Below are 1153433 nucleotides of genomic sequence, written 5' to 3'. Positions count from 1 at the left end.
AACATGATACTTCAAGGTAATATCATCACATGGAGAGAATAGCAATTCTACAGAAGCCAAATTAAAGATATGGGAGATTATGACTTAACGGAAAGAGACTTCAACATAGAAATCATAAAAAAACAAGAATACTCAGAAATGTAGTCCAATAAACTCAGGAATAAAATTAACAAACAGAAGGAAAATATTTAAACTGTAATGAAGAAACTAACAAGATTCAGGTTCTGAAGAATTCAATAAATGAAATCATTTTTATTGATTTGCTTATGTGAAGTATCCTTGCATCCCTAGGATAAAGCCCCATTTAATCGTGTGGTAAAAAACTGAAATATTTATAAAGGGGCTGCATATTTATTAAGTAACTACATAAATCTATTGAAGTAGAATGGAGGAATTGAGAAACGAATCAGTGAGTTTGAAGATAGAACATAGAAATGAGTCAGGTGAAAAAAAGTAAAATAAGACATAAAAGATGATGCAATTCTACAAAATTATCCAATTCTTTATTAAAGGCAACATAAAGATAATGCGTAAGAGTTAACAAATGGGATAAGGGAGGAGAGAGTTTATTGAAAGAAAACGTAGATGAGAATTTTAAGAGTGGGGAAGTAACTAATGATATGAAATCCATGATGCTACCAGAACAACTAGTTACTTAATGCAAAGATACATAATATTGAAACTACCAAAAAATTACAACACATAAAAAGAATGTTGCATGTAGATAGGGGGAAAATGCGATATATAACATGTAAATTGATTTAAGTTATATGGACATTTTTACATTGTTATATGGACATTTTAATATTGTTTATTTTTCTAATCCATGAACATGGGACGCCTTTCCATTCCTTTACATCTTCAATCAGGCTATCATTGGATTTTTCAGCAGAACCTCCACAGACCAGGAGAGAGTACAAAGATATTCAAATTATTCAAAGCTGAGGATGTTCAGTTAGGAATATTATACCCTTAAAAACTATCATTCAGATATGAGGAAGAAAAAAATGGATTTCCTAGACAAAGAAAAACTGAAGGTCACCACCACTAGACTTTCCTTATCAGAAATGTTGAAATGAGCTTTTTATAAATCTTTTAGTTTTTTTTTTAAACCACATGATTAAGTGGGACTTTATTCTAAGTATGCAAATATATTTCACATATGCAAATCAATAAACATGATATACCAACAAAAATAATGTAAAAATTATATGTCTTCTTGATGTATTGATCCTATTTTAATTATTTATGTCAAAAATCCTTAACAGAATGGGTATAGAAGGGAAATGCCTCATCACAATAAAGGCCATTTATGACAGACCCACAGCCAAAATCATATTCAATGGTAAAGAGCTGAAAGATTACCTCTAAGAAGAATAAAATAATGTCCACTGTCACCACTATATTCATCATAGTGTTGGAAGTCCTAGGCAGAGTAATTAAACAAGATATACAATTAAAAAACACTCAAATTAGAATAAAAGAAGCAAAACTTATAAAACTACCATATGCCACTATTCATGGATGACACAATAATAATATACAGGGAAAATCCCGGAAACTTTAGCTGAAATTAGAAATAATACATGCGGTAAAGTGGGAGGCTACAAAATTAATATATAAAATTTTGTGATGTTTCTACATAGAAATAATGAACTACAATAAAAAGAAAACAGAAAAATAATCATTTAAAATTGCATTAAAATAATTAAATACCTTGGAATGCATTTAAACAAATACCTTGGAATACATACATTCTATGAATCTATGCTGTCACCCACCAAAACTTCTCTATCCATGGTTCAGTAACCAAAATCACAGTAGTGATACTGTACTACAGATGCTAAAAGTTTCCAACTGTCAATATGAAGGGCAGCAAATGACTGAACAAAATTTGAAAAGTCATAAAAAGAAAACTTTTTTATTTTTATTTTTTGTGGATGCAAAAGTAAGTTTGTTCTTCATCATTTTTAACATAATTTTTTAATTTATATATATTTTACATCATTATTCATTTTTAAACAATGTTTGCTTCCCCCCTACCTTGCCTTCTCAGGTGTAGTCCCCATAGAAATTCCTTCCCAATTCATCCATGCACCATCACCTCAGTCTCCTGTGCTCTCCCTCTCATCCCTTTCTCTCCTCTTCCCTTGCAAGATGTCTCTGATTTATAATTGTTTATTTGTTTTTGTTTTGTTTTGTTATGTTTGTATTGTTATTATTTCCCCCAATATTTTATTTGGTTCCCTCATATTCCTCCTGTAAATGAAACCATCTGATATTTTTCTTTTTCTGACTTATTTCACTAAGAATAATTCCTTCTAGCTCCATTCATGTTGCTGTGAATGGCATGAGTTTATCTTTTTGATTGCTGAATAATATTTCCTTGTGTATATATATCACATCATCTTGATCCAGTCATCTATTTTTGGGTATTTAGGTTGTTTCCAGGTTTTACCAATTATAAATAGTAGTGCTGCAATAAACATAGGGGTACAGGTATTCTTTTGAATCATTATTTTTGTGTCTTTTGGGTAGAACATTAGGAATGAAATTTCTGGGTCATGTGGTAGCTCTATTTTTAGTAAACTGAAGAACAACCATACAGCTTTCCATAGTGGTTGGACCAGTTTGCACTCCCACCAGCAATGTAGGAGAGGCCCTAAAAGGAAATGTTTAGAACCACACAAAATATGGCTCTAAAGCCTATTCTTTAGTTACTTTTGTATTGTTTAAATAATTAAAGAAACTATCATCTAAAATATTTTCTAGACATTTGCCCATTTTTTGACATAAAATTGTGCATCATATTCTTTACTTTTTCTTTTTAACTACTGTTGGATTTACATTTTCATTCCTGATACTGGAAAATCATGCCTTCTTTCTCTCTGCCCTCCACCATAGCCCCCTCCCCTTATTTGTTTATCAGTATTTCTTTATTGCTGTTAGTTTTTTTTACATGATATTTGCCTTTGTTGATTTTATTACATAATGTTTTATTGAAATATTTCATTAATTGTTGTGGTCACATCATGATTTCTTTTCTTTGGAATTCATTTTTTGCTTAATTTTTTTGAGATGATATTTAGATAATGTCTTCAACCTCTATTCTTTTCTAATATGTGTATTTCAGAATATATATAATCCCTCTAAGCATTAGCTGATGCATTCTGAGATTTGATAGTTATATTTTTACTCAATTATTTATTTTTTTTAATTTCCACTGTGATTTTTTGACTCATAGAATATGTAGAATCATATGTTGTTAATTTTCAAATATTTGGAGACATAAATATATTTTATTGATTTATAGATTTATTATATTGCAGTCAGAGCACATACTTGTATAGTTTCCAATCTTTCACTTTGTTTAAGATTTGTTTTATTGTTCAGCATAGACTAGATTTTGGTCAATGCTTCAGGAATATTTGTAATAAATATTCATTTTATGGTATTGAGTGTGGTGATTCATAGTTATAACTTAAGTTAAATTTATTAATGTTAATTCTTTTATATCCTAACTTTTGTCTGCTTGATTTCAATCAATTTCTGAGTGGCATTGTATTGAAGCAATTGTAATTTTTTCAATATTTCCTTCCAGTTCTATCAGTAGAAAAAATAGAATTTTAAACATTAAGAAATTTTTATTTTAGATTGAATAATAATTCCTGCATTAAAGTCTGTTTTGTCTGTTATTAATACATAGCAATACCAGATTTCTTTGGTTGATAGCTTACAAGATACTTTTCTATTCTTCATCTTTTAAACTTTTTAATATTTTAAATTTTCCTCCTATAAAGAACATGTTTTTTTATTTTTCTTAAAAGTAGAGTTTAATAATATTTGTATTTTATCATAGCATATATGCCATTTAAACTTAATATTATATCTTATATATTTGGTTTTAATTCTATCTTCCACCTATTACTTTCTACTATCCCCATCATTTCTACGTTCCTTTTCCTTTATTCTTGTGTTTATTGTTATCTTATTAGTTTGTTAATGAGGTATTATTCTATTGTTTTATTTCCTTAAATATTAAAAATGCATACTTGATTTTTATAATCTCATATTAATTGGTATTTTTTCACATTTCTCAAATAATACAAGGACCATAGAGTACTTTTAATCCATTTATTACTATCATGCCTTTCAGGTTAATGCTGCCAAATATTTTATTTATATATCTAGTTGAAATTCATTAAGACATCTTTGTTGTTTTAATCAGTAAATATTTATTTAAATTTACCCTAATAATTACCAGTTCCATAGTGCATTACCATTCCATAGTGCATCCCACATTTCCTTTGGGATCATTGTCCCTCTGCCTGAGGAACTTATTATAGAATTTCCATTAGTATGGGTCTATTATTTGTGATAAAATGTCATTATCTTACATTTATTTTTGAAGAATAATTTTACATGGGGTAGAATTCTTCATTGGCAATTATTTTTCTTTCATCACTTTGGAAATGTCATTGCTTTATTGCAGACCTTAATCATTGACTGTCAATCTTGTTACTAATTTGCATGCAAAATACACATTTTCCTTGGAATAGTTTAAGATAGTCTCCATTTTGTTTGGAATTTCAACGTGACATCTGTAAGAGTTGTTTTCTCTATATTGATTTTATTCAAAGTTCACTGCACTTATGACTCTGGTTAACAATGTTTCTCTTAGAATTTAGAAAATTCTCTTTTCTTTCTATCTAAGGGTCTGATTATGACAAATGGTACTTTTGTTCCCTCTGTCCCTGGCTACCATGTCTTGAATGTCTGTTCTGCTACTTTATGCTGTTTTGTCTTTTTTTTTTTTGTTTGTTTTTTAAATAGTTTCTGTCTATCCATGACTTACTCTACATATTATTATTTCTTATCTGTCTTCAAGTCTGATAATCCACTTCTCACCTGTATCTAAATTGTTACTACCATATCTATTGTTTATTTCCACTTTCCACCTTTACATTTCGGAATTTACATTTTGTTATTTTTTAGCCTTAAATTCTAGGCTAAATGCTCTTGCTTTTTAATTTTTTGAATATTTTCACTACGGTTATTTTGAAGTTTGTTTCTTATAATTACTATTTCTGACTCTCTTTAGAGTTGTTCCTCTTGTGTGTTTTTTCTTTTGTATTGAGATCATATGATATTGCTAAGTTAGGAATAGGTCATTTTAATCCAGTCAAATAAGTTTTAGTCTTCGTCTGGGGCAATCTAATTCGAATTTATACCCAAGTTTAAAGTGTGACCCTTTAATGTAGCCCAATTAAAAGTATGAATTCTTTTCTAGGGTACTTACTTGGTGAGCCCTACAATCCAACTTTTGGTGTTCAGATTATACAAACACTCTTTTTTTAAAGATTTATTCATTTATTATTTTTTAAAGATTTTTATTATTATTATTATTATTTATTTTTGTACAAGAGATGGGGTACAGGACAGAGGCATGGGAGGGTGAGAGGATTTACCAGAGAGAGAGCGGGGAGCAGAACAGGCAGACAGACCAAAAACACTGCTGAGGGGAGAAGCGGGTGAGACAGGAGAGGTCTGCTGTGCCATGTGGGTATCTCTCTGGCCGGCCGGGAATTGAATCTGTGCTGCAAAGGCTGCACGCAGTTTCACAGCACTGCACTCAACCCGCTGCGCCACTGGGGAGGCCCCAACTTTTGTTATTCAGACATTGCAGAAAATCTCAAGATTCAGTCTATTAGCTTCTGCTTATGAATCAGCAGGGAAGGTACAGAACATTTGGGCTCCACTTTTGCTCTGTATTTCATTTTTCTTGGAAATTTTTATCTTAAGTATCTTCAGTGCCCTAATACACCCAGATTTTTAAACATAGAATTTATCTACCATCTATCTAGCATTATCATCTATGGAAAGTGATATAGGAAGAAAGATAATGTAAGAAAGAGGGGGAACTAATTGTGTATATATGTTTATCTGTGTATTGTCCAGTTTTTCTTATTTTGGTGGGAGGTTTCATCTTTATGAAACTAACACAGTATTACCAGAAAGTGAAAATGCTTGATATAAGCTTGTAAATATTCAGCTTGTATAATTTAAAAAAAAAGTCTAAAAATAAGCTGCAAGAAATCCTAAAATATAATTCTGACCTAAAATATAATCTTAAAATATAATTGTTTGCTTAAAACAGAAAATAGAAAATGAGAGATTAAGAATATAGAGTTTTTACAGATAAATTAGAGCTTAAGAAAGAATTAAGAAAAAGAGGTTTTTACTGATTTCCTGATAAGTTTCACACTAGGTTACGTTTCTTCTTTTCTGATTCTTGATATTTTGTACTGTTAGGGGAAAGGATGTCCTGAGCAAACTCCATACAGGCTTTGTGAATGCCACCTCCACTCCATCAAGAGACTGGGAACTACAATTCCCATTATCCCCAAAGGGAAGTTGTGAGGGCCTAAGGGCAGAGTTTAAGCAGCCATTTTCTCTGTTTGTAAATAAAACCAATCATGTTAGTGGGGTCTTGGGCACTTGGCTTGTGCTCTTGGCCAAGCAGGTTTGGTCATGGCAGGTCATTTGGGATTCCAGGTTGATGGAATGGTGTAGGATGCATTTAAGAATTTATGTCCCTCTTTTCTCCCCAAGTTGTACATTTCCTCATTTCCCTTTTTCTTGTAAATAAACCTTGGTTAGCGTTTAGTGTGTGTCTGCAGTTTAAGTACCCTTTAAGCATGTAGGTGAGGACCCACAGACAGGCATCCTGTTTTATATTGGGGTTGCCCTGTAACAGTACCATTCTTATATCTGTCACTTATTGTTGTTTCAATAACCTGTCCAGGAAGTTCATGGCCAACCTAGTCACTGGATGCAACCATTGTCCTTTATTTAAACTCTTTATTGGACTGTAGATCTAAAGCATATACTGCCAGCACTTCTTGTATACAATCCAGCTGGGAATAGACTGAATTTTTTTTTTTTCCTCTCCTACCTCTGACCCTCTTTCAGCCCTTTCCTAGTGTTCCTGGCCATCTGCCTGACATCCAGAGTTGCCTGTGTTCTGACAAGACAGAGTGGCTTACCTAGCTTCGGAACAACAACCAAGGTGCCAACACAAAGTATACTAGATACACCATCCAAAATACCCCTCCATGGTTATTCCAAACCCAGTACTGAGGCAGGAGTTGTTCCAAAAATACATCACTGTGTTTTGGCTTCAGTGTCACTTCCCCACTTGGCAAGCAAGGGCTAGAGAAATTGGAACAGATATTTCCTGTTAGCCTCTCTTATATACTATCCTTTCAGATATACAGATTTGACTTGTTCCATCTCTAATATGATATAGTTGCCCCACTTTTATAATTATTTATAGCACATCAGATTTGAATGAAAGCTCTCTATATTTTACCTCATATATTCTCCAAAAGACTTTCAAACTGTTATCTTTACATTAAGTAAATGCTTTTGAGTGAATAAATGATCTACTAAATGAATACTTATGGTATATTTGTACTTTCCTATTGTGGTTTACAGAACTCCTAAACTCTATGTGTTTTCTTTTTTCTTGACTTTGTGCATTCATACCCGTACTTTGGAATCCTCTCAAATTTTAAAGCCTTTGCTCACTATCCCATACGACTTGATGTCTTTTGTCAATTAACTATTAAAGCAGTTAATTTTTTATTACTCATTGAGATTAATAAAAAACTTCTTATGTACCCAAATCACTTAATGTAAGAATACATTGCTTCCAGAAATGAATGAGAAGTTCATTTGGAGCAGGAGAAAATTTCCTTTCCATGCTGATTACATGCTCATAGTTTAAAATTGATCATCATCTATTTAGTATTGTTTCCTTTAATCAAAAACCAGAGAGGAGGTAACAGTGATCTTCTTCCAGTTTTAAACATGATAAAACTGAGATATAGGGAGAAGTGATTTATTCAAGATTATACACTAGCTAAGAAGCCAGGATTAAGCTAAATATTCCTTCTCCACAGTCTGTGGTCCTTCCACAGTTGCAAACTGTTTTCCATTTTTAAAAGTCTCCTTCAGCCTCTAACAGCTTTTCACAAGTTATAAGGGTTCCACAAAGAACAAATGGCTATGCCTTTTTTTAAACTCACCATTTATATACCTATTTGGAAATAGACCCACTTCTTTTCACACTTTTCTTTAGTGTTAAAAGAAGAATTCCCCTAAGAGAGGGAGCACATAGATATAAAGATATGACTATTAACCAATGAACATGTATATAAAATATAAACATTAACTGATGTACAAAATGACTAACAGCAACTAAAAATCTCAGTGTAAAATATGGAGCCCATGAACTTACATCAATAATTTTAAGTAGTGAGTTCAGCTGTTCTTAGATTTGGGCAAATGGGATTATTTACAAACAGCCACCTTTTGCTCCTGTGCCTTAACTTACTCATTTTATTTAGATAGATGAAAAGGACCTACCTTCTGCCGTTCTCCAAAACACATAGGGATAACAAATATCAAAATGACAACATGATTATTTTCCCTGACCTAGCTCACTTGTAGATGCTGTGAGGCATTTTAAATAAGTTCATATTGTAGGGAAAAAAATATTTGCAGGCTCAGAGACTGAGATGAGATCTTCCAGGAACTGGAGAAGCCAGTACCTGGAAGTTCTTTAAAATATTACACTATAGATAGACTATCTTAGATTATTGCTTTTTGACAAATCAATAGAAATTCAAAGTCTTACTGCATAACTAATTTACTTTTCTGAACAAGAAAAACATCTTTAAAAAGGTGTAATTAAAATAAAATGAGAAAAAGGAGAAAGCTTAATGATAGGTTCTTGAATGTTATCAGCATTACTATAAATTAGCTTTTGTGCTAGAAGTGTAGTTAGTGCCAGGAACAATTCAAAAGCTTTGCAATGCAAAGTGGTGAGGTTTTATCACAATGTTGTCTAGACAGAAATTGTGTGACACTACAGTCAAAACATTATTGTGAAGCGAAAAAACAAAATAAAGGATTCACAATTACTTTTGATTATTTCTTGTTGCCAGATCTTGGCCCCCTGAACTAAGCTATTTTTTACTGTTACTTCTTCTGTCCCAGAAGATTTTTTCAAGTAACTACCTTGGCTACAGGCAGTGATTTAAAATACAAGGGTTGAGATTGCACTTTTACTTGTGCCCAAAATCATATGGGCCATCAACTTTTCAGCTCAGCTCTGCCATCACCAGTTCTTCAATATACCTGTGTTGGGGAATTTATGCCTCCAACTCTGCCAAGACCAGGGCCAATTGTTTCTTAAGTTGGCAGGCCAGAGCACTGCTGCAAGTCAGAGCAGTGTCCTAGCAACGGAATGACTCACCTCTTAAATTATCTCATTATTCTCTTACCCTAAATTGGGAGAAAGCTCATAATTTCCTTCCAATATATTTTCCTGCCACAATTTAGTTTCTCTTTTAATTATATGTAGGAAAGAGGTTTTCATTGTGGTGGTGACTTTCTTTTCCTTGCTATTTAAGGTCTTTTAAATTAGAACACATTCTTTATGAAAAAATTATATGTATATATACATATACATATACACACATAAATTAAAACTTCATCGGTTGCTTCCTTTAATCTCTATAATTTAAAAATATACATTTTTTTCTGTTAGTTTAGGACCAGTTCCAACTTCCAATCCCCAATTTAGATTACATGCTCTGAAACTAACTCCAAACATTTACTGAGTTTGAAGGTCACAGTGCTATTGATTGATTTCTAGTTATAATGTATGTTGTCCTAACATGAGTTGTGCTTTTTTTCTATAACTTTGGGCTGAGTCCAAAAATGCAAGGATCAAAGCATCTGGACTTGTTGCTTTCATGTTTGGCATATAAAGGGGCTGGCAGTCACCAATGTGGTCTTGGCTGGGCCCTACTTGTTTTCATTCTCTGATGTGAAACAGTTGGGAATCACAGACCCTCCAACGGCTAGAGTGGACTCAATAAAAATTGGCTTAATAATCTGCCAAGCATTTGGAAGTGCCAGTCTCCACAGTTTTTCAGCAGTTATTGGCCATGACATGTTTCTTTCTTTTTTTTTTAAAGAAAGAATTTGCTGTGAAATTAGTTCTGAGATCAACATTTGAAATAGGTAAACTGTTATCACTGTATACTGACTTTATCATCTCTAATGCCATTTAATAATTATTTCCCCTGTTCCATTTTTCTTATGTGATGGCTCCTTTTATCCATTTTTTTTTGTCTGTTTTACCTGAAAATAAATCATGAAACATAACAAATAGAGGAGCTGGTTAAACATTTGACAATTCTGTTTCACAACTTACTAAAGTTATCTAAATCATCTTAAAGTTTCCAGTTAATTTACATAAAACATTCCATATTAAAATTTAAAATTTTATTACAGTAAAAATGATTGAACATAATTATAAGGCAATATCATGGATGAGTTTTCTCTAGAGTAAGGAATTTTTTTTCAGATAGATTTTTTTTTGCACTAAACTCCTAGTTAATGTTATTATTTACATTGGTTTTATTGTTATGAATACTGCTTAGAAAGATGAAATTGTCAATTAAAACTTGAAATTATCTCATTGAAGAATTTTATTGACTTTCAACATATTTTGTATTTATCACCATGCTAATCTTTCTCTATTTCCTTGTTTCCCACCATATATATGTATATATATTTGTATTATATATTATATATATTGTATATATAAAATACATATTTAAGACATTTAGGTATTTATTTTTCCATAGAAGAATTGGAATGTAGGCCAGAGTTGTGGGGGGTGACAGGATTCACCAGAGTGGGGAGCAGAGTAGGGGTATTTACTGAAGTACACTGCTAATGAGAGCAGCTGGTGAGACAGATGAGGTCTGCTGCACCACTATGTCAGCTAGTTCCCTTGCCAGGGATCTAACTCAGGCCGAAGTGGTAATAGCATTGAGACTTAACCCCTAGACCACCAGGGAGGCCCTCTTTATATATTTTGTAGTTAAGAGTCCTAAGTTTAATTTGAACTTCTACCCTAGCCATTCCAATTAGAAAAAGTGAAACAATAACACATATAAATTTTGGAAAGGAAGAAAGCCATCATTTTTTCCTAATGATATATTTATTTTTTCTAGAAAATTCAAGAAAATGAATTAAAATGATTCATAAGCAATAAATGCATTTGATAAGTTTTTTGGGGGAATGTTAATATCAAAAGTGATGTATAAAAATATTGGCAAGTTAGGTATAAAACTTACATCCTTTTAAAATAAGTATAGTGGCAACTACAAGTAAAATATAAAAAAAGTAAGTTAACAGGATATGCATAAGATCAATCAAATTATAAGATGCTATTAAGAAGTAAAATAAGTTTAAATGCAAATATGCAGTGTTTTTAAACAAAAAGACAAAACATAACACAGTTTTTTCCATAATTAATTTATATATTTAATGATAACTTTTTAAGAAAAGAACATTTTGAATAGACAAGCTGTTTCTGAAATTCATGGGGAAAAAAGAACAAGAACAATTCTGAAAAATGTAAATAATGGGGGAAAAACCTTGATATTAAATTGCATTGTTATGCTACTATAATAATTAAAGCAGTATGATGCTGGCACCTGGGTAGACAGGCTGACAAATAGTCTAAAAGGACCATAAGTAGATTCAGAAATAGACAGGCACTTAGCATATGATAAAATTAGCAGTGTAGATTAGAATGGGGAAAAGGTTTGGACAACCAGTGAACATCTGGAAGGATATGAAGTTGAAACTTTACCTCATATGCATGCTACACCAACTGAATTCCCAACTGGCTCAAATATTAAATACACAGGAGGATGCTTTTATAATCTGAAAGGGGAAGACTTTTCCTGCTACATGTAAATGTCAAAGCCATAAAAATAATTTGATTTCATAAATGTAAAATAATTCTTCATGCATTAAAAAAAAACATAAAAATAAATTCAAAACCAGGAAATCTATAACTTATATAAAAATTATTTTCCTAATATTTGAATATTTCCTTTAAACATTTCCTTTAAAATTAACATAATGGAACTTTAGTAAAGAATGTCAAAGTCTGGGTAAATGAGCATTATATGACTACAACAAATGCAAAGCTTTTATTCATTTATTATTTATTCATTTATTTATTTATTTTTGTGGAAGAACTGGGGTATCAGCCAGAGGTGCAGGAGGTGAGAGTATTCACCTGAGACAGAGTGGGGAGCAGAAGAGGCTGATTTACTGAAATACACTGCTAACGGGAGCAATGGGCAAGATAGAAAAGGTCCGTTGCACCATATGTGGGTTAGTTCCTTGGCTGAGTATTGAACTCAGGCTGCAGTGGTGATAGCACTGAGATTTAAACCCCAAGAAGGCACATGAATGCAAGGATTTTGAACTTTACTTACAATGGCAAAATTTTGCATTGAACAATACAGGAACATGATTCTTTTTTCACCTTTCCGTATGTAAAACTCAAGCTAAAAGTTGATATATTAACAAGAATATGGAGAAATTTTTTTCATGAAATGATGTCAATAAGCTGAAATAACTTCAGTGGCAAGCCAGTTGGCATCATTTACTGTGTTAAATGTGTGCATCCTTCGACCAAGCAATTCTACTTCTAGGAATGTATTGCACAGATATGCTTGCTACTTCACAGAATGACATGTATCTGGATATTAACCACAACATTATTTTTAGCAACATTTAAATAACAAAACTGGAATTTGATGGTAGTCTAGAAATATATTATACTATATCCACAAAATGGAATATTATGCTGCTGTTAAAAAGTGAAGCATAAATAAGGAATTTTCTTTTGCTAACCTAAAAGTAGTCTTGGCACTACTACAATAACACAATGCATCATCCATTTTGTTAACATTTGCCCTACCACATTCTTTATTGCAAAGCAGTTACTCCATTTCTAGCATTTTACTGATATTTCAGTCAGAAAGAAGTGAAACTATATAATCTACACCCTTCCAAATAACAACTGGAAAACCCCAACTATCAGCTTCTGCTTTTCCTTTATTGTATTGATCTATATTGAATAGCTGCTCAAATGACAAGATCTTTTGTGTATGTTGTATTTTAACTGGACACATTTTAATCCAGAAGAGAATGGGCATCCATTATAAGGAATAGGAGATTGTCAGGAACTTAATAGGAAATTAAGTGTTGTGTGTGGGAGGGGAATTGGGGGAGTGGAGGTGTGCATGTATGAGAGATGAAAAGACAAAGAGATAGAGATATCTCTGAATATCTCTGAGGAGGAATAAGAAATGGGTGGTTTTAGTTTCTCCTTGGGAGGAAAACCAGCAATTATAGGTAGAGTAAAATGTCCTTTTCACTGCAAAATCTTTTATAAATTTATAATTTTGTACCTCATATATTATTACTTATTACAAATTTTTTTATTTAAAAAGAAATCTTTTAAAATACTTTTCAGAGAAATTCTTCAACATTTCTGATTAACATATTTCCTTAATCAACTGCTCTAATATTAAGAATGTAATTTCTAATACATAATCCATACCATTATAAAAATCTATTAATTATTTCATAGACAGTTTAGGCTAAGCTTCAATTTTATTTTATGGGCAAGATGGTTTAGAGTGAAATACTTGCAAGTTCTCTTAGCTTCCCTTTCTCATGTGCAACATGGAGATAATATTATTATTGGAGCATTAAAGTAGATAATGCATATAATGCACTTAACTTAGTACCAGGCACAGAGTGGATGCACCATAATGATATACACTACTTTTGTTAGTATTATTAAAATAGTTACTCTGAGAACATTCAGATTAGGCTATGTAGTATATTTCTAAATAGCATTGAAATGAATAATAATATAAAATTTTACCTGCTCATAAATAGTACAGTAACAGGAGTTCTGTAGTAAGGAACAGTAACATACAATGTGGAAACCACAGTCTGAGGGTATCATTGTATCTGTAAGCTTTATATAATGTGATATTAGCAGTTCAGTCACTAGACTCAATCTTATAAAGTGGATATGTCCTCCAGGTTGAATACTATTAAATTAAGTTTCTAGGCACTGGAAGTAAACCATCAATCTTGGACATGATTTTACCAGATTAAATGAAAATGGAAATATCTAACTCAACTCTAAATTTGTATCACTCTAACATTCATTGATAATATTTTGTAAAAATTGACTTTCCAAACACTCAAAATGTATTAAAATATATAAAGGTAGCAGTTAACAGATGTGAGAGATGTATTTGAAAAGTGAGCTTGTCAAAAGCCTAAGGTAGTATAACATGTTTGTAATTTGACATTCATGGTAACCCCAACTTTAAATAGCACTTTGGTATATGTCCTACAAATCAAGTATAACATATTATCACAGAAAAAAGTAGGACTTTTCTATTATATTTTGGAAAGCCAGGTGTCTATTCTATTTATATAGCATGACTAATTCAACATTTAACACAGTACACTATTTTAGGACCATATTGTTTTTCTTTTTTAATTAAGTATCTATTGAACTTCAAGAGATTTAACACTGCATCTTTATGAAGTCTCAGACTTCTTTTGTAAATCAACAATATATTCAAAACTTCTACTCTGTTTAGCAATACTATGTAACATTGTCATTATACAGTCAGTGATGGAGATTTGACTTACTCTAAGGCTTTTGAAATATGGGAGGAATAGCCTTAAAAAGAACCAACTTTTAGTTGGTTGTTCAAAAAGGGTATCTCCAATCTGTGGCCAAAATATGCAAGACTTGCAGTTTTCCAAACCATTAACTGTATCAGTAACACAGATCCACAGGCCAAATGTTGAAATGGGACAGAACTGAATATGTTTCTTTGTGCTCCATTATCCTGTGTGCTTCCTCAGCATGGCTATGTCTTGTACATTTCATTCTTTAAGGTGTTCACTTAACTTCCCTATTCCTTCATTCCAAAGCTTCTAAGGAGGTTTCTGAGAAGGGAAGGGACTGTTAAGTCTAATGTTACACCAGGCCAGCAGAAAGAAGCTGCTAAATCATAATCATTGTAAGTCTTATATATTTGTATATTAATACTACTGTTTCTATAATAAATATGTTGGCATCCATATCAGATTCCTGTTAGGTAAAAAAAAAATGAGTATTTCTTTCATCATTTCTTCAAAGCACTAGGAAACATTCAGGTTTTTCACAATTTTCACATATAATCTTTAAAACCAAAAGGTCCCTCTATGAGGAACCATATGTGAAAAATAGGAAGGCGGCTGGGAGAAAGCAGGAAAGAAAACAATGTTAGGTTATACAACTCTTGTATCCTTAAAGACAGCTTAGAGACATGGAAACCATATGTGAACTTTTAGCTAATAAAATAAAATGCCAAAATGTGGTGGCTAAAGCTATTGCACCCAAAATGTAATTGGACATATGCTCATTTACTTGCTTATAATCAAAACATGAAAAAAAATGTTTTGTACTCGGGCTAGGTGTAAGTATTTGACTAACTTAATTTATGCAATTATCTTACATGGAAAGAATGTATTTGTGCCACAGTGTTATTATAAATTGGAAAAAGTAAATAATGTATAAGCTGGAGAGATAATGTTTAAGCAAACCCAAAAAGTTCCTATTGCCCATGTTGAAAAAAGGAAAAGAACTTATTAATTTCACACTAAAGTTATTTTCCAATGAATGTGTTATTTGGTTAGTGTACTTGCTGTAGATTTATCATATTCAAGCAAATGAATGTCAGTCTGTTTTGGTTATCAATGCAAATTTCATTTCTTCAGTCAAAAGTAACAACTTTTACAAGTCTGGTGAAATTGCCAGAATGTCAGTTCTGTTAGTTGCTAAACTCGGTTTATGCATGAACTAAGATTTCTCATGTGAATTTATTTAAGAATAGGAAAATAATATTGTGCTGCACCTTCCCAAAGGTTCTTTTCAGTTGGTTGGTCTATTTACATTTATTCACTTATTTATTTGTCATTTGGTTGGTGACTCATTGAACATTCATAAAAGACAGTTACTCGACGTCAGATCCCGCAATAGGTCATTTTACATAGACATTAGTTAAGGATTAATTATAGAAGAAAGGTAAAAATACATTGGAATTTCTTTAAGGAATTATAAAGGATGATACAACTGACTTAATTAGAAATAAAGAACTATTGATCTATTTGTATAATCTCAAAGAACATCTGAATAAAAATCTTAAAGGAAACCAGATGACAGATTTAAATGGAAAAAAAAAATTATTTCCAGAAAACAAAATAGTATAAGAAACTAAATAAACACAAATGAAATGTGCACAGAACATTTGTAAAGCAACTTTTAAGCCATGTGAAATAATACAATTCAAACTAACAATGGCAGGAGGATAACAACCGATGTCTAATACTTCTGTTTCCTCGTAGGTATCTAAATGTGTGTCTCACAAAGAATTTTTAAACTATCAATCTGTATACAATTGATAATTTGTTGAAAATGTATCCTATCACAAGTAATTGTCATAGGAAGAAGTTTGTCATTGAAAATAATTTTGATAAGATAAATTTAAAGATATGTTGGTGAGTGAGGAGGACAAATCCAAGATAAGGAACTGTAGAAACAGATTCATGAGGGTTTGGGAAAACAATAAAGAATTGGAAAGTGGTATATCAGTGGGACTGGAGAAATATACTTATTTTATGAAATAATGTTGAAAATTGAAGAAGAAAAATTTAATGTGCTCAAAGAAGAAATATGAAATTTATTTAAATTGCAATTTGAAAACAGGTTAGTTGATTCAGGACTTTTAATACTGTTAAAGCTTTTATTTTCTAAAGAGTACCTTTTTATTTTTGCATAGAAGAACTGGGGAGTAGGCCAGAGGTGGGGGGTGAGAAGATTCACCAGCGACAGAGTGGGTAGCAGAACAGGCAGATATACTGAAATACACTGCTAAGTGGAGCAGCAGGTAAGACAGGAGAGGTCTGCTGCTCCATATGTAGGTTACCTCCCTGGCAAGTGATGGAACTCAAGCCATAGTGCTGATAGCACTGAGATTTAAACACTTGGCCACCAGGGAGGTGCTGTTAAAGCTTTTGAATTAAATAATATTTTACATACACAGGGGTAAGGAGTAAGTGAAATCTGTATTTGTATGAAAGATAATCAAAGAGGGCTTGCCTCCCAGTACATAATCACTGAGTTAGAATTCTGTCCTCATAGTGTCTAGAGCACAGAAACTCAACCACTAAAAATTACTTGAAAGATTTATTGAAAACATATATTTCAAAAACCATTATGGAAAAAGAAGTATATAAATTTTATAGCAAAGGAAAATATGACCAAATAAGATGAAAATTTTTAAAGTTTCATTTAGATTAGAGATGAGGAAAGGCAATATAACATTAATGGGTCAATCAAAAGGGAAAGAGGAAAGGGAAAAGAGAAATTATTTAAAGAAATAATAGAGGAAAACTTTCCAATCCTGGAGAAAAAATTAAATGTACAAGTCCATAAAGCTAAAGGAAAACCTGGTTACCTAAATATGGTGAGACCTTCACTAAGACACATTGTAGTGAAATGTCTATTAGTTCAAGGCAAAGAAAGGCTACTGAAGTTAGGTAGGTGGAAAAAATGGTCTCAAAGATGGTCTTTGAGAGAACCCTGGTCAGATTTCTTAGACTTCTCTGAATAAACATAAGGGGCAAGGAGAGAATGGAATGTTGTAACCAAAATACTTACAATAAAAACTGTGAGCCAAGAACTAGCTGGCTTTTCTTCAGATATGAGTTGGAAATAAAAGCCTTTTCTGACAAACAGAAGCTGAAGGAGTTTGCAGACACTAGGCCCTTCTTCCAAGAAACATTGAAATGAACTCTTGTGTCTAAATCAAATAGAAGAATATTTACAAATAACTGGACAAGGTAATAGAACAAAAAATTAAGAACAGTGGCAGTATTTCATATATCAATAATCACCATAAATGTAAACATACTGAGCTTACCAATTAAAAGACGCAAAATATCTGAGTGATTCAGAAAATATAATCCAATTTTCTGTTCCCTCAATGAAATGCACTCTTGAGTTGAGAAGTTTAGCATAAACTCAGAGTAAAGAGTTGGAAAGCAATTCCACAAGCAAGTAGGACACAGAATAAAGCAAGTACAGTCATACTTATATCAGATTAAATAGATGTCCAACTATAAAAGGTATCAAGAGATGGACATTATATAATGATTAAGGGAAAATACATGAAAAAGACACAGCATTCATCAAAATAAACTCACCAAATGAAGAACATCAAAATACATAACGTAATTACTATCATATCTGAGAGTAGACCTTGGAAAAATATATGAGTGACAGGGGATTTTACATACTACTTTCACCAATGGACAGATCAATTAGAAAATAAACAAGGACACAAATGCCTTTAAACCAAGGATTAGACTGCATGGTAGTAATAGACATTAATATTTATTTTAGGGCACTGCAGCTTGAAAACAATGAATATATATTCTTGCCAAGGGCACATAGGACATTCTCCAGGGTCAATCACATATATTGGGTCACAGATCAAATGTCAATTAATTCATAAAGAGTGAAATCATACCAATATCTTCTCTGACCACAATGATATAATACTAGAAATCAAGCACAAAAAGAATTCAATATTAACCTTACTACAAATAGTATTGGGTTAATTAGGAAATCAAAGAACAGACTGAAAAAAAAAAAACCTTGAGACAAATAAAAATGAGGACATTATCTCCAAGGACATATTGGGCACAGGAAAAGGAGTAGTAAGAAGTAAGTTTATAGCAATACAGGCCCACTGAAAGATACAAGAAAGAAGTCTGATAAATAATCTTATTTCTAACGTTAAGGAACTAGACAAAGATGAACTAAAAATGAGTGAAAGAAAAACAAACATAGAGAAGGAAATAATAAAAATTGCAACATAAGTAAGTGAAATAGAAATCAAAAAGACAGTCCAAAAGATTAGTGAAACCAAAAGCTTGTCTTTTTGGAAAAAAAATAAACAAAATTGACAAACCTCTAGCTAGATTCAGAAAGAAAAAAAAGGAAAAATTAAATAGAATCAGAAATAAAAGAACAGACATTTCAGAAAATCAGACATTTATAAGTGATTATTATGAACATTTGTATGATAGTAAATTGAATAATCTAGAAAAGATGGATAACTTCTTAGAAACATACAAATATATCAGGATTAAATCTGGAAGAAATAAAAAAAAAATACTTGACAAGGGAGGAAATTGAAAAGTAATTAAAAGTATCCCAAAGTCGACGACCAGATAGTTTCAGTAGTGAGTTCTACCAAACCTTGAAAGATGAGCTAAGTCCAATCCATCCTAAACTGTCCCAAAGAGTTACAATAAAAAGAATATTTCCAAATACAATTTTTTGAGCCCAATATCTCCCTAACACACACAAAAAAATTGATTAGACCAATAATCCTGATGAACATAGATGAATATCCTCAACAAAATCTCAGCAAACTGAATTTACCATACATTAAAAGGATCATACATCATGATTAACTATTATTAATTTCAAGGATGCAAGGATGGTTCAACATAAGCAATCAATCAGTATAATTCAAAATTATAGTGGAGTATTTAGGGTTTGTATGTAAAAACAAGGAATGATAAAAATCACAACATCTTATCAATACAGAGAAAACATTTGGTAACATTCAACATGGAAAATTTCCTAAAAAATGGAAATGGATGGGACATACATATGTCAGCATAATAACCCATATTTGGTAAACTCACAGCTAATATCATACTAAATGGCAGAAATATGAACTTTTTCCTAAGACCTGGTGCAAGATTAAGGATGTCCAATTTCACAACTATTATTCAGCATAGTAATAGAAATTCTAGTTGGAACAATTAGGTAAAAGAAAGATATTAGAGGAATCCAAATTGGTAAAGAAGAGGAAAAACTGTCACTTTTTGAGGACGACAAACAAACAAAATCCTAAATGCTCCACTACAAAACAAAATGAAACAATAAATGAGCACAACAAAGTGGCAGGTTACACAATTTAGAAAAATTAATTGAATCATTATAAACCAACAATAAGCAATAATAGAAAGAAATCAACAAAACTACTGTTTATACTATTGTAAAAAGTATTAAATATCTAGGAGTAAACTTAAGAAGGACCTGCTCAATGGCAACTAAAAGACATTGTGAAAATAAATAGAAGAATCAAATGAAGGGAAAGCTATACCTTGCTTGGATTAGAAGAGAGCATCATAAAAATGGTCATTCTGCCCAAAACAGTATACAGATTCCATGAAATCCCTATCACCCTATCAATAATTTAATGACATTCTTCAAACAAATAGAACAAACATTACTAAAGTTCACATGGAACCACAAAAGACCCTGCACAGCCAAAGCAATACTAACAACAAACAGGAAGAATCATAGTATCATAAACCCTGACTTCAAACTGTACTACAAATCAATATTAATCAAAAAGGCATGATATTGGAGTGAAAATAATCACAACGATCATTGGCATAGAATTGAGAACCCAGAAATAAACCCACACTTGTATGTAATATTAATCTATGACAAAGGATAAAGAACATTCACTGGAGAAAGGAAGTTTCATCAACAAATTGTCTGGGAAACTGGAAAGTCACATACAAAAGAATGAAACTACAATATCATCTCAAACCATATACAAAACCAAACTCAAATTGGATAAAATATTTGTGTGTAGAATGAAAACACAATAATTTTTAAAAATATTGGAAAGACATTGACTTCAGCGATGTCTTTGTGTATTGCTCTCCAATGGCATGTGAAACAAAAAGAAAATGTAAGCAAAAGGGACTATACCAAAAAAAAAAAACAAAAACAAAAACAAAAAAACTTCTGTGCAGTAAAAGAAACTATCATTTAGACAAAAAAAAGTACCCTAATAAATGGGAGAAAATATTTTCACCTCCTGTATCTGCCAAAGAGCTGATATCCATGATCTACAAGTAACTCATCTGACACAACAAAAATGAAATGATAACCCAATACAAACACTGGGCAGAAGAGTGAAATAGACACTTCTCCAAAGAGGACATACAGATGGCCAACAGGCACATGAAAACATTCTCATCATAAATTATCAAGGAAATGCAAATGAAAGCCATAATAAGATATCTTCTCCCACCTGTGATAAGGACTCCTATCATAAAGACCAGAAATAGCAAGTTTTGGCAAGGATGTAGAAAAAAATAAACTCTCTCATGGGTCCATTATAGACTGGTTTGGGCCTTATGGAAGTAATATGTAGGTTTCTTAAAATAACAACAATAGATCTACCATGTGTTCCAATAATTCCACTCCTATTTATCTACCCAAGAATGCAAAATACACTAATTTGAAAGAATATGCACTCCCATGTTTCTTGCAGCTCCATTACACTAGCCAATTCAAAGAAACAATCTGTGTTCAAAGTCAGATATGTACATTAGGAAGATTTGATACACAAAATGGATAACTACTCAGCTGTAAAAAATGATGCAATCTTGCCATTTGAGGCAACATGGATGGGACTGAAAAGGATTATGCTAAATGAAATGCCAGAAGGAGAAAGTCAAACACTGGATGGCTTCACTTCTATGTCTAATATAGAAAAGCCAAACAACAGATCAGAAAAATCCAAATAAATAGTAAATATTATAACTCTGACTATAGAATTGGGGCTACCAGTGAAGTAGGGGAGGCTGGAGAGCAAAGCGTGCAGGTTCCAATGGAAATATGTTGGAAGACAATGGGTGCCTGGGTTGTGGGTGTGGTGTGAAAACACACATCTGAAAAGGTATGATCCTACAACTCTGAACCATATACAGTGGTTAACCAATGTTGCTTCAGTAACAAAAGAAGTTAAATGATGATTTTTTTTAAACTTAAAAAAGGTATTTAATTTTATTTTCCCCTTCAAAGAAAGGAAATCATGCTGAGGAACAGAGTGGAAAAGACTCCTATCCAATGTGGATGCCAACTCTAGAGCTTCCCTGTCATCTCAGTGTTTACAGTCAGTGCTCAGGAGGAAAATAGCTCTTCCTAAATCAGTGATTGTCTGGCTGCCAACGCTGTAGTTCCAACTGCAAATTCCCAAAGCTGATTTTTTTAGCAGACAAAAGGTTGAGGAATTTTGCTCAATGTTCTAAAAACAAACCTTGAATATAGCTACAAAGGCTTATGTTTGAATATAGAAATAATTATAAGTATATATTGAAACTTCACATTTATTAATTGCTAACTATATGTCATGTGATTTAATTATATTATAGTAATTAAAATATGGGCTTTGAAGTCAAGCTGCCTAGATTCAAATTTTAATTTTGTCATTACTGACTTTGTTACCTTCAGCCAGGTGTCTTTTCTCTTACTTTTCTCATCTTTACAAATTCAAACAACATTTTCTTCATACTTCATAGGATTGTTGTGAAAATTAAGTGTTTTATTAGAAGCACAGTACTTAGAAAAGTAGCCAGTGTATAATAAGTGCTCAAACCATGTTGATCCCACCAATGTTGTTACAACATGAATACTGAAATTCACAGATGTTAAGAATTTTGTACAAGGTCATTCACCTAGTAAGGCATATTGTTAGGATTTCAACCCTAGTAATTCTGATTATTCTGTCTTCATAGTATTTCAGTACTTAATTTTCATAACTTGGACCTCTGCCTTCCCCTTCCAGGTGTTGGTAAAGGAAATGGGTCAGCCTCACAGTGCTCAGTTTCTCTCCTGCACCAAGATTGTCAAGCATTCCTTACTTTCTCCTGACCTCTACAGAATTCAGTGAACCTAGTCTACGGATCTGAAAACTTAACTGATTAAAAACAAAAAATGTATTCATATTTCTTCAGAAAACCCAAAATGACTCTTCAGTTTGTTTGTTTACTTAGGATCATATAACTCTCCAAGGAAAACATAAGATTTGGGAAAGGAATTGATTTGCAGTATTGAAAAAAAAAATGACATGATAACTGGACAGAGTTGGCTCCAGAATGGGCAACAGCATATAAAATCATGAGACACTTCAACCATCCTGTTAAAGTTAGAAAAACCCATTACCAAGTTGTAGAAGGAAAACAACTTGCGGAAATATCATCGAGGGCCGACCGTTTCCAATCACCGTTACTCCATTTATTATATGCTTGAGTGGTTCCAGGAACAACAGAAGACTGTGCACTGTTACAATGCCAAGGACAAGAAAGGCAACTCAGCCTGTCGGACTGACTTCCCCTCACAGCAAACCGAACATTTCAGGCTTCGCTTCCCCTGCCCGGATGAGTTAGTCACTGGAGAAGTCAAGCTGTGGCCAAGGATTCCTTTCTCAGAGAAGACTCACTGCTCTCTGGTGAACTATCAAGCTGCTTCCAGTTTCAGATCTAACTCACATACTCTTTTCGGAATGGGGAGAGATACATTCTAGTCGTCTCCAGAATGCTATATGGATCCCTCTTCATTCTACTCTCCCAGAGGTCCTTACTTTTTTGAGAACTTCCATCAGTTTAATACTTTCCTTGCACAGTATCTCTAATACTACCCTTATAAAACTGTTTCCCTGTCTAGATGAGGAAATGCTGGGTCATAACATTAAGTTAAAAACACTTGATGGGAGCCTCCCCGGTGGCGCAGCGGTTGAGCGCTGGGTTGCGAAGCTGCCCGCAGCCTCTGCTGCGCCGGTTCGATCCCCGGCTGCTCACCCGGCCACCAGAGGAGGGTCCCACATGGCGCGCAGACCTCTCCTGCCGCCCGCTGCTCCCCTCAGCAGTGTACCTCGGTCCTTCTGCCTGCTCTGCTCCCCGCTCTGGCTCTGGTGAATTCTCTCACCCTCCCTCGCTTCTGACTGTACCCAGTGCTTGTATAAATAAATAAATAAACTTTAAAAAAAAAAGAAAAGAAAAGAAAATACTTGTAAAAAAAAAAAACACTTGATGGTAATTTAAAACGAACAAACAGACACACACATACAAAACCACATACTAGCAAGTGATAGAAATGGAGCTGGTACCAATACTGTTGAGTTCCAAAATTTACGACTTTTCATGTGGCAGATTTTAGGTTGTTTGGAAGGTGAAAATGCATGCAAAAATATGGAGCCTATACTAAAGTGTAGGAAAAGAAATAAAATGAACATGAACATTTCCAAAATATTGGCACCATTGAAAGACATGGGAAATTTCAGTGAAGAATATGTCACCGACAAGAAATAAGAAAATGTCTAGCAAATATTTTGTCATAAGATAATGGTTGAAGCAAGAAATTATAGAATTTTAGGTTGCCTGGATTTTCCATACATTAGTTTTAAGTAGACATCTGCCAATGGCCAAAATGAATAAAATATGCAGCCATATTAAAGCAATATTTTAAATTCCCATTTGACATGCTTATTCATTTAAATCTCATTCAAACTTTTATAGTGAAATAGTTAAATTCTTGCCGAGCTTAAGCACACACATCCCAAACTTGCTTGGTAAATTCACTTAGCAATAGGTTTATGAGGTAAATATTCCAAACTTCGTGAAGAATCCCTAAATATTAAATACAAATATAAGATTTGATATGAAAACTTTGACATTAAGACTATATTATGTCTTGATACTTATTCAAAAGAAGGACAGTGAGTTGCATAGTCTTGAGATGGCATTATTTAATGTGCATATCTGGTATATTTTTAAAAAATGTTGGAGACCCTAATGGAAAGAATTAGCAACTGGGATTTATCACACTGAGGTGGCTTTAAAACTCTCCCACCACTACAGTAAAGTCCAGAGATTCTATTTGATACCTAAACTCTTATCTATGTTCCTATCACTAGTCCTTCAGTTTTTTTTTTTTTTTTTTTTTTTTATAGAGGCATGCTTTATTTATTTGTTTGCTGGTTTGTTTGTTTGTTTTTTGTTTATACATGCACTGGGTACAGTCAGAAGCGCGGGAGGGTGAGAGAATTCACCAGAGCCAGAGCGGGGAGCAGAGCAGGCAGAAGGACCGAAGTACACTGCTGAGGGGAGCAGCGGGCGGCAGGAGAGGTCTGCACGCCATGTGGGACCCTCCTCTGGTGGCCGGGGAGCAGCCGGGGATCGAACCGGCGCCGCAGAGGCCGCGCGCAGTTTCGCAACCCAGCGCTCAACTGCTGCGCCACCGGGGAGGCCCTATGTTCCTATCACTAGACTGAATAAGGGTTAATGTATTCCTGCCTTCTTCTTCTCCTGTAACAAAATTTGAGATATATGAAGTGAATTAGTGGTGCAATTTACTATTCTATTTTTGTCTCTCTTAGGATTTTGTCCTAGTATCTCCAGTCAGGAGAGAATAAATTTATGTGGGACTTGAGTTAGGGAACAGCTGGTATTGAAAATGTTTCTCTTCTTTAAGCCCTCTCCCTTCCTTATCCAAACAGAGAAAAGACAGATCTGTTTTCTCCTACTCGAATAGTGGAGTGAAATCCAAGTCCTCTAAAAAAGAGACGGAATGCTGTTGTACCTCAGTATTCACTCCTACTTCAAACTCTAACTTTTGGACTCACATCATTTTTAGAATGTTATATCATTTTTCAAAGACATTATCCTCCCAAGAGGTAGGTGAGAATTAGTTCCAGTTTAAGCAGCATTTTAAAACGCATTTAAAAAAAATAAGCAAAACAAATAGACTGAATACTGTTTTCTCTTCCTTTTTAGAAGATGAAGTTATTAAAAACAACCCAGAGTGTTTGTGGCATCTCAAACTACACTTTGTCGGACCTCCAATCCTCCAAAAAGAAGTTTGGGAAGACATGAGCCGTTGAGAATTTGCCAGTTAAGAAGTCAGTTTGGAAGCTACTTTAAACCAAAGTTCTGTAATCAGAACTGTTGGTCTTAAGTATGTGTTTGAGTAATGTTTAAATGGCATTAACATGGACAGTAAAAATCTTGCATTATTTTTTTCCCTGGGGGCATATAATGCAAAACTTCATTGACTGGAACCAGTTTGGTAAATGGGGTAGAAAATGCCTATAGACCTGATGAATGTAATAGAACTGTAATGTTATGAAAAAAATGGAGCATAAGATGACATATAAAATCTTAATGGCATTGTTTTCTAGATTCTCCATGTGCACCAAACTGGTTATTGTTGCAGCGTTTAAGACACCAGCCCGATTACAATTAAAGCATTAGTGTGTATGTTTTCTGGCACGCATAAGACTATGGGGCGCAGATTAGAATTCATTTCATCAAGCTTTAATTTCATGTTCAGCCCTTTAAAAGTCCCATATCTCTTAAATATGCTGCCAGCAACCTGCTATCTGGTATAATGAAAAGCAGTGTAACCACTCACCAAATAAAACCCCACATAAAACCTAACCCTCAGTTTCACTTTTCAGGCACTGGTTTCATTGCTTCTTCCACCCACCCTTATTCTCTGCCAGGGGCTCTAATGAGCAGCAACTCAAGCCAAACCCTGCCAAGTGTGAGCAGGTGGGTTTGATGGGATGTGAAATGTAGTTTGCCTGTAAGCAGACTACAATTTGCAGGCAAGCCTCATGGATATTAGGGAGAGAGAGAGAAAAAAATAATTAAGAAATATGTTCACAAATAAGAATGAAATTAAATTGGATTGCTTAATAATACTATATTATTAATTTGAATACTTTTCATTAGATGTCATTGAACATTTAAAAGAAATCTTCTAGAAAGATTTCCTTTGTCCTTTGCTAAATGTAAAATAAATAGGTTTCTAGAGGGAGGAACACATTGCCTTTTTTTCCTCACAAAGCCCAGAGAAGCAGATCTTATTTGGATGATATATAAACATTCATTCATTCCTCCTCTGAAAAAAAAAAAATACCAAGAACTTCCAAAAAAATTATTTCACTTATTTCTTAGGCAAATAGATGAATATAACTATAGGGTTTGTGAAACAAAATAAGATTATTTTATTGTTACTTTGATATGATTATCTAGAAAATTTTTTAACAAAAAGGTCTTATATTTTCATAACTAATACTATGTTTGGTTTAAATTATGCCCTATATATATTATGAGAAGGAAGGAATATGCTAAAGAAACTCAAGGGTGAATGTGAGAATCAAAACAGATGACGTGACATGGAAGGCATTTTGAAAGTGGTGAAACATTTCACAGACTTATAAGCTTATTATTATCTTTAGAGGTAAAACCGTGTCTGGGAAAGAGTGAAGACTGAAATGTCAAGTATAAACTATGCAACTAGTTAGTATATGGAAGTCACCCTCTTAAAGACTTAGCTTCTGTTTACTTCAGTGGTTCCTTTAGTTACTGCTTTATCCACCCACCATCCAAGCTTATTTTAAGAGAGAAATATATTTTAAAATATTTTTGAACTGTAAAATAAATAATTTTTGAAATTTACAAAGTATAATCTACTTGATTATAGTCACCACTTAGGAAAACTTCAACTACATTTCAGAAAGAGGAAAATTAAATCTGTTTTATACAAATGTGGAAATTCAAGTTTTTCAGAAACTTTCATTTGTAAATGTGATTATTATCACAAAGACTCTATCTAATTAAATGCCTTTGAACCTAGGAATATAAAAAACAAATTTAATTCAAGGATTCTTTGAGTTGTGATATCAATAATAGCCTATATATTATTTTTAAATGGATGTTTTTCTTCTAATATATATAATTTATATAATATATATAGAAATACACATTTCTTTCTAATATATATAAAGCACAAGAATATAGCATACAACCATGAAGCTAAGAGCTAGGACATAAGCAAGAGCATGTGTGTCAGACAGTATCCTGGTAGGAAACAAATGAGATATTTACAAAAGTTTAACTGAAAATAATCCATACTGCACCAGCAATGACTAAGAGTTTCCATATCTTTCTTTTTTTTTTTTTTATTTTTATTTTTTTTTATAAATTTTATTGTTATATTCCCCATACAATTGCAGCCCCCCATTCTGACCCCAATCCCTCCCCTCCCGCCCCCGCCCCCCTAAAAGTGTCTCTGGTTCATAGTTTTTTGTTGATTTTGATTTTCACTTTCTTATAGTTATTCATTTTCCTGGTCCCTTATTTAAGTTTTCTAGATTCCTGCTATGAGTGAGACCATCCGGTATTTTTCTTTTTCTTTTTGGCTTATTTCGCTGAGCATGATCCCTTCCAGCGCCATCCATGTTGCAGCAAATTGCATGTGTTTATCTTTTTTGAATGCTGAGTAATATTCCATGGTATATATGTACCACATCTTCTTGATCCAGTCATCTATTTTTGGGCATTTGGGTTGTTTCCAAAGCTTAGCTATTGTAAACAGTGCTGCTATAAACATAGGGGTGCAGGTGTTCTTTGGAATTGATGTTTCTGTGTCCTTTGGGTAAATACCTAGGAGTGGAATTGCTGGGTCATATGGAAGCTCTATGTTTAGTAGGTCCAGAAATCTCCACACAGCTTTCCACAGTGGTTGGACCAGTTTGCACTCCCACCAACAGTGCAGAAGAGTTCCTTTTTCTCCACACCCTCGCCAACATTTGTTGTTGCTAGTTTTTTTAATATGTGCCATTCTCACTGGTGTAAGATGGTATCTCATGGTAGTTTTGATTTGCATTTCCCTGATGACAAGTGATGTTGAACATTTTTTCATATGCCTGTTGGCCATTTGCATTTCCTCTTCAGAGAAGTTTCTTTTAAGCTCTTCTGCCCATTTTTTGACTGGATTATTTTCTTTGTTGTTGTTGAGACTCATCAGCTCTTTGCAGATTTTTGTGATCAGTCCTTTATCATTAGTGTTGGGTGCAAAAATGTTCTCCCAGTTGGTGGGGTTTCTCTTTGTTTTTGTTATTGTCTCTTTTGCTGTGCAAAAGCTCTTTAATTTGATATAGTCCCAGCTGTTTATCTTTGCCTTCACTATCACTGCTTTGGGTGATGTGTCTGTAAAGATGTCTTTGATGTGCAAATCACGTAGTGTTTCGCCTATATTTCCTTCTATATATTTTATGGTTTCAGGTCTTATGTCTAGTTCTTTAATCCATTTTGAGTTGATTTTTGTGTATGGTGTGAGGTGGTGGTCAAGCTTCATTCTTTTGCATGTAGCGACCCAGTTTTCCCAGCACCATTTATTGAACAAACTTTCTTTGCTCCAATGCATAGTCTTTGCTCCTTTGTCAAAGATTAGTTGACCATAAACCTGTGGGTTTATTTCTGGATTTTCTATTCGATTCCATTGGTCTGTATGTCTGTTCTTGTTCCAATACCATGCGGTTTTGATGATTATGGCTTTGTAGTATAGTTTGAAGTCTGGGAGTCTGATGCCTCCATTCCCTTCTTTTTTTTTCAGGAGAGCTTTGGCTATTCGGGGTTTTTTGTGATTCCATATGAATTTCATCAATAATTGTTCTATTTCTTTGAAGAATGACATTGAAATTTTGATTGGAATAGCATTGAATCTGTATATTGCTTTTGGAAGGATGGCCATTTTAATAATGTTTATTCTTCCAATCCATGAGCAGGGGATGTCTCTCCATTTCTTTGTGTCTTCTTCTATTTCTTTTAACAGTGTTTATAAAACCTCCCCAAAAACAAAAGCCCAGGACCTGATGGATTTACAAATGAATTCTACCAAACATTCAGAGACGAATTAGTGCCTATCCTTCACAAACTCTTCCAAAAAATTGAGAAGGAAGGGACAATACCAAACACGTTCTATGAAGCCAACATTACACTAATACCAAAACCGAACAAGGACAACACAAAAAAGGAAAACTACAGGCCAATCTCCCTAATGAACACTGATGCAAAAATCCTCAATAAAATTTTAGCTATCAGAATCCAACAATGTATCCATAAGATAATTCACCACGACCAAGTTGGATTCATTCCAGGGGCACAAGGATGGTTTAACATCCGAAAATCAATCAACGTTATCCAACACATCAACAAAAAGAAATATAAAAACCATATGATAATATCAATAGATGCTGAGAAAGCTTTCGACAAAGTGCAACACCCATTCATGATAAAAGCCCTTGAAATTCTTGGGATACAAGGAACATACCTCAACATCATAAAGGCCATCTATGACAAGCCAACAGCCAGTATCATTCTCAATGGTGAAAAGCTGAAAGCAATTCCATTAAGATCTGGAACAAGACAAGGATGTCCACTCTCACCATTGCTTTTCAATATAATACTGGAAGTCCTAGCCAGGGCAATAAGACAAGAGAAAGACATCCAAGGAATCCAAATAGGAAAAGAAGAAGTCAAACTATCACTATTTGCAGACGATATGATATTATACATAGAGAACCCCAAAAACTCCACAGAAAAGCTAATTCAACTCATCAATCAGTTCAGTAAAGTGGCAGGATACAAAATCAACACGCAAAAGTCAGTAGCCTTCCTATACACAAACAATAAATCTGAAGAAGAAGAAATCAAAAAGACCATCCCTTTTGTTATTGAAACAAAAAAAATCAAATATTTGGGAATAAATCTAACAAAAGAGGTAAAGGACCTATCCATATCTTTCTAATTAGTGTGTCATCAAAGTCTTAGTGTCTGCCTACTGAGTAGCTAAAATCTTTCATTGTATTTTTTAAATATTTTATTTTATATAATTCTTACATCACTTTTCATATTTGCACAAGGTATGCATTTTCATTTTGGTTATATTTCCCATACGATTGCACCCCCCCTTATTTTGACCCTAATCCTTCCTCTCCCCTCGCCCCACCCCACCTGTAGTGTGTCTCCGTTTTATAGTTGCTTGTTGTTGAGAGCTCCTTTTCTCCACAACCTTGCCAACATTTGTTGTTGCTAGTTTTTTTTAATATGTGTCATTCTCACTGGTGTAAGATGGTATCTCATTGTAGTTTTGATTTGCATTTCCCTGATTACAGGTGATGTTGAACATTTTTTCATATGCCTGATGACCATTTGCATTTCCTCTTTGGAGAAGTTTCTTTTTAGCTTTTCTGCCCATTTTTTGACTGGATTATTTTCATTGTATTTTAATTTTCATTTCCCTATTATTGAGGTTAAACTTCCTTTTGTAATATTGATTAACAAAATGTTTCCAATTTTGTAAAACTCCTGCTCATATCTTTTTGCCCAATTTTTTATAGAATAACTGTACTATGGACATGAGTTTTTTTTAATTTTGAGATAATATTCCTTTCATAAATTTTACATATTGCAAATGTCTTCCAGAGCTAATGACTTATAGTTTCATAGCCTTTTGCAGTATAGAAGTTGTTAGCTTAATGAAGGTATACTCATTAGTATACTCTTTTGTGGTAAATATTTTTAAAGCATTTTTAACAAAAGACTTCTTTTGCACACTATGTTCATTTCAGCACTTATTTAAAATAGCCAAGTTATGGAAATAACCTAAGTGCACAAAGACAGATAATTAAGAAGATGTGGTATATATACACATGGAATAATACTCATGTATTAAAAAAAGATTAATTCTTGTCATTTTTGACAACATGGTTAGAACTGCACAGGATTATGTTATGGAAAATAATTAAGAAGGAAAAAAGCAAGGGGCCTCCCTGGTGGCAAAAGGGATTAAGACACTACCTATGAAGCTATCCGCAGCCACTACAGTAAAAGTTCGATCCCTGGCCAGGGAGTTACCCTCATGGCGCAAGAGACCTCTCCTGACTCACCCTCTACTCCCCTCAGCAGTGTATTTCAGTCGATCTGCCTGTTCTGTTCCCCACTCCGTCTCTGGTAAATCCTCTCATCCCCCACACCACTGGCCTGTACCCCAGTTCTTGTATGCATAAATAAATAAATCTTTAAAAAATATAGGAGAAAGGCAAATACTGGATTTTTTTTATATGTGGGATATAGAGAAATAAAACAGAGGGTGAGACAGAAACCAAACTATAACAAACCTAGAAGTCTGACTCTAGAATTGAGGCTACTTTAGAATGGAGGATTATGGGTGCCTTGGTGGTGAATGTGTTGTGGTAACATATATCTGAAGAGTTGTGATCCTATACCTTTGAATCACATACAACATTGTAAACCAGTAATACTTCAATAAAAAATAAATCTGCTTCAGCCACTACGGGAGATATAATGGAGGGTCCTCGCAAAACTGAAAATATAATATCATCCAGCAACTCCAATACTGGTTATAATCCAGATTTACAGTATTCAAAATATGGAAACAACTGTCCATCAATGAATGAATGAAAAAAGAAGTTGTTTTATACATAGATACAACTGAGTATTATTTAACCATAAGGAAGAAGGGAATACAACAATAGAGATGATTCTGAGGTCATTATGCTGAGTCAAACAAAAACAAATGCTGTATATCACTTAGATGTGGACTCTTAAGAAAGCAGAAATTGTAAAAACAGAGTATAGTGGTGTTTACCAGCAGCTGGGGATATGGGGAGTTGGAGATATGTTTTTTTAAGGCCACAAACTTGAAGCTGGAGATAAATAAGTCCTGGAAAGCTAATGCACACTATAGTGACCATAGTCAACGATATTGTACTGTAAACTTAAAAATCGCTGAGACTAGATCTAATTATTACTAAGAACACACACACACACACAAAGAAATAGTAATTACGTAACTGGATAGAGATGCTAACTAAGCTACATTAGTAATCATATTGCAATATATGTACATACTTACATTCAACAACTCCAGTTGGATTCTTTTGATGCTGTTTCTTCCTTCTAGAGGTCTTATTTCTATTTATTTTCTTAGAGGACCAGCTAGGAATGTTTCCCTTATGGCCTGATATACACATAATCAATGTCTTAAGTATTATAAATGATTTGGTAAGGAAGGTGTATGGCATAATTTGGAGTATAGTGTAGGATATATATAAATCCAGGATATCAAGCTTATTTAATATATTCTATATTCATATTATTTTCTTTTTGTTTCTCTTCTTTATATATTTTTTAAATTTTTTTACATCACTGTTCATTTTTAAACAATATTTGCTTCCCCCCACCCCCTCAGGTGTAGTCCCCACAGAGTTTCCTTCCCCAATGCACCCGTGCACCATCATCTCAGTCCCCTGTGCTCCTCCCTCCCTCCCTCTAATCCCTCTCCCTCCTCCTCCCTTGCAGGATGTCTCTGATTTATGATTGTCTGTTTTTGCTTTGTTGTGTTTTGTACTGTTATTATTTTTTTACACTGATGTCTTATTTGGTTCCCCTATATTCCTGCTATAAGTGAAACCCTCAGATATTTTTCTTTTTCCCTCTGTCTTATTTCACTGAGCATAATTCCTTCTAGCTACACCCATGTTGCTGCAAATGGCATGAGTTTATATATTTTTTGATTTTCTATTGACTATACCACAATTTCTTTATTTCTATCTGCCAATGGGTATCTAGGTTGATAACATATTGTGGATATTGTGAAAAGTGCTACCATGAACAAAAGGGAGCATTTATCTTTTCATAAGTGTTTTCCTATTCTTTAGATAAATCCTAGCATGGCATTGCTTGATCATATAGCATGTCCATGTTTTTTTTTTTGTTTGTTTGTTTGTTTTGAGGAATATCCTTAACATTTTCCAGAGAGGTTGCCCCAATTTACATTCTCAGTGACAGTGGGAGTTTCCTTTTCTCTATAGCCTTACAAACACTTGTTTCCAGTCTTTCTGATACAGATCATTCTCACAGCAATGAGGTAGTATTTCATTGTGATTCTGATTTGTGTTTCCCTTCTAATAGGTGATATTATATCCCTTTGCATGGCCTGTAAGTTCCTGGTATATTTTTGTGGAGACATATCTATGTTTATAGAGACATAGTTCTATGGTATTTTTTAGTTTATGGTTTTTCATAAGCTCTTAGATTTGTGGAAGAATTTGAGAAGGATAGATATTAGATGTTTGTTGAAAGTTTGGTACCAGATGTGCGATCCTTTTCTAGTTTTGAAATCATAAGCTCTTAGATTTATGGAAGAGTTTGAGAAGGATAGGTATTTGATGTTTGTTGAAAGTTTTGTACCATTGGTGGTGAAGTTACCTTGTCCTGGGTTTTTATTCTTCAGGGGATTTTTGATCACTGTTTTGATTTCTGTGCTTGAGATTGGTCTGTTCAAGCTGTTTCATCCTGGTTCTGTCTTAGAAGGTTGTATGATTCTGAAAGTGTCCATTTCTTCTAGGTTGTCTCCAATTTGTTTGCATTTAGATATTTATAATTGTCATTTGCGATCCTTTGTATTCCTGTGTTATCTGTAATGGTTTCATATTTTTTTATTTCTAATTATTAATTACTTTTTTCTTAATGAGCCTAGCAAAGGTTTTATCACTTTTTTTTTTTAATTTTCAACAAAGAACCGGATTTTGTTTTCATTGCACTTTCACATACTTTTGGTTTATCTTTCAGGTTTACCTGTAGCAAGCAGTTCTACCATATTGTTACTCTCCCTCCCTCCATGCATTTTTTTTTTTTATAGAGGCATGTTTTTTATTTATTTATTTGTTTGTTTGTTTGTTTTGTTTATATATGCACTGGGTACAGTCAGAAGCACGGGAGGGTGAGAGAATTCACCAGAGCCAGAGCAGGGAGCAGAGCAGGCAGAGGGACCGAGGTACACTGCTGAGGGGAGCAGCGGGCGGCAGGAGAGGTCTGCGCGCCATGTGGGACCCTCCTCCTGTGGCCGGGGAGCAGCCGGGGATCGAACTGGCGCCGCAGAGGCCACGGGCAGCTTCGCAACCGAGCGCTCAACCGCTGCGCCACCGGGGAGGCCCATCCTCCATGCAATTTTTAACAGAACTCGGCTATACATATAAGAGTGATTATTGATATGGAGCTTAGGTAAGCCATATATTTTAGCTTAGTTCTCTTTATTATGGACATCACTTCAAAAATTTTACTCTTTTTTAATGAAGTAACTTTATCTTACATACTTGTTCATTTTTGACAATAAAGGATTTTTTTCCCTCTCAGATGTGGTCACCATAGTTCTAACACCAGCAAGGAACACATAGTCCGCCACCCATCGTCCAACACAGTCCCTGTGCTCCTTGTCCCGCCCACATTTTTACCATCCCACTCACTCTTTCCCTCCCTATCACCTCCAGGATGCTTCAGACCTATGGCCAGCTTTTAAGGTATGTCTTTGGCCCTGTATTTGATTTCTCTATGTTCCACATGTAATTGAATCCATCAGTGTTTATCTTTCTCCTTCTCATAATCCCTTCCAGCTCCATCCATGTGCTGCAAATGACACGAGTTTATCTTTTTTAATCACTGAGTAGAATTTCATTATGTATATAAAGCAATTTGGGCAATTAGGTTGTTTCCATATCTTGGCAATGGTAAATAGTGCAGCAATAAGCATAGGAGGAATTAGTGTTTTTGTGTTTCAAACTAGCGTTTTTGTGTTCTTTGGGGAGATTACTAGGACTGAAATAGCTGGTTCATATGGCAGATTCATTTTTAGTGTTTTCAGGAAACTCAGCATGGCTTCCATAGGCACTGAACCAGCCTACCTTTCCTCCATTAGTGTAAGAGGTTACCATGAGAATTGTATTAAATTTTCTACATCTAAATTAATCTTCTTTTGGTACTAATATTGACTTGTTACCACTTGATAATAAAGATTCTGTCTTTTTCTTTCTCTCATTTAATGTTTTGTTGTTGTCTCATATTATTCTTTTTTATGTTTCTGATTTTCTGTTCCTTTTTATCATAGTGCTCAAGATTTTGTGTTTTTTCTTTTTATATAAAAGAACTTCTTTAGACATTTTCTTGTAAGGAAAGTCTGGTGGAAAAGAATATCATTAAATTTGGTTGTTGTTGCTCTGGAAATTTATTTCTCCATCATGTTTCAAAGATTTTTATTAATGGCTTGCATTTTTTTTTGTTTTTTAGAATTGTGAATATATCATTCCACTCTCTTCTAGTCCGTATAGTTTCTGTTTCTTTTGAGAAGTCTAATGAAAGCTTGATTGGTGTAACTATCTATATTTAATTATTTTTTTACCCCTAGCAGTCTTCAACATTTTTTACTTGCTGAGTTTTGATCATTTAACTGATAATTCTTGGTGTAGATAATTTTGCAATTATAAAATTGGCTGTACTGTCAACTTACTGGATATCTACTATTATTTCTTTCCTTGGTTTTGGGACATGTTTTTAGACATTTTGTTTAGAGACTACATGTTTGGGTTTTCCTAGTTTTACCTTTGTGATTGATTGCCACTTTCATACCATTGTGATCAGAAGAGGCTTGATAGAATTTTAATATTTTTATTATTATTTTTGTGTCCCAATGTATAATCTGTTCTTGAGAATGTTCAATATGTACTTGAGAAGAATGTTCATTCATTTTTTTTTTTGTGATCAAAACTGTATAAAGAGCTACTTTTTCAAAAGGCTTTAAAAAAATTGTGAGGTTACATTTTTGGTTTACAATATGTACACATGTCCAATTACCCTCTATCAAACCACCCATGACAGTACCCCTTCTGCCTCCCTCCTCCATGTCTTCCTTCCTCCCTCCTATTTCTTCTGGTAACCATTCTAACAGTTTACTGAGTCCAAAATTCACTCTGACTATACTTACTTGTATATGTTACTTTTTGTTATTTATAATCCCAAAATGAGTGAAACCAATATTTGTCTTTCACTTTTACTTATTTCACTAAACATAATAACCCAAGCCCATCCATTTTATGCCAAAGATCGCTATGTCATCCTTTTCTTATAGCTGTATGGTATTCCATCAAGTATATATTCCACAATTTCTTTATCCTCTCATCTTTATCCACTCATTGCCCTGTTGTAGGGCAATTATGCTGGCTCCTTGGCTTGACAACTGTGGACAGTGCTGCTATATACATAGGCATAGATAAATCTTTTCATATTATAGTTTTTGTATTATTTGAATAAATACTTAGTAAAGGTATTGCTGGAGTTATGAATTTCCATTTTTATTTTCTTAAGATGGTAATATAGCCACTATCTGAATGAAAGTTCTTTTATCACTGCAAACTCTCCAAAATTTGTTGATCTCATTCTTTTTATATGAGCCATTCTCACAGAGATGAGGTAGTATTTGCAAAGTGACATTGAATAATTTTTTCATTTGTGTGTAAGCCATCTGAATGTCTTCTTTAAAAAAGTGCCTTTTAAGGTCCTTTGTTCACTTCTTGATTTTTTTTTTTTTTTTTTGCTTTTGGATTGTGTAGAACTTAATGAATTTTGAAGAAAAGCCCCTTGTCTGTGTGATGCACAAATATTTTTTCCCAATCTATTGATTGCCTTTTTTTGTTTTTGTGAGAGTTTCTTTTGAGGTATAAAAGCTTTTTAGTTTGATGTAGTTCTACTTGTTTAATTTTGCTTTTGTTTCCCTTGACATCAGGGTTGAGTCTCCAAATACAAATTTTTGGTACATGTATGTCCCCATATTTTCTTTCAACTACTTTATGGCTTCATTCTTATATCCAGATTTTTAATCCATTTTGAATTTTTGTGTGTGGAGTTAAGTATGGATCTTGTTTCATTTTTTTTGAAAGTAACTATACATATTTCCCAGAACCATTTTGTAAAGGTTATCTTTTCTCCATTATGTCACTCCTTTCTCAAAGATTGACTGTCCACATTTTCATGGGTTTATCTCTGGGTTTTCTATCCTATTCCACTGGCCTAAATTTCTGGGCTCTAGTACCATACTATTTTGATTGCTGTTGCTGTGCAATATAGTCTGGATGTAGTATGATACATCCATTTTTGTTCTTTTCTCTCAGACTTGCTTTAGCTATTTGGGGCCATTTATGGTTTCATATAAATTGTGCAATTATTTCTACCATTTGTTTGAAAAAGGTCATTGGTGTTTTGATAGGTATTGCATTGAATCTGTAAATTACTTTAGTAATATGGCCATTTTAATGGTGTTAATTTTTCCAATTCAAAGATATCTTGCCATTTTTTCTGTGTCTTCTTTTATAGTTTTAAATATAAAGGAACTTCATCTCCTTTGTTAGGTTTACTGACATATATTTCATTCTTTTTGGTGCATTGTTAATGGTATTATAATCTCTGTTTGATTTTCTTCTGATACAATTGATTGTCTATAGAATGCAAATGGTTTTTGTTTTTTGATTTTGTGTCCTGTCACTTTACTGTATTCATTATGTTTTATAATTTTTGGCATAATCTATTGGATTGTCTTGTTATATTTACATGTCATCTACAAGTAGTGACAGTTTCCATTGTCTTTTTCTTGCCTAGTTCCTTAGGCTAGCACTTCCAATATTATGTGGAATACAGTGGTAATAGTGAGCATCCTTGTTATGTTCCTGATCTAAGTGAACATGCTTTTAACTTTTACCATTATGATGTTGATTGTGGGTCTTTTACAAAATGGCTCTTATAATATGTAGTTAAATTCAATTTACTCCCATTTTATAGAGGCTTTTTTTTAAAGATTCATTCATTCATTCATTTATTCATCTATTTATTTATTTATTTATTTATTTATTTATTTATTTATTTATTTATACGAGCACTGTGTACAGTCAGAAGCGCAGGATGGTGAGAGAATTCACCAGAGCCAGAACTGGGAGCAGAGCAGGCAGAAGGACCAAGGTACACTGCTGAGGGGAGCAGTGGGCGGCAGGAGAGGTCTGCGTTCCACGTGGGACCCTCCTCTGGTGGCCGGGGAGCAACTGGGGATCGAACCAGCACTGCAAAGGCTGCGGCCAACTTTGCAACCCTGCGCTCAACTGCTGTGCCACTGGGGAGGCCCCACCCTCTTTATTTTTGAAGAACTTCAGTAGAATAGGTATGGTTTGGTAAAATTCCCAGGAAAAGCCATTAACTTGTAGGCATTATTATTATTATTATTATTATTATTATTATTATTATTATCTTTTATATCATTGTGTATTCCCTATAAAATCCCCACCACCATTTTTCACCCATGAACCATCATCATAGTCCCTTGTGCTCTTCTCTCTCCTGTTTTTTTTCTTTTTTAAAAATATTTATTTATTTATTTATACAAGCACTGGGTATAATCAGAGGCGCGGGAGGGTGAGAGAATTCACCAGAGCCAGAACAGGGAAGAGAACAGGCAGACTGACGAAGTACACTGAGGGGAGCAGCGGGCAGCAGGAGAGGTCTATGCACCATGTGAGAGCCTCCCCCGGTGGCTGGGGATCCAACCAGAGCTGCAGAGGCTGCAGGCAGCTTTGCAACCCAGCACTCAACCACTGTGCCACTGGGGAGGCCCCTCTCTCCTGTTTTGATCCCTTTCTTCCTCCTCCCTCTCAGAATGTCTCTTATTTATGGTTTCCTGCTAGTTTTGTTGTTTTATTATTATTATTGTTATTTTTTTTTCCTGATACTTTATTTGGTTCACCTATAGTCCTCCTATAAATGAAACTATTCTATAATTTTTCCTTTTCTCTCTGGCTTAGTTCACTGAGCATGATCTCTTCAAGCTCAGCCCATGTTGCAGTGAATTGTATGAGTTATCTATTTTGATTGCTGAATAATATTCCATTGTGTATGTATAACATATCTTCCTGATCCAGTCATCTATTTTTGGGCATTTGGGTTGTTTCCATATCTTACCTATTGTAAATTTTTGTAATAAATTTTTGTAATAAACATGGGGGTGCAGGTATCCTTCGAATTAATGTTTTTGTGTCCTTTGGGTAGATTCCTAGGAATGGAATTGCTGGGTCATATGGTAGATCCATTTTAAGTAGTTTGAGGAACCTCCACACAGCTTTCCATAGTGGTTGGACCAATTTTATTCCCATAAGCAAAGTAGGAGAGTTGATTTTCCTCCACATCCTTGCCAACATTTTTTGTTGCCTGCTTTTTAATTGTGTGACATTTTCACTGGTGTAAGGTGGGTATCTCATTGTGGTTTTGATTTGCACTTCCCTGCTTATAAGGGATGTTGAACATTTTTTCATGTATCTGTTGGCCATTTTTATGTCCTCATTGGAGAATTGTCTTTTTAGCTCTTCTGCCCATTTTTTTTTTGACTTTGTTGAGTCAAAGTTTGTGTTTGTTGAGTCCTGTGAATTCTTTGTAGATCTTTGTTATAAGTCCCTCATCAGTTGTATGGATTGTAAAATTTTTCTCCCAATCAATAGGGTGTCTCTCTGTTTTCGTTAGTGTCTCATTTGCTGTACAGCAGATTTTTAGTTTGACATAATCCTAGTTGTTCATTTTTCCTTCACTTTCTTTGCCTTGGGGGAATAAGTCTTTAAAGATGTTACTGAGATGTATGTCATGTAGTCTTTTGCCTATATTTTCTTCTATATATTTTATGGTTTCAGGTCTTCCAAAGAAAACTATAAGACACTGTGAAAAGAAATAGAAGACACATAGAAATGGAAAGACATCCCTTGCTCATGGATTGGAAGAATTAACTATCAAAATTTTCATCCTACCAAAAGCAATTTACAGATTCAATGCTATTCTGATAAAAAATTTAATGACATTCTTCAAAGAAATAGACCAAATATTGATGAAATTCATATGGAACCACAAAAAGCCTCAACTAGTCAAAGTCTCCTGAGTAAAAAGATGGAGATTAGAGGTATCACATGCCCTGATTTCAAGCACTACTACAAAGACTTACTAATTAAAACAGGATGGTACTGGAACAAAAACAGACACACAGACTAATGGAATCGAACAGAAAACCCAGAAATGAACCCACATATTTATTGGCAACTATTCTTTGACAAAGGAGCAAAGAATATGTAAATGAAGAAGGACAGTTTGTTTAGTAAATGATGCTGGGAAAACTGGACTGCTACTTGCAAAAGAATGAAGCTAGACTACTACCTCACACCATGCAAATAAATCAACTCAAAAATGGATGTTGGCTTTGTTTCTTACAGAGACTTTTTATTATATTTTCGATTTTAGCACTTGGAATTGCACAGCTTAAGCTATCTATTTCATCCCTATTCACTTTTGGGAGATAATATACATCTAAAAATTTGTTCATTTTTTTTTCCTCAAGATTGTCCAGTTTGTTTGCATAGAAACTTTATAATAGGTTCTCATGATCTCATGTATTTATACAGTGTCTCTTATAATTTTGCCTCTTTATTTCTGATTCAATATTATTTGGATTTCCTCTTTTCCTTTCTTTATTAGTCTAGTTAATGTTTTGAGGCCTCCAACAATGATTGTATTTTTACTGCTATTTGGCTTTAGATGTGTTAATAGTTACTTTATATAACTAGGTGTTTCTGTATTGGATATATAAATAAGTCATATCGTCTAGGTGAATTGTCCACTTTATCATTATATACCTTTCTCAGTTGAAAGTCTGATTACCTTTCTTAGTTGAAAGTCTAGTTCATTTGATATGAGTATAGCAGTTCCTCCTTTTCTCTTTGAATTATTAGCATGCATGAGTATACTCTAACCTATTATTTTAGTTTGTATTTGTTTTTCAGCTTTAACGGTTCCCTTATAAGTGAAGTTTTGATGACTGAAACTTCTGCCCACCCCACATCATTAGTCTATGACTTTTTATTAGTGATTTCAGAACATATACATGTAGGATGATTATTGATATGAACTGTTTATTATCAGTCATTTTGTTTTTGATTATTTTATGTTTCTGTTGTTTCTTTTTCTATTTATTTCTCTATCCTCGTTCTAGATAGGTTTCCTTAATATTTTAATCAGTCCCTCTGTTTCTTCATCCTTTGGTCTCTATTCTGGATTTTTGACTAGTGACTACCATGGGGTTTTACTTATATTCAAACAGAGTATTCTTTTTTTTTTTTGTGGGACCCTCACCTGCGGCCAGGGAATGAACCAGTGCTGCAGAGGTTGAGTGCAGCCTCACAGCCCACTGCTCAACCGCTGCACCACGAGGGGAGGCCCAACACACATAGAGTATTCTTGACTGACAGTTCTTATCTTTTCGAATTGTGAGCACTGCCTTCCACTTCTTGCCTGGAGTGTTGCCTTCCTTCTTGCCTTCTTCCCTGGCTGAATCCAGGGAAATCCTTATTTGGGGAGTTTTGTAAGTTTTTTTTTTTTTCCCTTGCTTCCTTCAAATTGTTTCTTCATTTTTATTTTTGATAATTTGACAATTGTAGGTCTAGATGTAAGTCTTCTTGCTTTAAAAAACTTGTGTGTTTTCTCTGCTTCCTGGACATTCATGTTTATTTCATTCTTTAGGTTTGGAAAATACTCAGTTCTTTCTTTCAAAGGGTTTCTGGTGCCATTTCTCTCTCTTCACCTTCTGGGATTCCAATCATTCTTAAATTTACTCTTCTTACTGAGTGTGATATTTCTTGTAAAATTTCCTTATTTTTCCTTTGCCTTGCTTCTTTCTTTCCTAAATAGGTGATTTGTTCATTTGAGGGTTTTTTTTTTTTAACATCTGAAATTCTTTCTTCCAATTTAACTCTATTTAAAGCAATTTCTAAATTTGTCTGCATTTCATTCAAAGTTTCTCTTTGTGACCTTTTTATATATTGTTTTGAAGTCTTTGTGTGATAGATCCTTTATTTTTATATCCTGTATATTATTCCCAGGACTTCTGTTTGTGTGTGGGGTTTTAGTGCTTTTGTTTTTCTTCTTATTTATAGTTTACCTCAGCAAGAGATGGGAACAGGTGTCTAGAGCTAAAATGCTCAATCTCAGTTTGAAGACTGAAGTTTGCCACCTCTACCTCCTCTTTTCTTTCACAGTAAGCTACATTTTGTGCTTAGATTATCTTATTTTCCTGCCTTGCCTCCCTGCTGCTTCTTTCTGCTGTGGTTCATGATCTTCGAAGCTTGAATCTCCCAGTGGGAAGAGCAAGATCTGGGCCACTAGGCTCATGAGCTGCAATGAATCTGTGTTTGGTTGAGAGGCAGCACTGTGACAGAGTATGGCAGGTGGACATGTGCAGACTTATCCCTATGGCCACCAAAAATGGCCATCACTGCCCTCTCCCTTCCTCTGTTGTTGCTTCTGCCAGGCTACAATATCTGTTTGCTCTTAGTTTACTTTCCCAAGGGATTTGTAAATTATCTAAGAACTCCTTTTCTCTGCTGTTGGGCTTTTAACAAAGTTCATCCTGGCTCAGTCTTCTGTCTCCTCTTCCATAAGGAAAGTGGGGAAACCATACTAACTATGGAATTTTCAGTTACCTGGGTTTGCATCCACAGAGTTCCCAGTGCTTGTGTTGAGTGCCAGGATCTTCCTATGAACAAATATTGTCTTTTATAGTTGTTTTTAAGGCGAGAGTGATCCCAACCTCTTTATTCTGCCTTGTTATGTGTGAATCTGAATAGGCTCTTCATTCACTGCAAACTGTCTTCATCTTAAAATGATGATTAAACAAGGATAAGTGTTTCTTATCACATTCTTCACTGCTTTATTCTATTTTTGCCTACTTTAAAAACTGTGACTTTAATAGTCCCTTAAAATATATCAGCACGAAGCTTTTGGAAATGAGTCAGAGAAACCTGCTTTTGCAAGATTTGTGAAATATTCATTATCCCTATCATTTGAAAAAAAAAAAAAAGAGGGTATAGAAATTTGATTCTTCCAAGTAAATTCAGCATTTTTTATCCAGATTGACCAGTGTGATCCTCAAATTATCTATGGTTTCATTTTACCCTTTTCTAATAAATAGATACATGAATATTTTTGCCAGTGAGATGACAAATTTCTGTGGATATAAAATTGGAGTTTTAATGTATTAGGCGTTAAATCTAGTTCAGCCATGACTTTGTTCTTCAGGAATTAAAATTCACTACAATACTTGACACATAGAATTTATCAAATTCACCCTTTAAAATTAAAATTATTGGATGATCAAATAAATGGATGGGCCTACAAATATTTTCTGGGAAGAATGAGTAGACCAATCTGAAAGCATACACACTAATAAATTCATAACTATTTCTTCATTTTTGGGTCTGAGTATATGGTGAAAACATTTGCTAGATTTGATTTGCTTTGGATTTATTCAAATATAAACTGTGGGATTTTGGAGGGGTGTCAGAAAGGATTGATACAATGGTCACAAAAATATTTCTAATTTAGGTAGTAGTAGGATTGGTTATACAATAACTATAAGATATTTTAACTTTTTAGTACATCTTAACTATCACTTCACTGCCTGCAATTTTGCCTATGTGTTTTATTTTTCATTAAAAATATTTTTAACAAAGTTATGGAAAATTGAATGTTTTTAGCAGTGTTATTTTTTGTCACCATAGCCAGAATTGGTATCTATGCACGTTTTACAAATGTAAGGAGCATGAAGAAAAGAACTGTGAATACAATGTCATTTGTCTACTTTTCTTCCAGCTCTACTTGAAAATTCTAGTACAGTGCAGAGTCCAGATAAATGAGGGTAATAAAATATATTTCAAACGGTACCAAAAATATATATATTTTTTGGAATGCCAGGTATGGTTCCCTATACCAAAGCAACAGTGAAAACAATAAAATAACTTAATTAAAGTGTTAGTAGCTGTACAGGAATATTTATATATACTGTTTACAGATTCCTTAGGTTGGGGTAAGGTAAGTATATGAATACAGACCTGTACAATGGGAGTATCTGAATGATATATTAAAAATTTGGGGGCAATCTTTTATATGTTAGGAACTTGCCATTTGTTTACCAGCTTTTTTCCATTCCTTCCTGGTCATGCAGTTAGAACTTTTTCCTAGTCTCCATTGCATTATAATACAGATAAAACTGAAGTGAACTGTTTTATAGTTGACCTATAGTTTTCTGGCAAATGAATCTATTATCAATCTGTATTGTCTCTCCCCATAGGTCAACTGAATGCAGGTAACTTTCAGCACCCAAAGGACAACAAAGTCATAGAGATTTGCTCTTTGAAATAAAGTGAGAGCAGCAGCTTCACCCAGAACACTGCTTTAAACTATTGCATGACGTCATAAGTCAACAGCATTTGGAGTTTTCAGTCAGTCTATTGAGACTAATTATAAAAGAATCCAAGAGTAAGAAATAGAAAGTCTTGCATCAACATTCCAGAATTCTTATCATTTATGGTCACAATAAGAGAGTACAAGGGATTATGTTAATGGATGGTGGGGTGCTATGGTAGTAGGAGAACCCCAGGAACTTCAGCTGTGGGGAAACATCAAATATTATTCAAAATTTTACAAAGATGTAAGAAAATTAATTAAAAAGATTGGCTTTGCCAACATTTTCAGAATTCTATCACTAAAGTAACAATTATTCTAGGGGCTTCATTTTATATTAAACACTTAAGGGGAAATTTGCTGTCATGAGACCATTTTCTTTCATAACAGGACAAACAAATGAGATTTAACTTTAGAGTAAATGATTATGTTTGAGAAATGAATGCTAATTAAACAGGAAAAAAAAGGCAGGTTAGGGAATAGTAAATAGAAACTTCACTTTTCTGATAAAGGCATAGTGTCACGTATAATAGAAAATGTATAATATCTTTTGTAATCTTGACTAATGGGGATGGGTTTAAGATTATGTCATCTTTTTCAACAAAGTTGATTATGCCACTGATTACCCAAAATATGTCATAACTCTCTTCTGATATTTTTCACATTGTGATTCAGTTTACATTCCTCCTATAGTCTGGCAGGGTGTGGTGAGCTCAAAATATAAAAGTTAAGAAACAAATACATTTTTCAACTTCATGGATCTTGGAATCTGGTCATGGAGAGAGACATAATACTTCTATAGGTCTAAAACACCTAAGTGGGACCTCCCTGGTGATGCAAAGGGTTAAGCACCACACTATGAAGCAATCTGCAGCCTCTGCTGCACAAGTTTGATCCCTGGCCAGGGAGCTACCCACATGGCAAGGCGGACCTCTCCTGTCTCACCCGCTGCTCCCCTCAGCAGTGTGCTTCAGTCAATCTGCCTGTTCTGTTCCCCACTCTGTCTCTAGTGAATCCTCTCACCCCCTGCATCTCTGGTCTGTACCCCAGTTCTTGTGTGCATAAATAAATAAATATTTTTAAAAAACTAAGTTAATTAGGCAATTATAAGGTAACAAGAAAGATATAAAATGATATGAGTGTTATCATGGAGATAGAGGAGTCATAGGAGTAGAAAGTCAGGTTTCAGTGGTAAAGCAAAATTTCAGTGAATGGAGGGGAGAGAGATAGAAAAATTCATGTCAGAGACAGACCATATTCAAAGAGAGACCAGTATGTATCCAAGAATAGTGCATTCTGAGTTGGGAAGAAATATATCAAGGAACAAAGAAGGGCAAAGGGAGCATAAAGTAAATCAGTAAGGAGAGGGGAGGGCAAGAAGCTGTTAAAAGAATGTAGCTGGATTACCCAGAGCATTATCTACCATTTCAAGTATTTTTTAATTTTATTTTAAGAGCAATAAGAGACAATTTAAGACTTTCAAGGAGGGATGTGGAATTGACTACTATGATTTTAAAAAGATCACTTTATCTCTACCATAGAGAATGCATTCTAGGGGAAAGATGGATTTAGGAAAAAAATGTGTGGGAGTCATATATTCTCTATGCAAGAGATGATGGCTTGCTCCAAGATGGTGGCAGAGGATACAGAGAATTTTGAAAGTCAAGATATGTTTACAGATTAAAATCATTAAGAACTATTGAAGATAGACTTTAAAGAGCAGTGATCTAAGCTGACTGACAAGATTCAGAGTTGAACCACTCACTATTGGCTATTTTTTCACTAATGTTATATTTTGCTTTTTCCTAGGTAAGCCATAAGATCAGAACATTTTTTATCTCCTTTTTTCAATTTTTAGCATCAGTCTGTGATATAAATATAAAAGAATATTGGGGTGTTGAGAGAATAAATGAATGGATGTGTATATGCATAAACAAATGAAAGCATATCATCTTTATTACTTCCTTAATCATAAACTCTTAACTAAAGTTTCCAAATTTGCTTATAATTGTTGGCATTTTAATTTATATCTCCATGGATTCTCCCCTTTCTTCTTCCCATTTAAGTAGATATCAAGACTCTATATTGCATTGCTCAATAAGACATTTGTAAAGATGTATTTAGAAAATTCTAAATAAAATCTAAAGATCCCGTATAGATGGATGCTCCAGACTTCTTAGCATTAACCCATGATTTTCTATATTTATGGCTAAATTTATCAATGAATATCTTTGGAAGACTGACATAACTCTAGGGATAGAGGAATTTATCAAAATACTGAGGATAAATTATCACACTGGAAATATATTTCTCTGGAAAATCTACTAGGAATTTCTTGAATTCTTATACACTTGTATTTGTGGTCTGACAATCCTGATAAATAATTGAGACTGTAATGGCTAATTTTACATGTCAACTTAAATATGTTGCCTAGAAATTCAGTCAAGCATAATTCTGAATGTTTCTGTGAGGGTGTTTTGGATGATATTGTTAAAATTGGTGAATTTTGAGTAAAACAGATTGTCCTCCAAATATGAGTGGGGTTGGTTATCCAATTAAGTTTAAGCTCTGAAGCACACAAAAACACAACCTCTTTTTCACAAGAAGGAACTCTGAAGCAGATGGTATTAAGATATGAACTGAAACATTGGCTCTTTTCTGGATTTCAGCCTAAAAGATTTGGATGAGAGAACTGTAACATCAGTTCTCTGAATCTCCAGCCTGCTGATCTACCCTGCAGATTTTTGATTTCCCATTCTATTTCTGTGACCTTACTCTTTAAACTAATTCTTTCTACCTGTGCATATTTTAGTGATATTGCTTCACTGGTGAAACATGATTTATCCAAGATAGGTGCAGAAATATCATTTAAGTTCAATTTGGTAAACATTCTTCACTAAGTGCATTTTGCACATAATAAAAATTTTAAAGTTGTACATTAAAATCTTAGTGGAAATTCCCCCCACATCATGGTGGAATAGCGAAGGTGAGATGCTCTATCCCCTAAACACAACTATAAAAATATTTGCTCAAAGGAAGATTCAAAAACTCCCTGACAGAGGCCTAGCATCTACCCAAGGAGCACGTGCACTAAGGTTTGTGGCTTGCTGAAGGGAAGCAGAAGGAAGAGACAAAGAGAAGTATTGCCAGGAAGGTCACCCAGTCAGCAGAATAAATTGGGGGCCCACAATTCATGAATCTATGGGGCACTCTGGAGCATGTTGGATTTTTCTGGAGGGACTCTTCAGAAAGGGAAAGTAACCACTCACTGGCATGTGGCCATTCTATGACACTAGGAATCCTGGCATCTTTACAAGTAAGGCAAGCTTACCCCAGTTCCTTCCCAGAGGTAAAATAACAGAGTCTTCATGGGAGCAAAGCTGGGATTGATTATGGATGCAAAGGGGAAGAATGGTAACAAAGAACTTGCCAATCCATTGAAAAATATCAAGCAGGAGTGCTACATTTGTAGCCCATTTCTCTCATCAGTGCTACTGTGGTGGTGGTTGCTGAGATGGCTGTCTCCTGCTACCATAGCTAGGCAATGGGAAATACACCCCAATTGGGTGTCCCATTTTTCAGGCCCAAATGAATCATGTAGCATGAGTCCTGTGGAAGAGATCTAGCACCCCTTACCAGCAAAGTTAATCCTTTTAACAATGGTCCCCAACAGAATGAAACATCAGACAGATGGGGTGGGAACTGAGGACAACCAAAACACTGAAAGATTTTTTTCTATGGAGAAGAGGCAGATATGACTAATCTCACTCCTTATCAAAACTGAGGCAAAGATTTAAGTCCCAGACTATCACCCTGCCTATACCTCATACCAAAGTAAACTAAAAAGACACTAAAGTAAACTGAAAAAAAACAGGGATGGGAAAACAAAAACATAAATGTTCTGGGACATTTATAAATGATACAGAGATGGAGAACCTATAAGACAAAGAGTTTAAAACAGCAATATTGAAAATAAGAGAACTACTGGAATGTCAGTCAAATACAGATAGGAAGGTGCAAGGTTTTATAAAAGATATCTAGTACAAATAGAATTTTTCACCAAAGAGAATGAAAATAATAGAACACAAATAGAGACTCTAAATTAAATGAAGAAAAAATAGAATGTGATTTAATTAGAATTAAACTGGTAGAAGAATTTCAGAAATAGAAACCTCAAATGTACAAATTACTCAAACTGAAAAAAGAGAAAGAACAAGACAAAGGAAAAATGATGAAATATCAGACTTAATTAGAAGAGGAAATATATATAATAACTATTCCAGAAGGAGAAGACAGAGGCAGCAGGAGAGACCTGATTCAAGGAAATAATAGCTGATAATTTCCTAAACATGAGAAGGAGTGAAATACACTTGGATATGTAGGAAGATAAATTTCTAAATGAAAAATTACCAAAACAAGACACCTTACTGATAATTAAAAATCAAAGGTAAATAAAATTTATAGGGAGTCAAGAAAATAAACAATTTATAAAAATATCCCAAATTATGACATCTTTGGATTTTACTCTAGTCACGCTTCAGGAGAGAAGAGAGTAGAAGGGATTGTTCACAGTTCTAAAAGACAATAACTCATAACCAGGAATACTCTATTCTGCAAAATTATGTTTCAAATATGAATGTGAATAATGGCTTTTCCAGACATAGAGGATCTAACAGAGTTTATCACACCAGGACTGACATAAAAGAAATGTTGAAAAAAAAATTCTATGCGACAAGAAGAAACTGAAACACAAAACCCTTATTATGAAGGACCACTGGGTTAATGAGGAAATCAAAGAAGAAAAAAAATCCCTTTAGATGAATGATAATCAGTATATATATATACCACAGTATTTAGCAAGAGGTACGTAGAAATACAGGCCCACATTAAGAACCAAGACAGATCCCCAAATAAAAAACCTTGTCTCTTATTTCAAGGAACTAAAAAAAAAAGAATAAAATGTCTAAAAGCCAGTAAAAGGAAGGAAAAGAAAATTAGAGCAGAAATAAATGGAATGGATATAAAAAAAGACAGTCCAAAATCTCAACGAAACCAAAATCTATTTGAGGAAATCAACAATATATAGAAACCTAGACTCACTTAGAAAAATATGGAGAAAACATATTTTAAAAAAAGATCAGAAATGAAAGAGTTGTGTTACAACAGACACTGCAGAAATTTGGAACATATTAAGAGGTTAACATGAACATTTATATGCAAGCATGTTCAACAACCTAGCTGAGAGGAACAGATTCTTAGAATTATACAATCAACCAAGACTGAACTGGGGATATATAGAAAACCTAAACAAACCAATCACAAGCAAGAAATTGAAAGAATAATCAAAATTATCCCAAAAAACAGAAGTTTAGGACCAGATGGTTTCACAAGTGGGTTCTACCAAGATTTTAATGATGAAAAGCTTATACTATCCTGCTCAGACCCTTTCAAAATATTGAGATTGAAGGAATATTCCCAAACAACTTTTATGAGGCCTACATCACACTAATACCAAAGCCAAACAAACACAATACAAGGAAAGAAAACTACAGACCAATCTCCTTGATAAACACAGATGCAAAACTCAACAAAATATTTGTAGGCTGCATCCAACAATCTATTATTAAAAGGACTATAGATCTTGACAAAATGGGATTTATAACAGAACACAAGGATGGTTCAACATCTGAAAAACTAAAGCTATCATTATTTACAAGTCATATAATTATTTACTTAGAGAATCCCAAGGGTTCCATGAAAAACTAGTTAAAACAATAAACTAGTTCAATAAAGTTGCAGTATACAAAATCAACATGCACAAATCCGTTGCCTTCTAATATGCAAGCAATGAGTTAAAAGGAAAGGAAATTAAGAAATTCATCCCACTTATAATATTACCATAAAAATTTAATACCTTGGAATACATCTAACAAAGTAGGTGAAAAACCTTACCAAGGAAAACTATAGAATATTGTTAGATGAAATTAAAGATACAAAGATATAGAAAGATATTCTCTGCTTGTAAATAGGAATAATCATTCTTGTTTTACAATCTACTATTAAAATGGACATCCCACACAAAGCAATTTACAGATTCTGTATAATACTAATAAGTATCAATGGCATTCTTCAAAGTAATAGAACAATATTAGTGAAATTTATATGGAATTGCAAAAAACCCCAAATAACCAAACCTCTCATTAATTAAAAAGGGAAAAATGGTGGTATTATACTTCCAGACTTCAAACTATATGAGAGATCCATAATAATTAGAACAGCATGGTTCTGGAATAAAAACAGACAATAGAACAGAATTGGGAGTGCAGAAATAAAGCCACCCATTTATAAACAACTAATCCATATCAAAGAGCATAATATATACACAGGAAAAGGGAAAGCCTCTTAGCTTCAGTAAATGGTGTTGGAAAACTGGATTGCCAAATGCCTGATTTATAATTACCTGCTAACAAATAAAAAATATATATTTTTTCCTTCTTCCTTATTTGGTTCACGTATATTCCTCATATAAGTGAAACCATCTGATATTTTTCTTTGCCGTCTGACTTCTTTCACTGAGTATAATCTATTCCAGCTCCATCCAGGTTGCTGTGAATGGCATGAGTTTATCTTTTTTGATTGCTGAATACTATTCCATTGTGTATATATACCACATCTTCTTGATCCAGTCATCTATTTTGGGGCATTTGGGTTGTTTCCATATCTTGCCTATTATAAATAGTGCTACAATAAACATAGTGTTGCAGTTATCCTTTTGAATTAATGTTTTTGTGTTCTTTGGGTAGTATTACTAGGAGTAAAATTTCTGGGCCATATGGAAGCTCTATTTTTTGTAGCTTGAGGATCCTCCACACAGCTTTTCATAATGGTTGGACTAGTTTGCATTCCTACCAGCAATGTAGGAGAGTTCATTTTTCTCCACATCTTTGCCAACAGACACATAGATTAAGAAATTATGAAATATATACTCGATTAAGTATTAAGCACAGGTTAAGCACAGGTATTTTAAAAGTTTAGGTAATACGCTCAAATTCCAAGTAATGCCAAAGGACATTATATTAAGTGAAATAAGTCACAAAGTGACAGACAGGTAACATATGGTTTCACCCATCTATAAAATGCAAATTACAAAAATAAAAAATAATGGCAAAGTACAGCAAAAACAAATCTTGGGGTTAGTGAAAAATATTACTGGTTATTATAAAGAACATGAGAGAAGGAGGACGGGATGGGAGAAGGAAGGAATAGAGCATTGGCATTCATGGTTTTGTGAAGGTTTAGTTGAACTCCTATAAATATGAACTAGTAAAAATGTAGCCCCTATACTATAATAAAGAAATTATCAGTGGGGCCTCCCCTAGAGGCACAGTGGTTGAGCGCTGGGCTGCAAAACTGCCCACAGCCTCTGCATCTACGGTTCAATCCCCGGCCACCAGTGAGGGTCCCACATGGCGCACAGACCTCTCCTGCCACCCGCTACTCCCCTCAGCAGTGTGTTTCGTCAGTCTGCCTGCTCTGTTCCCCGCTCTGGCTCTGGTGAATTCTCTCAACCTCCCATGCTTCTGACTATACCTAGTGCTTATATAAATAAATAAATAAATCTTTAAAAAAAGAAATTATTAGTGAAAAATTGAACTATTTTGATTTCCTTAACATCATAATCTAGTAATGTGTAAGATAATAATGCTAATAACTTAATCAAAGAGCAGAATAATGAATTTCATATATAACATTTTACATGATATTTGAATTCAAGGAAGATAAGCTAAATCAGATTCATAATGAGCAAGGCTTTGTGTCTGTGGTGAAGAGGGAGGGCAAGTAAGGGTGCAAAATAACAATTAAGCAAAGGTTTGTGACTCTTCAACAAGACAGAATACACAGATTAGATTTTGTATAGATTATGCTCAGAACAGATGGTGAATAGTAGAGAGGTATGAAGATAACAGCAGAGAGGTATGAAGATAACAGCAACTGCCAAATTTCTTTCATTTGTCTGAGTTAGGGGTGATGGTTGTAAATGGCAATTTGCTGTTATACTGTATTAGCACAGAAAAAAAAACTAAAATATTTAAATATTCTCTTTATTTTTCTGTACCAACATACACAATTTTTTTTTCATCTTTTTGTATTTCAAGAAAATATCTATGTATTGTTTTATGTATTCTAACCAAACTACTTGGTACTATACAACAAAGGTAAATAAGATATGGTTCATATTTCAAAAACTCAAAGCTTAGATTTTCATGTCCAGAATTAATGAACTGGAAGTTATAGCTTATTATAATTGTAATAGAATTTGCTTTATAGAAGTAAGAATTTGTATCCCCTCTTTAAAGAAAGTGAACAAGATACATGAAATAACTTTCCCAGAAATTGACAACTAGCTTGACTGAGATCCTTGAGAAAAGGGAAATAAACCAACTACATCAATACAAGATCCCACTTTTTCTGCTTTCATATGAGCAATTGTAAAACATTGTTCTGAGGGGAGAGAGCTACTCATAAAAATAGCTCCAAAAGTTTGCACAATGTTCCCCTGGAGTCTCAGTAAATCTGAAATGCACATGTATAGGGCGAAACACCATGAGATCAAGAAAAGAGTGACAAATAAAAATACTAAATATTTTCTCATGTTAATAAGGGCTATGAGATCTTGCCCAAAACTTGGTTGATTTAGTAGAGTACAGAGGGATAAAAGTTTAATAGATGGAAAAAAATTATTCATAGACTAAAGGTTAATTATATATGTCCTAATAAAACTTAAAACAAGTATTAAAACTTAAAAATACTAACCATAAGTAATATAAGTAACTATAAGAGGTAATAAAATATTTAAAACAGCATAGAGCTTCAAAATAGAAAATTTATAATCCGGAGCTCTAATACATTTAATAGATATCTGCAGAAATAGAAAAAGTTTGACTCAGAGACAAGGGAAAAAGCAGCCACTAGAAACAGACACATAAAGATGATGCAATTAGAATATTTAAAATTATATCTTGATATCCATGTCCAAGAGTTATAAGAAAATACAAGCATTATGAAAGATACTAGAAATGTACAAAGATCCAAATTAAATAGCCAAATGTGAAGAATGTCTGCATGAAAATTTTATTAATGAAATGAAAAACAAAAGACAATGTAGATGAAAAATTAGTGATCTTGAGGATACAGAAGTAGTAACTTGACAAAATAATGTACCATTAAAATTTTTTGAATAAAATGAAGAGAATCAGTATTGCTAAAATCTAGAAAACATATCTGGGAACAAAAAATGTGAGGAGAGAGAATATGGTAGGCTATTTGAAACAATATACCCAAATTATCTAAATGTGAAGAAAATATAACTGCACAGATTAAAAAAAATAGGAGAAATATACATATACACACAAACACATGGAGGTACATAATAATAAGATTACTGAAAGGCAGTGAAAAAAGATGTAATCTTTATCAGAGAAAAAGTCTTAATACATGAGTGGAATAATAAAGATTAGTATATACAGGAACAATACACTTAAAGTGCTATCAAAATCATACCAACTTACAATTCTATATCCAGGAAAACTCTGCATACTGTTAACCTCAAAGTGGTGATTAAAACAGTAAAACAAAGGGGTCTTAAAAATATGTCAAACAGAGTTAAAATTCTGAAAAACACATTTAATTCCTAAAAAGACAGGAATAATGGGAGGAATAGATGAGTTTAATAGAAGACAAATAGTTGGACTACAGATATTGGGGAATAAATAAACTAGGATTATACCCAGCTTCTCAAAGAGGTGGATAAAGTCACTTATTAAGGTATAATAGGAACAGTTCTATTAGAAACTATGAAAGCAAAAAATGTAGAGAGAGAAGAACATGTCACAAATTCATCTTACCAGAAAAGATACAACAAAGACTTAGAATTAAAATTTGCAAGTCAATCTTTCAAGAAATTGGTAATCAAAAAAAAAAAATCAGAAACATCTATAGTTAAATCAGATGAAATAGGTTTTGAATTTAAAGAAAAATAATAGGACATAGAAATGGAAATTATGATTTCCTAATGAAAGAAGGGACAAAGTTATATGCACTGACTGATGATGCACCAAGATGCATAGAGAATTACTAATAGGATTAAAGCATTAAAGCAGCATAATAATAATAATAATAGTGGATTTTAGTACTCTATTTAAACTATGGACATAGAGGTAAATAAAAAATAAGTCAAGAAAGAATAGACTTAACAAAATTTAGACTAAATAGGCTTAATAGATATGTATAGAATAATACACTATCTTAAAACATTGCATATACATCTTTATCAAGTGCACAAGGAACACTTAAGAATAGGTCATATGTTGGTACATAACTTGATTACCAATAAAACTATGAAGACTGAAATTTTACCGAATAGAATACTCTCTTACCATATTGCCATGAAGTTTGAAAATAACTATTAAAGACATTGGAGAAAAAAACAATATTTGGAGAATAAAAACAATATTGCTCAATAACTTTGGATTAAATAAGAAAATGAGCAGAATCTCCAAGACTGAGGGCCTTCCTGGTGGTGTATGGTTTAAGTTTCAGCACTATCATGCTATCTATCCCCAGCCACTGCAACATGAGTTCAACCCCCAGCCAGTGAGCCAACCCACAGGGTGAAACAGATCTCTCCTGTCTTGCCTGCTGCTCCCTTCAGCAGTGTATTTCAGTCAATCCACTCCATCTGTTCTGCTGCCCACTCTTTCTCTGATGAATCCTCTCACCTCTCCGCACTTCTGGCCTACACTCCAGTTCTTGTATGTATAATAAACAAAAAATAAATCTTTAAAAAATTCCCCAAAACTAATGAAAAAGAGGATATAAATGATCAGAATTTGAGATACATGAAATGTGGTCTTAAGAGCAATAATATATAATAGATATCCCCACATTAAAATGCAAGAAAATCCTAAATGAGCAACTAATTTAACATCTAAATAAAACTGAAGAAGAGGGGGGAAAAAAGACCACCTAAAGTTATTATAAAGCAGAAAATAAAAATAGGAATGAAAATAAAATAGAAATAAAAAAATAATGTACCAAAGATCAATGAAAGTAAGTTGGTTCTTTGAGAAGATAAACAAAATCCACAAATGTTTAGCTAGATTAAGAAAAGAAAAGACAACACATTAATAAGTAGTGTTACAAATTAAAAAGGATGGAATTTATCATTGTTCCACCCATAAAATTGAGGGACCCAAACTTGCCTGGCAATTAAGGTTGAGCTATAGCTATCAATGGGGATTCTTAGTACTTTAAATATGGTACATGTGCACAGGGAAAGGAAATAACATTGTATTTTATAAATACTAAATTGTAAGTGGAAAATGCAATGCCCTAAATAAAGCTTTCAAAATGGCATAAAAAAGGAAATTAACTAAAGAGGGGAAATTTCCACAGATAGTATAGAAATACAAGGGATTATAAGAGATTAATATGAGTAACTATTTGCCAATTTATTAAAAAAAAAAACTTTGAAGAAATGGACACAAATCCTAGAACAGTACATTTCAATGTACTTTGCTAATTCTAAACCAGGAAGAAATAGAAAAGCTGAATAAACTTATATTGAAACAGTGATAAAAAATCTCTCCAAAACAAAAGCCCATAACTAGATGGATATTTGAGCAAATTTTCTCAAACATTTAAAGTATAACTAAGCCATCTGACTTATTATTTTTAAAATCTAAGAAAAAGAATACTCCCCATTATTTTATTATGCCAGCATTACCCTAATACTAAAACCAGACAGAGAGTACAACCTAACAAATAGACCAATATTCCTGATGAAAATTGATGTTTAAATCTTCAAGGAAAATTTTAATAAATCAAATTCAACAAACATTACAAAAATTTTGCATCATGGCCAAGTGATATATTTTTTTCTGGGAGGCATGGATGGATTTATTAAATAAGTCAATGTAATAGATTCTATTAACACAATAAAATCTCAAAATCGTGTAATATCAATAAATAAGGAGAAAAAATCAGTTTTAGCAAACATTTATAAAAATTCCAAACAATATGAGAATAAAAGAAACCTACCTCAACATAATAAAGCAGATACATCATAAATCTATACTCAACTTGATAATGCTGATGTAATGTAAACTTTCCCTTTGATATCAGAACAAATGAGGGATATCCATTGTCACCATTTCTGTTAAATTCAGTATTACAGTTTTATCTAGAGCAATCAGACAACAGGAAATAAAAGGTATGAAAAGAATATTTGAACCTATCATTATTTGCAGAAGATATGATATTATCTTCAGAAAACAAAAAAACACACTTAAAAACTATTACAAACAATATACGCAGACTATCATATATCAATAACCACTTTAAACATAAATGGATAGAGCACACCTATTAAAGGACATAGTTGGACCAGGAAACAGAATCTAGCCTTCTGCTGTCTTCAGGAGACATATCTAAATTCCAAGGACAAACATAGGCTAAAAATAAAGGGTTGGAAAACAATCCTGCAAGCAAATGGGGCACTAAAGAAGGCAGGGACAGCCATATTTACATCAGATAAAATATAATTCCATTTAAAAAGAATAATGAAAAACAGGAGGGATAATATATAATGATAAATGGAAAGACAGATCAAGAAGACATAGCTTTCATCAATGATTATGCACCAAATGAAAGAGCACCAAAATACACCAGGCAAATACTATCATCTGGGGGAAGAAAAAAAAAATTGGATAAAACACAATTGTGATAAGAGACTTCAACACTTCACTTTCACCAATGGACAGATCAACTACATAAATCGATTGCCTTATATACACCAACAATTAAAAGAGGAACAAATTAAGAAAGTGATACTATTTACAATTAGCACCAAAAAATGAAATACCTAGGAGTAAACCTAACAAAAAAGGTAAAAGATCTATCCAAAAACACTATAAGGCATTGTTGAAAGAAATAGAATAAGACACAAAGAAATAGAAAAATATTCCTTGCTCATGGATTGGAAGAATCAACATTGTCAAAATGGTCATTCTACCCAAAGCAATATACAAGTCCAACAGAATTCTAATGAAAGATATCAATGACATATTACAAAGAACAGTAGCAAATACTACTGAAATTCATATGAAATCACAAAAGACCCTGAATAGCAAAGGCAATCATGAAAAAGAAGGAGAATGGAGTATCACACTACCATACCTCAAACTATATTATAAAGCCACAATAATTAAAACAGCCTCAGGGCTCCCTGGAGGGGTAAGGGATTAAGCACAGCACTGCATAGCTATCTGCAACCTCTGCAGCACCAGTTCGATCCCTGGCCAGCCAGGGTGCTACCCACATGGCGCAGCAGACCTCTTGGACTGTCTCGCCCAATGCTCCCATCAGCAGTGTATTTCAGTCAGTCTACCTGTTTGTTTCCCCACTCTGTCTTTGGTAAATCCTCTCATCCCCTGCACCTCTGCCCTGTACCCCAGTCCTTGTATGCATAAATAAATCTTGAAAAAATAACAATTAAAGGGCGGAGCAACATGGCGGCGAGGAGACGCTGCGAGTAAGATCTCCCATTAAAAAAAGTTAATAGGGAGGAAAAGCGGCAGGTCCCAGTGAGAACTGGGACACGGAAGATAAACGGACGACTCCAGCAAACTGCCCGAAACAAAACCCAACCTTTTGCTGTCTCCAGGAAACACATTTAGCTACAAAAGATAAAAATAGGCTCAAAGTTAAAGGATGGAAAACAATCCTACAAGCAAATGGACCAAAAAAGAAAGCAGGAACAGCTATACTTATATCAGATAAAACAGATTTCAAACTCAAAAAGATAAAAAGAGACCCCAATGGTCACTACATTATGATCAAGGGGACAATACTTCAAGAAGAAATAACACTCATTAACATATACTCACCAAACGAAGGAGCACCAAAATATATCAGACAACTGTTGTCCTCTCTGAAAACAGACATCAGAGAAAACACATACGTAGTGGGAGACTTCAACACACCACTATCAACAATGGATAGATCAACAAGACAAAAAATAAGTAAAGAAACCAAAGCTCTAAATAAAGACCTAGAGCAATTGGGCTTAACAGACATCTATAGAACACTAAACCCCAAAAAAATGGAGTACACATTTTTCTCAAGCGCACACGGATCATTCTCCAGGATCGATCACATACTGGGGCACAAGATAAACATCAACAGATACACCAAGATTGAAATCATATCAACCATCTTTTCTGACCATGAAGGCATCAAACTAGAAATAAACCATAAAAAGAAGGCAAGGAACTTTCCTACCTCATGGAGATTAAAAACCACACTACTGGAAGACCATTGGACTAATGAGGAGATCAAAGAAGAAATTAAAAAATTTTTTGAATTGAACGACAAGGAGGACACCAATATCCTAAATGTATGGGATGCAGCAAAAGCAGTAATAAGAGGAAAATATATAGCAATAGAAGCTCACATCAAGAAACAAGAAAGAACGCAAAGAAACAACCTAATCTCGAAGCTCAAAGATCTAGAAAAAGAACAACAAAAAAACCCCAAAACCAGTAGAAGAAAAGAAATAATAAAAACCAAAGCAGAAATAAATGAAATTGAAACTAAAAAAACAATCCAAAAGATCAATGAAACCAAGAGCTGGTTCTTTGAAAAAATCAATAAAATAGACAAACCCCTAGCCAGGCTCACAAAGGAAAAAAGGGAGAAAGCACAAATAAACAGGATCATCAATGAAAGAGGAGAAATCACAACGGACACAGCAGAAATCAAAAGAATAATCAGTAACTACTATGAACAGTTATATGGAAACAAGTTTAACAATCTAGAGGAGATGGACAAATTCCTACAACTCTACAATCACCCAAAGCTAGATAAAGAAGAAATAGAACACCTAAACAGACCAATTACAATTAGCGAAATTGAAATGGTAATCAAAAACCTCCCCAAAAACAAAAGCCCAGGACCTGATGGATTTACAAATGAATTCTACCAAACATTCAGAGACGAATTAGTGCCTATCCTTCACAAACTCTTCCAAAAAATTGAGAAGGAAGGGACAATACCAAACACGTTCTATGAAGCCAACATTACACTAATACCAAAACCGAACAAGGACAACACAAAAAAGGAAAACTACAGGCCAATCTCCCTAATGAACACTGATGCAAAAATCCTCAATAAAATTTTAGCTATCAGAATCCAACAATGTATCCATAAGATAATTCACCACGACCAAGTTGGATTCATTCCAGGGGCACAAGGATGGTTTAACATCCGAAAATCAATCAACGTTATCCAACACATCAACAAAAAGAAATATAAAAACCATATGATAATATCAATAGATGCTGAGAAAGCTTTCGACAAAGTGCAACACCCATTCATGATAAAAGCCCTTGAAATTCTTGGGATACAAGGAACATACCTCAACATCATAAAGGCCATCTATGACAAGCCAACAGCCAGTATCATTCTCAATGGTGAAAAGCTGAAAGCAATTCCATTAAGATCTGGAACAAGACAAGGATGTCCACTCTCACCATTGCTTTTCAATATAATACTGGAAGTCCTAGCCAGGGCAATAAGACAAGAGAAAGACATCCAAGGAATCCAAATAGGAAAAGAAGAAGTCAAACTATCACTATTTGCAGACGATATGATATTATACATAGAGAACCCCAAAAACTCCACAGAAAAGCTAATTCAACTCATCAATCAGTTCAGTAAAGTGGCAGGATACAAAATCAACACGCAAAAGTCAGTAGCCTTCCTATACACAAACAATAAATCTGAAGAAGAAGAAATCAAAAAGACCATCCCTTTTGTTATTGAAACAAAAAAAATCAAATATTTGGGAATAAATCTAACAAAAGAGGTAAAGGACCTATACAAAGAAAACTATAAAACACTGTTAAAAGAAATAGAAGAAGACACAAAGAAATGGAGAGACATCCCCTGCTCATGGATTGGAAGAATAAACATTATTAAAATGGCCATCCTTCCAAAAGCAATATACAGATTCAATGCTATTCCAATCAAAATTTCAATGTCATTCTTCAAAGAAATAGAACAATTATTGATGAAATTCATATGGAATCACAAAAAACCCCGAATAGCCAAAGCTCTCCTGAAAAAAAAAGAAGGGAATGGAGGCATCAGACTCCCAGACTTCAAACTATACTACAAAGCCATAATCATCAAAACCGCATGGTATTGGAACAAGAACAGACATACAGACCAATGGAATCGAATAGAAAATCCAGAAATAAACCCACAGGTTTATGGTCAACTAATCTTTGACAAAGGAGCAAAGACTATGCATTGGAGCAAAGAAAGTTTGTTCAATAAATGGTGCTGGGAAAACTGGGTCGCTACATGGAAAAGAATGAAGCTTGACCACCACCTCACACCATACACAAAAATCAACTCAAAATGGATTAAAGAACTAGACATAAGACCTGAAACCATAAAATATATAGAAGGAAATATAGGCGAAACACTACGTGATTTGCACATCAAAGACATCTTTACAGACACATCACCCAAAGCTGTGATAGTGAAGGCAAAGATAAACAGCTGGGACTATATCAAATTAAAGAGCTTTTGCACAGCAAAAGAGACAATAACAAAAACAAAGAGAAACCCCACCAACTGGGAGAACATTTTTGCACCCAACACTAATGATAAAGGACTGATCACAAAAATCTGCAAAGAGCTGATGAGTCTCAACAACAACAAAGAAAATAATCCAGTCAAAAAATGGGCAGAAGAGCTTAAAAGAAACTTCTCTGAAGAGGAAATGCAAATGGCCAACAGGCATATGAAAAAATGTTCAACATCACTTGTCATCAGGGAAATGCAAATCAAAACTACCATGAGATACCATCTTACACCAGTGAGAATGGCACATATTAAAAAAACTAGCAACAACAAATGTTGGCGAGGGTGTGGAGAAAAAGGAACTCTTCTGCACTGTTGGTGGGAGTGCAAACTGGTCCAACCACTGTGGAAAGCTGTGTGGAGATTTCTGGACCTACTAAACATAGAGCTTCCATATGACCCAGCAATTCCACTCCTAGGTATTTACCCAAAGGACACAGAAACATCAATTCCAAAGAACACCTGCACCCCTATGTTTATAGCAGCACTGTTTACAATAGCTAAGCTTTGGAAACAACCCAAATGCCCAAAAATAGATGACTGGATCAAGAAGATGTGGTACATATATACCATGGAATATTACTCAGCATTCAAAAAAGATAAACACATGCAATTTGCTGCAACATGGATGGCGCTGGAAGGGATCATGCTCAGCGAAATAAGCCAAAAAGAAAAAGAAAAATACCGGATGGTCTCACTCATAGCAGGAATCTAGAAAACTTAAATAAGAGACCAGGAAAATGAATAACTATAAGAAAGTGAAAATCAAAATCAACAAAAAACTATGAACCAGAGACACTTTTAGGGGGGCGGGGGCGGGAGGGGAGGGATTGGGGTCAGAATGGGGGGCTGCAATTGTATGGGGAATATAACAATAAAATTTATTAAAAAAAAAAAAAAAAAAAAAGAATTAACCAAAAGAAAAAAAAAAAATAAAAAAAATAACAATTAAAACAGACACACAGACTAATGGAATATACATTGAATATTTGTCTTAGTCTGTTTGGACTGCTTTAACAGAATGTCACAGACTGTATAGCTTATAAACAACAGAAATTCATTTCTCTCAGTCCTGGAGGTTGGGAAATTCAAGATCATGTCCCCAGCATGGTTACATTCTAGTTTTTAACAGGAGCTTTGTCATTATCTTCATGTGGTGGAAGGGGATAGTAATCAATGGGGTCTCTTTTGTGAGAGCACTAATCCCAATCATGAGGGCTCCTCCCATGAACTAATCACCTCCTAATAAGCTCACCTCTTACTACCATCACACAAAGCATTAGGATTTCACTGTTCAATCTACACATAAGTTTCCCTTGGTGAATATAAACACTGCATCCATGATCCACAAAAGTAAACAAAATGCAACTGAATTTAGCAATGCAACAAAATACAACTGAGCCCAGGCACCGACCTAGGGGTAAATAGGCCAGATCGTTATTGGCACTAGCAGATGATCCATTAATTCTGCTGCCTAAGGCTCTGTTCATTCGAGGGGGAAATCACTCTATTCACTCACAGCATCTGCTGTCACATGTCAGCAGTCCTCAGGCTTCCTGGTCTTCTCTGGCTGTGGTCCCAAACACAAGCCACACACCACACCCACCCCAGGATGAAAGCAATCTGAGATTGGCGACGCAGTCTATAATCTTTTTGGGGTATCACCCAATCCCCAGGGGTACTCACTGCTTTCATAGCCACCAGTGTGACAAGGAGCCCCTGGAATTTTTCTAGATTCCCATACAGCAGAGTACACTCTCCTACTAAAGCCAAAACTCTGAACATTACTTGGGGCCCGTGGATGGCAAGTTCCTCATGTGGCCTCTCTTTGGTCTTGCCTGTCCCCTGTGGATGAGTTCCTCAGCCCTCACCCTATTCAAAAGTGAATAGGGAATTTCCCTGGGCTGGGCTCAGCAGCAAGAATTCCTCCAGGCAGAGGGCAAGTGCCTGAGGCCTTGAGTTCTCAGCAGTCTGTCTTCTTATGGGCATGATCTCTGGTCTTCTGGAAGTTGCTTCCATAGTTCTAACAGGTATGCATTGGACTTTGTGTGTATTTTAGAATGATCTACACCTGCTTTCACTAAATCTGTCCACATTTGGGTACAGGTAACAAACATATTCTGTGACTTTAAGAGGCTTCCTTGACCTCTTTGGCATTCTTTTTGTTGTTTAACAATTATCCGTGTTCACTTCTGAGTCTGAGAGCGCCAGGCAACTTCACCCAAGATGGTTGTCATTGTGGTGACTTTGTGTACTTGACATCCCACAGAGGGTGCTAGAATCACCATAAGGGATACAAATTATTAGGGGGAAGTTTTTAGTACCAAATCCCTCATTCCTGCTGTGCAACGCTCCTAGTCAGGACCATGAGCATTCACATTATACACGGCCTGCCACATCCCCAATTCTCACCGGGTGCCATCTGCTCCTGACCATCCACCCCACGATCCCTCCTCATGTTTCAAAGGGCTCCATACCCATCTGCATTGAACCATCCTGTTGTCTATGCCATTTGTTCTGCAACCATCCAGGCCAGGTAGGTTCATCATGGGTTCAGGCAGCTTGAAAGACAAACTTGGAGCCCTTGGCATCATCCCTGCCAGTTAGGGGAAACAAGCCATCAGGGAGACAGCAACTTGGGCCCCACTGTGAATCCCTCTATGCTTTTTTCTCTCTTAGCTGGTCGCCGATTCTCTCCACTATTCCTTGCTGCACTCCTCTGCTGCCCCGCTTATATGCTCCCTCTCCCCGCTCAGGTGCGCCCACTCACTCAGGCACAGACCACACTCCAGACACCAACATTAGGTGTGCATGTGAGACTACAAGTGTGATCATTGATGCTAATCAGGAGGGTGGAAAAAACCTGATTACCCTACACTTGGTAATGACAAAGTCATCTTTACTTGCAAAATACCTTTTTTCTAACATAAGGATTCAAATCCAAATGGATCAAAATTTAAAATCACTTTACATTAAAGTGATAAAGCAAATGGTAAAATTACCTTATGGAGTATGTCTAGGCTTCTTTGAAGCTGTGTTATTCTCTTTTTTAAAAAAAAAGATTTATTTATTTGTGCATACAAGAGCTAGGGTGCAGGCCAGAGATGAGGGGGTGGGGGTGAGAGGATTCACCAGTGACAGAGTGGGAAGAAAACAGGCAGACTGACTGTAGGGTAAGGAAAAATGTCAGGCTTTTCTGCTCTCCCACCATCAGGATAGATGATGGATCTTTGTGGTCCTGAATGCATGCCTGATGGCGGGCACCTGAATAGGGTGTGGGCATAGGTAGATGGGATTCGCCTGGGCTAAGACTTGGCTTTTAAGGGCGGTGTCACAGGGACACCAGGAGAAGCCCAAAGAGAAGCTGTGAAGCAGCAGAATGAATGGATGAGCAGAGAAGCAGAGAACACCAGAGAGCCCAGACAGAGTGAAGACTTCCTGGGGGCTGGGAGGCCCGCCAGCATCCCCGCTTGTTGTGTACCAGGTAAACCCCAATAAAAGACCTGCAAAAAACCACTGAGAACTCTGACTCCTCCTTTGCCTGGTCTGCTGGATAATAGAAAACCTGCACTGTGTCCTGTCCTGCCCCTACACTGACTGCAATACGCTGCTGAGGGGAGCAGCAGACAAGACGCAGATGTGGGTTGCTCCCTGGCTGCCCGGGGATCGTACTCATGCTGTTGAGGCTGCAGATTGCTTCATAGTGAGGTGCCTTAACCCCTGGTGTCCCCTGGGAGGGCCTGAAGCTGTGTTATTTTCATTGGTTGTGGGGAGACTAGATGATAGTCTACATCCACCAGAATGGAGGAAGAAATGTGTTAAAAGTAAACTGGTAATCAAGAAAAATAGACTCAATTGAATTAAAATAAAAGCAAAAAATTGTTTGAGATGTCTATGAGACAGTTATTTTGACAAGATTCACAACCATAGAAAATGTAAATATTTAGCCAGCTTGGGTTCTGTCTTCCCTCCTACATAGTATTTTGCCATGTGAAAGGAAGTTGATAGAAAATATCAGCATGTGAAGTAGCATTAGAACATAACAGTCTTCTAAACTCACATTATCCTAGTAAGTACTTGCATGCAGTTTTTCCAATGTGGAACATAATACAGAACAAAAATTCCCACTTAGCCAAGAACCAATGTTACTTGACATTATTTTCCATATTGCTTTTGTGACTTTGTTTTTCTCTTATTATTTGGGTGTCATTAGATCCTTTATCTTGATTAGTGAATTATTAGTGATTTATAAGAATATGGGAAAGTAAAAACACATATTTATAAAGAGAAAATCAGCCCTGTTACTTCTGATGACTAGTTCAGTACATGCATTAGTCTGCAAACTAGAATCATGGAGAAAAAAGCACAGTGCTGAAGCCAGCAGTTTGTGAATTAGATAGACTGAGATTTGGACCCTATCTTCCCTGCTTACAAGCTATAAGAAATATGGGGTAAATAAGGCTCTTCTTCACTTCCCACCACAAGCTTTTGTGGCTGCCACCCTCAGCTATGTTTTCCTCCTAGATTTCATAACTCACACATGATATCTCATGTTATCATAAAAAAGCACTTAGGAACATGTGCATGGGGCATGTGCACCTACAAGTATGAACAAGAGATCTCGGACATGATGGGGGAATCACTGAGGTTGAGGGCATCTAGGGGCACAATGGATACCTGCCTGCCTCCCTGCCCTCTGATCTGCTTATGTGTCTGATCCCCTGCTTCAGCATTAAAGGCTTGTCAAATCTATTGAGGGCTCCAAGTTACATTTCCGTTTTCCAGAATGAGCCATGATCCTGCACGGCCTATGGTGTGATGTAGTGGTCTAGCTTCATTCTTGTGCATGTGATGGACCCAGTATCATTTATTGAACAAACTGTCCTTGTTCCATTGAATATTCTTTGTTCTTTGTCAAAGACTGGTTGTCCATATATGTGTGGCTTTGTTTCTGGGCTTTCTATTTGACTCCATTGGTCTTGTGTCTGTTTTTGTTCCAGTACCATACTATTTTAGTTATTAGGGCTTTTTAGTATACTTTGAAGTCTAGAAGTGTAATAGCTCCATTCTCCTTTTTAGTCAGGAGAGCACTGGCTAGTCAAAGTTATTTTGTGGGTCCCTATGAATTTAATCAATATTTGTTCTATTTCTTTGAAGAACATCATTGAGATTTTTATCAGGATTGTGTTGAATCTGTAAATTGCTTTCAGTTGTATGGCCATTTATTATTTATTTATTTAAGATTTATTTATTTATACAAGAACTGGGGCATAGGTCAGAGGTGCAGGAGGGTAAGAGAATTCACCAGAGGCAGAGAGGGGAGCAGAACAGGCAGACTGACGAAAGACACTGCTGAGGGGAGCAGTGGGCAAGGCAAGAGATGTGTTCTGCGCCATGTGGGTTTCTCCCTGGCTGGCCAGGAATCGAACCTGCGTCAGAGTCTGCAGACAGCTTCACAGCGTGGTGCTCAACCTGCTGTGCCACCGGGGAGGCCCTGTGTGGCCATTTTAATAATGTCAATTCTTCTAATCCATGAGCAGGGGATGTCTATTCATTTCTTTGTGTCTTCTATTTCTTTTAACAATGTTTTATAATTTTCTTTATATGGATCACTCACCTCCTTGGTTAACTTTATTCCTAGCTTTTTTTGTTTGTTTGTTTCAATTGTAAATGGGATGGTTTTCTTAATTTCTTCATCTTCAGATTGATTGTTTGCATTAGGAAGATTTGATTTTTGTATGTTGTTTTTGTATCCTGCTACTTTACTAAACTGATATTATTTTATTTTTTGTAAGATTAATTTTTATGCATACAAGAACTGGGGGACAGGCCAGAGGTGTGGGTGGTGAAAGGATTCACCAGAGACAGAGTGGGGAATAGAACAGGCAGATTGACTGAAATACACTGCTGAGGGGAGTAGTGGGTAAGCCAGGAGAGATCTGCTGCACTACGTGGGTCACCTTCCTGGCCAGGGATCGAACCAGTGCTGCAGTGGCTGTGGATAGCTTCACAGTGCTGCATCTTAACCCCTTGTGCCACCAAAGACAAACTTTTAATTAGTTTGTCTGTGGAGTTTTTAGGGTTCTCTATGTATATTATCATGTCATCTGCAAATAGTGATAGTTTTACTTTTTCTTTCACTATTTGAATTCCTTGTTTGTCTTTCTCTTGTCTTATTGCTCTGGCTAGGATTTCCAATATTATATTGAAAGCTGTAGCAAGATTGGACATCCTTATCTTCTTCCTGATTTTATTTTTTAAAGTTTTTTTTTAAAGATTTATTTATTTATCTTATACAAGAACCAGGGTACAGGCCAGATGTGCAGGAGGATAAGCGGATTCACCAGAGACAGAGCGAGGAACAGAACAGGCAGACTGACGAAATACACTGCTGAGAGGAGCAGCAGGCGAGATATGAGAGGTCTGCCTCACCATGTGGGACCCTCGCCAGCCAGCCAGGATCGAACTGGCGCTGCAGGCTGCAGATAGCTTCACTGTGTTGCACTCAACCACCTGTGCCATGTTGGACCCTCACCTGGTGTCCGGGGATTGAACCAGTGCTGCAGAGGCTGCAGGCAGCTTCACAGTCCAGTGCTCAACCGCTGCGCCACCGGGGAGGCCCCTGGCATGGGGTTTTAATAGCAATGTATTTCTGGAGATTCTGTTTGTCTGAGAAAGTCCTCATTTTTCCTTCATAGAGGTTGGAGAGCTTTGTGGGGTAAATTATTTTTTTTTTGGCATTTGTTGCCTTGGAGTTTTTTGAATATGTCACTCCATTCCTTATTACCCATAATGTTTATTCAGAGAAGTGTGATGTCATCCTGATTGGTTTTCCTTTATAGGTTATTTGTTTCTTCCCCCTTGTCAGCTTTATTATTTTTTCATTGCCTTGGACAATTAGAAGCTTTATTATTATGTTTCTTGCTGTAGTTTTCCTTTCATTGTGGTAGTTTGGTGTTCTTCTAGCTTCCTGTATGTCTATTTTCATCTCCTTCTTCATGCTTTGGAAGTTCTCTGTCTCTCTTCTCACCTTCTGGAATTCCTATAATTCTTATATTTCCTTTCCATGTGGTGTCAGATAGTTCTTGAAATATTTCTTCATTCTTTTTCCTTTGCACTGCCTTTTCATTTTTGGCTCTTTCTATATCTGTATCTTTGAGAGTACTGATTTGTTCCTCCATTACATCAATTCTGCTTTTGTTGTTTTTCTCAGAGTTCTTTAGTTCCTCAATTACTCTTCTAATATCCTGCTTTCTTTCATTTTCTCAAAGACTCATTTTCATTCTTTAGCTCATTAATTATATTTCTCATGTCATTCTTTACTTTTAGACTTCTTTATCTTTTTTAATAATGGCGATTCTAAATTCTCTATCTGGCAGGCAGAGACGTTCGTCCATGTCTTTGTTGTTGAGTTCTGGTGGCTGATTTTCTTTTTGTGGTGTGCCTTCCCCACAGGGCTTGCTTGGTTATTTTTATTTCTCCTTCTCCCTGTAGTTTGTTAGTTTGTGTTCTAATTTGTTCCATGCATTGGGCCACTGTATCACTGGTACTGGCAGGCATCTCTTTTAGGTGTTCCTTCTGGGAAGTGAGAAACTGGTGGCCAGACCAAGTCCAGGGCTGTTATGTCATAATACACAAGGATAGTGATGCTGTGGATATTCTGATGGGCGCGTCCCTGAAGATCACCATGTCTCTGTATGCTGTTGGTCTCTTCCCCTACATTGCTGTCTTAACCTTTGTTTGCTGAGCCCTTCCTCTGTCTTTACTCAGTCCCATAGGGGATCCAGGGTTGCTAGCTTCCAACTGCCCAGCTGGCAGGGCCACACTTTCCCAGAACCCACAGTTCACCTTGTTGGCATAGCCCTCCCTCTCTTCTACTCAGTTCCAAATGGGGAATCATTTTCAAAGTTTTGGATGGTAAGCAGGGGAAACAAGCCAGCAGGGGATAGCAACTTGAGCCTCCTTAGAATTTCTAAAGCTCTTTCCTCTGGCATCTTCTCGAGGTCTCTTCTTGTAATCACCACTCATCCTCTTGAAGCCATCCCACTGCAGCCATCTCTGAGTAACACTGATCTTATATTCCTGACCTCTATGCTCACACACACCCATGCTCAGGTGTCCATATTCAGTCATGTGTCCCACATCCATGTACCCTCTACGTTACCAAGATCAAGGCCACAGATGATAGCCACAGAGGACAATGATGTAAAAGCCTGATAGGTTTCATTTACCCCACAGATATTTTGTGAGGATTCATACAGATAAGGACTATGAGACACTGACTACAATTCCTGTATAATTGTTCAGTGTGCAGTTATTTGATTATCATTATGGGTTTATTAGGTATTAGCACTCCTGATCTCTAATGCCCATGAACAGAACTTTTCAATCTTTATGGACATTTTTTTCATCTCTAATTGAGTAACAAAGCTTTCTTAGCTATCTGATGGGATTATTAAAAAGACAAAATGTAAAGGGACTCTGGCAATTACAAGATCAGTTGAGTGATTACTTGCTTTGTGTATTTGATTGGAAGAATAGTTAGAGTCAGGGAAACACAACATTTTAAAATAGACCTTTTTTTTTTTAATTGGGCGAGAACAGTTTTTAGAAGAGAAATTTATAATTGGTTGGAGAACTGGGTAATACAAACAAGTTGAGATACGTGATTCTAATAAACTCAACTAAAAACCATGAAAGTCATAAGCAAATGGGGAGAATATTACTCTTCAGGATATTATTGCTTAAGATTGCTAGGAAGTAAAACTCAGCTTGGTTCATTTCTGATTTATTCCAATATACACACACAGTCTCAATCCCATGTGATTAAACAGCTTTGTTCCTGTCATTTTTAGCATGCCCCTACTTCCCAGAACTTGGTTGGCTTTACGGAACAGGAGTCGCTGGTTCTCAAGTGTCCCTCCTTGCATAACATTGGTTTTTGAAGAGGTGTTCCAGAGGCAAAGTGTGTACTGTGTCATTTCCCAGATTTATAGGCAACCAAGTGTTTTGAGTCAGAACTTGCCAAGTTCACATGTATTTTTATTTAAAAGACAGTTAATGTTTAAAATTGAAATGAACACAAGTGATTATTAACAATCAGGTAACAGGGTAACAGGAGCAAACAATTGAAAAGCAGCTCTCTTTTTTGTGTAGCAAATGATGCTGGTTTGCAGTTATGCAGTTTCTTCACATAATGAGAATTGGTTTTCTGAATGATGGTACTGTGTAGCTGAGTGTTGGATCTTCTTTGATGATGAAAAGGCAAATGAGGCATTTTGATACGTTCCTGGAAAGTTAATTTTCTCTAGCTGTACCATAAAGTTCCTTTCAAACCTTTGACTTCAATGCCACGATAACTTGGCAAGAAGCTACAATGGCTCACAAATGGATGCTTACAGAGGCATTTAAATTATCCAGACTTAGTTGCAGCCTGGAGAAAATGAAGGGGCACATGGTTACTGTAAATGTGGACCTTTCCATTGAATGGTGATATATAAGACTGATGACTAATAAACATACCCTACATGGGAAACATTTGAGTGATGACATCTATTTTCTTTCACCCTCTTAACTAGCCACAATCACTGGGATTTTACTTAAGGAAGAATATATGGGAAACAGACTAAGCCCCAGGCAGATCATTCTGGCAGCTGTAGAAAGAGAAGGCTATACTTTCCCATGTATGTTATCTGCATTTTTCTATCGTTTAACATCTGTCAGGGAAATCAGCATGGCCCCTGCATTCTGAACATTGATTGCCCAAGTCTGGTGGACAACTGTGACTTTCTCCCTTAAGTAGAAAAGAGATAGGTTATTAAGCTGTGACCTTGAGGCCCCTGCCACCAGCTTTATCCAGATTGCTTAGCTTTTTGGACATATTCACAAAGGTTCCATGTAATCTTGGGCAGTGTTCATTTTTAAGCCATGTTTTTCCCTTGTGTCTCCAATAAGGAAGACACATTTCCTTGATCATCTTAGGAGATTAATGAGGATCAAATGGCAAGATGATTGCAATTTTGCAAATCATGAAGCACAATATAAAATACATTATACCTCAAACTAAGGAGGTATTTTTTCCCAATTCCTTTTCTCTATGATTTATCTAGTTGTCTAATTTTTGCCTGCAGATACATACTTCTAGGTGTATAATTAATCTTTTTTGCCATAGACTATCATATCATTGAGCATATTTTCTTCTAAGTTGCTGAGATTTTTCTTTTATTGATGTTCTTTTAAAAAATCCTCCCTGAGGGCATCCCTGGTGGCGCAGCGGTTGAGCGCTGGGTTGCAAAGCTGCCCGCAGCCTCTGCAGCACCAGTTCGATCCCCGGCTGCTCCCCAGCCACTGAAGGAGGGTCCCACATGGGGCGCAGACCTCTCCTGCCGCTCGCTGCTCCCCTCAGCAGTGTACTTCAGTCCTTCTGCCTGCTCTGCTCCTCGCTCTGGATCTGGTGAATTCTCTCATACTCCCAAGCTTCTGACTGTACCCAGTGCATGTATGTATAAATAAATAAATAAATCTAAAAAAAAAAATTAAAAAATAAAAAATTCTCCCTGAAGGGGGGGGACTTCCTGGTGGCCAAGGGATTAAGTCTCAGTGCTACCACTGTCATAGCCTGAGTTCGATCCCAGTCAGGGAGCTAATCCACATATAGCTCAGCAGATGTCTCCTGTCTCACCCAATGCTCCCCTTAGCAATGTATTTCCGTAGATCTGTCTGTTCTGATCCCCACTTTGTCTCTGGTGAAACCTCTCACCCCATTCCTCTGGCCTATACCCCAGTTCTTCTATGCACAAATAAATAAAAATCTTCCATGTTTTATTAAGACATAAAAGAAAATTAAAATTAGTTTAATGTATACAACATAATGATTTGATGTATGTATATGTTGTAAAATAATTATCACAGTAAGTTTAGTTAGCTTCCGCTACTTCACAAAGTTAAAAATTTATTTTTCTAGTAATAAGAAATTTGAAAATCTACTTTCTTTCAACTTTCAAATAAATAGGTGGGTATGGTTTACCATAGTTTCCAGGTTGTGCACATCATCTTTTTAAATTTTTTTTTAAGATTTATTCATCCATACAAGAATCAGGATACAGGCTAGATGCACGGGAAGGCGAAAGGATTCACCGGAGACAGAGTGGGGATCAGAACAGGCAGACTGAAGAAATACACTGCTGATGATTATGGCTTTGTAGTATAGTATGAAGTCAGGGAGTGTGATGCCTCCATTCCCTTCTGTTTTTCCAGAGAGCTTTGGCTATTCGGGGTTTTTGGTGATTCCATATAAATTTCATCAATAATTGTTCTATTTCTTTGAAGAATGTCATTGAAATTTTTATTGGAATAACATTGAATCTGTAAATTGCTTATGGTAGGATGGCCATTTTAATAATGTTTATTCTTCCAATCCATGAGCAGGGGATATCTTTCCATTTCTTTGTGTCTTCTTCTATTTCTTTTAACAGTGTTTTATAGTTTTCTTTGTGGAGGTCTTTTACCTCTTTTGTTAGGTTTATTCCCAAGTATTTGATTTTTTTTTATTTCAATAATAAAAGGGATTTTTTTTATTTCTTCTTCTTCAGATTTATTGTTTGTGTATAGGAAGGCTACTGACTTTTGCGTGTCGATTTTGTACCTGCCACTTTACTAAACTGATTGATGAGTTGAATTAGTTTTTCTGTGGAGTTTTTGGGGTTCTCTATGTATATTATCATGTCATCTGCGAATAGTGACAGTTTAACTTCCTCCTTCTCTATCTGGATTCCTTATATGTCTTTCTCTTTTCTTATTGCTCTGGCTAAGACTTCCAGTATTATGTTGAAAAGCAGTGGCGAGAGTGAACATCCTTACCTTGTTCCAGATCTTAATGGAAATGCTTTCAGCTTTTCAGCATTGAGAATGATACAGGCTATGGGCTTGTCATATATGGCCTTTATGGTGTTGAGGTATATTCCTTGTATCCCAAGAATTTCAAGGGCCTTTATCATAAATGGGTGTTGTACTTTATCGAAAGCTTTCTCAGCATCTATTAATATCATCATATGTTTTTTTATATTTCTTTTTGTTGATGTGTTGGATTACATTAATTGATTTTCAGATGTTGAACCAGACTTGTGTCCCTGGTATAAATCCTACTTGGTCATGGTGAATTATCTTAAGGATACATTGTTGGATTCTGATAGCTAAAATTTTATTGAGGATTTTTGAATCTGTGTTCATTAGAGAGATAAGCCTGTATGGAAACAACCCAAATGCCCAAAAATAGATGACTGGATCAAGAAGATGTGGTACATATACACAATGGAATATTACTCAGCAGTCAAAAAAGATTAACGCATGCAGTTTGCAGCAACATGGATGGAGCTAGAAGGGATCATGCTCAGCAAAATAAATCAGAAAGAAAAAGAAAAATACCAAATGGTCTCACTCATAGGAGAAATTTAGAAAACCTAAATAAGGGACCAGGAAAAAGACTAATTAATACAAAGTAAAAATCAAAATCAACAAGCAACTATAAACTAGAGACACACACTATGGGAGGGGAGGGCAGAGAGAAAAAGGATTAGGGTCAAAATAAGGGGGGTGTAAATGTATGGGGAATATAACCAAAATGAAAATGTATACATTGTGCAAAAATGAAAAATGATGTATGAATTATGTAAAATAAAATATTAAAAAGAAAAAGAAATACACTGCTGAGGGAAGCAGAGTGTAAGACAGGAGAGGTCTGCTTGGCCATGTGTGATTCTCGCGGGCAGACCGGGATGAAGCCACACTGCAGAGGCTGCAGACAGCTCCACAGTGGGGTACTTAACCACCTGTGCCACCAGGGAGGCCCCTGTGCATATCATCTAATAACTGAAAGTTTTCACCTTCTGACCATCATCATTTGTTTTGCCTATATTTCCCTCCTCTGGTAACCACTAATCTGTATCTATGAATTCATTTTTAATTTCAGAGTCAACCTATAAAAAGATCATATACTATTTACTTTTCTCTATATAATGTACTACACTTAGCATAATGTCCTCGTAATCCATCCATGTTCTCACAAATGGCAGGATCCCTTTCTTTTATGACTGAATAATATTCTCCTATGTATATCCATTTATAATTTATATGATTATACCACATTCATATATAATATTATAAATTATATATATGTATGCATGTGTGTATCACAATTTCTTTATCCATTCATTTATTGATGGGCACTTAGGTTGTTTCCTAACTATGGGAAATAATACAGCTATGATAATGGAGGTGCAGGTATCACTTGGACATAGTGTTTCATTTCCTTTAGATTTATTCTGAGAAATAGAATTGCTGTATCATACAGCAGTTCTTATTTGACCGCCCAACACTTTTTATTGAATACAGTTCAAGAAACACTACTATTTATTGAAGAGGCTATCCTTTACCAATTTTAGGTTCATGATTCCTTTGTGAGGAATTAATTGAGCACTTAGGCATGGAATCATTATTGGGCTCTATATTCTGTTCCATTGATCTATGTCTCTTTTTTAAAGATTTATTTTATTTATTTATGCAAACAAGAACTGGGGTCTAGGGCATAGGTGCAGGGGGGTGAGAGTATTTACCAGAAACAGAACAGGCTGATCTACTGAAATAGACTGTTGAGGGGAGCAGTAGGCAAGACAAGGGAGGTCTGCTGCATCATGTGGGTTAGCTCCATGCCTGGGAATCAAACTCATGCTACAGTGACTGGTGATAACTTGATACTGAGACTTTAACTTTGGGCCACCAGGGAAGCCCCTATGTCTCTTTTTATGATAATATCACGATGTTTAAATTAGAGTATCTTTGTAGTATGGCTTGAAATCAGAAAGTATGAGGACTCCAGCTATGCTCTTCTTTCTCAGTATTGGTGTCTTTGGTGGTTCCATAAGAATTTTAGGATTGTTCTATTTCTATGAAGAGTGATATTGAAATTTAAGTAAATATCACATTAAATCTGTAGATAACTCTGTGTAGTATGAACATTTTAACAATATTAATTCTTCTAATTACTGAGAAGAAATTATCTTTTTATTTATTTGTGTCCTTTTAATTTCCTTCATCATAGGGTATAGATTTGTATATAGATATTTCAGTTCCTATGTTAACTTTATTCCTAGATATTTTATTATTTTTGAGACAATTGTTTTCTTAATTTATCTTTCTAATAGTTCATTGTTAGTATGTAAAAATGCAACCAATTTTTGCATGTTGATTTTATATACCCTAAATTGTTACTTAATATATTTGCTCTAATAGGATTTTTTTTGGTGGAATGTCTCTAAAATATTAAACAACTTGTTTATTTCTATTTCCTTTCATTCTTGTACCTAAGTTTGATTAATTTGTGCATAAATAAAATCATTCCATTTTTCGGGACTTTTTCAACATCTAACTTTTCTGCCACTAGAATCTGTTTTATTAAAATGCCACTAGGGGCCTCCCCTGGAGGCGCAGATGGTTGAGTGCAGCACTGTGAGGATGTCTGCAACCTCTGCAGCACTGGTTTAATCCTGGCCAGCAGGCGAGGGTCCCACATGGCAAGCAGTACTCTCCTGTAGTGCCCACTGCTCCCCTTAGCAGTGTATTTCATCAGTCTGCCTGTTCTGCTCCCTGCTCTGTCTCTGGTGAATCCTCTCATGCTCCTGCGAATCTGGCCTGTACCCTGGTTCTTGTATAAATAAATAAATAAATCTTTAAAAAATAAAAATAAAATGCCACTAAATTAGTTACTTTAGAAAATATTTCTGTAGAAGGATCTGGTCATTCTAGCATGTTACTATAATGTTATTAATAGCAAAGGGGAGAAAAACATTTCTTTTCTCAGATATATAGTTGTTTTATATCCAGATGAACATAAACTATGCCTAGATGTCTAGAGCATCTCAAATTCTATGGATTTCCTTATTTTATTTTCATTACATGATACTCAAACTGTCCCAAAGATTCAGCCTTGAGAGAATTGAATGGAAGTAGATGTTGAGGTCAACATGACCAAGTATGACTAGCAAGTCAGCTTGACCATTAATCAATTCAGGACTAAATACTAATCAATTCAAAGAATAATGCAGCCCTCTTGATCCTTCTTTTTTCACATTTGTTGCTAAGATGAATGCGTATATAGAGTCAAAATCACAAGAGTAAGATGATGTATAAATGGTAAAGTTATTTAAAAGTTTTTCTGCTCTCTACACCTATCCTGCCCAATTACATAAACATTAAAATACTATCTAGACATACTTCTTTGTGAGCCTTAGGAAGGTATGCTCTATTGGCAACCAAACTCCTAAACATCATTACATGGGAACTAGGAAAGAATCAAGATTGATGAAAACACAAAGGTAAGATTTGTTCTAGATGATTTATTTTCCTGAAATTTCTTCCAAAACCCCACCATCCTGAACAGACACACACACGCACACACACACACACACACACTCACACCTTAAATAAATAATGAGATTTGGGAGTCTTTTAACTTTTTTTTTCTTATAGACATCATTTTAAAGGAAAATAGAGACCAGTGTATTCTGGAAGTTTACATAAGTTCCAAAAAAGGAGTCACTTTGGTACAGTTTCAACCTTCACTACAGCAGGTTTCTTTATGGTGAGTATGACAAAGGGCAGGCTGTGCTCTGAAAATGCTAGCCATCTCTGAGTTAGAAAACCTTCTATCACTCTTCTTGATTTGACATGAAATATTAAACACCAGTTACCAGCAAAAAGTTATTGAACACAGATGTCCACTATCACTTTCAAATTGCTAAAGTCAATTTAGGTTTATATATTTTCTTTACTTAAGCATTCTCATGCAACACAAATGCTCTGTGACAGTAATGATTTCACAATATACCTTTTCAATTAGGAAAACACATCGTATATGCACTTTCATTTTTAAAACATCTATTTTTTTCATTCAAAAGCTGTGTTCCTCACTAAAAATGGGACCTTGGATTGAAAAATAAATAAAAAGAAAGAGCTCCACCTACTGATTCATTTCAAAAATTTTTTCCACTCTCATTTTGAATTGAAAGTACTCTTTGGCACAACAGGGAACTTGTGAACATGTAGCTCAAAATATTTGCTTTAAAAAAAGCATACAGGAATTGCTGCCATGTAAAGGAATAGATTAGAATGGAGCTCTGTCTCTGTAACTAAAAAAAACCCCACCCTTTCTTGTGCCCCTCAGAAGCCATAATTAATAAGTCTGCTTCAGGGTTAGTGTTCCCCAGGGATATGGGTTAACTGTGGACATTACCTTTTGCTAGGTTTAACAGGATCCTGACGGGTCACACAGTTTGCTCCTTCACAATAATCTTATTCATGTCACTGGCTGCCTCTTCCTTATGAAAGAGTTGGTGGGCCCACTTTGAAAGGATTTACAGGGCCATTTCTCCCACCATGAAACTGGAATTGTTCAGTGCCTACCATACTACTTTCCTGCCCCCACCACTAATCAGACCCAAGTAATTTCACAGGGGAAGAGAAGAAAAACATCCACTGGGAACTTGGGGGTAATTTCAGGAGGCCAAGTGTAATTACTTGAAGAGGGCCTGCCAGTGCCAGCAACTGGGAGGGAGGGAGGAAGGTCGAGAGTGGCAGCTGGAATGGTGGTGCTCTGTGAGTCGGCCAGCTCTCATCCTGCTCCCTCTGATGTGGAGAAACTTCCAGCATCATTTGTAATTCCTACCGAGGAGCTTCTTATGAGAAGGATGTGCTTCCATGAGTCACCCATTGTGTACCAATCCAGGAAGCTTCCTGAGGCTACAGATAGATGTAACTCACTGGAGGAATAGCCTGGATGATTCGAAGGGTCACAGTATATTGGATCTTTGGTCCCCACTGCTTCCAGCTCGGGTCCTGCTTCCTGTGTTTTGGAATTTTTCTTAATATGAACAAATATTTAGCTACATCTCATATATTTGAGCAGTGACTATAGAAATTATTACCAGTGGGTAACAAGATGATTTCTGGAAACACACAATGGAGTAATTTAGATTAAATTCTCCTACCTTTGAATCTGTATGCTCAGTCATGCATTCCTACAGACATGATTAACTAACCATAAGACCTAAGAATTTCAAGTCTGAATAGAAAATGTCTATTCTTCCCCCAAATGAATCACACATCACCTATCACTGCAGAGTTGCCAAACTCTATGGTTTTCTTGTAAAACATAAATTCAATAGCTGACCACAGTCAGGGACAGAAATTTCTTATAAATCAAATAAATACATACATTACAGGGAGATGGAGAGGACCCACTGCCACATTTCAGTCAATCAAAAATATATGTAATGAATGTCTACAGTGTTCAAGGTGTTGTGTGTGGTGCTGTGGGGGTATTTAATGAATATGACCTGGCCCTAACCCTCAAATACAAGACCACCTACCTGACGTCACAGCTGTAAGGATACAGATGTGCAATTATCTAGCCGTGTCTGGCATATAGTTGGTGGTAGATAAATGGTGATGGTTATCATTACTAGCAAAATAATATATATATTTTAGGTAAAATGTGAGTGAGACAAAAATGAAAGAGATGTTACATGATATATAGGTTCCCAAATAGTTGTTCTTAGATCAGAAGAAAGGGGAATTTCTGGAGTCTGAGTAGTTGAGTTTCATAGTGTTGTTGATTTCAGCCCTAACGACAATTTCAGGGGCCATGCTGAACTTTTAAAAATTTCATCTCTTTTTAACTTTCACAATCAAATGATGTATATAAACTTTATCACCCCTAATTTGTAGATGATGAAATGAAATTCAGAGGAGCTAAGTAATATACTTTGTGTCACAAAGTTCTGACCATGATGCTCAGGATGCTTATGCTTAAGCAAACTGTCTCTGTCATAAAATTACAAAATATTATTGCTGGGAAAAAATGCAGAACCACTTTTTCCTAATTGTTTTTTGACAGGTCCTGAGGAAAAAATTTGCACAAGTTCACACACCTAATGTGGCAAAACTAAAATTAAAAACCAAGATTATGGATCCAAGATGCAGCCATTTTCAATATTTTTTCCAAGTACATTCTGAAATGTGTTTCAAATCAGTAGTACTTTTTTTTTTAACTGCAAATGTAAAAAGATTAATCAAAGAGAAATTTTTGTACTTCAAGCTAATTCTACATCACCTTGCGTTTCTGCTAAGTAGATACTTAATGATTACATTACTGAGAAATCATTCTCCACCTCACATTCCACCCCAGTTCTCTCTCCTCTCTCTCTCTCTCTCTCTCTCTCTCTCTCTCTCTCTCTCTCTCTCTCTCTCTCATACACACACACACACGCACACACACAACACATAGTCTTCCTTATTTAAAAGGTAAAATACAGGTTTTATTTACATCATAGCATATGGGGCTTTCTATTTAAGCCAGATTAAGTTTAACCATCTTTCTCCAAACTGACATTTCATCTGGATTTGGAAGTAATTTGCTTCCTCTGAATTGCATATTTTTGGATGATACAGCAAATATCTACTAATAGATCTTATGATCTGAATGTCAATGTGTCCACAAAATTTATATATTGGAGCCCTTAATGCTCAGTGTGATAGCATTAGAAGGTGGGGACTTTAGGAGCTGATTAGGAGGAGTTTTTCATGAATAGGATAAGAGTTTTATAAAAAAGAGCCCACAATTTTCAATTCACTCTAGAGAGCCCTCCCATCATGTGAGGACACAGCAATAATTTACTGGCTATGAACCAGAAGGAGAGCCTGTCCAGAAAATGACCTAGAAGGTGTTTTGATTTTGGACTCCCTGGCTCTAGGATTGAGAAAATAAATTAGTGTTATAAGCTATCTAGTCTGTGGTATTTTGTTATAGCTAACTGGATGGATGTTAAAAGTAGATAAAAATTGATCATGGGATACTTTCTTCTTTGCCTCACTGATCCTAACATCAGAGTACCCGTCAATGAAGTTGGCAAGTGAGATGAAAGCATTTGCTGTGCCTCTTAACAGGTTCTTCTTGGTCTGATATGATCAGGCTACATCATACCCCTCTTCCGTTGTCTTTTATAGTTCCCTAGCAATTATAAAGTTGGTCCAAGCATGAAATCAAAAGAAACATATAATATAGCCCTGTAATGCTCAAGCTCTCTTAACAAGGAAACCATAATATAAAAGCTATTGATAATAGTCGATTTGCTTTGTCTTATCTTTCAGCTTACTAATTCTATCATATTTCCCCTTTTTTCAGAGTGCAATTATTTATCAAAAAGCAAGCACTATGCAATTATTATCACAAACATGAGATAATTTTTTTAGATATTTTTTAAATTTATTTATGCATACAAGAGCTAGGGTGTAGGCCAGAGGTGCGGGGGTAGGGATGGGGAGTTGAGAGGGCTCACCAGAGATACAGTGGGGAGCAGAATAGGTAGATCTACTAAATTACACTGTTTAGGGGAGCAGCAGGCAAGACAGGGGAGGTCTGCTGTGCCATGTGGATCACCTCCCTGGACATCTGGGAATCGAACTTGTGCTGTAGTGGCTGGTGATAGCTTGATAGCCCTGTCTTTAACCCCTCCACCACCAGGGAGGCCCATGATATAAAATGTTGTCAGTATCTAGGATATCCTTTTGTGTCCCCTCTCAATCACTTTCTCTCTCACAAAACTGCCAATATTTTGAATTTTAGGATAATTATTTCCTTACTTTTTAAAAATACCATCTAAACCTGCATTGTCAAACACTCTACCTTTTCCTATTCTGACATTTTACATAAATTAAAATTATTTATGTATTATATATATATGTTGTTTTACTCAGTTTTGTTTTTAAAGATTTATTTATGTATACAAAACCTCTGGTCTTAGGCCAGAGGTGCCAGGGAGGAGAGGATTTACCAGAGATAGAGTGGGGACCAGAACAGGCAGATCTACTGAAATACACTGCTGAGGGGAGCAGTGGCAAAACAGGAGAGGTCTGCTGTACCATGTAGTCTAGCTCCTTGGGTGGGGATTGAACTCATGCAGCAGTGGCTGGCACTGAGACTTTAACTGCTGCACCATCAGGGAAGTCCCGTATTACTCAATTTATATAGAAATATATACAGATACATCTATATCTATATCTACATCTATATATCTGTATCTATCCTGTCTACATAATTTCCCTCCTCTTTAATTCAATATTAAATTCATTCTTTCACATAAATGCCACAACTTATTTAGACATTTTGCTGTTGAAGGACATAGGTTTTCTATAAGCTTTTAATCTTTTATTTATTGCAGCAACATTGCATTATAACATTACCTGAGTTTCAAATGTGCATTGTTGAAAATTTGCAGGTCTGTATACTACATTATGTTCACCACTAAAATTCTGATTCTAACCATTTTCATGCAAGTGTTCATTTTGTCCCAATTTAACCATGTCCCTTGCCCCTTCCCTTTGCTTTTTTTAAATGATTTTTTTATTTATGCATACAAGAAATGGGGTACAGAGGTGTAGGGGGTGGTGAAAGGATTCACCAGACACAGAGTGGGGAGTAGAACTCGCAGATCTACTGAAATACACTGCTGAGGGGAGCAGTAGGGCGAGGCAGGAGAGGTCTGCTGCACCATGTGGGCCACCTCCCTGGCTGAGCCAGGGAGTGGAACTCATTCTGCAGTGGTTGAACTTGTGCTGTAGGGGCTGGTGATAGCTTGATATGCTGTCATTAACTCCTGAGCCACCAGGGAGGCACCGCCTCTTCCCTTCTTATTTGACTATGGTAAATAATACTGCCATGAACATTTTTGTGCCTATCTGTTGGTATACATATTCTTCATTTTCATGAGTATATATTAAAAAACAGAACTAGAGTCATAAAATTACAGTCATAAAACATATTTACATGCATAAATACATTCAGCTTCAGTAGATATGTTGCTCCAAAGTAGTTGCAGCTATATGTCATGCAGTGATAGTGTGACAATTCCCATCATCCCCTAATATTTATCATCCGTATTTTAAAATTCAGCCTTTATTTAGGTGATGTTAATTTGCATTGTATTGTTTACTAGTGAAGTTAATATATGTTCCCATATTTCATATGTTTACTGGTTATTTGCTACTTAATGTGTGTGTGTGTGTGTGTGTTGCCTTTTCATTTCTTTTTCCTATTATATTGTCTGATTCTTTCTCATGCTTATGTGGACATTTTGAAAATGAAATGAAAAAAATAATCACTTTACCAGTAGTACGTGTTGAAAACATGTTTCCTTTCTGGGGTTTGTTTTGAACTGTCTTAATGTTATATTTTGATTTTAATATAAATAGTTTAACTTTAATATACATCATAATTTATCAATATTTTGCATATACTTATTGTTTTTGTTTCCCATTTAAAAATTTTTACCTATCATTGGACAATGAATATATTCCCTGATATTATCTTCTAGGTGTTTAATATTTTTATTTTTTTCATTAGCTCTAAAGTATATAAGGAATTGAAGTTTGTGCATCATGAGAAGAATCAAGTTTCTTATATTGTTTTCTATGTATTTCCAATATTATTTTTTTAAGAAATCATCTTTTCACAATGTTATAGTACCACTGTTGTTATAAATCACATGCCAGTCTATGCATTATCTCATTGATAGAATACTGGTTTTATTCATTTGTTTTATTTATATTTTTATAAACCAATAGCATGCTCTTTTAAATCCTATAGCTTCATATTTCCTGACATTCAGTATAGCAAAGTTAAGCATTAATGGTTATTTGGAGAGGGAATGAGTCTACAGAAAATATATAGAAAGCTCATCAGAGGAAGAAAGAAAATTAGGAGTTGTGATAATATCCAAGGCTCAATCATTGGACCACTTTTCTGTATACATTTATTGACTTGGTCATCTCATTTAGTCTAATGGTTTGCAATACCATCTATACGCTAATATGTCAAATGTATGTATACATTTACGCTAATATGTATACATTCTGGAATTTTCCTATTAATTCTGAACTCAACATTTTTTTAAAGGTTTATTTATGTATACAAGAACTGGGGTACAGGCCAGAGGTGTGGGGTGGAGGGGTCACAGGATTCACCAGAGACAGAGTGGAGAACAGAACAGGCAGACTGACTGAAATACACTGCTGAGGGGAGCAGTGGGCAAGGCAGGAGAGGTTGGCTTCACCATGTGTGTCACCTCCCTGACCCGCTGGGGATGGAACTCATGCTGCATAGTGCTGTGCTTAACCCCTTCCACCACCAGGGAGGCCCCTGAACTCATTTTTTTTTTTTAATGCTCTGATATTTTCTTTTTTTAATTTAATTTAATTTTATATATTTTTACATCATTTTTCATTTTTGCACAATGTATGCATCTCAACTTTTAAAGAAAGTATATGACATCTTTACTTAAAAATCTAACAGGCATGTAAAACTGTGTCTGTCCAACACTGGCCTCCTGCTGCTGCCCTTTCCCAATAAACTTCTTGTAGCTGTTCATGTAGTCATTCCCATCTCAGTTAAATGTTATTCAATTATCCCATAAATTTTGGCTTTACTTTTAACGTTCTCTTTCTCACTCTCAACATCCATTATATCAGCAATTCTCTTTGTTCTGCATGAAATTTTATTCAAAATTAACAACTTCCTCCACTCTGTTGTCAATATTCTTGACTTACATCTCTCTTGCTTGGATTATTGCTATAGTACCTAACTCATCTCTCTTCTTCTGCCCTACTTCTCAATTTATGTTGTGCCCTTAAAGCATAATTATTTTCCTATTATCCCTCTTTTCAAAAGCAGTTTAATGAATTTCCATTGCACTCAGAGTAAAAATGAACATACTTTGTTGAACAAGTAATGATCTTGTTTTCTGATATCTGACTGACTTAATCTCTTATTTCTCCTCTCATTCATTTTGTTCCAGCTACCTTGACCTCAAACATAATGGGTATGCTCTCTGTTTTATGTTTTAACTTTGGTTGTATCCTTGTATACAACCACATATTTCAATTTATTGTTTTTTACTTCTTTACTCTAAAGTTATCTCCGCATTGAGATTGTTTTTGGACCTATAATCTAATAAATTATAGTTTGGCATCATTTTATATTGTTCTTTCCATGCTTTATTCTTCTCCTTGGCACTAATTATTGTCTAAAATACACATTTTCATTATTTATGTTGCTTATTTTGAAGTAATGTTATTAAAAGCCCAAATGGAGGAAATAGTTTTACAAAGATGGAATAACTGTATCTCACTTATAAAGAAGTTAGGATAAATTACTACTTAAGTGAGTTTACAAGTTGGTAGCTTGAGGAGTCCAGAGACTGTGATCCTGACTGTCTTACATAATATCTTCAAAATCTTTGGCTAGATTGATCATATTTTTGAATTATTTGAAAGAATTCCAAATTGAAAGATTAGCTATGATTAATATACTTCTGTACTTCATAATGCTGTTTGAACACTTTGACTATTGAACATGATTAAAAGTCAGAATATGGAGAAGTAAAGTAAGGCCAAGATAGAAATATTCAAGTCCAATCAAATATACTTATATTAATTTCAGTTTAAGATTTTTTTCAACTTAAATGTAGCCGAGATTTTCATATATGAGTTTTGTTATGATTGTGTCAACTAAAATGAAGAAAAACCTGATATTTCATTGGCCCTTTAAAATGGTTAGTAGTTAAATTTCAAAGTCACTTGAAGTAACTAGCATTACAGGTTAATAAGAAAATATTAATACTGTCCAAGCACTACTGCTCTTATATAGGCCACACAATGAGTGAGGTGACTTCATAGATGAAAAGTCTTTTAGAATTCAAAGATGTGTGTGTTTGTGGATATGAGTGTCTCCTTCCAAAATATGTTGAAATCATAATCCTCAATACTTATGATTGCCATCTTATTTGATAATAAGTTCTTTGCAAATTATTATTTTAAATGGAGATCCTTAAGTAGATCATAGTCCAATATTATTAGTGTCTTTGTACAATGGAAGTTTAGACAGAGGTCTACTCCACACACACAAAGTTTCCACCATTTACACAGGGAGAATGTTATGTGAAGATGATGACAGAGATCAAATTATGTATTTATAATCCAAGGATGCTAAAGTTTGCCAGCAAACCATAAAAAATCTAAGCAAGAGACATGAAACATTTTTTTCTTCACAGGCTAAGAAAGAACCAAGACTCCTGACATTTTGATCTCAGAATTCTATTCTGGAACTATATGACATAATAGGATACAGTCCCCATTTAAAAAAAATAATAATAAACAACTAGAGTAAACACCAGGAGTCAAAATTTTAGACCCTGTTCAAAGGGTCAAATAAATTATCTAATTTAGAATAATTTTAGATCTAAGGAAAAGTTACAAATGCCTTAGAGAGAATGCTATGTACTCCACATACAACTTTTCCACCATCAGTGTCTTACATTAGTATGATTCTCTTATTACAACTAATAAAATGGAATTGATAGATTATAATTTACAAAGTCTACATTTCACTCAGATTTCCTTAGTTTTCACCTAATATGTTATTACATACAGTATGTCATGTTACTAATTTTCAAGCTTCCTTAGATTCCTCTTGACTGCGACAATTTCTGCTCTCCTATTTTTTTTTTAAATTTATTTATTTATTTATATATACAAGCACTGGGTACAGTCAGAAGAGCGGGAGGGTGAGAGAATTCACCAGAGCCAGAGCAGGGAGCAGAACAGGCAGATGGACAGAAGTACACTGCTGAGGGGAGCAGTGGGCGGTAGGAGGGGTCTGCGCGCCATGTAGGACCCTCGCCTGGCGTCGGGGAATCGAGCCGGTGCTGCAGAGGCTGTGCTCAACCGCTGCGCCACCAGGGAGGACATGCTCTCCTATTTTTTATGACTATGACTATTTTGTGGTAGACAAGTATTTTGTGAAACATTCCTCTATTGGGATCAGATTTATGCTTTTCTCCTGATTGGAATATGATGATAATTTTTAGGGAGAGATCATAGAAATAAGGTGTTATTTGATGTCATATCATGTGTAGATGCTACCAACATGATTCATCAATACTGAGGTTAACCTTTTTTACCTGACTGAAAGACTGTTAAAATACATGACACTATTAACAAATGTGAAAAATATCATCAGTATCACCACAATAGTATTAGGGAATGTCAACACCCCACTTTGATCAATGTTTCAATCAACTAGATATCAAATCAACAAGGAAACATTACCTATAATGCAGAGTTAGACAACATTGGATTAAAAGACATTTACAGAGAACTACAGTCCATAAAATTTGGATACATTTCTCTAGTGCACATAGAACATTCTTGAAACTATATCATATATTGGGTCATAAAATGAGTGCTCATAGATTTAAAAATATTAAAATCATATCAAGTACTTTTTCTGAGCCCAAATGATACAAACTAGAAATCAAGTACAAAACGTATGTGGTCATGTGGTAAAAACCTCTGATATGTGGAGACTGATACTGGATGAATCTTTGGTTAGCAATAAAAGCAAAGCAAAATTACCTGAAGACAAAAGAAACACAGATACCAACTATCTGAACCTATGGAATTCAACAAAAGTAACACTAAGAGGGATGTGCAAAACAATACAGGCAAACATCGAATCAAGAAAGAGTTCAAATGAATAATGAAACTTGCACTCAAGGAAATAGGAAAAGAGAAAAATAAGACTACGCCAGTAGAAGGAAGGGGATCATAAATGAACTAGAAAACAAAAAGGTAATATAAAATATCAATGAAAACAAAAGCTGGTCCGCTGACAAAATATGCAAAGTATACAAATCTCTAGGATCTCTAAGATCTCACTGAGATAGAAGGGAAAAAAACAACTCTAATGAATAGACTCATAAATGAAAGTGAAAAAGTTTAAAGGGATATCTCACAATACAGAGGGTTATGATACTACTATGAACATCTAATGTACCAATAAATTGGATGACCTAGAAAAATGGACAATTTCTTATAATCATAACCCTTCTTTGACTGAATCAAAACAAGGAAATAAAAACACATGAAGACTGATTACAATCAAGAAAACTGATACAAAAATCAAAAGTCAGGCCTACCCTGGTGGCGCAGGTGATTGAGCGCCGCACTGTGAGGCTGTCTGCATCTTCTGCAGCGCCGGTTCGATAGCGGCCAGCTGGCGAGGGTCCCACATCACGTGGCACACCTCTCCTGTCATGCCCACTGCTCCCCTCAGCAGTGTATTTCGTCAGTCTGCTTGTTCTGTTCCCCTCTTTGGCTCTGGTGAATTCTCTCACCCTCCCGCAGATCTGGTCTGTACCCCAGTTCTTGTATAAATGGATGAATCTTTTAAAATAAAAGAATCAAAAGTCCCACAAAAAATCAAAACCCAAGGCCAGATATTTCCCCTAGTGAGTTCTACAAGGGAAATGGATATCTGAATTGGATATCTAAACTTCTCAAACTCTTCTAAAAAGTTGATGAAACAGGGAATGCTTCCAAATACATTTTATGAGGTCAAAATTACTTTGATGCCAAAAGTAGATAAGGATAGCACACAAGAAAGAAAGAAAACTACAAGCTACTATCCTTGATGAACATAGGAGCAAAAATACTTAACAAAATCTTAGCCAACTGAATTCAAGAATGCATTAAATATAAGTTAAAAATCATATGAACATATCAATAGATGCCAAAAATTGCTAAGATTCAACATTCATTTATGGTAAAAAAAAAACTTTCAATAATGTACATAAAAGGAACATGCTTCAGCATAATAAAGATCACATATGACAAACCCCACATCTAATATCATTCTCAATGGTGAAAAACTGAAAATTTTCCCTTTATAGTAGCACAACTTTCATCACTACTATTTATATTGCATTGGAAGTCCTAGCTAGAGCAATTAGTCAAGAGAAAGTTATAATGGAATCAAAATTAGAAAAGAAGATGTAATCTATCACTATTTGCATCTGACATAAAATACACATTGAAACTCCACTTAAAATACAAAAACCAATAAATCGTTAATAGTAAAGTCACAGGCTACAAAATATATATACAAAGCAAAACAAGTTGTATTCCTGTATTTAAAAATGAACTGGTAGAGAAAATAATTTAAAAAATTAATTTACTATGGTATCAAAAAGAATTAAATGTGATGGAAACAGCATGGGAGGTGAAGGTCTTATAGGATAAAAACTGTAAGACATTGTGAAAAGAAATAGAAGAAATAAATAATTGAAGAGATATTCCCTTCACATGGTTTGGATGAAAAATCATTGTTAAAATGGTCATCTTATCCAAGCAAACTATAGATTCAAAATAGCCCCTATCAAAGTTTTAATGACATTTATCAAGGAAAAAAGAACAAATATTACTGAGCCACAGAAGACACAAAATAGCCACATGATTCTGATAAAATAGAGGAATAGTGTTATCACACTCCCAGGATTAAATTTTTGCTAAAAAAAAATCAAAAACAAAATAGTATGGTATTGGACATACAGAACCATGGATATAATTGAGATCTCTTATATAGACCATTATATGGACAGTTAAGCTATGATAAATGTGCTAAGTATACAGTGGGGAAAGAAAACTTTCTTTAACAAATGGTGGTAGAAAAAACTGGACAGTCATATGCAAAAGAAAGAAACCAGACTACTCTGTCACACCATATACAATTTTTTAAAAAATATTTATTTATTTATTTATACAAGCACTGGGTACAGTCAGAAGTGCGGAAGGGTGAGAGAATTCACCAGAGCCAGAGCAGGGAGCAGAGCAGGCAGAATGATGAAGTACACTGCTGAAGGGAGCAGCGGGTGGCAGGAGAGGTCTGTGAGCCATGTGGAACCCGCGCTTGGCAGCCAGGAATCGAACCGGCGCTGCAGAGGCTGCGGGCAGCTTCGCAACCCAGCGCTCAACCACTGCGCCACCGGGGAGGCCCCATATACAAAATTTTTGAACTCAGAATCAACAACAAATACCTGTAGGTAAAATCTGGAACCATAAAATACATAGGAGAATTCAGGTAAAGCACTCCATAACATTAGCCTACATGACCTTTGGGGACATAATTCCAAGAGCAAACAAAACAAAAGCAAAAATAAACAAATGGGACTATATCAAATTAAAACCTCCTGGACAGTGAAAACAATATCATCAAAATATATACCCACCCAAATGAGAGGTATGTTCACATCATACTTCTGATAAGGGGCTGATATCCAAGACTTATAAATAGGTTGAGGAACCTCCAGGCATCTTTCCATAGTGGTTGGACCAGTCTGTACCCCTGTGTTTATTACAGTACTATTTATAATAGGTAAAACCTGGAAACAACACAAATGCCCAAAAATAGGTGACTGGATCAAGAAGATGTGGTATATATACATAATGGAATGCTATTCAGCCATCAAAAAAGACAAACTCATGCCATTTGCAGCAACATGTATGGAGCTAGAAGGAATTATGCTCAGAAAAAATAAGTCAGAAGAAAAAGAAAAATATCGGATGGTTTCACTTATAGTAGGAATATAGGGGAACCAAATAAGACATAAGTGTAAAAAAAAAAAAAAAAATGCAAAACACACACACACACACACACACACAAAACAGACAATCATAAATCAGAGACATCCTGCAGGGGAGAAGGAAGGAGAGGGATCATAGGGAAGGAGGAGCACAGGGGACTGAGGTGATGGTGCACGGGTGCATTGGTGAAGAAAATTCTATGGGGACTATACCTGGAGGGGCAGGGAGCAAACATTGTTTAAAAATGAACAATGATGTAAAAAAGAAATTAAAAAGAAAAAATCAAGACCTACAAATAAAACACATATAACAACAAAATAAACACATATAACAACAAATAAAACACATATATCAACAAAAATAAATAACCCAATAAAAAATGGGCAGAAGCTCTAAATAAGCTCTATTCCAATGAAGATATACAGATGGCCAATAAGAATATGAAAAAGTGGGGCCTCCCCCGGTGGCGCAGCGGTTGAGCGCTGGGTTGCGAGGCTGCCCGCAGCCTCTGTAGCACCGGTTCGATCCCCGGCTGCTCCCCGGCCACCAGAGGAGGGTCACACATGGAGCGCAGACCTCTCCTGCCGCCCGCTGCTCCCCTCAGCAGTGTACTTCGGTCCTTCTGCCTGCTCTGCTCCCCGCTCTGGCTCTGGTGAATTCTCTCACTCTCCCACGCTTCTGACTGTACCCAGTGCTTGTATAAATAAATAAATAAATATTAGAAAAAAAAGAATATGAAAAAGTGATCATCCTCACTTATAATCAGGAAATGCAAATTGAAGCCACAAGATACCATCTTTCACTTGAGATAATTGCCCACATGAAAAAAAAATCCATAAACAACAAGTATTGGAAAAAGGAAACTCTTGTACACAGTTGGTGGCAATATGGATTGGTCCATCCCCTATAGAAACCAGTAAAGTCTCTAAATATAATAAAAATGGATCTACCATATGGTCCAGCAATCTACTCTTTGGTATCTATCCAAAAAAAGCAAAAACTCTAATTTGTAAGCATGCATGCACTCCTATGTTCACTACAGCATTATTTAGAGCAGCCAAGTTACAAAAGCAACCTGAGTGTTCAGTGAGAGACAGATGAGTGAATAAAGAATATGTGGTATATATACACAATGAAATTATCACTCAGCAATAAAAAAAGATGGATTCTTTCTATTTGTGACAACATGACTGTAGAGGATTATGCTAAACTGAATAAGTCAGAAGGAGAAAGACAAGTGTTGAATGATTTCACTCATATATGAAAAACAGAGAAACAAAACCAAGGAACAGAGAAAATGAAACAAAAACAAAAACTAGAAATCTGACTGCAGTGGAGACTACCAGAAAAAAAAGGTGATAAGTGGGGGAAAAATGTGATGCAGCTCCATGGACTATGGTGGAGAAGTATGGCTGCCTTGGTGGTCCATATGGTAAGCTAGTATATATTTATATGAATTTATATCTCTGTCTCATCTATGCTTTTGCATACCAAAATTACCTTAGTAAAAAATTATGCAATAGAAACTAAAGAAATAAAAGATTAGGCTGATGAAAAACCCCATTCTTCTGCCTATTCAATCCATTCTTCCCGTCCACAAAACTTATGATAACCATTGATCTTTACATTGCCTTTATAGGTTTTATTTTTTTTAAATAGCCATCTAATTGGGACCCTAGGATAATGTGGCCTTTTTATATCATCTTTTTTCATATAGCAAAATGTATTTAAGATCCTTCCTCATCTTTTAATGGGTTAATAACTCATTTCTTACCCTTCTCCCAATAATATTCCATTTTCTAGATCCCACAGTTTGTTGTTGTTTTTAATACACTAACCTGCTGAAATATATCTTCATATTATCTATGTGTTGGTAATTATGAATAAATCTGCTATAATTTTCAAACCACCAGGCTGAATCCTAAGGGATATGACCTATTGATCATAGAGCAATAAGAAACTGTATTTCAAACATTATTGTATTTCAAAGTCACTGTCCATTTCCCATGTCCACTAACAATGAATAGAGTTCCTGCTGTTTCACATCATTGCTAACATTTGATCTTTGTCAGTGTTTTACAATTTAGTTATTTTAATAGGTGTGTAGGAAGATCTCATTAATGTTTTAATTTTGCATTTCCCTAATGGCATGTGATGTTGTACATCCTTTTATATGTTTATTTGTTATCTGTATATTTTCTTTGATGAGGTATTACTCAGATCTTATCAATTTTTAATTAGGATATCTATTTTCTTGTTGAAATCGAGTTCATTGTTTTAGATAAGTCATTTATCAGATATGTCTTGTGCAAATAATTTCCCTCAGTCTGTATATTGTTTTTCATTCCCTTACCAGTGTCTTTTATAGAGCAGAATTTTTAAATTACCCTAAAGTCCAGTTTGTTAATTATTTTTTACATGGATTGTGATTTTTGTGTTTTTCCTAAAAAGTCATTGCCAAACCCAAGGTTGTCTAAATATTCTTTTAAATTTTCTGTTAGAGGGCCTCCCTGGTGGCGCAGGTGGTTGAGCGCAGCCCTGTGAAGCTGTCTGCAGCCTCTGCAGTGTGGGTTTGATCTCAGCTGGCTGCAGAGATACCTACATGGAGTGGCAGACCTCTCCTGTCTTGCCTGCTGCTCCCCTCAGCAGTGTATTTCAGTCTGCCTGTTCTGTTCCCCACTCTGTCTCTGGTGAATCCTCTCACCCTCCTGCATATCTGACCTGTACCCCGGTTCTTGTAAAAATAAAATATAAATCTTTAAAAATACATAAATTTTCTGTTAGAAGTTTTCTCATTTTGCATTTCACATTGAGAATGAAGATCCATTTTGAGTTTCATTTTTTGAAAGAAGTATGATCTATCTGGGCCTCTCCTGTGGCACAGCAGGTTGAGCGCAATGCTATGAGGTTGTCTGCAGCCTCTGCAGCACAGGTTAGATTCCCAGCAGGCCAGGGAGATACCCACATGGCGCAGCAGATCGCTCATGTCTCGCCCACTGCTCCCCACAGCAGTGTATTTCAGTCCATCTGCCTGTTCTGCTCCCCACTCTGCCTCTGGTGAATCCTCTCACCCTCCCGTGCCTCTGGGCTATACTCCAGTTCTTGTATAAAAATAAATATATCTTTTTAAAAAAAGTATGATCTATCTCTAGATGTTCTCTCTCTCTTTTCCAGGTATATATTTAGCTGCTGTAACACTGTTTGTTGAAAACATTGCCTTTTCTCCCTCGATTGCCTTTGGTACTTTGTCAGGGATCAGTTGATTACATTTGTTATTTGTCTCTTTCTAGATTCTCTATTCTGCTCCATTGATCTATTTACCTATTGTTTTCACCAGGGCTGTACTATCTCAATTACTGTAGCCTTACAGCAAGTTGTGAAGTTGAGTACTGTCAGTCTTCCAACATTGTTCTTCTCTTTCAATATCCTGTTGCCTTTTTTGGGTTTTTGTCTCACCATATAAACTTTGCAACCACTTTGTTGATATCCACAGGATGACGTCTTGATATTATATTGAATCTATACATCAAATTAGGAATAACTAACAAGACTGAGTCTTCTATCCATAAACATGGGGTATTTCTTCATTCATTTAGTCCTTTGAGTTTTTTCATTAATTTTTTGCAGTTTTCCTTGTATACAACTTGTGCATATAGTGTTAGATATTTACATAAGTATAATCTCCGAGTATAATTTCTGAGCAGGGATTACAAGGAATTTTGATCATATTTTCTTGAATTCATCCATTTACCTTATAGTTAATCTCAAAAAGAATCCAAATAAAACTATAGCTAAGGACATTTCTGTTAAAAATTAAAATTGGGCCTCCCAGGTGGCTCAATGGTTGAGCACTGGGTTGCGAAGCTGCCCGCAGCCTCTGCAATGCCAGTTCAATCCCTGGCCACCTGCGAGGGTCCCACATGGCACGCAGATCTCTCCTGCCGCCCGCTTCTCCCCTCAGCAGTGTACTTCGGTCCTTCTGCCTATTCTGCTCCCTGCTCTGGCTCTGGTGAATTCTGTCACCCTCCTGCACTTCTGACTGTACCCACCGCTTGTATAAATCAATCAATCAATCAATCAATCAATCTAAAAAAAAAAAGAAATTTCCAAGACAAAAGAAGCCTCCTCTCACCATACACCTTTTCATTGGCCCCTTTTTTCCATGACTCATCTTCCCTTCCTATGCCGAGGCCACTTTAATGGCAGCAATCAGGAACTTACTGAACACCTTGAGTATTTTGAATCACAAAGTAGCAAAGTTGACAAACTTAATTTAAAATGAATTGAACAGGGGGCCTCCCCTGGTGGCTCAGAGGTTGAGCGCAGGACTGAGATGCTACCCGGCTGGTTTGTTCCCTGGCAGCAGGTGAGGGTCCCACAAAAAAAAAAAAAAAAAAAAAAAAAAGAATTGAACAAAGTGTTACTTTTTTTTTTTTTTTAATTTGGTGAAAATGAATCTTAAGTAGATTAAGGAAGGGGAATTTAAGATGAAAAGTTATTAAAAATTTTTGGGTCTTAATTTTTTTTTCTCAATATGTTTCTTTTGTAGGCAACCTGGATTTAATTTAACTTCATCCATTAAAAATGCAATTTATTATTCTCCTTAAAATATTTATTTATTTGATTTTAATAATACATTTCCAAATTTGAAGATAAATCCTTTATCAAATTTTTCACTCAGCTTTTTTTTTTATTTTTTTTAAAGATTTATTTATTTATTTATACAAGCACTGGGTACAGTCAGAAGCGTGGGAGGGTAAGAGGATTCACCAGAGCCAGAGCGGGGAACAGAACAGGCAGACTGACGAAGTACACTGCTGAGGGGAGCAGCGGGTGGCAGGAGAGGTCTGTGTACCATATGGGACTCTTGCCCAGCAGCCAGAACCAAACTGACACTGCAGAGACTGTGGGTAGCTTCGCAACCCAGCGCTCAACTGCTGCACCACCGGGTAGGCCCTCACAAAGATCTTAAAGGCAAATGTAGTTATCATGTGCTTCTTTCTGGTTGTGTTAGTATGTCTTCAGTGCTACATTCAATGTCAAATCACATGACAGTGCTAAGAATGAAAGGGGAGCATTTTTCCTGAAGACCTTATTTCTGAAATGCCTTTACCTTGGATCTTCATTAACTCATTTCTGGTTTTATAGTGAATTTTGCTTGCTTGCATCCAGAGATAATAGTGAAATTGACAAACTTTCTGTCAGTCTCTCAAGGATGCAAAATAATTCCTCCAAAGTACCAAGAATTATTTCCAAGTACTTTGGAAAACAAGATATTTAAGCCTTATCTGAAGTCAGGTGAAGGCTTTCATATAATTTTCTATGATCCAAGGTTGTCCTAGTTTCATGTTTATCCTCCTCTTGAGATAAAATAAGGGATAAAATCTGAGAGAGAAAGTCTTTGAATTCCCTCCAAGATAGTAAACTGTATTTCAAACTGTGGGTATACCTCAATTCAAATATATCATATTTTGATCTGCTCAAGTATAACTTTGCATTCTTCATTATCTTCTTTCTCAAATCAAACTAGTAAAGTGATATTATGGAAAAAAGTCATGATGCAGGGATTCTAACATCAAAATGTATTTAATGTACAACTTTATTCATTCAGCAAGCATTTATGAATGGCCATATACAAGGCACTATGTTTAGTTCTGAGGAAACAACACTTGGAAGATAAGGTCTCCACCTTGACATAGTTTTAAAATATGTGGAGAGTACAGGCATTGAGTAAGAATTAAGTCAGCACTAGTCCCTATGAGGGAATGCAGGGGGCCATGAAGATATAAAGTGTGATCAGGTAGTGGGGTCATGGGCTGACTGATGTAATACAGAGAAAAAGAAGATTTTATCTGAGAAAATTGTATTTAAACTAAATTTTTCAGCACGCATAAGAGTCAGACAAGCACAGGGCCTCAAATTTGAGAGGATTCTATTGATACAATCTTCTCTAAGATTTAAGTTTCTCTTTGCTTTAGAAGGCAGAAAGACATTTTAGAAAAGATTTCACATAAGGCTAGCACTAGAGTTTAGAATATTTTTTGAAAAGTAATTTTGAAACTCCTTACCTTTGGAAATTTATTATAAATAGCTAAGGACAATCCATACTGCTAGCCTCCCTTCACAAAAATAGAGATAGCAACAAAGAAATGCTTCTAAATGCAATATCTAAAACAGATATAGTGGTTTGCCTCTCAACATGAACTACAAAAATATGTGGTTTTCAGTAAGTTTGCTACCAAGGGGGAAACATATCTGAGGCAGCAATTTTCCCCAAATGTGGTGACAGCCTTGTCATAAAAGAATATTCTGCTCCATTGTTATGAATACACAAATCATTCCAGTGGTTTATTGTGAATTTTTTTAACCATTTACAAGAAAAACGCTGCTACAACTGGATGAATGATTAGCTGCAAAGTATATAGCAATTTTATTTTTAAGGATTGTTTTCCAAAGTACCCCCATTTTACCCTTTAAGTCATTCAAGTGCATATATAATAGCATAGGAGTTAATTTCAGAATTTAGGGGGGTCTGTAGGAACAAAGTCTTGAAGAGGCTTATAAGATGAATTTTTGTTTCTCTTTCAATTTGAGCATTTCATTAAGATGACTCTATCAGTATTGCAGAGTTCTGTCCCCTCCCTGACCACTTCCCGGGACATATCTTCAATGTTAATGTTTAAGTGTTGATTAAACCTAGCCATTCTCTTAAAAGATAAGCAAGTAAACAGGCTAGCCATGATAACAAGGTTTCCAAGTCTGGACATAAAAGAATTTTAGTGTGTCTTTCCTAATGGAAACAAGTTTATAATCTTAGACTAAGTAACTATGGTTACAAAGTCTTGTGTGGCTTCACCTGCACTTGATTCCTTTCACTGGGAATCCACCTATGTCATCAGGGGAGAGTCTCCTTAGCTAATGACACTTAGTTTGTCTTTATGAGAGTACAAACATCAAATACCTTATGAATAGAGAGTCAATTTCTTTATCTGCTTAGCTGTGTCTTTTCAAAAAAAAAAAGGATACTTGGTCAACAAAGAGGAGAGAAGTGTTCTCAGTTAAAACCAACTTTCTAAGTAAAAAGAGCTGCTTTCTATTGTACTTGAAGTTTCATGCTATTAGTTAGTACCTGGCAAGTGTTTCAAGTCTTTGTAGTCATAGTCCTGATGTTGTCTAAGTGCTTCAAAAAGAAATTCTGTGGATACATAGAGTAAAAGTGTCAAGAAGAAGATATTATCAAGATAGGATTGTATTTAGAATACTGGATTTAGGATGAATTACCACAGATATCTTCTCAAAGTGCGTTTAGTAGATGAAAAATTGTTCAAATCAGAAATTAGAAACAAAGCAGGACTCAAAATTTTGTGCATGATATATTTTAGAGATATTATGTAAAATATATAAAGATGACAAAAACTGTCAAAGCAACTATAAACCAAAACACACTATGGGAGGGGGGGAGGAGAGGAGGGGGAGGAGGGAGTAGGGTCAAAATAAGGGGGGGGGGGAATTGTATGGGGAATATAATTAAGATGAAAATGCATACATTGTGCAAAAATGAAAAATTATGTTAAAAATATATTAAATTAAATTTAAAAATATATATAAAGATGACAAGTCACATCTTTGACAGTTATTAAAAGGACAGGGCCTCCCTTGTGGTCTAGGGGTTAATTCTCAGAGCTGTCATTGCTATGGCCTGAGTTTGATCCCCTGCCATGGAGCTGACCCACATGGTGCAGCAGACCTCTCTTGTCTACCCTGCTGCTCCCCTCAGCAGTGTATTTCAGTAGATCTGCCTGTTCTGCTCCCCACTCTGTCTCTGGTAAATCCTTTCATGCCTCTCCCGCACTTCTAGCCTACACCCTTGTTCTTCTACAAAAAATAAAAGTAAATAAATAAATAAAATGACTTATTCTTAATTTGGGAGACTTTCAGAGAATGTAGGCAAACAATTTCAGTAGCTATGAAAGCACTGAGGATTTTTTTTTTAACCTGGAGGAAAATAAAAGAGTAATGAAACATGAAAGCTTGTTTCAACCTCTTGAAAGACTGACAAGTAAAGGAGTATCAAGTCTTACTTCCTAGAAACTAGAGTTCCCATGGAATCAGCACTTGTCTTAATTTAAGAGAGACATTTCTAAGATTAATATTCATTAATTACTGAAGGGGTCGAAGAAGAAGTTGGAGGTATATCAGATAAACAGTTATAAAAAATGATCTCTTTACTGAAAACAAATTAAGACTGGGTTTTTAAGCTCATTTCAACCCTTGGATTTTTTTAAGCATTGTTAAACATATGTGTCCAATACTGTAGAGGTTGGAAACCTTGATTTTTCTTTTTTTCTCTTTTCTTTTTCCCACCACACTCCCATTTCTCTCCTGCGTTGATGGAAAGTGCAAGGAGTTGCGGGGATAGAATGCCCTTGAGAACATGCAGAAAGATATTAAATTCCTCATGATAAAGTCTCTTGATTTCTAGTCCATTTAAGTGAAGTAGAAATGTCTAATTTACCATAAATGTGTTAATTATGTGCCATAACTAGTAGGGGAGTTTTCTCTTAACATGGTGTTTGCAGGTATTTAAGACTAATCACAAAGGATAAGATAGACTCAGATTTCTACAATTCATCACCTCACACATTTAGACAAGAAACACACTATCCATTTTGTCATCTATTCCATCAATTTACCTACCACATTACTTGAAAGTTATCAAAGGGATTCTCTGATTAAACTTTCCAAATGGCCCCTAGTTCAGGATCCCTCTCATGTGATCCTTCATGTTAGTGACACTCTCTCCTCTCACTGTCCTAGGTAAGAAGCAAATCCTTGTACCACCACCCTTTCAGCAATCAGCCATCAGCCAAATACCATTAGAAGCTTTTGTTCTCAATTCCAATGGATATTTATCTTCTGGTAAAAGTGATGGAAAATATATGTAGAATGCTGGACTATTTAGATATTTATAAAACTTATTCTACTCAGAGGCATAACTATTGGAGGGAAAATGCAGTCTTTTGGATATGCTTCTTTGATAAATATTAAAACTATGCATTTCTCTTATTTTCCTTCTAGAATAAAAAACATGTATGTCATAGAAGGGAGTATTGTAACTCTAAATTCTGAATTTTATGGAAGTGTTTTTAATTTCAAATATGTTCAACTTAGCATCATAACTACCCTTGTGCTGATTTTTAATTATTTTATCCTGCACAAGACAGTGCTTATAAAAATTGAAGAGTTGGGACTGCCAACTAAAGAGGTTAAGACACGACCTAGGAAGCTATTTGCAGCCACTGCAGCACAAGTTCAATCCCTGGCCAGGGAACTACCCACATGGTACAGCAGACCTCTCCTGACTCACCCATTGCCCCCCTCAACAGTGTATTTTGTTCGATCTGCCTGTTCTGTTCCCCACTCTGTCTCTGGTGAATCCTCTCACCCCTGTACCCCACACCTCTGGAATGTACCCCAGTTCTTATATGTATAAATAAATAAATCTTTTTTAAAAAAATAAAGGAAAACAAAGAAATTGAGAGTTGCTATATACAGCAACAACCTAGGACTTCATAGAAGTAAAGGAGTTAATACAAATGCAGTGTTTAGATCAGTTTTCTGCACTCAGCAAGAATGTAAATTATGTTTAATATTGTTATTATAACTGATAATGGTGTTAACAATATCTTTAGGTGAAATTTATAACATAAGTAAACTTACATTACAAATCCTAGGTTCCACATGTATTTATTGAATGTTCCTGTGTTCCAGGCATTGTACAATGTTTTCATTTGAATTGCTTGATAATTTTGAGTGAAGAATTTTTCCCTTTTTCTAGATGAGCAAAATGAAGTAAGAAGATTAATTATTTTTCTTTAATCAAATAGCAGACCAAAGATAGTTAGATTTCAAACTCCTGATCCCAAGATTGAACAAAGAAATTTCAAAATACCTTCACATGTAGTTGCTCAAGTAAGCTCATTCTGTCATAATGTTAATGTGAAAATGTCCATGTTAACCAGTAAGGTACATAAGAACTGATTTATTTCTTTCCCAAGACAGACATATATAGACTCTCATTTGATACAGGACCAATGTATATTTCGAAATGGTGTTTCTGCAGAGTTATTTTTCATTGACCTGTGGAGGAAGATGCTGTGTAATATTCAGGAGAGGAATTTAGCTCAATAGTGACAAAAAATCAAATACCTCTGATTGCTTGCCATATCTAGGTAATGATGCAAACTGATATAAATTTTTATCAATATAGAAGATCTTCCCTGTTAATCATTAAAATACTTTGAGTGAGTTATATATTTCAAATGATCCTATTAGTAGGTATAGGAAGAAAATTTTCCATCAAATTGGAAGTTCTAAAATGGCTATAAGAGTTTGGCCAAGAAAGAGGGAACAGGTGTTTGCCCTTATTCCACACTCCTTCAGGCTGGAATATAGAAGAACAAAACTCTTGTTATCATGGACATTGCTAAAGAAAACAGAAAAATCCAGCCAAGTTATGCTGTAAGCCTCATGAATATGTGGAGAAATGTTTACTTGTCTTGAATTAAGAATGGAATTCTAGTCTCCCTAGACTGTGAGCCAGATTTTAGAAACCCAGCATAATCCACTTGCATTGTCTAATCATCCTGTCTTTTGGGAACATACTAATTTAGCTAAAACCAAAATTTGGATTTGGCCTAGCTATAAATTAAAAGAATACTACATGGTTATGACACTCTGCTCAATAGTTTATTTGCTTTTACATTAAAAAATAACTCAAGTTATTCTCAATGGATTCATTAAAAACCTGATTTCTCCACTTTATAGCTATTTTGCCTGGCAGATGGAATCTGTTTTTTTTTCCCTTATGTTGCATTTTTTGAGCTAAAGTATATATGGTGGGACAGCAATATACTCTCCAGCCAACAAAAAAGCCACATGCATATTTCAACAAAATTGCATTATTTGGCATCTACTGTCCACATATGTTCATTTGGCTATCGCTAGTCCAAGTCAATTACAGCCATAATGGGAAGGGGTGTTTGAAATTTAAACAAGGAACTCCAAATTTTGTATGACAGAAAAGGCCTCCTGACAGATAGATCAGTCTCTAATTCATTTTTATGTAGTTGACAATCCCATAAATCATTTTTTTCTTTCCATTGCATGCCAACTTCTGTTCTGGAGAAGTCTGAATAGAAAGTTTCTTTATACTCCTGGCAGTAGGATTAGTGGTAGGTAAAACTCTTTGCAAGAGTTGTTGAGTATGAATAACCTTTCCATGCAGATAATTAAGAATATTTTAAGCAAGGGGTATGCCGTGGAGTTATGATGAGGTCATGGATAAAGCAAGTCCTCTGATTGGTGGGCATATGGTGGGAAGATATAGAAATGTAGGTTGAAAGGAGATAGTAGAGATGAGATATTCCTTGCTTTAGTCAAAATACCATTTTTTTTTGAATTTATAAATGCTTAATTCTAAAATATTTTAAGTGTAAAATATCCAAACATTATGATGTCAACATTTTTTTCTTATTTAATACATTAATACCTGTAGTAATTGAGTACTAATCCACATTATAAAATATTTGCTCATTGTAGCCAAATCCATGTCATCTTTGAATTTGTCTCTTTTTTCTTTTTAATCTTCATTTTTTATTTTATATATTTTATATCCTTTTTCATTTTTGGACAATGTATGCATTTTCATCTTGGTTATATTCCCCGTACAATTCCCATCCTCCTTATTTTGACACTACCCCTCCTCCTTATACCCCTCCCCCCCTCACCACCTATAGTGTGTCTCTGGTTTATAGCTGCTTGTTGATTTTGATTTTTACATTATTATAATTAGTCTTTTTCCTGGTCCCTTATTTAGGTTTTCTAAATTCCTGCTATGAGTGAGACCATCCAATATTTTTCTTTTTCTTTCTGGCTCATTTCACTGAGCATGATCCCTTCCAGCACCACCCATGATGCTGCAAATTGCATGTTTATCTTTTTTGATTGATGAGTAATATTCCATTGTGTATATGTACCACATCTTCTTGATCCAGTCATCGATTTTTGGGCATTTGTGTTGTTCCAATAGCTTACCTATTGTCAATAGTGCTGTTATAAACATAGGGGTGCATGTGCCCTTTGGAATTAATGATTCTGTGTCCTTTGGGTAAATACCTAGGAGTGGAATTACTGGATCATATGGAAGCTCCATCTTTAGCAGGCTGATGAATTTCCACACAGTTTCCATAGTGGTTGGACCAGTTTGCGCTCCCACCAGCAGTGTGGGAGAGTTCTTTTTTCTCCACATCCTCCCCAAAATTTGTCACAGCTAGCTTTTTTATTTATTTTTATTACTTTTTTTTAATAGAGGCATGTTTTATTTATTTATTTATTTGTTTGTTGTTTGTTTATACATGCACTGGGTACAGTCAGAAGCATGGGAGGGTGAGAGAATTCACCAGAGCCAGAGCAGGGAGCAAAGCAGGCAGAAGGACAGAAGTACACTGCTGAGGGGAGCAGCAGGCGGCAGGAGAGGTCTGCGCACCATGTGGGACCCTCCTCTGGTGGCCGGGGAGCAGCTGGTGATCGACCAGCGCCACAGAGGCTGCGGGCAGCTTCACAACCCAGCGCTCAACCGCTGTGCCACCGGGGAGGCCCAGCAGCTAGCTTTTTTAATAGGTGCCATTCTCACTGGTGAAGATGGTATCTCATTGTGGTTTTGATTTGCATTTCCCTGATTACAAGTGATGCTGAACATTTTTTTCATATACCTGTTGGCCATTTGCCTTTCCTCTTTGGAGAAGTTTCTTTTTAGTTCTTCTGCCCATTTTTTGACTGTATTATTTACTTTGTTTTGTTGAGTCTTGTCAGCTCTTTGTAGATTTTTGTGATAAGTCCTTTGTCATTAGTGTTGTGTGCAAAAATTTTCTCCCAGTTGGTGGGGTATCTCTTTGTTTTGGTTACTGTCTCTTTTGCTGTACAGAAGCTCTTTAATTTGATGTAGTCCCAGCTGTTTATCTTTGCCTTCAGTATCACTGCTTTGGGTGATGAGTCTTTAAAGATGTTGCTGAGGTTTATGTCATGTAGAGTTTTGCCTGTATTTCTTTCTTTATATTTTATGGTTTCAGGTCTTATGTCTAGTTCTTTAATCCATTTTGAGTTGGTTTTTGTGCATGGTGTGATGTAGTAGTCAAGCTCCTTTCTTTTGCATGTAGCAACCCAGTTTTCCTAGCACCATTTATTGAACAAACATTCTTTGCTCCATTGCATATTCTCTGCTCTTTTGTCAAGGATTACTTGATCATAGATCTGTGGGTTTATTTCTGGATTTTGTATTCAGTCCCATTGGTCCATATGTCTGTTCTTGTTCCAATACCATGCAGTTTTGATGATTATGGCTTTGTAGTTTAGTCTGAAATCTGGGAGTGTGGTGAGAGAGTTTTGGCTATTCAGGGTTTTGGGTGGCACCATATGAATTTCATCAATATTTGTTTTATTTCTTTGAAGAATGCCATTGAAATTTTTAGTGGAATAGCATTGAATCTGTATATTGCTTTTGGTAGGATGGCCATTTTAATAATGTTAATTCTTCCAATCTATGAGCAGGGGATGTTGTTCCATTTCTTTATGTCTTCTTCTATTTCTTTTAACAGTGTTTTATAGTTTTCTTCGTAGAGGTCCTTTACCTCTTTTGTTAGATTTATTCCAAAGTATTTGATTATTTTTTGTTGTTTCAATAACAAAAGGGATGGTTTTCTTGATTTCTTCTTTTTCAGATTGATTGTTTGTGTATAGAAGGCTACTGATTTTTGTGTGTTGATTTTGTATCCTTCTACTTTACTAAACAAATTGATTAGTTTAATTAGTTTTTCCATGGAGTCTTTGGGGTTCTCTATTTATATTATCATATCATCTGCAAATAGTGATAATTTGACCTCTTCCTTCCCTATTTGGATTCCTTGTATGTCTTTCTCTTGTCTTATTGCTCTGGCTAGAACTTCCAGAATTTTTTTTTAAAAGGTTTATTTATTTTTATACTAGAACCAGGGTACAGGCTGGATGCACAGGAGAGTAAGAGGATTCACTGAAGACAGAGTGGGGAACAGAGCAGGCAGACTGATGAAATACACTGCTGAGGGGAGCAGCAGGCAAGACAGGAGGGGTCTGCTTCGCCATGTGGAATTCTCACCAGCCAGCCAGGATCGAACCCACATTGTAGAGGCTGCGGACAGCTTTACAGTGAGGCGCTCAACTGCCTGCGCCACCAGGGAGGCCCTAGGACTTCCAGTATTATATTGAAAAACAGTGGTGAGAGTGGACATCCTTGTCTTGTTCTAGATCTTAATGGAGATACTTTCAACTTTTCACCATTGAGAATGATACTGGCTATGGGCTTGTCATATATGGCCTTTATGATGTTAAGGTATGTTCCTTGTATCCCGAGAGTTTCATGGACGTTTTTCATAAATGGATGTTGTACTTTGTCAAAAGCTTTCTCAGCATCTATTGATATCATCATATGGTTTTTATACTTCTTTTTGTTGATGTGTTGGATTACATTGATTTTTGGATGTTGAACCATCCTTGTGTCCCAGGAATAAATCCTACTTGGTCCTGGTAAATTATCTTATGGATACATTGTTGGATTCTGGTAGCTAAAATTTTATTGAGGATTTTTGTATCAGTGTTCATTAGAGACATTGGCCTATAGTTTTCTTTTTTGTGTTATCCGTGTTTGGTTTTAGTATTAGTGCAATGTTGGCTTCATAGAACACGTTTAGTATTATCCCTTCCTTTTCAATTTTTTGAAAGAGTTTATGAAGGATAGGAACTAGTTCTTTTCTAAATTTTTGGTATAATTCATTTGTAAATCCATCTGGTCCTGGGCTTTTGTTTTGGGGGAGGGTTTTGATTACCATTTCAATTTCACTATTTGTAATTGGTCTGTTCACTATTTGTAATTGGTCTGTAATTGGTCTGTATCCATCTCTTCTAGATTGTTGAGCTTGTTTGCATATAACTGTTCATAGTAGGTTCTGATTATTCTTTTGATTTCTTCTGTGTCTGTTGTGATTTCTCCTCTTTCATTTGTGATTCTATTTATTTTTGCTTTCTCCTGTTTTTCCTTTGTGAGCCTGGGAGAGGTTTGTCTATTTCATTTATTTTTTTGAAGAACTAACTTTTGGTGTCATTGATCTTTTGGATATTTTTTTAGTTTCTATTTCATTTATTTCTGCTTTGATTTTTATTATTTCTTTTCTTCTACTGGTTTTAGGGTTTTCTATTGTTCTTTTTCTAGTTCTTTGAGATGTGAGATTAGGTTGCTTCTTTGTGTTCATTCTTGCTTCTTGATGTGAGTCTGTATTGCTATATATTTTCCTCTTACTACTGCTTTTGCTGTGTCCCATACATTTAGAAAATCGGTGTCCTCTTTGTCATTCAACTCAAAGTATCTTTTAATTTCTTCTTTGATCTCCTCATTAGTACAGCGGTCTTCCAGTAATGTGGGTTTAAATCTCCATGAGGTAGGAGGGTTACTTGCCTTCTTTTTATGGTTTATTTCTAGTGTGATGCCTTCATTGTCAGAGAAGATGGTTGGTATGATTTCAATCTTGGCGTATCTGTTGATGTTTGTCTTGTGTCCCAGTATGTGATTGATCCTGGAGAATGATCCTTGTATGCTTGAGAAAAAATATATACTCAGATTTTTTGGGGTTTAGTGTTATATATATGTCTGTCAGCCCATGAGCTCCAGACCCTTATTTAAAGCTTTAGTGTCCTTATTTATTTTTTTGTCTCATTGATCTATCCATTGTTGAAAGTGGTATGCTAAAGTCTTGTACTACATATGTGTTTTCTCTGATGTCTGTTTTCAGAGGTGATAATAGTTGTCTAATATATCTTGGTGCTCCTTCATTTGGTGAGTATAAGTTAATGAGTGTTATTTCATCTTGAAGTATTGACCCCTTGATCATAGCGTAGTGACCGTATGGGTCTCTTTTTACCTCTTTGATTTTGAAATCTATTTTATCTGCTATAAGTATAGCTGTTTCTGCCTTCTTTTTGGTTCATTTGCTTGTAGGATTGTTTTCCATCCTTTCACTTTCAGTCTATTTTTATCTTTTGTAGTTAAATGTGCTTCCTGGAGACAGCAAAAGGTTGGGTTTTGTTTCTTAATCTAGCTTGCGACTCTGTGTCTTTTATAGAAGAGTTTAGTCCATTTAGAGTTAATATTGATTGATATGTTAGAATCTGTATTTGCCATTTTGTCTGTCTTTTCTATGGTTTTATTTATTTATTTATTTATTTATTTATTTATTTATTTTTGTCTTGTTTTGTTTTTATTCATCCCTCTGTTAGTTCTGGCTTTAGGACTCCTTGTAGTATTTTTTGGAGTGGGGCTTTAGTCGTAATGAAATCCCAGAGTTTCTGTTTTCCGAGAAGGTCCTTATTCTTTCTTCATAGAGGAAGGAAATATTTGTGGGATAGAGTGTTCTTGGTTGTCATGTTGTCTTGGAGTTTGTTGACTATGTCCCTCCACTCTCTCCTTGCCCATAGTGTTTCTTCAGAGAAGTCTGATGTCAGCCTGATTGGTTTTCCTTTGTATATTATCTGTTTCTTCCCTCTTGTCAGCTTCACTATTTTTTCCTTGTCTTGGATTCTTGGGAGCTTTAATATTATGTGTCTTAATATTATGTGTCTTCCTTTCATCATGGAAGTTTGGTGTTCTTCGTGCTTCTTGTATGTCTATTTTCAGCTCCTTCTTCATGTTTGGGAAGTTCTCTTCAATTATTTACTTGAATATTTTCTCTGTTCCTATGTCTCTCTCCTCTCCTTCTCGGATTCCTATAACTCTTATATTTCCTTTTCTCATGGAATCAGGTAATTCCCCAAGTCTTTCTTTCTTTTTTTAAAGATTTATTTATTTATACAAAAATTGGGGTACAGGCCAGATGCATGGGAGGGTGAGAGGAGTCACAAGAGACAGAGCGGGAAACAGAACAAGCAGACTAACGAAAAGCACTGCTGAGGGGAGCAGCGGGCAAGACAGGAGATGTCTGCCGCATCATGTGGGATTCTCACCAGCCAGCAGGGATGGAACCCACTCTGCAGAGGCTGCAGACATTTTCACAGTACGGCACACTTCTCCACCAGGGAGGACCCCAGAGTCTATCTTCATTTTTTTTTTTCATTCATACTTCTCTTTCTTTTTCTGTTTTGGTTCTTTTTATTTCTGTGTCTTTGAGAGTACTTATTCATTCTTCCATTTCATCTACTCTGCGATCACTGCTTTTTCCAGAGTTCATTAGCTCCTCCATTAATCCTTTGATCTCCTGCATTTCTTTCACTTCCCTCTTTAGAGACTCAATTCCATTCTTATGATCATTGATTATTTTTCCCTTAGCATTGTTTTCCTTTATGATTCTTTCAGTTTTTTAATCATGGCAATTTTAAATTCTCTATCTGGAAGGCTCAGAATTTCTTCCAAGTCATTGATGTTGCAATCTGGTGGGTGATTTTCTTTTTGTGGTGTGTCTTTTCCTTGAGGATTTGCTTGGTGACTTGCAGTTTTTCTTCTCCCTGCTCCTTTTTTTTCCAATGTGTCCTATGCATTGGGGCACTGTGTCACTGGTTCTGGCCAGCATCATTTTGGTGTGCTCTTTCTGGGATGTTGGAAACTGGCGGTCCAATCGAGTCAAAAACTTTTATGCCAGAAGTCCAGTAGGACAGTGTTACTATGAATATGTTAGTGATCGCTGTCACAGAAAATCTACTCCTTCTGTATGTGTTTAATTCCAAGGTGGGTCTTGCAATCCCACAGACTGGCCTGACCATGGCTGGATCACCCACTGGGCTCCAAATTGCTGGATCCCCCTCTGGGCTCCTACTGGCGGCCAAATGGTGCCTGGCTTATGGAGGCTTTTTAGCTCACCTCTGGCTGTGGATACAGCCCTTTCCCAGTTCCACACAGTCTAAGTGGTTCCAGACGCAAAGATACCTGTCCTAAAATGGTGAGTCAGAAGGGCACTTCCAAAGTACCATTAATAAAGTTTTAAAATAAGGAATATAAACTCTAGCCTTGTGAACCCTCATAAATGGAGTATTATATTGCCATGAGTATGAAAACAAAACCTGATGCTCACTTCCCAGCAAAGAATGTCTATAACATATGTCTAAGTTAAGTGCACAGGTAATTACATAAGCTATTAACCATACCTTTGATTAACCAGTGACTTTTTTTATTCTGATCTTTAGGAACCTCTTTGGGAATTTGTTTTTAAGAAGCACAGGCTAAGATGGAATCAACATAAATATTTGTTATTTAAACTCAGAAATACTATTTGTGAATTATCACTTATACATACGTTAAAATTATAGGGGCATGCAAACACACAGACATTTTTTGCTGCATAAAAAATAATGATATTTGAAATTTAAATAAACCCATATGCTTTTACAAGTATCTAGAGTATGAACTAAATCTTGTTTGACTTTACCACAATGCTATTGCATTCCAAAATTTTCTTGCTTTAATTTTTTATCCTATATGGTAAATGTTTTAGAATTACATGACAGTGTAGCAAAAAAAAAAAAAAAAAAAAAAAAAAAAAACAGTTGGCTACCAGAATCAGACAAACCTGAATCTGCCCCACGTAAGAGTCCTATGATCTCAAGTTATATTCCTTTTGGTCCCAATTTTTTCAACTGTTAAAAAGAAAATAATTATTCCAAAGATAGAGTAAAATGTTTCAATGTTCTTATGGTGTCTGACATATATTAAGACGCATTGATAAATGTCATTATCTAATTACATAATTAATATTATAGCCCAAACACATAATAAGTTTGAGAAAAAAAATCTATAAAGGCCATTTTATCTAAGCACTGAGCCAATGATTCACTGCATTTTTCTTGATTAAATATTGATTATGGGCTTCCCCTGTGGCATAGCAGGTTGAGCGCCACGCTGTGAAGCTGTCCACAGCTTCTGCAGTGAGGGTTCGATCTTGACCTGCCAGGGAGATTCCCACATGGTGCAGCAGACCTCTCTTGTCGCACCCGCTGCTCCCCTCAGCAGTGTATTTCTGTTGTCTTCCTGTTCTTCTCCCTGCTCTGTCTCTGGTAAATTCTCTCACACTCCCGTACCTCTGGTCTGTACCCCAGCTCTTGTATAAAAATAAATAAACCTTTAAAAAAATTTTTAAATAAATATTGATGAAAATGGTAACAATAATACATATGTACTACTCTAGTGTTTAAGAAGTATTCCTTCAAGAAAAAAATAAGCTGGCAACAACCTGAGTTAGAAGAGATAAAATATTCTTACTACTGTCCAAGAAGAATAAAAAAAGAAATCTGGATAAAATAGCCAAGGGAAAAGTACCTTTAAATTACAGTATAGGCCAAGAAATTACAAGGAAAGGAAAAGATCTCAAAAGGATTAATCTGCCTCATGAATGGGAGAAGATATTTGCACATCATATGTACCACAAGGGGATAAATCCAAACTTACAAACTCAACAAAAAAACAAGATGCAATTAAAATATGGGCAAAGGATTTAAATATACTCTTCTCCAAAGAAGATAAAAAGACATTAGACACATAAAAAGATGTTTGTCACCACTTATAATTAAAGAAATACAAATCGAAGCAACAATGAGATTCCACCCCATACCTATGAGAATGGTTATTATCCAAAAGTCAAGAAAACAATTGTTGGAAAAGATGTGGAGAGAAGGGAAAACTCACATACTGTTGGTGGGAATGTAAATTTGTGTGGTCATTGTAGAAAACATTATTGAGATTTTATAAGAAATTAAAAATAGAAATTCCATGCAATTAATTACTCCATTCCTGGGTATTTACACAGAATACATAAATACTAATTCAAAGATTACATGCACTCCTGTGTTTACTGTAGTTTCATTTATAGCAGTGAAGACTGGAAAACAATCCTAGTGCCCACAGATAAATAATAAGATTCAGAAGGTGAAGAGTTTTTATGCACACATATCTACACATATATATGAAGTTTATATTACTATAATGGAATACTAGTTGATTATAAAAAGATAAAAATCCTGCTACTTACATTAATATGGATGGACCTCATAAAATAGTTCAAATGGAGAAATACAAACACTGCACAAATTTTCTCAAATGTACTATATAAAGCAAACAAACAAATGGATGTCACAAAAAATAGCTTCAAATAATCAGAGTGGTTTAAACACCATAATAACTAGATAGCTGACATTGTCAAATTACGTGATGGATATATATTAAATACCAGGCTTATCAAACTTTTTAAAAATAGGTAACTGAATAAAACATTTATATTTGGTAAACTGAAATGCCAGTCTTGCTTCTGACTCTTAACATAAACATCATTGTAAAGAAAATGTATCTCAAAAACACTTATTTAACAACTATAGGGAAGATGACAGATGGACAGGATCCTTGAGTCACCTCTTCCTTCAGGGATACCAGGAACAAGGGTTTAGAGAGAGTAGACACCTCTGGAACAGAATTGGGGATTCAAGGACCACTCTCTTAGCAAGGAGAAGAGCCAAAATCTATCACACGGGGTAGGAAGACTAAAAACCAGTAAGTCAGCAATGGTGCCTCACCGGGAGGGTCACCCACCCTTTCCCTATTAGTCTCCATTGTTCTCATGTAGCCTTGGCCCAAGAATGATAGTTCTTCTCAGTGACAGCATAGTCTGGTAGACTGTTCAATGAAGGAACATAGGTGAGCAGGGACTGTTTTTGGTAATATGGAAAGCCACTCAGATGTTCCCCTGCACAGACTTTGGACTCCTAGGATTTCCTGTGCTTGCCCTGGGAAACTGTGGACACAGCACACCTCTCCTCTCTGTATGACCTTTTTATACATGAGTATATAAAAAGAAATTTCATGTGACCATAGCCAATTCAGTCTTCCCCATTTTTTTTTTTTTTTTGGTCATGCCCACGTTAAGGAATCAACCAAAGCACAGATCTGAGATTGGCATTATTTCTTTTGCCTGCTTTGTTGTACAGTAGAGGAGAATGCAAGACTTCTGGCATATCACACATAGCCTTTAGTCAGGGGTACTTAGTCAAAGATTTCAGATTGTGTGGGCACACATCCACCCCTCCTACTTGCATGACCTCTGGACCTACCTCCAGAGTGTGTAGTCAGAAACTGAGTTATCAGAGTGAACAGAGTCTGTGAATAAAGAGCATCATGGTTGTTGGTGGTTGGGGAGCCAGTAGTGGTACCACTTCCAGTCAGTGTGATCTCTTGGGTTTTCTATCAAGCCTCCAATATGATAATGCTGGAGTATAAATAACTCTTGGAAGAAAAGCTAATACAGCAAAATCTGCAGACAGAAACCACAACACACTACAAACTGAGAATTTAAGAGAATATATGTCCAGAGGAGGGAATGATAATCTATGACCTGATGATAAGGATATGGAAAATTTCATCTTCCCATAAGATAGAGAATCAAAAATTGTCATGATAAATTCAGTGAAATGGAAGAAGATAAAACAAATGCAGAAAAAAATAATGACTTAAGAAATAAAATGAATGGAAAATACAAATTGAAGATTTAAGTAAGAAAATAAAGGATTTGCAGGATACCAAAAGATCAATAGAGGAGATAAAAATTATTCAGAAACATGAAGCTGACTAGAGCATGGAGTGTCAAATTAATGACTTTGAAAATCAAAATTCACAAAGAATCCTGTGATAAAAGAAAAAAATTAAGAACTACTCAGAAACATCTAACTTCATTTAGAAAGGCAACATAAGAATAATGGGTATAACCAAAGGGGAAGAGAAAGAGAATGGAGCAGAGAACTTATTCAAAGAAATGATAAAGGAATACTTCCCAAACCTGTGGAAAGAACTAAATATAAAAGTCAATGAATCTAAAAGAACAGTAGTGTCACAACTGTTGTAAAACTACCAAGATTTCAAGATGAAGAAAGAGGGCCTCCCTGGTGGTGCAACGGGTTAAGCACCACACTATGAAGCAATCTACAGCCTTTTGCAGCATGAGTTCGATCCCAGGCAGGCCCAGCAAGCAACCCACATGCCACAGCAGACCTCTCCTGCCTCACCCGCTGCTCCCCTCAGCAGTGTGTTTCAGTCAATTTGCCTGTTCTATTCCCCACTCTCTCTCTGGTGAATCCTCACACCCCCCGCATCTCTGGCCTGTACCCCAGCTCTTGTATGCATAAATAAATAAATCTTAAAAAAAAAGATGAAGAAAGAATAGTGAAAGTGGCTGGGGAAAAGAAGCAGTAACCTATAAGGGAAATGCTATCGGCTGACATTAGGCTTCTTAGAGGAAATCCTATGGGCAAGGAGAGAAAAGAATGACTAATTCAAAATATTTTGTGATTAAAAATTGCCAGCCAAGAATATTATATCTGACAAGACTCTCTTTCACATATGAAGAAGAAATAAAGGGCTTCCCAGACCAAAAAAAAAAAAAAAAGGTGAGAGTTAGACAACACCAGACCTATCATGTAAGAAATGTTGACTGAGTATCTCTATCTGACTCAAAAAGAAGAAAAATACACAAAAATGAACAAGGAATTAAAACAGGATGCTAAAGACAAAATAACAATAACAAATCCTTATATATCAATAATTACCTGAAATGTAAATGAAGTGAATTCATCTATCAAAAGGCATACCGTGCTCAATAGAAGACAAAACCCAACTTTCTTCTGTTTTGATATAAATGACTTCAGTTCCAAATATAGACAAAGATTCAAATATAAAGTTTGGGAAACAATCCTACAGGCAAACAGGGCCCAGAAAGAGACAGGGACAGCCATACTTATATAAGATAAAATAGACTTTTAGCCAAAAATGTTAACAAGAGATATAGACAAATATAATGATTAAAGAATTAATACATCAGGAAGATGTAACACTCACCAACATATACATGGCAAACAAAGGACCATCAAAACATATAAGGCAAATATCAGATCTGAAGCCAGGCATTGGCAGCAATACAATAATAGCAGGAGAGCTCAACACCTTATTATCAGCAATGGAAAGAGTGGCCAGTTAGAAAAGCAATAAGGACACAATATCCTAAAACAAAGATTTGAGCAAATGGACCTAATAGACATTTAGGACAATGCACTCCAAAAGAGCTGACTATACATTCTTCTCTAGTGCACACAAAACATTTTACAAGATAGACTACATGCTATAATCTTTGATAATAATGGTATCAAAGCAGAAGGCAAACAATAAAAAAGGAAAGTAAGAAAAATATTTAATATACTGAATGACCATTGACTAAATGAGGACATCGAAGAAGATATTTAAAAAAATACCCGGCTACAAATGAAAATGAAAACACAACCTTTCAGAACCTACAAGACACAGCAAAAACAGCACTAAGAGGAAAGTATGTGAGAATATGGGCCCACAGCAAGAAGCAAGAAGGACCTCAAATGAATAACGTAACCTCCCACCTCGAGGAGATAGAAAAAGAGGAACAACAACAAAAAGCCAGTAAACAGGAAATAATAAAAATTAAAGTAGAAACAAGTGAAATGAAAATAAAAGATACAGTGTAAAAGATTAATGAAACCAAAAGCTGATTCTTTGAAAAAATAAAATAGATAAGTCCCTGGGAAAAATATGTAGATAAAAAACCCACAATCACAAACAAATAGAAGAAAACAGACAAAATACTCTGTGACATTGACTTAAGTGATGTATTTGGGGATTTGACTACAACACCAATGGAAACAAAAGCAAATATATTAAACAAAAAACCTTCTGCACAGAGAATGAAACTATCATTTAAATAAAAAGACATCTTACTGAATGAGAGGATATATTTGCACATTATATCTGACAATAGATTAATAGTCATGATCTGCAAAGAACACATAAACAAAAAGAAAAATAATTCAATAAAAAATAGAAAGGGGAGACAAATAGACATGTCTACAAAGAAGACATACAGGTGTGCAACAGGCATGCAAAAAAAAAATGCTCATCATCACTTATCATCATACCAAAACCACAATGAAAGACCATCTCACACTTGACTTATATCAAAAAGACCAGAAAAGGAATGTTTGTACAATGTTGGTGGGATATAGATTGATGGAGGTCCTATGTAAAATAGGATTGATGTTTCTCAAAATATTGAAAAATGGATATACCGTATACACCCAGAAATTCCACTCTTAAGCATTTATCTGAAGAAGAGTGCAAAATTATTATTTCAAAAAGCTATATGTACCCCTATCTTCATCACTTCCTTATTCACAAGAGCCAAATTATGGGGAAAAATCTAAGTGATATATATATATATATGCATATATATAACAAAATACTACTCATCTATTAAAATAAAAAATAATGAACTCTTGCTAGTTCCACCAATGATGAAACTGAAGGGGATAATACTTTTAAAAAGTCAGAAAAAAGAAGACAAATATCAGATGCCTTCACTTACATGAGGAATGAAGAGAAACAAAGTAGAGTCAGATAAAACCAACCAGTAACAATCCCCAGAAATCTTATTGTGGAATTGAGGCTAAAAGGCAGGGAGGGGGAACGGGGAATCAAAGAGGAAATGGACATAATGGACTACCTTGGGACATAATGGACTAACTTGCGGGCCTTCTGTGCCTTGATGGTGGGTGGGGTGCAGTGATACTCATCTTAGGAGGTTTGACAATATGCCTTTGAATCATGCACAGTGTTATAAAACAATGTTATCTCAATAAAATTTTTAGAGACATTTATTTAAGATAAGCACCATTATCATCATACATAAGATTTTACAAGAAGAACAGTAATTTTTGATTAAAATTTTAGGTTTTCTATTTTAAAAAATACATTTCTAGATTGAAATACAATTGTCATATTTATTGGTCAGCAAACCATAATAAAGATTTTAGTGGCAGTTCTTACCCTATGCAATGGTGTGCTGAAAAGTTCAGAAAGGGTTCCATAGATTAGTTGACCATTGCCCATCTTTACCCAAGCATACAATTGATTACATTTTCTTTTACATGTTGACCAGTAAAAGTTGTCCCTTAAAGAACTGATGCCGAATATTGCCCACCTCTAACAGAGTGAATTGTTAATTATCAAAAATTATACTGACAGAAAGGTGATTGTGACTAATTAAACATTTAATAATGTTTAGTGGTCATTACATTCAGTTTAAGTTTGTGTATTATATACCTACAATAGAGTGATAGCTTTTCTAAGTAGTACTGATTCCAGCTCATGTAATATGATTAAATATTCCAAAATTTATATTTCTCTTTGAGCACAGGGATATTCAGATACTCTGTTGCACAACCAAATTTGATAACCACTCCTTTAGAGGTATATACATGCTCAGATAATTCATTTGTATTATATTATTCTCAGTTTCTTTACAGGTTTTTTATTGAGTAAAATACAAGGCAGTACAGTTAATTAGTTGAGTATATATGGAATAGAATTTATAGATGTCTCTGGGGTTTCTATTGCAGGTATTCTCAAACCAATGAGAGCAGACATTAATGCAACTTTTCCTTAGGTCCACAATTGGGGTATTAAACAATAAAGTTGTGCAGAGTTGTCTTTGGAACTTTATTTTTTATATATTCAAAAGGGCAGGTTTATTATAAAAAGGGAGAAAAGAATAAAGGACACTAGCACAGACACAAGTGGGCAGAAAAAGCTCTCCCTGAAAGGGACAGGTTTTCAAAGGGAAACACCTGCATAGGCACAGGAAGGCAGAAAGTCAGCTGCCTCTTTGGCACATTACATAATAAATGCAGAATTCATATGTGTGTGCCCTAAAGCTAGGAATTGTGCTAATGATTCTGTACAGAAATCAAAAGTGGAAATTTAGATTTGTTTTTAAAATACGTAAAGATAAGCAGTCTTTAAAATTGAAACTATAAGGTTTAAATAATAAATGTCAAAGAAGAATACATGTTTAAAATTCAGACTATTTTTCTGGAAGGTATTAAAATCATTACAAGATTATGGCCTCTCATTGGATTCTATTCCTTATATATGTATTTGACTACTGCTCTGATATAGTGTGGATATCTCACAATGATGACACAAGAAGCTTGGAACATCTATAATAGTAAAGCAAAAATTAAAAAGGGTTTTTTTTTTTAAAACGAAGTTCACTACTCTCCCAGTCAAAAGATTTTATCACATGTTTCACAACTGGCATCAATCAAAGGTGAAATCTTAGAAAGCAAAGATAGGAAAAAATAAAATCTTGGTTCTCAGAGGGGAGTGTGGGATGAGGGGAGCAAGAGGAAAAGGTGCCCAATGGAATCATAGTGGAGGATTATGGGTGCTTCGGTGGGTGTGGCATGATAATAAATACCTGAAGAAGTGTGACATATCCGTAAGTCCTATACAGTGATATAAACCAATATCATTTCAAAAGAAAAGAAAAAAAATCGGTACTGTGATTTATTCATTGCGTGACCTAATTCTCTAAGCCTGGTTTCCTGTTTATAAAACAGAAGGACTATAGACACTTTAAGGTCTTGCAATTCCATACTTCTGTTATTCCAAATATCATAGTCTACACTTACTTCTTAAGTGTCGGTCCCTTATTTTATTTGGTTATCTAAAAGAAATTAGAGCTAGTATTATCTCAAATTATCAATGGAGAATGCATTAAACTAGACCCTATGTGAATTGTAATTCATAAAATAATGTATTATTATAATTTAAAAATTCTGAAGTGTTTAGAAGTGAAAAAGATGATTTTTCTTAATATTCCAGTGTATACAGTTATTTGTATTAATTTGAAAATTTTAATGAAAATTAAAAGAAAATGCATTAGTTATAAAATCTGAAAGGACTCTTCCCACAAATTTTCAACACTAACAACTATTCTTGATTAAAGATGGGCAATGGTCAACTAATCAACTTTCAATACTATGTCTGTGTGTGTGTATAGAGTTGGGGATATTTTATGTCAAAAGATTAATAAATGATGTGAAAATAATTAGCCAGTAATACATAGGTCATAATAACTGTAGTATTATTAAAATACACACAATTCAAATATGATATGATAAAACTATGCAACCACATTGAGTCTTAAAAAGGAATTATATTTTTTCTAGTAATCTATTAAGCATTCTCTCACTGGAATTTTTAATGCATTTAAATAATCCCTATGTGTTATTCAAAATACAATACATAAAATTATTATAAGTTGTCCAGATGCTAGCAGAACATTGGTCTTTTATGTTTTAACATATTTATATATCCAAAAAGGCAGGTTTATTATAAAAAGGGAGAAAAGAATAAAGGACACATGCACAGACACAAGTGGGCATAAAAAGCTCTCCCTGAAAGGGACAGGTTTTCAAAATATTCTATTAAAAATAATGCAATTTAACATCTCCCTAATTATTCTTGATGTTTTAAAAAATGTTTAACTTTCCATATTTATCTGACAAGTAAGAAAGCCCTCTTTAAAGAACTTCAACATTTTTCTTTGTACTTCCAAAGCTCTGTTTTGAGAAATATTTATCTGACAAGTAAGAAAGCCCTCTTTAAAGAACTTCAACATTTTTCTTTGTACTTCCAAAACTCTGTTTTGCTCATGGGATATCCATGGGAAACGATACAGTGATGTAGGTCTTATTGAGAATGTTCTCAGGCAAGTACTTAAAACACTATCCAGGGGTGTGATTATGACATCCAGACCAAAGATGTTTCCGTGGCTTTACTAAGTATATATTTATCCCCATTTTTCACACAGATATTCCTTGAGATATGAGTTTTTCAAAATATTTCTCAAAAGAGATCCTAGTTAAACAATTTAGAATTCTTTGTAAATTTCATCTTTCCATACAAAACTCACAATCACAATAGCTCATGAAAAGTCCTAACAAATAGGGCCTCCCCAGCGGCGCAGCAGCTGAGCACTGGGTTGCCTCCCGGGCGACCGGATGAGGGTCCCACATGGCACGCAGACCTCTCCTGCCATGCCCACTGCTCCCCTCAGCAGTGTATTTCATCAGTCTGCCTGTTCTGCTCCCTGCTCTGGCTCTGGTGAATTCTCTCACCCTCCCACACTTCTGACTGTGCCCAGCGCTTATATAAATAAATAAATAAATCTTAAAAAAAAAAAAAAGTCCTAACAAATATTGAAGTAAGGTGAACTATTTTTTTTGTTTTTTAACACCAGACTTTCCCGGTGTTATTGACTATAAGATTCAAGCAATTCTATCTCCCTTAGTTTCTATACTTAATTACTGCATACTGTCTAATTATGAAATGGTTAACATGGTAAATTTTGTTATATGTATTCAACCACTATTAAAAAAAGAAATGATCCAATCTTGGTTTGAGACCCCACTGAAATAGCAAAGTATTTTTTTCATGCTTGAGAACATGACTTGCCTGGAAATAAAACAAGGTCCTTAAAAATGTCTAAAGTTCTTCCTCTATCATTGGAAAACATTTGTCTTGACCAAAAGAGAAGGCAACAATGGATTCTAGAAAGGAAATTAAAGTTGTCAGAATAGGAGAAAAGATTTAATATTTTTCTTTATTTTCACTACCTAAATTGCCATCCATTATGGCTACAACAACAGATTTGAAAGTGAATTTTCTCTCTGCTGCAGAACAAAAAACAATATAGTTTTCTATAAATGTAAAATAGTATTTCATGAGTGTTTAAAAATTTCATTTTCTGCAGTAGTATAAGGAGTAAAAAACATGTTCTGTGAATTTTTTAAGGTTATATAGAAAGCATTTGATTTATCAAAGTATCCATTAATATAAAAGAATTAATACATTCTAAGAAATAGGTTAGGAAAGGATTAGTGAAGTATAATAAGATTAATGAACTATAAAACTCATAGCAGGGCCTCCCCTGGTGGCTCAGTGGTTGAGCGCTGGGCTGCGAAGCTGCCCGCAGCCTCTGCAGTGCCGGTTCGATCCCCGGCCACAGGCAAGGGTCCCACGTGGCGTGGCAGACCTCTCCTGCCGCACCCACTGCTCCCCTCAGCAGTGTATTTCGTCAGTCTGCCTGTTGTTTCCTGCTCTGGCTCTGGTGAATTCTCTCATCCTCCCGCGCTTCTGACTATACCCGGTGCTTGCATAAATAAATTAATTAATCAAAAAAAAAACTTATAGCAAAACTGAGAATGTTTAAAAATATTGTTCTTGTTGCCTAAGAGTCTACTAAACTAATTTTATGAGAGCATGGAATATATTCATCTTGTTCACTGCTAATTTTTTTCATTCCTGGAATAGTATCTAGCTTTACAGACACTTAGTAAATATTTGTGGTGAATGAGTTAGTAAATTTAGAATAGATTTAAAAAGCAGAAAATTGCTTTTTAGGGAATGGTTAAAGTAACACCAATAAAGGCACATTTCGGTCAATGATTCAAAATATTATCAATTGATCATTTAGATATCTAACTAATCACAAGTTCCATAATTCATCAAATATACATTAAACACATTAAACACTCATTAACAAATTCATCTAAATCTTACATATGGAATTTTACTCATAAATCTAAAACCTACATTTAAGGAGACCAACATCTTCAACACTTAAATATTTAATAACCTATTCTTCACATGAATCACTTAGTCTGATGGACTATTACTGAACTTTTCTAATGAAAACTAAGCAATAAAATTATATCCCTTGGATTTTCTTATAGTCTTCTACAAAAAACACGCTTAATGAAATTTTCTATATATTTAATATATCCAGTGGAAAGATATTAATGAAATGCTAATGCTAGCCCTTTGAATTAATATTTTTCAAAATATGTACTATTTGTGCAAAAACATTAAACTGAGGAATGACTAAATGGTGTTTTGTTTAATCCTGACACAAGATTTAAAGATGAAAGAATATGTTATTATCTGGGAAGAATATTAAAATAGAGGTAACTAACACTTTTTAATATATTTCCTAGCCCCTAATTACTGTTTTTTGTGCTTTTTGATTTAGAAAGCCTAAAATATAAGCAAGGAAAGTAGAACATAGTTTCCACATGATTAGCTAAAGGGTCAAAACTTTGGAATCACTTTGAAATCTACTTTAAAAGCTCAGCTACTTCGACTTATTTTTTCTGTTATAGAACCATGAAAAGTTATTTCAACTGAATTGCATACATAACTCCTAGACTGTAGACAGTTGCTATTATTTGTTCACTTCATCAAAATGCTTTTTAAAATTCTTGCTACATCTGTATTACCAGGTCCTAAAGAAACTAAGGTGAAAGAGGCCTGGGAGAAGCCAAATCCTCTTTGCTATTTCTAACAAAGGAAATGCCATTCTTGCCACTAACTCTTGGAATGATTTCCAAGTTCTCTAAAATTAATTTAACCCGTGTCAAATAGCTGTCTCATCTGGAAAACTCAATAAATGAATGTAGAAGTTAGAAAAGTAGGGAGAAAGTTAGGTGTTAAACTGAAATGGTATATCCCAGACATGTTAGATTGAAACTCTAAATTAGCCAGCACACTTCCACACATCTGCCCACTTTTCTTTAAACTTGAGCTATATTATTGCAGAAAAGCATAATAATCCCCACTCTGATCTTGTATTTTAAATGAACGACCTGAACCATCACAGTATAAGCATCTTGTCCATTATGGGTGGCTGGATTTTCCTTGTGGTCAGCATTTCTACCTTCAAAGAGAAGATTATACACGGAGAAAAAGTAGGCATGAAATATTTCTGTGTAATGACAATGATTCTAATTTGACATTGGACTTTGAAGAGGATATGCATATTATATTATGCTTCATTTTGAATGGTAGTTGATTTCTTTGAATTCTTGTGCAATTCACACTTCATTGTACCTGAATAGTTTTTTTACATGTAGAAACCTCGACTAAATTGTATAAAATTAAAATGTATGCTTTATTCATTCAAAAATGTGGACCATTGTGAACTATTTTGTTAATTCAAAGCACTTTTCACATGCAATTATTCAAAAAATATTTTTTAACTCACTTACATGATTTTGCAAGGAAATTTTATTTTATAATTTTCCACCTGTTAAATTATTTAAGGTTAACATTTATTATATGTTAGTCCATAAATGAAATGTCATTGCCTATAATCACTTTCAGACATCTGTTAGTGTCTTCAGGCAGAAGAACTGGAATATTTTTAGGAGGGATGACTTACCACATGACTATTAACTTTTGCAGGGTAACAGCTAAGATTTTTCAAGGTAATCAAAGACACAGTGGAAACATTCTGAATTTTAAACATTTTTCTATTGTCTTTTTTGATATTAATGCCAATTTATAAATTTTTCTTCAAGAAAAAGTTTCGGTTCACTGGTGTAAGAATAAAAAATGAAACTCAGCTTGTCTGATAGGGCTTGTGCTAGTGCAAATAGATTCATGCTATGAAACTTTCCCCACTCTCATAATTTGTTATAGAAGTTATATGGAAAAATGAGAAGCAATGAGATTATATGAAATAATCTCCCATTTGCCAAAAATCATGTTTAACAACTTATATACAATTTCTCAAAAGAGTTATGTGCTGTGGAAGAAAAAAGAATTAATCAAAAGAAATCCTTTACTCTTTTACTTCTCTACCAAATCTAGAGGTCCATGCCTGTTTTAGTAGGACATAATATATCCACTAAGAAAGAAAAATTGGCTATTTTGCTCCCTCCCCCATCCCTGGATGCAGTCACTGCTTTTTAGTCTGAAAAAAAAAGGGAGTCCAGCACAATACGGCAGTCAAAGAGATACTACTGCTTTTATTAAGTTATACTCTTTGAAAGTCAGCTGGGGACTTTCAGGAAAATGGGCAAATACTCTGAATAAAGCATAGTTTTCAATTGATTTCATAAAAATAGTTAAAATGAATTTGAACATAAACATAAATTTTAATTCTGAATATTATAGATGAATAAAAGGATACATTGATTGCAGCTTTTTAAAGATTAAACCAAATGTATAAGTAATCTAGGAAGTTATACAATCAAATTTTTATATCATTTAATACTATTAAATTTGGCATGGCTGACTATTTTAGGTATGCTGTATTTTTGTTAAATTGTGCTCAGAGGGCCTCCCCGGTGGCGCAGCGGTTGAGCGCTGGGTTGCGAAGCTGCCCGCGGCCTCTGCGACGCAGGTTCGATCCCCGGCTGCTCCCCGGCCACCGGAGGAGGGTCCCACATGGCGCGCAGAACTCTCCTGCTGCCCGCTGCTCCCCTCAGCAGTGTACTTCGGTCCTTCTGCCTGCTCTGCTCCCCGCTCTGCCTCTGGTGAATTCTCTCACCCTCCCGCGCTTCTGACTGTACCCAGTGCATGTATAAACAAAACAAAACAAATAAATAAATAAATAAAACATGCCTCTATTTAAAAAAAAAAAAATAAATAAATAAATTGTGCTCAGATATGAGAAGAAAAATGTGAAGAAAGGGTCAAAGATGATATTGAACTGATAAAGACAAGTATTTTTAATGTCATAAATCCTTCAGTAAACAAATCCTTCAGTAAATTCTATCCCGAAGTTTTGATTTGAAAGGTACTCAGGCATATACGTGTCATATAATGTCAAAACTGTCCATTTTTATCCCCATAAAGCTTGTGGAACATGAGTGCCAGCATTGTCTATCAAGAAAGTTATTGTTCTCTAATATGAATTAACCAGTATTTTGAAAGCTAATAAACTACTTGAGAGCAAAAATAAAATTATATTTATTACTGTAAATTTCTTAGGCTTATCACAAGACTCATGCTTACAAGTGGCTGCAGAACTGACCAAGCAGATGTGCAATTTGAGTCAAGATTACCAATGTGGACTAAAAGCCTGATTCCAATCAGGTCCTACTCTATGGGAAGTTTATGTTCTCCAGAGCAGATTGCTCACCTTGACTGTTTGTGCTCACTTTTTTCCTGGCTGCTAATCATTTGATGGGGAGATCCCCACTAAACATATTAATGATTTATTGTTAGTGTACATGTTACACTTTTACTCTGATCTTTATATGGCTAAAGTCTTTATAATAGTCTCCCACACGAGAAGTCCTGTTTGAAATCCAATGCATTAGCAAACTGAAGCAGACTTAGCAGTGAAGCAGGATACTGAGAATAAATAGATGAAATTCTAGACATTTCCGAAGAGCATCCAGCTACTTAATGGGCACTGAGGTCTTCAGTGAATAGGTGTGAATATTTTAGTGCAGTCCAACCTGAACCGAAAAGCAGTTCTTACTTCCAAATTTAAATACCACCTGTGCATATTTAAAAAAGGTTCATTTATTAGTCCAAAATGTTACTACAACTGGGAACTTGAAAAAACACTCTCTTTTTCTTAGCTATGTTCTTCAGCAAAAGGAAGTGGAGAAGGATAGACGAGAGAATAGAACTTATGCTTGGAGGCCATAAAGTTGAGAAGTCCTGTTTTTTACTGTCCCACAGGAGAGGTTGGGTTGAAGATGGTTGAATAAGTACATGTTGCTGCCAAAGTTAAGATTATAAACCATAGGTGAATTTAGGCACGATTCAATTCACCTATTGAAAAACTGCTAATAGTTGGTTATTGAAGATCATCCAAACCACTTTCCTCACAGGCTGGGCCCATTCTTTTCGAGGGGCAAGTGCAACTCCCATTGAGAGGGTTGCAGTGAGCTTTGTGGCTACACTGGCACTTCAGAGCACAGTTAGGTCCATACTGACCTGGCTTGCATTCTGTGAGGGGAAAAAAAAAAAAAAACACAATTGAAGTGTGTTTTCCTATTACACATTATATTTTTACTATTATTTCTTGGCATTCAATAGATAATGCTGCATTTGTAAGAAATTCTTTCTGGCTAACAAAGTGGTATCTTTTTTTCCCTTGCTAGGATGTTATATAATAAAAGTAAGGATCTTAATGGACAATGGGAGGAGGCTGGGGAGTGGCAAGGAAGTTAGTGAAAAAATTGCAGAGGAGAAGCCAGGACAGCAACTTATATTTGTAAAGTGCCCTCGCAGATTAGATTACTCGCTTGAACGTATAGCAGTGGCATCATGAGGGACACAGGGAAAATGGATTAGTTTTCTTGAAAAAGGCAACCCTCACCCAGAATACACAAAATATAAAATTTACTGTTAGGTTAAAAATATAATTATTTTGGCTCATGTTGTCGACCATGAAATGGTTTTAAATTTAACTTTTTCACCTCTTAAAATATGTCAAATGGGTCAAAGATTCCCTGTGCACCTACTTCTATAAAATCCTTCTACATGTGCTAAGACATATAACTGTCTTTAAATTGAAATCGTGATTTCAGAGAAAAGAAGGGAGTAGATAAAAATTCTTAGCTTTATCAAAATAACTTAATTTGGAAAAATGGAGTCTCCCCAAAATCACAGCCAGGCCAGGTGTTCAGTCTTAGTCTGATAACCAGCAGAAAATTAACAAATTCTTTTTCTAAAGGGTTCTGGGATTAAGGACAAAACCAAGCCCAGCCCGTGGAGACAGAAAACGAGTTCATATTTCCTAGCCAGTCAGGCAAGAATGGGAAGTAACAGAACTTTCCAACTTGTAAGTGCAAGAGAGACTTAACTTCCCCAAAGTAACTTGCAATTAGCTTTATATGGCTTACAAAGTGAGCTCCTAGTACATTATCTCAGTTGGTTCTAATTGAGGTAGAGAAGGGAGTGAGGTAATCTCTTTTGTTTTAGAGAGAAGTTAACTGCAATTTGGTATGTCTTGAGGGACCTCAAATTTGATATCACTTGTAAATAAATGGCAGATAGATTTTTCTTAGGCACTACTATGTGGCAAGACACAAGGTATAAGAAAGCCCAGATAAGGAAGTGGAAAGGTAAAAAGTGAACATTTTAGTAATATCAATATGAATACAAAGAAAGAGGTACTAGAGTTAATTCTGAGTTCATGGGCAGAATTTTGTTAAACATTTCTTCACTGCCTCACAATACTCTTTGCTGGGTTGGAGATTAGTTCAAATACTCCACAATCATTTGAATGTTTATATATTTGTTTTTTATTCTCTTAAATAATGAAGGTACGTTAAGATGTGGTCTAGCTTTCTTGTCTTTATTAACACATTACGTTTTAAATATGAATTAGATGGAAACTTATAAATCAATTTTAAAGTTAATTCTTTTTACAGAGATTCAACATAAGTGAACATTAATCCAATCTCTTTCTAAACAAAGGAACAAGTAGGTGAAAGGAGCTTTGGAGGTGATCTAAATGCTACTGTGTAACAAAATCTTTGCTTTAAAACATTAAACTTTGTGAACATTAAAAAATAAAATCCTGTATTATTTCAAATTTAGTTTAGCACAACTTATGTCTGCCCATATGTGGGAGGATTACTTAGCTTAGTGGTAAGACTTAGTTTTCTTGTTTGAAAAGAGTTATGAATCAGAATCTCTCCTGAGTAGTTTGGAATCTGATTTTAATTTATAAAAATACCACATTTTCATGTTAATAACGATGTGTATTTAAGACATCTGTTTGAATGTCTGTAAATGTTAATTTACCAAGCGGTGGGGAAATAATCCAATAAAAAACTGCTGCATTCTTTTATGAATTAACATTATGGCTGTTTAATAGGTCCTTTACCAGAGTTCAAATTAAAATGAGGTCTTTTATCTTTATAGAGCCTACATAGACACAGCTGCTCACAGTTAATATCACAGATGAACTGTGCCTAATTGAAAATAAAAATGCAAATAAAAGACCCTGCGGTACATCTGTGTAGGCTGTTGTTACCCAGAAAAGCTCATGACAAGGTGGGCTTTGAGGTGCTCACCAATAATGAACATGTTAATACATATAATCCACTGTCACATGGCAATTTACTTGTGGATAAAAGAGACTATACAATATAGGAATTTATTCTACAGAGGTAGAATGAGCCTTTGATTTCATTCCTGTTCATAAGCCTTCTTGGTTTAGTGTCTAATTTTAAAGTCATTGCTGAGTGTTGTCCAATAGAACTTTCTGGAGTGATGGGAATATTCTATACTAAATATAATACTGTAGCCTCAGCCACAGAACACTTGAAAGAAGTCATGTGTGACTGAGGAGATGAATTTTAACTTAGACTAAAATTAAGTTAACAACCAACATGATTAATGGGCAATGCATACTAGAGAATGCGTATAGGATAATAAAAGCAATTCTTGTTCCTTTTCTCCCCTTGAGACACAGTTTAGTGAGGATGTTAAAAATCTGTCTCTGCACCCAGATTGTTTCAAAATCCCAATCTGCCACTTACTTACTGTGTAACCTAGGGTAACTTACTTAATCTTTTTGTGCTTCGGTTCCCTCATCTATAACATGGGGGTACTACGACAATCAAGTGACCTAATAACCAAAATGCTTGGCTCATAATATGCTTTAAATAAACATTAGGGGTTTTATTTAATATTTGGATGAAACTATAAGCACTGTAAGCATCTGTGTCTTTGTTGACTCTTTCACTGGTGACATATGTACCGTGATGATACGTCAATGCTTATTCAGACAGATTTATATACATACAACAAAGTTCAAGTATTTCAGTCTACCATGACTCTGTGAAGAATGGTAGGAAAGAAAGGAAGCATTACAACTCACATTTGCTGAAAATTATCCTGTGCTGGACCTTGCTCTAAGCTTTGTTTTTTGATAAAAAACATGGATCCAACTTTGAACAAGTTTGTAGTGCAGTGAAACACAAGGATTAAAGATTTAAATGAAGAAGCCTTGTGAGAAAGAATTGCTAGTCAGAATCAATAGGCTCCTGAATTGAAAATTACCAAAGGGCCCCAAATCATATGATAACCACTCTGGCCTTAATATAAAAGCCTGTAAAGAAGGGAAGAAAATGGGAGAGGAGAGGACACTCCAGTCTTGATGAGCTACTGGTGAGTCCTTATTTCAAAACTACTAAAAGACATTCACACACACACAGTGTTTTCACTAATAATATCATCCAAGCTCTCAAACTGGAATGCCGGAGTTCAAATCTTGGGTCCGATACCTACTACTTTTTGATATCTTTGCTTTCTCATCTGTCAAATGAGGATAAGAATAGCAACAATCTCAAAGATATTCATTAAATATGAGTAAAGAGTTTAGACCCAGTGTCTGGCATTCAAAAACAGTAGTTTTATTGCTATTTTTTCTGAAGCCAACTGAGGAGGAGGTGACGATATTGTGTGAATAGTACTCTCTTGCAGCCTAGAAGTTTACCATGATATTCTAAGCAGTATTGAAAGCCCAGGTTGCAGACGCTTAGATTACTGCTAGAAATGATCTTAGAAATTCATAGCCTCAACCTGTCTTTTTGGCAGAGGAGGGATGTAAATTATGAGATTAAATGTTATACTTTGGGTAATAATCTCTGTCAGGGTCAGTCCTCAGGTGTATCCGTGAACTGCATAACACATTTTCATCCTGTAAGATCCATTAAGTTTAATAAACAGTGATGAGTCAGCAATTCCTCAATTTGTTTCTCTTCTTAAGACAAACAACTTTATGTTCTAAACCATTCTTGCCATGAGTGGTAAGGAATAAAGTATAGATTTCAATTCCCAAAACAGGGAACTTTGTTCTTATGAATACTGAATAACAGATGTTAATTGCCTTACTTCTACTGGTTTCTCTGAATCACTTTTGTGATCAGGTGTTTAAATGGGTTACTTTGAGGATATTTACAAAGTATCCTCTGTCATTTGTACTGGCTTTGGGTGCCTGTGATGTTACAATGGTGGACAAAGTTCTTTGAGGAAGTAAGTGCTTAGTGTGAAAATGTCTATCTCTCTATAGTTCATGAGTCTGGGGGCATCATGAATGTCTGGCTCATACCAACATCACATCTGGCTCCTGTTCTCCCAGGTGGGCAGAGGCATTTTCCAGTTACAGGGTGGCAGGAGCTTTCTCTTTCACAATTGCAAAGTTGGTGGCAATTCTCTCCAAACATTCCAGGTGAACACTCTGCCAGGAAAAGAGAAATGCTGAAAAATTAACCTCTGGAGCTTTTATTGATGTGAAATGAAATTAAGATTAAAGATATAATTTCCTTTAATTCTGAGGCCCAACTAGCAAAATGTGATAAAATGAGATTTGGTGGCAAGGACAGAAAAGTTTGGTATTTTCTTTTTTAAAGATTTATTTATTTATGCATACAAGAGCTGGGGTACAGGCCAGAGGTGTGGGGTGTGAGAGGATTCATCAGAGACAGAGTCAGGAGCAGAACAGGCAGATTGACCAAAGTACGCTGCTGAGGGGAGCAGCAAGCGAGGCAGGAGAGGTCTGTTGCGCCATGTGGGTTGCTCCCTGGCCGGCAGAGATTGAACTCATGCTGTAGTGACTGCGGATTGCTTCATAATGCAGTGCTCAACCCCTTGCACCACAAGGGAGGCCCAAGTTTGGTATTTTCACAAAGAAACTATATTTACATATGGTTTCACATTTAGGCCTTAAAATTAATTTACTTAGCACAATGAAAATGGGTTTACTTGACAGTTTTGAACCTGTTAAAATGTATGCAAGTTTTTAAAGATAGAAACGTAACAAAGGAGACTGAGTCTACGATCCAAGTGTATTTCTTTTAACGTTTTTTAAAAAATATATATAAACCAGAGACATTCTGCAGAGGGGGAAAGGGGAGTAGGATCAAAACAGGGTTGGGACTATGGTAATGGTACATGGGTAAATTGGTGGTGGGAATTTCATGGGGACTATAACCAAGATGAGAAAGCATACATTGTACAAAAATGAAGAATGATGTAAAAAATATACACACAAATAAATAAATAAATACTATTGTATATTTATTTACCATGTACCATTCCAGAAGACAGTAAATACCACACTATTTCCAGTTTCACGCAGTAATGGGCACATAATGGGGGCATGTTAAAATGAATCACTAAATATTAAATGACTATGTGAATAAGGATGAACAAGACACTATATGTAAAACTCCAGTGACTTGAAGATATGGTGTAGGACTAATATGCAGATAACTTTTAAAGGCAAAGACGGTAACTCTGATTCATACAATGTCAGATTCATTATCATCATTATTTTGGCTATGATGATATATAGAAGAATGTACAGAATAAAAAAAACACACAACAGATTATAATGGGAGGTGCTCACTCATTTTGGCATTGTTTAGAATGGACTTGATCAGTTTTTTAGGTCTTTATATCATCTTATTTCAAACAGAGAAGTATAAATTCTCTTCCATCTTCATCCATATGCATGACTGTCACTATTTTAGAAATAAATGTCCATTCATATCTTTAAAGATATTTCATAAAGCTCTTGTATATTTTTAGTCTCATTAGACCCAATATATGTCATTCTTTTTAAAACAATTAATACAGTTTTTACTCTCGTTTAGATGTAGAATCTTTGTCCACAGAACTCACAGCTTAAGTGGTATTTTGAAATACTAACCAGCTTTACTTAGGGGAGAAAACAAATTTTGGCCAATCAAACAAATCAGAAGGATCTATTTTATTGGCTGTAGAGTGAATTTCTATCATTTTAATGTGTAAATAGGAAACTTAGGTGATTATTCCATGTTTTCAATGGGGTTTATATTTATGTTCTCAGATGGAAACCCATCACAGCCACCGAAACCTGTCTTTCATATTCTTGAAAACACTCTCGTTATACCTTTTTCACACTGGCTGCCATGGAAACCGGGTGGGCAAAGGCACTGTCCACTTTCTGCATCACAACTGGCCCCATTTTTGCAGTCACAGATGTGAGCACAATTCAAACCATAAAATCCAGGAAGGCATGCTAGAAATGAAATTGTCAAAATGTTATTTTGGCTCTAAGAATAAATAAAGGGAAAATTAAAGGATTCACTTTAGGTCATTTGTTTTCCAAGACCAAAGAAGAACAAGATCCAATAATTGGAAAGCAAGAAAATAAAAGTTACAATTCAATGTTACTTCAATAAACAATGAAAAGAAAAAAAAATACATGGAAAAACATAATGACAATAGTATAATTGACACAGATAAGTGAATATAAAAGTGCCATTTTCTACAACTAGTCTAGAAAAAAATGAGAAACTTTGAAATATTTCTAAGTAAAATTTATTTGCTATGGTATATTATTGTCAGTTAAATATTTCATCAAAACTGTCCAATACCCTCAATACCTAAAAGCAAAATGTCTTCAAACTTCAGCCCAAATTTTGGGCTGATCTAACCCAAATTTTGTGAGACTGGTTTTGGAATTAAATAATTATTAATAAATTATCTGTGGAAGGTGATTCATATAACACTCAATATTTGAAATCCTGGGAATGAAAGATAGACAGGGTTATGCAGAAATTGGGGGGATGAGAAGGAATAAGAAAGGGAATAAATGACAGAGAATATGATGCTTATACATTAATTCCACGTCTTATGAGGATTAAGTTTTGAAGTCAGTGATACCTACTCTTTGGAAAAAAATCTTACTTAGCCAACCAAGGACAACATAGAATTGAGTCTTGGTAAATCATATCTGTCCTGTGTGGTTGGAGAAGATTAATACTTTCATTGCTAAACATTCAGAGAAGTGATTGGTTTTCCTCTTAGAGACCATGTGTAAATGCATCTATTTGGATGCTAAAATTGTCTCCTGCCCAGAGAGATGCTCACCCTGAGATGTGTTTGAGAGCTAAGATTGATTGACTGCTGACAAAGGATTCCCTTTTCTTTTCTTATCTATTTTTTGGTGGGTGTAGAGAAACTGGGGTGCAGCCAGAGGTACAGGGAGTGAGAGGATATACCAGAGACAGAGTGCGGAAGCAGAGCAGGCAGATTGAGTGAAATACACTGCTGAGGGGAGCAGGGGCAAGGAGAGGCCTGCTCTGCCACTTGGGTTATGTCCCTGGCTGGGATGGAACTCAGGCCATAGTATTGACAGCACTGAGACTTAACCTCTAGGTCTGGATTCCCCTTTCTTATCTTGAATTTTCTCAAGGGAAATTTGCTCACCATTCACCAATGGAAAAAAGAGGAGATGGAATATCCTCACCGTTCAATTATCTGTGCCCTCCTCTCCCTTCATCTTCCCTTCCCATCACCTCCTCTTCTTTTCTCTCTCTCTCTGTATCTCCCTACTCCCCACTCCAGGCACCTATAGTTGGATGTGTCAAGGCTTTCTGTATATGGACTTACACATGAAATTACTCAGGAAATACTTTTCAGTGGGAAAATAACAGCCAAGGAGCAGAAAAAGGAGATAAAGCCAAAGGAGAGGTAAGGAATAATTATTTTAATAATATACTGTTCCATTTTTTATCTCATTATGACTTTTTGCCCTTTTTTATGGGGTATCACTGCTTTATAATACTGTATATGATTCAGTGATAACAAAAGAAGATTCAGATTCAGTAGAGTTTTTTTTTTCTTTGTTCTTGTATTATCATCATTGAAAATGCATTTAAAAAGCAAATCACCTTTAACTCCCTTATCTTAATTATATGCAAATTGAGTATATAAATGTTTTCTTGCTTGACTTTTCTATTTCTCTAAATAATAATCATTTTGCCAGATTCCCTGAATTGAAGTTTTAGAGTCATCTTTGATTCCTCTCTCTTCCTCATTCCCATGTCCAAATTAATCACAAAATATAATCAATAGTTTTTCCAAAATATTCCTCTATTCATTCATTTTCATTTCCCATCTCAGTCCAGAATTTTAAAGACTTAGACTAACACTACAGTTTCTCACGTAGACACTAGTGATAGCTCCTTTTCTGAACAATCATCAATGTACCCATTTTTACAGAATTACTTTACCAGAGTGTTGTCTCTTATGTACTCAAAATCTTCCTGACACCCCACTTCATATAAGATTAAATTTAGGGGCTTTATATAGATTTTTTTCTCTGTCTTATAAGTCTTATTCCAAATTTGAAAACAAAATAAACAAAAGTCACAAGATGTTTGGGTCCATACTCACTGTCCCAAGAAAACAGAGAGTTCTAAACCTAGAAAGGCTTAGTAGGTTTGTTCCTGGTAGTGCCAGGAGGGCACAGAGCTGGTTTTCTATGATTTGAGCAGACGTGTAAAGGAGAGTCCTGGAGCCCTCAATGGCTTTTGCAGGCTTTTATTGAGCTTTTACATGCAGTGCAGCAACCAGGTACACAGCAGACAGGGGTGCCAGTGGGCCAGGAGTCTGGTAGGCCTCTCAGTCCCCAGCAAATCTTTACTCTTTTTTGATCTCGATCTCTCTCTCTCTCTCTCTCTCTGTCTCTCTCTTTCTCTCCTCTTGGAGAATATATCAGTACTGGAGCCATGGCCCAGAAGACTCAACAACACAACTGAAAATAACAATGCGACAAAATGCAGGGGCCACCATCAGGTATGCAATCCTATTGGCTGAGGGCAGAAAAGCCTGAACATCATTTACCCTACATTTCTGTGAAATGTTTTTACCAGAGCCTTAAAAGAGGTTGAAACAAATGTGAACAATTTTAAACATTGTTAGTATCACTTTAAATACTTTAACACATTTTTCACCTCAAAATAATTATTCATCTAAATTTTGCTACATGCCTCAGTGCTAAATGCTTACATTATTCTTATTTTATCCTCATTATCACCTTTATCTCTGTTATTGTCCGTCAAGTTTCTCTAATGTCAATGGTAATTATTCTGTATTTCATTTTTCTAAATTTTGCTGAAAAATTGAAGTGATCTAAATAAATATAATCAAATGGGACTTGAATGGAGCTCTTTAAGAATCAAGGGTAGGGCCTCCCCTGGTGGCGCAGCAGTTGAGCGCTGGCCTGTGAAGCTGCCTGCAGCCTCTGCAGCGCTGGTTCGATCCCTGGTCAACCAGCGACGGTCCCACATGGCCCGCAGACCTCTCCTGCCACCCACTGCTCCCCTTAGCAGTGTACTTTGGTCCTTCTGCCTGCTCTGCTCCCCGCTCTGGCTCTGGTGAATTCTCTCACCCTCCCGTGTGTCTGACTGTACCCAGTGCTTTATAAATAAATAAATAAATCTTAAAAAAAAAAAAGAATCAAGGGTAGATTAACATGAAACAGGCAAACAGCTTTCCTATCCATGTTGTGCTTAAAGACAGCCAGAGGAAGAAGAATGGTTTTGTTCAAGAAGATCAGCTGCTGACTTTCCTGGGTCTGTCTGCGTATGTCTACTGAGAAGATCGTAGAACTATGGAATCATTTCTTAGACAACAGTGCCAAACAGAATAAACAAATCTAATGATATTATCATTAGTGGCTGTTGTCAATATCTAGAACTTAAATTAGAACTATGAAATGGAATGCAAGAATGACTAAACTATTAAGTTTCTCTAATTTGATATACTATGAATGTTTTTAGAATTAAAATAATTTTAAGAAGTCAAACATTTATCAGCACCATACATGCCCACTTGTTTTCCCTGTTTACCATGTTCACAGTCTCTTCCATAGTAGCCTTGGAGGCACTCACAGCTTCCAGAAAACCTGTCGCAAACTCCATTGTTCTGACACGTGCAATTAAAATAGCAGCCTGGGCCATAATGACCAGGAGAGCATTCTGAAAAGCAAACACCTGTGCATTAGTTCTAGCAGAGGCAAGTTTGTAATGAGTTGGGGAAAAACAGTAGAGTTAATGAGAATTGGAACACGTCATTAACTGACCTAAAAGAGAAAGCACAAATACACACATTTTAAAAACACAAATGTGGAATGATTATCAAAACAAATATATATATATAATATATATTATAAACAAATTTAAAAACCTAAATAATGTGGAAAAGTCATATAAGACAACTTACCAAAATTGCAATAATTTCAGGCAGAAAGGCAACACAAGCTAATTATAAAAGAAAAATAATAGAGAAGATAGTAATAAAGGTCTTGTATTAAAAAAAACAAACAAGGGGCCTCCCTGGTGGTCCAAGGGATTAAGCATCAGCACTATGAAGCTATTCTCAGCCACTGCAGCACAAGTTCCATCCACAGCCAAAGAGGTGACCCACATGTTGCAGCAGACCTCTCCTATTTTGCCCACTGCTCCCCTCAGCAGTGTATTTCTGTAGAGCTGCCTGTTCTATTCCCCACTCTGTCTCTGGTGAATGCTCTCATCCCCTGCACCTCTGGCCTGTACCCCAGTTCTTGTATGCATAAATAAATAATTTTTTTTAAATCAGTCCTAAACTTTACCAGGAAATTCTACAAATCTATACAGATTAGGTCATCACCTTTCTATTTACATTATTCCATAGCTTTGAAAAGGAATGAATAACTCAAATATAATTTATGTGAATGTAAAACATCAATTTGACTTGATATATAACATCAGATACAATTTAGATTTGACGCAATTTTATTTCAGTATACCATCAATTTTAAAATGTGCTAAAATGCATAAAAACTACAGTTCAATTTCACTAATTAATATTTATGTCAAATTCATAGAAAAATATAGACAGAAATGAATAGTATATTATAAAGTAATACCCTAACTAACCAATATTTATTCAAAAAATATAAGGTCACTCAGTGTTAGAATGTTCATTAATATATCTAGCCTATTTATTGGCTTAAAAGTAAAAGTCACATAGTTATTCCATAAAAGCAGAGATAGAGAAAGGGGCGGAGCAACATGGCGGCGAGGAGACGCTGCGAGTAAGATCTCCCATTAAAAAAAGTTAATAGGGAGGAAAAGCGGCAGGTCCCAGTGAGAACTGGGACACGGAAGATAAACGGACGACTCCAGCAAACTGCCCAAAGAAGAAAGTGGCCATAAAAGAGGACGAGAAGGGAGGGAAGCGCAGAACCCTGCTCCCCTCCCCCGCCCACAGAGGCGGCACTCTCCGACCAACAGAGAGGAGGGAAACAACAAACCAAAACGGCCAACAAGAAAAACGGACGCAGCAAGTGGGACTGTGAGTGGAAAGGAACTATTTCAGCCACCATACCCCGTGAACGGGAGCTGTGGAGAACCCTGCAGGATCCCCCGCAGAGGTGAGCTCCAGGCGCCATTAAAGAGAGCCCCGCCCCCCAGGAGGAGACCAGCACCAGCAAACAGCCCCGGCCACCCGGTAAGCTTGCTCGGAAAGCGGCGCGCTGGAAAAGCAGACGCGGATCCTGATCGGATAACAGCTGCCCAGGTGCAGGCGCCTGCGACCTAGGCTTGCGGGGAGACCTTGGAGGCCCTCCCTGAGTGAGCAGGAACAAGGCGCCCAGGCAGGGAAGCGGGATTCAAAAGGCGCCATTCCTGCGCCACTGATCTGGGCTACAGCCTGCGTCCTGGAACTGAGGGCTTTGGAACTGAGACCCGGGGCACGAAATTAGGGGCGTGGGTTCCCCACGACGGTGGGGCACAAGGCAGACACAGCACCCCAAAGCCGTTGAGGTTTACCCTACCATTCCTGCTCTGCTCCCTGTCCCACGGGGTGGAAAATCAGCTCCCCAAGGGCTCTAGGTGAGATCTCTGGAGCCACCTAGCGACTTGAAGCCAGCAGAGGCTCCTGAAGGAGCTAGTGGCCAGCTGGGGAGTTAGCCCACACCGGGTCCCTTCCGAACAAGTAGTCTGAGCCCACAGGGAGAGCGAGTACCCACAGCCGGGGCAGACCAGGCGCGCAGAAGAGTGTGCCTGAGACCAGACGCGCAGGGAGTGTGTCCCACATCACCATTTTAGAATAGGGACATTTCTTCAGTAAAGACTACCTGCAGAAGGCTTCCTCAGGAGCCAGAGGTGAGCGGGGGAAGTTCGCCCACGCCAGACCCCCTCTGGCCTGCAGTCCAAGCCCAGAGGGGGAGCAGGAACCCACCGCCGGGGTAGACCAGGCGCACAGGGGAGTGTGTCCCCACATTGGCATTTTAGAACAGGGACCTTTCTCCAGTAAAGACTGCTTGAAACTGACAGATGACTCCTGGAGGAACCAGAGGGGAGCAGAGAAGCCCACCCAAGATGCCGGCCAGTCCCAACAACACAGTGTCCCAACGCATACGGCAAATTAGAAAACAGACAGTAGGGAGGAGAAGAACCACACGCAACCTAGCAACTCTCCAGAGAAAAAGCACACCACAAAAAGAAAACCAGCCCCCAGACTGCAACGACAATAACTTGGAAGAATTTCTGAGCCTTCCAGAAAGAGAATTTAAAATTGCCGTGATTAAAAAACTGACAGAAGTCATAAAGGAAAACAATGATAAGGGAAAAATAATCAACGATCAGAAGAATGCAATTGAGTCCCTAGAGAGGGAAAACAATGGTCAGAAGAAAGAAATTGAGTCCCTAAAGAGGGAAGTAAAAGAAATGCAGGAGATCAAAGAATTAATGGAAGAACTAAAGAATTCTGGGAAAAGCAATGAAAGCAGAATAGATGAAATGGAAGAACGAATAAGTAATCTTGAAGACACAGAAATAAAAAGAACCAAAACAGAAAAGGAAAGAGCAGTACGAAGGAAAAAGAATGAAGAAAGACTTCGGGAACTATCTGACTCCATGAGGAAAGGAAATATAAGAGTTATAGGAATACCAGAACGAGAGGAGAGAGATGTAGGAACAGAGAAAATATTCAAAGAGATAATTGAAGAGAACTTCCCAAATGTGAAGAAGGAGCTGAAAATTGATATACAAGAAGCAAGAAGAACACCAAACTTCCACGACGAAAGGAAAAATACAGCAAGACACATAATAGTAAAGCTCCCAAGAATCCAGGAAGGAAAAAATAATGAAGCTGGCAAGAGGGAAGAAACAGATAACATTCAAAGGAAAACCAACCAGGCTGACATGAGACTTCTCCAAAGAAACACTACGGGCAGGAGAGAGTGGAGGGACATAGTCAACAGACTCCAAGAAAACAGATGCCAACCAAGAATACTCTATCCCCCAAAGCTCTCCTTCCTTTTTGAAGAAAGAATATGGACCTTCCCAGACAAACAGAAACTCCGGAATTTCATTGCAACTAAACCCCCACTCCAAAAAATACTACAAGGAGTCCTAAAGCCAGAACCTCAGAGGGATGAATAACAATGAAAGAAGGCCAAAAAAAAAAAAAGTTATTACAAGAATAAATAAAATAAAAGGAAAGACAAACACAATGGCAAATACAGATGCTAACATATCAATATTAACTCTAAATGTAAATGGACTAAACTCTTCAATAAAAAGACACAGAGTTGCAGCCTGGATTAAGAAACAAAACCCAACCTTTTGCTGTCTCCAGGAAACACATTTAGCTACAAAAGATAAAAATAGGCTCAAAGTTAAAGGATGGAAAACAATCCTACAAGCAAATGGACCAAAAAAGAAAGCAGGAACAGCTATACTTATATCAGATAAAACAGATTTCAAACTCAAAAAGATAAAAAGAGACCCCAATGGTCACTACATTATGATCAAGGGGACAATACTTCAAGAAGAAATAACACTCATTAACATATACTCACCAAACGAAGGAGCACCAAAATATATCAGACAAATGTTGTCCTCTCTGAAAACAGACATCAGAGAAAACACACACATAGTGGGAGACTTCAACACACCACTATCAACAATGGATAGATCAACAAGACAAAAAATAAGTAAAGAAACCAAAGCTCTAAATAAGGACCTAGAGCAATTGGGCTTAACAGACATCTATAGAACACTAAACCCCAAAAAAACGGAGTACACATTTTTCTCAAGCGCACACGGATCATTCTCCAGGATCGATCACATATTGGGGCACAAGACAAACATCAACAGATACACCAAGATTGAAATCATATCAACCATCTTTTCTGACCATGAAGGCATCAAATTAGAAATAAACCATAAAAAGAAGGCAAGGAACTTTCCTACCTCATGGAGATTAAAAACCACACTACTGGAAGACCATTGGACTAATGAGGAGATCAAAGAAGAAATTAAAAAATTTTTTGAATTGAACGACAAGGAGGACACCAATATCCTAAATGTATGGGATGCAGCAAAAGCAGTAATAAGAGCAAAATATATAGCAATAGAAGCTCACATCAAGAAACAAGAAAGAACGCAAAGAAACAACCTAATCTCGAAGCTCAAAGATCTAGAAAAAGAACAACAAAAAAAACCCAAAGCCAGTAGAAGAAAAGAAATAATAAAAACCAAAGCAGAAATAAATGAAATTGAAACTAAAAAAACAATCCAAAGATCAATGAAACCAAGAGCTGGTTCTTTGAAAAAAATCAATAAAATAGACAAACCCCTAGCCAGGCTCACAAAGGAAAAAAGGGAGAAAGCACAAATAAACAGGATCATCAATGAAAGAGGAGAAATCACAACGGACACAGCAGAAATCAAAAGAATAATCAGTAACTACTATGAACAGTTATATGGAAACAAGTTTAACAATCTAGAGGAGATGGACAAATTCCTACAACTCTACAATCACCCAAAGCTAGATAAAGAAGAAATAGAACACCTAAACAGACCAATTACAATTAGCGAAATTGAAATGGTAATCAAAAACCTCCCCCAAAACAAAAGCCCAGGACCTGATGGATTTACAAATGAATTCTACCAAACATTCAGAGATGAATTAGTGCCTATCCTTCACAAACTCTTCCAAAAAATTGAGAAGGAAGGGACAATACCAAACACGTTTTATGAAGCCAACATTACACTAATACCAAAACCGAACAAGGACAACACAAAAAAGGAAAACTACAGGCCAATCTCCTTAATGAACACTGATGCAAAAATCCTCAATAAAATTTTAGCTATCAGAATCCAACAATGTATCCATAAGATAATTCACTACGACCAAGTAGGATTCATTCCAGGGGCACAAGGATGGTTTAACATCCGAAAATCAATCAACGTTATCCAACACATCAACAAAAAGAAATATAAAAACCATATGATAATATCAATAGATGCTGAGAAAGCTTTCGACAAAGTGCAACACCCATTCATGATAAAAGCCCTTGAAATTCTTGGGATACAAGGAACATACCTCAACATCATAAAGGCCATCTATGACAAGCCAACAGCCAGTATCATTCTCAATGGTGAAAAGCTGAAAGCAATTCCATTAAGATCTGGAACAAGACAAGGATGTCCACTCTCACCACTGCTTTTCAATATAATACTGGAAGTCCTAGCCAGGGCAATTAGACAAGAGAAAGACATCCAAGGAATCCAAATAGGAAAAGAAGAAGTCAAACTATCACTATTTGCAGACGATATGATATTATACATAGAGAACCCCAAAAACTCCACAGAAAAGCTATTTCAACTCATCAATCAGTTCAGTAAAGTGGCAGGATACAAAATCAACACGCAAAAGTCAGTAGCCTTCCTATACACAAACAATAAATCTGAAGAAGAAGAAATCAAAAAAAAACATCCCTTTTGTTATTGAAACAAAAAAAATCAAATATTTGGGAATAAATCTAACAAAAGAGGTAAAGGACCTATACAAAGAAAACTATAAAACACTGTTAAAAGAAATAGAAGAAGACACAAAGAAATGGAGAGACATCCCCTGCTCATGGATTGGAAGAATAAACATTATTAAAATGGCCATCCTTCCAAAAGCAATATACAGATTCAATGCTATTCCAATCAAAATTTCAATGTCATTCTTCAAAGAAATAGAACAATTATTGATGAAATTCATATGGAATCACAAAAAACCCCGAATAGCCAAAGCTCTCCTGAAAAAAAAAAGAAGGGAATGGAGGCATCACACTCCCAGACTTCAAACTATACTACAAAGCCATAATCATCAAAACTGCATGGTATTGGAACAAGAACAGACATACAGACCAATGGAATCGAATAGAAAATCCAGAAATAAACCCACAGATTTATGGTCAACTAATCTTTGACAAAGGAGCAAAGACTATGCATTGGAGCAAAGAAAGTTTGTTCAATAAATGGTGCTGGGAAAACTGGGTCGCTACATGCAAAAGAATGAAGCTTGACCACTACCTCACACCATACACAAAAATCAACTCAAAATGGATTAAGGAACTAGACATAAGACCTGAAACCATAAAATATATAGAAGGAAATATAGGCAAAACACTACGTGATTTGCACATAAAAGACATCTTTACAGACACATCACCCAAAGCAGTGATAGTGAAGGCAAAGATAAACAGCTGGGACTGCATCAAATTAAAGAGCTTTTGCACAGCAAAAGAGACAATAACAAAAACAAAGAGAAACCCCACCAACTGGGAGAACATTTTTGCACCCAACACTAATGATAAAGGACTGATCACAAAAATCTGCAAAGAGCTGATGAGACTCAACAACAACAAAGAAAATAATCCAGTCAAAAAATGGGCAGAAGAGCTAAAAAGAAACTTCTCTGAAGAGGAAATGCAAATGGCCAACAGGCATATGAAAATATGTTCAACATCACTTGTCATCAGGGAAATGCAAATCAAAACTACCATGAGATACCATCTTACACCAGTGAGAATGGCACATATTAAAAAAACTAGCAACAACAAATGTTGGCGAGGGTGTGGAGAAAAAGGAACTCTTCTTCACTGTTGGTGGGAGTGCAAACTGGTCCAACCACTGTGGAAAGCTGTGTGGAGATTTCTGGACCTACTAAACATAGAGCTTCCATATGATCCAGCAATTCCACTCCTAGGTATTTACCCAAAGGACACAGAAACATCAATTCCAAAGAACACCTGCACCCCTATGTTTATAGCAGCACTGTTTACAATAGCTAAGCTTTGGAAACAACCCAAATGCCCAAAAATAGATGACTGGATCAAGAAGATGTGGTACATATATACCATGGAATATTACTCAGCATTCAAAAAAGATAAACACATGCAATTTGCAGCAACATGGATGACGCTGGAAGGGATCATGCTCAGCGAAATAAGCCAAAAATTAAAAGAAAAATACCGGATGGTCTCACTCATAGCAGGAATCTAGAAAACTTAAATAAGGGACCAGGAAAATGAATATAAGAAAGTGAAAATCAAAATCAACAAAAAACTATGAACCAGAGACCCTTTTAGGGGGGCGGGGGCGGGAGGGGAGGGATTGGGGTCAGAATGGGGGGGCTGCAATTGTATGGGGAATATAACAATAAAATTTATAAAAAAAAAAGCAGAGATAAATCTGAAATAAATCACAAAAAAATTAAGTAAAAAACATTGAATAAATTAGAAGGAATCAGCTGAAATCTGTTAACCCTCACACTCATTAGCTATAATACTAAATTGCTGTTTTAAGTCTCTAAATTTTGGCATTGGTTTGCTATATATGAATAGGTAACCAATCAGGAAGCAAACATACTATGGACACACACACACACACACAAATGCTCCCAAACTGGGGTGAATAATTCACAACAAAGAATTAATGTTTTAGTATATATAACTCTTCGTCTTCCAATTGTAAAGAGTAAAGCAGCAACCTTATAGAAAAATGGGCTGTTTTAATTTATAGAAAAAAGAAATGCAAAAGATCCTTGCTCATTAGAGACCATATTAAATATTTTCATCATAATAAAAATGTCATTTAAAACTCCAGTAATATACTGTAGGGTAAGTAAAATATCAGGCTTTACTGCCCTCCCACCATTAGGATTGTTGATGGAATCTTGTGGTCCTGAATACATGCTTGATGGCAGACTCCTGGAGTAGGGTGTGGGCATACTTAGGTGGGACACACCTAGGCGGCTAAGACTGTGCTTATAAGGACAGCGTCATGGGGCAGCCAGGAGAGAAAAAGAAGTGAGAGAGTGAAAGGAGCAGAGAAGCAAAGGCCATGAGAGTACATCAGAGAGCTCAGAGAAAGTGAAGACTTGCTGGGAGCCTGACAGGCATCCCAACCCCCCAGCACCCCTGCCTGGCATTTACCTGGTAAATTCCAATAAAAGCCTGCAAAAGCCACTGAGGGCTCCAGGACTCCTCCTTTACCTTTCTGCATAAGGTCATAGAGAAAACCTGCTCTGTGTCTTCCCTGTGTCTTCCTGCCACTACATATACTATTTCTTTATTTTTTTTTAAAGATTTATTTTATTTATACAAGAACCGGGGTAAGGCCAGATGTGCAGGAGGGTGAGAGGATTCACCAGACATAGAACAGGGAACAGAACAGGCAGACTAATGAAACACACTGCTGAGGAGAGCAGCGGGCAATACAGGAGAGGTTTGCCCCGCCGTGTGGGTTTCTCCGAGGCCAGCAGGGATCGAACCAGCACTGCCGAGGCTGCGGAGAGCTTCACAGTGCAGTGCTCAACCACCTGCACCACCAGAGAGGCCCACATATACTATTTTTCACCATAAGTTTGACAACATATTCTTTTGATAAGATTTTAAGAAAATAGACATTCCATGCATTGTTTATGGGGATTCCATATATTCCAAAATAGTTCAAACTCACATGAAGAATTTTTTAAGATGTTGGTAAATTACATTTTTATGTACCTAATGACTCAATAATTCTTGTTATATTTGAAGGGCTTCATGACATTTAAAAGATAGAATCAAAAGTAACTAGATCCAGCCACTCAAAGTACTAGAGATATACCCATTCACATTTTTTTTTAATTCAGAATTTTTTTTTAATAGGTAATTGGTGATATTGGTACTACTTTTAAAAGCCTGCTATTAGGGGCCTCCCTGGTGGCACAAGGGGTACAGCACCACACTATGAAGTGATCCACAGCCTCTGCAGCACGAGTTTGAGCCCAGGCCAGCCAGGGAGCAGCCCACATGGCGCAGCAGAACTCTCTGGTCTTGCCCGCTGCTCCCCTCAGCAGTGTATTTCAGTTGGTCTGCTTGTTCTGTTCCCCGCTCTGTCTCTGTGAATCCTCTCACCCCCCCCGCATCTCTGGCCTGTACCCCAGTTCCTGTATGCATAATTAAATCTTTAAAAAAATAAAAATAAAAAAGTCTGCTACTATTCTAATTTAATAGTCCCAAATATTATAAAATCAACTACTGCTTTTCCATGAGACATGTCTTAAATGTTAAATTTATAATGGCTGTTTGTTTAATATCCTCACATTCCTATGGGTAACCCAAATCACATAGGGGCCATGAACTTCCCAAAGGCACAGATCATAGTGTCTATAGAGCAGGGGTTAAACTATATGTCTATCCACTCCCCAGGCAAGGTACTTTTGCATAACTATGATCATGAATGGTGAGCAGTCATCCATAGGTATAAAGAACTATATAGTCTTTATAATTGAAACCATCTAGATAAAAGTTTATTGTGATGTTATGTTTTTTTCTCTCACAGTTTCCCATATTTAGGCCACCCACCCCCAGGCCAGTGTTCTCACCCACATTCCCCCTCATTTCCACAGCAGTTTCTTTCTATTCTGGCAAAATACAACTTTATTTCCTATAATAGCAGACTCTGAATTGGGTATATGTGCTCCAGCATTGCACAAAATTATCACTTGTAGTTCAGGAAAAAAAAAAAACATTAAAATAGCTGTCAACATTCATATTTGTCTTTTTTTATCTATTTAAAATCTTATATGTTCTATATTATATATATAATAAATATTATATTATAATATATCTCTGGGCACTTATATATAATATATGTAATATATTATATTATAACATAGCTAATATATAATATATATTGTATAATATATATAAAAAGCTATGTTATATTATAATATAGCTTTGGACACATATATGTTAAGAATCACATGACAATTACATATAAATAAAAATATATTTATGGTGGTACATGATTAAATTTTTCCTGATGAAGTGAATATTAGAGACCTCTGCTCCAGAGTTCTCCTCTTTACCCCTTATGGCAGGGAGCACTCTAAATGTCAATCAGCTCTGCCCAGGGTTTTGGATCCTCCTCCCTGGCTGCCTCAAGGTCTCCTTGGTGGTTATGCTCCTAGAAAATCAGTGCTCAGCAGATATGGTGCTCACAGAGGCTTTAGGGTAAAAAGTGCATGGAGAGTGACTGGAGTTAAGGTCTCAAAGGACTTCTTTGACATTAGTAGAATTTCAATTTTTTTATTTTTTTATTTTATATATTTTTTACATCATTTTCTCTGGCCTACAATAGCTAAGCTATGGAAACAACCCAAATGCCCAAAAATTGATGATTAGATCAAGAAGATGTGATACATATACACAATGGAATATTACACATCAATCAAAAAAGATAAACTCATGCAATTTGCAGCAACATGGATAAAGCTGGAAGGGATCATGCTCAGCAAAATAAGCTAGAAAGAAAAAGAAAGGGCCTCCCTGGTGGTGCAGGCTGTTGAGCACAGTGCTGTGAAGCTGGAACCTCTGCAGCGCGGGTTCCATCCCGGCCAGTCAGCAAGAATCCCACATGGCAAAACAGACCTCTCCTGTCTCCCCCGCTGCTCAGCAGTGTATTTCTTCAGCTTGCCTGTTCTGTTTCCTGCTCTCTCTGGTTAATCTACTCACCCTCCCGCACATCTGGCCTGTACCCCGGTTCTTGTATAAAAATAAATAAATCTTTAAAACAATAAAGAAATGATAATAAGAAAAAGAAAAATACCAGATGGTCTCACTCACAGCAGGAATTTAGAATACCTAAATAAGGGACCAGGAGAAAGACTAATTATAAAAAAGGATTTGAATTTCCTAAGAGTTTTCATGTGGCTTCCAGTAACAAGGTAAAAAAAAAAAAAAAGTGAAACAATATTAGCATAACACAATTTTATTGAAAATTTTAATAATTATAAAAAAAAACCTTGCATGACCTTTTTAGAAAATGGTTTCTTCACAGGAGTGTCTATTGCATTTTGTCAACCAGTGGCAATGGCTTCAGTTTTTATTGAGTGAAATAAGGTAGTAATCAACTTACGCTTTCCACAGTCATTTCCTGTCCATCCATGACCACAGGTACAACTTCCATCCACAGGATTGCAAAGGCCACCATTTTTACACATACATTTTAGCTCACAATTTGAGCCATATCTTCTATGGGGACATCCTATAGTGAAAATATATGATATGATATACATATATATTAAATGGAATAACATTGGCATAAAATGGAATAAAATGGGGCCTCTCCTGGTGGTACAGGGGTTGAGTGCTGGGCTGCGAAGCTACCCGCAGCCTCTGCAGCACTGGTTCGATCCCCGGTCGCCAGGCAAGGGTCCCACATGGCGCGCAGACCTCTCCTGCCACCCGCTGCTCCCCTCAGCAGTGTACTTTGGTCCTTCTGCCTGTTCTGCTCCCCGCTCTGGCTCTGGTGAATTCTCTCACCCTCCCGTGCTTCTGACTGTACCCAGTGCATATATAAACAAAACAAACAAACAAACAAACAAACAAACAAATAAATAAAACATGCCTCTATTTAAAAATAAATAAATAAATAAAATTTAAAAAATGGAATAAAATGTCTGTGCTTTAGATAGAATAATACTATCTCTATAATAAAATCATACAAAAATGCTCAAATTAAAACAATTACTCAGATGTAACTGCCAATTCAGTAAGCATTTCACTGTCACTCATTCACATTTTTATTCTCTCTAGAAATATCTATTGTAACTATGTGCCTGGTGTACTCTGGGAACTGGGATGTCCTAGTGCATGAGAAGAGGTCAATTCCAGATTAGCAATGGGAATATTTTGTATATTTTTGTATATTTTTTGAATATTTTGTATATTTACTCTTGTAATATATAAAGACAGATGAGCAATTTGCTATTTAATGTGTTTAAATCTGAAAATCACTTCAGCATATGTAACACTAACAGAAATGCACTGTCAAAAGGAATTAAGACTTGAGTGAGTGAAGTTGACCAGATATAAGAAAACTGAGCTGCCTATTCATTATCAAAGGGAGAACAATTTAATGATGGGAAGTGTCACTAGTGAAAAAGCAAAGCCTCTTTAAGTCTAGACTAATCACTACTCACATTTAGTTGGTTTCACTATGAAGAATATGGGTCCCCTATTGCCAGCTAAAATGATTTTTTAGGAAAACTTAAAATCCATATTTTAAATAAAATCATCCAATCTTTGAAAGTCGGTAAGTAATTAAAATGTTTTACAGCACTGTGGAAGCCAAAACTTTGTCAGCCAATTCAAACACATTTGTGGCTACGTTTGGCCAAGTTCCTGTCATTTATACCCTCCAGTTTATAGTATTTTTACATAATTATATTTTCCACATGAATTATCTCATTTAATGTACACAGTCTCTCTATGATGTGGGTAACCAAATTCTAATTTTGCTCTTGAGAAAACTGAAGCTCAGAGACTCATCTTATACAGAATTAAGTGCCCAGTAAAGATAAGAACTAAGTTCAAACCTAAAATTTCATTTTTTTCTTATTATTTATTTTATTTTACTTTATTTTTAATTACATTTATTGAGGTGATATTGATTTACACACTGTATATGTTTTAGGGATATGGGGTCACATCTCTACTCTACAAGTGTATGTTCTCATGCCACATCTTTTGGCAAAGCCCTTAGTAACTCTCCACCACGGGTCACTGGGTTTCCCCCTTGCTCGCTCCCCTTCAAAGACCCTCCCCCTCTGGTAGTCAGTACTGGTGTCATATTTCAGGGGATTGTTTTTGTCTGTTCTTTGGCTTTGTATTTTTATACTCTATCTATGAGTGAAATGATTCTATATTTGTCTTTTTCCTTATGCTTTGTTTTGCTTTTGCATCATCCCCTCCAGTTCCATCCTTGTTGCAAAAAACAAGATCTCAGCTTTTTTTTTTCTTTTTATAACTGAGTTGTATATATACACCAAATCTTCTTTATGTACTCTTCTGTCAATTGAACATTTAGGATGTTTCTACAAGATGGCTATTATCAAAAGTACTGCAGGGAGCCTCCCTGGTGGCACAAGGGGTTAAGCACAGCACTATGAAGCTATCCACAGCCACTGCAGCACAAGTTCAATCCCCATGCAGCCTGAGAACAACACACATCGTGCAGCAGACCTCTCCAGACTTGCCTTCTGCTCCATTCAGCAGTGTATTTCAGTCAGTCTACCTGTTCTGTTCCTCGCTCTGTCTCTAGTGAATTCTCTCACCCCTCATGCCCGACACACACACCTCTGGCCTGTACATCAGTTCTTGTATGCATAAATAAATAAATCATTAAAAAAAAAGTACTGCAGAGAACTATGAGTGCATATATCCCTTTGAATTAGTGTTGTATTTTTCAGGTTAGACACCTAGATGTGAAATAGCTGAATTCATATGGTGAATCTAATTTTAATATTTTGAGAAATCTCCATACTATTTTTCATAGAAGCTAGACTAGGTAGACACCCACCAACAGAACAGAAGGATTCCTTTCCCCCCATACCCTCATCAACACTTGTTGTTTCTGGTTTCTTGATATAGGACATTCTCACAGGTGTGAAGTGGTATCTCATTGTAGCTTGAGGTTGAATTTTCCTGTTAGTGATTTTTTTTTAAACTTGCTTTATGAATGAGATAAAATCTTGCCAGTTTGAGAGGCCTGGAGAGAATCTGCATATTTAACAGTCCTGGTCTAAATCAGTATTATGGCTGACATAGTTTCCCTTTGCACTTTGCATGCAGATTCACCTTGACTGAAGAGAAAGAGAAGGGAAGCTCATGTTCCCGGAATAAGGTAGAGTGATGGGAGAAAAGTACACAGAATTAAGAGGGACCCTTCCCACCCAGAAAAAAAAGACCAGAAAGATTCAGCTAAACCAGAGCCTTCAGGCAGATCTAAAGCCTTCTGGGAGTGCTGCTATCTTGCAGTGTCCTATACTTTTCACTCTTCAATTAACTCTGTTGCTTGGGTTATTATTGATGCTTAGTGATTTTTTTTTTCTCCTAAGACACCAAGGACCTTTGCCTCTTGCTGTCCCCCAACACTATAGCTACATTTTTCAAAGATTTCTAAATTGCTACAAGTGGACCTCCCTCATTTCTTTTTAGTTGCTACATAGGATTTTTGCATTTAATAACATTTATTTTACAACTTCACTATTGTTAACTGAAAAACATAATCTCAAGAATTTTAGACAGAGATTATTAGAAAATCCAAGTGAGGCTTCAAAACCAAGTAGCAGCCCAAACAGATCTTTATTCTGTGAGAGTAGTTATGTCAAACACAACCCAAGATCTAGTTTATATGGCCAGAAACAGTGAATCACCGGCATCTAGAATATAACTATTTTTGGTAGTAGGGGCTTGTAGCTGTAATTGCCCTGATTCAGAGAAATGACAATACTGGAGGGAGGCGATGACCCAATCTCCTTCCTTTGGATGCATTGCAAAGACTAAAAGACTTTGCAGCCATTCTTAATTGCCTTTTTTTTTTTTTTGGTCTAAAAAAAAAAAGACTAACATCATCAGAAAAATAGATTTCTATTCAAAAGATGGAGCCTGTGAAAATAGCTTGTTAGTTTGACAGCAAAGGGCAGGGATCAGGTCCCCAGACATATTATATTATACTATTTGTGGACTAGTAGATTGTTTAAAATATTTTGCTACTATGTGCATATGAATATCCTTATGGTAGTCTTTATTCATGTTTAATATCATACCTGTCAGGTAAGTTCTAAAAAGATGATTTTCTCAATAAAACAACAGGTACTACTAATGATGGAGCACAAGAATAGAAAAGAAACTGAAAAAGAGGTGCACCGCAAGACCATCAACCTGGCTCCCACAGAGCCGGGGATAGAAGAGATTAGCACAGCTAATGGAAACAGCTAATTGACACAGCTATGGAAACCAAGATCCTTAGGTGCAGAGGACACAGATGCAGAAACTAGTATCCTTAGGCTCAGACTATGATCCTTAGGCGCAAGTGCCTAGATTACAAAGCATAACATCCAAACAGGTATCAGAGGGTGCATCCAAAGATAAAGATATGGAGATTGAGCCCATTGTAGAATCTCCTGTCCCTTTCGAATTCTAAATAGTTATCCAAAATTAGCAACCAACTGACAGCTCACACGGGGTGACCCCTCCCTAAAAGAAGAAGACTATATCAGATCAGTATCTTCACAGGCTTGGGGCAGCACTCCATCTGCCCACCTGTAACTTTCACCCACTGTCTCCTGCAGGGCAGCAGATTCCTGCCTGCCCATGACCAGCACCATGCCAGGACTTCTTTTCACTGACCACTATCAGTGGAGGCCACTCTCCTCAAGGCCACCTGCCTGCAACCATGCAGACCTCTCTCAGCAAACCTGTCCCTTTGGGGCAGCTCTTCCTGGCAGCTTGTATCTATACAAGTGCTCTTTATTTTTCTGTCCTTTTCCCTAATAATCCTGTTATTTAAATATAACTACCATCTCCGTCTCGTGGAGAAACACGCCTGGGAACTCACTGCATGTTGCTGAGATGGGAACTCTAGTGAAACCTTTCCCAGAGTGAGCCCAAGGACCCGACACTCCAAACCCACTAACTCCAAAAACAGCAACACTACTAAATGATAATAATCATTATTAAAGTTTCCTACAAAGAGATTTGCTAATTTATTAAGGATTGTCACTGTGACTATTTTTCAATTTTCAGTCAAACCATTGTAATATGAAAAATTAATAGGTGAAGATGCTATTTGAATTTCTCACATTATGAATGATGCTTATCAACAACTCATAAAACATATTGTCATGGGATTCTTATTGATAAATAAAGACCTTCACTTGTTATGAAAATTAGTATTTTGTTGGTCTTCCTTCTTCTAGCTTATCTTTTGTTTTATGCCTCAAGAATATTTTTGTTTTGGGCCTCCCTGCTGGCGCAGGCAGTTGAGCACTGGGTTGCGAAGCTGCCCGCAGCCTCTGCAGTGCCGGTTCGATCCCCGGCCACAGGCAAGGGTCCCACATGGCGCGCAGACCTCTCCTGCTGCGCCCACTGCTCCCCTCAGCAGTGTACTTTGGTCCTTCTGCCTGTTCTGCAACCTGCTCTGGCTCTGGTGAATTCTCTCACCCTCCCGCGCTTCTGACTGTACCCAGTACTTGTATAAATAAATAAATAAATCTAAAAAAAAAAGAAATTAAAAAAAAGAATATTTTTGTTTTAGCAAAAAATGGTGATTTTGCTTTCATGGATTATCGTGACAAAATCTGAATCCATGAAAGCAAAATCACCATTTTTTGATATATCTCCTCACAAAATAACTTTTAAAAATCTTAATGGTAATTCTTGTACTGTCAGGATTTGTATCATTGTCTTTAAGTGTAACAGGGTGGTCCCCAGGAAAGGGAGAAGTTCCAGGTTCCCTGCCCCACCCAAAATAGGGTGGAGCTAAAGAGAAGAAGAAGAGGGAGAAGGGACTAGAGGGAGGAAGGAAGCAGGATGGAGAGCCAGAAGGAGACCTGGATGAAATACCTGAAGACATGTGAAGAAACTGCATTTGCCTTTTGGTCATGGGCTAGGTGAAACAGATGCGGGTGAGAGACACCTGGGGAGGATAATAATGGTGATTTTCATCTTGAGTTTGATTTTGCTCTTTTCCTCCTAGACTTGTCTGGTTGTTTCTGACCCTTTTCTGTGGGTCCCCACTGGAAGATACTTTAGACTTGTGGCAGGCTTTGGGGACTTACTTTGGGCCAGTCCCGTTTGGGTGGACTTTTACCCACAAGGGGACGGGAAAATTTGGGTGCTTGATTTGAAAACTATATTCTTTGCCTTTCCTGTATTGTTTACTAATTGTATTAAGTACCTTTTCATTAAAGTCTCATATGTTTTGTGTTAATGCAGGGGATGGCAGAACCCATTTGGAGCAGGCAGTTTGGGAAGTTCTAGGGTGCCCCTCTCCCTATTCTGTAACATAAGTACATCATACACTTGGAAACAGTTATGGCATACAAAATAATACAGGAATCTGACCTTACTTTTGTCTAGATTGCTGACTTGTCTTAATATAACATTAAATAATTCAATCTTTTAAAATAAATATTTATTTATACATACAAGAATTGGGATACAGGCCAGAGGTGTGGGGGGAGGGTGGGAGGATATACCAGAGACAAAGTGGGGAACAGAGCAGGCAGACTGACTGAAATGCACTGCTGAGGGGAGCAGCAGGAAAGTCAGGAGAGGTCTGCTACGCCATGTGGGTAGCTCCCTGGCTGGCAGGGATCAAACTCATCCCGCAGTGGCTGCGGACAGCTCCATAGGTTGTGTCTTAACCCCTTGCACCACCAGGGAGGCCCTAAATAATTCAATCTTACTGTGCTTTATTCCATTAATTCCTCTTTTCCGCTAATTTTATTGTTCATTTTTTTTCTTTTTTCTATCATTTATGAAACAAGCATAAAGGAATACAAATTTTACTCTATGTAATGAGTTTACTCCATATCTTTTAGATATCATTATTACTCTTTTAAAATTTCTGAAATACTGGTATTTGCTCTTTTGAGCCATTGCTTATTCAAGAGATTTTTTAAGTGCAGGGTAACATACTATAATATATATGTTGTTTTTTTGTTTGTTTGTTTTTGTGGGACCCTTGCCAGTGGCCGGGGATTGAATTGGTGCTGCAGAGGCTGTGGGCAGGCTCGCAACCCAGCGCTCAACCACTGCACCACCAGGGGAGGCCCAATATATATGTTTTTTTATTCTGCTAAGAAGTTACTTTTGCTTTTCCTGTTTCATTGCTTTCTGATCATAGGCTGTCATAAATTATACTTCCTGCATTTGATAAAAATTTTTCAAATTTCGTTCAAGACCCATGGATACTTGAAAATATATATAGTATTTTTTTTAATTTCAGGGTGAAAAGATTGATTTGTAGCAATTAGACATCCCGATTAATCATGCTCAAACTTCCAAGGCTTATTTTTTCCATATATGTCTCTGCACTTATGCGAGGTGTGGATTAAGATAAATGAATTAAAATATACCAACAACTCTTGCTTAGTTCTCCTTGTATAGCATGACTTTTGTTTTATTAATTTTGATACTGTGTATTTGCTCTCTCTATCTTCACTACCCTTATATCTTCATTGTGAATATTATCATCTATGCATAAATTGCCCTTACCATTAGATGCCTGTTGCCATAAAATTAACAATGTTTGATATTGATGTCATGGTCTTTTTATTTGATATTGATGTCATGATGACTGCTGTCTTTTTTTTCCTTAATTGTGCTTTGTATGTTTGTATCCACTTTGTAAACCTGCCTTTACTTTGTAGTCTTTTTCCTAGAGTCATTCATTATGTATTTGGAAATCTCTTAGATGTCTTTGGCATGCAATGTACAGTAAGGTTTACCTCATAATTCAATATGATAAACATTTTTTATTACAGGTGAACTTTTATTTTTACATTTGTCACTATAACAGGTAAGTTTGATCTTAGTGCTGTCATTTCATAATTTCTCTTTTTAATGTTGTTTGCCTGTTTGTTTATACTCTATGGCCAATGCTCTCATTCTTTTTGTGTATGATTATATTTTCTGGTAACTTGAAGAATAGAGTCTGTCATTTATTTAATTGTGGGTTGCTCCAACACAATTTGTGGAGAAGATAATCTTCCCCTCGATAGATAAATTGCTTTTGCACTTTTATAAAAAAAAAAACAATTATATGCATACGGGTCTTTTCTGGGTTCTCTATTGTTCCATTGATCTATGTGTCTCTACCTCCACCATTAGCACACAATTTTGGCTGCTCTAATTATGAGCTATAACTTGAAATCAGGTTAGATATTTTCCAATCTTTATGTCAGTTGTTTTCTTTTTCTGCTTCCATTATAACCATGAACAGGAGAGGAGAAGGGAGTTATCCTTGTGTTCCTAATAGCACAAGAAAAACAAACAGCTTTTCATCAATTATTATGATGCTAACTATACGTTTTTGTAGATCCTCTTTATCACATTAAAGAAATTCCCCTCTCTTCTTACTTTTCTGAGAGTTTTTGTTGGTCATACGTGTGTGTATTAAGTTTTATTGAATAGTTTTCCTGTATCAGATGTGGTAAGTTACTTCTTAGTCTACTAATATGGCTTATAGTTTAATGATTTTTAGATATTTAATCAGCCTGTATCTCTGGAATAAACATTAGGCCATGGTATATGATTTTTTTATTTACACTGCTAAATTCTATTTAAGAATTTTTTTTTAGGGCCTCTCCAGTGGCACAAAGGGTTAAGCACAGCACTATGAAGCTATTTGAAGCCTCTGCAGCATAAGTTTAATCCCTTCCCTGGCCAGCCAGGGAGCTACCCACATGGCACAGCAGACCCCTCCTGAGTCACCTGCTACTCTCCTCAGCAGTGTATTTCAATCAGTCTGCCTGTTCTGCTCCCTGCTCTGTCTCTGGTGAATCGTCTCACTCCCCTGTGCCTCTGGCCTGTACCCCAGTTCTTGAAAGCATAAATAAATCATTGAAAAAAAAAAAGAATTTTTTTGAGGTGAGGGATGTATACAAAGAAAATTATGACTCATTGTTTAAAGAAATAGAAGAAAACAAAAAGAAAGAAAAAGATATCCCTCGCTCATGAATTAGGAGAATTAACATCTTTAAAATGACCATTTACCCATAGGATTATACTGACTCAGTGCAATCCCTGTTAACGTTCCAATGGCATTCTTTAAAGAACCTGAAAAATAACAAAACTAAAATTCATATGGAACCAAAAAAAAAAAAACCTCTGGACCATCATTATATTTTCTGTTTCATTTATATTTGCTCTAATTTTTTATTATTTCCTTCCCTTACTCATTTTAAAATTTGTTTGTTCTTTTTCTATTTCCTTCAGCACATAACTAGGTTGTTTATTTGAGATTTTTTCTTGCTTTTTTATGTGGCCTTGCATTGCTAAGAACATTCATAATTGCACTTTTAGATCATCCCATAGGATTTTGTGCCTTGTTTCATCATTTTTGTTAGTCTCCAGATACTGTTTATATATTATTTTAATTTTCTTATAGGTCTTCTATATCTTTTTCTTTGGTGTATATCTCAGCATTTCTACTCTTTTATTTTTGTTTCTCCATCTTGTGTTCAAATGTTCCTTGCTTCCTTAGAATAAATATTGACTTCTCTCTTTTTTATGATTGGGGTGCTGGAGTTTAGTTTTGTTTGTGTTTCTTTGCTTAGCTCAGAGTCAGGTGAGTGCATGAGAGGAGGCTGGAGATTAAATACTTGGTTTCACTTTATTGAGGAGTAATTTGGTAACCTGTTTCCTGTCCTCACTCCACAGCAAACTTGGTTCACTGTATCTGTTGTCACAACTTCTACTCTGCTTCTTAGCTATTCTGTTATGCCAACGGCTGTGATTCACCAAGCTTAAGTGTCCTGGGAAGGGGACCTAGGCTTAGTCCACAGAACTTAACCTCAGGAACACCATTGGCCCAGTAGTCATGGGGCACCAGAAATGTTGTAGAGCAAACCTGATACAAAATGGGGTGCCTGACTGTGGGTCCTCACCCGCGCGCTTAAAAGGACTTATCAATGCTCTACTGCAGGCACACGCAAAAGGTTAATAAAAGGTGTATTTACAAGGGAAGGGGAAATGAGGAAATGTACAGCTCAGGGAGAAAAGTGGGAGACAAAGTTTTAAATGAGTCCTACTCGATCCACCAATCAGGAATCCCAAAATGGCACCCTGAGAGCTGGCCGCAAGCCAGGAGCCGTGAAGCAGGGAGGCGAGCGATAGCGAGCCCCCCAAGGCCCACGTGTTTGGTTTTTATACCCAACCTGGCTGCTTGACTCCACCCTCAGGTCCCAGCCACCCTCCCTTTAGTGGTGATGGGATTTGTCTTTCCCAATGTTTTGATGGCTTTAGTCTGGAGTGGGGGTGGGGTCCACAAAGCCTGTATGGAATTAGCTCAGGACATCCTTTCCCCCTAACAGAAACATCATGTTCCCTGTCACACAGCATTTGCTGTAAGTAATGATCCCCTCTGCAGCAACCTCTGCAGCCACCACCACTGCCGACTCATGTACAAGGACCAGGGCTGCAAACTCAATATGTCCACTAGCTTCTTTCCAATGGAACAGTTCTCCTGCTACTGGCCTTACAGCCTAGCCTAGTGAGTCCTAGGGCAAGTTAGGGTTAATTAGGCAGCTTCCGGGACAGTGCAGGCATGTACTTCAAGAGAATTAAAAAAGCTTCTGAGATAAGGGCAACAAAAGGAATAAGGGAAGCTCCAGAGATAAGGGCAACAGATTGCAAAGGGGGTTAATCAAACACCCTAGGACCAGTGACAGCCAAAGTTCCTGGACAAGGGCAATAAAAAGGGGAGGGGGGTTCTCTGATAAGGACTGTAAAGCAGGAAGATTGCAAGCACAGTAGCCAGAGTGAGTGAGACCACTGAGAACTACACAATAATTAGGGAAAGAAGGTATATATTCCCTGAGGCACCACTCCACTTCCGCTTCCTTTCCCCTCCCTGACCTGGGTGACCAGCACAGCAGCCTTGGCCAGATCTATGCCTGTGTAGCCTGACCTCCCTTTCTAAACAGCCCTTCTGGTGCAAGTCCCCATGCCCCCTCCACTCCAAGCAGCCTGTGTGGTCTCTGATATTCAAGCTGTGTTCTAGTTCTGCCCAAGCCAAGGACTCTCTGAGTGCAATTTCCTAATAGCTAATATTAGTGTTCCTCTCCAGAATTAAACAGGGAACCTCCTCTGTTGCCATCTTGATCAAATCCCCATCTCTCTCTTTTTTTTTTTTTTTTTTTATCCTCAGCAGTTTATATTTGCCTATGACTAATCCTGACTAGTATTTCCAGTGATAGAATATATTCATCTCATGGGTAGTATCAAGTTTCCCTCATTTCTGTGACAAAGTATCTTGAATGTTTATATTTGAATGATTTAGTTTTCCATTTATATAAGTTCCTCTCTATTTTAGTTTCCATTTTGTCATTTCACTTTCTTGAAGCATATTCTCTATTTACCTGGTTAACGCATCAGCTGATTTGTCTTCCTATTTCTTTTTCCAATACGGTCTTCCTATATATAATATGATGCTTAATTTCCATATTCACTTTTTTTTTGAGTTCTGCCTGCCAGCTTACTTTTTCATTTCTTATTGTTGTCTTTTCTTTTATTCCATGAACACTTGTATCTCAGTACTACATTCACAACTCATAGAAAATGATTTGTCATTATGTCTTTTGAATCCTTGGAAAAATTTCAATTTTTTTCAAGTGTTCCATAACAAAACTTTTCTGCTCTATGTTCATCTGCTCTTTGTTTCTCTGTTCCTTTCCTTCATTGTATTTCTTACAGAATTTACACTAAAAATAGTAGCTGAAGGCTTGAACGATTTTACATTTTGTTTCCAAAATGAGGAAAAAATTTTGTGTGTGCCTTAGTTGTTTCTTTCTTTTTTTTTTTTCCTTCTTCTTGTGTTAACTTAGATGTTAGTTTTTGCATACCAGCTATTTGGAAGGTGAGGTTAGCACGGATTCAGGGATAGAAAAATGATTTCAGCTAGTAGAAACCCTCCTGGTCAAAGTAAAACCTCATATAACAGAAAGTCATGAAGTATGTGGAATGTGTCTAGACCTAGTTTTCCTTTAATTAGAATATGGCTTAATCCCCACAGATTCCCCTCTATCTTGAGTTGCAGAATGGAGGATAATACAGATTAGAAATATGATGTCCCATAGAAATTTGATGTGCACGTCTTGGTTTTATTACACTTTCCTCCACTTGAGACCAGTGGGTTTCCCACAGCCTGTCCACATAGGCAACTGTTGTTTTTCTAAAGAATTTTTTCCCTTTGGGTGTTCCATACAAGTGAGTACTTTGCTGGCCCCATTCAAAATCTATAGGGGCCCAGCAACCACTTTACTTGCATAGGATTCACTGACAGTACTGCTCTTATGATTATTATGAGAATAATAAATACCATGACTTATGAGAAAGTGTTAGTTTTAATCAAAGAGCATATTTTCCATTCTGCCTCTCATATGTCTAATAATATTCAGTTGGACTTCTGAAAGTTGAAGAGGGTATAAAACTCTTTAATTCCTATAGTGGACATTTCTAACACATGTTTTTAAATATTAATAGAAGTTACCCAGTTATTTTCAAATTTGCTCCTCATCAAAGTATGCATAAACTGTTCTTTGTTTCGGTTTCCAATTTTTGTGTACCTTCCAATAGGGTATTTCCTGTATAACTCTAAAAGAAAATGTACTTTCATGTTATTAGAGCCACATTTAAGAAGAAAATGTTGTAAACAATGTCCATTTAATAATACTCCTTGGCACCAAATGTACCTTCATAGTTTAGCTCAGTGCTTGAGAGGGCAAGATGACCTGCAGTCATAGTTACCTAGCTGACACCTGGCTCCTGTTTGGCCAGGTGGACATTGGCACTCTCCAGTCACTGGGTCACATTGTCCTGAACCACAGGAACACAGCTTGACACAGTCCTGTCCATAATGATCTTCGGGACACACTACAGGGAGGAACAAAACAAAGCAAAGCAAAACCAAAGCACATTTTCTTATTTAAACATTTTCCATGGGCCTCCCTGGCGGCTCAAGGGGTTAAGACACAACCTATGAAGCTATCTGCAGCCACTGCAGCACGAGTTAGATCCCCGGCCAGGGAGCAACCCACATGGAGCAGCAGACAACTTCTGACTCACCTGCTGCTCTCCTCAGCAGCATATTTCAGTCAGTCTGTCTGTTCTGTTCCCTGCTCACCCCACACACATCTGGCCTGTACCCCAGCTCTTGTATGTATAAATAAATAAATTTTTTAAAAAATAAATATTCTTTTTCCAGTCAAGATCTTTTCCACTCCAATTATGTTTATGTAGGTAAATTTGGTTTACATTATGGCATTTGTTTCAGGAGTTATATGTTCAAACCTCTACAAACCGGTAAATGCACAATCATTTCTTTTCAATTAGGTTCCTGTTTGGCCTTCCATTTGGTTTTCCATATTAAAGGTTACTTTGTAAAAACAAAACAAAAAAAGAAAGCTACTGAAGTTGTTACTTACTTCAATCTTAGTTGTCATCTAGAATTTCCAAACAAATATTTAAGGTCAACCTCTTACATAGATGATATAAAGACTCTTAAAAACAGTATTGCTTTCCCATACGATTATGTTAGCAAGTACATGTGTGTGCATGTAATAATCTTGCTTATATGTCCTTCTAAACTACATCTGGAATTTTAGCTTTATATTTTTATATATTGAAATAGGGCCCATTCTGCTCACATCACATCTCCAAATATTTATATATATATTAATTTATGTACAAATGTATTGTTAATATATGTCCAAATGTATTGTTTTACTTATATTGTCTGTAAATTATCTCATATTCTGTGTTCACTATCTCCAAGGAATTACATTTATTAGATCAGTCATATTTTTATTATAAATTAAAAATTGATTGTTAATAAATCAATGCATTCATTAATCTGTTTGGTGCAAGCTCATTCCACAAATTCATTGAGATGTTTACCAAAATACAGAAAACACACAAAGATAAAATAACTATCTGTGAGCACCATGCGAAAGAAAAGTACAGTGATATATACACAAATGTATATTCTAATCCTTTTGACTTGTGTGATGTGGACTCCAAAATTGGCTCAGACCTTTGTAGCCATCAAACCAAAGAAGGAAAACTGCTCAGGCACAAGATAGCAGCTGACTGAAGACAAAATTAGTCCTGATGTTCAGGGAAAGCATAGGTTTTGAAGATGCTTTGGCCAGAGAAAGTTAGGAAATTTCTCTCAATTCTCTCTGAAGAACAAACACAAAGGAACCAGTCAGAACCTTCCTTATGAGATGTTTATGGGTTGGCTTTAACTCAAAGATAACTTGGCAGTTCAACCCTCAGAGGCAGTATCCACTAGGTTTCAATTTTCCACTACCTGGAGCCAGGACTTTGTCTGATTCTTCTTTTATCTTCAGTACAACAGGGTACAGAAACAGGACAATTTAGCATAAAAATTACCCAATACGAAGAAGACAGACAATCAACCAGGGAAAGATAAGGATTGTGGATGTCTTTAGTAATTAATAAATAAGTATCCTGCCTAATCATAATCTTCTCTATCATTTTTCTAAATAAGGGAACCTCAAGTTCACAATCACTGTATTTCTGTTTAAGATATATTGCTGGTACTTTTATCATTTTAATTGTGGATTATAGACTACAAAATAATGCACAAAAACCTAAGTGTGCATTGAAGGGTGGCGATCCCAATGAAGGGTCACAAAGTGAACATCTTCCTCAAGAGCTCACTGGGCAAGGAGCATAGTATTGCCAGCAGCACCTCCTCATCACATGATTTCCTAATCACTGCCTCCTCTGCCTTCCTTAAAAATTATTACAAGATTGTAAATGGTCCAAATATTTAGAAAATGGCAGATCTGATAAAAGCAAAATGTATTTGCAAGCATATTCCTATAGTGCACAAGCCAAAACATTTTTAACAGACCTTTAATCTATATCAAGTCCCAATAACTTTATGCCAATAGTTTTTATTGGTAATATATGATTAAAATCTTTGTATTTAGGAAACTAGTTATTATTATGTAAGTAGTGGGATAGTATATTTTTGAACTAAGTGCAGAGGATAAATAAAATTGTGGAACTGTAGACAATAAGTTTGACATTGTCTACACCAGAATTTCCAATCTGCTCAGATATTGACAAACAGACTTTCTTTTTTTTTTAATATTTTTTAAAGATTTATTTCTTTATTTCTTTATTTACACAAGCACTGGGTACAGTCAGAAGCACGGGAGGGTGAGAGAATTCACCAGAGCCAGAGCGGGGAACAGAACAGGCAGACCAACAAAATACACTGCTGAGGGGAGCAGCCGGTGCGGCAGGAGAGGTCTGCGTGCCATGTGGGACCCTCGCCGGTGGCTGGGGATCGAACCGGCGCTGCAGAGGTTACAGGCAGCTTCGCAGCCCAGTGCTCAACTGCTGCGCCACCAGGGGAGGCCCAACAGACTTTCTAATACTGAATTGAGTCAGCATTGCTGTGGCAAAAGAGATTCTAATAAAAGGACTCTATTTGACTTCCTTCACTACCTTCATCTCTCTTTCAAATTCCTGATGTAAGTCCTACAATTTGGATCAGCTTGTGTTTGCTGTTACTGCAATAAATTTTTCAGGTATAGCAACTGCAATAATACATCGTTTTTAAGTGCATTTCTTAAAATCTCCAATTGAGCATACACTTCAAAATAGGTACAGTGACTTACTTTGACTGCAGTCAGCCCCGATGAAGCCAGGAGGGCAGTCACAGGTGCCAACTGCCATGTTACAGCTGCCACCATTCAAACACCTACAGGTCTTTTGACAATATGGACCATAAGTGCCTTTTGGGCATCCTGCCAAAGGAGAAAATAGTTATATGTTGTACTGTAACTTTAATCACTGTTTAAATCCATGCCTATGAATAGGTGGTCATGTGAACATTCCATTTATTCTTTGGTGTTTTCGATCACCTTCAGGTTATGGATTCCAGTCATGAACTTACCTGAGGCTACAGATGATATAGATAAATGCTTGAGATAGAGATGTGTATAGAAGGTTCCTGCTGCTTTTCTCTAATAAGATACAAGCAAGTGAACTTTGGGCTTCCTTGGAAATCTACCCATTTTTATAGAATACTCAGAATTTGAGCACTTCACCAAATAAGACTTTCAGTTCAGCCTAATACTGTTTTTAGCCATTTTTACACAAAATTATTTATTTTGAATAATGTTAAAATGTTATAACTTGATTGTTCACGAATAATCTAATAATGAATTCAAAATGGCCTCAAGAGAGAGGAAGAGTTTTCATTTCAGTTAGTTTTTCAATTTCCTAGTTTTAAACTATGGATGTGTTGCTCACCATATGATACCTGTGTAAGAGATAAAGGAAGACCAACGAGGACAAAAAGTGAGCTGAAGACTGTATTATATTATCTGTGCAACAATTAAAAGATTGGGGATGTTTAGCCAGGAGAAAGTAGAACTAAGACAGAACTATTTAATGAGTATGCCATCTGTTGAAAGACGTTATATAAGCTAACCTCTTAATTCCACAACTCATTAAATTTATATCGAGAGTTTGTATGTGTTTACAGAAGCGTCCATTACTTTTTCCCTTCAAGAATCAGTTATTTTGCTGACAATTCTGCTTCCTCATATAATTCTGTGGCTCCATAAAATGTTGATGTCTGGAAGTATGTACACATGCCTTGCAGAAATGTTCACTAAATTTGACAGAGAAACATATACTCAGGACATAATGTCTTAATTTCACTTGTTAGCATGATATTTGGTCTCCCCACCTTCATTTCCTAAAGTTCCCTTTGAATAATTACTTGGGTTTTGCCAGATCCTTTACAATCATTTCCCCTGGGATATTTTGTTGCTTTGCAAATGGGTTTCCAGTTATTTTCTGTTAGAAGGTGACTTTTTCATACTCTCTTCACATCACCCCCCCTCCTTGAGGGAGCTCGACTAGGAACAAACTTGGATATGAAGTTAGAGGTTTGGTTTGTTTCAGTAGTAAATCCTTGTGGGCACTGAGTTTGTGGGAAAACTATGGTGACTGCACCTGAGGGGAGAAATCCTTTGTTGTAAAAATAACAAGGGTGTTTAAAAAAGTTAAATAAAAACATAAATATTAAAGACTACGTATACAGTGAAGAAGTGAATGACAGTTAGTAGTTTCACTAGAAATGTAGAACAAGAAAGGTGGTGACTTTATCTCAAACACTTAAGGTTTGAAACAAATGACAAGAATGAATGAATTTTTCACAGGGTCTGTTTTCCTAGTACTTGAGCAAATTACTCATACATATACTAGTCATTGTTAGATAGTTTTCTTTTATTCCTTAAAAAGAAATATTAAGGTTTAGTCCATCTGAATTTTTGTTGCTATGCCCACGAGCATGAAAGCCAAGGTTCTAACCAGTGTCTCAATGTAGTGCATCCAGCAGGAGTGAGCTATTTCCTGGGCCATGTTTCGCAGAGAATTCCATACCAAGAATGGGTGTGTTCTTATAAATTCTGTCAACAAACTTGCCCATGGTTTTATGACTCCAATGCCTTAAATTCTCTCAGAGAGTTATTATAAATAGCATTTGGGGAAATAAAATAGTCCCAGTTACCTTACAATAACTCATTGGTCATAAAATACATAACGTGATGAGTTTACATCTACTGGGCAGTTTATTTTTTCCCACATGCTGTCCACATGCTGAGACTGACCTTCCCAGTATAAATTATAAACAAGTTGTGAGATCCTACTGCAAGTTTCCTTCCTCTCACCTCTGAGGGGAAAATTTTGAGTCTCAACCCTGAACTTGAGAACATGAAAGCCCAGTTGTTTTTGGCTGCTGAAACTATTGCTTTTGAGCCAGCTACACCTTTTATGAATATTTTCTTGAATCCTTTTACGTAGTCCTGTAATTACAGTGTATGTTGCCAAAGGACCTTTGCAGCAACATCCAACCACGTGTTGCCTGGAATTAGGTCAATCTGGATCATCAGGGAGCAGCTCCCTGACTCAGACTAGCTCTTTACAAGGGGAAGTTGTTCTCCTTCAACTCAAGATAGTTTGCCTTCTGGAAAAGAAGCACTACCAGCTACATGGAACTTGATACTATTTTATTAAGATAAAAATACCCTTGATATTGGGAAAGAATCCATCCTGAAAGGTGTGAAAAAATCAAATATGAGGACATAATTTCCTTCTTCTGGTACAAGGATGCTTGAAACATGTCATAACCAAATTATAACTGAAGTTTTACTAATTTTGTATTTTAGTACTTCATTTTATGAAGATTAAATAACTGCAAAGGTATGGGTTTCACACTAAACGCTAACTGAAACCATTTTTATACATGATTAATTGTGTTTTTAGCTGGCAATTTTTGTAATTAGCCAATTATGAAAATCAATATTCAAAATGCACATTCCATGGCTTATAGAAAATAAAAACCAATAGGTTACCGATGAGTTTGTTTATAGGTGGTGTTTTAGGGGAAAGTAAAAAAAATCATACACGTATGGGCAGAATGAGGAAAGTAGAAGGAATCTGCTATAGGAGCAGCGAGGGAGAAGAAAGTGCAGCAATGGCCAAGTTGAAGGGAAAGATGAAACTCAAGCCAAATCATTTTTATTCTTAAATCTATGAAAAGTACGTTAGAAATAATTACAGGCTTAAAAAATAAGTAGCTGACTGAACATTTTAACATGTTCCTTGGGACATTTTATCATGTGTTCTCCTAAAACCAGTTTCAATGTTGACCAATGTTAAAACAAACCAGTTTAAGGCATTTGGTGTAGGAACTACTCTGTTTTATTACACATCATGGGGTCACTGGCAGTTTGTCCTTTCAGAAAGTCATTGTTTCATGATAATTTGTTTAAATTGACTGTTTCTGAGCCATCCTGGAACTTTATGAATCACTTTAAACATGTGGCCATTTGCTGTATATGGATTGAATGTAATTTATATTTTCCTCTTTATTATTGTGTGTGCATTGGCCACATTGTGAATAGGAAAAGCAAACATAGGAGAATGAGTTGCACAAGAAAGTATATATTTTCAACCATTTCAATAAAAATTCCCAGAGGATTTTCTACGAATTAGAAGCTTGAATTAACATTTGCCCTTTAGCATTCTAAGCGATGACCCAACCTATTGGTGTCTCCTCAGTAAATTACAACGAAAGCACAGAACACACTTACGGAGATGGCAGCGGTTTCCATGGTAGCCGGGCAGGCAGGTACATCTCCCAGTGACTGGGTGACAATCCGCATTCTCTGCTGAACACTGACATACCTGTTTACAATCCTTCCCGTATGTGCCTGGTGGACAAACTAAGGGGAAGAGGAAATGTAAACCCAATGAATTAAATTTGTCTGTGTAAATATAGCTCTAAAAGTGAGAGCGGAGAAAAATTTATTAAATAAGACCATTGCCTACAGAAGTGTGCTGCCCTTTGGGATTTAGGTTTCATTAAATTTACTTGGGGATTACTTCACTGTTTGATTTTGTTTTGTTCAGTCAATTTGTGACCGACTGTCAAGGGCTGGCTGCAATTTTCTTGTCACTGAAGAAAATCATAGGGTGATGTCAGGTAAAATCAACTAAAATAATAGTATAATTCATGAGGGACCACATATCTGGATAAAGATATTTTTTCTGGTGCAGCCGGTTTAAATTCTCAAGGTTGTTCTTCCCTGCACATTAGCATGTACTGTATTTGTGTCACTTGTCAGCTTCTCTGCTGGGTTGTGCTGTTTTCTTTTTACAGACCAAGCAGTGAAAGCTTTTTCTCCAACTTCTAAGTAATACTGTGTCATTTTGTTAAGAAAATAAAGTCGTTTGGAGCATTTTTCAGCTTACAAAACAGATTCAAGTAGACATTATGAGTTTCATGTTTTTTTCTAATAACTCAAGTTCAGTTATAAAAAAGTCTATTTGGTTGTTCTATATCCCAGAACCCTAAAATTGAATAATAATTTCTGAATCAACCTTTTCTTTATCACCTAGGGGCTTGGCATCATGAATGAATATACCTGATTGAAAAAAAAAATACACACACATTGGGAAAGTTATGCCTTATTCACCCTTTCCATGTTTTTCTGTTAGCTGTCGCTGTGTGGCCGGGTGTCACTTGTTTTTTTTTTTTTTTTTCCACATTCACTATTCTTAAGATGATTTCCTCTCTGTTTTCATCAGGTAAAATAATAGCGTTAGTAGGAACTCTAACCTTCTGGGCCACTGGCTGCTTGCTAAGTGTTAAAAACTAAGATGAATGAAACACAAAGTGACTAAACAAAATAAATATTTTTTACCTCAATTTGCTGGTATATTTACAAATAAGTGAGTAGAATTTAACTTAACATCTGATCAGCTATTTATGTAATTGACTGTTTTGTAATTAATTAATTTAAGATATCATTGGTTTGTATCACTGTATTCTATTCAGGGGAACTGGTTCACACCTCCGCCGATGTGAATCCCCACACCCACATCCCTTTATCATATAGCATTGGGCCTTACCTTACTTTGTTCCCACCCTTCTTTCTAAACTTATATTAGCCTCAATTCTGCAGTCATTTCTTTTTCTTTTTTTTTAAGATTTATTTTTTCATGCATACAAGATCTGGGGTACAGGCCCGAGGTGAGGGGGGTGAGAGGATGCACCAGAGACAGAGTGGGGAGCAGAACAGGCAGACTGACTGAAATACACTGCTGAGGGGAGCAGTGGGCAAGCCAGGAGAGGTCTGCTGCACCATGTGGGTGGCTCCCTGGCCAGCTAAGGGATCGAACTCATGCTGCAGAGTCTGCAGATTGCTTCATAGGTTTGTCCCAACCCCTTGCACTATCAGGGAGGCCCCCAATTCTGCAGTCATTTTTAAACTTTCCTTTGATTTAGTTCTGTCAGTTCCTTTGTTTGTTTCTCTATAGTCCACATATGAGTGAAGTCATTGGGTATTTGTCTTTCTCCTTTTGACTTATTTTACTTAACATAATCCTCTCTAATTCCAACCAAATTGTCACAAATGGTCATCCTATTTAATAGCTGAATAGTGTCACAACATGTATATGTGTCATATCTTCTTAATCCACTCATCTGCTCATCTGTCATTGGGCACATAGGTTGATTTCAAAACTTGCCTATTATATATAGAGCTGCAATGAATACAGGAGTGCATACATCCTTCTGAATTAGTGTTTTTGCATCTTTAGGATAAATGCAAAGGAGAGGAATTACTGGATCGTGATATATATATATATATATATATATGTTTTTTTAAAGAGCCATGTATTTTTATTTATTTATGATTTATTTATTTGTTTGTTTGTTTTGTTTATACATGCACTGGGTACAGTCAGAAGCACGGGAGGGTGAGAGAATTCACCAGAGCCAGAGCGGGGAGCAGAGCAGGCAGAAGGACCGAAGTACACTGCTGAGGGGAGCAGCGGGTGGCAGGAGAGGTCTGCACGCCTGTGGGACCCTCCTCCGGTGGCCGAGGAGCAGCTGGGGATCGAACCGGCGCCACAGAGGCCGCAGGCAGCTTCGCAACCCAGTGCTCAACCACTGCGCCACCGGGGAGGCCCCTTTTTTGAGAAAACTCCATACTCTTTTCCATAGTCTGGATCAGGCTGCATTCCCAACAGTGTATGAAGGTTCTTATTTCTCTACATCCTAACCAACATTTGATATTTCTGTTACACACACATACACACACACACACACACACCATTCTCACTGGAATGAGGTTGTACTCATTGTGGTTTTGATCTGCAGTTCCCTGATGATAAATGATGTTGAACAAATTTTTTCTTTTCATATGCCTGTGGATCATTTGTATTTCTTTTTTTGGGGGATGTCTATTCCTCTGCCCTCTTTTGATTGGATTCTTGGCCTTCTATTTAGTGCACAGTATGAATTCTTGGAGAATTTTGGATTTTAGTCCCTTGTTGGATATATTATGCACATTTTTCTTTCCCATTAAATACAGTATCTTTTTATTTTAATGGTAATTTCTTTTGCTGTAAAGCTTTTTAATTTGATGCAGGTCCAGTTGTTTATTTTTGCTTTTTTCCCCTTGCCATTAGAGTTAAGTCTTCAAAGATATCCCAGAAACCAAAGTTGTGGAGTGTTTGGCCTATGTTTCTTTTATGTAATTAATGGATTTTGGTCTTATAGTCAACTTATCCACCCATTTTCAGTTGATTTTGTGTATTGTGTAAAAATGTGGTCTAGTCTCATTTTTCTGCATATGATTGCCCAGTTTTCCCAACACATTTTGTTTAAGAGATTTTCTTTTCTCCACTGGGTATTCTTGGAATAGGTTAATGTTCATATAAACATGAGTTTATTTCTGGGCTCTCAGTTCTATTCCGTCAGTCTACATGTCTCCTTGCATTTCAATATCATACTGTTTTAATTATTACTATGGCTTTTTAATACAGAGGACTGGAAGTGTGATACCTTCATTCCCATATATTTTGTCAAAATCACTTCAGTTATTTAGAGTCTTTTGTGGTTCCATATAAAATTAATTAATGTTTGTTCAATTTTTTGAAGACGTCCATTGGAATTTAGTTAGGGATCGCTGTTAATTATTTTGAATAAGATGGACATTTCAACCATATTGATTTGTCCAATTCATGAGCAGGGGTTATCTTTCCATTTCCTTGTGTCTTCTCTTTCTTTTAGCAATGGCTTATAGTTTTTGTTGAATTGGTCCTTCACCTCCTTTGCTAATTTTTTTTGCTAGGTATTTAATACTTTTGATGCTAATGTAAATGTGATTTTTTTTTAAATTTTGCATAGAAGAATTGGGGTGTAGGCTAGAGGTGGGAGGTGGGGGTGAGAGGATTCACCAGAGATAGAGGGGGAGAAAAACAGGCAGCTTTACTGAAACACAATGCTGAGGGGAGTAGAGAGAGAGACTGGAGAGATCTGCTGCACCATACGTGGGTTAGTTCCTTTACTGAAGATCAAATTCAGGCCACAGTGGTGATAGCACTGAGACTTAAGCCCTAGGCCTCCAGAGAGGCCTGTGATTGCATTCTAGACTTTCTCCTCTAGTTTATTATTTGCATATAGAATGCAACACACTTTTGTATGTTGATTTTGTAAGCATCTATTTAACTGTATTGATTTTGTTGTTTCTAATAGTATTTTAGTGGGGTCTTTAGGGCTTCCATATGTGTGTGTATATATGTATATGTGTATATATATAATATATATAATACATATAGAGAAAGATATATAATCATGTCATATATAAACACTAATAGTTTCACTTTTTTCCAATTTAGATTACTTTTACATCTTTCTTTTGCCAAATTGTTCTTGTTAGGACTTCCACTACTATGTTGAGTTGTAGTGGTGAGAGTAGACATCCTTATGTACATGATCTTAGAGAAAAAGCTTTCTGTTTCTCTCCATTGAGTAATGCTGGTTGTGGTGTTGGCATCATGGCCTTTTTTGTGTGTCATTCTCATGCAGGGGCATGCTAATCTTCTCTGTATCATTCCAATGTTAGTATATGTGCTGCCAAAGTAAGCTTTCGTTGAATTTTTTTATGTTGAGATTTGTTCTTTCCAACCTTATTTTACTACGATTTTTTTTAATCATAAGTGGGTACTGAGTCTTACCAAATGTCTTCTCTGTATCTATTTATATGATCACATGTAGTTTACTGTTGGTCCTACTTCTTTTATCTATGCATCACTGGCTCTTTAAATATGTATTAATGAAGCATTTATCCTGAACGGGACATGTATGTCAAAAAGCACATCTAACTTTTCTGCTTAAACATTTTATTCCTAAGAAGTGGTTAAGCAATAGGAATTGAACATGGCAATTCAAAAGGGGTTGGGAGTGTATGTGTGGGATAGTCTCCCTCGTCTTAACTGCACTGTCAGTAAACACAGGAGGATATCTTCTACATTGCACTGTAATGTGATGAAAAAGCCACCTAATGGCAGATTTCTAACATGAAAGACATAAAAATATCAGAACATATCAAAATATGTTTCATTGGAGGCTGCTAATAATTTCAGAAACCAAGAACTGAAGTTATCAGAAATTTTTCTTATCACTAGGAAGGCCTGTTTTTGCCATGCAGTTGTATAAACATAAATCCTGGTTTTCTCACAGCAAATATGACCACAAATCCTTGGGCTCTGTACAGATTAATACTACTCAAAGGTAAAAGTGCCTGTGCTAAATGTAATAAACTTTGTGTCATAAGTTCCAGTATCCCAATCCATTTAACTAGTTTTTGATCATGAAGTATAGTGCCCACTGCATGGAACTTGGAGGAAAGATATATTCAGACTGGTTTGCTTTGAGAGGGCACCTTCATGAACATTGTGCAAGCATCCAGGGAGGGCTGTCTATTACAGAGTATATATTTTTTTCAGTGTTTTCTTCTTTTATTTTTTTTATAAATTTTATTTTTATATTCCCCATATAATTGCAACCCCCTTATTTTGACCCCAATCCCTCCCCTCCCCAACCCTCACCCCCCACCCCCCATAGAGTGTCTCTGGTTCATAGTTGTTTGTTGATTTGGATTTTCACTTTCTTATAGTTATTCATTTTCCTGGTCCCTTATTTAAGTTTTCTAGATTCCTGCTATGAGTGAGACCATCCGGTATTTTTCTTTTTCTTTCTGGCTTATTTCGCTGAGCATGATCCCTTTCAGTGCCATCCATGTTGCTGCAAATTGCATGCATTTATCTTTTTTGAATGCTGAGTAATATTCCATGGTGTATATGCACCACATCCTCTTGATCCAGTCATCTATTTTTGGGCATTTGGGTTGTTTCCAAAGCTTAGCTATTGTAAACAGTGCTGCTATAAACATAGGGGTGCAGGTGCTCTTTGGAATTGATGTCATCTGGGTAAATACCTAGGAGTGGAATTGCTGGATCATATGGAAGCTCTATGTTTAGTAGGTCCAGAAATCTCCACACAGCTCTCCATAGTGGTTGGACCAGTTTGCACTCCCACCAGCAGTGCAAGAAGGTTCCTTTTTCTCCACAACCTCGCCAACATTTGTTGTTGCTAGTTTTTTTTAATATGTGCCATTCTCACTGGTGTAAGATGTACTATTTCATGGTAGTTTTGATTTGCATTTCCCTGATTACAAGTGATGTTGAACATTTTTTCATATGCTTGTTGGCCATTTGCATGTCCTCTTCAGAGAAATTTCTTTTTAGCTCTTCTGCTCATTTTTTGACAGGATTATTTTATTTGTTGTTGAGTCTCATCAGCTCTTTGCAAATTTTTGTGATCAGTCCTTTATCATTAGTTTGTGTGCAAAAATGTTCTCCCAGTCGGTGGGGTTTCTCTTTGTTTTTGTTATTGTCTCTTTTGCTGTGCAGAAGCTCTTTAATTTGATGTAGTCCCAGCTGTTGATCTTTGCCTTCACTATCACTGCTTTGGGTGATGTGTCTGTATAAATGTCTTTGATGTGCATATCACGTAGTGTTTCGCCTATATTTCCTTCTATGAATTTTATGGTTTCAGGTCTTATGTCTAGTTCTTTAATCCATTTTGAGTTGGTTTTTGTATATGGTGTGAGGTAGTGGTCAAGCTTCATTCTTTTGTATGTAGCGACCCAGTTTTCCCAGCACCATTTATTGAACAAACTTTCTTTGCTCCAATGCATAGTCTTTGCTCCTTTGTCAAAGATTAGTTGACCATAAATCTGTGGGTTTATTTCTGGATTTTCTATTCTATTCCATTGGTCTGTGTATCTGTTCTTCTTCCAATACCATGCAGTTTTTATAATTATTATGTGAACTTTGGGTAAGGTAGGCCCATTGACCTTATCTCTGACCTCAAACAAGTTATTTAAACTCTAAGGCCCTCAATTTCCCTTTCCATATAATGTGACTGATAAAATATATCTCATACATAGCTATGAGGGGTGATCTAGCAGACAAAGAAACAGAGAGAATTTCTATTTTTGTTTCTTTTGAAACCTTTATATTGGGCCTCCCTGGTGACCTAAGGATTAATCTCAGTCCTATCACTTCTCTAGTTTGCCTAAGTTTGACACCAGCCAGGGAGCTAACCCACATATGGCACATCAGGCCTCTCCTCACTTGCCTGCTGTTTCCCTCAGCAGTGTATTTCAGTACATCTACCTGTCCTGCTCCCCATTTTGTCTCTGGTGAATCCTCTCACCCCCATCACACCCTGTACCTCTGGTCTACACTCCAGTTCTTCTATGAAAAATAAATAAAAACTTTTTTAATAATTGAAACCTTTATATTTAAAACCAGAATTAACTATTTAACAAAGGAACTGTATCTGGGAAATGCCACAGAAGCATTCAAAAAGATTCTGGGGAAGATCATCTAATACTTAAGGACTGTCTTTTCATGTACCTGGTATCATGAAAAAAGCATATTAAGCAAAGAACACTGAAATCACATGATATGAAATTTCTGATACACATATAAATACAATTTATCTATATTCTTATTAATAAATCAATGTTTTATGGCTTTGTAAAGTCAATCACAAGCGCTAATAATCTCTGCACCCAAGAAGAAGGTACATCTTTTGTTTTGGTGCTTGAATTTCAGAGTGATCAAATTGCAAAAGATACAAGTAGTAGACCCCCAATATGTTGACTCCTTGCAGCTCTTAAAGTGGTTCTCACATGGACTTTTAAATATAGTTGAATGAATCTGCAATTTATATTGCAAAGTAAGAAAATGAAAATTGAAGGAAAAGCATTCTGAATTCTATTGAAAAGTAAATCTTGGGAAACATTACAGTAATATAAATATTACAGTATTAGTATAATGACAGATGACTGTATTGCGGGCATGATGTCAACCTATGTTACAAAACTTTCAAATTCCATAATGTTCTCATTTAGAAAAATAATTCCTTGATATGTATGATGTGTCAGATTCACAACAGTGAACAAATATGAACATGATTCTTGTACCCATCAAGCAGTAGTAGGGAGAAAAACAAAACAAAATAATCATTCATATAAATATCTAATTTTAAAATGGTGCAATCATTCTGGGTGCTATAAAGGAGAGTTAACAGCATTGGTCCTGATTTGGCCTGATAGATTTGGAACAGGTTAGGTTTACTGCTGATAATCCCTTTGAAGTCATCACTATTTACTGCTAATGGGAACACTAGAGAGGGTATATACAGTGGAGAGGGAAAGGAGAGGAAACAAGAGTATGGAGGAGAAAAACTTTCAGAGAAAAAGACCCAGGTACAAATGAAGTACTGATATGATTCTTAATGGAATATTGGCAATGGTATGTATGTCAGTATGTAAGACCATGGTCAAACTTATATTACAAATGTTTCTGTATTATGGTTGCTATTAAAAATTAACACAAATTTAAACAATACAAAGTTATTATCTCACACTTCTGGAAATAACATGTCTAAAATCAAGGTGCTGGCAAGACTGTCCCTTCTGAGGATTTGAGGGGAGGATCTCTTTCATCTCTTCTTCCAATGTCAGTGAGCCACTTGCATTCCTGGACTTGTGGCCTTTCCTGTATTTTCAAAGCTAGCAGCTAATTTTCTCTCTTTTCTGATCTAGCTCCTTTGTATAAGAACACTTGTGATTATATTAAGCACAAACAAGTAATCCAGGAAAATGTCCCCATACCAAAATCCTTAACTACTTTTGCAATGTTCCTTTTTCCATGTAAGGTATATATTCATAGATTCTAGGAATTAGGACATGGACATCTTTGAGGGTCCATTATCCAGACTCTAATTTCTACATTCCCAAATGTTGCATGCAGCTTCTGATTTATCCCTCGCAGACCAAGTTATCAATAGCATTATATTCTTTTTTTTTAATTTTTTTTTTTTAAGATTTATTTATTATTTATACGAGCACTGGGTACAGTCAGAAGTGCGAGAGGGTGAGAGAATTCACCAGAGCCAGAGGGGGGAGCAGAGCAGGCAGAAGAACTGAAGTACACTGCTGAGGGGAGCAGTGGGCTGCTGGAGAGGTCTGCGCGCCATGTGGACCCTCCTCCGGTGGCCTGGGAGCAGCCGGGGATCAAAACGGCGCTGCAGAGGCTGCGGGCAGCTTCGCAACCCAGCGCTCAACCGCTGCGCCACCGGGGAGGCCCTAGCATTATATTCTTAATTATACCTTGGTGAAAAACTATTTATTGAAATCAATATAAACATTATATTTTTAAAACTATATGATATAAAAAATCATATGGAAAACCTGTCACCCATTTACATATAGATGTTTATTTAGCTAATGGATCTGAAGAACAGATTTTAATACAACATCTCACTGGGAAGCAGCTTAGGGATACCTGAAGATTCAGGAAGAGCACTAAAATGTAAAGAAATTCTTCATTTTTCAGAGAAATTACAGTAGAGGTTTCAAGACATGTGTTACTTCTGCATATTCAATGAACAATTTGCTCTCCTTAGTGGTCTTTATAGTAATATTATTTTCATGTTTGAGAAACAAAACAACTTTTGGAGCTCCCTCCATTGTCTGTAGAATAGTGCACAATTTTATGTTACAGTCTCATTTAAGTAAGCATCATTAAGCACATAATAAGACAAGCAGAAATGAAACAAGAGCCTCTTGTTCAAATGACGTCGTTAAGTGGCAAAACCATGGATATACAAGATGAGTTCTGAGCTATTCCTTAATCTCTCAGGGTTTCTTAGGAAATCAGGGAGACAGTGATATAATGTAACATACAGGACATTTTAAAACTGCCTACAGACAAAACTTTGGTTTAATTTATTAGGAAGGAAAATCAGCATAGAAAGCTTTATATTGATAATTTCTTGTTCATTTTGTTTACTTATTAGCTATTCAGACCACGAGAACTGGTGGGCAAGTTTAAAGTAATGAAGCTAATGTGATTCCTAGTTGAAATCATTCTGGACAATCAAATAACCCAAAAAGCCTCTTTGGGTGACTTTTGTGTAGATTTAAGCATGTCTCCATTTTAAAACACATTTTACTCTTGTAATTAATCAGTAAATGAACTTAAATATAAGAATGAAGAAACAGCAGGGTCTCCCTGGTGGTGCAAGGGGTTAAGGCACAATCTATGAAGCTATCCGCAGCCACTGCAGCACGAGTTCGATCCCCAGCCAGGGAGATATCCACATGGCACAGCAGACCTCTCCTGACACCCCCATTGCTCCCCTCAGCAGTGCATTTCACTCAGCCTGCCTGTTCTGTTCCTCATTCTGTCTCTGGTGAATCCTCTCACCCCCCACACCTCTGGCCTATACCCCAGTTCTTGTATGCATAAATAAATAAATCTTAAAAAAAAGAATGAAGAGACAATGACTATTTTTGATTAAGGAAGGTTTTACATAACTTTGACTATGTAGACATAACCTGTATATATATATATACATATATATAAATACCCTAAACATTTTCGAAGGGGGTGTATTTTATTTTTGATCTTTTCTCCCAGGAATCGGATTGAAATTTTCAGTTGTTAAGTCAGATTTACTAAGAGTCAAGTTGAGACAAAGGTAGAGAGAAGAGTTGGTTATTTCTGACAATCTTATAACCACTGCCCCTTATCCAGTCATACTATAAATTATTCAATAGTACTTAATTCTTCTAAGAAATAAGAATGAGCATCTTCAAGCTGACTTCTAAAAAGTGATTCATATCATTATTTTTCTCACCAAAACTGATATACCAACTAGAGAATTTAATAAATTTACTTTTATTTAATTATCTTTTTCTGCTTTATATAATTATTTTCCATGAAACAATATCTTGGTTGGTAAACATTTCATGAGATGGCATATAGATTTCAACCCGTGCATATAAGAAAATAGGACAAACAGACTTTTTGTTCAGAAATCCATGACTATCTTAGCATTTAACATGACAGAGAGTTATTTCTCTCTGTCCAGTCTAATAGGGAAATACATTGTGCAGTCCCAAGATCACAGTATCCTCACTGTGACAGGCCATCTATGCCAGCACAGTGTCCCTGACTTGCTAAATAAACATAAGCCTATGACATTCATGATGGGCAGAGAGGTGTATTCAAATTTCATCTACTACTTTGTTTCTCACAAATTGGGATTGACCTTCAGTGTTTTATGACAGCATATTTTGCTTAGGTCTTTATCAAAGGCCTGGTGATAGATCAGCTGTCATCCACCCATTCCTCAAAATGTCTTTGTATTAAAGTAATGGTCCAGCAGAGCAGCTAGCCTGACAGGCAGGTTATTTATTTGCAATCTGGTAAAAGAACCGACAACTTCATTGTTTTAATTGTTCATTTTTCATGGGTTGATGCATTAGCTCACCCAGATCTTTGTGCCTCAGTCAGAGAGTAAATATATGGAAGTCAGGGCATCAGAATGAATGACTGGGTCCACCTTAAGGTTCAAGAAGTGCGGAGAGCCTTGGTGCCAGCTCTGATTACCAGTGTCCCACAAGCATCTAGGGATTTTTTGGTCTTATCTCTGTTCTGCATCTCTTTCCTCTCTTTCAGGAAGACCTATGATGTCAGCTACTGATCTGATTGTTTCTTGAAACAATGTTCCTTGTTCTCACAGCCTTTTAAAGGAGAAAGACTGGAGTTGGTCTAGAGTCTCCATGTCTCGATCAGGGTGAGGTCCTGCCAGACAGAGGCCCAAGGACCTCAGATATCAAGATAAAATCAGGAACAGATATAACTCAGGTCAAAACCTCGCAGAGTCACTTTTCTGTTTGTTTTGCTTTGTTTTTGCTAAATACACATGGCCTGGCCTTATCCTTGGAGGTCTGTTTCAAAGGAGTGAAATAAACCTTTGATGAGAAATATATATATATATATATATATATATATATATATTCCTATGTTGAATTTCTGGTTGAGAACTATAGATCTAGAGTCTAGACCAAAACCCTTGATTTTCAGATAAAGATCTACAACAACTGAATTATTTGCCCAAGGCCATAGCTAATTACTAGCAGAGCTAAAACTATAACCTAAGAATTCTAACCCTCAGGTCAATGTCATTTTTGTTCTCTAAATTGGATACCATTCTCCAGGAGCCATTGAGTCTCTTTGAGGATTTTGGCCAATGGCTTTTGCATGTTAATGTGTCAGGGCACAATATCAAAGTGATCATTTGTACGCAAGACACATTACAAGGCCCTCCCTGGGACTCAGAGGTTAAAGACAGCACTATCAATCTATCACCAGCCACTGCAGCATGAGTTCCATCCCCACCCAGCCAGGGAGCTAACACACATGACACAGCAGACCAGTTCTGTCATATCCGTTTCAGTCAATCTGCCAGTTCTGCACCCCACTCTCTCTGGTGAATCCTCTCGCCCCTTGCACCTCTGGCTTATACCCCAGTTCTTGTATGCATAAATAGATAAATCTTATTTTTTTAAGATTTATTTATGTATTTATTTATATATGCACTGAGTACAGCCAGAAGCGTGGGAGGGTGAGAGAATTCACCAGAGCCAGAGCGGAGAACAGAACAGGCAGACCGATGAAGAAATACACTGCTGAGGAGAGCAGCGGGCAGCAGGAGAGGTCGTGCGCCATGTGGGACCCTCGCCTGGCGGCTGGGAATCGAACTGGCACTGCAGAGGCTGCATGCAGCTTCGTAACCCAGCGCTCAACCGCTGCGCCGCTGGGGAGGCCCAATAGATAAATCTTAAAAAAAAAAAAAAAAGACACATCACAAATGTTGGACTTTAGAGAACAGAGAATATTCCATAGTCCAATCATAAACAAAAAGGAACTTTCTGTTATGTCATTGATACCCAAATTGCATTTTTTTTTATTTTTCTCTCACACTAAAGATGAGAGAGGCTGTAGGGCAAAGGCTACATTTCATTACTTTCAATGTGCCTGATATCTCATATAGAATCTAGAACATGAAAATAACAAGAAATATTTGATGAAAAAAAGAAAGAAGGAAGGAAAGAGCACTCTCCAGCCCAATATACATAACTATGTGAAAAGATGATCCTATACAAAACCAGAATATTGCCTTACCTTATGCCATGTTTAGATATTAATTTAAAAAATTTAATTACAGGGTACAATGCTTGGTACTGATGATACAACATTTTCAAGAATCCTATAGTCTGATTTAGAAAAATATGTGAAAACTTAATATAGAATAATCTGGCAAGTTCTACTAATAGAGACATGTAAAAACACTAAGGCATCTTAAAGAAAAGAGTGGTTGAAACTCTCAGATGTCCTCATAGAGGAGACATTAGAGTTGGACCTAGCAGAATAAGTAGAAATTCATCACTCAGAAAGAAGAGAATAAAAGAGTAAATTATTTTATGAAAATGGTAGACATATTTGTTTCATGATTACAAGTATGGTGTCAAAGAGTCTTGTTGAAGCAGTTTTAATATCACACTGAATGCTTTGTCTGGTGCTCATACAGTGTCACAGAAACATCTTAATCTGACTGTTGAGATTGCATGTTGGACTGGAGCATGGAAACCTCTTCAGGGGCCATAGCAGACATCCTAGCAAGAGACAATAAAATTCTGAGTTGGAGTGCATAGAAGGAGAGAGTGCACTGGAAGAGTTTCTGAAGTGGAATAGACATTACTGAATCATAGATTAGGTAAGAAACAAGAAGGATGGCTCTGTGTTCCTAAACATTTCTTTCATTGTTTATTTGTTGCATTTTGCCATTGAGCAACATGATCGCTTACAAAATAACCTAATATACTTACACTCCAGTTATAATTGGGTTAAACAATATTAAGACACTGATTTCAGAAGCCACTGTAGCTAAACTAATCTATTCTTATGTTTTTGATAACAGGACTTTTCAGCCTCCCTTGACAATCAAAGAACGGGCTGGACAAGGAAAGGACTGACAAGTGTGTGGTGGCCCTGAGAGAGCCACAGTATGTGAGTACGTGAACGCTCACAATGGGGAAGCAGTATGAACATGTGCATCAAAATAGAGAAATGGTCTGAGACAATGAAACTGGGAGAGGTCCTGAAATCAAGCTCCACCTAGTAAATGCCTTTAGGTTTCATAGCTGAGTATAGGCTCATGCCAAGCACAATCCCTTAGGAAAATGCTCGGTGTTTCAGTGTTGAATTCAAGGCGGTGGTATTCCTGTTTGCCCTGCACACTTTACATTCATTGCCAGCACTGTATCACAGCAGGACAGTGATTGTCACTGCTGCCTCAGGTGGAAATTAGTGGCACATATCCTCTAGATGTGTGGATTTTACCAATACCCAGCGAAACCATTTCTTTTTCATCTGTGCTCCAGGTAAAAGCCAAAAAATGAACCAAAATTATATAACTTTAGCATTTCAATTTATGCTGGTGGATTACATTACTACCCACAGGAGAAATACATGCATTGTGAAACAAGGTTTAATTTGGTCATATCTATTTTTCAATCTTCTCTTGTAATTTATTAAACTACTAAAAAGTAAAAATAATTAGCACAAAAAATAAAATTAAACAAATAAAATTTAAACAAATAAAATTAAAACTGTGTTGAGACTCTAATCTTCAGTATATATTTATAATGCACGACCCCAAGTGGGGGAAGTAGAGGTTTGGGGAAAAAAAAAAGTGTATATATAAATAAATAAAAGAAAGTAAGAATAAATTAAAAAATAATATATATATAAAAGAAATAAATATCCTAGAGATCCGAGGAAAGGATCATGATTAAAGATCTGACATTAACAGAATGTCTGCTATGTGCCAGACATGTTCTAAATCGTCTTCTTGTATTATCTCAGGAAAATAACCCCATGAGAGAACAGCTATTATTATTTTTATTTAACAGAGGAAACTAAAGGAACTAATATGAAACTGCTCAAAGTTGTGCAGCTAGAGTTGACATTGATGACTCAATATCAATTTTTAAAACATGATATTATACTTCTTCCCAGGGGTTACCATACTAACAGAGGTATGTGAATGGTCCCTGTTTGCTTATGAGCTTTTACAGAAGGACCCTTGATTTGTGTCCTCACCTCATTTCACAGAATCAGCAAAGTAGAGACAAGAGCTAGACTGAGTCTTAGGAATTATCAATTCTTACTTGCATTACTCTGGGAAATCACCTCTCCTCTGAATGCCATATTGTATTTTGTTATTTCCATAACTCCATCTAGTTTAATTTTCATTATGAATGAATCAGTAAAACACCTTAAGTGATGGAAACCTGATACATTCTAATTCAGTTTCAGTAAATACTAAGACAATTGTGTTATATTCAAAATCATACTAACTGAAAATTAGATCCTATACTTTTCTGTTACTCTATGAAACATTTAAGCATTAAGTCTGAAATGCTTTGTCACTAATAACTGCTTTCCTCAAGATCCATAGAACTTAAAGGCAAGGAGTGGTGCACAGAAAAGATACTTGAGCCCAATCTGTTGCATTAGTGGGTGTCACAACTCCCATTTGATGTGAGAGTTCTCCTGTAGGAGGATGAACGACATGATGATCAAAGAGGACAGACCAGGTAAGGGGGTGCTTACATAGCATACAAGAGACCCTGGGAGGGGCCTCCCTGGTGGCGCAGGTGGTTGAGCGCTGCACTGTGAAGCTGTCTGCAGCCTCTGCAGCACCGGTTTGATACTGGCCGGCCAGCGAGAATCCCACATGGAGAAGCAGACCTTTCCTGTCTCACCCGCTGCTCCCCTCAGCAGTGTATATCTTCAGTCTGCCTGTTCTGTTCCCACTGTCTCTGGTGAATCCTCTCACCCTCCCGCACATCAGGCCTCTACCCCGGTTCTTGTATAAAAATAAATAAATCTTAAAAAAACAAAAAACAAACAAACAAAAAAAAGAGACACTGTGAACCAAAACATTTTGTGTTTGTTCTTCTGTTCAAGTGTGTTAATACTTCCTTAGATGAATATTAAGCTAGAGTTGTTTTTTGTTTTTTTTTTGAGATTTATTTTATTTACACAAGAACCGGGGTACAGGCCAGATGCACGGGAAGACGAGAGGATTCACCAGAGACAGAGTGGGGAACAGAACAGTCAGACTGACAAAATACACTGCTGAGGGGAGCAGCAGGTGAGACAGGAGAGGTCTGCTTGCCATGTGGGTTGCTCCAAGGAGGGCGGGGATGGAACCTGCACTGCAGAGGCTGTGGACAGCTTCACAGCGCTGCGCTCAACTGCCTGCGCCACCAGGGAGGTCCCTTAAGCTAGGGTTTAAAGAATAAAGGAGCAACATAGTTTATAGTTATTATTTTCTTTGTTTTCAGATTTGCTACTAGAAGTGAGGTAATTGCCTTTTGATTATTATCGTACAGTGGTATTTTGGGTGTCCATGTAAAGTTAATCCTTAATGAAAATTTTTTTTCATCTCAACTTTAAAGACAGTGGAATTCAGCAAATGCTATTTTTTTCCAAATATACTTAGAAAAGTTCTACATCAGCAATCAGCTCAAACCCTGACCTGACAAACAGATGTCCTTTTGTCATCATGAGTGTTATTCCCTATTTATTATTATAAGGAATACAGCATCAAAAAATGGAAACACAGGGGCCTCTCTGGTGGTGCAAAGCGTTAAGATGCAGCACTATGAAGCTATCTGCAGCCACTACAACACGAGTTTGATCCCTAGCCAGGCCAGGGAATAGGTTAAATAAGACTGATTTTGTTAAGATTTATTTATTTATGCATACAAGAGCTGGGGTGCAGGCCAGAAGTGGAGGGGGTGAGGGGATTCACCAGAGACAGAGTGGGGAGCAGAACAGGCAGATTGACTGAAATTCACTGCTAAGGGGAGCATCAGGCGAGACAGGAGAGATCTGCTGTGCCATGTGTGTTAGCTCCCTGGCCAGGGATCAAACTCATACTGCGGTGGCTGACTGATAGCTTCATAGTGCTGTGACTTAACCCCTTACACCATGAGGAAGGCCCAAGACTGGCATTTTAATGAAAAACAAATATTCACTCATAAACATCCACTAAGGTTTCATTCACTCATTTTACAAATATTAAATCAGTGCTTACTATACAGCATGCACTGAGTTTACTAGAAAAATCTCAGAGTTGACTAGAACTAAGAATTTTCTTCATTTTAAAGTCACCACTTTACCAGATTTTTCTTAATAAGAAGAACAACAAGATGGTTGAAGGAAGTTGGCCCCAAATTTTTATGAATTGTTCATCTCGACTTCAGTTACTTTAACTGCCAACTCTCCAAAACAAACTCCAATTCAATTAGTAATAAAATATTGCAACGAAGCTCTTTCCCTACCTAACTGCAGTTTACTTGATCCAAAGTAACTACTTCATTTTATCACTCTCCTTACATATTGTCCGGAATAAGTCATATTCTTTCTTAATAATTTGAAAGCACTTTCATTTGTGCCCTGGGAATGACTAGAAGAGCTTTTAATATTATTAACTCTAGATCAAATCAATCCAATCTAAATAGGGCATGGGACTAATGCTTCTTTAACCACTCCTCTTTCTTACCAATTATTCATGACTATATTGGTGGTCTTGTTAGAAAATCCTTGACATCTATGATCAGAGGTTCCAGACACAGGCTACTTTCATACATTTTGCTGACAACCTTTGAACCAAGCTGCCAAGTGAAAGCTTACAATAGTTTTAAAATCTAAATGGTGATTCATTGTTTGCAAACAGAGAGACAGATTACCATTGTTAACTTGACCTTAGCCTCTAACTCTGAGTCAAAAATGCTTGAAGACCTGGGCATCTTAACTAGAGCAAGACATAAATCAAATTACCTTCAACACCACAAAGAAATGAAGGGCTGGCATCTTATGAACTGTAAAGTGTAGGAGGTTTTCCTTGGAAGATGAAGTTGAAACTGATGACAAAAAATCCCATTACTTAATTGAGTTTAATAAAATATGGAGGGACAAACTTTACTGTGGTTTTCATAGTTTGGTGAATAAATAGGGTCATTCTAGAGCCTGCTAAGTGCATAGTCTGGGGGAATGAAGTTTTTCTAAGATTATTAGTGTGGCAAAAAAAGGGTAAACTATTCAAGATAATATCTTAATTTTCATTTTGCAACCAAATCAAATGACTGGATTATATTGTTTCAGTGGCTTTACTTGTAGGTTCTAGAACAAGGTAAGAGTAGAGGGAAGAAAATAAAAAGACTGCTGGGAGCGAGAGAAAAGCCTGCTAACTGGGAGACAAGGGGAAAGAATTTGTTCCAGAAAAGACTAATAACTTGGTCCATGAAGGAGGTGTAGTGAGGTTAGGGGAAGCTAAGGCCAGGCCAAACATGATCATCAAGTATGAATTTGTTATGAGCATGTTAAATCTCATCATGTCATAAGTTAGACTGCAGTTTTATTAAATATTTTTGAGTTGAACTGAGACAGAGTGGATCTGCAATTGAGGAAAATAAGATTTGGGAGTTTAAATAATAATAGATGATGGCTGTTTTTTGATATATGACACCATCTCAATTTTTTCCAGTGTTTTAACTAGAGACTACAGGTAAAAATTAAAAATGTATGTGACTTAAAAAAAAGCCTTTTAAGGGTCTCCCCAGCGGCGCAGCGGTTGAGCGCTGGGCTGCGAAGCTGCCCTCAGCTTCTGCAGCGCGGGTTCCATCCTCAGCTGCTCCCCGGCCACCAGAGGAGGGTCCCACATGGCGCGCAGACCTCTCCTGCCGCCCGCTGCTCCCCTCAGCAGTGTACTTCGGTCCTTCTGCCTGCTCTGCTCCCCGCTTTGGCTCTGGTGAATTCTCTCAACCTCCCGCGCTTCTGACTATACCCAGTGCTTGTATAAAGAAATAAATAAATCTTTAAAAAAAAAAGAAAAGAATCCATGTTGTAGGTTAAAATAAAAGCCTTATAAAATGCACCTTTAAAAACGAAACTGAATTAAAAAGAAATGTTGAAAATGTCTAATACTGATGAGATAACATTGGCATGAGATAACTGCATTTAGTTTTTTTAATTGAGTTAACATTGGTTTGCAATACCATACATTATCAGAAGTTCAGTTTCACACCTTTTCAGATACATGTTACCACATTACACCCATCACCAAAACACCCATAATCCTCCATTACAGTCCATACTTTGCCCCCACCCCTTTATTCCCCCTCTGGTAATATCAATTCTAAAGTCATATTTCAAGGGTTTGTTTGGATTAGTTTTATCTGTTCCTTTGCTTTGTGTCTGTACATTCTACATATGAGTGAAATCATCTGACATTCATTTTTCTTTTTCTGACTTGTTCTGTTAGTATAATTTTCTCCAGTTCCATCCATGCTGTTGTAGATGGCAAGATTTATCTATTTTTTATAGCTACGTAGTTTTCCACTTTTAATATAGATCTATCTTCTTAGTCCACATATTTTAGAAGATTTTACATATTATCTACTTTATCCTCCAGATCTGGGAAGGGAAAGGATTCTTTGCATCATTCTAAAAATGTGTGACCATTCAATAATATTGCTTTTGATATCTCCATAAAAGTACTGATTTTGCAAAAATAAGACCATTCTGAAAATTATTCTACAAAACACTTCTACACAAATAGCAAACTAAGCTCTTCAGAGGGTTGTTCCCAGAATGCTCCACAATTCAGTGTTTTTGACAAAGGATGATATAACCCAGAAACACTAGAGCCATTTCTCCTTTTAATAGTTTGCCAAAGTGTAAGCTCTTATGAAATCTGAATGTTTTAAACATTGGCAGAAGTCAGCTATTTAGAGGGCCTCCCCGGTGGTGCAAGTGGTTGAGCGCAGTGCTGTGAAGCTGTCCACAGGCTCTGCAGCTCCGGTTTGATCCCCAACAGCTGTGGCGCAGCAGACCTCTCCTGTCTCACCTGCTGCTCCCCTCAGCTGTGTATTTCAGTCAGTCTGCCTGTTCTGTTCCCCGCTCTGTCTCTGGTGAATCCTCTCACCTTCCTGCACATCTGGCCTGTACCCCAGTTCTTGTATAAAATAAATAAATCTTTAAAAATAAAAAAAATTAAAAAATAAGTTAGCTATTTAGAAACATGCAAACATTTCGTGGGTCTCTGGAGAATTCAATTCAATAGAAAGTGGCATGCACACAAACCTGAGGATTCGAAGAGTATGAGCTTACACCTCAGGACACTGGCATGATATACACACACCTACGGACACTAATGCATTCACGCACTTCTTACTGTGACCTTATCAACCTGCTGTCAAAAGTTCTGGGTAAAACATGAAAAAATAAATTACTCACCTGGTTATCATGCCTATACTAACTGGTCTGATTTTTTTCCCTTGTAAATTAATTGAGTTGATCAACAGTGCTCATGTTATAGAAATGAATTTATACTCCTCAAGTATTAGAAATGCATAGCTTCTTTCCCAAAGCATAATTTAAAGATAATATTTCTAAAGTAAATCCTTTTACAAGTCAATGCTAGAATAATGTATGCAAAGCACCCATATTTGGGTTTAAGTTCACTAATCAGAATTTCATTCATTTTAAAGTATTCTTTTAAACTTTTTATTCATTTGAATCTATTGGTGGAAAAAGGAAGAAGACTTAAAGAGTTCCAACGTGATGCCACCAGGTAGCAGGCAAAAGTCCTCTGGGCCTCTTCACTGTTGTCTGTTGCTGCAACCCAGCCGGTGGTGACACTTGTATCTCCCTGGCATGACTGACGATGTCACTTACTAGGTGACAGTTCAACCCCAGGAAGCCCATTTGGACAAGCTGAATAAGGAAAAATAACAACTTAATGTTTTCTTCTCCCCTTCCTTTTATTTAATTATTTATTTATTTAAAGCATTTATTTATTGATACAAGCACTGGGTACAGTCAGAAGCGCAGGAAGTGAGAGAATTCACCAGAGATAGAGCGGGGAACAGAACAGACAGACTGACAAAATACACTGCTGAGGGGAACAGCGGGCAAGACAGGAGAGGTCTGCAGCACCATGTGGGACCCTCGCCAGCGGCCAGTGATTAAACTGGTGCTGCAGAGGCTGCGGGCACCTTTGCAGCCCAGCGCTCAACTGCTGTGCCACTAGGGGAGGCCCTTCCCCTTCCTTTAAATATAGTTCCTGTTTCTGTATACTGCTCCACTGTCTGGACATTATTGCAACTTCTAAAAGATTTTTGACGTTTTTAAAAATAATTTCCCCAATGAAACCCATTTAATCCTCTGTCAAATTATTCATTACCTCTACAGCAAAGTTCATGAGAAATTTATGCAAAATATCTGTTATGGATAACATACAACATTTTAAAAATATTCAGTTCCAAATATTATTTGACAGCATTTATAAAAAATTACTACAGAGTAATTTTGGTGTTTGTACCAGAAGTCCAAAATTCTTTTATAATCTGAAATAACAGTTTCAGTACAGAAAGTTGCAGCACAAGGTAGACATAAATTCAAGTGTATCTATAAAAATCTTTCCCAAATAGTATGTGTATATATACCTTTTTATTAAATTATTATTTTAACAATAACATTCATGTTCAGGAATTTATCTTATATACAAAACTCATTTCTCACAAACAAAAAAAATGTATATCCATGTTTGCAATGAAGTTATTTTTCCTGGCTTATATGTATTTTTTATTTCTAGCAATGCCCTATATTTCAAGTTCCTAAGTTAACAGCTACTGATAACTGCTCATTTCACCTCCTTCACTTCAAAATATTAGTTAATAAATAAACAAGTGGCTTACATAGAACATAAAAATTTAGAGAGGTCAAAATAAGAAACTGCCACACTGATTCTTATCTCAACAGCAATAGTGTTAGGGGGAAAGGATGTTCTGAGCTAATCCCATACAGGCTTTGTGGACCCCACCCCCACTCCAGACTAAAGCCATCAAGACATTGGGAAAGACAAATCCCGTCACCACCAAAGGGAAGGTGGCTGGGACCTGAGGGTGGAGTTAAGCAGCCAGGTTGGGTATAAAAACCAAATACATGGGCCTAGGGGTCGCTCTGTTACTCGCCTCCTGGCTTCACGGCTCCTGGCTCGCGGCCAGCTCTCAGAGTACCATTTGGGATGCCAGATCAGCAGATCGGGTAGGACGCATTTAAAACTTAGTCTCCCACTTTTCTCCCTGAGCTGTACATTTCCTCATTTGCCCTTCCCTTGTGAATAAACCTTTTATTAACCTTTCGTGTATGCCTGCAGTGGAGTATTGATAAGTCTTTTTAAGCGCGCGGGTGAGGACCCACAGTCAGGCACACCCCGTTTTGTATAAGTCTGCCCTATAACAATAGTTCCTCAATTAGCATTAATCAGAGTCCAACAAAATCCCCAAACTCCAAGAAGGATGCAATGTAGATTACAAACATTCTATTCTAAAGCTTAAACAAAGTGTGGACGAAAAAAAGTAAACCATACCAATACAAACCACACACACACACACACACACACACACACACACATAGACAGACAAACAAACGACAAACTGCTCATTTAAGGGAATAAGATGATTTAGTATTTAATGATCCTTACCACCCATCTGTTGTTTCATATTTAAACACAGCCAGAGACTCGCTCTAGAAGCAGGCATGTAGACTACCTAGGAGATACTCATGCTTGAAAATAGATCTCCTGCTCACTACTCCTCTTTGTGAGAAGGGGAGATTATCTCCTTTGAGATAGAAGGGGAGAAGCTCTCCTTTGACTTCCTGAGTGTTCTCTTTTTACTTGCACTCCCACTTCCTGGAAGACATACTCAAATAACTTGGAAGGTCAGAATATCTCCCTTCCTCTGTAGATGGCTGGGACAAAGCTATACACATTTAAGCAGAGTGGGAAGAGGGGGAGATACTCAGATGGGTGCAAAAAGATTAGGGCAAGGGCGTGTGGGGGGAATGGCAAGCCTTGCCTGCTTTGTGCTTGCCCAGAGTGGGCAGTGGGTGGCTCCTCGCTTGGGGGACTGTTTGAATCATGGAGTATTTACCGCTTTCACCAAATGGATCAGTTTCATGTCAGAGGAAAATGAACAATACTGGTGCAACCAACTAGCCAACTTAATTACTTTCCAAGCTGTTAAATCTGTACATTTTACATAGTAATAAAAAATTTTGTTAGAGAAAAAGTTCTTGATATTTTAATTCTGGGCATTCTGTTCTTCCCTAAAAACATAGCAGAGAGGGAGGCTATTGTGGTTTAGAATGGAGAGAAAAGACTGGGAAAATTGTGTAGGAGGACTCTATGGAAAAGGGAGAAACAAGTTTAAAGATGAAGCAAAATTCAAATGAGATACTTCAAGATACCTCACTGAAGTTCTTCAAATGAAGATTATAGTAGTGATAATGCAAATGGAATACACTGGTCAAAGATTTATTCTCATCTTTGTGTTTTTTTTTAAAGATTTATTTGTTTATGCATATAGGAACTGGGGTACAGGCCAGAGGTGTGGGGGGTGAGAGGATTCACCAGAGACAGAGTAGGGAACAGAACAGGCAGATTGACTGAAATACACTGCTGAGGGAAGCAGCGGGCGAGTCAGAAGAGGTCTGCTGCACCATGTGGGTATCTCCCTGGTTGGGGATCAAACTCATGCTGCTGCCACTGTGGACAGCTTCATAGGTTGCATGTTAAGCCCTTACGCCACCAGGCTCTATTCTCATCTTTGGAGAGAAGTGGTGTCTGACCACCTTCTTTTACAGAATTTTGATAATATAAAATTTTTAAATGCTATAAAATTATCATGGAAAATATTTAGATATACCACTGGTTTTATTTTTTATTTTTTTTAAAGATTTATTTATCTCTGCATACAAGAATTGGGATACAGGCCAGAAGTGTGGGGGGTGGGAGGATTCACCAGAGACAGAGTGAGGAACAGAACAGGCAGGTTGACTGAAATACGCTGCTGAGGGGAGCAGCCAGCGAGTCAGGAGAGGTCTGCTGTGCCATGTGGGCTGCTCCCTGGGTGGGGATTGGACTCATGCTGCAGTGGCTGGGGTTTGCTTCATAAGTTGCATCTTAACCCTTTGTGCCACCAGGGAGGCCCTACCACTGGTTTTACTATCACTGTTTATGTCAGATTACCCAGTGTTATTTTTTCCAGGATTATTAACAACTGGCCACCCTGCTTCCATCTTCTGTTAAAATCTACAAAACAAGGTTTCACACATTTTTATTAATTTTAAATTTGATTAATTAGTTGAAGTAAGTTATTATAGACACAGACATTTTTAAAACTATTGCAAGATTCACTTTTCCTTTAACAGACTGACAAGAATTAGGTTTGACAGATACAGTGTTTGGCTGGGTCAGAGAGAAAAGGCACTTTTACACATAGTTGTGTGAAGAGAATAATAGCAAGCAAGCAAGGTTTTTTTTGTTTGTTTGTTTGTTTTTAAGCGATAGATGCAATTTACAAGGCCCATTAAAGATTTAAATAAGTAAGCCCTGCAATTATGATGTGAGAGGAAACCTGGCAAGACAGCTGTTCACTCTACACACCTCTGCACCATCATTCTTAAAAAATGTTTACGTATCTATTTATTGTATGTTAGATATATAAAACAATGAATGTGAGGGAAAAATAATAACATGGTAATTTAAATTGTATCTTTTTGTTTTTTGAGTCCTGTCCTAGACACACAAGGAGAGAGGAGCCATAGCCCTCTAGTGGAAGATTGTAGCATTGCACTTCTCTGAACACGACTTAAGCCCCACATTCTAAACAAATTTCAACATCTTAATTTATTTATGGACAATTAACTAGAATTTTCTAATATCATAAAATACATAAAATTCCGTGCCCTTGAACTGCATTCTTAGTTAAAAATTTTTGGAAAATCCTCATAAAATATGGATGTCTGATGAATTTTCTGCAAAAATTAGATGCATTTTATGCAACAGGACAGTATCCACTTATTCAGTTGCATTTCATGAGAAAGATTTGAGCACATCTGTTTGCTGTGAGAGCACATTTTCTAGCCTAGCTGTTTCATTTATAAGAAAGGCTGACTCTTCTAATAATTTAAAAGTTTGTTGCTAATTAAAAACCACTCAGGACTTATGCCAATCTTGAAACTAGGATCTATGTAGGCAGCTGTCACCTCAAAACTGAATCTCTGTATATGAATAATGAAACTGCTTATTTTCATGGGCTAATCTAAAACATTTCTAACAAAAGAAACTATTTCAAAACGATATATGGCTATGTCAACCGCCAAATTCCCTGGGTCCGGTTGAAGGCGTGCAGAGTTTCCTGTCAACTTGGGCTCTGAAGCAGAACAGTCTCCAACCCCACCACTGGGTTTGCTCCATATTAAGGATTGGCTACTTTGGAAATGTACCGTCTCTTAGTGTAAAACTCCCCAAAGGGCAATTCAAATCACATTTAGAATTTCCTATTTACATTGCAACGGCCATGGCAGAAGTTTGAATGTCACAGTACAAATCTGGTACCAAATGCCGGTGTGTTCAGCAGATTCAGTTTCAGAATTCACTTCACATGAGCATGTTTTCATCAAGTGAAAGGGGGAGGGAGTGCCATGGGAGAAGTTCATGTTATGAACTCTGGTCTTAACTCTTTATCATCTAGAACAAGTAAACTAGTGTTTTGCCCTTGCTAAGAAAGAATTCTCATAATAACCTTGCCTTTTAACTTTTATGTAGAAATATTATTGAATGAGAACAGGCCACTAATATTTCCAGTTAAATTTCCTGTGTGAGGAAGGGAAATTTGGCTAGAACAGCCTAGAAAAGAGACGCAATTTTCTTGAAAAGGACTTTTTTATTTCCTAGACAAGTAGCAAGCGTTGCTAATTTTCTTTTTCAAGCTGTACCTAGTTTGAGAGGAAATGTATTGGGACATCATTTTAATCTTCTGATTTCTTTCTTTCTTTCCTTTTTTTTTTTTTAATGCAGGTATATATAGGAACATTTCCCCAAAGGAAATACTCTGACATAATTCCTAACAAATTTGGTTTGTTGTTGTTATCAAAAAATGATCTGCAAAGAGAAAATGTTATTCCAATTGGATGGTCACACAATTATATACAGGTCCCAATCACTCAAGTGAGGTGATCATGAAAACACTCTCCAGACAGAGCCAAAAGGTGAATCTGAGCAGCGCTGTTTCATGTCACTATTTAATGACTGGGTAGCTGAGTTCACACCCATCCAAAATTCCCTATTTCAGATATGAACATTTATTTGCAGAAAAATGATGATATGCATAGAAATTCATTATAATCTAACATTGAAATCATTTATTCTTACTTATTTTAAAATTTGTTTTCAAAATAAAATATGCTTAAATTCAATCTATATTGCATAGATGTCTAGGCTCAGAAAAAAAAAATGTTTGTGCCTCACATGGTTATGGGAAACATAACATAATCATTCTTTTGCAAAAGTTGCCTTTGAACAGTCCTGATTTGGAGACAAATATCACTGCCTAACTTGCTCCCAAGAGAACACATCTGGGACAGGGGCGATGTGTTTTACCATCAGATGTAATGCAAGATTTCATAATTGTATTCTTTTAAAAGATTTATATATTTATGCATACAAGAGCTGGGGTATGGGCCAGAGATGCAGGGGTGAGAGGATTCACTAGAGACAGAGTGGGGAACAGAACAGGCAAATTGACTGAAGTACACTGCTGAGGGAGGAGCTGGTGAGTCAGGAGAGGTCTGCTGAGCCATGTGGGTTGCTCCCTGGCTGGCCAGGGATGGAACTCGTGCTGCAGAGGCTGCGAATTGTTTCACAGTGCGGTGCTTAACCCCTTGCGCCACCAGGGAGGCACTTTCAAAATTGTATTTGAAAAGAAGACATATTACTGGGCCTCCTTGGCGGCACAGGCAGTTGGGTGCAGCACTGTGAAGCTGTTCGCAGCCTCTGCAATGCCGGTTTGATCCCCACCGGGGATCGAACCAGCGCCGAGGAGGCCTCGGGCAGGTTCGCAACCCAGCGCTCAACTGCTGCGCCACCGGGGAGGCCCTTTATTCTATTATTTTTATTGATATAATGTTGGCTTAAAACATGTATGATTTAGGGATGTAGGTTTACACTGCTTCAGATGTATGTTACCGCACCACATATGGTGTAATCTTCCACCATAGATCATTGGGCCCTCTCTACCGTTAGTTCCTCACCCTTACCCAACCTCCAGTAGCCTCAATTCTACAGTCAGATTTCTATGCTTTGTTTCCACTTTTCCTTTGTTTTGTTTCTCTATATTCTATATATGAGTGAAATCACTACTTACTTGTTTTTCTCCTTCTGATTTATTTCACTTAGCATAATCCCTTCAGTTCTATTTGTGTTATTACACATGGCAAGATTTTATCTATTTTTAGAGCTGAGTAGTATACCATTGTGAGTATATACCACATCTTCTTAAAAGTTAAATTCATTTATAGTTCTATTAAAATATTAAAGTAACATAATTCATTATTCAGTGTCATCTTGCTTAAATCCTCATTGCCATCAAGTAAAGAGAAATCCTGCAAGGCCTCCCTGGTGGTACAAGGGGTTAATCACTGTACTATGAAGCAATCCGAAGCCTCTGCAGCACGAGTTTGATCCCTGGGCAGCCATGGAGCAACCCACATGGCGCAGCAGACCTCTCTGACTTGCCTGCTGCTCCCCTTGCCTGTTCTGTTCCCCATTCTGTGTCTGGTGAATCCTCTCTCTCTCTCACACACACACACACACACCATATCTCTGGCTTGTGCCCCAGCTCTTGTATGCATAAATAAATAAAAATCTTAAAAAAAATAGAGAAATCGTGTAATTTCCCTGCTATCCAGAGAGGACACTGCAGTATAATGAAAAAAAAAAAAAATAAGGGACTGGATAGATTCAATTTCTATCATAGCTCTGCAAAATGAAGATAACAATACTTACCATACATTGTGCTGCTAGGTATTAGATATGGTGTTTAAACAACAGCTGACCCAGGGCATGTCACAGAATTGGTAACAATAACTGTGAGTAGCTTTACTCCTACGTGACAAGTGGGTAAGCTAAGGCACAGTGGTCAGAGGCAAAGTTCCAGAGCTGTCAGAAGGAACAGTGTAAATGTCTCAATTATAACTCACTCTGTTTATCAATGCCCTAAACCTTAGTTGTTCCTTTAAGCACAAGGAATACTCCATTTTAACATCTGCCTATCTTAGTTGATCTATAATCAGGTTTTTCCCACAGAAAGACTAAGTCAACTTAAAATGACTTTCAGTGGATCCCCATTTCACTCAGCTAAAACCAAAGTCTTAGAATGGCCTATGTAACACCCCTCTCCTGTATTTTTTAATTTTTTTTATCTTAACTCTAAAGAGCTTCCTGCCTGGCTCTCCACTCTGATCCACCCACTGATCTCTTACTATTCCTTAGCTCTCACCTTGCCTTCTCCAGGAGGGCATCTTGATCTCTCTATTACAAGTTATTATATCTATCTTGAATTCATGATCCCTTCTACTTTTCCTCTGCTATTTTATCTTTTTCAGATACCATTTATCATTTCCTGTTACGCTATAAAACATACTGTTTTTATGTTTATCATCCATATTCTCTTACTAGAATTAAGCGCTAGAACAATATCCCACCCTGTGGGTCTATCCCAAGAGTGTAGATTAGTATTTGATACATGGAGAAATGGTCATGAAATGAGTACAATTTATCAACGTGTATACTTAAGGAGACAATGTATAGAAATAAGCAATCCTTTGAAAGTAATCAGAGATATTCAAACAAAATATAATGTGTCCTTAAAATTTGGACACAAGTGAGACAACAGAACAATGCAAATTTAACTTTCTCACAACTGGTACATCCACACTGGAGAGGGCAATTTGCCATTATTAAACAAAGTTGAAGATGGTGTATCTTAAGACCCAGCAAATCAACACCTAGCACAAATCTTTGAGTAACACTGCTACATGTGCGCAGGAGAGGTACAGATATTTCCTGAAATGCTGTTGATAGTGTGAAGCAATCTAAAATAAATTCTCTCTTTTTTAGGAGTATGGGGAACAAACTTGAGGTACAGTGATACATAGACGTTTAAGGAGTTAAAAAGAGGGACTAGGTCAGCATATATCAATATAAACTAACTTCCAAAGTAATGTGAGTGTAAAAACAAGCTACGGTTGTAAAACACAATATGATGACACTTAATAATCAAAGAGAAAAGGCTTACAAATGATGCTATTTGTTTTTAACTGTATGCTATCAATTCTGTAACTCTGTATAATGTTCTGTACTTTATAAAGCATGTCCACATATTCTACACTACTCCCTCCCTGAGTTTCAAGGACTCTCTCTCACCCAATTTCTGAATCTGCTCCAAATTTGGTTGAAGTTCATTGATTCTGCCCCAGATACAAAGAATAGCAAGTTGTGCCTCTGAACTGTTTCCACGTTAGTTTCACATACACAGGCTTGTTTTCATTGACTATACGGAGGGCCGTCTTAAATCTCAAAAGTTGCACACAATGTTTGCATTAAATAATCTAGGTCATTAGAGTTCAGCCATGACTTTTCTAAAGGGCTGTTTTCATAGACTTTATCTTGTTCCATGTGACATATCTCTAGTAATAGGCTGTTTTAGTTGTTATTTGCAGATATAGCTCACAATTTTGGAGGAAATAGAACCATACTGTGGTTCCCAAATGTTAGATTATCAGGAGGAGACCAGGATTTTTAGATACTATCTAAATATGTGAAGCTTTAAATATATAAACAGTTAAGTCATACATTTTCTAGAATGCCAATAATTTTGTTTGTTATTTGAAATGGGGCAAAACAACATATCAGTTTCTAAATGGTCAATAAATGCCTTTTTTCCCTTTTGAAACATTCCAATTTTTCATTAAATGCTTTAGTTAGAATGGAAATGACCAAGAAGCTTCCTGGCCCCCAGCATAAATTCTCCTCCTTTAAAATGTGAATATGTCTCTTTTATAGTAAACATTGACAGAGTAAGATTAGGTTGGCACCAGACAAAATTGTTAAGATGAAACAATTGGTTCATTTTCTTCACCTGCTTCTAAAATCCTTTCCTCACTATAATTCCTAGTAATAATGATTCTCATCTAACTTTTTCTAAGTTAGTTGTTAGGCAGTTTGGTTCCAGGGATTATTAACTTGAGGCCACAGTTAACCTCAGGGATTTTGTGATCTCTTTGGAATTGTTAGTAAAAATGAATGTTTATATGAATTTCCTCAGAAGAATTTTTGTAGGTTTTGACAGATCATTTAGGATGTTGAGCATTCAAACAGTTTTAAACTATGTAAGAATTGGATGTTGCTTCCATAGTGTTTTTCATGAATTTTAAAGGTACTGATTTTTTGACTTAAGTACCAGGAGATTCTAACTCAGCTGATTTGTTAAAAATTTCGTGATTCTGCCTTTTTAAAATGTACTTCAGTAGATTTATGCAAGTGGATCCTGATGCAACAAATGACATTAATCCACAGAATAAAATTTAATTTGTATTTTGCCTTCATGGTCACTGCCCCTTACCAAAATTTGTAGTTGTATTTCTTCTACTACTCACATAACCCTACAAACATCTAAATCATTCTTCTACTCATTTATTCTTGTGTTGAAGAAATAGATATTGGATTTGTTGTGGGGCCTGTGCTAGTCTTCAAAGATGCAATAACTGACAAATAGTTTAGCCATAAATATCAACCAACTTTTCTTCACATCTGATCTTATTATAAAGCATTTAAGTGCCTGGGAGACTTAGTTGAAATATTAACTATCATTCTAGACTTTTTAGTCTAGCCTTACTGTTTTTTATTTCTCCAGTGGATTCCAGGTATTGTTTATATATCTTAATTACACTGTTGTGCAATTATTCTTTCATTCTGGGTATTTTCGTCTCCTACATATGAACCCTGTAAAAATCATTGATGTATTAATCTGGTTCCAAAGCGGGATTCCCAATGATATTCGTGGAATGGATGAAGCAAACAGTGTTTTCATTCCTACCAGGAGTACATGCATTTTAGTGAAAAATTCTTTTTTTTTAAAGAGTTATTTATTTATCCATACAAGAACTGGGGTATAGGCCAGAGATGCAGGGGGTGAGAAGATTCACCAGAGACAGAGTGGGGAACAGAACAGGCAGATTGATTGAAATACACTGCTGAGAGGAGCAGCGGGTGAGTCAGGAGACATCGACTGTGCCATGTGAGAAGCTCCCTGGCTGGCCAGGGATGGAACTGCAGAGGTTGCAGATAGCTTCATAGTGCTGTTCTTAACCCTTGAGCCACCAGGGAGGACCGTGAAATATTCTTAAAATACAAATATTCACAAAGAAAAAAGTAAAAAATTCCCAAGGTCCAATTCATAAGTAAAATAATATAACTTGGACCAAGATACTTTGGTTAGGGAATCTTCATTAAATCTGGCAACGCATCTGAAAACCAAGTTCCCCAAGATTTTGTTGTTGCACAAAGGGTGGAACTATATTTACACATTTCCCCCAGTGACTAAAATGATCTTCAGCTCAGAGTAAACATTGACACCCATTTCAGAACTAGTTCTTCTATCAGACTATTTTAAAGATGCTGCCATCAGTGCAGCGACAAAATTACTACATTTTATAGAAACAGCTGGGAAAAACAAAGAATCTATCTCAAATGTGTTTTGGGCCTTGCTGTGGCATAGGGGTTAAGCCTTAGGGCTATCAAGTGATAGCTAGCCACTGCGGCCTGAGTTCGACCTGGTCAGGGAAGTGACTCACATGTTGTAGCAGACCTCTCCCTCTCTCCCGCTGATCCCCTCAGTAGTGTATTTCAGTAGATCTGCCTGTTCTCTGTCTCTGGTGAATCCTCTTTCCCCTGAACCTCTGGCCTACACCCCAGTTCTAGTATGCATAAATAAATAAAAATAAATCTTTTTTAAAATGTGTTTTCTCATTAAAGTCTTAATTTTACAGTTGCAATAAGAAAAGTAGTATTTTCTGACTCCTGGGTGCAGTGAGGTCAAGTCACAGAGAACAAATGGAGTAAAGAAAATTCACTTGGTAACACCTGAACCAATATTTATTCTTGTATTAATCCAGCAGCTATCTATTAAACACTCCTTTTAGTCCCAGGGATTAAGATCAATAGAATAAAAACACAATTTTTGCACCAAATGAATGCATACTTTACTGGTAAGCTTGATATTTTTGATGTATTTTATATTCCTAAATATAAGCTATGCCACAAATAATTTGTATACGCTCAGGCTTTTATTCTACGTATGCTGTGAACTTTGTGAGAATTTAAAATGTTTGAAAGTGTAATTAACATAAGTTGCAAAATCACGTATTTTCTTTTTAGGGCTTCAGAGATATGCTCTTTGAATTGTGAATCTTTCAGTTTCTTGACCTTTATTTAGTTTAAAATTTTTTTCTTGCTGAATAAAATCTCTCTCCAGTGTGTGAAGACACAGGATTCCCATGCTTTGTATATATGTATTTACACATATAGAGATGAAAACACATGGACACAAATCACTTAAATATAAGCCATACATAATCATAATTCTATTGAAGTTGACATCCACTGTTTTTATTAACTTTACATCCCAGAGCTCATAATCTGAAGGTCACTATACTGACTTAAACAGGTTGATATCTTTTCAGTTTTTTTAGAGATTTTTTTATTTATGCATACAAAAACTGGGGTACAGGCCAGTGGTGTGGGGGATGAGAGAATTCACCAGAGACAGAGTGGGGAACAGCACAGGCAGATTAAATGAAATACACTGCTGAGGGGAGGAGTGGTTGAGTTAGGAGAGGTCTGCTGCACCATGTGGGTAGCTCCTTGACCAGGGATTGAACTCACGCTTCAGTAGAGGTGGATTGCTTCATAGGTTGTGTCTTAACCCCTTGCACCACAAGGAGGCCCCTGCTTTCAATATTTTATTTTTATTTTTTTAAAGATTTATTTATTTATGCATACAAGAACTGGGGTACAGTCCAGAGGTGTGGGGGGTGAGAGGATTCACCAGAGAGACTGGGGAACAAAACAGGCAGGCTGAGTGAAATACACTGCTGAGGGGAGCAGCAGGCAAGTCAGGAGAGGTCTGCTGCACCATGTGGGTAGCTCCCTGGCCAGGGATCGAACTCATGCTACAGTGGCTACAGATTGCTTCATAGGTTGCATCCTAACCCCTTGTGCCACCAGGGAGGCCCATGTTTTCATTTTTTTTTTTTAAGTAAACAACCACTTATAATTGAGCCCACATTAAAACATTAGAATATTTCACAAGCAAATTCTGATTTCTTGTTTTCTTGAAAGTATAAGCAGTCCTGACAGGCCAGGGCCTTCCTGCAGGGCCACCATAAGTGGAATTGGGAAAATCTGGTGGGCAGCCCCATGGCATGGCAGGGGATCTTCATGCCATATCTCAGTAGTCTTTAACATTTTCTTAGAGGCTGTTGGCCTTAAAATATTTAGCTTCCCTTTCAAAAACTGTATTTTAAAATGTCTAAAAAAAGGGCCTCCCCTGGTGACGCAGCAGTTGAGCGCTGGGCTGCGAAGCTGCCCGCAGCCTCTGCAGCGCTGGTTCGATCCCCGGCCACCAGTGAGCGTCCCACATGGAGCGCGGACCTCTCCTGTTATGCCCGCTGCTCCCCTCAGCAGTGTATTTCATCAGCCTGCCTGTTCTGTTCCCTGCTCTGGCTCTGGTGAATCCTCTCACCCTCCCACACTTCTGACTATACCCAGTGCTTGTAAAAATAAATAAATAAATCTTAAAAAACAATAATAAAATGTCTGAAATAGCATACTTTTGCCTAGTATTCGCCAATAAACCCAAATGCTGTGCACCTGACTGACTGCAGCACCTCCTTCAGATTGGATTGAAGAGAAAAGAATGAGAACAGAAACCCTCACAGATGTTCTGAATTTTCCCTTCCTAGGGCGGGCTCTCGGTGCTGGGTGACCATAATCGTGGGAAGTCATAGAACCCTTCTCTTCCATCTTCCTTGGAATTATTTTTTAGGGAAGGGGCAGGAGCTGTTAAAATTAGCTCTACCTAGACAAATGTATGTTAATTGGGCCCAGGAAAGGTCTAATTGTTTATGGCAGTGGTTTTCAAACTTTGGCAAGAATCAGAATCACCTGCTTGACAAATTGCAGGGGATTTAACTTGTATACGAGATATAAAGAAATAAAGCAAGCAAGCAAACAAGACAAAACAGAAACAAACTTTTTTTAAATATTTTCAGCTGCTTAATTTTTTTAAATTAATTTATTTATTTATACAAGCACTGGGTACAGTCAGAAGCGCGGGAGGGTGAAAGAATTCACCAGGGTGAGAGCTGAGAGCAGAGCAGGCAGACTGACTACTGCTAGGGGGAGCAGCGGGCGGCAGGAGAGGTCTGCGTGCCGGGGAGCAGCTGGGGATCGAACCGGCGCTGCAGGGGCTGCGGGCAGCTTCGCAACCCAGCGCTCAACTGCTGCACCACCAGGGAGGTCCCCAGAAACAAACTCTTAGACACTGACCCCAAAATGGTGGTTATCAGAGGGCAGGGGAAGGAGGGAGGGAGGACTAGCAGAAGGACTCAATTGGGTGATGGTGAGTGGTCACTAGATTCTAGGTGATGGGTGTGGTGTGGTATGGGGACTTGTACTCTCCTAAAACTTGTAAAGAATTCTAAATCAATAATATAAACAAATAAAAGAATACTCATAAAAGTGACATTAAAACAATTCTGTTTGCACTGTTCAGTTTGTGATTCAATGCACTGGATGGAGCCTCAGAATTCACATTTCTAACACGTTTCTCTAGGATGCTGACACTGAACTGGGAACCTCAATTTGAGGGCCATTTGCCTCTAGATATCTGAGAGAATTTTCCAGATTCTCCTGGACACTTTAATGTCACATTTTTGCAGAAAAAGTTCAGTGAAGGTGGCTTCACCTAGAATGTCTAGGACATTACTAGATGGAAGCTGAATCCCTGACAAATTATGCAGAAGTGTTAGGAATGTGTGGGTACTGCTTCCTCTGAGCTGCTGTCCCCTAGTCCTACCACCCACCATTGTCATAGACGCTGTTGTGCACAGAGGATGGAACAACAAGAAAAACAATTTGAGGTGATTATCATATTTTTCCATAAGAGACCATTTCTTTTGATATCTTTTTCAAAAGGGTGAAAGGGATCTTTAAAACCACACGGTGGCAGCGTAATCACATGCGTGCCAATTTCATGGTGCCATAGTTGGGTTTCTGAACCCATTACACATTAACAGATAATTTTGAAAGCTAAGCATCTACAAATTTGGCTTAACAATCACTGGTCCGTGAAGTGTAAATGACAAGTAGTAGTCAGCTAACTCTCCCCCCCCCAAAAAAAAAAAACCAACTCAGCCAGAGCTTTCAATATTTTTTCAATGCCTAAGACAGAATACATTTTCCTCCTCTGCCGTTTCGTAGTGTGAAAAGAACTTCACGAGAACAAGCAACAGATCATTTCATGCATGAGATATGTAACAAATTAAATCCAAAATAACTCCCGCTTCCGTTTAACAAATTACTGTGTGATAGCAAATTCATTTCTAGACTTTAATCATTTTTGAACAGCAAATTTATTTTTTCTGTATCATTGTTTAATTTTAGGTATTTGCATCGCTATATATAGACTTCTCACAACTAAGTAAAACTGAACTTTCCTAGATTTGTTTATAAAAGTATCCACTGGGATTTCTTTTCGTGGTGAGATTCTAAAAGTTGGCATTAAGTCTTTGTTGTAATTTTTGGCTAGTTGTCTATGAATATGGAGTTTACAATCTAAATACTCCCAATGTAATTAACGAGTACAGAATCCTTAGGAGAACAGGTTTCTGTCAAAGTGAACAACATAGTCAGCTAATCCACTGCCTTTCTATAGGGAAATATTGTCAGCAGATGTGGCATTTTCCTGGGAGTAGTATGACTACATTAAATATCAAAAATTCCACCTTATTTATATCTTGCTATAGTACTTTTGGTAACTCAAAGGGAACAATCAAATAGGAACATCACAAATACTAATAGACATAGGTTTCAAGTGTTGAACAGAAAGCTGAAAAATTTCCTATTCAAGTTGGCAGGGGGAGGGACTTAGTGTCATTGGATGATAAAATCTGCCTTTGCCAAAGATGATGGACTTAAAAACATCAGCAACCAAACTAAAGCAATAAGGAAGGAAATGCAACATTTCCCACATGTGGGCCCAATACGTTTCCTGAACATGTATGGACTTTTCACAAAAGCACAGACATTCAAATTCTGGTTTTGACTGCTAACCTTACATTTTGCATGAAAAGTTCTTTATGGATGTTCTGAATCAGAAAAAATCATACTCTCTGGGAAGTACACTGTGACAGAGATATCCCCAAATGCAGGAATATTTTTTGTCTTTTTTTTTGGGGGGGGTATGGTGTGTGTATTAACCTAGAAAAAAGAGAAGGCTCAAGCCCTAAAATGATCTCCTTAAATGCAAACTAGAGGTATTACTAAGATGTTATTTTGAGGATATAACTATTGGCCTGATGTGTATAACACGCTGTGCACTTTATTGCCACGTGTGTTAGGTGGAATGGGAGCTCAGAGAGCCCACCAGTGCTATAGAGCCTCGTGGTACAGCAACAGCATCTACTGTTTCAGAGGTTACAACTCCCCAAGTCCTCATTGCGATTGATGGGCTGCACACAGTCTTCAGAATTTCTTATTTGCCGCCTTGTCACCCAGGTTTTTAATCTGATCTCCTAGTTAATATTCCATATTCAATTTGCTTTTTGCATATAGGTGTCCACATTTTTCACTTTGTCCCAGACTCTTATTAAGATTGAGTCTCAAAATGATTGGTATTGAGATTTAGAATAGTTATACTCTGGAAAAAAAATTAGCCTCAGGCATACATTTAAACACATACAGAGTATCAAGCCTGCGGGAGGTAAGCATTATTATCCCTAATTTGGATTATGTAGAAATTGAGATACAAGAAAAGCCAAAAGACTCATCCATGGATTACACAGTCACTGAGAGGCAATGCCAAGATTCCCATGCATACGTTTGCTGACACTGGAGACTGTGCTCTCGTCACTGGGTTACAAATACTTGTCAGTCATTACATTTCCTACCTTTAACACAATTACTCCTTTACTTCTACATATTCTTTCCTTATGAGGACTAAGGAACAACAGATGATGTGTTTTTTGTCCAAGTGTATAAGCAGTTTATAAAAAATCAGTTATTTTCCCATGTAAATGCACTTATTTTTAATAATGACACACATATTAACATTTAAAGAACATTCTATATTAGACTTATATGCATATTATGTATTAGCAATATGATTTAGATAATTATAATTTTATCTAAAAGCAATTACTAGGATTATTATATGAGCTATAATTCTTCTTGACAATTCAATCAGCCTTCAAAATTTCAAAAAAAAATTAACTTACCTACTTGATTGATTTATTCATTATTTATACCCTATTTTTTAAAAAGGATTTAAAATAACTTTTACAAAAAGAAAATACCTATAAAATAGAATGATTAAAAAGGGATGAAAGAACAGAAGCCACACACCAAAAGGGACATTAGAGCTGTGCCCAAAACCTTAAAGTAAATTACTGTAATCAGATATTTTATCTGTAAGTTTTCATATAGACAAAGAAAAACGGATAAATAAAACTACAGTTATTTCACTGATTAAAAAAATACTAGTGTTTTGTAAAGAAAAGATACATATCCTTATACCATTAAACTTAAAATACTTTGACTTGTATGTGTGATGTGAGGGAGGAGCCATGGGTTTTTTGTTTGTTTGTTTGTTTTTGTATATGTGAACATTCCAGAAACACAGTGCCTTTTATTGAAAAGACCATCATGGTGCTCTTTGTCATAAAGCATTTGATTTTGTGTGAAAGCATTATCTCTCTGAACTTTTTATTATGTTCTACTTGTTTATTAATCTATATCTGAAATAATACTACATTATCTAAGCTTTATTTAGTAATGAAACATTCCCAACTCTGTTCTTATTCCTGAAGATTAACTTGACTCTTCTTAGAATCTTTAGTTTTCCAAGCACATTTTAGAGACAACCCAATGATTAAAAAACCAAAGAAGAAGAAACAAAACCTGCAGGGGTATCTTTCGATCCATAACCTGGTATATGTCTCCATTATTTAGTTTTTTTTTATCATTTGCAACTTTTATTTTTTATATATATATATTTTTTACATCATTGACATTTTTAAACAATATTTGCTTCCCCCCACTCCCTCAAGTGTAGTCCCCATAGAGTTTCCTTCCCCAAGGCATCCTTGCACCATCACCTCAGTCCCCTGTGCTCCTCCCTCCCTCCCTCTGATCTCTCTCCCTCCTCCTCCCCTGCAGGATGTCTCTGATTTATAATTGTCCGTTTTTGCTTTGTTGTGTTTTGTACTGTTATTATTTTTTAACAGTGATGTTTTATTTGGTTCCCCTATATGCCTGCTATAAGTGAAACCATCCGATATTTTTCTTTTTCCTTCTGGCTTATTTCACTGAACATAATTCCTTCTAGTTCCATCACATTGCTGTGAATGGCATGAGTTTATCTTTTTTGATTGTTGAATAATATTTCATTGTATATATATGCCACATCTTCTTGATCCAGTCATATATTTTGGGCATTTGGGTTGTTTCCAGGTTTTACCTATTGTAAATAGTGCTGCAATAAACATAGGTGTACAGGTGTTCTTTTGAATCAATGTTTTTGTGTCCTTTGGGTAGATCCCTAGGAGTGAAATTGCCAGGTCGTATGGTAGCTCCATTTTTAGTAGACTGAGGAACCTCCAGACAGCTTTCCATATATTTAGGTATTCTTTAATTTCTCTCAATAAGAATTAAACTTTTAAGTTAAGACATTACCTATCTTACATCTAAATTATTTTGATATATAATATTCTCTAATGCAATATAATTGTATTATAAATGTATATTGAAAATTATTTTCTATTTGTTGTTAGTGTAAAGAAATATAATTAGTTTATTGATAGAGTATCTAGTGCCCATTAAAATAACCTACTATGGGCCTTCCCGGTGGCACAGCGGTTGAGCGCTGGTCTGCGAAGCTACCCACAGCCTCTGCAGCGCCGATTTGATCCCTGGCCACCAGCGAGGGTCCCACATGATATGCAGACCTCTCCTGCCACACCTGCTGCTCCCCTCAGCAGTGTACTTCATCAGTCTGCCTGTTCTGCTCCATGCTCTGGCTCTGATGGATTCTCTCACCCTTCCGTGCTTCTGACTGTACCCAGTGCTTATATAAATAAATAAATAAATAAATCTTTAAAAAAAATAACCTACTATGTAATAGTTAACTATGATGTATTAGTATGTAATTCCTTTTAGGTTTCTTAGACACATAAGAAATCTAGGAATAATAGCAACTTTACTTTTTCCTTTCCCAGTGTTTTCCTTGACTATGTAGGACTTCCACTGAAACGTTGTTAAGATGTAAGAGCAGCATCATTGTTTTGTTTTTCTTATCTCAAGGGGCATAGTTTTAGCAGTTTACCACAAAGTATGTCATTAGACATATTTATTTTTGTATATTTAAAAAAACAAAATTTAGGGAATTTTCTTCTTTTCCTCATTTGCTAAGCAAATATGTGTATACATGTACATATGCATGTTTTATTATGTGTTGAGTTTCATTACATACTTTTTGCCTCTATTAATATAACTGTAAAATTTTGTCAAAATTCTTCCCTATTACTATAGTACAATACATCTAGTTTCAATTGTAAAGCCATATTTGAATTTTTGTTGTAAATTCCTTTGGGCAAGGCATATTATCCTCTATAAAACTGCTAAGTGGATTGTGATTTTAATGTGAAAGATAAGACAAACCTCCTGGGAGAAAACAAACACTAATGGATTCATGAGTTTCTTAAAGATGACTTAAAAATTTTAAGCACAAAGGAAAAAGAAAAATGGCATGTCTGATGTTATTAAAATTAAGAATCTCTGATCATTGAAAGGTATTATTATCACAATATAAATATATGCCAGAATATGCGAGAAGATATTTGCAATATATATATTGCCTATAAAGGATCATATCCAAAATAAAGAAAGAACTTCCATAGCCTATTAATAATAAGCAAGCAATCCTCTTAAAAATAATAGTACTAGCCAGCAAAAGAGACAGTAACCAAACATGAATGGAGCTAGAAGGGATCATGCTCAGTGAAATAAGCCAGAAAAAAAAAAAAATACCGGATGGTCTCACTCATAGCAGGAATTTAGAAAACCTAAATAAGGGACCAGGAAAAAGACTAATTATAATAAAGTAAAGATCAAAATCAACAAGCAACTATAAACCCGAGACACACTACCAGGGAGGAGGGGAGTGGAGGGGGAATTAGGGTCAAAAGAAGGGGGGTGGGAATTGTATGGTGAATATAATCACGATGAAAATGCATACATTGTGCAAAAATGAAAAATTATTTTAAAAAACATATAAAATAAAATAACAAAAAGTAATAGTACTAGCATAGGAATTCACAAAAAAGAAAATGAGCACATGAAAAAGGAATATCACTGATTATCAGAGGAGTGCAAATTTAATTTACAATGAGATAACATTATATATACACCCAGGATAACTGAAAAATAAATGATAAATACAAGGATGGAACAACTATCGCATTGCTTATAAAAGTATATTATTTTATACTTATAAAAGTATACTCTTTTATTAGCACTTTAGAAAACTCTTTGGTAATATCAACGATAAGTTTCTGTTTAACATGTGATGCAGGGATTTCACTATAAGTTATACACATACCAGAAACACATAATATCCTTGCAAAATATAAGTGAAGGAACAATCAAAGCAGCCCTATTCAAGTTGACCCCCAAATTGAAAACAATCCTGGGCCTCCCCTGGTTGCGCAGCGGTTGAGCACTGGGCTGCAAAGCTGCCCGCAGCCTCTGTAGTGTCAGTTTGATCCCCAGCCACCAACAAGGGTCCCATACGGTGCGTCAGACCTCTCTTGCCTTATCCGCTGCCCCCCTCAGCAATGTATTTCTTCGTCAGTCTGCCTGTTCTGTTCCCTGCTCTGGCTCTGGTGAATTCTCTCACCCTCCCTCGCTTCTGACTATACGCAGTGCTTCCATAAATAAATAAATAAATAAATAAATAAATCTTTAAAATAATAAATAAATAAAATAAAATCATTAAAAAAGAAAAAAAGAAAACAATCCCAATAACCATTGTGGTAGCCAGTCTCTGAGATGACTTTTAGCAATTCCACTGCCTAACAATCACATTCTTTTATTGTCCCCTTTCACATGGTTACACTTAGCCTGTGAGACCAATAGAATATGGCAAAGGCGATGGGGTGTGACTTCTGAGATTCTGTGATCAAAGATGGCCGCTTCTCTCTTGCGTTTCACTCTCCATTCCTCCAACTCCCAAACTCTCTTCTTTCCTTCCTCCCTCCTCTCTCCCTTTTTGTCTCTGATTCTGTCTGTCTGTCTCTCTCTTTCTTTCTCTGACTGATCACTCTCTTGAGGAAAGCAGTTCCCATGTTTTGAGAAATACTATGAAGAAATCTATGTGGTGAGGAACTGAGTCCTGTTGCCAACAGACACATAAGTGAATCTGGAAGTTTTCAGAAAGTGAACTTGATTGGCAACTTACACAATCTTAATAAGAGACACAGATCCAGAATGTCCCTGCAAAGTTGTTCCTAGGTTCTTAACACTCAGGAACTGTGAGAAATATTTGTTCTCTTAAGGTGCAAATTTGTTGCAAATTTGTAGTAATTTGTTATGCAGTATAGACAACTATCTATCAACAGTAGAATGCGGAAAATTGTGGAATCATCATAATATGAAATATTAAACAGTAATGCAAATGGACATCCACAACTAAGTACATTATAGATGAATCTCACAAACATTTAGTTAAAAAGATGATACTAAAGAATATATATATAATGGTTTTTTTTGCATAAAGATAAAAATACAAAACCAACGCAACTAATCGATAGTATAAAACTTCCATCCAAAGGCACAGAGGGCTTCTGAGAATATCAATATTTTATTCCTAGATCTTATTGCTAGTGACATGGACATGTTCATTTTGAAGTTTATTATTCTGAACGCTGATGATTCATCCACCTTTCTGCATGATGTTATAATTAAACAGTTTGATTAGGTAAAGAAGGAATGCATCATGTGGGTTTCTAAATGAGTGTTTCTGAACAACATAATAACCTATTATTTGATGATGGGTCTTTGAAAGTAAAGAATAACTACATTTTTTTCTTTTCTAATGCTGATTCTTGATGAAAATCAAGCACAACACAGTGAATCATTGTGACATGGAGATAATTCTCTAGGGAATGAAATTAATGAGGCCCCAGTATAGTTTTCTAATACTCAAATTTAATTCTGAGATAAGCTTAGCAGTGTTTTTCAAACTTTGCTTTGCATAAGAAATACCTAATTGAATGGCTTTAAATGGACACACACTGCCTCTGCTCCCAGAGAATCTGATTCAGCAGAAGTGAGAAACAAGCATGAATTTATATTTTTAACAGGTATTTCAGGAAAACATTTGTAAAATACTGAAATAAAAGTGTATAGGTGCTTTTTTCAAACCTTGGCACCTGCTTGTGCTTTTCAATTAGAAATAGAAACCATAGTTAACCTGCATAAACACATAGTATTTGATACTTTTTAAAAATGAGATTAACCAAAAAATAAAGAATTAATATAGAAGCCCATAGACTGTCTCTGGAGAATAAAAATGATATCAACTAAAAGACCATTCACAGATTCTAGTATGTAACTTTTGTTGTCTGCACTGCTGGCAACAAATCTCACTCATGCTAATGTGACTACTCCCTCCACCCCAGCCCCCACCCCCAATACACACACAAACTTAAATTGCATTCCAAATAGCTTAACTCAAGTTTGAAATTAACAAAAACAACAAAAGAAGCAAATTTCAGTAGATCTTATATGTTTATCTGTTCTGATGTTGTATCTCTCACTACAGTTCAGAAATCTACACCTGGCTGTGGCAGACTCTGGCATGGAAAGCATGTGATTCTGACTAGGAGGGAAGAATAAGGGATAGCCCTCAAAGGACAAATATCCAAATAAACTGTTTCCATGCAAATATACTCATAAACAAAGCAAGTCAAAAGGAATCCTGAAGACATAAGATATGTAGCCAGAATTATTTATAAACTGTATTATTCTGAAACTGCCCAAGAGGCATCAGCAAATCTTTAAAGGTCCCTGAAGATCACTGTTATAAGTACTGCTGGAAATAACATACAGCAGTAATAAACCATGGGTAGCTACAGAAGCAGGCATACCATTTACTTTACCAAATGGGGTTTATTTTTCCTCTGTAGTCTCCTCTTAATAATATGAGCCCCAAAGTGAGCTCTGTGTCTAGATTTATGAAGTTAGTGAAAATGAGGAGGTCTCGGGTCCCCATGCACACCAGAAATGCTGTAATCATGCAACAACTTGCTGGGCAGGGGATGTGGTTACCTCTGTGTCTGCATTAGCTAGGCCAGTTGGTATTCATTAAATTCTTAATGGGGATGACAACAATACAACTGATGAAGGATTATAAATGCAGCTACCTCATGAGGGTGCAAAATTATGGGTTGGATTTTGAGCCCCCTGTTGCTTAACCTATGGATTTTCTATTAGGACTGCCACATGGAGGGATATGTAAACATGCTTATTAACATCCTCACCCTCTATAGAAAACAATATTTGACCCTAGCGAGGCAGGCAACATCTCTTTCTCCTGTTGGCATAACCTTTAAAATAATTGGTAATTAGGTGGCATCTCAGAGTGTCAAAGGATAGCAAGTGTTCTGCTATACTGGCAGAAATGAAGTAGATACATATAAACACACACAGGCATCTAAAGGTACACTTCTTTACCTATACACACATGTACATATAATGTATATAAATATACACAGCACACGTAGCATACATATAGAAATACATGAAACAAAAATAAAAGAGATACTTTCAGGATGGGTTATTTTTAAATTTAACATTTGATTAAATAGAAAATTTATATCAGTGTTAAACTAAATGCTGTGGAAATGTTTTGACCAGTGCAACACATCAACATGAAATTATTTAGTTGTTTTTATCAAATACCAACTTCACTGAGGGCAAAAGATAATTCAAGGCCACACAGGTCACTTTTTTTTTTTTAAGATTTATTTATTTATTTATACAAGCACTGGGAACAGTCAGAAGCATGGGAGGGTGAGAGAATTCACCAGAGCCAGAGGGGGGGGCGGGCAGAACAGGCAGAAGGACCGAGGTACACTGCTGAGGGGAGCAGCGAGCCGCAGGAGAGGTCTGCGTGCCATATGGGACCCTCACCCGGTGGCCGGGGATCGAACCAGTACTGCAGAGGCTGCGGGCAGCTTAGCAGCCCAGCGCTCAACCGCTGCACCACCAGGGAGACCCCACACATGTCACTTTTGACTTAAGGAGCTATCAAGTGTAAAAGAGTTGGTATGATTTAGTATATGAGGGGCTATCAATATTGCCACTAATAATCAAACCTATTGAGATTGATTGGGTATAAAAATGCCCCCAATTTTCCCTCTGGTCCTGTATCCCTACCCTTTGATATATGATTTATGACTCCTCCTTCCATCTGGTGTGGTTCATTTCTACACCCCTTGAATTCTGACCCACTTTATGACTTGCCTTGGCCAGTAGACTATAGCAGAAGTGATGGGTGCCGGTTCTCAACTTAGACTTAAGAGACCATCTTGGACATGCCAGGCCTAGCTGACCTGTCAACTGGCCACAGATACCCAAGAATCCAGCTGAGTGTGACCCAGACCAGCTAATATGCACAGTTGATCCTTCAACTCTTGACAGATAACAAAAGATATTGCTTGACAGCTTTACATTTTAAGGCAATTTGTTACACAGCAACAGTTAGTTACACAATCTTGTTCAGCATCATGGGGAATAAATTTACTCTCTAAACAAATGACTTTTTCAACACTTTTTTTTAGGTCTTAGATTATATATATTATTGTCATTTTTTGCCATTTCATGCAAAGTGCAGTTCTTAGTACTTTATACATTTGCTATAATTAATGGTTTAAAAGTCCAGATTTCTAGTATTATACTTACTCTAGATGGGAAGTCTCATCTTAACCACTAAACATAGTGTCTTGTCATTGACATTCTTCATTAAAAAAAAAAAAAAAAGGTAGGGCCTCCCCCGGTGGCGCGTGGTTGAGCGTTGGGTTGCGAAGCTGCCTGCAGCCTCTGCAGTGTCAGTTCAATCCCCAGCCGCCAGCGAGGGTCCCACATGGCACGCAGACCTCTCCTGCCGCCCGCTGCTCCCCTCAGCAGTGTATTTCGGTCCTTCTGCCTGTTCTGTTCCCTGCTCTGGCTCTGGTGAATTCTCTCACCTTCCCGTGCTTCTGACTGTACCCAGTGCTTGTATAAATAAATAAATAAATCTTAAAAAAAAAAAAAAAAGTCGTTCCATGGAACAGGGGCCATTACAGTGGGAAGAGTGGGAAGATTAAAAGTGATCCAAGCATGGGATCACTGAGGACACCAAGAAAAGTAAACTGATCAAGAATAGGCTCTGTCTCTAGTAATGTTTTCATCTTTGATACTTTGAATTAAAATTAAAGTCAAAATATCAAGATGAGATATATTTATAAAAATATTTAAAGTATCTTTAAATCTTCCTAGACAGCTACCAACTGGAACATGGGTCTTAGGATGTTACTTTATAAGTAAGCACTTACAAACATCCTAATAATATTTTTTCCCCTAAAAAAGCAAGCTCTAATTGTTCAGAAGACTGTTGCCAAGCAGAGAAATCTGAAAATAACTTGGCATCCAATCTATTACATATTTTAATTCAAGTGATAAAAGAAACCTCCTAACTTTTACCATTGACTCACTAAAAGCACTGATGCTGACACTACATTGAAAAATCTACAATTTGTTATGAAGACAAAGAAAAATAAATATTTCTATTCCCTTGACCCTGCAGATTTACTGTGTAGCCTAGGGGCAGCTTCAACATAAAATCCCCTTCACAGACACCGAAGTAATAATGGAAGAGGTCAAAGTGATTACTACTTTTATCCATCGTAACATGTTTCTCTGGCCCATTTCACAAGTACCAACATCACTAGTTGCAAAGAAACAAAATTTAAGTGAGTGAATTTCACACATGAGGCAACAGGCAGCTTTACATTTGGATATGACATTCAGAACTATGTAAAAACACTACTTTGCATACAGATTATTGAATGCTTTGCCTTGGAAACCAATTCATGTTCTGTGTGCCAGGACCAAGGGAGAACTGGCGATGCTGACTGGCAGTCTTTCACTTAAATTAAATAATTTTAAGAAGGAATTTAATTTCCCCCAAAACTTTTATTATGAAGAAAGGAAACCAATAAACCTTTGGGGATGGATTTACAAGCACCTACATGAGAGAAATATGCCCTGTGAAAGTCAGAGAAACATAATTTCTCCCAAATTGGTAGTGAAAATTATTACGCAAATGCACACAAGCATGCTAAGTAACAAAGCACAGGTCACAAGACTAAAGTCCCCAGAAAGTTAAACTGAATATGTAAAAAATTATTGTCATAATAAGAGATAGTACTTACTGAGACTCTACCTTGGAAGGTTTGTAAGGTTGTTTTATATGGTAACTCTGCTCCTCACAGCAATTCATCAACATAGGTATTATTGTATTTCCATTTTGAAAGATGAGGACAATGATACATAATTTCCCAGAAGTCATTTTCAAAAGACATTAATGATTTAAATAGATAGTTTAAAAAATTTAATTTTGTGCTTTGCTTCCTTTCATATTTACCATTCTTCCTCCTTTTTTTTTTTTCCTTCTGGTTCTATATAGTCCCACTCTGAGCCGTCTATCCGAAAGTTGCAAGAAGACTAGAATGAAGACTAGTGTAATACTGTATGTACACTCTTAAGCTCACTGCAGCACTGCTTGCAATAGCGAAGGCATGGAAACAAGCTAAGAACCCAGTGACACTTCAGTGGATCAGGATATGGTATACACACACAGTGGAATACTATTCAGCTACATATATAAAAAAAGAAATAGATGAAATCTCACCAATTTCAAAAACATGGATGGAACAGGAGGGAAATATGCTAAGTAAAACAAATCAGAAGGGGAAGAACAAATACCAGATGATTTCACTCATGTAGAATATAAAGATAGAAAAAATGAACAGAGAAAATGAAAAAAAAATAAACCCTAGAAACCTGACTGTAGACTTAAAGCTACCAAAGGGCAAGGGTAGTCACAGAGAACAAAGTGGGTCAGGCATCCAGTGGACTACGGTGGAGCTTTGTGGGTGCTTGGATGGTGGATGTTCTGTTATAATATACATCTGAAGAGGTGTAAACCTATTCCTCCTGATTATATACATCACTGTAATCATGGTTACCTCAATTCAAAATTATACAATAATAAAAAAAAAGAATTAAACCAGGTTAGACTTTTTATTTAACTTTATTTTTTAGAGACTCCCTTTTTTTAAAGATCTATTTAAGAACCAGGGTACAGGCCAGATGTGCAGGAGGGTGAGAGGATTCACCAGAGACAGCAGGGAACAGAACAGGCAGACTGACTGAAATACACTGCTGAGGGGAGCAGCGGGTGCAACAGGAGAGGTCTGCCACGCCATGTGGGTATCTCCCCAGCCAGCCGGGATTGAACCCACACTGCAGAGGCTGTGGACAGCTTCACAGCGCTGTGCTCAACTGCCCGTGCCACCAGTGAGGCCCAGGTTAGACTTTTTAATTCCCTATCTTTTTAACTCACAATTCTTTATTGCACAACTCACAAACACATCTATTTTGCATTTAGATACTTATTTTTATTTGTCTTCTTATTAACAAACAGTTGCTGAACTAAATTTCATTTACATTCCATGAAAATATACAGATTTTAGACAGTGAAGATTGTCATAACTGGCACACCTCTTGGTGCCCCTTCAGTTAGGAACTTAGTCATAGATGTTTCAGGAGGCAAACCATCTTCCCTTGTACACATTTCTTGGTACGAAATTTCTTTACTTACATTGCCATCATTTTCTCACTTCATTTAATTATTGTCAGACACACTTAAGTCGTGTACTTGAGTTTTAATAAATGAACAGTTAAAGTTGGGAGGCGGACAAAGTCTGACACTGTTCTTTCTCCGAGCACATGCTTTTTATTTCAGATAACTGAAAAACCACTCAAACTTTTTGACCTCAAATTTGACGTGTAACTAAACTTCAATGAATTATTCATATTCTTTGCAAAAATTTGTAAGACCTTGCTAGATACTAATAAAATTATTAATATTTGAAAATTTAGTCATGAACAGATGAGTAGAATATTTTACTCTCTTGTCAGGTGGATAATGTACCTGAATAATAAGTATGTGAGAATGTGCCATTTTGAAAAGAGTGGCTTTTGCAAATATTTGCATAGAACTTCTAAAACTATTACTCATCTAATACATAGTCTTTTAATGTGTTTCTAACCATAATAATCTTAAATTGTATGTTTTAAAATATAAAATAGAAACAACGTGTATAAAATTCAAGACAGTGCAATATTAGAAACAACAAAGAACACATAATTCAAAATTGATAATAATAATTTAAGAGACTAAATACAACTGGCACTAGTTTCTTTACCATTTGAATCATACTGTAATATTGAAGTAAACAACATTGTTTTCCTTTGGATAATTTTCCAAGTTTGAGCAAAATAGTAGTGAATACACTGTAAGGTATTAAGATACTTTACAAAAATACTTTGTAAAGCTGAACATTAAATAATTTTTATAATGATATGATTAGAGATGGATGTAAATCAGCCTGCTTTATCATATAGTTCAAGTTACAGACATTCTGTATGAAATGCCAACTTTGAAGTAAACTACATATGGGTAAGTTAGCACTATAATTTTGCATTCTCTTAAAGTTAATTTAAAATTTAGCAACATGCTGTGAAAATATAAAATGGAGAAAGTTTAGTTTCTATAATATAATGAAATATAATTCCCTGTTAATAGCTAGCACATATTATTCTTGTGGGGATGCACTGGCAATTTCAATGATATTAAAGAGCTTCGTCTTCAGGACTTGAAAAGATTCAAGATGAGCTTCCAAAACACATTAATTATGTGGAGACTCCCACAAGGGTAGACATCCGGAAGTCTGTGCTCTATGCTTCTATGCTAAAGTGAGGCGCATTAAGTGGTCTGCAGACTTCCTTTCTTTCCTCTCTACAATTCAGACAATTGATTAATGGTGGCACAAAAACACAGTAAGATCAACAGTATCTTAAAATAGCAGGAGGATGTTTTTTCCAGTTTCTTGGACCTGTCATTTTTATTATAGAAGTAAGCAAATAGTGACATCTGAGACTGAGGATCACTACTGTCTCTGAAAGCAACAGACACTTATTTATTCCAACTGGGAAATGACTATAATATTCAATCAAACATTTAAAATTGAGACAATTCAAATTGTTTGAAAACTGATTAATACACACATTTCATTGAATTTTCCCTCCATATTTATTTTGGGCACAAGAGACATAAATTATGTGTAATGTGTCACAGACCTTTTCCTTTAATGTGTTCTAGAAAATAGACTATTAGGAAGTTACAAAGTCCAGGCAGATAGTGGAAGAATGAAGTAATTGGGCTTGCCCCAACATATATTTACGGTCACATTACTCCTAGACAGAGACAGTGGCACTTGAATGACTATTGTATGGATCACAAAGGAATACATGGTGAAAGGGCTAGGAAACATTTCAATTTAACTGCAGAAAACCCTAAGAGAGGCAGGCACATGATTCCTCAAAGCTATGTGGACTCGAACGTTCATACCCATATTGGGGACTTTAGACCCAGGGACATATTGGACAATGGAGTGCACAGAATTGTTGCACAACTTCCATAGGATAGAGAATACACCATGGAATTATACAGGATGTACAGAGCTGAGGCAAAATGACAGAATAGTAGATAGATGCTGAAAATGTAAATGTTACACAACAGGATAACAACAAGGCACACTGAGCTTGAGAGAAAAACACCCTGTCCCATAAAGTGAGGGACCTGAAGAAGTGGCCAGTCCTGGTGATTGTTGGCAAGAGACACATGTATGGTGGGCTAGATCTGATCAACTGAGTCCTCCTACAAAAGAGGCTATTATTTGGGCCTCCCTAGTGGTGCATGGGGTTGAGCACAGCACTCTAAGACAGTCTGTTGCCTTTGCGGCATGAGTTCCATCCCAGATTGGCTGGTGAGCAACACATGGCTCAGCAGACCTCTCCCGTTTCACCCACTGCAAAATAGCAATTTATTTCAGTACATCTGCCTGTTCTGCTGCCTGCTGTCTCTGGTGAATCTTCTCACCCCCTTGCACCTCTGGCCTGTACCCCACTGCTTAAAAAAGTTTATTGCAGCACTATTTACAATAGGTAAGCTATGGAAGTAACCCAAATGCCCAAAAATAGATGACTGGATCAAGAAGATGTGGTACATATACACAATGGAATATTACTCAGCAATCAAAAAGATAAATTCATGCCATTTGCAGCAACATGGATGGAGCTGGAAGGGATCATGCTCAGTGAAATAAGCCAGAAAGAAAAAGAAAAATACTGGATGCTCTCACTCATAGCAGGAATTTAGAAAACCCAAATAAGACTAATCATAATAAAGCAAAAATCAAAATCAAGAGGCCACTATAAACCAGAAACACACTGGGTGGGGGGCAGTGGGGAGAAGGGAGTAGGATCAAAATAAGGGTGGTGGGAATTTTATGGGCACTCTAACCAAGATGAAAATGCATACATTGTACAAAAATGAAAAAATGATGCAAAAATATATAAAATTAAAAAAGAGGCTATCATTTGCAGTCTATGACTTTATTATGTGAAACAGCTGCCTAACCACACCAGGGTCAAGAATAAGATAACAAGTGAATGGTATACACCCATTAACCAGAGTTCAAAAACACCTGGGTCCTGGGTTCAACAACATGAGCAAGTACCTAAGGCAATATTATGTATTCAGAAGGCAAAGGGAATAAATCCTGTCTTGTGACCCTATCTCAATCATAATCCCTCTGGGCAATAAATGTACTGCTCAACCACACATTAGTGGTTGAAACTGATGCAGATTTTTTTTTTTTTTTTTTTACATTTTGGCCAAGGGAATGAGGCACTGTGGATCTCTACCATCAGCTCAAGAACCCACAATAATTTAGGAAGATTGAATTCTTGGTGCCCACAGGAGTTGAACTTTGATGCCATGTTGCCACAGTTCCTGTATACTACCCTTCACTGGAATTAGTACCCACAACTTCTGAACCGATTCAAAGGCTTGGGAGCATATCGTGGGTGATGTATGATATAGGCTAGCCTATCAAAACAAGAAAAGGAAGCTCTTTATCTCAACTCATAAAACCTAAAAACGAAGAGACAGAAGAACAAAACACAAAGATCAGAGCAAAATAACCCCAAGAGGACTCTCAATACAGGAGGGAAACAGGATTTGCCTAATGAGGAGTTTGAGGTAACAGTTACAACTATATCTGAAGAAATAAGAAAAACAATGGAATCCAAAAAATACAGAGAAAGTATGAGATTTCTAGGAATAGAATTAATGGATTAGGGGCCTTCCTGGTGACACAGGCAGTTGAGCTCAGCTCTGTGTAGCTGTCGGCAGCCGCAGCAGTGCAGGTTCGATCCCCACTGGCCCTGGAGCAACCCACCTGTCTTGCAGACCTCTCCTGTCTTGCCCGCTGCTCCCCTCAGCAGTGTATTTCATCAGTCTGTCTGTTCTGTTCCCCACTCTGTCTCTGGTGAATCCTCTCACCCTCCCGCATATCCGGCCTGTACCCCAGTTCTTGTATAAATAAAATAAATCTTAAAAAAAAGAATTAATGGATTTAAAAATTCATTAACTAAATTTAAAATATGATAAAAGATCTCAAATGTACACAAACATAAGTAATGAACAGAATCAGCAAACTTGAATGCACAGTGGCAGAAAAAAACAGAATAGCAAAGAAAACAAAGAATAAAAACAATGAAAACAGTAATAACTCTGTGGGATAACATAAAAAGAAATAATATCCATATTATAGTAGTCCCAGAAGGAAATTACAAAGATAAATAAATAGGGCCTCTCTGGTGGCGCAGGTGGTTGAGCACTGCACTGTGAAGCTGTCCGCAGCCTCTGCAGCGTGGGTTCGATCCCGGCTGGGCGGCGAGAATCCCACATGGCAAAGCAGACCTTTCCTGTCTCGCCTGCTGCTCCCCTCAGCAGTGTATTTCAGTCAGTCTGCCTGTTCTGTTCCCTGCTCTGTCTCTGGTGAATCCTCTCACCCTCCCACACATCTGGCCTGTACCCTAATTCTTGTATAAAAATAAATAAAATCTTAAAAAAAAGAAAGATAAATAAATAGAAAATACATTTAGGATTTGAAAATCTCCATAATTTGGGAAAGGAACCTAATATCCTGATCCAGATACCAAAGGAGTTCAAAATAAAATAATACCAACAGACACTTCCTAAGACACACTATAATAAAATAGATAGACTCTAATTACAAGGAAAGAATTCAAAAAACATTGAGAGGAAGAAAAGTAACTTGCAAGGAGACACATAAGACTCTGAAGAATTCTCAATGGAAACTTAGCAGGCAAGAAGAGAATGGCAGCAAATATTTAAAATTTTGAAAGAAATATATTTCCACAATATACAAGACATTAAAAAAAGGGGTAACAAAGATTCACATAAAATAAAAACTTAAAATTATAGTATTGGGGACCTCCTTGGTCGCTCAAGGGTTAGGCTCAGCATTATTACTGCCAAGGCCTGAGTTTGATCCCAGGCCAGGTTGCTAACACACGTGGTGCAGCAGCCCTCTCCTGTCTTACCCACTGCTCTCCTCAGCAGTGTGTTTTAGTAGATCTGCCTATTCTGCTCCCCACTCTGTCTCTGGTGAATCCTCAGTCACCCCCCACACCTCTGGCCTACACCTTAGTTCTTGTATGCATAAATAAATAAAAATAAATCTTTAAAAAATAAAATGAAGTCATATATATTTATAAAAAGTCATATATATATATATATATATATATGTATATGTATAAAAAGACACCAAGTCAGACATAAAGTGATAATGGGACTATTATGGAACAATAACAAGACTCATTTCAGAAGTAATAGACATCTAAATTGTACAATTTGGAGAAGGAGGAGAGTAAAAATGTAGTTCATTAAAATGAGTTTGAGATCAAACTGATCCATTGGTCAAAATCATACACCATCACACACATGAACCTTAGTGTAACCCTTAAACAAGAGTCAGTAGTAATAACATAAAAAACAATGAAAATGAAGTCTAAAAAAAAAAAGACATAAATGCAAGATTCCAAGAAACAAAAAGACCTAGACCAAGACAAACTGTATATATGAAGAAAAAAATAACCGAATCACAATAAACACTTACATCTCAATAATCATTTTAAAGATTTGAATTCACCAATTGAAAGTTTTAAAATGGTTGAATGGATCAAATAACAAGGTCCAACCTTCTGTTGTTTACCAGAAACTCATCTTACTACTAAAAATAAGCAAAGTCTTAAAATGTTAAGGGCTGGATGACAATCTTACATGCAAACTGTAATCCAAAAATTCAGGGACAGTTTGACTATATTAGATAAAATATGTTCCCAGTAAAAAACATAATTAGAGACAGAGCTGGATATAATATTATTATTAAAGGCCTACTACAACAATAATGAAATAATACTAAAGTGTGTATATATGTTATAAAAATATATGTCTATATATTATATATATATATAACAATCATTAATGGAACTAAAGACAGACACTGATGACAATGCAGTGATATTAGAAGATTGACTACTCCATTCACAACCATGGACATAATGAGACAGAAAATAAATAAGGAATAATAGCCTTAATTGAAGAGCGAGACTAAACAGGCTTAATAGTCATCTACAGACAACTCCATCTAGGAAAAATAACACAAACATCTTTTTCAAAAGCACATGCAACTTTCTAAACAATAAACCATATGTTGGGACACAAGTCAAGCCTAAATAAACTTATGGATATAGAAATCATACCAAGCAGAAAGTTAGAAATCAGCTAACACAAAAACCTGGACAGCTCTTTAAAAACTGGTGACTAAACATGTTACGTAACAGCTAGTGGCTTAAAGAAGAAACAAAAACAGAATCAAAAAATCTCTGGAGACTATTGAAACTGTTAATGAAGAATTTAAGGGATGCAACAAAACCAGGTTTAAGAGGGAAGGCAATTGTGGGCCTCCCCGGTGGCGCAGCGGTTGAGCGCTGGGTTGCGAAGCTGCCCGCGGCCTCTGTGGCGCCAGTTCAATCCCCGGCTGCTCCCCGGCCACCAGAGGAGGGTCCCACATGGCGCGCAGACCTCTCCTGCCGCCCGCTGCTCCCCTCAGCAGTGTACTTCGGTCCTTCTGCCTGCTCTGCTCCCCGCTCTGGCTCTGGTGAATCTCTCACCCTCCCACGCTTCTGACTGTACCCAGTGCATGTATAAACAAACAAACAAATAAATAAATAAAACATGCCTCTATTAAAAAAAATAAAAGAGGGAAGGCAATTGTAATAAATGTCCACATTCAGAAGGAAGAAAAATCCCAAATTAATAATCTTATCCCAAATTGTACACCTAAAACATCATGAAAAAGTAGGACAAATAAAATTAAAAGTAAGTAGAGGATGGAAGTAATAAAAAATAGAGCAGAAGTAAATGAAATTGAAATTAAAAAGAAAATAGAGGGGCCTCCCTGGTGGTGCAAGGAGTTAAGATGCAATCTACAAAGCTATCTGCAGCTACTGCAGCATGAGTTCAATTCCCAGCCAGGGAGATACCCACATGGCATAGCAGACCTCTCCTGCCTCACCCACTGCTCCCCTCAGCAGTGTATTTCATTCGATCTGCCTGTTCTGTTCCCCACTCTGTCTCTGGTGAATCCTCTCACTCCAACACCTCTGGCCTGTACCCCAGTTCTTGTATGCATAAATAAATACATCTTAAAAAAAAGAAAATAGGAAACAAAAGTTTGTTCTTCAGTAAGATAAACAAAATCAATATGCTTCTATCTAGGTTAACAAAGAAGAAAGAAAATATTAAAGAACATATTTAAAAGAAATACAAAGGTCCTCAAGAGATTTTAATGAACAGCTATATGGTAACTGCAACCTTATTGTAAAGGAGAAAAACAAAAGTTAAAGGAAAAAATCAGTGAGCAAAAAGCTACTTCTGTAAATGTAACAGCATGGTGCCCAGGAAAGGGGGGGTTCCAGGTTCCCTGCCCCACCCAAAGGAGGGTAGAGTTAAGCAAGGAGATGAGGAACCTGAAGAGGAGACTGAGGAAGAAAGGAAGCAGGATGGAGAGCCAGAAGGAGACCTGGAGGAGGCATATGGATCAGAGAGATACAGTGAAGAAGCTGCTTCTTGGTAATGGACTGGGTGAAACAGCCCAGGGTGAAAGACCTATGGTGTGGTGACAATGACAGCTTTTGTCTGTATTTTGATTTTGCTCTTTTCCTCCTAGACTTGTTTGGCTATTCCTGACCCTTTTCTATGGGTCCCCACTGGAAGATGCTTTAGACTTGTGGCAGGCTTTTAGGCCTTGCTTTTGGTCAATCCTGCTTGGGTGAAATTTTACCCATGAGGGGACGGGTAACTTTGGGTGCTAGATTTAGAAACTATATTCTTTGTCTTTTATGTATTGCACACTAATTGTATTAAAGTTCCTTTCCTTAAAGATATTATATATTTTGTCTTGAAGCGGCAGATGGGAGAACCTATTTAGATAAGGCAGGTTTGGGGGCTCTGGGGTGCCCCTCTCCCTGCCCTGTAACAAAAATATCATAACAATTATGTAAATACAATCTTTGCAATTTTTTAAATGCAAACTTCCAGATATTTAATTTTCATTTCAACATTTAAAATTCTCAAGGATTGGACCTCCCTGGTGGCGCAGGCAGGTGAGCGCAGCACTGTGAAGCTGTTCACAGCCTCTGCAGCACTGTTTTAATCCCGGACAGCCTGCGAGGGTCCCACATGATGTGGCAGACCTCCCCTGTCGCACCGGCTGCTCCCCTCACCAGTGTATTTCTTCAGTCTGCCTGTTCTGTTCCCCACTCTGGCTCTGCTGAATCCTCTCACCCTCCCACAAATCTGACCTGTAACCCAGTTCTTGTATAATTAAATAAATCTTTAAAAAGTAAATAAATAAAATAAAATTCTCAAGGATTCTGAATACTTTCTGTCATGATTTTGTTGGACTTGACCCACTACAATGAAAGTGATTTTGCATTTCATTAATTAGCAAATGATGTAAGTTGGTGACCAGAAATGATTATGTAGCATGGAGAGAAAGAGAAGATTATAAGCTTTCTGTTGTCAGAGAAAAAAATGTGGGTTAGCCATTTTGTTTCCCTCATGGTCAAACCTTCTGAAAGGTTAGTATATAGGTGGTGTTTGTTTGAATTGAAGTAGCATTGTATTACAGCTTTGTGTGTTCTAGGTTTGCATCATTAAAAATCAATAGATGTATTTATACTACATTCAGTTACCACTACAAGTCCAATTCTATCCTTCAGCATACAATTGACCCCATTGTCCCAATTTACCAAATTTACTTCCTCACTTTCCATTAATTTATTAAAATCCTAATCTGAATATTAGGATTAAATCTGAATATTAGGATTATTTTTCCTTTTTAAGTAGCATACGACACAGCTAGTAAGCTTTTCTTGAAAGTCACCCTTGCCTGGAATTATATCTCTGAGTTTTCCTATTTCTTTTCTACATTTTCAGCCTTTTAAAGCAGGAGTTGCAAACACAGTTCCCCCAAGTGCCATGCAAAGCAGAGGTGTAAGCAGGTAGAGATTTGGCAGGTGAATCACCAGGGACAGGCAAGGACTCTTCTCAACTGAATTTTGGGCACTTAAAGATGTATGTATGTGCTAATTATGAGTTAATTGAATATAGTTATTTTTGCCCATACAGGAACAAGGGTCCAGTGTTTCTACATATTCTGATTTTTAGAATAATGCATCTCATATTTTAAAAGGAATTTGCCTACTATTCAAAGCACATCTGCAAGTCAAATTCAGTTGTAATGCTGCCAGCCCGCAACATCTGCTCTAAGTAAACCTTAATCTTATTCACTGTTTTCTCTCTAAATATAACCTACTAAATGTAAGGGATTTATTGATTTTTCTACTCATAATCCTCTCTTAGTGTCTTTAATGTCTACACCTTAGTCTTCTCTTCCAATCCATCTCTTACATTGAGGGCTCTCATATCTATATCCCTAGTTCTGACCACTTCTTAAATCTCTTAGGATGTGATTTTGCCAAAAAATTGTTAATTCATGTCTGTTGTGCAACCATCACAGGTCGGGTAGGTTCATTGTCAATTCTCACAGACAAAAAGAGAATTGGGAGCCTCTGGTGGATTTTTCAGGCCTTTAATGCTGAAGCCAGGGACCCACATACACAGGGAGGCACTCCAACACTGACACAGGCAGAAGAGCAACTCCACTGCCTGGCCCCCTGTACACTGCTGAGTGCCCACAGCCATACAACTGATACATTGTTGCAAATGCAAGATCCAGCTGTTGCTTGTTTGAAGTCTGAATGGTGGAAAACAGCCTTTCAAGGTATGGACTGTCGTGTGGAAAGGAAAAAATAGACTGATTTTAGCTTATTTTCCTTACAATGCCCTTCTCAACAAGCCTCAAGCTGTACATAAATAATTTTCAAATTCCACTCATCTTTAAGCTTTCTATATTTATTTGCTAAAATATATATACATCATAGTTAATATTACATAGTAGTTAATATCAGTCATTGGAATGAAACCACTTGGGCTCTAATTCTAACTTCCTCGCTTACTACACATGTGGCCTTGGGCAAATTACATCTCTGTGCCTCATTTTTTCTGCTTAGAAATGGACGTAATAATGGCCTCTACCAATAAGGTTATTGTTAGGTTTATAAAATTATTGCCTAGGTAGAAGAATACACAATGGCTTTTTTTGTTGTCCCAAATTTGCAGAAGAGATCTCAAATCAATGTCTGCTAAGCAGTCTACTCTGCTATTGCTAAAGGAGTGTGTAAGGTAAAAAGGTTTTCAGGCTTTTCTGCCCTACCACGATTAGGATTGCCCTGCCTGATGGGGCACCTGTAGTTGTTACATTGTTGCAAACTGTCTTGTTTACTTCTGTGGGCCACGGCAGGAGTATTGAGATAGTCACCACTATAAGCAGAAGCAGGAAAAGAGGCAGGAGAGAGAAGGAGAGAAAGAAGGCCAGAGAAACCCAGAGTGAAGACTTGCAGTAGGGCTTGGGGCCTGCTGGTCTCCTGGCCCACTGGCACCCCTGCCTGCCATGTACCTAGTTGCTGCTCTATATGTAACACTTCAATAAAAGCCTGAGAAACCCACTGAAGGCTCCAGGACTCTCCTTTATCCTGTCTGCATGGATCAAAGAAACCTGCTCTGTGCCTTCCTGGCACTACAGAGTGTTATACTAATTTTTAGATTTTCAACTCTCCAATTGCTTTGAGATTATAGAACAGATTATATTGTTTAATTCTTAAAAATTAGTAGAGATTTTCTTGAAGGAGAGAACTTTGTGTTGGCCTATAATTTACTGAGTATAATTGTGTGCCAAATACTTTTCCAAAGATATAATATGTATACCCGTGTTCCTTTTTAGTCCCATTGTATGGACAAAAATACTGAGGCAGATTAAGCAAAATATATACAATACATCTTGGAGATATTGCAGATTGGGTTACAGATGACTGCATTAACGTAAATACCACAATAAAGAGAATCACAAACAAATTTTACTTTTGCAGCACATACAAAAGTTACAAGATACATTTATAAACTTATTGCCTACGTAGAAGAATACAAAATGAGGTTTTTTGTTTTATATATTTGCACTATAACATAATCTATTAAGTGTGCAAGTATTATACCTAAAATATATCTGAAACTGAGACTCCTGGAAAGGGAGAGTCACAGGTGGAAGCAAATTGGGCTCAATGGTATTGATAGATTACTGGTGTTTTGGTGATGAGGGTGATGTAGTAACATTTGTTATGGGGAGACCATACGCCACTAAGATACAGGCAGTGTTGGCATTGATGTTACCTGAATAAACATAGTAGAATAACAACAAACAAAGAAAACACTGGGAAGCCTTTTTAAAATAAAGCAAAAATAAATGGGGTTCTCTCAGCATCTGCAGAAGGCAAAGAAAACTTCCTGGGGGGACTCCCCTGTGGCGCAAGGGGATAAGATGCAGCACTATGAAGCTATCTGCAGCCAGTACAGAACAAGTTCAATCCCTGGCAAGGGAGGTGACCCATATGGCTCAGCAGAACTCTCCTGTCTCACCCGCTGCTCCCCTCAGTAGTGAATTTCAGTAAATCTGCCTGTTCTGCTCCCCGCTCTGTCTCTGGTGTATCCTCCCATCCCCTGCATCTCTGGCATGCACCCCAGCTCTTGTATGCATAAATAAATAAATCTTCAAAAAAAAAGAAAACTTCTTGGATGATTTGTTGTTGTTGTTGTTGTATGATGAATAGGATTTTATAATCAGCTTCGGATTTACAATGTCCATTCTTCCCGTTTGATCCAGTCAGGTAGACCCACTGGCTACTATCAAGGTCTCGCTGAGCACTATCATGACTGATGCGATGCAGCAGGGAATTGAGACTGTTGAAGTAGTTTGGACAAGCTGCATATAGACAATCAAAAGTCATCCTCCTTCCATCATTAAAATTACTGGAGGCTTTCATTGCACTTAACATGCCAACAATGTTCTTGGTTATGTCAGTTACTTCTTTTACCACTTACAAATTTGGAGCCAAAAAAGAGAACAACCTTAATCAATCTGTTTCATTGCTGAGGCTTTTCTATGGGATATTAATTTTCTCTCAAGTTTACAGGCAGGTAATATTTTTGATTAATATGTATTATTAATATCAAATGTTGGTATGAACTTTACTGATTAACCCTTAATTACAGTTATATGACCTTGAACATGTTATTTAATTTTCCCTATGTTCAACTTATTCATAATACAAGGATAGTAATAGTACCAAACCCTGTTGGTTGTTTTGAAGATTAGGTGAGTAATACCACTCCATTAACATTAGTTTATATATTGTAATTCCACTATGTAGCCTATGCCTAACTTTACCACATGATTTTATTTATTACACAGTAAGTTATATATAAAATTACATCTATTTGCATGTATGTATGTTTTTTCTATCCTATGTTGTTATCTAGTTGAACTCATTCTTTTTTAGGTAGAAACTAAGAGCTAGAGATGTTCAAGCACTTTCTAAGATGTCTCTGTTATATTAAGAGCTATGCTTGCTTACAGTGAAGGTGAGAATAGGAAAGAAAGAAATCTAGAATCTTGAGAGTGTGGGTTCCTATGTGTGTGGATTCCTATAAGCTGGCTACTAGGTGGCCACTCGTGAGCCACTGTGACCTAGCTGCTATCTACAAATCACAGCAGAGCATTCCTTGACTACCTATGGAGAATAGCCCATATCACAAGCCAGGCCTGGAATACTCAGGCCACTGTTGACCTGATTATGTGACTGTCTCCATGGTAGTTTCGGATAACTCTGCCTGTGATAACATCAAATACTTTGCTGACACAAATGTCTCTTGACATATGGTCACAATGTTTCCTTCTCTGTGCCTCATAAAACTTTGTCCCCCATTCCTATCCCACCTTCTGGACTTTATTCCTCAGCTTTTACTAGCCTGGATGCTTTCAATAAATGGCACGAGAACTTCTGCTGCAAACCTGCTCCGCACCGCTATGTCCCTCATTGTGTTCCTGCCGCAGAGCGGCAACAAAGTTCCTGCTGCAACGTGAGAGGAAGCAGAAAGAATCATAACTTCATTGTTGCCCGACATTGTTAATCTTCTAATCCTTTGAAAAAATGTCTGAAAAGTACTTTCAGAAATGCAGCAAGGACCAGCTGCAGTGCTGGGCACAGGGCTGCACCTTCCTCTCTCCTTTTGCCATAGCTATTTAATGGGCCTAGCAACTCAATTCAGTTCATCTGGTGTTGGCTGCTAAATATTGTTCCAATATTCATACACCAAAAAGGCGGCTTTCTCATGTGGTTTTTTTTTTTAAAGATTTTATTTATGCATATAAGAACTGGGGTACAGGCCAGAGGTGTGGGGGTGAGAGGATTCACCAGAGACAGAGGCAGATTCACTGCTGAGGGGAGCAGTGGGTGAGACAGGAGAGGTCTGCTGCACCATGTGGGTAGCTCCCTGGCTGATGACCAAACTCATGCTGCAGTGGCGGCTGATAGCTTCATAGATTGTGTCTTAATCCCTTGTGCGACCAGGGAAAACTTTCATGTATTTTTTTTTTTAACTTTGTGGATTTTCTTTTTTTTTTTTTTTTTCAAAGATTTATTTATTTATTTATACAGGCACTGGGTACAGTGAGAAGTGCGGGAGGGTGAGAGGATTCACCAGAGCCAGAGAGGGGAGCAGAACAGGCAGAAGGACTGAAGTTCACTGCTGAGGGGAGCAGCGGGTGGCAGGAGAGGTCTGCGCACCATGTGGGACCCTCGATGGCGGCCGGGGATCGAACTGGTGCTGCAGAGGCTGTGGCAGCTTCGCAGCCCAGTGCTCAACTGCTGTGCCACCAGGGGAGGCCCAACTTTGTAGATTTTCTATCAAAATTTAACTCCAAAATTCTTTACTAAGTTGTTAGGAATTTTCTTTATTGAATCTAGCAAATCATTATTGGGTATCCTTTATATATTGAGAGTTAGAGAAGACAAAAATGAATGATAGTTTTAATCATGTGTTAGCTGATAATTATAGTGCAAGATGATGGTTGAGGCTATCAAAGGAAGGGACTTAGTGTTTTTGTTTATTAATTTGTATGTTTACATATATGGGAAAAAATTCCCGGAACAATTTAAACAGGCTATAAAAATTGAGGAAGAAAAAAATGTATTAGGAGTTAGAGCAATGAACAATGGCACCCCATTTTACAGCTACACGGTGGTTGGGGGAACAATTAAAGTATACAGGGGAGTCAAAATAATGCCAGGAACAGACTGATGATTGGCGTTTAGTATTCTAAATCTTTATGGAGATTTGACTTCATCATTTAAGGGGCATCGCTACATCATTGAGGGTTATAGCAAGTCAGGATTGACTTTGTTTTAAAAGGTCTAACTCAGACATTATGGAAGATGATGAGAATAGGGGAAAAGGGTAGCTCTTAGACCACCCTCAATGAGCATAGCTTTAACAATGTCAGCTAATTTCAATGTTAACTTTTTGAAAGCACTGGAAGTCAAATTTCCCGAAGATCAGATCTACCACTCCTCAACTTAATATCAGTGCACCAGAGCGCCCATCCATTCCTGCAGATAATGAGGAGATGAACACATTGTTAATGGCATACCCATCAGTCCTCAACCACATCGCTATTTTAAAACTGAATTTGCACAATAGCTTTTTGAAAGGCCTGTCACTGCTTCAGTGTCAACTCTCTGTCGCACGTCTCTGTAGGAGCTGACATTTTGCTGATACTTCATCAGGCTGGACTGCCCGCTGAGAACCGGATTGGTAAGAGATAAGCATCTCACTGCTGGAAAGGATGGGAGATGTATTATTTAAATACAATTTATTTTACAACAATTTAAAACTAAGATTTAAGATTGATTTAGAGATGTTAGAAGCATTGTTGCAGCTTACCACCTCGTGTTTGGTGATGCTTAAGAGATTTAATTTCTCTTCTAATCGATTTTTATCTGTTCATTTGTTTTGCGTTATTTTGCTTTATATGTTCTCTTTTTTTTCCTGCTTGGGTAACTGTCTTCTTTTTTACAATGGTGTCATAGAGGAAATATTAGCCTTTGATTATGGTAGGATTGTTACAGGAAATTAGACAACTTAGAAATTGTTTAAAGGAGCAAATGTTTCACCAAATCCTAGTCAGTATTCCGGCTACATGAATTCTAGAGAAAAAGAGTGAGGAGGTTCTGTCTGCACATAGTCTTGATTCATTTCAGCTAAATCATTGATTTTTGTTTTAAAAATAAAATAACTAAATAGTAAAGTTTTAGTTGGTTGGCATTATAGTTAGTTCATTTAATTTACCCCAAAAGGTCAAGCTAGTTATCAACATCGAGACCTGAAAAGACATAGTATCAGGAGAGAAAGTAAAGATTAAGAAACCATTCGGTGTGTTCAGAATACAATATTTGCCAGTCAGTGCTATAATGCAGTTGTTGCTACCAACAGACGAAACTTAAATTTTCAGGAATTCTCCAAGTCAGTTGCTATCACATTGGTTGCTTCACCATGCAAATCAGTAAAAGCTATAAACCAGGGTTTTCATGATGTTTGATACTATGATATTTAAAGCATAAGGTGTATCTGAATCATTACCTTTCTTCTAACATCTTTTACCCATTCTCTTTAATTTCTCTCCTTTCCTAGTGAAAAGTACAGTTTCAGAAATCTTCATGGAAAATATGGAAAAATTCAGAGGAATGATAACAAAAGGAGTATGGGATAGAAAGTAGGATTTCTGAAGAAAGAGGAATGAATATTTCTCTTTAACATGTTCTTTTAGTCCTTTTTTTTTAATGATTTATTTATTTATTTATACAAGAACCAAGATATAGGCCAGATGCATGGAAGGGTGAGAGGATTCACCAGAGACAGCGGGGAACAGAACAGGCAGACTGATGAAATACACTACTGAGGGGAGCAGCGGGCGAGACAGGTTAGGTCTGCCACGCCATATGGGACCCTCGCGGACCGGCTGTGATCGAACTGGCGCTGCAGAGGCTGCGGACAGCTTCATAGGGCTGCGCTCAACTGCCTGCGCCACTAAGGGAGGCCCTTCTTTTAGTCCTTTTTAAAAGAATATTTCACATATAAGCAAATGTATCTTTAGGAATAACCCTCAAATGAATTACTGATTCATAGGATATGTGCAAGTATCATTTTTATAGATACTGAAAATTTATACTTCTCCCAGCAATTAAAAAGCACTTCTCCCCACATACACTCACAAACATATTTCATAATATATTCCTAACAAACATACCTTGGTTTTATAAGAAGTTTATAGAATTAACTGAATCGTAAGTAAGCCTTCAATATCTCTAGCACTGTGTGAGACGAAGGCACCTACAGCACATAATTCCAGGATTTGGTCCTAAGATGTGTCTTCAGGATCCCAACAATTAGTTGCAATGTAAAAAGAAATCAATAAAATGATCTTCAAAAATAAAAAAAGAAGAGTATTTTAGTGATATTACAAAATAACTACCTCATGTGCAGCAGAAGAAAACAGTCTTAAATCAAAAGAACAAGTTCAATTTGAATGAAAGAAATCCATCTTGATTATTATGGGAACAGTTAAAGTTATCAGATAATACTTAAGAGCAGACAGCTATCATACTTAGCTATTTAGTCAATAATTGATCTGAAGATGATGTATTTTTCTCCCTGATTGTCGAGGGGGCAAATAGTAAATATGGAAACAAGAAATCTATAAAAGAAAAAAAGTTCACCCATACTTCCACCATCTAAAAATGATCATTGTTAACAAGTTTGTCCTTTCTACTATATTTTTCCATTTTGCATGTACATACATGAATATATATTCCTACAACTTTGGATCATTCCTTATTAACATAATTTAGCATCAATTTAATGTTAATTGTCCTTACATTGCACATTTTTTAAAAGATTTATTTATTTATGCACACAAGAACTGGGGTACAGGCCAGATGCACAGGAGGGTGAGAGGATTCACCAAAGATAGAGCAGGGAACAGAGCAGGCAGACTGACGAAATACACTGCTGAGGGGAGCAGTGGGCGAGACAGGAGAGGTCCGCTGCGCCATGTGGGACCCTTGCCCCCCCCACCCCCCCACCCCCAGCTGGGATCAAACCTGAGCTGCAGCGGCTGCGGACAGCTTCATAGCACTGCGCTCAACTGCCTGCGCCACCAGGGTGGGGCCCACATAGCACATTTTTTCAAATCATGAATTAATGACTCAGAATAGCCCATGATGCATTATAATTTTTTAAACTATGCTCTTTTTGGTGGATATTTAAGTTGTTTCCCTTCTGTATTTATATAATTATAAATAGTTTAGGGATAAACAAAAAATGGATTACTTCTTAGATTATTTGGTAGTAAGGCTAAAACTTTCACAGAGGTGGCACATTCTTATTAAAGTTATGAGCATGCCCACGAAGCCACAGAACTTCCCTCCACAGTCTTTAGATGTGGGTTAGGGTAGATTCTGGGATTCTGACACACAGTGAAATAAAACCAATAAAAATATTTCCCCTAAATATTTGTAACTTCCCCAAATTGGAAATTCTATAAAGCCAAAATCTATAGAAAAAGCTTTTTGTTTTCTCCTGCCTCTAAAACATATTACCTTGTAGACCCTATAACTGTTTTTACAGTTCATTATACAGAGTAGATTTTAAAATTCATAATAGGACCTTTAGAGAAATGTGTGCATTCTTTTAAATGCCACATGCATTCTTTTGTAGAGTAGGCATAAAGCATTTTTTTAAAAGATTTATTTATTTATGCACACAAGAACTGGGGGGTAGGCCAGAGGTGCAGGGTTGGTGGTGGTGGTGAGAGGCTTCACCAGAGACAGAGTAGGGAGCAGAACAGGCAGATCTACTGAAATTCACTGCTGTGGAAGCAGAGGGCAAGACAGGAGAGGTTTGCTGTGCCATGTGGGTTAACGTCCTGGCCAAGGATCGAACTCGTGCTGCAGTGGCTGCTGGTAGCTTCATAATGCTGAGACTTAACCCCTTGCACCAAGGAGGCCCCTGCAGTAAGCATTTTTAATGAGCCATATCCTTTGGTTCCATTCATTTTCCTAAACATTTCATTATGGTGATTATATAATTAATTTGTGTTTGTGTCTCCTTGTATAAAATCAGATAATATCAATAGCACATAATGTTAAAATTAAATGGAACTAGGAGTCACTGAATAATTTTGCCTATTCAATTCAACAAATTATCTCACATATCAGGTTGCCAATAAAATTCCAATACTACTACTTGCCACAAAAAATATCTCAAGAATATATGGTGATAAATCTCCTGGAGTTTAAGATCTAGGGTGAAAGAGAGTTGTAACAGAACTATGGAGATACTATTTTAAACAATGAAAAGTTTATCTTTCTCTCTCTCTCTCTCTTTTTTTTTTTTAAAGATTTATTTATTTATTTATATAAGCACTGGGTACAGTCAAAAGCGCAGGAGGGTGAGAGACTACACCAGAGCCAGAGCAGGGAGCAGAACAGGCAGACTGATGAAGTACACTGCTGAGGGGAGCAGCAGGCAGCAGGAGAGGTCTGCGGGCCTTGTGGGGCCCTCGCCTGCGGCCCAACCAGCGCTGCAGAGGCTGAGGGCAGCTTAGCAGCCCAGCGCTCAACAGCTGTGCCACCGGGGAGGCCCTCCTTCTCTTGTTTTTAGAAAGTGTGTATCACTGGACAATTGGAACAGTACAAACTTTACCACTATCTTCTTAATGATTATTCCATTAAAGTTGAATTAGACAAGAGAAAATGTCATTTCATTATGGAAATAGCAAGTGACTACCTTTTGAATATGTAAATTCTTACCTTTAGTTTTTTTTTTTTTTTTAAGCAAACAATGTTAAGGATAGTCAATTGCTGTTGGAGCCAACTTTCATACTTTGAAATGCTTGTTGACAGTGCCAGGATGACAGCCTTAAAGTAAAAATTATCTAGTTATATGCAGAAAAGTCACCAGGTAAAGATCTTGTCTTATCTGTCTTGCTTGAGGGTTATCCTGAGGGTAAGTAGTTAAATTTCCTCTACATGATCAGCTGATTCCTTAAGTGATAATACCATCCTGGCTGTATATTTTATATTTATAGTTAAGATACTGGTTTTCTTTCTTTGTCAATTTATAGAAAGTCCAACATGCTGAAAGTTAATCCAGTTGACATGTGACACCTCATAGAGTCACTAACACAGACTTTTCGCTAAACTTTGTTAGACACATTTGAAATGTTTATGTAAAAACTCCTTTACCTTTCAGCCCAATTTTCCTCAAGTTCTCATATTACTCAGTTCCAAGGTGGGTGGAGAAGGGAAGGTATTCTAGGCAGGTTAACGGAAGTTGTGAGAGGATCACCCAACAGAAAGCAGATAGCAGAGTAGTAGCTCTCCTGATTTTTTTTTTTTTTTTTTTATCCTGAGGCTAGTTTCAGGTTCTAAAGATGGTTCTAAAGATAAGTTCTAAAGATGGCTGCAGACATATCTCCCAGTTTGCAGGTCTTCTGCACTGAATTTTGCTACTGTTCTTATCAGGAAGTACAATCTTTCTCCTACCCTTAAATCTGATGGCCTTCTGACTTCCTTCACTTAGGAGATTTGCAAAGGTGGCACTGTGTGGTTTCTAAAGCTACATTTTTTGACATGTTACAACTTCTGCATTCATACTTCTCATGCTCCTTCCTGGATTGTTGTCTTGAGACTGCCATGCTATGAGGAAGCTCAAACTAATGCAGAAATTCTGTGGACAGGAAAAGTAAAATTTTCTGGTTGAAACATCCAGTCCAGCACAATTCCCAACTAACCTTGCCAGCTAGAAGTAGCCGTACAAGTAAGTCCAGGTGAGACTAGCAGAAGAAGAATCTCATCAATCCACAGGATCAAAAAAATCATGTCATTATGTTAAGCAGCAAAACATTGGGGGTTATTTGTTATACTACATGTAATTGACATAATAGCATATAAAAGCTTTTTTTTGTGGGGAGAAGGGGCATATGAAACTATGTTGACTTTGTTGTTCTCCTGTATCTGTTAACAACTTACCCTTGGTGCAAGCTGGTCCTGTGTAACCAGGAGGACAGTCACAGTTTCCAGATTTTTTGTTACATTGACCTCCATTCTCACAGGATACACAGGGCAACTGGCATTCTGATCCCCAGAGACCATCAGGGCAGGCTATGTAAAACAAAAAGAGAAAAAAGAAAGGAGCTAAGGCTTGCAGTAAATCTCAAGATGATCCCATATTTCTGCTGTTTCTAAATGAGCCGGAAAAGTGTGTGTGCATGCATGTGTGTGTGTATGTATGTACATATGTGTGTGACTGAGCTGCAAAGAAAGAAACATTCAAGTAGCCTCTGAAGATTTATAGCACTTCCAAATATATTCCCTGAAGAAATCAACATGATGCTGTATCTTGTCACTTTGAAACACAGATACAGAAGTGGATTTTTGCTGAAAATGTGTTTTTTTCAAACAGTAACAATGGAAGCAATTTTGATGTATATCTTTGGAGGCAGTTGCACAGAACAAAACCTGAAAATGAGATGTAATTTGAAAGGAAGTTTCTGAGGTGCAGTGTTAAGGAAGTTGTCCCCAAATGTTTGCCTGAATCTTGTACTCCTGGCATTTGCTTCTTTTTTGAGACATAGTAATCACCGAGAGTTTTATGGTTTGTATATTTTGTTAGTGTGTATACTGCGTAAGATATGGAAAGAGGAAAATTTGTCATCTTGCAGAAAGTCATCGGAACTACAGAAGGAGGAACCACTCTGCCAGGCCGTGGAGGGTCGGGTAGAGTTTTATTGCATGTCTTCCCACTAAAAGCTCTAGAATTAGAAACCTGATGGAAAGCATTCTTTTAACACAGGCAAAGCAGTGAAAGCTTCCCACACATAACAACTGTGGAAATTTACATCCAACCAGTTGGGCTGTGAAGTAACCTCTTGTTTTAGGTGGAATCTCTGAAATACAGATGATGACATTTTCTGGGATGTTCATACCTTTCCTGGCAGTTATCTGTTGATGGCTTGCTCTGTGCCATGCATTTTATATAAATTATCTCACATCTACATGAGTATCACTGCATGCCATAAGCAACTCTATGTCCATTTACATGTGATACTGAGACTCTGAGGGGTTGTCACTTATGCTGGTTCCAACAGCTAGTAAGTAGTAGTCTGGGTTTCAGCCAGACCTTCTGATCTCTGAAACTGGTGCTTTCAGCCACTATGTCCACCGTGCGCTCCAATACTAAATACTGAGCATCTTTCAAGCCAATTAACCTGATTTTGGGGACCTAGCAGATTTCAAAATTTTAAATTCTCCAACGTGAAACTATTATAGCAAAAATCTGTCCCTCTTATTTTAACACAATGGCTGAATAGGCCTCGTTATATGGACTTAAGGGGCCCATGGGCCAGAGTCCTCGCAGGCAAAGGTCTGCCTACAACTGTAATCTAAAATGCTCCAGACTGTAAACTGATCAATACAAGGAAACTCACAGACTGCCCTCCCCCTCTTTTTTGCTATTTCACAGATTAGTTGTAGAAGCCAGCTCTTCTACTCTTAGAAGTCATTGCTGATGGGCTAAATAAGGCCTGGTGCTGATTGTGGAGAGCAGTGTTCATTAGAGCCATTGAAACAATTTGCACTCTTTAATTAACTATTCATCTGCAATCTAGACACAGGTATAGAGTAAAGATTTCTAAAGATAAGTCTGACTCTAGGAGCACTTGGGATACTTCACTTTTTAAAAAAGAAAGACAAACAACAGGCCTGATTTTCATCATGCACAACTCTTGGAGAGCTCTTCTGCCTTGATTTCAGCTGCCAATCATAGCATTCCCATTCACCCACTCCAGTCTGATTCATAATTTCATTTTGTGGATAGAAAAAAGTATCAGAATTGGACAAAGTTATCTGATTGAAAAATAATATGTTTTCCAGAGATTACGGTGACCTCTCTATTTTGCTGATTTACATATACTTTCAACTCATTTTCCTTCACAGTGGGGATCTCAGAGCATTTTCCAATATAGTATATTCAGTGACTGCTGTAAAAAAAAAGTCATCAGAATAAATTAAATATATCCAGGTGTGTGTGTATAGTTTTGTCTCCTCATGCGTTGACTCCCAGGATATGACCTCTCTGGTGGGGATGAAAAGGGGCAGCCTCTAAGCTTACAAGTTAGTCGAAACAGAGAGGAGGCTTATCACTGGGCATGGATGGGCCCACTCTTATATCCTATCACATGCATTTGTAAAACTCTAGGCTTTTCCTTCTTTGCCTAAAAAGTCACAGTTCAGCTACCTAAATAGCTCTCTGTCCAAGAAATCTAGATGGGCATTTCTGCTCACACACTGTGGGTGTCCCACAGCCTCACGGCGACCTGAAAGAGTAGCTTTGCAGACCCTCCGAGGACAATGTGTGAAGAGTGATGTGTAACACGAGGGTCAGAGACAACCTTTGATCCCAGTGCCTAGCACTATCAGAGGACTAAACAGTCAGCATGTGACAGTTTCCTCTCAAATCTGTTCTCTCCTGACCGTTTTAGATCACTCGCAACACAATAAATGCACTTGTCATTGATTATGATAATTTTGCTTATTGCATGCTCAGTTTTACATATTAAGGAGGAAATGATAATGTGATACTTTCCCTTGAATAAAATAGCAACATGTTCTTTATTCAGAATATCTGATAAATGAGAAAAATAAGTAGGATAAAAATTGAACCATGCACACTTAAATAGCACAATAAAATGTTATTGAGCAGCTCCTATGTGTCAGCACTGTTAAAGGAATTTGGGAATACTTCTGTGAACAAAATGAATATGTTTTTCCTCCATGGACTTTAGATTCTAGCAGGGAACACAGACAATAAATATTAGACATGATAATAATTAGAATACATAGTATGTATTAGAAGATCATAAGAACTTTTGGAGGAAATATGTTCAAGGTCACTTGCAAGTTGCAATTTTATGTAGCACAGTACTGACAAGATTCAGTGAAAGGTGATGTGAAAATTTTCAAAAAACCTACAGACGGTCATAACTAAGCTTTGGTATATCTCTTGCCAAATTCTATATGCACCTACACACATATTTATATGCTATATATTAATTTTTATATTTATAGATACATGCAAATCAATTATGAAAGGCTTAGAAATGTGAAAAAGGGTCTTACTGATACCCATTTTTAATTTTTCCCAAAATTCCTATGGTTAGAATCTTTGAATAATCTTTGTTTGAGTGATCTATTTTTAGATATAAAGAAAATTATTCTTTAACACCGGGAGCTAGCAGTGCCCTTGGTTGATTAGTTCAGCTCAAAGAAGTGACTGGCCAGCTTTAATCTTCTCTGGATAAGATTCTCTGCAATGTGATCTTTCTCCCCTTGCTCAAACTAGCAAGGGGACAGCTAATAGCAGAGGCTGAGAAGACAAGGTTAAATAACTTTATTACCCTGTATCTCAGTTTTCTCACCTGCAAATAAGGGATTAATAAAGCTTACCCATCTCCTGAGGACACTGGTGGATTAACTAATTAATGATCATGTGGTGCTGAACAAAGCCTGAGTGTTGCTATTAGAGAAGAAAGCAAATTTATCATCAGATTGTACCTTTCTGGCATCTGTTGCCTTGGTAACCAGATTTGCAGGTGCAACTGCCATTTTTGGTGCTGCATTCCAGGGTGTTCTCCTCCACACACTGACATTCTGCAGAGCAGCCAGCACCATAGGACCCCTTGGGACAGTCTGCAAGCAGATTGAGGCAAAATAGTCACCTGAAAGCTATGCTTTGTTTTCTTTTACATTGTAGGTGCACAGGCATGTAGTTCTGCAGGGCCTGATTATAGAGAAAACAAGGGGATCAACTTGATGCCAAAAAAGAAAAAAATTAGGAAAACAAATGTTTTTCAAATCAGGCAATCCATTTGCTTTTTGGCAACTGGATGTGAACAGTGAAGCCTGAACTATGTAAAAGGCTTTGGTGTTTCTGGGAGAGAAATTGCTTCCCAATGTGCTCCATTGGTGCCTATAGTTAATATTCTCCAAGGACTGCTGAGGTCTGCCAGAGCCCATATTCATCCTGCCGCAGCACAGAGATGATGGACAAGCATTAATGTGGAGACTTGCCTTTGTTTTCACTCCCTTTCATTATATGGTAATCAGAAATAATTTTATATTGTGTAGATAACACGAGGCTCTCAATCATGTCAACAGCATTATCTTGGCCACATCTTTGGCAAATGGTGTTGTGTTTCCTTCATTATTTTCCCCATGTTGTTGAGTTTTGGGGATGGTAGTCAGTTCAGGAATTTTAACTTGAAAAAGTTCCAGATTTGCATTCAGGAAAACATACCCATCACTTTTTCTTTGAAGATTTACTTACAGTAATTCAATTACCTTTCCCAAATATAGCTGACAATTTTTTTCCTTCATCAATAGATGTTCTAGGGACTTATCAAATAAGATTCCTCAAGTGCCTTCCAGGTTGAAGTTAACTGTTTTATATGTCTGTATGGGATTTACTGAGGATAGCTCCTTGGTGAGAATATAATAAGCCACTTGACTTGATGGTGGCTGCAAATTACTATCAGCTGCTAATATCTGCTATTATTAGCAGAGATAATAAAGTGGTGGTATAATGCCACCATGCAGTGTGATCCTAGTCTCAGTTCCCAGAGACAGCTGAGTTACCACCAAAGCAGGAAAGAAATTATTAGTAGAGCTTCTTTTCACTGTTAATATCACCCCATTTGAAAGATAAATTGTATGTTCCCTTTCTCATCCTTCCTGCGACTTCCAATATTGTGTTTTTTCCCAGACCCAACAAACCTGAGAGTATCCAGAGGTATATTATGTTACTTATTATAGGCCTCTTCTCGCTCATTCCATAATATTCACTTCCCTCAATTGACTTCCATGACCTACTCTTCCTGGTTCAACACATAAAATAGTGGTTCAGGGTATAAATTAGAAACAATGGAATTCTTAAATGTGACTGTTCAGTATATTAAGAACACATAACTATGGATATAAACTTTGGGGAAAAAAGGCAAAATGGAAGCAACAGTCTCAATTCCACTAACTCAGAATGTGATGTTATTTGGAAACTGTGTCTTTATCAATGTAATTAGTTAAGATGATGTCATAATGGAATAAGGACCACTAATATGATATGACAGATGTCCTTATAATTAGGAGAATTTGGGACACGAGACACACAGAAAGTGTGAAGACTGGAGTTCTTCTGTCACAAGCCAAGGAACCACCAGAAAGCTTGCAACTGATTCTTCCCTTTTTCTTTCCAAAGGAGCATGCTCTTATCAACATCTTGATTCCAGATTTCTAGCTTCCAGAACTGTGAAACAATAAATTTCTGTTATTTAAGGCCTTTTGTCACAACAGCTCCAGAAAATTAATATAGGGTTGCAAATCCAAACTTCTCAGTGTCAACCATGTGGTGTGAAAAAAGGAAATCTCATGTCTAAGCAATAAGAGTCCTAAAGAACTGAAATGAGCAAGTTTTTCCTAAAGATAGTCACATTCTCAATACTAACTACCATCACATCCACCAGCAGCTGTACTTTTAAGTTTTCCCAGATGAATTATGATTTAAATTATTTTTATCAAAACACCTGATATTACATTATACAATATTAAAAAGTTATTACTGAAAAAAGTACATGCCTTGTCCTAGAGGAACAATACTAGAAAACATGTCACCCTTATTTCTAGGTCTGTCTTTTCTTGGCATATTCTAGGAGGAACATACCATTTGCACCTCCGATTTCACTTTTACCTATACCCTCCTCCTTATCTTCTCATCCAAGCCTACCCTTTCTTAACCACACCAGTTCAGTTTTCTATGATGCCCTCATACTTTGTTCTCTGTTTTTCAAGGGCATGCCTCTCAAAAGAAATGTAAGACCACTGATATTTAAATAAATATTGAAGATTCTAAAAGTTCTCTGTTACGGGCAAGTAGGCTGGGGTAATAAGGTTCATGTATGAGGGGTTTGCAGAAAAGGGCAGGAGGAATAGGCAGAGGAATAGAGCAGCAACAATTGGGCTCACACGCAGCTTCAAAATGGGAGGGTGAACATGCAGAGCTGAACCACTGGAAGGACTCTTAAGTTACTGTGGCTCTTTAAAAAAAAGCCACAAATATGATTTTATATTCTCTATCCAAATTTCTACGATGATTTGCCATTGCTCTCAGTTTGAAAACTTCAAACTGAACAAGGACCATATGCCCCTGCACTGGCCGGCCTCATATTGCACTGATAACTCCCTGACTGACTTTGTTTCACTGACTACCCTTTAGCTTCTGGCAATGTGTGGTTCCTCACTCTTCCCATCTTCTTTCTCCTCATTTTTCAGACTTCTGCTTAAATGTCACTTCTCTAGAAGTCACTCCCTGGCTCACACACTTTGCATAGTGCCCATGGTCTGACCTCCAAACATACATTAATATTTCATTTGTAAGAACTTAAAACATTTATAACCTATGTCCACTCTGAACATGACTACAAGTTACACACTGAGGGACTAAGGCTGCTTTATTCATTCATTCATTCATTCATTCATTCATTCATTCATTCATTCATTTGCCTTCATGATGCCTGGCAGTGGTTTACAAATATTTAATAAACATTTTTTTGAATAAATGAGTAACATAACATGATTTAGGGGAATAAAGAGCTGGGATTCCAGTAGGATCCTTCCCGTGTCTCTTAGAGAGTGAAGTAAACTTAGTTTCCATCTCCCCAGTTCCATGCACTATGAGATCCAATAACTCTGCATGATTTTTTTTTTAAGATTTATTTCTTTATTTATACAAGCATTGGGTACAGTCAGAAGCACGGGAGGGTGAGAGAATTCACCAGAGCCAGAGCGGGGAACAGAACAGGCAGACTGACAAAATACACTGCTGTGGGGAGCAGCAGGCATGGCAGGAGAGATCTGCGCGCCATGTGGGACCCTCGCCAGCTGGCCAGGGATCAAACTGGCTCTGCAGAGGCTGCAGGCAGCTTCGCAGCCCAGGGCTCAACCGCTGCGCCACCAGGGGAGGCCCGGCCCTCTGCATGATTCCTGTAACACCTGAAGACTATGTATTCAGTACCTCTCTGCCTTCAGTCCTTGGGCCTGTGCAGCAATTTCTTTTTTTGAGCTTTATCAACCCTTATAGTAAATGTGGTCTCTTGACTGGTTGCATAAAAAAATCCACTCACACTCATTGGTATTTTATGAGTTTTTTCCCCCCATCACTTCCCTATTTCTTTCTTTTACTTCTTGCCTCTTTTCAACTCTCTTTATTCCTGGTTTACCTAATAAGCTCTGATTTTATTTCTTTTACTACATTGAGCAAATACATTTTCTCCAGCACCTATGTCTAAACCTTCATATGTAGATTCAACGTTTTGCTCAATTGAAGAAAAGATTTTCTTTATATCAGGATGCATCCTGCTTAGGTCGCAGTTGGAAATTTAAGTATCACTTATTTTGTTCTGCTACACACTTCATCAGCCAAAACAATTGTACTTGCATTTATATAAACATAGCCTTTTATTTCTTCAGTAAAAAACACCTTTACAATTATAGATAATGTTTAGTTAGTTTATTTCCCATTATAAAGCTCAAAAAACCTCAAGGACTTAGAGTTGACTCAAAAGCAATGGCAGACATTCCTACCGTCTTCATAGGTTTTCCCGTGGATGACTGGGGGGCACTGGCACTGCCGCATCAGAGGGTCATAGGTGCCTCCATTCTGACAATGGCACGTGCTGCCACCAGATTCTTTCCCACTGTTCTTTGGGGAACACGCTATGAAGAAAATGCAGAAGGTAAACTGTGATATTCTTATTATAATACAAATGGTGGCGAAGTGAAAAAAGGTTGTCTTTTTATTATCCAATGCTAATCAAAGTCTCTGTAACTTTCAGACCTAAGAAGAGTCTCTGGCACGCTCCTAGTTTGGCAGGCATAATCCTGGGGGGATTACTGACACAGATAGTTAAAATGATATTGAGTGCAGTACTGCAAGCATTTCACATGCAAAATTTATCTGTTCCTGAAATGCTAACCCTCACATTTTCAAAGGTACCTAGACATCTTTGCTGTATAGCTTTCACCAACCTTAATGAAAAACAAATGATATATTCTATTTTGAAAAATGGAAAGAATATGTAGAAATATTGTTGTATATTTTTAACCATACGTGAATGCAACTAATATTGTCTTGTGGGCCCCAAGATATTTTTGCATTGTCAAAGATTGATGAAGTCAAGCAAACAACTATTTTCTTTGTTTTGCTGGTTTTTAGGGGAATGTTCAGTGTTCTATTTAAAAAAAAATGGAAAAATGTCTGGACCTCATTTTAAGCTTAATGTGAATAAATACAACCGTTGAAATAATTTCAGTAATCATTTTCATTGACATGTTATAATAGGAAAAATATTATAACATAACATTTATATCACCTCTTTTACCACCCACACTATTTCAGATGCTAATATGGAAACTTGTCTTCTTATTTACCTTTGTTTTGCTTTAAAATCTTGTACTACTATAAAGAGAAAAGGAAGAGGAAAGAGAAAAAGGATAAGATAAAGAAACTGGCAACAAATATTGTTTGGAGCAATATTGTTTATTTACAAGTAGTATTTGTATATTTTGCAGCAACTATAGGGGCATTTTTTTAATTTACATGGAAAATGAAAGTAAAGAAATTCAAATAGATTGCACAAAACATCTGGAGTATAACAAGTGATCCATATAGACATATCAGCACTCACATCTGGCACACACACACACACAAAGTATGATATTATATTGCATAGTACAAGGATTTGGTAAATACTTCATAAGCATTGAACAAAACAATTATGCTGGAGAAGAAACATTTAAAAACGAATATGCCCCAAACTATACCATAACTGGTTGATTTGGGAAGAATTGTGAACCATCCCTTCCATGCAAAGTCCATACATTTGTTTTGCCAACAAAAATATTATTATCTTCCCTTTCTGCTGGATAGTGTCACAGTAGCAAATGAGATAGCCAATGTGAAATTTCTTCAAAAGAAATGGAGTTCTAAAATGTGATATTAAAGTTAATAATAAGGGATGACTTTAAAATTACTCAGAGAATTTCTTAAAATGTAAATTTAGATATATCAGTATTTGTTATACATAAAGATATTGGGCTAAAAAATACAACTTAGGGAAAATTAATTTTCAGATCTCTGCTAAGTATTCTTTTTAAAATTTTCCTTTATTGGGCCTCCCTAGTGGCTCAGCGGTTGAGCGCTGGGTTGCAAAGCTCCCTGAGGCCTCTGTGGCGCCAGTTCGATCCCCGGCTGCTCCCCGGCCACTGGAGGAGGGTCCCACATGGCGCGCAGACCTCTCCTGCCACCCGCTGCTCCCCTCAGCAGTGTACTTTGGTCCTTCTGCCTGTTCTGCTCCCCGCTCTGGCTCTGATGAATTCTCTCACCCTCCCGCGCTTCTGACTGTACCCAGTGCTTGTATAAACAAACAAACAAACAAATAAACAAATAAACTAAATAAAAAAATACATGCCTCTTTTAAAAAAAAAATTTTTCCTTTCTTCATTTGTAGAGTATATAGGGAATGATGGGCATCTAAACCAAAGAAATATATAGATTCAATGTAATCCTTATCAAAGCTTCAATGGCATTCTTCAAAGCTATAGAACACACATTACTGAAATTCATATAGAAGCACAAAAGACTGAATATAGCCAAAGTAATCCTGACAAAAAGGGAAAGAACGGTGGTAAAACTAAGTTTTAACCTAAACTATAAAGCTATAATAATCAGAACCAGCATGGCACTGAAACAAAAACAAACACACAAACCAATGGAATAGAATTGAAAGTCCAGAAATAAATCCACACTTATGTGGACAGTTAGTTGATTTATAACAGTGCTGCCAAGAGTATATATTGGAGAATGGAAAGTCCCTTCAATAAATGGAGTTGGGAGAACTGGACAGCTATATAGTTAAGGATGAAACTAGATCTCTATCTCACTTGACAGATAGGTAATATAGATTAATCTGTCTTAAAAACTTGGAGGTGGGCCTAACCTGGTGGCATAGGTGGTTGCGTGCCACACTGTGAAGCTGTCCGCAGCCTTTGCAGTGCCAGTTCGATCCCTGTTGGCTGACGAGGGTCCTACATGGTGCAGCAGACCTCTCCTGTCTTGCCCGCTGCTCCCCTCAGCAGTGTATTTTGTCAGTCTGCCTGTTCTGGTGCCCACTCTGTCTCTGGTGAATCTTCTCACCCTCCCGTACATCTGGCCTGTACCCCCGTTCTTGTATAAATAAATAAATAAATTAAAAAAAAAAACTTGGAGGTAAGACATGAAATTATAAAACACATAGAAGAAGGGGGCCTCCCTTCTTTGGCACAAGGGGCTAAGTCACAGCACTCTGAAGCTATCCACAGCCACTGCAGCACGACTTTGATCCCCAGCCCTCCAGGGAAAAACACACATGGCACAGCAGACCTCTCTTGTCTAACCCACTGTTTCCCTTAGCAGTGTATTTCAGTCAGTCTGCCTGTTCTGTTCCCTACTCTGTCTCTGGTGAATCCTTTCATCCCCCATACCTCTGGCCTGTACCACAGTCCTTGTATGTATAAATACATAAATCTTTGAAAAAAATAAAAATTTAAAACTCATAGAATAAAACGTAGGTAAAACACCATGACATAGACTTCAGCAATGTCTTTGTGGATTTGTCTCTAACAGCAAGAGAATCAAAAGATAATATAAAAAAAAGGGACTATATCAAATTAAAAGCCATCTGCATAGTAGAAGAAACTATCATTAAAACAAGAAGACACCATACTTAATGGGAATATGTATTGCACACCACACATTTGAGAAGGGGCTGATATTCAAAGAACTCATATAATTTAATAAGAAACAAAAAATCTAATTAAAAAATGGGCAGAAAAGCTAAAACAGCACTTCTCTAAAAACTTGTAGATGACCAACAGGCACATGAAAATATGCTTATCGTCATTTATCATCAGGGAAATGCAAATCAAAACCACAATGAGTTACCACCTCATACCTTAACAAACAATTGTTAAAGAGGATATGGAGAAAAAGAAACCCTGGTCACTCCTGGTGAGAATGTAGACTTATTTAGCCCCGGTGAAAAACAGTGCTGAGATTTCTCCATATGTTAAAAGGAGATCTACCTTGTGATCCAACAAATCCACAAACACAAAAACATTAATTCACTATGTTTGTTGCAGCACTATTTACAATAAGCAATCTGTGGAAATAACCTAAATGCCCAAAGACAGATGAGTGCATTAGGAACATGTGGTATATATACACAACTGAATACTACTCAACTACATAAAAATGATGAGTGCTTGCCATTTGTAACAACATGGATAGGACTGGAGGGAATTATGCTAAATGAAATAAGTCTGGAGAGAGACAAATACTGGATTTTGCCACTTAGATGTTGAGTGTAGAAAGACAAGACGAAACAAAATAAAAAAGGCTTAGATAAAACCAAACCAATGACAAACCTTAGAAATCTGAGTTTAGAATTGAGGTTGCCAAAGGGGAACAGGGTGAGGCAAGAGCAAAATAGGGAGGGGACACAATGGACTATGGTAGAAAATTATGGGTGACTTGGTGGTGGGTATGGTTTAGTGATACACACTGAAAGGGGTGATCTATGTCTCTAAACCATATACAGTGTAGTAAATCAATGTGACCTTAATTCAAAAAACATGGATGATGATAACTTTAATTTACAGCAATTTATAGTTATTTGAAGATGTTTTCTTTCATTCTTTACATTAAAGAATTAGTGAATATTTTTGTTCGTTTTTCCTAAATGCCTTGTTTTATTTTCATTTCTCTGTAAATAATGAAATAGAGAAGTGCAAACACAATATAGTCTTCTACTTTCAGAGACAGATTCCCCTTTACAGAGACATGTGAACAATGAAGAAATATTCAAGGTTTCCAAAACCAAAAAGACGGTTACATCATCTTCATTTCATTTATTTATTTATTTGTTTGTTTGTTTGTTTGTTTTTAACAATTATTTATTTATGCATACAAGAACTGGGTTACAGGCCAGAGATGAGGGGGTGAGAGGACCCACCAAAGACAGAGTGGGGAACAGAACAAGCAGACTAACTGAAATACACTACTGAAGGGAGCAGCAGGTGAGACAGGAAAGGTCTGCTGCACCATGTGGGTAGCTCCCTGGCAGACCTGGGATCGCACCCATGCCACAGAAGCTGCGGACAGCCTCACAGCACTGTGCTTAACCCTTGTGTCACCAAGAAGGCCCATCTTCATTTTATCAACAACTTTATTTTCAATATTTGGTATTAATTTTTTTTACTACAGATGTTTAATTTCAATGTATTTGAGCTATGTTTTTAGCTTCATTTCTCATGTTGCCATGAATGGTATCAAGGGTTAAGAGGATGCATATTTACCAGCAAAACACAAAAGCAAAGTGAGTATTTACTCCCTTGTATCATGTAATAAATTTTATTTAATCCTGATTTTATGTAGTTGCATATGTCAAGTTGCAGGTCAATATACCTAAGTGTCTCAGCACCAACACATTTGCTTATTCAGTGGACTGCATGCCTCATGTTTGGAGAAACATAAATAGGACCTGACAATGAGCTCTCAGCCTAGTATAGGAGACAAAATAGGAGCATAGCTAACTCTAATCCAATGCAATGTGTGTGTGTATGTGTGTCTGTGTGGTTTTTTTTTAAAGATTTATTTATTTATTTATACAAGAACTGGGGTATAGGCCACATGCATGGGAGGGTGAGAGGATTCACCAGAGACAGAGTGGGGAACAGAACAGGCAGATCGATGAAATACACTGCTGAGGGGAGCAGTGGGCGAGACAAGAGAGGTCTGCTTCACCATGTGGGATTCTCACCTGCGGCCAGGATGGAACCCACACTGCAGAGGCTGCGGACAGCTTCACAGTGCAGTGCTCAACTTCCTGCGCCACCAGGGAGGCCCCTGTGTGTGTGATTTTAATTCACAAAAAATATAAATAGTACTATTTAAACTGTGGTTATCAAATGAAGCTTTGTTGCAATAAACACCAATGAACAAATATGACAAGTTTTCAAAAAGCAGAGTTGATGATAATGCAAAGCATTAAGTAGTGACTTGTTTAGTTTGCTGGAAATGACAAGCTGGACAAAGTTGTTATTAGCATAAAAATAAAACAGTTTATGAGGGTCACCTGTTTTCAGTAAGAAGTCTACTTTTTTATGGTTAGGAAATGGGACACTGTTAAAGATTTTTGAACAACAGAAACACTTCATAAGAAAAATGTTTGAGGGAGATTCTCAAAACTAACTTACTGAGTTATGTGTTAGTGAAACCATTCCGCTATTCTGACTTGTTTCATATCTACCTCAGAATAGACACAATATTTGTGTCATTTCTTCCCATAAGCAAGGGATTCAAAATAAAATTTGTTCATTTAACTTCCAAGTCAATCACAATGATAAAAAAAAGATTTTTATTTAAAAATTATAAGCTAGGGCCTCCCTGGGGGTTTAAAGGGTTAAGACGCAGCTCTATGAAGTTATCTGCAGGCACTGTATGAGTTTGATTCCAGCCAGGGAAGTGACCCACATGTTGCAGCAGACCTCTCATGTCTTACCCTACTTCCCTCAGCAGTGTATTTCATATTTCAGTACAACTGCCTGTTCTGCTCCCCACTCTGTTTGTGGTGAATCCTCTCACCCACCGCATCTCTGGCCTGTACCCCAGCTCTTGTATGCACAAATAAATAAATCTTTAAAAAAATTACAAGGGCCTCCCTTGTGGCCAAGGGGTTAAGACACAACCTATGAGGCTATCTGCAGTCACTGCAGCACAAGTTCAATCCCCAACCAGGGAGCTACACACATGGCGCAGCAGACCTCTCCCGACTCACCTGCTATTCCCCTCGACAGTGTATTTCAGTCAATCCTCCTCTTCTGTTGCCCACTCTGTCTCTGGTGAATCCTCTCACCACCCCCCACACCTCTGGCCTGTACCACAGTTCTTGTATGCATAAATAAAGAAAAATTTAAAAAAATATAAGATAAATTGAAAAAATCAACAGATAGATGATATATTTTGTTTTTATTATTCAACTTCAATACCTATAATTGCAACTTCATTTAGAATAAAAGGAAAAGTTTTATTAGAGGTACCATTATTTAAATCATTGATGTTTTCTCATGAGAGACATAAAAAGCAAAAAGTGGCACTGACTGTACTAAAATTATTTTTAAAATAAAAAACACCCAATCAAAAAGGAAGCTGCAAAGGGTAAACCAATTCCATTAATTGCATTTTGTAGCAAAAACCTTTCCTTTATTCTTCACTTGGAATAGCTTGCTAGAGCTTAATAATTTGTTCAAATGGAGGGATTTTTATAGGCCTAGAATATTAACATCCTTTAATTAACTTTTACATTCCATGGATAAACAAGAGACATCAAGTTTCCTAGGGAACATAAAATCTTCCCTTCTAATCACATGTTTAGTTTAAAACCTCAGCTCTTCATAACCACTCTTTATGCAAAACAAACAAATTAGTTTCTCACCACCTAAATTGCTTATCTTATTAAAACATTTTGGGGAGAACATACCAGAAGGAAAATTCATCACCAGAAATTTACAGACAAAAGAAGAACTTATACTCTTACCAGTTCTTAAGAGTTACTTACTTTGATTGCAAAGAATTCCACCCAGCCAGAGATAGAGTGGGGAACAGAAAAGGCAGAGGTACTGAAATACACTGCTGAGGGGAGCAGCGGGTGAGACTGGAGAGGTCTGCTGTGCCATGTGGGTAGCTCCCTGGCCAAGGATACAATTTGGGCTGCAGCAGCTGTAGATAGCTTCAAAGTGTTGCATCTTAACCCCTTGCGCCACCAGGGAGGCCCTGTCTTGTAATTTTTTTAAATAATTTTTGTTTTTTAATCTTTGTGGTTGGCTTGGAAGATAAATGAACAAATTTTCTTTTGAATCTCTTGCAATGGGAAGAAATAACACAAATTAACAGACAAAAGAAGAACTTATACTCTTACTAGTTCTTCAGAATATTACTTACTTTCATTGCAAAGAATTCCACCCCAGCCAGCTGGGCAGATGCACCCACTTTTTCCTTCCTGGCACTTTCCTCCATTCATGCAGTCCTCACAGCTTAAACTGCAGTCGTGTCCGAAGGTGTGATCTAAACAGACTGAAATGGGAAGCCCTCTTAGTTGACCATACTGTCTACATCACTGAAAATGGAAAAGACAATCTGAATTTCTCAAAAAGCAATGTTCCTTAAGAGAGTTCCCTAATGAGTCCAACGAAGACAATAGTCAAGAGGTACCTTTTTAAAAACAGGGCATAACTATATTGTTCAAAGTATATTTAGAATATTTAAGAAACTAAAAAAGGAAAAGAAATACTATTGGTTACGGAACTCAAAACTAATCCATGTTTCTGGCCTGTAATACTTTTCCCTCCAGCTTTTTTAAAGCAAAGTTTTAATCCCTCCCATCCTATCCACCCGCCCTTCATTATTTTTATTGAAATTTAATATATATGAAGAAAAGTGAACATATCTCAAGTGTACATTTCATACATTTCACACACTAGTAAGAATACCATGTAAATTCCACCTGGATAAAGAAACAAAATATTACCAGCACCCTCAAACCTCAAAAATGACGTGGTGACTCTTAGTTGTTAATTTCACAAATTAAGCACTTCTATCCCAATTTCTATCCCCAGAGATATTTTATGCATAATTTTGAATTTTACATCATGGAATCCTAAAATATGGACTCTTTGGTATTAAGTTTCTTTGATTCAATGTTTGTGAAACTCACCCACATAGTGAGTACTAGTACTAAACAAATATTAGTTTGTTTTCTGTGGTTGTTCTGAATGTCTAAGTTTACAATAATATGTTTTCCATTCTATTCTTTTTTGTTAAAGATTTATTTATTTGTTTGTTTGTTTCTGTATTTGTTTGTTTGTTTGTTTATACAAGCACTGGGTACAGTCAGAATTGCAGGAGGGTGAGAGAATTCACCAGAGCCAGAGCGGGAAGCAGAACAGGCAGAAGGACCGAAGTACACTGCTGAGGGGAGCAGTGGGCATGGCAGGAGAGGTCTGCGCGTCATGTGGGCCCCTTGCTGGCAGCCAGGGATCGAACTGGCGCTGCAGAGGCTGCGGGGCAGCTTCGCAGCCCAGTGCTCAATCGCTGCGCCACTGGGGAGGCCCTCCATTCTATTATTAATCTAAGTAAGAATGGATGGTAAGAAGTGGTTTTAGTTATTTTTTTTTAAAGATTTATTTATTTATGCATACACGAACTGGAGTACAGGGCAGAGGTGCAGGGGGTGAGAGGATTCACCAGAGAGAGTGGGGAGCAGAACAGGCAGACTGAAATACAGCTGAGGGGAGCAGTGGGTTAGATAGGAGAGGTCTGCTGTATCTTGTGGGTTGCTCCCTGGCCACCTAAGGGTGAAACTCGTGCTACAGTGGCTGGCCATAGCTTGATAGCACTGAAACTTTAACCCCTGCACCACCTGGGAGGCCCTGATTTTAGTTATTTTAAAGATTGTTTAATTTAAAGTTGCAGGCTGTTTCTGGATGGCATCTTTCAGATGTCCCAACTGAAATCTGCCATGTGTACCAAGACCTCTCTCCTTTGAAAGTTCCTAAGAGCCAAGTTCCAACTTCCCATAAACTGCTTCTAACTCCCCATAACCATTTGCTGAAAACTGTGCTTACCTTCATACTCTCAGCAGTTTTCTCTTACATCTTCTGCTTTCTCTGCCTACACAGCCACATGTTTGCAAATTGTATAAGCAGAAGAGAAACTGAGATGGTCTCTCTCACTTGTCTGAGCTTCATTTGTCTCCAGATGTAATCTATTCAAGTTCTGACAGCCTTGGTAAACCTGCACTATTTCTATTCTAACCTTAAGTAGTCATAGTATCAGAAGTTTAAATTTTAAAAAATGAAAGAATTTCTATTCTTATGGAGAGGTGTTTATTGATATTATGATGATGCTTGACCATAGATTAAAAAATATTTTTTGCCATTTTACCCAATGAATTCTACAGCAATCATCATAATTTAGAATGCATCATAAATTCTAAAAACAAAATAAATAGAAAGAAAATTAAAAAACAACTCTGTTTTACAAAGAAAAATGGAAGGCTGGCCTCACATAGTTATTTCAAATGAGGTTATGCCAATTTATTGTGATCAGAAGTGATTTGATGCTTGAGTTCTGTTAAATGGACATATAAGAAAAAGCTTCTTATTCTTTTAAATTTTTTAAATTTATATATTTTTACTCATTTTTCATTTTTGCACAATGTATGCATTTTCATCTTGGTTATATTCCCCATACAATTCCCACCCCCCTTATTTTGACCCTACTCCCTCCTCTCCTCCCCCCATGTGTCTCTGGTTTATAGTTGCTTGTTGATTTTGATTTTTACTTTATTATAATTAGTCTTTTTCCTGGTCTCTTAAAAATTTCTTATGTTTTTAAAGATATTTCCTTAGTCCATTTAAGAATATTGGATAATAGGTTTTTTGCATTTTAAATCTAGACAGAATCAAAATTTTAAGACATTTAAGGTAAATATTAACTATACAATAGCTTTTTCTAGTGAGTTTTTAATAACTAGGAAAACTAAAGTGCCCTGAATTTTCATGCCATTATACTTAAAACATACTTAGCCATAGTAAAAACTCTAAGAAGTAGCTTTGTTCCTACTTCTGTTGCTAACATCATGTTAAAATATTTGATGACATTAGATATTGATAATGACATTATCGATAAGGTAATTTATGTGAATTAATTTAAAATAATGAAAAGACGTATAAAATGAAACAAATTCTTTTACTCACCAAATGTGTGCAATGCAGTCAGTTCTACTTGAATATCTTTTATATCTTCTTCCTCATCTTCATTTTCATAAGTGGGGGACAGAGCGGCAGCACCGTAATTAAGCAGTTGAGGTGGGCTCTTGAATAGGAGACCTGGAAACCTCACAACTTCTAATTGCTCTATTTCTTCCTCTAGTTCATCATCATCTAAAGCTAAGACCGGAAAATGCCTGGATTCACCATGCTGGGTTGAAGAAGGAAAAACTGAGCAAGGATTGATGAGAGAGTTGAACTAGACAGCCAAGGCAGGGGGCAACTGAAAGGCAAAACTCTTTGAGAAGATCATTTCAAAAAGTCTATTGTAAATGAAGGTGAGACGCAGCGAACACAAAGTTGAAGCAGCAGCAGAGAGAACAAAGGGAAAAGGCAGATCTCGGGCTATGAAGAAAGGGAAGGACAGGCTGAGTTAAGGAGTGTGTGTTCTCCATTGCTCCCGAAGAACAAGATGAGGGTTGACGTAGTTTGGAAGAGATACAATAAAATTCTTCACAGTGACTTACAGATGCAAGTTTTTCCATCACTTCCAATTCTGTAGCCTTCTTCACAAGTACAGTCATATGTTCCCACAGAGTTTATACACAGCTGGTCACAGACTCTACTGACAGCCAGGCACTCATCCACATCTAGGAACAATTAAATCTCCGACATTACACACTTTTAGGCATTGAGATAGTAGACCTTATGAACTCATGGACATATTTGACACCTTTAATAATCAGTAATAATGTGTTTCCATATAGAAAGCATGATCCCTGAAAAGTTTCTCAAGTTGTAAATTATTTTTCTTTCACTCATTTCCAAATTCTATCTAATTTGGAAGCAAGATTTTCTGAGGTCTTGTTCCTATGATTTCAATGAAGATTTTAAAACTTAATGCAATCATCTCAAGCTCTATAACCATTTTGTGAAAGGTTCATTTACTCTTGAATTATTAAATATCTACACTAAGCAATTATTCCCTATATAATTTTGTGCAAGGATTATGGGGGAATTTAGAGATGGAAGAACCCTAGGCCTTAATCTCATGTGACTTACCAGTATCCACATCTAAGTCCAGGCTTTGGTCAATGTGTTTGTAAAACTAAGAATTCATTTATAATGTTGAGCTTCTAAGTTTTGCATCAGATTGTGGATGCAGTTTCCACTTGGATATTCCATGACATACATTTATGTCATGCAGTAACACTTGGTTCAATCTGCTTAAGAGTAGATGGCACATAGAATTCTTTTTCTTGTCCTGTTCATTGGAATGTGGTAAATGTAATATACTCTATAGTATTTAGAATATACAGATATCATGATTGTGTTCTTATTTTGTTTTGTTTTGTTATCTACACTGCAAGCTGAAAAGTTTGGCTATACGAAGAAATGACCTGTCATCCTCAATAGAATTCTGGAATTTCTTTCTTTCTTTCTTTTTCTTTTTTTTTTTTTTTTAAGATATTTATTTATTTATTTATACAAGAACCAGGGAATAGGCCAGATGTGCTGGCCTGCTAGTATCAAACCTGTGTTGCAGAGGCTGCGGACATCTTCACAGTACTGTGCTCAACGGCCTGCGCCACCAGGGGAGGCCCTCTTTCTTTCTTTTTTTTTTTTCCAAAGATTTCTTTATTTATACAAGAGCTGGGCTACAGGCCAGAGATGCAGGAGGGTGAGAGGGTTCACCAGATACAGAATGGGAAACAGAATAGGCAGACTGACTGAAATACACTGCTGAGGGGAGCAGCCGGTAAGACAGGAGAGGTCTGCTGCACCATGTGTGTATCTCCCTGGCTGGCTGGGGATTGAACCTGTGCTACAGAGGCTGCAGATTGCTTCACAGCACTGCCCTCAACCTGCTGCGCCACCTGAGAGGCCTGGAATTTGTTTCTTTAAGCAAAGAAACATTATTTCCTCTGTGGCATTAAAAATTTAACTATCACCAAAAGAGGTAATAGTATTTTAGCTTTTAATTTGATTTTAAGAAAAAAAAATAGATAAAATAGTGGATAGTGATGATCACAAGATGAAAAATGAAGTTTAAATATTTAAGGTAAATTTTTAAAAGTGAATTACAGCAATGACCTATATGAGCTTTTCTTATTAATATAAAAATGTGAATTAACTTTATTTACTAAGTTCAAACTCTCCTATGATATGTTTTTAAAAATATATAACCTAGAAATCATCTGAAAGATAAATGAACCAATTTTAACAAATGTTAGTGTATTATAATTCATCTTAAAACTTGCATTAACAGGGTCTCCCCTGGTGGTGCAGCGGTTGAGTGCTGTGCTGCGAAGCTGCCCCACAGCCTCTGCAGCATCGGTTCGATCCCTGGCCACCGGCAAGGGTCCCACATGGTGTGACAGACCTCTCCTGCCACGGCTGCTGCTCCCCTCAGCAGTGTATTTCATCAGGCTGCCTGTTCTGTTCCCCGCTCTGGCTCTGGTGAATCCTCTCACCCTCCCGCGCTTCTGACTGTGCCCAGTGCTTGTATATATAAATAAATAAATCTTAAAAAAAAAAAACTTGCATTAACAATATTGATATCAGATATATAAAAGATATTGAGAGATTTAGACTATGGCTTATGAACTCACAATCCTTTTGCCACTGCTCTCTAATTAAAATGACTTTGAGAAACCAACTTTCTAATTCCAATCAAGTTTACCATCAGTGATTCCTATGGCAATGTACTAAAGCACACCAGAAACTCTCACTTACCTAAACATGTTTAATTAGATAAAAGGAATTACAGACCAATGAATATCATAGTAGTAGCAGTAGTAGTAGTAACAATAATAAGTACTCTATTTGAGTGATTGCCTTGTGTCAACCACTGTGCCTTATAGTTTACACTAATTACTTTCCTTTTTTTAGCCCACTAATCTTATTGTCTTCACTTTACTGATGAAGATCTGAGGCCCAGAGCAGTTAGAGTTGATCAAGTTCATAGATGTAAAAGGTAAAACTACATAGACATCCAAGTCTTTCCGTGTCAAAGCCTTCCCTTTCCCAACCTAACCCTCTGTTTCAGGTGTCCCTCCTCCACTAATGCCCCATTGTGTCAATGATATAATGTTGGGCCTCCGGAATTTACCATCACATCCGCAACCATCAGAACTGATCAGAAAGCCTTCCTGACAACCGCATTCATAGCCTCCTGAATAATTGATACAGAGCTGGGCACAGCAAGCTTCTCCACTCTCACATTCATCAAAGTCTGTAAGGGAAAAAGATATTTCTGTTATTTAATATATAGGAGTTTAACCATGCTATAGAAGCACTAGATAAACTTTACTTCTAAATTAATTGTTTAATAATTTCCTATTTTTCAGAACACATGGTACAAAAACTGGAAATAAGGTAATGATAAAAGAATGAGGCCCACATTTGGGCTTGTACTTCTTGAATGCTTCTTTTATCCTTACCCTTTATTTTAAAGATATGGAAATAATTTCCAAATACATTTAGAAACACAAGAAAGGGGATCTCTATTTTTTCCAGTTTAAGCAGCAATCTGACTGAATAAACAGAAAATTTGGGAAAGAAAAAACAAGCAAAGAAACAATACACTCCACCTAGCTTTAGAAAGAAGGGCCAAAAAAAGTTTAATCTAGTGAATTTTGGGGGAGCCACAAAAAAGAGGCAGTCATGCTCCATATTGTTTGTTCTTCTAGAACTCCAGATGAATGAGCTTTCCCACGAAAATAGAGCTCACGCAAGTGGAAACAAAAAGTGTTAACTACAATTTAAGAGAGCAGACAATCATATTAAATATTATGTTTTAAATTACAGAATATCTCATAACAGTTGTTTGAACTTTTTGATGATGCTTTGACTGGAATGAGTGGGTACCAGGGTTTTTAATTATAATTAGTGACACCATTACCCTGGGATGTCACATTAGATAAACAGTTTCTAAATAATTATTTTGAAGTCTCCTTTAGCAATTTTTATTCTAAAATTATACAGTCCTGAATGAAACCTGGGGAAAATAAAAATGCCCCAGAGGATGACAACATAAACCAAAGAATAATCTATTTGCCCTAGTTTTGAATTGATTGTTTCTAACATAATTGTGTAAGAAGCAGCAGCAGACTCTTTTATCCATTGCTTTCTTTAGGCTAGACACCAGGGATTTGTACAGCCAGCATTTTTGGCTATAGCATTTGGTTCAATCAGCCCCCTCTATTTGCTGAGCTGTTAAGTTTGGTGGTCTGTCAGTGCTAAGTTTACAAAATCCCTTTGCTCCATGACTACATGAGCAGTCACAGATATAAAATGTCAGTGTCTCAATTAACCTTGCAAAGGGTACCACTGTAAGGAAATGCAGACAAGAAAAAAGGAAGGATAGGAAATGCAATCAATCAATTGAGGTGAGGGGTCACCATAAAATATCTAAATGAAGGTCATCTGGACACAAAACTTTCTCCTGTAAAATGTCACAGCAGTGCTACTCATAAAATTCTAGATAACAGTTTTTCCTTTTCTTATAGTAAAATTTCCTTTGTCCTTTGAATTAAATAGCATGACTATAGGGGATAAATTGATCTTTGAAAAAATTAGCTAACTAAAACTTTATTTTGTATATATTTTATTTAATCTCAAGATTTTTAAAAATTCTTCTCAGATACCATTAAGGTCTGCAAACACACCTGGATCCCTCCAAGCCCCTCCCCACCCTGTTGATTCAGCAACTAGAAAAAAGATATAAGTACATACAGAAGCCAGAAAAGGCAAAAATAAATAGGTAAATTAAATACTAAAGATATTTAAACACTAATAAAACAGGGAGACTTCAAGTAGCAAAATGGGCAAAAAGAAATAAAAAACACATGGAAATATGGGATCTCAGGACATACGATATCGCAAAGTGAGAACAACTCTCCAGTATCCAATTATACAAATATGGGATCAAATAGAGAACTCAGAGATGCTATAATAAAGCAACTCAAATAAATAGTAGAAAACTCAGAAAGACAAGTCAAAGTAAACACAGGAAAATGCAGGGGGAAAAAAAAAAGATAATTATATACAAGAACTCAAAAAAGCTAATCAAAGAGATACAGCCAAATTTTAAAAAACTAATGAGCTCGGAAATAAAATCATTGAACAGGAGGTAGAAAATTAAGCTTTAATTAAGAAAATAAATTCAGGATATAAAGAACTCAATAAATAAGAACTATAAAAGTAGAATAGATTAAACACAGGATCGAATCAATGACCTTAAAGACAATAATCCACTAAGGATCCAAGTGGAAGAGCGAAATGAGATCTGAAAGGAAAAAAAAAAAAAAAGATAAATTCAGGAATAACTGAAAATGTTAATAAAGCCCAGAAGGTAAAGAGAGAGAGAAGGGAACAAAGTCTATGCAAGGAAATAATAGAGGAAAATTTCTCACACCTGGGAAGGAGTAAAATATGCACATCGATGATGCTGTAAAGACATCTGGTCACCTAAATGGAACTAGGCCTACACCAAGAAACATTACAGTGAAACTAGCAGGGATTCAAGATAAGAAAAGAATATTGAAGGAGGCTGAGTGGAAAAGCAGGTATCATATAAAGATATTCCCATAGGCATCAGACTTTTCAGTAGAAACTCTACAGGCAAGAAAAGAATAGACTAATGTATTAAAATACTCAAAAACAAAAAACTTCCAAGAATAAACCAAGAATACTATAACCTGCAACATACAATTTCAGATAAAGAGGGAAAAACAAAGGCCTTCCCAGAGGGAGGGGGATATCTTAGTTTGTAAACACTGCCTTACTTACAAGAAATGTTGAAATAAGCACTCCTATCTAAATCAAGATAAAGAAAAACAAAATAAAAATAAAGAAAGAAATAGAAAGAACCAGGAATCTGAATATGGCAATAGCTAATAACCATATATCAATAATCAGGATAAATGTAAATGGACTGAACTCAGCAATCAAAAGGCACAGATTGGGTGGTTGGATCCCAAAACAAAAGCCAATTTTCTGTTGTCTGCAGGGGAGCCATCTAAACTACAGTGACACAAGTAGGCTCAAAGTAAAAGCTTGAAAAACAACCCAAAAATCAAAGGAGACCCCAAATAGGGCAGTAATTGTATCAGATAAAATAAACTTCCACAAAAGGTAAAAAGAGGCAGTGATGGACATTATATAATGAATATGGGATTAATAGATCAGGAAGATATAACGCTTATGAAAATACATGCATCAAATGAACGAACACCGAAATATATTAGACACCTACAAAAATATCTAAACACAGACACCAGGAACAACACAAAATAGTGGTAGGTGATTATAATATTTCACTTCCATCAATGGACAGATCAACCTGCCAAAATATTGGTTAGAAACCATCAGCCTTAAAAGAGGAATTAGATCATAGACTACAGACTTTATATGGGGCTAACCCCAAGAAGTTGAGTACATATTCTTCTCAAGTGCATATGGAACATTCTCCAGGATAGAACACAAAACACTTTTTTTTTTTTTTTTTTGAAAAATCTGGAAAAGGGTCTCCCTGGTGGCACAGCAGTTGAGCGCTGGCCTGCCAAGCTGCCTGCGGCCTCTGCAGCACCAGTTCAACCCCGGGCCGCCTGGCGAGGGTCCCACAAGGTGTGTAGACCTCTCCTGCCTCGCCCGCTGCTCCCCTCAGCAGTGTACTTCATCAGTGGGCCTGCTCTACTCCCCGCTCTGTCTCTGGTGAATTCTCTCACCCTCCCACACTTCTGACTGTACCCAGTGCTTGTATAAATAAATAAATAAATCTTTTTAAAAATTCTGGAAAAAACACATTTATTGACAAAATAAGTGTCAATAAATTCATAAAGATTAAAATAATAGCAAGACTCTTAACTAATTACAGTGGCATTAAATTAGAAAACAATAATAAAAAGAAAGCAGGAAAACCTCTAATATGTGGAGACTGAATAAACTACTGAATGACTAGAGTTAATGAGGAAATAAAACAAGAAATTTAAAAATACCTAGAGGCAAATCATAATGAAGATATAATTTACCAGAACATATGGGATGCAGCAAATGCAGAAGTAAGAGGAAAACTATATATTGAATATATATACAGGCCCATAGCAAGAAATAAGATAAAGCTCAAATAAATAATGTTATGTTTTAAGAACTAGAAAAAGAGGAACAAATGAAACAAAAACCAGTCAAAGGAAGGGAATAATGAAAATTAAAATGGAAATAAATAAAACAGAAGTAAAAAAGATAGTTGAAAGGATCATTGAAAATTAAAGCTGATTCTTAAAAAAAAAAAAAAAAAAAGTGTACACATTTCTAGCTACACTCACTAAAAAAGGGAGAAAACACAAATAAACAGAATCAGAAACAAAAGAGAAGTTACAACAGACACCTCTGAAATATAGTGGATCATAAGAGACTACTGTGAATTTCATTATGCCAACACACTGGAAAATCTGGAAGAAATGGAAAAATTCCCAGAAGCACCCAACTTCCCAACGTTGAATAAGGAAGAAACAGAAAATCTGATTTGATAAATTACAAGAAAGGAAATTGATACAATAATCTAAAGTTTCCGCAAAAAAACAAAAGCCTAGGGCCAGATTGTTTTACTAGTGAGTTCTACTAATCCTTCAAGGAGTAAATAATGCTTTTTATCATCAAACTCTTCCAAAGTATGAAGAAGAAGAAATGCTACCAAGCACATGTTATGAGTCCAACATTACCCTGAAACCAAAAATAGACAATGGCATCAGAGAGTGAGAGAGAGGGAGAGAGAGAGAGAGAGGGAGGAGTAGGGAGAGAGTGAGGGAGGAAGGGAGAGAGAGGAGGAGGGAGGGGGAGGGAAGAAAAGAAGGAAGCAACAGAGCAATATCTCCAATGAACACATGAATGAAAGTCCTCAACACACTTAACAAACTGAATTCGACAATACATTGAAATAATTATACATCATGACCAAGTGACTTTTATTCCAGGGATACAAGTAATGACTTAACATATACTAAACAATGTAATTCACCATATCAACAAAAGGATACAAAAATCATATGATTACATCAACAGAAGAAGAGAAGATATTTAGTAAGATTCAACATCCATGTATGCTAAAATGTCATATTAAAATAGACATAGATGAATATGCCTCAATAAAATAAATACCAAGTATCGCCAAACCCACTGTTAGCATCATACTCAATGGTGACAGACTGAAAGCTATTCCTCTAAGATAAGGATGTCTCCACTCACCACTACTGATCAGCATAGTGTTGGAAGTCCTAGCTAGAGCAATTAGGCAAGAGAATATAAAAGGAATCCAAATCAGTAAGGGAGTAAGCCTCACTATTAAGAAAACACAGTATAATAAATTTGTAGGCTAAAGAATCAAAATACAAATGCCCACTGCAAATCTACATACAAGTAATGAGTGACAAGAAAACAATCCCAATTAAAACAGCATCAAAAAGTATTAACAACCTAGCAACAAACTTAATAAAAGAGGTAAAAAACACATTTGTGACAATGATAATAAATTGCTAATAGAAATAGGAGAAACAAGGAAATGGAAGATATTACATGCTCATGGACTGGAAGAATTAATATTGTTATAATGTTTCCATCTTACCCAAAGAAATATATTCAGGGCAATGCCTATAGATGATTCAATGGACTTTTTCAATGAATTAGAGGAAACATTATTGAAATTTATATGGAGCCACAAATGTCGGTGAATGGCCAAAGCAATCTTGACAAAAAAGGGCTAGAAGTATTGCACTCTCAGACTTCAAACTATGCTACAAGCTATAGTAACAAAAAGAGCTTAGTATTGGAAGAAAAATAGACAGACATCCCAATGGAACAGAACTGAGAGCCCAGAAATAAACCCGCATTCATATGGACAGCAGTATATGACAAAGGAACCAAGAGTATACATTGAAGTACAGAAATTTCTTCAATAAATGTTGTTAGAAAAACTTTGCCACCATATACAGAGAATTGAATCTAGACCACATTATTACACCATCTGCAAAAGTTAAAATGAATTAGACACTTAGATGTAAGATCCAAAACCATAGGATACACAGAAGAAACCACAGATTAATCACTATGACATAGACTTCATATATGCCTTTGGGGACTCAACTTCAGTGGTGAAAAAAACATGCAAAAGGAAACAAATGGGGCTACAGCAAACTAAAAAGCCTCTGTATAATGAAAGAAACTATCATGACAATAAAAATACACCCTACTGAGTAGAAGGAAATATTTGCACGTCATACATCTGAGAAGTGGCTAATAACCAAGACAAAGAAAGAAGTCATACACTGAGCAAAATTGAAAACAAGGAACCCAATTAAAAAAAAAAAAAAAGTGCACAAGAGCTAAATAGAAACATTTCCAAAGAAGGAATATAGACGGCAGATAGGCTCATGGAAAAAATGTTCAATATCACTTTTCAGGGAAATGCCAATCAGAACCATAATGTGATGCCACCTTACTCCAGCATAAAACAATCTTATAAGGAAGAAGACAGAAACAAGTGTTGGCAAGGAAATTGAAAAAAAGAAACTTGTCCACTGTTGGTATATAGACTGGTCAAGCCCTTATGGAAACATTATGGAGGTTCCTCAAAATATTGAAAATAGATCTACCATGTAATACAGTAATTTCATTCTTAGGTCCACCTGAAGAATATAAAATCACTAATTCACAAGGATATAAACACTTCTATGTTCATTGCAGAACTATTTACAATAACTGAGTTAATTGAACCAATCTAAATGCCCAGTGACTGAGTAGTAGATTAGACTGTGGTATACACCTCAAATCTGCGAAAATGATCCGTATTTAAAAAAATAATAATAAAGCAAAAACTAGAAAAAAACAAATGCTGCTGAGACATACATTCATGATAAAAGCCCTTGAAATTCTTGGGATACAAGGAACATACCTCAACATCATAAAGGCCATCTATGACAAGCCAACAGCCAGTATCGTTCTCAATGGCGAAAAGCTGAAAGCATTCCCATTAAGATCTGGGACAAGACAAGGATGTCCACTCTCACCACTGCTTTTCAATATAATACTGGAAGTCCTAGCCAGAGCAATAAGACAAGAGAAAGACATACAAGGAATCCAAATAGGAAAAGAAGAAGTCAAACTATCACTATTTACAGATGATAAGATAATATACATAAAGAACCCCAAAAACTCCACAGAAAAACTAATTCAACTAATCAATCAGTTCAGTGAAGTGGCAAGATACAAAATCAACATGTAAAAATCAGTAACCTTCCTATACACCGACAATAAATCTGAAGAAGCAGAAATAAAAAAAAATCCCTTTTACTATTGAAACAAAAAAAATCAAATACTTGGGAATAAATCTAGCAAAAGAGGTAAAGGACCTATACAAAGAAAACTATAAAACACTGTTAAAAGAAATAGAAGAAGACACAAAGAAATGGAAAGACAGCCCCTGATCATGAATTGGAAGAATAAACATTATTAAAATGGCCATCCTACCAAAAGCAATATACAGATTCAATGCTATTCCAATCAAAATTTCAATGTCATTCTTCAAAGAAATAGAACAATTATTGATGAAATTGATATGGAACCACAAAAAACCCCGAATAGCCAAAGCTCTCCTGAAAAAAAAAAAAAAAAAGAAGGGAATGGAGGCATCACACTCCCAGACTTCAAACTATACTACAAAGCCATAATCAGCAAAACTGCATGGTATTGGAACAAGAACAGACACACAGACCAATGGAATAGAATAGAAAATCCAGAAATAAACCCGCAGATTTATGGTCAACTAATCTTTGACAAAGGAGCAAAGACTATGCATTGGAGCAAAGAAAGTTTGTTCAATAAATGGTGCTGGGAATACTGGGTCGCTACATGCAAAAGAATGAAGCTTGACCACTACCTCACACCATACACAAAAATCAACTCAAAATGGATTAAAGAACTAGACATAAGACCTGAAACCATAAAATACATAGAAGGAAATATAGGCAAAACACTACATGATATGCACATCAAAGACATCTTTACAGACACATCACCCAAAGCAGTGATAGTGAAGGCAAAGAACAACAGCTGGGACTACATCAAATTAAAGAGCTTCTGCACAGCAAAAGAGACAATAACAAAAACAAAGAGAAACCCCACTGACTGGGAGAACATTTTTGCACACAACACTAATGATAAAGGACTGATCACAAAAATCTACAAAGAGCTGATGAGACTCAACAAAAAACAAAATAATCCAGTCAAAAAATGGGCAGAAGAGCTAAAAAGAAATTTCTCTGCAGAGGAAATGCAAATGGCCAACAGGCATATGAAAAAATGTTCAACATCACTTGTAATCAGGGAAATGCAAATCAAAACTACCATGAGATAACATCTCACACCAGTGAGAATGGCACATATTAAAAAAACTAGCAGCAACAAATGTTGGCGAGGATGTGGAGAAAAGGGAACTTTCCTGCACTGTTGGTGGAGTGCAAATTGGTCCAACCACTATGGAGAGCTGTGTGGAAATTTCTTGACCTACTAAACACAGAGCTTCCATATGATCCAGCAATTCCACTCCTAGGTATTTACCCAGAGGACACAGAAACATCAATTCCAAAGAGCAGCACTATTTACAATAGCTAAGATTTGGAAATAACCCAAATGCCCAAAAATAGATGACTGGATCAAGAAGATGTGGTACATATACACTATGGAATATTACTCAGCATTCAAAAAAGATAAACACATGCAATTTGCAGCAACATGGATGACACTGGAAGGGATCGTGCTCAGCAAAATAAGCCAGAAAGAAAAAGAAAAAAATACCGGATAGTCTCATTCATAGCAGGAATCTAGAAAACTTAAATAAGGGAATAACTATAAGAAAGAAAATATCAAAATCAACAAATAACTGTGAACAAGAGACACTCTATGCGTGGTGGGGAGCGGGGAAAAGAGGGCTTGGGGTAAAAATAAGGGGGTTGTAATTGTATGGGGGATATAAAAATAAAATTTAAATTAAAAAAAATACAAATGAATAGAGAAACAGAAGCAAAAGCACCTAATTTGAACACTGAATACATTCATGTTTGGGATGAAAGTTAAAACAATTATTGGAATTATGATTATAAAAAAAAGACATACATGTTGAAAACTGTTATGATTTAGACACTAGAACCAATGAAAGTAAAAATTTGGTATGTGTCCTTGAAAAAATAAATAAATAAATTTGCAAGAGAAAAAAAATGCTGCTGAGGATGTGGTGATAAAGGAACCCTTATTCACTGCTGGTGGGAATGCAAACTGTTCCAGCCACTCTGGACCATTATGGATCATTATGAACCACTGTGGAGTTTCCTCCAAACAAGAAAAGTGAATCTGCCGTATGACCCAGTGATTCCACTACTAAGAATCTTCCTGAAGAACATAAAAAAAACTAATTCTAAAGGAAAACTGCACTGCTATGCTTATTGCAACCCTATTTACAATAGTTAAGAGATGGAAACAACCTAAACACCGCATAACAGATCAAGAAGATGCAGCATATATACACAGTGGAATATTACTCAGGAATCAAAAATATTAATGCCATTTGCAACAACATGGATGGAGCTGGAAGTGATTAGGCTAAGCAAAGTAAGAGAAATAAAGAAGTGTCAGATGGTTTCTCTTACATCTGGAATATAGAGAGACCAAGCAAAAGGTCAGCAAAAAGACAAAACTTGAAAGCTGACCATAGATCTGAGGCTTACAGCAGGAAAGAGTAAGGAGAGAAATCAAAACAGGGAAGAGGGGAGCCTCCCTCGTGGCACAAGGGGTTAAGCACAGCACTATAAAGAGATCTGCAGCCTCTGCAGCATGAGTTCTATTCCCCCTCCAACCAAGGAGCTACCCATATGGTGCAGCAGACCTCTCCCATCTTGCCCACTGCTCCCCTCAGCAGTGTTATTTCTGTCAGTCTGCCATTCTGATCCCCACTCTGTTTCTGGTGAATACTCTCACCCCCACCCCCCACACCTTTGGCCTGTACCCCAGTTCTTGTATGCATAAATAAATGAATCTTTAAAAAACAAAAAAACAAGGAAGGGAAGAGCAAAAGGGATGGGGGAGATGGATCACAGATGCTATGGTGGTGGGAGAACTGTGGGGACTACACAGAGGGGAGGAATCAAATACTGTCCAAAATTAACAATAACTAAAGTGAAATAAAAAATGATGTCTCACACCAATAACAAAAAAATATAAAGATTTTAAAATGTGGTAATATGTGTGTGTGTGTGTGTGTGTGTGTGTGTGTAACCACACATGCTATGGAATACTATTCAGGTATTTTTTTTTTAAAAAGGATAAACTCTTTTGTGACAACATGACCTGGAGGACATATTCTAGTGAAATAAGTGAAAAGGAGAAATTCAAATACAGGATGATTTCATTTATATGCAGAAAATAGAGAAACAAAACAAAATCTCAGTAACTAAACCAAAACTAACTCTTGACATCTGACTGCAGAACTGAGGCTTCTAGAGGGCAAGAAATGGTGGGGGTAGGGTTAGGGGATAGGGCAATGGACTAGGGCAAAGGACTATGGGTGCTGTGATGACTGGAGTGGTGTAGTAACATAAATCTGAGGAGGTGTGAATCGAAACCAATGTACATGATTGTGTTTCCACTTGAAGTAGAAAGAAAAGGGTGTGTGTTACAACTTGGTGATGAATTACAAATTTACATTAAACAGCCAGATAAGTCTTGATTATTTTTCCTGAAATAAAATTAAGATCATAAAATTTGATATATAAATATGTAAATCATTTGAACTTAAAGTAAATATCTAAGCATAATGATATCTTTAACCACATAATCTTTCTTTACATCTATCTAATAGGTAGAGGCACTGTTCTATTTATTTGTCCCTGTACTTTGAGAGATATGGTTCACTTTACAACAATATGTATTCGAAAAGAAAGGACCAGATGAATCCAGGGCCACCTGTGAAGGAAGGTGGCGTTTACCATACATTACCTATGCATGTTTTCTCATCTGTATCAAGCTGGTGTCCACGGTTACAAAAACAGCGGGGACCCCCAATTGCATGTTCACAGTGATGGGAACAACCACCATTGTTCTTTTCACAGCTATTGACAATTTCCAATTCAATTCCTTTATAAAACAAGCAAAAAAAAATAGTTATTAGCATAACAACAGGGAAATCTGAATATGTTGACAATGGGCACATTTTGTTGGAAGGATGGCAAACTTTATTGGAAATTTACCAGCATTCTACAGCTATAAAAGCAAAAGTCTAAAGGCTATTAGGCATTTTTAATGTCTGTGCTATATCAAATTATCACAAATAATGTTATCGATAAACTTGAAGCAGAAAGGCATTGTATACACCAGTGGCTACTAAAGGACATATTCTAAAGGATGTTTACCTCTAAGGATTCTTGGTATTTTCAGGACATAAAAATATACATGTATTGAATCAAAGATGAGAAAACAAATAAGGTTTTTTGATAGGAGATAGTTCTGTTCTCAATATAATGCTACTTTATTATCTACCCCTTTTGAAGATTATGAGTACATGAAAATACTCCTAAAAAAAAATAGGTGGACCAAACGGATGAACACAAGACCAATGGAGGGACTTACTATTACACTATTGCTTTGAAAACCTATTTGCCAATCTTGGTACATGCCACTCTTATTCGGTATTTGCTGGGGGACATCAGCCTCAGAATATGAATGCCAATTGTCTTGAACCCAGAAGCATTAATAATCATTTACTTTCTAAGTGAGTAACTGAAAATTAAAAGACAGCTTTGTGTCAATGTCAAAAATGTGGAATTTTGATACTTGTATTATTGTCACCCCGGCCACTGACATTCTGCATTTGTGTTGCTTGGACACACCTCTTCAAAATGAGAGTTTCTACCTTGTTTCACTCCTATCCATTTATAACTAAGGAATTCATTGGAAGAAGAAAGACGGAAATGAACAGGGCAAGGTTACATGGATTTCCAGCACTCCTGAGAGCATATATAGCCATTCAAACTGTCTGAGTAGGTACAGCATAGAACTCATCCTCCCTGGGGCTGCCTGGTGGCACAAGGGTTAAGTTAAGCACAACACTATGAAGCTATCCTTGGGGACTCTGCAGCACGAGTATGATCCCAAGCCTGCCAGCAACCTGCCCACATGGCATGGCAGACCTCTCTTGGCTCACCCACTGCTCCCCTCAGCAGTGCTTTCAGTACTTCTGCCTATTCTGCTCCCCACTCTGTCTCTGGTGAATCCTCTCACCCACCCCCTACACGTCTGGCCTATACCCCAGTTCTAGAGTGCATAAATAAATAAATAAATCTTAAAAAAAAAAAAAACTCATCTTCCCTGCCCTCAGCCATTGAGCATACAGCCCTCTATGCTCCCAGCATACATCCCAGTCCTTTTTCTCCTCCCTTGCTGCTGTCATCATCCTATTACTACCTAGTTCATAACAGATGTTCAAAAATAGGTTTGGAATGTTTGAATAAATGAAAGAATTATGCAAATCAATTATTGTCAAAAATAATTGGGTTTGGAAACAGCTAGTTTAGGATTGAGCAAAATTTGAAAGTGAAGGAAAGACTGAAATTCTGAAAGGGATTGATATTTTTCACACTATGTTTACATATACTCGGTAGGAGAGACATTTCAAATTTTAGCTTCTACTCTTGTTCTCTTCCTCTGATCAAAGTGTTCCAAGACTGCTGTTGGTGATTTAATTTGCATATAAATGATACTGTGGTAGCCCCAATAAAAATATATGACACTTAAAATAGGGAATGCACAGATCTATAATATCCCACAAAAGGTAAGCTGAGATATAACATCCTTGATTCAGATGTTTGACTAATGTTTAAACATCTTATTTTTCAAAAAAAAGTATCTATATTTTTAAAAAACAATCAATCATTTTAGTTTCTTTTTTTTAATTCATTTATTTATACAAGAGGTGGGGTACAAGCCAGATGTGCAGGGGGTGAGTGGAATCACCAGAGACAGAGCGGGGAACAGAACAGGCAGACTGATGAAGTACACTGCTGAGTGGAGCAGCGGACACGACAGGAGAGGTCTGCTACGCCATGTGGGACTATCGCTGGCCGGCCAGGATCAAATCCATGCAGAGGCTGTGGACAGCTTCACAGCATGACGCTCAACCATCTGAGCCACCAGGGAGGCCCCATTTTAGTTTCTTATAAGTAGCAAACAATCATCATGTACTTGATATGTTAAATGACTATATAATTTTGGGTACATTTTAATTAATCATTATGGATCTGAAATTTTCCATGTTCTAGTCACAAAATAGTGGCAGTAACTCACAGTTTACTAGAAAGTGTTTTAAGAAACTTTGAGAAGAAATTATATAAATATAAAATATTTTTCATAAGAAAAGATTAAACAAGTATCATCATAAAATGAACTTGAAATATGAAGGATTCATATGTAATATAACCTAAAATTACCCAGTAAATATTTCTGTGCTCTGAGAATATTTACTCCAACTACAGTTTTTTTTTAATTATTTATTTATGCATACAAGAACGGGGTATAGGCCATGGTGTAGGGGTTGAGAGGATTCACCAGAGACAGAGTGGGGAGCAGAAGAGGCAGGCTGAGTGAAATACATTGCTGAGGCAAACAGCAGGTGAGACAGGAGAGGTCTGCTGCACCATGTGGGTTGCTCCCTGGCCATCGTGGGATAGAACCTGTGCTGCAGTGGCTCCATGTAGCTTCATAGGTTGTGTCTTAACCTCTTGCACCATCAGGGAGTCTCTCCAACTACAGGTTTTGAAGCAACTCAAAATGCCCATTTTCACCAAGAAAGTTTTGTATGTGATTCAGTAAATTTTGAAGTCTGGTGAGGACTACAAAAAGAACTTAGCCAAATATGCACATAAGGGAAAGAAACTTTAAAGTACACTTCTACCAAATGTGCTCAACTCTAGAGCAAGGAAATTCTACAAAGTCTGCTCCTCATAACTCATTAGCAGTGATGATCCCCTAGTTCATGATAACACTTAGATTGCAAGAGATTTTATTTCAGATATTTATAAAATGTACTCATCTCCTAAACTTCTGCTCACATTAGAAAGTCAAAATATTAATAAGAATGAAAACCCATCCATATTTATCTCTGCCTGAAATGACTCCTGAGGGCATTGAAAGACTGACTTGAGAGGAAATTGTAACTTAATTAGTAGTTAATTCTTCTCTCCCATCCTATTTAGTTTCCTCTTGAAAAGACAAATACCACCACAGCAAAACTGCACTTTCATTAAGCAGTAGAAATATGCCAACAGATCTTAAGGCTACACCAGAAATCCAAGCCTTTAGGGAACATAGAATTTGATGTAGTGGAGTGAATAAAGAATTTAGTGACCCTAAGAATGTCTCTTCACGAGGGTGTTTAGATAAGGGCACACAATTATTTATTCATTTATCACCTTATCTTTATTCTTCCTTGATTAAAACTGATAAGCGGCCTCCCCTGTGGCGCAGCGGTTGAGCGCTGGGTTGCGAAGCTGCCTGCAGCCTCTGCAGCACCAGTTCGACCCCCGGCCACCACCGGGCGAGGGTTCCACATGGCGCGCAGACCTCTCCTGCCGCCCACTGCTCCCCTCAGCACTGTACTTCGTCATTCTGCCTGCTCTGCTCTCCCCTCTGACTCTGGTGAATTCTCTTACCTTCCCCCACTTCTGACTGTACCCAGTGCTTGTATAAATAAATAAATAAAATCTTTAATAAAAAAATAAAACTGATAAGAAGATACAATGATGAAGTTGAAAGTATAATGTATTTCATGCCTAATCATCCTTGTTTGAGTCCCAGTTCTTTTTTTTTTTTTTAAAGATTTTTTTTTTTTTTTAATTTTATTTATACAAGAGCCAGGGTGGTTACAGGCTAGATGCGTGAGAGGGTGAGAGGATTCACCAGAGACAGAGCGGGGAACAGAACAGGCAGGTCAAACAAAGTACACTGCTGAGGGGATCAGCGGGCGAGACAGGAGAGGTCTGCTCGCCATGTGGGTTCCTCCAAGGCCGGCTGGGATCGAACCAGCACCAAAGAGGCTACGGACAGCTTCACAGCACTGCGCTCAACCGCCTGCGCCACCAGGGAGGCCCAAGTCCCAGTTATGACAATTTTATGTCAATTGTTCACTTATTTATTTAGATTTATTTTTTATTTATACAATAGCTGGGGTACAGGCCAGAGGCACGGGAGGGCGAGAGGATTCACCAGAAACAGAGTGGGGAGCAGAACAGGCAGACAGACCAAAAGCACTGCTGAGGGGTGTAGCAGGTATGACAGGAGAGGTCTGTGGCACCATGTGGGAATCTCCCTGGCTGGCCAGGAATTGAAGCAGCACTACAGAGGCTGCGGACAGCTTCACAGCGCTTCGCTCAACCCACTGTACCACTGGGGAGGCCCTGTCATTTTTTTTATTATTATTATTATTATTTTTAAAGGATTTGAGTATTTTTTTTGAAGATTTATTTATTTTTATACAAGAACTGGGGTACAGGCCAGATGCATGGGAGGATGGAAGGATTCACCTGAGACAGAGCAGGGAGCAGAACAAGCAGACTGACGAAATACACTGCTGAGGGGAGCAGCGGACGAGACAGGAGAGGTCTGCTTCCACAGGTGGGATTCTCGTCGGACGGCCGGGATCGAACCAGCACTGAAGAGACTGCGGACAACTGTACAGTGTGGGCTCAACCGGCTGTGCCACCAGGGAGGCCTCCTGTCAATGTTTTTTCTAATTCAACACTGAATGGTTGGTTGACTAAGATGTGGAGAACTAGAGACTACAAATCAGTAGGTTTGTTTTGAACCTATCATATTTATAATGCCTTTCAGTCAAGAAATGGAGATGTTGAATACATACTTTGACATATTCATATGTAAAGGAAGGAGAGAAGCAGAAATAAATATTTGACATTGAGAAGGGGCCAGAGATAGAGAGAAAAACGAGGAAAGTGCGAAAATATGGAAGAGAAGAAAGAGTTTTAAAAAGAATATGAATAGGGCCTCCCCTGGTAGCGCAGCGTGTTGAGTGTGGCGCTGTCTAGCTGTCCACAGCCTCTGCAGTGCTGGTTTGATCCCGGCAGGCCAGCAAGGGTCCCACATGGTGCGGCAGACCTCTCCTGTCTTGCCCGCTGCTCCTCTCAGCAGTGTATTTCAGTAGATCTGCCTGTTCTGCTCCCCTCTCTGTCTCTGGTGAATCTGGCCTGTACCCCTGTTCTTGCATGCATGCAAGATTCATTTATGTATGTATGTATGCATAAATACATAAATATGCATGCATAAATACATACATACATAAATGAATCTTTTTTTTAAAAAAAGAATATGAATAGTCAACTGTGTTGAAAACATGAGAGTCAAGCATACAACTAAAGAAGTTAATGTGTAATCTGGCAATATGGAGCTGATGGGTGACATGGAGGGGACAACTGGAAATCTGTTTAGTTTGGCATGGTGAGAGGTGAGGAGGAAGAAACACTGATTAAGTTATCAACATTTGCTGTACAGGCGATAAGATGAATCTTTAGTAGATTGTGGGCTCCTAAGGGATACATTAAGATAGGAGATTAAGAATCATGTTGATGTGCTGATGATAATGGTCCATCATATAATTGTAATAGCAAAGATATTTAGATGATAAATGAGAATGGAATCCAAAGTATAACGAGTAATGACCTTTGATATTTATAAGAACACTTTCCTCATATTAACAGAAGTGAAAGCTTTTCTTAAGATTCTATGGAACGGTTTGGGTCAATTACTAGTTTGGGTGGAAATTTGCACCCATTTCATTGATAACTTAAGAGACAAGTTAAAGAAAGAGGCCAATAGGGGACTGATAGAAAAATTTGGAAAAGAAAAAGATGTTAAACTTCATTTTGGTGAGGATGAATGTAAACATATTCTGAATGTACAGCTTTGTCTGGATGTGCTGCTTAACCATTTGCCATTTATGATTCTGTATTTAAAGTAAAATAGTGTGGCTGTGTTTAAACACAAAAAAAATTTACCTGCTGGGACTCCCTTGTGGCGCAAGGGGTAAACACAGCACTGTGAGGCTATCCACAACCTCTGCAGCAGACCTACCCACATGGTGCAGCAGACCTCTCCTGACTCACCACTGCTCCCCTCAGCAGTGTACTTCAGTCATTCTGCCTGTTCTGTTCCCCACTCTGTCTCTGGTGAATCCTCTCACCCCCTATACCTCTGGCCTGTACCCCAGTTCTTGTATGAATAAATCTTTTTTTTTAAAGATTTATTTATTTATTTATTTGTTTATTTATGTAAGCACTGGGTACAGTCAGAAGCGCGGGAGGGTGAGAGAATTCACCAGAGCCAGAGCGGGGAACAGAACAGGCAGACTGATGAAACACACTGCTGAGGGGAGCAGTGGGCATGGCAGGAGAGGTTTGCACGCCATGTGGGACCCTTGCTGGCGGCCGGGATCAAACCGGCACTGCAGAGGGTGGAACCCGCACTGCAGAGGCTGCGGGCAGCCTCGCAGCCCAGCGCTCAACCACTGTGCCCCCAGGGCAGCCCAATAAACAAATCCTTTAAGAAAAAATTACTTGATAAGAAATAAAGTGGAGAAAGGAGGCAGGGAGTCCCTGAAATTAAGGATCTGAACATGGAGAAGAAACATGAATAGTTGATATACAATAACATAAATCAGCGAAAGAAATGAAAAAAGATCTTATTCTATCATTTGTAAAATGAGAAAAGCAGCGGATGGGTGAGGATGGGGAATACTGAGATAGAGAACATGGAACTTGAGGGAATTTGTAACAGATAGTTTTAAATTTAGTGTGAAGTAGAAAAGTGTATTCATCTACAGATTAAGCAGAGAACCAGAGGGAAGATATGAGTGAATAAAATAGCTGCAATTGTTTTTAATAGCACCTAATGATTCAGCATAATTACATTTTAATATATTCCTAACAAGGTATATATTAAATTGTATAACTGATCTTACATGAGGAAGAAGCTAAGGATAGGATTACTTGGGCATCATTTTTTTAAAGAAAATAAGTAGAGGGATGATTTGGTGAAAGATAATACAAAGTTGGGAGCAGATGTTAAAATGGTGTTATTGAAGTGAATATAAATGTTGGGGGGGTGGTGGCAAGGGCTAGCGTGGAAGATCTCTCTAAAGCATCCAACCTGCCCGATATGATACTATAATCCAGAGCTGTTCATTACACTTCCCAACTGCTAGGTTCCTTTCTTGGGCCTTTGCATGTGACTCATAGCGTTCACTAAATTTTGCACTGCAGAGTGATGAGGGAAGTCGACTCTCCCCAGAGTTCATGAGCTACAAGTCACAAGACATGAGACTAAGTCCTTGCCATTTGCACGAAAACCTTGCTTAGTTCTAGTAATGGGTGCACCATGCCAATCATTTAATCATTTTCTGTTGACTCTGGGCCCCTGTTTCCTCACATTAAAATGAAAAGATTGTGTTTCTAAGCACCCACTCTTACCTGTCCCCAGAATAAATATTTTCAGGAGTTTCTGCTTTGGCAATGTAGTCAACATCAGTGTCTTTCTTTTGTTTATTATTCTTGTTTAATACTTGTAAAATGCAACACATTTTCTGGGCTGCAATTGTTAGCACTTACTGTAACACTGTTTTCCATCAGCTCCCAGCTCAAAGCCAGCTCGGCAGGCACAAATGAAAGATCCCTCAGTGTTCACACAGTGATGGCTGCAGTGAGCAAGGCCTTCAGCACACTCGTTTATATCTGCAGAAAAAGACACACAGCAGCTATATTCTTGGAAGCCACACAGAGATTTATTTGTAAACTATGAAAATGAACTAAAGCATACCTCTCTTCTTCAATCCCAGACATCCATTTTAACATAAAAGACCACATAGGCTCCAGTTGCAAATAAACCAACTGTTAGTAACTTTAATTCTATTATTGTCTTATACTCTCAAATATGTTTTTCTGTTTTTTAGAACTTACTAGTATCTAATAATTGGAAGAAAGAAAACAATGCAACAACAACAACAACAACAAACTTGTATGCCCCCTAATGAAATAGGTTGAAACCATTGGCATTTGTCTTTAGGAATATGCATCACATTCTAAACCTCCTCCCCTCCCATGATAGCTACTTGATTTAAGGTTGATAATACTTGTGGCCATAGACAGGGCAGAGCTGGTGCTTTCCTATGTACCAGTTCACAGTGTATATTTTACAAACAAATGCCACGGGGCTGTGCCCTTTAAATATGTGCATCTTCTCCGTCTTGACACTGATAACTACTATGTTCAGTATAAATAACTTTGTGTCACAGGTAATCCTATGCTCCTTCCCTTTTTATGAGGAGCTCTATCATCATCCTCTCAACATTTGTCCTCCTGGTACCATTCTGCACATCATCTCTACCAAGGCACTTCTGAGAAATACTCATTTTTAGGGTATTTGTAAGAACCTAAGCAGGCAATAATTGGGGACTTTGACTTTCTAGGAACAATGAATCAGCTATTGAAATAACAGTTTGAAAGAGAAGAGATCTGTATAGATACAGATATATTTGCCAATTTTCAATAAATATTTAATAAGATCCTGTTCTATACCGGGTGGAGTAGGCAGGTGCTAAGTAAACGGAGGACCAAAGCCAGAAGTGTCCTCTGCTTAAAGAAAAAAAAAAAAAAAAAGAAAAGTATGTAAACAAAGTCCACAGAAAATTGTAGCTTAGTTAAAGCATAATAATAGTATGTCTATTGTTTTCAATTTCTCAACTGTATCAGTGTCATAAATCAGGAAACATTTTCATCACTAATCCAAATCAACTGTTTCTCATTTTCTCACGAAAATTTCATGGTAAAAATGAAGTCTATGATATCTCAGAAGTTATGAAAGCAAAAACAAAGAGGTGACTTTAGTCCCAGTCATGCAATAGCCATGGGGAGCCATTGAATTGAAGTGTGTATATTTTGCTATTTTTAAGAGACAGAAACATATAACCTTGTATTTATAGCTTCTATCTAAAGTTTTAATTGTTCCTAGCTTCTGAGAACTCTCATTTGCACATACTTGATTTTTCAAAGGTTATCTCCACCTTCCACAGGGTATAATAAAAAATTTCCTTCTGCAGTTATAGGAGGTTTTGAAATATTAATTCTAGAATTCACTTCAGAATGAGAAACAGAAAACAAAAGGCATTAATTTTGAAAATTGTTATTGTAACTAAAATTTTCACTGAATTTTTACAGTATAAAAATAACTTTCAGAATGATCAAATAAAAATTTGAATGTTCCTTTTTAAACATAAATTAACATACCTTTCCTCTAGCTGTTCTATTAAAAACTGAATTACCACAAAATTCAAACAATTACACAATTAAGCTATCAGTTTCCACTTCCTACCTCCACAGGCCTTTTTGTCTTCAGACAGCTGGTACCCTGGGTGACAGGCACACCTGGCGATGCCACTCTCACTCTGACAGATGTGGGCACATCCATTCCCGCCTGTGCAGGGGTTCATCTCTGGAAGCAATTAGGCAGTAATTATTTATAATTCATTAACTTTATGAAGTTACACAGAGTGGAAGTGTGAAGAAAGGTAAAGATGGAAGAGGGCCTTTGTGTATCACACATAAAGTTGGTAAGGATTCCAGAAAGAACTTTCCCACTTTCAGATGGAACTAATTCAACAAAAAGCCCCCATTTTGTGTTCTAAACTGCAAAATTTGAACAAATCTTTTTTTCATAATTTATTTATATGTATTTTACATCATTGAACAATGATGTAAAAGTGTTTGCTTTCTTTTCTCAAGTATAGTCCCCATAAACTCTCCACTACCAATTCACCCATGCAAAACAACATGGATACAGAACAAGGAAGAATTAGTTTAACCTCAGGTTACCCAAATGTGTTATCTGATGCCCAAAGTTAGAGTCAGCATGACTCCTCTCACACCTTTGCATTTTCTCCCAGACCCATCTTTCCACTCCCTTTAACAGTAAAATCATACTCAGATAAACCATTTACTTCCTATAGGTCCCTTCTGCCTTTGGATAAGCAAACATGGTATGAGGAGAAGGCAGAGAGGAGAGACATGGAACATTCTGAGCTATAGCTGCTGTCATGTGGAATAAACATGTTCTGGTCACACTGGAATGAAGTCAGCTCGTTTCACTGTTGGGTCTTAGCCATCCATATTACCTATTACCTGAAGTCCAAAGCATTGTGAAGCCACATAGTTTATCAGGCAGTGTTTATTTGTCAAATTTATGTATTAATTTTAATCTATGTGTATTCAGACTTGTCTGCATTATATGCTGCTAGATTAGTGCTGCAGAATTTCTACACTTGACTCTCTCCATACCTTATTTTTTTGTTGGAATACAGAGACTGTAAATACCAAAAACAATATATAATGCCACCCTGTCTCACATTCAGTTTCAACCCAACCATTACTATACAAAAATGCTTTCATTCGTTTCTAGTGAATCCTTCCAGGTATTCTTTATAAATATATGAATGGTGGTAGTGATATTTATAATTAGGTGTATTCAGTACATACATGCATATATATATATATATATATATATATATATATATATATTAGCTTTTAGCTGTGGGTTTTCATAGTTTCTGCTTATTAGGTCAAAGAGGTACTTTTCCTTTTTCAGGAAAAAGTGTTGGATTTTGTCCTTTTCCCCCACACTTATTGAGATATGCATGAACCTGGCCCTTTATTCTACTGATTTGGTGTATTACATTAATTGATTTTCAAAACAACATTGCTTTCCTAAATAAATCCTACTTGATCATATCTTCATTATTTTCCCACAGGTTAAGTGAAAGATGTTGACCTGCACAGTCATATTTATATCATAAAATTAAGTTTTTAAATCCATATCTCCTATTACTAGCTCTCAAGACAATTAGATACGTAAATTTCTCTGAACTTTGAAAAGTTGTGGTCAATGCCACCAGATGCAAGATTGCAAATTACATTGCAATCACCTTTAACTGTCTCATCATTGATCAATATCTCTGGGAATTTCTCTCAGTTTATTTAAATACCTCTTTCCCTTAGCACTTCTTGATGCCCAATTTCTGCAGCTATGAGGGATTATTCTACAAGTCTGACTATTACGAAAAGATCCTTGTGTTTTTTAGATTGATTATTATAACTTTGAACTTAACCCATATGGATTGGGCATAGAGGAACTATAAAATAAAAACTTCTATAATGAAACATTTGGTTGTAAACTTACAGCTCTATTTTCAGCTACAGATCACAGGTGAACATTTGATAGTAACATGTGAGACACAAATGATATTTTCAATCCAGAGTCTAATGCTTCTTTTGTGTAGAAATAAAGGGCACTGATCTTTACATAGAACATGTAAATGGGGTCTGTTAAAATTTGGCTTGCGACTCTGTAAGAGGAATCATTACTGGGCTTCCCTCTTACAATAAACAATTAAGAAACTAGATAAAAATGCATGAAACAACTCTTTGTAGATATTTGGCAACAGGCAGGACAACAATGGGAATGTTGAATGAAGAAGAAGAAAGTAAGATAAAATGACAGCTTGGGTTTGTTTTTGTTGGAAGAATGTTCTGTATTACAGCACAAGAAAGAAACTAAATGAGAGCTCAATGAACCTGTTAATTGAAGAGATACCCTGAAGTTCATGATTATCAAGAAAACTAGAATTTGCAAAAAGCTACAAAGGAGGGGGGATAGTATGACACAGAGAAAAAAAAAATCAGGAATCTGTAGAATGATACTCTTGAAACTTTGACTAAATACTACTCAAAATATACATAGTAAATTTTTCCATAAGGCCAGGCAAAGAATAATACACTGGAAAGAAAAATAAGAACATCTTTTCTGGAGGTCATAAGGACCAGGAATCAATTTTCTGCAGATTACAAAAATACCATGGAATGCATGGGACATTCAGTAACGATCCCAAAAGACCCATAGCTCTGTATTAGTGGTAATATAACCCCAAACTAAAGTCTACTGTAGACTTATCCTTAAAGCAATGAGCGAGGAGGAATGACAAGTATATCTGGGTGGGAGAGGAGTGTCAAATAATAGAAAGATTCTCATCAGAAAGCAGAAAGAAGTGACAAGATTTTTAAAATGGGGCCTGCACGGTGGTGCAGCAGGCTGAGTGCAGTGCTGTGAAGCTGCCCGCAGCCTCTGTAGTGCCGTTTCGATCCCAGCTTGCCAGGGAGATTCCCACATGGTGTGGCAGACCTCTCTGTTTCGCCTGCTGCTCCCCTCAGCAGTGTATTTCATCAGTCTGCCTGTTCTGTTCCCCGCTTTGTCTCTAGTGAATCCTCTCACCCTCCTGCACAACTGGCCTGTACCCTGACTTTTTCATAAATAAAATAAATCTTAAAAAAAAAACACTTTAATTCTAAAAAAATGATAGTACAGTTAGGTAAGTTACCTATACATAATGAACACCTAGAGAAACCAGTTAAAAAGTTAAGTAAATTGATACACTCAAAACTGTTATAAAGAGAACAAAATGGAATTCTTAAATAATGTTAAAGTAACCCTCAGGAAGTCAAGAAAAAATACAGTAAAATTTCCGCAATTGAGAAGTTGATTATCAAATATGACTCAATTACATACTGTCTACAGGAAACTCACTCCAAATATAAGCAAGTCATGCAAATTTTACATATATATATGAGTGTGTGTATTTATTTATTTAAATGTATCAAGCATATATCAACCAACAGAACACAGAGTGGCTATATTAATATCAGATAAAATATGCCTATGGCAAAGAATATTTAAAAAAATAAAAAGACAGAAAATTTAGAAAAATTAAAATCAAACATGTGCTCTCTAATCATAATGAAATCAACTCACAAATGAGTATTATAGGAAATTCTCCAAACAAATGGAAACTAACCAAGACCCAGCTTCGATGTAATGTGTGGACTAAAGAGGAAGTCTCAAGGAAAGAGGAAAGTTTGTAATATAACATTATAGTTTTTATTTATTTATGTAAAAGATTTATTTATTTATTTATTTGTTTGTTTGTTTGTTTATTTATTTATTTATACAAGCACTGGGTAGTCAGAAGCGCGGGAGGGTGAGAATTCACCAGAGCCAGAGCGGGAAGCAGAACAGACAGAAGGACCGAAGTACACTGCTGAGGGGAACAGCGGGCGGCAGGAGAGGTCTGTGCACCATGTGGGACCCTCCTCCAGTGGGAGCAGCTGGGGATCTAACCAGCGCTGCAGAGGCTGCGGGCAGCTTCGCAACCCAGTGCTCAACCGCTGCGCCACTATAATGTGGGCAGGTCCCACATTATAGTTTTTAAAATGTCACCATTGGGGTCTTCCAGGTGGCAGAGCGGTTGAGTGCTGGGTTGCGAAGCTGCCCGCAGCCTCTGCAGTGCCGGTTCAATCCCCGGCCACCAGGTGAGGGTCCCACATGGCGCGCAGACCTCTCCTGTTGCGCCCGCTGCTCCCCTCAGCAGTGTATTTCATCAGTTTGCCTGTTCTACTCTCCGCTCTGGCTCTGGTGAATTCTCTCACCCTCTCGGCCTTCTAACTGTACCCAGTGCTTGTATAAATAATAAATAAATCTTTTAAAAAAAGAAAATTTAAAATGTCACCATTGGGTGAAACTGGATGAGGGCCTATGTGCTCTCTACATTATTTATTTTGTAAAGATTTATTTATGTATGCATACAAGAATTAGGCTAAAGGCCAGAAGTATGGGAGGTGAAAGGATTCACCAGAGAGAGTGGGAAGCAGAACAGGCAGACTGACCCTGACCGAAATACACTGCTGAGGGGAGTCTGCTGAGCCATGTGGGTAGCTCCCTGGCAAGCCGGGATCGAACCCATGCCCCAGAGGCTGCCGACAGCCTCACATAGCTGTGCTTAACCCCTTGTACCTCCAGGGAGACCACTACATTATTATTATAAAACTGCACGTGAATCTAAAAAGAGCTCAAAAGAAAAATGTTTAATTAAAAAAACGGAGTAGCGGCCTTCCCTGGTGACAAAGGTGATTGAGTGCAATGCTGTGAAGCTGTCCACAGCCTCTGCAGTGCATGTTTGATTCCCAGCTGGCTGGCGAGAATCCCACATGGCGCAGCAGACCTCTCCTGCCTTGCCCGCTGCTCCCCTCAGCAGGGTATTTCGTCAGTCTGCCTGTTCTGTGCCCTGCTCTGTCTCTAGTGAATCCTCTCACCCTCCTGTGCATCAGGCCTGCACCCCGGTTCTTGTATGCATGAATAAATAAGTCTTTAAAAAAAGTAGTTATTAAAAAAAAAAAAAACGGATTAGTAGGAACACAAATGAGCAGAGTTTCAGTGTGCACTAGGAAAACATAAGAAACAAAACAAAACATGTAACTGGAAAGTGAGAAACATATAAGAAAGGGAAATTATGAAAAAGGTGGAGAAATAGTGACCAGATATTTTTCAAATTAGATGAAATTTCAAATGGAACTTACATGTCCAAGAATCTCAATGTGTTTATCAAGTAGGATAAACAGAAAGAAAAGCAGAGCCATGCCACTTTGGAATAAAGTTGATGAAAACCGGTGATCAAGAGAAATATTAATAAAATCAAAGGACAAATAAAGACACATTACCCCTAGGTGAAGAAAATGTGAAAAACATTGATTGTAACTTATCAGAAACCATGCAAAACTGAAGATAAAGGAAGCATCTTTATAAAAATGAGGAGAAATAAAACAAGCATAGCTAAATAAAAGTACATATACAACATGGACATAACATAAATTGGAGATGGAATAATTACATTTTCAGCAAAAAAAGAATCTGAAAGTATGTGTCACCACAGATCTAAAATACAAGAATTATGAAGAACCATAAACCTGAGACATTCTGCACAGGGGGAGAAGGGAGCAGGTACAAAACAAGGGTGGGAAGAGCACAGGGACCATGGTGACAGTTCATGGGTGAATGGGTGATGGTAATTTCACTGGGACTATAACCAAGATGAAAATGCATACATTGTACAAAAATGAAAAATGATGTAAAATATATAAAATTAAAAAAAGAATTATGAAGAAAGTGTTTTAGGTAGAAAGTAAACGACATAAGTTGGAAATCTGAAAATTCACAGTGAAATAAACAGAGCATGCGTGGTTAAAAACTAAAATGTGGGATTTTTTGGGGAAGAATAAACTTAATATATTTTGTGTGAATCAAAGCAAACAAATAACAACATATTATGGTGTTTGTTAACAATGAGAATATTGTAAAGAAATAGAACGCAAATTAATGGAGATGTACTTTTGTAAGAGTCTACCATTATATAAAAGCAGTAGGCTTTTGAAGGAAACTTTGAAAAGTTAATAATATATGTTATAAATTCTGCAATATCAATATTTTAAGGAGGATTAATTAGCAAAGGAATATGAGGGATAAAATGAGATATACAAAACCTTAACTAGAGAGAAGACAGAAAAGAGGAAAACAGAGCAAATAAATAACAAATGGAAAACAAATAATATTCTCAAAAATTTAAATCCAAATAGAAACTATCATTAAGGATGAGTGAACTAAATATTCATATTAAAGTTTAAGTGTTTTCAGACAGATTTGGGGGAAAACTGAACCCCAACTATGTGTCATTTACCATAATATCACTTCAACTATGAAGGATAAGATACATATTTTTTAAAAGGATGAAAATTATATTCTGTGATATCCATAGCCAAAACCCATGCAACAACCAAACTGGAGCTAACTATTTTAATTTTAAAGAAAGATTAGTATGAAAAGGGACATTCTATATTGGCATAGTACCATTTTTTCAAGAAAACAAACACATTCTCAATATGTCTGTATCTAATGACAGAGTTTAAAAGTATTACAGATGAATAGGCATGATCTTATGCTTCCAATCATAAACACTGCTGTGAACCAATGTTACATCAAGTATAAAAACCAAACATAGATAGATAGATAGGTAGATAGATAGATAGATAGATGATAGATAGATAGGTAGATCGATAGATAGACACAAGCACAGACACACACGGGGGAATAATAAAGAATAGAGTGAAATCAATGAAATGAATCAATAAATAAAATAATAGTTAACATAATGAAGTAAATAAAACTAATCAATAAAGTGAAGAGTTATTTTCTAAAGGTAAATGGAGTTGACAAACTTCTGGATAATCTGAACAAGAACAGAGGATGCACAAAAAGTAGCATTATGAATATTTTTGTAAATATATTTGAGTTTATATGAAATGGGGAAACACCTCAAATGTACAGTATATTAGTGTATATAAAAATAATTTCTGAAGAAATATAAAGCTTAAATAGCTCTATATCTATTTTTATAATTGAATGGATAAAATCTTTTTCCTAAAGAAAATTCTGAATCAAGATTTTTTTTTAAATATTTATTTTATGCATACAAAAAGTGGGGTACAGGCCAGAGCTACAGAGGGTGAGAGGATTCACCAAAGACAGAACAGGAAGCAGAACAGGAAGACGTACTGAAATACACTGCTGAGGGGAGCAGTGGGTGAGACAGGAGTGGTCTGCTGTGCCATGTGGGTATCTCCCTGGCCGGGGAATGAACTAGCACCACAGAGGCTATGGACAGCTTCACAGTGCAGCACTCAACCCACTGAGCCACCAGGGAGGCCCCAGGATCATGATCATTTTACTTGTGAATTGTTTCAAGCATTTATGTAAGAAAATATACCCATTCTACACAAGCTCTTGCAGAATGTAGACAAGAGGAGATACTTCTTAACTCATTTTATTAATAATTACTCTGTATGAAAACTAGGAAAATATTATAAAATTAAAATTATAGAACATATCCTAATTAAGATAGATTCAGAAATTCTGTGTAACCACTGATAATTCCAAATTTTGACAAGGAAGTGGAACGACTGGAACCCTTATGCATAAGATGAAAATATAAAGTTGTATAAGTTAGGAAGACAATTTGTCAGTATTTTATAAAAAGATATATGTACAGATACAGATATATAGATATACTGTAATCCTTTTGAAAGCTTCAATGGCATTCTTCAAAGAAATAGAGGAAACCATTTTGAAGAATCCAAATAGTCAAAGAAATCCTGACAAAAAAAAGAAGGGGATTTCATACTCTCAGATTTCAAATTATACTATAAAACTCTAGTAATCAAAGCAGCATGCTACTGGAATAAAAGTAGACATACTGACTAATGAAATAGAATTAAAATTCCCAAAATAAGTCCACACATCTATGGGCACACAATTTATGACAAACAAGCTAAAAGTATAAAATGGAGAAAGTCTTTTTAACAAATGGTATTGTGAAAACTGAGCATCCACATGCATAAAAGAGAAACTAGATCACCTTCTTCACTGTATACAAAAATTGATACAATATGGATAAAAGACTTGGAGGTAATATTTGAAACCATGAAATACATAGATGAAAACATAGGCAAAACTCTCCAGGATATTTGCTTCAGTGATGCTTTTGGGGACTTGACTCCAAAAGAAGGGGAAGAAATGCAAAAATAAACTACATAAAACTAAAAAGTTTCTGTAGAAGGAATGATATAAAAATAATTTCTGTAGAAATATACCAAAAATTGAAACGACCAAAAATTGAAAAATTGTCCTCCCAAATGGGAGAAAACATGTGCACATCATATAAACCAGGGGCTAATATTCAAGATACACAAAGAGCCCATGCAACTCAAAGCAGAAAAACTAGCAGCCCAATCAAAGTGAACAGAAGAAATTGATGGGCACTTTTCAAAGAAGACATGCATATGCACAAAAGGCATATGAATAAAATGTTCATCATCACTAATCATCAGATAAAGGCAAATCAAAACCACAAAAATAGTCTATCTCACACCTGTGAGAATGGCCCATATTAAATAATAATAATAACAATAATAACAACAAGTGTTAGCATGAATGTGGGAAAAAATGAACCATCTTACATTGTAGATGGGAATGACGTCTGTTCCATCCTCATATGGAAAGAAGTGCGGTGGTTCCTCAAAAGAATAAAAGTGCATCTGCCTTATGACCCAGAAATCCCATGCCTAGGTAATGATCCAAACACCACAAAAACACTACTTCAAAAGGAAATATGCACTTTTGTGTTTTTGGAAGCACTATTTACAATAGCCTAGAATGTGGAAACAATCTAAGTGCCCTAAAACAGTTGAGTCAATCAACAAGTTGTGGTATATACACACAATGGGATACTACTCAGCAATCAAAAAAGATAAACTCATGCCATTTGTGGCAACATGGATGGAGCTGGAATGGGTAATGCTAAGTGAAATAAGTCAGAAAAAGAAATCTAAGTACTGTATAGTGTAACTAATTTGTGGAGTATAAAGTAACTAAACTGGGCCTCCCCTGGTGGCACAGGCAGTTGAGCACCACACTGTGAAGATGTCCACAGCCTCTGCAGTGCCGGTTCGATCCTGGCTGGCCAGTGAGTGTCCCACATGGCACTGCAGACCTCTCCTGCCTTGCCCACTGCTCCCCTCAGCAGTGTATTTTGTCAGTCTGCCTGGTCTGTTCCCCATTCTGTCTCTGGTGAATCCTTTCACCCTCCTGCACATCTGGCCTGTACCCTGGTTCTTGTATAAATAAATAAATAAATAAATAAATAAATAAATAAATAAATAAAATACTTTTAAAAACAAAGTAACTAAACTTAGAGTCAGATAAAGCAAACTCAAAAGCTAACCTTTGATAACTGACTTCATAATTGAAGCACCAAAGGGTAGAGGGTATGGAAGGGGTAAGAACAAAGAGGGAATAAATCATAATGGTCTATGGTGGTGGAATAGCAGTGAACTGGTGGTGGGTACACTAGAGAGGTGTTACCATGATGGGGGTATTCCAAAATTATTGTAATTAAAATTAAGTATAGAAAATACAGAAAAAATTAAAAAGTTTACCTTAAATATTACATTTAAATTTAAATTGTGTGTCCATTATTAACACCATTTCATCCAAATTTTTCTTGCAATCAAATTAAAAATTGGAATATAGATATCTCTTTCAGCAGTAGTCAAATTACATAAGCTATTAATGCCTCAGAGGAAATAGTGTTTTTTTTTTATTTTTTTTTACAATAAATTCTATTTTTATATTCCCCATACAATTGCAACCCCCCATTCTGACCCCAATCCCTCCCCTCCCGCCCCCCACCCCCCAAAAAATGTCTCTGGTTCATAGTTTTTGTTGATTTTGATTTTCACTTTCTTATAGTTATTCATTTTCCTGGTCCCTTATTTAAGTTTTCTAGATTCCTGCTATGAGTGAGACCATCCGGTATTTTTCTTTTTCTTTTTGGCTTAATTCACTGAGCATGATCCCTTCCAGTGCCATGCATGTTGCTGCAAATTGCATGTGTTTATCTTTTTTGAATGCTGAGTAATATTCCATGGTATATATGTACCACATCTTCTTGATCCAGTCATCTATTTTTGGGCATTTGGGCTGTTTCCAAAGCTTAGCTATTGTAAACAGTGCTGCTATAAACATAGGTGGGCAGGTGCTCTTTGGAATTGATGTTTCTGTGTCCTTTGGGTAAATACCTAGGAGTGGAATTGCTGGATCCTATGGAAGCTCTATGTTTAGTAGGTCAAGAAATCTCCACACAGCTCTCCATAGTGGTTGGACCAGTTTGCACTCCCACCAACAGTGAAGAAGAGTTCCTTTTTCTCCACAACCTTGCCAACATTTGTTGTTGCTAGTTTTTTTAAGTAAGATGTTATCTCATGGTAGTTTTGATTTGCATTTCCCTGATTACAAGTGATGTTGAACATTTTTTCATATGCCTGTTGGCCATTTGCATTTCCTCTTCAGAGAAGTTTCTTTTTAGCTCTTCTGCCCATTTTTTGACTGGATTATTTTCTTTGTTGTTGTTGAGTCTCATCAGCTCTTTGCAGATTTTTGTGATCAGTCCTTTATCATTAGTGTTGGGTGCAAAAATGTTCTCCCAGTCAGTGGGGTTTCTCTTTGTTTTTGTTATTGTCTCTTTTGCTGTGCAGAAGCTCTTTAATTTGATGTAGTCCCAGCTGTTTATCTTTGCCTTCACTATCACTGCTTTGGGTGATGTATCTGTGAAGATGTCTTTGATGTGCAAATCACGTAGTGTTTCGCCTATATTTCCTTCTATATATTTTATGGTTTCAGGTCTTATGTCTAGTTCTTTAATCCATTTTGAGTTGATTTTTGTGTATGGTGTGAGGTAGTGGTCAAGCTTCATTCTTTTGCATGTAGCAACCCAGTTTTCCCAGCACCATTTATTGAACAAACTTTCTTTGCTCCAATGCATAGTCTTTGCTCCTTTGTCAAAGATTAGTTGACCATAAATCTGTGGGTTTATTTCTGGATTTTCTATTCGATTCCATAGGTCTGTATGTCTGTTCTTGTTCAAATACTGTGCAGTTTTGATGATTATGGCTTTGTAGTATAGTTTGAAGTCTGGGAGTGTGATGCCTCCATTCCCTTCTTTCTTTTTCAGGAGAGCTTTGGCAATTCAGGGTTTTTTTGTGATTCCATATGAATTTCATCAATAATTGTTCTATTTTTTTGAAGAATGACATTGAAATTTTGATTGGAATAGCATTGAATCTGTAGATTGCTTTTGGTAGGATGGCCATTTTAATAATGTTTATTCTTCCAATCCATGAGCAGGGGATGTCTTTCCATTTCTTTGTGTCTTCTTCTATTTCTTTTAACAGTGTTTTATAGTTTTCTTTGTATAGGTCCTTTACCTCTTGTGTTAGATTTATTCCCAAATATTTGATTTTTTTTGTTTCAATAAAAAAAGGGATGGTTTTTTTGATTTCTTCTTCTTCAGATTTATTGTTTGTGTATAGGAAGGCTACTGACTTTTGCGTGTTGATTTTGTATCCTGCCACTTTACTGAACTGATTGATGAGTTGAATTAGTTTTTCTGTGGAGTTTTTGGGGTTCTCTATATATATTATCATATCATCTGCAAATAGTGATAGTTTGACTTCTTTTCCTATTTGGATTCCTTGTATGTCTTTCTCTTGTCTTATTGCTCTGGTTAGGACTTCCAGTATTATATTGAAAAGCAGTGGTGAGAGTGGTCATCCTTGTCTTGTTCCAGATCTTAATGGAATTGCTTTCAGCTTTTCACCATTGAGAATGATACTGGCTGTTGGCTTCTCATAGATGGCCTTTATGATGTTGAGGTATGTTCCTTGTATCCCAAGAATTTCAAGGGCTTTTATCATGAATGGGTGTTGCACTTTGTCGAAAGCTTTCTCAGCATCTATTGATATTATCATATGGTTTTATATTTCTTTTTGTTGATGTGTTGGATAACGTTGATTGATTTTCGGATGTTAAACCATCCTTGTGTCCCTGGAATGAATCCTACTTGGTCGTGGTGAATTATCTTATGGATACATTGTTGGATTCTGATAGCTAAAATATTGTTGAGAATTTTTGCATCAGTGTTCATTAGGGAGATTGGCCCGTAGTTTTCCTTTTTTGTGTTGTCCTTGTTCGGTTTTGGTATTAGTGTAATGTTGGCTTCATAGAACGTGTTTGGTATTGTCTCTTCCTTCTCATTTTTTTGGAAGAGTTTGTGAAGGATAGGCACCAATTCATCTCTGAATGTTTGGTATAATTCGTTTGTAAATCCATCAGGTCCTGGGCTTTTGTTTTTGGGGAGGTTTTTGATTACCATTTCAATTTTGCTGCTTGTAATTGGTCTGTTTAAGTGTTCTATTTCTTCTTATCTAGCTTTGTGTGATTGTAGAGTTGTAGGAATTTGTCCATCTCCTCTAGATTGTTGAACTTGTTTCCATACAACTCTTCATAGTAGTTACTGATTATTCTTTTTATTTCTGCTGTGTCTGTTGTGATTTCTCCTCTTTCATTTTTGATCCTGTTTATTTGTGCTTTCTCCCTTTTTTCCTTTGTGAGCCTGGCTAGGGGTTTGTCTATTTTATTGATTTTTTTGAAGAACCAACTCTTGGTTTCATTAATCTTTTGGATTGTTTTTTTAGTTTCAAATTCATTTATTTCTGCTTTGGTTTTTATTATTTCTTTTTTTCTTCTGGTTTTGGGTTTTTTTTGTTGTTCTTTTTCTAGATGTTTGAGCTTCAAGATTAGGTTGTTTCTTTGAGTTCTTTCTTGTTTCTTGATGTGAGCTTCTATTGCTATATATTTTCCTCTTATTACTGCTTTTGCTGTGTCCCATACATTTAGGATATTGGTGTCCTCCTTGTCATTCAATTCAAAGAATTTTTTAATTTCCTCTTTGATCTCCTCATTAGTCCAGTGATCTTCCAGGAGTGTGGTTTTTAGTCTCCATGAGGTACGAAAGTTCCTTGCCTTCTTTTTATGGTTTATTTCTAGCTTGATGCCTTCATGGTCAGAAAAGATGGTTGGTATGATTTCAATCTTGGTGTATATGTTGATGTTTGTCTTGTGCCCAGAAAAGAAAAGAAAAAGAAAGAAAAGAAAGGGAAAAAAAAAACAAAAACAGCTCCCCAAGGGCTCTAGGAGAGATCGCTGGCACCACCTAGCGACTTGAAACCAGCAGAGGCTCCTGGAGGAGCCAGTGGCAAGCTGGGAAGTTAGCCCACGCCGGGCCCCTGCTGACCAGTAGTCTAAGCCCACAGGGGGAGCGAGTACCCAAAGCCGGGGCAGACCAGGCACGCAGAAGATTGTGCCTGAGACTGGACATGCAGGGAGTGTGTCCCACATCGCCATTTTAGAACAGGGATATCTCTTCAGTAAAGACTGCCTGCAGAAGGCTCCCTCAGGAGGCAGAGTTGAGCTGGGGAAGTTCACCCACACCAGAACTCCTCTGGCCTGCAATCCAAGCCCAGATGGGGAGAGGGAACCCACCACCGGGGCAGACCAGGAGCACAAGGGAGTGTGTCCCCACATCGGCATTTTAGAACAGGGACCCTTCTTCAGTAAAGACTGCTTGAAACTGACAGATGGCTCCCGGAGGAGCCAGAGGGGAGCAGAGAAGCTCAACCAAGATTCTGGCCAGTCCCAGCAACACAGTGTCCCAACGCATACGGCAAATTAGAAAACAGAGAGTAGGGAGTAGAAGAACCACACGCAACATAGCAACTCCTCAAGGAAGAAGCACACCACAAAAAGAAAACCAGCCCCCAGATTGCAACGACAGTAACTTGGAAGAACTTCTGAGCCTTCCAGAAAGAGAATTTAAAATTGCCATGATTAAAAAAATGACAGAACTCATAAAGGAAAACAATGATAAGGGAAAAATAATCAACGATCAGAAGAATGAAATTGAGTCCCTAAAGAGGGAAGTAAAAGAAATGCAGGAGATCAAAGAATTAATGGAAGAACTAAAGAATTCTGGGAAAATCAATGAAAGCAGAATAGATGAAATGGAAGAATGAATAAGTTCTCTTGAAGACACAGCAATAAAAAGAACCTAAACAGAAAAGGAAAGAGAAGTACGAAGGAAAAAGAACGAAGAAAGACTTCAGGAACTATCGGACACCATGAGGAAAGGAAATATAAGAGTTATAGGAATACCAGAAGGAGAGGAGAGAGATGTGGGAACAGAGAAAATATTCCAGGAGATAATTGAAGAGAACTTCCCAAATGTGAAGAAGGAGCTGAAAATTGATATACAAGAAGCAAGAAGAACACCAAACTTCCATGACAAAAGGAAAAATACAGCAAGACACATAATAGTGAAGCTCCCAAGAATCCAGGACAAGGAAAAAATAATGAAGCTGACAAGAGGGAAGAAACAAATAACATTCAAAGGAAAACCAATCAGGCTGACATCAGACTTCTCTGAAGAAACACTACGGGCAAGGAGAGAGTAGAAGGACATAGTCAACAGACTCCAAGAAAACAGATGTCAACCAAGAATACTCTATCCCGCAAAGCTTTCCTTCCTCTATGAAGAAAGAATAAGGACCTTCCCAGACAAACAGAAACTATGGAACTTCATTACCAGTGTTTTGTTGTTTAAAAAAACAAATTCAGAAACCTATTGAGGATGACATTATCTTTCTGAAGAATACCAAAAAGCAAATTCAAAATGATATAAGCACTCTTATGTTCATTGCTGAACCATTTACAATAGCCAAACCTTGGAAACAACCTAAATGTTCAATGACAGATAGATAGATTAAGAAGATATTGTATATATACACAATGGAATGTTACTTAGCTATGAAAAAATTCATTTTTTGCCATTCCTGATAACATCGATGGAACTGGAAGGGTTATACTGAGCAAAATAAGTCAAAAAGAGTATGACAAATATAGAATTATTTCACTCATGTGGAATATAGAGACACAAAGGAATAGAAAAAACTATACCAAAACAAACCCTAGAAATCTAGCTGGAATGTAAACTACTAGAGGTAAATGGTGAAGAGAATTAAACAAAAGGGGACGGGGACCCGACACACTACACTGAAGGATTATAGATATTTTGAAGGTTGGCATAGTATTGTAAAATACACCTGAATAGTCTGTGAACTTATACCTCCTAATTTTATATAATGTTGAAAACCACTGTTTCTTCAATAAAAACAATACAATAATAAGTTGATTTCAGGTATTAGTCAGTTGCTAGACTGTCGAGTATTATTTGAACAATACTCAATAGATGCATGATGTATACTCTAGATACCTAATGGTAAATACACTGTGTCCCTGCCCTAGGATCATTAATTCTGGTAAGTAAGACAGACAGTGAATGAGTAAGCCAATACCAAAAATCATTGGTATTATTGTGAGTGTTGTAAAGATTATAAAGAGGATGATGTCAGATACAGTAGGGAGGTAGAGAACCTAACTGGAAAAGAGAATTTGGGGCAAAGGTCTTAAGACATTGAAGTAGAAAACAAACAGCATGTTCAAAGAACAATAAAGAAGATTTTCTGACTGCACCTGGACAAAATTGAGGTCCCTGGTGGAAATTTGGAAATTTAAGTTCACTAGTAATTCATTGAAGATTTTAAGTGAAGAAATGGTGGGAACCCAAGTAAAACTCCTAGGTCTCCTCATTCCTGTTTTAACAATACTTTCCCTATATTAAATATTATTACTACATATATTTTATTAAGAAATAATTCATTTAAAGATGGTAGTCCTGCACCTCTCCTGGTGGTGCAGGCGGTTGAGCGCAGCACTGTGAAGCTGTCTGCAGCCTCTGCAGCACCTGTTCAATCCTGGCCAGCCGGCAAGGGTCCCACATGGCGCAGCAGACCTCTCCTGCCACGCCCGCTGCTCCCCTCAGCAGTGTATTTCGTCAATCTGTCTGTTCTGTTCCCTACTCTGTCTCTGGTGAATCGTCTCACCCTCTCGCGGATCTGGCTTGTACCCTGGTTCTTGTATAAATAAATAATTTTTTTAAAAAATTAAAAATGATAAAGATGGTAGTCCTGAAGCCACATAGGATAATATCGTTCACTTACTACAATCTTAAACCCCTCAGTATCTTGCATGGTTATGCAGATTCAAGGCATTTCAAAATCTAAAGAAATTGCCATTCCCTTTTTACTTCCCAATGTAACTTAGATAACATAAATAAGAATGTAATTTGGATAGATAAGTTGGCATGGATTTCACTAAATATGTTAGTTTAACAGCAGTTTAATATAATACATTGTGAGTTATCTTAAATCCTGGCTGGAAATAATTTTAAAATACAATTACCAGTCACAATTTGAAAGACCATTAAGTGTAAAAAATTATTTTGCTTTATGTATCCCTAATATCACTTAAAATCTTACATAGGCTTTTAAAATATGAAGTAAAACATGACATTTAAAAAGTCAGAATTGGCCATGATTATACTATGTACCCCAAATGAGTATATACACAAGTCAAAAGATATATTCTGTAGATAACCAGAAAGATATTCTTGAGTTATGTGTAAAATTAAAAATATACATAACTTGAAAACTAGGAGTCAACTTAAATCTCTGAATTTTGGGGGAAAAAATGCTTTTAGAATCTGTACAAATGTACACCAAGACAGAAAACTATTATTGTGTTATAACCAGTGACATAAATTTCAAGCTGAAATTTTCTTTATTAAACTTCCTCATATTCATCAGGTTAGACTTTTGGCAAGTAAAGACAGAGGATTAAAGCTGCTGTGGAAAGAATTTAGCTACTTCTGTCCTTAGTGTGATTATCTCCTAACTCACTCATGCAACACTTTCTCAGAATCACTTCCTCAAAAACATACATTGGTGACCTCCACACACATCCCCATAGGGTCCAGAGCATTTACTAAAGGTTTTCACTAATCAGGGTCCCTTGAGTTCATTTCTCTTAAGAGTCTCAACTCTTTGTTTCCAAAGATATTTGAAAGTCAATGATTTTACTTGTTAAGTTGATATATTCATGATTAAATTTTTTGGCTAAACAAGATGTACTGTCATTTATGAAGACACAGTGACATTTTACCAGGAATATATTCTGGCCGTGTAGTATATCTAAAATTACTCACATATATGGATATATAGTGTGTTCAACTACACTAAAGTCCCAACAACTTCCTAACAGTTTAAGGGAAAAAATGTGTTTATTGAAGTAACATTGTATTATAACATTATTTAAGTTTTAGCTGTTCATTATTGAGAATCAATTAGCTGTAATACTACATTAAAGTCACCAACTTTTAAATATGAAATGTAATGTGCTATTTGTTTATTAATGCTCTGAGTATAAGGATATCTAATGCCTTGGCACTTACAATTATTGGACTTTTATCTCTCAATTCCTACTTCTCTTTCGAATTTTAATTTTGAGATCATCTCCTCTTAAAAGACTCCTGTGAACCCCTTCAGGCTGACTTAAGTTCTATTGTTGGGTTCCCATAATACACAATGCACATCTTTATCATCGTACTCTATGTTCTTTATTTATGCATGAGACTCCCTCAATATACTATGAGTTTCTTGAAAGCAGGGACCTTTGATTTTTGAATCAAAGAACTCTTCTCTTCCAATCCCAGTACCTGACATATAATAGGAACTTGAAAATGTCCCTTGTATGAAGGAAGTAAGTGACAAAGCAACATGTGAGAGGATGGTCGGGAGGGTAAGTAGATTTGCTATCTGGTGAAATACCAGATGATTACCTCAAATTTGAAAGAAATAAATCCTCAAAGCAAAAATGAGATAAAACAATCACTTGGTGCATGCTCTTTAAAAAGAGATAGAAAACCCCCCAAACCTTTAGAGTTTCCTTTCAAGTTTTGCTCATTACTGACATTATTCATTTTATGCACTCACTATATCTATTCAAGTCCCTCAGAGAGTCAAGACTTATTTCTAGCACAGCATTATGGATCCCTTTTATCTAGTCCTAGATAAAATGCAAGAAATCTATTTAGTTCATGGAGAGAAGTACGGCTGCCATTGAAGTCTACATGCTTAATGAACTGCATGATCACTTTAAAGGCTAATCCAAACCAACTAGAGTTAGGGCCATTATGAGGCTTACAAGAGTTCTCAGACATGAAATACTAGGAGTCTAACTGAGATTCATAACTGACAGCATCTCAGTTTATGGGACAGTAAGATTGTATTCATTAAAGCACCATATAAGACTTTGTATTGGCTGAATGCAGAATCTAGCCACATCTTCCTATGCTGCTATAGTTTAGTCTGGCTGTCAATTTGACAGTTCCTGGGTTGCAAATTGTGGGCACTATAGCTTAGCATTCATGTCTGGTTCACATCCCAGCAGTGGCAGTTCACCATCTACAATCATGTTTCCTAACTGCAGTCCAGCCCAGCTGGAGCACCAATTTCCAACACAATTGCAGCCAGTTCTGACAAGAGGTCTGGTCGTCAAATGCTACATTCTCTGAGGCACTTGCAGACTATCTGCTTTGTAAAGCATCAACAGATGTAATATGAAAACCAAAGGACAAAAATTAAATATTTTTAAAGTTAAGTATATTATTACAACATTATTCTTCAGAATTGATGTAATGACTAGAATATTCATGTTGACATTTAATATGCTGAACTCTCAAAGTAACTTAGAAAAAAGACCAAAGAGCCATGAATTTGTGACCTAACTGCCAAGGCCACAGTGACCTTGACACATTCTGTTGACTTTTGGAACCTTAAGTTCCTTATCTGCAAAACAAGCATAACGGCAGCCATTTCATGGGGTTGTTGTGAACAGTATGTGAAATTATGTATAGAAAGCAACTAATACAGGATTTAGAATGTTGTAAGCATTCAATAAATGTTAGGCATTATGAGTGTAAGTAAAGAGAGAAATTGAAATGGAGAAAAGAGTAAGGCAAGCATCAGAAAGGGAGATTTTAGATTTAAGATATTTGAAGTGAGAAAAAGATGAGTGATATGATAACTCAGAGTATATTCAAGGTTTGTGCATAGGTAAATGTGACTCAAGTTGAGGAAATTAAAAATATCCTTATGTAGGAGATAAAGGAATCAAGACAAATACTAAAGTCAGCAAACATTTCCCAAATTCAGTGCTGCAAGAGAATAGGAGAGAAAGTAAAACGAGACACACTCACTGCCCTCAGGGAGCTGTCACTAGGTAGGCAGATGACAAGTATGGACATATGGGAAAAGATGTAGGAGGGGATCGAGCATTAGTTAAAAAAAAAAAAAAAAAGCAGGCCAGGAAAGAAAAGTTCATAAAATATGAAGGAAGAGTCTTTTGAGAAGGAAGTAAAAATCAAAGAGTTCAATCATTGAGAAGTTGAGAGTCAATGAAAAGAGGTAGCAATTTATGAATGCTTTACCTGTGCTAAAGGTAGTTGCAGGTAGTACTCACATATTTATTCAATACATAAATCAAGTAAGACAAAGGAAAATATTTATTGAATACTAGCAGGATATAAGGAGATAATTATGAAAGATAAAAACTTTGATATATATCTGGAAATCTTTGACAAGTAATAATCTTTATCATTATAAATAAATCAATATTAAAATTATCAATAACAATGCTCCAGGCATTGTTGAAAGTGTTTCAACATCAGTCATTTAATAAACAACTCAATGAGGTAAGTAGAGTTTTGATCTTCATCTTATAGATAATGAAACGGAGGCAGAAAAAGGCATATAAAATCCCAAAGCTAAAAATTGACAGATCTGAGATTTGTGGAAAAGAGGTCTTCCAACTCAGGTAGGCTGTATTCAGTCTGTTTCTGAACTCCCACCCTGCATCAGAGAAGGAGAGACCCGCCCCGTCCCTGCATTGTCCCTGCAGAGATGGGATGCTTATAAAGAGAGATGATAAAATGTGCCATATTGAACTGATGGCGGTTTCAGAAAATAGCTGATGGAAAGACAGAAGTAAAGTCATATGAAAATGGTGAATAAAGAGAAAAACTAAAGGAGGAATGGAAGATGGGACAATTTTTTTTTTTAAGATTTATTTTTATTTATTTATTTATACAAGCACTGGGTACAGTCAGAAGGGCGGGAGGGTGAGGGAATTCACCAGAGCCAGAGCAGGGAGCCCAGCAGGCAGAAGGACCGAAGCACACTGCTGAGGGGAGCAGCGGGCGGCAGGAGAGGTCTGTGCGCCATGTGGGACCCTCCTTGGGTGGCCGGGGAGCAGCAGGGGATCGAACGGGCGCTGCAGAGGCTGCGGGCAGGTTCGCAACCCAGCGCTCAACCGCTGCGCCACCGGGGAGACCCAATTGGATTATTTTAAAATTGAGAAAAACAATGAAAGTGAATCTTCATTGATTAGTCCATCCTAGATAAGTAAAATCATTTCACAAGAGATTTTCTTTTACTAGTTCAGGAGGGATGTTGTAATATTTCACAAATTGGGATGCTCAAATTTTCAAGGGAAGTAAACTTTTCTGGCCTATATATAGATGCCAGACTTTATTTTAAATTTTGGTTTGGGAAAAGTTAAAATGGAAAATGCTCAAATAGATTACAAAGTGCTACCGTATCTTAGTATCTGTTATCGATAATTTATCTGTATAAAGTCATTTCCAGACATATCCATATTACTAATAGGCACTTAGAAATTCTACTAAAGCAATGGTAGATACAGTATCATGATGTAATTGTGAACAAGTAATAGGCCAAGAAAGACCACTAGGTATTATGCTCCAATATTTCCCTTAATCAGATTTTAGATGATCTCAGTAATTATCAAATGATTCAGATGAACATTTTCTTAAGTCAAATATCAAAAAAATAGGAAACAGGATGCTTTCCAGATCTGGACTGATGAGTCATGAAGTCCTCACTGAGAGCCCATTATATGTGCAAGGCACATGCATCTAAAAGATTTTTTCAAATTTTAATTCATATAAATCATATTTTAAACTTTCAAGATTTTTTAAAAAGATTTATTTATTTATTTTTACAATCACTGGGTACAGTCAGAAGCATGGGAGGGTGAGAGAATTCACCAGAGCCAGAGCCAGGAACAGAACAGGCAGACTGATGAAATACACTGCTGAGGGGAGCAGTGGGCAGAGCAGGAGAGGTCTGTCGCACCATGTGGGACACTCGCTGGTGGCCGGGGATCGAACCAGCGCTCTAGAGGCTGTGGGCAGCTTTGCAACCCAGCGCTCAACCACTGTTCCACCGCTCCCACCAACGTTGGGAGGCCCAACTTTCAAGATTATTATAAGATTTAAGTTCACATAAAAATCTGATATCAGAAATTTTGCAAATGAACTTTGGATCCTAATAAATTTAATCACTAGATTTTATCATAAGGATATTATCATGTATAGGAACAAAAAAAATCCACAAGAATATTTGTTATAATTTTCTTTAAAATTATTAAAAAGTACAATCTAAGTATACAATGTCAGGAAAATTAGAATAGTAAATTATAACAACAATAGTGTTGGACAATCAACTTGAAAACTATTGGGTTCCAAGGTCTACTTCCTCGGTTCCAATCTTAGTTCTGCCATTTCCATACTACAAAATCTCTGATCAATTACTCATCCTCTACTATTCTACTATTCTACATTTCCTCTCTCATAATGTGTGGTTGCTAACAGTGTGTAATTTATATAGCTGTTGTGAATTTAATTGGAACAATGCATATGCATTTACTTTCCAGTGGTGACCTGGTAATTCTATAAAAAAAAGGTGTTATTATTGTGTACTCATTAAAATATCATATAGTAGAAAGCTATATGATGACATTAAATAATATTTTAAAGGAGTTTAATAAAATCAATGTATATCTATTTCATCATCTATGCAAGAACAAATATTTAAAAGTTATATACAATATGTTAAAATATTTTACTTTTTTGTGTTTGGGTGGTTTCTGTCATTTTTCTTTTATTTACTTTAGAATTCATTTTCCCCCAAATATCCTTCAGTAGATGTATATTGCTTTTATAATAGAAAATGTAAAGTCATACAAATAAAATTAATCGCATGGCAAATATTGATCCATGACAGAGTTAAAAGGAGCTCAGAATTTGTTGTTTCTATCAGTATGTCAATTGTTCCTGAGGCAAGAGATGATAATGACACTAAAAAGACCCCAGGGAGAGGGAGAGATGTGGAGGGGAACTCAGTATATTCAATATAAAGTAATAGAATTTGTGGTTGATGACAGTAGAGCCAAAAAGTCAATGTCTGCTGAAAACACAAAAGCTGCAATTTCAACATTAAGATCATGGCCACGGAAGTAGGGAATAATTGTTTCTAATGATCAGGGAATACAGTGACATTACATTGACTTTATATGTAAGGCCTTGAATAAATTCATTAACTTCTTTATGTTTTCTTTGGAGTTATTTTTATTTTCCAGTCAGCTTTATATGCCATTTCAGAATCTTTCCAGGTCCATTTCCACAATGAAAGGCAGTGGGACATGATAGAGGAAGGGTGCCTGAGTTAAGGTGCTTCCATAAGATGCTGTCACTCATGACACATTAGCTTATACACCAATTTATGCCGTGGTTATCATCAATTTCCGGTTGTCCCATTTGATTGGTATTATTATTGTTTGGTTTATATTTCTGGTGCCTATGTTAGTCGCTGTCCCAAAACAGGCACCTACTAAATATTCATTGAATATTATTTAGTCTCCTTGAGATTGTTTTTACCCACTTGTACATTTATGATTACTGTGTTTCAAATCATTAATAACTACTCTAACTTTTTAAAAATGAAATCTTACATAAAAAACTGATATAGTAAATGGTTGAAAGTAGGATTTTACTTATCAAATAGTGGCTGAAAAATCTGGAACAGCTCTACACCCACATCCTGTCCTTCAAACACACACACACACACACACACACACACACACACACACATTAATTTATTCAAACTCTTTGACCTCAAGTTCAAGTTTGTTCCTAGTAGAATTTCACTGCGAACCACTTAATTAGATAAGCTATTAGATTCTATGATTCTAAATCTTTCAACAAAGACTGTTCAGCTCTTTATTTTACTCTCTAATCTCTCAACCAAATAACAAGATCTTACATTCTGAATTTTGGAAAATTCAGCCCATTAACCTAGCTCCCTTACAACTTGGTTTGTAATATCTGAAGTTCAAGCATGCTACCTACTGATGATGTTTCAAGTACATCATAGAAATATTCCTGAGGTCTCTTATCTGCCTTGAATTCTTCTTCCCAAAAAACTTGCAAAAGCCCTCCAAGTGGATAGTCCTTAAATCTATCTCCCTCATAACTTATCTTAGACCTGGTAGTTAATACTCTTCTTACAACTTCTCTGTCATCATAATTATATTATGATCATTCTTTACTCCTAAATAGGAAACACTGAAATGTTTTTGTCTTTGTCTTTAATCTCTCTGCACTCTTAGTTGTCCTCAGCTTATTTATAACTCTTCCTGTATGTCTTTATCTAAACTTATTTAATCATACTGAAATGATTGAAACAGATTTCCAAATCATTAATCAAAGTGACTTTCCTAGGGCCTCCCTGGTGGTGGAGGGGGTTAAGCACAGCACTGTGAAGCTATTCTCAGCCTCTAGAGCATGAGTTCAATCCCTGGCCGGGCAGAGAGCTACCTCTTTGGCGCAGCAGACCTTTCCTGCCTTGCCCATTGCTCCCCTCAGCAGTGTATTTCAGTAGATCTGCCTGTTCTGCTCCTCATTCTGTTTCTGGTGAATCCTCTCACCCCTCACACCGCTGGCCTGTACTCCAGTTCTTGTATGCATAAATAAATAAATAAATAAATAATAGATCTTAAAAAAAAAGGAAGCAAAGTGACTTTCCTAAATTCACAACTTTATTAGATAATTTCCAGGCTGACAAGAGATAGAGGTTTTCCTACTTATTTTTCTAATATAATTTCAACCTGCTATCCAAGGTTTCCTAAAATTTGGTTCCTTCATCCTCGCTTTACATTTATAAATACAATTTGATAAAAATATTTCTGTCTGTCCACATGCAAGGTAAATAAGAATGAGAATCTTTTGGTTGGGAGATATGAAAGAATGAGATATCAAACATTACTGAAGATATAAATAATTTTACTTTTTTATTTTTTAAAGATTTATTTATTTATGCATACAAGAACTGGGGTGCAGACCAAAGGTGCAAGGGCTGAGATGGTTCACCAGAGTCAGTCAGGAGCAGAACAGGCAGATTGACTGAAATACACTGCTGAGGGGAGCAACAGACAAGACTGGATAAGTCTGCTGCACCATGTGGGTTAGCTCCTGGTCCAGGGATTGCACTCGTGCTGCAGTGACTGCAGATCGCTCCATAGTGCTGAAACTTAAAACTCTTGCACCACCAGAGAGGGTCCTTCCTTTTCTTGAAGAAATGTTAAGAAATTGTATCAAAATTCTAAAAATCTGTACATATTTTACAATCAAAAATTCCATGTTTGGAATTTTATACCAGGGATGTAATATGAAAAATGTCAAAAGATTGTGCACGAGGGCATTAATTGAAATCTGTTTATTCAGAAACAGTTGTATAAACTATGGTAATTGTAATATAAGAAAGATACATTTTTTCTTCATCTTTTGGTCCCTGCCACAAGTACTTCTAAAAATCCTTAGAAGTTCTGAATGATAAGGATGAAAAGAGCAACTTTTGTTATTTACACTAAGCCCCTTTCAATCATACCAAAATTAGCCAGTTGTTTGTTAGTGTGTCCCTCAGGATTAGAGCTGGTTGCTAGAGGAACCAAAAACAAGATTAAAGGTTGGAACTTTCATAACTCTTACCCCTATTCTATTCAGGGAAGAAAGAGAGGAAAAGATATTACATTGAGTTTATCACCAATGGCTAGGACTTAACCAATCATGTCTACATAATGGGACCTCCAAAATTTCCCCAAATGATGGGATATGGAGAGACTTGGTTGGTGAATATATTGAGGTATTAGTAGGTTAATATGTCCAGAAAGGGCATGAAAACTCTGGAATCCTTAGCGCAGTAGTTTATCTTAGGCATGTCTTTCCTTTGTTTGTTCCTGAATTCTATCCTCTGCAATAAGAGTGATGGTAGTAAATAAGTTCCTTCCTTAGTTCCTTGACCCAGTCTAGCAAATTATTGAACCTAAGGAAGGGGACATAGAAACTTTCAATTTATAACCAGTTGGTTAGATGTATGGAGACCTGGGAGTTGCATTTGACATCTGAAATGAGAGAAGTACTAAATCTGTGGGGTTAATGCTAAATGCAGGTAGTTAGTATTAGAACTGAATTGACTTGTAGGAAGCCCAGTCTAAGGAGAATTACGGTATTGATTGATAATGAGAACCCACATGTTTGATGTCAGAAATGTGGAGTAAAAATAAATCATAAAAATCCATGCAATTAGCACAAAACAAACTATATTCCTATCTTATAGTAATGGAAGTTTCATATACTTTATGATTAAGACTTAACATTTTAAAATTCACATTTTTTTGAATATGAAATATTACAAAAATTTTTCAATTTGGGAGAAAACATGACATAAAATGTTACACAAATAAAGTGTTTTGAAATAATGAGAAGTTGGGCCTCCCTGGTGGCGCAAGTGGTTAAGAGACAACCAATGAAGCTATCTGCAGCCACTGCAGCATGAGTTTGATGCCTGGCCAGGGAGCAACACACAGGGCACAGTAGACCTCTCCTGATTCTCCCACTGCTCCCCTCAGCAGTATATTTCAGTACATCTGCCTGTTCTGTGCTCCACTCTGTCTCTGGTGAATCCTCTTACCCTCCTGCACATCTGGTCTGTACCCCAGTTCTTGTATGCATGAATAAATAAATCTTTAAAAAAAAAGTAGAAGTGTTCATTGCAGCATTTTTTTTTTTGAAAAATAAAAGCAGAAATTCTTGTTATTTGATAAGTAGAAGATGATTAAAGACATTTTGCTGGGCCTCCCTGGTGATGCAAGGGGTTAAAATGCAACCCATGAAGCTGTCTACAATCTCTGTAGGACGAGTTCGATCCCCAGCTGGCTAGGAAGCAATCCACATGGCACAGCAGACCTCTCCTAAACTCGCCCGCTGCTCTCCTCAGCAGTGTACTTCGCTCAGTCTGCCTGTTCTGTTCCCTGCTCTGTCTCTGGTGAATCCTCTCACAGCCCCCCAACATCCCTGACCTGCGCCCCAGCTCTTGTGTGCATAAATAAATAAATCTTTAAAAAAAGACATTTTGCTATATTCACACAATAGAAAATTATATAGCTATTGAAAATTATGAAGGAGAATTTTATTAAGTGGCACACAAATATGTTCATAAGTCATTAAGTAAGAAAAAGTAACAGGATAGTTTGTAAAACCATTCAAGCAGTATGATCCTAGAATTGATTGAGTGTTTATGGGATAGGTTTGTATGTATGTATGTTTGTGTCTGGGGGGTAAGGAAAAGTATAACTTGGGTCCTGAAGGGTCAGGTGGTGGACACTAGTGATTGTTATTTCCTTTGTGTTCCAGTTATCTTGTGTCAGTATCAGGGGAATACGAGCCAATGATGACAATCTTGTTCTTTTCTTGTTTTATTCTTCTGGCCAGCATCCTTGTTTCATCTTGCCAATCTTCCTTTTCACTAGATCTCTGCAATTTCTTGATTGTAATTAATAAGATATTTTTAAGGATATATTGATAAGGATAAATTGAGGCGTTACAAAGATTCAAATTCACAATAGCACAGAAAGCATTTGACATCTACAAAGAAGAGATGCATGCTTATTGCTTTTCTTCTTATGCCTGATTGTAAATCTTCCATTTCATAACAAGCTGGAACTGCTTTGCTAGTGAAACAGTCAAGTCTCCACAAATCCTTTTAAAGTCATTGTTTCCATGTATGGGTTGGAGATGATTAGTGGCTTCTTTAATCTCCAGTCTTTATTACTAAGCAATGGCTCAACACTCTTAGTGTTGACTCCTCTCTGTAAAATTAACCTTGATTTTAACTTCTGTAACTCCTTAATGATGACAAATGTTTGATAAAAATCACTGCTGGTCTCTAAGTCTAAGACGCATGAATATGTGTCATACCTTTGATCATTGTTGTGTTTTCTCTACTGAACTGGAGAGTAACACATTATAAGCTAAATCATGGCCCTGTGTTTATGAGTGTTGAAAAATTCTTTCTAATAGACGTGATTTTTTGCGGGTGGGTTTGGATAAAATTAAGGTGAAACATGGATCATTCCATAAGGGTGAATGCTTCCAAAGGTCAACTCTTTTGGCACAATTCCATGATTTTACACTTCTGTGAGGAGGGTGCACAATGTGCTATGGTAGAAAACTAAGGGTGCCTTGTTGGTGTGTGTGGTGTGACAGCATACATCTTAAGAGTTGTAATCTTATATATCAGAATAAAATACAATGCAATCAATATTACCTCAATCAGAAAACATTAATAGTAAAATATATGTAAAAATGAAAAACAAATAGGAAAATCAATATGATAAAAATCAATGAAAGCTTAAACCTTTGACTTCAAACTAGAAACAGAAGTGAATAGGATCTAAATAATTCCAATAACCAAAATTAAAATGCATACATTGTGCAAAAATGAAAAATGATGTAAAAATATATAAAAGGAAAAAAAAAGAAAGTAAATATAGGAAAATTGCAAACATTTATCTGAAATTAAGTAAAATATGGTGAGATAACATAAAGCATATAGTGGAAAATGGCCCTAATTCCATGTCCAGTTTTATTCACCATTCACTCTCTACTTCTAAGAATAGAGGTGCTGCTACCAAACTTCAGTATGTAGCTAAACCCATCTTTAAAAGATATTTATAATGATAGATTCCTAAGGGAAGAAAAATTACTGTTCTCCCCTCTGCCAAACAAAGAGGTGATTCATTTGTTGAACAAATGAAGACAAGTCTTCCCCATCTTTTGTTGAATTAGGATTAGACGGCTTTACAAAGAGAATCTATTATGTCAACACATAATTTAGTTAAACAGAGTAATTGCTAATCACAATAAATGCTTGGAGGCAGTTTGCTTTTGGGACTATTGGATTTTTTTTACCAGGTGTACAAGGATACCAGATAAAAGTTAACCCTATCTCATCCCAAATGTATCAAAACTACAACCTTGAGAATTTTATCTACACTGTATAATACATTATCATAGTTCTTCCACATCATTCTAAAAGCAAGAAAACTCAGTATGTTAATTATTTTCTTTCTTCACTTCTTTATAAAAGTGCCAATTATTACTAATTTATAGACTTCATAGCTAAAGGACATCAACCATCATACAACCACAAATATGTACTTCAGTAATGTAAATTCAGACACATTTAGTTAGTGCTCAGGATATTTTTCAGAGCTTATGCTCAATGACTGCAGAAGAATAATCCACACACTAGGACCTCCTGGTGCAATAGTAGTACATCTGACTCCAGAATAATCCACACCTCAAAATAACCAGTGTCATTGCCTTGACCCACTGTCTGTGGTGTCAAACTTAATCCAAATTGTTCTCTAGTCCTTTGCTTAAGAAAGTAAATTCAGAATGCATGAAAAGCCATTATTCTTTTGCATCAATTCCTGTGATCTCAGAAATACCTTTATAGTTAAGGAACATCTAGAATACATAAAGGAAGTTCCTGTCATTGATAGTGAGAAGACTTAAGGATGGAGGAACAGTTTAAAGTATACTAAGATGACAAGGGAAGTTAGTAAGGAGAACGTTCTTCTGAGGTTGGAGATACTACGTCTAAGAAACTAGACAGAAAGAAAATATTGGGGTTTGAGGCAAGAAAATTCAAATTAGAAGAATAAGCATTATGAAAATAGCAATTTTACCTAAATTAATTTGCACATTCAATACAATTTTTATCAAAACCTCAGTGAATTTGTCCAGGAAAAAAAAAAAAACTCTAAAATACATGTAGACCCACAAAAGAGCCCAGGCATTCAATGCACTCCAAAGAATGAAGAGCTAACGGGTGGTCTCAGGTGCTATGACTTCAAGCTATACTGTAGAGTATTAATAATAAAGCAGTATATCCCGTTTGTTATTGAAACAAAAAAAATCAAATATTTGGGAATAAATCTAACAAAAGAGGTAAAGGACCTATACAAAGAAAACTATAAAACACTGTTAAAAGAAATAGAAGAAGACACAAAGAAATGGAAAAACATCCCCTGCTCATGGATTGGAAGAATAAACATTATTAAAATGGCCATCCTTCCAAAAGCAATATACAGATTCAATGCTATTCCAATCAAAATTTCAATGTCATTCTTCAAAGAAATAGAACAATTATTGATGAAATTCATATGGAATCACAAAAAACCCCGAATAGCCAAAGCTCTCCTGAAAAAAAAAGAAGGGAATGGAGGCATCACACTCCCAGACTTCAAACTATACTACAAAGCCATAATCATCAAAACTGCATGGTATTGGAACAAGAACAGACATACAGACCAATGGAATCGAATAGAAAATCCAGAAATAAACCCACAGATTTATGGTCAACTAATCTTTGACAAAGGAGCAAAGACTATGCATTGGAGCAAAGAAAGTTTGTTCAATAAATGGTGCTGGGAAAACTGGGTCGCTACATGCAAAAGAATGAAGCTTGACCACTACCTCACACCATACACAAAAATCAACTCAAAATGGATTAAAGAACTAGACATAAGACCTGAAACCATAAAATATATAGAAGGAAATATAGGCGAAACACTACGTGATTTGCACATCAAAGACATCTTTACAGACACATCACCCAAAGCAGTGATAGTGAAGGCAAAGATAAACAGCTGGGACTACATCAAATTAAAGAGCTTTTGCACAGCAAAAGAGACAATAACAAAAACAAAGAGAAACCCCACCAACTGGGAGAACATTTTTGCACCCAACACTAATGATAAAGGACTGATCACAAAAATCTGCAAAGAGCTGATGAGACTCAACAACAACAAAGAAAATAACCCAGTCAAAAAATGGGCAGAAGAGCTAAAAAGAAACTTCTCTGAAGAGGAAATGCAAATGGCCAACAGGCATATGAAAACATGTTCAACATCACTTGTCATCAGGGAAATGCAAATCAAAACTACCATGAGATACCATCTTACACCAGTGAGAATGGCACATATTAAAAAAACTAGCAACAACAAATGTTGGTGAGGGTGTGGAGAAAAAGGAACTCTTCTTCACTGTTGGTGGGAGTGCAAACTGGTCCAACCACTGTGGAAAGCTGTGTGGAGATTTCTGGACCTACTAAACATAGAGCTTCCATATGATCCAGCAATTCCACTCCTAGGTATTTACCCAAAGGACACAGAAACATCAATTCCAAAGAACACCTGCCCACCTATGTTTATAGCAGCACTGTTTACAATAGCTAAGCTTTGGAAACAACCCAAATGCCCAAAAATAGATGACTGGATCAAGAAGATGTGGTACATATATACCATGGAATATTACTCAGCATTCTAAAAAGATAAACACATGCAATTTGCAGCAACATGGATGGCGCTGGAAGGGATCATGCTCAGCGAAATAAGCCAAAAAGAAAAAGAAAAATACCGGATGGTCTCACTCATAGCAGGAATCTAGAAATCTTAAATAAGGGACCAGGAAAATGAATAACTATAAGAAAGTGAAAATCAAAATCAACAAAAAACTATGAACCAGAGACACTTTTAGGGGGGCGGGGGCGGGAGGGGAGGGATTGGGGTCAGAATGGGGGGGCTGCAATTGTATGGGGAATATAACAATAAAATTTATTATCTAAAAAAAAAAATAAAGCAGTATGCTATGTGAGCAAAAACAGAAACACAAACTAACAAAATAGAATTGAGAGTCCAGAAATAAAATCACACATATGTGGCCTGCTAATTTATGACAAAAGAGCTAAGAATATACAACAGAGAATGGTAACTTTCTTTATAAAATGGTATTGGGAAAGCTGGACAATCACAGGTTTAATCTTTGTTGTTTTTTTTTTTTTAATTTGTTTTCATTTTTTTAAATGAATCTATGGGCCTCCCCGGTGGCGCAGCGGTTGAGCGCTGGGTTGCAAAGCTGCCCGCAGCCTCTGCAGGGATGGTTCAATTCCTGGCCTCCAGGCGAGGGTCCCAAATGGCACTCAGACCTCTCCTGCCGCCTGCTGCTCCCCTCAGCAGTGTACTTCGTCAGTCTGCCTGCTCTGCTCTACCCTCTGGCTCTGGTGAATTCTTTCACCTTCCCATGCTTCTGACTGTACCCAGTGATTGTGTAAATAAATAAATAAATAAATGAATCTTTAAAAATAAATAAATAAATATGAAACTAGATCATTATTTGATTCAAGACATAAAAATAACTCAAAATAGGTTAAAGACTTGTCTTTAAGTCCAGATGTCATAAAAATACAGAGAAGATGCCCTTCCTGGTGGCACAAGGGTTAAAGTCTCAGTGTTATCAAGCTATTGCCAGCCATTGTGACATGAGTTTGATCTCCAGCCAGGGGGCTAATGCACATGACACAGCAGACCTCCTCCATCTCACCCACTGCTCCCCTCAGCAGTGTATTTCAGTAGACCTGTCTGTTTTGTTCCTCACTCTGTCTCTGGTGAATCCTTTCACTCCTTGCACTTCTGGCCTAGACTCCAATGTCTATATGCATAAATAAATAAAATAAATCTTTAAAAAAATTACAGAGAAGAAAACACAGATGATATCAGTAGTCAAAGTTTGACAACTGATATGTTTTTAGGGACTCAATTCTAATTTCAAAAGAAACAAAAACAAAAATAAATAAATGGAATTATATCAGACTCACACGTTTTTTTGTATGCAATTACCTGACTTGAAAAAGATATTTGCACATCACATGTCTGACAGTGGGCTGATATCCAAAATATATAAAGGACTCATAAATTCAACAACACAAAATACAACCAAATAAAAAGCACTGGGTAGATTCTGAATAGACACTTCTAGAAAGAAGACATGTACATGACCGACTGGCTCACTAAGAATGTTCAACATCACTATCATCAGGGAAATGCAAATAAAAACCATCATGAGATATCATTTCACAATTATGAAAAAGACCTACATCAAAAATACCTGAAATAACAAGCACTGATGAGGATGTGGAGAACAAGGAAAGGTCAAACAGTATTGACAGGAATGTAAACATGTTCAGCCTCTATGGTAAAAAGTATGGAAGTTTCTCAAAATAATAAAAATAAATCTACCATATGATCTGCCAATTTCACTCCTAGGTACCTACCTAAGAAATGAAAAACAAACAAACAAACAAAAAAACCAAGACAACATTAATTTAGATTAAGGCTACAAGAGGAAGCAGAGGAAAACCTCAGTGATGAGGGGGCCCGCAGGACCATGCAGAGGACTATGTGAGCTTTGGTGGTAGGTGTGGTGTGGTGACATACTTTTGAGGAGGTGTGAGTCTGTCTCTGAGTCACACACAAGTTTGTATGTCAAAGTAACCATAGTTCTGTATGTCAATGTAACCATAGTATATACACCACAGCTATGGTATATAAACCCACAGTTGTGGTGTATATACTCAATGGAATCTATTCAGTTATTAAAATGATGAAATCATGTATTTTGCAACAACCTGGGTAAGACTTGAAGTGCTAAGCAAAATAAACCAGAAAGTGAAAAGTAACTATTGGGTGATTTCTGTTATATGGGACATATAAAGAACAAAAGCAAACTAACAAAACAGCAAAAATTATTCTTAGGGCCTCCCCTGGTGGTGCAGCAGTTGAGCGCTGGGCTGCGAAGCTGCCTGCAGCCTCTGCTGCGCCAGTTCGATCCCTGGCTACCGGCGAGGGTCCCACATGGCATGGCAGACCGCTCCTGCCTCAGCCGCTGCTCCCCTCAATAGTGTATTTCGTCAGTCTGCCTGTTCTGTTCCCTGTTCTGGCTCTGGTGAATTCTCTCACCCTCCCACGCTTCTAACTGTACCCAGTGCTTGTATAAATAAATAAATATATCTTTAAAAACAAATAATTCTTAGATGCTGTGAAAGTTATAATGGTTACCAGAGGGGAAAGGGAAGGAGTGAATAAGAAAGAGTAAAAGGGGTTGATCTGATAATGGAAATGGGACTAGAACTCTGGTGGTGGTGGCTGTGAATCATACACCCATATTGAGCTCTGAGGCCATATTCCTGAATTTACCTAGTATTATAAACCAGTGGTAAATCAATAACATGTTATTTAAAAAGAAAAAGAAATAATCCAAAAGATGTAATTTTGGGGGAAAAGTTGAAACCATCAGGGAATGAATAGTGGTGGTCCCAGGATTTATATACAGAAGGATCTTTAGAAAAAACATTCTGCTTAGAAGAGACTGCTATTGAGGTTCATATTCATAGAAATTTTAAAACTGTTTATATTTAGTTTATATACTAAAGATTAATAAAATCATTATCATTTTATATGACAGTTATTTACATTCTACTTATGACTGAGAAAAATGCATTTCCCATATTAGATCCTTATCACTTGGGCATTTCTGTTGGGAGTCAGATGAAAATTATGCCAAGGGGCAGAGTCCCCTTGAGGTCCCGAATGACAATGAACTAAGGTTAATTTGCCAAGTCTTTTCAGAGAATTTTAATTAAATATATAAAAGAGAAAATTGCTTTTTATCAAAAACATTACTCTGATTTGTAAAGATTCTATCAAATCATTACAAAAACAAAATATAAAGTGGAAAATAAAGCCCTTACCCATCCTATTTTGTTTGTGCATTTAGGAATTTTCCAAAATCCTTTATTTGGGACTTCTTATATACTCAATGGGATACTTAACATCAGTTTAAGTTCCTGAATTCTGTCCAGCTCACCACCTTGAATCATATTTGCTATAGTTGGCTGTTCTTCTTTTAAAATGTGTGAATATGGGAGCGTCCCTGGTGGCACAAGGGGTTAAACACCTCACTATGAAGCAATCCACAGCCTCTACAGCATGAGTTCAATCCACGGCCTGCCAGGGAGCAACCCACATGTTGAAGCAGACCTCTCCTGTCTCACCCACTGCTCCCCTCAGCAGTGTATTTCAGTCAGTCTGCCTGTTCTGTTCCCTGCTCTGTCTCTGATGAATCCTCTCACCTCCCACATCTCTGGCCTGTACCCCAGCTCTTGTATGCATAACTAAATAAATCTTAAAAAAATAAATAAATAAAAATATGTGAATATGAACCTATAATCACAAAAGGCTTCTGTGAAAAAAATTGGCAACAACTGTTTATGGAAAGACAAGTGTGATGTAGATTGTAGAGGGAAGTGATTGTTTCAAATACATCTTCTTGCAAAATGGCACATAGTGCTGGGAAATGTTTCATTGCTCTCAACACATTGTTCCCTTCCAGCAGGTACTATGTGTTCATTGTGACTTCCACTCACAGTGTTTGTTGTCTCATTTCAACTGGCGGTGTGGGAAGCACCAGAGTCTGCAGTGCTCATCAGTGATCTGAATACACTCTGGCTCATAGCCCCCACTGTTAATAGGGCAAGAGCTGACAGTTTGAATGCTAGGAGAAGCAAGAAAAATAAAAATAAAACAGATGTAAAAAAAAAAAAAACCTGCACTTGCTTAGGCTGAGGAATCAATTGCTAAAGGAAATCTATTACTGTCTATTCCCTACCCATTCCTGAGGGTCCTTAGCTAATACATTTTGATATCATTCCTTCAAAAAAAGAAAATCATCACATAAATATAATCATTATCAACAACATTCTCATTCTAATAAGATGCATTTCTTCCTTAAGGATAGTGCTTCTCATATTTGAAGGACAATACCCTCTTAGAGAGTTTGAGTAATAAGAAGAAAATTTCTGGTTGCTACAATTCATAGAACAAACATCCAACTAAAGATATGAATATATCCTCTATAAAGGACCTTTATATTGCTTGGTGGGAACAGTTTTTCAATGCTTAAGTCAAGTTTCTCATTTCATTGTCTCTTTACCTCGCTGACAGTAAGATGTCCTGTACATACAACCAATCTAAATATTCAGTCTCATAAATGACATCTTTGTAGACAAAAAGGGACATTTAACAGTTTTAGCTAAACGACTATCCAAGGAGGTAACAGCTGAAAAACTATATTGGGGTTTTCAATAATGAGTGTGTAGTTAATCAAGTTTCTAAAACTATTTCTGAATTAGAAAATATAATGTTCAAGGAAATAAATTTGCACTCTTCTGCTTTCACCTACATTAAGTCTGTGAATTTCACCAGGATAGTAGCCATGTTAGTTTTCTCTTGCTGAAACACCACTGCTCAGCAAAATGTATGGGTTGTGTTCAGTCATGGGTAAAACGCTTGGGCATTCAATCTACAAAATCAAAAAAACAAAACAAAACAAAACTCACATTTGGTTACATGCTTTGCTATAGTCACCTTAAAATTTGTAATAGTGTTTAAACAATGTACCTTGCCTCTTCATTTTTGTACTTATCTCTACAAATTATTTTACCAGTCCTTCCCTCAGTATATGAAAAGAAATGAACAAAAGCCGTGGCTAGCTACTTTCTTGTTTTGTAAGCTTCAAATTTCCAATACTATTTGGAGGTCTTAAAATTTAGTCTCTCTAACTTTTCTGAAAGTAAACCCAATCTAAATATTCAGCCTCATAAATGACATCTTTGTAGACAAAGAGGAAAGAAAAGTACATATTTATATGATATTTCAATATAATTTCTTTCATATTTTCTATCACATCGTGAATTATTCTATACATGAGTAGTAATGTAGTGCAATCAAGAGCCAAGCCGTTGACACAGACAGGAAATGATGAACTTAATCACTTAACACTCAAGATACATTTATTTTTGTTGTATCATGTGCTCAGGCCTGAAATAGACAATATAGGAAATTTAAAAGGAAACATACAACTCAAAAATTACTTTCAAAGGGAAAGAAAGGAAAAAGATGAAGTAAAAAGGAAGGCAAATATGTGGTACTGAAACACTATAAATTCAGGCCTCAAGAGTGTTCAAACAGTGTCAAAAGCAGAGGCAGTGCCCGAGGCAGAAGATAGGTCACTGTCCTTGGGTGCTCACATGCAGGCACAACTGCAAGCCCATTCAGGCTCAGGGTCCAAAAGCAAGAGATTGTAGTTTATTTAACAAACAAGATATTGGGAAAAGGAAAGCGTTTTTCAGGCTACAAGTGGCTGGATGTCTCACCCCAGATAGGGTCCACATTATCCAGAAGTCCCAAACAAGGTTTTTTTTTTTTTTAATTAAATATATTTATTTACATGTATATCTTACATCATTGTTCATTAATGTATAATGATGTACAAAGGTGTAGTGTTTGATTTTTCCTCTCAGGTGTAATCCCCATAAAATTCCCACCACCAAGTCATCCCTTTGATACAGAAGATACAGAGAACTCTCTGATAACAGAGTTCAGGTGAAATCTGATGGGTAAGTTCATCTGAGTAGCAAGTCATAATGTAAAATAGATAATAATGTGTTTTTGACATAAGTATAAATAGATTGACTGATGTAAAGAATATTGTATAGGGACCTTCCTGGTGGTGCAAGGGTATAGGCACAGCACTGTGAGCTATCCGCAGTCACTGTTGCACGAGTTTGATCCCTGCCCAAGGAGCTTCCCACATGGCACAGCAGACCTCTCCTGACTCACCCGCTGCTCCCCACAGCAGTGTATTTCAGTCAGTCTGCCTTTTCTTTTCCCCACTCTGTCTCTGGTGAATCCTCTCACCCCCGCCACACCTCTGGCCTGTACCCCAGTTCTTGTATGCATAAATAAATAAATCTTTTAAAAAATATTGTATAGAAAAAATCTGCTATATAAAATAACTTAATAAAATTAATACTTCACACAGAAAACTTAAAGTTATTGAAAATGAAAAGTATAAATCAAAAATAGTGGTGAGAAAATTAAGTTATCCAGAAATACACATATACATACAAAATATAAGTCTTTACCTCACACCATATACCAAGACTCCAAATGGATTTAAAGATATACAGCTAACGTATAAGTATGAAATATTAGATCAAGTTATCTGTATACATATATGAGGTGGATAAAATCACCTTAAAACTAAAATGGAAGGAAAAATCTGCAAAAGGAAAACATGGATTTATTTTTCAAAACTGAAAAACAAAAAATATTTGCAACGGATGTGACAAGAAAATAATCTAATATCATCTATCTAGCAAAATGGAAGAAAGAAATAAGCAGGCAATTAAAAAAATCAGTGCATAAGTTAATGGATATATCAAATAATAGTCATACAATAATTGTCAGAGGCATTTATAATTTACTATAACAGACACTATAAAATTTTTCCCAGATTTTATTTTGGGACTGAAATGATCATTCCTTCTGCTTCTGGGTGTGTTGGCAATTGGCAATTTCAGCTCTCTCAAAGAAACATTAAGTAGAGACAGTCACCTTGCCCAAGCTCATACAGCTACTTCTCCAGGGCAGCCTGCATCTAATGACTGGCACATGCAGGGTTATAAAAGTCCTACCACATTGTGCAACGACAGGGCCAACCTGAAAAGCTAGGCTAACTTTGATCTTCCTACAGAATTGATTGAGCTGGTTATAAATGCATCTCAATTCTATTTATTTACCCTCCCAATTCTCACTTCTCGTGTGTTGTTCCCAAGAGTAGTCTTCCATAAATATCCATTATATACATCTCTGCATCTATTTGCCAGAAACCCTAACCTAAGACAGATGGTAATGGAAGTAGAGGGAAAGAGACCTAGAAATGTAATAAGAAGAAACACTCAGTTTCAACCTTAAGACTGGATGTTGTGGCAGACTCTAGATCATGTCACAAACCTTTCTCTTGCATTTTTCCCCTGAAAAAGAAACGACAACAAATTTTGAGGAGCTATTTGCACTAATTATTATATAAAGCAAGTACATCTGACTGTCACGAGCCATGGACTACGACAGTGACTCTGGCAGTTCCACCCAACTTTTCCCTTAAGAACCACACTCATTCCTCAATTGCTGGCACTGTCTGCAGTATGTGGCTCATGACCAAGTCCCTCAGCTGAACAGAACCTCCTTAACTAAGGTCACACTTCTTCCAGGAAGCCAATAGTTTGTTACAAGGGTTTGCTTGGCTGAAGACTGGAAACTTAAGAAAAAAAATTCCAGCCCTTGAGTTCTCCGCAAAGATCTAGAGATTTCTTGTTAAAATTTCACTGCACTTCAACTTCTTTCTCTCCTTTCACCTCCATTTTCAAATCCTCACTTATGCTGTGTCCTCATACACCAGCAAACAATTTGAACATAAATCTTAGTCTGTTTTTTTGAGAAAACTCCTCTTATGGAATCTATCATATTTGGAAAAATGATCATCAAAGATAATGTAAAGGCTTTGTTTGGACAAAATATAAAGAACAAGTTTTTCTAAAATACTGCACATAGAAATTGAAATTGATATTTTCTGGAGGATAATTTGACAGGAACATTATTGATGTAATCATTCTGTGAATACTGATTTGTTGTGATACTCAAAGATTTAACCATAAATGCACTCATCAGTGACCATATTCACTATAGCAAAAGACAGAGAGATAGCACACCCAAAAATCCACAGATAAGTCATTTCAGAAATTATTTGTTATAACATTGAATGCCAGTCTTTAAAAATGAGCTAGTCAAATATATAATGGTAGGGAAGAGGATATGATAAAGTTATAATCTTCTTTTAAAAATTATAAAGCATTATTTAATTTCTATTTAAAAATAGAGTATATTAACTCACACCCAAGACTCTGACTTTGACATTTTTCCAACTTCTGGGGAAAAGATGGGATAAACTGACTAAGGACAATATCTCCTCAAGATTTGTGTACTCTTTTAGGAAATTGCATTTCTCTCTTATAGTAAAGATAGGGAATTCTGCCTCATCTTAGTGGTTCTTTATAAAACTTAATAATCATACTTGTCTGAATGTTCCCTCCAGAATATCCTCACCAAGATCAACACTTTCAGGCTCTTTCAAATTCTAAGCATTTCTATAAAGTGTCATGGAAATGATTCACACTAATGTTCCAGAGTTTAAAATATATGTTGAATCGATGGCACCATAGACCTTTAATTTATTGTCCTGAATAAAACCCTAGAAAAAGCCAAATTTTTTCTTTGTTTAAATAGTTGCTTAGATGCCCCTATGAGGAAAGCTTGGCGTTTATCAGCCCCACTGCAAAGAATTGCTTTTGCACTCACTCTGGAGACCTTAGACCAACCCCACAGCCAGGGAGCAGCTACATCAGGGCTGTGAAGCATCACAACTCTGGATTTAGGATTACTGAGAACTTGAGCCCATTGAAGAATCTTTTTGCTAGAATCTCCTGCTTTCCATTTTGTTATAATCCAAAGAATTAAGATATAGTCTCATCTGTTGAGGACAGACAGTTCTCATTCAAAAGTTCTTTAAAAAAACAGATAGATGATTGATTGATACCAAGTAGACAGCAAAAGTCTTGAAAGGACATGGGGTCTCTAGTAGATTGCTCTCTAGATCCGATGCACACGTCTGTGCAGACCTCAGGACCCAAATTCCCACCAATAGAAATATTAACACTGGTCAACTCCATAAGCATATTCTAAATTATTTACACATATATATATTGTTTTTAAACTCAGAAAAATTTGACAATACCTTTGTAAAAGATGACACACAGGAGGGGGTGGAGCAACATGGCCGCGAGGAGACGCTGCGAGTAAGATCTCCCATTAAAAAAAGTTAATAGGGAGGAAAAGTGGCAGGTCCCAGTGAGAACTGGGACACGGAAGATAAACGGGTGACGCCAGCAAACTACCCGAAGAAGAAAGTGGCCATAAAAGAGAACTAGAAGGGAGGGAAGCACAGAACCCTGCTCCCCTCCCCCGCCCACAGAGTTGGCACTCTCCGACCGGCAGAGAGGAGGAAAACAACAAACCAAAACGGCCAACAAGAACAAACGACTCAGCAAGCGGGACTGTGAGTGGAAAGGAACTATTGCAGCCACCACACCCCGTGAACAGGAGCTGTGGAGAATCCTGCAGGATTCGCCGCGGAGGTGAGCTCCAGGCGCCTTTAAAGAGAGCCCCCCCCCCCGCCCCCGCCACCCCAGGAGGAGACCAGCACCAGCTCACAGCCCAGGGCCACCTGGTAAGCTTGCACGGAAAAGCGGCTTGCTGGAAAACCAAGTGCGGATCGGAATCGGGATCGCGATGGCGCGGAAAAGCAGTGCGGTTGAAAAGCAAACGCGGATCCGGATCGCAGCTGCCCAGGTCCCCGAGCCTGCGACCTAGGCTTGCGGGGAGACTCGCGGAGGCCCTCACTGAGTGAGCAGGAACCAGGTGCCCAGGCACGGGAGCGGGATTCAAAAGGCACCATTCCCGCGCAACTGAACTGGGCTACAGCCCACGTCCTGGAACTGAGGGCTTTGGACCTGAGACCCGGGGCACAAAATTAGGGGCGTGGGTTCCCCACGACGGTGGGGCACAAGGCAGACACAGCACCCCAAAGCCGTTGAGGTTTACCCTACCATTCCTGCTCTGGTTCCTGTCCCACGGGGTGGAAAATCAGCTCCCCAAGGGCTCTAGGAGAGATCTCTGGCGCCGCCTAGTGACTTGAAACCAGCAGAGGCTGGGAGGAGCCAGTGGCCAGCTGGGGAGGTAGCCCACGCCGGGCCCCTTCCGACCAGTAGTCTGAGCCCACAGGGGGAGCGAGCACCCACAGCCGGAGCAGACCAGGCACGCAGAAGAGTGTGCCTGAGACCGCACGCGCAAGGAGTGTGTCCCACATCGCCATTTTAGAACAGGGATATTACTTCAGTAAAGACTACCTGCAGAAGGCTTCCTCAGGAGCCAGAGGTGAGCAGGGGAAGTTCGCCCACGCCAGACCCCCTCTGGCCTACAGTCCAAGCCCAGAGGGGGAGCAGGAACCCACTGCCAGGGCAGACCAGGCACACAGGGGAGTGTGTCCCCACATCGGCATTTTAGAACAGGGACCTTTCTCCAGTAAAGACTGCTTGAAACTGACAGATGGCTCCTGGAGGAACCAGAGGGGAGCAGAGAAGCTCAACCAAGATGCCGGCCAGTCCCAACAACACAGTGTCCCAACGCATACGGCAAATTAAAAAACAGACAGTAGGGAGTAGAAGAACCACACGCAACCTAGCAACTCCCCAGGGAAAAAGCACACCACAAAAAGAAAACCAGCCCCCAGATTGCAACGACAGTAACTTGGAAGAACTTCTGAGCCTTCCAGAAAGAGAATTTAAAATTGCCGTGATTAAAAAACTGACAGAAGTCATAAAGGAAAACAATGATAAGGGAAAAATAATCAACGATCAGAAGAATGAAATTGAGTCCCTAAAGAGGAAAAACAATGGTCAGAAGAATGAAATTGAGTCCCTAAAGAGGGAAGTAAAAGAAATGCAGGAGATCAAAGAATTAATGGAAGAACTAAAGAACTCTGGAAAAAGCAATGAAAGCAGAATAGAAGAAATGGAAGAACGAATAAGTAATCTTGAAGACACAGAAATAAAAGGAACCAAAACAGAAAAGGAAAGAGAAGTACGAAGGAAAAAGAACGAAGAAAGACTTCGGGAACTATCTGACTCCATGAGGAAAGGAAATATAAGAGTTATAGGAATACCAGAAGGAGAGGAGAGAGATGTAGGAACAGAGAAAATATTCAAAGAGATAATTGAAGAGAACTTCCCAAATGTGAAGAAGGAGCTGAAAATTGATATACAAGAAACAAGAAGAACACCAAACTTCCACGACGAAAGGAAAAATACAGCAAGATACATAATAGTAAAGCTCCCAAGAATCCAGGACAAGGAAAAAATAATGAAGCTGGCAAGAGGGAAGAAACAGATAACATTCAAAGGAAAGCCAATCAGGCTGACATCAGACTTCTCCGAAGAAACACTACGGGCAAGGAGAGAGTGGAGGGACATAGTCAACAGACTCCAAGAAAACAGATGCCAACCAAGAATACTCTATCCCGCAAAGCTCTCCTTCCTCTTTGAAGAAAGAATATGGACCTTCCCAGACAAACAGAAACTCCAGAATTTCATTACAACTAAACCCCCACTCCAAAAAATACTACAAGGAGTCCTAAAGCCAGAACCTCAGAGGGACGAATGACAATGAAAGAAGGCCAAAAAAAAAAGTTATTAAAAGAATAAATAAATAAAATCAAAGGAAAGACAAACACTATGGCAAATACAGATGCTAACATATCAATATTAACTCTAAATGTAAATGGACTAAACTCTTCAATAAAAAGACACAGAGTTGCAGCCTGGATTAAGAAACAAAACCCAACCTTTTGCTGTCTCCAGGAAACACATTTAGCTACAAAAGATAAAAATAGGCTCAAAGTTAAAGGATGGAAAACAATCCTACAAGCAAATGGACCAAAAAAGAAAGCAGGAACAGCTATACTTATATCAGATAAAACAGATTTCAAACTCAAAAAGATAAAAAGAGACCCCAATGGTCACTACATTATGATCAAGGGGACAATACTTCAAGAAGAAATAACACTCATTAACATATACTCACCAAACGAAGGAGCACCAAAATATATCAGACAACTGTTGTCCTCTCTGAAAACAGACATCAGAGAAAACACATACGTAGTGGGAGACTTCAACACACCACTATCAACAATGGATAGATCAACAAGACAAAAAATAAGTAAAGAAACCAAAGCTCTAAATAAGGACCTAGAGCAATTGGGCTTAACAGACATCTATAGAACATTAACCCCAAAAAAACGGAGTACACATTTTTCTCAAGCGCACACGGATCATTCTCCAGGATTGATCACATACTGGGGTACAAGACAAACATCAACAGATACACCAAGATTGAAATCATATCAACCATCTTTTCTGACCATGAAGCATCAAACTAGAAATAAACCATAAAAAGAAGGCAAGGAACTTTCCTACCTCATGGAGATTAAAAACCACACTACTGGAAGACCACTGGACTAATGAGGAGATCAAAGAAGAAATTAAAAAATTCTTTGAATTGAACGACAAGGAGGACACCAATATCCTAAATGTATGGGATGCAGCAAAAGCAGTAATAAGAGGAAAATATATAGCAATAGAAGCTCACATCAAGAAACAAGAAAGAACGCAAAGAAACAACCTAATCTCGAAGCTCAAAGATCTAGAAAAAGAACAACAAAAAAACCCCAAAACCAGTAGAAGAAAAGAAATAATAAAAACAAAGCAGAAATAAATGAAATTCAAACTAAAAAAAACAATCCAAAAGATCAATGAAACCAAGAGCTGGTTCTTTGAAAAAATCAATAAAATAGACAAACCCTTAGCCAGGCTCACAAAGGAAAAAAGGGAGAAAGCAAAATAAACAGGATCATCAATGAAAGAGGAGAAATCAAAAGACACAGCAGAAATCAAAAGAATAATCAATAACTACTATGAACAGTTATATGGAAACAAGTTCAACAATCTAGAGGAGATGGACAAATTCCTACAACTCTACAATCACCCAAAGCTAGATAAAGAAGAAATAGAACACCTAAACAGACCAATTACAAGCAGCAAAATTGAAATGGTAATCAAAAACCTCCCCAAAAACAAAAGCCCAGGACCTGATGGATTTACAAATGAATTCTACCAAACATTCAGAGACGAATTAGTGCCTATCCTTCACAAACTCTTCAAAAAAATTGAGAAGGAAGGGAAAATACTAAACACGTTCTATGAAGCCAACATTACACTAATACCAAAACCGAACAAGGACAACACAAAAAAGGAAAACTACAGGCCAATCTCCCTAATGAACACTGATGCAAAAATCCTCAATAAAATTTTAGCTATCAGAATCCAACAATGTATCCATAAGATAATTCACCACGACCAAGTAGGATTCATTCCAGGAACACAAGGGTGGTTTAACATCTGAAAATCAATCAACGTTATCCAACACATCAACAAAAAGAAATATAAAAACCATATGATAATATCAATAGATGCTGAGAAAGCTTTCGACAAAGTGCAACACCTATTCATGATAAAAGCCCTTGAAATTCTTGGGATACAAGGAACATACCTCAACATCATAAAGGCCATCTATGACAAGCCAACAGCCAGTATCATTCTCAATGGTGAAAAGCTGAAAGCAATTCCATTAAGATCTGGAACAAGACAAGGATGTCCACTCTCACCACTGCTGTTCAATATAATACTGGAAGTCCTAGCCAGAGCAATAAGACAAGAGAAAGACATCCAAGGAATCCAAATAGGAATAGAAGAAGTCAAACTAGTACTATTTGCAGATGATATGATAATATACATAGAGAACCCCAAAAACTCCACAGAAAAACTAATTCAACTCATCAATCAGTTCAGTAAAGTGGCAGGATACAAAATCAACACGCAAAAGTCAGTAGCCTTCCTATACACAAACAATAAATCTGAAGAAGAAGAAATCAAAAAAACCATCCCTTTTTTTATTGAAACAAAAAAAATCAAATATTTGGGAATAAATCTAACACAAGAGGTAAAGGACCTATACAAAGAAAACTATAAAACACTGTTAAAAGAAATAGAAGAAGACACAAAGAAATGGAAAAACATCCCCTGCTCATGGATTGGAAGAATAAACATTATTAAAATGGCCATCCTTCCAAAAGCAATATACAGATTCAATGCTATTCCAATCAAAATTTCAATGTCATTCTTCAAAGAAATAGAACAATTATTGATGAAATTCATATGGAATCACAAAAAACCCCGAATAGCCAAAGCTCTCCTGAAAAAAAAAGAAGGGAATGGAGGCATCACACTCCCAGACTTCAAACTATACTACAAAGCCATAATCATCAAAACTGCATGGTATTGGAACAAGAACAGACATACAGACCAATGGAATCGAATAGAAAATCCAGAAATAAACCCACAGATTTGTGGTCAACTAATCTTTGACAAAGGAGCTAAGACTATGCATTGGAGCAAAGAAAGTTTGTTCAATAAATGGTGCTGGGAAAACTGGGTTGCTACATGCAAAAGAATGAAGCTTGACCCCTACCTCACACCATACAAAAAAATCAACTCAAAATGGATTAAAGAACTAGACATAAGACCTGAAACCATAAAATATATAGAAGGAAACATAGGCAAAACACTACGTGATTTGCACATCAAAGACATCTTTACAGACACATCACCCAAAGCAGTGATAGTGAAGGCAAAGATAAACAGCTGGGACTACATCAAATTAAAGAGCTTTTGCACAGCAAAAGAGACAATAACAAAAACAAAGAGAAACCCCACCAACTGGGAGAACATTTTTGCACCCAACACTAATGATAAAGGACTGATCACAAAAATCTGCAAAGAGCTGATGAGACTCAACAACAACAAAGAAAATAACCCAGTCAAAAAATGGGCAGAAGAGCTAAAAAGAAACTTCTCTGAAGAGGAAATGCAAATGGCCAACAGGCATATGAAAAAATGTTCAACATCACTTGTCATCAGGGAAATGCAAATCAAAACTACCATGAGATACCATCTTACACCAGTGAGAATGGCACATATTAAAAAAACTAGCAACAACAAATGTTGGCGAGGGTGTGGAGAAAAAGGAACTCTTCTTCACTGTTGGTGGGAGTGCAAACTGGTCCAACCACTGTGGAGAGCTGTGTGGAGATTTCTGGACCTACTAAACATAGTGCTTCCATATGATCCAGCAATTCCACTCCTAGGTATTTACCCAAAGACAAAGAAACATCAATTCCAAAGAACACCTGCACACCTATGTTTATAACAGCACTGTTTACAATAGCTAAGCTTTGGAAACAACCCAAATGCCCAAAAATAGATGACTGGATCAAGAAGATGTGGTACATATATACCATGGAATATTACTCAGCATTCAAAAAAGATAAACACATGCAATTTGCTGCAACATGGATGGCGCTGGAAGGGATCATGCTCAGCGAAATAAGCCAAAAAGAAAAAGAAAAATACCGGATGGTCTCACTCATAGCAGGAATCTAGAAAACTTAAATAAGGGACCAGGAAAATGAATAACTATAAGAAAGTGAAAATCAAAATCAACAAAAAACTATGAACCAGAGACACTTTTAGGGGGGCAGGGGCGGGAGGGGAGGGATTGGGGTCAGAATGGGGGGGCTGCAATTGTATGGGGAATATAAAAATAAAATTTATTATTAAAAAAAAAGATGACACACAGCTATGCTTACTTTATAATATATAATATACTTGATTTATATTTATTATGAAATTCACAATTAAAAAAAATTAAAATACCTTAGCAGCAAACCTCATAAAGGGAAATGCAAAGGGCACATACGTATTTAGAATCTGGATTTAATGAAAGAAGTAAAATAATATACATGGTTTCACTTACATGATTAATAATCACAAAATGGAACAGTAAAATGCGATGTCAGGAAGGACAGGCACTATTCCATAATGATAATGAATTGACACATTATCTTAAAATTTGAAAAAAAAAATAGGTATTAATAATATTTCAAATAATGCTTTCTTTTAGTTTTTTTTTAATTCTTCTGTTTGAAAATTTGTCTATAAATTAATAAATTATCTAGACGATATATGCATGTAAATATTAATATCAATATTAGAAGACAAAAATATCTTATGATATATATTTATATAAATAAAATCATCAAGGGATTCCCTGGTGGTGCAGTGGTTAAAGACAGTGCTATCAATCTATTGCCAGCCACTGCAGCAATAGTTTGATCCCCTGGTGGGCCAGGAAGCTAACCCACATGGTGCAGGGAACCTCTCCTATTTTGCCCACTGCTCCCCTAAGCAGTGTACTTCAGTAGATCCACCTGTTCTCCTTCCCACTCTGTCTCTGGTGAATCCTTTTACCCAGCACCTCTGGCCTTTACCCCAGTTCTTGTATGCATACATAAATAAATCTTTAAAAAAATAAAATAATAAAAACTCAACAGGCATTTGCCAACATTAAAGTGAGTTTAAAAATAGTTTTAGCTACTATATATTGGGACATGTGTAAAATATGCAAACCAAAAGTAGCATGGTTTTAATAATGTAGAGAGAAAATCATATAGACAAAAGAAAACACATATAAACAAAAGACTGCAATAAAATAAACCCAAATATCAACAAAATTTGCTTCTGAATGCTATGGATGTGGTTGCGACACTCTCCTTACTTTCCTTACTTACACTTTGTACTTGCTTTTTTTTTTTTTATCCCAAGGGATGTAATTTTCTTTAATATTTATATTTATTTATTTATTTATTTATACGAGCAATGGGTAAAGTCAGAAGTGCAGGAGGGTGAGAGAATTCACCAAAGCCAGAGCAGGGAACAGAACAGGCAGACTGACGAAGAAATACACTGCTGAGGGGGGCAGCGGGTGGCAGGAGGGGTCTGCGCACCATGTGGGACCCTCGCCTGTGGCCAGGGATCGAACTGGCGCTGAAGAGGCTGCGGGCAGCTTCGTAACCCAGCACTCAACCATTGGGCCACCAGGGGAGGCCCAGGGATGTAATTCTTTTATTTTATTTTATTATTTATTTATTTTTTGTGGGACCCTCGCCGGAGGTCAGCCTCACAGCCCAGCGCTCAACCGCTGCGCCACCAGGGGAGGCCCTAAAGGATGTAATTCTTAAGAAATTAGGGCAAAAAAGTAAAAGAACAAACGAGGACAGAAAAAAAAATCTGAGCTCTCCACAGAGCTCTTCACAAAGGTGTGTATTATTAAACTAGGGAAGGTAACTAGCTCAATAGAATATTATTCAAAATATCTGGATTTTAATCTCTGCTCTGACAGTTTCTAGCAGCATGACTTTAGTCTTGCCTATTTACTGATTGTTGTTTGATAACAGATTTATATAATTCCTCTGATCGCCAGCTTTCACACCTTTAAAACGATTATAATGAGCAGTTCACAGAGTTGTTGCAAGTATTTAATAACTTTAAAGGAAAAGCACCAAGCAATGTGCCTGAAACCCTCTAGGTGTTCTATCACTATTTGTTGTAGGTAAAACAGCTGGGTGGTTCCGCCACTGAAAATCATGTTTCTAAAAACACAGAAACAGTCTTACTTCACAGGTCTGGGTCACCATCTCCTACGCAGACAAAAGAAAATCCCAAAATTATTTAAGCCTCTAAATACTATCCAACTCAACAAGAGCAACAGCAGTGGGGATATTAGTCCTCACTTGGAGTACTCTTTCTCCTTTGTATTTTCTTTTAACGTTTTTGTTGTTTGCTAGGTTAATTGGGGAAATTATTCAGCCTGAATCACCTTCCCTGGAATGGTTCTATTTTTATGTATTAATTAATGGTGCATTCTTAGTCATCCCACATTTGAAGTACTATCATTTCATGCATTATATTCACATGACATTTTTTTTTCTTCAAAAGAGAGGAACAAGGAAATAAAAAAGGGGGGACATCTGTATCCATTTCTGGACATTTTAAACATGGTAGCTCCAAAGGACTGAAAACAGAAATTAATCCCACTGCCTGTGGAGTTCTGAGGATGAGCAGGACTGCAGTTCTCATGTCCAATCCTCCTTTGCCATTTATTAAGAAGTGAGCATAGCAGAGCTGGCCATGGGGGAGGCTTTTTGATTCTCAATTCCTCTGAACATTGTCAGTGTCTAATCAATAGCTAGTCTGGGTATCATTAAACATGTGTTCTCGGTTCAAGGTCCTCTGATAGGAATAGTTGAGGGAATTGCTCAGTTTTGCTGTAAAGTGCAAAAAAAGGGCACCTACATTCAGTTTAGCTTACTTATAAAGAGAAAAGTTTTAACCATTGCATTAAATATGACCCGCTTTGGTGGGTCACGTGGATTACCAATTATTCTGGATCTTGTAATTTTGAGCATGTATCCTACTGAATTTGAGATTCTGCGCTAGTTAATTTCTACTTTCTACAAAGAATTGGGTTAGCAGATATGTCAGTCACTGGAGTAAAGGAAGTCTATTCCTCCATATCTTAAATGTTGTAAGTTGATAATTCCATACAGGTTTAAATTCCTTGTACCATAGACTTAATCAGCTGTGTAACAAAGCAGGACAGCCTATTTCAACATTCAGAGTTGTGCTGCAGAGACCTAACACACATTGTTTTTTTCTTTTAGTTTTAACCTATGTATGTGATATAGCACTTAGTGTAACTGTCACTTGTTTCATGGAAATACTGAGATGAAATAATGTAGTTCTTACACCACAGGTCTCATGAAAGTTATGAGAAATAAGAACAATTATTAAATCATTTTTTTAAAATAAGGTCAGTTGAAATTAGAATGCTTTCAAACTTAAGGAATTTAAAAATGTGAATTTTAGAAACTAGAGAAATCTCCCCAAGGGGAGAAAAAAAAGATAAATAACTAATTGGCTTGATATAAAATTTCATTTGCAACTTTATCCTGAGTCCTGTAATAATGTGGATGCCTTGAATATTTTTCCCAATGTATACTATAGAAAATGTTCAAAGTAGAAAATCAATCACAGCTTCATGGTGATTGTTAAAATTTTGACTCATATGCCATGTTCACTTAAAAAAATAAATGAATGTGATCAAGCAGAATAGAGGCACTCTTGCTTTTGGTTAATTATCTGTGAATCTCATTTGACAGGAACCGACATAAAGCAGACTTTGAGAAAAAATAAAACCATATTATGTATGTAAAACCTTCAAATCAAATGCTAAATAATATCCAACAAAAATACTTGGAGCTACTTTCTTTATAGCTTGTTAAAAGTCAATGTATTGTCACAAATATAAAATTTTAGAATTTGATGCCAATCCCCATGCAAACATATAGTGGAATGATTATACTGACTGATAACATTAACTCAAAAATGTGAAACATCAAACTTCAAAATTTCTGTGGCCTATATGATACAACATTTTTTTTGTAAAATAGAATTCATATCTACAGAGGAAAAAAGCCTCTTGACAAGCATTATAATCCCAAATGCCAGGATCTCTCCTAGTTCAGCCTCACGGCAATAATCGTTAAACCAAATCTCCCTGATTTCAAATATTTCTAATCTACTTTCCACATAATACTGTGATGTGAGCTCTTTCACTTTTAGTGTATTTTCTTTCCTAAAAAAGCGTTAATATCAAATTCCAAACAACTTACTTTTGCATAGACCTGTTTGCTTATGTATTTGTTTGAACACAGCTGGACTCATTTGATCGGCTGTGCCCAAAAAGCATTTCCCAGATCTGGGTCTACCACTTAGGAACCAAGTGACCTTCCTCACTTGTTTAAATTTTCTAAGTCTCATTTTTTCACGTTGCTGGCATAGTGTTAACAATAGCACCCGCTTCATAGGGTTTTATGAGGTCTAAATGAAACAGTGAATATAAAGTACTTAACAATGTGTCCCTGTAGATAACAAGCACTCCATAAATATTAGCCATTGTTACCATTTTATAACATACCCATGTTCACACAGCTAGTAGATGCAAAGCTGGGATTCTAAGTTAGAGGTTTTATTTTTATTTATTTATTTATTTTTTGTTGCCAAGGCTTATGATCTTTGTGCTCTGCACTCTGTATATCAGATGTCTTAAGGGAGATTTGGATGGATGCTGGCTCCCATTCAGTTCACAGTCAAATCCTCTAACATGGGGCTATAATGCTGAATTACTAGAATGTCGATTGAAGTGTGAGTCATAAGATTTAGACACCAGACACTAGGGAAGCAAGGTTGGCATGCTGTTGTGAAAGCTTAAGTGTCTGAATTGTACTGCTGCCCGGACAGAAGGCCAACCTACTGCCGTCCAGACCAACCAGTGTGTGTATCTACAGAATAAGCTAACTTTTATTTTCCAAGAGGGAACACAGAATCTTCGTAATCTCCTCAATTTGGTGTGAAATAAGATGCTAAATTACCATGCCAGAGATTGGAAAAGAGTAGTTTATAAAATAAAGGTTACATGGCAGATGTAGTCAACAGTCTACCCCTCTTCTTGTTCAGAATGGATAAAACATACTTCATTTTACTCCCTTATACACATGACTTCAGAAAAGCATTCTATAAGCCTAAGTCTGGGATTCCAAAATTGTAATATTAACCTCCATGGACTCTAGTTTCAGTATAATTAAAATGAGAATAATATCAATATTCTCCCTCAGTGTTGTTATAAGAATTATAGATAATATTCTTAGAATCGTAGCAATTATTGTCATTACTAGATGGCCAAAATTACTTTCAAACTGTAGTTATCTAGATTCTAGAATTTGAGTCTGAATTGATTGTCATATATGATGACAAAATATTTGGACTATGCTTGCTCAGCCTTTTTTTTTTTTAACAGTGTATTTATTTATTTATACAGGCAGTGGGTACAGTCAGAAACGCGGGAGGGTGAGATAATTCACCAGAGTCAGAGCGGGGAACAGACCAGGCAGACTGACAAAATACACTGCTGAGGGAGCAGCAGGCATGGCAGGAAAGATCTGCACGCCATGTGGGACCCTCGCCAGCGGCCAGGGATCAAACCAGCACTCAGCCTCTTGATGGCAAGTCAATCCAGAGAACTAAGCTTTGAGACACCTGCCTTTCCTGCGGAACGCTTCAGACCCCAGGTAGCTTAGCCCACTCACATGAACAATCCCATAGGGTCAGCAGACATACAACTTTGATTATTGGGTAAATGATTATATTTTTGTTCTATGATAACTGAAGAGATATGTCCTAAAAGCTGTCGGTGTCAACATTCCTACTTATTTCCTGTTTCCCTTATATTTGATTCAAACTTTAATCTTAACTTGGCCTATATTTGTGCATCTCCACATTGCAGATCTCTAGTTTTCAGATACATTTATTAAACTATGACTCCAGTTCTTTTATTCAGGTTTTGTGTGTTAATCCTTGTTTTTATATTCTGGTTGGAAATAACATTTTGAACAGTCACCAAGCTCTGCCTTCAACTGTCATTTACGATCATACATTATACATAAGGTTATTCTATATAGACGGTGTAGAGGTATACATAGACAGGGCATTTATAGCCTGTCTCTGAAATGGCTACTCAGCATCAGTCTCTAGGCTTTGTAAAGGTCTAGACAGTCTTCCCTCTCTTGCCCAGAGACCAGTCCCTTTCCTTATGACATACTCTGTTTCCATTATGCCTAGCAATGGCAAGCAGACTATAGTTTCAGAAGACAAGCATGCCCACCATCCAGCTGAATGGCAGATTCATATGTTTGCTACATCTGGGGTTAAAAATATGATCCTTTTTTTTTTTTTTTTGGCAAGAAGTCAGTTGATGAATCTAAACTAAAGTAACGAAATTTGAATTTAGTTAATTTTTTACACTTATATTCCATCTTAAATTACAAGATAATTTGAGAGAGTGTGCCCTCTAAAACTAAGGTTTAAAAGGACAGAGAACACAACAATAGCCATTGCAGCAAAATAGGAGCTGTGTTATGAAGTGGGGTAGAGAAATCTAAATTAGGAACATAGGGCAATAATTAGGTCTTCAACTTAGTGGTGGGATTCCTAGAAGCCAAAGCCAGGTAATTATGTAATTCTCATCCAATAAAGAGAAATAGACCTTAAGGGTGGCAGACTGCCTCTAATTCTAAACAGAGCATATTTTAAACATGAGTGAAAATGGAATAACAAAATTAAACAATTTATTTCAGTTATATGTTAAGTACTGAGAATGCAAAAGCGATTAAAATCTGGTGAGAGTCAGGTAGGAATAGAAACCTTTATAATTCGATGTGAGTAGGTCTGTATTAGAGACGTGCCCTTGGTTCTACGTGGTGGTAGAATATAATTTTTCAAGTGCTGTCTTGAGCTAGTTTTGACATCATAACTCATAACTCAACTCTCCGCCACATTTTGTTAATCTTTTACCAAAATAGTTTCACTTCTCAGGCGCTAACATTCCTGATTTACTATACACACATATCCAAATGGCAGAGCTACCAGATAACTAACACTCTGGGATGCCCCTTGCCTCCTTGACTTGCAGAATTATTCACAATACCCAATCCCAATGAATTTAGACTAACTCCACCAACTAGCCATATATAAACTGCCTCCGCTATTCCCAGCTTGCTGTCATCATGTCTCCGGGATACAGCCCTCACTGGCTGGGACCTTCTCTCAAAGGAAGCTGTTAGGTAACAGAGCGTTCTGCCACTCATCCGTCTTTGTGTCCTTCTAGTGTATCCCACCGTCAAAAGAATATTTAAACCTTAAAAAATAGGTGCCACCTTTTGTTTATTAGTATGGGAACAGATCGGGGAAGTCTTCTCAGAGGTGGAATCAGAAGTGATTTTACGGGGCCTCCCCGGTAGCGCAGCAGGGTGAGCGCAGTGCTGTGAAGCTGTCTTCAGCCTCTGCAGCGCGGGTTCGATCCCAGCCGGCCAGCAAGAATCCCACACTGCGCGCAGATTGCCCACTGCTCCCCTCAGCATTGTATTTCGGTCCAACTGCCTGTTCTGCTCCCCACTCTGTCTCTGGTGAAATCTCTCACCCTCCTGTGCCTCTGACTGTACCCCAGTTCTTGCATAAATAAATAAAAAATCTTTAAAAAACAAAGTGATTCTAACCTGAGTCCTGAAATTCAGGAAGAAATTAGGCAAAGAGAAGTGGGGAATATGAGATTGGAAGGGAAAGTGTTGACTTGTAGTCAAATCAAGGAAGGGTTAAGCATGTACAAATTCATGGGGATGTGGAACCTTCTGGTACACTTAAGGAACTGTAAAATGTTCAGTGTGTCTTCAGTCTGGGGTTCAATGTATGAAGTTATGTCAGGTGTGAGAGTAATAACAAATACTCACACACCTGAAACATTTTGCAAACCATAACAAGGGTTTGGCACTAATTCTAAATGCTATGTGGGGACAAAGTATTTTTAGTAATGTAAAACAATTTCTTAAATTGCATTTTAAAGATTTATTCATTTATGCATATAATAGCTGGGGTAAAGGCCAGAGGTGTAGGGTGTGAGGATTCACCAGAGACAGAGTGGGGAACAGAACAGGCAGACTGACAGAAATACACTGCTGAGGGGAGCAGGAGGTGAGTCAAGAGAGGTCTGCTGTGCCATGTGGGTAGCTCCCTGGCTGGGGATCGAACTCATGCTGGAGTGGCTGCGAATAGCTTCATAGGTTGTGTCCCAACTCCTTGTGCCACCAGGGAGGCCCCCTTAAATTGCATTTAAAAAAGATATTTCTGGAAATGCTTTAAATAATGGATTAAAGGGGGAATGTATGGAAAATGATAACTAATTGAAAGCAATGGTAATAAATATTTCTGTAAGAATTTGTGAGGGCATGAAAAAAAGGTGGAGACAGCTCTTAAGGGTTTTGTGAAAGGAGAGCCCATTGATCTTACTGGGAATCTAGGTTTATGGCTTCAAAAACAGGAGGTGTCATGAGTGACTCCAGTTGTATTAGACTGGCCTAAAGAATGGACACTTACTAAGATGAGAACATCCAAGAGGAGAGGAAAGTTGGATGTGGTGGGAAGGAAGATAAATTTAGTTTTAGGCCCACTGAGTTTCCAAAGCTGGGGGGACATCCTAAACAAGGGGTTCAGACAGTAGCTGAACCTGTGAGTCAAAAGAACAAGATGGTGCTGGTTAAATAATACTCATTTTGACATCATTCATGTCCAGGTAATTGTCGGACATGGGTAAATTTTTGCACATGATTAATACAATGGAAGAAGGAGTAGAGAAAAGTGCAAGTCAGAATTCTGAAAGCCATAAGGGGTTTGGAAGTGGATAGAGGGAAATGACTGTATGAGGGAAATCACACTGAAGAGAAACAAGAGAAAGTTGTGTCAGACAACTCAGGGGGAGTGAATAACTAAAAAGAAAGATGTTATTAATTTCACAACACTGAGCAAAGTGACTGAAAAATGCTTCTGGAAGCTATCAATATTGTGGATAACCTCGGCAAAACTAGTTGAAGGGACGAGTTTTATTTTAAGATAGAGAGAAAGAAGCTTATGTTAGAGGAGAAAGTAATAAATTCTGTAATTTCATTTTAGGAGCAAGATTCTAAGAGGAAAGTAAGGTGAAATTAACCTGAAATAACAAAGGAACACTTTGCTCTGAGTGAGGAACAAAGCAGATGGAACTAAGATTTAATACCAAAGCTTCAATTTGGGAGCCCCCTTAACTGATAAATTTTGCTTTCTCTGCAAAATAAGAGACATATATTCAGTAATACAGTATGAAATCATTGAATTGCAAAAAAAAAAAAATCTGTGTATGATTGCTGTTAGAAAATGTAAAACTCTGAATCCATGTGGCTCTTTTCTTGTCAGCAGTTAGAAAACTATGCAAGGATACTAGATTTGGATTTAAGTTTTATGCTCATATCTGGTATTTCCAAGCACTTAATCCTTCTGCTTCTTTTAGATGTAGGCAGTACTATTTTATGTTTAATGTCTTTCTGCACTTTGTACCCTGTGAAAATGCATAAGCAGCCTGCAGCTTGCTGCCTCCAGTGCTTTTGGAAACAGGGGAATATAAATCTTCAACCTAGTGATAAATGAAAATGGGAATATTTTACCATATAGTAAAAATATATTTGTGAATATTGCTGTAAAACTCCAAAAGCATTAAAAATGCAGGGGAAAAAGTGAAATGGAATTGTTAAAAGAATCAGTGATTGTGTGGTTTTAAAAAACTCAGCAGCATGTAGGTTCAATGGAAGTCATCTGTCTGACCCTCCATAATTTTACTTAGTCCTATGATTATGGCAAACTGAAGGTATGGAATACCACTAATAAAATTATCTAACATTTATTGAGTGCTTTTTCTTTGTCAGACACTGGGCTAAGAATTCACCTGCACTGTAACTTTTTCTCACTCACATATACATATGGAAAAACTGAATTATTGCATAGTTAAGTATCTCTGTGCTTTGAATAGATTTCAAATAGATGTAAGAGTCAATACATAATAACGATTATTGATTCAAGTACCACTCATCGAACATCCAACATGGGTCAGGTATTATTCTAATCTATTGATATTGAAGTTCAGCCATACAGTGTGTTTTCTGTAATACACTATGAATTTATTTAAAAAACAAGAAAACAAAAGTTTTAGTGTTTAATATCAAGTTTTATTATTTGATACTATATATTAGAAACACCTGACATTTGAAAATATTTTACAAAAATAGAAAAATATCCAAGAGATTATGCCAAAGGAAGGTATGCAAAATTGTCCAATAGGAAGAAAAAAGAAAAGGCAGGTGGCAAGTATGAAAACCGCCATGCTAACTTTTCATCCTCTTGTTTTATTTTGTTTCACCCTCAGATATAGAAGTTAGATTTCATCATACTGCTCAGTTCAAGAAAAGTTATTATCATTCCTCAGTCCTTGGAAGAACTTACACTGTTTTATCTGTTCATTTTTAGATGCAGAGTCCACTCTTCATTTCCTCTGTTTCTTGGGGACATCCATGCTAGTGTGTTAAACACATTCTTTCTCATGTTGTGTGTGACTTTGTATAATATATAATATTGATTTTTGTGAAATGTTGTCCTGGTTTTATTAGATATAGGCATGACTAGCGAGACAGAGATTGAGATGATAGCAATTCTGAAGATGAGAGATTCTCACCAGCTAGACCAATATGAAAACCTTGTTTATGAGTAGGATTCAGATCTCAGTCTGACTCTACAGTTGTCAGGTGTGCCTTTCCAAGTCTGCCAACTGCAGGGGATTGTAGGAAAAGGGAAAATTTCTAAATGCATCCCTAAAATCCAAACTGCTGGAGAAGTGTTTTAATCAGGTTAATAATCAACATCATGGATTAAAAACTAGAGATGTTAATGATTATTTTTGCAAGTTCAAAAATTAGAGATGAGGAAGGGAATGCAGTGGGGAAATTCGAATCTTGGGACTTAAATTTAAACATCTATCACAGAAAAGTGATTAATATAGGAGGTGATGAAATTAATTATGACTGAGAGATGCCATCAACCTGACAAAACTAAACAATTTTTTTTAACCTGACATATCCCTTTCAAGACATCAGCTGTCACCTGAAATGAATTCTGTTTCTAATTTGTCTTCATAAATAATACAACTAATTGAAAGGTAGTAACAATGGAAGTCTTTAACTTCTTTCATCTCCAATTTGAGGATAATCGCTTTTATTCCCTGGAAAGAATATTCCACTCCTTTTATCAAATAAAACTAGACATTACTGAACAGAACACTGAGATCAAAAACAAAAGAATTCATTGTTTGAAGACCACCACATATAATAGCTTTCTCAATTTTTTCCCTAAAGTTTAGCATTATCTTAAAATATGAAGCTCATAAAAATTTGACATAAGGAAATTTATTCAAGTTCAAAGTCTAAGAATATCTTAATTAATCAAGTTTCAAGATATACATAGCTACCCACTCCTTGCCACCTGACTTCTGCTTATTTGGAATTAATATATGACCTCTCACTCTGCTATGTCATGCAATCATACAGAAAAATCTTTCGTTTATAGTTTGCCTATAACCTTTCTTCTTTTTTTCCTCCCTCATTTAGTGAAAATAAAAAGGGGCCATTGGAGGGGAAGGAGGGTGGGAACCAAGCCTGATGGTTCCCAGCAACTGGAAATGAAATTTTATATTAAAGAATAATAATTAAAATGTGGTTTATCTGAGGTTGCTCTGTGCAGACATCAGTGACTGCCTGTGTTTATGTGAGCACAGATGTTAATAAACCTGTGTGCTAAAAGAGGTAAGAGCACAAGGAGCATTAAAACTTTCCATCATTTGATTATTTCACCCCATTGGGAAGACCAATTTCAGCAAATACATCAGAGGAAGGACATGATTATGAATGGAGATTTGAGCTGAGTGTGTTTCACAAGACTGTAATTAAAAATGGAAATCCAAGAAAGATTTTGCAAGATATATTAAATTATAGCTAAAATTCTACAAGTTACTTAAACTGCAAATTACCAAGTTAATACTAAAATTTGAATAATGTACATTTTTTGAACCCATCCCCTGGCTGTTATAAAATATCAAATGGTAAAAGAAGAGGTTTTGTCACCCCAGCTGTTTATCTTTGCCTTTGCTATCACTGCTTGGGTGATGAGTCTTTAAGGATGTGGCTGAGGTGCATGTCATGTAGTTTTCGCCTATGTTTCCTTCTATATATTTTATGGTTTCAGGTGTTATGTCTAGTTCTTTAATCCATTTTTAAAGAGCTTCTGTACAGCAAAAGAGACAGTAACCAAAACAAAAAGACACCCCACCAACTTGGAGAAAACTTTTGCACACAACATTAATGATAAAGGACTGATCACAAAAATCTACAAAGAGCTGAAGAGACTCAACAAAAACAAAGTAAATAATCCAGTCAAAAAATGGGCAGAAGAGCTAAAAAGAAACTTCTCCAAAGAGGAAATGCAAATGGCCAACAGGCATATGAAAAAAATGTTTGGAATCATTTATAATCAGGGAAATGAAAATGAAAACTACCATGAAATACCATCTTACACCAGTGAGAATGGCACATATTAAAAAACTAGCTTCAACAAATGTTGGTGAGGATTTGGAGAAAAAGGAACTCTCCTGCACTGTTGGTGGGAGTGCAAACTGGTCTAACCACTATGGAAAGCTGTGTGGAGATTCCTCAACCTGCTAAAGATGGAGCTTCCATATGATCCAGCAATTCCACTCCTAGGTATTTACCCAAAGGACACAGAAACATTAATTCAAAAGGCACCTGCACCCTTATATTTATAGCAGCACTATTTACAATAGCTAAGCTATGGAAACAACCTAAATGCCCAAAAACAGATGACTAGATCTAGAAGATGTGGTACATATACACAATGGAATATTACTCAGCAATCAGAAAAGATAAACTCATGTAATTTGCAGCAACATGGACGGAGCTGGAAGGGATCATGATCAGCGAAATAAGCCAGAAAGAAAAGAAAAATACCGGATGGTCTCACTCACAGCAGGAATCTAGAAAACCTAAATAAGGGACCAGGAAAAAGACTAAGTATAATAAAGAAAAAAATCAAAATCAACAAGTAACTATAAACCAGAGATACACTGTGGGGAGCAGGGGGAAAGGAGGGTTTAGGGCCAAAATAAGGGGGGTGGGAATTGTATGGGGAATATAACCAAAATGAAAATGCATACATTGCGCAAAAATGAAAAAATGATGTAAGAATTATATAAAATGAAATAAAGCATTTAAGCTACACATTTATTTTTATTAAACTTGGGATAAAGTTCTCACATTATTTTTATTTTTTATTTTTATTTATTTTTCAAAGATTTATTTATTTATTTATTTATTTATTTATTTATTTATTTATTTATTTATACAAGAATTGGGGTACAGGCCAGATTCATGGGAGAGTGAGAGGATTCACCAGAGACAGAGCAGGGAACAAAACAGGCAGACTGAGGAAATACACTGCTCAAGGGAGCAGCGGGCGCAACAGGAGAGGTCTGCCGGGCCATGTGGGACCCTTGCCAGCTGGCCGGGATCGAACTAGGACTGAGAGGCGGTGGACAGCTTCACAGCGCTGCACTCAACCCCCTGTGCCACCAGGGGAGGCCCTCACATTATTTTTATGATTGGACTTTCAAAAGTCAATGTTCTTTAAGTACTTTTCAAATAAAATTAGAGATCTATTAGATAATTATTTTTCATAATCCAATGGCACTTTTAAAAATATAGATTAGCAGATGGTTCATTATGATTTAGCAATTATGGAGACTCCATTAAATTATCACACTTTATAATAGAGATGAAGTGACCTTAGAATTGCTTTCTCTATTTCTACACTGTACCCAAGAAGAAACCTGGGTAGGGGGAGGTTAAATGATTGGTTGAGGGTCACATGCCAATTTACGAGTTCACTGTGTCACTGCCTCTTGCTGTGTGGACAAGATGTAATGGTGGAATCACAAGAACATGAACATTTCTTTCTTTCTGATGATGATTGGTACAATGCATTTTATGTTTCTTAAGAAGTTGTTTCCAAGTTAAAGGGAAATTCATAAGTATGGAAATAGCTTAGTAATATCTGTGTTAGTGGAAGCCACCAATAGCAAAGCAAATCTGACTAGTTTCATTCCTGTCTACTTTCCCATGCCCTGTCTGTGTCCTGACACCAATCACATGCAGTTGATTTCTCTGTGATTCTTCTCATACTTAGGGCATATCCACAGACTGACTGCCCAATTCCTACTTTCAGGAGAGGTGACAGTGGGCCAGCAACTGTGTTACTCAAGGACAGGGATTCAGCTCCTGACTAGAAACCCATCTTTTTTTTTTTTTTAAGATTTTATTTATTTATTTGTTTGTTTGTTTATACAAGAGCTGGGGTACAGGCCAGATGCATGGGAAGGTGACAGGATTCACCAGAGACAGAGTGGGTAACAGAACAGGTAGACTGATGAAATACACTCTTGAGGGGAGCAGTGAGTGCGACAGAAGAGTTCTACCGCGCCATGTGGGGCCCTCACTGGCTGGCTTGGATCTAACAGGCACTGCAGAGGCTGTGGACAGCTTCACAGCGCTGTGCTCAACCACCTGCACCACCAGGGTGGGGCCTAGAAACCCATCTTAAAGGAGGCTGTGGGGAGAAGTCATCCCTGACTAAGTTTGCATCAAACTAGATCCATCAGGAGTATTCTGTGATCAGAATCTAAGCTAAACATATCAATGTCCCAAAGGTCCCATCTTCTGTTACCACCACGCTGGAATTTCAGACATCAGCATGACCATATCTTGAGACTATATCCTGACATGACATTGCAATGAGATACACCCATATATACATCTTTTAAAGAAGTGTCATCATGGCAGCAGCAAGAACATTGTGAGGAATAAGATACCTTTAGGAATCTGAAGAAAATAATGGGCCCTTTCCTCCAGAAAAATAACAAACACTCCATAATTTTATGGACAAATTCAGGGACACAAACTGGGATCAGTTACACTGAACTCCCCAGTTTTGTGTCAAATGACCAAGCATCCTTTATGATAAGTCAAGTGGCCCAGACATTTGTACTTCTTGCCACCACACTCAGCAATTATTGCAGTGACTCTTACATCACCTCTGGCAGAGACTTACTGGAAACATGGGATAGATATGAACACAAGTACATAGTCCTTATTTACTTATTTGTTTTTTGAAATGGAGTTAATCTGAAACTTTTAAGTGTGGGGGGGTGCAAGGAGTATAGTTGTGATTAAAAGAAAGTACACAAAGCATGAGAGGCTCTAACTCAAAGTTACACCAGCCTAGGCCTATTTCTAATGGGCAGAATGGGGCAAAGGAAAGTCAAGAAGGGAGGGGTCAAGATCAAAATTTATACAATCAACTTCAAATGCTCCAAAGTGATGGAATCATAGTTTCACAATGCCTTCTTCTTTTCAGTGACTCTGTCGTGGAATACGAGGAGTTGCTCTCTACTACAATTTTCTGGTAAGCATCAACCACCATTCTCAGTCACTTGCTGGGTAGAAAAATTCCCAAAAAGAAAGGGAATTATTTCAGTGGTTTTGTTTTTAAAAACTTCTGGCCCTGGGCTTCCCTGATGATGCAAGGAGTTAAGTACTGCGTTGTGAAGATATCTGCAGCCACTGCAGCATGAGTTTACTCCCCAGCAGGCCAGGGAAAAACCCACATGGCACAGCAGACCTCTCCTGCCTTGCCTGCTGCTCCCCTCAGCAGTGTATTTTAGTCAGTCTGTCTGTTTTGCTCCCCACTCTGTCTCTGGTGAATGCTCTCACCCCCTGAACCTATGGCCTGTATGCCAGTTCTTGCATGCACAAATACATAAATCTTTGAAAAAAAATAAATTAGAAAAATAAAAACTTCTGGCCCTTCCTACTTTACAACTTGAAATATAGACTAACGTGAGAGTTCTTTCTGGTACATTTGCTGTTCAAAACAAATAAACCAACAGTTTTGCCTTCAAACACTCATTATTAGTCCTTAAATACAAGGCATTTAAATTATTTGTGAGCTAATTCAACAAGACTGCTGCAATTATGTCAACTGAGAAATTGAAGACCATTCTTTTAAACCAAAATTTCAGCATACGCATGTGAGAAAGGCATAAAAGCTTTCGCCAAAGGTCATGTGCTGGGTTCTCAGTGCAATACTTGTATAGAATAGTATAAAAGGGATTAAATGAGGCACAGCAGACCTCTCCTTTCTTGCCTGCTACTACTCTTATCAGTGTATTTCCATAATCTGCTTTTTCTGTTCTTAAAAAAAAATAAATAGAAAGAAAAGGGGTTAAATGATAAAAATGATTGTAGTCTTTGAAATCCATATTTCTAATTGGCTTAATTTGTTCTCTCAGATAGATAGATGATAATCTATAGATAGATCAATAATAGAAAGATAGATAGATAAATTGATGATACATTTATACACACATACATGCATACCTACATATATATAGATTATATATCATTAACTTTATACACTGTGTTGAAATTCTGCATAAAGAGATCATCAGCATATGGGAACAGCTTATGTAAATAAGCTGTTGTCATAGCACTAAAAATGGCTTTTAAGGAATAGAAATATAAAACCTAAATTATAATATCATTATCCAACTCTGCTTTTGACCTGATTTATTGCAACAAAAATTGGAAAATTCAAAGGTGGTGAGGAATATAGAAAGAGCCTAGTGTTTTTCCTAAGGAATAGCTAAAAACTGCCAGGGTTTATAAAATTGATTGTAACTATAAATATGGTTTAGTTCATTATAGAGTTTATATTTTGCCTTGTCACAATCACCAGATATATTAGATTTATATCAATCACTACTGTGCAAAATATTTTTCTATCAGACACACCAAAAATTTATGACACACAAAAAGTCTAAATTTTACTCATAAATACTGCATTTGCATGTGTTAATAATCCTGCTGCTTCTAAATATTTTATAATGACAGAAGTTATAGTTGCAGTTTAAAGACACTACGAGCTGAAGGTTTTACAGGTAGGGGATGGGAATGAGAAAATTATTCCTGTTGCTAAAACAAGACTAATTATAATAAAGTAAAAATCAAAATCAACAAGCAACTATAAACTAGAGACACACTACAGGGGGGCAGCAGGGAGAGGAAGGATTAGGGTCAAAATAAGGGGGGGTACAATTGTATGGGGAATATAACCAAAATGAAAATACATGCATTGTTAAAAAATGAAAATAATGTAAGAATTATATAAAATAAAATATTAAAAAAATAATACAAGTAATCCTGCCAAAAGAAGAAGATATCTGGATAACTAATGTACATGTGCTGTTGCCACACCTGTGCAACTGCTGTAGACATGACCACTATGACACTGGTTTCACTGGACACAGCAATATGACTTCCCTCTAGCTTTACTTGACTTTGGCAAATTCTTTATTTTGTTCTCAGAATTCCCAGTTTCTCCTAGCAAAATCAGACCTATGACTAGAAGATATTAAACTGTTTCCTTTGGCCTTCCCTCATTTTCTATAAGACAAGGTGGCGGGGAAGACAGCCTCCCTGGTGGTGCAGGCGGTTGAGCACAGCACTGTGAAGCTGTCCGCAGCTTCTGCAGCTAGGTTCGATCCCTGCCAGCTGGGGAGATACCCACATGGCACGGCAGACCTCTCTTGTCTTGCCCACTGCTTCCCTCAGCAGTGTGTTTCTGTCGGTCTGCCTGTTCTGTTCCCCACTCTGTTCCTGGTGAATCCTCTCACCCCCCCACACCTCTGGCCTGTACCCCAGTTGTTGTATGCATAAATAAATAGATCTTTAAAAAATAAAGTATCACCAAATTAAGGGGTTTAACAAATGAATACAAGAAATTCCAATAACAAACTTTTAAAAGTAATCCTTATACAATAAAGTTAAACCAGCATTTGAATTGTACTGTGCAAGGCACCACTCTTTAAATGTAGTATTTTATAGAGGGACTTGGCAATGAAATTAGAGTATGGGCTGATGCTATCTGAGGATCATCATTGATAGAAAAAACTTTTATGTAAACCACTTCAGTTAAAATGAACAACAGCATCTATAAATCATACAGGGAACAACTTAAAATTTGTTTGTTTTTTTTTTCCTGGGTATAAAGGTGCACTCTTAGAAAATTTATGGAATTCAAAAAACACACAAAAAAGATACTTTAAAATAATAATGTAACCATATAAAACTGACCTCTAAGAACAGTTTTTCTGTCCAATGAATATATAATAATCTCAGATTTACTATCTGTACAATTGTAACTATTCTTTTTTTAAGATTTATTTATTCATGCATACAAGAGCTAGGATATAGGCCAGAAATGTGGGGGGCAACATGATTCACCAGAGACACAGTGGGGAACAGAACAGGCAGACCAAGCGAAGTACACTGCTGAGGAGAGCAGTGGGTGAGGTAGGAGAGGTCTGCTGTGCCATGTGGGTTGCTCCCTGGCTGCCTTCGTGCTGCAGAGGCTTCAGACTGCCTCATAGTGCAGCGTTTAACCCCTTGCGCCACAAGGGAGGCCCTGCAATTGTAACTATTCTTGAGAAACAGTAAACTCCTTGTCATATAATGCATTATAATTACTGCTGCTGTTCTTATGAGTCCACTTCTGAGTCTGCTCTGAAATGAGTAAACATTGTAGTTAGTGACTATAAAAGCCAGCATCCTCTCTTGTGCCTCTGTGCTGTACTTGTGTATAAGCAATAATGCACAAATTGATACTTTACTGCATGTAGCAGAAATAATAGGCTATGAAAATTATCACACATTTGGAGATTCAAATTTTGCTTGTGCATGTTGATTTCTATATTTTCTTCCTCATATTTATTATGTTAGTCTTTTAGTAACAAAATATGTTTCATTTCTTAGTATTATACATGAAAACTGTCATTTTTTTACAGATATTTTTACAAGAGAAAACCTTTCCATCCTGCCCTTACATAGACAGGTCGATTTTCATTGAAAACGACTTCAAGCTGGTTCTAATATTTACTCACTTATGCAGGTGCGTTCATCAGCATGGAGTCTGTATCCCGTATCACATTCACAGTGGAAGGTGCCCAGAGTGTTAATACAACGCTGCTGGCAGCCTCCATTCACCACCGCACATTCATCGACATCTAGAGGAGGAAGACAGATGGCCAGGATTACAATGTCATTCCAATGTCAGCTTCAAAGAAATGACACAATATTTCTTTGATACACAGTATGTGTTATATTGTACAAAGGCACCGTCTCTGTGGCCACAAATCTTTGCTTGTTTGATGTATTTTACTCCACAGTGTAAGCAAGAAAGTATGGATAGAAACTTTATTGGACTTTTTAAAGCTAAGCAACAATGAGCATTGGGATTGCCTCATAATTTTCTATTGCTTAATTAGACAGATTGGTGATAGAGATATTTCCATGAAGAAGGAAAATTGGAGGGGAGAGGTACAATGAGCCACTCTATCTGGAACAGCACACATTTGTAGATAAACACCTATAATTGATCTAACACAGCTGAATTAAGCCACTAATAGAATAAGACCTTGACTCTCCTTCTCATGTGCTATAAACATTAGGGAACATCAGGGAAGAGACAGATAAATAAAGCATGATTTGGAGTTCTTAAAATTATATCAAGGAACCTCCCCGGTGGTACAAGGGGTTAAGACTCAACCTATGAAGCTGTCCGCAACCTCTGGAGGGCGAGTTCGATCCCCGGTCAGGGAGCTACCCACATGGCCCAGCAGACCTCTCCTGTCTCGCCCACTGCTCCCCTCAGCAAGGTACTTCAGTCAATCTGCATGTTCTGTTCCTCACTCTGTATCTGGTGAATCCTCTCATCCCCCACAACTATGGTCTGTACTGCAGTACTTGTATGCATAAATAATAAATAAATCTTTAAAAAATTATATCAATACATTTGCTTTATTCAATTTCTTTCTTTTCACTCAGACTTCTGGTTACTGACATAAACATGCTAATGTGAGAGTTTACTTAAACTTTAGAAAACAGAAAGGAGATCAAGACTGTTGGTCACTTATGATCACAGTTATGATTAATGAATATAATATTCCTCTTCCATTAGAAAAGAGTGATAACTCGGGCCTCCCCGGTGGCGCAGCGGTTGAGCGCTGGACTGCGAAGCTACCCGCTGCCTCTGCAGCGCGGTTTGATCCCCGGCTGCTCCCCGGCCACCCAAAGAGGGTCCCACATGGCGCGCAGACCTCTCCTGCTGCCCGCTGCTCCCCTCAGCAGTGTACTTCGGTCCTTCTGCCTGCTCTGCTCCCCGCTCTGGCTCTGGTGAAATCTCTCACCCTCCCGCGCTTCTTACTGTACCCAGTGCATGTATAAACAAAACAAACAAACAAACAAATCATAAATAAATAAAAATACATGCCTCTTTAAAAAAAAAAAAAGAAGAGTGATAACTCAATACCTCTTTGTACTTCTTTGTACTCTCTGTAATCAGCACTTAGTTTTCCAAACTCAGAAAAAGAAGACATCCATATAGAGTAAGTTTTCAAGGTAATCAGCAAATTAACAGCTTTGAAATTGTTTTGCTTGGAGAATTATTTTACTTGAAATATGTTTTTTGCCAGGTATAAAAATAAAAACCAGGGATAGACACGGAGCTTGGCAAGGGAAGGCACGAGTACCGTGCAGGGAATGTCTCTGACTTACCATGCTTCCAAACCCAGATATTCCCTCAGAGAATAAGTGGTCACTAAAATGCAGGATCTTATATCCACAGAGTAAGATTCTTACTTGACATCAACTTTCAGAAGGAATACTATTGTGCTATCTCATCACATATTTTTTTTTCAAGATTTATTTATTTATTTATTTATTTGTTTGATACATGCACTGGGTACAGTAAGAAGCGCGGGAGGGTGAGAGAATTCACCAGAGCCAGAGCGGGGAGCAGAGCAGGCAGAAGGACCGAAGCACACTGCTGAGGGTACAGGAGAGGTGGGTACAGCAGCGGGTGCCAGGAGAGGTCCACGCGCCATGTGGGACCCTTGCCAACAGCCGGGGATCAAACCGGCGCTGCAGAGCCTGTGGGTAGCTTCGCAGCCCAGCGCTCAACCGTTGCGCCACCAGGGGAGGCCCCTCATCATCGATCTTTTTAACTAAAACTGACTATATTTCTAGTGAGTGATTTGTACTGTAATATAATCTAGAGGATTTATCCAGAGGAAAGCAAATGAGTTTTCTTTAATTTGGCATTGACTTTTTAAAAAAGAAAAAATATATATGCAGAATATTTGCTACAAAATAAGATCCACATTTTAAATTTATTAGTTGAATGTTATATACATTTTACACAATTTAGTATTTCATTTCTAAAATTAGATATTCTGGGGTAATTTCTGATATTTTTTAAAAGAGTCTTATTTTAGAGATAAGCACTACTGATGTTTCAATGTGTTAGAATTTTAATTAAAATTTGAGTGCAATAAACAATCCTCTAAGTCTCTTTTTTACAGACTCATGGCAAACAGAAATCTCCATTTGTTACTTATACTTTATGCAGGGATTTAACATTTATGCTAGCTAAAATTTTATCTTCCAGCTTTTGAGTATTAGTCCTCATGTTGGAGAAATAATTTCTGATTATTAATTTTGTCAATTTCTCAATTAGATATCCTCCTTGTTCTTTTATTTTAGGTATCCAAATAAAACCATTAACACCCAAAGGTAATATGTTTTAGATAATAAAGTATCAATGCTTGCTATCAACAAAAATTACAATCATATACCATATATATATTAAATACATGTATCTTAATGGATGAACAGAGAGAAAAAGGATTATTTCTGAGGAGGAAGAAAGGTATCTAGATTGGTTGTCGTGGGGGAGTGTTGGACAGGAGATTTTATCCATATCTATTTTTTACATCACAAATTTATTCATGTATTACTTGTATAATAAGAAATTACCCATCAAACTTTAGTACTTTTCTGAGAAAAGAAACCAAATTAGTGCAAAGAAGAAAAAGCTTTGGATTTCTTCCAAAGACAAGAATGGACCTTGATTTTAAAAATGAGCCACATTTTTATATGTTTTGGCAGGTTTATATTTTTTTTAAGATTTATTTATTTATGCATACAAGAGCTGGGGTATAGGTCAGAGATGTGGGGGGTGAGAGGACTCACCAGAGACAGTGGGGAACAGAACAGGCAGATTGACTGAAATACACTGCTGAGGGGAGCAGCGGGCGAATCAGGAGAGGTCTGCTGCACCATGTGGGTTGCTCCCTAGCTGGCTGGGGATTGAAGATTGAACTCATGCTGCAGAAGCTGAGGATTGCTGCATAGTGTGGCACTTAAGCCCTTGTGCCATGAGGGAGGCCCTATGTTTATATTCTTAATTGCCCCCAAAATGTTTATTAAAGTAATGCAACAAAATAAAAACATATACCTATGCACATGCACAATCAAGTCGTGTCTGTACTGTGAGTCATATAGTCTTGAAGAAATTATCCTGGTATTGAAACTTCTTAGTCTGTAAAGTTGCCTCTTTGAGACTCATTCTCCTCACCTATAAAGTGACACAGTAGTGACTGCCATCTGTATTATGCTGTGATTTATTTTTTTTTTTCTTTTCATATTCAAGCACAAGATTTTGGAATAGGTTGTTAACCCTTGAGATGATGTGTAGAGATTAAAGATCTAATAATTTTATTGATTAAATAATAAATCTAACAACATAGGTTCCTGAAATGAGAGTGCATAATTAAAGCAGTGAGCAATACTGAACTCAGGGAAGGAAAATCTCATTGGGCTAGACTCATGAGGGAATTTTTCAGTTAAAAACTGTGATTGGGAACACGGAGAAGAAAGTGCTACCCTTAAGGTGTAATGGTTTGAATATACAGTGTGTGAGAATCAGTATTAGATAAACGAGGTTGGAGAATAAGGTTACAAAGAAAATAAAGTCAAAAAACAAGCATAGACTTTTCTTTTAATTAATTTGGATAACAAAGTCTTCCTCTTCTAATTTACAATGCAATATAATTCTGGATAGTTTAAGACATGATAGGTTGTCTTCACACAGTAGGTATGCAAACTTATCAGTTAAAAAAATCAATCATTTATAGAGTACCAAATACAAATTTGTGCCAAATACAAAGTAATTGGTTTGACTTCCTTTTTGTTTTTTTCCCTTTCAGAATACACTGAATTTTTTTTAAAAGATTTATTTATTTATACAAGCACTGGGTACAGTCAGAAGTGCGGGAGGGTGAGAGAATTCACCAGAGGCAGAGCGGGGAACAGAACAGGCAGACTTATGAAATACACTACTGAGGGGAGCAGCGGGCATGGCAGGAGAGGTCTGAGCGCCATGTGGGACCCTCGCCGGCCAGCTGGGGTTTGAACCGGCGCTGCAGAGGTTGCGGGCAGCTTCGCAGCCCAGCGTTCAACCACTGCACCATCAGGGAGGCCCCAGAATACATTGAATTTTTTATTGTATGGGCATCATACACAGTTTTCATATCTGTCAGCACATTTGAATTACTTGGTGAGGATTTGAAAATGTCCTTGAGTCTAGGTGGTCTGGGAAGCAAACATTCTATAATCATCCATATGTGTGCTAAGAGTTAGATCCAGTTATTTGAGATGTAGTCAGTTAATGCTGTAATCACCTAGCACCAGAGCTTATTAAAATGCAGACTAATTCAGTAAATGTGGGGCTGAGAAACAAGATTTGTCATTTCTAATAGATTCAGGGTGATCTGGAGTGTCTGGCCAATGGATCATATTCTGAATAGCAAAAATATAAATAGTCCCTTGTTCAACCCTTAATGTAACATAGGTCACAAATGTTATGATGTGGCTTGATTTCTCAACTGTTGACCAATAGAGTAAAATAGACAATCTATAAAATAAATATATGCATGTATTTATTTAAAACATTTTTACATTTATATGTGCATAAATTTATTATTTATCAAAACATCTTTAATAAACTAATCACCAGTATTCCCCACAATGTTCACTTAATAAAACAATAATTTTAAGATAATTTCAGCATTACTTGTTATGAAAAATGACTTGTTTCTATAAAACACGAAGGGTACTTTAGATCTTTCCGATGGAATAGCTCTAATATAAGGTAAAACTAGGTTAAATTGCCATGATATTAGACTCTCAAGCTGAAGTTGTCACAAGCAATTTTCTTTTCTATCTAGATTCTGCCCAACAGAGTTAAAAACCAGAAATGTCAATATTACATTAAAATGTTATTATCAAGCATACTTATATGTGAAGAAACTATATCTTCAAAAATTCTGAATTATATCTTTGTATTAGATGCTTACAGAAAGTCCTGCCCTTAAAACTGGAGCTCCAGGATACTGCCGAGAATGATAAAGTGATTATAATTTTTTCAGCATTATCACTGTGATATAGAGCAAAGATTTCATGATTTTTATACTATAAAAGAATGTCAAAAAGAATCAACTCTGCCTGCTATTTTTCCTTTTTAATGTCCTTTTCTCTAAATATTTCTGCTGCATTTATCCCAATACTATTTCCCCAGATGGTCACAGAATATAATACTTAACATAATTCATATTATTATAAAATGTATTTTGCACATAATAGCTCCCTGAGACAATAATGATCCACTTTTGTTCCCAAACAACTGAAATTGTTTCATATTATTTTTTCTTAGAGTGTGTGACCAGAGTAAGATAAATTATTCTTCTACTTGCCTTTTAATACATAGTTCTCAGAAAGTTGTTGATTGGAAATGTGTTGCTTTATATTGGAAATTGTATTGTAGAAAGTGTTGGATATGAAGGGAATATTAAAAGGTGTAGTGGAGATTCCACTGCATTTTCCATATCACTTTATTTTCACTCTATTTTACCAAACTGTGTTTGCTCTGATATACCATATTGTATTAAAGTAGCTGACTTTTTGTTTGCAATTCCATAGTGGATGACTGAATAAACTCTTTAAGGTAAAGATCCTGTTATATTAAACATTTTCTGGCATAGAATCTATAATCCATAAATGTTCTTTGAATGAATGAACGTGTGATTTGAGATCATACACAGCACTCAATGGTCTTAACCACCCATATTCAATTCTTCTTAGAATTAGGCTCTCATCTCACCTTCTTTTCTCCCTTGATGTTTGCTTTCAACCATTCTTAATTAACTTTAAACATCCAGGACCAAAATAACTTTTAATTTTGCTAATGAGCAAATTTGAACTAGGTCTGTAGTGAATATTCACTGGTTGCCTGTTTAGGATACAACCATTTTTCCTGTACACTCATACTAAATAATACCTAGGTTTCCTTTAGGGAATTTTATCTCTTTCATTTTAAAAAAAAGGTCATGTAATTTGTGTGGGACTGATGAATGCCACTCCTGGTACATTCTAGTTGGCTCATCTCACTTCCTTTTCCCATAGTGATTGGCTCATATAATCTTTTCATGTGCATATGGTTTTCTTGGGAACAAATAAACAAATTCAGGTAAGATCTGATGTGCAGAAGCTCTTGTTCCAGAAATTGTAATGTGTGGACATGAGATATTTTATAGATGTCATTTTCCTCCCATGAATGAAACTTTAGTAAAGATAAAAGCAAATTATATGACAGAGCTGAAAGAATCGCAGAGAACAGAAGTATGAGACTTGATTGAACTATACCTGAAGTTCTCCCCATCTCTGAACTTCTCAGGTAAATGATCCAATAATTCCTTTTGCAATTTAAGCATTTTGAGTCATATGATTATATTGCTTGTAAATTAAATCATTCTAATAGCTACATTCATAGTGTATTGGTGGTGTGCAAAAGAAAGTCACCAAATGCATATCAAACTCAGTAATTACATTTCATGAAGAATTATTGTCCTCTAATCAGTAAAATTCTTTAATCTCTGTTTCATCAAGAATTATAATGTTCTCTTACAGCATTTATTGGAATGATTACATTCCATAAATATGCAGATGAATTTTGAGACTTATAAAAATTTTGGTCCATCCTAATTGCAAATATTCAGGGTTTATCAAACTGCTTGTCTACAATGTTGGTACATCTGGTAATGTCAGAGGTTGAATATGCCTTCTTATGTGGTTTTTCCTAGAATCTCCTTGCAAGTAAGCTTTCCCCCCAAATCTCTAGTTTCTACTTTCTCCTTTAGTTCTTTTCTTGGTAGTTACAAACTCATAGCATGAGATCCAAGTGAGTAGGAAATAAATGCATGTTGGCAACTTTGCCGATACTATTATTTCACAAAGGGGAAAACAGGATGATTATAGTGCATTTATAAAAGAACGACAACACTAGGAAGAAACAAAAGCCAAAAGACATATACAAAGAGTGTTGTAAACCAATATTAACTCAATAATTAAAACACTTAAAATGTTTATAAAAATGGGGCCTCCCTGGTGGCACAAGGGGTTATGGCACAACCTATGAAGCTGTCCACAGCCACTGCAGCATGAGTTCCATCTCCGGCCAGGGAGCGGCACACATGGTGCATGGTGCAGCAGACCTCTCCTGACTCGCCCACTGCTCCCCTCAACAGTGTATTTCCATTGATCTGCCTGTTCTGTTCCTCACTTTGTCTCTGGTGAATCCTCTCATCGCCCGAACCTCTACTCTGTACCCCAGTTCTTGTATGCATAAATAAATAAATCTTTTAAAAAATTGTTTATAAAAATGACTTGTTACCTTGTGCTGAGAATAGATTATGTTTTCATAGAAAATGTAAGTTGCTTATTCTGTATAGAATAAGTATCAAAAGTGAAATAAGATTATGTTATATATGTGGCTGGAATCTGATCATGAAGAGCTCTCACATAAGAAATATGGCTTTTGGAGGCCTCCTTGGTGGTGCAGGTGGTTGAGCGCAGCACCGTGAAGCTGTCCACAGCTTCTGCAGTGCAGGTTCGATCCCTGCTGGCCGCAGAGATGCCCACATGGCACAGCAGACCTCTCCTGTCTCGCCCACTGCTCCCCTCAGCAGTGTATTTCGTCAGCCAGCCTGTTCTGTTCCCCACTCTGTCCTGGTGAATTCATTCACCCTCCCATGTATCTAGCCTGACCCAGGTTCTTGTATGCATAAATAAATAATTTTTTTAAAAAAAGAAAAAAAAAGACATATGACTTTACTTCATAGAAAATGGATGAAAGCAAGATAAAGAATAGATTAACAGGGTGGAAGAAGTGGGGCAGAGAAGACAAATAGTAATTATTGCCAAAATCTAGATCAAAGATCATGAGGACTTTACAAACTAGTTGCAGTGTAATTAGAGAGATGTGGGAAGCTATAAAAGATATTAAGGAGAGAAAATCAATATGACTTGGTTATTAATTGAATGTGGTGGTGAAGAAAGAATTAAGGGTAATGTCTCAAGCAATTGAATGAATGGTTTTGGTATTCATAGAAACAGCATAGGATAAGGAACATTTGATACTAGAATAGTTCAATTAGGGACAAAAATGAGTTCATGGGCAAGTGAGTTATGAACCTGGGATATGTAGGCGACACATGGGTTTGTGGACTAAAGTCAGGAGAAAACTATGGACAGGTTTTTAAGCTACTATCAATCTGTCTCTACCAGCTTCAAACTTAGGAGTCATCCTTGACACTTTCCTCCCCTTTACCCATACATGATATAATGCAAAATTTTACTGTATCAAACTTATCTCCTAAAGCATCTTATCGCCACTGACAACATTTACATATGAATTTCCTAGCTGCAATAGTTGTGATAGCTTATTTACCTGCCTTCCATTTCTACTATTGAGCCCTCCAATATCTTCATTATGCACCATAGGATGATTTCAGAACAAAAATTTGATCACCACTCACTTGTTTACTCCTGTCACAGTCTTACACCTGCCAATCGCACTGCTCTAAGATTAGGCTGAACACCACCATGTTCTGTAGTTTCCCACGTGGTCTGGTCTCTACCTTTACCTTGAATTCAGTCTTACTGATATATTTATTTTATTATATTTTAAAAACACTGATCTTTAAGTTTTTTGAAGACTATTGACTTATTTTTCCTCCCCTCCATTATTTACAAGAGTTAATACACATCTGGTAGATGTCTACCAAGACAGTGCTATTTCAAGGACAGTGTACTTTTCAATGGCAGTTTATGTGTCATGTTTTTTAGGACTACCTTTCTTTCCTTCAGAGAAATTTGCTCATCTGTAACTGTAAGTTCATATGTGTGATTATTTGTTTGATATCTGTATTCCCCATTAATGGCTAAGTCCTACCCCAGCAGGAAGAACCCTGTTGGTTCTGGCTCACAATGGTGATCTGAATGTTTGGCACATAGAAGATTCTCTATAATTATCTGTTAAGTAAGCAAATGGATGAGGTACAGAGTTTTGGGCATCACCAGATAGTATTTGAGAGTGGGTAAAGATCCCAAAAGAGATAAAGATATCCAAAAGAGTGGGTAAGATCAAGCCAAAACATGTAGATTGAAAAGAGAAAGTAGTTTCATTGAGAACCCTGAGGTGTATCAACACTTAAAACAGGCTAATATAGGGCAAATAAACCTACCAAAATATACAGAGAAGTAGAAGGAAAACCCACCACGTTATCACGAAAGCCAAGCGATGGGAAAAAATGTGGTCAACACAGGATGTTAAATAGTAAATTGTCGATAGAATTTAGTGACAAGAATTTCATTGATGACATTAATGAGGAACAGGATGCCAATACTAACAATTCACCGAACAAATGTCTAACAATTATAATGTGCTATTCACTGCTCTGAGCCTCTTTACATATATTAATATATTTAATAGTCAAAACAGCCCTGTGAACTAAGTATTGTGATTATACCTACTTAGAAAGCAGGAATGTGTTTCAATGGTGGGGCTGAGATTGATCCTAGATTACTGTGAGTTGGGTTGAAGAATAGGGAGACAGAGAAAGAGAGAAACGGGGAATTAAAACATGTGTATGTATGTCTGTGTGAGTGTAAAATAACAAAACATATATTATAATAAACTTGACTGGCAAGGAAAGAGTGTAGTTAGAAGAGTATGGTTGAAGGAGATGGTTTTGAAAGTGGATGAGAATTATAGTAATTTAAATACTGATGACAAGATGCCAATGGAGAGGCTCGATGTAAAGATATAAGTGAGAGATGGAATTCTGAAATTATCACAATTCTCAAATCATATCAGTGCATCCCAAGAGAGGGTATGCTTTGGAAGAAATAACCTTCCAGTGGCCCTGAACATTCCTATACATTTCTTGTGAATATGCTAAAAAGAAAGGCCCTTCTCATTCTTTATTCAGGTTATAGTTTAGGACTATAATTGCACAGAGAAATGGGTTAACATCTCTCCTATGAAAAAGAGGAGGTTTGTTTCCACTAAGTATAAAAGTGGCATATTCCCAAACTCAATGTGTCTCGAGCATAGTCCTGCATAAGGAGCCATTGGTATCATTGCTGTGGGACTGGAGGGAACATGAGGATCTGATACAAATGAAGCTCTAGTTACAATTTTGCCATGAGTAACAAAGTCCCATTTTTTTTTTTCTGACCCAGGAGCCTCATGTCTTCTTTCAGCATCCATCAAACAGTAACAGTATAATTTGTTAGTGTAAAAGTAGGATGAGATCCTAGATCTTGCACAGTTCTCAATAGTGTAGAGAATAAAAATCACACATACAATCATGTATTACTCTGGGTGGGAGAGAGCAAGTCTACTGCTAAGTGGAAGGACCTGAGGAGTTACAGAGCATGTTTCTGTCTTCTCCTTATTTCACCTGTGTCTGTTGGTCCTTGTAGTTTGGGAATTATTAGCCATGTGTAGATGTCTTATCTGCCTGAGTCTGACTTGAAAATCTAATCCTTTGTGTTAGATCAGAGAGGAAGAAGGAAAAGATATACTTGGGTCTTTTATTTTAAAGACCAGCCAGCACACAGATACCCAACCCAGGGAATTGTTGATTTTTACTATGTTAGCTCCCTTAAGATAGGAACTCTCCTGCACTGCTGGCGGGAGTGCAAACTAGTCCAACTACTATGGAAAGCTGTGTGGAGATTCCTCAACCTACTAAACATAGAGCTTCTATATGATCCAGCAATTCCACTCCTAGGTATTTACCCAAAGGACATAGAAATATTAATTCCAAAGAGCACCTGCACCCCTATGTTTATAGCAGCACTATTTACAATGGCTAAGCTTTGGAAACAGCCCAAATGCCCAGAAACAGATGACTGGATTAAGGAGATGTGGTACATATACACCATGGAATATTACTCAGCATTCAAAAAAGATAAACACATGCAATTTGCAGCAACATGGATGGAGCTGGAAGGGATCATGCTCAGCGAAATAAGCCAGAAAGATAAAGAAAAATACCGATGCTCTCACTCATAGCAGGAATCTAGAAAACCTAAATAAGGGACCAGAAAAAAGAATAACTATAAGAAAGAAAAAATCAAAATCAACAAACAACTATAAACCAGAGACACACAATGGGGGTGGGGCAGCAGGGAAAAGAGGGATTGGGGTCAAAATAAGGGGGTTGCAATTGTATGGGGAATATAAAAATATATATTTTTAAAAGATAGAGATAGTATATGTTTTGCCTATTACTGTGATTTCAGTACCTCATTCAATGCCTGGCTCATATTATGTGCACATAGTACTTGTTAAAATGTCAAAAACAAATGAATAACTGAGTTTCCTGAGGAAGAGACTTTAGCAAAATTGTCTGTGAAAGAGGTGTGAGGGAAGGCAGAATGGAGCAGAACAGTGCAGAAGCTTAGCACACAAAAAGAGGAGACTTTTGAAAAGGGAATGAATAATATTAATGCTGACAAAATCAAATGAAATGGGAACTGAAACAATCTGGTAGACTTGCAAATTATAAGGTCTCTCTACTACAGTGCAGAATGTGGATTGCAAGTTTGCCTCTAGGGATGTCTTTTTCTTTAGAAAAAAATTCTAAGCCCAGAATAACTTATTCTTTCTTCCTTAATCAAAGCAGATTTGAAAAAGTCATGCTTTAATGGGTCTATTATATTGCTCCCTCATTTTTAACATGACCCAATATCATCCTTGAAGACCACAGTGTGACAAGTTTCTGGTATATTATTATATAATATTGTCATCACAGAGAGGGAACAGCAAGCAATGCAAATAAAGTTGATACATAAAGATTAATACAAACATTAATTTGTTATATACTTAATTATGTGGAAAATTGCTTTTGTACTTCATAGAATTAGTTATCAATTGCAAAGGAAGGAGGTGGTTGAGCCAATAAACCTGATCTTGAGCAAAAATTTTAATAGTTGCCCTTGTTCAGCTAATTTCCTCTACACCCATCCAATTCAACCTACAACTCCAATACATTGGTTTTCTTCCAGTTATTAAAGAAGAGACAAATCTCTATTGGCTGACAGTTTATGGTGTTGTTTCCAACACCAAATAGGCTTTCACCCTGGCCACTGGGTTAGAGAAAAGGAAATCTTGAACCCAACTCATAGTTCACTCCCAAGGAAAATGAATGTTATGATCCTTTAAGAGAATTTAATATTTTGGACAGTGATTGGTTCTGTTTTTCCTCTTTTCCTCCAGGCCCAACATAGCTCTAGCATTTGGATGGTACAGCCGTATTTTCTTTGTGAATGGTGAATGTAGACATCAGAGAAGAGGAAGAGGGTATGAGATGTGAGGGCCAATCTAGGGATTGGAAATCAAAGGAAGTTTATAAATGATTGTCTGACTGCTTTCTTGACTGAGATAGCTGACTTGATCTAGGAATCATCCAAAGCTCCTTTTAAGACAGTTGAATATAAGAATATAAGCTCTAAGGGTATTAAATGGAAAAGGGACACTTATGCTCTAGATATTATAAAGGACCCTGCTTGAAAGGTGAATCTTTTCACAGATGTTGGTATACAGGAGAGAATACACACTGGAGTTCTATCAGATGAGAGAGAGAGAGAGAGAGAGAGAGAGAGAGAGAGAGAGAGAGAGAGAGAAATATCAGAAAACGTATCAGAAAGACATATCAGAAAAAAATAACAAGAAATTAAGGAAAGAATATGATCTCTTATGGGAGAGAAAGAAGCAGATAGACAAATTAGAATAGCTAGTAGAGAAACTAAGAGTGTGAATGACAAGTGGCCTTGACAGCTCTAGACCCCTGGGCAGCTGGGAGGGCAAGATGAGGATCCTGAAGTTGGAAAATTAGATTCAGAAAAGGAACACAGAAACAAATCTCTTTCCTTTCCATTATCTCTGATTAACGCTCTCCCTTTGGGTTGGCTTCCTCTCCACATCTCGGCTTAAGTGGTCAAATTAGCTGGGTCTTTTATGACATCAGAAATTCCACAATTTCTATCGCACATGGGAAATTAATAGAAACTGTCATAATGATGAATTGATGACTTTGGACAGTTCTAGTAATTATTTATCTTCACAGAACATTTTTTCCTCCTTTTGTTTTCCTGCATATCAAGCTCCTCTGGTGGATATGGGTAGACTGGGTGCTGTTGCCCCCTGACTGCCCCATGACCACCACCAAACACAGGCAGGCACAGGACCATGGCTGGGACAACTCCAGAACTCCATCTCTCACGTCACAATAACTTCATGAAGGAAGGGCACATGACCCAGTTCAGAGGAAACAAAATCTCACCAGGGACTTCTGCTCTAGCTACTAGTACTACCTTTTCTGTAGGGTTCTAAAAGTTGCTCTTTATTTATATTACAAAAGCTTGGGTTTGCTTTATATTTTTTTGAATACAGTTTAATTGTGTGTCACTTCTAATGTCACCTGTATTTCTTTTCTAGTAAAAAGTTATATTAATATGCTAGGAATAACTGACTTATCCAATTGTAGAATTTGAAAGGCACTTAAAAGACTAAGTAGTCCAAACTCCTACACACTGTAGGAGTCTCTTCTTCAACATTTTTAACAAATGGTTATTCAGACTCTGATTAAATACTTTCAATTGTAGAGACTTAAATATTTTATACTTTTTATGCCTTCTTTCTCCTCCTACTTTTTCTTCTCCTCCCCCTTGTTCTTTTGTATTTAGTAATGTAACTACATTACAAAACATTCAGCGGGGAAAAAGTCAGTAATTATATATTTTTCTTAAAAGAAAGCTATTTAAAACAGAACGTTCTAAATAAATAAAACAGAGCAACATTTTGGTATTTTATTTTAGTACATTTTACTCTATTACATTCTAGAGTAAATTTTTATGTTTGTTTATAAGTTATACTCCTTTTTTTTGCAAAATATCTGCTTATGTTCTTTACCTATTATTAAATTACATCCTTCTGTTCTTTCTCTGCAACTATCCTTGTCTGATGTTTATCATTAACAGGAACTATTTACCATAAAGTATCACACTGAAAATATAAATATTTTTATACTTTTTTCTCCTTGCCAATAGCTACACAAAATTTTTAAGAATGATCAAATATTCAGGTTTTAACCTCATATATTCCAGGTTTTAAACATTTAATAAGAAACCCATTAAAACAAATGTATCCCTTCTTACTGTCGTTGCTTAAACTGTAATTAAATATGATGCTTATCATGAAAAAATAGCTTATATATAACATGATGCTATAATGCTTAAAATTTTCTCAGAAACTTTAGCACTTGCACATTAAGTATAAAAGAGCTGAGTTCAAAACCTGAGGTTACTATTCACAAAAATTTAACTGATTATATTTAAAAGCCCATCTGAAACAAAATAACATTTCTTTTTTCATTTATTTTGTTAATTGCAGACAAGTAAACAGGAACAGGAAAATATAATTTAGGAATCTCTCCTTAATAATTTATAATTCATCTAATAGGATTTTCCCCCAGTATTTATTTCTTAGTTATTACTTATTGATGACTTATTACATTATATTGTATATACAGCAAAACAAATGAATAAAATTAAACAAAAGTAAAATGGAATAATTGATTTTTACCTCTAAACCAAAATATTGAATCTTTTTTGAAGTTCAAAACCATAAGACCTAGACTATTTCCTACTATGACTCCAAACTTTCACTTATTTATTATTCCATTCCTCGTGACTACTTCCTTCTCCATTCACAATGGTACAGACGTTCATCTAATAATTCATCATTACTTCAAGACCTCCCATATGTCTCTTCACACAGGGCACCATAGTGGCTCTCCAGAGCTCTTTCCCCTGACCCCATCCCACATCTACTTGAAAGACACCCACCATCCACCAAAGCCGACTTATCCATTAGACACAGCACATAGGACCTGTAATACTTTTAGAGGCCCATGTAAATGTTGTAACATATTAAGCTTTTAGGTTGAAGAAAATATTTTAATGTACAATATCAATATATTCACAATAATATCATTGTAATCCAAACACTCATTCAATTATTTTATGGATAAGAAAGCACATTAAGACAAAAATGCATATGATATGGTCCGAAAAACCAGAATGTGACCTTACCTTCTTCTATTTTAAAGACACCACCTAAATGTGGCATTATTAAAAAAAAAAAAAAACTCATTTGTCTTTTGTTGATTCCCTATTCAATCCTACAATGACCATTCTAAGCTTTTTTACATGACAAACAAAAATATACATAAATATAAACAGAATCAGGTTCATGGGCATGCTCTCACCAATGGAAAAGGGCCCTGTGTTAAAAAATACCTGTGTTTAAAGTTTAATGATCTGTGCTCCCATTTGGAATGCCCAGGAGTTTTCTGTTCATATATGTATTTTGTAAGTGAAGTCAAATAGGACAACGCAATGGCGCACGAACAGGGTGAGGAGCTTCAGCTCACACATCTTTCCATGTCTTAGAAACTTGCCTCTAATCTGAGCAGGTTTTTTGCTCCCCTTTATTCCAACTGGCCAGCATCCCCCTCCATACCTCTACCCAGTGACCACTGCTACTCTCTGGAGCTCCTATCAGTCTGTCTGTGGGGTTCTTATCACACGTTGGGAGAAAGGGTTTGGGGGAAGCGCAGGTTATAGCACCACCTGGTTCCACTCCAGGCTTGTAGTACCACAGAGCACTTGGGGGCAACTTTGCAGGTGTGAGTCTCGTGCAAACATCCTGAGGGGTTCAACAGCCTAAGGGGTGAATTCAAGCACAGAGATTGCCATTCCTTGGTTGTTCATCTATCCTTTGTGTGTAGAGTCATAAGATGGTAGGGAAGAGAAATAGTTTTCCCTGTCTCTAGCTAAGGCATGCATTGCTGAAGTATGCATGAACTGAACTATAAGTCTTTTGACTTTAGTTATTCATCTTTCTATCATAAAACCCTACTATTTCCACTTCTCTTTCTCTTATTCTTATGGGCTCCAAAATAAATTGCCTTATTTCATGCCCTTTATCTAAGTCCACTTCCATCCTTCCTTGAGGCTTCCATTAATTATTCCCATCAGCTTAACTCTTCCTTTCTCTCTTGCCCTTCCCTGTGTCTCCCATTTTCCACTGCTTCTACCTGCCATTCTGCTATTCCTCCAATGTCAAAGGCAGGGTCCTACAAATACTGTCTTTCCCTTATTCTCACCTCCTACTCTGGAAGTTTACCATCTTACCCACAATACTGCTAACCTACCTGGTCAAAAGTTAACAGAGATGCTCAACGGACATGGTCCTCATAGTTTAGACCTTTGTGTAGATGTCCGTAGTATTGACAACCTCCAGTTCACTTTCAGTTCTCTTTCCTACCTTGTTACTTTCCAGCCCTTTCCAGCCCTATCACTTTAATGAGTCTGTCTCACTTCCATTGCTACTTTGTCCCAGTTTGTGGGCAGTTTTATGTCTTCCACCTTATCACTCACCAAATGGGAGTTTAATAGAAGCGAGCAAACATACCTAAGTTGAAATATTCAATTTCCTGTTTGTAAGCAGGGAATTATTTTGGGTAGAGACCAAAATTCTCCATGAAAAATGTTTCCTTTTCCCTAAAGAAGATTTGTTTGTGATCCACTTTTGTTTCAGAAGAGTTCCTTCAGGAATATCAAAATTAGTGGGGTAAATCAAATACAGATTTAAATGTGGCATGTTCAGTTCAGTTATTTAAATTAGATGTATTGGCAGAACCATAATTGTGCTATAACTTATAAACCAATTATCTCCTATATGGAAAAAATTGATTCTTTGACATCTCACAGTTACTGGTTATTTGCTGAAAAATTTTAGTGCATTGGTAATTTCCAAAATTTTCAGTATGTTCCTCCAAGTTGGAGTGCAAAGTCTCCACATCTGACTCCATCTCTTCTCTAGTTACGACATTTCTTTCTAAACTTTTATCTCATTACTTTGCTTTATCCCCTCAAAACCCTACCAAAGTTTGACACTCATTATTGTAGCCTGTGTCTTGGCTCATTCTAATATCATACTAGAAGTAATCTTACTTTCTACAGGCTTACAGTCTACTATCTTTCAGGTACCAGCTAAAATTCCTTATCTTCTAATATTTCCTTGGTCACTCCAATTGGAAATTATTTAGCACCCAGGAAAACCTCTGTAGCTTTTTTTTTTTCCTGTCCCTCTCTCTCTTATGAACACTTAACCATGCCTTACAGATATTTGTAAACACTTTTGTATTCTCTTTTATTAAATGCCTGATCATTTTTATGTGGTCTAAAGATAAATTAAAGATTAATTAAATGGATGATAATATACATATAAATAACCTGATTGCTCACATAGACACAAGATAACTTACTTAATATAAAATAATTCTAATACTGCAGTTCACTTATCAAGAGAAGCATCATTGGGCCTCTCTGGTTGCTCTGAGGTTAAAGTCTCAGTGCTATCATGCTATTGCTGCTGCGGCCTGAGTTCGATATCCCAGCCAGGGAGCTACCCACATGGCACAGCAGACCTCTCCTGTCTCAGCCACTGCTCCCCTCAGCCGTGTATTTCAGTCAGTCTGCCTGTTCTGTTCCCTGCTCTGTCTCTTCTGAATGATCTCACCCCCCACACCTCTGGCCTGTACCCCAGTTCTCGTATGCATAAATAAATAAATCTTAAAAAAAAAAAGAAATGGACCATCAATCCAAAAGAGCTAGTCATGCCAAGAATACAGATGACCAATGTTAGAAATATCCCTACACATGTTACAGAATGGACTGAGGTTAAGTGACTCATTTTAGAGAATGGATCTGATCAAAAGAGAAAACTCTGTTAGCACCTAACACTACAGTGTAAGGAAAATACATTTCCAGGTTTATCCTTTAAGAGTTTCTGACTCCAGGCAAACGGGACATAGATGAAGTTCTCAGTGAGAACTAAACAAGGAAAAGAAATCTGTGGCGCTGAAGTGCTTCAGTATAGAAAACTTGTTCTGGCCCCTATGCTTTTCTTCACTGGTGCTCTGAACACAATATTGTGGATTCACAAAGGTAGCATAAATGAAAGAGATGGAAAAGTTCAGGCTGATAACATTCAAAGGAAAGCAAAAGCTGTCTGGATTCAAGCTGATAGGGCTGAATTTGTCTAGGGATAGATTCTCCTGAAATTTGCACTTGATGCTCAAGAGGCTGCACCATAAATTATCAGCTATAAGAAGGCACTCTATTTTAGCTTATGAAGGAGTTAGTCCTCTGGTTGAATGGACATTGATTAGAAATTGGAGAAATTGTAGTAGGTCAGGTTTTATAATACCTGTCTTAAAATGGGAAATGCAAAATTTATTTCAAGGTATACTTTATGAAGAACCTGGCATTTGTTATTACATATACATAATGTTGTAGAGAAATTTGTATTCTCAGAAAAAAAGAAAAGCACAGTATAGGTTGATTCAACGAAAATGAACTTATAAGAGAATGATTTAAAAATATCTAAAAATACATGATGGATGATTTCTTTTTTTTTTTTTAGAGAAAGAAAAAGTGTTTTAAGGAGAAAAGGAACAGAAATAAAGTCTACGATGGATGATTTCTTTAACAATTTCCTAATCTTAAGAAATATCTACATAGGAATGCAATATTTAATGTTTTGCAAAATCTAAGCATCAAAAATGAAGAAAATGTTATAACTTAAATATTAAAAGGGAACAAATAAAATAATCCTAATGATCTACCTGCTTAACAGAATGATGAAATGCAATAAAACAAATAAAGATATCTTCAAAGAACATTTATTTACATATTTTTAAACAGTTAAGTAAAAGATGCTACATTCACCTTTTAGGATACTATGTAAAAACGTTAAAATACTTGAACAATGATGTAAAGAAATAAAAAATAAAATAAAATGCATTTCAAACTATAAAAATATAATAACTTCTATCTAAATATGTTAGCATGAGAATATGTCTGTATCATAATGCTTAGACATACACAGAGAAAGAGAAGGAAAGACATACATAAGAATATACAATTTATGTATGTTAGGCTCTATAAATGTATACAAAACATGTTTATGCATGTATGTATATATTTTGTGAACACTTGGAAAGACACCACTAAGAATAAACCCCAGTGTGTAAAGTGGTAGTAAAGAGAGTTTTGCTTTCTCTTTATTGTTTTTACATATCAAAGTGAGAATTTATCAGTTCTCTGGTTTTTAAATTACGTGCATTATTTTCTAAAACTGATTGCTGAAATCACCAATGGCATCTGACAGTGACTATATTGCATATTCTTTACGTTCCTATAGTTACAACTGTGCCTTTCCTAGGGTTTCTTCTAACTTCTTTAGTAACATAAGATAGACTATAAGAAAGGTCTATTGATACATTTGAAAATCTGAATTTAATGAAGGAGGCAAGATTTTTCAAATTTTAACATAATCACAGAAAAACAGGTTTTTTTTTTTTTGAGGTTTACTGTATTCCCGAATAACTTCTACAAATATATGATAAAGTTATATCAATTCACCATAAAACATACAAGTGTTTTGGGTAGGATGACTTTACTATGACTTTTATTCAGATTTTACTCACAAATTCTATAGAAAATAAAAAATTCAGAAAAGAATCACTACATGTAATTCAAAACATTAATATTCCTTCAGTCTGTGTTTTACAACTGAACTACATTTGATAGTTTGGCTAGTTGAATATTGTTTTAGCTATTCCACAGACAATAATTATCCTTCCATATATTCTAAATCATTTATGCAAACCATATGGCACATTTAGAAATTTTGCAGGCTCTAATTAAAAGTGTCCATTCAAATTAAACAAGGTCAAAAGAAAAACTATATTGCGGTCTGCCAAATAGTTTTAGAGGAGCTACACATAGAGAACAATATAAACAGATGCCTTGCCAGCTAAATCTATCTGCAATCTTCATGTTGATTTGTAAAACATGAAAGTTCAAAAAACAAAGGACGTCCCTGGTTGTTCTACTAAATATGCAAAGAAAGTGAAAATGTCAAGGAAGCAAAGAGGTAGGCAAAGAAAGCAGCATCTGCTCAATGATTTTGTGAGTTGATCTCTGAATGTGCTTCAGCTGGAAACAGCTGATGTAGGCTCAGTGAACACACCATAATGCTGCTGGTGGGAGAGTGGTACAGGCAAGGCAGTGATATGCCCTCCGGACCCTCCAATTAGGAAGGGAAGACTTTTACTCCAAGGGCTAGGGGAGCTGCTACTATAGAACATCATTTGTCATTTCCCTTCTGGAACTTCCTCTGCTGAAGACAGACTCTTGTCCAAGTCCCTCTCTTAGGGCAGCCCAAATCCAATGATTGCTTCTTGCTGAGCATGAAAGACTAGATTGCAGGATAACCTCATTTTTTGACCTTTCCATGAGATCTGCTGAAGTTTGCATGTGACTGTGGCATGCCCTGTTTCTCCTTCCGCCCACTCCTGCTTCCTTCCTCCCCTTTTCACGTTATTGTTACTGATGCATATTAACCTTCATCTACGTCTCAGAATCTGCTTCCTGGATATCCATCTTGTAATAAAACTTTTACTAAAAAATCAGACTGAAAACTAACTTTAAAACAATTTTCACAAATATATCTCAAAAAAAAATGTAGTGTTGGGGGTAATTTTATTTTTAAACTTTTGTGAGCACGTTACATTTCCAAACATATTTCTGTGAAATAGTATTGTATTATTAGCTTTGAGAAGGAGTCTAATTGGGGAAACTCATAAATTTCCACTGAGTAAGGTTCTCTGATAAAGCAAAAGCAAAAAGTGCCTATACTAAAATAAATAAAAGTATAAGAAGCATTAGATATTTATTAAGTGCATGTAAAAGTATCTACATTTAAAATTGAGTTATGGTCATTGAGATGGCAACTTGCATTGAGGAAACTGGAAAAAGTCTCATTTATTACATATGATATATATATTTATCACATACATATTTATTTACATATTTATATCTCATTTATTACATGTGTTATATATATGTTATACATATATAAGAAGAATATAAAACACAGCAAAAGTGAGAAAAATTCCTTAGTAAGTGTTCCATAAAACAATACTCAAAAAACTATATTTAATAGAAATAGTAAAGAAGCACTCCAAACTGTATATTATTTTGAAATGATCTTTTAAATCAATATATATTTATCAGTAATGTCAGTGTATGAGGTTATGTGCAAGACAAAAAGCATTAATACTTAGCCTCTTCCATTGAGAAACTTAAAATGTAATAAGAAAAGTCTTTAGTTTAGGAGGAAATCCACCAAAATTATGAACTATGAAAGCAGTTTTAACTAAAGATGTAATTTTTAAACCTATTGGAAAGTCATATAAGGGAAAGATAATTTTCATTAATTTCATCAAGTTATTAATTTATGTTATGAAAAGAAGAGAACTCTATTCTTTGCCTTATTGGAATCACCATTATTTTGATTAACTACCAATGCCTGATAACTGTTTTATGTAAATTACCCATTATAAAAGTTCAACTATAATTATAATCAGTGGTGAACACAATACATTCAAGATGCTCTCAGAAATTCTTGAAATAAGCATAATAACATTTGGTATAAGCCAAAAATTATAGAATAAGGATAATAAAGATTTACTTTTTAAATATTATTTGAAGGTAAATTTAAATATTTTGAGCCATTTTCTTTATTAAAAATCTAATAAAAGGGTTGTCAAATTTAATTGCTCAGAAATGTCTAATTTTTTAAAATATTCTTACATCAAAATGTATGTCTAATATTTTCATAGAAATCTAATGTACAACTTTCCAGTTTTCACACATTATCAAAGTGTTTTCTCAAAAGTAATATGCTGAATCTTTCCACTCCCAATTTCTCAAAGTTTTTTTTTTCTATGAGGAGTGACTTGAATATTAAAATGCTACTGTTTACTTCTTCATACCGAACTTTGAACAAAGTTCAAAGCCTTAAACATATTTTTTGTAGAGAAAATAATATAGCTACTGGTCTTCAAAATATTTCTAAATATAGAAAGGGAGAAGCAAGTTAGTTTGTAATATATTTAAATACAGTTTAGATGCTCATTAGCATCTTTGGAATCTAGAATACTTTCATCATACTTTATTAAAATCCTATACAGCATCCCTGAGGTTCAGAGATAACAAGACTTATTATTTTGTACTCATTTTCTGAAATCTTAAGGGACAATGAAATGGGTTAATCCGCTTGTCTACTCCTTTGTTCTCACTTTCCCCATAAAACGCACAACAAAAACAATCCCAGTTCATAATTTTTGGATGTTAAGTTCACTAAGATTCTGTTTGTGAGGTTATTGGTAATGCTCATTCTAAAATCTACTTACTCTTTCAAATATGTCAATGAGCTCAATGAGAGAACAGAGATAAGCCAAAATTAGAGGTTGTATTCCAGTATGAATTCTAAAAGAATGACTCGTGAGAAATTATTGACCGGAGGTCATTTACTATCTGTATTTTTAAGCATTTTTGATAATAAAAGGAAAATCATAAATAATCCAGTATAGCCATACATAAAGCCAGCAAATTCATATAACACATATGTAATTTATATATCAGCTAGCACTAATAGCCCTCCTGTAAACAATAACATAGTAGAATCAAAAGAAAAAGAAAAAAAAGTTGGGTCAGAATTTTCAAAACTATACCTTATAGGATCTTCTTAATCTAGGAAATAGAGCTTTTCCTTTTGCTTACCAAAGTTAATCTCACTTGTAAACACCTAAAATATTTTATGATTATAAAATTAACACATTACCATTGTTGACAAGGTGGAAATAAAAAAAAAAAAGGAAATTGAATATCTCATAACACCATTACTGTGAAACAATTTATGTTAACATTTGGTGTGTTTCTATCTAGTCTCACCTGATATGCATGTGTAGCTTTATATTTTGAAATTGTTTCCCAGCCTCAACATTCCTACCTAATTCCACGTCTACTTCAATTTCTGATTAATTTTTTTCACTCTTGGTACATAATTATCTGTACAACTACCAGATAGTGGATAATCCCTAGGTCATTCTCTCATTTCCTTGTCCCTTCTATCAAAGTATCCCTGAAGGAACTTTCTGTTGTTGTTGTTGTTTTTTTAAAAGAAAAAGAAAATCAGTCTTTATCTTCTATGATAATCTGCATCTTAATCCAGCACAGCCCATTACAAGCTAATTAATATCTCAAGTCCACTTCAGTCCTGTTTATGGTTCAAGTTATACCTGCTACATTTTCAAATCATGACACATAAATACATTTCCTGCTTTTTTTTTTACTCAACTGTGTATCATAAACTTTTTCTCATGTAAAATATTTTCAAAATTACTGCTTAATATTCCAAAGTGTTATTTATATTTCTAGTGAACTTCATTGCCTGAAAGTAAGTCCAGGGCTGAATAGTAAGAAAAGATCAGAAATAAGGGAGGCATTTAGTAAAAATGAAGATAGAATGGAATAACTATAAAAACCAGACCCAATAATTTTAATAACAAAGTGTTCTGTCAGATTGTCTTGTAAAGGCAAATATATGCACATATAAATAAATTCCTGGATAGGCAAAGTTAAATCAATTCATGCACTGCTTAAGAAACCAAGGACAGGTGTTTTACATTTGGGTTAGATATTCACATCGTCCCACACCACAAGATATATCACCTGTCAGTTTTTACTTTGTTTGCTAAACCAAATATAGCCTGCCTTGATCTCCATCAGAGAAAATTCTTTCTAGGTCCTCCGCTTGGTGTAAAAGTCTCCTCTTCCTCCGGGTGGCGCTAGTTCCCGGGAATAGTGTTGCTCTTTTGTACTCAAAGTCACTCACATGCAAGGTTCTCAAAGGACCCCTGCAGGCAGCATATCTGCCACCCCTGCGTCAAACCTGTGAATGAGATGCGCCTTTTTGTCAAGCCAAGAGCTTCATGGCTAGAGGTCATTTCCCGGTGTCTCTGTCATATCCCTGCATGCTCTGCAGCAAAGGGTCGTGATGCTCTTCTTGGGAGTGAGAAAAAAAATATCCCATCTCTTTCCAACAACTGCAAGAATTTCTACCCACTTCTTCCTCAAGCTGATTCGGCCTCATCCCTCTTTTTATGTTTTTCCTCCATATTCCCTGTACTCCAGAGTCCAGTCAATTCCCTTCAGGTGTGTAGACTTTTACTCAACAGCCTGGCAACCACTTTTTGAGACATATGGAGCCAAAACCAAGGGAAGTAGGTGTCCTAGATGTTGATAAGGCAGAGCAGATTAAAGAATGAGTGGAAAGGGCTTTTCCAACTTTCTTAACTTCTGAGGTCATGACAAAAATGAATTACTACTGTCACTACATTTGTAATATATTATTTTTTACTCTTCTCATAATTTGGAATGTTTTCCATCACATGAAAAAATATTCGGTGCATAAACATTAGAAAATATCTCTAGAAACCTTAGCTATTCCAAATGATGAATTCCTGGAAATGCCAAGGTTATCTTGATATTGCTATTGACTTTTTTTGTAAACAGAGGTGTGGCAACTGACAGCTTTATTGTAATATACATCCCAACCACTTGGTTTAGAATTAACAAATCACAAGCAGTTTTTTTGGCTTGTGCCACTCAGCACACCACCTTTTGCATGATTTCAAAGATTTCATGAAAAATTCATAGATGAAGATTACTCTGATGGTTTTAGTTATATTGGGCCTTTTTTTATAATTCTAGATAAAACTCAGCTAATAATTCCAGCCTACTTTTCTATCATGCTTTACAATTTTTGTTGTTGTTTTTGTTGTTGTAAATGTTCCTAAAATGAGAGTTAGCTGAAAAGATATTGCTAAATAAGGGAAGCAGGTCATGCATTGGTTCAGATTTGATTTTTGCCATTGTATTAGTGTTTTATCCACCAACTACCAGCAGCTAAATGTATATTACACAAGTGAAATATAGGAAGAACCATGGATATTGTTACATCAGCAAAGTCATTTTTTAAAAAAAATATTTATTTATTTATACATACAAGAATAGGGATACAGGCCAGAGGTGTGGGCAGTGATAGGATTCACCAGACCAGAGTGGAGAACAGAACAGGCAGGCTGAGTGAAATACATTGCTGAGGGGAGCAGCAGGAGAGTCAGGAGAGGTCTGCTGCTCCATGTGGGTTGCTCCCTGGCCAGCCGGGGATCGAACTCATGCTGCAGAGGCTGCGGACAGCTTCATAGGTTGTGTCTTAACCCCTTGTGCCACTAGGGAGGTGCCAGCAAAGCCATTTTTAACTTGGGTTAGCCACACACTCAATCTTGGAGGCACACATCTATGCACTTGGTGTACTTTGCCCTGTCCTCATAATTCAAAAGCTGTAACTCTTTTTCACTCCTTTTATATTTTTATCAAACTGCTTCCTCTCTCGCTCTTTCTCTTGTGACCTCTCTTTCTCTCTCTCTGTCTCATAAAGTCCTAATTTACTAATTACTAATTTACTAATTTATTGCAGGAAAAAAATCTAATTGGTCTTTTAGACTGCAGTAGCATATTTTTAAAATTATGTCAATTTCAGATAAAGTTTTAATCATAAAATTGCATTTGCTTTTAGTGCCGGGCCCTTCTTATATTTAAAATTCATCGTTTTTAGGTTTGTGAATTTTTTTAGGAAGTTGTGTTATAATAGAAGGACCTGCACATTAGGCTCTTTCCTGTAATAAACTCAGGAACTAGGTAAGACATTATACAGGTGGAGAAACAGGCTCATTATTAATCCAACAGCATGACACAATTAAATGACAGAAGACTGGAGCCCTGGTGTGCTAATTCCCATTCTGTACTTTCAACATCTTTAATAATGATCTTCATAAGACATTTTGTTAATTATGGCCTGCTTTATAATGTGGCTTGTCTCATTGTCTTAGATTAGTATTTCAAGCTTTCATGCTTATCAGTTTTCTGTGTTCACCACTTGTCTGCTTAACTACTGATATTTGTAACTCCAAGAATAGCTGGAATATAGTAAAAACCCTCTACTCTCCACTCTCTACCTTCATCCCATCAGAATAGAAAAACAATGAATCAGATGCACCTCTCAGGCCTTGAGGTGTAAGAAGGATGTACCAATTCATAACGAAACTCCATTATTATACTCTGTTGCTGATGTCGCCATAGCTTGTTGGGAAGGATTTATAGAGCTTCCTACCAGGTTAAAATGGGTTTGTGAATTATCAGTTCATCTGGTTACCCTTAATAAAGCTACCTAGGATGAATCATTACAGATTCACCCACAGCTATGCAGTGTACATATGTTGAATACCTCCCAGGAATCTGGCACAGTTTTAGGCACTTGTGCATAAAAGCAACAGAACATAGCCCCCCGTTCTCTAACACAAATCAAAACGACCCTTTGAAGAAGTTCCATAGGAAGAGCTAGTTTAGGGGAGATTTGGTTCTCAGTCTTTATGGCGTCCATGTAACATGGAGGATTTGTTCAAACAGATTGTTGAACCCTATTCCCAATGTTTCTGGCTCTTTAGATCTGGGATGGGGTTTGAGAATTTGATTTCTAGTGATCTTCCAGATGCTGCTGAGGTTGCTGTTTACTTAAGCTCACTAAATTTGTATCATCTGTAAAAATGTAGTTTTATAATAGTGCCTAAGCTGAAGGATTGTCTTGACTCTTAAAGAATCAATAGCATAGAGTCTGGTACATAGTAAGAAATCAATAAATGCTAGTTTCTACTATCATCTTTTATTATTTCCATTATTATTAAGGTTTTATGGAAGGACTTTCCAAATTTTCTCTCTCTTACATCAGAAAGTCTAAAACCCCTTAAAGACAAGTTAATGAGGGCCTCCCCAGTGGTGCAGCGGTTGAGCGTTGGGTTGCGAAGCTGCCCGCAACTTCTGCAGCGCTGGTTCAATCCCCAGCTGCTCCCCGGCCACTGGCGGAGGGTCCCACATGGTGCGCAGACCTCTCCTGCCGCCCGCTGCTCCCCTCAGCAGTGTACTTCGTCAGTCTGCCTGTTCTGTTCCCCACTCTGGCTCTGGTGAATTCTCTCACCCTCCCGTGCTTCTGACTGTACCCAGTGCTTGTATAAATAAATAAAAATAAATCTTAAAAAAAAAAAGTTTCCATTTAAAAAAAAAAAAAGACAAGCTAATGAAAATTAAATAAAATCTCTGGGAAAGTTTACTTTGCATATAACTAGGAATTTAATTTGCACATTATATCACACCCTTCCCTTATTCTGCTTTTGGTAGGTGTAAACCACTGGGTGTCTAAAGGTGTTGATAAAGGTGAAATTATTATCCTGAAGAGAACATAGAAGCAACAACAACAAAGTATTTAAACAGAGAGAAATTATAAATTCTCCTGAGCTCTGCCCCAACCCTACATAACACATAAGCCACAGAGATCCATCTGTATTTTTACTGTCTCTGGAAAACCCATTTTTAGTGTAATAGCAAAATCACTAAAGAAGAAAATGTTGAATTTCTTTTTTTCTGTTGAAGTTCTGCTGTTTCAAAATTCAAACTGTGTCTAGTTCTGTTATATGGCAGAACTGTTATATACCTACACATTCCCTCAGCAGGACATGACACATGTTGAAAATAATATTATTGAAAAAGAAATACAGAACATAATGATTGATCTCCCATGGAAAACAGCTGCTTCTTGTTAGCAGCTAAACAAATACATTCTCGAGGGGTTTTGCAGAAATCTAAAAACTGCATGGAAGTAGAAAAATGCCAATGAAGACAATCCAAAAAAAAAAAAAAGCAAGTGCTTTTTTATAAAGATATTTGCTATAAAACTTGAAACATAAAAATCTCTAAAGAACAATTACTACCCAAGAAAGGTGAATCATGCCCTAGGTCAATATAAAAATCAGCTGTTTCTTACAGATGAGATCTTCACACATATGGAACAATGGAAGCAAAAAATTCTAAATCCCAAATTATTTAAACATTAGGTAATAGAACAAACTAATATAGTATCCATGTATAAGTTATTATTATTTTTTGATATCTTACTAAAAATGCAGTACCCTATTCAAGTACATAAAGAAGATAGTTTATTTTGATTTACTGACATCTTCAAATTTAAATTTCTTTAAATGATGCTTTACACTTAAAAATCATTTTGTTTGTGAGTAAAGACATAATATAGTCTTCCCTTATTCACAAGGGATGCATTTTCAGACCCCCAATGAATACCGCAAACCATGAATAGTGCTGAAGCTACACAGATTATGATTTTTCCTATATATACATAACTATGATAAAGTTAAATTTAGAGATTTGATACACAAGTGACTAATAACAATAAGTAATAATAAAATACAATAATACACTGTAATAAAAGATATGAGTATGTGCTCTCAGTGTATCTTATTGTACATAAGATTTTCAGGCTGCAGTAACTGAAACCACAGAAATAATACTATTGAATAGGGGGAGCTATGGCTATAAAATGGATGTGTTTTAATCTCTAAATAAGATTTAATCACAGTTACACGAGTAAATACAAGGTTAGAGTTTGTGAGTCTCTGGTCATATTTTCAGCAAAAAATCTATATATATAAAAATATATGCACACACACATATATATAATCATATATACATATATATCACAAATATATCATTGTATTTGTGTTTGTGATTAAATATACCTTACTTAATATATAAATTTTGGAGATGATTTTAAACAACAAAGTCAGAAACAAATCCCACAAATATATGAAAAGCATGGCACAAATGGAGTGCAAAAAGAACCTATGTTTTTCTATGAAAGGTAAAAGGAGGAGGGCAAATATTGCCTTGTTTGACCTCGGGTTGGATCATGTGCATTGGGTGACTCAAATTTTTAGCTGTTCTTGACACCTACACAATTACTTATGAAAACAATATGAATTATTTAGGACAGGATTACAAATAGGCAGTAACAGGCAGGTGGAAGCAGAAAGAACATGCTGGTTTGGACTCCTCCGTATAGTCACAGCTGGATGAAACAAAACAAAGCCTCTAGCTCCTGAAGGAAAAACAGATGATTATAGCATGCAGCGAGAACAATGCAAAAAGTATTAAGGGTGAGGGGCTCAGTGAGCAGAAGAATGGATGAAGCAGTAGCAAAGGCAGGCAAGGTGATTCCTAGTGTCCCAGCAGGTCTCACAAGCACCAGATGAGAACTGGCAAGCGTCCTGATGCATCAACCCTGGAAGACTTCAGTGGACCCAGGAACTAGATGAGAATTAGCCCCACTATGGCAGACTCTGGCAGAACCCAGCAAACTCTGTAGGATGACTTGTAAGTAGCCAGGGTGGTAGACTCCATAAAACAGTAGTGCAGCCTCTCCCAATGGGTGTAAATACAATAGACCCTAGCTGAGGCAATGGCAGAGTCTGTTCTCCAATGACGGTAGTTCATGGAGCAGCAAGTCAAAGAGATGTTGTATGAAAGTAGAGTTCACGAGGCAGTAGAATCCACTGCAGACTACAACAGGGTATACATTGAGGACATTCATGCAACATAGAACAGCAGGTGGATGGAATTATGCAACTGGGTGTTGGGGTATAGAATAGGGGACATTGGTAACAGGACTGGGAGCTCTTTCAGAGTGCCTTGGGAGGGAGAAGTTGTGATTGTATGCTAAAATTCCCTTGAAGCAGGGAAAAAACCTTGTGGAAGACCCAGATTTTCTATAAAGGAAATGTTACTTGAAAATATAATAGCAGAGCAGGAATTCTGATATGCATTTCACCTCCCCACCCAGTGGGGCTGGTGCTTTCCTTGTGATGTACTGAGAGCACAGGGACTGCCAAGTGTCTCATCACAAATCCCACAGAGGAAGAATATCAGGAGTTCCACAAACATGACCCAGTCCCACCCTAACACACCTACACCAACACCTGAATCCCTTCAAGTCCATACCCTGCCCCACAGACACAGCAATTACAAAAATACATCTGAGCATACACAAAAGTAAGCAAAGACATGAATGAATATGTAAATAAATAAATAAAATCAAACAAAAAACAACATTGGCTATAAGAAAAGTAAAACAGTTCATCGCCCTAAGTTACTGCTGAGGATACTAACAAAATAATAAATTAGGGAAATCTAAGTTGAATGGTTAGACAAAAAAAAAATAGAAAACAGAAAAATAAAAAACCTCAAGAGAATGACATAAGAAATTAACAGCAACTCTCCAGAATGCAAACACAGAAAGGAGGGAAAATTATATTTCCCAGATAGAAATCTGTTCATTCCCCCCACCCCCGTGGCACAGGTGTTAAGATGCAACCTATGAAGCTATAGACAGCCACTGCAGCAAGAGTTCAATCCCCACCCGGGGAGCCACCCCACATGGCACAGTAGACCTCTTCTGACTTGCGTGCTGTTCCCTTCAGCAGTGTTTTTCAGTCAGTCTGTCTGTTCTGTTCCCCACTCTGTCTCTGGTGAATCCTCTCACCCCCCCCCCCCCCACACCTCTGGCCTGTACCCCGGTTCTTGTATGCATAAATAAATAAATCTTAAAAAAAAGAAATCTGTTCATATAATAAAGAAACTCAAGGAGATAGAAGAAAGCTCAGAAGGACAAGTCAAAGTAATACAAGAGAACTTCAGAAAGGCAACTTGGTGAAATATAAGAGAATTCAGAAAAGCTAATGAAAGAGATAGAACAATATTCAGAAAAAAAATTAATGAGATCAGAAATAAATTCAATGAACAAAAGGTAGAGACTGAAGCTTTAGACAAGAAAATCACACAAATTTAGGAGGTAAAGAGACAATAAATGAGATAAAGAAATCTAGAGAAAACAGCAGAAGTAGAAGAGATCAATGGAAGATTGAGTTGGTGACTTTAAAGGTAGTGATGTACTGAGGATTCAGGTGGAAAGAGAGAAATGAAGTGTAAATAAATGAAGAGTAATTAAAGAACTATGGGTTACTATTAATAAAGCTAACATTAGAAAAATGGGTTTGCCAAAAGGGAAGGGTGAGGAACAAAGAGATAATTCAAAGAGATAATAGGGGACAACTTCCCACACCTGGGGAAAGAGTTAAAAACAAATGTCTATGAAGTTAAAAAAAAAAAATACCTGTTTACCTAAATACAATGAGATGCATAGCTAGATACATAGTGTGACACTACCAAAAGTTCAAGGCAAAGAAAGAGTATTTAGGTTTTCTTGGAAGAAAAAGTAGATCACTAACTAAGAAACTCCCATCATGCTTATATTAGATCTTTCAGCAAAAACTTTACTGGTAAGGATAGAATGGAAGAAAGTACTCAAAATGCTCAAAGATAAAAACTACCACCCAAGAATACTCTATCCTGGAAGACCCTCAGATATAAGGAGAAAATAATTACCTTCCAGACAAGCAAAACCCGAAGGAGTTTCCAAGCAGGAGACATCCCCTACAAAAATGTTGAAAGGTACACTCCTATCTAAATCAAAGTGATTAAAAATTTAACTAAGCAAATAAATATATTAACCAGAAAATTCAATAAAAAATGGCAGCAGCATATCTGCATAAATCAATAATAACTTGCCAACTAAAAGTCACAGTATGGTTGGTTGGATCAGAAAATAAAACCCACAGCTCTCCTCCCCGTCCACCTGTAACTATGTGTCTTTTTTCCTTTCTTCTTTTCCCAGTAAGACTGTCCTTTTAATATGTAAAAATAAAGCAACTTACTGTTATCACCAGGGAACCCAATTTACCTCCAAATGCATATCTATCTCTCTCAAAGAAAATATTTTGAAAAAAAATTCCACAAGCAAATAAGACCCCCAAAAAGGCAGGGGCAGGCATATATATACATTGAGTAAAAGAGACTTTCACTTTGAAAAACGTCATAAGGGACAAGGATGGACATTATATAATGATTCAGCAATCAATGCACCAGAAAAACATAACACTCATCGGAATATATGCACTAAAAGTAGGAGCACAAAAATGTAAATATCATTAACAAACTTTGAAACAAACATTGGTGGCAACAAAATAGTGCTACAGATCTTGAATACCCCAATTAAATGAATGGACAGGTCAACCAGACAGAATATCAATAAGGAAAAATTAGCTTTGAATGAGAAATTAGACCAGATAGTCCTAATGGACATATAGAACACAATAATCCCAAAATGCTGAGAAAAAATTATTCTCAAGTGCACATGGAATATAGACCAAGATAAAACACAGAACATATTTAGGTCACAGTATAGGTGTCAATGATCTCATGAAGACTGAAATGATACCAAATACTTATCCTCTAATATCAATGATATTAAATTAGAAATCAATCATAAAAAGAAAGCAGGAAAACCTCAAATATGGGGAGACTGAACAACACACTATTGAAAGACTAATGGATTAATGGGGAAATAAAAAAAAAGTATTTGGAGACAAATGAAAATGAAGATACAATTTAACAGAATCTATGGGATTTTTTTTTAAATGCAGTACTAAAGGGAAAGTATATAGCAAAACAGGCCCACATCAAGAACCAAGGAGCTCAAATAAATAACCTAACATTATGCCTTAACAACTAGAAAAGTAGGAACAAGTGAAACCAAAGTCAGTAGAAGAAGGGAAATAATAATAAAAAAAGAATGGAAATAAATGAAATAAAAGTCAAAAACACGCTTGAAAAGATCGATGAAAACAAAAACCAATTATTTGAAAAAGACAGATTTCTACCTAGACATATTAAGATAAAAACGAAAAAACTCAAGCAAATAGAATAAAAAACAAGAGAAGTTACTACAGAAATCTTAGAAAGACAGAATCATAAGAGGTTATTATGAATGTTTTCATTGCATTACTTAGAAAATCTGGAACAAATGTACAAATTCTTAGAAACACATAACCTGCCAAGACTGACTCAGGAAGAAATGGAAGCCCTTGAGTCTGTTATTGACACTTTGTTGTGTCCTCCTCAAATCTTTTTGTTGGAGTTTAAACCACCAGCAACCCTGTACCTCAGAATGCAATATTATTTGAAAATTGAATCTTTGAAGATGTGGTTATTTAAGATATAATTATAATGGAGTAGGGTGGATCTCTAATCCAATATGATTGATATTTTTACAAAAGAGAATGTCATGAAAACATAAAGGCATTCATGTAGAGAGAGTATCATGTGAAAATAAAAGCAGAGGTCAGAGTGATGCTTCTACAAGTCAATTAATACCACAGACTAACAGAAAATCATGTTAGGTAAAAGACCTGAAATAGGTCCTTCTATAGCACCTTCGGAGGGTGTATGGACCTGGTGGTGCTTTTTTTTTTTTTTAAGATTGATTTATTTATTTATACAAGCACTGGGTACAGTCAGAAGCACGAGAGGGTGAGAGAATTCACCAGACCCAGAGCAGAAAGCAGACAGGCAGACTGATGAAGTACAATGCTGAGGGGAGCAGCAGGCAGCAGGAGAGGTCTGTGCACCATGTAGGACCCTTGTCTGGTGTCCGGGGATCGAACCTGCGCTGCAGAGGTTGTGGGCAGCTTTGTAGCCCAGTGCTCAACAGCTGCGCCAGACCTGGTGGTGCTTTAATCTCAAACTGTGTGACACAATACAATCCTGCTCTCTGTACCATTCAGATTGTGATATTTAGTTATGGAGGCCTGTTTCATTCCTGGAGCCTCAATGGTCTGACTTGAGCCAACTTCATCCATCCACACTTAGATCTCTATGATTCTGCTTTTTTGTATATGCGGAAAAGCTTAACTTTTTTTTTCCTTTTAGTATGACTATTTTTACTTAATTTAAAATATATTTGAAAGAACAAAAAAAAAAACACCTTATTTTATCACTATCATATCTCTGGAGAGAATGAGAGTTCAATGTGCGGAACTTATCATAGCATCTTTCCTGGAAAATCTGTTTTCTTAGTTTCTATAAGAAACACTTTATATAATAGGAAATCAAGCCTCCCTGGTGACCTACAGGTTAAGTCTCAATGCTATCACCCCTACAACCTGAGTCTGATCCTCGGCCAGGGAGTTAATCCACATATGGCACAGCAGACCTCTTCTGTCTTACCCACTGCTCCCCTTAGCAGTGTATTTCAGTAATTCCACCTGTTCTTCTCCCCACTCTCTGGTGAATCCTCTCACCCTGTACACCTTGACCTATACCCCAGTTCTTCTATGCAAAACAAAAGAAATTCTTATATAATAGAAAATGACATTTAGTGAAATAAAGAAATCCAACAAACTATATCCTTATCCTTGCTGATAATAATATTTTATAAAATGGAAAAAAAATATAAAAGAAAGAAATAAAGTAAAGAAACAAAGGTAAAGGTAATAGTTCTCCCAAGAGCATAAGCCAAGATTCCTTTATATATACAAAGCATCAGGTAGATGAAAAAAAAAAAAAGCAATAATCAAAATCTATTGTCATTTCTCTTTGCCTTTGATTAATATTAATATTCTTCTTATTAACTGTTCCAGATAGTTCTGTTAATTCCTTATTGGTCAGATTTCCCTCATATGTATGTTTAGAGAAATAAAATATAAACTGAGACCTTGAGAAATTGTTGTGAGAGACACTACTACTGAAACTCATATGGAATTACAAAAAGTCCAAAAAACAAACCCACAAAGAAGAAAGAGCATGGAGGTATAATGCTATCAGAACTATCAGACTTCAGCCATACTCCAAAGCCATGATAATTAAAACAGTCTGATGCTGAAACTAAAACAGACACACAGATGAATGGAATAGAATTGAGAGCCCAGACATAAACCCATATATATAAATTCTCTCTCTCTCTCTCTCTCTCTCTCTCTCTCTCTCTCTCTCTCTCTCTCTGTGTGTGTGTGTATATATATATATATATGTATATATATATATATATATACACACACACACATACATACATGCATATATATATGTATTTGTATATATATAGACAGTTAATCCATGACAAAAGAAATAATAACATACACTGGAGCAGGGATAGCCTCTTCAATAAATGATGCTGAGGAATCTGCACAGCTATATACCAAAGAATAAAACTATACCATGACTTTACACCATACAACAAAATCAACTCAAAAAGGATCAAAGACTTTGATGTAAATCCCAAAGCCATAAAATGCACAGAAGAAAACATAGGCAAAATATTTTATGACATAAGCTTAATTATGCCTTTGTGATTCATCACCAACAGCAACATATACACACACACACACACATATATAGGTATACACACACACACACACATATATATATACACACACAGCAGGAACTATAGAACTACATCCAACTAAAAAGCCTCTATATAGTGAAAGAAACCATAACTAAAACAAAAAGACATCCTACTAAAAGGGAAAAAAATATTTGCACACCATATATCTGACAAAGCATTGATATCAAAATATACAAAGAACTCAAAAAAATTCTACAAAAACAAAACAAATAATCAAATAAAAAATGGGAAAATAACTAAACAGACATTTCTCCAAAGAAGACATTAAAACATGCAGCAGACACATGAAAAAATGTTCACAATCAATTATTAGAGAAGTGCAAATCAAGACCACAATGAGGTACCATCTCTCTCATCTGTGAGAATGGTCCATATCAGAAGGACCATAATCAAGCACTGGTGAGGATGTAGAGATAAGTGAATCCTGTACATTGTCAGTGGGAATACAAACTGGTCCAGCCCTTTAGAAAGCAGGATGGGGGTGTCTCAAAACATTAAATGTGGATCTGCTATTTGACCCAGTAATTTCACTCTTAGGCATCTATCCAAAAAATTCAAAAACACTAATTCAAAAGGAAACTTGCACACTCATGTTTATTGCAGCTCTATTTACTACAGCTAAACTATGGAAACAACCTGAGTGCCTCAGAATAGTTCAGTGGATCAAGAAGATGTGGTGTGTATATACACAATGGAATACTACTCAGTGAGCAAAAACAAAAAGATAAACACGCCATTTGTGGCAACATGGGTGGAGCTTGAAAGGATGAAATAAATCAGAAAGAGAAAGATAAATACTAGATAGTGCCACTAATATGTGGAATATAAAGTAAATAAATTAATGTTGAGATAAAGACTAACTTGAAAACTAATCCTTGATAGCTGACTCCAGAACTAAGGCACCAAGGGGGGAAAGAATAGGGGAGGGCTAAGAACAAAGAGGGAGGGAAGCACATAGTCTACGATGGTGGACTATGGAGAAGTTGGTGGTGGGTGCTCTATGGTGGTAATACCTGATGGGGGTGCCCCGCTATTACCTCAGTTAAAAACAAGCAAATAAATTTTAAAAGAAAAAATCTGTTGCAATGCAGACATTTGGAGACTACTCAAAATTTTGAATATAAACTGGTTTTCAGATAATGTTAGGGAATTTTTTTAGCTTTAGTTATGATGGCAGCATTATTATAGAGCAGAGACAAGCAACCTATAGGTTGCAGGCCAATTGCTTATTTTGTAAACAAACATTTTTGGAAGCATAATCAAAAAATAAAGAAATTATAAGAAAGTAATGGTTATTTGCGGTGCAAAGATTCCCAGGACAAATGGCATGATGGCATACTTTACCACCCAGAGACTAACATCCATTTACCTTTGTGCTGTTTTCACTGATGAGACCGAGAAAGATTCATTATAAAAACCTTTGAATGATTCCAGGTTCAAGGTGTCTGCAAACATCAGCATTGACCCATAAACAAATCAAAGAAGCCTGGAAAATTTTAAATAGACTTGAACTCAGTTTGGAACAAGTATTAAAACATATTCATTAAACCTGGGATCTAGGTTTATTATAAAAAAATACATAAAGTAAATGCAATGAATTAGCTTCCCACTAAATTCTCATCAAGTTTGTATTGTCTTTTCCAAAGGACACATTTCTGGGACATTATCAAACACATTTTCAACTTATTCTACATTGGAGGGATTATAATTATCTTTGTAAAATATGTACATGTTGTCAGGGGGTATTGTGGAAAGAACTCTAGATGTTGGAGTTTAAAATGAAAAGGGTTGGTTCTACCACATACTGGTAATGAGCAAATATTTTAATCTTTCTGAGTTCCATTTCCCCACAACTGGAAATAAGAACAATACTTTCTACTTGCACAGTATATTATGTGAAGTACAAAGTGTTATTCAATGAGAAATGTTTACATTATTTTAAAATTTTAGAGGAAAAATTACAACAAAAATAAAATTTTGCAAAGACAAATAATCTCCTTGAAGTGTGAAAAGACATCATGGCATTGTCATTTCAACCGTGAGAGGGTCTAAGGTGTTCCCAGTCAGATATCCTGGAGACTCAGGCGAGTACATTGAACTCAGATCAGTTGCCCTGAACTTTCTGCTTTATGTTCTGACTCTCAGCATGGCAGATTCAGAGGTTTGAATATGTTGGTTCACAGAGACCAAGCACATATAGATTCAATAGAATTCCTATTTATGGATAAGTAAGGGCCTTAAAAACCTGGATTGTTCTTCTTCACAATGAATTGAAAGCCTAGAGAGTAGTTCTACTCAGAGAACCAAATTATAGAGGAAAGCCTGGCCTTGTTAACCTAAACAAAGATAGTCACATGCCTTTCTTTGTCAGTATTCGCAAGCTCTACACATCCAGTGAATTGCCATCCACTGTTAGACATTATTTCTCTTTTTATAAAGCAGAATGGACAGAAAAGTGGGCTCTTCTTGGACATACAGAACATTCGATTACCCAATATTTATTTTCTTTGACTCAAGAGTGTGCTGGATCCTAGTACATACAAAGATGCTTGAAGAGGGGTTTGTACTTTAGTTCTTAGTCTAGTAAAATAAGAGGGTGAATCTCTGATTAAAAAAAAAAAAAAGATGAAGTGAATCTTGCATGAATTTTGTGCATCTGAGTGGCAGGGAAGCCAGCATTTTCCACATGGTGTTCTATTCAATTTAACCCTCTCAAAAATTCCATGAAATTAACTCACACATAGACTCCAGTAATCTTGAGAAATTGACTTCAATAGTTTTTTCACCAGGCCATTAGAGGATAGGAACAATGCATAAACCTGACACATTAGAGACTCTTTTGTGGAGGTTGAGAAGTCTTGCTAAAGGGCTTCAGGAAGAATAGAATGTATGTCTTTGCTATTTTGTTAATTTCATTTATTAAGTGCTATAAATTGCACATATTTGTATTATGGTTTGTAATACTCTTTTAGGTTTTAATACTCATAATAATAAGGTTTTATTATGTAACTACCCTTCTACTTTTTATTTTACAAAGTTTCTTATTTTGGACAATAAATGTAATGATCATCTTACTGTAATTCCAAAACTCTGAGCCTCCCAAGTGGCACAGCAGGTTGAGCGCAGCGCTGTGAAGCTGTCCACAGCCTCTGCAGTGTGGGTTCGATTCCCGGTGGGCCAGGGAGATACCCACATGGTGTGGCAGACCTCTCCTTTCTCATCTGCTGCTCCCCTCAGCAGTGCTTTCAGTTCATCTGCCTGTTCTGCTTCCCACTCTGTCTCTGGTGAATCCTCTCACCCTCTAGTGCCTCCACCCTAACTCTTGTATAAATAAATAAAATCTTAAAAAATAAAACTCACCTGGGCCTCCCGGTGGCCCAGCAGTTGATAACTGGGCTGCGAAGCTGCCCACAGCCTCTGAAGTGCTGGTTCGATCCCTGGCCACCAGTGAGGGTCCCACATGGCGTGCAGACCTCTCCTGCCTCACCCGCTGCTCCCCCCAGCAGTATACTTCATCAGTCTGCCTGTTCCCTGCTCTGGCTCTGGTGAATTCCTGTGCTTCTGACTATACCCAGTGCTTGTATAAATAAATAAATAAATAAATCTTTAAAAAAATAAATAAAACTCATCTGACACAGTGTCCCTCAACACTCCTGGAGTCACTGCTTCTATCATTGAGGTCTCACCCAACTGTGGGACCCAGAACTGTCTCTATTGATATTTAAGTAGTAAGCCCAACTACTGACCTAAACCATAGCCAGGGCAAGAAACTCCCAGTGGCTACAGGAGGACAGCCTTAAACTACCACTCCATTAACTTCACTCTAACAGTCTCCAAAATGATTTCATTGCATTCAGTTCCCTTTGCCTGCTTTACAGAGAGGAAGAAAATCGGGACTATATTTCTTGATCTTGAACCAAGTTTTTTTCCACATTAATCAAAAAATGCTTTATGTATAAATTTGCATATACAATAAATATTATAAAATGAATAGTTATTTAGTAACTCCCTTAATGTCTTGCTTTGTTAAAAAAATAAGCTCATTAAATCATGACATTTTTAGAAAATATTGGTAATGTAATCATTTATGTAAAAACAAATTAATTCATGGAGTGATTCCATATAATCAATCATTTGATGCACCCTCTTAAATTATTCTAAATTATTATTTTCTAACTTTTGATAAAGAATAACAGCCTTAACATGAAAATAAATCCCTGAATTTCATCACCCTGAAAGATTATTATTAACCTGAACGGGAATGTTTCTGAACCCCTTAATACTGAAAATATCAAACTAAAATTAGCATTAACTGAGCAACAAACTTTTCATATATTGCAGGTTTGGTCATAGAATATACTATCATTAAAACAAGTGGGAATGAGTCATGTACAAAGCATTATTTGAAAAGTTCAAGCCTTACTTGGCATCTAGGGGTATCATATAAGATAGAGCTTGATTTATAACAGTTACAATAATAACCCAGGAGCAAGATTCAAAAAAGCAAAACAGATACATCAAAATGAAAAACAGGTTTATAATTATTACCTTTCATGGTGAGGTAGGGGGGCATACTGCCTTCTATGAGTAAAATAAGTAATTCTTCCATAGAAGCTAAATTGTCTCTGGAGGGCAAGGAAACTCATCTACTGAACTATACCCAAGAGCCCAGGATATTAATTTATCCCATTTGTCCTCCTTGTCTCAGCAGGATAGCTAATGGTGAGGGATGAAACGGTGAGGATAGCCAATGAAAGCTGGGATAAAATGATTTCAAATAGGATATGTTTGTAACATTTCCTCCCATCTGTACTACTATTTTTTGAGAATTTAAAATAATTTTGAATAAACTATCAGAACTTTAAAATAGATTCAGGAATTATGACTTGGAAATGACAAAATGAAAGAGTGTATGATTAAAGTTCATTTAAGTTCTGTAATTCTAAATTTCAATACCTAATCCAAAATGACTCAACTGGCATACTAAGAAGTAAGCGTGTTGCCAAATTTCATGACAAAAGTGTACAAAATGGTATCTGATATCTAAGTTGAACAACTAAGAACGTATATTGGCTACAGTTTTAGTAATATGTGTTTCGAGGAAGGATGATCAGAAGCGAGTATGTGAACTTCATTTCTGATTGTGTTGACTTTAAATCCACTATGAGAGCAAGTAGTAAAATAACCATGACTTGGATTGTCTTTCATTGTAGTTAATACAAATAAAAATTTGCTTGCAAGTTTTGAATTTATGAAGCTTATATTTTATCAAATTGTTTCCATTAAATAGTGTTGTAGGGTGTAAGCTATGGTAAAGTTTAAAGAAAGGAATAGTGCCATTTTGAAAGTGCCTTGTTTTATTACAAAATATAATGTTCAAGGTAAAAAAAATGCAATCCGCAAAGAAGAGAAACAATTGAAAATAAAAGTCCTTCTCCCTTGTTACTACTTTCTCATCTTCCCAGACTCTGAAACCATAATCTTTTTTTTTCCTTTTTTTTTCCTTTTTTTTTTCCTTTTTTTTTCCTTTTTTTTTTAAATAATAAATTTTATTTTTATATTCCCCCATACAATTGCAAACGCCCCATTCTGACCCCAATCCTTCCCCTCCCGCCCCCCACCCCCCAAAAAGTGTCTCTGGTTCATAGTTTTTTGTTGATTTTGATTTTCACTTTCTTCTATTCATTTTCCTGGTCCCTTATTTAAGTTTTCTAGATTCCTGCTATGAGTGAGACCATCCGGTATTTTTCTTTGAAACCATAATCTTAATATTTTCAATATTAAGTCATCCAGTCATCCAGATATTTTTCTTTTTTAAAAAGAAAAATTGCATATTTATTTATGCAAGAACCAGGGTACAGGCCAGATGCACAGAGGGTGAGAGAGGATTCACCAGAGACAGAGCAGGGAACAGAACAGGCAGACTGAGGAAATACACTGCTGAGGGGAGCAGCAGGCGCAACAGGAGAGGTCTGCCGCCCCATGTGGGACCCTTGCTGGCCAGCCGGGATTGAACCTGAGCTACAGAGGTCGAGGACAGCTTCACAGCGCTGCGCTCAACCGCTTGCACCACCAGGGGAGGCCCCATCCAGATATTTTCAATTCCAGTTCAAGCACACACACATACAATAATTAACACAGTGAGGAAAATCTTTCATACCAACAAGGGAACTGTCTCATTCTTTTTTGGTGATTACCTCAAGTTTCCCTTTGCTAATATATTAACACAAGGAAGTTTAGATAAGTAAATATGTTTGTAAACAGCTCTGGGATATGAAGTATGTCATCCCAGATAGAGGAGTAAATTTAAAAAAAAAATTAGCTTTGGTTTATAATTGTCTGTTTCTGTTTTGTTGTGTTTTGTATTGTTATTATTTTTCCCCTTTGTTGTCTTATTTGGTTCCCCTATATTCTTCCTATAAGTGAAATCATCTGATATTTTTCTTTTTCCTTCTGGCTTATTTCACTGAGCATAATGCCTTCTAGCTCCATCTATGTTGCTATGAATGGCATTAGTTTATCTTTTTTGATTGCTGAATATATTCCATTGTGTATGTACCACATCTTCTTAATCCAGTCATCTATTTTCAGGCATTTGTGTTGTTTCCAGGTTTTACCTATTATAAATAGTGCTGCAGTAAATGTAGGGATCCAGGTATTCCTCTGATTCAGTGTTTTTGTGTCCTTTGGGTAGATCCCTATGAGTAGAATTTCTGGGTCATGGTACCTCCATTTTTAGTAGGAACCTCCAGTCAGTTTTAGAGGGGAGGGATCAGAAGGAGTGAGGGAGGAGCACAGGGGACTATGGTGATGGTGCACATGTGTATTGGTGAAGGAAACTCTATGGAGACTAAACCTGAGGGAGGTTAAAAAAAAATTGTTTAAAAATGAACAATGATGTAAAAAACATAAATAAAAAGAAAATAAATGAATAAATAAATGAGTTAGATAACTTTATGGGAAAAAAACATTAAATGTGATGGATTTTCTAACTGCCCTTTCGTGAACAATTTGGTGGGGCTGTAGCATAAAGTAAGGTCACTTGAGCAAACACTGCGAGTGTGGTGTTATCCCCCAAACATTTGTGTTTTAACAATCTGAAGGTTAATTTTATTTTAATAAGCTCTTATGCAGAATTTCTGGTATTTTCAAAGAAATGCATATTTGAGGAAATGAATGCAAGCCTGTGCTCTGAAAATGAGTACAAAATGTAATTTTGTTTGTTAAATTACTCAAAAATTTTTAAAAAGCAGCAATCTAACTGAATTTTTAATAATTGAGTTTCCTGTCTCTTCAGCTAATCTTTTAATATTAAACACCATCCCAACAGTTTGCAGATAATCAGGCTTAAAGTAATGCTTCAAATTGGACTGTTAATGAGAGTGATTGGCTGATCTGAACTTATTGCAAAGGCTATTATGGATTGTTTTAAAACATTATTAATGGAATATCAGATTGGTCCATAAAATACAGGGATGTTTCAATACAGAATGTGACTTTTATTAGTTCTCTCATGAAAAACAGCATAAGTTTGACTCGAGATGGCAATAAAAAATATGTAGCCTCTTCTAGGGAACTCTATTTCCCAGATCTTGAGATTTGTGATTAGTAGGCGAAGAATTTATATCACATAGCAGGCAAGGTAACGGATAAAGTAAGATTTACCTTCTCAAGCACTTCCATTTAAAGTCAAATCTGTATAGACTTGCAAACATGGTGTTTCTCCTAATACTTCTTGCAAGTACATTCAGGGGTTGTATTTATCCTTTTGTCATGCTTAAGATTAAGAATGAGATGATCCAGTTTTAGATAGTATTTTTCTCATAAACACCAGAAAATGCTTGAGAGTTCCACACTATATTTTTAAGACATCAGGAAAAAAATATTATATCAAATTTTAACTTAAAATACGTTCAACTTTAAAATTGTCTTTTTTCTTTACAAAGTAATTTTAATATTCTATATATTATGTCAAAGTTTCCTAAGCTTTTAAGTTTATATAGTGGGGACACTCCTTTGACTTTCACAATACCTTCTCTTCAAGTCTATTCTGTCCTAAAAGTGCATTCCTTTTTCAAAGACATTATTGTTACTTTTTGAAGCAGAATATCCGTTTTTTTTTTAAGTATACTTCTAAGGAATGGATAAATTTAAACATAGGAAATTAAACATTGGAAATTAATCATGTTTTCCAGGAGTCCACTAAAAAAATCTGCAAGTCTGTAGACAGATTTTTCAATTAAATTTTAATATAAAATTTGTGTTGAGCTGTGTTGTGAAAAAAGTTCCTTAAGATATAGCTGAAAATAGTTCCTTAAGATTTCAGAAGTGTGATGCTTAATTAAAACCTTACTAAATCCTCTCTCTTCCTATGACTTTGATCTATTTTCTAAGTACGTATCCCTTCACCTAGCGTTCATTGGAAATCTGCTACAGGCTTCATCCTGAGCAAGGCATTGGTCAGGGCTGCCAGAGAAGTGGGGCAACTTTTTACCTTCAAGGCATCTTACCTTTGAGTCTGAAAGAAGAAGCAGAGAGTTTAACAAATAAATACAAAACCCCATGTGAAATTCTTATAAAGGATTAGTGCAAAGTGAAAGAGGGTCATAGGAAAATTAAGGAACTAAGTGTTCACTATATTCTTGCTAAATATGAGTCCAGGAAGTTTCAAGGAGAAGGTAACTGTAGGATGAGTAGCCTCCCTCCAGCATTACTCCCTACTTTCATGATGCCATTAAGTTTCTTTTCTATCACTCTCTCTCGATTCCCCTTCTAGTGATAACAATACATAAGTTATTAGGGGGTTTCCATGGCAAATTTCTCTTCAACCTGATCACATTTTTTTCTAGATGGGACTTTGGAGAATATAATATTTCTTGACAAGTGAAGTTATAATCTGGTTAATAATGATAAATGACATTACTACCTAGACTTAATTTTAAGGTCTATTATAACTTTTTTTTTTTCTCTACAGGAGAATACTTTTTCTTTCAAATTTTATTGTTTATCCATTAGTTTTAAAACTATATTATTTAGGGAGTACAATTTCATATCTTACATGTACTCATACTTCACTCACCTTATCATCCCTTATCTCATTATCTGTCTTTCTTCTCTCCTTTCCTCCATCCCCTCTAGTAAACAGTACATTTTTCACAGACCCTCAGAGTCATTTTCATTGTCTTTCTAGTGTCTTGCTTATATATAGTTCATAAATGAGTGAATAATTCCATCCTGGAATTATCTTTCACTTTCTAACAATTCACCTGTGTACAATCACCTCAAGTTCCATCCATGTTGTCCCAAAAGTCACAATTTAATCTTTTTAAATAGCTGAGTAGTATTCTATTGAGTGTACATCCTATCATATCATCATCCAGTCTTATGTCAATGGATATTTAGGTTGGTTCCATGTCTTGAACATTGTGAATAATACTACTATGACTAAGGAGTGCATTAATCTTCCATATTAGCATTCTCATATAGTTTGGATAAATACCTAGTAGAAGTATTCATAGGCCATATAATATTCAAATACCATATGGTATTTGAATTTTTAGTTTTGTGAGGATTTTCCATACTGTTATTAATAAGATGAAACCCAGTTACATTCCTACTATCAGAGTAGGAATGTTAATATTTCTGCATATCCTTGCCAAAATTTGTAATTTCCTGGCTTTGTTATATACCATTATCATAGGGGTGAGGTGAGAGCTCACAATAAAGCTTTCTTTTGTTTTTTTTTAAAGATTTATTCATTTATTTATACAAGCACTGGATACAGGCAGAAGTGTGGGAGGGTGAGAGAATTCACCAGAGCCAGAGCAGGAAACAGAACAGGCAGGCTGATGAAATACACTGCTGAGGGGAGCAGTGGGTGTGGCAGGAGAGGTCTGTCGCACCATGTGGGACACTCGCAGTTGGCTGGGGATCGAACCGGTGCTGCAGAGGTTGCAGGCAGCTTCTCAACCCAGTGATCAACCACTGCGCCACTGGGGAAGCCCCTCACTATAAAGCTTTTGATTTGCGTTTCCCTCAGAATAACTGATGTTTAGCTTTTTTCTTTTTTTAATTCGCCTGTGGGCCCTCTGTATATCTTCCTTGTAGAAGTATCTATTTAGTTTTTTCTTTGTTTGCTTATATTTATATTGGGTAATTGTATATTTGCTGTTTAGTTGCATCGTAATCTATATATCTTGGAAATTACCTCCATTTTTCAATGTATGATGTGCAAATATCTCCTTCCAGTTGACTTCCTGTTTTTGTAGTGGTGAATTTAGTTATACAAAAACTCTTTAGTGGGCCTTCCCTCGTGGCGCAGTGGTTGAGCACTGGGCTGCGAAGCTGCCCGAAGCTTTTAGAGCGCCGGTTCGATCCCCGGCCTCTGGGCAAGAGTCCCACATGGCTCACAGACTTCTCCTGCCGCCAGCTACTCCCCTCAGCAGTGTATTTCATCACCCTGCCTGTTCTGCTCTCTGCTCTGGCTCTGGTGAATTCTCTCACCCTCCCATGCTTCTGATTGTACCCAGTGCTTGTATAAATAAATATACCTTAAAAAAAAAAAAAACTCTTTAGCTTGATGTAATCCTATTTTTTTTGTGTTTTTTTTTGTTGTTGTTGTTATCTTTGCCACAAATATAACATTTGAGTCCACAAATATAACATTCACATTGATAACCAAATGCATATCATCCATGTTTTTGTCTGTATATTTTGATTTCAGGCATTATATCCAAGTATTTGATCCAGTTAGAAATAATTTCTATGTCTGGAGCTAAATAATAATCTAGTTTCATTTTTCTGGATGGTGCTGTCCAGGTTTATAAAATAATTTCTTAAAGATAATTCTTTCTCCATTGTATGTTCATGGCTCCTTTGTCATATATGTCTTGTCCATATTTGTATAGGTTTATTTTGGTTCTTTCTATTTCTATTCCGCTTGTCTGTTTCTTTTTTTGTTGCAATACAATACTATTTTGATTGTTATCACTGTGTAATATAGTAGTATAGATCAAAATCAGGGAGAATGATACCATTTTTTTTTCCCTGTCCTGAGTGTTTGGCTATTTGGAGTCTTTCTTCATTTCATACAAATTTTACAATGTTTTTTATTTTCTTGAAAAATGTTATTTGGATGTCGATAGGTATTGTGGGTAATGTATAAATTAATTTAGGTAATGTGCCTTTTTTAACAATGTAAAATCTTCTAATACATGAAAATGGGATATCTTTCCATTTCTTTGTGTCATATCTTTCTATCTATCTATCTATCTATCTATCTATCTATCTATCTATCTATCAATCTATCTATCTTTGCTTTTGTGTTCAGTGTAAGGTCCTTCATCTATGTTATTAAGTATTTCAAGTATTTCAACCTTTATTTTATTTTATATATATATATATATTTTTTTTTACACCATTCTTCATTTTTGTACAACATATGCTTTCTCCTCTCAGTTGTAGTCCCCATAAAATTCCCACTCAATGAAGTCTTAGAAGTTCAATCAAACGCAGATAGGTTCAGGATCTTAGAAAAAGGGTCATTTATTGTTTTTTGTGTTCTCATTAATTTTATTCATATTTCTGACTCTATTAATATTTATGAACTTGCTCATTTTTTTTCTTTTGATTATTTTTTTAATGTAGAAAAACTCCTTTCAACATTTCTCATATGGCAAGTCTGGTGGGGGTAAATTCTGTGAGTTTGTCTGGGAAAGTCTTTATTTCTTTAGCACATTTGAATGACAGTTTTGCAGGGTACCATATTCTTGGCTGATAGTTTTTATCTTTTAGAATTTTAAGTATGACATGCTACTCTCCAGCCTTAAATGGTATCTGCTGAGAAGCCTGTAGAAAATCTGATTGAGGTGTTTTTGTGTGTTAAACTCTTTTTTTATCTCTAGCAACCTTAATTTTTCTATTATAATTTTGTTTTGATAATTTAACAATGCTTATTTTGTATTTCAAAATTTGAAAGTTCTGCCAGCTTCCCAGACATCCATTAACTGTGCTTTCCCTAGGTTTGCAAAGTGCCTAGCAATTATATCTTTGAAGAGGTTCCCTGTTCCCTTGTCTCTTTCTTCACCTTCTTAGTTTTTTTTTTTATTATTCTTATGATTCTTCTAATAGAATTTGGTATTTCTTGTAGTGTCTCATTTTTATCTAAATCATCTCTCAGCTAATTTGCACAGCGGTCTCTTCAATTTCTGAAATTCTCTCTCCGGTCACCACAAGTTCACTTAGTATGCTTTCCAATATTTTTTTCTCTTTTCATTCAGTCTCTTTTTGTGTGTTTTAAAATCTTTAGCAAAGATTCCTTTTGTTCCTGGACACCTATTTTTGATTGCTCTTCTAGAACTTCATTGAGTTTCTTTATGATTGTCAGTCTAACAATCTCTGTTTGGGCCTTCCCTGGTGGCACAGCGGTTGAGTGCTGGGCTGCGAAGCTGCCCGCAGCCTCTGCAGTGCTGGTTCGATCCCCGGCCGCCAGTGAGGGTCCCACATGGCCCACAGACCTCTCCTGCTGCCCGATGCTCCCCTCAGCAGCGTACTTCGGTCCTTCTGCCTGTTCTGCTCCCCGCTGTGGTTCCGGTGAATTCTCTCATCCCCCTGAGCTTCTGACTGTACCCAGTGCTTGTATAAATAAATAAATAAATCTTTAAAAAAAATCTCTTTTAGATCCTTGAATCTGTGCCATTTGCATACATCTCTGGGCTGGTATTCTTCTGTTTTAGCTTTTCCTTCTTTTGTACAGATTCTCCTTGTTTCATGGACATATGCATAATCCTTTTTCCCCAGATTGGGGGATTTTGGGTTTCGTTTTGCTTGCTTATCTTTTTATTTAACTTGGTGGAAGCTGGAGTTCAAAGAGTTGGCCTCAGTCTTTGTAGGAAGGGAGGGCTATTCTATTCCAAACATTACAGGGTGTTTTACACTGCTTCCCTTCCCCTTGGGTTGAAAGCAAGATCACTGATCCATGGAGTCACTTCTAGGGCCCTGGCACATTGCTGTTCCTCTCTTCAGTACAGAGTAGGTCTTTACCTCTCTAATTTCATTTTATGAAGGGGTAATAGAACTCAACGACCTGTGCTACTGGCAACAAGGAAAACAAATATCCTAGAGCTTATGTGCATGTAGATCTACAGTCCACCTTTTCTGGATATATTCACAGTGAATTGTCTATGCATATCCCCAAGCTGATTGAAGTGGCCGCTGCCCTGGCTGCATTTAAACGTTGCTACCCAACCATTTCACCTTCACTGTAAGCCATCAGTCTTCAGTCAAATATCTATGGATCAATCCACCATGCTGGCAATGAACTAGTAATATTTCCTGTGAGCAATATTTAGTGGTGTTTTTTGTTTGGTTGATTTTTAGTTTTAATTAGGGGAGAGAGCTGTCAAACTCTCCCTATTCCACCATGTTTTAGATGCAACCTATGTATTATATATTTTGAAAATTACTCTTCTGAATAAGTCTTACCTCCTTTTCAAGGCTCAATTTAATGAGATTTAGGAAAATACCAACATACCATCAATCATTTCATGGAATAGAAATTTTTTTTATGTCTGCAAATACTTTTAATATTTACATATCCTTTTCACTGATACCCTCCTATTTGATACTTAAAAAATTTAATGAATTTGGTAGGGCAGATATCATTATCCCCATTTCAGAGATGAGAAAACTGAGATTAAACAAGTGCAGTGGCAGAGACTGGACTGAATTTACTTATATCTTTCATTCAATTGCCAATATTAAAGTAGTTGTAGGACTGATCATTATTACAGAAACAGGAACTGAAAACCCTTATCAATGTTTTTAAATATCCATAGGAAGTAATATCCCTAACATGCAAAGACATGTATTAGACTATTTTTATTTCTCTTCATTTAACATATAGTTTGTGTATATTATATATTTAACATATTTATTTAATATATGATAACATTTTACCTGTGTTTTTAAATATTCAATTAAAAAGTCATAGTATGTGTAATTTATTTTCTTGAATAGTGGCATTATGTTTCTGCTAAATAATGACTGACTTTTCTAGTCTTAAACTGTAAAGTATGGGGTGATCAAATCAAGGGTATTATGATGATATCTAATATAATAAAATTTATAATACCAAAGTACTAATAATATCAATTAGAGTAACAATGAGTTCAAAAATAATGTAGTTATGTGTAGGAATTTGTCAGAGTATAGTGATAGCCAAAGAGGAATTTATCTTATCAAAAATTAATTTTTTCCAGTGAAACGTGGGTAAATGTCTACCAAGACCTGTTGAAAATAACAATTTACCCAAAGATAAAGCACAGCCCTGGATCCAATTGATATTAGCACATTTTATTACAATCAAGCTAAATAAAGTAAATGATATTTGGATAGGGTTAAATAAATTACAATCTTGACAGCTGATCATTAGAACTGGTAAAAAGGGAAGAGAGATGAGAGACAGCACTGTAGAAGGATCCTATGCATTAAATAAACAGTTGATTTTGAGCTTTCTATCTGTAACCTTCCATTAGGGAGTAAGACTTGTATGTAAGACGTATATGCCATCTGAAAATACCAGCCTCTTAAAGGCTTCTTTCAGATTGGCATTGTTGTGATGAATTTCCCTCAACCCAAAAGACAGGGCTTGTCTCTGCATTCCATTGCTTTAGTGCAGGTGAATATGTAAATTCAGAAAACAACATATAGTTTACACTACAGTTTATGCAGGGTGATAATAATTAGTCAATTCAAATCAGTAACTTATTTGTCAACATTGGAAACTTTTAGTCAGTTTTTGCTAAGAAACAAACAAGCAGACAAACAAAATCTCAGGTGTGTATAGCCACCAATACCCATTTTTCTCTTAGTGTTCTACAGACTGGCTGTGTATCCACTCAGCCCTAACTCTCATTCTGGGATCCAGATGAAAAAGGAGCCTCTGTCTAGACTTGCTTTTTTTTTTCTTTTTTTAAAATATTAATTAATTAGTTTGTTTGTTTGTTTATACAAGCACTGGGTACAATCAGAAGCGCAGGAGGGTGAGAGAATTCACCAGAACCAGAGCAGGGAACAGAACTGGCAGAAGGACCGACGAAGCACACTGCTGAGGGGAGTAGTGGGTGCGGCAGGAGAGGTCTGAGCGCCTTATGGGACCCTCGCCTGTGGCCGGGGATCAAACCAGCACTGCAGAGGCTCAACCACTCAACCGCTGCGCCACCGGGGAGGCCCTAGACTTGGCTTTCTTAATGTCAGCGGGCTTCTTAATGTCAGATATGAGAGATCACACTGACTTACACATATAAAGCTTCTATATGAAAGTAGCACTGTTTCACTTTAACTAAAATGCCATTGGTTCAAGTAAGTCATGTGACCAGGTTAGCACTGCGGTAGGGGGCAAATATCTCAGACATCAGGAAGATACCAAAATCTATTTAACAAATAATATGCATTTATAACCCTTGGGCAGGGTGAGGTGAGAATAGCTTTTGCATATTTATTGCACTCTAGCTCCAAATTCATTTTTTGCCTTCTCTGTAAAAATGGATCTGGGCCATTTAAATAATTTTCCTTTCCTTTCCTTTTTTTTTTTTTTTTTTTTTACTTTTTCTTGACCTTTATTTGGTTTCTTTAAAAAAAAAAAACTTGATAAATAAAAAAATTTAAAAAAATGAATAAATGATTTTCCTTTCCCACCAGACATAATGTTAAGTCTTTCTAGTAGAAGGAAGTAGAAACATTGTAAGCAAGGAATTTTCCTTCTTGTTTCCAGTGTTTCTTTAAGCAGGTTGTTGACGCAACTTCTTTTTAGTGCTGCAAATATATTATTATGACATAAAATATTTAAATTTATCATAGATATCTAACAAATAGAATTAGATGACTTATTGTCCAATGGGGTAAATTAGCTTAATTTCCTCACTGGCATGTAGGACTGGTATTCTCAGTTTTTTGTTTTAAGATTCTAATTTTCCTAGACATACTTGAATGGGATGTCCTATTTCTATACCTCTGTGTTTAATGATACTTGATTGGCAAGCTCTTTTACAAGCTCTGTGAGCGCTTAAGTTTGTAGCTGGCTCTTCTAGCATCTCTGAGAACAGTCATCTCTGCTCTTTGTCATTTTGCTACAGCTGATTTTGAGTTGATTTTCAGAAGACATCTAATTTTCTTTATCTTCCAAATTCTTGAGCTCAGTCCTCACTGGAATCTTTACATATGTCAATATCATCTACATTTTAAAATGACTCACAAGAAAGAACATTTAAATAGCACCATCTCTTAAAACTATAATTGTTACCTTTCATTTCTGGTACAATTATTAATCAATGATAACTATTAACTGGGTGTATCTGAAGTATATCTAGAAAACACAAGAATAAAAGTTTTGATGAATGCTTGTGTTAAAAAAAGAATAATGCACCCCTTTATAACTTAATATTTCTTGTTTAAAAATAAGCACAGGAAATGCAGAACATTTACTGGGCAAAAAGGAAGTTTTCATTAGTATGTGCATAGAAACCTCATAGAAATAGTTATTGAATCTGCAGCTGTTTCTCTCAATTTAAAAGTGAGCAATTCAGAGTTATTTGAGGATATATATATAGTGTATTGTTTTCTTACCTAAAGTCTCCTCTAGACTAACCACTGATGTGAATAGCTCATGAAAATAAATTCAACATAACTATGTGAACATAAGATAGGTGCTAGAGTTGTGGGAACCCAAGAGAACTTTCATAATGAGAGAAATGGAAACATGGACTACTTGAAAAATAAGGTTATCCTTTTGACCTCCTTGTGGTGCGGAGATTAAAGTCTCAGTGCTTTCAAGCTATCACCAGCCATTTTGGCATGAGTTTGATCCCAGGCCAGGGAAATGGCCCGCATGGTGCAGCAGACCTCTACTGTCTCACCTGCTGTTCCTCTCAGCAGTGTATTTCAGTAGATCTGCCTGTTCTGCTCCCCACTCTGTCTCTGGTGAATCTTCTAACCCCCCTGCCCCCATCCTTCTGGCCTACATACTTGTTCTTGTAGCATAAAAAAATAAAAACAAGATTATCTTAAAGAGATGTTGAAAATACTAGTTGAAATCCATGGCTTCTGTAATGTTTGACAAGGCTTAAGTAATACATATGTTTTGTTCTTTTTCATCCAATAATTAGGTATGATCTCTTATCTTACTGAATAGATTGATTCTCCATGTAGCCCTAAGCACCAATGAAGAAAAGCTGTGAGGGTTAGGGAAGTTGCCTTTATGCTGTCAGTAACCTCTAGAAATCTCTTCCTAACCTTTTGCATTAAATTCAAGCTTTTGGATTACATTTAAAGTAGTAGGTTTATGCTTTATGGAATTTACAACCTAAAAGAAGCTTTGAGATTTTCCATTCAAAATAACTCATCTTACAGGTGAGGTAATTAGAGCCCAGAGAAGGCAAAAGATATATTCTTAATTCCCAATGGGTTAATCTGAAGTGATGCCACATTAGTGATTTTCAGACTGTCAAAGCCTATGTGGAAGAAAAAGGATAATCTTTTTTATCAGAGAACACCACTTGTGAAAATGAGTGGAAACTTAAAATAACTGTAACTAAAGAAAGAATTATGGCCAGGAGGTTGTCTGCATGTTTTGTGTGTTATGCTAACAATGTGTGGCTTCCAAAGATCCATATTCCTACCAATTTTAAGAAGCTTTGCTGATATCTGACATACTACTCCTGACAAAAACAACAGTAGGTCATTAACACTCTGAGATTCTGAAAGTATTTGTGATTCTGAATGTATGTTTTAAGCAAGTGTTCTCTCTCTCTCTCTTTCTCCCCCTCTCTCCAAATGTTCTTTTACGTTTGCTTGCTTTCTTGTTGTCATATAAAATCTTTCAAAACTGATATTCCTTACTTCTATTTGCAAACCTGTGGCATTCCTTTTTCCTATGACATCCAACAAAATGGAAAGCAGTAGTACTGTAACAGCAACAAATCAACACAGGTCACCTTGTCAAGGAGAGAACTGTTTACAAGATTGAGCAGTGCTAAATATTACACCCCAAGAACATAATTAGCAGTAACATTCAGGGGAAGTTTTCATATTTAATAGACTTCTAATTAATTTTGAAATTGACTTAACTTAAGATTTAATGGAGGAAAGAGAATCAGCATAAGTAGAGCCTAACTCCATAATGAAGATAATAAGCAAGCGCTACCAGATGGCAGTATCAAAACCAATGCAGGGTCACACACAGAAATCAAGTACTGATTTTCAAATGAGAAGTGATAAGAACATGGGCTGAAATTACTTATAATGATAGAAGGTTTTATATAGATATTCTAAGAAGTATGGTTGGAATACAGTATCTCTATACCTTCTATTATATTACATTTGGCATGTCTGCTATCAATTATTTGTTCATATTCCTTATCTTATTTATAAAGACTTTGATACTTATACTTTATTTTTCCCTTGAGTCCAGTATATCATCATCACTAACTGGTTCTTCTCTCTTTATCCATCTTATAGAGGTCAATAGCTGAACACTTTCAATAGTCTGTCTTCTACTTTAATATCTTGTTGTATTTTCATATCATCCTGAACATCATGGCCAGAACAACTTTCAGAAGGCACATTTTTGTTCCATACTATTTCTACTCAAATATCTCCATGAGGAAAGCATACCTCTGCTCATTTACCTATAGAATTTACCTTTAGAGTTGAAACCATCCTCTATGTAACCCTAACATATCATTCATGAGTCCTCCGAATATACTGTGGTTCATCCAGTAGGTTTCCTTTCTATCTTACAACACACAACTGCATCATTTCTCAAAATACAGTCTACAATGGGTTATCAAAAATTTACTGTATCAATGGGTTGTTATAAAAAATTTACAATAATTTTCCCAACATATTTGGGAAACTTGGGTTTCTTTTGCCTGGTGTTCCTTAAAGAGGTTTAGTATGCAGTGGTCCCCAAAATCATTTGACTACAGAATTCCTTTCATGAAGCTAATTTCTTGACAGTATTTAATTTCATATAACATATAAGTATTTATAATTCTAAATCATATGTTTTTTTAAATTAAAAGCACCAGAAAAATTAATAGTTCTCATATATCATATTAATATCATTCTTAGGTAACTACCCAAGAGAAATGAAAATACACAAAAAAATTGCAAATGAATATTTATGGATATATAAATCATAATAACTGAAAGGTAGAGATATGGCTATAAAGTTGTCAAAAGTCTTTTTTTGGCAGGAATTTAATAACATGGGTATATGCTCAAAAAATAATATTAAATGAAGAAGCATGTTCTATAACTACAGCTACAGTATGATCATAGCATTGTATATAATGTTTATATACACATTACTTATACATGCACAATACATCAAGTAATAAATACATGTATATTTTTATATATCTACATACACATTCTAAATACATAATTTATACTAGAGGAACAAAAATATAAAATGAAATGTAAAAAAAAAGGTGGAGATAATCCAAACATCCAAATGCTAATAAACTAACAAATAGATAACAAATGTGGAATATTCAGACAATGGAATATTTTTCAGTCTTTAAAGGAGAATTTTAACACATGCTACAATATGGATAAATCCTGAAATTATGCTAAATATGCTATGAAGTCAGCTACAAAAGATCATATTGCATAATTCCATTGATATAAAAGTCCAGAATAGAGGAAATTATAGATTAAAAAATGTAGATTTGTGTTTAAGCTTAAAGGATCCTTGGAGAGGATAGAAAAGTGATACTAAAAAGAACAGTTCTTTTAGTGATGATAAAAATGTACAAAAATGACTTCAAATTGACTGTGATGATGAGTCATATTTTTGTGAATACATTAAAGACCACTCAATTGCATACTTTAAAAGGAAAATATGTGAGATATTTTAATTATATTTCAATAAAAACATTTTTTAAGATTTTGAAGTATTCATTTTGTAACTCCTCATTGCATAATAATTATCTAACACATGAATAAAAGGAATGGTTAATAAAGGCCTTCTTACTAGTGTGGTTCTTGGACAAGAGCTCCACATGCTTGGGGAGCCTGTCAAAAATACAGGTTCTTAAGCTGGCCCCACACTTGCTAAATCAGAAACTGCAATTTTTTCAAGATTTTAAGTTACTCATATGCACATTAAAATTTGAAACTCTGAACTTTAGTTCTACTAATTTTTGAAAACATGAAGTTTTAAATAGCTGTTTTGTTTTTTCTTGCCTTAGTACTTTTAGCAAGGATTTAACCAATTCACTTTTAGAAGGAAAATCATCTAATGAATTAAAATTAATTGAATTTTCTTGGCTGTAGTTTTAATATGTTTCTCAGTGATGAGGCCTTCAAAATGTGATGATTATTTAAAATCCAAGAAGTTGCATGCAATAAATAAATGGACATCTGCCTGTTCCTTGAATTTTACAGACATACCATCATTTGTAATCACTGATTTAAGTGTAAACCTTACCATTTCCTGATTTAAAGATAAATAATTTTAAGTCAACTTATTTCCTCATCAATGAAAAAGAAATTATACTACCCTTCTTTTTTTTCTTTTTTTTTTTTGCAATTGTCTGTATTTTTTGATAATTTAGTGTTTACTTTAGTCACAGTGATCACACATCAAGGAGAGAAAAAAAAATAATGTCTTTTGTTTTTATTTTTGTTTTTGTTTTTTTGCAGAATTCCACTGGGTGACTTGGGCCATTGCTGGGAGATTCGAAGTAGCAAACTTCTATAAGGTGTTCAGAAGTAGAAAACTTTAAAACTGAGAAATGTACTTAATTGCATTGTGAAATATATATACCCCATAGATTCTTTTTTGAGGATTGTTCTTGTTTCTCTCCTCTCCTACTTTTCTCCCTGAGTTCTTATGCCCATGCAGTCAGGGGGGCCTGATTGTTTTCCCATCCCAACCCTGAAATGGGTCAATAGGACCTAGTGACAAAAATTGCCCAACCAGACCTAATCTTTCCTCTTTAGGTGTGCTCCTAGGAAGTGAAGGGCTCTGGCAATGAGCAGTGGTGCTCTTCATTACCAGCTGGGCTATTATGGGAGTTAACAAAGTGTTTTAGGAAAATCCATCACCATTAGAAATGAATTGATTCTGGGCCTCCCCGGTGGCACAGCAGTTGAGCCCTGGGTTGCAAAGCTGCCCGCAGCCTCTGCAGCGCCAGTTTGATCCCCGGCTGCCAGGCAAGGGTCCCACATGGCGTGCAGACCTCTCCTGCCACCCGCTGCTCCCCTCAGCAGTGTATTTTGTCAGTCTGCCTGTTCTGCTCCCCGCTCTGACTCTGGTGAATTCTCTCACCCTCCCGCGCTTCTGGTTGTACCAGGTGCTTGTATAAATAAATAAATAAATAAATCTTTAAAAAAAAAAAAGTGCATTGATTCTGCTTTTGGTAAGATGGCCATTATGATAATGTTAATTCTTCTAGCCCATGAGCAGAGGATGTCTTCCATTTTTCTGTGTTTTCTGTTTCTTTCAAGATTGTTTTGTTTTGTAATTTTGATTGTGTAGTTCTTTCACCTCCTTTGTTAGGTTTATCCTCAGGTTTGGTGTTTTATTTTTTGGTATGATTGTGAATGGAATGGTTTAATTAATTTCTTCAAGTGCTTTTGTAAGTCTGCAAGACACTATAAATACTGTTATACTAGAAAAAGGGCAATTCATTTATGATCAATTACCTTGAATAGTTTGATAAATAATGACAGAAAACTATACTTTTATACAATGCCAGGGGCCCACCATCCCCCTTGCTAAAATTTCTCTAGCTGTTTCTTTAAGCATCTCTTCTAATTTGAGTAATTGTGAAATATATAAACATTCATATTTGTAGTGGCATGAAGCATTCTATGTAGTTACAATATTTACTATTCTTAGGAATATATTATCAGCAATGAGATACTTGCATGGAAGACACAAAGTCAAAATACAAATAAACATGCATACTCCCATGTACTTGGTTTTTCTCTAACTTGACAATGAATGTAAAATGTATTCATCAAATGTATCCACTGCCAGATAATATGTGATATATATTTACTTTGTTATTATTATTTAAGGAAGTACAGACATGATCAGTTTAAAATTTAATTAGAATAAATAAAAATGAATGGAATTTAACTTCAATTTGAGTTCACTGTGAACTAAAACATACGGCAATTTTCAGAAATAAGTATGTTCAATTCTCTATGAAATCCTATATTAGGCCTCCCCTGGTGGCTCAGTGCTTGAGCACTGGGCTGCAAAGCTGCCTGCAACCTCTGCAGCGCCAGTTGATCCCTGGCCAGCCAGGGAGGGTCCCACATGGTGCGCAGATGTATCCTGCCACCCACTGCTCCCCTCAGCAGTGTGTTTCATCAGTCTGCCTGTTCTGCTCCCTGCTCTGGCTCTGGTGAATTCTCTCACCCTCCTTCTGACTTTATATCTAGTGCTTTATTTATTTTTATTTATTTATTTTTAAAGACTGATTGATTGATTGATTGATTGATTGATTTATACAAGCACTGGGTACATTCAGAAGCAGGGAGGGTGAGAGAATTCACCAGAGCCAAAGCAGGGAGCAGAGCAGGCAGAAGGACCAAAGTACACTGCTGAGGGGAGCAGCGGGCGGCAGGAGAGGTCTACGTGCCATGTGGGACTCTCCTCCGGTGGCCAGGGAGCAGCAGGGGATCTAACCAGCGCTGCAGAGGCTGCGGACAGCTTCGCAACCCAGCGCTCAACCGCTGGGCCACCGGGGAGGCCCCTATATCTAGTGCTTTAAATAAATCTTAAAAAAAAAAAAAAGAAAGAAATCCTATATTAAGCAGGGTCTGGTGCTCAGAAGACACTTGAAGGCCAATAACAAAGAAACAAGCCAATTTTAACTGTCTCATTTCCCAATTAAAAATTATACATATATGCTTAGCCCCTCTTTATTAAAAGAAAAAATGTCTTCATTAGTTAAAAAAATATATGAGAAATGCAAATCAAAAATACAATGAGATACCATCTTAAAACAGTGAGAATGGCAACAACAAATGTTGGTGAGGATGTGGAGAAAAAAGAACTCTCCTATACTGCTGGTGGGAGTGCAAACTGGTCCAACCACTATGGAAAGCTGTGTGGAGGTTCCTCAATCTGCTAAAAATGGAGCTTTCTATGATCCAGCAATTCCACGCCTAAGTATGTACCAAAGGACACAAAATCATTAATTCAAAAGGGTACCTGCAACTCTATGTTTATAGCAGCACTATTTACAATAGGTAAGCTATGGAAGCAACCCAAATGCCCCAAAATAGATGACTGGATCAAGAAGATATGGTACATATACACAATGGAGTATTACTCAGCAATCAAAAAAAAAAAAGATGAACTCATGCCATTTGAAGCAACATGGATGGAGCTGGAAGGGATCATTCTCAGTGAAATAAGCCAGAAAGAAAAAGAAAAATACTGGATGGTCTCCCTCATAGCAGGAATTTAGAAAACCCAAATAAGGGATCAGGAGGAAAAGACTAATTATAATAAAATAAAATCAAAATCAACAGGAAACTATAAACCAGAGACACACTGCTGGGGGTGGGGGAGAAGGGAGTAGGATCAAAACAAGGGTTGTGGGAATTTTATGGGGACTATAACCAAGATGGAAATGCATACATTGTACAAAAGTGAAAAGTGATGTAAAAAATATATAAAATTTAAAAAAAGAAAAAGTTTTAATCTCAAAATAAGATGAGTTCCTTATAGCAATAAAATTAAGACATCATTCATTACTATTTTTATGATAATAATAGAAAATAATATGGGCCTTGATAGATAGAAACCAATTCTTTACATTCCCAAAGTCTAAGAAAACCACTCATTAGATTACAGGAGCATTCTTTTTTGGAGGATTGAATAATCTATACACAAAAATATCTAGAGGAAAAACAGAAATCTGAGGAATTCAGGGCAGGTTTCTTCAGTTGGGAATTTTTTGCCCGGGGAAAATATATAATATCATCTTTCTAAAGTTAATTTTTAAGATGATTAAAGAGATAAATTCAAAATAATTGTGAATGAAACTTAAAATTTTTATTCTTCAGAATATTAAAACTAAGGTATGCCTCCTGATATAAAATTTAAGCACCAAGATCCAAAGTTTGGAACGAAGGCACCTTGCTGCCCACCATTCTCAGACTCCCACACCACCATTCCTCCAGACTGACTATTTACTTGCTTTTTCAAGTATCACTGGTTACTGATGCAGCAGGTTGGACTGTGGCTAATTTTTACCCTGGAAAATTACCAACAAGAGATCCCTGTAAGAGACATCTTCCTTAGCTCAGACTCCAGGACTTCTTTTGTCTAATCTCTATTGGCACCACCTACAGATTTTGTAACTAAATATGCACATCCATGATGAAACTTGGAAAATACACCAGCTCATTTTGCGGAATTTATCAGTTATGTTCTCCTCCAACATGCCTCACTTTCAAATACACTTGACTATATGTGGGAGCTGAATGCTGAGGCCTTTAAATGATTTATCTGAATAAATTGGGGAGAAGTAATAGGGTATATTAAAAAGATTGACTTAATGAATTTAATGTGTTTTCTTTCTAGGCTAAAAGACACAGATACTTGAGAATATTCTCAATGTTTCTACAAAAAAATTGATCATGACCATGGCAGTTGTAGCTTTGTTGTTAAATATCTCAGGTGCTTTCCATTGTAAAACAAGGGAGAAAAGAGATAGCAGGCTAAGTCATGTAACGCAAAATATTTTCAAGAAAATGGAAAAAAGGTTGTTCATTCCTGAGACTGGGTTATTAGTGTCTGAACCTCTTCCTTGCAGCCTATTTTGACTCAGCAGTGGGTTATCTCTGACTCTGGTTAATTCCATTTGCACTTTGCCCCGCCTGCTTATACTTTCACTGTTTTATACTATAACATTTTGTGCATCCGTCTTATTTCATTTACTGAACTGGAAGCTCCTTGGAGAGAAAAGAAATCTCTCTCTGTGTCTGTCTGTCTGTCTGTCTGTCTCTCTCTCTCTCTCTCTCATACATACACACACACACACACATTGTTTTTTGTCTCTATATTTCTAAATAATACTGTTCTTGATTTTCCTATTTTTTCCAGTCTTTTTAAATTTTATTTTATTTGCCGGAATTCTTTCTTTCCACCTTAAGACTACAATTTTTGCATCTAGTAGGGCTTTTTTTTTCTTCAGTCACTTTCTCTTTTTTAAAGATTTTTATATATTTTTTATGCATACAAGAACTGAGGTATAGGCCATAGTTGCAGGGGGTGAGAGGATTCATCAGAGACAGAGTGGGGAGCAGAACAGACTGAATGAAATACCCTGCTGAGGGAGCAGCGGGCAAGACAGGAGAGGTCTGCTGCGCCTTGTGGGTTATCTCCCTGGCTAGGGATCAAACTCATGTTGCAGTGGCTGGGGATCACTTGAAACCATTGTGTCTTTAATCCCTGGGCTACCAGGGAGGCCCAGCAACCACTAACTCTTAATACCCCTGTAAGCCTCTTCTCCCTACCCTCTTTTTTTATTTATTTAATTTATTTTAATTTTATTTTTATATTCCCCATAAAATTGCAACCCCCTTATTTTGACCCCAATACCTCCTTTCCCCATCCCCCAGCCCCCATAGTGTGTCTCAGGTTCATAGTTGTTTATTGATTTTGATTTTTTTCTTTCTTATAGTTATTCTTTTTCCTGGTCCCTTATTTATGTTTTCTAAATTTCTGCTATGAGTGAGACCATCTGGCATTTTTCTTTTTCTTTCTGGCTTATTTCACTGAGCATGACCCCTTCCAGCTCCATCCATGTTGCTGCAAATTGCATGTGTTTATCTTTTTTGAATGCTGACTAATATTCCATTGTGTATATGTACCACATCTTCTTGATCCAGTCATCTATTTTTGGGAATTTGGGTTGTTTCCAAATCTTAGCTATTGTAAATAGTGCTGCTATAAACATAGGGGTGCAGGTGCTCTTTGGAATTGATGTTTCTGTGTCCTCTGGGTAAATACCTAGGAGTGGAATTGCTGGATCATATGGGAGCTCCATCTTTGGTAGGTTGAGTAATCTCCACACAGCTTTCCATAGTGGTTGAACCAGTTTGCACTCCCACCAGCAGTGCAGAAGAGTTCCTTTTTCATGTCCACTCTCCCCACTGCTTTTCAATATAATACTGGAAGTCCTAGCCAGAGCAATAAGACAAGAGAAAGACATGTAAGGAATCCAAATAGGCAAGGAAGAAGTCAAACTATCACTATTTGTGGATGATATGATAATATACATAGAGAACCCCATAAACTCCACAGAAATACTAGTTAAACTAATCAATCAGTTTAGTAAATTGGCAGGATACAAAATCAACGCACAAAAATCAGTAGCCTTTCAATACACAAACAGTCAATCTGAAGAAGAAGAAATCAAGAAAACCATTCCTTTTATTATTGAAACAAAAATAAATCAAATACTTGGGAATAAACCTAACAAAAGAAGTAAAGGACCTATACAAAAAAAACTAAAACACTGTTAAAAGAAATAGTAGTAGACACAAAGAAATGGAAAGACATCCCTGCTCATGGACTGGAAGAATTAAAATTATCAAAATGGCCATCCTACCAAAAGCAATCCACAGATTCAATGCTATTCCAATTAAAATTTCAATGTCATTCTTCAAAGAAATAGAAAAAATATTGATGAAATTCATATGGAGCCACAAAAAACCCCAAGTACCCAAAACCCTCCTGAAAAAGAAAAAGAAAAAGAACCCTCCTGAAAAAGATTTCAAACTATACCACAAAGCCATAATCATCAAAACTGCATGGTATTGGAACCAGAACAGACACACGGAGTAATGGAACCAAATAGAAAACCCAGAAATAAACCCACAGATTTATGGTCAACTAATCTTTGACAAAGGAGCAAAGACTATGCACTGGAGCAAAGAAAGTTTGTTCAATAAATGGTGCTGGGAAAACTGGGTCACTACATGCAAAAGAATGAAACTTGACTACTACCTCACACCATGCACAAAAAACAACTCAAAATGGATTAAAGAACTAGACATAAGACCTGAAAGCATAAAATATATAGAAGGAAATATAGGCAAAACACTACATGACATGCACCTCAAAGACATCTTTACAGACACATCACCCAAAGCAGTGATAGTGAAGGCAAAGATAAACAGCTGGGACTACATCAAATCAAAGAGCTTCCACACAGCAAGAGACAATAACCAAAACAAGGAGAAACCCCACTGACTGGGAGAAAATTTTTGCACCCAACACTAATGATAAAGGACTGATCACAAAAATTTGCAAAGAGCTGATGAGACTCAACAAAAACAAAGAAAATAATACAGTCAAAAAATGAGCAGAAGAGCTAAAAAGAAACTTCTCCAACGAGGAAATACAAATCGCCAACAGGCATATGAAAAAATGTTCAACATCACTTGCAATCAGGGAAATGCAAATCAAAACTACAATGAGATACCATCTTACACCAGTGAGAATGGCACATATCCCTACACTCTCTTTTAAACTCAACCTTCAAAGATTGATTTCTGTATTCAATGCCCTCTAGATATTGTAAGCATTTTGTTTTGTCAAGACCTCTGCTAAATAGACTCCCAATATTTGTCATTGTCATTCTGACTTGATTGAGGAAACATAATTCCCTCAAACTTTTTCTGTTTTTCTCTAAATGGCAACATTTCCTTGTGGCTCAGTAGCCATGATACTATTCCATACTGTGGATATACCACATCTTTTTATTGTCTTCTGTATAAGCAGGATTCTTTATTTTATATTTATTTATTTACATCATTGTTCATTTTTGTACAATGTTTGCCTTGCCCCTCAGGTGTAATACCATAAAATTCCCACCCCCAAATCACCAATGATCCAACACCATAGTTTCTTGTGCTCTTCCCTCACCTGTTTGGGCTCCTCCTGCTCACCTGCAGTATGTGGCAATTCTGTAGTTGGCAACCACATCTTTTTGATCTTATACCCAAATACTGGGCATTTAAGTTGTTTCCATGACATAACTATTATACTAATGATGTAATAAACATTGTAAAGCATTTAATTTTTTCAGTTCATGGCCTCATGTACTTCAGAGAGATGCCCAAGAGTGGGTTTGCTGGGTCATATGGTATTTCCATTTTTAGCTTTTTAAGGTAAATACAGACTGCTTTCCAAAATGACTGTACAAGTTTACATTTCCACCAACAATTTATTAGGGTTCCTCTTTCTTCACATACTTTCAAACACTTGCTTTTGGAGATCTTTTTAATATGTTCTATTCTCGTGGGTGTGAACTGTTATCACATTATGATTTTAACCTCCATCTCTCTTACTAACAACAAAGATGAGCATTTCTCCCTATATCAGATGGCCCCTGGATATCCTCTTTGGGGAGCTATCTGTTCATACTTGCTGTCCACTTATTAATTGATTGTTTTGTATTGTTAAATTAAATAAATTATTTAGTATATTTTGAGTATTAACCTCTAGTGAATTATGTAATATATGAATATTTTATCCAATTTAGTAGGAAATTTGCTTTAATAATCTACTTATATTTGTTCATACTGTTTAAAAACATTTTAATCTCAGACAATCCTAATTTTTGTTTTTATTTTCCTTGCCATAAGAGTCAAGTCTTCAAAAACATTTATGATTGAAACATGAAAGATACCACCAATCATATCTTCTAAATTTTATATTGTTAAGGTCTCACATATAAGACTTTCACTCATTTAGAATATACTTGTGTGCATGGAGTCAGTGGTTCAACTTTATTGTTTTACATGTGGCTGCCCAGTTTTTCAGTGTCACCTGTTAAAGAGACTCTCTTTTCCTCAATGTATGGTCATGCCTAGTTTATCAAGAACTAAGTATTTTGATAGAGCATATTTTTACTGTACTTGTCATATAATTTAGATGTTCATTACCTCTATATTTGAAATTTTGTTGCTTCATAATAACCCCTATAGTGCTTCTTTTATATTCAGCTTGCTCTTTGTATGGATTTTTTTTTATTTTTGCTATTCAGTGAAGTTCCTTGCTTACATTTCTTCCACCTTTTCTGTTAATCTTGCAGAAGAAATTATTCTAGATTGGAAATATTTGTCTTTAATCACTTTAAATATCTTTTGTCATTTCATTCTTTTTTGTAAGTTTTCCACTGAAAATGGTCAATGTAATAGATATCCCCCTTTACCTTACTCTCCTTTCTCTCAATGTTTTAGATATTTTATTCTTTAAGGCTTTCAGCAGTTTAATGACTTTCAATAGTTTAAATATAATGTGTCTTGGAATGTGTTGGTCTGGTCTTATTTGGTTTGGAAACTTTTAGGCATCTTGGATCAGGACACTAGATTAATTTCCCACATTGAGATGGTTCTTAGTAATTATTTCCTTAAATAAGTTCTATACCTTTCTCTTCTCCTTCTGGGGTCCCCATTATATGGACTTATGTATATTTTTAGTCTCAACAACAAAAAGAATTAGAAGAAAATGTAAAAAATGAGAACAGAAGAAAAACTTCTTCAGCATGTTTTGCATTAGGCAAATGCAAAGTGTTATTTTTTAGGGGGACACTACAACAAATGTGTTTCCCCTGACTGGCTTTTGAATTAATTGAGATCTAATCCAAAATTGACAGATACATACAAAATATTAGCTTCATTTTTGTTAATGATGAAACTGGAGGGAAACAAACACACTTAAAGGTACAGTATAAATGGACTTCCTAAAAATGCATGCAGAAGTACACAAATCACCACTTGGTCATATGGATAGCTGGGAAATCTCATGGTGGGAATACTTACTAAGATTTATCCTTCCCTTATTAAGCATACATCCCTGTACAGCAGACAAGAACAAGTACTTTTGTAGACATTTGCAGACCCCAGAGGAAATTGAAAAGTGGGTTCAATTCCACAGCCCAAATTCTTTTCTTTTAAAATTTGTTTAACAGGGCCGCCCCTGGTGGCACAGCGGTTAAGTGCTGGGCTGCGAAGCTGCCCACCGCCTCTGCAGTGCCGGTTCAATCCCCAGCCGCCAGTGAGGGTCCCACATGGCAGTGAGGGTCCTCTCCTGCCGCCCGCTGCTCCCCTCAGCAGTGTATTTCATCAGTCTGCCTGTTCTGTTCCCCACTCTGGCTTTGGTGAATTCTCTCACCCTCCCGCGCTTCTGACTATACCCAGTGCTTGTATAAATAAATAAATAAATAAATCTTTTTAAAAAAATTGTTTAACATTAGTTCACAATACATATATGACTCGAGGTATAGGATAACAATTCGTCAGAAGTATGTTGCCATATCAACACACCTCAAAGAAAGAACATACAGTCCTGCACCGTAGCTAATTTCTTTTTTTAAGATTTGTTTTTATTTATGCATACAAGAGCTGGGGTGTAAACCAGAGTTGCAGGGGGTGAGAGTCTTCATCAGAGACAGAGAGGGGAGCAGAGCAGGCAGAAATACTAAAATACACTGCTGAGGGTATCAGTGGGCAAGAGAAAAGAGATCTGCCTCGCCATGTGGGTCAGCTCCCTGGCCACAGATCGAACTCATGCTGCAGTGGCTGCTGATCTCTTATAGCACTGACTTTAGCCTCTGTGCCACCAGGGAGGCCCCTTACCATAGCTCATTTGTTTCACAAGCTACAAGTTAGGTAATTTGTTCCTCCTCCCCAAAAAAGGGAGTGAATGAGGAACAGAGATATGACAAGATTGTTACTCATAAACAACCTTGCTCATATGGTCAGGAGGTGTTGTTATTCTGGTTTTAAAAGTTAAGAGAAAATCCATAAATATTAAGTAACTTGACCCATGTCATAATTAGTACTTTTCAGAATCAATAGTCACACCCGAATTGTGTATTCTTTGTTCAACATGGTCTACTGTTTATTGGTTATTTACATGTTTATATACAGATGTGTAGATATATAGGTGAGTGGCTAGATAAATGAATACATAAAAACAAATATAGCTTGCATACATTTATTTGCTGATTATGATAAATCCAACTATGATATAACAAATAAGTATTTTAAGTGGTTCAAACTTTTTATACATAATGAATTCCATTGTGAATATAGTTGGATAAACTTAAAAATATGTAACTTTTACTTTAGTCTATTATGATAGATTATATAGGAATTTTCTTAAATTGCTCTCCATTTATTACTTATCTAGGGAGCTACTTTCACCACATTTATATGTTTCCCAACTCCACAAAATGTTTAAGTGATGGGAGAGGTCTTCATAAATAAGTATTAAAAGAAATAATATATTAAAGCAGGTAACTCCCTGATAATTATCTCTCCCAGTTATATTTATGATCTCAAAACAAAATGTGCGCATGCTTGCATTTATGTAGATAGATGATAGATAGATAGATAGATAGATAGATAGATAGATAGATAGATAGATAGATTTTTCTCAAGTACCAATGGCCTCTAGTATTTGGTGTGATCAACATTTGTACCATGTTGAGGAGGGGCACTTGAGTGTGCTGTAAGAGTGGGATGAATTACTGTAAAGTAGGGCACTAATTAGTTGAGTCTTTGAATTAACAAGAAAAAAAATCAAAAACATTTAAATTTCAGTCAGGACAATACAGATTACACATAAAGAAGACTTACTTGGTAGCAAGGATTAAACAGACTGTGAAATGGAGAAAGCAGATCTCCCTTGGAGGTCTCTTAACCAGCTAGTTTGGAAAGAGTGATGCTTCGAGGCAAGGGGCTGGCCTGGGAGAACTCTCAAAATATATTTGTTTGTACTTTTATTTAAAATATCACAGATTAAGGGCCTCCCTGGTGGCGCAGCGGTTGAGCGCTGGGTTGCGAAGCTGCCCGCAGCCTCTGCAGCGCTGGTTCAATCCTCGGCTGATCCCCGGCCACCGGAGGAGGGTCCCGCATGGCTTGCAGACCTCTCCTGCCGCCCGCTGCTCCCCTCAGCAGTGTACTTCGGTCCTTCTGCCTGTTCTGCTCCCCGCTCTGGCTCTGGTGAATTCTCTCACCCTCCCGCGCTTCTGACTGTACCCAGTGCTTGTATAAATAAATAAATAAATCTTTTTTTTTTTTTATAAATTTTATTGTTATATTCCCCATACAATTGCAGCCCCCCATTCTGACCCCAATCCCTCCCCTCCCGCCCCCGCCCCCCTAAAAGTGTCTCTGGTTCATAGTTTTTTGTTGATTTTGATTTTCACTTTCTTATAGTTATTCATTTTCCTGGTCCCTTATTTAAGTTTTCTAGATTCCTGCTATGAGAGAGACCATCCGGTATTTTTCTTTTTCTTTTTGGCTTATTTCGCTGAGCATGATCCCTTCCAGCGCCATCCATGTTGCAGCAAATTGCATGTGTTTATCTTTTTTGAATGCTGAGTAATATTCCATGGTATATATGTACCACATCTTCTTAATCCAGTCATCTATTTTTGGGCATTTGGGTTGTTTCCAAAGCTTAGCTATTGTAAACAGTGCTGCTATAAACATAGGGGTGCAGGTGTTCTTTGGAATTGATGTTTCTGTGTCCTTTGGGTAAATACCTAGGAGTGGAATTGCTGGGTCATATGGAAGCTCTATGTTTAGTAGGTCCAGAAATCTCCACACAGCTTTCCACAGTGGTTGGACCAGTTTGCACTCCCACCAACAGTGCAGAAGAGTTCCTTTTTCTCCACACCCTCGCCAACATTTGTTGTTGCTAGTTTTTTTAATATGTGCCATTCTCACTGGTGTAAGATGGTATCTCATGGTAGTTTTGATTTGTATTTCCCTGATGACAAGTGATGTTGAACATTTTTTCATATGCCTGTTGGCCATTTGCATTTCCTCTTCAGAGAAGTTTCTTTTAAGCTCTTCTGCCCATTTTTTGACTGGATTATTTTCTTTGTTGTTGTTGAGTCTCATCAGCTCTTTGCAGATTTTTGTGATCAGTCTTTTATCATTAGTGTTGGGTGCAAAAATGTTCTCCCAGTTGGTGGGGTTCTCTTTGTTTTTGTTATTGTCTCCTTTGCTGTGCAGAAGCTCTTTAATTTGATGTAGTCCCAGCTGTTTATCTTTGCCTTCACTATCACTGCTTTGGGTGATGTGTCTGTAAAGATGTCTTTGATGTGCAAATCACGTAGTGTTTCGCCTATATTTCCTTCTATATATTTTATGGTTTCAGGTCTTATGTCTAGTTCTTTAATCCATTTTGAGTTGATTTTTGTGTATGGTGTGAGGTGGTGGTCAAGCTTCATTCTTTTGCATGTAGCGACCCAGTTTTCCCAGCACCATTTATTGAACAAACTTTCTTTGCTCCAATGCATAGTCTTTGCTCCTTTGTCAAAGATTAGTTGACCATAAATCTGTGGGTTTATTTCTGGATTTTCTATTCGATTCCATTGGTCTGTATGTCTGTTCTTGTTCCAATACCATGCAGTTTTGATGATTATGGCTTTGTAGTATAGTTTGAAGTCTGGGAGTCTGATGCCTCCATTCCCTTCTTTTTTTTTCAGGAGAGCTTTGGCTATTCGGGGTTTTTTGTGATTCCATATGAATTTCATCAATAATTGTTCTATTTCTTTGAAGAATGACATTGAAATTTTGATTGGAATAGCATTGAATCTGTATATTGCTTTTGGAAGGATGGCCATTTTAATAATGTTTATTCTTCCAATCCATGAGCAGGGGATGTCTCTCCATTTCTTTGTGTCTTCTTCTATTTCTTTTAACAGTGTTTTATAGTTTTCTTTGTATAGGTCCTTTACCTCTTTTGTTAGATTTATTCCCAAATATTTGATTTTTTTTGTTTCAATAACAAAAGGGATGGTCTTTTTGATTTCTTCTTCTTCAGATTTATTGTTTGTGTATAGGAAGGCTACTGACTTTTGCGTGTTGATTTTGTATCCTGCCACTTTACTGAACTGATTGATGAGTTGAATTAGCTTTTCTGTGGAGTTTTTGGGGTTCTCTATGTATAATATCATATCGTCTGCAAATAGTGATAGTTTGACTTCTTCTTTTCCTATTTGGATTCCTTGGATGTCTTTCTCTTGTCTTATTGCCCTGGCTAGGACTTCCAGTATTATATTGAAAAGCAATGGTGAGAGTGGACATCCTTGTCTTGTTCCAGATCTTAATGGAATTGCTTTCAGCTTTTCACCATTGAGAATGATACTGGCTGTTGGCTTGTCATAGATGGCCTTTATGATGTTGAGGTATGTTCCTTGTATCCCAAGAATTTCAAGGGCTTTTATCATGAATGGGTGTTGCACTTTGTCGAAAGCTTTCTCAGCATCTATTGATATTATCATATGGTTTTTATATTTCTTTTTGTTGATGTGTTGGATAACGTTGATTGATTTTCGGATGTTAAACCATCCTTGTGCCCCTGGAATGAATCCAACTTGGTCGTGGTGAATTATCTTATGGATACATTGTTGGATTCTGATAGCTAAAATTTTTAAATAAATAAATCTTAAAAAAAAATCACAGATTAATTTCATATCTAGTATAACCAATAACACTGAAATGCTATGACAGAAGAAACCATCTTTGATACTATTTTTACTCTTAAACTACCCAACTGGGGCTGAGCACATAGTAGCTAACCAATAAATGTGCACAAAACAGGCAGATTAGTCAATTGGGAACAATAGTAATTTAAAAAAGGAAAACTAGATTTTGTTTGCAGATCCAAAATAAAGTGTGTGGGGTTTATAGGACAGTCATCAAACTCTCTAGGTATAAATTTCCATGTCCTCTATGAGTTGAGAGGCTCTGCATTGCTATAACACTGAATCCACAATTCTGATAAGCCTGTTCTGTATCCAGCTCATGCTATCAATATCATTGAGGGGAAGTAAGAATCCTTACTTCTAGTGCCACTTTTTTTTTTTTAACCAATTATCATTTTGAGTTTTTTTAAATCATTTAATTTATATTGAATTCCATGTATAGAAATCTTTTTAGTCAAAATCCTATCATACCACACAATGGCATACTGAGTTACATTCTCTGTTTATTCATATTAGCATTTCTGATATATTTCAAAAATAAAAAATTGGCTCAAAATGTCAAACTTACTTTCATATATATTTAGCAGTCAATTCATTAAACAACATATTTATACCATATAAGCTATTTCTTCCAAATGAAAGATTTTTACCTCAAATGTCCAGTGTTCATAATCTTTGTAAGTTCATTTATACAAATGTAAGTAATGTTAGTTACCATTTTGTTTTGAAAAACTCCCTGACTCCATGGGATTACCATGCTCAAACAATCACACTACACATGCCATTTCTTTTCTTCTTCTTTTTTTTTTAAGATTTTTTATTTATTTATACAAGCACTGGGTACAGTTAGAAGCACGGGAGGGTGAGAGAATTCACCAGAGCCAGAGGGGAGAGCAGAGCAAGCAGACTGATGAAGTACACTGCTGAGGGGAGCAGTGGGAGGCAGGAGAGGTCCATGCACCATGTGGGACCCTCGCTGGTGGCCAGGGATTGAACCGGCCCTGCAGAGGCTACGGGCATCTTTGCAGCCCAGCACTAAGCCACTGCGCCACCAGGGGAGACCCTACACATGCCATTTCATCAATAATTTAGATAATTTACATGGAGAAGCTTCAGAAAATTCAAACAAAGCCAAAACACTTTGATTTGGAGTAAGAACGTGATTTGCCTTTCAACTATAACAGAGTCATGATCAAGAAATATGTATACAAAAACCTACTGATAACAAATGTTTCAACTAGTTGGACTTTCAATGATAAACATAGTTTAATTGTAATCTGTAAATAAGGAAAGAAATAAAATGTGCAGTGACCACGTGCTTGTTTACATTTACTTTTAAATGGATGGATATCATCAATCCAGTTATTTATTCAATATTTATGAAGCATTTATGAATTCTGCTGTTAGAAACATGTGAGCTGGGGATAAAAAGGGATTAAATGACCCTTTCCCAGGAAATATTCCCAATTTAATGGGCAGTATACCTATGTAAATAAATACAGTGTTCTGTAAAATAGGAAAGAAGCATATAATAGTCAAAAAAAGAAACAATAATTTAGACACCATAGATATTGGAATCAACTTTATGGAATAACTATGGATAAAGTAGTTATAGAAAAGCACATAATTTGTAAAAATAAGCATACCAGAAAGAATCTACCAATTTAAGAAAAACAAGACTTCAAAAAATGTAATGTCTAATTGTTGACATTTAAAACTCAATAGATTGGATGAGCAGATGCAGTAGAAAAGGAAAAGAAAAAAATAATATGTGAAAACAGCAAGTGAGGGAGAACGAGAAGGTAAAATATATGCACCATCACAGAAACAGAAGAGGATATTTGGCGGTGCCCTGACCTTAATGTACTAGATTCCAGTAGTAACCTCTTCAGTCATGAAAATCAATGACCAAATATTTCTGGGGAACAAAATCACCCCAGTTGAGAACCAGTGTCTTCAAGAACAAAAAAGAAAAACAAATTACTGACCCTTTACATTCATTATTATATTGGTAAAAATCTTTTAAAAATAATAAAACATTGGATTTAATAGCAAATAAAATTATAAAATATAATTGGGCTTTTTACCTCAAAAAGCAAAGGTGGTTGAATTTTTGTGAAACCATGCATATTCGAAAAACCATAAAATAAAATAAAGAAGTAAAAATATAATATATATGCATATATAGTATATTTGTACACTACATGTCTGTGTAAATAACATACATATGTGCACACGGATATATTTGCATATGGAATATATGTGTGTGTGTGTGTGTGTATATATATAAATATATATATATATATATAAATCCTGATAGTGTCCTGTAAAATCTTCCTCTTCTTTTTTCTCCATTTTAATCTATGAGGTTCAAGAATATACAATAATATATCTTCAGTGTTTATTAGAAACCACACATTAGTTTCATTGCTATGCCTGCAAGAAAGGGATGCTAATGTAAACTGAGCTAATCAGAAACCTTCTGCACAAGTCTGTAGCTATTTGGAGAACTGATTAAAGGACAATATTAGATAATAACACCATTACAAATGTATCAGTTCTTTTGAGGTGTGGACTCTAGATGTATTTTAATGGTATAACACATGTCTACTAAAGTGTTGATCTGTGTTCCAAAAAGTAATTCAAATGAGCATCCAGTAAATAAACATGATTGACTCATCACTGCACTCACAAGAATAGAAATGTTCATTTGCAGTAAATTTAGATTACACTCATTATCAAAATAATTTCTATATGCATATAAACAAATCTGAGATCATTGTGTGTTCTATAATAAAGCAAGTTGAGTCTCCAGTACAACCATGTTTCAAATAGTCATTTAATGAAAGTATAAAGAAAAGTTGCAAAGTAGTATGATATGAAGAGGAAGTTCTTTACTGGTGAGTGTGTCTATTCCATACTCCCATCCCCAGTTCCGCATCTCAGCAAAGAGGAAGACAACGTTAGCTCAACATCAAACTCTTGACTCTAACACATACTGACCTTACTCTTATTCATTAGTTAAATGAAACCACTGGATATCAGCTAAATGAAACCATGGGCATCACTGTTCAAATATTTTGACATTATTATGAGCCACTGAAAGTAATGAACTTCAATCAAAATGTGAGATAAATTAGTGAAATAAATTAGTAGGTATAGAGTTTAACATGATAAATCAGTCTAATAGCTATCGTAAAAATAAAGATTATTGTCATCCTAACTATGGCTAATTATTGCATATTTTATGTATATAGGTCTGTGTGTATCTATAATTATATAGATTATTGCTTATATATAAAATGCCCAGCACAATAATTACATATATTCTATATATGTAGAGAGATAGATAGATAATAAAACTAAACCAAAAATAAACAGAGAGACAACTTCGTCTTGGGGAAGTGAGGAGTCATAACAGACAATATTCTCATCATGCAGACAATGTTGTCATCAGTGGTAACCGTGCCATTTGGACACCATAAAGTTCTAGATTCTTCCTGTTCTCTGGTGCATCTGGGCTTTTCTGAGACAGGTTTCACCCAGTCAGGGTCCTCTGAGTAGAATAGTATATACATTTATAAAGGCAAGACTGAAATTCACCAATTCTTTTTCATTTAAGTGAGATGCTCTTTTTAATTATAAGACGGTTTAGCAATGATATTCTCAATATTGAGTCAACATCAGAGAACAGAAAAGTCTAGAACTTTACGGTGTTATGACATTGGCTACCAAAAGAGGCAAAAAACAAAAATAGATAATCAAAATGATCCCACTTGGCAATTCAGATCTTGGAGTTTTACAATCATTATGATGAATGTTTCAGCAAATAGAAAAATAAATATATATATTTTAATCTATGACAAAGGATCCTTAAAAAGTAATCAAATAAAAAGAAAATATTGAGGTTCAAAAAAAAAAGCCCAGATGCAGTGGCTTTTATATATATTTTTGACAGCTTACCTAGACTCACTCCTGTTGCTGCCTGCCAGAACTTTACAGTGCAGAACTGAATCTGACCCCTTCCTGAGAACCTGAGAAATTTTCAAACTTGTCTGCAAATTGTCTTGTCTTGGCCATCCCAGTCAAACCCACAGCTCCAGCCCCAATTACCTTCAGCTAGCTATTGCGTGTCTGGTTTTCTCCTATCAACTTATTCATATCTGCCCATCAGTAAAAGGCATTGTTGGGGAAAAATGATTGTGAATGTGTCAGGTTAATGGAAAAACATAGAGATAAGACCACGTATATCTTTTTAAAAAATGTCTCAATACATAAAATGCTCAAGCATTTTAGTAATATGACTAGACAGAAAAAAAGGCATGGTACATGTGATCCCTTTAGTTTCAGTATCTTCTTTTTTACAGAAGATAAGGAAGCAGTCTCTGGCCCCCATTACATTCTAATCTAGGCAACAACTGAGTTCATAAATGAGAATACAGTACCTATTATTTGAACACCTACTATATGCCACCCACTATGCTAACTGCTTTATAAGTTTTATCTTATTAAATTTCCATAGCAAGTTTTATGGTTTTAGAAATTGCCATTATCCTAAATTTTACAGATGAGGAAAGAGTCTTAAAAAGATTAAATGACATGCCCAAGGTTACATACATTGTAAGTGACAGAGTTCAGACTCAAATCCAGGTCTATTTGAATACAATGCACTTAACTTTGTGTATAATGCCTTAAAACACCATTACGTAGGATTTCAGTTTATGTTTCAATCTTTAGCTTTAATCAGTGATCTCCTTAAAGGCAGAATTCTTTTATCAGTATTTTTTTATATCCTCAGAGCATGGAAAAATGCCTGATATAGAGTAGAAATTCAATGATTGTCAAATGAACAAAATGATGAATTAATATATCAAAGGAAGATGGGAGGAATTATACTTAAAAAGAGCCAGAAAAAACTGAAGTTTGTGTAAAAAGATAATTCTACTCCAAGAATAATACTCCTTCAGTTAGTGTTGTGTGGCCCTTTATTTCTATTGTCGCAACATATGAGTATTTTATGATAAGCACCATTTTTACTTTAGAATTAAATAAAATGCTTTCAAAATATGTACCTTGCTCGGGGATTTAAACGAACAATTGAAATTCCATAATCAGAACATGACACAACCAAACCAGCGTATAATCATATGTTTCCTATAATAAGCTACTTGAAGTGTTCTTAGGGCTACAATTTTGTAATCGAGACATGAGAGGAAGATCTGTGCTCTTAACAACATTCAACACAGGCACTTCAGCTGGCTCTGGATAAAAGACAAGCCCCTCTTTTGCTTGACATAGATGTTGTCTTTTTCCTTATCAGTAAGCGACAGTCCTATTACCTTCACATCCTCTGCCATCTTCCTCCAGCTTCTGGCCTGCTTGACATTTGCAGTAGTAACTGCCAATTGTATTACAGCATTGATCTTGACAGCCACCATTGGCAATGGAACATTCATTTATATCTGCAATTGAATATTTAAAGAGCATTAGCCTCCTATATCTAGACACACCAGAAAGACTATAGAAGTTCTCTTAACAATGTGCCATCCCAGAGTGACATTCTTTGACTACAGATCAAATAAGATAAAACCATTATATCTTATTTTAATTAAGACTAATGCACTCTATTTTGATATAAAAGAAAAGGCAGACCATAACCTTTCACGTGTGATATAGCTTTGAACACAATACTAAGGAGTTGTCCGGTCTTATGAAATTTGGAGGCTTATAATACAGAACCAGAAATTTCACATCCAAATGTTATTTGAGGATGAGATTAAAACAGCAAGAAATTATCAAGTCAGAACAGTAGGTCACTTCTTCATTAAATTTGTTGTTATTGGCTTTTCAAACAGATAATTGTTAAACCTCCACCACAACTTATTTGGCATTGTGCCAGACAGTGTGGTTTACAGAGGTTAATATCCAGCTGGGGTTCAGGGCTAAAAATATAGTGTGATTCGGCTGTATACATTTACTGGCTATGTCCACAGCCCATTCCTAAATCTGTGGTCAGAACTATCATCTCAATGTTAAATATTCCTTCCACCCAACTTAAAGGTGACGGATATTTGATAGTGACTCATTCTGCTCAAAAAAAGGCCCTTCTACTTTATGTTACTTATCTGACTCAATATATCTTGGCCTGATGAGATGAATGTGGTTATAAAGGAGAGGGCAGGAACGGCAGAAAGGAAGTGAGGGAAGGGTATGCATGGAAAAGGAGAGAGAGACTGACTGAGAATGTGTTAGTCAGGGAGAGTAGAAGAAACTAAGAAAGGAGAAACACACACAAAGGGGTCTCAAATCACCTAAACTGTGGAACCGCAGAGAGAGAAATCCTGAAGGAATGGAGTCCTAACAGGAGCATGGCCTACAATGCATCTTGACTAGATGTGACTGCTTTTCTCTGAGGCCTGACTGTGCAGCTGTTGAAACTGGTTTGTTTATTTTTAGTTACCTTTTTATTTAAATGAGTTATACACATAGAAATATATACAAATCTTAAGTACACAGTCTGATGAGTTTTCACAAATAGAGATACCAAAGCAACCACAATAAATAGAACATTACTAACATCCAAGAAGCACACCCCTTGGTAAAAGAAACAACTATCCTGACCTTTATCACTATAGGTTAGTTCTGTTATTTTGTGCTATATATAAGTATGCCATATTATCTACGTTTTTGTGTCATGTTTCTGACCATCAGCACACTGTTTATTAGATGCATACATGCTGTTGCATACTTTTGTAGTTTGTTCATTTTATTTTATTACTCAATTTTATGACTATATCTATTTAAAGAATTTGCATATGAAGTTTACCGGTTAATGTATCTAGAACTAGAATGACTGGTTCAAAAGGTATGCTGCGTTCTCTTTTAGTAGTATTGATAAATAGTCTCCTGACTTCTTTCAATGTTGTGTATAAAAAAATGCTACTCATCTTGCCAACATCTGTGATATTCTGCTTTGTTTTGTTTTTTTTTCATTTCAGTTGTTCTAGGAAGTATGTAAAGCATCACTTTAATATGCACTTTTCCTAATGATTAATTAAACTAAGCACACTTTAATATTATTGATCATTTGGATAACATCTTCTTGAAGTGCTTGTCAGACTATTTTGCCCATTTGTCCAATTTAAAATAGTGGTTTAGTTAATATTCTGTTAAACATTTTTTGACTATGGTCATGAGACAGATTCATCTGCACTATTTCATTCTTATAAAATTCTTGCTAGGTTTTGGTGTCCAGGTCATGCTGGATGCATAAAACAAGTGGGGAATTTTTTATTCTTTCCAGTCTCTGAAAGTAAATATCAGTGTGAGATTATTATTTCTTATCTACATGTTTGAAAGAGGTCATTATTTTTTTAAAGATGTATTTATTTTTGTTTACAAGAACTGAGGTGTAGGCAAGAGCTGGGGGGATAGAGGATTCACCAAATAAAGAGTGGGGAGCAGAAAAAGCAGATCTACTGAAGTGCAATGCTAAGGGGAACAGCTGCATAGACAGGAAAGGTCTGCTGCACCCTAGGTGGGTTAGATCCCTGGACAGGGATCAGACTCAGGCGACAGCGGTGGTCTGAGACATAATCCCAAGGCCACCAAGCAGTTCCTGAAAGAGTTTGTTTATGATGTCATTGTGTGTGTGTGTGTTTGAAAGAGAGCCACAGACAGGGAGAGAGATTAATTAATTATGAATTTAATTTATTTGTATGACATATTCAGATTTTCATTCAGACATCTATTCTGATCTTTAACCACAATAGGCTAATTTTGTCAGATAAATTATGTTTTTATATTATATGCTGGGGAAATGATATACATTTCAAAGGATATGTTCCTTTCATATAAGTGATACTTACATTATGTTAAGCTCGTCATAATATTCTAGCACTATATTTTTAATATTTTATCCAACTTATAGTGAGGTGCCATTCCCTATTACTTAAGAAATTAAAATATACTGTATTTTTTCTCTAAATCACATTTGAAGATCTAGTATCTATGAATCTATTGAGTTAATTCAAAACAATTTTGTTTCGAAACAATAAAAACCTTGGGCCTCCCTGGTGGTACAGGGGTTAAAGTCTCAGCAGTATCAAGCAATCACACATGAGTTTAAGCCCCAGCCAGGGAGCTAACCCACATGGCGCAGCAAACCTTTCCTGTCTCACCCACTGCTCCCCTCAGCAGTGTATTTCAGCACATCTGCCTGTTCTGCTTCCCACTCTGTCTCTAGTGACTCCTGTCATCCCCAACATCTATGGCCTACATCTCAGTTCTTGCATGCATAAATAAATAAAAATAAATCTTAAAATATAACTGTATCAAACATTCTGTATAATTTGAGACCTTTAATTTAGTAAGACACTTTAGTCCATTATTAACAATACAACATTTAACAAAGAAAACTGATGAGTAATAATATGAGTAATACATGAATTATATGAGTAACTCATTTCCAATACTTCTTGACTAATAAACAAAGATACTTTGAAACATGATGCTTAAGAAAATACTACCTGCATCCCTAGGTATTTACCCAAAGGACACAGAAACATTAATTCCAAAGAGCACCTGCACCCCTATGTTTATAGCAGCACTATTTACAATAGCTAGGGAGCTATGGAAACAACCCAAATGCCCAGAAGCAGATGACTGGATCAAGAAGATGTGGTACATATACACAATGGATTATTACTCAGCAATCAAAAAAGATAAATTCATGCCATTTCTAAACTCATGCCATTTGCAACAACATGGATGGAGCTGGAAGGGATCATGCTCAGCGAAATAAGTCAGAAAGAAAAGGAAAAATACCGGATGGTCTCACTCATAGCAGGAATTTAGAAAACCTAAATAAGGGACCAGGAAAAAGTATAACTATAAGAAAGAAAAAATCAAAATCAATAAACAACTATAAACCAGAGATATACTGGGGGGCGGTGGGGAAAGGAGGGAATGGGTTCAAAATAAGGGGGGTAGAATTGTATGGGGAATATAAAAATAAAAAAAGAAAGAAAATACTCCCTTCCTGCTGGATTAATTGTGAAATATTTGAATACAATTCAAGTATAACATAGAGTTTAATAAGCTAAAATAACATCAAATGTACACCATTAAACTGAACCTCAGTTGTCAAATTTAACACATTTTTGGGAAACATATCTGATTTTACATTTTTTTTTTTACTGTAATTTTCATTTTATATATTTGGAAGCTCTATTACGAATGACACACCAATTTAGAATTGCCACACCTTCATAACAGATTAACTCTTTGTTACTATATATTTCTCTTGAGATGTAGCTACACTTCTTTTATTAAACTTAAGGTATTTTGATATTAGTATAGCTATATCAATTTTCTTTTGGTTTGAGTTTGCAAGATATTTCATTTTTTTAAGATTTATTTATTTATTTATACAAGAACTGGGGTACAGGCCAGATGCACGGTAGGGTGAGAGGATTCACCAGAGACAGAGTGGGCAACAGAACAGGCAAACTGACGAAACACACTGCTGAGGGAAGCAGCGGGCGAGACAGGAGAAGTCTGCTGTGCCATGTGGGACCCTCGCAGGCCGGCAGGGATCCAACTGACTGGCTTTGCAGAGACTGCGGACAGCTTCATAGCGCTGCGCTCAACCACCTGTGCCACCAGGGGAGGCCCTATTTCAATATTTTTAATCTTCAGTTTTTTAACTCTTTTGTATTCATATATTTGAGAAAATATATCCATGAAACTATATCTATGTGTGATACTTTATATATTCTAACATCTATAAACTGTGGTATTACATCATTAAGTTTGATGTAATTATTGACATATCTGTATAAAATTCACTATTTTACTATTTTTCTAAATTTCTATATAATTAATGTCAAATTTAGTTTTGAATATAATATGACCTTTTTCTCTGTCTACTTTTAAGGTTTTCTCTTGCCTGTATTTCATTTATTCCACTATGACAGGCTTTGATTTTTTTAAAATTAGATTTCAATCTTAGATTTGTAGTACATCACAATTGTGTCATTTGATGTCTTTCAGTTTCAGAAAAATGATTCCTACTGTTATATGATCAAATATTGGTTTTTTTGTCCCTCTCTACTTTCTAGTTATCAATAAAACATGTTTGTGAGAACTTTGATCTATAAATCATTTCTCTCATGTTATTTTCTGCTTTTTTTATTATTATTTTTCTCTCTTTGATTCAGCCTAGATACAATCTACTGATCATCTCCCAGGTTTACCAATTCTAAAATCAGATGATTAAAATATACCATTTAATCATATCTACTATGTTCTTCATTTAGATTTCTGACTTCTATTAATTACAGTATATTTTTCAATAGATTTTACTTATAAGGTGAAATTTTTCATCCCATCATCAATTTTCTCATTTTTATAAATGCACTCTTCTTTGACATGCTTTATTGTATTGAGACTAGACTCTGCCAACATTTCTTTCTTTCCACCTGACACAATATTAAGCACTGGAGGTAACTTCAATGAAAGGACTTAGCACTTCTATACCATAGTTTCCTGTTTTACAGGCATGTGCATTATGTCACTAGCACTCTACTTCTTTGTCAGTGGAAGGATTCTTCCCCAGCAAGACAGTGATGTACAGGAAATCCAGAGATGCATGTGCTTTAGCAAATCTCACCAATATTTCCACAGACTGTTTCCCAGTCAATTTCACTGTTACCACAGTGAACAGGTTTTGCTCAGCAAACTTTTATGACATTGAGTGGGCCATGCTCATACCTTCTCCGCAGAAATCTGAATTTCAACAGGGATGGGAGAATATTTCCAAGTTTCTTTCTTTCTTGGGTACTTTCCTCAAGTCCTAGATATTCCTATAGCCTTTGACATTCTCACTACACTTTCTAGTACTTTATCTCTGGTTTCTAATTAATTACCTTAATAGTACTTTTATTACCTTAATAGTACTTTATTAATTACTTTTAAAGTACTTATCATATCCAGCTGTGACTTCTGTCTATTAATAGTCTCTAATGGTTATCCATTATCTCCAGTATCTGAATTCCTTAAGTATTGGCTTCCCTGATAGGTTTAAATTCTAATTTATATCTCCTCAGTTCAGTGAGATTGATGACTTTTCTTCCCATTAGCAGACATATTCATTTCAAATATTCAGTCTTTTCACTACGTCACTTAAGAATCAATTCCTAGAGGGAAAACCTTATCTCATTGACTTTCTTTGCTTCCATGATATTATCTGATGTATTCAGATGAGTTATTTTTTATATTACATGCACCCTTTCTAGTATTTTAGAAGGTTAATTTGTCTTTTACTTTTATTATTATAGAAGGTGAATTTGTCTTTTACTATTACAATAACACAACCAGTAAAATAATTTTATGATCTTCCTTACAGTAGTTCAAAGAAGATATTAACTGAGATATTACACAGTTGACCAACTTCACTTAATCCACAAACCAGAAATTCATGACTATCAAACTTGAAATGTTCAACAAAGAATATGACACTCTATAAATAGTTCTTGAGTTTTGTGCTACAGTATATCATAGAGCAAATGCTCAGTGATGGTTGACTTCCTAAGGAATACTAGAATACAAGCTTATAAACAAGTTTGGATATTGTTCTCTATGCTTATTCTGTGAACAAGAGATGATATGCTGGAGTAATATATATATATATATATTTATAAATAAATATATAAATTTATATATAAATATATATATTTATATCTCATGTCCTGTAATTCCATTCTTAAGAATTCATCCAAAAACATATCTAGGTGTTAGATACCTTCTTATACATAATATCATACAGGCCTCATAATGAACTGATGTGATCACACAAAATGATGTTTATTGAAAAATGTGATTTTTAAAAAATTGAATATCACACATAGAGCAAAGCATTTATTACAACTTAAATGCCATAGTAATTAAGTGAGTGACTAAGTCAATTCAATGTATTATTTCAATACAGTCATTAAAAGTTTAATTGTAATGGCTATAAAACAACATGGAAAACTATTATGATGGCAGATTGCAAATTGCTTCCGTGTTTTAGTTGCAACTATAAAAGCCTTATATTAGTATTGAAAAAGCTTAGAAAAATTGAAGCAATAAATAATTTTGTATATAACAATAATGGAGTTATGTTTATATAAAGTTTTATTCTTTGTTGTAATATTGATTGGGTCAACATTATTTAAAAAATAGGTCCGATATTTGACAGCAAATAAGAAAGGAGAATAAAACAAAGAATAATAACATTTTAAGTGACTATTCAAAGGGAAATACTTGTTTGCCAGGAGGAACAGATTGTTGCAGCCATTAAATTCTTATGGAAACTCATTACATGAGTTTTGAATATAGGGGTGACTGGATAAAAAATAGCAAAATTTTCAAGGGAGGATTTTCAAAAAATGCTAAACTTTTCTTCATTAATATTAACCAATATTGACCTGTACTGAAACGTAAGACCTAATGTAGCAAAATATTGTGGCAAAATTACTTCCATGGAAAAACTAAATCTATAATATGACCCAGTCAAATTGTCTCTGCCCAGTCAAATTGTGTTGCCTGCAACACATATATCATTTTTAAAACCAAAGTAATGCTTGTTTTGCATAACCATGATTAGAAAAATAATTTATATTTTGGGACCAAGTACATCCATTTTTATGCTTTCCAGTTTACAACAGTCTCTTCCACAACCTATTCCTTTCATGAGGAATCTCACTCACTTTTTGTATTTTACTGGTTCAGAAAGCATCTGACTTCAATTTTTCTCCTGCAAGAATTGGGTTTGTATCCTTAAAGATTCACGAAGCTGGGGCCTCTCCAGTGGCTCAGTGGTTGAGCGCTGGGTTGTGAGGCTGCCCTCAACCTCTGCTGCACTGGTTCGATCCCCGGCTGCTCCCCGGCCACCAGAGGAGGGTCCCAGATGGCGCGCAGACCTCTCCTGCCGCCCGCTGCTCCCCTCAGCAGTGTACTTCGGTCCTTCTGCCTGCTCTGCTCCCCCCGCTCTGGCTCTGGTGAATTCTCTCACCCTCCCGCGCTTCTGACTCTACTCAGTGCTTGTATAAATAAACAAACAAACAAATAAATAAATAAATAAATCTTTAAAAAATAATTCACAAAGCTATCTTGGGGGTGATCTGGAAATTGATGGAGAGGAAGATGAAGAGAAGTCCCAACAGAAGTCCTAAATCCACAAATGATGGAATCTTAATTCCGTAAGTGAACAAAATGTTTTAATTTATTTAACATGTTGACTAGCTCTCAACTTAAAATTTGTTTGAATAAAGTGTTTGTTTTTGCTACTAAAATATTTGAAACATTTCTTATAATGTTACATCTGGTTATGGAGAACTCATAAGCAAAGTATTTTACTCCTAAGGAATGTGAATAAGTAGATCTCTATGAAATATTATGGAAGGAAATTGTCAATAAAGATACCCAGTCTTGGGCCTCCCCGATGGCGCAGCGGTTGAGCACTGGGTTGCAAAGCTACCCGTGGCCTCTGCGGCGCCAGTTCGATCCCCAGCTGCTCCCGGCCACTGGAGGAGGGTCCCACAAGGCGCGCAGACCTCTCCTGCCGCCCGCTGCTCCCCTCAGCAGTGTACTTCGGTCCTTCTGCCTGCTCTGCTCCCCACTCTGGCTCTGGTGAATTCTCTCACCCTCCCGTGCGCTTCTGTCTGTACCCAGTGCATGTATAAACAAACAAACAAACAAATAAAACATGCCTCTATAAAAAAAAAAGATACCCAGTCTTAATTCTGTATTATAAAATGAATATGAAATGTAGAGATCCCTTTCCACATGTGTCCATTTACCTTAAACCTAATGATTTCACATATAATTAACAAATTTCAAAATAGTTTAGCCATTCAGAGACTCATACTAATACTCATCCTCACGCTTAGCCATTCAGAGACATACTCATGCTACCTTTGAATGAAGTGATTACAGTTGGTTTTTGTTTTATTTTTCTGCATTTGCCTGATAAGGACTTACACAATGGCAGATGTTAAGTAATAAAACAAAACATTAGAGATTTGGTCAAAATGATTAGTAAATAAAAATGATATTGAGTGAACTTAAACTCTCCTGCTTAGGAAGAATCTTAATCGCAAAACAAAACAGCTAACAATATTCTTTAAATATGTTTTGTGGTTTTGGAGCTAGAATACAGGAGTAGGAAAAAGCCTAAATGTTAGAAGCTGATAGATTTCTCCACATAAACTTTAAAACCTCCTACTCTGAGTTATGGAAATGAAGTAAACAATGTTGACACAGATGAAACAAAAGGTAAAAGTCATGAATATATAAAAAGTTAATACAAATCAAAAGGAAAAACTGAACTCTTCCAAACAGAAATTTGTTACAATGAAATGAACTTAAAAAAAAAAAATCAGAATTACTGTTGTGACAGGAGCCTTTGTCACAACAGGAGCTTTGTTGCCATTTTGCAGGGGGAACACAATGAAGGACACAACAGTTGTGGAGCAGATTTGTAAGACAAGACTCTGCTACTTGAGCGGAAGTTCTTGTGCCATTTATTGAAAGCACACAGGCTATGGGCCTCCCCAGTGGTTGTTGATCGCTGGGGCTGCGAAGCTGCCCGTAGCCTCTGCAGTGCCATTTCGATCCTTGGTCCCACATGGTGTGCAGACCTCCCCTGCCGTGCTCCCGGCTCCCCTCGGCAGTGTACTTGTCAGTTTGCCTGGTCTGCTCTCCGCTCTGGCTCTGGTGAATTCTCTCACCCTCCCGCACTTCTGACTATACCCAGTGCTTGTATAAATAAATAAATAAATAAATAAATCTAAAAAAAAAAAAAAATGAAAGCACACAGACTAGTAAAAGCTAATCATGGGACAATGGTATGAGGAATAAAGTCCAGAGGGTGGGATTGGAATGGGGGAAAAAGTTTTATAAGCAGCAGAGAAGGGGACATCGTGAACATATGTCAAGAGACATTTATTTGTATCAGCAAAGTATGAAGTTATCACAAGCAGAGGAATACCGAGATGGCCATGGAGACAGTCATGTAATCAGGTCAACAGTGGACTAGGCGTCCCTCGGCCTTCCTTGAGATACAGACTGTCATCCTTAGGTAATCAAGGAATGCTCTGCTGTGATTTGCAGATAGCAAATAGGTCACACTTGCCCATAAGTGGCTAACTAGTAGTCAGCTCATAGGAACCCACAAATTACAAATATCAAAATTTGTTGAATCTAATTGATAATCAAGAAAATTAATAATGAAAATACTATCATTTGTTATCATATTTATAAATATTGAAACCAGTATTAATGTGTGGCACTTGTAAGGGTGTGACAAAAGGGATGCACCATACTTTGCTACTAGGAGCACAAACTAGCATATACTTTCTGACATTCAGGTGTCTACATAAATCAAAATATGCACACACTTTTTCACCCAGAAATTCTGCTTCCAGGAATAAATTCCAAAGACAAAACCACAAGTGTCTATAATGAGTTATTTATTTTTGAATACCAGAGGAGAGGAGATCAAAACTAACTTTTGAACAGTATGATTTTAAAAAATTATAGTACATCAAAATCAAGGACCACTCTACAATAATCACATTCCAGGAGCATATTTATTTACCTACGAAAATGTCATGACATATTAAGAGTATGTATGCTTAAATAAACATATATCATGGTAATGCCATATGTATCTACTTATCTGCCAATATATGTTGTTAGGGGAAAAATGCAAGGACAAACTCAAATATGCTAAAAGTGCCTATCTTTGAATGAAGGATTACAGTTGGTTTTTGTTTTATTTTTCTGCACTTGCCTATTTTCCAACTTCCTTACAATGAGGATGCTTTCAGAAAAACAGCACAATAAATGAAAAAAAAATTAAGGTTAGAGGGTTCCTTCTACTTTTCTTCCTTTTATATACTCTCTACTATTGTGCAGAATTATATCACTTTTAGTGTATTCATTTGAATTTTAGAATATGTAGTGTCATCTTTAAAAACGAACATTCTTGGGCCTCCTTGGTGGTGCAAGGGGTTAAGTCTCAGGACTATGAAGCTATCTTCAGCCAATGCAGCACAAGTTCAATCCTGGCCAGGGAACTGCCCACAAGGCACAGCAGACCTCTCCTGTCTTGCCAGCTGCTCCCCTCAGCAGTGTATTTCAGTCAGTCTGCCTGTTCTTTTCTCTACTCTGTCTCAGGTGAATCCTCTCCCCCCTATCCCAGCACCTCTGGCCTGCACCTCAGATATTGAATGCATAAATAAATAAAATTAAGAAATGAATATTCTTTAAATTTTTCTCATTAAGTTGATCTGCAAAGAGCTTTCAGCTACTTTATGATATAGGATGTTGACATTCAGCTCAGCCCATCTCCCATGGGCAAGACCAATCATTTATACGCGCCTCCCCATGACGCAGCGGTTGAGTGCTGGGTTGCAAAGCTGCCCTCAGCCTCTGCAGCACCAGTTCAATCCCTCGCCCCCCAGACGAGGGTCCCAGATGGTGCACAGACCTCTCCTGCCATGCTCACTGCTCCCCTCAGCAGTGTACTTCATCAGTTTGCCTGTTCTGTTCCCCGCTCTGGTTCTGGTGAATTCTCTCACTCTCCTGCGCCTCTGACGGTACCCAGTGCTTGTATAAGTAAATAAATAAATTTTAAAAATTTTTAAAAAAAGACCAATCAGTTATATATCCCATACTTGAGAAAGAAGCAGTTCCTGTGAATGATTCTGATGATATGGAGGAATCTTCACATGCAATTGATAAGAGTATTCTAGAATATTTTCAGTGGAAGCTATATAAGAAGCCATATATTCTGTTGAAAATTCAATCCATACTCATATACTAAGGTATGATAAATGGAGATTTCACATTGCCTGTATCAATAAACTCCTGCCAGAACTAAAGTCAAAACCTTTTTAACACAACTGATTGTAAAAGGCAGGCAACTTCTGTGGGAGGTAACAATTCCAAGAAAATGACTTAACTGGCTTAAATCTTGATCTGTCAGGGCACAAATAAAGACAAGAATAAATCCCATCATGACATGTTTGATATTAAATTTATAGTTCTTGATTTTGTAATCTACATAGCAAAAAAGAAAATGTTTATAAGGATACTGAGAATAAAAGTACAAAATATACTTAAACTGCATAGCATAAAGTATATTGCATATAGTAAGCTCTAAAATAATATATTTTACTATATCATTGTACATAATTATTATTATTAAATATTATTTACCACATTTTTAAGAATTCAAACCTGGTCATGGAAATTCTATTGAACATATATTCAATTTTAATATGGGAAGAATTAGAAATTCATGGTAACATATACCACATTTCTTGCTCTACAAAAAGAAAGCTCAAAAACAATTTTGCTTTTCCTGTTATAGAACTATTTTTAAGGAATCTGCTCTACTTATGTACAATAAGAATTTTCTGTAAATTTGCTGAATAATCCAGCCAAAGAATGAACTTCATTACTAATGTTCACTTACTGATTAGAAGCATATCACATTAATAAATAAAAAAAAAGAAACATTCTTTTCTACTTCTGCTGTTTTCTACTTTTCTCTAAAAAGGAAATAAGAAAGCACAGCCTCTAGTACTCAAAAAAAAAAGAAAATATAAAGTTATTAATATCAACTGAAAATCAGTGTTCACAAGTAAAAACATTTAAAGTCATTGCCTTTGAAGATGGTTCTGAACCAAGTCAATACTTAGAATTTTAAATTGCAGTTTTATAAGATATTCACTGCATGACAGAATTCAGGCTGTTTCATGTGTCCAATGTCATTCAAGGTTGCAAATAAATTTGGCCTTTCAAAACCAAGATGAATGACAAATATTTTCTGACAAAACAGCAAATCTTCCAGTTTAGGCATGACAAAAGTTCAATGATATCAAGGCTATCAATCCATCTGTAATGACATTGTGCCGTCTCTTCAAGAATTAAATACAATGTTTGTAAGAGTAGTATTGCATTTCTGGTTATAGGACAAAAAATACAACAGAACTACAAACACATAACAGGTTTGTTAAACTAGCTGTGCAAATGAACTATCAATGTCCATATTTAAACAAAATATGTGAATTTGGGCTCCTTATATTTTGCCATTTTCCTAAATGTGTTTCTCTGTGATCTGTTTAGCTTAAGGTTAACAACACAGTAGATAGTCAACATAGAAGGCTACATTGCAGAGTAAAGAGGCAAAATAAGAATCCTAATTTCACATTTCTCTAAATTAATTTCATTTGGCCAATTTAGCATGTGGAAATTTGTTTTTAAATGTTTGTATGTTTGATTTGTGAAAATATTCACAAAGTGCATCTTATGATCATAATCATTTCCAAATCAATAGATTTCATTTAGTGCTGACCTAAGCTTTTTATTGCAATTATCTTTTACAGAAGGCCCATTCATATAATTGGAAAATGCATTTAAGCAATATTTTGGATATGTAGGGTCTCGTTTTGATATTGTAGGATGATAGTTGAAGTGCACTAACAACACATATTCTGAGGAATTAAGAAAATGCCAATGGAATAATTTCTACATTTGGTTTTAATGCTAGGATTTTTTTTCCAAAATGGTGCTTTAGTGGTTTCATTTCAAGACTTGTGTATTTTGTTCTTTTTCTCATCAGTAGGAACAAACAAAGAACCTCAAAACAAGAATCTCAACTTTCTTGAGTCTCCTGAAATTCAGCCATAATCCTCCTCATACTATTCATTATTGGTGGTAGAAAGAAAGAAAGGACAAATGCGGAAATGCATTATACTATCAGGGAAAGAATGAGAGGACATCATTACTTATGACACAATGACTTCATTATTTATATTTTGTACTAAAAGGAAGAAACAGCCACCACTTCAATAGAATATTGAACTTCAGATTCTGAAAATTAAGGTATGAATCCTGGCTCTTCCAATTAAATGATACACTGCAATTCACAAATTTGTGAGCCTAATATGAAAAAGAATATGATATTGCATAAAAATATTGAAATGTATGATTATAATCATATCTAGAAAAATGCCTTATAAATTTTGAAATCTAACCTAAATGCACTCTCTACTAAATACAATTTTATTTTTTCTTTTATATTTCCACTAGATTACTTTTTAAAAGATTCAGCAGAAATTAGTCTGGTAAAAGGAATTATAGGAATAAAGTAGACATTTGGATTATAGAAACTTCCACTAAAAAATAGCTATTTTAATGGAGTGAAACCAGAACAACTGGAGAAAGAAGTATTATTTTATAGCACATTCATTTAATGTAGACTACATTTCTTGAGAATTTTTTTATTTTTTAAGATGTATGTATGCATGTATTTATTTATTTATTTATTTATTTATGCATAGAAGAACTGGGATGAAGGCCAGAGGATTGGGGGAGGGGAATAAAAGGACCCCTATGTTTATAGCAGCACTGTTTACAATAGCTAAGCTTTGGAAACAACCCAAATGCCCAAAAATAGATGACTGGATCAAGAAGATGTGGTACATATATACCATGGAATATTACTCAGCATTCAAAAAAAAATAAACACATGCAATTTGCAGCAACATGGATGGCGCTGGAAGGGATCATGCTCAGCGAAATAAGCCAAAAAGAAAAAGAAAAATACCGGATGGTCTCACTCATAGCAGGAATCTAGAGAACTTAAATAAGGGACCAGGAAAATGAATATAAGAAAGTGAAAATCAAAATCAACAGAAAACTATGAACCAGAGACAGTTTTTGGGGGGTGGGGGGCGGGAGGGGAAGGATTGGGGTCAGAATGGGGCATTTGCAATTGTATGGGGGAATATAAAAATAAAATTTATTATTTATAAAAAAATAAAATAAAATAAAAGGATTCACTAGAGACAGAGTAGGGAGCAGAACAGACAGAGCTACTGAAACACACAGCTAAGGGGAGCAGCAGGCAAGATAGGAGAGTTCTCTGCACCATATGTGAGTTAGCTCCCTGTCCTGGGGTTGACCTGTGACTGTAGTGATAGCACTGAGACTTCACCCCTAGGCCACCAGGGAGCCTCCCCTGAGAAATATTTATTTTTGATGAGTTTTCTGTCTGCATTGCTGAACCTTGTCAGAATTAGACCTGCTCTGGAAAAAAAAAAAAAAAATCTTTGTCTCTCTGTGTAATTATTTTATAAAATCTGTGTAAATGTGTCAAACCTTTGATAAAACCTCCCTGATGTCCAAATTCTAAAATAATAGACTTTGATTAAAAGAGAAAAAAAATATGGAAGCTCTTGGAAGGATTCTTTTTTTTTTTTTAATAATAAATTTTATTTTTATATTCCCCCATACAATTGCAAACGCCCCATTCTGACCCCAATCCTTCCCCTCCCGCCCCCCACCCCCCAAAAAGTGTCTCTGGTTCATAGTTTTTTGTTGATTTTGATTTTCACTTTCTTATATTCATTTTCCTGGTCCCTTATTTAAGTTTTCTAGATTCCTGCTATGAGTGAGACCATCCGGTATTTTTCTTTTTCTTTTTGGCTTATTTCGCTGAGCATGATCCCTTTCTCTTGGAAGGATTCTTAAGATAGCCCCAAGAATTGCTCTTCTGGTGGAAAGGAATATTAAAACAAACCGTGCTAATTTGGTATGTTTCATGGGAAACATTGCCATACAGAGAAATGTTAAACTTTTAAACACATATGTGAATTCAAAGGAGTCTTGAAAAAAATATTTGAAACTTAATGTCAAATATGTTCTGGGGTAATGATACTGGAGAATTATGGTTATTCTAAATCACTGTATGACACAAAATTAAGCAGTCTTCCTTATCAACTTTGTTAAAATCAACTCCCAACATACAAAAATCTTTTCAACTTACTTCTCTTAGGACTCCTGACTAAAACTTGTGTTTAACTTCAACCTTTAACCTTTTTCTCTTGTTTCCATAGAAATATCTCTTATTGCATGCATAATATAGACTTAACTTTGGATATTCCTACTACAAAGCTTCCAGAAATTGGATACAGCTGTTTAATTGGACTGAGCTATTCTCAGGAATGTGAGACCTATTCTGTGAAATAATTTTACAAATCAATTTCTGAATTGAGGAACTTCTTAAGAAGTTTCAAAGAAAGGATTTTAGAGGACATACACCTACCACTCCAAAAGTTGTCTTTGAGGAGAGAATTTTATCATGGTTGGACCTCTGAAGACTGAATGGATATTGCTTTAGATGTTTATATCCATATTTATCTCTAAAAGGGTCTCTCTAGGAAGACCTAATCTCCTCATCTCTTTTCAGTGGAAAAGGCAGGAGTGCCTTTGTTTTACTCCAGGAAATACACTAACTTCCCCTTTCTTCCCCCATCTTCCTCACCCAAGCTAAGCTATTTATAATAGCATCTAAAGACATGTAGGCAGCTCCTCAGTCTTCTGGGCCTCTTCTATACACACACACACACACACACACACACACACGGATTTGTGTGTGTGTGAATATATATATATGAGTTATGCATGAGATTATGAAACATCTATATGGCGTTTTAAATTATTTTTCAAAAGTTGATGAGCAGGGCCTCCCTGGTGGCACAAGAGGTTAAGTCTCAGCACTATGAAGCTATCTGCAGCCTCTGCAGCACGACTTCGATCCCCAGCCAGGGAGCAACCCACAAATGGTGCAGCAGACCTCTCCCGTCTCGCCCGCTGCTCCCCTCAGCAGTGTATTTCAGTCAATCCGCCTGTTCTGCTCCCCACTCTGTCTCTGCTATATCCTTTCACCCCCCACACCACTGGCCTGTACCCCAGTTCTTGTATTCTTGTATGCATAATTAAATAAATCTTTAAAAAAATGATGAAACTATTAAAACTAATTTTTTTTTACAGATTTACTTTTTATTTATACAAGTGCTGGGGTATATACCAGATGCTTGGGAGGGTGAGAGGATTCACCATAGACCGAGTGGGGAACAGAACAGGCAGACTGACGTAACAGACTGCTAAGGGGAGCAGCGGCCGAGACAGGAGAGTTCTGCTCGCATGTGCGTTGCTCCGAGGCCGGCGGGGATCGAACTGGCACTGCAGAGGCTGCGGACAGCCTCACAGCGCTGTGCTCAACAGCCTGTGCCACCAGGGAGGCCCTAAAACTAAATTTATGCTTACGTTAAGCACACGCATAACTCACTAAATTTGCAATAAATCACTGAGTTTAAATAACTAAATTTATTATTACCTTGTGTATACAGAAGATGTGATGTCTATAGACAGCAGAATACATGCTCATTGATGAAAAAAACAAACAACAAATCCTTAGATTTTGACAACAGAATGGTGGTTATCAGAGGGGAAGCCAGCAGTAAGGGATGATGGAAAGATAGATGGGGTGAGTTGGAGGATAATAGGTGTGGTGTACTATAAAATTTCATCAAGATGTGAAGCTGCGCATAATTGAAAGAGTGTTGTAAACCAATGTTACCTCAAAAAACAAAAGCAGTCCTCCCTGGTGGCGCAAGGGGTTGAGATGCAGCACTCTGAAGCTATCTGCAGCCTCTGCAGGATGAGTTTGATCCCTGGCTGGCCAGGGAGCTACCCACATGGTGCAGCAGACCTCTCCTGTCTTGCCTGCTGCTCCCCTCAGCAGTGTATTTCAGTCTTCCTGTTCTGTTCCTTACTCTGTCTCTGGTGAATCCTCTAACCCCCATGCCTCTGGCCTGTACCCCAGTTCTTATATGCATAAATAAATCTTTAAGAAATCATTATTTTCTTATTTTTTAGTTATTAGAATATGTTTAAAATACATAAAGCTTTTTCTAATATAAATTTCCAATTGAAACTAATAATCATCTATTGCTAGAGCAATATGGTCAAGGCTATGGTATTTGAACTGAATATGGATATTAGATCCTTTGTCACTTGAGTAATTCAGTTATCCTCTCTAATCTTTTGTTTCATCATTTGAAAAATGACAGTAATAGCAATAGTCCCAATGCCATACATTCGTTTTGATGATTAAATTATTTATTACATGTAAAACTAATGGAAGTGTTTAGTTACATGGTAAAGGGTGATTACTATTATCATTATTTCCCAAATGTTAGTACAAATGAAATTTATCTCTTTCTCCTTTTTTTTTCTTGTTTGTTTTAATTCATAGTAAGGTAACCATCCAAATTCAATTACCTGGAAAACAAATATTATATAATTTTTTTATGATTCTTTCCAAATAGCTGAAAAAACATAGCTACACTGTGTGATAAGGCAGAAAGTTGCAAGTTTGTAGAATGCACAGTCTTACTAAATTGTAAACTCTTGTCCATGAGACAAAAATTCATACAAGTCTTCAAGGCAACTAACAAACAGCTAATGAGGAACTAAAACCAACTTTTTCTTTAGATCTTTATTTCCCTTAAGTTTTCAGCAGCACAAATCATGATTCTGTTGTCATGATTTGTGTCATTATAACCGTGGTTAATAATTACCACTTATATATTGTATCATATAATTAACAGCTGTATATTTGCATCATATTAACATATTCAGGGTTACATCTGAATTTCACAAATTGGGTAGGAAGAGTAGACCTTATTAATAATAGTGGTAGAATATCTTTCTGAATTGAGGTAGCCATGCAAGAGAAAGTTCTGTTCCAGAAGAATATTAGGAAATCACTTGAGCCTTTTTTGCCTGAAGTAAAAATGAGATATTCTAAATTTGTCTTTAAGCTGGATTCTCAATTTCTCTTTCATTCATGCATCATTACATAACAATGGTAAGAACAGATGTCACATTAGAGCTAATAGTGTTTGTTTTACACATAACATTGATCTATCCTCCAACATGTTGAGAAGATAAATTTTAAATGTAGCTATGCATTTATTTATGGTGTGCAGATCCCTGTATGACCTAGAAAATATCTCAGCCCAAGGTATGACAAGTGATGATAATCTCTGTATTGGAAACTCAACTATTGATTTATATTTTAGACATAAGGAGGTGCTAAGAAATTATTAAGATTCCTTTAAAAATGTTACATATTTTGACATATAAAATGTTTATGTTTAAGGTATAAAACTTTATATATATATGTGTGTGTATATATGTATAATGCAAAGATCATTATAACAAACGTAAAGCCTTACCCATTACTTCACATAGTTACAATCCACAGCATGTGGTATATGTTGAGAAGATTTAATAACTAACTCATACATATTAATTACAAAAAAACCTATTCAAAAGTGGAAGAAGAACTTAAGTAGACAGTTCTCAAAAGATAACTAGACACTTCTCAAAAGAAGACATACAAATGCCTAATGGGTCCGTGAAATGGTGTTCAGTATCACTATCAGGGAAATCCCAATAAAAGTCACAACGAGATGTTATCTCAAACTTGGTGGGATGGAAATAATCCAAAAGATGACAGTTAAAAATGGAACCTTTCACACTATTGGCAAAAATGTGAATTGGTAGAGTCACATTATAGAAAAGTCTGGTGAGGTTCCTCATAAAAGTAAAATTACAGCTACCATATAATGCAGCAGTCCTACTTTTGGGTATATATCCAAAGGAAATGAAATTTGAATCCTGAAGAGATACCCACACCCCCATGTTCATTATAGAATTATTTACACTAGACAAGACAACAAAGCATCCTAAATATTCATTCACAGACAAATGAATAAAGAAATTGTGCTACACACACACACACACACACACACACACACACACACACACACAATGGAATGTTGTTTCTTTCCACAAAAGAAGAAAATCCTGACATTTGCCACAACATGAATGACTCTTGAGGACATTATACTAAATGAAATAAACAAGATGTAGAAAGAGAAATACTGAATGACCTCATTTTTATGTGCAATCTAAAATACACGGAGGCATAGAGTGGGATGTTGTTGTCATGGACAGAGGGGAGTAAGAAATAGAGAGAAATTGGTTAAAGTGTATTTCAGTTATGAAAGTTAAAGCATTCTAGAGAATAATGTATAAGATGGGTGATTATAGTTAACAATACCGTATTGTACAGTCACTCATTCACTTAGTCAATATGTATTGAATATGGCTTTTATACCGGGCTCAGAGGATACAAGGATCAAACTCATTTTTTTTTTTTTTGTGAGTTATGTATTCATCCCCACGCTAAGCAAGCTTACTGGCTAGTATGGGAGATGCAATTCAACAAGTTGTAAATTCAAAGCAAGTCACAATTAAAGCTCACTAAAATCCAAGCTTTTGGGCCAAAAATGCTTCAGTCTAATCCACTCCAAGCTGTCAATTTGAAATTATTACCTCATTTAAAAAAATCACTTTTCACCTTCTCTATCTAAACAGCCATGTCATTTTAATATGGTTGGAAGTCATTACTCAGATGATGCAACATATATCTAGTCAATTATTGGACCGTCAGCCTTTACAATTATGACAGTTGATGTGTTTATGATGCCATTAAACATTCTCTTATTCTTCCTTCATTTAATTTTCAACCATAAAAGAAAAAGCTCAGAAGGCAAAAAGTTTTCCAGCCCTTCCGAATATTGATTTTCAGGAGATTTCTGCAGCAATTTCTTGTCATGTGAACATTTTATGTAAACCTGAGTGCTCATAAATCTCAGCTTTCTTCTCTGGCTTAGGAATAAGAGGGGCTCTGGAGTCAGAGAGAGTTCAGATTCTGACTCTGCTGTGAAAGTTTGGTAGCTTAAAAGCAAAAATTATTTTATTATCCCACAGTTTCAGTGGATCAGAAATTTGGGACAGGGTTGGCCTAGCAGTTATGTCTCCAGATGCCTCATGAGGTTACATCTGTGCAGTCAGTGTGGGTGGAGCTGGAAGGGAAAAGCGGGACTGGAGCAGATGGGGGCTGGCTATGTGTGTGTGTGTGTGTGTCTCTCCCTCCTAGCAATCCAGGAGCTTCTCCTTTGAGCTTTCTGAAAGCATGATGACAGTGGGGCAGTTGGATGGCAGCATGGCAGTTCTCATATAAACAAGTGTTCTAGTGGTCAAGTTGGATATTGTATCTTCTTTCCTGTCCCAGTCTTAGAAGTCACTAGGGGTCAAGTTGGATATTGTATCTTCTTTCCTGTCCCAGTCTTAGAAGTCACTAGGGGTTACATCTACCACATTCTGTTGGTTTCATGAAAGTTCTAAACCTATCCAGATTTTAGAGGGAGGAATTAGACTTTCCTTTTAATGTTGAAATGGGAAGGTTGCCCCCTGGTGGTTCAGGGGTTAAAGACAGCGCTGTCAAGCTATCTCCAGGCCCTGCAGCAAGAGTTCCATCCCCAGGAGGCCAGGGAGAAAGCCACATGCCTCAGCAGACCTCTCCTGTCTTGCCGGCTGCTCCCTTCAGCAGTGTATTTCAGTAGACCTGCCTGTTATGCTCCCCACTCTCTCTGGTGAATCCTCTCACCCCCATACTCTGCTTATACCCCAGATCTTATATGCATAAATAAATAAAATATTAAAAAAATAAAATCAATATAACATATGCCATACAGTGTCCCTGAGCTTTAAAGAAGTTAATTCACTTTAAGCACTAACAACAGTGTGTCGCATAGAGAATGTTATTCCATACAGATTTGTATCATATTTAACGTAATTTTGTTTAAGTATTACTGTTATTAATACCTTCAATTCTCAGCACAAATATCACCTCTTCTGTAGTCTTCCCTATTATTCTTGCTAATTTTTCATTCTTTTAAGCTTTCTATGGTTTTGAGGTTACCTCTCTTTTTTTTTTTAGGTCTATCTAATTATATTTTAAATTTTTTATTTACTTTTAATTGAGATAATATTCAGATACCTCCATTAAGTGTTGCCACCATAGTGTGCCCAATACAAAGTCACCCATAGAATTTACCTCTTTCCTAATATACCTTTCCAGATTTTATTGTACATATACATCCATGTGCCTTGTTCTCCAGTGTACTGTGAGCTTCTCAGGAGGGGAAATAAAATGGTTGGTCAGTAACACAGGTTTGTTTATTAGGGAGGGCATGACTTAGAACAATGTATAGGCAGAAAAAGCAGCAATGAAAATGCAGGGTGAATAAGATGGTGAAAATAAGGTAGTACAAAATGAATATGGTAAATATGCATAGATAAAGACTATCTGACTTCCATTTAGGTGTACTCTTCCATCAGAGATTTAGGGTAACATTTGCCTTCATAAAGGGGAATAGGAGATGGTGGGATTTCAAGATCAGATAACAGCTGTAAATAGAAAGCTTTATCCTCAAATTAACATCTAAAAAGTAGATTAAGTTTGTAGTAATAGACCAGGCTAAAATTTAACTGTCTCTTCTATCATTGTAATTTAGCATTTAAAGTGCCCATAATTAATTTGAAAAATCTGACAGAAAACTGAATTTAAGAACGTACATTCACTTTGAACCTGAAAATTATTGTAAATCTGCAGCATTCTATTTCTTTAAAGAGAGAAATCACCATTAATATCAATATAGTATAACAAGAGTATCTGCCTTTAGGTATCATATGGACATCTATAAATTGTTTAGCAACAAAAAAAAGACTTCTAGTTCTTTTTGCAAAAAAGGAATATACCTGTAAATCATAAGAGAGTTCTGCAAAACCATAAGCAGAATTTGGTTTCCTTCACCAAGAGTAATCATTTAAATTCAATAAAAAAGAAAATCATAGTACATTAAAATTTCATAAAGCCATTTGTGAATAACAGCCCCAGAATTTTCATTTGTTTTCTTTTTTTTTTTTTAGAGCTCAGAGATGTTTAAAAATGAATTTTGCAGCTGAACTGCATGAATGTCAAATCTCAGAAACAACAGATGAAGAAACTCTAATTAACTGTGATGAACGTTGATTATAGAGCACAGATATAACAATGATTACAAAAGAAAAAATAAAGAAGTGCTGCATCCGTCCCACATATCAAGTGTAGTTGTGAAATTAGAGAAATTTAATCACAGCAGGCAAGTGGTATATATTTGTATTTGTACCATTTTGTGGATTTGCTGGGAGAACTGTCCTTGGAAAATACAAAAGGAATAAAACCAGTCCTACATTTTTGCTATAAAGGTCTTTTACTCTTGTTCTTCACTTCTCCCACCCTAAAACCCACAACACACCTATTCCTTTCTCAGAAAGATATTCAGTACAATTGCATTATTTGGATGCTATTTTCAGGATGCCCCTTGTTCATTAGGATTGATTTCTTTTAGGGAAAAATAGCCCCTGTTTTATTTGAAATATTTGACTTTCAAGACAGAGTCTCTCATCTGAGTTGCTGAGGAAAACAGAATATAACAGATAAGCCTGAAGCTGAAGCCATGAACAAAACGGGTGCCCACAGGTTCTGTGACAACCTGAGAGCTTTGCGGGCTCATGAATAAATCCCAAAATATAAGAAGTCACTTGGTCAGCTGAACTCCCACAGAAGATTCCGGAACCTGTTACGAGGTCACAGGTTTTATCTTGAACAAGAATCTGTCTTGCAGCTTGCTGTCTTTTGATTTCCTGATTAAGTGATGGATGAGAAGAAGAGGTCACCCAGGCGGTACAAAACCAAAAAAAATTAATAAATAAAGTCCCTTACAGAAACCTTTGCTGGCCTACATTACTCCCAGCAAGAGACTTCAGCTTTGTACTGATTACTCACAAAGCCTTTTTCTCAAGCAAATGCTTTAAACAAAACAAAACAAAATAAAAAATAAATAAATGAAGTTGTTCTATAATTAGGTGCTTCTGCTGGAATTAGAAGCAAACATGAAAAAGCTGTTCTTGCAATACATTTGTAAGAATGTATCTGAGTTATCATTGATGATGCTGGATTAAACTATATCATTTATCATTATGACAGTTTATCTGTACTTGTCTTGGAAATTTCACTTAAGTGTAATAAAATAGAGAAACAGCATGAATCTTTAGATCACACACACACATACACACACACACCTTTTATACTAATACTTTGTATAGATTTTTAACATCTCTACATTGTCATTTTTCTAGATTCAAGGTAATACACGGAAATACATTCACCCATATGATAATCTTGATTAAGATATTCAAGAGTCCATCATCCTGCCATCTAAATTGCAAAATTAATTTTCATGCATATGGTGAATATGGGAAGACCACATACCCCATTTTCACACTACATCTACTAAAAATCCCTCTATCAAAACAGATTTCCCAATTCCTTTTCGTAAAATGTCATAAAAGAAATTAGGTGGTATACTTTCCACCAACACACTCACAAATTACATCTATTTGGTTAAACTTCAGCACCTAAACTATTGGCATAAGGCAATAGGCCCAATTCATGAGTGACTAGGTACTGAATGCAAATGAGCTATTTATATTGAATAAGTTGTGCAAGGGTAAGACTGTTGACAAGAAGAAAGCAGGCCTAAACGTGTCACATAGTCTGCTATGTTAAGAGAAACTGTAATTTCATATGAAATGTCTCAGCCTTTAAACGTTGGCACAATTTATATGTACCAAATTCTTTGGACTGATTTGACCCACCAGTTGCCAGTTTATAAACTGTTCTATAAGATGGCTGCAGACTGCTTTATAAACCAGAAGGTGAATCTCAGTGACAGGCGAGGTCAAAGGATAACAGAATGGAAGCAGCAGATTACAAATCCGCTCCCCAGTCCCATCATGGGAAAACCTGCTTGGGGTTTGGGCATTACAGACAAAATTAAGCCAGGTCACTAAGCTGCAGATCTCTGGATGGGCCAAAGGGTAGAAAGAGGCTGGGGTGAGAGGAGAGTTACCTAGAGGAGATGCCAAGGGAAGTTGGTGGTGAAAGAGGTCATTGGTCAGCTGAGGAGACCCGATGGAATCTATATCACCAAAGAAAGTCAGATATCAGGTATCATTCACAGAAGGAGAATCAATAAAGTCTCAGAAAGAGCATTAAAAATGAATGAACTGGGCCTCCCAGGTGGCGCAGCGGTTGAGCGCTGGGTTGCGAAGCTGCCCGCGGCCTCTGGGGCGCCAGTTGGATCCCCGGCTGCTCCCCGGCCACCGGAGGAGGGTCCCACATGGCGCTCAGACCTCTCCTGCTGCCCGCTGCTCCCCTCAGCAGTGTACTTCGGTCCTTCTGCCTGTTCTGCTCCCCGCTCTGGCTCTGGTGAATTCTCTCACCCTCCCACGCTTCTGACTGTACCCAGTGCATGTATAAACAAAACAAACAAACAAACAAATAAATAAAAACATGCCTCTATTAAAAAAAAAAGAAAAAAAATTAAAAAAAAAAATGAATGAACTCTAAAATGCTTATGCCACATTTGGTTTCTCAAAAATCACAGACACCAAGAAGGGCCCAGAAGGCCTGACAGAACAAATGCCTCTGCATGGAACTTAAGAGTCACAGTAAATGCATATTTTGTTTGCTGGTGAATTAATACACGGACAAACAAGATTCATAATTTAAGAGTTGACATAAATTACTATGCAGATACATGGCAATTGAAATGTGAAGGAGTCTTCTCTAATAACCTGCAATTACCCACTTTACTGGTATCCTCCGGATGTTTAAACATGAGGATGAAAATTAAGACCTTCAGTTTTATCTTAATCTCTTTCACCACTCTCACCTTCAGCTGTAGGAATATGGCACACATGAAAGAGAAATGCCAGAAAGCCTTCTATGTCACCTTGAGGAACAACTCATATACAAAAAAAAATGTTTTTACTTTTGTGTAGAAGAACTGGGGTCCAGGCCAAAGGTGCAGGAGGAGGACTGAGAGGATTCACCAGAGACAGAGTGGGGAACAAAACAGGCAGATCCACTGAAATACACTGCTAAGGGGAGCAGCGGGAGAGACAGGAGAGGTCTGCTGTGCCATACGTGGGATAGCTCCCTGGCCGTGTATTGAACTCTGGCTGCACCAATGATAGTGCTGAGACTTAACCTCAAGGCTACCAGGGAGGCCCAAGTGCCTACTCATTTTATATGAAGAACATCCTTTCAATAACGTGAGAGCTACTCTTGAAGCAGAGTTCCACTACCTTTATAGTCCAAAGAGGATGCTTCATGAGGGAAGAATGTTCCAAAACAGGTTGAACATGAGGTTGGAAGGAGAATGGATTGGGATCAATTTATTGTATTTGCTTTAGAAGACAAGCAAGGGCAAAAAAAAAAAAAAATACCATGAACACATCTCCAAGGTAAGAGAAAATGAGACTCTGTTTTCTGAGGGAATCAGAGAGTGAAGGAGAAGGTGCACTTCCACTGGAAAGTAAGGTCAGGCTAATAAAATCACTAAATAGAAATTGTCACTGTGCCTAAAGAATAACACCTATATTTCAAACCATATTCAGGGCAAATTCAAGTGCTACCTTGCAACTATATAGGTGAAGAAGTCAGATTTCCCGTGGCATTTCTCCAGCTAGCTTGTTTTCTTTCACTGTTCCAACATAATACGGTTTTAAGAGTAAATGATATTCAAAGTACTGTTTGCATAAGAATTCACACATTCTTTACATAATCCTGGCAGGCTGTGATCTAGATATACCAAAAGGAAAAATAAAGCTCAGTGAAATTATGTTATATTCCCATGGTCACATAACGGGTAAGCAGAAGTCAGGATTAAAGCCCAGTTTGTCTCCAGATACCTAATATACCGGCATACTAATACACCCATATTTTTGTGCTACTAAGTAGATATTCTTTCAAAGTTATTCCAACTGTTTATTATGTTTGCTTGTTTGTTTTTAATCTTCATTATCATCTACCTGTTTCTCTGATTCTGCTATCCTTAGGGAATTCGCCCCCTACTCAGTCTAAGACATTTATGGAGCATCATTCACTAATCCTCTTATTGCAGGACACGTTTATGATGAGCTGTTGAGGGATCTGCTGGCTTGTTCACCAAAAAGTACAGGGCAGAGGCAAAGAAAATACAGCAACAACAAAACAAATCCACAAAATGAGAAAAATCACTGTTAACAACAATAGGACCGGGAGAAAGAGTGTGTGTGTTTGGGGTCAGAGGGGGAGGATGAAGAGTTTTCAGGCTTTTGCCAAAAATCTGTAAGAATAAAAAAAGTGACATGAGAAAATTTAAAATAAATCACGAAAAAAAAATCACAAAAAGGGGAGGGAAAAAAAAAAACATGTATATAAGTATTAGTTTCCATTTATGGTACTCTGATGTCCCTAAATGAGCACCAGGGAAAAGAAGCAATTTAGCAAATGTACCATTTGTGTTTAAACATTAATTTTGATTTGCGATAGATGTGTTTTAAATATTACATTTTCCATAACTAGAAAAGATCAGGAAAATAAACTCTCTAAGCTGTTTATGAGATAAATTCTATTTTGACATTTAAAATAGAGACGATTTTAAAGAGAATACAGATTTCAATAAGAAGATCTGCAATAAAAGGAGAAAAAAGACACCATGCTTAGTTCATTTCCTTTCAGGGACAGGGTGTCTCACCAAAAAAATCTCAAACAAAACATAAGTAGCATCTGGACTACAAGTCACAGATTCGAATTTTAATATTTGATTACAAGGTGCAAATGGCTTAACATAAACACTTGAACACACACATACACATACACACACACACACACCACTAGTAAATAGTGTAGTTGGCTAAGAACTGGAGAAGAGACTTGCTTTTTTGAAGGTTGAGACTTGAGAAGTACCTCTCACCTTTCACCTACAACCTCATCTCACAAATGACAGAGCTGCTATCAATCATAAATCCCCTGCCTGGTGCCCGGAAGCTAAAGTCCAAGTAATTACAGCTGATGCTTGAAGAGTTCCATTTGGGTAAAGGGAGGGGAGCTAGATTGAGTTCATTATCTAACACCTTAGAATTCTCTAAACTGGGCCTCCCCGGTGGCGCAGCGGTTGAGTGCTGGGTTGCGAAGCTGCCCGCAGCCTCTGCAGCATGGGTTTGATCCCTGGCCCCCTGGGGGAGGATCCCACATGGCACACGGACCTCTCCTGCTGCCCACTGCTCCCCCCCGCAGTGTATCTCCCTCTGTTCTGCTCCCCACTCTGGCTCTGGTGAATTCTCTCACCCTCCCGCGCTTCTCACTCTACCCAGTGCTTGTATAAATAAATAAATAAATCAAAAAGTAATAATAATATTGCTTCTTTATCTGGCTACGTTTTGTGTTTCTCCATTTTCTGTCTCCATTTTCTGTCCCTGCATCCATTAGCTGTCTTTCTATTGCCAGAAAATTCCTCTTCATACTCTCTTTAAGTTGACAGCTGTTTCCATAATTTTCTGAAAAATACATTCCGAAAAATGCATTGTTTTTAAAAAACATTCTTTTTTTTTTTTAAAGATTTATTTATTTATTTATACAAGCACTGGGTACAGTCAGAAGCGCGGGAGGGTGAGAGAATTCACCAGAGCCAGAGCGGGGAGCAGAGCAGGCAGAAGGACCGAAGTACACTGCTGAGGGGAGCAGTGGGCGGCAGGAGAGGTCTGCGCGCCATGTGGGACCCTCCTCTGGTGGCCGGGGAGCAGCCGGGGATCGAACCGGCGCTGCAGAGGCTGTGGGCAGCTTCGCAACCCAGCACTCAACCACTGCGCCACCGAGGAGGCCCTAAAAAACATTCTTAAAATCACCCGGAGTCTCCTTCTTATGAGACTTGTAATTTGCCTTGAGCCATACCAGCTAAAAAGGAAGTTTCTGAGTAGATGTCAGGTTTTCCATGTGATGCAAACACTGTTTCTTTCTATCTTTTCAATCTGCAATGCCTATTTTATCCTGGTTTCCAGACTAATTGTTCTTAAAAGGCATTTGCATATTATGAAGAACTTGTCTGATATTGACAGTAGCCCACTGTAGGGTAAACAGTTTTTCAGGCTTTCTGCCCTCCCACCATTAGGATTGCCCTGACTGATGGGACACCTGCAGTTGTTACATTGTTGCAAACTGTCTTGTTTATTCTGTGGGCCATGGGAGGAGTATGGAGATAGTCACCAAGAGGAGAGAAGCAGAAGAGGCAGGGGAGAGAGGGGAGAAAGAACGCCCTAGAAGCCCAGAGTGAAGACTTGCTAGCCGCTTGGAGGCCTACCAGCCTCCTGGCCCCCAGCACCCCTGCCTGCCATGTACCTGGTTACTGCACTACATGTGAAGCTCAATAAAAGCCTGTTAAAAGACACTGAGGGCTCCAGGACTCCTCCTTTACTTGTGTGCTAGGGTCCTAGGAAACCTGTTCTGTGCCCTCCCTGCCCGTACACCCGCCCTCTATTATGGCATCAGAACTTAGCTCCCATGTTTGCCTTGCATTGTCCTTCAGTGGTTTGTGTACAGACGTTATTTGTGAAAAGCTAAATTTAAGCAAGATTCACCTGCAGTTTGTATGTGTAACCATTTCCCATAATGAATTAGAATATATGTTATAAAAGGGAATGGATAGTACTTACTCAGTTTCAGTTGTGTTCATATTTAATATCAAATTTCAGATTATAACACATTAGAATTTCAGTACTTATAAAAGAAAATAAATTGCTTGAAAGCAGAAAAAAAAGAGGTGATAGCTGAGGGGGTCATAATGAGGAAATAGAGAACTAGCTGGCTTGGGAGCTGGCCCACAAGAGCTGGCTGGCCAGGACTGGTTGTAAGATAACAGACTGAGGCTGGGTGCTTGAGGGAGCAGAAAGCTAACAGGCAAAGGCTGCTGGCCACTGAGCTAGCAGGCAGACTCTGGCAACCACTAAAGGCATACAGAGGCATCCAGCAGCCTGTGGTGACTTCACACCTCTGGGTGGCAAAGTGGGACAATGAGGCAAGGGGGGGCGGGTAGTGGAAAAGAACCAGAATGGGGAAAGTCCTCACGAGAGATTATAAAAGTAAACCTACCCCCAAGAGCAATAGGCTCCTCTCTTGAACACCTTCCTGCGTCAGCAGTCTTTCTTACAATAAACCTGAGCTTGCTAATCTTCAGTCCTGTGTGTGATGATTATTCCTCAATTGCTTGAACATAGGATCCACCTGGTTAGCAACATTATTTTTGGGAGAGTTTTCATGACTATGAGTGATCTTAAACTAGTCATACATTAAGTCTATGGTTATCTCATACAACATAGGGAAATTTTGATTACTATTATGAACTCAATTTATGTGTAAATACATGTAAGGGCAGGAACTGGACACAGTGCAGGCTTTCTGATCCCATGCAGATCGGGTAAAGGAGTCAGAGTCCTCAGTAGTTTTGCAGGTTTTTTATTTGGGGTTCACCAGGCATATGGCAGGCAGGGGTGCTGGCTGGGGGGCTGGGAGGCTGGCAGGCCTGCCAGCCCCCAGCAAGTCTTCACTCTATCTGGGCTCTCTGGCGTTCTCTGCTTCTGCTTCGGCTTCTCCTTCAGGTTCTGCTGCTGCTACTGCTGCTGCTGTTGCTGATGCTGGCTGGGGCTGCTGGCGTCCCCCCGTGACGCCGCCCTTAAAAGCACAGTCTTAACTCAGCTGAATCCCATCTACCTATGCCCACACCCTATTCCAGGTGCCCTCCATCAGGCATGCATTCAGGACAAGGATCCATCATCTATCCTGATGGCGGAAGGGCAGAAAAGCCTGATATTTTCTTTACCCTACAATACATCATTAGTTTCATGTTACTATTTCTTTCTTGAAGTCTAACCCAAAGAGAAATTCATTACCACTACCATTCAGGTGTCAAATTTCCACTTTTAGTTTTGTAGACAAAAGACAATGTAAAAAGATTAAATCTTTAAATCTAATGCTCAAAGCAGATGCATAGGGAAATAGCATCATTCACCATTTAAACTGACTAATTAGTTCAGGGATCTTATTTTTAGTCTGTCCAAGGTAAAGGAATTCTACACCTTTATAATATATAATAATAATGCCAAATTACTAAATAGTAGATTTAAGTAAATCCTCCATTGAAAGAAACAAATCACTTCTGTGCTAAGGAAGCTCTATTAAGATACCATCTGAAAGATCTGCAGAGAGCCCTTTGTAAAATTGCATACATTTTTAAAATGATGAATAGAAGATAAATTTCTGTAATGCTTTATGGTGAATACATCCACCTAAATGTTTAAAGGCGCCCTTATTAATTATCAAGAATACAAACTCAACTCTTTATTGTTAGGATGGTCAAATGAAAATATATTCAATGTGTCAATACAGCTATCTGCCTAGTAGACTTCCTTTTGAGAGTAAAACATTCTTAAAGCATCATTTACTTTCACAAACAGCATATGCTCACCATGTGGCACCATTCTTGTTAACACCAAAGTAGCAATTTGAGCTTAACAGCTTGGGAGCTCTGTTTATAATAATAATAGTATGTGATGTCAAGTCCTCACAGTTTCAGATGTCAAAGGTGATCAGGAACATAAACGCAAATTCCCAAAATCTACTCTGCTGGGAAAATGATTCTTGCCAAGACCAGAGAATTTAGCAGAAACACAAATGCATGGTCTCCAGCTTCTAATAAGTCCAGGAATTGTCTTTCTAATTTCATTGCATCACCTTCATCTGGTTCTAATGTACACACATCACACATGTCTAGTGAATTAGTTCCCGGGGGTGGGGGGGGTGGGGGGTGGAGGGGTGTTATCTCAAGAGTTTGAGATTTTCAATGAAGTGCCAATGATCTGATACAAATTGCTGAAAGTTTTATATTACAACCGCTCTCTTCCTTTCATTTAAGCCGACTGTTTACTTTTTAAGCACCTTCAAACCTTCTAGCATTTCATAACAATGTTTAAAACATGGCATTATTAAGAAACTTTATAAGATTACAGCTGTGAAAACAGACCTATGTCATTATAATCAGTGAGAAAGTTCCTTAACTGGAATTTCAGAATATAAAAGGAGCCCATGCAGAGAATTGGCAGGGTTGGAACCAAAAAGAGAGAGAAAGAAAGAGGGGAACAATTCATCAAGCCAAGAAGAGGGGGTGTTTCTATTCTTGACAACCCATTTGAAAAAAAAATAAAAGAATTCAGTATTTGAGAAGAGGACTTATTTTAAGGAGGAGGGAGTTGTAGTTACTTATTGTATTTGCTTGCATAATCACTTGATATATTACATCTGTTAAAGCACTTACCTTTTCTACTTTAGAGGTTATCTAAAGTGAGCTCAAGTTCCCAGAACCATGTTGTACGCGGACTATAAACCAGAGCCTACTACACTGCAGATATTCAATATTTATGGTGGAATAAATGACAGGTACCACAAGTAGAATCAAAAACACAATTACATTCAGACTAAGATGCAGAGATTGGAAAATAGTAGGAGAAGAAAATTTATTTTATATAAGCACTGTATTTAATGGAAAGAATATTCAATGGACATTTACATGCGATGGTAAAATAATCACAAAGAACAAATAAATTGTGCAACACTCAGTTAAACAGTATATGTTGCTCCTTTGGGCATTTACAAATCCCTGGCTTGGATCCTGCCTGGTGTCCCAGGGGTGAAATCTCAGCACTATCAAGCTATGGGGAGCCACTGCAGCAGGGAGCTAACCCACACGGCTCAGCAGACCTCTCCTGTCTTGCCTGCTGCTCCCCTCAGCAGTGTATTTCAGTCAATCCCTCCTATTCTGCCCCCCACTCTGTGTGTCTCTGGTGAATCCTCCCACCCCTGTTCCCCCCACACCTCATACTTCTGGCCTGCATCCCAGCTTTTGTATGTATAAATAAACAAAATAAAGTCTTTAAAATAAATAAATAAAAGTCCACGGGTTATAGAGACATAGAACAGACTGTAGCTTGCAGCACATTGCTTATGTGATTTGTTTGTAGAATGCCCTGATAGCTGAGGATAATGGCAAATGCAAAGGTCTTCCTGAATGAGTAGTTCAGATCAATAAAAACTGGATAAGAGGGAAGAGCTTCTAAAAAAGGATTATAGTAGACTGATCGAATGCAAAAGTAGTACTCTATTTCACTAATCTCTAGGCAAGCCACTCTTTCCCTGGTTCCTTTTGTGAAATCCCCCAATCTCTCTCTCTTTTTTTAAAGATTTATTTATTTATGCATACAAGAACTGGGGTATAGGCCAGAGGTGTGGGGGGTGAGAGGATTCACCAGACACAGAATGGGGAACAGAACAGGCAGATCTACTGATATACACTTCTGAGGGGAGAGGTGAGAGAGGCAGGAGAGGTCTGCCGTGCCATGTGTGTAGCTCCCTTCTTTCCCTTCAATGCAAACTTGTTTATTTCCAATTCCACACTAACCTTCACTCCTCTAACCACTGACTTGTAGCTTCCACTATTCTGCAGATATTGTTCTCACTAAAGGGATGAATATCTAATTGCCAAATATGCACGCTGTTAACCCTTATTGTGATAAGGGTCATGCTGCATTTGATGTTGCTGATCAGTCCTTCAATCATTGTACAAAAGAATTGATAATAATAGGCAAGTTAAAAGGTTTAATGTAAGTAAAGTATATATCACAGCTTTTGGCACACTGTATGGACTCTAAAAAAATGTTTGCTAATAATACATCATTATTTTTCTCGGTGGCCTTCATAATTCCTCTTTCTGTGTCTCTTTTTAAATGCAGGTGTTATTCATCCAGGGCCCTGGTTATCCATACACTCTTGGTGGGTAATCATACTGGTGTTTTGATTTCATTAATTATTTTATTATGAATTTTAGTTAAAGCTCCAGGACAGTGCTCTACTTATTCTTTTTATGTATAAACCTGGTTTCCTGGAGGTGCTCCCCTCTTACAGTGGCAATGTGTCCTGTTGTGGTTAAATAATATAATACTGGTTAACTTATAAATAGTTATTTGTGTCTTCCTCTGGTCACTATAAATTTCCTGAGAGTCCCATAATATCTTATTTATCCTGTGTCCCTCAGACAGCACAGAGCCCCACAGGTACTGAAAGCACAAATCCAACTCTACAATTCTCAATTTAGAAGAAGATCTTACTTCAACAGGAGTCATACTTATACCCCTCCCACAACAGTCCCTGTATAGGCTGTTATATTTAGTCCCAGTTTCTTTTAAAAGGAAGCATCTGGAATACTTCAATAATGAAAAAAAAAAATACATGTTAAGTGGATGGTGACTAAGTTTTGAGATAAAAGCATACTGTTAAATTTAGAAATCAGATGAAACTTCAGAAGTTTGAATAATAATATAATCTATTAAAAGAATGATCTTCTGGTAATTTTTTAAATACTGAAGGAAACAGGAACTTCTAAAAATTTCATAGCAGCCTAAGTCTAAGACTGAAAAAAATAATAAAGTAATGGGACTTCTATGTCTGAAGCTCTCACATATATGGCTTCATGTCAATTTATAATGGTAAATGTGCCACAAAAACAAATTTGTCATGGGAATTTTCACAGCAATAAATATCACAGTCTGGTGGCAGTAGATGGAGTTATGGATCACGTCCTCACAAGTCTTAGGAGTTGTTTGGGGAATTTGACATGTGCAATGTACATTAGTTGAGAACCTTCAAATATTTTCATGCTTCACACACCAGACCAGACTGACCCAGTTATGGAATATATTTGCTGTAACACAATAAGTTTTCCCCTTAAGACACACCCAGATGAGTGTAGGAGACAAAATAACTAAAATAAGATAATCAAACCATTATGATACAGTGGGAATGAAGATCAGAGTATTTTGATCAAATAATAATGTCACCCATTGCTTGAAGGCATTAAACTACTTAAATTAATGTCATATACTAAGAATAACATCAATTAAAAGAATAAGTATTAGAGTTATTATTCCAAATGTAGTATATTAGTAGCCTCTAACTTAAAAGCTTTATAATTGTTAGAAAATATCTCTGCCATGCTCCCTTCTTTTGCCTCATCCTCCCCCAAACACCCTTCCAACCCCCCAAAAAAAATGAAACACTTGATTACCCCATCACCTTTTTTTAAGATTTATTTATTTATGCATACAAGAGCTGGGGTACAGGTCAGAGGAGTGGGAGGTGAGAGGATTCACCAGAGACAGAGTGGGGAACCAAACAGGCAGATTGACTGAAACACACTGTTATGGGGAGCAGCAGGTGAGTTGGGAGAGGTCTGCTGAGCCATGTGGGTAGCTCCCTGGCCAGGGATTGAACTCGTGCTGCAGAGACTGTGGACAGCTTCACAGGTTGTCTTAAGCTTCACAGGCTCCGTCTTAACCCCTTGCACCACCAGGAAGGGCCCCCCCATCTCCTTTCTTTTATAAATTTTCCACTCCCTTTCAAATCTTATTATCTTCTTCAATTGAATTCTCAAGTTAATAAATATCCAACAGGCCATATATCTAGCCAACAGGCCATATATCTCAGGGGAGGCCTAGAAGAGTCAACAATAGACTTGCCATTAAGGAACTTCTACCTTATGATCAAAAGCACAAGTATAAAATGTTGGTAAAGCCAGGTAGAATGTGAAAGTACCACAGTGGGGAAAGTGTGTCAACAAGGTTTCACAGTAAAGAGTTCACCAGAATTGTGAAAGAAGATGTCTTAGGTGAGTGATATACTACAAGTAGAAATTGTGTTGGGATATGTTCAAGAAAATACTAAGTTGACCATTTTTTAACTTCTGTAAAACATAACACCCAGTGCTTGATTCATGGTAGGCATGCAATAAACACTCATTTTCTTCCTTTCTATAGGAGTGTTATGGGCTGAATTGAGGTTCTCCCAAATTCATGTTCTAAGTCGAATCCCAACACTTCAAAATGTGGCTGTTTTGGAGATAGAACTTTAAAAAGGCATTTAAGATGAACTGAGGTCATATTGGCAACTCCTAATCCAATTTAACTCATGTCCTCATATGAAAAGAAGCTTAGGGCACAAACCAACACAGAGGAAGGGACTGCGTAAGATAAGGATAGGATGGCCAACTACAAGTCAAGGAGAAAGTTTCTCAGCATGAGCAGATCCTGCTGACAACTTGATTTTAGATTTCTAGTGTCCAGAAGTGAAAGGGGTTTAAATGTGTATTGCTTGAACCACCCAGTCATTTTAAGGGGCTGGTGTTATAGAGCAAAGATATTTTGTATCTCTATTGTTTGTTTTTGAAGATTTATTTATTTATGCATACAAGAACTGGGGTGTAGGCCAGAGGTGCTGGACGTGAGAGGATTCATCAGATACAGAGTGGGAAGCAGTACAGGCAGATCTACTGAAATACACTGCTGAGGGGAGCAGTGGGCGAGACAGAAGAGGTCTGCTGTGCCAAGTGGGTTAGTTCCCTGGCCAGGCATTGAACTTGTGCTGTAGTAGCTGGCAGTAACTTTATAGCACTGTCTTTAACCCGTGTACCACCAGGAAGGCCCTGTATCTCTATTGTTAAAGATGTTAAAGACCTGAAGTTTGGGGATTTTATTTGTTAGTCAATAGAAAGTGAAAGGCTTGTGAACTGAAAGTATCCTGAAAACTTGAGTTTATTTATTTATTTTTTTAATATTTTATTTTATGTAATTCTTACATCATTTTTGCATAATATATGAATTTTCTAGATGAAGAGGTTTGGCTTTGTGTTTAGATTGTGATGGTGGGGGAGAGAAATTCAGAAGAACAGTCTGGAGAGTACTGATCATTGGGTTAGGTTACTTAGAAAATTCAGTAACCTAATGGGGCCCTGAACTGACTCCTTAAGAGTAAAAAAGGAACTGGGGCCTCCCCGGTGGCGCAACGGTTGAGCGCTGGGTTGCGAAACTGCCCGCGGCCTCTGCGGCGCCGGTTCGATCCCCAGCTGCTCCCCGGCCACCAGAGGAGGGTCCCACATGGCGTGCAGACCTCTCCTGCCGCCCGCTGCTCCCCTCAGCAGTGTACTTCGGTCCTTCTGCCTGCTCTGCTCCCCGCTCTGGCTCTGGTGAATTCTCTCACCCTCCCGCGCTTCTGACTGTACCCAGTGCATGTATAAACAAAACAAACAAACAAACCAGCAAACAAATAAATAAAGCATGCCTCTATAAAAAAAAAAAAAAAAAGAGTAAAAAAGGAACTGAAATGAACTTAACTTAGCATCTGATTAAGTAATGGTGAGCCAGAGAATGAGAAAGGTCAATGGTATTTAGTTGTACCATTAACAAGATAGATGTTTGTATTGTTTCTTTAAAGTCAAAAACATGTCTCTTGTAAATACAAAATGAATGCTAAAATTTTTATATGGCTCATTAATCAGTGAAAAAAATACACATACACTCTAAATGTGGAAGTAAGAAATGCTAAAATTAATCTGCTAATAATTGCCAAACTGGCTAATTGTAGAGTGCAATAAACTATTGTAGTCATCTTTTGCATAGTGCAGAAATCAAATGTGTGCTATGGGGCAAAATACCTCTGTACTGTGTGTAGAAGAATAATTGCATGACTATTATTTTTTTTTTTCAATTAAAGTTCTGAGCCTTCAGAGTTGTAAAATCACCTAGTCAATAAAAAAACAATCAAAGGTACACAATCCTATAGAATTAGATTATCCCCGATTATCTCCCAGAGTCCTCTACACAATGCCCAGAATGCCACTGAGAGAACAGATACCCTGTAATCTCTTTTGTCCATTTCCAAGTCTTGCGCTATTTTTTCTAACAAAAAATAGAAGAGATGCTATATTTCATTTTAGGTATGTTAAATATGCAGTGCCAAAGAAACACTCAAGGGAGAAAGTCCAGCATGCAATCAGATCAGGAGGCTGCACGTCACTAGAGAAACAGGTTTGAATAAATTTGTCAGCACTGCTTGATCTTTCCACACACCTCATCAGTGAGCTCATTAAATTGATACATAATCATAGGCTGAACCTTGAGGCCATTGCTCAGAACTCCACCCTCCCCTCCTCCTTGCTTGTTAATAGCCTACTTTGCTGTGATCCCTGTGTCTAACAGCCTTACAAATCTTGGGTCTATGTTCTTGACCTGGCTTCTCTTTGATGACACTTCATTCCCTGGTGTTTAAGTTTCCTTTCTGGTGTCTGGACCTCAGCTTCTCTCTTGTTAGCCTGATGCATTGGACCCAGATTTCAGCTGACATTTCTAGTAGGAAATATTTTCTTCAATGTAGACAAAGCAAGGAAGATCATGATTTTTATCTCGGTCACTGGCTGATGCTGTGCCCCAAAAAGAGGGTCCAAAGAAGTGGATTTGAATCACTGGAACAGAGATGGTCTCTTCCAATTGAATATCGTGATTTCCAGTGTTCTCTTTGACCTTTAACTTCTCCTGTGACTCACTAATAGATTCTTTTTTCTTTACTGTCTGTGTACTGGACACTTTCCATATGAGTTGTAAATAGCTCTGTTAGCTCCTAAGTAAAACAAAGGGTTTATTCATAGACTCATTATTCATTCTTTCATTCATACATTTGTCAAAAAATTTCTAAATGTTTTGTATGTGTTAAGTGGTTTGCTAGTGGCCAGAAGATATATAGATAAACTATATCCTTGCCCTCCGAAAACTGAATCACCAAGGACTAATAAAGCAATGAGCCTTTGACCTTTTCAAATTCATTCCAGGTCTGCACAAGTCCATTCAGAGGCTCTGCACATAAAGGAGCCATCTGCGCAAACAGAGTAGACTGTGACCCTGAATGACTGGGATTCAAATTGAACCTCAAGGACTTTTTCTCTAGTCAAATCCAACTGCCACTTCTGGGTTTTGACAAAGCTATCAGGAACATTTTTCCGGTCTGAATGTTTTACTGCAAAGATCTCAATTTCTACCAAAAAAGTGAGATAGTGAATTAACTGACCTATAAAGTACTATTTTACCTTTAAAAATATTTGATTGTGTTTGTGATGTACTTAATGTTACATTTGAAGAAAATTATCAGCATTTTATTTCTCAAAAATTTGGTTTAATTATCAGTCTTCCAAATGTTCAATCTAAATCTCTTATTTAGCTGATAATTTCAAAGGTTATTTAACAATCACGTTTATCCTAATTTTATAGAAAATGCAAGGATATGTTAAGCCCATCTCCAAACTAACCAGGAAATTAACACAAAAGACTAGAGAAGCATAGATGATTTCTCATATTTGATATAAGTTAATTGAAGGACCATAAGGATTTTGCAATGAAAATTATTGCTGGGTTTTAATTAATATGAAGAATTGGTAGCCAGAATCCTATAAGTGAATAGGATTCTGTGACCAGCAAAGTTGCTTAGAAGTAATTTAAATTTTGTAAAAATTAGATAATTTTTTTTTCCCAAGCTAGAAAAAGGGAGTAGAGATAAGAAACAGTTCCTTCCTGGCCAACATTTATTTTTTCAATTAAAATATCTTCATCACCATATGAAACTCCAAAGAAGCTACTATTAACTATGTTTGAAACATCCCTGCTTCATCTGAAGTGTCTAGAATAATTGTAGGTTAGGACCCACTGGTGTGTGCCACTCCTACACTAATAGTGCCTTCTGCAAAGGAAGAAACTAAAAACAAGGGAGGAGAGAGAGAGAGAGAGAGAACGAGCGAGCGAGAGCGAGCGCACTCCCATATATAGCAGAGATATAGTTTTGCCTCTGGTTGATGTAAATTTAGGGATAAACCAAAAAAGATTTTTAAAACATTTTCTGTCAATTCACTCCAGTAAAAAAAACTACAATATAAAAAAAAAAATCACTACTGAAACAAACAAATAGAAACCTAGTTCTGTAAACTTGATTGATGGGGACATTTTAGGAAAAAGATTTTAAAGAAGGAAAAAGTAAAAAAAAAAAAGGGCCATCTTGATTTGGACAATACCCTCCTGCCTCTTGTTATTGGTATCTTTTAACTCTTAGACCGTTATTATATAGATGAAGGAATGTAAAATCATGTTTTCAGAGTTTTATTTTTTTAATTATCTCCAAGTTACTAAAATTGTATGCATGTCATTCTATTATTTACTATACACACTTAGCATACACATAAACTGGTAAATAACTTTAAAAAAATAAATAGGAGAGGTGCATTTTCAAAATTTACCATGGTCAATAATGTACCATATGTAAATGGTCTTTCATTTATCAAATGCCCTGGGAAAATCAGGAGATAATTGAAATGATAGATGAAGAGATGAAACTCTAGGCTAATGGGCTGTATATCAATGAATCAAAGTCACATTTATGAAAGGTTCCTATTCTTTGCTTATTTCTAAAGTTTAAGCTTGAGGAAGGTAAATTGTAGAAGGACAGAATTAGAAAGAGACCTTATCTATATATCAAAAACATTTCAGCTATGATTTTTTTTCACGTGCTCTTTTACATTTTCCTACACTAATTTTAGCAGAATTTTCATTATCTCTACTTTTGTATCTGTAATATCTCTATTTACCTTCTTGTGAAGTAATCAATTTATAAATCACTTCACTTAGGAATCAATTATCCTACTTCTTCTCCCTGACTAAATTATAGGGACATGATATAAGACTTACAAAAAAATATTTTTTCTTTGAATCTGGTTAAAATTTTTAAAAAAGGATTTTTTAAAAAGATTTATTTATTTATTTATACAAGCACTGGGCAGAGTCAGAAGTGTGGAAAGGGTGAGAGGAGATTCACCAGAGCCAGAGTGGGGAACGGAACAGGCAGACTGACGAAATACAATGCTGAGGGGAGCAGCGGGCGCGGCAGGAGAGGTCTGTCGCATCATGTGGGACCCTCGTGGGCAGCCGGCGATCAAACAGGCGCTGCAGAGGCTGTGGGCAGCTTTGCAGGCCAGTGCTCAACCGCTGCGCCACCAGGGGAGGCCCTAAAGAAAAGGATTTTTAACTAACCAAAAAAGTTATTGAAATAAATTTAGGGTGACTTAAAACTTTCCAGAGTGAAAACATTTTCTAGAGCAGTTTCCTTAAGGTTAAATCAGTCGTAGATCTGTGAAAATCAAATTTGGCTCTGAAACAAAATTTCTCTGCTCCCAAGTATAAGAAATTGAGGTGGCAATCCAAATACTGAATGAGAGGAGACATGTTAACATACAAACACAAAAATCAAACAGCTAATGAGTTTAAAGAATGTCAAAGTTATCTTCTCAGTGAACGTGGATTTTTCTGTGCATTGAACATCTTTAATTGATAATTTTGAAAGATCCCTCTTTCCTTCAAGTCAGCCCCAGATGTTGGAGCTCCATGTTACTATCAAAGAGGCACAGTGAGTTAAAGAGAACGAGGGATGGGTGATATTTGGCACAAGTGATTGGGCTCTTAGGAGTTGTTCACAGGAGGAGATCAGCTGTACGAAAGGAAGGTCAGCTCTTTGACAGTTGTTTTCATCAGACACCACACAGGGAATGATTGTCCTGATGGTTTCACAAAGCCAATGGTAATTGCCTCTCTTAGGACTTGAGCTGGGGAGCATGACCAATGAAGGTCAGTCAAAAGGACAGGAGTCGGAGACCCAAAGGGAAGGAATGCATAATACTCCTGGACAGTCTCTTGCAATCATGGACTCTAAGCTCTAAATAATACTTCATAATTGAAATTCTGGATACTACATCCACAAATAACTACCCTGAAAGAACTTTAGTTGCTGATACACATACTGGCTAAAACCCTGATGTATTTCCACACTGGTTGGGAAGCAGTCTTTGTCCAGAGACTCACACGCACTGTCCTGCCAATGCCCCTTCCTGGGACCCTAAGATGTCTCCCTGTTCAGATAAACAATTGTTAAAACCTGGTAGCAGGCAGCCTCCAGGAACCCAGTTAGACTAGCATCTGCTCTGAATTATTGACTTCCTGAGCCATGTAGTTTATTTAATAACTTTTATTATCATCTTTGCATAAATCTAACACAAAATATTATGGGTTTTTTTTTGGTTTCTTTACTCATCTTTACCACAACTGTCTTTCCTTTCATATCAGTCTTCTATACATGTCACAGAAAAGTAAGCTTCTCCTCCTGCTATCACCTGCATCCATAATATTAAGAAAAGGGAATATTAATACCACTCTTTGCTACTGAATTCAAAGCTTCAATTATTGTTTCCAATTCCAGTGGCCTTTTCTATGATTGACACAGCATGAAATAAAGGAAATATGAGATGTGACTATAAAGTGATAAAACTGATTTCCCCATGTGGCTTGTAGGATTTTCCTCATTACTTTTTAGTCATGCCTTGTATTAGTTGGTAAGTAAAACCGGCCTTCTGGAAAGGTGATTTCTTTGAGGCCCAAATAAAATATGCATTCTTTTCCTCAGGTACAGGATGGTTCTTTACAAAAGAAATGTAGTGCTTATAGAGAAATTCAGAGTCTAATTAGTCTTCGTTACACCATTAATATGCCCTTTAAAGGATTTTGCTGTAACAGCAAATGATTTTTATCTAGCATAACAGAATTCCACTGATGTCTCTAATCGTCAGCAAACAAATTAATGACCAAAGTAGCAAAACCATACTCAATACGCAATTTTTATGAGAATAAAATTTTTGAAGGTTGCCTGCCAAAGAAATTTTTTTTTTTTTTTAAGATTTTTATTTATTTATTTATTTATACAAGCACTGGGTAGAGTGAGAAGCGCGGGAAGGTGGGAGAATTCACCAGAGCCAAAGCGGGAGCAGAACAGGCAGAAGGACCGAAGTACACGCTGAGGGGAGCAGCGGGTACAGCAGGAGAGGTCTGTACACCATGTGGGAGCCTCGCCTGGGGCTGGGGATCAAACTGGCGCTGCAAAGGCTGCGGGCAGCTCTGCAGCTCAGCGCTGTGCCACTGGGGAGGCCCCTGCCAAAAAAATTCTACTAAGTGTTTTGACCTTGTCAAAACTGACTTCTTTCATCACTCCTCACACAGTGGCCACAAGTTACTTAAGAACAAAGCAAAAGTAGTAATAAAGAAATTTGCATGAATACTTCAACATAGCTATTTACCCTGGGATTTTATTTATTGGGATGTGCCTTTTCTTTTTCTTCTTCAGTGCTTAGAAATTAATAGCATGACACTTTGGGAGTTTTGAGAGGTTGCTCAGTGCTTCCTGAAATGTTGTCACTGAAATTTGTAAATGACACAAAGAAAAACAAGAGTGTAGCATTTTATGCCAGTGTTTTGTTTTCTTATTAGAACAAAAGCTTAATATCCAAAATAAGAGAAATCTGCTATTTTTATGCTGCTGAGTCAACCTCTCAAAATGATTTCACTTATATCAATTGTCTATTTAAAGGAATAAATCAGAGAAAACAAAGAAAGAAATGCTGACAATAGCTGCTTAATCCTAGCATATTTGTGAAATATACCCATATGAGTCACTCAGGTAATCTACATTATTGTGTCAGTATCTTCAAATAGTTCCCTCTCTGCATTACAGAGCAAACATGAGGGTAGTGTATATGCACACATGTGTATTATATATGCATGGTGTTTTTTTAATATGGGATCTTTTTTATCAACTACTTAATTTTTAACTTAATAATACTCCATGTATATAGCTTTGCGCAGTGGCAGTATCGTAGCCAATGAGGTTTATCCGAGGCGCGATTATTGCTAATAATACTCCATGTATAATTTCCCATATTGACCATTCTGTTATGTATTAGTAATTGCAAGGAAATACCATGATTATTAGGCACTTCCTATGCAGCTAGTCAATTTCTGTTTTCATAATTAACGATAATACTTTTATTAACATCCACTAAGCTAAATACTTGTGCATATTCATGCTACGATATGAATTCTTAATATTATTTTAAAAATGGGATGCAGCTGAGGCTAACTTGTCATTTGTCTGATGGCCTAAAAGCGAAAGAAATATTCAGAGCATTTTTCCGTCCTGGATACTCTCATGATGATTTCAGTGATCTCTCCTAAAACTATTTCAAAGTTTTTGCCATGTATCCCCTGCATCAGAAGTGAATATCACAATATTTTGGATTTTTGAGTGTTTCAACTTTTAAAATTTAAACTTAAAGTAAGTCTTTGTACCAGAGATAGTTGTATTCTCTAAAATTTGAATCAAAAAGCACAAGTCTCGAGGAAATAATAAATTATTTAATAAATTTTATTTGAATAAATGATGTATAAGCTTAGGGAAAATCCATTTAGCTTCACATCACACCATTAACAATAACAGATTCAGGAAGATTAGAGTTAAGTATTTTTTTTAAAACAAGCTACTGAATAAAATGAATTAGAAATTCATCAAATCACAGAAAAGGGGGAGTTTTTACAATGAGAAGTTAGGAAAGCCATGAAGAAAATAATGTGCTCACTAAGTTGTTTGTTAAAATTTTGTACTGTTATAAAACAGTACACATAACTAAATGACCTGCAATACTGAAAAAACACCAGACTAACAGAACTCATTCTCACTAAAGAGAACACATTAAGTAACAAGAAAATCACTAGATGGGCTATGGTGGGGACCATAGGTGTTTGATTGTGGGTGTAGTGAGAAAACACACATGTGAAGTGGTGTGAACTTATGCTGCCGAATACTCTATAGTTTAGGAAAAAAATATTATCTCAATTTAAAGAAAAGAAAGAAAGACAATGCTTAAGAAAATACTACCTGCACTCCTAGGTACTTACCCAAAGGACACAGAAACATTAATTATCTAATTGCTCACAGAAAGCCCAAAAAGAAGAACATTTTTTTTTATAGAGATTAAAGGGGGGAATCGATAATGTACATTCTGTAGTTGGAGTAAATTTGATTTCAACTTGCAGCAAATTTTTAGTAATTAAATCCATTGTGAAACTCCTCAAATTCCTCACACTCTTGCTGGAAGAACTAGTGCCCCTGAGTTTTCTATAACTTTTTCTAAGTTCACTCCCCTCACATATAAATATGACTTGTTCTTTAAAGATGCACTGGAGAAGAAAATTTCAAAATATTCTCACATTCAAATTGATATAAAAATTGTCTTTATTAGTTTAAGTTTTGCAATAGTAAAAGAACAGGGTTGAATCATATAGTAGTAAGACAAGCTCTCTTGACTTGTAGTTCTGGGAATACTTGCTGACATAAATCCTTCTCACTCTTCAAATGAGAATTAAAATATGACTTTGATACACATTTTCACTAGCTCAGATGAGATTACCCTCAGCAATTTTTTGGTAATCTTGACTGTATTTTGCTATTTTGAATCGTCTTGGGAAATATTTAAGAGTAAAACAAATTCAGTGGTATCTTTCTTTGGAGAAATTAGGTAGGGCCTTCCTGGTGGCACAGGGATTAAGTCTCAGCACTAGGAAGCTATCATTGATATCGCCTAATTTTGATCCCTGGCCAGGGAGCTGACCCCCATGGCACAGCAGACCTCTCTTGTCTCACCCACTGCTCCCCTCAACAGTGTATTTCAGTAGATCTGCCTGTTTTGCTTCCCACTCTGTCTCTGGTGAATGCTCTCACCCCCACACCCCTATCCTATACCCCCATTCTTCTGTGCAGAAATAAATAATTTTTTTTTAAATAAAAAGAGAGAAATCATGTATAAGACACTCAGGTATGGTGTTGAATATGTTTAATTGCAAGTAACTAAGAGAAGCTTAAGCAATTAGCAGTTTGTCTTTCATTATAAGTGGAGCAAAGGAAGGTGAGTAGGACTGGTAAAATGACTCAAGAATGCTCCCAAGTCTCCAGACTGGTAACTTTCCCACTTCAGCATCCATAGAATGTTCAATTTCATTTCATATTTTTATTTTTTATTTTTTTAATAGATGCATGATTTATTTATTTATTTGTTTGTTTTGTTTATACATGCACTGGGTACAGTCAGAAGCGCGGAAGGGTGAGAGAATTCACCAGAGCCAGAGCGGGGAGCAGAGCAGGCAGAAGGACCGAAGTACACTGCTGAGGGGAGCAGCGGGCGGCAGGAGAGGTCTGTGCGCCATGTGGGACCCTCCTCTGGTGGCTGGGGAGCAGCCGGGGATCGAACTGGCGCCGCAGAGGCCGCGGGCAGCTTCGCAACCCAGCGCTCAACTGCTGTGCCACTGGGGAGGCCCTCACTTCATATTTTTAATCAATAGTTTCAAGATGGCTTTTCCACTGCCAGGCACTTCTTCTATAATCCAATCCAAAAGATGACACAGCAAGCAAGATGGATCAGTGTCTGTATTAGAAAATATGCTTAGAAATCCTGTTCAGACTTCTGTTTGCCATCCATAACTGCTGCTGTGTCTCATGGCCAACACTGACTGTACCCACTGCTTGTATAAATAAACAAATAAATCTTAAAAAAAAAAAAGAAGTGAAGGGTTGGATGCAAAAACAGTAGTTACCACAATTTCTCCCCTACTTAGCAAAAATGTCTTTACAGTACTACTATGATAACAAAATAACCACATAGTTGTAAAAAAAAAATAGAAAACAGAGGAAAGTAAAATATATATAAATCTATCAGCCTCAAAAAATAATTACTACTAACAGTTTTCACTCTGAAAAAAAAAAATTCTTATTTTTTTTGTGGTTTGTAAATTTATTCTGTATGTATAATATTGTATCCTGCTTTTTTATTGACTTATAAAGATTTTCATATTGTTGCAATCTTTATAACCATCATGTTAATGACTATATACGATTCACGGTTAAGTGGTATAATTTTTTTTACATGTCTTTGGGTATTTACATTGTTCACAGTACCAAAATGTGTTATGAAAAAATACTACACTAAAAAAATCAAAAATATGATGTTCTCTATTTTAGATACTGTCTTTAGGAGATATTTTCCAAAATGGAATTACCGGGTCAAGAGCAATGACCACTTTTTGTATGTACTGTCAAATCATTTACTAAAAAGGTTGTAGCAACTGTACTCCACATATTTATGTGGATATATTTATTAAGAATTTATGCTAGCAGAGGGAACATGACATTTGTATCCAAGCAGGTGGGATTATTCAAATGTCTATTTTTAAAATAGCATTTACTTTCCACAGAGTTTTCCTAGAAACATTTATCTCCACTGTTGCTTTCTGAACAAGGTTTCGATGGCCAAATACTAAGAAAGTACATTCTCACTAACCTGTCTCTTAGAGATTCGCTTTACAAGTAGTACATTCAGAATTCTACAATATCTTTTCAGAAAGACAACTATTTAACTTTGCTTAACCATGTTTTACTCTCACATACCTCCTCCCACTGAGTGTCCTCACCTATTTATAGCATGTGCTCCCTTCTTGTCTTATAAACATGCTCTAGCGAATAGGCTTTAAGAAAAGATGCTGCACACGTCTATGTAGTTGCTAAAAAGACTCACAAAAAAGTCTTCAAAATCTGAAATTATTCTATAATATTCCTGCTGCAAAATGACAGCAAGAACTAGCCTAAGGAAGCTTTAAAAGTGTTTGGACAATCTCGATTAGCCCAAACTTAGTCAGTGTGACCCCAAGATTTTAGGTTCCTTCTAGCATCTGGAGAGGGTTAGAAAATAAAGAAATTTCCTCTGGTCAGTTGCATATATGCTCACAGAAAGAATCCTTTCCCCTCTCTTTCTCTCTCTGGCTTGCTTAAACCACTACTGATTTAATTGAGTCTCCTTTTCCAACGAAGCTATTTCTGTTTCACCAATAAGAAAAGAAAGTATTGGAAAAAGAGAAGTTTCAGAGTAACAGAACCATTTGATGCATGGTGGGTTCACAGCCCACTTGTTATTAATGCAATTGTACACTTGTTATTAATGCAACTGTGATATCTCCACACCTTCCAGGTGAAAAAAAGCATTATATAAACTATGGTGGAGGATTATAGGTGCTTCTGTGGGTGTGAGAACTCTATGGGTGTTCTGTATGGGAACATTATAGTGACTAAACCTGAGGAAAGATTTCCTATACTTCCAAAGAAGTATAGGAAAAAGAAGCAAAACAATGGCACTTCAGAAAAAAAAAAAAAAGAATTAAACAACTTCCCTAAAAGATAAGTGGCAATTTCTAATTGCAGCATTTTATTTCCATATGATATTGCCCCATTAACACAGATAAATATCATTTTCAGTTTGCAATTTTAAAACACTTGCTAACAACACTAAGAGATGGAGATATTTAATAAAAGTTTGGCAACTGAACAAATACGAAAACCAAAATTAACCCAATCAAGTCCCAGACCTATAAGAACAGACTGTAGAAAATGTCTTCAGGAACAGAAACTGAAGCAACTAAATAGTGAAAAAACAAGAACAAAATGGAATGCAGGCTGAATAAATTAAACAATATCATCTATAAGCTGAGTAACTTGTTCTACATGATAACCTGAATATCTGATATGTGGAATAGCATTCAAATCTAAAAGGAAGATTTCCTGAACTCTCTGACATAATTAAAAATATTATTTTGCAATGTACATCTGGAAACAAAATTTTCAACCTTATCATTTCCCTTTCTAAGAAAAAATGACTGAATATACAAAGGACTAGAGAACAGTCCCAATATTTTCAGTATCATGTAGTCTGTTTGAAAATGAGTGGACTCTAATGCCCAAAGGACCTAGATTCCCACCATTTATAAACGTTCAGCCTCTGCTAAAGATGCTGATTTACTCCAGCATATTTCTTTCATCATATAGAAAGCATTTAATACTTCAAAGAATTATAAAAATTAAGTGAAATAAGGCACAGGGCATAATTAACTCAATTCCTGGCACATACCAAACACTCAATAAGTATTAACTACAATAAAATCATCACTTATTTTATTTGAGAGTACAAACAACAAAATAGAAGAATAATTATGGATTGAGACTCAGACTAAAGTAACAGTGATGGAAAAGAACTATCGTATCCCAGTTTGGGCTGAGACCAAGAGACCGAGTTGCTTTCTAAAGCAGTAGACCCCAAGAATCAGAGTTCCTAATCTGGAGTCTCTCGACATGATGCATATCTCCTATGCCTCTGGGAGCTGTGGCTGCGTTCGACCTGACTTCTAATGACAGGAGCAATTTCATCAATGTCATCTCTGAGCTATACTTAAGGCGGCAAGACTGGATCACCAATATATAATAAGATCTTTAATGAAATCAGTCCTTCAGGATTAAAGTGTTATTTCCCAATTTTCTCACACCAGACTTAAATTGAGAAGGGACTACCACACACTATCAAAGGAAAGGTTGGAATAATGAGCTAATAGGGGAAGGCAGTGTCTTGCTGAAAAGACTTTTAAAAGTTTTTGGGTATTTTTATCATGAAAACTTGGCCGTTAGCAAAAGCTGGAGAAGATGTCTGTATAAGATACAGATGTCTGTATAAGATACAAAAGCTGGAGAAGATGTCTGTATAAGATTGTTTCTCATGGGTATTTTCTCCCTTGAAAAATAAATAAATAAAGGCAGGAACCAAGGCCATATTTTTAAAGTACCAAATCAGTAAGCATAACTTTTCAATTAAGATACAGTATCAGATCTCCTTTACTCTCTATAAATCTTGGGATAAAGAAAATAAACCAGGGATAAAACAACCTGTATCAAGGTTAATTAATAGTCCTGGTGAAGAGGGACTCATGAAAGTTGACTCTATCCGGCACCATCAAAGGTCTTGGAAGAGTTTTATCAAAAGACCGTGTCCTATTGCCCAAGTTGGCACAGCTGATGCTCCATTTCTGACATTCATACGACAAGTTGATACCCAACATTTCTGTACAATCATTTCTATGATTGCCAAATAAATGGAGGAAAAGAGCCCCAGGGATACAGGATGAGCCCTGTGCATCATAATCAACCACATTCACCCCCAGTACTGAGGTACATGAAAGGGGACCTGGTATCAGGAGCCCAGAAATAGACAATGATCAGTCTCCTCAGTTTTATTCTTGTTTGACTATAAATCTGAAAAAACAAATATCATTTTAAAGAACACCACTACTTTCTGCTAAATAGTAAGAGCAATCCTGACAAAAAGAAACAGAGGCACTGCATTACCTGACTTTAAATTTTACTATAGAGCAACAGTAATTAAAATCATATGTTATTATATAAAAATAGACACAAGGGTAAAGGAAACAGTATGGAAAGTTGAGAGTTAGAGCCATACATGTATGTACTATACACACATCAATATATAAGCATGTATGTATCTATCTATATATTTGATACTTAATTCATGATAAGTTGGCCATAACCATACAATGGTGAAAGGAGAGTCTTTTTTTAAACATTTAGTTATATATGTATACAAGAACTGGGGTACAGGCCAGCATTGTGGAGGGTGGCGAAAGGATTCACCAGAGAGAGTGAGGAAGAGAACAGGCAGACCACCAAAGTACACTGCTGACGGGATCAGCAGGCGACCCAGGAGAGGTCTGCTGCGCTATGTGGGCTGCTCCCGGCCCTGCCAGGGTTCGAACTTGTGCTGCAGTGGCTGCAGACAGCTTCTTAACCTCTTGCGCCACCAGGGAGGCCCCCTAAAGGAGAGTATTTTAACAAATGGTGCTGGGAAAACTGGATAGCCACATGTAAAAGAATGAAGTCGGATCATTCTCTAACTTCGTGCACAAAAATGCATTCTAAATGGATTAAAGAATTAGATATTCAGCTGACAATAATACAATATACAGAAAAAAACACAGAGGACATATTTTATGACATCAATGATAAATATGTTTTGGAGACTCAACATCTATGGTAAAAGAAAATAAAAAATAAACAACTAGGACTACTTGAAATTGAAGTATTTTACATAGAACAACAAAATATGGGTAGATTAAAAAAGACATTCTACTGAATGGAATAAAATATTCACAGCTTACATACCAAGAATGGTTAATCTCTAAAATACACAAAATGCTATTCATTAATAATAAAAAAAAAAACCACACCAATTAATCAATGTGCAGCAGATCTGAACAGCAAATTCACCAACAAAACTATTCAGATCAATTGATTCATGGAGAAGTGTTCATCATTGTTTTTAATAAGAGAGATGCTGGTTAAAACCACAATGAGACAATAGCTTAAAACCATGAGAACAGCACATATTAAAAGACTCCCAGTAACAAATGCTGAAGAGGATGTGGAGAAAGAGGAACCCTATGCCACCGCTGGTGGGCAAGTAAGTTTGTTTGGGTAAACATTTTGAAAAACAATCTGGACTTTATTTTTTTTAAAGATTTATTTATTTTTTATACAAGAGCTGGGGTATAGGTCAGAGGTGCGGGTGGGGGTGGGCGTGAGAGGATTCACCAGCAACAGAGGAGAGAGCAGAACTGGCAGGCGGCCAAAATACACTGTTGAGAGGAGCAGCAGGCATGACAGGAGAGGTCTGCCGCGCCATGTGGTAATCTCCCTGGCCTGGCCAGGAATTGAACCCGCAGTGCAGAGGCTGCAGACAGCTTCACAGTGGCGCACTCAACCTTCTGTGCCACAGGGAGACCCTGGACTTAACTTTAAAAACTAAAATGGAAATACCATTTGACACAGCAATCCCACTTTTGGGTATCTATCTAAAGAACATGAAACTCTGAACTAAAGAAAAGTATATGTTTTACAATGTTTATTGCATCATTATTTACAATAGTTAGGACATGGTAGAAAAACTAAGGACCAACTGATAGTGTATTAAATAAAGATGTGAAATATATATATATATATTTATGTATATATATATGCACACTATTGAATACTACTATATGCACACTATTGAATACTACTATTCAGTCATTTATTATGACTAGTCAACCATCGGAAATGTTGCCATTTACAGCAAAATAAAAGGAATCTGAGAAAATGTGTGTAGTGAAGCAAGTCAGAATGACAAAGACTATCACTGGACGTTTATGTGGTGGAAATTTGTAAGCAAAATACTTATAAAAACTAGTGGACACAATTCAAAGGAATAAGGTTTCTGAAGCTAAGAGGGAGATGGCAGAGAGAAAGGATCAGAAGGGTATAAGGGATGATGGTGGAAACAAAAATAATACCTGCTATTCAAGTGCATTTAATGGAGTTTAACCAAATGTGTGTACTGGGAAAATTGTAAAACACTGTAATCTTTGAAATTACCCACATAAGTCATTCTGCACCACTAGCTCTTAATGGGAATTCCCAAAATGTCATTAAAAATGAATTTCACATATGAGATGCAAAGGTTGAAAGTGATAAATCTGATAGGCAGCACCTAAAAAAAAAGATGTTCTTTTTTGAGCAACAGCAGAGGGGAGGTAGTGTTATAGGACAGGGAGAGGGGCAGCCCAAACCCCGCAAACCTGCCTATTCTAAATGGGTTCTGCCATCCGCTGCATCAACACAAAACATAGGAGACTTTAATGGGAAGGAACTTTAATAAAACTAGGAAACAATACAGGTAAGGCAAAGAATCTAGTTTCTAAATGAAGCACCCAAAGTTACCCATCCCCTCATGGGTAAAAGTCCATCCATATGGGATTGGCCCAGAACAAGGCCCCAAAGCCTGCTGCAAGTCTAAAACATCTTCCAGTGGGGACCCACAGAAAAGGGTCAGAAACTACCAGACAAGCCCGGAAGGAAAAGAGCAAAATCAACATCAAGATAAAAGCTGCCATTGTCACCTCCCCATGGGTCTCACCCACATCTGTGTCACCCAGTCCACGACCAAAAGACAAGCACAGTTTCTTCATGTGTCTCTAGGCTCCACGCGCCTCCTCCAGGTCTCCTGGCTCCATCCCTCTTCCTTCCTCAGTCTCTTCTGCTGCTTCTCCTCTCCCTGCTCAGCTCCACCCTCCCTTGGGGTGGGGCAGGGAACCTGGAACTTCCCCTTAATTAAAAGACCACAGACAATCAGTAGCCTTGGAGGCAAATTAATGAATCTATTAGTTGCATATTATAAAGACATTTCCTATTGCCTTGGAATTGGTGACTAACCCCCAAACTAAGACAAAACAATTATTCAGAGTTCTGTGTTCTATAAAGAGCTGCCCATCACTAGGGCTTTTTAAGAGGGCATCACATTACTGCTCAGCTATTCCCAATCTTTACAAGCAGAGGTTGAGGGTGGTGGGGATAGTCTGCATTCCTACAAATTTGCATAGCATTGCCATGACTGCTGAGAGCTTTCCAGAGAAATAGCAACCTGGCTCTCTGGTCAGTGAGTTCTCAAAACGGTGGTCTGCCAGCTGAGGAGAACCCCAGCTATGGGTGCTCCAGTTAACAGGAAGTAGAGGGAAAAGGAAAGAAGGAGCCAGAATTCACACAAGAATCTATGCTTTGGAAAATGCCTACAGCAGTTCTTCCTAAGAACACATATTTGTGCCCATGAACAAGCCAGGTGAGGGGCTCTTGCCATAGAGCTCCTGCTTTTCCTATCACTACTACAGCATCTCCCACCTGTGTTGCATGAGCCCCCAGGCTGGCTTTCTCACGGGAATGTTTGCCTTTTCTTCAAGAACCCAAATGTTTGCCTCAAGACAAGAAGAGTTAGAATTAAAGAATACTGGAAGAGATCTAGTCTTCTTTAAAAAAAAAAAAAAAAAGACACATTATTTTATTTTAAAAAATATCTAAAGCTGACTATTTTTTAATTTAAAGAAGTTAAAGGGAAGCAGTCAAATTTTAGTTTTCCCATTCACTATGTGATCTTGGTGTTTATTTTGTAATTTTTTTTTATTATGGTAACATTGGTATGCAATCATGTATATGATCAGAAATATATGATCCCTCATCAAGTGTATGTGTAGGATAAAGAAAATGTCAGGCTTTTCTGCCCTCCCGCCATCAGGATAGATGATGGATCCTTATCCTGAATGCATGCCTGATGGCGGGCACCTGGAATAGGGTGTGGGCATAGGTAGATGGGATTCAGCTGAGCTAAGATTGTGCTTTTAAGGGCGGCGTCACGGGGATGCCAGCAGAAGCTGAAAGAGAAGCCGAGAAGCAGCAGAACAAACGCCAGAGAGCTCAGATAGAGTGAAGACTTGCTGGGGGCTGGCAGGCTTCCCAGCCCCCCCCAGCACTCCTGCCTGCCACGTACTCGCTGAACCCCAATAAAAACCTGCAAAACCACTAAGGACTCTGACTCCTCCTTTACCTGATCTGTGTGGGATCAGAAAACCTGCACTGTGGCCTGTCCTGCCTTTATAATATGTTATCACACCATGCCCACATAGTCCTCTTTTTTAAAGTAGTTCCCTAAAATTTAGGGTCAAACCTAAATAGAAGGGGGTCAGGATTAGAATTTTCAAAAATATGGGAACAAGTTTTCAATAATATGAATGTGACTTAAAAATTGACTGAGATAATACTGTGGTTAATATTTATTGAGTTTTTAATGTGCATCAGTCACTGTGATTCAAAAGAGTAATCTGATGAACCCTTACACTAGTTCTTTGCAGAATATCATCACTCCCATTTTATAGATGTGCAAGGTGATGTATTAAAGATTAATTTATTTTCCAAACTCACACAACTAGCATATACAGAAACCAGGGAGCACAGGTCCTCATTATTAATCACCACAGTTTTCTACCTTGCTAATTTAAGATGCTATAAAGGGAAACACAAAAGTAGCTTGAAGTAGAAGACTGGGAAAACAAAACCATTTCATATTACTATCCTTCTGTGTCCAGCTGCGCAATAAACTGGTTACCTAAACATACGACAGTTTTAATAAGTATTTAATGAAATTTGTTTATTCTGCAGGGACTTGGGAACATCTGTCCATCATGCCATTTTCAGATAATCTTGAATTTCTAGATCCAAAACATTATGACTAGCCTTATTCTTTGTATTGTAATGATTAGAAACAGCAAAAGGGAAATATAAACACAAACACATTGTCCTATATAGTTTAAAATTCAGGAAGTTTCTAAAAAGAAATTAGGCTCACCTAGTTTACTAATGAGAAGTCTAAGTTTATTGCTAATTGAGGCGTGAATGTTTGACATGGGAAGAAGAAATGCACCAGTTTCTGAGAGTGGTAAGTGATATGGCTAAATGGTACCTATTTCTAACGGCTCCTACATTTCAAATCAGTTACAGTGATTTCTTCTCCAGCTATTTCATAATAGTGGGTGAGTTCTCCCCAAAAGTCTCTCAAGACTTTGAATTGTAGAATTTTGTCCAAGTCCCAATGACTCAGTAAAACAGGAATTTTCAGAAAGAATAATCTCATGCCTCTGATTATTACAGGTAATCTCTTCCATTTAGCTAAAATGAGTACATTTTTGAATTGCCTGACCTTGCTTTAATGACTACCTCTAAGCCTCTATTTGTGGGTTATAGTCAAAGTTTCTTGGTCATAAACTAAAAATAAATAGATATAAAATCTCTGTGTCATGTTATTTGTTTTTTCTCCTTATTAACGGGGGAGCCTGTGCTTCCTTTCTCCTTGCTCTTGTTTCAAATGTGTTATGAGAGGCTTGTTCCTTCTCCTTGGTGACCTGTTCTAATTGGAACTCATTTTGTGTCCTGACCTCTATGACCGCCCTGCAGGCTTCTGCTATTCCCTTACTCTCATCCTTGCTGATCTGCCCTTGTTCTATTCAGCAGATAATTGCTTTTTGCATTTCAGATCTTAAAAACAGACTGTGCTTTACAGATGGTGGCCTCCTATGCTTTTCTTATCTTTCCTTTCACCAACATGATTATGTCCCTTTTACTTTTAAAGAAATTTCCAGAATCCTTTGCCTACTTTGTTAGTCTCTGTGCTCATGATAGTTCCCTCCAATATACTAAGCTCAGTCATCTGTCTGTTTTATGCCTCTCTGATTTTATTCCTCTTCCCCTTTCAGTGTTCTGCCATTTCCCACCACACGTGGCTGGAAAGGTATCTCAGAACTATAACCACTCTCCTTGCCATGTGTTGAATGACTGGTGTGCTTGAGCTTCTTTCACTGAAAACCACTGCTGTAGCTTCAAATAAATATTATTCCCATTGTGATAAGATGAAGAAAATAAAACTGGAGGTACATAATCCAGAACATTCTTTCCCAATGGCTGTATTTTCCAAAGTCTGGTTATTTTCTCTCATAAAGGTCCTTTTACAGGAAAGGGTCTCTTCTCTTTATTCAGTTCAGCTAATCATTTTGTTTTTATTTACATATTTATAAGGAGCTTTAGGCACACACAGTGGCTTTCAGAGCAGTAAAGAGAATCAAAATCAAAACATGGTCTTTGCCCCAAGAGCTTATAATCTATTTTCACATTTCCAGTATTTTTTCAGAACTTCCTAAAATGAGTCTTTTAGAAGATAGCTTGAATATACGATAGTAATTACAATATCTGCAGAACCCAGACAACTCAGAAATAAATGTATTTTTTCCCAGACACAGCTATCAGGGTTGTGAATATGTAAATAGGTTCCAGCCTTTCACACCTGAATGAATGGATTATATTCTGCAGAACCCTGCTTGGTTTGAGAGATTTAATTAAGACAGGAATGCAAGAGTTTTCTTGGGACAAACAGGATTACAGCATTTCATACATAATACGGAAAAGTTTATGAACATGTCACAGTCACCAAACTTCACATTAATGTTTTGGATTTTCTTTCTGAACTTCTGGGTAACTTTTGAATAGAGAATTGAGCAAAAACATGATAGTGATAAAATTATTTCTTTGAGGGGAATAGTGATGTGTGAAAGATAGGCCTTCGTGTTCAGATAGGCCTTCCCAAGATATGTGACATTGGTATATGGATGATTTCAAGCTGAGGAAAATCTAGGCCCAGAAGGCTCATGAGAAACTTCTAACCCTTTTACTACCTAAAAGAATAAAAACTGAGGTTATTATCCAGAATTAATAAATTATTAGTTTATAAATATTAATTTACCAGAAATTACCTTTCATTTTTTAAAGATTTATTTATTTATGCATCCAAGAATTGGGGTGTAAGCCAGAGGTGCAGAGGTTGAGAGGATTCACCAGAGACAGAGTGGGGAGCAGAACAGGCAGATCCACTGAAACACACTGCTTAGGGAAGCAGTGGGTGGGCGAGACAGGAGAGGTCTGCTGCGCCATGTGGGTTGCTCCCTGGCAGGCTGGGGATCAAACTTGTGCCACAGTGGCTGGTGATAGCTTGGTAGCGCTGTCTTTAACCCCTGTGCCACCAGGGAGGCCCAGAAATTACCTTTGTATTGGAGAGACTATCTATGTAACAGGGTAAAAGTCTAATTATAGAATACATGGTCTTCCTCATTTGAGTCATGTTGTTTTCTTCATATGTGGATCCTCCTCTTGTAACCATTTGACCAAGGGGTGTCAGGGACCCTAGTCTGCTAAGGGGGGCATTCTAAAAAAGGTTTGCCATTCACACATACAAAGGCAGGGGAAGCAGACTGTTGTTGTTAAATATCTTTAATTTGTGTGCACAAAGAGAAAGAAGAAAGTATATTTCCAATAAAACTGAAAATTACCTATTCCTTTGTGGACAAATGCATGGCCAAGCAGGCTTGGCTCGAAACAGGATGATTGAGACCTAAAAGCTTCCCACAATTCTAAGGTATCTTCTTGTGCCTTATGGGGTTGGTTGGGGGTACATAAGAAAGGGGTTATGTAGGTCCTAGAGAGTTGTGTCAGAAGAAGAAACCTAAACTTCAATATGCATTAAGAAGTCAGATAATGTCTGCCAAGAACCAAGAACAGCCTCCCCTCAGGTCTCTCATTTACAAGTTTCTTTTCCAAATGTCTCTCCTCTTCCTGTTTCTCCTCTCTCCTTCTCCTTCCTTCCACTTTTCCACTTCAATTTTATATCTGCCTGGCTCCTTCCTGGCTGACTCCCATTCAGCATTGCATCCAGGGAAATGTAGCCCAAGACAGTTAAATGTCAGTGGGGGTGGGAAATACAGCACCTATTCATGGCACTGTGAATTTCCTCCTCCTTTCATGGAAATGTATTCTATAACCTCTCTCCTTGAAGCCCTAGGCCTCACTCCCAGGACATAGATATAGACAGATGATCTAGACAGGTGATATATGGATACAGAAATAGATAGATAGCAGATAGATATTCTCGTTTTGTCCTATTGGCTTTAGAGTCCACACCTTTAGAATCTCTCTATATAGATTCTTTATACATACACAATTAAATTTGTTTTTTCTCCTACTAATATGTCTGATGTTAATTTGATTGCTTAACAAGCCAATGAACCCAGAAGGATAGGGGATATTTCTCTCCACTCCTACATGTGCAAACAGGAAATTTTGGAACAAACAAGCAATTGGAGACCTAGGATTACATATCCAGTGCTCATTATCAGAAAGTTCACTGAAGCAGCCACAAGTTATAAATAATTTCAAAGATGATTGCCTAGAAACATTCATTAAATCTAAGAGAAATAAAAATTGCAAACTCCCCGAGGATAGGGGATGTTTCCTATTTCTTTGGAGATGGTGACTGGGTCACTATTTGGCCTGTCATCCTCCAGACTTCTACATGGTTTATACATAATTTGTGACTACCAGCCTGCACCCTTGCCTCCCTAGGTGCTTCCAGATCCTCCTGCTATTCCCAAGCATGAAAGTCATGCATTCCTCTGGTACTGCAATTATATCTTTATCTATAAGTTCTTTGATGGCGTCTTTGATCCCTTTATCCCCAGGGATTTGCACATAGTCTGACACAAAATAGGGTATTCAATAAATGCTGGTTGATTGAATAAATGAATTAAGGGATGGATAGATAGATAGAATTAATTAAACTGAACTAATCATAAATGGTAATTCTATGTTTTAAGTATAATTACTGCTCACTCTAACTCTCTCAGGAAATCTATTCATGTCCCTCATTTCTTTTTTTCCCTAAATACACAAGCATCGAATGAATGATTTTAAAGGGTACTGCACTGATTAGAAAAGCTTCTTTTGCTTTCAAAAATAGAAATTTGAAAAGTTCTTCTATGTCTGTATTGCCAAATATTCATTGCACACTGTAAGTCACTGCCAGGGCACTCAAGATTAAAAATAAAAATAGAGACCTTTGCTATTTGGTTCTATAATCATTACCAGAGAGACTGAATATCTTCTTTCTTTCTTTTTTTTTTTTTAAGATTTATTTATTTATTATTTATACAAGCACTGGGTACAGTCAGAAGCGCGGGAGGGTGAGAGAATTCACCAGAGCGGGGAGCAGAGCAGGCAGAAGGACCGAAGCACACTGCTGAGGGGAGCAGCGGGCGGCAGGAGAGGTCTGCACGCCATGTGGGACCCTCCTCTGGTGGCCGGGGAGCAGCCGGGTATCGAACTGGCGCTGCAGAGGCTGCGGGCAGCTTCGCAACCCAGCGCTCAACCGCTGCGCCACCGGGGAGGCCCTGAATATCTTCTTTCTATATGAACATGTCTTCTACCAAAAGAGAATCATCTGTCAAAATACTCTGGAAAAACTGAAAGTACTTTAGAGATAAAAAGAAGAATCATTTCACTCCATTTTGCATTTGTCAAATGTCATTTCTGTTTGCATAAATAGTAAATGTATTAATAGTGTTTTTCCATGTCCCCAAACTAAGCATTGTGACAGATACCAGAGATACAAGAGAAGAACAAAGAAAGGGTTATTCTCTAACTTCATGGATCTCACCAAGGGCTCCTGGATGACTAGATGAAAATCCTGCGGCTTCCAGCGTTACCCATTCACTTCTTCCTGTACCCTTCTGTTCACTGTCATTTGATGCACTGTTTAGTCAACCTCACACTGCTGACTCAAACCACCGCCTCCAATCTACTGCATTCTGCCACACACCCAGTCTTACATAGAAAGGAAAATTTAAGTATCATTCAGCAAATAATTATTGAGTTACTATTAAGGTAAAATGCAGAATACTGGAGGCCTAGGCAGTTTTTCATCAGTTGTTTAATGTCTTTTTGTCAAATTACAGGATGGGGGGTTGGGTAATCAGGAAATAGGTACTTGTCAGGAAGAACACAATTAAAGTCAGAAACCAGAATCAACTATTATAAACAATTAAATTAGAATTTGTTATGTTACAAGGAAATTCATTCATGCTTTGCCTTCCCTTAAAAGGAAAATCACAGTGAAAACACAGAGATATGGTAACACAGAGATAGATGGTGAGAGAAAGACAGGCTTTCTATTTTCCTCCTGGAGCATACTCATGAATTTCATTATACAAAGTCAATGGTATCAAGAAAGTAGCGAGTGAATTTTGTTGTAAACTACAATTCATAAATTGAATCAATTATATAACACAACAATATTTATTGATTAATCTTGTAAATACTATAACCTTATTTTAATTTTGAAAAATACATATCCATTCCTCAGCAAGCATGACTCTTCTTAAATATAGAGCACACTGTCCTTTTGGTCATTAAATATATAAAATGTACAGATAGTTCTTGTTCTACAAAAAAAACAATTCACCAACTCAAAGAAAAAAAGCACTGACCTATAGCAAAATGTCATATTGTAACACAAGACATAGTCACCATGATGGAGAAATGTTTCGTGCTAGCTATGGATTCATTCTCATAAAATAACATAAAACATGATCCACAACTTTCCTTGGCCTTCCTATGGGAAATTAAGCTGAAATAAAATCAGTTTCTGCCTTCTTTTTACTCAAGAAAAGGTCAGATTTGTGGGGCCCACTTTAACTTTAAATATAATATATGTGAAGTGTGAAAAAGAAGAGCTTCATTTGAATCTTGCAAAGCAGAAGATAAGGGGCTCATGTCTTTAGCAATGGCATAGCATCTCTCCCGAAAGTTTTCTGATTTGAAGTCTGTCTATAGATATAAGAATTGCTACCAGTGAACTCATGGAAATTTGTGAGGAAATTAATCACTTCTCACATTACTAAATTATTGCCATAAAGGACAACATAAATTGTAAGGATATTGCCATAATGGACCTCCAAAATGACTATATCTCTCAGAAATGTTTTCCTTCTACATTTATTGATGATAGAATAGTAAAAATATCAGCATGCTACCCATTAGAATGATTATCTAATTCTCAGGATGTAAAACACTAGGAAAGAAATTGTTCTATAGGTCAATGAAACTAGAAATGTGAGACATGCACTTATTCTAAAACATAGAAATTGGTCAGGATAATAGAAACAAATTAACTAAACAGTTAAAAAAAAGTATCTTTGGAAATTTGGGGTGAGAAAATTTCTTTCCAGCAATGATAATCAAATAAAATTCCAATAAAGAAATAAAAATCTGGTTGGGAGCAAGATTTATAGAATCGACCTATTTTTAGTTGTAAAGAAATGAAGGTAATGGGATGTTCTAAGCAAACATTTATGGTTTAAATGTGTTTATAGGGGGCTGGACAAATATAATACCTATTTGAATTCCTTCAGTTTCCTATCATTTCATTGTCTTTATCCTGCTTCAGTTTTTTTTTTTTTTTTTCCTCTTTCTCTAACCTGTAAGTTAGATTGTTGAACTGAGGGATAGTAAGTTAACTTAATAGAAAAAAAAATAATAGAGAGAAGAGGAAGGAAAATGAAGTGATGTTCAGAAACACCAAGAGTAAAGAAACGCTTCGAAAGGAATCGGAGACCTGTGAAGAGTAAGTAGGAGGACTTTTCCCACAACCAAGACTATGCTTCACTCACTCTTCCAGAATATGATGATGGTGTTCTAAGAAGTTACAAGGTTGAAGGTGATCAGACTATACCACCCTAAAATACAACACTTTGCAGAAGGATTAATTTGAGTTGAAGAAAATTGAGAATGAAGAAAATTGAGAATGAAGACTCAAACAAACAAAAAAAGCTCTGTGCAGTTTCCCTAATTGCCAACTCTGGAGATGTCTCCAGACTCTTATCAGTCCAAAGACCCACTAAGAGGTATTTACATTAAAAGCATATCAGACAACCCTTATCTTCCATTAATGTCCTCAAACATTTACCTTGGTAGAGTTTACCATCCCTAAAATCTTAACCTAAATTCCTTTGTCTTGTCACTTCCCCCCAAATTTATTGTTCTGTGTTAAAATGATATATTAGCTCTAGGTTCTAGTCACTCCTTTGAGCTTGCTATTTTTCTTTGTCATTCTCTATATGCATTATATATATATATTATATTTACACACACATAATTGCTCCTATTAATCTATCTTTTGCTAGGTTTAATTTGCAGAGTCCCCCAAAATGAACATAGGATGTAGAAGAAAAAGGCTTTTTTTCTCCCCTGCATGGTCATGCAGGTGATCAGGAGCAATATCCAAGCACAGTTGCATCTGATTCCCAGCCCATGACCTTCCCTATGATCAATACCTCCATTTGCATAGACAGGACAGCATGAGGCTTGTGCTATGGTGAGAGCACGGACTAAAGTGAAGAAGAGGGTATGATTAAGAAGGGTTTATACTCATGCTATTCACAGCAATTATGTTCAGTGAAATGTCATAAGGAAAAAGAAAAATATCAGATGGTTATAAACAATTATAACCAGAGACATCCTACATGGGAGGAGGGGGAGAGGGTTTGGAGGGAGGGAGGGAGGAGCACAGGGGACTGAGGTGATGGTGCACGGGTGCACTGGTGAAGAAGGGAAGCAAACATTGCTTAAAAATGAACAATGATGTAAAAATATATAAAAATTTAAAATAAATAAAATAAATTATACACACACACACATATAAAAAAGAAGGGTTTATAGAAGAGCATCAAAATGCCTCAGTGGGAATGAAAGAAGTATTTCAGGTACAGATGAAGTAACTAATCTACCTCAGCAGCCTTAGAAAAGAATCAGATCCCCAAAATTTAGCAATAGGAAACATTGTGCAAAATGGTGCACATTTCAGTACATAATGGGTAACCAAAGGAATATTACTGGGATCACAATGGCATATGGGCATTTTCATGCTTCAAAGCTGTGAATTAATACCCTCTGGTACGTCACCCTAGGCTCCACTATTGCTGGTTCTCAGAAGCTGACTCTGCCAGCACCTGCCCTGATAGCCCCTCGCTGCCTGCAGAGGGCCCAAGATGATGAATCCGGGTCCTGCTTTTAGCATTATAAAACCGGATAACACCTGCCCAGAATTGAAGCAGCAAGTATGATAGACACATTAGTGTCTAAATGAAGCCGTCTCTTTGCTCTAATGCAATCAAAAGAATCAGGAAAGGAAATGGAGGTGGAAGTGGGCCCTGGAAAAAAAAAAAAAGGAAGTTCAAGAGACCAATTACTGCAACTGTCTGAAGCACTTTGAAAAAAAGCATAAATATATCAGACTACTTCTCTAATATTTGTAGAGAATTTTAAAACTTACCTTTTAAGAATCAGATCAGACTTTGCAATAAAACTGCCTCATTTCCATTGCAACACTTATGGTCTCTCTTTTGATTGTGTTTGTTTCTTCTGTCTTTACCTGTCATCTTTAAATTCACCTGTTTTGATTTAATGACTTCACTTTGCTTATGGCAAAGGCTCAATGTACCTTTTGTTTAAGCTGATAATTCAGTGCTTAAAAAGAGACCAAAGAAAACATTCTACGGACTGCTCCTGAGAGAAGTAGGAATTAAATTGTTAAATGTTCTACTACAATGAAATTTTGTATATAATCAGCAGGGAGGTAGCTGTTGGCCATTTATCGGTTTTTCTGATTGCATATTTTTATTCATGGAAAGCATAATTAGGATACTCCACAGGTGGAAATTCTTCTATAATAATATACATTTTACCAGAACGGTGCTCTTTAACTTTGCAAATTTTAGAGCATTTTACAGTGATGATCTATTACCAATAATAACTATTACATCTTTAAATATTTTTAATATAAAACTGTAAGTTGAAGAGAAAAAGCATGTGCAAAATTCACTAAATTCATGTAGGGAACACAGTATTTGTGACTTCAGTTACTCTAAATGTGTGCAACTGGGTCAACATTTAGATCTTTTGTTACAGGTGGCCAGTGTGAAAAATGTTCACTGGATAAAGTGACCAAAATAAGTAAGCTATTTTAGTTTTTTAAAGTGCTTTCCAGATTTGCAAAGACATTTGCATCCCTTAATCCTCATTATAACACTCTCTGTTTTAGACATGCAACGCCAAAGACAAGAGAGACAAGAGCCTTGCCTGAAGTCCTCAAAATGAGGCGCATACATTTCTGAGTACAAGGATTTTCCTCTTCATGACATGCATGACAGGGGATTCTGGACAATGGAACAGGTCACTTTGTTTCTCAATTCAGTTTCCTCATCTGTCAGGTGAGATAGTGGTTTCAGATAAATAGTTTACCTTCTCTTGTAGCTGTAAAAGCTACAAAGTTTTCTAAATTCTGCTGTAATCAAGAGGGGCAAGCCTAAATGCAATGTAAGCAAAGTTTTGCACTGTGAGACGAAAGGATTTTGACTTTATAAAAATCACTTTTGGGGCCTCTCTGGTGGTGCAAATGGTTAAGACACAACCTATTAAGCTATTCGCAGCCACTACAGCATGAGATTGATCCCTGGCCAGCGTGCTACCCACATGGCGCAGCAGACCTCTCCTGTCTTGCCTGCTGCTCCCCTCAGCAGTGTGTTTCAGTAAATCTGCCTGTTCTGTTTCCCACACTGTCCCTGGTGAATCCTCTCACTCCCTGCACCTATGGCCTTTACCCCAGTACTTGCATAAATAAAAAAAAATCAATCAATCAATCTTTAAAAAAAATCACTTTAGAGAATGCAGAGTTACCTTAGACAGATAGCTAAAACATGTTAAATTACTTATAAGAAGAGGTCATTAAGCTGAGGTGGCTCTACTGCCTATGGGAGCCAACCAAAACCAGTCTGTAATGCCTCAAGGTTACAAGAACAAAGCACTAATAACAACCAATCACACACAGCTAGCTCAGCCATTAAGCTACAACCAATCAAATAATTTTGTTTCTTTGCTTCCACACCTTTTCTTCATAAGCCTTTCCCCAGAACCAGTCAGTGGAGCTCTCCTAACCATTTCTGGTTTGGCACTCAAACTCTTAAAAATGTTTAATATGCCTCAGTATTTTTTTTCAAAGGTTTATTTTTATTTATTATGTGTAGAAGAACTGGGGTGTAGGCCAGAGGTGCAGGAGTGGGCAGTGTGAGAGGATTCACCAGAGATAGAGTGGGGAGCAGAACAGGCAGCTCTGCAGAGATACACTGCTGAGGGGAGCAGTGGGCAAGAGAGAAGAGGCCTGCTGCACTATGTGGGTTATCTCCCTGGCTGGGGACTGGGGATCAAACTCATGCCACAGTGACTGGTAATAGCGTGATAGTGCTGATACTTTAACCCCTGCACCACCAGGGAGGCCCTCTGCTTATTTTTTAACTTGTTCTTTCTCTCCTGCCCTTCTCCCTTTTCTTAGCTTTTTATTTATAAGACAAAGGAGGAAAACCTGAGTTATCTGACAGTGTTTGGGGATGTCCTATTTGCATATTAGAAAAGCATACTTAAACTAAGTCATGACCTACTTGTAGTGAGTGAAAATAATTTAGTGAGCAGCATGTTAACGACTAAGTAGAACATAATAAGCGATATCAAAGTGTATCCTAAATAGGAAAGCTAACCAAATTTGAAAGAAATGAGTAAAAATATTGGACACGATGTCTTTCAGCACCACATGTAGTATCATTCAATAGGTTCAACCGAAAATTATTTAGGGCAATAACCTCTGACTCAACAATTGATAAGGGGTAGCAGATTGAGTGAAAGTATATGACAACTTACAGTTTTGTGTAGTAGATATGAAAATAATTTCTGTCCAGCAGAAAAGAACCCTAAAGGTTCTGATTGATTGTTCTGAAACATGTAAACTAGTTTTATATCTAACATAACAATCTTTACAACTGCTTATATATTTCCCATATATAAAGTTCCCAATTGATATTTTAACCAATCCTAACATTGTAATTATTCCCTCATTCACCAATAAATTGAATGAAATCTTTGACAGGAGTTCACTTTATTTTTGTCTGAAAATCATGCTTTTAATTTAAAAAGTATACTTTAACAATCTTACATAATAAAGACATTTAATGTTTTCGAAGACTTTGGTTTCAATTATAGTGTGTGTGTGTATGTGTGTAATGTTACATTATAAATTGTACCTCTTATTATTGATCTTGTTCAAAAGAATTTCAATGCTTCTGAATTAGAAATTGTATTCTACGGCCTCTTGAAAGCCCATCTATTCCTTTAACTCAAACGTTCCTTCTTTATTGTTTCTCCTTATTCTTAAGTGTAAGCTCCCACCAAACAATATTTCTTTATGTTTGTCTAAGAATTACCTGCAAGAAGTCAAAATCCTAGGAGTAATTTTTAAAGTAGCCAAAGTGTCAGACTATGGATAGCAAATCTCTTCATGGGGTGGCTAGTCCCCTGGGGTGTGAATTGGTAGTTAGGCCTATAGCAGCAGACTGTCAATTGCTGAAAGGAAGCTCTGCTTCATGGCCAGCTTATTTGCAGAGAGAGACTTGGAAAATGTCAGAAAAAGGGTAAAAGCACAGAGATTACAAACCCAAAGTAAATACAGTGGTGGCACGAGGCATTTATTGACTTAGCACAAAATATCATGTGGCATTTTACAATAACAGCAAGATAACTACATGGGAATGCAATTCATAAATAACTGGAATCTCAGTAATAAAGACAGCGAAATCAGGGCACAACTGGGCTATATTAAAGCCACAGCAAGAGACCTGGCTCTGAATTTTCTCATTCAGATTTGGGTTCCATCTGCGTGTTGGCATCATTTTAACTTTGGCTTTTACATAAAACCTTCCTTGTGGCTTCTCCACTGGGAATAGTTTCTTTTCTTTGATTCTCAACCAGAGGATGCAAAGGGTTGGTGAAATTTTGATTGGAAACTGTGGCTTTTTCAACGACAATTTATTTTGAGAAGCTGCAATGATAGAAAATTGCATTGCTATACTAAAAGAGCAAAAAACATAGTGAATTGCAACTGGATATATATTGGATGCTTTAGAATTATCTCTGGTCTAAGTCATAAAACAGTGTTTAAAAAATTGATCATGTATCTTTTCAATTAAAATTTGTTGTTGGTTGCAGTGGGTTAATATATATCTGAAGAGGTATGAACCTCTACCCCTAAATCATATAGAGTGATGTAAATCATTGTTACTTCAATAAAAAATAGTTAAAAATAAATTTAATAGATATAATCCCTCCTCCCCCCAATAATAAAATTGTTGTTGTTTCTGTTGTTCAAAAGGATGTCTTCATTCCCATTTTTTTAAGTAGCACAGACGGCATATACCTGCAACAGGATAGATTCCAAACCTGACAATTTGTTGTGGATAACTGGACAGATATTATTTGCAAAATCTTCAGTGACATGATCCATTCATCTTAACAGATAGCAAAAAATAGCCACAATTGTTGTCAAGGAAGAAAGCTTGATTTATTATATAGAAAAGTCACTCTGATAACAGGAACTATGTATTACTTTCAGTGTATTATTATTGTAGAGATTATATTCACCTTTATCTTCTCTGGCCTTTGTTCACTTAGTAGCTATGTGGCCTTTTCCTGATGAAGCCAACTCTCTACTATAACCTCCTAATTTCACAAATGAGGCAATACAAATTCCATAATGAAACACTAATAATAAATTCAGTGAAATAATATAACTGAACATGTTTTTATAGATTGGAATATGCTGAGAAATATGAAACATTTTAACATATTGTATCTTAAACATTTTATATGCGTATTCAAAATATGTGATTAGTTTAGGTTTTATAATATTAAACTTCAAGATTATAAATGATATTCATCAAAATGTTAATAGCATGACTATATGAAATTTAAGCAAAATTCTTGATCTTTAAGGATTCATTAAAAGTTTGACTACTTAGGAGTTAAAGATTTAAAGGACAGATTTAATATAATCAAAACCAAAACCCTATGTATTCTCCACCATCATATATTCTTGAGAGAAAACTGGTAAGTCTAGTGGCAAAATAGTAACCTTTCTGAACACTGGGAGTGCGTGCACTTTTCACAGATCAGAAAACAAGAGATTATATGAGATGAGTGAAGAACATTTAAGTGCAGGAAATTTAACATATCTTTCATTATAAAAAAAACTGAGAAATTACACATTATATCCAGTTTATTGCCTAATGACTTGGAGAAGAGGTTTGGACAGTTAACACTCTGACAAGCCACTCCTTAACTAAGGGAACAACCAATATAATGGGGTTAATGCTCTCAGGTGGCAAGCAATGGCTTGGAACTTTATAACCTACAGAAACAACCAATTTTCTACTTCTCTGAAGACAGAGTCTCCATTAGGTCAACAAAGCATGACTTCTACAGATGCCCCAAACCATACTCTGACCAGATGGCTCCTGCCACACACTGACTGATGTAGAGCAGAATGTTTTAAAATAGAAACAAGGCTATTCAATAGTACCTGGAAAATATGGAATTTGACGAGTAGCTCAGTTTGTGGTCCCTAGATTTGCCTTAGATTTATCATATTTTCTAGAATGGACAATGATTTCACTCTACCAAGTTTTAAGAACAATGTTGACCTATGATCATATTTAAGAAGCCAAGAAAACACACATTGATATCTCTACAGATGATAATTTGATCTAGGTTAGTTTAAAATACTAAAAAAAAAAAACAGAATTGATAACAAAATCTTTAAGACATTAAAGTTGTAAATAATCCTTTGAAAATGTTTACGGTGTTGAAAGGAACAATTTTGACCTGCTTGACTGACCACTTAATAAAAATCAAGCATGTTTTGTTTCTTAAAGCAGAACAGACCCCTCTTTCAGGGGAAAAAAAAATCTTTATTGTTCTTCATACAGATAGGTGCCAAAACATCATTTCTTTAATGGTAACTCATATCAATTAATATTTTCATAACTCCTCATGCATAACTGCAGATAAACCTCACAACTAGTTTAGGAAGTGGGTAACTGCATCGGTATCTGATATGTATGTGGCAAAAATAAATATTCCACATAGTATGACAGGCTTCTTTATGAATGCTTAACTTAAAAATACTGTAACCGGTACTCCAGTTCAACATTCCTTCAAAATAAACTGAACTTTTAATTTAAAAATACTTTTGTTTATATTAATCTGAATGATTGGAGTTGCACTCTATTTAAATGGATAATATTTCAGGGATACATGTAATGCATAGATTTTCTTATATTCAAATACCTTTTACCCTAACTCAAAAGTGAAATATGTATGTGTTCTTGGCAGAAATATTTGAGAAAAGCACATCAAACCCAATTATGAACTCTTGTGAGGCAAAGAGTTCCCACAATTACAAAGACTGGATCAGTGGCCAGATGCGCCTAAGAGAAAAACTTAATTTAATAACAATCAGTTTCTTCTAGTTCTTCATCTTTGACAGTATGAGAAAGGTCTTTCTTGTTACTTTATTCTCCTTCCACAAAAATCAGAAGGGATATCAATTATTTTTGCTGGACAGGCTGTCACTGCCCCTGGTAAGTAAATACATTTTAGAAGGTTTCATCTGAAAGGAAGTGAAATATATGTCACTTTTCTAATCAACTGTCAAACATCTTTTATTCTAACATGTTTTCAGAGAGGAAGATAGAATTGCCATTTTAGAAAAGTGATAGGAACTTTGGGTGTCTTCTGAGAAAATTATTCAAGAAAAGATGGTTTTCAAAATATGACAATCGGGACAAAGTATTTTTTTTCCTCCCAAAGGATAAGGGAAATAAAAAAATATTAAAGGGAGTGTCTAATTTTTTTTCTAGGGTGTGATAAAAATGATAAGAAATAAGTCACTAAGCATCTGTGACTTGGTGAATAAGAGAGGATTAAATGATCTAATAAATGTTTGCATGTACTTATCTTCTACATGGGCAATCATTGTAAATTTATAGTTCAAGTTTGAACAAGTTTTCTTTCAGTAAAGGCAGTTTGAGTCAGGCTGCTGATGGCCTTTTGTGCCCTGCTAACTTGAAGATTAAGCAGATAAACAGTACACTTCATGACTCTTAACCAGCCTCTAAATTTTGTTCTATCTTTATTTACCTAACAATTAAATTTGAATGTGTTTTTAAAAAAAAATACAGCAACCCAGAGATCACTCAAGAAAAGAGAATTTTTTTCATTCAATTTTTTTCATTCAATTTCATTCAATTTTTTCTTTGATCAATCTAATTAACAGAGTAAAATAAGAGATGACAAGAAAAAATATTAACAAATAGTGTTACATGTACCTCAGTTTACTATAATCCTGGCTTCTTTTCATTCAGGATGTAATAAACAATTAAACAGAAGAGTGAATTTTTATACTGATCAATGACGTGATTATACTTGTGAAAGTGCAGAATGTTTGTCTCCTGTCTAATCTGAATCCTTTCCTGGCATTAAAGTAGCTTATAAACTCTCAGGAAAGTGGGCTAAGGACAAAATGCAATTACCTCATTTTGACATATTTATTTCTAAAACCAGAAATATAATTTTTTTCTTGTCATGTCAGGTTGGTTTTCCTGGATTTACCTAGTTTAATAATTGATTCTGTTCTGTTCGTGACAATCACAGCTGTCAAAAATCCTCTTAAAATTGTCAGTCTTTGGTCAAGATGAAAATCTCATCATTTATGAAAAAAGCTAAACTATTTTTAAATGGAAGGATGAAACCATAAGTAGTCTGAGGTCATATGGTTAATATATTTAAAGAACATTATATTCTTAGTGGAGCTGAACAAGAAACAGTCACCAAGATACCTGACAACTAGGTTAAAAACTTTCTTAGAAAAACAAACTCTTTACATGAGTCTAATAGTTTATACCACATACAAACAATCATGTATATTAATCCCCTATTGCATTTTAACAGAGATAAAAGGAAATTTATGGTAAAATACTTTGATGAGTAAAGCTTGTAGTGATACTAATACAAATGGTTTTAAATAATAAAGGTTTTTTACCTTTATTGACATTTACCCATTTTGGCTTTTTAACTGCAAAATTCAAATAAGAATTAAAGGGCTATTCCACTGCACATTTAAAAGCTAGATTACTATTTTCAGGAAGTTGGTGATAATAGTTAATTGTTTAACTTAGTATACTGGTCCCTGGCATACATTGCACTATGAACAAAAATAATTAGTGATGTTATGATTACATGCAACCAATTATTTTAAGATCCTGACAGCTCTGGAAATTTCTGTACATGGTTCTTCTGTGAAGACAACAATGCCTTATAAACCAGCCTATTGACTGTACAAAACACATAATAAGCACTAAGAGACAGTAATACCACAATAGATTCTGCCACTATTCTTGCACATTCAAAATTAAGAAAAGTCTTTTTTATTCTAATCAGTGTATTTGGTGGCAAACTAGTTTTGAATTTCATTCAAATTTTCAAAGCTTACATGAAGTAGCACTAATGGCAAATTGATGATTCTTTGTAATGGAGACTGCCTATAATTATTTTTTAATCAGTAAATAACATTTAACAGCATTTTCTAACCCAATAAAAGATCTTCAGTTGGTTGTAGTCTTCACAGACAAGCTCCCTGAAAGAGAACACTTAGCAACAGCAAATCAAATGCAGCCCTTCAATGGAGTTGTTAGACACACAGCCTCAGCTGCCATACCGAGAGCTTGTTAAAAATCGATTCATTCTAGTGATCAAAGCAGAAAAATCGTTCTGCATCCTGCTTCATATCAATAGACAATTTTGTGCAGTACATCACACACACAAAAATCAGGTCTAGTAGCAGTAGCGAACATCAGAAATCTAGTTTCCAAAACAATATTTAAAATGGATTTCTGTCGGATGAGCTTAAGAGAACACAGTGTCAAATGGAAAGGTCGGGTCTTTTAACATAATAAAAATAATCAATGAAGTTTCTTTCCCAGTCTCAACATGAAAAGAAAGGGGGGAGGGCTCTGACACTTCGGAACGGGGATGTGGCACAAACTTTGAGGTGGCCTTAGATTCTTATTGAAGGATATTTCTGATCTCGGCCCTCTTATATTTGTGACTGTGTATATGTTTATATATGGGAATGTACATGATCACACACCCACACACACATTATCAGCAAATGAAGGACTGTCACTAAGAAATGTATCATAACTGATAGGTTTCATTTTTTTCATTTTTAGTGAAATAAAGTTCCATTTTCTGGAGCTGCCTACATAGTTCCATAATACACAGACAAATTATTTTTCCACAGTATACTAGGGAGAAATACATCAGGAGTCTGTCTCTTTTTTAATGCTATAAGTTAAAACTAGATAGACATGTAAGTTTAAAGAATTTCCTAATTACTGTTAAAGCATCAGCGAAAATTAAATCACACTGCAGTTATTCCAATAAGAATGGAGCAATCAGTCATAATTGCAGCCCAAATAAATGAATTGGAAAATGCTGATTTAAAGAGGTCACACATAGTCTGAGTTTTAATTTGAAATTAATAACAATATGAATTGTGCCTGGTAACAATTTCTTATTAAAAATGAATAAATGCAATGACTGGAAGTAAATGTTTCCTATTTCATGACTTCATTCTTTTGATCATTGGAAGAGGATTGAAGAGGACAGGAGACATATTTACAATACTCTGCGGTCCCCTTCCTATTACAGGATAAGGGAAATTGTACGTCTAGATAATGCAATGCTAAGAGGTAGAGAAATCCCAAGGTTAGCAACAGTGGTATGCCTTAGTCAGTTTATCTCTTCCTCCCAGGAGATCCTGTCTACAGACAGGCACATTCTATATCCTCATGATTTCAAAGCATGGATATAAGTGCTTATGAGGTCTTCGAAAATACTTCCAGAGAGTCTGCCTTTGGAGAATTCATGCATCTCTTTAAACCAAGGGACACCTGACTCTCCCACCCATGTAGGGCATCTTCTTTGTATTGAATATGCATCTTTGTGTGAAACGCTGTCTATGCTTTGAGTTATTATAGTTGGCAAATAATAATTCATTGTCTTTTGTTTATTGCCTTTACCAAAATGGGAATGAATTTTAACCATAACTGACTCTCCTTTTGAAAGTTCCACAATTCATACACTTTATGACTAGATGCTCAAAATATGATTCTTGGAATTATGTGCCACATATTAATCTTGGATTGAATGTATAACACAAACCACTCTCTAATATTTTTCAAACCCCTAATTAGTTTATGCAAATATCATAGAAACCACTCTTTGATGAACATTTTTCAAGCTCCTGATTAGTTTAAAAATAATTAGCATCCATTCTATAACATATTAACCAGAATATGTATTATAGGATTTTCCCTTTCAGCACGGGTAATTAGTTACTTCAAATTATGATATCTTCATTTTAACACTTACTGTGCTATAGTTCTATTGTTTGTTTAAGTCTCTGACTCTACCTCAATGTCATGAGCAAAGGAAGCAGAAGTTGTACCTATCAGTCTACACCAGGGTAGAGTTGATACAGAATGGTCTGACAGGTTTTTTTTTTTTTTAATTAAAAAGTCTACTTATTCTCTTGTGCATCCTCTTAGCTACCCCTTCTTTTATTTGTTTTCTTTCTTTTTTTTCAGTTGAGATAATATTGACCTACAACATTTGGGTATGATTCACATATCTCACCTCTTCAGATGTATGTTACCACACCATACCCACTTTTCTTTCAGTGCCTTTCCACACATCTCTGGGCCCCTCCTAAGGCACATTTCTTTCCATCTTTTGATTAACATTATTTGACCTTCACCCTAATTTCCTTACCTTCTCCACTCCCCATATGCTTTCCAAAGGCTTAACCTAGTGCACCCCTCTGTATATTTATCTCTGAAATCACTGCAAAGGTATACTAAAACCTATCTCACACACACACACAGAGACACACAAATAGAATGGATGGGGCAATCTCTGAACGAGAGGCATCATTCCAATTGTAGAGATTATTTTGGTCAGATGGAGAACATGTAAAAGAGAAGCGGAAGTCAAAACTTAGAGCAGCCACAGAAGAAGATAAGGTCAGAAAGGATCTGAGTGTACAGACAAAATCTTGAAAAAAAAGATTTGGGACTTGTAAAATCAGATAGGTGGAGGATGATTGTGGTGAGGTATGATGAAGTAATAAATGGATTCACTGAAAATAAACAAGACTCACAGTAAACTTGCCAACAGAACTGTAAACCTCCATTCCTACACAGAGAACACAAAAGTTAGCTAACTCACACACCAAGGTAGCATCAGTGCCAACACAAGAATGTAGACTACCAACTCCAGGGCCTCCCTCACTTAGCCTAGGAGTTAAGTGTCAGTGCTATCACAGCTATTGTTTGAGTTCAATCCCTGGTCAGGGAGATGGCCTACATGGTGTGCAGACCTCTCCTATCTTCCATGCTGCTCCCCTCAGCAGTGTATTTCAGTAAATCTGCCTGTTCTGCTCCCCACTCTCTCTCTCTCTGGTGAACCCTCTGACCCCCTGGGCCTCTGGACTATACCCCATTTCTAAGCAAAAAAAGAACACCAACCTCAGCTCTGTATTGCTTTCTACCAGGCCACTGGTTTATAGTTCAAGGGGTCCCCCAGTCCTCAAGGCCTGACATATTTCCAAAGAATGATGATGAGAGGGCCTACCTGGTCACCACCAGGGGTTCAAGGGGTTCAACCCTAGGAGAGAACAACCCACATTGTGCAGCAGATCTCTCCTGCCTCACCCGCTGTTCCACTCAACAGTGTATTTCAGTAGATCCACCTGTTCTTCCCACAACTCCTCTCTGGTGAATCCTCTGAACCCCGCACCTCTGGCTTATACCCCAGTTATTGAATGCATAAATAAATAAATCTTTTTTAAAGAAGAATGATGAGGAGAACTATATGACAGTCTCTTTGCTATCAGAAAAATTCATGAGAGATAAAAAATAAAGTTATTTTCTACTTTCCTAAGAGATTTTTAAATCATCATGGTCCATGAAGTCATTCTCAAATGTTGCTTCCAGAATTTTAAAGGAAAAATAGTATTTTAAGGTATTTATTCCCTACTTACCTTTTATTTATGAAAAATGATACTTGTTTTCCATTTGCCTTGCAAAAAATTTAAATTTAATTTAAAGAAAGATTTATAAACAATAGAAGAGGTAGTTGAAGATATGGTAAAAATTATGAACATGCTAGCTGAACAACTGAAATTGGGAGAACACTGTGAGAGGAAATTGATATTCAAAATGAACTTGTAATATAATTGCTTGATATCAGCATGTTTGTTAATGAATTGTTGAGAATGATCACTCTTAGGAGGCAGTCTAAAGGCAGACTGGCAGACTAGTGAGGGAAGATTAACAGATTAAGAGTTAGAAGAACTTTCATTCACATTCTAAATATGTCAATAGGTGTTTGTGAAACCTTGAATGGGCAAGTGCACTGAACTACAATTACATCAGGTCTAAAATTCAAAGTAAAATTTTCTAAGGATCCTTTAAATTTTAAAGTGAAGAGACTGGTCATTAAGGTGACAATGATTTCATTGTCTTCTGTACTCCTATTTTAAATAATAGAGTTTAGCACTGATTGATTTTTAACTATTTCATGTCAGCTAGTTTTGTCCTTCCAGCTTGCTGTATGACTGTGGAGTTGAATAATCACATAAAATCCTTTTTTGTAGCATAAGTAGTAGTATATGAAGTGTTGGCCAAAGGGTAACATTTAATTACTATGTGCTCATTGCTTGATAATTGGCTAACTCTTAGCTTTCAACAGAAATCTGCTAAGTCTTTTTATTAAAAATAACATGGCATCCATGAAAATAGTCTAAAACTTGGAAACTGTTTTACGTACAGTTATTATAAGGATATGGTGATGAACTAAAACTTTTCTAAAATATATAAATTTAAACTATTAATCAAAACTTATTACATTTATAAGAGAACTAAAACATACTCATCTGATGACTTTTTAACTTAGTGGAAGTTTTCTAAATGACTAAAATACTAAGAATGATACTGCCCAATGGGGTATCCACTTGTATCCACTATCTACATTTAAAACTTAGTTCTTTAATTACAGTAGCCCTATGTGAATGTCCACGGCTCTTAGATATCATATCAGTCCTACAATATGTAAGATCACTTCCATCACTGCAGAAAAATCTACTGGACAGCACTTCTCTAGACCATCCAAGAGAAGATATTTAAGTGAAAGAGAAGTTAAAATGAATTTCCCCAATTCATTTTCTACAAAGAAACAGTGAGCAAAGAATTTGCTTTAAGTATCAGAACTCAAACAAGTGGGAGTGTGTTCTTTTTTTTTAAGATTTATTTATTTATTTATACAAGCATTGGGGTACAGTCAGAAGCGCGGGAGGGTGAGAGAATTCACCAGAGCCAGAGCAAGTTGCAGAACAGGCAGACAGATGAAGTACACTGCTGAGGGGAGCAGCAGGAGGCAGGAGAGGTCTGCACGCCATGTGGGATCCTCGCCTGGCAGCTGGGGATTGAACCAGCTCTGCAGAGGCTGCATGCAGCTTCGCAACCCAGCACTCAGCCGCTGTACCACCAGGGAGGCCCGGGATGTGTTCTTTATTAATTTTATATATGTATAGATTAAACTATCCTAAGTGGAACAAAAGAATAGCATTTAAATAAAATATGTATGGCAAATATGAAAATCAAATTAAGAAAATATAGAATTGTCTTCATTGGAAACTACTTTCATATTTCTCTAAGTGAGCTTACCAAAATCCTTGGCCAGTAGTCATGTAACACATACTTGGCAGAACTTGTTTTTCTAGCTTCTTTTTTATGTCAAGTATCCAGAACTTCAGGATTCTGGGTGAGAAGTGAAAGGCAATTTTGAAATGGTTTCTCTGGCCTAAAAGATGACAACACCATTCAACAACACCATTCTCACTTTACACACCCAGCAAAACAATATAAAACAAACAAAACAAAATTAACATAAATATCAACTCAAGGAATATAGCCTATATATGATTTAAGACAAAGATACAATGCATGAAACTAAGTATTTAAGAATATGTATTTTATTTACCTGTTTCTTTACTTCTCTTCATTCTACCAGATGGGTTATTTGAAATAACTACAATCTCCTACGCAGGAAAATTGGATTCTGGCAGATCGCTAACTGAAAATTTTTGGCCCTCTGTGCAAGCTGTTGTGAGTGGGGTTGGGTGTTTAAAAAAAACAAAATTGGAAGAAGGGTCAGTAGATGCCAAAGCATAAATGAAGGCCCAGCAAAATCATATTGTTGCATCTTTGTCCATCTCTATTAGCTATTAAGGTGAGAGCCAAGGATTGTGGGCAAACTGGCTACCACAGCTGGAGCCTTGGGAGGAGAGAAGGTATGTCCTTGAGGAAAAAGATTCATATATGCACAATGTTGTAAAAATCATTCACAGAGTTTTCATATCATTATATATCAACCTGCTTCCTGTCATTGAATAAATTCTAAAAAGCCCCATTGAACTAGAAATGTAAAATATTCACGAATATTATCTCTGTTCCTTATTTGTCAGTCTATAATAAAACATAGTTTCCCTAAAGTTATTGTTCTCTGGAAAGCCTGTATAAACTAAATGGCATTCTCTCAAAATCGTAGGCATTCTCCCAGCCTCTGAAACCAAGTATGGGTCGCCTTCCTGTTCTGCACCAGGTCTCACCCACGCTTGATTTCATGGGCCAGGAGAGCACAGCTGGCAGATCTTATAGAGGTCTGAAGTCAGTAGAATCAGAACGTAAAATTATAAAACAGAAAATATAAGGTAAAAACACCAGATAAATAACATTTTACAAAAGAGCTGTTAAAAATGGCTCCAAGAAAGACATATCTGATGAAATTTTCTATTTAGATTCTCTGTGCTGTCTACAAGATAATTTTTTAGTGACAAGTAAATATTCAACTACTCTTCACATTTATTTTGTATATATTTCTTTACCACCTATTTTCTATCATTTGGGAAATTCAACCACACAATCTCTTCCAATATACTTTATGCCAATCATTCTAGACTTAAATATACAACTTCCTCCATCATTAAACTATTTTCAAAGCATGCACTTCCACATAGTCCATCTAATGTCAGTTTACATTTGTATGAACTACTAAAGGAAAAAAAAAGATATAGAAATATTTTATTTAAAAATATAGAAGCTATGTAAATAAAATAAAGATATGCAAATAAAATAAAGATGCAAAACTTATAAAGGAAAAACACAAGAGAAGATATATAAAAATATATCTAAGCTATTTTGCCAATGCACATTCCACCAATTTTTTTTCAAAGTTAGTTTTTTTTTGTTTTTGTTTTTTATTTATTTATTTATATAAGCACTGGGTACAGTCAGAAGCATTGGAGGGTGAGAGAATTCACCGAGCCAGAGTGGGGAGCAGAGCAGGCAGAAGGACCGAAGTACACTGCTGAAGGGAGCAGCGGGCGGCAGGAGAGGTCTGCGCGCCATGTGGGACCCTCCTCCGGTGGCCTGGGAGCAGCTGGGGATTGAACCAGCACTGCAGAGGCTGCGGGCAGCTTTGCAACCCAGCGCTCAACTGCTGTGCCACCAGGGAGGCCCTCCACCAATTTTTTTTGTAACTCCTAAAACTTCATCTGAGAAATTTGATTATGGAAAAGGTGGATCTTTAAAAAAAATACTATGTAATTTTAAGAATTTGTAAAGATGAGTAATTTGTTAATTTAGGATGCTATAGATGTACTTGACAATCTCTTTACTATTAAAAGGAAAACAGAAATTAAATAACAGAAAAACCACCCTGACATACTTGTAAATTAGCAAAGTACAACTGTTCCATATACAATTATCAAATAAGAACAAAATCATAGAGTTTTTGTACAATAGTAGAGAAAGTTACCTTAGAATAAGTGGCTAGTCTAATTTAAATCATTTAGAGATGGCAAAGCTGGAGTTATTGGCCTTTATTTTAAACTGATATGGAAATGAGACACTGGTGGTTGCTGAAAATCTGGGACCTGTTGACACAGAATGCATTGCCATAAAAAAGGCACAATGGATTGATGCCCTTTTCCTCATCCCCACTTACAGGCAGCCATTTTGGATTACAGGTCCTGCTATGCCATGAACTAAATTCCTTGTGCTTGAAAGATACTGGAAAGTAGGGGTGGAGCTGACTGCCCAGGAGAGACACTTGAAAGAGACACACAGGTGACAGATACGAGAATGACTGGCCTTGTCAGAAACAAGGACTTTGATTTTGCTCCTTTTGTCCCAGACTTGCCTTACCACTTTTGTGTGGTATCCTGTCAGAAGGTACCCTAGACTTGTGGTAAGATTTTAGGTTTCAGTTACCCTGCTTTGGGTTAACTTTGTTTGACTGGACACTTGTCCCACAAGAAGCTGGCTAATTTTGAGGGGTTTAGTTGGAAACTATCAATTATTAGAAATACACTTTTTTTTCTCTTTTCTTTCTATGCACATTAATTATTTTAAAGACCTTTGACACTAAGAGTCTGCTTCCTGTTGCTGGACCCCTTTTCAGAGAGTTCACTCCTTAAGTTTGTTGTTCCATAGTGTCTTTTGGTCATGCACTAACTCTGAGTCTAAAATACCCAAGTTCCATGATTCCATTTATCATCTAAAATGAATGACATGTAGGACATTTCATGTCTGATCCAGAAACTTCCTTGCTTTATTCCATTCCTGTTCCTATTCAGTTCCATTTCTATCTGACTCCATGATCAGCTTCATCTCATTGCCATCAACCTTGTACCAACATTTAAACATCGTGTTTGAATTTGTATATTAGCTTTTACTACAAGGGCTTTCTAAAACCCTGAAAGGTGCTTTACACTGCCTTTTTTTGGATTTTAACTTTATGACTTCCTGAGACAGAAAGCCCTATCTTGTCTGGGTATCCCCCTTCCACTATATCCACATGCTTCCATGTGGATGGAAACATGACTACCATGCTTCAACCTCCCACATACATGACCTGAGGTGCTCATCTAGATATTACACCTCTCAATGGTACCTTGACAGATATTACCATTATTACCATTTTTACTGTAATATTACCATTTCTCAATGGATTATATACCAATTCCTAAGTGACATTTTACCAACATTAAATATTTTGTAGAAAGTTTCATGAAACAGCAGAAATTACTCAAAGCATGCAGGCCACATAGCAAAGATATTCCATAGAACCATCACTCATAAGTGGTGTGGGATGGAAGAATGGAACTGGTTTTACAAAGATAGCAAGGGACACACCAGATGGAAAATTAAAAGAAATGGCATTCCAATCAGAGGTAGAAGAGTTGCAAAGACAAGAAATATGAAAGATGCTGGGGTTCTAGAAGTTCATTATCTCCAGTGCATTATCCCACCAGTAAAAGAGAGGTGAAATGTAGGAAAAAAAACTGATGAAAGTTTAGTTTTGCAAATGCAACACTGTGAAAGGCAATGAGTGAAATGTCAGAAAAATTCAATGTTTTTCTATTAAGTGATGAGATACTTGAGATTAGTTACAGAACTGTTACAGTGTATAGGTGAAAAATGTGGAGGACCTAAATATAGATTTGTGGCAGTAAAGGTAAAAAGAAAATCAGTGGAGTTGAACACTGATGTGGTGGACTGAGTTTCCATAATGACACAGTTTTCAGCTTCCCTGGACATAGGGGAGGGTGGGGGGTGATGGTGGAGTTTATGTCATTTATTGAAAACAAAAAGAAAAGAAAACAAAAAGATTTAAGGAAGGTGGATAATAAGCTTATTTTTTGATGTGGTAAATACTGAAATAATGGATTTGAGATTTTGGCTCTTAAAAGCAAAATAATAGTCAGGACAACCCAAGAACAGCACAAAGATCTAGAGTAGTGGTGGGAGGACAGAAAAATATGCATGCCGAATGTAAAAATCAAGAGAAAAATATATGCCACCTTTGCATAGATCATAAAAAGTCCTATGTCCTACTAGAACTATCCTAACACAAAGTTTTAAATACTGTTCTATCAAATCTCATTCTTTAACTATATTTAATATTGATGTAGAGGGTATTTACCTTTTTGTTATTTTGATTTAATTTTTAATTTTAATTTTTTTAATAGAGGCATGTTTATTTATTTGTTTGTTTGTTTTGTTTATACATGCACTGGGTACAGTCAGAAGTGCGGGAGGGTGAGAGAATTCACCAGAGCCAGAGCGGGAAGCAGAGCAGGCAGAAGGACCAAAGTACACTGCTGAGGGGAGCAGCGGGCGGCAGGAGCGGTCTGCGCGCCATGTGGGACCCTCCTCTGGTGGCCGGGGAGCAGCCGGGGATCGAACCAGCGTCGCAGAGGTCGCGGGCAGCTTCGCAACCCAGCGCTCAACCGCTGCGCCATCGGGGAGGCCCTATTTTGAAAGCAAAATTCATTTTAGTTTATAGCACAATTGCAACCATTTCGAACAATATAGCTGCAGGATTGTAAGTGCAAAAAATATTGCAATATAATTTTATATTGGTTTCCATATAATTACTTTGTGACCTCTAATAATCATTAACTTTACACTAAGATCTGGTGTAAAATTTACTTTCCCAGTATTGAGGCAATAAGATTCTTCCATGAAATCAATTAAGGAAATAAAATTAGTAAAGCTTATTTATGCATATATATGAGAAAAATAAGGTCCTTCTTTGTTCCTGTTTACTCATCATCTTTACTGCAGGATATAAAGCTTTGTCCATAATCAGAATTGGAATTGAGTATAATTCTTGATAAACAGAACTGAGCAGATACCTCAATCTGCCTGAGGCTGCCTGCTGCCCACTTCATTGTTATTTCCCATATTGCTCAATTTACATGCAGATCAGTCTCTAAGTTTCTAAACTGTGCTTTAGACCCTTAACATTATTTCAAGAAAGTTTTATACATTTTTTTTTTTAAAGAACAGGTGGTTACCATACTGGAAACAGAGCTTTAACATAATCCCCTCCACCTTCCCACATAAAAGACACCATGGGGAGCTGTCAGTATGTGAAAAGTAATCAGTCACATAATCTTTATTAAACAAAGCACACACTTCACCTCAAAGGACTGGGAATCCTTAAACTAAAAAGGCTTTTTGTTGCAAATTACTTTAGAGTTAGCTTCTTGATCAAAGGGGTAATTTTATTTTATTTTATTTTATTTTTAATCCTCAACCTTAACATAAAGTCCTTTTTTCCATGGAATTTTTCATCTCAATGCTGATTTTTCTAACCTAGAGACTTGAATCGAAGCAAACAGTTTCAACATGCAGAGATGGCTTCCTTGAACCTTTTCTCTGGATCCTTTGGAATAAATCAACTTTTATATCTCTAATGCCAAAGATTTCATGTCATCTTAAATCTTTGAATGCCTGAATGTATTCTTTATTCCACTAGTAATTACTTTTTTAGGAAAAAAGAAATATTACCGATTTGATGGTTTTACCCAGTCTGAGACATTAATCTTTCACTACAGGTATAGTATTAGATTACTCTCCCCACACACAATATCAAGTCTTGATTTGAGAGGACAGTGCTGAGCCAACAAGACACTTTTTAATCAGTCAATTTTGAAGGTCAACAAATGAATAGTATGATTATTTCAGCCCTTTGTGAGTAGCTCATATACAAACATGTATTCTGTTCACTATGGAAAATATTACTGGAAAAGGAGTTTTGCTAGTATCAAGCAAAACTGCAGTGGCATCAGTATACAAGCTACATTTCTATCCATTCCAGATTACTCGAGAGTCTTGTAAATCCCCCAACTGTAGTGGCTAACAGTTCTTCCTATATAAAACAGTGCAAATGGACAAATGGCTTGCATATACTTTGCAGGTAGTGTTTTCCATTTCCTGAGAGTAATATATTTAGGAATCATTAAAAGAAAATAACACAATCCCTTGTTCCTTTGAAAAGCCTCACTGACTTTTGAATGTATAATTTCAACCCTAGCTAAATGAATTATTCCATTGGGGTGAATGAGTACAAATTACAAATATCCAGTTATGAATTTTGTTCTTTTAAACACAGAATATAAAAATGCATTTGATATATGAAAATCTTTCACCATTATTTTATCTATAGTCACTCTATACTCAGTTTCAATTGCTTATGTTATCTTAAAATAAGTTTTTGTGACTGGTGCTATAAACAGGGTGGTCCCCAGGAAAGGGGGAGGTTCCAGGTTTCCTGCCCCACCCAAATGGAGGGTAGAGCTGAGCAGGGAGAGAACAAAGCTGCAAAGGAGACTGAGAAGGAGGGAAGCAGGATGGAGCCAGAAGGAGACCTGGAGGAGGCACATGGAGCCTAAAGACACGTGAAGAAACTGCGCTTGTCTTTTGGTCGTGGACGGGGTGACACAGATGTGGGTGAGACCCGTGGGGAGGTGACAGTGGCAGCTTTTATCTTGATTTTGATTTTGCTCTTTTCCTTCCGGGCTTGTCTGGTTGTTTCTGACCCTTTTCTGTGGGTCCCCACTGGAAGGTGCTTTAGATTTATGGTAGGCTTTGGGGCCTTGCTCTGGGCCAATCCCATTTGGATGGAGATTTACCCACGAGGGGACGGGTAACTTTGGGTGCTTGATTTAGAAGCTAGATTCTTTGCCTTTCCTGTATTGTTTCCTAATTGTTCCTTCCCATTAAAGTCTCATATGTTTTGTGTTGATGCGGCGGATGGCAGAACCCATATAGAAAAGGCAGTTTTGGAGGGTTTGAGCTGCCCCTCTCCCTGCCCTGTAATAGTGCTATTTTGTCTTCCACACATATATTTAAAAATTCAGAGACAAATCAGAAAATTAGAATGCCGTTCCCTCCTATCTATTCAAATGGGAATATTAATAATTTTTTTCCTCCTTACAGCATTGCCAATTATGAACTCCAGATAAATGGTTCTGTCCAAACCCAGTCTTTCTATACCATCTTTCTGTACTATATCTCAAAACCTCATTATTTCAATTGATTATTCCCAATATCTAATCCTTAGAGCAGTGAGTGGTCCTAACTCCTGGCTGAATATTAGGTGTTCCTGGGAAGCTTTTACAAAATATGGATGCCTGGAAATTCTGATGTAACTGGATTGTAATAGAACTTGCACATCAAAATTTGCATAAGCGTCTTGGGAGATGTAAGGTGCAGCAAGCTTAAGAATCACCACTCTAATGTAATCCCCTAGTAGTCCAGCATCCACCATCACTACATACTTCCCCAAACTGTAGCTCTAGCCATTTTACCTCACAAAAGCACAGAAGCAGAGATCAAATCACATTGGTTTTCAATACATTTCTATCAAGTAACTTGGACAACCTCCCAGAATTTTCTATATGTAAATACATAGCATTTCCATATTTTCTATATATTGAATATTAGAAAGAAAGTGGTTAAAAAAAGCAAGAAACAAATGCCCATTATATACACATATAGTGCCTCAAATACTTATTTGCTTTTCCCAACCGATTTTCCATAATCCCCACCATGCCTATGATTTCTCACCATTGGTCATTATTAATTAAGGGAAAAAAAAAAAAACCTACCTGGTGTGGACAAAAGTAAAAAGTGAAGCTTATGTTTTCTAAAAATGTGTGATAGATAAATAGAGTAGTATCTCCTATTGAATCACACTATACCATATCCACATTCTTTGCAATGTCACTTTACATTCTGCTCACTGAGGAATGAACTCTATCGCTATGCCTCAAAAATGGGCTGAACTGGTGATTTGCTTTCACCAGGACAAAGTGATGGAAGTATCATGCTGTGACCTTTCAGGCCAAGCCTTCAAAAAACTGAAGCTCCTGAACTTGACTTCTTAGGTTGTTTCCATTATCGTTTGAAGAAATTTACCCTGGTCAATTAGATTAGAGGCAGTAATAGAGGAGAACTAGGATACCACCATTAACGGCCCAAATCAACTTCCAGATATGTGAGTGAATGCTGCTTAGGCTAATCAATCCCAGCTGAGCTGTCAAATTTCTAAAACTGAGTGAATGAGCTCAGGCAGAGTCAACAACAGGGCCTACCAGTAAAGGAAGGCCCAAACTATAAACTCATGAGCAAATAAATGATTGTTTAATAAATATTAAGCAAGTTTTGGGATTGTTTACAATGTACCAATAGACAACTGATAGAGAAGTTTATCTACTATTCAAATAATGAAGATTACTGAGTTTGCTTTCATAGATATCTATTTCATGCAATTTATAAGTAAACACTTAAATTCATAAATTTTCATAAAGTGTTTTGCAGTTCAAAATCATATCAGTTCATTTTATGAAAATCATTTGTTTCTCATATTCTTCCATGATTACTTGTAGGTGGGGGAAAAAGAAAAAAAAAAAACCTGCATAGACATCTCTAAAAAAGCCAAGAAATGAATTAGCCCAAAGTTCCTACATAATTACTAAGTTATATAATCATTTTGTTTCCCCCTAGAGAACAAGGTATAAAAAAGGTAAATTCAAGAGGGACTAAATCAAAATTGTTCTATTTCTGAACCTAAGGATATCTCCAAGGCTGGCTATTTCCAATAACATTTATAAATCATATCACTGAATTTTCCACCGAATAGAAAATATGCTTAGAAATACTGCATCAGACTCTTCCCCCAAGATAGATCTAGGTTATGACTGAAGGAAATGTGAATTTATGGCTTTTTCTCTCTTTTAACATTTTTTTGGTTGTTGTCTGGGGTTTGACTAACTGAATTCATTTCCTGTGGCTGTTATAAAACAACATACCTAGACAACACAAATTTATTCTCTTACAGTTATGAAGTTCAGAGTCTGAAATCAGTTTCATGAGTTAACAACAAGGTGTTACCAGGAAGACAATTCTTTCCCTGCCAATTCTAGCTTCTAGAATGGGCTTCTTGTATTCCTTAGCTCATGGCCCCTTCTCCATTATCAAAGCAAGCAGCACAGTATCTTTAAATTTTTCTTGGTTCATTATCCTCTTCTTTTGTTCCAACACTTTTGGAAGGACGCCTATGTTCACATTGTTGAGTTCACCTGAATGATCCAGGGTAATCATCCCTTCTCTAGACCTTTAATAATAGTTACAAAGTCATTTTTAACATATATGATAACCCATAGTCACTGGGTCAGGGATTAGCATGTGGATTGAGATATTATTTACTTCTCAGCTTGCTTTGATTGTGTACTATTTGCTAATGAGATCAGAATTCTTAAAGTAACTTCGTTGTTGAAGTATCTCAATTGAGACAAAGCAAATAAAATCTGTAATTTACCTATCCTATACAGTATAAACTAGATGTCCCTCTTAAACCAAACAATAAGTTAATAAACAATTTAGGTTAGCTAAATATGACTGATTTTAAAAAATAGGCAAAACGGTCATTGAGGACACGCTTTCATTTTTCCAGCAATTTATTGTATTTAAGAATATGATTGCCAACATTTGTTAACTAAGCTCAACAAAAGCTTCATCTGGAAACATTTCAGAGAATGCTGGTTAAATATTGCTTTTTGTCTAAACTTGGTCGCAAACACAATTCAGTGGTTTCATGTTTAACCTTACCATTTTAATGTATTCATACCTAACAGAGTTTCATTTTATTAGAAGCACAAAAACAAACTAATACCATAATTTTCCCACTGCCAACGTTGCCTAGTTGAAGGCATCATAAACTTATAAGCACAGATTTATAAATCATGTTATTTAAAAAGAAGAGACTTAATATATTTTATCTGCTAAAGAAAGTAAGACATTTCAATAGAAAATTATGTTAGCATGGGCCTTCCCGGTAGCACAGCCGGTAGAGCACAGCTTTGTGAAGCTGTCCGCAGCCTCTGCAGGGCGGGTTCAATTCCCAGCCTGCCAGGGAAATATCCACATGGAGCGGAAATATCCACAAGACAGACCTCTCCTGTCTTGCCCACTTCTCCCCTCAGCAGTGTTTTCAGTCCATCTGCCTATTTTACTCCCCACTCTGTCTCTGGTGAATTCTCTCACCCCCACACTTCAGGCCTGTACCCCAGTTCTTGTATAAATGAAAATAATAAAGCTTAAAAAAAGGAGAATCATGCGAGCAGAGAGCACAATTCAAGCATGTATGCAGAAGAATTCTGACCATGTAACTGGATTATAATATTTACATGTATGAAATTTCACTGAATCAAAAAATAAGTAATAAACTACTTCTAATCTCATTAAAGGAAGTAACTTAGAAGGTATATCAGATAGGGCTTCCCTGGCGGCGCAAGGGGTTAAGCACGCACTATAAAGCAATCTGCAGTCTCTGCAGCATCAGTTTGATCCCCGGCCAGGATGCAACCCACATGGCATAGCAGACCTCTCCTGACTCACCTGCTGCTCCCCTCAGCAGTGTATTTCAGTCAGTCTGCCTTTTCTGCTCCCCACTCTGTCTTTGGTGAATCCTCTCACTCCTCGCATCTCTGGTCTATACCCCAGCTCTTGTATGCATATATAAATAAATCTTTTAAAACAAAAGTATATCAGGCCCTCCTCTGGTGGTGCAGGCAGTTGAGCACAGTGCTGTGAAGCTGTCCACAGCCTCTACAGCACTGGTTGGATCCCGGCCGGCCGGCAAGGGTACCGCATGGCACAGCAGACCTCTCCTGTCACGGCCGCTGCTCCCCTCAGCAGTGTACTTCGTCAGTCTGCCTGTTCTGTTCCCTGCTCTATCTCTGATGAATCCGCTTACCCTTCCACACATCTGGCCTGTACCCCAGTTCTTGTATAAATAAATAAAAAAGTTTATCAGATAAAGAAAACAAAACTGTAAATGCAAATATTTATGAGATGCAACAGGGAATCAGATGTGCATTAAAATTTCTTATTATAAAACAGATGTGACAAATTTAAAAACATAATCTCAAGTACAGTATTCTAAAGCAACAATGTGCCAATTAACTGATTGCAAGTTATAGTTACTTTTACACTGCTTATTTTTCAGGTTATAAGAATGAAAGATAAATGGTTCTAGTGTTGTTTTTTTTAAGATTTATTTATTTATGCATATAGTAACTGGGGTACAGGCTAGCAGTGTGGGGTTGAGAGGATTCACCAGAGACAGGGTGGGAAGTAGAAAAGGCGGATCTACTGAAATACACTGCTGAGGAGTGAAATACACAGCAGGTAAGTCAGGAGAGGTCTGCTGTGCCATGTGAGTCACTACCTGGCTGGGGATCGAACTCTTGCCGCAGTGGCTGGTGATAGCTTAATAGCTCTGAGACTTTAAGCTCTGGCCACCAAGGAGGCCCTAAACTCATAATCCTTATCCCACTCTTTCCTCAAACATCACTGAAAATAAAGAAATGAATAAATATGTGCAGAAGTGTAAAATGAACAGGAGATGGTACATCAGCAGACAAGATTGTAGCCAGAATTTGGGAGTGAATGGAAGTGGAGTTAATAAATTTTCCAGAGAACCTTCACTGCCTGCTTATGGGAATTAAATTTACCAGCAGGATGGAGGCCAAATTCAGAACACATTCTCTGCTAGATATAGGAAGAAGTTACCAGGTACATTTGGAAGTCCAGGGTGCAGGTTGGGACAAAGGACAAGACAATTGCTTTTAAGTTCATGTAAGAAAATTCATATTCTCAAACCATATGTCCATTCAGACACCTAATTAACTGTCTTTTTCAGGCCCTGATAGAAGGTAGGAAGTTTACATCTTGATAACTTTCAGGGAGGCCAGTTGGGGAAATACATAATGTATTTCACCAAAAAATGTGTTAAATAAACTAGTTTGTATTGAATGAGATCAGAGGATTCTTTTCTGGGGAAACTACGTCACCCAACAAAAAGGGCCTAAAGGTTTATATTGACAGGGGTCTCCCCAGTGGTGCAAAGGGTCAGCACTATGAAGCAATCTGGAACTACTGCAGCACAAGTTTGATCCCTGGCCACAGAGGTGACCCACATGGCTCAGCAGACCTCTCCCATCTCACCTGCTGCTCCCCTCAGCAGTATGTTTCAGTCAATCCACTTGCTCTGCCCCCCACTCTGTCTGTGGTGAATCCTCTAACCACCACCTCCCAACTGTACCTCTGGTCTGTACCCCAGCTTTTGTATGCATAAATATATCAATCTTAAAAAAAAGGATCCAGAGGCCTCCCCGGTGGTGCAGCAGTTGAGTACTGGGTTGTGAAGCTGCCCGCAGCCTCTACAGTGCAGGTTCGATCACGGGCCACCAGGCAAGGGTCCCCCAAGACGCACAGACCTCTCCTGCCGCCCACTGCTCCCCTCAGCAGTGTACTTCGTCAGTCTGCCTGTTCTGTTCCCTGCTCTGGCTCTGGTGAATTCTTTCACCATCCGGCGCTTATGACTGTACCCAGTGCTTGTATAAATAAATAAATAAATCTTTAAAAAAAAAAAAACAAATCCAGTTCAAAAAAAAAAAAAGATTCAGATTGACAAATGATATTTTATATATATGATCATGTACATATATACATATATAATCATAGGACACGGAATAGCTTATCTATGATCAATATTTATATAATTATGTAAATACTGACTTGATATCATAAAAAAAATGTGAGATTACTGCTTTTGGACAGGTGGAGAACAAGAATGTATATAAGTGGTGGAGGTAGATATGACATAAAAGAGCTCCATTTTCATTTTTTTGTAGTAGGAAGATATACCATAACTGGAAAAGAAGTATCAGAAAGTTGGGCCTCCCCTGATGGCACAGGCTGTTCGGCGCGGTCCTGTGAAGATGTCTGCAGCCTCTGCAGCACCGGTTCGATTCCGGCCGGCCAGCGAGGGTCCCACATGGTGCGGCAGACCTCTCCTGCCTCGCCCACTATTCCCCTCAGCAGTGTATTTCGTCAGTCTGCCTGTTCTGTTCTCCATGCTGTCTCCTGTGAATCCTCTCACCCTCCCGCACATCTGGCCTGTACCCCGGTTCTTGTATAAATAAATAAATAAATCTTTTTTTTAAAAAAAGAAATATCAGAAAGTGGTCATATTATTATTTAGACATACACAAATATACATGAGAAGAAACAGTTCTGAAAAGACTTGAAATTATCTCTAGGGAATAGAGACTGAAGAGTGAGGGTAGTGGGACAGTAAAGTTAAAATAATAATAATTGCATTACAATTTGACTTTTAAAGCTATGAACATTTACAACTTTCATAAAATATAAATGCATTTTTATAGAAAGTAAACATAGAGTAAAATCCTATAACCTACTAATGGCCAGTTCTTTTCAATGCCCATGTTCAAGGGAGCAATCCAGACATGTTTTGACATTGCATACCAAAAATGTCACTTGATTCATTTGATTTCTACCATTTCTATGATTGCCATTGCAATTTTCAGTGGTTTCAAAATGACTCTAAGATAATTCCAAAGCTTTCAAGATAAATTGGCCTCTTAAACATTGTGCATAAATTTTCTCAGGCTTGAGGTGACCAAATCGCAGTCAAAATGAATCAGAATCAGGATGTTAATATTGCCTTATTACTCAGTGAGCATGGGAGAAAACATAGCAAAAGACAACCACCACTCATATCCTTAGAGGGAACAGTTTCTTGTCAGAATAACCATACTTATTGTCAAAATGTACTCATTCAAATGAAAAGAAAAAAATGTGTGTGCCTATTATGTGTCAGGCACAGATAATAGTCAATAAAAAACATAAAAATGCATAGACCCAGTCATTCATTCAAGACATTTATAATCAAGAAAATGAAGCACCAGAAACTCTTTTAACTGACCTTAATTTTATACAACTGGCTAGACTACCCTTACTAGGCATTTCCTCCTCTAAATAGAGTGATAGGTGACTGTGGCATGATGAACTCTCAAAATAGACACTGTTCTTATACAACTCATCATTTGAGTCGTATACCTATGGAGGGGAGAAAATAAATTCCTCCACTCTCTTAGATAGAGTAAATTGGGTCTGCAAAATAGACTGACAAAAAACAGATTAATAAGAAAAACAAACAAATTTTATTAATGAGTACATTAAGCATATGCAGAGGAAAACTCAGTGATGAGTAACTGAAAAGACTGATTAGAATTTGTCACACACAGGTACACACACACAAAAACACACACACAAGAAAGAAATTATAGAAAAAAAATTGACGTCAAATCATTTCAACCTGTATATTTATTATATAACAAAATGAAAATCATAAATATGTATGCTTAAACTTAATTCTGTGTTGAGAATCCCAAAAGAAAATAAAAAGGTAGAGAATATTTATAAGGAGAGAATTTGCATTAAGAATTTTCAATTTCAGCTACTTGTTTTATAAAAAAATTTCAAAATCACTTACTTTTAAAAAACAAAAAAAGAACAGATTCTTTACTTGTAAATGTTTCAGGCATATAAACAATATATAAAAACAAGTAAAAAGACTTCTTATACAATAAAATATATATCTCAGTTGATTTTTCTAACCAATCTGATACCTCATTTCCTCACTCATGTCTAATGTTTTTATTATAATTGTTTCAATCATTATTTTTAATTTTCATAGCTTAATTCCTCTGAAGTAATCTTTCTCTGGGAGAAGAAAGATAACCTAATAGATTTTTCTATCTTTAATTTCATGCGTTCTCTGAATTTTTAATGCTAATGCTTTAAAGAATTTCTCTTATTTAAATAAGATATTTGATAAAAAGTATTCCAGATAATCTTTCCACTAAATCTTTAACAGCAAAGCTTAAAAAAAAAAAGTTATTACCATATGCTCTTTAATGCCTAAAGCAAAGATCTAGTAAGGGATTGAGAATCATAATGAGGTCAATCTCAATTCCATCAATGTTATATTCTATTAAAATCAAATCCAATCAAATTCCTCATTTCAACCCAGCATGGCGTGGCTTTGAGGTATGTTCAGAAATGCACTTAAATTAGAAGAGAAACATTAACATTTTATCATATGAATACCACTAATGGCTCAGAAGATTAGCAAAAACACATACTGGAGACTTCCTTTACTGAAAATGTACTCTTAATAATATTCCCACACACCTAATGCAGTAACAACCATAGGAGGTGTGGTTTCAGCTAACAAAGTTCAGAATCTCTTGGTTAAAGTAAAGACGAAAACATTGTCAATGAAAACCCATACACCGAAAATCCAGTTCCATTGGACATTTCATCAGAAAATGATTCTTCTTTGATATCACCCCCAATCATGAATAAAGTGTTACAGTTCTCAGGTGAGCAGTGGGTCCTCTTACATTTGACTTTTATGAGTTGTAGCTAATTTTGCTATTTTTAGGAAGGTTTTATAGGGAGGGAGATAAGGGTTTAAGTTTACTCTCTAGTAGAAAATGTTACAAATTCAATACTATTGTACTTACTTATCTTCCTTACACTTTACCTGTACAGATATAGCCCACAAGGTCTAAATCATCCAGTTATAATAATCTTACAATTTGAAATCTAAAGAAGGCTGGTTTCACCATGAACAGCTTCAGAGTTAACACTATTCCATACACCAATAGTACAGAACTGAGAACAAGGGAATATGATAAAGCCCTTAACTCACTGCAGGATTACATTCCTTAATACTTTATTTCCTTTGAAAGAATTAATTTTCTTGAATGCCTAAATAATAATTAGCACTCTTCTAGATATGGCAGATATAAAAGGAATAGGCTAGGGGCGATTATAATGTATTATCTGCAGACCAAAAATGCAAGGAATAGGAAGATGTGAGATATGTGTGTGTGTACATATATATATATATACATATATATAATGAAATACTAGTTAATTATAAAAAAAGATAAACTTTTGTCATTTTTTGACAACATGAATGGGACTGGAAGGGATAATGTTAAGTGAAATAAGTTAGAAAGAGAAAGACAAATACCAAATGGATTCTTAAATGAGGAATATATAAACAAAACAAAGGATCAAACAGAACCAAGTCCATAGCAAACCCTAGAGATCTGACTACAGCATTGAAGCTACCAGAGGGGAAAGGAATGGGTGGAGAGCAGAGCATGGGGGAAGCCCAGCGGACTATGGTGGAAGACCATGGGTATCTTGGTGTTGGGTGTTGGATCACACCTGAAAAGATACGATCCTATACCTATCATGTGCATTACTATCAACCAATGTTACTTAACAAAAAGAAACAAAGAAGAAAATAAAAATCACCAACATTTTAACATAAAGACCTTTTAAACTCTAAACTATCTCAAAGGTCATGAAGAAGGGATCATTTTGCATTTGGAGGAACTAAAACCAGAAAGCATAAGTGCCTTTGCACAAACCACAAGGAAGATTAATAGTCTACTGGAACTAGAATCCAGAAGCCTGACTCTTAGCCGTTGCTTACTTCAAAGGGAAAAGCTGCGGAGAGTAATATAATGATACCAAGTATTCAGATTAAACACCACGAAAACTCAATGTGTAAGAAAGACTCAGGGAAGGATGAACTTTTTTTTCTGAATTTCATACTGCTAAAATCACCTGTACCTGGAGTTTAAATCCCTAATAATTTAAGTTACTGCAGACATGCACATGTTCATGAGTCCAAATACAGTAAAATAGGGATTACGCTCATTCACATGAAGGAAACCAAAATATGCCTCTTAGACATGAAAATGATTTTGAGCTGAAAGCAATTAAAAAGCATCAAGTTCAGGGAATGCTCTCATTCTCCCTCCCTGTTCTACCCAAAGGCAGAATATAAATTCTACTTTTACTTGAGACAGACTGTTACGAGCTCAGAGTAGGCACCAGAGGAATCTGCAAACAAACCTTTCCGCATTAGTTTCCTCCCATATATTCACCGTCCTACAGTGTGACACACTGGAAAACTAAAACTAGTTTTCTTCCTCTTGTTATTTTTCCACAGTTTATTGTTTTTTTGTTGAAGATGCTGTATAAATAAAAATTATAAGTCACCATTCTGAGTTGTTCTTCATAAGGGTTCTCCTGTGTGATGTGTGTTGCTTATGTTAATATACTGTTGTGTTTTTTTTTTTTTCCTTGCTAATCTGTTTGTTGTTATTGTTGTTGTTCAAGAGTCACAGTTGAAAACCTGGGATGGGTAAAGTTTTGCCTCTCCCATGCACATTTCTTTCACAAGCTTAAAAAGGCCCTTACCACCTTTAAACTTTTTAGAGCTGTGTGTTAAAAAGCCAAGCACTGAACTGAATGGTTCCACAACACAAGCTATCACAGCTTTAGTTGTATCTCAGTGTTCTCTGTGCATCAATTTTCAGATTCTTTTAGGAAAGTCTCCTCAAAAATGCCATCGCATCTGGTGGTCACACATTGGACATGAAGCTCAGCCTTGTTCACTGAAAACAAGGGTATGTGTGGAAAGAGAAAGCAGCGGGAATAGATGGAGCAAGATTGTCAAAATTAGGGAAGAATAAAGATTGAAGAAATTTCAGAGGTGGATTCCTACATTTTGACATCAGCAATAAATAAATAAATATTTTTTAAAGCACTTGCTTGCTCCTGTGAAAGTCATTCTTTAATGTAAACAAATATATAGCATATGTGGTCAGTAACTTTGAAAGTGTTTCAAATATGCTTAAATACCTATTTTCATAATTGAGGATACTCAGAATGAGAGCTGTGGACCCCCACTAAAAATTAAAAAAAAAGGGGGGGGAATGGCAGTGGTGGGGGAAGGAGACAAAAAAATAAACAAGGAAAGTTCAGAAAAAGAATAATCTTTTCCTGGGCCTTCCCTGGTGGCACAAGGGGTTAAAATGCAACCTATGAAGCTATGTGCGCTCACTGCAACACAAATTCGATCCCCAGCCAGGGAGCAGACCTCTCGTCTCACCCGCTGCTCCCCTCAGCAGTGTATTTAAGTCAGTCAGCCTGTTCTGTTCCCCACTTGTCTCTGGTGAATCCTCTCACCCCCGCACCTCTGGCCTGTACCCCAGTTTCTGTATGCATAAATAAATTAAAAAAAAAAACAAAAGAACAATCCTTCCCTCACTCCTCTCCATCCCCACATGAAGTGTTAGCAAATATATATTTCCCAGAGAGAAACAGAGAGGGGAGATAGAGAATGGGAGGGGATGCAGGTGGGAGAGGGCCCTCATTGAGCCCTGGACATGGACAAAGCTCATCAACTCTGAGTGATTCAGCCAGAGCTCACTGAATGTTGATTGGTGGCTGCAAGAGCCATAGCCACATAACTGAGCCAAAGCACAGCACAATTAAGAGCATTTTCTTAAGACAGTGGATGAAGATATGTAAAACATACTACTGTGGCAAAAGTACAAATTTTCACTAACTCTAAAGCTTACAAATTGCATTCACATGATGTATATTTTCTGTGCTGCCTTAGTTGCTTTATTTTGGTATTCATAAAATATTTATGTAAAAGCATTCCATGGATCACTTCATATTTCTATCCTCAACCCTATTTTTTCTCATTAGATCTCAGAAAACTCCAATTCTATGTTGACTACTTGAGAGTTTTTCAGAAACCTAATCATTATGACAAATAGATCTCACTTATGTCCTGCTTTGTAATTTATCATTATTGCCTTTGTTAAATTGTTTGTGAAATCCAACCATTCCATTAAACTTTCCCTGATGTATTAAAAAGTTATTATTTTCTTACCCCAATTAAGATTCTTTCATGAATCACCCTTCATTTGCCACTATCTGAAATACACTCATTTGTTTTATTCTTATCAAGCAGAATTTTTATAACTTGTAATTATTTCTACAATTTCACATATAACTTGTATGTATTTTTGAAGCTCTACCATATTTTTATCTTATTCAGAGTAACCTTTGTTAACCTCATCATATTGGCAATGTTCAATATATACCACAGCTTTTATGCTACTTAATAGCACATTAGCCAATTGATAGTCTTTTATCCATTTATCCTGCAAGGTTACACATTCAGTACTCTGTCATTTTGTTTTCAGTTCAATGCCATTTAATATAACATCTTATGAAATTTTGTAAAACCAAGGAATGACATTACTTGCTAATGACCTCATGAATTAAATGCTTCCAAAGTTTCATACTTTCCCATCCCTATGACCTCTAACAGACATTTACAATATAAGAAAATTATTTATAGGGAAAGGTCAAGAAAATATATAATATTTAATAATAAATCCTTTTAAAAACTATAAATAAGATGCATAGTAAAGATTAGTTTATAAACAAAAATGGCCAAATGACAAAGGATAAAGATGTACTCAAAGGCATTTAAGTGAATGATGGGGATTCAAATATTAACAAAAGGAAAGAAATGATAATTATCACATTTTTCTAAATCTTCAAATGCATGCCCCACACCAAAAAAGACATAGAAACACACCCACACATGTATTTCCATCCGACACACTTCTGTGTCCTTTTGATATTCTAAATCCCCCTTAAATTAATTTTATGACATAATATGTTTGAGAGGGAAGATGGAATGGAAACCTTCTACACAATACATTGCTCTTTGCTGGAATTTTAAGTAACCCCTAATTCTTCTAAGAGCCACAAAGCTTTGCAAATTTCATTGATTTCTTTGATTGATGTAAATTGTAAGTGACTCTATTTTGTATTAGACAACTCTCAAATGTTTCCAACTGACTCTGCAATGAGCCATGCAAGGTCCAAAGCACTGTAAGGAACAGATGACATCTTTACCCTCAAGCAATAGAGCCCAATCTGTCTTATTTTATATTAAACACCCCTTAAGTAATTGTACTCAAGATTTGAAAAGTTTTTGCTTCCTTAAACAGCAAGAGCATGCACTAATAGCATTGCCTTTTATAATTTTGAGAATAAAAACCATTTGGGAGACCTGAGAAGAAAGGTAGCTCTTCAAGGAGTAGGACTCAAAGCAAGGAATGAAAACATAAAAGCTGTGATGGTCTGCTTTAGATATCTTAGAATAGAGAATAATGGTCCCAGCTCCTGTCCTTATTCCTCCTGTGATCAGAGCTCCATTTGCAGTTAATGGCGACTCCTTCTATAGGAGGCCTTTTAGAGGATGTGCGATTTTGAACAGAATCACAGAAATGAAAAGTGTCATCTCCGGGCTGCTCATCACTTGCAGGTCCATAGACAAAGAAGAAAAGAGAAGTGATATAATCAGCAGGTATTCCAAGGAGCAAGCAGGGATGAGGTGTTATCCAAATGGCACAAGGTAACACATCAAGATACAGTCTTCATGCCATGAGGTTCAAATCCTCATGGCTGTTTTGCTTACTAGCTACAGAAACTTGAGAAACTGTAGTTTCTCTGAATCTATTTTCACTTAAAAAATGTGTGATAATAATTCCTATATCACATGACAATTGTGATTATCATGTAAGATAAAGCCCGCTAAGAGTTAAAATAATGCCAGTCATCTAGAAAGTACTACAAAGTACTCAATGAATGACAACTATAACATGATACTGACACTGATCATGAAGAGGAGGATGGTGGGCTTCCCTGGTGGTGCAGGTGGTTGAGCGCAGCACCGTGAAGCTGTCTGCAGCCTCTGCAGCACCGGTTCGATCCCGGCTGGCCAGCGAGGGTCCCACATGGCGTGGCAGACCTCTCCTGTCTAGCCTGCTGCTCCTCTCAGCAGTGTATTTCATCAGTCTGCCTGTTCTGTTCCCCGCTCTGTCTCTGGTGAATCCTCTCACCCTCCTGCACATCTGGCCTGTACTCCGGTTCTTGTATAAATAAATAAATATTAAAAAAAAAAGAAGAGAATGCTGACCGCTATAATCAAGGTGTGATGTCATGACCGCTATAATCAAGACTCTTCATAGTCCAGTGTGTTATGTTGTTTCTTGTCTTGGAGCTTCCTTGACCCTGTTTGGTCCCCCTTGATTGGTTATTTCTTATCCTTTTCACCAAAATCGTACTTCATCACTCTACAAAATTAGCTAAAGCATTAATGCCACCTAAGAAACTTCTATGACTCCATATGATGTGAATGTCTGCCTTGTATCACTCTTCACATCAACGAGAGAAAAGTGTGGATGCTTAATGAAAGCTGCCTGGGGAACCTGAGTTCTAAAATTTCATTTGAAGATGCTTGGGTTTCCACATAATCCAGGCACTGTGCTTAGAGATGATAACAGATGAATAAATAAGATATGCTTGCAAGTCACAGAAGTGCTGCTAGTTTAGATTTAGAACTACCCCAACATCATGGCAAGAGCTGTAACAGAAATCTGAAAGAACACAGGAGAGATTAATTAAATCATGGGGAGACAGAAGGAGGCGTTTTATGGAACATTTCAGTTATAAAATAACATCTGAGTTGGACCTTAAAGGGTAAGTAAAAACAATCCCCTAAAAGATTCTTACCACAACAGCTTGTCATCATATTTATATAGGCAAACCATCTCTAAGGAGTAGTGTGGACACACAGCTCCCAATAAAAAGAGGCTAGCTAATTCTACTTATGAGGAAATTAAGGACAAAGATATTTAGTCTTTCATATGTTCAAAGGGTTATTTTTAATCAAAGCAAGTTTCTATGATGTGAGTAAGGAAAGCAAATGGAGTACTAATATCAGCTCAGGTAGTGACCAGGTTACATTTGCTTCTCGTTGCTGGGATTGCTGAGCGATTAAATGAATTGATAATTGTAAAATGCTTTGAAAATAAAAATTCAGTATAAATGCCATGAAATACTGTTCAATATACTGTCTCCAAATAGGTATCCAAAAAGCTGGACTACGTTTAAGGATTTTTAGGACCTTCTTTTATTTACAAAGATGAATTTTTTAGCTAATTCCAAAGCCATTTAGTTTATTCTAAAGCTATCATAATTCCTAAGGATAATCTTTTTAAAATACCATTCTAACCAAACAATTATGAAATTGTTCATAAATGTCATTTATAGGAAACTAGAACAACAAAAGCATTAAAATAAAATAGTCATGCCATCTCTTTTCAAAACAAATTGTAAGACAAAGGAAGCTACCCATGGTAGCTGTAATAGCAAGAGTGAATCGGAAAAAAAGTAAAACAAAAAGCTAAACAAAGCTATCTATCTAGCCCATATAAACAGAAAGGTCTTTTAAAAAGGTGATTGAAGAAACTGCGTTTGATTCATGTTTGATTCAAACAATCATTCTTTATTTTTAATGTTTTCAGCTATGTCTGAAAGTCTTCAACCTTCCCCAACATACACAAGATTATTTATCGTACAAAAGATATACTAAACATAAGTAAGATTAGTCTTGTAATAATAATGGCAATAATATTGATAATACCCCACACTATTATACTGTCTAGATTAAACAGTAAATTTAATCAGCTAATTTAGCACTCAAAATTCTATGAAGTGGGTAGAACAGGTATTATCTCCTTTCTCCCTAATGTTTAAATAAGTAATTGAGGCAAAGAAAGGTTTCATGACTAGCAAGGTTGGCCACTCAGGCAGGAAGTGTTAGAAACACTGCTTTTAAATAAAAAATAACTAGACCTGACCTTGATGACAGCTGATCAGAATCTAAATGACAAATTCCCCTAATTTGTGGATTACTGACCTTGCATTATTTATCCAAATAGTAGGGGGAAGAAGTATGACTTTTTTTAAGAAAAATAACTAAGCATGTTTCTTCTGATATCATAATGGAATTAATATTGTAGCACTTCATTTTTAATTAAGAAAATTATTTTAAGGGGCCTCCCCAGTGGCACAGCAGGTTGAGCGCAGCGCTGTGAAGCTGTCCACAGCCTCTGAAATGTGGATTCGATTCCCAGCCAGCCAGGGAGATTCCCACATGGCATGGCAGACCTCTCCTGCTTTGCCTTCTGCTCCCCTCAGCAGTGTATTTTGGTCATCTGCCTGTTCTGCTCCCTGCTCAGTCTCTGGTGAATCCTCTCATCCTCCCGTTCCTCTGGCCTCTACCCCAGCTCTTGTATAAAGATAAATAAATCTTAAAAAAAATATTTTAAGAAGAAAACAGTTAATAAAATGGGCTATAAAAAATGAATTGAACAAGATTTTGCCAAAGTATGTTCCTTGGAACACTCATTATACATCATGTCAGTAAGTGAGCTGTATGAAAAAGGTTTTAAAATACATTTGGGAACTGCTGCTTACTAGGTCTGATCTTTGTGACTCTCAATCCATATTAACACAAAAAAACTCTGACAAAGTCTGCAGCCAAAAACCTGACTGTCTTATCCTGTGACCTCCAAAATTAACATATTCGCTCCATGCTTCTTAAAGTAGGATATACATTTACCTGAGCAAAGGGTGGACTACCATGTGACAGATATACCAAAAACTACAAAATAAGCATGGTACACATGCAGTGACAATTGGCATCATAACCTTATTTAGCCCTTTTGTTGATGGGAGACTACTCTATTCCACACCAGATAATTAGAAATGAGTCTACTTTGCTCTGCCATGAAGGTAACACCAATGGGATTTTTAAGAATAGAGTCAGAAACCTAGAGAGAAATGTCATGTACCATATCCAAAACAATGCATGCCCCTTCCTTGGTTTGGATTGGCCAGTTAAAATTTAAAAAGGAGAAAAAGAAAAAAAAAAACAAAAAACAAAACATGCCTACAGTAACACATATTGTTTTAAAGAAAGCTTGTTTGCCTTGCAAATCAAAACCACAATGAGATAACCCCTTACACCAGTAAGAATGGCACATATTAAAAGAAAAAAAAAAAAACTAGCAACAACAAATGTTGGCGAGGATGGGAGTGCAAACTGGTCCAATCACTATGGAAAGCTGTCTGGAGTTCCCTCAGTCTACTAAAAATCCATAGATTCCACTCCTAGGGATCTACCCAAAGGACACAAAAACATTAGTTCAAATGAATACCTGTACCCCTATGTTTTTTGCAGCACTATTTATAATAACTAAAACCTAGAAACAACCCAAATGCCCAAAAACAGATGGCTGGATCAAGAAGATGTGGCATATATACACAAGAGAATACTATTGAGCAATCAAAAAAAGATTAACTAATGTCATTCACAGCAACAGGATGGAGCTAGAAGAAATTATGATCAGTGAAATAAGTCAGAAGGAGTAAGAAAAATATCAGATCCTTTTACTTATAGGAGGAATATAGGTGAACCAAATAAGACATTAAGGGGAAAAATAATAAAACAAAACAAAACAAAACAAAAACAGACAATTATAAACCAGAGACATCCTGCAGGGGAGGAGGAGGGAGAGGGATCAGAGGGAGGGAGGGAGGAGCACAGGGGACTGAGGTGATGGTGCACGGGTGAATGGGTGAAGGAAATTCTATGGGGACTACACCTGCGGGGGGGAAGCAGATGTTGTTTAAAAATGAACAATGGTATAAAATATATATATATATACACATATAAATTAAAAAAGAAAGCTTGTTTGCCTACTGTAGCTTTTCCAGAAAGTAGATATTTTGTTGTTTTTGTGAACACGAACTATAGTCCTAATCACCCAGATTTACACAAGTTCACATGTGAATGTTTTTCTATTTGTTTTAAGGTAAGCATTCAATTCTGTCAACTAGTAACTTTTTTAGAGTTGGTTAGGGATGAGTGAAAAATGACACCAAAAAAATTCATAATTCCTAAGTAAAATTCACAATTTAAATATTTATAGCCATGGATTCCTTTGTTTCTTGAACTTTATATCAGAAATTACAAAGGAAGTAGCAATTTGTATATAAAGATGTCTTCATGTTTCTAGTTTGAAAGTTCTGAGACTGAGGTTGTCCTGAACTATAATAATAAGATGCAGACAGAAAAGGAAATGTTATTATAATGCAATAAATTGAGCTCCAGATATCTGAACACTTGTTTGACTTGAACTGTCATTTAATTGTTCTGTAGTTGTAACACGACACTATTTGCTGAGATGATCATATACTCCATTCCTGAAGGCTGGCAACAGACACACACACACACACACACACACATTTATACACACTATGACTCTAACACCACAATTGAAACATTACCTAAGATTTAGATTTTTCCACAGTCTGAATCTTTTTTTTTTTTATAGAGGCATGTTTTATTTATTTGTTTGCTTGTTTTTGTTTATTAATGCACTGGGTACAGTCAGAAGCGCGGGAGGGTGAGAAAATTCACCAGAGCCAGAGCGAGGAGCAGAGCAGGCAGAAGGACCCAAGTACACTGCTGAGGGGAGCATCAGGCAGTAGGAGAGGACTGCGTGCCATGTGGGACCCTCCTCCGGTGGCCGGGGAGCAGCAGGGGATTGAACCGGCGCTGCAGAGGCCGCGGGCAGTTTCGCAACCCAGCGCTCAACCGCTGCGCCACCGGGGAGGCCCCACAGTCTGAATCTTAAGTGGTATCTGACACACAGTAGGCACACATGGTATGGTAAAGGGAGGACAATATTTTTAAAGAGATACCAAATCAAAAAGGTGAAAGAATAGGAACCATCAAACATTAAGAAAAAAGCATAATAAACAAGTGATGAAAGTAAAAATTAGAAACAAAAATGAAGTGGGTGGGAACTGATAATTCCTGATCAGGAGACAGAAGACAAATAGAACTTTGAGGACCTCATTTACTCTAGGAGAGATCCTTTAATATTAATAAATGCAAACATGAGAGAACTACCTAGGGGTGGCAATTCTTATTACAAGGAACAGAGTCGTTTCCATCGGAGGCAGATTTACTTTCCCACAGATAAATATTATAGTACTCTTTAAACTTATGGGCCTCCCCTGCTGGCGCAGGCGGATAAGCACAACGCTGTGCAGCTGTTCGCAGCCTCTGCAGTGCGGCATCAATCCTGGCTGGCCGGGGAGGGTCCCACATGGTGCAGCAGACCTCTCCTGTCTTGCCCGCTGCTCCCCTCAGCAGTGTGTTTTGTCAGTCTGCCTGTTCTGTTCCCCGCTCTGTCTCTGGTGAATCCTCTCACCCTCCCACACATCTGGCCTGTACCCCGTTCTTGTATAAATAAATAAATAAATCTTTAAAAAAAATAAACATATACTCTATGTAGGGTTTTCTTTCCTTCCCTTTATTTCTTATTTTCTTTTTCTTTCTCGTTAGTTATTCGGAAAAACAAACAAACAAACAAACACACACACAACTCGGGCCTCTCTGGTGGCGCAAGGGGTTAAGCACAGCACTAGGAAGCAATCCACAGCCTCTGCAGCACAAATTCGATCCAGGCTGGCCAGGGAGTAACCCACATGGCGCAGCCGACCTCTCCTGTCTCATCCGCTTGCTCCCCTCAGCAGTGTATCTCAGTCACTCTGCCTGTTCTGCTCTCCACTCTGTCTCTGGTGAATCCTCTCACCCCCCACACATCTGGCCTGTACCCAAGTTTTTATATGCATAAATAAATAAATCTAAAAAAAAAATAAGCAAAAAAAACTTTCTAACAAAACAGTTTTAAATGAAAATAAAAGATTTGTACCAGTTGACTGGTTTCTTTACACAGATACACTTATGGTACTTGGAGAATAATTTGGGGATAAATGTTGATTATGTAAATTTGAGTATATAATTTTCTTTCACAAAATAAATGACATAATAGAATGAGATAAGAAAATTCACAACTTCAGGATTTCAATATTATATTAATTCAAAATCCATAGATCAGTACCTTATCGTGAGCATTTAGGCCAATTCAGGGAATTCAGTCAATGTTGAAGTTAGAGCGCACAGTCCTGAAGGCTGTCCTCACTGCTCATATTAATTGCAAGTTAGGGGTGTCCCACATTCACTTTCAGGCATAATGGTTCTTTAGAAGGACTCACTAAAATACTTGTATTCATGGTTACAGTTCTTACCAAAAAAAAAAAAAAAAAATGAATACAGGTGAAAAACAGCCAATGGATGAATCATTATGGCAGAGATTGGGTAATACAGAACATGGAGCTTTAATCCTCCTCTCATCAGGAGTCAGGACGTGTTACTTTCCTTGCTTTGTGTGATAAGACACAAGTAACATTGTCAAACTGGGAAGCTCACCAAGGCCTTGGTGTTCAGGGATTTTGGCATCTCCACTATATACTACAATTGATTGGCTATATGGTTGATTTCCAGGTAAATTGGTTCCTTGTGATTCAATGCCACCATTGAGTCACTAGCCAGTCCCAATCACAATTACAACCAAAAACTTAAGTATGGATATAAAAGAACATAAAAGTGTTATGATTGCATTACAAATAAGTTGGTATTAGCTTGATTTCATTGAGATTTCTTTCAAAAATTGAGGCAAGTTCCTCTGTAAAAGAGAGACATCATACTACAATATAATTCCATCATGGTTTAAAATACAGAAAACATGTTAAATCAAGTATTTATGATAAAGTTTCCATAAAGTATTGTTATATATTAATGAAACACATAGGCTATAATGATATAAATTAAAGCTATATTTATACACAGCACGATATCTTCAACATCCAAAGATAATGCAACAACGATATTGATACTGTCATGGATATAATGAATTCAGAGTTTATCATCCCTTCTCTTTATGTTCACCAAGAGGCTACCACAGGCAATATATATTGTATTTGTTAACTTTCTGTGGAAACTTCCAATTCCTTAGGAATGAGGTGGTGGCTGGACTTGCCTGAAAATAAGTGACACAGAAAACACCGAGGAAATGTCAACTAAAAAAATTAACTGAGAAGAATATTACAACAGCTCATTATGTTATACACATTACTAAACTAGATATAAAGATGGTATAACGTCAAGGTTTCAAGTCACATGTAAAAGTATATTTTACCCCCTTGGTTAGTAGCATTCTATTAGAGCTAGCAACTTTGCATTGTCATTCATTCCCTTAACCTGTATAGAAATTCAGTGGATGTCATAGGGATATAAAAGTCTGCAATAAAACCTCTAATTGGAGAAAGTCAATAGGATAAGCTACAAATAAATGCACTGTAGGAAGTAAAGAATGCATGCATATTCACTTGGGAAAGAAATATAAAAGAGACAACAGTAATTGAGGGGCACTTTATGTTCTAGTAATAGTATACCTCTACCACTAAACATGTGGAGTCTGAAGTAGCACACAGACAAGAGAGATTTTAGAGGTAGGGTTATTTGAAGTCTTATTTTCTCACTGGTGCCAGTCACAAAAGTAATACCAATCCAGAAAGACCATTTTTTTTTCTTTTGTTAAGAAATGTGCATATAAAATAAGTACCATTCTAGAATTTGAATTTTAATGCAAACAACAAAAAGACCAAAGATTTTGACCCAAAATAATAGTTTTTTTTTTGGATTCATTGCATTCTACTATTTAAGACTAGCTTTTCTGTTGTCTTTATTTTTTTGAGCAACCCCTATCACTTTGCACCAGATTCCACAACATTCTCACTTTTCCTTAAGTAAGTTGGAAGTGTTTTCCTGATGCTTTCCATCAAAGAGCTCTAACTGAAACATATCCTGTATCCAAAAATAGCAAATAGCCACAGTGCTGATATTTTTGGTCAAGGACCTGTCAAGAAGACCAATGTAATATATTCATGTATATGATAAGAACCTCAGTTCTGTATGAGATCCAAACAATATATGAAGACATAGTTTTTGCCTTCAGTAAGCTTGAACTATAGCCAAGGAGACAGAAATCACACATGGTTAAATGGTTACAGAACTATAAGAAGTAAGTTACCAAAAAAATCCAATTTTTTGTGCAACAGCAGTTCTGGGAAGAGAGAGAGAAGGAAATAGAACTAAATCTCAGATATGTTCAGTATAAAGATCAAGGTTGAGAACAAAATAGAATCTAAATAAATAGCTCCTTTTATTTGAAAGCAAATTAATTTTAGTGAAGAAATGTATCTAGTGCGTACATTTAAATAAGAGTAATGAAATCATACCATTGACAAATGGCCGTAGAGGGGTATAATGAAGTGAAAAGAGTTACAATATCCATTGATAAAATGCACATTAGTTTGTATCTAGAAATGCAACAAACTTTCATATGTTGATTTTGTAGCCTAAAACATTTCTACATTAATTTATTATTTCTAGTAGATTTTTAATGGACTCTTCCGAATTTTCAATGTGTGTGTTCATGTCATATGCAAATAATGATAATTTATTTCTTCTTTCCAGTTTGGATTCCTTTTATGTCTGTCTCTTGACAAATTGTTCTGGCTAGGAGTTCCAATACTATGTTAAAAAGTAGTGATAACAGTGGACAAACTGTTATTTTTCCAGACCTAATTGGAAATGTTTTCAGTTTTTCACCATTTAGTATGATGCTAGCTGTAGGCTTATCATATATGGATTTTATATCTACCAATTTATTTTTTTCATAAATGGGTTTTGAGTATTGATTTTCAGCTCTATTAATATGATCATGTGATTTTTATAATTCTGTTTGTTGAAGTAGTGAATGACATTGATTGGCTTACATATGTCGAGCCATCTTTGCATCCCTGGGAAGAATCCCACTTGGTCACAATGTATGATTCACCTAATATATTGCTGTATTCAATTTGCTAATATTTTGTTGAGGATTTCTTCATCTATGTTCATAGAAATATCAGTCTATAGTTTTCTTTTTTGTGCAGTTCTTGTCTGGTTTTTGGATCAGGGTAATGCTAGCCTCATAAAACGTGTTACACTTCTATGTTAAAATATTTAATTGAAGGAAATAAAGGCTAAGAAAACAATTCCACCTACAATTGTACCAAAAAAGGATGGAATGCCTGAGAGCAAACTTAACAAAGGAAGAGAAAGAGCTATGTAAAACAAACTATAAGACACTGTTAGAAGAAATAAAAGAAGATATAAAAAATGAAAAAAATATTCCATGTTTATGGATTAGAATAATTAGGATTATAGTTTATAACAATACACATTGTTATAATGGCCATATACATAAAGCAATTTATAGATGTAATGTTATACCCATCAAAATGCCAATGTATTCAACTAAATAGAACAAATAATTCTAAAATTCTTATGGAGCCACAAAGACCCTGAATAAACAAAGCAATATGCACAGAAAAGAACAGAAATGATGATATCATAACCCTGACTTCAAACTATACTACAAAGTGATAGTATTCAAAACAGTATGTTATTAGAACAAAAACCTGAAACACATACTAAAGAATAGACTAGAGAGCCAGAAAATAGTCACACAAATATCATCAAAGAACCCAAGGCCATACAATGGAGAAAGGAACACCTTTTCAAGCAATGTGCTGTAAAACTTGAATGACAGTCACATTCATTAAAAAAAAAAAAAATGAAACTAGATGAGGTTTTAACCTCTGTACAAAAAAATTAATTCAAAATGGATTAAAGACTTGGGTATAAAACAGCACACCATAAAACATACAGAACAAAATATAGGCAATGCACTCATGGATATCAACCTTACAGATGTATTTTGGAACTCATCTCCAATAGCAAAAGATACAGAAAAAAAAAATGGGCCAACATTAAATTAAAAAGTTTTTGTACTTGAAAGAAGCTACCTCAAAAACTAAAAAATCTCTTACAGACTGGAAGAAGATATTTGCACATCACATGTCCAACAGTACTTCAATTTAAAAAATATATAGAACTCATACAACTCAAAAGCAAAAACCGAATAGCACATTATCTGCAAATAGCAAGACTTTTTTCTCCAGTTTGTCATGGAATGTATATTTGCCCATTAAAAGTCCAACAAAAAGATTCATGTACCCCTATGTTCATAGCAGCATAACCCACAATGTCTAAGACATGGATTCAACCTTAATGCCTATTGACAGATGACTGTATAAAGAAATTATGGTATATAGCCACTCAATGAATTACTATTCAGGTATTTAAAAAGATGAAATTTTGACTTTTGGGACAATATGGTTGGATCTTGAAGTTATTATACTAAGTAAATACATGAGAAAGTGAAGGGCTATCACCATATGATTTCACTCATTTGTGGCATGTAAATAACTAAAGAAAACAAATTGACAAAATACAACAGAAATAATTCAGACTGTGAAAACTCTAGAGGGTACCTGTAGTGGGAGGGAGGGAGAGGATGAGGGAGGATATAGAGGGGTAAGGTGATGATGTATTGTTATTCGAACATTGTAGAGAGCACGCGAAGCATGTATACATTTTGAGATGTGACGTTGTACACCCAAACTTGTATATTCTTGTAAACAAATGGAAAATCAATGCAATTTTGATGGGAAAAAATGCACATTAAAAATGCAGTTGGCAGTGCTCACATTTGCTATATAAATAAGTGCACATAAACAAGCCTACCTCTACCTCTACTCATCAACAGACAGACTGTTCAAAGGGCTCTGCCCAGTCTTCAGAAAATGGATGTGCCCCAGGCTAGCATGGAAAGCTACAGGAAAGATCCACAGAGGTAAGAATATGGAAAAGAGGCCTACAAGAGAAGAATGAAAATGATGGGTCTGTTAATTGTGAAGAAGTTACAGGTACAACAGCCTAGAACGGAAGTATTTCAAAGATTTCAGAAGTGACAGATTTGCCATTAATGAAAACTACAAAGTAAGAAATATTGACAAAGATAACAATGACTGTTTACTGACACCATTAGGGCATGAATTTTTAAAGTGAGTCAAACCCTTTAATTTGCATAGAGGTCTTTTGTTGATTTGACTTAAGGATCCCATCAGACACAAATTTCTATGACTCAAGGATTTTATGCAGGGCTAGATTGAAGAATAGACAACTCCTTGGACATCTGTGTACAAAGGTTAAGAAAAGGACAGGAACCCTTAGGACACTGTATATGGATCAGAAGACACATATTAGTAAGTCGGGTGACTATATAATTATCATTTAATTTATCATCTAATCCAATAGCTCTTGGAGTTATAAGGGGCTATTAGTATTTGTGTTAGAACAAGGTGCAGAACACAAAGATAAGCTACCTGAAATCTCAGGAAGGAAGGAGAAGTAAGGTTCATAAATACCAATTCCCATGAGCAGCAGTAGTTTGGGCAAAGTATTTATTAGCAGGAGCATTTTGCAGATCTGGGATCAAAGTATATGATATTGCTCAGGACAACTGCCAGTAAGGAAAGCTCTCTTATTTTATTGAACTACAACCTCAATCTGCCCTGTTAAAATATGTTTGAATACATATTTCCAGACTACAGATTTAAAATGGCACTAACTTTAGTCTGAATGTGTATGTGTGTGTGTGTGTGTGTGTGTATGGTTGAGATATATATATATAAATTGTACATATATATATATATATATATATATATAGAGAGAGAGAGAGAGAGAGAGAGAGAGCACTAAGAAGAGAGTCTAAAAAGGCTAGATGATGTTTTGGCTAAATTTCCCATCTGCACAGCCAAGCTTTACTTACAAGTATTTCTCCTCAAAATTCTTCTCTAACTTTGTCCTTGTAGAGATTTTTGTCAGACTTGCCCTGCATTCATTTCATTGTGGCTCTGAAATCCTAAAATTACTGAAGAAAGTCCCTTACAGATCTGCAGATCTACTAAGTGAGGCAAGCCTCCTGGAGGCTATATTACATCAAGCAAAGAAAACATCTGATACACATCCAGTTCCAACAGTAGGTAAGCTGGGGTAGAGTTGGGGAATAGGGTATTTGAATCATCGAGTTCGATTAAAGTTAGCTGTTAGTACCAGGTCATTTCCAAACCACAGCTGCAGATGTTTTTCTATATTTAACACACACAGAGAGATTGTGTGTGAAGACATGCAATTGTCCCCATAGTCAGAGACCCTCTAGGTCAATGTGACAACAAAAGACAATTCTGAGAAGGTTTAAAACTCTGCTTGGTTCTAGCAAGGAAGCAATCCCCTTGTGATAAAGGATAAAGATGTGATGAAATTTATTTTTCTTAGCTTTCCCCTGGGAATAGGAAGGCGAATGAGTAATAAAGGGAGGGTGCCTGATGATGGCATTGGGATGTCAAAAAAAAAACCAGACATGCTTCAGAAGTAAGTGCATGGCAAGGAAACCTCACACACAGGGAGCCTTTGATTTTACTACTAATTGTTTTATAGAAAATCCAAGTCAGGAATGACAGAGGTCTAGTTACAAGCTTGTGCCCTCCCTTGGTGACAGCTCCAGGCAATTTTACCATCCAGCTGTTCTGTTTTTCAAAACTAAAGTAATTGGAATTGAACTACAGAGCTTTGCTAAAACCCTTGCAATTAACAATGTGATTTCCCAAATTGCACTGTAATGGGAAAGCATCCCTCAATCAACCCAGTGACAAAACACACTTTCTTACCAGATGTGAGATTTAGTATCTTCGTTACTTTCTGGATTTACCAGTTATGAAATTTTAGTCTTGCCTCAAGTTATGGGAATTAATGGACTACATCCCTGCTATGCAAGGATGGTTTACAGTTAGAAAATATCCCAAGCTTCATTTTAAGTATATTTACAAAGATGTTCTGCTATTAGAAGTAATCAGGAAAATATGCTCAATGAAAACTTTCATTTTTATTTATTATGCTATATGTTATCATTGTCTGTATAAATATAGTTCTCAGAATCTCAGAAAAACGCACTCTTATCATAAGAATAAACAGTTTATCACTGGCAGTGAACAAAAAATTATAGTGCAAAGATACAATGGCTTTAAGTTTTAAACTTCAGTATATCCTCTATGGTTTTCTGGACAAAGACCAGAATATTCTAAGCTTCTAATTTTATATGTATGTATAGTTCCTGCTGTTCATCCTGGGCTTAGACAAGAATCCAAAGAACCCACATATGTTCATCTTGTCACTGTGGTTATCAGGTACTTCAGTTCTTATTTTAGCTTTCACTCCAATCTCAAACATCTGAGCTGAGGCCAGGATGAAACTGCCACCTGAAATCAGTCCAGGAAGATTCATGTGAAGCCAGAACCACAGAATATCCAGTTTGGAAACTTATTCTTGTTTCAAGCCCACAGGAGGAAATAATGTAACAGTGAAAGTCGCTCTCATGGGCTGAATTCATTTAACAAATTCTTCATCTCCTGCTGTGTTGTCCTAGGGCCTGTCCTAGGCTAATATGCAGGGTGCCACAGGGACAGAAGGAAGGGGCTAAGAGAGGCTGTAGAATATGTGGGCATGGGGGCTAAGGGGGCTGTTAGGGAAAGTCCCATAGGCGATTTGATGCCTGATGTTGTCTTCACATCAGAATAAAACATGTTGTCGGATATTGGGGTTATGGAAATGATTGCAGTTATTTCAGAAAGAAAATGACAGAACTTTAGCATCTTAATGAAACTTAAGAGACCATCAATATATTTCCTAATTTCTTAGATTTATAAAATTACTCAGTGAAAACTGTCAATCACAACCATTATATCAGATGATACAATAATCTGTCCTCCATTCCCAACTGATAATATTTAATTCTCCTTGACTGGCATAAGAAGTCAACACTTCTTTCTTTCTTTTTGTAAAAGGAAACATTAGGCTAAATGAAGAGATCACCTTGTCTAAATAATAAATATTACTTCTGTTTCAATCTAGTAGTCAAATTTCATATTCTATGCTTCTATGAGCAGAGAGGTAGGGACGTGGGTAATGGTTGATACCATAAGCTTTGGAACAAAGCATCATTGGATTTAAAATTTACCTCCACAGCTAATCCACTAAACCTTTCTGTTTTACAGCCATATGTCTATTGACAAGAGGGATACTGGTTTTGGTATTATTAGGAGAGTTCAGAGTATAAATGGGCTAATAAATATGAAGTTCTTAGTTTAGTATTCAGTCCATAACAAGTTATTATAGCAGTAACTATTGTTTTTACAAAAGTAAGTCAAATTATATCTTAGTTTCCCTATAAACATTCATGTGCAATTCTCAACTTTCCCTCTGTATTAACATTTTTCTCTTTTTAAAAAACTCCAGGGATGTTATGCCTTCTTTCAATATGTGATTTTTGCTATAGCATTAAACATTCCGCAATATTAGTTTCTGAAACAGTTTTGGCATCCTAAAATGTGAGGCAAGATTCCTTAATATTAATTGCTCCAGTTAAGGCATGAACAATTTTACCATGACTTTCAGCACTTCGTTATGTAGAAATCATGTACTACTCTAATCTACCATAAGAAAACCCAGACACTAGGAACTTTGTTGCAATGAGAATTTCTCAGTAGGACATAATTATCACCACATTAACAAAATCAAATAAGTTATAATTTTACCCCCACACTCTCCATCCCTTTTAGTCTTTTGAAAGAAAATTGGTAACTAAGAAATATATAATCTGACACAAGTGCTAAAGATACATGTGAAGTCAATTAAATTTCTTTTATTTATTTATTTACTCAGCCATTATCACTGGAAGCCTATTTTTAATGAAACTGATAACCTAATACTTTTATTACTAATGTGTTAAATAAGTACCATGTATTTCTTTGCATCTATATTTAAAACTCATTTTGTGAATCTGCTTTTTTAAGAAAAAAATTAAATAATTGTCTAGATTCAAACTGAAGTTAAGGTGCCAAGAATACAGTTGTAACATTTCATATCACTAAAAAGAGACTTTTTGAGGGTAAATATGCTTCTGACTCTTGTTCAAGTGGAAGTATCCGAGATTTTCAGTCAAATGGAAATATTTGTCCACTTAATATTTTAAAATTTTACAGGGCAACCCCGATGTAAAATGGGTTGGCTTGACTGTGGGTCCTCACCCGCTTGCTTAAAAGGGACATATAAGGAGACTCAACTGCAGGCACACACAAAAAGGGTAATAAAAGGCTTATTTACAAAAAAGGGAAATGAAGATATGGATAATTCAGGAAGAAAGAGAGATAAATTGGTGAATGTGTCCTGCCGTTCTACCAGTTATGCTGATCTGTAACCCCAATAGCATGCTGAAAGCCGGCCAAAAGCCAAGAACCCCCAAGGTCCACACATCTGGTTATATACCAAACCTGGCTGCTGCTTAACTCCACCCTCAGTTCCCAGAAACCCTCCCTTCAGTGGTGATGACATTATAGATTTTTAGTCCTTGGTGTCTTGGAACTCTTTGGTCTGGGGTGGGGGTGGGGTCCATAAAATCTGATTGTGGAGTTTGTTCAGGACATTCTTTCAACAATATGATAATAATAAACAATATGATAATAAAAAAAAAAAGAGGAGGGATTTTCCAGTTCTTTCTAGTCCTTAGTTAGGTTGTTAATAGTTTATCTCCATTTAGTAGAAATTGTTTAGATTAATAATGGGAGTGGGAGTAGGGGTATGTCCTCCTAACACTTAATAGTATATTTCTATCCAAATAGACTTTTAAGGAAGTGAATCTATGCTCATTATCTCTAAGAATAAGAAACAAGTTTGAATGTTTAAAAAATACTTGAAGACAGATATATTTCATACATAAACCAACACATTTACTCTATGACTGTATTAAACAAGTGACAAATTTTGTCAACTGAAAAAAAGAGGGAAAATAATTGTCATCTTGTGGAGACCTTAATGTACCACAGCCACGTTATCTATGCCCTATGTTTTTCTTTCTTATTTTCTTACAAAACAATGACAAAATCATTTTACTTTTACCCTCCTTGCTTTTTATATAATATGAAGGAAATGCTTTGCTTTTCCAGTGGAGAGGTTATTATTGGTTTGATAATACCTGGAAAACAATCAACATTATAATCTGGGCAATTTTTAGAATTAAGTCCTAGCTGGGATGCTGGGATTTTCAGAGGAATATACATTTTACAGCCTTGTGCATAATCACCAAAGGAACAATATTCATGTGAAAAAGAGCAAGTCTTAAAAGCCACCCATAACTTATGTGTGTGTCATCCTGGGTCCCACTAGGCCCGCATGTGTTCAGTCACATTAGAGAAATTAAAGTAATTTACCAGTTTCAGCCTTTCCAAGTTTTATAATCATTGGGGTCATCAAACCAATGCATTTAAAGTCATTTATTTATGTTCCATAGAATATATTTTGCTTGGTATCTTCATTAGAAAGGAATCTATTTTTGATATATTTTTGAAGGATCACCTGCTAAGTAATATAGATGTAATAACAATAACTATGGGAATTATGACAACAATACTCGTAACAGGGACACTTAGGAGTCACTAAATATAATAGCCTAACAGATACTTTAAATGTGATGACACTGAACCTGCTTAACAACCCTATAAGGTTAAGTATCACATTATTTTCCATGTAAGGAAGTTGACTGTCAGAGAAGTTAAGCAAATTCTTCAAGATCATGGAGTTAATAGTAGTAGACTTAGGATTTGTATTAAAACTCACAACTTTCCTGGACACCATTTTTACTCTCAGAACTGAAAACTTTTTAAGTCATCATTCATAGAATTGAAAAATAGAAGTCTCTCAAAGTATGGCCTTAAATTCCCTTTTAATTATTCTGCCTCTATACCATTTCTCCAAGTTCCCAGGTAAGGCTAGAATATGAAAATTACAGTGTGCTCCACTGAAAAACAGTTTCATTTGCATAAATGCAACCAAATTGCACCTTGTGAAGAAAGAAATTACCCTCAAGTGTAAAAACTTGTTAAGTAGAGATCCCTTTTCAGTTTACTATCTCTATTCAACATTAGTCTACCCCAAATCAGAACTTTCAAGGTTTCAAGTTTTGTATTTGATAATGAACCATTTTAAGAGGGAAATAATTTCCTTCTTAAATAAAAAATAATTATAATTTCAATATCATATATTGAAAATACACTTTATAAATCTAATTCTTTCACTTTTGTTGGAAGTGTATGTAAAAACTTTATTTTGTTATTATTGTTGCTGCTGTGTCTTTTTTTTCTTTTGCCACAATTACCTAACTTAAGAATTTTATAAATTAGATCACATTTTAAGTAATTAACACAAGAAATTATTAAAATTATAAATACAATTTATAGCAGTGGCTTATTTCCTGATGCTTGTTTATATCAGAGCAAGATAAAAAGATCTCATCTGGAAAAATATCTTTAAATTTCAAGAAAATATTGACTATAAACAAAAAGGATGAATCTATTTCCATTCTTTGGGAATTTTTCTATTTACGTCAAAATGCAGATAGCAACAGTTCAAATCACATGTTACCTTTTTAACATCACTTTTTTATTTTTATTGCTTAATTTCTTACCATTTAAATTATTAATACTGGCATCACTTTGAGCTTCATCTTCCTAATCTCATCCAGTACAGTGATCTGTAAAGTTTTAGAACAATAGTCTTCAACTTGGAATTGCACAGAGTTACAGTTAAAAGATTGATTACAAAAAGTCTGGAATTTCTTTTTCTTTCATTTATTTATGCATTTATATATTTATTTAACATGTTTATACTGCACACTTAATTTGTATAAGACTATCAGCTTTTTATTTGTATAGCTATCTCTTAAAACTATTTAAAGTCCATTAGTATAATTAATATCTGCATGATGGGCCTCCCTAGTGGTGCAAGGGGTTAAGCCCCAACCTATGAAGCTCTCCACAGTCACTGCAGTGCGGGTTCGATCCCAAGCCAGGGAGCAACTCACATGGTGAGGCAGACCTCTCCTGTCTTGCCCACTGCTCCCCTCAGCAGTGTATTTCAGTTGATCTGCCTGTTCTGTTCCCTGCTCTGTCTCTGGCGAATCCTCTCACCCCCCAACACCTCTGGCCTGTGCCTCAGTTCTTGTATGCATAAATAAATAAATCTTTAAAAAAATATCTGCAAGAGTTTCTTAGGAGTCATCCTGGTTCACACTCAAAGTACGAACGACCACAAACCGAGTGCATTACACCACGGAATTTGATGTTCAAGACCAAAGTGTCTGTAGGTTTATTCACTCTGAGGGCTCTGAGAAAAACTTTTGTATGCCATTCTCCCAGTTGTCTCTGGCAACTGACTGCAATTTTTGCCTTTTCCTTTCCTTCCCTCTATTCCTCCCTCTCTCCCTCCCTCCCTGTTTCATTCCTTTCTCTCTGTTTCCTTCCCTCCCTGTCTATCTTTCTTTCTTTTGAGGTAATCATGATTTATAACACTGGATCTGACTTGTAGACATAGGTTCACACCTATTCAGAAGTATGTTAATGCACCACACTGACCAGCAAGCAGTCATAAATCCTCCACCATGGTCTATGGGGCACTTTCTCCTCTTTATACCCCACTGCCTACCCCTCCCCTTCTGGTAGTCTCTATTTACAGTCACATTTCTAACGTTTGCTTTCAGTTTTGTTTCTTTGATGTATTACTCTAGGTTCCACATGGGTGAATCACCAATGTGAAATCACCTATATGTCACAGTGGCAAAATACTAGTATTTGTTATTGGCCCTGTGGCTTATTTTGCCTAGAATAATTACTAAGATTCTATCGATGTTATTACAAATGAGAATAATCCATCTGATTTTTAATAGCTGAGTAATATTCTTTTGTATATATACACCACATATTCTTAATCCACTATCTGCCATGGGAAATTTACATTATTTCCATAACATGGCTATTGTAATGGTAGAACATAAAATTGCATCTATAGCTTTGGATTAGTGCTTTTGAACTATTCATATAAATACATAGGTGTGGAATTGCTAAATCATATGGTAGATCTATTTTCTTATATTTTAATAACTTCCACTGCTTCCACATAGTGTAAAAGGATAACTTTTCTCCACATACTTGCCAACACTTTTTGATATGGGTTATTCTCAGAGCTATGAGTTAATATTTCATTGTGGTTTTGATTTGCATCTCCCTGATGTTGTTGATGTACCTGTTAGCCATTTGCATGTCTTCTGGAGTGAGTAGTATCTATTGAACTTTTCTGCCCATTTTCTCACTGGGCTGTTTACCTCTATTTGCTAAGTTGTATGAGTTCTTTTAAGATCTTGGCTATTAAGTCCCTGTAAGAGGTAGGATGTGCAAATATTTTCTCTCATTAAGCAGACTGCCATTTCTTGTGAAACTTCTTAGTTTAATGTAGTCATGTTTGTTCATTCTTGCTTTAACTTCCTTGGTATGAATTAAGTACTCAAAGACAAAATTGAATCCAATGTTGTGGACTGTTTTGCACATATTTTCTTCCATGGGTTTTATGGTTTTAGGTCTTACATTCAAGACATTAACCTATTTTGATGAATTTATGTTTATGATGTGAGGTAGTGGTCCAGTTTTATTCTCTTGCATGTGAGTACCCAGTTTTCCCAATGCCATTTGTGGGAGACACTTTCCTTTCTCCATTGTATACTATTGACTCTTTTGTCATAAATGAACTCTCCATAAAGTTGTAGGTTTATTTGTGGGCTCTCAATTATATTCCATGACCGATATGTCCATTTTAACTCCCATATCATACTGTTTTGACTTTTAGTTTTGTTTTAGAGATTTAACTCAGGTATTGTGATATTTCCATTTTTCTTTTTTTTTGTCCTTATTTGATCCCTTAATCATTATAAATTCTATCCATCTCTCTCTCTTTTTAAAATTATTATAGCAATTCTGAAGGCTCTATTTGATTGGAATGTAAAATCTACCATGTTTGTATTTTCTAGATTTGTTATCTCTTTCTGCTGTTACATTTTCTTCATTTCCTAAGTAGAAATATTTTTTGTTGTTGTTTCCCATTTTGCCACTTTAGGTTTCCCTACTTTTTAAGTATCTGTAGCATTAACTTAAAGAGTTCAATTTATTTTATTTTGCAATAGGTCGTGGTGTGACTTTGATTTCAATGATTTTTGGTTTTTGCTGTTTTCCACTGGTGCTGAATCCTGATCTTAGTTGCTGAGACAGAGCTATGGGACAGATCTAATAGCTACTACAAACGTGTTGTGTTGGGGAGTAATAGCCTATGTTTATGGAAGATATCACTCCTGTATGGGTTTCCAGATCTAAGCTTCTGCAGTCTGTGCACTCTCAGTGCACTTCAAGATACCAGTACCAGTTCCAAGGGATAGGGAGTGGAAGGGAAGTCCACCACACTGTCTTTGCTCTTTTTGTTTTACCAGCCTGTTGAGAGCACATCAGTGCCTCCACATGTGTTTCCTCTAAGTCAAGGATATATAACTCCACATTTTCCCCAGAGGCTGTGGCTGAGCGAGCAGCTTGCCAATGTATCACCAGTCCTGAGCTACCTATTCCAGTAATTCCTCTCCACATGCCTGCCGTTCATCAAACTATGACTCTCTTTTCTATCTTCTCTGTTGCAGTCAGTGTTAATCTGCAGTGCCTACGTGGTCTTCAGTTTCACCCCAAGCATAGGACTCTTGAGTGTACTGTCCATCCGATTCACTGCTAGATGGTCCTGTTGGGTGTGAAACAAGGTGCTTCCTTTTTCACAAGGTTGGTCATGATCATTCTTGAATTTGGGAATTCTTATGTACATATATATTAGACACACACACATATATGTAAATTGAATATATGATGTTGCTGCTTTTGATTAATACAATGGAATTTCACTTTATAGTTTATTGGCCTCATAATTTTCATTATTCTTCATACTCTAATTTTCATTCTTCATACTTTAATTAAACCTACATTAAATATACAGTTCTCATAGATGGGGTCATAGTGAGAAATAATGTGCAGAGTTGACAAAATTTTCTTTTTTGGTGTTCATTATATCAATATCACTCAACAAAGATACGCATGGAGTCTCAGACATAGTTTAATGAGAGCAAATGAAAAGGAATGTCATGTATCGACAATTAACAGTGCCTTTTGCCATCATTGCTATATTCTATTTGTTCTTTTGAGATGACCCAAAAATCCATCCTGACCAAATGTCACAATTTAGCTAATTGAATGTTAGTCATTATGGAGGAAAAAGACCAAATTCACAGCAGCACATGAAAGTTTCTGTTGCTTTCACACAATGCCCACACCTAACCTTTGGAAATATTCCTCGGGATAAAGAAGAAAGAAAGCTGCTTATTACCAACAGTCTCCTTCACCTTTTTTTAAGGGTGTTTTTGCCCATTATTCAGGAAATTATCAGTTCTGAAAATACACGAAGGACCAGAGCAGCAGTTGCTTCTTGGTTCAGGGTGGGAAGGCAGAGCTGTGTAGTTTGGTACCCTTTGCACAGAGGTGAAGAGACCACTGAGTCTTCCTGCTACCATGCGGAAGTTCAAAAAGAATAATTTCAATGTAAAAGTTCAGTTGGTTGCTCCGTAGCGAAATAAATTATTTCAGCTGCTACATTTTTGAAGTTACTCTATCAGAATTTTAAATCATTTTCCATACATCCCCTAAGGGCATGTGAATTGAACCAAACCTCTTTTCTGTTTTATGATTTCTAGGCTGACGGGAGTTCACAGCAAAAATAACTTCCGAACATCAATCAAGCCCTGCCCGTCTGTTCTTTTATTCGACATGCTTCCTTTTCATTGTGATAATACACTCTCTTTTACATCTAAAACATGACATTCAATACAAATCACTTGTTAAGAAAAACTTCATATGAAATGCAAACTTTATCAAATGTAGGAAAATTAATAGAAAGCATGTAGTAAAAAAATGAAAGAAAATAATATAGATTCAGTAGAGTTAACATTTCATGTACTTACAAAGAATACTATAAAATTACATAATACATTTGAATTTTTGGTATTCTTATTTTAAACAAAAATATGCAGGGTATCTTTGACCAATATGAAAGGTAGAAAGGCATATTACCAAAGAGAATGCTGTCACATGAAAATTAAAAATAATTAAAAAGTTCATTATTTTTAGAGTTTTCTAGCTGTTTCAAGAAACCCTTGGTTTGACTCTGGAAGAAAGTCAAAAGTGAAATAGTTACTTTTTTTGTAATTAGTTACTTTTTAGAAGGAAATGTTTACCACACTGTAGGCTTGGACATTTTAGTGAGTTGTGAAAACTATTTAGTCATGTTGGTTAATGAAATGGACTAGAGACTATAAAACAAAGGAAGACATTGCACATAGCAAAAACTTAAGTATTTTTATCTTTTAGCAAGAATGTGTAAGAGCTAACTAGTAAATTAAATGTATTGCTTACTATGTACCACACTGAAATGTTTGAAAATCACTAGTACATTTTATGTCACCATAACAGTAGATAGCAAGTCAGGTTATAGTGACAAAACAACAGCACTGCTCATAAGAAATGTATTTTGGAATTCTTATATAAAAGATAATTACAAGTCCTACATAGAATAAATTACTTAATCCAAAGAAAAAGTACAAAATGCAGCAGAGTGTTTGGGAAACAAATTAGTCAAGAATCATGACACCTTTAATTTTGCTAATATGTATCATAATACTAAAATACATACATACATATGTGTGTGTAAATATATATATACACACATACCAGTGTTATCAATATGTTTAACTAATATCATATTCCCCATGAAAAGAACATTATCCCCTTGTTGGATGTTATATGTGCAAATAGTTTCTCCCATTTTCTAGGGTGTCCTTTTATTTTAATAGCAGTTTTTCACTGTGAAGAAATCTTTCAGTTTGATGCAGCTTAATTACTTTGCTTGTTTCCTTTGCCATTGGAGTCAAATCCACAAGGACATCTCTGAATTCAGTGTCACAGTGTATTTTGTTTCTGATTGTTTTTATGTACTTTAAGGCTTCAACTCTTACATTCAAGTCATGAATCCATTTTGAGTTAATTTTTGTTTATGATATGATATATAGTTTGATTTTTATATGTCTGTAGGGTTTTTCCAACACCATTTGGTGAATATATTTTCCTTTTCCCATGGTATATTTTTGTCTTATTTTTCATAGATTAGCTGTCCATATAAGTGGTTTTATTTGTGGCTCCTCAATCCAAGCATAGTTTTATTTGTGGTCCAATTCAATTGGACCATGCGTCTATTATTTTTTTTATCAGTATCATTGTTTTTATTATTACAGCTTTGCAGTATTATTTGAGGTCTAGAAGCATGACTTTCCTTGTTATTAGGATTGCTTTGGCTATTTGAGATCCTTTTCAGCTCAATTTCAGTAGTGTTTGTTCCATAGTATCTTTAGAGGGTCAGAAGCATTCTTCAAATCTCTGAGGTTGTGTACACTAGTTAGAATTTTCCATTATATCCAACAGTCTTAAGCTTTTGGGTGCCATTTATGAGTTACAGAACACCCATGTTTCTCATTATGTGTGGATTTTTTTATTTTTTTAATAATAAATTTTATTTTTATATTCCCCGTACAATTGCAACCCCCCCCATTCTGACCCCAGTCCCTCCCCTCCCGCCTCCCACCCCCCAAAAGGTGTCTCTGGTTCATAGTTGTTTGTTGATTTTGATTTTCACTTTCTTATAGTTATTCATTTTCCTGGTCCCTTATTTAAGTTTTCTAGATTCCTGCTATGAGTGAGACCATCCGGTATTTTTCTTTTTCTTTCTGGCTTATTTTGCTGAGCATGATCCCTTCCAGTGCCATCCATGTTGCTGCAAATTGCATGTGTTTATCTTTTTTGAATGCTGAGTAATATTCCACGGTGTATATGTACCACATCTTCTTGATCCAATCAGCTATTTTTGGGCATTTGGGCTGTTTCCAAAGCTTAGCTATTGTAAATAGTGCTGCTATAAACATAGGGGTGCAGGTGCTCTTTGGAATTGATGTTTCTGTGTCCTTTGGGTAAATACCTAGGAGTGGAATTTTTTAAATGATGTTTTGGTTTTGATTTTTAGTCACTCTTATATTTTCCAAAACATTTTGTTTGGTAATAATGATAAAGATAAAATAATATGATGTGCAACAAATTAAAAACAGGTGAATGTTGGATAACCCACTATGTGACTAGACTCTATAACTATAATTTAATATTTAATTTAATATTCAGAGCAATCCTATGAGGCAGATTTAAAGTTATTCATTTTATGAGAAAAACAAATATCAGAAAGATTTAATAATTAGTCAAATGACCTTGGATTTGAAAATCAAACATCAATGTTCTTCTTATTGCCTCTCAGAATAATATGAACAAAGAAGCTAGTCCTCTTCTAACTATTAATATTTTAGATATCTTAGTGCTACACGGGGAAAAGCAAGAGGTAGAGAAGAAGAAGGAGGTAAAAAAAAAGGGACTGAATAAATTCAAGATTAATTTTATAAAACTAAGGTGATGTCTCTGACTTTCAGGAAATTCAGTTTTTAATAGCTCATGAAAACACTGCTGTAGCTCTATGTCAAATGTGAGTCTCAGTAAAGTAATTATATACATCCATGGTATAATATAATGTTCTTCTTTATTATCTCTTAGAAAGGAAAATAAAAGAAAAACATAGTAGAAGTGATATAATAGATAAGTAACAAGAGGCTGGCCAAATAACTGTCTCAATAGTGTTTAAGGTGTTGAGGAGCCCACCTGTTCTTCCCTTGTCACACCTGTACCATACCACTCACTATGCTGGAATTAGCACTAGTAAAGCTATTTCTCTGAATTGAAACTTGATATAAAAGAGACTGCTCAGGCTGAAAAGGAAGAAAAATCTAAATCACAGTCTGATGCTACTTTTCCTGGTCATTTGACTTCAACTGACATGAGCATGAATTAAAAATAGGACTTTATGAGGATATAACTAGAAATTTGGGACACAAGAAATTTGCACAAACTCTTATTAATATGAAAAGATTTAACAGTTAATTGTCCTCTATAAATAAATTTAATTATAATATCTAATCTAAAGATACCTACCAAATGGTATTTTCCAACACTCTGCTATCATTGCAACATGGTCACTGTTTTTATCAACCCAAGTACCTCCCATTTTACATTTTGTTTAATATTTTTTATTTAAAACATTTTTCTGATATAATTATATTTTTAACGTACATTGGAAATAGGTCATTAAAATATGATTTTTTTCTAAAATACCCATGCAGGGTCTCCCTGGTGGTGCAAGTGGTTAAAATGTAACCTATGAAGCTATCTGCAGCCATTGCAGCACAAATTTGATCCCCAGTCAGGGGAGCTACTTGCCCGCTGTTACCCTCAGCAGCGTATCTCAGTCAGTCTGCCTGTTCTGTTCCTCATTCTGTCTCTGGTGAACCCTCTCACCCCCCCAAATCTCTGGTCTGTACCCCAGTTCTAATATGCATAAATAAATCTTTAAATAAATAAATAAATATGCAAACACTAAAATAAATTTGTTCAATAGTATTACTGCTTCATATCAAGAAGAGTCAACAAATGCTGAAGGAACTGAATATTCACATACAATATATTTACATCCCTACTTTATGTCATTAGCAAAAAATAATTCAAAAGTAACTTAAGACTAAACTAGAAGAAGTAAAAATATAAAATGTTTAGAGGAAAACACAGGTATATATTTTCTTGACCTTGCATCAGGCAATGGCTGTTTAGACCTGACACCAAAGGAAAAAACTAACAAATTGGAATTCATCCCAATAAAAAAACTTTTGTGTGTTAAGAATGAAAAAGAGGGCCTCCCCTGGTGGCACAGACGGTTGAGCGCCACCCTGTGAAGCTGTCTGAAGCCTCTGCAGCGCTGGTTCAATCCCAGCTGGCCCGCGAGGGTCCCACATGGCGTAGTAGACCTCTCCTGTCTCACCCACTGCTCCCCTCAGCAGTGTATTTCATCAGTCTGCCTGTTCTGTTCCCTGCTCTGTCTCTGGTGAATCCTCTCACCCTCCCACGCATCTGGCCTGTACCCTGGTTCTTGTATAAATAACAAAAAAATTTACAAAAAAGAATGCAAAAAGAGGGGCCTCCCTGGTGGCACAAGAGGTTAAGTCTCAGCACTATGAAGCTATCCCCAGCCAAGGAGCACGAGTTCTATCCCCAGCCAAGGAGCTAACCCACATGGCTCAGCAGACCTCTCCTGTCTTACCGGCTGCTCCCCTTAGCAGTGAATTTCAGTAGATCTGCCTGTTCTGCTCCCCACTCTGTCTCTGGTGAATCCTCTCAGTTCCCCACTCCTATGGTCTATACCCTAGCTCTTGTATGCATAAATAAATCTTTAAAAAAAAAAGAATGCAAAAAGACATCCTATAGAATGGGAGTAAAGATTGGCAAATCATATGTCTGATAAGGGCTTAATATGGAGAATATATAAACAAACTCTACAATAAAAAGGCAAATAATTCAATAAATATGTGCAAGGAATTTGAATAGATATTTGTCCAAATAAGATATACAAATGGCCAATAAAACATACTAAGAACACCCAACATCTTTAGTCACTAAGGGAATGGAAAACAAAAGTACAGTGTGATGTCACTATGATGACTATCATTTTTTTTAAAGATTTATTTATTTATGCATACAAGAGCTGGGTACAGGCCAGAGATGCAGGGGGTGAGAGGATTCATCAGAGACAGTGGGGAACAGAACAAGTGGATTGACTGAAGTACACTGCTGAGGGGAGCAGCGGGCGAGACAGGAGAGGTCTTCCTTGCCATGTGGGTTGCTCCTTGGCTGGCCGGGGATCGAACTCGTGCTACAGAAGCTGCAGACTGCTTCATAGAGTGGTGCTTAACCCCTTGAGCCATCAGGGAGACTCTATCACTTTTTTTTTTTTTAAGATTTATTTATTTATTTATTTATTTATGCAAGCACTGGGTACAGTGAGAAGAGAGGGAAGGTGAGAGAATTCACCAGAGCCAGAGCAGGGAACAGAATAGGCAGACTGACAAAATACACTGCTGAGGGGAGCAGTGGGTGCGGCAGGAGAGGTCTGTCGTGCCATGTGGGACCCTTGCTGGCAGCCAGGGATCAAACCAGGGCTGCAGAGGCTGGGGGCAGCTTCGCAGCCTAGCGCTCAACTACTGCGCCACCGGGGGAGGCCCCACTTTTATTTTTATGTAAAGATTTATTTATTTGTTTGTTTGTATATTTATTTGTGCAAGCACTGGGTACAGTCAGAAGCACGGGAGGGTGAGAGAATTCACCAGAGCCAGAGTGGGGAGCAGAACAGGCAGACTGACAAAATACACTGCTGAGGGGAGCAGCGGGTGCTGCAGGAGAGGTCTGCATGCCTTGTGGGACCCTTGCTGGTGGCTGGGGATAGAACTGGAGCTGGAGAGGCTGTGAGCAGCTTTGCAGCCTAGCGCTCAACCACTGCGCCATGGGGAGGCCCCACTTTCATTTTTAAAGTGGAAAATAAATTTGATGAGAATGTAGAGATTTAGGCACTTCATAATGGGATGTCAAAGGGTGAAACTGCTTTAGAAAATACATTTACAGTTTCCTAAAATGTTAAATGGAGTTTTCATAAAACCCAGAATTTCCTCAACTGGGCTTCAACCTACCAAAATATTTCTCACACACAATTTTTCACAGAAGCATTATTTATAATAACCAAAATATGGAAACCATCAAAGTGATTATCAGTTTATGAGTGAAGTGTCCAATAATTAATGAATTATAAAATAAAATATGGTCCACTCATATGATGCAGTGTATCATTCAACTATAAAAAGGAATACGATAGTTTGTCACATACCAAAACATGGATAAGCCTTGAAAACATGTCAAGAAAAAGAAGGTGGGCAGAGGGATGTCACTTACTGTAAGATTCCATTTATGTCAAATGTCCAGAATAAGCAAATTCACAGAGACATAGAGTAATGGTTGCTAAGAGCCTAATGGAGGTGAGAATGAGTAATGACTATGCAAAGATATAAAGTTTCTTTGGGACTGAGATGAAACTACTCTGGAAATAAATGGTGTTGGTCATTACACAATTTTATGTACCTTAAAAATGGTGATTTTATGGTTTTAAAGTTTTATCTCCATTTTTAAAAAATCATAATTTGGTGAGGGTGGTATTGGAAAAGGAAGAGAAGCTTGGAATGGGAGTAAGTTTTAAGATGAGATTTTAATGGTTTACTCAGTCCTGTGAAAAACATATTCTGGGAAACTAGTATGTACCAAGCATTTCAATAGTCACTGGAAATACTGAGGGAATCTATGTAAGACATTATTGTAGACAAAAAGAAAAATATCGGATGGTTTCACTTATAGGAGGAATACAGGGGAACTAAATAAGGAATCAGGGGAAAAAAAACAATAAAAAGACAAAATTAGCAGGCAACTATAAAACAGAGACATTCCACAGGGAAGGGGGAGGGAAAAGGATTAAAACAGGGGGTGGGGAGAGCACAAAGGACTATGGTGATGGTTCACGGATGACTTGGTGGTGGGGATTTTATGGGGACTACACCTGAGAGGGGAAATTAAACATTGCACAGAAATGAACAATGATGTTATATATATATATATATATATATATATATATATATATATATATGTGTGTGTGTGTGTGTGTGTGTGTGTGTGTGTGTGTGTGTGTGATTATTGTGGAATTTCAGTGTAATTGTAGAGACTGAAATTTTAGAAAGTAATGCCTGAGAATGACAATGAAAATTTAAAAACCTGATAATAAATTGCTGAACACGAAAAATACTTCCAGACTAATTCTGCTTGAGACTAGTGAGGCTAGCAGGTAAAAATGTAAAATATATATGTGTGTAAAATAGATATACATGCATGTATATATGCACATATGTGTGCATGTATGTAACATACATGTGGCCTATATTATGTAATTTACAATACAGTTTTTTTAAACGAAATCCTACGAGATCCCCCTTTCTGAATCAGCCTTCCAGTGTTCTCACCTTACCATGACTTGACTTCTCTCTCCTTCATGTTGAATACCAAAGGTCAGAGAAAGATGAAATCAAGGTCAGAGGCTCCTTCCTCTTTCTGCTCCCTTCCATCAATTTTGGCACTGAAATAGGTAGCCTAAAGTGTGCTAGGGTATAAACAATGTGTGTGTGTATATTCTAATACTTGAGTCCTTTTCCTTAACTGTCAATTGTTAATATTTTTTTCAGGCATCTTCAAATTGACATTTGTCCTTTCCTTCATGTTTCTTAGTAAGTGAAGATTTAGAATATTTTATTTACTATTGAAAGATTATAAGAATGCTATATTGTGCTATCATCATTTAATTATGCAAAACTGATGCAAAATAATCTGTTTTAGCTGTTCAGAAACTACTCATCTGAGAAGTAAAGTAACTTATTTAAGTGACTTTAATTCACTTAATTAGAAAATCTCCACTTAAATGAATCTACAAAAAAATTTCACAAAATGGTTATTAAACAAAAGTAAATGTTTTAACAGATTTTTTGTTTGTTTTCATTTTATTTATTCCAAAACACATTAATAGGCCTTTTGAATTCCTTCCCCTATATTCCAATATTTTGTGCAGTTTTTAAAAATGATAGTTATTGTTCCCAACATCATTTTCTTTTTTTTTTATTATTAGTTTTTTTTCCCCTTACATGGTTCTAGTCCCCATGATTCTCCCACCACCATATCACCTGTGAACCATCACCATATTCCCTTGTGTTCTTCCCTCCCCTGCTTTGACCCTTTTATTTCCTCTTCCTTTGCTGTATGCCTTAGATCTATGGTCAATTTGATAGTTTTGGTATTTTTGTGAACTTTTTTTGGTCTCTATATTCCACATATAAGCGAAACCATCTGATATTTTTCCTTTTATCTTCTTTCTGACTTATTTTGGCTAGCATAATCCCTTCTAGCTCCATCCATGTTACCACAAATGGCATGAGTTTGTCTTTGTTGATCATTGAGTAATATTCCACTGTGTAAACATCACAACTTTTTGATACATTCTTCTATTTTAGAGCATTTGGGTTGTTTCCGTATCTTGACTATTGTAAATAGTGCTCCAATAAACATAGGAGTGCAAAGTCATTTTCAAAGGTACTCTAAATTATCACCATCTTTCCCTGGAGGGAACATCTACCTACAGAAACTTATTCAGTGTGAACTATCAATAGAGGAGATCACCAAAGTGATATATGAGGAAAAGTTAAAAGGTTACATTATGCTAGCCATAAAACTAACAAGAGCAAAAAATAAAAACCTAGGTTAAAAGATAGTTTAAGTTGCCTATATTATTAATAAAACATTCTTGTGACCCAGAGACCACTAAATTGTCAGATTAAATTCTTTACAAAAAATCGTATCAGAGGGGCCTCCCCGGTGGCCCAGTGTTGAGCGCTGGGTTGCGAAGCTGCCCACAGCCTATGCAGCACTGGTTCGATCCCCGGCTACTCCCTGGCCACCGGAGGAGGCTCCCACATGGCACCACCCGCTGCTCCACTCAGCAGTGTACTTTGGTCCTTTTGCCTGCTCTGCTCCCCGCTTTGGCTCTGGTGAATTCTCTCACTCTCCTGAGATTCCGACTGTACCCAGTGCTTGTATAAATAAATAAATAATTCTTTAAAAAATCATATCAGATATAAGACACTGTTAAACATGTAAAACTGCTTTATTAATACAGCTATATATGTTTTTATCCTTCTTCTAAAATGTCCAGATTTTCACACATCCATCAGTTGGGATGAAGGGTTTAAAAGCTCTCTCTATGCTTCTAATATGGCAAAGTGAGATGTAGGTTTCTATCATTGTTTCTCAAAATGGTATATAGCATTAATTCATAAAGATAACAGAAAATTTTAAAACAAAAAAAAATTGTAGAAGTAGCAGAAAATGTAAATTACCTAATTTGAAGGATCTAAAGTCCATGGTCAACTCAACCACTGACTGGCTTTCCTGTGAAAACTTAGGCTATCACAGAGCATGCCTTTTCTTATAAAGTAAATGGAAATAGATAAAGAACAATCAGGTCCTCACAATTTATTGAGACAACTTAATTAGATAAATTACATGAAAACATGTCAGGAAACAGAAAAAACACTTGTTCATTAACCATAATAAATATGCAATATAAATAAAGAAAAAAATCCATGTTCGTGGTTTGCTCTTTTGTTTGTGGAATTTGTGCTAGGTAAGAGTAGGGATTTCTGTGTGATTTGTTCTATTGCTATATCTCTAACACCTAAGACAGTGCCTAGTACAAATTAGGTATTCAATAACACTTTATTGATTTAAGGAATGAATATATATGTAATATATATATATATGATTTTCCTTTTCCTAGAATATATATAACTGATAGATGAGTACTGGACATTTTTATTTCTGTTCCCTATATAAAAGTAAAGTATAAACAATATTTGATTTAATCAATTATGTGCAAGCAATAAAGAAATGTTTCAGTTTCAGTATAGAAAGGATAAATTTGACACTAGGTATAAATCAGCATTGCACAGAGGTCACACTGTTTCACTAAAAAGAAAGGAGAGTTTGAGGTAGTTTTAATGATTTCTCTTGATTTATGTATTAGAATTGACTGTAGACCTCAGTTCATTGGGCAAGGAGTGACAAACCTTAGTAATATCCGGTATCTCTAAACCAACACCTCATCCCTCAAAGAATATACCCTGCGTTTTCTCTCTTTCTTTTCTTTTCTTTTTTTTTTTTTTGACAGCTTAATGAAATCACACAAGAGACGCATAACCAGGACAGTAAACTTTTTAAAAGAATTTCCTAGGAAAGGGAACTGTACTTCTGTGAAGAATTGTATCTATCATTCCCTTCCTTGAGAAAGAGAAACATCTTTTTTATTTAAAAAAATTTGAAAATACATTAAGCATCTTCATGTGTCAATCTTGTTTCTACAGTTTTTCTCATTAGCATATTTTAAAATTGCATCAGATAGGCATTCTATTTTTGTTATATATAGGAAATAAGCAAACAACTAACTTGCCCAAGATCCTATAGCTAGAAATCATTGAATCTAGGTTTGATCCGGGGTTCTGCATCTAGTTCTCACATCCCTACCTCTGCACCTCTCTTGCTCATAATTTTATTTATTTTTTTTTTGGGGGGGGGGAGAAAGAGAATCAGAGCAAGTTGCCAAGCCACATTCACCATAGGAATTCTTCCATGACCAGACAAGTTAGGAAATTTTAATGCATATCATGAGTTTTATTAGTCAATGAGGATCCTGGTTAATTCTGAGCCATTAGGCAGCTAGATGGGAAAAATATGGTACATAATCTTCTTCCAGAGACACAGAGCGGTGGTCAGATCTGCAGACGATACTGAGCAACATAGTATAATCCTTATCAAATTGCCTCCCGCTTAGTAAAGTTCATCAATTTTCAAGTCTATGGAATTGCCCAATTTTCAGCAGAAAAAGGAGGTACCAAAACAAGAACAAGCCATTTAAAATTAAGAAATCAAAAGCAGCTTCATATCCCACTTTTTGGCAGCTGAAGAAGAGAGCTCAAGAATTTAAATCATAGGGCCTCCCCGGTGGCGCAGCGGTTGAGCGCTGGGTTGCGAAGCTGCCCGCAGCCTCTGCAGCACCGGTTCGATACCCGGCTGCTCCCTGGCCACCAGAGGAGGGTCCCACATGGCGCGCAGACCTCTCCTGCCCCCCGCTGCTCCCCTCAGCAGTGTACTTCGGTCCTTCTGCCTGCTCTGCTCCCCGCTCTGGCTCTGGTGAATTCTCTCACCCTCCCGCGCTTCTGACTGTACCCAGTGCATGTATAAACAAAAACAAACAAACAAACAAATAAATAAAAAAAAACATGCCTCTATAAAAAAAAGTTATAAAAAAAAAGAATTTAAATCATAGAGAGCAAATTTAGACATGTATTCACCTACACTTCATCAGTCTACAGTTGATGCAGAGATAGAATAGTAAGGGCACAGAAGGCATTAATGCAGGAAACTAAAACATAATTAAAAATAAGAAATTAGATACAGAAGCAAAGCTTCTGTGAGGATCAGGAGATACACCCAGTGAATGAGGAGAAACGGCATGAGGAAGAATGGTTGTGTCACTCACTGTTCCTGATCATGAACATAACCCTCAGTTTTGGAGTTGTGAGGTGAGAAGGGGGGAAAAAGGTTAACTTCAATCTCTATACATTAAGAACAGTAATAGTCACCTCTGCTCCCACAGGTATGTGGGGTCTTTCCTGAACTTCCAAGAACTTATTTGGTAGACAGTCCTTAGAAATTCCCTATTGAAGCCAGTGAACTTGAGTCTGCCTCTGTGGTCTTGGGCTTTTTTTGCCCCCGCAAAGATGCTATCCTCTAGAAAGTAGAAATATGCATTAATAAAGAGATCCAAAGAACTGGCCAGATTATAGTTTAGATCTGGGCTCCTGCATTTAGATGAGGTATTTGTCATAGGACCAAAGGCACTTAATGAGTCTCAGAATTGTCCTTGTTAAAATATTCATAATACATTTACATCTAGGTATAATAAAAACCAAGAAGACAATACTTGTGAAATGTCGGTACAACTCATCTCACACAAAGTAGATGTTCCATACACAGTACCTACGCAATCATCTCTACCACCCTTATTATTTATGTCAGTAGCTTTCAACCTTGCCTACATTTAGAACTACTTGGGGAAGAGTGACGAAATATACCAATGACCTGGTACCACCCCCAGATTATCGGGATGAACATTTCTAGGGGTGGAGTACAGGTAAGTTTTATTTGTTAGAATCCCCCAAGTGACTAGCCATTCAGTCTGCTTGAGAACAACTGTTCCAATTTTGAGTCAACTCCTTGCTTTGTTCCTACAGTTCTCATTTCCTGAGAATGACCTGTCTTTAAAATTGACAGGTACATCATCTCTGTAGGCATAGGTAGATTTTACCATGCATTCCTGAAATATGATCTTCGGGCTTCCTCACTACCAGGAGGATAACTTCAATCTCTATATATTAAGAAGAGTAATAGTCACCTCTGCACTCATGAGTATGTGGGGTGCATTGGATCTAATTCTATATTCATAATTTTGTATAGTTTTTATTACATGTTTTCCTGTATTGGGAACAGTTTCAGACTCTAGTAAATTTAAATCTATAAAACATTGCTCATTTTCCCTCAAATGATGGTAAACAACCATCAATGAGCCACAAACACTTATCTAAGCACAATGATTGACGCTGGCCTTCAAAAGTAGCATTGATTGCATTATTGGTTAACCCTCCCAGATCATTTAAAAAGTTGTTTTACCATGAATACCTATGAACTCTCATTGAGTCCTCTGTCTCTTTCTTTTTTTTTTTTTTTTGTGGGACCCTCACCAGAGGCCGGGGAATGAACTGGCGCTGCAGAGGCTGTGGGCAGCCTCGCAGCCCAGCGCTCAACCACTGCACCACCAGGGGAGGCCCGAGTCCTCTGTCTCTTAAAAATCAATCTCCTATTTTTGGGCATGTGGGTTGTTTCCCAAGCTTAGCTATTGTACACAGTGCTGCTATAAACATAAGATGTGGTACATATACACCATGGAATATTACTCAGCATTCAAAAAAGATAAACTCATGCAATTTACAGCAACATGGATGGAGCTGGAAGGGATCATGCTCAGTGAAATAACCCAGAAAGAAAAAGAAAAATACCGGATGGTCTCACTCATAGCAGGAATCTAGAAAACTTAAATAAGGGACCAGGAAAATGAATAACTATAAGAAAGTGAAAATCAAAATTAACAAACAACTATGAAAGTGAAAATCAAAATTAACAAACAACTATGAACCAGAGACACTCTATGGGAGTTGGGAAGCAGGAGGGGATGGATTGGGGTCAAAATAAGGGGGTTGCAATTGTATGGGGAATATAAAAATAAAATTTATTATAAAAAATAAATAAATAAAAATAAAAAAATAAAACCAACAGCATATTATTATGAAATAAAGAAAAATCAGTCTCCTGATATTTTAAATTTCAGCCTGCTAAGCTGCCAGCCCAACTGGACAAAATATATATACCACAAGATGACAACTAACCTGTCCATTTTTGTATATTCTATTCTCCCTCCCCTCTCCTCAGTGTTGGCCTGGGAATCTTTGGAGGACATTTGTCTCCTGCCACATCTGCAGAATTAAGAGTAAGTTTTAATGTTTTCTAAAAGTAATGCTACTCAATGACCTCCAATTCCATATATTGTTTTCATTTCTTCTTTAATTAACAAAAGCATAATCATTTATTTCATACATCATTTATTTCACTATTTACCCAAAATCAGAAACAGTCCTATATCTTTTAATCTTCTGTTCCTCAAAAAGATTATTTTCTTATTCTTAATATTTCTGAAATTTCAACCTTAAATTTATTACAAGACTAATCTAACATTCATAAATGGCATTGTGTAAGAGGTATTACTCTACTATTCTAACAGAATTTGGGGTTTATTTCTATAGAAAGTAGTAAGTTTTTCAGTATGATCTTTCCGGAAGAAAAAAAATCAAACCTCATCACCTAAATTATTCTGTTATTTCAAAGGCTGACAGTTCAATTCTCTGTAGAGAGATGCAGGGTCAAGCAACACGAGCAGAAGTAACCGATTTTAACCCAGCATAATATGGTGAGGACAGAGGGGAAAAGGAGCAGCAAATCATTCCACCTCCTTCCATGGGGACAAATAAGTCTCTTGATGGCTTGAACTGTGTTTTTGTCAAGAAGACAAATGTCCTTTGGATGAGAGGATCATTTTACATTAGAATGGAAGTTAAAGTAAATTAATAAGCAGAGAATAGGGAATCAGAGGAATGAGACTCAAAACCAGAAACACTTAACAGTGACAAAAAAGTGAGGAAAGTCGTGGAAACAGGCTAGGCAACTTGGTGAAAACAGCACTAGGAAAGCAAAGAGCAGATCTCACTAGTTAGGGGCATGGCAGACTGTTGCTATCAACATTATCTTTTTTTGTTTGTTTGTTTGTTTCTTTTGAGAACAGAAATGTATTTTGAGGGGGTTGTTAAGAAACCATCATCTTATGTTTAAACTGTGAACATCACATCAACCCTGAAAGCAAATATTCCTCTTATTTCGTTAAGAAGCTTTATCTTTTCGGTCTCTCTTGGTGGTGCAGGCAGTTGAGTGACACACTGTGAAGCTGTCCACAGCCTCTGCAGCACCGGTTTGATCCTGGCCAGCCAGTGAGCGTCCCACATGGCGCAGCAGACCTCTCTTGTCTCGCCCGCTGCTCCCCTTAGCAGTGTATTTCGTCAGTCTGCCTGTTCTACTCCCCACTCTGTCTCTGGTGAATCCTCTCACCCTCCCATGCATCTGGCCTGTACCCTGGTTCTTGTTTAAAGTAAATAAATAAATCTTAAAAAAAAAAGAAGCTTTATCTTTTAACAACGGGGAAACTAGAGCTAAACCTTGAAATGGAAAATGAACAGATTTAACTAATTCAAGTTAATTTATCATCTCCCAACTTCTTTTTTTCTTTAGTATATATCTTCTGGAAAAACAAATATTTATTTTGTGTTAATACTTACACTTCATTTGCTATTTTCTTTGACCTTCCCTTTGTCAAGAGTATATTCCTTAATTTAAAAGGTTTTAAGTATCTTGGGAGTCACTAAATGTCACAGACAGACTGATTGTCTATGCCTAATGAGAATGTGTCTGCATCTTTAGGGAATGCCATTCTGAGTTTTGCTGAGACTTGCTGAAATGTGCTCAGTTATTTAATTTGCAAACAAATATTTTCATCTACTTTGAAAGGCCTAATTGACAGAATTGCAGCATTAGCTCAGTGAAAACAGGGCTATTTTTGCAAAATTTCCTTTTGTAGCACTTTGCTGTTTATCACCAGGTGACAAAATTACATACTTGCGTGGGAAAGTAGTTTACATATGGTGCCAGCTGTGGCATATGACTGCCTTAGGCATTTAGAAATGTTTCCACTGATACCTCTGAGATAGAAAATCATCAGTCAATCTAAGCATAAAAGCTGCATTGAGACAAAAATAAACCATTCTAAAGAAGCAAAGAAAAAATCATTTATCATACACATGGACATTCATACATTCATAATAGGTATATATTTATTTTTAGATATATAAAGTTATCTTGTCTCCAGAATTTATATAGAATATGACGATGTATTAATCAACATTCTAATATTCAGTCATAGAATAATTATTAAATTAAACAAATAAAATTTTATACTTTAAAACCTTTTTCATATGAGAATAACAAATTTTCAGGCATACAAAGTTTGTGCTTAAATGAATACTATTACAGCATATTGTGTGTGAGTCTGCATTTTAGTAAGATCACTGAAGTCTCAGAAATGTTTTGCAAATTGGCTCTAGTCCACAGATCTTTAAAATTTATGGTTATATTTGCTGTATTCTATGTATCCAGGTATTGTTTTAACTTTTTAGGTATTTTCCTATTTTTCTCCAGGGATATAGATATCAAATTTCTGCCAAGTTGGACTAGCTTCAAGCTAAACTTATATTACTATCATCTCACAAATAACTCTGCTCTCAAAAATATTTTAAAACTTCAATAAAAATTTATTCTAAATCTATAATTTCCACAATATCTAACTTCAATAACATTCTGCATTCTTTTTTGCATTTGATACAATGATATATATGCATATATATATACGCACACACACTATTTTTTAATGAGGTAACAGGTTTACAACACTGCTTATGATACAGAGATATAAGTTCACACATCTTCAGGCTTATGTTACAATACCATACCCACTTACCAAGGCACCTACAGTCACATTTTAAACCCTCAGGTTATTTTCTGCAATTTAAGAATATAAAAATGCAAATAAACATGACTCTAAATGCTCCTAATCTTGAGATAAGCCAAAAGTCTCATCCTTAGAAGACCAACATCAAGAGGAAGGAAATGCATGCATGTATACACATATACATATATTTGTGCATGACATAAATTTTGGGCAGGTAATTTTTCTCCTATCACCAAACCCAATTGTAATTTTCCTGACTATCACTTATTAAATAAGCAAACAACAAAAGTAAAAACAGGACAGATCATTATTTTCAGCTAGAGCTGACCTTGCTTCCTCTTTCTCAGAATTATGCATAAAGGTACACACCCATGCTGAGAAACTATAACATCAGAATGAGCTGTTCTCATGGTGATAGATGGTTCTAGAATAGGAATTATTTCATACAAGAAAAAATATTTTAAAAGCACTTCTGTGAGCAGGTTGTGTTTTCCTTTTGATATTCACAAAATACTGAAAGAGGGTTGAGGGGACAGATGTAGATCATTCTATGGTTTCATTGCCCTAAAAATGGATACTCTATAAGCTACTTAACCTGGATTCTGGAAAAAGGTAGTCACTTACAGGGAGGAAAAGGGAAATTGATAACCCTCTTCCTAACAAAGAAATATTTCCTTGGGCTCAATAACGCCACAATAAAATTAATAGTGAAAATAGTCCCACTAAATCTAGAAAATTCTCTTAAAGGAAAGATATACTAAAGTGGCTGTGTAGTAGCTGTGTAGCCTGACATCTGACCAGGGGCAGGATCTTCTACAGATGGAAGGTAAAGGAAATGGGTACAGATGTGTACCCATATATGTTAGTCCATAATATTCAATGATTAGGAATAGTACTTCTACTGAGGAACAAGAGAAATGAAACAGACATGCAAGAGAGAACTACACTACTATGGTTAATATTGTGATTAGCATTAGGCATTCTTACAAATTATCATTCATATTTCCTAATCTATTCAATAGAGTTAATCAGTGATAACCTGGGAATGTTTCCCTTTAACATTTTTTCCTAGAAGACACACACAATTTGTAGCTTTGGTATTTCTCTGACCTACATTTCCAACACACCTGCCTCTTCAATCACCCATGCCACTCTTACCAGTGCCTCAGATTTCATGGGGTGAAATGGATGTAACAGAACAAGAACATTCTCATCTTTTCACCCCTAAACCTGCCAGTCTCTCCACATCTGTACCCATTTCCTTCACCTTCCATCTGTAGAAGAAACATCCTAGCTCTGATCAGATGGCAGACTCTGTCATTATGTGGACCCCAGTTTTCTCCCCAGGTCAACTCATGGGGATATCACTCCCACAAATATCCCTTCCAATTCTGCGTCATTATTTTAATTCTTTCACCTGGAGTATGCATACCAACTCAATGTTCTAGGTCATTTCTTTGGAAAACCTAATTCTAGGTTTTCTCATTCTTCCTCATTGACTACTGCACTTCTATACACCACATTCTCACTACAACCTATGGAAAGAGTGGTCTATTCACATTTAGATTTCATTACCTCCTGGTTCAAAATTCTGCAATCAAGTTTCAGTTCCTTCCCTTCTACTGATTCTGCTCTTAACACACCTACCAGCAACTTTCCTGTTACCAGCCCTCATTGGTTCAGTAAAAGCCAATGCCTTTGACTGACTCTTTATTGAAACATTTTTAATATGTTGATTTCTGTAACAGTGCACTCTTCTGGTTATCCTCCTAGCTCCCTTGATTAATAAGATGTCAGTCTTAGACACAGCACATGAAGTGGGGAGAAAATACAAAATGGGTCCTTGCTGGACTCTTCTCTGAAACCTAAAGATTACAAGCCATCATCCCCTCCCCCAGGGATTGGCTCTCAATGCTGTTTTTCTTTCTTTTATTCTCTCTCTGGAGGTCCACATCCAGCCCAAAGCATTAACTATTGATGTTATCTATATACTGAAGAATCCTAGATTTTTAACCTTGGCTCAAAAGTCTTTCTTTCATGTCCATACAAAGCCCAATAGTATCACTGACAATGCACTTAAGAGAACATTTGGTGTATTTTCACAAAACTGTTTCTCCCATAGACTTCTCCTTCTTATTATACTTTAACACCCTACTACTGCTCAAGTTAAAATCTGGGCGTGACCTTTTTCATCACCTCCAGGAATCAGAAAGTCCCATCAGATTTACCTACAAAATGCATTTCAAATATTTTTTTTTTCTCTGTATCCACTACTATCACCTTAGTCCAAGTTACAATATGTTGTTTCTGCCAATTTCCTGTTCCTCCAAAATAGCTACTTCCTGCTTTGCTTTGTCTATATACCCTTTAAAATCATTCTCCATACCACTCAAAATAATCATTTGAAAATATAGCCAGGTCATTCAACTACTCAAACGTTCAATGGCTTTCTTCTTTGAATTACAAAGTTCTTTTCATGACTTCCAAAATACTTCTAGTCTCTGGAAGTCATTTCCTGGTATTTGCCTTGTCATTTACTATGCTTTGGCATAAACTTGTCTTTCTTTTGTTTCTTAGCTACCAAGTTTGTTTACACATGATGTAGCTGAATTTTTTCTTCCCTTTACCTTTCAAGATGTTCTTTCAGATCTCAATGACTCCTTAATGCTCAGTTCTCAACTTGTCTATCATATCCTCAGGGAAGCCATGCATGCCCCATTCAAATACTGACTTCCATTGCAACTAACACTTATCGCCATATCACCCTATATATCTCACTATCTGAAATGATCTCATTTAGTTACTATTTATTTTTCCTCTGATGAGACTGTAAGCATTATGAGAAGCTCAAGGACTTTTTCTGTCATGTTCACAACTGTGTATTTCAGCATTTAGAACATTCTCTGGAAAACTGTGGATAACAAAAAAAAAAAAAAAAAAAAACCTCACAATTGAATAAGTGATTGAACAGTGATATTCTTTCATGACTTATGTCAAATGAGATATATTCTGTGTCAAGACATCCATAAAAGATACAGAACCGTTTGGAATTTTGTTGTTATTGTTGTTGTTTTATATAAGCATTATAGAATACCATGAAACCTCAAAGTAAATCTTTCTGAATTAATTATCAGGCTTTTCTGCCCTCCCACCATTAGGAATGATGATGGATCCCTGTGGTCCTGAATGCATGCCTGATGGTATGGTCATGCGTAAGTGGTACACCTGGGCTAAGGCTGGGCTTATAAGGGTGGCGTCACGGGGACACCAGGAGAGCAGAGAAGCAAAGAGAATGAAAGAGCAGAGAACAGAGAAGCAGAGAGAATGAGAGCAAAAGAGAGGCAGAGAACATCAGAGAACACCCCGACACCCCTGCCTGCCGTGTACCTGGTAAATCCCAATAAAAGCCTGAAAAGCCACCAAGGTCTCCAGGACTCTCTCCTTTACCCATCTGCTCAGATCATAGAGATCCTGCTCTGTGGCCATCCTGCCTTTACAACGATCCACTCCTAGGGTCCTATAGCCAAAACATCAACCTGCCAAAGTTCCTCCACTTTCTGGTGGGATTGTCAGTCCATCAGTTTTTCCCTTCGTCAGCACTGAGCGAGCTCTGAATCGTGTTTCTCTTTCTTCCCCAACAATTCTGCTGCCTCGGGGGTCGTTGGCTGGTCCTCATGGGTTGTCTCCTCCTCCACTCAAGGTCTCATCCAGCAGCTCCTGGACCTTGTCACCTCCTGGACTCCTGCAGCATCTTTAGCTCTTTCTGCAACTCCTGGACTTTGGCCACTTCCTGTGTTGCCATGGAGCCTCCAGCATTGTCACAGGCAAACACAGTCTGCCACTCCTCTGTCCCTTCTGAGGTCTTCGGAAGGCTCCCATCTAAATTGAATACCCATCTAAATTGAATCACCCTGCCTACTCTATGCCAATTGCAGCAGCAGGAGGGGACAGAGTGGGATCTATTTGAGTCCAGGCAGATGGATAAAGGAGAGTCCTGGAGCCCTAGGTGGCTTTTCAGTCTTTTATTACATGTTTATCAGGTACAGGACAGGCAAGGGTTGGAGGTGCAGGGTGGGGGACAGAGGCTGGCAGGCCTCCCATTCCCCAGCGAGTCTTCACTCTTCCTGAGCTCTCCAGCCTACTGTCATGGTCTCATTCTCTCTTCTGTTTCTCTTTTCATTCTGCTCTCTCGCTTGTTCTCCTAGTGTCCCCTGATGCTGCCCTTATAGGCCCAGTCTCAGCCCAAGTGCACCCACCTATGTATGCACATGCCCCACTCCAGGTGCCCACCATCAGGCATGCATTCAGGACTGCTGGGCTCCATCATCAACACTAATGGCGGGAGGGCAGAAAAGCCTGATAATCATTTACCCTATACTATACCATTCAGTTAGCTGCTCAGCTACAGCAAAGAAAAATATTAAGCCCTCCTTCTCACTCACTTTGCCACCACTCAGTCATCAACAAATGTTATTTGTTCTGAATTTAAATATATTTTGAAAATATATGATTTCTTCACATTTATTTATACTATCATGTATAAGTCACAAACTTACTCTCCTTGAACCATTGCAATGTACTGACTTTTATTTATATTCCAACTAAATTTATTTCCACAAATAAATTTATTTATTTCCATAAATAAATCTACTGACTAGTAGATTCCTAGTCAATTTTAGTTACTTCATAACTCAAGTTTCTTCCCCATGATACTTTTTCTGTCTGGAAAGTAGTTTTCCTTCATTTTCATTTGGCTGAACCTTTTTCATCATTCTAGTATTAAGATATATCTCCATAGGATGCTCTAGGGTGTTTGCATAGCCTCCTGAATAGAACAAAGGTGCTTGCCCCCAAGCTGCTCGGAGCCTCAATGACTAAGGATGCTCAGTTGAGTTCCTAAAGAGACATTATCCTCATTTAAGGAAAGCGAACTTGCCAGAGATCTTGTTTTTCTCAAGAAGCAGCCCATTCCCAACACTGTTGAGGTAAGGCAAGTAAGGCTGTTGTATAATTGCCAAGCCAGTCCCCCTTACTGTGAGGCAGGGGTAAGTCTGGAAAGTTCTTTCAAGCATGTAATCAAGTACCCTTTCCCTCACTACCCTCACACACAACATTATTTTTTCTTATCGGATCCTATTTTTTCCTTCATCAATTTTCACCCCAATTTGCAATTCTGCAGAATGAATGTCCTTTAAGGATAAGAAACCTTCATTTACAGTGGTGCTTGGTATATGGGGTTATTCAGTGTAGGGTCAGGAATGACACGGAGCAGGTTTTCTGATCCAGTAGACTGGATAAAGGAGGAGTCAGAGTCCTGGAGCCCTCAGTGGCTTTTGCAGCCTTTTTATTTAGATTTACCAAGCATATGGCAGGCAGGCATGCTGGGGGGCCGGAACGGTGGCAGTCCTCCTAGCCCCCGCGAATCCTCTCTATCTGGGCTCTCTGGTGTTCTCTCTGCTTCTCTTCTTCTTCTCTCAGCTTTTGTTCATTCTTGGCTTCTGCTGGCGTCCCCGTGACGCCGCCCTTATAGACTCAGTCTCTCAGCCCATGTATACCCACTTCAGGTGCCCGCCATCAGGCATGCATTCAGGATCACAGGGTTCCCTCATCTACCCTAATGGTGGGAGGACAGAAAAGCCTGATACTTTTACCTACCCTACATTGAGCTTTAAAAACAAAAAACAAAAACAAAAAATACAGTTTTTCCCTGATAGGTCTTGAGGCATCATAGTGCCAGCAAGGCACAGAACAGATTTTCTATTGATTCAGGCAGACGGGTAAAGGAGAGTCCTGGTGCCTGAAGTGGCTTTTCAGGCTTTTAATGATCTTTCTACACCATTTGTAATGAGGTCACCAGGTGCAAGGTAGGTGGGAGGGCTGGGGGGCTGGGAGACTGACAGGCCTCCTACCCCCCAGTGAATCTTGACTCTCCTGGTCTCTCTTTGGTTCTCTCATGGTCTCTTCACTGGTCTCTACTGGACTCCGCCACACTGTCCTCTGCTACTGCCACCCCATATGCATCTCTCAGCTCAGGAACACCCACTTACACATGCACACACCACATCCAGGTGCCCCATCAGGTATGTGAATAAGACCACAGGTGTTGATCACAGATGCTAATGGCGGGGCGGTGGGGGGGTACTGATAACTTCCATTTACCTTACAGAAATGAATAAAACTCCCTGTATTGAAGTGATATTTGATCCCCTGATCATTCAGAGATGCTAAGGTGCCATTACTACTATTGAAGTGAGAATCCACATAGCTCTTGTTAGAGCTATGTTAGAAACCCAAGTAGAACAAGTAGCGGTTCACTGTTACAATTTAATTGGCTTAATAAAGATATTTCCTTCATATTTTTCTAACAGCTTAGAAAGCATTTTAGATAAATACTTGAAGATGCATATGCAAGTGTCCCTCCCGCAAAAAATATTTCATTTTTTAAAAATCCAATTTCATCAAAGTTCAAACTATCAAAACATAGATGGATTTTATACCTATTACATTTCAGGCTATCACCCATACAGTCCTAGCAGGAGGGTAAAATAATCCTATTTCAGTGTTTTAGAGATAAAAGGAAACAAACATAAAGAAGCTCCCACTGAACAGAGAAAGTAAAAACATTTAGTGTATGTCCTTTCAGATTTCAATTACAAAGGTAGTATTCTTGCTGAGCAAAGTTATTTTATCCCTGACCTTGATCCAAGCTTCAAATCTGGCCCAAAGCTACTGATGAATCACATGTCAAAATTGTTCCAAGGTAATTATTATGAAAAGTCCATTTCAGGACTCATATTAGAGAATAATATATTAGTACAATAACTTGTTTTTCTTTCTTCAGAGGAAAGGTCATTGGAACCACTTCTTATAATTATCATATAACAATCAGAACTATAAATAGCATCTTCTATCAAAGTATCTGAATTGCCTTATCCTCATTAAGTTTAATCAATCAAAATTTCTAAGCCTTGACCCTGAACTTGAAATATATTTCCAGTAAACTGATAGTTTTGCGAGAGAGAGAGAGAGAGAGAGAGAGAGAGAGAGAGAGAGAGAGAGAGTAAGTGGATTTAATAGATTTTCTGAAAGTCACACATAACTGGGGAAAAAAATGGACGTCAGGAATTTCCCTTGAAGCGGAAAATGTAAGCTCCCAGAATACATATTCTTACATAAATTAGAAAACAACATTGAAATATGTAAGTTTTTCTCAAATAAAACAGTGGAATTCAAAATATGATAGTGGAAAATGATTCTCATAATTTCTTGTTTAACCAAAACCCACTGTAGACATTAGTTTTTCATTTTTTCCTTAGAAGCAGTATACTTCAAATTAATGCTCTCAATTTAGAAATACCCCATATTTAAAAAAAAAACTTTTTAACAGTTTTCATGAATTCCAGCAAATATTTTACTTGTGAAAAATAATATTAAAAGATCTTCAAATACAAAAAAAAGAAATATATGGAATTACAAGAAATTCTGGAATAGTCATATAACTATATTCATTTCTAATATTTTACAGTAGGAAATATACATAAATAATGTTTATTTTCATGCAAGATACAAATATCCCTTGCCCTTTATCAGGATGACCCATATATAGCATGGATTACTGGATCAAAAGTGCTTCACAGTGTGGTACAGAAATACATAGGTTAGATGCATTGGCTAAGTATTTTATGGGACATAACATATATAATGTGGCATCTACAGAAAAAGAAATCTGGAAGGATATATGACAAAATGCTGAAGGTGATTAACAGCATAAACTTGACCTTTCTACTATATCTCCAAATAATTTTATTTTTTATTTTTTTTATTTTATATATTTTTTACATCATTCTTCATTTTTGCACAATGTATGCAATTTCATCTTGGTTATAGTCCCCATAGAATTCCAACCCCTTATTTTGACCCTAATCCCTCACCCCCTACCAGCCCCTCCCCAGTAGAGTGTTTCTGGTTTATAGTTGCTTGTTGATTTTGATTTTTACTTTATCATAATTAGTCTTTTTCCTGGTCTCTTATTTAGGTTTTCTAAATCCCTGCTATGAGTGAGACCATTTGGTATTTCTATTTTTCTTTCTGGCTTATTTTGCTGAGCATGATCCCTTCCAGCTCCATCCATGTTGCTGCAAATTGCATGTGTTTATCTTTTTTGATTGCTGAGTAATATTCCATTGTGTATATGCACCACATCTTCTTGATACAGTCATCTATTTTTGGGCATTTGGGTTGTTTCCATAGCTTAGCTATTGTAAATAGGGCTGCTATAAACACAGGGGTGCAGGTGCCCTTTTGAATTAATGATTCTGTGTCCTCTGGGTAAATACCTAGGAGTGGAATTGCTGGATCATATGGAAGCTCCATCTTTAGCAGGTTGAGGAATCTCAACTCAGCTTTCCATAGTGGTTTGACCAGTTTGCACTCCTACCAGCAGTGCAGGAGAGTTCCGTTTTCTCCATAACTTCGCCAACATTTGTTGTTGCTATTTTTTAATAAGTGCCATTCTAACTGGTGTAAGATGGTATCTCATTGTGGTTTCAATTTGCATTTCTCTGATTACAAGAATTTTATTTTTAATAATGAACATATAATTTGCATATAAGAAAATTAATAAAGGAGAGTGCCCCTTATTAAAATGAGTAACTGATCACATGATCTGTGCAAGCAAACTGGGAAAATTTATCTATTACCAATGGTATAAAGTGAAAATTTCTCTTCAACCATTTTTTCATAGTCAATTTATGTTATTTTGCAGTGTCTAAGCTAAGGTTTTAGGACTTCATTTTTATCAAGTATACATCCATCTAAAGAAAACTTGCCAACCAAAAGGAAGATGCTTGAAACACAAATAACCCTGCAAAGTCAAAGAGCATATGTGAAGTATGAATTCATTCTCTAGACAAGATGAAACTGATCCAAGCTATTTTATGTGTCATAGCCATATCGTGGAAGCTTGAGAAGTAAAGATGTTCTCTAGTTTCCTCTTTCTGCTGGAACAAATCAGAAGGACCTGCCAACTATCTCCCACACCAATGGAGGTAGCAATACAACATAGTTACAAAATTGATAAATTAGGGGTGATCCTTTTTTTAAATTGCTTCACTTTTTTTTGAGGTAACATTGGTTTACAAACTGTATATGATTTAGTGATTTAGGATCGTACTTCAGGTGTATATTACCATACCACTCCCTTGACCAAAGCACCAAATCTCCACTATAATCCATTGGTGTCCCTGCCCTCTTTATTCCACACCGCCCTTCCTCTCTGTCTGGTAGCTACAATTTTCCAGTCAGATTTAAAATCTTGTGATTTGTTTTGGTTTTGTTTAGATGTGTTTGTTATTTTGTTTTGTTTCTCTATATTAAATATGTGAGTACTTGTCCAGTACTTGTCCTTTTCATTCTGACTGGTTTTGCTTTGCATAATTCTGTCCATTTCCATCCATATTATCACAAATTACAAGAGTTCACCTCCTCTATAGCTGAGCAGTATTCCATCTGTGTATATACCACATTTTCTCAATCCATTCATCTGCCACTGGGCACTTGGGTTGTATCCATAATTTGGCTATTATAAACAGTACTGTCATCAACATAGAAGAGCATACAGACCTTCAAAGTCATGCTTCTGAGTTATTCTAATAGACATGTAAAGAGCAGAAATTCTGGATTGCATGGTAGAGCTATTGATATTTCCCATATTTTAAGAAAATTATATACTGCATTTGGTAGGAGCTAAAACAGTCTCCATTTCCACCAATAAGGATTCATTTTTCTCTCCAACCTGGTCACCACTTTTTCTTTCTAGTTTTTTTTTTTTTTTTTTAATATGGACCATTCTGACAGGTGTAAGGTGGTAGCTCATTTTGAATTTGCTTTGTATTTCCTTGATGATAACTGTTAATGAGATTTTTTTCCTGTGCTTGGCATCAGAATGTTTCTTGTAGAGAAGTTTTCTATTTAGCAAGTCAGCTCATTTTTTGGATTGGGTACTTTGTTTTTGTTTCATTGAGTTGTATTATTTTTGAGTTGTATTATGTATTTTTGAGTTGTATTATTTCTTTGTGGAGCTTGATTATTAACTGCCTTTATGATGTGTCATATGTAAATATTTTATACCATTCAATAGGGAGTCTTTCCATTTAATGACAGTTATTTTGCTGTGCAGAGGTGTTTTTTTGTTTTGTTTTGTTTTTTTATGTATTCTTACTTGTCTATTTTTGCTTTTATCTCCTTTGCATGGGCGTTGTATCCACAAACACGTCACTGAAGCCTATCTGATAGAATACATTGCCCATGTTTTCTTGTATTTTATGTATTTTATGGGTTCTTACCAGTAACCCTTTTTCAGTTAATTTTTGTATGTGGCATGAAAAAGTTGTCTAGTTTCATTCTTAATGTGGACACACGTTATATACTTCCTCTTAGTACTGCTTTGTTGCATCCCATATGTTCTGATAGCTCCTGTTTTCATTTTATTTCATCTCCAGTTATTTTTAATGTTTCTACTGATTTCCACATTAACCCAATGATCACTCAGTGGTATTCTGTTCAGTTTGCATATAGTTTAGCTTTCTCCACATTTTTTTTTTTTTGATTTCTAGTTTGCTACTTTTCTGTTCAGTGAAGATTCTTGATATGATTTCATTCTCTCCATTATATAGCCTGACTTATTTTTGATATCCAGAGTTTGTTCAATTTTACCTCAAGCTTGGGACTCTCTCAGTATAGACTCATTCTGGCTAACTGTTAAGTGTTCCTCTTCCGAGCAACACAAGGAATCTTCTGTTGCCATTTTGGTTGAAAATATTCACCAGATATGACCATTATCACCTTAAAAAGAGTCAACACTTTATGAACATATTATTCTGTAGGGTTTAAATCTCAGAAAGATGAATGTTTTTCTTAAAAGCATCAATAATTTGGCTAATGCCAGAAATTAATCATATCTTCTCAGGGATAGATATTTTGCATGATACAAAGTATAACTCTATAATTTTTATTTATTTAAAAAAATAGAAAATGTATTTCTACATTGTTTATTTTTGACATGCTTTTATGAAGGAAATTTTAATAGAAGTGAATTTATGGTTTTGGACACAGTTAGAAACATGTGAAACATTCATTCAGTGTTCTCACATTCATCTCACATTAACTGGATACCTCATATATTCCAGATATTGTAACAGATAGTAGGCAGATGAAAACAATCAGAATCTCAGATGTACAGATATAAGTCAAGCTTTTATAGGATGGTTGCCCTCAGGAAAGTATAGCAATTCACCAAATGGGAAAGAGATCAATGTAACAGAAGTTCAACTTGCCCAAAGTCAAGAAATCAGAATCAGAAACTTACAGAAATGCAAGTATTTAAGTTGAATTGTAGGAGATTGCTACTTTGTAGTTCAAAATGGTAGAACATATGCATTTTCAAAAAGTTCATATTCCTTGTTGTAAATTTCTCAATTAAAGTACCCACATAGGGGAAAAAAAAAAAAGAAGAAAGAATTGGATAAACAGTCACCATTATGATGAGTTCTATTTGAGATACTCAGGAACTTGAACTTAATCCACTGTGTCAATGATTCTCAAATTTTACATGTGTACCATTTACTGGAGAAACTTGTGAAAATACAGATTTTGATTCAATATGTGTGTGGTAAGGCCTGGGATTTTGCACTCCAATGAAGGTCTCCAGTGATGATCATTTTGCTGATCTAACACTGTACTTTATGAAGCAAAACTTCAGGAAAGTGAATCTCAAAATTTCTTGTAAATAAAAATCACTAAGTAAAGCTGTTGAATGGCAGTTTTTTGAGACTTTTGCTGATCACGTAGATTTGGAGTAAGTTCAAAAACCTACATCATTTTTTGTGAGTACACTGAGTGTTATTGAAAGAGGTGGTCATTCATGTAAGTGAGTACACAATAGAATAACAGAAAAGTATTCATATTTTCAAAGTCAAGAAATTGTACAGTGGGACCCTAAATTAAGAAATAACACTCAAAATGATAATAGGAGACAAACCCAATTGATTTCTATAAGAAACTCTGACTGTCTGTAGGACAGACAGATAATTTCATAAATCTCCCCTATGACTGAATCTTTGCCTATTAAAATAATGTGCCAACTTATATTTCAAGAATAGCTTAACAATCTATTCCCAGGATTCCAATACTAATTTTAGATTATAGATGTAGAAATGGAATATTACATAAGCATAAATGTACCTAAGATTAAACTAATGCATAGATGTTTCTGAAGTCTGTAGTTAGTACTTCTGAGTGTACCCTCACCAAAGATGAATGTCCCAGAGAGTCACATAAAATAGTTATATAGTATCTATACCATACACTCAGTTTAAGTTGCCTAAATGAGTTTAAACTGCTAAATAATGTTAGAAATATACAGAATGACATAACTTGGTTATTATTTTCTAAGTTTGTTTGAACATTCATAACATTAAAATACTACTACTGTGCTTCTACAAATTGAACCAGAATATGTTCCTCTGCAAAGTTCTAGAACATCACCATGCACCAAAACCTTGTGTCTGAGTTGAAACAAATTGTAAAAAGTATTAATGAATCTTTTGATTTGGGTAAGAGATACCAAGAAGTAATGTCAAGATAAAGTTTTATAAAAGTTATGCTTGTTAGTGTTATGTCTTTTTGAATATTTAGACAATTTTAGAATATTAGCTTGTCCTTCTAAAATCTACATTTTAGGGCCTCCCTGGTAGCATAGGGATTAAGTCTCAGTGCTATCACACTATCACTGCTGTGGCCTGAGTTCAATCCTAGGCCAGGGTGCTAACCCACATATGGCACAGCAGAGCTCTCCTGTTTTACCTGCTGCTCCCCTTAATAATGTAGATATGCCTGTTCTGCTCCCCACTCTGTTTCTGCTGAATTCTCTCCCACATTTCTGGCCTACACCCAAGTTCTTATATGCATAAATAAATAAAAAATAAATCTTTAAATTAAAAAAATCCTCCTTTTATACATTGCTTTTACTGAACTGATTTTAAGAAGGAAAATACAGTGGAATAAAGATATTTTTGCCATTTAACTTATCATTGCTTTCATCATTTTAAATTTAGCCTATTTAGATATGTTTATATAAAATAGATTTTTTTAGTCACAAACATTTTTCAAGTGTTCAGAATTTTTTAGAATCAGAGTTAGCAATCACAGACTGGCAATTCTAAAAAGCCTAACTTGTGAACTGAAAATCTATGGAGATATCCAAGATAGTGTCACAGTAGGTTGATTGCTTTGCTCCCCAGAGACCATTTAGGTTAACCAGTGGAATACTGTAGGAAATACACTGACTTGGAGCTAAATTCAAACATCTTTTGTACATCAGAGAACATGCAGACGGTACCAGAAGATTCACTGGAAAGATACATGTTTCATTGAATGAGAGGTGGCTGAAGAGATATATCTGGCAGCAGTGATAAATAGGAGGCTACAGTACAAATTATGGCACAGCTACTTGACCAATCACCAGCCAGAGGTTCTGAGGAAGGAAGAACTGTGTGGAGGCATATATATATATATATATATATATATATATATATGCACTGACCTTGTAAAGCACACTGAGAGGATGTGGAGACTCGGCATGGGAACCCCAAAGAGGAGGGCTATTATCTCTGCTTCCACAAATATGAACCCAGGCTTCACCAGAGCTTGACATCACCAGGTCTACCCACACTCTTTAAAATAACAGCTGCAAGATAAGGTCTCCAGCCTATGAAAACCTAAAGGTCAAATATCTAAAATCACATTAAAAAAACATCATGTGCTAGAAGAAAGATATAATTTAAATCTCTAAGTTATGACTGCAGGTACTTCAAAGATATAATGTAAATCTCTAAATTATGACTGCAGGTACTTTAAAAATAACTAAAGAAGAGGCCCTCCTGGTGGTGTAGGGGTTAAAGTTTCATTGCTATTAAGCTATGGCCAGTCACTGCGACAAGAGTTCAATTCCCAGCCAGGGACCTTAACCCACATATGGTGCAGCAGACCTCTCCTATCACTCCAGCTGTTCCACTCAGCAGTGTATTTCAGTAGATTAATATGTTCTGCTTCCCAATCTGTCTTTAGTGAACCCTTTCACCCCCTGCACCTCTGGCCTATACCCCAGTTCTTATATGCATAAATAAATAAATAAATAAATAAAATCTTTACAAATAACTAAAGAAACCTAAAGCACTGACATGGGCAGACCAAAAAAACAAAACAACAATATAAACAAAACAACAAATTGAGAGCTCAGGAAGAAATATGTCATCACAGGGAGAGATCAGCTGTCTAGAATCCTACCACAAAATTAAGGAAGATTTTATCTGCCTATCAGGTAGAGAGTTCAGAATTGCCATGTTAAAGAAATTCAATGAAAACAAAGAATGGCAAGTCCATGTGTTATAAGAGAAATTTGAAACTAATCAAACATATAAAACAAAATTGAAAAAAGAATCTTATGATAAATAAAATTAATCAAATGAAAATAGAAATTAAAGTTTTAAGTATTACAATAATTGAGTTACAGGATGTAAAGTGATCAAGAAAGGAGATAGTAGATTCGGGAGAAAGCAATGGGAACAGAATAACACAAATTAGGGATTGAATCAGTAACCCTGAAGATAATGACAAACAAAGGGCTCAAACTGGAGAAAAAAAAAGAAATGCAAATTAAAAATATGAAGACATATTTCAAAAACTGTATGACTGCATTAGGAAAGTAACATAAGGATGATGGGTATCTTGGAAAGGATGAGAGTGGAAAACAGAGAACTTATTCAGAGAACTAATAGAGGAAAACATCCCAAACCTAGGGAAAGAACTAAACATGAAAACAAATGAGAAGTGAAATAAAATAAGTGAATAATAATTTGAGGACTATTTAATCCCATTAGGAAATGCCACATAAGGACAGTAACAGATATTTTAGGAACAGAAAGAAAAAGAAGAGAACAGAGAACATATTCAAATAAATAATGAAGGGAAATTTCTCAGACTTGGAGAAGCCACTAAACATGCAAGTTTATGAAGCTGAAATAACACCTGGCTATCCAAATACATGAGGCACACACTAAAACACAAAGTCATGAAACTATCAAAAGCTCAAGACCATTAAAGTATATTTAAGACAGAAAGGAGGGAAAGATGAGTATTAAAAAGGTATTCCCATCAGCATTACATCTTCTCTGAGGAGATCTTACAAGCAAGGAAAGAGTGAAATGACATATTCAAAATACTTTAATATAAAATAAATACCAATAAGAATACTATATTTTGCAAAATTCTCTTTCAGATATGAGGGGGGATAAAAGGTCTTCACAGACAAACAGAAGCTGACAGAGATTTCAAAGTCTACATTTCCCCAACAAAAATATTGAAAAAAAACTCTCTTATCTAAATCAATGATGAGAAAATCCACACAAAAAAATTAACAAGTAAATAAACAGAACCAGAAAAAAAATAAGAAAAAATGACAGTGATTTCTTACAATTCCCCTAAGTGTAATCACCAATCAAAAAGCACAGAATTACTGGTTGGATCAGAAAACAAGACCCAAGTTTCTCCTGTGTCCAGAACAGTATTTATTTGAGCTTCAAAGATAAACACAGTCTTAAAGAAAAACAGTGGAATGCAATCCTACAAACAAATGGGACCAAGAAAAAGGCAGGCACTTCCATACACTTATTAGGTGAAACAGACTTCCAGTTAAAAATGTTAATAAAAGACAAAGATGGAGTTCACATACATACATCATAAGATATAATACTTCAGGGCCTCCCCTGGTGGCACAGGTGGTTGAGCGCCACGCTGTGAAGCTGTTAGCAGCCTCTGCAGCGCTAGTTCGATCCCAACCGGCTGGAGAGGGTCCCACATGGCACTGCAGACCTCTCCTATGGCACCCGCTGCTCCCCTCAGCAGTGTATTTCATCAGTCTGCCTGTTCCGTTTCCCGCTCTATCTCTGGTGAATCCTCTTACCCTCCCACCCATCTGGCCTGTACCCCGGTTCTTGTATAAAATAAATAAATAAATCTTTAAAAAAAAGATATAATACTTCAATGGATAGATCAACAAGACAGGAAATCAACAATAAAAACAATAACCTTAAATGAGGGCCTTTATGATACATTGAAAAAAAGGTATAATACTTCAACGGATAGATCAACAAGACAGGAAATCAACAATAAAACAATAACCTTAAATGAGGGCCTATAGATATTTCTAGGGTGGCAAACTGCTAAAAAGATAATATATGTTCTTTTCAATAGCATACGGGCTATTCTTGAGGACAGATTGCAGGTAGGGTTACCAAAAAATGTATCATAAATAAATGAAAATTGAACCCATATCAAACATGTTATCTGAGCACAATGGTATCAAGCAAGAAATGAAACATAAAAACAAATCAGGAAAAATCTCTAATATGAGAAGACTGAACATAATACTGAATGAGTATTGGTTAATGAGTAAATCAATGAAGAAATTCTTCTAAAAATCTGGAGACAAGTAAACATTTAAATACAATCTACCAGAACCTATGGAAAAAAGCAAAAGTATCAACAAGAGATAATTATGTAGCACTATGGCCAACATCAAGAAACAAGAGAGAGGCCTCCCCTGGTGGCACAGGTGGTTGAGCGCCACACTGTGAAGCTGTCCACAGCCTCTGCAGCACCAGTTAGATCCCAGCTGGCTGGTGAGGGTCCCACGTGGTACAGCAGACCTCTCCTGTTTCGCCCATTGTTCCCTTAGCAGTGTATTTCGTCAGTCTGCCTGTTCTGTTCCCCACTCTGTCTCTGGTGAATCCTCTCACCCTCCCATGCATCTGGCCCCAGTTCTTGTATAAATAAATAAATAAATCTTTTAAAAAAGAAATAAGAAAAATCTCAAATTAATAATCTAACCTTGCACTTTAAAGAACTATTTTTAAAAATCAAAAGCAACAGCCAGTTGTAGGAAGGAAAAAATAAAAATTAGAGAAACAAATGGAATATAAATAAAAAAGACGGTACAAAAGAACAATTAAACTAAAAGCTGGTTCTTTGTAAATATCAACAAAATAGGCAACCCAGGGCCTCCCTGGTGGTTCAAGGATTAAAGACACAGCACTATCAAACTATCCCAGCATCTGCAGCACAAGTTTGATCCCTGGTTGGACAGGGATGGCAGGGCAGACCTTTCCTGCCTTGCCCACTGCTCCCATCAGCAATGTATTTCAGTCAATCCACCTGTTTTGCTCCCTACTCTGTCACTGGGGAGTCCTCTTACCCCCTTCACATCTGGTCTACAACCCAGTTCTTATATGCATAAATAAAGAAATCTTAAAAAAAAAAAAGACAAACCACTAACTACCTGGGAGAAAACTAGCATAAATATTATCAAAAACTACAGAGGTGTCGTTACACAAGAAATCTCAGAAATACAGAAGATGATAGGGCATTCTATTCCAATAAGATGAATAATTTAGAAGAAATGGGAAAATTCTTAGAAATATAAATCTTCCATGTCTGTATGAGGAACAAATAGAAAATTTGAACAGAACAAATATAAGCAAAAAATTGAAACAGTTTTCAAATTCTCGCCTAAAACCTAAAGACTGGGATGAGATGATTTCACTTGTGAGTTCAACCAAACTTTAAAGACAAACTACTAGCTGTCCTTCTCAAACTCCTTCAAAAAAGGAAGAAAAGGGAAAGCTTACAAACAGTTTGTATGAGACCCACAATTATACGATTCCAAAAGCAGGCAATGACACTGAAAAAAGAAAAGAAAATTACAGAACAACATCTATGATCATCATAGATGCAAAAATTCTAAACAAAATCATAGGAAATCAAATTCAACAATACATGTAGAAATATTGTATATCATGAATAAGTAGGAATTATTGCATGGGTGCAAGCATGGTTAAACTTCCACAAATTCATCAGTGCATATACTTCACCACATTCAAAAATGATAAAAGCATTTGGTAAGATTCAGCATCCATTTATGATAAAAATCCTCAAAATTGAGCATGTTTGGGACATACTGCAGCACATTAAAGACCATATATGACACACAGACCAATGGAATAGAATTGAAAGCCCAGATATAAAACCCCATAGATATGGTCAATAAATCTAAGGCAATGGAGCAGACTATGCACTTGAACAAAGAAAGTCTCTTCAACAAATGGTGCAGGGAAAAGTGAACTGCCACATACAAAAGAATGAAATTAAACTATTATCTCACACCATACACAAAAATCAACTCAAAATGGATGAAAGACCTGAAAGTAAGTTCTGAAACCATAAAATATATAGAAGAAACACTCCATGACTTTAACCTTGGAAATATGTGTGATTTCTAGAAGCAAGGAAAACAAGAATAAGATAAACAGCTGGGACTACATCAAATAAAATGCTTCTATAAAGCAAAAGAAACAGCAACCAAAATGAAGGGACATCCCACTGAACAGGAGAAAATATTTACACATCATACAACTGATAAGGGATGGGTATCAAATATCTACAAAGAGTTTACACAACTCAACCAAAACAAAGCAAACAGCACAAAGAACAGGCAGAAGAGCTAAAAAGACACTTCTCCAAAGAAGAAATGCAAACAGCCAAAAGGCATATGAAAACATATTCAACATCCCTAATTATCAGGGAAATGAAAAAACCACAATGAAGTCAATGAAGTACCGCTTCACACCTGTGAGAATGGCCCATAAAAAACAAAAACAAAAACTGGAGATTCCCTATTGATGCAGGCGGTTGAGTGCTGCACTGTGAAGCTGTCCACAGTCGCTGCAGTGCAGGTTTGATCCCGGCGGGCCAGCGAGAACCCCATGTGGCATGGCAGACCTCTCCTGTCACGCCCGCTGCTCCCCTCAGCAATGTATTTCATTAGTCTGCCTGTTCTGTTCCCTGCTCTGTCTCTGGTGAATCTTCTCACCCTCCCGCACATCTGGCCTGTACTCTGGTTATTTTATAAATAAATAAATCTTAAAAGAAAAAAACAGAAACAAAAATCTAGGAACCACAAATGCTAGTGAGGATGTGGAGATGAAAGGAACTGTCTTACACAGATGTTGGGAATGTAAACTGATACAGCCACTATGGAAAGCTGTGTGAAGGGTCCTATAAACACTAAAAATGGATCTACCATGTGATTCAGTAATTCACTCCTAGGATTCTACCCAAAGAACATAAAAGCACTAATTTGAAAGGAAACCTGCACGCTTATGTTTATTGCAGCACTATTTACAATAGTTAACATATGGAGACAACCCAAATGCCCCAAACCAGATGAATGGATCAAGATGTGGTATATATAAAATGGAATACTACTCAGAACTCAAAAAAAGATAAACTCATACCATTCATGGCAACATGGATGGGGCTAGAAGGGATTATGCTAAGTGAAATTAGTCAAAAGGAAAAAAGATAAATACCAGAGAGTTTCCATTATATGTGGAATATAGAGAAACTGAACAAAGGGTTGGGAAGAAGACAAACTCCATCAGAAACTCCATCTATAAATATAAAATTAAAAATTAAAATTAAAATTAAAAATTAAAACTCCATTTATAAATATAAAACTAAGAATGCTAAGAAAGATACCATCTAACAGACTGCTCACTAGCAATGACCTAGTGCACAGAAATGTTTGTGAATAAATATTTGAAACTTTAAGAAAAGAAATACATTAATGGGATTATGGGCCTCCCCAGTGGCACAGCGGATGAGCGCTGGGTTGCGAAGCTGCCCGCAGTCTCTGCAGCGCTGGTTCGATCCCCGGCTGCTCCCCGGCCACTGGAGGAAGGTCCCACATGGCGCGCAGACCTCTCCTGCCACCCGCTGCTCCCCACAGCAGTGTACTTCAGTCCTTCTGCCTGCTCTGCTCCCCGCTCTTGCTCTGGTGAATTCTCTCACCCTCCGATCTTGACTGTACCCAGTGCTTGTACATATAAACAAACAAACAAATAAATAAATAAATAAAAATAAATCTTAAAAAAAAAAGAAATACATTAATGGGATTAAGCACTTCATAACTTAAAGAATAGAGATCATTCAGAGAAGACTTCAAGGGCATGCAACTAATGCAGCTACAAATGGCTTTAGTGTTCTTTGACCTCCACCTTGAAATTCTTAATCATTTTATCCTTATATTTTGTAAGTGAAGTACAATTGGTCCACAGTGCATGCCCCTACATCCCCTGGAAGTTATTCACACCTCTTCCTCTCAGCCCCAGCCTCACCTCAGAACAGGATGCTGCTGCCCTCTGGTTGGGTCATGTATGCCTGGGTCGTTGGGAGCTTGGGTCTGGGAGCAGATAGACAGTGCTCATGCAGCTGCCAGTCCTTTGATGCTTACAGACATTCGCTGGCAAGAACCTCTTGCTTACTGCCCTCGACCCCCTTGCAATTCTTGACCACCCCCAATGCAGGTATGTATCCAGGTGATGCAATCCTTTGGGAGCCACATGTTTACCCTACAGGGAGAAAAGAAGATTGACTTCTTCACCTGCAGCTGGGGACTTGCTTTAAAAAAAATATTCACTTAGCTCCACAAATTATATAGAAGGACCTGCTTCCCTTTGTTCCTGACTGAGTTATGCTTACATAAACTATCTGGGACACAAACTCAGGAAGTCTAACTGCAGCATTTTGTTTCAATTATGAATGTGTGATGTCAGTTAATAGCATAAATTGAACTAATCACTCAATCACATTTCTCAACAGAGGTGACAAAACAAAATTGATGTGCATTAATTGGATGGCAGACAAGTGGTAATAAAGTATGTCAGACAGGAGAAAGATGAAATAACTTCTACTATTTGGAAATTCTCCATTTTTTTTTTTCAAATGGGAATTTGACCTTTATCTTTCAGTAGACTGAATAATAAGAAATAATCTTCAGGCAAATAATAGGTGGAAAGGATGGGATAACAGTTTAAAAAAGTTCTAAAATGTCCTGTAACTCATAAAAAAGTATCTTGGGATTGCAGAAGCTATTATCAGATTTCTGGATTTAGGCACCTAATTTCTGGTTTAAGAATAGCAATCTTGTGATAGATGACCCAGTTATATGAAGATTCCCAAGACTGATATCTACCTTTATCAAAGGTCAATAAGAAATCTGACGTAACATCTAAAGTGAGATTGATCTTTGATATAAGAGGGTTTAAATATTTGGAGTTCTTTGTATGATCTACTCCTAGATGAAATTTAGAAATAATGTCAAATATCTTTAAAACATTTTAAGAGTTTCTGTGACTTGAACACACATGAGACAATTTTCCTTATTGAGGTTCCGGCCTATCAAAATATTTCATTAACATCATATCACAGAAGTCTAGGATTAGATGATTTTTTCCAGTTCACTTGGCATGTTCCCACTTTGAAAACAGTTGCCATTTGTGGTATTAATTTGGAAAGGAAAATATAGCAGAAAAAAGTTAAGAAACATAAGTTGCATGTTTCTCAGTATCACAGCCAATAAACTGTCTCTAAAACAGACTGGCAGACATTCTGAAGTGCTACTAAAACAGGAGGCAGGGGAACATGAGAAGTCATATAAAGAATGCTGAAACACTTAGAAGAGAAACCATTTATTGCTTTTCTCACTCTCACTCTTCAATGTGAATAACAAGTATAGCAAGATAAATGCCTCCTGAGACACACATTTTCACATGCAACAGAAAACTATCAATTCCTAAGCAAAGACAGGGCTGCCCTTGTCTTTGATTAATTAGGTTATGAATCCCAGGAGGATAGCTGCATATTCAAGGGCTGCTCAGGACTACAGAAGAGAATACAGGAAAAGTTCAATGATTAGAAGTTTCTAAAAACAAAGCAACTCAAATTTACCCTTCTTAGCCTCATATCAAATAACAATCAAAAAGGCAGGAAAGCAAAAAAAGTGTCCAATGTTATTCTCTCCATCTAGTGCATAATTGCTCTGCCTAATAACTGTGGTCAGTATAATAAAGGTCTTTATATCTGTTAATGCCAAATCATGCAATGGAAAGAATGTCACAACTTAAAAAAAAAAAAAAAAGCTACTTCTAATCAGCTGGAATGTAACCACCTAGTTACTTGGAAGTGTAATTTTTGAGAGGATGGCATGGGGTTGCCAGTCTGCTTGACCACACATTAATGGTATGGCTTTGGATAAGGTGCCATCTTTACACCACCAAAGAAGGTAAGATAAACTAGCACTTTGTGTGTGTCTCCAAAAAATGAAACAAAACTTTCAGTTATCTTCATAAAATGCATCCATAGTAAGACAAGCCATTTCAAAGAAAACCTCACCTCCAAGCTGATGGTGCTGGGATGCAGGGCATTTGTAGGTAATTGAGTCATGAGGGAAGAACCCTCATGAATGGGGCAAGTCTTGTAAAAGTGTCCCTGAGTCACTTCCACCACAGAAAAATAAATTGTTGTTCTTATAAGTCAGATAGAGTAGCTCAACTGGGCTAAAATATTCATCTCAAAGCTGATGACTTATGATGCTTAATGTTTCTAAGTCACAGCTTCCTTACCTGTAGTATGTGGCTAAAAACTTATTTACATTACTGGGAAATTAACAGTATGAAGCAGATTGCAAAGCAGCTGACATTTCATAACATTTCAATGAGGTTTAACTAGTGTCACTGTTATTATTTTTATTGAATTTGCTTGGACCAAATGTCTTCTAGAAGCTGCCCAATATGTCAGTCCACCTGTTTTGTCCCCCACTTTGTCTCTGGTGGGTCCTCTCTTTCCCCATACCTCTGTCCTATACCCCAGTTCTTGTATGCATGGGTGAATGAATCTTTAAAAAAAAAAAAAAAAGAATCTGCCCAATAGATGAGTAGGACAAATCCACATTGACCACAGTAAACTAGTAACAATGGCGTGAAATTTTCTATTAAAAATTCAGTCAGCATACTTAACTTTCTTGAGAAAGGCAGAGTTGCATAAATGCCAGAATACAGCATGACAAACAGAACCACCAGAATTCTGACCAGCTCTTGGCTCCCCCACAGGATTCCCTATTTAAAAATGCAGCCAGCTGGGCCCCTCTCAGAGAGATCTGAGATGATCAGAGCCAAAGGTAGTATAACTGCAGGTCATGATTAATATTGATTCTCTCTTTTTTGTGTTGTACAATCGTCCTCTATGTTCATTACATGAAATTCTTCTCTTTTCACTTGTGTATAGGTAAGGAAGGGGATGCGGGAAGGGGTTGAAAATGCATACATCCTTATAAAAGTTCTTAAAATTTTTGACTAGCAGTCAAATTAAATCAGCTAAGTAAATCTAAGTAAATCTATACTACAGGTACAAAGGAGAGATTCAGTGTTATTTTCCTGTGAGTGAAACACCAGAGGCTCAATGCCTTTGAAATGTACTTGTAAGAAGCATGATTGGCATCAGCTGTGAGGACAGAGTGACCAATATAGAAATAATGAGAAGGAGAGGCCTGCAGGCAGAAACACCATGAAGAGTATGATGAGTATGTGCATGACTGAAGATCAATATGTTCAGATGATGGAATGGGTTTCAATGAGGGAAAAAAATTGATTCAGATAGCTTGAGACCGAGAAGGACTGACAATTTGACAACTGCCATCACGGACGTGAAAAACATGGTAGGAAAGAAGAGGAGGGTCTCTCATGTATACATTGGCTGCATTTCAGTCAGAATGCAGCAAGTTCAGGGTATGAATGACTAGGTGCATTCTTATCTTCAAAACCAAAGACTCTGCATGTTCAAAACAGTTTTCAAATACATGTATTAACTGCTAAAATTAGTTCTAATGGGATAACAAGTGATTCTGAGGCCTGTAACATACATCAACAAACATAAAGCCTTGGAAATAATGGTTGAGCTTACTCTTTTATTACAACTTAAAAATCTGTGCTACACCTTGAACTATGTCTGTAACAACATTGTTATTACATTTTCTCTTACTACGAAATGTTTCTGATTTTATTGTGAATGAGAGCTGCATATCAATTTCTATAGTGTAAAAACATCATAGATATTAGCATTACTTGTAATAATGGGCTTAAAGAGCTGGTTGGAAAAGCATCTTGATGTAAAATTTACAAGAGCTAGAAACTACTAGAGTCGATTAGTAAAGTACCCAAATCACTATGAGATTTCTGGCTGTATTTCTTCCCTTGATTATATTATCACATTTCTCCTAACCGCACATTACACTTTTTAACGAAACAAACCACAAATTATGAAAAGCCTTCTGTCTTTCTCCTTTCCTTTCATACTTATATTTAGAAGATCAAAAATCCTTAAATTATCAAATAACATTTCAAGCTTGCTTTTGAAAGTAATATAATTAATAGTTAAAGCAATCAACAACTTTCCAAAATAAATCTCTAAGTAATTTTAAACATTTCATACTTATAATAGCAAGTAAAACATATTTACAATCTTCAGGCATGTTCGCAAGATGTTTCATGCATTAGCTCTAAATTTCTACTCTAAACATTTCAGGAAAGAACTAGTTCCATTGTATGAGGATTTACTTACAGTGTATAAAATTGGCATATATCAGTCTCCACTGGGAAAATATCAACTACTTTTTCAACAAAAACACATGGTCCATGAGCCTTAAGATCCATAGATTTAAAAATATAAAAACTGTTACAAACAAGTACCCCCTATAATTTAAATATAGTATAATTATAATAGGCTAGTCCCCAGGAAAGGGGAGGTTCCAGGTTCCCTGCCCCACCCAAGGAAAGGTAGAGCTGAGCAGGGAGGAGACAAAGCTGGAGAGGAGACCGAGGAAGGAAGGAAGCAGGATGGAAAGCCAGAAAGAGGCCTGGAGGAGGCACATGGAGCAGAGAGACATGTGAAGAAGCTGCACTTGCTTCTTGGTCCTTAACTCATTGAAACAGATATAGGTGAGAGACTTGTAGGGAGGTTAACAATGGAAGCGTTTATCTTGATTTTGCTCCTTTTGTCCCTGACATGCCAGGCCTCTTCTGCCCCTTTCTTCAGGTCCCCACCAGAAGGTGCCTTGGGGCAGGCTTTCTGGCCTCAGTGGCCCTGTTTTGGGCCAACCCTGTTTGGCTGGGCATTTACCCATGAGGGGATGTGTAACTTAGGGTGCTTGATTTGGAAACTGTAGTCTTCCCCTTTTCTTTGTTGCACACTAATTATATAAAAGTTTCTTTCCATTAAAGGTCTTGCATGTTTTGTCTTGATTCGGTAGATGGCAGAACCTATTAAGAGTGGGCAGGTTTGGGGGTTTTGGGATGCCCCTCTCCCTGTCTGTAACATAATAAATGTTATGATGGGACCTATTTCTATAGGAGGGAATACAATGAAGGGATACCTTTCCTAGAGCAGTGGTTAAACAAACGCTTTTCAGGGGAAAATTCCTATAAACCGAGGATTGCACTATTCATAGAATATGAATATGAGGTTTCCTAAGTACCTCTTTTGGCTTTCTAGTTTCCTGGATCATTCATTGTTTCAATTTTCTCTATATTCCTATCACAGATAGAGGTGTCTTCAAAATGTCAGCCACTGTTCTAGATTTAACTTTTCCTAATATCTCATTCATGATTTTTTTGATTAAAAGTAGCAGAATCACTTCAATGTAGGTTAAGCAAAGACAGGTATGGGGCAATCACAGAAATCGAGGGGAAGTAGAAACACTTCAGAAGGTGCTCGCAGCAGGAACAGGAAAACCAATAGGAATGTAGGTCATGTCTTTCTTTCCCTGCTCTCTGGCCCTCTGTCCCTTTCTCTTTCTGCTGCCCTTGCTTTTGTTCTCTCCCCATCTCTTCACTGATTCCCATTGCTATACGTGCATGTACATAGTTAATTAATTAGCACATTTAATAAATGTGTTTCTGTATACACACATATACATATATTTACAATAAAAACCCATTTCTCAGGCTCAATCACACATTTCTACAAAAGAGATTTTGATTGTTCTAGTACAACAGTACCTGACGAGTACTTAAACCAATGCCAAAGGACAATGACAAAGGAGGACTGTGGACAGGTCACTGCCTGCAGGTTCTCATCTATGCATTATCAATTGTGCAGGAAATTTCAGAGGCTCAGGAAACAACAAAAAGGGGATTTATTTAACAAACAGGAGGCACACCAGTAAGTACAACTCATGGTACTTACTGTCCTATTAAAGAGGGCTATCCTATCAAAGACGGCCTGGAACTGGAGGCACACCAGTAAGCAGTGGGCTATGATCCAACTCATGGGAGCATTTGGAGGTGGAGTTGTTGAGATGACACTGCAACACGCTGAAGGCTGGGCTGGACAGCATGGATGATGGACCAGAAAACAACTGAGTCAATAGCAAAGGGAGGTGGTGCCGGATAATCAAAGTGGCAGATAGTTCTCAAAAGTGGCCAGACTCAGAATGCCTATCACGGGTCAGTAGTGCTGGTCAGCACCAGTCACCAGGATGCAGTTTCAGAGACACCAGTGTTATAACTCTTATGAACTACTGATATTAACCAATAGCCAAAAGATCTTTGAGATACTGGGCTGAGGCCAACAGCCCTCCTTGCAAGCAATGTCAGAGGCAGTACCGGAGGCAGGTGCATTAGTCAGGTCACTGCAAAGGTCTGTGGAGGTCTCAAAGTCCCACAGAGGTTGTCTGCTCAATGATGCTTCCTTGGATCCAGCTGCTGAGTCATTCAATCTTCAAAGGTTGTCTCCGGAATCCTTCTCTCTTTTGAGACTGCTACTAAATGAATCAGGTTGGCTTCTGCTCTGCCTTATGTCCTTTTCAGGGTTCTCCACCCTACAAGATTGATTGGATGATTTTGCCATCCTGAGTATTTGATTGGTGCCTTTAAGCAGCAATGACTTCACTGAATTTTCAATCAGTATAATGAGCTCAAGCCCTTGACTGACAGCTGGAGAGCTCAAACTTGATTGGTGCATTGATAATCCTGGTACCAGTTACAAAAGGGAAAACCCCAGCACCTTCCAGACCTGACCTGCATTGAGGTAAGGGAAGGCACTGGGCCAGTGGGTTCCAGGTAGCCACAGCTGGACAAGCCTTGGTTAATACCAAAGGGACACTGCACCCAGTGCCCATTCATTGGGGCCTGGTATAAAAATGGGTGGTGGTGGGGGTGTGTGCCTGCACCGACAGGCATGGTTGCATGGGGGCATGGGTGCCAGCTGCTACAGGGTTTACTCTGCTAGTAGCCTACCATGTATGTCCAGCACTCTGAAGGCCTCTACTGCCTGTGCCTCCTAGCAGTAACACTCCTCTCCACTTCCTGAACCACGCCTTGGGGCTTAGGATCACCTCTACTGCCAGAGCCCCAGGACTACTTAGCATGGGACAGAAAGGTGAAGAAACCATTACTACCTGCTGCCTTACTGCCACTGCTGGCCTGGGCCAGACTACAAGCAGCGTTTTCTGGGGCCTTTCTGCCAGTGTACTTAAAGGGAGAGAGGCAGTGGGGGTGGCAGACATGGGAATGCCTACTATTGCTGTTGCCACTGCAACTACCACTGCCACCAATTTCAAAGTGGCCCAGGCACTGCCCACAGGCAGCACACTTGGGTGGCTGGTGGGGAAAACTCCCACTGCTGCTACCACAGCCGCAATCCTTTGAGGTGGCCTGCACTGGCCCACAGCCCACATACATTGGTGAGAAGGGAGACACCTACAGATGGCGAGAAGGCAGCACACCTCAGCTCCAATAAAGCCCTCATGGTCGGCACTCAGGCAGTGAGAAAGTTGGTGATGGCCTGAGGCTTGCATGTGGGATCCAGTTTCACTAGTATGAGTCATGTGTCCACTTCCTCTCTCAAAATCTGTTGTGGTTAATAGGGTAAGGATATAGGGTAGAATAAGTTCCCTGGGCTCACCTGAGTGTAGAACAATCACATCTCATAGAAGGAGCTGTGATTTGTGATCTATACCTATCTCCTCAGGAGCATTGTGTCCCAATCTACAACTGGTTCTTTTCTATCATGTAGCCACTTTGAGATCAACAATTTCTAGAATTCACCTATTTCCTGATCCATAACAACACTGCATTTCATAACATTTCACTTCTGCTTCAAATTTGATTCACACAATTTCTAATAAGTTTTCTTTATCTTTCTCTCAACTTCCATATAAGTCAAACAATTCTCACACTCCAAAAAAAAAGAAAAAAAAAAAAAACAGGGCCTTCCCTGGTGGCGCAGGCAGTTGAGCGCAGCACTGTGAGGCTGTCTGCAGCCTCTGCAGCACCGGTTCGATCCGGCTGGCCAGCGAGGGTCCCACATGACACTGCAGACCTCTCCCGTCTCGCCCGCTGCTCCCCGCAGCAGTGTATTTCATCAGTCTGCCTGTTCTGTTCCTCACTCTGCCTCTGGTGAATCCTCTTACCCTTCCATGCATCTGGCCTGTACCCCAGTTCCTGTATGTATAAATGAATGAATTAATTAATGAATTAATTAATTAATTAATGGGGGGAAAAAACCTACACTGTGCCTGTTATTGTGGAGTTCCCTCTCGTCCTACTCTATAGCTCCCTCCATCCTTGAGTGTTAAGACACTGCTTCCTGATGGTTATGGTCTTTCTCTTTCTACTCCCTCTCACTTACCCCATCATTCCAATATAAAACTTACTCAATGACCTCATTGACCCTGTTAAAACTTACTCATTGACCCTAAGCTCTTTTTCCCTTGGGATCCGACATTTAATTCAATGGTTTTAATTACCCAAATCTATGTACCTCAGTCAATGATTCCACTGTATTCCCAAGGGTGATACTGGAAATCTTATTAATTTTATCCCATTAATTCTTCTTGGTGAGTTATTCACCAAGTCTTGCAGATTACTTTCTTTGCAACATCTTTCAGATAATTTTCAACCCACATTGAGCACTCTAGTGTAGGTTTCCCATTATCAAGTGCCTAAATCAGTCATCTTTCTGGACTTCATGATTTTATTTGTTATGATCACTCTCAAAATAGCTCCCTTAGCCAGTATTATATCCATCTGTTTCTCTGACTCAAGAACCGAAAACAACTTATTGCATCTCAAAATAAACCTTAAAGAAAGCCTTGAAATCTGTATATTTAATGGGCCATTGTGGCACATAATCTACCCCCAATCTGGTCCCTCTGCTTCCAATAAGACCAGTTTCTTGAAGAGTTAACATCTTGTTCTTTCATACCCCTGCCACTCACTGTACAAATCACAATATATTTTAAATTTCCTTTTGCTGACTGACTTTTCCCTCTTGCCCACTGTTTCCCTTAGCAGATTATTTCAATGACTCCACCTTTTCTGTTCTCAAAAATAAATAAGTAAATAAATCAATTCCCTTTTACCCACTCTGGTTCATCATACTTTTTTCAAGACCTATTGCTTCACCCATTCCCTAAGCCACTGTACAGAGCTCCTTGCACTGTGTTGTTCACAAATTGTTTTACAGACATTCTTAAATGTTTACTTCCTTAGGTAGATGGAAAAACCATTAATAAAAGATATATGAATGAGGCTTTGCATAGAGTCAGGTACACAATAGAGCAGTGGTTATACTTAGGCAGCCTATGGGCCCAAATGAACCAGCCGAGACTCTATGTATCTCACATAGTGAAAATATTAATAATTAACTTTAAATATTTAAATACTCAGGTATTTCATGTAAAACAGGGGTTTCTTGTTTCTTTTTTAATATGTAAATATATTCTATGATAGGAAGAACAATTCTCTGCTCAAAATATCCATAATTTTATCCCCAGAAGCTGTAACGTTATTTTATATGATAAGGACGAATTTGCTTGCAAATGGACTGCTAATAAACTGATGTCAGAAGAGTAACCTAGATTATCCAGGTAAGTGCAATTTAATCAGGTGGGTCTTTTACATATGGAAGTTCAAAAAAATATCAATGTCAGAATAACCCCTGGTGAGGAAAACTTAATTGATCATTCCTGAATTTGCAAATGGAAAGGGGCCAGCAGCCAAGGAATGCCAACAGCCTCTATAGATGGAACAAGCAAGTAAACAGATTCTCTCCTAGAGCTCCCTGAAGGAATATGGCCTTTCTAACACCATAACTTTAGTCCAGTGAGATATATTTCATACTTTTCATCTCTAGAACTATAACAAATCTGTGTTATTTCATCAGCTCATAGTTATTTTAGTTATTTGTTAAAGCAGATATATCAAATTTATACCTGCATATACTGAGACCCCATTCTACATTGCTAAGATCCCCAGGAGCTTGGTGGAAGCTACACATTTTCAAGCCCACATTTCCCATTTCATCACAGCTATCAATAATTACTACTGTTGACAACATGCTTTTTTTTTTTTTTTAAAGATTTATTTACTTATTTATTTATACAAGCACTGCATACAGTCAGAAGTGCAGGAGGGTGAGAGAATTCACCAGAGCCAGAGCGGGAAACAGAACAGGCAGGCTGATGAAATACACTGCTGAGGGGAGCAGCGGGCGTGGCAGGAGAGGTCTGTTGCACCATGTGGGACCCTCACTGTTGTCCGGAGATTGATGGAACTGGTGCTGCAGAGGCTGCGGGAAGCTTCGCAGCCCAGCACTCAAATGCTGCGCCACCAGGGGAGGCCCAACAACATGCATATTTGACTACAGGACATTTCAAACAGTTATGAAATGACTAGATGACCAAGAAAAATATTAACACTATTATGTCTACTATTAAAGGCTAAAGGTTGTTTTGTGTTTTTAATAAAAGATAACAGAAAACATATTGACAACAGAATAAGAATTATAGAATGTTATGGCTTCAAAATACAGCCCATAAAAATGTAGTTTGAGGTATTGCTATCACTTTATGTGATATTATTTTGAATAGAAACACTCTGATGTACTAAGCAGGATTTGGTAGGGCTAGATACTCTTAGTAAGCACAATGTGCAGCATTATCACACTAGAGCCAATTTAGAGAGAATGCAAAGGCATCATAAACTTGAAATTGAAAAAAAAGTTGAGCATCTCCACAGTGTTCCATAGACAATTGAGCTAATTAAGCATGTGTTCTTCATCCTGTTATTTAAGAACATCTGATAGCAAGTGTTCTGCAAAATGAACGACTCCATATGTCCAATACTATCCATTTCTAAGCCTTACAAATTTGTACAGATATTACACAGCACTCTTTTCCAAGACCAAATTCAGACTTTTTTTTTTTAATGAACACAGAATTGCTTTATCAATCAGCCTGTAAACCTTAGAGAATGTTTTTTCTATTGGTTGGTGAAATGATGAATTCAGAATTATTGTAACTTAAGAACATGTACAAGAAAAACCTATGCTGCTTTATATTTATATACTATATATATATATACACTAAATTATATATATATATAAATACACACACACACACACACTAAATGGGCTTTAGTAAGTAAGACTGAAAGACAAGATTCTGCTGTTAAATGCTTAATTGAATCTTTGGATCTCTGTGACCCCAGAAAAGACCTTCACTTGTGAGTTTTAGTAGATCAGATGTACTTGTTGCCCTGGCACTGAACTTCTTGGATAAAGGCTGAGATAATAATCACCATTCAGACTCTTCCCAATTGTTTAAAGGAGAATTCTATATCAGAGAACTATTTTACACAACACCTCAGAGAACGTAATTTCATAAAGCTGTTTCAGTGATTTCTTTCCTCTACCACAATTATTCTTCTTAAAAGCAAGCCACATTTTTTTATTTTTAACCTGAGGTAAAGATTATGGAAGTCAAATAGATGTCATGATGACGAAATTCCAACCTAATTTCCTTCTTCAGTCGTTCAGATTTTAATTATCACAGACTTGTTGTTCTATTTCTGAATCTCTCCTTTAGAGTGGCTGCCAATCAAGTTAACCTACTGAATATGAAGTTTCTAGGATAAAAACCCAACTTATTCTCTAGCTAGAAGCAATGCTGCACTCATGAACTTATCAAAGTCAAGTTTGAACCCAAACAAATGATAGAAATTTGAAAACTCACTGTTCCATGGCTGTTTGGTACTAAATTGAATAAATTAGCCCAAGACCTATTCATGGGGTTCTATGAAAGAATAATGGCTTGAGTTGCTCTCCCCATTGTGAATTCACTCACTAGAATGGCCTCTTTTGAAGCCATTAGCCTTTTCAGTAATTAAATGTGAATCACCCAGTGAGATTGTAAATTCAAATACAGAGCTAATACCCACAGAATGACTGCTATTTGGCAGACATTTTCCTAGGCACCTTAAATACGCTTTTTATTTAAGAACTTTAATAGGTATTTATTATTGTTTTCTCCAATTTTCAGATTAGAAACACAAGGTCCAAAGAGGTCACAAAGCCAATGAGGTGAATAGAAAGTCATTTGGACTCCCTGTTCTTTCCATTACCACCATCCCAACCTTCTAGGCTATCTATTTTCATACAGAAAGTGCTGTGAAGATCTGAAGAATAAATCCAGGGTCTGAAATTTCCTCCCACAAGATAAAGTTGCATTTGTTTGCATGGCTTTCTCTTAGTTCATAATAGAATATTTTTTCTTATAAGATTTTGTATTTTGAATATATTAAAACATGGCTTTACAAACAGCAACATACTCTGATTTATTACCTCAATATAATTGCCATCTTATTTCATTTTCTTGATAAGAAGTCATTGTAGATTCAATTACACTTTAAGCCTTTACACATTGAGAAGATTTCTTCTCTTTTCCACAAGTACTTGCTCTTGGTCACTATATTTTCTCCATTAATAGGATTTTATTTGCACAATATTTCTGGAAGTCTCAGTTCTTGGGAATAATGTAAAATAGTTGGGTAGTTGATCAGAAGTGTATTGGAATAAGCCATTCTCATTTTCTAATTTTTCTTTGTTTAAAACATTACTTCTTTGTAATGCAGTCTTTTAAAAAGTTATTTATAATTTGTAATAATTTTAAAATTTTATGATTAATATTTATTCAAGGTAAGAGAACAAATTAATAAAATTTTAAAGTCCATGACCAAAAATAATCCTGCTAATATTACATGCATTTTCTGGTATTTCTCTTCTTTCACAGAGAAATATTTTTGTTAAAACAAAAATATAATATGATCTTTAAATCTCCTTTTTCACTTAATTTATCCAGGATAGTTTTCCAAGTAAATAATGATGATTTTAGATCATCACTTTAATGCCTACCTAGCACTCTGTTGTTTGACTAAAGCATAATTCAATTAATCTGTTATTGTTGAAATAAAGGTAGTTACCAGCTTTTGCTATTTTAAAATGTAATTTCTGGTAAAAGTGTAAAGATTTATATAAAGAACTCATTCCTAACAATACTCATGAAAATAATTAAAATCTCAAACACTAACAAAGACTGTATACTGCATTTCTGTAAAATATTTGTCAAGTGTGATCATCGAAACAGCAGTTATTTATTTAATTCACTTGTCCCACATACTCCCCTCCTCCTGACCTATATTGCCAGTGCTGACCTAAACCTTAGAGCAAGAAAAGTGATTTGCGGTGAATCATGACCAAAATACATTTTATCAGCCCTTCCCAGTCTTCAAAGTGGAGGGATAATGGCCCTAGCAGGCCTGCTGACTCAATGAGCTGGATGGATTAAAAGGGAAAAAAGCACTTAGAAAAACAGATACTTTTGGGGGGGTGGGAAGAGATGTATGTATGGCTAAGTGCACACCATGCAACCAGCTCACTCTCCTTTCTTTTACTGAACAGTGCTTTTACTGCATTGACAAAGAGGGCATAAGGTTCATAAATAGACTCTCTAACAGCACTTTCTGAGCACTTCAGTTCAATTATCATGAATTAACTTTAAAAACAGCATTAACTTTTCAGCATATACAATGTGCCCAAGAAAAACAACATACTTAGAAGTCTGTACTCTATTATTAAACTTTTCCCCCTTTTTGCTTGAAACCAGTGAGTAGCCTTCAAGAAAGAGTTTTCAGAACCACTGATGGGATGTTACTTATTTTAAAACTCAGCCTAGGACTCTCTGGTTTGATATGACTGGTTGATTGGACACCAGGAATTTCTGAGGGAAAAGTACAGCCCATTTCTGGACAGAAATGTAGGTAAAATGTTTGCAAGGAAAAGCAGTTCCCTGGCCACTCAGCCTTGATCACTATATGATGCTGTAGGTTTTGGGGTTTACTGATCTGCATCTTAATAGCGCACTTGAAAATGACCAGTAATTAATTTAGTATTTATACTTACATGTGACAATTATATTTTGTATATTTCCAGAGCCAGAAAAAGTACAGACCCTCTGCCTGTCATTAATGTACTTGGGGGCAGGGACGTAAAACCTTGCAGTTATGTTATGCAGTTCTCCAGTTGGGCCAAATCATAACAGAATAAACGTCAGAGATATTTTTTTTCAAATTATACATCTCTGTGGTTTCACTATATTCCCTAGGCATCCTAGAGCATCCAGGAAATTCTGGCACAAACCTCTCTTACTAATACAACATGAATCATCACCTCTCTGTGGTGAGACAAACAAGGACCCCTATCATGGTAACATAGCAAACATGGTAACATAGCAAAGGAGCTGATTGTTTTATGGGTCATTCCAATCAGATTCTAGAAAGAGGCAATGCCAAAAATTATCTACTAAACACTTTTATGCCAAGTTTTCGGGCAGGTAGTTTTATTTAATTTACTCCTCCAAACAAACCTGAGATTATATTACTGAACTAATTTCAAAGGTGAGGACAGAGTTTAGCAATATTCTAAGGACAGACAGCTAACAGCAGGGTAACAGCCAACACAAGGCTTGTGACTCCAAAATCAAACACAAAGTTAGATTTATATTACAGAGCACACTTCCTTATTTCCAAACATGTGAAGTTAAGAGGGATGTTTCCTTAACTTAAAGGTAAACTATTTCCTTTTATAATCTTTTCATTTTTATGTCCCTTATTACTAGCCAACCAAAATATTATTTTAACATTACCACATGATGGGAGAATCTTCTATTGGTGATATATTAGTTAATATATAAAAGATACTATAACATTTTTGCTGAGATTTATGAGACATTTGAGTCATTAGCCCATCTTTAACGTAAGTGCAATTTCTCCTTTTAGCTGGCAATTGTTATGCAAAATGCAAATTTTATACATTTTGGATTTATTCTTATTAATTTTCTCAGGTGACATTTTTTAACTCAGTCTGTAAATTCTTTTGTCACATATACAGTGCTCATACATACTGAAATTTCCAGGATTTCTGATTGCACACCAAATGAATGAAGCTGGATCACTCACTAAACCCACACACATGTACTTGCACATATAAGTAAATATAAGAACTGTAACAAATTACATAGAAGGAAACATTGGTTATATGCTCCAGGATATCAATAATAAAGGTTATCTTTGGTACTTCAACCCCTATGGCAATGACATTAAAAACAAAAATGGACAAATAGGATTACCTCAGATTTAAAACACTTCTTTGCAGCAAAATAAAATGAAAGGTGATTAAAAAGACAAACTATTTACATAGTATATTGTATAACTGATAAGGGACTAATATTTAAGACATATAAGAAACTCATATAATTCAACTATAAAGAAAACTTAAAATGGGCAGCAGACATGAACAGGCTCCCAAAAGAGGATATGCAGAAGTCAAAATACATATGAAAAAATGTTCATCATCACGCCTTGCAAGAGAGATGCTAGTTAAAACCACAATAAGTTACAATCCCATGTCCTAAAAAGTACTCCAACAAGTATTGGAGGAGATGCAGAGAAAAAGGAACCCTATTACACTTTCGGTGGGAATCCAAACTGGTGCAGCCAATATGAAAACCAACCTGGATTCACCATTAAAAAAAAATAAAAATGGGGCCTTCCCTGGTGGCGCAGTGGTTGAGCGCTTGGCTGCGAAGCTGCCCACAGTCTCCGCAGCACCGATTCGATCCCAGGTCATGGGCGAGGATCCCACATGGTGCACAGTCCTCTCCTGCCGCACCCACTGCTCCCCTCAGCAGTGTATTTCGTCAGTCTGCCTGTTCTGTTCCCCACTCTGGCTCTGGTGAATTCTCTCACCCTCCCATGCTTCTGACTGTACCCAGTGCTTGTATAAATAAATAAAAAAAAACTTTATAAAAAAATAAAAAAATAAAAAAAATGGAAATACAATCCAGCAACCCCACTCTTGCACATATGCAAAGACTGTAGGACCATCAACACAAAAACCCATATGTTCCATAATGTTACTAGCACCATAATTTATAATAGCTTCAGGACATGGAAGATGTCTAAATGTCCATCAATGGACAACTGGGCCATGAAATGGTATAGCCACACCACGAAATATTATACAACCACAAGACAGGATGACTTCTATTTCAATGAAATAGAAGGAATTTTAGGAAACTAAATGTAGCAAAGCATCCCCCTGGTGGTGCAAGGGGTTGAGACACAACCTATGAGGCTATCCATAGCCACTGCAGCATAAGTTCAATCCCCAGCCTGGGTGCTACCCATATGGTGCAGCATACCTCTCCTGGCTCGCCGGCTGCTCCCCTCAGCAGTATATATTTCGGTCGATCACCTGCTCTGTTTCCCACTCTGTCTCTGGTGAATCCTCTCACCCCCCACACCTCTGGTTTGTAACCCAGTTCTTGTGTGCATAAATGGATAAATCTTTAAAATAAATATATAAGTAAATAAATAAATAAAGGTAGCAAAGTAAGTCAGAATGGAAAAAATCAAAGCAGACACTTAAATAGCAAGAAATTTAATAACAAAAACCAGTGCACATCAGTAAATATCCTGAGGATGCTGAGATTAGGGGGAGGATGAGGGGAATGGATGGGGGATATACATGATGGTAATGAGGGAAAGAAAGAAAATATACATTCTTTGAGCTACAAAGGAGAGCTTAGGATTCAGCAACTTTAAATCAAACAACAAATAAGAGAAGAACATATTCTACTTCTATTCTTACTTATTGGACATTTTCCAGAATCATCGTTCTTCAACTATCTGAATATTAAACAGTTCTGTACATTATTTTCTTTTTATTTCCCTTATTTAAATGATGAGGTGAGGGCCTCCCTGGTTGCACAGCAGTTAAGCGCAGGATTGCGAAGTTGCCCGCAGCCTCTGCAGCACCAGTTAGATCCCAGGCAGCAGGGCGAGGGGCCCACATGGCGCGCAGACCTCTCCTGCTGCCCCCTGCTCCCCTCAGCAGTGTACTTCGTCCGTCTGCCAGTTCTGCAACTTGCTCTGGCTCTGGTGAATTCTCTCACCCTCCTGCACTTCTGACTGTACCCAGTGCTTGTATAAATAAATCTTAAAAATAAATAGACAAACAAACAAATAAATGATGAGGTGAATTTTAAAATCTTTGTAGGGAATTGATCTTAGCAAGGAAAACCAAAATCCTCATTGTCCAGTACCAATGGTCCAGCTGTGAAAATCTATATGGTGAGAAATTAATCTGAATGATAAAGGACTTTTTTTTTTTAAAGATCATTTCCTGGATGACAAAATGTTAATCATCAGACTCCAAAACCATTCTCTACATTTATGCTGACCATGATTTCTTGGAAAATTTCCAAAAGAGGAAATTAGCATTCTGCTTACTGTTCCTTGAAGGATACTCTCTTTGGACCAGTTAGCATGGTCTATTGGAGGTGGTTGAAGAGGTATGCATGTAAGATACTCATAGTTATTCCCTCAGGTACAGTTTTGCTATGCTGAAAATAAACCCATCATAGGGAACTGTTTAAACTTGGAACACACTTTGCAACATTACAAATCACTCAGAGCACAGAAAAGGTGCTGCACAAAACTTTTTTCAGTCTTGTTTCTTTAAGCCAATAAACAATAATGATTATTTAAGAGACATCTCACTTTACTGGATGACAAGAGAGTTTTTAAAGTGTTGGCATATTTTCATATTGAAAGTATCAGTAAAAGTTTTCAGATTTATGTAAAGATTTTAACATAGACATGTAAATATTGAACCGTTGAAATGGCTGTTCCCTTTTTTTTTTTTTTTTTAAGATTGATTTAAGACTCAGCACAATGAGACTCAGCACCACCAGGGAGAGGGAGGCTCCCCCTAGTTTATTGTATTTTTTACTTTCATCAAAAGATGTTAATGAATGGGGCCTCCCTGGTGGCGCAGGTGGTTGAGCACAGCTCTGTGAAGCTGTCTGCAGCCTCTGCAGTGCCGGTTTGATCCCCGCCGGTCTCAGACCAACCCACATGGCATTGTAGACCTCTCCTGTCTCGCCCGCTGCTCCCCTCAGCAGTGTATTTCATCAGTCTGCCTGTTCTGCTCCCTACTGTGTCTCTGGTGAATCCTCTCACCCTCCCGCATGTCTGGCCTGTACCCCAGCTCTTGTATAAATAAAATAAATCTTTAAAAAAGAAGAAGTTAATGAAGTTCTCTAATCCCTAGACAATGAAATTATAAAATTATTTTTATATTCATAAACCATTTCAATGTATATGTGTGAATGGCTAGAGAATCATAAATTTGATAGTTATGCATTCCAGAAACCATTCGCTAAAACCAAATGGTAGTGTTACCTGCTTTGTTGTTGTTTTTAAAGATTTATTTATGCATAAAAGAGCTGGGTGTAGGCAGAGATGTGGGGAAGGGGTGACATGATTCACCAGATACAGAGTGGGGAGCAGAACAAGCATATGTACCAAAGTACACTGCTGAGGGGAGCAGCGGGCAAGACAGGAGAGGTCTGCTGCCCCATATGGGTCAGCTCCCTCACCAGGGATCCAACTGGAGCTTCAGTGGCTGCTGATAGCTTCATAGTGCTAAGACTTAACCCCTTGGGCCACCAGGGAGACCCTGTTTTGTTGTTTTTAACAAGATATATTAGCCTAAAAACATGAAATGGTTAGTCATAATTGGTGAGTCATAAATTAGATGCATAATTTCATTTCTACATGACATTTCTTTTTTTTTTAAGAAGGATTTTTGAAAAATATTTATTTATACAAGAATCGGGGTACAGGCCAGATGCACGGGAGCATGAGAGGATTCACCACAGACAGAGTGAAGAACAGGACAGGCAGACTGACGAAATGCACTGCTGAGGGGAGCAGCAGGAGAGACAGAGGTCTGCCGTGCCATGTGGGACCCTTGCCTGCCCGCTGGGATCAAACTCGCACTGCAGAGGCTACACACAGCTTCACAGGGGCGCTCAATTGCTTGTGCCACCAGGGGAGGCCCTCTACATGACATTTCTAAGCAAAAAAATAAATAAATAAATAAATAAGGCTTTCCATCACCATAAGATGGAACGGTTTCTCATTACCTCACAATATCCATTTTAAATGAAGGGTATGTCTGAATAGCTAAGAGGCATGAGGTATTTCAAAGAAGCAGATGACTTCATTATCCAAAATTAAGAAGAATAGCAATGACCCAGGAGATGAATGTATCAGGCTTCCTTTTCTGGAATTATCAACATTAACAAGGTATCCAGCAGAATACACAGCTACCTAATGCATAAGAACATACCTAAAAGGATGCAAGATAACAGTCACACTTTTTGCTGTCTATACATAGATAATTGTAAAATGAAGGCAGAGATTATAGTTTTTGCCTAATGTATTTATTTATTCCGAAATACAACTAAGTAATTATAGGCCAATTCAATACTATATTATGAAAATTATGTGAATTTTAATGAAACAATTTAAATTTGACCTGTTTTCTATTTGCTTGAATGAAATAAATGGACACATATAGTTAATCTGTTCAAGAATAATTAAAAGAAAATGCTGTTCTTATTTTAAAAGCTCACATTTGCCTGAATTGATAAATGCTGCTTGATGACCTATACTCCCACATGAGGTAGGCTTTCTTTTCTGGTCAGTAAGTAGTGACATCAAAGAGCATAAGCGATTTTTTTTAAAAAAGAAGACATAACATTAACTAGTCCTTCTTTGATCTCTTAGTTTCCCGATAATTATCAAGTAAGAGGGCACTGTTACTTTGTTCTTATAAAAAGAGAACCATTTATAAAGGTCAGTAAATGGATGGGTAAGTTACAAACTGAAAAACAAAGTGAGAATGTGAAATTAAGAAGTGTTTTAAAAGTTGACATTTTAACTGATAGAAGGAAGTAAGGCTCCAAGAGCAACAGTGAATTGTTTTATTTATTTGTTTATTTAAGATTTATTTGTTTATTTATTTATTTATACAAGCACTGGGTACAGTCAGGAGCACAGGAGGGTGAGAGAATTCACCAGAGCCAGAGCGGGGAGCAGAGCAGGCAGAAGGACCGAAGTACACTGCTGAGGGGAGCAGCGTGCGGCAGGAGAGGTCTGCGCGCCATGTGGGACCCTCCTCTGATAGCCGGGGAGCAGCCGGGGATCGAACTGGCGCTGCAGAGGCTGCGGGCAGCTTCGCAACCCAGCGCTCAACTGCTGCGCCACCAGGGAGGCCCAATAGTGAGTTGTTTTAAAACCCCTAAAATGAATCAGAAGATCATATTGTTTCAAGTGTGGTTCTAACCATTGTCTTTACAGCATTTATAGAAGAACTATTTCACTGTAAATAGGGTGTACATTTTTAAATTGAATCTCAGGATCCAAAATAACAAGATTTGTAGATATTTCACAACAAAACCCAAAGACACATTACATTAGTAAAAATTAATAAAAATAAAAGATAGAGTCTCCCTAGTGGCCTAGAGGTTAAGTCTCAGCACCACTGCTGCCTGAGTTTGATCCCAGCCAGGGAATTAACCCACATATGGCACAGCAGACCCCTCCTGGCTCGTCTGCTGCTCCCCTCAGCAGTGTATTTCAATAGATCTGCCTGTTCTGTACCCCACTCTGTCTCTAGTGAATCCTCTCACCCACTGGACCTCTGGCCTACACTCCAGTTCTTCTACACAAGAAAATAAATAAATAAAAATAAAAAATAAAATGCCCCCAAAAAGTTTAATGTTGGTTAAGAAGGGATGATAAAAGGCTCCCCCATAAAATCTATATCAATAAATGGTGTTTTGAAAAAATGTATAGTGGTTTATATAAAATCTAATGGAATAGTCTGGAATACTTGAGACTAATTTCAAAGTAAGAAAATTAAATCAAAAATGTTTCAGTTCCATTAAGTGAATATTTATCACATTAGTTGGAGATTTATTTTAATTCACAGAAATCTTATAAAACTACTTATTTGACCTACCAGCATTTCTAATCAGATTCCATTCATAAACTCTATTCTGTTCATTATTTTGTGCTTAAACCTGTATTACATTTTCTTTCCTACTTTCACCACAAAGGGAATTTAATCTAAAACTAGCTAAACTTGAATTTTGTTGGCACATAAGATCAATTGGCTCAAAAATTCAAACTGAGATGGTTACTTAAATCCAAATTGCAAAATTCTTTCACAAATGATAACATAATGATAAAATAATCTCATTAAAGCCGAAAAATTGTGATGACCTCAGAGATCATACCAGAGAATTATCCATGATTTCGTACTTTAAAGCAACTTATTTGGTAGTTTAGTAATTAATCTAATTGAAAAGAACTCTCCCACACCACCAAAACAGACACACACACACACACACACACACACACATACACAGAGACATCAATAAACCTCAAGTTCCAAAATCAAAGTTAATAATATTCTGATTTGGGCTTCCCTGGTGGCACAACGGGTTAAGACACAGCCTGTGAAGCTGTCCACAGCCTCTTCTGCATGATTTTGATACCTGGCCCTGCCAGGGAGCAACTCGCATGGCACAGCAGACCCCTCCTGACTTGCCTGCTGCTCTCCCCTGCAGTGTATTTCAATCGATCTGCCTGTTCTGTTCTCTACTCTGTCTCTGGTGAATGTTCTCACCCCCCACACCTCCGGCCTGTACCTCAGCTCTTGTATGCATAAATAAATAAATCTTTAAAAAATAAAATATTGTTCTGATTTAACTGGGGAAGTAGGGTGAAATTTAATCTAACTTTTAGAAGTGTTGTTCTATTTTCCTAACTATGATAAATTCTAATTGAAATTTTCACAGAAATAATAGTCACTTTGGTTTTCATCATTCATATGCTAGGGCAAACAATTATTACTCATATTCAGTAAATGAAGGTAAGCTCTGACACAGTCTTCTTAATTTATATCACTTTTTAATAATACAAATTCAATACAGGAAATTTGAAAAACAAAGAAAATTGTTAAAAAGTAAAATATCATTACTGAGAGATAGTCACTTCACAAATCGTCATTGAAGATTATAACTTAAATTATTTCATTTTGAAAAAATATCATTTGGGGGTTATTAATAGTTTCTGTATTCTAGGATAGAAAAGTAAATTTTTTCTTAAGGGAATTTTATATTTGCAAAGGTCACTTTTACAAGCTTTTTATTTATTAATTAATTTTGTGAGTACCTTTCCATTGCTATTGTGAAAGCTGTTTCAGGTTGAGGATTAAGGGTTCCTTGCAGTGTTATAAATTCATTTTATTGACTGGATTATACTTTTGCAGAATTAGAAAAATATTTTGTTCCTTAAATCCATATGTGGATTACAGTGTAATAAAATGCATCTGTAGTTCATGGTATGACCTCACGTGAGCATTTGGACCACAATTTGGTAGATTTAATTATAGTGGGAAGGACATATCTTCCTTATCAATTGGTCTCTTCAGATTCTGGGAGTTTATCATCTGGATGAAGTTGCGCCATATGGAAAAGTGAGCAATGTAGACTTTATGGAATCTTTAGAGTTGTGCTGGGGATACCAAGGAGACAAAGGTTCCTCATTGCCAGAGTGGAGCCATCAGGGCTGGCAACACTAATCATTAGATGACAGCATGTCCTTGTGAAGTGGAGATCTCACAAGGTGAATCAGCAGCAAAGAAATGAACGGCAGAAAAAAGGCTAGAGAAAGACTTGTTACAAAGCAGGGGAAGTCTCAGGGGTAACTGATGAATCCTTAGAGATCTGCTTTCTGGCATGTTGGCTGCTATGTGGAAATAACATGTAGTCACATTTTAAAGTCCCAGGCTGGTGAAGCTGATGTCATATAGGAATGCATATATAAATATACCATCTTAAATATTTCCATTTTTATATTATTTTGCTTTCTCCATAAAACCATAATATAAGCAAAGATAAATTGATGGAAATATAAATCTGGATATATATAAATGTATATAACTGGACTGTCATTCAATATGTAATTTTATTCATTTTATAGTCTTCTGTTGAGCATTACAACTTAATTATTTCCCTTTATTGAGGACTCAAGCTATTTTCCTAATAAATAATTTGAACATGCATATCTCTTCACAAATATTTTCCACATCTATGATAAATTTCTTATCTCAACCAGTTAAGACTCTGCCGAAAGAGTATATTCCAGGGCCTCACTGTTGGCTCAAGGGGGTAAGACACAATCTATGAAGCTTTCCTGCAGCCTCTGCAGCACAAGTTCAATCCCCCAGCCGGCCAGGGGGCAACCCACATGGTGCAGCAGGCCTCTCCTGACTTACCCGCTGCTCCCCTCAGCAGCGTGTTTTGGTCAGTCTGTGTGTTCTGTTCTCCACTCTGTCTCCGGTGAATCCTCTCACCCCCTCCACACGTCTGGCCTGTACCCCAGCCCTTGTATGCATAAATAAATAAATATTTTTTTTAAATGTGTATAATCCAAGTGTAAATTCAGGACATTAAGTATGTTATCAGTTTTATATGGGTTCACCAACAGGCCAATCATTTTGGACATAGTGAGCAGTATCTTATATTTTAAAAGAATCTCCCTAATTTATTCTGTGTCATTGTGGTTTGCAAACTTGAATATCAATTGAAATTGAGTGAGATATTTATAATGCATTGTCTTTGGCTATAAATACTTAGTATTTCTTCATTTGTGTGAATATGTATAAAAATATCTACAAATCTATGTTGGAAGATATTTATTACATATGGAGTATTAGGGCCATTCCAGATTTTAGTCCTGTAATTTAGAGTATATTCATATCTTTCCATGGTTACTGGTTGTTAGTAATATACAGGAAAACACGATTATATATTTTTGCCTCTTTCTTAAACTCTTTTTTACCAATTATAAGAATTTTATGTTTATTGTAGTAGATATTCTGGGAAAAGAATCACATCATCTTTACATAAAGATATTCATGTAACTCCATTCCAATACTTCTATCTTCATCCTTGCCTCTGAATTGAATTCCACAAATAGGTAACCAGCTGGTCACTTGAACCTTTATGTGAATATTTATTAGGCATATTGATCTTTGCTTGCTGTGACCTATCCCTGCTCCCTATGAGCATTTTCTTTCTCGTTAAATTATATAACTATTAGGACTCCCCGGTGGCGCAAGGGGTTAAGACACAGCCTATGAAGCTATCTGCAGCCACTGCAGCACACGATTGATCTCTGGGCAGGGAGCTACCCACATGGCGCAGCAGACCTGTCCTGACTCGCCCACTGCTCCCCTCAGCAGTGTACTTCAGTAGGTCCACCTGTTCTGTCCCCCACTGTGTCTCTGGTGAGTCCTCTCGCCCCCCATGCTTCTGACCTGTACCCCAGTTCTTGTATGCATAGAAAAATAAATCATTTTTAAAAATTACATCACCATATTATTGCTTAGGTCAAAAACACAGGGGTTGCCTGTTTCCTCTTTGATTCCTCACATTATACTACTAATCAATCATTCTGATTTGTTTTCTTTCCTCCAAAATATATCCAAATGTAACTATCCTTACCCTCTCTACATCTTATCCCAAGCCACCATTAATGCTCACCTGGATTATCACAATGACCTCTAAATGGGCTTCCCTCTTTTCCCAGCTCCCATTCCCCTACAATCAAACAGAGCAGTCAAGGTGATCCTTCTAAAAGTAAGCCAGAACAATCAGAATCCTACATAAATTAACATCATCAAAAGTCACCTCATTAAAATCAGAATAGTCCATGCTGGGGCTAAGAAAAATAACTCCAATATCCACTAACTGGAAAATTTATAAGTTGTCAGGAATTAGAAGTGACCTGCATGGGAAACTTGTCTTGAGAGGAGATCCCTCAGTCAAAGAGAGAGAGGAGAGATGGAGAATTTTGCTGTCACATCAGTGTTCTCATTCTTGACGTCCGTAGTGCCAGATGTTTCTCCTCCTTCACATCAACTGATGACTTAGTTAATACAATCTTCATTTCTGTCTGAGTCTCTTCTGAATTGGGTTTTCTCACTTTTATGGAATCTCAAGAATTCAAAATGATACATAATGCTCTGGGATAAATTTTAAAATCTTACAAATAAAATCCCCTTCTTACATCTTTTTGAGTAAAATCTAATATTATTTTTTTATCAACACAGTGTATTAACATTTGGTAATACATATAAGCAAAACATCTAGATAATGTTATTTATAATTCTGGTTCTTGTTCCATGATAAGGTCTAGAATTATTTATGCTTCTGGCATCTATTGACAAAATGGTATAAATACAGCGCAGCAATGAAAGTAACCAAGGAGTGAGCCCATTATTTATAGGTTCTTCAGGACTAACAGTTGAACAGTTAATAGTAGAGTAACAATAATGACAGAATTTGGGGAGGCAATGCCTATGGCTAGACATAGGGGGGAAAAAAACTGATAAACCTGGAGTTATAGAATTAGGCTGCAATTGAGAAAGACAATCAATGCATTAGGACCCAAATCCAAGGGTTCAGGAACCCATTCAGAGAAAAAGGTCTAGATTAGAGACTCATAATTTCAAATACAGTAAACAAGAAGGGTATATACCATGTGCATTATTTAGAAATCATTCTTAACATGGTTTTAAATAAACTAACAGATATTCAAAGGCATATCCAGCCGATTTTATTCTTATAAATATTAGGAGAATTAAATACTAAATAAAATTTAATCACTCTTGGTAAGAGTCCCAATTCTGGATTTTTGAATTAGAATGACTTGGCTGATGCAAAACAGCCTGGATTGTAATTATTGTGTCCTTTGATGTAGCATTCATAGATTAATTCTATGGGGATGTTCCATCTGATTCTTGGGATTAAATGACAACAAAAAGAATTTAGACTAATGATGAAAAAATCTTTTTTGACAGTTGAAGTTATTAAACACTGAAATAAGTTATAAAAGAGATTATTGAATCATTTTCTCTCAAAGCCTAAAAGAAAGCATAGATTCCCATCTCACTGGAATGACTTAATAATAGCATCTTTTATTGGAGGCAGATGGAAGCCTGAATAACTGCCAAATACCTTCAAATTTGATGATTCAAAGTCTATACAATTCAAAAAGACTTCGCATTGCGTGACAAATTCTGGATAGGCAAAGAACCCCATGTCTGAATGTCACCCGAGAGCACTTTGCTCATCACTTCTGTATTTTCACTTCTATCTTAAAACTATACTTGTGAAGCAAGGAGGAACAATGCAGGAAGAAATAATATTTATTACATTTCTTGTATTTACCAATAAGAACTACATAGAATCAGAATTAGAAAAAGTATTTCATGACCACAAATTATAAATATTCTCCGGGTTTCTACACTTCTACCTGTGGCATAGGCTGCCTTTTCTTGTATTTTTCTACATAAAGCACTATTGTTTTGCATTTCCCTGATTTTAAGTGATGTTGAACACTTTTTCATATATCTGTTGAACATTTGCATTTCCTCTTTGGAGAAGTGTCTGTTTAACTCTTCTGCCCATTTTTTGCCTGGATTGTTTACTTTGATTTGTTGAGTCCTGTGAGCTTTTTGCAGATCTTTGTGATCAGTCCTATATCACTTGTATGAATTGCAAAAATTTTCTCCCAATCAGCATGGTGTTTTTTTGTTTTGGTTAATGTCTCTTTTGCTGTACAGAAGCTTTTTAGTTTGATGTAATCCCAGGTCTTTATCTTTTCCTTCACTTTCTTTGCTTTAGAGGATGAGTCTTTAAAGAGGTTACTGAGATGCATGCCATGTAGTGTTTTGCCTATATTTTAAAATTTATGTAAATAAATTTAATGTAAAAAAAAGCACTATCATGACACAAATAAAAATTAATTGATTTGTTATTTGGGAAGATATAGCAAGAATTATCCAAATATGTGACAAAAATTAAAATATCTTAAATTGACACTACAACATGGATACTTAATGGTTTCAGGTTTAATGTCAGGAACATGATTTAATTAAAATCATCTAAGTAAGACTACTCAAAAATACTTTTTAAAAGTTTTTAACAAGGAGCTTCTGTAAATAACTTTAAAACATTAATAGGAATTCAATATGTTCTCTAACACGGAAACTGAGAGAATTAACTTATTAGTTTGTGGGAAGTACTAGATTTTTCTGGGGACATTTTTTTTTCTCAGACCCTAGCTTCTTTTTTATATATACTATTTCTTTTAAAATTTATTCTTAAAGAGATATACATCTACAACTTAACCTTTGATAAATTTAGTGGTTGGATGAGGGAAGATGAAATTTCATAGTACTAGTGAAAAAAATGCTTGGACAGTGTGAACTGCTTGAGACTTAAAATTTTAATTTTTCAGAGACAATATAAATGCCAAGGCAAGAAATGGAAGTAAAAAGATGAAATGGAAGTAAAAGTATAAAAAGGTTTCAGGTTCTCAGTGAAGTGACCCAATGAATTACAAAAGATATATTGCTTTTTTGGAAATAAAAGAAAAAAAAATGAAACTTGGAAGACAGGAAATAAAGAAGAAAAAGAAGCTGATGATATATCTTGAATCACCAAAATTTTAGGCACAAAAATGTCATTTGTTTAGCAGCTTTAACATGCACCGTCATTGCAGATGAGTTCTTGAAAGCAAACAAATGACTTGTAAATCTTAAATACATCAGGCTGCCTGTGAACATGCAATTGTAGTGACAATGCATAAAGTACCACAGAGTAAATGGTGCATCACTCTGATTCAGGGCTGGCTGTCGTTTTCACAAGACACATACACCACCAAAGGCAATGTATGAGTGATTCTGGAAGGATATTGAAAAGACACTGAGCAAATACACAGAGCTTTATAAATCTACTAATGTCTGTGGATAATTTAGAGGCAGAAATAAACCATGTTATTATAATGGAATGTAGCTACTCTTGGTACCATAAAGACAATAAACATCAAAAAGACACTTTGAATGACTCTGAGAAATCATAATGGAAATGACTTTCATATGGAAAATGTTCAAGTACTGTTTTCAAAGATTAATTCACTTGAAATTGATTTATTTAAAATCATTTCTAGCTTCTGAGTCCTGACATGTTTGGTTCTTGGTCATTAAGCAATGAACCCTTTTGATGTTAGACCATATAATCACATTAGTAAAACTGAAATGTACAGCAAAGAATTTTATTTTAAAAAGTATAACTGCCAAAAGAAGATGAAAATTAAAGCCTTTTTTACTCAATCACTGAAAATTGTATTCTCAGTAATTTCCTGGGTTAAAGTGCCCGAAGCTACAATATCTCTGTACCAGTATTTTAAATGATACAAAAAGGATTCTATTATCACTAACTCTATTGTACACAAAAGTTCATGATGATTAAGTAAGAGAAGTCAATTACTATAAATAATGTTGATTCAGCTCCATGGAATATTATCTCAAATTTGAAGCAGTGGCCACAAACAGAACTCCAGTCAGGCCAGTGTAGATGTCGGTTTGTAACTTCCTTATTGACTTTTTTTGGAAAAGTTACATAAAGCTATATATGTCTCATCATTTTCATCATAAAATAGGATACAAATTATATTACCTAGTAGATAAAAATGTCCTGGAGAGCTAATACATAGTATTGTAATTATAGACAATAACATTCTATAATAAACTTCAAAACTGCTAAAAGTCTTAATCTTAATTATCCCCAACACAAAAAGGAAATAATAATTGTATGATATGATAGAGATGTTAGCTGAAACTGGTGGCTAGTATATCGGAATACATGATATATCAAATCAACATATTTCATACGTTAAACTTATACAATGTTATATGGTAATTACATCTCAAAAATAAAACCAGGAGATAATTGTTGTCTACATTATGTGTTTGTGATTAAAATTAAAGACAGTATTGTGCTTGAGATTAAGTTTAAGCAAAGAGATAAAAGAGGGCCTCCCTGGTGGCACATGGGGTTAAGATGCAACTTTATGAAGCTATCTACAGCCACTGCAGCATGAGTTCGATCCCTGGCCAAGAAGCTACCCACATGGCACAGCAGACCTCTCCTTTCTTGCCCACTGCTCCTCTCAGCAGTGTATTTCAGTAGATCTGCCTGTTCTGTTCCCCACTCTGTCTCTGGTGAATCCTCTCACCCCCACACCTCTGGTCTGTACCCCAGTTCTTGTATATAAAAATAAATAAATATTAAAAAAAGAGGTAAAGACCTGTACACTGAAAATTATATTATTAAAACAAGTAGAAAATGACATAAAGGAATGGAAAGTTATTCCACATTCATGAATTAGAAGTACCATCATCACAATACCCATATTACCTAGAGCAATATGCAAGTTCAATGCAATTTTTATAATCCCTATGTGATTTATTCTTCACAGAAGTAAAATTAAAAATTATAAAGTTTATTTGGAACCACAAAAGACCCTAAATAGCCAAAAGGATCCTGGGGGAGAAAAGAAAAAAAATGGAGTTGTTGCATTTCCTGACTTCAAATAATACTGAAAAGTGATGGTGGAATAAGAATAAACACAAAGGGCCTCCCCGGTGGCGCAGCGGTTGAGCACTGGGTTGCGAGGCTGCGCGCGGCCTCTGCGGCGCTGGTTCGATCCCCGGCTGCTCCCCGGCCACCAGAGGAGGGTCCCACATGGCGTGCAGACCTCTCCTGCCGCCCGCTGCTCCCCTCAGCAGTGTACTTCGGTCCTTCTGCCTGCTCTGCTTCCCGCTCTGGCTCTGGTGAATTCTCTCACCCTCCCGTGCTTCTGACTGTACCCAGTGCATGTATAAACAAAACAAACAAACAAACCAGCAAACAAATAAATAAAGCATGCCTCTATAAAAAAAAAAAAAAAGTTTAAAAAAAAAAAAAAAAAAAAAAAGAATAAACACAAAGTAATACTCCATTGTGTATATATGCCACCTATTCTTGATCTAGTCATCTATTTTGGGGCATTTGGGTTGTTTCCAGGTTTTATCTATTATAAATAGTGCTGGAATTAACATAGGAATACAGGTATTCTTTTGAATTAATGTTTTAGTGTTCTTTGGTAGATCCCTAAGAGTAGAATTGCTGGGTCATATGATATATATATATATATATATATATATATATATATATATATATATATATATATACACATATATATATACACACACAATATCAAATATTACTTAACAATCAAAAAAGATAAACTTATGCCGTTCACAGCAACATGGATGGAGATAGAAGGAATTATGCTCAGTGAAATAAATCAGAAGGAAAATGAAAAATATTGGATGACTTCACTTATAGGAGGAATATAAGAGAAATAAGACATCAATGTAAAAAAATAACAATACAACAATACAAAAACAGACAATTATAAACCAGAGACATCCTGCATGGCAGGAGGAGGGAAAGGGATCAGAGGGAGGGAGGGAGGAGCACAGGGGACTGAGGTGATGGTACACGGGTGCATTGGTAAAGGAAATTCTATGGGGACTACACCTGAGTGGGGGGGGGAAGCAAATATTGTTTAAAAATGAACAACGATGTAATAAATAAATAATAATAAAAAAAGAATAAACACATATATCAATGGTACAGGATTGAGAATGCAGAAATAAACCCACGTATACATGGACAATTAATGTATGACAAAAGATCTAAAAGCATATAATGGAACAAGGAAAATCTCTTCAACAAATGGCTCAGGGGAAACTGGACAGTCATGTGAAGAATGAAAGTTAGTCACTATCTAACACATATAATTAATTAATTCAAAATGACCAAAGACTTGCATGTAAGACCTAAAATCATAAAATGTATAGAAGAAACTATAGGGGATAAGCTCATTCACATTGAACTTAAAGACATCTTTGGGGACTCAACTCCAATGACAAGGAAAACAAAATTCAAAATGAGCAAATGAACTATGTCCAGCTAAAAAGCTTTCACACAGCAAAAGAAGCTATTTTAAAAATGAAAAAAAAAACCTACTGAATTATTTGAAATCATTTATTCTACATATATTCTATATATTTACAAGCGAATAATATTCAAAATATACAAAGAACACGAAAAACTCAGCAACAATAACACTAAATGAACAACCTGATTTAAAATTGACAGAGGATTTAAATACGTCTCCAAAGAAGACATATACAGATGGCTAACAGACACTGGAGAAGACATTCATCAGTTCTTATTATTAGGAATCACTAATCAAATCAGCAATGAGATCACCTCATGTCTGTGAGAGTGGTTATTATCTAACTGGTAAGAAATAACAAGTGTTGGAGAGAACGTGGAAAGAGGGGGACTCTTGCACACTGTCAGCGGGAATGCAAATTGGTGCCACCACTATGGAAAATGGTATGTAGATTTCTTAAAACATTAAAAATAGAAATTCCATAAAATCCAGTTATTCCACTCTGGGTATTTATACAAAAACACTAATTTGATGAGATTTACATACTATAATGTTTATTGTATTGTAGCATTATTTTCAATATCCAAGAGTTGGAAACAACCAGTGTCCACTGACAGATGATCTGATAAAGAAGATATGATATATACCCAGTGGAATATTTACTCAGCTATAAAAAAAAGATGAAATCCTACAATTTGTAACAGCATGGATGGAACTATGGGGTATTTTGCTTAGTGAAATAAAAATCAGACAGAAAAAAATACAAAGACCTCTATGATTTCACTCATGTGGCACATAAAGAAACAAAGCAAATGAACTAAATGAAACAAAAATAAACTTTACACTATAAGATCAAATTAGTGGTTCCCAGAAGTGAAGAGGAAAGCTGGCTGGAGGAGTGTAATTCAAGTATTATATATAGTTGTATAGTGAGGAATGGAATTAGGCTTTTTAGTGGTGGACATAATGTACTAAACAAACACAGATGTCAATATGTAATGATGCAGACCCGGAACCTTTGTGATATTATAAACCAATGGTACTTCAATAAAAAGTTTTCAAAAATAAAGACATATGGAACACAAATGATAAATTCCCAACAAGTTTAAATATTTCTATTATTGTTATGAACCCAATTTTTCTATAACATAAGAAAAGTCACAAAATTTAATTAGTCTTTGCATATGCGGAACAGGTCGTAACTAAAATACAAAGTCCCATAATAAACTTTATAGATTCTTTCTTCAAGGGTTCTCCAACAATGTAGGGGTAAAGCTAAATTGGAAAATGTGAGGACAGATGGAAAGGGGAAAAAGAAAAAAACCTGAAATGAGAAAGGAAAGAAGAAACTGTGCTCTATATAACTGCTCCTGTATCGGCACTCAAATATATCTTAATCCTTGGAGAAAAGTTGTGGGATATTAATTTTATGCATAAGGAGTCTTAAAAAATTTGTCTGCATACCCATTTCTCTATCCCACAATTCTTTCAGGAATAGTAATGTAAGTATATAAAAAGACTAAGGACTATATCAGGATTGCTGAAGTTTGCTTTTAATACCAGGTTTCAATCTACTTCCTAATATATTCATAATCCTAATCAACATGAAGGAGACCCCTGAATAATTAACTTTAGGATGAGATGGTAAACTCAAAGTTCAACTTGTAAAACTACTGCATTTCCAGCAAGAGATGTTGATTAACAACAACAACAAAAGAAAGGAAGAAGGAACACACTACAACAGTTTTTTACAAAGCATGTTCCAAAGACCACATCATAGATTCTCGGGGACTTAGATTACCTCCCCACTTTCTGCCTATTGAAATAAAAAAATTCTGATCCTATATCAGATTTATTAAATCTGAATCTTAGAGTAGAGCCTAAAATAGTTTAATTTTTAATAATAGATCTCAAGTGATTTTTTTAAAGATTTATTTATTTATGCATACAAGAGCTGGGGTACAGGCCAGAGGTACAGAGGGTGAGAGGATTCACCAGAGACAGAGTAGGGAGCAGAACAGGAAGATTGACTGAAACACACTGCTGAGGGGAGCAGCGGCCTAGCCAGGAGAGGTCTACTGAGCCATGTGTGTTGCTCCCTGGCTGGCTGGGGATTGAATTTGTACTGCAGAGGCTGCGTATTGCTTCATAGGTTGCATCTTAAACCCTTGGGCCACCAGGGAGGCCCCTAGACCCCAAGTGATTTTAAATGAACATTATATTTTGAGAATGAATGTCCTGGAGATACGATATGATTTGCAAATTACTGAAGATTATATATTTGCCATTTCAACACCAACTCTCCACTACTTGAGCAATGCCAATAACTCCCCATACCTACTCTTATTTTCACTACCTGTATTTTTGTTCATATTTGAATATGAGTATTTTCAGTACAGGGGGTTTAATTGGTTTCCCCAAAAGATATTTGCACAATGAATCTGTGAATGTCATTTTATTTGAAAAAAAAAAAAAACTGTGTAGATGTAATTAAGATGAGGATCTTGTGCTAAGAACATCCTAATATAACAAGATGGGCCTTAAATCCAGTGCTGAATATTTTTATAAGAGACAGAAGAGGAGATATGGAAATAAGAGGGAAAAGCCATGTGAAGACAACCCAGGCAGACAATGGAATGAGGTGATCACAGAGAATATTGACAGTCACCAGATGCTGAAAGAGGCAAGGATCTTCTCAGAGACTTCAGAGGAAGTGTGACCTTTTAACATTTCAATATTGGACTTCAGGCCTCCAGAAATATGAAATAATAAAAGTCATATTATGAAAACATTGGCTTTTCCTATGGATTGTCTTTCTGTTTAGTAAGGGTGATAGTACTTTTTGCCTGTAATGACATTTGCCTCCTGCAGACGGATCTTCCCAACCAGCAAGGGCAATCAATTATAGTCTATGTTTTTATGTCCCTTTAGAAGACACTTAAACACAGGCTTTGATTTCTCCACCACGGTCACCCTTCCAATGACTGATCCATCTACTGACTCTTCTTTTGGCTTCTTGTCACTGGATAACTCCGGCATATTCCCTGCAGAGACTGAAGTCAGATCCTGATTTCCCACCGATATATCAGTGATACTCTGTTTCAAATTTTTCACCTAGCTCCTGTGAGCCCTTTCATACTTTGTTCCCAGTATCCTTTTACTATTGTATAGGACTCAAATTTCTCCCTTTAAATCATAGATTTCAATACAGTTGGCTTAAAATTTTTCACATCTCCAACATTCTTAGGAATAATTGAGGTTAAATACCATACCCCACCAAATTCAACATTCAAGTACAAGAAAATAAGGACTATTTTGAAGATAACTGAGTACTATTTGAAAGAATAACTTGATGTGTTTCAGTAAATGAGGAATGTAAAATATAAGAAAAGATAGAAAACAAAGGTGTCATAAACTTGGCCATTCTAAATAGCCATGAAATTTTGGTAATTTTAAGAATATAATTGCAAGATATAATATAAAAGAATTACTAACTTCTTGGTAAATTACAGGTGACTAGAAAAATATAGGTTGTATAATGGAGATGAGAGGACAGTGTGATCCTTTTGGCTGTGGAAAGGTAGGAAGGAGATACAGTGATTGACATTAGATGCTAAACAAACAAAAAAAAAGTTTAAATACATGTTTCATTTTTTTAAGGGCAATGATTAATAACAAAAATGGGAAGGATAAAATCTAATGACAAAAGAAGTAAAAAAGAATTATCAATTTTAATAAACCAGAAATAAAGATGTTAAACAGAAACAATATAAGATAGAAACTGGAAAACAATAGGATACTATGCATAAAAAATAAACTAAAACATCCAGCTATATATTGATTATAGAAACATCCAGCTATATATTGATTATAGAAAATCACACAGAATGGATTAAATAAAGGAATAAAATAGAACAGAGAAATGTGAAAAGAATAAAAAGGCAAATACAAATAGATTAATATTAATGAAAATTAAATTAAAGAACAAGGAGGGATAGTTGATGAATAATTTCATTATTCACCCAAAATACATGTCATGAAACTTTATACCTCAAATAATGTAGACTTCAAATAAAACAAAACTAGGATCTTGACAAATCCATAAGAGTTGGTGACTTTACCTTATACCTGTGAGTAGGTCACAAATTAAGTGGACCAAAAATAAGAAGACTACATGATAACCTAACAAACATGACCAAATGCACATAAACATAGATACACATCACACTTCTCTGAAATCCAGAACATAGGCACAAAATGTTTTCAAAAATTCAGTTTGACAATAAAAATATCAAATTATTGCTAAAAGTAAAAAATTCTATGGTTTTAGTAAAGGGAGTCAAAGGTACAAATTTGTAATTATAAAATAAATGTCCTGGGGATGGAAAGCACAATATGGTGACTATAGTTAATAGCACTGTATTGTTAATTTGAAATCTGCTTAGAGAAAATGTTGTAAAAGTATACAACACAAGGAAAAAAATGGGTACCTATGGATGGTAATGGAGTTTTAAAAATTGTATTTGCATTGAGTTAAAATTGGTGTATGGCAGCTTTGATGGTTCACACCTCTTCAGATGTGTGTTACTACCCAAACCTACCACTAAGTCACACGTAGTCTGTAGTCCACAACTACAGTCCATTAGGCCCCAACTGAATTTTGTCCCCTGCTCTCCACCATTCACTTCTAATAGGTTCAGCTTTGCTGTCAGATTTCTAAGTTGTTCTGGTCTGAATTTGTCTGCTCCCTTGTTTTGTTCAGCTCTAGATTCCATATGAGAGAATTCATCCACTATTTGTTTTTCTCCTTCTGATTCATTTTACTTAGCATAATCTGCTCCAATTATATTCTTGTTGCTGAAAATTGCAAGAGTTCATTTCTTTTCTTTTCTTTTCTTTTTTTTTTTTTTGGTTTTATAGCTAAGTTGTATTCCATGTGACTATGTACCACAACTTTTTTTTTTAAGATTTATTTTATTATACAAGAACTGGGGTACAGGCCAGATGTGCAGGAGGGTGAGAAGATTCACCAGAGACAGAGCAGGGAACAGAACAGGCAGACTGACAAAATACACTACTGAGGGGAGCAGCGGGCAAGACAGGAGAGGTCTGCCACACCATGTGGGATGCTGGCCAGCCGGCCAGGATTGAACCCGCACTGCAGAGGCTGCAGACAGCTTCACAGTATGGCACTCAACCGCCTGCGCCACCAGGGGAGGCCATGTACCACAACTTCTAATTTACTCATGTCCTTGGGCATTTAGGCTGTTTTCACACTTGGTTGTAGTAAAATAGTTGTGAAATGAACACAGGGAACCATATATACCTTTGAATTAGTATGTTTTCATTCTTAAGGCAAACACCGAGCAGGATTGATGAATCATATAGTACAACTTGATTTTTTTTTAATATTTTGAGAAACCTACATACTGTTTTTCACAAAGACTGGACTAGTTTACAGTTCCACTAACAGTCTAAACCCTGGCCAACAATTGATGTTTCTGGTCTGTTTGAAATGAGCCATTCTCACAGGTGTGACTGGTAGCTCATTGAGGATTTGATTTGCATTTCCCTGAAGTTAACTAGACTTATTATGGTGAAAATTTTGCAATATATACAAATATTGACTCAGTGTGTTGTTCATCTGAAACTATTATAATGCCATGTCATTTATACCTCAATTAAGAAAAAAATTCCAACATTAAACTTCAATTAAATATCTGGAAATTTGTATAAAAGATAAAGAATAATCCCCAACAGGGCCCTTTACTCAAAGAAATACCTAATAATGAATAAATTATAAACTGTTTCAAACAGAAGAAAATGAGGGTATTATGAGATGTAGTCACAGGATTATGTATATAGTCTTTAGTGCATGTGTTAGGGAAAATAGTCACATGATGTCTTATGGAAGCTAAGACCATACTTCAAAATACATGATGTGAATATTTGAATGGATGGACAAATAAGTAAATACTAAATATATAACTTAACCAGACCTCTGTCTTATAGTCATTTATTAAATGTACTATGATGGGGTCTAAAAATCATAATTTTATACCTGACTTCTACTAAAAACATTGGTTGTATGCCATTGAATGTGTTACTTTTTAAGTATTTCAGATTACATATTTTTTAAATTTATTTTTAATGCTATTTTATTTTTACATCATTGATAATTTTTAAACAACATTTGCTTCCCTTCATCCCCTTAGGTTTAGTCCCCATAGAAGTTCCTTCCCCAATGCACCGTGCACCCTCACCTCAGCCTGCTGTTTTCCTCCCTCCCTCCCTCTGCTCCCTCTCCCTTCTCTTCCCCTGCAGTATGTCTTTTGATTTATAATTGTCCATTTTTGTTTTGTTGGGTTTTGTACTGTTATTATTTTTTTACACTGATGTCTTATTGGGTTCCCCTATATTTCTGTTATAAGTGAAACCATCCAATATTTATCTGTTTCCTTCTGGCTTATTTCACTGAGCATAATTCCTTCTAGCTCCATTCACATTGCTGCGAATGGCATGAGTTTATCTTTTTTGATTGCTGAATAATATTCCATTGTGTATACATACTGCACCTTCTTGATCCAGTCATCTATTTTTGGGCATTTGGGTTGTTTCCAGGTTTTACCTATTGTAAATAGTGCTGCAATAAACATAGGTGTACAGGTGTTCTTTTGAATCAATGTTTTTGTGTCCTTTGGGTAGATTCCTAAGAATGGAATTTTGCAGAGTCATATGGTAGTTCCATTTTTAATAGACTGAGGAACCTCTAGACAGCTTTCCATAATGGATGGACCAGTTTGCACTCCCACCAGCAATGTAGGATTGTTCCTTTTCACCACATCCTTGCCAACATTTGTTGTTGCTTGTTTTTTTGATATGTGCCATTCTTACTGGTGTAAGGTAGTATCTCAGTGTGGTTTTGATTTGCATTTCCCTTATTATAAGAGATGTTGAACATTTTTTCATATGCTTGTTGGCCATTTGAATTTCCTTTTTGGAGAAGTGTCTTTTAAGTTCTTCTGTCCATTTCTTGACTGGATTGTTCATTTTGGCTTTGTTGAGCTGGATGAGTTCTTTGTATATCTTTGTGATCACTCCCTTATCAGTTGAATGGAGTGCAAAGATTTTTTTTCCGAGTCAGTGGGGTGTCTCTCTGTTTTGGTTAATGTCTTTTTGGCTGTACAGAAGCTTTCAGTTTGATGTAATCCCAGGTGTTTATCTTTGCCTTCACTATCACTGCTTTGGGTGATGAGTCTTTAAAGATGTTATTGCGATGCATGTCATGCAGTGTTTTACCTATATTTTCTTCTATATATTTTTTTATGATTTCAGGTCATATGTCCAATTCTTTTATCCATTTTGATTTGATTTTTGTGCACAGTGAGAGGTAGTGGTCTAGTTTTATTTTTTTGCATGTGGAGGTCAAGTTTTCCCAGCACCATTTATTGAACAAACTGTACGTGTTCCATTGCATATTCTTTGTTCCTTTGTCAAAGATCAGTTGTCCATATAAGTGTGGCTTTATTTCTGGGCTCTCTATTTGGTTCCATTGGTCTGTGTGTCTGTTTTTGCTCCAATATCAAACTATTTTAATTATTATGGCTTTGTAGTATAGCTTGAAGTTTGGAAGTGTGATACCTCCTTTACTATTAAAAGAAATTGAAGAAGACACAGAGAAATATAAAGAAATCCCCTGCTCATGGACTGGAAGAATTAACATTATCAAAATGGCCATCCTCCCAAAAGCAATACACATATTCAATGCTATTCCAATAAAAATCTCAATGACATTCTTCAAAGAAATAGAACAAATACTGATGAAATTCATATGGAGCCACAAAAAAACATGAATAGCCAAAGCCCTACTGATGAAAACAGATTCCATATTTGTAAGAGGTGTTGAAAGTGATGGTCTTAAAAGTCCTTTTTGAATATCAATATCTGATAATGCCTTTCTCAATATTATTGTTTTTTTTAATTTTATAGAGGCATGTTTATTTATTTGTTTGTTTGTTTGTTTTGTTTATACATGCACTGGGTACAGTCAGAAGCGCGGGAGGGTGAGAGAATTCACCAGAGCCAGAGCGGGGAGCAGAGCAGGCAGAAGGACTGAAGTACACTGCTGAGGGGAGCAGCGGGTGGCAGGAGAGGTCTGCGCGCCATGTGGGACCCTCCTCTGGTGCCTGGGGAGCAGCCGGGGATCGAATCGGTGCCGCAGAGGCTGCGGGCAGGTTCGCAACCCAGCGCTCAACCACTGCGCCACCGGGGAGGCCCCTCAATATTATTGTTAATGTTTTATTAAACTATGTTTATTCATGGTTTGGCATTTGTGTCACATAACAAAGTGAAACTCAGTCTGTGTGTGTGTGTATGTGTAAGTACATTTGTTTCAGACATTGGGTGATGAGATTGAAGGCTTTAATTGCCAAAAGCTAATTGCAGGTTAAACCAACTAAAAAATTACTTAAATGGAATTTTAAATTCCTATACCTCATATGAACACTGCTATCTTAGACTGATATAGAAGCTAACAATGAGAGATATTTCTTTTAGCAACGGTTCCCAAATATGCTTTGCATCAACTTGCCAAAGTAGCCAAAGACTATTTCTGAGGTCATACATACCACCTTTTATACTTTTCTTTTTTTTTTTTAACCCTTTTTTTTTTTTAATTTTATAGAGGCATGTTTATTCATTTATTTGTTTGTTTGTTTGTTTTTTGTTTATACAAGCACTGGGTACAGTCAGAAGCGTGGGAGGGTGAGAGAATTCACCAGAGCCAGAGCGGGGAGCAGAGCAGGCAGAAGGACCGAAGGACACTGCTGAGGGGAGCAGCGGGCGGCAGGAGAGGTCTGCGCGCCATGCGGGACCCTCCTCCGGTGGCCGGGGAGCAGCCGGGGATCGAACCGGCGCTGCAGAGGCTGCGGGCAGCTTCGCAACCCAGCGCTCAACCGCTGCGCCACCGGGGAGGCCCCCACCTTTTATACTTTTCCATCTGATTTTTCAAGAAGTACTATATCTCTAATGTAACTAGATGGCTGACGGATATGCAGTTTTGTTTACCTTAACATATTTTTCTTCAGTTCATGTTAGTAATGGAATAAAAATAGTTTCCCCAACATAAGGTAAATATCTCCCAGTGATATCCAATTATGACCTCCTTCCCCCAGATCTTTCCAAAGCCAATTAGCTCTAGCTAACAAACAGGAAAATAACTCCCTCCAGGTCAGAATTAGCTCCCTCCTTCCTTGTGATCACCATGAAATCTTTGCTCTGATTTCTCTGTTTCCTCAACATCCACCTTAAATACCCATAATAATGAGACAGACTTTAGTTAGTTCCCATGGAGAATGAAAGTGGCAGAAGAAAAATTATAGAAGAATGAAGATTTACAGGCTTTGCTCCTATGAGAAGGAGACCACCAAAAATGCTAGATAAAAAGAGAGCAGGAGAGAGGGGGCTGATGGCCCTGCATTTGGGGCTGTCAGTGTTAATCTCTAGCAAGCTTCCAGTAATCTTAGCTGCCTGTATGTTAATATTTAGAAACCTCCCTCCCTGTGTATTCAATAGATAGAGGCCCTTAAAGAGCTATATTTGGCACAAAAAGACCCTAGACATGAACATTTTGGGGGAACCTGTGCAGGTGGCCTCCTGCCTCAGTCACTGCAGAGAGGTTTTCTGCTATCCTACTGCTGAATAGACTTTCAAAACTCAGTCCTCTCAGTGTGTGTCCTCAATTTTCATGGCAGGAGACAAGAACTTGCTGACACCATGCAACACTACCACCACCACCTCTATCTTTTCTTTCTAAAGAGGAAAAGACAGCAATTGAGGAAAGTTAAACATTTTCTTGGAAATTACTTTGGTGAAAGAATCCTGAAGAATATTCAGCATTCAACACCACATCTGTGTTAAAATATGGAATGTCCTTTAATCCTTTCATGGGTATAATGTTTATGTTATTATTTGTATTTTATATTAAATAAAATTTTTCTTGATTGTGATCATTTCAAATTGTGACACCAAATGACCTTATTTGCATTAGATAAATGTCAATTAAGCACAATTATGTAATTTTTTCAAGAGTTATCAAGTACAAATAAAATTTATCCCCATCCAGATCAAATTTACTGGGTATGAAGATATGGGACATTTTTAGTAAGAGACATTTTACTAGGATATGAAGAATCCTGAAATTATCTACATTTAGTATGCTTATAATAAAGTGATTATTTTATGGAAGGTAATTTAATTAGTACTTATTGGTTCCATATCTAGCATTGATATTCACTGACTACTTAACAATATCAAGAAAACAATAAAAGTAATGACAAAATAGCAGAATGGCTATTAGGCTATCTTAGAAAATATTTTTAAATACATTTTAATTTTAAAATCAAAGCTATATTAGTTTTGCAAGGATGTACAAATAAAAGTTAATGTACCTGAGGATATATTTTTATTATGGATAGACTATTAAATTTAATGCCAGCTCTGTTATTTTTAGTGTTGAAATTATATTTCTGGCAGCTTCATCTACCTCACTCACTCATCCAGCAAACATCTATCGAATGACGTACTGAATGTGTCAGGAATTACACTAGGAAGGTGGGTTTCAGACTTTTAGCAGTGAAACCATTACTGAAGATCAATCCCTAGAACAATGACATCGACATTGCTCTAATCCTAAAGCCAGGATGCCTGGAATGAAGAAGAATATTGGTAGAAACCCCCAAGGTGCCAAGAAATACAATTTACATGCCAATGAGTATAAGTCTATAAAGACAAAACTGAATTTGATCCCTACCTTTAAATAAATATAATAATATTAGTACGATATTTACTACAAGTCAAGCATTTTTCTACATCTAAGAATAAAGTAGCACACAAAACAAAGTTATGCCATTTACATTGCAGTGAAAAAGAAAAGTAAAAAACAATAAATAAAATAATATGTCAAGCACAGATAAGTGTATTGAAGTAAAATAAAGAAGAAGTTCAGGGCCTCCCTGGTGGTGCATGGGGTTAAGCACAGCACTGTAAAGCTGTCCACAGCCACTGCAAGATGACTCAATCCCTGGCCAGGGAGCTACCCACATGGCGAGGCAGACCTCTCCTGTCTTGCCCCCTGCTCCCCTCAGCAGTGTATTTCAGTCAGTCTGCCTGTTCTGTTCCCTGCTCTGTCTCTGGGTGAACCCTCTCAGCCCCCACAATTCTGACCTGTACCCCAGTTCTTGTATGCATCAATAAATAAATATTTAAAAAAAAAAAGAAAGTTCAAAGAGAAAGTAAGGACATTCTTCTTTAAATAAATTGCTCAGGTGACTTTGAGCAACAACTTACATAGGGCCATTTGGGCATTGGAACCCCCAGTGGAGGAAACAGAAGAGACAAAATTCATCTGAGACAAAGATGCCCCAGTCAAGGATGAGCAAGAATGCCAATGAGGGTAGAGCGAGAAAACAAAGGGAAAATGGAAGGAAATCAGATCAAAAAGAGAATAAAGGGTTGATTCTTACAGGATTATAAACAAAATGGTAAGTACAGGTATGCCTCACTTTCCAAAAACTCACTCCCTTAAATGAGTACTGAATTTTTTTTTAAAGATTTATTTTTATTTTTATACAAGAACCAGGGTACAGGCCAGATGCGCAAGAGGGTGAGAGGATTCACCAGAGACAGAGCGGGGAACAGAACAGACAGACTGACGAAATACACTGCTGAGGGGAGCAGTGGGCAAGGCAGAATTGGTCTGCTTCACCATATGCGATTCTTACCGGCCAGCAGGGATTGAACTCGCACTGCAGAGGCTGCAGACAGCTTCACAGTGCGGTGCTCAACCACCTGCACCACCAGGAGGCCCACGGTACTGAATATTTTTAGATAGCAAAAGATAATAAGATTTTATTATTTTATTTTATATATATATTTTATTATTTTATTTTATATATATATTTTAATTTTTAACATCATTGTTCATTTTTAAAAAAAAATATTTGCTTCCTCTCACCCCGTCAGGTGTAGTTCCCATTGAGTTTCCTTCACCAATGCACCCGTGCACCCTCACCTCAGTCCCCTGTGCTCTTCCCTTCCTCCCTCTGATCCCTCTTCCTCCTCCTCCCCCTGCAGTACGTCTCTGATTTATAATTGTCCATTTTTTCTTTGTTGTGTATTGTACCGTTATTATTTTTTTACACTGATGTCTTATTGGGTTCCCCTATATTCCTGCTATAAGTGAAACCATCCAATATTTTTCTTTTTCCTTCTGGTTTATTTCACTGAGCATAATTCCTTCTAGTTCCAAACATGGACAGTTTATTCAATAAATGGTGCTGGGAAAACTGGACCACCACATGCAGAAAAAAAAAAATGAAACTAGACCACTACCTTTCACCGTGCACAAAATTCAACTCAAAATGGATAAAAGAACTGGACATAAGACTTGAAACCATAAAATATATAGAAGAAATAAAGGTATAACACTACAAGACACACATCGCAATAACATCTTTAAAGACTCATCACCCAAAGCAAACAGTCAAGGAAAAAATAAAGACCTGGGATTACATCACACTGAAAAGCCTCTGTACAGCAAATGAGACATTAACCAAAACAAAGAGACACTCCACTGATTGAGAAAATATCTTTGTACTCAACTGACAAGGGACTGATCACAAAGATATACAAAGAACTCACATGACTCAACAAAAACAAAATGAACAATCCAGTCAAGAAATGGGCAGAAGAACTTAAAAGACATTTCTCCAAAGAGGAAATGCAAATGGCCAACAGGCATATGAGAATAAGTTTTTAAACTCTACGCTAAGTATGATGGGAACCCATATGAATGTTGAAAGCAGGAAGTTAGGAGATATGCCAAGTAATTTCTGTGATTTTCTCAGCGAATATTCTCAACAACTCTATGTGGCCCCATTTTATAGATGCAAATGAAGAATAATTTTCAAAAGACATAAAGCTATTAAGTGTTAATTTAATGATTCAAACTCAAGAGTCCAGCCTCCTAATCACTCTGATACCAAATTAGGATAATGTAACTGTTAAGTATAGTATACTAAATGTATATGCACAGTTCATTGGGAAAAATAACATTCAGTGGCCCCTAACATTGTGGGTAGAAATTATTTCTAAAATAGTTGACATTTAATGTCAGTCAGAGAGGACAAGCAGAAATGCTTCAAGAAGTCAGACCGTGGGAATAAGCCTAGAAATATGACACTGCAGGGTGGATTTGAAATTACCTCAATATTCTATATGGCTTGAGCATGAGTTCTAAAGCAGGGACGTGAAGCGAGAAATAGCCATGGGGCTTATCACAGTCGGCCACATGAGAAAAAATCTGAACATAGGCAGTAGGAGATGGAGAAATGGAGAATGAAAATTATTTGGTTACCAACTAATTAGCTGAGAAACTAAAATAACCCTAGGTAGACATGAGGAATGTTCAAAAAAGTAGGAGGAACACCAGGAGAGAAGCATGACCCAGAAACTAAGAGAGTAGGCAGTTTAAAGTACAAGAGAAAGTTCACAGGGTAAATTGGGGCAGAGGCATGTCAAATCTAATGGAATCTGGTGAATAATAGTGAAATATAATTTGGAGAAAATGAAGAGCATAAAGTATTGGAACAAGTAAATGCTAAAGTTGTAAATGAGTTATAAAGAGGGTACCTGGGAATGGAGAGAGTGGGATAAGGTGATATCTAAAGTGAGTCATAGTTGGGGGGTGGGGGAAAATAAATAAATGAGTCATAGGGTTAAGGAGAGCTTATATAAAATTCAAAACACTTGAAACTGATACAGGCAATAGAAACTGATACAGGCAATAGACAATGAACCAGTAGAGTGAGTGAAAAATACAGGCAAAGGAGAGAGAAAAACCCTTGGCACATGTTTAAGTACCGGCAGAGAAGGAAATGTTGGGTCAAGAAGAAAGATGGAAACTGACCCTGGGAAAGGTGAAGGGATGTTTCCGTAGACTGGGCATAACTTTACAAAGCCACAAGTGTTAACCATAATATTACTTCCCCAGAGAAAATCCTAAACATAGCCTTACTTTATTACTTGCAATATTGTGATAACATCTGTTCATTATATATTATGGAGTGAGTTAATGAAAGAGGAAAGAGAAAGGCATGGAAGTCAGTTAAATATGAAATCATAAGCGGTCCACTCTACTTGCTTGTGTTAAATCATAAATGGGTTATATGACCCTTGGTTTCTTCAGCCATAAAAATAGGGACAATAATATCTATCTCTAGGTTGTTGTGCCAGTTACTGCCAATATAAGAAGGGTGTCTAACACATGTTGGGCACTCAATAAATAGATGGTACTTTATATTACTTTAACCATTACAACAACCCTAAGGCTAAGCACATATGGGAAAATAAATTACAAAGAGCTGAAATAATCCGCAAGGTCATTCAGCTGGTAAATGGACCCAGAAATCAAATCCAACACCAGAACATACTCTTTTAGCCATAACAAGAACTTTTTAAACCAAATTTTAGTGTGTTTCCTCTGAGCCCTTTCTTTTTTTTTTTTCAAACTAAGACTCACCATAAATCCCTGACCTGTCCTTGACCTCCTGAGTCTACTTTTAGCAAATAATTTTACTAAGTCAGCTTATCAAGAATCCCCCAACCTTGTTATTTAGTTTTTTGCTTTGCCTTTTATAAGAATGCTGGTAAGCCAGTTTAGCAAGAATCCCCCTACCCTTATTATCAAGTCTCTCTTTGCAATTTTTCATACATTTACTCCCCCTACTCATTGGCTATAAATCCCTAGCTCTCTTTGCTATATTCAGAGTTGAGTTCAATCTCTCTCTTCCACACTTCAATTAATCATGAAAGAAATCTTCCTTGACATTTTAAATAAGTGTCTGGAGAATTTTTTTTTTTTCCTTTTAAAACCAACATGCTGTATTACCTATGAAACATGATTAAGCAGCAAATTAGTTGCAATGCCATTAAACTCAGTAGAAATGCAATGTAATAGAGTAATTAGATGTAAAGCCATGGAGCTAGATACTCTTATGTTTGGATGTGACTCTATTTATTACTTTCTGTACAAAGTGACCTTAGGAAAGTTTCCTATATTATCTGCTTTGGTAACCTGGTCCATAAAATGGACATGAAAACAACAGTATCTACTTTAAAAGTTGGCGTGTAAGTTCCATGTAAGCAGAACAAATTTAGGTTTTAAATATTGCTATCTTCTTTTTTAGCTATTAGGAGTGTAACATGTGTGTGTGTATACACACATACATATATCAAGTGAAACACACCCTAATCACCCTGTTTAATTCTGCAAACTGTCCTCTACTCTTAACACCTTCAAATCCCATTTATCCTGCTGTATATTTTTTTTCTGTAGTGCTTACTAAGTAAACAATATGCTTTACTTAATAATTTTTTTTTATTTTTTTGCCTCCCTCCTAAAATGTGAATTTCCTAAGAGAAAGAATTTATTGTCTCAGGACTATGGGAAGGTATCAAGCAATATTTTTTGATTAGATGAATAGTTTTTTTAAGTGAAAGCAGGTAAGGGAAAGAGTTTGGGAAGTAAGTGGAGATTCAGAAGAGCATTGGTTCCTTCATATGTCCAACTTTTTTTCAAACTACTGACTTTTTTTGCCTGAATAGAGAAGTGCCAAGTATAGGATTATTTTCTGACTTGAAAGTGGAATGAAGAGTTGGATCAAAGAAATAAGAGAAAGAGGAAGGGAGATTTATCTGAGAAAGAGCAAGAGAACAAGTGGACAGATGTGTATGAGGGCACTTGTAGCATGGTAAATTTAGTATATTAAAAGTCAGAAGGAAGCTAATGGTGGGGTGGGGAGAAATTTGGGTGAAACAGATCCAATCTCTGTAAGCAGACCCCATTTGTTTTAACTATCATAGTGTACAAAGGGCAAAAAAGAAGGATACACAGAAGGCACATGGGCATAACTCACTGAGTGATTTCAAAAAATATATACCTAACAAAATGTCACAGGTTTCCTAACTATTTCATTACAACCACTAAGGAGGCTATCTAGATGTCTCTTCACTAACTGGCCACCCCAACACTTGTGAAAATTTCGGTATAGCTCTTTATGCTGTTGCTTTATGCTGTTGACTAGAATTATTCTCTTTGGAAGACTACAATCTATTGTAATATCTAAGGTTTTTTGCACAAGAACCAATTCTTGTTCCCTTTGAAAAAAATATTGCCCCCATTGAAAAAGCAGAGTTTTGAGGCACAGACTTTTAGTGCTGTGACTGTCATTTAATGAATGTGTACAATAAAGTCAGGTTTCTCAACCTCAGTACTACTAATATTTTAGGACCAATAATTTTTCACCATAGGGAGTTTGTCCTATACATTTTACAGTGTGGAACAGCACCTGCACCCCTGGCATGAAGGGCACCTTCCCCTCCAGTTATTGTGACCAAAGCTGTCTCCTTTGGGAGTAAGGAGAGCAAAATTCTCTAAGTGAAAGTTCCTGCTTTTTTTTTTTTTCTTTAAAGGGCATAAAGGAATTAAATCATTTTTTTTAAGCACACAGGAATTAAGAAAATGCTCTACTATAAACTAGTTTTCCCATTGGCAAAAATGTCTTTAAAAAAATACTACACAGTTTATAGCAAAGTTAGAGAAATAACTTCAAAAATGATCATTTCCTAAAGAGCTAATAATCTCAGTTTTATAATTCAGCACAAAGTAATCACCTTGTGTCTCTCATTAATTGTATTCTGAATACCTGACCTGGCTTTTATTTAAAAATTTCCACAAAAAAAATACAATTTTGAATGTTTTACCACAACTCTCCATCTGTATTTGTATAAAATAAATTTATACTTCATAATTTATACTTAATACTTTAAATTTAGACAGAACTTCTAGAATTTAAATAGACTAAATATGCTACAACTAATCTTTGACACACAGAGATAAAACATACAAAACTGGGCCTCCCCTAGTGGCACTGGCAGTTGAGCACAGCCTCTGCAGCACCGGTTCAATCTGGCCGGATGGCAAGGGTACCACATGGCACGGCAGACCTCTCCTGTCTCACCTGCTACTCCCCTCAGCAGTGTATTTCGTCAGTCTACTGTTCTGTTCCCTGCTCTGTCTCTGGTGAATCCTCTCACCCTCCTGTGCATCTGACTGTACCCCAGTTCTTGTATAAATAAATAAATATTAAAAAAATACAAAACTAATGAGAATTTATACTAGTTATGAGATGTAAGAAAACAAATCTAGGAAGACAGTTAATAGTTATTGTTAATATGAATTGTGTGATAATGTATTTTTATCATGCTTCCTTATGTACAACAATGCAGGTAACATGTCTATTTCACAGATGGTAAAATCAGTTTAGAGATGTTAAAATTATCTAAAGTCTATCATACAGCACGTGACAGGAGCCTGATTGAATACAAACCTCCTCTCTTCAAAATTTCTGCTCAGTCCATACCAGCCTATTAGATTCCAATTTCCCTTAAAAATCCTTTCTTTCCTTTTTCTTCATCTTAATAAATCCCTCCACAGATGGGGAAGAAATCATCTTACTGGTAAATGATGTTTTTTTTAAAGATTTATTTATTTATTTTATTTGTCTATTTATTTATGTATACAAGAAACGGGGTACAGGCCAGATGATTGGGAGGGTGAGAAGATTCACCAGAGACAGAGTGGGGAAGAGAACAAGCAGACTGACGAAATACACTGCTGAGGGGAGCAGAGGGCGTGGCAGGAGAGGTCCATCGCACCATGTGGGACCCCAGCAAGCCGGGATCAAGCTGGTGTTGCAGAGGCTGCGGACAGCTTCACAGTGCAGCGCTCAACTGCCTGCGCCACCAGGGGAGGCCTGGGTAAATAATGTTTTGAAAAGCACAGGCTTCCTTTTTATACCAGAGATGCCATTTCATTCATGTTGTAGATGCAGGAGTTTTATTTTAAAGCCAGTAAAGGAAGCAAATAGCAAAAAATAAGCATTATATAGCTCATCAATGAATTTAGAGAATTTTTTTTAAATAATGTTTGATATTTTAAAACTACATTAAAACATTGGGCCTCCCCAGTGGTGCAGCGGTTGAGCGCTGGGTTGCGAAGCTACCTGCAGCCTCTGAAGCACCGGTTCGATCCCCGGCCAGCAGGTGAGGGTCCCACATGGCGCTCAGACCTCTCCTGCCACCCACTGCTCCTCTCAGCAGTGTACTACGTCTGTCTGACTGTTCTGTTCCCTGCTCCGACTCTGGTGAATTCTCTCACCCTCCCGAGCTTCTGACTGTACCCAGTGCTTGTATAAATAAATAAATAAATCTTAAAAAAAAAAAAGTTGCTCATTTATATCTTAATACGTGTTCTTAAAAATAAAACAATTAAAAAAAAAACTACATCAAAACAGGAATGAGGTCTCTCATATAAGTTATGCCCAAGCTGAAGATATGTATTCTTAGGTTGATCTTGGGTGTAGCGCCAGGAAGGCACAGAGCAGGTTCTCTATGATCCTGGCTGACTGGTATAGAAGAGTCCTGGAGCCCTCGGTGGCTTTTTCAGGCTTTTATTGAGCTTTTTACATCATATGTAATGTGTCACCCAGGTACACGGCAGGCAGGAGGGCCTGGGGGCTGGAAGACAGGCAGGCCTCCCAGCCCCCAGCAAATCTTCACTCTTTTCTGGGCTCTCTGGCTTTCTCTCGTGGTCTCAGCTTCTCCTTTGCTACTCCGCTGGTTCTGCTATCATTCTGCTGCTCTCTTCTGCTGGTTCTGCTAGTACCACCCTTATAAGCCCAGTCTCAGCCCAGGTCTGATCACATATGGATGCCCACACCCTGCTCCAGGTGCCCACCAGCAGGCATGTATGTAGAACCACAGGATCCATCATTAATGCTAAGGGCAGGAGGGTGGAAAATCCTGATAGCTTTTACTTACCCTACATTGGGCAAAAGACTTTTAGATTCATTTATTAAAAGGTCTGTTGCAAATTTGGTGGTCTACGATTTTTGATTTCTGCCTTTAAGATGCTTATTATGCTATAACCACAGAGATAAGACTTTAACAATGTATTGTATTAGATTTAAGGTAGTGTACACTTGTAAGTTCGAATTATATTTAATTAATTATCTGATGTAAAGTCTTACTACTCGGAATATTTTGGCGCCTGGGACCTAAAGTCTAATTAAGAATATCTAACCCTGGGCCTCCCCGGTGGCGCAGCGGTTGAGCGCTGGGTTGTGAAGCTCCCGACGACCTCTGTGGCACCAGTTCGACCCCGGCTGCTCCCTGGCCACCGGAGGAGGGTCCCACACGGCGCGCAGACCTCTCCTTCCGCCCGCTGCTCCCCTCAGCAGTATACTTTGGTCCTTCTGCCTGCTCTGCTCCCTGCTCTGGCTGTGGTGAATTCTCTCACTCTCCTGCGCTTCTGACTGTACCCAGTGCATGTATAAACAAACAAATAAACAAATAAATAAAAATACATGTCTCCTTAAAAAAAAAAAAAAAAAAGAATATCTAACCCTAAACTGCTAAACCAGAATCTGTAATGTAACAAGAACCCCATGTGATACAAATACATATTATGTCCTGAGAAGCCGGGTGTCAAAGAGTGTTTAAGGTTGGGAAGCTTATAACAGAATCACCCAAGAGAGTCATTTCAGACTCACCTAATCAAAATTTCTGAACAGAGCCAGGAATCACCATTATTAATAAAAAGTACAGGTAATACTCATATATAATGAAATTTGAGAACCATATTCAACATAAATCAGAGATCTGAGAGCTAGATTTTGGTGAGTTACATGGAACAAAAGAGACAGAAAATGTTATACATTTTAAAACAGAATATTGGAATATTGCTTTCAAAGTTCAAGAGAGCTGGAGCAAATTAGAGCTAATTATCAACAACAAGCAATTAAGCTGAGGTTAGCTGCAGGGGAAGATGTTTGGCTTGATCACTTGGATGCTGTTTCTCCCAGAAGTTAACAAAAAGGCCTCCCAGGGGAGATATAAAAGGCAGTTTTTCAACAGGAGACCTGAGAGATAGGGCTACTGAAGGAAACCTTTCAGTGACCAGAGTTATATTTATCTTTCTGCCTAAGGCACTCACCAATTACATGCACTATAAATGCAAGTTGGCCTCCCTGCTAGAAGAGAAGGTACAGGGGTCAACGGATACTAGTTCTTAGTAAAACTTACAAGCAACAACTCACAAAATAAGAAACAAAAAGATTTTAGGAAAGTCATATGGAATTAAAAGTGGCATCAAAGTTATGGAAAGTGGAAAAATAAGACAAAAGAAAAAATCCACATGCTTATTACTCACCGAACCAGCAGCATCAGTTTCAACTGGGAGCTCAGGAATACAGACTCTTAGGCTCCCAGTCAAAGACCCCTGGGAAGGAATCTGCATCTTAACAAGATCACCAGATGATTTGTGGTTACACTAAGGTTTGAGAGGCACTGAAGCCTCACTAGCAGGTCTCAAAGTTCCCTGCACATTAAAATAACTTGTAACGCTTTATAAATTGTAGATGTCCTCAGATTTGCACTCCAGGATCAGTGGGAATGGATTTTGGGCTTTATTTTTTTAAAGTTCTCTATGAATGATCAAGTTTGAAAACCACTGTTTTGCATCTTTGAGTTCTGAAGTTATATTACAGGCATTCAACTTAAGCCTATTTCAAAGAAGGTAACCAGTGACCTCTTGATTAGGTATAGGATTTGAAAAGCCACAAAACTTTAAGGTGCTACCAGATGGAGAATTCTGGGTGGTGATTTAGTGGATTGCTGCTAAATTTACTGAAGGCTCCTCTAGTGCCAGCAAGCAGAGGGGAGTGTCACTATCAATTTGGGCATACAGATAAAGGAGAGTCCCAGAGCTCTCAGTGAATTTTTCAGGCTTTAATGCTTTCTCAGAAAACAAAGTACATAGGTATACCAGGCAGGGAGGCTGGCATGCAAGGAGGCAAGCATTGGTTGGGCAAAGGGAGGCAGACAGGCAACCTTGCCTCCCAGTCCCCCCACGAATCTTTATGCGCTCTCTCACACCACATGATCTCACTTCTATATTCATGCTGCTTGTCTGCTCACCTTCGACACTTTTATACCAGCCTCTAGGCTTAGGTGTGCACACTTATATATACCCACACTCATGTCCCAGGTGTTTACCATCAGGCATGCATGCCCTGTGACCGCGTTCCCAAGCACCTTATGCATTAACACCATCAAGGCCACAGATGATAGCTACAGATTAATTTACCTTGGAGCGGGCCTCCCCTGGTGGCTCAGGCAGTTGAACATCGCACTGTGAAGCTGTTGGCAGCCTGCAGCGCTGTTTCAATCCTGGCCAGCCGGTGAGGGTCCCACATGATGCAGCAGACCTCTCCTGTCACACCCGCTGCTCCCCTCAGCAGTGTATTTCGTCAGTCTGCCTGTTCTGTTCCCCGCTCTGTCTCTGGTGAATCCTCTCACCCTCCCATGCATATGGCCTGTACCCTGGTTCTTTTATAAAATTAAAAAAAAAAATTACCCTGCAGCAGCAGTATATACTGAGATGATGACGATAGATCGATAGATAGCAGATAGATAGCAGATAGATAGACAGATAGATAAACAGACATATTATACATAATTTATTTGACAGGTGATAAAGAGGTTAGTTCTCTTCCTGCCCAACTGTATGATATCAGTTTCTCATCAGTTCAGGTAATCCTCTGAAAATAAATGGGAATGCATAAAGGAATCTAAAATGTTCCTCTAATGCTTTCAGTGTTTGTGGAAACAACTATTATTTGCATCTCTTCTTCCAGTGAAAGATCATGAAATTATAAGAGAACTGAGGATTTGAGATGAGAGCATGTTTTAATTATTAGATTATCTGAATCTAAGGCTTTGTTCAAATCCACGAAACACACATTTTAACCGCTTGTCCAATGATGTACTGGGAAGCTTCTTTAAATACATGCATTCTTCGGTCATTCTAATGCTATCTTATATTGAGAATAACTTAAAATTCAAAGATAAGTGATCATAAAACAGACATTCAATCAAATCTTTTAATGTGAAATGTAGAAAATGACTGATAAAATGCTTAAATAAAATTATACACATGGATGTTATGAGGAACACCACATGGATCATAAAAAGTATAATATAGAGGTGGAACTTGCTCATTCTCTATCACAAAAATATTGGAAAGATGGTCAGATATAACCCTTAAAACAAAATGGGAGAATTAAAGCTTATAGAAAAAGCATAATCAATAAAATTAGGTTAGAAAATTACTGTTAGGAAACAAAATCAAATTGTTTACACTCCACGTTGAAATGTGTGCAGTACACACACAGCAGAGAAAGGACACCTGTACAAAATGCTGTATCCCATGTGGAGCAGGCACTGATGGTAGAGCATGGAAGAAACAGGGGAAGGTATAATAAGGAGAGAACAGAAGACATCTCAATGCATAGAAGACTGGGTAAGTGTAGGGTGAATGATTGTCAGGCTTTTCTGCCCTCCAGCCATTAGGATTGATGATGGATCCCTGTGGTCCTGAATGCATGCCTGATTAGTGGGCACCAGGAGTGGGGTGTGGGCATCAGTAGGTGGGATTCACCTGGGCTGAGATGGAGCTTATAAGGGCGGTGTCATGGAGCAGAACCAGAAGGAGAACAAGCAAGAGAGGAGAGCAGGAGTAGCAGTGGTGGCAGAAGCAGAGAAGCAGAGGCCACGAGAGAACTCCAGAGAGCCCAGAAAGAGTGAAGATTCAAGAAAGGATAGGAGGCCTGCCAGTCTCCTGGCCCCCTGGCACCCCGCCTGCTCTGTATCTTGTAAAATCCCAATAAAAGCCTGAAAAGGCCACTGAGGGCTCTAGGACTCTCCTTTACCGTCTGCATAGGGTCATAGAGATCCTGCTCAGTGCCATCCTGCTGTTATATTAAGAATCATTTCCTTTATTATTCAATAAAAGTTTACTGAACAACTATTTATCAAACATTGTACTATACAGAGAGATGAGTTTACAGACAGTTGAAAGAAGGATAAATAGGAGTTTGTGTCAATACTGCTTTCTTTTTTTTTAAAGATTTATTTATTCATACAAGAGCTGGGGTACAGGTCAGAGGTGTGGGGTGTGAAAGGATTCACCAGAGACAGAGGGGGAACAGAACAAGCATACTGACCAAAGTACACCGCTGATGGAGGCAGCGGGGGAGTCAGGAGAGGTCTGTTGTACCATGTGGGTTGCTCCCTGGCCAGCCGGGGATCGAACTCGAGCTGCAGAGGCTGCGGACAGCTTCATAGCACTGTGCTTAACCCCTTGCACCACCAGAAAGGCCCCAAAACTGCTTTCTTAATAGGGAAGAGAAAATGAACTCAGATATGGTGCCAGCAGAGAAAGTTTTCAACTAACTGTATGTAATCATCCAGTTAAGAGTGGATACTGATAATGTGTTACTTGCCTATTTAAGAACTTAATCTCTCAAGAAGTTGAAAAAGCAAGAAGTACCTCTCAACATCATTCTGATTCAGTGGATGATTAAGGAAATAATCAAGATGTTGGGAGAAAATTATACCATTGTACAAGAAATTAAGCAGTTGTTATAACATCTATGATACTTATAAATTCCAAAATTCATGAAAGCAAATTTCAAAGATCTCAGAGGAAAAGTAAGGAGAAAAAAAAAAAAAACACAAAACATTGGGAAATCAAAGTTTACCTGGACATATCTTAGGCACTAAAATAATGGGTGTGTTCCCATCAGAGACTGTGAAATTAAAAAAACAAGTAAGAATGCACATGACAAAAAATTCAACAAATATATTCAAATGTTAAAATTAGGAAACTGATGAAGCAAAAGACAAACACCTAGTAAATAACAGCATAGAGGATATAATGGATAATAATGAACAAATGGGGAAAATAACAGAAACAAATGCTTGCTTAAGGATTCTCCAATACTGTCTTTATGTTCCTAGTATGTAAAATGTTCAAAATGTTCTAAATATGCAAAGAAGGTAGTTGTGATATAAAAATATGTATGTGGTCTTAAACCCCAGTTCCTCCAGTGAAGCTCCTAAATCCCTTCCAACTTCCAGAATGATCCAAGTGAGAGGAGTCGCTTTTGTTATTCAAATAAGCCCCTTTCAACCTAACCTGAGTTTATGCTAATGAGGTGACTGTGACAATGGGGACTGGTTGCCAGTGGAACAGACCAAGTAATTAGAGGGTTGGAACTTTCAGTCCCAATCCATACTTTAGAGTGAATTAGAGGGGAGAAGTGTTGGGGATCAAATTTAGTCATAAATCCTCAACTGTTTAATCAATCATACCCACATGACAAAATCATAAAGAACACCAGATAAAGGGATTCAGGCAGTTTCCAAGTTGGTAAACACGTATGTTGCTGGAAGGCTGGCATGCCCCAATGAATAAATTAGGAAATGGGCATAGTCAGCTATGAACAGGGTGCCCCAAGGCCCAAGCTCAGATGTCCTAAGCCTATCAATCTGAATGAGAAAACAATTGGCTGGAGTCAGGGTGCCCCTAACCCAATTAAAAACTGAATGTTCAGAACACCAACACAATAACACAATGCTAAAGCAACAGACCAAAGATGGTTTAGGGAAAGCAGGACACGTAACCTGGGAGACTCAGTGAGCCTCTGTAACCTATGAGACCCCACTGGCTCTAACCATTCAGCAAAAGACACAATTTGGAGACACCCAACTGCCGAAACGCTTCTCCTTTCCCACTAAATCCATGTAAACATCTGCTTCTTGCCCCCCTCAGTGTCACCCAATGCAGGACCCCTCTCAGCTCAGAAAGCTTTACTGTCCTTCTTTTATGTGTCAGCAAATCTCTTGCTTTTTTGTATAAGGCTGCTTTGGATGTTGATTTCTTCACCAAGACAATAAGAAAGACCCTTGGGGTTCTTAGACACCTGTGCCCAATTACTAAGAGGGCACAGAAACCCTGCACCCCTTCCAATACACCTAACACTGGGATGAAAAGCTGCCCGCAGGCTCTGCGGCACCAGTTCGATCCCCGGATGCTCCCCGGCCACCGGAGGAGGGCCCCACATGGCACGCAGACCTCTCCTGCCGCCCGCTGCTCCCCTCAGCAGTGTACTTCGGTCCTTCTGCCTGCTCTGCTCCCCGCTCTGGCTCTGGTGAATTCTCTCACCCTCCCGTGCTTCTGACTGTACGCAGTGCTTGTATAAATAAACAAACAAACAAATAAATAAATAAAACATGCCTCTATTAAAAAAAAAATAGGAATTTAGAAAACCTAAATAAGGGACCAGGAAAAAGACTAATCAATACAAAGTAAAAATCAAAATCAACAAGCAACTATAGACCAGAGACACACTACGGGGGTGGGGGGGGTAGGGGAGAGGAAGGACTAGCATCAAAATAAGGAGGGGTGCAATTGTATGGGGAATAGAACCAAAATGATAATGCATACATACATACATTGTGCAAAAATGAAAAATTATGTAAGAATTATATCAAATAAAATATTAATTTAAAAAATAAAATAAAATTAGATTGGCATAGTGAGATTTTGTCTAAAGTAAGGGAAAGCCTTGGGAGATTGAGTCCTTACCATGGGGAGTCTAACTAGCTCTGAGTAGTGTCAAAACTGAGTTGCAGCATGTTCACGCGGTATTCAGAGAGAGAATTAGTTGGGTAAAATCCTCATACATTTAATGTCAGAATAAAAAGAGTATTTTTAGCTATGTTCATGACAAAAATTCTTAAAGGGCTCACTATTGCATAATACCCCTCCTCCAGAACTATGGTTATATTTCCCTAGATATGGTGTGATTTCAACCCTTGTTTTTCAGAAAACAAGAAAATGGAATCTATCCCACTATATCCAAAATGTTAGTAATCTAATTTTAAAGAAAGTCCTTTTAATTACACATATTTGGATTAATCTACACAAGAGCCAACCCTGTTTTTGGTTTTTGTTTTTTTTTTTCAGTATACTTTTATATGCACTTTAGAATATATTTTGGGAAATGGTTAGACTTAAGAGTTACTGTAAGAGATGGATAAAACCTGGCATTTTAAATTCAGGTAAAATTGAAATACAGAAATAGATTGAACTTATATTAACTTCTAAGAGTAGACTAGACAGAGTGAGTTTTTACAGTTTCCATTTGAATGGAATAACACATTGAATTGTCATTCCTCAAAATTATTCACTCAACTGTCTGAGACCATTCATATGATTTGGCAATACATATTGAGCCATCTAAATTTTAATGTACTTTAAAGTGTGACACTTCATATTCAGAGTAAAATAGCAATATTTCATCCCAATTTAATAGTGAAAGGTTAAAAAAGTATTTATTCTCTGTAAGAAAACCATGTAGAGATTTTCTCACAGTGGTAGTTAAGTAAAATACCAATTTTTAGACTCTGAGCCAATTTCTAAAATGTGAATCGTTTAGAATTGATCACCCTCTGATAAAAAATGGTAAATAGTAGTTTATTATGGTTTGACTTCAGTAGTTTCCAGTGTCACTTCAAAACTATTTTACTTAAGGGTCTCCCTGGTGGCGCTGCAGGTTGAGCGCAGCACTGTGAAGCTGTCCACAGCCTCTGCAGCCCAGGTTCGATTCCCAGCAGGCCAGGGAGATACCCACATGGTGCAGGCCCAGCAGATCTCTCCTGACTCACCTGCTGCTCCCCTCCACAGTGTATTTCAGTCACTCTGTCTATTCTGTTCCCCGCTCTGTCTCTGGTGAATCCTCTCACCCTCCCGCACCTCTCACTGTACCCCAGTTCTTGTATAAATAAATACATCTTAAAAAAATTGCTTATTTTTTTTATTGAAGAAACACTAGTTAGCATGATACAATCCAGCTCCATCCATTTTGCTGCAAGTTACATGAGTTTATCTTTTTTGATTGCTGAGTAACATTCCAGTGTGCATATGTGCTACATCTTCTTGATCCAGTCATCTATTTTTGGGCATTTGGGTTGTTTCCATAGCTTAGTTATTGTGAATAGTGCTGCAATAAACATAGGGGTGCAGGTGCCCTTTTGAATTAATGTTTCTGTGCCCTATGGGTAAATTCCTGGGAGTGGAATTGCTGGATCATATAGAAGCTCCATCTTTAGCAGATTGAGGAATCTCCACACAGCTCTCCATAGTGGTTGGACCAGTTTGCACTCCCACCAGCAGTGCAGGAGAGTTCCTTTTTCTCCACATCCTCACCAATATTTGTTGTTGCTCATTTTTTTTAATATGTGCCATTCTCACTGGTGTAAGATGGTATCTCCTGGTAGTTTTGATTTGCATTTCCCTGATTACAAATGATGTTAAACATTTTTTCATATGCCCGTTGGCCATCTGCATTTCCTCTTTGGGGAAGTTTCTTTTTAGCTCTTCTGCCCACTTTTTGACTGGGTTATTTACTTTGTTTTTGTTGAGTCTCATCAGCTCTTTGTAGCTAAGCCAGAAAGGAAAAGAAAAATACCTGATGCGGGCCTCCCTGATGGTGCAAGGACTTACACAACACACTTTGAAGCAACCCTCAGCCTCTGCAGCACAAGTTCTTTGATCCCCGGCTGGCCAGAGAGAAACCCACATGGTGAAGCAGACTTCTGTCTCACCCGCTGCTCCCCTCAGCAGTGTATTTCAGTCAGTCTGCCTATTCTGTTCCCCACTCTGTCTCTGGTGAATCCTCTCACCTCCCCCTGACACCCCTGACCTGTGCCCCCAGCTCTTGTGTGCATAAATAAATAAATCTTTAAAAAAAATACCGATGGTCTCACTCATAGCAGGAATTTTAGAAAACCTAAATAAGGGACCAGGAAAAAGTCTAATTACAATAAAGTAAAAATCAAAATCAACAAGCTATTATAAACCAGGGACACACTAAAGGGTGGAGAGAAGGGAGTAGGATCAAAACAAGGGGGGTTGGGAATTGTATGGGGACTATAAACAAAATGAAAATGCATATATTGTGCAAAAATGAAAAATGATGTAAGAAATATATAAAATTAAAAAATTAAAAAGATAAAAAAAGAAACATTAGTTAATAATTTATACAGGGCTTAGGTGTACACAAGTCAATATCTACATATGCTACATTATGGTCTCCATTAAAAGTCTAGTTTCTGTCCACCACCCCGTTAATCCAATTTGCCCACCTCCTATCTCACTTTCCCTGATTACCTTTATTGTGTTCTCATAATCTAAGGGTTTGGTTTTGATTGTTTCATAGTTTGGGTACTCTTTCTCTTTTTTTAATTTTTAGGTCTATAGCTTCGTACTTCAACATACACATATCACATCATGCTAACTGATGGAAAACCTAAAGGAGGCATCATAACACTAAAACCTGACTCATAAGGAGGAGGAGATCGAGGGGATTAACGTGAGTATTGTAGTGGCAGGAACACACAGAGCAGGATCTCTATGATCCGGACAGATGGGTAGAGAGTCCTGGAGCTCTCGGTGGCCTTTCAGGCTTTTATTAAGCTTTTTTACATCATTTGTAGTGAGTTAATCAGGTACACAGCAGGCAGTAGGGTGGAGGCCAGGAGTCTGGCAGACCTTCCAGCCCCTGGCGAATCTTCACTCTTTCTGGGTTTTCTGCCCTCTCTCGTGGGCTCTTCTCTGCTGCTGCTTCTGCTGCCGTTGCTGTTTCTTCTACTACTCTCGTTCTGTTCCTCTCATTCTTTTGGTGTCCCCGTGATGCCGCCCTTATAAGTCCAGTCTCAGCCCAGGTGTGCCCACCTATGCACGCTCACCCCTACTCCAGGTGCCTGTAATCAGGCATGTAGGACCACAGGCATCTATCATTAATGCTAATGGCAGGAGGGTGGAAAATCCTGATAATTTTCATTTACCCTACAACCATTAACCCAGCTATAGAAATCAAGATCCTTAGGCACCAGTGCCTTATCAGAAGGCACAAGACCCAAGCAGGTATCAGGCTACTGTAGGGACCATAGAGAACACAGACCTGAGAGAAAAGATAAAGAGATTGGGCCCACTGTGGAATCTCTGGCCCCTTTCCGATTCTGTATAGTTATCCAAAATCAGCAGCAAATACCCCACTCCACAAAGGAGTGAGCCCCTCCCAAAGGGAAGACTATATCAGCACAGTTTCTGCACAGGCTCGAGGCAACACTCTGTCTGCCTACCCGTAACTATGCAGGTGCTTCTTTTCACCAACTCTCTCCTTCCACAGGGCAGCAGCCTCCTGCCTGTCTGTGCTCTGTACATGTCAGGGCTTCACCTCACTGACCTCCCTCAGTGGAGGCCGTTCTCCTCAAGGTCGCCCACCTGCAACCATGTGGGCCTCTCTCAGCAAACCTGTCCCTTTGGGGGCAGCTCTTTCAGCCCACTTGTGTCTATGCAAGTGTCTTTCACTCTTCTATTCCCTTTCCCTAATAATCCTACTCTTTACCTATAACTAATGTCTCTGTCTCGTAGAAAAACTCGCCTGGGAAACTCGCCACATGCCACTGAAAAGGGAGCTCTGGAGACTTTTCTGAGAGTGAATCCAGGACCCCGGGATTCTCTAAATCCATCAACTCCAAAACTACATCATAAACCACCAAATATCTTACTTTTAATCATGCATTCAAAAGTCCCAAAAATGATGAATCTAAACTTTAAAATATTATGTTGACCAATTTTTAAACAAAATTCACACCAAACCCATTTACATCAATGATTGTTTTAGCAAGTATATATCAACTAACTTCAACTTCCTCCCTATCATCATCCAGATGAAAATGTACATAAATATAAATTAATTTTCCTAGAGAATTTTTTAGAGAAAATAAGATCCTCAGAAAGATTTAAAATATACATAGGAGGAAGAAACTCATACCATGTCAGCTACATGAAACTTACCTTACATTCCACCTGGACTAATATTCTTTTCAAATCTGAACAACTGTAACCACATGTTTATAGTGCAAACAAATCATATAGACGGAATAATATTTTTTTTAATCCGAGTACCAAGTGAAACTTTAAAAGATGGCTTAAGAAAAAAAAAAATCTACAAATAACCCATCCTTAGGTTTATTTAAACTAATAGTGGATAATTCAAATGTCCTTAAGTTTTGACACACTTTTTTTTCCAAATTAAAAGATATTAAACTGCCAGATTTATTTTTTTAGTCTCCTCAAAGAAAAAAAAACTCCCATTTTTCTTGAAACCTGGTTCCTTTCTTTTTTTCTTTTTTCTCCATTTTTAATAGACGTGGATAAAAGGTCTTCTTTCTTAAACAATTAAACCTTCTTTAAGAATAAGAGCAATGTAAGAACAAAAGATAGGGTTATAGCAATCTAGTCAAGGAGATTAGGGGGTTTTTTAAATGGGAAATTCGCCATATAATTTACATCAAACAGCCAACTGCTATTCTTCTCTAACCAACTGTTTCCTAGCAGGGACTGGAGAGCATCATTGTCACATCCTCTGATTTTCAGAAGAATTCCCAGACTTTTTGTGAATTCTGAATTTCAACTGTTTGCAACTATAGGCAACTTGGGACTCTCTGCCTTCAGGGCAGATAGTAGAAGTGCTGTGCCTGCCCCCTCAGGCTAACAGATGCTCTAACTAGGTCTGCTCAATGACCTGTAAGCCAGATTTTAACGGTAGGTATATGACATTCCAAAGCTTGTTTCTCTCTGCTACTTCTACAGCAACTAATAATATTCCAGATAGTGGCTGCTTTTATCAGACTTGGTCTAAAGTGAAGGCAATTCAATGTAATTGTCCTCCATTGTCATATGTGTTACATGAGTGAGAGATAATGTTTCTTATTTTACACTGCTGAGATGAATATGTGTACGTGTGTTTGCTGTAAAAATAATATTCTGGTTACTAGAGCTACTAACTCGATTAAAAACACAAAACAAATCATCATATAGCCTCACACAAATGAAAGCAGTGGATCAGAAATTACCAACAGGCCACCAATTTCATTCTAAATTACACTAAGTGATTAACATGAGAATGGATGTACTTGTTTTGTCTAATCAGGGCCTCAAATGACCAGGAAACACATGGTTAAGACAGATAATTCTGGGGCTTCAGATTCCTTGATAAACAAAAAGTTAAGAGGACCATTGTTAACTCCCAGCAAGGCAGTTAGGATATTAGGTTGATTTACAGAAAGTGCTAATATTGACTAATGTATGTTAATTGACTCCTTAAAGACAGTTCAAGTCCCTACCTGGGTTTGTCAGGACTATAATGTCTTTTACTAAGCAGCACCTATTTGATTTACCTGAAGGAAAAATTGTCCAACCAAAACAATTTATTTTGATAACCAGGTTTCAGTCATTCCTACCCAGTTTCCACAGCCCCTTTGCTCATAAAAATCAGGAGCATGGGTAGTCGTTTCCCTTTGTAACCTGGAATTTGCATTGACCTTATTAACATATTAAAAATCTCCACCTAAAGAAAGAGTTGAATCACCATTTTCAGAAAAATTAGATGTATGGGGAAGTATGAACCACATGTGGGCAAGGTCAAATGACCAGCCAATGACCTGAACCACCACAACCTCCAATTCCTAATCACCAAAAATCCCATTGTCTCCATTTCACCCTCCTTTCCTTTAAACCTCCTTCCAGGGCCCCTGCGGTTGTTAGTAGAAATTCGCATTCTTTGCATCCACTATCAGTGCAGGTAATAAACTTCTCCCACTCTGACAAAACCTGTCTGATTGATTTGGGACAATCCAAGCTACAAAGCAATTGCTTTCAAAACACTTTGAGTTTAAGAAACAATAATTGTAGATTTCTACATAAAACACAGAATCATGGCATTAATATTGAAAAAGGAAGTGCAAGAGCCTGGTGGCGCAGGTGGTTGAGCACCGCACTGTGAAGCTGTCCGCAGCCTCTGCAGCACGGGTTCAATCCCGACCTGCCGGGGAGAAGTCAACATGGTGCAGCAGACCTCTCGTCTCGCCCACTGCTTCTCTCAGCAGTGTATTCTAAAACAGTCAAGTCTGTTCAAAAGTTCATGAGGATACCCATCTTACTTTTCTCAATCCCTTCCCCAAATATACATGGAGTTCTTAAGTCTTCTCTGCTGAGTATTAAATGCCACATGAGTTATGAAACTTCCTGCCCCTTCGTCCCTCTACCAATTGTTCTAGGTCTCATTTTCCCTATTGGAAAGCTGGACAATTCTTCACACTGTTTAGATTTGTGTATTTATGACTATTAATTTATTGTCCCTATATACTACAGTGTTTTCTTTAAAATATAGCTAATAGATAGATAGATGATAGATGGATAGAGAGACAGACTGACTCTTGGCTTGGAGAAACAAAGTAGAATTTCTGGAGTCAAGCAATCTGAGTTCTGAAACTTACTTTGAGTGAACTTGGAAAAGTAATGTTATCATTTCCATTTTCTCATCTGGAAATTAGGGACATAAGAGTAAACATCCCATCAGTTTCTCTTAAGTACTCAGAATAGTACCTGGCATATTATAAGTGCCACTTAAATGTTAGCTTAATAGATGAGCAAAAAAATAAGTAAACATATACATGTTAGGCACATGAGGCTTCTGATTACTATGAACTAATGTGTGGGAAGAAGAGAGTAGACTTTCAACATCCATCAGGTCCCTGATATTCAGTATATTCATTCAGTAAGAGTCATTGCTATGATTTCTCCTAATTGAATATTCCTAAATCAAACTTATACTATTGGTAGCAAGAATGGAATTGTTAAGTCATTTTCATTTTAATACAACAGATAGAAATAGTATGTAAAAACAACACATAAAGAGAAAGAACAGGCATACTTACAAGTTCTAAAAACATCTGTCTTGTTGTCAACATTCTTTTTTTTAAGGATTTTATTTTATTTTTTTAATATTTTTTAAGATTTATATATTTATTTATACAAGCTCTGGGTACAGTCAGAAGCACGGGAGGGTGAGAGAGTTCACCATAGCCAGAGCTGGGAGCAGAGCAGGCAGAATGACGAAGTACACTGCTGAGGGGAGCAGTGGGCGGCAGGAGAGGTCTGCGCGCCATGTGGGCCCTCCTCCAGTGGCCAGGGAGCAGCCGGGGATCGAACTGGCGCTGCAGAGTCTGCGGGCAGCTTCGCAACCCAGCGCTCAACGGCTGTGCCACCAGGGAGGCCCTGTTGTCAATATTCTTAAGAAGTTCTAACCAAACTTTACAAAAGCCTTGTCTCAGAGCTCAAACTCCAATGCAAGCAAAAAACGTCATTTCTATAAGTCTTTGCTCTTCACTTAGAAAATGGCTTGGTTTTTCAGTTTATCTCTTTTTATATAGCCAAGCATAAAATTTAAGGAATATCTTCCATCAAGAGTGCTTTCTCGAAAATATCTTTCCCAGTGTGTTCTGTATTCACATGTTATGCCATAAAAGTCAAGTATGTGTTGGCTCTTTCTATACCAATAGTTGTGTTTATTGAATTCCATTTGACAATCTTCAACAACAAAATAAATAAATACAAATAACAGAAGTTGTATCTTTGTTCCTAATGCATTCTCAATCCTCTTGTTTGTTAGGTTTTTGTTTGTTTGTTCTTTATGTGTTGTTGTTTTCATTGTTTTCATATAGCGGTAACTGTGTAAAGGGTGGCTCCTAAGTCTATGCAATAAAGCCATGCTTTTGAATTTTAACTTTCCTTCATCATCTCTTTTTCCACCAGAGGATTGAGAGGTATACAAACAGAATTTAGAGGAATATTTTTTCCAACAGATTCTGTTTGATTTTTCTAGGTTAAGACTAATTTCTGTGGTATATCTTGAATCATATATTTATGAAATGATGAAGTCATAAACAACTTAAACAACTTGCATAAACTTTCAGAATTGAAAGTTACTTCAGATGTTCAAAAAGGGAAACCTCTGAAGCAAATTACAAAGTATGCATTTAACATATTGCATTTAATGCGGGTGTCTTCTGTATTCATCAGTGAATCTCATTTATCTCCAGGAATAAACAAATTCTCACTATGTAAGTTACTACCTTATATCTTTTGCTTCCATTTTCTCCAGACTTGAACATATTGGCAATATCGGAAGGAAATGGTAGACTTGGAAACCTATTCATCTTTCTTCAAAATACTGTATTTAAAACTGAAAAAGAATTCTGTGGGGAAACTACTCCAATCTTTACCACAGTTCTCTTTCTTTGCTTTATAAAATAGATTTCCATTTGTTTTCTGAAATCTTTACGAATGTCTTTAAACCATACACTTTTCAGAAGTTAAAAAGCAAGGGAAATACAGCTTCTTGATGATAAACACTAAATTATAAAATCACCAATAATAATTACTATTTTGTTCATCCAGGGCACTGTACAAAACATAATAAAGATAAAAATTGTAGAAGTATAGAAAAAAATAAGTATTTCTTCATGCTAATCAATATCCAAGTACAAAGAGTTTTTCAGATATAAATTAAAATTCAAATGACAAAAAAGCACTGAAATAATTTGTTAGATTGACTAATGTACTAGCATATATTTTTAGAACTAAATGTCACTATATTTTAAACAATATTTTATATTTATGTGTTTACATGCATAAACTCCTTCTGCCTTCAATGTGTTCACTCTTCTATTCAACATTTGACAGGACATTCCTATTAATTCATCCTCCAAACTGCAAATACATTCATTTTAATGAGAGGGATTGAAAGCCTCATGGGAGACACTGAAATACAAGCTATTTTCCTTACAACGGAAACAGTTGTTTAAAGGAGTAATTCTAGAATAATATGCAGGAAGAAAAGTGTGCAGGGGTTGAATTCCTATTATCACACTCAGTTCCCTTCCTTTTTAAAAGTGTAACTAGTAAATTCAACTGCTTAAAGGGAGAGGAAGAAGAAACTTATGGAAAATTTATAAAACTATTTGGAATTTTCTTTGACTATTAAGCATTAGCCATTACAGAAGCAATGTTTCATTTTCCATTATATGCATTTGTTAAGAAAATAACCTGTAGGGTGGCACAGAATAATAATATCACACCATGAAGATAAGCACATACGGAGTTCCCGCAAGTCAGAGAGTGAGTTCAAGTCCCCTGGCCTTGGGGATCAGGCCAAGCAGCCAGATTTGCCAAAACTGATGTGAAACTGCAACAGTAACCATTAGAACCAAAAAAAAAAGCAACTTGGCAAGATGCAGGAAAGCAGATGTCACAAAAAAAAAAAAAATCAGCAGTTCCTCAAATAAGGCTACTTTGTTCAATGTTGTTTAGTTATAATATTGATGGGGGGGAGGAGGGAGTCAATTTCCAGCCCAGCAACTACCTATGTGGTTTGCACATTCTCCCTATGCCTATATGGGTTTCCTCCTGGTACTCCAGAATCCTGCCACATCACAGAGAACTGCACATTCAGTTTATTGGTACGTTTAAGTTGTTCCAGTAAGAGAGAGTGCAGGTATGTGCAAGAAGAAAGGCATGCTATCCAGGTTTGGTTGTTTCTTTAAGTTCTGCACTTGGGATAGGCTTAGGTCACCTGAAACTCTGAACTAAAATAAGTGGGTTAGAGAAAATCAAAGGAATACAAATTATTTTTTAGTGTTAAAAGTGTTGGGGATATTTATTTAGGAGTGTGGTCATACCTTTGTGGCCAGAAATACACTATGGGAACTTAATTTTTGTTTACATCAATTATCCTATGACAAAATCACTTTTTTATGTCATTGTTTAAAGTCACAATTTCCAAGAACCTACTGACATTAAGAGAGGACTTCCTATGCTATCACTAGCACCAGACATGAAAAAATTGAGTCAGATAAAGGATAGGCAAAGAATATGCAACATATATGATTTGAAGGACTGGGGAGAGAATGACTAAATGGTGCAACATTAATTTATAGGGTGATTAAAATGTTCTAAAATCGTGGCAATGGTTGTATGGGAAAGTATATCATTATATACACACCATTGGATCATATAACTTAAATGAGTAAACTGGATGAAATGTGAATTATATCCCAATAAAGCTGTTCAAAAACCATATCAAAGGACACTTAAAGACAGATACACATGAAAATGCATGGAGTACTATATATGATAGCCCAGAAGCAGAAATAACCTAAGTTTCCACCAACAAATGAATCTATGAAGGGAATGTGATACATATACACAATGGAATACAACTCAACTATAAAAAAGATAAAATCCTGCCATTGCAATATCACAATGACCTAAAGGAAATTATGCTTGGTGGAATAATCCTGAGAAAGACAATATGCCATGTGATTTCATTCATATGCAGTATACAGAGAAAACAAACTGATAAGTTAAATGAAATAAACATACAAAGAATGTCCACGTCAGCCTCCACATGAGCATCCCAAGTGCATGACCCTGTCCATACCCCTACACAACCCTAACCCTAGATGGCCCGATAGGAAGAAAAACACCCACACCAGCCCATGGGTGAGCACCCCAGCTTCCTGCCAACTGGGAGATCACCCCAAGGAGTTACTGCAGATTTTCCAGCACCATCCCACATACTACAAGGCCCCAGTTGATGGGCCCACCAACCAAAATATGTCTAGAACAGTAGAAGCGTTACAAACTTCAATAGAGCAAACCCACAGCAAATAATGGGGGGAAAGAAAAATACAAATGGCCATGCAAGTCCATAGAGAGAAAGCAAAACTACATTACTAAACAAGAAAGATAGGCATAGCTTTTATACCCACCAGACACGGAATTCAAAATTATATTGATTAAGAAAATTAAAGAGTTCAAATAATACAAGGAAAACTCAAAAAAACAAATGAGTGTTATAAGAAATACAATCAAGGAACAGAAATTCAAAATTGAAACCTTAAGCAAGAAAACAACAGAATTGCAGGATGTAGGCAGATCAACTGAGTAGATGAAATCCAAACAAATAGAATAAGCCAAATAATAAAGCAAATCAGTGACCTTGATATGAAAAAGGAGAAACAGAAGAGAAAAAGAAAGTTACAAAGGAAAAAAAAATTAAAAAAGGAGCAACATTTCAAGTATTATCTGACAAATTGAGAAAAGGAAATATAAGAATAACAGTCATCCCAGAAATAACACAGAGAGAGAAGGAAACTGAGAAGTTACTTAAAACATTCAAAGGGCCTCCCCAGTGGCACAGCGGTTGAGCGCTGGGTTGCGAAGCTGCCCGCGGCCTCTGCGGCGCCGGTTCGATCCCCAGCTGCTCCCCAGCCACCAGAGGAGGGTCCCACATGGTGCACAGACCTCTCCTGCCGCCCGCTGCTCCCCTCAGCAGTGTACTTCGGTCCTTCTGCCTGCTCTGCTCCCCACTCTGACTCTGGTGAATTCTCTCACCCTCCTGCGCTTCCGACTGTACCCAGTGCATGTATAAACAAACAAACAAATAAATAAATAAATAAATAAAACATGCCTCTATATTTAAAAAAAAAATTCAAAAAAGATAAACACATGCAATTTGCAGCAACATGGATGGAGCTGGAAGGGATCATGCTCAGCGAAATAAGCCAGAAAGAAAAAGAAAAATACCGGATGGTCTCACTCATAGCAGGAATCTAGAAAACTTAAATAAGGGATCAGGAAAAAGAATAACTATAAGAAAGAAAATATCAAAATTAACAAACAACTATGAACCAGAGACATTCTAATGGGGGGTGAAGGGCAGGAAAAGGAGGAATTGGGGTCAAAATAAGGGGGTTGTAATTATATGGGGAATATAAAAATAAAATTTAAATAAAAATAAAAAATAAATAAAGAAGTTACCTAAAGAAATAATGGGGGAAAAAAAAACAGACAAACTTGAAAAAGAAGGTGAACACAGAAATACAGAAAGAATACCAAGCCACTTAAAAAATAGGAGGACTACAGCAAGAAGTAAAACTTCCAAATATCCAAGACAATGAAAAAATAATAAAGTTGATGAGGGTGAAAAACAGATAACATATGAAGCCCTGGTTAGGCTAACATCAGACATCTCTGATGTAACAATACAGTCAAAAAGAGAATGGAGTGACATATTCAAAATACTCTAAGATAAAAACTTCCAGCCATGAATACTCTATGCTGCAAAGCTCTCCTTTAGATATGATAAAGAAATAAAGGTCATCTCGGGCCTCCCAGGTGGCGCAGCGGTTGAGCGCTGGGTTGCGAAACTGCCCGTGGCCTCTGCGGCGCCGGTTCGATCCCCGGCTGCTCCCCGGCCACCGGAGGAGAGTCCCACATGGCGCGCAGACCTCTCCTGCCGCCCGCTGCTCCCCTCAGCAGTGTACTTCGGTCCTTCTGCCTGCTCTGCTCCCCGCTCTGGCTCTGGTGAATTCTCTCACCCTCCCGGCTTCTGACTGTACCCAGTGCATGTATAAACAAAACAAACAAACCAAATAGATAAATAAATAAGACATGCCTCTAGAAAATTAAAAAAAAAATAAAAATAAAAATAAATAAATAAATAAATAAAAAGAAATAAAGGTCATCTCAGATAGAATTTTATGGAGTTTGCAACCAACTACATTACCCATCCAAGAAATATTAAAAGGACATTTAGTATTGAAACCAAAGAGAGGATTAAAACACAGAGAAATGAACAATTAATATAGAACCACAAAACAAAGGGAATTTAAGGGAGGAGCAGACCTTCATATATCAATAATCACTCTAAATATCAATGCACTGAATTCACCAATAAAATATAGAGTAGCAGGACGGATTAGGTAATGTAATCCAACCCACTGCTGCCTCCAGGTAGCACACCTAAGTACCAATTCTAAACAGAGACAGAAAGCAAAGGGATAGAAAACAATTCTACAAGCAAATAGCACCCAAAAGGCAGGGTCAGACATACTTACAACAGATAAAAAACTTCAAGATTAAAAAAAAAGATAGGAAACCACAGGGGTGGGCACTATACAAAGATTAAGGGAACAATACAACAGGAAGACATTACACTCATCAATAGCACCAAATGAAAACATCAAATTACATCAGACAATTACAATCAATTCTGAAAAAAAAATTTGAAAAAAATACCTATGTGGTTGGAGACTTCAATAGCCCACTCTCAGCAATGGAGGTTCAACAAAACAGAAAATGAAAAAGGACAGAATCCCCGTACTAGACTACAATAGGCTTAATAGGACACTGCACCCCCAAAAAGCCAAATGCACATTTTTCCTCATGTGTGCATGTGTCATTCTCCAGGACTGACCACATACTGAGACAAGATGAGCATCAAAAAATTCAGGAAGACTGAAATCATACCAAGAAAAATACATGGAAAAAGAAGAACAACAACAACATTAAAGGTCCAAGAGCCATTAGAAGGAAATAAATAATAAAAATAAGAGCAAAAATAAATGAAATAAATATAAAAATGAATGTTCAAAAACTCAATTAAACAAAATGTGGCTCTTTAAAAAAATACACAAACCTCTAAGTTGGCTCACAAAGTAAAAGAGGAAAAAAACTTAAATAAGATCAAAACTGAAAGAAGAGAAATTATAACAGACACTGCAGGTATTCAGAGAATAATGAAATTACTATGAAAAGTTATATGAAAACAAATTCAACAATCTAGATGAAATTGACACATTCTTAGAATTATACAATCATCTAAGACTGAACAGGAGAAAATAGAAAACCTCAACAAACAATTGCAAGCAAGAAAATTAAAACAGTAAGAAAAGTCACCCAAAAACACAAAAGTATAGGACCAGATGACTTCAAAATTAATTCTACCAAACATTCAAAAATGAACTAATACTGATCCTGCTCAGACCCTTTCAAAAGATCAAGTAAGACAGTATACTTCCAAACATTATTTTATGAGGCCACAACAATACCAAAAGCAAACAAGACAACACACACAAAAAGAAAATTATGGCCAATATTCATAATGAACACAGATGTAAATATCCTCAATTAAATCTTAGCAAATCCAATCCAACAAAGCATTAAGAAAAGATTATATACCACAACCAAGTGGGATTCATCCCAGGGTCACAAGGATGGTTCAGCATCTGAAAATCAATAAATGTAATTCAACACATCTCCAAAAAGGATGCTAAGAAAGCATTTGATAAGATTTATCATATATTTATGATGAAAACCCTTGAAAAATGGGGGATAGATGGAGCATATAAGTCATATATAACAAAGCTACAGTTAGTATCATTCTCATTGGTGGAAAAACTAAAAGCCTTTCCACTGGGATCTGGTACAAGACAAGGATGTTCTTTCTCACCACTAGTATTTGAGGCCCAAGCCACTGCTATAGGAAAGAGAAAGCCATAAAAGGAAATCCAAGTTGGGAAAGAAGTAAAGTTATCATATCTGCAGATGATAATATGCATAAAGAACTCCAAAAACTCCATGGAAAAACTAATGGAAACAGTGATAAGATAAAAAAATCAACATGCCAAAATGAGTAGCCTTTATAGATGCAAATGATGAGGCAGCAGAAGAAATTAAGTAACACATACCATTTACAATCTCAACCAAAAACTATTAAATAACTTGGAATAAACCTAACAAAGGAATTGAAGATAATACAAGGAACACTATAAAACTCTGTTAAAAGAAATAGAACAAGATATAAAGAAATGGAAAAACATTTCTTGCTTATGTATAGGAAGAATCAACATTGTCAAGTTGGTTATCCTTCCCAAAGCAATTTACAAATTCAATGCAATTCAATAAAAATCCCAATGGCATTCTTCTAAGAAATAGAAGAAATACTACTGAAATTCATATGGAACAACAAAAAACCCTGAATGGACAAATCTCTCCTGACTAAAAAGGGGGAAATGGACATATCACTGTTCCAGAATTTATTTTTTATTTTTTTAAAAGATTTATTTATTTATACAAGCACTGGGTACACTCAGAAGTGCGGGAGGGTGGGAGAATTCACCAGAGCCAGAGCAGGGAGCAGAACAGGCAGAATGACGAAGTACACTGTTGAGGGGAGCAGCGGACAGCAGGAGAGATCTGCGCACCATGTGGGACCCTCACTGGTGACCGGGGATCGAACCGGCGCTACAGAGGCTGTGGGCAGCTTCGCAGCCCAGCACTCAACTGCTGCACCACCAGGGAGGCCCTGTTCCAGAATTTAAACTCTACTAGCAGGACATAATTAAAATAGCATGGTACTATAATAAAAACAGTACACCATAGACCAATGGAAAAACAAAACAAACAAAACTGAAAGACCAGATATAAAACCACACATTTATAGGCAACTAAAAAGAAATGCAAATACTGATACAAGGAAAGTCTCTTTAATAAAAGGTTTTGGGAAAATTGGCCTGCCACAGCCACATGCAAGCATAGGAAAAATAGATTACTAGCTTACACTATACACAAAAATAAAATTGAAATGTATAAAGGACTTGGATTAATGACCTGAAATCATAAAATACATAGTAGAAAACAAAGGCCAAACACTCCATGATATAAACTTTGAAAACAAAATTGCAGATTCAACTCCAGCAGCAAGGACTTCAAATGAAAATATAAAAAATAGATCTACATCAAACTATGAAGCTCTGTACAGTGAAAGAGACAGTAACCAAAACCAAGAGACACCCTACTGAATGGGAGAAAATATTTATACACCATACATATGATAAGGGACATATACTGAAGAGCTATAAAGAACTCATGCAACTCAACAAAAAGAAAACAAATGACCAATCTAAAACAAATGGGCCGATAAGCTTGATAGGCACTTCTCCAAAGAAGGTATGCAAATAGTCAATAGGCATACGAAAAAAAAAAATTCAACATCTTTTATCATCAGATAAATGCATATCAAATCCATAATAGGACACGATCTCACACCTTTGTGATTGGCCCATGTTAAAATAATACTAATAATATACAAGTGCTAGTGATGATGTAGAAAAAAAAGAATCATCTTACACTGCTGGTAGGAATGTAGACTGGCCTGGCCCTTTTGGAAACAAGTGTGGAAATTCCTCAAGAGACTAAAAATGGATCTTCATCTTCCATATGACTTCACAATTCCACTCCTAGCTATCTATCTAAATAATACCAAAACACTAATGAAACAGTCACTCCCATGTTTACAACAGCACTATTTACAGTAGTGCTAAACTCAAGTGTCCCAGGACCAGGACAGATGAATGGTTCAAGATTAGTACAAAATGGAATACTACATAGCTATCAAAAAAGATAAATTCATACCATTTGTGTCAACACAAATGGAACTGGATGGGATTATTCTAAGTGAAACAATCCAGAAGGAGACAAATAAATACCAGATGGTTTCACTTATATGTGGAATAAAAGAAACTAAACAAAAAGGTCAAAGATAAGCTTTAAAACCAATCCTTGAAAGCTGACTATAGATATGAAGCACCCAGGAAGGTCAGGGAGGGGGAGACAAAGGGAGAAAGGAGAAAAAAAATGGAGGTGAACAAAACAGATTATGGTGGAGGATAAGGGTGTTTTGGTAGTGGGAAAACTATGGTGATCACAAGTGAAAGGAGAAATTCTTTATTGTGAAAAAAATGACCAAGGATGTAAAATAACAGTAACTCAATAAAAAATGTATTACAAAATAAACTTTTGAATTTTAAAACAATTAGCAGTCATCAGAAAGGAAGATCAAAATGGGGAATTACATCAGGATAAAGGGGAAAAAAGGTATGGTGAAGGATAAATGAGTGCCCTTAATCTGTTCTATACACATGTTGATTCTCAAGGACAAATAAGTGAAACGTACATGTTACGTTTCTTGTATTATAAAAAATGCATAGACAATATGAATTCAAGTATAAGCACTTAAACATTATTAAAATCTGTCTAAAAAATTATCTACAGAATACTAATCTTCCATCCATTACAACAGACATCAGAAGGGAGCAGCAATAGATAAACATTTGGATAGAGAAACAAGAGTCTAGTCTAATAAAGATTCCTCCACCTGTTTGGCAAAAGAAAAGTTCAAAGGGTAAACAAAGACATTTCTTGGATATGCGTGGCATTTTCAAAAAGATAGGTTATTTCACATGTAAAATAAAATATTTCAGATTACAGATGTTGCATTTTATCTACACTAACTTATGTGGAACAAAGCCACACTTCGAAATTATTAATTGTCCAGGCTCTCCCCAATGCTTTGCATTTTCTTCACTACTGTAAGTGTTGCTATAAGAATGAGAAAAATGGGCATTGATTCTTAGTCAAATACGCCTCATTTAAAAATTGACTTCTCAATATTTCTGTAAGGAAAACTGTAAAGCACTTAACAGAATAGTCACTCAAAAGTTTCTTACACTTTTGATTCCATCAAAGCAATATCACTAGCTCTGTCCAGATGCTTCTCCTGAAAGCGCCTTGCTCTTCACATTCATAACTTTACCCATGATAACTACTCCCCTTTGTGGCATGAGGATGATAGAGAGGTGACCTGAGGACAACAAGGGAAAGGGCTGACCCAAAAATGGAGAAAACTCGCGTGTGCCAGGGTGGAAAACCACCTGGGAGGGACGCCCCGAACTTGCTTCGTCCTTGGAAGTCTCCTCAGTCGTAACTGAGCAACAGAGGCTCACAGGCACGTCTGATAAGTCCAAGGGCTCACATACGTGGTGTGTATGAGCTCACGTACATGGCGTGCGAGGCAAGGTTATTTTGGCTATCTCTGACTTATGATAAAACGCAGATGTGTTTGTTCATAATTCCTATATAAGCATGCTGAGAAAAATAGAGAATCACTGCTTGTAGCTGACAGCAGTCCCCCGTCTGGTGGGTCCTTTGCAATCAGCGTCCCAGGTCTTAGAGTCCACTAGAAAAACCTTGGTATGTGCCATTGTTTTATCAACAGCTGTGCCAAATGGAATTCCAGTCATAACAGAAACTAAAGCTACAACTAAACTTTCAGGTTTACTTTTTGCGCCTCTTGTGTGAAAGCTGAAAATTCCAATGTCATATTACCGTGTGTGTTCACATTTCAGCCATCTAGTCCAAAGAGATGACAGTATTATAATGTCTTACGGCAAACAAAAGATATGACAATCCTGAATCGATGTAAAGTGAGATGTGTGCTTACAAAGAAAAAGATGTATTAAAAATAGATATTTTAATGGTCCTGAAAGTAAAAAGAAATTTTAAGAAAGAAAAAAAAAAAAAGAGTTACAAGTAACAAAGCTAAGGAAAGTGTTAAAGATATGAGAAAGGAATTTAGGAAAAGAAATTTTGTATACTCAAATGATTTGTTACAAAAATTTCTTAGGGCCTCCCCTGGTGGCTCAGGCAGTTTAGCACCAGGCTATGAAGCTGTCCACAGCCTCTGCAGCGCTGGTTCGATCCCGGCCAGCCAGCAAGGGTCCCACACAGAGTGGCAGACCTCTCCTGTTGCCCCCGCTGCTCCCCTCAGCAGTGTATTTCCTCAGTCTGCCTGTTCTATTCCCTGCTGTCTCTGGTGAATCCTACCCTCCTGCACATCTGGCCTATACGCCGGTTCTTGTGTAAATGAATAAATAAATCTTAAAAAAAAATTCTTAGTTATCTTAGTGTTTTAGGAACACATCAGCTGAAATAATTTTTGGTTAAGAGTAACTGAGTTGTAATCTAATGGGTTGTTTCAAAACATATACTTATAAACTCACATAGGGTATAATCTTAGTTCTTGTCTGGGTTAATGATGTTGGGTATATGTCTTTTAAGTGTCTGAAGAATTGCTAAGGTTTTTGAGATAAAAATTAAAGGTTATGATTTGACTGTCAGTATTATACTTAGGGCTGAAACTTTCATAGAGATAAAATATGGTTGTTGTTACTGTTTTCTAATATTTACGGCAAAGCTTCCCAGAAATCCAAATTGAAGTAAAATTTGGTAGCCTGTCATTTGGTCGACCAAAGGAAATTTTGTGGAACCTGAGTAGAGCTCCAGAGACACTCCACAAAATTTCTCCCTTTCCTCCTGGGAAAGGCACTAAATAAATCTGTCCTATTTGGTATACCTGATAAAGTTACACTAGAAGGGAAGCATTGTCATTTGAAAAAATGGTAAAACTCCAACATGTGCAGAAATGTTAACACTGGTTTTCTAAAACAAAATCTTTCAGTACCCGATATGTATATAAATTGTCAATGGTTACTGTTGCCTGGCTATATTGTGTACTTCAATGGTTTGATGTCTGCAGAAATTGTTTCTACAAAAAATGAGGAAAGGCCTCAATTGATTCAAACTGATGCAACTTTTGACAGTAAAAATTTTCTTCAAAGGACTGCATAGACTATTGGAGATACACCTGATTTTTACTAAGTTTTAGCTAACTTGTATTTACATTTTGTGTTGCTTTAAGTGGAATTCTTCCAGGGAGCTGCCATAGAGCTGAATCAAAAAAAAAAAAAAAAAAAAAAAAGAGAGAAACTGCTGCTTTGTTCACAGTGTTCCAGAGACCTCCAAAAATGATGAGGAAGCTTGCCTCCATTGGCAGGACTGGACAACCCGGAAAAAGAAAAAGTCCTGGTACCCTCGAAAAGAGGAAAGCCCAGGTGGAGTCTGAGCAGACCAACTGTGTTCCTGAAGCCTACATAGACCGGATTTTAAGAGTCCACTCTGATCCTATTTGGAGTATTCCAACAAAGCTAGCAAAAATTGCTGTTTGGTAATTCTGCCTTGTGATTTTATGGAATTGTAAAAGCAGGAAATTGTAAAAACAGGTGTAAGGCAACCAACCCATTCCGAGCAGGTTTACGAACGGTTCTAGCAGCCACATGCTCTTTGCCATGGTTTGTAGTCGCCGCTCGCCTCCGTACACTCCACTCCTCCACCCTCGACACCGCACCACCACCACGCCGCACTCTGCTGCACCACCCTTATAAATCAGTCTCTTAGCTCAGGTGTACCCATTTCAGGTGCCCGCTATCAGGCATGCACCCAGGACCACAGGGCTCCCTCATCTATCCTGATGGCGGGAGGGCAGAAAAGCCTGATACCTTTTACCTTACCCTACAACAGGAAAAACAGGAAAATTGGTTTAAAAGTAAATTTAGTTCACAAATATTTTGCTGTACTGTTATATAAAATTGGAATCAAGGTAGAGAAAACTTGTTTTTAAATAAGTTAAACTAGTTTTAAGATTTTTCTTTTTGCTTCTTTTTTCCTGTAATTTGATATATGTATTGTTTTGTTTTGGCTAATGCCTCCTAATGCTTTTTTGGCATGGCCTAACTAATTTCCAGTAATGAAGGATTGTCATACTGGACCTTCATGGACAATACTGGTGACAGACTGTTATTCTCTAACATACACTAAAACCCTGGGGGAAAAAAAAAAAAAACAACTTTTTCCTAAGACTACATCCTGGGATCTGCCCTTAAAAATCAAAAAATGGGGGAGAGATCCCCCTGCTACACCAATTGCTCAAGCACGTATTACTCTAAATCTTTTCAATTTGAGGGCTGTTACTGACTGTTTTGCAGCTGAAAAGCATTGGCATTCAGAAGCTGCTGTAGTAAGCAGGCCTGCCCGTTAGATAGAAAGATGTGATGACAAATCAGTGGGAAAAGGGAGAGGTGCTCACATGGGGAAGAGAGTGGTGGTTACCTTCAAAACTGATTAAGACTAATTATGGCCAAGAGGGGGAAATTTGACTTCAAGCCTCCAACTCAAGAGATGAACAGCTTGAGCCTGAAAGCAGTGACCAGCCCCACTTTAAACACCAAGAAGACAGATCCTCTGACATGGGAACAGCTGAAGAAGCTGGCACAGCAAGCTGAGAGTCTGGTGGCCCGTACGGAGAAACCTCAAAATTCTCTGATTTTGTTTTTTGAAATGATGGCCATTGTGGAGGTAATTGGTTGGTGCAAAATCTTTTTATTGGATCTATGTTCCTAATCCTCTGCTGCTGCAGACTGTGACCTGGAACACAATGGCACAAGGATTCCAAGCAGCTTTGGCAATAGCAGGTTCATCTGGATGAGGAACTGAAGGGCAAATTACAACAAGCTGTCCAATGGCTAGGTGACCAGTTTGTAACACTTCAACATTAGATTATGCTACATTGTGACTGGAATGTCTCTTCATATGGTGTGACTCCAGTGCAGTACAATAGTTTGAACCATTCCTGGCAGGCAATCCGAAGCCACCTGGACGGTATCTCTAGTAATATGTCCTTGGGCATGCATGCTCTTCAACAACAGGTGTTGGCTTATTTTTCGCATGACCTACCCAAGGAGACATGTGAGGGACTGGCTCAAAAGCAATAGCCAAGGCGCTTCAGGGAATGGACCCACGATCATTTATGCAGAGCATGACCCATAAGTTAGTAGTGCTATGATTGTTTTACTAATATGTGTGATTATTTTTTGTGTAGGATACTCTTGCCTCCGCTGAACCATGCATGAGCAATATTCCACTGCAAAGATCTTAGCCCTCTTTTTAAAGAAAAAGAAAGGGGAAGATGTTGCATGAGGATGATCGAGAGGTGACCTGAGGACGACAAGGGAAAAGGCTGACCGAAACACGGAGAAAACTCTCATGTGCCAGGGTGGAAAACCACCTGGGAGGGACACCCCAAACTTGCTTCGTCCTTGGAAGTCTCCTCTGTCATAACTGAGCAACAGAGGCTCACAAGGATAGGCATGTCCGACAAGCTCAAGGGTTCACATACGTGGTGTGTATGAGCTCAAGTACATGGTGTGCGAGGCAAGGTTGTTTGGCTTTCTCTGACTTATGATAAAACGCAGATGTGTTTGTTCATAATTCCTATATAACCATGCTGAGAAAAATAGAGACTCACTGCTTGTAGCTGACAGCAGTCCCCCATCTGGTGGGTCCTTTGCGATCAGTGTCCCAGGTCTCAGAGTCCACTAGAGGCTCACACCCTTCATCACTTTCAATGCTCTACACCTCTTAAGGAGCCAGCTAACAACATCCAACCCATCTGAGTTTTGGGTCCACAATTTCTCCTGCCATTAAACACCTATTGCACTTTCAGGTAAACTCTCAGAGCTTGGTGTTCTCTATATATATAGTGTGTGTGTGTGCGTGTGTATGTAATCTTCTTAACCAGCACTGAAGTAAGTCAACAGCAGACAAGATGTTGCTGTAAGCTCTCAATCACGTCTGGCACATTGCTTTGAAAGTAGCAGATTCTCATTAAATACCTAATATTGGTATAATATGAAAGAATTTTTAAAGGATTATTAAAGTCTTCAAATTATTTTACATGTTAAAATTATTCACAGATGTGATAATATGTAATCTTGCTTTACACTTGCTATGAACCGAGATTTTGTTAAGTTTTGTAAATACATTATCTAATTTTAGTCCTTGCCAGTCTCATAACATGGTTTCTTTTTTTTTTCCATTTTATAGGCTCAAAAAAAGAGATTTGGGGTGTTTAAGCAATGTGTCCAAGTTCATAAGGATTTTCCACTTTAAATGCAATAAATTTATTAGGATATTTGCCATTGTTAGTAAAAACAACTAATAAAATAGTATAGATATTGGCAAAAGATAAAGTGACTCAGAATCAGGAGGACCTCTATTTAAATCCTAAACCCTCAGAATCACAGTTCAGTCAAATATCCATGAAGCTGACGTTGTCTGATATATAGGGACAGAAGAAATTAAAACAACCAAAAATTCTCAGGCAAAGCAGAAAAATAACATTGTTTCATTCTCAATCCACTTCAGTCACCAATGTTTCCAGAGGCTTATTGTTATTCTTTTGAAGGAAACATCAGTAATTGCTGCAGTGTAAGACATCTTTTAAGCTATTAGTGTAGAAACATATCTGTGATAATCTTGAGACATTAAGCTATTCTTGAAAGAGACTATGAAGGCATCCAAATTATGCCATCCTGTTCTTATTAAGGCCAAGTTGAGAATTTTGCCAGTCATACCCTTAATATCACTCCAGATTTGTTACCAGATTTGAAGGATAATTCTCAATTTCTTCAGCATGTAACTCCAAAGCAGTAACTCAAAAACGACAAGGTAAGGTAAAGCATGTGCAAGTTTTTACAAGTGTGTATGTATGGGTATGTCATCCTCACTCCTGCTAAAGGTCATAATAAAAAAGGATGAACAAACAAAATTGCTTATCTACAATTCCTGTAGGCCTACTCTTTGGCTCTGCATTCTTGTATACAATATATATTCACAACCTCAAATCTATACTTATTTATTTCTTAGGAAAAATCACAGAACTGGCATACAAATAATATATAAATTATAAATATTTACTATTTTTTCAAAGTATAGTTAGGCCTATAGAGCAGTGACACTGGAATGCTTTCAATTGTGTGGGCAAACAGCTAACTCTCTTCATTGAATCTGGGCAAATTGTTCTATCTGACATGTATCCCAAAAGCTCCAGCATTCTCTAGAAAGGACTGTCAAACTACATCATGGCTTACAGAGAGAAACTCCCTGTACACATGGTCGGTTGCATCATTTTCTTAGGGGCCAGGTCAAATCTGTTGATAGATAATATACTTGAGTTTTGTTTTCACTATAAGTTCAACAAATACTGATTGATTGATTGATTGATTGATTGAACGAATGATTGAATGATTACCACATCATTGTATTTGTCAGAGTTCTCCAGAGAAACAGAGCCAATGGGATATATGTATAAGGAAAGGTTTATTATGGGTAATAGACATACACATTTATGTAGGCTGAGAATTTCCACTATTTGCCACCTGTGAGCTGGAGACCCAGGAAAACTGATGGTGTAATTCTAACCCATGTTTGAAGATCTGAGAACTAGGGAAGCTGATGGTATAAATCCAAGCCCAAGTGGAGGATAAAATCAAAGTACCAGCTCAAGTAGGCAGGCAAGAAACCAAAAAGGGTGAATTTCTTTTTTGTCTACATTTTTGTTTTAATAAGCTCTCAATGGATTTTATGATGTCTACACAGATCAAACATATTTTATTTTACTGAATAAAGGGATTCAAATGCTAATCTCATTTGGAAACACTCTCAGGACAGAACAAGAAATAATGTTTAAATTTCATGCCCCTTTGCCCAGTCATATTGACACAAAAAATAACCATCACAATATCAGTAACAAGGTGGGGGGGGGCTCCCTGGTGGTGCAAGGGGTTAAGAGGAAGCACTATGAAGCTATCCGCAGCCACTGCAGTACCATTTCAATCCATGGCCAGGGGGGTGACCCCCGTGGCCCAGCAGACTTGTCCTGACTTGGCCACTGCTCCTCTCAGCAGTGTATTTCAGTCAATCCGCCTGTTCTGTTCCCCACTCTGTCTCTGGTGAATCCTCTCACCCCCCACACCTCTGGCCTGTACCTCAGTTCTTGCATGCATAAATAAATAAATCTTTAAAAAAAATTTAAAAAATAACAGTAACAAAGGGATACATCAGTACACAAGAAAGAAATAGCTTCCCTCCTGAAGCTTATGGTACAGTCAAGAAAATAGACAGAAATGTGACTATATAATTGTCATCCCAAATAGGACACTTTGGAGAATTAAGAGATCATCTATTAATAATTAAGCAGGGATAAAACTTGTTGGGTAAACTATATTTTCATATATTTCATATATTTCATATATTTTCATATATTTACCATACAGGTAAAGGCTGCCTACATATGTCAAATCATATCTATTTAATAAAACTATTAAATAAATAATTTTATTTAAAAAATGACAAGAGAAGGGTGCAATTCAAAAAAAATATTTGTTTTGGATAATCTTTGTTTGTTTGTTGTTTTGGATAATCTTTTAAAACTTTGCTTCCACACTACTGTATGACATGTCCATAGGTTCTGTGACCTCTATTTTCTTTAGTCACTGGAACAGTGACAGAAATTTGAATATCCTATCCACTGCAATAATTAAAATTCCAAACTTCATGTGAAAGAAGAGGGGTATTCTGCCCTTAGGGAATATTTAGCAACATCTGCAGAAATTTTTAATGGTAATAATTGGGGAGAGGAGATGCTACTGCCATCTAGTGAATAGATGCCAGTAGTGATGCTAAGGATTTTATAACTCCATGATACCCTCCAACAATGTAGATTCCACCCCAAAATTTCACTGGAGCTGAGTTTGAGTAACCCTGTCTTTAGATAACTTCTCTCTCTCTTACCAGAGCTTACAAATATGTGACTCTACAAAGGCAATGGGGGAGTGATACCATTCTTGCTTCTCCCTTAGCTTCATTTCCCTACCACTCATGGAAGTAATTTTTCACTTACGAATATGGGCCCAGGGGAAAACAGAATTAGGAATCAAGGGCATAGTCCTACAGCTGTTAGTTATAATCTGGAATTTTTCTCTTTGGCTGTGGTAGACATTTAACTGCTGTGGGTGTTTGTGCGTGTGTGTTGTTTTAGACTATGTGGGAATACTTGGCAGTAGACAATGACTCAAAAGGTTTAAAGATTAGGAAGTGTTGATGAAATTTGGTGAAAAGGATGTTGATGATGACCATACTGGGAGCTCTATAAAGGGTGAGGTTTGAGAGAAAAAGTCAGATTAAAGAGAGCAGGGATAGCAACTCCATAAACTCATTTTTCTAGACCTATGATTCAAGAAGGCAGAGGAAAATGGGATGCAGGGATGCAGGGGATCTTAAAGTGGAAAAAATTTTGAACCTTTTTTTTTTTTCAAATTATGTTTACTGAGGTAAATTTGGTTCACATTATTGTATCTGCTTTGGGGGTGATACATTTAAATATCTACAAATATATGTATCACAGCAAGCCTACCACCAGTGCTCCAACAATTCTCCACTATGTTCCACTGGGCCTCCTCCCTCCCTCACCTCCACACCATCCTCCCCTTCTGGTTGACTCAATTTTACAATTAGATATAAATAGCTTATTACTGGTTAGGTTTCTATTCACCCTTTGTTTTATTTCTCTATATTCCACATATAAATGAGACTATCTGGTATTTGTCTTTCTCCTTCGGACTTATATTTTTGGCATTGTCTTCTACAGTTCCATCCATATCGCTGCGCATGTCAGGAGTTCATCTTTTCTATAGCTAAGTAGTATTCCAGTGTGTGTGTGTGTGTGTGTGTGTGTGTATGCACATGTATATAATTTTCTGATCCACCCCTCTGTCTTTTGGGCACTTACAATGTTTCCATGACTTAACTGTTGTAAATAAGGGTTCAAAGAACATAGGTATACATATATCCCTTGAAATTAATGTTTTTGTATTCTTCAGGAAGATACCTAAGAGTGGAATTGCGGGGTCATATGATAGGTCTATTTTTCAATAGAGGAGGGCAGAGAGATAGGGAGAAGAGAATGAAAATTCGGATAAAGCATGACCCTTGAACAAATACGAATACGAAGGGAAAATATTTAGGCAAGTGTATGTTGGGCCCCAGGATAATAGGTCTCCTTCATCATGTTGTATGTGCTTAAAGAGAAATTAGTTTAATTCTGTTTTATTTATACCTTTGAGTTGGTTGTTCTTGGACTTAATCCAATGAAATACATGCCTACATGCTCATCTGAGAGGGAACTGGTCCATAGAATAATTTCTTGGCATTTTGAAATTTTGCCTCCTTAAGGCTCACCACTAAAATAAAAGTTACTTAAAAAGTTGTCATCTGCAGGGCCTCCCCGCTGGCGCGGCGGTTGAGCGCTGGGTTGCGAGGCTGCCCGCAGCCTCTGCAGCACCTGTTTGATCCCCGGCTGCTCCCCGGCCACCGAAGGAGGGTCCCACATGGCGCGCAGATCTCTCCTGCCGCCCGCTGCTCCCCTCAGCAGTGTACTTCGGTCCTTCTGCCTGCTCTGCTCCCCGCTCTGGCTCTAGTGAATTCTCTCACCCTCCCGCGCGTCTGACTGTACCCCAGTGCTTGTATAAATAAACAAATAAATAAATAAATCTTTAAAAAAAAGTTGTCATCTGCAAATACATTAAACATTTGCAAGGATTTGTTTATCAACTTTCTATTTAAGGACCAAAATATGTTCATTGGTAGGGTGTTGAGAGTGTGAGTGTGTACACACAAGTACATCCAGAGTTCTGTGGGAGATAAAACAGAAACAACAATATCCAGAGCAAGAAACATATCTGAGAGGATTTTGATGGGGACAGTATAAATATATCAAGAACCTGGGATGGTGAGGATTGGGGTGTGCCACAGGGAACATCTTCAGAAATGTCAAATCCAATCTATGACCCCTTAATAATTTTACTACAGATGACCCTCTCACTATATACAATCCTACAGGAAAAAAGTAAAAACAAAAATGCTAAGAACCATCAGTTTCTGTGGCTGCATATCTGTGCTCATATTCCTTAGTAGGTAACATTGGCTCTGGGTGTGACTTCCTTTTTCTAGAAGTCATGAGAATTTTCCATATACCATCAAAAACATTTTTCTTGTGTGTCTGAGCAGAAACTATTCTGTAGCATCAAGTCTCTGGCCCTGTCTGAGGCCTTGGGCGCTCAGATCCTTAACACTGAGGCCAAATATTCCCAGTGTACTCCATTCCCCAAATTCTTGCACCCAGCTATTCTAACACCATCAAGCCTCTCCTAAGCTTGCCATGTACATGGCTGCCTACACATGTCAGGAACAGGGGCTTCTTCTTCTTTATTTTTTTTTTAAGATATTTCTTTTTTTTTTAAGATTTATTTATTCATGCATACAAGAAGTTGGGTACAGGCCAGAGGGGGAGGGGAGTGAGAGGATTCACGAGAGACAGAGCAGGGAACAGAACAGGCAGACTGACTGAAATACACTGCTGAGGAGAGCAACGGACAAGACAGGAGAGGTCTGCTGCATCATGTGGGTAGCTCCCTGGCCAGTTGGGGATCGAACTTGTGTTGCACAGGCTGCAGATAGCTTCACAGTACTGTGCGTAAACCCTTGCACCACCAGAGAGGCTCAGGGGCTTCTTATTAATAAAGACTCCCATGCCTCCTCATTTCTGGTATTTGGATCCAGTAAAGCTGGGTGGAACCAAATGTTTTAATTAGCTTGAGCTGCTGTAACAAAATACCATAGAGAGGATGACTTAAAAAACAGAAATTTTCTTAAAATTTGGAAAGCTAGGAAAGCTAAGATAAGGTGATGACTGCTCTCTTCATGACATGAGGACAATCCCCTCCTCAGATTCACATGGTATTTCCTTGGTGAATCTGGAGTAATCACTTCCTCTTCATTTAATACCATTCTGCTATTGTATTAAAACCCCACCACATGACATCATTACTCATAAGCATTATACCAAAAAACAATCACATGGGGTTAGAGTTTCGACATATATATCTAGGCAGGGGATCACAATTTACTCCATAACCAAGGAATCTGAATCATCAGCAGTGTTCTAGGTGAGTCAAAGTCAAGCAGAGCAACAATCTGGCTTTGAGAGGCCCTACTTTGCAATAAAGTAAAAATCAAAATCAACAAGCAAATATAGACCAGAGACACACATGGTGGGGGGCGGGGGTAGGAGAAGAGGGATTAGGGTCAGAATAAGGGGGGTGGGAATTGTATGGGGAATATAACCAAAATAAAAATGCATACATTGTGCAAAAATGAAAAAAATGATGTTAGAATTATATAAAATAAAATAATTTAATAAAAAAATAAAATGCCCACTACCAGCTGGAAAAAAAAAAAAAGAACATAATCCCTGCATAATTCCAGAAAGGAACATAAACTAAATTGTGACTGAACACAGTTCTAAAATACATATTAAAACACTACAAACATGACTGTAATTTCAGGTCAGTGCTGGTAAGAATATTACACATCACCTAGTCAAAAACCCTTTGAAGGATGAGGAAATTGAAGTCTATGACTCTAAGTAACTAGAAAATGCTTTCCTTGAGCAGGATATTTAGACACTAACATTGAGAAGCACTGAGGTATGGCAACATCTTTAAAAAGACAAATATATTTCCAAATATTTACTTAAACGAAGCATTACAGTAGCAAAAACCTTTGCTAAATTAAAAGCAAATAGTTGGTTAATATGTGGTGCAATTATCACTTACTCAAAGAACTACATATGGAACATTGCATGTATCATTTCCTTCTTTTTTTTAAGATTTATTTATTAATACAAGCACTGGGTACAGTCAGAAGCATGGGAGGGTGAGAGAATTCACAAGAGCCAGAGTGGGGAACAGAACAGGCAGACCGATGAAACACACTGCTTAGGGGAGCGGCGGGCGGCAGGAGAGATGTCGCGCTATGTGGGACCCTCGCTGGCGGCCGGGGATAGAACCGGCGCTGCAGAGGCTGCGGGCAACCGCTGAGCCACCAGGGGAGGCCCACATTTCCTTCTTAAAGGAAAACAAATTTTCTTAAATTCACGATAAAGTTAACACAAATGGCCTAAACCTTTAGCCAATGGGCTAAAAGCCATAATTGACATAATTTCAACCATAATACATAACCATCCACCTTAATTACTCTGCAAGGTGTGCCTCAACATTATCACAAATGTTTCTGTCTTCCAACTAGCAATGTCTTCAGATGTTTTCTTCTTCTTTCAGAATGTATGACCAGGCAAATAATTTAACACATAAATAGATCTTGTTATTTTTCTCAGGGGAAAAAAAAAAAACAAAACTGAATGGTGCCTTGATAGCTTTTAAAACCAAGAATGATTGCAGGTTGGAATGTTTGCAACTGAGCAGTCCAGCAGTGCTTTGATCCAATGAGCAAGGAAAACTTTCCCTCTATAATGTGAAATCTAGAAAACTCTAGGAAGAAATATAATATTACGCAAAGAAAATTTGAGTTAATATCTATTTTTTGAAGTACCCATATAGTTTAAACTGTGTCAAAGACAATGTTCTGATCCACTACTGGGGAGACTTCCTGAAGGGAAGAAGTTTTTCTGATTTTGAGAATTCTTAGAGGAAAAAAAAAATTTTTAGCTAAGTAGTTCTAAAGATGGAGAGAGAGCCCTCTAAAGAAAACAATGTACATTAGCCATGACTGCATGTTTTTCAAACTATAATACTGTACTATTTATTTTTTTAGAAATAATCACATATGATTTAGAAAAATACAGATTCCAGGCCCACTGCCATTTACTGAACTCCAAGATCTCTGGGATGGGGACCTGGACTAAACATTTTCTAACCAGTTTTCCAACTGATTTTTGTTTATACAAGTGTTTTATTCAATTGAGGTGGGGGGAGAGGGAGAGAGGTATATGTAATATACACATATACATTATTGTTGTTTATTAATTTATTCATGATTCTTAGCCCTAAGAAAACCTGAAAGAAGTCAATGAAGTTCATGAATTCCAACAAAAGTACTAATAATATTTTGAACTTAGATCCTTCCTCTAACATACACTTAGATCCTAAATCTCTTTTCTTACTGCTCTCAGATGGCTCTTAAGCACCAAGGTGGTCTTTTAAACCACCAAATGATCATATAAAAGTCAGATCCTTGCCCACTATTGAACTCTCAAAATGGGTTAAAATCCTACACAGGAAGTTGGGTTGGAGACTATCAAAAGAGGCTATCTCTGTCTCTCTGGTCTTTTTTGCTCCCCTTTCTCACATTCACAGAGGAGAACAAAATACATTTACATCAATTGTCACTGTTCTGTGTGGCCTAGTTTCCTTTCAACATTCAGTAACTGGTGACATCATAGCGCTCCTTCTCAAGACACACATCTTATTTTCTCTATTATAATATGTACATTTTTTCATATATTATTATCTTTGAAATTAGGGTACATCTTATAAATGCTTGTCCTTTTCTGGTAACTGCAAAGTGTGCTGTCACTGCTTCTTCCATTATACTCCCTTCTGAGGATAGAGCTATTCCTTTGTTTCCATTCTTCCCTTTCTAACCAATCCTGAGAACCCCTGGGCTGTAACCTTGGAAGTTTTATGCCAGTCAAAGATACCACAAGATGTACAATGATTCCTTTGTAGCCTTTCACTCTGGAATTTACCAGCCTAGGTGGAATCTTCGTTGTTTTTAAGTTGGGTAAGACAGAGTCAGGAAACCACCTGGCACTCAGAGGCAGCCCTTTAAAGAGTTCTTTCAGGGCCTCCCCGGTGGCGCAGAGGGTTGAGCACAGCACTGTGAAGCTGTCCACAGCCTCTGCAGCGCCAGTTCGATTCCAGGCCGCCAGTTCGATTCCCGGACTGCCAGAGGTTTCCCACACAAGCTACTGTTACTTAACACCTAGAGATCAGTCTTGTTCTCATTTCCAGGTATTGTCTCCTTTGTTATTAATCCAGTCTTACTATTTCTGTATTCCTCACGGAAGCCCTCACAGGAAAGTAACTTAATGTTTCCACCAGTGTATCAGCTTTCATTAGGTTTTCCAAAGGCTAGCGTTACTGAAGACTTCCTTCCTTCCTTCCTTCTTCCCTCCCTCCCTTTCTCCCTGCCTTCCTTCCTTTTTTCCTTCCTTTCTTCCTTATTTCTTTTCTTCCTATTCTGGCTATTTCTCTTGATTAAACTGTCCATGTCTCTTCAGAGTTTGGAGGACATTTGGAGAAACATCATGTAGAGTCATACTCAAATATCTGTCATACTAAAATTGACATGCTTCAAAAGATAAAGACCAGGCATCTATTTTATTGTAGGATGACCTCCTTGTCTATTTTGAAAATGTCCATAAAGAAGAATCCTACAGGCAGAGGGTCAGCATTAAGTCTTTGTTCATCTGCCCTTCCAGAAGAACCATGAGCTTATTCTGTGATAACCACCTTAAACATCACAGGAGCAGCAAGCAGATAGGCCTCACTCAGTATATACCACATTGTATTATGGCTAATTATTTAGTTGCCTATCTTTTCCTCTAAACTACAAGTTCCTGGAAACTAAAGGTTGTTGCTATTCATTTATAATCTCAACATCTAAGAAGGTCCTGGTATGCAAGTGGCTATAAATAACATCTACTGTGTGCATATTAATAAACCAGTGCAGTTCATAATCACTGAAACAGAATACTAGAACTAAAAGTGATAGTGAAAAAGTAAAAATCAAAATCAACAAGCAACTATGGGACAGAGACGCACTGCGGCGGGAGTGGGGGAGGTGGGGGCAGAGAGAGGAAGGATTAGGGTCAAAATAAGGGGGTTGCAATTGTATGGGGAATATAACCAAAATGAAAATGCATACATTGTGCAAAAATGAAAAATGGTGTGAGATTTATATAAAATAAAATATTTTTTAAAGATTTATTTATTTAGTTAGTTAGTTATACAAGCTTGGGTACAGTCAGAAGCGTGGGAGCGTGAGAGAATTCACCAGAGCCAGAGCGGGGAACAGAACAGGCAGACCAATGAAATACACTGCTGAGGGGAGCAGCGGGCACGGCAGGAGAGGTCTGCATGCCATGTGGGACACTCGCCGGGTGGCCAGGGATCGAACCGGCGCTGCAGAGGCTGCGGGCAGCTTCGCAGCCCAAGCGCTCAACCGCTGCGCAACCAGGGGAGGCCCAACCCAAGATTTTTTTTTTTAAATAAGTTTTTATCTAAGCAGGGAACAGAACATCAAAATTTTAGAGAAGACAGATTCTTAGAGCAAGATTAAATTTTATATCATTTGTCCCACATCTCTCAAGCACAGGCTTATAGCTACTAACTTTAACATGTCCAGTTATAGAGAAATCTATAAAGAATGAGATGAAAATACCTAGGTCCTATCCATTGTTAAGATCCTTGTCAGTTTGGGGATGTGCTGACAGTAATTCTGGAATGCTGACACTACCAGTTTTTGCAATAAATATTTGTAGAGCCTCAGTATCAGTTTCTATACATATTTGGCATCACTATATTATAATTGCAAATAGTAAAGATACAAGTAGGGATAGCCACTTTTTCAATCACTCTAAAATTTGGGGGGGTAGCACTCTTTACTATATACAAGAACATTTCTTCCACGTGGTTCCATATAGCAAGAATTAAAATAATATAGTTGACAGTTACCTAATTTATAACTGACTGCTGTTCACATAGTAGGAAACCTTCAAAATGTAAGTGCTACTTCTGCCCTTTATTCACCTGATTCCTCCTCAAGGTGCCTGTTGAATTTTTCTGACAGTCTTTATTTGGAGGAGGAACAGAAGAAGGCAGAACATTATAGTGCTAATAAGAAGTTCCAGCCTTCTCCAAAACTGCAAAGGACAATATATTTTTTTTGCAAAATAAAATATGCAAAAGCAAATCAGGATTATTCATTTCAGCTTCATTACTGGTAATTGATCACACTGCCCAAAGGAAATCAGTCCATTTCTTTTTCATGAGCCAGACTGAACAGAGGTCACCATTCACATCTCTCCTCTATAATGAACTAATTATGAGAACAATAGGCACTTAATGAAAAACATGGCCAAGGAAACATGTTTGTCCTCATTCTTTTGAACTTTCAAACTGTACAGAGATATGGGACTCAGATAATTTTCTTTGCTAATCCTTGTTAAACAAAACTTGGTTTTTACCTTCATCCTAAATTTTCCTTCAAGGATTGATCATAAAATTGTTGATCTTACTCTCCCTGATTCAACAGATGCCCAAGCAAACATTAAAAGAAATGTCCACCCCCTCAAAAATGTTCTAAGGGAACCTCACTGTAATTGGTCTGCATGCCTTGCAAAGAAAACACCAGCACACAAATAAATAGACTGACAGGTTGTCTGATTCCACTGTGACTCTTACAAGTCCTTGTGCTGCCTGAACTTCCAGAACATCCTTGGGCAATGCTCATTAGCAAAACACAGCTGATACCTCTCCAAAGGTAATTGGTTGGGGGTAGGGTGAGAGGAAAAAGGTATATTCTTTCTGTCCCTGGATTCAGAAGTCCAAAGACTAAAAATACTCTATATACCCTCAACACTAAAATGCCCAGAACCACTCAAAATAAAATAGAAATTTTACAGCAAGAAGTTTGGCAATCTGGTTCATACCCCTTCAGCTAAAATTTCAAATCTCATTATCTGCTTTGAGCCTTATCAAAGACAAGATCCTACACATATCGGCACTATTCCAGGTACTGACTTCAGATATTATTACATAGTCAATGATGACCTTTTCTGACAGATTTTAATATACTGACTTCTTACAGACTTTACACAGTCTTAATATACTATCTATTACCCTATCCCCAAAAGGTTGTTACTCATTTAGTTACAACCACTTTAAAATGAATCCAGTATATATTGCAATATGTTCAGAAGTGGTTTATAGCACCAGGGAGTATATAATTATTCCCTTCCAGCTATTCAGTTTTGCTGACAGCAGATAATAATTGTGTAGACCTAAACCCTACATAACCCTAGGGGATCTTTCAACGTCACAAATTTTGGGAAAAAAAATTAATGAAAATTTTTCTGAAACTGGCAGGAGTCAAAACCAAGTGTAGAACATTAGAAATACAATTTGAGTTTGTCAAGAGGGATGTGGGGATTGGAGAAAAGGAAAAAAGTGCATATTTTCAAGTATATATATGTATATATATGCATATATATGCATATACATATATGAGATAAAAAGGAAAATTTTCCATATGGTGTGTCTCTGAATTTATGTTAATTTTTAAGAATTTCATTTCCTTATAAAAACCATAGGATAATATCAATAGATGCTGAGAAAGCTTTCGACAAAGTGCAACACCCATTCATGATAAAAGCCCTTGAAATTCTTGGGATACAAGGAACATACCTCAACATCATAAAGGCCATCTATGACAAGCCAACAGCCAGTATCATTCTCAATGGTGAAAAGCTGAAAGCAATTCCATTAAGATCTGGAACAAGACAAGGATGTCCACTCTCACCATTGCTTTTCAATATAATACTGGAAGTCCTAGCCAGGGCAATAAGACAAGAGAAAGACATCCAAGGAATCCAAATAGGAAAAGAAGAAGTCAAACTATCACTATTTGCAGACGATATGATATTATACATAGAGAACCCCAAAAACTCCACAGAAAAGCTAATTCAACTCATCAATCAGTTCAGTAAAGTGGCAGGATACAAAATCAACACGCAAAAGTCAGTAGCCTTCCTATACACAAACAATAAATCTGAAGAAGAAGAAATCAAAAAGACCATCCCTTTTGTTATTGAAACAAAAAAAATCAAATATTTGGGAATAAATCTAACAAAAGAGGTAAAGGACCTATACAAAGAAAACTATAAAACACTGTTAAAAGAAATAGAAGAAGACACAAAGAAATGGAGAGACATCCCCTGCTCATGGATTGGAAGAATAAACATTATTAAAATGGCCATCCTTCCAAAAGCAATATACAGATTCAATGCTATTCCAATCAAAATTTCAATGTCATTCTTCAAAGAAATAGAACAATTATTGATGAAATTCATATGGAATCACAAAAAACCCCGAATAGCCAAAGCTCTCCTGAAAAAAAAAGAAGGGAATGGAGGCATCAGACTCCCAGACTTCAAACTATACTACAAAGCCATAATCATCAAAACCGCATGGTATTGGAACAAGAACAGACATACAGACCAATGGAATCGAATAGAAAATCCAGAAATAAACCCACAGGTTTATGGTCAACTAATCTTTGACAAAGGAGCAAAGACTATGCATTGGAGCAAAGAAAGTTTGTTCAATAAATGGTGCTGGGAAAACTGGGTCGCTACATGCAAAAGAATGAAGCTTGACCACCACCTCACACCATACACAAAAATCAACTCAAAATGGATTAAAGAACTAGACATAAGACCTGAAACCATAAAATATATAGAAGGAAATATAGGCGAAACACTACGTGATTTGCACATCAAAGACATCTTTACAGACACATCACCCAAAGCTGTGATAGTGAAGGCAAAGATAAACAGCTGGGACTATATCAAATTAAAGAGCTTTTGCACAGCAAAAGAGACAATAACAAAAACAAAGAGAAACCCCACCAACTGGGAGAACATTTTTGCACCCAACACTAATGATAAAGGACTGATCACAAAAATCTGCAAAGAGCTGATGAGACTCAACAACAACAAAGAAAATAATCCAGTCAAAAAATGGGCAGAAGAGCTTAAAAGAAACTTCTCTGAAGAGGAAATGCAAATGGCCAACAGGCATATGAAAAAATGTTCAACATCACTTGTCATCAGGGAAATGCAAATCAAAACTACCATGAGATACCATCTTACACCAGTGAGAATGGCACATATTAAAAAAACTAGCAACAACAAATGTTGGCGAGGGTGTGGAGAAAAAGGAACTCTTCTGCACTGTTGGTGGGAGTGCAAACTGGTCCAACCACTGTGGAAAGCTGTGTGGAGATTTCTGGACCTACTAAACATAGAGCTTCCATATGACCCAGCAATTCCACTCCTAGGTATTTACCCAAAGGACACAGAAACATCAATTCCAAAGAACACCTGCACCCCTATGTTTATAGCAGCACTGTTTACAATAGCTAAGCTTTGGAAACAACCCAAATGCCCAAAAATAGATGACTGGATCAAGAAGATGTGGTACATATATACCATGGAATATTACTCAGCATTCAAAAAAGATAAACACATGCAATTTGCTGCAACATGGATGGCGCTGGAAGGGATCATGCTCAGCGAAATAAGCCAAAAAGAAAAAGAAAAATACCGGATGGTCTCACTCATAGCAGGAATCTAGAAAACTTAAATAAGGGACCAGGAAAATGAATAACTATAAGAAAGTGAAAATCAAAATCAACAAAAAACTATGAACCAGAGACACTTTTAGGGGGGCGGGGGCGGGAGGGGAGGGATTGGGGTCAGAATGGGGGGCTGCAATTGTATGGGGAATATAACAATAAAATTTATAAAAAAAAAAAAAAAAAAAAAAAATAAAAGTATAGACTTCCGAGGAAAAAGATCAAAAAAAAAAAAAAAAAAAAAAAAAGAATTTCATTTCCTTTTGTAGGAATGAACAAAAGATCATAAAATTTCACCAAGGAAGAGAGATGTTATCATTAGACTGTTATTTACTTAGCTCACCTCTTCTTTCTTGCCCCCTCCTATACTGTGACTACCAAGGTTACAAACAAGTCCACAGAAATGTCAAGAAAACAGTCTAGAAACCTGTCTCACATGTCCCAGGAGATAAGCAGCAGACTCATCACTCACAGCTGCGACTTCTCATGCCTGTTCTCCTTGCTAATGTTAAACATTTAACTCTTGTGTGTCTTAGTTTCATATTTTGAAATAAATTTCCCCCATTTTATTTATGGGAAATAATAATCAACTAAAGGAATCATCTAAATCATGGTATAACAATTATAAGGAGAAGTCATGTAAGAGTTGTGGACTTACGGGGAGCTCCTGGACCCCATAAAGAACATGATCAAGGAGGAAAAGGAGTAGGTTACTTCTATGATTAAAAAGCAATACATAAAAAGCCATTAATGATGAATAAAGTTGGCACAAAAAAAATGAATTCAGTTTATACAGTAAGTCCCCATGTAATAACACAGCTTGCACAAGCTGGATGCAAACCCCCTACTTATCATCAGTTACGTGTATCCTTCCACACCCACTGGATCCACGGCAATTTCCATTATGTCTTTGCCTTGGAAACCACTGCTCAGTACCACTTTCTTCCTTCAGTGACACTCCCTCAACTCACCAAGAAGGATGGGCCAGAACAGAAAGACTTCATGGTAAAGCTATCATCTGCGTCTATTCATCAGGAGTTCAGATGAGAATACTGTAATGTCATAGAAGGAGATGTGAAGCTGGTGGAAATACTTCATGTGCCAGAGAAAAGATGATCTGGAGATATAATGATTACCAGTGGCCCAGATTTAAAAAAATGCTTATTTTATTATCGCTTATTTCCTTTAGTTTTTCTGAACCCTGCAGGGACTCTATATCCTTTTTTATTGCATGACTTTTGTGCTGATATCATTTTTTTTCTGTGCTTATATGTCTGTTGGAATGAGGCAAGGCATAAAATCATGGAGCAATTTTAGTCATCAGCTTGAGTTAAGGAATCTGATAAACATAAAGTAGGTGAGTATCAGTAAAACTGTGCTGAGTATATTTAGAACAAAATGATCACAACATATGGCTCTATACTTCCTAGTGGACAATACAACGTATGATATATGTCAGAGCAGTCACCGTTCATGATGTAATAATCTAAGAGTACTGTCTCATTAGAGAAGACAAACTTCACCCAGCACAATATTCTAAGATAAATTTACCATGTAGATCTCTATATAAAGATGACCAAAACAAACCACAAACAAACAAAAAGTAAATAATGGGTAAGATCTTCTCATAGGTTACTAATAAAGGTTACAGAAACTTTCTTCACATAAACATATTTAAATCTAACTCTCAGAGAAGTCACAAATATTATCTTAAAGCAGAGCACAAAACCATTCTAATGAGATCCTACCTCCTGGGAGGTAGGGTGTGTGATTTTATCCAGCCTTATAAATCTAAAAGAACAGATATCTGGTACCTCTGCATTCACATCCGGGAATACCAAGCTGTGGTCAAAAATGTCTACCTACAAGGAAATGTCTAAGAGGGAAAGACACTAGGCCTTCTAATGTGAGGATAAGGTTGACAGTAGATCACTCCATGGAAATTTGCAGTGAAGAAATCTATTATCAAGAGGCTGAAAGGATAGGTGAAATTATCTAAGTTAAGAAATAACCAATAGGAAGAGTTCTTGAAAGCAAGGGTTTATAGTGAGAAAAAAGTAAATGCATCCAAGTAAAAATCAAGAAAACTTCCAGAGACGGGATAAAAATGATGGCCAATCCCCGAGGATGATCATTTTATTTAGGTTCCATAGCATCTCCCCTGACTGACAATTAAACACAATAAGATGATATCTAAACTTTTTTTTTGTTGAGAACAGATGATTTAACACTAGAGACACAGTGAGTGCTTGAAAAACAGAAGTTTTCTATATTGAAATAGCCAGATAGGAGGTCTCCCTGGTGGCACAAGTGGCTAAATCACAGCACTTTGTAGTTATCAACAGCCGGGGAGGTGATCCACATGGCGCAGCAGACCTCTCCTATCTCGCCCGCTGCTCCCCTCAGCAGTGTATTTCAGTAGATCTGTCTGTTCTGCTCCCCACTCTATCTGATGAATCCTCTCATCCTCCCTCCCCATATCTGTCCTATACACAAGTTCTTGGATGCATAAATAAAATAAGTCTTAATGGAAGGAAATATCCAGATATAGAGATTGTATATGCAAATGATAAAGATGACATTTTCTTATGAAAATTAATAGAATGATCTGCAGTCTTACCTGAGAGCAGGGGACAACCCAGAAAGCATTCAGAATGTAATGGGATATTCAAAATAAGTATTGAAATCTTCTGCATTAATTCCTCAGTCTGACCTCTCAGATGCTGTTCAGGGTCATAGAGTATAGTCCCCACAGGACCTGACGGGAGAGGTGAGTGGGGCCCACTCATGGGTCTCTATTTCAGGACCACGTGTGTCCTGAGGAACAGTTTTTCTAACTATTACAAATACTTTATGAAGGCTGGTTTAGCTTTGGAGACCACAAAGGGAGAGGAGAGCCAGAGTCCAGGCAGAGGGAGGGATTTGACAAAAAGAAAACAAGAAATCCACCTGGAATGGATATACCTCAGGGGGAAAATTCCCAGAAGTCCCAGCAATAGCTGCAAAGCGGCATAATTCACGGATTGGGAAAGAAGTCATTTTGTCTCATATCATAACTTGGTGCATTCTCACAAGACGACTGAAACTATAAGCAAGGGTGGGGGGGGGGTTTCCACAGGTCACCAGAGACTGCACCATCGCAATGTGTGTTGTATAGGATTACTGAAATTTCAAAACTGATTGCTACTACTGGCATGTAAAATATAATAGCAGTTAACAGCAAATTATAAAAGCAATTTAATAGTACATGTTTTACTTGTCATCTACAATAGCAATTGTAACATCAGTTGTGACAACAATGTACTCACTAAAATTGAGAGCATTCATATTTAGAAGAGACAAAAAAATGAATAGTTTATAGAGAATCTGAAATTCTGAACAGACACAGGTGTGATATCTGAAAATCAAGTCTGTCTACACAAAGAATAGTGGGTAACTACTGGGGAGATCAAGGAGATTTCAGACATGTATGCAAGATTTCTCAAAAGCGCTACTTAAACTCCATCTTTACTCAGGACCTTCCAGATAGATGAAGGCAATTAATCAAGAAATTACTTACAATTTAAAAAACCCACTGGCTCTCAGAGATTGAATATAAAACTGTAAGAAGAGTATTGGCATAACCAGGTCTTAGTTCAATTCTGTCTCTGCCCTTTAGTAGATGTAGATTTGGATAAGTCATTTAACATTTTATAATGAAATGTTAAAAAGAAACAAATTGTGAAAATATTAAATACTATTTTACACTTTTAAAAATTATTGAACACCCAAAAGATTTCTATGTAGGTTATAACAATCATATTCATCATAAGAGAATATTAAACTGGATTTTTTTTATTTTGTCATTAATTTGTTTAAATATAACAATAAGCCCATTGCATGTTATGACACATTTTAATAAAAAATAGCTACATTGTTAAAAAAACAAGAGAATAATGCAATGTTTTATATTTTTATAAATATCTTAGAGTTCCAACTTTTGAGAGGACAGATTCTTACATCTGCTTTGGCATTTAATCTGTTGTTTTGATATATTGCTGTGAAAGGGAAGAATAGTTTAATAGCCTTTCAGGATAATAAAGGATGGTCTTCTTTGATGCTACTTCAAAAGTTGACAAATCATAGTTTCTTAAGTGCTTCTAGGAAACAGTCCATTTTATCACACAGAATATGAAAAAGTCATGTATTCAAGAGACATGATTTAATCCAATTAGTAATTTTACAGGTTCATCAAAGGCAACCTTTTTTTCCAATTAATTATTATTATTTAACATTTTTTTTTAATACTGAGGTAGTAATGTTGGTTTACAATACTATATTTGTTTTAGGGGCATCAGTTCACACTTCTTCAATTGTATGTTTACCCACCACAAAAGCATCACATCAAAGATATTCTTAAGTGAAGCTGAGCAATTTTTTGTTTTACTTTGAGTGTGTGAGGGCAGGAATACAGGTCTGGCCACAGCCTTCACTGGTGCTAAAGTAGATTTTACCCATTATTGTGTTATACAATCACTGCAATTGTCACCACAGTGAAAAATGCCAGTGCTGAACACTTATGAAAATAATTCACCCTCACAGAATGACAGAAATGTTTTGGGAATACCCAGGGGTCCAGAGATCACACTTTGAGAGCAGTTGTCTGTTACTTCAGAAAAAAACAAAGGTTAGAAAAAAATACTGAGGGGGAAAAAATCCAGGCACGTATGCTATGCTAAATGCTATATTAAAAAAAAAAAATTATAGGGCCTCCCCAGTGGCGCAGCGGTTGAGTGCTGGGTTGTGAAGCTGCCCACAGCTTGATCCCCTGCTGCTCTCCAGCCAGGCCACCGGAGGAGGGTCTCACATGGCCCGCAGACCTCTCCTGCCGCCCGCCCGCTGCTCCCCTCAGCAGTGTACTTCGGTCCTTCTGCCTGCTCTGCTCCCCGCTCTGGCTCTGGTGAATTCTCTCACCCTCCTGCGCTTCTGACTATATCCAGTGCTTGTATAAATAAATAAAAATAAATCTTTAAAAAAAATTACATTGCCCCTACCTTCAAAGAATTTATAGTTGTGCTGGGAAACAGATACAGATATAATTTCAAAATGATGTACAGTAAGGTCTATCACATTATAGAGAGGCATTGATAGAAGTAAAGAATTGAGATAAGATTCTTCTCTCAAAGACCAAATGTGAAAATGTAATTTATCTTTAAAATATTTTTTAAATAATTTATCAATGTAAAATAATTCAGGGTCATTACATAAAACTAAAAAAAATCTATAAAGATGAAATACAATCAGTAGGACCCCACTCTGACTTAACCACAGCATATATTTTAATATATTTGATTTTTGTCTCTTTTAATAGACACAATTTTTATTTATAAATTTGTTGTCGTCTTTCATATATACAGCTTTATATATGTTTATAACTCAACTTCATATGTATAAGATTATTCATATATCTTGAATAAACCTCAGTCACATGACATAATGATGTCATGGTATGCTGTAACAGAGGTAAACCATAATGTATATACTATACTCCTTCTATATTAAATTTTTAATATTATCTGTTATAAAAACAAGTGTGTTTCTGCATGTCAGCTTATATCCCTGAGGATTTATACCCTTACGTGCAATCATGAGATAAAGGGTAAGAAGAGTTTTTAGATTCTTGACATATAAAGCCAAATTTAATTCAAAAATGCAAGTTACGCTTGTCTGGTTTAAGATGGAGACCAAACAAATGCCTTCCTCCATTTTCTTACAAGCTCTTGTTGAAAAAACACACAAGATGTTTTGCTTGTTTATTTTTCAAGGATGAAATATTCACATTTTCTTTTCCTTCATGTGCATAGAAAATAGCAGTGAAAAGTTTTATGAAAGAGAGACAGGGAATGGGGATGGTGCTGCTATACTATAGACTTTTGCTTCAAAGGTTCACTATTCACTTTGAGAACAAAGGGTGTTGTAGTTTGTTTTTAATTGCTAACAATTCTATGGATTGCCCATTAAAAAAAAAAAATGTTTCTTCAAATCTCTTTTCCATGACATCTCTTTTGCATGACAAATGATGGCACTTAACCAATGTGGTATATCCATATTTACACCAGCAAAATAAATTTGTAAGACATAATAGCATAAAATCTTGACATTGAGTGATAGCAATAAAACATCACATCCATCCATCTAATCTTTTTTTCTTATACAAACTATCAGAACATAACTTTATTCACATTCAAAAAGTCACCTTTAATTTGATTTGACCTTCACATCCCCTCTCATTTCAACCATTTCTCAAACCTCTCATCACATTGTCCACACCCTCGCCAGACTACAGAATCTACAAGTAATTAGATATCACACCTAAAGAGAGCTTAGAAAATCCTCCATTACAGAGGTTCCCTCATTCCCCTGATAATTCCTCAACAAAGAAGTATTTTTTTCTTCACTCATTCCTTCCTTTTCATATTTTATCGCCAAATGAGCAAGAAGACTTTTCATCTCAATTCAAACAAGGGTAGAAAGAAAGAGTTCCTGGGCCTCCCCGGTGGTGCAGCGGTTGAGTGCTGGGCTGCGAGGCTGCCCGCAGCCTCTGCAGCACCAGTTGGTTCCCCGGCCGCCAGCGAGGGTCCCACAAAAAAAAAAAAAAAAAAAAGAAAATGAAAGAAAGAGTTCCTTTACCAGCATCTTGATGCTACACCCACAAATCTGGGCACCCTGGGTCGTGTTCTGCTATATAAGAAGGTCATTTAGTGGAATAAAAGTCGACATCTGGTAGATTTCAGTCTATACTGACTCCATCAAAATTAGGGGTTTTGTAGCTGTGAGGAGACTGAAAATACAATTTGTGCATCAAAGTTTGTTTTGTTTTGTTTTTCCTATTGGAGTCATGTTGACTTAATATAGCTGTTGATATTTGTAGCCATGTATTTTGTTCTTTTGCTAGTAAGGAATAGGGACTGATGCAAATTGACAAAAGTTTGCTGGAGCCTGAGTGAATGATGGGTGACATCAGTTGTTTGGTGGTAGAGAAGAAAATATTTAACTTGAACAGTTCTCACTCTAATCATAGGTATGATTTTGACTCCAGCAGATATTGTGATAACGTATTTAAGTCCTGGGCTGCTGCAACTCTCACCATTTTCAGAGAATATCTGTCTCTTTGTCTCCTGGTCATGTCCACCAGCTTCTCTATCCCTCCAGTCAACTGGGGCTTGGATGTATACTTTGGTGTTCTCTGTGTTTTTGCTGGTAACGTCATGGCAGAGCACAGAAGATGACCACCATGACCTCATCAGACCATAGACTAGGGTCAGTGTCACCAGGAAGCTGGTTGACCAGGACTCTGATGGCATATTTATCCATGAACTCCTTGTTGGGAATATTCAGAGATATATTCTTTGAAACAGTTGTTACAGGAGAAACAACTCTATTTTTATGCATTCTCAGAAGTTCTACTAGGATGGAAAGCCCCTTTTCTTTGCAAATAGCTGCCCAGGTATATGCTTCACACTTCCTCACTTGTTCTAAAGATACCTAGCAGAGTCTTCCAAAGTGGCTGAGTTGGCACTTTCTGCCACAAGAATCAGTTATGGTTTACCACTAATGGATCACACATCTCAACCCCTTTGGGGGACTTCAGCAGTCCTAGGATAGGATCAACTCCACCCATTGATCCTGTTGTGACATCCTCTTTTTTCTTTCTTCTTTCACACAGCAGCTTGACTCTGAGTCTTTTTTGGGTGATTCTTTAAAGTCCCTTAATTTGTTCAGTCATGGTGCCTAATCCAGAGGGACATCTTGTTTAAGCTAATGGGATAGTTTCCTGAGGAAGAAGTTCCATTTCTCCACGGCCTAGCTGATGTGATAAAATGTGTTCACACGTGTGTGGATCACATAAAGAGTGAGTCCACTAGCCCCTCAAAGGACTGCATCTGTTCTCCTGCTTCCTGCCCTGTGGAATTTATATTTATGGTCATAATCAAAAGAAGAGTCATTCCATCCTGAATGTGGACCAATCAAGGTATTTGGTAAGGTTGAAAGAGCATCTTGAATGACTGTCACCTTTATGGCATTATGTGAGTATAAATTCCAAAACTCCAGTAACAATTTCCCTTATATCTGCACCAACAGATTTTCTCAGTAGTACCAAAACAAGGTTTCAGAGGAAATGACAATAATTCTTCTGCATTTCCATAACTCTATGGTCCAAAAGATCAACCAGATGCTTCATACATTCTAACCTACACACCTCCTTCACTTTGTAACCACTGAATCAGAGATGCTTCATGTTGGCCACTGCATTGACCTGACATGACCCAAACTGCCATAATAGCACGTGTATTACTGCAGACAACTCAGGATTATACCAGACAACCTCCTTGGAGTCTTTATAAAAGCTATCTATTATGATGATCTCATGGTGTCATCATCAGTAGATATTGCCTGCTGAAGTCTATCATAATTATACACTTGCACAGTGTATTGTATTGACCTGTATCATTCAGAGGAAGTGGCCGTTATGTTCAGAGCATAATTATTTCTATAATGTGTAAGGATACTTTTTTGGCTAGATGTTCTTTGCAGATCCCTACCTTCTGAGCCTGCTATCTGCAATCCTTAGAGCTCCACGGTGCTGGGGATTGGGCTAAAGTACAATGAGCTGTACTATGTTCTCACCTCATAGGTGTAATACAAATTCAGGAGGCATGGCTGAAGAAAGCCCTTTCCCAGCTTGCCCTGCTCACTCACATGGGAACTCTGCAAGGCTGCCAGGACCCTGGTCAAGTTGTAATCACCCTCTCATAAATGTCATACTGTTGCTATCTGAATTGTTCCATGTCATGAACAGTCCTTTACAGTGAAGGTTCTGGATGCTGTGGTACTGTGATCATCCTATAGTTCTTGAATTTCTCACTGAATAGTCATTAGTTTATCTAATGAATTAATGCTGCATTCTATCATCTGTGGGTCTGCTAATCCTAAGTGGCCTATTTGGCCACCATTTTGTTACCTGCAGCTCTGCATTCCTATACAAGGTCAGAACTGCTGGTCAATCAGTCAGAGCCTAATCTTACAAGGTGCCTTTCAAATCAACCAAGAGCTTAAAGCTTGGTCACTCTGAGAAGGCTATGCATCATGAGGTATGACCGGGAATGCCCAGGGTGCTGATGACTGCAGACTTATATATCACGAGGTATGACCAGGAATGCCCAGTCATCAAGCAGATGAAAAGTGCCTGGAGGGCAGACTGACAATCCCTGATACTATAGATGACAAAGCACATTTGCTAGTGTCACGCCTCCTTTTTTTTTCCTTTGTCCTTCCTCTCACAACAGATGCTTTATAATTATTCTATCAAAGGCCAGAATCTTGCTCTTCAGCAGCACCCTGCATTATGTAGCCTGCTCCACAACTCCTGTTTCTTTACCAGTGTGCTATTGTCCCAACACAACAATCATCTTCTTTATTCAAATTCTCGCTGTGTGGAAACCCCCTGCTTCCTGGTGCCCCTTGTCAGAGTAAGACTTCATCTGCCTTGAACTTCTTGATTTACTCAGTGATCCCTTACTTTCATGGACAGATTTCTGGCCTGGTGAAGAGATGGTCCCTTATCCTGGCTCTGTTGGGAAGGACAATGTCAGAAACTCTAGAACTGCTTACATCAGTATTTGGCACATCTCCAAAGAAATGACTTCTCCATTGAACCAATACTGGTGATGCTTAGTAATTCTGCCCCAAACATCTTTCTAGCTGACTGACAACAATCTGTTTTTCCACTTCTAATTCTTGCTTGAGTAGCTGAAACAAGCTGCTGTTCCTTCAAGGAAATTAGAAGAGTGATGACTGATCTTGGGTCCCATGTGTGGGCAACTGGAAGAAGCTTTCTGGAAGGTCTGTGATTGTCCCTCTTCCACCAAGGAGGCCTACTCTGGAACTGGCATTACTCTTTCCAGGTTAGGCAGTGGCCATAGTAGCTCTAGAAATAAGGGACACTGTAGCTGAGGGTTAGTCACTAAGTAAACTGGAAAAATTAAAAAGGTGCCATGACCCAGCAGCTACAGACCCTCATTCCCTCGCCCCTCAAGCAGCTCTCCCATCAGCCCTGACAGCAGTGATGGCCAACTTTTCCCTCTACCCATGGTGCTACCTCTGAGGCTGGAATCCACAGACTCACTTAGCCTGGGAGCTCCCTCTACCGCCCAGAGGTCATGAATGATGCCCACCTGGCTGCCAGCCCACCTGTCAGGTCACACAGTAGACTTTTTTTTAAAAGAAATTATAAAATGTTTGAAATGGGGGAAATATACCCCATATATTTGAGGAACTCTCAAAACATAAAAATCAGAAGTAATCTCAATCAAGATTAGTACAGAGCAGAGAAAACTATAGTGTGAAACACCAATGCTTAGCAAGAGTCTCTCCAAGAGAGTTCTTTAGGAGGTTTAAGTTTGAAGCCAGTGAGTACAAAAACAGAAAGGACACAGGACACATCATATGAGTAGATCAATTAATATGTATTTAGAAGAGTGAGTGCAGATAGCAATTCCCTTGCAGACAGAGTAACTTATTCCCTTAGCATTAAACTCAAAGAACTTCTCTCCTAAGAAAATGTGTTGCCTCCAGTAGAGATTTGGCACAACTCTATAATACAGGGTGAGAAATTATATTAATAAGATACTTCACTCCCCAAGTAAAATTCTTACTTGGCAATGGAGAACTTCATCAAACAGTCTTCCCTTTGCTCAACAATGCCAATATACAATGCTTCCTATCAACACACTAACCATTTGCAGTTTGAAATTAAAAAAAACTAACCATTTGCAGTGAGGAAAACAGAACCTGTGAACCTGAACAACAATCCCAAGTAAGCTAACTATAATCATTAACTAGATTTTTTTTAAGATTTATTTATTTATGCATACAAGAACTGGGGTACAGGGCCAGAGGTGCGGTGGGTGAGAGGATTCACCAGAGACAGAGTGGGGAGTAGAACAGGCAGATCCACTGAAATACAACACTGAGGGGAGCAGCTGGAGAGATAGGAGAGGTCTGCTGTGCCATGTGGGTAGCAGCTCCCTGGCTGGGGACTACACTCCTGCTGCAAGGGCTGCAGACAGCTTCATAGTGCTGAAATTTAACCCCATGTGCTGCCAGAGAGGCCACTATAATCATTTAACTAATTTTAACTAACAAATATAAAAGGCCAAACAAGGATCAATAGATATTGGAGGAATAGTAAAAGCCTGAAAATAAAGAACCAAAACAAAGATATAAATTCACACACCTGGGAGAAAACAGTCAAATCAGAAGGGTAAATGATTCTTGAAAAAATATTCTTAGTATCCTAAGAGAGATTCAGAAGCATATTACTTCTATAAATTAAGAGGAAACTTCTAAGAGTAAGGGAAAATTCAAGGACAAAAAGCAATGATATACATATACCTTAATAAAAATAAATTATGACCTCAGTCAGTACCTATTTAGCTTTTTTGAATATTAAATCCATTTACCCTTATCACAAATTGTGTGTATGCATGTATATATTGTATGTATAAACTTTCACTAAATATTTCTTCATATAACTATATATTTTCAATGATAGTTGTCCTTATTTTTCAAAAAGGACTCAAGATCCGTGGATTTGCTGTGATGCAGTTTGAAAACAATTGGTTCAATGCTTGAATAAAACAACTGAAAACAAAGAATGAGCCATACCATAAAATGAGGATAGCTCACAGAATGAAAACTGAAACAAAGAATGGATAAAAATAAAAAGCTAAGAACTAGAGATAAAAAAAAATCTAAGAGGCAGAACATTTATTTAGGGAAGAAATGAATCAATATAGAAGAGAAAAGAATAAAGATAATAATAAAACAGAACAGAAATATGTGTTTTTAAATGGAAACGCCTCAGATAGGCTATGCAAGATTAATAACAGTTTAAAAAAAATAGACACATATCTACAAATTTCCTGCTGATTTCAGAATTCCAAGGATAAAGAAAAGATCCCAAAAGAATAAATATAAAGCAACAACAATCAGTGTGAACACTTGACATCACTCTTCATGATTTTAGTTTCTTTCTAATTCTACTGTCTACAAGCACACCCCAAAAGGAAGATTTTTCAGGGCATCCCCTGGTGGCACAGGCGTTTGAGCACCACGCTGTGAAGCTGTCCTCAGCCTCTGCAGCACCGGTTCCATCCCGGCCATCGGGTAAGGGTCCCACATGGTGCTGCAGACCTCGCCTGTCTCGCCCGCTGCTCCCCTCAGCAATGTATTTCGTCAGTCTGCCTGTTCTGTTCCCCACTTTGTCTCTGGTGAATCCTCTCACCCTCCCATGCCTCTGGCCTGTACCCCAGTTCTTGTATAAATAAACAAATAAATCTTTTTTTAAAAAAGTAAGATTTTTCAAAACTTAAAGCTAATGATAATGAATCTAAAATTTATATAGTAATGAAAGTATTGGAGGCTCTATTCATGGCACACCCCGCCCCCAATTCACACACCCAAACACCTCAGGATCAATGGATGTGAAAAGCTACATAATTTGTAAGAACTTTGTCAAAAAAGGTAAGATCAAAATGTTAAGTGTTCCAAGGATATTTCATCTGAGTCTTGGCAAAAGATGATGCTAAAATAACTTTACAACCTTACAACAATTATACAACAGACTTTCACAGTGACTGGAATTATTGTGTTTTAGAGCCAATGTCTGTTTCACCTGGATAAAAGTGGATGCCTAGTATAATGTCTGTCTGGATAATTTTTTTCAATTTTAGATGTCAGTGCTATTGTCATACTATTCTTTGGGGACTGTGTATATTCTGTTAATTCCATTAGATTAGATAATATCTATTTCATCAAGGGACACTTTAATGAGCATTATTATAAATTCAGTGTACTATCTGGAGGTTTATAGACAACTTATTCATATTGTTTTCACAGATTATTATTAAATTCACTTTGAAAATATGTGCATTTTTTTAAAGATCCATCTATTATTTATATAAGAACTGGGGTACAGGCCAGATGCGTGGGAGGGTGAGAGGATTCACCAGAGACTGAGTGGGGAACAGAACAGGCACACTGACTGAAACACACTGCTGAGGGGAACAGTGGGTGAGACAGGAGGGAGAGGTCTGCTGCATCATGTGGGTATCTGTTCAGCCTGCCAGGATTGAACCCATGTTGCAGAGGCTGCAAACAGCTTCATAGTGCTGCACTCAACCACCTGTGCCACCAGGGAGGCCCCTGAAAATATGTACTTTTATTTCTATATCAGCAGATGTCTCATTGAATAGAACTTTCAGAACAGTATTTAAATTATTACCTCCACGATAGCTCATGGAAAAGTTAATAGAATTTTTACTTAAAATTTTACACATTGGGGCCTCTTGGTGGTGCAGCACGTTGAGCGCAGCGCTGTGAAGCGGTCCACGGCCTCTGCAGCACAGGTTTGATTCCAGGCTGGCCAGGGAGATACCCACATGGCGCAGCAGACCTCTCCTGCCTGGCCCACTGCTCCCCTCAGCAGTGCTTTCAGTCAGTCTCCTGTTCTGCTCCACGCTTGTCTCTGGTGAATTCTCTCACCCTCTCATGCCTCTGGCCTGTACCACAGTTCTTATATAAATAAAATAAATCTTTAAAAAAATGTACATATTTATTTCAAATTTACTTACTTTATTATAATTTTTATTGTTACTTTATTATATTTTTAAAATAGCAATGGTGTTAATTTTTATAGCATTAGACTTAAATCAATATACTGTTATATTAACTGAGTTCTTAGTCTTTGTTTCTTAACTTTTTGGTTTAGAATAATTATATTAACGTGTAAAGAATTCATATTTTTTCTGTCAAATTTTCTTTTGGAGTTTTGCCTTTATATGAGAGTTTCCAGGTATTAAAATAAAAAAATCTTGTAACAGTGACTGTGGCATGTACACTGGGGGGGAGGGTATGTGGTGTAAGTTATCTCATTTAACAAGGGAAACACAAGAGGTGGTTTCTGGACTGATTCCCCAATACAGCATGAGTCACCTAAACTCTCTTCTTCTTTCTTTCCTTCCCCATCTTTAACAATAGTCACAGATTGTTTCTCACACCTGATACATCATGTTTGCCAAATAGCTGCCACCACTCCAGACATATCAACAAATCTCTCTGAACCTAATATTAGGATACCAATTCAGCTTTCCCAGGTGTTCTCTAGCAGTTTCCCATAAGTTCTATTTGTCAGAACTGAGTCAATCAGCCATACCCATAAAGTGAAGAATACTGAAAAAGTGCACTATTGGCAAAGAGGAACATAATTGCCATCCTTGGTTTATTTTATTTATTTTAGTTTTTTAAAGATTTATTTATTTATGCATACAAGAATCAAGGTATAGGCCAGAGGTGTGGGCAGTGAGAGGATTCACCTGAGACAGAGTGGGGAACAGAACAGGTGGACCTACTGAAATACACTGCTGAGGGGAGCAGTGGCAAGATAAGAGAGGTCTGCGGCACTATGTGGGTAGCTCCCTGGCCAGGGATGGAACTAGAGTTGCAGTGGCTGCGGACAGCTTCATAGTGCTGCATCTTAACCCCTTGTACCACCAGGGAGGTCCCTGTCATCCTTGGTTTAGAATTGGACTAAATTGGGGCTGAGAGGGTTACAACAGAAACAAAATAAAATTCTATTAGCAAGCAAAGAGATGGAGTAGAGATAGTTTGAGGGTCAATTTAATAATATGCCTTACCACCATATTTATTCTATTTTACTTGTAAGAAAGATTTTGGCTTTTGTATTAAATTTATCATATTCAGTAATCAAAGTTAATGCTTGTTTTCTGAAATAGAATATTTTCCATTGTAATTTTCAATGCTCTGCAATGGTATACTAAAGTAAGTCCTTAGAATGCAAGTAACATTGGGCCTCCCTGGTGGTACAAGGGGTTAAGCACCACACTATGAAGCAATCTGCACTCTTTGCAGCACAAATTCAATCCCCAGCCAGCCAGGAAGAAACCCACATGGTGCAGCAGACCTCCCTGGCTCTCCCGCTGCTCCCCTCAGCAGTGTATTTCAGTTAGTCTGTCCGTTCTGTTCCCCACTCTGATGAATCCCCCCCTCCCTTCCCCCCACCCCCCGCATCTCTGGCCTGTACCCTAGTTCTTGTATGCATAAATAAATAAATCTTTTTTTTTTTAAAAAAGAAGAATGCAAGTAAAATCAACTGATTTCAGAAATGTTTATAAAGTAAATGATCTGACTTTTTGTACTATTTTATTAGGATTATTAGTCTAGTTAATATTTCACATCTAGAGTAAATATTAATAATGATCTATTTTCAGAAATATTTCACTTATATTTTCAAATATAATGTCTTAATGTTTAATACAGCTGAAAAATTAATCTCATTTAAATCTATATTCTCTATTTTTCAACATTATTTTTCTTTTGCTCTTATTGATTAGACTTAAAAAAACAAGTCTGAATGTTTGTTTTATGAATAATTTCTGCCTTTAATTTTATTATCTTTCTCCTAATTTCTTTACTTATACTGTTTTAGCTTTTCTTAACTTGCTATTTAAATTCTTGATTAATTTATATTTTTAACTCTGTTAAATAATGAAAGGAATTAGGGTTAAGAGTTTTCTATTATATTCTGTTTTGCTTGTGTCACTTAAGTAAAAATACTTCTAGTTCTCATTTGCAGTTTGGTATTGGAGAATTAATTTTACTTTAAAAACAATCATTAGGGCCTCTCCAGTGGCGCAGCAGGTTGAGCACAGCTCTGTGAAGCTGTCTGAAGCCTCTGCAGCGCGGGTTCGATTCCTTGCTGGCCAAGGAGATTCCACCTAGCCGAGCAGACCTCTCCTGCCTCGCCTGCTGCCCCCCTCAGCAGTGCCTTCGTTCCCGTCTGCCTGTTCTGCTCCCCGCTCTGTCTCTGGTGAATTCTCTCACCCTCCTGTGCCTCTGACCTGTGCCACCTGTTCTTGTATAAATAAATAAATCTTTAAAAAATAAATAAATAAAAATAAAAACAATCATTAATTTTAGTTTATTTTGTATCCTTAACTTCTATTTAGTAGATGTACCTGTGTGTAATTTTAAGAATGAGATATTTATAAATAAGATTTCTTGCTTTTTGAAAGTGCAGGTTCGATTCCCTGCCAGCCAGAGAGATTCCTACATGGTGTGGCAGACCTCTCCTGTCGTGCCCCCTGCTCCCCTCAGCAGTGTATTTCTGTCGTCTGTCTGTACTGTTCCCTGCTCTGTCTCTCGTAAATCCTCTCACCCTCTGGTGCCTCTGGCCTATACTCCAGCTCTTATATAAAAATAAATAAATCTGGGCCTCCCCGGTGGTGCAGCGGTTGAGCGCTGGGTTGCGAAGCTGCCTGCAGCCTCTGCAGCGACGGTTCAATCCCTGGCTGCTCCCCCGCCACTGGAGGAGGGTCCCACATGGTGCACAGACCCCTCCTGCCACCCACTGCTCCCTTCAGCAGTGTACTTCGGTCCTTCTGACTGCTCTGCTCTCCGCTCTGGCTCTGGTGAATTCTCTCACCCTCCCACGCTTTTGACTGTACGCAGTGCTTGTATAAATAAATGAAAAATAAATCTTAAAAAAAAAAAAGAAAAGAAAATGCATACATGTGCAAAAATGAAAAAATGATGTAAAAAATATATTTTTAAAAATAAATAAATAAAAATAAATCTTCAAAAAAAAATAAATAAATTTTACTTATATTATTTTAATATGGTTAATATATCCTACTTTTTTTAAAGATTTATTTATTTATTTGTTTGTTTATTTATTTATACAAGCACTGGGTACAGTCAAAAGCGCGGGAGGGTGAGAGAATTCACCAGAGCCAGAGGGGAAAGCAGAGCAGGCAGACTGACAAAGTACACTGCTGAGGGGAGCAGGGGGCGGCAGGAGAGGTCTGCATGCCAGGTGCGACCCTCGCCCCACAGCAGGGGATCAAACCGGTGCTGCAGAGGCTGCGGGCAGCTTCGCAACCCAGTGCTCAACCGCTGCGCCACCTGGGAGGCCCAATATATCCTACTTTGTTGATTTATATTACTTAATTTTTCACTGACTGAAATCCTAAATATTAAAGTGTTTATTTTTGTCAATTTTGCTTTTACATACAACAGTAATTACAACATTTCTCTTCAAATCAAAGTAAACATTTCATGGAAAATTAGTTTGTCAAAAATCAGTCAAGCCATTTTTGTTCTAATTCTGTTTGTATTTATTTCTATTTATCGGCATGTTACCCAAACCATTGTTTTTGTTTTGTTTTGTTTTATTTAATTCCCTGTCCTTGAACCAATAAGAACTAATCACATAATAGTTTTTAACTAAATAAAAATGTTATTTGTTGACTGAGGATTTTTACTCATTAATTATTGGTACTGGATTATATTTGGTCTCCACTAGATAGCCCTATGTTGTTTTATAAAGTGTAATTTGATTGATAACTTTTAAACATTTTTGTATTCCCCAGTAATTTACACAGTATTAATAATATTTTAATTCTATCAGTGGTTAATGAATTAGAATAAAGATTTAAAAAAAATTTACTTACAATCACACACACACAAAAATGAAATACCTGGGAGCAAACTTAACAAATGAGGAGAGTAATTTATACTTAGAAAACTATAAGACACTGCTCAAAGAAACACAATAGGACACAAAGAAATGGAAAGACATCCCATGTTCGTAGATTAGAAAAATAAACATTATTAAGATGGCCATATAACTTAAGTAAATTTACAGATTCAATGCAGTGTTTATTAAAATCCCAATGACTCTTTTCAAGGAAATGGAACAACTACAAAATTTATATGTAACTACAAAAGATACCAGAGAGCCAAAGCTATCAAAAGATAAAAGAAGAAAGAAAAAAAAAAAAATACTGGATGGTCTCACTCATAGCAGGGATTTAGAAGACCTAAACAAGGGACCAGAAAAATAACTAATTATAATAAAGAAAAAATCAAAATCAACAAGCAACTATAAACCAGAGACACACAACAGGGGCGGGAGGAGTGGGAAGGATTAGGGTCAAAATAAGGGGGGTGGAAATTGCATGGGGAATATAACCAAGATGAAACTGCATACATTGTGCAAAAATGAAAAATGATGTAAAATATATAAAATTAAATTAAATTAAAAAAAACAAAAAAGTGGATTTATAAGCAAAAAAATAAATAAATAAATAGAAAGAAGAAAAAGAAAGAAAACAATGGTAACACACTCCCTGACTTGACACTATCGTACACACTAACAGTAATTTAAACTATATAGTATTAGAGCAAAAACAGAAACACAGACTAATGGACTAGAATATGAAGCCCAAGAAATAAACCCACACAAATTTAGATAGTTAATATTTGATAAAAAAGCCACATCATACAATGGAGGAAGTCTCTTTAATAAATGGTGGTGGGAAACATGTACAATCACATTCAAAGGGAATAAAATATTAAAAGAAGTAAAATAAAGAAACAGAACTTTAACTCCATGCACAAAAATTAATTCAAAATGGTTTAAAGACCTGTACAGAAGGTCTGAAGTCCTAAAATTCATTAAAAAAAAAAAGTGGCACATTACTACTGGACATCAACCACAGATATGCATTTGGGGGCTCAACCCCAACAGCAAAAGAAACAAATGCAAAACTAAACAAGTAAGACTACAGCAAATTAAGAAACTGTTATACTTCAAAAGAAACACAAAAATAAAAAGGCAACCTACCCACTGGAAAATCATATTTGCCCATTACATATCTGACAAGGGGGATAATTTCCAAAACATATAAATCACTCACACACCTTAGCAACAACACCACAGTTAATTAGAAAATGGGCAAAAGATCTAAGTAAACACTTGTTAAAAGAAGACACGCAGATGACTCACAGGAACATGAAAAAATGTTTACCATCACTCGGGATGAGTGAAAGGAAAATCAAAATCATAATGGAATATCACCTCACTCCTAGAAGAATTGCCTTTGTCAAAATAAATGGAAATAACGAATGTTGGTAAGGATGTAGAGAAAGGAACAGTTATCCACTGTTGTTAGGAATGCAATTCAGTGCAACTTCAATGGAAACCAGTATGGAAATTCCTTAAAGAAAAAATGAGATAGGGCCTCCCCTGGTGGCGCAGGTGGTTGAGCGCCACGCTGTGAAGCTGTCCACAGCCTCTGCAGTGCCAATTCGACCCAGGCCAGCCGGAGAGGGTCCCGCATGGTGCAGCAGACCTCTCCTGTCTCACCCACTGCTCCCCTCAGCAGTGTATTTCGTCAGTCTGCCTGTTCTGCTCCCCACTCTGTCTCTGGTGAATCCTCTCACCCTCCCGCGAATCTGGCCTGTATCCCAGTTCTTATATAAATAAATAAATAAATCTTAAAAAAAGAAAAGAAAGAAAATAGAAATACACTATGAATCAGCAATATCACTGCTAGATATTTAACAAAGAATATGAAAACCCTAATACAAAATAACTTATGCACTTTTATGTTAATAGCAGCACTATCCACAGTAAGCAGCTAAGTCACAAAATGAACCTAAATGTCCATCAACAGATGATTGGTTAAAGAAATTGTGGGATATACACACAATGGAATACTACTCCTCTATCAAAAAGGATACAATGGAATCTTTCAGGACAGAATAGATGAATCTTATACCAAGCAAAATAAGTCAGATAGTGAAACACAAATATCAGGTGATTTCACTTAAACAAAAATACATTCTGGCATTTGTTTCTCTTGCTATTGGTTGCATCCCTTAATACATATCTGTGTTTGATGTCCAGTAGTAGTTTAATAATTCTTAAACTCAATGTAAAGTGAATGGGGATAGAGGAAAAGGAAAGGGATAGGGCATTGACATGGGAACATTAGTAGAGGTTGAGTAAAGCATGCGCACATCTGGAAGTGTGAAATGTACTGCCAATATTATTTTTTGTAAGATTTATTTATTTATTTATACAAGCATTGGGTACAGTCAGAAGTGCAGGAGGGTGAGAGAATTCACCAGAGACAGAGCAGGGAGCCAGAAAAGGCAGACTGACGAAGTACACTGCTGAGGGGAGGAGAGGGAGCCCCAGGAGAGGTCTGTCGCGCCATGTGGGACCCTCTCCGGCCGGCCTGGATCCATCAGGCACTGCAGAGGCTGCGGACAGCTTTGCAGCCCAGTGCTCAACTGCTGCGCCACAGGGGAGGCCCGCACTGCCAATATTATATAAACATATAAAGACTAACAAATTAATTAAAATAAGTATTTAAACTATAGGTCCTAAATTATTAAAAATCAAAAAACATTTTGTAGCCTTTTACACCCACACAAAGATAGGGAGTTTAGGATGGTTTTACCTCTCCTTATCCTCTTTTATACATTCAGGTCTTAGTTGATATAATCTGTGATCTTAACCTTATTTCAATTACTATGTTGACATTACTCATAGTACCTTAAGAATTTTTAAAATTTGTCCACTGACTATTATTATCAAATGTATAACAATCCTCATTATTTAAAGGATCTAAAAATTAAACCTTAACTCAAATCTATCTCCACTTTTTTTTTTTAACAAAAATATCCTCATTTTTAACATTTCAAAGTTAGGTCATCTCAATTGGGAGACTATTCCATAGAGGGATTAAATTTTTCAAAGCAGTTATTTTTATTTATCTTTTCATTTCAAAAATTTTACTAGTGAATAGTTAGGCATATTTAACTATCTTCTCAATAATTTTGTTAATTGAAATAAATCCTATCCAAAAGAATCTACTCACTTTATCATAAGTTGCTTCCCAATTTCAGGCTGCATATCAATTACAAATCTTGGTTTTCAATGTTATGAGTTGGCAGGATTTTTTTCCCCCGTTGTGTCTTAATGGAAATTTAGAGACCATTCATATCATTTTACCCCAAAACTTGAATATTTGCTTCTTATTCGACAAGTGACCCTGTGGCTAGATATTCCTTTTTCATTTGAAGATAAGTCAGAAAAAATAAGTAACATAGAAAGGAATTAACTAACAAAAAGAAAAACTAAATGCCATAGGCATTACAGAGTGGCTATTTTAAAATTAAAAGACCATAATAGAGAAATCAAAAATGTGATAAGCAAGAATGGGAGGGGCACTGGTTAAATTACCAGTTTATTGACTTGGAATATGTTTAATTTGCGCTAGAATAAATTAATATTTCTAAGCTAAATAGTCCACTTCTAATCATACTGAATCAGCCCAAATTCCAATGAACATTCCTTCAAAATTCTGACCAGTAAGTATGATCACGATCATGAAGATACGTATAACTTTCTCTAACCTCCTATCAAAAGTTAATTCAAACTTACTTGGTCACTAGTAGAAATGTGATAGCCCTTTTTGTGGTCTAATAGAGCTTAAGAATGCTGGTTGCCAGAGTCTATTTAACATAATTTCCTAAGCAGTGTGGATAATGAGATAAGATATTCAGGGAAATTAAAATGTTAATTATGTGTACAGATTGGTAAATATGCTCAGTGATTTGAACTGATTCATTCTATGAGTTTAGATTATGATTGCAAAAGTGAATGTCAACCATTCATGACACACACCTTTTTCACAAAATATCAACAGCCAAAATCAATCATGTACATTCCAAAAATTAACAACTATGATAAGTTATTCTTAATTTGCTCTTAATTCCAAAATGGTTGTTCTGACACTTTAAGCATCCTCAAAATAAATACCTGTACCCAGTTTCTCTTCTGTCTAAAGAATTTCAAATAATATAACCATTAAGTTTAGTGATACAAAATTTATCCAAGCCCACATAGCTAATAAGTTACAAAGATAAAAATTCCAAATAATTGGACAGACTAGAAAGGCCCATATTTTTCTGTTATAATTTTGACTATCTATACATTAGGTGCTAAGTATTGAGTGTTCACTATTCTTCACTATCTGCATGTACTTCTCTAAACAGTGTTGATAGTTTTATTTTTCCCATTTTGCAGAAAGAAAAAAGGTTCAGATATTCTTATTTTGTATTGTATTAGCAACTCCTGAGAAAACAAAAATTATATATCACTTCAAGTCACTACACTTGTTATTTGTCAGACAATAAGTGTAAAACGTGTTCTGAAGTATCTCTGAAGAATAGTCCTATTATTTGGAAAATTTGGAATGTGAAAAGTCAGATCAATTAGTTTTTTAGATGGCAAAAAGGTAAAGAGAGTTCTTCTGATCAATGGAACAAGCCAAGATGGGCACTAGGAGATATGGGCACAATGGATTATTCTGGCGTGGTTCTCATTTTTGGCAGCCAGGGTAGAATCAACAGCATATCAGCAATTTTCACTTGTAAATACTGTAAATAACTCTTCTCTGTATGGCTGTCTTCTCAGCTACTCTCAGCATTTTGGGAAATGCAAGTCCCAGAGAGCCAGTTACTGTTTTGCTCAGGGCGAAGTGTATGCTCTTTATAGCCCTATCTGCTTGTCCACTGAATATAATATGTGCCAACTTTGCTCATGAGAAACAGAAACAACTCCCATGATTCAATTAAAGAGCAGCCCTTAAAATAGAAGATAGGCTAGAATCCATACCATTATGGAGAAACAGTACAGTGAGATATCATTACACCTTTAACTAGATATTAGGGAAAATAACCTGACTAAAGATTAGAATATATTTGTTTTTTCTAAAAGATGTTTATATTCTAAGTTATAGCTTTATCGTTTAATTTGAAATGCTTATGCACAAAACAAATTGTTTAATTGGTACATATATCAATTTTGAGTCATAATTGTCTAAATAGTTTCCTGCTTAATCATATATGAGGTCAGCATTATCCACACATCTGCTCACTTCTTAATTACCAAATTTGCTTTCAGCAGAGAGCTGATTGGTGTAAATAAAATATGCTTCTATCTTCTCTGGTTTCACAGGGACATGACCATTCTGTCAAATATACTATCTATGCCTTTATTAATTTTTATGTTGCACTCATTATCACCACCCACACTCAGATCTCATTTAAACAATGGCAGAGTCTATAATATTGCTACCAAATGTTTGCAGAGGCAGCAACTATATAGTCATATATATTTTATGAGAAACAGGTCTATCTTAAACCTTTTTCATGATGATTAAGAGAATAGAAAATTATTTCAAAATCAAGCATCCAGGTTTATCAGCTGACATGTAAAAGTCCCAATATTGTGACATTTGATCAATGTCTTGTTTTCAACTCCATGATAGCAATGAAAAAAAATTAAAACCATCCCTTACCTACCTAATAAAGTGGCTGCAGTGACCAAAAGATACTATGTGAGGCAAATTTAAATATGTTAACAGAACATTATTTATAGTGCTTAAATACTGAAATCACCCTAAATATTTGATAAAAAGTGAATGGTCTTCATATTACAATTGTGTGATAGATTATGTTTATAAGAAGTGATTAATATCATACATTATTTCAAAAAGACACAATATTTTCTAGTTAAGGAAAAATACTTAATGAAAACACTTTAGATATTAGCAGTATTATTGGTGGATAGTGAGATGATAATCAAATTAAAAATTATAATTTCTGAATAAAGTTGGAAAAATTAGTAACTAATCACATGTGACAGAAAAAATAATTTTCTTTATTTTACATACCTAAAATAAATACATATTTGATAATTGTAAAATAATTAAAATATATGCAAAATATTGGTACACTACAATATACTACCAAAATAGATGTAGTTAACATAAATATTTGAATAGAGTAGTAAATTATGAAGTCCATTTTTAATTAATATAGCAGTTTGTTAAGTTCAAGTTTCTTAACAATCTAGATGAATCAAAGTGTTTTTATTCTACTATTGCAATTTGATATATCAATTCCATTTATATACATCAAGCACAAAGTAAGTATAACATGGATCTAGTCCACTAAATTAACTTATATGTTAGCACACAATTTTGCTGTTAAAATAAGAAAATTCAATAGAATGCAGTGATGTTGTGCAACTTCTGAGACTAGGCCTTAAGAGATTGTATCTTACACATTCACCTTCTTGGTATGCAGCCCTGAGACCACCACATAAACTGGGTTAGACTACTAGTGGATCAGAAGCCACATGGAGATCTATGACACCTAACTCTTAACCAGCACTAGCTGCCAGACCTTTGGATGAGGACATCTCAAACCTTACAGTCCAGCTCATCTTCAGGCTGAACAAAGCTTAAGAATGTCTCTTGGAACTAAAAGTAAAACCAGCAAGCCGCAAACCCATTCAACCACTGACAAAATTATGAGAGATAATTTTTTGCTGTTATAAGCCACTAAATTTTGGGGAGTGGTTTCTTACGTAGCTCTAACAACTTCTGTGTTCCTGTTATCAGCCCAGACCAGATTCAAAGAGGTAGAGAATAAACTCTGCATATGATTGGGAAGAAGAGCAAAATCACATCACAAAGGATCATGGGTACCGGAAAGGGAAATCTATGATCTGTAACCACTCTACTACAAAAGTGACAATAGATTTGAATAATGAGGAAAATGATGAGTATCTTAAATGCCACTTCATGCATAATCATTGTTTCCTTCTCCATGTACATTTCTTCATTTGTAAAATAAATGAGTATGCTGGTAAATAAATAAATAAATAAATAGATAAAATAAGAAAATTCAAAATAAAAGCTGCCTGAACATGAATTTATTTATTTAAGTATGATATTCAAGATTATTTGATTAGCAGTACTTATTAGAGGTTTATTTACTTAAAGAAAATGTTACACATGCCAACAAAATCATCATTAGTAGGTAATAAATAGCATTAACATGGTTTAAATAAGACTCAATTAACCTTAATAAAAATAAGCAAGTGATCTTCTTAAAAATTATTACAATTTAAAATATTGAGTTATGGACTATCAACTCAGGAAAAAAATAAACAATGGAAAAAACACATTTGTTGTAGGCTTCAATACCCCTTTCTCACCAATGGATACATCGATGAGACAGAAAATAAACAGGGATAAAATAGCTTCAAGTAGAGAATTAGACCTCATGAACATCACTGACATATGCAGGGCACTGCACACCCAAAAATACATTATTCTCAAGTACTCATGGGACATTCTCCAAAAGAGATCACATTTTGGGGAGCAAAACAACTATCAACAAATTTGCAAAGATTGAAATCATGCATAGCATTGTATCCGACCATAAATATCAAACTAGAAATCAACTATCAAAAGAAAGAGGGAAATACTTTAATACATGGAGACTTCAAAACACACTACTGACACACTACTAGTCAGTGGGGAAATCCAAGAAGATATTTAAAAATACCTCGAGACAAATGAGAATAAGCACACAACTGTACAAAACTTATGGAATCTGCAAAAGCAGTATTCAGAGATAAATATATAGCAATACAAGCCTACATCAAGAAATAAAAGACATTTCAAATAATTCTCTCTCTCAATTTGAGGAATAAGAAAACTAAGAACAACAAAAAAATCCAAAAGCAGTAGAAGAACAGACATAATAAAAATCAAAACAAAAGTAAATGATACAGAAATTTAAAGGTAGTCTAAACAATCAACAAATCCAAAAGCTGGTTCTCTGAAACACTAAAAAAAAAAAAAAATCTAGCAAGGGTGACCAAGAAAATAAGGAGAATTCTCAAATAAATAGAATCAAAATTAGGAGGAGAAATCACAATAGATGCGTCAGAATAATGAAAGATATTGAAAGACTATTATGAACATTGTGGATAATGAGGATCATGAGAGACTATTATGAACATTATATTCTATATCAATTTAAATAACCTAGAAGAGATGGACAGAAACTTAAAATTATACAATCATCTGAGATTGATTAAGGAAGAAATGCGAACCCTGAACAGATGAATCACATGCAAGGAAACTTGAAATATTAAAACAAAAAAATAATTCTTCCCCAAAAGAAGAGTCCACGACCAGATGGCTTCACAAGTAAATTTCACCAAAACTTCAAAGCAAACTAATGTCAATCTCGCTCAAACTCTTCCAAAAAACTGAAAAAGAAGGAACACTTCTAAACACTTTTTATGAGGCCAGCATTACTCTAATAAAAAAAAAAAGATAGCAGACACTAAAAGGAATATTACAGATTGATCTCCCAAATGAACATGGAAGCAAAAATCCATAATAAAATCCAAGCAAACCCAGCACAGCAAAGCATTGAAAGAATCATACACCATGGCCAAGTGTCATTCATACCAGAGATACAAGGATGGCTCAACATCAAAACAAATCATTGCAATTCACTACATCAACAAAAAGAAAGCTAAAAGCCATATGGTTATATCAAGATATGCTGAGAAAGCATTTGATTAGGCTAACATCCATTTATGATGAAAATCCTCAAAAACGGGATAAATGAAACATAATTTAACATAATAGTCATTTGCAACAAACCCACAGCTATTATCACTCTCAATAGTGAAAAATTGGAAGCCTTCCCACTGAGATCTGGTACAAGACAATTATATCAACTCTCACCACTACTATTCAACATAGTCTTGGAAGCTCTAGCTAGAACTAGTAGACAATTAAAAGATATAAAAGGAATCCAAATTGAGAAAGAAGTAAAGTTATCACTATTTATAGGTGACACAATAATACACACAGAAAACCCTCCAGATTCCATGGGAAAATTAATTTTTAAATACGATCAATTTAGCAAAGGGCAGGATATAAAATAAACATGCATAAATCAGTTGCCTTCCTATATACAAATAATGAGATAGAAAAGGAAAAACTTGAGAAAGTAATCCCACTTATAATTGCAAAAAATGTTAAATGTAAATGTAAAACTAACAATGGAGGTAAAAGACCTATACAAAGAGAAGTACAAGACATTGTTGAAAGAAATTGAAGAGCACATAAAAAATGGGAAAATACTCCCTTCACGTGGATTGGAAGAATCAATATTGTCAAAATGGCCATTCTACCCCAAGCAATTTACAGATTCAGTGCAATCCCAATAAAAATATCAATAGTGTACCCCTATGTTTATTGCAGCACTACAATAGGTAAGAGATGGAAGCAACCCAAATGCCCAAAAATAGAAGACTGGATCAGAAAAATGTGGTATATATACAGAATGGAATACTATTCAGCAATCAAAAAAGGTAAACTCATGCCAGTCACAGCAACATGAATGGAGCTGGAAGGGATTATGCTCAGTAAAATAAGCAAAAAGGAAAAAGAAAAAATATTGCAAGATTTCACTTATAGGAGGAATGTAGGGGAACCAAATAAGGGACCAGAAAATAATAATAATAATAAATTAAGAAACAAAATTAATAGGCAACTATTAATCAGAGATACTATGCAGGGGAGGAGGAAGGAGAGGGATCAGAGGAGGGGAGAGAATGTGTTCTTACAAAAGGGACTATGGTGATGGCGCATGAGTGAATTGGTGGTGGGAATTTGGCAATTTTACTGGTACTACACCTGAGAGGAGAAAGCATGCAATGTACAAAAAAGGAATAATGATGTAAAATCTATTTCTCTATCTATCTATCTATCTATCTATCTATCTATCTATCTATCTATCTATCTATCTATGTATCTATCTATCTATGCATGCATCTATGTATCTATCTATAATTAAATTTAAAAATATATCCATAGCATTTTTTCAAAGAACTAGAACAAACATTACTGAAATTCAAATATAATCACAAAATACTCCTAATAGCAAAATCAATCTTGACAAAGAAGAAAGAGAATGGAAGTATAACACTACCAGATCTTGAGACATATTATAAAGCTGTAATTATTAAAACAGAGTGGTACTAGAACAAAGACAGACACACAGAAAAATGGAATAGAACTGAGAGTCCAGAAATAAACCCACACCCACATGGACAGTTACTCTATAACAAAGGATCCAAGAATATACACAGGAACAAAGACAGCCTGCTCAGTAAATTGTGTTAGGAATACTGGCCAGCTGCTTAGAAAAAAATGAAACTATTTTTTTTTTACACACAAAAAGCTATTCAATGTGGATCAAAGACTTAGACAGAAAACGTGAAATCATAACATACATAGAAGAGAGTATATGCAGGCCTCCCAGTGGCACAGCAGGTTGAGCACAGTGCTATGAAGGTGTCCGCAGGCTCTGCAGCACAGGTTCGATTCTCGGCCGGCCAGGAAGATACCCACATAGTGCAGCAGACCTCTTCTGCCTCACCCTCTGCTACCCTTAGCAGTGTCTTGGGTCTGTCTGCCTGTTCTGCTCCCCGCTCTGTCTCTGGTGAATCCTCTCACCCTCCAATGCCTCTGGCCTGTACCCCAGTTCTTGTATAAATTGAAATAAATAAATAAATCTTTAAAAAAATAGAAGACAACATATGCAAAACATTTCATAACCTAAGCTTTAGTGATGCCTTTCAGGATTCAGCCTTAACAACAAGGAAAACAAAAGAGAACATAAACTAGAGTACATCAAACTAAAATGCTTCTGTACAGTGAAAAAAATAACTAAAATAAAAGGACACCATGCTGAAGGGGAAAATTATTTGCACACCATATATATTACAAAGGGCTAATATCAAAGACATACAAAGGATTCATAATACTTTAAAAAGCAATAATCCAATCAAAAATGGGCAAATGACCTAAAAAAACATTTCTTCAAATAACACATTCATACTGCAAATAGGCACAGGAAAAAAGAAATGTTCACCATCATTTATTACTAAATAAATGAAAATCAAGACCATACAGAGAATACACCTCACACCTGGGAGAGTGGTCCATATCAAAAACACCAGAAACATCAAGTTCTGGTGAGGATGTGTGGAAAAGGAACCCTATTACTCTGCATTTGGTATAGCAAACTCTTCTAGCCCTTGTGGAATGCAGTATGGTGGTGCAGTATGGTGGTGCCTCTAAATATTAAATGGTCTTCCATTTAATCCAGTAATTCCACTCCAAGGCATCTACTCTAAAAAAATCAAAACCATTAATTCAAAAGGAAATCTGAACTCCCATGTTTACTGCAGTGCTAATTACTATAGTTAAATTATGGAAGCAACCTAAGAGTCCCAGAACAGCAGAGTAGGTAAAGAAGGTATGGGGTGTGTGTGTGTGTGTGTACACTTGATGCTCAAATGGAATATTACTTGGTGATCAAAAAGATAAACGTGTGCCACTGTGGCAACAGGATGGTGCTTAAAGGAATAATGCTCAGTAAATAAATCCGAAGGTGAAAGATCAATACTGGATGGTGTCACTAATATGTGATATATAAAGTAACTAAACTAAGAGCTAGATAAAGACTAACTTAAAAACTTACTCTTTATAGCTGTCTACAAAACATAAGCACTGAGGGTGGGAGGGGTAGGAGGATGTAAGAAGAAAGAGGAAAAGAGCCACAATGGCCAGTGGTGGTGGGCTAGTAATGATTCTGTGGCAGTTGCACTACAGTGGTATTACCTAATGGGGTATCCAATAAAAATATTAACTAATTAAAATAAATTTTAAAAATAAAATAAAATAACGGAATTATTATTTATTATTAAATATTTCAGAAGTTGATTATAAAATATTTTGGTTCAACAAATAATTAAAATTAAGAGAATACTAAAGATTATTTCAATTGTTGAAATTACTGCATAAAATTACTGCAGGATGTCTCTTGAAAAGGAAATCACATATGGACAAATAAAGTAATAAATTAATGATGAAAAACTATCATATTAATAATTTCAAGAAAAGTTTTTTCACATCTAAATTTAAGTTCAGATGTATCTTAATTCATGAAACATTTAACTATCAAGGACATCTAATTAATGGTATTTCTCATGTTGGCTTCGTAGAACATATTTGGTAGTATTCCTTCTTTTTCAATTTTTCAAAAGAGTTTGTGTAGGATAGGCACTAATACACTGCTGAATGTTTGGTAGAATCCATTTATGAAGCTGTCTGGGCCTGGGCTTTTGTTTTTGGGGAGTGGTTTGATTACTGCCTCAATTTCGCTGCTTATAATTGGTCTGTTAGTTGTTCTATTTTTTCTTTGTCCAGCTTTGGATGATTATATCGTTCTAGAAATTTGTCCCTCTCTTGAATTTGTTTGCATATAAGTGTTCACAGTAATCTCTGATTATTCTTTTGATTTCTACTGAAGCCAACATTACACTAGTACCAAAACCAAACGAAGACAGCACAAAAAAAGAAAATTACAGGCCAATCTCCCTAATGAACATTGATGCAAAAATCCTTGCCGACAAAATCCAACAATGCATCAAAGGGATAGTACACCACAATCAAGTAGGATTCATCCCAGGGGCACAAGGATGGTTCAACATATGAAAATTGATAAGCGTAATGCAACACATTGACAAAAAGGAAAATAACAACAATATGATCATATCAATAGATGGCGAGAAAGCATTAGACAAAGTCCAACATCCATTTATGATGAAGGCCCTTGAAATTCTCGGGATAGAAGGAACATACCTTAACATGATAAAAGCCATATACGACAAACCCACAGCCAATATTATATTCTCAATGGCTAAAAGCTGAAGGCCTTTCCTTTAAGATCAGGAACAAGACATGGATGTCCTCTCTCACCACTGCCCTTCAATATAATACTGGAGGTCCTAGCCAGGGCAATAAGACAAGAGTAAGACATACAAGGAATCCAAATACGGAAAGAAGAAGTAAAACTATCACTACTTGAAGACAATATGATTATTTACATAGAGAACCCTAAAAACTCCACAGGAAAACTATTCAAAATAATCAACCAGTTCAGTAAATTAGCAGGATACAAAATCAACACACAAAAATCAGGAGCCTTCTGATGCACAATCAATCTGAAGAAGAAGAAATCAAGAACACCATCCCTTTTATAATTGAAACCAAAAAAATCAAATACTTGGGAAAAACCTAACAAAAGAGGTTAAAGACCTATACAAAGAAAATTATAAAACACTGTTAAATTGAAGAAGACACAAAGAAATGGAAAGGCAACCCCTGCTCATGGATTGGAAGAATTAACATTGTTAAAGTGGCCATCCTCCCAAAAGCAATATACAGATTCAATGATAGTCCAATAAAAACCTCAATGACATTCTTCAAAGAAATAGAACAAATACTGATGAAATTCATATGGAACCACAAAAAAACTAATAGCCAAAGCCCTACTGATGAAAACAAAGGAGAAAGGAGGTATCACACTTCCAAACTTCAAGCTATACTACAAAGCCATGATAATTAAAACAGTTTGGTATTGGAACAAAAAAAGACACACAGACCAATGGAACTAAATAGAGAGCCCAGAATAAAGCCACACTTACACTTACATGAACAACTAATCTTTGACAAAGGAGCAAAGATTATGCAAGGAATGTGGACAGTTTGTTCAATTAATGGTGCTGGGAAAACTGGACCCCCACATGCAAAAAAAATGAAACTAGACTAACTACTACCTCTCACTGTGCATAAAAATCAACTCAAAATGGATACAAGAACTGGACATAAGACCTGAAACAAAAAATATATAGAAGAAAATAGAGGTAAAACACTACAAGACATCCATCTCAGAAACATCTTTAAAGACTCATCACCCAAAGAAGTGATAGTGAAGGCAAAGATAAACACCTAGGATTACATCAAACTGAAAAGCTTCTGTACAGCAAAACAGACATTAACCAAAACAGAGAGACACCCCTCTGACTGTGAAAAAAATCTTTGCACTCCATTCAACTGATAAGGGAGTGATCACAAAGATATACAAAAAACTCATCCAGCTCAACAAAAACAAAATGAACAATCCAGTCAAGAAATGGGCAGAAGAACTTAAAAGACATTTCTCCAAAGAGGAAATACAAACGGCTAACAGGCATAGGAAAAATGTTCAACATCCCTTATAATCAGGAAAATGCTAATCAAAACCACATTGAGATACCACCTTACACCAGCAAGAATGGTACATATCAAAAAACAAGCAACAACAAATGTTGGCGAGGATGTGGTGAAAAAGGAACTCTTCTACATTGCTGGTGGGAGTGCAAACTAGTCCAACCACTATGGAAAGCTGTCTGGAGGTTCCTCAGTCTACTACAAATGAAGCTACCATACGACCCGGCAATTTCACTCCTAGGGATCACTCCAAAGGACACAAAAACACTGATTCAAAAGAGCACCTGTACACCTATGTTTACTGCAGCACTATTTACAATAGGTAATACCTGGAAACAACCCAAAATGCCAAAAAATAGATGACTGGAACAAGAAGATGTGGTATATATACACAATGGAATATTATTCAGCAATCAAAAAAGATAAATTCATGCCATTTGCAGCGTGGATGGAGCCAGAAGGAATTATACTCAGTGAAATAAGCCAGAAGGAAAAAGAAAAATATCAGATGGTTTCACTTATAACAGGAATATAGGGGAACCAAATAAGACATCAGTGTAAAAAATAATAATAGTACAAAACACAACAAAGCAAAAACAGACAAATATAAATAAGAGACATATTGCAGAGGAGGAGGAGGGAGAGGGATCTGAGGGAGGGAGGGAGGAGCACAGAGGACTGTGGTGATGGTGCATGGGTGTCCTGGGGAAGGAAATTCTATGGGGATTCAACCTGAAGGGGTGGCGGGAAGCAAATATTGTTTAAAAAATAAAAATAAAAATAACAGACCACTGACCCTTGCATGCTGACCCTTATTGGAAAATATCAGGACATACCTTATTTATGTGCCACACACATTGTTCTAGGTGCTGGGGATATGCATCATTTTTTTTTTTAAAGAGGCATGTATTTTTATTTATGTATTTATTTATTTGTTTGTTTGTTTGTTTATACATGCATTGGATACAGTCAGAAGCGCGGGAGGGTGAGAGAATTCACCAGAGCCAGAGCGGGGAGCAGAGCAGGCAGAAGGACCGAAGTACACTGCTGAGGGGAGCAGCGGGCGGCAGGAGAGGTCTGCGCGCCACGTGGGACCCTCCTCCGGTGGCCAGGGAGCAGCCGGGGATCGAACTGGCGCCGCACAGGCCGCGGGCAGCTTCGCAACCCAGCGCTCAACCGCTGAGCCACTGGGGAGGCCCGGGATATGCATCATTAATAAAAGAAATAAAATTTCAAAAAAGTGATTTGGCCACTCATTAAAAATTGATGTTTATTTCCTAATGATAAAGATGAATAACTGATAATTTAAAGAACAAAATATACCCTATTGTCTGTGCTAAATAAATCCATAAGAAATTAATGATCCTGAAAATGAAAGCAAATAAATTAGTTAAGAAGTGTATTTAGGAAAAGGGGGACCTCCCTGGTGGCGCAAAGGGTTAAGTCTCAGCACTCTGAAGCTATCAGCAGCTACTACTATAGCACAAGTTTAACCCCAGGCCAGAGAGGATCCACATGGCTCAGCAGACCTCTCCTTGTCTCTCCATTGCTCCCCGCAGCAGTGTATTTCAGTAGATCTGCCTGTTCTGTTCCCTACTCTGTCTCTGGTGGATCCTCTTACCCCTCCACACCTCTGGGCTGCACCCTAGCTTTTGTATGCATAAATAAATAAATCTTTAAAAAAAAGAAATGTATTTAGGAAATGAAGGGGTAATTTTATTAAAGCCATAAGTATAGGTAAAAGCCACAATTGGCTTATTATAAAATTTTCCAGCCTAATTGTTATTACTGTTATTCCTCTAGCATATGTTCTTACTATGACAACTTCTTAAAAATAATGTGTTTTTAAAATTCCTTGTGTAAGAACACTCAAAATACTCCACAGCTGTTCTCTATTGAAATAGTTTAGGGTTCAAACACTGATATAATGATTTTTTCTTTCAACTGCTTTCTCAAAGAAAAGTTTTGTTCCCTGCTGTATCCTCCAGTATATTTATAAATGTTCAATCAGTATTTGTCAACTTCTGAAAAAGTGACCAAGATCCTTTAAGGAAAGAAAACCACTCTATCCCCTATTACTGTTCTCTACATGCAAGTTTGGCTTGTGTAAGAGCAGAAAACAAATTTCCCCTGACCTCTCTAGGTTCTTCTCAGGCTGGTGGAACAAACAAATTGACAATAGACAGATGCGCATGGAAAAAAGAAAAAATTTAATTACAAATGTTATGCCTTTATATGTATTTATGTGACTATAAATTCTAGAGTAAATGCACAAACCTAAGGGTTTTATTCTTGAGCTCAAGAAAGGAATAGAATTCTGGGGTGTCGAGGAGAGAGGAGGACTCAAATGACAAGACCAGACACTCTGGAATCACATAGGAAGGTTTCTGATAGAAAGTTGATTTCAGGAGGGGCCTCCCTGGTGGCGCAGGCGGTTGAATACCGCACTGTGAAGCTGTCCGCAGCCTCTGTGGCGCAGGTTCGAACCTGGCCGACCAGGGAGATTCCCACATGGCGAGGCAGACCTCTCCTGTCTCACCCACTGCTCCCCTCAGCAGTGTATTTCAGTCAATCCACCTGTTCTGTTCCCCACTCTGTCTCTGGTGAATCCTCTCCCCCCCCACACACACACACACCTCTGGCCTGTACTCTGGTTCTTGTATAAATAAATAAATCTTAAAAAAAAAACAAAGTCTATTTCAGGAGATAACCCTAAATCTGGGTAATCTTCATTCTTCCAGTTGCTAAGGTAATGGTACTAGTTTCTCTTGAAGCCTCCAAGGTCTTCATTGACCTTAGTTCCACATGCTAAAGTGATACATATCAGAAAAAGATCGTTCTGTACTTGCAGAGATCCTTCACTTACACTTCATTACCAAGAAAGAAAAGGAATCACCACATTCCAGTGCAGATGGGCTCAAAAGAGAGAACAAATGAAGACCCAATCCTAGCAACCTGGTCAAAATTGGCTATTTCTATAACATATCTCTCATCACGTCAGACTCCAAGGGTAAATAATAAATTCTCTTATTAGAAAATATGTACATTGATTGGCCTGACTGGCTAATGGGAATCACAGCTATATCTACAATGTAGTATAACTCACAGCTAGGAATGTGCTCTGGAGGCTCATTATTTAATTAAGAATAGGAATTACAAGAACACTAAATGCAATGAAGCAGCACAATTTGCAAGGGCTCCAAATTTATGGTTTTCATTAATTAACATAAAGTAGTGTAGGCAACGAAATCAAGTGATCCGCTCAGCTATTAGAATCTTGAGAGTTAATTAATATAACAGCACAGATCATTGAGCTTAGAAATTATGAGCAACATATAGAATTTTAAGGAGTACCATGATGTTTTATAATTACAAGATACTCCTCTGCTCCTTTAAATTATATTCTTTTGAAGCTTGATCCCTTAACTCAATTCAAGATCAGATAGGGCTAAATCCATATGAAGGGAAAACAATTAGAAAACATGAATTCAATTCTGAAAATCCTCCTAATAAATGAGTTGCTTATTTACTTAATCAACTGTGATGATTACAGACCATTAGTGGCCATTAATAAATAAAACTATTTGTATTTCACAAGTTTATTTGAATTTCATACCTCCTAAATTTCTCACCAGGGACAGAAAGAAAAAAAAAACATTTTCTTAAGCCTACCGCTTAAAATGCAGGAGAGCAAATTCTCATTTCTCCTCTGGACTGAAGTAAACTTGAAGGAAATTGGAGATGGTGCAAATTGCCACCACTGCCATTCTAAGCATCCTGCATATCCTGCACTCCTCATCTGACTTCTCCTAAATTTAATAGCTCTGGAGTCATTCAGGGTCATTGTTCCTCTTCATCTGAGGGAAAAACTATGTAAATAAATGCTTAAATTGTTCCAAAAAAAAAAGAGACATGCAATGCAATGTAACCTGAATAGTATTTTCTATGATGTCTTTATAGCTTCCATTACATCTTAGTTCATTTTAAGTTACAGAGAAAAAAGAAATCTTGTCCTTAAAGTCAAGGCATCAATGACCAAAATAACACTTTCTCTGTACAAGCCCAGATTCATATATTTATTTCACAATTATAATAATCATCACATATTGAGTGTCTAAAATGTGCCAGATGCTTTACTCTAGCTCTGTATAGATTACCTTATCATTGTTGAAAAGAATCTTGAAAGGTAGGTCCTTATGTTATATAACAACCACCTGTTATGGACTAAAGTGTGTGTCCCCACCACCCAAAAAATACAGTTAAGATTAAATTAGGTTGAATGGTTGGGATCTAATCCAACACACCTTTTGTTCTTGAAAGAGGAAATCAGATGCACCCTAAAGGGCAGCCAGAGGAGGACACAGGAAGAAGACAGTACTCTGCAAGCCAAAAAGAGAGGTCTCAGAGGAAATGAAACCTGTTGCTATCTTGAACTTGGATTTATAGTCTCCAGAATAGTGGGGCAATACATTTCTATTTTGTAAGCCATCCGATCTGTGATGTTTTGTTATAACAACCCTAACCAATGAATACAGAAGCACTAATGTTGAAGCAGTATCTCTCTAATAGCTAATGATTTCATTTAACCTGATTTATCAACATTACTAATATGTAAAACGTATAGAAAATGGGTAGGAGAGATGTGAACACATTCACCTCTGCTCACAAAATAAGCTCTCTCCACCTTTTCAGTGATTTAAAAAGGGGAAAAAAAAAGTTGTCAAAAGAAAAGTTGCACAGAAGTAGGATATTAAAATAGATCACAATCATTCTATTTTGTTTTTGTTTTTATTTTTTTTTAAGATTTATTTATTTATTTATTTATACAAGCACTGGGTTCAGTCAGAAGCGCAGGAGGGTGAGAGAATTCACCAGAGCCAGAGTGGAGAGCAGAACAGGACGAGATACACTGCTGAGGGGAGCAGTGGGCGGCAGGAGAGGTCTGTGTGCCATGTGGGATCCTCCCCCAGGCGGCCAGGGATCAAAACGGTGCTGCAGAGGCTTCGCAACCCAGTGCTCAACAGCTGCGCCACTGGGGGAGACCCATCACAATCACTCTATTTTGAATGCAGCATGGATTAACATTGAAGGACCAACCTCTTCCTTTTGGCCATCCCTGGATACTCCCCACACTGACCCTTTCTCCCCAGAGGTGTTTAAGGACAGACACAGCAGGCAACTCACTGCAGCACACTGGGCTCTTTAGGGCGCATGCCTCATGCCTGGATTTGGACTTTTATTAAAGATTATTCTGTAACAAACAATAGTTTCTCCCCAATAAATAACAATACAAATAGAAATTTATTAATATACCCAAGAATTTCTAAAAGCAAGAACTGCTCAACATTACAATACAATCCTGTCAAGGGGTGTGTTTCCCGTTGAAGCCTGGCTGGGAGAGAAAGTCCCTGGCAGGTTTATTGTTGAGGAATTAAGAACTCATCTAGACCACGGATTAAAAGTGGATTTGCAAAATTTTTCTGTGTTACAGAGCCACTTCCAAAGCTAAAAAAGGATTCAACAGAGAGTGTGGCAGCTTGGTACTAAGCAACATTGATTACCTATCTTTATGCATTTTACTCGCAGCTAAAATTGTCTGGGAAGACACTCCCTAAGAGCTGGCAGATGGCAGCAGAAAACCCTCACAATTAACATTTTTAACAGCATTATTGAGCTATAATTGATATGCAGTAAGCTGCACAGATTTAAAGTGTACCATTTGTTAAGTTTTTATATGCATATATGCTCTTGAAAGCACCATCAAAATCTACACAATGGACATATTCATTATCTTCCTGAAGTTTCCTGTGTCCCTCTTTAATTTCTCTTTCCAACCCTGCTTCACCATCACTGCCCAAGCCCCACTAGACAAAAAGCTGATCTTTCTGTGTCTAAATATCAATTTTCATTTCTTATAATTCTACATAATGAAATCATGCAATAAATTTTTAATCTGGCTTCTTTCATTCAGCAAAATTATTTTAAGATTCATCCATGAAATGTGTATCAATAGTATATTCTTTTGTAATTTTGAGTAGTATTGAATAGTATGAATACATTGTAGCTCATCAGCTCATCTGTTGATGAATATTAGGATTTTTTTCCAGTTATGATTATTACAAATAAACTTGCTATGGAAATAAATGTTTGAATAAACATATGCTTTCATTTCTCTTGGGCATAATGTCCAGGAGAAAGACTGAGTGACATGACAGGCATGAATTTAAATTTTTAAGAAATGTTTGCACCATTTTACATTTCCAACAACAGCATATAAAGTTCCAGTTCCTCCATATTCTGGTCAGTTCTTTTAATCACAGATACATTGTAGTAGGTATGCAGTGGTATTTCCTTTTTGTTTTAATTTACATTTACTGAATGACTTAAAATGTTGAACATCTTTTCATATGCTTATTTTCTATCTGTATGTTTTCTTTCATGATGTTCCTATTTAAATTTTGACCAATGTTTTAAAACTATGTTGCTTTTTTAATGCTGATTTTTGAGAGTCCTTTATGCATTCAAGATACATCAATCATCAGACTCAAGCTTTGTTAAACTAATGTATTTTTGTGACTTATCTTTTAATCCCTTGACTTTATCTTTCTGATAGCAATTTTTTTTAATTTTGATGAAGTGTGAGTCATCATTCATTTCTTTTTATCATGTATTTGTAGTTTTTTGAGGTAATAATGGTTTATATTGTTTGTATTTTGGAGCTATCTATACTATCCCCTTCCCTTCAGGTGATGTTACCATAGCACTCCTACCACCAACTTCTGTGCTTTGGCCATCATATCTAAGAAATTTTAGTCTAACCCAAGTTCTGATAGTTTTTCTCCTATGCTTCCTTCAAGACATTTTGTAGATTCTTTTCATTTAGATCAAAACTCATTTCAAATTATTTTTTTCTCTTTCTGTTCTTAATTATTGCATATTGATATCCAAATTTTCCAGCATCTTTTGTTGAAAACAAAACTATCCTTTATGTACTGAATTGTCTTTGCAGCTTTATTGAAAATTATGTGTAGGTCTATTTCTGGGCTGTCTCTTCTGTTCAATTGATACATTAGTTCATCATTGTGGCAATACCATGCTGTCTAAATTACTGTAGGTTTATAGTAAGTCTCGATAGTCATTCTCCGATTTTTCTTCCATTGAAAAACTGTTTGAGCTATTCTAGGTCCTTTACATGTCCATATTACTGGCAACAGTAGGTTAGTTAATTTCTACCAAGAAAAACAAGACTTCTATGATTTGATTGGTATTACATTGAATCTATAGAGGAGAATCTACATTGAATTACATTGAATCTATAGAGGAGAACTGACTTCTTAACACATTGTGTCTCTGAACTACGAACTTAATATCTCTCCTCCATTTCCTAAGGTCTTCTTAATTTCTCTCAGCAATGTTGCACAATTTTCAGTTCTTTCACATCTTTATCATAGATTTTATCAAATTTTAGATATAGACAAAAAGTCCTTGTGCAAATAAAGGGAGTTTTATTTCTCTTACAATTAAGGTAGCTCTTTTATTTTTCTTGCCTGATTTTACTGGTTAAAATTTCAGTACAATGTTGAATAGAAATGATGAGAGTGGATGTCCTTCTCTTGTTCCTCATTTTACTAAGAAAACATTCACTTTTTCATCACTAATTAGGTTTCATCACTAACTACATAAAGATAATTACATATATATATATATATATGCATGTAAATGTCCTTTATCCAGCTAAGTAGTTTCTCTTCTATCCCTTCCTTGCTCATAGTTTTATCAAAAGGAATAAAATTGAATCTGTAAAAATCTTTTTGTGTCTCTATTAAGATGATTAGTCATACATTTTCTTTGTTTAGTTTGCCATATTGGCAAGCTACATTATACTACATTCCTGGGATAAACTCCACTTGGTTATTATGATTTATCATTATCATACACTATGGATTTAGATTTTCTAAAAAGTATTTAGAATTTTAATGGCAATCTTTATGAAAGACATTTTTCCTTCATATTTGTGTCTTAGTTTCTCTTGGTCTATCTTTAGTTTTGGTATGAGGACAATGCTTGTCACAAAGAATGATTTAGGCAGAATTCTTTAAAATTTTATGAAAGACCTTGTGTAGAATTGGCATTATTTCCTCCTCGAATGTTTGGCAGAATTCACTAGTGAAGTTGTATGGCCCTAAAATTTTCTTTGTTGGAGGTTTTCAGCTATAAAGGCAATTTTTCTATATATAAAGAACTCTTCACTCTATTGATTTCTTCTTAAATGAGTTTTAGTAATTTGCATCTTTCAAAGAGTATGCCCATTACCTCTAAGTTGTTGAATTTATTGACAAAAAAACATTCATCATATTTTCTTAATGTCCTTTTAACAGGTATAAATTCTGTAGTGATGTTACTGACTCATTTCTGGTATTGGCAACGACTTATTCATTTTATTTATCAGTGTGACTAGGGGGATATCAAGTTTACTGATTGTCTTTTAAAAATTAACTTTTGTTTTATTGATTTTATCTATTATTATTCTACTTCCTATTTCACGAATTTCCTCTCTGGTCTTTAGCAGTTCTTTTTCCTGCTTATTTTAGATTTAATTTATACTTCTATCCAAGTTTCTTAAATTGGAAGTTAAGGTCATTTATTGGAGACCTTGTAAATAGAGGCACTTAGTGCTGAAACTCACACTTTCAATACTGCTTTAGCAGCATCCCACAAATTCTGATTATATTGTATATTCATTTCCCATCTTTTTATTTCCCTTTTGCTTTCTCCTTTAACCAATGTATTTTTTGGAAGTGTGTTATAATTGATTTTTTAAATATTTGGGATATATTTTCAAATATCTTCCTGTCACTAATTTTACATTAAATTGCATTGCTGTCAGAGAACACATCTGTAAGACTTGAATTTTCTTTCTTTTTTTTTTTTAAGATTTATTTATTTATTTATACAAGCACTGGGTACAGTCAGAAGTGCAGGAGAGTGAAAGAATTCACCAGAGCCAGAGCAGGGAACAGAACAGGCGGACCGACAAAATACACTGCTGAGGAGAGCAGCAGGCGCTGCAGGAGAGGTCTGCACACCATGTGGGACCCTCGCCGATGGTTAGGGAACAAACCGGCACTGCAGAGGCTGCAGGCAGCTTCGCAGCCCAGTGCTCAACCGCTGTGCCACCCGGGAAGGCCCCAGACTTGAATTTTCTTAAAATTATTGAGATGTATTTATTTTATGGCCCAAGCCTGGTCTATCAAGGTCACTGTTCTAAGTCATTTGAAAAGATCAGTTACTTGATGAGAGTTTGGTGCTTTCAGGTCTTGCTTTTAAAATTTATCAGATGGATTCAGAGAACTATTTCCTCCAGGATTATATTTTCACCCATAACTGAAATTTTTTTCTCAAGGATCTGTTGATAATGTCTTTTTTTCAGTCTGGCTAGAACAAACAGACATTTTATCATATTAAAATCAAGGATTATTCCTTTCATCTCTTCAGATGACTCTTTTACTCCATGCTCTTGATGGTCAGTATTCTGACTTGCGGGGAACCCACTGAAGAGCTCTAGCATTTTGTCTCTTTCTATTATTCTATCCTGGTAATTCTGCACTGCTGAGCCTCTCAGGACTCCCAGTCTGTCTTCTCAATTTAGGAAGTCTGGTGGGTTCTTTATGAGTTTCTCCTCCCTGTGCAATGATCTGGAAATTCAAGTTATAAACTGGTACAATCACTGGCAATAGTTCATATGTTTCCTGTCTCTCAGAACACTAACTTCGTGTCCTAACATCCCTTGTCTTGAAAATCTTTGTTTCATATTTCTTATCTACTTGGGGAGGGGGTGTTATTTTATCTATTTGGAGAGGGAGATTGTTAGAGGTAAGACCCTAATTCCAGCTTCTACTACTTTATCTTGAATAGATGAATGTTCCCCTAAAATAACATTCATCAATAGTTTTAAATATATTTGCCCAGTAAGGGAGTCATTTATAATACAACACTACTTATTGTAAGGAACATAATTATGACTTTTAATTTTGAATGGAAAATCAAGAAAGAAGGTATTATTTTAAAATCCAGGCATTGCAGTGTTGAGGAAACACTAAACTGAGATATGATCTATACATCTACCAAAAGGTACTATCTTAAGTAATTTAACACTTAAAGTTAGTCCTTTAAACTGAAAACAAACAAAAAAAAAGATTAGAGGTGATCTTTAATCTTTCTTTTATTAAATTAATAAATTTTATGATTATGGGAGGAGTAGGAATAGGAGAAAATGGACATGGGCTGCCATAAGGAATACGGATATCTGGAAGAAGGGGAGAGGGAGAGAAGGTGAGAAGTGGGGAATTTGTCTAGAGAGAAAGTGGAAGTGCACTCAGGATACACAATTATACCTACTGATTCTGTATAATGTTAAAAAAGTCTCCTTGCTGCTTTTTTCATAGTCACAGGTTGTCAAAACCAATGTTAGAACATTGGTTAGAGTTGAAAGTTTGCAAATATCACCTTCTGAGGTTGTCTAACCTCCCTGACATGCCCCATCCCTACTTCATTACTGAACTCTTTTTCTCCTAAGAACAATGGCATGTCACCTCTTTTGTCAAAGAGTAAAAATGAAAGCATGTTTTTTAAAAGGAAGATTATTAACCTATTTTTAATAAAGAAAAGATGGGGAAGGAGATTAATCATTTAACTTTCCATATATTCATTCTAGCCTTCTTTGTTACCATTTATAAATACAATGCATTACTTGTGGAAAGTCGCATAAAAAAATAAACCTTATTTCTTTTTCCTGATATACTCTTGGATTCTCAAGAACACTATTAAAAGGTAAAAATCTGTATGTTCACCTATGATAAAGCATTGTTTAGGATACCAGTCATTGTATTTTTTGATATCCCTTCCATGTAGATAAAGTCTTTTAGAACAAAGAAAAAAATTATCTTTCTTACAAAAGTGAATATATTCTTGTCAATAGATAACAAACATAATGTTTGTTTAATGTTTCCCTTTGGCTGCTGGAATTTATGAAAGCTCGTAACTAATATAATAATTAATGGAGGAAAATATATGGCATGCGTATCACCCACCTGCTCCTCTTCTAGATATCGTTAATCAAGGATGACAGGCTTTCCTAGCTGATCCCCTTGGGCTCAGAATCTTCCTCAATATTATATTCTAGCAATCTATGACCAATTGAGCAGAATGTACATGACATGAAATGCCTTCAACCAACCAAGATGATAACTGTATTTGCTATCTCTCCCACACATGACTTCTTAAATTACTGCTATGTCTTTTTGATGTATTTAATGACATATGTCTTTTGTCATAAGTAAATCAAATTCTTTTTTCAAAACTAAAGGATCCCACAGCTCTCATGACTGCCAAAGGTTTTGAATGCATTTGTGAATGACATGAAGAGGCCCTGAAGATAATAAGTAGTTGAAAAAGCAAACGATAACTGACAGCAAGTCCAAATAAAATGAGATTAAAAAACTATATATTTCTTTACATTAAACATTATAAAAATAAATTTGTGTCTATGTCTGTAATTACGATTGTGTGGTAGTTCTTAAAGAGGTGTGTCTGGGGTGAAGGAGTAGTATCATTTTTTTTTTCCAATAAAGATTGTGTTAAAACTACACAACATAATTCAGGGCTACAAAAATTTGTGATCTGAGGACAGGTGTCAGGTCACAGACTGTTTTGCCTCATCTGCAACAAGATATGTACAGAATTGAGAGCAGGTGTTCAGAAATATTCGCCAACGGTTGCCATGATATTATTTCTGCACTATGCAAAAGTATCCATCTGCAATGTTTGAGGGGAAAAAACAATGTTTTAAATATTCTGACATTCATTTTACTGTTCAAAGTAAGACATCCACAAGGGTCATTTAAAAAAAATTAAGAAATTCTGACTTCAGGATAAATATCAATCTTTTCAGTACCTAAGACGTCTCATTATTAACACAGGAATCATTACGGCACTTAGGATTATTATGGAGGGGAAACAAAATGTTCCTCAAGGGACAGAGCCTGCTGATAGTCACCTGAGTATGTGGTCAGAAAGAATAAATACTCCCTTTCCCTGCCATCCTTGTAGCAAAAGGTAGCCTAGAACTAAGTTCCCCACACAGTATATGAGTAAATTTAATAGTTGTTAACTTATAGCTTGGATCCTTAAAAGGAAGAAAACTATGACCAGGAGAAATGTACACAGAGAATGAGATTTCTAGGATTGTGTCAATAAGACAAACTTTCAAGGAAAACAGAACAGCAGCACAGAATAATCTGGGCTTGAGAATTTTGCTGAGTAGAGAACCACTGTCTCAGTTCAGGTTTTTGTAACAAAGAAAATATAAATATCTAGATTATCTAAATTTCTACTTTTGTGACCCTTTGCTAAACTTGACCAAACCAACAGCACAACTGAGGGTATATGTGAAACATGTGAACTAGCACTTGGCATATGGTATGCATTAATATTGATAACTTACTCCCATCAATAATAATATTGGACATTTCAAAACTTTTACTTTAGAAGCACTATCTATTATCATCCTTGATGATTTCTTTTCCTCTTCAAATGATAAATGGTATAACTGCTAAATCCACCTTTGTTAATAATTTTGAGTGTGGTTCAAACAGTTCTTCTGTACTGATTTTGTGAACTTCATGAAATCCCATAGTTTTGAATGATTACTATTTCGTTTAGAAGTGATTTGCATTTTACTGCTACATATAGCCACATCTAACAATACAGCATATATTGATCAAAAATATGGTGACAGGATGGGATGAAATAAAAGCAGACATCTGCAAGTGGTTGTTTCATTAATAGATAGTCGACACTGTGGACTCTTTTGTTCTCTATTATTGGCATAGTTTTAAAAAGAACATTCTTCCTATCACTCATTTGGTATAGTTTTGATTAAAAACAGTATCAATTTTTGATTCTACATTTTAACTTACCACTGTTTCCAATTATTGTTAATGACAGTGTATTCAAACAATTTGAAGGGAGACAGGAATGCATCTTGGACTTCCGATTCCACCTATAGGACCACCACATAATTTCATGGCAAGTTTATTTTTTTTATTCAAGTGATAATTAAAAGCCAGCATATAGATGATGAATTCAAAGCTGACAGTGACACATATTATCCTGAACAGGTCTTTCCAGCCAGAGAGCTAAAGTAAAGAATGCAGGCAGACCTTCCCTCAGATTTTCTAAAAACAGTCGCCACCACAGTGATTCCTTTGTTACCTCTAGGTCATTTTTTTTGTAAAGAAAAAATGAAAGAGCCTAATTTATTCCTGTAGTTCCTATGACATCTGCCTGCACAGTAGGTGTTCCCCTCCATGAGAAACTACCTCTGTCTATTCAACAAGCCAGTATGAGAGCAGGTATGTGAGCCAGAGCCGCATGAGCCGGAGTCAACCCAATAGTGATCATGCTCTAAAAGCATTATGCTATTTCTGCTCCTGTTTCTCAGTGACTTCCCATCCTACTCAGAGTAAAAGCTTAAATTTTCATAATGTCTGAAAAGGCCTCCACCTCATACCCAAAACCCTCTCTCTCAATTTATATACTCCTATTCCTTGTCCCCTCTGCTCTGCTCATACTGCCTCTAGCCTGTGTTGTTGGCAACATCCAGTACAAGTTCCCCTCTTGTTTTCCCTGGATGATCTATTAATACCATTCAAACAGTATTTACAATAAAGTAAGTAATACACATTGAATAACATCCTGATTACTATACAGTTACTGTTTTCCTGGCTTCTGCAGAAACAGTAACACAAATACTGAAAGATTGAGCCTACATGTAAGGAAAGAGTCGGAGGTAAGGAAAAAAACATGCAGATAAAGAGATTAGGTTATGAATGTTCACCCACTTGTTCCAACAGGTCCTAAAGTGCCAACAAGGCTGACCACTATGCCTCCATGAAAAAAGTTGGAGAAGTCCCATGAATCTTCACCTGTCAGCCAGTACAGCACAGGGATTTTAACTTTTTGAAAGGGAATGGCTCCCTAGAAGAAACCTTTCAGTATCCACTTAACTAAGCCTCGTTTGCTAATTAAAACACATCAGGGTTTCCCTAGTTTTATCATTTTGGTGGGAAAGTTGTTAGTAGAGATAAAATTTTCTTTCAGAGTTTCTGCAAATAAGCTGCAACTATATGAGTGTAGATACAAGATATGGATTCTAATATGGCTGTTTTTAAATTGTTCAATTTTAATTGCTTATATTTAAATTGTCCAATTGTAAAATAATTTATTTGGAAGGTTAAGTCTTCAGGAAAAATTTCAATTTAGTAAAGTGAGTTATTCCTTAGGTTGCTCAAAAGTGATGACATGATTTTAAAAGTGGGATTATTCACAGTCATAAAATATTGACTTTGCTTGATAAAGGTTATAGAAAAGAAAAAAAAACAATTTAGCTATTTACATTTGTATTTCATATATACATAAACACAAAAAGAGAAAAAGAATTGAAAAAAAACTCAAAATAATCCTTAGGCATATATGAATGAAACACAAATTCTGATCGAGTAAGGACTATGGAGATTTCCCCCAAGATTAAAAAAAAGGCTGTTATTTAATGCAGAGGAAATAAGATACCATGGAAGCAAATGTTCTTTTCTTATAAAGCAAGCAACTACAGAAAGCTCTTATTTATTTGCTCAAAGTAACCAATGCTGTAGATGAAAAAAAAAAAAGAAACCTCCCAACATCTCTCACAACACTACTTCAAAGTGAACATATCAAACTTTATTTTCATTAGAATGTACTTATTTTGCCACACTAATAAACAAAAAAAACAAGACTCAGATTACATAAATATGCATATATATATGTATAAATACACACATATGTGCATGCATGTATACGTATATATATATTTAAAGCAATGCATACAATTAATTGAGCTTCTCCTTTTGGATAAGAATGCCAAGTTAGTCTCTTCATAAAAAAGCAACTGCAATTTGAGGGTACTTCATGTTCACCTCTTTTGCTAGCATAAAGGCTGCCACATCTGACTCTTTCCATTTCATGAGAAACATTAATTCTCCATTGCTGTCCTTGGCACTAATTATCCGTTCAGATTCAAGACCTCTGGCAAAACTTCACGGTTTGTCAGCCAGCAGCATCTCCTTTCTTCTTTGATTTGCTCTCCTCAGATTCACTGTTAGATAAAGATTTTCTTTTTGTGCCATTTTTTTTTTTTGGCCAGCTTTTTGAGAATTAAGAAATGCTTCAATCAACTCTGGACAATCTAAATTGTCTTCTGGTTTCCAAATATCCTCAGCATCTGTAAATCCTTTCCACTTCAGGAAATACTTCATCTTCCCATTCACTGCAGTTGGTCCAATACATTGTTTAAGCACAAATTCTAAAGGCTCTGCTCTTCAACTTGTTTACACTTGCCATTCATTTTCTTTCCCATTTTATGGAATGTAGTTTTATCACAGACCATTTTATTTTCAGACTTCAAGAGCCATTATTTACCACCTCTGAGCAGCTATGGGTTGCAGGTCTTCAGTGCCTCTGTAAAAAATGGTAATTAAGCTGAATTTGGAGCAAGACCTGGCAGTATAACCCATGAGAGGAAGGGAGTGCTGTATGAAGCTTCTCTGCTATTGTTAATTCAAGAACACACATCCTCACTGGGGACTTTAAACCCCAGATAGTATAAAGGGGAGGGGGCTGTACAGGGTCAGCATGTTGGCAGAGGGTGCACTGGTATAGAACTACACAGTAAGGATACAGGTGGTGGTTGTTGGCTACAGCCTGTGGCTTCAAAACTAGAAGAGTAGGAACCCAGAGCAGAAGAGAGGGACAGATCAGCTCACCATGTTTCCTTACAGAAGCAATTACTTGCAGCCTGCCCCTGGGATATGTGAAACACTTGGGCAGAGATAACAGCCAGATGCTGGCAGAGTCTGACATTTATTTTGCTTAATATAATCACCTTAATTTCCATCCATGTGATCAGAAAAGGCAAAAGTTCATCATTTTAATAGCTGCATAATAGTCCATTGAATACATATAAAATAGTTCCTTATCCAGTCATCCACTGATGGGCATGTACATTGTTTCTACATCTTAACTACTGTAAATAATGCTGCAATGAACATAAGAATGCATACATATTTTCAAATTAGTGTCTTCATATTCTTTGGATAATGATGAGATGAGGTATTTTTGGCCACTTTCAGATTTTTAAAGTATCTCCGTAACTTTTTCCACAGATTCTGTACCAACAGTGAATTAGGGTCTCTAGTTCACCACATCCTCAGCAAAACATTTGATTCCTAGTCTTTTTTGATATAGGCCCTTCTTTACCGGTATGAGGTGACATCTCATTGTGGTTTTAATTTGCATTTCCATAATAAAAAGTAAAGTTAACCATTGTTTTCATGTGCCTTTTAGCCATCTATATGTCTTTTTTGAAGAAGTGTCTATTCCAAACTTCAAACCATTTTTGACTGAGTTATTTGTTTTTGAATTGTTGAGTTGTATGCGTGTGTTAAATATTTTGGATAGTAAGCCTTTTTCAAATGTGTGATGTGCAAATATCTTCTTCTAGTCAGTAGGTTTCCTTCTTCCCTCCCTCCCTCCAGCCCTCTTTCCCTTCCTTCCTTCCTTTCTTTTTGATTGTAGTTTCTTTTTATTTTGTTACAGTTTACTTACTTATTTTTGCTTTTGCTTCCCTTGCCATTGGAATTGAGTCTCCAAAGAATTCTCTGTGGTTGTTGTCCAGGAGTGTATTTCCTGTTTTCTTCTGTATATTTGATGATTTCAAGTCTTGTATTACAAGTTTTTGATACATTTTGAGTTAATTTTTGTGTATGGTGTTAAATAATAATCTAGTTTTATTCTTTACTTCTGTCGAGTTTTCCCATCACCACTAGTTGAAGAGGACTTTCTTATTGCATCATATGATCCAGCACGTTTATTAAATGTTAACTGTACACACATGTGGTATTCTATTTATAGGCCTAAATCCTGTTCCACTGTGTCTGTTTTGTTTTGTTCCAACCCATACTGTTTTGATTCTGATCTTTTTAGAGTATAATTTGAAGTCAGTATAATTGAAGTATAATAAGATACTTTCACTTTTCTTCATTTTTTTCTGAGCATTATTTGGATATCTGGGGACTTTTAGGGTGCCATACAAATTTCACAATTTCTTACTCTCTTCCCTTGAGAAAACACCTTTGGGGTTTTGATAGGGATTTACTGAACAATGAATTGTTTTAGGTAGTATGGTCATTTTAACAATGTTTATTCTTGTAATCCATAAACACAGATGATCTTTCCATTTATATGTGTCTTTCATTTCCTTTAGCAGTCTCTTACAATTTTCATAGTATATGTCTTTTACCTCTTTTGTTGTTTATTCCCAAGTATTTTATCATTTTTGATGCAATTGTAAATGGGATTTTCTGTTTACCTTTCTTTAAATTCATGATTTACATATAGAAATACTATAGATTTTCACATATTGAATTTGTGTCCTGCCATTTTACTTTATTTGCTTATTTCTAGCAGTTTTAGTTATAATTTTTAAGGTTTTCTACATATATCATCATCCCATCTGCAAATAATGATAGCTTCACTTCTTTACCAACTTAGTTTCCTTTAATTCTTTCGTTTATCTATTTTCTCAGGCAATAGTTTTCAAAACTATTTTGAACAGTAGTAGTTGCGTGAACATCTTTGTCTTATTCTTGATCTTAGGGAAAAAAACTCAATTTTTCATAATTGAGTATGATGTTAGTTATGGCTCTCTCATAAATGGCTTTTATTATGTTGAGGAATGTTCCTTCTACTTCTGTTTTGAGGTATTTTATCATACCTGAATGTTGAACTTGTAAATGTTCTTCAGCATCTATTGACAAGATCACATGATTTTTATCTTCATTTCTATTAATGTTATATTACACCAATAGATTTGCATGTGTTAGACCATCCTTGAAACCTTGAAATGAATCCCATTTGGTCATGGTGAATGATTCTCCTAATGTATTGTTCAATTTAATTGTTCAGAATTTGTTGAAGATTTTTCACCAGTGTTATATCTCTGTTTATCAGCAATATTAGTCATAGTTTTACCTTTTCAGGCTGTCCTTGTGTTGTCTGGTTTTGGTATCAGGGTTATGATGGTGTTGTAAAATGTGTTTGCAAGTATCCCATCCTTTTCAGTATTTTAGAAAGAATTTGATAGGAATAGGTATTACATCTTTTTTTTTTTTTAAATTTGGTAGAATTCTCTGTTGAAGCCTGATCCATGACTTGTTCTCAGAGAGTCTTTTGATTACTGTTTCAATTCTTATACTTGTAATTGGTCTGTTCAAGATATTTTCTTTGTGAGAACATCTTGGAAGGTTATAGACTATAAAAATTTGTCCGTTTCACCTCGGATATCCAATTTGCTTGCATATAGATGTTTATAGTGGTTTCTTATCCTTTATATCTCTGTGACATCTGTTATAATATTCCCTCTTTTATTCCTGATTCTTTTCTCATTCCTTCCAATGTAAGATTAGATTATTTATTTGAGCTTTTTTTGTTTGTTTGTTTATTGATATGAGCCTGTAGTGCTACAAATGTCTCTTCACACTAGTTTTGCTTCATCCCATTAGATTTGATTTGCTGGTATTCATGTAATTTTTTTATTTCATATAGGAGGTTTGTCATTGACCTTAGTGTTATTCAGAAACATGTTAAGTCTACAGATGTTTGAGATCTTTCTAGTTTTCTTTTTTAATGGTTGATTTCTAGCTTATACCATTGTGGTCAGACAAGATGAGTAAAATGATTTCATATATTAATTGAGACTTGTTTTGTGTCCCTAAATAAGAACAATCCTTGAAAATGTGTTATATACACTGAAGAAAAATGCATATTTATTGCTTTTAGGATGGAAACTTCTATAATTATCTGTAAAGTCCATCTGACTAATTACTGTGCTTAAGGTCATTATTTCCATATTAGTTTTCTATTTAAATGATCTATTCATTGATGAAGTTCTATATTGAGATCCTCTTACTGTGGTGCACATAGACAATTTAGATCTGCTAATAATTGTTTTATACATCTAGGTGCACCTTTGTTGGGTACATATATTAATGGCAGTTGCATCTTCTTTATGGATTGCTCCTTTAACATTATATAGTGCCCATATTTATCTCATTTTTTTTTTGGCTTAAAGTATATTTTTGTCAGATATAAGGTTAGCCACTACTGCCTTATTCTCTGTTATTAGTTTGAATTAACTCTTAATCTAGTCTTTCACTCTGAGTCTGTATGTGTCTTTTGATCTATGTGTATCTATGTATTCTGCCCATAATATATGTATATGTGTATATCTATCTACCATTTCTATCTATAGTTGGATTTTTTTTTTTTTTTGCCATACTGGCCACTCTGGGTTTTTTGATCACCGATTTCAGATCATTCCCATTAAGGATGATCATTAATACATGGAGCTTAATCACCACCATTATATCTGTCCTTTCATTTGGATTTTTTTTTCACATGGTGATTCAATTTTTTTTTCTGCTGGGTTACTCTATTCCCTGGTTTCATTTTGCATTTTACCATGTGGTGCTATCAATTTTAATGTATTTAAAATATGCTTTTCTGTGCTAGTATCAGTTTGTCATTATTTGATGAAACCAATACTGTCCTCTCTTTGTTCTGTTGCTGTCTCATTTTTTTCTCACTGATATTTCTGAATCTGTATTACTATTTATCACCTTTTTCAATTTTTTTTTATTTTCTTGTAGAAATAACTATAACATTTCTTACAGGGCAGTTTGGTAATGGTAGATATTATTAGCTTATAGTTACCTGGGAAAACTTTAATTTCTCAATCTTATTTGAATGATAGTTTTGCAAGGTAGAGTATTCTTGATTGTTGGCTTTTATGCTTAGAAATTGGAAATATTTCATTTCGTTTTTTCCTAAAGTATTTCTGCTTAGATATCTGATGATAAACTGATAGAGGATACTTTGAATATTATATCCCCCCAAGTCTGTAATATTTTTCTTTATTGTTGACATCAATTAATTTAACAATAAGGTGCCATTTTGTAGGTCTTTTATTATTTCAAAATTTGGGGATTCTATTAGCTTCCTGCACGTCTACAGTTAGTTCTTTCCTTAGGTTTGGGAAGTTATCAGTTACTAATTCTTGGAATAAACTCTCAGTTCTCTTTCCTCTCTCTTCTGCTTCTGGTATACCCAATATTCCTATGTTTCCACTTGTAGTGGTGTCTGATAATTCTCATAGAGTTTCTTAATTTTTCCTAATTTTTGTTTCTCTCTTCGCTCCCATTTGAGTCATTACTAGAATTTTATCTTCAACATCACTGATTCTTTTCTCCATAATAATAAGCTTGATTGTTAACCTTTCCATGGAAGTTTTGATTTCACTGATTGATTTTTTTTTTTTATTTGAAACATTTTTGTTTTGAAAGTTTTGTGGCTTCAGTCTTTTTGGTGAAGAACTTCTTCTGTTCCTATATTTCCTTTCTCATTTTATTAATGTTTCATTATGTATTAGCATTCTTTTGGTGACTTTCACTGATTTTCTTCATACTAGTTATTTTAAATCTGTTCTCTGTAGATTTCTGTCATTAAGAATGCATTCTGAAGTTTTATCTTTCTCATTCATTCTTCCACAAGATTTTACCATTTAGATAGTTTCTGCTTTTTCAGTAGGTGATACTGTGGTTCTAGTTTTGGAATTCTGTTTTGTTTTTCAGTAACTCAGCTGTTTGTGGATAGAGGAAACTCTATTTTGGAGTTCCCTTCAGTCACTGTATTGCAGTGAGGGTATTCATGGTCATAAATCCTCGCTATATCTTCCTTTTTGTGACCAAATCCATTCTCAATTTGAGCACAAAGTCCTTGAGTCCAGGCCCCTCTTCTAGCTCCAGGCACAGGTATATGTGAATGGTGAAAGTAAAATATTGTACTATTGTATGGGTGCTCCTTTAGAAAACTACTTTTCATATTCTGTGTAGCCTTAGAGACCTGGCACCTAAAGACTCACCAACACAGATTAAAACAAATTTTTCACTCAGAGTAACACAAACAATAAATGTGGTGTAACCTTCTTCACTTAGCTGCCTCCAACATATTACTAAGTGATTCTACTGAGGATGTTCATATACATCTACATTTTTTTCTTTAAATTATTATCAATTCTATTACTGAATGAAGGCTAATAAGGAAAAGAAATATGGAAGACCAAAAAGTTGACTTGTCTGCTTTAATAAAGGAGAAAGTGGGGTGTTAGGTGCATTTAAAATTAAGTTTCAGCTCTGGTGCTCTGGTGGAGTCTTACATTCAATAAATTACCCTACTCCACACCAAAAAAAATTATTTTCTATTAAAAAATTTATAAAAATTAAATGAAAACCACTGGAAAGAAATGAAATCAAAATGAAATGTCTCCAATTTGTAACAGGAGGAATGTCACCATATGATATATCAGAGGTTTAATCTCATTTAAATTAAATAATTTGATTTCTTATTAATGTGGTTTTGTAAGTTCAGGCATAAATATGCACTCCCCCTGCTTCAAACACATAAAAATAAAACACAACCATATAGTTACATATAGTAACAAAATTATAGATTTACATATTTGGTTGTGTATATATATGCACATACATAAACTATTCAAAAAGACAAAACTGGACTTAGAAATAAGGTAATTATCTTGGAACAGAAACACAAAAGTAGCAATACCTAATAGGTTCCTGGACAAAAACAAGAATTTCAAAGGGGAAGATGATGAACAATAGAAGCACAAAGTGTTCCATGTGTGTAGAGGGACCAGGTCACACTTGAGTTATGAAAGCTGATGTTAGGTTTAGATTCCCCGACTTATGAAAGATAACAATACAGTGATCATTGCCCAGAGTTGAAACTTAAGCTGCATTCAGAGCAATGAGTGGAAGCCAAGATTGTATCTCATTCTGACCCTGAGTCTAGTCAGTCTCTGAATCAAAAACAACATTTCTAACACAGTAATGTCCAGGCAGAACTGGGAACAAATATGGCAATACATGACCTAGTCATGTTATATAACTCCAGGGAGCTAGATAATGATAAAAAATTGATAATCAAAGTATATAAATCCAGAGAGAATAGGATTAAAAGAAAGAAAAAAAAAACAGCAACACTCTTACTCAAAATGAATTAACAAACAAAATTTGTATCATGTTAGGAAACTTCCATAGCTGACATTCTAAACAATTAAGAGGAATCATTTTTGGGAAACACAAAAATAAAATGATCTGAAAATTATTCCTAAATAAGTATGTTCAAAATAATCATAGAAATATAGAGAAAATGTATATAAGAAATTATAATAATTGTTACAAACCAGGAACACATGACTATGATGAAGAAAGAGTTATAAATGCTGGAAGGAAAAGTAAAATAAAAACTAAAAATTGACTAATCCTGAGCTGAACATAGAGAAATAATCATTCAACTGAAATACTGTATCAAATAAATAAATATAAATTATGAAGAGAATTTTAGGAAGTGTGCAAGACAGATTAAGAGATTCCCTGTTTTATTGAGAATATAGACTATACTATAGTAACAAACATCCCCAAAATTTCAGAGGCTTCAAAACTATCATTCATTCAAAAGCTCTTCCATAATTGCTGTGGCAAAAGAGAAGTGATACTGGAGAGTTTGCAAAGGGGCATCCCCTGTCTCAGGTTGGAAATATCAAGCATCATTTATATTTCATTGGGGATAGTTACATGGTTCTGAGTCTGTGCAAAGAGCTAACAGGTATCACCACCCTTATACCCATGAAAAATAAATATTCTGATATCTGCACCCACGTATAGCTAAAGGAGTTCCAGATGAAGAAATCGAAGAGAATGAAGACACTACATTCAAAGGGAAATGATCAGAATGATGCCTGAGCATTTTTAAGAACTGGAGAAGAATGTAATCTCAGAAAGTGAAAACTGTAAGAAAGCAGGATAAATTAAAAACAACTTCATACCTAAATCCATTACAATGAAACAAGGACACATTTAAAATGAAAACTCCTAGGAAGAGAGATGCTATCTAATGATAGACTGAAAGTATACACCTCAACAGCTAGAACAACTAGCAGAAAAAGTTCAAAATATTGAGAATAAGCAGCTATCAATCTAATAATACCTACTTACATGAACTATATTTTGACAATGACAATAGAAACAAAAATTCTTCCAAACATGCAAAGACTAGAAGAGTTTACCACCAAAAGATACTCCCTGCAACAATTACTGAAGGGCAACCTTCAGGAAGAAGAAAGAAGGAAGATATAAAATAATGACAAAAGTAATTATAAGATATATTGATCACTTTAATGAACCACTGAGTATAAAAAAATTAACTTGGGCCTCCCTGGTGGTGCAAGGGGTTAAAACACAATCTATGAAGCTATCCACAGCTTCTGCAGCACAAGTTCAATCCCCCCACCAGCCAGGGAGCAACCCACATGGTGCAGCAGACCTCTCCTGTCTCGCCTGCTGCTCCCCTCAGCAGTCTATTTCAGTCAGTCTGCCTGTTCTGTTCCCCACACTGTCTCTGGTGAATCCTCTCATCCCCCTGCATCTCTGGCCTGTATCTCAGTTCTTGCATGCATAATAAATTAATCTTTAAAAAAATTAACTTGGACAGGTTGAAAATGTAACTTTGAACTAAAATTTCAGACATTAGAAACAGGAAAAAATTGATGGGATTAGGTCAGGGGTCAATTCTTTCTCTTTAGAGGAAAATGGAAATATTAAATACATTTGTTTTGGCAGTGCAAATATAAAGTATTTTTGACATATTGAGTTGAAGGCTATTATGTATTAATATCACCCCAATCTTATTTTTTGAGTTTTTATAACCACCACAGTGTCAAAGCAAGAACAAAACCAAATATGCCCGCTATCATACTTTCCTTTGGTTTAATTAATACACTATACTTAAGGAGTGGCTTGACTAATTGTAAGCTAGGTGCTAAAAAAATGAAAAGTGAGTCTGTGCTGTCAATAACAATATTTGCAAAGTTAATTTTGATGCAGGGCAGCAAGGGACACTAAACTGGCCACAGACATTGTTAAATAGTTTATTGGTCACTGTCTAAGTTTTTTATCTGTGAGCACAATTGCAAGACTGCTCAGGCTCAGGGAACAACAACAAAGGGATTTATTTAACAAACCAAGGAAAAACTAAGAATTACTGAGACCAATAATGTCTCACCCAAAGCCGTGTCCACTACTTTTTTTCCCTGTACAAAAGTAGTTGAAATGGTGTCTTCTTGCCACTGAGGACGCAGAGCTCCCCTCCCGAACAATAGGCCATGTGTCTCATGGTGTCTTCCTGCCTCTGCAGACCTGAAGCACATGGCAGCCAGACTCCAGGCCAGTTTGCAACTCATGAAGACAACGGAAAATGCAACAGGAGATACTCCTGGAGCTACAGGGACACCCCAAGCACAGAACCAGACAGGGGGCACCTAAAACAACAGTTGCAACAGCCAAATGAACCAACAAATGGCCCCACTCACCCAGCTCAGCTAGGCTCCCAGCTCCATATCTTTGCCTTCGCTGCCAGGCTGTAACAGCAGCAAAACCGGAAACAGTTTCAGTCGCTCTGCTAATTGCGAAGCCTATGAACTTTTTCTCTCCAAGGTTGGTTGCTGGAGGCCTCCACCTTCAGAGAATGGCAACAGCCTTCTGGAAGATTGGTGTGGTGGGGGCTGGAATCTGATGACTCCAAATGCTGAAGATCCAAAATCCTTGAATCCCGAAGACCGAATCCTCCCCCTTCTGCAGTCATTTATATTTCCTTTTGTTTGTTTGTTTGTTTCCAAAATTATTTTTCCCTAAATGATTTTTTCTTTTTTTATTATTTTTTTTACATCATTGTTCATTTTTAAACAATATGTGCTTCCCCCCACCCCCTTAGGAGTTGTCTCCATAGAGTTTCCTTCACCAATGTACCTGTGCACCATCACCTCAGTCCCCTGTGCTCCTCCCTCCCTCTGATCCCTCTCCCTCCTCCTCCCCTGCAGTATGTCTCTAATTTATAATTGTCTGTTTTTGCTTTGTTGTGTTTTGTACCATTAGTATTTTTTTACACTGATGTCTTTTTTGGTTCCCCGATATGCCTGATAAGTGAAACCACCCAATATTTTTCGTTTTCCTTCTGACTTATTTCACTGAGCATAATTCCTTCTAGCTCCATTCATGTTGCTGCGAATGGCATGATTTTATCTTTTTTTGAATTCTGAATAATATTCCATTGTGTATATATATCACATCTTCTTGATCCAGTCATCTATTTTTGGGCATCTGGGTTGTTTCCAGGTTTTACCTATTGTAAATAGTGCTGCAATAAACATAGGTGTACAGGTGCTCTTTTGAATCAATGTTTTTGTGTCCTATAGGTAGATCGCTAGGTGTAGAATTGGTAGCTCCATTTCTGGCAGACTGAGAAACCTCCAGACAGCTCTCCATAGTAGTTAGACCAGTTTTCACTCCCACCAGCAATTCAGGAGAGTTCCTTTTTCACCACATCTTCACCAACATTTGTTGTTGCTTATTTTTTTGATATGTGCCATTCTTACTGGTGTAAGGTGGTATCTCAATGTGGTTTTGATTTGCATTTCCCTAGTTATAAGAAATGTTGAACATTTTTCCTATGCCTGTTAGCCATTTGCATTTCCTCTTTGGAGAAATGTCTTTTAAGTTCTTCTGCCCATTTCTTGACTGGATTGTTTATTTTTTTTGTTGTTGAGTTGTGTGTGTTCTTTCTATATCTTTGTGATCAGTCCCTTATCAGTTGAATGGAATGGAGTGCAAAGATTTTTTTTTCCCAATCAGTGGGGTGTCTCTCTGTTTTGGTTAATGTCTGTTTTGCTGTACAGAAGCTTTTCAGTTTGATGTAATCCCAGTTGTTTATCTTTTCCTTGACTATCTTTGCTTTGAGTGATGAGTCTTTAAAGATGTTATTGTGATGTATGTCTTGTAGTGTTTTACCTATATTTTCTTCTATATATATTATGATTTCAGGTCTTATGTCCAGTTCTTATGCATTTTGAGGAGATCAATGAAACCAAAAGTTGGTTCTTTGTAGTCATTTATATTTCTTATCCGTAGCCCCACCTCAAAATGCAGTACTTTTTGCATTTTCCCTTAGGCTTTCTAACCTCACCAGTAACCTCTTCTAGGGGGCACCACCTATAATAGTCCCTGGCTTCAGTCACCAGTTACAATTTCACAAGGTTGTCCCAAGAAAAGTTATAACAAATAGTACACTGTGAGTTCAAGAGGAAGAAGACATTGCATGCAGTCTTGAAAATCAAGTAAAGTAAATCAAGTGAGGCCTGGTTCACAGAAAAGCAGTAAAGAAATACGGTGGAAGGGAGGACGACAGAAAAGGGAGTCATTTCAGAGTGCGGAAAGTCATGAGCCACAATAGTAGCATCTAAGGGTGACACAGCAGTCCACCTTGGGTGCAAGCAATTAGGAGTTGCATTGCCTGTAGATACTCTAAAAACATCATCTAGACTGGCTAACTGTTGGTCAGATTTTTATCATCACCATGCATCCAAAATTTAAAAACTGTCAGTGACAAAATGCCTTGAAAAATATTTTGTAGGTCTAATTTATAAACATTTGCATAGTTACTGTTGACTATTGGGAAGGTATGTAAGTTTCAAAATCACATACTTTTATCTTTTCATAAACCCTGGATCCGCAGAGGTTTGGGGAATTTATAGTATAAAACTAATTTCCACTTATACAATTTATCACTAAAAAATGAGGGCACAGTGACACACATTCACTTTAACTATAACTTTACAGAGTACTTCAGAATCACTTGAGATTCCTTCAGGTACAATTCTTATCTCCAACATATGTGGTACAATATGTTTCTACATTTAATCAGTAGAATTGAAACAACAGAAGAACAGTCTTTGTTAAGAAAAAATGAATCTTGAAATACTTTAATTCTATCATTCTATTTAACTACTTCTTGTTTGTGCTTAAAATTTGAAGCAGTGATACTGGATAAACTATGAGGGATAATATATCAATTTTCTTATCAAGGGGGAAGGCAACAACTTAAATCTGCATATCAGTCAAACCCTTGTTTACTATGTCTTTCTTGATAACCTCCATGGGTGATTTCCTGCCCAATACTCTTTGATTTGAAATTATTAAAGGAGGTGACTTATTGCCATTTTGGTGAGCTACTCACTTTTTCCAGGTTTCTCCCCTCTATAAAAGAAGCACAGATATTGCTATTATTAAGCCTCTTTTTGCTTTCTTTTTTCTCTTTCAAAGAAGTTTTCAGTTCTTAACTACATTATTTCATTTGTTGACTATTTTATAATAATTGCATTAAAAATTAAGATAAAAGTGTGTTCTAGTCAAATTGTTTCAAAACAAAAGAGAAAATCAAGTAAATAATTATATTAACTTAACACCCTGTGATTATTACTGAAAATAATCTTGCTATATGTAAGAGAGGGAGTTGGTAAAAAGTCACAGTGGTGGGTGGCATAACAAGTTATATTTCATCAAATAACTTTTAAGACAAAACTTTGTAATTAATTTGTCTACATCAGGCCAAAAATAATCTAAATAAATAGTGTCACATTTGTTTTTGCTATAATCCTTATTTTATAAAGAAGTACAGTTTCTCAAAACAGAGAATAAAGAGAGGTACAATAAGAACTCTTTAATGAGATCCCACAGGATTTCTCTGTAATGGTAATCAAATAAGAAGCTATGTAAAGTCAGGGCCACTTGGATCTCATTGGGAAACAGTCACAGTTGTGACCCTCTCCAACTCACCCCTTTTCCTAAATCTATTATTGCCCCTGAGTCCAGACCCATACTGCACAGTTATAACTGAGTACTTGCCCTCTTCCATTTCTTCACTTCCCCACCCATCCACAGTATCAGTGTTTTCTAATATACAGAAGAGTCACTTTTTCACACAGAAACAGGAACACCTGATGTGATCACAAAAGCATTTTATAACAGCCAACTTAAAATAGCGCAAGATCATTATTTCATCCAAGATCATTATTTTATCCATAGTGGATGATCACAGACCAGAAGACCTGTGATTTGTGCAGCATTCAAGCTTCTTGTGGCCAAAGCTTATTTAGACAACACTGCCCTTTTCCTTACTTCATGGTGCCTAAAATGTGCCTAAGTCATATTTTTACCTCAAAACCAAACTCATATGTCCTTCACAAAGTCTTTCTACCTTATATAATCATATTAACTCTTTTTTTTCTGCCCTTCATTCCCATAGAATGTCACTTACTAGCTAAAAGTAATTGTGTTAATTAACCTCTTTGAAGCTCAAATTTTCAACTATAAAATGGATATATCAATGATACTAATCTCCCAGAATCATGAGGGTAGAACAAGATGTAACAGAGCTTTTAAAACTATACAACATTATCTTGATCCAGTCATCTATTTTGGGGCATTTGGGTTGTTTCCATAGCTTAGCCATTGTAAATAGTGCTGCTATAAGGGTGCAGGTGCCCTTTGGAATTAATGTTTCTGTGTCCTTTGGGTAAATACCTAGGAATGGAGATGCTGGATCATATGGAAGCTCTATCTTTAGTAGGTTAAGAAATCTCCACACAGCTCTCCATAGTGGTTGGACCACTTCCACCAGCAATGCAGAAGGGTTCTTTTTTTCTCCACATCCTCGCCAACATTTGTTGTTGCTAGTTTTTTTTTTTTTTTAATAATATGTACCATTCTCACTGGTGTAAGATGGTATCTAAAGATGTGGTATATATACACAATGGAATATTACTCAGCAATCAAAAAAGATAAACTCATGCAATTTGCAGCAACATGGATGGAGCTGAAGGGATCAGGCTCAGCGAAATAAGCCAGAAAGAAAAAGAAAAATACCAGATGGTCCACTCATAGCAGGAATTTAGAAAACCTAAATAAGGGACCAGGAAAAGGGCTAATTGCAATAAAGTACAAATCAAAATCAACGAGCAACTATAGACCAGAGACACACTGTGGTGGGGGTCGGGAGGAGGAGAAGGAGAATTGGGGTCAGAATAAGGGGGATGGGAATTGTATGGGGAATATAACCTAGATGAAAATGCATACATTGTACAAAAATTAAAAATGATGTAAGAATTATATAAAATAAAATAATTTATTAAAAAATAAAAATAAAACTATACAACATTAATGTTCCACCACTTCTACCTCTGTAGTCACGTTGATCTTGGAATTTCCAGCCATCAGAACCTTAAGAAAAAAAATGTTTGTTGTTTAACTCACCTAGTCAATGATGTTTTTATTATGCAGTCCACAAGGATTTAGACAATCTAAAATCCTAACTGTCATGAAAGTTAATGCCTAATTGATGCCTAATGTTAAAAATTTCCCCCAAGACATAGATCTATCTACCTTACATCTCCTTTTCTGTAGCACTTGCCCCAGTACTATGTTTGGTCCAAGGGAGGAAATCAACAATCTAATGAGAAAAAAAAAAAATGTGAGTCCTTAAACTATCAGTTTTCTCAAAACTTAATCACCATTATTGTCCTGATACTTAAAAATAACTGTAAATTCAAAGCGTTTTATCTTAATGCATATACTTTTTCTCTCTCAATCACAAACTTTAAAAGAACAAAGGACAAAACTAGGAAGTAACTTCCTATAAAAAATGAGGCTGCTAGTCAAAGCACCCCCAAAATTATCTGTTTGACTTATCTGTGAAATAATATTAACTCTGATTTTTCTGAACTTTAAAACTAAACCAATATCGCTGCTTTGTAGTTGATTCCATTTGATTTCAGTAAATTCTGACTACAGATTGAGAGCAAAAGATGTTAGTGATAATCAAACATTAAGATGGAAATAAAGGGTTAAAAAATACAAAAACTGCCTATCCCTCAAATAAAACTTAAATCCAGGGACTGAAATTAACAACTTCTCTCAGCATTCAAATTTACACCTGACCACCAAGTTACAATATGACCTTGAGGGGTCTGCTTTATTTTTCCAAGTCCCCTTAGCAAATTGGGGATAATACTCAAAAATTGGTGTAAGCATTAAATAAGTAACCTGATTCAAATGTGTACAGTTATATCTGTAACACATATGTGCTCAAAAAAATCAATGCTGTCTCAATAATAATGTTGTATAATGTTGAAAATAAATCTCTTGATATATGATTGTGTGATTTTTAAGCATAATTACTTTTTTTACTATAGAAGGTAATTCTTTTAATTTTTTTCAATTGAAAATGATATTCAAACAGAAAGTTACATATACTATAGCTTGATCAATTTAACACATCATGTAATTGATACCTGGATCAAAGAAAGAGAACATTAATATCATATGAGAAACCCCTACTTTATTCCACTTCCAGGTGATACACTAAGAGTAACCACTATCTTAGTTTCTTAGAATATAGTTAGTTTAGTCTGTATCTGAATATCATGGACTCATACTTTCTTGTGTCTGGCTTTTTTTACTTAACATTGTTTCAGAGATTCCACCTTATTGCTGTGTAAATGGATATGTTTTTTATGTGACATTTTCAATTATATACCCGTTATGGTTAAATGTTTTAAACCACAGTTCTCTGGAAACATAACTCACACTCTCTCTCTCTCTCTCTCTCTCTCTCTCTCTCTCTCTCTCTCTCTCTCCTCTCTCTGTCTCTCTCTCTCTCTCTCTCTATATATATATATATATATAAATCAAGTAGGTAAGGGTAAGTTTTATATATATATATATATATATATATATATATATATATATATATATAGCACATACCTAACATTTGGTTGGGTTATATTTATAAACCAACCAAATGTTAGGTATGTGCTAACTTTCACATACACTAGTTTCAAAAAATCTTGTCTACTATCTCTTATTGATCCTAATATACAGTACCATGTACACTGGGATTCATCTAAAGGAAGATGGGAACTCATAAAGCATGAGAACACCACAAGAAAATCTATAAGAACAGTAATTACTGTTCAAGTACATCCTAACTGTCATGAACAATAAGACCTTTGGGTTTTGTTCTGCCAAGCATAACAAGTGCCTCCAATGTCACTAGCTCCAAATCTCACTCTGACATGGGACAGAGGAGACTGGCGACAGATGGACAAAATTTAACATGCAGCTTGGACGGGCTTTGTGATGGAAGTCTTGTTATCTCTAACTTGCTGCCAAGTCCTGCATGTTGCTTTATAACAGACACCACTGGGAAACTCTGTAGCTTCAGCCAAAGACACAGACTTGAAAGAATCAGATTTCCTCTCTGTTGGTATTTGTAACATTTCACCCATACCAGGCTCTGTTATAGTAATGAAACAGTCACCAGTATGAATCTAAATGTGAAAAAGCATTTTGACACACCAGACTGAATTTTTTTTTTTTTTTTTTTTTTTTTTTACTTAGGACAGTGTCGTACTAGATATGGAACTTGCCATTTCTTAACTAATTCTTCTATAACCTACTGAGTTATTTCAAATTTGTTAGTCTGTATGCTGACTATAGCTCCAAACATCTTATTAGAATGAACTTTAAAGACTAACACAGGCACTTAAAGTTTAAATCTAAAATGTATTCTCTATTTGTTTATCAGTGTATCTGCTGCCCAGTATAATAACCATACCCACCTTGCCCTTAGTTGTTAAGGGTCACCATTTTGCCCGTCAATAGAGACCCAATTATTACCATTGCATTCAGGTTTTCCAGTTGAGTGGCTAAGGTTCCCACTAAGAGATCTGGCCTACAGAGAATAGCTATTCTGGAGCTACTCAACAATGCTGAGACACTCCTCACAAACTTATCCCTCAAAGGGAAGGCATGTCCTCTGCACCCTCTGACTATGTGTGAGTTTGTCTTAAATGATAAATCCACTCTAATATCCCAATCGTCCTAAGTTTCTGAATCCTTCTTCTACAGTAAATCAAGGAAGGTCAAAAATTTCCAATTTGACCACAGTGGATAATCTTTTCAGCCAAATAAACAAATTAGCTGTTAGATCCCTTTCTAACTCCCTGAGCTAAAACATGAAATTCAGTAGGCCCATGAATCTGGGCTTACTAAATGAATCTGGCCTGATTCAAGTTTATGTCTCTTCTATCATTATCTTTTGCCTTTAGTGTCCATTCTCACACATTTTCTGAAATTCTGCTTACATAAATTAGAAACTCAAGTAAACAGATAGACAGATGATACATTGATAGATAGATGATTAATAAACAGATGACAGTTAGACACATACATACATACAGAGACAGAAGAGATTTATTACAGGCATTGGCTCATGCAAGTATGGAGGCCCAGAAGTCCTATGATCTGCTGAATGAAAGCTGGAGAAACAACAGGTAAGGCTGAGGAAAAATTTAGCTCAGAGCCTCCCTGGTGGCACAGGCGGTGGAGCGCTGCACTGTGAAGCTGTCTGCAGCCTCTACAGCACAGGTTCGATCCCGGCTGGCCTGCAAGGGTCCCACATGGTGCAGCAGACCTCTCCTGTCTCGCCCGCTGCTCCTCTCAGCAGTGTATTTCAGTCAGTCTGCCTGTTCTGCTCCCCATTCTGTCTCTGGTGAGTCCTCTCACCCTCCCGCGCATCTGGCTTATACCCCTGTTCTTGTATAAATAAATAAATCTTTTAAAAAAAGAAAGGAAAAGAAAAATTTAGCTCAGGTCCAAAAGCCAGAGAAAGAGAAGAGTTGATAGTCTAAGATTAATTCTGAGTCCAAAGACCCAAGAATGAAGAGTACAGATAATTTAAGTTCTGTTCTGAGTCTGCAAGTCTATGAACCAGGAATCCTGATGCACCATGGCAGTAGAAGATGTCCCAACTCAAGCAAAAACAAAAAAGAAAAAGCAGATTTCTCCTTCTCTTGCTTTTTTTTTTTTTTCCTATCTGGTACTGTAATTCATTACACGATGCCATCTACTTTGGAGAGGGATATCTTTAGTCAATCTATCGACACAAATGCTTGTCTCTTCTAAAAGCAATGTCACAAACTCTCCTAAAAAATAACATCTTTGCTGCAAATTGCATGAGTTTATCTTTTTTTGATTGCTGAGTAATATTCCATTGTGTATATATACCACATCTTCTTGATCCAAAGTGATATGCTCAGAGAAATAAGCCAGAAAGAAAAAGAAAAATACCGGATGGTCTCACTCATAGCAGGAGTTTAGAAAACCTAAATAAGAGACTGGGGAAAAGAATAACTATAATAAAGTAAAAATCAAAATCAACAAGCAACTATGAACCAGAGACACACTATGAGGGCAGGGGAGAGAGGAAGAATTGGGGTCAAAATAAGGGGGGTGCAATTGTCTGGGGATTATAACCAAGATGGAAATGCATACATTGTGCAAAAATGAAAAATGATGTAAGCAACATATAAAAAATTAAAAAATAACATCTTTTGGAACTCTTATTATGGAAATTTTCAAACATATAAAAAGTTAAGAAAATCTCAAGTGTCTAACCATAAGACTGAAATGCATTCATCAATCTAAATCAGTTATTCATTTAACTTATTAGCTTGATTAAATAAAAAATATACTTAGATTTTAAAACTACTCTATTATTTCTTTATTGAGGTAACATTGTTGATAACACTGTACATAATTTAGAATTATAGACTCATACCCTTCAGATGTATGTTATCACACTACACACACCACCAAGGCACCCCTAGCCTAGTCCACCATAGTCCACTGTGACCCCTACACAATTTGCTCTCCCTCCCCCTCTAGCAACCCAAATTTAATTCTTTGGGTACCTACTAGCCTTGTCATACTGACACACAAAGTTAATCATCACACGCATGTCAGAAAATTATTTATATTTTATGAATAATACATACCAGTATTATATTAATAGTATAATATTAATAGGTAATATTAATATGTCATACCAGTATTATTCGTATCACATTTCAAAGGGCCCAAGAATTACCCCCACCACCCCAGATTCTTTCTGAGTCCCTAGAGCCAACTCAGATGGAAAATGAAACTTTAAAATATCTCTTGAGCCTGCTGTATTCCAACTCCACACCCTGAAGGCAGTTCAAAAGGTCCCTGAAGTTAACTCAAATCTCAGTGGCAACCAGCCAGTGAAAGCTGTTGTGTGATGCTGGTAGCTCCCAGCAGACTCAGGAGATGCTGGATTGACATGAATCCACTACCTGCTGGAATAATCTAATTATGCCAAAAGGTTTCCACTGAAAAGGCTCTACTCCAGGTCCCTGTCACTTTCACTGTGGGTAAATTCAGCTATCCAGTGATTTTCAAACACTCTCTGCAGGTGGCTTTGTAACACATGAAGAAGTTCCTGAATTGTCAATCCTAAGGGACAAGAGTTCATGTCACTGAAGTGGTACATCATAACCTCTGCACTTCTAGATCATTCGGACAAAAGTCAAAAGCTATGAAGGCCATTATAAAATTATTCTCCCTACCCAAGAGCTGATATTTCCATAGAGAAATATGTGTATGTTTCAGAGAGGTATAGGGATGAATTTGCACTACAATGGTGCCTGCAAAGCCTGTCCTGTGAATGAATAAAAAGTCTTCTGTTTCTAATGCTTGAAAATTTGGTAACATTCAGAGCATATGGATATTCATTTAAACAGGAAAAAAAAAAGTTAAAGTGTGACATTTCCTTTAACCCACAATTTTATAGCTGGAAGAAATCTTTTCCACTCTTTGATGGCATAATATGACAATCCAAGCAACCAAGCTTAAGGCCTGTAAATTCGCCACTTTTCTTCTACTACCAAATTCCAAGATTTATTAAATATCTCCTCTCACACTACTCTGGGCTTTATGAGCAAGCCAGATTTGACCTTTAAAGTGGTACAAGCATCTGGATTATTTCAACTGATTTTCCTATTGGCAATTTTTTCAACGCCTTATATTTTACTTCTATCTAACTCCACATACAAAATATTGTGGGGGCAGGGGAGTGATGAAAGTGTGCATTTCTAATTTTTAATGCTTTAGGATAAGTTTAATCAAAAGCACCTGGCCCATAAGTATTGTTGCATTGCTATATTAGATTTCAAAATGCTCCTTTACACTCAGCTGCTGAACTGATTTCAGTAGTCCTAATTTCAATTCATATGTCTTCATCTCTATCCCTCTCAAAAATGCTCTTTCATACCCCAGCAGCTCTTCGAATAGCACAACTCCATTTGACCCAAACTCAGATCATTAAGATCAAAGATATATAAAAGAAAGCATGACATTGACCCAAAGTTATAACTCTTAATGATACACATTCAGGGTCTTTTATCATAATATCTCAAAGGGTATCTTCTTAATGGGTTTCTATAATCATAACAGGCCCAGTGGAATGCAAAAGAGGAACAGGACACTATTGGAAGGTTCAGTTCAGAGTCCTAAGGCTAACACTGACTTTAAATTGATGGGATAATGGTATAATTCTGAGGAAGAAGCACCTTCTTCTGGAATAATCACATTTACTGGATTCTAAAAATTGGTCATAATCCCAGGTTACATATTATCTTCCAATCCCACATTTTCTGAAAATGAACTATGAAAAATAATATTAACTGCCCCACTTAATACTTGGGATTCATGATATGGATAAATAAAAAAAATGATTGTATAACATGTTTTGTGAAGGCACCATAATTCCACATATCCAAGAATTTGTGTTATTTATAAAACACAGATTACAGAAATATGGAAAAATACCAGCTGGCATCTAAATCTGGATTTTGTCCCTACTCCGCCATTTACTAATGTTGTCCCTTATTCCCACTATATAATAAGTGATCTTGTGAAGTTCTTTTCATTTATTCACCAATTCATTTTTTCATCTATTCAGCAAATATGTGGTAGAGATGTTGTTTAGTATCATGCTGAACAACGAGGGTGACAGATATCAGATGAGTCTACTGCACTATGTTCTTCTGCCACCAAAGAATCTCAAAATGCTGTTCTTGACAAGAGCATGACTTATAAAATAGACAGAAAATATATTTATTTTGTCTTCATCACCAAGTGCATTAACTTCTCTTGCAAAATGAGGATACACACAATCTACCTGACTTGGGAATATTTAGGACCATTTTGCCTGGTAAATTACCTATATTTATACTGCCTAAATAATAACAACCAGTACTTAAATTGAGCCTATTATGGTCTTAACACGTTTCTTTAAGTTCCTTACATACATGAGCTCATTTAATCTTCATAGCATTTTATAAAGTGAGTAGTATTTAGATCCCTATTTTAGGGATACTCTATAGAGATAAATTCAAAAAGATTTGGCAGCTTACCCAAGTGGTAAAGATTTGTACCTAGGCCTCTCTCATTCCAAAACCTAGTGTCTTTATTTTGGACATAAAATAATTCTAAACTTTCTGCACTTCTCAGCAAAGCCTGCTTCAGTATTTACACATATCCATGGTAGTGTTCAAAGCATAGACTTAGAAGGCAGAAACAGAGATTTTAAAATCATCTAGTCCAACCTCTTCATTTGCAATTAAAATATAGTTCTTGAATTTAGGGGTAAAAAATACATATTGAATAAAAAGCTGAAAGAAAAAAATAGATGAACAGGGAAAAAGATTTGAGAAATCTTGCATTAGCCATCTTTGTATTATGAGCAGTTAATACAGTCTTTGCAGCTAGTATATATTTGGGCAATGGGGTTGTATCATATTATAGTTTTTTTTTTAAACTATACTCTCACAATGATCAATAGAAAAGTGGGGCTCTTTCATTTGTTCAAGGCTTACAAATTACTAAAAATAAAGAAATGACAAAATTGCGATGTATTTAAATATTGAATTTTCTTCTGTCATTATCAATATCCTTATAATATCATTTGAATATAAGGACTAAAGTACAGATTATAGCCAGTATGTGACAATGAAATACTATGAAACAATATCTAATGATGCACAGCAACCCTCGTGCTTTCTATAGATCTCCAGTTACAGAACAAACAGTTGAAGTAACTTCTACCATGTTCATATTTGTGAATGAGGCAAAAATGGATTTTACCTCCTTAGACTTTTAAAAGTCCAAGAAGAGTGCTGATGTAATATTTTTTAAATCAACAAATGCCAAAGTACACTAGTTTTAGAGACATTAAATTGACAATATAATGGACCAGTACAAGTTGAAGCAAAAGTTAAAACAAAAACGTTTTCCCTGGAGAATTTTACTGAGTTCATCATTTCCAATAAACTTATTTAGAAAGGTTCCTCCTTTTAAAGTACACTTAATAGAAAGAGTACCAAACTATATGGATGAGTAGAGAATCCTCATGTGTTAATTACCCAGATGTATGTTAGATTTTGCAGGAATTAGATTTGCTATTATCTCCTTATTATGCAAAACCATGGAAAACATTTAATTAAAACTTAATTAAAATCTCCATGATGCTTCAACCCCATGGAGTCCACTTTTCAACAGCAAGCAGCAAAGAAAGCCTTCAGGACAAATTGCTTTTGAAAAATGGTACATAGGAATTTACTTTTCTCAATATCTATGCCTTTGTAACAGATCTTGCATCTTCAGAATTTATTTGCATCAGTCTCTAGTGAGTGATTTATACTAAAACTGTAATTGTCAATTATAAATAAATATGTAGGTTTAGATCAATTACTGATGCTTCATTTCTTCCAGAGTCATTACATATAATTTCAAACATGAGAAAATTCATGCAGTAGTATGTGTGCTACATATTAGACTTCTAATAAGTATGCATTTAATGAAATTAATAAATATCAGATACTTATAGATTGAAAACATTAAGATCAATACTTGTTTTTCTTAAAATATTGTTTGAGGGGCCTCCCTGGTGGCGCAGGTGGTTGAGCACCGCACCATGAAGCTGTCCACAGCCTCGGTAGTGCAGGTTCGATCCCGGCCAGCCGGTGAAGCATACTTCTCCTGTCTCGCCTGCTGCTCCCCTCAGCAGTGTATTTCATCAGTCTGTCTGTTCTGTTCCCCACTCTGTCTCTGGTGAATCCTCTTACCCTCCCGTGCATCTGGCCTGTACCCCGGTTCTTGTATAAATAAATAAATCTTAAAAATAGATATATCTGTGGAAAATATATGAATAATTAGTTGAATAACTTTGTTTATATAGAAATACTTTCTGTAATAGGATAAGCCATAGAAAGAATTGGACTTCACGCAGGAGAAAAATACTCAGTTATGGCCTTATTCTCTAACTTACAAAAAGAGAGTTCATTCTTCTCACATAGTTTTAACTTACATTAAAAAAATAAGAGGTCATAATATAAGTATTCACACTCAGCAATAAAAAGCGAATGAACTGTCAATATATGCAACATCATGGATAAACTTCAAACAACACTATGCTCAGGGAAAGAAGGCAGTCACAAGAGAAGGCATTTATGATACCATTTATGTGAGGCTCTGTGGCAGACATAACTATACTACTGCAGACCAAATAGTACTGTAGTTGCCTGGGTTGTGCTAAGGGTTCAATTCGGGGAATGGTGGAAAGTTGCAGGAGAAACTCTATGATGATGGGACTGTTATATATTTTGATAGGAATGTGAACTATATAGGTTTGTACATTTTCAAAGCACATTAAATGGTATACTTATGATCTCTGTGCTTTATTTTGCACAAATTACATCTCAAGTTTTTAAAAGTAAATAAGTATAGGGCCTCCCCTGGTGGCGCAGGTGGTTGAGCACAGCACTATGAAGCTGTCCGCAGCCTCTGCAGCACCAGTTCGATCCCGGCCAGTCGGTGAGGGTCCCACATGGCACAGCAGACCTCTCCTGTCTCGCCCACTGCTCCCCTCAGCAGTGTATTTCATCAGTTTGCCTGTTCTGTTCCCTGCTCGGTCTCTGGTGAATCCTCTCACCCTCCCGCGCATCTGGCCTATACCCTGGTTCTTGTATAAAATAAATAAAGCTCCCCGCTCTGGCTCTGGTGAATTCTCTCACCCTCCCGCGCTTCTGACTGTACCCAGTGCATGTATAAACAAAACAAACAAACAAACCAGCAAACAAATAAATAAAAAGCATGCCTCTATTAAAAAAAAAATAAAAAAAAATAAAATAAAATAAAATAAATAAATAAATCTTAAAAAAAAAGTAAATAAGTACACATACCAGACATAATTCATTTTAAGATTAATTTCCCAAATATGATGTTGGAATATGAATATTTTGGAACTCCCTTTTTGGAATTGCATTCAGAGGCTATAACACATTTCTCTGATATCAAAGGCAGCAAATTTCCTAAGGGTGAAATTAACTTTCAGAAATATCAAACATCATTTAGAGTCAAGTCTATTCATTACAAATGATTAAGCTGCAAAAGAACATTTTTGCTTATCAGGCTGGAGTAGTAACTAACTTAATGAGCCTGTTTTTTTTTCTCAAAAACTGATTACTCACATGCAACCACAAGTATAAGCATAAACAGTTACAATAGATTGATATGGTAAATCCAATTTAAGCATTCCAAACATTTTTGGTTAAATGTGGAATCCCTGAAATAAGGTCAGAGCCTCACTAATTCACTACTGAAACAAAAGCAGAGGGATAGTGGAGCATAATTGCTCTGACAAGTTAATTAAAGCTATTTTGATATCTTACACTAGAAAGGAAATAACTCATATTTTTCTTCATTTACGTAACGTCTGACAGATGTAGATGAAATTTTAATTTGCAACTGTGTCCACATTTAAATCTTTCTAACAGGGAAGAGGCCTTATCTATTGAGTTTTACTTACAATCTAATCTGTATAATACACTGATCACCTTTATCTCCTATTACTTCTCCCCAATAAGACGGTATACTACAGGAGAGAATGAATCTAATCATCATGAACTCCACTGTCATGTTCTTATACTCTATTATTGGGGTTCATAGCATAGACTCTCATTTATATCACGTGTTTAGAAAATTAAAAAAACAACTGCCCAAAGGGACATAGCATAGCCCTGGGAAATAACTGAGCATTTCAACTTAAGCAGGTTATATGTAAAAATAAATTATTTGACTAAATGGGCCCAGGAAACCTAATTTGACCCTCTTCTGATTAATAGCTTTTGGCAGGGGAAAGGGGTAAAAATGGATCCCAAATTTTAAAGTTAGTTTTATGGAATAAGCAATATAATTTTAGATCTAATTCATTATCAGGAGCAGTGAAACCCAAGAAAGGGCAACTCCTCTCCTCAGATCTACCCGAAGAATACAAAAACAGTAACTCAAAGGAATATGTGCACTGCAGAACCATTGACAACAGTCAAGATATGGAAAAACATAAGCGCCCAAGATCATGAGTGAATTAGAAAAATATGTATCATGAAAAAATCTCATCAACACTTATCAGGGAAATGCAAATCAAAACCAGTGAAATAACATTTCATACCTGTAAGAATGGCTCGCATCAGAAAGACTAGAAACAAGTTCTGGTAAGAATCTAGAAAAAAAAGAACCCCTCACACTGTTGATGGGAGTGCAAACTGACCCAGCCTCTAAGGAAAGCAGCACGGAGGTGTCTCAAGACACTAAAACTGGATCTACCATATTACTCAGAAATTGCACTCCTAGACATATTGCCAAAGAATACAAAAAGCATTAATTCAAAGGATATATGTACTCTATGTTCATTGCAGCCCTATTTATAATAGCTAAGTTATGGGAACAGCCTATTTGCCAAAGGACAGAGGAGTGGATTGGAAAAATGTGGTGATAGATAGAGAGATAGAGAGATAGATAGAGAGATAGACAGATAGATAGATGGATAGATAGATAGATATGCATGTGTACGTATAATTGCATATATATATATATATAATATTTAATGGAATACTACTCAGCAATTTTAAAAAATTAACTCTTGCCATTTGTGACATCACAGTTGGAACTGGAGAGGATAATGTTAAGAAAATAAGTCAAAGTAGAAAGGCAAATACCAGATGTCCTCACTTATATGTGGACTATAGAGAAACATAGCAAAGGGTCATTTAAAACCAAGCCAGTAATAAACTCAATCTCTGGGCCTCCCCGGTGGCACAGCGGTTGAGCGCTGGGTTGTGAAGCTGCCCGCAGCCTCTGCAGTGCCGGTTCGATCCCAGGCTTCTCCCCGGCCGCGGGGCGAGGGTCCTACATGGTGCGCAGACCTCTCCTGCTGCCCGCTACTCCCCTCAGCAGTGTACTCGTCAGTCTGTCTGCTCTGCTCTCCGCTCTGGCTCTGGTGAATTCTCTCACCCTCCCATGCTTCTGACTGTGCCCAGTGCTTATATAAATAAATAAATAAATATTTTAAAATAAATAAATAAATAAACTCAATCTCTAACTATAAAACCAAGGCAACCATATGGGGACAGGCAGCTATGTCGGAGTAGAGGAGTGAAGGGGCCCAGTGGAATATGGTGGAGGATTATTAGCACACTGATGGTGGGAAAGTACATATTTATAGAGGTTTGAACCTACAAACCTTGGAGCAAATACAAAGCTGTAAACCTACTTTACATCAATAAATATAACTGGGGGGAATATTGTGTGTATACACACACTCACATATATACACACAAATACACACACACAATGGAATACTATTATATAGTGTATATGTATATATACACACACTATATATATACTATATACTATATACACTGTATATACTGTATACACTATATATACTATATACTATATATACTATACATATTGTGTGTATATATACACACAAAATGTACTATTCAGCTATGAAAATGATGAAAACTTGCCATAAATGGACAACGTGGATGGAAATAGAGGGGACTGTAATAAGTAAAGTAAGTCAGAAGGAGAAAGACAAATATTGGATGATTTCACTCATATATGGGATATAGAGAAATAAAGCAAAGGAACAGAAAAAAAACTAAAATAAAATAAACCCTAAATGTCTGACTATAGAATTGAGTCTACCAAGGATGGTGAGTAAGAAAGGTGACTATTGCAGAGGTGGGGGAAGTGGTATGGTTAACATGTATCTGAGAGGTATGAACCTATACTTCTTTTGTTTTTAATTTAATTTCATATATATTTTACATCATTCTTCATTTTTGTATAATGTATGCCTTCTCCTCTCAGGTGCAGTCTCTGTAAAATTCCCACCACTAGTTCACCCATGTCCCATCACCATAGTCCCTTGTGCTCTTCCCAACCCTTTTTTGATCCTTCTCCCTCCTCTTCCCCTGTGGAATGTCTCTGATTTATAGTTGCCTGTTGATTTTAATTTTTAATTTATTATAAATTACTTTTCCCCCTGATCCCTTATTTGCTTCCTCTACTTCTTAATCACGTAGTATATCAAACGAAATTTACTCTGATTTAAAAATATATCTACTAAAAGAAGAATTTCTATCTTAGATACAGGGTTTGAACTAGTTACAGTTTTTATCTTAAACATGAAATTAGATGTCCTTCAAAGTCATTGCCAATGTTGTCATCATATCTTTCTATGAATCTATTTGATAAGCGAGATAGTAATAAGAAACCAATTAAAGTTACTGCAATCATTGTTTTAAGAAGTAACACAGAACTTAAACAAATAAGTAAATGAAATTCAGATGCATAATCTTGATTTCCTTCATCATAAAATCACAGCTTTCTGCACAAGTAATTTATAAGAATGTCAAATTTATTCCAGGGATTTCAAAAGAATTTAAGGAAAATCCTGTTAGGTAAAGATAGCATATCTGTTATTTAAAATTTACATAGCATTTCATAATCATTAAGTAACTATTACTAATAGTTTTATTACATGTTAATCCTCCATGTTTTCTGGAACATTGGGCATTCAGAAATTAGTAAAGTGGTTTTAAAAACGTCCTTGCCTAAATTCGAGAACCCAGAACACTAAAGATCAGAAATCTGAATTGTTGGTCGACTTCTGTCCAATCCTGTTCCAATTTCATTTTCAAAGATAGTTCTACATTCCTTTTTATTTCCCAATACCCACAGATTATCCTATTCATATTTCTAGAGCAAACCATTTCAGAAAGATGAAAATTTATGCTATTTTTACAACCTTTTCAGGGAGAGTCGACAAACTGCCTTAATAATTCATTCTAAAATGTAACTGCTCTCATTGTCAAATAATTATCTTTTATGTCAAACATAAACTATGTCACCCAACAGCCTCTTCTTGGTGAAATGAGATAATCCCAGGCAGCTTTTCCTGTGAGTCTTCCTTTCTACTACTTCTGTATTAGCATCTTATTTTATTTTTCGTGATCCTCTTAAAGATTTTTAAGCCCCTGTTAAGAGCAAACTGCATATTTAAAGAGTACTGAATACAGACGTTGGTAAAATACAGCCCACAGGCCAAATCTGCCTGTATTTGTAAACAAAGTGTTATTGGAACACAGCCATGATCATTCATTTGTGTATTTATGTATTATCTAATGTGACATGTTTGTTTGAAGCAGAGACTGCATGTACTGTAATGTTCTTTAAGAAAACATGCAGAGTTCTAACCTAGCCAATGAAGTTATTAAAAATGCACAATTATGTCAGGTTTCATTTTACTTGTAAATCAAAAGGACTCGAGTGGTTTTCTCATAGCATTTCCAACTTTTTCAGACCCTCTCTTTCTACTCTAACATAGGATATATGAAGCCATATATAACATAAAACCCTAAAATATTGGTGATGACAAAGGTCTCTAAGATGTGTAATATAAATTGGTTAACAGTTCCCAGCATCTACTCAAAGCAGAGGAGCCCTTTAAAGTAAAAAGCATTAAGTTTTCCTACATAGTCAGGACATAATTTGGAATATGATAATTTCAGAATCCTCTAAAGGCACACTGAAGCCATGCACTCCTGCCATTGTGTCACCTCTCTATGGCCTTTTCTCTTTCCCTAGATGAAAAGTGTATTGTATATATCTGAGGATACCATATCAAATGGTTCCAAGGACATGTGAAAATAATTGCAAAGCCTGCTGGAGACTGTGAAGAACCTAAGTGCATATATCTGTCCAAACATGTGAGCTGCAATTTGCTCAAAAGACTACTGAGCTACAGCATGGGCTCAGTACAGACAGGTATTCAAATTTTTCAAGGGAAACTAAAGATCAAGATTAAAACTTCATAACACTCTGTGAAGACCAACATTGTAAAAGCCAAAAATATTTCACCTGTGTCCACTTAGGTTACAAAAGTTTTTAAGATATATTTGTCAATTGCGACATATCTATTGAGAAACCCTAACTTTAAATAAACTCTTATTTTAGAAATGAAGAAACTGAAGCTTAGAAAGATTAAGTTTGTGATCTAGGATTGCATTGAATATAGCTATAATGCTAAGGCTCTAATTCTAGTCTAGTGCTATTTTCAACATACTATTCCACAAATGTGGAGATTCATGGGACCTACTGAGGATCTGATTAAATCTGTGTCCAATGAAAGAAACTACAAATAAATGTAAATTCACAAAAGACTGGTTTGAGTTAAAGGGTTTCATATACTCATGAGGGATAACCTTCCACATCCCCTCCACAGGGAGGTATGGACAACAAGTTTAGTATTTTCCAGTTCTTAATCTCCCAATTATGCCATATAATCAATCAACAGCCTATATAACATTCCAGATATATTTTATTTACTGTTCGCCTCCACTGATCTGACCATTATGTCACCTAGACATATAACAGTACATTTTTCAGACATAAGTTCACAAACTCATAAGCATGGTTATATATCATTTCTTCTTATGATTTAAAATGATGAATACTTTTATTCCAACAAATTAGTCTCTTGAATAAATTATCATCCTCCCAAAAGTTAATGGAAAAAAAATCTCTCCCTTCTTATATACATGGATTTCCACTTATTTTTAAAAGCATGTCTCTAACCAGTTTCTATTGGTTAATAGTGAACACTACTCCCTTGCTCTCAGAATACCTTGCACACTGTCCTAATTGCCTTCTTTTGGGAATTTTTACTTATTTAACATTCTAACTATTCTGTGAATCCTTTGATAGGAGCAGCAAGTCTCTAAGCTCTGGGTACAATATCTGTCACATAAGAAGCATCCTATTAATGTTGGAAGGGTTAACATTTTCCTCTGAAGAGATTTCACCGGGTCTGGGGTAAGCAAAGCACTCCATTGAAAATATTACATCAAGAAGCCCAGCAACATGGCGGCAGAGTCAAGACAAGATGCCAGGCTCCCCTCATCCAGAAACACAAAACAAAACTGATGCAAAACAAAGACAAAAGCCCCCAAGGGTTTATCAGCATATGAAATAAGAACATCAGGCACACAGAAACAAGTAGGGAAATGTCTAAGTGAAATTTATTGGAAGCAATAATGGGACAGTACAACTCACAAAAGGGAGGACTCTTGGGCCTCCCATGGTGGCGCAGGCAGTTGAGCACAGCACTGTGAAGCTGTCCGCTGCCTCTGCAGCGCCGGTTCGATACCGGCCAGCCAGCAAGGGTCCCACATGGCATGGCAGACCTCTCCTGCCGCCCCTGCTGCTCCCCTCAGCAGTGTATTTCGTCAGTCTACCTGTTCTGTTCCCCACTCTGTCTCTGGTGAAGTCTCTCACCCTCCCGCGCATCTGTCCTGTACCCCAGTTCTTGTATAAATAAGTAAAAAGAGCTTTAAAAAAAAAAAAGGGAGGACTCCCTTCAGTACAAAGACCCCTGAAGCTGTTGACTTGAACACATGCCAACATAGGGGCTCTTAGACCAGTGGTTGCACTGGGGTGCATGAGCAGGCAACCAGGTCAGAGGACACATTAAAGAGGTACAGAGGTGAGGGTACAAAGCAGGGACTGCTGACTTGAATCTGAGGCTCATAACACAGAACACCTGCTGTAGCCTGACTCAGATTGAAACACCTGGACTTCCACATAGGAGAAACTGATACTGAAGTCCAGGCTGAGATATCTGAAATACTTGCTAACTCCACCTCAGACTGACAATCCAAAACATCTGCCACCATCTATCCTGGTTAAAATAAGTAAAGGACTTGCCACCCCATTCAAACCCCCCTCACACATATAAATACTTTATAACAGGAGTTTCAAAGTCTTGAGTCCCCTGACGGTGATCCCTTGATGCTTACAACCCCAGTCTTCTTTTATACCTACAACACCTCACTAATTTCCCCTGACTGGTTGGAAATCTATCCTTACATAGTCAACCATAAAAAATCAAAATGAAGGGAGAAAATAACATAGTTCAAATACTAGAATAAAAAAACAAACCCTGACAAGAGTTCCAACTCAGTGAAGTCATAGAGAATGACAGAAGAAGATTTCAAGAAACAGTTCTGGCAACACTGATGGAACTAAACAAAAAAATGGAATACATAAAACAACAACAGAATAAAGAAAATGAAAATATGAGGCAGGTACATTCAGAAATAATGTAATCAAGAAAAACTATAGCTGATTTAAAAATGGAGTTGCTGGTCTTAGTAGCAAACAGAAACAATGGGGAGCATTAATGTATTTGAAAACTGAGAACACAAGACTAGAATAGAGAACACAAGACTAGAGGCCTCCCTGGTGGCCTAGGAGTAAGTCTCAGCGCTATCACTGTTACTGCACGAGCTGCATATCTGGCCAGGGAACTAACCCTGGAACTATGGCACAGCAGACCTCTCCTGTCTTGCCCGCTGCTCCCCTCAGCAATATATTTCAGTACAGCTGTTCTGTGTCCTACTCTGGTGAATCTCACCCCAGTTCTTCTATGTAGGTGTAGCTCTGACCTACACCCCAGTTCTTCTATGAAAAACAAAAAGACTAGAATAAGGTAGAGGGGAAAAAAAGAATGAAAATAAGTCAATAAAGTAAGAGTTCTCTGAGACAACATAATAAGGAGAAATAACACCTGTAGCATGGGGAACCCAGAAGGAGAAGAAAAACAGAAAGGCATAGAAAAACTAATTAAAGAAATAATCACTGAGAAACACATCACCCTGGAAAATGAAGCAGAATTTGAGATGCAATAGTCCCAAAGAGTTTTAAACAAATCAATATCAGATTGACATACACCAAGACACAGAATGATAAATCTGTCAAGAAATGATAAAGACAGGGCCTCCCGTGACGGCGCAGGTGGTTGAGAGCAGCACTGTGAAGCTGTCTGCAGCCTCTGCAGCACCAGTTTGATCCCGGCCGGCTGGCAAGGGTCCCACATGGCACGGCAAACCTCTCCTGTCTTGCCCGCTGCGCCCCTCAGCAGTGTATTTCGTCAGTCTGCCTGTTTTGTTCCCTGCTCTGTCTCTGGTGAATCCTCTCACCCTCCCAGGCAGCATCTGGCATGTACCCCGGTTCTTGTGTAAATAAATAAATCTTTAAAAAAAAGAAATGATAAAGACAATACTAAAATTATTGAAAAAAAGGAGCAACCTATAAAGGTCAGCAATCAGACTATCAGATTTTTCCATAGGAACATTATAAGCAAGAAGGGATTCAAAAGAAATACTCAAAATACTTAAAGAAATAGCCTCTCAGCCCACAATTCTCTATTCAGATAGAAGGAGAGTAAAGAGCTTCACAGAAAAGTAAAAACTAAAAGAATGTATTAACACCAAGCTGAATATAAAAGAAATCCTAATGAGATCAATATAAAGCAACAAAGCAATGAATATTAAGATAAAAGATCCCTAAATTACTTAACACAGAAGAGGAAGAGATAGTAGCAATGTGGCCTAATAGAAGTGGCCAGAGACCAAACAATGCAACAGGTCAAATAGTCCATTATATATAAACCTGAATCAAACCCTCAAGTGTGTGTGTGTATATATATATATATATAGTTTTTTATATTATATATATAGATATAATATATATAACATATAAGACATGGAAATGGAGTCTAAAAAAACACAAAAGGAAACCCTCAAAAAATCAAAACATACCAAAATAATAAACAAAAACATAACATGGTAATAAACATTTACATCTCAATAATCACCTTAAAAGTAAATGTCTTTAACTCACCAGTCAAAAGATGAATAGTAGTTGAATGGATTTCACAACAAATCTAAACTTTCTGCTGATTACAAGGAATTCACCTTACCAACAAAATCAACATACACTTATAATTAAAGGTTAAAAGACAGTTATGCAAACAAATGACAACCAAAAAAAGCCAGGAACAGGTTACATTTATATCTGATAAAATAGACTTTCATTAAAGAGAGATAAAAAGAAATAAGAAGGATAGTATGTTAGGATTAAGGGCCTAACATAAGAGAAATAGCATTCATAACTATATATGCACTGAATGATTGATAACCAATATAGATAATACAATTAATAATAGACAGTAAGAGAGAGAGATTGGTAATGACACTCTGCTACTAGGGGACATTAACATCCCACTTACAACAAAGGGCAGAGAAGCAGCAAAGTATAATTAAGAAAAAGCAATTTTAATTGAGGAGCTAGACCAAAGAGATCCAACAGATATCTATAGAAAATTCACCCCAAAAATGCACAGAGAACATACTTAACACTGGACTATATCCTGGGATACACTTTGTCAGTAAAAACTCCAAAGAGTGAACATAATGGTATAAAATTAGACATCAACTATAAAAAAAATATGAAAAACTATGAATACATGAAGATTAAACATCACACTGCTTAATAGCAATTGAACGCAACAGAAAATCAAAGCATAAATCAAAAAATAACATAAGATGAACAAAAATAATGACACAAGTTACAAGAATCTATGTCATGCAGCAAAAGTAGTCTTATGGGGGAAGATAATTGTAATAAGTAAAATTCCAAATAAACAACCCAACATCATGCCTAAAGCAACTTGAAAATGTGGAACAAATAAGACTCAGAGTTAGTGAAAGGGAGAAAATAATCCAAATAAGGCAGAAATAAATGAAACAGATACAAAAAATCATTGAAACTAAGAGCTGGTTCTTCGAGAAGAAAAAAAATAGATAAACCTCTAGCTAGTCTAAGGGAAAAAAAAATAGAAAATATTTAAAAAGCAAAAATCATAAATGAAAGGGGAGAAATCACTACATACAGCACTGAAATAAAAAAAATTAAAGAGATTACTGAAAACAACTATATGCCAATCAATTCAATAACCTCGAGTTATATATACATTTATATGTCAGCATTAGCTACCAAGACTAGTCCAGGAAAAAACAAATGAATTGAACACACCAATCAATAACATGGACATTAGAACAGTAATCAAAAAATCTTTTCAGCAGCAAAAGCCTAGGACCAGGTGGCTTTAAAAATGAATTCATCAAATTTTTTGAAAAGAACTAATGCCTCTCTTGTTCTAATTGTTTTTAAAGATACAAGAGAAAGGAACCCACTCTAATAAATGTATGATGCCAACATTACATTAATACTGAAACCAAACAAAAACAACACAACTACAGACTAATATCTTGATAAATATAAATACAAAAAATTTCAACAAAATACCAGCAAATCAAATTCAGCAGTGTATCACTAAGACTGTATACCATGATCAAATGGATTCATCCCAGGGATGTAAGGGTGGCTTAATATATGTAAATCAGTAAAATAATACACCATTATGAACAAAAGTAAATATAAAACTCATATGATAATAGATACAGAGAGAGATCTGATGAGATTCAACACCGATTTATGATAAAAATGCTAACCAAAAAGGGAATAGAAGGGGACTATCTCAGTATGATAAAAGCCATATATTATAAACCAATAGTCATATGATACTCAATGTTGGGGAAATTGAAAGTATTTCATAGTAAGATCTGGCACAATACAAAGCTACCTCTTATCATCATTTCTATTTAAATTAGTATTAGAGGATTTTGCCACAGTTATCAGATAAGAGTAATATTTTGACATTCTGTATTTTGTCTCTTATATGATGTTACATTTTCTATTAAATAAATGAGAGGAGAAGGACAGTTAATTCTGAAAATGTTTCTCTATAGAAAGAGTGCAGGGAATTAGCATAGGATGAAAAAGGTTATAAATTATTTCCAGTGGGGTGTCTGGCAGGGTAGGAGTCGACTATAGGAGAAAGGTTCTGTTGTCATCCATCTGGCACCAAATGTCCAAACTTCCCTTAATATAGCAAATGGATAGGTAACATGGCAACCACATTGTCTGACTGCCACTTCATACTAAGGACTCAGGTGAGTATATAGAATTCAAGTATCTTAGATGAAGCACTGAGATGACATCATTTCATTATCCTCCTGGTTAAAGCATATAAACTAAATCCATTCATAGAAAAACACAAATGAGAGACAGGTGACAAAAATAATGGTCTATTTTATTCAAAAGTAGCTGTGTCTTTTTTTTTTTCTTTTTTTTTTTAAAGATTTATTTATTTATTTAGACAAGCACTGGGTACAGTCAGAAGCGCGGGAGGGTGAGAGGATTCACCAGAGACAGAGCGGGGAATAGAACAGGCAGACTGACGAAATACACTGCTGAGGGGAGCAGCAGGGCAGCAGGAGAGGTCTGTGCGCCATGTGGGACCCTCGCAGGTGGCCCTGGATAGAACTGGCGATGCAGGAGGCTGTGGACAGCTTCGCAGTGCTCAACCGCTGCGCCACTAGGGGAGGCCCAAAGTAGCTGTGTCTTAGAACAGAAAGAAACACTTTCCAGATTCATGAGGGAGTGTTCCATATTACAAAGACTAAGACATAATAAAAGACTATTAAATGTTCCTTTGTAATAAAGGACCTAATAGTTTTGTATCCATGTTAATTTCTGATTTTGATAATTATGATATGGTTATATAAAAGAATTTATTTGTTCCTAGGAAATAGTTGTTGCAGTGCCTAGGGTCATTAGGTCTGCAACTGACTCTATAATAATAGTAAAGACTATTAAATAAAGTCATAAAAGGCCCCAAATAGCTAAAGCAATTCTCAGAAAACAGGAGAGAAATGGAGGTATCATATTATCTGACTTTACACTATACTATATAGAAACAGTAAAACAATATAATAGAATAAAAATAGACACATGGATCAATGGAGCAGAATTGAAAAATAAATCCACACATATGTAAATACTGAATTTATGATAAAGGACCCATGGCTAGATGAGAGAAAAAGGAAAGTCTCTTTAACAAATGATACTGGGAATACTGAACAGCTAAATGTACAAGAATAAGGTTCTATTATTCTTTAATGTTATGCATAAAAATAAATTCAAATTTGATTAAAGCCCTAGACATAAGACTTTCACCAATGAAATATATAGAAGAAAACATTGACTGTACATTTTATGCATCAGTAACAAAGATATCTTTGGAGACTAATCCCTACAGCAAGGGAAGTAAGAGTAAAAATAAAAACTGATTTTACCTCAAATTAAAAAAAACTTTTATGTGGAAAATAAAATATAAGTAGGTGACAAAGACCCCCTACTGAATGGGAGAAAATATGCACTATAAAGCCAGCAAAGGGCTTTAAATAAAGTTAAATAAATAAAAAAAATACACTATAAAGCCAGCATACACAGAAAATCTATTCAATTTAACAAACAAGAGCAAAACCTCAATTAATAAATTAGTAGTAGATCTGAACAGATAGTTCACCAAAGGAGAGATCCAGAAAGCAACAGCTAAATGGAAATAATATAAAACATCACTTTCAATAAGGGTGATGCAGGTCAAAACCACAATGAAATATCATCTCACATTTGTGATGATGGCTCATATTAAAAAGACCCATAGCAACAATTGTTGGAGAGGATGCAAAGAAAAAGGAACCCTAATATACTGCTGGCAGAAATGTAAACTGCTACAACGATCTAGAAAGTGAATCACTGGAAAGGGATCTGGATTTAACTTAAAATACTAAAAATGGAAATACCCTAAGACCTAGTAATTCTTTGGACATCTATACAAAGTTCATGAAGTCATCAACTAAAAAAATTATATGCTCTGCAATATTTACTACAACATTATTACAATAACTAGGACATGGAACAGTCGAAGTCCCACTGACAGAAGATTGGATCAAGAGAAGTAGTATATCCACACAATGGAATACTATTCAGTCATAAAGACAAATGTTAGCATTTACAGCAAATTGAAAGGAGCTGGAGGGAATTATGTGTAGTAAAGCAAGTCAGAATGACAAACATTGGATCATTACATAGAGGATGATTTGATAAAAGTAAATACCTATAAAAACTAGTGGAAACTAATAAAGTGAAGTTTCTGAGGTTAAGAGACAGGGGAGAGAAGATACAAATAGCTATAAGGGATGATGAGGGGGGAAATCTTATTTCATATTGAACTAAAATGAATTTTAAAGAACAGAAAACAAAATGTGGTTAGTTTCAGAATATTTTAATGCTTCCTTATCTATTGAGAACTTACACTCAGTAAAAGCATAGACATTCTTAACATAGCAAAACACTGGCAGGATTGTAAATTCTGAGTAATTAAAGCCAAATATTACAAATGAGTTCTTAAACTAAGTAGAAGAATACTAAAGCATTCAGTAAGATGCTTTATTATTTAAGTCATTCTTATAACTGTCATGAAAAGTGATAAAAGGTCCATTCATGGTTTAAAATAGGCATTAACAGATTATACAGGTATCCAACACTAGAAATCCAAATTGTGATCTAGAAATTAAAACAAAAGGATAGCTCTTTAAAAGGTATTGAATTTTTGTGAAATAATATTAATAAAATGTATAACTATATATGTTATAATAAGTTTTAATCAGTGCTTCCCTCTGAGCCTAACTTTATTTAATATTTAAAAAAAAAGACTTTTTTTTTTTTTTGCTTCCTTTGCGTTAGTAATTTTGGAGCAGCGGACAAGGGAAAAGAAAGCAGTTCAGTTATAACTCAATACAACACTACTGGATCTATAGCACTACAAAAATTTTGAATTACTACAAGATAAAAAAATTGGTTTGTATTAAAACTTCCTTGTTTTCATTCTAAATCACAACCCATTTCTAGAAAAGGAATCTACATACTACAGCGATAGATATATAGGTACTGATATTTAAAAACAAATTACAAAGTGACGAAACCTTACTTCTTAGCCATGCCAGTCACGTCATTAAAAAAAAAAAGGCAACAATAAAATATTAAATGTAGCATAGATTGGTCATGTTACCAGAATACACTCCTCCCCACCTCCACACACGATAGACACACACACACACAGAGGTATTTTCTGTGAACATTGCAGTCTGTCTTTGGCGACATTTTCAAGTTGGTACAGTGTTGGCAGTAGGAACTGCTTTGTGTCACACCTCTGACTGAAGAGCAGAAAAGGAGGAGGGGCCCACTGGACTGTGGTGGAGGATTATTGGTCATTGGTGCTGGGCCTAAAATGTTAACATATATCATAAGAGGTGTGACTCTATACCTCTAGACATATAGTGTTTCAAACAGCTACCTCATTTAAAAAAAAAAAATGTTTCTGTTGCTTGGAATCAAGAAAACCTGTCAAAAAAGTTATTAGAATTTCTAAAATCTCATCTTAAAATAAGTTACTGTGGACTCTACTGATATGAACCCAATAGGGGTCTGTTTACATGTGAGCAAATCTCTTTGGGGCATTTGCAAGTGTGGAGAGATTGGCTTCACATTTGGGCATGGCCTCTCTGGCTATTTAGAGATAGGCTTCCACACAGATTAATTCCTATAAGAGGCAATTAAAACTAAATTATTTTGATGTGCTGGAACTTGAGATAAAGATGAAAAACTACCCAACTCTCCCTAAATTGCTTAAACATTTTAATTGAGCAGTCCAGAGACTGTCCACCTGGTAGAGCTCTTTTTACCTAGAAAAGTGCAATCACTTTTGGCAACCCATGTTCTATCTCTAAAATACCATCCTCCAACACTTTCTCCAAAAATAAAATTTCTTCCTTTAGGGGCTATTTTTCTGCAACTTAAAAAAGGTCTTTGTTTTCACAAAGCAAATGGATTTCATACTTAAAACTTTTAGGCAGCTTTTCTTCATAAATATAGAATGTAAAGTAATTGAAACCCTCCTAACTAAAGGAAAGTTATTTACCCTTTAGCTGCAAATGATATCACAACACATCAACAATAAGGAAGTGCAATAATAACTTCCCATTGTGATGGTGAAATAGGAGCATCACATCAAAACTTCCACACTTTGATAAGATCCAAAGGCATTTTTTTTTCACAAGTCAGACAACTCTGAGTTCATCCCACGATGTGCTATGTGGTTATGTCTCTTTAACTTTGACCCAAATTTATTTGTTACAAAGCCAGGTTACAGTTTCATGATGATTATGCTGTGAGAAGAAATGTTTTGCATACCCAGCTACACACTCAAGAACTTGACATTTTTTATATTTGTATCATTTTTATTGAGGTCACATTGGTTTACAGACTATAAATGATTTAGGGGTCTAGGGATACATCTCCTCAGATCTGTGTCACCCTGTTACCCCACCACACTGCCACCAGTGGTGCCACCACCACTGCATCCAAAATCCTCTACTATAGTCCCTTAGGTCTTTCCCCTTTGTTTTCCACTTTCCACCTGCCCCCTGTGGTAGCCTCAGTTCTGCAGCCATGTGTATCTAGAGTTTGTTTGGTTTAGTTTTTTCTGTTCCTTTGATTTCACATGAGTGAAATTATCTAATATTTGTCATCCTCCTTATGACTTACTTCATTTAACATAACCCCTACATTTCCACCTATGTTGTCATAGACGTCAAGATTTCGTCTTTACTTTTAAACATTTATTTATTTATTTATACAAGAACAGGGGTATAGGCCAGATGCACAGGAGGGTGAGAGGATTCACCAGATACAGAGCGGGGAACAGAACAGGCAGACTGACGAAATACACTGCTGAGGGGAGCAGCGGGCGAGACAGGAGAGGTCTGCCACACTATGTGGGACCCTCGCTGGCTGGCCGGGATCGAACCCGACCGCTCCACAGCGCGGTGCTCAACCGCCTGCGCCACCCAGGGGAGGCCCAGGATTTCATCTTTTTTTTTATAGCTAAGTGCTATTACTCTTTATCCATTAAATGGTCATTAGAAACTGTCATTAAATTGAAAAAACACTGAGTGGGAGAAAGTATTTGCACATATGTCCAACAATGGACTAATAAAGATCTACAAATAACTCATAAATCAACAATAAGAAAACACATTACCCAATCAAAAGCCAAATAGACACTTTTCCAAAGGGGAAAATAGATGATCAACAGGCACATGAAAAAGTTTTCATCATTATCGGGAAAATAGAAATCAAAATCAGGGCCTCCATGGTGGTGCAAGGGGTGAAGTCTCAGCACTATGAAGCTATCAGCAGTCGCTGTAGCACGAGTTTGATCCCTGGCCAGTGGGTGCACTGCTCCCCTCAGCAGTGTATTTCAGTACATCTGCCTGTTCTGCTCCCCACACTGCCTTTGGTGAATCCTCTTACAGCCCCCACCCAACACATCTGGCCTACACCCCAGCTTTTGTATGCATAAATAAATTTTAAAAAGATAGACTTAAAAAAGAAATCAAAATCACAGTGAGATACCACCTCACACCTATACATATGCACCATATCAAAAAGTCCAGAAACAAATGTTGGTGACGTTGTGGAGAAGAGTAAACCTCTCCACCCTGTTGAAAGGAATGTAGACTGGTCCAGACCCTAAGGAAAACAGTATGGAGGTTCTTCAAACTATTAACAATAAATCTACATGTGATCCAACATTCCACACCTATAAATCTATGTGAATAAGAAAACACCACTTTGAGGGATGTCTGAGAAGTGAAGATACCACTCACTTTTCTCTATTAATGTAGTCCTTTGTAGTTGGCTCCTCCACTTATATGCATAACAAGCAGGGTTTCCAATTTAAAAAAAAAAAAACATTAAGAATCCAATAGAAAATATGATTTCATTCTGCTCACAGAAAACTTTTTGGACATTTCTAACAGAATATCATCAAGTAATCTGATAGCCATTGGACAAATTAGGATTCCCAGAGACCTTCAGAACACACTACAGTTTGTTGAGGTATAGATATTATTAGAATTCAGATACCTGTGCTCCATTTTCTATGCTTGCTTTGTACCTGAATTCTAGAGGAATTCCTTGCACAACCTTAGACTACTTGACTGCCGATCAACAAAGCTAGCAACAAATCTAGCATCGTCTAAAGAGCCAAAACTTACAATTTCTTATTTGAAAAGCCCTGTGATTTCTCAAAAATGGCAAATGGTCATAAATTTAATATTTTCTTCTTTTTTCAAACCTCAAAATATATTTTATTCTTCAACATTTGAATTTTAAGCTAACACATTGATTTTGTGACATAAATTAAAATTGCATGCCACTTTTTAAGTGATGTTAGTACAAACACATAAAGGATAGAAACTAATTGACTGTATCAGAGCAACCATTTTTAAAACACATTTGACCTAGTAAATCATTGACTTTCAATGTATCTTATCATATGGATTAAAGCACATATAAACAAACTTCACTGACTACCTATTTTCAACTTCCAATCGAATTTAACCATCAAATTTCAAAATCCAGGGCCTCCCTGGTGACACAAGGAGTTAAGACGCAACCTATGAAGCTGGATCGACAGCCACTGCAGCAGGAGTTCAATCCCCACCCAGGAAGCTAACCCACACGGCACAGCAAACCTCTCCTGACTCACCTGCTGTTCCCCTCATCAGTGTATTTCAGTACATCTGCCTGTTCTGCTCACCACTCTGTCTCTCGTGAATCCTCTCAACCCCTGCCTCTCTGGCCTGTACCCCAGTTCTTATATGCATAAATAAATCTTTAAATAAAAAAATTCAGAATCCAAAGCCTGTTAGGAGGTGAAAATGGTTAAGTGTATAAAGATATTCTGATTTTTACTGACTCTAATCAGAGAAACAAATGTACTGCTTCAATTAAAACAAACTGTTGCCATTCCTTATCTTTCATCATCCCAACACACTTATAAGAGCAGACATACTTCCTCTGTGGGTTGAGCGGATCAGGAAGCATGTGGGAGGGGCTTCCTATAAATCTCTTCAAATTCTGCCACAACCAATAAAAAATTAAAATATCTGTCCCCCAGGACTGAAAAGCAGAATTAAGGTTGCAAAGCTGTTAGTGCAGAGAGTAAAGCACAAAGCCAGTTCTGAGATGGGTTCTTTTTAATACATAGTGGCATTTCCTATAACCTCTAAACCATGAGTCTATGTGTCTGATATAGATAATTTCTTCAGAAATTGAGAACACCAAATTTGTGTGGTATAGCAGTAAATTGGGGTCGAAAATGAGGGTTTCTGTTTGTCTCTGAATCATTTCTGCAATGTTCAGATTATATTTTTTATGTGTTTGCCCGTAGTTGGGTATTAATAGGATTTTTTGACAATTATATACAGAGACTGCAAAAGCAGCACCCAGAGTCTGACTGTTGAATATTGTCTTTTCAAACTCTGTCAGCTTTCCTAAGCTGGGAAGCAGCACAAGATTACTGTGAAGGAAAACAGATTCAGGTCAGCACCCTGAATATAAAAGCTCCACTTGCAATATATTTGTAATGGTGAGAAAAGCAATTGCCCATGAATTCTTGGTGAACCAAAAGCAATTAGATATACAAAAAATGGAAACTGTTAGAAATAAGCTTTCCATAAAAAAAGCACAGACACCTTCCCTATTACTGAAGTACATCAGAATTGATAGTGTTTGTATCAGAATATTCCAAACTTGTTAAAAATAAACAGCATCATTTTTATTCAAGGTGACTGAGATAAAGTTGGTGTTTTCAACTTTGTTGATACTATGACTGGAGCCTGTAGGAATGCATTTAGGAGGAGAATTCAAAGTCTGTCAGACAAGGCAGAGTTTAAATCTCTCAACAAAATGAAATCTAATACTGTTCCTTTAATGCAAGCTGGGAAAGCGAGTGTGAGTAACAGTCTAATCAACGCCTAACAGCTAAAAGGATAGATGAGAGCAGACAGGAAAACCAGAGCCGCCTGGCACAGGGAGGGCAGAAGGGAAAATCCTGAGTAGTGTGTGTGTGACAGAGAGTGCTTTCCTTCTAAGCTTGCAAAGTACTTTAAATAGCTTCTCTAATTAAGCCCTTTAACATTTTTTTTTTTTTTTTTTTTTTTTTTTTTTAAATGTATTTATTTATTTATTTATACATGCACTGGGTACAGTCAGAAGCGTGGGAGGGTGAGAGAATTCACCAGAGCCAGAGCGGGGAGCAGAGCAGGCAGAAGGACCGAAGTACACTGCTGAGGGGAGCAGCGGGCGGCAGGAGAGGTCTGCGCGCCATGTGGGACCCTCCTTCGGTGGCCGGGGAACAGCCGGGAATTGAAGCAGCGCTGCAGAGGCTGCGGGCAGCTTCGCAACCCAGCGCTCAACCGCTGCGCCACCAGGGAGACCCAAGCCCTTTAACATTTTATGTTGAATTGGCTGAGAGGAAAGGGGTTACATTCTGTTATTTTCAAGAAAAAAAGGAGAATGGATCCCAGCCTGTTCAAGGTCAGACAGGTGAGAAAGTCCGAACAGCACTCAGATTTCCAGTTCTACCTCTTGCATTCAGCTGCACTAGGTCTGTCTGAGTTCCTCCTTTACTAGGGCTTACCCAAAACAAATAAAATTATTCACATGGGGCTTAAGAGGATTTTTACTTTAGAATAATACTTAAATATAGACCCTTTTTTTGTTTAATGTTTATTTTGATTTACTGGTCAACACGTACAGATTTCTTAAAGTGACTGAACCTCAACCTGGTAACTAAGTTACAAACCAAGCCAGCTGTGATTCAATCAGCCAATGTTATCACACTTACAAAAAAATTATTTATTGAATCACACAAAGAAATTAAGAAAATGATTGCCAATTATCTTGGTAAGGATTCCTTAATTAATTGCCATGTTAATATACCATGTTATAGTCTTCATTATTAAAACAATGCAACTTCTATTAAAAACTATTCATTAAAGATTCATTCATTCCTTATTGCATCCCGCTGTTTCATATCTTATATAGCTAAAGGGCTGCTTCCTAGAGTATGAAGTACTGCTGTGCGGAAAAGCAACACCACCTATAGAATTAATGTTGAGAGACATTACACCTCTGAATGCTGTCTAAAGTCTCATAAGGATATTACTTATAAAAGCAAATAGAGCTGAGGTATAGTGGTCGGGGGTGGGGGGGTGTGCATGTATGCATGTGCCTGTGTAAATCTTTCTGTATATATGCTTGTGTGTATACACAAGCAATTAAACTCTAAAATATTAGTATTTTCTGCAATTATTCCAGTCTCATAGGAATATTAAATACAAAAAAAAAAGTTCATTTAGGGAAGAGTAAGCTAATAATACCGAAAAGTTTCTTAGAATGAGAATCTTGCTATACCTTCCAAAAGAAACATTCTTATTTTAACCTCATAGATTTATAGCAGTAGTTCTCAAAGAGGGACAACTTTACTCCCCCTACCCCCGTACAAGTCACTTTTAGCAATATTCAGAGATTAATTTGCTCTTCACAATTAGAGGAGTGAGCTATTCAGTACACAAAGGCCAGAGATGCTTAAACACCCCAAAATGCAAAGGATGGTCCCCCACAATAAAAAATATTCTGAGCCAAAAAGGTCAATAGTGCTGCTATTGAGAAACCCCGATTTAGAACAAAAATATTAGATTTCTGCTATCGGTAGCCACTGTTGCTCTTAACTAACTCAGTCACAGCTGTGACAGAATTTAAGTTGGAACTTCGGTAATGCTACTCAGATAATTATAACCTAGGATTCTTTTCTACATTTGTTCCCATAAATAAGCTAAATAAAGAATGAAATAATTAGCTAAATAAGAATTTCTACAGTTGCTACTTAATGCTGCCACTCTCAACTTCTCCCACCAACACACCCCTAATGTTATGAATGACTAATATTTTATTAAGTTAAAAAGAAAAAGATCCTGTGTCTCTGACATATTTGATTCTAAACCAAGGAGACAAAACCAAGCCTCAGTCTGCAACCTCCCTTGGGAAATCTTTGTTCATTTTAATACTTGTTCAGTCAGCTGTCTGCCTGAATGACAAGGTTTTTATCTCTAATGTGAGTGGCTTTGAAGGCTACTTGCATTATCCATTCTGCAGCAATTGCTGCTGAAACCACAACGTTGCAAACTGATAATTAAATCCAGCTGCCTGTACTATGAATTCAATCATATCAACATTAGCAGCAATCTTAGTGGTTTTTGGCGGGTTCCTTTTTCCATTTCTAGACAACATAATTAACTTCACTAGCCTTCTTAGATTAAACAAAACTCAGAGCTAAAGAACACTGTGAATTAAACTACCAAAAATACTGTTGGTGCAAAGGAATGCAGTTGGATCATTAGGATACTGAATGGTGCCAATGCATCAATTTTTTATGTCCAGCTATTTGACTTAATACTTATTAACATAATGTTTAACCTAAGGTATAGTTTCAGGTTTCACTTACAAAAGCGCACAATAACTGACAATTTGCCACTCATGAAAATTTAACTCCAGAATAAATAAACAAGACATAGTCCACAATGCAAAACACCAGCTTGTCAAACAAGTTAATGTTCCCACAAACAAAATCAAAGGATTTTCATATCATTTTCACTAAAAATGTAAAAAAGATATGTTCTAATTTAATTTGTCACTATTTACATGTGTTGAAACCACATGATTTTTTTAATTTGTGATCGTACCTTAAGAATATTTAGCTCAAAATGTTCTAAAGATAAGCCATTTAGTGTTTGACATTATTGACAAGGAAGAAAATTTTCCTGTCCTAAGTAACATGCTTACGTACACAAATGCAGCAACAGTTGTTTTACTTTTACATATCAAAAATTTTAAAATAAAGACATAAATATTACTATGATCTCATTATAACTGTCTCATAATTACAACTGTGATTTCTTTAATTTGCTATTGCTGCTGTAAGAAAGTACTACAAATTTAGAGGCTTAAAACAACACAGATTTATTATCTTATAATTCTATAGCACAGAAATCCTACATGCGTCTCACTGGGCTAAAATCAAGTTGTTGGACAGGGCACTGTTCCTTCTGGAGGCTCTAGAGAGGAATTTGTTGTTTTGCTTTTTCCAACTTCCGGAGACCACCTGCATTCCTTGGCTAGTGGCCCTATTCCTCCATGAGCAGACCCAGCAAACACAGCATCTTCATATTGTTCTCTCTGACCACAGCTAGTGAAAGTTCTCCAGTTTAAAGATTCATATGATTAGATTTCACTGACCCAGATAATCCAGGCTAATCTCCCCATTTCGAAGTCCTTAACCTTTATCACAGCAGCCCGGTCTCTTTCGCTGTGCAAAATAACATATCCACAAGTTCTGGGATTAGGACATGAAGATCTTTAGGGAACCATTATTCTGCTTGCCACAGTGAGTGTTTACTGCATGATTTTTTACATCAAACAGATTATCAAATACATATTACCAGATTTAATATTTAATTTTAAAGACTCAATATCCTTTATCTTTAAGGAAACATAATAAAATTTAAAATACTAACAGCAGAGCTGAACATAATTGAATGTCAGAGAAGAAAGTCTGAGAGCAACCCTAATGAATATCAGTGTGAGCTGGAACCCCTGGGGTCATCGGCTTCACGGGTATTGTGAGTGCTAAGATCTAACTGCACAGGCAGAATGTCTCTTCAGAATGCTTGAAGACTTTACATCAAATAATCATTCTTGGGACCTTCTTGGGACCAATGATCTATGACTTATAAGCTAACTTTCATGTTTTTTCCCAGGAAAGATATATGGTTGTTACTGTGCTTACATCATCAAGAAATTATGCTTTCTTTAGGCACTGTATGGTAGGTGACAGGGATGTGTTTGCTTTAATTTTCTTTTTTAAATTGTGGAAGCATTGGTTTACAACACAGTGTATTAGTCACAGGTACAGGATCACACCTCCTCATATGTAGGTCACCACACCACACCACCACCAAAACATTTTCAGTCCTCTAACATTAGATGCCCTCTGCACTTTGTTCTCCACCCTCCTATGTGGCAAGGACTTTTGTGTGGTCTGAATTTTAACAATAAATATCAGGTTTTGACCCACCATATAACATGTCTTCTAAGCAGTTCCCAAAAAAAACTCTGAAAGAACAAGAATAGGCTGACTGATAATGACTAAATCAACACCAAGCAATAAATTATCAGCAGTTTATTTAAATGGAATGTACACCCACAATAATTAAGAATTATACAAATATAAACCATAGTGGGGCTCATTTAGTTGATATTATTTGGAGTGCTTCCTATGTTTAAGGTATTTTTCTAGGTACTGCGATATCAGCAGTGAATAAAAGAGACAAAAATCATATCCTTAAAGAAGTTTCTACTGTGATTGGTGCTCAATAAATAAAATATACAGTACATTAAAGAGTATTAAATATTAAGGAGAAAAATATGTTGAAAGGAGGACAGGCAGTGTGGACAGTGTCAGGGATCAGAGGTAAAGTTTTAGATATTGAGGCCAAGACAAGCCTGTGTTGCCAAACATTGTAATATTGTTACATTTCTGTCACACAGGGATTATGGCAACAAAGATGATGATGATGAAGCTAATGGCATTTATTGTTAGGCACAATATCAAGAAATTTATATGTAGGTTTTCTCATTTAATTACTCAATAATCCTAGCAGGTAAGAACTGTTTCTCTTTTTTCATTTTTGAGTACAGAAGGAATGAATAACTCTTTCCAAGTCATCAACTGAAAATCTGCAGAACTCACTAAAAACTCACACCGTCTAATTATAGGACACTGTTTTAACCACTGCACTCTATTGCCTCAAGTTCAAGGATGAAGCAGTCTCTATATGGGATGTTCATCTTCCAGAAAGTAATTATACTATTCACTATTGCCCTCTGTTCACCACCATTCAGAGTAGCAGAGAACATTAGCTAACATTTATTGGCTATTGGGAACAATCAAAGACAAGCTTCCTGGGGCTTGTATTCACCTGGAAAGACATAGAGTGTTATGGCAAAGAACTTGGACTCTGGAGCCAGGCTGCTTTTGAATTCATGTTTTCTATTTAGTAGTTTTGTGATCTTGAGCATGTCACATAATACCCTGCACTTCTGCTTTAGGAAGTGATACTAAGTATTTGCTTCTTAGAGACAATGCAAAAATAAATAAAGTTTGCACATAAATAAAGTTTATGTGCAAAGTGATTTAAAAAGTGATGGCAAATATTAAGAGCTCAAAAGGTGAATTATTAATGTTTCATCTGCATGAATAAAGAAAAAAAATTGTCATTTGAAAAACGCATGCAATAATATTGTAAGGATAGTTTGTTCTATCAAATACAGCAGTTTCAGCAAAACAACAGGAAATCAGAGCACAGCCTTTCTCTGACGGCTTTCCAAGAAGCTTAGACTTGGAAGCAACCTAAGATCAAGTCCAGCTCTGTCTCTCACAGAATGATAGCTCATATTTAGAAGTTGCCAGAATTGATTGAGACTTTCTATGGGTTTCCCCCAGGGTCTTAGTGTACATGTACCTATCTGAAAAGTAGCAATAACTTAACAACATTCACGAAACTATGTTGTGTGTCTATTGGTTATTCTAATAAGTAAATATTCATGATCATTTTATTTTAATGCTAAAATTTTTTCTTCGAATATTTATAAAAATTTTATCATAATTGGTTATATAATTTTCTGAGTTACTATACAAAACATAGTGACAAATAACCCATGAACTTTTCAGTGTACAGTATATATTGAGGAAAGGCATGTAAGACATGATCTCAGGCTCAAAGAGTTTATATCTCCACAGAAACACAGACTCAGACCACCGTCTACTGGCCACAGACAGGGCAAGTGCCAAATAACTGACAGATGTGAAAATGCTGTAGAAGTTCAAAGGACTGGAAAATCATAGTAAGTCAGTGAAATCAGAGTGGAATTCAAAGAGAACTAAGACCAAAGACTGAAAAGCACACAATTTATAAACACATTTTCTAATCCCAAAATGCAATTTCCTTTCAACATAACTCATGTTGATAGTAAATTAATAAAATCCCACGTACAGAAGGATCCTAAAGTCAACTTGTACTCACAACGGAAAAGAGTTCAATAGCTGGGATTACCATCTGCTGGTCAGGAAGTCCGAACGGAGGAGAACCCAGCAGTTACCTTTCATTTCTAGCTCTACCTCCTTCCACACCTCTGCTCCCTACTCTGCTTCTCATTCGAAGTCACTATCTACTGACCCCTTTACACTCTTCTTTTTACTCTTTTCCACAGCAACTCTCACTCACCTTGTTTTCACCAGCAATTCAACAAAGCTATCATTCTGGTGTTTTATGAGCTATCCCTCACTCAATTCACTCTACTCTAAACTTTGATCCTAATAAACTTACATTCCATTCAACCCTGAAGTTTCAGTCATCTTAAACACTCTTTAGCAGCCAGCTCCTTACCCCCACTTTTGTAATCCAAGAACCCAAATGTTAATCACTGTGGTCATCTGTATACTGACTGCCTGGCTCTACTAAGAAAAGGCTCTCACAAGATGAAAGGACATGGAGGTGGATGAATCTGATAGGTGAATTGCCTGCACATGTGCCTCCTTTTCCTAGCTGCACAGAATCCATAGACTGAAAGGGCAGGAAGGGACCTTAGAAATCCAGTTTAATTTCCTCCTTGTATGAAGTAAAATGATGACACTCAGAAAATAGTCATTTTCTCAGGAAAAATACAAAGATTTTTTTTTTTTTTTAACAGACACAGGTCTAGAACTCAGAATTTATAAGCCCATGCTCTTCTGAATGCATTGCTAAATCTGCCCAACCCCCAAACATTATCCACAAAAAGATAATGCTATCTTGCAACCTATTGACTCTGCATTTCTTTTACCCTCTCTTTCACTCACTCTGCTCTTAAACAACTTTCAGAAGATTCTTGAATTGCATTTGTATATTTATTAGAGTTCATCTCTGCATCTAAAATGTCTAACACATTTTCATTCAAGCACTGCATGTTATTTGTACCTACTTCTTTGTTACACAACACCCACTACAAACCAGAATACTCAAACCTGTACTATTTGCTATAATTTGGTTGGGCATATAGAATATCTGAGATCCACAGAACTGAGGTGTTGACGTCCCACACATCAGTGATAGTGGTTTCGTTATCTCATATAAATACTTCAAATTAGTGTTTTTTATATCTAGTTAATACTAATACTTGTTGAAGTTTCCTGAAAATACTAATAAGCACTGTAGTAATAGTATAATAATAATAAGGTACTTATTATCTGTCAGGTGCTGAATGGGTGCTACCAATGTTTTCTTCTTTAATACTTGCAGGCCTCCCTGGTGGTGCAGGCAGTTGAGCGCCGCTCTGTGAAGCTGTCCACAGCCTCTGTAGCGTGATCCCAGCCAGCCAGCGAGAATTCCACAAGTCCTGGCAGTCCTCTCCTGTCTCGCCCACTGCTTCCCTCAGCAGTGCATTTTGGTCTTTCTGCCTGTTCTGTTCCCTGCTCTGTCTCAGGTGAATTCCCTCACCATCCTGCGCCTCTGGCCTGTACCTTGGTTCCTGCATAAATAAATAAATCTTAAAAGAAAAATCCTTTCAAGCCTGCAACTAAGCACTACTGCTCCATTTTACAGATTGAAACAAAGTAGAAGCAATTCAAGTGTGCAATCCCTTGGACTTTAAGAGTAAAGTCACAAATTTCCGAAGCTCATTCAAATTAAATCACATTTATGAATATCCTACACTGTTTATTTCATGCAAGGTTTACCCTGCTTAGATTCAGGAGTTGAAAAACAGCAGCTCTCTTCCTTCCAAAATGTGCATTTTATTCAGTTCTACCCATTGAGATGCAAAGCATGTAACTGCCATGCAGTGCAGGTGGATTTCGTGGGAAAGGGGTTTGATTTTTATGTCCCTGCCCTCTCATGACCAAATAAGCCCAACAGATTGCAAGGCTGCCCTGAGACACACTTCCAGGGCCATGCTAAAGAATTTTCTTTAGCTGAAATGCATTGCCTCCGCTATGGTTGAACCTGTGACCCATTGTTTTATTAGTACTGGCTTCTAACTGTTCTAACTACCCCAGGCAAATTTATATAACTACATAGCTGCTGAATATATACTTGAAGAGCTTTCAAAGAAAACAGTTTACGCTCTATAAACATCAGTTTTCACACCTCAAAACTATTTCCTAGATCCTTTATTCCAAATAAAAATTGCTTGAGAAATGTATACAGGACTTTTAAATGGGTCTTGTTGAGGCTTGCAAGAGGATGTTTATGCCTATTTATAAACTTCTGCCATCAGAAATCTTGGTGCTACTGTGATATCCCACTCAGTCGGTCTCTTCCATTTTGATTAGGAAAAAAATGCAAACTACTCTCTTCACTGCTCGGCTTTTACAAGGTTAGCTAGCACTTTGAACCAGTAGCAATTGAAAGCTAGTAGCTAGAAAGTAATTTACTTCTTAGAGTTTCACTCTTCAGAGCCAGTACAATCTGAGCACATTTTTGCACCAAAGACATTAAGGGAGAATTCCTTTTCAAGTGGTTATTCTTGAATTCATTTACTTTTGACACACACAATGAAATCCCAATTTTCCTGCCGGCTGCAGTGCCTTTGTTTGCTATTTTGTGCACTGTCTATCTCCCTGCATCTTTGAATGAACAGCTGCAGAACTTTCAAAAACTTGTGAGTGCTGCTTCAAGATGGACTATTACCACCGGAACTTAGCCGGCTGATGATTTTTCAATCACCATTTTGCTGTTAGCTCTTAAGAAAGAGTGAAAAGTGACAAACTATCCTCACTTTTAAACAGACTCCATAAAGCACTTTTGAGACATAAAACTATTTCTGATAAATGGCACTATTTATGATTTATGATAAAAACTGAAACATCTCTTCACATTAATAGGAGGTATTCATGTTGGCTAGGAGTCAAGAAAAAAGGTGAATTTGTATTGTCCATACACACGATAGGATTTCTAACAAGACAAATAACAAGAGGCCTGTGGGACCAGAAACACAACTGTGTCAGCGGCACCCAGGAACTCAGAGAAGCATCCCACCTAAGAAGCAGAATAACTATTAGACCATGGCCTCTCCATTAGAGTTCCATCACCGACACTTATGTTGATCCTGGATGATTATGTAATTGCTGCTTGCCTCTATCTTCTCATCTCTAAAATACGGATGATAATCAAATGCTTCCCTCACAGAGCTGTGATGGAGAGTAAATACACTCATTATATTGCTTCCATTTTAATTAGGAGGAAAATGAGAAATGCTCTCTTCTAAATTACTTACACTGTTGTATAGCAGACAGAAAATACCAAATATATTTTATCATCATATCGGAAATTGGAGATCACCTAAAGGTTTAATTTTAAATGATCTAAAGCAGTGACTATTACATGTGATCATATGGCTTTGCCCACTACCCATCCATTTCATACAGATTATATAAAACCACCCAGCATGATTAATCAATCCTCTTGCAGCTGCAACCAGTCTGAAGAAATACCTTTGAAAAACTACAAACAAAATTGGCAGACCTTTTCCCCTTATATCTTTGATGTTTTCAAATAAATCTATCTTAGTTCATCCTTTTCATTTCAAATGTTTTGCCTTCAAAATGTGTCTGTTTCCTTCTTGTTCTCAAATATAAAATTATTCTTGCAGTATTGGATATGTCATGTTTTATGAGGAAGCAACCAGCAGGGCTAGACTTCTACTATTTAAACTGGTATCTCAGTTCTTCAGTGTATCTGAATAATTATAATCTGTCTTCAGTATTTATAGGTTAACCTGAAAAATGTCAGCAAATACAACTGAAATGCAATTATGTATAAGGAATTAAAAATTAATACTTTAATTACAGAAATTTAGTATAAATTTAAATTGCTGACAGTAAGTAGCAAATGTTTTGTATTTATGCCTCTGTGAGAAGAGGCCTCCTAAAGGGGCTGAACTGAAGGTAAAGAAGCCACTAGGCAGCCTGGGCAGAGATGCTTTCCACAGTTTTATGCCTGCAGACACAGACATGCATACTCAATACATGCATGAATTTGAGAGCAACTATCAAGCAGGGGCATCTGGTAGACCAATTCACCCCCCCCCACACACACACACACACACACATACACTCCTAGTCAGCCAACACAGGAAATGAAAATATCTCCCCAAATAGTACTGTGCCAGAAGACATAATGAGAAAGAAGCACATTTAGACTATGAAACCACAACATCAAAGGCAAATTTATACTAAGAAGATTAGATAGGCAGATTTGCATCCAACTAGCTTTAGTCTGCAATAAGCCAATGTGGGAAAACATTTTATTTTCTAATGTCCATTACAATTTCATCTAAGTACCAAGCTCACCTCTAGAGAAATACAAAAGAAGCCACAGATGCACCTATTTTTCTTCTTTTAACCCAACATATCACTCTAAAATCAGTAAAGGGAAATAAGACAAGTGTCTGAGATTCTCACTCTCATTTATTCAATAAAGAATATACACTGAGTTCCTAGAATAGGAGAAAAATTATCCAGAATTACTGTTTAGTAATCTACTACATCGGCATTTTAAAACCTAGTGCTATTCTGCTTAGATGTTGATCTGGCCAAAGGGAGATCAGATTCTTCTTAAAAGATTCTGGCTTAAAATCATTAAACTGTTGAAAGCCTCCAAGAGTTGTTAAAATGGCACCTTGATTCAATGCAAGCTGGTTAGAATGGGCTAGGAATTTGGTAAGAGAAACAGGTCATGTGGCATGAGGATGCTAACGCAGGGCATCAGGCTAGAGGACAGCCATGCAAAGATCCTGAAATCCCTCTCTGATACTGAAGCCAAGGTACATGGTGTCAAAAAAGACTGCTTCTTGTAAGAAAACAAAAAGTTGCAGAGTAGACAAAGAAACAAGAAAATGAAATTGGAAGTCTTTCCATGGCAAATTATTAATGCCTTCTCTTTGAGAAATTGCAAGCAGGCAGTAAAAAAGGTCCAACCTGAAGTAAACGATCAAAGATTGAAATAAAAGCTTTGAAGCCCAAGTTGCTCTGTAGTCCCAAAGCTTTGTGGAGCCATGAATACAGCTGGAGGACTGTTAATTCAAAAAAAAAAAAAAAAGAAAATGCAGAATGATTTGGTTATCTAACCCCTGGGGGATACAGGAGTGGTATTAAGTAGTGATTAGTTGCTTCTGAAAATTAGGGATGGCATTTGATTTGAAGCTAGATTTTTGTATTCCTTTAAATTTTGCTCTAGAGGATTTACATCTTTTAAAAACATATACTAACATTAGCGGATAGTTGATATGAAGATTTTGTTTGGAACATTATTGATTATGCCATGTATAAAGTGAAACCAAACTACCTATTCCAGGATAGCCAGGGTCTTTGTTGTTCTGTTCATTCTGAGACAAAGAACCCAACTGTTCATATAATGACTCAAAGAGAAATAAACCACCTTTGAAGCCTAACTTTGTAAACTCAAATCAAAAGCTACACAAGCTAAAAAAATTCTGATTAATCCATTAAATCACTCATTCAAAATGCACACAAAGTTCAATTGGTGTATCAGTACTATCGCTGGGAACCGGATGCCAAGATGCTGAGATTTAATCCAGCCCTCAAGGTCTCCACCTAGAGATCACTGAATCTTACACATGGAAGTGGTTTAACGTTTTCTACTGTTCAGTCTAGCTTTACAATCTCCTTTATGCTAATCACATTACCTATTTATAATCTAGTTGTATATATTAAGTGGGAAGAATCTTACCACTTCCCTGGGAAAAAAGCTCTCCTTTTTTATCATTAAAAAAAAAAAAAGTGTTTAAAAAGAGATATAGTAGGGCTCAATGCCCATCCTCCCGAAAGGATAAAGCAAATAAACAGCAGTGTTAGCTACTTTAAGCCTCTATAGTTGGATTTTATGCATCTTACTGTTTAGCAAAAATATGTGTAGCTCAGTAAATGGCACACATGCATTCTCTTTGCTAATGGTCATTTATCAAAAGATTGTCTTCGGGTCTCCCTGGTGGCAAAAGGGGTTAATCATGGCACTATGAAGCAGTCCTCAGCCACTGCAGCATGAGTTCGATCCCCAGCCAGCGAGGGAGCAACCCACATGGTGCAGCAGACCTCTCCTAGCTTGCCCGCTGCTCCCCTCAGCAATGTATTTAGGTCAGTCGACCTGTTCTGTTCCCCACTCTGTCTCTGGTGAATCCTCTCATCCCCCTGCATCTCTGGCCTATACCCCAGCTCTAGTATGCATAAATAAATAAATCTAAAAAAAAATAAGATTGTCCTTAATGTAAAAGGCTGTGTAGAATCACAATATTGAATGTTATTATTGATCCCCAGCTGGTTCTCACAGGCAACATTTCACACCAAAGATAAATTGAAGACAGAAGGACCATGATGCACTTGAAAGCAACAAAGAAATATCATGGAAGTCTATTTTCTGTCCAATGAGATTACTTCTTCCAGATTTTAACAGGCCAGAACAGAATATACTACATTTCTACAAAATAGGGTATGGGAGTCAAATGAAACCTTTAAAGCAAGGAGAAATTTTTGAGTATAGTAACACAGGACTTTTGAATACAATGGGGACCACTTTTCCTGATTTTTGAAAGGTCGGTTGTTGTTATTGTCAATAATTTTTTTATGTAACTTTCACTATTCCATTATAGCAAAAGACAATTTATCCAAGGATTGAAAATAGTTCTTAGTCTCAAAAATTATTCTCATTCATTTAGAGCCACAAACATTTTAGAAAAATTTCTATTTTTTTTGGTGGCTACTTTTATTTATTTATATATGTTTTACATGATTGTTCATTTTTATAGACAAACCCCTAGCCAGGCTCACAAAGGAAAAAAGGGAGAAAGCACAAATAAACAGGATCCTAAATGAAAGAGGAGAAATCACAACGGACACAGCAGAAATCAAAAGAATAATCAGTAACTACTATGAAGAGTTATATGGAAACAAGTTCAACAATCTATAGGAGATGGACAAATTCCTACAACTCTACAATCACCCAAAGCTAGATAAAGAAGAAATAGAACACCTAAACAGACCAATTATAAGCAGCAAAATTGAAATGGTAATCAAAAACCTCCCCAAAAACAAAAGCCCAGGACCTGATGGATTTACAAATGAATTCTACCAAACATTCAGAGACGAATTAGTGCCTATCCTTCACAAACTCTTCCAAAAAATTGAGAAGGAAGGGACAATACCAAACACGTTCTATGAAGCCAACATTACACTAATACCAAAACCGAACAAGGACAACACAAAAAAGGAAAACTACAGGCCAATCTCCCTAATGAACACTGATCCAAAAATCCTCAATAAAATTTTAGCTATCAGAATCCAACAATGTATCCATAAGATGATTCACCACGACGAAGTAGGATTCATTCCAGGGACACAAGGATGGTTTAACATCCAAAATCAATCAATGTTATCCAACACATCAACAAAAAGAAATATAAAAACCATATGATAATATCAATAGATGCTGAGAAAGCTTTCGACAAAGTGCAACACCCATTCATGATAAAAGCCCTTGAAATTCTTGGGATACAAGGAACATACCTCCACATCATAAAGGCCATATATGACAAGCCAACAGCCAGTATCATTCTCAATGGTGAAAAGCTGAAAGCAATTCCATTAAGATCTGGAACAAGACAAGGATGTCCACTCTCACCACTGCTTTTCAATATAATCTGAAAGTCCTAGCCAGAGCAATAAGACAAGAGAAAGACATCCAAGGAATCCAAATAGGAAAAGAAGAAGTCAAACTATCACTATTTGCAGATGATATGATAATATACATAGAGAACCCCAAAAACTCCACAGAAAAACTAATTCAACTCATCAATCAGTTCAGTAAAGTGGCAAGATACAAAATCAACACGCAAAAGTCAGTAGCCTTACTATACACAAACAATAAATCTGAAGAAGAAATCAAAAAAACCATCCCTTTTATTACATGATTGTTCATTTTTAAACATTTGCATCTTCCCTCCCTTCCCCCCCGCCCCCGTTCCAAGGTGTAGCCCCCATAGAATTTGCTCCACCAATGCAACCACGCACCATCAACACCATCCCCTGTGCTCCTCCCTCCCTCTTTCTAATCCCTCTCCCTCCCCCTCCCCTGCAGGATGTCTCTGGATTATAACTGTCTGTTTTTGTTTTGTTGTATTGTGTTTTGTACTGTTATTATTTTTTCCCCTGATGTCTCATTTGGTTCCCCTATATTCCTCCTATAAGTGAAACCATCGATATTTTTCTATTTCCTTCTGAATTATTTCACTGAGCATAATTCCTTCTAGCTCCATCCATGTTGCTGCAAATGGCATGAGTTTATCTTTGATTGCTGTATAGTATTTCATTGTGTATATATACCACATCTTCTTGATCCAGTCATCTATTTTTGGGCATTTGGGTTGTTTCCAAGATTTACCTATCATAAAAAGTGCTGCAATAAACATAGGGGTACAGGTATTCTTTTGAATCAATGTTTTTGTGTCCTTTGGATAGATCCTTAGGAGTGGAATTGCTGGGTCATATGAATGCTCCAATTCCAAAATTTTTTAAAGGGAAATAAAATATTTATCTCACTTATGCCAAATAAAATATTAATTGAAATTCAGAAAGTTCTGAAACATTTCTCAATTTACCACTAAGGAAAACTCTCAATGATTAAGAGTTTCACACCTTTGTGGTTAAAAAAAATCTATGGTGATGGTTCATGGGTGAATTGGTGGTGGGAATTTTATGGAGGCTATACCTGAGAGGAGAATTCAAACACTGTACAAAAATGAACAATGTTGTAAAATATATTCATATAAATATTTCAAAATCAATTAATATATGTATCCATATTTGTAGCAGAGAAGTATAATTAGGTGATCAATAAAAGGCTAGGGAAAAAACAGCACAATATTAGAATAAAATTTATGTGGAAAAGTAAAATGAAAATTCAATTTCAAGGAGAAAAAGAAGTAAAATAATGTTAGGTTATGAAAGAAGAGTTTGTTCATTTATTCCTCAAATGGATGATAGTGAGTATTAGTTAACTGTGATATAATACATTAAATACATTTAAAATAATGACCCCCCAAAAAAATCTAAATTTTCAGCACAATGATTTGCTGAATTAATATATAAATGAACGAAAGAAGAAATAAGTAGATAAACAAAAATGTAAATTCTCCAACAGTGTAGCAGAGCTACCCTTTTAGTATAAGTCAATGACTCCATTAAACATCATTCTTTTTCAATACACAAATGACTGATCATATAAAACATCAGTTGTCATTTCCTATTTATTAAAATATTAGATTTTTTCAACTTTACTTTTATTCTCACCAATCTAGCTTTTCTTATTTATTAACTGTGTAAAAAGCCTGTTTCTTACTATTAACTGTGGAAAAAGGCTGTTTCACCCTAAAGTACAATGTTTCCTCAAAATTACTTATAAAAAAATTATCAGTGCTTGGCACAAAATACTTTTTTCAAGTGATATTTGTATGAAATGCATTTTTCCTTCTTTAATTGTGCCATAATTATAAAGTAGGGCTATATAAATGAGACAAAAGCATTGGAAAGACTTTGAATCACATTTTTCAAAATTTGCCCAATAGATCACCTTTTATGTTTCTTAAATTAGAACGCTGATCTTAATATCCATTTCATCAGTAAAAGACTTCTATTTGACTTACTTCCTTTCCATTTATCTTACTCCTTTGCAACATGCCTTCCTCTATAGATGCCATCAGCATTTATTTGTAATTTTCTAATTTAACAATAAAATGACACGAGATTAACTGATGTTCAGGTCCTCTCTCACCCACTGCCAACTACATATTAATACAGTGAAGGTATTTGATCTTTTCATTGGGTGCTTGTGTTTCAGGGTAAATGGAGATAATCACTGCAGATACCTTATCTGAGTATCCCCGCCTTTGTATATGGAACTAACCCAAGGTCAGCAACCATGGGCTTTGACAATGTACACTCACCCACTTTAGGACCAAAATAAAAACCAGTATTTCTCTACTAAACAACTCCATGTAGATAGAAAAGGAGTCACATCAACTTGTCCACAGGCTGTAAAAAAAAAAAATTGTTTTAGTTGTTTGTTTTTTTTTTTCAGCTATTCCTGACACATTCTTCAGCCAGCTGTAATGTATTCTTACTTAATTCACAGATTTATTTTGACCCTTCTCCAAGGTTAGATGTAATATAAGCACCTCAACATTGTAGCAATTGCAGTGTCCTGGAGAAGATTATTTGTGATAAATGAAAGCTAAGCAGGGGTCACCAGAACTCAACAGAAGAAAACATAACATCTCTTCTGTCAAAATGGAAAAAAAGCCTTTATTTAAGTGACATAACTAAATCTCTGGTTGTTAAACATCCTTTAGCAGATATTCCTTAAAACCATTTTTAAACCGTTACAATGACTTCAGCAAATGTTCATTCAAAATGCAAAAACTTTAGGTGTCTGTACTTCATTCTCTTACTCCTCCGCATCCCCCAGTCTCTGGTGTTGTTCAGAACTAACAGATTATAAAAATGTTATTTTTGCACTTGCCTTCTGTGATTTGCCATCTGATTAAATAAATGGGTGAGTTAAGCCATTACTTTCAACTCATTTATATGGTCCAGACATTACTGTTCTTCACCAAAAATGAGGAAAATCCTCATTCAGTTCCATCCTGCAAAACTGAGCAGTCAGAGTGTCCCTTAATCTTCTGTGTCCACTTTCACAAGGAAGCAGAACAGAGACCACAGCACTTTATTCTTGAAGAAGAAAACTCCACTGTGACAATTAAGACGAACTACAAAATGAAATGAAACAGCCTCACAAGAGACTACCCTCCCTTCCGACATAAACTGTAATTTTGGGGGTTCCCAAAACCAACCTCATATTTAATAGTTTGTTAGGACTCAAAGAAATAACTAAAACCTACTTTATTAAAATCAGACCAGAAAGAAAGGCTTAGGGGGGAGTAGGTGGTAGCAAGAGTGGAGCTTCCTGTCCTCCCCTTAATGAGTCAGAACACATCACTTTGCTGTCATCAATGAGTTACTTCACATGGACTGTGCAAATCAGGAAAGTTTATCTAAGTCTCAAGTTGGAGTTTTTTTGAGACCCTATTCCACAGACATGATTGACTGACTGGTTGATTACACACTTGGTTGATTTCGGGGTCCAACCTTTCTTGGAGTGAGCCACGCCACTACCTTACATCAAGTTGTTGCTCTTTCTTGTGTAGCAAGACCCCCAACCTAACACTAGCCAGCCCCACTCAAATCATAATGTGATACTATCTAGTAACCCATAGCTTCCAGGCAAATAAAGATGCTCCTATCAGAAATGATATTCAAAGGATTTAGAGATTACCACCTAGAAACCAAAGCCAAGGACAGCAGAAGGTTAAAATTACTTACTACACATCTTCATCTTCTCATAAGCCTTTGATGGGTCATTTATCTCAATAGTAAATATACCCATTATAGTTGTAACTATGCCCTTAAGCATTTTGAAGGCCCAGGGAGACTTATTTAATAAAATAGAGATAAAAAAAGCTAATTTATGATAGAATATGTATGGAGGCAAGAATAGGAGTATGATAGGTATAAAGTACAGTACGATACCTGGTCAGAACCCCAAAGTTTGGCATAATATGCTAGTACAAATGAAGCAGGAACTATCTCATTCACTGGCAGTAATAAGAAGTAGACTGCCGTTACCATCATTTGCTTGGGACAGGGCAGATACAAGGAATGCACTTCTGGATGGTAAGAGCATGAATAGTAGTAGACTGCATACTATATATATATATATGCACGCACACATACATATATACCAAAAACTATATACTACCCCCAAAAGTTGTCCTATCTGCTGACTACCATAATACTGTCAATCATTTAAGTTCAATCAGTATTTCCACTATTGAAATACAATACGTAAAATCAGTAGTATCCATGAACACTTTAGTTTGACGAGTTTATTGGCAGGAACAATGGAACCAAATTCTTATGGATGAATGGGAAGAAGGAAAATATGAATTATGAAAACTGCATGAGGGTCTGAAATTAGAAAGGTAAAAATAAATTCCCAAACCCCACTCTGCCCTTTCTATTTCTTAACCTAGTTCAGTGTACACTGTGATCCAAAATAAAGGGTACTTAGGGCAAGCCTGGCCTATCCCCAGGAAGTTGTGGAAAAACACCATAAAACACCAGAGTTTATGATCTGGGTTGAAGTCTTTGCTCAGCTACTAAGAAGCTGTGATTGAGACAAATCAATTAAGTTATCTGAGTCTCTGTCACTTTGATTTTAATTCTGGAATAACATAAACTCCTTCACAGAATGAGTGTGAGCCTTAAATGAGATAGCATATGGAAAATCATTGTTAAATGTGTTTTTTTTAATACCATATAAATATGTTCTTATTAGTTGAGCAGATTGGGAAAATAGGCTTTTTTTTTAATTTCCAATTTGAGACTATATATATACACACACACACACACACATGCATATATATATATATATATATACACTTTCCACAGAGAAATTATATACAATACTTAAAAATAATTTTTCCAAAATCAGTATTTCAACATACCCCATAAAAATGGATATATAGTTACATGGATTTAAAATAAACAGAAATCTAGATAATCTTCTGAGGGAATCACAATATACATGAACACACTGAAGGTTATGAAAAGTCCTACAAAAATGAACACAATGTAAAGCTATTTAATATAGAATTTCCCAAAATTACTTGAATAAAGAAATTTTATTTTCTGTAATACTTCTTAAAATCCAACAGAAACAGTGATTCAGAGAATGAATTTTGAGAAACCCATAAAGTAGATTATTCATGTTTGAAATATGTAATAACAAGGCACCATGTCTTGAACCTATTTACCAATAAGGAAATGGGGAAAAGCTACCCAGTACAAATGTTCCTGTTGAGAACAAGGTTTTAATCTGTACATCTAAATCATTCCTTCAATTATCACTACTCTTCTCCCTTTAACTTACCTAGGATTTGACTTGATTTTTTCCTTTCTGCTGTCTTTCACATTGTCCCTTTCAGCAAAGGTGCATTTACATGACCCCCCAAAAATCCCATTACCAGGTAAACTAGGTTCAGGACTATCCTGTGTGGAGAATATCACCACGGAGACAGCAAACCTAGCAGGAGTTTTTTCTTGTTGCCTACTTCTACCTTTCAGATGCCAGATTCAGCATACTCATCAGAGAACACAGAATCTTGAAAAGTAGTTTTACTTTTCTTTACCCAACATGAAACACCTTAATCACCTAAGGGAGTATAATGATTAATTATCATTCTAATAGTAGTTTCTAACACCGACCAGCCTAAACTCTAGCACAGAACAGTAAATGCTCTATTTCATCTACAGCATTACTAGCAGCCTTTACGATAATTAAAGAATTAGTGGTTTCAAAAATAACTAAGAAATGAAGTTGCAGTGCCCAAACCAAGTGATAAATTCTAATGGCCTTTGTGGCGGTGATTTTGTTAGTGCCTTTCTAACATGATACGTCCAGAAATAAATGAGCTTGAGTAAAATCTCTCAACACTGACACACAAAAACATTCCATATATATTTCAAATTCAAATGGCAAGCAAAAACTCAGTTAAATTACTGCAAAAATTTAGTGAATGTTACCGATTTCTGTTATAGAGCATGCTACCATTTCTCCTCCAGGATTTTTTCTAACTGTGTTGATCAAATTTCTTAAGAAAAAATAGAACTTAAGTGCTTAGTCAAAGGCAACTAAAGGCATTTTTATTTTTTTCTTTAAAGATTTATTTATTTTTATATAAAAACCTGGATACAGTAGGCCAGATGTGTGGGAGGATGAGAGGATTCACCAAAGTAGAGTGGGGAACAGAACAGGCAGACTGAAGAAATACACTGCTGAGGGGAACAGCAAGCGTGACAGAAGAGGTTTGCTTTGCCATGTGGGATTCTCGCCGGCCACCTGGGATCGAAGCCATGCTGCTGAGGCTGCGGACAGCTTCACAGTGCTGCGCTAAATCGCCTGCCCCACCTGGGAGGCCCTAAAGGCATTTTTAAGTTGTACTTAGAATTTGATAGTGTATGAGAAGTCTAATATATATTTGGGGGGAAAAGAAATGGATGCAAGCAAACTGTATGGTAGCTATATATTTAAAATATACTTTTACAGACCTCCCCAATGGTGCAGTGGTTGAGCGCAGCACTGTGAAGCTGTCCGCAGCCTCTGCAGCATGGCTTCAATCCCAGCTGGCCAGCAAGAATCCCACATGGCAAAGCAAACCTGTCCTGTCTCACCCGCTGCTCCCCTCAGCAGTGTATTTCTTCAGTATGCCTGTTCTGCTCCCCACTCTGTCTCTGGTGAATTCTCTCTCCCTCCCACACCTCTGGCCTGTATTCCAGTTCTTATATAAATAAATAAATCTTTAAAAAGTAAAATAAAATATATTTTTACACATAAAATGCCCATCTTAAAATCCTCAGTGTCACTATATACTCAAGGAATTGAGACCCACACTATTTAGATCGACAACAATGAATGTCATGGCCTCATGTTACATCTTGGGTCCACAACTCCGTAAGTTCAACCTGCTACCGTAATCTGGTTCCTCTACCCTTTTTAGTGTCTTTCTGAGGACATTCATCACATTTTGATGGTTTCTTTTCTGGTCTCCATTACCACAATGTAGGCTTTCCAATAGCAGAGCTATGTAAATAGTAAAGTTCTTAAGCTTTAAAGATACATCACAGAGTGGTTAAAAGGATGCATTCAGGAGCCAGATTGCTAAGTCCATGCCCCGGCCTAATCATTGACCATGTATATAATACTAGATAGGTATTTAACATATTTCTCTTTGCTTCAGGTATGTCATCTGTTAAAGGGAACTAACAATTGCACTTACCTTACAGGATTATTGTTGAGTATTATGAGTCAATGTGCATAAGGCACTAGAAGAGCACCTGGCATGTAGAAAGACTAATTTATGAGCTAGCTGTTATTGTCATCATTAACCACCTTCAACATTTTCTAGTGCATCACTAAGTATATGCTGTAGAATCAAACAACATCAGATATACTAGGTAACTCTCCTCTAAGGTTTTAATATTTTCAATAATAGAAAACAGTTTTGCAGTCCTTTTTGTACCGCATCTTACAGTTCTAACACTAGCCATGCAAAGCACACCTGAAAGGGGATATTAGTAAAAGCACATCTAAAGCATCTATTTTAAAATCAATGTCAAAATAGCAAATCTTCTGCATGGATTCCCAATAGCAAGATGCCCATGTACTGGGCTCAATGGAAGATGTCAGTTATTGCTTTACTTTCCTCATAAACAGGTTATCTGCTCCTTTATGGTCCCACCCCATGTCAAAACTGCTGTATCTTTCTGCCAAGTTATGTAAGGCAGAATGCATCCGCCTTGATATGGACTTGCTAGAACCCTTCTGAAGGGATCTGCATCTTTATGTTGTGAACATAATAACACTGAATTTACACTGTCAACTCACACTAAGAACACATATCAACTTATCTCCATAATGTGACCTGCATTTCATTTCATACTATCTCGCACTAATGCTCATTTAGGATTGCAGATTAATAAGCGTGTTCAATTAATGGTTTTGCATTTTTCCAAATTAAATCTCCTTCCCACACTAATTTTATAATTCAATTAAAATAAGCCATTAAGTTGTCTTAGCATGATTTGTTCTCTATAAACCCCCTGCCATTTTTCCCCCATTTTCATTGTTTCAGTAGGCCTACTGCTGGAATGAAACTGTGGATAAAAAGAAAACGTTTCTTAAATTTCCTATATTAGTTTGCAGGGATGCTGTAACAAAGTACCACAAACTGAGTGGTTGAAACAATAGAAATCTCTTTATCTCACAGTTCTAGAAGGTAAAATCTGAGGTTAAGGGGTCAGCATGGTTGCTTCATTTTGAGGACAGCAAGGAAAAATCTTTTCCATGTCTCTCTTCTATCTTCTGGTAGTGTACTGGCAATTCTTGGCATCCCTTAGCTTGCAGATGCATCACCCTGATGTCTGCCTTCATCTCCCCATGCTATTATCCCTGTGTACATGCCTCTGTGGCCCGATTTTCCCTCTCATGAGGACACCAGGCATATTGGACTTAGTGGCCCATCCCACTTCAATATGATCATAACTTAGCTAATTGCATCTGCAGCAACTTTACTTCCAAATATGGTTAAATTCCAATGGAGGGTACAATTTTGATACATGAATTGGTGCAGGGTGGGTGTAGAAAAGCACACAATTCAACCTATACCACCACTTGGAAAATTCAAAATGCTTTTGGGCACATGCTACTGTTAAGAAAATCCTAAGTTCCAACCTTCCATCCATATAGAACATATATATGCGAAGAACCTGCTAGATTCCTTGACTAGAACATACTGATTGATTCAAAATCATACCTTTGACACAACAGTCAAGTGTGCTTATATTTCCCACAGGAAGAAAGAAGCAAAGCAATAGTAGAGCCTTTCCCCTTTTACTCTGTACACTTCCCCTAAATATTCTCAGAGAATCTGCAGATGACAAAATGAAGGAATGCATAAATAAGGCTATCAAACTTACATGTATGATCTCATATGACTCACAGATAACAACCTAGCAGACAGATAATTATGTCAAGTATTATTACAAGGGACCATGATTTAAAGGCTAAGTTTGCAGGCTTTGGAGTCTTTACTTAGTTATTTGTCCATGGACATGTTGGCATGCTTCAATCAGTTATAAAAGTAGGGCAAATGAGAGTATTCAACTCATAGACTTGAAAGGATTAATAATTTAATCCATATACATTGTTTAGAGTAGTGCCTAGTACTTGGTTGGTGCTTAGGAAAATTGGAGCTATTATTATTATTTTAAAATTGATGGCACTGAGGATCATACAAAATGACTTTCTCCAAAATAATGCAAGTGGTCAGTGACGAGACCTATCCTTTCCCTTCCCAAAACTTCTAAGGATTTTCCATGTTACCAGAAAGTATTCCAGCAGCATTTCATTTAATGTCTATAAATATATACTTTGAAGTCATGGAAATATTTGAGAATGCTGGCATAAGTATAGAGTACTGAGCAGTATTAATGTATTCTCAAGAAATCCCAACTGTTAGATTGACCACACAAAGAAATAAAGGTCAACTCCTATTAAAAACCTACCAATTACCACTTCTAGGTCAGATTCTGGAATAGCTTGTTTGCTGGACCAAGAAAAACTAAGGCCCTAGTACCTTAGACATAAGCAAAGCTATACTTTTCCATGCCTCATGTGTATTTCTTAATGCAACCAAGAAAACTACTTATATTATTATTATCATTATCATTATTATTATCCCTTGAATTTTCTGTGCCTTTCATGTCTCTGGGAAATATCCCAATCCTTGACCAACTTCACAGTATTATTCTGTTGATCTTTAAGAATAAGTTGCATTTTGTATTTTCAAACCATCTGAGAAACGTTTCATTATCTCCTCATATGACACTGATGGGCCCTGTCCTGTTTTTCTTCAGGACAGAATCTTCCTATATCATAATAGCACTTGTGAGCTACATTGTTTTCAAAGAATTCCTGGTCTCTCATCTCCACCACACTAAGGATACTACATTTTTTTCAGTATCTACAATACACACACACACAAAGGTGTATAAATATTTACTGACTAACTGGAAGAGTACCAGAAGAATGACTGACTGGATGAATACAATAGATGAATAAAAGAGACAAAAAGATCTCATCCAAATTATCATCCAACTATTAAGCTCATTATATAATCTAATTTGACTTGAGACCAGAGAAAGGGAAGATGAAATCAGTGATAAGAAGAAATGTTGTAACTTTGTATATGATATTAATCAGCTAATGAAGCTCCAAGTTTCTGCCTAGATCCATAGAATTAAAAAAGAGAAAATTTCACCACCAGCTATCTAGATTGATTTGCATGTGTTCAAATCTTCAAAGTATTCCCTTTGATTCCTTTAATCAATAGCTATTTTAGAAAGCTCTTCATTACTTCCTAATTGTCCAAATTCATTTTCTTCGTTTTTTTTTCTTATTAGAGAGATATTTTTCAAATGAGTTAAGTAGATGAGCAATTTTAGAATCATTATTAACTCCAAGCGTATCTCTCAGTTATTAGCATGCCCCTTCTCTCTCGAGGACTAAATTCTTTACTCCATTTTAAAAGGCCATCTGGTTCATTTAAAAGACTTCTTTCTTCTCATACATCCCAAATCTTAGCATATTTACCCTATGCTAAGAGGAATCCATGTTTACAATAACCCTAATCCTAGCTTCCTTATTACATTTCGAGTTTGGGATGAAGATGCAAGTAATACCCTATTAACAAGAAAAAAAAATATGTTAGTAGCATATACCTAGATTTTAATTCATCCCAAACAAGTAAACTGGTAAAGTCATAACCAGGGCCCAAAACACATTTTCCAAATAATTTAGATGAATATTTTTAACTTAAAGTATATTAAAGTTAAAGATGCACATATTCCTAGCTACAACAATCCCACTGCTGGTATCTGTGTCACAGAAATAAAAACATCATGTATCTCAATACTGACTGTTGTGGCAAAAATAGTGGAACAAAATGAATGTCCATCCATAAAAGTGTGGCTTAAAATTTATGGTACATCAACATCATGGGTGATTATGCAGCTATTTTTATGTGAATACATGAGCACGGAGAAAAAATATAAATGAGTATTCAGTAGGTTGTTACTGTGGAGGGGAGAGGAAGTTGAAGGGGGAAGAAGAGAGGCAGAAGGGAGGAGGAAGATAAAAAGGAGAGGTATTCACTATAAAACAATGTAGAGACTCTAAATTGATTTATGCAAAATTATATAGTGCATACGACTATGAAGAAATAGAAAAGAGTATCCTCACATACTGAGGGCAACAGAACTATAAGCTTTTATACTCTTGAATTGCATACTCTGCTAATTATTTATATTGATTTTTAAATTGAATTTTTATCACTTGAATTATAGCTTATATCATTTGAAAAATATCAAACTTATTTTCATTGTGACCGCTCCCTCTTTTCATGGTGATATTGAGAGAAAGGAAAGAGAGAGAGGGAGAAACAAAGAAAGACAGAGAGAATGGGTCAGCTGTCAGTAACTATGTACTCATACATAAGAACTGGAATCTACCCACTAGATAAAGAGAGGTTATAGGTAGCGCTGCCAAGCTATAATCAACCACTTGACAGACTAGGTGACCTATCATTCATATTCTTTTTAAAAAAGACAATATTTGATGATTTTAATTTTCAATCCACATTCAAGACCCAGCTAATGACCTTTCTTACTAACTGGGTGAATCCGTGTTTGCCCAAATGTTTGATTTCCTAGGAAATTTTCAAAATCTTCCATAAAATCTCTCCTAAATTTATATACTTTGTGAAAGCTCATTTGCTAGATGAAACATAACACTGTGTAGGAGACTTGAACTCCTACTTTAGCTTGTATATGCCTCAGAATTTATCAGTGTTCCTTTTTAAATTCAACAGGATTTCTACAGTGAGAGATGGAAAGTTATCACAATCTGAGGATAACACACCAGAACAATCATGCTGAACAATGCAATGCAGCCTCCTGAAAGGTGTTTTGTATAGTTGGTTATCTCACATGGTGATGGAACTCTTTGGTATATAAAAGAGCTTGTGGAAAAGACATATCGACTCTGCTTTTATTTAAAATATTTCTACATTTTCAACAACCCAAAATTGAAAAATAAAATATCTAGCTGCTTATATTTCAGAAAGCATTGTAATTGCTTTGGTAAATAAAAGTTGTTAGGAAGTTGGCATAATCAAAAGATTCAAGTACTGTTACAGATAATAAAGAATAAATTAATCCAGGTACAAATTCAAGGCCAGTATCATTATCATATGTCTTTTTAATTACCTTTCCCCTAAGGGACTTGATGCTTTGCAAGATTTGTTCTACCAAACAGATGAATTAATAAAGTAAAATCTAATTATTATTTTTTTAACTCTTAATAAATCAATGACATGTGTAATTGCCCATCACAGCTACTGATCAAGATGAGGAAACCCAGAGTTGCCCATGTATTAGAAACAATTTATTCAGTGGCAAATAATTTCTTATTATGGAATAATGTGTAATTTCTATTTGCTTTTTAAACTAATGGAAACAACTGAAGATACACCCCAGAGCTCATAATGCACACTGACCTCTGTTTCAGATCAGTGAACCTTAGTCACGGAATACATTGGTGTGAGAAATCAACTGTATTTTAATTCAAAATTTGTTTTTTTTTTTTAAAGTCAAACAACCCCCCCCAAAAATGTATTATCAGGATTAATTTACTTACAAGAAGAATAGCTTTGAGGTGACCCATGAAAAATATTAAACTTAAACTGTGCCGAGGGCAGGAAGACATATGGACATGAGTGACGAGCTCTCGGCTGCTTGCAATTTCACTTACAAAGATTCAGGTAATGGTTAAAAGAGAGTAAACATAACAGCAGAAGAAAAAGAATAAATTATTTTTTCATTAGCTTTTTACACACATTTCTTTAAACTCTCTAAGATAGAGGGTGTTTCATTTTTCCCACTCTAAAAAGATAAATGCAGATCTGTGCATCATCTGTGGAAACTAGCATGAGATGATCAAGTTAAAACAAATCCTTTGAAAGCACCTGATCTTATGGAAGATGTATTAAAGGATAATCATTCTAAAACCTCTGTGCAACGTACATCTTAAATGCACAGGTCCAAAACTAACAGTCAATAAAGTTCCAACAAGATTGAGATTTGAAACTGAGAATCACACAAATGTTGGGATTTTTAAATTTATTTTTAATAAACGGCATGAAAGTAGTAAATATCACATCATAAAAAATTATGCTATTAATTCCCACTTTGATCATTCACAAACCATAAAGATTTCAAAGAAGACAACTATACCAGCAATTTCAGACCACGGCGTCATTGACGAGTTAACGTCTGAAGTGAGAATAAAGTTCTCTTATTAAGCTGCTATTTCCTTACAAAATAGACCACTTTGTAGGAATGCCATTTGAACTCTTGTAGTGAATAATTACAACTAAACTACAAGCATATTTTCACAATGCTCAGTACACTTTAGATTGTAGACTTGTGCTTAGCAGCCCATTTTAAAAGCTCATAAATCCATAGAGGAATAAACCTGACATTAGTCTGAATCGACAAAATTGACTGCCCCCTAAAAGCAAAGCAGACAGTTCCAAATCAGAATAAAACGGTCTTGTTAGTGACTCACCGTATTGACAGTGAGGTCCCTGGAAACCCTCTGAGCACTTGCACTGCTGGGCTTCACCATTCAAGCACCTTCTTCCATTGAAACAAGGTTCCATTGCTGAGACAGCTGAAAGGAAGAAGGTGGGAGAACAGAGTTGAGGAAAAGAAAGGAAATCCTCAATGTAAGCACACAACTAATGTAAATACAATCTAGAAATTTCCATCAGTCCTCCATAGCAAGGTTAAACCGTGCTGTCATTATAAGTGAAGGCCTTGCTCTCTAAAACCTTGTAGAACTCTATGTAGAAGAATCTGCATCACCTGGAAGCTTGTTAAAATACAGAATCTCAGCCCCCACCCCAGACCTACAAATTAGAATCCACATTTTAACAAGACACTAGGTGATGTGTGTTTACATTCAAGTTTAAGTAACACTAACATAAAAGAACTCCCTGGATAAGGTGATCATGTGGCCAAAACAATCTAAAATCAAGCAAGAAACACTAATATTTACCAGAGGCAAAGACTGATAGGAGTCATACAATATAAAGAATTCATCCCCTGTTCTTTATTTCTCAGGTGTTCATAAGGTAGGTGAAACAAGATCAAGACCAGATGTTTTTTGGGTTTTTTTAAAGATTTATTTATTTATTTATACAAGCACTGGGTACAGTCAGAAGCACGGGAGGGTGAGAGAATTCACAAGAGCCAGGGTGGGGAACAAAACAGGCAGACTGACGAAATACACTGCTGAGGGGAGCAGCAGGCGCACCATGTGGGACCCTCGCTGGGGGCCGGGGATTGAACCGGCGCTGCAGAGGCTGTGGGCAGCTTCGCAGCCCAGCTTTTAACCACTGCACCACCAATGGAGGTCCAAGACCAGATGTTTTCATTGAGCTAAGACTAGACAGCTTCAGTGGCCCAGCATTGCCTGCAAATACACAGTGACCCTGATGCCACTGAAGACAATGTCTACTTAACATAAGAAGCCTCAGGCAACATCACTGAGATAGTCTTAGAACAGTAAGCACACTGGGGAAGGAGGCAGACTGCAGTCAAACCCCTCAAGGTATGGGGTAGCAAGAGAGATGAATTGTGTTGTGGCGCTGCATTGATTGCAACACTCGGAAGCATTTTAAGTAACTTGGTAATAACCATAAACACACAGGTAAAGGAGTTACTAAATGGAGCCATTTCTCCTGGCATGTATGAACTATATAATGCTACTACATCTACATCTGCTACTACATCTGCTACTTGAATGCTGTCAAACATATTCCAAAGATTCTGGAATGCCCTCATCAGAGGTTTGTAAAATGACTGCAGACCTCATCTTAAAAAGTAAATGGCCTCCAGAGTTCTGCAATTAATCATGACAAGCACAAGTTGAGAAATCGCATTTAGATTTAGTATAGTGATTTCCCTCCAGACTTTTGAATCAACTGTGTATTACAAACTTGATGATACGGAAGGGGCAAACAGGAAAGGGAGATGGAAGTCAAGGTGTAACGTGCCTGGCTTTAAATAAATGGTCTTTTTTTAAAAAAAGAGACAAAATATAAAGCAGCAGTTCTGTGGTCCTGAATGTTGACCTATCATTAGAAACACTTAACAGAAAGGCTTTTTGTGCATTTTTTAACATGTCATGTGTGAATTTTCAGTCCAGAGAGATGCTTTGAATCCTAGGTAATTCTAATGACAGCTAAAACTTGGCAGGCATGATATGACTGAAGTCCCAAACACAGCAAAGTCATTAGTTCTAGTGACAGAGAGTTAGACAGAAAGAATTAAAACTTACAGTGCAGGCAGCCAGGCTCTTCTGCCCGCCGGCTCCAACCAGGGCAGCACCTGTAGAAGGTCTGCTGCTCTATGCTGTATGTCTGTCTGTAGATGGTATAATACCTGGTCCTGAGAAACACAGGAACTTAGATCAGTAATGCTTCCCCTTAGGGCAAAGCGACCACCTTGAACCTACCACAAAATTCTTCCTCTAACCCAAACCCTGCCATTTGTACACACCCCCCCTCACTACACAAGCAACCAAATTCCATATAGGCAGGTATAGGTTAAAGAAAATTAACATGGGCCCCCATGTTCTATGTATAAACTATACTAAAGATCACCCCAACTATAAAGAAAGAAATGCAAAATTATAAAAAGAAATGAAATCTTGAAGGATAAGGTATATATTCTTCAGTTTCACATTTAAGTTCCTTCATATATTAGCCCCATTATAGCATGCATTCGCAAGTGATAATAACATCCACAAGGGGGCGACGATGGGATACTGGGTAGGAGAGGTGAAATAAATCTGAACACAGCTTGTGCTCCTAAAACGAAGCACTCTACATAAACAAATATTAAGCATATCTGTGGCGCTAAAAGCTCATGGGAAAGGAGAATTACTAAAATGAAAATGTTTGAAACAACTCCTTTGGACCCCAATGAACAAAAGCTTGAAAACATTACACAATTATTAATGGGAACCTCACAATTTCCCATAATACCAAACATCCCTACACAAACTAATTTCCTTTCTATCAAAATCAATGTCTTATTTATTCTTTATTATGAAAATATTAACATATTCTCCCCCCTTCATTCTTCAGGACCCCAAACCACAAAGGCAATTTCAAGTTCCATTTCCTCCAACTTTCTTTTCTCACCATGTATATCTACAATGCTCTTATTCTCCTCTGATAGACAGGACTTACTGCCTATACTATTTGTATTGACAATTATTCATCATCTTGAATAACTTAATACTGTGTGTATTTTGGGCCTCCCCTGGTGGCGCAGGGGTTGAGTGCTGGGCTGCGAAGCTGCCCGCAGTCTCTGCAGCGCCAGTTCAACCCCCAGAACCCCGGGTGAGGGTCCCACATGGTGCGCAGACCTCTCCTGCCGTGCCCGCTGCTCCCCTCAGCAGTGTATTTCGTCACTCTGCCTGTTCTGCTCTCCGCTCTGGCTCTGGTGAATTCTCTCACTCTCCTGCACTTCTGACTGTACCCAGTGCTTGTGTAAATAAATTAATCTTTTAAAAAAATTTTTTTTAAATACTGTGTGTATTTCTCTCTAGTCAGCATGTAAGTATAGGTTTGTATACCTTTTTTAAAAGATTATTTTATTTGTTTATGCATACAAGAGCTGGGGTGTAGGCCAGAGGTATGTGGGGGAGGATTTGCCAGAAACAGAGTGGGGAACAGAACAGGCAGATTAACTGAAATACACTGCTGAGGAGAGGTCTGCTGTGCCATGTGGAAACATCTCCCTGGATGGGGATCAGCTGCAGTGGCTGTTGATAGCTTCAGAGTGCTGAGACTTAACCCCTTGTGCCACCAAGGGGGCCCCACATTTGTATACTTATAAACAAAGAAAGGGAATACCAGGTTGACTAAGATGCCAAATACATCTTGATGTTGCCTCAACTCCAAATAAATGTCATAAATATTTGCTGAATAAAGGAATGTATAAGGCTACTAAACTTTGGAGAATAAAAAATATGAAATATTTTCCTTATTCATACTTGCTTTCCCTGATCTGAATGTTTGTATGGCAGTGGACTGTCTTTGATTCAGTCTAATATGAACAACGATTAAACCTCAAGGGGAAAGTACAGAAAATCCAATGAAAAGCCATTGCGCTGGGCCTCCCCGGTGGCACAGCGGTTGAGCGCTGGGTTGCGAAGCTGCCCGCACCCTCTGCAACGCCGGTTGGATCCCCGGCTGCTCCCCAGCCACCGGAGGAGGGTCCCACATGGCTTGCAGACCTCTCCTGCCGCCCGCTGCTCCCCTCAGCAGTGTACTTTGGTCCTTCTGCCTGCTCTGCTCCCTGCTCTGGCTCTGGGGAATTCTCTCACCCTCCTGCGCTTCTGACTGTACCCAGTGCTTGTATAGACAGATAGATGAGATAGAGAGAGAGAGAGAGAGAGAGAGAGAGAGAGAGAGAGAGAGAGAAATCTTAAAAAAGAAAAAAAAGAAAAGCCATTGCGCTTGGGCCTCCCCCCATGGCGCAGTGGTTGAGCGCTGGGTTGCGAAGCTGCCCGCAGCCTCTGCAGCGCCAGTTCGATCCCTGGCTGCTCCCCGGCCACCGGAGGAGGGTCCCACATGGCGCGCAGACCTCTCCTGCCGCGCCTGCTGCTCCTCTCAGCAGTGTATTTCGTCAGTCTGCCTGTTCTGTTCCCCGTTCTGGCTCTGGTGAATTCTCTCACCCTCCTGCGCTTCTGACTACCCAGTGCTTGTATAAATAAATAAATAAATCTTTAAAAAAAAAAAGCCATTGAACTATGATGAAGGCTTGGTGGTAGAGAAAAGAGGGAAAGAGAATGAGCTAAAAGACTATGGGTGACTTGGTGGTGGGTGTGATGTGGTAGCTTTCACATAAAAGTTGTGGCCCTATAGTTCTAATCATATTATGCTATAAACCAATGATATTTGAAAAGAAAAAATAAATGTGTTTTTAGTTAATCCTCATGATATGCATGCCAGATCTTATTTTCTAACTTCACAGACTAAAACATAGAGAAATGTAGGGACTTTGCTTACATTCACACAGCTATTAAGATCCAGGGAAATTTTTCTGATTTAAATTTCCTTTCAAGTTCCTGACTGTAGACCAAGCAAGACTATCTATATGAAGTTTTATGTACACACATGCACCTATGATGTAAATGTGAGTATAGGCAATTATAATTGATTTCATTTTATAATTTTATTTACCATTTAATCTATATTATCAGTGTTCTGCTATTTCTGTACAAAGGCAAACAAGTTATTTAAAAATGTACCAACTTTCATTTGGCAATAGTAAGAATAATAATAACAATATTTTCATACACCTAGATCTATACTTTTTTCCCCACTTTATCCTGATTCTAGAGTCAGCTGATTCATTTACACAAAATGTACACATTAGCAATTATTTGTACTAAATAGTACATATACGTTCTATAAAACTATTTTAAAACTGAAAAATAATCTGGATGAAGCCTTGAATCTTAGAAACTTGCTTTCCTCACATCTTCCAGCCTGCTGAGTTAGTCCTAATTCAAAGACCATAATAAACTTACACCAGTTCTAGGTTTTAGCATGTTACAAGAGAATGAGGGGCAAGTCAGACACTGGTTCACAAATGTAGCTACACTGATTCAAGTTATGTGAATTCTAGCAAACCAGCACAATTATCTCTTGGTCCTATCAATCAATCTTCTGATCTTCAGCTTTCAAAAGTCTATCATGTCATGAGGTAAAATTAGTGCATCTAATCCAAAAGAACTCACTCATAAATAAAATTTAATGTAAAGCAATAACATAGGTTGTCTCTGAAGGAAACAGATAACTCTGAAAGTTGCTGGTGAGCATAATATATGCCCACTTGGGCCTCCCTGGTGGCGCAGGCGGTTGAGCGCAGCGCTGTGAAGCTGTCCGCAGCCTCTGCAGTGTGGGTTCGATCCCCGCCAGCCAGCGAGGGTCCCACACAGAGAGGCAGATCTCTCCTGTCTCGCCCGTTGCTCCCCTCAGCAGTGTATTTCATCAGTCTGCCTGTTCTGTTCCCCGCTCTGTCTCTAGTCAATCTTCTCACCCTCCCGCGCATCTGGCCTGTACCCCGGTTCTTGTATAAATAAAATAAATATTAAAAAAAAAATATGCTCACTTACTTAGTCATAGAATTATCTTCTAAAATTTCTTGGCTAAAATATTTACATGCAGTTGAGACTTTTGGTTTGGATTTTTAGTAATCACAAGGAGTAGCAGAAATGCATTACCTTCTCTCGTAACCCACGCACCATCCTGAGCCGGGGCAGCCCTGTTTCCAAAGCTTGGCTGTCTGCGTGAATGCCTGCACACACGGATGTGGAAGGCCCACCACCATCAGCTGCTGTTCTTTGCAAACGTTTGGCCTTGGGGAAAAAAAAAAAAGAGTAGAACATAGTAAAAAATATATACTTTTTTTTTCTGTTCTATACATAAATCATTTATTTTTCCATTTTCCACAAGACGCTTGTGGTGACTTATGAAAATCCATTCAGTGATAAAAATACAACATGAAAAAATTAAATTCTAGTCTAGGAAAAGTAAGAATAAATTTTTAAAACAGGGATACAGTTATAAGACAATATCAAAGTTATCAGTTTCTATGTGCTTCGAAAAACTGAACTATAATACAAAGCAAGTTCTGAGCTCTTTCACAACCAAAAGAAACAGAATTACATGATCCCCCATTTCCTTGAAGAAAAGGCGGACTGATTAAACAAAAAAGTTAAATTTTTCCTGGAAAGTTTTCCCAAACAATATTACCCATTGGCACATAATTTTCACATATAATGCTTATCGAACACAAATATTTCACAACCAATACCAGTATATTAATGTTTCCTTATAGAAAGTTTATACAAGTTTACAGAGATTTACCAAGCAAATTATCTTTATGTTTTAAATATGTGGGGCGAGCTAACACTGACAATTTGGAATATCTGAAATTTTTTTATAATCTTTTATAATTTGAAGAATGATTTACTTAGGGATTAGCCCATAATAATTGTTTTTATTGAAAGCAATACTAATTATAAGAACAAGTTGGTCCAAATGCTCACACTTTTCATGCACTCATTCTGTTACATGCATGACCACTGGAGTCAGACACTGATGTCCTTATCTTTGGGAAACTTACTATCAGTCTGTCTTATTATCCATATTCATAACCTGTTGAAAATAGAAATCATTTCTGATTCAAGAAATGTTGTGCTCCCTAAATAATTCGGTGAACTTTTCCAGTTATATTATGATAATAATGATAAAAATAGTAATTTCATACTAACATCAGTTATATCACCCTCTATAGCTTGCAGTACCATGTTGCGATCACTTATTTCTATGGTCTTAGTAAATTTCACCATCTGATTTCACTTACAGCCCAATTCTCACTTTCAGATATATTTTTGAAAAGTGATGTTTTGGGATATCAACTTCACCTAAACTGAATAAAATTCATGTTGAACTTATTATTTATGAGTTTGCATAGCACATTTTTAATGGTTTAGATAAATACTGTAATGAACACATGTGACTAATGCTCATAGGTTGGGAATCTATAAAAATCATAAATAATTGGATACTATGTCTAAAGAAAACCTTAGCTTTTAGATACTTCACATTAGGGTATCAGCAAACTGTCTATACCTACACCTTTAATGTGAGTTTACATGGTTTTTTGTTTTGTTTTTTTGGGTTTTTTGTGAAAAAACTAGAGCCAGTTAGAATAAGCTCACTGTAACTTTGTTTTTTCAGTCTATATTTTGAAAACTTATACTTCCTCCAGCCTTCAACTCCATTTTGTGACTTATCCTTCCTCTATTATCACATCCACCTACCCATCTATACATTGATCTACCCACCTATGCATTAGTTCACCCATCCATCCATTTATGCATCAATCCATCAGATACTTGCTAGCACCTTCATGTGCCAGAACCATTTCCCCAAAAAAGGATTTGAGAATATGTAGTTTATATGGAAGGTGCAGAAAACATATGTAAGGGGATGGTAAAATGAGACAGGGAAGGAGAGCTAGCTAATAAATAGGTATAGTAAAGATCCAGTAAGAACTTTAGATGACTAGCCTTCCCCAAAAGTTGAGGGAATCTAGATATTTGTATACTGATCTCTGTCAGTGATTTGCTGGGGGGCTGCTTCTTCTCTAGCATTTCAGGGTGAAGTACAGTCAGGCATAGTCAGCTTCCAGAAGTCAAATAAATAAAATCTCATCTTAGCCAAAGTCCTTAGGCAAAGAAATGCAAATGATGGCAGGTAAAGAAGAGGGGATATGGGTACTGTACTGATAGTTTCAGGTATAGGAGGCACAAAAGAAAGACAGCTTAGGACCTCCCTGGTGGTGCAAGGGGTTTAAGATGCAACCTATCAAGCTATCCACAACCACTGCAGCAACAGTTTGATACCCGGCCAGGTTGCTGCAACAGACCTCTCCTGACTCACCCACTGCTCCCCTCAGCAGTGTATTTCAGTCAATCTGCCTGTTCTGTTCCCCGCTCTGTCTCTGATGAATCCTCTCACCCCCCACACCTCTGGCCTGTACCCCAGTTCTTGTATGCATCAATAAATCTTTTTTAAAAAGGCAGCTTAAATCACTTTGCATTAAGAACTGAAATCAAATAAAGAAAGAGCATAAATAAAAGCACCTAAATAAACATAAAATGTGAAGTGCTAAGAAGAAAGCAGTCAAGGGGCTGAAACAGGTAGGAAAGATTTTACTGAAGATGTGACACTGTGACCTGAAAGGGGAAGAGAAGCCAGTGAGAGAAGAAGCATGGAATATTATTCAGGTGGAAGAAATAGGGTGAACAGAGGTTTTAAAAGGGGAAGTTGCTTGCCTCCAGAGATCTGAAAGATGGATAAATTGTCTCAAATGAAGAGATGCTCAGTGTGGCAGACAGGGCCTTTCAGCCTGAGGAGTTTTGATTTTTATCCTCAAGGCACAGGAAGCCATAGAAGATTTATTGATTTCTGGCTCTGTTTCCTTCAGCCATCTGAGGTACAGGCATGTAATGCTGTCTCTCTGATACAAACTGCAGCTCCCTTCCTTAAGAGCAACATAAGTTATATCTGCTCATGGGCAATACAATAAAAGCCTGGCCCAATCCAGCCAGCCTGTTCCACAAGTTCTACCTTGAGATTGTCCTGATTCTTACAAAGAATAAAAGCACCATAGGAAACCTACCTTTAAAGAGAGCCAAAGCCAAAACCTGAAGTAACAGTGATCAAGGAAAAGTACAGAACAAATTTTATGCATCACATTGTTTTAGAATAAATTATCTACAAAATATGTAATCTAGATTGTCACCAATAATCTCTCTCTTTACATAATAAGAAATGTTAATGTCACTTTAAAATTTCATATATTACATTACTAAACCATAGTTAACTATTAGTTTTGGCCAAGATGAGATTTTATTTTACATTCTATCATGGGGAATGTTTTGGTAAAGCAGCATCTTTCTTGACCCCCAACACACACATGCTAATTAAAGTGAGTCACTTGGTTATTTCACTAGTGTCCTGAGTACATTTAGTCGAAAAATAATCTAAATCCTTTACTATGAAGCCTATAAATGCGAATAGTAAAAAGTCTGAGTAATTGAAGAATATAGAAAAATCAAACTTGTTCCTGAGATGCTTCCAGATATAACCACTGGTAATCATCAGCTATATTCATATGCAATTATTTCTGGATCCCACAAACATATTTTTGCATAAATAGGAGCACTTGAATATCAAATATTTAAATAATAAGCTCTTTTTTTAATTCAGCAACAATAAGGTATACATATTTTTCATTTCAAAATACACAGATTTATTTTAAATCATTTGTTTAATTCCAAAATATGGAATTACCATTATAATAGGATAAATTTAGCCAACACCCTATTGATATTTAGTTGTTTCTAATAGTTTGCGATATAAACAACTCTGATGTCAGACCTCTTATATAAACAACTGAATTACAGATTCATTTTTTCTTCTTAAATTTTTATTATTACTTTTTGCCCTGATATCCTTTTGCTCTAGTTTTCTTTTTTTATTCTCTCTCTTACATGTTTTAGACTTTCTCAAGTATGTCAGGTTTTCATTGCTTGCTCAGTGCATGAGGCTCCAGAAACTGGTTGGGAGCCATGTGTGATAGACTCACTGTCAAGTGATTGGGGTGAATTTTTTTTTTCAGTTCTTTAACGTAAGTGTATAAAATCTGATTTTTAGGGACATTCAGTTTTTCCAGAAAAGTGTCCCACTCTTCTACCTGGGGAAGTAAATACCTTGTAGCTAATGCTTGGGGACCAGACAGAGGAAAGGCATCCTGTCATTTTCACCCCTTTCCAACTCCCCAACAGTGCCAATCAGGACCCCTTCTAAAGATTCTCTGGTTCTTGATCACCAAGGGTAAGAATATATTCAATTGTTACATACAGTATTTCAAACACCTCCACCTCTAATTGCACATATCTCACCTGTGCACTCCTTGACTTCACTCTAAAAGATAAATGTTGACCCTCTCCAGGGTTCCACATGAAAGTCGAACAAGCCCATCAGAATAGTATAAAGAATACATCAAAATGGGCCTCCCCGGTGGCACAGTGGTTGAGCACTGGGTTGCGAAGCTGCCCGCGGCCTCTGCGGCGCCCGTTCAATCCCCGGCTGCTCCCCGGCCACCGGAGGAGGGTCCCACATGGCGCGCAGACCTCTCCTGCCACCGGCTGCTCCCCTCAGCAGTGTACTTCAGTCCTTCTGCCTGCTCTGCTCCCCACTCTGGCTCTGGTGAATTCTCTCACCCTCCCGCGCTTCTACTGTACCCAGTGCATGTATAAACAAAACAAACTAACAAATAAAATAAATAAATAAATAAAACATGCCTCTATAAAAAAAAAGCATAAAAAAAATAAAATGTTTAAAAAAAAAAAGAATACATCAAAATCAAAGTATCTGATACAGATGCAAAAAGAAATCATATCTGAGCTTCCACTATCTGAATAAAACAGAGCTTTACAATAATCATCTTTCACAAATGCCCCCTCCCACGCTCCACCACCATGCCAGGTAATCTCTAGTTGAGGAGGCAATTGACCTTGTGCACTGGAACAGCCCAAAGCAAATCTGCGTAAACAAATATTGTCAGAACCTTTCATCTTTTTAAGCTCTAAACTCTCTCTGATCAAGCAGTGTATAAGCCCTTATCCCTAAATGTTCAGGGAGCTGCTCTCTATAGAGAGCTCTTGCATGCTTAAGTAATAAACTCTTCTCCTGTTAATCTTTCTGTTGTCAATTAATGCCCAGGACTCCATGCATTCAAACTGAAGTTGGTAGATGAAAAGATTTTCCTCCCAACATTTTTGACAACAAGGCTAGTAAAAATGCCTCACACACTCTGGAAACTGTAGCTGAGATCTCTAGATCTCTGACCAAGTTGGCAAAGGAAGCTTTCTTATTAGCCAGATCTCTGCTTGGAGTCCAGTTGAGCGAAGTTGGTAAGAATTTTCATATAAGAATTTCAAAAATTGGACCTCCCCTGGTAGCGCAGCGGTTGAGCGCTGGGCTGTGAAGCTGCCCACAGCCTCTGCAGGGCCAGTTCAATCCCACATGGCACGCAGACCTCTCCTGCCCCGCCCGCTGCTCCCCTCAGCAGTGTACTTCATCAGTCTGTCTGTTCTGTTCCCCCCTATGGCTCTGGTGAATTCTCTCACCCTCCCGCGCTTCTGACTGTACTCAGTGTTTGTATAAATAAATAAATAAATCTTTAAAAAAAAATTGTGCTAGGAAAATTGGACAACTACACACAAAACAATGAAACTAGATCCCTATCTCACATCATACACAAAATTCAATTAAAATGAAAGGAACTGGATGCAAGAGTAGAAATCTTAAAACTCATAGAAGATAATATAGGCAAAACACTCTGTGATATAGGCTTCAAAAATGTCTTTGTTGATTCATATTTAACAAGGAAAATAAAAGAGAATATAAATAATTGGAACTACATCAAACTAAAAAGTTTTGAACAGTGAAACAAACTCTCACTAAAATAAAAACACACCTGGACCTCCCGGTGGTGCAGGCGGCTGAGCACAGTGCTGTGAAGCTGTCTGCAGCCTCTGCAGTGCCAGTTCAATCCCCACCAGCCTCAGAGCAACCCACATCGCAAGCATACTTTTCCTGTCTTTCCCACTGCTCCCCTCAGCAGTGCATTTCATCAGTCTGCCTGTTCTATTCTCTGCTCTGTCTCTGGTGAGTTCTCTCACCCTCCTGTACATCTGGCCTGTACCCCGGCTCTTGTATAAATAAAATAAATCTAAAATAAAATAAAATTTAATAAATAAATAAATAAACTAAAAATACACCCTAGTGAGCAGAAGAAGATATTTGCACATTCAACAAGGGGCTACTTATAAAGAATTCACACAACCAAAAAGAAAACAAATAATGCAATAAAAAATGAACAGAAGAGGGCCTCCCAGGAGGCACAGCGGATTAAGTGCAGCACTATGAAGCTATCCGCAGCTTCTGCAGTGCTGGTTCGATTCCTGGCTGGCTAGGGAGATTCCCACATGGTGAGGCAGACCTCTCCTGTCTTGCCCACTGCTCCCCTCAGCAGTGTACTTCGGTCCTTCTGCCTGTTCTGCTCCTTGCTCTTTCTCTCACCCTCCCGCACCTCTGGCCTATACCCCAGTGCTTGTATAAATAAATAAATCTAAAAAAAAAAAAAACCTTTAAAAAATATGAACAGAAAAGTTCAACAGACACTTCTTCAAAGAATCCCTTTTGATGCTAAGCAGGCACATCAAAAATGTTCATCATAATTTATTGTCAGGGAAGTGCAACTCAAACAACAATGAGACAGCAATTCAGACCGTGAAAATAGCCCATATCAAAAAGACTAGAAACAGCAAGTGTTGACAAGGATATGGGGAAAAAGGAGCTCTGATATGGGCCTCCCTGGTGTTGGTAGGAATGTAAACTGGTGCAGTCCCTATGGAAAACTATATAGATGCTTCTCAAAATATTAAAAATCAATCTTCTGGGCCTCCCCGGTGGTGCAGCGGTTGAACGCTGGGTTGCGAAGCTGCCCGCAGCCTCTGCAACGCTAGTTCGATCCCCGGCTGCTCCCCGGCCACCGGAGGAGGGTCCCACATGGCGCGCAGACCTCTCCTGCCGCCCGCTGCTCCCCTCAGCAGTGTGCTTCGGTCCTTCTGCCTGCTCTGCTCCCCTCTCTGGCTCTGGTGAATTCTCTCACCCTCCCGTGCTTCTGACTGTGCCCAGTGCTTGCATAAATAAATAAAAATAAATCTTTAAAAAAAAAATCAATCTTCTGACCCAATAATTCTACTCCTAAATATCTACCCCCAAAATACAAAACTATTAATTTGAAAGGGAATATGCATTCCTAAATTCACTGCAACATTATTTACAATAGCCAAGTTATGGAAACTACATAGATGCTAAAATAAAGAGGAAGATGTGGTATGTACACACACACATACACACATACACACACACACTGGAATACTATACAGCAATCACAAAGCAAGCACTTGCCATTTGTAACAACATGAGCAGAAGGAGTATGGATACCCCAGCAGGGTAAGAAGAGGGTTGAAGAATGTGGGGAGGGAGCACAACAAACTACAGCAGCGGACTACCATGTTTTGGCAGTTGACATGTTATAATAACAACACCTGAAGGGGGAGATCTTCTACTTCTAAAACACAAGCAATGTTGTAAATCAATTTTACCTCAATATTTTTTAATAAATTTGGCATGCTGAATTGCATAAAAATTATTGTCACATAGGAAAAGATGTTTAACCTTTCCATGGTTATATTTGTAAGGGTATGTATTATTAGTATCTCAGAGTATTTTCCTTTTTTTTAAGTAAGTTTGATTTTTTTTTTAAAGATTTATTTATTTATTCATACAAGCACTGGGTACAGTCAGAAGTGTGGGAGGGTAAGAGAATTCACCAGAGCCAGAGTGGGAAGCAGAACAGGCAGAAGGACCGAAGTACACTGCTGAGGGGAGCAGCGGGCGGCAGGAGAGGTCTGCATGCCATGTGGGACCCTCCTCCAGTGGCCGGGAGCAGCCGGGAATCGAACCAGCACTGCAGAGGCTACAGGCAGCTTCGCAACCCAGTATGGAGGCAAGCACTACTAACTGAGGAGAAATATGTTCATATGAGCTAGGGTGCACCCCAGAGTCCCAGTCCACAGTCAAAAGAATAAGGGCAGTAGGCTAGACTTCACTCCCCCTCCCAGAACCCTCAGGAGGGTACTGAATTCATTAAATACAGAGTCTCAGGTCTAGAACTCCAGAAAAGAGAGCTATCAGCAGTGCCACAAACACAAGCTTACCCACCCACCACAGGATACATACTAGTAGCCTGACCCCTCCAGGCCCTTCCCCTACCTTCTAACTCAGCAACTGCAAGATAAGGTCTTTGGACCTACAATAGCTGCAAAAGCCAAAAATCTAAAACCACAGAAAACAATGGTGTCACCTATTGGAAAAGTATAATTAGTATAAATCTCTAAGTCACTGCTACAGCTACTTTAAAAAGAATACAGAAACTTAAAGTAGCAAACAAAAACAAACAAAAAAAAACATTAACAAAAAAAACATTAACAAATGGCAACTTGAGACCTCAAGGAAATATGGTATCACAAGAAGAGAACAACTCTGCAGAATCTAACCACAAGGCCTGGATTTTATTTTTTTCTTCCTATCAGATAGAGAATTCAAAATACCATAATCCAGAAAATAAAAGAGAAGGAAGAATTCACAGAAAAGAAAGTACAACACAGATAAGATATTCAGAAAAACTAATCAGAGATCTAAAAGAATTCAGAAAAAAAATGCACGAACTAAGAAATAAAATTAATGAATATCAAGCAGAAATTTAAATGCTAATTAATCAAATAGCGTAGATGAAAGATGAGAAAACTAGACAAGATGAAAAATAATTCTAAAGAAAGTTTATGGAAGTGGGCCTCCCTTGTGACCTAGGGGTTAAATCTCAATGTTATCACTGCTATGGCTTGAGTTCAATTCCAAGTCAGGGAGCTAACTATCATATGGCGCAGCAGATCTTTCCCGTCTTACCCACTGCTCCCCTTAGCAGTGTACTTCAGTAAATCTGCCTGTTCTGCTCCCAATTCTTTCTCTTGTGACTTTACTCCCTGTACCTCTGGCCTACACCCCAGTTCTACACAAAAGAAAAAAAAAAAGAAAACTATGGAAACAAAATCAGGCAAATGGATGACTGATTCAGTGACCTCAATGATTACAAAGCACAAAGATTCAGGTGAAATATTAAAGAGAAAAACGAAAGAAAAAGTAAAGAAACACTTCAAGAACTATCCAATTCTAATAAGAAAGGCAACAGAAAGAAAATGGGTATACCAAAAATGAGGAGTAATAGAAAATATATTAAAAAAAAAATAGAGTTAAACTTCCCAAACCAGTTCATGAAGTGAAAATAATACCTGGCTATTAAGTGTACTAAGTCCTACACCAAGACACATAGTTGTGAAACCTTAAATATAAATAGACTGACCTTATCAGTCAAGAACAGTCACAGTGTGGCTGCTTGGATCAGAAAGCTAAACCCAACTTTCTGCTTTTTCCAAGACACCTATCTAAGATCCAAAGTTAAACCTGGCTCAAAGTAAATGTTTGGGAAACAATCTTAGAAGAAAATGGGACCTTAACAAAGATAGGGACAGATATATTTATATCAGGAAAAAAATATACTGCCAGTTAATAAAGGTAACAAAAGACATGGATGCACACCATTATAATTAAGGAATCAATTAACAAGGAAGACAAATGCATCAAATGATGCAGTATCAATATACATGAGCTAAATATTAGCAAATCTAAAAACAGTTGATGATATAAAGTACTAGTAGGGGATTTCAACCACCTTTTTTTAATCAGTGGACAGATGAACCAGACAGAAAACCTACAAGAAAACAATCACCTTAAACAAGGAAATAGACTACATGCACTTAATAGGTATTATTTACAGGGTGATGTGCCCCCAAAAGACTGAGTTCACATTCTTCTAAAGTGCACATGGAATTTTTGGACAATAAATCACATGTTTGGTCACAAAATGATTGTCAACAAATTCATGAAGATTGAAAATATATTAAGTATTTTTTTTCTGATCACTATGATACTGAACTAGGAATCAACCACAGATTAAGAATGGAAAAAAAAAAACAAACCTCTAATATGTGGAGACTGGGGACTACCTGGTGGTTCAAGGGGTTATTTTTATTTAAGAATAAAAAAAAAATGTTAAAAAATAATATGTGGAGACTGAACAACATGCTACTGAGTGACTAGTGGGATAAAGAAGAGTAAATAAAAAGATAAATTTAATATACCTGGAGGTAAAATATTAATAATTTTACACAAGGTATTTTTTTATTTTTTTAAAAGATTTGTTTTATTTATACAAGAACCGGGGTACAGGCCAGATACATGGGAGGGTGAGAGGATTCACCAGAGACAGAGAGGGAAATAGAACAGGCAGACTGACAAAATACACTGTTGAGGGGAGCAGTGGGCGAGACAGGAGAGGTCTGCTGAGCCATGTGGGTATCTCCCCAGACGGCCAGAATAGAACCTGTGCTGCAGAGGCTGCAGACAGCTTCACAGCACTGCGCTCAACTGCCTGCGCCACCAGGGAGGCCCAAGGTAATTTTTTTAGAAAAGAATTATTTTTAAATAATTAAAAATTAAAGACAAGAACTACCACAACCTATGTAATGAAGGAAATTCAGTAGTAAGGGGAACATATAAAGCAATACAGGCCAACATCAAGAAATAAGAAAGAGCTAAAATAAGTAACTCTACAAATAAAGGAACTAGAAAAAAAACAAAACTAAAGCCAGTAAGAGGAGGGAAATAATAAAAATTAGACTAGGAATAAACAAAATAGAAATAAAGTATGTTCTGAAAATCAGTGAACCAAAAACTGTTTCTTTGATAAAATATACAAAATACACAAGTCTCTAGCTACACTCTAAATAAACAGAATCAGAAATGAAAGAGAAGTTACAACAGATATCACAAAGAGAATCATTTGAGACTACAGTAGACTACTTTATGCCAGTAAATTGAATAATCTAGAAGAAATGGGGACAAATTCCTAGAAGCATACAACCATCTGAGACTGAATCAGGATAAAAGAGAAAACCTGGGGCCACCCTGGTGGTGCAAGGGGTTAAGACACAGCACTATGAAGCTGTCCACAGCCACTGCAGCACTAGTTCTATCTCCAGTCAGGGAGGTGACTTACATGGCATAGAAGACATCTCCTGTCTCTCCCGCTGCTCTCTTCAGCAGTGTATTTCAGTCAATCTGCCTGTTCTGCTCCCCACTCTGTCTCTGGTGAATCCTCTCACCCCCTGCATCTCTGGCCTACACCCCAGCTCTTATATGCATAAATACATAAATACTTTTTTTAAAAAAGAGAGAGAGAAAACCTGAACAGACCAATTACAAGCAAGGAAATTAAAACAGTAATCAAGCCTCCTCCAAAAAACAAAAAAAAAAACAAAACCAGACAATTTTAAGTAAGTTCTAGAAACCTTCAAAGGCGAACTAATGCCTATCCTTCCCAAAAATCTTCAAAAAATTGAGAAAAGAGGAAAGTTTCCAAACACATTTTATAATGCCAACTTTACTCTGATATTGAAAGCAGACAGACATAAGCCAAAAAAGGAAAAACCATAGAAAAACAACCCTGATGAACACATATACAAAAAGCCTCAAATAAATCTTAGCAAATCAAGTATAATAAAAAGAATCATACATCATGAACAAGTAAGATTTATTCCATGTCACAAGATTGGCAACATTCAATCAATGTAATTTACCACTTCAACAAAAGGGAAGAAAAAAGTAATATGATCATATCAGTAGATGATGAAAAAGCATTTGATAAGATTCAACATATATTTATGATAAAAAACACCCATACAATGGGCATAGAATTAACATACCTCAACAAATAAAGGCCATATATAATAAATGCACAGCTAATCCGATACTCAATGGTAAAAAACTGAAAGTTTTTTCTGTAAAATTAAGTAAAAGACCAGGGTGTCCACCTTCACCATGACAATGCAACATAATATTTTAAGTCTTAGCTACAGCAATTAGGCAAGAGAAATATAAGAAATTAATCCAAAATGGGAAATAAGAAACAAAACCATCACTAGTTGCAGAACACATGATATACATAGAAAATCCTAAAGATTACACCAAAAACTACTAGAAATAAACAAATACTGTAAATTAGCAAGACGCAAAAATAAGTTGCATTCCTACAGGTAAAAAATGACCTAAAAGAGAAATAAATCAAGAAAAAATCCTATTTACAACTGCATCAGCAACAATTCAAACCTAGGAATAAACTTAAAAATATAGATGAAGGACTTGTTCAGTGAAAACTATATGTCATTATTTTAAGAAAGAGACAAATATCCCAATCAAAAAAGGGGGCATAATGGACCTCACAAGCGGTTAAAGTCAGTGCTCTCAAGCTATTGCCAGTCACTGCAGCATGAGTTCAATCCCTGGCCAGAGAGCTAACACACATGGCACAGCAGACCTCTCCTGTCTTACCCACTGCTCCCCTCAGCAGTGTATCTCAGTAGATCTACCTGTTCTTCTCCCCAACATGTCTTTGGTGAATCCTCACAACTTCCCCGCCCCCGCACCTTTGGCCTACACCCCTGTTCTTGTATGCATAAATAAGTGAAAATAAATCTTTAAGAAAGGGGGGGGGGACAGAAGATACTTCTCCAGAGAATATATAATATGACAAACAGGCGAATAAAAGCATACTCAACTTCATTTATCATTAGGCAATGCAAAGCAAAGCCAAAGCCACATTAATCCACAGATGTGAGATGGCCCATATCAAAGAGACCAAAATCAACAAGTATTGATGAGGAAAATATTAGCAATAGATCTACCATAAGAAACAGTGATTCTACTTCTAGGTATTCTACTTCTAGGTATCCAAAGAATGCAAAAACACTAATTCAAAAGGATATATTCACTCCTACACCATTACAGCACAATTTACAACAGCCTAGATATAAAAACAACCTAAATGACAAAGGACATGGGAGTGAATTAAAAAGATGTAGTATAAGTACACAATGGAATATTACTCAGCTATAGAAGAAACTGAAACCTTACCATTTGCAACAACATAGATGAATCTGAAGGGGTTAATGCTAGATGAAATAAATCAGAAGTTGAAGGTCAAACACTTGATGATTTCACTTATATGTCTAAAGCAGAAAAACAAAATAAGGAACAGAAAAAAACTGAACTAAAATAAACCCTAGAAATCTGACTTAAGAATTGATGCTACCAGAAGAAGGATTGGGAGGTGAGGAAAAAAAGCCGATGGTGAAGAATTATAGGTGTTGTGGTAAAGGCTGCTTTGTGGTAACAAACATCTGAAGAGTTGTGATTCTATACCTCTAAATCATATATTGTCTTATAAATCAACATTACCTCAATAAAAGTAATACAAAAAAGAAATACCAGAACTTAAAACTAAAGACAGTAACTATTCCTACATTTCAAAGAGTGCCACCAATAAGCTGTAAGACATCTTTCTACATGATGTCCTTACAGGCTGAAAACCAACCTACTACTATCAACATGCCTTTCCCTTATTATTTTCCCCATGAAAGAACAGGTGAAAGACTAGAGATGAGAGCAAAGGAAATGAATGTACTGACTTTAAACAAGAAGTAGAAAGCAGCTTCTCTTTCCTGGCTGATCTTTGCTGAGCTGAAGAACTTATGGGCTTTATCTTGTGATTATAAAAGTGCAGATTTTTTTTTAAAAGATTTTATTTATTTATTTATACAAGCACTGGGTACAGTCAGAAGTGTGAGAGGGTGAGCGAATTCACCAGAGCCAGAGGAGAGAGCAGAGCAAGCAGACTGATGAAGTACACTGCTGAGGGGAGCAGTGGGCATGGCAGGAGAGATCTGCGCTCCATGTGTGACCCTCGCCAGCAGCCGGGGATTGAACCAGCGCTGCAGAGGCTGTGGGTAGCTTCGCAATCCAGCTCTCAACCGCTGCACCACCGGGGAGGCCCAAAAGTGCAGATTGGTAGAAGAATTCTTGGAAGTACTGACCATGAATCCAATGATGTTTTGAGTCTTATGTAAGTGAGTGCCTAATTTTGGTCCAAGGATGTGTGAATCAAAGTTAAGAGACCCTATTGAGACCCTATTTTACCAAATAAAAACCTTAGGGACCCAACCCATCTCAGTTATTCACAAAAGGGAACGTTGCATTGACTTTATGCAAAGGACCACTGAAATTAGAGAAAGGGAAGATATCATCAGGCCCCATGTGTTCACTGATCCAGTAATTACACATGCAACCAAAGAAGCAGTGGGCATGTGGACCACTGGTGGGAAACAAAGGGAAAATGGCTACCCCTCTCTTAGATGATGCTCAGAGACAGACAGTTTTGAAGGTGAAGAATTTCCCAAGAACACAGGGTACACCAACTTCTGGTAAAGCCAAGTAACTTCAGGCCCAGTTTCCATGACAAATAGCAAGTCAGGATCCTTCACCTTTTTCCCTCCTCCTCCCAACCCAGGGGGGATGAGGGCTGTTAGAGAAAATAGGAGAAAAAGAATATGCCTCAGACCAGACCACAATCAGCCTTTACTCTTCTGATCCCTTCAAGCTCTCGGGGCTACTCTAGCTCATAAAGGAAGAAAGTAGGAGCCAGATTTTGAAGCTTTAAATTTTTAACTGAGATAGAATACATTAATAAGTGAAAGTGTCTGGAAAACTTTGGAATCAGCTAGTCATCTCTTGTAAGGCTCAGAAAAGGGGAAACAACCAAAATAATTAAAAGTAACCATTAGAAAAATATAGAAGCAATTTCATTTTATGACTAATACTCTGAGTCTTCTGAATCAGTAGCACTTATTGATCTGTAATTCCTTCTACCTCAGTCCAGAAACAGGTGTCTTATCTTGTTAGCCTAGATTTATTGTCCCATTGTATGGCTAGGCCTATAGACCCAGAAACCCAGGTAGCATGAGGCTTGACTCAGAACATTGCCTCTGTGGGGCTGAATCTGTTTTCCCAGGGTTATGCACTCAGCTTCCTAGAAATCTGTCCTTTCTGCAGCAATTGAGAGGAAGGAACAGCTCCTAATTTTCTGTTTTGAGTCTAGCTGCAGGGTACTATTGTTCTTTAGCACCCTTAAGCCCCATTTAAATCTACCTTAATCTAATCTCTTCTGCTTCCATACCCATGGCTTAGAAAGACTGCACATCACCACAGCTCACCATTGCTTAGCATTTCTATACCTTTTCAGGTCCATCCATCCGGAGGTCTAATTTTAAATTTTAACATTTTTTTATAATGTTTTTAAAATATTTTACTTAGGTTTGATACTTTGTGTAGAGAAACTCAAAATATTAATACATATAATAGCATATTGACCAAAAAGTCAAGATTTTATTTTTTTTATTTTTTCAAATTTTAATTTATTTTTTATTATGTATTCTGATTGCATAAGAAGCAGGGACTCAAATGAATGCATTATTAATTGATGTATTTATTAATTACTCAAATCACTGCACTCAAATCCCCCATTATGAAGTTAATCGTATATGTTGAGAACATTAAGTGGATAAATATAAAAGACTTACATTTTTCTTGTGATTATATATTATATCTTAATTCAGGTCCTCAGTATTATAATGTATATTGTCTATTTTGTCAGTGACAGATATAGATAATAGTACCTGTCTTTTTGTTTGCATTCGCCTGGAATATTGCAACATTTTTTACTTTTCTTATTTTTTATATTTTTATTATTCAAATAAAAAAATATACCACCATGCATTTGACCTCCTCCATAATCAGTTTTATCTCTGTTCTCTTCCCTGTGATAACTTCAGTCCTGTTGTCAAAGTCCACCAGTTATTTTTTTTAATCCATTCACCTGTTTTGTTTCCTTATATTCCACAGATAGGTGATCTAATCACTCAGTATTTGATCTTTTTTTCTCCTGTTTTTTAAAAACATTAGTGTTTCCAACCGAGATCCAAGACTGGCATGGAGACAGTGTTCATAAGAATTACCTGAATGCGTGACTGTCTAAATGGTGCTCCAGTAATCAAGAAAACACAAATGAGTTAACAAATAAAAGGTCTTTAGAACAATGTCTGAAGCATAAATTCTTAGTAAATACTAGCTGATGGAGGATAAGAATAGGAAATTTGGAAAAGAGAAGCCACAAGACCAGAAACCTGGTGTAAGCTGTCGGTGAGGGTAAAAGTGATTAACACAGTCACTAAACCAGCTACGGGAACTAAAATTCTTTAGGCGCCAAGGCACAGACCCAAGCTAACTGTGAGACTACTGTTAGTGTCATAGGGCACAGACTAGAGGCGAAGATATAGATATTGAGAGCCAGTGTAGAATAGAATCTTTGGTCTCTTTCAAATTCTACAAAGTTATCCAAAATCAATAACAAGCAGGCCACTCCACCAAGGAATGAGCCCCTTCCAAAGAGAAGACTATATCAGTGCAATCTCCACACTGGCATGGGGCAGCAGTACTTCTGCCCACCTGTGACTATGCAGGTGCTTCTTTTCATCAATTCTCTCCTTCCACAGGGCAACAGCCTCCTGCCTGAGTGTGACCAGTACATGCAGATGCTTCCTTCACTGACCTCCCTCAGCGGAGGCAGCTCTCTTCTAAGCTGCCCACTTGTGGCCATGCAGGCCTCTCTCTTAGCAAACCTGTCCCTTTTGGGGCAATTCTTTCTGTCCACTTGTGTCTGTGCAAGTGTCCTTTATTCTTCTCTCCCTTTTCATAATAAATCTGCTCTTTCCGGTTATAAGTAACATCTCTGTGTCTTGGAGAAAGTCCCCTGGAAAACTCGCTGGTGCCAGTGAAAGGGGAGCTCTGGAAACTTTTCCCAGCGTGAAACCAAGGACCTCATTCTCTGAACCCAACATCTCCAAAAAATGACTCCACTAGCCATATATTTTTTAAGATAATCTTTGAGGCTAGACTTCTTAAAGAAAAATTATTTATAAAACTTAAATAACATCAACATTAATCAACATCACAGCTGATTTTTATAAAACAAATGAAAGTAGATAATGTGTCATTTTGCAAATTCAAAATCTAATATGACACTTCCAAATAAAAGTGCTAATTGAAATTAACAAGAGTGAGGCCTCCCTGGTGGCGCAGGAGTTAAAGTCTCAGCATTATCAAGCGGCCTGAAGTTATCACTAGCCACTGTGGCATGAGTTCAATTCCCGGGAGGAAGCTAACACAACATGGCACTGCAAACCTTTCTTTATCTTACCCACTGCTCCCCTCAGCAATGTATTTCAGTAGATCTGCCTGTTCCGCTCCCCACTCTGTCTCTGGTGAATCCTCTTAACCCCTGCACTTATAGCCTCCACCCCAGTTCTTGTATGCATAAATAAAAAAAAATAAATCTTCAGGGCCTCCCTGGTGGTGCAAGGGGTTAAGGCTCAACCTATGGGGCTGTCCATAGCCACTGAAGCATGGGTTCAATCCCCAGCCAGGGAGCTGCCCATATGGCGCAGCAGACCTCTCCGACTCGCCCGCTGCTCCCCTCAGCCATGTACTTTGGTCAATCTGCTTGTTCTGTTCCCCACTCTGTCTCTGGTGAATCCTCTCACTCCCCCACTTCTCTGGCCTATATCCCAGTTCTTAGATGCATAAACAGATAAATCTTTGAAAAATAAATTAAAAAAAATAAAATTAACAAAAGGCATGCACCACACTGCTGCTGCTGCCACCAGGCCTTCTGTCCCCCCAGGTATGGATAAGCTTGTGCTCTCCAATGTTACGACATAATCTCAGACCAGACACTAACTTTCCTGTTCCTTAAGCCACTTGTATAAGATTATAGAGTCAAAAGCTGTGTGACCTGAGATGTTAGAATGAAATCAAGAAGAAAAAATCAAAATTTAAAAAAAAAAATTCACTGTTATGTTTCAAAAGTTTATTACTATATGCCACTTCCCTCTGTTTTAATGTGCTGGATCCCACCACAACTGCAAATTAATTTTCTCTGCTCCTTAAATGAATTACACGTAACTGTTTCTAAAAATGACTACAGACATGAAAGTCATTTTCACTTAATAACTATTAATCTCATATTTCTTAGTGTCACTTTAGTATGAAATGCAAACGAAAATTATGCTAAACATTGCAAATTTATGGCAAACACCAGCCCTTGATTTATATTATTATAGATGGTTTATCACCAGAAGCAATCTAAACAAAACTCCATCAGATAGATGTTACCATCTGTATTTATTTCTCCCAGCACTAAATGGTTCTTCAATTTCAGAACTATCATTAATTTCTTATAAATGCAAATCTCTATTTCTTATTTCAATCTATAATGATTTCTCTAAGACTTCAGAAGATTAGCTTTTACATAAAATATTCAAATAGCAATTATAAATGATACTTTGTTTTCCCGAGGCAATCTATTAGCCATTATGCATAAACTATTTTAAAGGAATGGGTGGTCTATATTGATCAGAGATATAATGCGCTAATAATGTGGCTCTCCTTCCTTTTAAATGATCACTTCAAAACTCCCAATCAAATCGAAAGAAAACCCTTTAAAATGTGGATATGTTTAAGTTACTTTGCTATCTCCTTGAATTTCTTTTTTTTTTAAAGATTTATTTATTTATGCATACAAGAACCGGGGTACAGACCAGAGGTGCGGGGGGTGAGAGGATTCACCAGAGACAAAGGGGAACAGAACAGGCAGATTGACCAAAGTACACTGCTGAGGGGAGCAGCGGGTGAGTCAGGAGAGGTCTGCTGCACCAGGGAGGGTTGCTCCCTGGCTGGGGATCTCCCTGGCCGGGGATAGAACTCATGCTACAGTGGCTACAGTTAGCTTCAGAGGTTGTGTCTTAGCCCCTTGCGCCACCAGGGAGATCTTATCTCCTTAAATTTCTACTTTTATTATACTTTATTTCATAATTTCTGTGATGACCTAAGCCACAGCAGTGACCTTAACCAAGAGGAAACCACAACTATTTATTCTTGCCTTTATTTTTTATTGCCATCTCAAAGTAGAAACACTAGTAAACCTCACTTGATCACTCATACTTGAGTACAAAGAAGGCACACAACTCTGACCACTAAGACCACACTCTAGGACCAGACTGCACAGATTCTTCTGCTGTTAGTCTTCACCTACCCTTTCACCTGGCCTTTCACCCCAGTACCCTTCAGTAACAAAAGCTCTGCAAAAATCATTTGAGGACTTCACTATTGCAAATTCTCTATCAATCCAAGTTTCCCAGCAATGTCTCCTAAAAATTAAAAGGTAAAGCAACAGAATTTTTAGAATTCTGACCTAACAGGCCTTGTGCCCTATTCATCAGATCTGTCAGAATAATATCTTCCTTGACCCAAGTCATTCATCAACATTGTCATGTCTTCACTGTGTATATCCTGCACTTATGATGAGAAGCCCCTTATGAATATGATATTGATTCTACATAGAAAAACACTGGTTGGTTTTGATCTTTTTTTCTTTATCTAAAAAAAATATCTTGGGGGCTTCCCCAATGACGCAGCGGTTGAGAGCTGGGCTGCGAAGCTGCCCGCAGCCTCTGCAGCTCTGGTTCGATCCCTGGCCGCCGGCGAGAGTCCCACATGGCACGCAGACCTCTCCTGCCGTGCCCGCTGCTCCCTCAGCAGTGTATTTAGTCAGTCTGCCTGTTCTTTTCCCCGCTCTGGCTCTGGTGAATTCTCTCACCCTCCCGCGCTTCTGACTGTACCTAGTGCTGTATAAATAAATAAATTAATCTTTAAAAAAAAATCTTGGTGCAAATATATGTTCAATAGCAAATTGTAGACAAAAATAATGGAAATCACACTGTTTTAAAATAATGTGATGTAGAATTCATAAGAGCATTCCACAATATTTCCTTGAGCATCTATAATGTATCAGTAATTGAGTCAGGAGACATTAATATAGCCAGAAATGAACTGTCCTTGAAGCTAATGAAATTTAACCTTAAAGGTCCCTCCTGGCATGGGCAGCTTCCAATCTTGAAAGAAGATATTTTCACTTTCACATATGCTTTTGTAAAATTTTGAAACATAAAACATACTTGAGCTCTTAACGAGGATCCACAGGAATCTTTGTGTCTCAGGCTACATAAAAACTGGGACTTACCCCTGACATCTGAGGAAGAAAAGTGATCCAACTATTCCATAGGCTCAGTTTAACATCGGACATTAATTTACTAACAGGAGACACAAATAGCAAATAGCACTAAAATGGATCTAAATAAATCTCTAACATACAGCTTTACTCGAAAGAGACACATTAAATTAAAAAGTCATTCAGCCTGTCATATCTAGCTAAGATGAACATCCTTCTAGAAACTTAGATGTCTTCTGTTAAGTCTTTCTTACACAGGTTAAAAGAGCTCAGCCTACTCTTACCAAAAAAAAAAAAATTGACCTTACTACTCAATATCCTTTTGTTTATCAAAATTAAATTAAGTTCAGCACTAAGGTAATAAAGCAATCTATTACTTAGAATGGGAGAGAAAATAAAGAAGACTCATAATGGTCTTCAATTACTGCATGATACCACCTTTCCAGGGTTAAAAATCTAAGACAAAGATGAGATATGTTTCAAGTAAAGACTTTATAATTGATGTTTTTTCCCACTGAAAATGTATTTGAATAAGTTATGAGGAAAACTATTGTCTCCCTTCCTTAAATATTTAAACACAGAGTATATTTTCCAATCTTCCACACAATCATGGCTTTTTATTTTTTGTTCTTTATTTAAAAGATGGACTGGATCGCTACATGCAAAAGAATGAAGCTTGACTACTACCTCACACCATACACAAAAATCAACTCAAAATGGATTAAAGAACTAGACGTAAGACCTGAAACCATAAAATACATGAAGGAAATATAGGCGAAACACTACGGGATTTGCACATCAAAGACATCTTTACAGACACATCACCCAAAGCAGTGATAGTGAAGGCAAAGATAAACAGCTGGGACTACATCAAATTAAAGAGCTTCTGCACAGCAAAAGAGACAATAACAAAAACAAAGAGAAACCCCACCAACTGGGAGAACATTTTTGCACCCAACACTAATGATAAAGGACTGATCACAAAAATCTGCAAAGAGCAGATGAGACTCAGCAACAACAAAGAAAATAATCCAGTCAAAAAATGGGCAGAAGAGCTAAAAAGAAACTTCTCTGAAGAGGAAATGCAAATGGCCAACAGACATATGAAAAAATGTTCAACATCACTTGTAATCAGGGAAATGCAAATCAAAACTACCATGAGATACCATCTTACACCAGTGAGAATGGCACATATTAAAAAAACTAGCAACAACAAATGTTGGTGAGGGTGTGGAGAAAAAGGAAGTCTTCTGCACTGTTGGTGGGAGTGCAAACTGGAGCAACCACTATGGAGAGCTGTGTGGAGATTTCTGGACCTACTAAACATAGAGCTTCCATATGATCCAGCAATTCCACTCCTAGGTATTTACCCAAAGGACACAGAAACATCAATTCCAAAGAACACCTGCACCCCTATGTTTATAGCAGCACTATTTACAATAGCTAAGCTTTGGAAACAGCCCAAATGCCCAAAAATCGATGACTGGATCAAGAAGATGTGGTACATATACACCATGGAATATTACTCAGCATTCAAAAAAGATAAACACATGCAATTTGCAGCAACATGGATGGTGTTGGAAGGGATCATGCTCAGCGAAATAAGCCAAAAAGAAAAAGAAAAATACCGGATGCTCTCACTATAGCAGGAATCTAGAAAACTTAAATAAGGGACCAGGAAAATGAATATAAGAAAGTGAAAATCAAAATCAACAAAAAACTATGAACCAGAGACACTTTTTGGGGGGTGGGGGGCGGGAGGGGAGGGATTGGGGTCAGAATGGGGCGTTTGCAATTGTATGGGGGAATATAAAAATAAAATGTATTATTTAAAAAAAATAAAAAGGTTTAAAGAGAAAAAAATAAATAAATAAAAGATGGGCAGAAGAGGTGAATAGGCACTTCCCATGGCCATTTAAATGCACTCTCCAGGGACATAGTCAACAGACTCCAAGAAAACAGATGCCAACCAAGAATACTCTATCCCGCAAAGCTCTCCTTCCTCTTTGAAGAAAGAATATGGACCTTTCCAGACAAACAGAAACTCCGGAATTTCATTGCAACTAAACCTCCACTCCAAAAAATACTACAAGGAGTCCTAAAGCCAGAACCTCAGAGGGACGAATAACAATGAAAGAAGGCCAAAAAAAAAAAAAAGTTATTAAAAGAATAAATAAATAAAATCAAAGGAAAGACAAACACAATGGCAAATACAGATGTTAGCATATCAATATTAACTCTAAATGTAAATGGACTAAACTCTTCAATAAAAAGACACAGAGTTGTATCCTGGATTAAGAAACAAAACCCAACCTTTTGCTGTCTCCAGGAAACACATTTAGCTACAAAAGATAAAAATAGGCTCAAAGTTAAAGGATGGAAAACAATCCTACAAGCAAATGGACCAAAAAAGAAAGCAGGAACAGCTATACTTATATCAGATAAAACAGATTTCAAACTCAAAAAGATAAAAAGAGACCCCAACGGTCACTACATTATGATCAAGGGGACAATACTTCAAGAAGAAATAACACTCATTAACATATACTCACCAAACGAAGGAGCACCAAAATATATCAGACAACTGTTGTCCTCTCTGAAAACAGACATCAGAGAAAACACATACGTAGTGGGAGACTTCAACACACCACTATCAACAATGGATAGATCAACAAGACAAAAAATAAGTAAAGAAACCAAAGCTCTAAATAAGGACCTAGAGCAATTGGGCTTAACAGACATCTATAGAACACTAAACCCCAAAAAAAGGGAGTACACATTTTTCTCAAGCGCACACGGATCATTCTCCAGGATCGATCACATACTGGGGCACAAGACAAACATCAACAGATACACCAAGATTGAAATCATATCAACCATCTTTTCTGACCATGAAGGCATCAAACTAGAAATAAACCATAAAAAGAAGGCAAGGAACTTTCCTACCTCATGGAGATTAAAAACCACACTACTGGAAGACCACTGGACTAAGGAGGAGATCAAAGAAGAAATTAAAAAATTTTTTGAATTGAACGACAAGGAAGACACCAATATCCTAAATGTATGGGATGCAGCAAAAGCAGTAATAAGAGGAAAATATATAGCAATAGAAGCTCACATCAAGAAACAAGAAAGAACTCAAAGAAACAACCTAATCTCGAAGCTCAAAGATCTAGAAAAAGAACAACAAAGAAACCCCAAAACCAGTAGAAGAAAAGAAATAATAAAAACCAAAGCAGAAATAAATGAAATTGAAACTAAAAAAACAATCCAAAAGATCAATGAAACCAAGAGCTGGTTCTTTGAAAAAATCAATAAAATAGACAAACCCCTAGCCAGGCTCACAAAGGAAAAAAGGGAGAAAGCACAAATAAACAGGATCATCAATGAAAGAGGAGAAATCACAACGGACACAGCAGAAATCGAAAGAATAATCAGTAACTACTATGAACAGTTATATGGAAACAAGTTTAACAATCTAGAGGAGATGGACAAAGTCCTACAACTCTACAATCACCCAAAGCTAGATAAAGAAGAAATAGAACACCTAAACAGACCAATTACAATTAGCGAAATTGAAATGGTAATCAAAAACCTCCCCAAAAACAAAAGCCCAGGACCTGATGGATTTACAAATGAATTCTACCAAACATTCAGAGACGAATTAGTGCCTATCCTTCACAAACTCTTCCAAAAAATTGAGAAGGAAGGGACAATACCAAACACGTTCTATGAAGCCAACATTACACTAATACCAAAACCAAACAAGGACAACACAAAAATGGAAAACTACAGGCCAATCTCCCTAATGAACACTGATGCAAAAATCCTCAATAAAATTTTAGCCATCAGAATCCAACAATGTATCCATAAGATAATTCACCACGACCAAGTAGGATTCATTCCAGGGGCACAAGGATGGTTTAACATCCGAAAATCAATCAACGTTATCCAACACATCAACAAAAAGAAATATAAAAACCATATGATAATATCAATAGATGCTGAGAAAGCTTTTGACAAAGTGCAACACCCATTCATGATAAAAGCCCTTGAAATTCTTGGGATACAAGGAACATACCTCAACATCATAAAGGCCATCTATGACAAGCCAACAGCCAGTATCATTCTCAATGGTGAAAAGCTGAAAGCAATTCCATTAAGATCTGGAACAAGACAAGGATGTCCACTCTCACCACTGCTTTTCAATATAATACTGGAAGTCCTAGCCAGGGCAATAAGACAAGAGAAAGACATCCAAGGAATCCAAATAGGAAAAGAAGAAGTCAAACTATCACTATTTGCAGACGATATGATATTATACATAGAGAACCCCAAAAACTCCACAGAAAAGCTAATTCAACTCATCAATCAGTTCAGTAAAGTGGCAGGATACAAAATCAACATGCAAAAGTCAGTAGCCTTCCTATACACAAACAATAAATCTGAAGAAGAAGAAATCAAAAAAAAACCATCCCTTTTGTTATTGAAACAAAAAAAATCAAATATTTGGGAATAAATCTAACAAAAGAGGTAAAGGACCTATACAAAGAAAACTATAAAACACTGTTAAAAGAAATAGAAGAAGACACAAAGAAATGGAGAGACATCCCCTGCTCGTGGATTGGAAGAATAAACATTATTAAAATGGCCATCCTTCCAAAAGCAATATACAGATTCAATGCTATTCCAATCAAAATTTCAATGTCATTCTTCAAAGAAATAGACAATTATTGATGAAATTCATATGGAATCACAAAAAACCCCGAATAGCCAAAGCTCTCCTGAAAAAAAAAGAAGGGAATGGAGGCATTACACTCCCAGACTTCAAACTATACTACAAAGCCATAATCATCAAAACTGCATGGTATTGGAACAAGAACAGACATACAGACCAATGGAATCGAATAGAAAATCCAGAAATAAACCCACAGATGTATGGTCAACTAATCTTTGACAAAGGAGCAAAGACTATGCATTGGAGCAAAGAAAGTTTGTTCAATAAATGGTGCTGGGAAAACTGGGTCGCTACATGCAAAAGAATGAAGCTTGACCACTACCTCACACCATACACAAAAATCAACTCAAAATGGATTAAAGAACTAGACATAAGACCTGAAACCATAAAATACATAGAAGGAAATATAGGCGAAACACTACGTGATTTGCACATCAAAGACATCTTTACAGACACATCACCCAAAGCAGTGATAGTGAAGGCAAAGATAAACAGCTGGGACTACATCAAATTAAAGAGCTTCTGCACAGCAAAAGAGACAATAACAAAAACAAAGAGAAACCCCACCAACTGGGAGAACATTTTTGCACCCAACACTAATGATAAAGGACTGATCACAAAAATCTGCAAAGAGCTGATGAGACTCAACAACAACAAAGAAAAGAATCCAGTCAAAAAATGGGCAGAAGAGCTATAAAAAAACTTCTCTGAAGAGGAAATGCAAATGGCCAACAGGCATATGAAAAAATGTTCAACATCACTTGCCATCAGGGAAATGCAAATCAAAACTACCATGAGATACCATCTTACACCAGTGAGAATGGCACATATTAAAAAAACTAGCAACAACAAATGCTGGCGAGGGTGTGGAGAAAAAGGAACTCTTCTGCACTGTTGGTGGGAGTGCAAACTGGTCCAACCACTGTGGAAAGCTGTGTGGAGATTTCTGGACCTACTAAACGTAGAACTTCCATATGATCCAGCAATTCCACTCCTAGGTATTTACCCAAAGGACACAGAAACATCAATTCCAAAGAACACCTGCACCCCTATGTTTATAGCAGCACTGTCTACAATAGCTAAGCTTTGGAAACAACCCAAATGCCCAAAAATAGATGACTGGATCAAGAAGATGTAGTACATATACACCATGGAATATTACTCAGCATTCAAAAAAGATAAACACATGCAATTTGCAGCAACATGGATGGCGCTGGAAGGGATCATGCTCAGCGAAATAAGCCAAAAAGAAAAAGAAAAATACCGGATGGTCTCACTCATAGCAGGAATCTAGAAAACTTAAATAAGGGACCAGGAAAATGAATAACTATAAGAAAGTGAAAATCAAAATCAACAAAAAACTATGAACCAGAGACACTTTTAGGGGGGCGGGGGTGGGAGGGGAGGGATTGGGGTCAGAATGGGGGGGCTGCAATTGTATGGGGAATATAACAATAAAATTTATTATAAAAAAAAAAAGATGGTGAATATATCCTGCTCAATACTAATCATAGTTTTGGAAACACGGTTTTTTATATGTGCATTACTTAAAAATTGTTAATCTATGGTTTTGCACTTTTTCTTGTCAATCTATAATTAAATCATATGAAAACATACTGATTTTACATCATTATAATAAAGGTGTATTCTGAAAAAAAAATAAATGCACTCTCCAATAATTTTTATTTATTTAACTTTACATTTTAAAAAAGTAGTAACAGTTTTACACAGTAAGGTATTCTCCTACATCAGTGGTTCTCAAGGTGTGATCTCTGGATTTGTAAGGCTGTAGTTGTAGCTCCCAGTCTCCAATGATCCTCTAATTGTGACAAAGACTGGTCACCTGAGGAGCCTGACAATTACCAAAGCAGGAGAACCATTGCTCTTGTAGTATCAGCAATCCTGAGAACTTACTGGAAATGCAAATTCTCAGTCCATACAATATGTACGGAATCAGAAACTCTGGAGGTGGGAGTCCAGCACTGTGTTTTAACCAGTCTACCAGGTGATACTTCTTCATACTTCTGTTTGAGAACTGTATCCCTGTCCTATTGAAGATCAGTGGGTTAGTAGCCACACACTATCCCACAGAGGCCATAAGAGAACTAGCTGACTTCTACAATTTCTGATTTTTTATTTTGCTCTATAAAGGTTAAAAGTTAGGTTCAATTTTGTCCACAATTGAAGACTCACATTGTTGTACAATTTGCAACTGTGAAATAAGCATTTTATTGACACGTGTCCAGAAAAAAAAGCTATAGTTGTAGCTCCCAGTCTCTAATGATCCTCCAATTGTGACAAAGACCTGGTCACCTGGGGAGCCTGACAATTACCAAAGCAGGAGAACCATTGCTCTGTGAGTTTACCCCATCTCAGAGTCTCAACAACTACTGCAGCAATCATTTGAGGAGACAGAAAACTGACAAATGCTCACATCAAGTTTCTAGTCCCCTGTATTATAAATGAGAAGAAAATTTGAATTAAACAGTAGGAAGTATGTCAAAGGACTATTCCAAAGAAAGCACATTGTAGAAATAGAAAAAGTGACAGTAGTGTATTCACTCAGATTTCAAAACATAACTAATAGCTGAGAAGTTCTGCATAATAGATGCGCAAAATTTGGTGTCTGATAAAAGATTCTATTAAGTAGGTAAACATAATATGTAATCATTCAACAATTATTCATTAGGACCCATTCACTTTTCAACTCCTATGTCTGGATGAACTGCAGGATGCCCCCAACTAGTGCCAAGACTTTTATTAATCTCCCTGCAAATCTATTTCTCCTGGGAACAAAAAAACAACATTTCTATTATTCTTTATATCCCAGGTATTGTTCACAGTATCTGACACATAGTTTGGTGCTAAATGTATGCAAAATCAAGGCATATTTGCTAGCAACCATTCAACATAGAAAGGCATAGATTTTCTGGACCACCACAGACCAGGGTATATTACAAGGCATTCCAACTCATTTCAGGTAATAAGGACTTTCCTCAAACAGCAAGTTCAATCAGTTTCAAAGACAAGTCTCTTTTCTATGTTCACCTCAGGAATATCATGGAAAAGAGTAATGATTACAAACAGGGCCACACTAAAATTGCACACAAGTAAACCTATAAAGCAGGATCTCAACCAAACATGCTATACTTATATTATAAATACATATAAACAAAGACTAGAAAAAGTTGGAACGAAACCCTAACAATAGCTTTCTCTGGCTTGTAGGATTACAGATCTTTTTGTTTGTTTAAACTTTATTTTGCAGATTTTCTATGGTGAAAATACATAGCTAATGATTTGAAATTTATCTTTTAAAAAATGCATGGAAAGATTGAATATGGAGTACAGTCTTTAAGTAAGTATGAGTCAGACTAGCTGTGGAAGATTTTTATCTGTTTTAAAATGATTAAAAACAAAAAAATGAACTTGATATGATAGAAATATCTTTTACAAAAATAACCATCCCAATTACCTAACAATGTATGGGTTTGCCCTAAATACATATACAATTTTTTAATATACTTCCATTGTTATCTTCCCTCTAAGAAATTCAGTTGCTCAATAATAATTGACCTAGTCCCTGTAATATTAAAACATTGGCAGGACTTGAATATTGGAAATCCAATTTCTTTCAAATATACAATTGTTAGTCTTGATTTTCACAGTCCTCCTACATGGGTTTTCCTCTCTTCTCAGATTAGATCACTAAAAGCTTGTAGAAAGGTAGCAGAAGTAATGCTTGCTAATGATCTGATCTATGCTAGCACTGTATTGGGTACTCTAGGCACATGATCACAGTACTAGTGAGAAGGAAACAAAACACTGGTTTAATACTTCTTAAAGGAAATCTCCCTAAATAGCTAACTCCTCCCTACTTCTATTCTTTTGAGTAGGAAAAAAAGTTTGTTTTAGCGCCTCCCCGGTAGCACAGAGGGTTGAGCACAGCGCTGTGAGGCTGTCCGCGGCCTCTGCAGCACGGGTTCGATTCTCAGCCAGCCAGGGAGATTCCCACATGGCGCGGCAGACCTCTCCTGAATGGCCCGCTGCTCCCCTCAGCAGTGTTTTTCCATCTGCCTGTTCTGTTTCCCGCTCTGTCTCTGGTGAATCCTCTCACCCTCCTGCACATCTGGCCTGTACCCCAGCTTTTGTATAAAAATGAATATATCTTAAAAAAAGAAACATTCAAATAAAAAAGGAAAAAAAAAGAAAACTGACCATGCCACTAAAAAAAAAACAAAGATTGTTTTTACCAAGTGTACCTGATTTACATGACTAATGTTTTACAAATAGTAGGAAAAGAAAAGAAGGAAGGAGGAATGGCAGGAATAAAGAAATGAGGGAAGAAGGGAAGAGAGAGGAAGAGGAATTTATATGCATATGTGTGTGTGTGTGTGTATATATATATTCATTAAATGCATGTAGATATAAGTAAATAAAATTTGTCAGTTGTGAATGGTTTTGTCATTTTGTGCATTCTTTTAATCAGGATCAGCAATTAAAGAGGGACTTCACTCAAAGGACAATTTCAAAATGCAAACTAGGATTCCTGGCCACCACTCTTTATGGAGACACTGCTACAGCAAAATAAATACAGACCGACAGATAGACATACTGTACTGTACTGTAATGTACTTCAGTATGAAACCTATAATTCTTAGGCACAGTGATCACATCATTTTCCCAACCATTTCACTTAGGGTCTAATTCATATTACCTACCAATCGTTTCTATACTATTATTGACTTTTCTTGCTTTTTATTTCATGTTTTAATCTTCCATTACCTATAACAATGCATAGTCTTTGAGGATAGAGGCCATATCTTAGTAGCTTTCATCAGGCACAGCTCCTAAAAATCTACCTACTATTCCAAGAAATTGTCATGTGTCTGCTAAACTTATAGTCATACCCTCCTTGATATCCCAGGGAGCATTGCTTCTACCACAGTCACTGCACATGTGACATTGAGATTTGAGTGTCAGTTATTTGGACATTAGTCTGCCCATTCATGATGCTGTAAACACCATCTGTGCAGAATCAGTGCCTTATACATTCTTCTCCTGGCTTCCCAGTGCAACAGATACATTACAGACTCTCCATATGTATTGATTGGCTTAAATAGATTGGGATGGAAACCTGGTGTATCTCCAGCTCAGCTACATCTAATCAAGTATTTCTAAGGACAAAGGGAAGGTCAGGAAATGCACCATCCCCTCTCACATATTTTATAAATGTCACATGGTTTAGCAGTAAAGCACAAATGTTAGTTAGCCCTAGTTGAAATCAAAACTGCCATTGTGTCTCCCTGGTGGCATAGTGGGTTGAGAGCAGCGCTATGAAGCTATCTCCAGCCTCTGCAGTGTGGGTTTCATCCCAGCTGGCCAGGGAGATACCCACATGGTGCAGCAGACCTCTCCTGTCTCACCCGCTGCTCCCCTCAGCAGTGTATTTCAGTCAGTCTTCCTGTTCTGTTTCCCTCTCTGTCTCTGGTGAATCCTCTCACCTTCCACACCTCTGGCCTGTACCCCAGGTCTTGTATAAATAAATAAATCTTTAAAAAAGAGAGAAAGAAATTTAAAAAAAAACTGCCATCACTTTCTTTTTTTGTCATTTTTATTTTCAAATGTTTGCCTTAACAGCAAAACTCCTTCCATGGTGTTTAAGTGTAATTACTCAAGCAATACATGAATTAAAGATTTAAATAACATGAGATTACTGAGGAAAAAAATTGAAAAGTGTGTGTATTTCCACACACTTTCTCATTGTGCTTAGTTACATAAATATACCTGCGCATTTTATACATGTGCAGTTTTGTTATATTTTCACTTAATTTTCATATCATTTAATATTCAATGACAATGCATATGGTTATCTTGTATCTGATCAGCACTAGTACTTTGCAGTTATGGGCTTTTCACATTAACAGTAAATGTTCTGTGTCTCAGTTTCCTCATCAGTAAACTGGAAATAGCATTTACTTCAAAGAGTTGAGGTAAAGAAAAAATAATGTATGCAAATTACCTAAAAGCTTGGGGGTACTGTTATTACTTTTGAACCAAAGTAATACCTAGGTTCCTCTCATGTCTTGAATCTGAATGGGAGTCTAGGGAATGAACAGTAGAACCGGAATTCCAATATCTTCACAGTCCTAATTCATGGTCTTCAGGACTGCATTTCCTCCCTTAGGAAACACAAGTCAGTGATAATTCCTGGGAACTTTATTCATGGTGCTTGTCTCAGGGTTAGGGAAACAGTGTAAGAATGAAGAGAAATATCTCCCAACTAATTGCCTTCCTGGGAATTAGCAGTGTGAGTTCACAACTTTTCATAACCACAGCATTAACCAGCGCCAAATCAAAGACCTGCTCACAGCAGTATTCACCTGACATTAAATTATGACAAAAACAATGCCCACTGGAAACTTCAGTCTACAGCTGCTCTCCCTTCAACATCTGCCTTCCCTCTCTAAGTTGTACACTGCATATCTATCAATTCTGTATTTAAGGGAGCATCTCAATGCACACATTTTTAAATCAGACCTGAATTGCCAATCAAAACTTTCTGAAAATTTCCAGATGTAACTACATTTATCTACAGCACTTCTAAAAATAAAGGGAGAGAACCCAAAGCATGTCAAAATTAATTAGATTCCTACAAAAACTTAACAGCCTTTTGCAATGTTTTTACTCTATCACATACAAATGTACAATAATTCTGTGAACACTGGGTTTAATTGCTCATAATATTTTAATTAAGGTTATGCTTTGTATAAATATCAACTCATCATTTATTATGACTATAGTCCTATTTAAATGATGAAGTTAATTTGACAGTGCATTCATGAAAAAGAGAACCTTTAAAGAGTTTTGCTTTTATGTGGTCTAGAATATTAATGAAGGTTAATTGTCAAAACAAGCCTAGTACAGACATCACACTATCTTCACATTTTAGTGAGAGAACAATGTAACCACATTTTTATGTGACCTGCTAACCTAATGCCACGAATAACATAATGGCTATTATAAGTCTGCAAGTCTGTCTCCTGAAAACCAGAAAACTCCTTTTTAATATTTACATTTTGAGGCTGCCCTTTAAACAGACAACCTTTAACTACAGTATTTGCGATTCAGATGATCAGATAATTAGATGTAAGATTAGATGCGCCAAAAGAGATGGCTGCCTCAATTAATCTTACAGTCTGTGCCTCTGAAAATCACTACTTGGTATGTAAGAGAAAATATCAAATTAAGATTTCAGAGGCAGGAAAATTTCAAGGCTGCATTCCATCTGAGGCAAAGATAAAATTTATTACTGCATTCAGAATTCATGTTCTCTTTTTTCCAAAACACCCATTTTAATTAGCGAACACAAATCTAAAGGAGTATAAATAGGGGGAAAATGCCATCTACTGTCCCACAGGAATCAATACCTACTCCTTCTATAGATAATACCTGTTTTGAAGTCCCTAGCTGCCTTGAATGAATTAAAACATTAAAGAGACAAAGCCTTTACCTATCAAGTGGTCTTCATTTAGGCAGTGAAGGTTCTCTCATTTGGCAAATACACCAATTATTTTTCTTCCCTTTTCTACTGGTTTTTATATCCAAATTTCAAAAATCACCATGTCTTCCAAAATGATCTAGTATTTTGTCTTATAAAATAGAAAATGTGAAATTTTTTCATATTGCCAAGTATATGTACCTTTTTATAAATAGAATAGAATTTTTAACAGAATAGAAACAGGACATAAAAATAAACATAGAAACTAGAAAACAGATGGCAACAAAAGATACCGGTGTTTATCCATCGGTGCTATACAGAGGGAAGTGCAAAATAAACCAGTTCATTTTCGATTCTCCAAGAGTTTTCAATAAAATTCTGACAGCTTTCACTGAAGTCACAGATATTTATTTATTTTTTAATTGAGGTAATATTTGGATACCTCTATCATTATTACTACCATAGTGCATCCACTACCCACTCACCCATATTCCCTCACCATAGACAACTGTGCTTCCTTCCCTCTTTGTTCTTACCTCTTTTCCTCCCCACTTTGTACTTCAGTTCTATAGTCAGCTATCAAGGATTTCTTTTTAAGCTTGTCTTTATCTGACTATTAATTTAGTCACTTTATATTCCACCTATTAGTGACACCATCTGGTATTCATCTTTCTTATTTCACTTAGCATTATCCCTTCAGGCTCCATCTGTGTGGCCACAAATGGCACAAGTTTATCTTTTTTTGATCACTCAGTAATATTCCATTGTGTATATATACCATACCTTTTTGATCTACTCATCTTTTCTGGTGCTCTTAGGTAGCTTCCATACAATGAACATTGCAAAAAGTATGGGAATACAGTTTCTTTTCAAATTGGTGATTTTGAATTTTTTGGATAGATACCTAGGTATGGAATTACTTGGTCAAGTGGAAGATCCATGTTTAATATTCTGAGGCAACTCAATACTTCTTTCCATAAGGGCTGGGCCAGTTTGCATTCCCACCATCAGTGTAAGAGGGTTCCCTTTTCTTCACATCCTTGCCAGCACTTCTTTTGTCTGGTCTTTTTGATATCAGCCACTCTCACAAGTGTGAAATGGTATCTCATTGTGGTCTTGATTTGCATTTCTCTCATAAGTGATTGTGAGCATTTTTTCTTGGGCCTGTTGGGCATTCTAATGTCTTATTTGGAAAGGTGTCTGTTTAGTTCTTTGGCCCATTTTTTTGACTGGGTTATTAGTTTTGATTTTGTAGAGTTTTATGAGTTCTTATATATCTTTGATATCAGATTTTCATGAAAAGCACGGTGTGCAAATATTTCCTCCTATTTAGTAGGGTGACTTTTAATTTTACTTATAGTTTCTTTTGCAGTAAAGAAACTCTTTAGTTTGATGTAGTCCCAGCTGTTTATGTTTTCTTTCATTTCCCTTGCTGTTGGGCATGTATCCCTAAAGGCATCATTAAAGTTTATGTCTTCAAATGTTTTATCCATTGAATGTTTCATTCAATGTGTTTTATGGTTTCAGGTTTTCCATCTAAGTCTTTGATCCATTTTGAGTTGATTTTGGTGTAGGGTGTGAGACTGTGTCTAGTTTTATTCTTTTGCATGTAGCTGTCCAGTTTTCCCCACACCATTTATTGAAGAGAAGAGGCTATCATTTTCTCAGTGTATGGTTTTGGCTCTTTTGTCATAGATTGAATATATATACATACATATACATATATATATGTGTGTGCAATTTATGTGGATTTATTTCTGGGCTTTCAGTTCTATTCCATTGGACTGTGGGTCTATTTTTGTTCTACTACCCAGATGCTTTCATTATTATGGCTTAATATAGCTTGACGTCTGAAAGTGTGATACCTCTATTCTCTCTCTTCTTTGTTGAGATTGCTTTTGCTATTCAGGATCTTTTGTGATTCCATATGAATTTCAGTAGTCTTTGTTCCAATTCTTTGAAATATGCTATTGATATTTTTATTAGGATTGTGCTGTATCTGGATATTGCTTTGGGTAGAATGGTCATTTTGATAATTTTGACTCTTCCAATTGATGAGCAAGTAATATTTTTTCCCACTTCAGTGTGTCTTCTGCTTCTCTCAACAATGTCTTATAGTTTTCTTTGTATAGATCTTTTATTCCTTTGTTAGATTTACTCCTAAGTATTTAATACATTTTTTGGTATAATTGTAAAAGAGATCACTGTCTTAACTTCTTCATCTTCTGTCTCATTGTTTGTATACTGAAAGACAACTGATTTAAGCGTGATTATTTTACACCCTGCCACTTTTTCTAAGCAGACTGTTTCATTAGTTTTTCTGTGGAAGCTTGACAGTTTTCTATGTATATTATCATGTCATCTGCAAATAATGATAGCCTCAGTTCATCTTTTACAATTTGGTTTTCTTTTATATATTTCTCTTGTCTAATTCCTCTAGCAAGAGCTTTAAATACTTTGTTGAACAGCAATCATGGGAGTGAATATCCTTGTCTTATACTGGATCTTTTTTTTTATTTAAATTTTATTTTTATATTCCCCATACAATTACAACCCCCTTATTTTTACCCCAATTCCTCTTTTCCCCACCCCCCACCCCCCATAGAGTGTCTCTGGTTCATAGTTGTTTGTTGATTTTGGTATTTTCTTTCTTATAGTTATTCTTTTTCCTGGTCCTTTATTTTTCTAGATTCCTGCTATGAGTGAGACCATCCAGTATTTTTCTTTTTCTTTCTGGCTTATTTCGCTGAGCATGATCCCTTCCAGCTCCATCCATGTTGCTGCAAATTGCATGTATTTATCTTTTTTGAATGCTGAGTAATATTCCATGGTGTATATGTACCACATCTTCTTGATCCAGTCATCTATTTTTGGGCATTTGGGTTGTTTCCAAAGCTTAGCTATTGTAAATAGTGCTGCTATAAACATAGGGGTGCAGGTGCTCTTTGGAATTGATGTTTCTGTGTCCTTTGGGTAAATACCTAGGAGTGGAATTGCTGGATCATATGGAAGTTCTACGTTTAGTAGGTCAAGAAATCTCCACACGGCTCTCCATAGTGGTTGGACCAGTTTGCTCTCCCAACAGTACAGAAGAGTTCCTTTTTCTCCACATCCTAGCCAACATTTGTTGTTGCTAGTTTTTTTAATATGTGCCATTCTCATTGGTGTAAGATGGTATCTCATGGTAGTTTTGATTTGCATTTCCCTGATGGCAAGTGATGTTGAACATTTTTTCATATGCCTGTTGGCCATTTGCATATCCTCTTCAGAGAAGTTTCTTTTTAGCTCTTCTGCCCATTTTTTGACTGGATTATTTTCTTTGTTTTTGTTGAGTCTCATCAGCTCTTTGTAGATTTTTGTGATCAGTCCTTTATCATTAGTGTTGGGTGCAAAAATTTTCTCCCAGTCGGTGGGGTTTCTCTTTGTTTTGGTTACTGTCTCTTTTGCTGTGCAGAAGATCTTTAATTTGATGTAGTCCCAGCTGTTTATCTTTGCCTTCACTATCACTGCTTTGGGTGATGTGTCTGTAAAGATGTCTTTGATGTGCATATCATGTAGTGTTTCGCCTATATTTCCTTCTATGTATTTTATGTTTTCAGGTCTTATGTCTAGTTCTTTAATCCATTTTGAGTTGGTTTTTGTGCATGGTGTTAGATAGTAGCCAAGCTTCATTCTTTTGCATGTAGCGACCCAGTTTTCCCAGCACCATTTATTGAACAAACTTTCTTTGCTCCAATGCATATCTTTGCTCCTTTGTCAAAGATTAGTTGACCATAAATCTGTGGGCTTATTTCTGGATTTTCTATTCTATTCCATTGGTCTGTGTGTCTGTTCTTGTTCCAATACCATGCAGTTTTGATGATTATGGTTTAGTAGTATAGTTTGAAGTCTGGGAGTGTGAAGCCTCCATTCCCTTCTTTTTTTTTTTTTTTTTCCAGGAGAGCTTTGGCTATTTGGGGTTTTTGGTGATTCCATATGAATTTCATCAATAATTGTCCTATTTCTTTGAAGAATGACATTGAAATTTTTATTGGAATAGCATTGAATCTGTATATTGCTTTTGGTAGGATGGCTATTTTAATAATGTTTATTCTTCCAATCCATGAGCAGGGGATGTCTTTCCATTTCTTTGTGTCTTCTATTTCTTTTTAACAGTGTTTTATAGTTTTCTTTGTATAGGTCCTTTACTTCTTTTGTTAGATTTATTCCCATGTATTTGATTTTTTTTTTGTTTCAATAATAAAAGGGATGGTTTTGGAAAAGCTTTCAGCTTTACACTATTGAGAATAAAATTAGCTGGTAAATGGCTTTTATTTTATTAAGATATGTTCTGTTTATCCCCAATTATTCAAGGATTTTCAACATAAATCAATATAAGGGTTTATCAAATGTTTTCTCAGCATCTATTAATATGATCACATGGTTTTATCTTTCTTTTTGTTGAGCCACAGGACCTTTACATATAAGGAGCCAGTGGGTATGTTTAGATATTCTAGATAAAAATTCCCAGATGTGAACTGAAAGACTTGAATCCTATGCTAAGATACTACCATAAATCCAATTCTAACATTATTTAAGGACATACATAAAAAAATCTTTATTTGAAAGTTGGGGTTACTTTAATTGGAAAAGTCACTCTATTCATTCAGTCAAATATTTATGAAATACCAAAAGATTTTAAAATTAAGCATCTGTAAAGTAATTCCTTATGGAAGAAAATCTCCATAAATAACAGGAGGGCAGAAATTACTTGTAATAAACTTGTTTAATAGTCCTGTGATTTCTGTGTATTAGGGTGACAAAAAATGGAGACATACTAATGCCATCAGGGTACCTGAAAGAGCAATCAGTTAAAAGCAAACTGAAACCATAACTGAAGAATTTGACTCCATTTTGCTACTTGATGCTCATCTAAAACAGAGTACACTCTGAATAAATGCTTCTAAGTCTAGCTTCTGCAGAAAAAAGACCTCAACCTGTCATTTTTTTTAGTTGCACAGTAGTTAATATAACTATACAGTAGTTATATTTTCTTTAACTTTGTGCAACTTATTTCATAAGTATGGATAGCTGCTATTCTCCAAAGTAGATTGTAAACAGTGAAAAGGGGGGAAAAACTTTTACAAGTTTTATTTCCCTTCATTATTTTATAAACACATAACTAGGCACAAAGCAGCCATGAGTGTGAGCAAAGATGAGAAGGAAGAAAGAAAAGCAGCCAAAAGAGAAACAAGATTTATTCCTGGGACATGCTTATCAGCACATCATTTTTTATAATTACTATCAATAGGCTCAATGTTTTCCAATCCCTCAGCTTATGTGTTACCTCTTAATTCTTTCTTTTCATTTTCCTGGGTCTTTCTTCCTGATTTCCTTCTCAGGATGCTATTCTTTTAGTTTCCTCAATCTCTTACCTAGGGTAAGCTTCTTGTTTAAGTAGTAGCTGCACAACAGGTCTTGTCTTACTTATCTCTTGCCTCAAGTTTATCTCTATAGCTCTTGTAATGTTCTTTCTTCCTCAAAAGCCTTTTGTAACTTTCATAAAACACACATCTTACATATAAAGCTTTTACCTACCAACACCCCCTACTCCACTGTGCCTGGGATGTCTTCTTTCCTTTACTTATACCTCTCCATCAGTCAAAAACTTCCACTGCCTTTCAAGGCAAGGCCAAAAGCCACCCTTCCAGAAAATTGTATATGCCATGTAGCTCAAATCCATTTATAAGAGTTCTCTGCACTCATAGAAATGTCTGAGTATCTCTCAGGTAGCCCTCACCTTATATGCAACTTTCAAATCTCCTGAGAATTTTACAAGCTCCTTTTACAAAAATGTACCATACGATGTGAAACTTTGTATCCCAAACCTATTTCCAAAAGTACTTGCTTCTTAAAATTTATTACAGTATATTCACATGAACTCAGAACCTCAAAGTACATACTCAGAACCAGTGATAGCAATAATAATCAGGGAATCACAATTTAAGAATTGATTCTAGAGGCAAGCAGCAAGAGGACAGCAGGATAAAGAATAATCTTACCTCCATATACTTATAGCTTGTCTGTAGCAGAACAAAGTTAATAGCTCCTGAAGAGAAAGCAGGCAATTATAATACCTACTAGGAACAACATCAGGGGCAAAGGAGAGGGTCATCAAACAGTAGAATGCATCAAGTTAGTAACCTGTGCATACGAGGTCAGCCCAGGCAGCCTGGTAGGCCCCACAAGCAATAGAATGGAAATGGAAGTGGCTGCTGTTATGCCTCAGCCAGACAAGATTTGTATTCACCCCAGTGGTAGGCTCCATCAGACATCAAGGCGCCCCAGGACAGGACAGGGAAGCAAACCAGAACCAGTATGTTCTGGGAAGCAGTACAACAGGAACTGTCAAGAGGAACAGACAAAACAGGTATAGAAAAGGCAAATGTAGTTCCTGGTCTCCACTGACTGGGCTTCTTGGAGCATCAGACTAGAGGGATACTTTTCAAAGAGATAATCTGTCATATAGAAGTGGAATTGATTACCCCTTGGACAATTCATATTTCAACAGGTTTGACACTGAGGAGATTCCTGCTACACTGAACAAGAGGCAGTAAAGAAAGTAACCTGGAGATTGTGTTATGGAGTAGGGAATAACAATGCCAGTGCTGTCAGACCATCCAGTAGCTCTGGGGAGGGAGAAACAGGGTATTTTAAGTTATACTACATCAGAAAAAATACACTCATTTATATATATATACACACACACACCAAAAGAAGGAGCATCAACATATGTAAGACAACTATTAAACAAACCTAAATAAAAAGACACTGGACACAACACAATTGAGGTAGGGGACTTCAAAGCACCACTTACACCAGAGAGAAAATCAGCAAGGAAATAATAACTTTCAATAAAGAATTAGATCAGGGCCTCCCCAGTGGCACAGCGGTTGAGCACTGGGCTGCAAAGCTGCCCGCAGCCTCTGCAGCGCTGGTTTGATCCCCTGCTGCCTGCGAGGGTCCCACATGGTGCTCATACTTCTCCTGCCACGCCCACTACTCCCCTCAGCAGTGTGCTTCGTCTGTCTGCCAGTTCTGTTCCCCACTCTGGCTCTGGTGAATTCTCTCACCCTCCCACGCTTCTGACTGTACCCAGTGCTTGTATGAGTAAATAAATAAATAAATCTTTAAAAAAAAAAGAATTAGATCAGATGGGCCTATGGACATTTATTGGGAAATAGATGCTCACAAAAATGTGAGTACAAAAATGTGAGTACACATTCTTCTTAAGTGCAAATGGGACTTTCTGCAGGACACACATGTTGGGTCACAAAACAAACATCAATAAAATTCATAAAAATTGAAATGATACAGGTAAATTAGTGTTATTAAAATGATAACAATTTAGATATCAACCACAAAAACAAAACTGAAAAAAATAAACTCTAATTGTGGAAACTGAACAAAACACAACTCAACGAATATTAGGCTAATAAGGACATTAGAGAAGAAATTTTAAAATATCTGGAGACAAATCAAAATAAAGATACGACCTACCAAAGTTTATGGGAATAGTACAGTAAAAGCAATATTAACTGGGAGATATAGAGAATCACAGGCCCATATAAAGACACAGAAAGAGCTCAAATAAATAGAAAAAGAAGAACAAATGAAACCAAAAGACAGTAGAAGGAAGGAAATAATAAAAATTAGAGAGCAATAATAAAATGAGATAGAATTCAAAAAGACAGTTCAAAATATCAATGAAACCAAAAGCTGGATCTTGGGGAAAAACAAACTAAACAAGTCTCTAGTTAGACTTACTGAAAAAAAAAGAGGGGGAATAAAACTCAAATGAATAATATCAGAAATGAAAGAGAAGTTACTATAGACACCTCAGAAATACAGTGGATCATGAAAGACTACTATGAGTGTCTTCATGGCATAAATTGAAAATCTGAAAGAAGTGGACAAATTCTTCAAAATATTCAACCATCCAACTTGAATCAGGAAGAAATAAAACCTTAAAACAACCAATTAAAACAAAGAAAATTGAAACAACAACCCAAATCTCCAAAAACAAAAGCTCTGGACCAGTTTTACTAGTGAATTCCAACAAAACCTTCAAAGAAGGAAAAAAAAAACTAATATCTATTAATTTCAACTTAATAAAAAAAATTTGAGAAAGAAGGAATACTCCTGAACATTTTCTGAGGTCAATATCATCCTAATGCTAAGACTAGTCAAAGACATTCCAGAAAAGGAGAACTACAAACCACCATCCCTGATGAACACAGATGCAAAAATCCTCAATAAAATCTTAGCAAACGGAATTCAAAAATACACTAAAAGGAACATTATGACCAAATGGGATTGATTCCATGAAAGAATGGTTCAATATATGCAACTCAATGAAGGTAATCCACCATATCAACAAAAAAGAAAGACAAAAATTCACAGAAGCATAGCAATGGATGCAGAGAAGACGTTTGACAAGATTCAGTATCAATTTATGATTAAAAAAAAACTTAGGGAAATGGAGATAGAAGGAATAATATCTCAACATAGTAAAGGCCACAACTGGCATCATACTCAATTTTGAGAAACAAAAAAATTTTGCTCTAAGACTAGGTACATACATGACAAGATTTCCAATTTCACCACTACTATACTGTTCAACATAGGATTGGAAATCCAAGCTAGAGCAATTAGGCAAGAGAAAAATAAGAAATTAATCCAACTGGAAAAAAAGAAGTAAAATTATCACAAAATTTGCAGGTGAGATGATGATATAAATAGAAAACCCAAAAGATCCCTCTGAAAAAAAATGGGAAACAATGAATCTGTATAGTAAATTGGCAAGCTATAAAATCAATATACAATATTCTATTGCATTCCTATATGCAAATAATGAACTTGAATATAATAAAATTTAAAAATCCCATCCTATTACTCAAAAAGTATTAAATACTTAACAAAGGAGGTTGGAAACTAATTAACCAAAATTGTAAGGAATCATTAAAAGAAACAGAAGACATGATAGAATAGGAAAACAGTCTCCATGATTCTGGATTAGAAGAATTAACATTTTTATAATATCCATCTTACCCAAAGCAATGTATAGATTCAGGACAATGCTTATTAAATGGAATTCTTCAAAGACATCTTCAAAGAAATAGAGCAAACATTACTGAAATGTATATGGGACCACAAAAGACCCTGAATAGCCAAAGCAATATTTACAAGAAACAAGAGGAATGGTTGTATCAGGTTCCCATACTTCAAATAATAATATTATAAGGCTAGAGTAATCAAAACACCATGGTAATGGAATAAAAATAGAGACACAGACCAATGGATTTGATCCACAAATAACCCACTTTTATACGGACAATTAATCTGTGATGGTGTCAAAAGCGTACAATGGGAAAAGGAAAGTCTTTTCAACTAATAGTGCTTGGAAAACTGCACAGCCATCTGCAGAGAAAGAAACTAGACCACTCTCACATCACACAAACATTTAACTCAAAACAGATTAAAGACTTAGATGCAAGTTTGGAAAACATAAAATACATAGAAGAAACAATAGGCAAAACATTCCTTGATTGGCTTCAGTGATGTCTTTAGGGACTCTAACCCAATAGCAAAGGGGGAAAAAGAAAAATGAACAAATGGGGCTATATCAAACTAAAAATCTTCTGAACAGTGAAAGAAACTATCATTAAATCAAAATGATACCATTTACACATCATACATCCAACATTTACAAAGAACTCATGCAACAAGAAAACAAATAACCCAATCAAAAAATGGCAGAAGAGCTAAGTAGACAATTCTCTTAGGAAGATGTACAGATGGCCAAAAGGCATATGAAAAAAATGTTCAACGTCAGTTATCATAAGGGAAATGCAAATCAAAAATACAACATTCCATCTCACTCCGTAGGTATTTCCCGTATCAAAAATCCCAGCAATAACAAATAAATGTTTACTAGAGTGTGGAGAAAAAAGAACCCTGATACAGTTAGTAGGAATGTAGCCGGGCCATCCCCCATGGAAAACAACATAGAGATACCTCAAGATATTTAAAATAGATACATACTATAGAACCAAGCTATTCTGCTTGCAAACATCTACTTGAAAAATACAAAAACACTAATTTAAAGGGATATAGGCACTCCTATGTTCTTGCAGCACCATTTACAATAGCCAAGTCATGGAAACAAACAAAGTGCCTAATAACAGGAGTGATTTTTTTAAAAGATTTATTTATTTATGCATACAAGACCTGGGGTACAGGCCAGAAGTGCGGGGGGGGGGGGGTGGAGAGGATTCACCAGAGACATAGTGGGGAACAGAACAGGCAGATGGACTGAAATACACTGCTGAGGGGAGCAGTGGGCAAGTCAAGAGAGGTCTGCTGTGCCATATGGGTTGCTCCCTGGCTGGGGATTGAGCTTGCGCTGCAGATGCTGCGAACAGCTTCATAGGTTGTGTCCTAACCCCTTGCGCCACCAGGGAGGCCCCCAACAGGAGCAAATTAACATGTGGTATATATACACACAGAATATTATTCAGCTATAAAATAAGATAAAATCTTATAATTTGCAACAATGTGGATGGAACTGCTGGGTATTATGCTAAGTGAAGTAAGTCAGAAGGAGAAAGACAAATACCAGATGATTTCATTCATATGTGGAATATGTATTAGAATTTGTAGAAACAAAACAAAGGAACTGACAAAATTAAATCAAAACAAACCCTAGAAAAATGACTGCAGAACTGAGAGGGAAAGGAAGTGGGGTGGCAAAAAGGGGGAGGGTCCCAATGGTCCATGTAAATGACTATGGGTGCTTTGGTCCTGGATATAATGTGAATACATCTGAGGAGATGTCAATTATTCATCTAATTAATAAACTATATTGTAAGCCATTGTCACCCTGATTTTAAAAAAGAAATACTTGGTCCTAGAAAATGATTAATTTTTATCCTTTTATCTAGAGACACATAAATATCTCAGTTCATTAAGAATCTACCACTATTTAATATCCTTCCAAAATAGTAATTCAAATGTTTTAAATAGAAAAGCTATTTACATTTTATACATATTTTCAGCCACCAAACCAAAACATTTCTACGTGTATATAATTGTTTCTTCTAAACATAGCATGTTAGCATATATATCCTTTCCCTTTTTCTTTATCCTTTTTCACCATGTCTTTTCCTTGTCTAGACAGTTACTTCTGTGCCTCTTTCATATATCGATGTGCATCAGCACTCAACTCTTCCCCTGGTTCTATGATGATTGTTTTTTCATGTAGAAGCAATTCATTGTTCCTCTTACTTTGTAACAAGTTCCATAAATTCTTTGTAGACATGACTTGTCTAGTGCTTTCACATAACCTTGGCTGACAGCTCTCTAAAGACAGACTGTAATGCATTCAGAGATCAGATGTGCCTGCATCTCCACCCCACTTTTAAGGCTGTGCTATCTCTCCTATAAGCCTATCCAATGTTTAACAACCATAACAGAATATTATTTTTTACAGTCAACCTAAATTCCTCACACTGCACTTAATGGATATTTTGCCCCATTTCCAATTTTGGTGGCTGTGGAGCATAGTAACTTTCCTCTGTATAACAAGGGAGAGGGGAATACAAGGCACATCCCAAGAAACTCTTTTGAAATTACTTTGTTTTTCTCTTGCACCATATTACCTATATATTATTTATCCACTAGAAAGAGAAACATCAAATTCTGTCCCTATCAATGACATCCTATTTCTTTCACCCTGGTCTACATAGTTATCTTGTTTGAGCTGATGGCTCCTGTTTTAAACTGATGAATTGAAAGATTCAGCATTAAGTTCAGTGAATTGTGACTTGCTAATCCAACTTCCACACAACATGGTAGCATAGCCAACTGCCCTTAAGATATTCATGATCTTAATGGAGAAATGGAGAAAGCCAAAGGAGCTTATTAGATTTGAGGATTTACATGTATTAGCAGCACAGCTGAAGTGTCCGATTAATATTGTGTTCTAATTTTATGTAGCTAACAAGACCTAATAAAGAGTTCACTCACGCGAGTCCAAAGGTTCTGCCCCAGATAGCCCAGGACCCTCTACAAGTCTCATGAAATGTACACATAAGATACATTCAGCGAAGTCCCTGAGAAGCTCCATGGATCACGAGCACTACAAGCCTTCTTGTTTTTTGTTTTGTTTTGTTTCAGAGATTTATTTTATCTACTCAAGAGCTGGGGTACAGGCCAGAGGCACAGGAGGGTGAGAGTACTCACCAGAGACTGAGTGGGGAGCAGAACAGGCAGAGAGACCAAAAGCACTACTGAAGGGAGCAGCGGGTGAGACAGGAGAGGTCTTTGGTGCCATGTGGGCATCTCCCTGGCCAGCCAGGAATCGAACCCGTGCTGCAGAGGCCACAGATAGCCCCACAGCACAAGGTTCAACCTGCAGCACCACTGGGGAGGCCCGAAGCCTTCTTGTTTTATGTGCCTCAAATGTGACATAGACTACTCAACACTCTCCCTCAATTTGAGAAACTAGGGAAAGTTAATAGGGGCTGTTATTTTTCTCAACAGATTATGTAGAATAGAATGAGAAGAAACTTTAGTGATGACTCCCATAAATTGAAACAAACAAACAAATAAAATCCTTAATGGACAGTCTAAGATTATCTTACAGTTCTAGATCACTGTAATGGAGACCATGTGTTATTCACTCACTGGGTCTTGATCCCAGTGACCCACTGAAGATAAGAACCTGTCATAAAGTTTCCATCTTTCCAATATAGAACAATGCAGTTGATTGGCTTACAGCCCCCAAAAAATCCTGATTTTTTTTTCCTGCAACTAAGAAATCATTTCCCAAATGAAAGTTACTTTCCCACATCAGACTACCTCTCATTCTGTCTGCAATGGCCATTCGAGTTACAATAGAAGTTGAGATATTTACACCAAAATAGGGCAGCATATCATTCTCTTGATCTGTCTTAAGTGTGAGGCTGGCTTAAGATAAGAATGGGGAAGACATTCTAAATATTCCTTTTTTGCTCTGACAGCTCTAATTATTACACACTTGGATGAGAAGAGTTTTACACAAATAATGTTCAATCCCTAAGGCTATGTTTCTTCAGTTCAAGTCATGTGCAATTTTTTTAAAATAAGTATGGTTACTGCAGCAAATTATAAAGTATCATTACTATTTAGATGCCATTTTTGTGTGCAGGTGTGAGGGCAACAATAAAAAGCAATAAAATGGAGGAAGGACATACTCAAAAAATAAAATTCTTTTGAACACATTTACCACAATGAGGAAAACACTAGCACTCAAAGGAATATGGGAAACTTTGCACTACATTTAAGCACAAGCACATTTTCTACTTCTTAATTTAAAAAAGGAAAGGACAACATTAAAATGCGCATACAAATAAACAGGCCATTCATTTACTTCTACTAATGAACATCTCTTGAGATCTCCAGGGTCTCTGAACATCTCTAGGGTCTCTCTCAAAGGATGTGCTAGTGACAAGAGAACCAGCAATTCAAAAATTTCCTGAGTCCACAGGGAGAAATGTCAGAGAAGACAAGTCACCCTAAAAACAAACATGTTAATTAAAAACATGAGATAAACATAAGCATCTTCAACTTGGATTCATTATCCCTGGCAGGCCAAAGAAAATAGTCCTTCTGTTTAAAACTTTTTAAGGACCAAATTAGTGTGAATTCCCCAGAAACAGTTAATATTTGCTCCATACGGCCTTCTCCAAAAAAGGGAACTCACAAAATGAGAGCTAAAAAGCAGGATTAGAAAATTCCATTTCCTCAATTTTAAAATATGTGAGACGCTACCATTGTCACTCCCAATAGAAGATTTGTAAGTGCCCTTGGTTATTTTCAGTAGTATTATACAAGAAAAAGTAAACTAAGATGGTGGAAGTCTTCCCAAAGGAAATATAGTCAAGGTCAGGCAAAGATAAATCAGAAAAAGTAGAGAAGACTGGGTGAAGCGATGATGTAATTATCCATCAAAGCATAGTCTTAGTAGAAATATAATTCTTGATGATTGAGAATTAAAAATGAGGTTCAGGGCATATTACCCAGAAACATGACACCTTAGAATATTGATGCTTAAAACTAAGTAAGTTTGAGAAAATACCCAAAGGGGTAAGATCACTCTGACCTTTCCCTTCACCTTTCCTGTTTCCCGCAAACAGGTGCTAGGACATTCAATTTGTGAACAGAAAGATAGGCCCACCCAAGTTGTACAAAACCAGTATCCCAGGTCTCTCTGGTGGTGCGAGGGGTTAAGATGCAACCTACGAAGCTGTCCGCAGCCACTGCAGCACTAGTTTGATCCCGGCCAGGGAGATACCCACATGGTGCAGCACCTCTTCTGTCTTGCCCGTTGCTCCCCTCAGCAGTGTATTTCAGTCGAACTGCCTGTTCTGTTCCCCACTCTGTCTCTGGTGAATCCTCTCACCCTCCACACCTCTGGCCTGTATCCCAATTCTTAAATGCATAAATAAATAAATCTTTAAAAAATATAAAACCAGTCTCCCCTAGATATTTGCAATTTTTGCCCCTGAGTTCCTCAGTGATACTAGTCTACAGTTTTCTTTTTCTGTGATGTCCTTGACTGTTTTTGATGTGAGTAATGTCTGGAAGCATTCTCTTTCTCTCATTATTTTTGAAGTGTTTGAGAAGGATAGATATTAGTTCATCTTTGAAGGTTTGGTAAAACTCACTAGTGAAACCACCTGGCCCCAGACTTTTGTTTTTGGGGAGACATTTGACTATTGTTTTCAACTTCCTTGTTTATAATTGGTATATTCAGGTTTTCTATTTCTTCCTGTTTGAGTATTGGGAGGTCATAGGCTTTCAATAATTCCTCTGTTTCTTCTAGGTGATCCACTATATCAGCATAAAGAGGTCCATAGTAGACTCATGATTCCCTGTATTTCTGATGTCCATTTATAACTCCTTTTGGTTCTTAATTCTATTAAAAATTTACCCCTTTTTTTCTTAGTGATCCTAGCTAGAGGCTTGTCTTTCATTTTTCAAAGAGCTGGCTTTTGGTTTCATTGATCTTTTGTATTGTATTTTTTGTTTCTATTTCATTTACTTCTGCTTTAATTTTTATTATTTCCTACTTTCTGGTGACTTTTGTTTTTGCTTGTTCTTTTTTTCTAGTTCTAAAAGGCATAGAGTTAGAGTACTTATCTGCGATAGCTCTCATTTCTTCATTTAGGCTTTTTGCTGTATGGTTCCTTCTTAGCATTGATTTTGTCACATTTTTTATGCTAAGTGAAATAAGTCAGGAGACAGACACATACCAAATGATTTTACCCATACATGGAATATAAAGAGACAAAAGACCAGATAAAACAAAAATAAAACAACTCATAGAAAACAAAACAGGTAGGATTGTGGCTGTTGGAAGGGGAGGGTGGGTATGGGAAACAAAGGTGGGAGGGGACCCAAATAGACTGTCATGGGGTATTATGGCTATTTTGGTGGTGAGTGTAGTGTGATAACACACATCTGAAGAGACATGAACCTATGCCCCTGAATTATATGCAGTATTGCAAACCAATGTTGCCTCAATAAAAACAGTATTTTTTAAAAAAAAATTAATAAAATTTTACTTTATCTGAAATAGAAAAAAAAAAGTAGATATTCAGGATAGGCCTTTCTAAGATATTCAGGATGTCCAGAACAGGCCTATCAAGCTATATCACTTTATTTGTTTTTATTTTTTATTTATTTATACATACAAGAGCTAAGATGTAGGCCAGACATGCTGGGAGGGGTGGTGAGAGGTGTTGAGAGGATTCACCAGAATCAGGAGCAGAACAGGTGGATTGACTGAAATGCACTGCTGAGGGGAGCAGCAGGCTGAAACAGGAGAGGTCTGCTGCACCAAGTGGGTTAGCTCCTTGGCCAGGATCGAACTGCAGTGGCTGCCTACAGCTTGATAGCACTGAGACTTAACTCCTTGTGCCATCAGGGAGGCCCAAGGTATGTCATTTTATTATGTGAATAATCAGAGGAACAGACCAAACTAAATCTTCCCTGGCTTACTACACTTACTTCATATTCTTTGTCTTATCTTGTCTTTCGAAGATTGCCTTCTCATCATCAAAGCTATAATAAAACCCTCAAATTTAACTTTTTTGGGGGGATGGGTCTTCATTTCTATATGAAGGCTCTTGTATCACATAAAACTGATATTAACTAAATTCATGTTTTTCTCCTGTTAATCTTTGTCAATCTAATTCTTAAATATAGTCAAAGACCTTAAAAGAGTAGAGAAACTCTTTCCCCTCCATTATGAATGTATGGGAAGGAGAAAAGGATAGAAAAGGGGTGGAAAATTTTAGGGAAAATGAAGGTAGAAAGAAAATTAAAAATTGAAACAAGTTAATGAAAAGCCTTTTTTATGGTGTCATTCTTCATTTCTCCTTACTTTTCCTTATAATATCAATATTCACATTTTAAATGTAGAAGCATGATTATAAGTCTAGTCTAATATTAAGGACATAGTCTTAGGAAGCATGCAATCCAGGAACAGGTCTAGCCTCCGTCACTGAGTGAGTAGCTATGCAAGCATGACAAACTTTTTTAATTACACAAAATTTTAGTTTTCTCATCTGTAACATGTTCATAAGAGGAATCAAAAATTACTATTCCTCCACAAATCTATTCTCAATATATATTTATGATAAAAATACAATAACTGTCTTTATTTTATATTGATACGATAATTGCTCACCTAGCTTCTCAGCAAAGCAGTTTCCATGTTACTAAAACTTCATAAGCATAAATTTCAATAACTACAAAAATTGTGTTGAGTTGCTGTATCACATTCTATAAGGTTGCTTTCATTCTCTTCTTCTTAGAAATAAGGAGGTTATGGACATCTTCATGCTGATGGTTCCATATATTGGATCACTCTTTAGAATAGAAGAGCTCCCTATAAAGAATCACTGACATGGCAAAGAGCACAAACACTGGCATTCTCTTTTAATAGGAAAAGGAAGTAGATATCTACTTCCGTCCTTTGTAATAAAGAGTATTTACAATAGTTAAGATATATCAACCACCTGCATGCCCCAAAACAGATGATTGTATAAGAAGATGTGGTGTATATACACAATGGAATACTATTCAGCAATCAAAAAAGATAAGCTCATGTCATTCACAGCAACATGGATGGAGCCAGAATGGATTATGCTCAGTGAAAGAAGTCAGACAGAAAAAGAAAAATATGATGGTTTCACTTATAGGAGGAATATAGGGGAATGAAACAAGGGATCAGGAGGAAAAAAAGACAAAACTAGCAGGCAATCTATAAATGGGAGACATTCCTCAGGAGAGAGGAAGGGAAAAGATCAAAACAGGGGCAGTAAGATCATAAGAGACTACGGTGAGGGTTCACGGATGACTTGGTGATAGAATTTAATGGGCACTACACCTGAAAGGAGAAATCAAATATTGTACAAAAATGAACAATGATATAAAAATATATATTTAAAAAAAGAGTACCCAATTAAGCCAGTATTACTAATTACTATGGCCTGTAACCATTGTTCAGTTATGTCATTTTGTCAATCTTTACAAAGGCACTTGGCACTAGGCACTTGCAAAATTATGAGTAAATTACTCATTCCAAATCAATACTTAATTCATGGACCTTCCCAGTACTCTAGGTGCCCTTCCCTTGATGCACAGATAAACATATTTGTACATACACAGTATGGATGTTTCTCTAAAGAGTTATTTTCATTCTCTGTCTACAATCACCAGGTTGTCCAATCAATATGAAGTGAAAAATTGCAGCCCAGTGCATTCAGCCAAAATTCCACTATGAGATGTTTGTACATAGCAGCTTGTATAGTATTTAATCAAGACCTTCATGACAACTTTTTCCCATTGTGCCTTGTGATAAACGCAATCAATCAGGAAAAATATACAGATCAATCAAATAACTACTTTGAATTGACTGGAAACTTGGTTGAAGTGCAAATAAAAATAACAACTATAATCAATGTAATTGGTAATACTGGAGGGAAATCAAACTTGGATGTTTTAGGTATGCTGGTGTGAAAAATGACTTCTTATCTATTCTTTAGTGTTTCTGCAGACCTACCATAGTAACTTTAAGTCAAAAGTTCACTTGATATTTCTAAGGACACTGTCATTTTTATATTAATATCTGCTACTTTATATTACTAGTATTTATCTGCAGCAATTACATCAACCTTCTGACAAATATAAATCTCACACTAATAGCTTCTGAGTAAATAGACTTAGAAATGTGTTGTTATGGGTTTAAACATAAACTTGATAGGTAGTCATATGCAAGAGAGAACAAAAAAAAAATTTAAACCAGTTTCAAATCAGTGTGTCCACCTAAATTTTGTATAAAAATATCTATTTTAATGCACTTCAAACTACTCAGTGAAATAGTAGTAATATCCATTTTACCAATGAATGAAGTATAAAATATAAAATGTGATTTAGTATTAATTTTAGAGTGTTATTTAATCATACATCAAAGCATTTTGAAATGGGGGGGAAGTTAAGATGCACAATATATAACTCAATTTTCACAGGTGCTATGAATGCAGAACATAAGTCAGAGTTCCATGTAGTGTAAATGATAAAAAATCCAGGGCATCTCTGGTGGTGCAGGGGTTAAAGACACAGCACTATCAAGCTATCACCAGCCACTACAACATGAGTTCTATACCCGGCCGGGGAGCTAACCCACACGGCACAGCAGACCTCTTCTGTCTTACCCACTGCTCCCCTCAGCAGTGTATTTTATTTTTTAACAGGGTTTTACTTTATTTTATTTTAAAGATTTATTTATTTATACAAGAACTGGGGTATATGCCAGATCCGCAGGAGGGTGAGAGGATTCACCAGAGACAGAACGGGGAACAGAACAGGCAGACTGAAAAAATACACTACTGAAGGGAGCAGCGGGCGAGACAGGAGAGGTCTGCCGTGCCATGTGGGACCCTCACCGGCTGGCCAGGATTGAACCAGTGCTGCAGAGACTGCAGACAGCTTCACAGCGATGCGCTCAACCACCTGCGCCACCAAGGGAGGCCTAGCAGTGTATTTTAGTACATCTGCCTGTTCTGCTCCCCACTCTGTCTCTGGTGAATCCTCTCACTCCCCACACCTCTGGCCTACCCCAGTTCTTGTATGCTTAAATAAATAAATCTTTAAGGACTAAAAAAAAAAAAAAATCCAGTATTCTGGAAAGAACAGGGTATAGAAAATGTCCAGGATTTAGAATCAGAAGATGATAAGTTTGTGTGTGGACTCTATAATTTGAGTCTAGATCAAGATCACAGTGATCCTGGGCCTCCCTGCTGGCGCAAGGGGTTAAGATGCAACCTATGAAGCTATTGGCAACCACTGCAGCATGAGTTCAATCCCCAGCCAGGGAGCTACCCACATGGTGCAGCAGACCTTTCCTGGCTTGCCCACTGCTCCCCTCAGCAGTATATTTCAGTTAATCTGCCTGTTCTGTTCCCCACACTATCTCCTTAAATAAATCTTTAAAAAAAAAAATCAGTTATCCTAAATTCTCTAAAGAGTCTTCATTTGTAAAATGGAAATATAACTCTATCTCCCTGAGCTTTCTGAGGTTTGTAAAAACACTTGATCAATGACAATCTATGGTGGCTTATAAAATATCATGGTTTTTTGACTGTCTCAAAATGTCATCATTATTTCTTTTTACATATCAATTTTCTGACATCTTGTCATTGTCCACCTCTGAATGGTTAACAAATTTCACAAGGTTTTCTTTTTTCCCCTATTCTCTTTGAGATTAGTTGAAAATTAAGGTGAACAAGTTTCATCCATGCAGTGGGTGATTTCTGTGGATTTATAGGTTAAAATGTGAATTCTTTTTAGTAATTGTGGTAATATTGATTTACAACACTGTATGTAATTCAAAAGCACAGGAAATTGTGAGTATTTTCTTCCCTAAGTGTTTTCAAAGGTATTTGGCAAAGAGAAATAATCCAGACAAAAATTTTTTCTTTAAGGATCGTAAGGGGTATCTGATAAAGGAGGTAGCTAAACAAATATATATTTACCCAAAATGCTGGTCATAAATAAAAAAGAATTTAAACCTGGTACATAGAGAGCAAAGCATTTAAACTTGCCTAGAGGTCACAGAAGTTTCACAAAGAAGATCCTTGAAAGGATGAGCCCTTAATGTCCCCATTCACGATGGCCTATTTTAGAACATTTAATGAGCACATTTAATAAACACATTTAATGAAACATGAGTTATGAATTTACACAACCTTTCTCTAAAGAACACACTGTCACCTGTCTCTAAGACTACCAGGAAATACCCAAAAGACACAAAAACATTAATTCAAAAGGGCACCTGCAGCCCTATGTTTATTGCAGCACTATTTACAATAGCTAAGCTATGGAAACAACCCAAATGCCCAAAAATAGATGACTGGATCAAAAATATGTGGTACATATACACAATGGAATATTAACTCAGCAATCAAAAAAGATAAATCATTTGCAGCAACATGGATGGAGCTAGAAGGGATCATGATCTGTGGAAAAAAAAGAAAAATACTGGATGGTCTCACTCATAGCAGGAATTTAGAAAACCTAAGTAAGGGATCAAGAAAAAGACTAATTATAATTAAATAAAAATCAAAATCAACAAGCAACTATAAACCAGAGACACACTACAGTGGGGAAGAAGGGAATAGGATCAAAACAAGGGTGGTGGGAATTTTAAGGATCTATAAACAAGATGAAAATGCACAAATGTACAAAAATGAAAAATGATATATATATAAATATATATAAATATATAAAATATATATATAATATATAAATATATATATATAAATAAATAAATATATATATATAATTTTAAAAAATTTAAAAATAAAGTTGGAATTTGAAACATAAAAAATGACTACCAGGAAAGAAGGAAACTGACAAAATTGTATACCTCTCCATGAGAAAGCAAAGTGGCATCTGCTGTGGCTTGTATTTTAAACTAGAGAGAGCCAGTATTAACATGCTGAATGTTAGGTTTTATGACCTTCGGACATTTTGGTTGCCTGACTCAAACTGAAGTTCCCCATCAGAAAAACAGGAGTAACAGTGATGATGCAGAGAGCGAGAAACCTGACATATCACAGACCCTAGCTATATGTATGTGCATTATCCTCAAAGTCATCTGAGCTTGCCTCTACCATAGTACTTACTACCATGTCCTGTAACTGCTGCCCCTTCTGTTAGGAGGAAAGGATGTCCTGAGTGAATTCCTTAGAGGCTTTGTGGATGCCACCCCCATTCCATCAAGACACTGGGAATTACAAATCCCATGATCCCCAAAGGGAACTTGCAAGGACCTACAGGCAGAGTTAAGGAGCCATTTTCTCAGTTTGTAAATAAAAACCAGCCATGTTAGTGGGGTCGGGGCTGACTTGGCTCCTGCTCTTGGCCAGGCAGTTTTGGTCTCGGTAGTTCACTTGGGATTCCAGGTCAGCGGAATAGGTAGAACACATTTAAGACTTTAACTTCCTCGTTTCTCCCTTAATTATACATTTCCTCATTCCCCTTTCCTTGTAAATAAACCTTTGTTAACTTTTTGTGTGTGCCTGCAGTGTAACTCCCTTTTGAGCACGTAGGTGAGGACCCACAGTCAGGCAACCCGTTTTAGAGCAGGGGTTTCCCTGTAACACTTCCTCAACTGTAAGCTCCCTGTTGAAGTATTTGCTGCTTATTCATCTTTGCCTAGTGTTAAAGGTAAGGACCCACTGTCTAAAAATTTAAGTGTTTTCGGCACTTAAATGAATAGTTGTTTCCAAAAGAAATGGATACTATTATGGAAAATATGAAAAGAAATATAGCAGCTATAAATTAATTTATTTATTGAGCAAGAATTTATTAGTAACTATTATGAGCTAGGGGTTTGCCAAATGCTGTGAATTCAGTAAACAAAGTTTACTGCCCTCATGGAACTTACATCTTAATACAATAAATGCACAATAAAGAGATAAGAAAAATATAAAGTACATGAGATCATTGCCAGTGCTGTAGAATACAGGAAATAAGGAAGATGGGAGTTGGCAACTTTTATGAGAAGGTGACATTTGAGCAAAAACCTGAACAAGTAAGAGTGATCAGTGCATTTATCTAGAGGAAAAGCATTCTAGACAGAAAAAACAAATTCCAAAGCTCTGGAGCAGGAAAACTTTATACCAAGCCTGGTATGCTGAGAGTAGTTATCTAGGAGGATGTGCTTTTGAGTTGGAACAGGAAGATTTGAATTCAAGATGGGCTGTGGGCAGGTAGGTGGGGGAAGGTTATTCAGATATAGACTTGTTGGCCACAATGAAGACAATGGCTTTTACTTTCAGCAAGACAGAAGCTAGTGGGAGATTTTTCTTTATTTTTTTTTAAAGATTTATTTATTTATTTATTTATACAAGCACTAGGTATAGTCAGAAGCGTGGGAGGGCGAGAGAATTCACCAAAGCCAAAACAGGGAGCAGAACAGGCAGACTGAAGAAGTACACTGCTGAGGGGAGCAGCGGGCATAGCAGGAGAGGTCTGCATGCCATGTGGGACCCTCGCCGGAGGCCGGGGATCCAACTGGCGCTTAAGGGGCTGCAGGCAGCTTTGCAGCTCAGTGCTCAACCGATGCGCCACCCGGGAGGCCCCAACTAGTGGGAGATTTTGAGTAGTAAACTGACAAGATCAGACTTATATTTATCAGAATCACTTTGGAAACAGTGGAGAAAAGGGGCAAAGACATAAACAGGGAGGTTATTTAGGAGTCTATCAGTAAACCAATCTGAATATGCTGATGGCTCAGATCAAGGTGACTACAATGAAGGTGGCAGGAAGTGGTCAAAGTCTGGATACATTTTAAAGATAGAGCTCATAAGTTTGGATATGAGGTGCAAAATAAAGTCAAGAACTAATGCCTAATCATTTTGAAAGATAAACACATTTAATGAAACATGAGTCCTGTGGGGTTCTGAACATTAAAATACAGGTGGGGGCTTCTGAAAAGCAAAGAATGACCATAGGCACTAGGAATGAAATAGGCAAAATATAGAAGTCACTATGGAAAAATAACCATTTGACTATAGCTTATAAAGTATAAAGCTATAAATTGGAGGATACAATCAGTAGAGTTTAGTTCCCTTACCTCCCTAAGGATGTAAAAAGATAATCAGCTAAGATGAGAAGAGTATCAAGGTGGTATGGTAAAAGGGGAAATACAAGGAGTCTAGGTGTGAAGAGGACAAATGAAAGGAAGGAAATGGAAGCCCAGAGCTCTCGTGACTAGTGAATACATTGTCCCTTGATACAATGGCCCTTGATAGTAATGGCAAGAACAGTCAGGAAATGCAAAATGCCTTCATCTTTGGGGAAGTGACCTGTAATTCTGGACATTGGAAACAAAATGGTCTTGTCTTGCTTTCAGAAGAATGTGAGGAAGCTATCATCTTAGCCCTTCCCCAGCCCCAGAGCCTGTATACCAGCGTACAACATCCCAGAAGAGGATATTGGATATAATCCGGTCTTCAGAAGTTCCAATGAGGTGTGACTAGGGTGTGAGAGGGGAGGACTTACATATTTTATAAACATGTGAAATCAGTTATTTTTTCATTAGAAGAGGACAAAGGGGAAACTTTGAAGAAAAACTGTAATCATGTGAAAATAACCTCTCTTCTCCTCAACATTTTAGTTACTGTTCCCATGGGAATGAAATAGTGGAGGGACACACGAAATGTGAATGAATGTTATATCATACTCTATCTCCTAACAAAGGTGTATGTTTTACTTTATTTAATAACAATAGAGGGGAAAAAGGGGGTCTATTCTTTTTTTTTCCCAAATGGAAGAAACGCACACAAAGTGTTATAGTCTCCAGGGATTTAAAATATATTAATTTTCAAATTTCAATGATCCCGTTCCCCTGGAAACCATAAATCAGTCTTTTAAAGGACACATTGGAAAAATACTCTGACTGGAAATTACATTCTTTGGCCACTGAAAAGAAATGAAACCAAAGCCAAGTCATAGTAAACTAAGATGGCATTATTTTTAAGATCCCAAGTGTCTTCCCTTTGGCATTATTAATACTAACAGAGACAAGGAATCCGCACGCTCAGGATATCTTGAATTCCAAGGACAGCAGTGAGGGCTGCCTGGGCCTTGCCTGGATACCTCCTGCAGAGCCAGTGATTGCATATTGATTCTAACCCACCCCGTCTGGGGTCTGCCCCAGCTAGGTCAGCATTGAATATGTGCCACGTTTTGACTATGCTCTTTTGGACAATTCCATTTCCTAACAAATGCAGCACACTGTATGTTTACAGCATCTTTCATCTCTTTCAGAATTCAAAAGCATATCAACAGAGCTCAATTTTCACACACTCCACTTCAAATAATTGCTAGAAAACCTTCACACAACATTCCAGTCCTCCCTGATTTGCTCCCCTGATTTGCTACACTTATATAACATGAATGTCCCTGATGTTATCCTAAACAGAATATTGAAAACTCAAACAACTGTTAGTATCCACAAACTGGCAATAAAAATAAAATAGCAATGAAAATTAAATCTGCTCTTGAAGCGCTAAAAGAGCAACAACTATGACTTACCAGATAGGCTATGTCCTGCCAGAAACAACACTTTGGAATTTCTTATCGTTAAGCTTAGAATTTACCCAGCTAACTGGATTAAAAATATAATTTGTCAAAGGAAAGTTAGAGTTCAAATGAAATAGGAGTTGCATGGCTGCTGCTACTGCCTGGTATAAATGGGTTAAAGGGCTGACGGTCTGCTGGCCAAACCCAGCAGGACACTAGAAATGAAAATGTACCAAGCTGATTGGTGCTTAACTGGCACCAAAGAGTTATGGTTGTAAAATGAGCCAATCAGGCTTGAAAGACAGGGGATATACACCTAGGTCCCAGAAAGCTAGAATTCACTTAGACCTTCAGATTCACACCTTCATGGAAACACTCATAGGGGTCCAGACTCATCTGGACCTCCAGGAAAGAACATCTTAGACCTTCGTAGAACTGCATGACCTCCACATCTGATCTTTGCTTCAAACTGCAACCTTACCCTGTTCCTCTCTCCAGCCCTGCCTCCAATATCACCTGCTACAGATAGCTTTAACCTGTGCCCATTGGCCTGGGCCCAGTATCTCAAAGGGTGTAATACTAGTCCTTCTATTCTGGTTCTACCAGCACTGCTGACCTGTGGTTAAGCACTGCTGACCTGTTTATGGCTTCCTCTGAGAGCTTTCTAGTGCTTCTGATCCTTTGGCACAACCCGCCTCCTGGTGCTACTGCCTCTAGCACTGTCTGGTCTGGCTGGCATTGGCCACTCCAGTCTTAGAATAGGTGTTGGTGGCTTATGTGGTACCACCTCAGCCACTTTAAATGAAGTCTTTGCTTGGGATTACTGGACACTGCAGACTACTACCTGGGATTAAACAACTGGCCATTTGTGGTATTAGAAACTCTTTCCTTTTCCAAACTCCCATTTGTTAATAAAAGCCCATTCTTGTTGCTCCCTGAGCCTGAGTGGTGTCTTGAAGTTGTGGGCGCATGGATGAGATCCCACAGTGACTTATTCCACAGCCGTCGTAGAGTTTAAGTTCACTCTATATTATTTAGTAACTATGAAGTTTATCAGACACCCATAGTAGACCAGCCCAAGGGTCCTTTCCTTATGTTGATCACCTTAAAGTGAAGTTGCAAGACACATGGCAGGTTTAATTTGGGGCAATTTTGTCTAAGAAATGGGTTCAACCATCAGTTTGGGTCACTCTGCTTCTACTTCTCCCCTGCTCCTTCTGCTTCCATCCCAGGTTTTGGTTTGATGGTTCTAACAAGATACATATATATATATATATATATATATATATATATATATATATATATACATACACATATATACATACATATATGTATATATATATAAGAAAAATGGTGTTTGCAATACTGGAGACTTTTTATATATGGGCATATAGTTAGGGTTCACTTAAAAACTAATTTAGGATGTTGGCTTCTGGGGCTTCTCATGGGTGCAAGTGTACATATATTTTATATGTCTTATTTGATTCAAGAGGAGGTGAATCTTCTATTTCAGTTGAGAAATTGCAATAACAGATCCTGGCTGTCCTCCAGAAAATAGACTTGGTAAAGACAGAAATCTACTTGATGGCACATAGAAAAGTAGAGCTACCCTCCCCTCACATTGATGTAGGTAATAGTGAGGCACAGGAAGATGAGGACTCTGGTGGTCGAGAACACTCCAGCACGTCCCCGGGGACACACTGAGGGATGAGTCGTGGAGTAGGTTTGCAAGGTAAGAGTCTGCAGCTCAGTGAGCAGTACTCTTGCTATTTATTAATAGTAATGAACAAGCATGACTGATTATGTGACAATGGCAGGAGGAGCAGGATCCGGGGGAGACAAATGGTAATAAATTTTATGGGAGACAGGGACACATTGGCCATGTATAGAAGGAGAACGTCCTGTGCAGTTACATGGTGTAATTTCGGAGCTACTCCTCAGACCACCTCAGACCATGGCCACACAATCAGTCAAACAGCTCCCTGGTTATTTGGTCCATTGTCTAGAGGCAGTCCCGCAGGAGTGCCTTATCCAATTCTTTTACACACACACACAGGTGCATAGAGAGGCCATACACACACAGGAGCAGAGGCCCTAAGTAGGAGAGAGGCCACAGAGGACCACGACTTAGTGGCACCCTTAGCCCACTAGTAGAGAATCACTTTGAGAAGGCCCATGCTCCTACTGCAGAGACTCTGAAGGGTCCACAAGCTCCACAAGCTCCCGTGCCCCAGGAATATAAATATAATTGTTTCTCCTTCTTATACCAGAGGAAGCACCCAATTTGATCAAGGGAGCTGTTCTGGAGGAGGACAGTTTGTTCTTCACTAATCCCAAATGGGAGGATTGATTGAGTGGGGTTAACACTCTAGGGATTATTGGTTTCATAAATCCTTTGCTCTGGGGATCTCCTCTATTTGAAAAATTCTGCCCATCCTTACCAGCAGAATCCTAAAAGGATGGAAAAATTTTTTGCTTCCATTCTTGCCTCCTACTGATCTACTTAGACAGACATACAGTCTATGTTAGACACACTGTTAACCTGTGATGAACAGAAAACAGTTTTAAGAAAAACTAAGGAAAAGGCTCATCCATCTCCACCTGGAGAATGTAGAAACCCCACACCAGAGGAAGTTGTCCCAATGGTGGACCCTAACTGTGACTACAATAATAGAGGTATGTAAAGGTTAACAGTTCCTGCAGAATTGTGTTAGTAGGGTTGAGGCAAGGAATCTTTAAGCTGAAAAGTTTTTGTAAGATACTGGAGATTCAGCAAAAATATCAGAATCCTTCTGAGTTCCTTGAGAGAATTATACAGACTTAAAGTATCTACACAGATGTGAATCCTGATGCTCAGAAAATGTTAAATGAATATAATATTCATTGGACATAGAATTACAGGTATACAGAGGTTGTCAAGTAAGGTAGGGGGTGCTATAGAGATGAGTCCTTCCCAGTTGGTGGATAAAGCTGCTAGTGTTTATAATGTAAGAGGAGAAAGAAAATCAAAGTCCTGCAATGGTTATTTGTAGAAGCAGAAGATAGAACAGGGTCCAAAGGGAGAGAGAATGGACAATAAGAAAACTCTGAGGGAGGAGCAGGGCAGATATTGTGGGGAAGAGGTCATTAGAAGAACAGGTATCCCTGGCTGGAAGCAAGAAAGGAGAGAAGGGGCCTCCCTGGTGGTACATGGGGTTAAGTCTCAGCACTATCAAGCTATGGCTAGCCACAGCAACATAAGTTCAATCCCCAGCCAGGGAGCTACCCACATGGCACAACAGACCTCTCCAGCTCTGCCTGCTGCTCCCCACAGCAGTGTATTTCAATCAATCTGCCTGTTCTGCTCCCCATTCTGTCTCTAGTGAATCCTCTCACCCCTGCACGTCTGGCCTACACCCCAGTTCTTGTATGCATAAATAAACAAATCTTAAAAAAAAAAAAGGAGAGAAGGAATGAGAAAGTGGAAACAAAAGAAAGGAAGCCTAGGACAGCACAGAAGGAAATCGCATAAGCACTCCAAGGCAGAGTATGATAAAACTAGGAGCGAAGGACCAAGGAGGGAGGAAAGATACATCATTGACCAGAATGATGGTCTAGATAAATAATAGAGATGTGCAACGATTCTGCTTGATTTTAAAAAGTCATTGCAATAACCCACTTGGAGCCCAAGGTAACACTTAACATGGAGAATCATTTGGTTAACTTTTTGGTGGAGATTGGAACAAATTATTTGGTTCTAAATTCAAAGATGCCTTGGTCAGTAAGAAAACAGTACCTGTCTCTTGGGGTTATGGGAAGTTCACATCTCAGAAAGCCTCCCTGCCGCCTTTGGAGTGCCAATGTGGAGCCACAATCCACAGCATAGTTTCCGATATATGGAAGAATGTCCAGTTCACTTCGGGGCCTGGTCTCCTTAGAAAACTGAAAGCACAGATTATTTTTTCACCCCAGATTATCCCCAGAACAAGCCTTTGAGATACCAGATGGTACTCACTTAGAATGTTCCCCTGAAAGGTGAAGTACCTCTTAAGAATTATGAAGGGTAAATAAAATGATTTGGACTGGAATGGAGCAAGACCCTGGGGAAAGCAATATCCTCTCAAAGGTGAGGCTTTGAGGAGGATTCAGCCACAGCTGAAAAGGTTTCTCCAGTCTGGTCCCATTTGTCCCCCTACAACACTCCAATATCACCAGTAAAGAAACCCCACATGAATGAGTACTGTTTTGTGGCTCTTTAATGGCATTATTCAGGACATAAACACAGCTGCTTACACTGTTTTGACTGCCATACTGGGGGCTTTGGTTGGTTCTCTCTGTTGGACTTAATGGGTGCCTTTTTCTGCATCCCAGTAAATACCTGGGATCAGAAATATTTTTCCATTGTATGTCAGGCCCATGTTTCCAAAAGTACTTTGTAATACTGTAGCCTGTGCTTCCACAAGGTTTAAAGATTTTGCCAACTGTTTTTGGAAAAGTATTGGCTAGAGATCTTCAAAAGATCCAATTGAAACAGAACAATCTTCTATAATGTGTAGATGACCTATAACCCATTTCTGGAGAAAACCATGTTGGCTTTGAGCCACCTAAGCAGAATAAGCTATAAGGTGTCAACCAGAAGTCCCATATATGAAATAATAATGTAGCATAGCTAAGGCTTGAAATTAAGAAAGGCAAATCAAACTTCATGGTTGAAAGCAAATAGTTAGTCTGAGCTATCAAAGTCCCCAGCAATCAAAAACAGTTATATGGATTTTTGGAAATGTCTGGGATTTGTAGAATTTGGATCACTAGTTTTGGACTTATAACAAAACCTCTTTCTCAAGCCCTCAAAAGTCTGGACACTGATGCTTTATTTTGGACTCCTAAATGCCAACAAAATAAAGAGAAAGGTGACTGAAGCACCAGTCTTAAGGCTACCAGACCTCAAGAAGACTATCAGGCTTTATGTTCATGAAAGACTTGGAGGAGGCACGTGGAACTGAGAGACAATGCAGAAGAGTTGTGCTTTCTTTTGGATTTGGACCTGAACCAGGGACTTGGGAGACAAAGAAGGAGACACATGGAGTTGAGACACGTAGAGACACTTGGAAGGGATGTGGGTGAGAGACACGTGGTGAGGCTGACAACGGCAGACATTACCTTGATTTGTACTTTGATTCTGCCCCTTTCATGCCAGAGTTTCCTGAACCTTTCTGCCCCTTTCCTATGATTCCCTGCTAGAAGGGGCCTAAAACTCAGAAGCCCTTCTTTGGACCAACCTTGTTTGGATGGACATTTACCCACGTGGGGATGGGCAACTTTGGGTATTTTATTGAGAAACTATAACCTCTCTATGCACACAAATCCTATTAAAGTTTTCACACTAAAGGTGTGCCTTGCTTTTATGTGATGAATGGCAGAAACCCTTTAGAGTATGTAAGTCTGGGGGTTTGGGGGTACCCCTTAATCACTTTTTTTAAATACTTGTTTCTAAAATTCCTGGACATAAATTCATTGAGTTCTTTCTTCATTGTTGTACCTTCTATTTCCCTTCATTGACCATCTAGTTCCTGCTCATGTTTTATCTGTAAAATTTCTGCCTTTAAAATTTCAATTTAGGACCTCCCCAGTGGCACAGCAGTTGAGTGCTGGGTTGGGAAGCTGCCCACAGCCTCTGCAGCACCGGTTCGATCCCCGGCCACCGGGTGAGGGCCCCACATGGCGCGCAGACCTCTCCTGCCGCCCTCTGCTCCCCTCAGCAATATACTTTGTCAGTCTGCTTGCTCTGTTCCCCGCTCTGGCTCTGGTGAATCCTCTCACCCTCCCGTGCTTCTGACTGTACCCAGTGCTTGTATAAATAAATAAGTCTTTAAAAAAATAAAATAATATAAAATAAAATTTATTGTCATCATTTCATGATGATTATTCTTAAATGAAACCCTTTTCTTGGCATTTCCAAGGAATTTCTCAGTCCAACAAACCCTGTTCTTTAGTAAACTGGTTTCTTCTTCCAGTCCACTCCTTTGTGCACTCATGTTTCCAGTACAGTGGCCTCTCTCCAGCAGACCACATTGATTTTAGTGTCCCCCTTGCTTTCCTTGTGACCTATCCATTTGAGGACTTATGGTCCTCAGAGTCGTTTTCAGCAATTTTCACCTCTGTGTTGTGAAAGCGGCAAGCTATAGGAGTATCCTTCTACCCATGTCTGACCTTACAGAGGAGATGAATGATCAGAGTCACTGTTGCCCAATATCACTTAACTAATTAGAGGGACAGCAGCAGGAAATGTCCCAGCTGACAAAATTTCATTCCATCAACTTCATGTATGCTAGTTAATCTACTTAGAATTTCTAACTTCCAACTCTCATTCTTGTCATCATGTCTCTGGAAAAGATATCCTGACCTCTCTGGACAGAGCTGTGAACCTCTACTCTCTGTAGGGAAGTGCGTTTGCTTGTTTAGTCGAGGTCTTCCTTGCAGAAATGCAAGCACTTGTTGGCAGGAACCCTACTTCTCCTAACCCCATTACAGTTCTAGCCCATATTATATTTTCTAGCACATTGTAGGTATGCAAAGCAAATATTTTAATAAATGGATGAATGAAAAAAACAAGACTTCTGCTCTCTAGCTTCATATACTTTCCAACACACTGTTCAGCCTGTGAAAGAAGAAATATTCAAATGAAAGGTGTTATCAGTAGAGTAGCTAACCTTATAGGGTGTTTCCTTCACTCAGGAGGTTCTCTGAACTTTGTTCTAATCTGTTATATAAGGAACTAAGATAATCTCATACACTTTAAGTCAACACCAGGATTTGACTCCTACCAGGGGAACTAACACTCTTGGATGGAGACTCTTTTTTTTTTTTTTTTAAGGATTTATTTATTTATTTATACAAGCACTGGGTACAGTCAGAAGCACGGGAGGGTGAGAAAATTCACCAGAGTCAGAGCGGAGAGAAGAGCCGGCAGACTGATGAAGTACACTGCTGAGGGGAGCAGTGGGTGGCAGGAGAGGTCTGCGCGCCATGTGGGACCCTCACCCGGTGGTCAGGGATCGAACCGGCGCTGCAGAGGCTACGGGCAGCTTCACAGCCCAGCGCTCAACTGCTGGGCCAATGGGGATGCCCTGGATAGAGACTCCTGTGAGAGTATCTCACTCCAAAGAGGTGCATCCCTCCCAATGCTTGACTTTAAAGTCAGTCAAAACACAAAGATGGAAACACTGTGTCCACTTACCTTCATAATAGCCTCAGGCTATAGTATCTTAAGAGCACAGAGCTCATGGTGTGTGTAGACACACCATGCCAGACACAGGATGTACAGAGAGAAATGAAACAAATAAATGAGGGGCCCTTGAATTCAACCCCTGGTTCCTCACCCTGTGCTCTTCCCTTACTAACATAAAATGCTTCAGACAGCAACCACACTCAAACCCTCAAACTTACGTCTCCCTCTGATCATTTCCCAACCTTGATTTCATTCAGGCCTCTTGAAAAAGTGATCCCCAGTGCTTACTCCACTCTAACCTCCTGCTCATTCCACAGGCCAGTGGATCAAGACCTTGGTCACATCCCACCAAGGCTACCAGCAAATTTTTTTAAGGATTTATTTATTTATTTTATACAAGAACTGGGGTACAGGCCAGATGCGCGGGAGGGTGAGAGGATTCACCAGAGACAGAGTGGGGTAAAGAACAGGCAGATTGACCACAGTATACTGCTGAGGGGAGCAGCGGGTGCAACAGGACAGGTCTGCCGCACCATGTGGGACCCTCCCCGGGATCGAAACGGCACTACAGAGGCTGCAGACAGCTTCACAGCGCTGCGCTCAACCACCTGCGCCACCAGGGGAGGCCCACCACCAGCAAAATTCTTGGGGGGAAAAAAAAGGACAACAAAGGACAACTTCTAGTTTTTACTTGGCTTGTCCCTCCTAGAACTTTTCCTACAATCCACCTCCCCTGTTGAAATTCTGCCCTACCTTAATTTTTATGGTTCTCATAGATGTCCTTCTTAATCTTTATGGTTCCCCTCATAGATGTCCTTTTCTCCTTTGATAGCATCTTACCTGTATATTTTAGTAATATTTGCCAAATTTACCTAAATTATAATTATAATATTGCAGTAAAGTTAAAGTTAAATCTACTGACCTATTGCTACAGGTCGTTCCTATTGCACATGCTTTAATATTATTAACTCATTTTACGTTTTCCAACACCTTGTGACTCAGCTTGGTGACATCTCTATATTATTGCTGAGAAAATTGAAGGACAGAGAGAATAGGCAACTTACCCTAGTAACTGAAAGAAGTATGATTTGAACCTAGAAAGTATAATACAGGGGCTTACCCGGTGGCACAGGGGTTAAAGACACAGCGCTGTCAAGCTATCACCAGCCATTGCAGCACGAGTTTGATTCCCAGCATAACAGACCTCTCCTGTCTTGCCTGCTGATCCCCTTAGCAGTGTATTTCAGTAGATCTGCCTGTTCTGCTCCTCACTCTCTCTGGTGAATCCTCTCACTCCCTCAACTCTGGTCTACACCCCAGTTCTTATATGCATAAATAAGTAAATCTTAAAAGAAAAAGAAAGTAGAATGCACACACTTAACTACATTCTATATGATCCCCTATGTGATGGTGGTCCTCAAGGACCCCTCAGTATTCACAAATATGACCTGAGTGATCCTGCCCCCTTCCCTGATTTCTTGTATTCCCAGTGAACCCCCAAATCTATTGCTCTAATCCACTGCTTTCTCGCATCTCAAGATCCACATATCCAAATGCCTACTGAACACATACAAAATTATCACCTTCGACCTGCCCTCTATCCTCTCAATCTGCTTTATTTGGAATATGCCTCACTCACAGTAGATTCCATCAAACACCCAGTCACCTAACCCAGAGATAATGACATCTTCCTTTTCCCTGTCCCTCCTTTTCCTCTTATATCCAATAAATGCCATGCTCACCAGCTCAATTTCTTCCTTTCTAACATCTGAGTTCAAAGCCTAATCATTTCTCATCACAACTTTGAGCTTCTTCAGAAAGCTGCCAGAGTGATTGCCCAAAACCACAGCTCTTCTCTGCAGTTTTAAGGATATTATTTCCCATGACTCCTCATTCTTTCCAGATAAAATTCCAAATCCTCAATATGACACACAATACCTCCTTGATAGGCCATGGCTGCTTCTCAAGACTTCTTCCATCTTATACCTTAATTTCCATGACTCTAAAAATAGCATGCTCGTTCTCCATCCCCCAAAGTCCTCATACATATAGCTTCCCTACCGGAAACATATTGTGTCATTCCTCTCCTCCTCACCACTCACTTGTTTTCTTAGTTGACGCTTAGCTTTTTCACTTGGGGTCTACATCCAAAGACCCTCTCCCCGACCCACTTGCTCCCATAAGCTCTCGAAATCCCCTTCTCTTCCTTTACCTACCATACAATTTATTGTAATTACCTTTTATTTTTGTTTTCTCCCCATACTTAAACTGAGACTTCTCAGTGTACAGAGGGCACACCTTGTGCGTCTTTGCATTATATCAGTGCCTACCACAGGATTCCCACAAAGTTTGTGCTCAATAAATCTTTGTCAAATGAAATTGTAAATGAAAACACTGCTTTTGAAAGCTGGCCCTGCCCCTCCTCCTGAATTAAGTAGGCTGATGGATACAAAACTAACTGCTTTTTAAGTGAAAGAAGCAGATGGCTTTAAATCACATCCGCTCTAGCCAGGGAATATATACACTTTTCATTTCAAAACATCCTTAAATTATCACTCTTATTATTGATCCTTTCTTCATTGCAGGAAAAAAAAAGTTTAAAGTGTTTAATCTAAGTACTGGAAAATAATGAGATGTCTATGGCAGATAACCAAAGTATAGTAGTGCCTCATTGATTTAGCATCATTAAGAAATGAATACTTCACAAAAGTAAGATTCTGGATTAATATGTATTTTTACTAAAATTGATGTAATTTTTATCCTTTTGGATGAAAATCATTCTAAAATATATTATACAATTCTCTACTTTTACAATCAAAGAATATTTAAATACATCTTCTGAGCATAGTAAGAGAAGATGATTTTTAAAAAATAAAGCATGGTTCCATTTTGTTAAAATACAAATACACTTATTGACTTATATTTATATTTGTGTTTATCATATATAGCAATTCAAAATGTTAACAGTGAGTATTTATGGTGGTGAGACTGGGTTTTTTAATTTGTTATTCTATCTCTAAACTTTAATAGTAATATGTATAAAATTATATTAAAACATTTATAAAAAATTAGGACTATATTGAATTTAATATTTTGACAAGATGAATCTACCATCACTTACCATATTTCCTTATTGATAGATTTAAAAGCGAATAAAGTGAACAAGATGTCTTTACCTAATCAAACCATAATATAAAGTTTTCAGGGTTCTTAAGAATCTATTCTATTTCTTTCTAGTGTACCACACTATCAGTCATAGCTCTATTTTCTATTTTGAGACAAATTCCTGTTTCTAAAGTCCATTTTCCCCCTTTATAGGTATATTGGTTGTAAATTTACTAAAGTTTTGAATCCTAGAGTGATCCTTTCAGGAGACCTGGAAAGAAAAAAAATCAGCATCTTTTGAACACAGACTTAATGACATCTGTTTGCACTTTTTATTTACTGAGATTTAGCTATGTTTAGCATCTAGAAGGTGGTTCAGCTTTTGTCTCCACAGCAGCTACCTAAGTGGCCATTGACAGTTACTCAGTTTTCTCCTCTGTAAACAGGGATAGCAGTAACAACTGTACAGTATCATTATGAAGACTAAATGAGATAATGATGTAATGTGCTCCACAGAGAGCTCAAAACAATAGCACGAACTTGGTTAAGTGTTACCTATTGTCATTTATGTTGCTGTTGCTGTTGCTATTATTGTTTTCTTCTTAATTCTCAATTATTTTCCCAGCATTGAGTTCTAGATACACAAAATATTTCTATATGTAAATAACTGGCTGCAGAAATGAGAGATATCTAAAATGCCAAGTCAGGATTATCTCACACTTAGGGGTAGAAAAAAATCAGTAACACACTTGTAAAAGTATTTAGCAATTTACAGCAGCTCTAACATCTAGTAAATTAAACACAAGACTCTAACTATGAATCACTTATAGTTCCAAAGAAGTCAGGTTATGGCCCACCTATTCTTCAACATACTGATTTCAGTTAATTTGAAGCCAAGTTATAAGGCTGAGAACATGCAATATGGTTAGTTCTAGACCCCACCCATTTTTTTTAACAAAATGTAAATAAATTGTAAAGGTTCTTACCAGATACAATGTTTGGTGGCACAAGTAGCCTCAACAGCGGTGTTTCAAATGTATCTTTAAATGACTGTGATCAGTACTATAGTATAGGTTAGAAAAACTATTCAGAAGCAAATCAAATTTTTGAAAGTATTTTTTCCTAAGAGTAGTTAGATGATCATTAGAGAAAGTTGGCAAAAACTAAGACTTGTAGAAGAGAGAATAAAAATTATCGATAATTCACCACCAAGAGATAAACACTATCAAAAGATTTGATGCATTGCCTTCCTTTTGTGCTTACTGTCTTTATATTTATACATTTATATTTAAAATCATGCTGATATAGACACTTACACCCTACTTCTTTTTTGACTTATTATAAGCATTTTATAGAGCATTAAAATTCTTTGTAAACATTGTTTTTAATAGCTGCATAAATGTTCCATTGTAATGATATACCATAATTTACCTAACTGTTTCCTTATTTCTAGACATTTGGACTGTTTCTAATTTTTTTTTTTTGCTAACACACAGAACTTTAAAGATGATTTTCAAGAGAAAACAAGTTTAATTTCATAGGCAAATGAAGTACACAATGAAACAGACAGTGATGATATGTTAGTGTAACAGATTCACTTCTAGCTGCAGGTTTAATCAGAATAGACATTTATCTTTCCTTCAAGCAACAATTCATTTTAATTCAGACTTTCCATTTCTAGTTGCTTCCTCACAAATGTTTTCCATCGCATACAATTGCAAAGACTCAGCCATAAAGCTCACTTTTTTGACAGGTGGCATTTAATTTGTCTGTAGGTCAAAAGCCCTGCTATCTCTTGTCGCCACACCGAACAGAGACAGGAAGCCTCACTTACAATCCTGCCCATGTGTGACCCTCCTCCTTTGTGAGAATATTTACCTCTTTTTCAAGTTCAATTCTTGGCCAGTCTGTCAGATGCAACAGTGCCATTCCTGGGTTTCTGGGGTCCTTTAGAATTAACTTTTCTTCCCAGGCCTTTAGGGCTTTCTTGAAGTGTCTGTCTCCATGGAGACCAGAAAGCCCTATCAGGGAACATCCCACCTTAAGAGAAGTCCAATCTCTTTCAGAACAAGCCCCTTTCAAGCTAAACAAAAAAGTCATGTCCAAAACATAAATGCCCACCTGAGCCACCAGATGAGGATTTAAACTTTGAAATAATTAAAATAGCAAATGCAAGCCAAGCAAGAAGCAAAGCTTTGGGGAGACCATTAATAATGTAACACATGGCCATGCATATTCCATGTACAAAAGAATACTATAAGTATATTTAATGTAAAATGCAAGAACTACAGCAAAATGAGTTCGGAATTTCATCTAACTCTCCATGGAAAGCAGTCATTTGCCAGAATCTACACAGTTGTAAGTATATCACAAATGCAATTTAAAAAAATGAAAGTGCTTTTGAGGTCAAAATAGGGACTTCACCAAAAAAAAAAAAAAAAAGTAAGTTTGTGAGACAGAGGAGAGCAAAAAGACTCCAAAGTCTATTTCTACTATTACTATATTTAGGTGATACAACAGACTGATCCTAACCTTAACCTTCAAAGGACCAGCATACTCTCTGGCATTAAATATCATGACCAAGTAACCAAGAGTAGGATCAAAGACGTTTTTGTCTTCACTGTCCTGAGAATGAAATTAGAATGAACAAAATAAATTACAGAAATGGTTGTTTGTTTTTTTGTTTGTTTGTTGTTTTTTATACCTTATCCCTATACCTAAATCATGGCATTTCAAGACTAGAGGCATAGTATAAATTCTTTGTTGTTCAGATGGGATGAAATAAAATAGAAAGTCCTTGCCATGTTGCCTGTCATAGAGATGCTGCTCAACAGAAGCCAAGTGATTGTATTTCTTCTATATAGAAGATATGACCTTAACAGGGTGGCGAAAGAGCTCATTTTGAAGCATTACCCTTAATATATTATCTAATATCTATTTTTCAGTTATTAATATGTACATTTTTAAGTGATAATATCCAATTAGATTTTAAGGTATATTATAAAGTGTTGCGATTTCAGATTTTAAAAATATTTTTTTAAATATATTTATTTAAACCAACCAACATCCAGGTTTTGAATAAATACAGATAGGTACTTGACTTAAAAATAAGTCCTGGGCCTCCCTGGTGGTGCAGGCTGTTGAGCGCCTCACTTTGAAGCTGTCCGCAGCCTCTGCAGCATGGATTTGATCCCAGCCAGCGGCGAGAATCCCACATGGCACAGCAGACCTCTCCTGTCCCTCCCGCTGCTCCCCTCAGCAGTGTATTTCAGTCAATCTGCCTGTTCTGTTCCCTGCTCTGTTTCTGGTGAATCTTCTCACCCTCCCGCGCATCTGGCCTATACCCCTGTTGTATAAAAAATAAATATTTTTTAAAAATGTAGTTGCTACTCCTCAAAAAAAAGTCCTAATTTTATAAAAGAATTTTGTTCAAATAAGCAAACTTCTTAAACTTTAAAGTATCATTTGAAAATCAGTATGTTAATCAAATATATTTACAAATACAGGTTAGAAATATTTGAATTCCTTAGGGCAATACTGCTTTGTTTTTATTTGCTTGTTTGTTTCATTTAAGTTTATTTACTTTTTATGGGTAATATTTGCAAAAGCCACAAAATGCAAAACACAGATCTACCTAGGGCCCTCCTTGTAGGCGGTAGGGTAAATGATTTGGTAAATGGCTTTCAGGCTTTTCTGCCCTCCCACCATTAGGATTGCCCTGCCTGATGGGTAGCTGTACTTGTTACATTGTTGCAAGCTATCTTGTTTACTTCTGTGGGCCTTTGGAGGGGTTTTGAGACAGCGACAAAGAAGCCAAAGCAGGAGAGAGGTTGGAGAGAGAAGGAAAGAAAGCAGCCAGAGAAGCCCAGAGTGAAGACTTGCTGGGGGTTTGGGGGCCTACTGGCCTCCTGGCCCCCAGCACCCCTGCCTGCCATGTATCTGTTTGCCACACTACATGTAAAGCTCAATAAAAGCCTGAGAAAGCCACTGAGGGTTCCAGGACTCCCCCTTTACCCGCCAGGTCTGCTGGGATCCTAGAAAACCTGCTCAGTGGCCTATCCTGCCACTACAGAGGCATATATAATTATTAGTTTTCTCCTTATTTACATATTATTTGTCATTTTAGTCCATATTTTTATTGAGATATTGTTTGGGTTTAAATTCACCATTTTCCTTTGTACGTTTTATTTTTCCTCTTTTTTTTTTCAAATTATGTTTATTGAGTAAAGTTGGTTTACATGGTTGTATTTTTGGGGGTTATAGGTTTAAACCTCTACAAAAGTACATTTTTGCCTCATGCCCATGCCCAGTGCACCAGTAATCCTCCATCATGTTCCACTGGAAATTCAGAATTTTTAAGATGTTAGAAAGGTAATAAGTTACTTCGGTGCCACAATTTCTTTACAGAGTCACACCTAATCGCATGTTAATATTTCTCTATAGGGACTTACAGATGTTCATTTTGAGTAAAATGCACTCATAACTAGAATCCTGTCAACTCAGTGTAGTTTATCCTACCAAATTAATCTCTGACAAGTAACAACAAAATAGAACTGCCTGTATTTAGAGCTTTTTTGGATTTCAGAATTATGGATAAGAGGTTATGAAACTATTTCTTCTAATTTGAAAATATAGTATCAGGTAAATTAGTCAATGATATAAATTAAAGGAACAATAATTTAAGAAATAAAGAGGAAGATAAAACACAACTGGAAATAGAAATAGCTTTTGTGAAAATTAAAAGATCAAAAAATTGGTGAAACTGAAGTAGGTATTCCCTAAAACATACATAATTAAAAAGCTTGTAGTATGGATTTAACATATAAAACACCACTTGGGCATAAGATACCTTAAAATTTACTTTGATTATGATTTACTAGTACTAAGCAAAATCTTCTGGCTATGAGTCCAAAGTCACACTTTTTGAAGTCTTTAACCTTCTTGTACAGCATGTGAAAATTGAACACACAGAGTGACCAGAGCCCATAGTAAGCATTTCCAGAAACTGACAATCACACAGTTCACCTCTCTTTGGGTTTATAAACATACAGAACTCAATTGAAAAAAGTATAAGTGAACACATGCTCTCATTTATTACTCTTTTTGTATAATCTGCATCCAATTATTACCCACCAAATCCCTGGATTAAGAATAATTCTTCAGCACCCAAAAAAACAATTTATAATAACATGATCTTGAGTTTTCCTGGTTTTTAATGCACTTTGATGGTATAATTATTTCAGGATCATTTTGATATTAGTTTATACCTCTCTTCATCTCAGTTTTCCCATAAAAATCAAATATTTTCTCTCTAAAAGCAAATAATAGAAGTTTCATTTTTATCAATCTGGTATTTTCTCTAGAGAAAAAATATTATTTAACTACATCTTATCAGGGAGTACTAAATATATACTGGAGTCAAACCATAAAGCTATTCTCTTAGGCAGACATTCCTCTACATTTAAGGATCACTGTTAATTAATTGTACATAACAGGTCACATCAGGGACATATTTTAAGGCTGGTTAATACTTAAGCATATGTATCTAAGAACTTAACAATCTCTGGAAATATATACAAAAGTTTTAACAGACAAATATAATATAAAACTAAAAACCAGAAAGGTGACAGTCTTAGCAAGAAAATTTATAGTACAACCAGAACAAGAACTGCAATGTTTGCAAATAATTTAAAAGTAGGTATATTTTTTAATTGAGGGGACAAAATTGAGTAAGCAGAAAATGGGTTGAAAATAGACTCTCAGCGACTATATAGTTTTAACCAACAATTATTGCGTTCAAACTTTTTTTTTTCTCAATGAAATTAAAATTAAAATGTAGAATTAGCATGTGCAACAAAATAAAAGTTAACAGAAAATGCTCCGTAGAAGTTTAGGAGACCCAAGTTTTCATATGAAGGGTAAGAGAAAGCTTTCTGGTGTGACTGAAATGAGGCAGAACAACAATTTACCTGGGAACAAACTTAGCTACTACAAAGAACCCTTCTGTTGTTCAGTGAACCAAAATTGTACTTAGGCTCTTTACAAGCAACACTAGGTCATTAGAGTAAACTATGAGCTACCTAGCACTTACATTTTAATGAACTTGAGCCCTTTAAAGGTGGCACTGAAAGCAACATTAGCTGTAAAACAATTAAAATGTTAATGGGATTTCTACTGTAAATAGATTTATGAAAGAAGAAGCTGAGTGAGTTATTTCCTGGCCCCTAACTTGTCACTGTCAGTTGAATTCAAGTAAGATTTGCTTTATTAGAGATGTGAAGCATACCTTTTAATTTTCTTTTTTTCTTTTTTTAATTTTATATATTTCTTACATCATTTTTCATTTTTACACAATATATGCATTTTCATCTGATTATAATCCCCATACAATTCCTACTACCCTTGCTTTGATCCTACTCCCTTCTCTCCCCCCTGTAGTGTGTCCCTGGTTTACAGTTGCTTGTTGATTGATTTTTACTTTATTATAATTAGTCTATTTCCTGGTCCCTTATTTAGGTTTTCTAAATTCCTGCTATGAGTGAGACCATCCGGTATTTTCCTTTTTCTTTCTGGCTTATTTCACTGTGCATGATCCCTTCCAGCTCCATCCATGTTGCTGCAAATTGCATGGGTTTATCCTATTGTGTTTTCTATTTCACTATTTATTTCAGCATTGCATATAACATGCCTAAAGTCTAATACAAATACTATTTTGTTATCACATAATTGGCCAGTATGTATTGTTGTATCTTGAGTTTCTACTTGTTTTATTTTACATGTGGTATTCCAGCACATTGAAAGTAAACCCATGTCCATTTTTGCTCATCCTGATACAGACAGAGTTCAGAAGTTCAAAAGATAAGAAGTGGTTCTCAGCATGAGTAAACCGTGAAATGCATTGGAAAATAAATTTTTGATGTCAAGATACATTACCAGTTTATTCTTGTTGAGAACAGTTTTCTTATCTTTTGGACCTTGTAAGCTGGAATAGCCAAAATTTGTTTAAATTCCATAATAAAGAAAGAAGATATACAATTTGTCTATTATTTTATTATCATATAATTTTGTCTATAAATCAAACCTTTCACAGTGTAACAAAAATCTGGAAGTACTAATTTTGAGCACCAGAAAGGAAAAACAGTTCAAAATCAGGTTGTCTTTACCCTGCACAAAATCCACCACACCAAACCATAAAAATAGTTTTCATAATAATTTAGAGAAACCAAACCTCAAGTCTCCTGGGATTGCCTTTCCCTGAAGAACAAAATCCACTAAAGCCCAGAATTACTGTCAATTCTTAATTAACCATATCAGTGAGAAGGAACATTAAATTCCACTGAAAATTGTCCACTGAAGAGTGACAGAAAATGTTTCCCAGATCACAAGTTGACAAGACACATAATTTATATACAAGTAGCTGATTTTACAAAAAGTCAGCTGGAAATGCCTTTACTAATTCTAAACATGCCCTCATCATTATCACATGGTTATCAAATAGATTTATTTTAAGAAACTGGAGATAAAATGTCAGTTAAGACTGCTGAGACAGGCAGACATGCAAATAATCCTTTCTGAGGGACCTGAAAGTATTTGTGAAATAGAAGACTTTTGCACTGGAACTTAGAGATCTGCCTGGAAGAGATAGAGGAAGCAGAAAGTTCACTGAGAGAAAAGACCCCATGGCAGGACAGCATAAAACACATTTGTGGACCCTCTGATAGTGTGATCAGGTTAAGCTCTGAGTGCTTGGAGGCAAGGATGAGGACACCAGATACAGCGTACATTCTTAGAAGACAATCCACCCTTCCAACAGCCTCCAAAGTCTTGCTTTGCTCCACTCTTGCTGTAATGAATGCTCCCAATCTTACTTAATCTTCAAAGACACTAACTCCATAAAGCTTTTCATGATTTATTCTCATGAACAGTTTTCTCCTTTAATTATAGTAATACTTAAATCTATATCCTTTGTGACAAATAACTATCCTACAAAAAAGAATAAGATTCTACCATCAAGCCTGTTTAGGTGACTCTAAATCAATTATTTTTCCAGTAGTTACCACTGTCCACTTCCCATGCGCCTCTTATTTAACTTCACTGTGTCCCTCACAGAAAGCATTCTCCAATCCTTTGCTTCCTCTCAGGCAGTTTCTTTTTTTTTTTTTTTTTTAGGACTCAATCTAAGATTTTTTAAGTAGAAAAAGACATCATATTTTATAGCATCCCTCCCAATACATCTTTTTTTTTCATTTTTATTTTATATATTTTATATCATTATTCATTTTTGCACAATACATGCATTTTCATCTTGGTTATAATCCCCATGATTCCTACTCCCCATATGATCCTATGCCCCCCCCCAGTGTGTCTCTGGTTTATAGTTGCTTGTTGATTTTGATTTTTACTTTGTATTAATTAGTCTTTTTCCTGGTCCCTTATTTAGGTTTTCTAAATTCCTGCTATGAGTGAGACTACCCAGTATTTTTTCTTTTTCTTTCTGGCTTATTTCGCTGAGCATGATCCGTTCCAGCTCCACTGATGTTGCTGCAAATTGCATGAGTTTATCTTTTTTGATTGCTGAGTAATATTCCATTGTGCATATGTACCACATCTTCTTGATCCAATCATCTATTTTGAAGCATTTGGGTTGTTTCCATAGCTTAGCTATTGTAAATAGTGCTGCTACAAGCATAAGGATGCAGGTGCCTTGTTGAATTAATGTTTCTGTGTCCTTATGGGTAAATACCTAGGAGTGGAATTGCTGGATCATATGGAAGCTCCATCTTTAGCAGGCTGAGGAATCTCAACTCAGCTTTCCATAGTGGTTGGACCATTTTGCACTCCCACCAGCAGTGTAGGAGAGTTCTTTTTCTCCACATCCTCACCACCAACATTTGTTGTTGCTAGTTTTTTTAACGTGTGCCATTCTCACTGGTGTAAGATGGTATCTCTTTGTGGTTTCGATTTTCATTTCCCTGATTACAAGTGATGCTGAACATTTTTTCATATGCCTGTTGGCCATTTGCATTTCCTCTTTGGAGAAGTTTCTTTTTAGCTCTTCTGCCCATTTTTTTACTGGATTATTTACTTTGTTTTTGTTGAGTCTCATCAACTCTTTGTAGATTTTTGTGATCAATCCTTTATCATTAGTGTTGTGTGAAAAATTTTTCTCCCAATCAGTGAGGCATCTCTTTGTTTTGGTTACTGTCTCTTTTGCTGTACAGAAGCTCCTTAATTTGATGTAGTCCCAGCAGTTTATCTTTGCCTTCACTATCACTGCTTTGGGTGCTGTGTCTTTAAAGATGTTACCGAGGTGTATGTCATGTAGTGTTTTATTAGGCAGTTTCTTAATCTCCATCTAAAGTCTTTCTTTATCTGCCCTCCTCTCATGTATTAAAATTTCACAGGTTTCCTTCTCCAATAACCACTTTCTCACATTTATATATATGTGTGTGTGTGTGTGCATGCATGTATGTAACCTTATATATTATGTATATGTATGTATACATCTAACCAAGATGACTCTCCTGGCCTCAGATCCTTATGTGGAGCTTCTTTATAATATCTTCAACATAGATCACACACATCACTGCTGAACTCACTCTTCTCAAAGATCTAGAGTAGAGTTTAGTTCCTTCTCTTTAATCCCTTAGAAAACATTTGCAGAGTACCATTAGCATAAGTAAACTATTCAATATCCCTTCATCAAAATGCCATCACTCTGCAATTCATAATGCACTTGCCAAGGATAGCTTTCCCTATTCTACAATTCCCAGTTTAAGTTTAGCCCATCAATTTAATACTTAAATGCCTACAGTCATGAGACAAGAGAATATCTTATGAAGAGTCTCACTGAGGCTAACAATCAGATCTTTCCCACCAGGATCTATCTTACCCACTGCAGGGCAATTAACACCCAACTTTCCTCCATACCCAGTGACAAGTGCCAACAAAACCCTGTCTCAATCACAATAAATAAAGACACACACACACACACACACAGAAATTTCTCAATATATACTAGGTGTATGGTACTAACCCTACTCTTATTGAGTGATTAAAAAGAATTTCCTAAAAGCTGGATCTTGGTGTCTGATATAGATTATATTTTTTACGAACTCCAGCTCTTGAGTAAAACAACTTGGATTCAAACCCTAGAAGTCTTAGAATGTGAACTTAAGCTTACTATGACTTTTTTTTGTCATAAAATGGAGATGAGAGTACCTACCTCTTTGGGAACTTTCCAGTATAAAATTAAATCTTATATGTAAAGTAGCTAGAAACTTGACTGGCATTGAAGTAAGAATTCAAAACAATTATTACCTGTGACTTTCATTGCTTATTTACATGGTAGGTACTGACCACTCTTCCTGAATTACTGATTTTATAAATCTGTCCAACTTTAGCTATCCAGATTTACTTAAATGTGGTAAGATAAGGTTATTAGATCAATTGCCATTAGAATTGAACGTCCTTGTCTTATCCTTCATTAATAAAATTTCCTTATCTATAAAGGAATGTACTATAAATGTAATGCATTAAATTTAGATGGATGTTATTTGGTCGCAGTAATTTCTCTTTTAAGTTGTCAACCCAGCTCCAAAATTTGTTCAAGTGCAAGATCAGCTACATAAAACTTTTACCTGTGTCAATGACCTATAAGTGCCAGTCAGTAAGTTACTGCATTCTCATTAGTGGTCCTCACCTCATTAGAAAACTGCTCTCACTGATAAAGGAACTCAGAGGTCAATAAATATCTCCAAAAAATCTCTTTAATTTAATAGATGGACAGGTGCATGGAAGTCAAGTGCTAAACATGGCTGCATTCTACATACCTACAGTAATTTACAAAGACATCTGCAAAAAAAAACTAGTACTAAATCCCAATATTGCCCCTGCTGAAGAAATCATTAACTCTAGGACCTGAGAGGGCTAAATACTGATTTGATTGGATGTTTCCTCACCCAGCTGTCAGAATGCACTGAGTCATCAGAGTGATTTCAATAACTCTCTGAGAAAAAATTCTCTATAAACATGCCAAATTTTATATTGGTTTTAGTATCTGATCTCATTTCACCTGATAAAAGAGCGGCGGTAGCAGTGTCCTTTAAAAAATAATGCAATGTCATCCTTCCAGCTTTTGCAAAGAAAGTGTCAGTACTGAAACACCAGGTAAAACAGTTGAGCAATGTAAAAAGTAATGTGGCAATTTTGTAATTTCTCAATGCCCCCGACAAGGATTATTTAGTTTCATGTGCCTGGATGACTCTATGGCTACTTAATAAGCCAACACAGGATCTACTTTACCAGTGATAATTATAAAAGTAAGAGCATAGCTAGTTGCAAGCTTGCTAAAAGCAATTCACAAGAAGGGGAAGCTTATATATGGACCAATTATTCAATTGTGAGATGTGTTTTCTGAGATAAAGTGAAGAAGAAACATGTAAGTCAACCTTCTCTTCAAAATAAACCAGACATACCTTATCAATGCAAGAGAAATCACCTACCCAGAAACTCCTTGCATTTCTGCCAAATAGGTACTTACAAACTATGTAGGCAAGAAGTTGCTCTGAAATGCCACTAACCCCCTGGCCATGTCTTCAGGTTTATATCGACAGTGAAATTGGCAGGAACTAGGTAGCAAAGTGAATCTCACGAGGATGAAATTTAGAAATGTAAAGTGAACCCCCAAATCACATTTTTAATAAGAAAAAGTAAAGCCCGGGAAAGGTAGAGATGACTTTGTCACATTTTTCTAAAGAAGCAAGAAGATAGCAAAAATGTTTAAATGTTTAAAATACCCTGGTGTCTGTTCATAACTGCCCAAGAGAAGAAAGGAAAAACAGAATTAGATCTGACTTCTATCTCAGAGAATCTGAAGACGGTCCCCATGATCTTACATTATTCAGTGAAAACTTCTCCAGCCAGTCAAGGTGACCCGGAATTTGTAGACTTTGAAACTCGACCAAAAATTAATAGAAGAGGACCTCCATCCATTCTAATCTCGAAATAAAAACAGGTTCCATCCTCATAGCTCGCGCGCTTCAATCACCTCCGTACTAGTCAGCTCTCCCCTAACTAGCGAGCTTCTAAGTGGCTGCGCTTACTGCCCGGGACTAGCGAGGCCCCAGTCCCTCCAGGCAGTTGACCCGGGTTCGCCTCTCAGCAAACCTGTGGAATAATCCACTCTTTCGGACTCGGAGCTACTTTTCCATAAATAAATAAATAATAATAATCACACATGTACACAAACTCGCGGATCTCTGGAAAGAGAACATGACAAGAAACTCGCCGTTGGACGTTCAAAATCCTTAAGAAAGTGAACTTGTCATTAATTGCTCTTCCAAACAGGAATTCACTGAAACACACACACACGCGCGCGCACGCACACACACACACACACACACACACACACCCCGTGCGCACGCCAAGCACACACCCAAATCTGAGGGAAATTCTGTCAGGGGCTGAGAAAGTACCAGGCAGGAGGCACACAGCGTGCGCTCAGCGGCCGGCGCTCCCCGAGGACGCGCCGGGGACAGCGCTCCCGCCGGCCGCCGCCCGGGGAAGCCCACAGACCCCAGTGATCTCCGCCGGCCGCCCGCCCCTCCACCCTTTCCCAGAGAGAAACGCTCCCGCGCCGTGTCCGCGGGGGCAGGTGGGAGGCGGCCCCGGGGGCGCGCGGGCGGTCACTTACATGCCGGGCCGGAGCTGCAGGGCGCTGCCTGGCGGCCAGCCCGCAGCCACCCAGGTGCAGAGGCACCAGAGCCCCAGCCGCGAGGTCATCTCGGCAGGGCGGGGCGGGGCTGCTCCCGTCGCCACCCAAGCTGCGGACCGCGCGCCTCTCCGGCTCCGCAAGTCCGAGCCCGGCGCAGAAGTTGGGCTCGCCGGGCAGAAGTTGGCGTGCGGGGCTCGCCAGCCCCTCGAGGTGCGTCTCTGCGAGGAGGGCGCGGCAGGAGCTCGACCCGCCCCGGGCAGCGCCTGCAGCTGGGAGCGGTCGGGTGAGCCCGGAGACGCCGAGGCGGCCGAGCTGCGCGCCCCTGCTCCGCTGGGAGCTACAGTAACCGAGCGAGCCCGGCGGCCCCGCAGCCCCCTCAGCCCCGGTGCCATGGAAACGCGCTCGCCGCCCTCCCGCTCCAGCCCCTCCGGAGCGCTTAAAGAGACAGTCCCGCCGCCGCCGCAGACTTGACGCGCGGCTGGGCATCTCCTGCCCGCCCGCCCTCCTCGCCCAGTCCCCTCCGCTCGCGCGGCCGGGAGGAGGCTCGGCGGGGGCTGGAAGCTGGGGGCTGGAGTGGCAGCTGAGACGCAAAGTGAGGGGTTTCGCTCCATACTCCCACCTAACTCTGCTCCCACTCTTCTCACCCGTCCACCCACCCAGTACACCCACCCAAACCCCGCCGAAGAGCTGAGCAGCTCTGGCTTTCTCCTTCCTGCATCAACCTGCTCTGAACCAAACCAGCTGTGCATCTGCCACACGCAGAGACCAAAAGCAGCCTGACTTTTGATTCTCTCGCATTCTGCTCGCTCCCGCCCGGAGTCTCGGGAGTGGATCAGAACACAAACTGGGGGAGGTGTGCTTGAAGTGGGAACCCAACCGCAGTGGATTGAGTCGAATCTGCCAGATCGACAGTTGCAGGACACATTGCCGGCTCATCCAAAAATCTTTGCTACTCAAATGGGATTATCTCCATTTTATTTGGCCATCGTCTCAACCCTTTCAGGCAATAGTTATAATGGAGCCAAGTCTTTTAGAAACCTACTCCCTCTTTTCCTTCGAACCAGCTCCTCTTCCATAAAAGATACTGTGGAGCAGCCAGTTGCGAGCCGCCAGGGCCGTTCCAGAAGGGAACCGCGTCTGCTCGCAACGGGAAGCTCTTGCTGCGGTGCTGGCGCTGCAGCCTGGGGGACACAGCCAAGCGCAGCGCTGTCGCCAGCAGCTCCGGCTCGAGGCAAAGCCTCTGCCGGGTGCCAGCTGCTGTCTGGAAGGCCACAAACCTCTGGAGTCTGTTTCGTGAAAATAAAAATCTATGGCTCATCGTGCCCTCCAACAAGGACAGGCCAGTCTCCGAAACCATCATCTGCAGTTCAGCTCTGCAGAAAATGCACCAGTCTGCTGTGGAACAACTTTTTCCTTAACTTAGCAAAAGTGGCTCTCCAATGACTCATTCATAGTCAAATACTTAAAGTGATATCACTTGATTTCCTCAGTCCTAGGAGTCCTAAAATGATCTTTCCCAGAAGATTTTTGGGGCTCCCTTTTGCCCTTCATAGTTGAATTAACCATCTGGCTTAGTTTGTCTTCCGAGTCTTTGTTCTTTTCCTTCCCCTTTTCCTGCCCCTGAAGAAGCAATTTTACAGGAAGAATTTTTCCTGAGCATTTACAGGAAGAACGGGGAGCAAAATTATGGATTTTTTTCTGAAAAGAATGAAAAAATGAGGATATGATAGAACCATACCATTCTGAAGTCTAGTATTCTGTGACTTTGCAATTTGTAGAGTTGTAATTTACACCACCAGTGTAAATTGTTCAGTGTCTTCTATTTATCACAGACATATCTCTATTTTTACTTTTTATTGAAGTTTAATTTAAAGTGAAAATGATAAATATATAACTACATACTCCCTTTTGACAAACATTCTTAACAAACATAATTTTAGAGCCATTTGCACAGTAGATATCAGCATTTAAACCTCCTTATGTTATGAGGGAGGGATTCATCCTTTTTTCTTATTCAAAACACCAATTATAGATAAAACAGGCCTTCTTCAATCCCAGAACTATGGGGCTTGGTGGCAGTGCTGATGTCTGGTATAGGACTGTATTGTCACTTGGCTACCTCTTAATTAATTCTCCTAATGGCAGACCCGGCATGAGTCCCTAAAACACATTGTTAATTTTAAAATCTATTTTTAATCTTAGTTTTAAGTTCTCCTAAACCACTTTGCCACCTTTGTTAACAAGTAACAAAGATGATTGCTAAATTTCACTTCCCCTTCTTTTTCCTCTGCCAGTTATAGTGAGGTGCTAATGAACAGTGAAATGACCAAAAACTAGGAAAGGCACTGTGGGGGAGGAGAGGGGAGAGAAAAACTGGATAATTCACAATATTGGTGGCTCCTAAAACACTTGTGCTGATTATAAAAGGTGGGCCTGTTTTCCTTTGACTCGTTGCTACTTTGTGTTTTAGATGAAATGTAAAATCACTAAGTTATATAATACAGCATGATCTTATTTCAATGAAAATGTATAGCAACCCTAAAGATGCCAGTACAGATTAACTGTACCCTGAAAGTTCCTGTGATTTACTAAGCCTTACTATGCTTCTGGACTAGTTTTAACTCTGCAGGGCGCTTTCTTCAACTAATCTCATTTCCTCCTGGAGTGTAAAAAGTTCCTAGTTATGTTCCTTCTTTACATTCTAGAAAGTCTTGCATGAATAATAGCTCTCCCTTATTATAAAGCTAAATTTTATGTAAGGCTTAGCTGAAATGTATGGCAATAATCTGGTTACCTGATTGTTTAGTAAAAGATGGCTTAGTTACATGGGAAGTAGATCAGTAAATTGAAAATCACAAATTAGAAAAAAATTCCTTTAATGTATAGTAGTTTAATAGCATGTTTATTATAGATGAGCATTTAAAGCACTTTGGGTGTATCAGGCTAAATACAATCAGCATATGTGTCATAAAGTGAGGTTAATTTCAAATTATTTTAACATGGATAATAATATGATTACAATGACATGTCAGCAATTACCATTAAATGAAACAAACTACCAGCATGCATATTTAAAATTTTGCCACAAACTGAGACAACCTATTTTGAATTCAGCTCTCATTTTTTTAATTCAGCTCTCATCTTACCATCTATTCCTACAATTTAAAATAACTAATTATTTGGTTTGATTGTTGGTTAGGCTACATCTCTTAAAAAAAAAAGGAATATTATGAAACCTGTTACATTCTTACACATTAAAAAGCAACTGGTTGGTGGTGCTGGGAACACCCCAAATGAAGTCAAATACAGAAAAAAAGAACAATTTATCCTGCATTTGTTGTTTAATGTGAAAGAAAATGTTTAATTAATAAGCAAAAGGAAAACCAGGCATACAATAACAATTTTAAAAGTTGTAAGGCAGAAGTTTTGTGGGGATCCTTAGCTCATACTTAAATTTCGGGGGGAGGCTGTAAAAGAAACACCATGAATTGGGTTTTATTTTTGTGAATACTCTTTTATACTGACAACCGAGGCTCTTAAAAATGGGTTGAATGTAGCAGAGAAATATTCTCTGTCAGAAGAAGGGAAGGATTTGGGGGGACTTCCGTGGGAATGTCCATGCTACTCTACTCTCCCCAGACCTGCACCAAAGGAGTAATAAATCTAACCAACTTCCCCCTTGTTAAGGGGAGGTGGAATAAGCCAATTTCATGCTTTATGTATGCTTGCTGTAAAAAAGGAATGCTTACCTAAAATGAAATAGATTCTGACCAGATGTTCTCAAAATCTTCCTCAGCTGCTGCTTGAAGCTTTACAGTCACAGCATACTTTATCTTCTCCTCTATCTTCTTCTAATTGAGAAATTGTTGATCCATGCAATTCGACAGGCAGAGTGCTGCAAAAACCTTCTGTCAAAGCTTTTCAGCCCTGCTCTCCTTCTGCACACAAAAACTTCCAGTGTCTGTACAGGGACAGGAAAGAGAGCAGGCCTCTTCATTCAGCAGGTGTTGTGGGTTGAAAGAGGAGAAGGTCACAAAGCAATTCTTCAAAGGACAGCTTTTGTCACATGAAAGGTGGTAATAAATTGCCATTATAGAAATGCCTACAAGCACTAATGAGCCATGTACATTAAAATCTTGATGTTTGGCAAAATAGAATAAAATTCACCCAGAAACAACAGGGATTGCTACACCAAAAAGCAAATAATCATCTTTGCTTTGGTTTCATCTGCCTCTAAGTTTTGTCCCAAATCTCTCTCTTTTTAGTGAAAATGTTAAAATTTATAATAAAACCCTTAAGATATCTATGTAGTAATTTATATGTCATTTGTCAGCGTTACTCATTGGCCATAAAAACTTGATCAATCAGGGCCTCCCCGGTGGCACAGCAGTTGAGTGCTGGGCTGCGAAGCTGCCAGTAGTCTCTGCAGCACAGATTCGATCCCTGACCTCTCCTGCTGGGCCCGCTGCTCCCCTGAGCAGTGTCCTTCATCACTCTGCCTGTTCTGCTCCCCACTCTGGCTCTGATGAATTCTCTCACCCTCCCATGCTTCTGACTGTACCCAGTGCTTGTATAAATAAATAAATAAATCATAAAAAAAAAAACTTGATCAATAAGATATGAGTTAGGACAGAATTACCAACTCCAGAATTATACGTATTTATTGTACCATAATTGGAAGAATAGTCAAGATACATATTTGACTTGTACGTTTTGGGAACTATGCTTTGCATGACTAATTTGTGGCGGGGTGGGGAGGGGATATGTAACATTGACTTTACTATCTTAACTATTCTTAAGCATAAGATTCAGTAGTTTTAAATACATTCACATTGTGATGTGATAGATATCTATAACATTTTTTTATCTTGCAAAGCTGAAACACTATGCTCATTACATATTGATCCTACCCTCTGTGTGCCCCAGTCCTTAGCAAACACCCTTCTACTTTCTCTTTTTATGATTTTGACTTTTTCTTCTATTTCATGAGTAGGATCATGAAGTATTTGTTCTCCTGTGACTGACTTATTTTGCATAGCACAATGCCCTCAGGGTTCATCCAGTGTAGCCTGTAATAGGATTTCCTTTTTTTTCTTTTCTTTTCAAATTGAGTGACATTGTTTGCATTTTGGAAGTATAGAGCTCCCCCCTTCTGATGCTGCAACAACTAAAGTGCCCAAAGTCCACCACAATAGTCCTCTATGCTCCCTCCCCAGCTTGTACTCACCCCACCCCCTCTGAATGTCTCATTTCATTTCTATAGTCTGCTTTCAAAGGCTAGTTTTTGAGTTTGGGTGTATCTACCGTTTGTCTATTTTCTCTATGTTCCACATGCAAGTGATACTATCCAATATTTGTCTTTTTCCTTCTGACTTATTTTGCTTGGCATCATCCCTTCCAGCTTATTCATGTTGACATGAGTTTATCATTTTTGATGACTGAATAGTATTCCAATATATATATATAGGCCATATCTCCTGGCACTTAAGTTATTTGCATAGTTTGGTTATTGTATTGTAAATAAAGTTGCAATGAATGTGGGAGTACAGGTTTCCCTTCAAATAGGTGTTTTTGTATTCTTCAGATAGATACCTAGAAGTGGAATTTCTGTGTCATTAGGGCTGTATAATATTCCATTTTGTGTATACTACTTTTTGTTTATCTGTTCTTCATTCTTCTGTTGATGGACATCTGGGTTATTTGTTTATCACTTGGCTTTTATGAATAATAAATACAATGAATGTGGAATTGGACCTATGAGATCCTGTTTTTGAATTATTTTGGATATATACTCAGAAATTGGATTGTTCATTATATGGTAATATTTTTTTTTTCATTTTGACAGGAAACCTCCACACTGTTTTCCATAATGAATGCAGCAGTCCATACTCTTATCAAAGGTGCACAAGTGTTCCAATTTCTCTACATCTTATTCAACAATCTTGTTACTTTCTTTTCTTATGATCGTGGTCATCCTATTGGGTGTAAGGTGATAACTCATTATAAATTTATTGCACTATCTTATGATTATTAATATTCAGGATCTTTTTTATATATTTGTTCTCTAACTATATTTCTTCATTAGATAATTGTTTATTAAATCCTTGGTCCATTTTTTGATTGATTTATTATTCTCCTGTTATTGAGTTATAGAAAATTTTATATATCCTTGATATTAATCTCTTACTAGTTTTATGATTTGCAAATATTTTCTCTTATTCATGAGGTTGTCTTTAACTCTATTGATTGGTTCTTTTGATGTATAGACGTTCTTAAGTTTGATGTAGTCCCATTTGTATATTTTTATTACCCATCCTTTTATTGTCATTCAAGAAATTATTCCCTAACCTAAAATCTTAAAGCTTTTGATGAATGTTTCCTTCTAGAAGGTTTATGGTTTTAGAACTTGCGTAGGTTTTTTTATATAGAGTTAATTTTTTTTTGTATATGGTCTAATGTGTCTATCTATAAACTTTTGCAAGTGTTTATCCAGTTTCCCTATACCATATGATCAAGAAAAGGTTTCTTCCACATTATGTGATGGAACCCTTGTGAAAAGCATTTTCCAATATATGCAAGAGTTTAGTTCTGACCAGTTCTGAGCAGTGTTTTCTATTTCATTGTATCTATCTATCTATCCATATATCTATATATAGTTCCAGTACCAATCATCTTGATATATTTGCTTTGTAATATGTTTTAAAATCAGTACATATGAGATATCCAAATTTCTTCTTTTTCACAATTGTTTTGGCTGCTTGGGATACCTTAAAGTTAATTCTGATAGGTAGAGTCTCATTATTACTATTTGTATAAAGCCCATGTTTTTTAGGAGTCGTTTCTGTCAAAGAGGATTAAGTGAACACCAAAATCCCTTCCCTGGTAGCTTTTGTTCAGATTCCTTTTTGTGTGTGTATGTGAACACTTTGGATCAAATCCAGACAGCTACTATGAAAGACTCTACAACTAACAGTGCTAAGAATTTTGAATAGATCTGATATGAAGAAGCACAGGTGAAGCAAGGCAGCCTGATAGGGTTTTATAGTAGATTCAGTTATTTAGACCATAGCTGCAATATGTTATTGATAATGTGACACTACCTTACCTTTTATAACTTAAGCATACATATTGAGATATTATCAAAATTAATCCTTGATAATATAGAGTTTTTAATGCTTTTCCAACCCAAAAAGAAATACATATATGTGTGTGCATATATATGTATGTGTGTATGTGTATGTAAGGAATATATATGTGTGTATGTGTGCATATATATGTGTGTATATATACGTGTGTGTTATATATATATTATATATATCCAAATATGTTATACATATTATATATATATTATATATGTGTGTGTGTGTGTTATATATCCAAAGAGGTTTTAACAGTGTAGATAAGTGAGAAAATTAGTGGTAAAATAAACCCTTAGGGTAAATAAGTAAAACTAACATTAAAGGAAAAATTACCAAAACAAATATGGTCTCAGGCCTAACCATTTCAACTCCTCATAAGAAGACAGGAAGTTTTGTCAGTCACGTCTGAAAGATGAAGATTCAGCAACCCAAAACTAGTGTAACTGAAAATTCATTATCCTGTATTTACATACAAACATAGTGCATTTTACACCCGGAATATTTTCTATGGTTTTGACTCTGTGTTTTATGCAAAACATGAGACAGGCAACTTCAAATTTCTATATAGCAATAAAGAAGTGGTAACTGGGGCCTCCCTGGTGGCCTGGTGGTTAAAGTCTCAGCACTATCACTACTAAGTTCTGAGTTCTATCCCCAGCCAGGGAGCTAACCCACATACGGCTCAGTAGGCCTCTCCTGTATCTACAGCTGCTCCCTTTAGCAGTGCATTTCAGTAGATCTGCCTGTTCCACTATTATGAATCCTCTCCCCCACTGCATCTCTGGCCTAAACCCCAGTTCTTCTATGCCAAAAAGAAGAAAAGGAAGTGGTAACCAAATTACAATCAGCACACTATTATGAGAGTAAAAAGACAACCCACAGAATATAAGATATTTGCAAATCATATAACTGACTAGTAGCCAGTATACATAAAGAATGCTTATTACTCAACAATAAAAAGAAAAATTGGAAAATTATTTGAATGGATATTCTCCAAGAATATCTAAATGACTTTCAACTTCACACATGCTAGGATGGTTATAATCAAAGATATGATAATACATATTGTCAGTGATGTGGAGAAATTTGAGTTCTCATACATGCCAGTGGAAATATGAAATAGTACATTTTGAAAAACAGTTTGGCAGTTCCTAGAAACATTAAACATAGAGTTACCAAATTATACAGCAAGTACTACTTGAGAAAATTGAAAACATAGGTCCAAACAAAAACTTGTGAAGAATATTCATAACAGCATTATTTTTAAAAGCCAAAATTATTGAAACAACGTAAATGTCCATGAGTGATGATCAGTTGAACAAATTGTGGGACATCCATGCAATATAGTGTTTTTAAGTCATAAAAGGAAATGAAGTGCTGAGGTAATTTGCCCTGGCGTTCTTGGGATGGTCAAGCAATCAAATGAACATCAGATTAGAAGGAAGAATGAATTACTTTAATTAAATATGTACAGAAAATAAACATGGATAAAATTCTAAGGTAATAAGACAACTGGAGGTTATTTATCCTGAGCTAAGGAATTGTATACAGGCCTGAGACTTCAATGAAAGAGCAAGGGAACTTACATGCAGAAGACAGTATGACTCATATGCAGATCAGATATGCTGTGAGTACATGTTTGCCCTGCTATACAGATTTCTCTGATAAAAAGATTATTTCTGGAGCCTCCCTGGTGGCCTAGGGGTTAAGGTTCAGCACTACCACCTCCAGCATCCCTCTGTGATGGCCTGAGTTCAATCCCTGGCCAGGGAGCTGAAGCATATGGAGCAGCAGACCTCTCCTGTCTTGCCCACTGATCCCCTCAGCAATGCTTTTCACTAGCTCCACCTGATCTACTCCCCACTATGTGTCTGGTGAATCCTCTCACCACCCACACCTCTGACCTACACCCAATTTCTTCTATGCACAAATAAATAAATAAATCTTTTTTTTTTAAAAAAAAAAAAAAAGGTTATTTCTGGCGCTAACCTTAAATCAGGGTTATTTGAAATAATCTACAGGCCAAAGTGACATATCCTAGGAAGCCCTGTTTGGACATCTTGGGGAGATATATCCTTCACTACAACATGGAGGAAACTTGAGAACACTGCTAAATGAAAGAAGGCAGACATAAAAGGCCACACTTATAATTGGCCTTTTAATCATAATGGAATTATGATTCCATTTATATGAAACAGCAGAACAGATAAGTCTATAGAGAAAAAGTAAATTAGTGGTTACAAGGAGCTGGGAGAGGGGATATAGGAAGGAATTGCTAATGGGTTTTGGGTCTCTTTGGGGGATGATGAAAATATTCTAGAATTAGTGGTGGTAATGGCTGTACAACTTTGTGAAGAGTAAAAAACACTGATTTACACACTTCACAGTGAGAGATTTTACTAAAAAAAAAAAAAAACTAGAGGTCAAATTATAATTTTCTAGTAATCTTATATCAGGGAACTCATAAACTAAGTAAAAAAAAAGGAGATTCAAAACTTAAAACTTTTGGGGCCTCCCTGGTAGCTCAGGCTGTTGAGCACAGATCTGTGAAGCTGTCCGCAGCCTCTGCAGTGCTGGTTCAATCCCCGCAGCCTCAGAGCATTCCACATGGCAAACAGATCTCTCCTGTCTCGCCTGCTGCTCCCCTCAGCAGTGTATTTCGTCAGTCTGCCTGTTCTGTTCCCCACTCTGTCTCTGGTGAATTCCCTGCACATCTGGCCTGTAACCTGATTCTTGTGTAAATAAAAAATAAATTTAAAAAAAAAACAACACTTTTTTTGGTGCTAAATTGGTTTATTATTAACTTATTAAATATATTTTCCCCAACCACCATCTGCTGTGTCCCCTTGTCCCTCTCCCTCTCTCTTAAGCTCAGAGCCCTCAGAATGTTCAATATTCACTATTTTTAAAAATGTTTTATGCTGTCAAATTTGATGCTAAGTGAATGTTCAACATTTGCTTTTATTGTTCTGACTCACTTTGCTACACACAATTGTCTCAAATCCCCCCACTTTTTGAAAAATGGATGTATTTCACCCTTTCATGGCAATGTAATATTCCACATATGTATGTACCACATCTTCTGGCCCATTCACCCATTGATAAGATTTAAGCTGCTTCCATGTCCTAGCTATTGTCAATAATGTTGCTGTGAATATTGTGGAACATATGGGGTTTTTGTCAATAGTTTCATATTCTGTAAATATATGTTGAAGAGTAGAACTGCCAGGTCAGGTGATATTTCCATTTTTAATTTTTAAAGATAAATCCATATTGCTTTTAATAATAGTTTCACCAGTTCACATTCTGTTACAGAGCCGAAACCAAAAGAGTAGGTCCTTTGCCCTTTAGGGAAAGAATTCACCAGAGAGCACTGAGTGCAGTTGAACCAGAGAAGACTTTATTAGAAACTCATGGATGTGGTAACCAGTGCCTGAAAGTATCCAGAGGAGTGAGAAGAGATATTTAAAGTGTAAGTTTCATCTGGTAGGGCAGAGAAAGGCAGCATCGTGCCTTGTTCTGGATCGGATTATGCTTACGCGTGTGTGAATGCATTATATTCCACCTAAGCATTTGGGCTCTTGGCCTTCTCCCTCCAGGAAATAATGAGATAACCCTGAGTCAGGATCTAATGCTTTTATTTTAGCCTGGTGCCTCATGCACACAGTGGTGATACAAATCATTTGGACAGGTCACCCGATTCCATGATGGAGACCACCTGTTCAAACAGGATTTGGGGCAACTGATCCCACTGGCTCACAATTTCTTTCACATTTCACTCTTACAAAAATGTAATAGAGTTCCCCTTTCTCCATATCCTCTCCAACACTTCTTGTTGGGAATCTTCAATATGTCCTGTTCTTTCTCATGGGTGTGAGGAGGTATCCCATTGTATTTTTAATCTGCATGTCTCTTATTAGAAATGAAAATGAAAAACTTTTTCACATGCCTTTTGATCTTCTGGACATATTCCTTAGTGAAATGTCCATATTTGCTACCCATTTGTTAATTGGGTAATTTGTTTTTTGTTGTTGAATTGTATGAGACTTACATGTATCTTGTATATTAATCCTTCTCAGTTATATATTGTATAAATATTTTTCCACTCAGTAGGGGGTCTATTTAATCATCTTGGTTTTTTTTTTTTTCTTTATAGAAGATTTAACTTGAGGTAAATCAAATTCTTTATTTTTTTTAATTCCCTTGTCATAAAAGTCGAGTCACCAAAATTTTCTTTATTGTTTATATAATGGAATGTATCACCCAAGTTTTCTTCTATGCCTTTTATTGTTGTAGGTCTTACATCTAAGTCTTTAATCCATTTGCATTTTTTTGTATTAGGGAGTAAACCAACTTCATTCTTATGTGTAATTTTCCAGTTTTCCCAGCACCATTTATTGAAAAGTCTCCTTTGTCCATCTTATGGTCATAGATATTTTATCATAGTTTAGGTGCTGATACATGAATGGATCTGTTTCTGGACTTTAAATACTGTTCCATTGGTCCATGTATCTAAATATGTGCCAATACCATATTTTTTTAATACTGTTGTTTTATAGTAAAGTTTGAATCCAGGTAAAATGATATTTACATTTCTATCCTTTTTTCCTGGGGTTGCTTTTGCAGTTTGTGGTCTCTTATAATTCTGTATAAATTTCAGTATACCTTGTTCAGTTTCTTTGAAAATTATTACTGAGATTTTGATGGGGGTTGTGTTAAATTTGCATATTGGGCCTCCCCTGGTAGCACAGACGGTTGAGCATTGTGCTGTGAAGTTCAATCCCTGCTGGCCAGCGAGGGTCCCACATGGTGTGCCAGACCTCTCCTATCTCACCCGACGCTCCCATCAGCAGTGTATTTCATCAGTCTGCCTGTTCTGTTCCCCACTCTGTCTCTGGTGAATTCTCTCACCGTCCAGCACATCTGGCCTGTACCCCGTTTTTTAATAAATAAATAAAATAAATCTTTTTAAAAAAAAAAGTTTGCATATCATTTTAGGCAAGATAGTCATTTTGATTATACTGATTTTTCCCCACCCATAAGCATGAGATTATCCTTTTACTTGTTTGTCTGTTTCTAAGTAATAATATCTTGTAGTTCTCACTTGATAGGTCTCTTACCTTTTTTGTTAGGTTGATTTTGAGTTATTAAATTTTTTGAAGCAATTATAAATGAAGTTGTTATCTGAATTTCTTTTGCTTCTTGTTCATTGTTTATGTCTTTAAAAGTTATGGATGATGGGCCTTCCCTGGTGGCGCAGGAAGTTGAGTGCCACTCTGTAAAGCTATACGCAGCCTCTGCAGCGCCAGTTGGATCCCGGCAGGCCGGCTGGCGAGGGTCCCACATGGTGCGGCAGACCTCTCCTGTCGCGCCCGCTGCTCCCTTCAGTCTGCCTGTTCTGTTTTTCTTCGCTCTGTCTCTGGAGAATCCTCTCACCCTCCCGAACATCTGGCCTGTACCCTGGTTCTTGTATAAAAATAAATAAATCTTCAAAATAAATAAATAAATAAAAGTTATGGATATTTGTGTGTTGATCTTGTAGTCTTCCACTTTGCTGTATTCATTTATTATTTCTAATGACTTTTTAAATGGGGTCCTTAGGATCTTCTATATATAATGTAATTTGGTTTGTGAATAATGATATATTCACTTCTTTTCCTACTTATATTCCCTTTATTTCCTGTGTTCATCTGATAGCTCTAGCCAACTTCTAATATTGAATTAAACAGAAGAAGTAACTGTGGGCAGCCTTGTCTTGTGCTGTATTTTATGGGGAAAGCATTTAGTTTTTCACCATTGAGGATTATATTGGCTGATGGCTTGTGATATATGGTCTTCTTTATCATAATGAGGTAGGTTCCCTCTATTCCCATCTTGATTAGAATTTTTATTATAATGGATGTTGAATTTTATCAAGTGCTTCCTCTACATCTATTGATATTTTCATATGATTCTTACCTTTACTTTCATTGATATGTTGTATTACATTAATTGATTTATGTATATTAAACCATCCTTGATTCTCTGGGTTGAGTCCCACTTAATCATGATGTATCAATGGAATACTATTCAGCAATCAAAAAAGATAAGCTCATGCCATTTGCAGCAACATGATGGAGCTGGAAAGGATTATGCTCAGTGAAATAAGACAGAAGGAAAAAAAATATGGTATGGTTTCACTTACAGGAGAAATATAGGGGAACCAAATAAAGGCTCAGGGTAAAAAAAAAAGACAAAACTAGCAGGCAACTATAAATTGGAGATGTTCAGCAGGGGATGGAGAGGGAGAGGTATTAAAATAGGGGTGGGAAGAGCACAAAAATCTATAGTGATGGTTCACGGGGAACTTGGTAAAGAGAATTTTACAGGGACTATACCTGAGAGGAGAAATCAAACAAACATTGTAAAAAAATGAACAATGTTGTAAAATATAAATATATTTATATGTAAAATTGTGACATATTCTTAAAAAATCATGATGTGTGAACCTTTTGATATATTGTTGATTATTTTTCAAGATTTATTTATTTATACTTACAAGAACTGGGGTACAGGGCAGAGTTTTGGGGGGTGAGAGGATTCAGCAGAGACAGAGTCGGGGACACAATAGGCGGATCCACTGAAATACACTGCTGAGGGGAGAAGCGGGCTAGTCAGGAGAGGTCTGCTGCGCCATGTGTGTTACCTCCCTGGCTGGGGATTGAACTTGTGCTGTAGTGGCTGTGGTGAGTTTCATAGGTTGTGTCTTAACTTCTTGCACCACCAGGGAGGCCCTTGATATATTGTTGAATTTGATTTGTTAGTATTTTGTTGAAAGTTTTTGTATTGATATCTATCAAGGATAATTGAATTATAATTTTCTTGTGATTTTTCTGTTTGGTTTTGATATAAAGATAATGGAAGTTTCACAAAGTGTATTAGGGAACATTCCTTCTTGTTCTTGTATTTTTAAAAACAATTTGAGCAAGGTGAACATTAGTTCTTTCAAAGTTTGATATAATTCATATGTAACTGCATATAAACCTGGGCTTTTGATTTTTGGTTGATTTCCGTGTTTATGATTAGTTTGTTCAGTTCATCTTTTTTTTTTCCCCCTGGATTTGGTACATTAGATATATATCTAGAAATTTATTTCTTCAAAGTTATAGAATTTACAAACATATAGTTATTCATCATCATATCTTAAGATTTTTTGTATTTCTGTGAAATAGGTAGTGATTTCTACTTTTACATTTGCGATTCTGTTTATTAATATTTTCTCTCTTTTTTTAGTTATAGTTTTATATATTTTGTTTATGTTCTCAAAGGACCAGTTCTTAGTTTCATTGATTTATATTTTTTTTTTATAAAAAAGATATAAAAGATTCCTCCTACTAAATTTGGGTCTTATATGTTCCATTTTTAAGCTGCTTTAGGTGATATAGGTTGTTTATTTGGGATTTTTTTGGTTTTCTTATATGGGCCTGCATTGTCATTTTTTCCCACTTAAGTGCACTTTCGCTGTATCCCATTGATTCTGACAATTTGTATCATAATTTTCATTTCTGAAGGTATTTTTTAATTTCGGATTTCATGTTTTCTTTCAATTGCTATTAAGAGCATGATCTAATCTCCATGCATTCTTAGATTTTTCCTGTCTTTTTTTCCTATAGCTAATTTTAAGTTTTATGGCATTGTGATCAGAGAAAGTACTAGGTATGATTTCAGTATTTTTGGACACAAATTACTTGTGTCCCCAGATATGATCTATTAATGGAAATGTTCCATGTGTGTGTTAAAAAAAAAAAAGTGCATGCATCAGGTTTTTTTTTTTTTAGGATTTATTTTTATTTATTTATACAAGCATTGGGTACAGTCAGAAGCGTGGGAGGGTGAGAGAATTCACCAGAGCCAGAGCGGGGAGCAGAGCAGGCAGACTGACAAAATACACTGCTGAGAGGAACAGTGGGCGAGGCAGGAGAGGTCTGCCGCAACATGCGGGACCCTCACTGGCCGGCCGGAATCGAACCGGCGCTCAACCACTGCGCCACCAGGGATGCCCGTATGCATCAGTTTTTAAGTGAAGTGCTCTTATAAATACCTGTTACACCTATTTGGTCTACCTCCTCATTTAAAATTGTTGTTTCCTTAGTATAATTTTCTTGCTGATCTGACCGCTATTGTTACATAGGGAATAAAGGTACCAATAATTATTACACTGTTATCAATATATCTTTTTTATAAATGTAGTTTTTAATTTTAATTTTTATTTATTTTTGCATAAAAGAACTGTGGCATAGACCAGAGGTGAAGGAGGGTGAGAAGATTCACCAGACACAGAGTGGGGAACAGAACAGGTGAATCAACTAAAATACACTGCTGAGCAGAGCAGCAGGCCAGACAGGAGAGGTCTGCTGCGCTGTGTGGGTTAGCCCCCTGGCTGGAAATCCAACCCAGGTGGTGGCAGTAATTGCCCCCAGATGAAATTTTGTTAGCTCTGTTACCAAGTATCTTATTATCTTAGTGTTCCATAATTATTTGTGCGTATATATATATATATATATATATATACACATGTATATATATATATATACATATATATATGAGTGTTTCTTCTTATTGCATTAGACCCTTAGCCATATACAGTTTCTTCTACCACTTATTACCTTTCTCAAATGAAAGTCTATTTTATCAGGTCTAAGTACATCTGTTCCTATTTTCTTTTTTTTTTTTTTTGGTTGCCATTTACTTGTATAACTGTTTTCTAACCTTCAACTCAAAGTTTATGTTTATCTTTGTAGGAAAGATAAATTTCTTGACAGCAGAAGGTTGAATTTTGTTTTGAAATCTATCATTATACATCTTTTTTTTTTGTTACTTTATTTTTTTTTAATTATTTTTTTTTATAAATTTTATTGTTATATTCCCCATACAATTGCAGCCCCCCCATTCTGACCCCAATCCCTCCCCTCCCACCCCCGCCCCCCTAAAAGTGTCTCTGGTTCATAGTTTTTTGTTGATTTTGATTTTCACTTTCTTATAGTTATTCATTTTCCTGGTCCCTTATTTAAGTTTTCTAGATTCCTGCTATGAGTGAGACCATCCGGTATTTTTCTTTTTCTTTTTGGCTTATTTCGCTGAGCATGATCCCTTCCAGCGCCATCCATGTTGCTGCAAATTGCATGTGTTTATCTTTTTTGAATGCTGAGTAATATTCCATGGTATATATGTACCACATCTTCTTGATCCAGTCATCTATTTTTGGGCATTTGGGTTGTTTCCAAAGCTTAGCTATTGTAAACAGTGCTGCTATAAACATAAAGGTGCAGGTGTTCTTTGGAATTGATGTTTCTGTGTCCTTTGGGTAAATACCTAGGAGTGGAATTGCTGGATCATATGGAAGCTCTATGTTTAGTAGGTCCAGAAATCTCCACACAGCTCTCCACAGTGGTTGGACCAGTTTGCACTCCCACCAACAGTGCAGAAGAGTTCCTTTTTCTCCACACCCTCGCCAGCATTTGTTGTTGCTAGTTTTTTTAATATGTGCCATTCTCACTGGTGTAAGATGGTATCTCATGGTAGTTTTGATTTGCATTTCCCTGATGACAAGTGATGTTGAACATTTTTTCATATGCCTGTTGGCCATTTGCATTTCCTCTTCAGAGAAGTTTCTTTTAAGCTCTTCTGCCCATTTTTTGACTGGATTATTTTCTTTGTTGTTGTTGAGTCTCATCAGCTCTTTGCAGATTTTTGTGATCAGTCCTTTATCATTAGTGTTGGGTGCAAAAATGTTCTCCCAGTTGGTGGGGTTTCTCTTTGTTTTTGTTATTGTCTCTTTTGCTGTGCAGAAGCTCTTTAATTTGATGTAGTCCCAGCTGTTTATCTTTGCCTTCACTATCACTGCTTTGGGTGATGTGTCTGTAAAGATGTCTTTGATGTGCAAATCACGTAGTGTTTCGCCTATATTTCCTTCTATATATTTTATGGTTTCAGGTCTTATGTCTAGTTCTTTAATCCATTTTGAGTTGATTTTTGTGTATGGTGTGAGGTGGTGGTCAAGCTTCATTCTTTTGCATGTAGCGACCCAGTTTTCCCAGCACCATTTATTGAACAAACTTTCTTTGCTCCAATGCATATTCTTTGCTCCTTTGTCAAAGATTAGTTGACCATAAATCTGTGGGTTTATTTCTGGATTTTCTATTCGATTCCATTGGTCTGTATGTCTGTTCTTGTTCCAATACCATGCAGTTTTGATGATTATGGCTTTGTAGTATAGTTTGAAGTCTGGGAGTGTGATGCCTCCATTCCCTTCTTTTTTTTTCAGGAGAGCTTTGGCTATTCGGGGTTTTTTGTGATTCCATATGAATTTCATCAATAATTGTTCTATTTCTTTGAAGAATGACATTGAAATTTTGATTGGAATAGCATTGAATCTGTATATTGCTTTTGGAAGGATGGCCATTTTAATAATGTTTATTCTTCCAATCCATGAGCAGGGGATGTCTCTCCATTTCTTTGTGTCTTCTTCTATTTCTTTTAACAGTGTTTTATAGTTTTCTTTGTATAGGTCCTTTACCTCTTTTGTTAGATTTATTCCCAAATATTTGATTTTTTTTGTTTCAATAACAAAAGGGATGGTCTTTTTGATTTCTTCTTCTTCAGATTTATTGTTTGTGTATAGGAAGGCTACTGACTTTTGCGTGTTGATTTTGTATCCTGCCACTTTACTGAACTGATTGATGAGTTGAATTAGCTTTTCTGTGGAGTTTTTGGGGTTCTCTATGTATAATATCATATCGTCTGCAAATAGTGATAGTTTGACTTCTTCTTTTCCTATTTGGATTCCTTGGATGTCTTTCTCTTGTCTTATTGCCCTGGCTAGGACTTCCAGTATTATATTGAAAAGCAATGGTGAGAGTGGACATCCTTGTCTTGTTCCAGATCTTAATGGAATTGCTTTCAGCTTTTCACCATTGAGAATGATACTGGCTGTTGGCTTGTCATAGAGGGCCTTTATGATGTTGAGGTATGTTCCTTGTATCCCAAGAATTTCAAGGGCTTTTTTCATGAATGGGTGTTGCACTTTGTCGAAAGCTTTCTCAGCATCTATTGATATTATCATATGGTTTTTATATTTCTTTTTGTTGATATGTTGGATAATGTTGATTGATTTTCGGATGTTAAACCATCCTTGTGCCCCTGGAATGAATCCAACTTGGTCGTGGTGAATTATCTTATGGATACATTGTTGGATTCTGATAGCTAAAATTTTATTGAGGATTTTTGCATCAGTGTTCATTAGGGAGATTGGCCTGTAGTTTTCCTTTTTTGTGTTGTCCTTGTTCGGTTTTGGTATTAGTGTAATGTTGGCTTCATAGAACGTGTTTGGTATTGTCCCTTCCTTCTCAATTTTTTGGAAGAGTTTGTGAAGGATAGGCACTAATTCGTCTCTGAATGTTTGGTAGAATTCATTTGTAAATCCATCAGGTCCTGGGCTTTTGTTTTTGGGGAGGTTTTTGATTACCATTTCAATTTCGCTAACTGTAATTGGTCTGTTTAGGTGTTCTATTTCTTCTTTATCTAGCTTTGGGTGATTGTAGAGTTGTAGGAATTTGTCCATCTCCTCTAGATTGTTAAACTTGTTTCCATATAACTGTTCATAGTAGTTACTGATTATTCTTTTGATTTCTGCTGTGTCCGTTGTGATTTCTCCTCTTTCATTGATGATCCTGTTTATTTGTGCTTTCTCCCTTTTTTCCTTTGTGAGCCTGGCTAGGGGTTTGTCTATTTTATTGATTTTTTCAAAGAACCAGCTCTTGGTTTCATTGATCTTTTGGATTGTTTTTTTAGTTTCAATTTCATTTATTTCTGCTTTGGTTTTTATTATTTCTTGGGGTTTATTATTTTTTGGGGTTTTTTTGTTGTTCTTTTTCTAGATATTTGAGCTTCGAGATTAGGTTGTTTCTTTGCGTTCTTTCTTGTTTCTTGATGTGAGCTTCTATTGCTATATATTTTCCTCTTATTACTGCTTTTGCTGCATCCCATACATTTAGGATATTGGTGTCCTCCTTGTCATTCAATTCAAAAAATTTTTTAATTTCTTCTTTGATCTCCTGATTAGTCCAATGGTCTTCCAGTAGTGTGGTTTTTAATCTCCATGAGGTAGGAAAGTTCCTTGCCTTCTTTTTATGGTTTATTTCTAGTTTGATGCCTTCATGGTCAGAAAAGATGGTTGATATGATTTCAATCTTGGTGTATCTGTTGATGTTTGTCTTGTGCCCCAGTATGTGATCAATCCTGGAGAATGATCCGTGTGCGCTTGAGAAAAATGTGTACTCCCTTTTTTTGGGGTTTAGTGTTTTATAGATGTCTGTTAAGCCCAATTGCTCTAGGTCCTTATTTAGAGCTTTGGTTTCTTTACTTATTTTTTGTCTTGTTGATCTATCCATTGTTGATAGTGGTGTGTTGAAGTCTCCCACTACGTATGTGTTTTCTCTGATGTCTGTTTTCAGAGAGGACAACAGTTGTCTGATATATTTTGGTGCTCCTTCGTTTGGTGAGTATATGTTAATGAGTGTTATTTCTTCTTGAAGTATTGTCCCCTTGATCATAATGTAGTGACCATTGGGGTCTCTTTTTATCTTTTTGAGTTTGAAATCTGTTTTATCTGATATAAGTATAGCTGTTCCTGCTTTCTTTTTTGGTCCATTTGCTTGTAGGATTGTTTTCCATCCTTTAACTTTGAGCCTATTTTTATCTTTTGTAGCTAAATGTGTTTCCTGGAGACAGCAAAAGGTTGGGTTTTGTTTCTTAATCCAGGATGCAACTCTGTGTCTTTTTATTGAAGAGTTTAGTCCATTTACATTTAGAGTTAATATTGATATGCTAACATCTGTATTTGCCATTGTGTTTGTCTTTCCTTTGATTTTATTTATTTATTCTTTTAATAACTTTTTGTTTTTGGCCTTCTTTCATTATTATTCGTCCCTCTGAGGTTCTGGCTTTAGGACTCCTTGTAGTATTTTTTGGAGTGGGGGTTTAGTTGGATGAAATTCCGGAGTTTCTGTTTGTCTGGGAAGGTCCATATTCTTTCTTCAAAGATGAAGGAGAGCTTTGCGGGATAGAGTATTCTTGGTTGGCATCTGTTTTCTTGGAGTCTGTTGACTATGTCCCTCCACTCTCTCCTTGCCCGTAGTGTTTCTTCGGAGAAGTCTGATGTCAGCCTGATTGGTTTTCCTTTGAATGTTATCTGTTTCTTCCCTCTTGCCAGCTTCATTATTTTTTCCTTGTCCTGGATTCTTGGGAGCTTTACTATTATGTGTCTTGCTGTATTTTTCCTTTCGTCGTGGAAGTTTGGTGTTCTTCTTGCTTCTTGTATATCAATTTTCAGCTCCTTCTTCACATTTTTGAAGTTCTCTTCAATTATCTCTTTGAATATTTTCTCTGTTCCTACATCTCTCTCCTCTCCTTCTGGTATTCCTATAACTCTTATATTTCCTTTCCTCATGGAGTCAGATAGTTCCCGAAGTCTTTCTTTGTTCTTTTTCCTTCGTACTTCTCTTTCCTTTTCGGTTTTGGTTCTTTTTATTTCTGTGTCTTCAAGATTACTTATTCGTTCTTCCATTTCATCTATTCTGCTTTCATTGCTTTTCCCAGAATTCTTTAGTTCTTCCATTAATTCTTTGATCTCCTGCATTTCTTTTACTTCCCTCTTTAGGGACTCAATTTCTTTCTTCTGACCATTGTTTTCCCTCTCTAGGGACTCAATTGCATTCTTCTGATCGTTGATTATTTTTCCCTTATCAGTTTTCCTTTATGACTTCTGTCAGTTTTTTAATCACGGCAATTTTAAATTCTCTTTCTGGAAGGCTCAGAAATTCTTCCAAGTTATTGTCTTTGCAATCTGGGGGCTGGCTTTCTTTTTGTGGTGTGCTTTTTCTCTGGAGAGTTGCTAGGTTGCGTGTGGTTCTTCTCCTCCCTACTGTCTGTTTTCTAATTTGCAGTATGCGTTGGGACACTGTGTTGTTGGGACTGGCCGGCATCTTGGGTGGGCTTCTCTGCTCCCCTCTGGTTCCTCCAGGAGTCATCTGTCATTTTCAAGCAGTCTTTACTGGAGAAAGGTCCCTGTTCTAAAATGCCAATGTGGGGACACACTCCCCTGTGCGCCTGGTCTGCCCCGGCGGTGGGTTCCTGCTCCCCTCTGGGCTTGGACTGCAGGCCAGAGGGGGTCTGGCGTGGGCGAACTTCCCCCGCTCACCTCTGGCTCCTGAGGAAGCCTTCTGCAGGTAGTCTTTACTGAAGAAATGTCCCTGTTCTAAAATGGTGATGTGGGACACACTCCCTGCGCATCTGGTCTCAGGCACACTCTTCTGCGCGCCTGGTCTGCCCCGGCTGTGGGTGCTCGCTCTCCCTGTGGGCTCAGACTACTTGTTCGGAAGGGGCCCGGTGTGGGCTAACTCCCCAGCTGGCCACTAGCTCCTTCAGGAGCCTCTGCTGGCTTCAAGTCGCTAGGTGGCGCCAGAGATCTCTCCTAAAGCCCTTGGGGAGCTGATTTTCCACCCCGTGGGACAGGGAGCAGAGCGGGGATGGTACGGTACACCTCAACGGCTTTGGGGTGCTGTATCTGCCTTGTGCCCCACCATCGTGGGGAACACACGCCCCTAATTTCGTGCCCCGGGTCTCAGTTCCAAAGCCCTCAGTTCCAGGACGCGGGCTGTAGCCCAGATCAGTGGCGCGGGAATGGCGCCTTTTGAATCCTGCTCCCCTGCCTGGGCGCCTTGTTCCTGCTCACTCAGGGAGGGCCTCCGCCGTCTCCCCGCAAGCCTAGGTCGCAGGCGCGGGGACCTGGGCAGCTGAGATCCGGTCCAGATCCGCGCCACTTTCCGCGCAAGCTTACCGGGTGGCCAGGGCTGTGTGCTGGTGCTGGTCTCCTCCTGGGGGGCGGGGCTCTCTTTAATGGCGCCTGGAGCTCACCTCCGCGGCGGATCCTGCAGGGTTCGCCTCAGCTCCCGTTCACGGGGTGTGGTGGCTGAAATAGTTCCTTTCCACTCACAGTCCCACTTGCTGCGTCCGTTTTTCTTGTTGGCCGTTTTGGTTTGTTGTTTTCCTCCTCTCTGCCGGTGGGAGAGTGCCGCCTCTGTGGGCGGGGGAGGGGAGCAGGGTTCTGTGCTTCCCTCCCTTCTCGTCCTCTTTTATGGCAACTTTCTTCTTTGGGCAGTTTGCTGGAGTCGTCCGTTTATCTTCCGTGTCCCAGTTCTCACTGGGACCTGCCGCTTTTCCTCCCTATTAACTTTTTTTAATGGGAGATCTTACTCGCAGCGTCTCCTCGCCGCCATGTTGCTCGCCCTCTCATTTCTACATCTTTTAACTGGTGAATTCAGGGCATTTACGTGTCAGTTTATTATTAAGAAATAAGTGCTCATTGCCATTTTGTTGTTTATTGTTTTGGTTTGTCTTATCTCCTTTTTTTTTTGAAGGCTTCCTATTATATTCTGATTAAGTCTCATTTCCATTGTCTTATGTATTATTTCTATTATTTTTTGTTTGAGTATGCCACTAAGGTTAGTATATAATGCATTGAGATATTGGTCTCTGGCTAGTTCTGATGGGACACATTGTTATTTATCTCTTGCCCCTCCTCCTCCTCCTTTTAATTCTCCTCCTCTCCCCATGTTAAGTAATTTACTGTCCATTTCCTCAATATTCATTGTTCTGTTGCTTTTTAATAAGCCCTTTAGGATTTCTTTCATGTGCAGCTTGGTATTGATAAATTCTTTTAAATTTTACTTTTTAGTGCATCTCCTTACTCTCCCTTCTATCTTGATTATTAATCTTGCTGGGTAAAGGATTCTGGACTGGAAGTCTTTTTCTTTAAGTATTTTATATATCTCTTTCCAGTCCCTTTGTGCTTGTAATGTATCTACTGAAAAGCCTGCTAACAATCTGATTAGTGTTCCCTTATAGTTTACCTTTATATCCTTGATAAAGTTAATATTCAATCCTTGTGGTTGGATCTTAACAGCTTTATTATTATGTATCTTGGTGTATGTCTGTGTAGAGTAAGTGAAAAATTATCAGGCTTTTCCACCCTCCCACCATTAGCATTAATGATGGATCCCTGTGGTCCTAACTGCATGCCTGATGGAGGACACCTGGAATAGGGTTTGGGCCTACACAAGTGGGTACATCTGGGCTGAGACTGGGCTTATAAGGGCAGTGTCACAGGGATGCCTGCAGAACAAGAAGGAGAGAGAACAAGAATGAGAAGAATAAGAGCAGAACCAGCAAAGAAGCAGGGACCAGATGAGAACACCGGAGAGCCCAGAAAGAGTGAAGATTCACTGGGGCCTGGGAGACCTGCAAACCTCCTGGCACTCCTGCCTGCTAAATCTGGTAAATTCAATAAAAGCGTGAAAAAGCCACTGAGGGCTCCAGGATTCTCCTTTACGTCTCTGCCCAAATCATAGAGATCCTGCCCTGTGCCTTCCTGCCCCTACAGTCTGTCTAGTATTTGCTTGGAAATCTCTGGTTCTCTTGGATTACAACTTCTAGTTCATTTCCCAGATTACAGTGAGTTTCAGTGATTATTTCTAAATAGTTTTTCTATGCCTTTCTCTAATTTTTTTCCATTTTAGGACCCTCATTATCCAGATATTATTTTTCTTTAAGTTGTCTCAGATTGCTTTTCACACTGTTTTCAATTTTTTCCTCTACTTTGTTCTAATCTTGTGTTCTCCAGTATTTGTTTTCAAGCTCACTAATTGTCTCCATTGTGTCTGTTTGTTATTGAGAACTTCAATTATATTTTTTTAAAGCAACTGCAGTGGCAGGAAGGCACAGTGCAGGTTTTCCACGACTGAAGCACACTGGGTAAGGAGGAGTCCTGGAGCTTCTCGGTGGCGTTTTCAGGCTTTTATTAGTTTATACCAGGTACATGGTAGGCAGGGGTTCCGGGGGCCGGGAGGTTGGCAGGCGTCCCGGCAGCCCAGCAAGTCTTCACTCTTCCTGGGTTCTCTGGCCTTCTCTCATGATCTCTCTTTCACTCTGCTGCTCCCCATGATGCTGCCCTTATAAGCCCAGCCTTAGCCCAGGTGTATTCTGCCTTCATGTGCCCATACCCCACTCCAGGTGTCTGCCATCGGCATGCATTTAATTTAATGGTGGAAGGGAGGAAAAGCCAGATACTTTATTTACTCTACATCAACTATAGTGTTCCTTTACTCCATTATTTCCAAATGCAGCTGATTCATATTTTCATTATCTTTATTTTGTTGTTGCTTTATATCTTCCATTGTTTTTTTTTTTTTTAAGCTACATCAGTGTTGCCAGAACTATTGTTCTTAATTATTGTCCTTAATTATTTTCAAGGTTTGTTGTTGTTCTGGCACTTGTGTTCTTTCTATTTTCAAATTTGTGTAGAGTTGAATAAGGATAGATTTTTCAACTGTTGTTTTTGCTCCTATTGGGGTAGTTGAAGGACTGGTGCCAGTGAGGGGCAGTAGGTATATGAGAGGACTGGAGCAATAAGCATCCAAGGATTTTCTCCAGTAGCCTTAGGAATTTCAACTTCCTGTTGTGAAGTATTTTTTTTTTTTTTTTGGGAGAATGGCAGGTGTTTTGCATAACTCAGCCTGGACTTCGGTACTATTCACTTCTATAGGGAAGTTCAACTGCACTGACCTGATTCAGGCTACAAATATTCTCTATTGTGAGCTTCAGATTCATGCAAGAGTCCTTGCTCAGTTCTCACTCCCTTACCTGCAGCTCTCCAGCAATGCAGCTCTGCCCTGGGTGCCCTGGGTACTCATGTATCCCCTTATCTAGTGCATTTCCAGGTCTTTGGAGCCCTGATGTTGGTGTGTTTTCAGAGTCAATAACTGTAGGGGCTCTGCACCACAGCCATCCCTCCCTCTCATGGGTGGCACTGCCCATTATCACTCTTAACAGAGTTCACTTAAAGTTTTTCCTTCTCCTATTATACAATGATGCTGCTCCTGTTATATAAGGTGGTAATTAGATTTTCCCTCAGGTGTTTTATTAACTCTGGTTTAAATTGGTTTTGTCATGCATGTTTGGAGGAAGTGACCCCAGAGTTTTTACACTGCCACCATCTTGCCAGACTCTCCCCAGGGTGAATTTTATGACATGTTGTGCCAACAAGGCATGGAGCAGGTTCTCTATCAATTCAGGAGACAGGTAAAGGGGAGCTCTGGAGCCCTCAATGGTTTTTCAGCCTTTTAATGATCTTTCTACACTACTTGTAGTGAGGCAACCAGGTACAGGACAAGCAGGGACGCTGGGGGGACCAGGAGGCAGGCAGGCCTCCCTACTGTTGCCGAATCTCTACTCTCTCTGGGTTCGCTCTGACATTCTCTCTGTAGCTGTACTCCTCTGCTCTCTGCTGTCACAGCCCATTCTGTGTGGCACTGCCCTCATAGCCTCAGTCTCTCAGCTCAGGTGTGCCCACTTATGCATGCCGAGACCATACTCCAGTGTCCGCTATCCACGATCCCCGCATCTTCTGCATTCAAGGCCACAGGTGATAGCCACAGAGGCCAGCGGCATAAAAGTATAGCATCTTCATTTACACTACACATGTGGCTTATACCCCAATTTTCAAAAGTTTCATTTACAGAACAGTGTTAAAACTACAGTGTTTCACATTCATCTCTGGTGAAGTGAGAAACTTATGATAGAGTCAAGCAGACTATGTCACTAAACACACTACCTTCTTCAGAGGACTTTTCTTTCCTGGCAAAATTTCTCAGTGAAGCAAGCAGTCCATTGATTTTCTTTCTAAGGTAAGTTCCCAAGTTTACAGACCATTAATCTGCATGTCTGACTTCAAGAGTGTACCTGCCAATGGTTACATGACACATTGATGCAGGCATTAACATAGTCACATTTCTGAGAGAAGCCATTTCAGTATTCAAATCATGCCTCTGTATACTAAGCAATTGGTTCTGTAATAGAAATAAAGAAGGAGGAGCAGGAGGAAGAATAAGAGTAGGAGAACAGGGATTGGAGAAAAAGGGCAGTTGGAAGAGAAGGAAAACCCTAATTAAATAATAAGACAGATGCTACTTGCTCACAGAAGTTACTGTAGTGTTAGGGAGTCAGAAGTGTGACTTATCCAATGTGACTAGTATAGCAAGAGAAATACAGAGGGGGGCAGCTTAAATTTGGGCCAGGATATGCTTTTTCTATGGCTAGAAAGGTCTTTGAGAGTAAGCTGGGTAATAAATGGTGGGTATCAGTTCCACAGGCATTTGCTTTTGTGCATGAAAGAATACAACCAGCATTCATTGAACAAAAAGTTCAACCATACAAATTGTGTTTGTCAAATTGTACTTTCCAAACCAATATTAACATCACTTGTGGTCTTGATAGAAATACTTCTTAAACCGAGTTCTTAAAAAAAATTTATTTTTTATTCATAGAAGAACTGGGGTCTAGGTCAGAGGAATGGAGGGGGTGGTAAGAAGATTCAACAGAGACAGGGTGGGGAACAGAACAGACAGATCTACTGAAATGCACTGCTAGTGGGAGCAGCAGGCGAGACAGAAGTCTGCTGAGCCATGTGGGTTAGCTCCCTGGCTGGAGATCGAACTCATCTGCAGTGGCTGGTGATAGCTTGATGGTGTGTGACTTAATCCCTGCACCACTAGGGAGACCCACAGAACCAGTTCTTAACCATGTAATCAGACAGTCTGATTGTGTAGAACATAAAACTCTGTTTATACTAGTTCTTCAATTAATTCTGAAGAAACAACTAGTTAAAAAACAGATTTTTTTTAATTGTAGATATTTTTGTTGTAGAGTATTTAAAATTGTAGCGTATTTTTAAAAATGTAGAGTATAACATGGTAAACTAACCACAATATTTAATTTGTTCTACCTCCCCATGTCTTACTAAATTAGGAGCAAAGGAATTTTTTTCAGATAATACCCATCAGCACAAGTGAGAGAGGAGTCAACTGGTCAAGTATTTCAAGAAGAGTTTGGTAGAAACCTGCTGTTGGATTTCTAACTACCCTGGTAGAGCGGAATTACAGAAATTACAAGGTAGGTACCTGCAGGTAAGTACCCGAGGAACTAGGTGCTTGATGGCATCTGGAAGTAGGGGGAAGTTTCAGCCTAAAATGAGGGATGTGATTTTAAAATAAATAGGGAGGTTGACTTCCTGATGTTCTCCTCTCCCGATGCCTCTCAAGAGACAGGAGATGTGTTCTCTGAAAAACTCAACTGCAGAGATCCAACCTTGACACGGAAGGAAACAAGGGTGAGGAATAGGACTAAACAAAAGAGTATGAGGTGTAAGTCTCCACGATGAACTGAGGGCATCTCACTGCCCTTCTCCTTTGTGGTACCCAAAATAATAAATAGATATTTCATACTATGCAGGAGATTGGATAATTGTCCTCTGGAGACCCAATGAAAAGTCCAGAGATTAAAGTTTCTTTCCAATAATATTTATAGAGTTTACTCATAAATATATTCAGCTGAGGATCACCAGATATAAATTTTCTGAAATATAAGTGCCTGCATGGAAATAATGAATTCAAAGAAAAACAAGAAAAAAATATATTATTTTTATTTTATTATTAAGTATTATCTTCAGAAAGACAATAAACAAAAAAATTGCAATGAGAAAAGCAAAGTTCAGAAAATGAGAAGTAATGTTTTTAAATTTAAAACAGGACAAATGTAATAGAGAAAAATTCAATAGGAGTGTTAGAAATAAGTCAGGGACATCTCCCAGTACAGTGGAAGGAACGAGAGAGGGAGGGTGGGGAGAGAGGAAAGAAGAAAAGAATATCGATGGATTAGTCCAGGACTATTAGAAAGAGGGGGAAAAAAGGTGAGGAAATTATCAAAGAATTAACTTAAAAACCAAAAGACATAAACCTTCAAGTAGACCAGGCCCATAGATTTCCTAGCCAATGACTCAACTGACATTCATCTTCATGAAATTTTGGAACATCAGGGACACAAAGAAAATTCTAAAAAGGACAGAGATAATACACTTACAAAGTACATCATTCAGATTAGCAACGGGCTTTGAAAAGAACTAGTAAGTTATTTAAGATAGTGTTTTGATGCCAACCTATGAGTCATATGCAATTGAATTATCAATCAAGCGTAAGAAAAAGGCATTTTCAGAAATGCAAAAATTCAAGAAATTAACTTTCATTTTGTCCTTTTTTAGGAAGTTACTAAAGGAAACATCTCAGCAAATGAGGAAATGAATTAAGAATGAAAAACATGGAAATCAGAAATTAGGAGCTCTGACAATAGAAAGGCAAAGGGAATTTCCAGGAATTTGGCAAAAGGAATTTTTAAAAACCAATATGTGAGTCAGAACTAGAAAGCATCCTACCATTTAGAAGGGGTAATAGGGTGAAAATCTCAGGAAGATAAAAGGGGCAGGGTCATTTATTGTGTTTTGGAGTTATAAAATTATTTCTAGGCGGCCATTGGGGGAGAAAATTATCAGTTAATAAGAAAAAAACAACACAAGGAAATTATTAAGTATAGAAAAATACATTGCTCACCTGAGAAATGAAGTAACTTAAGGCATTATTTGATTTCCTTAGCTGTAAACATGTCACATATAAAATAATGCAAATATTAATGCAGATTTGTTATATCTGCATTAAAGGAAAGTAAAGGGGAAGAAATAGAATATAATGGATCCAAAACCAGGAAGTCAATAAGTACAGCCTCATGTTGATATTTAAGAAATAGCAGAGTTGGCTTTCTATCAAATGGTGGTGTGTGTGTATGCGTGCGTGTGTGTGTGTGTTTATATATATATATATATATATATATATAGAGAGAGAGAGAGAGAGAGAGAAATAAAAGAATATTATAGGAGAAACAGATAAAGGAGAAACAGACTAATTTATAGTGTGATCAGGTTTTTGCTTTTTTGAGAACATGCTAGAATTTGTAGAAGGAACTAGTCATGCCAAACCTAAGATACTGATATTCCAGACAGAAGTAATAGCAAGCCTTAATATTTTGAAGAAAAATTAACTTAGTATTTTCTAAAAAGTTAAGGCAAGTAGGCACTGAGTGAAGTCAGCAACGTGGGCAACAGTAAAAGAGATCTAGCTAAATGGAAGGAAAAGAGTTTGAGGTTCTGTGATTCAAAGAAAAACAATGCAGTACCACATCTGTTCATTTTATTGCATGAATTTCTCCTGCTCTGTACTATTATGTCCTACTTCACCACAGTAGCATCCTTAGCAACACAACAGCACCCTGCACTGTAGTTAAACCTTCAGAGAAGAGTTCCTTTGTCTAATATAGCTGAATCTTTTCCTTTCGGGGAATTTGTCTATTACCACATAATTCATGTCCTCTGTTTCTATCTTTTTTGTTCTGTTTTGCTTTCCTCAATGTGATCGTCATCATCCTAATTTCCTATTCACATTTGAGATGGTAGTAATCTACAAGATTTCACATTTTCTGAAAATATAAGACTCTCCTGTAGAAATTGTAAATAGACTGACTGTGCAATATTCTAGTATTAGTAAGAATTGTGATTTTTAGAATTGTATGTTAATTGCTAATAACTGTATGTAATGTTTTCCCTCAAGATGTTTCCTATTACAGTAATTAAGCATCTGGGAGAGCCGGTATTAGCCATTTATCTTCATAGTAGCCCTCTCTGGACCCCCTCAAGCCCCTGCACATAGGTTTATTTGCTGTTTGATCAGTAATATAAGGGAGAAACATAAGAGATATAGAAATATGGAGATATTCCAATTTGAATAGATTTTTTTTCTTGTTGAAAAGATTCTTCCTCATACATGTGATGAATAGATTATGAGAAACATAGAATGTCTTTTAGATATATTGTCTTATTTGGCTAGTTTTTAAGGGCATATTTCTTGGTATCCTCACATAATGAAATTTTGTCACAGTAATTGTGTCAGAAGCCTGAGCTATCCTCCACAGGTTTATCTGTTTGTAAATTAGTTTGGGCCAGTGTAAGCTGGCTTATACGGAAGAAATCAGTTCAGTGAAACTTTAGGAGTCACCTTGCCTGGTAGCCTTAATCTTTTTCATGACACCTGAATTCCCATTGATTATCAATTCAGATCTGTTCCCTGATTTTAGTGTCCTGAATCTCCCTCTGACTCTCTTCATGTTTTCACTATGTAATTTCCAGTTTCCAGTCTAATGTGGTGCCATTCTCGATACTACATACAAAAGTCTGATGCTTGACTGTAGGTTTTCCTGATCAATGTTACTCTTGCCTACATTCCATCTCTGCCAAGTTCACTTCTTCAGCATGCCATTCATTAGTGCAAAGGCATTTATTTTCAAAGAGATCATTTTATGTATCATATATATGAAATATATAGGACATATACATATGAACATGCATATATAAATGGCCCAACCATAAGAAGAAAACAAGGGTTATATTTTTTAAAAATAGGCTTTTAGGCTATTGTTAGGAATATAAGTATTCTTGCATTCCATCTTGTCCAATAAAAAAATAAATTCAGCAATTTTCACATCCATTGCTTATTTTACACTGTTTTTAAAGTGTAAAGAATTTTCTTTCTTTGGAAAATTACTCCTTTAAATCTAAAACATCTCTGAGTTTATATGTCTTGAATATCTCTTTAAAGAACCCCAAAAGAAAAAAATGCTGTCTGATTTACACTAATGCCACAGAAATCACAAATAAGTGTATTCCAGTCCCTCTTCACTCCCCCTTTTAAAAAGATATGGAAACCTGACCCTCTATGTAGTGGTTTTTGGGGACTCAGCAACACTGAGATCATTCACACAGCATTGGTGCTCAAGATATTCACCAATTCAAGTAAATCTAAACTTTGCAAATCTCAAAGGTCTACCTTGTACTTGGAAGCATTTTATATACTGAACATTTGAAGGCAAATGAGGTTGTAGTGTAATGTGAGGGAAACATTTCTTACTTATTAAATACTGAATCACTAGAATAGGGCATTGGCTAGAATAACCCTGGAAACAGGATGACAGTACAAGCAAGAGTCAAGTAGAACCTAGAGTCTGGTGTAAATATTTTCAAGAAGCTCATTATAATCCAATCAAAAGCAAGCCATCAGACAGAAAAGGTGTTAAAACCATCTTCCTAAGAGTTGGTGAGGGCTTGTAACAAAGGAAGAGCAGTAACCTGACTGCCCTCATGGAAGCAAAGTTGCTCTGATCACTTGATTGTGGACAAAAGATCTCTGAGTTATCCTTCTTCTTCCTTTGGAAGACTTGACTACATGGGTTTTCATTCCCTACGTAGCTGTCAGGCCTAAATTATGCTATTTGCTTATTTTTTTTATATAAACAGTGCCTTGTAGGGAAATGCTTTAATGAATCCTTTTTTGGCTTACTAGTTGGTTAAATTGAATATTTTAAATCATACTGTAAAGTTTAACTCATACTATCAAATTTCATTTAGAAATTATCAGCATGCATATTATATTTTTTCTTTTTTAATTATTTTTTACATCATGTTCATTTTTAAACAATATTTGCTTCCCCCCACCCCCTCAGGTGTAGTCCCCATAGAGTTTCCTTCACCAATGCACCTGTGCACCATCACCTCAGTCCCCTGTGCTCCTCCCTCCCTCCCTCTGATTACTTTCCCTCTTCCTCCCCTGCAAGATGTCTCTGATTTATAATTGTCTGATTTTGCTTTGTTGTGTTTTGTACTGTTAGTATTTTGTACACTGATGTCTTATTTAGTTCCCCTAGATTCCTCCTATAAGTGAAACCATCCGATATTTTTCTTTTTCCTTATGACTTATTTCACTGAGCATAATTTCTTCTAGCTCCATCCACATTGCTGAGTTTATCTTTTTTGATTGCTGAATAATATTCCATTGTGTATATATATCACATCTTCTTGATCCAGTCATCTATTTTTGGGCATTTGGGTTGTTTCCAGGTTTTACCTATTGTAAATAGTTTGCAATAAACATAGGGGTACAGGTGGTCTTTTGAATCAATGCTTTTGTGTCCTTTGGGTAGATCCCTAGTAGTGGAATTGCCGGGGTGTATGATAGATCTGTTTTAATCGACTGGGGAACCTCCAGAGAGCTTTCCATGGTGGTTGGACCAGTTTGCACTCCCACCAGCAATGTAGGAGAGTTTCTTTTTTACCGCATCCTCGCCAACATTTGTTGTTGCTTGTTTTTTTGATATGTGCCATTCTTATTGGTGTAAGGTGGTATCTTAATGTGGTTTTGATTTGCATTTCCCTAATTATCAAGGATGTTGAACATTTTTTCATATACCTGTTGGCCATTTGCATTTCCTCTTTGGAGAAATGTCTTTTAAGTTCTTCTACCCATTTCTTGACTGGATTGTTTCTTTTGTTTTTGTTGAGCCGTGTGAGTTCTTTGTATATATTTGTGATCAGTCCCTTATCAGTTGAATGGAATGCAAAGATTTTTTTTTTTCCCAATCAGTGGGTGTCTCTCTGTTTTGGTTAATGTCTCTTGTTGTACAGAAGCTTTTCAGTTTGATGTAATCCCAGGTGTTTATCTTTTCCTTGACTATCTTTGCTTTGTTTTCTTCTATATATTTTTATGGTTTCAGGTCTTATGTCCAGTTCTCTTATCCATTTTGAGTTGATTTTTGTGCATGGTGAGAGATAGTGGTCTAGTTTCATTTTTTTGCATGTGGTGATCCAGTTTTCCCAGCACCATTTATTGAACAAACTGTCCATGTTCCATTGCATGTTCTTTGCTCCTTTGTCAAAGATCAGTTGTCCATAGAAGTGTGGTTTTATTTCTGGGCTCTCTATTTGGTTCCATTAGTCTGTGTGTCTGTTTTTGTTTAAATACCAAACTGTTTTAATTATTATGGCTTTGTAGTATTACTTGAAGTTTGGAAGTGTGATACCTCCTTTCTCCTTTGTTTTCATCAGTAGGACTTTGGCTATTCGTGGGTTTTTTTTTTTTTTTTTTGTGGTTCCATATGAATTTCATCAGTATTTGTTCTATTTCTTTGAAAAATGTCATTGAGATTTTTATTGGAATAACATTGAATCTGTATATTGCTTTCTGTAGGAGGGCCATTTTAATAATGTTAATTCCTCCAATCCATGAGCAGGGATTGTCTTTCCATTTCTTTGTATCTTCTTCAATTTCTTTTAACAGTTTTTTATAATTTTCTTTGTATAGGTCTTTCACCTCTTTTGTTAGGTTTATTCCCAAGTATTTGATTTTTTTGTTTCAATTATAAAAGGGATGGTGTTCTTGATTTCTTCTTCAGATTGATTGCTTGTGTATAGGAAGGTGACTGATTTTTTGTGTTGATTTTATATCCTGCTACTTTACTGAACTGGTTGATTATTTTGAGTAGTTTTTCTGTGGAGTTTTTAGGGTTCTCTACGTATATTATCATATTGTCTGCAAATAGTGATAGTTTTACTTCTTCTTTCCATATTTGGATTCCTTGTATGTCTTTCTCTTTTCTTATTGCCCAGGCTATAGAGGACCTCCAGCATCATATTGAAGGGCAGTGGTGAGAGAGGACATCCTTGTCTTGTTCCTGATCTTAAAGGAAAGGACTTCAGCTTCTCTCCACTGAAAATAATGTTGGCAGTGGGTGTTGTCTATGGCTTTTATCATGTAAGGTATGTTCCTTCTATCCCAAGAATTTCAAGGGCCTTCATCATAAATGGATATTGGACTTTGTCAAATGCTTTCTCAGCATCTATTGATATGATCATATGGTTTTTATTTTTCTTTTTGTTGATATGTTGGATTATACTGATTAATGTTCGTATGTTGAACCATCCTTGTAGCAGGCATAATCTAAAGGAAGATAAGTTCTTCTCTAGCTTTCCCTCACAATTTTTCTTCATAGTAAATCCCTTTTCAATTCACTACTACCAACAACAAATAATGGAAGTCAACAGCATCAAAATAAAGCAACATTTTATTGTCCACCTAAAATAAATTTAGTGTGATAAAATACGATTTTTTTGAAGTAATAATCCAAGTGTGTCAATGTTATCATCCACTTCTTCCATTCAAATTTCTTTTGAACTCCTTAGGATGGAAACATGCCCTATACTTATTTATATTTTTCAAAGTACCAGATTTGTTGGGTGAGGTTATGTAGAATAATTGAAGTGTTTTTTGTTAAAACCAAAGTTTTCTTAATACCAACTTAGAAAACTATTTAACAAAAGAGCTAATTTATATTGTCATCATTGCCTTGATTAACAGAATAATGAAGGAAGCATAATATAATCATAATGTCTCTTTTGGCCAAAATACAAACAGCATTCTTCTTAAGAAATAAAATCCAAGGACAAAAGACTCAGCATTAGCTGAGTTCTTCAAAAGCCAGGAAATACATGAGGTTTTGTGATAGTTCAAAAACCATGCTTGTCCATGCTTTAAGAGGACATAAAGTAAGCTATATCAAAGTTTGTCTTTCCCCAATTATAGAATGAAAGTGAGGCTTCTATGGAATGGTTCCAGAGTAGGTTTCAAATCAGTTTGATTCTGGCTATTTGGTCCTTATTAGGACTTCAGGGGACAGCCAAGAATTACATTTAATTCATTATCATGTTCTGAAAGCACTACAGTGACTGCTACACAAATTGAAAGCAGCATTTACACAAGCTAATACCTATGGTATCTTTCCAATTTATCTTTTGAGCATTATCACCTCCCAGTGTACCTCCTTGAAAGCTTGACATGTGACCTGAATTCTCATTTTGTAGGATAATGGCTATTCACCCTGAAGAGAACATTGAAGAAAATGGCCCCACATTAAAGTGTTGAGAATGCTACCTGAAATACATTTTAAAAGATTTGAAAATAACTAAAGCCTTGTGGCAGAATTTGTGTCATATATATAAACTTACTTCTAGGAAGTCCATTCTTTTTGGATTGAAACTGCAACATTATTGACTAAATTCACTACTGTTTGACTACAGCTATATGGTGTAGATTCATTATGGAATTATTGCTCCCTTTTGTGAAACATTCATGGCCACTGATATTTTATTTTTCATTGTTCTTTAAGAAAAATTGGACAACATATTTGCCTTTGTGATGTGAATGTAAATATAACCTGTTGCAATTCAAGATGGGAAAATGCTCCTTTAGGAAATCATATAGGAGGAGGGATCATAAAGAAAGAAATGTTGACCACATACAGAGTGATTTCTAATAGTTGATCGATCTCACTAGTTAACATCCCTCTTAAAGTTTGCATTAACAAAATACCTGCATAGATATTAAATTGGCAGTGTAATCCTAGAGTGCTTTATATAAGTAGACACTAGCAACAGAGAATACTGTATTGACTCCCAGATTTCAGGCAATGGCACTCCAAGAGACTTATATTAATGCTTTATATTGATATAAAACCTTTCTTCCAAAAGTACAAAGAACTGTCTTAAAATTGCTTTATTGGGTTTTATAACAGCTCGGCAATGCACAGTAGTTGAGTACATGGTGTGTTGATAATACCTTAAGTTTCCTGATTTATAATCTAGTATTTCACAGATTTAATCATTAGTCATCCTTTCTATTTCCCAAAATGCCAAAAATTGTCCATCTGTACAAGACTTGTAAAAGGTTATATTTCAGAGAATTTTCTTTTAGAATCCAAAAACCATTAAGTAAACTTTAAAAAGCAATTGTATGAAAAATCCAAGTGACTTATTTTAGTTAAATTTGAAGTCTATTATCCCATAGCAAAGAAAAATAACACGAACGTTAAGAAACAATCAATAAATAGATATTTCCAGGAACTACACAAAACATTCCAAAAGTTAAGCACAGTTTTTACTAATTCAAAAAGTTTGATTAATCTTTCAACTGCAAAAAAAATTCACAAGACTTTTTAAAAGCTAAGGACTTGTCATATTAAAAAAAATATTTAGGATAATTTTGAACAGATATCAAGTGGAAAAATACCTCTCTTTTGGAAGGTAATTGTGTTTTATGTTCTTTTATATTATTTTGAATCTGACATAATACCATGCAGAGTTTAAATGTTTAAATATAAAAGTCTGTCACCAAATGTACTGCATGCATCCAGAAATGAATGTTAAACGATTCACCTGTACTAAGGTGCAAGGTAAAGTGAGTTTGACATTGCAAGGGCAAGGTATACAAGAACTAGACTGGATTGTGCTAAGTGAAATAAACCAGAAGGAGAAAAAGACAAATGCCAGATGGTTTCACTTACATGTGGACTGTAAAGAAAGTAGGAGTCAGACAGTAGCAAACCAATACCAAAATATTTAATCTGACTGTAAAACTGAGGCTGTCAGCGAAGGATGGAAAGGAGAGAGTGGGCAAATTGAACTAATGGGGGACTATGGGTGCCTTGGCAGTGAGTGTTGATGTCGTAACATACACCTGAGTAGGCGGGGATCCTTTATTTCTGAATCAGATACAGTGTTATAAAACAATGTTTTGAAAAAGTCAAGACCTCAATTATTAATTTGCCTTCCTACTTTCTTGAGTTTAAAATGATTAGTTAAGTTCTGTCACAATGTATCACCCTTCTCTGTTCTTATGGAGCATGTCTTCTCTTAGTCCCTCTTAATCACTTGGTCATTTGAAGATTTTTTTTTTTATCAATGGGGTGGAAACATCCTTTCTTAAAACTAGCAGCTGACAGCATCTCCTTGAAATTTCATGAAAAGGAGCTCTGAGTATATTGTTTTCATTTCAATTGCAATACAAAGCACAGTATCTTCATCAACACCTGCTATTACCATTTTGTTTGCCCTTTGGACTCAAAAGCTGCAAAGAAGAAAAATGTATAAATTGTATTTAGTTTTCAATGACTTCACACTAGCAAAACCATGTGCCAGCATTCCCTTTTCTGGACTTCATATACTTTAATTCTTTTGGAGCAACAATGTATTTGGCTAATGACCTCACTGTTTTCTGGTGTTAAGGGAACAGAAGTGCCATTAACACATATTAAAGTACCATTGATTCCATTAGTGCCCACAGCATTAAATCCCCATTTCTTTTTAAATAAGCATTAAAACAAATGCAGTTGTCCTTTATTAACAAGCAACATGCTGAGCAACCCTTATTGTAATAGTTTAATATATGAGAGATGTCTTGAAGACCAAATTAAACTCTTAAGTGACTGAAATACCAGAACTTCATTTAGAATCTTAAATGACTGAAATACCAGAACTTCAGTACAATGAAAGACATGTGAATCGATAAATATTAAAAGTTTACATGCACATTTATCCAAAATTCCATTTTCATCTTTTTGATTAGAATTCATTTTCACCTGTATATGCCTCCGCCCAAGATTTAGAGCTACAATACACCAATTTATGATTCGGGAACCCATGCCCCAGAAATGGGCAAGACTTACATCAGCTGTAGATTAGTGACATCTACATGTGGTCCCATGATTAAATGTTCCCACAAAACAGAAAAACACCTTCAACTGTGAGGTAATTTCAAAGAAAAGCCCTGGGCAGTGGGTCATTGGGACAATTCTAGAGACCTTTTCACAACTGGAGAACTTAATAAATTTCAACATAAACCTTAAAACCAAGCTCTCAGCAAAAGCAAATACATCTTTTTGTATTATATTTGCCCTTTTCTGTCTTAATTTTCTTTTTTTTGCTTTTTTAGTATGGAATTTGCTTTGTGTATGCATTCCTTGTAATCTGTTTGAATATACAAATATGAAGATGAAAAAGACAAAAATGGGAAATATTAACTTGTTTTGTTTCTTACTGCATTTGTACGTACAACTATGAATAGTGCCAGAAATATATGCCCCCAATAAATACCTGTTGAATAAATGAAAAAATGACAGATGGCAAATAAAGTAGATAGAGATGGATAGATGGATAGGTAGGCAGATATAGAAAGAGAGGAGATAGATAGATAGATAGATAGATAGATAGATAGATAGATAGATAGATAGATAGATAGATAGATAGAATGATGTTGGCTTGAATTAATGGAAGGAGTAGAAGTAAGGATGGAAGGATAAAGGGAGGAAAGGAAGTAGAAAGGGAAAGGAGGAAAGGTAAGAAGAGAGGAAGAGAGGGAAAGCAGAATAATTTGAAAGGAAAAGAACGAAAATGGGAAAGAAGAGAGGAAAAGAGAAGCAACATGTTCATTACCTTCCATTCTAATATTGCTAGTTTTAGAATTTCCCATCCAGGAAGATGAAGGAAAAGGGCAAGAAACGAAGGAAACATCTGCTTTCATATGTAGTTTCAGACATAAAACTGTGTTGAACTACAACGCCAGATTAAGAGGGAAATGGTGACTGTGTGTAATGGGAGCTAAAAGACATACTCAGCGGTGATTGACCAATTTCAAAATGATAGCTGAGAGTTTTCAGCATATTCATCACTTAGAATAGCCTTAAGCAACTTTGAATGCACGTCAATTCCCAAAATAGTGTCTGTCATGGTGGTTTGCATGTCCGTGGATATGTATAGATGCTGTTGGAGTGTTGTGTAGAGTACAGCAGAAGGTATTCACCTGGTGTTACAGGGGGAATGCTTAAGGGTGGAAATGATAGGCTCCTTCACCTGAAAACATTGGCCTTAAAGTTGAATATTTGTTAGTTGTCAAAAGGAATGATTCCACTGTAAAAGAATGGAAGTGTAGGGGTAAAGGTTTGGCATCTGCACCCACAAGGCAATGTTTTCTAAACAAACCCCTCCAGTGGTTCATACGGGCATTCTGCAGTAGGTTCGCTGCTAAACTCATCTCTGCAGTTTGTCATAAGCTTGGAAGTTTGTCATAAGCTGCCTCCCTACTTAAAGAACCTTTGAAACCATTTTGAGGATATTTACTTTGGGAGAAAAAAGTGGCTCATTATATTTGTTTTTTTGCATGTAGCAACTTTCTGAATGTTTTTGTTGTTGTTGGACAGCAGGGAAGTTAGAAACAGAAAGGCAATAATGAAATTTTAAAAGACCATCTTTTTTTAATATCTAAGGATTTTTATCTGCTTTGGTTGTTTACCTCATGAAATTCTAACTTCTTTATGTTTTGTTTTGTTTTTAAAGTTTTATTTATGTATACATACAAGAGCTGGGGTACAGGCCAGAAGTGTGGGGAGTAAAATGATTCACCAGAGACAGAGTGGGCAACAGAACAGGCAGACTGACAAAAATACACTGCTGAGGGGAGCAGCAGGGGAGTCAGGAGAGGTCTGCTGCGCCATGTGGGTTGCTCCCTGACTGGCCAGGGATTGAACTTGTGCTGCAGAGGCTGCAGATTGCTTCAGAGTGCAGTGCTTAACCACTTGTGCCACCAGGGAAGCCTCCCCTCTAACTTCTTTTTGATATAGAAATCTTAATTTCAATTCATTGCAAAAAAAAACAAAACAAAACAGAGAAGACACCATCAGCTGAGGAATAAGCAGGCTAAAAGAACTCCACTCCATACCTCCTCAATGTTTTAGTTAATAACTTGTTATTTATTTTGCTTTAAAAAAAATAACACAAACTGTAGCACCACAAAAAATACAAATGGAGTAACCAAACAAATTTGTTACAAATCTCCCAGATTTGTTTTTCTGCACAGGAATTTCTGGATCCAAGATGTTACTGTTGGAGCCTGTTTTACTTTCAGAGAGCTGCAAGCCTCCTTCCTGTCACTCCACAGGCACATGAACATCCTAGAGGAGTGATCAGGGTCCCTCTGGACTGCGCCTTCTCTTGTTCATTTCTGCCACCAGCTTATTATTGTTGTATGAATTAAGGATTTGTTTTAACTTTTAAAATGAAATAATTACAAATCTCCAAGACATTCCACAGACACAATTTGATAAATATGTCAGTATTTGTTTACAATATGTTAGATGACTTTGCTCATTGAGTTGTAAATAAATAAAACTAATAGTAAAAATTCCAAAAAGAAGTAAACAAGAATGTAAATATCATAAGCATACAAACAACCTTACTTTATTTGGAAGTTTGTTTTCATCTTGAATTGTAAAAGGGGGTTGAAACCAAAGACTGTAAAAGGTGGTATCACCTGGAGGGGGGTGCTTCTGAGGATTGATAGCCCTAGGAGAAATAAAATCAAAGTATGGTGGGGGTGGAAACTCTGATAAGAAATAGAAGGGACTGAAGAAGCCCCCAGGATTCAGCATGTGGGATTTCAGCAATTCTTCAGGGATTCCAGGGTTAGCTATTTCTGCCCCCACCATGCCGATTTTCTGGAATGCTGTTGCAGGACCCTGAAGGATGTGGAGAGGCTTCCAGCAACCAACATCAGAGAAAAAAAGTTCAGAGGCTTTGCAAGTAGCCAAGCGACTGAAACTGTTCCCAGTTCTGCTGCTGTTACAGCCTGAAAGGGAAGGTGAAGACCTGGAGCTGGGCGCCTCACTGAGCTGTGAGTGTGGCCATTCATCAGGTCATTTTGTTAGGAGGAAAGGATATCCTGTGCAAGTTCTGTACAGACTTTGTGGACTCAAGCCCCACTCCATCAAGACACTGGAAACTACAAATCCCATGAGCCCCAAAGGGAGAGTTCCGAGGACCTGAGGGCAGAGTTAAGCAGCCATATTCTCTGTTTGAGAATATAACTAGCCATGTGAGTGGGGCTCGCTCTCTCCCTCTCTTGGCCAGACAGCACTTGGTCTCAGCAGGTCACTTGGGGATTCCAGGTCAGCAGAACGGGTAGGATGCATTTAAGAATTTATCTCCCTCTTTTTCTCCCTGAGTTGTTCATTTCCTCATTTCCTATTCCCTTGTAAATAAACCTTTGATTGACCTTTTGTGTTTGCCTGCCATTTAAGTCCCCTTTAAGTGCACGGGTGAAGACCCTCAGTCAGGCAACCCATATTATATAAGGGTTGCTCTGTAACAATTTGGCTGCTGCAGCTGCTGTCCTGAGTGTCGCTTGTGTGGTGCTGTGCTGGGGCATCTTGGCAATTCCAGTGAGCATTTGCTGTTGTGTCTTCTGCTATTTTTGTGAGTTGGAACCCGGGCTGGGCTGTAGTCTGGCTGCCACATGCTTTGGACCCTCAGTGAGAGGAAAACATCATCCTGGGAGCGTTTTTGTTTAGCACTTGAAACACTGGTCACTCTTTGGGTGAGGTAAACAGCCATTTTTGGCCTCAGTAGCTCTTTGCTTTTCCCTGGTTTGTTAAATAAAAACCATTGTTGTTCTCTGAGCCTGAGTAGTCTTGCAATTGTGGGTACGGGTCGAGAACTCAGAAGGTGACTGGGAAATTGTTTGGGCAGTGTCCTTGGCCACTTTTAGTGCCTCTTACTGCCTTTATCAGAATCACAACTGGGTCCTCCCTAGTGGCACAAGGGGATAAGATGCAACCTATGAAGCTATCCACAGCTACTGTAGCACAAGTTCGATCCCCCACCAGGAAGCTATCTACATGTGCAATAGACCTCTCCTGACTTGCCCACTGCTCCCCTCAGCAGTGTATCTCAGTGGATCTGCCTGTTCTGCTGCCACTCTGTCTCTGGTGAATCTCCTCACACACACCCCATCTCTGGCCTATACCCCAGTTTTATGTTCATAAATAAACTTAAAAAAAATCACAACTCAAAAGGATCTTGAATATCATAACATGTTCACAGCCATAGTGAGAAATGCCTCTGACATTACTTTCCTAGTCATTACTTAGCAAAGATCCACAAGGTATTCAATTAGTCTTGTTTTTTTTTTTTTTTTAATTTCAGAGCACCTTCATTCAAGCTATCCTCTACCTGAAACACCCTGAAGTAGAATACTTTCAAAAAATGTGTAACATAAGAAAGTCATAAGCATTATAAATATTGACCACTTATATTTTTTCTCATTAATTATTGTTAAACAACAAGTTCAGACTGCTTTTACAATACATTAAGCAGTTTTGTTCCATACTTACTTAAGGGCAATTTTTTTTTCCATTCCATAATAAGGATAAAGAAAAAAACAAAGGATAAAGATAAGGAAATACATTGATATCTCTCATATGCTAGACAGAGTCCAGAGAGGCAATAGTTGCTTTAGAAAAAGTCTCATTTGTTTGCATAGGACAGGGAGAAGTATATGAGACTGTTTAGATCTGTAATAGAGATTTTTATCTGTAGTCACCTTGGAAAACTATCTTGACCATGTGAGATTGTAGAGAGAATGCATATGAATTGGAGAATTTTGCTGTGATGTAATTTATTTTTATCAGGTTCACATGTTTGAGGAGATTGTTTAACATTTATAATTAAACTTTACCCACCGGTATCACAAGGCTATTTGTCACCTTTGTCAGCAAGAAATACATTTGCATGTTGGCGAGGATGTGGTGAAAATGGAAATCTCCTACATTGCTGGTGGGAGTGCAGACTGGTCCAACCACTATGGAAAGCTGTCTGGAGGTCCCTCAGTCTACTAAAAATGGAGCTACCATATGACCCAGCAATTCCACTCCTAGGGATCTACCCAAAGGACACAAAACCATTGATTCAAAAGAACACCTGTACCCCTATGCTTATTGCAGTGCTATTTACAATAGGTAAAACCTGAAAATAACCCAAATGCCCAATACAGATGAATGGATCAAGAAGATGTGATATATATGCACAATGGAATACTTTCAGAATAAAAAAAGATAAACTCATGTCATTCGCAGCAACGTGGATGGAGCTATGCTCAGTGAAATAAGCCAGAAGGAAAAAGAAAAATATTGGATGATTTCACTTATAGGAGGAATATAGGGGAATCAAATAAGACATAAGTATAAATAACATTATTTTGTATTGTAATAACAATACAAAACACAACAAAACAAAACAAAAACAGACCATTATAAATCAGAGACAACCTGCAGGGGAGGAGGAGGGAGAGGGCTTAAAGGGAGGGAGAGAGGAGCACAGGGAGGAGGGGGAAAGCAAATATTGTTTAAAAATGAACAAAGATGTTAAAAATAAATTTTAAAATAAAATAAATGTATTTGCAATCACAGAGACTTCTTGTGGTATGCCTTGGGCAATTGTCTACTTCCCTAGTTTATGATTATTTCAAGGTTTTCACCCTTTTCTAAATTGTCAATATAATTAGAAGGGATATAAGGACATTTTCTACTGAAGGACCTTTGGTTTACATCTTTGTTAGTGTTTTGAAAATACAGGATTTCCCCTTCATGTGTAGTCATAACTCACCCACCATGGAAGCACCCTAATTATCCACTGTTGTGCTCTCCCTATACTCTTCTCCCCCACCCCCACCTCTGCATGCATCTGTTATATGGTCAGCTTTGAGAAGTGGTTAAAAATTTGTCTTTTAGGGCCTCCCTGGTGGCAGGCAGGGAGGTTGAGCGCTGCACTGTGAAACTGTCCACAGCCTCTACAGTGTGGGATCTATCCCAGCTGGGCAGGGAGAATCCCACATGGTGAAGCAGTCCTCTCCTGTCTGGCCTGCTGCTTCCCTCAGCAGTGTATTTCCTTAGTCTGTCTGTTCTGTTCCCCGCCCTGGCTTTGGTGAGTCCTCTCACCATTCCGCGCATCTGGCCTGTACCCTGGTTCTTGTATAAATAAATAATAAATCTTTTTAAAAAATTGTCTTTTACTGCAGAGAGTTCAATTCCCGGCCATCAGGGAGCAACCTGCATGGCGCAGCAGACCTCTCCTGACTTCCCCAATGCTCCCCTCAGCAGTGTACTTCGATCTATCTGCCTGTTCTGCTCCCCACTCTGTCTCTGGTGAATCCTCTCATCCCCCACACTTCTGGCCTGTACCCCAGCTCTTGCATGCATAAATAAATAAATCTTTTTAAAAAATTGTCTTTTACCCTTTGTTTAGTTTTCCTATATTCCACATACAAGTGACACCATCTGCTGTTTATCGTTCTTCTGGGGTTTTGATGAGAGTAAAATTTGAAAAGAGAGGAGACTCTTACTTTGACCTTCGAATGTTAGACTCAAAATATCTCATCTAACAGGTATCAGTATTGCGTTTAATACATTTGAGTGTCTACCAGGTACCCCATATTCACCTGATAGAATTGAATTGCAAGTTTTGTCACCATACATGAGATAAGCCTTAGAAATTGGCCTTTCTCAAAAGCTCACTTGACTTTAAATAGGGTTAAATGAAATTTCAGCTCTAAAGGACAATGCTGCAAATGCAGATGACAGTGAGTACAGGCATCCAAGAAACGAAGAAGGAAGAGGGCAAGGTAAGAGAGATGAAGGATAGCTACCACAAAATTTATCTTCTCTTCACAATTTTTCCAAAGATAGAATCTGTCCATTCCTCACTATTTCATCTGAAGACTGAATACCATACATAAGAAATCAGATTTGGAATGTTTTCTCTCTGGGAAATAAACCAAAGATGTATATGAAGTTTTAACTGCAAACAGTTTTAAAGGTAACTAATATTAGTATCATCACCCTATGGTGACCAAGACAAATAAGATTATTCTAAGGGCAAAGGAAACACTGATTTTGCTCCATAAAGTAGGAAGTGTATCTATGTGACCAGGCTGCTGTAATTACTTTACACAGGCAGGCATGCAAATTGATTAGCAATATGAGATCCAGTTCAAATGGCTTACATATCCTTATACTAATTGAGCTGCCTGATACATGTCTCAAGCATTTACCAGCATGAAGAGAGATATTGTCAGATGTACAAGGGTGAGGAAATAGGGCTACTGTAAGCTCAGAGTAAGAGAGTGGGAAAGATATCTAGATCTGGCTTATTGCTAACAAGTCCTTGGTTGCATTTTTACAACCACCCCTCACTGTCATCCCATTTGTCCAGGGTGGTTTATTCAAAGTGGGTACTTACCTTTGTATTGTTGAATAAAATATTGAATATAATGGAGTCAGAACTAAAACTGAGTAATCTGTGGTTCTTAATCTATCTTTTGCCAACAACTGTATGAGCTTAGAAAATAAGTTTAACTTCTTTACCCCCTGGTTTTCTAATCTGTGTAACTGGTTGGGTTAAATAAAACCTCAGGTTCTCTCTAGCTTTAAATTGGGCGAGCTATCCTAAGGTAAGATACCTATTCAAGTGAAGTTCTGCTCTTTGACTCCAAGTTTCTATTTGATAATACCTTGTGAGTTTTCCTTTCTCCCCATCTCTCTTCTGTGAGCATCAGGTAGATATGACGTCTACTGGTTCCAAGCTTAAGTGTGTGGTTAAGCCTGGACAGAGCACTGAATTCCTCCAACCACTATACTTTGACAGGCATCATCACATGATCCAGTCAGCATCAATGCACACATTGATAATTTGGATGGCTGGAACAATTCCTAAGGATGACATGAGGCTGAAACTGCTAGAAGAAAATTATAAATGCCAATAGGCAGGTGTCTGAGCAAAGAAAATGGGAAAAACCAAATATCAACAACTTTTACCTTTTGTTTTCAAACTGCACCCAAGTTAAAACAACCTGTAAACTTCCATTATATGAGTGAACAAGTTTCTTTTATGTTTATGGCCATTTTAGGTGGATTTTTGGTCAATGGAATTAAACAAAGGCCTACTGTTTATACCAGTGTGTGCCCTGAAGAATGTTTCAAAACCTGTAAAGCTTTGACTATAACATATGGCGGCCCTAATGAATCACTGGCACCATTCATCTAGTGCTGTAAAAACAGTTCTTTATAAAAATGAAAGTTTTCCTCAAATTTGTGTTTGATTAATGAAATGAAAATAAATTATTAATCCATATCTAAAACAAGAGTCAAATGATGAACATTCATGTTTTTAATCCATTTTGAATTAATATAGTATAAGGTATGAGATGGTGACCTAGTTTTACTCTTTACCTTAAGGTTTCTGGCACTATTTTTTTGTTTTATTTTAATTTTGAGGATTATATTTTTGCTCTTCCATATGTGTACATGTTCCACTCACCCCACCCCCCGACCAAGCCACACATACCAATACCCCTTCTACCTCCAAACTCTACCCCTCTTCCCTCCCTTTCTTCTCTCCGGTAACCATTACATTCTTTCAGTGAGTTCAAGATCTCAGTGCCTATGTATGAATTTTTATTTTTTGGTACTTCTATTCCACGGGTAAATGAAATCATCTAATATTCATCTTTAACTTTTCAACTTATATTGTTTAACATCATTACCTTGAAGTCTATCCATTTTGCCCCCAATATCACTATTTTATCTTTTTTTCACAACTATGTTGTATTCCACTGAGTATATAGTCCACAATTTCTAATATCCATTTGTCCTTTGAAGAGGACTTAATTTGTTTCCATGACTTGGCAATTTTGGACAGTGCTACCATGGATATAATTGTAGATAAATATTTTTGAATGAGAGTTTTCACAATTTTGAGTTACTGTTGGATTGTGAAGAATTTTTACTCTATTTTCTAAAGAAATCTCCATAGATTTTTTCCACATAGACTGCACCAATTTGCAATCCCACCAACAGTGGACGAGAGTTCCTTTTTTACCACAGCCTCAGCAACATTTGATAATTCCATTCTTTTTTTATATGAGCCATTCCAATAGGAGTGAGGTGGTATTTCATTCTGGTTTTGGTTTGCATTCCCTTTGTAAAAGGTGATGTTGAACAATCTTCATTATGTCTGTATGCCATAAGAATATCTTCTTTAGAAAAATGTCTATTTATCTACTTAGGCCCTTTGTCCATGTTATGATTGGGCTATTTGTTTCTTGTTGGTGAGTTGTAAAAGAATTTTGTAAACTTTTTAGATTAGCCCCTTGTCAGTTGTGTGATGTACAAATATTTTCCCCATTCTGTAGGTTGTCTTTTTGTTTTTCTGATGTTTTCTTTTGAGAAATAAAAGCTTTTTGATTTTATGTATTTCCATTTGCGTATTTTGGCTTTTGTTTTCCTTGCTATTGGGGTTGTGTCCTGAAAATACCTTTGTGATAGATACCTTGTAGTATGTCCCTTGTTTTCTTTCAGATTTTTTATGATTTCAGTTCTTATATCCAAATATTTAATACACTTTGAACTAATCGTTGTATATGAAGTTAAGTATAGATTTTGTTTCATTTTGTTGCAAGTAATTATTCATGTTTCCAAACACCATTTGTTAAAGATGCTGTCTTTGTTCCATTGTATGGCTTTGTTATACAAAGATTAACTTGTGTGGGTTTATCTCTGGACTCCCTATCCTATTCCATCAGTCTGAGTTTATGTTTTTGTTCAAGCACCATACTGTTTTGATTGCTGTTGTTGTGAAATATACTTTAAGGTCAGGAAGCATTATAGCTCCATATTTCTACTTTTCTCTCAGTATTGTTTTAGAAATTTGGGACCTTTTGTGGTTCCATATTACAAATTTCATAATTGTTCTATTTCCTTGAAAAAATATTTTTATCATGTAGTTTTATCTCCCTTTTGTTGATCTGCAAAATGACATTGACTGATTTGCATGTATTGAACCAGTCTTGCATCCCTGGGATGAAACCTACTTTGTCATGATAGGTGATTCTCTTGTCATGTTGCTGTACTCAGTTTGCTAGAATTTTGCTGATGTTTTTGCATCTATGTTCATCAGAGATATTGGCCTGCAATATTCTTTTTTTATAAGATTTATTTTTATTTATTTATGCATACAAGAACTAGGGTATAGGCCAGGAGTATGGGATAGGGGGTGGTGAGAGAATTCATCAGAGACAGAAAGAGGAACAGAACAGGAGGATTGACTGAAATACAATGCTGAGTGGAGCAGTTGGCAAGACAGGAGAGGTCTGCTGTGTCATGTGGGTTAGCCCCCTGGCCAGGGATTGAACTCATGCTGCAGTGGGTGGTGTTAGCTTCATAGTGCTGAGATTTAACCCCTTGTGCCACTAGGGAGACCCTGCAATTTTCTTTCTTTTTTTTTTTTTTTTTTGTACTTTCTTTGGTTTGGAGATCTAGATAATGTTTAGCTTGCATAAAGGCTTGGAAGGTTTTCCTCCTTTGATTTTTTTGAAGAGTTTTAGTAGGATAGGTATTAGATATTCTTTGAAGATTTGGTAAAATTCATTGGAAAAGCCATTTGGTTTTGTTCTTGGGAAACTTTTGTTCTTGGGAAACTTTTTTATTAGTCTTTCAAATTCAGCACTGTGATCAGAGTGTTTAAGCTGTCTGTTTTATATTGATTCTGTCTTGGAAGGTTATATGAGTCTAAAAACTTATCCATTTCTTCTAGGGCATCCAGTTTGTTTGCACTGAGATTTTTATAGTAGGTTTTTATGATTCTATGTATTTCTGCAGTATCTGTTGTAATTTTTCCTCATTCATTTTGATTGTGTTGATATGGGTTTCTCCCTTTTTTTCTTTGTAATAAGACTCTTATTTCTTCAGTATATACTCTTGGATCATTTGTCATAGTTTTACTATCCATAAATGTGTGGGTTTATTTCTTGGCTTTCAATTCTATTCCATTGTTATATGTGTCATTTTTTGTTACATTATCATACTGTCTCATTTATTATAGCTTTGTAGTATAGATTAAAGTCTGGGAGGTTAATACAATTTTTTAATATTAGAATTGTTTTGGCTCTTTTAAGTCTTGTGTTTTGTATGAATTTCTGTAAAATTTCTTCTATTTCTTTGAAGAATATCACTGGAACCTTGATAAAGTTTGCACTGAATCTATATATTGCTTTCAGAAAGATTAGGCCAACAATATTCTGAAACCTAAAGGAGGCAGGAACATCACTTATGTCTTTAATTTTTTTTTTATAAATTTTATTGTTATATTCCCCATAAAATTGCAGCCCCCCCATTCTGACCCCAATCCCTCCCCTCCCGCCCCCGCCCCCCTAAAAGTGTCTCTGGTTCATAGTTTTTTGTTGATTTTGATTTTCACTTTCTTATATTCATTTTCCTGGTCCCTTATTTAAGTTTTCTAGATTCCTGCTATGAGTAAGACCATCCGGTATTTTTCTTTTTCTTTTTGGCTTATTTCGCTGAGCATGATCCCTTCCAGCGCCATCCATGTTGCAGCAAATTGCATGTGTTTATCTTTTTTGAATGCTGAGTAATATTCCATGGTATATATGTACCACATCTTCTTGATCCAGTCATCTATTTTTGGGCATTTGGGTTGTTTCCAAAGCTTAGCTATTGTAAACAGTGCTGCTATAAACATAGGGGTGCAGGTGTTCTTTGGAATTGATGTTTCTGTGTCCTTTGGGTAAATACCTAGGAGTGGAATTGCTGGATCATATGGAAGCTCTATGTTTAGTAGGTCCAGAAATCTCCACACAGCTTTCCACAGTGGTTGGACCAGTTTGCACTCCCACCAACAGTGAAGAAGAGTTCCTTTTTCTCCACACCCTCGCCAACATTTGTTGTTGCTAGTTTTTTTAATATGTGCCATTCTCACTGGTGTAAGATGGTGTCTCATGGTAGTTTTGATTTGCATTTCCCTGATGACAAGTGATGTTGAACATTTTTTCATATGCCTGTTGGCCATTTGCATTTCCTCTTCAGAGAAGTTTCTTTTTAGCTCTTCTGCCCATTTTTTGACTGGATTATTTTCTTTGTTGTTGTTGAGTCTCATCAGCTCTTTGCAGATTTTTGTGATCAGTCCTTTATCATTAGTGTTGGGTGCAAAAATGTTCTCCCAGTTGGTGGGGTTTCTCTTTGTTTTTGTTATTGTCTCTTTTGCTGTGCAAAAGCTCTTTAATTTGATGTAGTCCCAGCTGTTTATCTTTGCCTTCACTATCACTGCTTTGGGTGATGTGTCTGTAAAGATGTCTTTGATGTGCAAATCACGTAGTGTTTTGCCTATATTTCCTTCTATATATTTTATGGTTTCAGGTCTTATGTCTAGTTCTTTAATCCATTTTGAGTTGATTTTTGTGTATGGTGTGAGGTAGTGGTCAAGCTTCATTCTTTTGCATGTAGCGACCCAGTTTTCCCAGCACCATTTATTGAACAGACTTTCTTTGCTCCAATGCATATTCTTTGCTCCTTTGTCAAAGATTAGTTGACCATAAATCTGTGGGTTTATTTCTGGATTTTTCTATTCGATTCCATTGGTCTGTATGTCTGTTCTTGTTCCAATACCATGCAGTTTTGATGATTATGGCTTTGTAGTATAGTTTGAAGTCTGGGAGTGTGATGCCTCCATTCCCTTCTTTTTTTTTCAGGAGAGCTTTGGCTATTCGGGGTTTTTTGTGATTCCATATGAATTTCATCAATAATTGTTCTATTTCTTTGAAGAATGACATTGAAATTTTGATTGGAATAGCATTGAATCTGTATATTGCTTTTGGAAGGATGGCCATTTTAATAATGTTTATTCTTCCAATCCATGAGCAGGGGATGTCTCTCCATTTCTTTGTGTCTTCTTCTATTTCTTTTAACAGTGTTTTATAGTTTTCTTTGTATAGGTCCTTTACCTCTTTTGTTAGATTTATTCCCAAATATTTGATTTTTTTTGTTTCAATAATAAAAGGGATGGTTTTTTTGATTTCTTCTTCTTCAGATTTATTGTTTGTGTATAGGAAGGCTACTGACTTTTGCGTGTTGATTTTGTATCCTGCCACTTTACTGAACTGATTGATGAGTTGAATTAGCTTTTCTGTGGAGTTTTTGGGGTTCTCTATGTATAATATCATATCGTCTGCAAATAGTGATAGTTTGACTTCTTCTTTTCCTATTTGGATTCCTTGGATGTCTTTCTCTTGTCTTATTGCCCTGGCTAGGACTTCCAGTATTATATTGAAAAGCAGTGGTAAGAGTGGACATCCTTGTCTTGTTCCAGATCTTAATGGAATTGCTTTCAGCTTTTCACCATTGAGAATGATACTGGCTGTTGGCTTGTCATAGATGGCCTTTATGATGTTGAGGTATGTTCCTTGTATCCCAAGAATTTCAAGGGCTTTTATCATGAATGGGTGTTGCACTTTGTCAAAAGCTTTCTCAGCATCTATTGATATTATCATATGGTTTTTATATTTCTTTTTGTTGATGTGTTGGATAACGTTGATTGATTTTCGGATGTTAAACCATCCTTGTGCCCCTGGAATGAATCCAACTTGGTCGTGGTGAATTATCTTATGGATACATTGTTGGATTCTGATAGCTAAAATTTTATTGAGGATTTTTGCATCAGTGTTCATTAAGGAGATTGGCCTGTAGTTTTCCTTTTTTGTGTTGTCCTTGTTCGGTTTTGGTATTAGTGTAATGTTGGCTTCATAAAACGTGTTTGGTATTGTCCCTTCCTTCTCAATTTTTTGGAAGAGTTTGTGAAGGATAGGCACTAATTCGTCTCTGAATGTTTGGTAGAATTCATTTGTAAATCCATCAGGTCCTGGGCTTTTGTTTTTGGGGAGGTTTTTGATTACCATTTCAATTTCGCTAATTGTAATTGGTCTGTTTAGGTGTTCTATTTCTTCTTTATCTAGCTTTGGGTGATTGTAGAGTTGTAGGAATTTGTCCATCTCCTCTAGATTGTTAAACTTGTTTCCATATAACTGTTCATAGTAGTTACTGATTATTCTTTTGATTTCTGCTGTGTCCGTTGTGATTTTCCTCGTTCATTGATGATCCTGTTTATTTGTGCTTTCTCCCTTTTTTCCTTTGTGAGCCTGGCTAGGGGTTTGTCTATTTTATTGATTTTTCCAAAGAACCAGCTCTTGGTTTCATTGATCTTTTGGATTGTTTTTTTAGTTTCAATTTCATTTATTTCTGCTTTGGTTTTTATTATTTCTTTTCTTCTACTGGTTTTGGGGTTTTTTTGTTGTTCTTTTTCTAGATCTTTGAGCTTCGAGATTAGGTTGTTTCTTTGAGTTCTTTCTTGTTTCTTGATGTGAGCTTCTATTGCTATATATTTTCCTCTTATTACTGCTTTTGCTGCATCCCATACATTTAGGATATTGGTGTCCTCCTTGTCGTTCAATTCAAAAAAATTTTTAATTTCTTCTTTGATCTCCTGATTAGTCCAATGGTCTTCCAGTAGTGTGGTTTTTAATCTCCATGAGGTAGGAAAGTTCCTTGCCTTCTTTTTATGGTTTATTTCTAGTTTGATGCCTTCATGGTCAGAAAAGATGGTTGATATGATTTCAATCTTGGTGTATCTGTTGATGTTTGTCTTGTGCCCCAGTATGTGATCGATCCTGGAGAATGATCCGTGTGCACTTGAGAAAAATGTGTACTCCGTTTTTTTGGGGTTTAGTGTTCTATAGATGTCTGTTAAGCCCAATTGCTCTAGGTCCTTATTTAGGGCTTTGGTTTCTTTACTTATTTTTTGTCTTGTTGATCTATCCATTGTTGATAGTGGTGTGTTGAAGTCTCCCACTACGTATGTGTTTTCTCTGATGTCTGTTTTCAGAGAGGACAACAGTTGTCTGATATATTTTGGTGCTCCTTCGTTTGGTGAGTATATGTTAATGAGTGTTATTTCTTCTTGAAGTATTGTCCCCTTGATCATAATGTAGTGACCATTGGGGACTCTTTTTATCTTTTTGAGTTTGAAATCTGTTTTATCTGATATAAGTATAGCTGTTCCTGCTTTCTTTTTTGGTCCATTTGCTTGTAGGATTGTTTTCCATCCTTTAACTTTGAGCCTATTTTTATCTTTTGTAGCTAAATGTGTTTCCTGGAGACAGCAAAAGGTTGGGTTTTGTTTCTTAATCCAGGCTGCAACTCTGTGTCTTTTTATTGAAGAGTTTAGTCCATTTACATTTAGAGTTAATATTGATATGTTAACATCTGTATTTGCCATTGTGTTTGTCTTTCCTTTGATTTTATTTATTTATTCTTTTAATAACTTTTTTTTTTTGGCCTTCTTTTATTGTTATTCGTCCCTCTGTTGGTTCTGGCTTTAGGACTCCTTGTAGTATTTTTTGGAGTGGGGGTTTAGTTGGATGAAATTCCGGAGTTTCTGTTTGTCTGGGAAGGTCCATATTCTTTCTTCAAAGATGAAGGAGAGCTTTGCGGGATAGACTATTCTTGGTTGGCATCTGTTTTCTTGGAGTCTGTTGACTATGTCCCTCCACTCTCTCCTTGCCCGTAGTGTTTCTTCAGAGAAGTCTGATGTCAGCCTGATTGGTTTTCCTTTGAATGTTATCTGTTTCTTCCCTCTTGCCAGCTTCATTATTTTTTCCTTGTCCTGGATTCTTGGGAGCTTTACTATTATGTGTCTTGCTGTATTTTTCCTTTCGTCGTGGAAGTTTGGTGTTCTTCTTGCTTCTTGTATATCAATTTTCAGCTCCTTCTTCACGTTTGGGAAGTTCTCTTCAATTATCTCTTTGAATATTTTCTCTGTTCCTACATCTCTTTCCTCTCCTTCTGGTATTCCTATAACTCTTATATTTCCTTTCCTCATGGAGTCAGATAGTTCCCGAAGTCTTTCCTCGTTCTTTTTCCTTCGTACTTCTCTTTCCTTTTCGGTTTTGGTTCTTTTTATTTCTGTGTCTTCAAGATTACTTATTCGTTCTTCCATTTCATCTATTCTGCTTTCATTGCTTTTCCCAGAATTCTTTAGTTCTTCCATTAATTCTTTGATCTCCTGCATTTCTTTTACTTCCCTCTTTAGGGACTCAATTTCTTTCTTCTGAGCATTGTTTTCCCTTTCTAGGGACTCAATTGCATTCTTCTGATCATTGATTATTTTTCCCTTATCATTGTTTTCCTTTATGACTTCTGTCAGTTTTTTAATCACGGCAATTTTAAATTCTCTTTCTGGAAGGCTCAGAAATTCTTCCAAGTTATTGTCGTTGCAATCTGGGGGCTGGTTTTCTTTTTGTGGTGTGCTTTTTCTCTGGAGAGTTGCTAGGTTGCGTGTGGTTCTTCTCCTCCCTACTGTCTGTTTTCTAATTTGCAGTATGCATTGGGACACTGTGTTGTTGGGACTGGCCGGCATCTTGGGTGGGCTTCTCTGCTCCCCTCTGGTTCCTCCAGGAGTCATCTGTCAGTTTCAAGCAGTCTTTACTGGAGAAAGGTCCCTGTTCTAAAATGCCGATGTGGGGACACACTCCCCTGTGCGCCTGGTCTGCCCCGGCGGTGGGTTCCTGCTCCCCCTCTGGGCTTGGACTGCAGGCCAGAGGGGGTCTGGCGTGGGCAAACTTCCCCCGCTCACCTCTGGCTCCTGTGGAAGCCTTCTGCAGGTAGTCTTTACTGAAGAAATGTCCCTGTTCTAAAATGGTGATGTGGGACACACTCACTGCGCATCTGGTCTCAGGCACACTCTTCTGCGCGCCTGGTCTGCCCCGGCTGTGGGTGCTCGCTCTCCCTGTGGGCTCAGACTACTTGTTCGGAAGGGGCCCGGTGTGGTCTAACTCCCCAGCTGGCCACTAGCTCCTTCAGGAGCCTGTGCTGGCTTCAAGTCGCTAGGTCGCGCCAGAGATCTCTCCTAGAGCCCTTGGGGAGCTGATTTTCCACCCCGTGGGACAGGGAGCAGAGCGGGGATGGTAGGGTACACCTCAACGGCTTTGGGGTGCTGTGTCTGCCTTGTGCCCCACCGTCGTAGGAAGCCACGCCCCTAATTTCGTGCCCCGGGTCTCAGTTCCAAAGCCCTCAGTTCCAGGACGCGGGCTGTAGCCCAGATCAGTGGCGCGGGAATGGCGCCTTTTGAATCCCGCTTCCCTGCCTGGGCGCCTTGTTCCTGCTCACTCAGGGAGGGCCTCCGCGGTCTCCCTGCAAGCCTAGGTCGCAGGTGCGGGGACCTGTGCAGCTGCAATCCGATCCGGATCAGCGCGCTGCTTTCTGCGCGCTGCTTACAGGGCGGCCGGGGCTGTGTGCTGGTGCTGGTCTCCTCCTGGGGGGCGGGGCTCTCTTTAATGGCGCCTGGAGCTCACCTCCGCGGCGGATCCTGCAGGGTTCGCCTCAGCTCCCGTTCACGGGGTGTGGTGGCTGAAATAGTTCCTTTCCACTCAGTCCTACTTGCTGCGTCCGTTTTTCTTGTTGGCCGTTTTGGTTTGTTGTTTCCCTCCTCTCTGCCGGTGGGAGAGTGCCGACTTTGTGGGCGGGGGAGGGGAGCAGGGTTCTGTGCTTCCCTCCCTTCTGGTCCTCTTTTATGGCCACTTTCTTCTTCGGGCAGTTTGCTGGAGTAGTCCGTTTATCTTCCGTGTCCCAGTTCTCACTGGGACCTGCCGCTTTTCCTCCCTATTAACTTTTTTTTAATGGGAGATCTTACTCGCAGCGTCTCCTCGCCGCCATGTTGCTCCGCCCCTCTCTCTATGCCTTTAATTTTTTGATAAACAACTAAAGCACTTCAAAAAAATTTGAAGGAGGAAAACCCCCAATATGTTCTATGACTCAAACATTAATTGTTCCCCAAACCAAAGACAGTACAAAGAAAACTGCAGACCAATATCCCAGATGAACAGAGATGCAAAACCCTCAACAAAACCACAGCAAAATGAATCAAAAATATGCTGAAAGGGTTGTATATAATGACCAGTATCATTTACTCAAAGAATGCAAGAATGGTTCAGCATATGTGAATCTATCATATTTTCATCAGCATAAAAAAAGACAAAAATTAAGACCACACCAACAATTAAAGAAAAGGCCTTTGACAAGATCCTGGATCCATTTATCATTAAAAACTCTCAATAAAATAAAAAATAAAAGACTATTAATCAACATAACAAGGGCCATTTATAACAAAGCCACACCTAACATGGTATCAATGGTGAAAAGCTGGATATTTTTCCTCTAACATCAGGTCTAAGAAAAGGAATTCAATTTTCACAACTGCTATTTAACATAATATTGGAAGTTCTAGCTAGAGCAATTATACAAGAGAAAGATGCAAAAGGAATCCAAAATGGAAAAGAAGAAATAAAACTCTCATTATTAGCAGATGATAAGAAAACACAATAGAAAGCCTTAAAGTTTCTTCTAAAATACTATATATGAATCAGTATAGTAAAGTGGCAAGCTACTAAATCAATACACAAAATTTGGTTGATTTCTTATATGTAAATAATGACCTAGAAGAGAAGAAATCAAGAAAACAACCCGATTTACCATCACATCAAAAGTAATTAAATAGGATTTTAAAATTAATGTAGGTGGTAAAAGGCATGTCCAGAAAGACCTATAAGACATTATTAAAAGAAACAGAAGACACAAATAAATTGAAAGATATTCCTTACTCATGGATTGGAAGATATAACCTTTTGTAAAATGGGCATTTTAGCAAAAAAATACAGTTTCAATGTAATTCCTATCAATTTTTCAATGGTATTCTTCAAAGAAATAGAGCAATAATTAATGAAATTTATAGGAATGAAGAAACAACCCTGAATTTCCAAAAAAAAAAAAAAAAGAGAAGGAATTGCCATACTCCAGATTTTAAACTATTCTACAAAGCTCTGGTAATAAAGACAGTGTTGTGTAATTGGAATAAAAATATACACAGATTAGTGATGTAGAATTGACAGCCCAGAAATAAACTCACAATTATATGGACAGTAAACTTAAAACAAGAGAATGAAGAGTATACAGTGGAGAATAACATTCTCTTCATCAAATTTTGTTGGAAAACTGAATAGTCACATGCAAGGGATGAAATTAGAACACTATCTCACGCCATACATTAATCTTAACTCAAAATGGATCAAGCTTTATTAATAAGACCTAAGGCCATAAAATACACAAGCATACACAAAAAATAACAAGCATAACACTCAGAGCACTGCCCTCAGTGATGTCTTTAGGGACTTAATTCTGACAGCAAGGGAAACAAAAGCAAAAATAAATTGGACTGAGTCAAACTAAAATGCTACTCTGCAGAAAAAGAACCAATCATTAAAATGAAAATTCATCCTACTGAATATAAGAAAATATTTGTACATAACACAGACAACATGGGACTAATATCCAAAATAGAGAACCCATACAACGCAACAAAAATAAAACAAAGAGCAAAATTTAAAAACTGGACAGAAAAGCTAAAAAGACATTTCTCCAAAGAAGCCATATCGATGACATATGATATATGTTGACATGGTCTTCATCTCTTATTATAAGGAAAATGCAATTCAAAACAGTAGTGACATACCGTCTCATACCTATGAGAATGACCCATATCATAAAGACCAGATACAAATGTTGGCAAAGATGTGGAGAAAAATAAACTCTTGTAATTTGTTGGTGTGCTTGTATAATGATCGAGCCCTTACTGAAAACAGCATATAGGTTTCTCAAAATACTGCCAGATTTTATCTGCCAGATTTTTTAGCATTTACATTCTTATGTATCTATTGGAAGCAAACAAAATCAATAATTTGCAAGCATATATGCACTCTTATTTTCATCACAACACTATTTACTATAACCAAGTTATAGAAATTACCTTAGTGCCCAAAGACATATGAGTAAAGATGTTGTATATATAGATAACAGACTACTACTCAGCTACAATGAAAAAAAGATGTAATCTTGCCATTTGTAATAATGTGGGTGAAACTGGAGGGAGTTATTATGCTATGTGAAATAAGTCAGAAGAAGAAAGAGAAATAATGGATGACTTCATTTATATATGGAATAAATGAAATAAAGATGCAGACTCAAAAAAAAAAGTGAAATTTATAAATATGGCTGATGATTTGAGGATACTGGAAGGGGAAGGTGGGAATGGGGGAGCACATAGGTTAGGGGGTCCATTGCACTATTGTGAGGCATATTGTTGCTTTAGTGGTAGAAATAATGTAGTAATATTTATCTAAAAAGATCTGAAACTATACCCCTGAATTATATGCAATGTTGCAAACCATTGCCACCTCAATAAATATGGTACAATTAAAAAAAAAGAAACTAGAACTTAGAGGTAGAAGTTACTTTCTTTCATGTTTTTTTATACTATTGAGATAGTGTTGACAACATCTGTGTTCTTCCCCATATAAAGTCATTTGGTGTTAACTTTCCCTAAGGAAGAAACAGATGGAAAAAACTTGACTTACACATGTGCGGTTGCTGCTGGGATAATTTCTGTTGCTACTGACAATGGATTAAATGAAGACATGGACTTTAGAGGAGGGGAAGGGATTTTTCAAGAGGCTCTTTCTAGACCTACTAAGATAGATATTGAACCAATTATATGTTATTGGTAGGATTTAATGGCCAGCTTTTTTGAAATTCACCTAAAGGTGGTGGCAATATGTTATAATTTTGTGTTAAATGATGATGCCTCCTGATCTTTTAGTAAACACAAGCATGAAGGATGTGGCAGGCCTACTAGCTACAAATACGAGTAACACAGAGTTCCTGGCCTAAGAGTGGTTATAGTCAAGTCAGCAAATAGCATGATTAGTTGACTCACAGTCAATGTTTGGGCATAACAACCAACACACACACACACGCACATGCACACACACACACACACACACACACACACACATATATATTTGCAGACAAAGTACTTCTCATCCTCATGATTCTCATCCTACAGAGATGAGTGCAGTATGTAATGGATGTAGTTGCCAGCAGACTGACAAAACTGGGAGAAAAAGCATGGAAAATGAAAGTTTTCCTTCTTTGCTGACTTTGATTCCAATTATTTAAATCACGAGGACAGAGTGAACAGCTAAATTTGATAAAACCTTTCCTGAAAGAAAAAAAAAATTCTCCTTCTTGAAGGGCTAGGGCAAGATGGTGGCAGAGTAACGATGTTGTGCTCAGCTCTTGAGCATACTTAAAGCTAAATTTCCACAGAACAAGGTCAATAACACCTGAATGCAAAATGTGATTACTGTGGCTGTTAGGAGTAATATCTATTGGAAGGACACAGAGCTGTTTCCCTCTGATCCGAGCAGACAGGTAAAGGAGAGTCCTGGAACCCTCAGTGGCTTTCTCAGGCTTTATTGAGCTTTTCTATGTAGTGCAGCAACCAGGTACATGGCAGGAAGGGATGCTGGGAGGCCAAGAGGCCAGTAGACCTCTCAGCCCCATGAATCTTCACTCTTCTCTGGGCTCTCTGGCGTTTCACTCTCCCCCTTCTCTCTCTTGTTCTCTCTCCTGCCTATGCTTCTCTTGACTAATATGTCAATATTGCAGCCATGTTGCACAGAAGTAAACACTACAACTAAATATAACAATGTAACAAAATGCAGGTGCCCACCATCAGGCATGCAGTGCTAATGGAGGAAAGGCAGAAAAGCACTAAAATCATTTACCCTACAGAGGGGAACTCCTATAAGCAGTGGAAAAGCTAGCATAGTCTGCCCAGGTTGGGGAGGTGACATTTGTGACCTTTCTGGCTCTGAAAATGGCAATGTGGACTGACAAAGTGTCTCTTAGAGTAACAAGCCAGAGTGATATTGTGCAAAGAGATAGTCTCTCAGGTAGGAGTTGAATTCATTATGCATTGGTCAGTAGAAACCAGTGCAGACTTCAATAGGATCTATGCTGAGGATATTCATTCTACGTTGAACAGGAGGTGAGTAGAGCTAGAAAGCTGTGGGTTGATGGACATTATATAGTGATTAAGGGATCATTACATCCAGAAGATGTAACAGTTATCATCATATATGCATAAAATGAAGAGCACAAAAATTTTTTAAAAGATTTTATTTATTTATTTATTTATTTATTTATACAAGCACTGGGTACAGTCAGAAGCGCCGGAGGGTGAGAGAATTCACCAGAGCCAGAGCGGGGAGCAGAGCAGGCAGAAGGACCCAAGCACACTGCTGAGGGGAGCAGCAGGTGGCAGGAGAGGTCTGCGTGCCATGTGGGACCCTACTCCGGTGGCCGGGGAGCAGCCGGGGATCGAACCGGCGCCGCGGAGGCCTCGGGCAGCGTCGCAACCCAGCGCTCAACCGCTGCGCCACCGGGGAGGCCCAAGCACAAAAATTTTAAATACAACTATTAGCAAACCTAAAAATAGTCATTGGCCACAACACAAGTAGTAGAAGACTGAGACACCTCGCTTATGTTAATGGACAGATCAACCAGACAAAATTCAACAAGAAAATAGTAGCCTTAAATGAAGAATTAAACTTGATGGCTCTACTAGATATGTATAGGGCACTTTCCTCCCCAAAAGTTGAGTATACTTTCTTCTCAAATGCAGATGGAACATTATCAAGGATAGACCACATTTTGGGACACAAAACAAGCATCAATAAATTGATGAATATTGGAACCATATCTGCTATCTTCTGTGATTTCTATGGTAACAAACTAGAAAACAATTACAAAGTGAGAGCAGAAAAATCTCTAATATATAGAGGCTGAACAACGTAATACTGAATGACTGTTGGGTTCTTAAGGAATTAAAAACTTTTTTTTTTAGATCCCTGGGGACAAATTAAATGAATGCACAACATACAGGGACTTAAGAGATTCAGCAAAAGCAGTACTAAGAAGGAAGTATATATCAATATGGATCCACGTCAAGTAAAAAGAAAGAGCTCAAATTAATCTAACATTACATCTTACAAACAAGAATTATGAAAACCAATGAATGCAAAAGGGAGTAGAGAGAAGATAATAAAAGTTAAAGCAGAAAGAGAAAACAATAAACCAGTTCAGTAAAGTAGCAGGGTACAAAATCATTAAAAAAAAAATCAGATGGTTCCTATAAGCGATCAGTCTGAAGAGGAAGAAATTAAGAAAACCATCCCATTTTTAATTGCACCAAAAAAATCAAATATGTGGGAATAAACTTAAGAAAGAAGTCAAATGATCTATACTAGGAAAATTATAAAACATTGTTAAAGAAAATAGAAAAAGACACACAAAAAATGGAAAGACATTCCCATCTCATGGATCAGAAGAATCAACAATATCAAAATGGCCATCCTACCAAAAGCAATATACAGATTCAATTCTATTCCAATAAAAATCTCAATGATATTCTTCAAAGAAATGGAAAAAATATTGCTGAAATTCAAATGGAATCACAACAAAACCTCTAACAGCCAAAGCTCTTCTGACTGAAAAGGGGAAGAACAGAGGTATTACACTCCCAGACTTCAAACTATACTACAAAGCCATAATAATCAAAATAGCATGGTATTTTGAACAAAAATAAACACACAGAGCAATGGAGTCAAGTTGAAAGCCCAGAAATAACAATGCATATATAGGGTCAACTGATAATCTATGACAAAGTTGTGAAGAATATGTACTGGAAGAAGGAAAGTCTCTTCTTCCATAAATGGTTATGGAAAAAGTGAACTGCCATACACAAAAATAAATAAATTGAAACTAGAATACTATCTCATACCATACATAAAAATCAACTCAAAATGGATAAAAGACTTGGATATAGTGCCTGAAACCATAACATATATATAGAAAATACAGGCAAAACATTCCATGACATAAATATCAGAAACATCTTTGAGGACTCATCTCCAGAAGCAAGGAAAGGAAAATGAAGGAGAAGATAAACAGCTGGAACTACATCAAATTAAAAGCTTCTGCACAGCAAAAGAGACAGCAACCAAAATGAAAAGACACCCTGCTGAATGGTAAAAAATATTTGCATACCATATACCTGATAAGGGATGAAAGATCTACAAAGATCAAAGATCAAAAGATCTACAAAGATCAAATATCTATAAAGAGTTCACACAACTCAACAAAAACCAAGCAAACAATCCAATCAAAAAATAGACTGATGGGCCTCCCCTGGTGGCGCAGGCGGTTGAACGCCGCGCTGTGAAGCTGTCTGCAGCCTCTGCAGTGCCGGTTCCATTCCAGTCGGCCGGCGAGGGTCCCACATGGCACAGCAGACCTCTCCTGTCTCTCCTACTGCTCCCCTCAGAAGTGTATTTCAGTAGATCTGCCTGTTTTGTTCCCCGCTCTGTCTCTGGTGAATCCCCTTACCCTCCCGCGCATCTGGCCTGTACCCTGTTTCTTGTGTAAATTAATAAGTAAATCTTTAAAAAAAATAGACTGAAAAGTTAAAAAGATACTTCTCCAAAGAAGTGTAAATGGCCAACAAGCATATGAAACAATGTTCAACATCATCACCAGGGAAATGAAAACCAAAAACCAAAACTACAATGAGATACCACCTCAAACCTGTGAGAGGCTTATATTAAAAAATAATAATAATAATAAATATATATACACACATATACAACTAGAAATAACAAATGCTAGCAAACATGTGGTGAAAAAGCAACCCTCTTACACTGCTGGTTGGAATGCAAACTGGTCCAGGCACTGTGGAAAGCTGTATGGAATTTCCTCAAAACACTAAACTGTGTCTACCAATAACCCAGTGATTCTACTCTTAGAAATCTACCTAAAAGACACAAAAACACTAATTTGGAAGGAAACCCACATTCCAATATTTATTGCAGGACTATTTACAATAGCCAAGATATGGAAACAAACTGAATGCCTCCAAACAGATGCTTGGATCAAGAAATTGTGGTATATTACTCAGCAATCAAAAAAAGATAAACTCATACCACTTGTGGCAACATGGATGGCCCTGGAAGGAATTACTCTAAGTGAAGTGAGCCAGAAGGAAAAAGAGAGATATCAGATGGTTTCACTTTTATGTGGAATCTAGAGAAACCAAAGAGACAAGAAAGACTTGCAAGCTGACCATAGCTCTGAGGCAAATATCAGCTGAAGGAGAGGGTTCAAATCATAGAGGGAAGAGCACAAGGGACTACAGTGATGGATCATGGGCGCTGTCATGGTAGGAGAACCATGGGAACTGCACCTGATGGGAGAAATCAAATACTATTCACAAATTAACAGTGACATAAGAAAATAAATAAATAAATAAATAAATAAATAAATAAATAAATAAATAAATAAGCACCGTGGTAACCATTTCTTAGTGATATGTGGTTATGAATTTAATTTTAGAAACTCATCCAATAGATAAAATAAGTCAAAGGTATAAACCTTGGAAATTAAAAATTAGAAAACTAAGGAGCTGAGAGACTCATCGCACCATCTAGGGTGTCTCTAGAGAATTTCAAGATTGCACAGTTTAAAATTTGCTAGAAATCTACCCAAAGGACACAAAAACATTATTTGGAAAGGAAACCTGCACTCCAATGTTTATTGCAGCTCTTTTTACAATAGCTGAGATATTAAAACAACCCAGATGCCCCAAAACAGATGACTGGATCAAGAAGATGTGGTATATATACACAGTGGAATAATATTCAGCAATCAAAAAAGATAAACTCATGCCATTTGCAGCAATATGGATTGAGCTGAGGGGTCTATAGATAGTGAAATAAGCCAGAGGAAAAAGAAAAATTTTGCATGGTCTCACTTATAGGAGGAATATAGGGGAACCAAATAAGGATCAGGAAAAAATAAGACAAAACTAGCAGGCAACTATAAATTGGAGACATTCAGCAGGGGAGGGGGAGGCAGAGGGATTAAAACAGGGGCAGAAAGAGCACAAGAAACTATGGTGATGGTTTACAGGTGACTTGGTGGTGGGAATTTTATGGGGACTACACCCAAGACAGAAAGCAAACATGGTACAAAAATGAATAATAATGTTATATATATATAAAAATATAATAAAATTTGTTTGATTAGCCAACCTTGCCTTTTCTGGTAATATGAATTTGTCAGTATATATAAAAACCTGGAAGAACATGGTGATTGTGGGAGGGTGGAAACTACAGAAAAGGAGGTGGAAGGCAACAGTCAAGATGGAGTGATTGGTGATGAAACCAAACCAGCAAGAGTTGAGGCAAGGACAGAGCAGAAGGGCAGTCTTAATCAGTGTCAGGAGAGGTCACACACTGTGGCCTGAGTCAAGGTCACAAGCCCAAAATACTTGTTGAGCCAACCTAATTCTACTTTGGGTAACTGGGCACTCTCTAGCATCATGTTCTGAATTTAAAGAACCTTTTATAGAATCTCTTGCCTAGGTGGCCCCACATTTGAATTTCCTATTCCCTGGGTCCATTCTCCCAAAGGTAGGCACCGGTGTTGCAAATGTGGCTATTTGATGGTTGTATAAATTGAACTTTTGCTTGCAGAGACTGAATTGTTCACAATATGAAGGTGAAAAGCTTTGCAGGTCAGGGAAAGAACTAGAAAAGAAAAGAGATGGGCTGGAGGCTGAACAGTACAGGCATGGAAGGTGGAGCCATGAACCTGAACCCTCCCCAAAGCAAAGTGGAGATTTCTAATTCCAACATGGTCTTCTAGAATATGATGAAGTATATTTGCCAAGGTCAGAAACAACACTGACTTTAACTAGTCATATACTGATTTCCTACTTGCAAACACACAGGTGGCATGTGACCTCAATTTGTACTCTTGGATTGCCCCAGGCCCCAGAAAAGTTAAGGGTGGGTCTGCTAATGCTCGGGATGTTTTGTCATAAATATTCTGGACATTATAAGAAATATTTCCTATTGTATATTTATATTTCTATTGACCTTCTTATTCCAAAATATATTTCTAGTGGTTTTCCTAAGTGTAAAGCATGTCTGCAATACCCAATCAATGCAGCTCTCTCGTCCTGTGTTCTTGAGAACTGGATTCAAACCATAAGGACCGTATGAAGGCAATGGCACCCATATACTTTCTCTAAGTGCTGGTTGGATGTTCGATGACACTGACCATGTCTGTAATAAGGGTAAGAAAAAGCATGAAAGATGAATAAATGAAACCAGTTATAAAAAGCTCTTCTATCATATAAAAAAGAAAAATGCCAGTCATTACTCAACTTCATTGTAAAGATTTAGAATAAATGGGAAAAAAAGCAAAAATTTCTGATACATTAATTTGGAAAAAAAGCTGTTATCAAGTACTAAGTGTCCCTTAAGTAAAATTATGGAAAATTGGATAGAAATTCAATATATTGCACAAATAGAAAATTATGTGGGAGGCATAAAAGCAATGTGTTGGAATCTACCTTAGCTTTAAAAAATTAGGAATATCCTACTGAAACCATGTCTTTACTACTTACCAGAGACCACTTAAAGTGACTAAAGCTGACAAAGTGTGTGGAAACTCTGGTGCCGTCAAGGCCAACTGCACGTGGAATTGCCTGCTGCAGGTGGTAATGGAGATCAGTGACAACCCCCACCATCAGAGACAGACATATCACCTGCACTATTCTCCTCTGGAGACTCTCCACGCTAAGTTTGTTTTTTAATGGGAATTGTTTATTCCAACGGTAGACAATTTTAATGCTTTTTAAAGCTGAAATGAAGCACTTAGAACTCATAACATGTCAGAATAGAATGTTGGTGTCAAGAACACATAGCTTGAAAACACAGTTTTCCTAATTAAAATAAAAATTACAAGAAATATTTAACAGAATTACTCAGTTTCTTGTAGATAAACATTTTAGCATTATATATTTTGCTATAGATTGAAGGATACCATGCATATTTGTCTACTCTTGATTTTTAGAAGGATCCCAACAATACCTATTCCACCCTTCTTCAGTTTCATCTGAAAGAGTAAGTAGAGAGTAGGGGGAAAAAAACACAGTGGCAAATAGGAAAGGAGAAAAAAGTAGAGACAATATCGTAACATTAATCATATCTCATGCGAGAATAGATTATTTTCTTAATTCCAGAGTTTTTACACAATTTTGTCATTGCTCATTACAACCAGCCCATGAGTTTGATATTACTGCTTTCCTTGTACTAAAGAAAAATATCTGCGCCCAGATATTGACTTGATAAATGACTTGTCCCACATCACACAGAATAGCTATGTGATAATTGTACTAGAGTAAAAAAAAAAAGCCTCATTTCTAGAATTAATTATTAAAATTAAGCAATCCCTTCATCTATAAGATTAGTGACTATAATGATACTGCTAGCAATGATTTTTAACATATTTGATGGGTTGTTATATGTTGGGCATTATAACATTTGATTTTGAAAGTCAATGTTGTATGATTTATCATGGTCTAGATTTCACAGACAAGGGGCTAGAGGCTAAGAAACTTCACAGAGTCATCCTGGTAGGAAAGAGTCAAGAAGCTGCCATCATTACAGATAAAGGTGGTAACCACCGGTGATTTCGCTTGCCCATCTTTGATTTTCAAACATTATGAAGAAGCAAGTCATAGTTTTCTATTTTTGCTTTAGTATTCTTTCCTGTTTCTCTTCATTCCACACAAGTCAACCTCAATTCCTCTTAAAATAAATTTTAAAACCTCCTTGGGTTACATGGGCCAAACACCAATCTCTTCACATTTCAACTAGAATTTTCAAACATTCTTCCATTGGTCAACATTTCCCTCTAATACATTTTCTTTATAGTCTTAGCGATTAAATATTGGATTAAAAATAGAAAAAACATTTTCTTATTCCACTCTACCTACATTTCCTGAGATGTGCATGGGATAGAGTACGCTATGGACAATCTCTATCTCTGAGCATTCTCAAGGTAGGGATAATCATTAGGCACAGTTCTGCCTAACAGAATGTAAGCATAGGATGACTAAGGATAACTGAGGGGCTTTTACTATCTTGAGAAGATAGCTGTACTTACTCCCTGTGGGCCTCTTCTTTTCCATCTATAATGTTCACAGAGTCCTAGAGATCAAACATCTGGGATCCATGACGTGACCATGTGGATAAAAGTCATATGCTAAAAATGGAGGAGCAAAAAGAGTGCTTCTCGATTCTGAAGACACCAAGAGTCCCTGTAACAGTCTTGAATGGTAGATCCCTGGTCTATTTTCTATTAGGGCAAAATGAACCTTATTTCAGTAATTGTTTGATGCAGTTCAAAGCAATTGTATCTGACACAATTTGTTAATGTGGAGCTAAACAACAAGAAGAGCAAATCTAATAGCAATAAGATCAACAGCAAGTATATCAGAAAAATACACATAGGTTTCAGGGATCTGAATTTCCACTCCAAATATGAGAAATCAAAGAAGATTCCTACAGACTTGGGTGAATAAAGAGACATTTGTTGACAAGAAATATAATCAATCCAGAAAATAAAGAGACTTTACATGAAAACACAAGTGTAAAAGTGATATAAATGTACAAACTAATTTATTGTATGCATATGTAATTTTTCTATGCATGTTTAATATAAAGCAAATATCAATAAGCTAAATTCTCTGGGAACAGCTCTACATAAAGGCAAAACTGATTTTGGAAAATGCTTTCACTGGTATCTTTTATTTTTGGCTTCTTGCCTACTGATTTCCAACATCGTCAGTTCCTACAAACCATCACAATTTATGATTATACATTGTTTATCAAATCTTTAGGACCATACACTTTCCTAGGAAAGATATAAATATGCACACTAACATGTTAATAAGAAAAATGGCCCACCCTTATATAAAATATCCATGAATAAGTAACTCAGATTTTGAGTGTGCCTTTAAGGCACAAATAATCGCAAGAGTTTCAGGCACCATGGCACCCCAATGGGCCTTCAAGCTTCCCTTAAATAATCTTCTGTAAGGAGCTGCTTATTCCTATTTGTGGAGCTTGCCCTATTGCCACTACACAGGTCATGTTTTGGCAGACTATTAGTCATCACTGACCCCTGTCCTATAGACAAACTCTGTGGGTTCCCTCATGGTGTCTTTCCTTCACTTAGCATGTTCACACTCTGAACTCTACATGTTCTTCAGTGGGCACTGCATGACTCCAATATTATCTTACTTTGGTTTCATAGCATCTGATTCCCCATGTTTAGAAAGCCAGCAGTTTCTATAATTCATTGCACCATTTGCCTAAACTTACTTTTGCATCGTGTTTTTATACTTGTTGTTTTAAGTCCCTGAGGATAAAAGGGTTAAAATGACTATTAGATGAACTTTCATTTCTATTTAATTGAAAGTTACTGATCAGACAAGTGTTTCATGTAATTGTTCACATGGGATGTTAAAAAAAAAAACCATAATTTATTTTCTCACACCTAAGCAGAACTGTACAATTTTCTTTAATTTTGATATGCACTTCTTTTCCAAACAAGCCTTGAACTAACTGACCTCATGAATCTAGTTTAAAACTCTAACAGGGGAAGTTTTTGCTCTTTTGTGATTCCAGCCTTTTTTTTCCAAGGGATTAGTGGATGAAAAATGTGAACAAATTTTTAAAGCCCCTATGATAAATGGCTTTTAAAAATCAAATAATTCTAATTCCATATAGTTCTTCTTAATGACTCTTTATGACTGCATCTATTTTATCCATTTTCCCCACTTGTTCCTTACTTTAAAGAATGAAATTCAGCATTTTCTAAAATGAAGTACCTGTGAACAATTACATTTAATGTATATTTTCTCTTTTCTTAACTCATATGTATTGAAGTTATGGATTCAGACAGAATCCCTTTGCAAATGTGGACAGCAGACTGCACTCTGTCTTTTCATGCTGTCATATTCCTTTGTTGATATCTCTGTTTTAAGATGAGTTTGCCCCATGCATCACCAATTGTCTTTTGTTTCCACACTGCAGGGAAGACTGGGCTAATCCATATGTCACTATGAAACTTCAGGCCTTTCTGTTTGACAGGTAGCAAGCCTGACAGCAATCTATTGAAAATGCATTTAGACAGCAATCTATTGAAAATGCATTTTAGACTATCATTTTTCCAGGCTAATTTACTCTTAATAAAATGACTTTGAAGAGAAGGGGTCTACTATGTGTTGGTTTGCTTCTTTCAGATAATTGCATTTTGAGAAAGAACACAATGACAGATTTCACAATACAAAAATGATGAAATTCCCTTGGGAATCAAACAAGATAGCTTCACAATAAATAGTATCTTTTAGCCTAAGTTGTCCCAAAGCACTTTGGGAACTGTGGACATTCAGATGACTCTCAGGAGCAGGAAAGCAGTCAGACATTCACTCAAGATCTAGAGCAAAATATATTCTATTGTGTGCAGTGGAAAAACCTGGGACCCAATGTTTAAGTACAAAGACCTCAGTCAGACAAGAAGCATGTGTTGTATGTGTACAGATGTGCATGTTATAATCGCCAGCAACATTTTACAAGCGTGTATACAAGCAAAGTATAATAAAAATTTTATAGAAAATCAACAGCTTCAAATTCTTTCTTAACTACATTATTTTTAATTCACTTCATGCTTGCATTTACTAATAATTTCTTCCTCCCCCAAAGAAAAATAAAAATAATAAAACTCAACATACACTGCCCCTTTTTCTGTCAACTAGGCAAAGTCATTAATAACTTAGTATTGGCAGCACTCCCATTGCCCACCTGCGACTATGCAGTGTCCCTTTTCACCACTCTCTCCCTTGCAGGGCAGCAGCCTTCCTGCCTGCCCATGACATGTCAAGGCCGCCCACCTGTGACCATGCAGGCCTCTCTTAGCAAACCTGTCCCTTCTGGGGCTGATCTTCCTGCCACCTTGTGTCTATTATGCAAGTGTCTTTAACTGTTTAACCCCTTCCCTAATAAACCTGTCCTTTAAAAAAAAATAAAAATAAACCTGTCCTTTAAGTATAAAAAAATATAACTTAGTATCTATCCCCAAATTTGAAAGAACAACTCTTTGTAGATTTTTCCTCATGCAAAATTTTAACTCAACTTTGCCCAATGGATGCCTGATCACCCAGTAAAGTGTTAATTTATAAGGTGTCTAGTATTTTAATGCATTGAAATATTACTTCTAAAAAACCTCAACGTTTAATTGTGTCATCAGCAACAAAATTGTTAACAATGCTGACTTAAGGATAAGCTACTCTGCAGTTAGAACATAGTAAAAAGAAGAAACATTTCAGTTACCTTTATTAGCTGTTTTAATAATTTAAATGATCACCCTCATTATTTTCGCTTTATCTGTGATAATTAAATTTTAAAAATGAGGAAAAATAATAATTACATTTTAAAGTGAGAAATATGGGGCCTCCCCTGGTGGCACAGTGGTTGAGTGCTGGGTTGCGAGGCAGCCCACAGCCTCTGCAGCGCCAGCTCGATCCCCGGCCACCTGCGAGGGTCCCGCAAAAAAAAAAATAATAAATAAATAAATAAATAAATAAATAAATAAAAAGTGAAAAATATGGTTAGTTTTACTTTTCTGTTGAGCTAGAAACTAGACACACAGATTTGTTTTCACTTTATTATTTTAATAAGAAGGATCTATTGTATTTCTATTCTCCACCACATGCAGTTCCGTAACAAGTAGAGTTTGCAAAAAAAGAAAGACAGTGAAGCAAACAGTAGAGAAAATGACAGGGTCCCGAAGAATAATCATGTCCTTCATTTTAAAATGTCCATCATAGTCTTTGGTTTGATTTCCTGTAAAGAGGAAAAAAATTTTAAATGAAGATCTTTTCTTGAGAAATACAGGTCTTCTTAATCTCTTCTCTTTCTCTCTCTCCTGATAAAATTCAACACCACATATTCTGGGAGGTTAAAGTGGGAATTTTAATTTCTGTTGAATTTGTACCTGGGGCTACGCTTTGTCATCGCAAAGTAGTGAAGGGTTTGAGTTCCTTTCCCTGAAGGCTTCCTGCGGCTCAGTACTTTGAATGTAACGATTTGGCGCCATCTGGTGGATAGCTTGTAGATTAGGGGCTTAATTTAGGGATCTAAAGAAATGTTTCTGAGGAAGAACACAAAGAAGGGTCACAGGAAGGAAGGAAGTATTAATTTTCCCAAATCATAAATAATGTGGAACCTGCCATAGGACAGGTTTGGAATTACTGGTGAGGCTGAAGGGAGGCTGCAATTAAGATGGGAGTGAGGGGCTGATGCATTGGTCGGGGGCGAGTGGTGATGAAGCCAAACTAGCAAGAGCTGAAGCAAAGACAGAATTGTGGACAGCCTTAATCACTGTCGAAAAAGAGGGATCATGCATGTAGTATATGTCAAGGTCACAGAACTACAGCACCTGTACCAACTAAAGTCTACTCTAGACAGTTGGACATGTTGTGGGATGTGCAGGTGGGATAGGTTAATCCTGAGGGATTAAAAGGCATGTTTAGTGAATGGCTCTAGGTAACAACTCCGTAGTCAGAGTCTTTGAAGGTCAAGTTTTCCCCATAGGATAAGAGATTAGCTATGAGTAGAAAAATTCAAGGTAAGTGTTGGCAGGAACTGAGTTGAAAGGTCAGCACTTAAATTCCATTACTAAAAATCTTTGAGTTCTCAAATGTAACTTAACCCTGGATACATGGTTTCTCTGCCATCATCAACCCAATACTTAAAATACTATTTCTAGTTTTCATTTCTCAGTAATGGCAAACCATCCCGTTTTTGAGCCAGGAATACAGTCTCCTTGATATTACTCCCACTTCTCACCTCTCATGTCTAGTCAATCCCAATCTTACTGATTTCATCACATAAATATCTCTTTACTCAGTCCATCTCTCTTCATTACAGCTACCGCCTGGTTCAAGCAGCTGCTTTCTGACCTGGTTGACTGACCAGCCTCCTAGTCATCCACTTCCTTCCCCTTCTCACTTCCAGTCTGCTCTCCAGCACAGAAATGGCTATATTTTCAGTATTTTAAAGTATATCGTGTCATGGCCCCAACCTTTCCTCAATGTTTCAGTTAGAAGCCCTCATTTTTATCATAATGTTCAAACTTTAACAGGTATTACAAGACTCTATACACTTATTCCTACCCTTTCTGAGGGCTCAGCTCAACTCACCCTGACTTTCTTGACAGTACATGGCTCTTTCTACCACTGGACTTGTGTTCAGTGTCCCTAGGCATTCCACTGTCTTCCCTCTTCATCTAGTTAACTCTCAACCACCTTTCAGAAATCAGTTCTAAATCATTGACACTTCCCTGGCCTTTCTAAGCCAAAGCCAAGCACCTTAAGTTCTAGTAGGTCCAAATTCCTCTCATTTGGGTGAAACTCACACTTGCAATTTTGCTTTTAAAAATTATTTGAATAGGGGTCTCCCTGATGGTACAGGGGTAAAAGTCTCAGCACTATTGCTAGCCACTACAGCATGACTTTGATTCCTGGTCAGGGAGCTAACCCACATGGTGCAACAGAACCCTCCTGTCTTGCCTGCTGCTCCCCTTAGCAGTGTATTTCAGTAGATCTGCCTGTTCTGCTCCCCACTCTGTCTCTGGTGAATCCTCTTTCCCCCATACCTCTCACCTATACCCGAGTTCTTGGATGCATAAATAAATAAAAATAAATCTTAAAAAAATATATTTGAATATCTGTCTTCCCCACTAAAATATAATTCCCATACAGGCAAAGAATGCCTGTATTTTTATTCACCATTGCATATCCCAGGGCTAACAGAAATCCTGGATTAACAAATATCCAATAAAAGAAGAATGAAGGGAAGGAGATAGGGACAGAGGAAGGAAATGGCAATAAATCATAGAAATAATTACTATAGTAAGAGTTATTTTTTTCTAATCTTTCAATATATGGCTAAAAAAAAATCTAACAGACCATCCTGAACCTTTTTTATGATACAATGTACTGTGAATGCCCACCTATAATCCCTAATAATAGTGATAGGCATGCCACTCAGGTCCTAAGGCCAGAAATTCAGTTCCAGCTTCTGTTCTCACCAGGCCACTAGGAGTGTTCATACAGCTACCTTCACCTCTAAGATTCAACTACTCTTATGCTTAAGAGGGAGAGAGTAATTGTGTCTGCCTCACTGACTTGGGAAGAATAAACAAGGTAGTCCAAATAAAATACTAAGTAGATCCTCAATCAATACTAGCATTTATCATTACCCATGATCCAACTCGCTGATATGCACCGTCACCCATGGGTGTCAGTGCCAGACATGTTTCCTTTGCCTCTTTTTCTCTACCACTTCCCCCTCCCTCCTATCTGGACCTGGAATGGCAAAACCTTCCTCACTTTCAAAGACCTGAATTAAACATTGCTTCCTTGAGGAAATCGTGCATGACCCCCCTCCATTAAAATCCACATATATATTCAGTCATGTAGCCCATGTTGACCCCTCCATATCTTATAAACTCATAGAAACACTTGCAATAAGAACAGAGGACAAATGCCAAATCGTCAAATTTTTATTTAAAAAAACCCACTTTAGGGCCTCCCCGGTGGCGCAGCGGTTGAGCGCTGGGTTGCGAAGCTGCCCGCGGCCTCTGCGGCGCCGGTTCGATCCCCGGCTGCTCCCTGGCCACTGGAGGAGGGTCCCACATGGAGCGCAGACCTCTCCTGCCACCCGCTGCTCCCCTCAGCAGTGTACTTCGGTCCTTCTGCCTGCTCTGCTCCCCCCTCTGGCTCTGGTGAATTCTCTCACCCTCCCGCGCTTCTGACTGTACCCAGTGTATGTATAAACAAAACAAACAAGCAAATAAATAAATAAAATATAAAAAAAAAAAATAAAACTTAAAAAAAAAAAAACCCACTTTAAAATATTTATTGGGTGGGCCTCCCCGGTGGCGCAGCAGTTGTGCGCTGGGTTGCGAAGCTGCCCGCGGCCTCTGCGGCGCCGGTTCGATCCCCGGCTGCTCCCCGGCCACTGGAGGAGGGTCCCACATGGCGCGCAGACCTCTCCTGCCACCTGCTTCTGACTGTACCCAGTGCTTGTATAAACAAACAAACAAACAAATAAATAAATAAATAAAAACATGCCTCTGTAAACAAAAAAAAAAAAAAAATTTATTGGGCCTCCCTTGTGGTGCAGGTGGATGAGCGCAGTGCTGTGAAGCTGTCCGCAGCCTTTGTAGCACGAGTTCAATCCGGACGGCCAGGAGCAACTCACATGGCTCAGCAGACCTCTCCTGTCTTGCCTGCTGCTCCCCTCAGCAGTTTATTTCAGTCAGTCTGCCTGTTCTGTTCCCTGCTCTGTCTCTGGTGAATCCTCTCACCCTCCCACACATCTGGCCTATACCCTGGTTATTGTATAAATAAATAAATTTTTAAAAGATTTTTAAAAATAAAAAATAAATAATATATTTATCTATGGGCCTCCCTGGTGGCCTAAGGGTTAAGTGTCAGCACTATTACCTCTATGGCCTGAGTTTAATCCCCAGCTAGAGAGCTGACCCACATATGCACAGCAGACCTCTACAGTCTCACCTGCTGCTCCCCTCAGCAATGTATTTCAATCAATCTGATTGCTCTGCTCCCCACTCTATCTCTGGTGAATCCTCTCACACACCTCCACCATACCTCTGGCCTACACCCCAGTTCTTCTAAGTAAATAAATAAATAAATCTTTAAAATATATATTTATCTATGTTACAAGGTGCCTCATTTGGAACCTGATAATTTTTTTGTGCAATCTTAAACCTGCTACCTCCATCTATAATAATACTGACATTAATTTAACAGTTGTCTTGTGCCAACATGGAACTGCTTTAGCATCTAGCCCAGAGTACTGTTCAGGGAAGTAATAATCCAGCAAGCAATGGAGTCTGTGCGCTGTCATCCACCAAAAGAAGAGAAAAAGAAAACAGGAACTTAGGGAGGAAGCAGCCAGCTGTACTGGCAGGAGATTCCCAGTGAAGTCCTCTAAAGCATACACACAAATGACCAAAAAGAGGCATATAGAACCGCCTGCCAGGTCCAGTGGCAAAATGGTCTTACTTCAGCATCAAACGGATAAGACCTTTCCTGTGCTCTCTCCCCACCCTCCAGACAAGAGAGGACAAGACTGAACTTTTACGTCAAATTTTTATTTTCGTATGGCATCAGATTATTGTCAGAATGAGGTAGTGTTTACCACTTTGAATATCAGAGAAAACTTAATATTTAAAAATAAAGCAGAGGGCCTCCCTGCTGGCACAGGCAGTTGAGCACAGTGCTGTGAAGCTGTCCACAACCTCTGCAGAGGGGTTCAATTCCAGATGGACAGGGAGATACACACATGGCGCAGCAGACCTCTCCTGTTTCTCCCGCTGCTTCCCTCAGCAGTGTATTTCAGTCAATCTGCCCGTTCTGTTCCCTGCTCTGTCTCTGGTGAGTCTTCTCACCCTCCCACACATCTGGCCTGTACCCCAGTTCTTGTATAAACAAATAAATCTTTTAAAAAAATAAAAAGCAGAAAATTTATTGTTCCTCCTGTGACTTCAAACAACAGCAGAGAAAGTACTTTTCTACAAAGTAAACTTTATTTTTTTAAAGATTTATTTATTTGTGCATACAAAAACTGAGGTAGAGGCCAGAGGTGCGGGTGGTAAGAGGATTTGCCAGAGACAGAGTGGGGAACAGAGCAGGTGGACTGACTGAAATACACTAAGGGGAGCAGTGGGCGAGTCAGGAGAGGTCTGCTGCGCCATGTGGGTCACCTCCCTGGCCAGGGATGGAACTCGTGCTGCAGTGGCTGTGGACAGCTCCATAGTGCTGTGACTTAACCCCTTGTACCACCAGGGAGGCCCTACAAAGTAAATTTTAAAGGACAGTGGGAGACTAAAATAAAAAGTATTTCTGATATATCTAATGATCTTATTTGTTTAACAATAATAGATATAAACAGATTATTTAATTATCACAATACTGAGGTAGGTCTACTATTTTTAGATAATGCTCCCATTTTTGAGATGAAGAAACTGATGTACATTATTCTCCTCATAACACAAAGCAAGTAAATTTGAGATTCATGATTTGAACTGTGTAATTCAAGCCAGGTAATGTTTAACTACTCTGCTATGGGGAGCTCAATATTATATTATTTTATGCAAGCACATTAACCATTTTAAGTTCTTTATACCCAGACTTTTCTTCTCTTCCCTAAAAATGAGGTTGTACACCAAAGCTAAATTTATTGGCTCACTGAAATTTTTGGAGGTGCCCCTAGATGTCCTAGTGCCTGGGGTCCTTCCTTCCTAGAACACTAAAAAAAAACTTTCTCCTTCTCTGCAAATAGAATGGCTGCCACTGTTCTCAGTAAAAGGGGGAGGCTCACCGCAGCACAATGAGGGGCACCATTTTCCCCACCCCCACATATTGGCAGCTGGCTTGGATCACAACTCCCAGCTGCCATGAGCCAGACTTCCAGAATGGACAGCGACTAGGAAGAGTGAGGTAGATATATAAATTGAGATGGAACAAAGGAGAAGGGGGAGACATTTGGAGGGGAAGCATGTCAGGAGAGACAGGAGGAGGAGAGACACCTGAAGAAGAGACACGTAGGTGAGAGACACGTGGGGCGGCTGCTCCTGTCCTTGGCAGGGACAATGTTAGCCATTCTTCACCACGTGGTGGTTTGCATGGTACATGTTGAATTTCAGTTCTCCTCTTCTGTCCTGCCTTTCTGGGACCTCCTTAACCCCTTTCTTGTGGTCCCCCACCATAAGGTGCCTAACACTTGTGGCAAGCTTTTGGGACTTAGATGCCCACTATTTGGCAGAACCTGTTTGGCAAGGGCATTTTTTCATGAGTAGATAGGTGGTTTTTGGAGATTGCTTGGGAATCTTTTATTTGAAATCTCTATCTATCTATCTATCTATCTATCTATCTATCTATCTATCTATCTTCTATCTATCTTTGATCTATCTCTCTCTCCCCATGTCAGTTGAAAATCTTTCACACAGATCCTGTTTGTTTTGCCTTTGTGCACGTGAATGGCTGAAAACCTTTCTAGTTTTCCCCTTAATAGCTTGGGGTCTATAATGGCAGGAAGGGCCAGAGCAGGTTTTCTATGATTCCAGCAGAAAGGGTAAAGAAGAAGAGAGTCCTGGAGCCCTCAGTGGCTTTTCAGGATTTTATTGGGATTTACCGGGTACAGGCAGGTAGGGGTGCTGGGGGTCCCGGAGGCTGGCAGGCCTCCCAGGCCCCGGCAAGTCTTCATTCTGTCTGGGCTCTCTGGCATTCTCTGGTCGTCTCTGCTTCATCTGTTCCTGCTCTGCTTCTGCTTCGGCTTCTTCTGGCATCCCCGTGACACCGACTTTATAAGCCCAGTCTTAGCCCAGGTGAATCCCATCTACCTATGCCCACACCCTGCTCCAGGTGCCCACCATCAGGCATGCATTCGGGACCACAGAGGTCCGTCATCTATCCTAGTGGCGGGAGGGCAGGAAAGCCTGATACTTTTTACCTTACCGAACAAGGTCCCTGGGTCATCCTTGGTTCCATGGTTGAGTTTCAAGGCTCTGAATAGTATTCTTGAGTTCTCTGGAACCCACAAAGTTATTCTCCTTTCTGATCCTAGGAAAATCCCTCTTTAGTCTCGGGGAAGCTATATCTCTGTCTAATTCCAGTTGCTGAAGAAGACCGGGGCTAGAAGTTCTTGGTACAGAATTAAAAAGTTATATTTCCAATTTCCCTTTTTAAAATAATTGGAAGTCTGACCACTCTCAGTTAATGTTATGTAGAACAAAAGCTGCGGCAGGGTAGCAGCCGGCTCCTTTACTCAAACCACATCCTCTCCACTCAGCGCAGACACATTAAGCACATTCCTCTCACTACTTTATCTGCCAGACTCTTCTTTTTATATTTGTTAAGCTTAGCTTCAGCTTTTAGTAACAAAATTCAGGAATGTTTGCTCTGACTTCTTCTTTGGAAAGTGTCATAATCCTTTCCAAAAGGAATGAAGAAGAACAAGCTACCTGCCTTTATGGATGACAAGACAAAAAATATTGAGTTGGGAGGGAACCGCAAAATTCGATCTGTCTGCTCTTTCTCACACTAAAGAAAATTCGCTTCCCTTCTTGCACATGGGATTTGGTTGTCTGAAATGCATGCCTGTTCCCATTGCTGCAAAATGACTACTCAGCAATCTGCTGTGTTCAAACTAGGTCTTCAATAAATATTTACTAAATCAATTTACTCTATTGTTCCCAAGTAGGTGAGTATAAAAATGCTTAAGAAAAATGTAAGATCAGTATCCATGCAAAAATGCAGACATGAGTTTATTCTAGAAATTTTAATTGTATCCAGTCTCAAATGCACTAACAAGTTTGCCAAGTTTCATCCTCTGGAATTGCAAAGTATACAAGTGAGAAAGCATGTGTGATTGACGGCTTAATAATTAGTTCTGTGGGTCCCGGGACATTATTAAAAAGGGAGTCTTTAGAAAGCTGTCACTTAGTCACAGATGTGCCCCTATACAGATCAAATCCACGAAAGTAACAAAGGATTCTGAAGTTACCTAGATTACTTCCATAACCTGGCATTTCCTTAGGGTAACAATGCTCCTGACTTGTCAATAAAAGTTGGGCATGTGGGGCCTCCCCTGGTGGCACAGTGGTTGAGTGCTGGGCTGTGAAGCTGCCCGCAGCCTCTGCAGCGCCGGTTCGATCCCTGGCCACCAGCGAGGGTCCCACATGGTGCGCAGACCTCTCCTGCCGCGCCCGTTGCTCACCTCAGCAGTGTATTTCATCTGTCTGCCTGTTCTGTTCCCCGCTCTGGCTCTGGTGAATTCTCTCCCCCTCCCCCGCTTCTGACTGTACCCAGTGCTTGTATAAAATAAATAAATCTTTAAAAAAAAAAAAAAGCTGGGCATGTGCCCTTTGGTTAAATTTTCAGAGTAATTCAATGTATGTAGATCTGCCCCAAGAAAGAGAAAATAACAAGGAAATGCCTAAAACAAGAAGAATTCTGTAATATGAAGATGTTTGAAAGATTCATTGTTTCTCCAAGAATACTTTCTAATGCTGGCTTCTGCTATTGTTCTAGTCCAGCCAAGCAACATACTGCCTGCCAACTTTCCAAAATACCTCCCTTCTTCCTTTTTTTTTTTTTTTTTACTTTTTCCATAACACAAAATGCTTCAAGGACTGAATCAGTAGATGCTTATGAGAAATCTTTGAACCACTATATTTCCAGTTCCCATTTGTGGTTTGGAAACCCAGATCCATCATTAGAAAGCTTATACTGGCTTATCAGCTGGGCTCAGCAAATAAAATGGTAAGTAATAACAATGAGCTTTCACTGATTATCCCACAAGTGTAAATATTTTGCATGTGTGTAAGGGCAGGAAGACCACAGTGCAGGTTTTCTAGGATCCAGCAGACCGGGTGAAGGAGGAGTCAGAGTCCTTAGTGGCTTTTTGTAGATCTTTTCATTTAGGTCACCAGGTACAAGGCAGGCAGGTCTTCACTCTGGGCTCTCTGGCCTTCTCTCAGCTTCTGCTTCTCTTGCTTCTCTCTCGGCTTCTCTTTTGGCTTCTACTGGTGTCCCTGTGATGCCGCCCTTAAAAAGCACAGTCTTAACCCAGGTGAATCCCATCTACCTATGCCCACACCCTACTCCAGGTGCCCGCCATCAGGCATGCATTCAGGACCGCAAGGATCCATCATCTATCCTGATGACGGGAGGGCAGAAAAGCCTGACATTTTTCCTTACCCTACAATGTGTTTTAAATATTATCAAAGCTCATGAAACTTGCATATTAAAAGATGTGATCAAGGCTCAAAAAGGTGAAATGACTTGTTCCAAATCACACTGTGTAGCGGCAGGATGAACACAGTGCAGGTTTTCTATGAGTCCAGCAGACATGGTAAAGGAGTGCTGGAGCCCTCAGTGGCTTTTGCAGGCTTTATTTGGATTTACCATGTATACAGCAAACAGGGGGGCCGGGGGGACAGGAGGCTGGCAGGCCTCCCAGCTCCCAGCAAGTCTTCACTCTTTCTGGGCTCTCTGGCATTCTCTTGTGACCTTTGCTTCTTGCTTCTCTGATCCTTTCTCTCTGTTGTTCTGCTATCTTCTCCTGTCGTCCCTGTGATGCCACCCATATAAACCCAGTATCTCAGCCCAGGTGTATCCACTTATGTATGTCCACACCCTACTCCAAGTGCCCGCCATCAGGCATGCATTCAGGACCGCAGAGATCCATCATTAACCCTAATGGTGGGAGGACAGAAAAGCCTGACACTTTACTTACCCTACATACTGTAACTGAAATATGATTTAAAAACCTACTGTAGTTAACCCATAGTTAAAAGCATATCATCTGCTTTGAACTAAAGGTCCAATTCACAGTGTACCCCAAAATCTAAGGCTTCACTGGTGCCTTTCAAAGACTCTAAGGAGGCCCATAAAAAGGTGATGGCATTAGAACTTTCAATTAAGTCGCAGGGAGATCCTTTGTTCTTTTAGTTGCTGGAGGAAAGAAATGAAATCTGAAATACAAGATCCTGAGGACTCAATACAAGAAAGAGCTTTGAGTCAGGGCAGGCAACGCCTTACCCTCCACCATCCTGTCATTGGCCTCCAGTCATACCAGCGGCTGAGACTGTGTTATGGAGGCTGGAAGTGCACACAAGGTACTTTCCTCTAATCATTTTAAAAGACTTAATTAGCATTGCCTAATTACACCTGAGAGCATACAGGACCCCATCTGTTGTTTTATCTTAACTCACAAATGAGAATTACTGATGACTTTCTGGGAAAAATAAAGAAAAGAAAATTAGGCTTAAGGGGTTTTTTTGTTTGTTTTTTACCAAATTAGAAAAATACCAATAGCAAAATGCCTCACTCAGAGAAGAGTGATTTAGAACATATATATGTAGGGATATTCTAAGATTGGGGATAGCAGGTAACATGTTTTAGTTGAAATTTATATGCAAGTTTCTAAGTATTTCATAGTTTGGGACTTAGGCCCTGGAGACCAGCTGCTAGGTAGATTGTTCTTTCACATGCAAATCTGTCAGGCCATAGATTTTCTAGACCTCAGGACATCTAAGGAGTATAAAGCTGAGAAGTATGAGAAACTTTGGGCGAGATAAATAGTTGTTTTTCCTAGACTAAAAAGTTATAAAAAAAATAACTTCTCAATATGAGTATCTCTAACCACTTGTATCAACTCACCTGAGAGCGCTTATTAAAAATACAACTACCTGAGCTCTGTTCTCAACGTTCAGCATCCAAATCTCTGGGGAGGAGGCCATGAAACAGGGTTCTCAACTGGAATCTACTGAGTGATCCTGCTGCACACTGAACTCTGAGGCTCTGGAATAGAGAATATTTAAAACATTTATTGTTTCAAACCATATTGCTAGATGGTAAAAATTAGAGTTAGTGATAACTCTTAGACAAAAATATTTTAAAATATACCTATAAGGCAAATACTGAATAGCTATTTGACATTATTACATGGCAATCACCCTGGACAAAATGCTGTGCCACAAAAAGGAATGCAAGGAAAGCTCATGAACAAAATCAGGTGTAGCTTAATGTGAGGAAAACTGGGGAGCCCTATGTTTGGTTAGACACCATTTATTTGCTAGCTGTAGAGGCAGGAAGGACCACTGAGCAGGTTTTCTATGATCCAGCAGACTGGGTAAAAGAGGAGTCAGAGTCCTCAGTGGCTTTTGCAGGTCTTTTATTTAGACTTTCCAGGCATATGATAGGCAGGGGTGCTGGGGGGCCGGGAGGCTGGCAGTCCTCCCAGCCCCCAGCAAATCTGCACTCTAGCTGGGCTCTCTGGAATTCTCTCTGCTTCTCTTCTCTTAGCTTCTTGGCTTCTGCTGGCATCCCCATGATGCCACCCTTATAAACTCAGTCTCTCAGCCTAGGTGTACCCACTGCAGGTTCCCGCCATCAGGCATGCATTCAGGACCACAGGGTTCCCTCATCTATCCTAATGGTGGGAGGGCAGAAAAGCCTGATACATTTTCCTTACCCTGCACTAGCCAATGATTGCATTGTCTTCATCTATTTATGTGCAGTTATACATTTGTAGGGTAAAGGATTGTCAGGCTTTTCTGCCCTCCCACCATTAGCATTGATGATGGATCTCTGCGGTCCTGAATGCATGTCTGATGAAGGACACCTGGAGTAGGGGGCACACATAGGTGGGTAAACCTGGGCTGAGACAGGGCCTATAAGGGCAATGTCACTGGGATGCCAGGAGAAAACAATGAACTATCAGAAGGGAACCAGAAGAGAACAAGCAGAGAACAGAACCAGCAGAAGAGAGAGTGCGAGACCACAGGAGAATGCTGGAGAGCCCATAAAGAGTGAAGACTGGCCAGGGGTTAGGAGGCCTGCCAGCCTCCTGGCCCCCGGCACCCCTGGCACCCCTGCCTGCCAAACCTGGTAAACTCAATTAAAGCCTGAAAAAGCCACCGAGGGCTCCAGGACTCCCCTTTGCCCTGTCTGCTCAGATCGTAGAGATCCTGCTCTGTGCCCATCCTGCCACTACAGCATAACTCCTTCATGTAAAGGGTAGGAAATGGACCACAGTGCAGGTTTTCTGATCCCATGCAGACTGGGTAAAGGAGGAATCAGAGTCCTTAGTGGGTTTTTTGCAGGTCGTTTATTGGGGTTCACCAGGCAGATGGCAGGCAGGGATGCTGGGGGGCCGGGAGGCTGGCAGTCCTCCCAGCCCCCAGCAAATCCTCACTCTATCTGGGCTCTCTGGTGATCTCAGCTTCTCTTCGGCTTCTGCTGCTGCTTTCTCGGCTTCTGGCGTCCCTGTGAGGCCGCCCTTAAAAGCACAGTCTTAGCACAGGTGTACCCACTTCAGGTGCCCACCATCAGGCATGCATTCAGGTCACAGGGCTCCCTCATCTATCCTGATGGCGGGAGGGCAGAAAAGCCTGATACCTTTTACCTTACCCTATACTTCATCAACTCTTGACTGTCAAAACCAAAACTCATTCAATATTTGAAGGCAATTCTTACATAAGAAGTATCATGTTTTGCACACATGAGTTTGTGTAATTTCTACGACACTCTGAGGTATATTTCATTACCAGCTCCATTTTATAGATAAAGCAGCTATCTATAAAGTAGAGAAGTGAAAGCGCTTGCACCTGATTGCACCGTTGAAGAAATCACACAGCCTGGACTCAAATTAAGTTCTGCTGATTCTTGCCTAAAGCCAAACTTCCGCCAAAAGATATTTTTTCCCTCCTCTAAATCCAATTTCTCAGTCTAAGATGTATATCACTATTGAAATTCCATCATTCAGAATTCTTTTTGTGGGGGATAAAGCAAAGTAAAATATCAAAATTCTCCCTTTACATTAAAACACTTTTGAGAGGGGTGCTAGCTGTCAGTCTTTATTGTTGAGTCAACAGTGGGTCCTTGACAACTTGCTGGACTAGATTGTAAAGGCAGGACTGGACATGGTGCAGGTTTTCTAGGATCCCATGCAGACCGGGTAAAGGAGGAGTCAGAGTCCTCAGTAGTTTTGCAGGTTTTTTATTAGGGTTCACCAGGCATATGGCAGGCAGGGGTGCTGGCTGGGCAAGTCTTTACTCTATCTGGGCTCTCTGGCGTTCGTTCTGCTGCTTCTCAGCTTCTGCTTCTGCTTCGGCTTCTACTGCTGCTGCTACTGCTGCTACTGCTGCTGCTGCTGGCGTCCCCGTGACGCCGCCCCCAAAAACAGTCTTTTTTTTTTTTTGTGGGATCCTCGCCGGCGGCTGGGAACAAACCGGCACTGCAGAGGCTGCGGGCAGCCTCACAGCCCAGCGCTCAACCGCTGCACCACCAGGGGAGGCCCCCAAAAGCAGTCTTAACTCAGCTGAATCCCATCTACCTATGCCACACCCTACTCCAGGTGCCCGCCATCAGGCATGCATTCAGGACAAGGATCCATCATCTATCCTGATGGCGGAAGGGCAGAAAAGCCTGATATTTTCTTTACCCTACATAGATGAAACAAAATTTCCTTGATAGAGCAGAGGACCAATGTGTGTCTGGGTGTAGGGTAAGGAAAAATGTCAGGCTTTTCTGCCCTCCCGCCATCAGGACAGATGATGGATCCTTGTGGTCCTGAATGCATGCCTGATGGTGGGCACCTGGAATAGGGTGTGGGCATAGATAGATGGGATTCACCTGGGCTAGGATTGTGCTTTTAAGGGCGGTGTCATGGGGATGCGAGTAAAAGCCAAGAAGCCGAGAATGAACAGAAGCCAAGAGAGAAACAGAGAACGCTGGAGGGCCCAGATAGAATGAAGACTTGCTGGGGGCTGGGAGACCTGCCAGCCTCCCAGCCCCCCCCAGCGCCCCTGCCTGCCACATACTTGGTAATCCCAATAAAAGACCTGCAAAAAAACCACTGAGGTCTCTGACTCCTCCTTTACCCGGTCTGCTGGATCCTAGAAAACCTGCACTGTGGTCTTCCTGGCCCCTACAATGGGCGTAAGTCGGCAAGATGATCCATGCAGACGAGTATGGAGCCCTCTGAAGACCTGGAGGGACTAAGGAGTAACAGATTGTTTCCCTGTGATGACACTGGAGGCGTCATGGCGGCACAGGAGATGGACGAGGTCCAGGAGCTGCAGAATGAGACCTCGCATGGAGGAGTTGCCCAAGAGGACCAGCCAACGACCCCTGAGGCAGCAAGAATCATCAGCGAAGAGAGGACCACATTTTTCGGAGCTCGCCAGTGCTGATGCAGGGAGAGGCCAATGAACTTGGCCTAATGGACTTGGACTGACAATCCTGCCAGAAGGTAGAGGACCTTAGCAGTTATGTGTTTGTTTGTTTGTTTTTTTTTTGAGAATCTGGGGGTGGCCAGTGGGCCTTGATGGCCAAAAGCAGCCTATGTATGCCCAGCAGCTAGGTGGAGGAGAAAAGCCAACTGAGAAGGCAAAAGCTGGTACTGATGCTAAGTTGAGAAGCCCTGAGCAGCTGTTAAGCAGCCTGAGTATGCTGAAGACCAGTGAGTCTCTTAAAATCACCTGTGGGTGATGCCTGCTCATTCTTGAGTGAGGATGAGAAGCTGAGGAACCCGTCCATGGGGGACAGGTGGGGAACGTGGCTTGGGGTGGAGCCCAAGCTGAATGTAGAGTTTGGATCCCCAACCCATGTGCTTGTGCAGTGGGTTGGCCTGAATGCTGGGATCTGTGAGTCACATTGGTGGCTATGAAAGCCAAGTGTTGGAGTGACTGCAGACAGAAACCCTGAGGGTTGGCAATTACCCCCAACAGTATAGAATCGCCAATCCCAGAGTGAGTGCATCCTGGGGGTGGATGCTGTGTGTGGCTTGTAGCCAAGAGTACAGTCAGAGAAGGCCAGGAAGCCTGACGGCTCCTGGTGTGTTATAGTAGATGCTGTGAGTGGTTCCCCTCCTCGTATGAGCAGTGCCTTCGGCAGCAGTCTTGGTGGCTCATCTGCTGGTACCAATAATTGTCTTTTGCCACTAGGTTGGGGCCCTGCCTGGACTTATTTGTGTTCTGTTGTATTTTGTTATATTGTGATGTATCTGCTTTTGTGGGCCATGGCTGCATTATTTATGTTTGCTAAGAAACAAAATTGTATATATGGCAGAAAACCCTGAGGGGGTGGACTGTAGGGTAAGGAAAAATGTCAGGCTTTTCTGTCCTCCCGCCATCAGGACAGATGATGGATCCTTGCAGTCCTGAATGCATGCCTGATGGTGGGCACCTGGAATAGGGTGTGGGCATAGGTAGATGGGATTCACCTGGGCTAAGACTGTGCTTTTAAGGGCAGCATCATGGGGATGCAAGTAGAAGCCAAGAAGCTAAGAATGAACAGAAGCCGAGAGAGAAGCAGAGAATGCCGGAGAGCCCAGATAGAGTGAAGACTTGCTGGGGGCTGGGAGGCCTGCCAGCCTCCCGGAACCCCAGAGCCCCTGCCTGCCATGTCCCTGGTAATCCCAACAAAAGACCTGCAAAAAACCACTGAGGACTCTGATGACTCCTTTACCCAGTCTGCTGGATCCTAAAAAACCTGCACTGTGGTCTTCCTGGCCCCTACACTGGGGAACTGTAACAAGCTCACACTGGCAGGACTTGGAGAGATGACAGAGTAAAGCCCTCTAATTTTCAGGGAATTTTGTGTGTCCTAAGTGCTTGGGGTTCAGGAAAAATGGAGCTGCCCAGAGGTGAGAATAGTGTTCTTTCAATATACCTCCTGTGATTTGCCTGGAGTTGGTGCTGGTTGCATTAAAGTAATGTTCTACTTTCAAACATGTGTTCAAAAAACTTGGCTTGGAGGCTTCACACTGCCATATTCCAGGTGGGTAAAGTTGGCCGTCGCTGTGGCTGGAACTCTTTCTTGGTCATCATGCTTCTCATTGTCAGCGGGCTCAGAAAGACACATGGCCCATAGTAGGTGAACCCTGTGGGAGTAAGCTGACCCGATCTTCAGTTTAACTCATAAAATGGAACTTCAATAAAGATTTTATTGATTTTTATACTGCTTTTCAATGTTATTGATAAGTTGATTTTACTTACCCACTCTTATTATCTCTTCTAATTGATGTATGTCTATAAACATATGTGGGTGTATATATACAAATGTATGTATATTTATCATATCTCATAGTTACCTAAACCTCACTCTCCTTTCTCAGGATTATCATATCCTGCATCCCAAAATGAACACCAGTGAGTTCACCGTTTTGACACTTGCCCTTTCATAGTCCCATTCCTATCTACAGCACATAATGTTATCAAAAGCAAGACAAAATGAACAAATACAGCCTAAAACCAAACCAAAAATTTTCCCATGGTTTTTTGTTTTGTTTTGTTTTGTTTTGTTTTTGTTTTTTTGTTTTTAAATAAGATACAGGCAATTTGATTCCCTGCAAGGGTAAAGGAAATAGGAAACTCAGGTAATTTTGTTCTTAGAAAAATTAGTGGGGATTCTAAAAAATCTCAGATTTGAGCCAGTTTCCACATCTGCATTATATATTCTCCATTTATGGTATCATGATGATTAAATCAGTTATATATACATACGTAATATGTGAGTATGTAATATATCTGTACATATGTACATTAAATATTTTTATAAAGCCTTATATAATAAGAACACAATAGTGGCTAATATTAACATAACTAAGTCAAAAGACAAACAGCAATATTTCCTTTTCCTATCCCTCTTAGAGTTAAATATCATTAATTATGTACTATTAATAATTATGGGAGGAGAGCACGTCCCCGGCACCAGCATTTTGCAGCAGGGACCTTTCTTGCTGGAGACTGTGTGAAACAAGCAGAAGGCTCACCGAGGAGCCAGAGGTAAGCTGGGAGGCTTGCCCATGCCGGGCGCCTTCTAGCCTGCAGTCCCAGCCCAGAGGGGAGCGGCACCCACCGCTGGGGCAGACCGTGCAGGGGAGCGTGCCCGGCACCGCCATTTGCAGCAGGGACCCTTCTTTGGTGGAGACTGTGTGAACCCAGCAGAAGTTCCCCAGAGGAGCCTGAGGTGAGCTGGGAAGGTCGCCCAAGATGCTGGCCAGTACCAGCAACACAGTGTCACAGGGAATACGGCAAATTAGAAAACAGGCAGTAGGAAGTAGAAAAACCACATGCAACCCAGCAACTCCTCAGCAAAAAAGCACACCGCAAAAAGAAAACCATGTACCAGATTGCAATGCAAGTAACTTGGAAGAACTTCTGAGCCTTCCAGATAGAGAATTTAAAATTGCTGTGATTAAAAAACTGACAGAAGTCATAAAGGAAAACAATGATAAGGGGAAAATAATTAATGACCAGAAGAATGAAATTGAGTCCTAAAGAGGGAAGTAAAAGAAATGCAGGAGATCAAAGAATTAATGGAGACGCTAAAGAACTCTGGGAAAAGCAATGAAAGCAGAATAGATGAAATGGAAGAACGAATAAGTACTCTTGAAGACACAGAAATAAAAAGAACTAAAACATAAAAGGAAGGAGAAGTACGAAGGAAAAAGACCGAAGAAAGACTTCGGGAACTATCTGACTCCATGAGGAAAGGAAATATAAGAGTTATAGGAATCCCAGAAGGAGAGGAGAGAGATGTAGGAACAGAGAAAATATTCAAGGATATAATTGAAGAGAACTTCCCAAACGTGAAGAAGGAGCTGAAAATTGATATACAAGAAGCAAGAAGAACACCAAACTTCCATGACGAAAGGAAAAATACAGCAAGACACATAATAGTAAAGCTCCCAAGAATCCAAGACAAGGAAAAAATAATGAAACTGACAAGAGGGAAGAAATAGATAACATTGAAAGGGAAACCAATCAGGCTGGCATCAGACTTCTCTGAAGAAACACTACGGGCAAGGAGCGAGTGGAGGGACATAGTCAACAGACTCCAAGAAAACAGATGCCAACCAAGAATACTCTATCCCGCAAAGCTCTCCTTCCTCTATGAAGAAAGAATAAGAACCTTCCCAGACAAACAGAAACTCTGGAATTTTACTACGACTAAACCCCCACTACAAAAAATACTACAAGGAGTCCTAAAGCCAGAACCTCAGAGGGACGAATAACAACAAAAGAAGGCCAAAGACAGTTATTAAAAGAATAAATAAATAAAATCAAAGGAAAGACAAACACAATGGCAAATACAGATGCTAACATATCAATACTAACTCTAAATGTAAATGGACTAAACTCTTCAATAAAAAGACACAGAGTTGCAGGCTGGATTAAGAAACAAAACCCAACATTTTGCTGTCTCCAGGAAACACATTTAACTACAAAAGATAAAAATAGACTCAAAGTTAAAGGATGGAAAACAATTCTACAAGCAAATGGACCAAAAAAGAAGGCAGGAACAGCTATACTCATATCAGATAAAACAGATTTCAAACTTAAAAAGATAAAAAGAGACTCCAGTGGTCATTACATTATGATCAAGGGGACAATACTTCAAGAAGAAATAACACTCATTAACATATAGTCACCAAACGAAGGAGCACCAAAATATATCAGACAACTATTGGCATCTCTGAAAACAGACATCAGAGAAAACACATACGTAGTGGGAGACTTCAACACACCACTATCAACAATGGATAGATCAACAAGACAAAAAATAAGTAAAGACACTAAAGCTCTAACTAAGGATCTAGATTGCTTGGGCTTAACAGACATATATAGAACACTAAACCCAAAAAAATCTGAGTATACATTTTTCTCAAGTTCATACGGATCATTCTCCAGGATCGATCACATACTGGGGCACAAGACAAACATCAACAGATACACCAAGATTGAAATCATACCAACCATCTTTTCTGACCATGAAGTCATCAAACTAGAAATAAACCATAAAAAGAAGGCAAGGTACTCTCCTACCTCATGGAGATTGAAACCCACACTACTGAAAGTCCACTGGACTAATGAGGAGATCAAATAAATAATTAAAAAATTCTTTGAATTGAATGACAAGGAGGACACCAATTTCCTAAATGTATGGGATGCGGCAAAAGCAGTAATAAGAGGAAAATACATAGCAATAGATGCTCACATCAAGAAACAAGAAAGAACTCAAAGAAACAACCTAATCTCGAAGCTCAAAGATCTAGAAAAAGAACAACAAAAAAACCCCAAAACCAGTAGAAGAAAAGAAATAATAAAAACCAAAGCAGAAATAAATGAAATCGAAACTTAAAAAAAAATCCAAAAGATCAATGAAACCAAGAGCTGGTTCTTTGAAAAAATAAATAAAATAGATAAACCCCTAGCCAGGCTCACAAGGGCAAAAAGGGAGAAAGCACAAATAAATAGGATAATCAATGAAAGAGGAGAAATCACAACGGACACAGCAGAAATCAGAAGAATAATTAATAACTACTATGAACAGTTATATGGAAACAAGTGCAACAATCTAGGGAGATGGACAAATTCCTACAACTCTACAATCACCCAAAGCTAGATAAAGAAGAAATAGAACACCTAAACAGACCAATTACAAGCAGTGAAATTGAAATGGTCATCAAAAACCTCCCCAAAAACAAAAGCCCAGGACCTGATGGATTTACAAATGAATTCTACCAAACATTCAGAGACGAATTGGTGCCTATCCTTCACAAACTCTTCCAAAAATTTGAGAAGGAAGGTATAATACCTAACACGTTCTATGAAGCCCACATTACACTAATACCAAAACCGAACAAGGACAACACAAAAAAAGAAAACTATAGGTCAATCTCCCTAATGAACAGTGATGCAAAAATCCTCAATAAAATTTTAGCTATCAGAATCCAACAGTGTATCCATAAGATAATTCACCACGACCAAGTAGGATTCATTCCAGGGACACAAGGATGGTTCAACATCTGAAAATCAATCAAGGTTATCTAACACATCAACAAAAAGAAATATAAAAACCATATGATAATATCAATAGATGCCGAGAAAGCTTTTGACAAAGTGCAACACCCATTCATGATAAAAGCCCTTGAAATTCTTGGGATACAAGGAACATACCTCAACATCATAAAGGCTATCTATGAGAAGCCAACAGCCAGTATCATTCTCAATGGTGAAAAGCTGAAAGCATTTCCATTAAGATCTGGAACAAGACAATGATGTCCACTCTCACCACTGCTTTTCAATATAATACTGGAAGTCCTAGCCAGAGCAATAAGACAAGATAAAGACATACAATGAATCCAAATAGGAAAAGAAGAAGTCAAACTATCACTATTTGCAGATGATATGATAATATACATAGAGAACCCCAAAAACTCTATTGAAAAACTAAACTCATCAATCAGTTCAGCAAAGTGGCAGGATACAAAATCAACATGCAAAAGTCAGAAGCCTTCCTATACACTAACAATAAATCTGAAGAAGAAATGAAAAAAAAATCCCATTTATTATCGAAACAAAAAAATCAAATACTTGGGAATAAAGCTAACAAAAGAGGTAAAGGACCTTTACAAAGAAAACTATAAAACACTGTTAAAAGAAATAGAAGAAGACACAAAGAAATGGAAAGACATCCCCTGCTCATGGATTGGAAGAATAAACATTATTAAAATGGCCATCCTTCCAAAAGCAATATACAGATTCAATGCTATTCCAATAAAAATTTCAATGTCATTCTTCAAAGAAATAGAACAATTACTGATGAAATTCATATGGAATCACCAAAAACCCCGAATAGCCAAAGCTCTCCTGAAAAAAAAAGAAGGGAATGGAGGCATCACACTCCCAGATTTCAGGCTATACTACAAAGCCATAATCATCAAAACTGCATGGTATTGGAACAAGAACAGACAGACCAATGGAATCGAATAGAAAATCCAGAAATAAACCCACAGATTTATGGTCAACTAATCTTTGACAAAAGAGCAAAGAATATGCATTGGAGCAAAGAAAGTCTGTTCAATAAATGGTGCTGGGAAAACTGGGTCGCTACATGCAAAAGAATGAAGCTTGACTACTACCTCACACCATACACAAAAACCAACTCAAAATGGATTAAAGAACTAGACATAAAACCTGAAACCATAAAATACATAGAAGGAAATATAGGCGAAACACTACGGGATATGCACATCAAAGACATCTTTACAGACACATCACCCAAAGCAGTGATAGTGAAGGCAAAGAAAAACAGCTGGACTACATCAAATTAAAAAGCTTCTGCACAGCAAAAGAGATAATAACAAAAACAAAGAGAAACCCCACTGACTGGGAGAACTTTTTTGCACACAACACTAATGATAAAGGACTGATCATAAAAATCTGCAAAGAGCTGATGAGACTCAACAACAAAAAGGAAATAATCCTGTCAAAAATGGGCAGAAGAGCTAAAAAGAAACTTCTCTGAAGAGGAAATGCAAATGGCCAACAGGCATATGAAAAAATGTTCAACATCACTTGTAATCAGGCAAATGCAAATCAAAACTACCATGAGATACCATCTTGCACCAGTGAGAATGGCACATATTAAAAAACTAGCAACAACAAATGTTGGCGAGGGTGTGGAGAAAAAGGAACTCTTCTGCACTGTTGGTGGGAGTGCAAACTGGTCCAACCACTGTGGAGAGCTGTGTGGAGATTTCTGGACCTACTAAACATAGAGCTTCCATATGATCCAGCAATTCCACTCCTAAGTATTTACCCAAAGGACACAGAAACATCAATTCCAAAGAACACCTGCACCCCTATGTTTATAGCAGCACTATTTACAATAACTAAGCTTTGGAAACAGCCCAAATGCCCAAAAATAGATGACTGGATCAAGAAGATGTGGTACATATACACCATGGAATATTACTCAGCATTCAAAAAAGATAAACACATGCAATTTGCAGCAACATGGATGGCGCTGGAAGGAATCATGCTCAGCGAAATAAGCCAGAAAGAAAAAGAAAAATACCGGATGCTCTCACTCATAGCAGGAATCTAGAAAACTTAAATAAGGGACCAGGAAAATGAATAACTATAAGAAAGTGAAAATCAAAATCAACAAAAATCTATGAACCAGAGACACTTTTGGGGGGGTGGGTGGCGGGAGGGGAGGGATTGGGGTCAAAATGGGGGGGTTGAAATTGTAAGGGGAATATAAAAATAAAATTTATTATTAAAAAAAAAAGAATTATGGAATAGGGCCTCCCCTGGTGGCACAGTGGTTGAGCGCTGGGCTGCAAACTGCCGGCAGCCTTTGCAGCGCCAGTTATATCCCCGGCGGGTGGCGAGGGTCCCACATGGTGCAACAGACCTCTCCTGCCACGCCCGCTGCTCCCCTCAGCAGTGTATTTCGTCGGTCTGCCTGTTCTGTTCCCTGCTCTGGCTCTGGTGAATTTTCTCATCTTTCTGCGCTTCTGACTGTATCCAGTGCTTGTATAAATAAATAAATTAATTTAAAAAAAAAAAGAATCATGGAATACTCACAAGAGTTTCATTTTTGTATAATGTCTTCTTCTGAGACCTTCAGTAATAAAATAATTTATTCAAACAAATAATTAAGGGAATAGGCAGAAAATATCCTAGCAAGCTCAACTAATCTTCCTCAATTTCTTTATCCATGAAAAGGAATGAGAACACCTATTAGTTTTGTGTATATAAACATTGAAGTATGTAAAAATACTTCAAAAACATTATTTTTAGTATAAGTAAGATTTTTAATTACTTATTTGGGATAGAAGTGATTTGAATATATAAGAAGTAGCAGTTTTAAATATGAGAATAAAGACCAATTTCATAACTGCCTCATCAAAAAGTGACATATTCTAATTTTATTCTTGTCAAAAAGGTCACTCTATACTACATTTTTAAACTTTTCAATGACAATGACAAATTATGAAATTGAAAATATATCAACCACAGGGAGAGAAGAAACTGTTATCACAGGGTCTCGTGTCTCTGTAATGTAGCTTCCCAGTTATATTTGATAAAATGAAAATCACCTAAGCTTCCAAAGGGGCTTCCTTGCCAGGCCCTATATTTAGCATTCTGGAAACGAGTTTTAACCAACATCCTTCCTCCAAAAGAGAAAATTGCAACAGCAGTATGTTCTTAAAAAGGTATTTCAAAATAATTTGAAATTCTTCTTAGCTTTTTGTATTGGATGGACATTTCTAAGTAGTATTTTACTAGTACCAATTTAAAATTTTATTTATCTATGCTTTGCACATGTAGTAAAATCTAGCAAAGTGAGCACTTCAATAGAAGAATGTGCTTAGAAAAAAAAAATTCTCCTTCCAAGAAGTTTAGTTTGAATTTCTGTGTAGAATCCAGGTGCTTTCCCTCAGTAGGTCTTGGAAAGAATTCCTTTTGTCAGACTGATAAGACTATTATAGTCTACTTAACATTTAATATTTTTTTTAAGATGTATTTTATTTATACAAGTGCTGGGGTACAGGCCAGATGCACGGGAGGGTGAGCGGATTCACCAGAGACAGAGCTGGGAACAGAACAGGCAGAGGACGAAATGCACTGCTGAGGGGAGCAGGGGGCGAGAAAGGAGAGGTCCGCTCACCATGTGGGTTGCTCCGAGGCCAGCAGGGATCTAACTGGCACTGCAGAGGTTGCAGACAGCTTCACAGTGCTGTGCTCAACCGCCTGCACCACTAGGGAGGCCCAACACTTAATTTTTATCTATCATTGTTTGTTGAAGTACATTTTACATTCACTCATTTTTAGGAAGGAATAATTTACCCTTGAGAAAAAGAATATTATTAGAATGAAAATTCAAAGGTATGATGATTTAAATACAGCACAGTGGTGCAAAGAACAATTTCTAGGTCCATACTGCCTGAGTCTGAATCAGGCTCTTCATGTGACTTTATTTTTTTTTAAGATTTATTTATGCATAGAAGAACTGGGGTATAGGCCATAGGTGCAGGGGGTGAGAGGATTCACCAGAGACAGAGTGGGAAGAGAATAGGCAGCTGACTGAAATATACTGCTGAGGGAAGCAGCAGACCAGTGAGGAGAGGTCTTCTGCACCATGTGGGTTGCTCCCTGGTGGGGAATCAAATTCATGCTGCAGTGGCTGTGGGCAGCTTCATAGGTTGCGTCTTAACCTCTTGTGCCACCAGGGAGGCCCTTCTTCATGTGACTTTAGACAAGGTTTTTTTTTTTTTTTTTTTAAGATTTATTTATTTACACATACAAGAGCTGGGGTACAGGCCAGAGATGGAGGGTGGGAGGATTCACCAGAGATAGAGTGGGAACAGAACAGGCAGACTGACTGAAATACACTGCTGAGGGGAGCCGCGGATGAGTCAGAAGAGGGCTTCCATGCCATGTGGCTAGCTTCCGGGCGGGGGATCAAACTCATGCTGCAGTGGCTGTGGACAGCTTCAGGGTTGTGTCTTAACCCCTTGTGCCACCAGGGAGACCCCTCTTCATGTGACTTTAGTCAAGTTTTTAAATTAATATATGCCTCAGCTCTCTCATCTTTAGGCTTTTGTTCATTATATGCACAAACTTGTGGAATGTTACAGATCATATTCTTTAAATTGAGGCACTAAAGATAAGGAACACCAAGGACAACGATGAGACCCAAAAGCAGAATTTATGTAAGTACATTAAATCATTGTGCCATGAACTTGACATGGTATTTTTCTTTTCTTGTAAAAAGGCAATAGCTTCTTCAACTTTGCTTAATACAGGCATTGGTGTCTAATTTTAATCCAAGAATAATTTATTTTAGGAGTGAAACTAGTTCACTATGTGCCTGTGACAGCACATTTTAGTGAAATTATGGGTTTACATACATAGTGGTTGTTGCCACAAGTGCATTAACAAAATTCTTTTCTTCCTGTTGACTTCAAGAACATCCATACTCAATAAAATATAAACATCTATATATTTTCTTCTGAATAAATAGCAGACACTCTGGATCTATCTGTACTATGTGGAAATTATTTTACATGTCTAAGTAATCTATTTAAGATAATAACTAACCTATTGCAGGTAAATTTATTTCCATAGGCCTAATCCAGCTTGTTACCTGTTTTTGTATAGCCTATGAGCTAAGAATAGTTTTGATTAAATGGGTAGGAAAAAAATCTGAAGACTAATATTTCATTACAAATGAACATTATATGAAATAAAATGTCAATATCTTTAAATAATGTGTTGTTGGACACAGCCATGCTTATTCTTTTACATTTTGTCTATTATCATTGCTGCTTTAGTGCTACAACAGCGGAGTTGGGTAATTAGGATAAAAATTATAACACCCAGGGCCTCCCCGCTGGTGCAGTGGTTGAGCGCTGGATTGCGAAGCTGCCCGCAGGAGGCTGCAGCGCTGGTTTGACCGCAGGCCACCTGATCAGGGTCCCACATGGTGCGCAGACCTCACCTTGGGCCTGCTGCTCCCCTCGGCAGTGTATTTCTTCAATCTGTCTGTTCTGCTCCCTCCTCTGGCTCTAGTGAATTCTCTCACCCTCCCGTGCTTCTGACTGTACCCAGTGCTTGTATAAATAAATAAATAAATAAATAAATAAATCTTTAAAAAAAAAATTAGGGTCTCCCCTGGTGGCACAGCGGTTGAGCACTGGGCTGCGAAGCTGCCCGCAGCCTCTGCAGAGCGGGTTCGATCCATGGCCACCAGTGAGGGTCCCACATGGCACACAGACCTCTCCTGCCGTGTCCACTGCTCCCCTCAGCAGTGTATTTCGTCAGTCTGCCTGTTCTGTTCCCTGGTCTGGCTCTGGTGAATTCTCTCACCCTCCCGCGCTTCTGACTGTACCCAATGCTTGTATAAATAAATAAATAAATCTTAAAAAAGAAAAAATTATAATGCCCACAAAAACCTGAACTAATTTGTATCTGGGCTGGAAAATGTTGCTGATCCCCCTATCTAGCCTAAGAAAGGAAAAAAGAAAGGAAGATTGGTACTCTAACAAGATTGTAACTAAGGTTCTAATTCACTTAGGTGGAAGATAGGCCCCTACTTATCTGGTGACTATAGAATAATCTACTCAAGACCAGAGAGGAAAAAAAGATATCCTGGGTTTGCCAACAAAGAAACTGCACTTGAGGATTTCTCATTATAACGCATTGTATTACATAGTAGTTGATCCTAATTATGCTAGTAAGGAGTTAGTGTGACAATTCCATTACACTGTTGCACAAACAGCCAGTCACTATTTCAGGCAATTGAGATCAAACCAAACCCATTTCTTGTCCAGGCTAAACGGATGTATACCACCTGGGAACTGTTGTGGTGAGTTCCTTCCACAGCAGGCACTGCCATGTTGAGTACCATTTAACTTCTATGACTGACATCCTACGCTATACCAGGCATTGCTTTTAGTTTTGAAGATAGAGGGATGAGCTAGAAAACAATGGAGTTGAACAACAAACAAATGAATCAATAAGGAAAAGCAGAAGAGTTCTGTAAAACATGATTTATTTTATATGAGGTGCCTAGAATAGCCAATTTCATAGAAACAAAAAGAAAATGACAGTTACCAGATCTTGGGGCAAAGAGGGTAAGGGGAGTTATTGTTTGGTGGATATACAGCTTTGGTTTTGCAAATTAAAAATAATCTAGTGATGTATTATGGCGGTGATTGCAAAACAATATCATTGTAATTAATATCACTGAGCTGTGTACTAAAAATGTTTGAATTTGTAAATTTTATGCTATTTGTGTTTTATTACAATAAAAAGGTTATAGAAAAATATAAGAGACAAAGAAACTGTCCTAAGAGTTTCCAAAAAGGGAAGAGAAAAAAAGACAAGTCACCTATATGAAAGAAAAAGATAAAGAGCATTCTATTTCTAATTAGAAACATTAGGTTCTAGAAAACAATGAATAAAAATGTATTAAAAATCTTGTGCTTAAATTTTTTTCACCTTAGAGTTTTATACACAGGGAAATTATTAACTAGTTGCAAATGTGGAAAATTTATTTTCGGATACACACATATATACATACAATATAATGATGGTGGCCCTGGCTAACTGCCTATTATTTATGTTAATGAATTTTCAGTCTTTTTTAAGAGTTACTTATTTATGCATACAAGATCTAGATGCAGAGGTCAGGGTGGGGAGTGAAAGGATTCACCAGAGACAGAGTGGGGAGTAGAACAAGCGGATCTACTGAAACACACTGCAGAGGGGAGCAGTGGGAGAGACAGGAGAGGTCTGCTGTGCTGTGTGTGTCAGCTCCCTGGCAGGTGATTGCACTTATGCTGTCATGGCTGAGGACTGCTTCATAGCGCTGACGCTTAACCCCTTGCGCCACCAGGGAGGCCCCCATTTTCAGTTTTTAAAAATATTTTAAATAAATAATTCATTCACATAGTTCAAAATCAATAAAAAGATAAATGGTAAATCTCCAATGCTCACCTCCATGTTTTCAGTTTGTTCTTACTATACCTTCCCAGAATTAATAACTTGTTGGATCCTCAGGTAACTTCCAGAGTGTTACTTATGCATACATTTGAATATAGATTATTTTTTTCTACTCCCCTACCTTTAAGTAGTTGGTTCAAATGGGATGGTTAGGTATTATCTGAGTAATAGAAAGATGGAATCATGTGAATGATAATTGACAGTTGTTCTACCCTTAGACCCTTAGTTCTACCCTTAGTTGTTCTAAGTTTCTTTACTTAGAAACTTCTACCATGGAAAACATCTCTGCCCCCCACTCATAGGGTCTACTAAGAATTTGACCTCAAGAAAGGATTCCATTGACTCATACTTGTTCCCAGAAATGGTTAACTACAGAAAACACCTATTTCTAACTCTGGACATTCCTTTCTCTTTAGAAATATCTCAAGATGGTTATTTGGCTCCTTGAAGACAACTAAGGAATTTTGAGTGTGGTTGAAGACCAAGTAGAAAGTCTCTCCCACTTCCAAAAATCCTACTTTAATCCCACTTTAATAACATGTTTGCCCAACCAGAGGCTGTTTATTCTTTACTCTGAAACTTATTCTCCTATCACCTTAGAACATCTGTAAAAATGAAAGTGGTGAAAGATGAGTTCAATTGCCCAGTTTTTGAATAAACAAATTCTGTTTATTTTGTCTCTGACACATTTTGTCTTTGGTATTGTGAAACAGTTAGACTTTTGTCTAAGTGAAGACTCCCACCTTTCCCCAGCAGCTAAGATGGAGAGAAGAGGGAGAAATCAGGAGGTATGAGTATTGGATTGAGTATTTCTTGTCCTTCTTAAACTCTACTCTCTTCCAATACTGTTTCCAAATATTTTGTTTTAACCCCAAATTTGGCATTTAGACAACTTTGGGTTTTCTTTTTCATTCTGAAGACCTGTATTTTATCAAATAAATGCACAGACATAAACTCATGAAATTTTCCAAACTTTATTCAAATAATTCTCTGATGTGGTTTCCCTACAGCAACATTATGACTCAGTGTGCATACTTAAAGAAATTACAATGATTTCTTTTAGAATTATAATTCTAGTTTTAATGACCTAATTGTTATTCAAAATCAGGCACATTATATAACCCTCTTCAATGTATTCCTTTTGCATATTGCCAAGGATTAAACTAAATTATAATATATAGTACATCGTGCATAATTTCACCTAATTATGTATTTCTGTGATTGGTTTCCAAATTCACTAATTCTGTTATCTTTGTAAACCATCTTCTTCCTCTTCAGTATATCTTCCTGGATAAAGGAGTAATACTGAAAAGATGAAATGTTTGATCTTTTTAATGATTTTATTATAGAAATAATGCATACTTACAAAAATTTAGAACACATGAAAGTGGAAAAAGTAGGAGATGAAATTTGTCTCTGGTTCCATGAATTCTATTTCCAGAAAGTAATCAGTGTATCATAGTTACATGTTTGAGTGCACATACATGTATGTACGTGCAAACATGTATATATTAAAAATAAAGTCTGGAATGGGACCTTGTGAAGAGTTTAATCCAACTGCAAGTTTAGATAATGCACAGTCTGCACAAAGCTAACCTCATTCTGACACCAAGTGCAAATTCTTGAGTACCTAAAAACCACTGAGGATTTGATTATTCTCTAGAAGTATTCACAGAACTTAATTAAAGCTATTATGCTCGCAGTTACAATGTATTACATAGAAAGGCTATAATTTTTTTTAAAGATTTATTTATTTTTATACAAGAACTGGGGTACAGGTCAGAGGCATAGGAGGATGAGCGGATTCACCAGAGACAGAGCAGGGAGCAGAACAGGCAGACAAAACAACGGCACTGCTGAGGGGAGCAGCGGGCGAGGCAGGAGAGTTCTGCCATGCCATGTGGGAATCTCCCTGGCTGGCCAGGAATCAAACCTATGCTGCAGAGGCTATGGACAGTTTCACAGCACTGTGCTCAACCTGCTGCGCCACCAGGGAGGCCTGGAAAGGCTATAATTTTATATAAGTCAAGGAATGAAGGAAAAGGGCAGAAATATCAAGGGAAATATCAAAGGGAAACATCAAACAGGTAGTCCCATCACTCTGTGCCATGAATTCAGGGAGTATCACTATCTGTGGCCAATGGGTAATTCGCATACATGAATTATTGTCAACCAAGGAAATTCACACAAACTCCAGTGTTCAGTTTTTATTAGAGTTCCAGTGTGTAGACAGGGTTGATGGCTTCATTGTATATGTATCTGATCACAGTCTCTAGATTTTCTGACATTAATTAATAACATTGTTTGGTTTTTGGTAAGGCCAGTCCCCATCATAAGGCCATCTATATACTGTCCATCTTTACATCTATCATATTACTAGAATATCTAGTGAATCAAGGTCAAAAGACATTATTATTAGGCTTGTTATCCAAGAACTTAGATAAACCAAGTCAAATATCCTAATTATTTTGGGGGAAGGTTAAATTCTTTTCTACACAAGTTTTCACGTGAAGAAACATTAGAAAAGTAAAAGCATTTAAATGATCATTTTCAAATGATTTCAGTCATTATCACATAATGATCCTTAGAAAAATGAACCAGTAATTATCTTCTTACCACCATGCAGACAGTATCATAGGTAAGAGAGAGGAATGGATACTATTCATTTTAACATTGGCTTTAGTCACTGTATTTCACTTAATTCTCTTTCTCTCCTGCTAATCCTCCTTCAGCCCACTGCTCTTAGATTTGATTACTAAAATGGCACTGTGATGTAGGGATCATCTCCAGAAATGCCTACACAGGTGGGTATAGGAGAGAAGCTCCCATCTGACATTAGATCAGCATTGACATACAGATGGTTCCTAACTTAATAGTGGTTCAGCTTAATGATTTTTCAACTTTACAATGGCACAAAAGCAATACACATTTGGCAGAGGCTGTACTTTGAATTTTGAATTTTGATCTTTTCCCAAGCTAGCAGTATGAGTTATGATACATTCCTGACACTGGACAATGGCAGTGAGCCAGAGCTCCTAGTCAGTAACTTGAAGACAAAGGTAAACAATTCTTTACAGACTAAATTTTACTTTTACACAGAATTTAAAAAATGACCTGAGATATCAACACTTTATTGTTTATTATTTATTTATTTTTGTTTGATGATTTTGCCCAACTGTAATCTAATGTTATGTTCTGACTATAATTGAGGTAGAATAGGTTAACATATATATTTTGGTAGGTTAGGTGGATTAAATGTATTTTCGACTCACGATATTTTAAAGTTACTATGGGTTTACCAAAAATAATTCTACTATAAGCTAAGAAAAATCTATACTTCATTTGCATTTTAAACATGAAAGATGGACTCCCTGGTGGCACAAGGGGTTAAGAAACAACCTATGAGGCAATCTGCAGCCACTACAGCATGAGTTTGATCCTCGGCCAGGGAGTTACCCATATGCTACAGACCACTCCTCACTCGCCCACTGCTCCCCCCAGCAGTGTGTTTCAGTCAACCTGCCTGTTCTCTTCCCAACTCTGTCTCTGGTGAATCCTCTCACCCCCCCTCCTCTGGCCTGTACCCCAGTTCTTGTATGCGTAAATAAATAAAATCTTAAAAAAAAAATAAAATAAACATGAAAGGCTGTCTTTCTTTTTCAGAATCTGTTTCTTACCCCTCCACTGACTCTATTCTTTTTTTTAAAATAGTGTAGACATCTCAACAAATGTCTTCTTTTCCTACTTTTTGATGGAGTATAGAGAGAAATAATTGTCTACTGCAGTAAAGTCAATAGTTAGGCATGTTGAAACTTGACTCTGACATTTACTCTCAGTATCACACCAACAATAAAAAGTGTTGGTGATGATGGTACCTATAAAAAATTTTCTCATCTAAAGGGCTGGTGACCACTTGGCTCTCGCTGACAATCACAAGATGTGAATAAAGGAGCAGCTTCTCAAGAAAGTCAATAAATCTGAAATAACTATTCACTCATTAAATTATTTACTTTTTGTGAAATTCATACATCATAAAACCATTTTAAGGGAAAAATTCAGTGGTACTAAATATATATATATATATGTTGTGTAGCACCACCTCTATGTAGTTCCAAAACATTCCCATCAGTTCAATATAAAACCCCATATTCATTTGTTACTTTCCAGTCTCCACTCCTACCAGGCACTGGAAACTATCAATTTGCTTCTATTTCTATGTGGATATTTCTTATTGTGGATTTACTTATTGTGGATATTTCATATAAATGGAATCATATAATATGTGATCTTTTGTGTCTGGCTTCAAAATCACTCCATTTCAAATGTTATTAAAATGCTAAAGATAAAAAATAATAGTAATACATAATAATAAACAAGACTGGATTAAATAAACCAAATGTGTTAGGGTGGAATGGCGCACTTGTTGCTAGCTACGAACCTCCTCCTTGATACAAAGAGTGATATAATAAACCACAGCTAAAAGTTTAACTAACGGGAGTGAACATGACAAAGATGTTCTTTAAGAGAGCAAGTAATTGAACTATCCACCATCAATTCATAAATACACTCAAGGAATCAGAAACATCTAGAGATAGTCCATTAAATCATGTTTTACATAGGCAAATCAAGTTAAAAGTTTTAGAAAGCAGAAAAAATTCAAAGCACTCTAAACTTGCAAATCAAGTAGACTCCAGACTCAGAAAAGCATTTGAGACAATAAGGATGGAATGAGAGGGGGTTTTGTTAAGTGTAATAGGTCAAAAGGAAAATGATAAGTACCAGCTGAGTTTACTCATTTGTGGAACATAAAGAAAGTAAAACAAAGGCACTGATAAAACTATTAGACTGATGTACTACCTGCTGCACTAATGAGGCGCTGACAGAACTAAATCAAAACAATTTCTAGAAATAGACTATAGAATGGAGGCTACTAGAGAGTGGGGTGGGAACAAGCAGGAAAGGGGATGTAGGTGCTTGGGTAGGAGATGTGGCATAGTGCTGTACATCTGAGGAGGTGTGAAACTAAATCATATACAGTGTTGTAAATCAATGTTACCTCAATAATAATAATATTTTATTTAAAAAGGATGGAGAGAAAAAAAGCAAAGTTATGGGGTAAAATAGAAATATTACAAATGATACCAACTGGGGTTCCAGTTGAAGCAGTTTTGCTTCAATAACTACTGTCTCAGTTCTCCACTAGAAAAATGAGTATAATTACCCATTATGCAAGGTTGTTGCTAGAATTCTAGATATTATTGTTAGAATTATAGATGTTATCTATATATACCTGGAACAAAGATAAAAAGTCATTAACTCTGAGTTATTACAATAATGTAACTGATATCAACGAGCTGTTTAAACCACTAGTCTCAGCATTGACACTTACTCGCTGGACTGTTTTTCGATTCCCATCTGGGTGGCAATGGAGCATCACACAAAGGCATATCCTCAAAAGGCTTAGTAGATCCTAGTTATGAAGATAGAGGTACAGTTTACAAAAGTATATAAAGCTGCTATGCCACTCGTTAGGGGGAAAGTCATGGATTTTTATATTAAATATAAAATAATTTTACCCATTGGAAAAGGCGACAGATGGACATTGTGACCCCTGTAATCCTTTTTAGTTGTGGAAATGGCAGTTAGTGGAAAAAGTAAGCCTGTCAATATCAAACTGCCAACTGGACAGACATCAAATTGAGAAGGACAACTTCTGTGTCAGACTAAGTAGATTAAATGTTTATGCCTTTTCCATAAGGTGCTCTGCCAAGCGGAGGGTGAAGCTACAGGGTCATTTGGTTTGACAAAACTGAGATTTGACTTTTTCGAGTATTTTTAATAATTATCTCTACTTTTAAGAGTAATAGAGATTAAAACAGCAACTCCATAATACAAAAGACATTTGGGTCTACCTCCATATACATTAATAAGAAAATTCTAACATCCTCTCCAGAAATCAAGTAACTCACTTCACTTAGTCAAGGAGAAAAACGGCTGATTTTTAAAACTCAAAATACCAGTCGCTCATGTTTTTAGAATTAAAGTTGACAATTACATTGTCATATTTCAATCCAGAGGTAAAAATTTATATTTGTTCCTACCTAGCACATTTGATCCTATTGACTCTTTTTTTTTTTTTCAGTATTCAAGCTATTTTTGGATTACTAACGATTATATAGTTCTTGTGTGCTACAAAACATGTTAGGGGCCTTCCCTCCCCTGGTGGCACAGAGGTTGAGCGCTGGGCCGCAAAGCTGCTGGCAGCCTCTGCAGCGACTGTTCAATCCCGGGCCCCCAGACAAGGGTCCCACATGGCGCGCAAACCTCTCCTGCCTTGCCAGATGCTCCTGCCTTGCCCTCAGCAGTGTATTTCGGTCCATCTGTCTGTTCTGTTCCCCACTCTGGCTCTGGTGAATTCTCTCACCCTCCCGTGCTACTGACTGTACCCAGTGCTTGTATAAATCAATCAATCACTCTTTAAAATAAAAACAAAAAACGTGTTGACTACTTCACAATTTTTATAATGTCATTTTCCATGCAATCCTATAAGAAATGTGCTTATTTATCCCCAGCTTCCTTCATTTTCTTCTTCCCTTTGCAATTGAAATGTAACTTTTTCCATTGAAATTAAATTTCTTTATGGAAGCTAACAGTAATCTTATCATAAGTCATAGAAATAAGTATGTATAAAGAAAAAATGCTTCAAGGAAAATGTGTGTGTTCATGCTATGTGTAAATAGATAAGAAAAATAGATAAGAAAAATAGGAAGGTCCTACCTAAGAAGAAAATAAGACACCAAAGTAAGGACCCATTAAAGAAATAATTTGACAATCTGGACTTCATTAAAATTAACCTGCTGTACAAATGCCCAAAAATAGATGACTGGATCAAGAAGATGTGGTACATATACACCATGGAATATTACTCAGCATTCAAAAACGATAAACACATGTAATTTGCAGCAACATGGATGGCGCTGGAAGGGATCATGCTCAGCGAAATAAGCCAAAAAGAAAAAGAAAAATACCGGATGGTCTCACTCATAGCAGGAATCTAGAAAACTTAAATAAGGGACCAGGAAAATGAATAACTATAAGAAAGTGAAAATCAAAATCAACAAAAAACTATGAACCAGAGACACTTTTTGGGGGGTGGGGGGCGGGAGGGGAGGGATTGGGGTCAGAATGGGGGGTTTGCAATTGTATGGGGAATATAAAAATAAAATTTATTATTTAAAAAAAATTAACCTGCTGTATAAAAGATAGTGTCAGGAAAATTACAAGACATGGACTGGAAAAAATACTTGCAGAAGATACATATGATAAAATATACAAAGAAATTTTAAGAATCAATAATGAAAAAGGAAGCTTCAGGATTGAAAATAGTTCAGACTATAACAAAGGCATCAAAGAAAATATACACATGGCAAATTGGTACATGAAAAGATGCTCCATATCATATGTCATCAGAGATATACAATCAACCACTACACACCTATTTAAATCATCAAAATTTGGAATACTGACAGCAAAAAATTTTGGCAAGGATGTAAAGCAACAGAGATACTTACTCATTGCTGCTGGTAATGCAAAATGGTACAACCACTTTGGAAGAGAATTTGAAAGATTTTTACAAAACAAAACATAATACCCTTGCCATATAATCCAGACATTGTGTGCCTTGTTATCTGCACAAAATAAATGAAAGCTTATGCCCACACAAAAACCTGTACATGAATATTTATAAGCAACTTTATTTATAGTTGTCAGAATGTGGAAGCAAGCAAGATATCTTTCAGGAGGTGAATAGATAACTGAAGTATATGCAGAGGATGGAATATTATTCATCATAAGATATTAAGTTGGGCCTCCCTGGTGGCACAGGGGTTAAAGACAGCAGTGTCAAGATATCCCCAGCCACTGCAGCAGGAGTTCAATGCCCAGCCAGCAGCAATCCACATGGCACAATGGCACAGCAGACCTCTCCTGCCTTGCCTGCTACTCCCCTCAGCATTGTATTTCAGTAGATCTGCCTGTTCTGCTCCCCACTCTGACTCTGGTGAATCCTCTTACCTGCCCCTCCCCCCACCCCCATACCTCTGGCTTACACCCCAGTTCTTGTATGCATAAATAAATAAATCTTTTTTAAAAAAGATATTAAGTCATGAAAAGACATGAAGGAAACTTAAATGCATGTTACTAAGTGAAAGAACCCAATCTGAAAAGTCTACATATGTATGATTCCAAATATATGACATTCTGGAAAAAGAAAACTATAGAGAGAGTAAAAAGATCAGTAGCTGCCATGAGAGGGTTGTGGGGAAGGATGAATAGGTAGAGTCCAGAGAATGTTTAGGGCAGTGAAAATGCTCCTTATAATATTATTATGATAGTTGTCATTATATATTTGTCCAAACCCATAGATATGTAACACTAAGAGTGAAACTGTGGACTCTGGGTCATTATAATTTTTAAATGTAGGTAAAATGCACTTAAGATTCTAAAAGTAGAATTAAAAATGCATCACATATTGAACAATTTCATAGACTTTTAAATAATGATTTTGAAAATTTATATTGACAGTGCCTCCCTGGTGGCACAAGGGGTTAATCACCACACTATGAAGCAATCCACAGCCTCTGCAATACTAGTTCCATCCCCAGCCGGCCAGGGAGTAACCCACATGGTACATCAGACCTCTCCTGTCTCGCCTGGTGCTCCCTTCAGCAGTGTATTTCAGTGAATCTGCCTGTTCTGTTCCCCACTCTGTCTCTGGTGAGTCCTCTCACCCCCTGCATCTCTGGCCTGTACCCTAGTTCTTGTAGGCATAAATAAATAAATCTTAAAAAAAAGAAAATTTATATTGACAAGAGCATAATACTCATGATAAGATGAATGAAAAATAAGGATGCAATTGCACACAATGAGATCTAAGTTTATAAGTATATATAACAAAGGAAGAAATTTCCAGGCCCAGGTTTCTTCACTGGAGAATTCTATGAAACACAAAGGTGAATCACACCAAGTTTACATCATTTCTTCAAGAGGAAAGAAGAGGGAACACTTCCAAGCCCATTTGGGGGGACCAGTATTATCCCATATCAAATATAGACAAAGACAGTACAAAAAAAACAATGCTATAATTTAGCTGAAAAGTCCTCACCAAATAATTAAATTTATTTCATATTCAAGCTTGGTTCAATATTAAAAATTCCATCAATGTAATCCATGATTTTAAAAGAAAATGAATAGAAATGTTAAATCAATTGATTCAGACAGAATATTTGATAAAATCCAATATATAATGATAAAAACTCTCTTAAAGTTAAGGACAAAGAAGAATGAATTCTACTTGATCAAAAGCATCTACAAAAAACTCTATATTGACATCCCAATGATATTTTAATGCTACAGACAACTATCTACTCTTACTACTGTTAGTCAATATGTTACTAGACATTCTAGTCACTGAAAGAAGGCAACAAAAGAAGTAAGAGAGGTTGGAAAGAAATAAAGCTCTCTATCTCTATTTGCAGATAACTTGATTGTATGGAACTAATAACAAGAATTTAGCAAGGTCATACGATACAAGATAAACACAAAACAATAATAACATTTAACAATGAACTTGTAAAAATTAAAATAAAAAATGCAGCACCATTTATAATTGATCTAAAGAAATGATATAGTTATATAAGTAAAACATATACAGAATATGTATGATGAGAATTATAAAATGCTGATGAAAAAAATCAAAATCCTAAATAAATGGCATACCATGTTCGTGAATTTGAAGATTCAGTATAGAACAGTATAGATGTCACTTATTCTCAAAACTATGTATACAAATGATGTAATTCCAGTTAAGAACCTAGCATATTTTTGTGTAGAGATGGGCAAGTTTAATATAAACACGTATTCATATCTGTACACACTCATATGAAAAGGTACAGTGTCTAGAACTGCTGAAGAAATTTTGATGACAAAAGTGAGAGGAATCACTCTATTCAATATTAAAATATACAATATAGTGAGAGTAATCAAGACAATGTTATATTTATGATGCATAAGCACATAGACAAAAGGATTACAATAGAAAACTTCTAAATATTTTTTCTAGATATTTTTTCTATTGATTATATTATTTTTATTGAGGTAAAGTTGAATTCAAATGCTATATGATGTAGGGATATAAACTCACATCTCTTCAGGTGTTTATTATTGTTAGGGTTGAATGAGTGAGATTCTTAAGTTCCTTTAAGAATTAATTCAGCAGACATTCCTGTTCAGCAGCACATGATAAAGTTATTAAGGAAAAGAGAAAAAGGGAAAAAAGAGACATACTAGTACTTTTGTATTTTTGGATATGAGTGGAATTCCTGGATCATATGGTAAATTCATTTTTAGTCATTTGAGGAATCTCTACAATTCTTTCTATAGAGGCTGAACCAGTCTACATTCCCACCAATAATGTAATAGGGTTCCTTTTTTCCACACCTTCACCAGCACTTGCTGCTAGTTTTTTTTGTTTGTTTGTTTTTTGTTTTTTAATATATAGGCCATTCTCACAAGTGTAAGATTGTATCTCATTGTGATTTTGATTTGCAGTTCCCTGATAAAAAGTGATGATGAACATTTTTTCATGTGTCTATTGACCATCTGCATGTCTTCTTTGGAGAAGCACCTACAAACTAGCTTCAAAGATGTCTGTGGGATCTGTAATCCAATGTCAAGGGAAGCAACAGCAAAAATAAACAAATAGGACTACATCAACCTAAAAAGTTTCTGCAATATCATTAGAACAAGAGATATCACACTGAATGGGAGAAAACAGACACTCATACAACTCAACACTAAAAAAACATAATCCAGTAAAAAAAAAAAAAATTGGGCAGAAGACTAAATACACACTTCTCCATAGATGACATAAAAGATGAGTAACAGGCCCAAGAAAAAAATGCTTATCATCAGGAAATGCAAGTCAAAACCACAACAAGATACAACCTCACACCTGTAAGAATGGTTCATATCAAATAAAAAAAGAGAGACTAGGAACAATAAATGTAGTTGTGAATGTGGAAGAAAAGATGCCCTTTTATACTAGTGGAGGGGGGTGTAGATTTGTCCAACTCCTTTGAAAAACAGTATGGAAGTTTCTCAAAATGTTAAAAATGTATCTACCATATGATTCATCAGTTAAAAGTCCTAGGGATCTCCTGAAGAATACAAAAACCCTCATTTGAAGGGATGTACACATTCCTATGTTCATTGCAGCATTATTTATAAAAACCAACTTATGGAAACACATAAGTGCCCAATGGTAGATGACTGGATTAAGAATATGTGCTACTCCCAGACTTCAGACTCCACTATAAAGCCATAATAACTAAAATAGCATGGTGCTAGAACAAAAACAGACACGCAGACATAAAGGCATGTGTACATAGTCAACTAATCTATGACAAAGGAGCAAAGAATACACCCTGGAACAAGGGGAAAGCAAATTGGTCCAACCACTATGGAAAGCTGTGTGGAAGACTCGAATTACTAAAAATGGATCTACCATATGACCCAGCAATTCCACTCCTAGGAATATACCCAAAGGACCCATAAAAACATTAATTTGAAAGGAAACCTTCACTCCTATGTCTATAGCAGCACAATTTGCAATAACTAAGTTATGGAAACAATCTAAATGCCCAAAAACTGATGGCTGGATCAAAAACATGTGGGATATACACAATGGAGTACTATTAAGCAATCAAAAAAGATAAACTCCTGCTATTTGCAGCAACATGGACATTGCTGAAAGTGATTATGCTCAGTGAAATAAGTCAGAATGAAAAAGAAAATTATCAAATGATATCACTTATAGGAGTACTATAGGGAAACTAAACAAAGGGTCAAAAAAATATATCTTCTCAGCAACTTTAGATCTGAGGCTAACAGAAGCAGACGGTGAAAGAGAGGGATCAAAATGGGTGGGACAAGCACAAGGGACCATGGTAAGAGTTCATAGGTGATGCGATGGTGAGATATTTACAGGGATGGAGCTACATTAAGCTTAAAAACTTATGCGTACTAAAATAAAATATCATCAAAATGAACTGACATTCTACTGAATGGAAGAATATATTTGCAAATTTCACATCTGAAAAGGGTTTAATATCCAATATCTATAAAGAGCTCATAAAACTCAACAATAAAAACTTTCAAAAATCTGATTAAAAAACAGACACCGAATCTGATTAGACACTTCTCTAAAGATCACATATCTATAACCAACAGTCACAATGAAAGATGTTCATCACCATTTATTCTAGGGACTCAAAACAACAATGTGAAATGCCTTACACTTCTGAGAATGGCAATGATCCAAATGATTAAAAACAAGTGTTAAAGAGAGGGTGGAGAGAAGGGAATGTAAATTTGTGTAACCATTATGGAAAAAAGTATAGATTGCCCAAAATATTAAAAATTAATATTTCATATAATTCAGTTATCCTACTTTGATGTAGGATATTTACCTCGAGATTACAAAACACTAATTGGAAGAAATATATGCATCCAGAGGATTATGACAGCACTATTTACAATAACCAAATTATGGAAACAACTGAAATGCCCACCAACAGACTAATTCTTTTAACAGATGAATGGATAAGGAAGATATGGCATACACAGAAGAATATTACACAGTGTGAGAAAATCCCGTCCATCAATATGGATGAGCCCACAGGGAATTATGCTTAGTGAAATAAGTCACTCGGTGAAAGACAAACAATACGTGACTTCAATTACATGTAGCAGGTAAAGAAAAAAGCAAAAATAAACTTTTAGACTATCTGACCAAATTAGTAGTTACCAGAAGGAAGGGAGTGGGTGTGCATAAATTGGGTTAAAATGATCATTTATATTGTGAAGGATAGAATTGGACTCTAAGTGGTAAACTTAATATAGTACATACAGACATTGATTTATAATGATGCACATCTGCAACTTATATAATGTTATAATGCAATGTTACTTCAATATAAAAAAAATAAAGTCAAAGACCTTTTTTAAAGACTTCCACATGAAAATGGACGTTCCATGTATGTAAGCATATAGGGCAGTATATATCTTTCAGGAGCAGTAGAATTTCTAAAAAGTCCTGAAAATATCTGAGAGAAAGGCAGTACTTAGAAATAGAGCAAATTTGTCAGGAACTGCAAAGGTCCACTTCCAAGGGGCAGACAGAAACAAAACCATTTCAAGAGAAGACTGTATAGAGACAGCAATGAGGATGGCTAGATGGACACTCCCTGGTGCAGAGGCCTCAGCACAACTCAACCCCAACCCCAGACCTTGATCATGTTATGGGGTGAGGGAGCACTAAGTGACAAATTCAGTTTTCACCACCAAATAAAATGGAGGCTTAATATAGATATTAATTATGCCATAGGAAAATAAGGGTAGAATTCTTAAGACACTACATTTGTGGATTTAAATCAATACTAAATAAAGTCTATGGCTTCTATAAAAATGTACAATAAAATATAAAAAGTATAACAAAGTCTATGCCTTGTATTATACCTTGTATAATTAAGTCTTTTCCCTCGTATGCACTAGATCCTCGATAAATGTTTATAAATGAATAAAAGTCAGACTAATTCTTTTAAGCAATTTCCAAATTCTGAAATCCTGTTCTCATCCATTTTCTCTGAAATCCTCCACTTTTCCACTAGGTGTCGTCCATTATCAGGAATTCGTTACATCCTGGATTGCTACTTTTTCACTATTTCACCAGATTTTTACATGTTTTCTTCATATATGCAACTGCTGAGATTTTTTTCCCCCTAATTTTTCCTAGGCTGCCTTTCTAACTGCAGGAAGAAAAAAACAAAATTGAAAGTCGTTTAAATACCAGAGCAGCCTTAGTATACAATTTCACTTCACTTTCTTTAAAACTTTCTTTGGACATGGATTTTCAGGATTTTTCTCCCCTTTGCATATATGTCTCACTTTTATGCTTTGCACCCTTCTTTCTCCAACAGAAGTACATTATTTTCACTTAAACATTTTGCTTAAAATTTTCTATTTAGAATTGTCTGAATTTTGTACAAGAATATAAGAAAATAGCTATGAGTAATTCCAAAGCAAATACTTATTTAGAAAACAAACTTCTCAAAATATAATTTAAAAAAATGGATAGTATTATATTTTTACCCTCTGAAAAAACAAATTGCAAAGAAAAATCTCATTTAACTGAAGTTTATTAAGTGAGGGACCAGAAAGATTAGTCAAAAATCCTGGAAAGAGGATATTAAGAAATAAAAGTTTAATGTGTTTAATTCTTCTCACCTGGCCCCTGGGAGAATCATACAGATAATATTTTTGCATTGTTATCAATGAACTTTGCAGAATTTTGTTTCTGGGCTTTCTGTCCTCATGCTTATCAACACTCTGCTAAGGCATCATCCCGGACAAAGTTTGTCACCCAGAGTCCAATACCTGAATGTTGTCCCAGCCAAGTCCTAAGCCATCTTTCCAGCCCAGAACTAATTCTCCAGCTACAAACTACTGAACATCTCCACCTGGCTGACTCCCAGGAAACTACATTTCAATAATGCCAAACTTTGACAGCCCTCCCTCCCCCTCCCCCCTCCCCCCTCCCCCTCCTCCTCCCCTCCCCCCTCCTTTAGTCCTTTCTTGGGACTGTGACATCACCTAAGATAGATCCTGGGGATCCTCTCAAATCTTCCTTCTCTGTCACTTCATACCAATCACTCGCCCAGTGTTGTCATTTGTATTTATTTATTTATTTTTTAAAGATTTATTTATTTATTATTTATTTATACAAGCACTGGATACAGTCAGAAGCGCGGGAGGATGAGAGAATTCACCAGAGCCAGAGTGGGGAGTAGAACAGGCAGAGTGATGAAATACACTGCTGAGGGGAGCAGCGGCCGGCAGGAGAGGTCTGTGCGCCATGTGGGACCCTCCTCTGGTGGCCGGGGAGCAGCCGGGGATTGAACCGGTGCCGCAGAGGCTGCAGGCAGTTTCGCAACCCAGCGCTCAACCGCTGAGCCACCGGGGAGGCCCCATTTGTATTTACTTTAAATATCTCATTTCCCTCCGTCCAGATCTATTCCCAATATACCTTTCTTGTTTTAGCCCTTACCAGCTCTCAGGAGTAATGGAGCTTTTAAACAACCGTCCCTGCCTCATAAGTCTACACTTCCCCCCCACTGTCTCCATGTTGGTCTTTCCAAAACACACGTGTGATCATACAGCTAATCTTTAAAAAAAAAATCTGTTCTATGGGGGTGGGGGAACAACAACCAAGGGATCGGATCGGGAGAAAAACAAACAAACAAGGGATCAAGGGACAAAAACTATAAATTGGAGACACTCAGTTGGGGAGGAGGAGGGAATGGGATCAGAACATGGGCAAGGGTGTGAGGGGGTAGAGCACAAGAGACTGTGGTATCTCAGTGGTGGTAATTTTATGGGGATTTATGAACAATGATGTAAAAAGCATATAAATTTAAAAAAAAATTAAAAAACATCACCAGACTCCATGAACCTAAAAAACAAAAACAAATAAAAATCTGTTCTGACACACACCTAAGAATGTGACCCTATACCTCTAAATAGTATACAGTGTTGTAAACCAACATTACCTCAACAAAAAAATAAAATAAAATAATCTTTGGAAGCCCCTAAGTCAACCCCTACATTTTTCTCTCACATCAGCCTCCACACCCCTGAGCTGAGTCCTGCAATTCAGCCTTCAAAACAAGTTACATATACAAAGACTCCTGCTCTTTCATAGCCTGAGTTTTCATTATGCTTACATTACATCCTCTTTTTTGCAAAGTCTTTATCTCTCCCTCTTCTCCCAGTTCCATCTAGAACACCCCAATTATCCTTTAGGATCTAGTTCGTGACTCGAATTGATCATTCCTTATCCTGTCCTGTTTTGGTATCGTGTGTGTTAGAGTTTCATCATGTTTTAATATCAGTATCTGTAGCTCCTGCGAGCAGGGCCTGCTTCTCATTTTTGTTTTCTTCAGTGATAAGCACTGCTCTGCCCTATTCAGTATTCATATCTCAAAGAATGAATGAATAATGCAGTATGATAACAAATACCAAAATTGACTGACTGCTTAATAAAATAAGCATTGTGCTAAAGCTATGTAAACACTATCTCATTTAATTCTCTCAACAGTCCAATGAGGAAAGTTCTATAATTATTTTATTTTACATATATAAGTTTCTGGAAGTTAAGGAATATATACAAAATCAATCTATACAAATAAGGTTCTCGGATTCTTCACTTAGCCTGACCCGAACTCAGTCTCTTAACCCTAAATCTATGCTGCTTTCACAAAAACTAAATATTAAGAAATACATCCTTTTTTTTTTTTAAGAGAGAGATCATGGGTTCTGCAAACTTCTTGAGAATTTGTCACAGATTACTCCAAAAAAAAAACAGGCGTGACTCTCAAGTATGGTTAGCGAGTGCTCATGCTCGTGGGCATTCGCAGGAAGAGGGATGGTATGGTTTCTAAGAACAGCACTCCCAAACCAACTTCTTCCCTTCTGGAGGACAGGATTATTTGATGGGAAATCCAGAGAAAAAGAGAAGGTCTGTGTGAGTGTGTGACTCCCCAGATTTCTCCCAGCCCTTTCCCTTTGGGTAGCCACCATGTCATTTTGGATATTGGCCCCAGCTTCATGGATCACTACTGTTAGTTCTAAATCCATGTTTCTCTAAACATTGGTATGTATAATTGTGCAAGATAAAAAATAATTTTCTACTTCCATGCCTCAAATTCTGAATCGATATATCTTTGCACCTGGACATCTGCCCTGAGAGAAAGTTGATGCAAGTAAGAGCCAGACATCAGAAAGCTGTGTCAAAAGCGATCATCAGTGTCTTTCCCTTTGCTCAGAGTCTCGGATTATGCTAACAAGGATCAGGATTTCTTCTGATAACAGGTACTGATCTAGGTATAAGCGCTAGGATGACCAATTGTCCCTGTTTGCCTAAAACGTCTGGTATTAACACTGAAAATCTCAGAAGCCAAAACACCCCTATTTGAAATAAGAATTGTTGTTCACACTGAAGATGGTCTAGGAGGTTGTTCAAGTTGGACTGAAAGAATAATTTACCAGTCATATTTCTCCCCTTCCCCCCACCCTCTGGATGCTACAAAAAGACCAAGCACCAAGCGGCTGCATTGCTGTTAGCGTGCATCTTACAACCACAAAGGAAGCTGCCTCAGGACAGACAGCACAATGACAAAGTCAGGGCTGAATTACAAACAGCAGAGCAGTTACAACCCTGATTGTGCATATCTGTGCCCCCTCATCCCACCCTGTGCTCCAATAAGTTTCATAATTATTTATTTCAGGTTGACTTGTAGCTCCACCCTTGCCGGCAATAACATCTTAACTAATACAGTTTGGCAAATGAAGATGTTAGGAAGAAATATGACAAAGTGCCTTCAGACAAAATGAAGACATGGAATACAAACACAGGACAGTGGGAGTAAATCTGTCACTTTTGAATGTGCATAAGGAACTCCTCTGAGTTTTATTCTATTGAACATTATAAGGAAAAAATATATGAAAATCTGAATTAATATGTAAAATATTCTCTAGAAGTTGACACAATGATCCAAATCTAACACGATGAAATTAGTCATAAATGTAAGCCCTGCTTTTAGGTCCAAAACAATAATTAATTTCATGAGTACAAGATATAAGAAATATGGCTTAAGAGTAGCATGTGAGGAGGATTTAGGGATTTTGGTTGACTGTAAGCCCAATGTAAGCCAATGGTATGATGTGGTTGCCAAAAATGCCAATGCAATTGCAGGTTGCCTTAATAGAAGTATATGAAAGATTTCCTCCAGGCCACACCAGCCACAATAACCTTTCACAAAACAGGGTTTCTCTGCTATTGCAAGCATCTGTGTTCTACTCAGGTGTGTGGATTCTCAATATCTCCCCTCCCCCACCAACTATTTCTGAAAACCATTTGGAGCCCTATTGTAAGCTTGTTCTGAAAATTTCTTTTCTTTTTTTGATATATTGTCAACTGTAGAATAAGGTAGATGTCTGCTTTATATAGTTTATATTTAAGCTGTACACTGAAGGAAAACCAAACAAATGATAACACTACACACTCAGCATCACTATCATCAGGTAGGCCTTCACTGTTCAGTAATCTTCCCTTATTCCCAAACAGTGTCTGACAGTCCCTTATTCCAAGACAGTCTCCTTCCCACTAATTCTCACTTCTCTTCTCTGGACACAAGTCTCATTTCTCCCTGTGAATGATCTCACCCCCTTTCTTCATGAAAATGTAACCTTAATTAACATAGTCCTTGTATTCATTTCCTTCCTCAGGATCTCCACTCCATGATTTTCTAGACATCCCCATGCAGTGATCACCTCAAGTTGAGAGACACAGAGACCTGTGGAGGCAAACAAGTATCCCAATTGTGCATTCTCTGTACATCTCCTTGTTTCCCTCAAGTCCTCAAAAACCAAGGAACCAAAGTTCTGAGGTCCTCTAGGTGCCATGTTGCATGTAGGACTGCTACCTGGTGCCAGATGGTGCCTCCATATTGCAAGAAAATAAGTACCTTTTACTTTTTCTGATGGGATCCTTCAGAGGCAGCTGAAAGTTGAATACTCTTTATTATCCTTTTCCATCTTCACTGCCCCCTACACACCCAGCTGAAGCAACCCAAACCTTCTTAATTTCACCGAAAGAAAAACCTGTTCTGGCAACTGACTATTATAAGTGACTGGTCTGTTTCTCTAATTTACCCCACTGATACAACTCCAGCCCAAGGTGCAACTTCCCCATCTGGAAAACTAGAAGCTAGTGAACAGAAAGTCAAAATTCTGACTTAATATATCTGAACATCTCTTCCCTGCCCTTCCAACTCAGTGGAAAGGACCGTCTCCCCATGTTTTCCATTGCTCGTTGTCTGACAGTTCTTACCTCTTCAAACTGTTCTTGTGCTCTTTTTGGCTTCTTTGTATATAAACACATATACACCACACACATGTGTATGCATATACATATATGTGTGTACATATGCATATATAAACATACACAAACAATCAAGTTTATCCAACCCTTCTAAGAAATAATATTACACATTTTTTTTAAAAAATCTTGACCCACTGGGATAAACTAAGAAAAATCTGCCCTAGAATTGAATCTAATGTGAATCATCCTTCCTAAAAATGAGCTACTGTCTTTCTCCTTTGAGCGATTGTAAGTGGCATCAATTAAGCAGACCCACTGCGGCTTTTCTTCCTCCTCTGCCTCTTTCTACAGTATTGGGGTTGCAATACAAAAGAAGAGACTGTAAAATTCATGTCATTCAGTCTCTCTGACTGTCCCTGTGGTGGCTCAGTGTCAGCTTCAGTGTCAGGTCCTCACTGCATTCCCTCATCAGAGTTCTGTTGTTATTTTTGCCCAGGTTCCCAATGCCTGTACCCCCATGACCTCAGCCAATTTCATGTTCTATACCCTACCCTGAACTATGGAAACCTCTCTGAATAAAATTCCCAAAGACCAACTAGCTACTTAATTCAATTAACATTCTCTAGGCCCTTTATTACTTGAGTTATCTACAATATTTATTGCTATTTTTAATCCATCCTTTATTAAAATTTTTCTTTCTTGTCTCCCTCTTCCCACCTTCTAGACCATTTAACTTCAGTCTCTTTCATTGGCATCTCTTATTTGCTTAAGTATAAGTGTTCCCTCAAGATGCTGCTCTATTCCCTTCACTCTTCTCAATCTCCCCACACCCTTATAAGTTATACCTACTCAACCAACACCTATAAAGACTATTAACTTCCAAAGTTATAGCTTTAATACTAGTCTTTCTTCTGTGTTCCTAAGCTATTTTACCTTAAACATATTTTATACATCCAGTAAGAGACTTCAAATTCAGCTTGTTCAAAATTGAGCCTACAACCAAATTCCATCCATTCTAACTCTTTTCTTCCTCCTGTGACCTTTACTTCTTCTAATGATACCTTTTTCACAGGCCTGGGCACCATCTGGAATTTCCCCCTCTCCACCACTAACCCATATCTCTTCTATGGATCAAAATCTCAAGGTTTCTCCAGGCACCCAACTTCAACTGATTTAGTTCAGAACTTGTTATTGTCCAGATGGTGGCAACACTTCCTAAATGGTCTCCTTATCGGGCCTTCCCGGTGGCGCAGTGGTTGAGCGCTGGGTTGCAAAGCTGCCCGCGGTCTCTGCAGTGCCAGTTCGATCCCCGGCTGCTCCCCGGCCACCGGAGGAGGGTCCCACATGGCGCGCAGACCTCTCCTGCCGCCCGCTGCTCCCTTCAGCAGTGTACTTCGGTCCTTCTGCCTGCTCTGCTCCCCGCTCTGGCTCTAGTGAATTCTCTCACCCTCCCGCGCTTCTGACTGTACCCAGTGCATGTAAAAACAAAACAAACAAACAAATAAATAAATAAAAAACATGCCTCTATTAAAAAAATAAATAAATCACTCCTTATCTCTGTCTAATGTGTTATCCTTACACTCCATGTCTAATCTCACTATTACAAAAATTTTTTTTCTAATGATAGCATCATTTCTTTCATAAAGTCCTTTAGTAATTTCTTCTCACAAATTTCAAGACGCTTGAAATACAAAGTTCTGAGCCCTCCTTGGTGGCCTAGGGATTAGTCTCGGTGCTATCACGCTATTGCTGTTGCAGCCTGAGTTCCATCCCCAGACCAGGCAGCTAACCCACACATGGCGAAGCAGACCTCTCCTATCTCTCCTACTGCTCCCCTTAGCAGTGTATTTCAGTAAATCCACCTGTTTTGGTCTTCACTCTGTCTCTGGTGAATCCTCTCACCTCCCCCCACCACCTCTGGCCTACGCCCTAGTTCTTCTATGTAAAAAAAAAAAAAATATATATATATATATATATATATATATATATATAAAGTACTTATCACGAACCCTAAGCCATTATTATCTTCTCTTGCTTCCTTTTCCTGTCCTTTTATCAGTACTCTCCAACCCAGTTCTCATGTAATAATTTACAGGAAGTAACAGTTCTCAAATATTGTAGTAGCATAAAGACAGAAACTGAATACGTAGAAGGTGATAGAACCTTCCTTCTCTTAAAAAAAAAAAAAAAACCAGCTGTTTAACCCAAAACTCAAGGTTATTTATGTACCTGTATATTTCTCCCAACACTGGATGGTGTGGTCCTAAAAGGCAGTGGTGAATTTTTTTTTTTTTTTTTATAATTCTGTTGGTAATTCTTGGCATGAGGTGGGACCTACTGTATTGTTCAGTAAATGCATGGAGTAAAACCAAAAAATAAAAAAGAAGAAGATGAAGAAAGAATGAAAGAAAAACAAAAGGAGAAAAAGCACATGAGAAAAAAGGAGAAAAGAAAATAGAATAAAGAGAGACTGAAACAAAGAAAAAGAAGGGGGTTGAAATGTGGGAGGGAAAAAGAAGTAAAGGAGGGAGGAAGGGAGGGTGAAAGAGAGGGAGGGAGGACAGCTCTTCATGGCACTATTTTACCATGGCTTTCAAACTATGCTCTGCTCTTGGCCTATCTCTGTCTGGCTTATAATACATGCAGCCCCTAAAGCTTGCCATATAGTTTTTTAATCAAGCAACCTAATAAAAGAATTTTTATTTGAGAGACAGAAAGAATATTCACCCTAAAGCATCTAAAAAACCTGTTGGAGAGTAAGATTCCAAGCATCTGCAGACAGTGTACAGTTTTTTGAAGAAAAGAAGAAATGTTAGGCATAGAGCAGAATTATTAACTTTGTGTCTCATTAATATTTAACCCTAGGTATATCTTTAGCAAACAAGACAGAGAATATTAAAGTTCCCTTGTCTTCTAGTTGAATATTCTAAATAAGTCTCCTAGACTTCCAATTTAGGAGCCTGGAGGGAGCAATGTGAGCTACAAAATTAAACATTAGATTACTTTCTTCCTGTTCACTTTTCTATAACTCAACAACAGGTGATAGCTCTTTTCCTTTGTCTTAGATATTTCATCATTTACCTTTCCCTCAAGAAAAGTTGAAACTAGGACATGCTGGAGTCTCCCCATTAGGTGAGGGCTTGGCATGGGGAAGGGATTTATCCTAGAGTTCAGGAAGACTTCCCAGTGCTGAAAGGATTGTCACTGTGAGCTGCCACTGCTCACAATATATCAAAGGGACAAATCCCCATGGGTTAAGGTGAAAAGACTTGGGATAAAGATAATGTGTACTACCTCTCAATATCATTCATATAATTTGTGGGCCCATGAGAGGGAAATATTGGGAAGGGAAATATTTCACAGCTGACCTTTAATTGACTTAGTGAGAAATGTATATTTTAAAGAAGTTTGATTTATTAGATTACTTATTGTGGTCTCTGAGGAAGAAATTTGGAGATGAAAAGTCAAAAATGGCTAAGTGAATTGCAATCATGGTAACAAACTGCATGTAAGAGAATGAGTGATTGAAATCAAGGAGGAGAAAGATTGGCTGGAGCCGGAAGTCTTCACTAGCATGGTATTTTGGACTTGATTCTGCAGGCAATAAGAACTCATTCACAGAAAGGTTTTAAGCTCAAAACTGAAACAGGTGTGGTTTTAGCAAGGGGAATCTGGCAACAGGTAGAAGAGAGAGAATGAAGATAAGGAGACCAGTTGCGAAGTTTTGCCAATAGTCCAGAGTAGATACTATGGAGTCCAAATTTATGGAAAAGAAATAAAGAGTAGAACTGAAAAGATTGATGAGAGAAAATGAGAAACTAAGAGAGAGAAATGGGTAATGGTAGTAGGTCTTTTTCACTAGCTCGCTTGACTCCAGTCACGTTTTCTAATTTCACTAGCCACTCCCTGACCTAACAGTCACACAACATAGAAGACCTTTTAGGTTCTCTACAAATATGAACAGTTAAAGCAGAAATTCTCACTAGCATGGTCCATTAGCAGAATTCATAAAGCCCATTAATATTAATGATTCCTTGGTACTGCACCAGACTCTCCTCGTTGCCAATCCTGTTGGGTGTCTCTTGGTCAACTAAACCATTGCTTTAAATGAAATCACTCAGTAAATACATGGTCCAGACATATATTAAAAAGAAGAACATGTCTTAACTCTTCTCAGTCTTCACCACACATTTCAAAATTGTCCCAAGACAAAAACAAGCAACATATTTATTTGTGTGTTCAAATATTTAAAATGTATTTCAGGTATTATGGTTACTGCTGGTATTCCACTGGTTGTTCACAATACATTTTATTTTAAGATATAATTAAAATAAGAATCAGTGAAGAATAATGAAAAACATGAACTTGCCAGATTTGAAAAAATGATTTCAGATAAAATAATATATTTGTCCATTTGTTCTTCCACCTAATGTCAAGCAGAATTACATCTCCTGAGTGTTAAACATTCACCTTCGAGGGTCTCTCTTTGAAGATCCTTATTCAGTGAGATTAAAGAAAGAGTCAGAATCGGGGTTGTATTTATTTTCCTGGATAATTCTGTTATGGGTGGTCCATGGCATACTTTGGGAAACATGCACTCTGCATTTGTTCATTTGTATTAGTAAAATATGTCCAATGTTTGCCTCATCCACAAGGATATTTGACTCCTCACTTACTAAATAAGAGGCTCATAACTATTCTAGAAATCAAAACTGTAAGGGAAAATCTTTTGACATTTTGTGTACTTTGGAGAAGAAATGTATGACCACTTTTACTGTGGGTAAGGCAGCAGACTAGTAGAGATCAGCACTCTTCTGGCAGTTACTCTAGTGCTAACTTCCTTGACTGTGAACTGATTTGGTTCTAGCATCTGGGGAATTGCATTATGGATACTCTGTGTTCCTGCTTCTGGACGTAACTACAGTGTGACATTTACTGTCAGACTTAGATCAGGATCCAAGACGTAACAAATTTCGATTCATGACAACAGTGGCTATCAAGTCTGGGCTAGAAAGTTGGTCAGGACCAGATGAAATGTCCAGAAGACACAGATAACTAAGAGGGATACCAGGCCAAAAAAGAGGTATAACAGCTTTGGTTGGATCTTGGAATCACATTCAGAACATTAAAAAATATACCAATGTCCAGGTCTCATCCCAGATTAAGTGAATCAGTAACTCAGGAAGTGGACCCAACTGGTATTCTAAACATTCTCCAGGTGATTTCCATGTGAATCCAAGGTAGAGATCCACTCCTCCAAACATCTCCTTTTGCTGAATAGTTTGTTATACTGATTGATATCATTCATTGGTCCAACTGCAAATGAGAAGGCTCAAATCCAGTGCCTTTGTTAAATACCTATTGATATTTCAAGTCTTGCTTCAATATTATAATAGAATAATAGCTTTCTTATCCCCCTTCCCAGTCTTTCTTCCAGCATTCTCGGAATGCATATGATTTTGTCAGAGCACCTGTAAATTCTATGCACTTGTTATTTGTCTTCTTCATTGGACTCCCAAATGGCATCATTTTTATGTTTTTATAATCCCATCCCATTTGGCATATAGTCTGACAGACCCTCAATTGAAGTGACATTCTCAATAAAAGTGTATGAAATTCTTAAGAATTAAATACATGTGTATTTATTCTTAAATATATATTTAATCATCTAACAACACATTTTCAACATTTATTAAAGGAAGAAATTGAACTATATTGGCTCTAAATTTAATTCCTTTGAGAAATAAAAGCCTGTGACTTTGTTCTCCCTGTGTTACATGAAAAGTATAAATATTCCCATAAATAGTGCTTTAGACTGCTACTTCCCAAACATTAATATGCATGTCACTTACCTGAGGATCTTGTTAAAATTGGAATTATAAAAAGTCTGCATTTTTAATTAGCTTCAGGTCACCTGGAGCATCTGGTCAAGGACAATACTTTCAGAAGCATAATTTTAGGAGCTGGGTACTCATTCTAGCCTCATTGAGTTCATGTCACACTTTACTAGGAAGATAAGGTCAATCTTAGCACCAGTCTGCCTGGGTTCAAATTCTGTTTCTGAAACTCCTATGGAATTGGAGTCTTCTGAGCATATTCATTTTGCAAGTCATCTTAACGTACTTGTGTTTCAACTTCCTCATCCACAAGCTGCAATAAGAAATAGTTTTTTGTGTGTGAAATTAATGCGTGAATTTAGGTGCAATCCTTATAATGATGCTTCACTTAATAAAACACAATACATGTGAACTTTCACAGATTTATCCCTTTTCAGAGAATCTGCTTATTTTGGTAATGATTAGTTTAGGTGTCTTGATATTTTGTTAAGTCTTGAAAACCAGAGAAATAATATATTTTCCCTTCTTTAGATTGATAATAGAAATTCTCATCCAAGGACCAAGAAGAACCTGAAGAGAGAAAAGAAAGTTGAACTTGGCATTTTTCAGCAACTTCAATCCTTCCTTTTACATCACACAATTGCCCCACCACAAACATTGAAAATATAAAATATGCACACCATTTCAGAAAAAGCAAATTGTCAGGGGTTAAGATCTATAATAAAAGGAAACTCTGGTCAGAATATACGAGTTGACACCTAGTACACATACATATCAGCACAAATAAACACTTTTAATAATATGGGTCGATCACTTCTTGAACCTAAGATATCAGCTCTTTGGCAAGTAAATTGATTTTTAATGAGAGGTATCTAAATCTAGGTATTTAACTCACAGTGAGTTGTCAAAATGCAAGAAGGATCACCCCAACCTAAAATAATTTTATGCCAATCGTGGGAGTCAACTTCAGAGAAGGAAGCGATAAGGATCAGAGCATGGCATGTAAACAACAACAACAAATAGAGAAGCTGACATTATTAGGAGTCTTATTGTTACAGGGCAGGGAGAGGGGCAGCCCAGAACCCCCAAACCTGCCTGCTCTAAATGGGTTCTGCCATCCACCGCATCAACACAAAACATATGAGACTTTAATGGGAAGGAACTTTAACACAATTAGGAAACAATATAGGAAAGGCAAAGAATATAGCTTCTAAATCAAGCACCCAAAGTTACTTGTCCCCTCATGGGTAAAAGTCCACCCAAGCAGGATTGGCCCAGAACAAGGCCCCAAAGCCTGTCACAAGTCTAAAGCACCTTCCAGTGGGGACCCATAGAAAAGGATCAGAAACAACCAGACAAGTCTGGAAGGAAAAGAGCAAAATCAAAATCAAGACAAAAAACCACCATTGTCACCTCTCCATGGGTCTATCACCCACATCTGTTTCAACCAGTCCACGACCAAAAGGCAAGCATAGTTTCTTCACATGTCTCTCAGCACCATGTGCCTCCTCCAGGTCTCCATCTGGCTCTCCATCCTGCTCCCTTTTTTTCCTCAGTCTCATCTGCAGCTTCTTCTCTCCTGGAGAAGAAGGAGGAGAAAGCGCAAAAGGGAAAAAAAGAAGTTCAGCATTAACATTGAGTCCCTATTATTAAGTGTCTCAAGAATATCTGAGTTTTTAATATCCATAAGCACACACTTTGGAAGTAACGATGAACTTCGACTTATAGATGAAGAATCTAAGAGTCAGAGGGCTTTACTTACCAGACCTGGATCTGGCAAGATTGAGATTTCAATCCACTACCAGTGAATGTTCTATAGCTTAAATTAGTCCCATCTCCTGAAACTTTGAAAGAACTTTCTCAAGTTTAAAACAAGTTCAAGATCATATAATACATAACAAGCCAGGACAAAATGAAGTATATAGGAAAATATAAAACAGTTGAAATTGTGCCAGACTAACATTCCACCTTTTACTAGTTTTCATTGAAAGAGTAAATCCTGGGACCCAAACAAGTTAGTCAGGCTCATTACCAATCTGGTTGGCTTGGTTTACATTTCCCCTGGACTCCAGCCAGACAGACTATGGTAAAAGTGCCATCCCTTCCTTTGCTTTAAGGTATATTTAGAGAAGAATGTCTGCCCTGCTGAGCAGCACAAAGTGCAAAGCCCAGCAGTAGCTTAATTCTGCTCCTGGCTTCTTCTTGTATTGAAACTGCAGCTGCTTGGGTTGCCAGCATTGCTGTGATTAGCATAAATTCCATCTGGCCTCTGAGCCCTTGGTAAGTGAAGGAGGTTAGCCCAGTAGGAAAAATGAATTTGGGGCCTTGAATGATGTTTGATTTGACATAGAGTTTTGTCAACCTAATTACTTATTCATTCCAAGGAAAAAACAGAATAGAAAACCTGGCCTATTGGTTTAATCTAAATTTCATTTTGCCACAAGATCCTTTTCATGTCCTGATCTATACATATTCACTGATTACATTAGCTACTTTTCATGATAAACCTAACATGTTCCTCTTTGACTATAATGGAAAACATAAAACAATTTACCTCTATTTAAAATTTTCCAGTCTATTTTTCAAACATAGAAAATCCTATTATTTATCTTGAATGAAATTCAATTGAAGAAATTTAATAAAAATAACTTATAATGAAACTTGTAAGAAATCAAATATCTTAGCAATATTTTATCATTTTGTTTTTTCTTAAACAGAAGCTATCCAAATTTTTAAACTTTGTTTTCCACACCACAGTATGAATGAATAAAAAGAAAACAAAAGTTCACATATATAATAGTCTTATTATGTCAGGAATGTTTAATATACTGTGAAGAAGTAATTGAAAGGAAAATGATTATAAATTCCAGGTTTTTAAAAACATAGCCTAGGAGCAAGGTATCCTAATAAATAGAAAATTACTCTTCATTTAGTACATAGATTATTTTTATATATTTGAATTTTCTAGACACTAAAATGACTTGGAAAATACAATTTAAATTTTATTTGACAAATCAGAAGTTATTTTAAAGTCTTATACATTGTCAGGGTTACCATAGCAAATGCTAGTTAACACAATTGAAGTTGTTACTGCCAAAGTACACATATCATTATTAAGAGAAATGCCGGTTAATAGAGGGACCAATAAATCTATTTCACTGTAATACATAGTATTTGGGAAGATTCCCCTCTTCGTATTTTAATTTAAAGTGTATTATTGAGGGGCCTCCCCGGTGGTGCAGCGGTTGAGCGCTGGGTTGCGAAGCTGCCCGCGGCCTCTGCTGCGCCGGTTCGATCCACGGCTGCTCCCCGGCCACTGGAGGAGGGTCCCACATGGTGAGGCAGACCTCTCCTGCCGCCCGCTGCTCCCCTCAGCAGTGTACTTTGGTCCTTCTGCCTGCTCTGCTCCCCGCTCTGGCTCTGGTGAATTCTCTCACCCTCCCGTGCTTCTGACTGTACCCAGTGCATGTATAAACAAAACAAACAAACAAATAAATAAATAACATAAAAAAATTTTAAAAAAGTGTATTATTGAGAAATAACTATTTTAGTAGACATGAACCTCCTCATTACAGCTAGTCAAAACACAGTTGCATGTGATGTCTTGTTTCCTGCATTCTGTCATTACAAAAGTGGGATTTGGCATAACAAACATACTCCCCACTGAAATCCCATTTAGTGACTTAAGACCCAAACAAGTTAAAAGTCACAAAAGCAAATCTAAAAGATTTAATTTTTCCTCATAAATCAATTTTCAACCTGTTTAAGCAGAAGAAACTTCCTTTTCAACTAAAATAACTTCAATGTAAACTGAAAACAAAGGTTTGTTTTCAAAAGTCATTTTTTGTCTTGAGAGAAATGCAAGTCTGCAATTTTACAAAAATAATCTTAAGTTTCTCATTCGGGGACTTTTCTGTTAGCTAATCTTGATATATTAACTGTAAAATGCTGTTATTTTTGTAAATGGATTGCACTAATGCAATCGGTAGCAATCAATGAATACATTAAACCAACCAAGCTTTAAAACAGAAATATTGACAGGAACATGCGCATCTATTATGTTCATAATAAATACACATATATTCTTAACATTTCAGTCATAGATATTTATAATGTTAAATTACTTTGTAATAAAAAAATTGGATGACTAGCTAATTTAAGGGTGGAGTATAAAAAGTCCATTTTGCACATGGAATGCACATCAAAAATCAGAATTGTCACAGAATCATCCATCCTGGAAGAAATTCATTAAACCAGTTATCTGAGACAACCTTCTATAACTGTATTCTCAGCAAAGTCTTCATAATTGCTATGTGAAGTATTTTTAGTTCTATCATCCCTTTTGGTTTCCTGAAGTTCATCTTGGAAACTTTTTATCAAGGTGTACCTATAATTACAAAAATCATCTTCTGAGAGTATAATAATATTTATTTAATCAGCTTGAAAGATAACTCAATTGAACAAAAGTTAAAAATAAATCATATTAATAATACCATTTGTCTTTTTTTCCTGTTCTGCATCTTGTTTTTGAATAGGTTAATTCATCGGCACAGTAGAACATTTGAAAGCTAATAATATTTTATAAATTTCTATATTTTTTGAGAGCTATGACTATGCCCCAAGCAAGTCCTAAAAATAGTAAACTTCCATGAATATCATGCCTTACTCCCCATCTGTATCCTTTTATAAATTTTTCAGCTCTGTAGTTTTAACTGTCCATGGATCCCTAGTATCCTGAGGCATGACTTTCCCTATAGCATTATCATTATGACAAGCTTTATAAACTGTGTGCAGTTATATTTCTACTTATGAATTTATGCTCGTTATTCTAATATGGTACCCCTTCTACACATCAAAACGACTATTAAGTTCAATTGCTTCTCCACCTTGTGTGGGAAATATGGATAAGAAGTGTAATATGAATATGGCAGATAGGAATTTATTGAGAAAGTTGTGATAATATTGACAAATATGCTGTTTTAAAATTTTATAAAAAAAAAGTTTGCCTTTAACATTTTATAAGCAAAAAGCATGCCATTAGGAATTAAAGATAAATTTAGAGAATACTAAAACCACCATGTAGTTCAAACCTACCTTGTCATAGATGAGATTGAGACCCAAAGATATTTAGCAATTTGGTCAAGGTCACACACTAATTAATAACACATCTGAGACTAAATCTAGTCTCTGGACTCCTAATCCTGCTCTCATTTTGCTTCCAGAATTATTTCCTGTAATGCACACTGCCTTTGAATATCCTGCAGAGATGGTATATTCTCAAATTACAAATGGGAGATCTTCCTTGGGTATTTGCAGAAAAATAAATAAATAGGTTTATGAAAGAACAAGATAAATCCAAGGATGATACTTATAATAACTTAAGATTTTTAAAAAAGACATGTTTGAAAGCTACATTACTTTTTTTTTTTCTCTCAGCTATGTTTTCTCTGTTAAAACCAAACTCTGGGGCCTCCCCTGGTGGCGCAGCGGTTGAGCGCTGGGCTGTGAGACTGCCTGCAGCCTGTGTAGCGCTGGTTCGTTCCCCAGCTCTGGAGGGATGGCCGCCCCATCTCAGGTGAACTGTGCTTTAAGGATGACTAGCTTTACTGCCTGCCTCCTGTGACATTGCCTTGTTTAAGCCATCATTTTTATTTACTCAAATTTCCCTATTATCATCTAATTATCTAAAATTTGAAATATTTGTTGTCTCTTGTCCTCCACTTCCCACATTGATTGGTAGATCTACGCACATTACTTCCAGATGACTCTTTATAAAGGTTTAAAATCACCTGACATTGTCCTTTCATATTCCTTCATTCTATATCTAAAGTATTTAATATGCCATTGAAAGCCATACACAGTTCAATATTCCATATATTGTCAATCTTTCTTGTAGCTTTTGAGTTTGAAGGCCTGGTCCACACAGCACAGGTTATACCAAATAGAAATAAAAATACAAGGCGCTTAGCCCTAAATCACTTTTTGTCATCCATCAATTGATTCACTCTACCTTGCTTGTAGTCATTTCAGCATTTGCTCTGGCAATTAAACTTCCCTAGGTCTGGTACTCTTTGCATTTCTCCACCATTCAGCTCTTCAAGCACTTCTCTACAAGCCTCTCACCTAGACTGATACCTTCAGCCACACAAAATCATGTCTTTATTCTGGAACATTAAACCTTGCCCTAGCACTTCCACTCTCTTTCTTTCCCAGCCGCTCTAAGATTTGCCCTGTCTACTCCAAAACTTTATAGACGGCTACTTCTGACCATGAGCCCTTAATTCCTGGATGTATCTACAATGTAGGCTCAAGCATTTATTTATTTGGTTTTAATTAACACAGCCCTAGAATGTCTTTCTAATCTCTCCTCATAGATCACATTTTTCCTCACTTTGGTGCCCAGCAAAACGACCTTAATGCTGCCCAAAAAGAATGAATCCTCTGTAAATCTATACATTCTTGGTCAAATGGCAATATAATGTGTACCAGAAAGAAAGTCACATACCTAATTTTAAAATTTTAGTAGCCATGTTATGAAAAGAAAAATGTGAAATTAATTTTGCATTCTATTTCATTCAGCACATCCAAAATACCATCATATAGAAAATTGACATTAAAATTATGGCTAAAATATTTTTTTTCTACTCTAAATTTCTGGAAACCAGTGTTTATTTTATAATCACAGCATCTCAATCTAGACAAACTACATTTCAAATGTTCACTAGCATCATGTGCCTAGAGGACACTGTGGTGGACAGATTTATCATTTTTGTTGTTCTGTTTGGTATTTGATATATGCTCATTTGAAAAGTTAGTTACTTTTCATGGATAGAAGTCTAGACTCTAGTCAGCTCCAAGAGTGTGGGGAATAGTCAGTGTCAGAGGGATGTGAATAGGATAATAAGTACTCAGTACTAGGACACAAAAAACTGATAGAAAAGAAGCATCATATGGCGGGGTTATTACAGTTCATTGTTCTAGCAGTTAAAATAGAAGTAAAACTACCATGTTGGGGTGACCCCACACTTGCCTATATCTCTTAGACCTGCCCCCATTAAGTTGTAGCCAAGCAAGAAAGTAATTTACTAGCCAAATAATTTTTAAAATAGTAATAACTCTAAACGTGTTTTTTAATTTTTTTTTTTTCAGAATTTATTTATTTATTTATTTATACAAGCACTGGGTACAGTCAGAAGTGAGGGAGGGTGAGAGAATTCACCAGAGCCAGAGGGGAGAGCAGAGCAGGCAGAAGGACCAAAGTACACTGCTGAGGGGAGCAGCGGGCATGGCAGGAGAGGTCTGCAAATCATCTGGGACCCTTGCTGGCCACCAGATATCGAACTGGCACTGCAGAGACTGCGGGCAGCTTCGCAGCTCAGCACTCAACCGCTGCGCCACCAGGGAGGACCAACTCTAAATGTGGTTTAAAAAAAAAAAAAAAAAAAAAAAAAAGGAGGGCCTCCCCGGTGGCGCAGCGGTTGAGCGCTGGGTTGCGAAGCTGCCGGCGACCTCTGCGGCGCCGGTTCGATCCCCGGCTGCTCCCCGGCCACCGGAGGAGGGTTCCACATGGCGTGCAGACCTCTCCTGACGCCCGCTGCTCCCCTCAGCAGTGTACCTTGGTCCTTCGGCCTGCTCTGCTCCCTGCTCTGGCTCTGGTGAATTCTCTCACCCTCCCACGCTTCTGACTGTACCCAGTGCATGTATAAACAAAGAAACAAACAAATAAATAAATAAAACATGCCTCTATAAAAAATAAATAAATAAAATTAAAAAAAAAATGGAAAGGGTTTAGTCTGCTCATAACTGGAAAAACTCACCTAGTATGTGAATTTAATTAAAAATGAGATCTGAAGGGAATGTTGAACAAAAAGAAACAGGGATGAGATGAATGTAGTAGGCAAAAAGAACAGCCTGGCAAAGGTCCTGAGGCAGGAAGAAATCAAGAAAGGAAGCTCCAGGGAGTCTTAGACTGGAGCAAGTCCCCAGCACAATACACAGGGCCATGTTTAGAACCCAGAGGAAGTGAAATGTATCTGTGCCCTCTGAGAATCCCTGAGAACGGCTATATCACAGAGCTAGGGCTGAAGTTTAACAAAGCATCTGGGTCCTGTTTTGATGAATTTTCTGGAAATGTTATGCTTTTTTCAATGCTATACATTTGAGAAATGTGACTGAATTAAAATGTCTTTATTCTTTCCCTTAAAATACTGTTTTATAAGCTGACAACTGACTGAAGTCAGTTCCACTTGATCATGTTTGAGAAGTCAGAGGTGCTAGAGCATCCTGTTTAATCATGAGCATCCCCTTGGTTCTTGATATTAAGGGAAGGGAAAACTGAAAGAGAACTGTTCCAATTCTCTGAGAAATCTACCTACTAAATATGTAGGGAAGCCTAAGAATAGAATGAGAGACAAATAAAGTAGCTACATTAAAGTCCTAACTTTTCCCAACTTCCAATTAATTAAATGTGGCAGTGGAAGTCATGGCAGTGCTGCTGCAGTTATTTATTTTTAATTTGCATCTTCTACACTCCCCAAATCAATGGAAAAATCTCTAACAGCTGCACTGGTGTGATCACAGCAAAAAGGAAGCTTCTATTTTTGAGTTCCTGCTGCCTATTATTCAGGCACACTTAGGAATTTTTTCTCTACAATTTAAATGGTGGTTGATGCCCTGTTGCTTAGCCAACATTGCATGATTTTAATTGAGTGTGGCTGTATCTAGGCGGGAAAGGAGGGAGAGGGCACAAATTTGTAAAACAAACATCTTACTAGCATGGCTCAAGGGTGGCTACTTGTTTTTCTAGCTGATTTAAGATTTCTACAAATGTTGGAAACGGAATCATTATGAAATCAAAGTTCCCACTAAAAAGCCCTATTTATCATGATGGATCAATACAATGCAATTAATTGATACTGATTTCCCAGTGCAATGAATCAATGGAATATTTTGAATTCATATATTTAATCCTTGATTAGTTGTATTGAGAGTTTCTCCAACAATTGCATAATCGCTCAATTAGCCTATTATTCTGAGTCCAGAACTCCTGGGACACTCTCCAACACATTTTTCTCTCCAGTCAAGATCGTTTATAGTAATAGGTTATATAACTTAACAGTCTAAGTATTTATTGAAACAACTTTTTCTGCATGGAACTTGGAATCTACCAAAATGTAAATTAAGAAAAATCAACTCCTGTTTTTATTCTGTAAAGATAACAGATCAACACTAACGACAGTCTCCAATACAGTTAATAAAAACAATAGTGAAAAACAAACATCTACTGCAAACTATAGGAGACTTTTCATTCTGTTCAAGTCTGGGTGGGGGGAAATGTTGAAAATGAGCCTGAAACTTCTTAGACTCTCTTGTCTCGGGAAGATCTCATGGCCCAATTCCAGACGATAAAATAAAGGCTGATATTCTTGATACAGCTTCTAGGGAAACTTTTGTTTTCCTGAGTAAGAAAGAGAGACAGAGACAAAGACAGACAGAGATAGAGACAGAGAGAAGTCTCTATTTGCCTGGAACTCAGAAGTGGTGGCAGGCTGTGAGGCAAATATTCTGTAACACTGAGATTGTTAGCACAACTGAGGGGCACCCAAGGACACCAAACAATTAAGGGGTGCATGCTCTAAAACAGAGCCCTGCCATCTGCTATGTAAAGTCAAAGGACACAGATTCTTAATGTGAAAGAGAAGAGAGAATATTTCTAATAATAGGTTCCAAGTGAAACACACAAAATTGTCCATCCCCTTGTGGGGAAATGCCAAAACAAATAGGGTTGTCTGGAAGCAGGGCCGCTGAGGCCTGAAAAATGGCCACAAGTCTAAGGTACCATCTGGTGGGGAAGAGCAAGAAGGAATTTAGGCAGGTCTCAGAAAGCTGGGCAAAATTAGCAAAATAAAAGTACAAATCAAGATAAGGACTAGCATTGTCTCTGCAGAAGACAACCTTCCCATGTGTCTGTCACCTACATCTCTTTCAAATGTCTACACAAGTTTCTCCTCCATGCATCTTCTCCAAGTCTCCCCAGTTCCCTGTGTATAAGTTAAAACTTTAGAAACAAGAGCCCAAAAACCCACTGGACTTCAGACATATATAGCATAATGTAGTTGCTCAGGTCTACCCCTAATTCCCAGTAGTTAGTCCGAAGGGCTACATGTAAGAGGGAGTAGGGAAAATGGTACCGGTATCTCCCCTAACTATATGAAAATCTGTTACAGAAGGTGGACCAGGAAACAAGATGATCTGTAGCCTTGACAATTCTTTTTTTTTAAGATTTATTTATTTATGCATACAAGAACTGGGGTACAGGCCAGAGGTGTGAGGGGGTGAGAGGATTCACCAGAGACAGAGTGGTAAACAGAACTAGTGGATTGACTGAAATATACTGCTGAGGGAAGCAGTGGGTGAATCAGGAGAGGTCAGCTGCGCCATGTGGGCAGCTCCCTTGCTGGGGAGTGAACTCATGCTGCAGTAACTGCAGACAGCTTCATAGGCTGCGTCTTAATCCCTGGCGCCACCAGAGAGGCCCTCCTTGATGATTCTTTTTGAGCCACTGAGCATAGGTTCGGGACAGCCTCCCCTCAGATGTCAAATTATCTAAGAAAAAGTAATGTGTTTGTGTTTAAAGAAGAGCAATCACAATTTGTGACATTTGGCTGAAAGGAATCCTAACTGATAAATACCTACTCTGGCTATAAAGTGCATTTGTGCCGCACAAGTCCAGGAGCCTCATTTACTTACATTCAGTACAACTACTGTACCCTGAAGCTGCCAGATGCTAGGCATGTTCTGGGGATTCAAAATAGATTCTCCTTTCAGGTGCTACAACCTAATGAGAGGAGATAAATTTCTAAACCGATATGAAGTCAGGGTTTCATAAATAGTGCTTCCTGGAACAGGAACTTAAGTGATAAAATGGTCTATCATTATACAAGTATGGGAAACTTATAATCTCCATGATTCTCTGGCATAATAAAGACCCCAAGGAGTCTTCAGGTAAGAAGACTTCACTATCTTTGGCCTACTCTTTCTTCAAACTATTTAATTATAAATCTCTTTCCCTTCCTAGGGAGTACATATTAATATCCTACAGAATAGTTTCTAAAAACCACACTTAAAGAAATGCTGTGATTTAATAAAGTTATAACAGCAAGTGTTGCCTATGGTAGAAATGCAAAGATACTTAAATTATTCACGTGTGAAATCTCCCTTTTTATCATCAATCATAGGTTGAATTGTTTCTCCCCAAAGGAATCTTAAAGTCCTGTTCTCTGGTACCTGACTTTGTAGCCTCATTTGGAAACATGGTCTTTGCACATATAATTGAGATATAAATTAAGATGAGGTCATACTGGATTAGGGGTCTTCATAAAAAAGAACAGAGGATATATAGACACACAGAGCTGATGAGATATAAAGACAGAGGCAGAGTATGGGATGATGCAGTGGCTGACAAGGAATGCCCAGGATTGCTGAAAACCACCAGAAGCCAGGAGAGAACTATCAGGCAGATTCTCTCCCTGAGGCCACAAGAAAGGGCTAACTCTGCTGAAACATTGATTTTGGACTGATCTCCATCAAAACAATGAGAGAACAAATTTCTGTTGTTTTAACTACCTGGCTAATGATACATTTTTAACCTCAGACCTGGGAAACTAATTGTAGGGTAAGGAAAATGTCAGGCTTTTCTGCCCTTCCGCCATCAGGATAGATGATGGATCCTTGTCCTGAATGCATGCCTGATGGCGGGCACCTGGAATAGGGTGTGGGCATAGGTAGATGGGATTCAGCTGAGCTAAGACTGTGCTTTTAAGGGCAGCGTCACGGGGGGACGCCAGCAGCCCCAGCCAGCAGCAGCAGCAGCAACAGCAGCAGCAGAAGCCGAGAAGCAGCAGAACGAACGCTAGAGAGCCCAGATAGAGTGAAGACTTGCTGGGGGCTGGGAGGCTGGCAGGCCTCCCAGCCCCCCAGCCAGCACCCCTGCCTGCCATATGCCTGGTGAACCCCAAATAAAAAAACCTGCAAAACCACTGAGGATTCTGACTCCTCCTTTACCCAGTCTGCATGGGATCGGAAAACCTGCACTGTGTCCAGTTCCTGACATTACACTAATATACCATAATACTTAGTTTTTATGAATTATATCCATTCTTGAAACTTGGTCATTTCTCTACAGTCTAGCCACTGTGGAAAGGAAGAATTTCAAGCCCATAAGAGTATAGGTCCTAACCAGCCAGTCTTAAGCAGTTACTAGTTGTTCTGCATCTCAATTTACTCAACTATAAAATAATAATAGAAACTTGCATTCATCCATTGATTCATTCTATCCTTTGGTAAGTATTAACTGAACAATAATACTCTAAGCAATGTGTAAGGAAAAGTGAAGAAAGATATGAAATAGAAAATTACTATATCCTACAAAGGAAAAGCAGGTGCTAAGAAAGGGTATAACCTCACCAGTAAATTAATATGGGAGATAACTATGAGGATTAAATGAGAAATACATATATGTGCTTCTTAATCTGTACCTCAGAATACAAATGGAAGTCTTATTATAAAAATAGGGTTGCTGGATTAAGAAGGAAATTATCAAATTTGTGCCTATTGCCTCTGATCAAACCGGTAAATATTTGGTTAAAAATATTTGTTGTTGTTGGATTGGCTTTCAAAGGACTTGCAGGAGGAACCACTGGAGGACTGAGAGGAGGAATCAATTGCATATGGGATACTCATGAATTTATTCATCGCTCAACAAAGTAGGCCCCGTGTTGCCACTTACATCGTTTAACCAAAGCCCATCTATGATGATTCAAATTAAGCGAGATGTTTGATAATTGTTCCTTTTTCCTCCAAAAGCAGATAAAACAGACAGTAATGTTGACTCGTTAAGTCAACATATAGCAATAACATCTATATACTCATAAGAGGAATGCAAATAAGCTCTTGGTGTTACATTGGGAAAATGTATAATAGAAATAAGAGAATAAAATTGTCTCATATCAAATATCTCTGAAGTCATGCAGCTGAATATGCTAAAGATCTTATCACTGATTCCTGCATGTGCACAGATGAAGGTGCAAAACCTCTCAGTAAACCTATCAGGGGTCATCATCTGATTTCTCTGGAACCACCCACTCATTTAAAAGACCCCTGCCTTGTCATTTAGAAGACCTGGGTTCCCAATTCTCAGTGCTAAATGTTCCCTTGCAAGGATAAATCTGACCTATTAAAAATTTAAGAAGTGGGCCTCCCTAGTGGCGCAGGCTGTTGAGCGCAGCGCTGCAAATCTGTTTGCAGCCTCTGCAGCGCGGGTTCGATCCCGGCCGGCCAGTGAGAATCCCACATGGCGAGGCAGACCTTTCCTGTCTCACCTGCTGCTCCCCTCAGCAGAGTGTTTCATCAGTCTGCCTGTTCTGCTCCCTACTCTGTCTCTGGTGAATCCTCTCACCCTCCTGTGCATCTGGCCTGTAGCCCAGCACTTGTATAAATAAAAATAAATCTTGAAAAACAAATTTTAAAAAAATTTATGAAGTGACATAGAGTCCTCTTCTTTCAGAAATCATTCATGGGGCCTCCCCGGTGACGCAGCGTTTGAGCGCTGGGTTGCAAAGCTGCCCGCAGCCTCTGCAGCGCCGGTTAGATCCCTGGCCTCTGGGTGAGGGTCCCACATGGCACGCAGACCTCTCCTGCCGCCTGCTGCTCCCCTCAGCAGTGTACTTCCTCAGTCTGCCTGTTCTGCTCTCCGCCTTGGCTCTGGTGAATTCTCTCACCCTCCTGCTCTTCTGATTGTACCCAGTGCTTGTATAAATAAATAAATCTTAAAAAAAAAGAGAAATCATTCATGAAGCTACACTACATTAAAATTTTCAGCACAACATTTCATCCTCCAAATAAGGATTACTTTGGAGTGCAGAAATAGAGATATTGATATGGGCATTATGCAACTCGATCTACTGTCCAAACTATTGAATCTCATATATCAATGACTTACTCCACCACTTTTACCCAACACAAAAATATTTAAGAATGACTCAAGAATAATTAATGAAATGATAACGATAATGTGTTGTTCCTGACAAAAAAGACTTTGAGGCTGCTTTTTAATATATTGCTTATTATTAAAGAATATACTTTGCTATTATAAGATTTACACTAAGACATGATATGTTAGTTTTGATTAAGTATATTAAGTTTTTCATATCACATATTAAGATTTTAATAACCAGAATTAACAGTTTTTCATGTTTTAAAAAAATCACATTGGATTTCTTTTGCACATTCAAGATTCAAAGAAAGGTAATCATAGCCCCATGCCTTGCAAGCGTTATTCAAAATAAACTACCTAACCAGCAGGAGGAGATTTGCCTCATGGATTCAGGGAATTATGACTCAAGGCTCTTCAGTTTAACAAGCATCAAAAATTGTGAAAAAAAATAAAGTGGCATGAATAGTATTTGAATTTTAATTATATCTACCTTGAACTAACTAAATGATAGTCATTAATCATCCTAAAATTATCCTCCCTTCTTGATGTTTTTCTACAGTGATATCCTGATCGCTAGAACTTTTTTCTTAACACCCTTGTGGCAGTTCTTAAAGAGTGGCTGGTCCAGTTGAAATTGAAATTGGTTAATGTGGTTTGAGTATGGGAAAGATATGTTTGAAAAATTAGAGATAATTTGAGGGCCAGTATATTCTACTCAGAAATGGTAAGTGTATGTAAAAGAATATAGACATTTGGAGCAATCGTAAGGAATCATAACAGAATCTAAAAGGATCTAGAGATGTCTGTGTATACACAGATATACATTGACATGCTAAAAAGAGATGTAATATGATATCCTGTGATTTGCTTCAAGCCCCTAACTACAATGATAAAATGTTAGGGTTGAAAACCACATGAGATCACCTAACTAATTTTTCTCATTTTACAGTCATCTTAGTCATTTCAGGCTGCTATAACCAACTACCACAGCCTGGGGGGTTCAAACAACAAACATTCCTCACACTTGTGGAGGCTGGATTGTACAAGACCAAGGTGCAGGCAGTGGTTTCTGGAGAGAGCCCACATGTGGTTTGCAGACAAACACTTTCTAAGTGTTTCCTCAGGTGACAGAGAAAGAAGGTTCTGATGTTTCTTCTTCTTCTATATGGTAAAAACACTAGTCCTGAGTAGGGCCCTGCATTTATAACCTCAATGAACTTCCTCAAAGGCTCTATCTCCAAATATATTTATAATGGGGTTAGAGCTTTAACATATGAGTTTTTGTGGACACAATCATTCACTCCAAAACAAAAGGTGTGTAACCAAATGCCAGAGAGGCAAGGTTGCTTATTCAAGGTCACAGAATATACAAAGGTTGTTGAGTTGGACAAGTCAGAACCTGAAAAGCCCATGATTAGGGAAGGAGCCAGAATGTGGGTGAGCATGGGAAAGAGGAACCCAACCTAGACACTTGCTCCTGGAGAAAACCACCCCCTCGCCTTCCTTTTCCCCTCCCTGAGGCCCAGGTGCTCATCATCCTTTAAGTCACCAGTCACTTAGACTCACTCCACAAGGGTTCACCTTTGTGTTTTTACTAGAAATTAGCATATCAGCTAACTGTATATCCTAGAATTCGTCACTGATCTGTACATCTCCAACAACAACAAAGACATGCTCATTTTATCCATTTGTTTGCATGATCAGGATCCAGAGTTTTTCATTTTCATTATATTTTGCCTCTTGTGCACTAAAATTCCACATACTTCGAGGGGAAATATAACTGAAAATGTATATGAACAAACTAATGTATGATGTAAATGCCACAATAATTTTTCTATCTACTACTCCTGCATTTTTTTTAACTAAATGATTTTTAAACTCAGAATCATCAATAAAATGTGATGCAGGCACATGGCTGGTGGGTTTCATGGTCCCTTGCCTGAGAGGTGTCTAGTATTTTTACTGTTTTCTCCCAAGACTTGGGCTTTGAAGAGAACAAAGGCGCACTGGAGTTTCTCTTCTTTCCCCAGAGTCATTATTATCTGAAGAGCAAAGAAAATAAAGCAGACTGTTGCTTCACTGCGGTTCTTCTCAGCCTTTCAAGCCTGTTTCATCTTGTGGTGGCGCTATTCCAGGTTATGCAGAAAACAGCCTCTTACATGTAGAGCTTAAGCAAAGAGTAATTTATTAATACTAACACTATGAGTACATAGGCACTGAAAGAAATAAACAGAAGGAAGAAGCCCTTTAGGCATGTTGGAAACAATAAAGCCACTATTTCCTAAGGGCCACCCTCAGAAAAGAGCCAACTCTCCTACTCCTGATCTCTAAATTCTCACACCTTCAGCCCCTGTCGATTCCCAAATAAACTGGCCTGTTTCTAGTCAGTCACAACAGAAGATTCCAATCAGAAGTAAATAAGATATGTTACTTGCTGAGCTTTCATCAGATATAATGGCTCCCTGAAGATTATCAAATTTTTGTAAAGATTTATTTTATTTTTATGCATACAAGAGCTGGGGTACAGGCCAGAGGTGCGGGGGCGGTGTGAGAGGATTCACTAGAGACAGAGGGGGGAACAGAAGAGGCGGATTGACTGAAACACACTGCTGAGGGGAGCAGCGGGAGAGTCAAAAGAGGTCTGCTGCGCCAGGTGGGTTGCTCCCTGGCCAGGGATCCAACTCGTGCTGCAGTGGCTGCGGTCAGCTTCATAGGTTGCGTCTCAACCCCTTGCGCCACCAAGGCCCAAGATTATCAAATTTGAAAGTTTAGCTTTACAGTCTTGCAATACAAATTCACCTGCCTGGTGATTTGTATTTGGTCAATCACCAAGGAAAGAAAATTAAACCATCTATTTTTTTTTTCTCACATACCCAACAATTGCCCTTTTGACGCTTTGTTTTTAAAAAATTTAACACATTTTAAATAGAAATCTTTTAAAATGCAGAACAGGCTTTCACAACACTACCAACATGGCGAGCTATTTTGTTTTTCAATCTTAGGGTTATCTAAGTGAGTCCTGGTCTTCCAGGTTAACACATGTTTTTGTCACAGAGCAGCATGGCCTTTTTTGAGAAAAATGGGACAAGCCAGGCTGCCAATAGGTAGGAAGGACTCCTCTGAGTCTGGTTCTGTGGTCATTGGGCACAGCGTCGGGACCCTCAACTGGGATCCTCCACTGGGATCCTGACATAACTGTTCTCAGAACTTCTGGGAAACAGTCCTATTTAAGTCCCCCAGAGCAAAAACTTGGCATGCGACCACAGCTACACCCAAAATTACAGATGGGGCTGTCTCGTGATTCTGTGGGAAGTTTCCTTCTTAACTTGGCTTATGCTGCACAGAACGTCATTTTCTGCTCACAACTTGTTGAAAGAGAACTCTGAGCTCCTCTCTAAGCATGTGCATGCAGTGTAAAATCAAGGCTTCTGGGTGCCAAGTACATTAGATAAAGGACAAAGGAATAAGATTATATACTCTCTAAAAATACCTTGAATAATACAACCCAAAGAATGCATTCTACCTTAGATCCTGTGGCAATTTCAGGAAAATAAAATCACCACCACTCGAGCTAAATGGATACTTAAGGATTATAAAATGTGTTTTAATGTACTAAAATATAAATCAAATTCAGGGATAGTGATGATTCTTCTATTATATGAACACAGGGTTAATCTTTGCAGAATAGAGATACTATAAATAATTAAAATATCTGCAAGATAGATCATAAATAAAGCTCCTTCATGTACTAGAATATAGTTTGCTAGAAATACATTTTGTTGGCAGACATTGGTAATGATGTTTAAGAAAATATAATCAAAAACAATTTACAAGTTATAAATTATTACATCAGACCTTCCATGCCCATGTTCTTGCATTACATACTAACTTCATTTTTTTATTTATTTTTATTATTTTTTAAAGATTTATTTATTTATATATACAAGAACCAAGGTACTGGTCAGATACGCAGGATGGTGAAAGGATTCACCAGAGACAGAATGGGGAACAGAACATGCAGACTGACTGAAATACGCTGCTGAGGAGAGCAGTGGGTGAGGCAGGAGAGGTCTGCTGCACCATGTGGGTTTCTCTGCGGCCTGCCGGGATCGAACCTGCACTAGAGGCTGCAGACAGCTTCGCAGCGCTGTGCTCAACTGCCTGCGCCACCAGGGAGGCCCACCATGTAAATAATTTTAAGAAACAAAGAACACATCAATTTCACTTGGGTGAAAGATAAGTAAGCTAGGTAAGTGCTAGGAAGAAATTACAGAAAAGGTTGAAGAGAAAAGTAGAGACTAGATTTTGGAATGCCTTGAATTCTAGGCTATGAAATATGAGTTTTCGTTTGCTATTTAGCAAAGAGGTTGGTGAAGCCATTGAAGGATTTTTTATAGACTATTGAAACTGCAATCACTATTTTAGGAATATTAAATTTAAGCTATAGGTTCAGAATAGATTTAATGGGAAGAAATTGGCAAAATAGAGAGCTAGGGAAAGATATTAGAGTAGTGCAGAAAAAAGTGGATCCTAAAATAAAAAGTGAAGAATATGTATGGGTAGCATTTTGAAGGAAAAAAGAGAGAAAAATAAGCAAGAAAGATGGATTTTGTGAATCTCTTACAAAAGAAAGATATGCCCTGGGGCCCATTATCATAATTTAGGTAGAGAACAAAGGAAAAAAATTATGTTTATTTTAAATCACTCCCAAAAACTTTGCTGATGACAGTTCTATAGTTCTGTACCCACACAGTACATATACATATGGCTATACATCCATTTGGATATAGATTCTTTTTGAAATCATGAAATTAAGCTATACCCTAAGCTATATAAAAAGGACATAACCAAAATTAGAATTGTCATTCATTATCTGTAATATAATGCAATTTTATAATGTGATGCATGTTCCTATGTTTATCAAGCATTTCCAAAACCAGTAATTTCATATATTCTGGATTCCATTCTTTCATGACTCTTCAAAGACCTTGTTCCCTAACTTTCTTCCCACTGTAACCAGTGGCTGAAGCCATAGACTGTTACAGGTGGTGCCCCCTGGAGGGGGTTGCTGGTGAGGATGGATAGCCCCAAGGAAAATACTGAAAAGTGGGGTGGAACAATGGATAAGTCATATAAGTGACTGCAGAAGGGGGCGCTAGAGCAGTCTTTGTGATTTAACGCTTTAGGATTCAGTTTTTGGATCTTTAGTATTTTGGAGTCAGTGGATTTGGGCCCCCACTGCACCGATCTTTCAGAAGGCTGTTGCTGCCTGGCAGAGAAGGCCAAGACCAGTGAGCCAGGCATCTTACTAAGATGCATGAGTGTGGCCGTTTGTTGGGTCATTTGACCACTGTAGCTGCTGTTTTGAGAGCCACTGGTCTGGTGCTGTGCTGGGGCACCTCGGCAGCTCATGGTACATCTCCTGTTGTATCTTCTGATGTCTTCCTCTGTCGGAACCTGGCCTATAGGCTGGCTGCTACCTGTCTGCAGTGGCAGGAAGATGCCATCTTAGATACGTGGCCTATTGTTCGGGAGAGGAACTCCCTGTCTTCAATGGTAGGAAGGCACAATTTTAACTGCTTTTGATTAGGACTGGTGTAAGGTCAGGAATGGACCACAGTGCAGGTTTTCTAATCCAGCAGACTGGGTAAAGGAGGAGTCAGAGTCCTCAGTGGTTTTTTTTGCAGGTCTTTTATTGGGATTACCAGGTATGTGGCAGGCAGGGGCGCTGGGGGGCCTGCCAGTCTCCCAGTCCCCAGCAAGTCTTCACTCTATCTGGGCTCTCCGGCATTCTCGGCTTCTCTCTCGGCTTCTGTTACTTCTTTCTCGGCTTCTTGGCTTCTATTGGCGCCCCCGTGATGCCGCCCTTAAAAGCACAGTCTTAGCCCAGGTGAATCCCATCTACCTATGCCCACACCCTGCTCCAGGTGCCTGACATCAGGCATGCATTCAGGACCGCAAGGATCCATCATCTATCCTGATGGCGGGAGGGCAGAAAAGCCTGATACCTTTTACCTTACCCTACAACTGGAAAACACTGAACACTGCTTCGGGTGAGGTAAACGGCCATTTTTGGCTCAGTAAATCTTTGTTTTTCCTTGGTTTGTTAAATAAATCCCTTTGTTGTTGTTCCCTGAGCCTGAGTAGTCTTGTGATTGTGCACACAAGTGAAAAACTCAGTGACTGGTAAACTATTGGGCAGTGTCCTTGACCTGTTTTGGTGGCCCCCTACTGCCCTGTATCACCATCGTTTATTTTTTTTCCCTTCGGTATTTTAGAAGAGCATTTTTTACACTATTTCCATCCTGCATCTTCCTCACTTTCCATCAATTTCAACTAATAGAGAAAGTCCATGTTTCATCAATCTATTTCCTTTGCACTTTTACTTCTCAATCCATTCCACCTCTGCAATTGTTTTCCCTGAGGGTAGCACAAACCTCTTACTTGCTATATCTGTCTATACTTTTTAGTATTTACCATATTTATCTCTCTTCAGTGGATGATACAGCTTTCCTTTTTGTCATTCTTAAAACTCCTGCTTTAACTTTTTCTCATTCATCTTATTATTTGGAATCTTTGTCTTTGTCTTTCTATTGTCCTTTCTTGTTAATAATGCTCCAAAGTTCTATCCTTCACCCTCTAACTCTTTCTTAAGAGATACTCTCTGGTGAATTTCTTCTACCAAATCCTGTATACTAATTATTTAGCTCCAATCCTGATCCAAAACCAGGTGTTTATAATTAGATCTCTCACAGGTTCTACAAATCAAGTCTAGTACTTGACTTTTAACGTGCTTTTAAGTCTACATTCCATATTCTTTTCAGAATCCCAGGACCCTCCACTCATTCACTGATTTAAGACAGAAAACAAAGAGTTATCACCTGATTACTTCTTCCTCCTTCCTTCATTGGATGGATTATTTTGTTTCAATTCAACTGGACCATGGAGTGCTCGGATATTTGGTTAAACATTATTTCTCAGTGTCTATAATGGTGTTTTGTAACATTTAAATTGGTAGACTGAGTAAAGAAGATTACTTTCCCTATGGGGTTGGGCCTCATCCAATATACAGAGGCTAAATACATAGAGCGCTAAGCAATAAAATTATTTCTCTCTGCCTTATTTTCTGTAAGCTGACAGATAAATCAGACTTAAACTCTAATTGAAACTTACACCACCAGCTCTTCTGGATTTCCCACTTACAGACAGTAGATGTTGGCCTTCCTAACCTCTCTAATCATACAGGACAATTAATTAGTGTACCTCTTTGTGAGTGCTTAATAATATGCCACCAAGTAACCACACAACCTGAGTTATACATTAGGACTAGGTTATCTGACCTATCAAACCATAAAGGTGGCAAATATAGCAACATTCCATCATCAATGAGAAGTGGCATTTACATGGAATGGTTTAAATTCACTGAGACTCATTTATGTCTCAGAATATGGTTCATCTGGGTAAATAGTCCATGCACACTTAAAAAGAATGGTATTCTGCTATTACTGTGTGCAATGTTCAATAAATGTCAATTAGGTAATATGACAGTATTGTTCAGAATTTTTATATAATTATAAATTTTTCTGGCTACTATCTATTTTATTAAGTACTAAAAGTAGATGTTAAAGGCTCCGATTATAATTGTAGATTTGTCTATTTCTCCTTCCTCTATTATTTCACTTCATGTATTTAAAACACTGCTAGTAACTGCATAAACATTTAGAATTATTGTAATTAGAAACTAGCCTCTTTATCATCTGAAATGATCCTCTTTTTTCCTGGTAGTACTCTTTTCTCTAAAATTTATTTTGTATGACATTAATATAGTCATCCCATGTTTCTTTTTATTAGTTCTATATCATTTTATAATTTTCCTTTTTCTGGATTTTAAAAACTGTTTATCTTGAAATAATTTAGACTTACAGAAAAATTGCAAAAATAGCTCTTGGGTAGTCTCAACCCAACTTTGCCTAGTGTATAATATCATTTTTGCATCCTGACTTTGTCTCCTGTTTTAGGGAGATAGTCCTGCTCCACTTTGATACTTCCTTCTTGGAGCTACAAATCTTCCCACAGGCAATAGTTTGGACCACTAATAGGTTTAGCTCTTTCCTTTCTCTCTAGGATTACTTTTGTCAGGTGACATGAATGAAAACCATTGTTTTATACACATCACTTAGGTTTTTCATTAGTGCTGGCTGCAGTGTAAATCTGGTCCCTTTCTATAGTATTTTGAACCATTTTTTCTTATCACTTAGCATTCATCATAGTAATAGTGTTCTCTGAAAACAACAGTTTAGCAGATATGTCAGTGTTCCACTCATATTTGCTTGGGTATCATTTTCCTGCACATAGACTTCCAGGCTGCTTTCACCCCCATTGTCTATATCTGTGACTCAGGACACTAAGATCTCTGCTGTTTCCACATAAGGAAGGGACATTCTTTGAATTTATTCCGATAATCCTAACCATTAATGAGCAACTTCATGGAAGAATATAAATATATTTTTGATGGGAACAACTCTGATCTACGATCTGCACTTTCTCCAGAGCACTTACAAGAGATTAAACAAAAGCTACTTCCTATGGGACTAGTTGCTTGCCATTCTTGCTGCTGTTCTGATTTTTCCATAGGAATTTCTCCTAATAATTCTTTCACACAAATAATTTTATCTGAGTTTATTTCTGAAGATCCCAAGCTAGAATAGCTGGTTTTATTTGTCTAGTTAATTATTTTGCTCTTTTTTCCCATTTATACCATAATTTATTTATTCCCCAGGAGTTCAACATGAAGGTTGTCTCTATTTTTTTTTTCTGCAATAACTAGGTTTGCAGTGATTATCTTTGCTTTCAGGCACATTTTCTTATTTTTAAGATTAGTGTCTATGGATAAACTCCTAGAAGGAAATTACTTAATCAAAGAACATGAATATTTTTTGGTGCTTGATCTTTATTGACAATTTGTTTTCCAGAAAATATATTATCAATACATAGCCTTTGCAGCATATCTTTGAAATTTTTTTATCACATTGAGTGATCTTAATGCAAACTTCTAAAAAATTTCTCTAACTTTAAAGAAGTATTATTTCATTTAATGATAACTAAGACTAAATATTTTCTCAGATATTTGCTGACTCTTTTATATTTTTATACTATCTGTTTATGAACTTTGCAATATTGTATTATCATCTTATTGCTTTTTAACAATATACATAAAATTATATAAGTTAAAGTTGTTAAAAATATACATGCAAACATGTAATAAGTTGTTAAATCTATGTAATTTATGCAATCTATTTAATCTCCACAAGATTTTATGTAAGTGCTTATTTTTTAAATTTTAGTGTTATTTTATATGCGACAGTATTTATTTTCAAGGAGTCTAATCAATTTATCTGTTTGTCTTTGTAATTTCTAATGCTTCCTTGCATAGAAAGTTGATTATATTTAAAGTCAGATAAATTTTATCCTACATTTTACTCCAGAAATTTTTCTTTCTTTTACATATTTCACTTTTAACATTTATCCCTGATTATCTATTTTGATAAATGGCAGGAATTGAAAATAGATTCCAACATTTGTGCCTAGTTTATTCATGTTCTCAATACAAAATTTGTTCAGGCACAGTGCTAGACATAACTGGTAGAGGCATATATTGAGAGGGGTATTGAAGTACCTTCTGAGATTAGTAGGGGAGTGCACTTAGTTGATTACTCATGGTGGGAGAGAAAGGGGAGGCGGGATGGCAGCCTAGTGCTGCCATTAGGATTTTCCCATTTTTGTATTGTATAATATCAACTCACTCCTTAAAGAAAATACATTTTTTGGTCATGGATATGCTTAAAAATGTTAAAAATTTCAGATCTCAGGGGAAAATGGTGGTGGATTAAGAACATGGGCTCACCTCCTCTATGTACTTTCCACTACAGTATGGCAGACAGATGTCAGTGACTCACTAATTGTAGGATAGAGGGCTGCAGATCGCACTAGAAGAATCATACATAGACAGGGAGACACAGCCCAGAAGTTGGCCACCACACAATTCCAGTCATGGGAGTCTGCTAGCCAGCTTGCATTTTCAAGAATGAGGTCCAGGCCTCTTCAAGCATCTGGTTTCCAGCCACAGGAGGAAAGCCTTAGGTTGCCAATCAAGAGTCTCTGGTCTTCAGACCACAGCAACAGGGACAGACAACTTCTGCCTTCCACTATCAACTACCAGCAACAGGAGCCAGATCCTGCCCAGGCACTGGCCTTGAGAGCCACACTGCCCACCTCAGTGGCTATTGCCAATACAGGAGCCCTGCTTTCATCTCTGGCAGCATGAGGAAGAGCAAAACAGCTGCTGGCCTCCAGCCACAGGTGATGAGACCCATAGCCCCCCTGATCTCTAATTACCAGTCTCTGGATCACAGCCTCCTGTTGCCAGCTTCATGAATGAGAACTGGGCTGCTTCTGGCTCATAATTGTCAGCAGGGAGAGCCCAGCCTCCATCAACCAGCTGCCAACCATCACCTTCATGAGCTGTAACTGGGATCCTCACAATATCTAGCCAATGTTTGTGGGAAGAGAAGGCTAGTTGTAAAGCCAATGACAGGGTTTAGATCCCACTGGTTGTGGCACATGGAGCAGAGAACCAGAGGGACGTATGTCTGAAAGAGAGCCATAAAGATAGCAGCAGGGTAACCCTTTGTACAGCAGAGACCAGCACAGATTTCAGCAGGTTGGACACTGAAGAGTTACACACTACATTGAACAGAGGCTTTATGACCTACTACCTCTGATATCAGCACCAGCCCAGAAAGCAAATAATGGGGAGAAGAAAATGCATAACAAAAGGCAACCTGAGTCCACAGGGTAATACAACACAGAAAGAAAACATACCTCCAGAACCCATTTACAAAGACATGAAAGATCTGTTCTTTCTATCAGATACAGAATTCAAAATTGTGAAAAATGGAAGAATACAGCGACAACACAGAAAAATGGATCAGGGATATATAAGAAAATTCAGAAAACAAATTAATGTTCTGGGAAATAAAAGCAAATCAGAAGGTTGAAATTGAAGCTTTAAATAAGAGAATAATGGAGAAGAAGGATGAAAAAGATAAGTAGAGGAGATTAAAAAAAATCTAGACTAAGCTATGGAAGTAGAGTAAATCAAATGGAAGATTGATCCTGACCTTGGATATGAAAATGCACACACAAGCACACATACACACACAAAACAGGTGGAAGAAGAAAGATGAAGAAAAATGGAAAACAACAACAACAACAACAACAAAAAAAAAACAGTTCAAGAATTACCTGACTACATCCAGAAGAGAAATATAAGAATAATGGATATCCAGAAAGTGAAGAAACAGAGAAGGGAAAACACATAATTTTAAATAAATTTTATTTTTATATTCCCCATACAATTGCAACCCCTTATTTTGATGCCAATCCCTCCCCTCCCCACCCGCCACCCCCCATAGAGTGTCTCTGGTTCACAGTTTTTTGTTGCTTTTGATTTTCACTTTCTTATAGTTATTCTTTTTCCTGGTCCCTTATTTAGGTTTTCTAGGTTCCTGCTATGAGTGAGACCATCCAGTATTTTTCTTTTTCTTTCTGGCTTATTTTGCTGAGCATGATCTCTTCCAGTGCCACCCATGTTGCTGCATATTGCATGTGTTTATCTTTTTTGAATGCTGAGTAATATTCCATGGTGTATATGTACCACATCTTCTTGATCCAGTCATCTATTTTTGGGCATTTGGGTTGTTTCCAAAGCTTAGCTATTGTAAACAGTGCTGCTATAAACATAGGGGTGCGGGTGCTCTTTGGAATTGATGTTTCTGTGTCCTTTGGGTAAATACCTAGGAGTGGAATTGCTGGATCATATGGAAGCTCTATGTTTAGTAGGTCCAGAAATCTCCACACAGCTTTCCATAGTGGTTGGACCAGTTTGCACTCCCACCAAAAGCAGTGATAGTGAAGGCAAAGATAAACAGCTGGGACTACATCAAATTAAAGAGCTTCTGCACAGCAAAAGAGACAATAACAAAAACAAAGAGAAACCCCACCAACTGGGAGAACATTTTTGCACACAACACTAATGATAAAGGACTGATCACAAAAATCTGCAAAGAGCTGATGAGTCTCAACAACAAAGAAAATAATCCTGTCAAAAAATGGGCAGAAGAGCTAAAAAGAAACTTCTCTGAAGAGGAAATGCAAATGGCCAACAGGCATATGAAAAAATGTTCAACATCACTTGTAATCAGGGAAATGCAAATCAAAACTACCATTAGATACCATCTTACACCAGTGAGAATGGCACATATTAAAAAAACTAGCAACAACAAATGTTGGTGAGGATGTGGAGAAAAAGGAAAACACATTTTTTAAAGAAATAATATAGGGAAAGAATAAACCTGAAGGAGCTAAATATGCAAATCCATGAAGCTAAAGAACACCAGGGTACATACTAAACAAAATGAGAAATATACCAAGAAAATAGTAGTGAAACTTCCATGAGTTCAAACCAAAGAAAGAAAACAGAAGCTGTCCAGGGGGAGAAGCAAATAACCTATAAAGGAATGCCAATAAAGCTAACATCAAACTTCTCTGAAGAAACATTATAGGCAAGGAGATAATGGAGTGACATGATCAAAATACTTAAAGATTAAAATATTCCAGCCAAGAATACTCTATTCTGCAAGGCTCTCCTTCAAATATGAAGGAGAACTAAAAGCCTTCTCAGACAAAGATAAACTAAGGAGATTTTAAACACTAGACCCCGCTCCCCTCCAAAATATTGAAAGGAGCTTTCATATCTAAACTGAAGAAAGGGACACACATAAATGTCTGAACAAGAAAATAGAACCACAAAATTAAAGACAAAATAACAGCAACAGGCTTTCATATATCAATAATTGCTCTAAATGTAAATTACGAACTCATCAGCTAAAAGACACAGGGAATCTTGGATTAGGGAATAGAATCCAAATCTCTCCTATCTCTGGAATACACACCTGAGGTCCAAAGACAAACACAGACTCAGACTAAAGGGTTGGAAAACAGTCCTGCAAGTGAATGGGGCACAAGGAAAGGCAGGGACAACGATACTTATATCAGAAAAAAATAGATCACCAGTTAAAAAAACACTAACAAGATACAGGGATGAACAGCTATATAATGATCAAAGGAACAATACTGCAGGGAGCATAATACTCATTAATGTATACTCATCACACAAAGAACCACCAAAATATTTTAAACAATTTCTATAAACTTTGAAAACAGGCATTGGAAAAAAAAACAACAACAACACTCATAGCAGGGGACTTCAACACTTCACTCTCACCAAAGGACAGATTAATTGGACAGAAAATAAATAAGAACACAATAACCTTCAACAAAGAATTAGATCACGTAGACGTAATAGACATTTATAGAGCACTGGATTCCCCCAAAATCTGAATAGTTTTTTTTTTCATGCATATGGGACATTCTCCAGAATTAATCACATATTGGATGACAAATATAAGTAAATTTATGAAAATTGAAATCATATCAGGGTCTCCTTGGTGGTGCAGGAGTTAAAGTCTCAGTGCTATCAAGCTATCTCCTGCCACTGTGGGTTTGATCTCCAGCCAATGAGCTAATCCACATAGTACAGCAGACCTCTCTTTTGCTGCCCACTGTGCCTCTCAGCTGCATATTTCAGCAAATCTACCTGTTCTTCTCCCCACTCTATCTCTGGTGAATCCTCTTACCCCTGTACCTCTGGCTTACACCCCAGTTCTTGTATGCATAAATAAATAAAAAATAAATCTTGAAAAAAAATAAACAAAAATGAAATCATATCACCTATCTTCTCAGACCATAAAGGTTCAAACTGGAAACCAAGACACACACACACACACACACACACACACACACAGGAATATTTCGCATACATGAAAAGAAAAATACACTACCAAAGAATTCTGGGTTAGTAAGACAATCAAGAAACAAAACTTTAAAAAATACCTCAAGACAAATGGCAATGAGGACATAACCTTTCAGAACTTATAGACACAGAAAAAGCAGTACTAACACGGAAATGTTTAGCAATATAGGCTTACATCAAGAAACAAGAAAGAGTTCAAATAAATTACCTTATTACTCACCCTGAGGAACTAGAAAAAGAAAAACAAACACAATGAAAAGCCAGCAGAAGAAAGTACATAATAAAAAATTAGGACAGAAATAAATCAAGTAAAAATAAGAAAGATTGTCTCCAAAGGATTAATGGTACCAAAATATGTTTCTATGCAAAAGTAAACAAATCTCTAGCTAGATACACTAACTATTAAAATAAGGGAGAAAGCGTAAATAAATAGGATTGGAAATGAAAGGGAAGTTACAACAAACACTGTAGAAATCCAGAGGATTTCTCCCTGGTGGCGCAAGGGGTTTAAGACGCAACCTATAAAGCTAACTCAGCCACTGCAGCACAAGTTCGATCCCCGGCCAGGGAGCAACCCATATGGCGCAGCAGACCTCTCCTGTCTCACCCGCTGCTCCTCTCAGCAGTGAATTTCAGTAGATCTGCCTGTTCTGTGTTCTGTTCCCCGCTCTGTCTCTGGTGAATCCTCTCACCTCCCCGCATCTCTGGTCTGTACCCCCATTCTTGTATGCATAAATAAATCTTAAAAAAAAAAGAAATGCAGAGGATAATAGGAGACTACTGAGAACATTTATTCACTAACAAGTTAATCTAGAAGAGATAGACAAATTCTTAGAATTATATAATCATTCAAGACTTTATAGAGAAGAAATAGAAAAATAAAATAGACTAATAACAAGTAAGGAAATTGAAATAGTAATCAAAACTCTCCCCCAAACAAAATAAAAGCACAGGACCAGATGTCTTCAAAAGTGAATTCTACCAAACCTTCAAAAATAAACTAACACTGATCTTTTTTCAGACCCTTTCAAAAATCTAAGAAGGAAACTTCCAAACACATTTGATGAGGTAGAAATTACTCTAATACCAAAATCAAAAAGACAACACAAAAAAAGCTACAAACTTATACCCTTAATGACTGTAATTGCAAAAATTGTCAACAAAATCTTAACAAACAAAATCCAACAATGCATTAAAAGGAATATACCCCACAGCTAAGTGGGATTTGTACTGGGAACACAGGTTGGTTCAATATCTCAAAATCAATCAATGTAATTTACCACATCAATAAAAGGAAAGATAAAACCCATATGATCACATTGCTACAAACTGAGAAAGCATTTGATCAGATTCAATATCCATTTTTTATGAATGCCCTCTGCTAACTGGGGATAAAGGGGTGATTTATCTTAACATAATAAAGGCCATGTATGACAAACCCACAGTCAACATCATTCTCAGTGGTGAAAAGCTGAAGACTTTTTCCACTAAGATCTGGTACAAGGCAAGAATGTTCTCCCAACACTACTATTCAATATAGTATTAGAAGTCTAGCTAGAGCAATTAGCCAAGAAAAGATATAAAAAGAATCCACATTGGGAAAAAAGAGATAAAGCTACCATTAATTGCAGGTTACATGATAATATACATAGAGAAACCTAAAGAGAGCATTGATATACTAATTGAAGTGATAAATTAGTTTGGCCGGGGCCTCTTTGGTGGTATAGGGGTTAAGTATCAGTGCTGTCACTGCTATAGCCTGAGTTTGATCCCTGGCAGGGAGCTAACCCACATGTGGCACAGCAAACCTCTCCTGTCTCGCCCACTGCTCCCCTTAGCAGGGTATTTCAGTAAGTCCACCTGTTCTGCTTCCTACTCTGTCTCTGGTGAATCCTCTCATCCCCACGCATAGCTCTCGCCTACACCTCAGTTATTCTATGCATAAATAAATAAATAAATCTTAAAAAAAAATAACAAAAATTAAATAAATTATTTCAACAAAGTAGCAGTTTATAAAATCAATACACAAAAATCAGTTCTCTTTCTATAAGCAAACAGTGCTCTAAAAGAGGAAGAAATTAAGAAAATGATCCCATTTACAAACACACACACACACACACACACACACACATAGATAATTAGGAGTTAACCGAACAAAGGGGGTTTGTTTTTAAGAGAGGAGAACACACAAAGAAATTAAAAAAGAAATTCCTTGCTCAAGATTTGGACGAATCAATATTGTCAATCAACATTGTCAAAATAGTCATCCTAACCAAAGCAATATATAGATTTCATGCACTTCCTATCAAAATTGCAATGGTATTCCTCAAAGAAAGAAAAGAAATATTACTGAAATTCACAAGGAACTACAAAAGACCCCAAACAGTCAAAGCAATCCTGACAATAAAAGAATGGTGATATCACATTTCTAGATGTCAAATTATACTGTAAAGAATTATAACTACATGGAACTGGAACAAACAGATACAGATATCAATGGAATAGAATTGAAAATCAAGAAATAAACCCACATCTATATGGACGGTTAACATGCAACAAAGGAACCAAGAATATATACTGGAATGAAGAGAACCTCTTCAATAAATTGTAATGGGAAAACTGGACCACTACCTCCCACAATACACAAAACTCAACTCAAAATGGATGTCAGATACGAAACCAAAAAATACATAGTTGAAAACATAGGGAAAACAATTCACCACAACATAGCTTTCAGAGATGTGTTTGCAGATTTGTATCTAGCAGTAAGGAAAACAAAAGAGAATATAAGCAATTGGAACCACATCAAAGTAAAAAGCTTCTGCACAGTGAAAGAAAATTGAAAGACACCCTACTGAACGAACAAAGTATTTGTACACCAAACATCTGACAAAGGGCTTACATCCAAGGTCTACAAAGAACTCATACAACTCAATAAAATGAAAAAAAAAATTCAGTTAAAGTGGGCAGAAGAGTGAAGTAGGCACTTCTCCAAAGAAGACATACAGATGGGCACCAGGCACATGAGAAAATCCTCATCATCACTTATCATCAGGAAAATGCAAATCAAAACCACAATGAGATACCACCTCACTCTTATGAGATTGGTCCATATCACAAGGACCAGAAACAAGTACTGGAGAAAAAGGAACCCTCTTACACTGTAGAACACAGTATGTCATTTTTAAAAAGAGTTAAAGTGGATCTGCCATGTAATCCAGCAATTCCACCCCTGTCTATCTACCCCCAAAACACAAAACACACTTGTTTGAAGTGAAACTTGAACTCCCATGCTAACTGCAACATTATTTACAATAGACAAGCTATCAAAACAACCCAGTGCCCCAAAACAGATGAGTCAATCAGGAAGATGTGATACATACATACACAATGGAACAATACTCAGCTATCAAATATATAAACTCTTGCCATTTGTGGCAACATGGATGAAACTAAAAGGTATTGCATTAAGTGAAATAAGTCAGAAAGTGAAAGACAAACACAGGGCAGTGTCTTTATATGTGAAATACAGAGAAACCAAACAAAGGATCAGATAAAACCAAACTGAAAAACCAACCCTTGAATGTGCACATAGACCTGAGAAGGGGAAAAAGAAAGAGGAGCTGGAATAAGGTGGGAGGGAGCACAATGGATTATGAATGATGAACTATGGGTTCTTTGATGGTAGATGCCCTGTGGTAAGAATACCTGAAAGGGGGATCATATACTTCTAAAACACAAACAATAATCTAAACCAATGCTGCCTCAATTTAAAAAAAAAGTTAGAAATTTCAAGTGAATAGAAGCATCATTATTATGAAAAGAATAAATGGATTTCCATGAATAACGACCCTTATTTTACGTTCCATTTTTTCCATTTAACAGTACGAAGCATTTGCATATGTCATAAACTACTAAGTAGACATCATGTTTATACATGAGAGGTTTTTAATGGATCAGCTACCCTTTTAAAAGTGAAGTTAGTTTCTCTTCTTTAATAAACAGATTTTATAGTTTATTTGGGGAAATTATTATGCAATGACACCCATTCATCAACTATACATATTTACTCAAAGTCAATACGAGCACAATACTCCTTACGCACTCTAATTTCTTTTTCAATTAACCAGGAATTTTTTTCAATTTTCTTCTTTTTTGAGGCCTCCCCTGGTGGCGCAGCGTTTGAGCGCTGGACTGAGAAGCCGCCTGCAGCCTCTGCAGCGCCGGTTCCATCCCTGGCCTCAGGTGAGGGTCCCACATGGCACGACAGACCTCTCCTGCTGCGCCCGCTGCTCCCCTTGGCAGTGTATTTCATCAGTCTGCCTGTTCTGTTTCCTGCTCTGGCTCTGGTGAATTCTCTCACCCTCCTGTGCTTCTGACTGTACCCAATGCTTGTATAAATAAATAAATCTTTTTAAAAAAAATTTTTCTTCTTTTTTGTAACTCTTAAAACCATTCATTCAATAATGTACTGAGTTTCTAAAATGGAACATGAACTATAAAGGGCATTGCCCTAAGAAATAATGTTTCTAAATTCCTGCTATACATGAGACCATCTGGTATTTTTCTTTTTCTTTCTGGCTTATTTCACTGAGCATGATCCCTTCCAGCTCCATCCATGTTGCTGCAAATTGCATGAGTTTATCTTTTTGATTGCTGAGTAATATTCCATTGTGTATATGTACTGGACCAGGAAAAAGACTAATTATAATAAAGTAAAAATCAAAATCAACAAGCAACAATAAACCAGACACACTACGGGGCGGGGGGGGGGTGGAGAGAAGGGAGTAGGATCAAAACAAGGGTGGTGGGAATTGTATGGGGACTATAACCAAGATGAAAATGCATGCATTGTGCAAAAATGAAAAATGATGTAAAAATATATAAAATAAAAAAATCATAAAAAATCAAGGAGGTAGAAGAATAGAGATCTTATAACTTTATTATTACTCAAATAACTTAATACTCTTTATTTCTCTTTATTAGTACTTTATTAGTACTCTTATAACTTTATTAGTACTCAAAACCAAAAGTAGAGATTTTTTTCTCAGTAATTTTGGGGTTTTTATGTTTAAGTTGTTATATTTAAAACCCCACTGTAAGATTTTGCCAGCCTTCAAAATAAATATATGAACAGCACTAAAATAAATTCTCCTACACTTTCTCCTTCTTTCTTTTGGCTGTTTCCCTGAGACTTGAAGGTAGATTAATAAAAAAAAAAAAAGAAAAGAAAAGAAATAATGTTTCATGCTCTCTAATTCTGATTGAGGCTTCCTTGCTTCTTAAAATTTATGTTTAAATATATCACTTTACAGGGCCTCCCCGGTGGCGCAGTGGTTGAGCTCTGGGTTGCAAAGCTGCCTGCAGCCTCTGCAGCTCCTGTTCGATCCCCGGCTGCTCCCTGGCCACGGAGGAGGGTCCCACATGGCCGCAGACCTCTCCTGCCGCCCGCTGCTCCCCTCAGCAGTGTACTTCGGTCCCTTCTGCCTGCTCTGCTCCCCGCTCTGGCTCTGGTGAATTCTCTTACCCTCCCGCGCTTCTGACTGTACCCAGTGCTTGTATTGTATACATAAATAAATATTTTTTTAAAAAAATAAATAAATATATCACTTTACAAATAAGTCAGAAGGAGAAAGAAAAATAACGGATGGTGTCACTTATATGTGAAATATAGAGAAACAAAACAAAGGGTCAGGTATAGCCCAAGTAATAACAAACCCCAAGAATCTGAAGGTAGAACTGAGGCTATCAGAGGGTGAAGGGGAGGTGTAGACATGAGAACAAAATCGGAAGGGAACACAATGGTGGGCTATGGGCACTTTAATGGTAGGTGTGATATAATGACAACACCTGAAGGGGGAGATCCTATATCTCTAAAATACAAAGTTGTAAACCAATGAATGAATGAATGCTTGCATGAACAAATAAAGAAATAGCCTATTTATAAATAAATTGCCTATGTTTCATGCCAAGTGATAAATTTTGGAATCCAAATGTGTCACTTCTATAACCTATCCTTGTCTAACTCCTTTCCAAAAACTTTCAAGCATATGTTAATCAAAAAACAAAAACAAACAACAAAAAAACCAAAGAAAACAAATCTAAAACCTATAATACATTTTTTCATACTAGTTTCTTCCTCAAGTTTCAGCCAATCTATCTTCATTCTCAAAATTATCAAATGCAGAGTCTACTATTACCACTCTTCTTCCTTATGTATCTTTTCCTGTTTATTCCCCAATCTAGTGCATTTTTCTACTTCTAATCTGTCAACTCTACAGCCTTGTTTTAGGACTTTCTTTTAAGATTTTTTAAAATTTATTTATGATACAAGAGCTGGGGCACAGGTCAGATGTGAGGGGTATAAGAGGATTCACCAGAGACAGAGTGGGGAGCAGAACAGGCAGATGACTTGAAATACACTGCTGAGGGGAGCAGCGGGCAAGTCAGGAGAGGTCTGCTGTGTCATGTGGGTCACCTCCCTGGCTGGGGATGGAATTCATGCTGCAGTGCACCACCAGGGAGGCCCCTGTTGTAGCCATTTTTACAGTTCTGTAAGTAACTCTTCACTTTCTCTTCAAAACACTCTCTTTCCTCGAATGTTGTTTTCTTCATTACTTGTCTCACATACATTTTCTTGATTACAATTCCTTCTTTTCTCTCACTAGTCATTTGAATGTATAGTAGAGGCTAGTCATTCCACTCAAGCAACTCCTAGGATCAGAGAAGTCTCTTCCCATTGGCTATCTGAAGCCTTCCCTCCTTCACCACACTTCAGGGAGGAAGATTCCTGCCACATGGACTAGTCTCTAGCTGACCTGTGCAAACTTACTTACTGATCTATATGCTTAGTGGAGACAAGTGGAGTTTTCTAAACACTATGTGCAATTACATTTGCTGTTTAAATCATGCAACTTTTTCTAAACAAATGCAACAGTATGTGGGAAAAAAAGGTTGTTTCCATGAAAATTAAGATGAATACTTTGGAAAAGTTCTATCATGGCTAGTTGCAGTCAAATTAAATGAAAGACGAGAAAGAAAAAAAGAAAAACCTTTCAAATCTAGACGTATTTTACACTGAGTGGCCTTACCGTGCAAATGTCTTCAAGTTCTTGCACCACTCAGTGAAGCTGAAACTGAATCTAAATGCAGTTCTGTGGCACAGAAGACATAGCTGAGCTCTGATAAACAACAGATCCATACAAAAAGCAAAGGCCTTGGCCCCAAATCAAAAGAGAATTCAAGGAAAGCACATTTGCATGTCCTAAGGTGTCTGTGTCACTTTTCCCCCCAACCTTAAGTGATTCACTGATTAATCTGTCCCATTTGCCTTGTCTAGGAGGACTCTTGCAGAAATATCTTGATTGTATCATGAGACCTGCCTTTGCTTACCCTGCCCTATCCATGAATGATATAACCTCCAACTAGAACTTCAATTTAGCTGCTAAATAGGTAGCAGATACAAACGATTTTTTCAGAGAGGGTCACTGTAGTGGCAGCAAGGCACAGAGCAGAATCTCTATGACCCGAGCAGATGGGTAAAGGAGAGTTCTGGAGTCCTCGGTGGCTTTTCAGGCTTTTATTGAGCTTTTTACACCATTTGTAGTGCAGCACCCAGGTACACAGCAGGTAGGGGTCCCTTACCAGCCTCCCGGCCCCCTAGGAATCCTCACTCATTCTGGGCTCTCTGCATTCTCTCATGGTCGCTGTTTCTGCAGTTCCTCTCTCTGATTCTGCTCTCCTTCTTTGCTGCTTCTTTGCTCTACCACTGATGCTGTTGCTGTTTCTATTGGCGTCTCTGTGACGCCACCCTTATAGACCCTGTCTCTCAGCCAAAGTATGCCCACATATGCATGCCCACCCTATTCCAGGTGTCTGCCATCAGGCATGCATTCAGGACTCAAGGATCCATTATCTATCCTGATGGTGGGAGGGCAGAAAAGCCTGATTTTTTACCTTACCCTACAGTCCACCCCCTCAGGGTTTTCTGCCATATAATCCACACATACACAACTTTGTTTCTTAGCAAACACAAACAATGCAGCCATGGTCCACAAAAGCAAATACATCACAATATAACAAAATACAACAGAACACAAATAAGTCCAGGCAGGGCCCCAACCTAGTGCAAAAGACAATTATTGGTACCAGCAGATGAGCCACCACATCTGCTGCCGAAGGCACTGCTCATATGAGGGAGGGGAACCATTCACTGCATCTACTATAACACACCAGGAGCCGTCAGGCTTCCTGGCCTTCTCTGGCTGTAGTCTCGGCTACAAGCCACACACAGCATCCACCCCCAGGATGCACTAGCTCTGGGATTGGCAATTCTATTCTGTTTGGGGTAATCGCCAGCCCTCAGGGTTTCTGTCTGCAGTCGCTCCAACACTCGGCTTTCATAGCCACCAATGTGACTCGCAGACCCCTGCACTCAGGCCTACCCACTGCACAAGCACATGGGTCGGGGATCCAAACTCTACATTTGGCTTAGGCTCCACCCCAAGCCACGTTCCCCACCCGTCCCCCAAGGACCGGTTCCTCAGCTCCTCACCCTCACTCAAGAATGAGCAGGGCATCACCCACAGGTGATTTTACGAGACTCACAGGGCTTCAGCATACTCAGGCTGCTTAACAGCCGCTCAGGGCTTCTCAACTTAGCATCAGTACCAGCTTTTGCCTTCTCAGTTGGCTTTTCTCCTCCACCTGGCTGCTGGGCATGCACAGGCTGCTTTTGGCCATCAAGGCCCACTGGCCACCCCCAGATTCCCATCTCCTGGGGTTTACAAACAAAACTGTTCCACCCCCAGGGTCCCAAAACATATCAACCTGCAAGGTCCTCCGCCTTCTGGCAGGGTTGTCAGTCCAAGTTCAATTGTCAGTCCATCAGTCCAAGGCTCTTGGCCTCTCCCTGAAACAGCACTGGCGAGCTCCAAATCATGGTCCTCTTTTCGCAGATGATTCTGCTGCCTCAGGGGTCATTGGCTGGTCCTTTCAGGTGTCGTTGGCTGGTTCTCTCAAGCGTCTCCTCCTCAGGGCGAGGACTTATCCCGTAGATCCTGGACATTGTCCATCTCCTGGGTTGCCATGATGCCTCTGGCGTCGTCACAGGCAGTCTTTTACTCCTTAGTCCCTCCAGGTCTTTGGAGGGCTCCAATACCCGTCTGCATGGATCATCTTGCCGACTTACGCCAATTGTAAGGGGTCAGGAATGAACACGGGGCAGGTTTTCTGATCCAGCAGACCGGGTAAAGGAGGAGTCAGAGTCGTCAGTGGGTTTTTGCAGGTCTTTTATTGGGGTTCACCAGGCATATGGCAGGCAGGGGTGCAGGGGGGCTGGGAGGCTGGCAGTCCTCCCAGCCCCCAGCAAATCCTCACTCTATCTGGGCTCTCTGGTGTTCTCTGCTTCTGCTTCGGGCTTCTTCTCTTTCGGCTTCTGCTGCTGCTGCTTCCACTGGCATCCCTGTGACGCCGCCCTTAAAAAGCACAGTCTTAGCCCAGGTGAATCCCATTTACTTATGCCCACACCCTATTCCAGGTGCCCGCCATCAGGCATGCATTCAGGACCTCAAGGATCCATCATCTATCCTGATGGCGGGAGGGCAGAAAAGCCTGATTTTTTACCTTACCCTACAACCTCACACATAGTTTGTGATTGTAGGGTAAATGAAGATTGCTCAGGCTTTTGCACCTCTGGCCTCTGGGGCTGTCACCTGTGGCTCTGAATACAGGAGACACTTGGGGCATGGGCTCCAGGTATGCATGCCTGATGGTGGACACCTGAGCCTGGAGGCTGAGCATGTAAGTGCAGCAGGGGACCCTAAGGTGGTGCACAATAGAGACCAGCAGGGGGGCCACAAGAAAACACCAGAGAGCCCAGAAAGATTGAATATTCGCCATAGGCTAGGAGGGAAGACCTCCTGGCCCACCCACCAGCTTGCCCACTCTGCCCTACTGCCTGCCTGCATGACAGTGACATATATGGACTTGTACCCTTGCATTGGCATATTAAGTTTCCTTTTAATTTCTCCTAAGTCAATTTACAATAGGGCAGGAGAATAAGAAACTAAATAGTGAAAAGTCACACCCCTCTGTCCACAATTATTATTTATCTTTACAACAGGGTTTTGAGATAATATGCAATAAATGTTCAGTTCTTTGACTCAATCTTTAATATATTCCTATTAATTAATTTGCCCAATTTGCTTTCCTTTAATTAGTGATTACTTGAAGAAATAGAAAGAACAGAAATGGGTGTTTTAAGGAAGATTGGTTTAGATTAGTCTACTTGATCTTCAAGAAGGAAAGTCCAGTATTTATGTATGTATGTTAGCAGTGGGAAGTGAAAGAAATAATCAAAGACAAGAATTCTGGGAAGCCAAAGGGGATTGCTAGGATGTTAGCTAGGATGTTGGTTGAAGACTAAAACTAAAGAACAAAATGAGGAGTACATTAAGTTAAGACAAATATTTCCACTTCACAATTTTAATTTGAGTTGAATTTATTAGGTAACTCAATTCTTTCTTAATTTGAAAGTTTATTCTACTTTATTTTTAAGTAAAAACATTGGTAGTTCCTTTGTTTTGATTCAAAGTGTTCATGGAAACTAGAGCATGGAGGATACTAGAGCATGTTTATGAAGCGGGTTCTGATTTCCTTTAGGAATAGTTCTGAAATTGAATGTTGAATTTCTGACCTGGGACTTAACATTTGACATATCATAAATATGACCAGCCATGTCTGGAGACAATTAAGAAATTACTACAAATACGTATCATGTAACACATTAAAAGTTAATGTCAATTCTATAAAAAATTAATGGATAAACCAAACACATCTTTTATACAAAATAATCCAATAAACGATACATTTTGGGGGTGTTGACTTTTAAAATGTCATGTTTCATTGGCTGCTGATCTATTCCGTGGCCTCTCTGCTTTTCTGGAGTCTCTGTTACTGAGTTACTGAAGGCAATCAGCTAGTGGAAAAACTAGGAGCTACTGGCTCTTTTCCATTCATTCTAACATTCTAAGAAACTAAACTATTTTCTAAAATGAATATGCTAGTTATTTCATTACATGTTAGTTACATATGTAACACATTCAAAACAATTTCTTTTATCATATATATTAATATTTATTTTACATCATTCTTCCTTTTTGTACAATGTGCTTTCTCCTCTCCAGTGTAGTCCCCATAAAATTCCTACCACCAATTCAGCCATGCACCGTCACCCTAGTTCCTTGTGCTCTTCCCTCCCCTGTTTTGATTCCTCTCCTTTCCCCTCCCTTGTAGAGTGTCTGAGTAATAGTTGCCTATTAATTTTGTTTTTTAATTTATTATAATTATTTTCTTAATCCCTTATTTGGTTCCCCTACATTCCTCCTATAAGTGAAACAATCCAATATTTTTCTTTTTTTTTTCTGACTTATTTCACTGAGCATAATCCCTGACAGCTCCATCCATTTTGCTGTGAATAGCATGAGTATCTTTTTTGATGGCTGAATAGTATTCTATTGTGTATATGTACCACATCTTCTTGACCCAGTCATCTATTTTTTGGCATTTGGGTTGTTTCCATATCTTACCTTTGTGAATAGTGCTGCAATAAGCATAGGGGTGCAGGTATCTTTTTGAATTAATGTTTTTGTGTACTTTGGGTAGGTTCCTAGGAAAGGAATTACTGGATCATATGATAGCTCCATTTTTAGTAGTTTGAAGAATCTCCACGCAGCTTTCCACAGTGGTTGAAACAGTTTGCACTCCTACCAGCAGTGCAGGAGAGTTCCTTTTTGTCCACATCCATGCCAACATTTGTTGTTTCCTGTTTCTTTTTTTTTTAATATGTGCCATTCTTACTGGTGTAAGGTGGTATCTCATTGTTGTTTTGATTTGCATTTCTCTGATTACAAGTGATGTTGAACATTTTTTTTTTTCATATACCTGTTGGCCATTTGCATTTCCTCTTTCGAGGAGTGTCTTTTTAGCTCTCCTGCCCTTTTTTTAAAGAAAGATTTATTTTTTTATTTATATAAGAACTGGGGTAGAGGCCAGAGGCGTGGGAGGGTGAGAGGATTCACCAGAGACAGAGCAGGGCACAGAACAGGCAGACGGCCCAAAGACACTGCTGAGGGGAGCAGCGGGCAAGACAGGAGAGTTCTGCCGCGCCATGTGGGTATTTCCCTGGCTGGCTGGGAATCAAACTCACGCTGCAGAGGCTGTGGACAGCCACACAGCACTGTGCTCAACTCGCTGTGCCACAGGGAGGCCCTCTCCTGCCCACTTTTTGACTTGATTGTTTACTTTGTTTTTGTTGAGTCTAGTCAGCTCTTTGTAGATCTTCATAATCAGTCCCTTATGAGTAGTATTGTGCACAAAAATTTTTTCCACTCAGTAGGGTATCTCTTTGTTTTGGTTAATGTCTCATATGCTGTACAAAAGATTTTTAATCTCATGTAGTCCCAGTTGTTCATCTTTTCCTTCACTTTTTTGGTTTGGGGGATGTGTCTTTAAAGATGTTACTGAGATGTATGCCATGTAGTGTTTTGCCTATATTTTCTTTTATATATTTTATGGTTTCGGGTATTATGTCCAAGTCTTTTATCTATTTTGAGTTGGTTTTCATGGTGTGAGATAGTAGTCTACCTTCATTTTTTTTTTTTTTGTAGTTTTCCAATCACCATTTATTGAACAAACTGCCCTTGTTTCATTTACAGATTGTAGCGGCATGAAGAACACAGTGCAGGATCTTTGACCTGAGCAGACAGGTGAAGGAGGAGTTTTGGAGCCCTCAGTGGCTTTTTCAGGTTTTTATTGAGTTTACCAGGTACACCACAGGCAAGGGTGCTAGGGAGTCGGGAGGCTGGCAGGCCTCCCAGCCCCCAGCAAGTTTTCACTCTTTCTGAGTTCTCTGGTGTTTTCTCGTGGCCTCTGCTTCTCTGCTGGTTCTCTTCCAGTCTTTCACTTGTTCCGTTCTACAGTGCTGCCCTTATAAGCCTTGTCTCAGCCCAGGTGAATGCCACCTACGAATGCCCACACCATCAGGCATGTGCCCACCATCAGGCATGCATTAAGGACGACAGGGATCCATCATTAATCCTAATGACCAGAGGGCAGAAAAGCCTGACAATCATTTTCCCTATACATATTCTTTGCACTTTTGTCAAAGATTAGTTGTCCATAAATATGTGGGTTTATTTCTGGGTTTTCTATTTAGTTCCATTTGTCTGTGTGTCAGTTTTTGTTCTAGTACCATACAATTTTAATTATTATTGCTTTGTAGTATAGTTTGAAGTCTGGGAGTATGACACCTCCATTCTCTTTCTGTTTGGTCAGGAGAACTTTGGCTATACAAGGGTTTTTGTGGTTCCATATGAATTTCATCAATATTTGTTCTATCTCTTTGAAGAATGTCATTGAAATTTTTATTGGAATAGCATTGCATCTATAAATTGCTTTCCAGTTTAGTAAAGTTGCAGGACACAAAATCAACAGACAAAAATCAGTAGCCTGCCTATATGCAAACAATCAATCTGAAGAAGAAATCAAGAAAACTATCTCTTATAATTGAAACAAAAAAAAAATCAAATACCTGGGACTACACCTAACTAAGGAGATGAAGGAGCTATACAAAGAAAATTATAAAACATTGTTAAAAGAAATAGAAGACACAAAGAAATGAAACAACATCCCCTGCTCATGGATCAGAAGAATTAACATTATCAAAATGGCCATCCTATCAAAATAGGATGGTGAGGGTATGCTAGATGGGCCTGCTGTGGAAGGTTGCTAAAGTAGTTCCATATGTTAAAGTTCTCTCACATTATTCCAGCTACATATTTTGTGGCAAGTTGGACCTTCTAAATCATTTCATCCATTTTCAAAGTAGTCTATTTTCAAAAGGCATTTATTATTGATATTGAAGGTGAGGTTTTACTTTCTGAAAAGCATTTAACAAATAAGGGCTACAAATTTTCTTTTCCTTTTCCTCTAACTCCTTAAATAGTTCAAAGTTATAAAGGTGGTAGCTTAGAGACAGACCAAAGCAAAAGCACCAATACACACTGAGCAAGCTTAGGTTTCTTTGTCGGTTTCTTTGTCGTGCACTTAGCCACAGGCCTCACTTTGCTAATCTGCTAACAATTACCATCAGGTCATTAGCGAAATCTGGTGAAAAAGGAGTTTCAAAACATGTCTCAAAGAACCCTCAAAATGACAGAACAGGAACTTAATGTAGCTTCCTTTACCCCTCAAAGCAGGTCAGGTAAAGATGGCAAGCAGTGAAGACTAATTAGGTGATAGCAAATGGGTGAAGTGGCAAAAAGGCAGAGATTAGGAATAAAGGTTCCCGAGAGGAACCTTTCAGTTCACATGAAAAGATTAAGTCTGTTTTGTTAATACTGAAAACCCTTTAAAATGTTTTTTTTATCTAGATATAATCAACACAAGCCAGGTAAACAACAGTTATTCAATATATATATTGAGAAATGATCACCACAATAAGTCTGGTCTGCACCCATCACCAATTATAATCACAAAATAAAAGAAATATTAATCCACTATTTCTTTTTTTTTTTTTAAACAGAAATGTTTCCTGTTATTTTTTTTTTTTTTTAAAGATTTATTTATTTATTTATTTATACAAGCATTGGGTACAGTCAGAAGTGTGGAAGGGTGAGAGAATTCACCAGAGCCAGAGCGGGGAGCAGAACAGGCAGAGTGACGAAGTACACTGCTGAGGGGAGCAGAGGGCGGCAGGAGAGGTCTGCGCGCCGTGTGAGACCCTCGTTCGGCAGCCAGGGATCGAACCGGTGCTGCAGAGGCTGCAGGCAGCTACGCAGCCCAGCGCGCAACCGCTGCGCCACCGGGGAGGCCCAAATCCACTATTTCTTAGGTGTTGATTTCTCTTAGAAATTAAAAACAACATTGAATTCTATTTGTAATAAAGAGATTTAATGAAAAATTTACAGACAATGGAAATTATTCTATGTAGGGGCAGAAAGGGCACAAAGCAGGATCGCTATGTTTCAAATAGACGGGTAAAAGAGAGTCCTGGAGCCCTTGGTGACTTTTTCAGGCTTTTATTGAGATTTTACCAGGTACACAGGGCAGGCGGGGCGGGGTGGGGGCGGGTAGGAGACTAGTGGGCCTCCGGCCCCGCAAATCTTCACTCTTTCTGTGCTCTCTGGCGTTCTCTCGTGGTCTCATTCTCTCTCTCTTCTGCTTCTCTTTCCTTCTGCTCTCTTTGTTAGTTTTCGTTCTGGTGGTTCCGTTCCGCTCTCTTTCTTGTTCTTTTTCTGCTGGTTCCGTTCCGTGCCGTCACCCTTATATGCCCAGTCTCAGCCCAGAGGAATCCTACCGAAGTATGTCCACATCCTACTCCAGCTGCCTGCCATCAGGTATGCATTCAGGACCGCAGGCATCCATCATCAATCCTAATGGCCAGAGGGCAGAAAAGCCTGACAATCATTTACCCTACATTCTAGAATTCAGAACATTATAAATTTAAAGTCATCTATCTTTCAAATTAGCCACCAGCTATAATCCTCAGCATTGATTTTCTTGCCTTCTTCTGTTTTGAAAACAATAAATTGTATTAAAATTCACTAAAACTGGAGAGAAATTTAAGTTTCCCAATTTTACTTTAGCCCTCCTCAGCTATAAGACTTTGATCTCTTTCTTTTTTTTTAAGATTGATTGATTTATTTATTTATTTATTTATTTATTTTTAGAATAAATTTTATTTTTATATTCCCCATACAATTGCAACCCCCTTATTTTGACCCCAATCCCTCCCCTCCCCGCCCACCCCACCCCCCATAGAGTGTCTCTGGTTCATAGTTTTTTGTTGATTTTGATTTTCACTTTCTTATAGTTATTCATTTTCCTGGTCCCTTATTTACGTTTTCTAGATTTATTTATTTATTTATACAAGCACTGGGTACAGTCAGAAGCGAGGGAGGGTGAGAGAATTCACCAGAGCCAGAGCAGGGAACAGAACAGGCAGACTGATGAGGGGAGCAGCGGGCCAGGCAGGAAAGGTCTGTAGAGCCATGTGGGACCCTTGCTAGGGGCCAGGGATGGAACCAGCACTGCAGAGGCTGCAGGCAGCTTTGCAGACTAGCGCTCAACTGCTGCGCCACCAGGGGAGGCCCTGAATCTCTTTCTTATCTTAGAAATTAAACATTAAATTGGTGAAATAACTCAGGATTTGTAACTTTTATTTTAAAGATTTATTTATTTATGCATACAAGAACTGGGGTGCAGGCCAGAGGTGCAGGGGAGGTGAGAGGTTCACCAGAGACAGAGTGGGGTGCAGAACAAACAGATCCACTGAAATACACTGCTGAGGGGAGCAGTGGGTAAGACAAAAGAGGTCTGCTGCACCATGTGGGTCACCTCCCTGGCCTGGTATCTAACTCCTGCTACAGTAGCTGGCAATAGTTTGATAGTGCTGTCTTTAGCCCCTGTACCACCAGGGAAGCCCAGGATTTGTAACTTTTAAATAATATATTGTTAAATACATGCTCTATGGAAATATGATTATATAATACTTTTTAAAATGATAAAGAAACACAAATAAAATAGAACTAATAACACACCTAGCAAGACCAAATATAAACAGCTCATCTATTACAATCACTACCTGAAGGCAATGTTATGCAAATTCAGTTTCAAGGCCCTGGATAACTTTCTCAATATTGGCCTCTCAAAAGCTGTATATTGATCTTTTCAAGAAACTACCAGCATACTTCACCTTGGAAAAGTAATATTATAAAGATACTGCCATTAGTGATTTTATGTACTTCTATATACCCTTCTTGAATTTGAAATAATGGATAAGTTCAGGTAGTAATTTTTGTTCTCTTTCAAATTTTATGACTAAAATATTGAGTTGTGTTTTATGGCCTACATTTATTATATTCTGTAGAGTCAGCCAGCAGCTTTAGGCAAAAAAAATCTTTGGAGTCTGGAATCAGTTGCAAAGAAATCAGAGGTTCAAAATGAATAATCATATATTCCAGAAGCGTAAGAATTTTCCAAAGATTCCTAAATACAACTAAATATGGCATACAACAATAATTTTCCAACCCTCTGTACAGTTTCTTTTTGCTTTGTGGTTAGGATAATTTTCTGTTCTAGTGTGGGCCAGACTTGTTGCTATAATATTTCATTTCCTTCAGAGCAGTTTTGGTAGTTCATTTTGCAGGAAGAGCTTGCTTAGCAAATTGTACACTTACAAAGGTAAGGAATTTTTAGTTATGAAGAATTCTTACAAGGTCACAGTAATTATTCAGTTTTAATTTCTAAGAGACTAAATAAAAGAATGAAATTTAAACAGTGGTGAACTTAACAAGACCATTTAATATACAACAGAGCAAAACTCCAAAACTGCTTTAGGTCTTTCTTTTTAAATTTTAATGGGCCATAATCAATATGTTATTACTTGTTTAAATATAATGAAAACTTAGTTCTACTGGTGAAAAAGATGGAAGAGTATTCTGATTCTGATCTGAATTGTAATCCTGCTGAACTCCTCCTAACTTTTTTTTGCTTCACCTTGGACTTAGAGCTATCAGTTACTTAATAAACTTTACTTTCTTCATTTACCAAAATGAAGCTTAAGACTAAACCTGTCTATGATAATTGTATTTGTTAGAGCATTTTGAAAAATATTATATAAGCATTTATTAAAAGCACATTTAATATTCATGGGTATAAATATTACAAGCTAACTAGGTTGTACATTTGGTTTATTTTATGATTTTTAGCATCCTCTAGCTTCAGGGTTCACCTAAATACATCTACACCAGGGCTCTCTTTATGTTGTATTTGACTAAACAGATTTACCCTCATTTTGAGCACTCACTGGCCATTATTGACGATGACTAAATTTGGGTTTGAATATCATAAAAAAATTCAATATGCATATATCCCATCATACTACAGAGGCATTTGAAAAATGATTTATTTTCTTTGTATTTAGGTCAAGTGCAGGCACAAAATTATCAAGTGTGCTTAACCTCAATTTAGCCTCTTATGTACATAAGAACAAATGCACCATGGATTTTCTTTGAAGAGGTCTGTGGTTATTAGGTTTGTTTAACTTGCTTTTACATAGGGAACCTTAACTAGCCTTTCAAATGTAAATGAAAAATATAAATGATGTATTGTTGCCACCAATAAAACAAATGCACAAGACAAAATAAACACATACTCATTTCAGCTTGTAGGATTTGCTTTTCAAATTTTTCTATTTGCAGTGGCTTGGTGGGGGGAGGTTGTGGTTGGGCGTGGGTAAGATGAGATCACTTCTTTCCTGTCTGCCAAAGGCAGGCTGATTTCCCCAACCCACGCGGACACTTGAAAAGCAAATCTAGCGTGCCTGAGTCTCCAGACTCGTGTCCTGCCATCTGTGGGCACACACGCGGCCGGGCTAGTAAACTAGATGGGGAAAGACACGGCTGGCAAGGCATCTCCGGTTCCACTAATGAGATTTTGTTGACGATGTAGTTATCCCTAGCGCCTGCCGCAGCTGCCCGCTGGATAGGGAAGAGAAAGGGAGCTCGACAGAGTACGCAGTTGCTGCCATCCACTCTTTTTCACATGCATGCACAGTACTACTCTCCCCACGTGCACCCCGAGTTCTGGGACACACACACGCGCACACACACACACGTGTGCGCCGCACTTCACGCCGCAAGAAGAGACTGTCTCCCGCGTACCCCAACCTCTCCGTCCCGGGTTCCCCACCCAACCGCGCTCCACGTGGGTGCAGCCCGGCGCCGGCCACAGCCCCCCGCCAGCCCCAGCAGTGGGCGGGAAGACGCGGCGCTGGGGTCGGACGGACAACGCGGGCGTCCAATGGAGCCCGGCACAACCGCCCCGAAGGGCGGGAGCGGCCTCTGCCGCGCCCAATGAGCGGGGACCCCGAGTGGGACTTCCTCTCGCAGTCCCGTTGGCCAGAGGGCGGGGCCGTGGGACACGTAGGGTGGGTGGGAGGCGGCGGAGCCGGGGCTGGGGCAGCCCCTTCAGTGACACGCTCGGTGTCCCCCTGCCCGGCGAGACAGCCGCCCCCGCCCCCGGCCCCCCCCCCCGGCCGGCCGCGCGCCGGGCGCCGCTTGGAACCGGGGTCTCTTTGTTGGGCGCGCCCCCCCCGCGCCCCCCCTCCTTTTGGTGGCAACTAAGTCAGGCAGTGGGAGCAGCCGCGAGGGGCGGGCGGGGAGCGTCCGGGGCGGGACTCGGAGCGCCGCCTGGGACCGCCGGGCCAAAAAGTGGGGAGCAGGCGGGAGCGGCAGGCGGAGTCGGGGGACCGGCGCGAGGACCGCGGGCGCACAAGTATGCGGAGGGCCCCCCCTCCGGCCCGGGCACTCGCGGGGAGCACGCCGAGCAAAAGTTTGGCGGCGGCGGCCGGGACGGCGTCGATGGCTGCGCGCCCCGTGGCGCGCGGGGGCTGAGGCGCCACTTCCCCTCCGGCCCGGCTTTGTGTCTCGCGTCGGCGGCTCATGCGGCGTCCGGCCGCCTCCCGCGGCGGCCGCTGCTGAGCGCGCGCTCCGGGGCGGGGAGAAGGCGCGGCGGCGGCCCGGGCGGCCCCGGCGCAGCGGCCCGGCGCGACGATGGGCAACGGGATGTGCTCGCGAAAGCAGAAGCGAATTTTCCAGACGCTGCTGCTGCTGACGGCGGTGTTCGGCTTCCTCTACGGGGCGATGCTCTACTACGAGCTGCAGACGCAGCTGCGGAAAGCCGAGGCGGTGGCGCTCAAGTACCAGCAGCACCAGGAGTCCCTCTCCGCGCAGTTACAAGGTTCGTTAACGGGACGCGCGGCCCCGCCCGCGGGGAAAGTGGCTCGGGGGAGCCGTGGGCACCCCGGACCTTCGGGGACGGCGGAGGCGAGCCCCGCGGGGCGCCCGGGGCCCGGGGTGTCGGGGGGGCGCGACTCCCTCGCGGTCCCGCTTCCTTCCGCGGCGGTTACTTTTGAAATCGGCGTCAGCCGGCGGCCCCGCGGGGCGCTGCGCGGGCGGGTGCGGAGCCTCGAGTCCGGCGCTGGTCCGGGCGCCGCTGCCGCCCCGCAGGCCCGCGGGGAGACCCCCCAGCGCCCTGCCGCCCGGCCGGAGTCCTGCTTCCCTCAGTTCTAGGGTTTTGCTTTACAGTTAGTTGACTTTGTCAGTTGCCTCAGAAAGAGGGAGGTTAGCAGAGATTTTTCAGACTGCTGGGTTTGTTTCACCCACCCCCAAGTCGTGATCTAGCAGCCCCCACAAATGGCCCAGTGCAGCTGAACCTAGCCCGGCTAGTTCTTAGTGCTTATTTCGGTTAACTGAATAGGGGGGCTGGAGGCGGTGATGTGCTGGCCACGTCTACACTAATGCTGTTCACCCCCTGCAGGAATTTTTTTTTTTTTTAAGAAAAGATTGTTTGCCTTCCTGAATAACTCCCCCCCCCATCTCAGAGCTGGGGGGAGGGAGTGTGGGATGAGGTGGGTGTGTGTGTAATTTACAGTTAGCCTTGAGGAGTCAGAGAAGGGAGACAGTTTTTCACTTTGCCAGACACAACAAACACTGCTTGAGCAAGAACTACAGGAACACTTAAAGCCTGTATACTGTTTTAGAATCTCATTTAATGTAAATTTCAGAAACATAAATGATGTATAACTGCAAAGTAAGCACCATGTGGTCTTGTTGAGTGCATCGCCGGCCAACCTATACATATTTTTGACAGCTTTTACTTGTAATTGTGGTTAGTTTTCAATACTTACGCAGTTCTCCCCCAACCAAAAAAAAAAAAAAGAATAATGATAAAGAACTGTTGAGTAGTAAAATGTTGACAGTCTTTGCTGATAATGCAAATATAGCTATTTTATATTACTAAGAAGCGGCATGCTGGGTGAATATTTGTGTCAGTGTTTGTGTATACAAATATAAAACAGATGCCTTTCTGTCACTTCAGCTATTTTGAGTGTTTCATAGTAAAAAGAAAAAATTCCGATGAAGGAAAATGATCCACAGCTGATTGCTTGGTCTTATTTATTCTTCCCAATTTAGAAGAAAAGGAAGTATTCTTAGCTTACTGAAGCTACAGAGTTGCAGGAGTGAAAATACATGAGCTGTGCTTGGTTCAAAAGGAAAAATTGTTTGGATAAGCTTAGGTTCAAGTTATTTTTCCTTAAACTTGCTGAAATTACCCATGGATTTTTGTTGGTATATGAGTTTGGTTGTTTATTTACTTATTTATTAAGAAAGTATTAGCAGCTTTCCTGTAACCACTGCAGTGTTGCTAGACCAAGGGGGAAAGCTGCCTCCAGTAGTACAACAGCAGAACTGGACTTTCACACACAGGGTTAAAAGGGTTGTGCACGGTGGATTAAATGAAGTTGGTGCCTTGCCTTATAGTTCAGGAGACCCTGAGAGCAGGTGCTGTCATGCTCACCAGTGCATCCTCAGCACTGCGCAGTTACTGACACTCAGGAGAGAGCAGTACACATTTGTTCAATCAACAAAAACAAGTCATCCTAATTGTGGTGAGAAAATGAATTCCACTCACTTCTGTTAGCTTTCTCAGGCTTCACTTGTTTCTCTTTTTGAAAACCAAACAAAGTGCATACTCTTTTGTTCATTAGATCATTTGCCTCAACTGTCCGTAAAATGAGTTCACTAAGAGGCTAGTTTCTGAATCATGGCTTTTTATTTGCAGTATTAAGTTGTGGAAATCATTCTGTTTCTTCTTTCATTTGCCTTCTTTTGGTGGCAGAAGCGGAGGTGAGGGGTGGTAAGCAGTGTTATACAGACTGTTAAAATCTACATTTGCTTTGTAGTAGGAGATAAAACTTTTTATCTAGTTTGAGTGGCCTAAGTCTGTTTCTTAATTTACTTTTTTGCCATTTCCTCTTGAATTGTGCTGCTGCAACAGTTGCAGTACGATTGTGCATGAGACACTATTTCTCAAGAAGGCTACAGGCTCTTTTTTGGAATGGATTCACAGTTGACTTCTGTTGCATTTAGTTTGGATTTCACATCTGCAGGCCATTTAATGAAGATTTTCTAATGATATGCAGCTTTTTCCTCCCCTTTTCAAAGGCAAATAACATTTTATTTATTTTTTTAAAGTTTTTTTTTATTATTTATTTATACAAGAACCTGGGTACAGGTTAGATGCGCCGGAGGGTGATAGGATTCACCAGAGACTGAGCAAGAAACAGAACAGGCAGACTGACGAAATATACTGCTGAGGGGAGCAGCGAGCCAGACAGGAGAGGTCTGCCACTCCACGTGGGACCCTCCCTGGACGGCGGGGATTGAACCCGTGCAGCAGAGGCTGCGGACAACTTCACAACACGGTGCTCAACCGCCTGCGCGACCAGGGGAGGCCTGTAGATGACATTTTACTCAGTAGTGCCATATATCTGCATAGGTGAGCATTTGCATCTCCATTCCTAAAACTTGTTCAAATGCATGAGATCTAGTGACCAGATTTGGATTAAGGGAACAGTTACTTATAAGTGTCCCCCTTTTTTAAAGACTATTGAAAAAGTTTAAGTAGTTAAGATTCTATAATCTGTTAATTTAAGTGAGCATATTTAGGTATTCTTCAGTTTTAGAATGGGTGGCATTCCCAAGATAATTTGGAAAGTAGGTTATGTTGTGCTTCCCCTGTGGCACAAGGGGTTTAGACACAACCTATGAAGCTATCTGGAGCCACTGCAGCACAAATTCGATCCCGGGCCTGGGAGCTACCCACATGGCACAGCAGACCTCTCCTGACTCACCCGCTGCTCCCTTCAGCAGTGCATTTCAGTTGATCTGCCTGTTCTGTTTCCCTCTCAGTTTCTGGGGAATTCTCTCACCCCCCCACACCTCTGGCCTGTACCCCAGTTCTTGTATGCATAAATAATTTTTTTTAAAAGAAAGTAGGTTATGTTAACCCTAAGTGCATTTTGAGGTATAAAAGTCCCATAAACAGGAGATGGAGGGCTTCCCTGGTGGCGCAGCAGGTTGAGCACAGTGCTATGAAGCTGTCCACAGCCTCTGCAGCACGAGTTCGATTCCCATCCAGCCAGGGAGATTCCCACATGATGTGGCAGACCTCTCCTGTTGCACCAGCTGCTCCCCTCAGTAGTGCTTTTGGTCTGTCTTCCTGTTCTGCTCCCCACTCTGTCTCTGGTGAATCCTCTCACCCTCCTGTGCCTATGGCCTGTACCCCAGCTATTGTATAAATAACAAATAAATCTTAAAAAAAAACCCAAAAATTATTAAAAAAACAAAACAGGAGATGGAACGGGATGACATGGGAACCACTGTCCACTAAAAGAAATGTCTCTCTGCCAACCTGTCTCCCAAACAGGCAGACTGATGAAGCACACTGCTGAGGGGAGCAGTGGGCGCGGCAGGAGAGATCTGTGCACCATGTAGGACCCTCGCTGGTGGCTGGGGATCGAACTGGCACTGCAGAGGCTGCGGGCAGCTTTGCAACCCAGCGGTCAACCGTTGCACCGCTGGGGAGGCCCTAAAAACATTTTTTTTGGTAAATCCTTTTTTAAGCTTTTGAGAAAACTAAGTGCCCCAAACCAGATGAGTGGACCAAGAAGATGTGGTATATACCACAATAAAATATTACTCAATGATCAAAAAGATAAATTTGTAGCAATGTGGATGGACCTGGGAGAGACTACTAAAGGAAGTAAGGTAGAAGGAGAAAAACATACTTAATGGTGTCACCTATATGCAGAATATAGAGAAGCCAAAGGGTCAGAGAAAGCCAAATTAAAAAACAAACCTAACCCTTGAAAACTGTAGAAGTGAGGCATCCAGAGGGAGAAGGGAAGGGGGTGCAAAGGGACTATGGTGGCAGACTCTGGGTGCTTTGGTACTAGATGCATGATGGTAACTACACCTGAAGGTGGGATTTCGTAATTCTAAAAGATCAAAAACCATGTAAGGCAACATTATTTCAATTAAAAAAAAATTACCTGTTTTCCTGTGGGCCATGCACCAATCTCAATGTCTACACAGTGATTCTCAGCTTTGACTGCCCAATAGAATCACAGGCCAATTAAATCACAGTCTTTAGGGTGGAACCCACCTGGCATTTTCCCCAGGTGATTCCAATGTGCAGCTGAAGTTGCAAACTACTGCCCTAAAAATATTAAAACTGAGCCATTTCACCCATTTACTTCTTCCTGGGCTATAAAGACATTTGGATTAATTATTTATTTATTTTACCCTAAGCATAAATTTAAATTCTTGCTCTGTAGATTTTGTATGACCTGGGCCCTGCTTTTCTTATTTATGTAATGGAGATTAGTTAGAATGACCTATTTCATTAGGGGTATTGTGAAGATAAAATAATACCTATTAAGCTCCCACTACATACCTGGCACATAGTAGGTACTGCTCACTAAAGATTAATTTATCATCATAGTCCCTATTTGAGGTAAGATATTTTATCTCTTTCTCTTCTCAGGTTTTTCATAGTAAAATTTTGAAGTAGTTTGTTTTTATGGGTAGCTACTGACTTTCATAATACCTAAATGGGCCCCAAAGAGAATAGGTAAAATGGCATAAATCTGAGGAACCTTTCTCTGGAGAAGGAATCTTCCTTAATAATTTAAATCTAAAATCACAGTGTGGTTATTGATTAACTTGATTCTGTATCATATCAGATTAAGAGAGGGTGTAACTAACTGCTAGAGGTAGGCAATAACCTTGTGCAGTAAGCTTGGGGGGATAGTGTAACAATTTAATTTTTTTTTTTAAGTAGGGCAAGAAGCCCCTCATTCTTGAAGCATTGTGTCAGATTATTGTAGTGCTCTTGGTCTTCAGGCAGCTAAGGAGAGGTTTATATAATGTTTTCAATGCTCCTGTCCAGATAAGTTTTTTTTTTTACAACTATTCAACTTTGAAAAGTAAGTTTGGTGCTTCTGAGAGTTACATTGTTATTTAAGTGAGTTGTTCTTTGTATTGTGTTCTAAAACAAAGGACAGCCAGCAAGCTTGAGCATTGACACATCCTGTGTCCTAATTGCTTGCTTCTTTGTTTTCAACCTACCCTAAATCTGCTTTGGGAAAATTGTTTTCTTGAAAAATTTTTTCAGGGCAACACTTTTTAAATTCATTGATCTCCAGTGTCTGGTGCCTGGCATAGAGTAGAGACTTAATAAGTAATAGATTTATACCTCTAAATGGTGTTTTCTTTATGAATGTGCTCATGTAATATGGTGGCTAATGAAATGTAGTGGATGTGAGGACTGAGAAGTCAGAGCACTTGGATTTGATTGCTTGCTATCTTTGTTACCTGCTGTGTGACCTTGTGCAAGTTATTTAACTTCTCTTTCACTGTTTTTCCTTATATATAATAATCAGGTTATTTGTACTTTTAAATAAGTTGTCAAGAGACAGATAGCTTGTATTTTTGACTAGTGGGGAATCTACAACAGAGTGGTTCATACAGCTTGGTGATTTCAACCCAAGGCCCATGAGCAATGCAAGATGAGCAGCTATACTCATCTTTAAGGTAAAGTTAGGAGTTACAGCTATCAGTTAGATATTGTCTATTAAATGGACATTTAATAGTAAATCTTGCAGTCTAAAGGTGATATTTTCTTTTCTTTTTTCTTTTTTTTAAAGATTCATTTATTTATGCATATAAGAGCTGGGATACAGTCCAGAGATGCAGGGGGTGAAGAGGATTCACCAGAGACAGAGTGGGGAGCAGAACAGACAGACTGAGATACACTGCTGAGGGGAGCAGCGGGTGAAACAGGAGAGGTCTTCTGTGCCATGTAGGTTGCTCTCTGGCAGGCCAAGGCTGTGGATCACTTCATAGTGCTGTGCTTAACCCCTTGCGCCACCAAGGAGGCCCCTAAAGGTGATATTTTCCAAGACTGTTTGTTCAACTGTTTCTTTTAAAAAATGGGGTAGGTATATTCTTTAAATTCAGTAGTTTCAAAAGCTGTCTTAAAATCCATTCCCTGAATTAAAGATAACAATTTCCAGATACCTTTTGAAAACGTAACTCAGTTAAGGTTTATGATTTACACAAATATGTATGATTCCACACATTGCCTTTATTCTCTCTTGTAAATTGGGACATGTCAATATTTGACCATGTAAGAGAATTGCTTGCTATCTGTGAGTCTTTATTTTAAGTCCTTAGTAGATACTTACTTTAACTATTTTTTTTATCCTCTCCTGCCTTGTCAGGGAAAGTTTTTACAAAGTTGGGACAATGAATCAGGTTTCAGTGTCTCAAGTAATTAGTGGATTGAAGTTGGGATGGTGAAAAATATAGCTGGAAGGACCAAAAATAACTATTTCTAGTTAGTAAATTTTCAAGCTTTGAGAAAGATTCTTGTTCACATCTTTATGTCCTAAAAAAAGAAAAAAAAAAAAAAAGAAACAGGGCTAGTGAAGGGAGAGTGCATTTGGCATCAGATACAGTTCAAACACAACTCTGGTGTTTACCAGTAAAGTGACCTTGAACAGGCAAGTAACCTCTCTGAACTTCAGTTTCTTCAATTTTTATTTGGGGGTAACAGTGCCTATCTTTTGTTCTTGTATGGATTGGAAATATTGTATTTCAGGTGACTAGCACAGTGCTGGAACTCATTATCACTGGGTTTACTAGGGGAGACGACTGCTGTTGCAGGACTAGTGTTGGGCTCCTTTTTATTTGCCCAGCATTTGCTGCATCTAGTTAGTAATAGTGTTATTATCTGTAGTCTAAATATGATTCTTCTCATATCTGTCTGTTCAACTTGGCCAAAACTTTTACTGATTTAAGACACACTGTCTTTTCTACCATATTGACCCCCCTCCTTTTTTTTTCTTTTTGCTTAAAAAAAAGAATTGAAAACTCTTTACATGGTAGCAACTATGAGTTGCCATTTTTCATTTTGACAACTAAGTATTCTTTTATCATTGAGGACAAAATGTTTTTGCTACATTTGCTAGGGAGATTTGTGGGGCATTTTTTGTAATTTATTAGAAAATGGAAGTTATATACATGAATATATACATGAATATATATATAACTTTATAAAAAAACCTACAAACTATAATTTCTTTTCAAGACACTGTTTTTGAAGTCAGTTTATTTAGCTTGAACTTTAAAAATTAATTGAAGCAATTAAATTATATAAAATATGTAACATTTATTGAGTGTTGACTGTTCAGGTGCCGGACTGAGCATGGTACATGTATTTTCTTATTTAACAGGGACAGAACTTTAATGTGAATTCTGAGGCTCAGAGAGGTTAATTTGCTTGTCAGCGTCAAGATCAAATCAAATGACATTGAAGACTAATATGACTTCCTAGCCTGTGTTATTTCCACAGTATGTCATTGCCCTCAAAGTTATTTTAGTGTCCCCCATGACAGTCTTAATGGTTTTGGGAAAGTAGGTTAGGTGAATTGTATGAGGATTCAGGGTAAAATTTGGATCGTAAGTAATTGGTAAGACTATTTTTTTAAAATTTAATTTCATATATTTTTAACATCATTTTTCATTTTTGCACAATGTATGCATTTTCATTGGTTATATTCCCCATACAATTCCATTGTAGGGCATTATTAGGAAAAGTAACTTTGGTTGATACTGGAGTTGATTTTAGGTGGTATGCAGACATTTCATGAAAGCACATTATATTATGTAATACAAATGTGTGTATTTTAAATTCTCTTTCAGTGTTTTCTTGACAAGTCAAAGAGAAACTCTCAGTTTGATGCTAGAATTTCTTTCCTAGGTTAGGTATAGTTGTTCATTTGTCTTTCTCAAAGTTAACAGACTTCAGGTAGCTATCAACCTGATAGTTAGGATTTAATTATTGTTTTCTTATTTTATTGTATTTAATTTTTAGAGTTACCATCCATTATTGCCCTATGTCTGGTTTTTCATTTATCAGCTAAAGTTTCCTTTCTAGGAGCTTACTTTAGAGGAAAAAGTGATTATATGGCATTCCATAGTACTGTTACAAATTTTGCATGTGTATAATAAGAACTTGTGTGGAGTACATACACGTCTGAAGTCTAAGGAGGTGTTATATGATCAAATCTGATACACACCCCAAATTTTACACTTAAGCCTTTCAATTCCGAGCAAATGAATCACTTAACCTTGTATCTCCAGCTCAGCACAGAGCCATAGAGCCTGACTTCACCATAAGGTGCAGCATTCCTCCTCTACATCTGCTGCCTCTGGAGACCAGCAACACCCTCTTCTCTGTTTCTGCAGAAATGGGTGTTGCTATTTTTAAACAGTGCTGCATATTTCTGAATGATATTTTGTGTTCTTTGTTTTTATTGGCCTGTTACTGTTTATCTGAAGGACATGCCAGTCATTGTCCCTCACTAATAAGCCTCACTAAAATGCTCATAGCCTAAAGGGACTTGAGCATGAAATAAATTGCTCTTTGTAGCAGGATGACATATTCAGAAATACTGCTTTAACTATTTTCCATATATAAAATGCACAATCTGATAGTGAATAGAAAGTAGCAGATGCACCATCATTCTGAAGGATAAAGCATTGTAGAACATTTGAATGACACTACTTTCTTTCCTTGAGAATAAGTGAACTTAACAAATAAAATAAATATAATTTGAGGAGAGTCAACATTCTATGTCCCATCTCATTTGAAACCCCTTCTTTAAGTAGAATTTTTGATACAAACAGAAAAAAAACCCCTGCAAATCAGAATTTAAGAGAGCTTTAACATGGCTTGCATGCTTTTGACAACCACTATAGGGCTATAAAATAAATACTAAAAATAGAGGTTTAGATTATTTAATTTGGTTATGTAGAACAGTTTATAAAGTTTTACATTTTTTAGATTCACTATTATAAATCTATAATTGCCATTGAATCAATCTCAACCTATTAATACTTAGAAGGAAGTTTAATTTTTTTGATTATTTTTTAAATTGCAGAAATGTTGGTTTACAACACAGTACATAAGTTGGAAGTAAAGGGTCACACCTCTTCAGATACCACTCCCACCACCAGATCACACATAGCTTTTGACCATAGTCCTTTGGGTCCTGTCGCCCCTTTGCTGGCCACTCACCATCATATCCCCTCTGGTAGCATCAGTTCTGCAATCAGATATGTGGGGTTTGATTTGGTTTGTTTTGTCTGTTCCTCTATTTTATTTCTTTATATTCCACATATGAGTGAAATCATAATGGATTTTTCTTAGCATAATCCCCTCCAGTTTCATTCATGTTTCAAACAGCAAGATTTCATTTACTTATATAGATGACTAGTATTCCATTATGTGTATATATCATCTTTTTATGCACTCATCTGTCCTTGGGCACTTAGGTTGTTTTCATAACTTGGTTATTGTACATATTGTAGCAATGAATGTAAGATTACACATATTCTTGCAAATTATTGCCTTTGCCTTCTTCAGGTAGATACTTAGGAGTGAAATTACTAGGTCATATGGTAAATCTATTTTTCCATTTTGAGAAACCTACAGACAGTTTTCCATAAGGGTGGACCAGTCAACATTGCCACCATGAGGGTACAAGTATTCCTTTTCTCTGTACCTTTGCCAACATTCTCTGTACCTTTGCTCTTAGATATGGCCATTTTCACAGTTGTGAGATGGGATCGGATCGTGTTGTGGTTTGCACTGTATTTCTCTGATGACAAATGATGAGTAGGTCTTCTTTGGAGAAATGTTGATTTTAGCTTGTCTGCCCATTTTCTGATTGTTTTATTTGGTGCTGTAAAGCATTAAAACTTTACTGATGTTCAATTCCAAAGAGCACCTGCACCCCTATGTTTATAGCAGCACTGTTTACAATAGCTAAGCTTTGGAAACAACCCAAATGCCCAAAAATAGATGACTGGATCAAGAAGATGTGGTACATATACACCATGGAATATTACTCAGCATTCAAAAAAGATAAACACATGCAATTTGCAGCAACATGGATGGAGCTGGAAGGGATCATGCTCCGTGAAATACGCCAGAAAGAAAAAGAAAAATACCGGATGGTCTCACTCATAGCAGGAATCTAGAAAACTTGAATAAGGGACCAGGAAAAAGAATAACTATAAGAAAGAAAATATCAAAATCAACAAACAACTATGAATCAGAGACACTCTATGGGGATGGGGGGCAGGGAAAGGAGGGCTTGGGGTCAAAATAAGGGGGTTGTAATTGTATGGGGAATAGAAAAAAAAAGAAAAAAAAAGAAAAACTTTACTGATGTTAAACATCATTTTTATAAGAAGGAGAAAAGTAATTTATTTTATTGTATAAGGGATCATCAGTTCAAAATCCAGTTATCTAAATTTGATGTGGGTGTGGGTTTAGGCTCCTTGGTTACAGTTCCTTAAGTACAACATTTCAAGAATACCTGCTTCTGTAGCACTGTGAACCAAGAGTAAGGATATCTGAGTTTAACACAGCCAGCATATAGCAGTGAGGCCGGCATAAGTTACTTACAGGTTCTTGTCCAAAAAGTAGAAAATAATACGGATGTAGGATTTACTGATCCGTAGTAATTCTGAAATTCAGTTAGGCAAATGTTCCTTGTGTACTTTTCCAGGCCTGGGAGTATTTATTCATGTCTCTTTTCTCTTCCCTGTGGGTTATTGTTTTCACTTTCTGAGTCATCCTTCCTTTTTCATGAAAGTTAAGATGTCTTTCAAACGAGTTTTCTCAGTCTGCTTCCTGCCAGTAGAATTTTGGGAATCTGTGGCTGGCTGACTTTTCCTCATTTAGTACTGTATCATTTCAATTCAAACTAGCTGTGCTTCCCTTGTTAAAATCCTCTTCAAATTTTTGTGGGTCTCTTGTGAAGTTGTTGGGGTTTACTCTATTAGATAAAAATCAAGTTCACATTTTTTTTTGTGTAGATAAATTCTTCTCTTCCTGGCCTTCTGTTGAGACAAGAGGGGAGACAAGGCCCTTAAACTTCCCAAAGGCCTGTTGAGAGGATCTGTAAGTCATACCCTTAAACTTTAGGAGATCCTAAGTTCTAGTTGATTAATACTTTAAAACACTACATTTCCCAGGTCTTATTACCAGAGGGATTTCAGAAGTCAAACCCTGTCTTATCTTTAGATCATGTTTTTTCTTACAGGTCACTGGAAATGACCTTTGCCTGGAAGGGTTGTTTTTTTTTTTTTTTTTTTTTTTTTTTTTTAATTTTTAGCAATTTTTGCTGTATAGAGAGATTGAGATTTTCCAAAACCATTCCTACTTTTTGTTTAGTAGTCTTTCCCCTCAATTTACCTTTCTTTTCACAATATGCTATGAGCAGCAAGAAAAAGGCAGGTAGTGTCTTCAATACTTTGCTGGGAAATATCCTTAGCTGACTCCCCAGTGGGCACATTTTTCAGCTTATTTTAACTGCAAGTTAAAATTTACAGGTGTGTACTATATATAAATGTGGGTATTTTAAAAACTTCTGCCACTACATAATTTCTAGTTGTCAATAAAATTTTTGCTTAATTTGTGCCCTTCAAGTACATCTCTTCGAAGTTCAAAATTTTGTGAACAGTGTGTTCAAGGCACTTTATATGCTCACTCACACTACTTTTAAGACCCACTACACAGTTACAAAGCTGCTCCCCCCTTCCAAAATCTGTATTAGTTATCTTAATGCTTAGTAAATTATCTCCAGACTTAATTGGCTTAAGACAACAAACATCTTATAGTTTCCGTGGGAAGAGACTCTGTACCGAGCTGGGTGATTTTCTCTAGATTTCTCATGAGATTATAGTCAAGCAGCTGACTGAGGTTTTCAGTTATCTCAACATTTGAAAGGGAAGAATCTCCTGCAAAATTCCCGGTACAGTGTTGGCAGGTCAGTCTCACTAGGCATTTCTAGATGTAGTTTCAACATGGAACTTATAGATAATAGCTGACTTCCTTTAGTGTAAGAGATCCTAGAGCGAGCATGTGCAGGAGGCCAAGGTGAAAGTGAAAGTATTTTAGTGACCTAATCTTGAGAGTGATAGCCCATCACTCCTGCCGTGTACTTTTCTTTAAGATTGAAGCACTAAATTCAGGCAACACTCAGGGGAGGCGTTTATAAGGGCTTGAATAATGGAAGGAACAGAAGGCAGGGATATCATGGGCCATCTTAGCTGCCTGTCACAAGATGAGAATATTGTTATTGTCATTGTTGGCAATATCATCACCAAAGTCATCATAAATTAATATTTAATGAGCACTCTTTAGTACCAGGCACTATTCTACATTATTTTCTTGGATCATTCAACATAATACTTTTGTAAAATTGCTTTACTATATTATTAAAATGTAATTTTTCATATAATAGGAAGTATATTAAGAAGTGTCGTATGAAATCATGGCACTTCAGAGGGAAATTATGTAGTTGTTTAAATTATCTGCCTGGAAGAATTAAAATTAAAAGAGAGTTCCAGGAAACTGACATATAAATCCAGCTAGTAGACTATAAAGGGAAATAACAAATTGATACCATTATATCTTGAGGCATTTCAAAATCTGTTGACAGTATGTGAAAATTTCCTACTCCCACAAATTTTTCAGTAAGTATATAGGAATGCAGTGCAGTGTAGTTGTTCACATAGTATTTTCACTTGATTCCTAATATCCCTTCTTAATTTATAGGCTACAGTCCATGGTAAATACTTTGTTATCTGATAGTCAAAAGATGATTACTTTGTGGTTTTGCTGATGTTAGAAAGAAAAATATCTTTTATTTAAAGGAAGAGCATGGCAGTTTAAATTTGGCATGGTAATTTAAATTTGCTGTTTCTTGTTTAAAATATTTTAAATTTTGAATATGCTTTTGTGATACCAATACAATAATTAAAAACAGTACATGAGAGAGTATTGCGAAAGTCATATTTTCCAAAGAATTATAATTCCAAATTCATAGTATGATCTCATTCTTCTAAACATATTTAAGTCATTTGAAATACATGAGATAAGTATTTTAATTTCCATTTGACTACCATTGTATTTTCCTAAACATGTATCTGTGAGAAACTGGGTTGGGTAGTGGATAGAGATATTTTGCCAAAATATGTTTGAGGCCGTTCAAGATTCAAGAAGCATTTTGCTGTTGTCCATGAGAAGTTGCTTTTGAGTTTCTGTAAAGCTGGTGATTTTCTTTCTGCCTTAACTGCTCTCTGTGTGGGTGCCAAGTTGCTGCCCTGATGTTCACTATCATTACGGGTTGTTGTGGACTTCTTTTGGTAATATTCATTTATGACAAGTCTTATCTGTGTTTTCTGTTCAAAAAATCAAAATGTACTAATCTTGTTCTACAATATAGTGCAAGTATGAGCAGTGTGATTCTTCAGGACAATTACAGGTTGTCTGGTTGTTTTTTTTTTTTTTCCCTTCATTCACCATTTGCTCCCTGAGTTCGTTAGTGTCTACTGAGCTAAAGGATGCTGTTGTAACTGTCCAGCAATAGCTACTGGTGTTTGTGAGTGTGAAACCCTTATTTAGATCCCAAGATATCTTTATCTAGGGTTTCCAAGGCAGGCTGAGCCTTTAAAGAAAAACTGCTTTGTTTTTATTGCTGGCCTCTGGCTGTTCCCAAAATTGCCTCCAGCAACAACTCATTTCTAAGATCACATTTGGTATATTGTCTGTGACCCTCTATTCTTAAGGGTGGCATTTTCAATTTGGGCTTTACAGGGGGTCCTTGAACTTTATGAAAATATATGTCAACTTTATTTATGTCTTTTTTCCAAGCAGAAGCCATAGCTTTTACCAGATCTGCAAAACATCAGTGACATAAAAAAGGTTAGGAACCACAACTTAGGGCAAATTCTTCCTCTGGAGGTCTTTCCAAGACAGTCTTGGAATTCAGCCTCCCCTGGTCCCACTTCGTAAACCCTTTAGAGATCCTGTACTTCAGTACACAACCAACCAATGTTAACACACGCACACACACATACACATAATTATTCAAGCTTTTTTAAAAAAAGAAAGTAATTATGGTTGTAAGGGTGTAGTCATAGTCAGTGTTCACTGTTATTCCCCTAAAGCCCTAGCACACGCCATCATTCTGAAATTTAAAAAGACTCTTGATTGAGGTCTTAAATGGCATTTTGGCAAATTGCATTCCTAGAATCCATTAGTAGTGCTTAGTAAATAAAAAAAAAAAAAAACCCTTGCAATCATAATAAATTTATACTTTCCAAATTGCTTTACATTCGTATCATTTGGTCCTGGAAACAGCCCTATGATGTAGAGTAAAGCCGCATGTTAAATTATAATCATTTTAAATTTGGGGAAGAAGAAGTCACAAAGCAAGATAGTGACATACCTGGGACTGATGCTTTGGTTGCTTGAATCCTAACTTGGGACTTTTACTCAGTTAGGTTCCCTCATCAGGAACTAAAATGAGCTTTTAATAATATTCACAAAATGGAGTTTCTGACCTTGCCTGTGAGGGAATGGAGATTGGGGAGTATATGAAACACTTGTTTTTCAGATCTTGTCAAACAGTGAAGACTATGCCTAGATAGTGACTAACCTGGACTTTGAAAACAGGTCTTAGCATCCATCTACTACCCCCATCTCTTCCCATCTCTGTCCATGGAAGGTACTTACTGATGGCTGCTCCAAATACTAGTCCCTGCGTCATCTTTATAAGCCTCCATTGTCATTGGTGTGTTTATCTTGCTCTTTGTTGGATCTCCCTTGTCCTGGAGGACCAAGACTCCATAAGGATGGGGTCCAAGGGCAATATGGTGATAGTCACTGTGATGAACTTGGCTTCACCAGTCTTGCCCTCTATCGTTGGCAAAAATTAGGGGCTTAAACTGTCTCTTACCTCCAGGTGAATATTTTTCAGGCTTCTAATCATCCTGGCATCTAGACATGGCTTAAGCTCATGATGAGGTTCTACTTACATTTACCACAGGCATTTATCACCTCCTGATAGCATCTGTAACTTCACCTGAACATCACAGAGGGCTTTGAAGTTCACTACTGGGCTGATTTTCTAGCTGCACTTTGTAATTTCTGGATGTGGAAATGGAGTCACTCCTTAACAAATCATATATTAGTGGAACAGGAAAGACTATGGAACTCAGGTTGCAAAGATCAATGTGTGGATATGTTTAGGTGTGGCCCACACAGTGCTCTGAAAACTTCAAGGTAGTTGTCTGCTTGGAAGAAGAAGGATATTTTATGTAAACATCTGAATTTCCAATTTTGAAGAGTCAGAAATTCTCTCTACACTGGGCTACATTTCTGTGTGATGAATGACCCAGGTTTGAATGGGGTAGTGGGAGATGTTGTGGACTTCAGTTGATCAAAATTTCCATTTGAGAATCCTTTATCTCTAATAACTTTTTTAAGAAAGTGAGCCTCAGAGACACTGAATGACTTGACATCTGTACTGTCCAGTTTGGTTGCCATTAGTCATGTGGGGTCAAAAGCACTTAAAACGCAGCTAATGTCAATGAAAAACTGAATTTCAAATTTTAACTTAATTTACATCTAAAGGTTAAAACTAAAGCATTATGAAATATTTTTCTTACTTTTTTGGTTAAATTGAAGCAGATTGCATGGTATAGGTTTTAGATATCCATTATTGAAAATCAACATGTGTATATAATTAAACACAACTTTATTGTTTTCCTGGTACAACATTCCAGTGAACTGTTGTGTCATGTTACATACCATTGGTGTATCAGAGTGCAGATACACTTCCTGCTTTTTAAAGTATGGCTATTGCAAATCTTAAAATTCAAACTGTGGTTCACTGTGTTTCTCTTGGACAGTGTGACCTCTGTCAAGAGCTCAACAGATCACAGCTTGGAGGCAGGTCTTGCAGATATCCACAGTTCCAGTCATATTCCCTCTTTATTACTAAAGTATTGCCCACCTTTTTTCTAATTTGCAAAGCGTTTTTGTTATAACATATTCTTAAAAACTCCAATAAGAATTTGTTTTCCCTAATTTTTAAAATACATGATACAGAAAAGACTTTATAAGAAAATTTAGTTCTGTGCATTATGAGAAATTACAAGCAAAAGGTAATTTGGAAAAAAATGAAATTAATATTTGTGATGCTTACTTTTTAATTTTTTTCTCATTTTAAGTGGCACCAATTATTTACTTTTCTTTGAATTATTTTTGGCATGAAAACAATTTCTAACATTATTAAAATAACAAAATAACATTGTGATTCATTTTGGTACAAATATATTAATAAAACATAGTTTTAACTACATATTGTATCTTTAAAACTAGACAAAATCACTTTATACCCAATATATTGAGCTTTTATATTCGAAAAAAACAACTGTTTTCATTTTTAAAGATTTTATTATTTATATGACAAGAAATTAAACACTTCACAAATAAAACATTGGGCATATGAATAGCCCAATCAATTCTAGCATTAACTATTTTTTGTTTTAGTTATTGAACTTTGTTTTTTTTTTTTAATAAATTTTATTTTTATATTCCCCATACAATTGCAACCCCCCCTTTCTGATCCCAATCCCTCCCCTCCCGCCCCCCACCCTCCCCAAAAGTGTCTCTGTTTCATAGTTTTTTGTTGATTCTGATTTTCACTTTCTTATAGTTATTCATTTTCCTGGTCCCTTATTTAAGTTTTCTAGATTCCTGCTATGAGTTATTGAACTTTGAATTGTAACATATACACATAAGAGTACACAAATTGTAAAAATACAACATGATTAATTTCACAAGCACATCTCTATGACTTGTAACCATAACAATAACCCAACACAATATTAGCATACCAGAAATTTCCTTGAGCCCCTTTCAGTCACCAGCATTCCCTAACCCCTAAGTATTAGGGGTTTCATGGATTAATTGAGCCACTTTTTATAAATGAATCAAATAATAATATATGTTTTGTGTCCAAATTTTCTGCTTAACCATTGTGACAGATTCATCAAAACTATAACATATATATTATTCATTTCTATTAGTATGCCACTCTGTAAACCTGTCACAACTTATTTTTCTACTGTGGCTGGACATTTGGGCAGTATCAGTTCCTGCTATGAATGTTCTAGTTCTTTGACTTTTTTTTTTTTAAAGAACTAGCAGTTTCATGATGTGCTTGGTGACTATTCTGAGTGAGAGAATGCAACTTAATGACTGAGTCCCCACAAAATTGTTATTTTATTATTGCTCCTTTATTAGCTCTAATATTACCCTTACAAGTATTGTATGTTAGTACTGTTTTACTACCAATACAAATTTAAAAATATGTCCAAAAGTGAAAACAACTCAAAATGTTCAGAACACAAGCACTGGTATCATTGGTTCAACCAAAGATAAGCCTCAGGGACTGTCTGGATATGAGGTGGCTTATTTATTCTCAATTAATTATCATTTGTGCTCATTTGGTTTTTCTTTTTTTCCACTTGTATTGTGTAGAGGGGTCATTTTGAAAATTCTTAATTTATTTAAACAGCAGAATTACAACAGGCCTACTTACTGCCTTTTGCTAAATTAATTTCCTGAAACACATTTATAATTCCCCTGGTTTGGAAATACTCCCTTTTATTGGAAGTCTCCAAAGTGTAACTGAGCATTCAGGAGGATTGTTAGGAAGTAAAATAAAATGGTGAGTGGTTAAACTAGCCTTAAAATTCCTTGTCAATTAACATTTTGTGATTTTTAAAGTCTGAGGTGCTAGATTAGGTCAACAATAATGAGTTAGCTGTAGTGAACTAATGCACAACAGTTTGTTAACACAATAAAATTTCACAGTAAGAGTTTGCTTTATTGTATAGGAGTGGTAGAAAGGCAGTGATGTTCTTGGAATTGTCTGTGAAAATCTCTATTTTTTTTAAATTTCTTTTTTTTAAAGATTTATTTATGCATACAAGAACGGGGGTACAGGCCAGAAGTGCAGGATATGGGTGGATGAGAGGATTCACCAGAGACAGAGTGGGGAAAAGAACAGGCAGATCTACTGAAATACACTGTTGAGGGGAGCAGTGGGCGAGACAGGAGAGGTCTGCTGCACCATGTGGGTAGTTCCCTGGCTGGGGATCGAGCTCATGTTGCAGAGGCTGCGGATAGCTTCACAGTGCTATGCTTAACCCCTTGTGCCACCAGGGAGGTCCTGAAAATCTCGTTACTGTTTAAAAAGATTTATTTATGCATACAAGGGCTGGGGTGCAGGCCAGAGGTGCGGGGAGGTAGTGAGAGGATTTACCAGAGACAGAGTGGGGACAGAACAGGCAGATCCACTGAAATACACTGCTGAGGGGAGCATCAGGCGAGAGAGGAGAGGTCTGCTGTGCCATGAGGGTCACCTCCCTGGCCAGGGTTCAAACTCATGCTGCAGTGTCTGTGGATAGCTTCATAGTGCTGACACTCAACCCCTTGCACCACCAGAGAGGACCCCAAAAATCTCATTACTTTTGAAATGTTATAGTCGAACTTGTTTTAGGTTAGCTTTGTCTTCATAAAAATTATGATAGAAAAAAGTTGGCTAATAAAATATTTGGATATACCAAATAGGCACCACTTTAAAAAAATAGATTTCTTTATCACTTAGGAACATAAAAATAAAACTCATGGAATTAGCAGAGGATTTCTATTGGTGATTCAGGCAGGCCCAGAAAGTATTAATATTCAGAAGCAGTAGAATTGCATTTCTTGAAATCTTCTTTAATTCAAGATTTTTACTAATACATAATGGCTCCCCCCATAACACTAATTAAGTCACACCTGTAAGATTTTGATGAGAAATTACTCAAATAGCTAACAACAAAAACAACAACTACAAAACCCAGACAAGTGCTTCAAGACTATACCAGATATTTAGGGAGACACTTTACTTTCAGCTCACTTGGAGAACTGCTTGGTAAATTGTATAAATACCTGAAGTTATAAAATTATAACTTGATTTTCTTAAAATATAATTCATTATATATATTATACAACATAGTATATTATATATCATTTATTATATTTAACAGCTAATTTCTGAAAATTGGACTTAAACTGTAAAATTCTTTATTTAAAAATTTTTTGTTTCTGTTTTCTGAAACAGAAGTTAGCCAAAGAAAATTATTATTAGTTTAGGATAGTTCAATCAAAAAGTTATGGTTTGATATGACCAAAGTTACATCAGAATCTATGTTAGTTTTTGTTTTGTAACAATTTCAAAATCTCAGTGACTGTCAGTAACATCTATGTTCATAGGTCAGCTGTTTGGCTGTGGTTTGGTTATTATTGACTGGGCTTGGCTGGCCATGACTTGCTTGGACAATAAGATTTTGGTCAGTTTCAGGCAGCCTGTGAATGCCTCCTTTCTACGCCCTGTGCCACAAGGATTTCTGTCTACCTGAGGTTGTTCTGCTGAGGGTGGATCACACAGCATCAAGGACGAGTGTTAACACGCGGTGTCTTGTGAAGCCTTGGCTTGGAACCGGCTTGTTGTCATTTCTGGCCACATTCCATTTTCCAAACAAATTACATGATCAATCCCAACTTTAATGGACTGTGTTTGGGAAGAATTTTCTACCCACAACAGTAAAGATTACCAGGAAGATGACCTGTATGGATGTATAATTACAACATTGAGGGTTGAAGAATTTGGAACTATGATTGGATCTACCAATCAAATTCAAAATTCGTACAGCCTGAGGTCAAGGAAGAAAACTCCTTTTATATAAAAAATAATTTTATAGTAACTTGATACAGACTTTCAAAAGAGATTAGCATTAATGCACATAATTTTAGTCCTATCTGTATATTTCTTAGCAAAGGGTATGGGCCTATAATGAACAAAAAACAATAAATTATATGTTCTTTATTGAAAAAGCTTCCTTTCATGAAGTACCTACTGTCCACAGGCTTTCTTGGGAGATATAATATTAATTATACATGTTTTGCCATCAAGAGATATAATATAAATGAAATTTCTATTGGATTTTTATGACTCTGGTCTCTGTGGTAGAATAGGTAGAACTTCTCTACCAAAGTATTTCAGCACTTAATATATGGATTTTACTAGAAAGAGCAAATAGGATGAAACATATAATTTATTTTTATATAGTAACTTATATGGATAAAAAGAACTTAGAACAGTTAGATCACAGACCCATGGGTAAACTTGGGCATTTTGAAATTTTTTGCAGCTTCTTGAAAACATACGTTATGCTTTGCTTTTAAAAAAATGTTGCCTATTCATTTTGCTTATTTTATAAAAAAATTTAAAAAATTATATCAGTATTTACTTGAAGGTTTTATCACCTACTATGGCAAGTATATATGTTTACACTTAAGAACTTGAAAAAATATGGAAAATTCATAGAGGCAGATGCCCTGTCTTTTTGTGAATCTTTCTTACTGTTTTTTAAAATGATTTATTTGTGTATATATATATATTTTTTTTATTTTTTAAATTTACCTTTGCTTTATAATATGAAATACATTTTGGGAGTGTAGCTTTATACCTTAATATATGCATATAACTCTGAACCCACCACCAAAGCTCACTGTCCCCACCTACTCTTTCTATCTTCTTCCCCTTCTCCATGTGTTTCACAGAGTCTGAGTTGCTTTTATTGTGATTTGTTATTTCACTTGTTTATTTCTATTTCACTTATGAGAGAAATCATTCAGTAATTGTCATTTACTTTCTGAATTACTTCCTCTTAACAAAATCACCTCAAGTTCCATCCAAATTGTTGCTAAAGGAAAGATTTCATCTTTTTATAGCTGAGTAATATTCCATTAAGTGTATATGCCACATCTTCTTTATTCAATATCTGTCTGTGGACAATTAGGTTGTTTCCATGTCTCGCATATTGTTAATAATGCTATTATGAACAGGGAGATAGGAATAAAGTACATATCTCATTTTGAATTAGAAGTATTGCAGGATCATATGATATTCCCATTTTCAGTTTTTTTTTAAGAACTCCATATTGTTTTCTAAAGAGGGTGTACCAGTTTATAGTCCTACCAATGGTGTAAGATAACTTACTTCATTTTAATCATTTCTTTAAAACACCTTTACATTTCAAGTTGCACACTTATTAATTCTTTCCATTTAATGTGAGATTGTGTATGTATGTGACTAGTCAGTTCTTTTATTGACTTTTTTTAGTAAGAATACCCTAATGCCAATTTGTTTGCATTTTTACTTTCTAAAACTTGATTCTTGATGTCTCATTTTAAGAATTCTCTACTAAAAAAAGAAAAGCTAAAGACTGGTCCATAAGTACCCAAATATGGCCTTAATTTAGAGGTGGATATTTCCTATGAGTCGTCTTGACATGCTTTTTGTGTATATAGTAGAAAAAGCAAATAGAAAAGGCAGGTTATTTTAGGACATGTTCTTTTCTGTACCTTTGTGAACAGTGCCTACTCAGAAAACTTTCAGAGTAGGAACATGTAGATTCTTGTTAAATTCTAGTAAGTGAAGCTCTAATGCTCTATGAAACCAGTGAATAGTTTGCCAGTTTCCAGTGTATTTGTTCTCCAATTTAAAGAAATGCTTCTTGTCATTAACTTAGTTTCTTTTGCTATATGTTGATATGTAAAGAAAATCTGGCTTTATTTTCAGTATTTTTCATCTCTTTTCTCTCTATATGTGTTTTATAAACATAAATATATATTGCATATGTTATTCATAAAAATATTGATATATACATATATTTATTTCATATAACACTTTATTAAATAGTCTGGTTAGTACCATACAACAGACAACAAATAGAACATGTCTTTTGACTACTTAATTCTTTCATAAAGCAAAAGCCTTTCTTTCCAGGCCCCTTAGCATTTTAACTATAATAGATTACATTTTTAACTACCACACATACAATTATTTCTTGATTCTGAGTTTTATCTCAGTATATTTTAAGTAATTTCCTCTTTCTAGGCCTATTCTAATATTAATCAGCTCTCTTGAAAAAACTGCAAACTGTTAACATGACGTAGGCTATATCGATAAGATTTTCATATAGTTGTGTTTACTAACTTTCAAAATAAATATCCTAAATCTCATTAATCTAATATTTCTATTTTTAACTTTCTAGTCTGACTTATCATCTCTTTACTGGACTAATTGCAGGAAGCTTGCACCTAGTTTTCTTGCTTTTACTCTTACCTCCCACATATTTAGCCCAGAAATTTACAATGATTATTCTTTATAATATTTAAATTAAGTCATGTTATTTCCCATACGTCTTTGATTTTTCTTTTTTTCTTTTTTTTAGAGGCATGTTTTATTTATTTATTTGTTTGTTCATTTGTTTTGTTTATACATGCACTGGGTACAGTCAGAAGCGTGGGAGGGTGAGAGAATTCACCAGAGCCAGAGCAGGGAGCAGAACAGGCAGAAGGACCGAAGTACACTGCTGAGGGGAGCAGCGGGCGGCAGGAGAGGTCTGCGCGCCATGTGGGACCCTCCTCCTGTGGCCAGGGAGCAGCCGGGGATCAAACCGGCACCGCAGAGGCCGTGGACAGCTTCGCAACCCAGCGCTCAACCGCTGCGCCCCCGGGGAGGCCCTCCCATAAGTCTTTGGGGGAAGTTTCTCTTACCACTTAGTTGTTCTTTACTCACAACATTTCAGCCATGTGGAACTTTTAGCTATTTCAGTGACTCACAGCCTTCTCAGACATAAACCTGCTCTCCCCAACTCAGGCCTTTTGTTCCCTGACACATGTTTGTCATGTGCTCCTCTTTATGCAGATCTCAATTCAGATATCAACTCCTAGAATGGCAGCCATATTTGTTGTTTATTGCTACCTTACAAATTACCTCCCACTTTAGCACCTTCAGACAACAAACATGCACACAGTCTGCTGAGGGTTGTGAATACTTAGCAGGGCGGTTGTGGCTCAGGGTTTCTACTGAGGCTGTGACAGAGCTGTTGGCCCTGCTGCAGTTGTTTAAGAGTCCGCTGGGAGAAGAGCCACTCTGGAACTCATTCACAGGCTTGTTGGCAGGAATAGTTCCTTATTTTTGGACAGATAACTCAGTTTCTCACTGTGGAATGCCCCTCCATACATTGACTGAGTGTCCTCAGGACCTGACAACAGACTTCCCACAGAGTGAGGGAGCTGACAAAGGAAGAACTCCACATAGGTGCTCCTAAGAACTCCACTCTTTTATAGCCTAGTCTTGGACGTGAGATAATGTCATTTGTTCTGTGTGATGTAAATCACACAGACCAACTCCGGTAGAGTGTGGGAGGAGAATACCAAGGGTGTGAGTACCAAGAGGTGGAGATCATAGGGACCAATCTGGAAGTCTGGCCACTACAGCAGTCTGGCCTCCCATGGGGATTTCACTGGTACCTTCAAGAAGCCTGTCTCATTCATATTTTTTGTTTTTGATTTGTTTGTTATTTTAAATTATATTTTTGTTCTTTTGTATTTTGTACTCTGAACAATCTATAGAAGTCATGATTACATCTTTCTTTGTTATAACAGTCCATATAAGAGCAGAAAAATAATTTATCTACCCAAGCATCCTTTATCCCATTCTATATTATTTTCTTATTTATACTGATGACTAACTGAAATTTCATGTTGTGATTCCTTGTTTATTTCTTTGTGTCTGTCATAAAACTTTGAATTCAGAAAACTTGTATTTCTTGTTTACTAATTTCATTCTTGCGTTTAGAACAATACCTAAATAGAGTAGTCAAAATTATTTGACAAATGAGTAAGTAGGTTTATCTAGAAATTTTAATTTAACCATTTAACATAGAAATGTTTCTGTATGCATCACTGTGTTCTAAACTTGAGCATACTAATTTTAACTTTTACTAGTTTAAGTAATATGTGCTGATTTTGACATCCATAGAAGACGCTGTGCTAGACACTCTGAAGTTACAAACACAAAGCATGGTTCCTACCCACAAACAAGGAGGGCAATGTGGTGTAGGCCACATGAATACAAATAAAATAATGAAGAGGGGAACTCCCTGCTGGCGAAAGGGGTTAAGCACAGCACTGTGAGGCGGTCCACAGCCTCTGCAGCATGGGTTCGATCCCCTGGCCAGCCAGGGAGTAACCCATGTGGCACGGTGGACCTCTCCTGTCGTGCCTGCTGCTCCCCTCAGCATTGTGTTTCGTTGGTCTGCCTGTTCTGCTCTGGGCTCTGTCACTGGTGAATCCTACACTCCCCCACCCCAAACCCCCTGCGCCTCTGGCCTGTGCCTGAGCTCTTGTATGCATAAGTAAATAAATCTTTAAAAAAAATAATGAAGAGGGAATTGCAGGGCCAAGGAAAATGTGAGAATTAGAGGAGGCAACACTTTATAAAATTGCCTGTTCATGGCTTACTGTCAGTTACTTTGTTTTCTAATACTGTGTTTTAAAGCATCCCCAGAATCTAAGAAGGAAAGAAATCTTTTTGAAGAAAATCACAAAAGTTGTTCTACCTAAGTAGAAATGGTAAATTAGTTATAATTTTTTTAAAAAATGACATTGCTGTAATGATTAAACACATTTATATTTCATTATATGTGGTCATCATATATAGAGCATTTTATCCATACATTAAATTACTCTAGATCTATGTATTTTTTGGGAACTAGTTCTCTAAATGGTGTTTATTTTTGTAACTTTTTTTTTTTTTTTTTTTACTGTGTTCTGGTTAGCATCTCACTGTGCTTACTCTGTCTCCCTTTCTTTAAAGTCACTTCATCTATTTTTGAAAGCCCAGCAAACAAACTTGGTAGAATTATGTATAATAGAAATAAATAAGACACTGAAAAAAAGTTTTCTTTCAAGTAGTTAAGTTGTAAGGGCTGATTATTTTTAGTTTAACTATTTGTGGTCTATTTTTACATCTTTCAGAGTCTTACCAATGTTTTTAACAAATTTAATATATTATTTTACTTAGGTTTTCTGTTGAACTTTATATCTCTGTTCAATATGTCATACCAGTTTTGAAATTAGATTGATCATACATCTGCCAAATTTTAGTTTTATGTCCTTAAATAAGTTGTTGAATCCCTGTCAACCTAATTAAAAAAAGAATCCTATCTTCCTTATAGTGTTGCTATAAAGAGGGAATGAATAAATATGTGAGGGTGCTAGAATGTTCCTTGGCAGTCTGTTTCTTTTCTCTTGTGGCATTGAAGCAGGGGTGTTCAGGACGGGAGGATGGGATGGCCGTGATGGCCATCCATCTGTCTGGGTTCTTAAGACAAGAGAGGCTCTAAAAAGCACCCCAAAAGGTCAAAAGTAAAAAAAAAAAAAAGCAAAACCAAAGACTATAGCAATACAATACCATGTAATACGGACCTGTGAGATATAGCTAATCAAAGGACAGTGCCTGATAAGAGCACAGGTCACTGTCTGTGGGTTCTCACCTGCACACACAATTGCAAGAGATCTCAGGATCCAGGAACAACAACCATGGGGTTTATTTTACAAACAGGGGAAGCAAAGAGCTTACTGTAGCTACAAGTGGCTGACATCTCCCCAGGATAGCGTCCACCAAAAGTACAAGCAGTGTATGGCCACTTGTCAACAGAGGTAGACCACACTGGCCAGTAATGATGGTTACCACTGGTCACCAGGAGTGCTGGACAGCACTGGCCAGTAGAGATGGTCACCACTGGTCCCCCAGAAGTGGTATCAGAGACACCGAGTGTAAACTGCTCTTTGCGAGTTGTTAGATATACCGACAGCACACAGCTCTTTAAGACACCAAGCCTGGAGCCTTTGGTCCTCCTTTTAGGCAATGTCAGAGACAGGACCAGAGGCCCAGACTTTGACAGAGGTCTTCAGCTTCACTTCTCTCCCTGGGAGGCCGGCTTTTGGATACTTCTAATTTTTTTTTTCTTCTGTTAGCTTCTGGTCCTTCTTTTTTTGGGGGCCAGGAATGGAATCTTTCCATTCTTCACAGGCTGCTACAGTCTGTTTTTCAGCTCCCTCCAACCCAGGCTTATAGTCTCTTTTAAGGTACCACACCCACAATTCTGATTGGACCATTTTTTAATCCTGTGGCTTATTGTACCATTTAGCACCAATCCGCTCATAGCTCACACCTGATTGGTCCATTCCATGATCCCAAAAGTAGGCATAAAGGGTGGTTGCTGGGTTCTGAGGAGCCACAGCCACAAATGGCTTGTGGTTGAGCAGAAGGGTGAGAGACCACCACCACTCCTGCCATGGCTCCCATTTCAGTGCCGGCTCTGTTCCTGTACCAGTGTCATTTAATAGGCTTAAAACTTTATCTCTGCACTTTGTTCAGCTGACCAATGCTGGGAGACAGAAAATAGTTAAGAAAGGGAAACCATTTGAGTCGCGATAGGAACCAGAGCTGCAGCCACATGCCCAATAGGGGACCATCTAGAATCAGAATTCTAGAATGCAGAAAAAGGATAAATAAAGTTAGGCAGGATACCTTCTATGCAGAGGAAGGCTGAATGGAGAAGCCTGGCCCAAAACTGATTTCCCAGCAGATTACAACCAGCAGAGTCTGACTTCCCGAGTCATGAAGAAGACAGTAAAAACAGAGTATAGATGAGAGCCCTAAAATAGACGAAGCAGATGACCTCTCCCATCTCTCCCCTTTTCTTTTCCTAATTCTGTCTCTGGTAAACTCTTTTATCCCCATGCTTCCAACCAATACCCTAGTAGTAAGCCACCATATTCCCTGGCCTGTCACCTAGTACCTGGAGAAAAATGCTTGTTTTAAGCAGCATCCATAATGCATGTTACATTGACAGGTTGGCAGTCCTGTAACCACCTTTCTTTCCTAAGTTGATCAGGACAACTTACCCAAGTTGAGTTTCATGGCAGACAGCTACCAGTGATTTGGCCTGTGGAAAATCCAGAGTCTAATGCTGGCCATGATGTTAAACTTGAAATCTAGGAAACTTTCAGAAATGATACTGACAGCAGGTTTAACTGCTACATGGTATGTCACTCCTTGCCTGGGGTTTTCAATTGTGGAACTCAGTCAGATGCACTTCAACCTTAGAGAAGACTAAGGTCATGGGGGTTTTGCAGGGGAATGTGTTAGTCACTATAGATACTCAACATTAATGAAACATTCAGGGTAAGGAATTTTTTTTTAATTAAAGTAAATGCTAGAGTGACCATGGAATTATTTACATTTCCAGCTCCCTCACTTATTTTTCCAACTTACCCACTCTTGTTATTCATTAGCAAAATCAGTGAAATCAGCATTTTTTTCTAGACATTAAGCAAAAATGGTTATCCGCCTGTCTAATGGATTTTGTGGTATGTCCCAGAGAGTCTTATCTCAGTGTGCTTATCTTCTGCTGTTATGTTTCCTTGTTTTTTCCTTGAGCCCATTTTCACTCACCAAGAACATCTTCCCATAGCCAGTTCCTCCATCTTAGGTTATTCTCTTCTGAATGTTGTGTTTCTTTCTCTTTTTTTTTTCTATAATTTATTCTTTTTTTTTTTTTTAAGATTTATTTATTTATACAAGCACTGGGTACAGTTAGAAGCACAGGAGGGTGAGAGAATTCACCAGAGCCAGAGCGGTGATCAGAACAGGCAGACTGACGAAGTACACTGTTGAGGGGAGCAATGTGCGCAGCAGGAGAGGTCTGCGCACCATGTGGGACCCTTGCCGGCGGCCGGGGATCGAACTGGTGCTGCAGAGACTGCGAGCAGCTTTGCAGCCCAGCGCTCAACCACTGCGCCACCAGGAGAGGCCCTGAATGTTGTATTTCTTGTATTCAGTCTACATCCATGCCTTGAAATGCTGCTAAGATTTGACATTTTTCCTTGTTTTAATTTAAACTTAAATTCATTCAGTATCTGTTATGTGCCACACAATTAGGCCCTGATACACACTATGGATTAGAAGAATGAGGCTCAAAAAGGCTTTGTGTCCAGAATGACAAAGGACACACACGAGAGAAGAAATTTAAAGGACACACACGAGAGAAGAAATTTAAGTGCACATTACTGATACTAAGTTCAATATTCTTTCTAATTCAGGACAATTCCTGTTTCCTCCAGGTGTGCTCAGATGTTGAGAAACACTGATGATGTGAGCTAAAAGGTTACATTAGGTCATGTTGAGTCTGTGCCACTGGACATCACCCCTCTTCTAGCTCAGGTGCCTGCTATAAGCAATGAGTGGCAGATGTGCCCCAGGTACAAGTCTCTATGTCCATTTTAATTTTGTAATGCCAGCCCCTGGTATCGTGTAGGAGGGAGATAGTGCTATCATCTTCACTCATTGTTTTTTTTAATAAAGATTTATTTATTCATACAAGAGCTGGGGTGCAGACAAGAGATGTGGGGCTAGGGGGTGGTGAGAGGATTCACCAGAGATAGAGTGGAGGGCAGAACAGGCAGATCCACTGAAATACACTGCTGAGGGGAGCAGCGGTCGAGTCAGGAGAGGTCTACTGTGCCATGTGGGTCACCTCCCTGGCTGGGGATTGAACTTGTGCTGCAGTGACTGTGGATAGCTTCATAGTGCTGTGTCTTAACCTCTTGCACCACCAGGGTAGCTCCTATCATGTTCTGTTGATTTACAAATTTCATAGAAGCAGAATGGTCCTTAGCAATTTAGGATAGTTTCGTAACTATCCTAGCAATTTAGGATGAAAGCCTCCACTCACTAAGAATGTAAAGAAGTTGAAACATTACGTTTTAAGAATTGTGGGTATAATCTTTAATCAAAAAGTCATACACTGAATAAGCTTTCCCTTTTAAATCATACAAAGCCATGTGACTCTAGAAAGGAAGGTCTCAGTAATTTTTTCTTTATATTATTAAAAACTTCTCTAATAAGCTTAAGTGCAGTGAAGGTGGTTTTCGTAAGTTGAAAAACATGCAATTATTGATTATATTTTTGCAAGAGAATATTAAGAATGAGTTTGGTTTTGTAAATTTTTTTCTGAGTTTACCAATGAATCTATATCTGATGAAGTAGAAGATTACTTTAAAGATTTGCATGAAGCAACAGTTTGAACTCCTGACTCAGGACAATGAGGAAACTGTGGACTTTCCTAAAATTTGGAATGCGTATTGACTTGGGTTCAACTTTGGACTCTGTAATTAAATTCTTGCATAACCTTTGGCAAGTTACTCAGCCACTTCCCGTTTCATGGCCTATTCAGATGGGATTGTATGTGCTTTTGGGAGTTGTGAGCGTAGTGAATGTTTTTGTACTGTGCCTAGTAGACTGCAGACAGCTAGAAAAAAGTTAGTCAACCTCTACCATTTTAATTAGCGATAAATGACAGCCTTAAGAAAAACAAATTATTGGGCCTCCCTGGTGGCACAGCGGTTGAGCGCTGGGTTGCGAAGCTGCCCGCAGCCTCTGCAGCGCTGGTTCGATCCCCGGCCACTGGGCGAGGGTCCCACATGGCGTGCACACCTCTTCTGCTGCCCGCTGCTCCTCTCAGCAGTGCACTTCGGTTCTCCTGCCTGTTCTGCTCCCTGCTCTGGCTCTGGTGAATTCTTTAACCCTCCCGCGCTTCTGACTGTACCCAGTGCTTGTATAGATATATAAATCTTAAAAAACAAATTATTTACCTTATTAACAGTAAATAATAAGCTAGTAACTTCATCTTTCTACACAAAGGTTTTGCAGTTGAAAACCAGCTGTATTACACCAAAGATTTTGTGTAATACTAACAGAAAATAAAGAGATTGCATAATGCTCTAATGATGCCTTTCCAAGATCTCCTTAAAGAAAAGTAAGTTTAACTTATAATAAGACATTTTTTAGCAGGCATTTTTATCTCTCTCACAAGGCATATTTGAATAATCTTTGAAAAGGTGCTGTTTTAATCATTAATTCATTTTACTCAGAGACTCACAATATTAAAGCAGTAAAACTGAAGTGAAATAGTCAGGAAATGGGATATTTTGATGAATTTGGTTGTCATTGTTACATGGAAAATTTATTGCCTTCTCTACCTGCAGTGTTTCTGGGCTCTATTTTAAATTATTTGATGGAATTTGAGTTTGTATTGGAAGCTCTATGCCAGTTCTTTTTTCTGAAAGAAGGAAGGGAGATCAAAGATAATCATTCTGTTTCAGGTTATATTACTGGAAAACATATAAAACTGGCATTTAGCTGCTTTATTTCATAGGAAAGACAGTCATTATTGGAAACATCACTTCTTTTTTAAGACTGGGCATATGTTAGGTCAGATATGAAGAAAGTTCAACCAAATGGATATTGTCCCTTGGTTATAGCATTGAACTGGCTGTATCAATTGATTTTAATTTTTTCCCTTTATTCTGGAACTTGTGTGAAATGAGAAATGAGCATCAGCATAATGAATTGATATAGTGTAAACTTAGAAATGACGCTTATGTTTGTGTAGGAATTTTAAAAGTACAGGAAAGTTTTGAGGCAAAAGAAAAAATGTCATTCTTAATCTTAACAACCAGTGACTTTAAAATTTTAGTATTGAATCTAGTCTTTATTCACAGACTCAAAGACAAATTGAGGTGTAATTCTTTTTTATTTTTAACCTGTTTAAATTTTCTTAAACCTGTTAAAGTTAGTAATTTGTTTTTTGTATTCTTATTGCCATTTTAAGTAAATGGATGAAAGGAATAGAAAGGAAGCTTTATGGTTTTAAAAAACAAACCTGTCTTTTGCTTAATCAACATATCTGTTGAATACATAGGAAAGAAAAGATTTTTTTAAAATTTTCGATTCTCAATAAAAATTGATACGTAAATAATATATACATGTTTTCATGATACTGAGGGAAAATTCTCTGAAAACTAAAAACCATTTAGAAAAGAAATTTTAACCCTTTGCACTCCTAACCATTCTGGACATTGGCTACCAGGTACTCGACACTACTTTGCGGCGGAAACGTGCATTTACAGACCCTTGTATTATTTAGTATAATTTTGGAACCAAGTAACGTATTATAATGATATTGGGCTTGTATGAATTGGGTGACATTGAGGAATGTATATTTGCAAAAAAACCAATATTTTATTGTTTATAATTTCGTACAGTATGATAAGTTTTGTAACACTCCCCAATATGCATTGCAGGCTGATTAGTGCATGTTTGACATGTCTGTATAGAGGTCTATCTGGAGCTCATCTTCACTACTACTTGTGTCATGAGACTCATTCGTGATTGGATGCTTTGCCATTGTTCTAATAAAAATTATGAATAAATGCATGGGTTGAAAATTTCTAATTGTTATTACTAACTGACAAGATGATATTTACCAAAATAGCTTTCACCAAACAATTTATTCACTAAGAAAAGAATCACTTTTCCGATTTTCTCCTCATTAGATCTATGTGCACTGCTCGAAGCTTCAAACCAAAATGAGCTCAGCTTTGAAAATCTTTTCCTCCAGATGTAGACTTGTTTATTTGTAATTATATATCTCACTATACAGTGCGCACTATGTTCGAAAACCGACCTTTCTTCTACAAGCTCCCCTTATCGCTCTTTTCAAGTGGCATTGCGAAGTGCTCAGACCATCATGAGCACGCATCTCATGTTCTCGTCCGACACAAAACCTGCTGATATTTCTTGTATATATCTTAGTAATTTTACGATATTTTGATTTAATTTCTTGTGCCATTTCAAGATAAAACTTCAGGGAAACATGCATGTCTCAACAAGTTGCTTTGAAATAACTCAATTCCCCGTAATCACTAATAAATTGCAATGTCCCCTGAAAGGGGACATCCGAGTGATATGCTAGAATTCCGATGTCCCCTGAGAGGGGCAGCGGAGTGCAAAGGGTTAAGAGATTTTCTTTTCTTCCTTTTTGTTAAATCACAGTAAGAAATGCAAGCCTAACAGAAGTATGCATCCATGAGTTACCAATATTTGCGCTCTCTCTTTTTTTTATTATTATTATTTATTTATACAAGCACTGGGTTACAGTTAGAAGTGCGGGAGGGTGGGAGAATTCACCAGAGCCAGAGTGGAGAGTAGAACAGGCAGACTGACGAAGTACGCTGCTGAGGGGAGCAGCAGGCAACAGGAGAGGTCTGTGCGCCATGTGGGACCCTCGCCAGTGGCTGGGGATCGAACTGGCACTGCAGAGGCTGCGGGCAGCTTTGCAACCCAGCGCTCAACCACTGCGCCACCAGGGAGGCCCCTATTTGCTCTCATGTACTTTAATACCTGATCATTGACTTCAATGGAAAATTTTATGAAAGCTCTTTTAATTCTGTAATGTAGTACTATATAGTATATATTTTTCACAAGATATGTATCATCTCTATAGTGATACTTTATAAACTTATTTAAATTCAGAATTAGAACTTAAACTCATACCATCCTTTATTTCATAGTTCAAACATTAAGGAACTATAAAATTACTTTAATATATTCCTCTTGAAACATCAGGCCAGAAAATATTAATATGTTCTTGTTTGATTTTATCTTTAGTTCTTTTCAGAGTCATCAAACTCTGAAAAAAGAGATAGAAATACTTACCTCCTGCACCTCAGATAAATATTGCATTTATTGTACGAATTGATTATGCAGAATTGTCCTTTATGTCTTACAGAAATTTATGAGGCCCCCTTTCTTTAAAATTTCTCAAATGGTAGTGTTATGTTCTCTGACCCATTTAGTATAGGGACGATTACTGAGTTACCTCAGAACACAGGCTACTACTTTTAACTCAGAATATTTTTTTTTGAATGGTGTGTGTGTGAGAGAGAAATAGTTTCAGAAGAAAAACTAGTAATTATTTAGTTCTGATTTTTGTTGCATACATATACTGCTAATTATATTTTTATTTAGCAGATTATTCCTAGGTTTGTTGCCTTGGAGCAGTGGATAAAATTGTTAATTCATAAATTTATGCTATTGACGGGATAGATTTCTTGTACTCAAAGTTTTTATTCAGTCATTGAATAAATGATAAAGTAACCACAAAATTATCTTCACTGTAAATAACACTCAAGTGGGTTTTTTAAAATGTTGAAAAAAATGACCTGTGTGTCACAAGATTCTAAAGCACAGATGAAAGAACTAAATGTGGATATTAGTTCATATTTTCATATTCATATGAACATGACTAAAATATTCTTAATTCTGAAATAACTCATATTCATCAAGAATTACAGAAAATCCTTTTTCTATATGCTTACATTAGTACCATTTCATGAAGGGCTATGTTATATAAATAATTTTAAGGTAAATTTAAAAATACCTCCTTATCGCTGCGGAGGTGAGCAAAGGACTCCGGGCACCATTATAGGAAGATTAGGACTCAGGGGAGACCTACAAATAGCCCAGGGCCAGCCAGTAAGCTTGTGTAGAAAAGCAGCACGTGATGGAAAAGCATATCCAGATTGCGGATCGCGGCTGTGCTGGTCTCCACACCTGCAGTCTAGGCTTGCAGGGTGAAGCACGGGAGCCCTCAATGAGGTGAATGTCCCTCACTGAGTAATCAGAAACCAGGCGCCCGGACATGGGAGCAGGATGCAAAAGGCGCCATTTCTGTGAACACTGAACTGGGCTACAGCCCGCATCCTGAATCTGAGGGCTTCAGAACTGAGACCTGGGGCAAGAAATTCGGAGTGCAGGATCCTCATGATGGGGGGAGGCACAGGGCAGACACAGCACCCCCACACCATTGAGGCTGTCCACTCCCACTCTGTTCCCCTGGACCCATGGGAAAAAAACAGTTCTGGAAGGACACTAGGAAAGATCTCTGGCGCCACATAGTGACCAGAAAAAAATCACCAACATCCTGATAGTTGGAAACCAGGGATCCCCAAAACACCCTCAGGCTCTGAGAGAGGGTGAGCCGCTCAAATGGGGGTAAGGAGGGAAATAAGGCATGGAGCAAGACTCCATCCTGGAAATGAGAGCCAGGCGCAGGATCTGGGGCGTGGGATGCGCCATAGCAGCGGGCACTGCATAGGGTGACAGCCAGCATTTTGGATCTGTAGCCCTGGAACTGAGACCTAGAGTGCAGAAGTCAGAGCGCGGGATCCATACAGCTGCAGGCACAGTACCGTGTGAACATGGAGTAGACACAGCACCCAGCTTGAATAAGAGCCCCAGTGTTGAGGTGTTTCCCTCCACCCCTCCAACGCCTCCCCCGCCCCCAATTTCTCAGAGAACCACTGGGAAAAAGCAGAGGTCAGCAAGTATAGGTCTCTGGCACCACCTCCTGACCAGAACAAAATCACCAACTAGCTGATTACCTGTTGAAACTGAGTAAATACAGAGAGAGGGGTACTATAAGGGACAGCGCCCAGCAGCACAGCATCAACACCCTGGTGGGCTTTTGGCTTACCAGTGCTGGTCTCAGTCTGGTAAACAGTTTCCGGCACCCCTAAAGGAGCACTCCAAAGAGATGCCCGCCAAAACCAGTGGCACTACGTCCCAATGCATAGAACTAATTAGAAAGCAAACAACAGGGAGAAGAAAAAATAAAAATAACCAAGCAAGCCTACAGGAGAACACTCCACAAAAAGAAATACGGTCACCAGAATTCAACAATGACATGGAAGAACTTCTTGGCCTATCAGATAGAGAATTAATGATCATCATGATTAAAAAGCAGAAAGAAAACGAAATGGAAAAAAATGATTTGCAACAGCAAATGCCAAGACAGCAAATGCCAAGACAGCAAACTTCAAGACAGCAAATGCCACCCAAGAAACTTTACCCTGCAAAGCTCTCCTTCCTCTATGAAGAAAATATATGGACCTTCTCAGACAAACAGAAACTCCAGAAATTCATTACAACTAAACCCGCACTCCAAAAAATTCTATAAGAAGTCCTAAAGCCAAAACCAACAGAGGAATGAACAAGAAGAGCAGAATAAAGCAAGGAATAAAATCACAAAAAAGACAAACAAAATGGCAAATACAGATGCCAACATATCAATATTAACTCTAAATGTAAATGGATTAAACTCATCAGTAAAAAGACACAGAGTAGCAGACTGGATTAAAAAAAACAAAATCCAATCTTCTGCTGTCTCCAGGAAACACATTTAACCACAAAAGATAAACATAGATTGAAAGTAAAAGGTTGGAAGACAATCCTACAAGCAAATGGACCAAAAGAGAAGGCAGGAATACAGCTATACTTATATCAGATGACAGAGACTTCAAATTAAAAAAGGTAAAAAAAAAGGGCCTCCCTGGTGGCGCAGTGGTTGAACGCTGGGTTGCAAAGTTGCCCGCAGCCTCTGCAGTGCCGGTTCGATCCCCGCCTACCGGGCAAGGATCCCACATGGCGCAGACCTCTCCTGCTGCCCGTTGCTCCCCTCAGCAGTGTACCTCGTCAGTCTGCCTATTCTGCTCTCCGCTCTGTCTCTGGTGAATTTTCTCACCCTCCTGCACTTCTGACTGTACCCAGTGCTTGTATAAATAAATAAATCTTTAAAAAATAAAAAAATAAGTAGAAAAAGACATGGACATTCCATTATGATCAAGGGGACAATACATCAGGAAGATGTAACACTCATCAACACGTAACTCACCAAATGAAGGGGCACCAAAATATATTAGACAATTATCAGCTCTGAAAACAGACATTAAATAAAATACATATATAGTGGGAGACTTCAACACCCCACTCTCACCAATAGGCAGATCAACAAGACAAGAAATAAACAAAGACACGAGAGCCCTAGATAAAGACATAGAACTCATGAACTTAACAGACATCTGTAGGACACTGCACCCAAAAAAATCCAAGTATACATTTTTTCTCAAGTGCGCATGACTCATTCTCCAGAATCGATCACATAATGGGCCACAAGACTAACATCAACAGATGCATGAAGATCAAAATCATTCCAACTATCTTCTCTGATCATAAAGGCATCAAGCTAGAAATAAATCATAAAAAGAAAACAAGGAACTCTCCCACTTCATGGAGATTGAAATCCACACTACTGGAAGACCTCTGGACTGATGAGGAGATCAAAGAAGAAATTGAAAAATACTTTGAGTTGAACAACAAGGAGGACACCACTTTCCAGAATGTATGGGATGCAGCAAAAGCAGTAATGAGAGAAAAATATATAGCAATACAGGCTCCCATCAACAAACAAGAAAGAACTCAAACAAACAACCTAATCTCACATCTCAAAGAGCTGGAAAAAGAACAACAACAAAAAAACCCTAAAGCCAGTAGAAGAAAGGCAATAATAAAAATCAAAACAGAAATAAATGAATTGAAAATTAAAAAAAAAATCCAAAAGATCAATGAAACCAAAAGTTGGTTCTTTGAAACAAATAAACAAAATAGACAAACCTCTAGCCAGGCTCACAAAGAAAAAATGGGAGAAAACATATAAATAGGATTACAAATGAAAGAGGAGAAATCACAACAGACTTAAGTAGAAATCAAAAGAATAATCAGAGATTACTATGAACACTTATATGCAAACAAATTCAACAACCTAGAAGAGATGGACAAATTCCTTGAATGATACAATCATCCAAAGCTGGACAAAGAAGAAATAGAACAACTAAACAGACCAATTATAAGCAGCGAAATTGAGGCAGTAATCAAAACACTCACCAAAAGCAAAAGCCCAGGCCCAGACGGCTTCACAAGTGACTTCTACCAAATATTTAGCAGTGAATTAGTGCCTATCCTACACAAACTCTTTCAGAAAATGAAAAAGAGGAATACTATCAAATACGTTCTACGAAGCCAACATTGCACTAATACCAAAACCAAACAAAGACAGCACAAAAAAAAGAAAATTACAGGTCAGTCTCCCTAATGAACACTAATGCAGAAATCCTCAACAAAATCCTTGCCAACAGAATCCAACAATGCATCAAAGGGATAGTACACCACGATCTAGTGGGATTCATCCCAGGGGTACAAGGATGCTTCAGCATACAAAAATCGATCAATGTAACCCAACATCAACAAAAAGAAAAAACCATACTATCATATCAATAGATGCTGAGAAAGCATTCAACAAAGTCCAACATCCATTTATGATGAAGGCCCTTGACATTCTCGGATAGAAGGAACATACCTTATCATGATAAAAGCCATATACGACAATCCCACTGCCAACATTATTCTCAATGGCGAAAAGCTGAAGGCCTTTAAGATAAGGAACAAGACAAGGATGTCCTCTCTCACCACTGCCCTTCAATATAATACTGGAGGTCCTAGCCAGGGCAATAAGACAAGAGAAAGACATACAAGGAATCCTGATAGGGAAAAAGGAAGTAAAACTCTCACTATTTGCATACCGTATGGTAATATACATAGAGAACCCTAAAAACTCCACAGAAAAACTACTCAAAATAATCAACCAGTTCAGTAAAGTAGCAGGATACAAAATCAACACACAAAAATCAGTAGCCTTCCTATATACAAACAGTCATTCGGAAGAAGAGGAAATCAAAAAACCATCCCTTTTAAAATTGAAACCAAAAAAATCAAATGCTTGGGAATAAACCTAACAAAAGAGGTGAAAGACCTATACAAAGAAAATTATAAAACACTGTTAAAAGAAATTGAAGAAGACACAAAAAATGGAAAGACATCCCCTGCTCATGGATTGGAAGAATCAACATTATTAAAATGGCCATCCTCTCAAAAGCAATATGCAGATTCAATGCTAATCCAATAAAAATCCCAATGACATTGTTCAAAGAAATAGAACAAATACTGATGAAATTCATATGGAACCACAAAAAACCACGGATAGTCAAAGCCCTATGATGAAAACGAAGGAGAAAGGAGGTATCACACTTCCAAACTTCAAGCTATACTACAAAGCCATAATAATTAAAACAGTTTGGTATGGGAACAAAAACAGACACATAGACAAATGGAACTGAATAGAGAGCCCAGAAATAAAGCCACACTTACATGAACCACTAATCTTTGACAAAGGAGCAAAGAATTTGCAATGGAACATGGACAGTTTGTTCAATAAATGATGCTGGGAAAACTGTCTTCCACCTGCAAAAAAAATGAAACTAGACCACTACCTCTCATCGTGCACAAAAATCAACTCAAAATGGATAAAAGAACTGGACATAAGACCTGAAACCATAAAATATATAGAAGAAAATTAGGTAAAACACTACAAGACATACATCTCAAAAACATCTTTAAAGACTCATCACCCAAAGCAGCAAGAGTGAAGGCAAAGATAAATATCTGGGATTACATCAAACTGAAAAGCTTCTGCATGTCAAAAGAGACATTAACCAAAACAGAGAGACACCCCAGTGACTGGGAAAAAATCTTTGCACTCCATCCAACTGATAAGGGACTGATCACAATGATATACAAAGAACTTACATGGCTCAACAAAAACAAAATGAACAATCCAGTCAAGAAATGGGCAGAAGAACTCAAAAGACATTTCTCCAAAGAGGAAATGCAAATGGCCAACAGGCATATGAAAAAATGTTCAACATCTCTTATAATTAGGAAAATGCACATCAAAACCACACTGAGATACCATCTTACACCAGTAAGAATGGCACATACCAAAAAAAAACCTAGCAACAACAAATGTTGGCGAGGATGCGGTAAAAAAGAACTCTCCTACATTGCTGGTGGAAGTGCAAACTGGTCCAACCATTGTGGAAAGCTGTCTGGAGGTTCCTCAGTCTACTAAAAATGGAGCTACCATATGATCCGGCAATTCCACTACTAGGAATCTACCCAAAGGACACAAAAACAGTGATTCAAAAGAGCACCTGTACACCTATGTTTATTGGAGCACTATTTACAATAGGTAAAACCTGAGAACAACCCAAATGCCCAAAAATAGATGACTGGATCAAGAAGATGTGGTACATATACACAATGGAATATTATTCAGCAATCAAAATAGAAAAACTCATGCCATTTGCAGCAACATGGATGGAGCTAGAAGGAATTATGCTCAGTGAAATAAGCCAGAAGGAAAAAGAAAAATATCGGATGGTTTCACTTATAGCAGGAATATAGGGGAACCAAATAAGACATCAGTGTAAAAAAATAATAACAGCACAAAACACAACAAAGCAAAAAACAGACAATTATAAACCAGAGACATACTGCAGGGGAGGAGGAGGGAGAGGGGTGAGGGGGGGGGAGGGAGGGAGGAGCACAGGGGACTGTGGTGATGGTGCATGGGTGCCTTGGGGAAGGAAAATCTAGGGGGAATCAATCTGAGGGGGTGGGGGGAAGCAAATGTCTGAAAATGTAAAAAATGATAAATGTTAAAATTAAAAAAATAAAAAAATAAAAATACTTCCTTTCTCGCAATCACTTGAATGACAAAATTGTCATAAAATGTGGATTCCTTGGGCCTCCCCTGGTGGCGCAGTGGTTGAGCGCTGGGCTGGGAAGCTGCCTGCAGCCACTGCAGCGCCAGTTTGATCCCTGCTGCAGGTGAGGGTCCCACATGGTGCAACAGATCTCTCCTGCCGCGCCCATTGCTCCCCTCTGCAGTGTATTTTAGTCTGCCTATTCTGTTCCCCGCTCTGGTGAATTCTCTCACCCTCCCATGCTTCTGACTGTACCCAGTACTTGTATAAATAAATAAGTCTTAAAAAAAAAAAAAACAAAAACGTGGATTCCTTTTTCTTAGGAAGAAACTCTCTTGAAATTCAGAAGGAACAAGACCATAGTACATCACCAAAAAGTTTGATGCTTCTCAGCAAACATATTTTAAAATATAGAACAAATAGGACAAGCTAATGACTAAAGAGAGGTCTCTACATCATCTCACAAATAGATAGGAGTAATTTCTAATTAGTGCCTGGTTTGCCACAAATTACATGTGAATTGGATGTAAAAACTCTATATAAATTGTAAAAAAAAAACTTTAAAAGATTAGTTTATTATAATTGCTACTGGAGTAGATTTTTAAAGGATTTCCCCTCCCCGCAGGATATGTGACCACTTGTCTGCAAGTTTAACCTCTTACTGACAGGATTATATGCAAGGTGATAAAAAATAGAACTGAGTTCTTTAGTGAAACAGCTGTTCTTCTTGAGAAATTCTAATTTTCACTTTGTCAACTGGGAAATAACAGAAATCAGAGGTGACATGTCTAGTATGCTAATGAATCTTTTAAAGAACAATAGCTATAGTTAGTTTTTTATTTATAGCTTGAAAATCAATCTGTGGTATAAAAATAAATGTCAGCTACCTGTGTCCAAATTGCTATAAATAATGAATTGGTTTAATCTGGAACTAGTGAGATTATTCTGTGCCTGAACTTCCTGTTTTTACCTACCTCCCAATTACTTGCAGCTGTCAAAATAATTTTACTTATTTTCAGATGTTTCATAGAAGAAAAGTGCTTAAGCGCTTCAACTAAAAAGATGTTGTCTCTTCTCCTTTTTTCTTCCTTTGTAACCCTGTCTGATCCCTCTGTTCTAGTCAGACCAGCATTCTTTGTAAATACCACCAGTAAGCATCACTAATACACTCTAGGATCTTAAGCCTTTTGCCAGATCATTCCACAATTATGATTCTGCTGAGCCACATTATAGAATCAGAGAATTTCAGAGTCAAAAGGGGTCTTAGAAATCAGGTAAACCTTCATATTTCGCCAGTGATGAGCATATGACATTATATAAACAGTTTTCAGATTGAACATTAAAATTAAATATCTGGATTTCTAGTCTTTGACCCTTTCCACCTTAGCATGTTGCCTACAGATATGTGTAAGTAGACATATGCAGAAATTCCTGCCAGGGAACACCCAATGCTTGCATTCTTGTACCTCTGTGTCTGGGCTGTTTACCAGACTCTTGTAAGAGCGTTATTAGGAGAGCAGCTTGAAACAGATTTAGACAGTTGGGAAAATACAAGCAAACATGCTCCTTAGACCCATGTGTGATTACAGAGTTACAGTTGTATTTATGGGTACTTTACCCCTTTTATTATTGGTGCAGTATCATAAAGTACCAATAATATATATATTTTTCACAGATATAACTATAGAAATGGAGAGCGCCACTATGGGACACCTAAAGTGTGATATATGGTCTTAGTTTTCATATAATAGTTTTGAAGTTACTGAAAATCATAGGTGATGAATAAATACAAAATGTCATTCTTTTGTCAAAAGCTGGGGCTGTCATAGACCTTCCCAGCATTCTACTAAGCTGAATCTTTCTTCTCTTACTCAAAGATAATGAGAATACTCAAAACCAATTTGAAATGATTGGTAGATTGCTGTTACCACTTTTCTTCTCTGTTAATACAGACATTTAAAACCTTAGCTTTGGAAGGACTGTGGTGACTCAACTGTCCAACTGTTTTACTTCAGTGCTGAAGAAACAGAAAGGTGAAATTTCTTAATTGGGAACACAGAACTGGTTAGTGTCGGGCAATGTGGAGTTCAGAAGTCTTGACCAGGCCAGTGTTATTTTCTCCAAATTACTTGAGAGATCCTCATTAAATTATCTTTTGACCCCATATGTTTCTGCCTATTTTTCTGCTGCCTGTCACTTTTTTCTGTCTCTTTTTCTTATAAGCTAATCCATCTCAGTCCTCTTTAAGTTATTTTCAATGGATTCTAACTATGAAATGGGCTGAAAAGTTGGGAGTCAAACTCTAATTAGAATTCAGATATCATCAAAGACTATTATCCTTTTAGCACTAGTTATGCACTGTTCTATAGATCTAGAATGCTTATTGGTTTGACTGTGTTTTCAAAGTTCCTCATATACTTCGTTAATTTAAACATTATGAATGTATTGTATCTGCCATTTATAGAGAAAATTTAGATGTTGCTGATGAAAGTCATTAAAGTTAAAATTGGACTCTTGAAAATTTATCTTGACCATTTAAATTTTTCCTATGTACGTTTGATGAAATAGTTGATTGTTTTATTTTTAAATGAAGTACCATGGTTTACATCCTTGTTAATTTTTTGACAATATAAAATTTCTCCTCTCACGTGTGGTCACCATAGCTCTCCCACAACCAAAGCACCTTTAGTCCTCCACCATAGTTCAATGTTTTCTCCCCCTACCGTCCAGTATACCCCTCTTCTTCACTCCTCTCCTTCTGGATGCCTCAGATCTATGATCAGTTTTTTTTTTTTTTTTAAGATTTATTATATAAGAACCAGGGTACAGGCCAGATCCACGGGAAGGTGAGAAGATTCACCAGAGACAGAGCGGGGAACAGAACAGGCAGACTGACGAAATACACTGCTGAGGGGAGCAGCGGGTGTGACAGGAGAGGTCTGTTGAACTATGTAGGACCCTCGCTGGCCGGCCGGGATCGAACCGGTGCTGCAGATGCTGTGGACAGTTTCACAGTGCGGCACTCAAGTGCCTGTGCCACCAGGGGAGGCCCATGATCAGTTTTCAGTGATTGATGTTAATGCCTTTGTCTGACCCTTTTGTTTGTTTGGTTTCTCTATATTCCATGTATAAGTGAAACCATCCTATATTTATCTTTCTCCCTCTTGCTTATTAAACTTTGTGTGACCCCTTCCAGCTCCAGCCATGATGTTGCAAATGGCATGAGTTTATCCTTTTTTGATTGCGGAGTGGTATTGCAATGTGAAATGTATCACATCATCTTAATCCACTTATTTGTTTTAGGGCATTTACATCGTTTCCATATATTAGTTATTAAGAATAATGCTGCAGTAAAATAGGAGTGCAGGTATTCTTTGGGTAGGTTCCTAGGAGTAGAATTACTGGCAGATTCCAGCAATAGCTGATCACTTTTCAGTCTCTTGAAGACCTTCCACACTGCTTTCCATAAGGACTGTATCAGACCAGTCTACATTTCCACCAAAAGTGTAAGTGGGTACACTATCACCAGCACTTACTGTTTCTGGTTTGTTAAATATAGGGCATTCTGGGCCTCCCTGATGGCACAGGCGGTTGAGCTCCGCACTGTGAAGCTGTCCACAGCCTCTGCAGTGTGGGTTCAATCCCGGCTGGCTGGTGAGAATCCCACATGATGCTGCAGGTCTCTCCTGTCTTGCCTGCTGCTCCCCTCAGCAGTGTATTTTGCCAGTCTGCCTGTTCTGTTCCCACTCTGTCTCTGGTGAATCCTCTCACCCTCCTGCGCATCTGGCCTATACCCAGGTTCTTGTATAGATAAATAAATCTTTAAAAAAAAATGGGCCATTTTCACAGGTGTCACGTGGTATCTCATTGTGGTTTTGATTTACATTTCTCTAATAAGTGATGAACAATTTTTCATATACCTGTTGACCTATCCGTGTATGTCCTCTTTGGAGAAGTGCCTGATTATCTCATCCACCTGTTTTTTGATTGGGTTATTATCTTTTTGTAGAGTTATATGAGTCCTTTTTAGATCTTCAATATCAGTCCCTTGTCAGATTCAGATATGCAAATATTTTCTCACATTTACTAGGGTATCCTTCATTTTGGATACTGTCTTTCACTGTACAGAAACATTTTAGCTTGATGTACCCCAGTTTTTATTTTCTCCTTTGTTTTCCTTGCAGCTGGGAATGAATCCACAAAGATATTTCTGAAGTTTATGGCATGGTGTGTTTTGCCCATGTTTTCTTCTATGCTTTTTTTTTTTTAATGTTTGATAACTTATGTGCAAGTATTTTACCCATTTAGAATTTATTTTCATGTATGGTGTGAAAGAGTAGTCTAATTTCATTCTTTGTCATGTGGAAGTCCAGTTTTCCCAGTATCACGTGTTGAAGAGGTTTTCTTGTCCCAGTATGCATATTCTTTGCTCTTTTATTGTAGATTGCTTGTGCATAAATATATGATTTTGTTTCTGGACTCTCAGTTCTATGTCGTTGGTCTTTGTGTCTGTTTTGTGCCAGTACCATGCTGTTTTAATTATTATGGCTTTGTTAGCAGACAGACTCAGGGAAACCCTTGGACCCTCAAATCTTCTATGCTCTAAATAGGTTCTGCCATCAACCACAAAAATACAAAACTTACTCTTAGTGCATAAGACCTTCAATAAAAAAGAACTTTAATAGAATTATTGTGCATGACTCAACAAAAACAAAGTAAACAATCCAGTCAAAAAATGAGCAGAAGAGCTAAAAAGACACTACTCCAAAAAGGATATGCAAATGGCCAACAGGTATATGAAAAAATGTTCAACGTTCCTAATAATCAGGAATTAAAAGAGCAAAATTCTAAAGCAGAATCATTAAAAAAGGAGAAATCAACAGATGTTGGCAAGGATATCGGGAAAAAGGAACTCTTCTACACTGCTGGTGGGAGTGCAACCTGGTCCAGCAACTATGGAAAGTTGTGTGGAGGTTCCTCAAGTTACTAAAAATGGAGCTTCCATATGACCTAACAATGCCATTCATAGGAATCTACACAAAGGACATAAAAACACTAATTCAAAAGGATACCTGCACCCCTATGTTTATTGTAGCACTATTTATAATAGGTAAGATTTGGAAACAACCCAAATGCCCAGAAATAGATGATTGGATCAAGAAGATGTGGTATAGGGCCTCCTCAGTGGCGCAGTGGTTGGGCGCTGGGCTGCGAGGCTGGCCGCAGCCTCTGTGGCGCCGGTTCTATCCCCAGCTGCTCCCGGCCACCAGAGGAGGGTCCCACATGGTGCGCAGACCTCTCCTGCCGCCCGCTGCTCCCCTCAGCAGTGTAATTGGGTCCTTCTGCCTGCTCTGCTCCCCGCTCTGGTTCTGGTGAATTCTCTCACCCTCCCGTGGTGCTTTGACTGTATCCAGTGCTTGCATAAATAAATAAATATTAAAAAAAATTAAAAAAAAAAGATGTGGTATATATACACATTGGAATACCACTCAGCAATCAAAAAAAGATAAGATCATACCATTTGCAACAACATGGATGGGGCTGGAAGGGATTATGCTGAGTGGACTATGTCAGAAGGAAAAAGAGAAGTATTGGATGGTTTTGTTACAGGGCAGGGAGAGGGGCACCCTAGACCCCACAAACCTGCCTGCTCTAAATAGGTTCTGCCATCCGCTGCATCAACACAAAACATATGAGACTTTAATGAAAAGGAACTTCAATACAATTGGTAAACAATACAGGAAAGGCAAACAATATAGTTTCTAAGTCAAGCACCCAAAGTTACCCGTCCCCTTGTGGGTAAAAGTCCACCCAAGTAGAATTGGCCCAGAGCAAGGCCCCAAAGCCTGCCACAAGTCTAAACCACCTTCCAGTGGGGACCCACAGAAAAGGATCAGAAACAACCAGACAAGTCTGGGAGGAAAAGAGCAAAATCAAAATCAAGACAAAAACCGCCATTGTCACCTCCCCTTGGGTCTCACCCACATCTGTCTTAACCAGTCCACGACCATAAAGGCAAGCGCAGTTTCTTCACATGTCTCTCAGCCCCATGTGCCTCCTCCAGGTCTCCTTCTGGCTCTCCATCCTGTTTCCTTCCTTCCTCAGTCCCCTCTGCAGCAGCTTCTCTCTCTCAGCTCCACCCTCCCTTGGGTGGGGCAGGAAACCTGGAACCTCCCCTTCTCCTGGGGACCACCCTGTTACAGTTTAACTTATAGAAGGAATACAGGGGAACCACATAAGGGATGGGGGGGAACAATAAAAAGCAATTACAAGCAACTATAAATCAGACATTCTGCAGGGGAGGGGGGAGAAGGATGAAAACGGGAGGGAAAAGCACAAGGGACTATGGCAGTGGTGCCTGAGTGAACTGGTGGTGGGAATTCTATGAAGACTACACCTGAGAGGAGAAAGCAAACGTACAAAAATGAACAATGATTGATATATATATATGAATTAAAAAATAGTATCTGTATGCAATAGATAGAAGAAAGGATAATAATTTCCAGTAAAACACCCCAAGATAGAAGAAAGAATAATAATTTCCAGTAAAACACTCCATCCCCTCATGGATAAATGTTCCACCAAACTAGGTTGTACCAAGTGGGGCCACTGAGTCCCAAAAGCTTGCCATAAGTCTAAGGCACCTTCTGGCAGGTAACCATAGGAAAGGGCAGAAGCTGCCAGACAAGTCTGGAAGGAAAGAGCAACTTCAAAGTCCAAGTCTAGATGAGGGCTGCCATTGTCAGCCTCTCCATGGTTCTCTCACCCGTATCTCTTCCAAAGGCCTTCTTCCATGTTCCCTAAGTCCTTGGTTCAAGTCCAAGACCGAGAAGCAAGTGTGACTTCTTCACGTTTCTCTGTTCCACATGCCTCCTCCGAGTCATCCCCCCAAGTGCTTTTTACTTCCCCTTGTGGCTTTGCACCACCCTTCATTAGCTGGGGGCACGGAACATGATACCTTCTCTTTTTAGATTGCATTGTTACAGCTTTATAATGTAGTTTGAAATCTGGAAGTATGATTCCCTCATTTGCCCACTTTTTAGTCAGAAGAGTTTGGCTATTCAAGGTCTTTTGTGTATCTGTAAATTGCTTTGGGTAGGGTGTAGGTGACTGTTGTTTTGAGAATGTTAATTCTTCCAAGCCTGGAGGGTTGGGGGGTAGCATTCCATTTCTTTGTCTCTTTCTTTTCACAATGTTTTCTGTTTTCTTTGTATAGGTCTTTCATCTCCTTTGTTAGGTTTATTCCCAGGTATTAACTTGTATGTGTGTATGTGTGTGTGTGTGTGTGTGAGATTATAAAAGGATGACTTGCTTAATTTCTTCTTCTCGGTCATTATTTGCATAAGAAGGCAACTAATTTTTGTGTGTTGATTTTGTATACTGCCACTTTAGTGGTTTGTTGTTTTAATTAGTTATTCCATGACATCTCTAGAGTTCTCGCTCTATATATTATCATATCACTTGCAAATAACAGTAACTTTACATCTTTCCCAATTTGGATTCATTTTATAGCTTTTTCTTGCCTAGTTGCTCTAGCAAGGACTTCTAATACTATGTTGAGTAGCAGTGATGGGAGTGGACATCCGTGTCTTATACCAGACCTTAGTGAAAATGTTTCCAGTTTTTCACCATTGAGAATGATAGTAGTTGTGGGATTATCACATATAGCTTTTATTATGTTAGTGTATGTTCCATTTATCCCCACTATTTCAAGGGTTTTCATCATAAGGATGTTGAATCTTATCAAATGCTTTATAAGATACATTGATATGATAATATAGGTTTTCTTTTCTTTAGTTCATATGGTGAGTTACATTTATTGATTTTTGGATGTTGTGTTCCTGGTATAAACCCCACTTGGTCATGATATATAATCCTTTTCAGGCATTGTTAGATTTGGTTTGCTAAGGTTTTATTGAGGATTGTTGCATCTGTGTCCATTAGGGAGATTTGTCTGTAGTTTTCTTTCTCTGTGTTGTCTTTGTTTGCTTTTGCAATTACCATGTTGGATTCAGAAAATGTATTTGGAAGTATTCCTTCTTTTGAATTTTTTGAAAAAGTCTGAGCATGATAGGATTTAGTAAATCTTTGAAAGTTTGGTAGAACTCATTTGTGAAGCCATCTGTTACTGGACTTTGTTTTGTGGAAGAATTTGGATTAGGATTTCAGTTTCCTTGCTTGTGATTGGTTTGTTAACAGTTTCCTATTTCTTCCCTATTCACTCTTAGGTAAATATATAATTCTAAAAATCTCTCCATCTCATCTACCTTGTTAAACTTGCTTGAATACACATATCCATAGTAATCTCTCAGTATTCTTTGAATTTGCAGTATTGTTGTAACTTCTCCTCTTTCATTTTTAGTCCTATTTGAATTTTCTCCCTGTTTTTTTTTTTTTTTTTCATGAAGCTAGGTAGAAGCTAGGTTTGTCTATTTTGTTCATTCTTTTTTTCATAGAAACAGCTTTTGGTTTCATTGATATTTTGGAATGTCATTTTGATTTTAATTTCATTTATGTATTCTCTTTTATTATTTCCTTCTTCCAGCTGTAGAATTGTTTGTTTGTTTTCTTTTTCTAGTCTTTCAGATGAGAAACAAGGTTGTTTATTTGAGCTCCTTCTTGTTTCTTGATATGGGCCTTATTGCTAATAGGTACTTTCATCTTAGTACTGCTTTTTCTGTGTTCCATAAGTTCTAGAAAGTTGTGTCCTCATTGTCATTTGTCCAGAGGATTTATTTATTTTTACATCATTGTTCATTTTTGTATATTGTTTGATTTCTCCCCTCAGGTGGAATCCTTGTGAAATTCCCACCACCAAACACCCATGAACCATCACCATATTCTCTTATGCTCTTCCCTTCCCTGTTTTGACCTCTCTCCCTGCTCCTCCCCTGCTGTAAGTCTCTGATTAATAGTTTGCCTGCTAGTTTTGTCTTTTTGCTTTCTGGCTTCTTTTTTTTAAATTTTATTTATTTTTGCATAGAACTGGGGTGTAAGCCAGAGGTGAAGGTGATGAAAGGATTAAATGGAGTGGGGAGCAGAACAGGCATATCCACTTAAATACACTGCTGAGGGGAGCAGCGGATGAGATGGGATGTCTGCTGTGCCATGAGGGTTAGTTAGCTCCCTTGCTGGGGATCAAACTAAGGCAATCAAGATGTTGTGATCATAGCGCAGAGCCTTAACCCTTTTTTTCTGACCTCTTGTCCAGTGTCCCTATATTCCTATAAGTGAAACCATTCAGTATTTTTCTTATTCTTTCTGACTTATTTCACTGAGCATAATCCCTTCCAGCTCCATCTATGTTGCTGCGATGGCATGAGTTTATCCTTTTTTGATTGCTGAGTAATATTGCAATGTGAGATATATCACATCATCTTAATCCACTCAGCTGTTTTGGGGCATTGAGATTGTTTCCATATCTTTGCTAGTGTAAATAGTGCTGCAATAAACATGGGAGTGCAGGTTTCCTTTTGAATTATTTTCATTTTCTGCAGCAACTATGAGGAAGGAAAATGACCTAACTATAATTTTATCCCAAAAGCAAAAGTTTAAAATATTCAAAAAAAATTCAAAGAAAGTGCAAGATATTGATACAGTGCAGAAAGGGGCACTAAAAGTGACTCAGAACAGTGCCCAAATAGTTTACCACTCACTGTCTAAGTTCTTCACCTGTGCACTATTGCAAGAATACTCAGGTTCAGAGAAAAACAATAGTGAGATTTATTTAACAAACAAGAGAAAAACAAAGAGTTACTGAGGCCAAAAATGGTGGTTTACCTCACCCAGGAAGATGGCATCTTCCTGCCACTGAAGGCACGGAGCACGTGGCAGTCTGTCTATAGGCCAGGATCCAACTCATTCAGGTAGCAGATGATACAAGAGGAGATGCTCACCAGAGCTGCCATGATGCCCCAGCAAAGCTCCAGACAAGCGACACTCACAACAGCTACTGTAGCAGCCAAACGGATCTTCGCCTTTCCTTCCAGGTTCTAACAGCAGGAAAGCTGGGAACAGATTCAGTTGCTCGGCTACCTGCAAAGGCTGCAAACTTTTCTGAGGTTGACTGCTGAAAGCCTCACTGAGGCCTGCAACAGCCTTCTGGAAGATCTGCATGGTGGGGGCAGAAATGGCTGACCCTGAAATTGCTGAAGATTCAAAAATGCTGAAATCCCTAATGCTGAATCCTGAGCACTGAATCCTGGGTCCTGCTTCTGCAGTCCCTTATATTTCTTATTAGAGTGTCCACCCCCACTGATACCCTGTTTGTATTACTCCTGTGGCTGGCTGTCCTCACCAGCAACCCCTTCCAGGAAGCACCACCTGTAACAGTCTTTGGCTTCAGTCCCCTGTTAAAATATCACTATGAATTCCAATCAGACTGGTGCTTTAGATTTTTGACATCCTGGGGACTTGGTATGCACAGTAGCCTGTCTTTTTATGTTCCCTCAGTAGTAACTAGAAGTGGTTAAGCCGTTCAGTGGTGATGAGACAAAAATACCAGGAAGAGTAAGAAGTGGCTATGGAGGGTAGGCTGGAGTAATTTATGTCAGAGGGTTCTTTTTACCCAGCAGTGACCTACTAGTTACTAGCTACTAATAACTTGAGTATTTAAAATACTTGTACTATCTTTGTATTCATGTTCACTGTGTAATTTGAAGCAGTCATTTAGGTAGCTTTATTTTATTTTCTAAATATATTGCATTTGCTGTATTTCCTTCTGTCAATTATTGCTGCACATGCTTGGATATTGCCTTCATCTTGCAAAATCGCCCCTCAGAAGAGGATATGTGGTTGTACTGGAATCAGTACAAAGCCCTGCTATTATTGGGTGCTTTTCTAACTGCCTTATTTATAACAGTGGAGCACTCTGTGAGGAAGACACATTAACCTTAAATGACCTTGTTTAAAGCAGATATTTAGGGGAAGCACCTGATACAGTATTTCTTTTTTGAAAAGATACAGTAGCATTTAAGGTAGTGGCTAGCTATTCAAGAATGTGCCCTCCCTGTTGTAAATGCAAAGCATCTTTATCAAGAGCCTTTTCACCAAACTGCCCCCCAAAAAATAACAAAAACAAAATATACTCTATACATTAAGGATTTGGGGCTATGGAGAGCATGAATATGCACCTGCAGGACAAATGAAACCATCATCTGTCCTAATTTTTACTAAGTAGCTATAAAAATTTAGGTTTAGGCCTTTTCCAGTGATGTCATCAGGCAGGTTCTCAAATACTATGACAAAAATGGGGTATGCTTCAGAAAATTGTCAGAGAACTAAAAACTGACCTGAGGTGTTGCAGGCACAGATCTCAAATGGGCATGTGAAATGTGAAAAGTGACATATCTAAATATACCTTATATTTCACTATTTCACTTATATAACTGGAAATATGATCTTATAATCTTATACAATTATGCATTCAGATAAGTACATGAATCATAAGTATATAAATGGACGAGTTTTCACAAAGCAGACAGTATAGCCAACTCTCAGATCAAGAATTAGAACACTACCAGCATTCTGAAATGCTCCCTCTTGCTCTCTTCCAGTCATTGCTGCCTCCCACGGCCACATGTATAGTGTGAGTAGTATCCTACTCAGATTGATTTTGCCTGGTTTTGACTTTTTATAAATAGATCATTCAGTAAGTACTACTTTGCGGCCTGGCTTCTGTACATTAGAAGGTATTTGAAATACATTGATGTCATCACATTTAGTTTGTTCACATTGTTGAATGACATTTCATGTTTTGAGCAGCCATATCCTTACTACGAGGAGAAATGCTGGTTTAGTTTCTAGTTCGGGACTGCTGTGAACAATGCTATTATTAGGACTCTCCTGTGTGACTTCTGGTGAATAAATGTCCAATATTTGGTTGGGTATATTTTCCTAGGAGTGTCACTATTTTAGTTATTTTGATGGAAGAATAGTGGTCTTGCATTATAATTGTGATTTTCCTGATGACTATTTGAATACACTGTTAGAATATCTTTCAGTGTCTGCCATATTTTTGTCACTTCCCACTCTTTTCATTCCCCTAAAATTTTGCATATCCTAGTTGGCAAAAAAAAGAAATCAACTTTTTTTTTGGATTATCTTATTTAAAGAGCTGGAGATCATCCCATCCTGGGACAATGTGGAAGTTTAACTTTTATTTTTATTTATTTTAAAGATTTGTTTTTAATTTATTTATGCATACAAGAACTGGGATATAGGCCAGAGGTGTTTGTGGGGCAGGGGCCGGGGGGCTGAGAAGATTCACCAGAGACAGACAGGGGAGCAGAACAGGTAGACAGACTGAAATACACTGCTGAGGGGAGCAGTTGGAGAGACAGGAGAGGTCTACTCTGCCATGTGGGTTAGCTCCCTGGCTGGAAATTGAACTCATGCAACAGTGGCTGGTGATATCTTGATTGCGCTGAGACTTTAACCCCTGCACCACCAGGGAGGCCCAGTTTAAACTTTATTTTTGGTTGGTGTAGTGAACGCCTAACTGATCCATCAACATCTGTTCTCTCTTGGATTCTCTATCTTTGACATTACCCATACAGTTATTTTTTTACAAACAAGTCAATTGTAGCCTCTCTCATTCATCAGCTCCCTGCCCTGATTACTCACTGTCCTGTCAACCCTATGCAAAATATAGTGTTTCCAGAACCCTCTAATAAATGTTCACGTGGAACAGCTTAAGCACACTTGGTAAATATTCAGATGATGAGGCCTCTTCCATCGAAACTCTGATTCAGTAGACTGAAATTGAGTCCCAGGGATGTATGCTGTTAACAGACACTTCAGAATATGGCTCTTTTGGGGGAGCTGGAGGGATATACACATAAGTGTTTTTGTTTTTGCTTCAGTGCTCTTGAACATTCTCTACTGTTCAGAGTTTTTCCCTGTCCTTCCTTCGCTGTCATCTTTTAACATCCATACAAATGTTACCTCTCAGAGTCCATCTTGACTTCTCTAGGCTCAGTAAATCACTTTGCAGTCAATGAATGCTTATTTCTCATCTTTACAAACATATTTCATCAGAGTCCTTCCTCATTGCAGCTCAAAACATGCCTTGCTTTTCTTTTTTTGTATAAATGCAGACTCTGCCACAGCTGGCACTCTGATCTTATTCTCCCATTGCTTCATGCCTGGACTACTTGTAGAAGTGTACATACAGTCAGATCATTATTTCAAAATTAAAGTAACATCACATTTTCCTGCTGTGAATCCTCCAGTGGCTCCCCATTTCTCAGTGTGAAAGTCAGTCTTCACTAGGTGGTCCTGAGCCCATCACAGTCTGCGTCTTCCCCACCTTCACCCTTCAGCTACACTGGCCTCTTTGATTTTTTCAGAAAATGCCATATATGCTTATACTGTAGGGCTTTTAAAATTCCGGTTCCTTTTATCTGGAACATTCCCCCGCAGATGTCTGTAGTACTAGCACGCTTTTTTCAAGTCTTGGCTTAAATGTCATCCCAGTGAGTCCTGCCTTGACCACCTTATCTTGAGCAGGTTTTATTTATTTATTTTTTTAACTGTTGTTCTCATGATATAGTCCTAAATGTCAGAGTAGTGCTTGGCAATAATAAGTGCTGAAAGAATTTTGTTTGATTTGTTAGATGATATATTAAGGGTGCAATTGAAAAGAGACCTTAAATAGTATATCTTTATAAGCCAGATTTCAATGAAATTTTTTGGAAGATATTTTGCATATTTTTAAATTTTGAAGTGAAATCTTGGCATTGGGAGTTTGGATAAGAATGGGGTTGTTTATGTATTGCTGTACTGACTTGATAGAGAAGTCAGTTATTGACCAGTTTATCCTACCCTAGTTGTGGGTATTAGCTGGCACCTAGATTTTTATATAACAGAATTTTAGGGGTTGATACTTGAATACTGGAATTTTAGGTTGTTCCTGCTCTGTTGGCATAACTTAAAGTGTTTATAGTGGTAGATTCTCATGAGGAAATCAGATAACATATGAAAATTGAAAGTCTTTTTATGTTTGGTTCAAGCACATCAGCTTTGAGATGCATATGCATAATTTCATAGCCCTGTTATAAAACTTAGTGCTTTTGCATATTTTAGTCCATCTGAAGGCCATCCTTATGCATTCTTGTGTAAATTTTGGATGAACAGAAACCTGTCCCTCTTCTGGTCTCTCTTTTTCTTGAAGTATTTCCTGAAATACTATGATACCATTCTGCTGAAATCTAACAGCTAGGTAAGAAGAGTATTACTGTGCAGGATATATTTATGTGCAGTACATTTTTAGAGTAATTTTTGCTTTTACTGTGAGCCCTTTCATTTCACATATATGTATATAGACACACTTATATATTTGTATGTATATGAATATATACTTATACAGGCCTTTGAGAATATAACTTTTACTTTGTAGTGTATAGCTTTTTCATGAAACAGGTGATAGTTTTCAAATTTATAAAGAGGTCATGTTTACAAATCTGCTGGGTCAGCAGGTCATTATGTCATCCCACCTCACCTAACCTTTGGTGATCTCTAATTACCTTCCTACCATTTTACCTATTTCATCTTCTTATCATAATCTGATTTTATTGATCATAACCTTTTTATAAGAGTAAATTCTATGCTGTCTCCCAAGGTGGCTGGAACATTGGTATGTGGTTATGTGTATCCTGAATAGCTAAGAAAAAAATTCATGAGGGATGACTAGGTCCTGCAACTTGAAAGACTGCCAAAATAAAATACTTCTAAGAAGAAACTTAAGTCAGCTAATATAATACTTGTTTGAAAAAGCCAAATTTTAATTAGATGGTATCATGAGGGAAAGCCTGTGTATAGTTTTATCTAAAATAGAAAAAACAGTTAAGCACCAGTTCAAACCATGGCTAAAATTTTCATTTAAATGACTTAATAAACTACATTGACAAATTTAAAAATAGACACCTATGTGAACTATTTTAGGGACTTTATAGTGCAGTTAAAAATATATATAGCAATTTCCCTGCAGCAGAAAAATACATAATCAGGTTGTTCTTTTTTCTCTCCGCATTCTCAAAGTTTCTGTATTTCAGGACTTTGATTTAACTAATACTAATCTTACAAGCCTATACATCAATAGATAAATTTATATTTGATCCTTATTTTGTTATCTACCTTTTCTCTGGGATATACGAGTATGAATGAGCCAACAAATATATAAATTCAGTTATAAAATACTGGGACATAAAGAATGGCAGACAAGTGCGAAAAAGAATAAAATAGCTTCTGAAAGCATTCATTCACTGAACAAGTTTTATTGAATACCATTAAGGTATTAGAAACTGAGGGGATTAGGACTGAAGCAGTAATAAGGGTTTAGGATACAGAAGAGAAGGAAAAAGGAGAGAGCCAGTCTGAGCTTTTAACCCACTTACAGTTTGTTCATTCACTCACTGACATCTGTTGAGCTGCCTACCTTTCAGTATACTGGGGTGCAATTGTGAAATAAAGTAAATGAGGAATTCTTGTCCTGACTTAGCTTATTTTAGTTACATAGAAGAAGATGACAAATAAATACAATGTGTAGTACAGAGTGTAAGAGCTAAGGAGAAAAATGAAATAGGAAAGGAGACTGGGAATTGTTGAGGGTGGGAAGCAGGTTGTTATTTTAGATAGCTTGTTCAGGCAGGATTTGGTGAGAAGCTATCATTTTAGCAAAGATCTTAAAGAACTGAGAGAGCTAGCCATGCAGGTTTCTGGAGAAGGAGCCGTCGAAGCTCAGGGAAAAGACTGCATGAGGTCCTGAGATGAAAGTGTGCCTGGTATGTTCAGAGAATAGCCAGGAGGCTGCTGTGGATAGAGCAGGATGAGCAGTGGGATCATCTGTACACTTGGGTTTCACTCAGTGTGATGGGAAACCATTGGAAGGTCTTGCCCCGAGGCCTGACACATAAATATGTAATTTCGCAAAGGGAACGAACCTTAGGCAAAGGGTAATTAATAATTAAATTCAGCTATAAATTGTCAAGCAGACTGGAAAGGTTGAATTGCCCTGGAAGATGTGAAACTGGGATTGAGTGAGAAATAAAATCTTAGAGCTTTAGGAGTTAGCTGTGAGAGGTCCTAGTGAGCTTGCGAAAGTGAATGCAGAACTCTAGGAGATTTTCTTCAAAGAGTGTGGAGACCCTGAGGTGCAGCCGCAGGGATGAAGGGCTGTCCAGGCCCCCTCACGGGAGGGGGGGGGCGCCCTGGAGAGGGATCCAGTGAGAGCCTCACAATGGTACTGCTTTCTCCGCCTTCTCATTTTTCTTTTTTGCTTCTTGTATTTATTTGTGGACAAGTTGGTTTCTAAGGAGATCTCTGTATGCTTTCCCAGACTTCTCATGAGGTAAGATTATAAAAGAAGGAAAGATAATTGGGAAACTATGATGTTGTCTTCATGTTAATAAGCAACTCATCGTTCTTCAGTGAGGCAGGTGGGCCTCTTCACCACTTCTGGAGAATTACAGCCACCACCAAAAACTTTTTAAAGGCTATAGTAATAGCTATGATTTTAGGTCTAAACAACCCACAAAGTTTCAGAATGATGACATTCTGAAAACTAGATTGATTTCAGTTTATGAAAAGCACATATTTGTTCATTTCACTTTTTATCATATATAAAAAGATAAAGGTATTTGCAATTGTTAATGTTTTCACATGTTGAATTATGTGACTTTTATGCGGAGCCTCAGTTGTTTGTTTTTCACAATAAAGTTAAAACATTTTGTTATCAGAACTGAAAGCAAAATTTCATGGACTGTTGCTCCTGCCAAGGAAACATTGCCCTCTCTTGACTTAAGGTGTTAAAACACTTAGCAGTGTTTTCTGTCTAATTTTAGAGTGTTGCTTTCTGAATCTGAATTGGAGCAGTTTGCCCTGAAATGTCATAGTTGCTTATTTTGCCCAGAAATGAATGCATACAGCTAATTTCTCTTGTGACTTTCAGATGGAAGTCAGAGTTAAAATGGGAAATTGCTGTGGGAGTCTGGCAGGGTATTAAAATCTTGAGTGCTTTTAAGGGCAAATAAAATCTCTTTCCATTCTTGACTGCATGAAAATTATTAAACTCCGTCTCGGTAAGCAGGGGAGATGATGAGTATTGTGGATTTTCATCTTTCTCTCATGAGTTCTTGTGATTCAAATCCTATCCTACTGCAGTGTTATTCTGCATTAAGTATCCTGAATACCAAGATTGAAGCATTATTTTTATACTTGTTTATCCTTAAACTTTTCAGTGCTGTGAGAATGCTCATTATATACCATTTCTGTTGGTTCTATCAGTATTAGTTCATCTTGATTGATGCCCTTGACTTCAAAGTATAAACAGAAAAATAGAAATAGGTGACAGGGATTGATTAACAATCCTCCTTCTAAGCAAAACAGTAAACCTATCTAGATAAATCACTAGCTCAAAAGGCTGGAGAAAACATGTTAAAAGAATTAAGGGTAGTATGAGTATATGTATGCGAGTTTAAATTGATAGGGAAATTTCCTAGAAGAGTTATAAGGACACAGATTCTAACTGGTTATTTTTACTGCCCTTCAATTTTTATTAGAAAATAGGCTTATTGGTTTTAAACTATTGGAATGATTCTTTGCTTTCCCTTTTTTTTGGTAAAAGTAATTAGTAAAAGTAACTAAAATCAACTTTATGACCTTTTTAAGTCTGTGTGTGGGTGTGTGTATAATTATATGTGTACTATATAATATAGACATAGCGTAGTATATAGTTTAATATATTGTGCCTGTATATAACTTTATATGTAATTACCATGTTGTTGTTATTTGACTTTAGTTAATTACAGAGTTGAAAGGGGTACTTTTAACCCATCATTGAAAGGTGAAAAAACATTATTTTCCAGCATTAACTCTCTGTTAGGAGGTATTCTAAGCACTTGACATATATTCATTCATTTAACCCTGACAGCCACCCAAAGGGATAGGGGGCATTCTTACCCCACATATCATATAAGGAAACTGAAATTCAAAGAAGTTCTGCATCTTGCCCCATAAAGAATGGATCTGCGATTGGGGCAACATAAATTTGAGTGCAGATTCTGGGCACTTCTTTCCCTCTCCCATTCTTTCTGGAATTTCCAGTTCCAAGGGTTTTTTACTCTCACTTTCCTTTACCTAATGAGGTTTCATCAGCTTACAGTTTAAGGCTTATTTTTGGGTTGTTTTCCTTTTTTGAGGTGAAAGAAGAACAGCACTTCTCCACTTTCCATCCGTCACTGTGTTGCTTTTTCTTTCCTTCCTGGTACTATTCTCTGATTCTCAATCAATTTCTGCATTCTTAAGTTACCTTCATCAGAACTAGAAATTAACTCTATAATAATAGTTTGACCAATTTTAAGTAAGATGACAGCACATTTATCTCATGGTTTCTCTGTGTGTCCTCTGTCCCTGCTTACATCTTTATATACTGCATTAGCGAAAACACATTTTTCTTGCCTTAGCTCTTACTATTTGTGGTGCTATTTCTAGTATTCACAAATACTAGTGAATTGTCTTATGTTTCCCAAGACCTTTGGATTTGGACTTTAATCCACAAATGTGTTTGCCTTTTTCCAGACAGTGTATAGATAGCAGCATTAGTTCATCTTGACTGATGTATAAATAGAAAAATAGGTTTCAGGTTATCCATGAAAGCTTGTAGTTTGAATATTCTGGGATGTCCTGGCTCTTGGGACACGCAGCTATTCATATTTTGAATGAGTAAACTCCCATTGAGTGTAAAACTGTCAGGGACATTTTTGTGACTCAGTTTGATAAATGCATACTTTGAACTGGCTGGCTGCCACATTATTTTCCTGACTAAATAGTGAGGAAGAGAATAAAGAATGGGACACCATCTCCCACTTCCCACTCTCGGCACTCTTCACACCATCCCTCATACTCCATCTATCTTTTGTGTGTAACCTGGTGGATCTCCACTCTTACTGAAGATGAGATCCTGCTTCATAAGCCAAACATAATCATTACTGAGTATCACACCACATTGAGTTTGCAGCAGTGAATGCCACTATATTTTAAAAAGTAAAGAAGAATTTCACAAGGTTGTAATTTGTAAATACATCTTTACCTCCTCTGTCCTTACCCTTCCACATAATTGTTTCATATGTAGAACCTGAGGTGGTTGGGAATGGGTGGGGGACAGTCTCTTTGTATATCTTCTTTGTGCTTGAGTGTTAACTTTTTTTGGGGGGAGGTGGGGGGAGGTTGGTTGATTTCAATCATGGGTGTTCTTAGACTCTCGGTGTTTCCCCCTCATATATCCTGAACTTCATTCAAGTGTCCCTAGACTTGGGACTTTCTGCTGCCACCTCAGTCCCATTATGCCAAGATCTAGACTCCTTTGCCTGTTCCTTTCTTTGAAAATGAATTTCATGCTAAAATTGTCTATTATATGTCCAATTACTATACCAGAATTCCCTTTTAATGGGCATGTTTATGTTCCTGTGATCCTCTATGCAAACTGTGGGACTTTCACCACGATTTGGAAGTGAGGGCGTGTCTTTCCTTCCAGCTAGGGAGCTTAAGTGTTCCTATTGCATTTTGTTCCCATGCCTGTTTTGTCATGATAGCAGTGTAGTTTTCCTGTTTCCCTTTAACTTTGACTCACCTGACTGAGATTCTCAGAGACTGTGAACTTGGTTTAGTAAGGTCAGTGCTATTCTTTGTTTCCTCTACCTTGTCCCAAATATCATTGAAAATGAAACTGTTATTGTCCTCCCTGGTGGTCTAGGAATTAAGTCTCAGGGCTATCACCACTACCACAGCCTGAGTTTGATCCCCAGCCAGGAAGCTAACCCACATAGTACAGCAGACCTCTCCTGTCCCACCTGCTACTCCCCTCAGCAGTGTATTTCAGTACATCTGCCTGTTCTGCTCCCTACCTTGTCTCTAGTGAATCCTTTCACACACACCCTCCCACCTACACCCCTATTCTTCTACACAAAATAAATAAATTAAATAAATAAATAATATTTTTTTAGAAAAGATGAAACAATAACAATTTAAGGAACTTAATGGTTTTAATAGATTTTTAGAAGTTGGCTGAGAGACTTGTGTAAAGTGCAAATACATGCTTGAACAAAATGTGATTTCTAGTGATGGACTCAGAATCAAGGATTCTGTGGCACAACTGCCTTTTGTCCAATTCTACACCTCCGTCTCCTTTGTCCCTGTGATAGCATCCTGACATGCCTTCTTCCTGTGGTGCCCCCACTTGCCAAACTGCTTTTTACTCACAGAATCGCAAGAGATCACTCTTTTTTCACTTCTCTCACATCCTTGTCTGTCTCTGGCCTTAACTTTATGATGCTACCTTTACTTACCTTTTATTTACAAACTACCTAATTCCTCTTTCCTGCTAGACTTGAGTTTCTTTTCTTTTTTTTCAAAGATTTATTTATTTATACAAGCACTGGGTATAGTCAGATGCGCAGGAGGGTGAGAGAATTCACCAGAGCCAGAGTGGAGAAAAACAGGCAGACTGACGAAATACACTGTTGAGGGGAGCAGCGGGCGTGGCAAGGGATGTCTGCCGAGCCATGTGGGACCCTCAACAGCGGCCTGGGATCAAACTGGTGCTGCAGAGGCTGCGGGCAGCTTCTCAGCCTAGCACTCAACCGCTGCGCCACCAGGGAGGCCTGACTTGAGTTTCTTGAGGCCAAGGGCAATGTCTATTCATTTGGTGTTTCTACTCATAATATGGCGCCAGGTGCTAATAAAAACAGGGTTGTGTGGGGTTACTTTATAATAATAGTACTTGGGGGAAAGTGTCATTTGGTGGGAAGAATAAGAGCCCAAGAGAAAAGTAATGTGATCAGAGTCATCGCAGTGACAAGTGGGGACTGAGGATGAGGGAATAGATGAGCTTGGGGACAACATGCCATTGGAGGACGACCCCATACCAGTTCAGACGGGGCAGGCATTCTAGGAGTTGTGGCCAGAGATATTGGCAGCAGTGTGCGTAGAGGTGGATGGGTCATGGTTGTCATAGGTGCAGCCATGGGGAAGACAAAATGAAAGGTGCCATTTCAGGAGAAGGTGGAGGACCCAGGAGATGATGGCCATGTTGGAAAGAGGACAGCATTAGCTGGGAACTGAGAGCTGTGACAATGGGGAAAGGGCAGGGGGAGGGACTAGGAAGCCCTTTGGCAGCAAGTGGCCCTATCAGGCACGAGGCAGGGCTCTTTGGACAGCTGGCATATGAGACTAGTTGTTGGTCCTTCTGTGATTGATGATGAAATTCTGTGTCAGATAATCATTGGGATTTGGGACTGCTGAGAGAACCGAATGGTGGGTTTGGCTTAGCTCGCCAGAGAGTGAGATCGTGTGTGACTGTCATGGTGAACAGATTCGAAGAGCGCATCAGAAATTACTTTATTCTCTTCTCTCCCCTCATTGCCTGTTCAAACCACTTTGTGGGACTTGGCTTTTTGTCCCTGGATGAAATCTGAGACAGACTTGCTTGCTTCTTGGCTCCGCTCAGATAAAAATTAAAAAAAATACATATCTTTCAACAACTTTTATCAATAAACATGGTCTTGGTTTAGTAAGTATCATGTCTGATCTAGGCCAGTATAATAATACATATTTTATTTGTAGAGATAAAGCTTCTCCCTCTCTTGCAGCTCCTGCTTACTATATATGAAGTTGTAGTGGGGAAGAGAGTTATGACAGGCTTCTTTTTCCTATTTTCCTCCTAAAACATTGCTGCTTCCTCCCTGACTCACCAGGCAGCTCTGACTTCTTCAGAGTAACCTGGGTAGGTAGAGGTGATCAAGCGCAGGAAGGTCTTACACTGGGATACCAGGCTGTACTGGTCTCTTGCCATGTTTTTTTTTTTTTTTTTTAAAGATTTATTTATTTATTTGTTTGTTTGTTTGTTTATTTATTCATACATACATACATACATACAAACACTAGTACAGTCAGAAGCGCAGGAGGGTGAGAGAATTCACAAGAGCCAGAGCTGGGAACAGAACAGGCAGACTGACAAATGCACTGCTGAGGGGAGCAGTGGGCGTGGCAGGAGAGGTATGCGTGTGCCATGTGGGACCCTCTTGAGGTGGGGATTGAACTGGCACTGCAGAGGCTGTGGGCAGCTTTGCAACTCAGTGCTCAACAGCTGTGCCACCAGGGGAGGCCCTGGTCTCTTGTCATGTTAATAAAATCCTGATTTACTCTTTTGTGAGCACTCACATGGGATTTTTTTGGGAGTTTACTTCCCTCCCTCATTTCTTTGACTCTCACCTGTGTTTTCCTTGCCATCAGAAAACACTTCCTCCGGGCCTCCCAGGTGGCGCAGCTTTTGAGTGCTGGGTTGGGAAGCTGCCCACAGCCTCTGCAGCGCTGGTTCGATCCCCGGCTGCCGGGCGAGGGTCCCACATGGAGCGCAGACCTCTCCTGCTGCCCGCTGCTCCCCTCAGCAGTGTTCTGCCTGCTCTGCTCCCCGCTCTGGCTCTGGTGAATTCTCTCACCCTCCCGTGTTTCTGACTGTACCCAGTGCCTGTATAAATAAATAAATAAATCTTAAAAAAAAAAAGAAAGAAAAGACAACACTTCTGCTTTCACCCCAGTGGCAGCCTGCTGAGATTTGCTTACCTGACTGGGCAGCCTTAATTCAGTTTCAGCTCATGTTGACTCAGCAGTCCGTATGGGGTTGTTGACGTAGAAACACCCTGTAGACTCTAGGAAGTACTTTCTAGTTCTGAGAGGTGGGAGCTAGAAATATGCATGTGGGGTAAACATTGCACAGATGGTGCCTGAAGTCATGAGAGTGGACACGGTTGCCCAGCAAGAGACATAAAACCTCAGGGAGATTCACACTGAAGAGGCAGAGGAAATGGAGGAAATGAGGAAAAGGAACTGCAAAGCAAGGTTCCATAAAGGGGAGACCATAGGGGCCTTCCCCGGTGGCGCAGCTGGTTGAATGCAGTGCTGTGTAGCTGTCCACAACCTCTGCAGTGTGGATTCGATTCCTGACCAGCCAGGGAGATACCCACATGGCACGGCAGACCTCTCCTGTCTCACCCGCTGCTTCCCTCAGCAGTGCTTTCAGTCAGTCTACCTGTTCTGCTCCCTGCTTTGTCTCTGGTGAATCCTCTCACTCTGCCACGCCTCTGGTCTGTACCCCAGTTCTTATATAAATTTTAAAAAAGGGGGTGACAATAGAGGAGTCAGCAAAACATCACGTCTACATTGTGTCTCTATTTTACCCAGAATAGGGAGCTTACAATACAAACGTTTTTAATTGTGAAAGTGCTCTAAACTTTTTACCTTATGTTGTGAAAATCGATGTTAATTGCACTTTAAACTTTCTTTGTAGTCAAATTTTAACTCTTTTCCCCCCCCCAGTTGTGTATGAACACCGATCAAGATTAGAGAAATCATTGCAAAAGGAAAGACTTGAACATAAGAAAGCAAAGGAAGGTTCGTAAATAATGTAATTTGTGTTGATGTTTTTATTGTATTCTTTGATGAGTCATATACTTGCTTTACTATTTGTTTGCAAAGAAATTTTGCAGATTTACCCAAAGTCAGTTTTATAGGTGGGCAGAGAAAGAGAGAGCAAACAATGTGTTCTGCATTTTGTAATAAAATAACTCCTGCTCAAGATTGGATATAGAATCTTCCACATAGTTTGTGCCACATATATTATTTCAATATATTTTGAAACAGCTTTTCATTTGGATATTACACACATATGTTACTAATTCCCGAAACTTTTGTGTGCAGATATGCAGGAATTAACAGTATGCGGTGCCCTGAATAGCCAACTATTATATATATATTCATGTGCACATATATACCCTTATAATAAATTGATCTCATTATATATGGTGTCTTTTAGGTTATGTACTGACTTTTATTTTTTAAGGCTTTTATTGCCTCAGCCAGTTGGTTCAATTTGAAAGATTTGATATTTAGCCCAGGTATTAGGCAATGCATTTGATTTTTATCAGAATTTTTCCATAAAGCATAGATTTTATACAGCTTGTGATTTTATGTTATCTGCCTTCTTATTTTTATTTATTCATGTTTTGTGCTAAATTTTGACATTTAAATTAGTTGTTCTGCCTGATTACCATGGAGTGGTGTATAAAGGAGGGAGAACAGTTTGGCTTAAGGAAGTTTTGCCTACCCCTGGATTAAGACTGTGGAAGAATAGAGGTTTGACATCATTAAGCTGCTTTGATGGGACTTCGATTTCCTTATCTTCAAATGTAGAGTGATTTTATAGGGCCATCTAGTGGATAATAAAGCTTTAGGCGCATTCAGGTGCTGGATGACTTTAGTATGCCATCTAGTGGATTGCAATAAATCATCTCTGTATTTGGATGTGCCTCATGTTTTCTCCTTAATTTTGGGGAGAGTTAATCATAGTGACATTCTACATGTGCTTTTAATCATTTGGCTATAATGTGATTTTGTTGATGCAAGATATATAACTTTAAGGTAAAAAGGAGATTTACAATACTTTTCAACTTTTTTAAAGCATTAAGAGAGAAAATAAAGTATACGAGTAACCAAGAAGGTTGTTATAAACCTAAAACACTTTTTTGCAAGTCTGAATAAAGTTTGTATTTATTCATAAAGATGTTAAATTATTCCACAATAAATTGATTTAAATTTTCTTTTCTCCATTTTGTATTCCCTAGATTTTCTTGTTTACAAGTTAGAAGCACAAGAAACATTAAATAAAGGAAGGGTAAGTTTTTTTTCTTAATTTTTGTTTCATGAAACTTGAAGTAGAGGAAAATACAGCTACAAGATCTTCTATTCTGTCGATCATTAGAATTGTAGGGCTGAAATACATATTTTTGCCACGAAAAATTTCCAATAAAAGGGGCCTCCCTGGTGGCAGAGCGGTTGAGTGCTTGGTTGCGAAGCTGCCTGCAGCCTCTACAGCGCCGCCGGTTCGATCCCTGGCCACCGGGTGAGGGTCCCATGTGGCGCGCAGACCTCTCCTGCCGCCCCCTGCTCCCCTCAGCAGTGTACTTCGTCACTCTGCCTGCTCTGCTCTCCGCTCTGACTCTGGTGAATTCTCTCACCCTCCTGTGCTTCTGACTGTACCCAGTGCTTGTATAAATAAATAAATAAATCAATCTTAAAAATAAAAAAAAAATTTCCAATAAAACACTTTACTCTTTTATTTGTTATTCTCTCTGTAGACTGTAATATTTATTTTGGTTTGTTTTTGCACAACTTTACTGTTACTTGCACAAACAATACTGTGTAGAGTCTAATAGTAGCTGGCTTTTAAAAGCATTTGTGGAATGAATGAGTGAATGAATGATACTGACATTTAAATCATTTTTTTAATGTTTAAATTAACTGGAGAAAAACAAGTCTTTCTCTTATTCTAAGAAAAATATGAGTATTAGTTGAATAAAACATTGACATTTGGGAGTATTAAGAATGAGAAGAGTCAGTTCCTTGAATGGCTAGGAGACTGTCAGCCTTCAACGCTTACATGATTTTAAAGCCCACCCCACCCCCAACCAAGCTTGTATGCACACTACTGTGTATTTTACCATATAATTTCCTTGTAAGTTAAACAAAATTGTAAAGCAATAAAATAAAGTAATAACACAAAATTATATTTCATTTTATAAGATGTAAAAATGTGAAACAAGAAATGACCACAAGTGTATGTGTCCTGGCTATGGGGCAGAGTAAGAGGTGTGGCTTAGGGACAGACCCATACAATGCAAGGAGAGAAACATGTCAGATGGCTTTTTAATTTAATATCTCTTAGTGTTTCTCCTTAGATATTTTCTTTCATCTTAGACTGGAGGCAGTAGGACCACTAGAAAGCTTCTGACTGATTGTGGTGGACCCAGGATTATGGAAATGTGTGAGGTTCATATGTGAAACTATTCCACTCAAAGATATACTTCAGTTATGAAGTTCAGCTGTAGATTAGATTCAAGCTTCAGTCCTGACTCTGCTACTGAAGCCAGTGTTTGCCCTTGGCCTGTTCCTAGTTCTTCATCAGTTTTTCACTTTGTAAAATGGAATCTCCTGAGGTAAAGTAATGTATGTAGAATTTCTTTCCCCTTGAAGTTTGGTGAAGGGTATTGTCTTTACTCTTCCCTCCCTTAAGCCATGCTAAGCATGGAGGACCTGCTTCCTGTTGGTTTATCCTCTCTGCCCCCTGAGAGCACCCAACACAATGTATTATCCAAGTGTGGTCAGTGTGTGTCAGGGACAAATTCCTCTCTAAATTCAGCTCTTCCCTGGATAGAAGAGTGGAAGTAAATCAACTCTGCTAGACTTCTGTTTTAGGATTCTATATCTTGCTTTTAATTACCAAAATCTAGCAAATATATGGGAATGTTCAAACTTCATATCTGATATTAAATAAAGAGATGGCTCAAGTGATATCCTGCTTCAAGGATAGAATTCATTTTGGCTTACATAAGTGAAATGGATTGAATGCATTTATTAAGAACTTTAAGCTGAGTTTAACGTAAGAGTCAGATAGGTTATTTTTGTGTTAACTATTTTCTTTTCAATTTACAGCAAGATTCCAATAGTAGATACAGTGCATTGAATGTTCAACATCAGATGCTGAAAGTGAGTAACTTAAGCTTTTTCTTCATGAATGAATTAGAGTATTAAATATCATAAGTGATTAAGGAAGGTTTACAGAAAACTGATTTGTATTGTGCTATGTTATATTAAAGTCATACTTGAATAGAAATGATGTGTAATTGTAATGTCTCATCATATTTATCACCCAATTTAAAACACATATTTTAGCACATTGCACATTTTCTATAAATCATGCTCTCCGGTCAGCTAATTACTAATTTTGTTCTTCACTTTATTCTCTAAGGCTTTTTATTTGTTTATTTAATTTCTCTCAGTGTTTTTGCTCAGTTATTTTCTTTTAGCTTAGACTCACTGGAGGCAATAGGTCTACTAGAAAGCTTCCTTCATTTTACTAATATTTATTGTGTCCTTTTGCAGAGGAATTTATATGTAAAAATTTCCCTTCCTATGTTATTAGGTGAAACTCATTACTGTGTTTCAAGATGAGAGAGAGGGAAGGAGGAAGGGAGATTCACTGGTCCATCAAGTTCAGAGATAAGTGGTGTGTCATTGTGCACAGTAGAAAACTCCTGTGATCTCAACTCCTGTGATCTCAACTCCTGAGATCTCTACCCCTGACCTCCAGTTGTTTATTTGATAGTGTCTGTCTTCTATATCACTCAGGCATTGCTTTTCATTGAAAACAGAATCTTTCCTATTATCAAGAAAGTGAATTAACTGTCCTTAGACATCCTTAGTTATTGGAGAAGTTGGAGGCTGTAGATTTTGTCTAGATGGTGAGTACAACATAATATTATAAATAGGGTCAAGATAAATAGAATCATTTTCTAACCCATTGATTTATTAATTCCCTAAAAGAGAGAAGAATCTTTTCCACTCCTTCTTCTTCATTAAACTTGATTATCAGGAAGAATAAAAACCAAAGAAGGGAAATTGAATTGTTCCTGGGAAAACATTACATTGAAAGAGGAAGTCTAGAATACCCAGGAAGGCATAAATTTTTCTAGTAGCTTTACCTAGTTTCCACAGTAATGGAAATTTCCTTGGGAATTTTCCCAAATAGCTCCCTTTTCCATCTTTCATCCTAAGTTCTAATTTCTTATTGTTCACATTGATGTTAGAATCTAAGGAGAATGTTATTTTTGGCTATGATCCCAAGCTATTCATTGAATGTAAGTGAAACGGACAGGAACTGCATGAATTACAAGCAACTTGAGAAAAAGGAAGCTACTTCTTCACTTGTTCCTGCTTTCTTTCAAGAGACAGGCTCCAAATGATAACATTTGGAAACTGTAAATCACCACTCAAGTTTTCATCTTTGTAGAGTCAACACGAGGAGCTGAAGAAACAGCACAGTGATTTGGAAGAAGAACATCGTAAACAAGGAGAAGACTTCAGTAGGACATTTAATGACCATAAGCAGAAATACCTGCAGCTGCAGCAAGAGAAAGAACAAGAACTTTCTAAGTTAAAAGGTATTTGGAAATCTTATTAGCCAGTTTAAATGGGAATATGACCCATAACTATGTTTTAATGGAACAGTAGGCTTTTTATTTTTTGCATAGTGATTGATCTACATTTATCATGTGGTCACTTATTTCTCTGTAACGCTGAACATTAATTTTTATTTCTTTGGGTTTGTACAGTGAATCAGAATGGAATACTTAAGTGTTTTTCCATGGGCTGCATCAGCCATGTTGGGCAAGACACTTCATTTTTAAGGTGTGTTGGGAGACATTTAGTATCGCTGACCTCTTACTTAAAATGCCATTACTGTCCCCTGTCATTTGGGCAGTTTCTCCAGACATTTCTAAAATCTCCAAGGGGGCAGAAAGACTCCATGCTACTGATTAATAGTAGCTTCAGAAAGCGCCTGCTCTATAGTCACTGTCCTGGTGAACATTGGCTGTTCTTCAATTACTAGTTTTGTGACCCTGCAGAAATTGATAAATAATGTAATTACTGCAGACTCCATCTATAAAACTGAGATAATCTTACAAATTATCAAGCTTGCTTGCAGGCTTGGTATGAGGATTAAATAATTCATGTAAAGCACCTAGAATATTTAGTGGTATGTGGTAAATCTTTAATGAAAAGTAACTGCCATCTACACCAGCACCAGATGTTTTCATAGCAAATGTGAACAGAAACCTGTTATGCTCTGAGTATATGTTACTTCTGGAAAAGGGAAATAGGCATTTTACAATCAACTTTTCAGGTGCTAAGTACATTTGACAATGAAAATTAGTTTTAAAAGACATACAGTGTTCGTAAAAACAGTTATGAAATCTGAAAAATCTGTAGTCAATTGTATTATACTAAACAATTTCCTGGTTAGGATGCAGTGCATTGCATGTATGTAAGATGTCATGTAGTTCTTCCCCAAGGGCAGGTGGGTTATGGGGACTTCAGATTTCTCTGTACATTTTTTGCAATTTTTTTTTCAAATTAGTGTTTCAAAATAATTGCAGCAAAAAAGGCACATGGGAATTAAGTAACTACCAAGGCAGTTTACAAAGGATGCAGGTGGTCTTGGTAGAGGTGGGCCAGATAGGAACAGATGATGCCCAAGGCATGCAGACATGTAGGGGCCTTGGTGTGCTAGTGACGTGGCAGGTGGTGAGGGTCATTGAAGATGACAAACCAGCAAAAGGAAAAAAGTCCTCACAAAGGTCATTTCAGTGAGGAAAGAACCAGGGACTCCAGTGTCATGGCATTGCCGAGCTTGCAGTAGTGATACCTTTGGTTGGTGAAGGAAGAGACATGGGGCCCCTTGAGCTGGGATGAGTAAATATACTAAATCATACCAATTAGTAAATTCATTAACGAATGAGAAATAACATTTTCTATAAATAACATTTTCTGTGCTTGGCATGTTTTACATAATACAGATCATTTGGTTTTAGCAATAGCCTTAGATGGCAGGTATTCTTATGTCTACTCTATATTTGCTTTGAAGTCAATAGATAGCAATTTTTAACAAATTATGCAGAAAAGTGAGAAAAAAGAACGATGGAATATAGGACACATGTTTGTAAGTTCTGTGTTCTGAGGAAATTCAAGCCTCATAATCTGGTCTAAACTTCTTGGCACTGGGCCTCCCTGGTGGCACAGGGTTAAATTCTTAGTGCTATCAAGCTATCGCCAGCCACTGCAGCACCGAGTTGGATTGTTGGATCCCTGGCCAGGTTGCTGACCCACAAGGCGCAGCAGACCTTTCTGTCTTGCCTGCTGCTCCTCCCAGCAGTGTATTTCAGTCAGTCTGCCTGTTCTGCTCCCCACTCTGACTCTGGTGAATCCTCTCAGCCCCCACACCTCTGGCCTATACCCCAGTTCTTGTGTGCATAAATGAATAAAATAAATCTTTAAAAAATAAAAAAATGAAATTCTTGGCATCCTGGATAAAAGGAGAAATATAGTTTAGTATAGAGTGCTTGTCATCAGAAAGAGAATATACTGATACCTTGGGGTGCAGGCAGAGGCAACAAATACAAAAGAATAAGAAAGAAATAATAAAAGAGAGAAGAGAGAAAGAGGGAGAGACTCTATTATAAAAATAACCTATATAAGTATTGGTGTTGCAAATTAGTTTTTGGAAGAAATTTCTTAAGAGACCTTAATTAGCAGAGTGTGACAATGCCTTTGATACTTTGCTAAGTAATTTTCATGTCAACACTTTAGTTTGAGTGATCTTTGTTAAAGACAACAAACTGCTGAACCAGATTTTTTGGGCTGTCCAGATGAATCCATGCCACATACCCAAACTTTGTAATTTTTCGTGAGTTGGTATCCTGTCAAAGTCTAAAACAAATCCTAAAACAATTTGAGACTTTAGATGTGAGAATAATAAAATAAAACCCTGAAAATCTAACGTTTTTATGTGGAATTTTCTTTTTTTTTTTAATAGAAACTGTGTACAATTTGAGGGAAGAGAATAGACAACTAAGGAAAGCACATCAAGACATACATACACAGCTTCAAGATGTCAAGGTAAAATAAAACCAAACATTTTCCTTTCTATTATTGTCTGCTTTATCTTATAGAAAGACTAAAAATCATTCCCTGATTGGCCATCATTTTTGGCTTTGCTTAAATTAGAGTGTACATAATATTTTTACCAAGATGAGTAAATTAGATGCTTAAACTAGAGTGTATATAAGATTTTTACCAAGACCAAAGATGGTCTGAAAATCCAAATATTTTTATTAGTATTGAAATGATTCATTTACCAGATAGTTGCATTTTAATAAGCTTTTTATTTTAAAAGACTTATTATTGAAGTATTTGTTCCTTTAACTTTGATTTCACTGTAATGATAGTATGTGGGTAGCACATTTTAGATTTTAGAATACTACATTAATCATAGCCTTCTTGCTACAATGATTTTTAATCTTAACAAATGCTGCAGCAACAAACAAGCAAACAGAGTGTTGGATGGTTATACCACTGTCAGCCAAAGAAGATTTTATGTTAGAATGTTAAAACTCAACATGTAAAATTCTTTTTTGTGTAGCAACAGCATAAGAATTTACTCTCGGAGCATGAACAACTTGTAGTGACTTTGGAAGACCACAAGAGTGCACTAGCTGCTGCACAGGTTAGAAGGGTAGCAGCCTCTGCTGGTTCTTTTTAAAGTCTGCTTAACATTTCTGAATTCCTTTATGCATGTAGTCTCTTACAAGTCAATCTTCAGTGAGCGTCTTAGGACAGAGCTATCCTCATTCTGAGAACTGTGCATGCTTTCAAAATTCAATCAAGAGAACATTAAATAGACCATTGATTATTTTGCACTGGTAGTATGATGCACATGACTCTTTCTACCCTGCACTAGCCCCTATGTGCAGAAGTCTAATACTTGTTTTAAATCACAGAAATCTCACCTACATGGGCTTTTGCTGCTATAGCGTTTGTGTTGATTCTTGTGACAGGAAATACAGGATTTTATGATGCGAGCTACAAAATAAGTTATTGTCTGGTTTTTACTTCTGTCATTCCCTCACTTGCTCCCCGAATTCTAGTATGCATACACTCCTCTGAGAACTAGACTTAAGTGTTGTTGGTCAAATTAAAGAAAATAAGAAGCGAGCTCTCATACCACTGGAGAAGTATAAAGAGGAATCATAAGCTCTATCTGTTCAAAGTCCGGAATAGTCCCGGGCATATGGCGGGCCTTAGTGAATATTTACTGAATGAAGAAACAAGCAGATGCAAGTGTGGGAGACCTTATTGAAGTAATACTATACTCTACATTTTGCAATTTTTATAAAAGGAAAAACATTGGGATGGCTAACTTATTCACCATGTGTTTTTGTCACTAGATTTTCACTCCTCTTGGCAGAATTAGGAATAAAAAAACTACCTGTACTTATCAGGAGACTATGAACTATTTTTTGTCTTTCTAAAATTATTAAAAGTACAATATGATAGGCCTTGTTGCATTCCAGAAACTTTGGCATCTATGTCTGTGGGATCCCTTTTTAAGTAGTCATCGGTTTGGTATCTCCCTATGAAACGTTAGCTGTGTGGTTATTTTTATATAAGTATGAATTAAATTTACTTTAGAGGAGATTATTTCATTATAAACCTTTTCTATAAAATATTTTTCAAGTATTTTGCCTACATATATTATTTTATATGGTGTTTTTCATACTGAAATATAAACTGATTGTTATATGTAGTACATGTAGTATATGCAGTACATGTAGTTATATGTATGTAGTACAATGTTCATAAATATTAAACTAAGCAACAATCCAAGAATCCAGAGAAGTATAAGTAAAATAGTTCACTTAATGATCCAAATAAAATTCCATACTAGGCCTACTGGTAGAATATAGCATAGGAAACATTTTTATTTAACCTATGTATAATTTCTGTGTCTGAAATACCCTTTTGGCTTCCTGTTTGTCCTACCTGTTTTCCCCTTTTTTGATAGTTACCAGAAGTAGATGTGATAATTTAATGATAGCTGCACTGCTGACCCCCATGTTAAAAATGTCCTGAATCTCCTTGTTATTTCAAGCATCCAGCTTTCTCATGCAAATCATCTGATGAAATTCAGTGTTCACAACCTGATTTTGAACTGTTTGGGGGGGGGAGGCAAAACTAGAATAGAATCTGAGTATTTACAGTTTCCCAGGGGTCATTTTAAGGACTTTATGTAAAGAACTTTTATTTTTTGATGTTTACAACCTTCTGAGCCATATGGCATTGCACCCTTTTAGAACTAAAAAGTGAGAGGTCAAAGGAAAATAAAGCAGCTGACCCAAGATCTGTGACCAGAACTGAGCTTGAAGTTTAGTTCTTCCTCACATCAAAGTCACACTTAACTTTTAAGTCTGTGTTTTTTTTTGAGACTTCCCTGAATCACAGTTACCTGAGTCTTGCTTCATGCCTACTGAGTCAGAATTTCTAGAGTGTGGGTGCCACATTTTTAACGTGATCTGCTCATGTCTCTATGCACACTAATATTTGAAAACCACAAACCATAGCATTGCTACCTTTAAAGATGATATAGTTAGGAGGCTGAAAAAGAAAGTCTAGAATTGACATTGTGTATCCTCCATGTTTTAAAATATTAAAGTCATTAATATGTGGATGTAATTTTCTTTTTAACCTCCAAATTTGGTTTGCAAAATGTTTTGGTCAATTTCTGGGATAAGGATCACTATTTGCCACCATGATACACCTTTGTACAAATTACAAATAAGCACTCTGCTCAAACAGATTCAGCAAGCAGACTTCTTCAACTTTGTGTGAATTAGAAAAAGGCAAAAAAGACGCCTCTTCCTTGGGGGTGTAAGTCACCATGCAGGGTATGTGGCTGTTGTGATGGGAGCGCCTGCTGAGGTCTACCCTCTCCTGCCCTCTCTGCCATGTGACTGAGGAAGGTGGGCTTATGTGGAAAACATGTTCAGAAAAAATGTTGTATTCTTTGTATGTGTTTATGTAAGATGATGTATTCTTTGTATGTGTTTATGTAAGTGTGTGCTTACACATAGCATTTCTGTTCAATGATAACATGATAATGAACTAAGCACATACTGTGTCTATTGATTCTTAGTTAACATATTTGAATTTCTTTCCGCTTTCAAGTTCCTTAATTAAAAATATCACGTGCACAAACACATACACAGAGACACACACTCCGCTATACACAAATACCCGTATGTGAGTATATTTGAGACCTGTAACTATGTTAGCACCTTTTTCACATTAGAAGAAAGGAACATTCCAAATTTGGAAATAAAAATCTAGTCTCATTTCATCATCTACTGTTGCTTTCCAAATCTGCAGAGCATAATATAGCAATACCTGGGGCACTCTAGAAAGTAAAGGTCCCTCCTTGAGCACAAGTTTACTGGGAAAAGGGAGTGGCCTGAGTTATATAATACATATATATATATATATATATATATATATATATGTATATATAGTATACACAGTATCTATCAATGTGTGTTATTTTAAACTTATGATTCCTTTCAATTGAAAAATGTTACTTGGACCATGTTGGCAAAAAGATATTTGTACTTCTATTTGTATTATTGTGTGTATTTTTAATAGATTTTTGATGCTATTAACCTGATTGCATAGCTTTCTTAAAATTTTAATATTGACATTTATAGTAGAAAGTTATTTATGGAAATTCTGACTTTGTTTAATGTAGCATGAGAAACTAACATCTGTTCCTTTTAATTCTACTTTGCATGAGCTTAAAATGGCTAAGCATGTCCAAGTTAAAAAAACAACAACAAACTATAGCATGGTAACAATCTGCATATTTTCACTAACTTGTATTTAAGTGTTATATTTTTGTCTACTGTTCTAGTAATCCCTAATGCCCATTTATGAATGATATCTTTTTCCTTCTTCAAATTGTGCAATTTGCATCTGGTGGTACGATTAATATGCAGACTCAAGTTGCAGAATATAAACAACTGAAAGATACTCTGAATAAGATTCCAAGCTTTCGGAGAACAGATCAAGCAGAGCAGCAGAATGTTACCCAGCTGGCACATTCTCCACAAGGTGACAGCGCAGTCCAGGAGAAGCCACCCCGAGAGCCACAAGAGGTAAGCAGCATGAACCAACGTTCTGTGGTCAGGTCACTATGCCTGTCAAGCTGTCATTAGGTGAACTGCTCTAAATGTTGCCAACTCGCCCTGTAGAACAATGGTTCTTAAATTTAAGTGTATATCAAAGTCTCCAGCAGGGCCGTAAATACAGATTATTGGGCCCCAGTCTTGAGATTTCTATTCAGTTAATTTGGAGTGAGACCTGAGATTTTGCATTTTAAACTGAATCAGCTAGTCTGGGGAGCACACTTTAAGAACTGCTATAGTATTTTCTGTGAAATGCTATCTTCATTCATGTGGATTTATTTGTTTAAAGAGGCTACAGTCAGAAAGGACCTATTATGTCAGGTTTTTTTTTTTTTTAATTTTTTTAAACCTTTTTTTTTTTTTTAAAGATTTTATTTAGGGCCTCCCCTGGTGGCGCAGTGGTTGAGCGCTGGGTTGCGAGGCTGCCTGCAGCCTCTGCAGTGCCGGTTCGATCCCCGGCCACCGGGCGAGGGTCCCACATGGCGCGCAGACCTCTCCTGCCGCCCGCTGCTCCCCTCAGCAGTGTACTTCTGTCCTTCTGCCTGCTCTGCTCCCCGCCTTCGCTCTGGTGAATTCTCTCACCCTCCTGTGCTTCTGACTGTACCCAGTGCTTGTATAAATAAATAAATAAATAAATATTAAAAAAAAGAGATTTTATTTATTTATACAAGAACTGGGGTACAGGCCAGATTCGTGGGAGGGTGAGAGGATTCACAAGAGACAGATAGGGGAACAGAACAGGCAGACTGATGAAAACCACACTGCTGAGGGGAGCAGCGGGCGAGACAGGAGAGGTCCACCGCACCATGTGGGACCCTTGCGGGCCGGCCGGGATGGAACCAATGCTGTAGAGGCTGCGGACAGCTTCGCAGCGCTGCGCTCAACCGCCTGCGCCACCAGGGGAGGCCCAATTATGTCTGAATTTTTTTTTTTTAAAGATTTATTTATTTATTTATACAAGCACTGGGTACAGCCAGAAGTACAGGAGGGTGAGAGAATTCACCAGAGCCAGAGCAGGGAGCAGAGCAGGCAGAAGGACCGAAATACACTGCTGAGGGGAGCAGCGGGCGGCAGGAGAGGTCTGCGCGCCATGTGGGACCCTCCTCCGGTGGCCGAGGAGCAGCCAGGGATCGAACCGGCGCTGCAGAGGCTGCGGGCAGCTTCGCAACCCAGCGCTCAACTGCTGCGCCACCGGGGAGGCCCCCCAATTATGTCTGAATTTTAAAGGGTTGTTTTGTTTTTCTTTTGGGGGTACAGTGAGAAGGTTGATAATCAGGAGGATATTTTGTGAAACCAGCCCACTCAAGGAATAAAGTTGATAATATATTTGAACTTGATACAGTGCTTTAAAAGGCCTTAATGAAATTACCGAGGTTATGAGTACCATATTATAATGTACTTTTTTCGTATTCTCTCCTTCCTGAAAATTAAACATGCTTAAGATATCTCCTTAGTGGAACATTAAAACAAGTGTCACCCATATCATTAATTCTTACAAGACTGTTTTTGCAATCATGTGTAATAGAAATTGCAAGTATGGTTATCTTACCCTCTGACAAAATTGTTTCAAATAGTGATATTTAAACTTGCCCTGAGTTTCCATTTTAGGGGAATAATTAAGTTGGCCTGAGTGGACTTCTAATGAGTCCTCCTTCAGTGCATAACATTCCTTCATTGACAGATTTTGTGTCATCATAGACTCTGGGTCCTGCAATATCACTAAGAACACACGACCAGACCAGATTCATGGCCTGGTAATTGGTCCTATTCTCTCTCCTAGTTTGGCTGCCTGTTCTTTGGATTAATCTTTTTTTTTTTTTTAAATAATAAATTTTATTTTTATATTCCCCCATACAATTGCAAACGCCCCATTCTGACCCCAATCCTTCCCCTCCCGCCCCCCACCCCCCAAAAAGTGTCTCTGGTTCATAGTTTTTTGTTGATTTTGATTTTCACTTTCTTATATTCATTTTCCTGGTCCCTTATTTAAGTTTTCTAGATTCCTGCTATGAGTGAGACCATCCAGTATTTTTCTTTTTCTTTTTGGCTTATTTCACTGAGCATGATCCTTTCCAGCGCCATCCATGTTGCTGCAAATTGCATGTGTTTATCTTTTTTGAATGCTGAGTAGTATTCCATGGTATATATGTACCACATCTTCTTGATCCAGTCATCTATTTTTGGGCATTTGGGCTGTTTCCAAAGCTTAGCTATTGTAAACAGTGCTGCTATAAACATAGGGGTGCAGGTGTTCTTTGGAATTGATGTTTCTGTGTCCTTTGGGTAAATACCTAGGAGTGGAATTGCTGGGTCATATGGAAGCTCTATGTTTAGTAGGTCCAGAAATCTCCACACAGCTTTCCACAGTGGTTGGACCAGTTTGCACTCCCACCAACAGTGCAGAAGAGTTCCTTTTTCTCCACACCCTCGCCAACATTTGTTGTTGCTAGTTTTTTTAATATGTGCCATTCTCACTGGTGTGAGATGGTATCTCATGGTAGTTTTGATTTGCATTTCCCTGATTACAAGTGATGTTGAACATTTTTCATATGTCTGTTGGCCATTTGCATTTCCTCTTCAGATAAGTTTCTTTTTAGCTCTTCTGGCCATTTTTTGACTGGATTATTTTCTTTGTTGTTGCTGAGTCTCATCAGCTCTTTGCAGATTTTTGTGATCAGTCCTTTATCATTAGTGTTGGGTGCAAAAATGTTCTCCCAGTTGGTGGGGTTTCTCTTTGTTTTTGTTATTGTCTCTTTTGCTGTGCAGAAGCTCTTTAATTTGATGTAGTCCCAGCTGTTTATCTTTGTCTTCACTATCACTGCTTTGGGTGATGTGTCTGTAAAGATGTCTTTGATGTGCAAATCCCGTAGTGTTTCGCCTATATTTCCTTCTATGTATTTTATGGTTTCAGGTCTTATGTCTAGTTCTTTAATCCATTTTGAGTTGATTTTTTTGTATGGTGTGAGGTAGTGGTCAAGCTTCATTCTTTTGCATGTAGCAACCCAGTTTTCCCAGCACCATTTATTGAACAAACTTTCTTTGCTCCAATGCATAGTCTTTGCTCCTTTGTCAAAGATTAGTTGAACATAAATCTGTGGGTTTATTTCTGGATTTTCTATTCGATTCCATTGGTCTTTATGTCTGTTCTTGTTCCAATACCATGCAGTTTTGATGATTATGGCTTTGTAGTAGAGTTTGAAGACTGGGAGTGTGATGCCTCCATTTCCTTCTTTTTTTTTCAGTAGAGCTTTGGCTATTCGGGGTTTTTGGTGATTCCATATGAATTTCATCAATAATTGTTCTATTTCTTTGAAGAATGCCATTGAGATTTTGATTGGAATAGCATTGAATCTGTATATTGCTTTTGGTAGGATGGCCATTTTAATAATATTTATTTTTCCAATCCATGAGCAGGGGATGTCTTTCCATTTCTTTGTGTCGTCTTCTATTTCTTTTAACAGTGTTTTATAGTTTTCTTTGTATAGGTCCTTTACCTCTTTTGTTAGATTTATTCCCAAATATTTGATTTTTTTTTTCGATAATAAAAGGGATGGTTTTTTTGATTTCTTCTTCTTCAGATTTATTGTTTGTGTGTAGGAAGGCTACTGACTTTTGCGTGTTGATTTTGTATCCTGCCACTTTACTGAATTGATTGATGAGTTGAATTAGTTTTTCTGTGGAGATTTTGGGGTTCTCTATGTATATTATCATATCATCTGCAAATAGTGATAGTTTGACTTCTTCTTTTCCTATTTGGATTCCTTGGATGTCTTTCTCTTGTCTTATTGCTCTGGCTAGGACTTCCAGTATTATATTGAAAAGCAGGGGTGAGAGTGGACATCCTTGTCTTGTTCCAGATCTTAATGGAATTGCTTTCAGCTTTTCACCATTGAGAATGATACTGGCTGTTGGCTTGTCATAGATGGCCTTTATGATGTTGAGGTATGTTCCTTGTATCCCAAGAATTTCAAGGGCTTTTATCATGAATGGGTGTTGCACTTTGTCGAAAGCTTTCTCAGCATCTATTGATATTATCATATGGTTTTTATATTTCTTTTTGTTGATGTGTTGGATAACGTTGATTGATTTTCGGATGTTAAACCATCCTTGTGTGCTGCAGGAGGCCTTGTTGCTCCAGCCAGATAGGATACTGACAAGCATTACAATACAATAATTATAATAGGTCCTTCTATTTTGTTTTCTCTTGAAGTTTCTTGGAAAAGTTTTTAATATAAAGCTATTTGAGTTAAGGAATTTCTAGGTAGAAAAAGTTCTGATAGCTAAGGAACAGCTGGTCTCCGGCTGAAGGTCATGTGAATAAAATAGTCCTTTGATGCTTAGGCTTTAGCTGATAGGGATGCACTGGTGGTTATTCACTGTTTTAAATAATTGTCTAAATGAAAAAATAAGTAACTTTAATGTTAGGTCTGGTTTATTATCTATTAACCTTAAAAGCTGCCGTCTAGCTAAGACCTGTAGGGGCCAGTAGTCTATGGAAAACATAATATACTAATTGTTTTTGCTTTACACATGATAATGTATTTCCTTATTATTATTACTAATAATAAATTAAAAAAGACCTGCTGAGTCTCTTGGCAGAAGATACTAGCACCTCACCAAGTTTCGGTGTCTCCTCATTCTACCTCATTTCCCTCCCCCTCAGCCCTTAAGTTTCAGATCTTTCGTTTTCGCCGACGCCGTCTCATCCTTTCAGGAACCCCTGACACGACATTTTGCCGGAGGCTGGTCCCCGGCACTTGTGCCCCTGGAATGAATCCAACTTGGTCGTGGTGAATTATCTTATGGATACATTGTTGGATTCTGATAGCTAAAATTTTATTGAGGATTTTTGCATCAGTGTTCATTAGGGAGATTGGCCTATAGTTTTCCTTTTTTGTGTTGTCCTTATTCGGTTTTGGTATTAGTGTAATGTTGGCTTCATAGAACGTGTTTGGTATTGTCCCTTCCTTCTCAATTTTTGGAAGAGTTTGTGAAGGATAGGCACTAATTCGTCTCTGAAAGTTTGGAAGAATTCATTTGTAAATTCATCAGGTCCTGGGCTTTTGTTTTTGGGGAGGTTTTTGATTACCATTTCAATTTCGCTGCTTGTAATTGGTCTGTTTAGGTGTTCTATTTCTTCTTTATCTAGCTTTGGGTGATTGTAGAGTTGTAGGAATTTGTCCAGCTCCTCTAGATTGTTGAACTTGTTTCCATATAACTGTTCATAGTAGTTACTGATTATTCTTTTGATTTCTGCTGTGTCCGTTGTGATTTCTCCTCTTTCATTTATGATCCTGTTTATCTGTGCTTTCTCCCTTTATTCCCTTGTGAGCCTAGCTAGGGGTTTGTCTATTTTATTTTTTTTTTCAAAGAACCAGCTCTTGGTTTCATTGATCTTTTGGATTGTTTTTTTAGTTTCAATTTCATTTATTTCTGCTTTGGTTTTTATTATTTCTTTTCTTCTACTGGTTTTGGGGTTTTTTTGTTGTTCTTTTTCTAGATCTTTGAGCTTCGAGATTAGGTTGTTTCTTTGAGTTCTTTCTTGTTTTTTGATGTGAGCTTCTATTTCTATATATTTTCCTCTTATTACTGCTTTTGCTGCATCCCATACATTTAGGATATTGGTGTCCTCCTTGTCATTCAATTCAAAGAATTTTTTAATTTCTTCTTTGATCTCCTCGTTAGTCCAGTGGTCTTCCAGTAGTGTGGCTTTTAATCTCCATGAGGTAGGATAGTTCCTTGCCTTCTTTTTATGATTTATTTCTAGTTTGATGCCTTCGTGGTCAGAAAAGATGGTTGGTATGATTTCAATCTTGGTGTATCTGTTGATGTTTGTCTTGTGCCCCAGTATGTGATCGATCCTGGAGAATGATCCGTGTGCGCTTGAGAAAAATGTGTACTCCTTTTTTTTTGGGTTTAGTGTTCTATAGATGTCTGTTAAGCCCAAATGCTCTAGGTCCTTATTTAGAGCTTTAGTTTCTTTACTTATTTTTTGTCTTGTTGATCTATCCATTGTTGATAGTGGTGTGTTGAAGTCTCCCACTACGTATGTGTTTTGTCTGATGTCTGTTTTCAGAGAGGACAACAGTTGTCTGATATATTTTGGTGCTCTTTCGTTTGATGAGTATATGTTAATGAGTGTTATTTCTTCTTGAAGTATTGTCCCCTTAATCATAATGTAGTGACCATTGGGGTCTCTTTTTATTTTTTTGAGTTTGAAGTCTGTTTTATCTGATATAAATATAGCTGTTCCTGCTTTCTTTTTTGGCCCATTTGCTTGTAGGATTGTTTTCCATCCTTTGACTTTGAGCTTATTTTTATCTTTTGTAGCTAAATGTGTTTCCTGGAGACAGCAAAAGGTTGGGTTTTGTTTCTTAATCCAGGCTGCAACTCTGTGTCTTTTTATTGAAGAGTTTAGTCCATTTACATTTAGAGTTAACATTGATATGTTAGCATCTGTATTTGCCATTATGTTTGTCTTTCCTTTGATTTTATTTATTTATTCTTTTAATAACTTTTTTTTTTTTTTGGTCTTCTTTCGTTGTTATTCGTCCCTCTGAGGTTCTGGCTTTAGGATTCCTTGTAGTATTTTTTGGAGTGGGGGGTTTAGTCGTAATGAAATTCCGGAGTTTCTCTTTGTCTGGGAAGGTCCATATTCTTTCTTCATGGACGAAGGAGAGCTTTGCGGGATAGAGTATTCTTGGTTGGCATCTGTTTTCTTGGAGTCTGTTACTATGTCCCTCCACTCTCTCCTTGCCCGTAGTGTTTCTTCAGAGAAGTCTGATGTCAGCCTGATTGGTTTTCCTTTGAATGTTATCTGTTTTTTCCCTCTTGTCAGCTTCATTATTTTTTCCTTGTCCTGGATTCTTGGGAGCTTTACTATTATGTGTCTTGCTGTGTTTTTCCTTTCGTCGTGGAAGTTTGGTGTTCTTCTTGCTTCTTGTATATCAATTTTCAGCTCCTTCTTCACATTTGGGAAGTTCTCTTCAATTATATCCATGAATTTTTTCTCTGTTCCTACATCTCTCTCCTCTCCTTCTGGAATTCCTATAACTCTTATATTTCCTTTCCTCATGGAGTCAGATAGTTCCCGAAGTCTTTCTTCATTCTTTTTCCTTCGTACTTCTCTTTCCTTTTCTGTTTTGGTTCTTTTTATTTCTGTGTCTTCAAGAGTACTTATTCGCTCTTCCATTTCACCTATTCTGCTTTCATTGCTTTTCCCAGAGTTCTTTAGTTCCTCCATTAATTCTTTGATCTCCTGCATTTCTTTTACTTCCCTCTTTAGGACTCAATTTCCTTCTTCTGTTCTATCACTTTTTTAATCATGGCAATTTTAAATTCTCTTTCTGGAAGGCTCAGAAGTTCTTCCAAGTTGCTGGCGTTGCAATCTGGGGAGTGGTTTTCTTTTTGTGGTGTGCTTCTTTCCTGAGGAGTTGTTAGGTTGCGTGTGGTTCTTCTACTCCCTACTGTCTGTTTTCTAATTTGTCGTATGCGTTGGGACACTGTGTTGCTCGGACTGACTGGCATCTTGGGTGGACTTCTCCGCTCCCCTCTGGCTCTTCCAGGAGCCATCTCTGTCTTCTGGGGGAGCCTTCTGCTGGTTTTAGGCAGTTTTTACTGAAGAAATGTCCCTGTTCTAAAATGGCGAAGCGGGATGCAGTCCCTGCGCCTCCGGTTTCAGGCACACTCTTCTGCGCACCCGGTCTGCCCCGGACGTGGGTGCCTGCTCCCTCTGTGGGCTCAGACTGCTGGTCGGAAGGGGCCTGGCGTGGGCTAACTTCCCGGCTGGCCACTGGGTCCTCCAGAAGCCTTCTGCCCTTTTCAAGCAGTCTTAAGAAATTTCCTGTTCTATGGGGTGTTAGTGACTTTTTTTCTTGGTCGCTAGGTGGCGCCAGAGATCTCTCCTATTGTCCTTGGGGGGCTGTTTTTCGCCTCCCCCCACCCTGTGGGACAGGGAACAGAGCGGGAATGGTAGGGTACACCTCAACAGCTTTGGGGTGCTGTGTCTGCCTTGTGCCCCACCGTCGTGGAGAACCCACGCCCCGAATTTTCATGCCCCGGGTCTCAGTTCAAAGCCCTCAGTTCCAGGACGCGGGCTGTAGCCCAGTTCAGTGGCGCGGGAATGGCGCCTTTTGCACCGCTCCCGTGCCTGGGCGCCTGGTTCCTGCTTACTCAGGGAGGGACCTTCACCTCAGTGAGGACCTCCGCGCGTCTCCCCGCAAGCCTAGGTCACAGGCACGGGGACCTGGGCAGCCGCCAGGTCTGCACTTGCTTTTCAAGCGCGCCCAGCGCGCCGCTTTTCCGCGCAAGCTTACTGGCAGCCCGGGGCTATGTGCGCGTCTCCCGTTTGCTCACCACCGCGGCGAATCCTGCAGGGTTCGCCTCAGCTCCCATTCACGGGGTGTGGTGGCTGCAATAGTTCCTTTCCACTCACAGTCCAGCTTGCTGCATCATTTGTTCTTGTTGGCCGTTTTGGTTTGTTGTTTTCCTCCTCTCTGCCGGTCGGAGAGTGCCGCCTCTGTGGGTGGGGGAGGGGAGCAGGGTTCTGCGCTTCCCTCCCTTCTAGTCCTCTTTTATGGCCACTTTCTTCTTCGGGTAGTTTGCTGGAGTCACACGTTTATCTTCCGTGTCCCAGTTCTCACTGGGACCTGCCGCTTTTCCTCCCTATTAACTTTTTTTAATGGGAGATCTTACTCGCAGCGTCTCCTCGCTGCCATGTTGCTCCGCCCCCTTCTGGATTAATCTTTTGATGACTCAGCATGACAGGTTTTCCACCTGTGAAGTAGAGATAACAGTTAACTGCTCTAAACTTTTATAGAGGGATGCTGTGGATATAAATGACAGGTGTTTGAAAATTCTCAGGGCTCTTCAATGAAATATTGATTTCATACAAAGTCAGAGCAGTCAAATTTGCCAGCTATGCAACAGCATTGCTAAAATGTGCCCATCCAAATGTTGTGATGTCTGATAAAGGACTTAACCATCCTAGTTTACTTATTTATACAACTCCAGTTTTCAGTTATGTTTGTGTTATTTTTTTTTTCACATTTATCTAGTCACATTAATTTCAGTTATGGGGGGACAATCTGAGCAAAGAAGTTATTTTTTTTCTGATATAGAGGATTGGGAGTGAGGGGAAAAGGGGGTGGCAAATTTTCCTATTGATATTATATCGTCTCTTTTTCCCTCTTTTATGATAAGTGAAGATCATATATAATGGCCATCTTATCAAAATCAATTTACAGATTTAATGCAGTGCCTGTCACAATACCAATGACTTTTTTTTAAAAAAGAAATAGAACAAAAATTATCAAATTTATTTGCAAGCACAGAAGGCCCAAATAGCTAACAGAATCTTAAAAAAAGAAAAATGGAGACATCACATCTTCTGACTTGAAACTATATTACACAGCAACAGTAATGAAAACATTATGGTACTGGAAGAAAAACAGCAGCTTTGACCAATGGACACAATTGAAAGCCCAGAGATAAGTCCATGTAGATGTGTACAGCTGATTTTTAAAAAAAAATTTTAAACTTTTTTTTTAAAGATTTATTTATTTATGCAAACAAGAGCTGGGGCACAGGCCAGAGGTGTGGGGGGGTAAGAGGATTCACCAGAGACAGAGTGGGGAACAGAACAGGCAGACTGACCGAAGTACACTGCTGAGGGGAGCAGTGGGTGAGTCAGGAGAGTTCTGCTGTGCCATGTGGGTAGCTCCCTGGCTAGCTGGGGATCGAACTCATGCTGCAGAGGCTGCGGACAGCTTCATAGGTTGCATCTTAACCCCTTAAGCCACCAGGGAGGCCCCCTGGACAGCTGATTTTTAACAAAGAAATTAAGACCTCACTGTGGAGAAAAGACAGCCTTTTTAATAAACGGTGCTGTGAATCATGGATAGCCACATGCAAAAAAAAAAAAAATGAAAAAAGAAAGATTCATATTAACACCTTACAGGAAAAACTCACTCAAAATTGATTAAAGATGTGCACAAAAGAACCAAAGCCAAAAGCATTTAAAAGAAAATATAGGGGTTACACTATAGGACATCTACTACAAAGATGTATTTGGGAATACAACCCTAGTAGCAAGGGAAACAAAAACAAAAATAAACAAATAGAACTATATCAAACTTAAAAGCTTTTGTACCTCAAAAGAAGTCCTTAAAAAAACAAACAGGCAACCTACAGAATGGGAAAAAAGCATATTTGTATACCATATATCTGATGAGGGGTTCATCAGAGAAAATACAAAGTTACTTATACATTCCAACAACAAAGAAACAAATGACCCAATTAAAAAAATGGACAAAGGACTTCAGTAGACAGTTCTCTAAAGAACATTCAGATGGCCTATAGACATATGAAAAAACATTCAATGTCATTTATTATAAGATGAATACAAATTAAAACAATGCTGAGATGCCACCCTTACCCTAAGAGAATGGCCCATATAAAAGTGAACGGAATTAACGAATGTTGGCAAGGTTGTGGTGTAAAAGGAACTCTCGTCCACTATATGTGGAAATGCAAATTGTTACAGCCCTTGTGGAAAATGGTATGGAGCTGTCTTAAGAAAATAGAAATGGAAATCCCTTTTGACCCAGCAGTACTGCTAGTAGGTAGTCATACAAATAACTGAAAAATTTAACGTGAAAAGATCTAGCTATACCTATGTACATAGCAGCACTCTTTACAATTGCCAGATGATGGGACCAACCTGCGTACCCTTCACCAGATGAATGGAGAAAGTGGGAAGCATATCTATTCAATTACATACTACACAGCTGTGCAGAAAGATGAAGCGGTGGCATTTAGCACAAAATGGATGCATCTTGGGGTGATTATATTGAGTGAAATCATCCAAACAATAAAAGACAGATTGCAGATGGTTTCACTTATCTACAGAATATAAATAACCAAAGAACAATTACATGCAAACAATAGAAGAAATAAAAATTTGAACTCAGCAAAAAAAGAGAAGATAATAGTTACCAGAGGAAAAAGGGGAAAGAGTGAAGGATATGGGACATGGAGGCAGATGGGATATGGGCACAGGTGGTTTGGTGAGGTAATTAAAAAAAGAAAAACTGTAGTAAGACCAATAATAACAAAAAAGCAACTCTGAAATATGTATAACCTGAATGAAAGGTATGTACAGTGATTTGAAGGCATGTGATTGTAACCACCTCTGACAGGACTTGAGCTAATTCATTAAGAGAAGGGAAACAAAGGAGATGAGGTCATCACAGCTGTTTGAGCATTTTTTAAATTTGTTATGTGAAGAAATAGGGCACAGGAAGAGGCAACAATGCTGGACAGATAAAGCATGTGTTAGGCCTCAGAGCTTTCAAGACTGTGGGTACCTGAAGGTTGAAATTCCAGAGAGAAATTTTAAAATTTTTTTCTTCTCAAAAACTCCTTTACTCTGCTCACCCCAAGTGGCAATCATGGAGGCACACATCTTGGGTCATCCTGCAAGAAGGCACTTGTAGAGGAATGTGTTTAGCTTGCAGCTTCACTTGTAGCACCTGCAGAATCTTTCTCAGCTTTGGAGTCAAAGGTGTGTTCTTTGAGTTAGAGCTTTCCACGCAGATTCCAGGAAGTGACTTAGCACAGTGGATTCTAGGCCCTCACCATGCCCTTTCTGCACAGTGCAGGTCTCCTGCATGGGAATCTTTCACCAGAGCTCCCCAGTGGACTGGCTTCAAGTTTCTAAGAGTGGCACTGCAGTCTGAGGCTCTTATGACCCAATCTCATTTGCTCTGTCCCCTCCCCAAATAATCATATAGAAATCATTGAAACTAGTAGGGATAATCGATTTAAATCAACCAGGATTAGAAAATTTCTCTATGCAAATACATGCCTTTTTTCCATCAATGCAAAAAAAAAAATCTACAAAGGGTTTCCTCTAATTTACTAATAAATAATCAATAGTACATTAATAAAATGTTAATGTTTTATTGTATCTGCTTTGGTGGACTGTTTTAGCAAATATGGAGGCCCATGACTATCAAGATTCTTTTTTTTAATATTATCTAATAAAAAATAAGTCCAACTCTTGGCTTCATTTATATGTGTAATATAGAGAAATTGATCAAAGTGTCAGGAAAAAGTCAAAACTAGCAAGCTGACCATGGATCTAAGGCATAGAGCAGGGGAGGAGACAAGAAGGAAGAAGGAAGAACACAAGGGGCTGTGGTGGTGGGAGAACTGTAGGGACTACACCTAAGGAGAGATATCAAATACCATCTAAAATGAGCAATGGTGTAAGAAATAAATGAATAATTAAAAATATTAAACCCAAGTTCTCCTCAATTTGATCTCATCCTTCTCTTTTCAAAATCTACACTGAAGAAAATTGTGTAGACATTTCATCACTTGAAGTTGTTACAGGTTTTCCCTTTTTATTCTAAGGGAAAATGAAGTTGGATTGCTTTTAAGGGAAGACTCTACTGATGTAATCATTTATACTCTCTTTTAGGTTATTTACTGTATTATTTACCAGATGAAATTGTGCTTACGTTATCTCTATTTTATAGGTGAGATTACACAGTGAGAAGAGTTAAGTGACTCCATTGCAGCCAGACTTTTCAGTCAGGACTCTGTATGTCTAGATTCCAGGATTTTGCTTGTGTGGTAACCCCATAGACATGGTAATAAAGAAGTTGTATCACTACTTTCAATATAGAAGAGTGTCATTTCCAGTGATGTGCTTGACCTAGGTGTCTCGAAATAGTGATGTGTGGGAGAAGCATGAAGCAGTTCCTGAAAGAACGGAAGAAAGAAAACCTTATCCTCCCACCCCGAAGGAGGCAGAATTTCAGGCTCCAGCAGAGCTGCACCAGCATGAAGCAGACGCCAGAGAGCCTGAGGAGCACCAGGTGGAAGAGGAGCATAGAAAGGCCCTGGAAGAGGAGGCCATGGAGCAGGTTGGCCAAGCAGAGCACTTGGAGGAGGAACATGACCCCTCACCAGAGGAGCAAGAACGGGAGTGGAGGGAACAGCATGAACCCAAAGAGGCCAACATCCTTCTGGAAGCTCATGCTCACGCTAAGGTACGAGGTCACCTTTAGGTCTCCTGGGATTGTTTTGTGGGCTGAGATAAGGAGTGAAGCTTTGTTTCTAAATATTAAAGAAGCTTCTCCATATACGATGATCTCTAAAACAAAAAATTCTAGAGGCTTCACTAAATTTTACATTCACATAATTAAATTTTCTGTTATTAATAGAGCTACTTGCATGCCTCAGAAAGATGATTGGGGAAAAGAAAAAGAGCTGCTAGTTTGTGTGTGGGTTGTGAGGGGATTATTCTCACATCCCTGTAACAGAAAAGCACAGATCAGCACTGTATCCTTGATCACCTTCCTGGAATATGCTCAAGCCCTTATGGGCATTCTGAGGCTGAGAAAAGTACCTTTTCTGCTATCAGAAGTTCCTTCTTGTTCATTTTCATTTGACCCTAGAGCAGTGCAGGGGTTAGGGGCACTGACCCTTAACACGTTCAAAAATCGGAAAATCTGTATATAACCTATAGTCCCTCCTCCATATCCACAACTCCAAATCTGTGAATTACACTGAGAGACATCCCCAAGTGGCTGATCCCATGAATTCGGAAGCCAGGATTAAAAAAGCAAACAAAATGTACAAGTGGATGAGGGAGGGTCAATCCCCTGTTGTTCAAGGGTCAGCTGTACCATTAAATCATTTATTGGCTTTTGCGAATAAATCCACCTTCAAGGTGGATAGTACATTATCAGAAAGCTAATCTTACCACTTATGGCTACTCTACTAGGTGAGTTTAACTAGTCTCCTGTTCAGCCTCTTCTCACTGAGCACTCCTTTCTCACATACATAAATATCTATTATTGGGCCTCCCCGGTGGTGCAGCGGTTGAGCGCTGGGTTGTGAAGCTGCCAGCGGCCTCTGTGGCGCCGGTTTGATCCCCGGCTGCTCCCCGGCCACTGGAGGAGGGTCCCACATGGCGCGCAGACCTCTCCTGCTGCCTGCTGCTCCCCTCAGCAGTGTACTTCGGTCATTGTGCCTGCTCTGCTCCCCGCTCTGGCTCTGGTGAATTCTCTCACCCTCCCATGCTTCTGACTGTACCCAGTGTTTGTATAAATAAATAAAAAAATAAATCTTTAGGGGGAAAAAAATAAATAAACATGCCTCTATTAAAAAAAAATCTATTATTGTTACTATAAATGAAACTTTAAAAGAACTTTAAGCAACACTGTATGCAACCAGGCATTTTTCTTCCATTGTCTCTAAGATGACATCAAATAATGTAAAGTTTATTTGTAAAGTTTACAAATGTAAACTAGATAGATATAAAGTTTATTTATAAATCTGAATTTTTGGGACCTCCTTGGTGGCATAGGCGGTTGGGCGCAGCGCTGTGAAGCTGTCCACAGCCTCTGCGGTGCCGGTTTGATCCCCGCCAGCCTCGGAGCAACCCACATGGCAAACATACCTCTCCTGTCTTGCCCGCTGCTCCCCTCAGCAGTGTATTTTGGCAGTCTGCCTGTTCTGTTCCCCGCTGTGTTTCTGGTGAATCCTCTCACCCTCCCGCGCATCTGGCCTGTATCCCAGTTCTTGTATAAATAAATCTTGAAAAAAAATCTAAATTTTTGTTTTGCTTCAAAATTTGCAAGGCTTCAGGTTGTTTGAGGCTCTAGGCTGGGTAAGGGTAAAGGTTACACTCTTACATGGTTGCACGCTTAGCTTTGAGAAACCACTCTCAATCTTGTAGCTGTCATGGTTCTCTTCATTAGTAATTCCCCACTAGGTTTAAGTCCCCTCCACTATGCTACCTCTTTTCTTCTGGAGAGAATTTTGTATATTTGTTTTGGGTGAAGGAGAGAAGGGGTGAGTGCTCAATGAGAAGCAGGGTTTAAGAGTTCCTGTATCAAATGTTTCTTTAATCAGGAGATACTTTCTTCTTACCCATTCTTTTATCTCTTGAAGAAACTGGTTCTCTGTTTTTCCATCCTAATCTGAATGTGACTTTTTCCCCCACTTATATTTTTCTGTTTTACCTAGCCTGAGCTTGGTGAATACACTACTAGAGTTAACTGGTATTCCTAGGTCTTTAACTCTACCTGGGAAAGCCTTAGGCTCACCTTTAGCTCACAAACACACCAATTAGTGTGAGGATACCAGGTACCCACTTAATTTTTTTTTTAAAGATTTATTTTTATTTATACAAGAAGTACAGTCAGAAGTGCAGGAGGGTGAGAGAATTCACCAGAGCCAGAACGGGGAGCAGAGCAGGCAGAAGGATTGAAGTACCCTGCTGAGGGGAGCAGCGGGCGGCAGGAGAGGTCTGCGCGCCATGTGGGACCCTCCTCCCGTGGCCGGGGAGCAGCCGGGGATGGAACTGGCGCTGCAGCCTCACAACCCAGTGCTCAACCACTGCGCCACCCGGAGGCCCTTAAATTTTTAACATACCTTCAATTAAAATTTGAAACTGTTTTTTTTTTTTTTGTTTTACTCGCTTCCATTTTCAAGGGAGCACATTGAATATCTGCCTTAATGCCAGCAATTTAGCAGGATCAGTTGTTTAAAGAACCCCAGGATGATTCAGAATGAGTTGAGAAATAGGAATTCTGAGCTGGGTGACCTTGGACATAATGTATAATCACAGCTTACCTATCAGACAGGTATTAATAAACCCTGCCTCCTGAGTTTATCATGACAAGGAACAATCCAGAGGTCCTGACTTTTTTTGTTCACCCAACTCCTTTTTCCCCAGGTTTATCCTTCAGCCAAGCCCGTCACCAAACGCCTATCACCATATGAGGAGCAGTTGGAACAGCAAAGGCTGGCGGTGAGGCGGGCTGAGGAGGCCCAGCGGCTGAGAGAGCAGCAGGAGGCTCTGCACCAGCAGAGACTGCAGGGACACTTGCTGAGACAGAGGCAGCAGCAGCAGCAGCAGCTTCTCGCCAGAGACATGTTCCATCAGAGGCAGGCGGGACACGAGGCAGGGCAGCCCCAGCGTCCTGAGAAGCTACGGTAACCTTCTCCTGCCGGCGTGGGCAGCCCTTTCTCTGATTTTTATGAACATATTAAAAACAGCTTCTTGTATTTATTATTCATGAACTTCAGGGGTTCATACTGCTTTTGCACCTGAAAAAGAATAACTTCTTGAGAATTAAATTTCAAGTAATTTCTTTATAAAATAATAAACATTTTTTTTCTGATCTCAAAATAACCTACCAGGTTTTGGTGCTGCCTTTATTATTTGAAAGCTGGGCTATCTTTTTAAAGATATCTTTTGAAACCATGTCTGGAATCTTTATTATAAATAAAGGTTCGCATACATTTAAAAATTGCATACATTTAAAAAAACATTTTTATGTCATTTCAAGAATTTTGAAAAATTTGTTTATTATGATCTTTGAAGATCATAATAAACATGCCAATTGACCATTGACATGCCAATTGTGCCATTTATTTGAATCACTGAATTGTAACATTTGCGTACCTTGCAGGCAGCAAGCCCATTATGATGCGATGGACAATGATATTGTTCAGGGAGCAGAGGACCAGGGCATCCAAGAAGAGGAAGGCGAGGGTGAGATTTCTTAGATGATGAATTTTTTAAGACAAATTGCTTGGTAATATATGATGCCAACTCAGAGTTACGCACATCTGAATACACACAAAACAATCTGTATACTGTTTGTCTTTTGTTGTTGTTGTTGTATTTTCCCTAATCCTCCCAAATCATGCACATTTGTAGCCACAGTTGCCAAAAGTCTGTTTTTTCCTTTCACATTTTTCCCATAGATTAACCCTTTTTGTGTACTAACTCATAATTTATGAGGCATCATCATAACACTGTTCTGCTGTGGGAAATTTCTAGATTTTCTGCTTACCTTAGGGATCCTTGGATCATGGCTTGAGAGTTTTCCAAATTAAGTCAATAGTAGTTTTCATTTATAGTGAACATCTAGCATATCATGTTTACTGTGATAATAGAAGTAGAAAGTAACCATCTCTCTGGCAAGACAAACACTTAGACAAAGATCCCTTATTCACACCCTATTCTGATATCCTTTAGCCCTTATAGTAAAGGAATTTTTTCCTCGTGTCCCTGGTTGCTGCATCTTCAACATTTTTGTTCTGTTATCAGTAAAATCCCTTTTTTGTTTAATGAATCCCTGAGTGCACTGGAAACTTAATGGCAAGTTAACTTGCCCATGTTTTTGCTTTTTATAGGCATTCACCATATACTTAGGTTTTCTTCTTTCCTCTTTTTATAAAAATCAATTGTTCTTCTCTTTGTTTGCTCTTATCTAAATTCTCTATCTTTTTTTTTTTTTCCTATTTTTACAAAGCACCCATGTGTGTATAAGAGCAGCCAAGAGCGCCTGTGTGCAGCAGTCGTCATCCTCACCACACCAGAGAAACGGACTTGGCTGTGTTTGGTTTTGATCTTACAGCTGGGTTATTATTTCATCCATTTCCTGAAACATTGTCAATCCCTTGCTATTCTTTTTGATAGTACCAAAAAAATAGTTAATAATTTTAGCAATGTCCAGTTGACAGGGCTTTATTTTACTGAGAAAGTTTTGATTGTCGCTACTGTTTTGTGTGTGGAGGCAGGTCACAGTTTCTTTCAAAAAGATTTGTTTCAGAGAGCTTGAATGGTGTCACCCACTTATCTCAGACGTAACGACTACAGCCAAAGGGAATGGAAATAGCTTTATTCAGAAAAGCTGAGATCTGCGCCCTAGGTTGAGTTAGCCTCGCTAGAGGAGAGACTAGGTGAAATGGAATTTTCATGGAGTTGAAAGGAAAGGGTCCTATCTGGTTCGCCAGGGCTGATGTTAGTTGTTTTGCTTTGTCAGCCTACGAGCGGGACAGCCGGCGCCAAGATGAGGCAGAAGAGGATGCAGAGAATGCTCGTGAACCTCAAGAGCAAGGACCCCAGGAAACTGACCCTGAATCGGAGGCAGACGTAAGTGTCTTCTCTCTTGCTCATCACAGTTCTAACCCCACAGGCAGAAAGGAAACCTGGAGGTGTGGCGGGCTCCCTGCCTCGGCTCCAGGTATGTCTGTTACTGCACTGGCATGGAGGAAGGTGGCTTGTGTGATTATATGACATGAGCAGTGTTGCTACCTGTGCACCACGGGGTATGTGTGATGAGACTGTGTTAAAGGTGGCTCTGGAAAAACATAAAGGCTTGTCCCTCTGGCCAGTCATAGGTTATAAAATTAAATCCAAGGAAAGCAAAATAGAGAGGCATTAAAATGTGTACTAATTCTAAAAGATGGGGGGTGTGCATGGAAGGAAAAGCACTTGTGGGAGTTGAAGGGAAAGCCAAAGAGAGGAAATGAGCCATCATCAAGTATGTCGAGCAGCGTGGGTGTGTGTGTGTCCTGTGACTCTGTGATGGCCCAGCAGTCCAGCAACCATTTTAAGAAACATGTCGATAGGCTGTGTGATTTGAGAAGTGGGGAAAAAAAACAATAACTGTACACGTACCATTATGCTGGGGAAAAACAAAAAAATTGAATGAGGTAGAGACTTAATAACCAGGAATGTTCTTTGTGTTTACCTAAAAAGGACTAAATCCCAAGTTCATCCATGTGGTCTGGGGCCTTGGTTTTACCTACAGGTGAGGTGAGCAAATGCCAAGTGAGTGTGTTCTTGTGCTGACGTGTACATTACATTTACAACTTTAACTCCCCTGTCATTGTTTGCTAGTAAATAGCATATTTATAAAATTCAGTCTGTGATATCCCATGGTCCCTGTTTCTAATAATTCAGTGTCATGAAAGAGGAACTCCTATCCTTCTTTGATAGTCTTCATCATTGAAGAAATCTTCATTGATGTAAATGACTTTTCGGCTTAACTTGTGGGGAGATATGGCAGAACAATAGGCTTGCCAGCTCCTGAAATGCATTTCTGAAATCGTGCTCTAGAGAAACATAGCTGTGAAACATTTTCAGGAAACAGCAAGAGCTGCACAGAGCAGGGGAAAGATAATGAGAGATGTGAGAACAAGAAAGTGTGGGTCTGTGAGAGGACAAGAGAGCAAATGTACCAAAGTCGAAGAATGCACATGAGAGGAATGAGGTGGGTCAGGAAGGGATGAGTTATTTCCGTTGCTGATGTTTGGAAAATTCTGTGCACTTCAATTACTTGGCTATATAATCCTTTACCTTTCTACTATCTATTTACTTGTTCTGGAGAGCACACTGCAAACATTTATCTGTCTACCATGCCTTCTTTTAATTAGAAAATTTTAACTCACTTCTTTTCTTTATTTCATCTAATTCATTTATTTATTAATTTAGATAGAACTATTTTTGTCCAACATTATTGAGGTATGAATGGTAATCGATTTTATTTGAATATAGTAAAAGTGCCTGTTAAAGTTTACGTATGCTTTGATTAGAGTTGAAGCTAGTGAGTGTATTTTTATGAACTTTTGCAAGAATTTTTGGTACTTACTTTTTAAAGAGAATGTGTTATGGTTTTTCTATATTTTCATACAAATTATTGATAATGTACAGAAAGAAATCCATATGACAAGAGATTGTAGAATAATTGGAGTTTAGCATGGAGGTGATGATCTGTATTCCCCAGAAAAGTGTCATTTGCACTTGAATAAAGTAAATGACCAGCAATGTCCGGGTAATAGACCAGCTGAGCCTGCAGTGCGCTCTTGAAAGTGTTCAAGGCTCTAAAGTGAATTGAAGTAGAATCTTGTTTTCTGGAGAATGCTGATATAGAGACGAAATCTTACTCTGAGGCTTCATCATCACCGGGAAGCAGTTGCTACTTTTGTGAAGTGTCCTGTTGAGACCCTGGAGTGTCAGGGAAGTCACACAAGTGTCACCATTTCTGCCCAGCTCTGGCTCTAAAATCCGAGTCTTGAGAAGGACAGCTATCATTTTGAAAACTGTTCTGGGAACTTCAGTGGAAATTTGAGATAATTCTAAAGTCCATAAAATGAAGGGCATTTTTTTTTCATCGAAATAACATTGGTTTATCACATTGTAGATGATTAAGAAGTATGGATTCACACCTCTTTAAATGTATGTTTCCACCCCTCTCCACCACAAAGGCACCAATAATCCTCCACTAGAGTCCTAGAGCCCCTTCCACCCTTTGCTGTCCACTGGTAGCCTCAATTCTGTAGTCAAATATCTAGTGTTTGTTTTGGTTTAACTTTATCTGTCCCTCTTTGTTTTGTTTCTTTATATTCCATATATGTGTGAAATCATCCAATTTCTCCTCTCAGTTATTTCACTTGTAATAATCCCCTTCAGTTCCATCTATGTTGTCACAAATGGCAAGATTTTTTCTGATTTTTATAGCTGAGCAGTAGTCCATTGTGTATACATACATCTTCTTTACCACTTATCTCTCCTAGGCATATAGGTTGTTTCCATAACTTGGCTACTGTAAATAGTGCTGCAGTGAACATAGGAATAAATAGATCCTGAAGAACATTTGTTGAACACCATAACTGGAAACTCCTTGGGAGGTGGCCTGCATTGGGTGACAGATTTTTCAAACTGCATTGCCAAGATTGGCTTGTTAGCTGAAGTCATTTTCCCCCAGTTCTTGCCAGTGCAGTATCTCTCAGCTTCCATGGTTGTGTTTGTTATAAAGAAATTTCATCAGTACTAGAAATTGATGATTTAGCCCTCTTCTAGTGTCGGCCTTCTCTTTTCAACTGCATGTTATCCACTTATGTGTGAAAAATCACTTGCAAAGGAAAGCTTGTCTGTATAAGAATCAACATACCAGTAAAAGAAGTTACTATTTGCCTATCCGAATCTCCCATTTTCACTAGTTCTCCTACTTGGTATTTGGCTTTTATTAAATATTTTTCTTACTGTCTTTTTAGTTACGTCATATTACTTTGTTGTAGTAGAATTTTGAGGACTCTTGGAAAATCATTTTCAATAAAGAAGTGCTATTTGATTCATCAGCTTTGTAGAAATAAAGCAGGAGCTTTATTTTTGACAGTGGGATGATATGTACTTGTGAGTCTTGGAAAGGATGGATAGGAACAATCTGCTGAAGGACAATTTCATTTTCTACTGGTGTGTGGCCTTTCAAATGAAATTAAACTTGATTCTGTGTTTTGAAGTGGTGATTGCATTTTATTAAAATTTTACAGAGAGCAGCTGTTGAGGATATAAACCCAGCAGATGACCCTAATAATCAAGGCGAAGATGAATTTGAGGAAGCTGAGCAAGTGAGAGAAGAAAATTTACCTGATGAAAATGAAGAGCAAAAGCAAAATAATCAAAAGCAAGATAACGCAGACATGGAGGAGCATTTGGTGGTAAGCAGATGACATTGCAGAGGGTGGTTTTACCCCAGGTGCCTGGTTTATGCAAAGGTCAGTAATAACTTTGACAGAACATGTGTGTCTTTGGTTGATTTTTCAGGCTGTTGTATGCAATTAAATGGCCACACTCAGAGAAAGAGAGCATAACAGATATCCAGGGCTTTGTGTTGGGAATGATTATTCATCATTTCCTGGCCAGGCATCTCCAATGTCCAGTAACCTGAACTTCCCCCTTTTGTTTCAACAGATGGCAGGAAATCCAGACCAGCAGGAAGATAATGTTGATGAGCAATACCAGGAAGAGGGAGAAGAAGAGGTAGGAAGGTGGAATGCAGGAGACCAATCAAACTGCCTGGTTGCATCACACTAGCCTTAACAAACTTCAGTAGCATCTTATGTCCTCTGTAGAAATGTTCAGAAAGACTTAGGCAGGATCAGAAAGGGTTCAAAGTGGAAATGGACTATGGCAGTGGAAACATTTGGTTAGAAGATAACAAAATGGGGTAACAGTCCTTTTTATTTCTCACTAGAAAAAAATTTAATTGAGGTAACATCAGTTTACAACACTGTGTGCTCTAGGGGGAGTAGGTTCATACCTCCTCAGATGTATGTTGCCACACCGCTCACCATCAAAGAACTGCAGACCATTGGATCCCCCCACTTTGTTCCCACTCTTACCCTCCCTTCCCTTCTTCACTGGAGATTTTGAATTGATAACACATTTGGCTTTGCAGGACTTAAGTTTTTGTGATCCAAGAATATCATCTCCTATCTCTTTTCTTCATAAAAAAAAAAAAATGAGAAGAACAAAGCTTTGCACTTTGAGGGGACCTGTTACTATTTCTGTAGACATTGCTACAGGGCCCTGTAGTATAGTGATTTTGAACTACACTTACCATCCTCTAAACATTAAAAAAAATTTTTGGTCTCTAAATTCGACATTCCCCATCTTGAGAACTTAGTGTCTTACTTAAATTTAATAATAAAGAAAAAGAAAATTATGTGAGGAGCTCAGTTGAATAAACTGTATTTAGGTGAAATGTCTGAACATTTCATTTTAATTTGCTTTTTATTACACATTTCTGGCATATTATTGTTGATCACGTATGTGTAATTTTTTTTTTCATTTTATTTATTTTTATTAAGGTAACTTTGATTTTACTATGTTGTATATGATAGAGTGGTTTATGACCACAGTTTCAGATGTGTTTCACCATACCACATCCACCACCAAAGCACCCTAGCATCCACTACCATACTCCATTGTGCTCCCTCCCCACTGTGTCCTGGTCCCTCCCCAACTTTCTCCTCTGGTAGATTTCTAGAAGCAGTTAATCAAAAGACTCCACCATGTGAACCACTGAAGCCCACTCAATGCTTGGAACTATGATGTGGATGATGTGAAGTCTCCATGTTTAGTTTCTCTGTGGGCCAGTAAATTAAAGCTTGCTTCATGGCCACTTCTTATCCAGGTGTCTTGTGTGACTTTGGTCCTAAGGGAACCACATGAAAGGATGAACAAATGACAACAAATGACAATAAACACACCTGCATCCCTTGAGCTCCTGCTCAGAGTACATGTGCTGCTGCACTCATATACACTGCTCCCTTCACTCGGTCTGCTTCCCAGCATTTTTATTGCATAGTCATCTTTACAGATCTAGCACTGCAATCTGTGCTTGTATCAGGAAAGTAGAAAAGGGTATCACTTTACAGCCATTGGCAACATGCATCTCTAGTCACAGGTACTCCAACTAGCTTGATCTCTTTATTCTCCCTCTTCCTCAACCTGCTGTTCATCCTAATCCAGACTCTGAGCTGCCTTATTAGAAGGAACATTAGCAAAACTAGCTGTTTTGAATATTAAGACATTGGCAAGAAAAATATGTTCTTGCAGAGTTACCTTGTAACAAGATGTCTAGACTAATATTACTTTGTTTTATTATGTCAGCAGCCAGAAAGCTTTGAGGGATTAAAAGAATAGTTCACCTTGGCTTCTTTTTAAAAAATTCAGAAGGTTCAACATAAAATTTTAATTAATATTTACTGATTAGTTTTTACTTTTATGTCATTTGCTAGAGAGAAAAATCCTGTGATAAAGGAGAAATCAAGGATAGAAAGAAAATAAATGCAGAGAGCAGCAAGGGAAGGAGAATTGGTGACTAGGGCGAGGCAATGGAGTGACCCCGTGAGCGCCTGCACCTTGGCAACTGCGTTGTCAGGCCACCCTGCCTCCTCCCTCAGAGTCCTTACTTTGCACACACTTAACACAGTTTCTATTTCTCTTTTACTTGTTCCTGCCTAGCTTTCCTATGGGCAACATCGTGCCAGGGCTTTCTGCCCCGCTCTTGCCTAGGCTATAGTTTGCCACGTGAGCTCTCAGGGGAAGCCCAGAATTCCTGTCCCTGTATAATTTTCACTTGAGCCCTTGAGTACCCTTTGTTCAGGTTGTCTTCTCTGCTGGTAGTTCCTGAGATGGTTATTATTGGATATTCCAACCTCCTAATATTTTTCCCAAATCTTCCCCTGAGGCAGGAGAAGGGGAGTAGTTACCAATACTATTCAAAGGCTAGAGAAAGAGGTGGAGGTCTCAGCATGCTGCAGCAAAGTGGAGAAAAATAAAAGGGAACACAGTGAGATACTCACCTAGAAGAAATGACCAGACAGCAGGGACCGCCTGGCAGAAGTATATATCTCTGTCTTGCCCAAATGTAAAAAACTCACCTGAATCTGATCAAACTTCTGACATTAACTATCAGTTTTTTTAAAAAATGGCAGAAATCAAAAACATACAGATTTCCAGTTGTAAGATGAATAAGTTTATAAGGAGATAATATACAACATGATGAGTAGAGTTAAAACACTTTTGAATGGTATGTATAGAAGTTGCTACGAGACTAGATCCTAAGAGAAAACAATATGGCAGTTTCTCAAAATATTAAAAATGGAGATTCCATATGACCTAGCAATTCGACTCCTAGGTATCAACCTGAAGAATACAAAAATACTAACTTGAAGAGGGGTATGCACTCTTATGTTCACTGCAGCATTATTTGCAACAGCCATGTTATGGATATAACTTAAGTTCCCAAAGACAGATGAATAGATAAGGAAAATGTAGTGTATATAAGCAATGGAATACTACTCAATTATCAAAAAAGATAAACTCTTGCCATTTGTCAGGCATGATTGGAGCTGGAGAGGATTATGCTAGGTGAAGTAAATCAGAAGGAGAAAGACAAATAATATATTGTGCCACTTATATGTGGACTATAGAGATACAAAACAGTCAGATAAAGCCAAAAAATAACGACCCCTGGAAATCGAACTGTAGAACTGAGGCTACGGAGAGAGAAGAAAATGGGGCAGGAACATAATGGACTATGATGGAGGACAATGGGTGTCTTGGTGGTGGGTGTGGTGTGGTAGAAATACCTGCAGGGGGAGATCCTGTCTCTGTAAATCTTATCTAGTGTCATAAACCATCATTGCCTCAATAATAATAATATAAAAAAGATTAGTTCAGGGCCTCCCCGGTGGCGCAGTGGTTGAGCCCTGGGCTGCGAAGCTGCCCGCAGCCTCTGCAGCGCTGGTTGGATCGATCCCTCGCCAGCGGGCAAGGGTCCCACACGGTGCGCAGACCTCTCTTGCCGCCTGCTGCTCCCCTCAGCAGTGTACTTCATCAGTCTGCCTGTTCTGCTCCTCGCTCTGGTGAATTCTCTCACCCTCCTGCGCTTCTGACTATACCCAGTGCTTGTATAAATAAATAAATAAATCTTTAAAACAAAGAAACAAACAAACAAACAAAAAGATTAGTTCAGAATGGCTTACATAAAGTTAAAAGAGACTAGAACATGGGAAGATCATAGCAGATTATGGCATCAGAAGGGACTATTTTCTCTCCCTCACCTTCCGGACCATTGTACAAGGGGTTGACCACCCTTGGGATGGAGTGGTATCAGGAGCAATAGATGTTATTTCCAGTCCATTCTTACTTACCGACCACATCCTTTGATAATTTACCAAATTAATGAGAAAGGGATAAATAGACTGAGTATACTTTGAGTGGGACTGGGAAGAAGAGCGAAGCCAACTCCATGATACTTCGATTCTAAAATAATTTGTTAAGTGACACTATTGTATATAATTTATTACTGATAATAGAAAATAAATTTTTAAGATACATTAGAGATAGCATCCAAAGCCAGCTTGCAATTTAATCCTTTCTTGGCTCTCCCTGATTTATAGGAAAACCAGAAAAATATTGAGCTTTAAGTTAGGATTCGTGTTGTATTAATTTCTATGTTTCCGTCTATGTTTAATTCAACAATTCATCCATCAATAATTGTTGAAGCAAATTGAATTTCTAATTCTAGAGAACAGTGAAATGATTATGAACTGAATTAATTACTCTGACATGGTCATAGTTTAATAAAGAATTCAGAAATTTTAAAAAAAAGAACCTTAGAGTTCTCTATACAAGAACTAAACCTTTTTTTTGGTATCTGTAGAAGATGATGGTACAATAGAAGATGATATTGTACAATATATGACAGCCAATTTATTATGCATGTTAAACTTATTGTATACCTTAAAGTTAACACAGTACTGTATATCAATTCTATCTCAATAAAAGAAATGGGGATATAGAGTATGTGAACCATACATGTTGCTTATATGATGTGTATATTTAAGGCATTGATTGAGGCCTTCTGAAGGCCATGCAGTGCCCTATAAGGTGCAGTGTTCTTACCTCTAATAGGTCTCAGAGTTTCCAGCTTCCCACTGATTTCTCAGGTGGAAGACCATTGCTGCTGTGGGTTCTGCAACCTTGATGCCCACAGCGACACTGACTTACGTCAGCATTTGCTCTTAGGGAGAAATTGCATCTTGCCAGGGCTAGTGTGTGGTACTTTATAGGCTTGAATTGTGAGAGTAGAGGACCTAAACAATGTGATTAGGAAATGTGCATTATTCCTGCTTTCTTTATTTTTTTTAAGATTTATTTATTTATGCATACAAGAACCAGGGTACAGGCCAGATGCGCAGGAGTATGAGAGGATTCATCAGAGACTGTGCGGGGAATAGAACAGGCAGACTGACGAAATACACTGCTGAGGGGAGCAGCTGGCGAGACAGGAGAGGTCTGCCGTGCCATGTGGGTAGCTCCCTGGCTAGCGTGGGATCGAACTTGTGCTGCAGAGACTGCGGAGAGCTTCACAGTGCTGTGCTTAACCCCTTGCACCACCAGGGAGGCCCACCCCTGCTTTCTTTAACTCTAGAGCAGCAGTGTTACTTTTCTAAAACACAAAAATAATTGGTTATTAGAAAGCATTCCTTATTTATGGTAAATATTTTATTTTAAAAAATTTGTATGGGCCTCCCCGGTGGCACAGCAGTTGAGTGCTGGGCTGCGAAGCTGCCTGCAGTCTCTGTAGTGCCGGTTTGATCCCCGGCCACTGGCGAGGGTCCCACATGGCGTGCAGACCTCTCCTGCTGCGCCCGCTGCTCTCCTCAGCAGTGTATTTCCTCAGTCTACCTATTCTGTTTCCTGCTCTGACTCTGGTGAATTCTCTCACCCTCCCGCACTTCTGACTGTACCCAGTGCTTGTATAAATATCTTTAAAAAAAAATTTTGTATTTTTATCAATAAAAAAATTAAAATGAGTAATGAGAAGCAATGTTGAGAAATCTGTGGCAAAATGTTTGCATCAGCTTTAGTAGAGTGTGGAAAACCTAATTGGTGAATTTATAAAAGAGCGATATTTGGCTTCTAGTTATAAGCCTAAGTAAGCATGCTTTAAAATTAGATTCTCCATATCATTTTTTTTTCCATTTCAGTAATACCTCTAAGATGAGTTTGAATTACTTTTACCCAAACATGAAGAGAAAATTAATAGAATTCTAAGATGTATTTTATGTCTGAGAACTTATAAAATTTCATTTGTGGGTCTCTTAAAGAGTAATTTAAATTGGTCTTTCTACATAGTCTGAATCAACACCTGGTAAACAACTTAAGTTGTTTGTTTTTTTTTTAAAGATTTGTTTATTTATTTATGCAAGAAATGGGGTACAGGCCAGATGCGAGGGAGGGTGAGAGGATTCACCAGAGACAGAGCGGGGAGCAGAGCAGGTAGAAGGACCGAAGTACACTGCTGAGGGGAGCAGCGCATGCAACAGGAGAGGTCTGTTGGACCATGTGGGACCCTCGCTGGCCTGCCAGGTTCAAACGGCGCTGCAGAGGCTGCGGATGGCTTCACAGTGCTGCTCTCAACCGCCTGTGCCACCAGGGGAGGCCCTGCTTTGTTTTATTTTCTGATTTGTTTTGTTTGTTTGTTTGTTTGTTTTTTTAAATCCACATATCACAAGAGTAGAGAAGCATAAAGTCCTAAGAAGTTCTCTATCTAGAGACATTGTTTACTTGGTATTCATCATCACTCAGAAAAGTGGCTCGCAGGCCTTGTGGCTAGAAATCATCTTGTAATATACATGAAAAATACAATGCTAGGGACAGACCTTACATTTGGAAATTTTGATCTTATCTCTGGTGTTATTGTTCTACACACACAAACATTCTCACTACCTGCAGCTGTGATGTTCAGAAAACACTGCTTAGAGAAATTGTTTTAGGATACATGGCTGTGGGTGAATATAGCAAGATTAGAACTTTCTGAAATTTCTGTACTAAATGCTGTGTATCTATGCCCATTTGCCAAAGACTTTCTTACAAACTTTTTGGTCTCCATGATTCACCCTACTATATGCACATAGAAAATTAAAAATCACTGATTCTAAGTCAGCCCTTTTCTTTTTCATATAAGAAATTTGAACTTCAGAGAGGTTAGCTAAATTTTTGAAAATCACACACTTTGTTATTGTTAAAACCATGATTAGAACCCACACTGTTCTCATTTTAAAGGCCACTATATTTAAGTTTTCCAAGCATAGTAACTAAATAGTTGATAAAGGCAAATTTTTCATTGAACTTAGTGAATGCACAAAGAATGATGGAATTGTAAAATCAATATTTTTTTTGCAACCCATAAGTAAAGGTATTTAAGAGCAATCATTAGTGCATGATAACACTAGGTAGAGGGCAGGGAGTTTTTGCATTAAAGAGATCAGACTGTCACTTATGAACCAACTTAGCTTCACTGAAAGTAGGGGACTTAAATGTGTCTTCTGATGTGATAAAAATAGGAAATCTATAGCATCATCTCTGAGAAACTCTGGCTTTGCAAATTGAAACTGAATTAATTTAAGTGTTCAAGGTAACTTCCTTTTATAAGAACTGTGGGGTTAAAAGAATGAATTAAGTGATACTTTATAGAAGCAAGTTAATCCATAATGTGGGTCATTTTATAGGACAAATCAATAACATTAATGAGTGCTATTGGGGAATAGAACAGATGTTAAATGAGGCCTTTGTTTGCATCATGATTAGAACAACTAACGGACATTTTAAAGAATCAGGAAAATATAAGTATGGACCAGACATTAGATGACACCCTGGGATTATTTATTAGGTGTGATAATGGTAATGTGGTTATATAAGAAAAGTCTGTTGTTTTTAGAAATGTATACTGAGATATGCTAGGGTGAAATGACATGATCTCTACAATTTTTTAAAAAATAAATAGAAAAGAAACAGGTGATGCAACCATGAAAATATACAGATAGCTTTTGAACCTTGGTGATGGCTGTTAGGAGTTCATCAACTTTTCTTCATGTGTGCTTGAAAAATTTTCATAATTAAAACAAATGACCTTATTGTTTATGTAGCCAAAAGAGTTGCCAAACCAAGGTTTTAATCCCAGTCTCTCTGACTCCATAGTCTATGCTAGTGGTCTGAAAACAATGGCCTTAGCCTATTTTGTACACTGTCTTTTTGGAACACAGCCATGCCTGTGTATGTACGTGTTGTCTAAGGCTGCTTCTGTTCTACAATGATAAAGTTGAGTAGCTGCTCCAGAGTCTTTATTGGCTAAGAAAGACTAAATATTTACGATCTGGCCCTTTACAGAAAGTTTGCTGACCCTGATTATGTAAATTTACATATGTTCTTTCCATTATACTGCAGTTTCAAGGCAGTTTCCTTCCAACTAATCCATGCTTAGTGTTCACCAACACATTGTCATTATTAAGGTTATAGAAGACATATCTTTGTTCATTGTACTTGATAGGGACACTTTAGCAATTTAATAATATTTAGTTAGACTTCACTATCATGTGTAATTAGAACTTCATAGTTTTCAGGTTGCTTTGAGATTCTGTGACTAAGGACAGAAGAGATGTCATGGTCACTGATAAAGCCTGCGGGTGGTGAGACAAGGGTGTCTTCTTTTTAGCTCCTTGCATCAGGAAATGTGAATGCAAAGGATGTTCTGTGTTTCTGCCCCAGGACGGATTTACTTCATGTGGGTGTAGGTTAGAGGCTGTGGGTGCAGCTGGCGTTGAGCTGGCTGGAAGAGTTTCGTGAAGGCTGGGCTCGTCCAGGGCATTTTTGAAGGGTATTCTCTGTAGGGCCCTAACAGGCCAGGTTTCCCCAAAGCTTGTCCAGTTGCTTGTGGTTATTTGTTCTGCACCTAAGCTGGACACCTTGAAGCTGTCCTTATGTTGCTGTTCCTTAATTATAGCACCTTTACTTGCCCATTTCGTGCATTTTTAATACCCATTTCTCCTTCCAGAAGAAATTTAAGTAATTTGATGTGTTATTCAAGAGAACTTACCATGGGCCTAGGGGAGATCAGTTATTCTTTTGAAACCAGGATACCACATTATGCTTAATTATTCAATAGTTTTTGAAGTGTAATGAAGTGACATAAATAAATATTTGGCATATACCTGGTTTTCAAAATAGCTAAATTAGAAAACAACTTCACCCTAGTTTTTTGTGAAATGTGATCCCTAAATAGAAACTATTAAAAATATCTGGATAATTTCTTTGGTTTTTGTTTTGAAAATAATGATTGGGATCAATGCTACATAAAAGTAGCAGCATACATAAAACTACTTAAAAAATGTAATTTTAAAACACTAAAGAGATAAAGCGATCCCATGCACTTTCATAGACGATTTTATGAAGCAATTGAGATAGTTGTATTCATTGTTCTCTATATTTTAGTCAGAAGAGTTTATTCATAATTATAGAAATGTACACCTTTTTTATTTTTTACTACATTGTATATATGTGGTAGTATTTTTTCTCTGCCTTCACAGAGCAGATGTTTTTTGCATTGATTCAGGGTTCATTCATTTTGCAGTATTTATTAAGCAGTTGCAGTGTGCCAGATAGGAATCTGTGCTGAAGACAGTGTGTTCAGGAAGACAGATGTTTCTTGTCTTTGTAGAACTTACACTCTGTCAGTCTTTTTTTTTTTTTAAAGATTTATTTATTTTTATACAAGAACCGGGGTACAGGCCATATGTGTGGGAGGGTGAGAGGATTCACCAGAGACAGAGCGGGGAACAGAACAGGCAGACTGACTGAAATACACTGCTGAGGGGAGCAGTGGGCGAGACAGGAGAGGTCTGCTGCACCATGTGGGTATCTCCCTGGCCGGCCGGGATCAAACCGGCACTGCAGAGGCTACGGACAGCTTCACAGCGTTGCGCTCAACAACCTGCGTCACCAAGGAAGCCCTCTCTCAGAATCTTTAGACTTCTATAGATCTTCTATTAAATGTTACAAGCTGAATTTCTTCAGATGTTACACCTAACATAAACCCTTATTCAAAGGAATCTGAAATTCAAACATCAGTGCCTCAATCACATTGTATTTTTGTAGTTGGTCTGCTGTGCATTTCTTCATACCTATATAATAAGACAAATCTTTGACTTTCATCTTTTTACAAATTTATTTCTTGTTTAATTTTGTTTCTGCTACTTTGAACTTTTTGCAAATCAACTTTGCTGTGTTTAAATGATTAAAGTGTCACCTGTTATCGCTGGTTTGTTACAGGTGCAGGAAGATTTGACTGAAGAGAAAAAAAGGGAATTAGAGCACAATGCTGAGGAGACCTATGGTGACAATGTATGTGAAGGGTCTAGGTTTCTATCTTGCATGCTCATACACATGCATGTGGAGATTTGCATGTGGAGCATATATATCTGAGGTGCAACTGAGTTTAGTGGGGCCACCGAGAGTTAGAGAATCTGGGGCAAGAGAAGATTAGGAAAGAGTAAATACACTGTTGTCTAAAGGATCATTTTACTTCATTGCTTTCCTTTCTCCAAAAGTGATTAACTTTGCACTGTTTTTTTTTTTTTTAAGGAAATTATTCGTCCCACTAACTCTATGCCCTATCTCTTAATTTTTCTTTTTTTCTTTTAACCTGAAGGCTGATGATAAAAACAATGATGGTGAAGAACAAGAAGTTCGAGATGACAACCACCCTAAAGGCCGAGAGCCACACTATGAGGAAGAGGAGGAGGAGGAGGAAGATGGGGCTGCTGTTGCTGAGAAGTCACAACGAAGAGCTGAAATGTAGCCGTGACCACTTTTGGACAATACTCAGCCAATGGATTCTTTTCAAGCTGCTCAAAATCAATCTGCCTACTGAACTCTAGGATATTTAATTACAAAAATTAATAATGTAGACTTTTTAAACTTTTTTATTAGAAATTCTCATACATTTATATGAATATTTTTTGATAACCTAGGTTTAGCGCTTCTTTTATATTCAATTTAACACGAACAAGAAGAAAAACAATAAGGGAAACCTTAGACTCAGAATCTCATTTTTCGTAGTTTATATGATACTGAAAAGGACATTGATTTTTATATGTTTCAACTTGTTATTTTTCATCTTGTTTCCAGGTATTCTGTTGTTTGCCTTTGAAAAAGTACAGGATTTTAAAACGGAATGTCGTTAAATGATGTGTAAACTTTAAGGAGAATGGCTGGTTTACTAATTCCTGCCTTTCTGAGGTTCTTGTATAAAGTTCTAATGGAATTTTCACCAGTCACTGTATCTTTGGAAGATCTGTGTGCAGAATAACATGATTGAAAAGGCATTTGTGTAATAAAAACATTTTCAAACTTTTTAAATCAGGTAGGGAGAGGTCTGGCTTTACTTAAAGTCAGCTATTTTTGAAAGGAATAAAGTTTAAAGTTAAGAGTACTAAACCTCATGTGACAGTGTTCTGGACTTAGATATTTCAGTATTCAAATAAGATATGACACATCAGTGCATTAACTTTTCTAAAGGATTGACACCTTGTTTAATAATTCCATGTGTGTGGATGATGTTTCTATTCAGTATCCATTCTGAGTACTTGTTCTGGAGTCATATCTTTGTTTCAGTTCTCCACAGTAATGTTTTCTCTGTTAGCTCTGTGCCTCAATATGTAATCATATTTTGATGACAAGTATAAAATCTTACCAAACTGTATAATTGATTGGGATGATTTTTTGAAAACTACATGGTCAGATATACTTAGTGGTGTGATAAACCCATCACTTTCTTTTTCACTTGATTGGGTTTGCATAATGCCTGTGTATAAGGGATATTGATGATCACAAAATTTTTTAAATCCCTTAAAGGAATTTATAATTAAAAACTTGTCTTGGGAAAGAGTTCAGTCTGAAGCATAATGATATTTAAATATATAGAATTAGGTTATATAATTCATATTCCATAGTTTTATAATAATTCTCTCAATTCAGAAAAACAAACTTCAATTTCTATCATTGTTGTATGAATGTAATTTTAATTTTTAAATAACCACACTAGTGTATGGTTTTAATTATCCTAGTTGCATAATTGTGTATGTATGCATATAAATGTTTTGTTCAAATGTATTTTGGATTTTCAATAATCACAAATCAAATCTTAACTTTTATGTATAAAAATCCTTTATGTAATGTAAAATGTATAATATTGTACATAATGTTCAGATTACAATTATTTTGGTGAATTAGTTTGTATTTTTAATGTTCCAGTTGCAGTATTTAATTATTTGAAACACATTGAAACTTGATAATAGTCAATAAAGCTATAAAAGCAAATGGAAAATCTTTCCAAGTATGTTATTTCTTATTACTTTCTGATCTTGTAACATTCTTCTGTTGTTTTTTTAAAAAAAGGAAAAATTGTAGGAGTTATCAGTATATATGAATGAATTATAAAGTGCCCTTCCCAACTTATTCCTATTTTCCTTTCTATAATTTCCTTATCTCTCTCTCTACTTATTTTTGTTTGAGCTAGTTCTGAGGAAGAAAAAAGAAATAGGTACAGAAAATGTAAGAGAGTGCCATGTATACACACTAAATATAAACAAAAAAATCCAAATTCCCCCCTATAAAAGCAACATCTCAAACCATGTCACTTTGTATGGCACCAAGTCATAAGGCCATTTTAACTGTTTAGAGAACTAATCAATCTGAGCTAATCTACATTAATGACATGAGCACAAATGTTACATATATTTGTCTTGTAAGTTATTCTGTGGCTCTTGGTGCAACCGATAAATCAAAGGATTTGGTACCAGTGACACAATCCACAGAAAAAGGCATATTTATTAAGTATAATGGGCACAAAAATTTGCACATTGTACATTAGCACAAATGTAATGATTAGGGATTTGCAAGAATGAACAGGAAGGAGTGTGTGACTAGAATCCACTTTTTGCCTCTGGTGCTTACTTAAGATTAATGGACTCCCTCTCCCACAGTGGAAGAATTTTGTCCTCCTGGAGGATTCGGCATTGTTTAACTGTTTTGAGTTCTATTTGTTTTGTTTTTATTTCTCTTGTTAATTTGGGGGGCTGGATATGTTGCGCAGTCATTTGAAAAATGAAAACAGTTTCTATTCCTAAATCATTTTCAGTTGACTTTTGAAGCCACATTGATCCTAATTTTCCTTAGGATCCTGGCTACTTTCTCAGTCTTTTTGAAAGCTTTCTTAGGCTGCACCTTTAATATTAATGTCTTCAATTTTTGTCCTGGAAAACCTTTCCTTGTTTACCCCTCTTCCCATCCATATCTTGGACACATTTTTTAATGCATTGCTACCCTAACTTTCTCTGCCTCATCCTACTTCAGATTTATAATTTTCCAAAACTGAGTTAGCCATTTCTCTCACCTAAAATCTTTATCTCTGCCTAGGTACTGTATCTTAATTCAGTAAGTTTCCCAAAACAGAAGCAGTGCGTCCTTGGTTCAATCTTCTTGTCCTATCCATATGCCAAAATAGCTTTAAATTTGCCCATTTCTTTCCATCCTTGCTGTCCTGGTTTGGCACCTGTTACACATTCCCGGGAAAACTGTTATAAGTCCCTTAACTTCTCATTTACTCTCTCTGAACAATGCATAAACGCTGTCAGTATGATCTTGTAAAGATCACACTAACATTAGCACATAATAAACAATTAATAAATGATTGCACATGGGAAAAATTTGAAACTCAACAGGACCTCCATAATTATCATCTGGCCCACATTACCTCTTCAGCTTTACAATTCATATAATTCATACTAAATGGGACTCCTCTTTGCATATATCTCTCCCAATATCTTAGTCACCAACTTCCACCCCTTTCTTTTGTGTGGAAACCTGATTTAAGCAAAGCCAATACTATTACCCTTTATCTATTGGCAGAGTGCTTGATCCAAGATAGGCACTTGACCCAAGACACGTCAGTTAAATTCCTTCCCTGGTATTCTGTGTTGCAGGTCAAATCTCCATGGCATTTACTTATTTTGTGATGGCTTTTATCCTGCACTATCTTCACAAATATACTTGCCTACAAACAAGAGGTAAGGGTATTTTTGTCTGGATCACACAATTTAGGTGTATGTTTCTACACAATACCAACCACCAGGCGTGAAAAGTCCTCTACCATAGGTCCATTGTTTCCCCTATACATTTTGCTCTTCCACCTCCCCATGTGATAACTTCAATTTCACAGTGACATTTGTAGGGTTTGTTACAGGTTTGGTTTTATCTAATCCATTGTTTCGTTTCTCGATACGTGAAGCCACATAGTGTTTGTCTTTCTCCTTTGGACTTATTTTGCTTAGCATAATCCTGTTCAGTTCTGTTCGTGTATGGCAAAAGGCAAGAATTTACCTTTTTTTAAATTGCTACGTTATATTCCATTTTGTATATATACCACATCTTCCTAATTCACTCGTCTGTAGTTGGGCACTTAGGTTGTTTCCATAACTTGGTTATTACAAATAGTGCTGCAATGAACATAAGAGGCATATACCTTTGAATTAGTGTTTTTACATTATTCAGATAGATACCTAGTAGTGGAATTGTTGGATCATATGGCAGATGTATTTTTAATTCTTTGAGAGATATCCATACGATTCTGTAGGGGCTGTAACAGTCTACGTTCACACCAACAGCCTAAGTGGGTTCCTTTTTCTTGCCTTCAACACATCTGTTTCTTGTCTTTTTATTATGGGCCATGCTCATAGGTGTGAGGTCATATCTGTGGTTTTGATTTGCATTTCCTGATGATAAATGATGATGATCAATTTTTTACATAACCTTTTGGCCATTTGTATGTCTTCCTTGGAGAAGTGGCTACTAGGATCATCTGCCCATTTTTGATTGGGTGATTTGTTCTATTTTTGTTGAGTTGTGTGCATTCTTTTGGGATCACAGATATCATCTCCTTGTCAGATGTATGGTGTACAAATCTGTTCTCCCCTCGAATGGGGTGTATTGTTGTTTTAGTGGTAGCATTTTTCACCGTGCAGCTTTTTAATCTCAATGTAGTCCATATTTACACTCTCTTTTGTTTCTCTTGCTTTCGGAGATGAATACTCATCGCTGAAGTCTATGTTGTGGAGCGATTTTATTTACCTTTCTGTTTTCTTCTATGTACCTTATGGTGTTAGGTCTTACATCAAAGTTTTATCCATTTTGAATTAATTTTTGTGAATGGTAGGAGACAGAAGTCTAGTTTCAATCTTTTGTATGTGATTGCCCAGTTATCCCAACACCATTTATTGAAAAAAATTTCATTTCTCCAAAGTATACTCTTGGTTTCTTTGTCTTAGATTAATAATTATCCATATATATGTGGGTTTACTTCTGGGAATTAAGTACACAAGCAGGGAACATATTTTCATTTCTTTGATTCTTCTGTTTCTGTTAACATTGTCTCATAGTTTTCCTTGTACAAGACTTTGATCTCTTTTATTAAGTTTACTCCTAAGTATTTATGCAATTTGATGCAGTTATAAAAGAGATTGCTTTCTTGACTTCTTCCCCTTCTAACTTGCTTGCATATGGAAACATGTGATTTTGTAAATTGATTTTGTAACTGCTCTTGCTATACTATTTATTGTTTCAATTAGTTTTTTTAAATGAAGTCCTTAGTGATTTCCATGTGTGTTATGTTATCTGCAGACAGTGTCAACTTACTCCTTCTTGAATTCCAATTATATCTTTATTACCTAATTGCTCTAGTAAGGGCTTACAATAATATACTGTGTGATGGTGTTGAAAGTTGATGTCATGTCTTTTTCCAGATCTTAGCAAAAAAATTTCAGCTTTGCATCATTGAGAATGTGTAAGAGCTGTGTGTTTGTCATAAATAGCCATTACTATGTTGAGATAAAGTCCATCTATCCCCATTTTTTGATGAGTTTTTATCATATATGGAAGTTGAATCTAATCAAACGCTGTTCTACATCTAAGGATAGGATCGTATGATTTTTATTTTTCCTTCTCTTGATTAGGTGATTTATGCTGATTGATTGTTGAATGTTGAAATATATTTGTGCCCCTGGAATAAATCCCACTTGGTTGAATTTATTGTTGAATTCTGTTTGCTAAGATTTTTATGTTTTCTTTGTTGTGGTGTCTTTGCCAGGTTTTAGTATCAGGGTAATTTTGGACTTAAAACATGTTTAGAACTATTCTCTGTGTCTGAAAATTTTGAAGGTTTTGAGAAGGCTTGGTAGTGAAACCATCTGGTCCTGGGCTTTTTTTTTTGGGGGGGGTATGGCGGCTCTTTTGATGACTGTTTCAATTTTCTTGCTTGTAATTGTCTGTTTTGTTTTTTTATTTCTTCCTGATTTAGTCTCAGATGGTTGTATATTTCTAAGAATTTGTGCATCTCTTCTAGGTTATTCAACTTACTGGCATGCAAATGTCATTGTAATCTCTTATGAATCTCTGAATTTCTGAGATGCTTTTTGTAACTCCTCTTTTGTTTCTGATTCTATATGTTTGCGTTTTTCTCCCTTGTTTCTTTGAGAGTCTAGCTAAAGGTATGTTGTTTCTCTTCTTTTCCCTCCTCCTCCTTTTTTTTATATAGTTCATACTTTCTGATCTCAATTTCATTTGTCTTGAGCAATTTTTTAACTTCTTTGCTTTCCTCATTAGCCCAATAATCATTCAGTAGTGTGTTGATAAATCTGCACTAATATGTTGTTCCTGCTTCCTTTTGTGGGTGATTTCTAGTTTGATACTATTGTGATCTAAGATGTTGCATGATTTAATCATCATGAATTCATTAATACTTCTTTTGTGACTCAATATGTGGTCTGTACTGGAGAATGTCCCACGTGCCCTTGGAAATAATGTGTTTTCAGTTCTTTGGTGGTGCTGTGACCTACAAATGTCTTTTAAACCCATGTGGTCTAGTTATTTGTGTAAGGCTATTGTTTCTTTGCTTATTTTCTGTCTGGTTGATCTGTTCATTGCGAAAGTAGAGTGTTAAAGTTGCCCTCTATTGTGTTCCTGCCAATATCTGTTTTCAGATTTTATGTTATTGCCTTATATATTTTGATGTTCCTTCATTTGGTGAATATATATATTCAAAGATTTATTTTATTCATTTATGCATACAAGAGCTGGGGTGCAGGCCAGAGGTGCAGGGGGCGAGAAGATTCACCAGAGACAGAGTGGGGAGCACTGAAATACACTGCTGAGGGGAGTAGCAGGTGCTGCACCATGTGTGTTAGCTCCCTGGCTGAGGATTCAACTCAGGCTTCAGTGGCTGATAATAGCTTGATAGAGCTTAGACTTTAACCCCTCCACCACCAGGGAGGCCCCATTTGGTGACTATATATTAATGAGTTTTCTTCCTGGTGTATTTTTCCCTAATCATTAGAAAATGTCTATCTTTGCCTCTTCTTACCTTTTTTATTTTATTTTAAATATTTTATTTTTTAAAGATTTATTTATTTATTTATACAAGAACCGGGGTACAGGCCAGATGTGCGAGAGAATGAGAGGATTCACCAGAGACAGAGCAGGGAACAGAACAGGCAGACTGACGAAATACACTGCTGAGGCGAGCAGCGGGCAAGACAGGAGAGGTCTGCTGCGCCATTTGGGACCTTCGCCTGTCAGCCAGGATCAAACAGGTGCTGCAGAGGCTGTGGACAGCTTCACAGCACTGCTCTCAACCACCTGCGCCACCAGAGGAGGCCCTTCTTACCTTTTTTAGTTGAAATTCTATTTTACCTGATATAAATATGGGGCTGTCCCCTTTTTCACTTGAGTCCCATTTGTAGGGTTGTTTCCAAATTGTTTTTTTTTTATTTGTTTGTTTGTTTGTTTTAGTCTGTTTATCTTTGCAGCTCAGGTATGTTTCTTGCAGACAGCAGAAAGTTGTTTTTGTTTTTGATCCAAACATCTATTCTTTGCCTCTTGATTAGGGAGTTCAGTTCATTTACATTTAGGGTGAATATCTATGAGTACCAACTATATTTTCTGTTTCTAACTAAATTTTTGTGGATACTTTTGATTTTGATATGTCAGTGACTTTCAGTATGTCTTTAGAGAAGGTCAAATAGTTGCAAACTCCTTCAACTTCTGTTTCTCTATGAAGGCTTTTATTTCCCTGAGGGAAATTCTGAGGGATATTCTTGCATTATATGTATTCTTAGTTGGCAATTTCATCTTTAAATAATTTTTAGTATATGATTCCATTCTATCCTACTTATAGTGTTTCCTCAGAGAATTCATATTTGTTAATGGGGTACCTTAATAGGTTATCTGCTCCTTCCCCCTAGACAGCTTCAGTATTCTTTGTTTTTCTTTAAAATCTTAGAGATTTCACAATTATGTGTCTTGGTGTAGTTTCCATTACATTTAGGTAACTTGGTGTTCTTTTAGCTTCATAGACTTCTATGTTTATTTCCTTCCCAGGTCGGTAAGTTTTCCTCTATTATTTACTTTAATAAGTTTTCTGTTTCTTTCTTTTTCTCTTCCCCTCCTGAAATAGTAATTATTCTTAAATTGTATTTCCTCAGATCATTCTTAAAGTATTTCATTTTTTTTGCATTTCTCTTCTTCCACCTGGATTCTTTGTGCATTGCTATCATCAAGGTCATCAATTCAGTCTTCCACTTGGTCTAGTCTCCTTCCATTGCTTTCTCCAGAATACTTTCATCTCCTCTATTGATCCTTTTACATGCTGCATCTCCTTTAGTTTCTTTTAAAGTTTAATTTTTTCTCTGCTCATTTTATTTTTCAAGATATTAAATATTTTGAATTTTTTCTTTTGGTTTTCTTGTATATCTTTGAACAGCTTTTCATTTTTTATTCCATTTCTTTGAATTTCTACATCATGGCAATTTTGAAATCTGTATTTGATAAAATATCTTCCATGTCTTTGTGGTTGGATTCTAGAGCTCTGTTATCTCCTTGTGGTGAAATATTACCTTGAGTATGCAAGGTACTATGTGTTGTATTTTATCATCTGCTCATTTTGTAGCTTTCAGTTTGTGATTTATTGTGTGCTTATGTTCTAAGAGTGCAAAATTTCCACTTTTCCAGTAGATGGCACTGTGGGTTTTTCCTGTTTTTTAATTTTTTTCTGGTTTTGTGTTTCATTATCTAGTATTTTGGGGAGAACTAATCTTCAGCTGCTGAGTCAGTTGGTGAGTGATGGGGCTGAAGGTGTCAAGTGTCTGTTAAATGTGTGTTTGTGTGGAGGGAGGTATTGGCCATGTTTGTGGGACTGATAGCTCTCCTCTCTGGGATTCTTGACCCATGCCTTTGCAGTCTTCACTCTGTTAGCTTACTTCACTGTATCAGCACCAGTCCTGTGAAGGTGGGGAGGCAGAGAGCAGTCTGAATTCTGACCCCTCCACAGGAAGACCAGCCCACTCAGAATCCCTACCTTTATAACATGAATCTCCACTCAGTTAAGGATTCTCCTCCACACTTATCAGCTCTCACCTCCCCAGTACCACCAACTAAATACTAATATTTGCACACAACTCCCAGGCTTATAGGCATGGTAGTTTTCTGCTCTAGGCTCACTCTCTAGGCATGTCTCCCCACTCAACTTTTGTTGTATGGAGTTGAATTTCCTCAGTGTCTGTTGGTGTGTTCAGAGCTTATCTCTGATGTCCAAGAGGTGCTATAGTTTCTTGCCAAGTCAAGGAATCCTCTGGGTGCAGTGCCTGTCTGGACTGCTTCCAGATTATACTCCTGGAAATGAAGCAAGGAAACTCCTCTGAGGTCATCTTCTCTGTCTCTTCAGCAATATTTTTTTAATGGGGTAGAAAATATTAGGATGACATTTTGGCGATCTCTGAATATGTTATTTTTTTTTCTCTTGAATGTGTATTTGAGGCCAGGGGACTCTGTGATAAAAGCTTAGAGATTATTGTAAAGATATTAAGAAAAATCATTTATCACCATTCTTTAGTTTACATCCAGGACTGACAAACATTTTTGAAAAGTGCCAGGTATTAAATCTTTCAGTACTTGTGGGCCACAGAGCCTCTTCTAAAATTATTCTACCATGTCATTATGCTGTGAAAGCAGCCAGTGACAATATGTACAGAAATGAGCATGGCTGTGTTCCAATAAAACTTTATTTACATAAACAGAAAACAAGAGATGGACCTTGTAGGCTATATGATTCAAATGCTTGCTGTAAAAACTAAAACTTTAGCACAAAATATTGAGCATTTTGAGATCTTTGGGTATCAAGGATTTCCAGATTTTTTTTCCTATAATAATTTCTATTTTAAGTTAGCAAGCCCTCAAAATTATCTTAGCTGCTGTATTTGTACAATATTTTAGTAATTGGAAATGAATACTTTTGTCCTTTACCATCTTGGCTGACCTTGTTCTCACTGTTCCCTGTATGTTGCTAATGGAGCTTGAAATTAAATGTCATTTCTGTTTATCTGTTAACACATACATAGCACTGCCCATAAAGGACAGGACTTTTAAAAAAACTGGTTCATTGGAAAACATGGAGTTGAGCAAGATGAGATGATTTCTTTGGTTTACTGTGTTTCTTTTGTCTATAATACTTTAAGTATGAGAACCAATACAATGGTTTTTCATTAATTCTCTAATGGTAATCAAATCTGTGATTTTTTTAATTTCCTAATCATTATTATTTTTCTTTTTTTTTCAATTTCAATTTTATTTTTATATTCCCCATACAATTACACCGCCATTATTTTGACCCCAAGCCCTCCTTTCCCCACCCACCACCCCCTATAGAGTGTCTCTGGTTCATAGTTGTTTGTTGATTTTGATATTTTTTCCTGCACTGCTGGTGGGAGTGCAAACTGGTCCAACCACTATGGAGAGCTGTGTGGAGATTTCTGGACCTACTAAACAAAGATAGAGTTTCCATATGATCCAGCAATTCCACTCCTAGGTATTTACCCAAAGGACACAGAAACATCAATTCCAAAGAGCACCTGCACCCCTATGTTTATAGCAGCACTATTTACAATAGCTAAGCTTTGGAAACAGCCCAAATGCCCAAAAATAGATGACTGGATCAAGAAGATGTGGTACATATATACCATGGAATATTACTCAGCATTCAAAAAAGATAAACACATGCAATTTGCAGCAACATGGATGGAGCTGGAAGGGATCATGCTCAGCGAAATAAGCCAGAAAGAAAAAGAAAAGTACCGGATGGTCTCACTCATAGCAGGAATCTAGAAAACTTAAATAAGGGACCAGGAAAAAGAATAACTATAAGAAAGAAAATATCTAAATCAACAAACAACTATGAACCAGAGACACTCTATAGGGGGTGGTGGGTGGGGAAAGGAGGGCTTGGGGTCAAAATAAGGGCATTGTAATTGTATGGGAATATAAAAAATAAAATTTAAATAAAATGTGAAAAAAATAAAAGTAATGCATCTTGTTCTCTGCTATCTCATGGAAGTCAGCTACCATGTCACAAGGATATTCAAGCAGCCTTCTATAGAGACATATATCCATTTGGCCACAAATTGAGGCCTCTGGCCAATAGCCAGTGAGAACCTAAAACATCTTGCCAGTGGCATTAATGAGTGTGGAGCTGATTCTCGAGCCCCATTCCAGACTTCAGACTACAACTTGATTGCAACCTCATGTTGCTTATGTGCTATATAGATGGAGAATGTGCGCTATGTAAGTTAGAAGTTGGAAAGTGTAATATTCCCTCCCCAACATCTCTCTACTACATGGTAAATTACATTGAAATGGGTCTCAAATCAAATTTGCAAAGCAAATATAAGCAAACAAAAAGACATAAAACTCTTTGGAAATCTCAAGGAAATCACAGATTCCTATCTTTTAGGTATCCTGGACAGACGTGAAGCATGAAAAACATAATATAGGCTCTCAGAACAAATCCTATGTTATTCTAGGACCAAAATTCAGGCAAATTTCTGGTCAGACTGTGTGCTTGACTGTCTTCCCTAAGAAGCCCATGTCCTGTAATGGGGACTGGTTTACCTGCTCCTCAGAGCTCTTGGTGAGAGGGAGAATTATCTGTGCAAGCTTGCCTACAATATATTGAACACAATATACAATATATTGAACATATACTATATATTGAACATATATTGAACATATCTACAGTGGAAAGGAAAAGTGTTTAATACCATAGTGTTATCCAACAAAGTGTGTAGTGTTAATCTACGCTGAAGGGAAAAGAACTTATGATAACAATCCTTGAAGTGTGGACTCTGATGAGAACACACATTTCTCAGGCGTGGATGCTCATTATTACAGTCACCTAGGAAATTTTTAAAAAGGTCCTAGTCCACACCCCAGTCGAATTAAATCAGAAATTTTATAGGCAGAGTGTGTATGGTGGTGTTTTTTAAAAGTCTCTCAATGAGTCATGCTTGCTAGGAGTTAGGTGTGTGGGGTGTTGTGACCCTAAAGGGGTAGAATGCAGATGGAAGTTTATGGGTGGTGACGCTCTTCTATGTTCTTTTTTTTTTTTTTAATTATTTATTTATTTATACAAGCACTGGGTACAGTCAGAAACACGGGAGGGTGAGAGGATTCACCAGAGCCAGAGCGGGGAACAGACAGGCAGACTGACGAAATACAGTGCTGAGGGGAGCAGCAGGCACAGCAGGAGAGGTCTGTCACGCCATGTGGGACCCTCGCGGGTGCCCAGGAATCGAACCAGTGCTGCAGAGGCTGCGAGCAGCTTTGCAGCCCAGCGCTCAACCGCTGTGCCACAAGGGGAGGCCCAATACTCTTCTATTTTCTGATGGTATTATACAAATCTTTATATATGTTAGAAATCAGAATTGTTTTATTTATTTATTTATTTATTTATTTCATAGAGGCATGTTTTTTTTTTATTTATTTGTTTGTTTGTTTGTTTTGTTTTTTTTGTTTATACATGCACTGGGTACAGTCAGAAGCGTGGGAGGGTGAGAGAATTCACCAAGCCAGAGCGGGGAGCAGAGCAGACAGAAGGACCGAAGTACACTGCTGAGAGGAGCAGCGGGCGGCAGGAGAGGTCTGCAAGCCATGTGGGACACTCCTCCGGGGGCCGGGGAGCAGCTGGGATCGAACCGGTGTCGCAGAGGCCGCGGGCAGCTTCGCAACCCAGCGCTCAACCGCTGCGCCACCAGGGGAGGCCCAAGAAATCAGAATTGTTGAGCAAGAAAAAAAGTTAAATCTTACTGCGTGAAAACTTAAAAATACCAAAAATTATTAAATTCTTTTTTTAATTTTAATTTTTATTTTTTTATATAATTGTTACATCATTTTTCATTTTTGCACAATGTATGCATTTTCATCTTGGTTATATTCCCCATACAATTCCCACCCCCCTTATTTTGACCCTAATCCCCCCTCTCCTCCAACCCTGTAGTGTGTCCCTGGTTTATAGTTGCTTGTTGATTTTGATTTTTTCTTTATTATAATTAGCATTTTTTCCTGGACCCTTATTTAGGTTTTCTAAATTCCTGCAATGAGTGAGACCACCTGGTATTTTTCTTTTTCTTTCTGGCTTATTTCACTGAGCATGATCCCTTCCAGCTCCATCCATGTTGCTGCAAATTGCCTGATTTTATCTTTTTTGATTGCTGAGTAACATTTCATGGTGTATATGCACCACATCTTCTTGATCCAGTCATCTATTTTTGGGCATTTGTGTTGTTTCCATTGCTTAGCTATTGTAAACTGTGCTGCTATAAACATAGGGGTGCAGGTGC

The 1153433-nt window shown here is 37.1% G+C and overlaps 2 protein-coding genes and 1 pseudogene across 4 annotated transcripts; 1 reads left to right on the top strand and 2 right to left on the bottom strand.

Annotated features, from left to right (window-relative positions):
- Positions 1–235072: 235072 nt before the first annotated feature.
- Positions 235073–864910, bottom strand: LOC311170242 (EGF-like and EMI domain-containing protein 1; the record flags this gene model as incomplete). The annotated part of the gene is made up of 17 exons (XM_084232626.1): positions 235073–235218; positions 239161–239292; positions 246614–246745; positions 249430–249672; positions 249969–250091; positions 252479–252676; positions 263485–263622; positions 271155–271277; positions 272914–273033; positions 337978–338100; positions 413413–413535; positions 779097–779201; positions 780873–780982; positions 782598–782650; positions 784836–784970; positions 854006–854210; positions 864822–864910. 17 exons carry the CDS (start codon positions 864908–864910, stop codon positions 235073–235075), a joined length of 2298 nt encoding a protein of 765 aa, XP_084088752.1.
- LOC311169845 (chromobox protein homolog 3-like) lies at positions 707477–709067 on the bottom strand (annotated as a pseudogene). Its single transcript has 2 exons — positions 708509–709067; positions 707477–707620 (listed from the first exon to the last, which is right to left on the bottom strand). The product of its transcript is annotated as a chromobox protein homolog 3-like (transcript).
- Positions 864911–1034489: 169579 nt separating the features above from the next.
- On the top strand, positions 1034490–1140514 carry GOLIM4 (golgi integral membrane protein 4; the record flags this gene model as incomplete). 2 transcript variants are annotated; one of them, XM_084232393.1, is made up of 16 exons in its annotated part: positions 1034490–1034676; positions 1097395–1097469; positions 1098699–1098748; positions 1100566–1100619; positions 1101923–1102073; positions 1104506–1104588; positions 1105112–1105195; positions 1108515–1108673; positions 1121429–1121761; positions 1124458–1124717; positions 1125197–1125279; positions 1126559–1126668; positions 1129851–1130018; positions 1130272–1130340; positions 1139986–1140057; positions 1140365–1140514. In XM_084232393.1, the coding sequence occupies 16 exons, from the start codon at positions 1034490–1034492 to the stop codon at positions 1140512–1140514; spliced, it is 2088 nt and encodes a 695-aa protein (XP_084088519.1). The 2 variants fall into 2 exon arrangements, with proteins under 2 accessions (XP_084088519.1, XP_084088520.1); XM_084232394.1 differs by lacking the exon at positions 1105112–1105195.
- Between the last annotated feature and the right edge of the window lie 12919 nt (positions 1140515–1153433).

Source organism: Talpa europaea (genome assembly GCF_964194135.1).
Source record: "Talpa europaea genome assembly, chromosome: 4".
Classification (NCBI taxonomy): Eukaryota; Metazoa; Chordata; class Mammalia; order Eulipotyphla; family Talpidae; genus Talpa; species Talpa europaea.
This window is presented reverse-complemented; position numbering and strand designations above follow the sequence as displayed.